General features: G+C 45.0%; 2 protein-coding genes across 6 annotated transcripts; both read left to right on the forward strand.

Moving 5' to 3' along the window:
* The first annotated feature begins 6350 nt into the window (after window positions 1-6350).
* Window positions 6351-383220, forward strand: LGI2 (leucine rich repeat LGI family member 2). The gene is made up of 8 exons (XM_078678382.1): window positions 6351-6555; window positions 7984-8055; window positions 189210-189281; window positions 221938-222009; window positions 356121-356192; window positions 358279-358448; window positions 361067-361231; window positions 378423-383220. The coding sequence occupies exons 1-8, from the start codon at window positions 6380-6382 to the stop codon at window positions 379238-379240; spliced, it is 1617 nt and encodes a 538-aa protein (XP_078534508.1). The 5' UTR covers window positions 6351-6379; the 3' UTR covers window positions 379241-383220.
* A 91465-nt stretch (window positions 383221-474685) lies between these two features.
* Window positions 474686-955312, forward strand: CCDC149 (coiled-coil domain containing 149). 5 transcript variants are annotated; one of them, XM_078678385.1, is made up of 14 exons: window positions 565864-565923; window positions 573906-573950; window positions 608544-608705; window positions 620713-620751; window positions 682072-682134; window positions 685597-685704; window positions 724793-724909; window positions 764596-764768; window positions 784270-784342; window positions 852648-852732; window positions 869518-869662; window positions 884488-884564; window positions 924783-924899; window positions 953544-955312. In XM_078678385.1, the coding sequence occupies exons 1-14, from the start codon at window positions 565885-565887 to the stop codon at window positions 954140-954142; spliced, it is 1842 nt and encodes a 613-aa protein (XP_078534511.1). In that variant the 5' UTR covers window positions 565864-565884; the 3' UTR covers window positions 954143-955312. The 5 variants fall into 5 exon arrangements, with proteins under 5 accessions (XP_078534512.1, XP_078534509.1, XP_078534513.1 ...); XM_078678383.1 differs by lacking the exons at window positions 565864-565923; window positions 573906-573950 and adding an exon at window positions 474700-474894; XM_078678387.1 differs by lacking the exon at window positions 573906-573950 and having other exon boundaries at window positions 565781-565923.
* Window positions 955313-1153433: the final 198121 nt, after the last annotated feature.

Below are 1153433 nucleotides of genomic sequence, written 5' to 3' on the forward strand. Positions count from 1 at the left end.
TGTCTCCCTTCTCTTGGAGCACTTGCATATTTTTATATGCAAATGTACATATTATTTATGCTGTTTTATTGAACAAATCAGCATATGTTGGAAGTTGATACATTGTAACAATTTGATTTCCTGGTGATGTTACATTTTGTTGATTGAATGGTATACCACTGTGACCTTTATTCTACTTATGAGCAACCATACTCAGTCATATGAAGGAGCAAAAGGGAGAGAATTAGGCTTTTTGCTGGAAAGGCAATGATGTGACCATGTAATATTAGGAAACAATATTCTCTGCCAGAGGCACCTCAGAGTTCATCATAAAGAAACACATCATGTGGTCTTTTTCCTATATTTAGTTATGGGACCTGCTCGACCTGTCAGCCTTAGGGTGGTCTTTCCACAAATATTTTGCCTTACTCCTCCATATTTTTCAGATCTTGTTTTTGCTGGCCTTAGGACTCGGTGCACTTTACCACTGCTAACTGGTGCTAGTGTGTGTGTGCTCACTCCTTAAAATATGGTTGCATTGGCTTATCCCCAATGGCATATTTACTGTAATTATATTTCCCTAGTAAAGTGGTATTACATGTACCCAGGGCCCGTAAATTAAATGCTACTAGTGGGCCTGCACCACTAATTATGCCATCAACTTAGGTAGCCTTTAAAACATGTCTCAGGCCTGCCATCGCAGCATGTGTGTGCAGTTTGAGGCTGCCATTTCTACCTGGTAAAATAAACCTCTTGCAAGACCCAAACCTTCTTTTTCAATACACAAAAGTCAGACATAAGGTAAGCCCTAGACAGCTTAGAGGGTAGGTTGCAGTGAATTTAAAAAGTAGGACATGTACTTTTATGTTTTACTAGTCATGCTATTGAAAATCTCTTAAATTTGTTTTTCACTATTGCAATGCCTATCTCTCCCATTTGGTAACATTGGAGGTACCTTATTACATTTAATAAGCTGTATTTTCCAAATGGGAACAGGTAAACAGTTAATGTTTGCTATCTTTGGGAAAAAAATCCTTTTTCATGATGAAGTTGGATTTTTGATTATGATTTTGAAACAGACACTTTTAAAAAGTTGGCATTTTATTGCCTTAGCCATTTTGTGTCTGCAGCCTGTCTCTGAGTCACATGACTGGGTGTAGTTGGCAGTTGGACTTTGTGTATTCCTCTTAGACAGCCATACACAATAGAGAGCTTAGGTGTGCGTGGATGGACCAGCACTGGCAGCATGCGAGGGTGGAGAATGGCACAGCCCCACTTACACTGGAACAGGCTGTTTCCTGCCTTCACACAAAGGATTGCATACCCCCTATAGTTAGTCTGGAGCCAGGGGAGGCAGGAAACCTGTGCAAATCAAATGGAAACCTCTAGACACTTCTTTTAACTCAAAGTTGGCACCAGGTATAAATGTTAGTCCTCGGGCAGCATATCTTCAGTACACTACTGGACCTGTGGATACTACAGAAAAAGGACTGCTGTGCTGCTTTGCTGACAGAAAACTGCCACTCTGCTGCCCTGCTACTCTGCTGCTCTGCTGCCTGCTAACCTGCTTGCTGGGAAGGGAGATTGGAACTGCAAACTTTATCCTAGACTATAGTGATTCAAAGGGTCATCCAGCGGGCCTCCTTTTCTGAGCTACAGGGATATAACAAGCCCAGAGGCTCCGTGCAGCTGCCCAGCTGACTTGCTGCATGGACCTGCAACTGGACCTGCCTGAGCCCTGCTGGCCTCTTCTGTAGTAAGTTCCTGACACCCAAGTGGTGCCCCTCATGTCCTGGACCCTCGGTGCCGCCTCAGTTGAGCTCCCCTGAAGTTTTTGGGCTCTTCACGACAGCAAACAGGCCTGGTAGCGCCCAAACCATGCCATTCCCCATCCATCACCAGTGTGAAGTTCCAGCGAACTAACTCTTTGCGCTACAGCATTGACCGCTGCTGTGACCGCCAACATGAAACTCCAGCCCTACTGTCCATTACGCCAACAGGATCTTCACACTATAACAATGACTGTCTGCGAAGCCTGCCCAGCTCTTAGCAGTATTTCAAAGTAAACCCATAATGCTCTCCCTGCTCCTCGCGGTCACTTCCACTGTGAACGGAACTCTTGCAGTTGAACTGAGAAGGCAACAGTTTCCGAGAGACTAACATGGTCCGAATATCCGACCTGTGCTCAATTGCAATTGGCCTGAACTTGTGACTTCCTCCCAGTCTTGCATGACCTAATAGACGCAAGTGGCGCTTTGGGCTTTTCAGTGCTATTTTCCCTTAAGTCTTTAAAAATTCATATCTCGAGGCTATGGCGGGCGGGCCTCATTGCGTCCCCAGACTGTACTAGGTGTGGATGTGAGGAGGGTACTTTCTTTCATACCGTGTGGTGTTGCGGTCACTTGGACAGGTTCTGGAATGGGGTTTGGAATAGCCTAGATGAGGTGCTGGGTTGGGTGCTCCCACGCACACCACGCCTGGGACTGTTGCATGTGCTAGAAGGAGTGGGGGGCAACCTTTATAAGTGACATTTACTGTTACTGGGACTCACAGTAGCCAAACGAGATATTGCAAGGGCGTGGAAGGACCCGAGGGCCCCGTCACTGTTAGCGTGGAAGAGGGGATTAGATTTTTGTATGGGGATGTAGAAGCCCATATTTTTGGCCCGAGGCTGCCCTCGTAAACATTATCAAATTTGGAAGCGATGGGCCGACTTCAGGGGCATATGGCTAGAGCCTCCACCGGAACAAGACCCGATATTGGATGTTTGAGCGTGCTGTGCCGTTGGCTGTGTGTACACAGATTGCCAGAATTGCTAGAAACCGTGCGGGGGGATTGATCCGGGTGGAATGGGAGGTGGGGGGTAGTTGGGGGGGGGGAGGGTTGTTACTTGGAATGATTTCATCATTCTAGATGTAAAAGATATGATGGAGTGCATTGTCTCACGTATATAGCTATGTTTGGCAGATACCTCTGGGATACAGAGCTCTGCGATTTCTATGTGATCTATCAATAAAATCTGTTTAAAAAAAAAATCATATCTCCAGCTCTGCTGATTGGGTTTTTGTCATTTTGTTGTCAAATTACTTATAGAACTCTTCTACTCTATTTTCCATGTATTGTGTTTTCACTTTATTCCTGTTTGACGTCATTCATAAATACTTTACACATTGCCTCTAAATTAAGCCTGTCTACTCTGTGCCAAGCTACCAGAGTGTTGAGTGCAGGTTAATTTGTGGTTTGCTTGTGATATCACCCTGACAAGGATTGTGGTTGCTGCTTGAGTAGGGTTTCAACCCCCTCAACCAGTATCCCAATTTCTTACACAACTCCTCTTTAACACACAATATCCTTATAATGTAAGTCAGAGGGTACTTTTACAGGATCTCACTGGCCTAAAGGGCAATCAGGCAGTGCCCGAAGGGCAAACTCTTACAGGTAAGTGCGTGGGCCTGTTTTTTAGCAGTTTCTGGGCCTGTTTTATTGGCTATGTGTGCTTGTTTTTACTTTTGATTTCCCTGATATTACCAAAAACATTGCCTGCAGCAAACACCTGCATGCAGTATCCCATACCTTGCAAAATACTATACAGCATGTCTTTACAGGTTGAAAAGTGCCCTGCCTGTCAAGTGTGGGACACTTTTTTTTTTAACTATCTGGGGCCCTATTACTAATAGGGTGCACTTTCATGGTTTGTGCCACAGCGCATCTTTAAACAGTTGTATGGGATACAATTAGGTACAGTGCAACCTATTTTGATGAGTGCAGTCCGTGAAATAAGGAGCAGCTGCTTCAAAGAGGGGAGAGCGGTCCCCTTGCATGCAGGTGCAGTGAGTGACTGCACCCTCCTGCACGGGGATGTTTGGAGGGACCATGGGACGCCCCGTAACCCATCCATTAGGCCGCCCTCATAGGACGCACTGACAGTGCACAACTTTTTTGGGGTGCACTTTCAATGAGCCTCCTAAAGACCTGTTTGCTTCTGCATCCCCATCCCTAATACAGTGCAGGTGAAGAGGTAAAGTGATTCCATCATTTACACAGGGTCACACCCGATTGCAAATGAATGAACATCTTCTGAAGACAGTGCTGCCACTACATGTGTGCCGGCGATATCAGTATTACAGAAGCGGCCGGAGAAGTGTCTGTGACCCTATCTGTAATACCAAGGTGCTCCAGGGGCTCACTTGCCTGTTATGCCCCTGAGACACTTTCCATAATGCATCCCAAGTTTGCTAATGGGGCCACTTTTATTTTGGAGTGCAGGCCTACATTTTGACCCAGTTGACCCTCACGCTGTTCTATATTGTGTTATTATTCATCTAATAATTAATTATTTGGAGGCTTCTGCATACTTTTTCTCTACCGTACATGTATGCAGATAGAGAAATTTCATGAGCAGGAAGAGAAAATCTGTACTTTATTTTCAACATTTTAAAACTGTGAGATTAATCTTCCTTTTCAGCAGAAAGGGTTGTGCTTCGAAGTTGAATTGTAGCTGCTTACCACTTTGTCCAGCAACTATTCAATAGTTAATAAGAAACACATAGAGGGGTTCAACACAGAAAACACATCACATAGACAGGCACAAAAGTACACATGCACACACTGACAATGGGTTAATGGTGGTGTCATCACCCAAACACTAAGGCCCACATGTATCAAAAATTCATTTTTCATTCCTTAAACAGCGAATTTTAAGTAATTGCTATTTAAGGAATGCAAAATATTATGAAAGAAAATAGTGATTACCTAATAGCAATTCCTAAAGATTTGCAATAGCAATTAGGTAATCGATTTTAGGTAATACTACTCCATTCGTTCCTATGGGCCTAGAAGCCCATAAGTGTGAGTGGTTTTACATTACCTAATTTGCGAGTATCAAATTGGTAATCGCAAATTAGGTAATGCAATACCAAGGGTACCCAGGGCGTCTATGGCCCCACTGAAGCAAACCCTCCCCTAATAAATGTGTACATGTAAAGCGCACACATGCCTTAGGGGCATGTGTGCGCTACATGACACTATGAAAAATGCATTTTTGAGCAGTTTTCTAAATTTGTACATGGATACCATTGACTTGGAGTTGATTGTAATAGCATTTCCGAAATGCACAGTTTGCATTTAGAAAATGCTTGGTACATGTGCTAAGGGATTCCCTATTTGCAGGCGCGGCCCGTGCAGGCTACGAGCGGTGGGGCATGGGCGTGGTGGGGGAGTCGACAGACGACGACGAGGTTAGCTTAAGTTTTAAACTGCGAAAACCACTTACATTGCGCTCCGCGATGCGTCGAGCCCAAGGTAAGTGGTTTTTTTTTAATTTAAGTTTACCTTGTAGTCTGTCGACTCCTCCCCTCCCCATCTTGCCCCACCGCTCTTACCTGCATGGGCCACACCTGCCTATATGTAAGCGATTACTTTAAATTGAGACTACAAAGCCTTTCATACATCTTGAAGGGCTATTTTACAGTCGCAAACGGGCGAAATTACCGATTTGCACCGTTTGCGAATGCAAAATTGTTTGATACTTGTGGCCTTTACTCTCATGGACATCAGTTTGCCAAAATTCCAGATGTAGCAGAAGTAACCTCTTACACTTCGCCTCTCAGTCACATTGCAGAGTTAACCCAGAGCACACCAATAACGTTGTAACAACCACCTATTTGTCACAACAGGCAGGGCAAAGAGTTGAACCTGCAGACAGTAAAACATGTTTTAATAGCTGTGTAGACCATCTGTTCCTTCTGCTTCCTTAATGACCCCAGTGTGCAGTGGTAGCAAGGGCATGACCAGAGGTATTTAAGGTGACCCTGGTTTCCCCTATTCCACTTCCATGCGTTCTGCCTCCATCTTTCGGATGGAATTAGATGGAAAGGATCATATTTGTAAAACCAACAAAACAGTGAGGTATGATAATGACAGAAAATAACATACAACTGAACTAACATGGCTCTAAACTAAAGTAACATTTTCTTCTCGAATGCCTCCTCTTCTGTGCAATCTAGCTACTGCTCTGAGTCAGGGAAGCCAACAAACAGCTGCAAGGAGGAGCACTCCTGCCATTCACAACAGAGCATCAACACTTCTCCAGTGTCTTCCCCCAAGGTCACCCTCTCGCGTTCACGGAGAAGCCAGAGATTGTGAGAAGGAGTACGAACCCCACATGCCGGAGGGATTATTTTTAAACACTCCTGAATGGAGTCTTTAATGAAATATTCATTGGACAAAAAACGCGGCTGCTGCGAGCGAAGTGCTGATGTCAGGAGCCCGGTGCAGCATCGCATGGTGCAGAGAGAGAGACAGCGCGAGCCTGGGGAGCGCGAGACACAGCGACGCCGCCTGCGCTCTGCTCCTCACGCGGACACCGGGTACCCCAGCGCGCGCCGCCCCGGGGCCGAAGATGACGGCTCCCAGGGCCCCCCTCTGGCCACTGCTCCTGCTCGGATGCATGCTGCATCTGGTCCAGGCGAAGGCGCTCGTCAAATGCCCATCCGCATGTAGCTGCACAAAGGAATCCGTCATCTGCGTCGGCTCTCCGTGGGTCCCCAGAAACTTGGCCAGCGACATCAGCTCCTTGTAAGTTTCTTCTTCTCTTCCTTTGGAGGTGCAGTGCTGCCGTTACGCCGTTCGTTCTTTCCCTTTTCTGTGAATCTTGGGGGGATTTACAATGAAGAGGGGCCCGTTTCTCAGGAGGCAGCAGTGATATGTTCCTGCGTGTACACACATTCGTATATAAATGTATGTAGGAAACTATCAGAATTCAATTATACAACCAAACGGGAGTTTTAACTGATTATTCTACAGCACTATATTTAAATTGCATTTATATAGCGCTTAATACCCCTGGAGAGATGTATGTGAATATGTTGTGTATAGCCTTGATGGGGGGCTGCATTTAGTCGATATATGTAAGTAATATTTTGCGGCCAGTCTTTTTATTTTTACGTCGTGATTTGCATAGTGATAGTATAACACAAGCAGTGTCATGAACTTGATTGTACTCTGTACAGAACAGGGGTCGTGAATGAAGAATATTAAACAAGATTCCAATTTAATCTAGCTGAACTCTAACTTCACTTTTCCCTACGTGAAGCTGTGTTTTTATCAAACCCCCCTGCGCTGTGAAGAGACCTAAGGGCGACACAGAGCGCTATACAAAAAAAAAAGGAACAAAAAAACCTCTCAATTGAGTTTTCCATGTAAACACAAGCCACTTGAATAGGCCTACCTTAGAGCCAAAATGTGAATAAACGTGCACCCACTGACGCTGGCGTACCCTTTTCATCTTGTAGTACAGTGGCGCAGTTTAACAAGTATCTGGAAATTGTTAGTTCCTCGTTTGCATGATTTGTTGACATGAATCTTTGAACCCGTTCTCAGTGTATTTTTGGTAAACGCAGGGTCAAGAGTTGATGGCCATCTTTACGGATCCCAGTTTGTGCCACTGAGTACTTTCAAACAACCTCTTGAACATTGAAGCGGGTGGTCAAATGAAAGGATAACAGGGAATGCACACTTTCCTATGCAAGTGGAACTTAGCTGATAATATGCCTTCCACCCCAAATCTGTCCCGATAAAATGTCTCCCTATACACCGAATGTCCCTCCAAAATTGAGAAAACATTAATAATTTTAGGGAATCTGGCCGTTACTTATTATTATGATAATGGCATTTGAATTAAAGCAGTTTGCTATTTTTTTTAGAAACAGTGGCATCATGAATGTAAAATGTTTGCCTTCAAGTTTTGCAATTTATGCTGGTAGTGGGTGGCCAAGCGCAGGTGGACGGTGCAACCAGGAAACCCGAGTTAAAATCCAGGCTTCACTACTTGATCAAATTGCACATCTCAGTGAGCATATATTACCTCATCTCCCTGTGCCTCTGAGAGGGGATGGGTCTGGAAATGAGCCTCAAGCTGCCGATACAATGCTCCATGTAAAATATAAATATTTATATTTATCTTTTATCTTCAGTGGTATGGTAATGATACTTGTTTCTCCACAGGAGCCTGGTCAATGGATCTTTTTCTGAAGTCAAAGAGAGAGTGTTTTCCCACCTGCCCTCCCTGCAGCTTCTGTAAGTATCACAATGAACTTGTTCTTGCACAAAGTTTTGTTTTACCTTTTTGCATAAGCATTGTTATTAATGCAATACCAAAACACGTATTTTTTGTAAAGAAACCAATTATTAATAACGCATTGTTCATGCTACAGTAACTTCAGCAGCGTGACTACTAGTCTCTTAATTACTCACTGCTTACTCACGTGGAGCTCCAGAGAGCCATCATTCCATCCAACCCTCCTGTCTTCAGCCCCCAGAAGCACCGCCTTCATGTGTAATAAAAATGAGAGGTGTGAGCTCCGGAAGTGGGTAAAGGCTGATGCATAATTCAATCCCAAGCTTGAAAAAAAAGGTCCATTAGTTTTTGCTGATTCTGTGAATCTAGGGAATTGCTGCTGAATTGAAAATGTATAAAATGCTAACAGGATGCTCTGAAAGGTGCATGCGCAGAAGGATCGAATGCAGATCGTATCACTAAGGTATCTCTGAACAGTGTGTAATCAATACTGTGACAGATGAGCAGTGAAAAAATAACAGCTTCTACATTGCATATTTTGTGCCACCAAATCCTTTCCAGAAGACGTTTCACTGTGCTTAATTTGGAGCGAATGATAGTTGGTTTCTACCCATTTTGTTTAAAGTATTTCCATTTCAGCACCCTTAAATGTTATGCAAACTTTCAAAGAACTTAACTAAGCGTTGAAAAGTGTTTCCTCGATCTATATTTTGTAATATGTTAACATACAAAATGTGCATTTATTTGACTAACTCATAGCAGTGTTTCGGAAACAAGTTTCTGCAAGTGCATTAAAAGGTGCAGTGTAAAGATACTAAAACAAGCATTTGCAATGCAATAGGTCTCGCATTTACACGAGTTTAAGCTATTGGCATTGTAAATGACAATACCAATAGCTTAAACTCGCGTAAATGCGAGATCTATTGCATTGCAAATGTTTGTTTAACTTTAAAACTGAGCGCTTGGTTTCTTTTTTCTTTTAACTTTAACACAGAAGCCACCATTTAAGAAGGGCAACGACACAAAGCCAATGTCAAATATGGGCAGAGAGTGGTAGACACTTCAACAACATACCCTTATACAGCAGGCTCGACCTAAAAAGAATATGGGCTGGTATCTCGTTAAAACAAGTCTATCACTCATATAGTATGTTGGAATGTTTGAAAGTCAGGGAGTCAGCAAACCAGCAAAGCTAGAGTAAATCCAACACATATAGTACATACTCATACTCATTTTTTCTATTTCCACAGTGCACAAATCCATTGGCATGTTTGAGGAGGGAGAGTGTCTGAAGACAGTTTGTGTTCTGTGGCTGAACTTTCACGACAACCAATTCAGAGGGATCATGGATTAAAAAAACAATCAACAAGTCATAAGAGGCTCCCATGATACGCTCCTAAATTTATTAACTCCAGCTCTAACAGCAAGGCAACTTCAGTAAAATTTAAAAGCAAAGTACATCAGTAAAAACTTAATGGGGGGAGAGAGGCCAAACACGGTTTAGGTTCATACGTCTGAACTCCCACAACAATCTAGTCATTGCGATGGTTGAAAAGAAAAAACAAGAATATCAATCATACATGTCTTTTTTCACAATTTCTTACACTTTTAGAGCAAACTGTCTGTAGTAAAAATCTAGTGAGATTTACTTTTAGGTCACTCAAATCTAATATGTGAATACTGGAATTCCAAATTAAAGGCAAGGTCGACTTTTGTTTAAGAGCTCCTCTGTCCTTTTGTCCTGAGATTCCCTGAGATCAGACAGATCTGATGTGGCGAGGCAATAAAGGAAAAAAATCCTTCTTCATGCACCTGAATCTAAAGATTTTGGGGACCGTGGCAAAGAAATACTTTGGGGGCCCTTTTCGGAATTTTTTTTAATTTTAATACCAATTTCAAGTTAATTTAGACCCATATAGTGCAAGTAAACTAAATTATCTGTTAAATAGATCTTGCATGGGTCCCCATAAATCCTTAAGATGACACTGGGTAGATAGAAAGAGAGACAGAGTCAGATATAAAGGTAGGCAGAAAAAGCTTAGATAACAAAATAGAATAGACAGATGTCAAATAGAAAGAAAGTTTACATTTCCATGGGGCTCCTTTGAAGGTTGGGGTCCCGGGCAATTGACACTTTGCCCATGCTCTAAATGTTATATGCTCATCAGGCTGGATGAAAAGATCTCCACCTTTCTAATTAATTAGCATGAAGTGCCTTTTCTGAATGGTTCGAAGGAAGAGCAATATCCATATGCTAAAATCTATTCATATTTTTATTTTTATTTTAAAAACATATTAATTGAAGATTTTTTTACAACATGTAACATATAACATGTATTAGACCTCGCTTTGTTGTTGCCGGGTAGTAGCCTAAACTGGTTGAGTTGGTCGCGGTACAATTCTGGTTTACGTATGTTTGGGTGTTCCCCCTATCAAGACAGCCAGCTACAGAACACTCTTTGTGTTTTCACAGAAGGCTGGTTGTACATCCGGAAAATTATTTATAATCTTTTACAAAATGATCATTGTAGTTAGAAAGTATGTCCATTGGCAAGGTGGAGTCAGGACACGTCTTGGTGTTTAAAAATTATCCACTTTATTTTTGTACTTTCAAAACTTTCTCTTCTCCCTGCAATTGGAGCTTCAGCGACTGACCCAAATACTTAACTTTGTATTATCCCCTCTTCAGGAAAGTACCCCTTTTTGTCATGGTCACCCCCATTTGTTAGGTCGAGCCCATAGTGGCAGGGTGCATGCGCTGCTCGCTTTGCGAGGCATGCAGTATTCAGTGTGGAGTGAAAGCTCCGTAAAAGCTCCGCCCTCTTTCCGACCATCTTTTTCTTTAGCACGTGTCTTTGTCCCTCTAAATTCTGCCTTCCGATTGGTTATAGGCTTGTTAGTCCCTCCTTATGATGGCCATGTCGTCATTTGTATCCTTCCATGGCTACTGGCCTCTTTACTTCAAGTCCGTGCCTTCTCGCTCCCCCCTCCCCCGCAGTCCGTTGTTCGTGCCTTCTCCCCCGCCCACAGTCCCGTTTGCAATGCAATAGGTCTAGCGTAAATGTGAGTCCTATTGCATTGCAAATGCTTGTTGTCCACTGGTGTTGATATTTTTCAGCTGATGTGCACTGGGTCCCTGCTAACCAGGCCCCAGTGCCAGTGCTCTTTCCCTAAAGCAAGGTAAAATGTTCTATTTGTACTATAATTGGCACACACTTTAGCACCCCCGTAAGTACATAGTAAATTGTACCCCTAGTACCTAGGGCACGGGTACTAAAAGGGGATTCCTAAGGGCCGCAGCATGTATTATGCCACCCTCAGGGACCCCCATACAAATTGCATGCAGGCTGCCATTGCAGGCTGCGTGACATGGTGCACACCAAGTGTGTCAAACCGAAAAGAGGGTCACTGTTCCGTCGGTGTGGATGTTAAAAAGTCACCCTCTCACAGATGAGAGGTTAGTTAGGTGTTGAAAGGCAACACATAACCAGAAACTGTGAGTATAAACAAGTGAACTTTGTCCACATCGCTGTTTAGGAACTGTGGCCTGAGCTTGTTCTCAACTGTTCTTCACTTTACTTACTCATCTTCTTTTCCCCGTTTGTAGCCCGTGAAGGTACGGGATTACCTACGCCCAAGTCCAAAGAGTATTTCTCCATGTGAGTTTAGGTAAGGGTCCTACACATATTATGGTTAGCATTACGCGGAAGTGCCCCCAAATCTTGACAGAGATTGTACAACCAGTTTGGTAGAGGATTTGTGTGTGTGTGTCGATGCCTCAATAATATATCATCTTGCACCACGTCACCTCATTCAACCTGGCAAATGGCGATTCTAGCATGTTCTGGCCCAGGGTAACTACTTAAGGCTTAAAAATCTGGGCATTTCAGACACGGCAGGGTCCCTCGCATGGGGGCGGTCCAGAGTACCGGTAGTACCTCTGAGTTCGCCTATTCACTGGCGCAACCGGCAGTCAGCACACTGTGCCCACTCGGACCTCCTCCATTTTTGAGGACTCACCCCATGGTGAACACGGCTTCAATTTCATGTTATTTTCTCTGGAGGCACACGTCATTACCTATGATTCATAATCCATGCCTATTTCTTTCTGCTCTTCCATCTCCCCTCCTTTCCTAGGTCACTTCAGGAGAGGATCAACTAACTAGTTGTAGCTGAACTGTAGTTTTCCACAGCATGAGCCCCCTCCATCTACATTGAGGGTTAGAACCCCTCTATCACCTGCACACTTCACTTCACTATTTATTGCTGGTCCTGAGGAAGCGCCAAGGATCGCTATGACCATCTAGGCATGAAACATATCGACCTGACCTTTTTAGTTACCAGGGGTACATCATTGCCCATAGGCGTAATGAACAACCTTCTGGTTTTTTAGTATGGTAAGGGGACCGCCACAATAAAAGATATCTTCCCTCTGGTATCCTTTAACCATTTTTATCATTTACACACACTCACTGTGCACATAGGACCCCCTCCACACACCAACACTCATCTAACAGCTGTTCTCTAAAAAGATCTCCGCTAAAGCGACCCTCTGGGGGACCCGTAGGGCATTGCAGCGCCAGGCCGACGAGGAGCAAATACCCAATGATGAAGCATGACATCCTTCGGAGTGTGTGAGAGCAACATGAGACAAGACTTGTTCTCCCCCCTGCAAAGTGAGGTCTAGACCTAGGTCTATCCTTTCATGCTTTCCTCTCTCCTCTTTCCTCTCTCATCGGTGAAAGGGTGACTTTTTAGCACCCACACCGACGGAACAGTGACCCTCTTTTTGGTTGGACAACTTGATAGAGGAGCATGGGCACTGGACCATAATCAGCTCCTGGTCCCCATTCTCCTTCCTTTATATAGCACACCATGTGTGAAAACATGACCTGGCACGATCTCTGTGTGCCATGACAAAGTCACTACATATTATTGTAAGTCAACGCTACAGCAGGGCTTGTAGCCCTAAGGCAAGGTGCATTATATTACATGTGAAGGCAGATCTGCATGAGCGGCTATGCCCCTGTGCTGTCAAGCTCCATTACTAGATGGTACAAGTGAACACTGAAGCCATCTTAAGTATATATACTGAGCACTGATTATTACGAGTTCCTCAGCTACATGATGTCTTTACTGAAACCTATGGTGTTTGGTGTCAAACACCTTGTCTTAATAAATACGTACTGTTGCCAGTACTAGATTTATTATGGCATGCACCCAGAGTGCACTTTAGAGGTGTCCCCTATAAATCCTATCAGTGTGTTGGCCTGCCACCACAGACAAGTTTCCGACCCCCTGCAGATGAGAGCCTGCGCTTTCTGGGGTGAGAAACAATGCCTGCTCTGGAGGAAGGTGCTGTATTGTATTGTAATTTATAGAGCACAATGGTTTACTCCAACGGAATGACCCATCGCTAACATTCCACCCTAACCTAAAGAAAAGACACAGCATTAAAGTTGTCTAAAGAGCCAAGTGTTGTGCCTTTTCCAAAAGATTATTTCAGACTGGTCCTTCCTCAAATCTACCGGAAGTGAGTTCCACAACTTAGCGGCCGGGAAACAGAAACAGCGACCCCCCCATTTGTGCTCACACCTCCAGCAGGATGGCCAGTGATTTAGCAAAGCCCCTGCAGTCTTTGATATGCGATTCCAGCTTCCCCCAGACCTGAGAGATGCCACCCCCTGCCCCGAGGCCCATTTGGCTCCAGGGCAGGTAGGACATTAGCGATGTAGTAGGTGTGTTGCACCTCCAGGCTAGTCACACCCCTATGGTGGACTACCTGAAGTGCTCCATGAAAGAAGGGTTCCACTATCTTGTTTTTGGTGGCATTAGGAGCTCTGGGACAGGGTCATGCCCACTCCCCACAGAAAGTGGTCATATAGGGGTTTTAGTGACCCCAGATGTAAGTAGCCCATTGGCTACTACTCCTCACTCCCCTTAATGCTCCTAAATTTAGTATTTAGGTGGGACCCCTGACACCATGAACTCATATTTGTCTGCCTGGAAGATGAAGAAGCACAAAGAAGAACTTAAGACATGAGAACTGGGGACCAGCACCTAACTTGGTGCAAAACCCAACCTGACTGCTGCTCTCCCGACAGTCACCGACACCAGCTCAACCAGAAGTTGAGCAGACTCCCCATAGTCTCTCCAACTACATCACTTTAGCTCAACATATACATCTCTGATCTACTCTCTTGCTTGACAATTCAGTTGCATTCCTCACAACTGGCCATACAGTGCTATTGACAAATCGCAATGCTCTAGGCATCACTGGATCCACTCTTGATTTGCTTGCATCCCCCTATTGCACATCTCATTCTCTGCCTCTTCCAGTCTCCACCCTATCCTGCTAACTATCCTACTTGTTTGTCCCCCCAATGGTTTGCATTTGTGCTACTCTCCACCCTTTATGCTACCTCCTTGTTTGACATTCTCTACTCATTTAGCTTCTCCTACAATCTATATGTGGATGACACTCAAGTATTCATCTCCTTTCCAACTTTCACATTTCACTATCACATGTCTGACTTTCTCACACCCACCCGTGACTGGTAATGTTTCTATTTTCTGATGCTCAGTTCTCCACAAATGTATCTATTTATCTGCATCTTCAGTTCCAAGCACCCTACCTCATATCACTTCTTCTCCCCTGACAACACCCTCCACCTGTTACCTTGTTCAGAAGCCTTTCAGTACCCTTTAATTGTATAATGTATACAGCGTCACACATAGCTGCCACAGCAACACTGCCAGTTTTAAGGTTCTCAGTGTTAGAAAAATCAACACTCATCTTGCTTTTAGAACTGTCAGAGATGTAATTAATGATATTGTGATGTCAGAACTAGACTAGTCCAATGGACCTCTGGTAGGTAGAATTACCACTCCATGGCTTCTCCCCAGTGGAGATTAAAAAGCAGTATGTTGATTTGATTATCTCAACCTTCAAAGTTCAGGTGTTGTTACCGCTAGGTTAGAACAATTTTTAAGCAGATTTCCTTAACTTTTTTGATGGTATGTTTTGTGCTGGTGTGGTCTTCAGTTTCAGAGGTGTTATTTTCTAAACAAAACAATGCAACACTGAATTATTGCAATGCCCTACTGCTAGGAGCTCTGAGCTACCTAATCAAGTGGCTCCAGAGAGTTCAAGCAGTGGCAGTCAAATTGGCCTTGAATAGGCCGAGAAGATTCTCTGTATCCTGGTCTCTGAAAGATTTACATTGACTACCATTAACACAAAAAAAAAGTCCCTTTGCATTGTTTTTGATGCCCTACATGGTACTGGACTGATCCCCTGCAGAAGAGATTTAAATAACATGCCCCAGACAGGAGCTTACACTCCTCCTCAGCCAAGATGGTCAGTGTGAAACTAGATTAGGGGGCCGAGCGTTCATGATTGAAGCAGCTCGACTATGGAATGAACTTCCAGCGGCCCTGAAATTTTCCGCTGATCTAATTCACTTTAGAAAAGAGCTTAAAACATAACTTTTCCAAAAAGGCATAGCTTGTTTTAGGATTTTAACCTAGTGCTGTACTGCGGAATACTGTGACATTGTAAGGCATATTGGCCCTTCTATTATTCATTTTATATATAAATCGACTACCAGCCCATTTAACTTCCTGCCCCTCTGATATCCCTAGAATAGCAGGCTCCCCAATTCCTGCACTACTCTATGGCGACGACGCACTGCTGTTTACCCTTACTCCGAATACAAGAGCCTTCAGGTGTAACTTTTCTCCTCTTTTATCTCTGACCTGGATGTGAAAACCAATTATACAAAGTTGCACATCATGTCGTGCAGACCAGGGTAAATAAGGCTAAATAAAATCAACCTCAATGGGCAAGACCTAATGACCGTGGACAACTTCTGCTACCTAGGCTTAACTTTTAATTCATCAGGGTCTTGGAACCCCCACCTGGCGCAGGCCAGCCGAAAGCTTTGCAGAACTGCAGGGACTGACTGCAATCTTTCAAGAGCAGAGTCTAGAGGGACATTCTTCCTCCACTGGAAGTATATAATTCTCAGTGCATTAATGCAGCCACCAATGGCGTGGGTGTCTGGGGCTTTAACAAATGCGCTGGCTTTTAGTCAGAGGAAAACCACTTTCTTCAGTGGTTGCTGAGTTTACCACTGATAAGTTGTAAATACTTCACATAGTCTTGGTCAAATGTCAGGTATTTATTCAGCTCATTTTACAGATCACCATCCCAGAGAACAGTTCAGCAATAACTGACAATACAGTTTAAACCTAAACATCAGCACCAGGACAATACATTGTGTGGTCATGATGACCATTGGAATGATGCTGTACAAAAGGGGGTGGTGATGGACGGAGCATCTGAACCAATCAAATACTCACACCCAGTCAACAGATCTGGGTTTAATCCATCACCGTTCTTCAGCCCACTCTGCCACCCCAGTTCAGACATGGCCATATGCAAATCAGTCTGACCCTGTGCCTCATGGGAACAGTCCAGCCCGAACTGCCAAGCCATGCCTTCCATGGACCGGAAACAAGCTTCCTAGGACCGGTTTCTGGCATTTCAGCCGTCTTCAGCCAGGCTTGCTTGAATCCAGTGGCAAAGTGAGCAAGGGACTCACGTCTGAGCATACCCTGCCAACTTATGGCGAACAAAGCGGTACAAAAGGGGGTGGTAATGGACGGAGCATCTGAACCAATCAAACACTCACACCCAGTCAACAGATCTGGGTTTAATCCATCACCGTTCTTTAGCCCACTCTGCCACCCCAGTTCAGACATGGCCATATGCAAATCAGTCTGACCCTGTGCCTCATGGGAACAGTCCAGCCCGTACTGCCAAGCCATGCCTTCCCTGGGCCGGAAACAAGCTTCCTAGGACCGGTTTCTGGCACTTCAGCCGTCTTCAGCCAGGCTTGCTTGAATCCAGTGGCAAAGTGAGCAAGGGACTCACGTCTGAGCATACCCTGCCAACTTATGGCGAACAAAGCGGTACAAAAGGGGGTGGTGATGGACGGAGCATCTGAACCAATCAAACACTCACACCCAGTCAACAGATCTGGGTTTAATCCATCACCGTTCTTTAGCCCACTCTGCCACCCCAGTTCAGACATGACCATATGCAAATCAGTCTGACCCTGTGCCTCATGGGAACAGTCCAGCCCGAACTGCCAAGCCATGCCTTCCCTGGAACGGAAATAAGCTTCCTAGGACCGGTTTCTGGCATTTCAGCGGTCTTCAGCCAGGCTTGCTTGAATCCAGGGGCAAAGTGAGCAAGGGACTCACGTCTGAGCATATCCTGCCAACTTATGGCGAACAAAGCGGTACAAAAGGGGTTGGTGATGGATGGAGCATCTGAACCAATCAAACACTCACACCCAGTCAACAGATCTGGGTTTAATCCATCACCGTTCTTTAGCCCACTCTGCCACCCCAGTTCAGACAATCTGAATCTGGTGGCAGAGTGGGCTAAACCACCCCCTTTTGTACCGCTTTGTTCACCATAAGTTGGCAGGGTATGCTCGGACGTGAGTCTCTTGCTCACTTTGCCACTGGATTCAAGCAAGCCTGGCTGAAGACAGCTGAAATGCCAGAAACTGGTCCTAGGAAGCTTGTTTCCGACCCAGGGTTTGGTAATCTGCTTGAATTCCTTGTGTTATTTGTGGTGCTGCTACAAACTAATACTGTTTGATACTGAATTGGTGGTGTTTTTGTGGAAGGTTGTGCTTGATGGTGTTGAGTGATAGTGATGTGGTGCAGAGTGATATTAAGGTGATGTGTAATGCTGAGGTGGTGCTGGGTGATGTTCAGGTGTTTTTGAGTGATGCTGAGGTGGTGTTGAGTGATGATGGGGTGGTGCTGACTGATGCTGGGTGGTGCTGAATGATGCTGAGGTGGTGCTGAGTAATGCTCTGTTCATATTTAGGTGATGCTGCATTGGTGATGTGTTTGCTGTTATTTGCAATTGAGGTGGTGCTGTGTTGATGTTGTGGTGGGGTTGTTCTGGTGTTAAGTTGGTGCTGAGTTGGTGCTGCACTAATGTGGAGGTAATGTTGTTGTGAAGGGGTGGTGTTGAGTGATGCTTAGGTAATGCTATGCTGGTGGTTTAGCTTGGCAAACAAATGTTATTACCTACGTTTTTTGAATGTTTACTATTTTCCTGTATCTGATTAATTAACATGCACTGCCTTTGGTTTGCTTGTGGCTTGTTTACTTTTATTATGTCTGTATTTTATATATTTATACACAAGTCCTGACGTTTTACCCAACAGCATTATGCATGCTGTGATGTTCACAGTCAATTCAATTCAATTCATGAAGCTTTATTCGGCACATATAAAATTACCATAAAAGCACAAAGATAAAAAACATGATAATATCAAATACATCAATATTTTAAAAAGTTTACAGACAATATTGCAGACATGATTCATTAAAAACACATACTTTTCCTGGCATTAACACAGTAATTTAGAAACGTAGCTGTATAAAAACAGATATCAGCCGATTGCAGATTAAAAATTAAAATCATTGCCTGGTTAACTGTACGTACACCCTATTTTATGAACATTGGGTTCAAGAATGCAGTACGAAAGTTTGAGTACAGTTTGCAGAACAGTAAAAAGTGCAAAGTGCTCTGAGTGGAAACGCCATCACACATGCATGGCCCCGACGGGTGTTTCATAAGGGTCGGGAGGGCCACCAAATGGTGTGCCATACCTAATCTAAGTCTAGTAAAAACAAACTTGTGAGATGGCCTAGTCACCATGAATAAATACAAAGGAAAACCTTCTACCAAGCTGTATCTGGTGTAGAGCGCGACAGTGGTCAAGGATCCGCAGGCTAATGCCCGCTTCCTCGCCCTAAAAGCCAAGTAATTACTTTTCAACTCAGCTTTGGGTATGCTAGATGCTGCACTTGGATCAAGCAAAATATTCAAATTAAATATCTCGGAAAAACAACCAACAACATATTTTACCCAAGGTATCTTGAGATGTTTATCCAGTAATAAGCAATCCTCGATTATAGACCTGTTAAAATACTTTTCCACCCTAAGCCAAATAGAACGCCAGATCATAAGTGGCCTTAGGGATAACAGATCAATTAAATAATTTATATCTAATTCTCGATGGATTAACTAGGTTGAAGCCGAGCTTGGTAGGCACAGAAGCTTTTTTAGGAAAGAATTTTCCTCTATTTGCAAATTATGATCGCAACTGTGGCCCCATACACCCGCCCCTTATAATGCAATGGAAACACATCTTGCATGATAGATCTTAAGCATATCCCTGGTTCGTCGGTCCCCAACCTTGGGAGCAAATCTAATAACTCCATAAGCATTTTTGGCCATTTTGTTCCGGATATTGTTGTATTTTTCGGTCCATTTCCTGTCTTTGGAGAAGGTGATACCAAGGTAACAAAATTTGTCTACCTGCTGCACCTTTTCACTATCAATATAAAAGGCATTTAAAGATTTATTTTTTACCCCGCAGGTCATAGTGTGTGTTTTCCCCTTGTTGATGACTAGCTTTCTATCCTTGATAAAGGAAGAAAAACTATCAATCAAACGCTGTAATCCCAAGGGGGTCTAGAAAGTAGAACGGCGTCGTCGGTGTATAATAACACCGGTACAGGGACGCCTTTGATCTGGGGGGCATCTGCATTAATCGTTTTCAAAATGGCATCGATACCATTTATAAATAATATAAAAAGGAGGGGGGCCAATACACAGCCCTGCCTAATCCCTCTTTTAACGCCAACATTTGGGGCGCATTCGCCTTTGGTACCAAACGCACACATGTTTGTGGGTTCCCATACAACCTGGCGAGAAAGAAGATTATGCCATCAGGAGGTCCCAACTGAAGCAAGGTTGGCCATAAAATAGAGTGGTCTACCATGTCAAAGGCACTGCTTAGGTCAGCAAAGCAGAGGTAAAGTGAGCCAGATTTAGCTTCAGTATATTTCCCGATCAGTAAATCAAGATTGATGCACTGATCGAGTGTACCCCTGCCCTTCCTAAAGCCATACTGGCTATCAGCCAGTATGCCCTCTCGCTCGACCCATTCCTCTAACCTGACAAACATGACTCTGCTCATAATCTTAACTGAGGAGGCAAGAAGAGAAATGGGCCGGTAATTCTTCACATCAGACCTACTGCCCTTTTTATAAATCGGGACAATTATAGATTCTCCCCAGGTTTTAGGGGCCTCAGTACACACAGCTGCATTAAAGACATTAGCCAGGAGTGGCCCCCACATCTCAGGTGCTGCCTTGTATACATCAATCAGCACCCCGTCAGGCCCTTGGGCTTTGCCCCCCTTACTTGCACGTATGCCAAGTTCAACCTCACCAACTGTTATATCCAACGGTAAAACAGTCCACCTGTTAGGTTCGGTATCTACACTTCCATTGGTATCAAAGATATTAGAAAAGTGATCGACCCACCCTTCGCTTGGGACATTAGAGGTCAACTCTGGTGTCTTTTCGTCTTTAAGAAAAGGAGAATTGACCGTCTCCCAAAACAGAGTACTATTGGATAACTCCGCTGATTGATTAAGGGAGTCCCAGGCCTGCTGCTGTAACTCACTCTTCCTCTGTTTCAAGGCATGCTTATAGTCCGCTCTTAATTTGATAATAGAAGCGGTGTCCCTGGGCTTTTTAGCAAGCGCCTGTTTAAGTTTAGATAATGAGGTAGTGCATAAATGATTGAACCAACCTGGTTCGTTTCTAAGTTGACCGCTATTTTGTTTAGTGAACCTGGCATCAATAGAATTAATAATACCAAGGAAAGAGATTAAAATCTTCTCGTAATCAGTGCTATTTTCAAGGATAAAAAAAATATCTACCAAACTGTCCTTCACTATAGAGCTGATTAGGTTGTGGGCCTTATCCCCTGCCCATCTTAATCTAACTCCTTTAGGTCTGTGTGGCTCAACATTTGTGATTGTAGTTCCTACTTTGACCAAACTACCACCCCAAAAAATAGTGTCCAGAATGATTTAATTGTGATCAATTAATGAGGTTACTTCGATTCTGGGGGGAGCACAGCACAAGGTAATATCGGAGGAAACAATCACATGATCAATATCAGAGCTTGAGTGACGGTTTTTAAAAGTCGGGATGCTTTGACCATTTACATCTTTCACGTGGTCCAAGATTTCCAGGTCATAGCAGCCCATGCATTTATGTAGTGCTTCTCCATAGCTGTTATGTCCAAAATGCAAATCATCCCATCCGGCATTATTTGTGACCCCACAGACCTTTTGTGTTGACAGGTCACATAATGGGATATTAAAATCACCTACCCAAATGAAATCAAAAGTAACATTCCCTTCTAAACATACATTTTCAATGGCGCAGGCCAGGTCGGTTACTACTTTCACCCTAGTATTATCAAAAATAATATTATAGTAATTTAACAGTAGGATATTACGACCTTTGTCCTCAAGAAGCCAAAGAATCTGAACATGATCTCCCACAGTTATATACTTTTTTATTACTATTGGGCGAAGAATAGATACTAATATCAGTAGATTACCTTTCGCTCTACCTGGTCCGGTACCCTGCGCTGGCAAATTATAAGAAACAAATCCCTCATAACTGACATCGTCCCTGCACCACGTTTCTTGGAAACAGAGGATGTCATAGGTATTAATAAAATTCGACCAACCTAGAACATTCCCCTTAGATTTTAAACCTGCAACGTTCCAACTAACAATTGTAATCCCTTTACCCCTAATTCCTGTGCCATCTGGCATCAAAAAAACGTTAATGCCATCTCCCTTGTTTAGGTTTCCATGGCTCTCGGCCCCATCCTCAATGGGCAGACTTAAATCGGCCACCACATTTAACTCCGGTGCTGTGATAATATCGACTGTCTTCTAAAACTGAACACTTCGGGTCTCAACAAGGTTACGCTGGTCGTCCTGGGCAAGTCAGTCATTTGCATCCAAGGAGTTTAGAGCATGGAATCGATTTTGAATCGGGATATTAAAATGTGCCCTATAAGAAGGAGGATACAGCCTGGTGCTTTTATTATCATATGGAACTTTATTAAGGTGGCTATAGAAAAAGCCAAGTGAACGCACACAAACACTGTTGTCAGGGGTCCATAGGGAAGCTGCTCTAAGCAAAACGGTGGCGGCATGTTGTGGGTACTTAAAATTAACAATAACGCAATCGCCCCTACAATTCTTCCTTGAATCCCCTATCCAGTTGACCCTTCTAGTAGTCAACACTTGATCAGTGCAAGCAGTTGGAAACCCACATTGTCTATGCAGCCAAGAAACAGTTTTATTTTTTAGCGATTCATGAGATTCATGAGATTCATGATTGTTCTGACTCAAATCGGTTTCAAATGGTGGTACATTAGTTAAAACCACCACATGTGGTGCACAATCAGGAGGGAGGTTAATAGCACACCTTCTCTTTACTTCAGTCCATCCCACTTTAACCTCATCTAGTTTTACAGCCTGCTTATCCAGACAGGCTGTAAAAGAGACATTCTGAGTAACTATCTCATTGATGCAAGGTCCCCCTACAGATGGAACAGCGTTACTAACACTAACGCTAATACTCTGCTGGGGCCTTAGAGCTACTCGCTGAGGCTTTACTAACACTAACACTAGTGCTCTCAGCTAAGGCCTTAGAACTTCTCACTGAGGCCAGATGGGTGTCCAAAAGGACCCCTAATCTTATCACCTCAGCAGAAATCTGGTCCAGTTTAGCCACTAGGGGTTTTATAATCCCTTCAATCTTCGAGTCGATGGCACTGACTAAAAGATTAAGATGCCCAATATCCAATGTAACTGAGCCATCTTTAACCATAGACTCCCCATCCTCAGTAATATTATTTTGGGGGTAACTGCTCCTTTTTTAGTGTTACGGGTCCCCCCTCGTTTAGATTGAACTTTCCTGCAAGCTCTAACCACTCTAGTGGCAGGGGCAGGAGAACACTGGACCGAGGTATCAGAGGAGTCATCCAGCACAACTTGGTTAGACACCGGTTGTTCTGGCACTTCCTTGTCAATAGCGTCGGGATTATTAAGACCATTACTATCATCTGATACTGGTGGGACTGATAAGGCAGGCAGGGTGGGAGACGGGGGGGACTACCTAACCCTAAAGATAATCGCCTGTTATTATTAATTTTACTGACCACTTTAACTAGGTAATTATCTAGTGTAGCCAATACTGGTGGAGTTTTCACAGATTTCAGTTTAGACATAATTAGAAAAGAAAAGTAGGAGTAAAATAAGACTACTATTAATGTCGGAAAGCTATCATGAATTGCACAATAAAATAAAATTATATCAGCGCCAATTCCTGGTGGCACAGAAAACCTTTAAAAAGTGCTAATAGTGATAAATCACAGAGTCTCACAGTGTAGGGGTTAATGGCGTCCACAGCATCCAGAGTCTATGGCCCAGCCCAGCCTCGTTCTGCCCCGGATTGCCACAGACTGTCCCGCCCTTGTCCCGGCTTCTCCCGCGATGCTCCCGCGCAACTCGCGATGCGAGAGGCATTCCGGCTTCTTCTAGCGCCTCCGGGCGCGTTGCTGGCGTGAGTAATGTGCGCCGCCGCCCCAAGGCCTGCCAGGAGTCGTAGTCCGATGTCAGGGCTACAGCCGTTCCCCTCACGGCGTTTTCGGCGTTTGCAGTGTCCCGTTGAGCCGTTGCCCTCACAGCTTACAGGTAAGTCACAAATGAGGCCCACAGGAGCTCAAGGCGCTCCGGCTTTTTCTAGCGCCTCCGGGCGCGTTGCTGGCGTGCGTAATGTGCACCGCCGCCCCAAGGCCTGCCGGGAGTTGTAGTCCGATGTCAGGGCTACAGCCGTTCCCCTCACGGCATTTTCGGCGTTTGCAGCGTCCCGTTGAGCCGTTGCCCTCACGGCTTACAGGTAAGTCACAAATGTACGTTAAAATTAAAGCTACATACCACAGCGCACATGTGTTATTGTCAAAAACACAAGTACTAACTGACTTGTGGTGTCACAAAGATACTCGTAAACAGTAGGTAAAAATACAAGCATTGGCATAGCCAATAGGTCTTGCTTTTGGGACTTTATGAGTATTTAGTTATGCAGTACAATATCTTTGGTGTGACAAGATCAACTGTTGCATGGCTAAACACTTAAAGGTCCCAAAGGCGAGACCTATTGGCTATGCCAATGCTTGTTTAACTTGGTTATATGATGAATTCGGAGACCTAAAATGCACTGACGCAATCACCCTTTTAAATGTTTTTAAATTAATGTAAATATTGATTCATACTATTGTCACACTGTGGATTTGTATTTTTTGCTTTTATGTCTGATTTACTCGGCTGAATAAAGAATTTTGAAATAATTGAATTGTATGGCATTTCCTTTCCCGCCCACTAATGAGCAATGATTCAGAAAAGGGGGTGGTGATGAACAGAGTGCCTGAATTAAGCAGACCACTCTTACCCAGTCCAAAGATCAGGGCTTGATCCATCACCGTTTTTTAGCTCACTGCACCATCCCAGCTCAGAACTTGGCTATATGCAAATTAGTCTGTTCCTGTCCCAGTGCATGATGGGAACAGGGTAAACCAAACTACCAAGCCAATTCTTATACTGGGAAGGAAACAAGCTTCCGGGGACCGGTTTCTGCCATTTCAGGCGTCGTCGGCCCGGCTTGCTTGAATCCTGATGGTGCAATGAGCAAGGGACTCACATCTGAGTATACCCTTCCACGCTTATGGTGGACAAAATGATTCAGAAAATGAGCAATGCCAGGATACCTGTTAGATGGCTGTGCACATTACAAATAAAATAATAAAACACTGAATAACCCTATTCTTCAACCTGTTTGTTTGCTGACTGGTATATAAGCCCAAACAACCATTGGAGTTAGGTAAATAGTGTCATTAGTTAAGTTATACATTATAGTTAACAGACTTTGGCCTTTTGTTCTGAAATTCAATCTATGACCATTATGAAAATTAGTTGGTATTACAATGAATTGGCTAAATAACCCAACTGTAATTAGAATACTAAATAACTAAATCTACCTAATAGAAGGAAAACTATGTCAGAGTAATGGTCAGGGTCAAAATTATAGCCAGGTTGAGCCGAAGTTTCTGATAGAAGCAGAATTTCTTTTCAAACATTTTCAAACTAAATGTTTTTAATATAAATAAAATATATCTGGACCACTAACAAGTAAAATACACACTGCTAGGAAACTTCCAACTAAACATCTGTCCATAAGTTTTACTAGATTTCAAAATAAAAATGTTTTACTCTCTCCACATCTCAAACCAATCAAAAGAAGCAACCAAAAAAACCAAAGATGAAGGCAAATGATAAAAGGGGTTCCTCTAAATAAGAATGCATTTATTATGTTTTGTAAAGCTTAGGGATACAAAGTAATTGTCAAATGTAATTGGTACAGATGCAATTAAAATTAGAAGGGCATACCCCAGACTTGAAAAACCAACTCAAAACACTCAAATCTAGTTGATTCAAAGCATATATTTCTCTGAACAAGAAAGCTATATCCGTAGAAACAATATTGGAATCTTGGGTTTTCCCCAAGAGTTCAGAAGAGGAAAACAATTCAATTTTATGACAAGCTCTCCCAAAACCTTTCCACTTCCACTAGAGAATGGTTTAGAGATTAAAGCTGCTCACTAGCCACTTTGCCTTAAAGACTGCACAAGGACAAAACCCTCAAATGTTTATGTTTGTGAGTGATTTGTACAGGGTGGCCCTTCAACGTTTAATATCATACGCATCATTTATGTTGTCATTGGACTTGAGGATCAATTACCTAAATCCTTTGTCCTTATAGAAGGGGCCCACAAAATATTACCGCTTATTTACATAGGATCACGTAAATTAGAGGTGGTAGACTCCTTTCCGTATCTAGGGGTCCAGTTTGTGGGCAAGTATGGTCGACAACAGTGCCCCGGTGATGCATATGAGTATGGAGCCATCTCGTCATTTGCAAAGAAGGTGGGTACAAGACCTTTAGTCCCAATAAAAAGATATATCTGGCAAATATGCTATTGTATGTAACCTACTGGGCAGGAGTGTGGGGTACGGACACAGTAGCTTCTCTCTAAATTCTCGAGGATAGATTTTTTAAGAGACTTGTTTCCCTCCCCAGTTTCTGCTCAAACTGCCTCTCCCACTTAGAACTGGGATCAAATTACATGTCAGACAGTATTAGAATAGTGCCGATCTTACTATGGCACTCAATTTGGAGAAAGGACACAGTAAACGTAACACAAACATCATAAAAAACTGCCTAAAATTGGATAATATACATAAAATCACATGGCTGCAGTATGTAAGGTCAACCTTGACTGCACAGGGGTTGGTGAAAATATTCACTGACCCAAGTGCTCCAATGAAGATCACAAAGCAGAATTTAAAGGCTACCTTCTTATCCAAGGCTGCTTATGACTGACAGGAAAGTAATCGTGGAAAAAAAACTGTCCTGCTGTACCAATTGATAATGTCCATCCTAGATGGGAGTACTCTTAGAGTGTCTCGGAACATTACTGCACAGATATATTCTGCTGAGGCTCCATTTGAACTTAATCCCCTAGATGTTGGGATTCCCTGTGAGGAGGTTTAGGCATACTTAATTAATACCTTGCCCATGCGACAACAGGTCACAGCAGTCTGACTGATGCGTATTCTTGTTTTGTGGGCTTTACAAGGATGAACGAGATAGATTTATATTCCCAATTTTACGATGTGATAAATTTAAGCCATGCCGAACTGCATTATATTTCCTAAAGAAACTCTCTGACCTCTTCACATTTTTTTCAATAGCCACATTCTTATGGGCCTGTGTAAGGAGCAGAACATTTTTGGGACCCTAGTCTTCCGTAAGGTGATTAGGAAGTGACCAAGTTGAATACTATGGATTGTAATATACTTTAATTATTCATCCCCTGAGCAATGCTTTTAATGGGATAATTCTATTGGTTCAAATGGTTTATAGATGTATTGCTTGTTCTTATCTCTACATGACTTTTTATTGTATAAAAGTTATGAATTATTAGAGTACTGTATTGTACATATGGGCTAACTGTAAGATTCATACAAGAATTCTTCTATGAAAATGAATTGGGGTGCCACATGTTTTATTATAGCTTCCTTTTTATGCATTTGTACTTTTATGATCTGTATTTTAAATGGATCGAATAAATAATAATTGATTGAGTATGCTGTCTGATCAAAAAGATGATTATTGTAGCTACCAGAAACCTGAAACAATGATTAGAAGGTAAATTCAAAGCCTTTGGACCTTGACATGAGTCCCCTTATTTGGTGCAATGACATTGGAACAGCAAATACCTAAAGCACTGGTGTGTTATTTCCAGGTGTAGTATTACTTTATCATTCCTAGTTCAGTACTCCGTAATATAGGATTTCACAGAAACAGTATGTGTTTTCCCCAGCCCTAAGCTGTAAAACCTGAATGGCGAGGTACTCCAACGTCACAAATACCAACATGTTTTTTCCTGGTGAAATTTGTGTGGCTAAAACATTTTATATTATATCACTATTGCTAACCTGATTCAGTATAAACTCTTTTTAACTCCCAAATCTGAATTAGTATAGAATTTTGAATGAGGCTCATTATTTGCAATTAATCAGAGCAAATAAATTATGGAGAAAATCTAGAAATATAGATGAATAGCTGTTAATAGCAGGGTGTTTTTTATCAATCCAAGTGACATCAAATAGATGAGAGAGATATTTGTGTTGTCTATAATTCCTTCTGAAATCTCTAGGTGGAAAGTTCCACGTTGCTGACAAGTACCCATCTACAATTGTATATTTTGTATCCCCACCAAATCTTCTTCTCTAGCTCTGATCAGTTGTTGAGTAGACTAGTCATGGGTGAGATATGCAGAACTTGGCCACACCTCCCCCAGCCTCCTCTTCACAGTAAGTTTCCTTCTTGCCACCCACACTACCAACTTCAGGAAAACCCACCCCCACGTAATCCCAAAAATGCCTTATTTCTTGCCGCACGGAGAATCCTCCTATTAACAGGACAAACACCATAGGTGAAATGAAGTAAGGTTTTTCACAGAGTAATGCTGTTGTGCAGCCGCCACAAGGATAATCAACCATTCACTTACTATACATTTGATCATAAACAAACCATAACAATATTTTGAGTCTAAATAAACTTGATATGCATATTCTAGTCTATTGTCCCGCAGCTGATAGGAGAGACAGTGGACCAAAGAGCAGCGTACAAATTCCCCCCACATCCCTTGGGTCTCCAGAGACCTGGGGTTGGAGATGATCTGCATCTGCCAGAACACTGGTTTCAGAGGTGAGTATTTCACCTCTCTGATGTCACAACAGTGAGTAACTGAGTTTCAAAACCAGTGTCCAAACAAATAACTCAAGAGCTATATAAAATAAAGGCTTTTTTTACCTGCAGAAAAGATCTCTACAGAAAACAAACTCCTATTTTAAACTGTATGCAGCCATACTGACTGAATCTGTATCTTTGTAAATTGTCAGCAGACTTAACAATCTTTTAGGGATTACAGTCTAATTGGATAATATTCTTGAAGGAGAACTGTACTTTTCATGGCTTTAACTAACACTCAGGATGATTAATATTTTATTTTGGTGGAATTAAGTGTAGGTGTAGTCGTGCCTTGTTCAATTGTGTATACATTTGAAATTAATTGAATTGTTGACATTTATGTTACTATTTCTACATGATTTATTACTGTCTAATATAATTTCTTGTCATTGTGTACTGCACTGATCCTGGGATATTGTTAAGCAACTAAGGAGTATCATATTGGGTCCTTCCAGGAGTGACTGACTACCAATCAATTAGTGTGCAGAGTATATGATTACAAAACATATATTTCTGGGGTCTTACTAGACGCTTGTCTTTGTGGTGTTGTTCAGTGATGGGGTTGGCATATTACAGGAGTGAAGTTACCAGGGAACTTAGGAAACGATGTCTAAACCAATTGGTTGAGTGAGTAACAGTAATTTTTGCATACTATAAATGCTTTATCATTGTGATGTAAATAGAAAGGGGGACAGAAAGGAGGTTCCAGTAAACAAACCCCATCTTCCCTTTGAGTTTTCAGGAAGATGAGTTATATGCACAAAATTGGGATATCAGATATTTACATGCATAGATTACACTTTTGGCTTAAGATCTACAGAGTAGTTGGTATTTCCCAACACTCGTTAGTGTTATTAAGTAGTGGTGAAACTGGTTTTTCCAGAGAATTGTTTTAGGAGTGGAAAAAACAGATGTAGGTGTCGCAGACAAATAGACTTACATGTCTGCTTGAAGTACAAATGCATTTATTACAGAAGAATGTGCAAAGAGTGATATTACAATGCAAAGCGACAAGGGTTACCTCTCATAGAAGTGAGTATCTAATGCTAACCCTCCAATACATGGAGTTTTTATAGACTTTTGTATGCAGGCACAAATGGAATACATATGATAAAGCTCTGATATGATTGTAAGTGTACAACTTTCTCATGAGAAAGGTGTAAAAGCACTCAAAAGAGATATACATATTCTAGGCTTCTAGACACTGAGCTTGTGCCTTGGAAATTCTTTCTTAGTGTTCGCAGGCATGAGAGAGAGTCTAAATAAAAGGGGTGGGCAATACATTTTGCTCCGCCGATGGATTACGCAAAGTTTTGCTCACTCCGCATTACGCTTGTAATGCAGAATTCCGGCGAACTCCGTCAACCACTGCATGGCATAGGTTTTCTTGCACACGGCTCACCAACGTTATGTTGTCGAGTGAGAGTCGGAGTCACCTCATGTGATTTTTGGGTGCTAGGAAGTTACCCGGCAAGATGTTCTCACGCGGGTGGTCGTGGGGAGTCACAACCATTCACGTTGAGAAAGCTGCTGCTCACGGTGAGAAAGTTTCTGCTCAAGTAGAAAATCTAATAGAGGCAGCAGCAAAGTAGCAGGACCCTCTTATAGGCCGTATGGTGCTGTTGTGCTGATTTTGCAACATGAAACAAGCTCCAGGTGCTAAAGATCTGCACGACATTGTGGAAAAGTAAATTTTGCCATGTTCTGTGTCCCTACGCCTCATCCATCATATGTTATGTGTGCATGACCAATATGCATATGTTATTCCCCATGTCCGATTAATGACGCAATTCCAGTTGTGTCCACCTTTAGTATGCTAGTTTCCAGTCTTCGTGAATACTACGAATATCAGGCCTATGTAAAGTAATGTTGCCACGTTTCCCAGTGTGCACGTTATTCCATTATAAAGTCCCCGTTTCCAGGCCTCAAAAGGGCCCGGACCCTGGATTCAGCTCCTGTCTCCTGAAGCCTCGTTAAGGAGCGGTACAGCCCCCACCTGTATCCTCGACCCTTCACTTACTTCCTGCCTCGCAGTGCCCGGTGTAGCTTGGCTCTGCCTCTGAGTCTGCCAAGAGTATGTTATGATTCCAGCTATCAGTTCAGTCCTTCTTCTCTGCATTCCTAAGCTACTGAACTGCATCAATAGTTTCCGTCATTGTCTAGCCTTCTCGTCTCCATGTTAGAGAAATACTGTATTTAATGGTCATTTAGTATTCTTCATCACGCACTACATGTAGAATAATGCATGGTCCAGCCTTAGAATCAAGTTAGCCTTTCCCTTCATGACTCCTAGTTTATATCAACATGTTCCCTAAACATCAGATACCAGATAGGGTTTAGGTACATGTCGCTCCGACCCTCCAGACTCTAGTCTCTGCTCCTAGCACAGAGTTCATAGCCCCCAGCTTCTCCTAGTAACACGCCATTGCCAATTTTCGCGCACCATTAGGTTAGAGGTCCCGGCTCCTTAGGTAGCCCCCTCCAAAGTTTCCGCCCATTCATGACATATTCTGTTACGTTTGCATCACATGTCTATGTATACTCCCAGTTATACCTACTTTTACTGTTATCTCTCGCGACTGCTACGCGTCCCGCCTTCTGCTCCACCCACTGTTACGCCTACTGCAATGTAATGCTATGTGTTTGCGCTATGTATATAAGTCAATGTATTGTTATTAAATGTTAGCGCGCTCATCCCAGATCAAGCCCCGGCAGCTGCTGGGCCCCAGTTGTCCTGCTGGGCCCTGTCACTCTGTTCCTATGCAGGTTGTCCTGATCCTGTCCTTATGCTGTAATAAACCTGCAGAAACTCCTACTACCTCGAATCTTGACTCTTATTTATTGAGCTATCTGTTATACTATATGCTTAGTCAAAAATAGGGTATTATTTATTTATTTACCACATAATGGCGCCCGAATAGGGACTTGCCCTTTCCCCACGCGTCGGTGAAGCCACGCCGACCCCCTGACCCTCTGCAGCCGTGACGGAACCATACCGGCCACGTGCAGATATTTCTGCTTCAAGTATCCCTCAGGCCCACGGAGGAGACGGAGGAGGCGGTCCAGCATCCAAACGAGACGGTGGAGGAACGCGGCGAGTCCCGACCAGAGCCCAAGCCGAGAGTCCAAGGTCCGAGGTATCCGGAGGCCCACCCGTAACTGAAGTCCGAAGTCCGAAGTCCGTCGTCGTAGCAGTCCAGTCCCGTCCGAGGCTTTCCGTTCCGTGCTGCCCGGTGAGTACCATTGCTGGGGTAGTATCTAGACAGGACCAATCTAAATTGACTCCTGGTCCGTGGGTTGGTGGTGCCCAGACTCACAAACGAAGTGTTCACCTAGGTGGATACGGGTCTTGATGCGTCCCTTTATGGGACCGGTATGTTCCGTACTGTTACAGCAGTGCATCCAGTAATTCTAGTCTGTTCCGTTCTCGAGAAAATTCTTGTATTTCTGTTCTCAGTATTTTCAGGTAATATTCTGTTCGAACTGTTATGTTATGATATTGTTTAATGTATTTCCAATGTCGTGGTATGCCTGAATTGTTTTCCCAATTGTTATTGTTCTTCGTGTATTGTATTGTGTTCCGATTCAAGTTTACAATGCCGCTCTTTTCAAGATTACGACAGTTAAAAACTAGAAAGGGTCTGTTAGAGGAAGCGGTTCCTGTCCCACCTAGGGACAGTCCAGGTCATTTTATGTATCAGAAACATGGCATAAGCGCCATACTGTATCTAGATTTATGGGTAGAGTATACCAAACAGTTAGAAGAAAAGTATAGATGGCCCGTATCGGGTACATGGGATGCCGAATGTATCATGCGAGTAGAAGAAGCATTATGGAAAAAGAAAGCCAGACAGTCACAGAAAGATGCCATCGAGTTATGGCGTAAAGAAGCTCATAAAAGAACCGAAAAGGAAGTCAGAAAGTCAGAGTTAAGTAGAGAATCCCAAGAACGAGCCCAAGAAAGAGAATTAATCGAGATAGGTGAACAAGTCAAAGCCGAACAGTCAGACAGACAGAGGCATGCCCTTATTAAGGGTATGTATCCTCTCCTTGCCGAAGGCTTGCCAAAAGTGACCCCAGAGGCATCTAGTAATTTCCCGCCACCATTAATTCCGACCAAGCTACGTCACAAACCGACCGCAGCTGATATTTTTATTTCGTCCTATCTGGACGACACAGTCCCCGAATATGCAAATCCTGTTCGCGCTCCGCCAGTCCCTGCAAATCAGGCACTTCCCGCTCCTCCAGACACCGGAGTACCTGTTACGGTACCCCCGGTCCAGCCTACAGTTCCATTTCCCACTCTGCCAGGACGTAGAGCCTCAGTAGACGACTCCAGTCTAGGGGCCGCAGGAGGAGCTACTCCTCAAACCCCACCGCCACACAAACGTTTATCAGCACTCGAATTACATGCTCAAGCATTACAGCGTACTCCTAAAAGTAATAAGTCTGTCACAGAAATCAGACAAGCCCTTAACGAATGTGTCTATGATCCGGTCGCAGGCGAGTATAATATGGTTTTATATTCCTTACGTGTAAGGAGGGTGACCGAGTATCTAGTCACCTTACCGAATATGAAAGAAGATCTAGACAGAATATATCGTTTCATCCGTACAGGGGATGATCCAGAAAGTATTGGCGAGATTATGTCTCAAAGGAAAGCCGAGATCCAGCTCATGATATTAAAGTTCCTGATCAATTGTCTAATAAGAGAACAAGATTACCCGTCTAAAGATCCCGCCGAAATGAGAATCCTGACAAGGTGGAGTGATAATATAGCCGAGGGTAAGCACAAGACCGTCAGTGCCATGGAGAGTATGTACAAGAAAATTCGTAAAGAAATAATAAGGTTACACGAACAGCGTAAAGCAGCACAAGTAAGCGAGAAAGAAAGTATCTCTGATCCTGAAGAGGAAGACGAGAATTCCGACAGAATAGCGTATGTAGGAAAATCCAGATTTCCAGATCGCCATTTACGTCTAGAACACAAGTCTATTTTTCATCATCCAGCACCAGAACAAGGTTCTCTAGAGCAAGTATTTCAAGCTACCGATCACATTCTGAAATCACGAATCGGTTATAGCGAATTAAGTACTATGCATGAACAAGAACTAGCCCGATCAGCAGTCCGATGGATTACTGATTCTACCACTTTTCCAGACGAAATAGTGGCACAAATGTTTCTGAAACTGCCCCCAGCCGAGCAACGACTGGTGGGTATGTATATGATCCAGTACCTCATTACTCTGTATGAGGGTCAGCACTCTGATCCAGGCCCGTTACACGATGTCCTGAACGAGTTACTCCAGTATAGATGGAGAGGTCTAGGTACCGATTTAATTAGTGTCATTCTAGAACAGCGCCACAAATATAGAACGTTCCTGAACCCGCATTTTGTTCATGTCTCACCCCCAGAAAATAAGCCATTCTACATAGACAGACAGAATCCGTTACGAGAAGTCCACCCAGTCAGAGGGACGGGTGGCGAAATGCAACGAGTGTTTGTATACACTCCGATTTCAAAGATGGAACTTCTTGAAATGAAGAAATTAATTCCCTGTCATGACAAAGATCCAGCAGGGTTCCATAGAGAATTAAAAGACATGCTCCGTATGGGAGAATACACTTACCCAGATATCATTAAAATGTTAAAAGTCCTGCTGCCCGCAGGGGTGTATGAAAAGTTAAAGGAAAAAGAATGGGAGGTGGGAGAGAAAAAGATCGATTGGACAGCTCTAGAAGCTGAAGACAAGGCACGAGTACCAGGTACCGGTCTTGGAGATAAATGTAAAGAATTACCAGAATTATTGATTCAAGTTTTACCCAGATTATTGACAACGAGAAAAGAAGACTGGGATGCAATCTCAGCCTGTAAACAGAAACAAGATGAAGATATTAGTGATTTTTATTCTAGATTTGAGAAATGTTTCAGTATCAATAGTGGTCTCAAGACAAGTAGTGAGTCATACCCTCACCTATTCGTTACTAAATTAGTCGAGAATTCAAGTCCACAAATTAAAAATCGAGTTTTGAAAGTCGAAAGCACCTGGCAAGCAAATACTCCGTCCCAGATGCTCCAGATGCTCCAGTACCACCAGAATAGAATCAGAGAAGAGCAAGAGCACGAAAGAAAACGTATGAAAGACACGAAAATGAAAGTGCTAGTTGCACAATCTGTTCCTCAAGACAGTCAGAAGAGGGGTCCGAATCAAGCCAGTCATCCTGCAGCTCCCGTTAAAGGGAACTGCAATTATTGTAAACAGCCAGGTCATTTTATAAATGAGTGTGCAGTCCTGAAACACAACATAGCTACTGGTAAGACTAAAGAAAGACCACGTCCGCCTAGACAAGAACAAGTTTCACAGATTCCTCAGTCACAGAATGCACAACAGACAGTTCCCGCACCGCAGCCTATAGCTGCAACACAGCATGTCACATCGCAGATGTACCAGTATGCACAGTCTGAGTATCCAGAGTACCAGCCATATTCATGAAACAGCCTAGAGAGGGAGGTAGGCTTGCCTCTCATCGAGATACCTGTAGATCAAGAAGGTCCCTATGTTCACAGTCAAGTATTAGGGAAAGACAGAAAGTTTTTGATTGATACAGGGGCAAGTAGGACCACAATTAGTCATGCCGAAGTTCCAGGGGCTCCGCTCTCAGGCTCAAGAAATGTTTCCCTTGGATTTTCAGGAAAACCCATCGTTAACGAGATATCAAAGCCAGTCACTCTAGAAGTAGGTCCATTGTCCCGTACTACTGATCTGTTACTTACTAAGTCATGTCCAGAAAACCTGTTAGGCATTAAGACACTGAAAGAATTAGGTGCAGTTATTTGCTGTTCCCCAGAGGGAATACGTCTGTTCCTACGTGACTTTAAGGGTCACTATGTATTACGAGATTTTGATTCAAGATTGTCTAATGTTCCGCAGCACTTATGGGCGCAAGGTCCAACTGATGTAGGTTACATGCAAATCACACCCCATCGTGTGACTCTCAAACCAGGTGTAGTGTTACCCCGAATCAGACAGTACAGATTGCCACCTGAGGCTGTAGCAGCCTTATCCAAAATTATAGATGAGCTCATGGCTCAAGGAGTAGTTGTAGAAACTGACTCCAATGTATGTAATTCTCCGATCATTCCAGTCATGAAACGTACTGATCCAAATGCACCCCCAGTATATCGATTAGTGATTGATTTACGAGAGCTTAACAAATGTATTATTCCTCAGTACCCAGTTGTCCCAGATATTTCTTCCCTGTTAACCGCTATTGATTACGAAGCCATGTTTTTCACTGTCATAGACCTTAAGAATGCATTTTTTAGTGTTCCAATTCATCCAGACAGCCAGTTTCTTTTCGGATTTTGTTTAAATGGAAGGAGCTATATGTTCACACGCGCTCCTCAAGGTTTCACAGAAAGCCCTAGTATTTACAGTCAAGCACTTAAGAGACAACTAGACAACATTCACATGCCAACTGACACTGCCCTGCTCCAGTATGTCGATGATCTACTGATCACAGCCCGTTCTGAACGTGACTGCGAACGAGCGTCACTTACAGTTCTGTATTTTCTAGCCGAGATGGGGCACAAGGTGTCACCTTCGAAGCTTCAATTCTGTGTCCAGCAAGTGGTATACTTAGGACACTTGCTGTCCAAGAGGGGTAGGCAGTTGACACCCGACCGTATCCAGTTAATAGCGAGTCTTCCCCAGCCCAGAACCCAGAAGGAGGTACGTGCCTTTATCGGCCTTACTTCTTATTGTAGACAATGGATTCCCCAGTATGCATTTCTAGCCAAGCCACTGATACAGTTAACGACACAGGAGGCAGCCGTGTCGACTGTCCTCCCTTGGACATCTGAACATACACTTAGTTTCAACGAGTTAAAGAAAGCCCTATGTCAAGCTCCAGTTCTAGCTACACCGAACTACAGTAAGCCTTTTACACTTTTCGTTACTGAACGCGAAGGTACAGCATTATCTGTTCTCACACAAGATCAAGCAGGACAATACAAGCCCTGTGCTTATTTTTCGAGCACATTAGATCCAGTCGCCCAGGCGTTGCCTGCGTGCCTCAAGTCAGTTGCAGCCACAGCACTAGCTATCAGACAAAGTGATTCCATAGTTTTAGGACATTCCCTGACAGTACAAGTTCCACATTCCGTGGAAGTTCTCTTAAACCGAACACAAACTCAGCACTTGACCATTGCACGTTTAACGGGTTATGAATTGACACTGTTCCAGCCACACATAGAAATTAGACGCTGCAACGTCCTGAATCCTGCTACACTGTTACCATCAGTTAGTTCAAATTCTGACCCACATGACTGTGTGGAAGTAGTTAATATTACGACAAAGCCAAGACAAGACCTGACAGACATTCCGTTACCAGATCCTGACCTGACACTTTATGTGGATGGTTCATGTATGAGAACTAGTACAGGAGAACTAGTCGCCGCGTATGCAGTGACTACTGACACCGAAGTTATCGAAACACACCGTATTGATACCCTGTCCGCTCAAGCAGCAGAGCTAGTTGCTCTGACACAAGCCTGTATACACGCCAAGAACCTGAAAGTTAATGTTTACACAGATTCACGTTACGCATTCGGAGTTGTACACGACTTCGGAGTGCTCTGGCAGGAGAGAGGTTTCATGACTTCTCATGGAACCAAGATTCAGCATGGTCTCCTTATTCAAGCCCTGTTAGATGCCATACATTTACCGGCATCCATCGCTATCATGAAATGCAAAGCACATACGAAAGTTACTGACATTATTTCCCAAGGTAATGATCTAGCAGACCGCACAGCCAAGCTTACAGCACAGACTCCAGACATTCCAGTTAACATGACACATACTCCAGATCCGATTACATGCATGACAGTTAAGGACCCCACACAAGACGTCATAGATATCCAGTTACATGCTACTCCCGATGAAATCAAGAAATGGTCTGAACAAGGAGGGGTCCAGACAGATCAAGGATGGTTAACGAAGGGTAGAGCCACATGGTTTCTCCCCGACTCTATGGTTCAAGTCATTATCAATACCGCACATAGTCCAGCACATTTAGGAGAAAAAGCTATGTTAGACAGTATCCAGAACATTTGGTTCAACAAGCATTTACGAGCTGCAGCCAAGCAGAAAGTCCGTACCTGTATGATATGTTGTCAGTTTAATCCAGGTAAAAGTGTCCCGGTGGAACAAGGTGGTTTCCAGCCCCCTGACCACCCTTTTGAGGTCCTCCAGATGGATTATATTCAGATGGAGCGATGTCGAGGTCTCAAGTATGTCCTTGTAGTTGTATGCGCTTTGTCCAGATGGACAGAAGCATATCCAGTCCCAGATTACACAGCCGCGACCACTGCCAAGCAGTTGGTTCGTGAATTTTTCCCTAGATACGGACTCCCTAGAGTCGTATATTCTGATAACGGTCAGCCATTCTCATCTGAACTCATGAAGCACGTTTCCCTTTTGTTAGGGTACCAGTGGAAGTTTCATTGTGTACGCCATCCTGAAGCAGCCGGTCTGGTCGAGAGACATAATCAGACTCTGAAAATCCGCATTGCAAAAGTCTGTAAGGAAAAAGGTGTGGACTGGCTAGTAGCTCTGCCAGTCGCTTTATTTTATATGCGCATGGTCGCACATTCCAGATCAGGTCTGTCCCCGTATGAGGTCGTATTCGGCCGCCCCCCTAACATGTGGGGTACTCCTAGACCCCGAAGTATTACCGATGTTTCATGTAATATGCTGACAGATTACCTAGCTTCCTTGATGTCTGCCCTCAACTCATGTCGTTCACAGGTTGCCGCCGCATTTCCAGACAATACCGAGGTGGCACCGCACGAGATCGTTCCAGGCTCCTTGGTGATGATCAGAAATTTTGACAGATCAAGTCCGCTGGAACCACGTTGGAAGGAGCCACGTCAGGTCCTCTTGACCACCCGTACTGCCGTCAAGTTGGAAGGCAGGAAGGGGTGGGTCCATCTTTCTCATGTAAAACTTTTCAATGGATTGAAACCCGTCTCCAAGAACATTTCCCAGGATTCCCAGGATTTTAAAAACTGTCAAGACATTGTTTTAAAGGACTGTCCCGCAAAAGACATTATTACAACCCCTTCCTTGTTAGAGAAAACTCCGCAGCAGGAGTATAAGTTAAAGCTCAGGTCTAGTAAAATAAGTCAGTCAGTTTGATTGTATAAGTCCTCCCCTAGGTGAAACGGTTAGACTGTTTCTGACATGTATAAAATAGACCCCCATAGTGAGAGAGTCAGTCTAAACGCAAACCGATGTATCGTTTTTCTGAGTTTCATATTATTCATCAGCATAATGATTTCCTGCATCAGCTATGCATTCTATCTGTATTTTCCAGTTCCTCATGTAAATATGTCTGCTAATGCTACAGTAGAGCACACGTTTAGTGATCTGCCTCCTCACGAATATTCTTACCGCCTTGCTATGCGCAACAATTCTTTCATCCGTATGTTACATTATTCACACCAGACCAGCAATGCCACTAATTGTTGGGTGTGTGGTCGACTCCCCCCTTTCCAGACACCGAAGGGAGTTCTGCCACTCTTTCCTTATCCATTCTCACATAATGGTTCGTGTGGAGCATGGTCCACGTTAACGTCATCCTCAACAGATATGTCTTTTCTTAACAGTACTTGTTTCCCAGACAAGCAAGGTCTTCCCCACAGAACAGGTTTAGATCTAGAAAACGAAGTATATAATTTAGGTAATTATTCGTCGAATTTCATGGTCCTGAATGTTCAGTCTAATACTACTCCAGACTTACCTGCTATTTCAGTACTACCTGTCAAAGGCGAATTATGTGTCCGTAATTATGGTTCTGTACACGTAGGACATAGTGAATGTACTGCTGTTATCAAGTATAGTAACAGTGGGAAATCTGTTTTCAAAGCTTCACGTCATTCTTATTTTATTTGTGGTCAAACTGCATATGTCCGTCTGCCCCTCGATTGGGAGGGAACCTGTTACATTGCTTTCCTACTGCCACCTGTTTTCCTAGCCCCATCTGATTATCACAGAAACACACATCTAGTACACATTAGACACAGAAGGGAGTCCCCAATTGTCGATTATACTGAAACTACTCTAGAACAGTATACAGATTTCAATAAAGGTTTCTTCTTCTTTGTAGGACCTGTCCAGAATAGTAAACTGATCCGTAGGTTAACAAGAACCCTTGAAGCTGTAGTAAATGAGACTGCCTCTGCTCTAGGTAACCTAACCGAAGAACAATCTGCTATGAGATTTGTCGTTTTGCAAAATCGTCTCGTCCTTGACGTCATACTGGCCGATAGGGGCGGGGCCTGTAGAGTCATCGGATCTAGTTGCTGCATTTTCATTCCAAATAACGCGCCGTCTGTTTATTCAGCTATAACCAGACTCCATAAAATTGCCCATCTGTTACACCAAGATCCAGGCCCCTGGACATGGTCTGGTTGGTTCTGGAATATAATTTCCGCATGGGGATGGAAAGTCCTGTCCTTTCTAGGTATTGCAGTAGCGATCATATTTAGCTGCTGCCTCTGTATACAATGTGGCCCTGCGATTTGCGGCATTTGTGCTACCTCTTGTATTCCTAGTCCCAATCCCCGTTCTAAGTCCCGTTCCAGGATAATTCGAGACGAGCAAATGGTACTGTATGAAATGATAGACGGTATCATGAATATTGATGTTTCCTGATGGAAACGTAGTGACAAGGAGGGAATGTGGAAAAGTAAATTTTGCCATGTTCTGTGTCCCTACGCCTCATCCATCATATGTTATGTGTGCATGACCAATATGCATATGTTATTCCCCATGTCCGATTAATGACGCAATTCCAGTTGTGTCCACCTTTAGTATGCTAGTTTCCAGTCTTCGTGAATACTACGAATATCAGGCCTATGTAAAGTAATGTTGCCACGTTTCCCAGTGTGCACGTTATTCCATTATAAAGTCCCCGTTTCCAGGCCTCAAAAGGGCCCGGACCCTGGATTCAGCTCCTGTCTCCTGAAGCCTCGTTAAGGAGCGGTACAGCCCCCACCTGTATCCTCGACCCTTCACTTACTTCCTGCCTCGCAGTGCCCGGTGTAGCTTGGCTCTGCCTCTGAGTCTGCCAAGAGTATGTTATGATTCCAGCTATCAGTTCAGTCCTTCTTCTCTGCATTCCTAAGCTACTGAACTGCATCAATAGTTTCCGTCATTGTCTAGCCTTCTCGTCTCCATGTTAGAGAAATACTGTATTTAATGGTCATTTAGTATTCTTCATCACGCACTACATGTAGAATAATGCATGGTCCAGCCTTAGAATCAAGTTAGCCTTTCCCTTCATGACTCCTAGTTTATATCAACATGTTCCCTAAACATCAGATACCAGATAGGGTTTAGGTACATGTCGCTCCGACCCTCCAGACTCTAGTCTCTGCTCCTAGCACAGAGTTCATAGCCCCCAGCTTCTCCTAGTAACACGCCATTGCCAATTTTCGCGCACCATTAGGTTAGAGGTCCCGGCTCCTTAGGTAGCCCCCTCCAAAGTTTCCGCCCATTCATGACATATTCTGTTACGTTTGCATCACATGTCTATGTATACTCCCAGTTATACCTACTTTTACTGTTATCTCTCGCGACTGCTACGCGTCCCGCCTTCTGCTCCACCCACTGTTACGCCTACTGCAATGTAATGCTATGTGTTTGCGCTATGTATATAAGTCAATGTATTGTTATTAAATGTTAGCGCGCTCATCCCAGATCAAGCCCCGGCAGCTGCTGGGCCCCAGTTGTCCTGCTGGGCCCTGTCACTCTGTTCCTATGCAGGTTGTCCTGATCCTGTCCTTATGCTGTAATAAACCTGCAGAAACTCCTACTACCTCGAATCTTGACTCTTATTTATTGAGCTATCTGTTATACTATATGCTTAGTCAAAAATAGGGTATTATTTATTTATTTACCACAACATGCCAATTCCACCTGCTTGCGGAACTCTGTAGAATCTCGCTGAGTTTTTATGTAACTTTGCGGTATTCTGCAGAGTGAAACTCCCCGAGTTCACACCCATTCTAAATATGTCAGATGTGGTGTAGCTTTTACTGCCATAGCTAAAGTATGTCATTACAAAAAAATTATATTTCGTGGGTTGGTTAAGGGGTCATAAGGAATTTTTCGGCTAAAGGATGGGTTAAGAATAGTGTGAGATTTTTAGGGCTTAGGGAAGGAAAGAAGTAAAGGCAGGCAAGAGATTAATGGGTGAGTAAGAGGTTTATAGGGTATAAGCTGGGCCTTTGCAAAAGGAATAAGGGTTTTTAAAGGTTATGGGGAAGGTAGATGTAAAGGTTGGCAGATATTTTTAGAGTTCAAGTGAGGGTAGAAATAAAGGGAGTTAAAGGGTTTTAGGATTTTGGGGCAAGTAGAGGTAAAGGGTAGTAGAGATTTTTAGGGTTCAGAGGAGGGTAGAGGTTAAGCGAGGTACTTTTTTGGCTTTATGGCCAGCTGGAGGGTAAGGGTGGGACGAATGTTTAGAGGTCAGGAGACGGTAGAGGTAAAGGGAAGTTTTTAAGGTTTAGGGGAGGGTAGAGGTAAAGGGAGGTAAGGTTTTATAGGATTAAGAAGAAGAGGTAAAGGGGCACACACACATTCATATATATATATATTGACCTAAAAAGCTAAAGGTTACAGGGTTGTTATAGTTAGGAAATAGAAATTTGAAAACCTTAGAAATTCACTGAAATAATCCAAGATTACAGGGTTGTTGTAGTTGGACTCAGATTTCACTCATACAAAATGCACAACCTTGCAGCAGTGTAAGTTAAAGTTATAGCTCAGGTAACTATAACTCATGAATTTCATTGCTTTTGTACGAGTAAAATCTGAGCTCCTTGTAATCTTTTGTTATTTCAGTGAATTTCTAAGGTGTTTTAAATTCTATTTCCTTACTATAACAACCCTGTAACCTTTGGTTTTTTGAGTGAAGTTCTAAGGTTTTTCAAATGTTATTTCCTAACTATAACCTCCCTGTACCCTTTGGTATTTAAGTGAATTTCCTTTTTTTTTTAACTTGTACTCAGATTTGCAGAGTGGTGGAGAAAGGGGGTGGGGTCTCCTCCCGTCTCTCAGGAATCTTTTAGTGTAAGACTTACTGGAGGTAACAGAAAGGCTTCCGGGCCCTCAAGAACCATCAGCATCGAAAAATACTTCATACCCTAACCAGCAGTGTCCCAGGAGGCATGTTTAAAGAGTGGTGGAAAAAGGGGGTGTGGACTCCGAAGACCTCTCAGCAGTCCTACTATGTTGGACTACTAGAGGTAACTGGAGGGCTTGTTGGCCCCCAAAGAATCTCTGCAGCCAAGGTGACTTCATCCCAACCAGCGGTGCGCCAGGAGGCGTGTTTGCAGAGTAGTGAAAAAAGGGGGTGGGCCTCTGGTGACTTGCTGGTCCAGCATTTTATTACAGGAGGGGGGCCGCATGGCCCACCTTCCCTGGGTGGAGTTGGGCCCCGGGTCCTCCATTCCCCAGAGCAAGGCCTCTTTTGAATGGGGAAGGAAGCTGCACAGCCCCTCTCCTTAGGCTAAATTCAGCCCTGGGGACCCCATCCCCCGGGACCCAGCCTTTCTGACAGCAGAGTGTTTGCCCTGACTAGGCGAGAGCTGTCAAAGCTCCCACTAAGTCAGAGCAACCAACTATGTCTCAGGGCACCCCGGGACATAGCAGGAGCCAGCCCTGGGGGTGGCGTTCCCCATCACCATTATTGACTCCAGGAGGTGTGCTCATTCTGGGTCCCACCTTTTTAAATGATGTCCCAGGGAGGTGGTAGTCTTCTGCGGGGGGTCCATGTGCCCCCCCACATTCAGTGTAAGAAAATCCCCGGGTAGGTGGCAGTCCACAGGGCTGTGGGTGAGTCCACACAGCCCCCCTGTGTTTATTTTTCTTAAAGCCTGAGGAAGGTGGCGGCCCTTGGGCTGTAAGTGGGTTCCTCATGCCTCCCCGCATTGTTTTTTAAGAAACAGCCCTGGGGAGCTGGCAGTCACCGGGGCTGTGGGGGTCTGAGAGGTCCACCATTTATAAATAAATAAGCTCCAGGGATGTGGTGGTCCCTGGGGTAGCAGGGGAGGCTGTACGGGCCTCCCCACATTGATTTTTAAAGAAGCCCCAGTGAGGTGGTGATCCCTGGGGTAATATTGCGTCAAAAAGGTAATTACTGGGTACCTATGCACTAATATGGCACTTGCTTTGGACATGTATGATGTATAATTTTTGTCTATCTGATGCATATAATTTGGAGTATATTATCCTTCGATATTATTTGCTAAGCGCTTATAACAGCACGTGCTTTGGATATTTATGATGTATAATCTCTGTTTAATTGAAGTATAGCACTTGCACTTTATTGTTTGATATTCTTTGCGTGTTGTGGTATATCCGCTTGAATACATGTTGCGATGGCAATGTCATGAAGGACTGTTACAATGAATACACAGATTGACTTCCATTGTCTCCCAGAATGACTATTGCAATAGAATGTGTAGTACACTTGTTAGTTTCTATTTACAAGGTTTGATCACATGTTAACCGCATGCGTGCGGCCGTTTTTCCCGCTATGTGCGGCATTTTTGTAATTACCGCGTTACATGACGAGCTCAGCTCGTCATCAGCACACGGTAGGTAACGCTGATGACGAGCTGAGCTGAGCTCGTCATCAGCATGGAAGGGGTTAAAAAAGGAATGTGTAATGGTGCTTCTCTGTCGTGAACTAGGTTGCAAGCGGCAACCGAAACACGTTCACTAGCACTTACCCTCAATAAACATACTTAAGGATCCATGTTCGGAGTGCCATGCTTGTTTTTCTACATTGTGAAAATGAGAGTTTCTTCATTTACGTGAGGATTTGGAGGACTACTCACCATTACTGCACCACAGGTGATTTGGTAGCACATCAGCAGCCACCTGTTTCGAGGACGTATATGTATATATACATATAAATATTGTATGAAAGCTTCCGACCAGCACCTGCTCCTCTCCTCTCGGGATTGGTTCGAGTTCCGGGTGTCGGAACCTGGCTGTAAATGTATAATAATCCAGTGAGCTCTTCCCCAGCAAGAATAAGACTCGCACACCAGGGTCCATGTAAGCAAAATAGATGCTATTGGTGACGTGTTTCGACTGGCACAGTCTTTTTCATAAGCCAAGTTTGCAACAAACAAATCCACCATTTTAACGTGTATTTACAAAACATAAAGAAAGGACCAATGCACATTGATTCATGCATAAGCAATGAAGTCAGACTTCCATACATTTTGCGTGCATCCCCAGAGCTGTGCACAAGAAAGGAAAGATTCCTTCTGGTTATCAATTATAATGTGTAATTATATACATCATTTTACCGACAAATAAAGCTGTATTACAAAATATGTTTACGACAGTTTGTTATTGTATACAAGTGTAACAATTTATAACAGACTGGTAAAGGAAGACAACTAACTTCTATGTTTTCAAATTTGCCCTTGATGTTTAGCCTGGCACAAGCTCGTATGCTTAATATAGTGATGGCCAAGTGGCCTAATATGAAAGTTTCAAAATTCTGGTCTATATTTTCATTTAGGGTAGTTAAATTGGGATACACATAGGGCATCTTATTTTATCCATAGTAAGATTATCCTATATCACTAACCCATGCATTCAGTAAGACACATTTAATCACTCACTTATACAATCAGTCATGCACCTACTAAATCATCCATTCAGACACTCATACACCCACTCATTCTTCACCTTGGCATTTATATATATAAAACATACTTAAACTTTACAGAAACACGCAGTAACTGGATGATGTCATCAGTGATGTCATTTGAGATGTCATCAGTGATGTCAACAGTGATGTCACTGACCATGCCATGAATAATGTACTATGTGACGGCATCAGCAGTGCATTACAGGGGCGCGAGTTATAGTTAGCTCAACTAACTATAAATGCCGAATTTCTCTTGTTTTGAACAAGTGAGATGTCCAACTAACTATAACGTCCCTGAAACCTGTATTTTTTTCAGTGAATTTAAAAGGTTTTTTAAATGCTAAGTTCTAACTATAACGTCCCTGAAACCTATGGTGTTTTTTAGTGAATATCAAAGGTTTCTAAATGCTAATTTCTAACTATGACGTCCATGAAATCTATGATTTTTTCAGTGAATTTCAAAGGTTTTTTAAAAGTTAATTTCTAACTATAACATCCCTGAAACCTATGTAATTTCTAACTATAACGTCCTGGAAACCTCGGGGTTTTACAGTGAATTTAATAGGTTTTTTAAATTCTAGTTGTCATTATAACGTCCCTGAAACCTTTGGTTTTTTAGTGAATGTCAAAAGTTTTTTTAAATGCTAATTTCTAAGTATAATGTCACAAAAATATTTTTTTTTAGTTTTCTAATTCTGATAAAAATAATGTAATATTTTCTATTTTCTAAAATATAAATATACATTTTTATTTTTTTTTATAAAAAAGTGGATTTGTGTTCTGATTGTGTACCTGTCTTGGTGGGTGTGCGATTCCAAGCTGCCATATTGGTTAAGTTATGTTGGATGCGCGCTTCATAAGCGACGCATGCACAAATTTCCGCCCGCGTAATGTTACGTAAGTAGTTCCGGAGGCCGCGCTGGCTGCGCGAATCCATCGCAAATCTTTAGCTTTAAAAAGTATATGTATATAACTTTATTATATATAATAAACAAAGAGATTATTTAATATAACTGTGATTATCATTATATGTAATTGTAAAAAAGAAATATTATTGTTAAATATATTTTTCGGAATTCGCACCGGGTGTGCGCCCGTGCGCCCGGTGCGTGAACCCCATGTGACTTTAAAAGAAAGTCTTTGATCGGTTGAAATGCTCTTGAATCTAGAAGTTGAAGGACCCCACCCTATTTTTTTATTCTTTCAAGTGCATCTCAGGAGTGACAACTCTTCTGTTTTGCTCTTCTTCTTTGGATTTTTTTTAATGTATTTTGTAATTTATCAGAAATGGCTGTTTTAAATCCAGCACAGCAGCTTCCACCTGAAAAAGATGACTTGGAAGAACTGAAATAGGAAAGCATTGTATAAGCTGTCTTTACATTTCCATCTGTGGAGAAGAAAGTTAACTCCTGTAAGGTTAGGTGAAGCTTATGTTAAAATGTGTTGTCAAGAGGATCTGAAAAAAAATACTCCTTTGGTACCTCTTCAATGCTTAAGCATTTACAGACTATGCATCTGTGACCTGGAAAAGAAAGCTACGCAGGAAAACAGTGGCCAAACAAGCATTTCATCTGGTTCATCTGCATCATCAACACCGCAGATTGGACCTCAATTTGCTAGAGTGCAGCAGACTTGCATCAAATGTAAAGCAATCTTGTGCCATGGCGAGCAATCATTGAATGTCGTCATGGTTGCAATTGACAACCACCATTGTTAATTATTATTATTATTTTTTTTTGCAATGCCTTTGAAATTGCATATTATTTTGTAATGTTTCAATGTTTGTTCTGTTAATGTTTTGATTCTTTTAAAATGACACCAAAAAAATTCTAAAAAGCGTTGAAAAAATACAAAAAAATATTTTAAAAAAGAAGAAAAAAAATGGTTCTTTTCAGAACCGCCTGTTTGGTATAAAAATAGACAAATTTGTAATTGTTGTATGAATTATGGTAAGTGTAATATATGGAGAAGTGAATGGGTACTGCATGTGTGATTGTATGAATGCATGTATAGTGCATCGGTGACTGGAGATACGCAAGTTTACTGCCTGAGTGATTACATGATTATGTGGCTAATATTGGGAGATTGTAAGAGTGCATTGGTAGTGGGTGTATAATTGATTGCATGACTGCAGTGGTAGTGTCTGAGTGATTGAAGGAGTGCATGAGTAATGCCAGGGTGCATGGAAGAGTACATGGGTAGTATCTGGGGGATTACAGGAGTGTATAAATAGTGTCTGTGTGGTTGCATTAATGCATGGGTAGTGCCTGGATGATTTTGTAAGTGCTTGGTTACTGCCTGGCTAATTGCATGAGTGCACATGTAATGTATGGGTGATTGGAAGAGTGCATGGGTGATGCTTGTCTGATTACATTAATTTATGGGTAATACCTGGACAACTGCATGAGTGCATTGGTAGTGCCTGGGTGATTGTAAGAGTGGATGGGTAGTGCGTTGTGATTTTATAAGTGCTTGGGTATTGGCAGAGTGATCGGATAAACATATGGCTACTGGCCGGGTGATTGGAGGAGTGCATGGTACTTCACGAGTGAATGGAACAGTGCATGGGTAGTGCTTGGGTTATTGCATGAGTGGATGAGTAGTGTCTGGGTGATTGTAGGAGTGCATTTGTAATGCCTGTGTGATTTTGTAAATGCATGGGTATTGCTCGGGTAATTTTGTAATTGCATGGGTAATGCCTGCACGATTGCATGAGTTTATGAGTAATGCTTGGATGATTGCATGAGTGAATGGGTTAGTGCCTGAGTGATTGAATGAGTGCATAGGTTGTGTCTGGGTGATTGGAGGAGTGGAAGGATACTGCATGGTGATTTTATAAGTGCATGGGTAGTGACTGGGTGATTGGATGAGTGCATGGCTAGTAGCTGGGTAATCAAAGGAGTCAATGAGTAATGTCTGGGTGATTAGAGGAGTCCAAGAATGGTGCATGGTGATTTTAGAAGAGCATGAATAGTGCCTGAGTGATTAGAAGAGTGCATGGCTACTAGCGGGGTAATTGAAGTAAATAAGTAATGCCTGGATGATTGCATGAGTGCACGGTTAGTGCCTGGGTGATTGGAGGAGTGCATGGGTACTACCTGGGTGATTGGAGGAGTGCATGGGTACTACCTGGGTGAAGGAGGAGTACAAGACTAGTGCATGGTGATTTTATAAGAGCATGGATAGTGGCTGTGTGATTACAAGAGTACATGGCTACTGATTAGGTAATTGAAGGAGTAAATGAGTAGTGTCTGTGTGATTAGAGGAGTGCATGGGTAGTGCATGGCTGTTTGGAGCAGAGTATGGTTAGTACCTGTGTTATTTCATGAGTGGGTGAGTAGAGCCTGAGTGATTGGAACACTGCATGAGTAGTTCCTGGTTGATTTTGAAAGTGCTTTGTTACTGCCTGTGTGATTGCATGAGTGCACAGGTAATGTATGGGTGATTGAAAGAATGCACGAGTGATGCTTCTCTGATTACATTAGTTTATGGGTAATTCCTGGATGATTGCATGAGTGCATCAGTAGTGCCTGGGGGATTGTAAGAGTGCAAGGGTAATGTGTGGTGATTTTATAAATGCCTGGGTATTGGCGGAGCAATTGGATAAATGCATGGGTACTGGCTGGGTGAGCGGAGGAGTGCATGGTTAGTGCACGGGTGATTGGAACAGTGCATGGGTAGTGCCTGGTTTATTGCATGAGTGGATGAGTAGTGCCTAGGTGATTGCAGGAGTGCATTTGTAATGCTTGTATGATTTTGTAAGTGCATGGGTATTGCTTTGGTGATTTTGTAAGTGCACGGGTAATGCCTGTGTGATTGCATGAGTTTATGGGTAATACCTAGATGATTGCATGAGTGCATGGGTAGTGCCTGAGTGATTGCATGAGTCCATAGGTAGTATCTGGGTGATTGGAGGAGTGCAAGGATACTGCATGGTGATTTTATAAGTGCATGGGTAATGAATGATTGGGTCATTGGATGAGTGCATGGCTAGTAAGTAGCTGGCTAATCGAAGGAGTGAATGAGTAGTGGCTGGGTGAATAGAGGAGTGCACAAGTGATTGGAGCAGTGCAAGGGTAGTGCCTGGGTGATTGTGTGAGTGGATGAGTAGTACCTGGGTGATTGGAGGAGTACATAGGTAATCCCTGGGTTACTTTGTAAGTGCATGGCTATTGCTTGGGTTATTTTGTAAGTGCTTGTGTAAAGCCTGGGTGATTGCATGAGTGCATGGTTACTGCTTGGATGATTCTTTAACTGGACGAGTATTGTCTGGATGATTGAAAGAGAGCATAGGTAATACTTGGGTGAATGTAAGACTCTGGAAGTAATATTTTGGTGATTTCAGGAGCATATGGGTACTGCCAGAGTGATTAAAGGTGTGGACTGGTAATGCCTAGGTCACTTTGTAACTACATAGGTTATACTTCAGTGATTGAAGGAGTGCATGGGTTTTACAGAGGTGATTTGAGGTGTGAGATCATTGAGTTAAAAAAAATGAATGACTGAAGTGACTGTAAATATTAATTTATATTATTATGATTATTACATTATTTCATCTTACCTTCTTTATTGTAGATATCAAACTCATTCAAACTATTTTGCAGTTGTTTCATTATAAACTAAATTTAAAATATTTTCAAACTTTAGTATTACTTTCTGTAAAAAAAAGAAAAAATATAGTTATTGCAAATTAATTATAGTTTTAAGAACACAACATAATTTTAGAATTACATAACATATACAGTTTCTCTTTTTTGCTGTTCTCAGATTATATTGATTTTCTCCATACACAGTGATTTTAATTCAGATCATCATATTACAGCGGGGAAAAAATACAATCAATATGATTGTAAAAAAAAAAATCTACATTGAATAGATTTACAACAAACTCAAGTATATGTTTACCTATCTACAGTTTGTAAATTACTTTATTCAACTACATTGAATCATTTATTGCTCTAAAGTAAAATTTTGAAAATATACACTCTCATATACATCGCATATAATATAAAGATCAAATATATCAACTACTTCCTTCAAACACAATTTTGAAATGGAATAATAAATAGTCAAAAAAATAATCCAAATAATAATTGTTCACATCTTCCCAATAGGCCGAATGATGTTTCCAAAACCATTTGTATTGAAAATGTCCAAACTAAACTTGTGTATTTGTCTTCACATCTTCCCAATAGGCCAAATGATGTTTTCAAAACTTTGGCTTAAAAAATATCAGATAAGAATCTCGTAATTCTCAAGGCAACCTACATTTGAATTCCAAGTGTGCATCATTGCAATGTGTCAATCCTTTATTGCACTTTAAGTACACATTATAGTGTCCAGATGTAGTAGTAGGTACATTATGGAAAATAATAGCCAAAGTTTTAAAAGTTCTTCCTGAAATTGATAGTTGACTTGCCACAAAAATTTAAATTTTGGTTTCAAATTTTCTTCCATCTGCTCTTCAACGTTGTAGCATTAAAATGACATATTTTCCAAATCTTTCTATATTTAATGTTGAAAACATTTCTGATTTACAATGAGAGCATTTCATATCTTTTTTAGCTGTTTTTACTAATTTGTTAAAAGACACTGATTTGCAATCTGGTATGGTCAAATATATGAACCGTTCAGTGTCTATTTCAGTGGTAGAAGAAAATGAACACTCTTCACATTTACGATCCCATCTGTAACTTAGTCCAAATAAATTTTCAATTTCTATTCCTTCATCTTCTAATACTCCAAGCATAAACATAAAAAATTCTTGTGCATCTTGTGATACATTAAGTGTAAATTGCAAAGAACCCGTACATATATCCAAAAGATGCTGAATGCCAGAAGCAGTATGTATTTTAATTCTATCAGTTACCAACTTTTGAAAAATATAATGCAGTAAAGAATAGAATCTTTTTTTTCGTTTTTCCATAATTTTAAGATAAAGATCTTCTAGATAAAAGACAACATTCACAAAACATTGGCATAGCAGTTGATACCTGAACTATTTTCTAACTGATGTCCTACAATATCGTCAACACTGTCCATTTTCATTTTATTTGCAGCTTCATCATTCTCGTGAATTGTTTTCTTTTTTTCATTCTCAGTAGAATGTTTGTCATATTTCTGTCGGCACACTACATGTTTTTCATATACATGATATTCACCTAAGTTAGGAGCATACAGTCTTCTTAACCGATTATACTCTCTCACACACTTTACATCAGCATTAACCTTTTTCTCATTAAAAGCAATCAAATACAAACCAGATAATGTTCTTACTCGAGACGATGCAATGTATGCATGCCCTCTTTAAATACTGTACTTCCAATATTTACCAAAGCATTACCTACACTTAAACCTTGAGATTTATGAATTGTTACAGCATATGCTAAAGAAAGAGGAAACTGTTTTCTATGAACATACAATTCTTTTACAAGCAAAAAACGAACAGCACAACATCCAGTCTGCTTTACATCTTCAATCTGATCAAATTTAATCTTCAAAAATTCTATTCCTTCTCTGTTCTGATAATTAACAAAGTCAACAACTTTCCCCATTGCTCCATTTACTAAACCCTTTTCTACATCCAATTTACGCTGCAATATTACCAGACAGTTTACACATACATATAAAGTCTTTTCTAAGCCAGCAGTCTTAGATACAGACTTTTCCAAAGAATCCAATTTTGACTGTAATTTCTCTGAGAGAAGAATAGTAACTCCTTTGTGTTCTATTTAATCAATGGCTTCTATTTTCACTATTGGTTGTTTCTCCAGTTTCAAAAGTTCTTGGTTGAATGTAGAACACTTTTGAAGTGTAGGCATTAGGATAACTATAGTCTTCGGAGGGCCTGGCCCTGCCGCGGCTTACAGATAGGCAGCGGGCTGACCTGAAACGTACTATCACCACGTCAGAGATAAAAATGGCAATACACTCCTTACCGAGGAACAAAACTCCGGGTACGGACGGCCTGCCTGCGGAATTTTACGAGACGTTTATTGACCTCCTCGCCCCACGATTACAGATCATCTATCACGAAGCACTACAGACTGGTTCCCTGCCACCATCCTCCCTGCAGGCCCTGATAACTTCCTTGCTGAAGCCAGGCAGGGACGGAATGCACTTAGCTAACTACAGACCCTTGTCCCTCCTTAATACTGATTACAAAATTCTGAGCAAAGTGCTGGCAACTAGGCTGTCACAATACATCCCCCAACTGATTCATCCCGACCAGTGCGGGTTTGTTCCTGGTAGGAGCACGGCCTTGAACCTCTGTAGGTTAGCCCAGCTGATGTTACCTGTCCGAGCGCCCGGGAACACCGAGGGCTGCATCACGCTAGATCTAAAACAGGCCTTCGACTCCCTCCGGTGGGATTTCATGTTTGCCACCCTCGAGAAATTCGGGTTGCCCCCGGAATATGTTGCATGGGTCAGACTGCTCTACTCCCAACCAACGGCATGGGTTCGGACGTCCAGATGCATCTCTGAACCCTTAACCATTGCGAAAGGTACCAGACAAGGTTGCCCACTCTCTCCACTCTTATTTATTCTAGCACTCGAGCCGTTGCTTTGTAAGCTCCGTAAAGAAGCTCCTCACCTTGGCATCCAGAGGGGTGGGATGACACATATGGTGTCTGCCTATGCTGATGACATCATCCTGTACCTTCGTGACTTGAAAGGTGACTTACACCCTATACCCACTCTCTTTGAGAATTACAGGTTGCTATCGGGCCTCACGATAAGCGCCTCCAAGTCATTTGGTTACTGCTTTACTGACACTGAACCGTCCACGCCGCTACCGTTTACGCCATACGTCTTCCAAATGGCGGACATTACTTTCCGCTACCTCGGGATCCAAATCTACAGGGGACCAGAGGAAATGCTATATGGCAACCTGGACAGGGCAATACGAGCACTCAAATCACAGGTGCAATTCTGGCTGTCGCTACCGTTATCAGTGGCAGGTAGAGTAGCAATCTCCAAGATGGTGGTGCTTCCCCGACTCCTTTATTATTTCACTAACTTGCCATTCATGATCCCAGCCTCCACTTTCAAGACACTAGACACATTACTGACTGAGCTAATATGGGGATCGGGGCGGAGACGCATTGGCCTAACTAAACTGCAACTTACCTCTGGGGCTGGGGGCATGGGAGCGCCGGACTTCAGAGCATACAACTATGCCTGTCATTTACAATGGCTGGCTTACTGGCTGGCGGGCAGAAACCTACATGAGATTGACATGACGGAGGATGATCGGTCCAAAGGGAAACTCCACACCCTACTTCTGCCCCATTCGGAATTACCTAGAGATGCCCCCTCTTCTCCACCTTGCCATTCAATATTGGCGGAAAGCAGTGAAGTATACGTCCCCCACGACTTTCTACGCCCCTACGACCCCGCTGCTCGGTATTCCACTGGAATCCGGTCTGCTCACAACCCACAAGCTGGCTCCATGGCACGACGCAGGGGTCATGCACGTTGGAGATCTATTTGCAGATGGACGCATATTATCCTTTGAGGACTTCAGGGCCACACATAACGTCCCTGGAGGCTCATTCCTCTTACATGCTAGCATACGGCACTACGTAATGGAGAAATGGGCGGGAAATGGCGAGGAGCCACCCACAAATCCACTACTGTCCATGCAATACCTCATGGGAGCGGGAAGCCACCTCACCAGATGGCTCACTGCAGGTGTCAGAACTGGAAGGGCGATCCCCTTAACACCCCTAAGGACCAAATGGGAAGGCGATATAGGACGACCACTTGAGGAGAAGGAATGGGAGCGGATCCTACAATTTCCTAAAAGAGTGGCCAGAAGCCCGAAATTCAAGTTCATTCAACTGATGGTCCTGCACAGGGCTTACCTCACGCCACACCGCATACATGTTATGTTCCCTGACGCTACTGATGCCTGCCCCAGATGCAGAGCTGATGACGCCTCACTACTACACATGCTATGGAACTGCCCAAAATTGGGCTATTACTGGACGAACGTACATGACTTGCTCGCCAAGCAGGGTCTTCCTTATTACCCCGCACGTTAGAACACACAATATTAGGGCTAGGGCCAGGCGCGCGCAAACGGAGTGTGTCGACACGCTTCACTGATATGGCCTTGCTACTAGCGAAACGCGCGATAACCATGCGGTGGAAATCACCCAAACCGCCATAACCGGACACATGGAAAGCAGAAGTTATACGGTGGGGCAGGGCAGAGGGTGAGGCACTGCAGCGAGAAGAGCGAAGGGGCCATAGAAAGACGCCGATTTCGCTGGACTGGTTCACCATCCTGGCAGCCTTTGAAATGGACGGGGAGGAGGGATCCGATATCTCGCTTTCCACTGCTTGACCTGCAACTTACACTTACCCTCGCTAGACCATACCTTGCCTCGATACTACCGGGTGCACCTTGAAACATGATAACCAACTACCTGTAATGTTTATTGTTTATACCCATAGCTAACTACAAGGGACAAAATAATGGAAAGGAGATGTGTAAGGGAGCAGCCTAATGAAACTTGCTTACAGCAATTACGAACTCGAATGCCGAGGGTGGGTATATTAGGGGTGGTGGGTGGGAGGTTTATGGGGGTTCTGTTGAAGTTATTCACAATACAACAAAATATGAAAATTTACAATATGATTATTATTACTATACAGCAAGGGGCATGCCCTTATATGTATGTGTTAATCCTATGTAGACTGTAACACAATGATGCTCTACTTGATATGCGAATAAACAAATTTTCAAAAAAAAGGATAACTATAGTCTTCTTTTCTCCATGTTTTTGTATATTATTTCATGTGCTACGTTTTCATTTAGAAACAAGTTTGTTAAAAGCTGACTTTGTAAAGCTTCTTTTCCATTTTTTGGTCAAAACACCAATTCTAATATCTTTAAGAATCTTTCCATAATGTTCAACACGTGCTTGTTGCCTATTCTTAATAACTTTTTTATATTAAAAAAGAGGCCAAATATTCACATTTCTGATACTTCCCAAAGATGTCTTAGTGTCTTCATGGACAAGTGTTTTACAAACTGGTTGTCCTTTCACAGGAGTAAGTTGTAGTAGATCGCCAAATACAATTACATGTTTTCCTCCACATAAAACATCATAATCTGTTTTGAAAATCGGTTGCATTCTTAAATGTACGAAAGCAAGCATTACGTTTGAGACCATGCTCACATCATCTATAATCAGAAGTTTCATTTTCTTGAGTACTCTTGAAACTTCATAACAAGCTTCTCCAGATAGCTTGTGATATTCCAACTTATTTTCCTGTTCAACTGGTGGCATAAGTAATCAATGTAATGTAATTCCTTTAATGTTATGTGCTGCTAACCCAGTTGGAGTAGTTGCGACACAAGATACATGTGATTCTGTGGTTCTATGTAAAAAACTGCTCAAAACTTTAATTAAGAAACTTTTTTATGTTCCAGCTTATCCACTGATATACATTCGAATGGGTTTCAATGATGTGCATTGGCAATCGTTCTTTTCAAGCAGTAAACCATGCTGTATCTATTCTGTCACTTGCTGATATTTTTCTTTCTGTTCAATATTTAGTTCTTCTAACTTTTTCAACTCATAATATCTTGTTGTGCTTGTTGATTTATTTGCAGCTTCTACTTCACTCATGGCTATTGCTGCTTAATTTTCAAGAATTGGTTGTCCTAGTGGATCTTGTCTTAGTGGAGCAGAACTTTGACTATCTTGAGAACTATCTTCAGCGATTTCAGCTGCAATACTAGTTTCTTGTTCAATCTCTCCATTCAACATTTGTAGATAATTTGGAAAAAGTGTGCATTCAATGCTATCTTTACATGCATTAAAAGAATCTTCATAGCAGTCAAATCTCCAAGTAATTGCATTTCACTACGCCAAGGCTTGAAGAGTTGCAGAAGTGCTAATTGGAAAAATTCCCTTATATCTGGAGTATCAGTACTAAGTTTCCTGTGATTAATAAGATTTCCTTTGGCATGTTTTACCAAACATCCATCACATCCAATTACTGCATATTGTTCTTCATTTATATTTTCTGTAACATTTCTCTTCAAGCTATATTGTTGCAGTACTTCATAGAGGCATGTTTTCCAGATGTGGACTTCTTTTAGGATAGTACGTATTCAACATATTTGTTTTAACAATATCTGTACTTTCTGGTTCATTGAATGCTAAGTATTCAGTTTCTTCTACAGATGTCAATACTCGATTTCGTGTTGCAGCAAGACCTATACGTACCCAAATGATTCCTCTTGACTTAGAATACAAATTTGCAGAGGTCAACCGAACCGAACATTCGTAGGATCCAATTTCTTGATGGGAAAGCATCTTTAAACTAACGCTGTACAATTTGTTACTAAGAGTCTTCTCTTGTGAAATTTCTTGCCACATTTCTTTCAACTCCGTCTTCTCAGATTTGGTTATATATGAGGTAACATAGCGAGCAACAGCAATCAAATTATCTGCAACATACTGGATATCCATATTGGCATTCCACATCATCAAAATCACTGGATTGTAGTCATTAATATATTTTGAATCTTCAGTTCTTTTTATGTTGTAAGTGTTCTTTGGAGATTTTCAAGTTATAGTATGTCTTACAGACAACATGAAACTGTTCACTCTTCCTTTTGAAATTACTGGACGTGGGAATGCAAAACGACATTTTGTATAAAATGTTCTCTTTGACTTATATTTTCGTCGACACTGTTTACAACCTCAGTGACTTTGAAACCGTAAAACCTGTTGTCTCAAGCTGTTTTCTCCTCCTTGTTTTGGTATGGCACATGTAACATATTCTTTAATGAAAGACAAAACACTTTCATCAGTATCTGTCCAAACTTTGGTGGATTCTTGATCCATGACAGCATGCGAATATGAGGTGCACCTCTGGCTTGGTACTCCAAGCTCCAAACAAAATCAATGACTTCTCCTAGAGGTGGATTCTTTTTATTTCAGATGAAAGACATCATAGCTTGAAACCTATGATTAAAATATCTGCACCCATTTACAGGATCCAAGGAACATAGTTCTCCAGCTGTTTTCAATTCAATGTTTTTTACATTTGAATTTGCTTCTCATACAAATTCAAGTAAATCGATCGTACTCAGCACAGCTAAGTGTAACAAACCATGTAGAGGTTCCTAAGTTCCTCAACACACATTTTAGTTCTCCGTGATGGCGATACCAATACTCATTAGTACAACGTTGACACGCCATCAAATTAATTAATTGAGATTCTAAATGATCGTCTTTTTGTTCAACTTTGTCAGTCAGTCAGTCAAACAAAACTTTATTTGGTTTGTTACAACCATAAAAGTACAATTTACCTCTTATCCTGATAAAACAAGTAAAACATGTCACAGCGGTATCATAAAGGTTATTACACATCAAAATACATATAGTTTAACTTCCTTTTTTAAAATCGGAGCATTGTAACATTCTAAATTAATAAAATCACTTAGTTTATATATATACATCAGATCTTTCACATGCAGCAAGTAATACTGTAATCCCTTGATAGTCCCACCTTTGTGTGATACTAGGGAGAAGCAGTTTTAGTGCTTACTCTGTGCACTTGAGGAACACCTTAACTTTATTCATATATTTCCCCAGGGCACAAGCTATATCTAAATTCTCCTTTTCCACCAAAAGGTTAACAGCTTGCATCCAATTCATAATTTTATAATTTTTAAAAATCAGACATAAAAACTCCTTTCGTATATCTAAAAACCTCCTACAATCTAATAAAATGTGTAAGATATCGCAGGCGGTACCTAATGTACAAGTGCATTTACCATTGCATCCTATCATAAGGTTTCGAACCCCGTTATTCGCATAACATGGGTTTATCCCAATTCGCATTTTTAAAACTTCCCGCCTTAAACTGTAACTTGGTAGCCGGTCCACACAAGGGAAATGTTGATCAATCTCCCAAGCCAATGTCATGTGGGCCACCGAGGTTTTTTGTAAAAGGCACTCCCGATCATATATACGGGACATATCGGCCCCTTGAAGCCTTAGTTCTTTCCTACCTATTGTCATGTGGTCTTGCGGCAGACCTACCGTCAGATCGAGCACCCCGTATGCATCACTTATTGATGCTCTGGTCTCTTTTGCCCAGGGTAACTCGCTAGTGGCACTATCCTCTTTGGCCCATTGGGAGATTTTAAAAAACTCCCCTGCTCCCAATCGCTGCCAAAAACGTACAAGGGCCATACAAGCAGATATAGCCCAGGAGGTAATTCCCAGCTCAAGTCTTGCTGCCTGTACCATAGATGATTTAGGCAGCAGGAATAAGCTTTTTAGTATATTTCCCTCCTCTTTATCCCAGGAGGTCTTACCACTTAGGTAAAGGACCTCGGCTCCATACAAGAATTGCGGGGGCACCATTGCTTGGTAGGCTATTATGACCGGCCTATCCGACATCTCTCCATAGGTACTATTAAATCTTTTAGGCCTTTCACAGAAGCCAGTGCTCTCATTTTTAAAGCTTGTAGGTGTGTATACCATTTCAGGGTACCAGTAAACCACATTCCCAGATATCTATCATATGATACCCTCTCAAGCAATACAGTGCCAAGATACCATGAGAACTTCGTTTTCCTCCTTCCAAAACATACAATTTTTGTCTTCTCCATGTTTACTACTAATTTTTTGGTTGTACAGTATTCTTTAAACCTATTTAATTTTCCATGAAGGCCTATCTCCGTCTTATCCATAATCACCAAATCATCGGCATATAGAAGGCACGATATCTGGTTTCCTCCCAATTTCGGGTTCGCCCCTCTAACCTCTCTTAATTTTTGGGGTAGGTCAGCTAAAAACAGGGAGAACAATAGGGGGGCAAGTACACACCCCTGCCTTAAACCATTTCCAATCGGGATTCTCTCAGTCAATCCTCCCTCCTCGTCCAAAATTATCTGCACCCAATTTTCTGTATGCAGTGCTTGGATTAGGGCTAACAAGTCAGTCTGTATTTCGTACCCTACCAATGTTGACCACAGCTACTCCCTGTCCACCAGATCGAAAGCTGCACGGAAGTCCACGAAACAGCAGAATAAATTACCCCTCTGATCGATCGACTTCCGTGCAGTGGACCAAAGGGCAAAACAGTGGTCAACCTTTGAGTGACCTTCTTTAAACACCCCTGCTCTGGGGGTACTATCTGTTTATCATCCACCCACTCCTTTAGTAAACCTAAAATTACTTTGGAGAAAACCTTTTCACCTATGTCTAGGAGGTTTATTAGGTGATAGTTTTTAGGGGAGTTTACATCGCCTTTTTTATGTATTGGCCTAACAATAGCCCCTTTCCAACTATCCAATCCTATAAAATACCAGTATTTAAAATCCCTTGGAACATATTGAAAAAAAACTCCGACCACCATTCTATGTTTATATTTATAATAACAGCTCGTAAATTATCTGGGCCCGCAGCCCGTGTTAAATTTAACCTAGTTATTATACCTCTAATTTGATCAGGGAAAAAGTGTTCTTTTATTTCTTACCTTGTTCCAGTCCAGACGTTGGCTATTGTATCCTCCCTCCTTGGCCATTTGCCGTAAATTTCCTCTAGGTAGATCACCCACTTGTCCTCTGGCACAGAGCACTGCAGGGTCCCTAGGGCTTTCCCCGTGCATTCCTGTATTAATTTCCAAAAGCCTTTCACATTTTTTTCTTCAATTACCTCAAGTAGATTCCCCCAACCTTTGTCCTTAAAGATCCTTTTTTGTCTCTAATGATTGCCTTATATTTTATCTTTAATTTCCTAAGTTCTAATTTCCTAAGTTCTAAAGCCACTTCGTCAATATAGTTACCTCTAAGGCGTCTCTCCTGTTTCCTGATACCGGCCTTTACTTTCCGGCATTCATCATCAAACCAATGTTTATTATTAGGATGTAATTTCACATTATTTACTGACTTATATTTACCATACTTTAATTTTATCCTGAGGCAATCCACCAGTTGCCTTATTATATCCTCGTACCAGGATATACCTTCTCCTGGTGCCAGGTTATCTAATTGACAGTCAACTGGTGGGCACTCTGTTTCTTTATATATTCATCAGTAATTTGCGTGGTAAGACGCTTGCGGTATTCCACCTGTACTGGTAGCACTTTTTGTCTATGCGGGGTGCTGTTTACCTGGAATTCTACCTGCAATGGATAATGATCGCTACCCTCCACCCTGAGTATTTCAAACTGCTTGATTAGATGGAAGTTCCAGGCCTGTATAAATACGTAATCTATAGGGCACATCTGTTGCCCTACTTTAAATGTACGATTCGCAGGCTGGTCCGCTTCCTTTCTTCCATTCACGCAGACCAGGCCCATGGCCCCCAACAGTTGCCCAAGCTCATCATCTTGAGATGAGATGTCGCCACTGGGGAATTGTGCAGATTCTATTTTATATGCTCCTAGCAGATCCCTCATCCAAGAATCTGTTTTTTTGGGATTTAATCTATGATTGAAGTCCCCCAGAATCATAAGCACATCTCTTGGATAACAATCACATAAATCCTCCAAGTCCGTTTTTAAGCGTTGTAGGTCAACCTTATACTCATTTGTTTTCCTTTTCTGTATATACACATTTATTATACATAGATTCTCACCCCCTAGCATATTGTTCAGGGTTCGCACTCTACTACCCAATGCCCAATTACACTTAAGTTCGAGGGGTTCAATGTCTTTAGCAATCCTTGTTGAGACCAACGTCATCTGACCACCAGATGGTCTACCTACTGTATTCTTTTTTGCTGGTTTTATATGGTGAGTGAAGCCTTCGGTTGCAGGGGTTTCGTCGCACAGCCAAGTTTCCTGGAAACATACAATATCGTTTTTCCTCAAGAGGTTTCTGAAGTCTTCCTGTAACAATATTCTGTTGTATCCGTTTACATTCCAGGACAGAATAGCTAGGCTGTGCGACGACCCTACTTCCTAATCAATATTACTTCAATATTACTGTGACAGTCTTTTGGTCTTCAGAAAATCCCTAAAAACCTGGTTATTCAAACAGGCCTACGATTAGGGACTATCTCAGGACCTCAGACACTAGCGCCATGAAACTCATGGGTGTACGTGCGCTCTACAAATAATTAATAACATAACATAACATAACATAACATAACATAACATACAGCCATCTTCATTACCGTTCGTGTATGCCAACTCTCTATATCTATTCCCATCAAGGACATCTTCAACATCCCACCTCTGATCTTTTGGTATTTTTGTCCAAAAATTCCTTTGCAGAAAGATGTCTAACATGAACTCCTGTTTTTAATATGTGGTTAACTGCATATGAAAGTACAGACAAGTCTCGTTCAAACAGAAGATGAAATAAATATGGAACAGACTGTTGAAATCTTGGATCTTCTGAATACAATCTTGTTGAATGGTATTCTGAATCTGGAATCTGTACTGGTCGATCATCATAGCGTCCCCCTTTTCCAGTGGGTAAGAGCTGTGGAAAACAACAGGGGTCTAAATTTCTTTCCCAAACACTCATAGGAGTTCCCGTCGCTTTCTTCATTTGAAATAATTCAATAGTATTTCCAATCACTTCTTTTGAATGTAAAGGATGAATACTATAATTTTCATACATTTCTTCACTCCTAGAGTTGTCCACTTTTTCAATTTGCCAGTTGAAATTTCAGTATCATCTTCTAAAGATATTTCTGGTTCATCAAGATGTACATATTTATAATAAATATTGTTTTTTATGCAATATAATGTAGCCTTTGTTACTTTGATGACATCTACTAACTCTTGCCATATTTTCCAACTCTTTGTAGGTACACCATTAACTAAAATAACTACAGGTTCACTGTCCTTCCTTTCTATACCAACAGTTTCAGTATGTTCTTAAAATCTAAAGGTAAATACACAACTCTTCTTTTTAAACCTCTTTGTAAATCCGTTGGAGGCAGCTTACCAGTTTTAGGCTCCACACAAACTATAGCTTGAAACAGGTACACAGATTGAATAAGAATAGACTCACACGTATTTAAATCTACCAGTTCTGGAGGAATAGCTACCAACTCTAGATTATTATGTACAGCTCCAGCTGGCATTTTGTTCTCTTCTATTGTAACAATATGTACAAATACGTTGCTCACTCCCCAACCCAAAATGACCTTCCACCAACAAATAAGCACCACATTCCTTCCACTTATCATTGTTTTCCTTTTCACTTTTTAAATAGACATCAACATTCCTAGTTTTATTTCAATAGTGAGTACATCAACAACAGATACAAACAGTTTGTTTTTACACAACAAATTACCTTAAACTTTGTAATTTCTTTTACAAACTTCTCAGTAGTAGTATCTTCCACCTCTTCTTCAACACCAACACTTATCAAACTCTCACATTCTCTATACTCCTCTTCAGGACCAAAGAAACGAAACTGTATGTCATCACAAACTTTTTTTACATCCAACAGTGAACCATGCAAAAAAGCAGTGTTTATTTCACTTAAAGATAATGCAGAACTTTTTACATAGTACTATCTTCTTATCAACTTACACATTCCTGAGTGATGTACTGCTAACATTCTCAAATGATGAAAACTACTCTGACACACTTTTCTAGAAAGACAACCCAGAGAATGACCTTCTAAGCCATTATTTGTTCTTACTTTTCAAGGATCTAGTCCTTGCAACATCTTAATTTTCTGTTTAATACTTTTTTTTTACTATAGTCTTTACTATAGTCTCATAAGACATTTTGTAGAATATCAATAGATTCTTGTTTTATACTACAAATTCTACTACAATCCCATCTATACACTGGAGCTTGTGAAGGTCTCCCTTGAACTTCTTCAGCTATTACTTCTTCCACATTTCTAGGAGCCATCTTTTCTTTTTCAATTGCACAACCATTCTTAACCTCATAAACATGACCACTGGTATCAACTGCATGAACTAATGTATTGTTTTGAAAATAGCTCTCCGTTAAAAAAAGGTTCTGAATTAGAAGTGTGCTTCCATTCACCCAAAAGTTATTTTTACAAAAGTTAGGTCTATTAATCAATCTTTTCCTTTTACTTTTCTCCTTCAAAGAATGCATTGGATTATCCAATGTAAGCATTCTCTTCAAAAGTAATATAAACAATCTTCTTTTTAATTCAAAAGCCTTTTCAACTATACTTTCAATCTGATGTTTCCTTCTGTAAAATGCAGAACTTCTTTTATATTTCTTGCAATCTTTCAATACATTTTGTAGTACTCTACTTTTATACATTAATTTCCTAATGTCCTTATATTGTTTCATCCTTCTTTCAACATAGATTGTTTTGTCATAACCTGATTTTCCATTAATTTGCCCTTTTTTCATATCATGTTTCTTGGTTCTACAACTATTCTTTCTATGTTCTGCATTTTCAAAATTCTTTCCAGGCCTTAAAAGTCTTTTAACAAACTCTTGTGTTCTCTTACCAGAAGACTTTTTCTTCAATGTCACCTTTTGTACTTTATCTAATTCCGGATTTTCTCTCTCCTTTAAATAGTACTGTTTTTGTTTGTTCTCTTTTCTTTTGCGCTTTCCTTGTCATACTGAATCTTTTTTATTAATAATGGAGAAAATCTAAAAAAAACATTCTAAAAATAATCTATTATTATTAAAATAAGTATATACAAATATTCTTATCTATTACTAAAGAAACACCTTCTATTTAAAAGCTATTAACAAAAGCATATATGGTGTTTGGAATATGGTGAGACTTACAACTGAGCAGCAACATAAGAGAAGAGGGGTGCAGAAACAAAAGAGCAGTGCAGTGACAAGTAAAAGATGTACAAAAAGAAAGAAAAGAAGTACACAAAAAAGGAGCAAAGGTGCATAAAGAGGCAATAGGGACGAATGCAAAATTTGGAATAGAGGAGCAGGAAGAAGCCAGAGCAGTGCAGATAGAACCAACAGAGGTGCACAAAGAGGGAACCGGTGTGCAGACTGAGGCAAGTGTGTTGTAGAAAGAGGAAACCGGGATGTAGAAAAAAGGCAAGAGGGATGCAGAAATGTGGAACAGAAGTTGAGGAAGAAGTCAGAGCCGTGCAGAAAGAACCAACAGAGGTGAACAAAGAGTCAAGAGGGGTACAAAAACAGACAAGTCACATATAGACCGAACCAGAAGACGTGCAGAAAGAAACAAAACAATTTCAGAAAGAAGAAACAGAGTTGCAAAAAGAAGCAAACAGGGATGCAGAAAAACGTAAAAGGAGTGCAGAAAGAAGCAACAGACGCCGAAAGATACAAAAAAAAGACTGAAAGAAGAAACACAGGTCCATGCATACTACCTAAGTAATTGAAAGAGTGCTTTGGTAATGCCTGGGAGATTGCATAACTGCAGGGGTAATGTCTGCAATATTGGCGGAGTGTATGAGTACAGTGTGGGTGATTGCATGAGTACAGGAGTAATGTGTGAGAGGTTGTATGAGTATACAGGTAGTGCGTTTATGATTGAAGGACTGCAACAGTAGTGCCTGGGTGATTATATAAGAGCATGAGTAGTGCCTACATGATCGAAAGTGTGTATCAGTGCATAGATATTGCCTAGATGATTGCATCAGTGCAGCAGTAATGCTTGAGTGATTATAACACTGTATAAGTACTGCCTGCATCATCGGAAAACTGAATAGCAAGTACTTGGCTGTTTTATACCTGCATAGGAGCTTGGCATAGCCAAATATAAAGCAGCACACAATTGCATGACTCAACTATAAGTCTCTCCATATTGTTACAAGCACACATACATATGTCTCTACGTTTTCAAATCATCATGATATCTAAAACAAATATGTATACAATATTTATGTGATATAATGAAACCTAGAATCTGAGGCATGTAATAGATCTGCTAGAGTGATTGCTTAACTCTGTGGGTAGTGCTTGGGTGATTGTATAAGTGCTAAGGTAGTCACTTGGTAATTGCAGTAGAATATGAAAAGTGACTGGCTAATTGCATGAGTGCAGACATATTTATTTATAAAGTTTTAGATAGCGCGAACTCGACCCATGGGGGTATCAGAGCGCTTTACAGTATACAGTTGTTAAGGGTTAGATGGTTGAGGTAGTATACTTACAATCGATATTCGTCATTCAGTACAAAAGAGTTAGACAGTAGTATAAGGGTGGCATAGGAGACTGGTAGTCATCATAGAGTTAAAGTCTTAGGATGTGAAGTTGTTCATTACGATCAGTTTTACTTCTTTTTTGAAGGAGGTAAAGGAAGTGATTCTGCGTACCACTAGAGGTAGGGACTTCCAAATCTTTGGAGTGATCCCTGAGAATGCTCTGCAACCAGTTCTCTTTTTGTGGAAGGATTGTGGTTACAGTAGTAGTGAACTCGCACTACGCAATTGTCTGCATCCTCCTGATTGCTCAATCTTTCGTGCTAAGTAACTGGGGGTATTGCTATGCAGGGCCTTGTGGGTCATGCAGGCAATCTTTAGGTGTATTCATGCCTCATAGGGTAGCCAGTTCAGAGATTTCAAGGTCGGATAAATGTGGTTATTTCTTTTAGTTCCTGAGACCAGTCTGGCCGCAGCGTTAAGCAAAGCCCTCAGCAGGGAAAGCTTTTATTTGGGGAGACCGCATAGAGTGGTGCTGCCATAGTCCAATCTTGGTAGCACTAGGGCCTGTACCGATATTTTTAAGTTGTTCTCTGGGAGGAAGGGTTTAAGTTTCCTTAGTATGCTTATCTGATGATTAGCTCCCCTGGTGGCAATATTGATTTGCGCCTGCATGTTCAAGTATTTGTCTATGGTGACTCCCAAAGATTTTGCAGAGTTAATGATGTGGGAGGCACAGTCAAAGGAAGTAAGATGCTTCAACCATAAGTCTATCTTGGGTGTATGATTGGGAGGGGAGATGGGAAGGAATCCCGTTTTTTTGGTGTTAAGCATGAGGTGGTTGTCAGTGAGCCAACTTTGAGTATTCTGTAGAATAGTAATGAGGGAGATGAAGTCTTCTGGTTGGGAGATTTTCATATACAGTTAAGTGTCGTCCGCATATAGGTCATATAGAATGTTTGCAGAGTTCGGTGCATTTGCCAGGGGTTCCATGAGTAAATTGAAAAGGATGGGTGAGAGTGCTGAGCCTTGTGGAACCCCTATGGTGACCATGGAGGGTTGAGAGTGTGAATGTTTCATCTTAATTTTTTATGTTCTGTTATTTAGGAAGGAGGTTAACCATTGTAGCACTGAGCCAGTTAGGCCTATCCTTCGTTCCAGTAAGGACAGTAGGTCATCATGACTAACCGTATCGAAAACGGAGAATAAGTCAAGAAGTATCAATAGGCATGATTCGTTGTGGTCTAGCATTTTTATTATGTCGTCCATCATGTGGGTGAGTGCAGATTCAGTGCTGTGACCTTGACGGAAGCCGGATTGGTGTTTTTCTAGGAGGTTGTAATTCTCAATGTGGTTGCATAGTTGTATTTGTACATATTTTTCTAGCAATTTCGCCACAGTGGGGTTGTTAGATATAGGGTGGTAGTTGTTGAGATCAGTGGGGAGGGAGTCAGATTTCTTTAGTATAGGTGTGACCTGCCCTATTTTAAGATAGTCTGGTATGGACCCTTGTCTCAGAGAGGCGTTTACGATCTTTGACCATAGGGGTAGAATAGAGGTTTTTATCATTTGGAATAAAGAAGGAGGTAAGGGGTCCGAGAAGTGATTTGAGGGGTTAATTGTTAGAAGAGTGTTATAGATTTCTTATTCAGGGATGGTCGAGAAAGTGTGCCATGAGGCATTGATTTTTGGGATTTCTGTCGGAGTATTAAAATGGACCTTGATCTGAGAGTGAAATTTAGCATCAAGGGCCATAATTTGTGGAAGGGCCTTCTTAGATCGGATGTCGAGTTCAATGGATTTTGTTTTTTCTAGGAAGAAATTGGCAAGCTCATCGCAGTTAGGTGTAGCCGACTCGCTTGGTTTCATGGAGTTAGGCTTGTTGCATGCTTGTTAGTTGACTATTCCGAATAGTTTTTTGGGGTGGTTGATGGCTTGGTTCAGCTGGGATTTGAAAAAGTCTGCCTTAGGCTTAAGGATCTTCCTGTTGTATGAATTCCTCAGCACTCTGAGTTGATATAGGTGCTCAATGGAGGGTGCTGATTTCCATAGTCGCTCCGCTGACCTTAGCTTGCGCCGCTCCGAGTTCAGGTTCTCATTGAACCATGGTTTGGAGATTTTGGAGGAGACGTTTTTTTCTTGGAGGGGCACTGCAGAGTCAAGAATTTCAAGCATAGTGGAATTGTAAATGACTGTGAAGTCATGGACGTCAGCCATGTCTGTCGTGGGGATCAGGGCGGAGTTGCATCGGTTTACTAGGTCGATGGGGTTGATATTTTGTATATTCCTTTTCCATTGTTTTGTTTTTGTGGGTTTGCCCCTTTTTGGAGTTAACGCGATATTGATGGAGAAGAAAATGCTACAATGGTCTGTACAGTGACATGGGGTGATGGATTCTAATGATACAGTATTCCTTTTAGCTATGATGAGGTCTAGTGTCTCTTCCTTGTTGTGGGTTGGACTGTCACAGAATTGGGACGGCTCCTAATTTGAAAGAAAAGATTTAAGACAGCTTACACCATTATCGCTTGAGTTGTTCCAATGGAGATTGAAGTCACCCAGGAAAATCTGTGGCACTTGTGAGTTGTCATTGGATGTAATGACTTCCATTAGCTCATCGATGAACGTCAAACTATCACCCAGGGGGTGGTAAATCATGTGAAGTTTGCAGGCGAGGCACTTGTCATCAGAGATGTTGATACAGAGATATTCGCAGGAGGATAAAGAGATGGAGTCGGCTTGATTGACTGCAATTGTGTTCTGATAAATGCAGGTCAGCCCGCCACCGGTTGCACGTTTCTGTCCAGGCGGATTAGGTTGTGACTAGGAGGTACAATTAGGTATTGGATGGGAGAGGAGGAACTATTTAGCCGCGTTTTGGTAAGGACGATAATGTCAAGGACATTTGCGAGGATGAGGTCGTAAAGCAGATCTGCAATTGATGAGTGCAGACACCATCATGCTAGTCGAATGGAGGGGAGTAGTCTGCACTATGTTGACATTTGTGAAGTTTTCTCTATTAATGGATCTGTAGTTGGGAGTGGGTTCTTTGAAGGGGTTGGTTTGAATGGATTGGATAGTGCCACAACAAGACTCTGTTGCCTGTCGGGCTGGCATAGGATATGCAGAGGTAATCTATGTCATTGTCAGATAGTTCAGCAGTAGCCCTCCTAGGATGAGATGGGCCATTGGGGGAAGGTATCTTATACTGTCTGGTGTCCTCGAGGTGTGAGTTCTTGGCGATATATCTGCTAGTTTGGTGACTGATGCGATTCACGTTGGCACTATTGGCTCTATGTGTATTTTGGAGTTCTTTGATGATGGTTGATAGATTTTGCATTTTAGCCTTGAGATGGGATAGGCCGCTGGCTAACTCATTGAATCGTGCGATCCAATCAGAATTGGGATAATTAGCTGTGTGTGTAGGTGTGTGTTCTATTATAGAGAGAGGTCGGCAAGTAAGGTTTGGTTGACGTTGAAGGCTCGACATAGACGTTGAGTACACGGATACGTGTAGACATACCACCTGAAGGCATAGATGAGTCATTAAATAGTCCCTAGGTGAATAGATGAGTGCAACAGTAAAGCCTACGTTATTCTATGACTGCAAGAGTAGTGTATGGGTTATAAAATGAGTGCATACATACAGCCTGCATCATTGCATAACTGCAGCGGTAGTACATAATTAGTGCCTGGTGATGGCATGACTACAGACGCAGTATCTGGTGGATTACTGGAGTACATAGCAAGTGAGTGGGTGATTTTATAAGTTCATGAGTACTACCTGGGTGATTACTGAACTACTAAGATACTGCCTGAGTGATTACAGGAGTGCAAAGGTAGTGATTGGGTGATTATAAAAGTACATGAGTAATGGCTGAATGATTACATAAGTACAAGAAAAGTGCAAGGTTGATTGAACGAGTACAACAATAGTGTCTGGGTAATTGAAGTACTGTATAGCTAATGCATTGGTGACTGTATGAATACAGGGGTAATGTCTGGGGGATTAAAGGAGTACATAGGTAACATCTCGGTGATTGCATGACTACAGGGGTAATATCTGGAGATTTACATGATTATATAGGAAGGTACATAGATGATTTTATAAGTGCATGGGTGATTGCAGGACTACTGAGGAAGAACTTGTGTAAATAAAGGAGTGCACAAGTAGTGCCTGGGTGATTTCCTAACAGCATGACTACTGGCTGAGTGATTACATAAGTACAAAGGTAGTGCCTCCGTGATTGAAGGAGTGTAGCGGTAGTGCCTGGGTGATTATTTAAGTACATGAGTAATACCTTGGTGATTGCATGAGTGCAACGATAGTGCCTAAATGATTGCATAAGTGCAGTACTAAAGTCTGAGTGATTACAGCACTAGTAGTACCTGCATCATTGGAAGACTGTATGGTGAGTACTTGGGTGTTTTTATAACTACTTGTGAGTTGGGTCTAGCCAAATATGAAGCAGCAGACTATTACATGACTCGACTATGAGTCTCTCCATGTTGTTACAAGCACACATATATATGTCTCTACATTTTCAAATCATCATCATATCTAAAACAAATATGTACAAAATATTTCTGGAATATAGAGAAACCTAGAAACTGAGATATGTAATAGATCTGCTTGAGTGATTGTATAACTCCATGGTTGTGCTTGGGTGATTGTATGAGTGCAAAGGTAGTCACTGGATAATTGCAGTAGAATATCAAAAGCGACTGGCTAAAGGCATAGATGAGTCATTAAATAGTGCCTAGTTGAATAGATGAGTGCAACATTAGGGCCTGCATGATTCAATGACTGCAAGAGTAGTGTGTTGGTTATTACATGAGTGCATACATACAGCCTGCACAATTGCATAACTGCAGCTGTAGTACATAACTAGTGCCTGGATGATGGCATGACTACAGGGGTAATATCTGGTGGATTACTGGAATACATAGCAAGCGGGTGGGTGATTTTATACGTTCATGAGTACAGCCTGGATGATTACTGAACTACTAAGATACTGCCTGAGTGATTACAGGAGTGCAAAGGTAGTAACTGGGTGATTTTATAAGTACATGAGTACTGGCAGAGTGATTATATAAGTACAAGAAAAGTGCATGCATATTTGAAAGAGTACAATGATAGTGTCTGCGTAATTGAAGCATTGTATAGCTAATGCACTTGGTGACTGCATGAGTACTGGGGTAATGTCTAAGGGATTAAAGGAGTATATAGGTAACACCTCAGTGATTGCATGACTACAGGGTAAAATCTGGGGATTTACATAACTACATAGGAAGGTACGTAGATGATTTTATAAGTGCATGGGTACTTCTTGGGTGATTGCAGGACTACTGAGGTAGAGCCTGAATAAATAAAGGAGTGCAAAAGTAGTGCCTTGGTGAATTCGTAACTGCATGACTACTAGCTGAGTGATTACATAAATACAAAGGTAGTGCCTCTGTAATTGAAGGAGTGCAGCGGTAGTGCCTGGGTGATTAAATAAGTATGTGAGTAATACCTTGGTGATTGCATGCATGCATAGATAGTGCCTACACGATTGCAACAGTGCAGCATTAGTGCCAGAGGGATTACAGCATTGCATATGTAGTGCATGCATCATTGGAAGACTGCATGGCAACTACTTGGGTGTTTTTATAACTGCATGAGAGTTGGGCATATCAAATATAAAGCAGCAGACTATTACATGACTCGACTATAAGTCTCTCCATATTGTTACAAGCACACATATATATGTCTCTACGTTTTCAAATTATCATAATATCTAACACAAATATATATACAATATTCTGGAATATAGAGAAACCTAGAGAAACCTAGAAGCTGAGATATGTAATAAATATGCTTGACTGATTGTATAACTCCATGGGTAGAGCTTGCTTGATTGTATGAGTGCAAAGTTAGTCACTAGGTAATTGCAGTAGAAGATGAAAAGTGACTGACTAATTGCACAAGTGCAGACATAGACGTTGAGTGCATGCAGAAGTGTATAAATACCACTCGAAGGCATAGATGAGTCATTAAGTAGTGTTTAGGAGCCATATGTAATAAAAGCGGATTTTGCGAATCTCAAATTGAGAATTCTTGTGAATCGAAATTTGAGAATCACAAAACCTGATGTAAATACCAGTCCGCTAATATTTAGCGATTCTCAAAAATTTGCAGAAAATAAATGCGAATACCTAAATTGCGATTCCTTGATTGCGACTTCCCAAATAAGGAATCGCAAATCTGCTAATCGGCAATTCAGGTGCAGCTTGATGACATCACAACCAGGAAGTGTAACTGCCCATGCTGCACCTGATTGCCAGCAGCTGAGTGAGAGGCTGGGTGGAGAGCTGAGCCACTTGTGCACTGTATCCGAGTGAAGGAGACATGGAGTCACAGGAGAAGCAGCAGAAGGAGAATGCCAGAAAAAGGAAACAAAAGTTCAGTGAAAGGGAGCAGGAGGTGCTCATCCAAGAAATGGTGGTGAGCCATGAGCTCCTGTTTGGCAAACTATCACTGTGTGTGCCAGAGGCACGCAAAAGAAAAATTTGGGCAGACATACAGGACAAGGTTAATGCCATCGGCTTGACCCACCGCACCGTTGAAGACCTCAGGAAAAGGTGGTATGATATGCGCAAGAGATCCAAAGAAAAGGTGGCTACAAGGCTGGCTTAGGCAAGGATGACCGGTGGTGGGACGTCCACTGCTACAGATTCTACGCCTTTGGAGGAGTTGGTTGAGGGCACCCTGCTGCCGGAGAGTGTCAGTGGCGTGGCTGACCCGGACAGCTCCGACCCCCAAAACACCAGACAAGGTAAGAACCATGCTTACACTCCCCTGGTACATCACCATATCACCCACACACCCAGGAAAGACCCAGGGACCAAACACGAATGCAGCTCCAGTGCATGCACAGTAGCACACCCAGAAATACACTATGGGAGTTGTAGTCACATGCACCAAACAGTGGAGGAGTGGCACCCAGCAAGGTACAATCAGAATGTGTGTATCAGGAAAGGCAAAAAACAGGCAGATAGGACCCATTTAACTCCAAACTGAAATATTTATTGCATAACCAATATGGCAGGAGGGGAGGATACAACCCACACAGCAGAACAGTCAGGGCAAGAGGAGCAGGAGGAAGGCAGCCCAGTAATCCCGGTGACACGCAGACGGTACCTCGTAGTACCACCACTGCCACCACTGAAGGTAGATCCACTGGACACACGTGGAGAAGATCAGCAAGTCCAGGGCCAGCGCGCCTCATGTCACACAGCACAGTCCCCTACCGGTCCTACTACAGGAATGTCATCCAGGCGCAGGGCACGGCCGTCCACCAGCACTGCTGACGTAGGTGACGGCACAATATTTGCAGGGCTTGAAGGAAACATGCTCCAGGTACAGCGCCTGCAAGCAAAGGCAACAAAATCAATATAGCTTCAATTTTCAGCGCACAATAACAACATGACCCAAATGAGGAAGGGCTTCATGGCCCTGAGTGGTGCTCTGGAAGCAATGTGCGCAGTGCAATGTGCGCAGAGATGCGGCGAGACAGTGCAGACAGGCGCAGGGAGAGACAGCTCCTCCACAACCACCTGGAAATTTACACAAAGGCTGTACACTGGCTGTCCACTGCCACATCAGTGCTGGCATGTCTCTGTGTCAGCATGCAGCATGAGATGGCACACTGCTGCCAGGATGTAGCCAGGGGCCTGGTGCAAGTTACACATGCTGTGGACCAGCTGCGGACAGCATCCATAGGTGGCACAGGACCCCTCAGCTTACTGGAGAATGAATGGCAATCCAGCAGGAGCAGCATCACTCCCCCCCATCCCACAGGACAGACGTCGTAGTGCCGGTCAGGGGAGTTCAGCCGATGCCTCAGGGGAGGGCAGTGGGCACCCTGAGCGAGTGGCGACAAGCCGTGCACGCCAACGGTGAAGAGCCATGAGTGGCACATGCCAATGGGTGAGGCAACCCATTGCATCTTGACTCATATTTGTTAATAAGACTTGCAGTGTGTGTTGAACATGCGCAAGCAATTTGAACTAACATAGTGTGCACGTCAGGCTGTGTGACGGAAACTTTCCTGCACTGAAGGAAATAAAAACACAGTTTTGCACCAATCTGTAGCATTGTGTCATCATTACTCACCTACAAATAGTTCTGTGTGATCTCATCCTGCCTCTGGCGGCCGGCAGCCACACCAACACCACCAGCTGGTCTGCATCTTGGAGCTGGCCACTCCTCACCTGATGAGTCTGGATCTGTGACCTCCACTGGGGCGCCTTTCCTGGTGGCGATGTTGTGTAGCATGGCACGCACGACCACGATTTGGAACATGTCTCGTTGCTATACTGTAGTGCTCCTCCACTCTTATGTAGGCAGCAGAAATGCTCTTGAGTATTCCAAATGTCCTCTCAATGGGACAGCAGGTGGCTCTGTGGGCACTGTTGTACCTCCGCTCACCAGCGGTGGCTGGATTCAGGTACGAAGTCAGGATGAAGTCACGGATAGCATATGCACTGTCACTTGCAGGGTGAGAAGAATCAGGTTAAACACTGTCCTGCCACTGTTGTGCTTTACTGCTGTGTCCTTGTGACCAATGTATTTACCTAGTAGGTAGCCGTCACCAAACTCCCCATTTGTGAGTCGTCAGTGAATACCACTGTGGCGAAAGATAAATGAGCCGTGGGTGCTGCCTGGGTATTACACAACTACGTCAGTGATGATATGTTTGGCAATGCACACTACCTGTATGTTCAGGGAATGGTAGGACATGTAATTCCTGAACACATACTCATTCTGTAAGGGGGGAAATAACAACATGGGTCCCATCTATGCAGCCAATTATATGGGGGAATGTGCTATCTGGTAGAACTCCTGCTTGGTCTGGTCTAGTGCCTGTTGTGTGCTGGGGAATTGGATGTGGTGATGCAGCCTCTGTACCATTGCATCAAGGAAAGCGTGGAAGAAGCACAACAGTGCACTCTGGGAGACCCCTCCTGTTGTGGCTATCACCCCCTGAAAACTCCCTGATGCCAGTAAGTGCAGTGAGCACAAGACCTGTACATGGGTGGGGATGGTGTGTGTCCTGCGTTTGGGGTGTTCTAGTATGGATTTGAGCTCCGCTATTAGGTCCAGGATACTGCCGTCGTCCAGCCTGTAGTTCACATAGATCTCCTCAGCAGTCGGCTGGAACAGGGTAATGCGTTCACTGAAGATCGTTTCCTGGCGTCTCCTTCTCTGTGCAGCAGCCTGATTCACAGCCTCCTGGCTATCACATATAGACCAGCCATTGTGGAAAAGCCCTGTGGCATTGTGGACCTCTTTAAATAGGTTGCATCTAGTTACCACCTGCTCAGACTTGGAGGTATTTGCGTTTAGCAAAATTGTGATTTTCGTGAAATGCATCTCATTTTGCGAATTCGCAATTTGAGTACTCCTTAATTGCGATTTTCGCAATTGGCGTGTCGCAGATTGCGAGTCTGCAAAAATATTCGCAGAATCTATGCCTTGCAAAATTGCTGATCGCCAATTTTGCGATTAGCAATTTTGCGCTCAGGATGGCTCATATACATAGGGATTCTCTGTTTTGCGAATGCAAACACAGTTTTGTTGCAATTCTCAGTGTTTGCAATTGCAAAACAGCTTTATACATATGGCTGCAGGTGAATAGATGAGTACAACAGTAGGGTCTGCGTGATTCTATTACTGTAAGTGTAGTGTGTGGGTTATTACATGAGTGCATACATACAGCTTGTATGATTGGATAACTACAGGGGTAGTACATAACTAGTGCCTGGGTGATGGCATGACTACAGGCGTAATATCTGGTGGATTACTGGAGTACATAGCAATTGAGTGGGTGATTTTATAAGTTCATGAGTACCACCTGGGTGATTACTGAACTACTAAGATACTGCCTGAGTGATTACATGAGTACAAGGGTAGTGCCTCCGTGATTGAAGGAGTGCAGCAGTAGTGCCTGGGTGATTATATAAGTACATGAGTAATACCTTAGTGATTGCATGAGTGCAAGAGTAATGCTTGAGTGAATACAGCAGTGCATATGTAGTGAGTGGATCATTTGAAGACTGCATGTGATTTACTTGGCTGTTTTTATAACTGCATGAGTGTTGGGCCTAGCCAACTATAAATCAGCAGGCTAATACATGACTTCATTAAAAGTCTCTCCATATTGTTAAAATCATGCATACATATGTCTCTTCCTTTTCAAATCATCATGACATCTAAAACAAATATATAAACAATATTTCTGGAATATAGAGATACCTAGAAACTGAGACATGTAATAGATTTGCCTGAGTGATTCCAACATTCCATACATAGTGCTTGGGTGATTGTATGAGTGCAAGGGTAGTCACTGGATAATTGTAGGAAAACATGGATAGTGACTGGCTAATTGCATGAATGCAAACATACACAAACATACACATTGAGTGCATAGATAAGTGGATAAATAGCACCTAAAGGCATAGATGAGTCATTGAGTACTGCCTAAGTGAATAGATGAATGCAACAGAAGGGTATGGGTGATTCTATGACTGCAAGGGTAGTGCATAGGTTATTACATGACTGCATAGGTACACCCTGCATCATTGTATGACTGTAGGGATAGTACATAAGTAGAGCCTGGGTGATTGCATGCCTGCAAGGGACCCAAAAGGCCCCCCAATTAATGAAGTAAGCCCCGGGGAGCTTGTGGTCCCAGGGCTTGGGGGCCTGCGAGGCACCTGCTTATAATTATTGTAAGCCCCGCTGAGGGCCCCCACGGCCCCCCACAAATTAATCAGTGATTGCTCCGGGAACCTCGCCTACCCGGGGGCTGAAAGAAAACAAAGTGCGGGAGTCCATGCTTCCTTTTGTTGTATTTCTTTATCTGGGTGTGTGCACACAGCGTGACTTCAGATGTTTAAAAAATATATATATTCTTTTTGGGGCATGGGGTCCTTGTGGGACCCATTGAGCAGGCCTAGGGGGTCAGGGTGTTTCTACCCTGCCCCCTTTTCTTATTTTTCAACCTTTTTTCCACTATTTTCTTGTGACTCAGGCACCGAGTCACAAGTTGGCTGCCACCCCTACCTGGTTTGGAATGTTGGCAGCCAATCAGAAGTCAGCTTGCGCTCGGGAGGGGTTCTCAGGAGCTACTGAATGGAGTTACACCATTGAAAAAAAGGGTGCTTTCTAGACCAAGAGCTACCTTTTTGCCAAATTTGGTTTAATTCCGTTCAGCAGTTGGGCTGTAGCTGTGTCTAAAGTTTCCAATGGAAATTAAAATAGGGAAAACATGTTTTGGGACCCCCCTTTTTTCTTGGCCCCTGCTTGACGAATCACCCCGAAACTTTCAGGAGAGGAGATGACCTGCATAAACCATTAGTTTTAAAAATTTTGCAAAGATTCGTCAAAAGGCATCACAGATTTGGGCCGAAGAAAAATGATTTTGAACTTTTCCTGTGCCACAAGAAACGTATGCCCACTTGGGATTTTTGCATAATAAGTTAGCAGACAGCCTATGATTAAGTATAAGTTACCCATGTGGGTGTGATGATAAGATTCTTGTGCATATTAAGCTTGCGAATGCAGTTTGATAATAGTGAATATGTTCAGGTCTGTTGCTGTTATATCATACTAAACTATTGGCACGGTCAAAACATAAGTTATTATGGATCAATGTAATTCGGTAAGAACGTTAAGACATGCTGCTACATGATTAGATTTGCGGATCGATGATATTATTGTTCCAAATTGTTAGAACCATTAAACTGTAATGCAAAATTACAATATAAGATACATGCAAGATACAATACTAAGTGTATTGTTTAATTGGAACAAACAGTATATTCATGCTCCTAACCAATACACCATTCCAACATGGCCGTTAAAGAGGTTTGTTTGGGTTTTAGTCCTATGTTGGTGTTTACACACTGGGAACTTCACGAGACTTTTGTTTGAAAAACTTTATTTATTGATTCTTACTCCATGTACAAATCACCCGTGAGCAAGGCGAGCTGATCGCTGAAACGCGTTGGGTTGTTTTTCCACTGCTATGATTTAACATGCTGGAAATGAATTAAAATAAATAATCCTTGAACCACAAAGAAGTTTATTGAAGTGGTGATTTACGCTTGGATTGGAGTGCATTGGCGCAATTGTTTTGTGCTTGTTGAAACTGGATACAATTGACAGGGAAACCTCTGACCCTGTGGTGCACCGCTGTCTTGGCGTCCCGGTTAAGTTGGAGGAAGTGGAAACGGATATATATATATCAACCCTGCATAGTTCAAAAAAATGGCAGATAAATCAAGGAATCGCCAACCGAGGGCGAGCGAGCTTCTGAATGATGATAATCCCCCCTTAATGACCTCTGATGCTAAAGGGGATGGAGGAGAAAGAACAAAAGAAAGAACAATTGTCAACATAGTTAGAGAATTGCAAATACAGCGAATCCAAGAAATCAATAAATGGTGGGAAAAAACATCTTTAGAAAAATATATTGAATACAAGAGGGTCCCGCGAGGTCTGAGGATTCTTATAATGCCAACCTTAAATGACTTGGATACAGACTTGATAAAACTATGGCAGACAGACACAAATGAATGCTCCTTCAAGCTAATGAGAACTTTAATCATCCATGCCGAGAGGAAATTAGAAAAAATCATGAGCACAATAACGGCACTGGAATCAGAACTCGCGGATATCCAAACATCAGAGGAAAGTAAAAAGGCAATTGAGAACATGGAAAAGAAGGAGGCAAAACATGAAATGGAGGTGGAGCAGAGAAAGGCCAATAAGTTCACCAGGGATAGGTTGGACTATATGAACGGACAAATTTATACATTCGCACGTAAGTACAACACCTTAAGAAGTCATGTTGCCATGGATAAAAACACGGATAGTACCAATGAACCAACGGAGGAGGTTGATAGCTCGGAAGTGAGCTCTGTTGAAGGAGAATCCATTGCAACACCATTGGATTTTCGGGGGGAGATCAAGCTAGCACATATGGTCACGCGACAAAGAGGAAGAGGCAGATCCAATGCTTGGGGAAGGGAACAGCGTCCACCAAAGAAACCCCCGACAAACCAAAAACCAGAAGGGGTGGAAAAAGAAGTAAAAGCAAAGCGAGGCAAAGGAAAGCAAAAGTAGCTATAAAAAAGAGAATGTCAATATCCAACAACATAGTTATAAATCTATCTAATAAACAATTGTCGGATACACAACTGAAACTCTTAAATAGAGGTCTTTCATTTTGCCCAAAAAAACCTATAAATGCACCCAATGCACGCATTGACCTTTACAAATTTTGCAGGAAAGTGAAATTGAAAAAATATTTTGCCGAAAAAAACCAAAGCAACAAAAAATCATATGCTTTGAAAACAAATGAACCTACATCAACTGTCGCACAAAAAGATTTAACAGCAATGATAACTCTAGCATCAATTAAAGAAACCCCCTCCACCAGCCAAGAAGACAACACAATAACTCCTGAAATGGAAATTGATTTTTGTAAAAACATTGGGATAGCGACAAACCTAGGAGGTAATAGCGGGTTGAAAAGAAGTTCAAAATTCTGCCCGCAACTTCCACCAGGCAATAAAGTGGATCTATTCCAAGAACTTATGGTCGAGGAAATAACTAAAATTGCGGATAAATCTGTAAGAAATGGACAATTGAAGAAACAAAATCTGTCTCCTAAAGAATATACAGCCATGATGGAATTGAAAAACGATACATCGATAATCATCAAATCTTCGGATAAAGGGGGCAACCTCGTCATACAAAATGTTTCAAATTACATTGAGGAAGCGAATAGACAATTGAAAGTTCAGGAACACTATGAAAAGTTGGTTATAAACCCTATGGAAGAATGGACAAATGAGTATCATTCTATGCTACTGAACTGGAAAGATAGAGGTCTATTAGATTTTGACGAGTATAGCTACCTGAAAACGGACAATCCAATCATGGCAACTATATATTTTCTACCGAAAATTCATAAGTTACTTGAATGCCCACCAGGGAGACCAATTGTGAGTTCAATAGGATCCCTCTTGGAATCTACATCAAGATTTATAGACATTTTTCTTATGAATTATGTAACAGACCTACCTTCATTTCTGAGGGACACAATGGACTTTTTGCAAAAAATCACCACATGTGAATGGAAACCATCTTACCTAATGGCGACAATTGATGTTGCATCGCTCTATACCTCAATTCGCCATGAGGACGGCATTGAGGTAGTGAGGGAAGTACTCAAAGCACGTTCTGTGAATTTATTGGAACATACAATCATGTTACTGGACATGCTCCGCTACTGCTTGACCCATAATGCTTTTCTGTTTTTGGGGGGGATATATCTCCAGAAGCAGGGGACCGCTATGGGGACATCATTTGCACCCACCTATGCAAACCTTCTGATGGGGGCGTGGGAGAGCGACGTGATAAAAAAAGATCAAGAGAATCCGGAGGGGCCAAAAATCAAGCTTTGGTGTCGTTTCATAGACGACTTGTTTGTCATATGGGACGGAAATAAAAACTCATTGGAAAACTTTATCGGATCTCTAGACAATAACAAATACAACTTAAGATTCACGTCAACAATCAGCTCTCACTCTCTGATCTTCCTGGATGTGGAAATATTTGTGAAAAACAACACATTTTGCTCGAAAATCCACAGAAAGCCAACCGCATGTAATAGCATTTTACATGCGAATAGCGGACATCCCATTAGACTAAAATGGAGTATACCTTATGGCCAAATGTTGAGAGCGAAAAGAAATTGTTCCGAACAGGAAGATCTAGTAGAAGAAATAGAGAAAATGAGTGCCAGATTCCTAGAAAGGGGATACCCAAAAGAAGTTATTTCATCTGCACGAAGTAGGATGCATCTGAAAAAGAGGGATGAGTTACTAACTCCGAAAAACAAGAGGCCAAAAACTAATCAGGAACATGAGATAAGTCAAGGGAATGAGACAACCAGACTCATTATGGACTTTAACAACCAAAGTACCAATATGAAGAAAGCTCTTCAGAAACATTGGCAAGTCCTACTTTTAGATAACACTTTAAAAGAAACCTTGACACAAAACCCAAGTATAACGTACCGAAAGACCTCTTCCTTAAGGGACATACTAACACAGAGCCACTTGGAACTAAGGGAAGAGAGGAAACAGACGTGGCTAACAACACCAGGCTTCTGGAAATGCCACAAATGTAAAGCCTGTGAACATGGAATTAACATCAAGAACTATAAATTACAGAATGGCAAAACGGAAACCATCCAAGAGCACATTACATGTGATTCAAAATGTGTGGTCTACAGGCTACAGTGTCCTTGTGGAAAGTTCTATATCGGGAGCACTGTGAATAAATTATAACTGAGAATACTCCAGCATCTAAGGGCCATTAAGAACAAGGACCCGTGCTACCCGATGGCCACACATTTTGCTCAACATCATCAGAGCAATCCCGCCCTCCTGAAGTACTCGGGGATCAAGATGAGCAAAATCCCAGAGAGGGGCGGGGATCAAATGGTACAACTAAGACGCTTGGAATCCAGGATGATATTGAGTATGGGAACAGAGGTACCGTTCGGCCACAATTTGGATGCCGAATTACATGTACATTTGTAAAATTGATATAGATAACATAGATGAAAGAATAAGATTGGAATCCGTCACTGTAGAACTATGTGGAATTTTGTATATATGTGTATATATTGAAACCTTAGATGTTGGACAAAGTACATACCTGCAACCACAATGAAATTAGTCCAGCTTAGAAATCTAAACTGATTACAAGAAATGATTGGGGAAGGTGAGAATTAACAACTAAATCCATAATAAGAGGTAACAGAGAACAAGTTTGAAAAAGTACTTCACAGATACTATGCTCTCATACTTCTTAAATAACAAATAAGATGAGTGAAGAGTTGAAAATGACCTAAATGGTATATAATTGTATATAGCAGGTTTTAATACCGACCATAATTCGAAATGTTATACATATATTTAGGAAAACTTCCTTTTCTTCTCTCTCACTAACATCTCCTTACTTTTATTTGTATGGTTTTTTGTTTTAAAAAATGAAGAAACTGAAAATTATCAATGAATTTGGAATTCCCCTCCCCTCCAATACAGTATAAAGGTAGTACTTTACTGAAATGAACAAAAATTATTATTAGTTCACTGTATATAGAAAACTATTTGATCAGATTGTAAATACTTCATTTGTGGTAAAGGGTTTATAATCGTACTTCACGTGAATTGTAAATACTCATTAAATATGACCACGAGTATGTACTAGCCAAAGAACAGACTATGCAGGGTTGGAGGTCTAGATGACCATGGAAAGGGTAGAGGGTACTTATACACAGCACTGTATTTAAATAAGGTCTAGACCAAGGGACTCTATGGTCCAGTTGAAGGCAGGAAGCCGAAACGCGTAGACCGTCCATTTGATGCACTTTTCTTTGCACATGGTGTGTGAATAAAATCGTGAAGAAAGCTAACTGTTGCTGTGCCGTGTCTTTATCTACGGGACTCGTAGGAGAAGAAGCTGATGTGATATATATATATATATATATATATATACACAGTTCGCTGATCTCCTGGCCACTTTGACGATGGCGGGATCGAGCGAGGAGGCGATCCTCTTAATTTTTTCACAAAAGCCTTTTTAAGTTTCTTCAAAAAAGCAATCTCGAGCCCAGGTCTATTAAGCGTGAGATTTATTAGAACAAAATGACAAAAAAACGCCCAACAAGTTTCGGTGCAGCCGCACCTTGGTCACGGGTAATTTGCAGTTTGTTGACACTGAAACATATAGTGCTCAAAAAACATTACAATAAAGTTAGGACTACCTGTCCCAACACAAAGTAAAGACCTTCAAGTTTGGCAGCCATCTTAAAACAATCAAAACTGTTGCATTTTCAAGCATTTTCATTATCTGACAATCAAGTTTGGTCAACATGCAAGTGAATTTGATGTTTCAAACACATGATTTGAAATATTTCCGCCTATGGCGATATTAGCACAGTATATACACTGTATTGTATTAACACGCTATGTACACTATATACAATTCTGCCCCAGTGGGCATTTCCTCTTGTAACATAAATAATTGCAACTCCAATAAATTGCATTCTATCCTTATCGGCGCTTCTCTTTAAACGAAATTAATCATTGTCATAGCGATTTTACAACATATACTGTGTGCTTTTTCCAATTCCGCCCTAGTGGGCGTTTCATCGTGTAAAACTAGATTTCATTTGACACCACTTCTTGAACACTAACTCACTACATAACACCTTGTTCCTGTGAGAATGTTATTACTCTCCATATTGAATCACAAAGTTTGGTCATTTCATTGTGCCTTTCTCTGTTGGTCATCCCTTTTGTGTGCTGACAGTGTGTCTCCTACAAAAAGTACAAAAATGTATGATCACTATGATGTATGTGAATGTTAAAAACAAACTTGTAGCTTCATTATTTGCACAATATAATACAATACTCTCGGTACACAGCAGTAAACATCAAAAAACGTTAGGACACTTTCAACCTAAATGGAATTCATCATCCTTATTTAATCCTAATGGTTGTACCGTATCTTATTTAATAATCATTCTGGACTCCAATTGCCGCAACTCTCTTATTCTGCCCCCTCCCCTCTCTGATTTCGGAATTCTGTCTAGGGCACAGAACTGCACAGCATTAACATTTTTATGATGGAATTCTTTAAAATGCCTTGCAGTTGAAAATTGTTTATAATCATTGGTGATTGCCCTAGTGTGTTCCAAAACTCGTTTTTTATCTTGATTTCTTTTTTTTAAACATATTTTATTGTTTATATTCCAGCAACAGTTCAAGTAACTGTACAATCGATCAGTTCCTCGTTTTTTATCTTGATGTATAGTGCTTCCAATATATACAAGTGGGCAGGGGCAACACAAAGCGTAAACACAGTAGTCTGATTTGCATGTTAAATGTTTTTGAATCAGGAACGGTTTGTGGTTCATAGACAAGGTTAATTCCTTCCTGTTTACGCTGTTTGTACATGCCTTGCATGACTTACAGGTAAAAAATCCCTTTATTGCTCTTGAATTTTTTCTTTCTTTTATAGTGCTACAACAAGAATGTCCTTAAGAGCTGGACAGTTTCTAAAGGTAATTTTAGGTTGACTCCCCATTGACTTCCTCAAAATTGGATCAAGGTCCAAAACGTGCCAGTACTTTTTTAGACAGTTTCTGACTTGCCATGACTGGTCGGAATATGCAGTGATGAACCTAATAGGTTCATCTTCTCTTGGTGAAGATTTTGGATTCAAGAGATCCTCCCTCAAAACAGTTTTTACTTTAGCACAAGCTTGTTTCATCACTTTGTTTGAGTATCCCCTTTCGAAAAATCTTTCCTTCATATTAGACATTTCCCTTCAAAGTCTGATTCTGTGCCCCATACAGTATGCTACAGATCAGATTGTTTGGATTGCAACTTATGTTATGTTAATTTTGTTTATATAGCGCATGGCTACCCCAGCAACGGGGCGTCCCAGCGCTTGTGGACATAAATGTAAATGTAAATGTGGGATACTTGTAAAGCGCACTGTTACTCTACCCGAGCGTCCTGGCGCTGTAGACCGCTGGGGAACCCGTCCTGGTTCTCCCTGTGAGATGGTCCATTTTTGGGTATCTCCAGGGTGAAACCAGGCCTCCCCGGCGTCTGTGGGGGGCCGTTGTAGCGATGAGGCAAGCTTAATGCCCAGAGTTACCGAGTGTGTTCCCTGGTTAGAGTAGGCACTGAGGCGAGAATTATAGAGTCTGTTGACCCTGGTCCAAGACCCTGCCGGGTCGGGAATTGAACCCTGGTCCCAGGCCGTTCTCTGCTTACAGGTCTGCCGCCTCTAGCCAGTGAGCCACACCTCTCTACTACATGCCAGAAGGTACAACAGCGCAGCCAGTGAGAATATGTTAAATGGAAGAAAACAACCAGGTTTTAATCTGCTTCCGGAAGAGCATGTGGTTGGTGGTGGCCCGAGCCCTTAGGGGGATCGAATTCCATAGCTTCGGGGCCAGGTACCTGAAGGAGCGGCCACCGGCTCTACTCTCCGGATCTTAATTGTGCAGGCAAGAGATAGATCCGCCGAGCGGAGGGCGCGCGTGGGGGCATATAGGGAACAAAGTCCCTGCAGAATTTGGGGACCAGAGCCATACAGAATTCTATGGGTTATACATAGAGTTTTAAATTGAATGCGTTGTTTGATCGGCAGCCAATGCAGGCGTCGAAGAATCGGGGAGGTATGACAGGTTTTTGGTAGTGCAAACAGAATACGAGCGGCAGCATTCTGAGCTCTTTGTAGCCTATTTATCACTGTCAGCTTAGAGCCAAGCATAAGAGCATTACAGTAGTCTAGATGGGATAAGACTAGAGCCTGGACTATAACCTGGTGGAGAGTGGGAGGCTCAAAGAAGCCGAGAATGGGTTTAAGGGAGCGTAGGCGACCATAGCAGGTGCCTGCCACTTTTTTGGCATGAGTCTCTAGAGAAAGTGAGTTATCCAACATCACGCCCAAATTTTTAACTACCTCCTTAGGAATGGGTGGAAGTCCTATTGTGGGTGGCCACCAATGTTTGTCCCATCTCTGAGTTTCGTTGCCTATTAAAAGTACCTCCGTTTTGGAGGAATTAAACTGAAGACAGTTCTGAGACAGCCAGTTTGATATGGCCAGAATATCTTCTTGGAATTTGGTTTGGTCCACCTCAGTGTTTTTGGAGAAGGTGAAAATGAGTTGTGTATCGTCCGCGTACGATTTTAATTTAATCTTACGATCTCGGGCCAACATAGCCAGGGGGCGGACATACACATTGAACAATGTGGGGCTGAGCGCAGAGCCCTGCGGAACCCCACATTCCAAAGGGTGCCTTCTGGACAAGTACGGCGGGGCGTGCACCTGGAAGGAACGGTCGGATAGAAATGACACAAACCAATCCAAGGCACTCTCTCTGACTCCGATCTCCCACAGTCGCTCAAGCAAGATCCTGTGGGAGACCGTGTCAAAGGCCGCGCTCAAGTCCAGCAGAATCAGAAACGAGGTCTCGCCCTGGTCCTGCACCTCCCTTAGATGTTCCGTGACGGCCAGTAAGGCAGACTCCGTGCTGTATTTAGCACGGAATCAGGCTTGGGACTCGTCCAGAAGTCCGTTAGATTCCAGGTAGGTGGTCAGAATGGAATTCACATGAGCTTCCGCCACCTTGGCAAGGTACGGAAGTAAGGAGATAGGTCTGAAGCTATCCGGCCTAGCGGGGTCCAGCGTCGTTTTTTTAAAAGAGGGACTACCTTAGCATGTTTCCAAGATTTAGGGATGGCTGCTAACTGAAGTGAGTTGTTGATCAGCGTCTGCCCCTCCCGTAGAATAGAATCCTGGAAAGTTCTAAACAAATCAGGTTTTACGGGATCTTCCGGGGAGCCGGACTTTACCTTTAAGGCCAGGAATTCCATCTCAGTCTGCTCAATGGATGGCAGTATTTGAAGTGAGTATGGAAGGGCAACTGGACCTATGGTGGGGCTAGGAGTCGTGATGTCTCCATCCGGATGGAGAGAGTTGTAAATCCCTTTAACTTTGTCCAGGAAGAAACATGATGGCTCTTCGCACTGTGCGTCAGATACTATCAAGTTACCTGTTCCCTCCGGAGCCTTGGTCAAGTCCTTCACCAAGGCAAAAATAGTTTTGGAGCGGTTGGTGCTGGAGTTGATCAAGTCAGTGTAATAATTTGCTTTGGTCGACTTTATAAGTTTGCGATATGCTTTAGTGGCAGATCTAAAGTTGGTTTTGGCCAGGTGGTCATATGATCGTCTCCAGATGCGCTCCAGTAGCTTGCATTGCTTTTTTTTAGTTGCAAGTGCCTCAGAGTACCATGGATGGAACAGCACACGCTTGGGCCTCGACCGTTTCATAGGGATGAAATGATCAAGTGACTCATTTATCCATTCCCTGTAAGCTGTGTCGGCCTCCTGCATGTTGCTAGGCCAGACTGGGCAAGATGTTTTCAGTCTGGTTTCAAACAGGACGTTATCCAGTTTGTTCCAGGGGCGTCTCCACAGCAGGGAGGGAGGCTTTTCCCTGCGGCCAACTGGGATCTTAATCGAGATGAGGATCGGGAAATGATCGCTCCAACTGAGGGGACTAGGAGTACTGATTGTAATTTCCTGGATGTTTGTGAACACCGGATCTAAAAGATGGCCTGCCTGATGTGATGGCCCATTATAGTGGGTGAATCACGACGCTCAAGATGGAGATTGAGGTCCCCCAATACAGTAAAGTTTGCTGATTGTAGAGCTAGCGCCGAGATGGTCGATACCAGTGAGTCCTGGAAGGCGCTTGCTGACCCAGGGGGGCGATATATCAGAATCCCCGTAAGGGTGAAAGTGTCGGAGACCCTCACCTTAAATATCGCACTTTCACAGTTAGCTATGCTTGTGGGGTTAAGGGTACAGGTATAGTTGCTTTTGAAAATTACCGCTAAGCCACCCCCCCTTCCTATGGGTCTGTCCTGGGCACATATAAGGTAGCCTGGAGGTAGAGCCAGGGTTGAAACAGCCAGGGTGTCATCAGTTAGCCACGTTTCTGTCAAAAATAAAAGGCCGGGGGAATCATCTGTAAGAAGCTCATGAACGTCTTCGTGGTGTTTTACTAGGGACCTACAATTTAGGCTCAGTATACTTAGTTTTGTGGAGTTATTTGCCACTGGGGCTGCAGATAATGGCGTCGGACGGACCTCTGAGGCCTTAAAGCCACAGTGGTCGCATTGTGCACAAAGGGAACCAGGGTGCCACATATGTGCCATACAGTTTGCATGACTCCTGATAGCAATCAGCTCCTCACGAGCATAAGGGGCCATTCGGGTGCCTATCGACCAGGGGTCCAGGCTCCTGGTGACGGACCAGCGCGGACGGGCTTGCCTTTGGCGACCCGCCAGCGGTCCGCCGTGTGCGTACGCTGCACGGGAGAATGATGTGCTGCCGTAGAAGGCACCGGTCACACCTCTGGCGGAAGTGAGACGCCCTCAGGGGCCGGGCCAAAGGTCAGGAACGCCCTCCACGCGAGCAGCACAAGCCGTGGTGGAATGGGGCGCCGACCAAGTGACAAACAGGGTGAGTTGCACAGAAATACAACTTAAAAGCAGATTTCCAGAACGTGGTTTCTAAAATCAAACAACAAACTTTTTAATCGCTGCTAAGGCGCCTCGCATATCAGGCGCGTCATGCAGCATGCAGAAGGCTGTTCCCTGCAGTTGGCTTCTGAAACAGCCTGCTAACCAATTTGCCTTGTTCAACATTTACAACCACATCTAAAAATTAAATTGATTGTTTCTCTATGGTGCTTGTAAACGTTAGATTACAATAATTTCTCTTCAGTTCGGCAACAAATTGCATGGCATCATCTCTTTCGTCCTTCCAAACACAGCAAACTTCATCTATATACCTGACCCAGAGGACCACATTCTGGGTAAAGGCCGAGATGTTACCGGCCACCTGCTCCTTCCACCAGGTACAGACCCGCATAGCTGGGGGCGAAGCAGGTTCCCATAGCTGTCCCCCGGGCCTGGCAATAGATGACGTGGTAAAACAGAAAGTAGTTTGTTGAGAGACAGATTTGCATCATGCTTAATAACATTTCTGTATGCAAAAAGCATTTCACATCCCGTTGTTGTAAGAAATGTTGGTTAGCTTTGATTCCCAGATGGTGTGTATACATGTGTATAAGCTATTGACATCCAGGGTCATTAGCCACATGTTCTCTTCCCATTGAACTTTTTCAATGACTTAAAAAATCATGTGTATCTTGTATATACAAGGGTACTTTTTAGACATAGGGGCGCAAGAACTGGTCAATATACTTGGAAGTATTCTCGTAAGTGCTCCCAATAGAGGACACAATAGGTCGTCCCGTAGAATTAACCTTGTTCTTATGTAACCTGGGCAGTAAATATAATGCTGCTAGTTTGGGATGGTCACATTTAAGAAATTTGTATTCCTCATCTGAAAGTAGTTTTTCTTGTTCCCAGAGTAACAGTTGCAATTGATAATCGTTGTTACTTTTTTCATAACTAGTTCTGTCACTGATCTTGTAACTTTCCTCATCACCCAGTTGTCTTTTGCCCTCATTCACATACATATCAATGGGCCTCACAACAACGTTTCCACCCTTACCGGACATCTTAATAACCACCTCTTTATTGCATTGTAGTTCTTCTAATGCCCCTCGCTGTCTCTGGGTTCTTGTGTTTGGGTTGCTGGATTTTTCTAGTTTTTTTAATTCCTTAATTACTCCCTTCTCAAACACTTCGATTACTTCATTATGAATTTGTGGTAAAAATCTAGACTTAGGTTTGAAATTGCTGCCACTGCCACAATCAAAGATTATTCTCTCTTCGGTTAGGCAATCAGCTACACTTATGTCCTCATCATTATCTCTTTCTAGCCCTTTCATGGCTTGTAAAAGATCTATATCACCAATTACTAGATTGGTGGAATTGGCTGGAAGTACTGTTGTATTCACCTTCCTATTTTGGAACTATTTTCGCAGCTTTAACTTTCTTACAAAATGAAAGAGATCAATTCTACCTTCAGTGTAATTAAAATTACTAAATGGACAAAAAGTGAGCCCGAATGACAAAACCTCAGTTAACAATATATTTGATACATTTACCACTGTATGATTGTCCTTCATTTCTTGACCGTCTTGCCCCTGGTTGTCATTCCCACGTAGGCATCCAAAACACCCTGTTTCTTTGCGCCTCTTCTGCTTCCACCTCTGGCGCCTCGACCGTGACCTTGATTTGGCGATTCTTGGGGCCCTGGGCTTACCAGCCCTTGCCTGCCCTGTGCCATGAGCGAGAACTCCTTTAAAATGTTGGATTTTACTCCATCAGTATCCATTGACCTTTCTGTTGTTTCCTCCAACCTCATAGGGCTAGTACTTGTTCCTGGTTACACATTATTTGCACTGGTCTTATTAGTCTCTACAGTTTGTACAGGTTGATTTTTCTCTGGAGTTCCCAATATCTTTTGGTTTAGTTCTCTCAAATAATCAAACTTTGTTCCAAACGTAATAAATTGTCCTCGTTCATAATCTAACTGGTCGCGATGGAATTTGCTTTGTTTTTTTCTTTTTATTTCTTCTGCGTTCTGTAGTCTCAAAGTTAACTTCTTCATTTTGATTTCAAAGTCATTTTCAGAATATTGACTTTTCAATTGGGATGTAATCTGGTCAATCTCTATTGCTAATGTCGCTGTGTCTTTTAAAGCATATTTGATCAGTAACTTTAACATCACAGTTGAGCATGCATGATTATTATGTACCCATTCCTCTATCAGTTTGGGCTCTGGGTCGCTAAAGGTTGGGGTCAGGAAAATGCACAAAACCGCGAGGTACGCACACCACCACTTTACTTGCTCTATTTTGGCACATTTCCACAGTTTCTCCCAAAGTTCTGTTTTGCTTGCTGAATCCCGTGCTGTAACCTCACCCGGTCTGCTCAGTGTTGATTTTTCTGTATTGAAAGGGGCAAAGAGCAATTCAGCTGCCTCCCGCCATGAAGCTTCGCTGTTTGCCAGACTCATTTTGTATATTCGTCGGGAAAACTCACTCTTCGGGTGTCTCCCAGCTTGATGCCGTCAAGCTATTCACGCGCTTCCTCAGCTGCAGTTCAATGCCGCGAGCGCGCTGGTTCCACCTGCATTCCAAAAACTCCAGTACCAATGGATCAGTGTTCCGAAAGGCTCTGACTTTCTTGCCTCATTCTCCAAACCCAGCCGCTATCTGCTGTCCTGGTTTTTTCTGGAAACTAAGCGTCTCGGAAAGATCACCTTCTCCGTGTCAGATTTCAGGTACAACGGCTTCCGGGGGCGGGCAAGGAGATTTTTTCTCAAAGAGAAAATGAATTCAAAACACAGTTCCCCAATCTCCTGGCCACTTGGACGATGGCGGGCTCGAGTGAGCAGGCGATCCTCTTAATGTTTTCACAAAAGCCTTTTTAAGTTTCTTCAAACAAGCAATCTCGAGCCCTGCTCCATTAAGCGTGAGATTTATTAGAACAAAATGACAAACAAACGCCCAAAGCTTTTCGGTGCAGCCGCACATTGGTCACGGGTAATTTGCAGTTTGTTGGCACTGAAACAGATAGTGCTAAAAAGACATTACAATAAAGGTAGGACTACCTGTCCCAACCCAAAGTAAAGACCTTTAAGTTTGGCTGCCATCTTAAAACGATCAAAACTGTTGCATTTTCAAGCATTTTTCATTATCTCACAATCGAATTTGGTCAGCATGGTTTTGTACGAGTGAAATGTCCAGCTCACTATAATACCTCTGAAACATATGGTTTTTTCTGTAAATTTCTAAGGTTTTCTTTTTTTTAATAAATCTTCTTATTAGTTTTTAGACAGAGACAAAAAGAAAAGACATAGCTGGTGTCATATATACATACATAATAATAGGGTGAACAGGTATAGTAGCAGGATAGACGTGAAGCAACAGAGAAATCTCCAAGAGGCCCGCGCTAATGAGTTCGAGACATGACTTGCAAAATTATAGTCGATAAACAGTTTAAATGCGGACTCTCAAGACCCTCCCACCCGTAAAAACCAGAACTGCAGAGATTCATGACAGCCAGATACTAGAATGTAAAAAAAAAAAAAAAAACACAAAACCAGGATATTTCGACAACATTACTAATAAAGGAAAAGACTAAAAAGAGATCGGAAAAAAAGGGAAACCATATGAGCGATAACAAAAAGAAAACAAAAAACCCATCCCCCCACCCTGCACCCCTGCAACGGCTATCGCCTACCCCCCCAAGCAGTGTGCCTGTCGCCCCAACTAACTAGGTTCTAAAAGAAGAAAAGAGAGACTGTGGGGGAGGGCATTTCTATATAAGCTCCCGGTCCCCACTCCCCCCGCCAGAAACCAGCACCCCCTATGGTGAAAAGTCAATACTATCAGTAGTTACTTAGAATAAAACAGGGGGAGCCGTGACACACCGCCCTACCTCCCGCGAGACAAACAGCCACAAACTCCACATCCTTTAGGGCAGTGACACCAGTTACCGTCGACCATATTCAACCCTGGCCCTTTCGAACCATTGTGTGAGCCCCTCCAGCACTTCAGCAGGAGAATCAAAGTGAAAAAAGAGTCTAAATAAACGCATACAATACAATTCAAAGTCAGCAAGTGGCCAAGAACTTCAGCAGCATAGGAACACTCCCACACGGACGAATAGTCCCAATGTGGTTTACTCCAAAATAGTAGAGTCACTAAAGAGGGAGAGGATGAAACAGAAGTCCACGGACAGTCACCCAAAGGATTCTCCGGGGAGGGGGCGCAAATCGGTTTTCCCAAAGTCAGCAACGATGGTAAGTATGTCAATACGTTCAAAACACTGGGTTCGGGAGTTTCCAAGGGACCAATCAAGGGTTGCTGCTCCTCTTGTCGCACGGGGTCCTCGTCCAGAATCAAAGTGGTCGTAGTTGAAATCGCAGCTTGTGGTAATACTTGAGATGTAGCAGGGTCCGGTTCCACGTACTCCATTGCCAATAAGCTCGTCATCATTTTGTGGAGCAGGGCATCCACATATGAATCAAATGCCCCAATGGCTGCCATTATGGTCTTTAGCGACGGCTCACTCTCCGTCCGATCCATTTCTCCACACTCAACAACCATCATGGTCACTTCCCCCGAAGAGCCGGCTTCCCCGGGGGGAACAGACAGGAGCGGAACGGATGTCGTCGGAGGGGACTGACCAGATTCTGCGGCAACAATATACAGCTCTTCTGCGTGGACGAAGACCCCGACTCACCGAACCCCGGCCGAGTCACACCGGGTCCACGGGCCAGGGACCTGCCACGTCACTCCTCCCTCAGTGTTGGTCAGGCAAAATGAGCGCCGTCGAGTTCGGGCAAGGAAAAAACCTCCACTACGGTAGACCGGACCCTGTCTGGCTCCCAAGGCCGATGTTGTTCAACTACGACATGGGCAGGTCAAAACTCGAGGCCCCGGCTCTCCAGCTGGATTAGGCCGCAAACTTCCACTCGACATAACTTCATCACCCAAGCGAATTAAATCTTCAGAATTGCACCATCGGAGTGAGCAGCGGTTCACCCACACGGGGGTCGGGCGTTAAATCAGGATTATCGACAGGATCTTCTGGCAGGATACGGAGGTCGGAGGAACCGGGAGCCTATGCGGCCATCTTGGTTGCTAGCGTAGCTCCTCCTCCTTCTAAGGTTTTTTATATGCTAATTTCTAACTATAATGTCTCTGAAACCTCTGGTTTTCTCTGTGAATTTCGAAACTTTTTTAAATGATATTCTCTAACTATAAGGTCTCTGAAACCTATGTTTTTTTCAGTGAATTTCAAAGGTTTTTTAAATGCAAATTTTTAAGTGTATTAGTAGTTATACCTATTTTTTGTACTGATTTTCAACTGTTTTTTAACTGTTGATTTATAAATATTGTATTAATTAAATAACATTATATCTTTTCTGAAAATAGCAAAAAAAGTTTTTAAATTCAAACTGAAATATTGTTTAATTTTTTAATTTTTTTTTAATTTTTTTATTTCAATATATTTATATTATTTTCTTCTTTTTTTGCAAATTTTTTTCTGAGTCGCGCACCCAAAGCGTACACATACCGATAGGTGCGTGGATTCTAGCCGCCATTTTAGAAAACTCGTGAAGGATCCACGTACGGTGTGCGACGGCTGCGTGTTTTTCAGTTACATCACATACATTTAATATTACGTGATGTGCGTGATTGGTATGCGACCAGTCCGCGACTCCTGCTCCCACGCATTTGTGACACATGCGCATTACGGGTCCCGCGTGATGTCATATATGTGCTGGGGCGCGCGACTCCCACAAAAATAAATGTATGTTCTAAAAGGATATAATATGTGTCTTTAATGTACATATTAGGGCAAGAGATTATCTAAAATAGTCATAAAAATAATATATTTGTACTTCTAATAAACCTATATTATTTTTAAATATATTTTTGTGAAGTGGCGTCGGGTGCATGCTTCGTGAGCGCAGAGGACGCGGATCCCATGTGATCTAAAAAAAAAAGATTTCATTGGTTCATAACATTTCCCCCTGTAACTATTGAAGGACCCCACCCATTTTAATCATTTTTGCTGGAGCATCTTTAGAGACCCATCTCATCTTTTTGCTTGTGTTTTTGGTGTTTTTCAAAAAATATCAAACAAAACATCAGGACAGCAGCAGGAGGAAGTATCTTCTGAAGAAGAATTCTTGCAGGAGGCAGCACGTCCACAGAGGCCGGAATCTGTCATGTGGAAATTCTTCACTTTTCCACCTGGAGAGAAGAAAGTAAATGTGAGAAAGGTGACGTGCAAAATTTGTGACCGCGTCCTGTCATGAGGCAGTGCACTGCTTCTATGTACAAGCATCTCCGGACCACACATCCTCTCAATCTTGCTCGGGAGGAAATGAGGCGAGCTGCTTTGAACCCCTCACCTGATGTGGCAAGTACGTCTGGAGCGTCCTCTGGAACATCTGCAATGGACATTAGGCCAGAATTCACCTTTCTCGAGCAACACTGCATGAAGTGTAAGACATTTAAATGTTTCAGTGAGCAGTCGGTGGATGCAGTTTGTGCTGCGCAACACAACCATCAATGTTAATTTTGGTTTTTGTTGTTTTTAGAATGATAAGTAATTCCAAAAGTTGCCTGTTTTATTCGTTCTTTTATTGTTCATTTTTTGAAAAAACACCCAAAAAAATATAAAATTGTTAAAAAAAACAATACAAAAGAAAAAAAAGTTTATATCAGAACTACCTTATCTGGTTAAAGAAAGAACTATAATTGAAAGGTAACGTGCGAAAGTTTGGTTGAATATATGTATACAACATGATTGACTGAAAAAAATGCATTAGTAGTGTATGGTGAATTTATAGGTGAAGATTTATAAGGAAGTACAGCAGCGTGACACTGCAAGCTCTTTAGCTGCACTGCAGCTCTTCCGAAGCACAGGGATGTGACATATGTACATGAATATGTTGCAACTCTGTGCTTCCCTTTGCACTGCTGCACAAACTGCTGCCAAGCGGTGACACAGGCACCCTTCACCATGGTGCAAGGATGTCTGTGTTGTGCGGAGATTGTTTCTGTGCAGAAAGGGACACCTTCCTGCACAACAACAAGCAGTAAAGGCATTTCCTTCTTTCAATGTATGCTGTGGAATGCAGCATGCATTGAAAGAGGAAAAAATTACGTGAAATGAAAACAATTCTCCTCGTTACGCCTGGCTACACCAACTCTAGGATGGCAGCATTCACACACATCGCCAGATTTACAATTTCTCAAAAATCTGGAGATGTGTCTTGTTCTATGGGTGTTGCGTGGGAACACCCACAACAACACCTATGGAACGCCCCTTCAACGCAAAGTTCTGTGTATGAAGGGGTCATACTTAAAAGGAGAGGAAAAAACATGCAGGGTGGCTTTTCCTCTCCTTGTAAATATGAAGGAGTGCCGGGCGCCATTTATTTATTTATTTATTTATTTTTGCTATTTATAAAGCGCAAACGAATATCCGCAGGCGTCTCGGCGCTAGACAATTCGCATAACTTCAGCTCGATGTTAATTGCTCCAAAGGATTTTTAATGGGTGTTACTGATTAAAAAGCCATCTCTTCAATCTCTTGCGGAACTGGAGAAGTGAGGGGCTTAGCCTGATGTGTTGAGGCAAGGTGTTCCATAATTTGGGTGCCGCGACTAAAAAGCGGCGGTCACCCCAGGACACTGTTTTAGAACGTGGGATCACTAACTGGTTAAGAGTGGTGGAAGGAAGCTGTCTGGAAGGTTTGTAAGGTATCAGCTGGTCCTTAAGAAAATGTGGTCCTTGATCGTTAAGTGCCTTGTACACTATACAGAGTGATTTGAACTTGATCCTATTCCGGATCGTCAACCAGTGGTATCACTACGTTACAAAGAGTGACATACTGGTGGCGCAGGGTGCTTGTAAATCTGCCCCATAAGTGCTTAGGTATTGGCAGACTAATACAATAAGAACATAAAGGGGGTTTATCTCTGCTTTTTTGGTTTTAAAAGCCAAGAAAGCGGAGATAAAATTATCTCCCTATTACCTAGCTGTCGCTAACACCAGTTAGCGACAGCTAGTAGGAGAAAGCAACCATCTTGGGCCCCACTTTGCATGTCAGTGATATTTATCACTAATGACATGCAAAGTGGGCGTGCCAAGATGTTAGCGACTGGAAACAGTCGCCAACATCGCTATCTCCTATTACCAACTTATGGAGATATTCGCGCTAAGCGCGAATATCTCCAAAAGCTAACACCTGCCCTGAGCAGTTCTTAGCCATGTTATCCAATGGGAGGTGGATAACATGGCTAAGAGCATTAGCTCGGTAATGCATGAATATCGCTGACTTTTCAGCGATATTCATGCATTGCGGGCGATTTTTATCGCATTTGCGATAAACCTTGGTAATACCAAGGTTTATTTGCGATAAAAATCGCCGCAGCTCAGCGGTAAATTTTTGTCTCTAACCAAGCAATAGCGATAATTATCGCTATTGCTTGGTAATATGCCCCATAGTGCTGTATGGGTGATTGAAGAATTGCATGAGACTGACAAGAGGTATCCTACGCTGCATGGGTACTACTTCAGTATTTAATGGAGTGGACCAATAGTAGGTATCTGATTGGAGATGTGTAGGGATTATGCACATTATATTTTATGTTTACTTGTGTATGTGCCTAGGTCATTTTATAAGAATACCACTAGTAACTTGAATGATGACAGTGCTGCAAACAGAGTGAACACTTAATTTATAAGTGTTTACATATTGGTGGAGTGATAGGGTAAGTAGATAGTGGTAGATAAGTGATTAAAGAAGTGCATGGGACGGACTGGACGGACTGGACAAATCCTGCACTGCATAAGTACTAACTGGGTATTTAGAAGAGTGTATCAATAGTATACAGCTAGTTAGAGGTCTGCTTGGATAGTGCACAAAATATCATAGCTGTACTTGTGTTAGTAGCTAGGCCATTTCATAAGTTCATGAATAGTAACTAGAATAATTACAGTATTACAAACAGAGTGTATAGTGAATTTATAAGTGCTTAGGTATTGGTGGAGTAATAGGATAAGTAGATAGTGCTGGATGGGTGATTGGAGAAATGCATGGGACAGACAGGAGGATTCCTAGACTGCATAGATACTAACTGGGTATTTAGAACAGCGTATCAATAGTATGTAGCTGGTTAGCAGTCTGCATACAAAGTGCACAGAATATTGTAGCTGTACTAGTATGGGTGTGTCTATGGTTTCGAGAATGATAGTCTGTATTTTAGGGTGTGAGGAGGTGCATCAGATGATCAGTTTGCTTGCTGCCCCATCCACCTACTCCTTATCCTCTGTTGTCTGAATCCATGGACTAGCCTCCTCCCACCTGCCATGCATGGTCTGATGTACTTGATTAAATGTTTCACTTAGGGGAGAGAATGTGGTGTTACTTCCAGAGCTGCAGACTTTGCAACTGGGGAACTAGGTTGGAGCTTCTGCTTCAGCTCAACATTCTGTGATTCGGGTCAAATCACTTAATCTCCCCATGACTAAAACCAAAATGAATTTGTTCTTGTGTGATGTAACCAATGCTCATGTAAAGCACTACAATACCTTAAAAGGCTGCACTATATAAAACTGCAAAAACATAAACAATAAAAAGTGTTTTGCACACTTCTGTCATTGGGCTACATATGGGCTATATCTGGGTGATATTTGTGCTACATTTGGGCTCTTTTGTCTCTGGTGGCCCTCTTGGGAGATTTAGTTGTTATGAAGTTTCCTAATTTCCTCATTTATTGCAGTCTCCTCAGTAGGAAATGCGTTCAGATTTTTACTTTGATTCCATCAAGAAGGCATTCAGATATGTCACACATTTGCCATAAATTCTGAATGTTAGGACTCTAGTTGCTCATTAGATCACCGTAGTAAAGCTACTGCTCATCATGGAAGTCTGCTGTGGGTATTAAAAGTGCATGTTTCAGTCTGCATGTCAGAATTTTTTAATGAAATGGAAGAGGATTTGAGAAGTCACTCAAATGAGCCCTAATTTTTCTTTTTGCAGCACTAATCATACTTTCCATGGTAAAATGAACTCCCTCATTTTGTTCCTTTTTAAATTAAATGTTACCACTTTATTCCAATCAAGATGGCTTCAGGTGTGCAATACGTTTGTCATAGGGAGGACTGTTAGCGCTCTAGTTGTTCTTTAGAACACTCTGGGAAACTGCAGTAGAACACAAAGGAATCATTGATAGTCTCTGCCCTTGTTGGAAGTACATGTTTTACTAAGAATGTCAGACTTCATTCTCACATAACTGAGAAAGATAATGTGAATTTACAGAAAATATGCTCTCAGGTTAGCTTATAGATCACCTTCCAAACCTCTGTGGGAAAAGCATGAGAAAAAAGTTTTCTCTCAAACATGATTCATGATATCCCAGCAGAAGGCTTTTTCACATGGTAAAAATCACCTTAGAACACACCACAATTCCTAAAATGAGTATAGTACCATCAACAAATGATTTATAATGTAACTAAAGTCTTAAAACCTTCTATTAACTGCAATACTTTTTAATGAGGTGCTATCATGTATATTGGTCTTAAGATGGCTGCCAACACTTCTTGCCAGCCCCTTAGGAAGACAGGACCCGTCTCTCCGCTGCCATATCCCAGGCAGGCATCAGCTGGTTTGAGACGGTTGTACCCGTCCATCTCTGAGTCCACAGTGACTCACTAACGCTGATTCTTACAACCCAGACCCCTGACACCGGGTCAGAAATATCACCTGCTATACGGACAGTTACCCCATTTGTGCTTACAGCCCTGAAGAGTCACAGGCTCATTTCTCGCTTGACGAAACACTTGTCGGCTGGTCATTTGCTTTTGAAGTTACCTTTCAACAAAGGAAGGTCAAATACAATCCTTTGAAGAACAAAAGGACTTTCTATCGTGTCTACTTTGTTTCATTCACTACCTTTTGTGTTCTTTGGATTAAGCATGATACATGTATACACCTCGCTTAACGTGTGCACAGGATTCTTGTCATACTTCTTGGATGAAGTGCTAACAGGCAATCAGATCTCACAATGAGATGTGTGGTTAGGCTCCGCCCAGATATATATATTTATTTTTCCATTAATATTTTTTAAACTATTGAATGAATTTACACCATTTAACAAAAAGGGCTCTTTCTGAACCAAGGGCTACCTTTTATACATTTGGGATTCATCCCGTATAGCTGAATAGTTGATAGTTCAGTCCCTAGACTAGAATAATACCATACATGAGAGGTATAAGTTAACAGTTTTGGGCTGGGTACCAGAACAAAGATGGTGCCATTACAATACACAACCAAACATACACAAAAAAATAAAAATAAAAAATGTTTTTTGATATGTATTTATACAAAGTAGAATTGTGCCCTTATTTATATGTATTTATTTATTTGTACATTCGAAATATGTATTTATTTATTTATACTTTCAAACTTGCTTTTGTGAACACATTAGCGAGAGTAATGTGATGCTGTAAAATTGGAGTCTCTCTTCACTGTTGATTGTCATGTGACACGGAGCCTTGTTGGTGGATGTGCACTTAGTAAACATTTAAAACCATCATGGCGATTTTGTTCTGCATGTGAACAAGGGCTTTCTGAGCCTGAAACACCTCATCGTTTGTGGGAACAAGGTTTAAACAAGTACATCTTGCCTGATACTGCAGGGTTTGTGTCCCCTTCATTGCCGCCCGGAGGTTTTAGGAGTTCGAGTCTTCTTGATATATATAAATATACATATAAATATATATGTGATCAAGGGCATCTGCCCGAAACGCGTCAGTTTTCGCTTTTGTTAAGCGCTGCTTAATAAATAATCCTTTGCCTGATTTTGGAATCGTGGAGTCTTTTGTTCTTCCTGGGGACCCGGGACGGCAGCTTGGCTTCTTCTTGCTTCTAAGATATATATATATATATCTATATATATAAATATATATAGATATATATATTACCTACTGGCGGTCGCCAGTAGGTATATATAGTTAGGATTTTTTCTCTATGGGATTTTTGAAAATTCTATGTCTAATAACTTTGGCGTTTGTGGACGGAATAGGGTGAAATTTTCAGGAAAATGGCACATTTAGTTTCTAGGCAGTCCATGAAAAATGGGGGGGGTTCGTCCAGGGGGGGTCGAGAAAAAAGGGGGGTCCCAAGACGTGTTTTTAACATTGAGTTTTCCATAGGGCGGTTGGCCTCACTTTTAGCCCGAACGGCTGAATGGATTTGCACGAAACTTGGCAAAATTGTAGGGACTGGTAGCCCGATGTGCCTTTTGTAGGTCTCAATATATGTGCTACAGTGGATTTTGAGAAATTAACGTTTAAAAAAAGATATATATCTGTAACAGCGGACCGGGCAGCGCTCCAGTTCGCGTACTTTTCGCGCAACGGAGCTTTGTGAAGCGAAGCTGATTGGTTCTCCGGCGTCTGTAAACATTCCAAACAGTCCGTAGCGGCCGCCATCTTGTCTCTCGGTAGGATCGAGAGACAAGAGGAGGCCAAAGCGAAGGGGCAAATGACCATAAGGGGGCATAGTAGATCCTCCCTGACCTCTTAGGTTTGATGTACCATTTTGCCAAGTTTGGTGTAATTCCGTTCAGCCATTCAGGCTGTAGACGTATCTAAATGTCAATAATCGAACGGCTGAATGGATTTGCACGAAACTTGGCAAAATATTAGGGACTGGTAGCCCGATGTGCCTTTGCTAGGTCTCAATATATGTGCTCCAGTGGATTTTGAGAAATTAACGTTCAAAAAAAGATATATATCTGTAACAGCGCTCCGCTTCGCGTACTTTTCGCGTTACGGAGCTTTGCGAAGCTGATTGGTTCTCCGGCGTCTGTCAACATTACAAACAGTCCGTAGCGGCCGCCATCTTGTCTCTCGGTAGGATCGAGAGACAAGAGGAGGCCAAAGCGAAGGGGCAAATGACCATAAGGGGGCATAGTAGATCCTTCCTGACCTCTTAGGTTTGATGTACCATTTTGCCAAGTTTGGTGTAATTCCGTTCAGCCATTCAGGCTGTAGACGTATGTAAATGTCCTATGGAAAATTGCATGGGGAAAACACATTTGAAAGTGTTGAAATTTAGAACCAATTAAAATGTTACTTTGGTTTTGTATTTGTGTGTGATGAAAGTTAATTGGTTATGTATATATCTCAAATGAGAGGAAACCACAGCCATTTTGTGATACTACTGTCTGAGGTACATTTGTGAGGAATTTTTGGTGGTGAATTTCTGGTGTTTGATTTACACAGTACTAACACTTCTCCTACTTTTAAAAAGGTGAGTTGTTAATTTGTAAGGGGAACTATGTTGTACACTTGAAGATAATTTGAAAAATGTTTTCCGTTATTTATTTGCAGTCCTTCTGTTATACTAAATACTTGATAAAGTTAGTTTTATATTATGTATTACTAAAAACGATAAATGAAAGTGATTATTTTTTTCTGCAATTTACAGCAAGCAATTTCAAAATAAAATGGCTCACAATGAAGAGACCGTGGCAATTTCTTTTGCATTGTCCACTACATTGATTGAAATTGAGAGCACCAATAATGAAATATTGTCACAAGGAGGAGATGACTTGTATGATTTCATTAGATTGATTGAAATTGACAGCACCAATAATGAAATATTGTCACAAGGAGGAGATGACTTGAATGATTCCACTACATTGATTGAAATTGAGAGCACCAATAATGAAATATTGTCACAAGGAGATGACTTGAATGATTCCACTACATTGATTGAAATTGACAGCACCAATAATGAAATATTGTCACAAGGAGGAGATGACTTGAATGATTCCACTACATTGATTAAAATTGACAGCACCAATAATGAAATATTGTCACAAGGAGGAGATGACTTGAATGATTTTTTTGATCAATCTGTTGATGGCGAATTTATCGAATGTTTGGAGACCATAGAGTTACAAGAATCATCATTGCAGACTTTTAATGAGGAGATTCCAGATGAGATGATTGAAGAGGAAATTGCTGATGAGGACATGTTACTAGTTCTTTCAAATTTAGAAAATTCTGAAGAATAAATTTATATTTAGAAATCAAAAATTGTTTGAGACATTATTCATTTTTATTTTTAATTTATGAGGTTGTAGCGAAGTGATTGTAGTATGAAATGAGACTTATAGTATAGAGTGCAACATTTTTATGTTACATGGTAAGTTTACTCATATTTACTTCCCTTCTCCCACTATATTATCTCCAATGTGTATTTGACATCTCTTCTTCATCTCCGGCCTCCTTTCTCTCACTGTGTGTCTCTGATGCATCTTATCGCTGCTATTTTGTGTAATTACAGAAGAGAGTAAAATAAAATAGTTCGGAACGTGAAAAGGGGGCAAAGTAGAGTACCCCTCACCCCCTAGGCCTTCTCAGGCGGTCCCAAAAGGATCAGTTTCTGCTTTCCTGAGAGATTATGGTATGAGTTCCATATACCACAATAATTTGCATTACAACATGCAAGATATATATCTCCTATTACCAACTTTTGGAGATATTCGCGCTAAGCGCGAATATCTCCAAAAAGTAACACCTGCCCTGAGCAGTTCTTAGCCATGTTATCCAATGGGAGGTGGATAACATGGCTAAGAGCATTAGCTCGGTAATACATGAATATCGCGGACTTTTTAGCAATATTCATGCATTGCGGCCGTTTTTTATCGCATTTGCGATAAACCTTGATAATAGCAAGGTTTATCTTCGATAATTTCTGACGATGCTTAGCGGTAAAAAATTCGTTGGTAAGCATCGTTAGCGATAAATATCGCTTAACTTTGGTAATATGCACCAACGTCTGTTAACGTTCGATTCGAAGGAAATGAGGAAGTGTTGAAAAACATTGTTTGCGCCATCTTGCCTTTTTTGAAATGCCAGACTTTTGTCGTGCACGGCAGCCATTTTAGATGCCTTGACCAGACCCACTCTCTGCACGCTGTCGATTCGTAGCATGGCTCCCCACCCTCGCAAGCATCTTCCCCAGGCACTGGTCACCCCCGCTCTCTGTCTTATGCATGGGCAATAAACCTCCCCCCATCTGCGCTGCTCTTCCCTGAGAATCACACTCTGTGCCCGCCCGACACCTCCCTTTCGCCCTATTCACTACCGCACCCTCTGACACTCCTCTTCCTCTGTGTCCGATTGTCCAGGCTATCAGCTAGCCCTGCAGATGTAGTTTATGGCTCCAGCTGTAAAGAATCACCCCTCTTCAAAGGAGTTATAGTAGATCAAGGCCCACACCCGATGAGATCCGTCACACCACACGTGTTCCTACTATCTGAAAACCATCCTGTATTGTGATTGGGGAGGGGACCGAGCCTGAAGCGGAAGATTCTAGGAATGACTCTTTGTACATCAAAGTTTTTACAATTATGTGTCACATTAAAAATATATAGCACTCCAACAAAGTAGTAGGAATATAAAACTTTAATAACATATAAATATATACAACAAAACAAAAACAGTAAAAACATTTAAACAACGAAGAGACCGTGGCAATTTCTTTTGAATTCCTGATGAGGACATGTTACTAGTTCTTTCAAATTATGAAAATTCAGAAGATGTTGCCTGGGGGTGGGTCGTCAGTAGCAGTCTGTTGTGCGAATAGTTCCAAGGCAGCAGAACGCGCTGAAATCTAGATGGCACGAAAGTGATGTCTAGTAAGTTGCCGCCCAGCAAATAACGGCGTGGGGCGCCGCGGGGGTGAGTGAGTCCAGTAGGCACCACAGCTATTCTTACCGGCATTGCAGAATTACTGCTGGGGACAATGCCTGTGCTGTAGCAGGGTCACAGCAGAAACAAAAAGGATTCTGTTGAAGATGTTTGTAAAGATGGGGCTGAGGCAGAAGATGTTGATTAATTATGGTTTATTAATTCCTCAAACCATAGATCCACCGGAGCAGCAGGGCAAACATCCCGACTCTCCGGAAACCAACCGCCTTCTCCCCCCAGTACACAGAGCTCTAACATTCTACATTGCATCACCTAATTCTACCAGTGACATAAGCATGTTCCAAAGGTGATTTACAATGGCACACATACACAGACACAAATAAAAGATGTTACCTACTACCACATGTCTCTTTTTACAAATGCAACAGAATGAAATAAATTAAACATCCAAAATGTAATCGTCAAATTTCTTAGGAACTTTAGGAATCCTCTTGTGAGATGAATAATCAACCTGAGGAGATATTTCAATAGATTCCTGTGTATTGGAACCACCGTCACAAACATTGGAATTCTCTGAAGAAACAACATTTCCAGTGCCAACATCGAGAGCAGAGTCATCAGAGAACTCATCAGCATCATGAAACTTTTCTCCTTGACCAAGATCATTCCAAGTGCAACCACCATCCTCATCTTCAGCAAAGAAACGTTCTTGACCAGGTTTAAGAAGAATAACTGAACCCTTGCTCCACCAACCCTTCTCAGCCAGCAGAACAGCAGACTCAGTTACTCTTTCAACCTGAAATGGATTGGAAAACTTGGAAGAACCTTTGCTGGATAAAGTAGGTTTCACAACACGTACCCAATCACCAACCTTGATGCATTTATCTTTGGACTTGAGGGAAGCATCATGATAACTTTTGCCAGCAATTCGAGACTCTTGAATGTTCTGTTTGACTTCATCAATGATGACTTTCATGTTAACTTCTTCCCCAACACCTTTAACGAAGTTGGGCCTTAAGACAGATTTTGCTTGTCTGCCTCTCATCAGAAGATAGGGAGAAAAACCTGTGGAGGAATTCGGAGTGATGTGGTAACTCCATAATTTCTCCTTCAAGAATTGCAAGACATCCAACTTGCTCTCTAAGGCAGCCTGAATGCCCTCCTTTATAAATCTATTGGCCCTTTCTACTTGGCCATTGGCCCTGGGACAATACAAAGGGGTGGTTTCAGACTTGACCCCCAATTTTTCCAGAAACCCTGTCATTTTCCTGGAAACAAATTGCACCCCATTGTCAGATAAAATGAAATTTGGAGCACCCTCCAAACTGAAAACAAAACTCAAAAAATCAATGACAGAATCCGTATTGGGATGTTCCACAAAGGTGTAATAGATCCATTTGGAAAAATTGTCAATAAGTACAATGGAGAATCTTCTCTCCCTACCAAGACATTCAAAGGGACCCGAAAAATCAATGGAGATTCTATCCCAAGGACCAACAGCTCCTTCTCTAAGAGACAAAGGTTGAGTCGAAACCTTCCAGTGCTTATCGGCCCTGACACAAACAGGACAGTTGTCAATAACTTTCTCAATACCAGCATCCATGCCAGGCCACCAATAGTGGTTCTTGAGAATCTTCTTGGTACCAGAAACACCAGGATGACCAAAGTGAGCAAGCTTAATGAGTTTGCTTCTTAAACCATCAGGAGGAATAAACAAGTGTTGACGCAACAAAATATTCCCTTCAATGCTAAGCTCATCAGCAACCTGGGCAAAACTCCTTAAAGACTCATCTAAATTCCTAATGGGAGGCCAACCATTACCAACATAGCTTTTAACTCTGTTAAGCACAAGATCCTTGTCCATTGCTTCAACCCAATTTTCCTCTGAAATCCCTGACTCAAACGTACCAACAGCATCGACCAGTGCCACAACACACTCATGCTCATCCAAAATATCATTATTGTCTTCCTCACGGGGAGGAAGCCTGGACAAACAATCAGCGGTGAAATTTTTCCCACTAGGAATGTGCTGCGTTTCAAAATTGTACTCTTGAAGTCTGGCAATCAACCTCACCAGTCTAGAAGATGCTTTGCCGCTCTTCACACCGTCCATCATAAATACCAGCGGTTTATGATCCGTGACCAGTACAAAAGGCCTGCCCCACAAAAAACACTTGAATTTTTCAACGGCCCAAACACATGCTAAGGCCTCCTTTTCAATAGTACTGTAATGCTTTTCAGCACCCCGAATAGCTCTCGAAATGAAAGATATTACTCTCTCTCTGCCATCAACCATTTGAGAAAAAACAGCACCGAGACCCACGGTACTGGCATCCACAGTGACGAAGGATTTACCCTCCGGATCGAAGGTCTTAAGACCAGGTGCTTTAGAAATAAGCTTCTTTACACTCACAAAAGCTTCATCATGGACTTTGTTCCAAATGAACTGAACACCCTTTCTAAGAAGCTGTCTAAGAGGCTCTACAACTAATGCGTACCCTTTCACAAACCTTGAATAGTACTCTCCCAATCCTAAGAAAGAGCGCAAAGAATCTTTGTCCTGTGGTGTACTGATGTTGTCTAAAGTGTTGACTAAATCTTCTTTGGGAAAAATGCCATCAGCCGTGATTTTGTGACCTAAATAATTTAGCTCCTCAACCAGGAATTTGCATTTTTCTTTGCTGACAGTCATGCCTTTACTACCAAGAATGTTAAGAACCTTATTAAGAATAACATTATGTTGTTCACACGTCTCGGCAAAAATTAAAATATCATCCTGGAATGACTGAACACCAGTGATACCTTGAAATAAATTCTCAATGAGCTTCTGAAAAACACTGGCTGCAGAAGCAAGCCCAAATGGCATTCTTTTGAATCTATACAACCCAAAAGGAGTGGTAAAAGTGGTAAGATCCTTTGAAGAATCATCCAGTAGTACCTGATGGTATACAGATTTGAGGTCTATGATAGAAAAGTACTTGGCACCATTGACTGCTGACAACATATCTTGAATGCGAGGTAAAGGATGCGTGTCAACAACAATGTTCTTGTTGAGAGACCTCAAATCAACACATAGCCTCAAATCTTGATTCTTTTTAAGTGCCAAAACAATGGCCGACACCCATTCAGAACTATCAGTTGGCTCAATGATGCCCTCTGAGCATAACGTGTCAAGATGGACCTTCAGTTTCTCACGCATACCCAGAGGAACGATACGCACTTTATGTTGAATGGGAATGGCATTCTTCTTTAACTTAATTTTATGCGAAAAACCTTTCACTTGACCTACCACATTTTTAAACACATTAGCATGTTTCTTAATAATCATATCTAAACTATACTTATCCATGTAAATATTATTAACATCAAATTCTCTGAGTTGCAGGGGACGGTCAGAACCAGGACACAAAATTACCCCCAACCTACCTAGATCAAACCACCCAATCAAATTCTTACCATCAATGGCAACGTAAATTTTGGTGAAAATTTTCCTAGATTCAAATTCTAGAGAATCTTCAAAATAACCTAACATGGTAATATCAAAGTTACCAAATGCTTTCGGGTTGATGTCAGATTTATGAAGAACAACATTTTTCCAATTGTCCCTAAAAAACACATCAGACAAAATGGTGATCGGTGACCCAGAATCAGCCATGGCTTGAAAAGAAATCTCACCAACCAACACCTTGCCTAACGGTGCTTTAAACGGGAGACTGATGTTGTTTACAGAATAATCAAAAACACAATCATAAATGGTTAATAACATGTTCTGTAAATCTTCTTCAACAACATCAACATTATTGACACTTGAGCTCGAAGCACTAGAACTCCTCCTAGGTGCATGGCAAACAGAAGAAAAATGGCCAACTTTCCCACAATTTACACATCTTTTTTTAACCGCAGGACAGTTGACATTATTGGCTAGATGTGCTTTGGAACCACACCTGTAACAGGCTGGTTTATTCATTGAAACCTGTTTAGAATTAGATTTTCCCTTGTTGGAAAATTGCACAGCACATACAGATGAAACAGAGGATGATGAGTTGACAGATTTAGAATTCTCAGCAGAAATGACTTTAGAGGATAAAATGGATCTTTCAATACCTTTCGCTAGATCCACAGCTTCGCTTAATGTTGGATTTCGACAAGCCAGAAGTCTTTCTTGAACTTTTTTCGACTCACATTCAAAAATCAATTGATCCCTAATGCAATAATCAATGGTTGCACCATAGTCACAATTGGCAGCTAGAACTCTTAAAGCAGCCACATATTCCTCGATAGTCTCATCAGGAAATTGCTTCCTCTTATGAAAAGCGTGCCTTTCAATAAGGACATTAGGCTCATCCTGAAATTGTTTCTCGAGTCTGGCTACTGCTTCCTTATAAACATTCCAACCATCACCACCACCACTGGGTGGAGGAATGGGAATTAAGTTTTTAAAAATCTCAATAGCTGCAGAACCCAAAAAACTGAATAAAATGGCTTTTAATCTTTCAGCAGGGAATTTGGACCCATCAATGGCCACAATAAAATTTTCAAAGCTTTCCAACCACTTTTTCCATTCCAATTTCGGCTTACCTGGAATTTGTAGAAAGACTGTGGGTGGATTGCAAATTTGAGCATTAGCCATGTTAAAAGTCTCTGAAAAGCTGAAAAGAAAAACACGTTATTTATGGAACAAACCTCGAAGGGTTGTAAGTAAATGAGATCGTGCTCTAAACCGGAACAGAGTAGGAATTTCCCCTTAAAAATTGCAGGGACAACCACTGTTAAAACCACAGAAGTTGTATCAGTAAGTGAAGGCCACAACATCAATATAACTGATCATTGTACTGAACTTGAAATTAGACAATGTGTCATCAAAGTGCTAACATGGAGTTGAAGTGTGCGCACCACTGGAGATGCGCTATTCAAAGAAGACTTACAATAATGTGCGAATTGCTGGTTAGGAACAGCACACGATGTGACACCTGGAAGTTAATAGTCAAGCGTGAAAAGAGTCAAAGAGTCAAAGTGTGCGCATCACCGAAGATGCGCTGTCAACAGAAAACGTGCCACATAATGAAATTAGAGACAAAGTGTGCGCATCACTGGAGATGCGCTGTCAAATGCGCTGTGAAAGTGTGCAGCGCTGTGAAAGTGTGCAGCGTAATGCACGTAAAATAACAGCATAAAGTGTAAAACCTTGGACTGAGCTTGAAACAACAAAGTGTGCGCATCACTGAAAATGCGCTAATAAACAAGGCACAGAAGCGTGCGTGTGATCGGCAGTAACGTCGATGAAGTTAAAAGTAGAGTCTCACCCTTAGTAGATGACAGCCGGCAGCTGGCAATCGTGTAGCAAATATAAACAGTGAAGTGCTCAAAATGGCCGCCCGGGCGTGAGCACGTGATGATGTCACTGGAACGCACCACTAGACCAGAAGGAGCGTAGTGACGCTATCAAGTCACTGACGAAACATTGGGTGATGACGCTGAGAGAGTGAGAAGTGATTACTCACGCGCTGGAACACCGGGCTGGATTTGAAGATAACAAATGCCACGAAGTAGGTAGAAAACTCTCGAAAATTAGTAAAGAGTAACAGTACCTTGAAAACAATCCGTTGAAATCAGTCGACGGCTTTGAATATATTTTAAGAAAAAGGAAGTGTCAAGGGCTTGATTTTCCGGTGTCCACGGATAGGGAACCAGCGAAAATTTCAATTTGCCAAGAAGTCCAGTGGGTCTGTTAGATCCATTTCCCTCGTCGCCAATGTAAAGATGGGGCTGAGGCAGAAGATGTTGATTAATTATGGTTTATTAATTCCTCAAACCATAGACCCACCGGAGCAGCAGGGCAAACATCCCGACTCTCCGGAAACCAACCGCCTTCTCCCCCCAGTACACAGAGCTCTAACATTCTACATTGCATCACCTAATTCTACCAGTGACATAAGCATGTTCCAAAGGTGATTTACAATGGCACACATACACAGACACAAATAAAAGATGTTACCTACTACCACAATGTTGTTGGTTTTCAATTTGAAAACAGTTCTGGTGTCAACTGCTATGGTAATGTAGTGGTTAATGTTTTGTTTTCTCTAGAAAATGTAAAAGAGGGGGAGGCAGTCCAAAGTTCCGTTAAAAGGGCAAAGGAAAGGATCGGTGGTTTGAACTATCACTTCAAAAGGGGAGGGGGTGCAACAATTTTTCCTACCGGGTCACACTGTGCTTTCACCGGAACTGAGGTCTGCAGGATTCTAGTAATTCAAAGTGAGGCTGGCGCCAGCATGGGAGCGCCGACGTCCCGCGGATACAGTTTCGTCACTCCACGGGCGATCATGGCAGTCATTCCCCATCGGGGGTCGGAGACTCCCGCGGCTCCTGTAGAATCTTCAAGGTCGTGGAGGACTACGGTGGTGGAGTCAACCAGTGACCGGGCCATTTCTTCATGCTGGGCCCGCTCTTGCCAGGTCGATCGCCATTTTGAGAGTTCGGCAGCTACCGGCGATCGCGGGGTCACATGAGCGGACGGGCTCCACCCTGCCGGGCGAGACGTTGCAGCATCGCCACAGTGGACGAACCCTTTTCGGGGCGCCTGGAGCGCTGAGGGTGCAGCTGGGAAGCCTTCACCTGAGGAGGCGGGAGAGGCCTGTTCGCACCGTCTCTCCCTCCCAGTGCACCCCACGGCGCCCCGCTTGACATTTGTTATGGCCGGTGGCGAGGAGGACGGGGGGGGGGGTCGGATGCATGTGCAAGACATCCCCCCCAGTGTTGTCAAAGCCATTTTTGAAGAAAGAAGTGGTGCCTGGCGTGTTGCCGCTGCTATTACGAAGGAGAAAAGAAAAAATGTCCCGTCCGTCTTTGGGCCGGGCTTCCGGTGGATGTCGGCCGGACGCCCCTGGCTCTGGCCCCATGAACGGGTTCCTTGGTTTATCGGCTGCAGCCGGATCCCGTCGGCCTCGGCCCCCCCGACCGTTGGTGGCCGGACCGGAAGAGCATGTGGCGGGACTACCTGAAACTCTCAAGGGCCACCGCGGCCGGACTGGGAGAGAGAGGGGAGGGTCGAGGAGACATTCCCCCCCCTGCAACTCTTCAGCGTTGTAAAGGCAATCCCCTGGCCGGGTCCCGCTGGCCTCAGCCTCTCCTCCGGCTACACCCTACGTTAGGATCTCCTGGCCGAGGCGTGGCAGCAGGACCCGCCTTATATGGGCTGCTCCCGGCTGGGCGTAGCCGCAACCCTGCCCCACCTTGGAAGTTTCCAGAGTGGGGGCGGATGTTCTACTGACTTGCATTTTCCCTAGTCTATCGATTTTTTGGGCGTGGCAGGCGGTGGGACAGCGAGGGGTGATTTGGTTTCTCTTACTGTTTTTCTGGTCTCTCACCACTGGCATATTTCTAACGTTTTCTTGTTTCTAGGACATTAATAGGTTTTATCATTACGTTATGTTATCGTTTCTTTGTTCGTTGTTTAATAAAAGTTCATGTTCATCAGTGGCCTACTGATTTTCGTTTTCCTATTCTTTTCTTTCCAGGTTGTTTCATGCTAAAGTTTCTGTTAACAGGATACAGTGATCACTTCGTTATTATTGCATATGTCCTTTTCACTAGGGGTGCTCTCTGGTCGGGCCAGATGACGTATCTCTAGTAAATGGTCCGGGTGAAACAGGTGCATCAATCAGTGGGGAGTAGATAGGCATGACAGATTACAACGGGGGAGAAAGGTCCGCATTACGTACCCTTTCACTATTTGCAAAGATTTTCCTACGTATATTTGCAAACAGGGAATACCTCCAAAAAGAACCAATTCCCAAACAGTCAATGTTTGGGGAAACAATCAATCAATGAGGAACGAAATAGGCACGACGTGTTAAAGGTTTGCGTTACCTACCCTTCACTATCTGCAAAGGGAGAGAGAATATTCCTATTCTTCCTCGTTTGCAGGCAGAGAAGATTCTTAAGAGAACCAACTTCGAACAATTCAATGGTCGATTCAAACAATCAACAAGGGGTACTGTGAACACAAATGAACGCCGCTTATGTACATACACATTGGTATTATCAACAGGTTGTTCCTAATGTTTCTATTTTAGGGAGGTCAAAAAGAGATCCCATTAGTGGCCTACTGATTTTGCTCGATTCCTTTTGTTTTTTTACACGATTTTTCGCTATCTGCAAAGACTAAACAGAGTATTGCGACTCTGTGCTTGTTTGTAAATAGAGAATGAACCAAAGAGAACAATCAATCAAATGGAGAGAGAAGCAGGCACGACGGATTACAACGGGGGCAAAGGCCTGCGTTAACTACCCTTCACTATCTGCAAAGAGAGAGTACTCCTAATAGAAATGAGGGGTGGGGGGCAGCATTCAAAGCAGATCAGTGTGCATAAACACGAAAATGTTTTTACTTACCACGTACTTGACATTCGAAAGCTTATGATATTTGCTATTAAAAAACCATTGAAATTCACTGAAAAAACCATAGGTTATAGACCATATATAGTTAGGAATTAGCATTTACAAAACCTTGAAAATTCACTGAAAAAACCATAGGTTATAGACCATATATAGTTAGGAATTAGCATTTAAAAAACCTTATTTTACTCACACAAAACCATTGAAATTCCATATATAGTTAGTTGCACTAACTATATATCGCGCACCCGCAATCCACTGCTGATCATGTCACATATTACATCATTCATGACATGGTCAGTGACATCACTGATGACATCACTGATGACATCTCAAATGACATCACTGATGACATCACTGATGACGTCTCATTTGACATCATTCTTGTGCTAATACGATAAACCTCTTCAGACTCTAATATAACCTTAGATACACTCAGTGTATACAGACACTCACACACTGCCACTCATCCATGGAGTTACTCACACACCCAGTCAGTCATGCAAAGAAACAATCTCACCTCCATTTCTTCAACTATACAGTTATACACACCTTACTTATTGAAACATATACTAACACATATTTACTCTCTTATACAATCCCTGATACAAGTTCACAATGATCGATACAACCACTCACTCATTCAGTGGCTCTCATGCACAGTTATTTATATATGCCAACTCTCACATGTACTGTGTTTTACATATGTACTTACTATGACATGTAGCATTGAGATATCCATTCACTCATCAATACACTCATGCACACAGTCAACTGCCCATGTAGCTGTTTCCACATGCACTCTTGAACTCATACACCTAGTGAATAAACTGCTCACACATCTATGCACAGAGTCACACACCTTCCAGCCACCCCCACACAAACTCAATCTCCCATAGAAATACTTGGGCAACCAATTAATAACACATATAGCCCCTCGTATAGCTAATGATCAACACATGCAGCAGTTTACATCACAACAGACATAATGATGCACAAATTAAGACAGTTTAGTCACTAACCCATGCATTCAGTGAGACACATTTAATCACTCACTCATACAGTCAGTCACGCACCTACTAAATCCTTCATCCAGACACTTATACATCCACTCATTCTTCAATATGTAAGACATATTTTAACTTTACAGAAACATACAGTCACTGGATGTTGTCATCAGTGATGTCATCAGTGATGTCATTTGAGATGTCATCAGTGATGTCATCAGTGATGTCACTGACCATGTCATGAATGATGTAATATGTGACATGATCAGCAGTGGATTGCGGGTGCGCGATATATAGTTAGTGCAACTAACTATATATGGAATTTCAATGGTTTTGTGTGAGTAAAATAAGGTTTTTTAAATGCTAATTCCTAACTATATATGGTCTATAACCTATGGTTTTTTCAGTGAATATATATATATATATGCAAAAAAGAAGGAGAGAAGTCTGGGTAGTTCTCAGTTTAGGTGGAAAGCAGCTCCTGTTAGAGCACTCTCAACACCAGCGACACTCTAGAACTGCTCACCTCAAATGTCTGTTTTTCTATCACAGTCTTTAAGCATAGGATTAGCACAGTGCCATCCACGCCGAGATAGAAAAGGACAAAGTATTTTGCCATTTCTACAGAAATGTCTTTAAGCCTAGGACTAGCAAAGTGCTATCCTTACCAAGCTGTAAAATGACAAAAGCCATTTATCACTCCAGGCACAGTATTACAGCTTTGAATTGGTAAAATATCAACTCAGGCCAACCTGAAATGAATAAAAGCAACCCCTGACACAGTGTTTCGCTCTAATTAGAGCTCTTCAGAGATGTATAGCTTTGTCTAGACACAAGGGAATACATGTATTAGCGAGTAATGTGTAAATATGAAGATATCTGTATCAGTGTCTCACTTTGTGTATAAGTGGCTGCATGGGTTGGTGACTAGCTACATGAGTGTCGATATGGGTTATTAGTTGGTTATTAGAGTATCAGTATGAGTATCTGTATGGTTTGGTGGGGGGTATTACTTACCGCATAGATGCATGAATGGGAGACTCACTATTTGTATGTGTTTTGAAGACAGCAAGTGTGCAGAACTGTATGGGTGGATGAGTGTGTGTATGGGTGTGTTAGTGAGTGAATCACTGTCTCAATAGTATCTTTATGAGTAACTACATATGTGTTAAACTAGTATATGTGAGTATTGATGTATATAAGTGAGTATATGTGAGAGCGAGAGATTGTAGGAGTTCCTGTATAAATATGTGTTTCTATAAGTGATTGTTTAAGAGAGTAAGTATGTGTACGATTCTGTAGAAGTAAGTGTAGTGGTGGGTATATAGCTGTATATGCAAGTAAATGGATGTTTGATAGTTTATTTGCATGTGTGAGTTTGTGTGTGAGTAACTCTATAGATGAGTGTCCGTGTGTAATAAGATTTGTAGGTGTATGAGTACATATGATGAGTGAGTACATGTATGAGTGCCTATATAGAACTGTTTGTGAATGACTGGATGTGTATGTAGATTTTGGAATTACTGAATAGGATGTTCTAACTGGAATTGGTATCTCCATTTTTTTAAAATGTCAGTTTCTATTTTTGAATGTGTCCATCAAGGGTTATATTATGCTGAGAGGAGGTCTGACACTCTTTCACAAGGATGATGTCATCAGTGATGTCATTTGAGATGTCATCAGTGATGTCATGAGTGATGTCACTGACCATGTCATGAGTGATGTAATATGTGACGTCATCAGCAGTGCATTGCGGGCACACGAGTTATAGTTAGCTGAATTAACTATAACGGGGGAAATGTCCAACTAACTATAAGAGGTGTGAAACCTATGTTTTTGTCAGTGAATTTCTAAGGTTTTTTAAATGCTAATTCCTAACTATAACGTGTGTGAAACCAATGGTTTTTTCAGTGAATTTCTAAGGTTTTTTAAAAGCTAATTTTTAACTATAACATGGCTGAAACCTATGGTTTTTTCAGTGAATTTCTAAGGTTTTTTTAAATGCTAATGTTTAACTATAACGTGGCTGAAACCTATGGTTTTATCAGTGAATTTCAAAGGTTTTGTAAATGATAATTTTTAAATGCATTAATTGTTATATTTTTTTATACTGATTTACTACATTATTTTAAACTATTTATTTTTAGATATTTTATTTTTTAAATTACATTATACATTTTTAATATACATTGGAAAAAAATGTTTTTAAAAATATTGAAATTGTAATATTTATTTATTTTATTTTTATTTTTTTTAATTTATATATATTTTATATAGCAGGCAATGATATCCTATGGAAGGAAATTCAAGTTACTGGTAAGTACAGTTAAATTTACTTTTCAGGAATAGTAGTGAGCTAGATTGGGGAATTAATTCCTCTTCAATCCTGAGGTCCCCTGTGAGCCAACTAGCCCACCAGGTACCTCCAGTATGCGCCAGGCAGCTGTGTTGCAGAGAGTCGTTCAAAGGACACGCCCCCTTTTTACAACACTCTGCAACACAGCTCCGTGGCGCTTACTGGAGATACCTGTTGGACTAGTTGCCCCTTAGGGGACCTCTGGAATGAACAGGAATTAATTCCTCAACTTAAAACGCGCCTCAGGGCATGTTTGCACTCACATCACCTCAAGCCCCGCCCCCTACCTTCACCACTGTGCTGACGCGCCCTTTAGCACTGCAGATAGGTGTAATGAGGCCATGCCCCTTTTTACACCTCTCTGCAATGCAGCCCCCGGGCGCGTTTGCAGAGGGGGAACTAATTCCCCTTGCATACTGGGGGTCCATGGAGACCAACTAGCCTACCAGGAACCTCCTGTATGCACCAGGGGGCTGCATTGCAGAGAGGTGTAATGATGCCACCCTCCTTTTTACACCTCTCTGCAACGCAGCCCCCTGGCGCGTTTGCAGAGGGGGAACCAATTCCCCTTGCATACTGTGGGACCAATGGGGGCCAACTAGCCCACCTGGAACCTACAGTATGCGCCAGGGGGCTGCGTTGCTTTTCCCCAGGGGTGGTGGTCCCGGGGCAGTGTGGAGGGGATTGGGGCCCCCTCACACTTCTTTTTCACTATGTCCCCGGGATTTGGTCCCCCTGGGGGTTAATTTGAAAAAAAGCAGACCGGGTTTTAAAAAAAAAAATTGGGGGCCTTGGGAGTCCTTGTGGAAACACCTGAGCACGCCTAGGGGGTCAAGCTGTTTCTAACTTGCCCCCTTTTTGTGTTCTACACGTTTGTTTTTCTGCTTTCGTGTGCCTCGGTCTACCAAGCACAAGATGGCTGCCAACACTTCCTGGTTTGGAGTGGTCACAGCCAATGAGCATGCAGCTCGTACTCGGGAAGGTACGCGTACGGTACTTGTTCGGTACTCGTAGGGTAGTCGTACCCCGCGATTTTTGTCAACAAAAAAAATTTGGGGGGGTTTGGGGCTACTTGTGGGACCCCCTGAGCAGGCCTAGGGGGTCAGGGTGTTTCTACCCTGCCCCCTTTTTGCGTTCTACATGGTTATTTTCTGCTTTCTTGTGCCTCAGTCTACTGAGGCACAAGATGGCTGCCAACACCTTCTGGTTTGTAGTGTTGACAGACAGTTGACAGTCAATTAGCATTCAGCTCGTGCTCTGGAAGGTACAGAGTACAGTAAGCTTACAGTAAGGTAACCGTACTCGTACGGTACTCGTACGGTACTCGTACCCCGTGATTTTTGTCCCCCCAAAAATTTGGGGGGGCCTTGGCGGTCCTTGTGGAACCCCCTGAGCAGGCCTAGGGGGTCAGGGTGTTTCTACCTTGCCCCCTTTTTGCATTCTACACATTTGTTTTTCTGCTTTCTTGTGCCTCAGTCTACCGAGGCACAAGATGGCTGCCAACACTTTCTGGTTTAGAGTGTTGACAGCCAATTAGCATTCAGCTCGTGCTCGGGAAGGTACAGAGTACAGTAAGCTTACAGTAAGCTTACCGTATGCACCTCTAGATATACTTATGATTTTACTTTTGATTTTCTCAGGAACTACTGAACGGATTTACACCATTTAACAAAAAGGCCCATCTGCGAACAGAACTCTACCTTTTTGCCAAGTTTGGTGTAATTCCTTTCAGCCGTTAGGGCTGTAGCCCCGGCTAAAGGTCCTATGGGAAATTGCACGGGGAAAACACGTTTTGGGATCCCCCTTTTTTCTCGGCCCCCGCTTCATGAATTACCCCCAAACTTTCAGGGAAGGAGCAGAGCAGAGCAGGCCATCTTCTTGGAGAAATTCGTGAAGATTCGTCTACCGGCGCCAAAGTTATTCCAAATAGAATGTTGCGGATTTCCTATGGAAACTAGGTTTAAACTACCTACTGGCGACCGCCATTAGGTAATATATATATATATATATATATAACTAGAAGTGACTAAATGGTGGGAAAACAAATCCTTGTCGAAATATATTGAGGTGGGGCGCGTGCCGCGCGGTCTTAGGATTCTACCTGCTCCAAGCTTCGACAAACCTAATCCCAACATGCTCCGGGAATGGGGCGAATATAATTTGGATGCTTCTATGAACCTAGTAAAGCTTTTAACTAAGTATGCCAAAATTGATCGTGTCGACATACTTAAGGAAATAGAGGCTCTGAACGCTGAACTGGATAAAATGCCTGCAACCGAGTACATCACGAGCACGAAAGCTGCAATGAAGGAAAGGTTAAAAAGGTTAAAAAAGCATGAGGACAAGATAAAGGTACGGAAAGCACATAAATTCGCCAGGGACCTGGCTGATTACGAAAATGGACACATTTTTACTTTCAGTAGAAAATATGATGTAGCAAAAAGGAAGCAATACAGTGAAAAGCTGGCTAGCAATACTGTGAACACTGGTTCCACTGTGAATTTGATTGAATCCTCCTCTAACACAGAGACTACGTCATCCTTGAGCTCATCTTGTGAAAGTATTGATCATTTGGGCAAAAATAAAATCCACTTAAATATGAGTGAAGAGTTGGATTTATTAGTGGAGGAGAGACTGAGGTCATTGCGTCCGAGGCAGAAAAAACAACCCGAAGCAAACGTAGGAACAAAAGGAGACGCGCACAGCGGAAACAGTGGAAAGCAGCCCACAAAAAAGAAAAATTACTGGAAAAAGAAAGGACAGTAATGGACAATACGGTAATTAATCTCAGCAATGTTGAACTTACTGCAGCAGAACAGCAGTTACTAGCGCTGGGACTCAATTATTGTCCAGGGGAAAATTTCAATTACGCTAAAATGCGCATTGATGTTTTTTGCTTCATCCGAAAGATAAAATTAAAAAAGTTCTTTGCATCCAAAACTGACAGGGCTCATCACCTTATTGCTGAAATAACAGTGGAGTTATTGGTTTCCGATGCCCCTGTTGTGCTCTTGCTTAATGAATGGAACAATGTAGAGGCAGACACAGAGATCTTAGATAATGTTGATTTGTCTACGCCAGATAGATTGCGCAGAATAGATTGCATTCAGAAAGGTGCAGGTCTTAGTCCTTTTAAATCCAAGTCTGTGTTAGATATAAAGAAATTGAATCATACTGTAAAGAAAAATAAATGGCAAAGAAGTATGTTTTTTAAGAAGTTGACATACATAAATTTAATGAAGAGACTAGGTAACAACTGTGATATAATAGTTAAGAAGTCTGACAAAGGCGGTAACTTCGTATTAGGGCCTAAATCAGACTACAGTACTGAAGCTAACAGGCAGCTTGAGGATACCGCTTGCTATAAGAAAGCTATCTCTAAAGAATTTGATAAGGCTAAAGAAAGTATTTACAAATTGTTGTGTCAATGGAAAAGAGAAGGCCTTGTCTCCAATGAGGAGTTTACATTTTTATATAATGAATTTCCTAAACTCCCTATTTTGTATCTTATCCCTAAGATACACAAAGGTAGAACGCCTGTTCCTGGGAGGCCCATTATCTCTGCTATGGGAAGCATGGGAGAACATCTTGGTCAATATATTGACTATTTTTTACAAGAGTTAGTGGTTACCCTTCCCAGTTACGTAAAAGATACTGGCGACTTCCTCTCAAAAATAGATAAGGCAACATGGTCGGACGATCTTTTGTTAATTACACTTGACATAGAATCGTTGTATACCAGTATTGACCACTGCCAAGGACTTGAGCGCATTAAATATTATTTATCCAAGCGTCCCATTGAATATTATGCACATAGTAAAGTCATCATTGCATTAATTGATTGGTGCTTACATAACAATTTCTTTCTCTTTAATGATGCCTTATACAAACAACTAAGAGGAGTCGCTATGGGGGCCTGTTTCTCCCCAAGCTATGCATGTTTACATGTTGGCTGGTGGGAGGAACAGGTCCTTAGGCGTACGCATAAGGCCACATTTGAAGCACATGTCACTGCATATTATCGGTATATCGACGATGTGTTCTTATTATGGCAGGGAACACAGGAAGAGGCAGAACTATTCATTGCAGCCATTAATGATAATTGCGTGAATTTAAATGTCACCTCTACTATCGACAAACTACAAATTGATTTCCTTGATGTGAGGCTTCAGGTCAAGGAAGAGGTATTATGTACTACGCTATTTCGTAAACCCACAGCTGGGAACATAACGTTGCATGCTGAAACTTCCCACCCAAAACATCTCATAGCGAGTATCCCATATGGAGAAATTCTAAGATTGAAACGTATTTGTAGTGATAATGCAGATTTTTTGACATGCCAAGAGGAAATGTACAAGCGTCTAAAAAATAGAGAGTACAGCAACAAAATCATTAATGATGCCGTTGCTAAAGCTAGTGAGCGTCCCAGGAGTGCTTTGTTCACAAAGCATCATACTGGTCAGAATCCAGGAAGTTTCTGATAGTCCTAGATTTATAACTACTTTCTCTAGGCAGGAGAGAAGAATTAGAGCCATTATGACTAAACATTGGCCAATTGTTTTGACTGATGTGGTGTTACAAGAAAGGTTGCCCAAAGTACCATCAATTAATTTTAGAAAAGGTAAATCTATGGCACTGACCTTGACAAAAACTCTCCAGAAACTAGGAAACCACCACTCTGGTTGCACTCTGTCAATGGCTTCAGACGCTGTACCTCATGTCGAGCCTGTAAATTCGGGTGCAACAAGACGAGCTATTGCACACCCTTTGAAAAATCTCCTGTCCCAATAAAAGGCAGCTTTAATTGTAAAACCGAATGTGCAGTTTACGTTTTGACGTGCACTTGTGGGCTAAACTACATTGGTAGTACTAAGCAGCCAGTGCACGTCAGAATATTGCAGCACATAAGGCAATACTACACAACGATCCCGCTTACCCTGTGGCCAGACACTTTGCTAGTTGCCATGGTAAAGACATTAATTGTCTAACATACTATGTTATTAGTGCCATACCGAAATCCAAGATGGGTGGCAATAGAGAGCGACAGCTCAGGCAACTTGAGACCAAGTTCATATTAGATTTTGATAGCTAGTGGACACAGGGATTAAATAATACGGAAGATATGCACACCTTCTTGTAAGGGTATAATTTGGATTGCTGTGTTGATGATGTAATGGTTATAGTTTGTATGTCTATCAATTTTTTGATATCATTGGAAACTTATAAAATTTCCAAATAGTCAGCTGCTACCTTTCCTAGACCTTTCCTTGATTATCGTTTCTATAAGATAATGGTTTTTTAGCAGTATGCCATTTTACGTAATAATTTTATCAATTTTAATATTTTACCCCGGACGGAGTATTTTATTAATGATGGATTATAATACGTGCTTGCTATTAGCTATTAATATTGTACCTTAGTATATTAATCGAGGTCTTAACATTTTATATTTATTACTGCACTGCACTTTTTATGCTATTTTGCACACTACTGTTTTTTGCACTGTCATGTTAGTTCCTAGTTTAGGACCTTAGCACTTAAGCACTTTTATTGGGTATTTTGGTTGCCTGGATCTTTCCGGATAGAATTGCAATGCTCATGGGCAGTGCATGTGTGAAATACCAAAAAACAACGTTGATACAATATGGATTTATCCAGAGAGAATCATTGTGCATTCATGTGCAATTCCCAATTGTATCTAAATGACTGTAGTTGTTTAAATTGCTATATTTGTTAAATTAATGTTGTGTGCAAAATACACCAACATTTTAAATTAAATGAATAGCATATAAGCATGTATTGGTGTAGGGTAAAGAAAAAGTACGCTGCACACCTTGCTTCTGAAGTCTTTTTACACTGTCTTTTGACCCTGTGACTGTTCCTTTAATGCAACCCAGGTGTGCACTTTCACTACATGTATAAAAAGAAAAAAATGGCGCAGTTTAAGCTGAATGTGATCAAGGGCTGCACAGCCCGAAACGCGTCGTCGTGAGAGGTGATTAATAAAGTTTTTCTTGCCTGAAAATCTGCTGCAGAAGCCTGAGTCTCCTTCCTCGCCAGGCGCTTCCTGGAAGTGGTCGGGGTAATCTTTGGATATATATATATATATATATATATATATATATATATATATATATATATATATATATATATATATATATATCCCAACAAACAGTTGCCTGGATCGAGGAGGCCCACACAAGTGATTTCAGATATGCCAGTATTTATTCGAAGACAGCAAAGTCCAAACAGCAGCAGTGCCCAACAAAAATTAAAGTGTCCTGCCCAACGCGTTTCGTGCTGAAAAGCACTTCCTCATGGGCTACGGGCATATAACTGAGTGATGGTAACAGCTACAGCATCAATTATAAAGAACATTGAACCGCCCCAGTGGGCGTGGTCACTCCCGTGGCCCTCTGGTTCATGTAGTCTCTCTGTATTGCTCCAGTGAGCAGCTGTACACACACTCAATTTGAGTAATTAATATTAAATCCCAAGTGGGTTGCAGTACACAAACCGCCGTCTGTCAAGCTTGGTGGCATCTTCGAATAGGCATCACCCGTCCCTGTTGCTGCAGCGTCATGTGGCGTCGCAGCGGAGCTACACCGAAGCACAGCGGGGCCTCTCTCGCGGCTCAGGCTGCGCCGCAAAACATCCCAACAAACAGTTGCCTGGATCGAGGAGGCCCACACAAGTGATTTCAGATATGCCAGTATTTATTCGAAGACAGCAAAGTCCAAACAGCAGCAGTGCCCAACAAAAATTAAAGTGTCCTGCCCAACGCGTTTCGTGCTGAAAAGCACTTCCTCATGGGCTACGGGCATATAACTGAGTGATGGTAACAGCTACAGCATCAATTATAAAGAACATTGAACCGCCCCAGTGGGCGTGGTCACTCCTGTGGCCCTCTGGTTCATGTAGTCTCTCTGTATTGCTCCAGTGAGCAGCTGTACACACACTCAATTTGAGTAATTAATATTAAATCCCAAGTGGGTTGCAGTACACAAACCGCCGTCTGTCAAGCTTGGTGGCATCTTCGAATAGGCATCACCCGTCCCTGTTGCTGCAGCGTCATGTGGCGTCGCAGCGGAGCTACACCGAAGCACAGCGGGGCTTCTCTCGCGGCTCAGGCTGCGCCGCAAAACATCCCAACAAACAGTTGCCTGGATCGAGGAGGCCCACACAAGTGATTTCAGATATGCCAGTATTTATTCGAAGACAGCAAAGTCCAAACAGCAGCAGTGCCCAACAAAAATTAAAGTGTCCTGCCCAACGCGTTTCGTGCTGAAAAGCACTTCCTCATGGGCTACGGGCATATAACTGAGTGATGGTAACAGCTACAGCATCAATTATAAAGAACATTGAACCGCCCCAGTGGGCGTGGTCACTCCCGTGGCCCTCTGGTTCATGTAGTCTCTCTGTATTGCTCCAGTGAGCAGCTGTACACACACTCAATTTGAGTAATTAATATTAAATCCCAAGTGGGTTGCAGTACACAAACCGCCGTCTGTCAAGCTTGGTGGCATCTTCGAATAGGCATCACCCGTCCCTGTTGCTGCAGCGTCATGTGGCGTCGCAGCGGAGCTACACCGAAGCACAGCGGGGCCTCTCTCGCGGCTCAGGCTGCGCCGCAAAACATCCCAACAAACAGTTGCCTGGATCGAGGAGGCCCACACAAGTGATTTCAGATATGCCAGTATTTATTCGAAGACAGCAAAGTCCAAACAGCAGCAGTGCCCAACAAAAATTAAAGTGTCCTGCCCAACGCGTTTCGTGCTGAAAAGCACTTCCTCATGGGCTACGGGCATATAACTGAGTGATGGTAACAGCTACAGCATCAATTATAAAGAACATTGAACCGCCCTAGTGGGCGTGGTCACTCCCGTGGCCCTCTGGTTCATGTAGTCTCTCTGTATTGCTCCAGTGAGCAGCTGTACACACACTCAATTTGAGTAATTAATATTAAATCCCAAGTGGGTTGCAGTACACAAACCGCCGTCTGTCAAGCTTGGGGGCATCTTCGAATAGGCATCACCCGTCCCTGTTGCTGCAGCGTCATGTGGCGTCGCAGCGGAGCTACACCGAAGCACAGCGGGGCCTCTCTCGCGGCTCAGGCTGCGCCGCAAAACATCCCAACAAACAGTTGCCTGGATCGAGGAGGCCCACACAAGTGATTTCAGATATGCCAGTATTTATTCGAAGACAGCAAAGTCCAAACAGCAGCAGTGCCCAACAAAAATTAAAGTGTCCTGCCCAACGCGTTTCGTGCTGAAAAGCACTTCCTCATGGGCTACGGGCATATAACTGAGTGATGGTAACAGCTACAGCATCAATTATAAAGAACATTGAACCGCCCCAGTGGGCGTGGTCACTCCCGTGGCCCTCTGGTTCATGTAGTCTCTCTGTATTGCTCCAGTGAGCAGCTGTACACACACTCAATTTGAGTAATTAATATTAAATCCCAAGTGGGTTGCAGTACACAAACCGCCGTCTGTCAAGCTTGGTGGCATCTTCGAATAGGCATCACCCGTCCCTGTTGCTGCAGCGTCATGTGGCGTCGCAGCGGAGCTACACCGAAGCACAGCGGGGCCTCTCTCGCGGCTCAGGCTGCGCCGCAAAACATCCCAACAAACAGTTGCCTGGATCGAGGAGGCCCACACAAGTGATTTCAGATATGCCAGTATTTATTCGAAGACAGCAAAGTCCAAACAGCAGCAGTGCCCAACAAAAATTAAAGTGTCCTGCCCAACGCGTTTCGTGCTGAAAAGCACTTCCTCATGGGCTACGGGCATATAACTGAGTGATGGTAACAGCTACAGCATCAATTATAAAGAACATTGAACCGCCCCAGTGGGCGTGGTCACTCCTGTGGCCCTCTGGTTCATGTAGTCTCTCTGTATTGCTCCAGTGAGCAGCTGTACACACACTCAATTTGAGTAATTAATATTAAATCCCAAGTGGGTTGCAGTACACAAACCGCCGTCTGTCAAGCTTGGTGGCATCTTCGAATAGGCATCACCCGTCCCTGTTGCTGCAGCGTCATGTGGCGTCGCAGCGGAGCTACACCGAAGCACAGCGGGGCTTCTCTCGCGGCTCAGGCTGCGCCGCAAAACATCCCAACAAACAGTTGCCTGGATCGAGGAGGCCCACACAAGTGATTTCAGATATGCCAGTATTTATTCGAAGACAGCAAAGTCCAAACAGCAGCAGTGCCCAACAAAAATTAAAGTGTCCTGCCCAACGCGTTTCGTGCTGAAAAGCACTTCCTCATGGGCTACGGGCATATAACTGAGTGATGGTAACAGCTACAGCATCAATTATAAAGAACATTGAACCGCCCCAGTGGGCGTGGTCACTCCCGTGGCCCTCTGGTTCATGTAGTCTCTCTGTATTGCTCCAGTGAGCAGCTGTACACACACTCAATTTGAGTAATTAATATTAAATCCCAAGTGGGTTGCAGTACACAAACCGCCGTCTGTCAAGCTTGGTGGCATCTTCGAATAGGCATCACCCGTCCCTGTTGCTGCAGCGTCATGTGGCGTCGCAGCGGAGCTACACCGAAGCACAGCGGGGCCTCTCTCGCGGCTCAGGCTGCGCCGCAAAACATCCCAACAAACAGTTGCCTGGATCGAGGAGGCCCACACAAGTGATTTCAGATATGCCAGTATTTATTCGAAGACAGCAAAGTCCAAACAGCAGCAGTGCCCAACAAAAATTAAAGTGTCCTGCCCAACGCGTTTCGTGCTGAAAAGCACTTCCTCATGGGCTACGGGCATATAACTGAGTGATGGTAACAGCTACAGCATCAATTATAAAGAACATTGAACCGCCCTAGTGGGCGTGGTCACTCCCGTGGCCCTCTGGTTCATGTAGTCTCTCTGTATTGCTCCAGTGAGCAGCTGTACACACACTCAATTTGAGTAATTAATATTAAATCCCAAGTGGGTTGCAGTACACAAACCGCCGTCTGTCAAGCTTGGGGGCATCTTCGAATAGGCATCACCCGTCCCTGTTGCTGCAGCGTCATGTGGCGTCGCAGCGGAGCTACACCGAAGCACAGCGGGGCCTCTCTCGCGGCTCAGGCTGCGCCGCAAAACATCCCAACAAACAGTTGCCTGGATCGAGGAGGCCCACACAAGTGATTTCAGATATGCCAGTATTTATTCGAAGACAGCAAAGTCCAAACAGCAGCAGTGCCCAACAAAAATTAAAGTGTCCTGCCCAACGCGTTTCGTGCTGAAAAGCACTTCCTCATGGGCTACGGGCATATAACTGAGTGATGGTAACAGCTACAGCATCAATTATAAAGAACATTGAACCGCCCCAGTGGGCGTGGTCACTCCCGTGGCCCTCTGGTTCATGTAGTCTCTCTGTATTGCTCCAGTGAGCAGCTGTACACACACTCAATTTGAGTAATTAATATTAAATCCCAAGTGGGTTACAGTACACAAACCGCCGTCTGTCAAGCTTGGTGGCATCTTCGAATAGGCATCACCCGTCCCTGTTGCTGCAGCGTCATGTGGCGTCGCAGCGGAGCTACACCAAAGCACAGCGGGGCCTCTCTCGCGGCTCAGGCTGCGCCGCAAAACATCCCAACAAACAGTTGCCTGGATCGAGGAGGCCCACACAAGTGATTTCAGATATGCCAGTATTTATTCGAAGACAGCAAAGTCCAAACAGCAGCAGTGCCCAACAAAAATTAAAGTGTCCTGCCCAACGCGTTTCGTGCTGAAAAGCACTTCCTCATGGGCTACGGGCATATAACTGAGTGATGGTAACAGCTACAGCATCAATTATAAAGAACATTGAACCGCCCCAGTGGGCGTGGTCACTCCCGTGGCCCTCTGGTTCATGTAGTCTCTCTGTATTGCTCCAGTGAGCAGCTGTACACACACTCAATTTGAGTAATTAATATTAAATCCCAAGTGGGTTACAGTACACAAACCGCCGTCTGTCAAGCTTGGTGGCATCTTCGAATAGGCATCTCCCGTCCCTGTTGCTGCAGCGTCATGTGGCGTCGCAGCGGAGCTACACCGAAGCACAGCGGGGCATCTCTCGCGGCTCAGGCTGCGCCGCAAAACATCCCAACAAGCAGTTGCCTGGATCGAGGAGGCCCACACAAGTGATTTCAGATATGCCAGTATTTATTCGAAGACAGCAAAGTCCAAACAGCAGCAGTGCCCAACAAAAATTAAAGTGTCCTGCCCAACGCGTTTCGTGCTGAAAAGCACTTCCTCATGGGCTACGGGCATATAACTGAGTGATGGTAACAGCTACAGCATCAATTATAAAGAACATTGAACCGCCCCAGTGGGCGTGGTCACTCCCGTGGCCCTCTGGTTCATGTAGTCTCTGTTTGTTGGGATATATATATATATATATATATATATATATATATATATATATTCACACATGACTGGAAAAGCAGCTATTACTACATATAAATCAACCAACTGACATATTATAAGTGCATAACTGATAAGGTTGTAAATACAAATGATTCAATGGATTCCATGTAAACATAATATTCTGCAGGTCATTCAATCACCATGTCATTCGTATATGAATATCATAGAAAACAGTCAATCTTGATCCTGCAAGAGTCAATATCCAAAATATAACGTGCTAATGCTTCTATCATATTGCACATAACCCTTGAAGTGCACTAACATGGCTAACTTATATATAAAGTGATCATGCTTCATATTGCATAAATCCCTCAAAGTGTACTAACATTTATCAAATACATCCATTGGTCAAAATAGCCCACACAATGCAACATCCTCCTCCTGCTTGAAGGAATGTAAAGTGTGAGTGCATCTCTAAACAACCAACTTATCATTATTAACCACCCTGAGTAGGATATAAATAAATAATCTCGAGAGATTAAATATGTTTGCTGATCCAGTATAAAATATAACAATTAATAATTCAATAACATATTAAAATATAACATAAGTGTGAATAAATCCATCCCTGAGCCCCTAAAAAAATAGACTAGGGAGACAGCTTCTGATAACCCCAACAGCCCATAAGGCTACATCCCGTAGCATAGTAAAGACTCAATTGATGTGCCAAAAATATAGCAATATCCCATTATGTTGTTATCTGATGCTGTATAACGTGCAAGTGCATTCTAGGTTGATATTTAATGGGGTTAGCAGTGAGTCAGTTTGAAAAAAAACATATATATATATATATATTCACTGAAAAAACCATAGGTTATAGACCATATATAGTTAGGAATTAGCATTTACAAAACCTTAAAAATTCACTGAAAAAACCATAGGTTATAGACCATATATAGTTAGGAATTAGCATTTAAAAAACCTTATTTTACTCACACAAAACCATTGAAATTCCATATATAGTTAGTTGCACTAACTATATATCGCGCACCCGCAATCCACTGCTGATGATGTCACATATTACATCATTCATGACATGGTCAGTGACATCACTGATGACATCACTGATGACATCTCAAATGACATCACTGATGACATCATCCAGTGACTGTGTGTTTCTGTAAAGTTTAAATATGTTTTACATATTGAAGAATGAGTAGATGTATAAGTGTCTGGACGAAGGATTTAGTAGGTGCATGACTGAATGTATGAGTGAGTGATTAAATGTGTCTCACTGAGTGCATGGGTTAGTGACTAAACTGTCTTAATTTGTGCATCATTATGTCTGTTGTTCTGTAAACTGCTGCATGTGTTGATCAGTAGCTATATGATTAACTATATGGGTTATTGATTGATTGTCCAAGTATTTGTATGGGAGACTGAGTGTGTGTGTGGCTGGCTGGGAGGTGTGTGACTCTGTGCAGATCAATGTGTACTTGTATCAATGATTGTATAAGAAAGTAAGTATGTGTTAGTATATGTTTGAAAATGTAAGGTGCTCTATGTTTAACTGTATAGACAAGAAAATGGAAGTGTGATTGATTCTTTACAGGACTGACTAGGTGTGTGAGTAACTCCATGGATGAGTGGCAGAGTGTGAGTGTCTGTATAGGTGTATGAGTGCATATGATAGTGTTGTAAACATGAGTGATTGTATGTATGAATGATTGTATGGGTGAATGAGTGAATGTGTGTGTAGACGTAGGAATCAGTGAGTGCGTATGTAGTAACTAGTATTGGTGTGTCAATGGTTTCAAAAATTATACTCTGTATTTAACACTGGGTGAAACAGAGGTTATATTAAAATGTGAGGAGATGCATTGTATTGTCACATGAATGATATCATCAGTGATGTGGTCATTGATGTCAAATGAGATGTCATCAGTGATGTCATCAGTGATGTCATTTGAGATGTCATCAGTGATGTCATCAGTGATGTCACTGACCATGTCATGAATGATGTAATATGTGACATCATCAGCAGTGGATTGCGGGTGCGCGATATATAGTTAGTGCAACTAACTATATATGGAATTTCAATGGTTTTGTGTGAGTAAAATAAGGTTTTTTAAATGCTAATTCCTAACTATATATGGTCTATAACCTATGGTTTTTTCAGTGAATTTTCAAGGTTTTGTAAATGCTAATTCCTAACTATATATGGTCTATAACCTATGGTTTTTTCAGTGAATTTCATTGGTTTTTTAAAAGCTAATATCTACAGCTGTAAAATGTATTCTTCTTTAAATCCAAAAATATATTTTATATGTTTATTAATAATTTTTTTTAAATATTTTTTTTGTTTCGCTCCCGGTCCGCTAACCGGGAAGCTTCCCGTTAGCTCAATTCGATTCTGCGATCCGGTCCGCGAACCGGTAACAAATCAACATAGTGACGGTATCACGTTGCCGCGTAATGCGTCTTATGACGTACTGCGTTAGCGCACCCGGAAGTGCCCCGGGGCGCGGACCGAGGCGCGAAACGCAACTCCCCGGAAGCGATCCGCGGCGCGAAAGCGCGACGTATCGCGTTGCCGCGAAATGCGTCTTGTGACGTATCGCGTTAGCGCACCCGGAAGTGTCCCGGGGCGCGGACCGAGGCGCGAAGCGCAGCGAACCGGAAGCTAACCGGGGAGCGTTCCGCAGCGCGTAACATGAGCGTTAGAGGTCATGTGACTTGTTAATAAAGCTTTTCATTGGTTCATTTCACTTTTAGTTTCATAATTATGGAAGGCTAGGTCAGGTGACCTAAAAATAACACTTTTCATTGGTTGAGAAGTATTGTTTTTTCCAAATGATGAAAACCACTCCTTCTTTCCTCACTCTGACTTTCATTATTGTGAGAGGAAGACCTATTTTGCTTCTTGGAAGACCTATTTTGATTGTATGAAAATGGCTTCACTGATTGCTTCAGCTGGTGCACCCCCACCACCACCTCCACCTCCTCATGGGAAGAGAGGACCACCTCCCCAGGTGGTTACCAACACTGAGGAGGAAGATGAAGAGATGGATGAGGAGGGAGAACAACCACAATTCCTGGAAGAGTTGCCCCGGGTTTCAAGAAAGAAACCCAGTTTCATCTGGCAGTTTTTTTCCATCCCTCGTGGCCAAAAAAAGGTCAATGCCAGGTACGCAACATGCCTCATATGCAAGGAACAATTGTCCAGAGGGACGGACAAAAAATACAGCTACGGTAATCATACCATGCATAGGCACATGACGAGGAAACATCCCTTAAATTACAGCCGGGCGGAATTAAGGGATATGATGGACAATCCTCGACCAACTCCTGTGACGAGACCAACAACATCGGTTTCTTTATCACCAGAGGAGGCACGGGAAACTGTGCCAAATATCCAACCAAATTTTGGGAACATGATACACTTATGTATGCGCTGTCGTGCATTATTAGCTTGTGGCAACATGAGCATCAATGCACTGAACCTGGCGTATGAACACCATGATTGCCCTAACCGCCCCCAGTAATTTTTTTTTGCTCCTGTTGAGCCCTTTTCAACGCCTGTTTTTTGTTGTTTCCCCCCCCCCAAAAAAACCAAAAAAAATATAAAATCGTTCAAAAAATACAAAAAAAACAAAAAATGTTCAAAAAATACAAAAAAAATATAAAACAACAAAAATATAAAAAAAAAGTTCTTTTCAGAACTACCTTCCCTTTCCAAAAAAATTGCTACAATGTTTAGCACTCTGGCAAGCTCTCTTTCTTTTGGTTCGCTCCCGGGTTAGCTTCCCGGTACGCGGACCGGGAGCTAACCAAAAAAAAATATTTAAAAAAAAAAAAAAGAGTAAGTATAAGGAAAGTAAACAGAGAGTGATGTTTCAAGAAAGACAGCTATAGGGAGTAAAGAAGAGATACTGTTTAATAGATCTATTTACCAAAGAACAGACAGAAGAGGGTATAATTGTGAAAAACAAAATAGATAACGAAGTGAAAGAAAAACAAGCATTGGCATAGCCAATAGGTATCGACTTTGGGACCTTCTAAGTATTTAGTTATGCAGCATAATATCCTTGGTGCAGCAACATCAACTGTTGCATGGCTAAACACGTATAAGGTCCCAAAGGCGAGACCTATTGTCTATGCCAATGCTTGTTTCTTAAGTAGAATTGCAATACGTCTGGCTCTTCCATGTAAAAAAATCTTATCTTGTGCTCTAAAGATTGCTAAAGTCTCGACAGAGAACAGGCTAGATTGTAAGTAGGGTAAATTGCGCTTGGTGATCTGTTTGAGGGAGCGTCTGCTTTGCCTGGTGTCTTTGGAGAGCAATTTTGATTGTTATACTGGACAATATAGCCCTAATGTATATAACATAGTGTCATATTATCAACATAGGCAATAAAAGTTTTGCAGCTTTTATCGGCAGAAATGTGTCGCTAAAGCTGCTTTTGCGGCAGAAAACTGCCGCTAAAGCCGCTTTTGCACCAGTTTTCTGCCAATAAAAAGAGCAATAATTTTATTGGCTGCATTCATAATATGCCCCTTAGTGTGCTTCAACTACACAGAGAAAGCATTATGAACAAATAGTGATACAGTGATCAGTCAAAGACACTAAGAGTAATAGAGACGGAGTGAGTGAACAAGAGTGAGGAACTATGAGAAGAGAGGGACTGAGAAAAAGAGTGGAAGGAGTTGAGTAAGTAGGTAATAGAGAAAGGAATGAGGGAAGTAGCAAAGGCAGGAAACTGAGGATTAAAGAAATGAAGCAGTGGAACTAATAGTAGTTCAATGTGATAGAAATGTAACGAAAAGAGTACAAAATACTTACCTTATAATCGTCGTTAAATTCCTCACTTTTTATTTTTATACTTTCAATCTGTGAAAGAGAGAACAAACATTTGAAAAATATAAAAACATGTATTAAAAAATTACAAAAGACAAGGGCAAAGATTGAAGGACAAACAGTTTTTCAATAACTTTGACACTTACAGAAGCTACACAGTCCTAAAGATATACATTTTAAACTAACACTATCTTGATGCAGATGAAGTGAGGCCTATCTTAAAACATGGTGCATCTTTTGCATTGCTGTTGTCTCAGAAAAGTGTCGCAAGACACTAAAATTTAAAATAATTGCTTCAGGATGCCAATAAGATGTCTACTATCCAGAGTTTTGTTTCAGGTGAGGCCTACTCAGGGTTGCAGATGAAATTTCGAGTTGTTGAAGAGAATAGAGGACATAATACATGTGAAGGTCTACCAATGAAGTGAGTCATGTCCACTGCAATCTTCAACAAAGTCCAAACCTCCTATGTTTCCCTGGACAGACCTAAACTTGATCTGCACAATGTGATTCGTAATGATAGGAAACACAGGTGATGTAATTGAAATACATGCAATTTATTTTGCTCATTTCACAATCACATCACTTGTGTTTCCTTTGCTTAGGTATCTCATTGTGCAGATGTAGTCTAGCATATGAAAGAATACGCAGAAGTGCAGCACTGCATGCAACAACTTTGACACTTACAGAAGCCTCACCTTCTCCATGCCTCCTACACAGTTCTACATATACATCATAAATGCAAACAGTACAGAATTAATTATACATGTTAAATGGTTTATTTTTGCTGTTCTCAGAATGTATCAAAATTCACTAAAAACAGTGACTTGAAGGTATTCATCATGTAACAGCGGGGAAAAAAAAACACAATCAAAATGATTGTGTTTAAAAAACCCATACAACATCAGAAATCAAAAATCAGAACTCCTTAAAGTTAACTTACTTTCCATGACGTCCAAGGATGTCCTATGAATAGCTTACACTCTTTTGTGCTGTTATTACTTTCAGCCCGCCACTTTCTGAAAGAAAATCTCCATCGTTTTTAAAAACGTGTTACATACAATAAATGACTTCTTGCTCTCTACCACAAGATTCCACAAGGCCAAATCTTGTCAGAGCCATTTTTTACTCTTGGATTTCTTGTTAGCCAATCCCATCATTTGGCATTTCCGCAACTTTCAGAATTAAAATGTTGAAGATCATTTTCACAATCCAGGAATAGTAATATCTTCCCCTTCTTGCTCAGTCATGTTCTACATTTCCTATGACACTGATACTGCTTAATATGAAGCAGACTTACACTACCTCTATGACTACAACAATTATTTAATTCTCTACATCACTTTTAATCACAAAGCAATGTAAAACAGTAGACAACATTGCAGACTTACATTCCCTCTACTCCATGTTTTGATTGGCTGCTTCAATTAGCTTATAAAAAGAAACAGTTTTTCTGAACTCATTCAAAGTGCACATATATCTCCATGATGTCCAGTCCTATGATTAGAAGTTATGTCTCTGAACTACACTTATCCTCAAGGCCAAATTGTGTAGGAGCCATTAGAACTTCTTGAAATTCCACAGAGCACATCCCGAGATTATTTCCCTAAAATTTTGGTTTTAAAAACACCAGGTAAGAGTTTTTAAGGTCATACGGCAATTTTTTTTTGAAAATTAAAACAGAATCATTGCAGAATGACCAGCCATTTCTAGACTTTAAATAAGCTGTGTAATGTCCTGATGATATTGAAGGGCCGTCATGATATATAATTGCTGTAGTTACAAAAGTCCTTCCTGATATTGACAACTGCGAAGCTACAAATTTTTTTATTAAAGTTATCAATTTTGTTCCATCAGGCCTACATCGTTGGAACATTAAAATGACGTACTGGCCATATGTTCGTATAAATAATGTGGACATCATTTCAGATTTACATTGGCTACACTCCATGTTGTGATTAGCAGCTTTTACTAGCTTATTAAAGGAGACTGATTTACTGTCTGGCAAAGTTAAATATATAAATCTTTCTGAGTCTACACTAGTAGTACTTGATATCATACAGTTCTCGCAGTCATGCTGCCATTGATAAGAAAGCCCAAACAGCTGATCTACATCTACACCTTCAGCATGTAATACATCAAGCATATACATTAAAAACTCCTGACAATCTTGCTGAATATTTTGAGAGAATTGTGTTTGGCCTGAACATCTGTCTAACAGATTTCGAATTTCAGACACACTTTCTATGTTTCTTCTATCAGTGGTACATTTCTCTAACACAGAATTTAACAAACCGCAAAATCTTTGATCAGAATTGACCACAATCTCTTCTTTTACATTTTTTAGAGAAAACAAAACATTAATTACTACATTAGCATAGCAGTTGACACCAGAACTGTTTTCAAACTGAAAACCAACAACATCTTCAACAGAATCCTTTTTGTTTCTGCTTGTAATTTTAGGTTCATTCACTTTTTGTCTTTTTGCTATAACCTCCCCAGTATTGTTCTCATTTCTTCGTTTCCGGCCTACCAGACGTTTCTCAAACAAAGGAAACTGAGGCAAATGTGGCGCATACTCTCTTCTTAACCTATTGTATTCCTTAACACAATCTAGATCTGCACAAATGTTTGTGACATCACACTCAATCAAGTACAATCCCGATAAAGTTCTAACTCGTGACAATGCCACATATGCCATACCCTCCTTGAACACAGAACTGCCAATATTCACCAATGCACTGTCTACACTTAAACCTTGCGATTTATGGATTGTCACCACATATGCCAAGCAAACAGGAAACTGCTTACGGCGAACATATAAGTCTTTTACAAGCAAAAATCTAGCAGAACAACGAGCAATTAGCTGTACTTCCTCAATGCCATCAAATTAAATTTTTAAAAATTCAATTCCATCTCTATTTCTGTATTTCACAAAATCAACAACATTACCCATTGATCCATTTACCAGACCTCTTTCAACATGTAAATTCCTTCTTAAAATTATACGGCAGTTCAAGCACACATTCAGAGTCTTTTCAAAACCTGCAGTTTTAGATATACTCTTCTCTAATGAATCCAATTTTGTTTTCAGATTCTCAGACAAAATAATTGTTGATCCCATATGCTCTACTCTATCAATAGCTTCCAGTTTCACAATCTCTTGCTTTTCTAAATGCAACATTTTGTTGTTAAATTTGGCACATTCTGCAAGAGTTGGCATCAAACATATTCCAGATTTCTTTTCAGTAATTTTCTGAAAAATATTCTCAGGCACAACATCTTGTTCTGGATATAAATTTGACAGTAATCGTGCATGTAAAGCTTCTTTCCCATGCTCGGTCACTTTTCCAATTCTAACATCTTGTAGAATAGTCTTGTAAACTTCATCCTTCGCCTGACGCATATTTTCATGCAGTTCAGCATAATTGAAGTTTAACCATATATTGACGTTGCCAATGCTGCCTAGGCACTTCCTGGTATCTTCATGCGTGAGCATTTTGAACACAGGTTGCCCTTTCACTGGTGTCAGCTGCAAAAGATCTCCGAAAACAATGATGTGTTTGCCACCAAATAACACATCATACTCTGTTTTGAGAACTTCTTGCATCCTCAAATGCACAAAGGCAAGCATGACATTGGAAACCATGCTTACTTCGTCAATGATAAGAAGTTTCATTTTCCTCAAGATTCTTGAAACTTCAAAACAAGCATCTCCAGATAGCTTATGATATTCTAATTTGTTGTCATGCTCCACTGGCAGCATCAGTAAACGATGTAAAGTAATCCCTTTAATATTATGTGCTGCCAGTCCAGTTGGAGCAGTGACAATACAAGACAGCGATGACTCTGTCTTTTCCTGCAAATAGCATGAAATTGCTTTAATGAGGAAACTTTTTCCAGTTCCCGCTTCTCCACTCACGTACAGTCGGACAGGCTTCAACGACGTACATGAGCACTCTTTCTTATCATGACTTAATCCATGATCAATTTGCATGGTAACTTCGTCATATATTTTCCTCTGCTCAACGTTGAGTTGCCTTTCCAACTCTTCTAAGTTAACCGCATCCTCTTGAGCATGTGCCATGGCTCTTTCCACTTCATTCATAGCAGTGGCAGCTTCATTTTCGATAACAGGTCCTCCTAGTGGATCCTGACTCAATGAAGCAGAACTCTGACTGTCCTGAGAACTGTCTCTGGCAATCTCGGCTGCAATTGTTGCTTCCTGCTCAATTTCCGCATTCAACATTTCTACATATTTGGGAAAAGCAGGACATTCTATGGTCTCCTTGGCGGCATTGAAAGAGTCTTCGTAACAGAGAAAATCTCCAAGCAGTTCCTCTTCTGCACGCCAAGGCTTGAAAAGTTGCAAAAGTGCTAAATAGAAAAACTCCTTTTTTTCAGGAGATTCGCCACTCAATTTTCGATGGTTTACCAAGTGGCATTTTCTTTGCTTGACCAGACATCCCTCACTTCCTATTACAGCATACACTCCTTTCTCAGTATCTTCTTTGATGTTCCTCTTGAATATGTAATTTTGCAGAACCTCATACAGACAAACATTCTCGAGGTGACTGCTTCGATTTGGATAATATGTATCCAACATGTTGGTCTTCAAAATGTCGGTACTGTTTGGCTCCTTTTCCGCCAAATACTCAATTTCCCGCACAGGTTTGAGAACTCGATTACGCGTTGCAGCAACACCAAGACTCGCCCAAACGATACTCCTGGACTTGGCATAGAGACTTGCTGAAGACAACCGGTCAGAACATTCGTACGCTCCGATTTCTCGATGCGACAACATCTTCAGACTGAAACTGTACAACTTCTTGCTGAGGCTCTTTTCATGGGAAATGTCCTCCCACATATCCTTCAATTCTGTCTTCTCTTTTTTGGTGATGTAAGACGTCACATACCGCGCCACAGCCATACAGTTATCAGCCACAAACTGTATATCCATGTTAGCATTCCACATGGACAAAATCACCGGGTTGTAGTCGTTGATGTACTTGGACTCTTCGTTCCTCTTCAAATTGTAAGTGTTTTTAGGTGATTTCTTCATGACATTGTGTCGCAACGAAGACATCAAACTGTTTACTCTTCCTTTAGAAATCACCGGTCGTGGAAAGCCGAAACGACATTTAGTGTAGAACTTGTCTTTGTTTCGGAATTTACGACGGCAGTACTTTCCACATCGATGGCTTTGGAAACGCAGAACTTTTTCTCTTAGGCTTTTCTTCTCCTTTGCGTTTGGAACAGCACACGTAGAATACTGTTGGATGAAACTCATCACTGAGTCTTCTGGATCCGTTCCAAATTTAGGTGCATCCTTGATCCACAGCAACATATGTATATGAGGAGCACCTCTTGCTTGGTACTCCTTTCTCCAGAAGAAATCCAACACCTCTCCAAGAGGTGGATTCTTCTTATTCATGATGAAAGACATCATAGCTTCAAATCTATGATTGAAGTACCTACATACATTGACTGGATCCAAAGAGCACAGTTCTCCGGGTGTCTTGAATTCGATGTTATCTACGTTAGCATTTGCCTCTCGTAGAAATTCAAGTAAGTCTTCCCAGCCATACTCGGCACAGCTCAGAGTGAGGAACCATGTGGGAGTACCTAAGTTCCTCAGCATACATTTTAAATCACCATGACGACGGTACCAGTACTCATTAGTACCACGCTGACACGCCATGAGATTAATCAGGTGAGAATCCAAAATACTATCTTGGACATTGACTTTATCCATAAAGTCACTTGCCGAGATGTTTTGCATGTGTATACCACTTTTCAAGATGTGGTTCACTGCATATGACAGTCCAGACAGATCGCTTTCAAACAGGAGATGAAACAAATAAGGAATGCATTGTCGAAACCTAGCATCTCCTGCATACAATCGCAAAGTCCGGTATTCAGAAGCAGGAATTTGATGAGGTCGCTCATCATATCTTCCTCCCTGACCTGTTGGAAAAAGCTGTGGGAAACACCGAGCTTCCAAACTTTCCTCCCAAACACTAATGGGACTCCCTTTGGCTTGTTTCATTTGAAACAACTCAATAGCATTCCCCATGACTTCCTTGGAATGCAAAGGATGAACACTATAATGTTCATATATTTCTTCACTAGTAGAGGGTTCTACTTTCTCAATTTGACCAGCACACAAATCGCTATCCTCTTCCTCACTTACTTCCTCTTCTGCAACATATACATTCTTGTAGTATTTATTATTTTTTTTCAAATACAATGTTGCCTTTTTGACTTTCCTAACATCTACTAAATCTTGCCATATTTTCTTATTCTTTGTCGGAACCCCATTAACTAAGATAACCAGAGGTTCCTCTTCCACTTTTTCTACTCCAATTGTGTTAATGTTTTTTTTGAAATCTAGAGGCAAATAAACAACTCTTCCCTTTAATCCTCTCTGTAAATCTGATGGAGGCAATTTCCCTGTCTTTGGCTCCATTCTTACAATAGCCTGAAAGGGATGGATACTTTGAATCAAAATAGATTCATAAGTATTTAAGTCCTTCAATTCAGAAGGAATCTCAACCAATTCCAGATTATTATGAACTGCTCTAGCAGGCATCTGGTTTTGTTTTAATTTGTTACAACAATAAGTACACACACGTTGATCCAATCCCAAATCAAAACAATTTTCTATCATCAAGTATGTTGCAAAATCCTTCCATTCACTATTATTTTCCCTTTCACTTTTTGCATATAAATCCACTAACTTAGTCTGATTCTTATAATAAGTGCGTCGACAACACACACAAGTGAAATTAGGCCTCTCACTTGATTTCACCTCAAACGTCGCAATTTCCCTCTGGAAATTATCTGTACTGGAAACCTGTACACTATCTTCCACATGACCCTCTACTTCTTGCTCAATTTCAACATTCTCCTCTTTACTTCCAAAGTAACAAAACTCAATTTCTTCACATATATTCTTCACATCTATTTCAGAACCATGCAAAAGAGCAGCGCATAATTGTTTCAGCATAATTGCTGGACTCTTAGCATAATACAACATTCTAACTAATTTCCTCACTTTGTTATGATGCACTGCTAGCATCCTGAAATGATGAAAAACACTCTGACATACTCTCCTGGAAAGACAAGCCAGTGAATGACCATGCAAACCTGTCACTTCTCTTACTCTGCAAGGATCTAATTCTTGCAACAACATCATTTTCTGCTTCAAACTTTTTTTGTTAAATGACCGTACGAAATCACAAAGCAAATTGATGGAATCCTGTCGCACACTGCAAATACTACTACACTTCCAGGTGTACACAGGACCCTTAGCACGTCTTCCTAAAACCTCATTACCTAACACCTCTTCTGCCTCTGTTGTCACAAGTTTTTCTTTTTCAACTGGACAACCATCTTTCACTTCATAAGCACGACCACTGGTGTCAACTGCATGCACCAAATCATTATCCTGGAAGTAACTCTCCTCATTAAAAAATGCCTCACAGCTTGAACTATGCATCCATTCTCCAGAAAAAACTTCACAAAAATTACTACGATTAACTATTCTCTTCCATCTACTATTTCTTTTGAAATCAAAAATTGCCTTGTTTAGCTTCCTAATTCTATTGATTATCAAAATAAATAACTTACGTTTAATTTCAAATGCCTGATCAATAACTTTCTCAACTTTTTTTTTTCTCTTATAAAAAACTAGTTTCTGTTGACCTTTCTTAATATTTTTTAACAAATTGCCAATTATCCTGTTGCGGAACATTCGTTTACGAATCTCCCTAAACTGTTGTTTCCTTCTACTATCATGCACAGATTTATCTCTTGCTCTAGCAGTAACATTTTTCATTGTCCTTTTCTTTCCATTTGATTTCCTTCTCGTGTTATGGACTGAAACATTTTCTGTAGTAATATTTTTTTTATTACAAATATTTCTTATGAAATATTTAGAGCTCTTACCCGGTGCTTTCTTCGTGTCTTGAGAAATCTTTTTGTTAGAGGACTGCTGGGTTTTTGTTTTCACCTGCTGTCTTTGACGTTTTGCAGCCTTTATCTGTCTTTGTATTGTAGGCATGGTGAAATCTTGAAATGATCTGCAGTTGAATCTGAGGAAAAATATAATAAAAAATGTTAATAAACATTATTACCAAACAGTAAATCAGTAACAGTGATCAAAAACTTAACACACTACTTGACATTTTAATTTGAAGATTTTTTAGTCATTGGCAATCTTACAATACAGAAATACCAGAAAAGAAATGACATTTATATTTATGTTACCTATGCTATTTTATATGTGAATCTGATCTAATTTTATGAACATATTTTAATATTTTATTGAAGACACTACACATAACCTGTTTTTGAAGGTGTCTTTATTTTTAAATTAAACGGTTTACCTTTTTACTTTTTATTAATTATAAAATTTAAAAATAAATGTTTATATTTCCAAAGGCTCAAGCAGGTCAGCTTCCCATCCTATATCATATAGTTCGGACAAATCTGCATCCTCATCACGCTCTTCTTCATCCTCAGGATTTAAATCATCCAAAGGATCAACATCCACTGATGTTTCAATTACAAGTTCAATGATGAGGTCAAAATCAACTGATTGCAGATTGTCGCTCATGTTGAGGTTGTCTTTATCTTTAAAGAAAGATAACAACAATGAGATGTTGCAGAGTAAGAGACAAATCTCAGAGATTATAATAGTAAAATTGTTTAACAAGATTAACATTTAGCAGCTATTATTTAGCCATGTCCAGCAATGCTGAGCAGGTGAAGCCTATGTCTAATTTTTCACTGAACAGGACTCATCTCTTCTTAACCTTGGATAAGCCTCACCGACTCTGTGTCCCCTGCACATACTTAAATGTAAAGGGGCAGATTTATATTAAATGGCACATCCCCAGGCATGCACCAGTTAACGTGCACCACTGCTCTGCCCCCCATGGTGTGCCGCATTTACAATCAGATAGGAGAAAGCTGCGTCAAAACCCTGCGCCTGCTTGAAGCTGGCATAGGTCTTGACGCAGCATTGTGGAGATGGGGCACCCCTGAGCCTTGCTGGAGCTGCATCGCACTTGCGATACAACTCCAGCAATGCGCCACCTTTACGGCACAGATGCGTCACGCATCTGTGCCGTTTTTGCCCCATGCTGCGCCGCATTGTAAATGCAGCACAACATGGGTGGCGGAACAGTGGCGCAGGATGACTGTCACATCCCTGGTGATGCGCCAGTCATCATAAATCTATCCCTAAGCTTCTTATCTTGTTACAGATGAACTGCCATATGTATCATCAAAATATTTTACATTTTCTAAATAGCGAATTTTAAGGAATAAATAGCGATTCTTTACCATTCCTAATTTGCGATGAGCAAATTGCTAATTGCAAGTTACCCATTCATTTCCATGGGCTAGGAGGCTCATAGGAATGAAGGTTTAATTTGCGATTACCAATTTGCTCATCACAAATTAGGAATTTTTCCAAGGGTGCAGGGGTGTCTCAAGAACACCCTGCTGCACCCCTGAAAAAGAAATTTGGGGGCATATGGCACACATACATGCCCTAAGGGCATGTGTTGGCGTCATATGGCACCTTTTGTTTTTTTGAAAAAAAGCTTTTTGAAAAGAATTCACAAATTACCACCAATTTACCACAATAGTTTCCAAATCCTTAATGTCATTTTTTACATAGTTTTTGTTTGATACATTGCATTCACGTAGTCACAAAATTTGCAAATCCTTCAGTGCAATTGCAAAATAAGGAATAGCAAATTTTGCTACTCCTTATTTTGCATCAAACTTGTTTGATACATACCATTTGTCTAATTAACATTCACAAAGGCCGAAATTCGTAGAATTTTGATCTTTGCAAATGCTAATTACCTTCATACATATGGCCCCAAGTGAGGCCTGTCTTGCGGCATGGTGCATCTTTTGCATCACTGCTGCTTGGGTTTTATGTGGTACGTTTTTTTTTACACCATGACATATCTGCCTAAATGCATCAATTTGTAATGTTGTCGCCTCATAGCAAATCTTTTGCACCACCGCTGCATCATAAAAGTGACGCACAGTGGCACAAAAGAGGCATACACCTATCATAAATCTGTCCCTACCATTTTAAATGATTAATCCAGGATGACAATAAAGTGTGTCCTATCCAGAGGTTTGTTTAAGGTGAAGCCTACTCAGGATTGCAGATTAAAGTTACGCTTGATGAAGAATACAGAGGAGATAATACATGTAAAGGCCTACCAATGAAGTAAGTAATGTGCACTTTTTTGCGCTAGTCATCATAAATGTATCCCTAAGCTTCTTATCTTGTTACAGATGAACCACCATATGTACCATCAAACTATTTTGCATTTCCTAAATACCAAATTTTAAGGAATAAATAGCAATTCTTTACTATTCCTAATTTGCAATGAGCAAATTGCTAATTGCAAATTAACCATTCATTTCCATGGGCTAGGAGGCTCATAGGAATGAAGGTTGCAATTTGTGATTAGCAATTAGCTCATCACAAAATAGGATTTTTTTCAAGCGTGCAGGGGTATCTCAAGAACACCCTGCTGCACCCCTGAAAAAAAAATTTGGGGGCATATGGCGCACATAAATTTTAACAAAATTCCTTTACCTCAACAACGATTTTCAAATCATAACTTCAAAACACTACACATGGGAAAATGACTTAAAATGTCCTTAAGACACATAAATGCGTTTTTTGATTGGCTTCCCTGCATGGTAGGGTCACTTTTAACATGGCTATGTAACACAAACATTCAAACTCTAAATTTTCCATGCACATGTGGGAGCATATTTACAAGCAATTTGCGCCACAGAGAAAGGTCTTACACTAAAATGAGAAAAATAACATCAGGGACAGTCAATTGCCTTATAAAGAAGCATACACCATTATGTCCTTGTCATGATTTTAAAAACAATTCCTTTTCCCCAAAAACGATTTTCAAATCATAATTTCTAAACACTGCACATGGGAAAATGACTTAAAATGTCATTAAAACACATGAAAGCGTTTTTTGATTGCCTTTCGAGCATGGTTGGGTCACTTTTAACATGGCTATGTAACACAAACATTCAAAATCAAAATTTTCCATGCACACGTGGAAGCATATTTACAAGCAATTTGCGCCACAGAGAAAGGTCTTACACTAAAATGAGAAAAATAACATCAGAGACAGTCAATTGCCTTATAAAGAAGCATACACCATTATGTCCTTGTCATGATTTTAAAAACAATTCCTTTTCCCCAAAAACGATTTTCAAATCATAATTTCTAAAAACTGCACATGGGAAAATGACTTAAAATGTCAATAAAACACATGAAAGCATTTTTTGATTGCCTTTCCAGCATGGTTGGGTCACTTTTAACATGGCTATGTAACACAAACATTCAAAATCAAAATTTTCCATACACATGTGAGAGCATATTTACAAGCAATTTGCGCCACATAAATCATAATTTTCTCCTTAAAGCACACTATTCTCTATCTAAAGTAAAGAAATATTTTCTCACCTTAGCAAATACTTTGAGTTTGAAAACAGTCTCAGAAACACACCAATTTGTCTGCAGCAGAGCAAAAGGTATGCACTCCAGAGTCTGCAGCTATGAAAAGCACAGAAATGCTGTAATTCTTCACACATATCTCTCATGTCACCCAATCAAAAGTCTTCCCTCACTTTTTTCAAATGAAAACCCATCCCCCCTCTGCCCTTTCTGCTTTATCTGCATGGCAACCACCTCCTGGAAGAACTCTGTTGTTTGCAAGTTCACACAACAATGTTGCAATTGAACTCTGAACTCTCAGTGCACCTGCATATCCAGTGCATTCTTTCATTTAATGATTTTTTATTGACCACTCAAAATACATCTTTCAAAGAACACATCCGTGCACCCTAACTTTTTGTTTTCAGCAATCAAAATCCACCAATCACTGTTACTGCTTCATGAACACAGAAACTCCACAGTTTTTTTCATTTCAAACTCTCATTTTTTCAACTGCCATTTCATTGCCACACTTCATCTGACAGCAGGAGAACCTTCTCTCACCATGTTTTCTGTCTGGATTGTTGGTCATAGTTATATTCACTGGGCTCAAAGGTACGTTGAAAGCAGGAATTTACCTAACCTCAATTTACAAGATGTGGAAATTAAGTGGTTTGGCCACAGAGGATTAAAATGTCACCAATTGATACCATTGGTGAAAACCTTTATGCATTTGCCCAAACCTGACCTGTTAATTGTGCACTGTGGAGGTAATGACTTGGGCACTTTGACTGGTGTAGGTCTGGAAATGCTTTTAAAGGACACCTTTGAGCAATTAATGGCACTTTTTCCTCAGACTGCCTTGGTATATTCAAATATATGCCAAAGACAGAAATGGAGGTGGTCAAACCAATTTTGTCCACAAATTGAGAAGTCGAGGAAGCATGTAAACAAATCTGTTTCAGCTTACATGAGAGACCATGGAATGGGCTCCCTATACAACAATAACTTGCGTTACTACATGCAAGATATCTACAGAGGAGATGGAGTTCACTTCTCAGATGAGGGCAACAGAATTTTCACTCTGAATTTAAGAATGTGCATTGGTACCTACTTATAAGTACCTAAATGTACCATAAACCCAAAAGCTCTTCTCAGAGCTACCCTACATCTGATCACTCACAATTATTATTTAACTCTAACATTTTTCACTAATTTTCAACAAAATACGCTACCGGGGCCGCTACCCGGTACGCGAACCGGGAGCTAACCTCGCGAAATTTTTTTTTAAAATGTTTTTTTTTCGCACATATAAGCCTCCTCAGCCACCCTCAGAAAACCTAGGGGGTCAAGATAACTCTACCGTGCCCCCTTCTACCCATTCTGAACATTATTTGCCCTCCATCTTGTATCTTAATTCGACCGAAACACAAAATGGTGGACTCCCGGAACGCTTAAGGTCCGCGAACCGGGGCGCTCAACAGTTCGCGTACCGGGTCGCTCCCTGGGAAGCGCACCATCAAAAAAGGTGGGAAAGTAGTTCACACAAAAGCCACTTGAGACAATTTCACCAAATATAGATTAGCTCATACTACATACCAATCCCTACCATTTTCACAAATTTGATTGGAATTCCATTTAGCCATTTAGCCTGTAGACCTCTCTAAATACCGTGAGGTAAATTACTTCACAAAACACATCTGAAGTGTTGGAATTGACAACCAATTAAAATGTTACTTTCATTTTCTACTTTTTTTACCTGACATTTGATTGGTTATGTACCCGAATATATATAAAGGAAGAGAAGGAAACACAGCCATTTTGACTACTACTTCCTGGTGTACATTTCAATAGGATTTTCATTAATAACTTCAACTTCTTTTTAAAGGTAAGTTGTTATTTTTAAAACTGAAGTATATTGTGCACTTTAAGTTAATATGGCAAACTTTTTCTGTTAGTTATATACTATCCCTCTGTAGTACTTATAAATTTAGATACAATTTTTTATATTCCTACTTCCACTCTGATACTATACACTGCCCAAAGATAAATTCACTGTTAAAAACTGCCTATCTAAAATTAATCCCAACAGTGCCCTACCTCTACTAATATATATTTTTTTATGCAAATTTCAGGGAAAATGGAAAGCGAACAAAAAATTTCATTTGAAATTGTCCTTCCAGAGTCCAACACAGAAATCATTGATCCAAATGAGATTGAATTTATGGATGAAACTTGGGACCAAGAACTACTGCAATGTGTACAAGCAGTAGATAACCTCCTTGCAAATGAGGACATTTTACAACCTCAGAGACTACAATGTATATTCCATGATAATTATGAAATTTCTGACAATGAAATGTTAGAAAGTTTAATAAATTATGAAACACAATAAAAAATGCTTAAAAAATAAAAAAAAATAAAAAATAATCAACAAAACCAACAATCAATTAACATACAGCATTTGAAAAGTCTATCATTCATTTTTCATTGCAGTACGCTGCCCAGAACGCTTCCCGGTTCGCGGACCGGGCGCTACCCACGCAAAAAAACAAAAAAAAATTTATTTTTTTTTTGCCCCGCGGGGCCCTTTTAAAGCCTCCACATTAAACCTAAGGGGTCAGGGAGGATCTACTATGCCCCCTTATGGTTATTTCCACCTTTGTTTTGGCCTCCTTTTGTCTCTCAATCCTACCGAGAGACAAGATGGCGGCCGCTCTGGACTGTTTGGAATGTTTACAGACGCCGGATAACCAATCAGCTTCGCTACACGAAGTTTTGGTACGCGCCCCGGTCCGCGAACCGGGAGCTGCCCAGTCCGCTGTTACAGATATATATCTTTTTTTAAACGTTAATTTCTCAAAATCCACTGGAGCACATATATTGAGACCTACAAAAGGCACATCGGGCTACCAGTCTCTACAATTTTGCCAAGTTTCGTGCAAATCCATTCAGCCGTTCGGGCTAAAAGTGCGACAGACCGCCCTATGGAAAACTCAATGTTAAAAACACGTTTTGGGACCCCCCTTTTTTCTCGGCCCCCCCTTGACGAACCCCCCCCCAAATTTCCAGGGGTTGCTCAGAAACAAAATGTTCCATTTTCCAGAAAATTTCAGCCAATTCCGTCCACAAACGCCAAAGTTATTAGACATAGAATTTTCAAAAATCCCATAGGGAAAAAATCCTAACTATATATACCTACTGGCGACCGCCAGTAGGTAATATATATATATATACAACACTACCGTTATATATATAAAATCAAAGGGAAAAACCATCCAAGGGAATAAAAACATCCAAGGGAATAAAAAATTAAGAATTCTCACTATTCATGTGTATAACACACCCTTGCCCAGAACCAGTGATGGGTCATGGAACACAGTACAGATAAAAGCAGACTCATAAATGGACATGAAGTTCAGCATCAGTGTTATGGCCCCATGGACCTTCAGTACCAAGGAGGATAATCATGTGTGATTCACATTGGCGCAATTCTAATTCCCTATTACCTCTACGTGGATGCCCTTTAATGTGTTTCAAACCATAATACTGAAAAGAGGTCATGACACCTTGATGCTGGTCCCAAAAGTACTTGGCCATGGGGTAGGTGCGATCTTGATGTTTAATCGCCCTAATTTGTTGCAAAATCCTATGTTTTAACCGATTGATGTTTTGCTCACATAGCACAATTCACAGCCACATTCCAATACATATACAATGTATCCTGTATCCCAGGTGATCAATTCTTTGATTTTGATCGTCCTACCCTCAAATGTCTAATATTCGGTACAGTTCAGTCCATATTTACAAGCCTTGCATAATGGCAAATATTCTGAAACCCAAATTTCTTGCGGTCAGCCAGTTGGATTCTGGATAATACATATATCTGGTTAATAAGTCCCCCAATCAGGGTGCCTTATGATATGTGATCTTGGGGTGCTGACCAACTACATCTTTCAGATGCTCATCGTGTTTCAAAATGTGCCAGTTCCTATTGAGCAAGGAACTAATCAAACTGCGTTCCATCTTGTATCCCATAAAAAAAGTATAGTTTGGTCCTAGTCTCCATTTGCCTCACCTATTAGAGCAGATGAGGCTTGAATGTTCAACAGCTGTTCCCTGTTTTTTGTTAAAACCCTTTGTTTGGCTTCTCTAAGGACCCTCATTGGATACCCCCTTTCTGCAAATCTCATAATCATCAACTTGGCTTCATTTTCAAATAATTCATCAGTCAAACAAATACTGCGGATAACAGGGGTGTCCACTATTACCATGTAACATCGAGTTACAGGCAGTCTTTTTTTTTTAAACACCATGGTTTGTGATGAGTCACCAGCCACTTGAAATTTTACATCCAGGAAATCAATCTCTTGCAAGCTCCAATTCACAGTCAATTGTATATTGTAGGGGTTGGCATTGAGAATCACAATGTATTCACATAGAGATGCTTCATCACCCTTCCATAAAATAAAAAAATCGTCAATAAAATGTACCCACATAGCAATCTTGTTGGTATACTCAGTATTGGTTTCTTCCCAATCGACCTCTCTTCTCACCATTGTATGTAGATATTAGCATATGTGGGTGCGAAGGCAGCCCCACCGCAGTCCCCTGCTTTTGGAGATATATTTTCTTGTCAAAAAGGAAGATGATGTGGGTTAGACAGAAAGAGAGCATGGTGAGAAGCATTATGGTGTGTTCAGTGAATGCCAGAGCCCTAGATCTCAAAAAGTAACGACAGGCCCCTATCCGAAATTGATGCAAAATGAATGTATAAAGGGCACAAATACCTAGTGTTACCATGATGTAACCACTGACCAGTTGTTCACCTTTCTTAAAAAAACATTAGTGTCCCGTATGTAAGAAGGAAGGCCGGTGACATAGTGACAAAGAAATAGATCCAAAAATCTGAAGGTGTTTTCCAACCGGGACCCATTCATTCTACCTATCGGTCTACCAGGAGGTTCCTGAAGACTTTTATGTATCTTTGGCAGACAATATATGAGCGGCATCCTAGGATGGTCAGTTTTTAAATATTGAAATTCCTCCTGTGATAGCAGTCCCTGTTGCGCCCAACCCTCTAGCAAGATGTCTTTTGTTTTTTTGTTTTGTTCCTCATCTCCACCATGGTACTAATCTGTCGAACTTACGGACAGGCTGATCTGGCTCATAGTGTGACTGACAAGCTGCCTCAGGGGCTGGTAGGGCTATATTCGATACCCTCTAGCAAGATGTTGTATTGTTTTTTATAATCTTTGATAAGATTGATTCTTAGTTCTTGATAGTGATCCTTGACCTTGAGTTGCTTTTTCATTTCTTTGGTATGTTTGGTTGGTACTTAAAACAACAACATTCCCACCCTTGTCTGAAGGTTAGATGATGATGGCCTTGTTGTCCTGTAATGCATTTAATTCAATCTTGTGCCGAGAAATTACTCTGATTCTTTTGTCGTCATGTTGTTCTCAGTTTGTTGATGTTATCAATTAAAAACGTCATGAAAGATGTCAACAAAATTACCCGTTGGCAATTGAGTAGCTACTATCAACAGATTGATCCATAGAAAATCCTATTTGATTAAGCGAAGAAACATCCATGATTTCAGACGCAGCATCCGGATTGTGAATTTCTTCACCTGTATCCAAGGCATTCATTTCCAGAATACTAGAGATGTCCCTAACAGTGAAATCAGTGAATCCCTCCATCACTGATGCATTGCAAAATATTTACATAATTTCACTTTTTGCACAAACTTGTATGCTTCAATCCGTAGATTGACAAAATGAGGTCCTACCAAGGGGCAAAAGCTTAAACCATAATTAAGCAGCTTCATATGGCCAGATCTTAGCATTATGCCGGAGATGTTGACAACTGTGTTTGTGGTTGTCCTCCATTACAATGGGAGACCTTGTACTTATGTTTCCTTCACCTCTTTCACTTTCGCCTTACCTTTTCCTTTTGCCCCTACTCGTTTTACATTGCCTTGTGTTCCTCCACGATTTTGTCCTCTCCCTCTTTGGGGCGTCACCACCATTTATATTCAATGAAAAAGCTAAAGGTTGCAGTGTTTTTACAGTTAAGTGCAGATTTCTCTTCTAGAAAACCATTGAAATTCTTCAGGTACCTGACCTAACTATAACTTACGCCGCCGCAATGACCCCACATATTACATCACTCGTGACATGGTCAGTGGTATCACTGATGACATATCAAATGACATCACTGATGACATCACTGATGAGATCATTCAGTGAGTGTGATTCGTAAATATTTCTGAGACTTAAAGACTTATACTAGGATACTGTATAAGTTAAATTACTATTCTTTCTGTACTACTATAGGGTGATACTCTTTCTAACATGTTATCTGAGCAGCTGTGAGACTGTCTAAATCTGTGTGCTAGTGTCTGTCTGAGTTGTTTGAGTTTGTGAGTGGCTGTATGGGCAAATAAGTAGGTGTGTGAGTAGCTGAATGGGTGAGTGACTGTGTGTGTGGATGGCTGTATTGGTGAGTGAGTAGGTGTGTGAGTGGCTGTATGAGTGAGTGAGTGTCTGTGTGAGTAGCTGTTTGAGTAGATCAGTGGCCATGTTAGTAGCTGTATGGGTGAGTGAATAGCTGTGTGAGTGGCTGTATTTGTGAGTAAGTGGGTGTGTGTGTGGCTATATAGGAGGGTGAGTTGCTGTATGAGTGACTGTATGGGTGGGTGAGGGGTGTGTGAGTGGATGTATCGGTGACTTAGTGGCTGTGTGAGTAGCTTTATGAGTAAAGGAGGGGTGTGTAAGTGGGTGAGTGGCTGTTTGAGTGAGTGTTGAGTAGCTGCTTTGTATAGTCAGTATCTGTATGAGTGGCTGTATAGGTGAGTGACTGGGTTTGTTAGTGCTTGTTTCGATGCGAAATGGGTTTGTAAGTGGCTTTGTGAAAAGGGAATGTATGTGTGAGTGGCTGTATGGGTGAGTGAGTAGCTCTGTTAGTAGCTGTATGAGTGAGTGAGTGGCTGTATGGGTGAGTGGTTATGGGAGTAGCAGTATGAGTGAGCCAGTGGGTGTATATCAGCAATTGTATGAGTCTGTAAATGGGTGAGTGGTTTTGTAGAAGAGTGAGTGGGTGCATGAGAGGTTATATGGGGATATGAGTGGGTATTTTAGTGATTCTGTGGATGATGTCATTAGCAATGTAATTTGAGATGTCATCAGTGATGTCATAAGTGATGTCACTGACCATGTCATGAGTAATATAATATGTAAAGTCATGAGCAGTGCATTGCAGGGAAATAAGTTAGAGTTAGCTCAGGTAACTATAACTGCTGACTGTCAATGGTTTTGTGCAAGTAAAATCTGAGCCTAACTATAAAGTCAGTTTAAAACAAATTCTGTTTCTTAACTATAAGGTCCCTGTAATCTTTGTTTTTTTCAGTGAATTTCTATGTTTTTTTAATTCTATTTCATAACTATAACATCCCTGTAACTTTTGTTTTTTTATTGGATTTCTGTTATTCTCCTATTTCCTAACTATAACATCCTTGTAACCTATGGTTTTTCAGTGAATTTCGATGGTTATTTAATGTTATTTCCTAACTATAACGTCCCTGTAACCTTTGTTTTATTTTAGTGAATTTCTACATTTCTTTATTGTTATTTCCTAACTATAACGTCCCTTTAAACTTTGGATTTATTTTAGTGAATTTCTAAGGTTTTTAAAATGTTAGTTCCTAACAGTAACCTGCAACCTTTGTGAGTGGGTGTGTAATTAGCTGTTGAGGTCAGTGAGTGGGTATGTGGGTGGCTGTATGGGCATGCGAGTGGTGTATAGGTGTGTGAGTGGGTGTGTGAGTGTCTGTATGGGTCTGTGCATGAGTGCCCGAATGGTTCTGTGAGTGAGTGCATGAGTCTCTGAGTGAGTGAGTGAGGGAATGGGTGCATATGTATCTAAGTGGGTCTGTGAGTGGGTATGTGAGTGTCTGTGTGGGTCTGTGAGTGGGTATGTAAGTGTCTGAGTAGATTTGTGAGTGGGTGCGTAAGTGCCTGAATAGGTCTGTGAGTGGGTATGCAACAATGCCAGTGGGTCTGTGAGGGAGTGTGTGAGTAAGTGACTGGGTCTCTGAGTGGATGTGTAAGTGTCTGACTGGGTCTGTGAATAGGTGTGTGAGTATCTGAATGGGCCTGTGAATATGTGAGTGAGTCTGTGAGCGGGTGTGTGAGTATGTGAATAGGTCTGTTAGTAGGTGTGTGAGTGTCTGAGTGGGTCTGTGAGTGGGTGTCAGAGTGTGAGGAGCTCTCTCTGGGTGTGTGAGTGTCTGAGTGAGTTTGTGAGTGGGTGTGTTAGGCTCTGAGTAGGCCTATGAATGGGTGTGTGAATATCTGAGTGGGTCTGTGAGTAGGTGCATGAGTGTCTGAGTAGGTCTGTGAGTATGTGCATGAGTGTCTGAGTGGGTCTATGAATGGTTGTGTGAGTGTTAGAGGGTTCGTGAGAGGGTGCATGAGTGGGTCTGTGAGTAGATGGGTGTGCCTGTGTGGAATTGTGACTGGGTGTGTCAGTCTGAGTATGTCTGTGAGTGACTGTGTGAGTGAATGCATGAGTGTCGGAGAGGGTCTGTGAGTGGGTATATAAGTCTCTGAGTGGGCCTGTGAGTGGGTATGTGAGTCTCAGAGTAGGACTGGAAGAGAGTGCCTGAGTCTCTGAGTGGGTGTCTGAGTGGGTGTAAGAGTATGAGTGGCTCTCTGAGTGAGTACTAAGCCTGGGCATAGCTCTCGGAGTTTCACTCTGCGGAATTCCGCATAGTTCTGAAAAAACGTTGTGGTATTCCGCAGAGTTCCGTGAGTGGGGGTAGTTCCAAGTCTCCTGACTCCTGAGCACTTGAGAACACAAAAGATATCATAAATCAATTGTATCAACTTAAAGAAAATATCTTTGACTTTATATACATCCACTAGGTGGCAGTAAAATACTAAAGTAAATCATTGTTTCCACTTTCCTCCCTACTAAAACGGCAGAGAAGAGCAGCAGGCAACCATCCCTGAATGATAAGGGAAAGAACGTGCTCAATCTGTGCCAGTGCATATATTATATACATGCAAATAGTTTTATGCTGAAAACCTAAACAAGAGATGACCCGTTCTGAAGCTGTTTTCTGAATTTTGCATAGGCGCACCTACATCATGGATTTCAAATTCAATTGAACTTTGTAGGATGACATGCCATGTAATATGTTGTCCATCTCCTCGTTTGGTCTGCCTGCAAGGCTGACTGACACGACTCTTCATTCATATGCTTTGTTGGGTCGGAATTTGATCCAATGCTTCTGTGCCTTTCACATTTGACTTGAGGCATGAGGTAATTCCCCCAGGCCCCTAACCATGGTCCCACAATCAACACAACAGAAAACTCAGTGATAAATAATTAAAGGATGGAGGGCAAGGGAGACCTCGATTAACCCCTGCTGGGCTGAGGAATTTTATCTTTGGCTTCTCAAATGTGAAGTCGTTGCTCTGAGTCAATGATCAATGCGACACTCAGTAGTGTCCTCTGCTCTCTCACAGAAATCAGTTTTGATACTTAATGTCACCCTTTGTCCCGCCCCCTCCTGTTTCTATTGGGAATTACCTCTTCCGCGCAGAGTGAGGAGCCCTGTGCCTTTTAAAAGCCCTCTCTTTTCCATTATGAGTTTGCGCTCCCTGGGCCTGTTACCTTGAAGATCAGACTCGAAGAGGCTGCTGTAATGTGATGTCACCTGCTGCGATACTATTGCAACAGTGGGACAAGAATTACTGGCTTTCCTGTAGAGAGTGGTACCATTGCCGAACGAGATTCTGATCGTGCTGTGCTAACCACTCAATGAAATGGCTTTCAGTGTTTGTGGCTTAAGTTTGAAAGCGGTGGGAATGCTACGGTTGGAAAAGTTGTCAACTTTATGGGGGCAACTTTTGCCTAGAGGCCCAGTTTTCTCATAAATGGTGTGTGCTTCAATATTTTCAAATACACATGGGCTGGTATGCCAGTAGCGATGGTTTGAGGTTTTCAGACTCGCGCCCTTCAACAGCTGTTACGGAAATTAAAGGAAAGCGTGTGGAGTGCTCTGTGCAAGCTTTTCCCCCTTCTCCGTCCCCTGGAAAACTACGGGAAAACAGGTTATGTACATGGTGGCATGTTTTGTCCTATTTAAAAACTAAATAGCATTGAACAGCAATGGTTTTGCAACAAACCAGTATAGGGTTTAAAACAACACAGACCTGTAGCACGGTGGAGCACCAGTAAACTCCACCATGCGATGGAGGTAGAGTTTTTGCTAAACTCCACATTCTAAGCGGAGTTGCAAAAACTCAGTGAACTCCACCCCCGGAGCAGAGTTTCCTGCACAGGCTTAGTAAGTACATGAGTGTCTGTGTGAGTATTTGAATGTTTTTTATTTAAATTGAAGATATTCGGGAGGAGGAGCTACCCGCGCATCCGAGATGGCTGCGTGAGCACAGGGCTCCCGAGGACCCTCGCTACCTCCCGCATTTATCCTGGATAATATCCTGATTTGATGGAAGGTCATTGAAGACACAACCCGGCTGATGTACTAGCAGGTTTTTGGGTCAGAATCTGACGCAGGGTCCCCGAGCTTTGCCGTCTTGAAATTTGTGGCCTTCTCCATGGAACAGCCTGGACCTTGAGTTGGAGCAGTGCCCAGGTCGTAATTTAACAACAACGGCTTGAGGGGATCAGACCACAGCCTCACTTCACTTTCGGTTTCGTTTCTCCAGCGCACTGTCTCCTATCTGTGGTGTGTCTGTTGATCGGACGAGCTCTGCTGCCAGCTCATCGAGCTTAGAGCTCGCGACTCTTTGGCTGTGGACTCAAATTGGCCCAACTTCGCCTCCTGTATTCTTGTGTGTGAATTTTAAGGAGCCATTTGGACCAGATCCCAAGCCTCCCTCCGGGGCACCCGGCTCGCCATGACGGGCAAGCCCGAGGGTAAAAAACGGAAAGTCAAGAACACTATCCATGGAGGTTCAACCCAGACAAATGTCATGGATCGCTACACACTTTCTAAAGGATCCCCTGGTGGCGCACCTAAGGCCCGGGAGGAGGCTGTCGACGATCCTGCTGCATTGGCGGAATTAACGCTTCAAGACGTGATGGGCGCCATTGCTGGTATTCAGTCTTCCATTGGCCAACAGTATGAAGCCCTGGCTCTGAAGTTGGACACGGTGGCTATTGATGTCAACCTCATTCGGACTGATTTGGCCAAGACGAACGAGAAGGTGAAGTCATTGGATCTAAAGACGTCCAGCCTAACCACGGATGTGTCCGACTTGCAAACAGAAGTGCGCAACCTTAGATCTGCTAATGACTTTTTTGCTCGTCGCTTGGAGGATTTTGAAGGCCGTGCACGGCGCAACAACGTGCGTATTATTGGGGTCCCGGAAGATTCTAGTTCACTCGCCACAGATCTTCGAGTGGAGGACCTCATTCTTAATCATCTTGCACCCAAGGGCCTGAGTAAATTCTTTGCCATCGAACGTGTGCACAGAGTGCCAGGGGGACAGGTGAAGCCCGGTTCCCCCCCCCCGTCCGATTATTGCACGGATTTTCAACTTCAGAGATCGTGACGCCATTCTGCAGGCGGCACGGACAAGCGGCCCTACGCAGTTCGAGAACGCTGCTGTGAACTTTTATCCGGACTTTTCTCAATCGGTCCAGAAACAACGAATGGGATTTCAAGGGGTGAAACGGCGACTAAGAGACATGGAACTAAAATACGCTATGTTATTCCCGGCCCGACTGCATGTTGAATATGACAATCGAACATTCTTCTTTGTCAGGCCTGAGGAAGCGAGTGACTGGTTGGACACTTTGCCGGCTCGCCATGCTAGCCAGGAACATGCTGGTGGTGCTGAGGGAGGACTGATGGACCAAGAATGATTATGGTGCCTGTGTCCGGAACACTGTTCAACGTATCCAGCTGAGGCTCACTGACTTCCTTGATCATTCCATTCGTACTTGGGAGGTGGCGGGGATGGCGGGGCCCCTTTCCTCCTCTGGGGTTCTCTTTGTGTAGATTAGTTCTTTGTTTGTAATTGTTAGGGCGACAGGCACGCTGCAAATTGGGGTGGCTTTCGAGTCGGTGCAGGGGTGCAGGGTGGGGGGTAGTTGTGTTGGGGAACTTGGGGTGAGGGGGGTTCATGTTTTGGGATTGTTTGTTTTTTCTTTCTCAAGGCAAGGTACTTTCATTAACTTTGACATTGGTGTGATGCTCGTTTTGCGATGGGAGTTCATTGTGGATCTGGATGGGGGTAGAGGGTTGAGGGTATTATGCTGGAATGTGAATGGGTTGGGTGACCGTATAAAGAGAGGGGTGGTTATGCAGCTGTTGCGGCGCCTTTCGCCTGATGTCGTTTTGCTACAAGAGACACACTTGATAGGAAATACTTGTCACGCTCTTAATAGACGGGGTTATCGTCTTGCTGCCCATTCTGGATTTACATCTAGTTCTAGAGGAGTGGGTATTTTGCTCAGGGTTTCCCTCCCCCTCGAGGTTGACGATGTGATCCTTGATGCCAGGGGTCGATATGTTGCACTTGTTGGGCGGTGGGAGGGAAAACCAATTTCGTTGGTGTCGGTGTATGTCCCTCCGGGCTTACAATCCACGACATTTACGGACCTGGGGCGGATGGTTCTGGGTCTCCCGGAGGGTGTTTTGATACTGGGTGGTGATTTTAACTCCGTCATTTCTGGCAGAATAGACCGCTATCCGCCCCGAGATCTTCCTGCTGCGCAATCCTGGTTGGGTGACTTCCTGGAAACATTGGGACTTATAGGTTGTTGGAGACTAATGCATCCAGAGCAAGCACAGTTTACTTTCCATTCGGGTGCTCATGGTAGTCTTTCTAGATTGGATTATATCCTGATACCGGCTGCCCTGTCCCCTTCGATTGGAGAGAAAAAAACACTTGGCCCGGGGTATATCAGATCATTCCCCTATTTGGTTTCATTTTAATCTTAACATCGGGGCAGAAGGGAGGGTGGCCCCGATTAACCCCTGGTATCTTCTTAACCCTAAGACTCGCACTGAATTGATTAAATCATTTGATCTGTATTTTACTGAGAATGCTGGTTCTGTATCCTCGCCTGTTTCGTTATGGGAAGCTTTTAAGACTGTGATCCGGGGACAGGCATTGTCTTTGGTGGGGTGTGCAAAGAAATGTAAGAATGAGGCCATTGTTCAGCTCGAGACTGAAATCACAGACCTGGAGACTGCATTGGAACGAGAGGTCACTCGAGAGGCATTACATGTCCTCCGCCTTAAACAACTAGAATATAAAACTCTGGTTACTGATGCGGCAAAGATGATGAGTAGGGAACAGCAGGGACGGCTATATGATGTGGGTGATAAAGCAGGAAAATTGATTGCCTGGCTGGACAGAAGGGAGAGAGCGAGTCGAGTGGTTCCGGTGGTTGAGACATGTGGTGGTGTGCGTGTAACGGACCCTGTTGAAATTGTTGAATGCTTTGCTGATTATTTTCGAAAGGTCTATACCTCGGTGTCCGACAGGCCCGAGGAGGATTCGCAGTTGTTGCTTCGAGATATAGCACTTCCATGTTTGTCGGAATCGGATCGGGACTGTTTGGATGCCACGCCCTCTGTGGATGAGGTGGCTCTCGCGCTACGCTCCATTCGTTCCGGCAAAGCTCTGGGTCCCAACGGCCTTCCTATTGAACTGTATAAATTACGCCCTGATACTCTAGCTCCCTATCTCCGTGATATGTTTTTGGCTGCGCGAGACAGTGGCTCCCTCCCTAGAGATCAGCGTCTTGCTACCATTGTGGTGATCCATAAGGAGGGCAAGCCAAGGGAGCTTTGCTCGTCTTAAAGACCCATTTCGCTCTTAAATGCGGAGCCTAAGATCCTCGCTAAACTCCTTGCTAATCGTCTGATTACGGTTATTAGCGACCTGATTCATCCCGATCAATCGGGTTTTATCCCGCACCGTAACAGGGCATTAAATTTGCGGCGTTTGCATGGTGTTCTCGCGAGGGCCCGGACGCTGCGTGAACCGGCCATCTTGGCGTCCTTATACGTCACGATGGCCTTTGATACAATCGAATGGTCTTATCTCTGGACGGTACTCGCCAAGTTTGGATTCGGCGCTGGTTTTATTGGTTGGGTCAAACTCCTGTATGAAACGCCACTGGCACAGGTGGTGGTCAATGGCCGTGTCTCCGTGCCTTTTACTCTTGGGAGGGGCACGCGGCAGGGTTGTCTCGCGCTACGCTCCATTCGTTCCGGCAAAGCTCTGGGTCCCAACGGCCTTCCTATTGAACTGTATAAATTACGCCCTGATACTCTAGCTCCCTATCTCCGTGATATGTTTTTGGCTGCGCGAGACAGTGGCTCCCTCCCTAGAGATCAGCGTCTTGCTACCATTGTGGTGATCCATAAGGAGGGCAAGCCAAGGGAGCTTTGCTCGTCTTAAAGACCCATTTCGCTCTTAAATGCGGAGCCTAAGATCCTCGCTAAACTCCTTGCTAATCGTCTGATTACGGTTATTAGCGACCTGATTCATCCCGATCAATCGGGTTTTATCCCGCACCGTAACAGGGCATTAAATTTGCGGCGTTTGCATGGTGTTCTCGCGAGGGCCCCGACGCTGCGTGAACCGGCCATCTTGGCGTCCTTATACGTCACGATGGCCTTTGATACAATCGAATGGTCTTATCTCTGGACGGTACTCGCCAAGTTTGGATTCGGCGCTGGTTTTATTGGTTGGGTCAAACTCCTGTATGAAACGCCACTGGCACAGGTGGTGGTCAATGGCCGTGTCTCCGTGCCTTTTACTCTTGGGAGGGGCACGCGGCAGGGTTGTCCGTTGTCCCCGCTCCTCTTTGCTTTGGCGTTGGAGCCACTCGCCGCTTGGCTACGGTGGGAACCTTCGCTGAAGGGTATACGCTGGATGCCGGAATTTGAAGATCGCATTTCCTTATACGCGGATGATGTTTTATTGTACCTCACCTCTCCCCAAAAATCGCTCAACGTATTGTTTGACGTACTTAACTCCTTCGGGAAGAACTCGGGCCTTATCATTAATTGGTCGAAATCCTACATTTATGTACTTGCGGGTGATGTCCCTCATTTGCCGCGGGGCTGTCCCATCCAGTTGTCGCAGTCTGGCTTTAAGTAATTGGGTGTGTTTATCTCGTTGGATCCGGCGGTTCGCTATGAACGCAATTTACTCCCCCCGCTTCAAAGGTTGCGCTCCCATGTAGCGCGTTGGCGTAAATTACCGTTATCTCCCCTAGGGCGTGCGGCTCTTTTTAAAATGATGTCCTTACCGCGGTTCCTATACGCACTTCAGAATAGTTTCGATGTCATCCCATCGAAATATTTTCGGGAAGTAGAATCGTTGCAGAGACAATTAATATGGTACGGACGTTCCCGCATCGCTCTTCCAAAATTGACACTTCCCTGGTATGATGGCGGTATAGCGCTCCCGGATATTCGTCGATATTATTGGGCCTCCCACCTTGCTGCCATCAACCACGGGATGTATGGCCCGGCGTTGAATCCAGCATTTGAAATGGATAAGTGGCTGCTCCCGGGTGGTGATTACTACAGGGCTCTTTATTCGGGACCCTCGCGTTTACAACTCTCGGGACCTACCTCTATAGCCGTGCGGGTATGGCATAGCGCAACGGCGGCTATGGACTGGAGTGATAAAATAACTGGTGCGACTCTGCTCTATGCCTCTGCGAAGTTGGGTGGACTATGGCAGACGAAGGGATTTGATAAATGGGACACGATCGGTATTAGTAAGGTGCGTGATCTCTGGGTTAAAGGAGAGGTGAAGACCTTCTCGGATCTGCAAGTAGAGTACAAGCTGAATGACAGGGAAAAGTTTCGTTATGTCCAGGTACGCCATGCTCTGCACTCTGTGTTGCCAGTGGGTAGTGATATTCCGGAATCCTCCCCCCTCGAAGATCATATACTAGACGGTCATGTGCCGGACAGTACTATCTCATTGTTCTATAAGAAAATGATTAATGACCGATCGAGTCTGCTTGATCGCCTTCGTGCAGCTTGGATTGCTGATGGTATTGAACTTGATGATGAGGACTGGCAGTCCGCGATCTCCTCTCCCAGGGAGGTGGCGATTCCGGCCCGCCTCCGTCTGGTCCAACTCAAGATCCTCCACAGAATCTATGTCACCTGTCCCCATTTGATCCATATGGGCTACTCTACAGATGGCATGTGTAGGCATGGGTGTGGTCTCCTTGGCACCTATCTCCATATCATATGGGAATGCCCTGAGGTGATGCGATTTTGGAAACGTATACATGAGGTGATGGATGAAGTAACGGGTGTTGTAATGATGCCGGAAGCCCGGCAATGTTTATTGAATGTGTGGGGTCCGAATGATTATGACGTATCGCAGCTTCGGTGGGTGACTCTTGCCAATATGGTTGCGAAGTGGGATATTGCACAGTTGTGGGGGTCCCCGAGGCCGCCTACAGTGACTGCTTGGAATGGAAAGAGAGTCTGGACTGGTGCATGTTCAGAGAGAAGACAGTGTATACGGCAAGAGGCAGACCCAAAAAATGGGGGAAGATTTGGGACCAGTGGAACTCATACCGTGGAGATATCTGTACGCCCCCACTCACTGCGATTCCTAGTCTTTCCCAGTCGCCCTGACCACATTCCTTCTAGCTGTGGTGTACTGTGCTGTTCATATGCAATTCTGCCTTTGGCACCCTCCCCTCATCTGTATTCGAAAAACCTTTCTCCTGTTGACATGTATCTCCCGTCCTCCTTGAGCGCAGACCTAATGGCTGTATTATTGCTGTATTGCCTTGATTGTATGTTTGATGTGTTGTTTCCTTTTGTTTTATATAATAAAAAATAAAAAAAATTAAAAAAATTGAAGATATTCGCTAATACATTACGAGTGGGTCTGTGAGATGGTGTGTGAGACTCTATGGGTATGTGAGTTGTGCGCAAGTTTGTTATTTTACATTTGTAAATTACATCTAAATTATGGCAATATGACTGTGGCTGCAAGTTTTATCTGAATTATTTTGAGAGCGGTATTCCCACATGTTGAAATTCATCCACTATATATGTTAAGAAGTGGAATGCATCATACCTGCAAGTCTAATCAATTATTGCTGATAAACTTGGGGGCGTGGCTTGCTGTGCCGCAGAATGGCTGCTCCTTGAGCGAGCTGCGCCGGCCGAGACATAATCCTGAATTGATCCGGGCATATACAGGAGACAAACTTTTGTATTCATAGCTTCCTTGGAAGCGGAAACTCTGCGTCAACTTATGGTGTGATTCCCTGCAGCTGACGCAGCCTAAGTGGCGAGATATGAGTCCCGGAGTAGTGTAAGCGGATGAGGGAAGGTGGCGGGGGAAGCGAGACGCGGCGGCCTCATCTACTTTAGCCCGAGGCTTGAGGTGGGCCTGTGAAGTACTCTGTGACATCCCCGGAGCACTACAAATACGGACTGGCAGAGGAGCAATAGCGGACCCGTAGGCACTGCGGTGAACTAGTGAAGGAGTACTGAAGCCCCCGGCCGCAATCTGGACTGCGGGACGTGACTTATCCTGATGGGTGATGCCATTTTGTCGGGGATGTCTGGGAGCTCCTCTGACCTGTTGCAGAGGAGACGGATGCGGGTCTGGCCTGGGCAGCAGTGCCACTGTGGCGGGCACGAACTGATGTGCATATTGTGAAGTGCGAAGCAACTCAGGGATCATTTGTAGTATTTGGACGGTAAGTGACGCATCATCGGTGGGTGTTGCCTTATTTACTGTGACTGCGCAATCATCGGGAGGCCGGCTGGCATATCACGCCCCAAAGCAGGCCCGGGGCTATGCTGTGTGTGATGCTCTGCTCTGTGGTGACTGGCTGATTCACTCCCAGCTTCCTTCCTGTGCATGTGGAGTGCAGGATCTCCGGACACACCAGCACTGGCTGTGGACAGGTGGTTGCCAGGCCGTGAACTGGAGCCAGATGTGGAGGCGATTCCTACTAGGCCTGAGGTGCTGCCTTACTGACAAGATCCTGTATTGGGCTGGAGGGGCTGATTCCTCGTCCCCCGCCTAAACACGTGCCAAATAAGATTAGGTGGGTGCTGGAGATATATAGGAGGCTGCCATTTACAAGTTGCCTGAGGTCGGGTGGTCAGAGGCTGAAAGCATGGTGTGGGGGCGAAGCAAAATTTTGTGGGAAGATACCATCGGTCCCCTGGGTTGTCATTGATACGCACACATTGTGGATTAAACATGGGCAAGCAAGATGCCAAACAACCCAAGATCAGCTTTGAGCAGCGCCACTCTACAAGGCAGACGGAATCAGACTCTGAGTCAGCCACTGGAGGGCCTTCTAAGGGCCCAATGGGCAATCAATGTGAAGACATTCGTATGCTCATGCTTGAAATGCAGTCCAGTCTTCGTACCATCAATGTCAAATTGGACACATTAACGGCCCAAATGGATCTGTGAAGACCCAGGTCGGAGTACATGAACAAAGGCTAGACGTGCTTGAAAACAAACAGACCGACTATCACGAGTTTCAGGTGGAGACGAAGGATCAAATATCGTAAATAGATAAGCTCTTGGGTGTGATCCGTGCCAAGAATAAGGATTTGGAGGCGAGATCATGCCGCAACAATCTACGCATCACAGGAATTCCGGAGACGATGGCATTTGCTAAAATGGAGGTATATGTGGCGGATTTGCTACGGGACCTGTTTGCTGCGCACCTTTCACCGGTCTTCACAGTGGAACGGGCCCATCGGGCTTTAGGCCCTAGACCCCCAGTTGGCTGTGGGAGAGTAGGGTCTGCTATCCTATGGTCACCCCAATTTTTGCTTTTTGCTTCACTGGTTTTCGACTTAATGTGGCTGTGGGCCTGCTAATCAGACCCACAGCCTGCTGTTCTCTCTCTAAATTCACAGACATGTACTATAGGTACATAACCAATTTGGTACTGGACACCTTGTCAGCCCCTGTACCATGCACTATAGGTGCTCAGGGCATAGGTGCATCCAAGGCCTACCAGGGGCTGCAGCATATCTTTTGCCACCCCTGGCTGGTACTTAAATCGACACAACTGGCTGTTCACACAGCTGGGGCAAGGTGGTGTAATCACCCCTTGCTTAGATATAGTATACCTATATCTAAACCTATATCTGGACACATATATACCTATCAGTCACTCCTATGGCAGGCCTTCACAATCCTGGCGGCAGAGTGCTTGGTTTTATGTGAGATGGTGCTCTAGCATGAGCTGAGCCTGTCTGCAGTGTTCGGAACCATTTCCTTACTGCTGTTCCAGTGATACTGCCATACCATATACTCTTAAGTGCATTATAATCCTTGCGGTTATTGCAACTCCGGTTTGGCTTTATCAAAACATGTCGTGTTTGGTGTCATACAACGTGGAATACTACCCCTCGCCAGTTCTGACGACGGGGGCAGCATCCCACCCCTTTAGGAGGGGAAGACATGTTACTTACTGCAAATGCGGTTAATCCAAACCAGAGCCCCAGCATCACAAAATGGATGCTGCTGCCACAGACACATGTCTGGCCTCCTGCTGCTGACCGAAACTCGACAGAGGAGGCTTGATCAAAGGATCTCCTGTCACAGGGAGGTGTCACACTACCCCAGACAGGAGATAGTGGATTGTAGCAGGGAGGGTTGAAAGAAACTAGACACTGCCTGGGGCACACCAGGTGTCACTGGGCAGATTCCAGTCAAACCGGTTCTGGGGCACTCCAGCCCCAGTCTTGGCAGCAAACTGGACAAAGGAAAGGGGTGTAACAACCCCCTTCCTGGGTCCCACCCATAGGAGGGACCTAGCAGGTAATCCAGCCCCCAGATTTGGAATATAGGTGGGAGCAGTGCCAATGCACATCCTGACTGAAACTTATGAAATGAAACTCTGGACCCTTCGACATCCTACTCGACGTAGGAGACTGAAGAATCTCCCTTGTGGTCAAGGAGTGACCACCCTGTGCAAACAGGCACCATCCAGCACCATCCAGCACCACGACGTTTGCTTTGTTGCAGTTCCCGCCAGAATTCGAGTGACAGAGATCAACAAGACCCAGCGTGCCTGCCTTCTAACAGCCCGATACACAGTCCCTGCAAAGCTGAGACCCGTGGAGGCGACCTGAAGCATGGGAGCGGCCATCTTGGAGGAACAACGAAGTGCTGACCGTGCAGCATCCGAGGCTCCCTCAAAGCTGTGCATTGGAGTTTGCGAAGCTCCAGCCCCGAGCAGCTTTTGCACCAAAGCTCATCCCTCCACACTTGACGAGTGCTGCGTGGGGCCCTTTTGTATTTTCCTGCTCGACGCGTTGGTCCGGTCGCTTGCCCGTTGGCTAGTGGCCCCAGAACTGACGAATCTACAAATTTACACAGCTAATCTGGTTGCTCCAGAGTGGCCCTCGCTCCCCTGAAAAGGAGCACCCGCTCTGACCTTGCTGGTCCGAGTGTTAAGCCATCTTCGAATCCTGCGTGGGTTGCCTTTGCCAAGGCCTGTTGACTCAGATCTTGAAACCGACACCGCCGACAGCGAGAGCCTTCATGGGACAGCTTGTGATTCACTCCAGGACATCCTCGGTGCCCCAGAGACCACGTGGCAGCGGAGAGAAGCTACACGACATCGACCTGATTGCGCCCGACATTGCCTGGTTCCTTCCTGGTCACTGGCTAGTGACCCAGACTCTGTCCCCTCTGCTTTCAGGTACTCTTCAACTTCGATCCACCCTTGGATCGCACCGTACACTTCTCTTCTGGACGCCTGCAGCATCTTCATCTCCAGGCACCCTAGATCTTCGTGACGAAACCCGACACATCTTCGCACCTGTGCACCCGCTTCCTGTGGGTGAGGTAACACTTGAACGCCGGTGCTCCTGTAGTGGTATACACCTCTAGTGTCTAACTCTAAAGTTTTGTCCTTATAGTCCAGTCGGAAGACTCTTAAAACTGTAATACGATAACTTTTACGCACCATTGACTTTACATTGGTGCAAGCCTGTGCTTCCCGCACTGCACCCGAATCCCGCGGGCTACTCCCGTCCTAACTGCTGTTAGTCCAGTGTAGTCCAAGCGATTCACAAGGCCCTGGGCCTTACCCCCGATCGATTAGTGATTGTTATACCACTTTATTGATATATGGTTTGAGTGGCCACCGGCCTCATCCAAAACGTGCAACTTGTCTATGTTATACTGTGCTTTTATTTAAACGCTTGTGCTTCATTGCTCATAAAGAGTAGTGGGGATTATTCTAAGAATAAATACATATATTTTGATAATATATAACTTGTGTGGTGTCCTTTCATTTGATATTACAGGATTGTATATGGTAAAACAGCTGGCTTCACATGTCCTCTTGAGTTAAGCCTTTAGGCTGCTTAGTCCATGCTACCACTAGGATAGCTTGTCTATAAGGTTGACTTACAACCACCTCCATAAGGGATTGTTTGGACTGATACAGGGTGCCCACAGAACTGTGGACATCATATACCAGGCCAACTTCTCACATTGGTGAGCAGCGGTACGGATTTGAGCTTGCTGTTGTTTTACCTTTGCAATCTTTTTATCAAATTGAAAGATCACATTAAGTACCATAGGTACATATAAATAAAAGCTTAGCATATTTAAGTTCTACTGAACTTAGTAGTTGTAGGTAGAAGGGCTTAGCACACTCTGACTACAACTCACTGGCAAGGTACAGTAGGAAAACACTTAGTGTAGGTAGGTGCATCACTTACACCACACTAGAGTCATGTCTGGCACAGGTGAAGCTACAGGCTCTCTACCTGTGGTGGTTGACCCTCCACAGGCAACCTCAGACTATGACAAATTCAGCCATAAGCTCAAATTCAGGAAGCTGAAAAAGGGTCACAACCCTACCATTCCTATCATGATAGCCATCCTGGAGAAGGATGACCTTGAGAAAGGCAGAATAGTCCCCTCAGGATCAGGAGAAGGAGTGCATCCCCCAGACAATGAGAACACCACCCCAGAAGAGGAGGAGGAGGAACCAGAGTCAAGTGATGAGGCAGACAATCATCAAGGGGATAACCAGGTACCAGTGGTAAGGCTTAGCCAAGCCAACTTGGACCTACATGGAAATGGAGAGGGCCAGCACCTCCCCAGAGTACATAACAGGATTCTCCCAGGCAATAGGAGAGAGAGAAGCCCTTCAAGGGATTTTCACATTTCTAGTGCCTCCAGAGAATCACAGAGAGGAATGACTTCCCCTCAAAGAAGAGAGCATAAGGCCAGGATGAGAGCAGTGAATCTCCAAATAGAAAGAGAGGAATTAGCACTGGCGCAAGCTAGACTAGCTTTTGTGAGAGAGCAGAAGCTGAGTGGTGAAATAACCACTGGTGGCAGCATTATCCCAAAGGATAAAGACAGGTCCTATGATCATAGAAACCTGAGTAAGATAGTGCCCCCATACAGAGATGGGGATGATATCCACAAATGGATAACTGCTCTTGAGAGGGCTTGCATGGTACAGCAGGTCCCCCAAGATCAGTGGGCAGCAATCTTGTGGCTCTCCTTTTCTGAGAAAGGGAGAGATAAGCTCCTCACTGTTAGACCTGAGGATGCTAAAAACTACTCTGTCTTGAAGAGTGCTCTTATTGACGGGTTTGGCCTAACCACTGAGCAATACAGGTTGTTGTTCAGAGACACCCAAAAAGCACAGACTCAAGACTGGACTGATTTTGTTGATTGTGCCACTAAGGCTCTGAAGGGTTGGTTGCAGGGAAGTAAAGTTTCAGACTATACAGGATTGTACAATCTTATAATGAGAGAGCAGATCCTTAATAACTGTACAAACCAGCTGTTGCATCAACACCTTGTAGACTCTGATCTAACCTCTCCCCAAGAATTGGGAAAGAAGGCAGACAAATGGGTCAGAACAAGGGTTAAGCAGAAACCCCAGAACCAAGGAGGTGATCAGAAGAAAGCAGACCAGAAGGGTGGAGATAAGAAAGAAAAAGACCAGAAGTCTTCAACAGGCCCCCAAAATAGTAATAAGGAGGGTGGTTCCCAAAATGGTAACAACCTTGGTGCAACTTTTGTAAGTCCACTTCTCATTGGGGAAGTGAATGCACTAAGAGAAATCCAGCTCCTACCACTGCAGCCCCTAAGGCACCTGCACCCCTTAGTACAGTTAGCAGTGGTAGTGCACAACCCAAGGCTATAGTGGGGTTAACCCTGGGTACTGAGATGGAGACTGGCTTAGTCAGAATCCCTACTCAGGCAGTTCTGATCTGTGAGGGGGACATAGCTATGTCCTCTACTGTGAGTCCTAATAACTTGGGCAAGTACAGGCAGACGCCTTTAATTAATGAGCAGCTGGCTCAGGCCTACAGGGACACTTGTGCCAGTGTCACTATGGTGACACCTAACTTTGTGGACCCTGATCAGTTGATACTAGGTGAGAATTACCTAGTAACCAATGCTAGCAATGCCACTACTACACATAGTGTGGCTGTTGTTAATTTCACCTGGGGAGGGGTAACTGGCCTCAAAAGAGTTGTTGTTAGTGCAGACCTCCCAGTTGACTGTTTGTTGGGCAATAATCTGGAGGAATCATTATGGTCAGAAGTGGAGTACAGGACTCATGCAGAAATGCTAGGGATTTCAGCACATGTCCTTGCTGTAACCAGGTCCCAGGCCAAGAAGTGCCTACCTGAACCTGTGGTGGATCTTGAAACTATAGACCAACCACAACCCAAGAGAAGGAGCAAGAGGGTCAAGGCAGTGTCTTCCCACTTGCCCCAGGTTGAGGATCAGATCTCACAGGAGGGTGATTCTGTGATCCAAGAGGAGACTGTCTCTGAAGAGCTTGAACCTGATCAGGTTGAGTTTCTATGGACAGGGGGACCCTCAAGGGCAGACCTGGGGCAGGCTCAGTTGACTTGCCCTTCACTTGAGCCCCTCAGACAGCAAGCTGCTGCTGAGGCTGCAGGGAATGCTCAAGGTACCCATACAGTATATTGGGATGATGGGCTCCTTTATTCAGAGGTTAGAGACCCCAAGCCTGGTGCAACCAGGAGGTTGGTTATACCTCTGCAATTTAGGGGCTTCCTTATGACCGTGGCCCATGATATTCCCCTTGCAGGACACTTAGGCCAGAACAAGACTTGGGACAGGCTTGGCCCTCACTTTCACTGACCTCATATGTCAGAAGATGCCAAGGAGTTTTGTCGCTCCTTCGTCACCTGCCAAGCCAGTGGCAAATCAGGTGGCACCACAAAGGCCCCCCTTATACCTCTACCTGTGGTGGGGGTGCCCTTTGAGAGAGTTGGGATTGACATTGTTGGACCAATGGATCCCCAAACAGCATCTGGGCACAGATTTATCCTGGTGGTAGTGGATCATGCCACCAGGTACCCAGAGGCAATTCCCCTGAGGACCCCAACAGCTCCTGTTGTGGCAAGGGTCCTACTTGGAGTTTTCTCCAGAGTGGGCTTTCCAAAGGAGGTACTTTCAGACAGAGGTACTAACTTTATGTTTGGATACTTAAAGGCAATGTGGAAGGAGTGTGGAGTGAACTACAAGTTCACCACACCCTATCACCCACAGTGCAATGGGCTTGTTGAGAGATTCAACAAGACCCTAAAGGGAATGATAAAAGGATTACCTGAAAAGCTCAGGCGTAGATGGGATATCCTTTTACCCTGCTTACTCTTTGCTTACAGAGAGGTCCCACAGAAGGGGGTTGGCTACAGCCCTTTTGAACTTTTGTTTGGCCACCCTGTGAAGGGTCCATTGTGTCTTGTGAAGGAAGGATGGGAGTTACCTCTCAAAAAGCCTAAGCTTGATATTGTGGACTATGTACTTGGTCTCCGCTCCAGGATGGCTGAGTTCATGGAGAAAACATCCAAAAACCTGGAGGCCAGCCAAGAATTACAGAAAGCTTGGCATGACCAAAAGGCTGTTCTGACTGAGTACCAGCCAGGGCAGAAGGTGTGGGTGTTGGAGCCAGTGGCCCCAGCAGCTCTCCAGGACAAATGGTCTGGACCCTACACCATACTGGAAAAGAAGGGAGAGGTCACCTACCTGGTGGACCTTGAAACCCCTAGGAGCCCCCACAGGGTGCTCCATGTAAATAGGTTGAAAGCATTTGTTGACAGGGAAAGCATGGGTTTACTCATGGCTACAGATGGGGATCAGGAGGAAGAGAGTGACCCTCTCCCAGACCTGCTTTCTCAAAACCCTGACGATGGCTCAGTTGATGGAGTAGCCTTTGCAGGCAGCCTCACTGACCAGCAACAGATGGACTGCAGACAGGTTTTGCAAGCCCATAGACACATGTTTTCACTTACACCCAGTCAAACTAACTGGTGCACCCATGAGGTGAATACTGGTGACAGTCTGCCTGTCAAGAATAAAATCTACAGGCAACCTGACCATGTCAGGGATTGTATAAAGGCTGAGGTGCAGAAAATGTTAGAACTTGGAGTGATTGAGCCATCAGAGAGCCCCTGGGCCAGCCCAGTAGTCCTTGTGCCAAAACCTCATACCAAAGATGAAAGAGAGAAATTAGATTTTGTGTGGACTATAGAGGTCTCAATGCTGTCACTAGGACAGATGCTCATCCCATTCCAAGGGCAGATGAGCTCATTGATAAATTGGCTTCTGCCAAATATCTGAGCACATTTGACTTGACAGCTGGTTATTGGCAAATCAGGTTAGCTGAGGAGTCTAAGGCCAAGACAGCATTCTCTACCCCCAGTGGACATTATCAGTTTGTGGTGATGCCCTTTGGTTTGAAGAATGCACCCGCCACCTTCCAAAGGTTGGTGAATCAAGTCCTTTCTGGGTTGGATGACTTTTGTGCAGCATATCTAGATGATATTGCTGTCTTTAGCTCTACCTGGGAGGATCACCTGATCCACCTGAAGAAGGTTCTGGAGGCCCTGCAAAAGGCAGGCCTTACTATCAAGGCTACCAAGTGCCAGATAGGGCAGAGCAAGGTTGTGTACTTGGGCCACCTAGTAGGTGGGGGTCAAGTTCAACCATTGGAGAGCAAGATCCAGGCCATACAGGAATGGGCTCCTCCAACTACCCAGACACAAGTCAGAGCCTTCTTGGGCCTGACTGGGTATTACAGAAAATTTGTAAAGAACTATGGGTCCATTGTGACACCATTGAATGATCTGACATCCAAGAAGATGCCCAAAAAGGTTCAGTGGACAGTTAGCTGTCAAAGGGCATTTGATGACCTGAAGAAGGCCATGTGCTCTGCACCAATCCTTAAGAGTCCTGACTACTCCAAGCAGTTCATTGTTCAAACAGATGCTTCTGAGTTGGAGGTGGGAGCTGTGCTTTCACAACTTAATGTAGATGGTCAAGACCAGCCCATTGCTTTCATTAGCAGAAGGCTGACCCCCAGAGAGAAACGTTGGTCAGCCATTGAGAGGGAGGCCTTTGCTGTGGTTTGGGCCCTGAAGAAGCTGAGGCCATACTTGTTTGGTACTCACTTCCTAATTCAGACAGACCATAAGCCCCTCTTGTGGCTTAATCAGATGAAGGGTGAAAACCCCAAACTACTCAGGTGGTCCATTTCCCTACAGGGGATGGACTTTACAGTGGAGCACAGCCCAGGGACTGACCATGGTAATGCAGATGGTCTCTCCAGGTACTTCCACTTAGAACATGAAGACTTATCTGGTCAAGGTTAAGTTTAATGTCCCTGCGTTTGGGGGGGAGGGGGTTGTGTAGGAGAGTAGGGTCTGCTATCCTATGGTCACCCCAATTTTTGCTTTTTGCTTCACTGGTTTTTGACTTAATGTGGCTGTGGGCCTGCTAATCAGACCCACAGCCTGCTGTTCTCTCTCTAAATTCACAGACATGTACTATAGGTACATAACCAATTTGGATCTGGACACCTTGTCAGCCCCTGTACCATGCACTATAGGTGCTCAGGGCATAGGTGCATCCAAGGCCTACCAGGGGCTGCAGCATATCTTTTGCCACCCCTGGCTGGTACTTAAATCGACACAACTGGCTGCTCACACAGCTGGGGCAAGGTGGTGTAATCACCCCTTGCTTAGATATAGTATACCTATATCTAAACCTATATCTGGACACATATATACCTATGAGTCACTCCTATGGCAGGCCTTTACAATCCTGGAGGCAGAGTGCTTAGTTTTATGTGAGATGATGCTCTAGCATGAGCTGAGCCTGTCTGCAGTGTTTGGAACCATTTCCTTACTGCTGTTCCAGTGATACTGCCATACCATATACTCTTAAGTGCATTATAATCCTTACGGTTATTGCAACTCCGGTTTGGCTTTATCAAAACATGTCGTGTTTGGTGTCATACAACGTGGAATACTACCCCCTCGCCAGTTCTGACGACGGGGGCAGCATCCCACCCCTCTAGGAGGGGAAGACATGTTACTTACTGCAAATGCGGTAAATCCAAGCCAGAGCCCCAGCATCACAAAATGGATGCTGCTGCCACAGACACATGTCTGGCCTCCTGCTGCTGACCGAAACTCGACAGAGGAGGCTTGATCAAAGGATCTCCTGTCACAGGGAGGTATCACACCACCCCAGACAGGAGATAGTGGATTGTAGCAGGGAGGGTTGAAAGAAACTAGACACTGCCTGGGGCACACAAGGTGTCACTGGGCAGATTCCAGTCAAACCGGTTCTGGGGCACTCCAGCCCCAGTCTTGGAGGCAAACTGGACAAAGGAAAGGGGTGTAACTACCCCCTTCCTGGGTCCCACCCATAGGAGGGACCTAGCAGGTAATCCAGCCCCCAGATTTGGAATATAGGTGGGAGCAGTGCCAATGCACATCAGATTATCCTGACTGAAACTTGTGGTCAAGGAGTGACCACCCTGTGCAAACAGGCACCATCCAGCACCTCGACGTTTGCTTTGTTGCAGTTCCCGCCAGAATTCGAGCGACAGAGATCAACAAGACTCAGCGTGCCTGCCTTCTAACAGCCCGATCCACAGTCCTTGCAAAGCTGAGACCCGTGGAGGCGACCTGAAGCGTGGGAGCGGCCATCTTGGAGGAACAACGAAGCGCTGACCGTGCAGCATCCGAGGCTCCCTCGAAGCTGTGCATTGGAGTTTGAGAAGCTCCAGCCCCGAGCAGCTTTTGCACCAAAGCTCATCCCTCCACCTCGACGAGTGCTGCGTGGGGCCCTTTTGCATTTTCCTGCTCGACGCGTTGGTCCGGTCGCTTGCCCGTTAGCCAGTGGCCCCAGAACCGACAAACCTACAAATTTACACAGCTAGTCTGGTTGCTCCAGACTGGCCCTCGCTCCCCTGAAAAGGAGCACCCGCTCTGACCTTGCTGGTCGAGTGTTAAGCCATCTTCGAATCCTGCGTGGGTTGCCTTTGCCAAGGCCTGTTGACTCCGATCTTGAAGCCGACACCGCCGACAGAGAGAGCCTTCATGGGACAGCTCGTGATTCACTCCAGGACATCCTCGGTGCCCCAGAGACCACGTGGCAGCGGAGAGAAGCTACACAACATCGACCTGATTGCGCCCGACATTGCCTGGTTCCTTCCTGGTCACTGGCTAGTGACCCAGACTCTGTCCCCTCTGCTTTCAGGTACTCTTCAACTTCGATCCACCCTTGGATCGCACCGGACACTTCTCTTCTGGACGCCTGCAGCATCTTCATCTCCAGGCACCCTAGATCTTTGTGACGAAACCCGACACATCTTCGCACCTGTGCACCCGCTTCCTGTGGGTGAGGTAACACTTGAACGCCGGTGCTCCTGTAGTGGTATACACCTCTAGTGTCTAACTCTAAAGTTTTGTCCTTCTAGTCCAGTCGAAAGGCTCTTAAGACTGTAATACAATAACTTTTACGCACCATTGACTTTACATTGGTGCAAGCCTGTGCTTCCCGCACTGCACCCGAATCCCGCGGGCTACTCCCGTCCTAACTGCTGTTAGTCCAGTGTAGTCCAAGTGATTACCCCTTTGCTAAAAAAACCTGGCTTAGATATCAATAATCCAGCTAATTATAGACCTATATCTCAGATACCTTACTTATCTAAAGTACTGGAAAAACTGGTTAATAGGCAGCTGACCAGCTTTCTTGAAATAATCAACCTATTAGATATTTCACAAATGGGTTTCAGGGCCAATAACAGCACGGAAACTACACTTCTGCCCGTGCTGGATAATATCAGAATGCATGTAGACCAGGGGAAATCAGTCGCCTTGATATTACTCGACCTCTCGGCGGCGTTTGATACTCTACCACACAACATGCTATTAAGAACTTTGGCAGCTAAAGGTATCAGGGATAAAGCACTGGGGTGGCTGAAATCCTTTCTATCGGACAGAACGCAATCTGTGCACATGGGCAATTTCTCATCCCCGCGCCGGAACATCAAATATGGGGTCCCACAGGGGGCCTCACTAAGTCCAACATTGTTCAACGTTTTTGTATCGTCTCTGGCAGCAATAGGCAGAAAGTGGGGTGTCGAAATCTGTTCTTATGCAGACGACACCCAACTGACTGTAGTTTCGGATGAGAATGATGACCCCAGGGACAGGCTATTAAATTGCCTCTCAGAACTGTTTGATTGGATGCACAATCATTGTCTTAAATAAAACGAAGACAAATCGGAGATAATGTTGTTCGGTGGACATACTCAACTGTGGAACAACAGCTGGTGGCCAGAATCCCTGGGCACTCCACCAACTCCGACATTAACAGCAAGAAACCTAGGAGTAATGCTTGACACCTCTCTATCCATGAAATCCCACGTTTCTACCATCTGTGGCAAAGGTTTCGCTGTACTAAAGATGCTTAGAAGAGTCTTCCCCTGGATCCCCTGAGAGTGTAGAAAGATCCTGGTTCAGTCTCTGCTGATGAGCAGGCTGGACTATGGAAACTCCCTGTTCATAGGCATGGCTGAATATCTTTTCACCAAACTCCAAATGGTGCAGAATGCAGCGGCTAAGGCCATTTGCATGAAAAGGAAGTTTGACTCAGACAAGAGCTGCCTACGTCAGCACAACACTGGCCCATGTAGTCTTCGAAACAGGATCCAGTTTTATGCTCCAACCAGAAATCTTCGCTCCCAATTTACGGCAAGAGCAAGAACCACTCGGGTGAAGAGGGCCAGGATGGGAGAGCGAGCTTTCTCTCACATAGCCGCAACCAAGTGGAATTAACTGCCCATGGCCCTCAGACTCACGGAATGCCATTTGGCATTCAGGAAGCATCTGAAAACCTTCCTCTTTCCCAAACCAGATTAATCTAACATGTCTAGGTCAATCCATCACACATAATTAGTTATTACAGCGCCGTGATATCCTACTCTGGATGATTGTTAGCGCTTTATAAAATAAATAAAATAAAATAAAATAAATTCACAAGGCCCTAGGCCTTACCCCCGATCGATTAGTGATTGTTATACCACTTTATTGATATATGGTTTGAGTGGCCACCCGCCTCATCCAAAACGTGCAACTTGTCTATGTTATACTGTGCTTTTATTTAAACGCTTGTGCTTCATTGCTCATAAAGAGTAGTGGGGATTATTCTAAGAATAAATACATATATTTTGATAATATATAACGTGTGTGGTGTCCTTTCATTTGATATTACAGGATTGTATATGGTAAAACAGCTGGCTTCACATGTCCTCTTGAGTAAAGCCTTTAGGCTGCTTAGTCCATGCTACCACTAGGATAGCTTGTCTATAAGGTTGACTTACAACCACCACCATCAGGGATTGTTTGGACTGATACAGGGTGCCCACAGAACTGTGAACATCATATACCAGGCCAACTTCTCACATTGGCACTCCTCCACGGCCCATATTGGGGAGACTGTTGAACTATCAAGACTGCGATATGGTATTGCGCCAGGCACATACACTGGGGAACATAACACACCAAGGGAATCAGATTTTACCCCGGCGGTGCAGGCGGCCAGGTGTGAATTCCTGCCAGCAAAGCGGATCCTGCTACAGGCGCAGATTCCATATTCATTGCTTTATCCTGCTAAACTTAAAGTGTTGCATGACGGCTCTGCCCACTTCTTTACAGATGCCAAATCCACTTTAAAGTTTGCGAAACACGTGGGCGGTCCGCGGACGTAGACTAGTCCTAGAACAGACGATGCCACCGAACAACAGCTTGGTGATAGTGACTGAACAGCAAGACATTGTATCTTTTAGGTCTCCTTCTGCGTCAGGCAGTTGTACTTTTTTGAATACCAGTTTGGGGGTGTGTGGGACATATTGTTTGTGGTGCTGTGAATATTCATAATTTTCTCCCTCAGATGGACAACTTTTGATGATAATTGGGGTGGGATTGGAACCTGTGGTACTCCTTACGCATTAATATGTACTAACGTTAGACGGGGATGCTGTTTTTGCATTGGAGGCCTACTGCTTCATTTCTCCTAAATGGTTGTTCGGGTTGCTGTAGTTGTGGGGAGGGGTGTATGATCGCAATCAAAGGCTGAGAGATGGAGACATAGATTTTCATCTAGAATTATTGTTCTGTTTTGTTGTAGGATTGTCTCCTTGCAGTTTCTTAGCCACCCTACTGCGATAGGGAAGTAGGCCGGTACTCATTCGGCCCCATGAAAGTTTTCCCGCTATTATTTTGGTTCATGTTCTATAGGGGATTACTTTTCAACCTGATTGGGTGGTTGGTGTGGGTGGGGGATGGTGGGGGGGAACAGTTAATTGTTTAATTGGTGTGTTCCCGTGCCTTTGGAGGGAATATAGAGGAAGTAGTGTGGTTTTCAAGTGTTTTAAGAGCTATGGCGGTGACATGCATCAGACTTTCATATACGCCATGAGATTAGAGTAAACTGCTTGACATGCAATATAAGAGGGCTGAATGACAGTAGAAAATCCCGCTTAGTACACACATGCCTAACAATACATGATATTGATTTATGCCTGCTACAAGAAACTCACTTGCATGCCCAAACATCTTCGAAATTGAAAAATAAGAGGTGGGGCACCATATACACTTCAGTATATTCCAATTACTCCTGTCGGGTGGCGGTATTGGTTAAGCGAGGCCTTGACTGGAGAGAGAGGGAGATACACATAGATCCTGACGGATAGTTTATTGTTTTGCTGGGTACACTGGGAGGTAACCTGCTGACCCAGCTTGCGCTTTATGGACCTAATACAGACTCATCTAGGGTTTTTCAGGATGTATGGGCCAAAGTTAAGGCAACTGAGTGCACCACAATTCTTTAAAAGATGACCTCGATAGACAGGGCGCGGCGAGGTCGCACCACCCTGCAGGCAGTAAGGTACTGAATGCTTTATTGGAGGATAGGGACATGGTGGACATTTGGCACCTACGCAACCCGCTGGCTAGGGAAGGTACTTGTTTTTCTGAACATTGTAGAGCCTGGTCTCGGCTGGACTATTGGCTGATGACGAGAGATGTGGCCAGTTGGATGGTGGAGGCGAAGCACCTTCCGAGAACACTATCTGATCACTCCCCATGCCTCTTGACGATTTCGCTTCCTAACACCAAACAGCGGGCGTTTTCCTGGAGGCTCCACCCACAAATGCACTTTTAGATGAGGCATTTAAGGAGGAAATACGCACTAATATAATTGACTATTTTACGCAAAATACGGGATCGGTCAACACTGTGGCTTCGCTATGGGAGGCGATTAAAGTAGTTATTAGGGGACAGTGTATATCCAAGCAAGCAGGGGTCCTTAAGGCCATTAGACACACTATCTGTAATATCGAAGCTCAAATTAAAGACATAGAGACGCAAATATATTCAGAGGGCGATCCCGCTTTATTGGCTGAACTGAAAACCAAATTACTAGAGTATGATGAGGAGGCGCAGCAGAAGGTCAAATTTCTTGGAAAATATACAGAAGAGCGCAGGTACGGGGAGGGTGACAGACCGGGATGGAAGCTTTCAGGCATGTTAAGAGCCCCACGGTCAACTGCCTATGTCCCCGAACTAATTAACAAGGAGGGCGATGCCGTCAGAGGTCCGCTGGCGATACTTGATGAGTTCTTGGCTTTTTATGCCCGCTCATATACAGCTACTCAGTCAGAATGTCCGGAGGGAATGCAGGAGTTTCTAGATTCCGTGGCATTGGTCTGGTTTAACGATCGGCATAGGGAGTACATGCACCTACCATTCACAGTGGAAGACGTTGCTCAGGTTATTAAAAGCTTGCAATTAGATAAGGCTCCTGGGTCAGATGGTCTGATGACAGCCTTTTATAAGACATTTATGGAGGAACTAGCGCCCATATTATTGGAGGTTTATGCAGAGGCCCATGAAACTGGCATACTGCCACAGACCATGCGGGAAGCGATTATTATCACCTTGTTAAAACCTGGAAAATTGGAAACTGACTTGGACTCATATCGACCATTATCTCTCATAAATGTTGATGTGAAAATATTGACGAAATAAATAGCAAATAGGTTGCAGCCCATGCTCCCACTTATAACCCTACCAGATCATTCAAGCTTCATACCCGGTAGATCTACGTCTCATAACCTCAGAACAGTTTTTTCGGTCCTACATTATTTACATCCAGACGTACAGGCCGCAGTGGTGTTTTTAGACGCGACAAAGGCCTTTGATTTGTTCGAATTAACCTATCTGTTCAGGATTTTAAAATGGATGGGGTTTGGCCCCCTTTTTATTAGATTAAAATATTGTTATATACTGAGCCTTTGGCTAGGGGTGAGCGTGAATGGCATTGTATCTGACCCCTTCACAATTAACCGGGGCACAGACAGGGGTGATCGTTGTCCCCCCTGTTGTATGCTATTGCAATGGAGCCTTTGGCTGCAAGCATAAGACAACATCACACAGACAAGGGTATAGGTTTCAGCGCTCAAAGTCTTTTGATATCACTCACGGACGATGCCACTTTGTATTATTAAACCCGGCGCAAAATCTGGACATTGTGTTACGGTAATGTATTACATTTGGTGGCCTTTCATGCATATCTCTCAATTGGGCCAAATCGGTGGTGTTCCCCCTCACCGATAACACTACCGCAGTGGTTTCGGAATTTCCATTACAATAGGAAGATGAGAAAGTGAACTACTTGGAAATTTGGATTAGCCGGAATATGCAAGAAGTGTGGAACCTGACTGGCTGGAGGATAAGGTAGCTCTGTGGGCTAAACTTCTTCTATCTCTAGCAGGAAAAATCACATTAGTGAAGATGATTGTCTTGCCTAAATTTTTATATTTGTTTGTAAATCTGCCACTCATACTCATGCAATCATTTTTTAGTAAATTGCGATCTCTGTTTATATCCTTGGCATGGGTGGAGGGCCAGGCCCGGGGATCATGGGAACTGCTGACCCTGCCGCTTAAGCAGGGAGGATTGGGCGCGCCTGATATGAAGTTGTATGCACTATGTGCACAGGCACAATTTCTGCACTATTGGGTATGCCCAGCCCCCTTCCAACCACACGTGGCTGTGGAAGCAGATGCGGTGGCGCATGTCCCTACTCGAGTGACTGTGTACCAGACCTACAAACGCACTACGGATAGAATTGACACCTCCGAAACTTTAAGATGGGCTTGGGATGGGTTGCCTAGACGGGCGGGAGCAAAGATACTATATGCGCCTTCCATCCCCCTAGTACAGAACCATATATTACCAAACATTAGAGATGAGATAAATATAAAGGTGGCGCAGAGGAACTGTTGGGGTATGTCAGAGACACGCACGTGAACAAACGTAAATTGCATGCGCTACTGCTGCTATTCCCAAAACAACAAATAGCAATTCACTGGGGGAAAAAGAGGACGCCCAGGATTCCGGAATGGGTTAAGGCTGTTACATATGGTCAAATTCAGCTGGCCACGTTCTGGGAACAGATGCCACCCGCCTCCAGACCACGGGAGATATGGGCACCATTTATTTCTGGGCTCAAGAGAGGTCAAATGGATCCGATGATGAGGGGGTAAATGCAATTAGCACTTAGGATGTGTGCCTTGTTAATTGTGGTGTTTTGATGTGCATCTGAATTAGATATTACGGGTGAAATTATGTGTATTTCTGGTGAATATCCTGCGGGGTCATTGTCTACTACTGTCGAATTAGTAATTTCAGATTTATAGGTTTACTCTTATCTACATCTGGATTTTGTGTTTGCAGGAACATCATTGTGCTCTATGCCTTAAAGATATGGAAGGTCATTATGATTTTTTATGTAATGTCGTACATTTGGCAACTATACACCAAGTTGGTTTGTAGTTGTATGTGGTACATGCTGTAATGATTTTGCAAAATCAATAAATACATTAAAAAAAATACATTATTACTGATGAACTTCAAAATGTAAAAAACATGGTATCTTATTATTGACTTTTGTATATAATATTTGTGTATATAGATATACTGTTTTATGAGAAATTTCTCATTTATACTAGTAGTCCATGAAAGCTGCAGGTTTCACACTCACGTCGATTCGAAATGGCTTCCACTCATTTTAGAAAGTAATTATTTGAGAAGAAGGGCAAAGTAAGCTTTATCTTGAATAATGAATCTTTATTATTCATGAAATGAACAATGAATCACGTGACATTTCTTTTGATCTAAAACTCATAATGATATTTGTTTTAAAAGTTATTTAAAATGTGTAATGTGACTATGATTCATTTAGTAGTTTGTGGAATGAATTTACACAAATAATTTTATAATCATGCTGTGTGAAAAACTAGTACTATTTGATCTATGTCTATATGTCTGCAAATGTATTTCTGTGGTGAGTGGAGCACAATGCATAACGTAAAAAATGCTTTGGCCGAAAATGCTTTGTTTTGCAAAATAAATGAGAGTGCTATCATCTGGTGTGCTGCATCCGAAGTTCTTTTCATTGAACTGGATATGTTTGATATTTGGGTGGCAGCTGCGACCATCACTAGCACCAGCTCAGAAGGCAGGTAGAACAGCGTACCGAGCATCAACTCTGGTTGTTATATATATATAACGCGTCGGATCTAGTGGCTCTGTTGGATTAAAGAATTTATGCCAAATCTGCACGTTGGAGTTGCGTGATCTCTCTTTCACTCGCGCGAGCGGATGTGTTGAAGATTGCACCTTTGTGGATATATGTATCCATGGTGGATTATCAACAGCTGCCCCCTACACCCCGTGAAGAATCGACAAGGCGAAAAACCGGTATTTGGAACACGAGTATCCAGGTCAGCTGATCTGCTGAAAGTAACGCAATCCGGTGAGTCTTGAAAAGACGGGAGGTCTGTAGGAGGGGAGAAGCGGTTATCGTGGCTGTGCGTTACATGCAAGTAGCGGTTTCGCTAGTCTGCAGGCACACGGTGAATTAATATCAGTGACCGCAACTATGTCTATGGAGGAAGTGAGAGAAAGAGAGCTGGCGGCTGAGGAACTATTTTGCAAACGGACTAAAACTCCGAAAGATAGCGTACCGACTGCCAGCATGGAAACTAATAAAGACACTGACATTGTTACACTTTATAGGGAACTTGAGAAAAAACGTAAATTGGAGATTACCAAGTGGTGGGAACATCGGTCTCTTTCTAAATATGTGGAGGTAGGGCGTGTGCCGAGGGGGTTGCGAATACTCCTAGCACCCAGTTTCGACAAACCTAACCCCAAAATGCTGCTCGAATGGGGAGATTTAAATCTTATAGCCTCCATGACCCTGGTCAAATTACTAATCAGATATGCTCAGATTGATCGAGATGAGATTCTTCAAGAGATCGATGTTATTTTACAGAAAATAAATGCTTTGGAAATAAAGGATCAAGCGGTTAAAATGAAGGACACTATGCAGGAACGTTTAAAAAAACATGAAGACAAAATCAAAATAAGAAAAGCAACCAAGTTTAATCGCGACCTAGATGACTATGAGAATGGTCGAATCTTTACTTTTTCGCGGAAATTTGATCCGATTAAACGTCAACAAAAAGATGCAAAAACCCAAAGCAAGAAAAATAGCAATGAAGCTCAGGGAAATGCAGATACAGATAGTTTGGACACTGTCTCGCTAACCAGTGAGTCCAGCACAGAATCGGCACCTATAGCAAAAAGCAAGACCATTCCGGATGTAGAACAAGAAATGGATTTTTTAGTCGAGGCAAGACTGCAAACTTTGAGGCCTCGACAGAAAGCAGCAAAAAATGCAAGCGAACAAAAAGAAGACGTGACCAACGCAAAAGAGGCAAAGAAAAATACAAAGAAAAACACAAAGGGGAAATGGAAAAAGAGGCAACAGCAACAAGGGACAACAGTGTGATTAATCTATCCAATATCACACTCTCAAAGGCTGAAGAACAACTATTGGCCTTGGGTCTCAATTTCTGCCCAGGAGACAGTTTCAATTATGCAAGAACACGGATAGATGTTTATTGTTATATTAGAAAATTGAAACTGAAAAAGTTCTTTGCACTCAAAGCCCTGAAAGATGTATCTGGTAATAGTGATGTGGAAAATGAGGAAATAATGACCGATCTAGCAGCATCTGATGTTCCCAATCTACTTATGGTACATGACTTAGCTAAAGAATCCGATACAACATCTGATCTGGATTTGGAAGAAAATGCCAACTTGGTCACACAAGAACGATTAAGAAAAATCAATCATGTTCAGAAAGGTGCTGGGATCAGCCCCTTTAAACCCAAATCTAGTTTTGTTCCATTTATGCCAAAGGATAGTATTGATGTTTTTCATGAGCTTGTTGTCAATGATCTAAAACAATTAAATCATACTGTCCACAAAAATAGAACAGAACGAAGTCTATTTTTTAAGAGAAAGGCATATTATGATCTGGTAAAGAAACTAGAGAGTAACAAAGAGGTGATTGTCAAAAAATCTGACAAGGGGGGGAACCTTGTACTGTGGCCAAGGAAAGACTATATAGCGGAAGCATTACGCCAGCTAAGTGATGCGAATTGTTATCTAAAATCCAATGTCAAAGAGTACGACAAGGCCAAGAATGCATTACAGAAACTTCTGGCTTCATGGAAAAGACAGGGTCTAATTTCTATAGAAGAACATAAGTTTATGTTCAATGATTTTCCAGTGCCGCCGGTTCTTTACCTAATTCCAAAAGTCCACAAAAGTGTTTTTCCAATCCCAGGGAGACCGATTATATCGGCCATAAATAGTTTAGGTGAGCATGTAGGCCAGTATATAGATTTCTTTCTGCAAAGCTTGGTAACTACGTTGCCAAGTTATGTAAAAGATACTGGAGATTTCCTACAAAAACTAGACAAATTGGAATGGTCTAATGATATGCTTCTTATCACTCTTGATATAGAAGCATTATACACAAGTATAGACCATAATCAGGGAATGGCTTCTGTTAAACATTTTTTGGAAACTAGGTCTAGCACTCTATATGAGCACAACAAGGTTGTACTGGAACTCATTCAATGGTGCCTCAACAACAATTATTTCCTGTTTGACAAGGATTTGTACAAACAGGTGAGGGGGGTGGCAATGGGAGCCTGCTTCTCCCCCAGCTATGCATGTTTACATGTTGGCTGGTGGGAGGAACGGGTTCTCAAAACCACCTTTCTGGCAGACTATCAGACACACATTAGATCTTACCCGAGATATATAGATGATGTGTTCATTCTATGGCAGGGTAGTGAAGAGGAAGCAGTTTGCTTTATAAATAAGATCAATGATAACATCTACAATCTAAAATTCACTTCTAATATCCATAAAAATTAAATCGAATTCCTTGATGTCAAAGTTTTTGTCAATAATGAAAAGTTTGAAAGTACCTTGAATAGAAAAGCAACCTCAGGTAACATTACGTTACATGCAACCAGCTCTCATCCCAAACACCTCATTGCCAGCATTCCTTATGGTGAAATCTTAAGGTTAAAACGTATTTGTAGCAATGAGGAAGAGTTTGATAGGTGTCAACTAGAGCTGGTTGACCGGCTGAAGGCAAGGGGGTATTCACAAAAAATTCTGTGTGAGGCCATAAATAAAGCCAAAACTAGATCTAGAATGAGCTTATTTATTCCTGAAGCTGACAGCGTAATGGTCCCAGATACTGCTGTAATCTCTAGGAATACCAATAATCCAAGATTAATTACCACCTACAATAGAGAGGAACGGCAGATAAGAACCATACTTAACAAACACTGGCCTGTAGTTCTTACTGATAATGTTCTGCGTAACAGAATAGCAGACAAGCCTGTTGTTACGTTCAGAAGAAGTAGCACTATGGGTACTGTTTTGGACCGAGTATCGCCTGAGGTCAAGCAAGTCACCACGTGGTTGGCTCCTAAGAAGGGTTTCAGAAAATGCACGTCATGTCGTGCCTGCAATTTTGGCTGTAACATGTCTAAGTACTCTACTCCTTTTAGTACTGTCCCTACATTGATTTTGGGTAACTTTGATTGCAAGACCGAATATGCTGTATATGTCCTGACGTGTACCTGCGGGCTTCGCTACGTGGGTAGCACCAAGCTGCAGGTGCACGTCAGGATCTTGCAGCATATAAGAGCCATTCTCCACAGCGACGCAACATATCCTGTTGTGAGGCATTTTAAGAAAGCACATGCTAACAACATCAATTGCCTATCCTATTATGTAATAGATGCTGTGGTTAAGAAAAGAAGGGGTGGCAATAGAGAGCGCCAACTCCGACAGCTCGAAACTAAGTACATTCTTGAGCTTGATTGTAAGTGGCCTAACGGTTTGAACACCACAGAAGACATGCGTAGTTTTCTGTAACAATATACTATTGCTGTCATATTGTGGGTATAATCTGCTATTTTAAGGTTATCCATATTAGTAACTTTGAAAGTGTCTCCAATATACAAAGATAATAATTCTTTTCATTACTGTATCATACATATTTTATCTTTTTCTCTACTTGTTTGTCATTGATTTCCTTCAAGTAGTAAATGTGGTTCTGCCTTAAAAACATGACACCATTTCACAGAAATAAGATTATTTGTATTCTAACTGTGAATGGTGATGGTCTACATGTATTGTAAAATAATTGAGAAATCAATGCTAATCACACCTGCACTTTATATTTATTCATGCACTATTGCACAGATTCCGTCCCACTGACATTTGCACTGATTATGAAGAAAAAGTGAATACCACTAAATTATGGCAACACAAATTATACGTGCAACTAGACATTCATGACTAATAGGCCACACAGATTGTGTTGGAAATAAGCGGATTTATCCGGAAACATTTTGTATGGGCACTGCAGCAATATAGGTAGTCTTGGACTCATCCAAAGAGAATCTTAACATGAATTATATTTATGGTTTTATAAAAACTTTGACACTTAAGCACTTTACATGTTTTTAAAGATTATTTTTTTGAATACATGTGTACTTATATATTAAATGTGTCATAATATATTATTCTTTCTATAGGGCTTCAACTACAAAATGATTTTGTTGTAGTCGCTTTAGTCTGTTGTTTATGCCCATACACATGTGACCTGTGATGTCAGAGAGTGGGAGTGGGATCTTTTCACTTTAAATAACAGTTGGTGTTTGTTCCACTTTGACACGTGAACAAGGGCTTACGAGCTTGAAACGCGTTGTGTTGGGTCACTGAAATAAACCACACTTTTTGCCCACTAAACCTCGGAGGTCTGTGTCTCTTTCCTCGCCTAACCGCCGCTGGCGGAATTCGGAAGTGGTTTGAGTTTTCCAGGATATGGATATATATATATATATATATATATATATATATATATATATATTACCTACCGCCAGTAGGTAGTTATAGCTAGGACCTTGTTTCTATTCAAAAAGCATTTTTTCTTGTGCCAATATCTTTGGCGCCATTTGACGAATCTTTGCGAAATTTTTAAAACAAATGGTTCACTCGGGTCAGCTCCTGTCTTGAAAGTTTCCGGGTGATTGGTCAAACGGGAGCCAAGAAAAACGGGGGGCCTCATTACGCGTTTTCCCCATGTTCATTTCCATAGGAATATTTGGAACAGGCTACAGACGGAACTGCTGAACGGAATTACTCCAAATTTGGCAACAAGGTAGCTCTTGGTTCAGAAAGCAACCTTGTTGTAAATGGTGTAAATCCATTGAGTAGTTTCTGAGAAATTCAAAAAATAAACATATCGATATCTGAACACCCAGGAGGAGCCCTGAATCCTTCTGAGCACAAGCTTAATTCTGATTGGCTGCCAACACTCCAAACCAGAATGTTTTGGCAGCCATTTTGTCACATGACCTAGTCCAAGAAAACGAAAACAAAATTAAAAATGAAGAAAAGGGGGCAGGGTAGAAATACCCTGACCCCGTAGGCTTGCTCAGGGGTACCGCCAGGCCCAAAAAAAGCAATTTTAAAAAACAAATCAGCCGAATTCACACTGGGTGTGCGAATCCGGCTGAAAAGATTAGTGAGGTGCAGAAAGAGGCAAGCGAGTTATAGAAAGAGGCAAGATAAGTATAGAAGGAGGCAAGAGAAGTGCAGAAGGAGGCACATGAGCTGCAGAAAGAGGCAAGAGAGGTACAGAAAGAGGCAAGAGAAGTGCAGAAAGAGGCAATAGAGGTGCAGAAGGAAGAGAGTGAGGTGCACAAACAGGTAAATAAGGTCAGAAATATGCAAGATAGGTACAGAAAGAGGCGAGGGAAGTGCAGAAACAGAAAAGAGAAATGCACAAAGAGGCAAGAGAGGAGCGAAAAGAGGCAAGAGATCTGCAGAAAAAAGCAACAGAGGTGCTGAAAGAGGCAAGTGAGGTGAAGAAAGGGCCAGGTGAAGAGCAGAAAAAAGACAGTGAGGTGCAGAAAGAGGAAGAAAGGTGCAGGAAGAAGCAAGAGAAATGCAGAAAGAGGCAAGAAAGGCAAAGAAAGAAGAGTTGGTTTATGCACCATTAGTACCAATTTAACACCCACATTCAGCACATGACCATGCCAGCTTTCCCAATGGCCTTTCACCACGCTGTAACATGTGACACTCACTGCATTTCTGGTAACATTTGAGCCATTTGAGCTAGAAACAAGGCTTTTTTTGTTCAAATCTGCAGATTAGGCATTAGATGGTGGAATATTTGGCAACTGCAGAAAATGTTTCATTATGTGAAAATTGGTGCATCGAACAGTCACATAATTCCAGTGGCGCTGCTCATACCTGCGACTAGGACCAGAATTGCTCCTTAGTGGTACCTTCTTTTTTTGTGTCTTAGTGAGTTTATAGTTTGGCTTCTATGGAAACAAGGAAGACTAAACCTGAGGTTACCACTCTACAACACAGACTACAATACCACATAACTACTCTCCAAAACATATAATCCCACTCCACAAAATTCCTATACACTAAATACCACATTAATACAACAGAAAAATGGTTTTGGATACAAATTTCGCCTGCATACTGCTTGTCCCTAATATTTTTCAGAAAAATGTTCACTCTTCTTGGTCAACCGAAAAAACGCAAATCTCTTCATACAATTCCACAATTTTGAGGAGCACTATATATTCCTTTCTTACACCAATGATCCAGAATTAATCCAGAATAAATCAATGATTGTATTCCACTTATGTTCAAGCAAAATGACAGCACATACCATACTTAAGCCGTTGTGATAACAGACTACTACCAGAAACAGGGAGCATTACATGCCCGGGTGCTCTATTTGCAGAGGGGTCGATAGAAATTGATGCCTGTCATGAAGATGCTCGTTAAATGAACTTTTGCATGCCATTTTCTCTCCTGATTACTGAACACAGGATCAATAGGAGAGAACAAACAAATGGGAGACCTGTCTTGGACTCAATGGGGCTATAGAGGGTTTCACCAACCATTGACTCTATAGGAGAACCACTTGAGGTCTCAATAGTACACTAGAGGTCTATTCTTGGAATTATATAAATTGATTGTACACAGGACTTCCCAAAAGTTGGATTGTTGCCCTGAAGAAGTTCCACGAGAACAGGGACGAAACGCGTAGGCTGTTCCCAACGTGCATTTGTCTTTTTGTATTACTATAAATATTGAGTACATAAAGAATAAACAAGATGAAAAACAATCCGGCAATTGGAGTGTTATAAAAATAGTATAAGGACTTCCGCTGCATAAGACTTAAAGGAGATACCAGGAGGGCTTCTTGGCCCCTAAAGTCCCTCAGGAGTAAAGTGGACTCCATCCCCCAACTAGTACTGTGCCAGGAGGCACGCTTGCAGCGTGGTGGAGAAAAGAGGGCATGGTCTCCCACTGTGTGGGACTTAGTGGAGGTAATAGGAGAGCTAGTTGCCCCCCAGGACAACCTTGGGGACCAGCTACCCTTCCTATTACCTCCAGCAAGTCCCACAAAGTGGGATTGCTAAGTTGTCATAGCAGGCTGCGCTCCCTTTCCCCACCACTCTGCAAACGCACTCCCTGGTGCGCTCTTGGATGGGGAATACAGTCCCCTTCACTGATGCGGGTCCTTAGGGACTAACTAGACTACCTGCTAACTCCAGAATGCCCCAGATAGGGGGATTGCTGATAGGTTGGCACAGGCCATGCCCCCTTTCAGTTGGCTACAAATTATTGGTCTGCATTGGGTGCCAACAGTTCGACAACCTGATTTCTCACCCCCACGGCGATGAAGCAAGGTTCATCAGAGAACCAATGCCTCTGTGGGTAAAGTATATCATCTGAGTAAAGTGTCTAAGTTGCAAAACCATTCATGTGCCCAGAGGTGAGAAAAAGCTTCTGCTGCAAAACCATCATCACTCTCATCTACAACATGAACCATAGCCTGTTCCTGACCTCATCTTCTCTTTCAAACTAAAGTACTACAACCATGCTGATGACACACAAGTCATTCTAAAGCTTGGAACTCTATCAAATCTTGACTTCGATGCCATGAGCCAATTCCTCCAACTCAATGACCACTGGTAGCTAAACACCTCAAGGTAAACACATTGAAAATGGATATGCTCATATTTGGAAAATAAATCATCTATTAGCCCTCTACCTTGTGACAGAAAAAGTCCTCCATCAAACCCCTTAACCCAAGTATGGAATGTGAGTGTGAATATAACTTTCTTTCTCCCCCTTTGTAGCATAAGTAAATCAAGTCACTAAAGGCAAATTCTGCTTCATCATGTGATCCCTCAGTGGGATTTTCCCTTACCTACATTTCCTTCAAAAGGTAGAAACTGCCACAGCCTTACTGCTTTCCTGTCTTGACTATGCCAACGACCTCAGGGCTACCTCTACCTGTTTATTAGGCAACAGAGAATCCAGGACTTAGCGGCTAGATACTCCTCAAATTAAATATACCATCTGTGATCTTACCACAAGTCCTCAAACCCATATATCCTTTGCTTGTGGTTACACGTATCACTGTTAAAGCAATGTACATCATACTTTACTTTGAGCCACCCACAACACCGGACCACTTTGCTTTATCAGAACTCTGTAGCTATTGCCAAATAAGATTTTTGCACTCTGTGTAGGCCTTGCTCTTGATCATTCCTTCCTTTAAAAATTGTCTTGAACTAGTGGAAGCTCTTTCTCAGTCCGCACGGTCAAGCTTGGGTACTTGATACCACCAAGATGAAGAATAAGTGCAACCATCTAAAAATTCAGAGAGTATTTTAATATTCCATTCACAAATTTGTTTAATAGAGGCCACACCTAAAAACAAAATAGCAGGTATTCGCATTCATGACTGAACCTATTCTACCCCTTTTCTTTTAATCGTCATTCTTACGTGCAATTTTCAGTATGCTGCATCATTGGAGCACCACTCTGATCCTTACGCCCGCACCTAACACCTGTCCTATAGGTCTAACTACAATTAACATACATTCAACCATAAATTGACCATGAATCAGAGCGATTTGGGCCTCAACAGCTGTAGAGTACTGGTTAGGTTAAGTATTTCCTTTGTTTCCTCACATGTACATTCTATGGCTGATGTAAGTGTGTTCCTGAGCGCGCACTTGCGAAGAGAATGTTTCTCTTCGAAAGTGCATCACTCGTGATGCTGTACTGTTAATGTTGGTTAACTGTTTGATTTGACACTTAACTGCTGACCTTTCCATGAAGCGGTCGTGCTCCTGTAACTTGCTGTGTTATTCAAACCTGAATTAAACTTCAAGGATTTCTCCTTCCAGTCAGCCTCTTCCAGCTTCCTTATTTAATGTAATGCTCTACTTTACATTTGACGACGATGGAAAAAAGAAGCAGCATGTTACCACTTTTTCCGATTCGCCGATTCATGCTACGCGCATGAAAACAAAGAAGTAAACTGAGAAAGTGCCCCATACCTTGTTCAGCGCCGAAAACGGACTCCTAATGATGCACTATATAATTCCGATGCCACAATACAGCATTTCCTGGTTGGGTGTATTCATGTAGTTACATACCTCTGTTCTTAATTCAGAAACAATATATTGTGAAACCTGACCATTGGTTCATGGCTGTACTAAAGTTATGAATTACTGACTTATTTTTCTAATTTTTATGTATTAAGATATAGGTCCTCACTATGAGGGGCCTGGAGTCTTGAGGCAGTAACCACATTCGGTATAACCGATACCGAGGGTAACTGTCTAATGGCTGCCTACTACCTCGACCTTTTTATGGCCATTTACACCTCTTGAATACTCTGTGTACTACTTCAACCATATTATGCCCTGTACACTCTGTTTTTATGTAATGATCTACCTTGTTGTATTTTCAAATTTTGTAATTACTTAAGTTTTTATTATCTATCTTAAATCATCTGTAACTTCCATGGAATGGAATATTGCTCCTATAAAGCACTCCAGCCCCTTGGGATAACGTCCGCGCTATATACATTTGCATAAATAAATACATAAATAAAAACAGTAATGCCAGGTCCTGGTGTTGCTGTGGGATCAAAAGTTGACCCCAACCTTCCATAGCCCTTCATGGAATGTGGAAGTGCTGTTTCCGCACCAGTTCCCCCATGTTAACCAGTGATTGTTCTGTTTTACCTTGAACAATGTCCTCCAAGTATGACAGGTGACCTGGAGGATTATTCCCTGATAAAAAATGAAAAGCAGAAATGTAGCACCAGTGACTCCTGGCGAAGCCAATATCTCCTCCTAAGGGCAGGGCATGAACACTCGACCACTCATATTGAGCCCTTACTGTTTCTTATTTGTGTAAAAAATGCTTTGTCTATTAAGAAGGCTGGCTCTGGTGGCTCAGCTGTTCCTTATTTATATTATTTTAGCACCATATACTGTTACTGTACATCTTGACCTATTTGTGCTTAGAATAAGCTAAATACATAATTAAAAAACAGAAATGCTCATCCCATCCTTTGTGGCTCACTCTGGCGGACTCATCAGCCTGTGTAGTATATGAGTCAGTTCCCAGCTTGTGCAGTGGGAAGCACTTTTCTAAGGCTGCCATTTCTTCTTATCAGGGATTTCCTTGGTATGTTATCATGAAGTGACATAAATGGTGCTACTTATTCTGGCAATAAAAGTGAACATGTTCAGTCAGCTCTTCCTGTCTGCCTGTGAACTGAAGTGCTGTTTTCCTGATGAGGTTCAACGGAGCAGCAAAGCCAGCTCAGTGAATATAATGGCTTTGTAGTCAATAAACACAAATTGATCTTCACTCCTCATTTCAGCCTGCCGTGTTGACTTTTTATCTCTGTTCTGTATTTTCAGCTTGCTGAACTCCAACACATTCACTGTCATACGAGATGAAGCCTTTGCTGGTCTTTTCCACCTGGAGTACCTGTAAGTTGTACATTCTCTCTGACAGCTCATATAGCCCTTTACAGAAAAAGAAGACTTGATTATTTGCCTTATTGTCTGACTTTGAGACGTGGTTGGAAGCAGTTGGGAACGATGCTTAAGAGTTTACCTCCCAGAGTATGCAAATAGATCAAGTAGTCTTACAGCTTCAGGATAAACATAGAGTAACAAATAACGTATTATTTGTCCAAAACATTACATACATCACACATACCATACTTAAAGTCTAATATTATTAGGTGAGCACTATTTTCCACTTAGGAGGCAAAATTAGAATACAATTAGAGAGACAAACTACATCTCAGCCATATTACAAATTAAATGTTAACCACAAATCGTCATAGGCGCCTGTATACCTTCACGGGTGATTAGCCACGTTCTACATATTCACATAACATATTTAGCCATTTGTCTCAACTTGCAGTACTTGACTTTCATATATATTTTCTACCCTCCAAGGGGATATATATGTTTCTAAAGCTTGAATAATATTTTGTACTGCATTTATGTAATTTATTTTTGCTATCATAGCTAATAGATATAACTCTGTGTATATTGCTTGTATCAAGGAATAGGAATATGACCTCATAGAACAGTGGTGGCCAAAATAGGTTCAGGAGCTCATTTGCCAGGTTTTTGGGATAACCGCTGACCAAATCGACCTAACCTGATCGAGTTAGATTCATGCATAAAAATGCATGTTATGTTGCTAGTCTGAAAACATGGACAGGAGCTGACCTCTCTCTGAAAACCCTTTATAGAAGATGTGGCTGCAACACTGTGGTAAAAGACATAACCTCATGTAGTGCAGTTACAGTTAGACTCTAGGCCAGGATTCGGAGGAGAGGATTATGCTATTCTTTTTTGTTTATTTTAACAGCATAGAAACATGTCAATCAAATAATTAATTTCCCATAAAACGCAACCAATATAAAGTTCTAAACAAACAAGTACATCAACCAATCATCTGCAGTGAGTAGCTTCATCTTCTCTAGCCCGTCTTCTATTGCCCTCTTTCTTTGTTGCTCGCAGCCCGCTTCAGATGAGTATTAGGACTCCGTTCTCCCTTTAATGCGTAATTGCGTATATCATCTGCGTTTGTTTTCTCCTGAGGCAGCGCTTCTGCCTTTTGCTGCTTAGCAGCCGTGGGAATGTTTTGCTGCTCCTATCCTATTTTGAGCTAAATCTGGTATATTGAGGAATGGGGCCCCTCGCACGTCTCACAACAAGACACTCGCTTCCCTCTACAATGAAACAGATTGTGCGTTGAATTTCCCCTGCATTGCCAAGCACCTCCATTTGCAGTAGAACTGAATTTGTTTGGCCCGGACAGCCTGGAGCGAATACACCGTACGGAGTAAGACTTGGAAAGAGCAGAGTGACTCCTGTGTACTGACAGACACTGACCAGGCTGCAACAATACTGGTTAATGTGCCTGTGAATTAAAAGGTTGATTTGTGTCTGCTGGGACCCATAACCCCTCCATTACTGAAGGCCTTTGGAGGCCTTGAGACCTGCTACCCTATATTCTCTGGGCCTCCCCCCACAGTCATCTGATATCCTCTTACCTGGTGGGTGACCACTACTGATCAACACTTTTGGACGTTTGAGGACATGCTTACCTCACCATTCACATGATGGAATATGGTGATTATTACACTGAGAAGAAGAGATCTCCTTCCATGTCACAGTCAAGTTCTGTGATGCATTGTATGCCTCCATAATTAAGGCAGTCTCTATCGCAATGGCTTCCCAGGAGAAGAAGTTAATGGACATAGCGCAGAGATGCCTACAACCCCTACCACCAAGGGAAAAACTCCCTGGTCCTTCAGCGCCTCTACCTCCAGGATTGTCCACTGCCCCCCAAGAACCTGTGTGACAACCCACAACCCTAAGGGGAGGACCTAGTGATGTTGTCTTGGCTAAAAAGGCTTCCTTAGGCACAGGCCCCCTGCTCAGCCAGATCTGAACACCCCAGCGGGCTCCTCAGCTCCAGGCAACACTATGCTTTCCTTCCCCCCGGACTCTGAAGGTTCCCACACATGGTCGGATGATGATTCAGACTACGACCGCTCTTTAAGGCCCATATCCAACCCCTTTGCAGAGTCAGGCCCCTCCACAGAAGCGCCCTCTGGATCACAATTTGATATGTTGGACCCTGAGTATCTCATGCACCCTCCTTTCTCCAGTTGGGCTCCAGAGGTATGTGGTAAGCAGGCTTCGTAAACCTCTTTACCACGAAGTACGGAACTGTCTTCGGGCGGAGTGCCCCTACCCGTCCTAGGATGGGAAAGAGGATGTCGGCGTAGGAGATTATGTTGAGGTCGTGCTGTCGGGCGACGTGTGCGAGCGGGGCCATGTAAATGTTGAACAGTGTCGGTGCTGTGGTTGCTGCGGAACTCTGACTGGGAAGGGTCCAGGATTCTGTTCTCTTCGAGGTATAGCAGTCTGTTAACAATTTTCTCGATGACCTTGGCCGGGAAGGGGTGCAGAGAGATGGGTCAGAAGTTCTTGAGGTCTCTTGGGTCTTCCTTGGGTTTTTGGAGTAGGGCAATGATCTCGGCGTGTTTCCAGCTCTCTGGGAAGGTCGCGGTCTCAAGGGAGAGATTGATGACGTTGCGTAGGTGGGGTGCGATGGAGCTGCTTGCTTTTTTGAAGACGTGGTGCGGGAATGGGTCTGATGGAAAGCCGGAGTGGATTGTGCTCATGGTCTTGATGGGTAGGTGGGGTGCGATGGGGCTGTCTGAGTGTTGAAGCTGTCATGGATGTCTGCTATCTTGTGGTGGAAGAAGGTGGCGAGGGAGTCGCACAGGGCTTGCGACGTAGGGATGTCGTTGGTGTTGGAGCTGGGGTAGGAGAGTTCCTTCGCGATGTTTAAGAGCTCCTTGCTGTCGGATTTGTTGTTGTCGAGGCGGTCTTTGAAGGAGGTCTTCTTGGCAGCCCTGATGAGGTGGTGGTGGTTGCGGACGGCGTCCTTGTGTGCTGCATGGCTGTCTGGAGTTTGTTCACTGTTCCATTTCTTATCTAGTTTCTGGCAGGCTTGCTTGGAATCTAGGAGTTCTGGGGTGAACCAGCTGGCCCTCTTGCTGGTGTCTCTGTTGGGGGGTTTCTTCAGCGGGGCGAGGGTGTTGGCGCAGTCCTCGATCCAGCATCTGAGGTTGTGGGCAGGGACGTCGGTGTTGGAGGGTTCAGTGGGTGGGCTGAGAGCGAGGTTTGCATGTAGTTGGTCTTCGGTGATTTTGCTCCAGTGGCGGCGGGGGATCTGTTGGGTGCGGTGGTGTGTGGTGGGTTTCTGGAAGGTGAAGTGGATGCAGTGGTGGTCGGTCCAGAGGAGTTCGGTGGTGTAGCTGACAGAGACTTGCGGGCTTGAGGAGAAGACAGGGTCGAGCGTGTGGCCAGCAGAGTGGGTGGGCGTTGCGACGAGTTGCCTTAGTCCGAGGTTGGCGAGGTTGTCGATCAGGGTGGTGGAGTTGCTGTCGTTGTTGTTCTCAATGAAAAAGTTCAGGTCTACGAGGAGGATATAGTCGGTGGAGGTCAGGGCGTGCGTGCTGATGAAGTCGGCGATGGAGTCGCTGAACTGGGGGCAGGATCCGTGGGATCGGTAGACAAGGGTGCCTCTGAGGGTGGAGGTGGGGTCAGTGTGGATCTGGAAATGCATGTGTTCAGCAGTGCTTAACGCGTCGTCGGTGCTAGTCGAGACACTGATGCTGTTCTTGTGGACGATGGCGATTCCTCCTCCGACTCTGTTGGTGTGGTCTCTGCGGGTGATCTTGTAGCCGTCTGGGATGGCGATGTCGGGTGCGGAGGAGATGTTCAACCAGGTCTCTGTCAGGAAGGCGATGTCCGGGGAGGTTGTGTTGAGCAGGTCCCAGAGCTCGACGGCGTGTTTTTACGTGCGGAGCGGGTGTTCAGTAGTATGCATCGGAGGTGGTTGAGGTCTTTCTTGGCGGGTGGTTCGTCGATGCTGTGGTTGGTGTAGCTGCAGTTCCGGCAGGTGAAAGGACCATGTGTGCGTTTCGGGCAGCCTTGAAGCAGTTTTCCGGGATTGAGAGCATGCAGAGTGCTGGCGTCGTAGTGGCGGCGGTCGTCATGGTGGGTGCGGGGGCCAGGGGTTCTGGCGGTGGGCGTGGTCCAGGTGTGGACGGGCGTAGACGGGCTTGCCACACACCAGCGGCGTGACCGCGCAGCGGACGGCATGTATGGCGAGGTGGGAGTGAGGAGCAGCTGGGAGGCGAGCGGTGGGAGGCGGGGGCAGTGAATGAGCAGTCAGGGGGGCGGAGCTGCAGGGGACGCAGCGGCGTGAGCGGTGAGGGGCGACAAAAGAAACAAAAGGCAAAAGGGCACAACAATTGAGGGGGAAACGAGTGGCACAGAGGGCAGAAAGGTCACAAAAGGGCAAAAAGGTCACAAGAATACAAGGGGAAACGAGTGGCACAGAAGGCAAAAAGGTCACAAGTAGGGCAAAGGTCACAAAAAACAGGGGAAAATGGGTGGCACAGAAGGCAGAAATGTCCCAAGAAAGGGCAGAAAGGTCACAAAAAACGGGGGGAAACGAGTGGCACAGAGGTAGAAAGGTGCCAGGAAAGGGCAGAAAGGTCACAAAAAGAAACGGGGGGAAACGAGTTGCACAGAGGGCACAAAGGTCACAAGAAAGGGCAGAAAGGTCACAGAAATGCAGGGGCAGCTAAGCAACAGAAGGCAAAAACTGGCAGAGAGGCACGGGGGCCGTGAGGGGAGCAGAAGGAAAAACCGGGCAGAGAGACACGGGGCAGCAAGGGGAGCAGAAGAGAAAACGGGCAGAAAGACACGAGGGCAGCAAGGGGAACAGAGGGAGAGAATGGGCACAGACCACGTACAGGCAGCGGGGGAGACAGACAACAGCAGTCACAGACACAACAATGAAAATGCAGTCACTACAATGGGAGCAACAAAAGAAAATAGAGGTAATACAATGGAGGATGAGCAAACCTACGGACTACCACTGGCCACCAGGGACGAGGTGTAGGTGGTAGCCTGCGGGTGGAGGAGGGCCTTAAACTTCCTCAGCAGCGGCAGCTGGGGCAGGGACACACAGGCGGCGCTGTGCGGAGGGGGAGCGACCTACCTGGAAGGGTCAAGGGTCGCTAAGTAACTAAACTATGTGAATATGTGCATTACTGTCTCTGTTGTTGTATAACATGCTGCATCAGTTGGTCACTAACTGCATGAGTATGTATATTAGTTATTGATTAGTTGGGTGAGTATTTGTATGGGACACTGAGTGTATGTGGTTGGATGGGTTGTGTGTAACTCTGTGCATAGATGTGTGAATGGTTGATTGGCTAGGTGTATAGCTTTAAGAGTGCATGTGGAAACAGTTGTTTGGGTGACTGCGTGTATTTATTTGTGTGTTGGTGAACGAATATATGTTTTAGTTGTACATCTTCAACAAAGTAAAAAATAAAAGACATTGTATGTGAGAGTTGGTGTATATAAATAAGTACATGTAAGAGTCAGTGTTTGTGAGCAATTATGAATGAGTGTATAATTGTAATGGTGATTTTTTAACATATTAACTATGAGTTACTATGTGTTTGAATAAATGAGGTGTTGTGTGTATAATTGTGTAAGTGAGTAAATGGAAGTGTGATTAATTTTTTTCATGAGGGAGTAGGATGACTGCATAACCGACTAATAGTGCTGCTGATGTGTCAATGTCTGTATATGTGTATAAGTGCATTTGATAGTGCTCTATTAATTAGTGACTGCATGTATAAGTGATTCTGTTGTTGAATGGGTAGTTGTGTGTGTAGACTTAGGAATCAGTGAGTGGGTATGTAGTAACTGGTATTGGCGTGTCAATGGTTTCAAATATGGTACTCTGTATTTTACAGTGAGTGATGAAAGGGTATACTAGTGTATGATGAGGTGTATCAGATTGTCACATGGATGATGTCATCAGTGATGTAATCAGTGATGTCACTGACCATGTCATGAATGATGTAATATGTGACATCATCAGAAGTGCATTGTGGGCGCGCGAGTTATAGTTAGCAGAACTAACTATAACAGAGGAATTTCTATGGTTTTGTACAAGTGAAATGTTCAGCTAACTATAACACCCCTGCAACCTATGTTTTTCTGTGAATTTCTAAGGTTTTGTAAATGCTATTTTCTAACTATAACGTCTCCGAAACCTATGGTTTTTTCAGTGAATTTCAATGATTTTTTAAATGTTAATTTCTAACTATAACGTCTCTGAAACCTGTGTTTTTTTCAGTGAATTACAAAGGTTTTTTAAATGCTCATTTTTAAGTGTAATAGTAGTTATACCTTTTTTTGTACTGATTTTCTACAGTTTTTTAACTGTTTATTCATAAATAGTTTATTCATTAAATAACATTACATATTTTTCTAAAAATTGCAAAAATATATTTTTTGGTTACAAAATTCAAACTGAAATATTGTTTGATTTTTTTTATTTAAAAAAATATATATTTATATTATTTTCTTTTTTTTAAAAAATTCGAATGTTTTTTCAGAGTCGCGCACCCAAAGCGTATACATAACGGTGTGTGCGCTGATTCTAGCCGCCATTTTAGAAAAGTCATGAAGGATCCTCGTATGATGTGTGACGGCTGCGTGTTTTTCAGTTACGTCATATACATTTAATATTACGTGATGTGCGCGATTGGTATGCGACCAGTCCGCGACTCCTGCTCTCGCGCATTCGTGACACATGCGCATTACGGTACGCGACGCTTGCGCGGTGGCGTGATATCCATGCTGGGGTGCGTGGGTGCACGAATCCCACAAAATTTGTTTATGTTCTAAAATGATATGTATGTGTCTTTAATATTCATATATACTGCAAGAGATTATCTAAGATATTCATAAAAATAATATATTTGTACTTATAATAAAGTTATATTATTTTTAAATATATTTTCGCAAAGTCGCATCGGGTGCGTGCTTTGTGAGTGCAGAGTGTGCGGATCCCATGTGACCTCAAAAAAAAGATTTCAATGGTTCATAACATTTCCCACTGTAACTATTGAAGGGCCATACCCATTTTAATCATTCTTGTTGGAGCATCTTTAGAGAGACATATCTTTTCCTACAAGAACCCTTTTTGCTTGTTTTTTTGGTGTTTTTCAAAAAATATCAAACAAAATGGCATCTGGACAGCAGCAGGAGGAAGTATCTTCTGAAGAAGAATTCTTGCAGGAGGCACCAAGTCCACAGAGGCCGGAACCTGTCATGTGGAAATTCTTCACTTTTCCACCTGGAGAGAAGAAAGTAAATGCGAGAAAGGTGACGTGCAAAATTTGTGACAGAGTCCTGTCAAGAAGCAGTGAAGAAAACTACTCTTGTGGCACTGCTTCTATGTACAAGCATCTCCGGACCACACATCCCCTCAATCTTACTTGGGAGGAAATGAGGCGAGCTGCTTTGAATCCCTCACCTGCTGTGGCAAGTACGTCTGAAGCGTCCTCAGGAACACCTGCAATGGACATTATGCCAGAATTCGCCTTTCTCGAGCAACACTGTGTGAAGTGTAAGAAACATATGCTTCGGTGAGCAGTCGGTGGATGCAGTTTGTGCTGCGCAACGCAGCCATCGTTGTTAATTTTTTTTGTTTGCTTTTGGAATGATAAGTAATTCCAAACGTTTTCTGTTTTATTCATTATTTTTTTGTTCATTTTTTGAAAAAACACCCAAAAAATACAAAATTGTTCAATAAAATACAAACAAAATACACAAAAAAAAAGAAGAAAAAAAAGTTATTTTCAGAACTACCTTATCTGGTTAAGGAAAGAACTATAATTGCAAGGTAATGTGTGAAAGTTTGGTTGAATATATGTATACAGCATGATTGACTGAAAGAATGTAGTGTATGGTGAATTTATAGGTGAAGATTTATGAGGAAGTACTGCACTGTGGCATTTCTGAAGCACAGGGATGTGACTTATGTAGATGAATATGTTGCAACTCTGTGCTTCCCTCTGCAATGCACTGCTGCACAAACTGCAGCCATGCGGTGACACAGGCACCCTTGCACCATGGTGCAAGGATGTCTGTGTCGTGCAGAGATTGCGTCCCTTCCTGCAAAAAAACAATCAGTAAAGGCATTTTCTTCTGTGGAATGCAGCATGCATTGGAAGAGGAAAACTGAGGAGAAATGAAAACAATTCTCCTCGTTGCGCCTTGCTACACCAACTTTAGGATGGCACAGCATTCACACACATCTCCAGATTTACGATTTCTCATAAATCTGGAGATGTGTCTTGTTCTATGGGTGTTGCGTGGGAACACCCACAGCAACACCTTTGGAACGCCCCTTCAACCCAAAGTTTTGTGTGTGAAAGGGCTATATTTACAAGGAGAGGAAAAACCACGCAGGGTGGCTTTTCCTCTCCTTGTAAATATGAAGGAGTGCCTGGCGCCATCACTATGTTACAAAAAGTGACGTACTCGTGGCGCTGGGTGCTTGTAAATCTGCCCCATAAGTGCTTAGGTATTGGCAGACTGATACAATAAGAACATAGTGTTGGATGGGTGATTGAAGAATTGTATGAGACTTACAGGAGGTATCCTATGCTGCATGGGTACTACTTCAGTATTTAATGGAGTGGACCAATAGTATGTATCTGCTTAGAGATTTGTAGGGATTATGCACAGAATATTTTATGTGTACTTGTGTTGGTGCCTAGGTCATTTTATAAGAATACCACTAGTAACTGGAATTATGACAGTGCTGCAAACAGAGTGAACACTTATTTTATAAGTGCTTACGTATTGGTGGAGTGATAGGATAAGTAGATAGTGGTAGATAAGTGATTAAAGAAGTGCATGGGACAGACTGGACGATTCCTACACTGCATGATTACTAACTGGGTATTTAGAAGAGTGTATAAATAGTATGTAGTCAGTTAGAGGTCTGCTTGGATAGTTCACAAAATATTATAGCTGTACTTGTGTTAGTAGCTAGGCCATTCCATAAGTTCATGACTAGTAACCAGAATAATTACAGTATTACAAACGGAGGGGCTTATTTATTAGCCCTTGCGTCACTTTTACGCCGCTGGTGCGTCACTTTTTGTGACGCACCAACAGCGTAAAAATGATTCTTGTTGCACCATATTTACAAAGTGACGCATCTAGATAGATGCATCACTTTGTAACCTCCTGAGCCATATTATACCTGAGCCAGGTATAATGTATGCACGGGGGTGCGTTCTGACGCATGAAAGGGCTGTAGAAGTGACGCAGTGAAATCTATAAGATTTCACTGAGCCACTGCTAGGACACAAATGCGTCAATATCCTACGCCTGCCTCATGGCAGGCGTAAGTCTGACGCAGGCACATTTCACATGGAACTTGCCCATGTGAAATGGCCCATTGCTGAAGTTGTGTCATTTTTGTTTCACAATCCAGCAATGCGTAATTTTTGCACCTACAGATACGTCAGAAATACTGACGTATCTGTAACTCCTTGCGACATGATGCGTCATACTGTTAATATGATGCATCATTGTTGTAGTAAGGAGGGCGCAATGAAAAGTGACTTATCGCTGTTTTCTCGCAGCGATGCGTCACTTTTCATAAATGAGGCCCAGAGTGTAGAGTGAATTTATAACTGCTATGGTATTGGTGGAGTAATAGGATAAGTAGATGCTGGATGGGTGATTGGAGAAATGCATGGGACATACAGAAGGATTCCTACACTGCATAGGTACTAACTGGGTATTTAGAAGAGTGTATTAATAGGTTGTAGCTGGTTAGAGGTGTGCATGCATAGTGTACAAAATATTGTACCTGCACTTGTGTTAGTGGCTAGGCCATTCCTTAAGTATATGACTAATAACTGGAGTAATTTCAGTGTTACAAAGAAAGTGTGTGCTGAATTTATAAGTGCTTAGGTATTGGCAGAGTGATAGGATACGTAGATAGTGGTGGATGGTTGAATGGAGAAGTGCATGGGACAGACAGAAGGATTCCTAGACTGCATAAGTACTAACTGAGTATTTAAAAGACTGTATCAATGCTATGTAGCTGATTAGAGAGGTCTGCATGCATAGTGCACAGAATATTGTAGCTGTACTAGTTTTACTGGCTAGGCCATGCCTTAGGTACATGACTAGTAACTAGAATAATTTCAGTGCTGCAAAGAGAGTACATGTTGAATTTATAAGTGCTTAGGTATTGCGGAGTGATAGGATATGTAGATAGTGCTGGATGGGTGATTGGAGAAGTGCATGGGACAGACAGGAGGAGTCCTAGGTTGCATGGGTAGTACTTTACTAAGTAGCTGTTTAGAGGTGTATATATAGTGCACAGCTGAATTTAGTTGTGCATTGATAGTGTTTGGATTACTTAATCTTACCTTGACAGTAGTCAAAAAATGCTAAACATTTTTTTCAGTAATTATAAAAGCTTAGGTATTGGTGGAGTAATAGGATAAGTAGCTAGTGCTGGATGGGTGATTGGAGAAAATGCATGGGACAGACAGGGGGATTCCTACACTGCATAGGTACTAACTGGATATTTAGAAGGGCATATCAATAGTATGTAGCTGGTTAAAGGTCTGCATGCATAGTGTACAATATATTGTACCTGCACTTGTTTTAGTGGCTAGGCCATTCTTTAAGTATATGACTAATAACTGGAGTAATTTTAGTGCTGTAAAGAGAGTGCATGCTCAATTTATAAGTGCTTAGGTATTGGTGAAGTGATAGGCTACATAGATAGTGCTGGGTGGATGAATGGAGAACTGCATGGGACAGACAGAAGGATTCCTAGAATGTATAGGTACGACCTGAGTATTTAAAAGACGGTATCAATGTTATGTAGCTGATTAAAGGTCTGCATGCATAGTGCACAGAATATTGTAGCTGTACTAGTATTTTTGGCTGGGCCATTCCTTAAGTACATGACTAGTAACTAGAATAATTTCAGTGCTGCAAAGAGAGTACATGTTGAATTTATAAGTGCTTAGGTATTGGCGGAGTGATAGGATACGTAGATAGTGCTGGTTGGGTGATTGGAGAAATACATGGCACAGACAGAAGGATTCCAACAGTGCATAGGTGTTAACTGAGTATTTAGAAGAGTGTATAATTAATATGTAGCTTGTTAGAGATGGGCATGCATAGTGTACAAAACATTGTACCAGTACTTGGATTAGTGGCTAGGCCATTCCTTAAGTATATGACTAATAACTGGAGTAATTTCAGTGTTGCAAAGAGAGTGCATGCTAAATTTATAAGTGCTTAGGTATTGGCCGAATGATAGGATACGTACATAGTGCTGGATGGCTGAATGGACAAGTGCATGGGACAGACAGAAGGATTCCTAGACTGCATAGGTACTGAGTATTTAAAAGACTGTATCAATGCTATGTAGCTGATTAAAGGTCTGCATGCATAGTGCACAGAATATTGTAGCTGTTCTAGTAGTGGTGTGTCTATGGTTTCGAGAATGGTAGTCTGTATTTTAGGGTGTGAGGAGGTGCATCAGATGATCACGTGGATGATGTCATCACTGATGTCATTTGAGATGTCATCAGTGATGTCACTGACCATGTCATGAGTGATGTAATATGTGACGTCATCAGCAGTGCATAATGGGGGGGCGCGAGTTATAGTTAGCACAACTAACTATAACGGCCGAATTTCTCTTGTTTTGTACGAGTGAAATGTCCAACTAACTATGATGTCCATGAAACCTGTGGTTTTTTCAGTGAATTCTGAGGTTTTTTTAAATGCTAATTTCTAACTATAATGTCCCTGAAACTTGTGCTTTTTTCAGTGAATTTTATATATATGTATTTAATCTCCTCTCACTCTTACAAGGAAGGAATCAGCACTCAGATTGTAGTTTGGAAGTATTTAATCTGCAAAGGACGTGATCCACGCGTTTCGGCTCGTCCGAACCTTGATAACGATACAAGACGTCATTGTAGCATCCTTATTTAAATATACAAATGCCTCCAGTTGCCAACATTAACAAAGGACTACATATTACTTAAATCCAAAAAGCTGGCGGCCATATTGGCCTGGTCATGGTGTGAAGATTCAGGAAATGATACTATAAAGAAAAGAAAACAAGTGTTAATATGTACACAATTTCATTTCAGCATATCTTGCCCCGTGACCGCCATACCTGTATGTTCGTCAATGTGACTTATTCATAATAAACATACTTAGGATTGCAAACATCAACATAAACAATGGACTACACATTACTTTAAAGTGAAAGGCTATCGGCCATATTAATCTGGGCACGTTGCGTATTATAATGGTTCTTACATGAAAGAAAAGAAAAAAAAGGGGTGTTAATATACACACACTATCCCTAAATAAAGTTCTAGCGATTATAGTTCCATCTCATTCACAGCTCATTTGAGATGTCATGAGTGATGGCATGAGTGATATAACTGACCATGTCATGAATGCTGTAATGTCTAAGGTCATTAGCAGTACATTGCGGGGGCGTAAGTTATAGTTAGCTCAGGTAACTATAACTGCTGAATTTCACTGGCTGTGTATGAGTGAAATCTGAGTCTAACTATGCCGTCCCTGTAATCTTAGTTTTTTTCAGCAAATTTCTAGGTTTTTTTTAATGTTTAGTAAGATGCATATCACAATGGATGGTGGGGGGGTTGGAAGCAGAGCCTGGCATTGTGCTGCAAACACCCAAGCTTGCTGCTCCTGCCTTCCCTCCTCCTAGACATCCATTGTCCACGTCCATGTCCCTGCTCCCTTACTACAGCCCTGTGTGGCCGTTGTTCTACCACTGGCCTTCCCGCCTTCTCTGAACAGTTAGCTTGCTGCCCAATCCACCTCCTCCCTATCCCCTGTTGTCTGAATCAGTGGACTAGCCTCCTCCCTCCTGCCATGCATGGTCTGATGTGCTGCCACTGCCCTCCATTTAGCATGATGTACCAGTCCACTCCTCATGCCCTCCATTGCCCAATTCTATGCCCCATCATTGACCTCCTGCTTAGCCTCTGTACTTAGCTTACTGCCCCTATTCTCCTCCCCCCGCCCTTCGATGTCTGTGCGCATGCACCTGCTCCATCCTTTTTTCCCACCATGTTCCATCGACCTGCCACTCCTATCTACTCCGAGTGTTCTGTTGAGCTGCCACTCCCCTCCTACCCGCCTAGCATTGTCAGATGACTGTAACCTGTACCTGCCACATCCACCTGTCCACATTCCATGCCCCTTTCCCCTTCCTCCTGTCCTCCATGGTCCATTTTACTGTCACGCCCTTCTGCCCTCCCTGGTCTGTTGTGCTGTAACTGCTCCTCCTGCCTGCCTCGCGTGGTCTGTTGTGAGGCCCCTTCCCCCGAACTCTCTATTGTTGGTGCCCAGGTCCTGATCCTCCCTTCTATCCTCCATGGTCCTTTATGCATGCCCCTGCACCCTCCTTCTTGCGCATCATAGCCATTGTGACACCACTAACCCACCCGCCTGCCATGCATGATCTTTTGTGCTGCCACTGCCCCTCCCACCTTCCCTGTGTGGTCAGCTAGCTGCCCATGGCCCCCTCCCACCTTCCCTCCATGGCCTGTATGTATGCCTTATAGTCTCACAGTTGCTCTCCATGGTGTACCTTGCTTCTAGTGCCCATCCTGCCTGACCTCCATGGTCATCTTGCTGTTCCTACCCTGCCCCCAGCCCTCTGTTTCCATGTGCAGACCACAATTTCCTCCCTCCTGGCTTGTCTGTTTCATTGTAATGCCCCTGATCCGTCCCTCCTGCCTTTATGGTCAATTATGCTACAGCTTTCTCTCATGTCTGTCCATTATGGTCAGCTAGCTACCACTGCCTCTTCCCCTCTGTTCTCTGCTGTCCACGTGCATGGTCTTGTCCCCTCCCTATTGCTTTCTATGGATTGTTGTGCTGCACTTCCGTCCTGCATGCCCTGTGTGGTGTATTGTGCTGCTGCAAACCCGGATACCTGCCCAGTAGGGTCAGTTTGGTGCACCTCTCCATGTCCCTCCTGTCCTCTGTTATCCGAGTCCATGTCCCTACCCCAATTCCCCCTGCCTTCCATGATCCACTGTACCATACTTGCTAACATTTTGAACATGGTAAGAGGGAGATTTTGAAATAAACTGGGGTATTGATTTTCCCTTTTGACTTACATTGAAAAAGAGGAGATTGCAGACAGGAGACAGATCAAATAAAGCCCATTTGGGCTTAAAAACATTGGACGTTTCCTGGCGGAATCGAGTCTATTGGCATGTATGGTTGTACTACCACTGCCTCTTCCTTCTGCCAACAATGGTCTATTATATTGCCACGGCCTCTCTTGCCAGTCCTGTATTGTTGGTTTGTTGCCCCAGTCCCGTTTTACACTGCCCTCCATAGTCTGCTGTGCTGCCACTGCCCTTCCAGCCTGCCCAGTGTGGTCAAATTGTTGTCTCTGCACCCTCCTACCTGCCTTCAATTTTCAGAGTTCATGCCCCTGGCCTCTGCCTCTCAACAGTATCCTAATAAACAACTAGATTGCTAACATTCTATATATATTACAAAAGTGTGGAACGCCTGACGTCATCTTGATGTAATCAAAACTGTAATACCTAGAGCATTTCCTTTAGAAATTACATATATGAGAGGGTCTTATTGGCATCAAAATTATGGTTAGTGCTCTAAAAAATAAAAATGAGGACATATTTTTTGAGTTTACAAATAGCGACAACGCACTTTTAAAGTATTTATAATATTTATGTTTTTTTATCCAGTTGACCACTTGATTAAATGTTGCACTTAGAGGAGAGGATGTGGTGTTACTTCCAGAGCTGCAGACTTTGCAACCGGGGAACCAGGTTGGAGTTTCTGCTTCAGCTCGACATTCTGTGATTCTGCTCAAATCACTTAATCTCCCCATGTCTATTACCAAAATAAATGGGTTCTTGTTTGATGTAACCAATGCTCATGTAAAGCATTCCAATACCTGACAAGTCAGCACTATTTAAAACTGCAAAAACACAAAAAATAAAAAGTGTTTTGCACACTTCTGTCATTGGGTTACACGTGGGCTACATCTGGATGATATTTGTGCTACATTTGGGCTCTTTTGTCTCTGGTGGCCATCTTGGGAGACTTATTTGTTATGAAGTTTCCTAATTTCCTGATTTACTGCAGCCTCATCCGTAGGAAATACTTTCAGTTGTTTACCTTGGTTCCATCAAGAAGACATTCAGATGTGTCACACATTTGCCATAAATTCTGAATGTTAGCACTCTAGTTGCTCATTAGATCACTGTAGTAAAGCTACTGCTCACCAGGGAAGTCTGCTGCTGGTATTCAAAGTGCATATTTCAGTTTGCATGTCAGAATTGTTTAATGAAATAGAAGAGGATTTGAGAAGTCAAAATTTGCCCTAATTTTTCTTTCGGCAGCACTAATCATAATGTCTATGGCAAAATGAACCCCCTCATTTTGTTCCTTTGTAAATCAAATGTTTTAAGTGTTACCACTTTATTCCAATCAAGATGGCTTCAGGTGTGCCATACGTTTGTCATAAGTAAGACTGTTAGCGCTCTAGTTGTTCTTTAGAACACTCTGGGACATTCTGTCATTGGGCTATACTTGGGCTACATCTGGGTGATATTTGGGCTACATGTGGGCTCTTTGGTCTCTGGTGGCCATCTTGGGAGACTTATTTGTTATGAAGTTTCCTAATTTCCTCATTTACTACAATCTCCTCAGTAGGAAATACTTTCAGTTTTTTACTTTGATTCCATCAAGAAGACATTCAGATGTGTCACACATTTAGCATGAATTCAGAATGTTAGCAGTCTAGTTGCTTATTAGATCACTGTAGTAAGGCTACTGCTCAACAGGGAAGTCTGCTGCTTGTATTGAAAGTGCACTTTTCAGTCTGCATGTCAGAATTTTTTAATGAAATAGAAGACGATTTGAGAAGTCGCTCAAAATGTGCCCTAATTTTTCTTTCTGCAGCACTAATCATACTTTCTATGGCAAAATGAACCCCCTCATGTTGTTCCTTTTTAAATTAAATGTTTTAAGAGTTACCACTTTATTCCAATCAAGATGGCTTCAGGTGTGCAATACGTTTGTCATAAGTAGGACTGTTAGCCCTCTAGTTGTTCTTTAGAACACTCTGGTAAGCTGCAGTAGAAAACAAAGGAATCAACTGACAGTCTCTGCCCTTGTTGGAAGTACATGTTTTACTGAGAATGTCAGACTTCATTCTCACATGACTGAGTAAGATAATGTGAATTTACAGAAAATATGCTCTCAGTTTAGCTTATAGATCACCTTCCAAACCACTGTAAGAAAAGCATGAGAAAATAGTTTTCTATCAAACATTATTCATGATATCCCAGCAGAAGGCTTTTTCACATGGTAAAATCACCTTAGAACACACCACAATTCCTAAAATGAGTACGGTACCATCAACAAATGATTTATAATGTAACTAAAGTCTTAAAACCTTCTATTAACTGCAATGCTTTTTAATGAGGTGCTATCATGTATATTGGTCCCAAGATGGCTGCCAACACTTCTTGGATGAAGTGCTGACAGCCAATCAGATCTCACGATGAGATGTGCGGTTAGGCTCCGCCCAGATATATATTTCTTTTTCCATTAATATTTTTAAAACTACTGAGCGGATTTACACAATTTAACAAAAGGGCTCTTTGTGAACCAAGGGCTACCTTTTCACCAAATTGGGTGTAATTCCGTTCAGCAGTTCGGACTGTAGCCGTGTCTAAAGTTTCCTATGAAAAATTGCATAGGGAAAACACGTTTTGGGACACCCCTTTTTTCTCGGCCACCCCTTGATGAATCACCCTAAAACTTTTGAGATAGGAGCGGACCGGAGCGGGCCATAAGTTTTGAAAATTTCGCGAAGATTCGTCAATCGGCGCCAAAGTTAAGTGGAGTTCCATACAGTGAAATAGTCTACAGTGAATTTGAGGAGAGGCAGGTGGCATAAAATGGAGTAGTGTACAGTGGAGTGGCGTATAGTATTGTGGCATAGAGTGGAGTGGCATAGAGTCGAATTGCGTAGAGTGAGTAGTATAGAGTGCAGTTTAGCAGAGTGGAATAGCATAGAGTGTAGTAGCGTACAGTGTTGTGGCGTACAGTGCAGTAGCGTATAGTGAAATACCATACAGCAGTATAGTGGCATAGCATGGAATCGGGTAGTGGCATAGAGTGTAATTGCATACAGTAAAATAGCGTTTAGTAAATTGCTGTGCAGTGGAGTGGGGTACAGTGGAGTGGTGTAGACTAGAGTGGCTTAGATTGGAGTGGCATAGATTTTGGGTGGGGTACAGTGGAGTGGCATTTAGTGGAATTGCGTACAGTGGAGTTGTATAGAGTGGAGTGGAGTGGGGTAGAGTGTAGTCACATACAATGGAGTAGTGTACAGTGGACTGAGGTTGAGTGATGTACAGTGGAGTGGAGTGGTGTAGTATGGAATAGCATATACTAGTGTGACATAGAATCGAATGGCATACAGTGAAGTGGTATACAGTGTAGTGAGGTGTAGTGGTGTACAGTGGAATTACATACAGTGGAGTGGTGTTGAGTGGAGTGTCATAGAATGGAGTGGTATACAGTGGAATAGCGTAGTGTAGTGTTGTAGAGTAGAGGTTGCGTACAGTGGAATAGCGTAGAGAGCAGTATTGTATAGTGAGGGTCATAGAGTGGAGTGGTGTACAACGGACTGTTGTAGAATATGGTGGCCTAGAGTGGAGTGGCATAGAGTGGAATAGAGTAGACTGAAGTGGCGTGGATAGGAGTGCTGTGGAGTGGCATACACTGGAGTAGCGTACAATGTAGTGGGGCAGACTGTAATAACGTTGAGTGTAGTGGTGTGCAGTGGAATGATGTACAGTGGAGTGCCAGAAAGTGGAATAGAGTAGAGTGGGGTGGCATAGAGTGGAGTGTTGTCCAGTGGAATAGCGTAGAGTGTAGTAGCATACAGCGAAATTGCATAGAGTGGAGTGGTGTACAGTGTAATACTGTACAGTGGAGTGTTGTTGAGTGTAGTGACGCACAGGGGAGTAGCGTACCGTGGAGCAGTGTGGAGTGGCATACATTGAAATAGCATACAGTGGAGTTGTGTACAATGGTGTGCACAGTGTGGAGTGGCAAAGAGTAGAATAGTGTAGAGGGAAATGTTGTAGAGTGCAGTTGCATAGAATGGAATAGCATAGAGTGGATTAGCGTACAATGGAGGGGCGTACAGTGTAATAGCTTAAACTGCAGTGTTGTAGAATGAAGTTGCCTAGAGTGTAATAGCAATAAGTGGAGTGCTGTATTTTGGAGTGGCGTAGAGTTGAGCAGGTGTGAGAAAGTGCCCTCTTTTTGCATGGTTGCCCCCACATTTTGCTAAGCTGCTGATGTATTTTGACTGTGTGTGCCTTGGGTTCCAGCCAAAAAGGTACCCAGGGCCTATGTTCTTTCCCTAAACTGCATTAAAACAAAACCCAATTGGAACTCTTTGGCCACAGGTCAGTCCCTTGTATATGGTACCACAGGTACTAAGGGCACTGTGGCCAGGGAAGGTCTCTAAGGGCTGCAGCACTTATTGTGCCACCCTGTACCTTTACACACACACACTGCCATTGCAGGCTGCGTGTTTTGGTGCAGAACAAAGTGAAGAGTCGACATGGCATACATCCCTGTGTGCCATGCCTACAACCCACTGCCTCTAGATGGCTGCACTATACCTGTGGTGAGGGTACAGGTGCATGAGTCCTGTACCCCTACAGTTTCTAAGGCTATTCTTAGACATTGTAAGTGCAGTAATGTCATTAAGAGTACATGGTGCTGGGAGTTTGTCACTACGAATGCCACAGCCCCATAATGGCTTTACTGAAAGCTGGGAAGTTTGGTATCAAACTTCTCAGCACATTAAACCCACACTGATTCCAGTGTGGCTTTAATGAAAAATGCACTCAGAAGGCATCTTTGAGATGCCCACTGAAAAACGACCTAACACTAGTGTCCAGGCTGAGTGGCTGCTCCCCAGCTGCCACCACCAGACATGTTTCTGCACCCCTGGATCGAGAGCCTGCTACCAAGCCTCCTCCCCCAGGATGGGCAGGGTCCATGAAGGGGAAGCTTCAAAGACCTACCGCCTTTGTGACCTACCCCAGGCCTTTGCTGCTACCAGCAACTGTCCCCCACCGATTCTGACCCCCACTTTGGGCAGAAGAATTGGCGGGAAACCAAGTGAGGAAGGGAGGTGTGCCCACCTTTGCCAACTCCACCTCTCAGGTGGGGGAGGCGAGGTGAAGCACAACTCTCAATCCCTGTCATCTTTCAGATGGGGACCCAGCCAACCAAAGTAAGGCATATGCCCCCTCCCACTGGAGGGTGTCATAATAGGGGTGTACCCACCCTAAGGAAGGGACCCATTGGTCCCAACCTTTACCTACCTGTAACACCCCTAAATCTAGTATTTAGGGGCAACCCTGAACCTTGCCTCCTCAGACAAGAATCGACAAGAAGAGAAGAAGAAGGACCGAAGAACCTGTGCTGAAGCTAAGAAGAGGAGAAAGCCTACTGACTTGGCTCCACCCCTTCTGGCCTGTCCCCACCTCAAGTCTGCTCCAGCGAAATCCCAGTGTGTCCTGCAGCCAGCAACCTCAAGGACACCGAGGACGTGCCGTGCCTTCCATATCTGCACTACTCTGCACCCGTTGCCCACGGCCCGAGTTTGAGTTGCCCAACAACACGAGGAGGTCTCCCCAGCGATCCTGACCTGATATCTGGTGATCTTTGACCTGCCTCGACCCTCCAAATGACGCCTGCAGTCTCTTTCTGGAGGACCCCCACAACGGCGACCAGAGCTGGTAAGAAAACCTGACGCCTAAAGGCACCCCTGTATCTGAAGTCCCACGGCCTTGGGTGGCCCAACCAACAGTGTACCAGATCCCCAGGCTTCCCAACTTATCTCTCCAACCGGCGGTCGCCTCCAGAAGATCTTCATCCCGAGCCTGAAGTCTTTGTTCCAACTGAAGAATCCCCAGTGAAAACAACAGGGCACCCGATGCCAAAATATCACCCTGCAACAAGCCGCTCCTGGGCCGCTGGGGCTGTACTTAGGGTGCTAACTCAGAACCCCCGTTTCCCTGAGCCTAACTCCAGGAGCTTTGCTCCCACAACATCTTGGCCAGCTCGTGAGCAGCCATCTACCTGGGGCCTCCTACCCCTATTGGATAACATTGGGCCTGAACACTCGTACCGCTGAGTGTGCTTTCAGAGTGCATCCTTGACCCTGTGGGAACTCTAGTTATAAACCCAGAATACTAACTCCCACAACCAAGTACTTACCTGTTAACTGATAACCACATTTTCTCCATAGGAATGCATTAACTGTTTTTACTTGCAATTTTTTCTAAGTTGAGAGTTGGTTTTGTATGAGAACTTGAAAAACTGCAAACAATTGAAAACTGCTTTACTTACCTTTTCTCTAGCAAATTTCCCAGTGTGATATCTAGGCCTACCACACGGATAGGAACATTAATCCATAAAGTAATCTGTAAAGTAATCGAAAGTAATCTAACAGTAATTTCCACTGTATGGAAAAGATTTACAAACCTGTAGCAAAGACATTTTCAATCAGCTTGCTTGCATTGTTCAACCTGCCTTGAAAAATATCATTTACACTTAACTGTATCAGGCTTGCTTGGTTCTAGAAAATAAATATCACTAAATAATATTTTTTATACAACCAAATTGGTCTGAGTTCAGTCTTTGAGTGTGTGACCTCATTTGCTGTCTGAGTGTGTACAACAAATTCTTAACACTGCCCTCTGATAAAGCCTAACTGCTCCCCCACACTACCACAAATAGAGAGTCCGGTGCTATCTACTTTTACCTCTGCCTACCTTTGGGGTTCCACTGGACTCTGTGCACACTATACCTCATTTTGGTATAGTACATACAGAGCTAGCTTCCTACAGAGTGGATTGCCTTATAATGAATCAGTGCAGGGTGGGGTGGCGTACAGTGGAGTGACATGAGATTCATGAGTTCATGAGATTAACATTGGAGATAGACGATCTGTCAAAAGCAAGACTTGCATGTCTGACTGGGACCAGGAATGCAGTAAGGCAGAGGTATCAAAGATGTTGGACTTGGAAGTGATTGAGATATCTCGTAGTCCTAAGGCCAATCCGGTGTTGTTGTTCCACAAGCAAGTTTCCACAGGCTTAAGTCCACATTTCCTAATGAGTCACTGACCCACTTGTTCAATTTCCAAGTTCTGTTTGATCGAGAAAGGGAGTGCACTGCATAATTCTTTGAGTACAGCTTTGCAATGAGAGCTGGTGTTTGCCTGAGAGCCAGCTCTCCAAAGATGAGGGTGATCTCCTGAAGTCTTACCTTGCTGGAAGAAGCTGTTCATCTGAACTGAAGTCTGTAGAAGCCCACCTTCCTGATTAAAAAAGGAAGAAGCTTGAAAACTTTAAAAGTGTAGAGCCAGTAGCAGTGAGCCCCCAATGCTGGTTGGGCCTGCTGGGTGAAACAAGAAAAAGGAAATACATCTGCGGCCCTATGAGTGGTGGTCACCAGTCTCTCAAGCGTTGTGGTTTCAAGTCGGAATTGTGGTTCTGCAGCCAACTTCGCTGTTCCAAGACATGGGATTGCAGCTGACCTCACCACTATTCAAGAATGGCTCCTGAACTTACCACTGTGCCAAAAAATGTGGCTGTGACCCACCACACTGTGGTGACAGAGATATGTGACTGCTACGATACTGTCCATATTGATCAAGAAGTATGTCCATGGCCACCTATCCGGTGGTGTGGCCCACCTGCACCATATCACTAGGTGACCCAGATGATGGATCAAAGCCAAGAGAGACCTTCCCCATCCCATGGGGCCCCTGACCTGTGTTGGAGCTGGAGGACCTCAAACGGTGGTCTCGCTGTTGTCTCTCTCAGTGGCCTGCCTGGACTGACAAAGGCTGCTATTGCGAAAATTGCAGCTATTCCCGGAAGCGGGAGCGAGTGAGGACACATGTTAATGACTTCCCATCAGCCACTTTTGGAACACAGATACATGCTTACCAGTGTAATGTGCACCTAAACATTGATTCATGCATCATTTTTGCATCAACTCATCTAAAATATCTTTTGAAACAGTGTTTGCAGTCAGCCTTCTCTAGAAGTCTTGTTTCTCAAGAAGATGGTAGGCGAAGCAAGGCATTTTTTCAAGTTATCGTTTACATAGTGAATCCAGCACAAACTCAGACAGACCACATTGCAAGACCCATACGAGAGGCAGCAATCGGACTTCCTATAGTATGTGATTTGTATTTGGAATGTATCTTAGTCTACATCTGAGCTGTTCAAAATGTAAAAACTAGTATTCACAGACACTGAAAATTGCCCTTCTTCTTCCACTTGATAAAGTGAGGACAACTGAAGTGCTATATTGTGAGAAATTCTTAATTTGAATACACAGTCATGAGCAATCCATGACTATTATCATTCCATTGCACATACCCTTCCATATATTACATGTCACCTTTTCATTCTTTACACCACAGAGTGCAACCATGGTGATGGAAGCTTCCACCAGAATCAAGTCATTGGATCTATCTGTTGAACCTAGCTCAGCAGTGTGCATCAAAGAAATCCTCTAAACACTACTGTAACATATCACGAATTCTAAATGCTTTCCTACTGCTGGGCATAGTGCTAGTAACCCTAAAACATGCCATGATGTACTTCTGTATAGAACGGTCTCTAATGTCGCATGGTTCTGGGAACCAATTATTGCTTTGAGGACCAGCAAACAGGTTTCAGGCCTTTTAGAGGTACTGATTAGATCCTAAAGGACATACAGAAATACCTCCCCATTTCTCATAATGAGAGCCAAACAGATTCCCTTCTCCTATTGGATCTGTAGCACCGCATATCACTTAGTTAGTTCAAAGCCTGCCTCTCAGGCCACAGCCAACAAGTTTGAAAGTGTCTGTTGGAATTCAACATCAAGACACTGTTATGCTGGATTCCCCTGTGATGATTCTCCTTTGTCCTATTGCTATTCAACACACACGTTGGCCCATTAGGCAAGTTACTTGAACATCACCACTTCCACTACCACTTTGGAATACATGAGGATGATGCTTAAATCTGCCACTTGCTGGACAACAGGTTGTTAAAAAAATAGACACCTTGCTATGCTGGAACACATGTACATATGGATTTTATTGATGGTGTTTGTGTTATGCTTAGATAGGGTGAATTCAGAGGTGCTCCTAGTTTGGAACTGCTTCATTTCCGGTCTCTCAGTCCTGACTTCTGGAAGTAAGTGTCACCTACGTCATAAAGTTTGAAGCAGGTGTGATTTCTTTTTGACTCTTGTTTGTAGTGATAATTCCATATCACTGCAGTGCTTAAGGGTGTAAATTATAAGTGAAACCTCTTCAGGATGATGTTGCTACTACTTCAGCTGAAATCAAACCAGAGACTAAATCCAGCACTAAGACACAGGGAGAAACACACAAAGCTAGAGATACCATACTGCAGCACTGGATACAGAGCATTGCCAAACAATAACGTACTGAAACCTCTAAAGTATGGAACGAGCTGCCTAGGCTGTGCTCCAGCCTCAAGCTTCATGGTCACACGATTCCCCTTCCCTAAATAATGCAACCATATGATGCACATATAGACACTGCTCCCTAAATCATAAACTGAAGGAGAAGTGGAAGTAGCAGAGAAAGAATATGCTAAAGGCAAGAGGCTCCTAGCTCTGGACCGTGGCCTAGTCTCTAAGAGACCAATTAAACTTTTAAACATTGCACAAAGAGCTAAAGACCACATATGACTTTTCAGATAAGGCTTTAAGTAAGAGCTCTGTTTAGGAGCACTCCCTCTCTCTTTGCTAAGGGACCATGCCTCAGCATTTGCTCTATTGGAGCAGGGGAGCAGCCAGAGGAGCAAACTTACTACATCAGCTTTTCTACCATCAGTAAAACCCTGCAGCCTTGCGTGACTATTTTGACACCCTCAACAAGTCTCCGTGGTGACGGAAAAAAGAATGACCAGCAACATGCCAGCTACCAGCCAAACTGATAAACTCACCAGCAGTCAATTGATGGAGCCACATGGTACCCAAGTGACTCATAAATCCAGAAATTCTCTGATATGGCTCTAAGGCGATACAATTGAGCACTAGATAAACACAGTAAATAACTTGACTATTAACTTGATATGGTAAGTTAGATATTGTACAAACATTTTAGAAGATGACTCCTAATACATTTTTGTGATGACTCCATGAGTGATAACAATTCTGAAATTTACAAAGAGCATTTTCAAGGCATGTAGTTCTATGGTGTTAGCATATAGCCAGACAAGCATTTCATATTAATCAAAGTGAGTTGTGAGCTTGCGATGTTCATTAAATAACCACTCTATCTACTTGCCTACCTTTGATAACATAATCACACGTGCAAGTACGCATAACTATCAGTCCTATACTTACTGGTAAATCTGTCACCTACGTATCAGATTAAACCTAGTCACAAACTCTTGTTTTTTCAAGGTACTTGGAAAGCATATTTTACTTTGAGAGCAATTGTGATTATGTTTTACAATAATTCACATCCCTTAAGTAAACCGAGCAAAAGCAATGTTATTGCATTGCTTACAGGCATAGACTTTTCCAGCACTTGATGCCTATGTGGTCACAGCTAGCATTAATGAGCAAGTGTTATTGATGGAACACTAACCACTGATGCACAGCTTAATAAAAAACAAAACGAGGCTAGGGGGAACTAGAAGATTGACTGGTAAAATGAGCCTCTCGGGGTAGAGCATGAAGACTTAATTGATTTTCTAAGGTCACTGGTCACAACTTGTTACTTTGAGATGGTTTGTGGCTCAATGAGTAGTATTCTAATATACCTATGGCAGAGTGGAAAACTGCAGCTCAATGCGCAAAGATTCAGCTGCACACACAGAAAGAGGAAAAAGCCTCTCACTATGTTTTTTTTTGTGCCGGAAGGTGAAGCTTTCTGCACAAAAACAATCCTGCATGCAACCGGGGCGCCCTTGCACCTTAATGAAAGGGTGCCTGCATTGCTCTTTGTTGCCAAAACGGCGCCAGCACAAGGGGAAAGGACAGGAAAGCGCTGTATTGGGTAAATATGTCATAAATATGCCTCTAAGTGTGATTTGTTTAACAAACTGCATCAGCATAGCTGCCAAGGTTTCATATTGCTTATGTGTGACATTTTCATAATTTCAGTGCAATTATCAGTGACATTCAATGACTATGAGTGACACTTTCTAGCGAGCAAAATCACACAATGAAGAAAAGGGAAACATACATCAGAAATCACACCCATTACAACGAGAAACGCTAACAACTTGGAGACACAATAATAAAAGTGTCTTCAAAAATTAATCATGTGCCAAAGAGCAGTGCTGTGTATGTTTCGAGGTACATTCTTCTCCCTTTGCCAAAATAATTATTACAAGAAGTAGTTATGGAAAAAAGAAACTTGCATAAAAAAAAAAAAAAAGATTTGCCATGATTCCATATTAACACACAACTTAAAATAAAGCCCTAGGCCTGCCATAGACAAAAAAGCCCTCTTCACTTCCTTGGCTTACTTCTGCAAGAATGAGACACCTTCTGGCTTCTGTAATTGGGTGACTAGGGCATTAGATTCCCTTATCCCCACAGTTTGGTGTAAATCCGGGGCCAGAAATACTAGCCCATGGTATGATGATGCACTGCGGGTACTCAAGACCTCCTGTAGGCGTGCAGAGCGGGCATGGCGTAAAACCTATAACAACCAGGAGAAGGCCGTGTACCAAGCCACTGTTAAACTCTACCATCGAGCAGTGTGCAGAACCCGCGCTGCCTTTTACGCCTTACAATTTCAGACTAGCGACAATCCCTCTAAAACTATTTTCAAGGTGTTGAAAGATCTTACCACCAAAAAGGTGACTGCTACTCTCCAGAGCTCTGTGGAGCATTGTGAAATTCTGGCGGATTTTTTTGTGGAGAAGGTGAACGCTATCTATCGGGCTTTTCCGCCGGCCAGTCCACCTGCAGATTCACCTCTCAAACCCTTGACGGTTGAGGAATTGTACTCTTTTCCGATCTTAACAACTGAAAGCCTTGGCAAACTGGCTTGTCAAGTGAGGTCGGGGTCTCCAGCAGATCCGCTCTGCCCGGCTGTGTTCAAAGATCTGGCGGTGCATGACATCTCACCGCTATGCTCTTTGATCAACACGTCGCTTACATCCGGCGTAGTCCCACTCAAGTGGAAACAGGCCGTGGTGCGGCCTATTCTCAAAAAACCAAGCCTGGACCGAAGTAAGCCCGAAAACTATCGGCCAATTTCACTTCTGCCGTGGCCTGCCAAGGTGACTGAGGCGCATGTCAACGCGGTCCTCTCGGAACATCTTCACCAAGCCGATATCCTCGACACGACGCAGAATGGGTTTCGAGCGGGCCACAGCACGGAGACGGCTCTGCTGTATATGGTAGAGCATTTGCGCTCCGTGCTCGATGCGGGTCAAACGGCGGCGCTGGTGCTATTAGATCTGAGCGCCGCCTTTGACACCGTATCTCATCCCATCCTTCTGCGTCGATTAGAGGAGGCTGGTGTCACTGGCATCGCTCTCCAATGGTTCCGGTCTTTCCTAGCCAATCGGACCTTTAGCGTGACCGTCCCTCCTTACCAGTCCAAACCCCATCTGCTGGGTCTGGGGGTCCCCCAAGGCTCCTCGCTGAGTCCTACGTTGTTTAATCTATACGTAAGGCCGCTGGCTGAGGTTGTTCGTCAATGGGGTATGACAATGGTGTCATACGCCGATGACACCCAGCTAGCGGTCACGATCAGCGGGGATGCCGATGTGGATGCACCCAGATTCGGGCGCCATCTTGGAGCGTACTCGCGCTCGCGACGTGATTGGTCGGCCTATTTAAGGCGGACCCACTCATCTGGCAGTCTGGACAGATTCTACCGCTGCTGCGCACGCGCTGCTGCTGGCGTTTCTGATTTTTAATCCTCCTGATTCTGCTATTTGTTTTATTGTTCGTTTATTGCACATTTCCCCTGTTTTTAGCGGGGCTTGGTCAGGGCTTCCTCCCTCCCTCTCACCTGCATTTAAATAGTTGGTTGCACCGCCATTTGGTGGGTCCTGGTCCCGAGGGTGGTCCTGTGGGCGCCATCTTGTGTTGGGCTCATTTTTGGAAAAACGGGCGCCATCTTGGAGCGTACTCGCGCTCGCGACGTGATTGGTCGGCCTATTTAAAGCTCCCCCCCCCGCGCAGCGGGAGGCGCAGCTGGGACGCCGTTGCTGTGCCGGAGTCGTGCCAGAGTCCTGCCCGTCTGCGCTCGTCCGCGTCGAGGTAGCGTGAGGCGGGCAGGCCCTGGCTTCTTCGAGTGGGGAACTTCGCACTCCCTGGAGGGATGTTGTCTTATACACGGCCAGAACTTCTGGCTATAGGACAACGGTCTAGGGTATGCTTATGCAAGCCGGTAGATCCATTGGCTGGACCATATAGCTCTGCCTGTAAAGGCTGGTCACTCACGAGTCCCACCAAGATCCGTTCCCTGGAAGACGGTACTACCATCACACGCAAGCGTGTTGCGACTCGGGATCTTCGGATCTGGTGTTTGAATGTGAGGTCTCTGGCCAAACACTATCAGTTCATTCGTGAACTGATTGAGAAAGATGACCCTGATCTCTTTCTATTGACCGAAACCTGGCTTCAGGACTCGGATTCTGCTATATTGAATCTAGCCTTTCCCCAGAATTATAAGATCTTCACGGCCAACAGGGCCACTAGAGGAGGTGGTATTGCTATGGCAGTCAAATCCTGTTTCCCGGCTGAATGGAAACTTTCAGGACTGCCCGCTTGTGAAAGCGCCATATTTAAAATTGCCTTTAGCCATCACTTTACATTCAGCGGTATGCTCATTTACCGCCCTCCCGGCAATGATTCTGTCTTCAGGTCCACACTGGCCGATATGGTCAGCCCGATAGCGCTCGGTTGTGCCAATTTTAACATCTTGGGGGACCTTAACATCCATTTTGACAATGGGTCATCCACAACCGTGAGCACTCTATTGGCGGATCTGGAAGCCCTGCAACTCATCCAGCTTGTCACCCTTCCTACCCACTCAGGAGGCCATATTTTGGACCCCTTTTTTTCCACGCTTGAGGGGGTGAAGGTGTCAGACCCTTTGTTGATGGGATGGACGGATCATTTGCTAGTGGAAGCCTTCTGTTCGATCCACGATAAGCCTTTTATATCGGTGGACAGGCCTATTTTAAAGAGGCCTTGGCATAAGCTAAAGCTCGAAGAGTTTTATAGGCTACTGGAACAGAAACCTCTGAGCACCCTTGTAAATGCAAATGTGAACCAAGGATACCATCAGTTCTGCACCTGGATCACCGACGCTCTGGACTCTCTTATACCTATGCGGTGGTCGAAAGGCCGGATAAAAACACAAAGCCCTTGGTATAATGAGTCTCTTGCAGAGCTGAAAAAATCTTGCCGAAAAACAGAGAGGGAGTGGAGAAGATCTTACGATCCTGCTCTGAAAATTCGGTATTTCGCTGATCTGAAGGTTTATCACAGGGCTATTTGCAGAACACGAGCTGCTTTCTATGCACAGGAATTTGCTCTCAGTTCCAACCCCTCGAAACTGATTTTCAAGGTCCTGAAGGACCTGATGACTAAAAAAGCCACCTCGGAGGTGATTTGTACAGACTCCCACTGTGACAATCTGGCCACTTTCTTCTTAGAGAAAGTAGAAAAAATCTACCAAGGATTTGATACAGGCTGTTCTAATCTAGAGGTAACCGAACCTGATGCTATGGGACATGATACCCTGGCTATTCTACCAGACCTGCCTATTGAAATCTTTGACAGGCTCAGCCTCAGGGTTAAGTCAGGTTCTCCTCTGGAACCGTTGAAGCCAGCTTTTATCAATACACTTTCCCCGTTGTGCCGAGACCCCATATTGAAATTAATCAATATGTCACTGTCCAGCGGAATGGTACCCACCGCATGGAAACCGGCAGTGATTACCCCTATTTTAAAAAAGGCCAATTCTGACCCCCGGATGCCAGAAAACTACAGACCTATATCCCTTCTGCCTTGGACAGCGAAAATAACGGAAGCCCATGTCAACTCAGTTCTGTCTGAGCATCTGGCTCGTAACCAGATATTAGATCCCAGTCAGAATGGCTTCCGGTCAGGACACAGTACCGAGACGGCGTTACTTTACATCACGGAACATCTTCGCCAGGTACTTGACTCGGGTCATACAGCAGCGCTCCTGCTATTAGACCTAAGCGCTGCTTTTGACACTGTGTCCCACCATATATTGATCCAACGCTTACAGGAAGCTGGAGTTACGGACATCGCTCTCCAGTGGTTTCGTTCCTTTCTATCGGAGCGAACCTTCAAAGTGGCTATACCACCAGCCCAATCCGCCACTTATTCCTTGGAGATGGGAGTCCCACAGGGATCCTCGTTGAGCCCTACAATGTTCAACCTCTATGTGAAACCGCTAGCTGCAGTCGTCAAACAGTGGGGTCTGACGATGACCTCATATGCTGACGACACACAGCTGGCGGTGACACTTAGTGGAGACCCCGAGGTGGAGGCTTCCAGATTCCGAGAGGGTCTGGTGGCAGTAGCAAGCTGGCTCCGGACCAACTGCCTTCAGTTGAATGCCACCAAAACTGAGGTGCTGGTATTAGGGAAGCATGCGGAGCTATGGGGAAATCAGTGGTGGCCACCAGAGCTGGGTGTCATTCCGATTCCTGCCTCTGGCGTCAGAAATCTAGGCATTTGGCTGGATCCTGCACTCACCTTCATGGATCACACCAAGAAGGTGGCGGCCACATGCTATGGCATCTTGCGGGGTATAAGGCCGGTTTTAAAGTACTTTGACCCCCCCACTAGACAGCTTGTGGTCCAGGCATCAATACTATCCCGGCTGGACTACGGCAGTTCGCTGATGCTAGGGATGAATCAAGCAGAGGCCTCTAGACTACAAAGGGTTCAAAATGCCACGGCACGTGCCATTGTGGGCCTCCCCAGACACTGTTCAGTGGCTGGCACGATCGTGGCCCTACACTGGCTCCCGGTCAGACAGCGAATTAAGTTCAAAGCGCTGTGTCTGGCTTTTAAAATTTTGAAGTTCTCTTCGCCGCCGGCACTTGCCAACTTACTTACTCCCTATTTTCCTTCAAGGTCCTTGAGATCTGAGTCGCTCCACCTGGCAGTATGCCCCCGTTTCAAATTGTGCAGAATGGGTGGCCGCTCCTTCCGGGTGCTTGCGGCAGGGTTATGGAACTCGCTTCCGGTCCATATTCGAGCTCTTGACGACCTGCTTGCCTTCAGGCAGGCGATTAAAACCTTCCTGTTTCCCGTCTCTGAATAGTTGCCCCTTTCTTTTACTGTGTGTTATGTTGTAGTGTCTGTCCAAGCGCCAGGACGCCCCTTTGCTGGGGCAGCTGTGCGCGATAAAAATACAATTAACATAACATAACATAACATTCCAACATGGACTGAGGGCGGTCGCTGGCTGGATGGCGTCTAACTGCCTCCAGCTGAACGCTAGTAAGACCGAGGTCATGATTTTTGGGAAGCAACCGGAACTCTGGGGAGGCAGATGGTGGCCGGGGGAGTTGGGTCCTACACCTCTCCCAGTCTCCGAGCTTAAAAACCTCAGAGTCTGGTTGGACCCCACCCTTACGTTTGCATGTCATACTAAACGTACGGCGGCCTGCTGTTTTGGCATTCTACGGGGACTACGTCCGGTGCTTAAGTTTTTTGATGCCGCTACCCGGCAACTCGTGATCCAAGCGACTGTCATCTCTAGGCTGGATTACGCGAACTCTTTATTTGCTGGCTTAAACCAAGCAGAAATTGGTCGTCTGCAGCGGATTCAGAATGCCGCTGCGAGAGCGATGGTTGGACTACCTAGATCTTGTCCGACCTCTAGCACCCTGCGATCGTTGCATTGGCTACCGGTGGCCCAGCGGATTCAGTTTAAGATCCTCTGTGTCGCCTACAAAATACTTAAGGGATCCCCAGCCATGATCTTGTCCAAACTTCTGGCCCACTACACCCCTGCACGAGCATTAAGATCTGCTGATCTGGAACTAGCGGTTGTCCCTCGTGTCAAGCGCAGCAGAGCCGGCGGACGTTCTTTCCAAGTCCGCGCGGCTACGCTGTGGAATTCCCTCCCCCCGGCGATTCGCGCCCTTAGGGACTTGCTCTCATTCCGCCGAGCGGTGAAAACTTTCCTGTTCCCTTAGTCCATCCTCACTGTTGTTTTTATCCTGTTGTGTTGTGCTGCTACCTTGTCGCGGCGCCAGGACGCTCCTTCGCTGGAGCAGCTGTGCGCCGAATAAAAAATGCATAACATAACATAACATAACATAACACCTGAGGCACTGCATGTGCAAATGTTGAGGTCTGTTTCTGCAGGTTGTCACTAACTGCTGCTATGTGTTGTGCCATCAAAACGAAACTATATTTCCCAAAATGCAACAATCTGATTCTAGATTGGTTTTAGCCCTCCTCCCCTCCCATGGAAATCTTAGGGATTAGCCATCATGCTGCCAAGGAATTTGTTGTTTATTTACACACAGTCGTGGCTGCTGCATGTAAGAGCGGTAGGGCCGGCTGGGGGGTTGGGGGGGATTTCGAGAGATGACCACGAGGGAAACTTACTTATTTATTTAATTTTCACTTGTGGTTGTCTCTTGAAATCCCCCCCTAGCCGGTCCCAACGCCCCACCGCTCTTACCTGCAATGGCCGCGGCTGTTGACACACACTCCGGGGTGGCTTAGCCAGTGCATACTGTGTCACTACTTACTTCAACGTTGCAGGACTCTGCTAGACTCAGACAGCGGCAATTGACGGTTTGCCACCACCTTGGAGTAGACTAAGTCCTCCACAGTCCAGTGACAGAGACGTCCTGGCCGCTGCAATGGTCACTCCTACGGTCTCCCTCGGCAATTGAATTTGCTGGGGGTGACGTGTCATATACTGCAGCTGAGCAGCCACCCTGGCAGCTGAGCCACACGGCGGCCAGTGCGAGCACTCAGACAGTGCTGCAAGCGCCATGATTGCCGCAAGTAGCCAGCCGCCCCACAACAATGTTGTATCACAAAACTGGCTGACTGGGTTGTGGCATTGTTTCGGTAGTAGCCATTAGGCACTACCTCGACGTGACTTCAGACTGAGAGCCGCATCACGAAAATCAATATGAGTTTGAAACATTGTAGCAGCCTGCCAGCAGCTTACTAGCTCAGCTGCAAGTCTAATGCCACTGGTGCAGTCCACACGCCATGGCGCGCTGTCAGCTACCACTACAGTAACAGTTTCATTTAGGCCGAGCTATGGGCTTGAGGAGTGCTATGCATTATGCTTGACAATGCATTTCAGTGCGGTGATGCGCAGCACCACACTGAAATGCATTAGCGCAGCACCACACTGAAATGCATTAGTCTAACGCCTGAGGCGTGGTGCTAGGCAGGACGGCATCAGATTTTTGTACTTCCACCAAATATCCACAAGTCACATCACTTAATTGAGAGAAGTTGCATAAGACCAATAGCAAACATGAAATTATTTCTATTTTCTTTGCAGGTTCATTGAAGGTAACAAAATAGCAACTATTTCAAGATATGCGTTCAGAGGACTTCGAGATCTTACCCATCTGTAAGTCTGCCTTTTGTTATTCATTAATGTTAGTGTAACAAAGCCAAAAATACTGTCATTTGAAAGCATTGACAAAAAGAACATTAACCTCTAACGTGTTTCCGTGCACCCTTCTTTGTTTTTGGAAGTTAGCAAGTTATGGCTTTTTGCAAATAGGGAAAAAAAAGCAAAGGAGGTCTCCTTACGAATCCAATCAGGGACAAGGAGAAATATCAAAAGAAAGGAAAGGAAGTCCCTATTTACCACAACTTGGGAATATCATGTGAAATTCAAAAAACTATCTTTTAACACTGTATTGTAAAGGCACTAAAATTGTTATTGAATGTATGAGTTTTATATCAAATAAATTGTACAATTGTTTTAAATTATCTCTATCAGAAATTGTGTTTGTGAATATTTCAGCCAATTGAAAGTATTTGTATATATTGTGGTTTTTAAATTCATGGGCTTAGGTGTTCACTAAAGAGGGTATTATCATGATATTCCCAAGTTGTGGTAAATAGGGACTTCCTTTCCTTTCTTTTTGCAAATAGGCAAAATGAAGGATTGAAGTCGCAGCCAACATTTATAGCTAACTTCCGGTTATGAGTATGAATCCAGCACGGTCAGCTCCGCCTTCCTTCCTCCTGAAGCTAGTAAATTTAGCACCACTAAAATAAGTAATAGTAAAATCCGCTCTTTATATAAGGCTGATAAACTATAAAAGAGCAGCATGAAGAATTGTGTAAAACAAGTTACTATTTTTATTTAGGACTCGCTCCCAAGAGGTCATTTCCATTTTTTCTTCACACCCTCTCAGCTATCTTCTCTTCATTTATTGAATTTATTTCTGCTTATACAAGTACACACGTCTGTAACCCTGCATATAAGGAATGCATTATTTTAAATACCGTGCTCTGTTGCCACGTGTGCCACATGATATGCAAATCCCCTAATACACATTTAAATAAAAGAAATGTCTCTGAGAGCCACAGAACCCCCCAAAAGCAACTTGTTCTTCTCAAACGTCTCTTTCTTCTTTTCTTGAATTAACTGCTTTCTGAAAATTCGGATGATATTGACTCAGGGGAAGTTGCTAGAGCATAAAACCCCTGAAGACGGGTTTCTGGCAGGCTCTGAAGCTGGGGCTTCCGTTATGGCCTCAATCCGCCACATACACCGCAAAAAATATTTAAATCAACCAGAAAAGCAAGTGAAAACAAGAAAGTAATTTGTATTTTCCACAGATAACGACGGGGCGGTGAAATCATTGCCAAAGCCTGCAGGCACTTGAGAAGGTGAATCAAGGTTGATGTCACAAGATGGCAAAGCTGAGGGCATAGCTGCCAAGGTTTCAGATTTCTTATGTGTGACATTAATAATTTCAGTGTAATTATGAGTGACATTCAACAACTATGAGTGACACTTTCTCACGAGCAAAATCAAGCAATGAAGACGAGGGAAACATATTCATATCAGAAATTACACCCATTTGAGCAACAAGGAACTCTAAGAAGATCTTAAAACTGCTACAACGCACCAGAAATGATCATAGCTGCCAAGTTTTCAGATTGCATATGTGTGAGGTGACATTTCCATGGATTATGTGTACTTATGAATGACATTCAGTGACCAAATGTGTGACACTTAGAATGACACTTTCGTGCACGTAAAATCAAGCAGAGATGTGCATGGAAACTCAAATGTCAGAAATTACACCCTTTTGAGCAACAAGAAGTTGTAAAAAGATCTCGAACTGCTGCAAAGCTTTGAAATGGAAAGTCACTAATCTGCTGCCTTCCCAAGCAGGCATAGCTTAAATATGACAGAATTTGTCAGAGGAGCTGTACAGCAGCTCAGTGCCGCCCCGTGCGGCAGCTCCGCAGGACGAGCCGAAAACGCACTGGCTACTTTTGTGAAATGTAGCCAGGCAGGCTGGACCACCGTATGGTGAGAAGGGAGCTTACATTTGTGATTAATGCATTTCAGTGCAGTGATGCAGACATCAGCACTAAAATGCATTAATATAACACTTGATGCATGGTACGTTGCAGGGCTTATGGGGAAATGCCCAGTGGAATAAAAATCATGTCCAGCCCTGACTACTATCAGATGTATTTTGAATTTTTTCATTATCATCCTGTTCAAATAGTACACTAGAAAGATGGTTTGAAAACATTATAAAAGCATAAACACAAAAAGACCTCTCAAGCAACAAAAAATTGATTACTTGAGAATAGGCAACACAAGTCAATGACAGTGTAAATGGTAGCATTGGGGCCCAATATTAAATACAAATAATAATGCATCCTGACAGCTAATAAACAGCCGTGCACACACTGGGCCCAGGTGAGCATTCTACAAGTGTGGTTTTTGCCTACTTCCTACAACAGGACAAACTGCCTGGCATGATAGTCACCACTGTTCCAAATTTGTCACTCAAGTATGACACAAGCTAAGAGTGACAGAAGAAGAGCTGCTGATTACTGTGTGTGGCTGCCTTCCTTCCTTGTAATGAGCCATTACTTCCAGAAATATGGCATGGTGTTAGGCCTCCGGAAGACCTTAAATGTCCTCCCGGTAGCTGCCAGGAAAACCCTAGTCCATGCATTTGTCACCTCTCACTTGGACCACGGGAATGCACTCTACATAGGCGCCAGTAAAAAGAGCGTGCAAAGATTACAATACATCCAAAATGCTGCTGCCCGCCTAGTCCTGATGCTTCCTAGGAGAGCCTCATCCAAAAATGCCCGAACTAATCTACACTGGCTCCCAATAAGAGAAAGAATTCTATTCAAGGCCCTATGTATTAGTCAACGGATCCTGATGAGGAGAGGCCCTAATTACTTATACAACCTACTGCCCCCTATACCCCGACCAGGGCCTTGCGTTCTCAGAGCTCAGGCCTGGTTCAAGTCCCAGTAATAAAAAGAATGAGAATGGGGGGCCGATCTTTCCACTACCTGGCAGCTAAACAGTGGAACGCGCTTCCCATGGATCTTCGGTTGGAACAATCTGATAAAATCTTTAGGAAAAAACTGAAGACATGGCTCTTCCAGACATAGAGCTCTTTGGGCTCTGCCTGCTCTTTCTGTACTTCTCTGTAGCATACTCTGACCGCAGCTCGGGGACACACTAGAAGTGTAACCAGGCGCTTTACAAACTCTTTTATTCTTATTCTTATTATAATAATTTCAATCATTTTGAGGAATTAAATGTTTTATTTGATGACTGTATATTTCCGTCGGTTTACAGTAGAGTGCCCCTAGCGCAATGGTGCTTCATCCTTATGTATGCATGTATGTATAACACAGCGTCGCAATAGAGTAGCAGCTGTCAGTTAGCCAGAGTGCATGCACCAGTCAGGACAGGCAGGCTGGAGCACAAATGGGCTGGTGAAACCATGATGTCCAGGGGTGATGCAAACAGCAGGTGGGCCCACAGATAGGCCAACGTGTTTTATGTCAGGACAGGCAGGCAGGCTGGGACAGAAATGGGCTGGTGAAGCCATGATGTCCAGGGGTGATGCAAACAGCAGGTGGGCCCACAGATAGGCCAACGTGTTTTATGTCAGGACAGGCAGGCAGGCTGGGACAGAAATGGGCTGGTGAAGCCATGATGTCCAGGGGTGATGCAAACAGCAGGTGGGCCCACAGATAGGCCAACGTGTTTTATGTCAGGACAGGCAGGCAGGCTGGGACAGAAATGGCCTGGTGAAGCCATGATTTCCAGGGGTGATGCAGACAGCAGGTGGGCCCACAGAGAGGGCAACGTGTTTTAAGTTGACCGCACCATGCTAAGCCCACTCTGACCACCGTGGGTGTATGCCGCGCTACTCGTCAGGCCAAAAAAAAGTTGCCTGAAAGAAAACAGGAGGCGCCACTGAGTGCACTTGCGATGAGCCTGGCGCGCACTTGCTGCTGCTGTTTATTGCAGAGCAGATTCCGTATCTGCCTTCGCTTAGATAGATCAGGTCCACGTCTCCCAGATACTGTGCCCATTCCTGGCCACAGCGGAATCATGTTTCTTCTCAACACTGCTCCAGCAGTTGTGAACACAATGTGTGACAGCCACAGTTGATAACTCCAACTTCCGAGGTGAGGAGGACTGCAGCAGTGCTGGAAAGAGATGCTCTACACAATGGGGGGCGTGTCTTAAGAGCCGATGGGGAAGGCTGCGTGAGCACTGAGCTCCGCGCCCAATCCCCCGTAATTCTCCTGCAGTGGATGCCTCCCGGGTCCCCCAGATTGACCTAATACAGCAGGAAGCGACCTAGGGTGGAGGGGGCGCCTAGGTTTGCCCATCGAGGAGCGGGAATGGGTCGTGCTCTCCACGGGGCTGAAATGGTGGAGCGTTGACCCCTTGGCAACCGGGGTGGTGAAAGTAGCGGTGCTATTGGGAGGAACGGAGCCCCGACCGGAGGACCGGGAGCGACCCGACCCGAGGAGTGCGGGCTGGTCGCTCTGCCTGACAATAGAGGCGGGCCCTGAGGCGGGCCTTGGATCGATGGCCAGGCGCCCGGCTGCACTGCTCGGGAGCCTAGCAGGGAGTGCGCCAAGAGCGGACGGGAACACTGCATGAGGCCCTCCTACATTGGCCGCACCTGGAGCCCCAAATCATCGGAGGACATCGCAGGGGCCCGCCGGCGCTGATCTGGCGACCCGCGAGCTGGAGGTGAGCCGGGGAGTGCAGGGAATGCGGGACGCCCCATAGATCGGAGCCCCCCGGACGCGCTATCAACGCCCAAGGGAGAGTACCCCGTGGATTGTACTGTGGCTTCCCCAGAGGACACAGCGAAGCGCATCGGAAGCTTTCTTGCACCTCCCCATGGGTTGGTGCACGGTAAACCACTCTTATTCGTCGACGATCTTTTTGACAAATCAAGTGATTTTGCTCTTGAATGCATCGGATTAATGAGAATCGCGCTGCCGAATTTTTCCAGCCGTTTCTGCCCACAACAGATCTCCGACAAAAATTTGCTGCCATCCGACCCCATTATTGGGCTGCTGAAAAATCTAGTTTTCCGTGCTGTCTTTGATTCTTCAAAAAGATCGTCGACGAATAAGAGTGGTTTACCGTGCACCAACCCATGGGGAGGTTTTTGCCCATCCCTTACCTGTCCTGATGAAGACCCGCATTGTAAGGACTAACCATCCTACACATCCAAAGGTCGAAACGTAGACTGTTATCTACCTCGTCAACTCTGAATACCAGCGTGATTTATACAGCTCTTCTGGAGTTTGATTATACTAAAAATGTTTTAGATGTTTGCATGTTTCTTTTGAGGCCCCGCCAAATGGGGACCATCTTGTACAAAGTATACATGATTATCAATGTATTTGCTGATGCTATTTCATTTGTATAGCGAGTCACTTTACTTTTACCTTAACTATACCCAACACTTCTCTCCCTCCCTTTCTTTCTTCCTTATGGGCACAAACATTAGTTTGAACACCTGTATGATATACATTATCTAACCATGAGAAGGTTATAATAGTGCGCTGTGAATAAAACACTGCCCTGTAATTGATTGTCTAGACTAATATTTTCCCTCTTTATCTATTCTTTCATACTGTTCTAATTATTGTTGCAGTCTGGGACCCCTCTGCCTATATAAAATGGAGAAAATTGAGGGGTCGGACATGATGAGCTACTTAGAAAATTGGCTGCAAACTGTTGTGGCCCCTGAGGGGCTATCAACTTTCTACACTCTGGAGCGGGCACACCGGGTACCAGCAAAGCCACCATTGCAGGGTCGCCCTCCGCGGCCGGTGGTGGCGCGCATGCTGCACTTTCGTGATCGCGACCTGCTTCTCTGGAGGGCCCGTAGTGACGGCCCATACCAGATGGACAACAACAGTGTTACTATATTTCCGGATTATTCGTTCGACACGCAACGACGTCGCATGTCCTTTCAAACTGTGAAGAAGGAATTACGGGTGGAAGGGATTCAATAATCTCTGTTCTTCCCAGCCAGGTTGTGCATTGAACTAGACGGGAAAGCCCACTTTCATGACACGCCGGAGGATGCGTGGGATTGGTTGGAATTGTACAGAGCGGGGAAGGATGGCCGAGTACCGGGGACGCAGGAACTGGCTGCTGACTCTCAACATCGTAGGTCGCGGAGATTGCGGCATCGCAGGTGGGGCCTACGTAATCCATCGCTCTCGCAGATGGCTATAGAGCGCAAAGGAGCCCTGGAAGCGTTGTCGGCGATCTCCGTTGAACTACAGAGGACCACGCCGGAGGCGTCAGATCTTGGCAGTGATAAGGGTCAATCGGAGGCAGAGACTTATGTGTCGGACGATCAGCGGCTGCCAACGGTCACTCCTGGGACTGCGGATGGAAACTTTGCCCTGTGCTGGGGGACTGCGATGTTTGTTCCTTAGAGGGGGGATATAGGGATGTGGGGAGAATGATGGGGGCTTGAAGTGGGATGTTGCTCTATATTGTGATCTCTAACTTTGAGTGCGGTTGACACTGGAATACTGGTGGGGCGGGGTGTCGGGAGTGCAAAGCAGAATGCCAGGACCGGGGTGAGGATGATGGATATGGGGGCTCTGGGGGGGACCCGGGAGGTATTGTATCAAAGGGGATTTTGGGGCGAGCACTGATCGTGTTATAGACTTTCCAGCAAGTCGGCCATTAGGCTCTATCCAACCCCCACCGGATGGTAATAGTTACTGTGCCTTAAATTTGCATGGGGCATGTTATTGGGGTAGTTTGGATGGGATTCACTATGTTAGTGCCTGTTCTTGGGGGGGGTGGGTGATGTGTTGGGTGGGAAAAGGGAGTTGAGGGTTGGGTTTGGTTTATTTTAGGGGACTTGCCTGCCATTGAGAGTACTTGACGGAATATTGCTATTGAGTGTTGGGTATACATATGAGGATGTTTTCGCCCAGCGGCCAGGGGGGAAGGGCTGCCGTGGGTGGCTAATTTATCATTGTTACTGGTCCATCACCTGATGTCAAGTGTATAACCTGGAATGTTCGGGGATTGCACTCCATGCAGCGTAGATATAAGATATACTCCTATTTGGTACGCAGAAGCGCGCAGATAGCTCTCTTACAAGAGACACACCTAACTAGGTCGGAGGGGCTTGCCCTGCAGTGCAGGTGGTGTGGACAATTATACTATACCACTTACTCAGCGTTTGCACGGGGTCCTGGTTTGGATTAGACCTGGGGTTCCTTTCCAGGTGCTGGACCAACTGTTGGATCCTGAGGGTCGTTATGCCGTGGTTCGTGGCCGCCTTTATGGGCGTGAGGAGACCCTTTGCAGTATTTATGCTCCCAATGTAGACCAGGCGTCCTTCTTGGGGACTCTATCCTCTGTCCTTGCAGATTACTTCACGACTCCGGTATTGCTGGGGGGAGACTTTACCTCAGTAGTTGACGTGTCCATGGATAGGTCCCACCCACTGCTGCCCACAGCCCCGATCAATAAACTGGCAGGGGCACGAGCCCGCTGTCAGGACAATTGGGGACTCCTTGATGTTTGGAGAGCACAGCACCCGGGCGATAGGGATTACTATTATTATTCGTCGTTGCATGACCTACACGTCCGACTGGACGCCATATTATGTAGTTCCATCCTGGCACCGCTGGTGGCTAGCAGCGAATATTTAACACAAACCATATCGGATCATAATCCGTTACTTGTGAACTTCTGTTGGATGGCGGAGTGCCCTAAGATCCCTAACTGGAGGTTGCAAACCGAGATGATGGAGGATCAGGTCTTTAGAACGGAGTTGAGGGTTGGGGTGGAACACTACATTGAGGAGAACGCAGGCACTGCCGCGACGACGGCCCTTGAATGGGACGCTTTCAAGGAGGTGGTCCGTGGGATATGCATCGCCAAATGGGTGGGAGTTAGGAAGCTGCTGCTGAAAGAGGTAGACGTGAGTGAACGGGCCTTACGGGATGCTGAGAGATCTCACTCGGAGGGCTCGGGGTCACGAGAGATAGTCCGAACCCGGAAAGAGACGGTGGCTGCGGGGGTGGAGCGCCTGAGGTGCTTTGATCACAAAGCTTACTTGGCTCGTGCCCATGCAGAGCGGGACAAGGTGGGTACATTGCTGGCCTGGCTGGCGGACCGCACTCCGAGATGTATGCCCATTTTGGCGCTAGCTTCCGCAACGGGACAATTGGAATATGAGCAACATCGTATCAATGACCGATTTCAGTCCTTCTATGCGGAGCTATACACAAGCCAATTGCAGACTGGTGAGGGGGACGCTCCTGCATTTTTAGAGGGATTGGAACTACCCGTTCTTGAGGTGGATGAGGCAGAGGCGATCGGTCAGGATATCACTCTGGCTGAGATTCACTGTGCTATCAAACAGTTGGCGCGCAATAAAACGCCGGGTAGCGACGGCTTGCCTATCGAGTTCTACTTAACATATATTAACCTCTTGGCTCCCAGATTGTTGATGATGTACCGAGAGGCTGGTCGAACGGGGATCCTGACGGCTTCTACTAGGGAGGCCATCATAGTTCCACTCCTTAAACCAGGTAAACTACCAACTGATCCGGCTGCTTATAGGCCTCTGTCCATGCTCACGACTGATTATAAAATACTGAGCAGAGTGCTGGCTACCAGGCTCCTCCCCTTTATGACTCGGCTGATACATCCGGATCAGGCTGGATTTATACCAAAGCGCAACACTGCTAGTAGCATGCGTCGATTGCTGGGAATATTAGATGGAGGTTGGCGACGAGAAGGGCAGGAACTGGTACTATCAGTGGACATTGCTAAGGCATTTGACAGCCTAGAATGGCCCTATCTATTTTCAGTTATGTCGGGGTTTGGTCTTGGCGCCGGATACGTTTGGTGGACTGAAATACTATATTCGTCGGCGACTGCTAGGGTCCGTGTGGGTAGGGCTATATCCTCATCCTACCTGGTGGGAAGAGGCACCAGACAGGGCTGCGCCCTGTCCCCACTGCTATTTGCCCTAACGATTGAACCACTAGCGGCGTGCGCTCGGAGGGGGGAGACGTACATGGGCTTGCAGCTCCGGGGTCAGGTACATTACATCTCGCTCTACGCGGACGATCTCCTCATGTTCTTGGCAGACACACTGGAAGGGGCGTGCGACCTACTAAACCGTTTTGGGGACATCTCAGATCTGCGGGTTAACTGGGCAAAGACGTGCGTATTCCCAGTGTCGAGCACGTGCGCTCAGCCGCTGTTACCACCTGGGCTGACGTGGGAGCCGAGATGCCTTCCCTATTTGGGGACACAGATATATCACGCTCAGGAAGATGTTATGGAGGGTAATATTGATAGAGCAATGAGGGGCTTGAGGAGTAGCATGCGATTTTGGGGGACACTGCTGCTGTCGGTGGCGGGCCGGGTTGCGCTATTAAAAATGGTGGCGCTTCCTCGTCTGTTGTATCTCTTCCGGACCCTGACCATAAGGATACCAGCTGCATTTTTCCGGCAACTGCGATCTGCAGTGGGTAGCTTCATTTGGGGTACGGGTCTACGTAGAGTATCACTAGATACACTAATGAGGCCGAGAATTGAGGGGGCCTATCCGCCCCAGATTTTGAATTATACTATCTGGCTGCACAACTCCAGGTTCTCACACAGGCGGTGGCACTGGAGTTCCGAGGACCGGAGAGGGGAACGGTTCCGGAAGTGCAAAGACACGTTCTATCCTTTATAATTCTGCAACAAAGACTGAGGACTGCGGACTTATCGATAACCGAGAGCACCCTGAGGTATTGTTGGAAACGTTTTCATTCTAGAATTGGGGAGCAACGCCCATACGCACCCGAAATACCACTGGGCATGTGCACGGCACTGCCACATGGAGGTGATTGGTCCGGTCTAGCAGAATGGGAGAAGGTGGGGCTGCAGATGGTGGGCGACTTGTATGCGGATGGTGCTCTTCTGCCCTACGGCACGTTGCAGGAATCCTTTGGTCTTCCATGCGGCCATTTCCTGCTGCATGCAGCATTGATAACGGCCATACAAAAGCATTGGGGCGCTGGCCTCTCGGAACCACCATTAAGCGGAACATGTCAGTACGTCGTGATGGCAGCGGGTACGTATAAGGCAGTCACCAGCCTATGTAAACGCATGCTAGGGGAAGAATCTAACCCATTACAAAAACGGCAAGAGCGCTGGGCGGCGGACTTGGGCAGAGATATCTCAGATGTGACCTGGTCACATATACTTAAGAGAGCATGGAAGGGCACCAGGAATGCTAGGTTCCACATTATCCAATTCTTTGTACTGCATGGGGCATACCTCACGCCAGCTAAAGTTAATCAGTATTTTCGGGTGGATACAGCGGTCTGCCCACAATGCCAATGGCTGGGAGCGGATCTGTGCAATATGCTGTGAGACTGCCCTCAGTTGGAAACGTATTGGGAGGAGATAACTTCGTCCCTTTGCAGAGTAACTGCGCGGCAGGTTGATATGGATAAGGGAGCATGTCTGCCGCACTGGTACCCGCACACTAGTAAGAATAAAATAACTAGCAAATTTATGGACTTGGGTCTCATCCTGGCTAAAATGGAAATTATATCACACTGGAAGGCAGCGAATGGCCCTAACTTTGTTAGATGGAAAGCAGCGTTCCTTGTGTGGGCGGGCAGCGAGAGCTCTGTTCGAATGCAGCAAGCCCATAGGTCCCAGAACGATTGGGCGCTGGAGGCGGCGCGGGCATGGGAGGCACTGGTGATGGGACTTAAGCTGCTTGATGCAGATATGGATTCGGAATCAGTTTCATCGATGGAGGGGGAGCAGGTGCAGGTGCTGGCGCAGGCACCTTCCTCTGACCCTGGGGAGTCAAGCGGGAGGGTGGGTCCTCGACTTCAGGGTGAACACAGTGATTCATAATGTGATAGATGAGATGGCTAGTACACAGACCATACATTAAGGTAGTACATTGCTAACACTTTTTAGCTAGATTATGGCTTCGGCGGCACGGGTGGGGGGCTTGGGAGTTTATAGACTTTAAGGAGGGCCATGCATAGAGCACTGATTAAGGGCCTGGAGCTATGGTCTTGGGCATGGAGCGACACTGATTGAGGGAACTGGACATGGTGGAGAAGGATTTGAAATAGGATCCAGGAGTGTTGTTACTTTATCAAAATACTGTTGTGTTCTCTCTCAGGATGTACTGCCGTACGTTGTATATTTGTGATGGTCCTCCTTGATGTTTTGCTTGTATTTTAAAATAATAAAAAGATTTTTAAAAAAATTAAAAAAAGAGATGCTCTACACAAAGGATCGTCTTTTCTTCCTGTACCTCACGGAGGGCATTTACCCTTTATTTTACATTATGGGCCAAGTCTGTGCCTACATAACGAAGAGTGGTAAATGAGAGTACTTACCTCACTCATGCTTGGAGTACTCTGAAACTTCAGACCTCATCCTCATTGGTCCAGATGAAGGCCACATGACCCGTAGGGACAACACTGGGCGAAACATGTTGACAGCTCACTAGGTGTTGTGAATCACTAACTCACCTACTTCAACACCGCCATCTTTTATAACCTTATCATTTTTCTGTTCAATAAATCATCATACACAGGAATATAGATATTTTAAACCTCTGTTCACGACTATCGCTACCCAGCCAGTCTCCCTCCATTTGGAGGACAGAAGATCACTTGGAGAATGGAACACTAAAGCTATGATATACCTCACAAAGTGGTTCTGTGGTTGAGGGTCTCCAAAACAATCCCTGCGAGACTCTGGTTTACTGACACAAGTGATTCATTCTCTTTTGATCTTAAAATTTTAAAATTACAGTTGATAACTCACCTATAGCCACAATTCCAATGAAGATTGCAGCTGTGATTGCCGAGCCACGCAGCTAAATTAAATTACCTGGGGACAGGCAGCAAAACAGCAAGCTACCGAAGCACTTACGTTGTTATCGTTATGCAGCGCCTCATGGCGCATTCAATTCGGTGGAGCTGTAAACGTGTGACTAAGCATTTTAGTGCAGTTATACGAACACCAGCACTAAAATGCGTTAGCCTAACCCCTGATGCATGGCACTTGATAGGTCTGTGAGGGTCCTTACGAATGATGGGCCCCACTGCAGAATGGGCTCAATGGGGATCCCCTAAATGGTTTGCCCCCTCTACACTGCAGGGGCATGCTCGATAAAGCAGAGTGGCTTTCTCAAGCATTTAACTATTTCTTATTCTGTGCAATTGCACACATTCTGCAAAGCATGCACTGGCATGGCTTAGAGGGTGAGTGAGACCCCTCCAAAACAAGGAATCCCGGGGGGCCCCCACACCACAGAGGCTGCGAGGGCCTCCTTTACGCCCCTGCCTATCACCATGTGCAGATCGCAAAAGGGTTACATCCAGGGAAGAGGTCAGGCTATGCTTACCTCGCCCAGCCGAGTGGATCTTCCAGAAGCCAGGAGAGAACCTGCTGCTGGGCCTTAATTGGAGATGAGCTGGAGAAGAATGGTAGACACATTGAGTGCAAGGGCTGTGCCATGTAGTTCCTACAAACCTATATAGGATCTGCGTGTTTTAGACAACATAAACTAAGGGATTGGGGTCCAGACAGATTCCAGACACCCCCAAAGGATAAGTTAGTCTGTAGACCTGCTAGCTCACAGTGCCACTATAAGCCCCACAACCTTACCAAGGAGTGAATAGTTTCTGACAACTATCCAACATGACAACCTGACCCCTCAGGGATAGGGGAAATAGTACAGTGCTTTTCCCTCAGTTACTCATGCTCACCCATTCTCAGAGAGATATCCAAAGTAAACGGTGGAGATGTTTTCAATAAGCATTTATTGAACCAGCATCATCCTGGTATAAAATATGTGTGCTGCAACAACCATTAGACAGAAACAGATGTATACGGTTATAAGCACCAACAGAGTAAATAAAAGGTAGAATTCTACTATGGTGCTAAAACAATTAATATATGCAGGTATATAGATACATGGCAGTAATCATGAGTACTCCTGAGGTGCAAACCTTAACTAGATGTACCTAGGTGTACCTAGCATTATGTAGGTGTAAAGCCAAGAATCCCCCAAGGAAAGAGCCAACCCCATTACCTCATAGGAGAGAACAAAGGACCCCATCTTGGTCTTGAGTTGGACACCCCACAAGGGATTTCAGACCACTGTGTGCTGGAGTGTCTGCAGGCAGGGATTTCAGCTACTCGTGTCAGCATGGACGTTTTTCTCCTCTGGTTTGCCCAGTGAAGATGTGGGACTTATATACCCGAAAGTTACCCTCAGGGGTTCTACCTAGATGTGTCATGGTAATGTGCAGTTATTGGCCAATGATGATGATAGTGGTGACTTTTGTACAGAGTTATTATGTAGAAGATGCTAACCCTGCTGTGATACTAAGAATCCTCATGAATAATAAATGGAACTAGTTTGCGAAGAAAACCACACAACATTTATTCAGCACCTAACTAGGTAAAAGGTCAGCACCACAGCAATTATGTAGAGCAAGGAAGGATAGAGTAGGTAAAAGGTGGTGCAGCTACCTAGGCCTATATTGGGGTGCATTGGGGACCATAACAGCTGGTTCTGTCCTTTGCATGAGGTCCTATCGGCTCCCAATCTCCCGATCTCAGCCAGGGGTGAAAATGTTAGGAGCATAAGAGAGAAGAGGCAAATGGAGGGCATCCAGCTCATTCTGGTGAACACATGGGCTACCTGGCTCAGGAACCAGATGCAGCTCTGAGTGCCTGAAGTCTAGTAGTCACAAGCCCAATTTGAAGAACTCAAAATCTAGCAAGGTGAGACTGAGAAGCTTGGAGCAATTTGGGAGCTGCCTGGAATAAAAGCATAGGAAAGGGGCAGGAAGACCCTTGGAGTCTTTATTGCCCTGGATGAGAAAGGCAGCCTTGGTGCTTGATGGCCAGGGGGTAATTGACTGCTGTGCTGCACTAGGTTATTGCCACATCAACCCTCTAAATACCATAAGTAAGGACAATAACTCAAAAATGCAAGCTAGGAACAAACTTTTGACCTCAGTGAAAGCAGACAAATCAATGTCTCCGACCTTGCAGTACCCGCCACAACTTCACAGAGAGCCGCAACCTGGGTGCCCCATCAACCAAAGAAGTCATTATTTTTTTGTTACATGATATTTTGTGAAAGGCTTGACTGACTTAGATCACTCCCTTCAAAATGCATAAACCAGGACTGATCATATCAAGAAAAGTGTTGCTGAATACATACATGAGAAAAATTAGGGTGAGGCTAGGGTAGCTGCTCTGAAGCTCTTCCTGAGAGACCTGATAGACAAAATAGGGTATTATGGGAATCAATTCAGGAGAAATAACATCGGGAGCCAGAGAGTGAATAGTAAAGTCACTAATCCCAATTTTGTAAGTCATGATCACACCCTATTTTGAGACATTCTCTAGGTCTTGGATGACAAGGACAGATGGTTTGATCTACTGTACTGTGTGTATCCTGCATTTGCAGGGGAAAAAGCTTCTCCCTGATGTCCCAACAACTGACGATTTCTTTAAACTCAGGAAGACATCTTCGATACTGCTCACAAATGAGACACCATCACAGTTGCAGGCAGCATCATCACTCTGAATGTATGACATTGTTCTGCATTCTGTCCATCAATTGTTCTTTTTGCATTTGTCACTTCGAGTGGGAAGGGTATGCCCAGACATTGGTCCAGTGCTCTCCATCACAATAAACATTAGAGGAGGCCCACCCAGAAATTACTTCACATCAAGCTAGTCCCACACAGACAGTGTCACAAATGAATCACTTTTTTTTATATTTTATTCACAAAATATATATATATATCCTTATTTCATATATTCAGTAATCAATATTTTTGTTCTTTTTCAATAAATATACTCTACATACAATTCATATACTAACATCCAGATCAAATTTACACAAATCCAAACAAAGACGAAGCAATCAGAAAATGAGGTACATGTCTCAACCATTACAAATAGATATATGTACAATGTACAAAAAATAAATATAGTTTAGTGCAGGGGTCTCCAACCTCTTCTGTAGTGAGAGCTACTTCTGATCAGTTAAAATCATCGTGACCTACTACAGGCGAAGCATCAAGCACATTTTTTCGAGGGACCCCTCTCCACACCCAGTTTCATGGAATTTAAGTCTAATTTCTTTGGAGCCCATACTGTGGTTTGAAAAAAATACTTAAAGTTCCCTAGAATATATTCTCATATTTCTAATTTTACTCTAGGGCACATTAAACGCTTAAAAAGGTCTGCTTTATTTCAATGATTCCATAGTACTCATCCCATCTCCGATTACTAAAACCTCAGAAGTCACCCTCACATTCAAGCGGTACATGCCATGATGATACTGTCTCTGAAGGGCACTCTCTAGTTGAGCTACAAACAAAGCAGAGAGTGTTGTAAGGGAAAGGAGATCACCTGAATGCTGTTATAAATGGAACAGAAGGTACTCCCTGACTAGACTGGGCAGCTGATTATGGGGTTCTGATCCCTGGCAATGGGAAGATGGAGGCTGGTACTGAAGGTGTCTCAGTATTCCCACATTGAGTTTAATGTGCTCTCAAAAACAATACCTTGGAGCACAGCACTTATTCAACAGCAGGAAAAACGGGGTTTTCCATGTACCTCACATACCCTGTAAGCACCTGCTCCCTGCATCTCACATGCAATGTCATAAGTTTGTTCCCCGTATTTTATATGCAGTCGTCGGTTTTCTCCCTGCTCTGCACACGCAAAGCATCATGCCAGCTTGTCCTTGTACTTCAAATGCACAGGCTCATGTATGCCTCACCGCTTTGGACATGTACCTCTGTACCTGCACCTCACATTTACTGCCATGTAAATTTGTTCCCTGCACCTCACATGCACAGTGTCATATTTGCTTGTTTTTTGCACCTCACATGCACATCTTTATGTGTGCCAGCCCCTCAAGTGCAGCTTCTTGGGTGACCCCCTCCCTGTGCCCCACATTCGCAGTATCAGTATGTTCCCTACACCTCACATATCCTCATGTTTATCTGTCCCTTCACCTCACATACAGAGCTCCCGCTCTCTGCTGCACCTCAAATGTACAGCCATCATGTCTGCCAGTTTCAGAAGCCAGTACATTGTGTGCAGAGTAGAATGTCTGTTCTTCATTGTTCAATGCATATATAGAATGATAATCAGGTCAGCAATTGAAAATGAAAGAATGTCTGGATAACAACCAGGCTGATCATAAACATAGAAGGATAGCCGATCGACTGTAACACTTGTTGTCACAAGTAGATGGTAACAGCAGAATACCACCCCACCGGGAGCCTTTGACTTAGCTTAATATGAATTCTTTGCATTATTTTTTTTTTAAACTGACTCCTTTGTGAAGGTAGGAAACATAAGAAGGCATTTGCCATAAATAGTTGTTCCAAAGCAGCAGACCATTCAACAGACTTGACACTGCACAGCAGAAATACGATATTCTTATTTTTAATAAATTAGCACGTTCTTTAACAGCAGAGCATATGTGACTGATTTTTTTTAAGGACACCTGCTTTTTTAGGCACGGGGCGTCCAGTATGAATTCATAAAGTCCAGTTATATGCTGGGTGTTAGGAATAGCAACAGGTGAAACATACCATGAATCAAAATACAAATTATTTATTAAGTCAATCACTGTCCTGAAAATGTGCCATGGACCCAGGGTTTGAGGAGCAGGTGTGTACACCCTTGTTCAAGGTAGATGAGAAGTTACCAAACCCATGTCCTTTTTTTGCCATCAGAAAGGCCAGTGACAAAGGGATCGGCGCACCTTCTGAAGTAAAATGAAAAAACGTCTTTGGAATATTGGGCTCCATCTTCTTGAGTTTACAGAGGTGGGGGAGCAGAGTTCCAAACTCCAAATATTTTTTGACATGTAAGTAGTGATGTGGAACCACCACACAATCACCACGGCTGTGTGGTTTTTCTACATCACTACTACATGTAAAAAAATATTACAAGCGAGGAGGCATGCACTTTCTAATGTGAGAACGCGTCAATTTGAAGAAAAATTAAAAAGGTTTTTTTTCAATCTAATTAAACAAGACCGCATTTTTAAAACGTTCAGGTCCAAACCTGCGACGGATATTTTTGTTCCAACGTAGAAATCACGAGTGCATTATTGATCTCTTCTCCCCCTCCTCACCCTCTCCACTGCATGCCCTCTTGACTGTGGCTCTGGGCAAGAATATTTACGGCGCCTGGGGCTTAGAAAGATTAAGGTTAGGGCAGGGGCTAACAATTACTCAACAATTAATTCAGTGGCCAGGGCGCAGCAACTAGTTCAGGCCAGGACTTACTTAGTGAAAGACTCCGAGTCGAACTGGAAACGGCAAGTGGCGCCGGCACTGATAGGGCAGTAGCAGTTCAATACTGCCTGTTCCACGCCACTTGCATGCCAACAAGCTTTTCGGACCTGCTGCTCTGCACCTGCAGTACGCACGTCGTGCAGGATTTCAGTAAGTGCTGTGCAGGGCTCCTGAAGGGAGTGGGAGCAGCTTCATTTCAGTAATGTACACGTTGTGCACGGTGAAAAGAGCGGTGCCAGGATTTTGAAGGTAGGTGGAGCAGAGGCTACGATGATGCAAATAACGTCATCTTCTTCAGCCCGCCCCAGCTAAGCTTAGGCCTATCACAGCACCCGGTTAAGGGGAAGGCGGGCAACTGCTCTTAAAAAAGGCATAAAAAATGATAAAGACTATGAAGGGCTAAAAAACTGAAATGACATCGCGAGCTACTCATGGGTCCTCGGCGAGCTACCGGTAGCTCGCGATCGACCGGTTGGAGACCCCTGGTTTAGTGTGACTGAAAACCTTTGCCCTGACATGGAGAATTGTGAGTCTGTTTGCCCTAACGTTAACATGAACTACTGTAAAAGTAGATAGGTGAGGGCCAGGAACTAGTAGTGTCTTAAGGTATTTCCCACCCACAATCTGGTGATCCCTACAATGCTGAACTGTCACCCAGTCTTCCTCAGAACACTACTGGACTTGCAAAAGGATACCAGGCAGACTGAAACTGCTGAATTTGGCACCTGTATCCCCTTCCACTTGAAATCCAAGGAAATATACATCTCCAAGAATCTTAGAGCTTTTTAGGGGTCTCGAGGTAGTAGTTAATGGGCTACACCCTTAGTGTGCTCACTTCACGTGGGGAAGAGGGCACAATCCCTGACACTGATTGGAGGGTGCCTGCCACCTGCAAGATGGCGGGCACTGAAGAGTGGGCTTCACGCGCCTCACCCACCTGGGTGGTGGGGTTGGTAGAGGTGGGCACACCTTCTGGGCTTCCCATCTAAAAGGGGGTGAGACAGGAAGGGGGCCAGGAAGGAAGCCACACCTCTTTTAACCTCTTTCAAGGCTGAGCACTTTCTGGAAGTAGTTAAAGAGCTCATGAAAATTAACATCCTGGAACATCAGGCAGGGAAAAGGAACCTTTTTAAAAATTACTTTTTCTTAATAATTATTTAAAAAATGTGACTTCAGAATTGTAATGGATTTTTAAAAACTCATAAATATATTTAACTAACTATTAAAAATACATGTCTCATTATCTTTCAATGTATAGAAAATGAGAGGTACCCCTTAATGAAGTCAAGGGAAATGAGGTTAAAACACCTAAGAAAATACTATCCCCTTGATCTAACTAACCAATATCAGTACAATTATAAACAGGAATAAGTGACCAAGTATTATAAAAAAACTGTTAATTTTATTCAGTGAAAAGTTATGCAAATAATGTTAAAAACACAATATAATATGACATACAAGATAAAATTGAATTAAAACAATATCAAAAAAATGCAGTAAATTTAAACTAATACATCATCGATTATGACCCGCATAATCACAAAAACAGACAGAAACATGTAAGACATGAATTTGTTCAATACAGTTTGTACATTCAATTGCCTATATTTACACTTTGTTTTATACAAGGATAAAATCTGTATTTTCACAAAAGTGCTGGAACCTTGAATTGTACATAAAAAGTTTGCGTCAACGCGTTTCGATGGATACAGTGAATTATACCATCTTTTTCAAGACTTAATCTTGTTCTGTCATGTAAGCGGGGTCAAATAGATTTTTCACCCCTTGCCGTCAATGGGCTGGAGTTGATGAATGCGTGCAGCAATGGTTTGTTGGGCAAACCAAAAATAGGAGGGCTTGTGCGCTGTATGGATAATATGTAGTTGCTGGGCAGTATTTATGGCATAAATACCGGTAAAACATAATCCTACTTATAGTGCCTGAAATGGTCTCGCTTCTGGGGTTCCGCGATGCAACGCGGAACCCCAGAAGCGAGACCATTTCAGGCACTATAAGTAGCCGCTTTGAAACTGGAAAGATCGATCGTGATCGTCCAACTGCAGCCCAAGTATACAGAGATTGGAGTGAGATTAGGACTCCTCAATTTTATAGATCCTCACAAATACGGATCCTTATTATCAAGTCCCTAAGCATAGGATTACGTTTTACCGGTATTTATGCCATAAATACTGCACAGCAACTACATATTATCCATACAGCGCACAAACCCTCCTATTTTTGGAGCAAACCATTGCTGCACGCATTCGTCAACTCCAGCCCATTGACGGCAAGGGGTGAAAAATGTATTTGACCCCGCTTACATGACAGAACAAGATTAAGGGCCAGATGTAGGTAGGCCAATACCGGTCGGAAATGGCCAAAAATACAGATTTTCGGCCGTTTCCGACCGGTATTGGGCTATAGAGATGTAGGGGCTCAAAAAACATACAGATTCGGTAATTTTACAGAATCAGTAAATTTACCGAATCTGTAAATGTTACCGATTCGGTAAATTTACCAATCGGTAAAATCACCGAATCTGTATTTTCAGATGTAGGTAGCTCTTTGAACAGTGCTACAGGCCTTTCAGGATTCGGTATTTACTATGTAATACAATTGCATGGTAAATACCGAATCCCTGTGTACATGCACATGTGTGCATGTACACCTGTGCCATGTGGCACACAGACATGCCCTAAAATTACCGAATTATTACCTACATCTTATTTACCGATTCATAAATACCGAATCGGTAAAATTCGGTGTTTATGAATCGGTAAATGAGATTTTCCTACATCTGGCCCTAAGTCTTGAAAAATATGGTATAATTCACTGTATCAATCGAAACGCGTCGACGCAAACTTTTTATGTACAATTCAAGGTCCCAGCACTTTTGTGAAAATACAGATTTTATTCTTGTCAAAGTTCTCAACAAAGAAATTTGTAGATGGGGCATGCTGGTGATCCCATGGTGGGGTAGAGTGGTGAGTGTCAAAATTAACTTTCTCCCATGTTTTCTGTAAGTCGTGCATTTCCTCAGCCCCATGTTGACCCACATAAAGAAACATAGCCTTTGTCTGTAGCATTCAAACTCCAAGGTTGTCTAAAGCTACCCTGCTCAAGCTCACCAGACATGTCTAATTATCTTTCAAGCCGGTCCCATATACCAGCTACATTATTAGTATTTTATTCTGTAGTCTGAATCTCTAAATAGGACAACCAGGCCTGCCAAAGTAAAAAAAAAAGCTTTTAGGGCCTTGTCACTGTACGGATACGATCACATACATTTTCTATATGTCCCATTTTTAAATACTGTGCACTCTACCTTGTGGGTTACAAAGTTTTTATATGGGTGACTTACTAATATTTAAAAGGAAGGCTTTAACCTCTTGCAAATGGTAGAAGATCTGGGGACCATGGTGGGAATACTACAGTCTGGATCTATAACCTTGGCTGTGACGGGTGTATGATATAATCACAAAAGGTTTTACCACGCGTGACGCTACCACGCAGCCCAACCACGAATGCGTCTTAACCACGCATTCCTTTACCACGCATCCTTTAACACGAAATCTCATGGTATAGGCATGAATGGTAAAAGGGTATGTGTGGCTAAGGTCGCCACTCCCCCAACTCGCCCCGACTTCCCCCTACCACAGCCCTGCACTGTCCATTAACCTACCCCAACCCCTTCCCATTCCCTAAACCTACCACGACCCCAACACTAAAAACTACCTCAACTGCCCATTCCCCTCCCACTGCCCTAAAGCCTAAAATCTTACACTACCCTGTTGTGAACCATTTGATTGATTGATTGTGGGTTTCTAAAGCGCTAGAATCGACTCCCGAAGGAGTATCTCTGCGCTGTAGACCACTGGGGAACCCGTCCTGGCTTTCCCTGTGAGATGGTCCCTACTGGGTATCTCCAAGGTGAAACCAGGCATCCCTGGCGTATGTGGGGGGCTGTTGTGGAGATGAGGCAAGCTAATGCCCAGAGTTGCCGAGTGTGATCCCTAGTTAGAGTAGGCACCGAGGCGAGAATTATCGAGTCCGTTGACCCTGGTCCAAGACCCTGCCGCGTCGGGAATTGAACCCTGGTCCCAGGCCATCCTCTGCTCCCGGGTCTGCCGCCTCTAACCAGTGAGCCACACCACTCCACTTTAGGACACTATTGTAAATTTCCCGATTCATGCCCTTATATAGGTATAAATCACTATGTCCTTATATAGGCATAAGAATCATAACCATATTTAGTTATAGCTCACGCAGTCCAAATACGGCAGGGCTACTTTCACTAGTTCTGAAAATCTACAACGATTTCTTGGAAAACTCGGCTTCAGCAGCTAGGGAATTTCCCTTGCTCGAGAACTGACTTGACCAAGAACTCATGGAGTTTTCAAAGAACTGAGAGTCTTTAATGACGTTATTATGTCCACCTTTACGTCAAACTCGGCACCTTCAAGGTATAAATATGCCCACACTTGCCTTAGCAAACACACAGTGGTTTGGAGCAGTTCGACTATCTACTTGCCTGACGCGCCCTGCTACTGCAAGTCCCGAAGGAAGCCGACCCTCCAGCAGACGCACTAAGAGAGACGTTGTCTTTTCTCCTGCCGAGAAATTCAGCTCCAGTGTTTCCAAGCTACCCTTGCGGGTTGCTGGGAAATCGATTCCTGATCCTGACCTTCTTCATTCCAAACTAAGGTACGGAGCTGATTAGACCCTAAGAGAAATCTTGGACAGATTCTTGGCAAAAGAATACTACATTTATGCTACACCTCACTTACTTCTTCCCTCCTACTAAGCTTAGGTTAGGTACATCGGGGTAGGCGTATTTTAGAAGCACCAGTTGAGAACTTTTAGCCTCTGTTATTTTTGTATGTATTTCTCTATGGTTTAGGAACCATACAATGCTCTTACAGTATTATTTTATTCTACTCTTTATACTGTATGCATTATATTTTACAACCACTTATACGATTGTAGCATTTCTTATGCTTGAGAAAGAAGACTGTTCAATAAAACCTTTTTATTGAAAACGCCCGTCTATCTATTTCCCTGCACTTCTGGTGAAACGAAGCATGCACGATTGACTGAGTGAAATATCTATCTATTGTTTCCACGACTCTGAAGATCAGCTTTATCTTGGGGAAACAAAGTTGTCATGTTTATGTGGTTGTCAGAAATTAATCCCTTCTTGTGAATTCGAGAACATTTCTAGTGACCTCTGAGCTAGCTGGCACTCACAATTAAGTTTAATATATTCAATAGAGACCTAGTCGACCTAAGTCCTACGTCACATCTATAGGATGTATTATTCCAATGCCTATTGGGAATATAGGAACTACACTACATGGCGCCCAACGTTTGGTAAGGCACTAATTTAACGCTAGATACTAGAGTAACTCAGTCGTGCTTTTCACAGACACCCCTTTACCAGTAAAAACTCCAATAGACGTCTGGAGTGGGTTAAAGGATAAAATATCCGCCATAAACTGAGTGGGATGAAAAATACTATGTATTAGTTTTGGTTTTGTTCAACGTTGAAGGATACAGTGTTCCAAAATATTGTGCACCTTATCTTTATTTCATTGAAACTTGCTCTGCAAACTTCTTAAACAAAATTTCAGACGAAGACAATCCTGGGGGCAGTGGAACTGCAGTAAATTCAAACCAACCAGGTTTTGACACTACAGGTTTCCGACATGACGATGCGGATGCTATAAACATTCCAGAAAACGTAAGGAAAACCATAGCTATAAAGCTTATAGAAAATGGCCTATCAGCAAGAGGCGGTAGAGTCATATTTGTCATGGGGGCACATGAATATCGCCAGACAGAGGTATTCTGTTCATGGATTGTCTTTCCACAAGCAAATCCAACAATACGTGTTCCACTTCTATAAGATAGAGGAACATCCAGCGGAATACGTTCCTTTCGAGGACATTGAAATTCCACTAACTTACCATCAGCATCAGCTCTTGGTTAAAGGTGCCCTACAACATCAAAATCACATTACCAGGCTTGGTCCACTAGGTAGACCAGGAGCAACATGCCCGGTACTAGCCAGCTATACACCACATCCTGACGTTGAGAGAATGTCAGATGTAGAACTGTAAGCTCAGCTAAAACAATTAATTAAAATACATAGACAATTTGTACAATATGTCATGGGGGCTTTAACATTCCAACCTGCTATAAGAATTCCACAGCACACCCCTCATCAGGGGAACACAAACAAAATCACACCACAGACTATACAGTCAGTCATTGGTAAGTTGCCCGCAAAAAGAGAACACATTCCATTCTGGTTAGCCCAGAATATTACTCAAATGGGGATTGCACTACACGTGGAGGACTGTGACAATTGGGGTACAGTCTTTGCTTCAATTTACACAAAAACACATGGTGTCCCGTCTATGGCAGTGATACCAGATGTTCTGAGGCAGATTCAAAATGAATATGGTCCAGAACCAGCCTTGAATCTTGGTATGAAATTACTGAAAGAATTCAAACAAGTCTCAGCTATTTTATTAGCTAACATTAAAGGTGAAACAGCATCCGTGGCAATCCGCCAAAAATTAAAAGAACTCGATATTACAAGTTCATACGAACTTGCCAGAATTATTGAAAAATCCTATGAAGAACACGGAAGAGATAGTTTGGGAGGGAAACCTGTAAAGCCCGAATTAACAGAAAATCCTGACAAAGTTTTTATCAAAAACAATCTAACTACTCCTAAAAATAAATGGGAAAATAGTAGACAGCCATTTCCTAAAGAGAAGCGCTCTCAGTCCAGAGGTAGATCTCCTCAAAAGGAGCACTCTGAAAAGAGGTATAACCTTAGAAATAGAGATAATTTAAGAAAACCTGATTGATATCAAGATACTGATACACGATCCTCTCGTACCTTTCAGACATCCTCGCAGAAATCCGAAAGAAGAGGACGATCAGAACACAATGAAGAACGTGTGAAGTCCAAAGACGCTCAACACGTTCCAAAAAAGAAGAAAACTCAATTCTCCAAAAAGAAGGTAGCAAGTATTAAAATCAGCCATGCCAAGGATCTTGAGAATACAACTCAAGAACGGGGAGTGGGCCCAGACAATGCTGGACAGCGCAGCAGAGGTCACCATAGCTCGCAGGATCCTGAAAGATCATCTGGTGACAGTGTATCTGAATGAATGCATTCAGGTTGAAACTGCCGACACCAGGGTTAGTTTCCCCCCTAATTTATATGAAGTAACACTCCGGATAGAGGGGGACATAACTAGAAAAATAAAAGCACTCTTGTTGGACTTGGCCCCTTTTCCCAAAATGTTTCGCTTTTCACCCCCCTATTTTAGGATGTCTCCCCCATGGTAAAGAACGCTGTATAGACTCTGACTTTCGCCCCATGGACCAGCTGGAGGAGGATACCCCGAGGGGTGCCAGAGCCCCTTTCTTATTACCACAAAGGGAGCAGCTTTGATTTAGAGACCCAGGATAGGGGACCCCAACGCTGGGGGCCTAAGTGTCGCTATATGCCCCAGGCTGGCAAACTCGTCACTAGGTTGGTGCCCAAGGGTGCTAACCCCTGTTTAGGCCTATACAAATGTAACCTAGGCTCATGGCTGATGCCCGGTACTAGTGTGATTGTGCAGCTATGCCGATGATGTTGCGCCTAGTGTGGTTCAGGCCTATTGCTAATGCAGTTGATGCCATTTATATGTGCACGGTGTTTCTGACCAAATGAGTTCTGCCTATACTATTGTGCCTGATGTTTTCCTAAGGTTGATACCCCTGAGCTCCCAGGATTTTGCACACCGCAGAGTGGGACCCATGTTAGGACTCAGTCGCTTACTCATGATTTGATGCCTAATGCTAATGCCCCTGAGGCCTACTGTTTTTATGATTCTATGGTTGGACTCCAGGCTCAGGTTATGCCCACTGAGAATGGATTCCTGCCTCAGGATTTAGGGCTGCTGCATGTCTAGGCCTGATGTTAATGCTGATACCAATTAGGTGGGGCCAAAGGTTAATGTTGACGTTTTAATTGTACTGTTGACCCTAATGTACTTACCTTTTGCTTCTTTTTCATTTACCCTGTAAATAATCCCTGTGTATATTTTGCCTTGGCGCCAGTTGGCGCAGTATAGTGATTACTGTGTTTACTTTTGCATATTTGACCCAATACAAAAGTTATTCTTTTTCACCGAAACTGGTGTTGTGTCTCTTTTTGTGGTCTCCCTGGTGTGTTGTCTGTGTGTACTGCGTGGATGCTTCACACATGTCCTCAGGAGTTTGGCCTGCCCGCTCTGCACCATGCTACCCCCTGTAGAATTGGCTACCCCATTTGGCTACCCCATTTCTAACAACTCTTTTGGGAAAACTATCTAAGGGTTATGACATTGTTCTGGCGGAAAAGACTGGCCACCTGAATTTGTCAGGGAGTGCCCACATGGCGAAGAAATCATTATGCCAGCCTTCTCAAACCATATTCCTATTTATAAAAAATACACCTATGCCAGAAAATGGGGTGCTGCCCATGCTCCAGCATTATATAAAAATCATGTGGGATGGGATGAGGACTCTCCTCACCATAAAATCCAGTTAAAAAAATCAACCTACTGCTCAGAGGCAGTACCCAGTAAAGCAGGATGCTAAAAAGCAAGTCAGGGAGATCTTAGATCAACTTGAATAGCAGGGGGTGATTGAAATATGCACCTCGTCCATGAACAATTCTTTGTTTCCTTACTCCAAACCAGACAAATCATATCGTCTAGTTTTGGATTACAGACATTTAAACTCTTGTTGCAAAACTTTTGCAGTACAAAATGCACACAGTGCAGTACTGATGAATAACATCGTTTGCAAAAAATACAAAACGACATTAGACATTTCAAACGGTTTCTTCTGTCAAAATATCGCACCAGAAAGCAGGTATTTGACCGCTTTCTCAATAATGGGGACACAGCATCAATTTTGCCGTCTCCCCCAAGGACTCAAGAATAGTCCAGGGTTATTTTCAGCCAGAGTAACAGAGTTACTACAAACGTATGATGATGAGGCATTATTTTATGTCGATGACATCTATCTTACAGATGATGATTTGGACCGGCACTTGAACAGGGTGAACACCATAATACTTGGATACGCCTCTGAAGGGTATAAATTCAACTTTAAAAAATCAAGAATTGCCCACCTCAACGTCCTATTCTTGGGATGCGAACTTTCAAGTGAAGGCAAAAGCCTAGCAGCAAACATTTTAGAAAAATGTGCGCTGCTCCAACCTCCAAAAACGCTGAAAAACTTACAGTCAATTCTAGGATTCCTAAACTTCGGAAGAACTTACATTTTGAATTACGCAGAAAGGGTTAAACCTCTCTACGAACTAATCAAACCTGATTTCAAACCTAATAATTGGACTCAAAAACACACAGAAATTTTGCGTTCACTACAAACAGACATTTTGGCAACAACACACTTATAAACACACGACAATGTACGCAACATTGTAATCCGAATCATCCCAGGGAGATGCGGATTCACATACCTAACCTTTAATGAAGGTGAAAAGGTACCCATAGCTTACAAGTCACACTTTTACACAGAAGCTGAAATAAAATTCACTTCAACAGAACAAATTCTGACAGCGGTTCAAACTGCGGTAGCAAAGGAGAGAGCCCTCGCACAGGGTAAACGCATTAAAGTCGTTACACCTGTACCTGCCTTGGACGCAGTTACAAAGGCAAGCATCCCAAATGCAAAAGCTCTACATCCAAGATGGATACAATGGGTTAATTCTCTTGCTGCAACAGACGTTGAATACGTTTTTGACCCTTACTTGAAAACACAAGAATTTCTCCAATACGAACAAGAATGTCCTCTGCCTTCTGAAATTCTACCTCTAGAACATTACGGCTGTATAATATATACAGACGGATCAGCACAGCCCGCAATTGGGGGTAAACGAGCTTATAGTGCAGTGTGCGCGATTGTTAAAGGTCGCTGGCACGATGGTAAATTCCGACCTATGGTCACAAAAACTCAATCTCTAGGAGACTGTACAGCTAAGCGAGCTGAACTACAGGCTTTCAAGATGGCGCCTGAAAATACCGATCGCGAATTCCCCACACTTATAGTGTGCGATTCGTATTACTGCGTCCAGTCTTACAATGAATATCTGCAGAACTGGGTTCAAAATGGTTTTATTTTTATTATTATTATTATATAAAATTTATACCGCGCTCAGTAACCCGGGGGCATCCCGGCGCTGTAGACAACAGAAAGCAACACTCAACTCAGTCGCTACACCGGAAACAGATGGGTCTTCAAGAGTTTCCTAAAAAACAAGATGTTGGGCTCTAAACGAATCTTAAAGGGCAAAGAGTTCCACAGTGCCGCCACTTGCACTGAGAAGCGGCGGCCCCCAGAGCGAGCTCTTTTTACTCTGGCTGACTGTAGAAAATGTCTTTGGTCCGAACTCAGTGGGCGAGTGGGCTTGTAGGGGCGTGCCATAGTGGACAAGATAGAGGGGCCCTTGCCATATAGGATCTTATGGGCTGTGCATAACGCTTTAAATTTCACCCGCTCCTTAACCGGGAGCCAGTGAAGCGTTTTCAGAGCCGGGGCGGCTGAGTGTCTTCTCGGGACCTCCATCAGCACTCTGGCAGCTGCATTCTGCACCTGTTGAAGAGTTTTAAACGTCGCTTCGGGAGCGCCGAGAAATAGTGCATTCCCGTAATCAAGCCTTGACAAGATTAGACCACGGATAAGGAGCTTCCTAGAAGAGTTAGGGAGCAGTGGTAGAACCTTGCGCGCTGACCGCACCAGACCAAAACACACCCCCGCGGTCTTCCTGGCATGGGTCCTAAAGGACAGATCTTCCTCCAACCAAACTCCCAGGGTCTTAATCTCCTTCTTGGGAGATGGTGGGTCACCCAGAGACCGGGGCCAACAGCTAGCAATAAGTGTGGGACTGGCTTTGCCCATCAGCATCAGCTCTGTTTTTTCACCATTAAGTTTAAGGGCAGAATGGGACATCCAACGATGGACATTAGCGAGGCAGTCATGAAAGACTTCGGGTTGTTCCACCAGCTGGGTAAGGCCTACCACAAGCTGAGTATCATCAGCATAGCTGATGACTCTCACTCCTGAGGGGGAAACCACTCTTTCAAGAGGAGTCATGTAAATATTAAATAAGGTAGGGCTCAAAGATGAGCCCTGAGGGACTCCGCATTGAAGAGGGAACAAGGACGACTGCTCTGCCCCTTCCCAGACCTGATAGAAACGATTGGAGAGGAAGGATTCAAGCCATTTTAAGGCCATCCCTGTCACACCCACCCCTGACAGACGTTGGAGGAGCACCTGATGGCTTACGGTGTCAAAGGCAGCACTCAAGTCCAGGAGGATCCCTGCCACTGACCCCCCTGAATCAAGAATGCTCCTTGCTTCCTCCACCACTGCCAATAAGGCTGTGTCTGTTCCTTGACCAGGGCGAAAGCCCGTTCGGGAGTCCCCCAACAAGTGGTGGGACTCTAGATGGTGAGAGAGCTGGCGGTTGACCAACTTTTCAGCGACTTTTGAGAAGCCGGGCAGAAGTGATATAGGCCTGTAGTTGGCCAAATTTGAGGAGTCTAATCCAGGTTTCTTCAATAAAGCTTTGACAACTGCATTTTTCCATCTCTGAGGCACAGTGCCCTGGGAGAGTGAGAGATTAATGAGATCTGTAAGCGGGGAGGCCAAAGTATTTGCTACAAGTTTAAGATATTTCACAGGCACCGGGTCGCTAGGAGACCCACTCTTCATCCCTTTCAGGACTTTTATAACCTCCTCCTCAGAGAAAGGGCCGAAGGAGGACAGCTCAGCGGAGCATATTACTGGGCTAGGGTCCGAGGAGATCTGAGGGGTTGCAGGCAACGAGGACAGGATCTTCTCTATTTTCGAATGGAAAAAGTCAGCTAGCTCTTCACATTTTTCTTGAGGATTGTCGTACACAACAGGTGGAACCGGGGCCTTCAAAAGCTCTTTAAAAATTTTGAACAATTCCCCTGGTGAGTTACTTGCCCTTTCAATCCTATCACTGAAGAAGTCCCTTTTGGCATCTTTCAAAGCGACTTTATACTTCCTCATCTCTATCTTATAGTCCTCCCGACTTTCTTCCGTTCGTTCTCTCCTCCAAGCCCGTTCTGACCTTTTACATGATGTTCTAAGACCCCTAAGCTCAGGGGTATACCAGGGCGCGGAACCGACTCTCCTTTCCCTAATGGGCCTTCTCTTTTTCGGAATCAGTGAGTCTAAAGTATTAGTCAACCAACTTCCCACATGCTGGTCGGCAACAATGGGGTCAGTGACAGGGGGAGGACAAGTTCTTGCCAACTCTGTGGCCCAGCTATCAGCTGGTAGCCTCGACCAGAGTCGTTCCATTGTATACCGTTTAGGCACAGGATCTCTCTCTTTCCCCAACAGCCATGTAAGAGGGACTAAACAATGGTCCGTCCAGGGAAGATCCAAAGGCTGGAGGGCTTGCAGGTTCTCAAAGTTTGCAAAAGCAACATCCAGCTGATGACCCTTATTGTGGGTGACACCAACATTGACAAGGTGCAGACCAAATGCACCCAGCGTGCCTTGTAGGTCTCTCGCTACTGCATCACAAGGATCATCGAAATGTAAATTAAGGTCTCCGAGCACTATAAAGTTGGAGGACGCGGCAGCCAATGGTATCACTGCCTCAATGAGGGAATATAAGAAGTTTCCCATCGTTGCAGGAGGCCGATAAACCAGAAGGCCAGAAATAGAGTTAGTAGAAGATATGCGCAGCGAAAATTGATAGCTTTCAGAATTATTAATACCGCAGTCTATCGCTTTGCATACATATTTATCTCTATACACAATGGCGACTCCTCCCCCCCTCCCATCCGGCCTATCTAGATGATGCATAAGGTATCCTGGAGGGAGGGCTTTAGCAATATCAGGTCCAGAACTAGAGGTCAGCCAAGTTTCCGTAAGGAACAAGGCATCCAAACTATGATCCAGAATTAAAGAATTAATTTCCACGGCGTGGCACGGTAATGATCTGCAATTAAGCAGAGCCATGGAAAACTGTATCAGGTCATTCAGGGTACTACCTAAATAACATAGTGGGCATTGAGTAAAAGAGGTGCCTTCTACCCACTGGTAGCTGCAGCTAGTATGCCTAGGGGCCTGTAACGATAGCAGAGTATCCCTGGGATATCTGAGAGTAGTGTCCATACATACGGCAGAGTTGAGCAGAGTAACATGCCCTGTGCCCGTCTGGGTCCGGACGGGCCCAGACGGGCTTAACTCTGGCGAAACTCCGGCGACATTCCGGTGATGACGCTGCGTGATGACGCTGCGCGTCAGCATGGCTGACTTTATATTCGCCGAGCGCCTGAAGACTATAGCGCTAACCGCGCCGCCGGCAGTGTCCCCCCTCCCAAGATGGCCACCACACAAGACAGTGGGCAGGGACCCGCGAAAACGCGGTGATCTCTCCAATTAGAGTGGGGGTAAGGTGGCAGCTGTGCGAGTCTGCAAGTGGCCTTAATTAAAAGCAAGGGAAAACAGGTAAATGAAGAAAAAATATGACCAAAAACTGGGCTTTTAAAAACGAATTAAATTGTACAGCTTGCAGCAGGGTAGCTGTGAATGCGAGGGCTTTTCTTAGCGTTCTGTTTCAAGATGTTAAGGGTGCTCACCTGCCTGACGCCTGCCTTTATGCTCGCCGAGCGCCTGAAGACTATAGCGCTAACCGCGCCGCCGGCAGTGTCCCCCCTCCCAAGATGGCCACCACACAAGACAGTGGGCAGGGACCCGCGAAAACGCGGTGATCTCTCCAATTAGAGTGGGGGTAAGGTGGCAGCTGTGCGAGTCTGCAAGTGGCCTTAATTAAAAGCAAGGGAAAACAGGTAAATGAAGAAAAAATATGACCAAAAACGGGGCTTTTAAAAACGAATTAAATTGTACAGCTTGCAGCAGGGTAGCTGTGAATGCGAGGGCTTTTCTTAGCGTTCTGTTTCAAGATGTTAAGGGTGCTCACCTGCCTGACGCCTGCCTTTATGCTCGCCGAGCGCCTGAAGACTATAGCGCTAACCGCGCCGCCGGCAGTGTCCCCCCTCCCAAGATGGCCACCACACAAGACAGTGGGCAGGGACCCGCGAAAACGCGGTGATCTCTCCATTTAGAGTGGGCATAAGGTGGCAGCTGTGCGAGTCTGCAAGTGGCCTTAATTAAAAGCAAGGGAAAACAGGTAAATGAAGAAAAAATATGACCAAAAACGGGGCTTTTAAAAACAAATTAAATTGTACAGCTTGCAGCAGGGTAGCTGTGAATGCGAGGGCTTTTCTTAGCGTTCTGTTTCAAGATGTTAAGGGTGCTCACCTGCCTGACGCCTGCCTTTATGCTCGCCGAGCGCCTGAAGACTATAGCACTAACCGCGCCGCCGGCAGTGTCCCCCCTCCCAAGATGGCCACCACACAAGACAGTGGGCAGGGACCCGCGAAAACGCGGTGATCTCTCCAATTAGAGTGGGGGTAAGGTGGCAGCTGTGCGAGTCTGCGAGTGGCCTTAATTAAAAGCAAGGGAAAACAGGTAAATGAAGAAAAAATATGACCAAAAACGGGGCTTTTAAAAACGAATTAAATTGTACAGCTTGCAGCAGGGTAGCTGTGAATGCGAGGGCTTTTCTTAGCGTTCTGTTTCAAGATGTTAAGGGTGCTCACCTGCCTGACGCCTGCCTTTATGCTCGCCGAGCGCCTGAAGACTATAGCGCTAACCGCGCCGCCGGCAGTGTCCCCACTCCCAAGATGGCCACCACACAAGACAGTGGGCAGGGACCCGCGAAAACGCGGTGATCTCTCCAATTAAAGTGGGGGTAAGGTGGCAGCTGTGCGAGTCTGCAAGTGGCCTTAATTAAAAGCAAGGGAAAACAGGTAAATGAAGAAAAAATATGACCAAAAACGGGGCTTTTAAAAACGAATTAAATTGTACAGCTTGCAGCAGGGTAGCTGTGAATGTGAGGGCTTTTCTTAGCGTTCTGTTTCAAGATGTTAAGGGGGGAATGTTTTAAAGACGCAAAAGGTGGCACAATAAAGCATAAAATGCTTAGGGAACAAGTAGTTCTTTTGCAGGAAGGACTACAAAAGACTCACGTGATCCATACACTGAGTCATCAGCTTGATGGCATTCACGTTAAAGGGAATTCATTGGCTGATGAAGCTGCGAAGGCAGCTGTGCAAACGGCTTCCGTAGCTGCAATTACTCGTTCAAAAACTAAAATAGACAGCAAAATAATGCAAGCAGTCACTGCTTCAATAAAAGACAGTGGTAAAACACTACCAAAAGGCTATCCACTCAAGTATTCATATATAACTGATGCAAATAATGTTCCGTTTGCTTGAATCCCTGGAGTGGGGGGTAGAGCAATCCCAAACATGGAACACAGATTAGGACTAATTTTAGCGGCACATGAAGGGCTTGCCTTTGCACACGCAGGTGTTTCCGCCACAGTTTCATTATTAAAACAGCGATACTGGTGCCACGCATAAGGAAACAAACCAGAAACTATGTTTTGGAATGTGAAATCTATCAGAAAAGGAAAGTTTCAACAGTGAAATGCCCGGCGCAGACACCCCTTCTGATTTCAGATAAACCACTAGCGTGTGTTTACCTGGACCACTGTGGTCCCTTACAAAGGGATGGCAACTATAAATATATATTGGTCGCAGTGGATTCATGCTCAAGATTCATTTGGATGTGACCTCAGCGCTCGGCTGATGCCCGAACTGTTATAAAAGATTTGCGAGTCTTTATCAGCACATACGCAATCGGCACGCTACATTCTGACCAAGGTCCTGCTTTTAGCTCTAGGGCTTACAAGGAGGCCATGGCCAGCTTGGGCGTTGCATTGCGAAATTCGGTTGTGGATAGAAAAAAAGTGACATAAAGCAATCTATAACAGCTAGGGTATTAGGTTCGGGTGATAGGTGGGTCAAACATCTAAAAAATGTCCAACGTAGTCTTAATAACCTGCCAAGAAATTCTCTGGGTGGAATCACTCCATATGAAATCCTTTTTGGTACTAGAATGTTGGTTGAAGATCTCGATCGTCACACTTCAGTGGTGGACCAAAAACCATTTGATATCAAAGATCATTTGGCTGTTTTACAGGACTTAAATGAAACAAGAAGAAGTCTGAGCAACACCAGTGAAAAGCCAACGACCACTGAAGAAAAACCACCTGTCCCAGCAAGACCTGTCTGGATTCCAAAGATTGGGGATCTGGTCAGGGAGAAAATAGCAGACAAGAAGGAATTTGGGCCTTCTTACAGAAAACCAGTACCTGTACTAGCAATCCACGGATCAAGAACAGTGCTACTGGTGCCCCTTGCTGGAAGAAAGGAGAACCGGTCTGTATCAATTTACCTGGTAAAACCACACCATGTGGCCGATAATAAGTAGTAGGCCGAGTGGACTAAGATGTAGCAGACAACCAAATCTTGCTACTATCCAAGAGGTTCAAACTGAAAGACTCATCACCTTTGAAGATTCTAAAGTAAGAAAAGAAGGACTATACAACAAAGGCATGGAACTTGTGCCTCTTGAAACCTAAATAACAGTTCGTCAAGAAACTCCCGTCAACAATGAAGTAGCATCTGACTATACAAACATGTCAAGGGAACATGCAACTCCAGCGATTTCAAAGAATCCGGATGCAATACCAACTATTGACAGAACTGTCTCTGGCTATTTTATCAACTTTGATAACTTTTCTGAGGATCCCAGTGAACCTGAAACTACTCCAGCAAATAAAACTTTCAAGGAAAAATTAACGGAACTTGGTCAAGAGCATGCAAAAACATATCTGGTTTCACCATGGGTTTAATTTTGGCTTGGATTAGGTGTATTTTATCTCCTGCTATGGTTCATTCTTGTTTTAAGTTTGGGAAAGACGATAGATGGAAAACACATTAAAATGGATACAGCAAGTTAGAACATCAACTTGCTTCTGAAGCCACACAATTCATCTCATCGTGAACAACGAGACCTGTCATCAGTGAACAACACAGTGGTTCCTCTACCTGGTGGAATAGCTTGGGATACCACTGATTATGACATATATGGCCCTGTCAAGCTGCTGAAAATTCCACACCTATTTAAGGTTTCCTTGAGTGATTTCGTTTCACCCAGCACATTCTCTGATGATTGGGACTTTGAAACTGTTAATAACATGATGGCAGACTTAGAAATGTCAGCAAAATTTACAAAACATGAATACTTAGAAGGTTCATCAAATTATGAAGAAATGTATTGTTTTAACAATTTTGGTCATCATTACTTGCACAAATCTTCAGACCCTAGAAATGTTTTAACTTATAATCAATGGGAACATGGCCCAACACCTCCAAAAGCTAGTTCTAAAACATTTATTAGAACATTTCTATATTTTACAGGTTTTAATGTTACAGACCCAGACAGTTTTTACTTTAAAAATATGAATAAAACAGGCATGAAAAGTATGTTGACAAATACTAAACAGATTTATCCTGCGGCCTTTTATGCTCAATTGTCCACCTTAGGCTTTGACTTTTGGAAAGACAACATTGAGACAAAAACTGTTTGGGGCACAAAAGACTTGCAGGTACAAGGTTTAGAAGCATTGTTCAGAGCCTGCATCATCCCAGAACAAATGATGTTCTTAAATGAAACTGTTCAACAGACATCTTGCCTTGGCCTGGCTAAGATAAAAGATTTAAACAAACCGTCCATACGTAAGCCCACACCTGATAGTAATTTAACTTCAGGTGAGGAGGTAGACGTAAATTATATTTTTCAACAATAGAGAACACATCCTGAATGGAAAGAATGGTTAATCTGGCCCACAGACACGAACACTGTCAAGATAGATTCCTGTACAAGACACAAGGGTTCACAGGATCTCGGCCAGATCCAAGATATATCCAAAGACAACATCCACGGATAATAACAACTTATAGTGTAGGAATACTATACCTTGAGTGGCTGCAGAAATCCACACTTCCAGAAATAAAACAACACATATCTTTGTTTAAAGATGGCGTTGATTTACGAGAATTCTTACTGGGACCTCGTAATCCACGTCATAAACATTTCATATACGCCAGTATATACGCTGCATACAATGAAGCATGGAAAGTCACGCAAATGGAAACAGCCGAAAGAATACGAGAAATTGATAGTATTAATTTAGAGAAATCACTCTCTGTAGTTGACAATGGGTTAACAACTCTGTCGTCCAGAAAATATTCTTTGGACAGCATTGTATCCTCTGCCAATGGCGTAATGGAACAGGACTTGCTAATGTTACAACAAGGCCAGTCTCAATTATGTTCTATAATGCTGTTAGGATGGACGTTGCAAAACCTTCGTTCTGGCTATGTGCCTTGGCGTTTAATCAACACTACGTCATTGTTTACTGTGTTTAACCTTACAGATAAACAAATCTCGTTGGCACAGAGGGGAGCAGACTACACGATGCTGAGCATAGAAAAACTGGAGAGATTACCATTGACCGTTTCTGAGAAACCATCGGTTGAATGGATAATATATGGTACCATCACGATACTAGTGACGGCTTTCCAGTTTCAGTATTGCTTAAAACACATACCAGCAGGCCTGTATGAAAGGTTGGGTAAAGAATACATTAAGTCGACCTGGGATTTACCATACACACACAAATGTTGGAGTGGGGGAAAGGAGGTATTTCTTAGTGGTAAAAATGGTAAAAACTCACTAAGTGGTACACTGTTATGTCAAGGTATTAATTTACACGGAGCCTGCCAGGGTTCTTCTAATAACCCTTCTTGCCACCTGCAAGGTTCGCCCACAGTGGTGAGAGAACCAATTTTCAGGCAGCTTTCCAATGGTAGCTACATTATGTTAAATGATCACAGCTGTTGTGGAATGATGCCAGGAATAGGCTATCGCGTTAGGGTGTCAGCCAGGGTCACTTGTTGTATGCAAGTATTGTTTCCTAAAACCAAGACAGACGGAGAGTCGCCACTATGGCCTTTACTGAACATCTCTTCTATACGAATTGATACTTTAAGCAGAATGAAAGCCATTCTTTTGCAAAAAACGGTACCACTGACCTCGTCCAGAGAGACGTATGATCTGCAAGTTGCAAGGTCCTCTGCAGAGATACATGCATTATTATCAAAAAACTGCCCAATACATTTTGCAGAAATGTTAGGTCGTATCTTTAACATGTCTGATGCCAGCGGTATTGCACATGTATTTAAGACAATTTTTTCGGGACTGTTAGCACCCTTTGAAGCAGTCCTGGGCATTTTTCCTAACTTCGTACACTCTGTGTTCGGCAGCCTGCCTCTCATTTTGGGACTCGTAGCAGGGATACTATTTTTATTCCTCCTGCTCCGTTATGGCGAATCCGGCCACCAGCGATACCCAAGTCAGCATGGAGAATGTGCTCCAGGCCATGAGGTATCGTGACAGAATAACACAGATCCTTGGCTTGGCTCGTTTGAGAGATCTGAATATTACATGGTTCCTGCCATTCAGACCAATCTGGCAAGATTGCATCTTACCTGTTCTATGATGCCTGCTTTGTGGAGAGGAATGCGTGTTAGATATCTGTCTAACACTACCATCGGCTATGCCAGCAGATGTTGACGCGTTACTGGGTCTGGTAAAGGCTCATGTGTTGTGTTGCCCCCAACGGCTACCAATCCTGATGACAGCATTCATTGAGATCTCACCGGCAAATCCAACTGGAGGTGAGATACGCAGATCGACAGGCTTACAGGTACCATCTGCTATGAACATTGCTAATGCGGCTGACGGCGATGCTTCACATCTGTGTACAATTGACCTTCTTAATGAAGTAGTTGAACTTTCATCTACTGTGGTAGACGATTTCTTTGCCAGCCTGGATGACTTAATGTTTTCTCCTGACACCGAGAATAACTTTTGAAATTAGCAAACAGCGTTCTTTCGAACTCTGAAATTCGACCTTCACTTTTTTCAAAACAAAAGCTTCCAAGTTTAGAACTCTATTATTACAATTTAATTTTACTTTTTTCCAAAACAGACTGAATTTTGGCACAAAGCAATCTGCCTTTGACTACTTCCTAGAAACAATATTGTTCTAATGCACACATCGAACTAGCTTTTATATTCTGGTATGGAATGGTCTAGACCTTTTTTCTGTATCTAGAGCCATTTCATAAATGTAAATTTCGTGATTCATTTGGTTAGCATTGCTAATATCATATCATATGCTTACAATGAAATCATTGCCCTTTGATGCATATTGTACAAATTCTCATTTTGTGTACGATCATTTTTTTGATACATTTCATATATTTTTAGGGTGGGATCGTAAAAACACATGCTCTAGCTTTTATGTTTAGTACTTAATCTTAGATGAACATGATAACGTGGAGTGGGTGTTGTGAACCATTTTAGGACACTATTTAAAATTTCCCGATTCATGCCCTTATATAGGTATAAATCACTATGTCCATATATAGGCATAAGAATCAAAACCATATATAGTCATAGTCCATGCAGTCCAAATACGGCAGGGCTACTTCCACTAGTTCAGAAAATCTACAACGATTTCTTGGAAAACTCGGCTTCAGCAGCTAGGGACTTTCCCTTGCTCGAGAACCGACTTGTCCAAGAACTCATGGAGTTTTCAAAGAACTGAGAGTCTTTAATGACGTTATTATATCCACCTTTACGTCAAACTCAGCAACTTCAAGGTATAAATATGCCCAAACTTGCCTTAGCAAACACACAGTGGTTTGGAGCAGTTTGACTATCTACTTGCCTGACGCACCCTGCTACTGCAAGTGCCGAAGGAAGCTGACCCTCCAGTAGACGCACTGAGAGAGACGCTGTCTATTCTCCTGCCGAGAAATCCAGCTCCAGTGTTTCCAAACTACCCTTGCGGTTTGCTGGGAAATCGATTCCTGAGCCTGACCTTCTTCATTCCAAACTAAGGTTCGGAGGTGATTAGACCCTAAGAGAAATCTTGGACAGATTCTTGGCAAAATAATACTACATTTATGCTACACCTCACTTACTTCTTCCCTCGTACTAAGCTTAGGTTAGGTACATCAGGGTAGGCGTATTTTAGAAGCACCAGTTGAGTACTTTTAGCCTCTGTTATTTTTGTATGTATTTATCTATGGTTTAGGAACCATACAATGCCCTTAGAGTATTATTTTATTCTACTCTTTATACTGTATGCATTATATTTCACAACCAGTTTTACGATTGTAACAGTTCATTTCTTATGCTTGAGATAGAAGACTGTTCAATAAAAACTTTTTATTGAAAACGCCCGTCTATCTATTTCTCTGCACCTCTGGTGAAACGAAGCATGAAACGACTGAGTGAAATATCTATCTATTGTTTCCACGACTCTGAAGATCAGTTTTATCTTGGGGAAACAAAGTTGTCATGTTTATGCGGTTGTCAGAAACTAATCCCTTCTTGTGAATTTGAGAAAGTTTCTAGTGACCTCTGAGCTTGCTGGCACTCACAATTAAGTTTCATATATTCGATAGAGACCTAGTCGACCTAAGTCCTACGTCACATCTATAGGATATATTGTTCCAATGCGCAGAGCCTATTGGGAATTAGGAACTACACTACAACGCCACACCCCACCCCACGCTGTCCCTTAAACTACCCAAACCCCTTCCACTGCCCTAAAACCTACCCCACACTCCCAGCCCCACTCACCTCACCTAGTCTTCCTGCTTACTTCCATCTCCACTGTCGTCAGTCCCTGCAGCAGCTAGACCATGCAATGCCTTAACAAAGCATATGCGTGGTTAATGCAATCGGGGTAGGCTTGTGTAGCCGTTGTGTAGCCGTAACACTTGTGGTTCAGACCGCGGTGTTCCAACTGTTTCCCGGCTGTAACATCTGTATTGTGGTGCTATTGCGACATTGGTGGTGTGTATGTTTTTGTTTTGTTGTTAGGAAAACAAATAAACTCATTTTTTCCATTTTTTTAACTTTAATAGGTCAGACTACATGTTTTACACTGCAGAAGTCAGGCTACAATGGAAGGCCTTAAAAGAGGATTTCCTTCAACTTTTCATACCATGGGTGTATTTCTGCACCATATATTGTGGCCTTATAGAAAAGTTAAATATGCCAATCAGGTATTGGCCAATTTCTTGATGTTTTAGAGTTCAGTGCGCACACTGGGCACCGGACAGTAGTGTGCCAGTGTGTACAGTCTAAAAATCTGCAACAAAATTTAGCAGAAAATGGGTCTGACAACAAAAAAAAGAGCAATCCTTTCACAAGCCCAAGCATGGTCAAGCATATCCTATGTAGCTTTGTAGTTCCAATGCTCAAAATCTAAGTTTTGGCAAGCTCATGCCCAAAATACTACTGAGGAGAGGCACAAGATGGAGTGCCCACTGTTGCCCCTGTTATTTGCTGCATAAATGGAACCATAGTTTAAAAGAATCCATAACAATCTTGACATCAAGAGAATCACAGTCAAATCGAAGAAATACAACTTGCCATTATTCACGAACGAGCACCTTTGCTTTATGACCAACCCGGAGACAGAGCTACCATCCCTGGTAGCCAATCGTTCCACTTTTGCAGGCCTTTCTGATTTTAAGTTTAACTATACAAAGTAATATGGAGTGGGAATGACAGATCATCAGCAAACTTACAAGTGTACTTTATGGGCTGGTTGCTTTAACTGGACACTGGGTCCTAAAAAATACCCAGGGATTTATTTGAGAAAATCAATTGCTGATCTGTTCTGACACAATATTCCTCCTGTTGTCAAAGTTCTCAACAAAGAAATTTGTAGATGGGGCAAGCTGGTGATCCCATGGTGGGGTAGAATGGTGAGTGTCAAAATTAACTTTCTCCCATGTTTTCTGTAAGTCGTGCATTTCCTCAGCTCCATGTTGACCCACATAAAAAAAACAAAGCATTTATCTGTAGCATTCAAACTCCAAGGTTATCTAAAGCTACCCTGCTCAAGCTCATCAGACATGTCCGCTTGGGGTTTCCCAACTTCGAATATTAGTTACAAGTTGTACAGATAAATCATGCTCTGGGCTGGAATAATTTTCCATACTCCCAACATCAATTTGTGTTCGAACAAGGTTTTTCTCATATCCTGTTGCAGCACATGCTGTGGTTTCCCCATTAAGTCTAGACCGCCTACCTCGGCCATGCTCTCCAACATGTACATGTTCCTCTCTCCAATGTCGCCAGTGACCCAAAATCCAGATTTCAAGCCAACTATATATGGCGTCAGGTTAGTGGGTGGAATTCCAGTAGTTCTCCTGGCGATTTGTTTGAGATGGAATCGTTGCTCAGCAGGGCAGTATGCATAGAGGAGTTTGATCTTGCACATATTGCTGAATGTCACCTAATTCAACTGTTGCACTGGGTGGGAACCATGAGAATTTAGGAAGTAACTGGTAGAGACAAGACCCGGATGGAAATAACATTCCAAAATTGACTGTTCAAAAAAGATATCTTGAGCAAGGTGTAGGTGTGTGAATGTCTTACAGCAGTATTTGATCTAGAGCAGCAAAGTAGTTTATCTGCACTCAGGATAAAGAAATAGCTTACAGAATATTAACAAGGTAGCATTTACTGTCTTTGAGACTGAGAGCAATGTTGGCTGTACAGAGGTGTGGTGGTGAGGACCTGGGGTCATCGGCACAATGTTCCATGCATGGTTGTCCTGTGGATAGATTCAGTCATACTGGAAGGAAGTCCTGTCACATATAGAAATGATCACTAGAATAGAACACCTGTTAAACCCTACTAGTCTGTTATTTGAAGCCACAGGCAAGGATAGCAGTTACCTAATGACAACAGTATTGGGTAAATTGATAACGCACACCTACTGTTGACAGACAGGCAGAACATAGCACATTTTTGGAAACATCAGTCACCTCCACCCTGGGCTAATGGTAGGAGAATGTATGGAACATTTATGCAATAGAGAAATTGTGGGCGATGGTCCATGACAGGGTGCATAAGTTTGAAAAGATATGTTTACAATTCAAACATACATGAAACATGAAGTGACTACGCTCACGACAAAAAAACCATATACCACAAAGCTAGAAACGAATATCATTCAGCCTGTATCAAAGCCCGAGCCCTTTTTGTAGCCAATACCATCAATACTGCGCCCAATAAAGCAAAAATGTTATTTAACACTGTAAAGGACCTTGCTGGGGAGAAAACGGCCGCATCGGCTTGCCCATTAAATAAAAAACAATGCCAAGATCTCGCTTCCTTTTTTAATGAGAAAATTGAAAACATCATCTCAGGCATCAGGAGCAATCTCCCTACCCCTGACCCCGCAGACGCAGTCCCCTCCTGGTCGAACGACATCAACATCATTGAGTCTTGGCCTTCCTTTACCTTGGAATCACTCATTTCCACCCTCAAAACAGTTAAATCAGGCTCCCCACGGGATCCAGCACCGGTTTCTGTTCTTAAAAAACTGGATGTTCCTTCCCTGACCATTATTGCAGAAACTATAAATTCTTCCCTCCAGCTCTCCACAGTGCCTGCAATGTGGAAACACGCTATGGTCAGTCCACTCCTAAAAAAACCCAATGCCAACCCGCAACTCCTTGCGAATTATCGGCCCATCTCACTTCTCCCCATATTTTCTAAACTACTGAAGAGGCACATTCATTCTGCCCTCACCATCTTTACCGAAGAGAATTGCCTTCTTCATCCATCGCAGTCGGGTTTTAGAGCCGGTTTCTCCACAGAAACAGCCCTGCTAGGAGTAACCGAAAACATCAGGAAACTCCTAGATGATGGTCAGACAGTCGCACTCATTCTATTAGACCTGAGTGCGGCTTTCTATACCATCTCCCATTCCACACTTCTGACCATACTTGGGAGAAACGGCATCAGGGGGGATGCGCTAAAATGGATTGAGTCTTTCTTGTCGCAGAGAACATTCCAAATCACATCCCCAATAGCCTGCTCTGACACGGTTAGCGCCCCCCACGGAGTACCACAAGGCTCCATCCTGAGCTCTCTGTTCTTTAATCTCTACCTCCGGCCCCTGGCTGAAAAGGCGGATGAATCTGGGCTTACCCTCATGACATACGCCGATGACTCTCAAATCATCTTCTCCTTGTCAGAGTCTAACCCATTGATCCCATCCCGTCTTAAACAAGGTCTCCACAACATCTTCAGCTGGATGTCCACAAACCAGCTGAAGTTGAACGGAGACAAGACGGAAATCCTTCTCCTGGGGAAAAATAAAGACCTCTGGAACACAACTCACTGGCCCCCCGAGCTTGGTTCCATCCCCACACCCACCACCCAAGTAAGAAATCTGGGGGTTACCATTGACAACACCCTGTCTATGAAGCATCAGGCTAACAAAGTGGTTGGCCTTAGCTTCACCATCTTGAAATGGTTAAAAAAGATCCTTTGGATGCTGCCCCTTGATACGCAAAAGACCGTAGTCAATGCACTTATTACATCACGTCTTGACTACGGCAACATCCTATACTTGGGTTCAAACAAAGCTGTCATAAACCGCTTACAACTGGTCCAGAACTCAGCGGCAAGACTACTTTGTAACATTCCAAAAACCTCCAGTGTGTCCAACCATCTGAAAGACCTACATTGGCTCAGGGTGGAGAGCCGCATACGGTTCAAAGCCATGAGCTACATGTTTAGGATCAAATCTGGTACCGCCCCTAAATATTTACAAACACTGGCAACCCCCTACATTCCGGCAAGAGCGCTGCGTTCTCAACATTCCGCAAACTTCTCCACCCCGAAGTTCAGGCTAGCGAGAATGGGAGGAAGATCCTTCTCTGTCCTAGGGCCCACGCTCTGGAACAAGCTCCCTATTCACATCCGCAAAGAAGCCAGTTATGTCATCTTCAGGAAACATCTAAAGACCTGGCTTTTCCAGAAATAATCCACCAGTCATGAATCCACCTTACCTTAATCGCTTCAATTCTGTCATCGGCGCCGGGAAACCCTTGTTGGGTAGCTGCGCGCCATACAAATGCAAAAAAATAAAATAAAAAATAAATAAATTTCTAACTGATAGGCCCATCCATATACCAAAGACTGTCCAGTATTCTCATCTATGTGGTATGTCATCTTCTCCAGAGGGTTCAACTGCAGAAATAGCTTATTTTTAAGGTTGAGCCTAAGACAGCATATGTGCTGTCTGAAAGACCTGCTGCATCCTATTCTATGAATTGTGGCGCACCCAGCGATTCTTATTGGCTGTTGTCTGTGCCAATCAGAAATGCAGCTTTGTTATTGCTGCATTTTAGGAACAGTTCCTCCTTTGTTTGCTTAGCTCTGCTGCCGGAGAGCATTTTGTTTGGCCATCACACTGTATTGCGTGTGATGGCACCTCCTCACTCTTGAGAGCTGGTTTACTTCCTGTGTTTCCCTTGAACAGTGTATGCTTGCAGAGTTCTGAGGTTCTTACCCACATCACATCACGGAGTAAGCCTTAGAATGCTGTACTTGTATGCTTGCAGAGTTCTGAGGTTCTTACCCACATCACCTCACGGAGTAAGCCGTGGAATGCTGTACTTGTATGCTTGCAGAGTTGTGAGGTTCTTACCCACATCACCTCACCGAGTAAGCCTGAGAATGCTGTACTTGTATGCTTGCAGAGTTCTGAGGTTCTTACCCACATCACCTCACGGAGTAAGCCTTAGAATGCTGTGCTTGTATGCTTGCAGAGTTCTGAGGTTCTTACCCACATCACCTCACCGAGTAAGCCGTGGAATGCTGTACTTGTATGCTTGCAGAGTTCTGAGGTCCTTACCCACATCACCTCACGGAGTAAGCCTTAGAATGCTGTGCTTGTATGCTTGCAGAGTTCTGAGGTTCTTACCCACATCACCTCACCGAGTAAGCCGTGGAATGCTGTACTTGTATGCTTGCAGAGTTCTGAGGTTCTTACCCACATCACCTCACGGAGTAAGCCTTAGAATGCTGTGCTTGTATGCTTGCAGAGTTCTGAGGTTCTTACCCACATCACCTCACCGAGTAAGCCTGAGAATGCTGTACTTGTATGCTTGCAGAGTTCTGAGGTTCTTACCCACATCACCTCACGGAGTAAGCCTTAGAATGCTGTGCTTGTATGCTTGCAGAGTTCTGAGGTTCTTACCCACATCACCTCACCGAGTAAGCCGTGGAATGCTGTACTTGTATGCTTGCAGAGTTCTGAGGTCCTTACCCACATCACCTCACCGAGTAAGCCGTGGAATGCTGTACTTGTATGCTTGCAGATTTCTGAGGTTTTTACCCACATCATCTCACCAAGGAAGCCTTAGACTGCTTTTCCACCATACCCTGCCAGTCAGATGATGAAGGGGTGTGCTTAGCGTTCAATGATATGGATGGCCCAAGAACGACAGAAGTAAAAGTCTCCAATTGTCACAGTTGGAGTTTAGTAATCCCTGATTGCCCTGGGATAAAAATCAAACTAGTTTCCATGTTCCCACATGAACTAAAGGGGAACTGCCTATTGTCCTACTGCAGAAAAATACATTCCTGTTACTGTCAATCTCCGTGAGTTCTTCCTGCAGCGGCACAAGTTCAAAAAGCTGCAGTGCGGCCAGCAGCAGCAGAGCTGGAACAATGCAACATGGTCTGCAGTGGATACTCTTAAGGAGGGTTATGCATCCAAAAAGAATGACACAGTAGCATATGGAGTGGGCTACCTAGTGGTGTGTGTTAAACAATTGAACAAACTGATGTGGGGTGCTTCCTACCCTACCTCCAGCAGCGATTGCGCAAAGTATTGCTTTAACCACTGTGGGGCGTCTTCCATTGCATTCATCCCAATGGGTGATGGCCCTCGCGGGTGGAACTAGGGGTTATCTAATGCGTGTCTATGGAAATCTTCAGTGTCTGTGTGAACACGCGCACTTTGGCATATGCTGTGTACAAACGTGCTAGCTTCAGTGATTAGTTTTACCCTTTTATTACAGACTAGTTTGCAGGAAAGGGCAGGTATGTTTTCTTGGGTAGTGAGAGACTGAGAGATGACGGGAATGGCGTTCCATTAGAGATTAGGGCCTAGATTGTCCAAAGATTTGAGCTGGGGACCGTGTGATGTGGCAAAGAATCGTTAAGCGTTGTCAAGCTGTGCAAACAGCAGCTGCGGATCGCTGTTCATGAGCAAAAGCTATTCTGTTTCAAAATTGACCTTTGCTCTGCACTCACACCCTTTTGTGCCACTCCCACCTCCCTTTTAATGTAGGCAAGGAGACGGCATTGGCACAGGCCAGCACAAAAATGTAGGCATATCTGCTAAATTAGTGTGCTCTGGCTTTGCCTGAAATCCTAACGCCAAGTAAAAAAGCAGGCACAAAAAGTGGTTAAGTATGACGCCTGACATATATATATAGCTGTAATGTGTGTTTTACCCTAAAGTAATCATCTTAGATGTCTGTCTGCTGGGCTTGTGTCTACACCTACGAGTTCTTACTATAGGGTGTACCACCAGTACAACGCCTAGGCTACACTGCTGGCTTACCTTGTGTAGAAGTGAGAAGCTTGGCGTCCCTCAGAACAGCCACATTTTATCAACATCCGACTCAATGTTTAAATAGGGACTCCCTGTAAACAATTGCAGTTTTCAGGAAACGGAAAGCACTAATGTATAAACAACACACCTGAGCAACAAAGTATATACATACAGCCCATGCTTATTATATAAATAGGCCAACAGACTAAGGCTTGGAAAATGATCTTGATATTTTAATAATAACTCGACATTTCTTGTAGATCCATCAACAATTTAAAGCCACGCTCTCTGGTTTATAATGATCATTCTTGTGTGACAGTATTTGTACTTTAGAGGTGTATTGTTAATTATTCTATGTGACAAAATGTGAGCCCATTGAAGTTAACAAGACATATGAAGATATCAAAACGTCTTGCACATTGTCGGTGTATAGTTGTGTGAAAGTGTGACTGTAGGCATGTTGAATGTCGTCTTTTCTATTCATGTATTGCAATGTATTAAAATTATGATATTATGTAGATTAGAGTTTTAAAAAGTCAAGTTATTAATAAGTTATCAAGATAATTTTTCAAGCCTTGGTCTGTTGGACTATTTATATAGAAAGTATGGACTGTATACACATAGTTGCTCAGGGGTGTTGTTTATACATCAGCATCTGACTCTCCATAAATTAGTTGTTGTGCTAGTTCCTGTCCTTAATACAGCGCTATCAGTATTACAGAAGCTGCAGCAGATGCTTGCGCGGACCCTTCTGTAATACTGATAGTGCTGGCGCACAGGCAGTGCCAGTGCTATCTTCGGAGAGCGTTCCCTCATTTCCAAGGGGGCGTGGCCCCATTCCAATGAGGGAATAACTTTGCCTCTGCGCCAGCGCCTAATATGCCCTTTGAAGGCACATTGAAAATGTGCCAAAAAAGGAGGTGGTACCTCATGGGAGGGCCACCCTGGGTCCCTCGTGGCCCCCCCAGAGGTGCCGGAAGGCCAGAGTACCCATTTCCTGACCCTCATGTCATTTCTTTCCTTGAACTTCAGGAGACCGTATCCTTGTGTCCGTATTGGCAGCCACCTCATTTCTGTTGAGGGTGTGGGCAGTCAGTCAGAACTCTCGGTTCTGCTGGACCGGAAATGGTCTCACACAACCAATATGGCCAATGTCAAACAAGTGCTCCCAGGGTCAATCAGATCATTTTATTTTTCTAATTTTTGATCCCGCCGGAGAGGCGTAGGAGTCCCATGGGAACAACCCTCCAGTTATATAATTTTTCTAACCCTAGCACCCCTTTAATTGCAAAATACTCTCAAACAGCTGAATGGAATTACACCAAATAACAAAAAGCAAACTTTCTGAATAACGTTCTAACTTTCTGCCAAACTTGTTGAAATTCCATTCAGCCATTTTTACAGAGGTGCTTCCCATAATTGCCTATGAGAATTAATATGGGAAAACAATCTTTTGGGACTCCTTTCTTTTTTATGGCACTCACTTGATAGATTACCCCAAACTTTACAGGAAGGAGCTGAGGTGGATGAACCGTTTTTTGGGGGGAAGTTTTGTGAAGATTCATCCAACGGCTGCAAAGTTTTTATGGAAACATAAAAATGCTCTTCCTATGGAAACTGTGATATAAGTAGACAGTGGCAACAGTCAGTCACTGTGCATTTCTTATATATATATATATTCACTGAAAAAAACATAGGTTTTAGGGGTGTTATAGTTAGCTGGACCTTTCACTCGTACAAAACCATTGAAATTATAACTCGTGCGCCCACAATCCACTGCTGATGATGTCACATATTACATCGTTCATGACATGGTCGGTGTCAATCAAAAGTTATAGTCAGTACAACTAACTATAACGGAGGAATTTCAATGGAATTTAAATGGTTTTGTATGAGTGAAATGTCCAGCTAACTATAACACCCCTGGTTTTTTCAGTGAATTTCTAAGGTTTTTTAAAGGCTAATTCCTAACTATAACATGTCTGAAACCTATGGTTTTTTCAGTGAATTTAAAAAGGTTTTTTAAATGCTAATTCCTAACTATAACATGTTTGAAACCCATGGTTTTTTCAGTGAATTTCAAAGGTTTTGTAAATGACAATTTTTAAATGTATTAATTGTCGGTTCTACCAAGGCACAAGATGGCTGCCAACACTTCCTGGTTTGGAGTGTTGACAGCCAATTAGCATATAGCTCGTGCTCGGCATGGTGCTTGGATCCTCCGCGGCCATAGATATATCTATGATTTTACTTTTGATTTTCTCAGGAACTACTGAATGGATTTACACCATTTAAGCAAAAGGCACAACCCTGAGCCAAGGGCTACCTCTTTGCCAAATTTGGTGTAATTCCGTTCAGCAGTTTGGGCTTGTTGTATATTGATTCTTCTTGTAATATGGCTGACAGTAGTCATTAGCCCTTCCTTAGTGTTTTCACCTTCTCAGTCTCCCAGAATACCTGTGAGTGTTCTAACTTGTACCAGAGTGTTCTACCTGTGTCAGTTGAAGGTCTGGTCAGCTGGCGAGGTTTGTACTCAGCTGTGTCTTGGAATAATCTACATGTAATCAACTAGAAGTATCCTGTCATCTATCACCATCCTATTTACAACAGGGCTGTAGCTGCGATTAAAGGTTCCAACGGAAAATTGCATACCGTAAACATGTTTTGGGACCCCCCTTTTTTCTCCCCCCTCCGCCCCCGCTTGACAAATCACCCGGAGACTTTCAGGATATGAGCGGACCAGAGCGGGCCATAAGTTTTGAAAATTTCGCGAAGATTCGTCAACCGGCGCCAAAGTTATTCCAAATAGAATGTTGCGGATTTCCTATGGAAAATAGCTCCGAACTATAACTACCTACTGGCGACTTAAGATGTTTCTTACGACCTATTGCCCCTACCCAATTCAGCAAACTACTATTATTATTACCTTATTTATATGTAGTCATTTTGACCTTCCATGCTAATCCTGGATTCGCTATGGGACCAAAAATCTTGAGAATGTGGGCAAATCTCCTTGTTGTCTAGCAATGTTGCAATACCACTTTCTACTCCTCAACTCAGCATCACATTCTATTTTTTGGAATGTAATTAGCACAGCACACAGTACTGTTCTATATAGTACACCGGAAATTTGAAATTCCCCATCCGTTATAAAAATGTTGTTCTTTGGAGATCATGTCATTTGACATGCATATTATCAAAGAACCCTTGTGGAGAGAGAGAGAGAGAGAGAAACTCCTACTTGTTATCTTATAAATTATCCAACCAAGCTATCTCACTGGGAATGAAACCGTAACCGCCTGGTTACACACAGGTCATAATAGAAGTGGTTGCGGCTAGTGTGGGGGAAAAGTGGCATGGCACAAAACAAAAAACAAAATAAAAACATTGCCGCTCCTCTGGCTGGACTGCAGGCTCCCAGACTGCTCTGCGACCAATTCTGATGCTGCTCTAACAGCATTAAAGCAGTTCAGGATTGGCCTGTTTGTCCTCAGTTTGCACTCCCAGGGAGACTGGGAGCCTGTGCCTGCTCTCTCCAACCCAGCAACGGAGTTTGGGCTGGAGAGAGCTTCAGTGCACATGATGGTTTGGCCGGTCTGAGACGGCCGACCAAACCATCATGCGCACAGAGAACAGTATGCCTACCACTCCCCCTGTGCCTGTCATTCCACTCGCCCTGCCCCCAAGAATCTATTGCATGGAGAAAAATAAAACGATAATAAACCTGCATTATTATCGTTTTCTTTTTCACGTATTGCAGCTGCAGCTTGTGGGGGGGGGCGATGCTCCTCCGCCATAAACGGAGGTGCTGCCGCTGAATAGGAGATGTGAGAAGTTGGCCTGGCACATGCTGTCCACTATTCTTGTGGGCACCTTGCACCAGTCCAAACGACCCCTTATTAATGGTAGGTTAAAGACAACCTTATAGAAAGCTATCCTAGTGGTAGCTGTGGAGAGCAGCCTTTAGGCTAAGTCTTGAAGGAATGTAAAGCAGCTTGTTTTACCAGTCTGTAATCTCATGTAATGACCAAATGAAAGGAGAACCACACCAGGTACATATAAAATATATGTATTTATTCTAAACACATCCCCCTAGTCTCTTTATGAGGCTAGTGGCAAAAGTACACAAGTAAACATATTCAACACACAGTAAATTAGCATAATATATGATAAGCTCTAGGGGCGTCACAAACCATATACTAAGAAAGTGGTAAAAGAAACCTTACTGGCATAGAGACAAGGCCTAGAGCCTTTAGAACCGCTGTGGCCACCAGGAACCACCCAAGGTAGCGACACAGGGGACCCACGGGGGACGTGTGCAGTGTCTAAACAGAGCCGCAAATCACTATTAACTTCTACGGGGAAAGTCGAGGTTGGAAAATTACAGATTAAGGACACTTAGGAGTGGACTTGCAACAAACCCTTTGAGAACTGGACAGTTCGAGAGTCAATACCCACGGGGGCACCAGAGTACTCATGTTACCTCACCCAGGGAAGCCACGTGCATAGGGGTCTTTTCGTGTCGGGTTTCATCGTCGTTTCCCATGGCGAGCTGCGAAGAAGTGCTGCAGGCGACCAAGTGGAAAGTGTCCACGTGGATCCAAGGGTGGATCAAAGATCTGAAGAACCTGAAAGCAGAGGGTACAGAGTCCGTGTCACTGGCCAGTGACCAGGAAGGCAAGGAGACGATGCCAACCAATGTCGGGTGATTTCAGGTGAAGAAGGTGAAACTTGACTCTTCAGCCACGAGGACCAGGAGACTTTGACGACAACCAGGAGCTGGATTCTAGCTGTCCCACGAAGGATGTCGAGTGTTGCAGCATCGGTATCCGGATTGGACCAAACAAACATTGGCAACAGCAACCCACGCAGAAAGCAAAGATTGGCTTCGGTGCAGACCAGCAAGGTCTAAGAGACTCACCTTTTGGAGGGGAGTCAGGGCACCTCTGGAGCAACTAGGAAAGCCCAAGAAACAGAAGAGTTACTTTCGTAGGGACCCACCAGTCGACGGACTAGGGATCGCGAAGGGGCCTCGAGCAGAAATGCTAGAAGCGGGCCTACGGAACACTCGTGGAGTGTAGGCGCACAATCTTCGGTGCAGATGGTGCCCAGGGCTTGGACTACGATAGTCTAATGCACAACTTCGGGAAAGCTCGGGAAGTCAATGTACTAGCAACTGTGCACGTGTCCAGGAGTTCCGGTCCAATGTCTCTCGTGATGGCTCCAGGTCTCAGCTTTGCTGGGATCTCGTGTCGGCCTCGGAGATGTCTGGAAGTCCATGTCCTGTGTCGCAAAACATTCGGGTTCCGGCGAGAGCCTTGGAAATGCAGACCGGCAAGATGCTTTGTTGGTGCCTGTTTGAACAGGGGAGTCACTCCTTGATCCCAAGGGAGATTCTTCCGTCTTCTAGTCAAAATAGAATGTCGAAGTTCCAGGATATATGTTGCAGAGGTTCGTCCAGGGTAATCTAAAGTCCTAAGGACTGGGTTCCTATACTTATACTAACTTTAGGGGTTGGACTTACTCTAGGGTCCCACCTATGGCAGGACCCAGTGTGTGGGTGGTTACACCCCTTCCCTTTGTCCAGTTTCGCGCCAGAGCAGGAGCTGAGTGCCCCTGCCATCGGTTTGAACTGGGGTATGCACAGGGACACCAAGTGTGCCCCCAGCACTGTATGAAAAAGCATTCCATGAATGCACCCACCCAACCCAAAGTTAGCATTTACAGTGAGGTTATAATGCACTTAAGAGTATATGGTATGGCTGTATCACAGAAGAGCTACAGAGAAGTGATTCAGAAAGCTGCAGAGGGGCTCAGCACTCTGGCTTCAGGATTGCTATGGTCTGCCATAGGAGTGACTTATAGCATTGTTTCCCAAACTGTGGTCCGCGGACCCCCAGGGGTCCTTGACACACTCCCAGGGGGTCCGCAGGCAGCAGTTTTAAAATCACTTCAAAGTTCCTTGCAGAATTAGCAGTTTTCAAGCAACAATAAAAGTGTCAAGATAACACCAGTGATTAATGTACCTGCTGGAGAGAGAGAGGAGAGTTTTGTCCAGTGCAGCTATAACTTATCTAATGTAGCACAGAGGGTTAATATGCCTACTGCAAAGCGGACTTTAAGGTCCGCTTTGCAGGCTAAAGCCGTTGTTCCCACCATCAGACGTGCAGGCATTGGTGGTCGTTCCTTCCGGTACCTGGCACCTCAATGCTGGAATGAGCTTCACTTTTACTTTAGAATAGCCAACAGTTTGCTCTCTTTCAGAAAGGAGTTGAAGACCTGGCTTTTCTCCCAGTAATTTCTCTGTCGGCCTGCGTTTGGTGTTGTGTTGTGCACTTTTTCCTTGTAGTTCTCTTTGCCAAAGCGCCGGGACACTCTATGGAGTAGCCGTGCGCTATAGAAGAGACTTTTATAACATAACATAACATAACATGTACCATGCATTTAATTTCTTTTAAATTTCATGTGCATAGGTCAGTTGGTTTCTTACTGCTTTTGTCAGTAACTTATTTTTCTTCCCAGATTGTCGTATCCTGGTGCATAATAAGATCTTCACTTACTATTCTTTAAAAGCTAATACAATTCATAACTGTGTTGTAGACTGCACCATTGCTTCCCAAAAACATTTGGGGGAGAGCATTCCAAAGCCCCCTCTGTAGTGGCCAGGCTCACTCATTGCACTTGGTATGCACCGTAAGGGGACTGGTCTGAAAACATTTTCTAGGGCTGCTTTTGGTTTCCAGGCTGGCCCTGGCAGGAGCAGGAGCCTCGTGCTGCAAAATAAAACCAACCATGTAAAAGTTTGTCACTGGAATGCAGCACCAATCTTCCCATTAAATTATTTCGTTTTTTGCAAATTCTTTCAATATAACATTTTAAGAGGGATATTTACAACAGAAATGGAGGAGCGTTTCGTTAGCCTGCTTGTCTTAATGACACGGTCCACCACTTCAGAAACGTAGGGCTGCACCATATTTCCAAGAATATGGTGCAGCCCTGCGTTTCCCCCTGCGCTGGCGCTACACTTAGCAGGGTAGCGCCAATGCAGGCACCCTTGCACCATAGTGCAAGTGTGACTGCGTGCAGGGGAAGATTGTTTATGTACAGGAAGATCCTCCTTCCTGAACGTAAAAAACCCAAGGTGTTTTGCTTTTTCCATGTGTACTGCATAAGCACACATGGAAAAAGCAAAATCGAGGAGAAATAAAGCCTCCTATTTACCCTGCCCTTGTAAATAGGAGGCAGCGTTAAAAAATCAATGGGTGTTGCAGTGGAACGCCCATCGCAACACCCACTGCCCACCTCTTTCACGTTAAGTATTGCATGAAAGGGGGTCTTATTTGCAAAGCAGCGTTAACCTCTTCGAGGCACATGACGAGCTGAGCTCGTCATGAGCCACGGTGCTCCAGTGCTCATGACGAGCTCAGCTCATCTTGAGCCATGGAACGCTCGCATGTGGGGATAATTCCCCTGCTGTGCTGAGCGTTCCATGGCAGGTAATGCACCTGTGACGAGCTAAGCTCGTCATGAGCACAGGAGCGCCGTGCCTCATGACGAGCTCAGCTCATCATGAGCATGCGGGCGCTGTGCGCGCCTCCCCTCCCCCCAGCACAGCGGGGGATTAACCCCGCAGCGCAGGGGTTAAGCCACAGTAAGTGGCTCAACGCTGCCTTGTACATAAGGCGAAGCCCATATCGCCACGGGAACATCGCAAAAAGTGACGTTCCCATGGGGATAGGGGCTTGTAAATATGCCCCAAAAATTGTTAGTAATTCGAGTTTTTCTTTTGTGTACAACTGTGTTTATTTTGTTCAAATTACTCATTTAATGTTTGAAATGTAAATCCTACAAATTGCTTGGGGTTCCCCGGCTTCCTGTGGTGACTCAATGGGGGTCCACAGGAGTGAAAAGTTTGGGAACCATTGACTTATAGGTTTATATGTGTCTGTTATTTAAGGTAGATAAAGGTAACCTATATCTTAGTAAGGGGTGCATACACCACCTTACCCAGGCTGCAATAGCAGAACTGTGGTGCCATGTTGGAAGGCTTCCCAGGGGTGGCATAATACATGCTTCAGGCCCTGGTAGGCCTCTGGGGTACCTATGCCCTTGGTACCTAAGGTACCATATACTAGGGACTTACAAGGATAACCCAGTAACCAATCTGGAGTGTACCTAATGTACATGCAATCAATCTAGAGAGGAAGCAGCTAGGCTGGGGTCCTGGTTAGCAGGGCCCCAGCCAGACTAAAGTCGAGAAACAGTGAAACACCAGCAAAAAGTGGGGGTAACATTGTAAGCAGATCCTACTCTCCTACAGGAGACACTCAGCCACCTCAGCTATCTCCTTGGAGCTGGGACTACTACCTGCTTGTGTCACCCCCTCGATGCTCACCATGCTCGTTGCACCATCTATTTTAGGTGGGTCCACAGCACCTCTTACTAGGAAATCTCAGATTTGCCTGCGTCAAATCTCACTAAATAAGGAATAGCATTGGGTGGGTGTGTGTGTGTGTGTGCCTGCCTGCCTGCCTGCCTGCCTGCCTGCCTTCCTGCTTGCCAGCCTGCCTGCCAGCCTGGCCATGATATCTAATGGCACTAGTGTAGTGCCCTAGTAGCACTTAGTAACCAAGCAGTCCCAGTACAGTATGAGTCTGTAGGACTTTGTTGATGTGAGTGAGGTTTGCATATTTTAGTTTTTCCACCTCGCTAATCCAGGTAGATTTTTAGACACAAAATATAGAATGAACAGCATGGAAACATGAAGTGAAATAAGATGCTGTATACATTTTGAAATTTATAAATGGTTGTAATACAAGTAGATAGATTTGTATCAATTTGTATGCATATTGTGTTGAAATCTGCTGTTTTGCTGGCATTCGTTCATGGGGTGGGAGGGTGATTCCCTAATGCCCTGGCGAGGGTCAGGTTTGCCTGCCGTTGACAACGTGGGTGTTTTATTTATTTTGCGCCCCTTCACATCCTCCGTTCTTTTAGCCAATGTATTTGGAAATTGTGCTTTAAATTGCACTACTTGCCTGTGTTTGTAATAGTCTCGGGGGTAGAAAGCACCAGATTCTCTGAGGGCAAGTTAGGCCTGGTCGCTGTGCACAATGCATGTTCCACCACATTAAAGGTTCACCAGACGCCATCGAATCGATCCTACTGCCATATTCGATCTATCACTGGCTCCTAATCCTATTAAACATGGATTACCACCATCAGCACCGCCCTAAAATCCCTTAATCTCCTTAGATGTTTTCTAGGGCATATTCCATCTGTCTCCGCTCACTTTTTCACAATAATTAACGCAGCCCTGCCCACCGAATTTACCTGCACCGGCCGCGTAAGCAATACAACGTAATAGGAGTGGACGTGATTGGTAATACGAAATTAAAAATGAAAACATTTTTAGAACAATTGTCAGTAGCACAACAAAAGAACAAGTCTGCAAGGGGGTTACGAGCAATCTATAGAAATTAAGAAAACCAAAAGTGGATAACGGAATGGATTTGCAATAAAACTCTGGGATTTCCGTGATCGGAGGGGTAGCGTGAATAAATCTAGTTTAATTATTCAAAATAGCAGAGGTAATTTTGGGGAAGAGCCGATATCAGGAGACGGGAAATATAGTCCCGTTACACGGAAAAAGCAATTATTCTTCAAATAAAGACACTCATTGCATATAACTGCAGTATTAAGTGTGGTCATTTCCTTTACTATATTTATTATGGTCCTAAAATTGACCCTTCATTTTGTAGAAAATACAGGAAACATACATGTTAGTCCAGAACTGTGGCGGCAGGCTTGTACAAGACGAAAACAATTCAGTGCACTGCACCTTGAAGTCAGTAGTTTACTGAAGCAAGAAGCAGGCCCTTCTCCGGCATATGTGTGTGTCTCCCTATCTCTCTCTCTCTCTCTCTCTCTCTCTCTCTCTTTCTCTCTCTCTCTCTCTCTTAGGACTTGATTCACAAGTGTAAACTTACACTTTTGTGTAAGTTTACTCTTTTTCAGTATTCCCAAAATACGCTTTAATAGTAACTTTACCGCCGTGGAGACTCCGCAGACGGAACAGACAGCTCTGTACACACAACGTTTGTGGATACTGCAAATGAGTAATTTTACACAAGAGTGTAACTTTGCCTTTTTTTCTGCTATACTAATAGTAAATAGTAGATTTAGTATTCACTGTTAGCATCGTAAAGCAAGTATTGGCAGAGCCAATATGTCTAGCGTTTGCAAGGCAGTGCAATGTTTATTTTTTCTCTACATTTTTACTGTGAGCACAGTAGAGAAAAATTAAAAGACGGAAAGAAATAGCACGCCACCACCTAAACATGGTGGCCAAATGTTTCCAATAAACTTTTTCCACAAAACAATACTATTGTTTAGAAGGTGCTTCTTGGCAGGTAGGTATGCTTAGAACAGGTAGAGAAATCCTGTCTAGCTTTAATGCACACCACAGGAAAATATGAGTATTTTTGGTGCAAAGAACATGTACTATATGCTTTGAATTACTGTAACCTGAAGACAGTTTAAACACAAGGATGACAAAAAAGAGAAATAATGAAATAAATATAACTTTAGCAAAATAAAGTATTGGCTAAGAGGCCTTGGAACTGAAGAGCACTTATTTTTCAGTAGATGTGCAAAAGAGCCTGTTAGAAATGGGGGTCTCTAGTTGGCAGATGTAGGTACCTTTTGTCCAAATAGGGACCCTTGCTTCTAGTCAGGGTAAGGTGGATACACACTTTAGATAACCCCTGCTCACCCGCTGGGTAGAGGACTGACCTGCTAGGCTTGCCAGCAAGTACACTAATTTTCAGGTGGATTTGTATGTGACCAGGCAAAACGCTGTCATGCAAAAGACAATATTGACAAAGGTGGAATGGGATGACCAACTGGCCCATACTGAGGGAAAACATCCTTTACAACGCAACTGTTACAACGAAGTACCTTTACGACGCAACCATTACAACACAACTTTTACAACGACTTGCGCTGTGGGGCGCTCTAGGATAGGGAATAGTTTCCAAAACCTTCCCTACTATCCACGGGGACTGGAGTTGGAATAGTAAATTAAACTATTCACTATCCAGCGCCCCCCAACGCAAGTCATTGTAACGACTTGCGTTGTAAAACTTGCGTCGTAAAGGCATGCGTTGTAATAGCATGCGTTGTAACATCATACATCCCCAAACCTGTGCTATGTATGTATATGTATGCATGTATTACTTTAAACTTTTTTTTCCATTTGATTAAAAATCTGTCAGATAGCTAACGTTGGAAGATAACCCAAAGAGTAAACATTGGCCCGGCAGAGGTTATGAAGTGGCCTTCAGATCTATCTCTCAGGACTTTAGCACACCAACAGCAGACCACCAAAAGAAATGCCAGATAACAACTGAAGGATCCCCAATAAAGTTCAACTGCTGCACAAATAGGGACTTTAAAAGTGTGTTAATTGGACGTAAGGAATTCAGGTACAGGTCAGCTGCTCCCAATAATTAGAAGCCCCCATCTGTCAATTTAGCATATACTCCAGATAATCTGGGACACATTGTGGCCACTGAGGCAGAGCACACAGATTGCTACCAGCCCAAATAGTAGTAACAAGCAACAAAATAAATATGCAGTGTAAATAATTAAATCCAGAGTATTAAACATTTGCCTCTGGCTTGGACCTGCTACCATGGTTTGATGAGGATTGCTTTCGTCCGGGTACTCCCTGGATTTGAGACAGTATCACAGGGCACTTCCTACACATCAGCACAGATTCAGACAACAGCCACAGAGAGAGACACAGCACATCCTATACAATCAGATATAATGTATCTTTAATGGCAGGCATGTAGCTCTCATTAAAAAGTACTTACGTTCTATTGTAGTTTATTCAATCAATTTGATATTTGTATGTAAAAAGAGGGATACAAATTACAAGGGGAATTTCATGGAAGTATTCAACCACAGTATTATTCACATGGAAATATGTTCCATGACAAAAAATAATTACAACTATCCTTCAGTGTGAGAAGTCTGGCAACAACGCATGTACTGAAAAAAAGCTAAGTATGCCATTTTAAGTGCAAACAGCTAACCTTCTGTGGTGGTGACCTGTAGCAATGGAGTTGTACACAAGGAGTTGATAAAGGCGATTGGAGAGCAAAATTACTCTGCATAAACAATTTAGATCAGATGAGAACAGAAGGAATTGAATTGAAGGGAAAGTTCTTTTATGTTTTACTATGATTGACTAATGAAGCAGGTGTTTATCATTTAAGTCAGTAAACACAGAAAGGTCTTTATGGCTGCAGTAAACATGAGATTAAGGTGCAGGATAATACAATTAAAATATGTTGTGCGTTTTTTCTCAAGACCCACAGAAGCAATACTTTAGCATCCCAGGGAGGGGCAGTGTTGTGTCCTGACGCAGTGCTGAGGAACGCAATACAACTGCACATTGCAAGGTAAACTGTACAGTGTCAAAACAGCACAGACGTGTTACTACACAAGCTACTTTGCTTCTGCAGCCCGTCCGCGCCTAGACCGCGCCCGGCGCCAGAACCCCTGGACCCCGCGAACGCCACCAAACCATACTCCGTGACGACTCCGGCACCCTCTACGCACTCAACACCGGCCGAAACCACACCTGCTTTCTAGCCGCCCCGAAATGGACTCACAGACCTTTTGTCCTGCCACACCTGCAGCTTCACGTGTGACAGAGCCACCAAACCTCCAAGGACTGGACCCAACCACCTCCACTGCATACTCCTCAGCACCCGCTCTGCACGCAAACACGCCGTCGAGCTCTGGGATCTGCTCGACACCTCCGCCCCAGACGTGGCCTTCCTGACCGAGACCTGGTGGAACGACTCCTCGGCGTCCGACATCGCCATAGCCATCCCAGACGGCTACAAGATCACCCGTAGGGATAGCGCCAACGGAATCGGAGGAGGAATAGTCATCATCCACAAGTCCACCCTCAAGGTTGCCACCCACGCAAAAGACACACTCAACACCGCCGAACACCTGCACTTCCGGATCCACACCGACCCCAACACCACCCTCAGAGGAACACTCATCTACAGACCCCCGGACCCCGAGCTCAATTCAGCGACTCCATCGCCGACCTCACCAGCACCCACACACTCACCTCCATGGAGTACATCCTCCTTGGGGACCTAGAACAACAACGACGCCAACTCCGCCACCCTGATCGACAACCTCACCTACCTCGGCGTCAGACAACTCGTCACCGCACCCACCCACGCCGCTGGCCACACACTGGACCCCGTCTTCTCCACAGGCACCCACGTCACCTTCGACCACACCACCGAACTCCACTGGACCGATCACCGCTGCATCCATTTCACCTTCAATAAACCAACCACGCACCACCGCACCCAACAGCTACCTTGCCGCTGCCTGAGCAAAGTCACCGAAGACCAGCTGATCACTACCCTTGCCCAAAACCCACCCACCCACCCCACCAACCCAGACACCGCAGCCCGCAACCTCAGACAGTGGACCGACGACTGCGCCAACACCCTCGCCCCACTCAAGAAACCCTCCAACAACCATGCCAGCAAGAGAGCCACCTGGTTCACCGACGAGCTGCAGACCTCCAAACGCGCATGCTGGAAACTGGAGAAGATATGGCTCCACGAACGCACTCCGGACAACCACGCAGCCCACAAGGACGCCACCCGCAGACATCACCACCTCATCAGATTAGCCAAGAGATCCTCCTTCAAAGACTGCCTGGATAACAACGCACACAACAGCAAAGAGCTTTTCAGCATCGTAAAGGAACTCTCCAACCCCAGCGCCAACGACATACCACCCTCACAAGAACTGTGCAACTCACTGGCCATCTTCTTCCACGGTAAGATCGCTGACATCCATGACAGCTTCAACACCATGATTGCCCCGATTACCCCAGACCCCACCTCCCCTGTGAACACCACCAGCGCCAACCGCCTGACCTCCTGGTCCAACGTCAACGACGACGAGACATGCAAGGTCATGAACTCCATCCACTCAGGATCTCCGTCAGACCCGTGTCCACACCACGTATTCAACAAAGCAGACGCTGCCATCGTACCAAAACTACGGAAGGTCATCAACATCTCCTTCAAAACAGCGACATTCCCGGAAAGCTGGAAACACGCCGAAATCAACGCCCTCCTCAAGAAGCCCAAGGCAGACCAAAAGGACCTCAAGAACTTCCGACCCATCTCCCCGCTCCCGTTCCCTGCGAAGGTCATCGAGAAAATCGTCAACATGCAACTGGCCCGCCACCTGGAAGACAACAACATCTTGGACCCGTCCCAGCCCGGGTTCAGACGAAACCACAGCACAGAGACAGCCCTCATCGCCGCCACAGACGACATCAGGCGCCAACTAGACAACGGCGGAACATCAGCCCTCATCCTCCTGGACCTGTCAGCCGCCTTTGACACGGTCTGCCATCGCACTCTAAAGACACGCCTCCTAGAAGCTGGAATCCAAGAGAAGGCCCTTGACTGGACCACGTCCTTCCTCTCCAGCAGAACCCAGAGCGTCCGCCTCCCGCCCTTCCGATCCGAGGCCACCGACATCATCTGCGGCGTCCCCAGGGCTCATCCCTCAGCCCGACGCTGTTCAACATCTACATGGCACCCCCTCGCACAAGTGGCCCGCCAACACGACCTCAATATCATCTCCTACGCTGACGACACCCAGTTCATCCTCTTTTTCACCGAGGACCCGCAAACTGCCAAACCCAACCTCCACAAGGGAATGAAGGCCATCGCCGACTGGATGAGGAACAGCCATCTGAAGCTGAACTCGGACAAGACGGAGGTACTCATCCTCGGAACAACCCCCTCAGCCTGGGACGACTCCTGGTGGCCCACCACACTGGGAACAGCACCGACACCCACCAACCATGCACGCAACCTAGGATTCATCCTCGACTCCTCCCTCTCCATGTCTAAACAAGTCAACGCCGTCTCCTCCTCCTGCTAGAACACTCTCCGCATGCTCCGCAGGATCTACAAGTGGTTCCCGACCGAAACAAGAAGAACAGTGACACAGGCCCTCGTCAGCAGCAGACTGGACTACGACAATGCACTCTACGCAGGAATCCCAGCCAAACACATACAACGACTACAACGCATCCAAAACGCCTCCACCCGACTGATCGTCAACGTCCCCTGCCGCAGCCACATCACCCCCCACCTGAGAGACCTACACTAGCTCCCCGTCGACAAGAGGATCACCTTCAAGCTCCTCACCCACGCACACAAAGCACTCCACAACGCCGGACCAGCCTACCTGAACAGCAGACTCTGCTTCTACACCCCCACCCGCCAGCTCCGCTCTGCCAGCCTCGCCCTCGCCGCTGTTCCCCGCATCCAACGAACAACCTCCGGTGGCAGATCTTTCTCCTACCTCGCCGCTAAGACCTGGAACACCCTCCCTACCCACCTACGGCAGACCCAAGATCTACTCGCCTTCAGAAAACTCCTCAAGACCTGGTTCTTCGAGCAGTAGCGGCACACCCCTCTCCTCAGCGCCTTGAGACCATCACAGGTAAGTAGCGCGCTTTACAAGTACTCTGATAGATTGCAATTACGAACACTTATCAAGAAATTATCTTGGGCACTCTAAACAGCGACGAGCCAAATGCAACATCAACATAATGATATCGAAGCAACAATCTGTTAACAGCCACGAACTTCTGGAAGAAAGGAAAATGCCTGAATGTACATCAAATGGTAGTGAGACAAAATATCGAAATTAAAATATCGATATACAATAATATCGATGTTTTAATTTCGATAGTATAGAATATCGATGTCCAAAATATCGACAGACAGAATATCGTTTTTTTAAGGTATGTATGTTACTAATATCGAATTTTACTAATATCGAAATTTTGTTTAGTGTTATGTATTTTAATGTGTTGTTTATATGTTTGTTAAACATGTTTTGTAATGTATGTTTGAAAATTTGTAAATTTGTTTACATTTTGCGTTTTAGTATCAGAGCGGGTTGTGGGTTTATAGGGGAATAGGGTGGGAAGAAATTTTATAATAATTAATTAATTAATATATGTTTGTAAATATTTTTAATTAATACTTAATTGGTAATTAATTAATATTAATTAGTTAATTAATTAATATAATTTTGTACATATTTTTAATTAATAATTAATTGGTAATTAATTAATATTAATTAGTTAATTACATTAATCAGAGTGATTTTTTTATATATATAAATTTTTGTTATTGTTAATTAATTAATTGGGAAACAATAATATTAATTAGTAAATTAAATTATTTACAGCTAATGTGGTAATATATTTACTTTATTGTTATTGTTAATTAATAATTAATTGATAATTAAATATTATTAATTATGTAAGTAAATTATTTAGAGTTAATGTGCTAATATATTTAATGTGTTGTTATTGTTAATTAATAATTAATTGGTAATTAAATAATATTAATTATGTAATTAAATTATTTAGAGTTAATGTGCTAATATATTTAATTTTTTGTTATTGTTAAATAATAATTAATTGGTAATTAATAATTATTAAGTGAATAAATGATATGATTTATTTCTGTGTAGTGGGTTGTGTGTTTATAGGGGGATAGGGTGTGATATAATTAAATGTAATTAATTAAAGAGATTGTAATTTTCTTTGGTATTTATTGTTCATTAATTAGTAATTAATATGTGTTATTTAGTTCATTTATAATTACATCAATTTAGTAATATTAATTGTTATTAATTGATTAATTGAAATTTATATTAATTGTCTTTTTTATATGTGTAGTGTGTTGTGTGTTAAAGTGGGAGTAGTGTGGGAATTAATTTTTACCCCCATGCTATCCAACGCTTTCCCTACTGTTGCACCCTCTGGAGTGTGAATAGTAATTTTTACCCCTACGCTATCCACCGGGGAAACAACCTTTACAACGCAACTTTTACAACGCACTACCATTACAACGACATTTTTACAATGCAAAAACCATCACAACGCATGTGTTTACAACGCATGTTTTTACAACGCAGGTACCTTTACAACGCATACCATTACAACGTAAGTATAGGTAAGTATATAATAATATTTTAAATTTTATATGGTTTAGTTTTTTAAAGGGGTATTTTTAGGGTTCAGGGTCAGTTTTCAGTTTTTGGGTAAAAGGGTATTTTTAGTGTTCAGGGTCAGTTTTCAGTTTTTGGGTAAAGGGGTATTTTTAGGGTTCAGGGTCAGTTTTCAGTTTTTGGGTAAAGGAGTATTTTTAGGGTTCAGGGTCAGTTTTCAGTTCTTGGGTAAAAGGGTATTTTTAGTGTTCAGGGTCAGTTTTCAGTTTTTGGGTAAAGGGGTATTTTTAGGGTTCAGGGTCAGTTTTCAGTTTTTGGGTAAAGGAGTATTTTTAGGGTTCAGGGTCAGTTTTCAGTTCTTGGGTAAAGGGGTATTTTTTGGGTTCAGGGTCAGTTTTCAGTTTTTGGGTAAAGGGGTATTTTTAGGGTTCAGGGTCAGTTTTCAGTTTTTGGGTAAAGGGGTATTTTTTGGGTTCAGGGTCAGTTTTCAGTTTTTGGGTAAAGGGGTATTTTTAGGGTTCAGGGTCAGTTTTCAGTTTTTGGGTAAAGCGGTATTTTTAGGGTTCAGGGTCAGTTTTCAGTTTTTGGGTAAAGGGGTATTTTTTGGGTTCAGGGTCAGTTTTTAGTTCTTGGTTAAAGGGGTATTTTTTGGGTTCAGGGTCAGTTTTCAGTTTTTGGGTAAAGGGGTATTTTTAGGGTTCAGGGTCAGTTTTGGGTTTTTGGGTAAAGGGGTATTTTTAGGGTTCAGGGTCAGTTTTGGGTTTTTGGGTAAAAGGGTATTTTTAGGGTTCAGGGTCAGTTTTGGGTTTTTGGGTAAAGGGGTATTTTTAGGGTTCAGGGTCAGTTTTGGGTTTTTGGGTAAAAGGGTATTTTTAGGGTTCAGGGTCAGTTTTGGGTTTTTGGGTAAAGGGGTATTTTTAGGGTTCAGGGTCAGTTTTGGGTTTTTGGGGTACAGGCGTACAGGGTAAAAATAAAATAAATTTATATTTAAATTAAATCAATTAAATGAAATTAAAAAAAATAAAATTACATTAAATTATAACGTTTTTAATTTATTTTAAATGTATATGTATTAGTTTTAATTTTTTAATTATGTTTTAATGTTTTTATTTAATATTTGTAAAATTATATGTATTTTAAAATTATTTTTACATTATTATTTATACATTTAAAAAACGATATTTTTAATTTCGATATTTTTGTACTACGATATTAATTTTGCGATATTTTTGTACTTACCTTTATGAAGATATGACTCCGATATTTTTGATTTCGATATTTTTGTGTCGATATTTTTGTATGTCGATATTCTGTCTGGCGATATTATGTCAGACATTCCATCAAATATCCACATAAAAGAAGAACAGGAAGAGCAGCAGGAAGAGATGAAAAGGCTGTTTACAATGGACTAAACGGTGGAACTGTTACCCTTGCACATTGAAAAAGGTGGATATTCTTGAAAGGAAGAATTCACATTGAGTAGTACACATTATCAGCTGTGAAGCAGGGGCGTATATTCAGGAGGGGTGTATGGGATGGAACAACTCCCACACCCGATCATTTTCAGAGTTGGATAATGAGAGTTACGCACCCAACATCAGACACATGGCAGGCGCTGTTCTCTCCGGGCAGCCAGTGGAAGTCAGGGCTTAGACTCACTTTGCATCCCCCACATTTGCACTGGTTTTCCTATGACAGTTTATTATTTTCATTTATTTTGCAGTTTTATATAGCGCGAACATGGCCTGATACAGGGTTGCAGGGGAAATATATTAATAGTAGTTAAACATGAACCTTTACATCAGTGGATGTGTACAAAACTTAACAGAAGAGACAGTTACAACAGTTGGGCAGAAGACATACTCAGTTACACAAAGTCAGATCAGGGCGCAGTTGAGAAAGTACTTAAGTCTGGTCAATAGTGAATTTACCATGTCTGTCAAATAGGAGGAGCTTTTTGAAGGCTGCTAGGCAGGTGGTTAGATGGAGTGAGGGAGGCAGAGAGTTCCAGATTCTAATAGTGCAACCAGAGTTATACTGGTTCATGTATCATTCTCGCCTCAAATTTTGCAGTTCCAGGAGCAGGGATTGGGCATTTCTTGAACCTCTATTTGCTCCAGAGATTTTCAGTGTCTCATTTAGATAGGGAGGTGAGGAAGAGTGCAGTGCTCTGCGTGTAATGCAAGCGATTATGAATTGGGCCCACACTTAGGTGGGGAGTCATTGGAGGGTTAGCAGGGCAGGGAAAATGTAGTGAAATTTCTTGATACCTAAGACGAAGTGTGCTGCAGCATGTAGTGTTGCTCTCAATGGATACAGGTGAACATTGAGAAGTCTGAGAGAAGGGCAATTCCATAGTCTAGTCTAGAGAGAACAAGACTGTTTTGAGGTCCTGGACTGGAATCAATTGTCTGATGCCTCAAAGCTGCCTAAGTTGGTGGTGTGTGCTGTTGGCCTTGGATGCTATGTAGGTGTGAAGATTGAGCCGATCTGGCACTCGTGAAAATGGTGGGGCAGCCATCGAATGTGAGAAGCTTGGCCATCCATTCTTGTACTGGAGATTTTGCTTTCAGAGGAGAGATCAAAAGAAATGTTGTTTTAGTTGGGTTGAGTTTTAAATGGTGGTTGGACATTCAGTATTGAATCTTTAAGAGTGAATTTGAAAGCAGTACAACGTCCTCTCGGGGTGAGATTTTCAAGTATATTTGGGTATCATTGGCATAGAGATGGAAGAAAATCCCAGAGTTTCCGAGAACCACACATAATGGTTCTAGGTAAAGGTTGAAGAGTGTTAGGGAGAGGACTGAACCTTGAGGGACCCCTTGGTGAACGCTGACTGGTCTTGAGAACGAGTTGCTCATTTTCAGAATTGTTGAGCATTCGATAGGTAAGGGGAGAACCAGTTGAGGACAGTGCCTCTACATCCCATCCCAAGAAAACCCAGGAGGAGCAGTGCTGCCAGTTATACTTGCCTAAGATAGTCTAGCCCACTGCAACAGCAAGAAACATAGGATATACCTAAAGCAAAAATCCCAGTTGCTGTGCATTTCTTGGTATGTCCAAACAAACATTTCAATGTGCTAGCCTTTGACAATGCTCCTACGCTTACATGAGCACACCTCTTATGCTGCACACATAAAAAGCATTGGTAAAGCCCCTTGTTATATACAAAACGTCTTGCAAGCAAGAGTACATGTGCTGTTGCAGGCAAGACCTAAAAATTACTCATCTCTAATGAATATACGCATTTCTACAAAAGCACCTACAGAATATCTGCCCTTTCCGCAGCACTATATACCTAGTCAGTTCTGGCCAGTGCAAGAGGGGAGAGTGGACTGAGGATGTGGGATGACCTGAGGAGGGAGATCTGGGCTGAAGCTTTGGGGGATGGTGTGGTGTTGATGATTGGTCTGGGGTTGTGCTGAAAGCTGTAGCTGCTAGGTCTGCGAGCAGAGTGGGGGCCGGCGGTGGGGGTTAACGACAGGGGAGCGACAAAGGATAGAATTTTATTAAAAAAATAGGAGAACAAGAACTAAACTGCCATCCAAAGCATCTCTGCTCCATGTCCTCGCTGTAGCACAGGCTCCCAGTGTCCCCTGCGCCCGATCCTGACGCTGCTCCTATGTTTGAAAGCAACGTCAGGATTGCCCTGAGCACTGGGAATTTGCACTCCCAGGAAGACTGGGAGCCTGTGCTTTGCTGTCTCCAACCGAACTACGCAGCTGGGTTGAAGACAGCTCTGTGCACATGTTGGTTTGGCCGTCCTGAGACAGCCAGCCCTGTAGACATGTGCACTGAGTACAGTGCCCACTTCTCCTTACGTCACTGCACTGCCCTTGCAATGGACTCGCCACCAAGACTGTTGGCTCTGAACACCTGCAAAACAAAACGATAATAAACCGTTTGATTATTGTTTTATTTTACAAGTTTTGAGGCTGGCATGTAGCGACGCTGCTGAGGAGCCGCCACTGGTTTGAGGTGAGTGGTTATGTGTTACAGAAAGAGGAAGCAGGAAAAGGCTGAAGAAGGGGGAAGCGGGTGCAACAGGTTAAGGGTGAAGCAACACGACCGAGGCTGTGGGCTGGTGAGGGAATTGAATGAGGACTACAGGCATAGGTTACTTTGTGGTTGGGGAAGCAGCACTGACTCCAGAGGTACTTCTTAATCCTTCACCTGGGCTCACTTGGCCTACACAAGGGACTTGTGTTTCGTTGGTGCTGAAGCCATGACAAAGATCAGTGTTTTGGCCCCGTTGGACTGCTTGATGGCATTGCTCTGTGAAGGCAGATACCACAGTGGAGAGCTGTCTGAGGCTGTGGGCATGGGCACCAGCTTCTGTAAGCTACTGGGCGCAAGCCCCAACAATATTTCGACTGAGATGCTGTGGCTCATGAATGCACACCAAAGCCTGGCATCTCCATGGGAACAGAGGTGCCAGCATTTAGGTTTACTGTCTTCTCAATTCAGATGTTCACTTGTTGCTGTTACACAGTGTGACCAAGAGGGGTGGGGATGTAGGTGATGCTGAAACAATGGCCCTACATTCCCTAGGGCTGTTATTGTGGTAGACGGTCACGTTTTTAGCAAGCTCCAATGTTTTTTGTTCTTGTTGCAGTTTTATATAGCACAAACTCAACCCGAAGGTATCAGAGCGCTTTACATGAGCACCAGTTGCATTACAGATGGGCACATTCATTTTGATTTTCCCAGAATCACAGGATGTTGTGACTCCTGCTGAGACACAAGCCCGGTTCCTCAGTCTCAAAGTCGGTTGTCCTAGTCATTGCGCCATATCCTCTCCCCTATCACTTGAATTCTACTATCTGCACATAAAATGCAATCTTCACCCTTTTGCCTCTTCACTGTTTAATCTTTGATTGTTTCCAAATATAAAGGCTGAAAATCACCCAAAAAGTTTTCAACTTTTACACAGTTGCCAATTTTATTGTGTGACAGGCACCTTCAAACAGTGCTGTATTTCCATTCATCTCAATGCTTCATTCTGGGAAGTATAGTTTTTCTTTTTTTTGCCAAAGGAGTCAAGCATTTCTTAAGATCAACTGGATGCAGTGAAGTTCATTTTTAAAAAGTGGATATGTTAGTTTCCAATGGTGTTGCTGCTTTATTCACATGTGAAATCAAATATAAGCCATGTACTGCTATTTTAAGAGCTCTTTTTCATTCGCATAGTGTATAGAGAAAATATTTTTAGTAAGCTTCATTAAAAAGGCAAGACAGTTAAAGAAGGGCCAGTAACAGTGCAAGCCTTTCTAATGCAAAACAAGCAGATTTGACTAATGTGGGTGTGAGTGGCAGCGCGTGTGTTTCTGTCAATGTGTGTGTATGTGTATGACAGAGTAAAAATCTACGAAAGAGTGTAAGAGATATATGAGAGTATGTGAAACTGAGTGTATGAGAGGATGAGTGAGTGTCTGTGAGAGAATGTGTATGTTTAAGAGTGCGCGTTTGTATTATACTCATAAGTTTGCTACCGGCCTGGCATACTGGAGGTTATTTTTGCCTTATGGGTTAGGGCACTAATGTCATATGAATAAAAGGTGTTACCTGTGACAAAATGCAAGCCCTGACATGCTGCACATAATTCTTAGCACATCGGGTGCATCCTTAGCAAAATGCTAAATCTGGAATTTGAGGTCATTTTTTTTTTTTTTTTGCAGAGCAGAGCAGAGGACAGAACAATATTATAATAGGGTTGGTCATCAGGACAGCGAAAAAACAAAAAACAAAACAAATTCGCATTTTACACAGATACACATTCTATTAATTTAACAACCGAAACCCTTAAAACCACGATGGACATACCCTAATAAATCAGTATCGTTTAAAAGAGTCAGGTAAGCCATATATATACGTAAACATCAAGAAACAATTGCACCTTCCCCTTACTATAAGACCCGAAAGTGACTTGTGCCAATTTATCATCAATTATAATAACAGTGACAACTGGAATCCATTGATAGCTATCTAAAACCTTCTAACTGTGCAATATTTTGACATTATTACTGTACAGTAATATTTCCCATAGTATATAGGGGCTTAAATTGCAATGTGCTAAAGTGCTACAATTTTATCAATATATCCCAATGGAAAAAACAATCAAAACCTTTAAATTGTAAAAGCCTAAAGTGCAATGTGCTAAAGTGCTAAACTTCCATAGATACATCCCAATTATCAAAAAACTTCCAAACTGCTGTAAACTTTTTTGTTGCCCCAACCCGCTTAGCATATGCTTCTTCAAATCTCCTTATCCTTAATATTTTATTTATCCATTTAGGATAAGATGGAATCTCTTCCGATCTCCAATTTTGGAGAATTGGAGAACGTGCTACTATAGAGCAGATTGTGATGCACGCCTCTTCGGCTTTGGTCAAATCTAACCTTACTTTAGAGAGCCCGAAGAGAGCCACTTCTGTCTTGGGGTTGATCTTTTTTTTAATAACCTGGCTTATTGCTAAGAAAATATTACTCCAAAAAGCTTCAAGCTTCGGGCATGTAAAAAATATATAAAGCCAGTCTCTCTCACTGTGGGACTGGCATCAAAAGCATTTATTATCCACTTCGGCATGGCACTTGTTTAACTTTTTCGGGGTGTAGTAAGCCAGCCACCGTGACAAAAAGGCCATTCTTTTAAAATTAGCTGCTCTCAGGACCTTACTTCCTGCCTGGGCTATAGCCTGCCATTCCTGGTGAGAAAAGGAGCAATTGGTCTCCCGAGTTATTATACCCAAAAATTCATCAACCAGGGGGAGTGCCTTACATTTTTATCAATAAAGAGTACCAGTTTCCTACCCCCTTTAATTTAGCTTTATATAGGGCATTGACCTAGTCGATTGGGGCACCACTTGACAGGAGATTGTATTTTTTAATAAAGTTTACGATCTGCAAATATTCTAGACTTAATTCGGTTACCAGTTCTACTTAGAACCTCATCCCAAGGGATCACTGTATTAGCAACTAAGAAATGGCCCAGATCCTCAAAGCCATTCTCCTTCCATCTCTTAAGGCAACTGGAATGAATTTCTAGACCAAAAACCCTACATTCCTCTAACTTCAGAAAGACAAACCCTGAAGAGTTCACTTGTTTAAGAAGCATTTGCAATGTAATAGCTCAAAATGTTAGTGATGAAAGACCTATTGCATTGTAAATGCATGTTTTTTTGGGGGGTTACATTAGATTTTGCTGACAGCACATCCCCTGCTTCAGGTGAAACCTAAAAAGGAGTTCAGCCGTGCCCCTGGTCACACTGTAACCAATGTTGAGCCACTGCACTTCAACTCGGGTCAATGTATGTGCACTGTATTTACACAGAAGGGTGTTTAATGGCCCGCGCCGCCCCATGTAAAATGAAGAGTGGATGAAATGGTTGAATTAACTAGCAGGCCACGTTTTATGGGTTGAGCAATCTGGGCAGCAGTGTGATTAATAGTCTAATTTAGCAACAAGAAAGCTCCTGCGATGGATGTTTACATGGTTTATAATGTAACTGATCACCAGGTCCTGCAGTGCAGCCTCAGAGCAGATCAGATTTCCCAGAGGGTCTGCGGTATCTCTGCAACCAAACACGAATCCTGCAGGAAGAAAGATTTATTTGAATCCCTGGTCTGCAAAGCAGCCACTTCCATAAATCAACGGGAGCTAAGTGAAATCTCCTGAACCCCATTTTGAATCCCCCTGAAAGGCCTTTGATTGTTTAAATCCTCGGGCTCTGCCGGCGGAAGACCAGCAACACCAGCATTGGGGCCCTTAACGAGGGCTGCGCCCGCAGTGGCGCGATCTGCACTGTCGCCTGCAACAGCTGACTGCAGCTGCAATGACTTTAGCGCTGAAACACTAGTGCGAAGCGAGATTTCGCACCCGTGCTTTGATCATAATGAAGGAGCAAAACTGCCTCACAGGAAGCAATATATTTCATTTGTCTCCGGTGACCCATTTAAATAAGTCAGAGTGAGGGAAGCTTCATTTACAATGTTTGCTAAAAACGTTCAAGTCAGAAAGCTGTCGCGCACCCCGACCATCACAAATTAACTTATTGATTCTCGTCTCAAATTTGGGAGGATTTTACTCTGTGCAGGTTCATTGCTTTAATGTGAGCGCTAGATGTTTGACCACCTTAAGTCAAGCTGTGGCTAGCGTGCTCCATTTCACAGCATTAGCTCGGCCAGAGCCTGATTGGCTTTGATGACCCCAAGTACACATTGTACCTAACAGGCCGCATCGGGGCACGTGGCTAATAGTGCGTTGTATTCTCCAATGTTGTTGAAGTGGTGATAAACGCATTTTTATCTCTATAGTACTTTTTCATGTGCAATTTTGGTGCATTTTTTTCCTGCCATCTTTAAAAAGTCTGTGACCCAACCAACAGAACACATAGGGTGCAGCATGGCTCAGTGAGCTAAGCCCTGTGACCATAGATAGACTTCTGATGGGGGCAGGAAATGGTATCGTAAAAATATGTAGGAGGAATGCGGTGACATGATGCAGTGAAAACATAAAAAAAAAAATCTTTTCTTTTATAAGAGACTATTTATATATTGTGCATGTCACGGAGTTGTCTTTTAGAATTAAATATTCGGAATTTTATGCATCTATATCGACAGCACATATTATATTAACACAAGATGAATGACATTCTTCATCAGCTAGCCAGAATTCAACACTATGACATACATGCTATGAGCACGTGTGCTACATGTCCAGTAACCCACTGAGCTGCCTTACTATAATGTGATGGAAGATGGTTTCCTACAATAAAAGCAATGAATAGAAACAAAATCCAATACAAGAATTCATTTAAGAGTTCATAGGCTTTGGTTTAATGCTAACCAACCCATATTAACAACAAAATCTAAATCTAGTGCTAATTTCCCAGATAAAAACAGCTTATCAATGTGCAGGGAGGCTTAGAGAAAGTGTAGGGGCACTGTGAGAAGAGCAGAGATACACAAAGAACCGCTCAGGTTAAGTTTTCCTCTTCTGTTTGCAGTGATCGGCTCAGTTCAAGGTGTGAGAACACACTGAGAAACAGGATGAGATTGGAGAGCGCCGAAAGCTCAAAAACATGGAACAACATAACATTTCTGTGGCCGAGTGAATGAATAATGAATGAATGAATGAATACAACTTTATTTTTGGTTACTCAAAACCATTAAAGAAGACGTCAAACTTTAAGTAAACATTGTTATCATGTCAGAGGTAAAATAATGAAAGGTGAAAAGGAAAAAAACTTAAAAATGAATAAAAACATGTTTAAAAATTAAGTTCATTAGTCCATTTCTTCGTAAGCTGAAATGTCTCATTGATTTAACAATTAGCAGCCACTGGCCTACTTGTGCAGGGCCATCAGCTTCCGGCGTGTTTGTTGAATGAATTTGCTGAACACAGCCATGTCTTTCACTGTTTCCTTTGTAAATAGATAGTTGACCGCCTCCTTTATCGTTCTAATTCCTTGTTTGAGTAGAATTGGCTTTAAATAGCGGTTACGCTCAGCGGACAGCCCCGGGCAGCAAAACAGGATGTGAGCGAAGCTCTCTTGTTTATACTTGCATAAGCGGCATTCAGAGTGCGGCATTTCTGTGGCCGAGTGTCTTGAGAAACTAGTGCACCATTGAAGATCAAAGAACCGCAGTAAACAATCGGGGCGCAGAGACAACTTGAGCATAAAAATACAGATAGGGACACACAATGGTCAGGCCTTTTGACGAACGGTGTTCCCTCTAGTCTGTCGCGATAGGGGCGTGCTCAGAGAGGCTTCTTTTTCTTCGGGGTGCTCGCCCTGTTGCTTATTGATACAGGCAGCCTCCCCCAAAGCAATCCGCCCCACAGCCAGACACAGGGCTGATGCATAGGAGATCAGAGCTTTAATCCTGCCTGTTCCCGTTTGCTTTATGCATTATGCATGAAGGGGTTTACCCTAGGAGATGGCCTTCTGCCTTCAGAAGAGCTCCGGTTTGAAGCGCCAGCGGAAGGAATTAAACACCAAAGCTGCATAAATCTCTTCCAGTCAAGAAATGTTTGATGGCTCCTTTGTTTTAGGCAATGTTCATGTTCGGCAGCGCTGGAATCAGTCACCTCCCTGCCAGGCTCTCTCCTCTCGTCTGCCGAGGCGCGATTGTACCTGTCAGCTGTTAACCTAGATACAGGAATTTGGATAAAAATCATAAATAAATAAAAGGCCAACACTCTACCTCCAATTGCCCATCATTGGAGCCTTCATCTGACATTCTTGTCGTTTTTGCCCTAATTTGACATTGTTTTATTATGTAACGCGTTTGCTTGAATAATAAGAGGAGGAGGGAGAAGAGTGGGGCCACGCCCCGAACCACGTCCATCAGGGAGGGGTAAAAAACTGATGGCACACTGCACGCAATTAAATGCGAGGAAGCGGAGGAAAACTGTAGTTAGGCGTCCCTGCTTCGGAACTACACGGAAGTTACCACAGGATCAACAGCCAACAGAAATCAAGAAAACAACAGCAATGCCAGACTTAAACCAATCACAAGGGGCAGGAGAAATTACACAGAGTTGAAGCCACTATACAGATTACTTTAAGTCTCGCTGAGACAGCGCATGCAGCACATGCGTTGCCAAGGCGCGACCTAAAAAAGGACTGCAGTCGATCAGAATAGTCACGATTAGTCTTGTAACAGGACTTTTTAGGTAGTTTAGATGATTTAAAAAAAGATTGGAATTTATGTGCCAGACTTACGGATCATTCTTTCAAAAAAGTATGTATCTATCCGATCATTAGGTTCCAGTAGACATGCTGTAAGGTCTAATAAAGCTGCCTCGTAATAGGTTCGAATATTTGGTAAGGCTAAACCCCCTTGATTTATCTCCAGTTGTAATATGGGCAATTTAACCCTTGAGGCCTTTTTATCCCACACGAATTCCATAAACATGGAGTAAATTTATTTTAAATACTTTGAGTTGATTTTTAAGGTTACATTAATAAACAAAAATATTAATAGGGGAAGAATTTACATTTTTAAAAGTGCTACACGGCCATTCAAAGTCAATGGTAACAGGGTCCACTTATCCAGTAGGGTTTTCATTTTATTTCGCATGGCAAGGTAATTCAAACTAAATAACTGTTCTATATGGTTAGAGACATAGATACTCAGATATCTAATCGGCTCTTCTTTCAATGCCTGGATTCTTAAATTAGCTGACATGGACCTTCCTGCTACAAACCCAGTTTGATCACAATGAATTAATTCCTCAGCAATGGGGGTAAAGCGTTGTGCCCAGATTTTCATCAATATTTTAAAATCCTCATTGAGAAGACTAATTGGCCTGTATGAATTAACATCCTTGCAGTTTTTCCCCTTTTTAACAAAGCTAACCAACATGGATTCCTTGAATCTTGGGGGAACACAACCTCCCTGTTTGATATCATTAAAATGTTTTACCAAGAAAGGAGTCAACTCTTTAAAAAAGGTTTTATAAAATTCAATTGGGAGTCCATTGACTCCACAGGCTTTGGCCCCTGCAATAGAGTTTACCACATTTATAATTTCTTCTTCAGAAATGTCTAACTGGAGCTGTTCCACTATTGGCCCTGAAAGAGTAGGGAGATCAACGTCCTCAAAATAATTATTAATTTGATTTGCTCCAACTTCATATCTAGTTGTATATAGCTGCGAGTAGTGCTTTAAGAAAACTTGAGCTATTTCTTCTTTATCCATTAAAGAGGTTCTTGTCTTGGGGTCAATGATTTCAGTGATCATGGATGCTTCCTGTTTAGTTTTGGTAATTCCGGAAAACATCTTGCCGACCATTTGACTCTCCTCGTACACTCGCTGTAGATATGTTTTGGAGCTGGCAATCTCTTCTAATATAAAAAAACCTCCTTTAACTCATATTTGGCCCTGTCCATCTGAGCTCTGGCGTCCCCCATCCCAGCGGGCTGTGTATATCTTAATTTTGTTGCATCTACTACTGCCTGCTGAAGTTTGAACATTTTCTCTCTCCTATGTTTAACTTGAGAGGCAGAAAGAGCAATCATTTGCCCGCGGAGGGCTGCCTTAAACCCCACCAAACTAAAAAAAATTCTGCTGTGTTTTCATTTATCCTAAAGAACTCAGCAATCCACTCCTTTGTGTCAGCCACCCATTGGGGGTCCTGCAGGAGAAGACGATCCATCTGCCACCTGGATCTTGTCCTCCTGCATACCCCAATTTCCACTTCGAGCTTAATAAGAGAGTGGTCAGAGAATGGATTAATATCTATATCAGAGGTTGTATAGCCCAGGGATTGTGATATTAAAAAGAAATCAATTTGTGATGCCGTATGAAATTGATTCGAATAGCAGAAAAATTCCAATTTGGATGGATTAGCGTCACGCCAAGGGTCTATCAAAATATGTTCCTGTCTTAATACTTCTAGCACCTTTTTGGTTCTGGGTTTAAGCTCTTTTTTATTTTTATTCGTAGTATCTTTCCTTAAATCCTGACTACAGTTAAAATCACCACCCAAATTATTTTCCCAGGTACCCTCCTAAGTATCTCACTAATTTTAAGTAGAGCTGTAATGTCGTCTACAATGGGACCGTAGTAATTAATGAAATGTAATATTGTGCCATTTGATTTGGCCTCAACCCATATCCATTTCCCTTGGGGATCTCTCCTTATTTGGCCGAATTCCCAGGGAAGACCCCTACAGAAATATAGAGCTACTCCTCTTTTAGCCAGTCCTGTCGAAGCAAAAAAGGAATGTGAATACCACCTAGGAAGGAATAATCTTGGAGAAATAGTTTTAAGGTGTGTTTCCTGCAGAAATAATACCTGCGATGAAAAAGAAGCTAACCATCTAATTTAAGCTCCATAGTTTTGTTTGTTTAGTATCCCATTTACAATAAGTGATAGAATACAGCACTTACTTGTCACTTTTTAACCATGTATCTGAAAACTACATCAGTACTTCTCACAATCCTGACCCTTTTTTCAATCAAGACCCTGCTACTGCTCATTTTACTACTCCTTTTACCCCCTCACCCTCCCCTCCCCCAGAATGTGGTCTCCTCTGGCCCCGCAAGCCACATTTTCCCCTTTCTCGTGGAGAAGTGTGGCTTACTGGTCAGAGGAGGCAGACCTTGAAGCAGAGGTCAGACCCGGGACCAGGGTTCAATTCCCAATGCGACAAGCCCAAAATGTCCACGAACTCGATAATTCTCGCTTCGGTGCCTACTCGAATCACAGGTACACACTCTGCAACTCTGGGCAATAGCTTGCTTAATCTCCACTACGGCCCCCCCGCGGCGGGATGCCCAGTACGGGTTATCTCACAGGGAAAAGCCAGGACGGGTTCCCAAAGCAAGCGCCTTGAGACCTTGCGATGAAAAGGCGCTATATAAGAACCTTTGACATTTGACATTTGACATTTCTCTTCAGCGCGTGCCCTGACCCTGCACCCTCAGTGACCGATCCCACGCAGAAATGTGAAGAGATTTTCCACAGTGGACAGAAGTTGAGAGCAGATTTATCTTATAACAGTTGTCTCTTTCAGAAATTCCTGGGCTTCTTATACCCGCGTAAATAAGTAAAACTTCCCTTTAGCCAGCACCCTTAGCTTCGACTGCTGTGCGATGGACGCCTGAGCCCCCTGAGCTTTAGATAGCAATAGCAGTTTCACAAATTATTTGCGTCTTCGCGCCGCCCCTACTGAAAAAATGGGACATTTTGTACTCTCGTCAATAACAAATTGTCTCAACTGAATAGCTTTCATCAGAACTTTTTCTTTCATCCTGTAATCAGAAAAGTTAACTGGAATTGTGCTTGGGTACTTAGAGTTTGGAAAAGGGTGGCTGTTACTCGATGGGCCCTGGTTAACGTTAAATCCCCCGCATAGTCATGGAGCACTTTTTGTTTAATAAAGGTTTCCACCCAACGGAGGGTACTGGTCCCTTCACTCCCCACGGGGACTCCTAATATTCGAAGATTTGAATGGCGCAAGTAATTCTCCAATTCTTCTAATTTTGACTCAAGAGTGATCTTGTCTGCAGTCACCTCATTAACTTTCCGAATTGTGGAGCTTATCTACTCCTCCAGGTGAGAGATCCTTGATTCTGCCTCGTCGAGCCTTGCTGGAAATCCAGCAATGGATGCCTCAATTTTCTCCAGCCTTAAATGTATAGTAGCAGTCTCTTGTGCCTGGGATTTTTTCATCTCCCTAATTTCCTCCAATAATAGATTCAGGAGGTCTTTAACTTCCATCTGTTGCGAGCTGACACAGGAGGAAGGAACCTCAGACTTCTCAAGGGGATTCTCGTTTCTGTGTCTTGCTGGTTCCCAACCATTCTCTGCTACAGCTCCCGACATTTCTTTAGAAATTTGCTCATTCTCTGGCGGCTGCTGTCTTGTGATATTTTCCATACTTGAAACTAGTTCGGAGGAAGGTTGCTGAGCGGGTCTGGTGTCTGTGGTGTCTTGACTTAAGGGGCAAAGTACAGGATCTCCTTCCACTAGGTCTACTAAAGCTGAGCATGTTGCTAAAGAAGTCACCTGGGATATTCCGGAGGGTGCAGTAGCCAGGTGGGTAAACTCATGAGGTGGAGTGATATGCAGCCCTTCAAAGAGACTGAAAGTTACATCGTCCTCAGGAGCTACCGGAGAGGCTGAACTAATTAGCGATGGACCCTGAGTCACAGGAGGCTGAATGCTCTTTTTAGTGAACAGAGGGAACGTCACACTCCCCGTTACTCCCTTGGTCGGTCCCTTGGAGACATCCACGTGAATTTTAGATGGGGTGTGGGAGTCTCCTCTTGTGATGGCGGTAACTCTTGCAAGCTGTGTGTCGCTGGTTGCAGCCTCACATGATCTTCAGTGGAGCTCTCTGAGCTAGAACTTGCTTCTGATTGGTTCGTAGAGACGGGGTTTTTATTACAGAAGTAGTCCCCTTCACTTGTATTAGGCGCTTAGTCTGTTTTTGATGTCCTACCATTTTGGTATCATTTTATAGAACTATACACCCTTGTTACTTTGCAAAACTTGCGGCGTGCCAGAAGACTCACCAAGCACCAATGCCCCCTCTGCTAACTACCTCAGTGCGGTACCAACACTCCTTGTCCAGTTCGCACTCTTTTGACTCTGCTCCCCCAGTCACAGCCAGCTCAGAAGACTCTCTTAACCAGGGCAGCCGTCTCGGGGTCTCCTATTGCTCCTGCTGCTGTTGTTCAACTGCAGGTCCCTGCTGCTAGGTACTCGGATTGTGCCTTAATTTAACAAAGTTTCACACAGCACAACAGGATTAAAGCCGAGTGCTTGCTGCCTCAGAGGTTCTTACTAGACAAGGCAGTCGAGGCACAGGCAGCTCGCTATTTCCCGTCCTTGCCCATGTACCTCCTCAGCCATTCCGTTGACTGATTTCTTAATTTAAAGCTTTTAATGGATTTTTGCGCGGTGTCTCGCTGCCTCTTACTGCTTTTCCTCCTCCTCATTCGATATTGTACACCAAATCTGTCTATTCGCGGTTTCGCTTCATAGCGCCCGTGTGATGTAGAGCTTTGAAGGCGCCGCCTCGGAAGAAACTCAACTCTGCGTTCTGCCGCGATCGCCATTCCTCTCGCCACTATGGAGTTTGCTGTAGTGGGTGGGGCCTGGGTCACCTCGACTACGGAGAGGCGGGAGTCTCCATAGCCCTTGCATCAAGTCCAGTTGAGGTCATTCTTGTCATAAGAGGGCTTGTACTCTTTTTATAGGGGGGTGCAGATGGCCATGCCTATAGGTGGAACATCCATGAATCTATGGCAAAATTCCGGCATAGTGTACTTAATCCTTGATATAAGGGGCCCACCTATGAAAAAATGCTGACCTTGGCATAGGGGGAAGTAATTTCTGACTTGTGATATTTGAAATAATGGGATTTACTCCTAGAAAAGGCCATGCTTCTCTCACGCACCATGAAAGTACTCAACTTGTTCATGAATGCCATTTCAGGGTCTATATTTACAACAAGGGGTGGTGAGGGACAGAGTCTCTGAATTAAGCAGAATACTCTCACCCAGTCAAAAGATAAGGGCTAGATCCAACACCGTTTTTTAGCTCATTGCACCATCCCAGTTTCAGAACCTGGCTGTATGCAAATTAGTCTGTTCCTGTCCCAGTGCATGATGGGAACAGGGCAAACCAAACTACAAAAGCCAATTCTTACACTGGGAAGGAAACAAGCTTCCGGGGACCGGTTTCTGGCATTACAGCCGTCTTCGGCCCGGCTTGCTTGAATCCTGATGGTGCAATGAGCAAGGGACTCATGTCTGAGTATACCCTTCCACGCTTAGGGTGGACAAAAATATTTACAACAAGGGGTGGTGAGGGACAGAGTCTCTGAATTAAGCAGAATACTCTCACCCAGTCAAAAGATAAGGGCTAGATCCAACACCGTTTTTTAGCTCATTGCACCATCCCAGTTTCAGAACCTGGCTGTATGCAAATTAGTCTGTTCCTGTCCCAGTGCATGATGGGAACAGGGCAAACCAAACTACAAAAGCCAATTCTTACACTGGGAAGGAAACAAGCTTCCGGGGACCGGTTTCTGGCATTACAGCCGTCTTCGGCCCGGCTTGCTTGAATCCTGATGGTGCAATGAGCAAGGGACTCATGTCTGAGTATACCCTTCCACGCTTAGGGTGGACAAAAATATTTACAACAAGGGGTGGTGAGGGACAGAGTCTCTGAATTAAGCAGAATACTCTCACCCAGTCAAAAGATAAGGGCTAGATCCAACACCGTTTTTTAGCTCATTGCACCATCCCAGGTTCAGAACCTGGCTGTATGCATGTTAGAAACGGGACCCTGGCCGGCCAAGACTCGCGTCGAGGTCAGTCAGGGATCATCATTTCTAAGGTCAGGGCTAGGGAGTCACACACCAAGATAACCCCCGCTCACCCTCTAGGTAACGTGGCGCGAGCAGCAAGGCTAATCTCAGAGGCGATGTGTAAAGCGTTTGCGCGCGCACCCCAGCGACAACAACCAAAGGCCCACCACAAAGGAAACTCCACACAAGGTTATATCAAAAATAGCCTTTGTATTATAATAATAAGAACACATTAGATAACACACACACTTTACAATGTGCCAACAGGCACGGGCAAGATTTACAAGGGATTATGTACAGGACAGGGCCACCTGGACCACTGTCAGGGGTATGCACTTGTTAGAAATAATACTGGTAGGTATAACACTTTAGCACATCAACATATAATGACTGTAACACAGAAGTAGTAAATGTAGCATACAACCAGTAACTACTGGTAAAGAGAAAATACCTCCTACGCCACCCTAGTCTCTGTAGGGAAATCACGCAGGGAGCTAGGACCTATGGAAGGAAAACCTATCACCTACTACGCCACCCTAGTCTCTGTAGGGAAATCACGCAGGGAGCTAGGACCTTATCATCAGGACCTATGGAAGGAAAACCTATCACCTCCTACGCCACCCTAGTCTCTGTAGGGAAATCACGCAGGGAGAAGGAAACCTATGGAAGGAAAACCTATCACCTCCTACGCCACCCTAGTCTCTGTAGGGAAATCACGCAGGGAGAAGGAAACCTATGGAAGGAAAACCTATCACCTCCTACGCCACCCTAGTCTCTGTAGGGAAATCACGCAGGGGGAAGGAAACCTAAAATAATCACCTAGGCAAGTAACATTTAGCAAAGGCAATCAAACATCAACATTCCTCTAAGCAGGTTACTTTTAGCAAAGGGAAATAAAAGAACAAGGCATTACCTAAGCAGGTCACTTTTAGCAAAGGTAATGACACAACCAATCCTCTAAGCAGGTCACTTTTAGCAAAGGGGATAAACACATAAAGAATTACCTAAGCAGGTCACTTTTAGCAAAGGTAATAATAAACAAGAATTGCACATGTAACATTAAAACACATTCAGAGGTGCAGGTTAGAACTTTTGCGCAAGAATCATATAAGCAGGAATCATAAATTGCGCAGGGTGCACATGGCACAACACTAGAAAGGTCCCTCAGGCCAACTGGCCTCGAAAGGGGCTGAATGCCCTGAGTCTCAATGTCAGGGAAGTCTGCGCAGGCAGCACACAAAAGCCTAAACGTAGCAACTGTCCACTAAGTGCTGGACAGTTATGAATAGCAGGTAGGCAAACGTTGGAGCCATGTGGGCTCAAGAACAATGGTGGGGAGACACAGCGTGGGAGCCTCGGGGCTACAACCAACAAACTGGGCCCCCCAAGAGCCTCTCAGGGCTCGTGGACAAATAGGCACAAAAGAGCTCGGCGCTCTAAATCAATGAAAATGCCCCCAGAGCCTCTCTCAGGGCTCTAACTCGATGTGGGCGATGAGCCTCGCTGGGCTCGTAGAACAACTATGGCTGTGAGCCTCTCTGGGCTCGGAGAACGATGGGGCTGGGTCTGAGCCTCGCCGGCTCACAAACAGAATTGCCCCTCAGAGCCTCGGGGCTCTCAAATTAACATAGGGCGGGAGCCTCGCAGGCTCAACAAAGATCAATTGCCCCACTCGTTGGAGTCCCTCACGGGGGACTCAGAACAAAGAAATGCCCCTTGCGTTGGAGCGGCCCTCTCCCAACGGGGCCGCTCGCAGAACAACAACGAACCCGCCCCCGCACTCACCGGATCTCCACTGGTGCAGCGGGAGGCGGGAAACACGGCCGGCTTTTCTCCTTTCCCAACGGGGCCTCGGCAGGCTGCTTCCTGCTTCTCCGGCAGGCAGCCAATCACGTCGCGAGTCACCCGGCGAGCCTCCGGCAGCTGTAACCAATCACAGCGCGGCTCTCCGGGTGACGTCAGCGGCTGCACTCGCTCGGTCCCGGGGCTGTGGCGGTGATCTGCTGGGCAATGCCGGGTGGGCACCGGCCTTCAAAAATGAATATAAAGCGAGGTGGGCACTCGCAAATTCAAATAAAGGGGCACAGCCCAAAAAGGGCAATAACTACAGCCACAGGTGCGGCGTGGGCAGCCGCGAACCGGCGGCAACACGCAGGGCGGCCCCTGCTTTCCCCACGCAAAATGCGGGGCGGGAAAGCGCGATCGGCAATGTCAATAAAGCGCTCCCAAGCGCTCTGGGAGCAAAGGAGGAGCGCGCTCAGCGCTAAAAGGGAAATAAAGCGCTCCTAGCGCTATAAATCAAAATAAGAGTGCTTCCAGGCACAGCAAAGCTCCAGCAGGGTCTGGAGGCAGGCAGAGGGGCAAGGCAGGGCCAGAGCCAGCACACTGGGTCTCCAGGCAGGGAGACAAGCCAAGTGGCGGTCCTCCTGGCCCCAGCAGCAGCAACAGCCCCCTCTGGCAAGGATCCTAGAAGAGAACATTTTCTGTGGGGACACAGCCCCATATTTATACAGAGAAATCCTTTGTTAGGAGGTGCAGGGTGGGGGGAAACCAGTTGCAGCTGGCTTGGGAGTACCCTTGATGGCCCAACCACCCCTTTCATTCACTGGGGAGGCTAGGGTCATTAGACAAACCACAGGGGGGCGGAGCCAGCATTGTGTGGGGAAAACCCAGCCCATCCAGGACACAGATCTACTCCTCCCACACATCACTCAGGCTGATCTCACACTCACCACCGGGCAGACCCATCCAGACTTCCTGGAGCCTGGCATGCCAGCCAGCTCCAGCCAATCACGCTCCACTATCCTCACTGCACACATACATCAATGTCCAGAAGTAGCACTTCCCTTCTAGACACACACAAGCCGCACATACCATTGCGCAGCATTCGCTCTCACGAGTTCATACATACTAAACTCGAGCCTGCACTCCCCACACATCAGGAACTACCAGGGCACACACATTCCCCATGCATTCCTATGGGAGGGCAGGCCAGCCATACTACACGCACGCACTTTCACTCTGGGACACAGGGAAAAAGTGCGCCAAGACCCAAAAATCACTACACAGGGTCACAAATAAAGGCAAAAAGATTAGGGGTGAACCTGCCCTAAGGCCCAAGTCTAACACGACCCCCTTCCAGCCAAAACGCAGGGCAGACCGATCACCACCGTGATGGACTTCCCTGCTTGGGGCGATAAAACAAGGACGCGGGCCCACAACTGCAGGGACACCTTCCTGTTTTACGCCACGGTGAACCCCTAGGGTTCCTTCTAAAACTACTGTAGGGACTAACTGGGGTACCCCACTGATACTCTCCAGCTGCCCTCGGCCAGGACCAGGCCCTAGGCCACCCAGGTACCACTGGATCCTGTATACTCACAAAGTGGGGGGTAGTAACCCCTGGCACATAATAGCCATGCTCCACTCTTCCTGTCTGTAAGACAGGGCTAGACTTCCACTGGTTCTCCAGCCTAGGGTCTACAACCTTAGGTGGACCAGGAGTCTCAGGGAAGGCTCTCCTCCCCTTACCTCTTCTCCTAGGGTTCCTCCTCCTCCTGCGAGGGGTCCCCTCTAAACAACATTCTCCCAACCTAGGGTTTAACCCCTCAGGTGGTACCGGGGTCAGAGGTGGGCTCTCCCACCCTCTGCACCCCCTTCCAGAGTCCTGCTCCCTCCCAACCGGGGCGGTACCTCTGGAGAAAGAACTGGTTAGGACACTGATTACAGTAGTCCCACCCTTCAGGTCAGGCTGATCCTGAACCTGGCCATCCAACCTCTGGTCTAAAACCTTCGGTGGAACCAATGCCTGGCACTCCAGGACTTCTGGGGATTCACACAACATCCCCAAATCACTCCTTTCACTGGACTTCTGTACTCTCCCTCCTGGAGCGGTACTGCCAGCTTCTAGGACCATAGAAGCTCCGCTTACAGATGCTCCAGGTTCTCTACACACTAGGAGATCTCCCTCAAGTGAACTAACAGGCAAGTCTAGGTTCCTTTCCTGGTGTTCCCTAAAGAAACCATCCAGGCTCTGTGACAGGGCTTCGGGCGTCTGGGGACTCTCGGTCACACACTCACTCCCGCTCCACTGAGACAGGCAGTCAGCCCCTACACCCTTCTCACTAACCAAGGACCTAGCTGGGCTACTCTCACCCTCTTCCACCACACTGGGCTGGAAGACACCTGACCCACTATTGTTGGAATCACTCACTAGTGACTCAAAAGAACCTCTCGCACTGTCCCATCGGTCTGCTTCCGCTGCAAGCTCACATGCAATAAACGATCCAAACTTCAACAGGTGCTGGCGCAACCCGGGTGAACAATAACTGAGCAGGTGCTCTGTGACAACCATGCTAAATAAACTGCCAGACTTGTCGTTCACGTGAGCCTCTCTCCAATCAAACAGTGCTCCACAACATTCGTCCTCAAAGTCTTCCCAAGACTGATGAGGCTGTTTCCTAAGTCTCCTGAACTTCAACCCAAACTCTTCTGCGGGGGAAGCAGGCAACATACTCGGGGAACTGGGAGTGGGACTGTCTACACAAATATTTAAAAAGCTGCCACCACTGGACTCCACCCTCCATGGGGAATCCAGACAATTACAATTGCACTCAGGGGATAACCTACTCTCCCTGAACAAGGCCCTCTCTTCCCTCCTATCCAACCACTCCTCTGGGGACAGGGAAAGGGATGGGGCGCTGGTACTGACACTGGACTCAGCAAGGGACTCCCTACCTATGGGGTCCTCACTATCTGCTGACATCCATCCACTGTCATCATCATACCACTCACATTCTTCAGGGCTCTCCACAGACTCACCATCCTCATGACGTGCGGCCCGGGCCCTCTCTCTCTCACTGTACTCAAGATCCCACTGACCCTTTTGCCATTGGATCAGGCTGTCCCTAAGCTGGGACTGAGTATCCAACACACTCACCTCCATGCCTCCCTCTTCACAGAATCTGACCAGCTCTGACCTACTGTACCTAAAAAGACAACAGAGATCAAAAACAGGCTCCATTTTGGCGGACGTTCTCAAGAAGAGTTTGACACAGGGAACCTGGGGGTCTGAGCTTACACAGGAGTATACAATCAACAAAATTCAGCAAGATTCCTATCTCAGAACTTGCACTCCACTGTCCAGCGTAACACACACTCATTCACACACAACCTCCCCTCGGACTGGTAAGGCAGTTTCTACCACCCCTGATTATCTCAACCTGACCACTAGTGACACAGGTACCAAACTCTGGGAGCAGGGCGGGGAACAAGGTACTGGACAAAATACAAATGACACCTTTCAGGAGAAGCAAAACTGAACTTCCCTAAAAAACAATAATCCCCAAAATGTGGTTATCTAAAATTGCAGAGTTTTGAAGTGAGGCCTGTCGCCACTGTGGTACAACGCAAACGCAAGTCCAATCCCACCGCTGCCACCAATGTTAGAAACGGGACCCTGGCCGGCCAAGACTCGCGTCGAGGTCAGTCAGGGATCATCATTTCTAAGGTCAGGGCTAGGGAGTCACACACCAAGATAACCCCCGCTCACCCTCTAGGTAACGTGGCGCGAGCAGCAAGGCTAATCTCAGAGGCGATGTGTAAAGCGTTTGCGCGCGCACCCCAGCGACAACAACCAAAGGCCCACCACAAAGGAAACTCCACACAAGGTTATATCAAAAATAGCCTTTGTATTATAATAATAAGAACACATTAGATAACACACACACTTTACAATGTGCCAACAGGCACGGGCAAGATTTACAAGGGATTATGTACAGGACAGGGCCACCTGGACCACTGTCAGGGGTATGCACTTGTTAGAAATAATACTGGTAGGTATAACACTTTAGCACATCAACATATAATGACTGTAACACAGAAGTAGTAAATGTAGCATACAACCAGTAACTACTGGTAAAGAGAAAATACCTCCTACGCCACCCTAGTCTCTGTAGGGAAATCACGCAGGGAGCTAGGACCTATGGAAGGAAAACCTATCACCTACTACGCCACCCTAGTCTCTGTAGGGAAATCACGCAGGGAGCTAGGACCTTATCATCAGGACCTATGGAAGGAAAACCTATCACCTCCTACGCCACCCTAGTCTCTGTAGGGAAATCACGCAGGGAGAAGGAAACCTATGGAAGGAAAACCTATCACCTCCTACGCCACCCTAGTCTCTGTAGGGAAATCACGCAGGGAGAAGGAAACCTATGGAAGGAAAACCTATCACCTCCTACGCCACCCTAGTCTCTGTAGGGAAATCACGCAGGGGGAAGGAAACCTAAAATAATCACCTAGGCAAGTAACATTTAGCAAAGGCAATCAAACATCAACATTCCTCTAAGCAGGTTACTTTTAGCAAAGGGAAATAAAAGAACAAGGCATTACCTAAGCAGGTCACTTTTAGCAAAGGTAATGACACAACCAATCCTCTAAGCAGGTCACTTTTAGCAAAGGGGATAAACACATAAAGAATTACCTAAGCAGGTCACTTTTAGCAAAGGTAATAATAAACAAGAATTGCACATGTAACATTAAAACACATTCAGAGGTGCAGGTTAGAACTTTTGCGCAAGAATCATATAAGCAGGAATCATAAATTGCGCAGGGTGCACATGGCACAACACTAGAAAGGTCCCTCAGGCCAACTGGCCTCGAAAGGGGCTGAATGCCCTGAGTCTCAATGTCAGGGAAGTCTGCGCAGGCAGCACACAAAAGCCTAAACGTAGCAACTGTCCACTAAGTGCTGGACAGTTATGAATAGCAGGTAGGCAAACGTTGGAGCCATGTGGGCTCAAGAACAATGGTGGGGAGACACAGCGTGGGAGCCTCGGGGCTACAACCAACAAACTGGGCCCCCCAAGAGCCTCTCAGGGCTCGTGGACAAATAGGCACAAAAGAGCTCGGCGCTCTAAATCAATGAAAATGCCCCCAGAGCCTCTCTCAGGGCTCTAACTCGATGTGGGCGATGAGCCTCGCTGGGCTCGTAGAACAACTATGGCTGTGAGCCTCTCTGGGCTCGGAGAACGATGGGGCTGGGTCTGAGCCTCGCCGGCTCACAAACAGAATTGCCCCTCAGAGCCTCGGGGCTCTCAAATTAACATAGGGCGGGAGCCTCGCAGGCTCAACAAAGATCAATTGCCCCACTCGTTGGAGTCCCTCACGGGGGACTCAGAACAAAGAAATGCCCCTTGCGTTGGAGCGGCCCTCTCCCAACGGGGCCGCTCGCAGAACAACAACGAACCCGCCCCCGCACTCACCGGATCTCCACTGGTGCAGCGGGAGGCGGGAAACACGGCCGGCTTTTCTCCTTTCCCAACGGGGCCTCGGCAGGCTGCTTCCTGCTTCTCCGGCAGGCAGCCAATCACGTCGCGAGTCACCCGGCGAGCCTCCGGCAGCTGTAACCAATCACAGCGCGGCTCTCCGGGTGACGTCAGCGGCTGCACTCGCTCGGTCCCGGGGCTGTGGCGGTGATCTGCTGGGCAATGCCGGGTGGGCACCGGCCTTCAAAAATGAATATAAAGCGAGGTGGGCACTCGCAAATTCAAATAAAGGGGCACAGCCCAAAAAGGGCAATAACTACAGCCACAGGTGCGGCGTGGGCAGCCGCGAACCGGCGGCAACACGCAGGGCGGCCCCTGCTTTCCCCACGCAAAATGCGGGGCGGGAAAGCGCGATCGGCAATGTCAATAAAGCGCTCCCAAGCGCTCTGGGAGCAAAGGAGGAGCGCGCTCAGCGCTAAAAGGGAAATAAAGCGCTCCTAGCGCTATAAATCAAAATAAGAGTGCTTCCAGGCACAGCAAAGCTCCAGCAGGGTCTGGAGGCAGGCAGAGGGGCAAGGCAGGGCCAGAGCCAGCACACTGGGTCTCCAGGCAGGGAGACAAGCCAAGTGGCGGTCCTCCTGGCCCCAGCAGCAGCAACAGCCCCCTCTGGCAAGGATCCTAGAAGAGAACATTTTCTGTGGGGACACAGCCCCATATTTATACAGAGAAATCCTTTGTTAGGAGGTGCAGGGTGGGGGGAAACCAGTTGCAGCTGGCTTGGGAGTACCCTTGATGGCCCAACCACCCCTTTCATTCACTGGGGAGGCTAGGGTCATTAGACAAACCACAGGGGGGCGGAGCCAGCATTGTGTGGGGAAAACCCAGCCCATCCAGGACACAGATCTACTCCTCCCACACATCACTCAGGCTGATCTCACACTCACCACCGGGCAGACCCATCCAGACTTCCTGGAGCCTGGCATGCCAGCCAGCTCCAGCCAATCACGCTCCACTATCCTCACTGCACACATACATCAATGTCCAGAAGTAGCACTTCCCTTCTAGACACACACAAGCCGCACATACCATTGCGCAGCATTCGCTCTCACGAGTTCATACATACTAAACTCGAGCCTGCACTCCCCACACATCAGGAACTACCAGGGCACACACATTCCCCATGCATTCCTATGGGAGGGCAGGCCAGCCATACTACACGCACGCACTTTCACTCTGGGACACAGGGAAAAAGTGCGCCAAGACCCAAAAATCACTACACAGGGTCACAAATAAAGGCAAAAAGATTAGGGGTGAACCTGCCCTAAGGCCCAAGTCTAACAATGCAAATTAGTCTGTTCCTGTCCCAGTGCATGATGGGAACAGGGCAAACCAAACTACAAAAGCCAATTCTTACACTGGGAAGGAAACAAGCTTCCGGGGACCGGTTTCTGGCATTACAGCCGTCTTCGGCCCGGCTTGCTTGAATCCTGATGGTGCAATGAGCAAGGGACTCATGTCTGAGTATACCCTTCCACGCTTAGGGTGGACAAAAATATTTACAACAAGGGGTGGTGAGGGACAGAGTGTCTGAATTAAGCAGAATACTCTCACCCAGTCAAAAGATAAGGGCTAGATCCAACACCGTTTTTTAGCTCATTGCACCATCCCAGTTTCAGAACCTGGCTGTATGCAAATTAGTCTGTTCCTGTCCCAGTGCATGATGGGAACAGGGCAAACCAAACTACAAAAGCCAATTCTTACACTGGGAAGGAAACAAGCTTCCGGGGACCGGTTTCTGGCATTACAGCCGTCTTCGGCCCGGCTTGCTTGAATCCTGATGGTGCAATGAGCAAGGGACTCATGTCTGAGTATACCCTTCCACGCTTAGGGTGGACAAAAATATTTACAACAAGGGGTGGTGAGGGACAGAGTCTCTGAATTAAGCAGAATACTCTCACCCAGTCAAAAGATAAGGGCTAGATCCAACACCGTTTTTTAGCTCATTGCACCATCCCAGTTTCAGAACCTGGCTGTATGCAAATTAGTCTGTTCCTGTCCCAGTGCATGATGGGAACAGGGCAAACCAAACTACAAAAGCCAATTCTTACACTGGGAAGGAAACAAGCTTCTGGGGACCGGTTTCTGGCATTACAGCCGCCTTCGGCCCGGCTTGCTTGAATCCTGATGGTGCAATGAGCAAGGGACTCATGTCTGAGTATACCCTTCCACGCTTAGGGTAGACAAAAATATTTACAACAAGGGGTGGTGAGGGACAGAGTCTCTGAATTAAGCAGAATACTCTCACCCAGTCAAAAGATAAGGGCTAGATCCAACACCGTTTTTTAGCTCATTGCACCATCCCAGTTTCAGAACCTGGCTGTATGCAAATTAGTCTGTTCCTGTCCCAGTGCATGATGGGAACAGGGCAAACCAAACTACAAAAGCCAATTCTTACACTGGGAAGGAAACAAGCTTCCAGGGACCGGTTTCTGGCATTACAGCCGTCTTCGGCCCGGCTTGCTTGAATCCTGATGGTGCAATGAGCAAGGGACTCATGTCTGAGTATACCCTTCCACGCTTAGGGTGGACAAAAATATTTACAACAAGGGGTGGTGAGGGACAGAGTCTCTGAATTAAGCAGAATACTCTCACCCAGTCAAAAGATAAGGGCTAGATCCAACACCGTGTTTTAGCTCGTTGCACCATCCCAGTTTCAGAACCTGGCTGTATGCAAATTAGTCTGTTCCTGTCCCAGTGCATGATGGGAACAGGGCAAACCAAACTACAAAAGCCAATTCTTACACTGGGAAGGAAACAAGCTTCCGGGGTCTATAGCATTTTAGCAAATTTGACCCAAAATGTGGCAAACAATTCTGAGGGAGGAGTTTAATCTCTCTGAAACCACCTACTGGAAGTCTGTTTACTCATTTTGCTCACTGGAATTTAGCGGAAGTATCACACCCCACCACTTACAAAGATCTTAAGCCAGCACTAGTGAGTAGAATTGGCAGGGTTCAGAGGGGTCAGTTTAAGAGTAGAGTGCTGACGTGTCTGCAGAAAGGACTGGAGCATAGATTTGGAAATTAAATAACAGCATTGTCCATTCTTAAAATGGATATAATTGCTTACATTTCAAAAGGGGATAGGCCTGTTGCTCTCTTCCTTTACCTGTATTTCTTCCCATTTTATAGTCCAAATTTGGACCTGTGGAATCTGGCTCCCATGTTTGAGGGGAACTAGCTGTGTGTGGGCTGCGGCAGTTGGGGAGAGCAAGCTGAGACAGTGGGTTGGTACCAGTGGGAGGATTGGCATGAGACTGTCGAGGATGCTGCAACTGGCCTGTCCGTATGAGTGCTTGGATGGGAGGGCAGAACAAACTGCTTATTCTGCACAGCACAAATGTAATTGTAGAAGAAAAAAAACATGCACAGATGCATTTGGAGCATTACGGTGGTTGCCACTGCCAGTTTGCTTAAGGGAACATCCTTATTAAGAAGCGCTATTTGCCTACTGGATCAGCCTACCAATAAAAACATGGTCCACATTGTAGATAATGCACACAGTGAGCATGTCATGATGCTTTAGCAATATTATTAGCCAATACTACAGCATGGTAGATGAGTTTTCTTATTACAAACTGCCACATTATTTCGTTTTTTTTAGGTTACTGAACTGCCCTCACAAGCCAACAGGAATACGACAAGCACTGTTTATGAATGAAAGCACACACCTTTTGGACAATCAAATACTGTACTCAAGGTAACCAATGTGTTGTCGGAAACAAAGCCCCTCTCCCAGGTGTGCTTCTTAAAGCTATTTTTATTTTGATCCCATTAGGTCAGGTGACTGCTGCAATGTGAAGCCAGGCACAAAATGTAAATCTCAGTATGTCAGGGGTTCTGAAACACAACTATGATGAGTTAGGGGGCAGAGCCTGACTGAGCTGCAAGATGGCCGCCGGATAGAGAGGCTCTGCTGACTGGATCACTATATCCGTCAAAATCCAGCATTAACTCTCCTAATCTCCGGAGAGACATTGGGGGACCGCAGACGCGACAACACAGAGGCACTCCTGGGCTCATAAGCCCTATGGAAAAGTAGAACTCGCTATGGCTGCCGAAGCGGCCTACCGGAGAGGCCACGGGGGACGATATGGGGACTGCCTGGATGAGTTGAGCTGCTACTAAGACACCTACGCCCCTCGGGAGCTGAAGTTTGAAGCACTGCTCTGGTGCAGGATGAAGCTTAGAGGAGAGCACATGGTGCTGGGGCAGCTGCTGAGCCTGAGGTGGGGTGGACATGAGACAGGGGCAAGTTCTGCGCGCTGGAGCCAGGACTTGATTGCCTGTGAGTGTGCCGGCCAGGGCCCTGCTGCTTTGTGGACCTGCAGTGCCGGTGCGGCCAATGGGACTCGGCTCGCGCTGGGAACAACCTGTTAGGGAAATGCCCACTGGGCCTTTTGAGCTGTGGGGAGAGGCGGGTTGGGCTTGAGGCACCTTGACGATCTTGCTGGCGACACCAGATCGACGCGCTGGTCTGAAGGGGAAACATCCTTTACGACGCAACTTTTACCACGCAGTGCCTTTACAACGCAGGTTTTTCAACGCAAGTCATTACAACGAATTGCGCTGGGGGGCGCTCTAGGATAGGTAATAGTTTAATTAACTATCCAACACCTTCCCTACTATCCACGGGGACTAGAGTTGGAATAGTAAATTAAACTATTCACTATCCAGCACCCCCCAACGCAAGTCGTTGTAACGACTTGCGTTGTAAATCCTGCGTTGTAAAGGCATGCGTAGTAAAAGCATGCGTTGTAACAACGTACATCCGTCTGAAGGGATGACCGCTGGCCTGCTTGTGACTTTGGTCATGCTGAATGGAAGGCCATGAGGCCCAAGACCAAGAAATGAGTTAACACCCTGCATGTCCCGCAGTGGCTTGGGGATTGGTGGGACAGCCCGCATTGGGCCCTGCAGCCGGGGAACCAACTCCAGTCCAGCTAGCATACTGCTACAGTTTCCCCTTTCTAATTGCCCCACTGCACTTAGCTGCCAACTCCTGGCTCCATGATGAAAGTGGGCCCCGGGACCGCCTGAAGCTAGTGATTCACCGCTCAACACAAAAATCACTGGGCCGGATATAGCATGCAGGGCTATCCCACTGAACCAAGGCCCGCTCGTGCCCCCCCTGGCTGGACGCAGGGCGTGGCGGGGTCTGCCAGGACACGGACTCATCGCCTAGTCACATGGACGGAGAGTGGAGGAGCCCAGAAGACTGCATTCTGAGTGCTCTGCGCTGTGAGAGTCTTGGCACACCCACGTCGATTCCTGTGGCAAACATGGGTAAGCAGGACACCAACAGCCTAAACTCACCTTCGCCACACAGACCAGAAGACACCATAGTAAACTGCATCAGAGATCCTCACAAGTGACAATACGCAAGATGTCGACATTAAAGAACTGTTACATGAGGTCAAGACCAGCTTCAGAGCCATTGATGCTAAGCTGGATGCGTTCACCACCAGGTTGGATCATATGAAGCAAAGAGTAGACAAACACGACTCCACACTGGAACAGGTAGAAAGCAGAGTCTCTGACACCTAGGATGCTCAAGCAGAGTCTAAGGAACATCTACTGCAGATGGATAAGATCCTAGACCTTATCAGAACCAAGAACGAGAATCTTGAATCATGATCACAGTGCAACAACCTTTGTATCACTGGCATTCCAAATACACCTCTGTAACCACCGTAGAAGGTTTTGTAGAGTCACTCCTCTGTTACTTGTTTGGAGAGGCCTTGTCACCTATATTTACTGTAGAAAGGGCACACCGGTCCCTTGGTCCATGACCTCCCCTGGGTGCACCAGCGCGACCCATTGTTGTGCACCTACTGAATTATAAGGATAGAGATACGATCCTTCGTCTGGCCCAAGAGAAACAATCCATAACCCATCAGGTTAACTCCATATACTTTTACCCGAACTTCACCTTTGCTGTCCACAATGCTAGATGTAAATTTCTTCCTGCTAAGAGACTTCTCCACAAAGCGGACATTTCTTATGTGCTCCTTTATCCAGCAAAGCTCTGCATCACACAGGATGGCAAATCCCATTTCTACACGGATGCCAAGGCAGCCCTCAAGTTTGCAAAGCATCTCTTTTTTTTACAAGAGCTACACCTCACAACATGCACTGCTCCAGGTCTTTAAGCCAAATGGTATGGGGAGGCTTACACATCCTTATATTCTAATGATGCCACACTGCTTTATAAAGGGTAGCTCTGGTGCTCCAAGGATGTTATTGTAGACACAGAGGGGCTTTATGATATAGCGACTGTGTGTGTCCTACTGGAGGTAACAGGAGGTCTTGTCGGCCCCTAAGGCTCTCAGCAGCCAAGGGGACTTCATCCTCCAACCAGCAGCATGCCAGAAGGTGTGTTTGCAGAGAGGGGGAGGAAGGGAGCGGGGCCTCTGGCGAGTTGCCGGCTTCTTTTTCTTCTTTTTGATTCCTCTATTTTTTTCGGATGGGGGGCCTTGTGGCCTCCCTTCCCTGAGTTGACACCACTCCCCGGGGCCAGCCCTTTATATCTTTTTTTCAAAAAGGGGGACACATGGCCTCCCTTCCTTGGGTTGTTTTGGGCCCCAGAGACACTATCTCCCGGGGCCTGTTCTTTCTTTTTAAAAGAATTACATTTTTTAAAGAAAGGGGGGGCTGTACGACCCCCTCCTGGGCCAATTTTAGCCCCAGGGGCCCCATTCCCCAGGGCCAGGTCTTTATATCTTTTTTAAAAAGGGGGGGCATGCAGCCCCCCTCTCTGGGCCAACTCCGCCCTGGGGACTACATCCCACGGGGCCTGGCCTCTTCGTTAGGGACCATGGGGGGAGCCTCAAGGCCCTCATAATTAAAATAACTCTCATGGTGTTCATCCATAAGCTTTGCAACATATACGTGCAACAACTTGTTTGTTGTTGCACGTATATGTTCCAGAATTCTTTTCTTTAATTCACAGGATCTTCCTACATATTTCTTTTGACACGGACATTCTAAGATGTATACCACAAACTTCCTCTTGCAGTTAATATGTTGTTGTATCGTCCACATCCTACCATTTTGCTTTTTTTTTTGTTCACTGCAATTTTACAAACTTTGTATTTTTTACAAACCAAAATCCTACAGTTTCTCACCATGTTTTTTTGGGAGTCATCTTTAAATGGCTATGTGTAAGCGTATCCCTCAAATTTGTAGCCCTTGTGCCTTCTGTTCCTTGATTTTGCTCTCTGTAGGCCCGTGAAGGTGACAGTGAATGAGCAATATAAAGAAAATTAATCTAATCGTTAAGATTTCTCATTCAGCAATTTCTGGGCATAAATATCGCAGTGTCAACCGAACATGGTCCACTGGAGGGCATGAGTAGTCCTGGTAAATTGCAACACTCAATGACACATGAAACCACTAGAGGAATGATAGCAAAAAACCTCAAATAAATAAACTAAAGAAATAAATCAACCTAATTATCAGCACTATTGACCTGCAACGTTTGAAACAAAATGGAGGACATGAAATCAATAGAAATAATGTGATTTGCGCAATATTTTATTGTGTCCTTGTTCTCATAGGTATGAAATAGAGGAAAACCATATGAGACATATTGAGAGCAAGAATATAATAAATGCCCTGTAATATTTCAATAATGAATCCTCCCTTTTAAACTCTTTGATACTTTTTGTAACTTTTAATAACGTTTGCACTTCAACACATTGACACTTTTGTAGCATATTTGCCCTTAAAGCTCTTTGTCACTTTAATCCTAATGTTTCCCTAAGACTGTGAAAAGACTGCAAAAACCATCATGCATTGTAAAACAGGAACTGATGTCGTAGGGAAAAGGAAATATAGGTTGCACTGACTGTTGGGAAGTTGCCCGTGATCAAGGTCTGTGTGAAGACCGAAACACGTTGGGCTTGTGTATTCAATTAAATAAAAGCAATAGCAAGAGAAATTTGCCGGGAGTGCGGTCCCATTTGTTTGGCACTAAGGTGCCAGTGTTGTGTGTTTGTGTGTGTGTGTATATATATATATCTATATATATATATATCTATATATATATATAGATATATATATATATATATATAGATATATATATATATATTACCTACTGGCGGTCGCCAGTAGGTATATATAGTTAGGATTTTTTCCCTATGGGATTTTTGAAAATTCTATGTCTAATAACTTTGGCGTTTGTGGACGGAATTGGCTGAAATTTTCAGGAAAATGGCACATTTTGTTTCTGAGCAGCCCCTGAAAATTTTGGGGGGGTTCGTCAAGGGGGGGCCGAGAAAAAAGGGGGGTCCCAAAACGCGTTTTTCCCATGTTAATTTCCATAGGGCGGTTGGCCTCACTTTTAGCCCGAACGGCTGAATGGATTTGCACGAAACTTGGCAAAATTGTAGGGACTGGTAGCCCGATGTGCCTTTTGTAGGTCTCAATATATGTGCTCCAGTGGATTTTGAGAAATTAACGTTTAAAAAAAGATATATATCTGTAACAGCGGACCGGGCAGCGGCCCAGGACGCGTACTTGTCGCGCAACGGAGCTTTGTGAAGCGAAGCTGATTGGTTCTCCGGCGTCTGTCAACATTCCAAACAGTCCGTAGCGGCCGCCATCTTGTCTCTCGGTAGGATCGAGAGACAAGAGGAGGTCAAAACAAAGGGGGAAATAACTATAAGGGGGCATAGTAGATCCTCGCTGACCCCCTAGGTTTGATGTGGAGGTTTTAAAAGGGCCCCGCGGGGCAAAAAAAAATAATAATAATAATAATCGAACGGCTGAATGGATTTGCACGAAACTTGGCAAAATATTAGGGACTGGTAGCCCGATGTGCCTTTGCTAGGTCTCAATATATGTGCTCCAGTGGATTTTAAGAAATTAACGTTCAAAAAAAGATATATATCTGTAACAGCGCTCCGCTTCGCGTAACGGAGGTTTGCGAAGCTGATTGGTCATTCTGTCACTGGGCTATAGTTGGGCTACATCTGGCTGATATTTGGGCTACATTTGTTTTTTTGTGTGTCTGGCGGCCATCTTTGGGCTACATTGGGCTACATTGGGCTACATTTGGGCTCCAACATATATATAGGCCAATGTAGCCCAATATATATTTTTCAAAGTTAATTTTCGTAAAAACCACTGGAGCATATATCTTGAGACATAGCAAAGGCACATCGGGCTACCAGTCCCTACAATTTTGCCAAGTTTCGTGGAAATCCATTCAGCCGTTCGAGCTAAAAGTGAGTCCAACCGCCCTATGGAAATGAAGGAAATTGAATGGTTAATTTGTAATTAGCAAATAGCTCATCGCAAACTAGGAATGGTAAAGAATCGCTATATATTCCTTAAAGTTCGCTATTTAGGAAATGCAAAAAACTTTGATGATACATATGGCGGTTCATCTCTAACAAGATAAGAAGCATAGGGATACATTTATGATGACTGGCGCATCACCAGGGATGTGTTAGTCATTCTGTGCCGCTGTTCCGTCACCTATGGTGTGCTGCATTTACAATGCGGCGCATCATGGGGCAAAAACAGCACAGATGCGTGATGTATCTGTGCCGTAAAGGTGGCGCATTGCTGGAGTTGTATCGCAAGTGTGATGAAGCTCCAGCAAGGGTCGGGGGTGCCCCTGTCGCAGGGTTTCTGTTCTCACACAGAACTGTGGACAGAGGATTGGAACCTCGGCGAATTAGGGTGTCCCAAAACTCACGTTAGTAATCAAAAACTCCTTAGCAAGCTAGGTACAGTGTCACATTGGATATAACAAACTCTCAATGTTTAGACAATCCAGAATATGAACTTATAGTACCTCAGGATACGTGGAACTCATGAACAGTCGGTCGTTATATATTTCTTAGAAACCAGAACATGGAGTTAAGAAGAACACATGTGTATTTGAAATGTTTATTTACTAATGCCGTCTTCACAGGCGTAGTATCTTAGATAATACAAGTACACATATTATCAGTAGCAAAATTACCAGCATAGTTACTAGTACATAAAAAGCGAATGGTGATAGTATGTTAACATGCTGTAAATGAATAAGAGTTAGCAACACTTATAAGCAGCCGCGGGCCGTGGAGGGAGTTACGGTGGGGCAGGGAGGCGGGGAGGGGGAGGGGCAAGGTAGAGAGGGCTCCACCCTGCTTCTCCCCCTCCCCGCCTCCCTGCCTCACCGTAACTCCCTCCACGGCCCGCGGCTGCTTATATCTCACCCTCCCTAATACACATATTATATTATTTGCTAAGAAGGTCTCTTTGTGTTGGTTTAGGGCGTGCCCATACTTTAGTGTCTTAGATTTGAAGGAATCACATCAGCATACACCAGCTCTCTCTTCATGTGAGCCGCATCAACTGTTGTGTATGTGTGTTCGGCAAAGCAATATAAAACCCGCCTCATGCCCAGAATTGGCAGAAGTTGCACTTATGTTATGAGTATGAAGTCGTGGAGATCAGACCTCATAACAATTCTGTATCGTGTTGTTCTTGAAACTTTAGCACTCGCTGTACAGATATAGTTTAACAAGCAAAGCAGATAGTAGAGCAATAACATATTATTCTCATGTAAACCACGATGAACTACTAGGTGGAAAGCTAAAGCAACAACTAAGTGTCGTGTGCAGAAGTTGCAAAAAAGGAAAAATGGCGTTTAAACCGGTAATGAGCCCATGCTAACTTAACACGGTGTAAAGATATCCAGGACCTAGATGACACCTCCCCATGATCCGGAAACGAACTGAATAAGATAATAGAAGTGCCATCTCATGAGAGCAGATTGCAAGTTTATATGTGGACGGTCCGCAAGGTAAAGCATTAAAAACTAGGAAAATTTAATGCTAAAGAAAAATAAAACAGCCAAGTACTTTATCGAGTCTTAAGCCAATAGGCAAGGTAAATAATAAAAACTTGACAAATAAGTCAATGAATTGTCAATGAAATGCTAGTACTCAGCATATCAAACATGAAAAAGGTCTATGACATAACTGTGTATGCAAAATAAGCTGCAACAGCCTCCAATAGGAAGTCACCGTCTTCATCCGAAAACAGTTCAGCCATCCAATTTAAAAGCGGAAAAGAACATACGTGCTCTCCCAGCACCGGATCCTCTATCACCATCAGAGGACAGCTCGGTGGGTTTTCAAGAAAGCTCTGTTCCAAGAAAGACTGTGCTGCCGCCAGTAAATTCCAGGGACCAAGTAGTCCATGCATCAATGCCACAGCCATAATCCTTTCGCCAGGACAAACCAACTCGTGAGTAATGATAGGAGTCATCAGCTGATTAAAGTCGACGTCAGGAGAAACCGGTCCGCAGAGACACAAATCAATGGCCCAATCGAAATCACAGGTCAGGCAGTGAAATACAGGCTGGACACAGGTGAAGTAGGAGAATCGAAAAGATAATCCATATGCCGTGCTTAGTATCGCCAACGGCATTGTGCCATAATATTCTAGCATGCGATTGCGGAACAGTGTCAGCAGCTGCAGGGTGGGAGGTTGCATAGGAGGGACATCCATATTTAAAAATGTAAAAAAGCACAAGAGCGTCCGCTGGTAATGCAAGTAAAAATGCCAATCCACGAACCAGAGTGGAGAAAATAGAATGAAAGGAAGCAGGGATGAGTCCAAAGATTTTCTCAAATGAAGTCACGAGACCACTGGTAACAACTTTAAAAAAGTGCGCCAGGGACTTTGCGGAGGATGCGTTAAAGATAGTCGGAACCATCTTGCTGAATTTGAAAGGCAAATCTGAATTGAAAAGTGTGTGCACCTCTGTACGGGTGTTCGCTATGTGAAGCACGAAAGTTTCACGGGCCGAACTCAAGGCCACCTCTCTCTGAGACAAAAGAGCTCTTATTCTTGCCATGCCGTTGAAATCTGTCCCAAGGTTGGTATTTGTGGCCAGATTGAAAACTCCCTATGTTCATGTGTGGGAGGAAATAGAACATTTCTGCAGCAAATAACCCGTTCACTTACTGTTACGATAAAAGGAATACTTTTAATTAACTCAGAACAATCTTCATTATTGAGCATCAAATAACTACCATTTTCCAACAACTTGAACGTGGGGATGATAGCAGGAACTGGCGTGCCTTGCAACACGCAAGCCATATTTGGTCGGTGTTTGTTGCATGAACCGTGTAACTGTATGTGCCTACACATTAGTGAATGATCTGGCGTCTCAGTGCATTCCTCTCCATTCAGATAAACTTCTTGATCATCTTTGAAACATCTGTATGTGTATGGAAGCGACCAGACCTCATGAAGAAAAGCACTACCTAAAGGTTCATAACGACCTATTGGTATATATTTCATACAATTTGAAAACTTATATAAAGCAAAAGGCAGCGTTATTAAACCGTGGATAAGGCACGTTGCCAAAAAACCCGCAATCCTCTGCTGATGATGTCACTGAGCATGTCATGAATGATGTAATATGTGACATCATCAGCAGTGGATTACGGGTAATAGTATCTCTAGTTTACTCCCCTATAGCTGTCTTTCTTTTAACATAAGTGTCTGTTTCCTTCCCTTATACTTACTGTTTTTGGTTCGCTTCCGGTTCGCGTACCGGGGAGCGAACTGGGAAGCGAACTAAGAGAAATAGAGGTTGGCACAGTTCCAAATATTGTACCAATTTTTTAATAACGGGGAGGTAGTTCTGAAAAGAACATTTTTTTTTATTTTTCAGAACATTTTTTTACTTTTTTTGAATTTTTCTGAACAGTTTTATATTTTTTTGGGTTTTTCTTGGAGGGGGCAATGAAAACGATTCATTGTAAAGGGCTCAACAGGAGCAACAAAACAAAAAAAAGAAGTATTTATTATTTTGGGCGTTTCGTACAAACTTGCATATGATAGTCAATAGCTCTGTTGATCAGAGTGATGCTTTTTTCTCCGTAGGAAATGAATCCATCGCAAAATACGCAGATGTGTTTTACATCACCAAATCTCATTTGTATATTTGGCACCATCTCCCTGCCCTCTGGTCCCGTTACTTCTGGTACAACAGATCTTCTGGCCATAATAGGGAGATTATCTAGGTCGTTCCGAAACTGTGCAGCTCTGTAGTTGTTAGGATGCCACCTAGTCATATGGCGATGCATTGTGTAGTTTCCGAAACTGTATTTTTTGTCGGTCCCTCTGGACAGTCTATCTTGACATATAAGGCAAGTTACGTATCTTGCATTTACTTTTTTCTGACCTTTGGGAATTTAAAAAAATTGCCAAATGAAGTTTTCTTTCCGGTGAGACGTCCTGGGCTGCTCAGGCAAAAACTGCCTCTCTTCGTGCTCGTCCTCCTGTTCCTCTTCTTCCTCTCCTTGTTGAATTATAACTTGAGCAGGTGGTCCACTCTTCCTTGGATGTGGTGGAGGTGGTGGGGAAGCACCAGCTGAAGCTACTAAAGAAGCCATTGCTCAGTGATCACAAAGGGTCTTTCTCTCACAATGATGAAAGTCAGAGTGAGGAAAGAAGGAGGGATTTTCATCATTTGGGAAAAACAAGAGTTCTCAACCAATCAAAAGTGTTCATTTTAGATTATATGACCTAGTCTTACATCATTAGGAAACCAAAAGTGAAATGAACCAATGAAAAGTGTTATTACCAAGTCACATGACTTGCTGTGTTTACGTTAAGCGCTTTGCAGGGCCTCCCGGTTTGCTTCCAGAAACCTGCGCTTTGCGACTCGCTTCGCGTACCAGTTCGCTAACGTTGTACGTCATATGACGTATCACGCGACAACGTGAAACGTCATGCGGACGGGAGGCGTCACGATGTTGTTTTCTAACGCGGCACTTGCGGTAAAGAAACGTTTACCGGCTCGCGGTCTATTTCGCGGCATCAAGGTCAGCTAACGGGAAGCTTCCCGATTCGCGAAGCGGGAACGAAGAAAAAAAAATATTTTAAAAAAAAATTATTCATAAACATATAAAATATCTTTTTGGATTTAAAGAAGAATACATTTTACAGCTACAGATATTAGCTGTTAAAAAACCAATGAAATTCACAGAAAAAACCATAGGTTATAGACCATATATAGTTAGGAATTAGCATTTACAAAACCTTGAAAATTCACTGAAAAAACCATAGGTTATAGACCATATATAGTTAGGAATTAGCATTTAGAAAACCTTATTTTACTCACACAAAACCATTGAAATTCCATATATAGTTAGTTGCACTAACTATATATCGCGCACCCGCAATCCACTGCTGATGATGTCACATATTACATCATTCATGACATGGTCAGTGACATCACTGATGACATCACTGATGACATCTCAAATGACATCACTGATGACATCACTGATGACATCTCAAATGACATCACTGATGACATCATGACACACCAATACCAGTTACTACATAAGCACTCACTGATTCCTACGTCTACACACACATTCACTCATTCACCCATACAATCACTCATACATACAGTCACTTATTATTACAACACTATCATATGCACTCATACACCTATGCAGACAGTCACACACTGCCACTCATCCATGGAGTTACTCACACACCAAGCCAGTCCTGTAAAGAATCAATCACACTTCCATTTCTTCATCTATACAGTTAAACACAGAACACCATACTTCAGTGACATCACTGATGACATCACTAATGACATCTGAAATGACATCACTGATGACATCTCAAATGACATCACTGATGACATCATGACACACCAATACCAGTTACTACATACACACTCACTGATTCGTACGTCTACACACACATTCACTCATTCACCCATACAATTACTCATACATACAGTCACTTATTATTAGAACACTATCATATGCACTCATACACCTAGTCAGTCCTGTGAAGAATCAATCACACTTCGATTTCCTCATCTATAGTTAAACACAGAACACCATACTTTTCACACATATACTCACACATACTTACTCTCTTATACAATCACTGATACAAGTACACATTGATATGCACAGAGTCACACACCTCCCAGCCAGCCACACACACACTCAGTCTTCCATACATCCAGTCATTCTTCAATATGTAAAACGTATTTAAACTTTACAAAAACACACAGACACTAGATGATGTCATCAGTGATGTCATTTGAGATGTCATCAGTGATGTCATCAGTGATGTCACTGACCATGTCATGAATGATGTAATATGTGACATCATCAGCAGTGGATTGCGGGTGCGCGATATATAGTTAGTGCAACTAACTATATATGGAATTTCAATGGTTTTGTGTGAGTAAAATAAGGTTTTCTAAATGCTAATTCCTAACTATATATGGTCTATAACCTATGGTTTTTTCAGTGAATTTTCAAGGTTTTGTAAATGCTAATTCCTAACTATATATGGTCTATAACCTATGGTTTTTTCTGTGAATATATATATATATATATATATAGATAGATACACATACATATATTTCAATTAGGTGAAGCTAAAGTAACTCAGAGTGAAGTAGTTGGCGAGAAAAGAGGGATACAGAGTAGAGAGGAACCCTAATTTAAAATTCGGAACAACAGAACAGAAACTAGAATATTTCAGCCTCAGTCAGCTGTGGAAAAGCCAGACTGCTTAATGGTCAACGTATTCTGCTAAATAGTTTCCACAGCACCTCCCTTTATGAGGATATAGCTTTGGTGCACTTTGTTAAGTATCCTTGTACAATTAACAAGGAAGTACAGTCAGGCATACATACTATTTTTGTGACAGAAAAAAATACATTCATATCAAGTATAAGATCTCTAATTCTGTTGTGATGTTTTAGATTGGTAAAGAGAATAGTGTTTGATGACATTCTCAGTAAAATATTGTAAATCGTATTTAAATGATGATGGTGTGAAGTTGTACAGTGATATTGTATCTTGTCTATAACAGTGCATTTTGTTGGGGACAGTGGCAGCTGGTGATGGGGGGGGGGCATAATAATTGCTATTGGTTCAAAATTTGCCTGGGACACCCTACGCACAATTGTAGCTATACTGTCACGCTCACTGTCTCTCACTTACAAATGCACTTCCATACACTCACACATTCACAATCACTGACCCTCACTCACAACTACTGCTCATCCCAGCATACATTTTTACTTGGACATTGAATTACCCATACTTTATTATTTATTTATTGATGTAGTTATTTATTTGGAGTGTTATTAAGTGCCCCATGTTGCCTTCTCTCATTCGAAAGTCTCACAAAGTTTACCAAGAGCTTCCTGAGTTGCAGTGTTCTGTTCTGCCCAGAGGCAAGGGTTAAAGCATGCAAGGGTTTAGGACCCTGGCCACCATGTGATCTGCCTTCTTGTTTTTGAAGTTGGAAGTTTCATTGGTTGACTGAGTACAAGGAGGTTTTTTAACCAAGTACAATTATTGTGAATAATGAGGGCTGTTTCCAGTAACCACAGATGTCAAGCATGCAGGTGACTTTGTTTGCCATGTCTGAAGTATGCATATGTATTTTTTAATGATCACTATTAAAGCATAATCAGTGTGTGCACCCATATCACTAGTATACACACGACTACTTTGCAGAATTACCTGACACTAGTACCATTGTGCAGAGCTAGAAGTGGTGAGAGTGCTCTGTATTCCATCAACAGAAGAAACTGGCCATAGTTCTTCTGTTGCAAGGATATGTTCATTGCGTATGGCAGTGGTGCACACTGACCGATAAGGGGAACATACAGGATCACAGTACAATTTTATGACATTACCGTGTACACAAATAACCTTGGAGGATTCAGCACCACTTGTGTTAACATTTAAAAGGAACTAATAGATGAAAAGTATAGATAAAAAGAAGATAAATGAATGGAAAATAAAGTGCAGATTGTTAAACCAAAAATACTATATTGGAATTTACCAAACATTGTTGGTGTACATGTTGCCTGGAGTGTATCTGTGTAATTAACAGACATGTTCAAGCCACATAGAGGCTTGCTCATTCTTCTTGATTTTCTTGCCTCCAGAATTTGACCCCTCCACATGAGCATGTAAAATATTGCCTCTGCGTGTGATTAGCTCTTTTTGGCACTTTTATATCTGGTGAGGTGGTTAGTAATCTTTTTTCTCAAAGGCATCGTGACTACGCAGAGAGCAGCCGGTTTAAAAATAGGTGCCTTTTTAGGTCAAGCTTAACAGCGGCGCTGTCGCAGCCCTTATGTGATTTGTAAAAATAACAGCCTGATTCATCAAGCTAAATTGCACTCGCAAAGGGCAAGATTCTCAGAATCTTGCCTTTTGCGAGTGCAATTTTTGCATTTGGGATTCATCATCCCAAATGCAAAATTCGCTATTTAAGAATTCGCACATTTGCGAAGAATTGAATTTAAGGAATCTCTATTTGAGATTCCTTAAATGCAATTCATGAAGCATTTTAAAATTGCGAAAATGCAATTTTGGGCCGCTATTTACCGAGAGGTCAGACCTCTCGGTAAATAGCAAAAACTTAGAAAAATGCTTTTAAAAGCATTTTTCTAAGTTGCATGTTGCACATACACATGTCCTTTGGACATGTGTGTGCGCAACACCTGTTTCAATTTGCATTTAAGGGGTGCTACAGGGTGTCCTTTGGACACCCCTGGCACCCTTTAAATCGCTATCTTATTTGCGAATAGCTAATTGCTAATCGCAAATAAGGAATACTCCCCATTCATTCCTATGGGCCTTTTGGCCCATAGGAATGAATGGGGAGTTATTCCTTATTTGCGATTAGCAATTTGCTACTCGCAAATAAGGAATGTGTAGGAATCGCTATTTATTTAGCAATTCCTACATGAATACCGTTTTGCGAGTCCTTAATAGCGATTCGCTATGAATCGCTATTAGGGGCTCGCAAAACGGCCCGTTGATGAATAGGGCTGTAAGTGTTTTCATAGTGCTACTGAGAAAGGGGATAGGGCTCCACCCACAGGTTGTTTCCCTGAGTACAGGATTTGATTGGGCCGACGTTTTGTGCTTCTACTCAAAAGAGTGCTTGTATTCACTTTTTGACTAGTGGCAAACCTTATTATACTCAATACTAGTTCAGGGTTGGGTTGGTTATGATGGCAAACTAATGCTCATGGCTATAGGTCTGAACTGTTTATTGTGAAATGTTATGATAAAGGCTGTAGACCTGATCTATATATTTTGAAAAGTATATAGTAACATCAAACAATTGAAGGGTGGTTTATAATTACTCTGTATGAAAGCGTGCAGAGAACTATTGTGTACCTTGAAATCTCACAGATCATTGTAGTAGGAGAGGGTTTTCGTTTTGGTTGCCTCCGTGACATCCCATGGATATAATAGATTTATTCTGTGAAAATCCTTGTTAGGCCCTCTTAGAAGAAATAGTATTTTACTTCGCCAGCTCTAATTCTGTATACCTTTGGAACTTTATGATGGCTGCCTTGTTTACACTAAAAAGTGTTGGTCTGAGTTGGTTATGGTGACAAGCTACAGACTTGATTGGTCCACTGGGAAAAGTTATATCCAATGGCTTAGGTCTGATTTGCTTATTATGCAAACTTATAATAAATGCAGTAGGCCTAGCGTATTTGTTGTGAAGAGCATTTGATAAAGCCATTAGCCTTTAACAATGGGTTGTTATCACATTAAAATGCAGGACATAAACAGGCATTTTGTTATATGTAATCTCACTGTTTAGCATATTAGGCAAGTGTTTTGATGCTGGCCACCAACTCAGACAAATCCCTGGAGTGTTTACCGTGACAATTGAGAGTGGTTGTATATTGTTTGCAAACTGCTACATCGTTTTATATTTGATCAGTTCATGTACATTTGGTTATGGGGGGCAATCCAGTGGTAAAAGCTATAGTCCTTAGTGTTCATTAGAAAACATTATGCCAGCTCGGATTATGTATAATAACAACGCTAGTTGGCTTTATTTACTAACTGTGAAAGGCATGTGTTAAAGGCAATAGGCGTTTACAAATGGATTGTAATTATACTGTCCTAAAGTCTGTAGGCAGGTATTTTGTTACATGGAATCTCACAGATATCCATAGAAGGCAAGGGTTTTGCTGCTGATGGCATACTGGAACAAACCACGGGGATAGACAATGTGCATTTAGATTATCCTCTCTCTTAGGAGGGATTCCAAATTGCAATTCGGTAAATATTTTAAAATGTATTACATTATACCTGACAGTTGCCTTGTGGGAAAGCTCATATACAGCACAGTATATCTGAGTCGTTTATGGTGCCAAGCCATTGATACACTTTAAAGGCCTGATTTTTTGTTATGAAAAGTTATGATAAAGGTAGTAGGGCTGATGTATTTATTATGAAATACGTATTTTAAAGTCAATAGGCATTTAAGAGTTGAATGCAAGAGTTGAATGTAATTAATCATAAGTAAAGCCTACAAAGAGATATTTTATTACATGGAATCTCCAGATAGATACATGGAATCTCACACAGATTATAGTAAGAGACAAGAGTTTGATGTTGGTTACCCCACCTGACAATCTTTGATAGATCCTCTTAGGAGAGCTAGTATAAGCTATTCTGCTTTGCCAACTGTAATTTGGTACACATTTGCAATTTTATGACTGATAGGTGTCTTGTGGGAGAGCTGCAGCTGAAAACAGCAGGTCTGCTTTGGCTATAGTGACAAACCAATTTTAACAGCTATATTCCTAATTGGCTTACAAGGAAAAGATAGTCCAGAACCCGTCAGTCTGATCTGTTTATTTTGAAAAGATATGGTAAAGGCAGTAGGTCTGTTTCATTTACAATGTAACACATGTTAAATCCAACTGACCTTTAATGGAGGATTGTGTTTGCACCATGTTAAAGCCCGCAGACAAGTATTTTGTTATATGAAATCCCACAGATTACCTTGGTAGGGATTCATTTTGGTGTTGGCTATCCCCTTTGACAAACCCTAAGGGGTAGATGATTTGCACTGTGATAATTCTAGTTTGACTATCTTTTGAAGGCCTTGCAGACCTAGCTGCATGCTAGGACCTAATAATAAAAAAAGTAAATAATATTTGTAAGAAATGCCTCTTTGTGTATAGTCTCCCCCATTTTATCCAGACTGGTGCTGCTGGGTTGCTGACACTGCTCACCGGGACACTGCTAACCAGGGCTCAGTGCATGTGCTCTGACCCTTAAAACATGTTGCAATTGGCTACACTCCTGATTGGCATATTTAACCTACCTTTGAGTCAATAGTGTAGGAGGCTGACTTAGTATATGGTGCTCACTTATGTAAGTGTAGCACCCTGCACTAATCCAGACAATCCTAATGGGGATGTTAGTGGTCTTAGACAACCTTAGAAAGATCTCTAAGTGGTAGCGGTAAGGATCAGCCTTCAGGATTAACCCAGAAGGTGTGTAAAGCAGTACTAATCAAGAAGTGTAGGTTAAATGGAAAAAAACACCACACAGTGCAGTTATAAAAATATGTAATTATTAGAAATAAACACTAACACATTGCAATATCTCCTACCCAGAGATATAATCACGATACACACAATACTTTAGTAATAGCACACCTAAGTAGCACAAATACACAGTGATCTCCAGGGGGAGACAAAACAATATAGTAATAAAGTGGAGTGCGAACCACGACCTAACGAGACTGGACCCAGAAGACATAGAAGAGCTGGGGTACCAAGGAACCACCAAAGGTAAGTACCCAGGAATCCCACGGAGGCCATGTGCAGAGTGGGAACACAACCACATGCTCAATACAAGTCACTGGGTACGTCGGGGTTGCAGTTCTTAAGAAGAAACACCCTTCCCAGAGGACCCTGAAGAAACCTTGTGGAAGATGGAAGGTTGGAGAGTCACCCCACCCGTTGATACCCTGGAAACCAGGATACCTACATCAGGGAAGCCGGATACATAGGTGCCAAGTGACATCAGAAACCGCCGTAGACCACAATGGAGTACTTCAGTGAAGATGCCACTGGCGAAGAAGGTGAAAGAGTCCGGTGGAACCCAAAGGTGGATTCAAGATGAGAGGTACCTGCAAGCAGAGGGGACAGAGTCTTCGCTATTCAGGAGTGACCAGGAGGCACGGAAGACGAATGCCCACCAATGTCGGAAGATGCAGGAGAGTTTATGGTGACCTTGGCACTGCAGCTGTGCGAACCAGGCGATGCTGTTGAAGATCAGGAGCCGTTCCCAAGCTGTCCCACATCGGATGTCAAGAGCCAGGGGGTCGGTGTCCGTCGGGAGCACCAACAAGCCTTGGCAATGGCAACAAATCTAGTAGACACAAAAAGGTGCAGTGTCGAGACCAGCAAGCTCCAAATGACTCACAACAAGCAGGTAAGTCAGAGCAGGTTATGAGCAAGCAGAGGGGCCCATTGGGACTAAAGAAGACCCTCAAGAGGACTCACAGGCCGGATTCACAGGAGTCACAAGAGGACTTCCAGCAGCTCACCAATGATGAAGGCCGATGGTACAGAGGATGCAGTAAGGACAAAGATCCTGGTAGCAAGAGATGGTTGAGACTGGAGCTTCTTGGACCCCAAAGATCTCTGGAGAAGAGAGTCAACACGCTTTGGCAACAGCAAGTCAACAAGGTGCACATGGGTACTGCTCCAGCGGTTCAGACACGGGATACTGGCTTCAAACTTGCTTTGAAGACAATGCAGGCCTCAAGGGAGTTGTAGAACTACAATCTTTGTTGCTGAACCTTCTGGAGTACATGGGAGCTCAGGAACAGCAGGCTAGTCAGCTTCATTGCGATGCCTACAGATGCAGGGGAGTGACTCCTTCACTCCAAGGGAGATTCCTTTGGGTGTCTTGGATGTCCACAGGCCTGTTGAAGAACCTGTATGGAGCACAGGCACAGACGAAGCAGAAGACTGGCAGGACAACGAGACAAGGAGCAGTTGCAGTCTCGGTTCCCAAAGCGAAGTCCAACGAAGTCCAAAGTACCCAGACGGTTGAAGATTCAGTGGTTTTTTATCCGAATCTTGTCCCACAACGAATCTAAGGACCCACCCACAACATCCAGATGCACTCTTTCTGACCGAAACATGGCTTCATGCCAGTTCGGGCCCCGACATTGCCACTGCTCTTCCTCCTGGATATGTCATTGCCAGGAAAGATCGAGACACAGGCAAAGGCGGGGGGATTGCTATAATTATAAATCTACTCATTTCTGTAAATTTGAAGCTATTTCCAACACAGAGTGTGAAGCGGGGTAACAAGACAGCAAAAATATAGAATGGACATAATATTGAACTAAAAATATAGAATGGACAAAATATCGAATGAACACAATATAGTGGTTAAAAATATCGAATTGAAGGTAAGTAATATCGATTGTCAAAATATCAAAGTCAAAATATCAAAGTATATAATATAGGCATTAAAATATATCGAATTTTAAGTGTTTTGTATGTTAGTCCAATCCAAAAATTCTTTATTTCGGTCATTAAGACCATAAAAGATACAATAAAACATTCAACATTTAAAACATTCACCATTAAAAAGGAACATTCCCTAATATAAACGACATTTCAATTTCTTAGAAAACTGTTCATGAATATAGTACTTTACAGTGCATATCAGTGGTCAGGCTTTTAAAAGTTTATTTCTTATCTGCCACATTGCTAGTATGGATTTGGCAACTGCAAAGACTATGTGAGGCAAAGTGCTGGTTTTCAATATTCTGTAAGAGTGCAAATGGCTCCTTATGCCCAAATTCCTACACAGTGGCACAAGCCAATATTTCCTAGGTCTATTGTAGGCTGGGCAAAAGAACAGAACATGAATTTCATTCTCATCGTGATCAGCGCACCCCCGACAGATTTTATCATCACTCTTTGTCCATCTACAGGTAAAAGTTTTGATAGGCAGGGTGCCTAACCTCCATTGGATGAAAAGTTTCCGTGCTAAAATAGGGAAAGTAATATCCATAAAACCTTCAAAATTATATGAATTTTTGGAGTCTAAGAAGCGATCTGTTAAGGTGCCGTTATTGGGTGCAGATACCTGAGTAGATAAGCTTTTTTCCTTATGTATCTCCACCAGTCTTTTACGAGAAACCCCTTGGCAGCCTTGTTCCGGAGCATCCCATAATTCCTGGAGCATTACGTGATACAGTTCTTTCTTAATAAAAACCAACCAAGGAATTCTGTCGCACTTATTCAAATTCATTACGTGTATGAGGTCTTTCCTGTAATGAGAAAGCTCGCTAGTGGTCCAAAGCCTATGCCAGGATCTCAGAGGTTTTAGTTCAAGATCCTCAGCTATGGAGGGGAGACCCACATCAAGGGGTCGATTAGGATCGCGGACGGACTTGAGTCCGTCCGCGACCCCTTAGGAGGAGGGGACGTCCGCATGGGCTGCGGCGTTCCCTCCGATCTGATTAGGATGTGACCGCCAGGGTGGCGGTCACATCCTCTATCTCTAACATTGCGGCGGGTGCAGCTTCATGCTGCACCCGCCCCAATGTAAAAAATGCATGCACAGCATTTGCGTGCACAAAGCGGCAGGCACCGCGCGGTGCCTGCTGCATTGTGCACGCAAATGCAGGGGGGTACCATAGGTACCCCCCATGTGCACCCCCCACCACCCCTTCACCCAGGGGGCCCGCAACGGGCCCCCGAAGTGAAGGTCCGTATGCTTTTTCACGGCGGAAAAGCCGCCGTGGAAAAGCATAGAACTGCAGACATCCTAATATGCCTGGCGGTGTCTGATAGACACCACCAGACATGTTAGTGCTTTTCCACCGTGGTCGCCTTCCGACCGCGGCGGAAAAGCTGCGGACAGATTATCATACCCACCAGCCATCCTAATTTGGCGGTGGGTCTGTGGAGGCTCCGCTGCGGTTTTCCCGCATCCTCCGGGCCGGCGGTGGCTTCCGCCGGCCCGGAGGATGCGGGAATTCCGCAATCATAATGACCCCCCAAGTCTCAAGGGAAGCAGGGGTGTGCCACGGGGGAGCGCCAAGAGGCGTCTTAGGAAGTTGTTTTCTACGCTTAGAAGTTCTGTCCCAGCTTTATACCCCCACAACTCGCTACCATAAGAAGCGGCCGCTTTGGCTTGGGTTTTATACATTTCTATTGCCGGGCGAATGGGTTTATAGGTAGAAGTATTAGCAACCTTCAAAATTGCACCGGACAATTGACTGAGCTTGAGCCGAGATCTTGTTATTTGTGGCTCCCAGGAAAGGTTCTCATGCAGGGTTACACCCAGATACTGGAAGGTTTTTACCATTTCCAGTTTAACTGTGCCCAGGGATGGATTAGGTCTGGTTTTAGGGGAGGGATTAAATATCATGAATTTGGTCTTCTCTGTATTGATCTCTAGACCATATTTTCTACAGAAAAGACCAAAACCATCCAGGATCCGCTGGATCCCCATCGGTGATTTGGAAAGCAGGAGGGTATCATCGGCAAACATGATTTCCGGCACCCTCCTGCCTGCCAGAAAGGGAGCGTCGTTGTCCCTAACAGTGTCAAGATGGGATATGACACTGTTAACGTAGAGGCAGAACAGGGTCGGCGCCAAGACGCAACCCTGTCTTACCCCTCTAAGGACTGGGAACCTAGATGACAACGCTCCATCCCTCCCACACCCGACCTGAGCAAAATTATTAGTGTGAAGCCTAACAATGGCATGTAGTAAATGGGCGGGAACACCCAGCTCCTTTAGGACCTCCCAGAGCTTCTTGCGAGGGACCAAGTCAAAGGCTGACCTCAGGTCCACGAACACCATGTACAGCCCCCTCGATCCTCACGGTTTTCCAATAGAGGAGAACGAGGCGGAAAATCTGGTCCATGGTGGACGTGTTTTTCCTGAAGCCAGCCTGAAGGGGACTCAGAATGTCATTTTCCTCCATCCAATCCAGGAGCTGGTCCAGGAGAAGGCGGGAAAATAGTTTTTGGGGGACATCTATGAGGCTGATCGGCCTGTAGTTGGCTGGGAGGAGAGGAGAGCCCTTTTTGAAGATGGGCACTATCTCTGCCCCCAGCCAAGTACTAGGGATCGCCATACCTCCCGCGATGGAATTAAACAGAATAAGGAAGTACGGGCCCCATATCTCTGGATGATGTCTAAAAAGGTCACCGGGCAATCTTTCTAATCCCGGGGCCTTTCCCTTCGCCAATCTCTCTATTGCACAAACCACCTCGCCAAGGGTTAATTCTAGTCCAGCTGCAGAATTGGGTATAACATCCAGGTCCACATCAAAGGTGGGTTCACTGGTATCTTGATACAATTTGGCAAAGTGATCTTCCCAAACGGAAGATGCAATGTTCGGCTCCACTGCGGCCTTTGGTTCACCTGTACCTATATTTACCAGCGACCAAAATTTTCTAGAGTCCCTCGCTTCTAGCGCTTGGGAGAGACCCTGCCACCTGTTCCAATCCCATTCCGACCTTGCCTTTGCCATAGCTGCCCTATAATTCCGCCTAAGCACAGCGACCTTTCCCTTATCAGAACCTGCTTTTAAAGTAGCTATTAACTCTGACTTAATCTTTCTGCAGGAAGAATTATACCAGTTAGAGGTTCGGGTTTTTTTGTTCCGCAGGACTACCACCGGATAGAAAACCTCACCAAGATCTCCCACAAGGTCAACATGGATTTGGGCTACTTTCTCATTATAATTCACAGGTCTGGGCTGATTAATTAGCGCCTCCAGATCATTGAATTTAGGGAGAGCTAATTCATAAATTTTAGTTATGCTCTTTTCTGAATTAGCCAATTTCGCCCATTTTACCCTGCGCCTGTTAGAGCTGAGAATCAGGTTCCCTTGATCGTCTCTGGGATTTTCGGATGATGATGCACCAACAGGTACAGGATGCACCATATCTAATAGAAGTGCGTTATGGTCACTGTCTGTTCTTATGATTACCTTAAAGTCCTGGACCTTAGACCACAGACCAATATCCACAAGGATGTAGTCCAGCCTCGATTCATGTTCCTTCCTATTGAAGGTACACAATGAAGGGATGTCAGATGGGGTACGTCCATTACAAGCCCTTAATGCAAAATTTAGTGTTATGGACATGAGTTGTACTGCAAGCGGGGACCAAGATTTGGGGTGAGGGGATTGACATGGCGGGACGCCCCAAAAGTCATCTTCAGCAGTAAGAGCACCCTCCCTTAGACCTTCCAGTGGTTCAAAATGGCAGTTAAAATCCCCGCCCATCAACAACTTATAATCACTGGGAAGTTGGCCCAGGAAGGATGATAGTTCTTCTAGAGTTGGTGATTCCGCAATCACACTAGCTGGGCGAGAGTAAACATTAATAATTGCCAGATTTAGCACATTAGGCCACCTGAGTAGAACACACTGTATGTCTTGTGAAGATGTCGGAACATTCTCCGCATTACACCCAATGTGACTGGCTACCCAGTTTGCCAAACCACCCGAAGGCCTCCCTTTGCCACTCCATCTGGCATTGATTTCAAAAACTGCGTACCCTACTCTACACAGGGGTTCCCTGGCCCATGTCTCTTGGAAGAGACAAATATCACTACTGCCAATTAAAGTATCCCAATCGTTTGTGTGTAATTTATTGGCAATACCCGCCACATTCCAGGAGAGGACTTTTAAGGTTTCGATTGTAAGTTTTATTCCCGGCCCCCAATGCTCTCTGGTTCAATGTATGTTAGTATGTGTGTGAAAAGTGTATATTATTTTTGCAAAGTATGTTTAATTTTTTTTAAGTAATGAATTTTATGTTATTTAATTTTTGCGTAATTTAATTCTGTAGCGGGTTGTGGGTTTATAGGGGAATAGGGCGGTAAGTAATTTAATTACATTAAATTAAATATTAATTTTTAACAATTATTAATTATTTTTAATTTAATTTTGCTTTTTGGTTCTGTAGCGGGTTGTGGGTTTATAATGTATGTATGTATGTATGTATAGGCGTACTTTTATAGCGCTTAACTGTCACCCAACGGGCATCCTGGCGCTTAGACTGTTATGACACATACATGAAGTTTCCAGCAGCAGAGGCAGTTACCGTATCCTAGGGAACAAATGTGTCTTTAAGGCCTTCTTAAAGGAAGAAAGGTCTCCCAGGCCCCTCAAACCTAGTGGAAGTGAATTCCACAGTCTTGCTGCAGTAAACCTAAAAGATCGACCACCCATCCGGGATCTCACAATCTTGGGCACTACTACCAGGTAGGCCGAGGCCGAACGGAGTGGTCTAGACGGGTTATACCAAGAAAAAAGATCCGGCAAAGGGGACGGACCTTGTCCGTGAAGAGCCCTAAATACCAGACACAATGCTTTGAAGTCAATGCGCTGAGGAACTGGCAGCCAATGGAGGTCCCTAAGTGCTGTGGCAGAGGAGTCCATGCGTTGGCGCAAAAGTGCTAGTTTGGCAGCAAAATTCTGTACACGCTGCAGCTTTCTCACCAAAGTAGCCGGCGCCCCTAGAAGTAGCATGTTACAGTAGTCGAGCCTACCTAGAATTATGCTCCGCACTACCTCTGGTCTAGCCTGTGCAGGAAGCATGGGTAAGATCTTATAAGGGAATAGGGTGGGAAGTAATTTATTTGTAATTAATTAAATATTTGTATTTATTTATTGGTATCCATTTTGAATTTATTGTTAATTATTTTTTAATTGGTAATTAATTTTTATTAATTGGTAATTTTTATTAATTGATTAATTGATAATTATGTTAATTTTATTAATTTATTTTCCGTAGTGGGTTTTGGGTTTATAGGGGAATAGGGTGGGAAGTAATTTAATTGTAACTAAGTAAATATTTTGTATTTATTAATTGGTATTGATTTTTAATTTATTGCTAATACATTTTTAATTGGTAATTAATTTTTAATAATAGGTAATTCATTTTTATTAATTAATTATTTGATAATTATGATACGTTTATTAATTTATTTTCCGTAGCAGGTTGTGAGTTTATAGGGGAATAGGGTGGGAAGTAATGTAATTGTAATTAATTGCATATTAAAAATACTTTTTGTGTATTGATAATTAATTTACTGTTAATTAATTATTAATTGATATTAATTTGTATTAAAAAATAGTTTTTGTTATTGAAAATTATTTTGTTGTTAATTAATTATGAATAGGTCATTGATTTTTAATAACTAATATTTATTTGTATTTCTAATTAATTATTTATTACATAATATTAAATTGGTATTCATTTTAATTAATGTTTTATTGGTATTGATATTTAATTTATTTTTATTAATATATTAAATCATTACTTTCCCTACTGTTAAACTTACTAGAGTGGGAATAGTAAGTTTTACCCCTACGCTATCCAACGCTTTCCCTAGTGTTGCACTCACTGGACTGGGAATAGTAATTTTTACCCCTATGCTATCCAATGCTTTCCCTACTGTTGCACTCTCTGGAGTGGGAATAGTAATTTTCACCCTCCCGCTATCCAACGCTTTCCCTACTGTTGCACTCACTGGAGTGGGAATAGTATTTTTTACCCCTACGCTATCCAACGCTTTCCCTACTATTGCACTCACTGGAGTGGTAATACTAATTTTTACCCCTATGCTATCCAACGCTTTCCCTACTGTCGCACTCTCTGGAGTGGGAATAGTAAGTTTTACCCTCCCGCTATCCAACGCTTTCCCTACTGTTGCACTCACTGGAGTGGGAATAGTAATTTTTACCCCTACGCTATCCAATGCTTTCCCTACTGTTGCACTCTCTGGAGTGGGAATAGTAATTTTTACCTTTACGCTATCCAACGCTTTCTCTACTGTTGCACTCCTTGGAGTGGGAATAGTAATTCTTACCCTCCCCCTATCCAACGCTTTCCCTACTGTTGCACTCACTGGAGTGGGAATAGTAATTTTTACCCTCCCGCTATCCAACGCTTTCCCTACTGTTGCACTCTCTGGAGTGGAAATAGTAATTTTTACCCCTACGCTATCCAACGCTTTCCCTTCTGTTGCACTCGCTGGAGTGGGAATAGTAATTTTTACCCCTACGCTATCCAACGCTTTCTCTACTGTTGCTCTCTCTGGAGTGAGAATAGTAATTTTTACCCCTACGCTATCCAACGCTTTCCCTACTGTTGCACTCACTGGAGTGAGAATAGTAATTTTTACCCTCCCGCTATCCAACGCTTTCCCTACTGTTGCACTCTCTGGAGTGGGAATAGTATTTTTTACCCCTACGCAATCCAACGCTTTCCCTACTGTTGCACTCTCTGGAGTGGGAATAGTAATTTTTACCCCTACGCTATCCAACGCTTTCTCTACTGTTGCACTCTCTGGAGTGGGAATAGTAATTTTTACCTCTACGCTATCCAACGCTTTCCCTACTGTTGCACTCTCTGGAGTGGGAATAGTAATTTTTACCCTCCCGTTATCCAATGCTTTCCCTACTGTTGCACTCACTGGAGTGGAAATAGTAATTTTTACCCCTACGCTATCCTACGGTAAAAATATTGTATGTGACCTGAACCTTCCTGTTCTCAGGACACCCCCGCGCCGCACGGCCCTCCATCTGTGTCTGTGTGCCCACTCCGTCGCTCGCTGCTCGCTGCTGATCGTTGCCGCTTTTTCTTGAAGTGCTGTGCCTGTGATTCTCCCCACTTGCTGCCTGTTTTGCCCCTGCTTACGCTCCGTGTAGCTTCGTGATTGTTATTGTAGCCCCGGTACCCTTTGTGATTATATTGTATCCCCTGCTCCCTGTGACCCCTGCTCCCCGCCGCCGTACATCGCGGCCCGTCCCCTTTTCTTCTGTGCCCTCCCCGCTCCCGCCTCCCAGCTGTCCCTCCCTCCCACTTGTCCTTAAATGGAGACCGCGCGTACGCGCAGCGGTCACACGCAGCGGGCGCGCCGATTGTGCGCCGAAGGCGCGCCAAAGGCAAGCCCGTCTGCGTCCGTCCACGCCTGGCCCGCGCCCAGCGCCAGGTCCCCTGGCCCCCACCATTGCAAGACCACCCGACGGACCTACGACGCCACCACCCTCAACGCACTCAACGCCGGCCGGAATCCTGCCTGCAACCGAGCCACCCCGAAACGCACCCACGGACCCTTCACCTGCCAATCCTGCAAGTTCTCCTGCCTCCGAACCTGCACCGCACCTGCCATGCCGAGCACCAGCAAGAACCACCTGAAGTGCATCCTGCTCAACACCCGCTCCGTCCACAGACACGCCGTTGAACTTCCTCGACACAACTTCACCAGACATCGCCTTCCTCACGGAAACCTGGATGAACGCCTCCTCAGCCTCTGACATCGCCATCGCCATCCCGGACGGGTCCAAGATCACCAGGAGGAGGCATTGCCATCGTCCACAAGAACACCATCCGCATCACGACCAACTCCGACGACACTCTCACCGCCGCCGAAAACCTCCACTTCCAGATACACACCGACCCCAAGACAACCCTCAGAGGCACCCTCATCTCAGGCCACCGGGACCACGCGCACAATTCAGCGAAGACATCGCAGACTTCATCAGCCCGCACGCCCTCCCCTCCGCCGACTACATCCTCCTAGGGGACTTCAACTTCCACCTGGAGAACAACAACGACACCAACACCACCACTCTGCTGGACAACCTCAACAACCTCGGACTCAAGCAACTGGTGAACACCCCACCCACTACGCCGGCCATACGCTTGACCCTGTCTTCTCCTCCAGCAAGTACATCTCCTTCAGCCACTCCACCGGACTACATTGGACAGACCACAGCTGCGTCCACTTCAGCTTCAGTAGGACCACCACTCACTACCACCCGCAACAGGCTCCCCGCAGAAGCTGGAACAAGATCACCACCGACCAACTCACCACATCCCTGAGCCAGAACCCTCCCGCCAGCTCAACGAACCCCAACCAAGCCGCCAACAACCTCACAAGGTGGATCACCAACTACGCAGACGACCTCGCCCCTCTGAAGACCCCCCCCCGTCAGACCCGGCAACAAGAAAGCATCCTGGTTCACCGACGAACTCAAGAGCTCCAAGAAGAACTGCCGGGCCCTCGAGAAAGCCTGGCGCAGAGACCCGACTACAGACAACATGACCACCCTCAAGCACGCCACCCGGAAACACCACCAGCTGATCCACACCACCAAGAAAACCGCATTCAAGGAACGACTGGACAACATCGCCCACAACAGCAAGGAACTCTTCAACATCGTAAAAGAGCTCTCGAACCCCAACGCCGGAAACAATGACATCACTCCCTCGCAAGACCTCTGCAACTCGCTCGCCTCGTTCTTCCACAGCAAGATCGCAGACATACACAACAGTTTCAGCACACAGCCGACGCACCCTACGACCGTACCAACGCCCCCCAGCACCACCATCCAAACCTGGACCCCGGTCAACACCGAAGATACCATCCGCACGATGAACTCCATCCACTCCGGATCACCAACCGACCCCTGCCCTCACCACGTCTTCAACAAAGCCGACTCCGCCATCGCACCCCACCTCCAGGACATTATCAACACCTCCTTCGACACAGCCACCTTCCCAGAGAGCTGGAAGCACGCCGAACTCAGCGCCCTACTGAAGAAACCATCAGCGGACCCCACCGACCTCAAAAACTACCGCCCCATCTCGCTCCTTCCATTTCCTGCCAAAGTCATCGAGAAGACCGTCAACAGACAGCTGGCCGCCTTCCTCGAGATGAATGGATCCCTCGACCACTCACAGTCCAGCTTCCGGGCCAACCACAGCACCGAGACCGCCCTCATCGCAGCCACCGATGACATCCGAGCCCTGCTCGACAACGGGGAAACAGCGGCCCTCATCCTCCTGGACCTCTCCGCAGCGTTCGACACGGTCTGCCACCGCACCCTAGTGCTGCGCTTGAACAACGTCGGAATTCAGGAGAAGGCACTGGAGTGGATCATCTCCTTCCTCGCCAGAAGAACCCAAAGAGTCCGCCTCCCCCCGTTCAGATCCGAGGCCACCGAAGTCATCTGCGGCGTACCACAAGGATCATCACTCAGCCCCACTCTCTTCAACGTCTACATGAGCCCCCTCGCAGCCATCGCACGCCAACACAACCTCAACATCATCTCCTACGCCGACAACACCCAGCTGATCCTCTCCCTCACCAACGACCCCACAACCGCCAGAACCAACCTACATGAAGGGATGAAGGACGTAGCCTAGTGGATGAGGAGCAGCCGCCTGAAACTGAACTCAGACAAGACGGAAGTCCTCATCCTGGGATCATCACCCTCTGCCTGGGACGACTCCTGGTGGCCCCCTGCCCTAGGCAGCGCACCCAAACCAATGGACCACGCACGCAACCTGGGCTTCATCCTGGACTCCTCCCTCTCGATGACCAGACAAGTCAACGCCGTCTCCTCGTCATGCTTCAACATCCTACGCATGCTGCGCAAGATCTTCCGGTGGATCCCCACCGAAACCAGGAAGACGGTCACCCAAGCCCTCGTCACCAGCCGACTGGACTACGGCAACTCCCTCTACGCCGGAACCAGAGCCAAACTTCAGAAAAGACTCCAGCGCATCCAGAACGCCTCAGCACGATTCATCCTAGACATCCCCCGACACAGCCACATCGCCGGACACCTATGAGACCTGCACTGGCTCCCCATCAGCAAGAGAATCACGTTCAGACTCCTCACCCACGCACACAAAGCTCTCCACAACCAAGGCCCCAGATACCTCAACGACCGCCTGACCTTCTACGCTCCCACCCGCCAGCTACGTTCGACCAACCACGCCCTCGCCGTCGTTCCTCGCATCCGAAGAACCACAACGGGAGGAAGATTCTTCTCCTACCTGGCTGCCAAGACGTGGAACTCCCCCCCCCATCCACCTCCGCCTGACCCAAGACCACCTCTCCTTCAGGAAGCAACTCAAGACCTGGCTGTTCGAGCAGTAGCAGACCCCCCCCCCTCAAGCGCCTTGAGACCCTCCGGGTGAGTAGCGCGCTATACAAATGCTTGATTGATTGATTGATTGACCTAGAAGATAATCAGAATAACATCTGCCGCACTTTTTTATCTGATTTGGAGGCTCTAAGCTTACGGTTCTGCAATCAAGGCCCCACTCATAAGGCGGGACACCTTCTGGATCCAATTTTGTCCAATCTTTGCTATGACTGTAGTACTCCTGTGCTTCAGTTAGACTGGTCCGACCATTTTATAATTCCATTCCACCTGCACCCTTCCCCATCTAGGGTAGTGGCCCCTCCTACTAGCTCAGGTAGTCTCAGATCCTGGGGCAAATTGAATATTGAGTCTTTTAACCACATGGGTGCGGCCGTTTTTCCCGCTGTGTGCGGCATTTTTAAAATTACCGCGATTCATGACGAGCTCAGCTCGTCATCAGCACACGGCTGGTAACGCTGATGACGAGCTGAGCTCATCATCAGCATGGAAGGTGTTAATACTATTCTGTCTACTAGCATACCTGATGTCACTTTACCTTTGCTTTCATTAAATACTGCTGTCTCGGACTGGCTAACCAATGCCATTGACATCTGTCTGCCCCCTGTACCCAAACGCAGCTTTACTCATCACCCACCTGACCCATGGTTTACAAACGATCTTAAAGTTATTAAGTCTAAATGTAAAGCACTAGAAAGAAGATGGAGGAGATCATACTCTTTAACTTGTTAAGATGCTTACAAAGCTGCTCTTAAAAGTTATCATTCAGCGTGTAAAGAGGCACTCATTTTTTACGTTGCTAACACAATAACTAAGGCATCTAATCGTCCTCAGGCTCTATTTTCGGTAGTGAAAAAGTTAGCTGGCTCTGATACCATCCCTCCTCCTCCTGTCCTTGATGAAAATCAATGTAACAACATTGCTGACTTCTTTATTTTGAAGGTTTAACTTATTTACAAGTCACTCTCTGCTCCTTCACCTTCCTTGTGTAGTATGGCTCCAGCATTTGACCCTACATATCACAGTAATTGTGACCAGATAGCCAAGATTTCTTCCTGGCACCCATTTGAAGAGGCGTCTTTCCAAAATTGTTTAAACAGTATTAAATCTGGGTCTCCTCTTGATCCTTTGCCTATTAACATCCTTTGTCAGCTCTCTGCCACATCTAAAGGCGTCCTTATCGATCTTCTTAACAATATGCGGGAGGCCTTAGTACCCCCCGAGTGGAAGCGAGCCATGGTCATCCCTTTGTTGAAAAAGGCCGGAGCAGATCCTTCTGTACTATCTAACTTTAGACCTATATCTCTGCTTCCGGCTTTCTCCAAAATTCTGGAGAAACATATGAATACTCAACTGACACAACATATAGATAAAGTTGGCTTTCTTCATTATTCACAATCTGGTTTCAGAGCCAACTTTTCAACTGAAACCGCTCTGCTCGGGGATACTGAGAAACTGCGCCAGCATTTAAATCAAGGGGAAACTGCAGCACTCATTCTATTAGATTTGAGTGCCACATTCGACACTGTGTCGCATAACATCTTGCTTAACGCCCTTAGGTCTCTTGGGCTGGATGGCACTGCCCTATCCTGGTTTACTTCATTCCTGGAGGGTCGCACTTTTCAAGCCTTTTCTGCTAAGGCATCATCTAAGATCTGTGTATCAGCACATGGGATCCATTTTAAGACCCCTGCTCTTCAACATCTATGTCAGACCTCTGTTAGAGATTGTGGAAGACGCGGGTCTTTCCCTATATTCGTATGTGGATGATACGCAAATTGTCTTCTCACTTTCCACCACTGAGTACGCTACAACATCTGCCCTTCAGTGCGGCCTACGGCAAGTGACAGAGTGGATGCGCCTTAACTTTTTGAAGTTAAATGGGGATAAGACTGAGGTCCTTATCCTGGGCAAGCACAAGGACCTATGTGGCCCTTACCATTGGCCTTAGGAAATGGGTTCCTTTCCCCTACCTGTCCATAATCTGGGCCACAATTTTTGATGATAGTCTCTCTATGAGACAACAGGTGGGGAGTGTTGCTGCCATCTGTTTCACGATCTTGAGGTGGCTTCGTAAGATCATTTGGATGCTTCCTTCCTCGACCCAACGCACAGTAGTCCAGGCCCTCATCGCCTCTCGCCATGATTGCGGCAATGTTCTCTATCTCGGTAGCTGCCAAACGGTATTGAGAAAGCTACAGGTAGTTCAGAACTCTGCAGTACGCCTTCTTTGTCAAGTTCCTAGACAGGCTTCCATCTCGCTGTATTTAAGTGACCTTCACTGGCTTCGAATTGATCAAAGAATTAAATTTAAAAACCCTGTGTTACATCTTTAAAATCAAACAAGGTGTGGCACCAGCGTATCTGCAAGAGCTAATCCATCCTTGCATTCCCTCTCGTCCCCTGCGCTCTACAGCCCACGGAGACTTCGTGATTCCCAGATTTAAACTTGCAAGAATGGGAGGCCATTCCTTATCTTGTCTTGGCCCCAAAATCTGGAATTCTCTTCCGGTGTCTTTGAAGAATGACCCGTCCTATCTAAGCTTTTGAAGAAATCTTAAAACTTGTCTCTTTTAGTAGCAAATGGTTCTTGACTGCTCCTTTTCTAGCAATTTGTGTGCTAGGCACCGGGAAACCCTTTTTGGGTAGCTGCGCGCGTTACAAAACTAATTTAATAATAATAATAATAATAAGTAAACCCTTAAGTATCCTAAAGATTGGGTTGGAACGATTCAGGGCTTCTTCCCACAGCAGGGGCCAGATAGTGGGGAAGATACTCCCATGTCCTTTGTCCAGTTTTGCACCAGAGCGGGAGCCAACAAACTGGTTTCAAATGGACTATGCAAGGAGGGCACCAAATGTGCCCTTCAAAGCAGTATGGTGGCACCGGCAAACGCCTCCACCCTGGCCCAATGCACTAAGTCGGGTCTGGGAGGTGGTCACACCTCCCTGTGACAGGAAACCTATTGAACTGCTTTCCCCTGCTTAAGCTTGGCTCAGCAGCAGGAGGGCAGAATCTTGTCTCTAGTCGGCAGAAGCCATAGTTTGCTGTCCGGGTGTGGAAGACTGGTACCAGGAGCAGAGGGGGTTTCCCGGAGGGGCCCCACAGTGCATGGAATACAGTGTATCGAATCATGCCTTTAACACTGTTTCGAATGTTGGGGTATGATTCCAACATGTTTGATACCAAACACAGGAGGGTTCGTTACAGCCAGTTAAGAGTTAGCCATCGCGTAATGACACATGGCCACTCGATGTATCGTAATGGCTGATGCACTTACAACTGGGAGAATGGACTCTGTGGATTGTAGGAGGTGCCCTGCTCATGTAGGGGCACCCTCACACTTATAACCGAGCACCCTGCCTTCAGGATTGAAAGGCCTGCCTGAGAAGTAGCTTATAGGTTTTAAGTGCAGTGACCTCAGATATAAGGAAACTTATATCTGTTGTGAGTGGTGCTTGCACCAACTTACACAGTTCTGCAATGGCAGACTTGTAGTCACATTTTGAGCGGTCCCCCATGGGTGGCATAATACATGCTTCAGCCCATGGGGGGGCCCTGGTTTACCTATGCCTTCAGTACCTCAGTACCATATACTAGGGACGTACAAGGGTACACGAGTAGCCAATTAGGGGTGAATCTAAGTACTCACCATGGTCCAATTTAGGGTAGAAGCACAGAGACTGTAGTCCATATTAGCATGAGCAGTCAGACTAGTCAGAAAAACATAATGAAACCAGCAAAAAGTGGGGGTAACCATGAAAGCAGATCCTACTTTCCTACGTTCAGTATATGGTACAAAAGTGTAACCAGGTCCTATAGCTAAATTCCATTAGTACACTGCAACACATATTGTGCCACCATTAAGGTGACAATATAAAACATGTCCCCAGGGCTCTTCCTGCAGAAAGGGGGTGCAGTTTTAAACTGCCAATTCGACCTGTCGAAATAAACATTTTGCCAGGCCTAAACTGTCATGTGGTCACATTAGGCCCATGCAAGAACACCACCATTTTACATGCTCACATTAAAGCCTCCAAGGGTATATCGGGTTTCCTAGTTCATATACCACATTTAAAGTTGACATCTTTACTTTAACATTGACATTTGACACACATAAGCTGGCGTGCTTGTATGGGATAATGTTCGATGAAATAACTTTGCTTACATTTACACATCTTGGTAGGCATATTATCAGAGCCTTGAACATTCTGTACAAAAGCTAAAGCTTACTGCACCAACTGTTGTTGTTTGTTATTGTTCACTTGGCAACAGTTTTGTCAGGATAGAATCAATAATGACAGCCTGACTCGGACTTTGGCATGACAACATGGGTGAAGTATATTATATGAACCACATCACTCCTTTCTGTAGTTAGAGGAGCATTTCACTGACTTTGTCGAGGTCTCCCCATGGCGGGATTCCAGCCCAGCTGAATCCTGTTTACTTCCTGAGAAGGATGGTGCTCAGCTCTACACTAAGACAGGCTCCCAGATTAAACATACCCACAGGTAACTGGGGAGTTAGATCACCTGCTCTGGCAGAATCACCCACCCTAGGCACACCAGGATAGGGAGCGCTAGGTAGGAGCATAATTGTAACTGTACTTATATGCAAGCATACATTCTACGTAACAGCACAATGGTTCAACTGTTTATTTTCTAGACCATTCTGGTGATTCTGATTACTCTGTTTTGTTTTCTTCTATTGATAATTGCAGCACATGTCTTTTTCAATAAATAGTTGAAATGCCAATTCGGATATGTCATGTGTCATGTATGAGTTAGCAAATGAAAGGGCTTTGGATCTGTTTCTACAATTTCCTTGGGGAGTCAGGTTGTCATGTTCTGAGGTTTCATATAATATCTATTACCTTGCTAGGTTAGGGATACAGATGGTACATTGCGAGCTAGCCAGGACTAAGGCCAAAATATTGTGGTGGTGTGCGTGGACTCAGTCTTGAACAGTTTTGACATTTATGTTGTTCATCAAATGCACAGAAAACCTTACTTGTTTAATATGTGTAAGTCTACCCTAAGGTAGGCCCTAAATTCCCATAAGGCAGGGTGCATGGTATTGAAAAATTAGGACATATTTGTTTTGTGTGTCACATGTCCTGGCAGTGGAAAACATTAAAAGTAGTTTTTGTCTGTGGCAAACCTGAACTCTCCCATAGGAAAGTATGCTTTACATTATAACATTTTATAATGCATAACTTCAGTTTGGGAGCAACCAGAAAAATTATTCATAGAGTCATTTTAATAGCAATTTAAGGTCCACAATAATGGTCTGGTCAGATTTTATATTACTATTTTGAGAATGACACTTTTTGAACGTTATACAAGAAATGGTATTCACTCGCACAACCTCTATAGTTCCAAGTTTCTCAGTTGTACCGTGCTCCTTGGGTGTGTAATCCGTAGTACACATTAATTATATATACCAGTGTACCCCTGTACTGGGGAACGTCCCCTGGTCACAGCCGTGTCCCAAAAATTAGGTTTCCCTATTTATCCTTGCTTCCTTATGTTAGGTTCAGAACAAAATGACGTCCATTCAAGTCATTGTATCATAGTAGTTTTATTTTCTTGGTTTGAGTTCCTTCACTCTCAAAATACATGTTAAATCATTGTCCAATGCATTTTGGCTTATATTAAGCCAACAGGGAACATGTATCTACAAATAAAAATATGTCTTTAATACACGAGGATCTGGTTAGATAATGAACATCCAGTAAATCGTGACTTTGGTGGAGAAATACGTGTGAATTCCTACAAGTGATAGGTGCTTAATGATGCCTCTCGATGGCAACTTCCTTAATAAGTTCTCGAAATTGTGCCCCGTAGCTAATTAGAGTGACTGGCTAAAGTGTGTTATAGGTAGGTGAGTTATTTGGAAACGTGCACCAAAACAAAAGTTGAAAAAAATTGTTATCGTCAGGGTGAGTATAAATAAATCGGCATTATCTTAATTCTGTGCAAACGCGCGTTCGTGTTCTAATCATTTTAAACAACAAGCTGTTTCATTATGTGCGCCATGCCGTACTCGCCGATCAGCTGGTCTCCTATGCGGTAACTTCCTCGTGCAAAGAGCTACATCTTGCCATGGTGAAAGGGTGCGCTGACTTCTATATGCAGGTCAAAACGCTCGGCTGTTCCTCGCCGCGTGGTTGCAAAATGCGGAAATTGCCAAGACGCTAAAATGTGGAAGTAATCCCTGGCGTGTGTGTGACTAAAAATAGTGAAAGGACTAACTCGGCTGATATGATGGGGCCATCTTAGAACGTGTAGCAAGTCTGTGAAAAAAGGTTGAGAAAGTAAAATAAAAAAAATTAGTTGCATGGATGTTTCAAAAAGCCCATTGCTGGAAAGTCAAACATAAGACTAAATAATGTATATACATTCAATGTAAATTCAATGTAAATTCATGATCTTTAGGGAGATATTACAGAGAAAAGAAAGTATGCACTATTTCCTAAAAGTTAACGTTACAGGTAGCAACTGTATTCAACTCGCTAATTCATTCCAAAAGGTTTTAGGGTTTCAAGATGGTATATCCATTGATTCTCTTGTTGCAGTAGTTGTTTATTATTGTCTTTTCCTTCAACTTTGGGTACAATCTCAAGGATAGTAAATCCAAGCTGGCTGATATGATGTGATTTCTAAATGAAGTGATAGGCTACTGTGGATTTTATTGATTTATTCCGTATGTTGGATTTATGTTTGTTCTTTCTAGTTTTCATCTTCCGTTCTGTTTTTCCAATATATCCCTGACCGCAAGGGCATCTCAATAGGTATATCACATTCATAGTGCCACATGTGGCTGTTACTTTCAATTTTATGGTACGACGTTTTCTTGGATGGGTAATAGTGGCTCCCCTCATGACATTATTGCAGTTACTGCAGTTGTAGCATGGGATTGTTGCATTATAGGTTTGTTTATTCTGTTGAGTTTTACATTTCAAAATTTACCCCAAGTTGCTGGCTCTTTGGTAGGCGATAATTGGTACTTCTTCAAAGATGTTATTGAAATCTGTTTCTTGTGATAGAATAGACCAGTGTCTCTTGATAATATTCCGGTATGCTTTACTTTTCGTGGAATATTTAGATACCACTACCACTCTGATGTTGTCTTTACTTGGTTTATTTTGCAATAATTCCTGTCTGGCTTTTTGAGTGAATCTTTTTTTCGCTTGATCCAAAACCTCTTTGGGATATCCTCTTTGTATGAATCTGGATTCTATTTCATCGATTCTTGTTTCAGCTATCTGTGGTGCTGAGACTATCCTGTTAACTCGTAGCATTTGTGAAAATGGAAGATGATGTTTTAAGCTGTCCCGTGGAAGCTATGATAATGTAATAGATGATTGCGCTCTGTGGGTTTATGGTAGATATCTATAGTAAAGCCTGTGGCGGTTTTGGTAATCTCCACATCCAGAAAGGTTATTTTAGTGTCTTGAATCTCAAATGTAAATTGTATCCGATCGTTTGTTTTGATGAGGTTATCAATAGCTTCAATTAATGTTGTTTTGGGTCCACTCCATATTAGGAATACGTCGTCTATGTATCTGAGGATGGTTTTCGTATGAGTTACCCATGGTTCTTTTTTTAGTATATTTTTTTCCTCATATCTTTCCATGAACAGGTTAGCATAGGCCGGGGCTGCTGAATTGCCCATGGAAGTACCCGACTGCTGCAAGAAATATTGTTCCTTCCACCTAAAATAACTTTGGTATAGGGTGAAACACAGTACCTCCATTAAAACACTTTCATATCCATCTACAGGTCTGGTTGTAGTAAAGCGTGCTCTATAGAATCAATCCCTTGTTGATGGGGTATTGAGGTGTATACCGCTTTCACGTCCATGGTACAAAGTACCATAGGTTCATCCGGTATGAATTGAATCGCTTGCAGTTTGTTCAAGAAATCAGTAGTGTCCTTAACGTATGTTCTCATTTTCATAACACTGGGTTGTAAATACTTGTCAAGTAGTTGTCCTATAGGTTGATGTATGCTGCCCTTTGTGGACACACTTGGACGAAACAGCGGATTTTGTAGATCCTTGTGAATTTTTGGAACCATATATATGGTCGGACTTTTTAGGTGACTTGGTGTTAAAAATGTCTTCATCCTTTCATTATTAGTGCCCTTAAATGCATTGTTGATGATCAGTTTTAGTTGACCAGAGAAATCTTCTATGGGGTTGCTGACCAATTTCATGTATACGGTGGAGTCAGATAAGTGTGTTTCCACTTCCTGCTCATAGTGTGTGGTGCTTAAAATTACAATTGCTCCCCCTTTGTCGGCCTTTTGGCATATAATTTTAGGATTGTGTGCTATTTTTTTCAAGATCCCCATTTCTTTCTGCATTAAATTGGTGTTTCGCTTGCTTTTTGCATAATTTAATTTAGATAATTCAAGTCTTACCAAGTTTTCAAAGGTGTCGAATGACTTATGGCTAATGGGTGCCATAAATGTGCTACGTGGTGTTAGTCCTCGCAATTGATCTTCACCTTTGGGTCTTTGGTCTGGTAGCACGTTGTCAAAAAAATGTCTGAGGCGTATTTTTCTCATGAGTTTAAATATACTGATATCCAATGCTAGTTTAGTTGTCCTGGTAGGACACTGGTCTATTCTATCACAAGAAACAGATTTCAATAACATCTTTGAAGAAGTACCAATTTTTGCCTACCAAAGAGCCAGCAACATGGGAGAAATTTGAAATGTAAAACTCAACAGAATAAACAAACCTATAATGGAACAATCCCATGCTACAACTGCAGTAACTGCAATAATGTCATGAGGGGAGCCACTATTACCCATCCAAGAAAAGGTCATACCATAAAAATGAAGGTAACAGCTACATGTGACAATATGAATGTGATATACTGATTGAAATGCCTTGCGGTCAGGGATATGTTGGAAAAACAGAACGGAAGATGAAAACTAGAATGAACGAACATAAATCCAACATACGGAATAAATCAATAAAATCCACAGTAGCGTGTCACTTCATTGAGAAGTCACATAATATCAGCCAGCTTCGATTTACTATCCTTGAGATTGTACCCAAAGTTGAAGAAAAGACAATAATAAACAATTACTGCAACGAGAGAATCACTGGATATACCATCTTGAAACCCTAAAACCTTTTGGAATGAATGAGCAAGTGGAATACAGTTGGTACCTGTAACATTAACTTTTAGGAAATAGAACATACTTTCTTTTCTCTGCAATACCTCCCTAAAGAGCATGAATTTACATTGAATTTACATTGAATGTATATACATTATTTAGTCTTATGTTTGACTTTGCAGAAATGAGCTTTTTGAAAACATCCATGCAACTAATTTGTTTTTATTTTACTTTCTTAACCTTTTTTTCACGGATTTGCTACACATTCTAAGATGGCCCCACTATATCAGCCGAGTTAGTCCTTTCACTATTTCTAGTCACACACACGTCAGGGATTACTTCCGCATTTTAGCGTCTTGGCAATCACCGCATGTTGAAACCACACAGCGAGGAACAGCCGAGCGTGTTGACCTGCATGTAGAAGTCAGCGAACCCTTTCACCGGGGCGAGATGTAGCTGTTTGCACGAGTAAGTTACCCCGTAAGAGACCAACTGATCGGCGAGTACGGCACGGTGCACATAATGAAACAGCTCGTTGTTTAACATGATTAGAACACGAGCACCAGTAACACGAGTTTGCCCAGAATTAAGACGATGACGATTTATTTATATTCACCCCGACGATAACCATTTTTTTCCAACTTTTGTTTTGGTACATGTTCCCAAATAACTCACCTACCTATAACACACTTTAGCCAGTCACTCCAATTAGCTACGGGCACAATTTCGGGAACTTATTGAGCAAGTTGCCATCGAGAGGCATCATTAAGCACCTATCACTTGTAGAAATTCACACGTATTTCTCCACCAAAGTCACGATTTACTGGATGTTCATTATCTAACCAGATCCTTGTGTATTAAAGACATATTTTTATTTGTAGATACATGTTCCCTGATGAAGGCTTAATATAAGCCGAAATGCATTGGACAATGATTTAACATGTATTTTGAGAGAAAGGAACTCGAACCAAGAAAATAAAACTACTATGATACAATGACTTGAATAGACATAATTTTGTTCTGAACCTAACATAAGGAAGCAAGGATAAATAGGGGAAACCACATTTTTTTCGACGCGGCTGTGACCAGGGGATTTTCCTCAGTACAGGGGTACGCTGGTATATACTTTTAGAAAGTTGTCATTTTCCTGCCTGAGCCAAATGTGCCTTTCTGTCACCCAAGTGCTAAATGGCTCATGGATTAGCAATAAATTGGCTTCCAAAGCCGAGACAAATGAGGGAGGGGAGAGAGTCTGACTTTCCCCTGACATGATGGCCATTCGGTCTGTGCACAGGCAGATGCTGGTCACAGCTGGGCCTGCCCTCTCTATTGTCCTACTAGCCAGCAAGGCTCCACTCCCAGTGAGAGAGGAGCTGCCCCCAGAACAGGTTTTCAGTGACCACAAAGGTTGGTTTGCCAATTATCCTATCTAACCATCTGAGTCGGCATAGGTAGCTCTGCACAGAGAAAGAACAATTCTCCCATTTTGGTTTTAGGTAGACAGTGGCACTGTGGGATAGTTTACAGTAAAATACATGGAAAGTGCTGCAAAAGTGACCATGGTCATTGTTAAACCTGGCACCATTGGCGTGGGTCTCCCTTCCATTTCTTTGCTGTTGCCTCCTGTATTTTCGCTATGTGTTTTGCTGGTCTAGATGCTTTGGGCACTTTGCCACTGCTATTCAGTGCCCAAGTGCACGTGCTCCCTATTGTAAAGTATTGTATTGGATTAGTGACTCCATGATTGGTTCATTTGATGTACTTGTCAGACACTTGTACAGTGCACCATGTGTGCCCAGGGCCTGTAAATCAAATGCTGCTGGTGGGCTTGCAGCATTGGGTGTGCCACCCACAGAAGCAGCTTGTAAAATGTGACTCAGACCTGCCATTGCAGAGCCTGTGTGCAGTCTGGGGCTGCCATGTCGACTTGGCAAGTGCACCCCCTTGCCAGTCCCTAAACCTTCCCTTTTCTACATATTAGTCACCCCTAAGGTAGGCCCAAGGGCAGGGTGTATTGTATGTAAAAGGTAGGACATGCCCTGATGTGTGTAGCATGTCCTGATAGTGAATTACAGCCAATTTAGTTTTTTACTATTGCATGGCTACCTGTTCCCACAGGCCAGAATGGGCAGTTTGATTATAACATCTTATATTCCTAACCGACTCAGGGAACTAGGTAGAAATTAGAGTTTAGTATGCCTGATCTCAGAATGATAAAATACATCTTTCAGTGAAGTTGGTTTTATCATTCTGTGTTTAAAAAGTAGGTATTTTCTTGCTTAACCATCCAAGCCTGCCTCTGCTAGGTTGTGTATTCCATGTCTGGTTTGTGAGTGACAGGGGCTGGGGGGCTCCAGGAGACTGAGTGAGTCAGCACAAGGCTGAATAGACCTATCTGCATGTAGAGTGGTGGGAGGAGTAGCACCTAGGCCTGAATAGGGCAGTGCCTGCCTTCCACAATGCTGGCTCCACCTCCTGTGGTGTGTCTGATGACCCTGGCCCACTCTGACAAGGGAAAGAAGGAGTCCTGTAAACAAAGTGCTCCAGGACTGCACAGAACTGGTTTGGACTAGGTACAGACACTCTCTGCCTTCAGAGACAAAGGATTTTGGAGTATAAAAGGGGGGCCCAGACCGCACAATTTTAGATCACTTTTGGGAATCAAGTCGACCCTTCGCCAAGGAGAAGAACCAAGGAAACTGAAGGAGGAGACTGCCCCTGTGCTGTGCTGTTGGGGTTGGCCTGCAGTGGTTACTTTATTTGCCAAGGAAAGGAGAAAAGGAACTTTGTGTGTACTTTTGCAATCTTGAAGAAGAATCTCCAGGGGCTTGAACTGTACGTGCCTCCTGCCTGAAGTCTCAGGGATACAAGTCTTCACCACCAGCTCCCCTCATTTCCCTTGCTGTGGAATTCTGCCTTCATAGAGGTGCCTACTGTTGTTTGGGCCCTCTGAGAAGACTGCGAGTCGCTGGGAGCTGGAAGCACGATGCAACAGGGAGTAGCCTGTCGCCGCCGCAGCAGTTTCCGTCACATCGCCGAAGAAGCATGTCGCCGCTGCAGCTGTTCGCCGTTGCAATATCAACAAAGCGTGTTGCATCACCGGAGAAGCATGTCGCCGCCGCAAAGGTCGCCGTCGCATCACGGGAAAAGCGTGTCGCAGGGCCTGTCGCGGCTCAGAAGTTACCGAGTTCGCCGCCCAGCCGTCGGGCATGCATGCATCACATACAATGTTGTCGTATTGCATTGAGACGCCATTTTCTCACATCGCATTGGATCGTCGCATGGCATCAAAGCACCATCTTGTTGCATTGCACCGGATCACAGTAAGAAACCGACGCATCACCTCCTCTCTGGTAAGGAACCGATGCATCACCTCCCCCGAAGCAAGGAACCGTTGCATCACCTTCCCTGCGACCCTTTTGTTTGTAGTGCGTGAAGCATCCAAGGTACTTTGAGAGTAAAGTGTTGCATTTACCATCTACATTGAACTAAGCTATTTCTACCATTTTAAAGTCTATTTTTGATTACAGTATTTGGGGTTTTTGTTGTTTGGTCTTGTCTTAAGTCTAGTAAAGATCACTTATTTTTCAGAACTGGTGTGGTGTCCATTTGTAGTGTGTTCACTGTCTTACTGTATGTGTTCACAAATGCTTTACACACTGCCTCTGAGATAAGCCTGTCTGCTCGTGCCAAGCTACCAAGGGGGCGTTTAGAGGTTATCTTAGAAGTGTACCACATTACCCTGACTAGAAGCAAGGGTCCCTATTTGGTCAAAGGTACCTACCTCTGCTAACTAGAGACCCCCAGTTCTAACAGTCACCCTTGGCAACTTTTAACCAACTGGTTAGTGAGTAGCCTTGATTTCCCCCAACACACAGTCCGGTACAGGGCATAAATGTGGCACTCCAGTACTCTCTTCAGAACACCTTTGGACTTGTAGAAGACAGAAGATGGACTGCACCTGTTGTTGTGACTTGTGAAGAGAATCTTAAGGGCTGGACCAGCTCTCACTTCTACCCACAAAAGAGAAGTGCATTTGAAGGGTCAGTTAGCTGACCTCCAGTTATGCTACAAAAATCAAAAGCAGTAAGACGCCCACTTTCCTGACTAGTTCCAACAGCAGCTTTACTCCACACTGCTGCAGGCTTCAACTGGAGAGAGCCCTGACCCCTAAACAGTGTCTCTGAGGTCCGGGGGCAATGAGATAAGTGTCAGGATGTACTCCTCAGAAACCTTTTCAAGGATTTTTGGGTGAAGAACCAACAGAAGACTGGGACAAGCCTGCTAAATCAATCTGATGAAGGTGCATTGCAGCTGGGCCCAAGATTCAGGCTGCTCCCACTTGGAGCTTCTTCCCTGCAGCAACAAATCAGTTTTAGCAGTATGTCACAGAAAGATATCCAGCCTTGCGGAGCCCTTTTTGTCTACAGCTTGCAGCCTTGCCCCACTGGAGGAATCCGAGCTCCAAAAAAGTGACAAAGTCCAAAGATGAAAAATCTTCACCTTGCAAAGGCATCGAAAGTATCTGGCCTGCACTAATTTTTAATTTCTACTGCTCTGAACTTTCCTGCCAAAAGTCAACTGCTTCACTGGGACTTTGCCTGAGCAGGTATAATCATGTAGGTGTAATACAGAAACAAAAAAGTGAGGAAGTGCATATGTATTTGCATGTTTAGAAATGTACTCTTATAAGGCATGAGAGTAACTTGTAATTCAGGTACCGGATCTTGTGGTTTTAGCAAATCTAATATTTTATATACTAAGGCTCATTTTTCTAAACAGTACTTTTTCTAAACTTGGTTCTTCGCATTTCGAGTACGCAAGGGTTATTTATGTGCATAGAATTTCTTAGGCTGCAAAATGGCATTTGTTGTGTTTTTCATTTAGGGCTGTCATTTGTACCTGCTTCAGTTTGTCCCTTTCATTCCTTCTCTGCCAGGTATGAACCTGTGCTCTGAGGTCCTGAAGCTAGCAGGACATTTCAAGACAGGAAATTACTTTCAGTGACCTTTAATGTGAAAACGACACAATCATTCCTGTATTATAAATGTTACTCTCTTTTTCCAGGTCTTTAGCCAATAACCACATTAGGGCGCTGCCAAGAGACGTCTTCTGTGATTTAGAATCTCTGATTGAACTGTAAGTAATGGGGCACTTTTTATGCTTATGGCCTTAATGTCTGCATTAATCTTGTCGATAAACGATTTTGTACTCTTCAGGAAAACCTCCCTGAAAAACTCATGTAAGGCATTTTGTCCGTTTTTTATTAATAACAGGAACATAAAATTAAGAATCTTGAAACGATTAAGGTAATCTGTCCTTGCTTCTGTGATTTGTGTTGCATTACTGGAAGTCACCTACGCAGAGATAAGAAAGCAACGGGTTCGTATTTACAGTCCAGGCTCATTAAATAAACATTGAAACAGGAAGCCTCCTAACAGGCAGGCAGGCAAGGACCCGGGGACTTTCGTATATGGTGCTCGGGCAAATTATTGTGAGCTATACATTTCTGCTACAGTTTAAACAAATGTTTTTGCAAAAGAACTCAAAGGTTTACTGTTCATTATATCTGAATCTGATGTTTTCAAAGCAATCACTTTCAGTGTAAACCTTTGTACAAAGGCAAGACTTTGTGCATTTGTTGCCCTTGTTCTCACTTGCTCTGAAATAAAAGACTCATAACACTTGCTCTTCACACATTTTTCTTAAATCCACGAGAGAGGGAAAGCATTGAATCATTGGTAGCCAGCTTTAGAAATGGTACTCGTGCCTATTAGGAAGTGGTTCTTTTGGTCAACATTCAGAGTGACACATAACCATTCACAACCGCTTATTGCGTAAGCTCCTGCCAGTCACCTTGCTCCTTAAGACCCATGACCACATGTCCAAAGGAAATAAAGTTGTGTTCTAGTCATTTTGGTATCTATGCCAACTCTACACACGCCATATTGGGGATCCACGTATCATAGTGAATAACGGGTTAATTTTTCGGTTCCAGCCCCAGCCCAAAGAAGCTTGATCCATTTTGGCTTTGTGTTTTATGTATTTCCCACTACAGGGTCAACCCAACCTATGGGCAGGTGACAAGTGTCCAAATGTATTTCATCCCTTCTCTACTTTCTGGAGTTCCTTGGAGGAACAGGACCATGCAGCGTCATTGCTACAAGAGCCAGTGATGGAATAACACTGTAGGGTTGACGCGCTTTCCTTCGCCCTCCATGCAGCGCTGTAGACTGATGTGAATCATGACTAAACTTCTCTTCCCCTTACAGCATGCTGTTACAGAACCAATGAGAGGCCTTTCTGTGGTTCCTCCCACTTTGATGGCATGTTCCCTAAACAAACGCTCGCACAAAGGCAGCAAGAGGGGTATATGATGAGAAAAGCACAAAAGAGGTTTTGCAACGCAAATAGGTTTTGCTTTAATGTGCTACTGTCTGTAAAGGGAGGCGTTCATACTGTTTGTGATCCCTGCATGTACAAAAACTGTTTAGCACTTTCATGCTAGCTTTATTGGCTTTGCCAGTGCACGGGGAAAAAAGTTACAAAAATAATTTTTTCAGTAAAGAATCCCTGTAGAAGATAAAACATGGAATGCGTAAAACAGTGTGAAGACTGAGTGAACTGTACAGATGTGAAACATTCCAGTAAAAGCACTTCCTGGGAGGCGGCATGATGCACCAAGCAGCCAGTTATACCGCTGACAGAGGGGTCTTTGGCTTCGCCTAGAGGAGCATTTCACTAGCAATATGTTTAAAACATTGGTAGCGATAACCATACCGAATGGCTGTGCTGTCCGGCCAGACTTAGAAGACATAAAAGGAGACAAAGTGAAGAATCAATAGAATGAAAGGAATGAAATCGTGTATGTATGAGGTCAAAAGGGTTGGTGGAGTAGTAAGAAATGCCAGGTGGAGAGGGAAATACAACAGGCCTGAAGAGTAGATTGATAAATGAAAGGAAGCAAATTGGGATCTGAGATAGCAAGGAGGAGGCATAGTACAAAAAACTCAAAGAAAGAAAACAGGGGAAAGGAATTTTGAAAGACTGCATTCAACACACACACATTATATCCACATATTTAATGTATATATGTGTGTGTGTGCTTATATATAGTGAGTAAGAGAAGAGTGAAGGAGATGTTTCATGTCAAGATGTCACTAATGTTCTTTTGTGTTCCTTTCCACTATTGCTTATCTGCATCTGTTTTATTTTGATATTTCAGTGATCTAAGGGGCAATAAATTTGAATGTGACTGTAAAGTCAAATGGCTGTTCTTATGGTTGAAGATGACAAATGCCACCGTATCTGACATCCTTTGCCTTGGTCCCGGTCAATATCAAGGGCAAAAGTTAAATGAAGTCGCAAGTTTCGATAATGAGTGCACCACTACAGGTAATATATTGCACAGGTATAAAATGAGTTGTAGGTGGCTTAGAATATCACACCTGCCTTTAATTAAGTGTAACATTGCCCACTTCAGGACATTACGATAAATCGTTTTCTATTTGTTTGTATGATATTTCCATTCAAACTGATAACGTTTTCACCATGTTTCTTTTTCCTGTGCACAGCAAACACTATTAAGCAAAATATATTTAGTTCCATTTCACTGCTATGTAAAATATATGCATGCTTCAGCTGATGCTTTTGATTTTTTTAAACTATTTTATTTAACTATTACACAATGCAGTTCCGGTGCAAATATTATTTGGTCATGCACAAGCGTGAAGTAACAGAGCTTGAATGCTTCAATAATGCATCACACATACACTTATGTGGTAAGTAGTGAACATATAATGTTCATGGTGATTCAGGACCAGGTCAAATGGCCTGAAAGCTGGAGGTGATAGAATAATGCAGTAGTAATGTAGAGGTACACAGTCATATGTAGACATGCAAAAAAGTATATCGATATGCACATAGAGACGCGTACCTACCAAACACTGCGGATCCTAGGCCTTCATTTTACGGTTGTATTTCACAATATCCAAGTCAATAATATCGACCCACATATTCATCAAATCCAAAACAATGAACACCAGCAGAGCATCAATGTAAGTGTAGTTAGAGAAGTTTAAATTTCATATTGTTAACTCCACACCTACTTACAATAACAATATGTTGGTAGTGTATACTGGTGCAGGTCATTATCAAAAATTCAATATTTTGGTAGAGCACTTTATTGTGTTTAACTGGATAGGTATGCAACTTCCTAACCCTCATCTTAAACAAACAACTGTCCTGAGCACAACACCATGTGTATCACAAAGAAGGCCAATCAATCTTCTTAATCCACAATGATTTAATTCTTGATGTTTGATAAAATCTTCTCCCAATCACATATAGCCTTCTTCAGATCACATATAGCCAACACGTGTTTCGTCAGCTCTGATGCCTCCGCATCTCTGACTTCATCAGGGCTATAAATAAATTAACAACATATGTCTGAGTCATGCTAAGAGTATTTACACAAGATCATCTCCACCACAACACCTGTGTGCTCAAAGGTGATCAAAAAGTTCATCCCACGTGCTCAAATCACTTATTAAACCAACATATTAGCATAAGTTGTCATCTGAAGTTGAACTTGTTAAAGAAGGGCAATCCTAAACACAAGTAAAATCACAAACATGATCATAATCACCATATCAAAAATCCGAACACTATATATACACCAAAATTCTAATTTACAATGTGCGGGACATAAACCTTAATACCATTGAAAACTCCATGCTGATGTTCCAAGACAATAAGATCACCTAATAGAATGTCCATACAAGACCTAATCATAAAGGCCACCGTAGTTTAAACATCAAAGCTCGCAATTAGACAAAAGTATTGCACTAGAGCATACAAAAAAAACCTTACCCTCATCTTACTTACTACTCAGCTGCATGTTAGGTGCCAGTCTTTCAAACTCTTCTCTGTAGTTCTGGAGAGACAGTCCACTGCACGGTAAGTCCAGGCCTGGTTAGATAGGGCTAGCAAATACGCTGTCTCTGCCCTTCTTTCAGATATTCAGCTTTGTAACCAGTCAAGTACACAGTCAACACAACACCTGGCTAGACAGTGATAGTTACAGGTGATTGGCTGGAGCATAACGATTAAATCTGCTGTTGCATATACACAGAAGGACTAAGAATCAGGGAGGACATGGCAGCACTGGGGAAAGAACCATTCAGGAACTCTTCTCTTCCTCTTTCAAGTTTGACCAATGCGGGAATGGAGTATGGACCTAGTCGCTTTTCCTGTGCTCCAAGTGGGAAAAGACAGTGTCTCAAAAAACAGTACATCCATCCTCATTCCCCTGGTCCCTATTGTCTTAGTGCACACAGTAGCCTAGATGAGGCCAGATAGCCCACATTACCATTTAGGGCTCCGTTTATCCTTTTGCTGCTGTTTGATGATGTACTGTGTCTCCTGTGTGCCCTCTTTGCCTTTACACCTCCATACTCGCCCCACTCATTCTCTTCTAATTCAGAATTTAGAAAGAATGTTACTTCAACATTACTTCAACATTAGCTCAATCCACAAGAAATAAACAGCAGAAAATACCAAATGTACCATTAGGAGAGTAATCAAAACCAAACCAACCTCAAACCATAATTTCCAAAACCGACAATGAATCTAAATAAATAACCCAATGTCCCTTGCCTAGTCCTATGTCGTACTCATCAAACAATCCAGACACTTTTCTGTAGAAAATGCCACTATTACCAATACAAAATAACCACTGTGAAATTCATTATTTTATGCCTATGTACCTGTAGCTGTCCAACAATCTATTTCACGAGATTCCCGAAAGACTTGATAAACTTCAATATTATGAATGAGGTTTTCTGAGCTGTTTTGCCAGCTCTGCTAGTCAGGCAAAACACATAATTAAATGTATGCGTCACCTAAGGTGTTATTTATTTTCTAAGTGTAATGCTTTTTTTGTAGAATGAAAATACATGATTTTATTTCAATTCCTTTAACAGGTATTTTAACCTTGTATTTATGTTTTTTAGATTTTGTCATTCACCAGATTTTACCATACCAGTCGGTATCAGTGGATACTTTTTCCTATAAGAACGATGTCTACGTAACAATTGCGCAGCCCAGCATGGAGAACTGCATGGTGCTGGAGTGGGATCACATTGAAATGAACTTCAGAAGTTATGACAATATCACAGGTATGGAGTGGTATGTGTAAGAATGTGGATTTGAAGGATTCCACCACATCCCACATTGAGCACAATGTACTTGATTATGCTAATAAATAAAGGCAATTAATCATGTTGCTTTTCATGAATCGGGTCGATGTAATATGAAATAATAAAGCTATATTTGTTTTTTCATTAGTCGACAATAATAAAGTGTGTAATGTTTTCACTAGCTGCTGGCACAGCCCTGATTCCTTACTGGAGCAGGAGCGGATTTGGGTACCTTCCACTTTTTCTTCCACTTTGGATTGTATAGGCCTGATTGAAGCAAAAAAGGAGTTAACATGCAATCAGACAGTTTAACAATTTTGACACCAATTCGGCTACCCAAAGAAGACCAGGAATCAGAGAATATAGTTAAGGAGATTTATTACAAATGTTTAATTTGTCCAGAATTTATGCAAGTCATGATTAAATCAATGACATCGGGCCCGATTCACAGAACTAACTTAAGACAAAATCCTATACTTACTATCATTTTGGTATTCACAGAAGGCACTTACTCATTTTGGTATTCACAGAAAGCACTTACTCATTTTGGTATTCACAGAAGGCACTTACTCATTAATGAGTAAGTGCCTTCTGTGAATACCAAAATGAGTAAATGGTGGTAAGTTTAGGATTTTGTCTTAAGTTAGTTCTGTGAATCGGGCTCAAACAGAATTACAATATGTATATTCAGATTTCGAAATAAGTTCAACCTTTGAATTAGAAGTCATGAAAGAAAAGCAATCAGAAAGATACAGACTGTAAAAACAAAATGTGGTGCTCCTTATGGAAACTCTGATTCTCCTTAAAACACACATCAGCCCCGTTTGTGTCCCTGTCTAGTGTGATTGCACAAACCAGCCCCTGTCAGTCTAAAACCCAGACAGCTAATACACAAACAGGCACAGGCACATGGATGGTTAGACAAGGAAATATCCACTTTCTAAAAGTGGTATTTCCAAACACACAATGTACAAATCATCTTTACTCAAATATGCATTTTTATATCCTGAGTTCAGGCATACCAAACTCCACTTTTCGATCAGCTTCCCCTGGCAAGCTACATTTGTAAAAGTGTTACAACGCAGCTCCCATGCCAACCTATGGGAGAGAGAGCCTTTCAACAGTAAAAATGAAATGCACAGTATTTCACCATCAGGACGTGTAACAAACACCAGTACATGTCATATCTTTCCTTCACACTGCACCCTTCCGACAGGGGTACATTGGGCCTTCCTTAGGAGTGTCTTACATGTGAGAAATGGGACGGTTAGGGCCTGGCAAGAGGGTGCACTTGCCAGGTCAACATGGCAGTAGAAACTGCATTCAGACACTGCAGTGGTAGGTCTGAGAACCCTTTGAAAGGCTGAGGGTGTGGGTGGCACAATCAGTGATGCAGGCCCACTAGGAGCATTTAGTTTACATGTCCTATGCACACACAGTGCACTGTACTAGCGACTTAGGAGTAAATCAAATGAGCCAATCATGGAAACACCAATCCATAAACACAATTTACAGTAGGAGCACTTGCACTTTAGTACTGACCAGCACTAAACCAGCAAAAACAAGATCCAGAGAACCACAAAACCCAGGGGGTCAGAAGCAAAAAGACTGGGGAAACACGCCAAAATATGCCAGGTCTAACAATATTTATATTCAGAGTCCAACCATGTGGGTCTATTTCAAATTAAGAATCATTACAGGAAGAAAAAAGGTAGTCGATTTAAATCAATAATTCATATTAAGCAAGAGGTTTCAACATAAGGTCGACTTCCAGAATAAATCATTAGTTAGAACAAAAAATATTTTAAGTACAGAATCAAGTAACGCTGACACTTGGACTGCTCTGTTTAAAAGGTAAGAACAGTTAGCACACATCCCAGAAAAGGCGGATTTTATCGGTTCAGAGGAGTAGGAAACCACACTCTAGGCATGGTGTAAAGTGGCACCATAGGGCTGAACTAATAGCGTTACATGATAAAAAGCAATCAACATTGCAAAGAATTATGTTAGGTAAAAAAGGTTACTCTAGAGACTACCTAAATATGAATAAGTAATAATTCCATTTACTCTACATACAAAGGGAAATTACATTGCACTCTTAACCAATAAACCATTTAAACTGAATAAGCAGTTATGGCTGCCGGCAACAACAGCCTCGATCATTGCAACATTACAGTAATTAATATGAATAACCTTCTGACTAATTTCCTACAGCAGAACTACATTTTCCTACAGTACTGAATCCATTCTTTTGACAGTAACTGAGACCTTACGTTGTGCTCCAGATGCTGGCAGCTCTCAGGCACTGATTCTCTTAGACCTACATGTATCCTTTGACACAGTCTCCCATGCAGTGCTGCTACACTGATTCCATGAATTGTGGGTACGTGGCAAAGCCCTGACTTGGTTTACCTCCTTTTTAAAGGACCGGTCTTTTCGAGTTATATCTCCCCCTTTTGCTTCATCTCCAAGAGCCTTGATACACAGCGTTCCCCATGGTTCTGAGCTAAGTCCTACTGTCTTTAAAATCTATGTCAGACCATAAGATGAAGTGGTGAAGTCGTTTGGGAGCTTATTGGTGCCCTATGCTGACTACACTCAATTAATTATCTCTCTATCTGTGGAGTCGATGGACAGCAGAGCTAATTTTCAAAATTGTCTAACGCCTGTGGCCAGACGAATGCATGACAACTACTTAAAGCTGAATGCTAATAAAACTGAGATCCTTCTGTTGGGCACACACACTCACCTTTGGGAAGATCATTGGTGGCCTGAAGCGCTAGGTCTCCCCAAACCCAAATCTGTGGAAAGATCTTGGCATTTGGATGGATGACACGTTATCTTTTGAAACTCAAGTCAGTATCCTATCCTACCAGGCTCATGCTATGGCACCTTGAGAAGCCTTAAATCCATTATGGATGTTTTATTTTTACTTGACAAGTCCGCCAATTGATTTTGCAATCTCTTATCATCTCACGCCTGCATTATTGTGACATTCTATATCTGGGCACTAAGATCTGTCTTGAATCGGTTACAGGTTGTCCAGAATGCAGCTGCCAGATTACTCTTTTCCCTCCCTAAATTCTGCTCTGTTTCTTGACTCCTTGTCACACTTCATTTGCTGCCCACTTCAAACTCTATGTTTCTCTCATAAAATCTTTTACAAGCAAGGAGACCCCAGTTTGGCTGCCTTGATGCAACCATACCTGACTACTAGAGCCTTACGCTCGGTAGACTTAAATTTGGTCCTTATACCCCGCATCAGAAGAACCAGAATGAGAGGATACACATTCTCAGTCCTATCTCCAGCCTTATGGAGCTCTCTGCCTCTTCAGTTAAGAAAGATACAAGACCACTTGAGCTTTCAGAAGCTGTTAAAGACCTGGCTGTTCACAGCCTGGGCTGCATCTGTTTTCCTGTACAGTGCACTAGCATAGATTTTGCTGCTTTTGTCGCATCAGTGATCAATAGCCGCGAAGCCCCTCTCCAAGGGCAGTTGAGCTCTTTAAATTTTATTTAACATTAGGTAAAATAACAAGAACATATCCAGCATAAGTTCCTTCCAAGACTGTAGACACACCACTGAATACATATTATTCAGTACAAGCACACTTCACCTCAAAACGAATCCCATTAAACTATTTTCTAAAGAAAAATAAAGAAGAGAGAAAAATGTGCATGAAAGAAATGTTCTATGCAACTTTTAAAGCTGTCAGTGCAAACAAAGAGAAGCCCCAAGCAAATTATTTTTGTAGCCATAGTTATGCTACATAAACACACACAAATAAACATTTATTTAATTACTAAATCTGCTCTACCAAAAGTTACCAATCGATAATTCTGTACAGTGTTGTTCATACGTTTTTTGTGCACATGCTGCAAAAGTACCGTGACCGTCTAATGCAGTCTAGTCTGACATTTTTAAGGAAGGTCTTCAAAATATAATACTTCAAGCATGCACACTCAAAAATTATTAGTGTGCTGGGTGACTGGAAACATTACAACACCGCATGCAGATTCTAGCATTCTTACAAATGGAATCGGCATTTATTCTTAAATGTCTCTGTTGAATCATGAAAATATTTTATTTTCCTACATTACAACAATTTTTCTGTGTACCTGATATCTGCGTTTAATATTAGGCATATTATACAAACAAATTGCAAGATAGATTCGGCCTAACCCAGTTCTCCCCCTCACCCCCACCCCCAAAAATAAAGATTTGCTGTATACTACGTTTTATAAATAGAAACAATGGAAATATTCTGATCTGTGTTATTAAAGGTTGTATGTGGAGCCACATGGGTATGCTCTAAGAGTGGATATGATTAATTGGTTACTGAATCCCCTCTGGCCTATCATTACCACAACTGCATAGTTTGCAAGTTATGTTCATTGGAAGAAAAATATATTTAGTTCATGAGCGCTCAGCCATTTATAATCTTCATTTCAAGGAATGGCCGCCTTCTGCAGAAGCAGTGGCTCGGATCTGTGTGTCTATAGGTGGTGCAGAAGTGAGTTGTATATGTACCCACTAAAACATCGCTTGTAAGGTCCATGAATACATAACCATCGTAACTGTCCATCTCTTCAAACAATAAACGGAATCCAGGGATGCTGACCACATTTTGCAAATTTTGTAAAGGACCGCTAGCTTATTAATAGCAAAAATATATTGACGCAGTGACCCAGGGCAGAAATGGTCAGTGCTTTACAAACTGAAATGTGGGTGATTGAAGAAGGTGGCTCAAACAGTGCAAGCATTAAACCAGAGGTGAAAAACAAATCCAACATAAAACACGGTTGCATTGTACTGCAAATGGACATCAGATCTGTTCTGTATTTAGGGAAAATGATGCACAGCCCTTTAAGGCTAAACCAGCATTCAATGCACACCTTGACACCCACCCACCCGTAGCGGCTCCTCGAAGGAGTGCGGTGGGGGCCATGGGGCGGGGGAGGGTCAGGGTAGGGGGTAGTAAACTCCAGCATACAGACGAACGTGCACAATGTAATTCGTTTTATCTATTTATTTCTTTACTTACCTCCATTCGGCCGTATGCCGGAGTTTACTACTCCCACCCTGGCCCTCCCCCGCCCCACCACCCCACAGCACTCCCTCGAGGAGCCGTAACTGCCAGCCACTGTCGGTTGAAGACATTGAACTGTCAGCTAATTAGAGCTGGACTTAAAGTAGACAAGCAGGCAGATTTTCTGTTTGTGTGTGTGGTCTGATCCTTGGCTATTACCTCACCCTCCAACAACTGGCAGCAGGTGACAGGAATTGATGCTAATGCTACACTACCTCAAGCGAAAAGAGAAAGAAAAGACTCAGCACCCCAGAAAAAATTATACCAATCAACCCACTCCTTCCATTCTCCTCCATGGCACTCCTTTGTGTGGAATTTGTTGAATGTCCATAAAAAGAGGCCATGGTGAGCTCATTTTAAAAACTACATGTCTGAGAGCAAGGAAACAGAAAAAAAAAGAAAACAAGTGCGCTTAGTCCAGCTGGCAGGCGAAGATAAGTGCAAGATGTACCTCACACTACCAAACCAAGAATAAGACGATGTTCCTCACACTACCAAACCAAAAAGTAGACGATTTTGAAGCAGCATTTAGGGTACCATGCCTCCACTTTGCACCACAGGTAAATGCCAACTATGATATTTTCAACAAAATTTCAACGACCTGCACACAGTTCTAGATGCATAGCATGCCAGGCTCATCCAAAACAGTGCTGCAAGATCCCTTGCCTATATTTCCCCCCGAGAACACAATACTAAATCTTCAAGTACTTCACAGACTAACAGTTGAGATAAATGCTAAAGGGCCTCTGCATTAGCCACAGAGTCTCCCAAGAAAAAGGACCACTAAACCTAAAAATAAAATGTAAGCAATGCAAACGCAAAAGGACTCTATTCTCTGGGATAGCACTTCAGATGGTCAAGCTGCCATACAATACAAATAGTCATAGGAGAATCTGCTTTCTTAGTCCAGGCAGTCAAGCTTTGAACCTTCTTACCATCTAACATTTTTTTGATATATATGTTTATTAGGGTACATAACGTAGTAATCTGCATCACAATCTGTAAATATCCACCATGTCGGAGGAGTGAAACAACCAATCACGACATACAGACCCAATAAATTCTTTGTATCCAAAGTCCTTGAAGGCTTACATTACCCTAGTTATGCCTCGCCGTATATGAAGAACGCTCTACCAAGGAGACTGGCCATCCCTCCCACAATACCCCCTCTCCATGCCAGCTACCATTTGATGCATTCAGGAACATATAAAGTTCAGAAGAGAGGTAAAATTCTGTTGTCCCTGACATAACTTTGTCAACTGTTGTGGGGCAAACACTAAAAATCATCCACATAGGAGTACAAGTGCATCACAGAGCTATGGAACAATACCAACCAGCAGACTACGCTAAGAAGATGGATACAGGAACCTTTTCTATAATGGAAGTAGCTGTCCACACACCATGGCCATCAATTAATTGCAACAAAGGGGTGAGATATAATAACAAAGCCACACCATCCACAAGATAGTCCTCTCAATTTAAGTACCAGATAACACTTGGCAGCTGAAATCTGCTTCCTTACTGGTGAGAGCGGGGACTCTAAAACAGAGCCCCTGCCCACAGATCAATGCCATAGTAAATTATGTTGATCCTACATGAAGAATAACAGTTACTTCAGTCATTTGAAAAGACCTCCCTGTTTCAATCTGATATAATTTGTGTGTCAACATATGATATGCTATATATCAACTCTCTACCAGATCCCTATTATTAACAGCAGACATATATTATATAGTAATGGACATGATGAACTCTATTGATACTGATGCAATTATTAACATGATATGAATATAATGGGATTGCTGTGGCAGAAGAGTTCTGCTACACTGCTGGTCACTGCAGGACTTCAGCTTAGGCCATTCAAATAGTCACATACCCGAACAGTGACATTTTACCATGTCAGTACTATAGAGGATGAACACATTTCTGGTTGACTTCACTCCTTCCTGAAACCTGTTATCTCACCCAAATTGATACGATTTAAGAGTGGACAATTTCATGCTAAAATTAAGCACTGGACACTGGATTGAGAACATAAAAACACTGCACACATAACAACAGTACCTGCAGAGCTAACCAGAGATACCAACATTCAACAAAATGATAAACTGCATGCCTATCTCTCACATTCCCTCATCCATTAACACCAAGAGCAGTTTCCCCTGGATAAGCGGATATCGGTGATCATCACATACAACATGAAACACTTCCTAAATAGGCTTAAAACAAAGACAGCATCCTTCCAACCACACAATCTATATGGTATAGCTTGCTATCCGTGCAGTTAAGGGCTTCTAACCCCCACACGGGGTTGTCAGGGCTATACAAATGTCATAATTTAATACAATAAATATGCGTGCAGTGACTTCTCCATCTGAACTCTTCAGAACATTTATCTACAGAACCTCTTACTGAGCCTTCACTACAACATGGGTATCAAGTAAAGGAAGACACTACACCCACAATAAGACATTTGATTTGGCAGCTCTCTGGAGTACAACGAATTTGTATAAATGACTGTTTCATGAACCCTGAGTCTGTAGATGTATGTTACCTATGTTATAATAGACTTATTTTTCAACTCAAAAACTCTATGTGCGGGGCGTGGCCAAGATGGCGCTCGGTAAGACGTGTCTCCAGAGAGCTCCCCGTTCCCGATCCCCCGACCGGGATTATTAGCAGACCTTCCCATACCGAGCCCCCACCACCGAAAGCAGCCAGCAAACGGGACACTAGCTGAGCATCCTGGGGCCCCTGCCGAGACCAGGTGGCAGAGGAGGGGGCGAAAAACGCGGACCCGGCTCCTAGGCAGAAAGAAGCATTCTGGCCTCTCGCGGCGCCCTGGGGGACGGCGCTGCGCTGCCGGAGGTTCCACCGGCAGATACAGCGCTCAGGAGACGGTGCGGGCCCGAGGCGAGAAGCGGGCCCAAAGGGAGCAGCCAACGACGCAGGATGCCACCGGGCCGGCAGCCCAGATCACGCGAGTCCCCGGCTTGGGCCTAGGCGCCGGAGGTGCCGGGGTACCGGGCTGAGTGACCGAGGCCCTGTCAAGGCCGAGAGCAGGGGAGCCAGAGCAAGGCCCTACAAAGGCGGCGCATCTACGAAGGGGGCCTACAAGGTCGGTGAATTTGAGGCGGAGACGCGGGGTGCCCCGAGGCCGGCAGCCTAGATCACGTGAGGCCCCGGCTTGGGCCTAGACACTGGAGGTGTCGGGGTAACGGACTGGGCGGCCAGGGCCCTGACAGGATTAGGAGAGTGGGAGCCCGCACAGGGCCCATCAAAGGCGGCGCAGCTACAAAGGGGCCCTGCAGAGTTGGCGCGTCTACGGCGGGGGCTCCCCGGGGTCCAGCGGCACAAGAGACGCGACAGGGCCCAAAGCGGTGCTGCCTCGGTTCGAGTGAGAGGCCCTGAAGCCAGGCTGCATAAGGCCGCAATCGACAGCAGAGAACCCATACATTAGGAAGTGAGAGGGAGTCATCTCTGGAACGATTGGGAGTGGACTGGGAGTACTCCACGTGCCCGGCGGGAATCCGGGGCCGCGATTGGTGACAGCCCCCACAACACAAGCTCCCCATTGACCGCCAGGTCCACGAGTGGCGGTAACCAGAAGGACGGAGGTCGCAGACACCGCAGCGCACCAGAGCGAGATCGGGGAGCAGTGCCTGGGACCCCGGGGGATACCCACGAGTGTTTAACGCACCTGGGGGCCAGCCTCGAGTCAACACACTCCAAGCTTCTGGGTCTGGCGGCCGACGGCCCGCGCTGAATCACACCGCCATCCAGCCACACATCACTCCTTCCCCCCCGTACGCACCTGTCGCGGACGAGCGGCAGTACAGTTAAGGACAGCGCCCAGACTGGGCATTCAGACCGGCAGAGGGGAGAAGGATGGCAGCTTCTAGTCGCAAGGGGAACCGCAACATCTCTGAGATGTTGTCCAAAGGGACCCCTAAAGTTGATAAAAGCCCGGACAAACCGGCTCATGTGCCTCCTCCTAAAGGTAACAACCACGCAGCAGGAGAGGCCCTGGCGACCAAAGCGTTCATGGAAGCCCTCTTCACCTCTCTTAAGGAGGACATCCAAACCTTTAGGCAAGAAATGGCAGGGGAATACAAGGAACTCCGGCGGGATGTCGACGACCTCGGGGAGAGGGTGGCCGCAAATGAGCTCACAGGACAGGCCAGAGGTGAAGAGATAGAGCTCCTGCGGCAGGAAATCATCCGGCTCAACGAGCAACAAAAGGACCTTCAATCTCACTCAGAGGACCTGGAGAACCGCTCGAGGCGCAACAACATCAGGGTCAGAAATGTGCCATCCAAGGCGGAAGGGGACGACATGGCAGGGTACCTACAAACCCTGTTCCGGGCAGTGCTTGACGCCGACGACGAGCTTGAGATCCGTATTGATAGAGCCCACCGGGTGGGCCCGGCACGTCGGTCTCAGGGTCCCCCGCCGGACATCTTGGCTTTCCTGCCGGACTACCCTCTTAAAGAACGCATACTAAAAGCGGCACGCCTCAAGCAACCTCTTCACTTCCAAGGCCAGGAGGTGGAACTGTTCCAAGACCTATCGGATATTACCCTACAAAAGCGGAGGTCGTTCAAGGTGGCCACTGCCTTTCTACGCAAGGAAGTGGTCCCCTACTCTTGGGGGCATCCGTTTCGACTGATATTCAGGTGGAACGGGGCCCTGCATCAGATACGATCCTTGCGGGACACCTGCGCCGTGCTGGGCATTCATCACGAGGAGGATCGACCGGAGGACGACGAGGAGGGGCGGTCCGACAAGGCCTCCTCCAGCTCCCCGCGAGCGACTAGCAACGGCTGGCACAAAGTGAGACGGGCCGGCCCTCTAAGAAGAACCTCAAGCCCAATCCAGAGACAATGGCGCAAGAGAAAGCTGCCACGATTCAGGAGGTCTCCAAGGACACTGGCGCCGACTCCTGAGAAGGCAACGATGGTCACACTCAGCTAAGTTGTGGCGATACGGTCGGGGGCGGGACGGGGAGTCTCGGGCCGCCACTGCCACACACCCACACGTAAACTCGTTCACCACAGGCCTGGACAGACTTTTATAGGCCTGGGACAATGTTCAACAGTTTGGGTTTCGGATTTGGTTCAGGGGGGTAGAGGAGGGGGGGGAGGCGGGTCGCGGGGCAAGTTCTGGGGTTCTGTCCGGGTGCGCTCCACTAGCGTAGACACAGGATTAAGTGGGGGGGGTGTCCGTCCACGGGTTCGTTGGCATAGCGAAGAGGATTACCCACATTCTCATGGCTGAGGAAGATCTCCAGATTCTCACCCTCAATGTTAAAGGGCTGAACAACCCCATCAAGAGGAGAGCGGTGCTCTCATATTTAGAACACTCGGGGGCGGCGGTGTGCCTCCTACAGGAGACACATCTACTAGCTAAAGATTGGCATCGCATGAGGTCCAGAGCGTTTCCGACTCAGATCTACTCCTCCACTACGGAGAAGAAAGCAGGAGAGGCCCTACTATTTGCTAAACACTTCAAGGGCAGGGTGGGGGACAAGGTAGCAGAGGTCAGGGCTAGGCTGCTAGCTCACACGATTCACAAAGGGAGTCTATCACTCATAGTGGGGTCCATCTATGCGCCTAATACGAAACAGGAGGAGTTTCTCACTGGGGCACTCTCAGACGTTCTAAGCACAGGCTCACGACACATACTGATTGGTGGGGACATCAATTTGGTCATGGATAACGACAGGGACAGGTGTTGGCTCACGGACCGGGGGTTCCTCGACACCTGGAGGGAGGCTCATCAGACGGCACCGGGGTACACCTTCTATTCTCATGTGCACCACACATATGCTAGACTTGACCACTTCATTAGCTCTGCGGATCTGGCCCCCATGGCACGAGATATTGAGGTTGCCCCGGCCGCCCTATCAGACCACGATGCCGTGGTGCTGCGCCTGCAGGTACCACGTCAGAGGGCGCACAGGGGCAATTGGCGTCTCCGCGAAACCTTACTCTCCCGCAAGGGAGTCACCGAGCAAATTAGCCAAAGCATCAGGATTACTTAACCCAGAATGACTCGGGGGAGGTGGCACTACCAGCGGTTTGGGGAGCGCTCAAAGCGGTTATTAGGGGGGAGCTGATTGCAATATCGGCGGTGGAAAACAAGGAACGGAAGGAACGTCGACAGGAATTGTCGGCACAGGTGCTTGAGTTGGAACAGGCGCATAGTCGAACTGGGGCCCCTAGAATATGGCGAAAGCTAAAGGCGGCCATGGCTCAGCTGGCGAGCCTAGATCTTGACCGGGCGGAATACGCCGCACTACGCCTTAAACATATGTATTATGTAGGGGGGGACAAGACGGGTCGTTTGCTCGCCAATAAGCTCAAGGCGAAGACCGTCCGGGCCAAAATCCCGCTCATATGCGAGGTCGGGGGCCGAGAGCTCCGAGAGGATGACCTGATAGCAGAGGCATTTAAGTCGTTTTATGCCACACTCTACGCGGCTAACCCCACCACGGCTGCGGACGAGGGAGTCGCATACCTAGAAGGGGCTAACGTGACAGCCCTCAACGAGGCGAACGCCCTAGCACTGGACGCTCCTATCCGCTTAGACGAGGTGATCTCTGCTATCGCACGCCTTAAACCGCTAAAGGCGCCTGGCCCAGATGGATTCTCGGCGGGCTTTAATAAGTCTTTCTGCCCCCTCCTGGCCCCGGTACTTACGAGGCTGTTCAACTCCTTCCGAGGGCCGGGATCGATCCCTCCGGAAATGCTGGAGGCAGCCGTTATCGTGTTACCCAAACCAGGCAAGGACAAGACCACTTGCGCGGCTTACCAGCCGATTTCCCTCCTAAACATAGACCTGAAACTTTTCACAGGGATCCTAGCGGCAAGACTGGGCCTGTGTCTTCCCGGCATAATAGAGCCGGATCAGGCAGGCTTTGTCCCCACCCGCCAAAGCTCGGATAATACCAAGCGCCTGTTGCATCTGATCGATAAGGCGTGTTTTAACTCCTCGGACGCAGCCCTTCTTTCGGTCGACGCTGAAAAAGCGTTCGACCGGGTGGATTGGAACCACCTTGACCGTACGCTGGAGAGATTTGGGCTGGGCGAGAGGTTCAGGGCATGGGTGACAAGTTGCTACACCTCTCCTCGAGCAACGGTTAAAGTAAACGGCACTAGCTCCGGACCGTTCACCATAGGCCGCGGCACGAGGCAGGGCTGCCCGCTCTCGCCCCTACTGTTCGCCCTCTACATAGAGCCTTTCGCACAACGGGTGAGGGACAATTGGGCCATCAAGGGTGTTACTTTTGGGGGAGAGGAACATAAGATCAGCTTATACGCAGACGACGTCTTGGTGGCGGTCAACGACCCCAAGATCTCGATACCGGCGTTCCTGGAAGAGATGGAACGCTTTGGCGCGGTGTCGGGCTTTAAAATTAATATTAGCAAATCTGTTGTTCTCCCCCTGGGGTGCAATACCCACCAGGCCAATAGGGGCATGCTCGCCTTGAATGGGCTGGCCACGCGGACTGCACTCCCGTACTTAGGGATCGAACTCACGCCTAATACAGCTCAAACGGTGGAGCTAAACTATACTAAATTGCTTGCAAACATCCAAGAGGATGTCAGACGTTGGAAACAACAACCGCTCTCATGGCTAGGTTGGGTGGCGGCGGTCAAGATGTCCCTGCTGCCAAAGGTGTTATATCTGTTTCAGACCATACCAATCACCCCGCCGATAGGCATGCTCAAGAAACTGCAGGACACCATACAGCAATAGGTATGGGCAGGCAAACGCCCTAGGATGTGGCGAGATGTGCTCACGCGCGTTCCCATGGAGGGAGGGTTGGGGGTTCCCGACCTGAGAAGGTACTTTCAGGCTACACAGATGCAATACTTACTGGAGTGGTCCAGGCCACTGTCAGAGAAGCGATGGCTATTCCAGGACAGGGCCATGGCTGGAATGCCGCTTTGGAAGATCCCATTTCTGGCTCGAATGGACAGACCAGCATACATTAAAAAGTCACCCATCACAAAAACACTGCTACAGGTCTGGGACGCGGTAGCGGTGACGAAAGACCTCACGTCCTTCCCATCTCCGATGACACCACTGTTCGAAAACCCGGCATTTTCTCCTGGAATGGCCCCTGGCTGCTTCCCACAGTGGAAACTGACCGAATGCAAGTCCGCTGGTCACCTATTCGACACACAAGGCTTTATGTCACTAGGGGACATACAAGACGGGTACTCAATCAATACACCACAAAAATATCAATATTTCCAGCTGCGGCACCGGCTCACCGGTAAAGACACCATGCCACACGTCGGTCGCGTCCTCAAACCCTACGAGAAATGGCTTCTCGCCAAAACCTCGGATAAAAAGACGACCACGGAACTGTACAAAATCTTAACCCCCCCAACCATCAACTAAATCCGCGGGACAGCAGCGATGGGAGAGGGAACTGGGTCGGGAACTCTCACACAGGGAATGGCAGGACGTATACTACCGGGCGCATCATACGGCCCGGAATGTAGCCAGCTGGGAGGCAGCAGTCAAGGTGGCATATTACTGACACTTGACACCGGAGCGCCTACATAGGGGCAACCCCCGCCGAGACCCCATGTGTTGGAGGGGCTGTGGGCACATAGGGACCATGCTCCACCTGCTCTGGGACTGCCCGATGGTGCTAGAATACTGGGTGGAGGTCCTCCGAGATGTGGATGAATGCTTCGAAACGGAGATCCCCCGCTTCCCGGCTTATGCGATCTTAGGACTGCCCAACCGGCTCACTTTCCCACTTAAATCCGTTCGAGGTCGCCAGATGGGATTGGCAATAGGCGCAGCTTCACAACATATTCTTTCTCTTTGGGGTTCCACTAGGAAACCTACTCACACGGGGTGGCTTCATCGACTGTGGTATACGCTGGGTATGGAGAGGATACAAGCGTCCCTCACACAGACTTCAGATAGCTTTAAAGAAACATGGGCACCCCTGATATCCCTATTGTCCCAAGAATTCCGAGAGCTCACATGCCCGAAATATCTTAAAGTCCTTAGACTAGTTGATGAATTCCATAAGTCGCCAGGAGAGGAGACGTGAGACTCAGTGGAGGACACACTGGTACACCACACAAGCACATAGAAATACGCACCGGACAGAACGGGGAGGGGGGAGGGGGTCAGTTCTCAGGTTAGGGCAGTTGGGGTTAGGGTGGGCCCTTGGGAGGCAGGGCGAGGGGGGGGTTTGAATGACAGTTGGCACGCCGTGCGGGACTCCAGCCCTCCTATGCGGACTCATGGAACTTTGCTCCGAAAAGGGCCTTCTGATTGTCGAGGTGGGTTTTCGGGGCGGCATTGCACTGGGGCTATGTCTATCTGTTTACAGCACTGTTTTACCTGAATGCAACTGTCAATAAAATACACTTGATCTAAAAAAAAAAAACTCTATGTGCTTGAAGTAAAATTAAACAAAAATGATTGCTTACTTAGGACTCAAAGCTAAGGAGCACTCAAATGGCGAATAAACATGCTTAGGCATCCTATGTCTGTAAGGCACTTTTAGTGACTGCTCTGAATGTAGAAGGAAACAGAGATCACAATCAGCTAGAACCCTTTTTTTGGCTCGGGATGTGCATTCAAAAAAGATTTGGTAAGCACTTATTGAAATCTTCTTTGACCACCAGTGTAAATTGTCCTTGCATGTAAGAAATGAAAATTTGCAAGTATGCATCTCAAATGGGGTGGGCAATGTGCAGACATTTTGAAAATTGTGAAACAGTTGATTTGATTAGGGCATGGCTTATTAAATTGTCTGTCCTGAAAATAACGTGTCGAGTAAACTCTGATTGTATCAATAGAACATAGGTGCAGTATTATCACCAAACAATGGCCAAAATAAAAATTGAATAGCTTTTGTGCCAGAGTCAAACTGGAATATTGGCATATGTCTGGGGTGGGAAACTATTTTGATTTTTTTATGGAGAAGGCACAATATAGCAGCTGCTTGTGGTCTCTGGTCAGTCGTTCTTTCTCTGGACAACTCCTCCACTAAGCATCTGTTATGTTATGTTATGTTATATATATTTATAACGTGAGCAGATACTCAGCAGAGTGTCGGGGTGCGTACTTGAGAAAAGGAAACATAAACCAGAGCAACAGCTAGGAGAGAAGGGTTTTTAACTTTTTCTTAAAGATCACAGGATCCTGGATGCCACGCAGCACCAGGGGCAGTGCATTCTATGCCAGAGCAGCTTCCCGCACTAAGGAGCTCCCACCAAGCCTTTGGCGGTTGAACCTAGGGGTCTGCACAAGAAGTTGGGAAGAAGAATGCAGCTGTCTAACTGGATTGTAGAAAGGGAATCGCTTCTGTAGGTTGATAGGTCCCAGGCAATGAAGAGCCCTGGGGGCGAAAGCCAAAATTTTGAATTTTATTCGGGACTCAACTGGGAGCCAGTGCAAAGAGCGCAAATTAACATGCACTCCATACCTGCTAGACAGACCCAGCAGGAGGTAGGCCACCGAGTTTTGAAGTACCTGCAATTTATTCAAAAGGTAGCTGGGGATGCCCACATAAAGTGCGTTGGCATAGTCCAGGCGGGACAAGATCAAGGCACGGACAACAGTTTCTTTAGCAGGTCTTGGGAGGAGAGGTAGAAACTTTCTTAGAGCTTTCAGAGTGCCAAAGCAGGTCCCAGCCAGCTTCTTCACCTGAATTGAAAAGGTCAGGTTCTCACTGAACCAAACCCCCAGATTTTTTGCAGCGTTTCCCATTGCACTAGCCACAGCCTCTCTCTGAATTTGGCAGGAAATACGCCATACAAGAGAACCTCTGACTTCTCTTCACTACACTTCAGCTGCGCCTGAGCGAGCCAGTGAAAAACTGAGGACAGACAGTGTCTGCTACTGCGTTCTTCTCTGGACATAAATCCCTCTTTCTGAGCCACCCCAGCACCCCTCTCCCATCAACCAAGGCAGAACCTTAGCACTTACAGCAGAAATTCGCAGAACTCTCTGGTGATATCCCACCACCTGGCTGGGAAGCGGCTTTTACAAACTTCAGGAATGTGAGCAATAAACAGCGCTCACATGGTGGGATACGTCCAACCTCAATTTGATAAACTATACACAGATTAGAAATCCACTGTGCCCACAACCACCCACCACACATGCACTCCTGCTTCATCCTGCTGAGCACATATAGCGTCACAGATACACTGGATGCAGTGAAGAACCATATTGCAGAAGAACAGTGGATACACATTTTACAAAGGCTAGGGTAGTAGGCCCTTCACCCACTGTAGGCAATAGGTAAAAAGGCCCATCCTGTGACTATAATACAAAATAACGGGCACACTATTTGGTCTTACACAATCCAGTGAAATAACAGTAATCACGATCAACTATGCAGGGTACACATGGATCCCCCCATGGTAACATAGGGACTCACTTCAAGTCACAAATTAATAAGTATTGTGGTTTTCAGCATACATGCATGACTGCTGTGTGCAATGAGCCCCAAAAAAAGGTCAAACCACCAGAGATTCACATTATGGGTAATTCAGGGCAGGGTTAAATACTGGCGCATTCATAGCAGGAACCTTCCTATTCCAATAAGAAAAGCAAAACAACTCTTTTTGCCTAGACGCTCTTGGAGATGTATTGCACTGAATCCTTATAATAATGTTATTTGTAATAACAAATATAGCAGTCTGCAAGACTGGTAAACAAGAATCTGCTTATAGGTAGTGGTAAACTGGAGAGGACTGTGGGATCAGTAGACTTTGCAGTGACTTGTCAGTGTGGGTACACACATAATGACCTACATTACATATAATTATGTACAGTGTTAAAAGCCATATGTGTGTCCCTGTACGTTGTGCTATAAATAAAGGATATAGAAATACTCAGGTAACGCATGTCCCTAATCTAGAACTGGGCTTGGCTTGTCTTCCAGTGATGATGCAGAAAATCTTGAAAAAGAGAAGAGATTTCATTGTGAGAGCCAACTTCAACTATTTTCATAAGGCTTTGCAAAATGTTTGTGACACTAGCTCACAATGCTTGTTCTAATTATAATAATGTGTGTATTTTGTTTGCAGGGCAATCCATAGTAGGATGCAAAGCAATCCTGATCGATGACCAGGTCTTTGTGGTGGTGGCACAACTCTTTGGAGGCTCACACATTTACAAGCATGACGAAAGCTGGACTAAATTTGCTAAATTCCAAGACATTGAAGTTTCCAGGATTTCAAAGCCCAATGACATAGAAATATTTCACATTGATAGTGAAACATTTTTTGTCATAGCGGATAGCTCCAAAGCCGGCTTGTCAACAGTCTACAAATGGAATGGTGAAGGATTCTACTCATACCAAGCCCTACACGAGTGGTTCCGGGACACAGATGCAGAGTTTGTGGTAATAGATGGGAAGCCACATCTGATCTTGTCTAGTCGCTCACAGGTCCCTATCATATTTCAGTGGGACAAAAGTTCCAAGAAATTTGTCCCACACAGTGAAATTCCAACCATGGAAGATGTCCTTGCTGTGAAGAGCTTCACGATGGAGAAAGATCTGTTTATCTCCCTGACAAGGTTTATTGGAGACTCTAAAGTTATGAAGTGGAGCAACAAAGAGTTTGTTGAGATTCAGGCACTGCCTTCTAGGGGGGCTATGACCTTGCAACCATTTTCCTTCAAAGATAAACATTACCTAGCTCTAGGAAGTGACTACACTTTCTCACAGATATACCAATGGAGCAATGAATTTAAGAATTTCCGGAAATTCAAAGAAATCTATGTACAGGCACCTCGTTCCTTTACTGTTGTGTCCACTGACCGCAGACATTTTTTCTTTGCTTCCAGTTTCAAAGGAAACACTCATGTTTTTGAGCACATTACAGTTGATTTGAGTTTGTGAATGCAAATATGACATGCTTATGTACTCACAGTTTGCACTGTAAAAACAGATTGTTCTTCAAAAAGAAGGGGTTTGGGTGGATGTATGAGATGGACTAGGTTTAGTTTAAACTAATTTTTTTTAACTATTAGAAGGTGCAGTTTAATCAGGGATTGCATTGAAGCAGTTGTCTGCATGACATGCACATTTTAGAAAATGTAAATGTTCTTTTTAACTCATATAGGTTGAAAGCTTTGGAATGATTTTATTTTTTTAGAATTAATTGTATTTTACTGAAGTACTATTGAACTTAAGAAAGGTTTTTAATGATAACATACAAACAATAAAGAAACACATTATAAATTTTGAACAGGTTAGAAGGGTTATGCTGACATTCATAAATGCAAAGCAGTTATGCTAAACATTTCGTATTTCCATTCTTTTGAAATATGACATCTCTTTATTATCCTCAGATCCTGCATTTTAAAGGAAAATAAAAAGCACAATGTTTGATGATCAAAACTGTTGTTCTAGACAAAGCACATTTCATTTTATGTGATCAAAGCACATGCTCCTATTTTATCAGGAGTTTGAAATGAACACCTTCACAGAATGTAAAATCTTTTCGCCACACATATGCTTTTTATTTTGACAAGCCCTTGAAAGCATATAATTAAATCCCCTAAAAAAAATGTGCGCCTGGCTTTGCTACTGCTGTCTCCTCTAGGGGCTTACTATAGAAATCTCTGCAACTTGTGGAAGTGATTCAAAGTTTAAAACCTGTTATTATGCCTTACCAACTACAGGTGGTTTTACTATGTTTTTGGAAATGTTGTAAAGCTGTCCAGAAGCATAAGAGACCTGAACACATCAATAAACATGTTGTTATATTTATATTGGCTACAGCAACTGTTCTAATTTTCTCAGCATGCTTATGCCTCTTCATGCAGATGCCATCACAATTTCATAAACGTTTTTGGTAGCTTACTATCTATACCTTTATGTGTTTACTTTAAGTAAGCATACACCAAACTAGAGAAACTAAACATAACCCAAGACAGAGATTATTACTACTGAAAGCTGGGCTTTCCTGTCCCTATTCTCGAACCTGCACTTATAAACTGCTGTTGATGCTGTCCGAGGAGGAAGTCGTTTTGACAGTATCTTCCATGAGTTTCTTCTATAAACTTTGAGCAACCCTTCTGCCTGAGAACCTTAAGTGCAGAGGTTGAGAGTAAGTGCTGAAATCTATTTGGATTCCATTAGCACTGCACTGCTGAAAGATTATCATTACTAAAAGTATATATATGGACCATATTAATCAGGCTGTCATGACTCCAAGTACTGATAACAGATGCTGGAACGCTTAAGTGATAGAGGACATTAAATCAAGGATAATAAATAAAAGTGCTGCCACATTCTTTTAACGCTAGGTATAGAGTTTATGATATAGCTTGGAAACTGTTGTTTTGGCAACTAGTGTTCTGCAAAAAGCTGCTGAACTGTTCATTTGATTTTCATGAACACCTTACTATATTTAAAATCTAAATGATACCGTCAGAACTCAAACTGATCAACCTGTAATTAAGAAGTCTTTTCGTACATGACATTCTCTAAACATCCCAGTATTTGTAGTAATAATGGAAGAAATAATCTTTCACTACATGGCGCCCTGTAGATCTAAACCTAGGATCTAATTATTATCTTAGCTACCTGTTTCCTCCCATAGTTAGACTACACAGCCAGGATCCGTACGGGAATGCATGTAACTTCAGGATTCTATCTCATTGTAATCTATTTGTAAGGTCGTTCCATTCATATTCAGCAATAGAGGCATAGTTGTTCACATCTTGGAGTAATGAGAAAGGATATGGCAAAGAGATGCATAGACTCCTTTGATTACGATCCAACTTACAATAAAGTAACGTCTTTATGCCTTCCTCTTCTGCGAGTGGAAATTCAAGTAATGATGTAAGCAGAGACAATAGTGTTATTTTTTGTGAATTAAGAGGGAGATCATTTGCATGATCATTATTTCCTGATGGCAAGAGCCCGAAAAACATTGTAAATAGACTCAAAATAGAAAGAGATTCAAAATGGTGGTAAGCGAAAAACATTCACAGTCTTAAAACAGAATGCGTGCTCTCGACCTCACTAATTCCTACTTTTATATTCAAATAAGGCTTTTAAGAAACTGATTGACATGTTTGTGTTCGGAAAGGTTGGGAGAGGTTCGCTGCAAATTCACCATGCTCCATTTTGACCTCAGTACACCTTCAACCATCTTTGGTCTAAAGAAGTATTGATTTTATGGGAGTCAGGCCATCTATATTGATGGTAGGAGGGGGTAAAATGTACAGACAGTCCAGAACACATCAGCGATAGATAAGAACAACTTTATTGACAAGAATTTATCATGGTGGATCCCAGAGACAGACCTCTTCACCTTAAGAAAAAATGCCAAGTTCCGCTTTAACTTTCCCTCTTCTGCATGTGATGCGTGAGAGCACTAATAAGGACAGTCCACTTCAGCACAGGTAGACAGACTACCTCCTCTATGCAAACCATCGACTTTTCCTCAAAGACAATTTGGTCAAATATATGAAGGACAAAATCGCTGTAGTAATTTTAGTAAACCAGAATAGTTAGGTAAAGGTGCCTCGAAACATCTGCAACAGAAAGCACTATATTTGACCCTGGAGAGTCAGTGACAAAATACTTCCCATGTTGACCTTCTCTTATTCACCTTTCACAATAACAAAGAAGTACGTGGCGCAGTCCATCATGATCGTTCATGCAGTATCATAGTACATACCTTTCACATTAAACTAGTTTGTGAATCTCTAATTGTTCCTCCATAGGCCTCAATCACATCATATCAACATTATATCAGGGGGGTTTTACAGTTCTTTATCTGTGGGACTGCAGTCTGTCAGAGAGACTGATATTTGAGAATTGTTTTGGCCAAGCTGTCCAAAAAAGATACATATTGAGATTGTTTATACAATGCATTTCATTGTACTATGAGCCGACATAATGAAACCCAAGTTCACCAATTAAGCAGTCCCTACACCAAAGTAGAGGCATCCACTACTCTTTTTGTGATAGATTTCTAGTACAGTTTGGTTGGCTTGTTGATGAAAATTTGATTTTTTTGTTCATTTAAATAACTATTGTTTAACTACAAGTAAGTTGTGCATTTGTAGATTTATTTCACATTTGTCTTATTTTCTTCTGCTATGTATTGGTATTTGAATAGTATTTTTCTTAAGTGCTTCATTACCCATAGCAGGCTTCGATGTGAGCCACATACTCATTTACAGCTAATTTATCATGGATGTTACAGGCAATCTCAGTTGTTCGTTGTAACAAACACATCTATCACGACTATTCATGTCTCCTTAATGCAGGTCAGAGTCTAAATTTTGGATGGAAATAGAGCGAGAATTGGTTACATACTTCCATGCTAGAATGTCAAGATATCCAGAAACTATCTCTCAAAGTCCTACTCCTCTTTCCATGTCTTCTAAAAACACAGAAACTTGAATAGAAGGGTCCATGATTTACACTGTGGTTGACAAATGGCAGCTACGCGAAAGCACACATAGCACAACTAACAAACTCACCTTTTATGTTAAGGGGATTGAACAGGCTCCGTTCAAAATGACAATGTCTTTAGAGCTACTTATTGTAGCCGACCATTTCTAATACAAAGACAAACTTTCAAAAGCACAATGCAGATAACTTTCTTGTGTTACCATTTGCAGTATCAGCATGATTTTAAAGCATCGGAATAAACTTTTTGTACAGTTTTATGAATTTTAAAATATGTACATGAGCAAAATGTGATAGTCTGTGAAATAAAAAGTATGGAATGAAAGATGATATGAAACTTTCAAGGTTGTTGCATAAGCTCTTCTTTTTTTATTTGTAGATACAACGGAAAACATTTTTCCTTAGAAAGAGAGTATATTAATAAAATGTAGTTGTTGACAAACTGATTATAGTGTGCCGTTGCTCTCTAAGTGCATGAAGTCTTCATAGGAAGGGGGATGTGTTGATATATACTGTCTGCATTAGCACCTATCATATTGGTAACCTGAGATGTCAATGCTGCTGCGACAAATGGGGCACAGGGTTTCAATTACACACATTACCTGTTAAGGGCCTTCTTCATATGTAAATAACAAAAAATACTAATTAAAAAACATAATTACAACACTGCAGGAGGAAAGGAGTCTCCTCGTACACATCATGACCCGTACAGCGGTGTGTGAACTGCAGATGGTCAAAAACAATGTTCTAATCACAACTGCACCTTAAACTTACATTTCTGCCTTTTGCCTTTATAGTGTGATTTTCACCTTTAACAGGAGCATAATTCTTTCTCTGTTGCCACTGACCCAGACTATGTCTACTCCTTCTCCTACACACAATGCAATTCTGAGAGAAAGATTTGCTCTTGGTAGCCCTGAGCCCTTTTGTGTGGCCCATTCCACGCACACGCTTGTGTTTGACAGGAGTCCAGGAGGTCCTCAACCAATTTTAGGCTGGTCACCAGGCCATCCAGTAAGTCACTGTCGAGAGGTTTTCAATGATTCATCAGGGCTTTGGTGACCCACATGATGGCCTAGTTGACCAACAGTGGGATAGTATTTGATTGTTGCTCTCTTGGACTACCACCTTGCACACTCCCTGTTTACCCACCTCCTCCCCACTCGCTGTCATTGTCAGTTCGTGCACCACCCCATGCCCTTGTTACATCCACTGTAACCCACTGCTTAGGGGCTGTCTGTTCCTCCCTCACTGACCACAATATGTGTGCCTGAGGAAGTGGTTCAGATGATCATGATGTCTAGCATGAAAGATGTTCGGGAGCTTGCGCTCCCAATCTCTGACAGTCCGAGTCAGAGCAATGATTTTATAATTCTGTTGGCCCTTTAAGACTTTAAGTTACATTGATTTGATTTCAAACATTTGGACTTGTGTGTAGACTTTAATTTGGACCTTTGACTTTTGTTACTTTAGGCCCTTATACATAGTGTTGGGGTTCAAGGGGGCCTGGTTCCTTCTGTCTAGTTCCCCGTTAGCGTTTTTTCTGTGCCAAGTGCATATGCGAATTTATGGATGCTCCCTAGAGCTCGCTTTAAAAGGGGGCTGCCAACAGGAAACAGGCGCTTGGTTTCTTTATTGGTCCCTTGCTGTGTGTTTCCTGTTCCTGTGGTTCTACCTTGTTTCCCTTCCTTCGAGCTCCGTTCCAGCGGTCTTTTCTAGTGCTGGGTTTTGATCCCCTTTTTCCCCTGCTCCCTTGTTTTTCTATTCCCTTGGGCATTTCAGAACCCTTTATTGGGGACCTGTTTTTGATCTTCGGTGACGTTCTGGGATTCGCGGCTGCGTTTCCTTTGAGTTTTAACGTCCCGTTATTATCCCTTTTTTGTATCCAAACCATCTTGTTATACGCTGTGTTTGGGTGGTTTCACGAAGGAGCTGAATAACGGCCGTTTTTGTGCTACCTTCGTGTTCTTTTTTAGATTCCAGGGTTTTTTTGGGTGTCTTTCGTATTCCCTTTGATACCATTTTTCCCCTGTCCTTTTTTTTGTCCTAAGAATTGTGAATTCCACCCCCTTTGTCATTCTCGGTGTTTCCCGAGGGGGCGTGGTTGGTCTGGGGTTACGCAAGAAACAACCAATACGATTGCAGTGGAAGAATTCCTGTTTCGTATCAAGCCACTCCCGTTTGTTATCTGGGGTAAGCAGGGAGGTCGGTGGTTCGTGTGTGTACTTGGCACTGCTAGTAGTAGGGGTGTGTTTAATCTTGTCTCCTTCTTTCATTTTAGCGTTCTCGTCTGTGTCAAGCTGTCAGCTGCCAAGAAGCCAGAGGAGACAAGTTGTGTTCCCCAAGACCTTGGGTTCCCTTGTTTTGTTACCCACCTTCTCCCGGTGTCGCGTTCCCCACCATCCGTTTTGATTGCGGGTGTTGGGCGTCACGGTGAGGGTAGAGGATTGGGACGTTCTTCACTCCTGCGGTGTTGGGCCGGTCGGCAACGGAACAGAAAACCAAGCCCACGAATTGACACACCGCCCGAGTGAAGAATGGTTGAGGAGGCAGCAGGGGGGGCTTCTTCGATGCAGGAAATCATGCAGGCTTTAGCGCACATACAGGGTGAAGTCCAATCCCTGCGTCAGGAGAATCAGGAGTTACGGGGGACACTGAGTGAGGTGAAGGAAAGCACTAAAAGAAGAGGGAGGGATCCCTCCGTTAAGGCTAAGCCCCCATTGATTCAACCAGCCACATTTCAATATGAGAGGAGTGGGGGGCAGAGTGGGTCTCCTTCTCCTTTGTCCGTTACAGTGAACACTCCCGTGCCAGTGCCTCTAGCAGCTCCAGAGAGGTTTTCCGGGGATAGTAGCAGATATGCTATATTTATGAACCAGTGCCATTTGCACTTCATGTGTCGACCAACCGCTTTTCCTGACGACACTACTATAGTAGCGTTTGTGATCTCATATCCTTCGGGTACTGCAGCTAGTTGGGCGGTCCCCTTAGTGGAAAACAATGACGCTGTGTTGAATAGTTTCCCGGCCTTCAAGAAGCAGATGCATAGTCTGTTTGCTAAGCATGCTTTTATGCAGGCAAGCGATGTTGAATTGTTAAAGCTCCGGCAGGGTAAGCAGGATCTTTTGGGTTATGTGGCTACTTTCAATCGCCTAGTAGCAGAGACACAATGGCCCATGGCAAAAAGAACCTCTTTGTTTTATCAGGGCTTGTGCGAGGACTTAAAGGATATAGTCTCTCAGGTTGTAGACCCCCCTGAAGATTGTGTTGAGTTCATCGATTTGGTTGTCAAACTCAACCATCGTATGAGTGAAAGAAAAGGGGAAAAGATCAGGTTTCAACCCCCAAGGACAACTGTAACCAAGAGAGAAACATCTGAGAATGGGGGCGTGAAAACAGATCCTGAACCTATGCCTTTGGGTGGGGTGCGGGGTCCCTTATCCAAGGAGGAAAAGGAGCGAAAGCGCTTGCGTGGACTACAGAGCGTTGAATAAGGTCACAATAAAGAACAAGTACCCATTACCTCTTATACCGGTGTTGTTAGACCAGCTGCGACATGCCAAGGTGTTCACGAAGCTTGATTTAAGAGGCGCTTACCATCTCGTTCGCGTCCGCGAGGGCGACGAATGGAAAACGGCGTTCCGTACTAAGTTTGGTTTGTTTGAATATTGTGTTATGTCTTTTGGTTTGTGTAACGCCCCTGCCGCTTTTCAGTTTTTTATAAATGAAGTTTTGCGTGAGTTTTTGGATGTCAGTGTGATTGTTTACATTGATGATATTTTGTTTTTTTCCCCGTCCTTTGAGGAACATGATGCTCATGTTTCGCAGGTTTTGTCTAAGTTGTTGGAACACCGTTTATTTGTCAAGCTGGATAAATGCACTTTCGGGGCGACACATGTTGAGTTTTTGGGATTCCTGATATCTGCGGATGGTATAAAGATGGATCCCCGGAAGATCGAAGCTATAGTTAACTGGCCCATACCCGCATGTGTTAAGGATATACAGGTGCTACTTGGTTTCGCCAACTTCTACAGGCGTTTTATCAGTCATTTCTCTGACATTGTTTCGCCTAGGACTTCATTGTTGAAGAAGGGAGTGGTGTTTGAGTGGACGCCTGCGGCACAGTTGGCTTTGGAAAGATTGATTGGGCTTTTTACATCTGCTCCTCTGTTGATGCATCCTGATCCTGCTCTTCCGTTTTTTGTAGAGGCGGATGCGTCCCAGCTAGCCGTTGGGGGCATGTTGTCTCAGCGTGACAATGAATCTGGGTTGATGCATCCAATTGCGTACTTTTCAAAGAAACTACTACCTGCTGAGCAGAATTATACGATTGCCGAAAGGGAACTATTGGCCATAAAGCTGTCTTTTGAGGAATGGCGCCATTACCTTTGGGGGGCTCGTCACCCCATTACCATCTATACGGATCACAAGAACTTGGAGTTTTTCCGGTCCGCTAGGGCTTTAACTCCCAGACAGATGAGATGGGTGCTATTCTTCAATGAATATGAATTTACCACCACGTATAGGCCAGCTGCTCAACAGGGGAAATCTGATGCATTATCTCGGATTTATGTGGATCCGTCACAAGGAAACAAGACGGAGGAGTCCTGTTTTATGATTCCTGGTGATAAGATAGTTGGTTGTGCTTCCATGGACGATTTCATGGTTAAAGTGCAGGAGGAAATGAAGCAGTTAGATCTGGCTCCGTGGCTGTCGGAACCTGGAATCACGTTAAAGGATGGGTTATTGTATCAGGCAGAGAAGTTGTTTGTGCCCCCCGAATTGCGTACACTGGTTCTCACATATTGTCATTCATCGTCCTTGGTTGGGCATCCGGGGGTCAATAAGACCAAAGAGCTGTGTATGCGTTGGTTTGGTGGAAGTCTCTGGCCCATGATGTACAGGTGTTTGTGGCCTCATGCCCGGTGTGTGCTGTTAGTAAGTCCTCGCACATGTCTCCGTCTGGGTTGTTGCACCCATTGCCAGTGCCTCCTTCCCCCTGGCATACGGTCAGTATGGACTTTGTGACCGATTTGCCGCTTGATTCAGGGTTTACGGCCATTTTAGTTGTTGTGGATTTATTCACTTCGTTCCCTTGCCAGGGTTACCTACATCTAGAGAACTGGCTGATGTGTTTATGGCCCAAGTGATACGACTGCATGGGGTTACTACTGCCATCGTTTCAGATAGAGGGGCACAGTTTGTTTCACATTTTTGGACTGCCCTGTGTCGACCATTAAAGATGGAAGTACGTTTGTCAACAGCTTACCATCCACAAAGCGATGGGCAAACAGAACGTACCAATCAAACCATGGAGCAGTATTTGCGCTGTTTGCTAACGTCACTGACGGGCAGTTGGGTACAAGCCCTTCCTGTGGCTGAGTTTGCATATAATAACAGCATGCACTCAGCTTTAGGCATGTCACCGTTTTATTGTTCAATGGGATTCCATCCCAAGACCATTCCTATTCAGCCATCTGAGAGGGTGCCAGCAGTGGATTCCCTGAGTAGGGGTTTGATTGAAATCTGGAAGAAAGCCCAACCGCATTTATTTGAGTCCAAGAAAGCCATGAAAGTACAGGCAGATAGGCATAGACGGCAAGCTCCTCTGTATGCAGTTGGGGATAGGGTTTGGCTATCAACGAAGAATTGGAAGTTGCCAGGACCAAGAAAATTACAGCCTCGGTTTGTAGGTCCCTTTCCTGTCCAGAACGTGGTGAATCCAGTTGCGATCAGGTTGGCTTTACCGGCTGAGTATGGTATTCATCCTGTATTTCACACCTCTTTGTTGAAGCCATACGTCACCACTTCTCAAGAGTTGCCACCTCCTCCTCCCGTTTTAATAGATGATAACGTGGAGTATGAGGTTAAAACTGTTATGAATTCCAAGCGGATGAAGGGACGGCTGTATTACCTAATTGACTGGAAGGGTTATCCCCCAGAGGACCGTTCTTGGGTTCCGGCAAGTAGGGTTCATGCTGCCCGGTTAGTTTGTCTGTTTTATCGCCTGCACCCTGGGAAGCCAAGGCCTGTGGGGAGGCTTTCGGGAGGGGGTACTGTTGGGGTTCAAGGGGGCCTGGTTCCTTCTGTCTAGTTCCCGTTAGCGTTTTTTCTTTAAGGTGCCAAGTGCATATTCGAATTTATGGACGCTCCCTAGAGCTCGCTTTAAAAGGGGGCTGCCAACAGGAAACAGGTGCTTGGTTTCTTTATTGGTCCCTTGCTGTGTGTTTCCTATTCCTGTGGTTCTACCTTGTTTCCCTTCCTTCGAGCTCCGTTCCAGCGGTCTTTTCTAGTGCTGGGTTTTGATCCCCTTTTTCCCCTGCTCCCTTGTTTTCCTATTCCCTTGGGCATTTCAGAACCCTTTATTGGGGACCTGTTTTTGATCTTCGGTGACGTTCTGGGATTCGCGGCTGCGTTTCCTTTGAGTTTTAACGTCCCGTTATTATCCCTTTTTTGTATCCAAACCATCTTGTTATACGCTGTGTTTGGGTGGTTTCACGAAGGAGCTGAATAACGGCCGTTTTTGTGCTACCTTCGTGTTCTTTTTTAGATTCCAGGGTTTTTTTGGGTGTCTTTCGTATTCCCTTTGATACCATTTTCCCCTGTCCTTTTTTTTGTCCTAAGAATTGTGAATTCCACCCCCTTTGTCATTCTCGGTGTTTCCTGAGGGGGCGTGGTTGGTCTGGGGTTACGCAAGAAACAACCAATACGATTGCAGTGGAAGAATTCCTGTTTCGTATCAAGCCACTCCCGTATGTTATCTGGGGTAAGCAGGGAGGTCGGTAGTTCGTGTGTGTACTTGGCACTGGTAATAGTAGTAGGGGTGTGTTTAATCTTGTCTCCTTCTTTCATTTTAGCGTTCTCGTCTGTGTCAAGCTGTCAGCTGCCAAGAAGCCAGAGGAGACGAGTTGTGTTCCCCAAGACCTTGGGTTCCCTTGTTTTGTTACCCACCTTCTCCCGGTGTCGTGTTCTCCACCATCCGTTTTGATTGCAGGTGTTGGGGGTCACGGTGAGGGTAGAGGATTGGGACGTTCTTCACTCCTGCGGTGTTGGGCCGGTCGGCAACGGAACACATAGCACTTACCCTTGCCTCCCAATACTTTGCCCATTTCCGCCACGTTTAGCTTCTCTATAGGCAGTCAGGCACTATTTTACAATATGTGTCCCCTCAATTGGAATTTTCAACAATCCCCTATCACTTGTCACAGATCCCATGGTCCTAGAGCATATATTTTAATACCTTTTTTACATAAAAACCCAAAATCTATTTATAAATTTAACTCAAGTCTGTTTATTTGTGTGCATTCTGAGAGAGCATGCCTGTTTATGCATGTGTGTGTGATGCCCTGAAGGAACATTACACATGACGATGACTTGGCCACTCATTACATTACTGTGATAATATCCTCCCGTCTTTAGACCATATACGTGTGAAAAAACACAGCAGAAAGTTGTGTGCAAACAGTTTATATTTTATAAATGTAAGTGGGGAAAGTATCAAAGGTTTACAGTGGTCAGATAAGTTATCAAAAGTGTAAGATAGTGACATATGAAGATAAGTGAGTGAATAGTGACTGCAATATTTATGGGGTTGATGGTTGCTGTTCACATCTACAAATCCTCGAGGGGCAGAGAGGGATATTCTGGTCCAGCAGGCGTCCTCCCTATATCAACTAAATCAAACAAAAAGACGTGCCATTCAGTAGCAAAGACGGGAAAACAGTCAACATTATGGTCCTAATTCTGTTCTGGTCATCAAAGGCAGCTCCTTTTAGGAGCACAAGCCCTCACCCACCAATGGTAGTATGCTTCATCATCAAGCTGTGCTCCTTGTTGGGCTAGTGCTGCAATGCCCAACTGGCCCCTCGAGGGTGCACTTTGCAGGAGATCTTTTAGTATAGCCTCTAGACCAGGAACATCAGTTTAGGTGAGCTATGAATCTTAAAACAAATGTAGATTGGTACTGTACTGTTGAGATAGCCTCTTTTCTAGTTTTATTCGTATGGTCTCTCGAAAGATTTAATACCACAATGTAGATCTCAGGAACAATTATTGTACCTCTATCATTAAAACAACAGTCAACATGTTTCACGCTTAATCTGTCTCTAAGCAGCTCAATGGCGTTTCATAGGACCTGCTTATAACCAAATCTACCCAAGTAGGCACCAGGAAGTCTGGGGAGTGAAATTGTCCTACCTACTTTGTGAACAATGAGGATGTAAAAACATACACCCTAATGATAGTCGTGTTTCTGATTGCACCGCGTTGACGACCTGTAAATTAAAACAAACAAATACCAACATTCTAAAGACACATTACAAATATACACGGAAAACTGCTTGGTTGGTGTTTCATGCATATCGCTAACTTGTCACCCCATTCTCAAGTCATTTCCACATACCAGGTGAATTAATTCATTGTATTTGTGAAACGCATCAAACATCATGCAATATCAAATTCATTTGAAAGAGGTTTTGTGCATTTAGTTCATATTTACATTAGAATAAACCCCACGTGACTGGCAAATTCGTATCAATGTTAGGTAATCTCACCCTAATCATGAAGTAAAAGGGCCCCTTAGGAATGGCAGGATCTTCGACTACCCACTGGTCATCTAAAGAGATATAGGCTTATTTCTATGGAGGACATAGGTGCCAAAAGTATTCTGACCCTCGTCCCCCCATCCCAGACAGAGTTGGGGACACTTACTTGACCTTCCAATAGTCTTCTGTATTTTGCCTACCCGTCTCCGCCTTCCCAAATGCGAGGAAACCTCCTCTTACCTTGGTATTTAGGGCCACATGTATCAACTTATCTGGCATTCGCAAACAGTGCAAATCGCTACATTTGACCATTTGTGAATGCAAAATATTCTTTCAAGATGTATGAAAGGCTTTGGCAGTGCATTTTAGGTAATCACATTTTTTTGTGATTACCTAAAACTGCGACTCCAAATAGGGAATCGCAATATGCGACTCAAAGTCAATGGTAACCATGTGTAATTTTTGAAAATGCACAAAAAATGCATTTTTCAAAGTACCATGTAGCTCACACATGGGCATATGTGTGCTTTATATGTGAACATTTTGTTTGGGGTGCTTCTGGGGTGTCTTAGGCCCAGGAACACCTTTAGTTTTGCATTTTCTGATTTACAATTATCAATTAGATAAAGCAAAACCATTCGCAGCTATGGGCCTTTAGGCATTTCCTAATACCGATTCCCTGCGATTACGACTCTATAAGAATCGCTATTAGGGAATCGTTATTTTTTACATGCCATTTTGCATTCCCCAAATTGCGATTACCTAAAATTCACTATTTAGAGAATACAAAATGTAACTTTAATACATGTGACCCTTAGTCCCCTGATGGCCCCTTCACATGTGCGGCTTGGCATCATGCGTCATGCACATGGTTAGGACGTCTGTATAAAAAAAATAACAGGATCCCGTTTGGCGCCATATTGGTAGGGGTGGGTCCACTGTGGGCCTCTAGATTCCTCAGTATGTATTATATGCTCATATTATACTGATAGTCATCATAATTACTTCCTTCCTATGAAGAAATGGGGAACTCCTACAGTTGATGAATGATTTTTGTGGAGATGTTGGGATACTTTCCAAAAACAAGGGGGGCATCCTGAATGGAGTATGTTCCGTTAGGACTAATAACATTCTCAGATCATTTAGAATAGGTTTGACATTTTGAGAATATAAACTATAATGAGATAAGAATTGCTTTATTGGGAGATCATAAACATTTTGATATTTTTTATTGTTGTTGTTTACTAAATCTTCTTTATTAGTGTCTTCACTCTTACTGTTGGGTATAAAGGCTCCGAATATTCAAAGGTGGCCTGTCCCCTTATCCATGGAACTGCAAGGTGCTGTTAACAGGGACCAATGGATATCATCATTCAATCCTTTTAAGTTTGTTTCCAGTCTACATACTCATCTCAACTCTTTTTGTAAACGGAGTATCGAGTGTCCCAGGTTTCTGCTACTGTCTCAAGTATCACCAACCTCAAGTTGTTGGGTTCAGGTTCTTTTTCAATGAAATGGGTTGACATTTTTGTTAAGGTTCTATCGCACCCAATGGTGCTCCTGTGTACATTAATGCGTGTGCACACAAGTCATGTGCTCATACACAAGCTCTAACCGACAGGGGCACATGATTATATAGACTCTGTTTTTGGTGTTGCAGTTAGTATATTTGTAAAAACGCCATTTGATATCCAGATCGATATCTAGTTCATTAGCACCTAGAGTTAAACTACATGCATTGTTGTGGCCGCATGAATGGTGTCCCTCAACTTAGGGTCATACTGTTATCTGTATGTGATCTCCTGGTCCCACAAGTTCGGTGACCATTTGAATGAGAATAGAGTTTTCATCAATTGTAGACCTCCTGTGTTTAGAATGTTCCATCTTCTGTTATTAATTATTTTTAATCTCATTTGATTGTGGGGTAAATGTAGATACACCTGTCAATTTTGGAGGATCCACTGCATTTTTTAGTTCTAGTACTGATTCCCTGTTATTATCCCTTGCTGTCTTCCTAGCTCTCTAGGTGGTCGACTCCGGATATTCATTTGAGGTAATTTTGTGGTGAGTTTGTCAGCTCTCTACGCCCACAGAATGGACGTTGACTTACCATGCTACACAACAGTTGGTAGTTGGTGACTACCAATTTCTGAGGTAGCTAACTTTAACCTGCAGCTTGAGGCAGGCCCCTTTGAGTGATGGCCTGTATGAGCCACATGGCCTCAGCATCCTGCCTTGCAGCCTCCTCCTTCAACACCCATAGATGCTCCTGGTGAATCTTAATAAGGTCTTTGGGTCTTCTGTGTAGCTTCTCCTAGACCAGGGTTTGTTTCCTTCTCGTACTTGGGAGATCTTACTGGTGGGTGGCAATATTCCCCAGGTAGGAAGAGATGTTGTGCATGAAACCTCCTATTTCTTGAATCTCAGATGTCTTAAAGGACTGATTTTCAAAGACCTTGTCCTCCTAAAGGGTTGCTTTTGCTCATGCCACCCACCACCGCTTGCGTGGCCATATGGCCCAGCCATCTTTTTCATAGATAGATATATTCAGTTGGAGAGACACTACGTCACCTGGTGATTCCTCTTTATGACAGTTGGAAAGAGATCAGAGCTGTGCCTGGTTGGAAAACTAGAAGAGGGGAGTCCACTGGGGTATGGGTACCTGCAGGATGGGTGGAGTTGAGTCCTGAATAATTGAGATTAGCATCCATAGCCTTTTTTTTTTCCTTGGGACTTGAAATCTGGAACTACTTGCCAGCAGTGAGGTGCTCTACAAACTGTCAACATCAGTGAGGACAACTATCTCAACTATAAATGTGTGGGGGTTGCTGAGACAGCAACTTGTTGGAGCTGCAGGGCTTTTGCCTTGATTGCGTGCCATTCCCCACTTGTGGATGGAATCGCAACATCATCAAGTTCTTAGTCCACAGGTGATGCAATGGAAGAGAAATCGCTGTTAGAACTTGGAAATTTGAAAAGGTAGTGATACATACTGCTTCAGAGAGCAAGACATTTTGTACTGTAACTTAGTGGCACAGATGACACTTCAACATAGACCGATGAGACATACTATTGGCATATATGGATACCTGGTGCTTGGTATGGACCCATGGACATGAGATATCATTGTGCCTTACCTGGCAGTGCCATGTAACTTGCTGTCAGGATGGTCTCTGCTGAGTAACACTGTCTGAATGTGGCAGCAGACATATGTTCCTTGATGAAGAAGTTTTAGAAAAGAATTGTGAGAGACTTCGGAGTTATCTCAGTGTGACTGAGGACAACTGTGAGATGTGTAATAATTTGTGTGGATGCTGATAAATGGGCATATGGCATATTTCGGCTACATGGAATGCATGGATATTGGACAGACATTTGTTTGAGATGACAAAGGGAGTTATTTAATAATGGGTTAATGAAATGCAATAAGATGGGCACTGCAGATGGTCCAGGGTCACACAAATATCCGACCTAGCAAATGGCCATGTTGCTGCTTGAAGGAAATTCCCTGGTGCCAGGGATGCTCTGCCACTTTAGCTGTGGAGAGTGTTGCATAAGTGAAACACACACCTAGTAGGTCGGTGTGGGACATGTTAATGTTTCATAGATAATGAATATCCACAGAGTTGTTCACTGGATGACAGCTATAAGAACACTGGGATCAGTTTAGGCATACATTCATGTAATATGAGACAGTGGTTGGTTTAGTGACATATGACCTATGATTGCCTGCAATGGGGAAATGGGTGGATTTAGAGGGTGACTGGAGACATTAAAACATGCTTACCAACGAAGTAGCAATAGTCATGGATACATGTGGTGTGCTAAGTAAATAAACAGCAGGACTGTCCCTTCACTCTTCTTACCTGTTGGTGAGACATGCTGAGCGTGTCATTAATTCACAGTTACACTATTCTTACATTTGTTTAGAGGGAGAAATGCATAGACTATTACCAAATTAAATGGATGCTGACTTACCATGCTTTGTCATTCTTCTGTTGTCAGAGGCAAGTCTACATGGCAGCACAGGCAGTGCAGTAGCAATGAAGGTGGCGGCAATTAGCAAAGCGAATAGCAACACTTTTATTTTGATGTATTTTTCAGTTGGACATTTTCTGCATATTGCAGATTCATATGTTGCATGAGTTTGTGGCATATGTGTACAAAACAAAAAATTAAAAATATTGTACTCTTACCAACACCAGACCTATTAGCTTTGTCAATGCTTTATTTAACTTAGTATGTCTCATATTAACTTTTTTTTTTACAACAGGAATGAGGCCAAATGGAACCTTTAGGATTACTTTTGTCGGGTTATTCATAAAAGTAAATTAAACTTGTGAGTAACTTACATGTGTAAGTTTACTTTTACACTTTTGAGTAACTTTACTACTTTTGGCTATTCACCAATTACGATTGTAAAGTTACTCAAAAGTGTACATTTACACATCTACACACCCTGAAGCAGGGGGTGCAACTTAATTTATGAGTGTAAGTTACTACAGCCAAAAAGGAGCATCAGTAGGTCCAGCACTCTACATGGCCAACCTCTGATACTGACACTGCAACACCTTTCCATAGACAATAATAGCGTCAGGGACTTCCAATAGAACCCCAATAGGAAATAGTGTTAAATTAAGTAATATATTTCGACTTTTTAAAAAATATAAATACATTTATTTCAATGTTTAAAAAAATCTATGAAAAACATTTAATGTAGAAATTTAACATATTTTAATGACCTTGTTTTAACTTAAAAAATAACTTAACATACATTTTTATTACACTATAATGTAACTACTTTTAGGTAATTCTGTGCACCACTTTTAATCATTATTAATGCTTAATATAAAATATACATATGTTTTTATTTTAGGTGGCATTTTTTAACATTTCATTTTCAATGTATTTTTTAATTTTATTTAATATATTTAAAATAATTAAACATTTTATTCAAAATTAAGTTAATAGTGTTGTACCCTTTTTTTATTTTGTTCTACATTTAAAATACATATATAAAATGAATTACATCATTATTTAACATACAAATATGTGTAAATAAATGTTTTAAGGTTTTATAAACAATTTAGATTTTCCCCATACTACACCATTAAAAGATATCCAGCACCATTATTACATTATATTTTTAATTAGACAAAGTAATTAAAATATTTTAAAATTAAATAATATATTTGTTTTATTTTTAGATTTTCTTAACATTAAATTAAACACATTTATATTTTGAATCTGTCCCATCATTTCATATGGGTTTTATTTTAAGTCCTTAACTTCTGTGGGAATACTGCAGTACCAGTGATAGGTCATGTGCGGTGTGAACTTACTCGAGGAGTGAGCACAAATGCACAGCCGTTCACTGAATGCGCAAAGTAACAACCAGGATTCTAGATAAAAACAGTGTAAAAGCCTGAGTGTTACACTTCAATTGAATAAGATGGACAGTGTTGAGGTTGCCGCTGCCCCCGTACAATTCCTAATTTTAAAGGAAATGCTTTTTCATCTACTGAGTCTTGCCCTTGTGTTGGCTAATCTACTGTATACGTCCTTAAATGGCCAGGGAACCATCAGACCCTTGGTCTTACAATTTCCCTCATGTGCTTTAAATCTTTACGAGGTTAGATGATGACTTGCGTATGTAAAGGAAACGCCATAGACACTGAGGCTTTTAGACCAAGTTCATTATGGTCTACTATAGAATGGGTGTGACTCTGCACATTCAGTGTTTGTCAACCCATTGTAGGTAATCTTGGTCACAGAGTGATCGTTTTTAAAAAAACGTACAGAAAACAAGTAATGGTTCTGTTGGAGTCAATTGTGGTAAAATGAATATTTAGAGAGGGTAATCATGAAACTCATCCTCTCTGAGGGGTATCAAACATAAAAAAACGATTTATACGTACACGGTAATTAAAAAATATATGTTCATTGGTACAAATATTGACTTGCATTAGTAAGATTCACTACATAAACAATATAACATTGTAGGATGCTCCATGTGCAGTGAAAAAAGTGCTGGTGCTGATAGTGAGTGCGCGCACATAAATATATACAATGTTGATCAATTGGTAATTTATTTGCTCCATTCTATCCATTCAGAATTATACATTTGTTTGTATTTGGCAGCCTTCACAGTCCCTTAATAGTACCCAGCCCAACACCGAAGTCTCCTTGGTAAAGTGTTCTGTCCTGTCTCCCTATGTAGAATATTTTGATGCAGGCCCTTCCGCTGTAGTGGTTGGCACAATAGGTGCTGTAATCCATAAGTGATACAAAAGGGGATGAAGGACGGAGGGTTTGAGCAAATCAAACACTCACCCCCAGTCAACTGATCTGGGTTTAATCCATCACCATTCTTTAGCCCACTCAGCCACCCCATTTCAGACATGGCTATATGCAAATCAGTCTGACCCTGTGCCTCATGGGAACAGTCCAGCCCGAACTGCCAAGCCATGTCTTCCATGGACCGGAAACAAGCATCCTGGGACCGGTTTCGGATTCATAATCCTCATCAGCCAGGCTATCTTGAATCCAGTGGCCAAGTGAGCAAGGGACTCACGTCCGAGCATACCCTGCCACACTTAGGGCGAACAAAGCGATACAAAAGGGGATGATGGACGGATCAAAGGTCCTAGCACTCATGCCCAGGCTAAGATGGACCACCTCACTGTACAGTCATCCAATGGGCCGGATACGCAAGCAGAGGATTCACCATCGCCACAACACAACATACTACATGCCATCCAATCTTCAAGAGAAGTGGTTGAGACCAATGTAGGAGCGGTACAGATTGATGTTTTGCTCGTGCATCAGGACTTTCGTAATGTGGTTTATCAGGTGTCAGAAGCTGAAGGTAGGGTGTCCATCCTTGAAGATGAGGTGGCCACATGAAAATGTACAGTGTCCAGTGTCCAAACTTCTCTCCACCACTGCTGTTCTGAAAAATAATGCAGAAGATGTGGAGAATAGATCCAGCAGAAATAATCTTAATTTCATTGGATTCCCTGAGAATGCTGAAACCCTTTAATTGGAACTATTCCTGGAAAAGCTGCTGGAATCTTGGGTACTGAAGGAGCAGCTGTCAATGAGGTTGACTATCGAGAGGGCACATTGTTCCCTTGCTCAGACCACCCCCCGTACTCCCCTTCGTCCGATGATTGCTTCGGTCCTGAATTATGGAGAAAGAGGCACGAACCTTAATGCAGCCCGTCAAGCGGAGGCCCTGTCATTCGAATCTACCAAAATTCCGATATTCCCCAAGGGCACCAAAGCAATCCAGCAACGAAGAAAGCTCTTTGAAGAAGTTAAAGAGAAACATCAGACTATGAAAATACCGTACATGTTCATATTCCCCACCATTCTTGAAATTATCAATAACTTCAAAAGCTACTTCTTTGAAACCCTGGAGGAAGCTTGGAGGTTGACAACTGAGAAACTAGACATCCGCAATAAGCCGCCTTCAAATAACTTTCCCTCTGATCACCATGGCCGACAGTCAACTGCTGGGCCCCGGAGATGGATATAATCGAGAAAGGACAGGAAACACGTTGAGAGTTCATCGGAGTACCTTGACCCAAGGGAGTGGACCTGCAATGAACACCCCTCTACAAGCCAAGAAATACATGGTCTGGACCCTGACTGATGTTCTGGACATGACTCCGTGGCCAGGACCAAATCAGGGATGATCCAGTTTGCAGTAGATGTCGGTGAGTGGGACTTCTCCTCAACAGACGCCAGTGTTGTACTGCCTTACGATGCCATCACAAATGTATTTGCTCAATCCACAGCTTCCTGAACAAGAGGAGTAACAATGCTATACGCTGCCCGCACTGGTTGTAATGGTTTATGGTTGGGGGGTTATGGGTGACAGATGCTTCAAGAGGAGGTATGAGTGGAGGAGTTGGAGGTAATGGATTGTTTTATTTTATTTTAGTGTCTCTTATATTTGTGTTGTAATCTGCATTCCACTAGTACCCATGGCACCACACACAGACACACCCACCACTGAGCATCAACACGCACAACCCTACTCAGGTCCACCTCTAACTTGCCAGCCTCAGTGCCCCTGCAACAAGCAGACTTCCAGTCCTCCCACCAGGTCACTCAATTTACACCCAACCCTCACAATGATGTCTAGCTTCCAAGTAATTACTTGGAATGTAAACAGCCTGCTCAGTCAGATTAAGCGTTCGACATTCTTTGCTATGCTAAGAGAACCAGCCTGGCGTTCCTCCTTCTGTAAGAGACACACTTGCTCTGTACTAAATGCTCATTTCTGTGCAGATTCGGTTATGACTGGGTCTTCCATACAGGATACGCCAGGGATCCAGAGGAGTGTCTATACTTTTGCATAAAATCTTCCCCTTGATGGCGATGAAGACATGCTTGAACCCACTGAGCCACTCTATGGCTGTGGAAGTAATGTTAGAGGGGAACCACTCACTCTGCTAAGCATTTATGCCTCACCATACCTATTATCAGACACCCTGGGGGCACTTGCAGAGGTTACTAAGGGGTTTCCTCCAGGTACCACAATTATAGGCGAGGACATCAAAGCAATTCCTCACCCTGAGCTGGATTCCACTGGTCCCCTATCAGAGCATCGACTATGAGAGCTGCAACGTCTTGGGTCCTGGTTAGACTCCATAAGCTTGTGTGATGCATGGAGGACCTGCCATGTGATGAGTAGGGAATACACACACATCAGCATGGACTTAGGCCCTCTCGCATATAGACTTGCTCCTCCTCCCAGCAACTGACATATTGTACACAACAGCGGTACACATACTTTGAGAGGTATTTCCGACCATTCTCCGGTGACCCTTCAGTTTGGGGTGCCAGATCCGTCAAGGTGCCTAATGTTGCAGCTCAATTCGTGGTGTCTTGTAGATAAGAAATTCTAGGAAAACATTCAAAGAGGACTCACATTATACTTCGAGACAAACTCAGGCTCTGTCACCTCCTTGGGGGTGCTCTGGGTGGCTGGCCATGCCACGATCATAACCACAATACAGGAAGACCTTTCTCCCCAAACCGATGCACGAATCAGTGCATCGGTTTGGGGAGAAAGGTCTTCCTGTATTGTGGTTATTGTCTAAATTGTGTCATTTGGGCATGACACTGAACCAAGTTGCACGCAAAATGGATTATCAAGGATTACAATGGATTAAACGGCGGAAAGTATGAGAATTATGGTGTGCATCCCACCCCCCTATATTTCTCATGCCACGATCATGGCAGATCACCAAGTCATACCTTGTCGGTCAGGGAGGCTTGATGGTAGAGAAAGCACTCTTTTAGAAGTCCGAATATTAAACTCAAGAAACGGTGCCTTACAGGCACCACTGATAGGATACATAGGCAACTTGACATTGATGGAGCCTCGCTGTGACAGCTCCTGCTGGACAAGGCCCTCTAGTGCTGGAGAGCCTCCACTAAACAGGTATACAAGTATGGAGACAAGAATGGGAAGCTCTTCTACTGGCGAGCCAATAGGGAGCTGCAGCTCATAATAGTCCCAGGCATCATGGATTCCACAGGGTGTTATGTTACCACTGTAGGCGATATATCGAAGGCATTTGCTGCATACTACCAGGAGCTGTACACTCCCCTCCCCCAGTCTGTCCTTGAATGATGCAGCCCACTACTTATGTATATACCCTTGTCCAGACTCTCAGAGCTCCACAGAGCCGAATTTGATGATGCTAGTACATTTCAAGAAATAGGGACATCACTACGAGACCTGCAACCTGGGAAGATCCGGGTTCTGACAGCTTCCCACTGGAATACTGCTTCAGTTTCCAAAATACGCTCATGCTTCACCTGGTTAACCTGTACACTGAAGAGGTGCACTTGAGCTCAGTTTCCTGGATATGGCCACCATTGTGGTCCTTCTCAAACTAGGCCCCACTGTTGATAAATGCGGCTCCTACAGGCCAATCTTGCTGATTAACACTAAACCAAATATTTTTGCCAAAATCCTGCCAAACAGGCTCCAGCAAGTTACATCTTATTCCTCCAGATCAATTATGCTTCTAACAGAACCGGGGCACTCGCCACTGTATTAGACGGGACAACATGCTGTTTGCTGTCAGCCACAAGGTGACTGATCCCTGTGCGCTTCTCTTAGGTGACTTTGAGAAAGCATTTGATACTGTGGACTGCTTGTACCTGGATTAAATCCTCTACTACGTGAGCTTTGGCCCCAAATATCGCAGATATGTTCAACTCCACTATAAGGAATCCTTCTCTCAGGTCCTAGTTAATGGTGCATTCCCAGCCCCTTCCGAACCACAGGAGAACAAGGCAGGTCTGTCGCTCTCCCCTTCTCTTTGCATTGGCAATAGAACTCTTTGTCTCAATTATCTGTTGCATGCTCAGGTGCAGGCTGGAGGTGGCAAGAGGGTGTGGAGGAGGGTATAGTCTTGTATGTAGATGAAATGCTCCATTTCCTGGCCAATCCGCAGTCGTCAGCCTTCAGGTCCTACATATTCTGAGGGTCTTCGAGGAGGCCTCTGGCCTTCAGGTGAGTTGGAATGAATCCCTTTTGGTTCAGCTGAGGGGCAATAGTGAGCTGGCTAAGTATCATCCCGAGTTAGCAGCTGAGCTTCAAATACCATGCAGTTCACATATCGTTAGTTCCAGAACTTATACATCATCTCAGTTTCACGCCCCCCCCTCGCAGACACGAACAAGGTTAACAGAACTGGAATACTCTCTCGCTGGGGAGGGCAAATTCCACACATTGCCTAGGATAAGTGCCGCCAGTCAACCTTCGACAGCGGGATGGGAATAGCTGATGTGAGGCTTTACTATTGGGAGTCTCATCTCTTGGTCATTAACAACTTGATGAATGGAGCAGTGGAGTGACCCATTGCGCAGAGCTGGCCTTAATGGATCTGGACCAGGTCCTGGGATTCCTGTACGTGTGTCCCATCCCCACCCACATGTTGAAGCTTACAAAAGTGGTGTTACTATACCGGCGTGCAGCGCTCCGCTTTACAAAATGGGACCAAAAGTTGTCACAGCAGACCCCATTGAGGACCGGCCGCTGGCTGCGCCACACATCCCAGCTGGAGGTGATTCAGGAATTGTGGAAGATGGGGAATAATACATTGGGTGATGTGTGCAGCGGCGCTCACATAAATTCTTTTGCCGAACTACAGATCCACTTTCAGTTATGACACGCCCAATTTCACACGTACTTACAGACTAGGCACACATTGGCTAAACACTGTTCGTGGCTCTACGATTCGTCTGAATACAGCCCGCTGGAGGCACAACTGATGATGGGTCGCTTGGGCGGAGACAGAGTTTCCCTCATAAGTAATGTGCAGAAAACATTTGGGCCTTTGAAACACAAATGGGAAGCTTGGGAGGAGGAACTTGATGACTTGGACTGGAGAAATGCGCATATTGGACCCCGGGAGATTGATATATCCTCCAGACTTTGACTCATTCAACTGAATTATCTGCATACATCATACCTTACACCCCACCGCCTTTGGTGTGCTGGGAGGCTCCTTACACCCAAGTCCTACCACTGTACCTGCCCAGACGTTGATTTCTTTCATATGGTCTGGCAATGCCCCGAGATTGCACCATACTGGAACCACTAAGGAGGGTGCTGAGTAGACATATAGACTTCACACCTAGAGTAGCTTTACTGGGGATCCTGGAAGACATTGGGGGAAACAGGAGAATGCGTGCAGTGGGATTGGCAACGGTGCTAGCCAAGCGCGGCATCACAGGTAAAAGGAACTCCCCTAACCCACCTACACTTCCAGAATGGTGAAGAGTCATGGGTGTGAAAGGTGACTGCGTAAAATGTAAAATGTAAAATGTTCGGAAAAAATGTCAATAAAATTGTGTTATAAAAAAAATCACGTTTGAGTTATTTTGCACCCAGACTCGCGACTAGCATTTGTATTCCCAAAACATTTGCATAGAATAGAAATTGTTGAATATGAGCTTAAAATCATCTTTTCTTTCAGTTTGATAGCCGAGCCAGCTTCAGGGCTGAATACTAATGCAAGAACTCTCTAAATATAGACACATACAACCGCCGAGAGACGTCCCTTCTGGCGTTCTTTGCAGGGTTCCTGCCCTCAGACAAATGAATGTGATGATTGTGTATTATCTCTCAGCTGTCTACACTCTGCCCATCTGCCGAAATGGCGCCGTGCCCATCCTCAAGGCATATGCCATTTTCACTTGAGCATACGGAAAACACAATGATATGAGTAAGTAGAACGCTACAGAAGTAAAGCAAATATATGCTCTTCTTCTGAAGGATGATCGACCTCACTGTCACGAAGACAAACTCCAAAAATCATCCAATATTGCTTAATGCGAGCCCCACTGTCGCTGCATGCGTCAATTTTCCCAAAATCACACGGCATTATGCACAAAGTGGCACTATCACAAGATATAAGACATGCACAAGAAACACAGGAGTGAGAAAAAGTCACTGCACTATTTTAATTAAAACATACAGAATGTAACAATTGAAACCAGCCAATGTATTAAAACATGCTTAATAAAAAGTTAATGATGTTTTTGTTCAGCAAGGCTCAATGGATGGCTCCAGAAGCGGAGGGTTTTGGCGGTTATGAGTTCCAGTCCCAACAGAGACAGGCTGAACTTTCCATCCTTCCGCAGGGCGGAAAAATGAGTACCAGAAACTGATTTAAGAAGCGCGGTATGCAGCGCTCATAAACTAGCATGCATTGTTATTAAAATTATTATTACTGTGATTCAGGGGTAAATTGGAATAAAGTGTTGATATGTGCACCAATAATGCCCATTTTACTGGGATGGTGAAGGAAGCGAACCAAATGAAAAGGGGGGGCCCCTCGGCCCCCCCGCACGCATGGCGGCGCGGCGACCGTCTCCCCCCCATTCTCCTTTGTTGTCTCTCGGTGGTGGGGGCGGGCCCTGGGGGGGCGCAACCCACCACCGATTGGCCGGCGGCCTCCCTGACCCGGATACCAGGTAAAAGGTCCGGGTCAGGGGGGGCGGGCTATAGGAGGGGCGGGCCGGGGGGGGGGGCGTGCCCCCCCCCCGCCTGGCCCCTGGAGAATAAAGAGGTGGGGAGCGCCCAGGAGACCCCCTTGTCCCTGGACGCTCTCCCACAGCACCGTGTGCCCCGCGCTCGGGGCTTCTTTGTTTTTTAACTTCTTTGGTTTATTTTACAGCATTCCTGGAGGATTTTTTAAAGAACTTGGACCGAAGCAAGCGGACAAGCGGGAGGGAGCGGTTTTTCCGGAGTCCCGGTTGGAGCGGAGCATTGCCGGAACCTTTTAAATTGTGTTTTCTTTTCACAGGCTTTGGACGTCCGGGGTTCCGGTGCCGCCTGATTCAGTCGCGTGTGGCCTGCCGCATAGTGCGAGCGGAGAGACGCCGGGACCATCGCCTCGCTGGTTGCCAAGTATCAGGAAAACCGAACGGCTGGGAGAGCGTTGTAAGGGCGGCTTGAAGCGCCGTAAGGTATTGTACGGGGCGGGGGGTGTTCCAGGAATGAGTGCACCGGTGCCGACCTGATTGTGCAACGTATTGCTGAACCTTCCCGACGGAATTACGGGTGATTTTGCGCAATGAAAAGGTGGACTATTATTAAGCACGGTAGAGTGACGCTCCATTAAAAAAGCAGTTTCGGCGCGCACTCGAGTAAACGGCAAAACAGGCCGGGGAGGACTGATTTAAATAAGCGGAGTTAGATCGGATATTTATATAGCACGTTCTGCTAAAGGAAGCGAAGCAGGGTCGACCAGGGCAGCACCTGGATGGGAGACCTCTTGTGAAAGTCTACAATTGTAAAAACGAGTTGATAAATTTTTAAACTGTTTTCATGACTGGGTGGTATTAAGTATTGAGTAGTGGGCTGTTTGATACGTGACACAAAGTGTGCTGCCGAGGGTTAGAAGTGCATTGACTTGTTTCTGAATTGTCCTGGCATTGGGGGGAGTGTTATTTAATATCGATGATACAGCGCCGGCGGCAGGTTAGCCCAGCACCATGTGACTTGTGCTCGCTTAATCTTCCCGACGGCCCCCAGCGCCTAGAGACCCTTGCGGGTGATTGTGCGCTTTACAAATGTGGATTATTATTATAAGGGAGGACCAAATCACGACGCAGGCTTGACTAAATTAGGCGGCAACAAAGCAGAAATTTGTTGGCATAATGTGACCCAATTTGTGGCAGTATTCATGTTCGTATCCTTATTGCACTGGTTAACACTATTTGGGAAAATATTGCATTTTCTAGTATCGATGTAATACCTAAACAGAGCAATTACGAACTGAAAGATGACCAGTTATTCTTTTCAACAAGTCGTCAAATGAATGGTAACATGTGTGATAGTGTTTTAGTAACTTTTGATCCATTTTAGCTAGAATGTTTTTGTTATAGGACAAGTGCGGCAAATTCAGGAATGTGTGGAAAATGTCACGGGTGTATAATTACATAATTCCAGTGATCCTGATAACACTCTAATTACAACAGGTTATAGATTATCAAAATGGCACTTTAAAAAGGCGTTACTTTATTAATTATTGACTAAATTGTCTCGCATTTGCAAGAATGGAATGTATTTGTTCTACACAATTTTAAATCAGTGCCTTCAGCACAAGTTAAATGGTTTGCACCTAAATGTGCTGCCTTTACCCATGCATGTCCGAAAAGTGTAGTTTAACAAACTAAAGCTGGCTCACAAAAAATGTTGATTATGCCAATTTGATAGAAATACTTTGGGATGCAGTAAAGATCAGTGGCGCTTCGGAACTTTGAAAGTGATTGGGAGTAGTACTAGCCAGGGGTTCGCCATTCTTTGCAAAATGTCTCTTGAGAGTTCCACATATGTTAAGTAGGGGTGGGCGGTGAACCCCGCTCATTTAGCTGAGCTTGCAAAGTTTTTATTACTCCGCCAATCCGCTTGGAACGTGGAGTTCGGGAAACAACCCTACCTCCTGTGTAACGTAACAGAATTTATTGGTGCCAGCCCAGCGTGTCTGTGGGGTCGTAATACACCGGATTCCTGCTTTTGTGTCTGATCATCACACTACGGTCGTTACCCATAGAGTTTCAGGATTTAAATTTGTTAAAGGTTAACACTGTTTGTTCACAGTGAGTCATTTGCATTTTATACTTGTATGCCTGAGCTTAATTTTGTGATCTGTGTACATTTTGTGCAGGGCTGGGCTTATGTTGGTCTTTTCTGTGGCAGGGAGGCAGAGTGATGCACCTCCATTTTGTAGATGAATGTCTGGATTTCTCGTATAAAACAAAATGGAGGGAAGGTTTGGTTTCACTCCAGACCAACGTTAATACACTAGAAAGGAATTACTCACAATGACATTTCTGTGCGCACAGCTACGATTATAATCACAGATCAGATTGTATAGAATATACAGTTTGGAACGATCAGATGTTTAACAATAGAACACGATGCACATAAAAGCAATATCTCAGTTAATTTGCAAAACTTACTAAGTATCTGCCATACAAATGATGGACTAAAAATAGTCAATTCAACACTTTTTGACGCAAGTTATAATTCAAGTTTCTAGCTGGAAATATTGTTTACTGCGGAATACTTCAATTTAATTTTAGTTGAACCTTTAACTTTTGCAACTTCGAGTAAATTACGGTTACTGCATTTTTAAATAAAATGTTTCTGAATGATCTGAAATGTCACACCAATGTTGAGCTTCGGAGACATACTAAATCAATATCTATGAATATCATAATATGACATATTAAGGTAACATGTTCAATAATTTTCTCGAGCATGCAGGTGAATGATTACGGTAAAAATATAGCTTGCTTGAATGTTTTCAGACTGACGCTAACAATTTGCATCTTCATGTGATTTTGTATCCCAAAGGACAAGATTTCACGCAATTTGCAATGTCATCATGTGGATTGGCTAAGGGCACATAAAACCGGATTTGACACTCTGCAATAGTGGGGCTGTGCTGTCACAGCAAGGCAGCTGGGCTGTGATATATTATTGTGTTATATTGTTACATTAAGGTTATTGGGGGGCATGCTGCTGCCTTTCTAGCCGAAATTAGACTTGTACCTTGAAAGTTTCTTTCACCAGTAACCAGTTTAACACAAATGTGGTCAAGTAACACTGCCCCAGGTTTTCAACTTTTAAGAGTCCAGTCAGCCCAAAACTGTGGCACTTACTCTATCTTAAATTAGCACCGGCAGTATTCACTGTATTCAACTGGATCGCATCCACGTGCTGGGGGGGACTCATCAATATGGAGCTTGGGCTTTTTAAAAAGGCTCGGGTTGTGCTTTTTGTAGAATTCACAAGGCAGACGCAGCTCCCTGATGGGACGGGCCCCACCATGGGTTGTGGGTTATCCAAAAGGTGCTCTGTCGGCGCTCAAGACTTCAGGTCATTCAGTTGATGATTTCGGTTTGGGAACACTCATTGTCTAAATTAGAGCTTACGCTACATGGGTGACATTAAATTTCACCTGGAGAATCAGATGGATGTTGACATTCCTGGGCTGCTTCATTGATGTCCTCTAGGCACTTGCAATACTTTATCCAAGCCATGGTTGCTGCTGATTTCTCTTACGCAAGAAACAGCTATTGACATAAGTCAAATTTTGACACTATAGAACGACTATCATTGGTGTCTGCCAGGTGATAGTTAGAACAATCATGGAACCATTCACGAATAGGGATACCATCTTCTCTTGGGGTCAACCTGGGGATTAACGACATCTAAAGGTAGGGCTTGACGAGGCTGAGAAAGCCAGTTTCCCAGGTCCCACTTCCCTGTGCAAGCCAAAGCGGAAAGCCAAACAATGGACTTATTTCATTGTGGGGGTAATAACCATAGGAGGTGCTGTTCACTATTCTAGGGGGGACATTGCACCAGTCCAATCACTGCACCTGTCCAAACGACCATTCATGGATGATAGGTTAAAGTCAACATTATTGGTAAGCTATCCTAGGGTTAGCTGTATTGCGTGCAGCCTTCAGGCTAAGTCTTGAGGGAATATAGAGCAGCTTGTTTTACCAGTCTTTAATTTCATGAATGAGTAAATGAAAAAAGAACAGGTGTATAACAACAAATATATGTATCTGTAAGAAACACACCCCTTTAGTTCAGTCAGTAAACTTAGTTAGCACACAAGTAAACTGGCACAATATACGTTGAGCCTATGATGAGATTTGAGGCGAATAATTACAGTGTGAAAACTTATATAGCACACAGTAATTTAGCACCATATACGTTGAGCTCTAGGGGTGTACCAAAGCCATATATTAATAATATGGTGGGGGAACCACGAACGGCATTGAGACAGGGCCTAGAGCCTTTAGAAAGACTACTTGGGGTCCTGATAATGATACACACCCTGATGTCACACCTAAAAGGTGCCCAAGAGCCGAGTTGCGGCAATCCCTTAGTTCTGTGGATGCATGTGATCATGTCCGGTTGGCTGGGATGATATTTCCCAGGAGCCAAAATGGCGAGCGGAAAAGGTCCTTGGGCCAGCGTATGGCCTGGCGGTGTTAGGGCTGTGCTAATTCTTTTAGCTAAAGACTGTGATGCTGCACTGTTAAGTAGACTGTCTTGTTTCTTACACATAGAGCCTAGGCATAAAGACGTGGGTAGAAAACCAGGATTAAGAGGCGATGTTCTCGCCTGCAGCACAACTTTCTTGTGTAACAATGATTGTGAAAATAGGAAGCCAATTTTACAGCCTAACATGGTTAGGGCGGCGCTGATCCTATGCTTAACGACATAGATGCTGCACTAGCAAACAGACAAACTGAGGCTATGCTTAACATTTACTGTCGACGTGTTTATGGGTAGTAATCTGGCACTAAGATTATCGAAAACTTAGCGACTGATGGTGATGTAAGTCTAACGCGTGTACAACAATTATTGCCGGAAACACTAATGGTGTGTGTCTATCTTTCCAATTTATGTATGACCGGGTCCATGGTGGATACCTGGAGTGCTCCACATCACAACAGCTGCAGCTGGTGGACGGCACAAGGGATGCTTACGTCAGTCGCGGCTGGGTCCATGGCGGATATCTGAGGAGTGCTCCACACCGCAACATCAGCAGCGGGTGGACGTCAAAAGGGAAGCATACGTCGAGGAAGAGGACACCAAGGGCCCAAGTATTGCGGGCAGGTGTAAGTGCTACCCATCCCCTAAGGTGGAGGTGGGAATTTGTCACCCAGGTTTTCTTGGTCTTTTCCTGGTTCTTGCAGTTTCTCAAACCTGCCACGCAGGGGGGGAACTCATCACCAGAAATTGAGGAGCTACAATGTGCCAGCACAAGCAACAGGCTGGACGCAGGACAGGGAAGAGTTGGTTTGAGGGTCTGTGCCATGGTCAGTTCAGGAACTTCTTTCAGGGACTTTTAGCTCAGCAGCCCGACCCCCTGTCAGTGGTGATACTTCACCTAGGGGGGACTGAATTGGCCAAACTGGGGAGGCGAATACTCATTGATGGGTTCATGGATCTTCAGGACTTGCCCGGGTGGCACAGTAGTAGGGTCTCAACTTATCCCGTGGTGGCAAGGACCCGGTCAGGGCGTTGAATCACTCGATAAAGAGGATCAACGCACAGTGGGACAAATTATTTCAAGCCCCCCTCGGTTCCAGATGATCCAACATGGGTGTATTTGTCCTACCTGGTGAGGGGAGTCCATTTGACGGAGGAAGGAAGGGGCCTGTGGTCTGTTGATGTCAGGGCCTGGTTGGAAGGTTTTGCTAAAGTGAGAACTTTCTAGGGTAGGTCTAGGCAGGGGGAGGCCAGATCGTCGGTTAACAATGCTGGCCTGTGGCGGTGAGGTCATTATCGGTGAGCACATATTTGAGGTCTGAGGGGGCGGGCATCATCCTATGGAGGTTCCCGCCCAGGGGGAGGGGCCTGCGGGCCACTCCCAGAACTCCAGGGGCAAGGTAATGGATGCTGCAAAGCAAAGGAGCGCGGGTAGGAGTAGTTCACGCTTTCCTTAGGCTGGTAGCCACCCCGCGCGCGTGGACTCATGACGCCACCGGCGCAGAGTAAGGGCCCTCCTTTAGTGGGTAAATGGAGTTCAGGGCGTAGACCGGGCAAATCCCGGGGTAACACTGCGCATGCGCACGTCTCTAGGGGAGGCGCAGCTTGTAGGACCTGACACCGGTAGTGACCTTGCCATATGGCCAGAAATGTACAAAAATCAAGATGAGGATGTTAGTCTCGGTTAGGAAACAACATGTATTAGAGTTTTGTTAAGGTCAGGCTCTCAAACTTGTTGACAATAATTTTGTATCTAATGTCCTGCTGATTTTTGTATAAATTGTTGATCATGCAATTAAAACCTTTTTTAATTTCATATCTTAATAAATACGGCCGGGCGACTAGCGCCCGCCTTCCAAAAAGTAAAGAAGTCTCGTGTCCACGTTTCTGGGTGTTGGTTGCCGGTTTGGGGGGGAGGCGGCAGCTAGTCGCTGACCATGTGAAAAGGGGGGGCCCCTCGGCCCCCCCGCACGCATGGCGGCGCGGCGACCGTCTCCCCCCCATTCTCCTTTGTTGTCTCTCGGTGGTGGGGGCGGGCCCTGGGGGGGCGCAACCCACCACCGATTGGCCGGCGGCCTCCCTGACCCGGATACCAGGTAAAAGGTCCGGGTCAGGGGGCGCGGGCTATAGGAGGGGCGGGCCGGGGGGGGGGGCGTGCCCCCCCCCCCCCCCGCCTGGCCCCTGGAGAATAAAGAGGTGGGGAGCGCCCAGGAGACCCCCTTGTCCCTGGACGCTCTCCCACAGCACCGTGTGCCCCGCGCTCGGGGCTTCTTTGTTTTCCCATCCACCATCCCTTAGAACAAAGTTTTGTGGCATTCATTATGTCCGGTTTAATGGTAAGTTTGCGAAGGTACTGTCCACATGTATTACATGGTAATAGTAATGGATCTGTCGGTATATTTTGATGATGCTGTATGTTTAGGAATTTTTTCCCCTTTTTTCGCGAATTATGTGTAAGGTACTTTTTCTTGGATGCCAAGTGTCTTTAGGCCTTTTTTCCCTTTGTAGCTGTACGGTAATGCTGTTATTTATTAGCCAGTGTAGCTGTCCTTTAGAATTTTTTCCATAGGTCGTCGTATTTATTAGGTATGGGGCATGCGGTGAGGTCATTATCGGTGAGCACATATTTGAGGTCTGAGGGGGCGGGCATCATCCTATGGAGGTTCCCGCCCAGGGGGAGGGGCCTGCGGGCCACTCCCAGAACCCCAGGGGCAAGGTAATGGATGCTGCAAAGCAAAGGAGCGCGGGTAGGAGTAGTTCACGCTTTCCTTAGGCTGGTAGCCACCCCGCGCGCGTGGACTCATGACGCCACCGGCGCAGAGTAAGGGCCCTCCTTTAGTGGGTAAATGGAGTTCAGGGCGTAGACCGGGCAAATCCCGGGGTAACACTGCGCATGCGCACGTCTCTAGGGGAGGCGCAGCTTGTAGGACCTGACACCGGTAGTGACCTTGCCATATGGCCAGAAATGTACAAAAATCAAGATGAGGATGTTAGTCTCGGTTAGGAAACAACATGTATTAGAGTTTTGTTAAGGTCAGGCTCTCAAACTTGTTGACAATAATTTTGTATCTAATGTCCTGCTGATTTTTGTATAAATTGTTGATCATGCAATTAAAACCTTTTTTAATTTCATATCTTAATAAATACGGCCGGGCGACTAGCGCCCGCCTTCCAAAAAGTAAAGAAGTCTCGTGTCCACGTTTCTGGGTGTTGGTTGCCGGTTTGGGGGGGAGGCGGCAGCTAGTCGCTGACCATGTGCGATATTTTCCATGAATTAAAAAAGGAAACCCACGAATATTAACTTTCATGAATCTTCTACCTTTCGTTATACAGAAAACGTGCCTTACATAGACCCTGCACAGGTGCGCGTCAGAAATTCGTGTGAATACAATGCCCTTCCTTGCATAAATTAAGTATGAATAGGTCAGTCAGTTTTGGTAATCAGCCCTACGGCCATATAATGACCATCCCACTCATTATGGGATTTGTGACCCAAACGTTTTGAAGTGCATTTCCCACACTTGAATACGATTCTCATTTATGCTAGAATAATCCAAGATTAAATTGTACAGAATATGTTGAGATGTATTGGTATTCCCACCTTTCACAGAGCCTGTGTGTAAAAAAAAACAGAAATTTCAAAAGAAAATACTTTGTCTGAAATTTAGAAAAAAAGGAGATTAAAGGAAGCACTGTACATTTCACAAGTTTCCTAGCCATATCTTTCAAACCAAAACTACTCGTAGGGTCCGATCACGAGCCAGCACACATTGTAAACCTACTAAGGATTGATTGCCTGAACTGCGCTAGTTAGTGGATACACAATTTGACGCAATTGCAGAATTAACTGCAAATTGCTCATGAATTCACCTATTATGGGGTGGGCACACTCACATTCTTCACAATACGACCCTCTGCTGTGCACCATGTTTTAGTAGGCGAAAATCTGGAGGGCAAATACCCATTTCAGGTGTCTTTGCATCCACCATGTGATTCATTTAAGATGCAGGCAGTACTTTGCATTTGATACATAATAAGTGGTTTGATTGTGATGGGGATCATCACATGGACAAGTGGTTACTAACATTTTGGCTTCTGTGAACAGCAACTGAACCATTAATGGAAGCCAGGGACCTATGTCTAAGAACTTTGTACTATATGACACTCAAAATAAGACACAAAAATAAAGATACACACATACATTAAACAAATACACAAATTATGAAATATTTGATCTAATTCACAAACAAAAAACTTACAAGAATCCAAATTATAAGGTTAATGTGAAGGCTGGAGTTTTTAAAATGTGTTTTCATTTCTAAAAGACTAAGTGATATACTAGACTCTAGTATATCATTTTGTCTTGTTTGCTCCTATTTTGAGCTCTCTTTTTGTCAGTGCGTACCAGTACATACATTGAGGCCACCAGTTGTCTATACCAGATTCTGTTTAAGTACTTGCGCTGCTCCCATGAATCAAGCTAAGGATACCAACATAGGGCCAGACTTAGGGAAGGATTGCATTGCCCTTGCACCATGCAAGGGCAATGCAAGGGCAGCACAAGCCTAAAGTGAGATCTACTATGCCATGCAGAGCCACTTTGTGTGGCACTGTGTGACATAGTAAATCTGGAGTAATGCCACTGCTATGCATTACTTTGCCCTGGGAAGGCATTCCATGGGTGGAGCGTGGGTGGTCCCACGCATCCACCCATGGATTTTGGCATGTTCACTGATTTACTACCAGTAGTAAACATCAGAATGTGTAAAAATGCTATCTTTCCCAGGGGAGGCGCGTCAAGGAAATAACTATATTTCTCCTCTTTTATTTCCTCTTTCTAGCATGTGTAGAAAGAAGAAAACGCCTCTAAGTATTGCTTTAGTGCAGGGAGCTGTACCTTTCTGGACAAAAACTATCCTGCCTGCAACACAGGCATCCTTGCACCATGGGTCAAGGGTGCCTGCTTTGGCACGTGGCTGCACTGGGTGCACCAGCGCAGGGAAAGAGAAGGAATGCACCATATCCTAGGCGCATTCCTGCCTTCTCCATGTGACGCAGCACAGCAAGTTGTCTTGGAGCATTGCGCTGTGTCACATCTTCATAAATCTGGCCCTTAATTTTTAGTCTTCAATTTCAAATTCCTTTGCATATACACAAGGTTTAAAGTTTTTCAGTTTTTCAATTTTGTCTTTTTATGTGTATAAACTTTGTTGGTCTGCTTAGTTACTTAATTTTGTAAATCAGTCATGTCCAAATGCCGCCTAAGATTGAATTTTCATCTCTTTCCAAATCAGATGCGCTATGGTAAGTTGTTAATCACTCATCTTTGTTGGAAAACTTCAGAACCTTTTGCAGAAAGCATTAAGAGGTATCTAGAATACTAAGGTTTTATCAGTCAGTGAACCAGTAGCGGCTCCTGGAGGGAGTGCTGCGGGGCAGTGGGGCGGGGAGGGGGAGGAGAGGGTGGGGGGTAGTATACTCCGGCATGCGGCTGACCGGAGTTAAGTGGCATAAATAAATAAATAAAACAAATTACATTGCGCGCGCTGCACCGCTAGTTGCAGCGTGCGCAATGGAATTTGTTTTATTTATTTATTTATGTACTTAACTCCGGTCGGCCGTATGCTGGAGTTTACTACCCCCCACCATACCCCTCCCCCGCCCCGCCGCCCTGCAGCACTGCAGCACTCCCTCCTGGAGCAGCTACGCAGTGAACATATACACAACTACACACTTTATAAATGCTACACATCAGTGGTGTTCAATCAGTTCGAACCTCAGCAGGGCCGGACTGGGAACCAAAACCGGCCCTGGCAAAGTGCTCGTATACGAACTGTGGATGTTACTATGTATCCAATATCTGTGTCTGTTGATTTAGAATGGTCTTTTGTTCTCAAGTAGTGTGGGTCACTGCGACCTACTTTTTCATTTAATTGATAAAATATTGAGAAGCACAATGGTGTATGCCACAGAAAGATCAATTCATTTGATGGCAGCTTGCTTGTCTTCATTCATAGTCGTAAGGGTTGCTTTCTCAGAGTCGATTCATACCTTCCCTTATTCTGAAACTCAGGTGTTGGTGAAGAAGGAAGAGATGTACTTCTAAATGCTCTTGCAAATACTGTTCACTTCTTCTTCTAAAATGTTGCTTGGATATAATAGATGTAAGGCTACCCTAGTGTTTTGCACCATTTTCTTTACAATGAGATGATGGCATGTTTCAGTGTGCTCAGGTCAAGACCCTTGGTGAGGGATGCATTAACCCACTTTGTGATGTTGACTGCTGGAGCAGCAAGTAACTGCTTCATACAAGAGGCCGAATCAGGTGCACCCAGTGGATTAAATGCTTTATTTTTTCTTAAACCAGTCTTATAATTTCCACTTCCATGGTTTTAATGACATCATTTCTGCTACTATGTATGGCGGAGGAACATGTGGAGGATGGTGAATAAAGAGGGGTCTATCTAGGTCCCAATAGATGTACTCAGTTATGTGCTTTATACAGGGGTGAAAACAAATCCTCACAGTGCTGCAGGGTTATTAGGTAAAAGTCTTTTTTTTAATTTCATATGATGACTGACTCATACATATAATGAACAAGGTATTAATTTTAGAGGTAGCGGCAAGCAGCTGCAACTGCAAAGAATCAGCCAAGACGGGTAACTCAGCTGATTTAGAGTCAGTGAAATCAACGGAAATGCAGTTGAGGTAAACCCACTGTGTCTGGCATTATTTCTGCCCCGAAGTAGACAAAAACGTTTGGAGATAATTGCATGGCTGCTACTTTGATCCTGTTGTGAAGGACATAGGAAAAATGGTCGTCTTCTGCACTAACACCATCAAAATTACAAGTGACCTATTGAATGTCAATCCACTAGTGGATTTTCCAGCAATGTCTAGTGCTGCTTGCACAACTTATGGGCAGGCATTATAAATGTACCTCCACTGAAAACATACATTGTAAGTACTCAATTTACACATCAAATGCGGAGGGTTTTCACTAGTGTTTTTGCAACCTGATATGAATTTACTTTCCAGCTGTCTTTCTTCAGCAACGTTTTTCAGAGGTAAAACCGACTGCTATTATGTAGGCTTTATAGCTCTAGATGTGCTGTAATTGTCACTGATATCACAGATTACCTACCATCCCCAGTTAACAACCACCCAGAGATCTTGCATAGTTTATAGGCAAAAATAGCCCACAAACACTCTCTTGAAATTGATAAGCAAGACAAGTTATGACTCACTGACATCAAAGCAAAATTCTGACTCACACAGCCACAAGCTCTGGTTAAATCCTACCAATGCATTATGAATCATCTACATAAATTCACAATAAAGCAGAGGCTGAAACCTGTTAGTGATTCAACCTCCCTTGGAGTATAGTCTGGAATAATTGACCACACATCAACATCAGCAGAACCCATGACATAGTAGCTCAACCTAAGCTACTGAGGCATCCGACAAGTAGTTCTGTGAAGGGACAGACCCAGACACATCAAAGACCTTTCCATGTGCTTCACTATCACGCTTTGATGCTTCTCTCCTCATCTTCAAGGCAGAGATCACGACAACAATTCAGAACAAACAACAGAATTGTTGTAACAACACTCTAGGGAGCCTCTGCCTACTACCTAATGATTCAGGGGAAATCAAAGCATCCAGCATCACAACCACACAATGCCCATAAGCAATGATTAAGAACCACACAGACGCCTTAGCTCCAGACAAGTACTGAACGAAATCAAACATCTATCTGGGAAGGCTCATTGTTGATTCATTCTAAATACCATAGGGAGAGCAGCATCACTCATGCCTAGCAGCACCCTCCATCGAACCCAGAGATCCTCAGCGACACATCAACAATGCTGCCTTGGACAAAGGACTTCTGTGTTGATGCGACTGGGACTATTTTAGGTGCATGACTCTGAGTCCGACAGATGAGAGGAGGTGATGCCAGAAACTCTTTTGCAACACCCATGCAACCTCTGAAGGTCAAGCCATGGTATTACGGGATCTCCTTAAGGCCACTGAAAATTATGTGCGGGCCCAGTAATAACAGGCTTGTCAGTTCGCATCACTCGTGCCATAGTTTGAATTGCTGGGGAAAGCAGCAGCGCACACCATATGGTTTTAGGTCCCCTCTTTTGAAGAGCTAGGGCAGGATGGTTCCTGTTGAGAAGGAGATCTTGAATTCAGCAAAAATTACTGAGTGCAAAACTGTTTAACATGCCAAAAATGAAGGTAATCACAATCTTAGTAGATATCAAAGTCAACAGAGATAAACACATTAACTTCAGCCTGGACAGCGGGCATGGCCAAGAGGGCAGCGGCCGCTTAGTGAAGAGCTCCATGCTTGGCCCAAGTATTATCCTGGAATGTACGTGGTGCTGACCCTCTGGCAAGACCACTGAATGCTGGCGGCATCCCTGTGACACCCGGAGCAAGAAAAATCCACCAGCGGGGTGACTGGGCAGACCGGGGTGGTGTGCCTCTCTGCGGTGGCCTACGCTGGGCCACAGACTTGGGCCTGCACGGAGATGCTGGGCCCCGCTGCATTACGGGATACTGCTAGTGGTTGCCCGCTGCCAGTATTTGTGGAGACCGGTGGAGCTGTCTGGTGCCGGGTGGCATGGTGCTGCGGCATCGGCCTTGTGGCGGCACTTCGTCAAAGGCACTCGGTGGGAGACGCTCCACCACCTTGAGGTGGCAGCCTGCGTGACCCAGAGGCCGGCCCGGGGATCTTGCAAAGTGGCACACCTGAACTGACGGGAGGGCGTGGTGGGTGCGGTTGCCCAACTTCGCACCAGGCCCCAGCCTCTGGAGCTGATTGTGGGGTGGTTGAGACCCATCCTGGATAGTCACCTACCCGGGCCCTGGATCTGCCTGCGGGACACGCTTGGAGGAGCCGGATGAACTGCGTCGCATCATGGCTCTACCCTAGGGGCTGACTTACCGCCTGGACTTTCTGGTGCATCCCTGCAGTCCTCCCTAGCTGGGGAGCCCTGACTGATGGAAGATTATGGTGGGCCCTGGTGATTATTGCTACATAAGTTATGGACTGTGTCTCTGGTGGTTGGGACTGAGCTGGGCCACTTCATGCTTAGCACCTGCTGCTCCATTCAACCGGACCACCCCCTGAGGGTATGTTGGAACTTGAAACAATGACCATGCGTCCCTGACTGTGGAGGACCTACCCGCCTTGACTGGTGAGCACTAGGAGGGGTGCATTGGGTAGCATCTTCGACTCTACAGAGCCTTACCACCCGGGCTTCGTGTTGTGGTGGGGGCTCCCACTCACTCCATCCTCTCTCCTTGGCAGCTCTGAGAGGCCTGTAACTAATTGTGAGGTATCTGCAGGGACTACTGTGGATCCCGCATGGGGCCCTCACTTCTACCCTGCGTGGCCTTTGGCGCACTGCTAAGCTGATCCACACGCGGACCCTCCCTGACAGATTGAGAACTTCATCCGGTTGCCGCGCCTGGCCGCATGTGGGGCCACTCCTATGTCTCACGTCCAGATGAGGCAGAACATATCCAACAAGATGGCACCCGGAGAGGCGGGCAAGGACACACCCTCTTTGACCTCCATATCTGGGACCACAAATGCTCTACAACACCTCGAAGAAATGCTCCACAAACACTCGGGCAGTTTGAGAAAGTGTTACAATCGATTTTAGACACTAAGACCTCACTGGAAGCGAAGATCGATGCAGTGCCACTCGATGTGAGCCTTCTGCTCGAGTACCACAGCAAGTTATCTGAGAGGGTGGACAAATCGGAGTCGGCAATAGGCCAGCAGTCCTCTTCAGTGTGTGAACTGCAGCCCAAACTAGCGACAATTCTGGAGGAGGTGACAGCTCTACACTGCAGAGGATGGGCAAGGGCGCTTGCGGCGCAACAATGTTTGTTTCCTCTGATTTCTGGAGAGGGCAGAGCTTCCCAGTGGTAAGCGCTTTCCGGAGCAACGGCTGATGAACACGGTATCGAAAGACAGGGTTCCTGCTCTGTTCTCTGTCGAGAGGGCACACTGCGTTCCGGGACGCCCACCTTGTGCTGGGGCACCATCCTGCCCTCTCATTGACCGATTTCTCAACTTCTGGGTCCGTAAGCTTATCCTCCAGCTTTTCCACACCAAGGGCCCATAGCACTTTGAGAATGCAACAATTACAGCCTACCTTGACTACAATTTGGAGGTTCAACGTCAGTGTGGCTCCTACGTGAAGTTCAAACAATGCCTGCCAGACCTGCAAACTCATTATGCGCTTATATTCCAGGTGAAACTTAAGGTCATCAATAGTGACTCCTCCTATATCTGCGCCATCCTGGAGGATGTCTGGACCTGTCGCCATGCGAAAGGCCTAGCCTGCACGGCAGTCACTGAATGTGAGGATGACACCTGGGTGACACCTAAACCACAGCGCAGGCGATGCAAGACGTCACACATCCGCCCGGATCGAGAAGAAGTTGCAGTGGAACAGGCATGTGCAGTGGAGGTGGCAGCACATCACCATCAGGCTGATTCCTTGGCCCTCCTTAGAGACAGACATCTGTCATAAAATCATAAAATGTAACACATAGGGTAGAATTTACTTCAAACAAAACATATATTTAATATAGGAACAAATAAGGACCAGGCAAAGTGGAGTTGGAATCAACCTAACATAGTTCTAGAGGTAACATAAATTTGCCTGCAAAGAAACTATGTATACATCTATTCTGTGAGTCGGTAAAGGAAAAAGATCTGATACAACAGAAAATAATTCCTTTAAATCAACAAATGAAGAAAGAAATAGATGTTGCAGTCGATGTTTCGGTCTGTGTTGGCGATGAGACCGTCAGACCATCTTCAGGACGTGGGGTTGACTATGAAAACAAATAGTATCCCTGTATGTACAATGAAAATAAATATTTAAACATTCTCAACAAAATTAATCAGTATATTAAAAGAAGTGAAAGACGCACCTGTGTGAAAAAACAAAAGATATATGGAGCCAAACTTTAAAAGCAAGAAAAATTACATCTCAACCCGAAATTGTGGGTAGGAGAGGGACCCAAATCAACATGTTAAAGAAAGAGCGTTTATTTTTACAGAAGAACACTACCCCTTATCAAAGTTAGTCAAAATAGTGTTGCTTACTTATATAATTTTTTTTAAGGAGCCAAGGAAATTGAACTTGTACACCGCCCAGTTAAAAAAATGTCAAATAAAAAGTATGCATAAGTCTGGGGTTAAAATGTTATCCCAATTCAATAACGAAAGTGGTGCTAACTCGATAATCTCTATCTGCTGAGAGCCATGGCTAAATGCGCTTATCTCACCAACACCCTGAGGTAACCATGACAATTACTCCTCGGTGTCTACAACGGCAATCTACTTTCTTAATCCTTGGTCACTTCTGCTATTTAAAGCATGAGATGACAAAAAGGTATTTCTTTTCAATGTGGCATCTGGAAGGTAGCAGTTGGTAATCGTTTACATGCAAACGCTCGACTAAACTCACATTAAAATAACGTGCCTCAGCAGTACGGCGTGTAACTTGTGATTGTGCATTGTTGAAAGAAGTTGCACAAAAAATATGTATCTATCTAAAACGGTCCGAGATTAAAAACAAATCGATACATATAGTGGCTTACCTTTGAATTAGTGAGGGCACGATGCGTCAAGGCACACATAAACCGGCACCTTAGCAAGTCAAAGTTGGTCGAATCCTAGTCGCTATCGAGGGATCTAAAAGCGAATAGGAATAGATTACAATGGGCATTTCATTGAAGTTAAATGGTGCTCTTTGTGCAGCCGAGAAGTGCTCACCTGGCTAATGTAGAAAGATTGCGCATACGCTCCGGTACCCGTCAGTGTAGAACTGGAAGTCAGCGTGGCATCATTTCTGTTGTGTTAAATCCTCGATTCTATGGGAAGTCGGTTTACATAAAGGACAAACTAAATCCAAAAGCGACGCTCAGACATGGAAGGCGACGCTAGAGAATAATTTATCGACCATTTTGGAACATGTTTATGTTGAATAGTAGCTACTGTTAAAAAATGTCGAACTACATGTTAAGTTGAATGTCCAGTAGCCAAAACCTAGTATATATATATATATATATATATATATATATATATATATATATATATATATATATATATATATATATATATATATATAACTGTTTACCTGGGGCCAACAACTATAGCTGTTGTTCTACGGAGAATTTAGTTCATCACTGCATATTAGGTTGAATTAATGATAATGATTCAGTAACGAACGCCTAATGTATATATACATATATCAATGTTTGCTAAGGGCCAACAACTATGGTGGTTCTTGTACTGTGAGGTATTGATTAAAAAAAGAGCTTCAAAAAATGCGGCAGTGAGAAGGAAAAGGTCCGAAAGTGAAAGAAAAATTAAAGAAGCACAGCTGTGCTGTGAATTGTACATAAAACAAAAGTCAATAAAGATGTCAATATGGAAATCATTTTGTCATATACGCATTGTGACATACAATATTCGTCTACATCGGAACAACCTCTCATAAGATGTTTATATAGCAGATGGATATGTTGTTCACTTAACAACTGAGGTTGAAAAATTGTGAACCAATTTAACTAGCTCATACATATGCATTGTGACATACATTATTCGTCTACATCAGAACAATCTCTCCTAGGATGTTTATATACAAAATTAATGTGATATTCATTTAACAACTGAGGTTGAAAATTGTGAACCTAATTAACTAGCTAATGCATTAGAGTTAAAACTGGACCAAATCTCTTCAGTATACCATGTAAACTTGAAACGTAATTCAACACATTACTTAATTGAAATTCATTTTTACAGAGCATTTGTATGCATCAATATTCAAAGTTGTTATGATTAGATAAGTGAACCTGCCTATATCAAAGTCCTATACTTGGTCTTTACATATGTGGGTATATTGAATATAAAAATCAGAGTCATATTAAAAATCTCAACGATTTCAATTTTGGTCCCATCAATAAGCAGAATTTACATCAATACGCACAGTTTACATCCCATTGGGTCTCAAATACATCCATATTCAGCACTGTTGAGATATGGTTAAAAAACCTATAATCACAACAGACATATTCTCACTGTTAACATATCAGAATCTTAAAAGGAAAATGTTAGAACCGGGGGTCTCTGGTTGGCAGAGGTAAGTCCCTTAGGCCAAGTAGAGACCCTTGCTTCTAGTCAGGGTGAAGGAATAACCCTCTGAGATAACCCCTGCTCACCCTCTAGGTAGCATGGCGCGAGCAGTCTAGGCTAAACAGAGGCAATGTGGATAACATTTGCACTTAACACAACAATAATCCCCAATCCACCACAAACGGAGACCACACAGGTAAGTATATTTTATAAAAATATATAACTTTATCTAGTTTCAGCAAGTAATTAAAGCAGTTGCATGATAAACACTTCTTCAGAAAGCTGTTGCATTTTATCTTTACGGGTTGCACTTAATCTTAATAATGGTGCTTGTAAATAGGAAGTTCTTATGCCAAAAACATGTATAGTCTCAAGTCCCTTAAATCAGTAGTTAAAAAATATGGCCACTGATTCCTAATCAAGCGCTCTCCCAAGAGCAGGGTAAACCATACCAGCGCTAAAAAATAATAAGCCCCTACAACGAGCCCCTGGTGTCAGGGACTCTAAGCGCTTCCTGCGCGTCTCACCCGGATGCTGGGGGAAGGGGGGCTCCTTTTCTGGGGTTCGGGGCTGCTACGTGCGCCGGATGGTCTCAGGCGCCTCGCGCCCCGTAGAGCACACTCGCTCCTTGCCCCGGCCGGTCCCCTCGTGCTCTCCCGCCCGCCCTCGACAATCCAACGAGCGGCGGGGGATGCAGCACACCTCGGGGGACGACCGGCCCGGGGTGGGGAACACACGCGTACTCACTCCCTCGGCGAGGACAGGTCAGGCCGCTGCTCCGGCGGTCGGCTCCTCGCTGGGGGGTCACCAGATCACGGCTTCTTCGGCGGCTTGAAGGCTGCTCCACGCTGCGGACCAATCAGGTCGCGGCCCTTCAGACGAGCCCCTTCAGTACTGTAGTGTAGCTCCTATTTTCCCAATAGGCTCTGCGCATTGGAATAATACCTACAGCAGTAAAGGCCTAGACCAGACGTTAACTAGGTCTACTACTGTCGATACTAGACTTAATTTTTGGGTTTGCCAGCGTAGCTCAGAGTTCGCTAGAAACTTTCTCGAATGTTCAAGGAGGAATTAACTTCCCTGATTAGACAAGAAGGGATTTAGTTTCTGACAACCATAGAACATGACAACTTTGCTCTCCCCTAATCAAGAGTCAATCTCAAGAGTCGTGTGAGCACAAGGCAATTATTTTACTCAGTCAGTACGTGCATTCTTAGTCTCATCAGATTGTAGAGAAAAGGAAGAGACGGGCGTGTTCAATAAAAAGGTGTTATTTATTGATCAGTCTCTTTTCTCATACATGAGAAATGGATCGATATTATTGCAATACTTATAGTTAAGTAAAGTGCATACATTAAAAGCAATAGTATAAAATAATACTGTAAAAACATTGATATGGTTTCTGAGCCATATGATGTTTAAAATGATTAAAATATATTTACATACACATATACATTTGACTAAACGTACTCAACTGGTGTTTCTAAATACGCCTACCCCGTGTACCTGACCAAAGTCTAATGTGTGGGCGGGAATAGAAAGTTACAGTTTAAGTTAAGTTTGTTTTTGCCAAGTGAATAACTAAAGAATTCTCTGTGAGGGGTTATTCAGTTCTGTACCTGGAAGTTAGGATGAATGAGGAATGGTATCTCTTTCTCTGCTCTCGATATTCCAGGCTGCCTGCGAGGGCTGCCCAGAAACGCCGGTGCTGGGTATCTCGGCTTGAGATAGCAGCGCGTCTCTCAGCGCGTCAGGAAGGCGGGGCTGCTGCCAGCGGGGTCTGCTTCTGCTCTCGGCTTCGGCAAGTAGGGCTGCTCCGTCTTGTCACCACGCGTGCGTTTGCATAGGGCAAGATCGGCAATATTTATACCTTAAAGGTGCCGAGATTGACGTAAGGATGGACATAGATACGTCAATAAAGATGTCATACAACTTGCTCGTTAGCACATTCTTTACTAAAGTTCTCTGTGAAATCAAAACAATGGCCGCACGGATTTTCCAGGTTGTCATAGGTTTGATTTGTTATGAGAACGTCGTATGCCTTATCAGGGGCTGGAGGAATGTCGCTTGTCTAATTAGATCTCAAGCGTTATGACCTAATCAGATAACACGTTCCTGTGCCGTAGTGTGACTGCGTCAGATAACGGTATCTGCATCATGGGGGCTGTTCTTGCCCCATGGGCTGACTGTTAGTTAACTTGATAGTTAGTTTAACCAGAATAGGGTCAGGAATAGGGGGATCGATTCAGAACCTATAGGAATACATGACACCCACTCCACGCTAACTATGGACATATTTACTAATCTATGCATAGTATAACATAGTACAACATACTATAGAGTATAGTGTATACCTTACCACCCCAAAATACATAAATGCATTTTGAAATTTTCAAATATACTGAAAAATTGCAGTCATATATATTGTATGCACTTAAGCTATGAATTAAATGCAAAAGTAAACACGCATTTGTATGCATTATTGCTAATTTGGTATTTGAAAAATACACATGAAATGGCTCTTAATATAGCTATACAGAAAGGAAGTTCGAGACCATCTCATCACATAATAAAATATTTGTGAACATCCCAGCGGGCAACTAAAGTTTTATAAAGTATCTAAAAATAGAAATCTTAGTTCTCTAGGAATAGTTTCTTACTTTAAGCAGAAGATAAGTGTCCCGAAAAATTTGTGAAAAATAATTTGGGGCTGCTAAAAAGTTGTTGTCCGTGAACTGGTGGGAAGAATTGTTCATGTGACTTTATTTTTAAAGTTGAAGGCCAAATTCAGGGAACGCCGTGTGCGAGCTTGCTCAAAAGTCTCTATTTCTGTTCTGGAGAGAACATCATATCATTCAGGCTTTCGAAAAAACTGTCAACAGCTTCATGGGAAAGTTCCACTAAGTCGGAAATAGGGGTAACCATGCATTCGTGCGCATGATTGTCTGCATTGACATTCTGATTCGCATTGCTGACAGAAGGTCGTACCTGTTCGATGCTGCTTTCATCTTGAACTTCACTACTCTTCAATCGCAGTGGTGAAGATTCCAGGAATGCCGTCATCAGGATTGGCAGCCTTTGAGGGCAGCACAAAGCGTGAACCTTGGTAGGAACCAACAGTGTATCTGCATCCACTGGCGCATCCGATTGTAGCGTCAGACAGGTGTCTAACACGCATTCTTCTCCGCATAGCAGACACCTTAGTACAGGTAAAACACACCTTTGCCACATTGGTCGAAATGATAGAAACCAAGTCATGTTTAGGTCTCTAAGCCGGGAGAGTCCCAGGATTTTTGATATCCGGTCCCGGTATCCAATGGCTAGGATCGTATCTTCCATTGTCGCGAGAGTTTGATCTGTGACATGGGTTGCCATAACGAAAAATAAGGACTAAGAATAGGATTCCTGCAATTAGTCCCAGGATCAGGGGAAGTCCGCCAAAAATCGAATGGACGAAATCTGGAAAAATACCCAGTATGGCTTTGAATGGTGTTAATGCCATCGAAAATACTGTCTTAAATACCCCTGAGATCCCATTGGTATCAGAAATATTTAAGATTTCGCTCAGGATTTCCGCGAAATGTACGGGGGAATTAGTTGATAATAATGTATGTATCTCTGCAGTCGTCCTTGCGACTTGTAGATCATACGTTTCTTTTGATGACGTGAGCCTTGTAGGCGTCTGAAGAAGCACTGTTTTCATTCTGCTTAAAGTATCTATTCGAATAGAAGTAATTTTCAAACTGGGCCATGCCCTTGCCTCCCTGTCTGGAAAGGAGCTGGGGAATAAAGAACGTCCACAGCACTTGACCTTCGCCGTCGTAGTGACTAGATAAGGAGTCCCGGGCATAAGACTACAACATCTGCGGTCTACAATAAGAATGTAACTCCCATTATAGAGTCTTTGAAAGAATGGTTCTATTTCAGTTGCAGGTGCGCCTTGCTGGTGACATGAAAGGTTGTATGAATTCCCTTCACAGGCTCCGTGCAAACTAATACCGTTACACAGAAGCGTGCCGCTTAGTGACATAGCACAATTGTTGCCACTAAGAAACACTTTCTGTCCTTTATTACTGACACATGCATGTGAATAGGGCAGGTTCCAAGTTGTTTTAAGGTACCCCTTTCCCAATTTCTCGTACATGCCAGCCTGTATATATTTTTGGCAGTATTGAAACCTGAAGGTTGAGATTGGAATATTTATGATTCCGTGGATTATCCATTCACTGACAGGTCGTTCTGACATTGTCATTGGTAATCTTTCTAGTTTTTCAATGCTCAAGATTGTATAATCAGCACCCTTTTGCGCCATACCGATTTGTCTATCAGTAAGGTTAAAGATTTGGAATAGTGACGTTGTGTTGATTAAACGCCAAGGCACATAGCCTGAACGCAGATTTTGTAACGTCCAGCCAAGCTGTACAATGGAACGCAATTGTGACTGACCATGTTGTAATAACAGTAAGTCTTGCGATAATATATCGATTGCTGAAGACACAATGCTGTCCAATGAAAAAATTCTGGAGGACAGAGTCATTAACCCATTGTCCAATACAGATAGTGATTTTTCCAAATTAATACGGTCAATTTCCCGTATTCTTTCTGCTGTCTCAATTTGAGTAACCTTCCAGGCCTCATTGTATGCTGCATATACAGAGGCTGCTATGAAACGCTTTTGACGCTGTTTGCGTGGTCCCATTATGAAATCACGCAAGTCAGCACCATCAGTAAGTAAAGTTAGGTGTTGCTTAATTTCAGGCAGTGTGGAAGTTTGTAGCCACTGAAGGCATAATTTGCCCACACTGTAGGTTGTTATTATCCCTGGGTGATGTCTTTGGGGATATCTAGGGTCTGGCCTGGTCATTTTGAAACCCTGTGTTTTGTTCAGGAATCTATCTTGACAGTTATTTGTATCTGTGGGCCAGATCAACCATTGTTTCCAATCAGGATGTGTTCTGTTTTGGTTTAATATATGGTTTACGTCTATCTCTTCATCTGTATCAGAGCTATTGCTAAACATTGTTGGCTTTGGAATAGACGGTTTATTTAAATCTTTGATTTTGGCTAAGCCAAGACAGGTGGTTTGTTGAACAGTGTCATTTAAAAATATCATTTGTTCTGGGATCATGCAGGCTCTAAACAAAGCTTCTATACCCTGTACTTGCCATTCTTTTGTACCCCAAACACTTTTCAAATCAACATTTTTGTCCCAATAATCAAATCCAAATGTATTCATTTTTTCAAAGAATGAATCTGAATATATCAATTTTGTGTTGGTTATCATGGTTTTCATCCCTGTCTTGTTTGACAATTTAAAATAAAATGTTTCAGCATTACTTATGTTAAAACCTGAAAAATATGAATATTTGTCGTAAACGGTTCTTGAGCTCCCTTTTGGAGGTGTAGCACAATGTTCCCATTGATTGTAATTCAAAACATTTCTAGGTTGTGCAGATTTATGTAAAAAATGGTTACCATAATGGTTATAGCAATACATACTATCATAATTTGTAGAACCTTGCAAATAATCATGTTTTGTAAATTTAGCAGACATTACTAAGTAAGACATCATGTTGTTAATACTTTCGAAGTCCCAATCATCAGCAAATGAGTTTGGTTTTGCAAAGTCACTCAAGGAGATCTTGATTTGGTGTGGATATTTCAGGATCTCGACCGGACCATAAATTTCATAGTCAGTGTTGTCCCAGGCTACCCCACCAGGTATAGGATTGGCTGTGAAGTTGGCTGAAGAAAGTTCTCTTTTCTCGACGTGTGAAGATGTGTGTGGTTTGAGGACCAAGTTGATGTTCTGACTTGCTGTGTCCATTTTAGCATATTTTCCCTCAATGAAGCGTCCCAAAGTAAATACCATGATGAGCCAAAGTATGAGGATAAATGCACCAAAACCCACCCAAAATTCAATCCATGGAGAAACCAGATATGTTTCTTTCAGATGTTTCAAAAGTTCCTTAGCTTTGTCTTTAAAGGATTTTGATGATGGCTGTGTTTTTGATTCACTGAAGCCGTCAGAGGAATCATCGAAGTTGATGAAGTAACCGGATGCAGTTCTGTCAATTGTTCCAATTGGTTCAGGATTTCTGTTTTTTGCATTTTCACTTGGTACTTCAGTATAGATTGGTGTGTCTCTGCTAAATGTCTTTATTTGGGTTTTAAGAGGTCTGAGTTCTATTGCATTGTTGCATAGTCCTTCTTGTTCTTCTTTAGGCGTTTCGAATGTGATGAGCCTTTTTGTTAGGACCTCTGTGCTGGTAGCAAACCTTGGTGTTCTGCTACTTATTGGGAGTCCACTTGGCCTACTGTTTGTTATCGGCCACATTTTGTGGTTTTACCAGGTCGATGGATACAACTCGGTTCTCCTTTTTACCAGCAAGTGGCGGTAGTACAACTGATCTTGTCCCGTTGACAGACAAGACAGGAACTGCTTTTCTGTAGGAAGGCCCAAATTCCTTCTTTACCGCGATCTTTTCCCTGACTAGATCCCCGACTTTTGGAATCCAGACAGGTCTTGCTGGGACAGGTGGTGATTCTTCAGTGGTCGTTGGCTGTTGTTTCAACTGTATGTTGCTCAGGTCTTTTCTTGTTTTGTTTAAGTCCTGCAAAATAGCCAAACGGTCTTTGACATCAAAGCTTTTTTCTTTAACCACTGAAGTCTGACTATCAAGGTCAGAGATCAACATCCTAGTTCCGAATAATAATTCGTACGGACTGAATCCCTTCAGAGAATTTCTTGGCAAGTTATTTAGACTACGTTGGACACTTATTAGATGTTTGACCCACCCAGCTCCCGAACCTAATATCCTTTCCATTATAGATTGCTTTCTGCCTTGGTTTTTTCTTTACACCATCCAGTACCCTCAGGAAGGAAGTGAGAAGATTCCCGCTGGACTGTGCTCATTTGGCCATGTTTCCCCCCAGGCTGGTATGCCTGAGTGAAAACAATGGTCAAACGTAACATGCTCTTAGCGTATATGCCATTTAGACTCGCAAATCTTGTATAATAGTCCGGACGTCAGCCGAGTGCTGGTGATCTACATTATAAGTGGAAACTAGCCTGTATATGTTAATCGCAAGCCATTCTTTTTGCTGGTAATATTATCTGCCTTGATACGACGAGGTATTAAACTGTTTCTCTCCCCACTGCGATCTCTGTTGCAGTTTGGGCAGTTTTTTACAAACATGGTGTAGTGCAGGCTCATGCCTGGCCACCAGTACCGTGATTGTAATTCTTCCAGAGAATCTTTCAGTTTGAGGTGTCTGAGACCCTCGCCCATGTGTGCGTCTGCGATTAACAAGCTTCTCCTGTCCATGTTTGGAATCACTCTATCCCCCACTCCAGGGATTCGAGCAAAAGGGATGGAGTTCGCATCGATTATGTATGTATAATTGAGTGGATAGTTGATCGGTAACGCTGAGCAGTCGCCTTTTGATGACGTTTTCACCGCCAGCATTGTTTCACCGTCAATGTATTTTAATGTACGCTTTTTTCGATCTACGGGAGCCGATTTAGTGGCTGCCGCTGCGGCTGTTTCAGCCAATGAATTCCCCACAACGTGAACGCCATCACGCTGATGACTCAGTGAGTGTGTCACGTGAGTCTTTGGTAGTTCTTTTTTCAAAAGAGCTACTTGTTCCCAGAGCAGTTTCTGCTTTATTGGTGCATCTGTGTCATCTTTGTAACCGTTCTGAATCCATGTCTGTAAATCCTTGTTATATGCTTTGACGCAGTAATATGAATCTTACACTATAACGGTCGGGAATTCGCGATCCGCATTATCTAGCACCATTTTCAAAGCTATTATTTCAGTTTGTAGTTCTGAATTAGTTTCTACTGAGTGTGATTTTGTTAATAGAGGTCTTAGTTTACCTCCGCGCCACACTTCTTTTGTAATCTCACATGTAGGGTTGTATGCTTGTTCTCCCCAAACGGAGGGTTGAGCATGTCCGTCTGTATAGATTACACAGGCGTAATGTCGTAGAGGCAGAATGTCGATTGGCAGAGGATACGTCTTTTCATATTTTAGATTTTTTAATTCTTCTAGTTCTGGATCAAAGTAGTAGTATACTTTGTCCGTTGTGATTTAATTCACCCATTGTATCCATTCCTGATTCAATGTTGTTGTTGGTAAATTACACGGTGTTGTTAGTGCCTCAAAGGCTGATTCTGCTGTTCTGACTGTGATATGTCTACCGTCAGCTATGTCTTTTTCTCTAGCTATTGCGGTTTGAACTGCACGAATGATTTTTTCTGTATTACTGAATTTCTGTTCAGCTTCTGTATACAAGTGTGATTTGAATGCAATTGGTACCTTTTCTCCCTCATTAGAGGTCAGGTATGTGAATCCGCATCTCCCTGGGATGACTCGAATCACAAGATTGCGTGTGTTATCACGTGTTTCTAATTTTGTTTTAATTAGCATGTCTGTTTGTAAGGATCTCAAAATTTCTGTGTGTGTTTGAGTCCAATTAGATCTTTTAAAGTCTGGTTTAATTAGATCATAAAGGGGTTTGACCCTTTCTGCGTAATTTGCAATGTATGTTCTTCCGAAATTTAGGAAACCTAGAATTGACTGTAGGTTTTTTAGTGTTTTAGGAGCTTGGATTACGGCACATTTCTCTAGGAAATTGTCAGCCAAGCTTTTGCCTTCACTTGATAACTCATATCCTAAGAATAGGACCGTCAGATGGGCAATTCTGGACTTTTTAAAGTTGAATTTGTAACCCTCTGCAGCGAACCCAAGTATTATGGTGTTCACTCTTTTCAAGTGAGTCTCCAAGTCATCATCTGTTAAGTAAATGTCATCGACATAAGATAATGCTTCATCATCATATAGTTGTAGTAATTCGGTTACTCTCGCTGAGAATACCCCCGGGCTGTTCTTGTACCCCTGGGCTAACCGACAGAATTGTTTTTGAGTGCCATTTACTGAGAATGCAGTTAAATATCTGCTCTCTGGTGCTATGTTTTGACAAAAGAATCCATTGGAGATGTCCAAGGTTGTTTTGTATTTTTTGCGCACTATGTTATTCATTAGTGCAGCACTGTGTGAGTTTTGCACTGCAAAGGTTTTGCAACATGTGTTAAGGTGTCGGTAATCCAAAACTAGACGATATGAATTGTCTGGTTTGGAGACCGGAAACAAAGGATTGTTCATTTGTGAGGTGCAAGTTTCAATCACCCCCTGGTATTCTAGCTGATCTAGTATTTCATTTACCTGTTTTTTAGCTTCTTGCTTAATTGGGTACTGCCTTTGTGCAGTAGGTTGTGATTTTAACTGGATTTTGTGAGGAGGGGAGTCCTCATCCCATCCTACATGATTTTTATATAAAGCAGGTGCTAAGGCCACTGCCCACTTTCTAGCAAGTGTGTATTTTTTATGAATCGGGATTTGATTCGAGAAGGCAGGCATAATTACTTCTTCGCCATGAGGGCACTCCCTGACAAACTCTGGTGGCCAGTCTTTTTCAGCTAGAAGGATATCATAGCCCTTGGAGAGGTTATCCCAAAATAGTCCCCTTATTTTCCTAGTCTTATCTCCCTCTATACGTAATGTTATCTCGTATATCTTGTGGGGCTTGCTAACTCTGGTGTCTGCAGTTTCCACTTGAAGGTATTCATTCGTGTCCACTGTCTCCAGATGATTCATAAGGACTTTGCGAGCTATGCTCACCTCTGCTGCGCTGTCTAGCATTGTCTGAGCCCATTCTCCGTTTTTCAGTTGTGTCCTCAGTATTCTCGGCATTTTTAACTACCTTGATACTGGCTACCTTCTTTTTTGGAAATTGTAATTTCTTTTTTGGCTGAGCAGGTTCCTTGTCTTTGGACTTGGCGTGCTCTTCTGATCGTCCTCTTCTTTCCGATTTCTGCGAGGAAGTCTGAAAAGATTGAGAGGGACGTGTATCAATGTCTTGATATCTATCAGGTTTTTTAATATTATCCCTATTTCTAAGGTTATATCTATTCCCAGAGGGGTCACTCTGCGGTGACCTCTGTCTTTGGTTTGGAGATTTCTCTCTTCGCCTGGGAGACCTCCCTCGGGACTGGAATTTCTTTTCTTTAGGATTGGATTGTTTGTTTCCATCCCAGTTCTTTTTTGGTGAATTATTATTAAAAAATATTTTTTCTGGACTTGTAGTCAGTTGCGGTTTTACTGGTATTCCACCTAGACTATCTCTGCCTAGTTCTTCATAGGATTTTTCTATGATTCTGGCAATTTCAGCTGGTTGGTCTGCTATATCTGTCTCTTTTAACCTCTGGCGGATCGCCACGTTTGCTGCCTCACCTTTTATGTTGGCTAATAATATAGCCGAGACCTGCTTGAAGTCTTTTAGTAATTTCATACCAAGGGTTAAAGCAGGTTCTGGACCGTATTCATCTTGAATTTGTTTTAGCACATCTGGTATTACCGAAATGGATGGAACACCGTGCGTTTTTGTGTAGATGGAAGCAAAGACTGTACCCCAAGTGTCACAGTCCTCAATGTGTGGTGCGATTCCCATTGGGAGACATATAGTCAGAATCCTGTGTTTTTCTAATGGGGTGGTGTCAGGAAACACCGCCTCTATTTGGGTAATTTTCTGTGCCAACCAGAATGGTATCTGTTCCCGTTTAGCTGGAACTTTACCTAGGCAGGATTGGATGTTCTGTGGTGTAATTTTATTTGTGTTCCCCTGGTGAGGGGTCAGCTGTGGAAGTTTAATCGCTGGCTGAATTGTTGAAGTCCGCATTACATACTGAACTAATTGTCTATGAATTTTTAGTAGTTGTTTTAGCTGTATTAACAGCTCTGCTGCAGGCATTCTTTCGATGTCTGGATGTGGTGTGTATCCGGCTAAGACCGGCCACGTTGCTCCTGGTCTTCCTAAAGGACCGAGCCTTGTAATGTGATTGTTATGTATTAGGGCGCCATCAAATAAGAGCAAATGCTCTTGGAATTTGAGTGGTACTTCCACCTCCTCGAAAGGAGTGTACGTTTCAGGAGGTTCCTCTACTTTGTAATAGTGGAAGTACTTTGTTACAGCATTTGCTGCTGGAAAATGTATCCATGAATAGTATACCTCTGTCTGCCGATATTCGTGTGCCTCGATTACGAATATGACTGTGCCACCTCTAGGTGTCAGTCCATTTTCTATAAGTTTTAAGGTTATAGATCTCCTTTTAATGACCGGAATGAGTGTTATATTCGGGTCTGCTGCTTGCATGGTAGCATCAGCATCTGCGAGTTCAGTTGCTAATCTAACTGCCTCTCTTTCATCATCACTCTCTGCCATTTTACAGACAGGATGGTATTATGTTTGTTTGCAGATCAGGTTTCTTTATGGAAACAGAGATTAGATGCACAATACTTTGGGAATGTTTTTATCCTTCAACGTTGACTATACCAAGAACCATACATAGGAGTTCCCTCCTGCGAGGTTTTGGAGGATATTACCTTTCACCCACTCCAGACGTCTTTGGAGTATAATGGAAAAAGGGGTCTGAGTGAGAAAGCACGACTGAGTTACTCTAAATGTCTTACGTTAGTTTTATCGCCCTTTCCAAACGCGTTGGGCGCCATGTAGTGTAGCTCCTATTTTCCCAATAGGCTCTGCGCATTGGAATAATACCTACAGCAGTAAAGGCCTAGACCAGACGTTAACTAGGTCTACTACTGTCGATACTAGACTTAATTTTTGGGTTTGCCAGCGTAGCTCAGAGTTCGCTAGAAACTTTCTCGAATGTTCAAGGAGGAATTAACTTCCCTGATTAGACAAGAAGGGATTTAGTTTCTGACAACCATAGAACATGACAACTTTGCTCTCCCCTAATCAAGAGTCAATCTCAAGAGTCGTGTGAGCACAAGGCAATTATTTTACTCAGTCAGTACGTGCATTCTTAGTCTCATCAGATTGTAGAGAAAAGGAAGAGACGGGCGTGTTCAATAAAAAGGTGTTATTTATTGATCAGTCTCTTTTCTCATACATGAGAAATGGATGGATATTATTGCAATACTTATAGTTAAGTAAAGTGCATACATTAAAAGCAATAGTATAAAATAATACTGTAAAAACATTGATATGGTTTCTGAGCCATATGATGTTTAAAATGATTAAAATATATTTACATACACATATACATTTGACTAAACGTACTCAACTGGTGTTTCTAAATACGCCTACCCCGTGTACCTGACCTAAGTCTAATGCGTGGGCGGGAATAGAAAGTTACAGTTTAAGTTAAGTTTGTTTTTGCCAAGTGAATAACTAAAGAATTCTCTGTGAGGGGTTATTCAGTTCTGTACCTGGAAGTTAGGATGAATGAGGAATGGTATCTCTTTCTCTGCTCTCGATATTCCAGGCTGCCTGCGAGGGCTGCCCAGAAACGCCGGTGCTGGGTCTCTCGGCTTGAGATAGCAGCGCGTCTCTCAGCGCGTCAGGAAGGCGGGGCTGCTGCCAGCGGGGTCTGCTTCTGCTCTCGGCTTCGGCAAGTAGGGCTGCTCCGTCTTGTCACCACGCGTGCGTTTGCATAGGGCAAGATCGTCAATATTTATACCTTAAAGGTGCCGAGATTGACGTAAGGATGGACATAGATACGTCAATAAAGATGTCATACGACTTGCTCGTTAGCACATTCTTTACTAAAGTTCTCTGTGAAATCAAAACAATGGCCGCACGGATTTTCCAGGTTGTCATAGGTTTGATTTGTTATGAGAACGTCGTATGCCTTATCAGGGGCTGGAGGAATGTCGCTTGTCTAATTAGATCTCAAGCGTTATGACCTAATCAGATAACACGTTCCTGTGCCGTAGTGTGACTGCGTCAGATAACGGTATCTGCATCATGGGGGCTGTTCTTGCCTCATGGGCTGACTGTTAGTTAACTTGATAGTTAGTTTAACCAGAATAGGGTCAGGAATAGGGGGATCGATTCAGAACCTATAGGAATACATGACAGTACCCGGGAGTCAGCCAATGGCAGAGCGGCTCCCGGGACTCGGCTCTGACGATGCGGGGCCGTCAACCAATCACGGCCCACCACCACTGATGACGCTGCGCCGCACGGGACAATCCCGTCGCGGCGTTAGTGAGGGGCTCGGTTCCCTCCACCAATGGGAGCGCGGCGCCTTCGTTCTTTGGCGCCTCAGCTCCCCAACGATCGGCGATCTTGGGGGGGGTATTCCTGGCCCCCGGGCCGCGGTGGTGACACAGCTCACAGTCGTTTTCAGTGCGCCTTGCACTGGGAAGGCCCACAAGTCTCCGGGCTGCCACACACACACGCGTGTCGATGAACACGCCGATCTTGGCCCCTCAGCAGGCTGGGTCAGCGCGGCGCTCTCAAGCAGATGAGAGAGCAGCCCACGCACTGAGCAGGCAAACTACAGGATTTCACGATCTCCTCGCCACACAGCAGCTTCAGGGGGCACAGCAGGGTCTTGTAGTCCTTGGGCAACCTTTATGTCCCTGGGTTACAGACAGGGGGCCAGCTCTTCTCAGGCCCTTGGAGATTCAAGATTGTAGACACAGCACACAGCAAAGTCTTGGCAGTTGCAAGCAGGCAGGGTCACAGCACACAGCAAAGTCCCTTTCTCCTCCTCAGCTTCCAGTTAGACAGTAGAACAGGTCAGCCCTTAGAGCACACAGCAAGGCAATCTTCCTTTGGTTCTCTAGCCGTCCTCCTTCCAGCCGAGGTTCCTTCTTGGTTGCAGAATTTCAGAATCTAATCTTCTGTAGTCAGGGGTCCTTTCCTTATACCCCTCAATGTCTTTGAAGTCCTTTGAAGTCTTTGTGCATGGAGGCCCTTGGTCCAGTCTAAACCAGTTCTGGGGGTTGCGGAGCACTGAGGTGTCTCTGGTTTTCTTCTCCTCCGGGGGCTCTGCAGCCCCCCTGTCACACCCAAGCATTCCACAAACCCAGGCACACAGAAAGGTTTAGACAAGAGAACAGCCACTTTCTAAAAGTGCTATTCTCCAACACAGGATTTAAAAACACCCTTCACTAAAAGATGTGTCATTACATTCTGAGTTCAGGGATATCTTTCACTTATGTCCCATCTTGTTCCTATGGGAAGATAGGCTGGTATCACATGGGCCCAGCCTCCTCCATGTTACTCTATGGAGCAAGATAGCCTTACAGCAGTGAGCACATAAAATGGCTGCAGCCCACTACCAGAGCATGTGACCTGCACTAGTACATGCTCTACCTTATCCATACACTGCACCCTGCCCAGGGGGGTACCTAGAGCCTTCTATAGGGGTGACTGATGTGCACAGACAGGGAAGGGTTAGGCCTAGCCAGTGGGGACACTGGCCAGGCTGACATGGCAGTCACTGACTGCCCACAGGCTCTGCGCTGGCAGGCCTGAGTCACCATTTTAAAGCTACTCATGTGGGTGGCGCAATCTGCGCTGCAGGCCCACTAGTAGCATCTGTCATCACCAGCCCTGGCACACACAGTGCACTTTACTAGGGACTTCATGGTGATACAAATATGCCAATCAATCTCACAATTTACAGAGGGAGCACTTACACTCTGACACTGATCAGCAGTGGCAGAGTGTCCAAAGCATCTAAATCAGCAAAAACGAAATCCAGCACAGCATCACAACACATGAGTCAGAGGCAAAAAGATGGGGGAAGAACCACGCCAAAAGGTGTCAGGTCTAACACGTGTCCCCTCCAGCTGAAAGTGGGGAGAACTACCCAACCTCTTGGGAGTCCTCATCACTAAGGCGGAAGAATCTGGACAGACCGTCAGCATTGGCGTGTTCTGTACCAGGGCGGTGCTCCACCGTAAAGTCCATCCCCTGTAGGGAAATGGACCACCTCAACAATTTTGGATTCTCACCCCTCATCTGCATTAACCATCTGAGGGGCCTGTGGTCGGTCTGAACACGGAAGTGAGTCCCAAACAGGTAGGGCCTCAGCTTCTTCAGAGCCCAGACCACAGCGAAAGCCTCTCTTTCAATGGCACTCCATTTCTGTTCCCTGGGGATTAGCCTCCTGCTAATGAAAGCCACTGGTTGGTCTCCTCCCTCATCATTGATCTGTGAGAGTACTGCTCCCACGCCTTGCTCTGAAGCGTCAGTTTGCACAATGAACTCACTGGAAAAGTCAGGTGCCTTAAGCACCGGTGCTGTGCACATGGCAGTTTTGAGGGTGTCAAAAGCAGTTTGACAGGCCTCCGTCCAATTCACTTTCCTGGGCTGATTTCTAGATGTCAGCTCTGTCAAAGGGGCCACGATGGTGCCATAGCCTTTGACAAACCGTCTGTAATACCCGGTGAGACCTAAAAAGGCTCTCACCTCAGTCTGGGTCTTGGGGGGTTCCCAAGCCAGAATGGTATCAATCTTCGCCTGTAGGGGCGCCACCTGGCCGCTCCCCACCTGGTGTCCCAAGTACACCACAGATCCCTGCCCTATCTGGCATTTACTGGCCTTGATAGTGAGGCCTGCTTTCTGCAGAGCCTTCAACACTTCAGTGAGGTGTTGCAGGTGTTCCTCCCAAGTGGAGCTGAACACAGCAATGTCATCCAGGTAGGCTGCGCTGAATTGCTCCAGCCCCGCCAGTACCTGGTTGACCAATCTCTGAAATGTGGCAGGTGCATTTTTCAACCCAAAGGGCATGACACGGAACTGAAAGTGTCCCTCTGGCGTTGAAAATGCTGACCTCTCCTTTGCCCCGTCAGTTAAGGCAATCTGCCAGTACCCTGAAGTCAAATCAAAAGTGCTCAGGTACTGGGCAGCTCCCAACCGATCCACCAGCTCATCAGCTCTGGGGATGGGGTGCGCGTCAGTCTTGGTGACCGCATTGAGCCCACGGTAGTCCACGCAGAACCGAAGTTCTGGGGTGCCACCGGGGGTAGCAGCTTTCTTAGGCACTAAGACCACTGGGCTAGCCCAGGGGCTGCTGGAGGGCTCAATAACCCCTAGCGTCAACATCTTGGAAACTTCTTCCTTGATGCTGGCTCTGACCTTGTCAGCTACTCTGTAAAACTTCTGTTTCACCGGCAGGCTGTCTCCAGTGTCCACGTCGTGGACGCACCACTTGGTGACACCTGGGGTCAGGGAGAACAGTGGGGCGAACTGACCCAAGACTTGGCGACAGTCCTCCTGCTGTTCTGGAGTCAGGGTGGGGGAGAGGACCACACCATCCACTGACCCATCTTGCTCCTTGATTGCCAGGAGGTCAGGGAGAGGATCACTATCCTCCTCCCCTCCAGCATCTGTAGCCATGAGCATAGTCACTTCAGTCCTCTCAAAGTGGGGTTTGAGGCGGTTCACATGTAGCACTCTCAGGGGCTGCCTGGGAGTCTTCAGGTTAACCAAATAGGTAACCTCGCTCTTGCGCTCCACCACCTCATATGGCCCAGACCACTTGTCACGGAGCGCACAAGGCTCCTCTAGCGCCATCACCCACACTTTCTGACCAGGTTGGAACTCAACCAGAGAAGTGTTCTGGTCATACCACCTCTTCATTTCCTCCTGGCTAGCCTCCAGGTTCTCTTGAGCGAGCTTCCTGAAGCGCTTGGTCTGGTTGCGAATGGCCAGCACATAGCTGAACACATCCTGAGGGGTTTTCCCACGGGATTTCTCCCACCCTTCCTTCACCAGAGTCAGAGGTCCTCTGACAGGGTGGCCATACAGCAACTCAAAGGGACTGAACCCTAAGGATTTCTGAGGCACCTCCCTGTAGGCAAACAACAGGCATGGCAACAAGACATCCCATTTCCGCCTCATGGGCTCTTCCAGGCCCATAATCATGCCCTTCAATGTGCGGTTGAATCTCTCAACCAAACCATTTCCTTGAGGGTGGTAAGGAGTGGTGAATTTGTATGTCACCCCACACTCACTCCACAGGGACTTCATATACCTAGAAATGAAGTTTGTCCCTCTGTCTGAAACGACCTCCCGGGGAAATCCCACACGGGAAAAGATCCCCATCAGGGCACGGCCCACCACTGGGGCGGTGACTGTCCGGAGCGGGATGGCTTCCGGGTACCGAGTGGCATGGTTCACCAAGACCAGGATAAACCTGTTGCCTAGGGCTGTCTTGGGATCCAGGGGCCCCACAATGTCAATGCCCACCCGCTCAAAAGGGGTGCTCACCACGGGAAAGGGTTGGAGGGGGCCACGCGCTTCCCTCCGCTCTTGCCACTGGCCTGACAAGTCTGGCAAGATTTACAAAAGGCAGAGACGTGTGTCTTCATCTGAGGCCAGTAGAAATGGGTGACAAGCCTGTGATAGGTCTTGTCTTGCCCCAGATGTCCTGCGAGAGGCACGTCATGAGCCAGACCCAGTAGGAAGTTCCTGAAGCGCTCCGGTACCACCAGCACACGGGCTGCACCGGGCTCAGCGAACTTAGGCTCACTATAAAGTAAGTCATCCTCCCAGTAGATCAAATGCTCCTTGGACCCCAGGCCTGCTGCCTGGTCTGCAGCCTGCTGCCGCACACCAATGAGAGAAGGGCACTCCTTCTGAGCCTGGCAGAATTCCTCCCTGGAGGGACCACCCTCTTGCTGCCACTGGGACAGCTCAGGCAATTCCCCTAGTTCGGCCACCTGCTCCCCTGTAGGCTCCAGGGCATCCCCCTCTGGGTCTGCCTCCTCCTGGACCGTGGGAACAGTGGGGGCCGGTTTCCCGCACCCTCTACCCCTTCTTTTCTTGGCAGGTTCCTGGGCCATTGTTCCAGGCTCCAGTGCTGCTAGACCGCCCTCTCTGGCTGTCATTGCCCGGGTGGACACACAGATCCACGCAGGCAAACCCAACATTTCCAAGTGAGTCCTGTGCTCCACCTCTTTCCTGGGGGAGCTCTCCAGGTCATTACCTAATAGACAATCTACAGGCAAGGCATCACTTACAACAATCTCCAAAATACCGGAGACTCCCCCCCATTCAAATGGAACTTTTGCCAACTTGCAGTAGCGCACTGAACTGTCAGCTGCCACCACAGGCCGGAGTACCTTGGGAACAATTTGCTCTTCAGACACCCACCGACACCTGACAAATGTCACGCTGGCCCCTGTGTCTCTCAGAGCCTCCACCTCCTGTCCATTGATGGTCACCTTCTGCCCGTACTTCTTAGTGTTTTGGGGCAGCAAGGTTTCCTGGGCCATCTCTTGATCTCCTAGAGAGACAAGGGTCATCAATGCTAACCCCTTCTCCCCACTAGAAATCAAATCCCCTCCCAAAGCTACACTGGCTAATGCCGGCGCTGGAGCTGGAGCACCAGTGGGTGCTGATTTCTTCTTTGGACAGCTGGCGGCAATGTGCCCCACCTCCCTACATGAATAGCAAGTAGGCGGGGTCTTTTTGTCCTGCGTGCCCTTATGGGGCCAGGACTTCTTAGGCTTGGGGGGTTGAGACACCTTCTCCTGGGAACTACTTTGGGGCCCTTTAGAAGACTCCTTTTGATTACCCGTGTCCCCCCCACTCTTCTGCTGGGGACCCTGTCCACCTTTGGTGGGGGTACTTACCACCCCCTTGTGGACCCTGGTGCTAGTCCACCGGTCCGCCTCTTTAGCAAGCTCACTGGGATCAGTTAACTTGCTATCCAAAAGATGCTGGCGCAGCTCTGGGACACATAAACTACTTAAGTGCTCCCTACTAATCAAGTGACACAACCCCACATAATCAGTAACTTTGCTGCCCTTCATCCAACCTTCCAGTGCACGCGTGTACATACTCACACACTCCACCCAAGTACTTGAATCAAGCTTCTTGAAGTTCCTAAACTTCTGGTGGTACTGTTCAGCAGTGAGCCCATACCTGAGGCACAAAGCCTCCTTCATGGCGGAGTAGGATAAAGCATCCTTTGCTTCTAAGGGTGCCAAAACATCCCTCCCAGAGGCCTCAAAATGCTTCCACAATCCTGCTCCCCAATTCTTCTCAGGCACTTCATTCATCTTTAAGGCAAGCTCATACGCTCTGAACCACGCATAAATATCCTCACCCCTCTGATAATTCTGTACCAGATCCTTTGGTATGTATACCTTACCCGCCTGTACTGGTTGTGCGCTGCCACCTTTAGAACTGGACACCCTCTCTTTATGTTTAATGTCCAATTCCTTCATGCTCCTCTCATGAGCCAATTGGAGTTTCCTCTCCTCCAAAGCGAAAGCGGTTCTTCTCTCCTCCGCCTCTGCTTGTGCTTTGAGCTTAAAAAGCTCAATCTCATGGGCCCTAACTCTCTGATTCTCCTCTATTTCCTCTGGAGAAATAACCCTACTGGAGTGGTTGCTGCCGGTCCTAGACCCTGGCTTCCTCACTGGCAATTCACTGGACAAAAAACCATTCTCCTGTGTGCCTCCCTCTCCAGTAGTAACCTCTGGGTCACCATGTTTGGCCTCCCACCAGGCCCTCAGAGCTTTCCTTAGCTCTTCCTTGTTTGCGCTGCTCCTTACTGAGCATTCGAGCCGTTTGCAGAATTTTCTCAGTTGCTCCTTTTTATAGAGGAACAACTCCTGGATTTCAAATTCCACTTCCTCTTCTGCACTCACGCTTGGCGCTTTCTGAGACATGATGCTTCCTAACCTTTTCAACTAAAAAGATTTCACCATAAAAAAAAAGAAAAAATCTTGCGCAACCTGTTCTGCTAAACTAGACTAGTGATGTACAAGAAATCACTGCCAGTCAAGTGCAATTATTAGTTCAAAATCCCACCACTGTCCAACAATGTTAGAACCGGGGGTCTCTGGTTGGCAGAGGTAAGTCCCTTAGGCCAAGTAGAGACCCTTGCTTCTAGTCAGGGTGAAGGAATAACCCTCTGAGATAACCCCTGCTCACCCTCTAGGTAGCATGGCGCGAGCAGTCTAGGCTAAACAGAGGCAATGTGGATAACATTTGCACTTAACACAACAATAATCCCCAATCCACCACAAACGGAGACCACACAGGTAAGTATATTTTATAAAAATATATAACTTTATCTAGTTTCAGCAAGTAATTAAAGCAGTTGCATGATAAACACTTCTTCAGAAAGCTGTTGCATTTTATCTTTACGGGTTGCACTTAATCTTAATAATGGTGCTTGTAAATAGGAAGTTCTTATGCCAAAAACATGTATAGTCTCAAGTCCCTTAATCAGTAGTTAAAAAATATGGCCACTGATTCCTAATCAAGCGCTCTCCCAAGAGCAGGGTAAACCATACCAGCGCTAAAAAAAATAAGCCCCTACAACGAGCCCCTGGTGTCAGGGACTCTAAGCGCTTCCTGCGCGTCTCACCCGGATGCTGGGGGAAGGTGGGCTCCTTTTCTGGGGTTCGGGGCTGCTACGTGCGCCGGATGGTCTCAGGCGCCTCGCGCCCCGTAGAGCACACTCGCTCCTTGCCCCGGCCGGTCCCCTCGTGCTCTCCCGCCCGCTCTCGACAATCCAACGAGCGGCGGGAGATGCAGCACACCTCGGGGGACGACCGGCCCGGTGTGGGGAACACACGCGGACTCACTCCCTCGGCGAGGACAGGTCAGGCCGCTGCTCCGGCGGTCGGCTCCTCGCTGGGGGGTCACCAGATCACGGCTTCTTCGGCGGCTTGAAGGCTGCTCCACGCTGCGGACCAATCAGGTCGCGGCCCTTCAGACGAGCCCCTTCAGTACCCGGGAGTCAGCCAATGGCAGAGCGGCTCCCGGGACTCGGCTCTGACGATGCGGGCCGTCAACCACCACTGATGACGCTGCGCCGCACGGGCCAATCCCGTCGCGGCGTTAGTGAGGGGGCTCGGTTCCCTCCACCAATGGGAGCGCGGCGCCTTCGTTCTTTGGCGCCTCAGCTCCCCAACGATCGGCGGTCTTGGGGGGGTATTCCTGGCCCCCGGGCCGCGGTGGTGACACAGCTCACAGTCGTTTTCAGTGCGCCTTGCACTGGGAAGGCCCACAAGTCTCCGGGCTGCCACACACACACGCGTGTCGATGAACACGCCGATCTTGGCCCCTCAGCAGGCTGGGTCAGCGCGGCGCTCTCAAGCAGATGAGAGAGCAGCCCACGCACTGAGCAGGCAAACTACAGGATTTCACGATCTCCTCGCCACACAGCAGCTTCAGGGGGCACAGCAGGGTCTTGTAGTCCTTGGGCAACCTTTATGTCCCTGGGTTGCAGACAGGGGGCCAGCTCTTCTCAGGCCCTTGGAGATTCAAGATTGTAGCCACAGCACACAGCAAAGTCTTGGCAATTGCAAGCAGGCAGGGTCACAGCACACAGCAAAGTCCCTTTCTCCTCCTCAGCTTCCAGTTAGACAGTAGAACAGGTCAGCCCTTAGAGCACACAGCAAGGCAATCTTCCTTTGGTTCTCTAGCCGCCCTCCTTCCAGCCGAGGTTCCTTCTTGGTTGCAGAATTTCAGAATCTAATCTTCTGTAGTCAGGGGTCCTTTCCTTATACCCCTCAATGTCTTTGAAGTCCTTTGAAGTCTTTGTGCATGGAGGCCCTTGGTCCAGTCTAAACCAGTTCTGGGGGTTGCGGAGCACTGAGGTGTCTCTGGTTTTCTTCTCCCTGTCAGCTTCAGGGCCAGAGGTGTCAGTTGACCAGCAGGAGGGAGCTAGCATGGGGGAGGTGGCCGGCACAGCCCAGTACTTATCAGGCAGTCCTTCCTCCCACCTCCCAGGCAGGCAGATGTGCCCTTTCATCCCCGGGCTGGCTCCGACCCTCTCCTCCGGGGGCTCTGCAGCCCCCCTGTCACACCCAAGCATTCCACAAACCCAGGCACACAGAAAGGTTTAGACAAGAGAACAGCCACTTTCTAAAAGTGCTATTCTCCAACACAGGATTTAAAAACACCCTTCACTAAAAGATGTGCCATTACATTCTGAGTTCAGGGATATCTTTCACTTATGTCCCATCTTGTTCCTATGGGAAGATAGGCTGGTATCACATGGGCCCAGCCTCCTCCATGTTACTCTATGGAGCAAGTTAGCCTTACAGCAGTGAGCACATAAAATGGCTGCAGCCCACTACCAGAGCATGTGACCTGCACTAGTACATGCTCTACCTTATCCATACACTGCACCCTGCCCAGGGGGGTACCTAGAGCCTTCTATAGGGGTGACTGATGTGCACAGACAGGGAAGGGTTAGGCCTAGCCAGTGGGGACACTGGCCAGGCTGACATGGCAGTCACTGACTGCCCACAGGCTCTGCGCTGGCAGGCCTGAGTCACCATTTTAAAGCTACTCATGTGGGTGGCGCAATCTGCGCTGCAGGCCCACTACTAGCATCTGTCATCACCAGCCCTGGCACACACAGTGCACTTTACTAGGGACTTCATGGTGATACAAATATGCCAATCAATCTCACAATTTACAGAGGGAGCACTTACACTCTGACACTGATCAGCAGTGGCAGAGTGTCCAAAGCATCTAAATCAGCAAAAACGAAATCCAGCACAGCATCAAAACACATGAGTCAGAGGCAAAAAGATGGGGGAAGAACCACGCCAAAAGGTGTCAGGTCTAACAGAAAACAATCTACATTATGTAATAGATCCATGTTACCGTCATTAATTAAAGGTACCATAGATTCAGTGCTCGAGAAACAAAAAGCACAAACTAATTCATGTTATCATAAACATGCACGGGTATGCCATTCAGTAGCCGAGTTTAAACCCTTGTTGATACCCTCAGTGTGACAAATCCACTGATTCTCTTTAAGAGGCAACAAGAGGGCAAAATTTGTATGTCTGATGGAAGGTTTGATCACTGTGATAACCCACCAAAGCATGTCTTTCTCTGAGTGGTGGGCTTGACTTTAGTGGTCAACTAGAGGGGCATTCTCCACCTTGCAGTGAATGCGCGATTGATGTTGCAGAATTCTTTTTTTGATCATCTGTGTTGTCTTCCCGATATAATGGAGGCCACAAGGGCATTGAATACAATAAACAACATTACTGGTGTTGCAATTTGAGAAGCTCCTGATTGTCATTGATCTACCATTTAAGTCAAAGGATTTCATGTTTTAGTGGTGCTGCAAGCAGCACACTTTGTGCATTTAAAGTGTCCTGTGAGCGGAACTATATGTCTCATATTGTGCACTACATGTTTGTCTTGGGCTTCATAAGCATGAACGAAACGCTCTTTTATGTTGGGACCCCTTTTAAAAGAGAAAAGAGGAGATTCCTGTAGTTCTGGCAGGCCACTTAGTAGCGTCCAGTGTTTCTTCACTATCTTTTTGATGTCATTGGTTGCAGTTCCGAAAGTAGTCACACAAACAAGTTGCGGTTGTGAGGACTTTTCCTTAACCTCTAATAACCATTGTACCATGCGCGTTTTAATGATCTTTTGAGCAACTTGTTGGGGTAACTTCATGCTTTTAGCTTGTCTTTTAGTTTCCTTGCTTCTAGGAAATAGTCATCCCTCTTTGTGCAGTTCCTGCGAAGACGCAGGAACTGCCCAAAGGAGAGACCATCACGTAATGCCTGAGGGTGGTGGCTGGTGTATATAAGCAACATGTTTCTTGCCGTTGGTTTTGTGAAAAGAGTGGCGTAAAGTAAATTGTTACTGTCAACCTTGATTACAATATCAAAAAAATCCATGCTGTTGTTGTCGCACTCCAGAGTAAACTTCAAATGTGGATTTCTGCTGCTAATCCAATCATGGAAATCAAGCAGTAGTTCCTTGCTGCCTCTCCAGATGAGAAAAACATCATCTATATATCTCAGGTAACAAATGATGTTAACTGTGAATGGATTAAGTGCATCATAGATGAATTTGTTTTCAAAATCAGAGACATAGATGTTAGCTATATCAGGGACATAAACAGCCCCCATAGCAACACCTTTATGTTGCTGTTACGAAGTGGTCTCGAATAAAAATACGTTTTCACACATAGATATTTTGATGCATTCAATAATGAAATGTGTTTGTCATCTAGCAGCAATTCAATAATGTATAAGACATCTAACTGTGGAATATTTGAATAGAGACTTTCTATATCTATAGTGACTAATAATTCACATGTAGGATCAAAGCTGTGGTTCTCAACTGCATTAATCACTGCTGTTGTGTCTCTTATAAAGTTGGTAGTACCTGTTGAAAAAAGGTTGGATAAAGAAGTCTGCATACTGAGCTAGAGGTTTTAAGATTAATTACACCCCAAGATGATTGGTCTCGCCGGTGGTGTACTCGTGTTTTTATACACTTTAAGTAAAATGTAAAGTGCTGGCACTGTTGGTGATGTATTAATTAAGAAAGATGCTTCTTTTTCGCTCAACCAGCCTCCATTGAAATCCTGGCGACGCAGTGTGGAGATAGATTTAGTCAGGCGGCCGGTAGGGTTACCTGATCGTTTCTTGTAATGTGTTTCACTAGACAATTGTTTGAGTACCTCAGTTCTGTATGCTTCCTTGACCCCCACCTTTATCAGCTGGCTTGATTATAGTGCCAGGGAGGGTCTGGAGGTTTTGCAGTGATTTCTGTTCATCTTTGGTGAGGTTATGTCTAATTGATGGCTTCTTTTTAAACAAAAGTTCAATCTCTGTGATGATGGCATTTTCAAAGGTAATGACTTCTTTCGCTACCAACGAATTGGTTGGAAAGAAAGTGGATTCATTATGCAACCCGGTGTAGTCAGTTGCTGAAGTCAATGTTTTGCATGCAAAGAAGTTCTTCAATTTTACAGATCGAAAAAATTTGTATAATTCCAATTTAGTTTGAAAAGGGTCACTCTTATTAGTCGGTACAAAGGATAAAGCTGATGATAAAACAGCTATCTCTGACTCTGAGAGGATCTGTTGGCAATTTACCATTCGTAGTACTGGTTCCGTGTCGGTCTGAACCAAGGGGTGTACTGGTTCCGGAACCATCCTCTCTTGGTGGAGCGTTGTCTCCAAGGTTGGCCTTGTCCCTTCCGGTCTTGGCCTAAAAAAGCCTGTGTGGAGGTGGAATGTTGTTGTTGGTAGTATTGGCGATGGGTATTGTCTGAGGCGTGTTCGCTATCAGTATCTGAGTTAGTATCTGAAAAGGTAGTTTTCTTACGTTGAAATTGATTGGGACCCTAAGGTACTTTTTACTATATCGCCTAATATCTTTGTGTAATTTATCGTTTTTTTTGTGAGAATTGAATTCTACAAATTCCTTGATTGTGAGTGCAACCTTTTCTAGGAACATTTTGGAATTAGAGATATATTAACCAGATTCAATTTTCTTCTCTAAGATCTCAATTTCTCTTAGGAGACTTTTGATGTGTTTCAAAGCTGTTTCTATGCTCAGCACCATCCAGGTGTATCAGCACTTGTTGGCAGAATAGCTGAAACCTACTTTGAAATCATCATCAACTGTGAAAATTATTGGGATGTTTTTATTCAAGTAAACTGAATATGTTCGGGATAACATTTTAACCCCAGACTTATGCATACTTTTTATAAGATATTTTTTTAACTGGACGTGTACAAGTTCAATTTCCTTGGCTCCTTAAAAATAAATTATATAAGTAAGCAACACTATTTTGATTAACTTTGATAAGAGGTAGTGTTCCTCTGTAAAAATAAACGCTCTTTCTTTAACATGGTGATTTGGGTCCCTCTCCTACCCACAATTTCGGGTTGAGATGTAATTTTTCTTGCTTTTAAAGTTTGGCACCATATATCTTTTGTTTTTTCACACAGTGCGTCTTTCACTTCTTTTAATATACTGATTAATGTTGTTGACAATGTTTAAATATTTATTTACATTGTACATACAGAGATACTATTTGGTTTCAAATTCAACCACACGTCCTGAAGATGGTCTGATGGTCTCATTGCCAACCCAGAACGAAACGTCAACTGCAACATCCATTTCTTTCTTCATTTGTTGCTTTAAAGGAATTATTTTCTGTTGTATCAGATCGTTTTCCTTTACCAACTAACAGAATAGATGTATACATAGTTTCTTTGCAGGCAAATGTATGTTACCTCTGAAACTTTGTTAGGTTGACTCCAACTTCCCTGGTCCTTATTTGTTCATATATTAAATATAAGTTTTGTTTGAAGTAAAGTCTACCTCGTGTGTTAAATTTTATGATTTTATGACAGATGTCTGCTAAGTAAAATCACTCTTTCAATGCTAGATTGATCATCAGTTCACCACTAATTAGGGTTGAACAGCAATAAATCCTTTTGAGATAATATCTCTGAAATTAATCTACAAATAAAATCCTTTGTAGGCAAGCCTACACTTATTTCAAGTTTTATCACCCAAGCCTCCAAGGTTACATTGAGTTTTCCCACTCCTTTTGATATAATCCTTAGAGACAGGCCATCTGAGGACTCCTACTCCAAGGTCTGTGTTTCTGAGTCTTCCTTAAACTCCAGTACCAATGCCCCCAAGATCACACCGAGATCCGCTGAGGATCTCCTTTGACTATCACCCACAGGGCATTGACCGCATCCTCTACCTAACCACCCGACCCACGGGGAACTCAGGTGACACTCCTCTACACTATATTGGTCTTACTATGGGGGTCTACGACTGCTTCCATGGAAAATTGGCCTGGCCATTGGACACTGTTGATTTGATCCTATGTCACGTCCTACCTTTGTTCCTATTTGGACTGTTGATTCTCTTATTTTTTCTTAATTCTTACTTTCGATTATTGAACACATATGCGGCCCATTCTGTGTGCACCACCCGGGAGTAGTGTTGCCAAATTGACTGAATGTTGTTTATTTTTCTATGTTATGCTCCGGGACTATTCATGAAGATTTGAGGTAATCTCGATCCCTTGTCACAAACATCTGCATTGGAGAGGGGGGCATACATGGATGGGACACAGCCGCACACGGAGGAGAGTACTTTCATCCTACATGTCTTGCACTTCTTTGCAATGCTTACATCAATACCTGACCATTCTGCACCGCAGTATCACATACTTACCTGGAATGTGCAGGGCATGGCCACTCCATCCAAGCGCTACCGTATTTATGTGCACCTCAAATGTCACAATACTCATATTGCGATGCTACAAGAGACCAACCTTACAGCATTGGAGCTACGCAAAGTACACTCTAAATGGAGAGGGCAGACTTACAGGACCACATTGTCAGCATATGAAAGGAGTGTTCTTATATGGATAGCCCAAGGAGTCCCCTTCACTCTCGGTACACAACGGGTGGACACGGATGAGAGGTATGTCATATTATAGGGAAATCTGGATGGGGCCCCCCTCACTTTAGTGGCCATTTATGCGCGCAATTCCAACCAGGTGAAATTTTTAGATAGTTTCACCTCAGCACTCCTTCATGACCCACTTAGCGCTGGGATCTGGTTAGGTCAATTCAATTGTGTGACTGATTTGCAGTTTGATCGCTCTACCCCACCACTGCATGCAGCAGTCTGCGTCCGTAAAACACTCGTCACTGAAGGCTGCATGTCTTGGTGCAGACAAAAGTGAAAACACGACATGACACTCATTCCTGTCCCCTAACACGGCATGTAATATTTGTAAGTCACCCCTACAGCAGGCTTTACAGTCCTGAGGCATGGTGCCTCATATTATATGTGAGGGCATATCTGCATGTGCAAATATGCCCCAGTGCTTGTCAGTTCCATTATTGCCAGTACAAGTGAAAGGGAAGCCATTTTAAAACATGTGCTGCACACTGGTGAAAAAGAGTTCCCCAGCTACATGATGGCTTCACTGAAAAGAGGGATGTTTGGTATAAAACCTATTCTATTAAGAAATCCACACTGATGCCAGTGTCAGATTTAGTAATACATGCACCCATAGGGCACCTTAGAGGTGCTCCTTGAAAACCTACCAGCCCCTTATGCTGACTGGCTTTCATCAGCCCATCACCAGAGAGGAGTGGCTGACCACCCCAAGGATGAGGGCCTTTGCTCTTGATAGGCCAGAAACCAGGCCTGCTTAGGAAGGGGCCACATTCACCTCCTCCCACAGAATGACCTCAGATTAACCTTCCAGGGCAGGGACACATCTAGTTTCTCTCACAACCCCCTTTTGTCCAGAGCCATTTGGCCACTGGGCAGGCAGTAAAATTCTCTAGTCAGATAGGTGTGGCCTGAAGTGGACATGACGTTTCAAAGTGAGCCATATTGGTGATGGCAAAATAATTCTGGGACAGGGTTACGACCACCTCCCTCAGGAAGTAGTCATACTGGGATTGTAGTAACCTCTCAGGTAGGTGGTCCATTGGCTACTACCCTGCACAGACCCTACACGCCCCTAAATTCAGTATTTATGGGAACCCAGGCACTAGGGAATCAGATAATGCCAACTAAAAGAATAAAAAGGACAGAAGAGCCGCGAAAAGCAAGAATTGTGGAAGAAGCAACTGACTTGGCACCAACCCTGCCGGCATATCTGCTGTTCCAGATGATTGCACCAAAGGTAACTCATCCTGAAAACTGCTGTGCCTCCAAAAGCCTGGGAGTACTGCCAATCCTTCTGTCAAGACTCAGGAACTTCCGTAGAGCAGCAGAGCTGTTCCCTGCATACTGCAGGCACCCAGAGAGACCTGAGAGAACTCTGGACCACCAAAACCCAATACCAGAAAGCACCACCTAGACTGAGCTGAAGTAAACCAGTGGTGCCAGCATGGTCCCATGGCCCTCCAGAGACCCTCCAGAGACAAAGCCCACCCTGGACGTGCCCACTGTGGTCTTCCCAACGCCGCCTGCAGCTTCTGTTTGCAGGCCCCCTCTTCCGTGAGTGCTCCGGTAATGAAGATCTGATGCCTTAAGACACCTATGCATCCATCGCAAAGAGGACCAAGGACATCCCCATGTACCCCAAGCCTCATGAGACCTGATCCCCCCTTGTGGTTCAGAAAGACTGGCTTCCCAGTCCAAGCCTGCAGCCTCTTTTTGACCGAATAGAACTCATAGGATAACATTGGGCACCCAACGCTGCCCCAGTGCCGCTCGAGGTGGCCTGCTGGTGCTGCCTTGGACCTTGCCCCATGCTCACCTTAAATCCAGTACATTGGTCCCGTAAGTCGCTGCGAAGTGTACGAATGGAGTACATGTTTTTCCCCCAAAGTTTAAAATTGGGTACCCAGTTCTGAAAAGCACCTCTGCACCCGAGGTGAACTGTAGGTGCTGCTTTAGACCTTGCCCCATACTCACCTTTAGTCCAGGAGACTAAAGGTGAATATGGGGCAAGTAAGTCTTGTAAGTCGCTGTACTGTACCTGAATGCTGTACTTGTTTTTCCTCCGATAGGATAACATCACAGCTTCTGAAAAATGCACCAAGTGTCAACTTTTTAAATGCAAAAGTATTCCTCTTGAAAAACGTTCTAACCAGATCGTATTGATATGTGTTATTTATATAAGTTGGTGTCCATCTGCTTATTGAGTAATGTGAATGGACTTTTGGAGCTGATCGGACAGACTTGTTGACGGCTTGCAATTTGTTGGCCTTATTATGCCTACAACAACTCCAGGGTCTTCCAGTGCAATACACTGGAGAAACTTTCTATGAGTTTCTATATGGTAAATTCCTATGTGAACAGTTCCCCAGCGGATATCATTTAATGATCTTATAAGCCCTGATGAAGTTCCCCTTGAGGGAATGAAATGCGTTGGCTGAGAGTTTTATACTCACATGAGAAACAAAAAATGTTTTTAAAAAGGATTTGTTTGACACTACTTTTAGTCTACTGGACTTCATTGCCTGGCACCCCCCCCACTTGTAGTAGTTGAGTCGTGTGAATTATTTCCCCGTAAGGGAATACCTGGACCCTTCACAGTATACCTCTTTTTGGTATGCTATATAAAGAGCCAGCTTCCTAAAATATATTTAATTCCAGCATTGGTGTTTTATTGTCCCACATAAATGCAGAAAACAGTCCCTCAAAAGTGCAAAAGAGTGCTGCACAAATTTAATAATGGCAACACCGACATCTGAATCAGTGCTATTCTGTATATAATTTAAACAGGGGGACTCCATTTTATAAATAGAGACTTCATTTTATCTAGTAGAAGTAAATAGTTTAATTTAAAGAGACCAGCTACATTTGTGGTTGTCTATATTCCAAAATACCTTTTTGGCTTCAAATTAAACAGTGGCTGCATCTCTGGAAGTAAAGTGTCTATATGCAATTGTATTTTAGAACTTCAACTTCAAATTATTTATTCTATATCATCCCATCTCCTGAAATTGCTAACAGATATTAAAAACTCTATGCTCAATATCCAGATCAGGTGATATCAGCATCCAATTTTATTTTAGTCATCTTATCGATGGGGACTTCAACTGATCTGTCATTTCATTTAGCAACGACAAGAGGCTCAATAAAAAATGCTAATAAAATAGGGGACAATGGGCATCCCTGTCTTGTCCCCCACTTTGCTTTTCATGGAGTAGTGTGGCTCACTGGTTAGAGGCGGCAGGCCTGAGAGCAGATGTCAGCCTGGGACCAGGGTTCAATTCCCGACGCGGCAGGGTTGTGGACCTTGGTCAGCGGACTCGATAATTCTCGCTTTGGTGCTTACTCTAATCAGGGGTTCCACTCGGCAACTCTGGGCATTAGCTTGCCTAATCTCCACAACGGCCCCACCAATTCCGGGGATGCCTGGCTCCACCTTGGGGACTCCCAGCAAGGGACCATCCCACAGGGAAAGCCAGGACGGGTTCCCCAGAGTTATACAGCGCCGGGACGCCCCGTTGCTGGGGCAGCTGTGCGCTTTACAAGTATACTACATTTACATTTACATGTACCAATATTGATAGAGTTCACGATCAATCAGGCTCTCGCACCTTCATAGAGCTTAGATACTACTCGAATACACTGGGAGGAAATCCAAATGCTGTTAAAATGCAGAAAAGGCTCCCCCAATGTATAAGATTGAAAGTCTTCCCCCCCATGGATTAGTTCTCCAGTCCCTTCTCCCATCAAGCCAGCTGTCCCTTCTTCTCAAAATCCGGCTCTGTCAGTCAGGAGGTTGAGAGGCTGACCTGATAGAGTAAAGGTCTTCCTCCTCAGTGCGTTCAGATGGTCCAAAATTCTAGTAGACCCTCTACTTTGTAGGTCTATTGTAGCCATATGGACACATTTGACAATTAGTATTCTGTGCATGACTTGTTAGCACCCTTCTGTTCTTTTTTCAGTTTATAGTTCCTGGTGGAAGGGTTTCTGCTTAATCTGTCTCTTTTTACACTTAAATCAAAGTGGTTTGCAATCAAAGGTTTTAGAGATTTCTCTAATCCTTGCAGCGAAATTGACTCCCTAGTTAACAGAGTCTTTAGAAGCTTCTAAGTCTCAGGACCTGTATTAAAGTCTTCTTCTCCTTCTTGGGGTCTTCCTTCTGTTCTTAGAACCTTTAGAGGAAGCAGATTTTAAGTTGTTTTCATATAAGGTGTTATTAGGTCTCCCCTAGTGTTGCAGCGCACATGCACTGCTAGCTCTGTGAGGGCTTCTTGTAATCGATACAATTTTAGAAGTGGAGTGTAGGCTCGGCTCCTTTTTTCATTCGCCTTTGTCATCATGCATGCAAAATGCTGCCTTTCCTTTGTACTTGATTGTTTTTATTCCCTCCTTGTTGCTGTCCTGTCTCCTTTTAGCCCCGTCAACCTGGACTGGATCGTGTACTCGCGGATTTACATGGTCTCATTTATAAGTGTGTAAGCACTCTTTCTTTTTCTTTTTCAGCGCAGTCTGCTTCGGCGATGCTTGTTCAATACAGCAATAAGTCTTGCTAGCAGGCAGATAGCTCCCAGGCCATGACCCCTCGCCTTGCCAAGAATTCAAATAGAAAGTTTGCTTCATGCTGCCTGCGGCCAGCGCTCCCAGATAAGGCGGCAAAGGCAGAGGCAGCTCCGGGGGGAACCGAGGCTCGTCGCCACCTTCTGTTCCCGAGGAGTTCCACTTTTAACGACACCAGCCACTGCTGCTGTGCGCACCTGAGTACGAGGACCCGGGGAACCCACCAACCACCCCCAGAAATGTAAACAGAGCAAAGAGCGACACACTGCTGTCTGCTTCTGTCGTCCGTGCCCCCACAGTGCAACAACAGGTCAGGGTGTGTAGTAAGGATCAGAGGGTTTGACTCACAGTGCCGCGTAGAGGACCAGTTGCTCGGAGTGAGTCTGTTTTCAGGTCTGTCCCCGGCCTTACGTGCCACCTGCAGGTTGTCCCAAACTCACCCGCCCGCTGAAATCCTGACAAACAGAGAGGCCTCTCTCTTTCAATGAGCAGGCCAATAAAAACCAATGGAAGGAGAGGAAAACATGGCAGCGACGTTTCGGCGTCCTGCCAAATCTTGTTTACACTGCATTTTCAAAAATTTGAATCCTTGTGTAGTAAAAATGTTTTGCGATGGAGAGGTTTGGCCTCGCTTGTTGCTGGGTTTAAAAAAATATATTGGTGAATATTTTAATTGTGCATGTTAGGTTGATGCCAGCTGGTATTTCTAGAGGAGCCCCCTCCTTTTTTTATTTATGTAAATTTTAACTCAAATACCTTGTAAAACTGGAGGTTGTTCTAAGGGTAGAGGTTTTCTCACGATCTCGTTTGATTTGTATTTTATACCATGTATTTTAGAGTCATACTTCTGGGAGCTTGGGAGCCATTTGGGATTCTCTCCACCCCACTTCATGCCCACACACATTTGATGGGGGGGAAAACAGCTGAAAGGACACCCTGAAAGCAGAGTTCTGGCTTCCTATATGTGATTTAGTAGTGTGGATACTCGAGAGATGCCAAGCTACCTTTAATGCTCTTTAGAATATTCAGCCTATAGTTGTGCCAGTCACAGATCACTCACTGCACCGATCTAAATTCAAGTAAGGATATCAATTTGAGGACCTAGGTAATTTCGTACTTGTTTCCATTTTTCCCACTTATTGAATTTACGTGAAAATATTGCACTCCTACGTGTGGTGGGTGATATTTTGAAGCAGAAAGGGGGAACATTCAGCCTCTTCTCCCCCTTTAATCTCCTGTCCTCCAGCTCCCGGGTCATTTCAGTTGCAATGGTCAGTATTCTAGTATGGAGGAATTAAATGTTCAAACTCACGATTTGGTATGTGGTGGGAATCTTGCAAATGCAAACACAGCCCACATTTAATACGATGAGCACCATTCAGAGGGGGCAACATTGCCAATAATTCCTTAGGTGCCCATATATGTGTATACGTATGTGCTATATTATCAGTGCAACCTCCTGTCATGGAATGCATAAGCCACTGGCATGATGTCATCTAAAGATGCACAATCGTCCATCACTGTACAGTTTACTAACCCATCACGCTGCATTTCCTGACTGCGTTGCTACAATTTTCGGCTTCAATATATCTCACTTGAATTTTAGAAGCTACATTTAATTTTTGTGCTTGTCCTTAGATGCGGTTCGTCCTACGATTAAAATGGCCTGATAAAAGACCAGGCTCCCTCGGTATTTACATAAATCCATCATGATTTGCATACATGCGTGTTGTGTCTCTGGCAATATTCCATTGAGGCTAGAGGGAAATTGGGGATTTTTCTATCTGCCTATTGTTCTCTCTCCTCTTAATTGTATTACCACCCCCACCGCAACTACACTGTCCTATTATTCGTTCTACCAGACTTAAGCCCCAGCACGCACTCCTTCCAATGGCAGTAACAAACAGATAATTGCTCCTAGCTGGAGTGACCAAAGACATCTTTTCGAGAGCAGCTCTTCCCCCGACGGCAGAAATTCTTCTTAGAAGATAAATAATGCGCCCTCCAAACACTGTCCTTTTACATATATATGTGCATGTACGAATTTCTATCTGTGTTTATATACGTTTGCATCGTTAGCTGCCACCAGTTTTCTCAGTAGCATTTTCTGGACCCAGTCTCCTTTCTCCCTGCAAAGTTTACTGGAAGCACACATCACGTGTACCCGCGGTTCAGGGCTTTCCACCTATGTGAACGTTTAACTATAAGTTTGTAACAGAACATCATTTGTATTCCAAATGTGTGTTGCACAGTAGAACAAGCATTGCCATAGCCAATAGGTCTCGCCTTTGGGACCTTATAAGTGTTTAGCCATGCAACAGTTGATGTTGTTGCCGCAAGGATATTGTGCTGGATAACTAAACACTTATAAGCTCCCAAAGACGAGACCTATTGGCTGTGCCAATGCTTGTTCTGGTTGCCATGGCTTTGACACATAGGATTGATGTGCTTAGTGTCTTATTCTGTCAAACACCTTTCCTAAGGTTTTTCAATGATGAGGTGATTTTCAGACCAGACCCTTCTTTTTTACCTAAAGTTAATTTTACTTCACACAAGTCAGAGGAGGTGATCCTTCCTTCCTTTTTTCCTTCTCTTTCCTCTCAGGAACAATTTTGTCTAAATTTGCTTGACGATAAAAAGGCTTTTCATGAGTCAGATGACAAATCAGGGAAATTGCTCTACAGGCTTGCCACAAAAGAGACAGCTGCCAGAGGATCCTAGAAATCCTTGATCAGGCTGCCTGGGGTCTAGCGTGCTGATATGGAGGGCATAGTTGAGGTTCCTGCCAACTAGTATAGGGCGCAATATGCCGCCCGCTCCTCTGTGAACATCGTCAACTCCATCCTGGCGGATATACTGCTCCTTCAACTCTCCTCTTGGGACTGGGAGGATCTAGATGCGGATCCCGGTAGGATGGGTAGGCAGACTGCACTGACCAAGGCAGTAAGAACCTTAAACCCCTATGGTTCTTTTCCCTTGAAGTAAAACCTACCGGGTACTGTTGACACCTAGACACTTTGACCTTTAGGCAAGACCTGTCCCATACAGGTAGTACAACTATTTTAAACTGACACTTAACTAGGTCATGTTTGATTGAGGATAGATGTAATCCACTCGGTCCTGAAGAATCGCAGCCAGAGTGCTATGGCGAGAAACATGTAGACCTTAGGATATGTATTGTAGTCCTGGATCGTTACGTGGAATCCTAATTTCCAGCGATCATAGGCTACCCACTGTTTTTATCTGTGACAGGGGACCACCAGAATAAACTGATCTCCGGTACCTTGTGTCACATTTTAACTCACGTATTTACACTATCCGTTCCTTTCTGGCCCCTCACCCGCACTTCACCCTAGGCAGTTGGTAAAAAGATCTCCGCCAAAGAGCCCCTCTTTGAGGTGAGCCCGTTGGGCATTGCACCGCCTGCCCAACGAGGAGCAACCGCCAATGATGAAGCATGACACTCGCAAGGGTGTGTGAGGCCATTAATACCAACATATTGGATGCCCAGGGTAGCCCTCCACTGAGCACTACCTTTTCCCTTCTTGTGACCGTATCTTTACCTCCTCCTACTCTCTAGTCTATAGGAACAACCCAGTCTGTCTTTGCCTGACGAGGATCTAGATGCGCCCATCACTGTGGAGGAAATACATGAGGCCATAGCTGGCTTTCAGCCCAGGAAAACACGGGTGCCCCTGGAATACTACAGCAAGTTCCGAACCTCCTCTCCTTCCATCTCCTCAATATGTAAATGGAGGCAGACCGAGCATACTGCTTCCTACACCGAAGACGGACATTGCTACGATTGTGGTGCTCCCCAAATCTAACCAGGCCTCGTCATGCTGAAGCTCAAATAGGCCTATTTCACTTATAAATCCAGAAGTGAAGATCTTTGAGAAGAGTATTGTAACCAGGCTTAGGTGTGTGATTTCTAGCTGATCCACCCTGATCAGCGTGGCTTCATGCCCAACTGCAGCACCCAGCACTGCATATGTCGGATGCAAGTGGCCTTGTCCCAGTGTGGAAAATGACTAAAATCGGTATACATAAGCGGCGTTCATTTATGTTCACCATAGCCACTGTTGAGCGTAAAGTGAGAATCATGAAACATTGGCCACACCATCTTGTCCCTTTTAGGCCCCATCGCGAAAGTAGGTGGCAGCTATTTTTGTGTCACGACCCCTCTGCCCACTGCCAATAGCCTGCGTGCCTCTCCCCCTCACACCCCAGCCTCGCAAGCATTCCCCCGCGCCCCGACAGCCCCCGGTTTCTCCTGCTTGGACCATAAGCGCACCTCTAGCGCGACCCTGTCTCCGAGCCACATCCCGTGCTGAACCCCCTCGCTCTTTCATCTCATTCAAAGAACAGACCCCTTTTTATAACCTCTTCCTCCCTGCCCGATTGTCCAGCCCGATCCCAGGCCATCACCTAGCCCGACAGATGCAGTTTATTGCCCCCTACAGTAGGACCTCGCCTCACATCAAAGGAGCGGTGGTTAATCAATACCCTCACACCTCCAGATCCGACCGATCGCCCACTTTCCCGTTCCCAGCAGAATGTCCAGCTGCGCGACAACCACCACATGCTGAGGTTGAGGTGGGAACTCTACTGTAAATATGTGTGGGAATGGGGGTGAAGCGGGGATTCCGAGGATGTCTTTCCGTACATCAAGTATTGACAAGAATGTGTTTCATGTAATAAAGCAATAAACCTGTGTATAAGAGGCCAGGCCTCAAGGATGCGTTTAGAGCACCTCGAGAAGATACCCTGTTGTCTGATTTGACGTGTTCTGCTCCGTCGGAATAAACTCCTGTTTCCTGCCTTCTGTCTTCAGCGCCTGCCTCTTTGTTTGGTAATCTCGAATGGTATGAGAGGCGGCTAACGCCGGGCAAATACTGAAGGGTTCTTGGTCGAATTCGGCCCTACCTTTCGACAATTGGCGTCCCAAACGTGGGGCCCATCAGAGACGCGTGGATCCAGTGAGAGAGGTCCCAACGACAGAGTGAATGACTGCAACGATCGGGAAGTGCACCTGCCCGATAGACCCTCGTCTGGCAGCCGATCATCCGAACTTCACCGGTTCCGAGCAGACCTCTCTCGAGTGATCTACGGTCCTGACTGGGAACCATCAGGAGTGCCACAGCAATTACAGAGAATAGAGGACGATCAGGCGCTGGAAGCGGAAGACGAGAAACTGTCCATGCGGTCCGGGTAAGGTCGTGTAAACACGACGAATTGCGAATTGATTGTTTGATTGTTTGAAAATACTAGTATTACTCATTTGATTGTTTCTGAGAGATTCTCTATTTGCAAACAAGCACAGAGTCGCCATACTCTGTTTAGTCTTTGCAGATAGTGAAGGGTAGGTAACGCAGGCCTTTGCCCCCGTTGTAACCCGTCGTGCCTACTTCCCTCTCCATTTGATTGATTGTTATCCAAGCATTTACTGTTTTGGAATTGGTTCTCTTTGGATCATTCTCTATTTACAAAAAAGCACAGAGTCGCAATACTCTGTTTAGTCCTTGTGAATAGTGAAGGATAGGTAACGCAGGCTTTTGCCCCCGTTGTAATCCGTCGTGCCTATTTTTATCCCTCATTTGATTGATTGTTTATCCGAACATTGATCGTTCAGAATTGGTTCTCTTTGGGTTATTCTCTATTCACAAATAAGCACAGGGTCGCAATACTCTGTTTAGTCTTTGCGGATAGTGAAGGATAGGTAGTGCAGACTTTTGTCCCCTTTGGAACGCGTCATGCCTATCTTTGCCCCGTTTGTTGGTAGTTGGTTCAGCCCGGACCGTTTATTAGAGGTAGATCATCCGGCTCCACCGGAAGACGCCCCTAATAAAAAGGACATAAATAAAAAAAATTGCGGGTTAGCCGCTGTATCGTGCTAGCAAACAAAAACATAAAAATCGTTAGGAAAAACAAAAGGAATCGAGCAAAATCAGTAGGCCACTGATGGGATCTCTTTTCTGACCTCGCTAAAATAGAAACATTAGGAACAACCCCTCATGAGAAATATGAAACTAGTGAGAAGAATCGAGCTCAACGCCATGATGGCTGCAAGACAGCTCGGCTCCACCGCCCAACCCGCCCAAATAACGACAAACCCTATGCAAATATTATAAATATATACAACACTCCAGCAAAGTAACATGTTAAAACTTTTTATTAAACAACTATTTAAAACTTTTTATTAAACAACTATTTACATGGCAGCCGGCTGCAACAACAAACCCAACGCATTTGCCGTCTGCTTAACGCTGTTCCTGTCCCGCCTTCAATGTTGGGCTACTTTGAGCTACTTTTTAGTAGGCTTTGGGCTATAAAAAGTCTACAAAAGCCATCAGCCGGCGAGGTAGCGTCGGTAGCGGCCCATTGAGCGAATAGGCCGGAGGCTACCCAACGCGCCAAGGCCTTGCTGGCAGCCATCGGCCGAAGAGGTCGTTGGGTGGATGGCCCGAAAGCACCACGGCCACGATGTTGTTGTACTGGCCTTCCCATTCGTCCACCCTGAGGTGGCATCCAGCGAGCCACGGGTGGGGGGGGTGAATGCCTTGCTGATGATCCCCCCCCCTCTTATTGCCTGGTCCGACCATCACATATACCTGCGCCAGGAGACGGCGTGGGGTGCACTGGGAGGGAGAGGCGGCGCGAACGAGCCTCCCCCACCTCCCCAGGTGGAGGTGCCTCAGCTGCACCCCAGCGCTTCACTCGGCCAGCTGAGTTGCGCCCGCTCTTGCGGCACAGTGCCTCGCTCGGCCAGCTGAGTTGCGCCCGCTCTTGCGGAACAGTGCCTCGCCCGGCCAGCTGAGTCTCACCCGCTCTTGCGGCACAGCGTCTCATCCACCATCCGGCTGAATTGCACCCGCTCTTGCGGTACAGCGACAGGCGGCTGCCACGGAGCTCACAAGATGGCGGCCGACACCCCGGATTTGGGCCTGGTCCATTGGAGTGGCTCTGGGCTGCCTTGGAACGCGGATGCTTGCCTGCTCGGGCATGAGCCCCACTCTTGAAGACGTCCTCTCAGTTTTAAAAATTCTACGAAAGTCACTGGCCCTCGACTCCCGCAGGCTTCCGGTGGGGGCCACCGCCACTGTTGCTCGACTATCCCCCATGGATATGCCACTGCCCCGGGCGACCGCCACCTTATCCACATCTGGTATCGAAGGAAAGACTGATTCAACGTATCTGTGGAGGGATACACCTGCTGTCCCGCTCTCCGGAGTGGCCACAACGTTGTCACAAGATGGCGGTGCTCTCATGCTGACACCGGCCTTTGTCCGAATTACTAAGAGACACTGTAGACTGCCAACTCGATCAGCTCCGGTGGGACCTCAGCGTGACCCGGTAGGGAAGATTTTGCCTTCCTCGCCTTTAAGCCGCAGCCCACGCCGCTTGTCCTCTCTGTTGGCGCTAACAAACTTTTTGAACTACCGAAAGGGATTCTGGTCCGGCCGCTAGTTGTCGGAGGCATTTGGACTATACTCTGGACCCACCCGGCCACGCCCCAAAATGGCGCCAGTATAGGCGAGACTTGCAACTCCTTATGACGTTTTAGTAACGTAGCCTTGATATTGTCGGATATGTATACGGTCCTTGAGCACGTGGCGGGCGGGGAAGGGTACTGACTGGGCATGCGGACAACCCTACTGATATTGGTTCTTATTCACTATTGATTATTGTATTTTCGAAGTAATGCTACTCATGATGCTCGCCCATGGTATGCGTATAAACGATTTTATTGTAACTGATCTTTTTTACTTTCAATTATAAAATCAACCTTCATTGATCCTGCAACCATTTGTCTCGTTTAAGTTTTTCCAATTACAATGGCTCGCTCATTACGTACTCCTATCCTACAAGTGTAATCTCTCCTTACCTCATACATTTCCCGTCTGCCCCATGGCCGGCCTGTATGGTTGGAGGCCCGTATTTTTATGCTGACATCTTTTTCAATCAAGGTTTTAAAAATAAAATATGTAGAGCTAGCCTCATATCAGTCACTTAGATTGGTAGGTTCTCGGATAAAGGCTACTATTTTCAAAATAAATAAAGGACAAGTAAAATGAAGCAATTTTGGTTATGAAAAATTAGAAAGGCATGGTACATACGAACAATGCAAAAAGAATAGTCAAGATCTGTCGTATTTTTGCATTCCTGGAGCATAAGCAATAGGTAAAAGATTCGGATATTTAGATATATCTATGAATAGGACAATAGACCAGTTCCTCTGGGCTGCAATACCGAGATGCAAGGTCCTGCTTCCCAAAGAAGATAAGTTAGGCACGTGGTAGGTAAAAACATTTTCGTGTTTTTGCGCGCTGATGTGCTTTGTACGCTGTCACCCCCCCCCCTTCTCTTTCTCTGCAGGTTAATATCGGAATTTCAGCTGGAGTATAGAGAAGACCCAGAATGCACTGTGTTACACGCAGAAAGAAGAAGAATTGTATGGTATGAATGCGGGCGTGGGCCCCGATTTGTGTTGTATGAATGCTCATGTGTGGCGCACGTCTGGGTTGACGGACACATTTTTTTTTTTGTGTGACTGAGGTATGGATCGAGCGGTTGATGGAATAAGAAAAACAAGCCCGAACATGATACCTGCATGTGAAGGACGGAAAAGAATATAGCACTTTCTCTACCTAGGAACGACTCTCTCCCTCTCTGGAGCTAGTGAATGGGAGAGTGGCCTACGCCAGAAACTTGAAGGGTTATTGTAGTACCTCGGACCCCAACCGATATCCCAAATGAACGCCCTAAATGACGCGCACCAGTGAGTCAACTTAATGTGCAGACTAGATGAGAAAAGTTAAGGATACCCCGGGTTGGGGTTCATCCAAAATCCCCCCTCAGCCCAGAAATTAGGGATATTGTCATGTTTTAGATTCACCCCCTCTTCTTCCATCCTCATAGAAAAGTCAGAATTACACCAACGCACATCCGACAGACACCCGTCCTTTACCTCAACTTGGATCGTCATTTGTTAGATGTTGGAAGACCCCACCCTGAGTATAAGCACGACTGGACCAGTGTCCGACCAATTAAAAGGAGTAAGTATTTATTGAAGCGAGGTTACCAACAGAAATTGTCTGCTATTAGGAAGGAAGGAGAACGAAGAGCTCGACCCCCAAATGAATTAAATGAAGTACTGAAAATATGCAACACGCATGAAAAGGCTCTTTCGCCAAAAATAGCCCTCTGTTTTATCTTAAGTTTTCGTACTTTATGTATGTACTGTCGCACCCTATCTGGTATTTGTGTATACGTAAACTATGAATTTATGTTTTCCCTCAGCTTGTGTTTCTTTTTTACATGAAACTGACCCGTACTGATCTATATGTGTGTGCACTGAATAGCCTATTATTGTACACGTCTCTCTCTCTCTCTCTCTCTCTCTCTCCCTCTTTTTATGTTGTACGTGTACTAATAGCCTATTTGGTACGCACGACGCTCTCTCCCTCTGAGGGCTCCCTCGCTCCCTTTTGAATAAATGACGACACTGTACCTCGCCGGTACGGGAATAATTGGTTTTTAGACACGACAGTGTTTGAACAAATTGACAGAAACAAAACGATCGTATTTTGCCATATTACTGCCTCTCCTTTCTGTAAAATGATGAAACTTAATTGGCTGAGAAAGAAAGGACAGGTGAGACGACTGATGCCCCCTAATCTGACCCTTAAAAGGGAACTATATGTCAGTGGCTTTTGTCTTAAGTACTTTGGTAACACCACCCTCATCGTTCGGATTACCACCGCCCATTGTACAAAAATAGAATGTCCGATACGTCCCCGTTCCTCCAGAATGGTCCCAGTTCTGTACCAGCCGTCCCAGAAAATCTTAAAGACTGTAACTATAGTCCCATGATAACAGCATTTCACACTTTTTATAAATTATCAGACCTTGAAGAAACATATAGCTCAACAGGATTTGTTTTAGACAAACGCGAGTCTCTACTGAAGGAGCCGGTTTGAATTCGATAAACTATGTAATTTTTAGATATCAGACTTCTTGCCACGTTCGCAAATATAACAAGAGTAAAACGCCAGACAGACATGTTGTTTGAAAATAAAAATAAATGCTTGCCGACCTGCACTACAGCAATGATGCATGAGTTAACAACATACACCGATGTAAGGATTACTAAGCATCCACCCTATCGTGACCAATGAACGTTTCCCCAACTACTTGGGGTTGGGAGAGAAATTAAAGTGTGTAAACGTCTCCCCCTGCCAATTCTCTAAAAAACCGTTTTTTTTTACTCATTTAAGGATAACGTGCAGTCGTCGGAGGAGAGGGGCCGGATGTGACGCACAGCCTGGCTGCAGATCGGGGAATATCTATGACCTCGACCAAGGTGGAGCCACAGAGCAAAGAGTTGCGGGACAAAGGCACCGTCCTCAGCGTGGAAAGTGAAGGAAAGAAGGGCTGTCCAGAAGCCCCGGCATGTTGATGAGCTCGTGCCGAAAGTCCCAGCCCATTGTACCCGATTGATGGGCCCACTTGCTTGAAATTTCTGCCCTCCTTGGTCCGTTTCAGATCTGATCCCACTCCACTCTCTCTTCCCTCAGCCTCCCAAAGCACGCCCCATTAACCCCCCCCCTTTTTTCATATGGAATTTTTGAACTTGACTCTGAGGACAAACACAGGACTGTGGTCCAAGAGCAAAGAATGGCCACACCCTGCAACGGGAGATCTGAAGTAGAGCCGGACGCGTAGCTCCACCGCCGGTGCTCAACAGCGCCAACGAAAGAGGAAGAACGATGAGAGCCTACCAGTGATGGCTCGCTGTAAAAAAAGGACACTGGACAGACGAACCCTTTTTTTGAACATTGCCACCCCTTGACTGTCCCTTGTCAGGTTGAATTTCTCTCCCAACCGCTTCGTATTGATTACCACCCAATTGAGTTTTCATAACCTTACATCGGTCACTTTTCAATTGTACAAGGATAACTAAGAAGGCGTTAACTCTATACCTTGATGATTGTAGAACACCAGTTATGCACATGAACATGCTGTTTAGTTTTGATCCCCATGGAGTCCAGACCTCAAGTGATAATAGCCCTTATTCTGCCAGAACATTTTCTGTATGACATCATGCTTGTATTCGAACGAATTTCCTACATCGTCTAAATAATGTCCCTGTCTCCAAGGTCTAACGTATGACACAGCTAATGTAATTTTATATGCACTGCCTCCTCGCCTATCGCATTGACTACATGTGGTTATGTACGATTCTGTCAGCATTTATAGTAGGATTATTTCCATCTGCCCGTAATGCATACGGGCTACCAAAGACCTCAATAGACAGCCCAGCCACATACTTCCCTTATTAGTATAACTAAATGTCAGCTTGTACGTCCTTACCTCAGACATGAACAGAAATGAACTAACTCATGATAAAAACTGGGGACTGTGGAAAATGACTAAAATTGGTATACATAAGCGGCGTTCATTTATGTTCACCATAGCCACTGTTGAGCGTAAAGTGAGAATCATGAAACATTGGCCACACCATCTTGTCCCTTTTAGGCCCCATCGCGAAAGTAGGTGGCAGCCATTTTTGTGTCACGACCCCTCTGCCCTCTGCCAATAGCCTGCGCGCCTCTCCCCCTCACACCCCAGCCTCACAAGCATTCCCCCGCGCCCCGACAGCCCCCGGTTTCTCCTGCTTGGACCATAAGCGCACCTCTAGCGCGACTTTGTCTCCGAGCCACATCCCGTGCTGAACCCCCTCGCTCTTTCATCTCATTCAAAGAACAGGCCCCTTTTTATAACCTCTTCCTCCCTGCCCGATTGTCCAGCCCGATCCCAGGCCATCACCTAGCCCGACAGATGCAGTTTATTGCCCCCTACAGTAGGACCTCGCCTCACATCAAAGGAGCGGTGGTTAATCAATACCCTCACACCTCCAGATCCGACCGATCGCCCACTTTCCCGTTCCCAGCAGAATGTCCAGCTGCGCGACAACCACCACATGCTGAGGTTGAGGTGGGAACTCTACTGTAAATATGTGTGGGAATGGTCGTGAAGCGGGGATTCCGAGGATGTCTTTCCGTACATCAAGTATTGACAAGAATGTGTTTCATGTAATAAAGCAATAAACCTGTGTATAAGAGGCCAGGCCGCAAGGATGCGTTTAGAGCACCTCGAGAAGATACCCTGTTGTCTGATTTGACGTGTTCTGCTCCGTCGGAATAAACTCCTGTTTCCTGCCTTCTGTCTTCAGCGCCTGCCTCTTTGTTTGGTAATCTCGAATGGTATGAGAGGCGGCTAACGCCGGGCAAATACTGAAGGGTTCTTGGTCGAATTCGGCCCTACCTTTCGACACCAGGCCATGATATCTCAGCGCCTTGCTTGCTCTTGCTCCTTGATTTTGAGAAGGCCTTCGATTTGGTGGACTGAGGCTTTATGCAAGCAGTCCTACTCAAGATGGGCTTCGGCCCACGGATCCAAGCATACATTGATCTTCTTTATTTACAGCCTACGGCCCAGGTTTTAATAAACAAAGTTCTCTCTGACCCTTTTCCTATCAGTCAGGGGACTAGACATGGGTGTCTATTATCACCTCTTCTGTTTGCCCTAGCTATCGAACCGTTGGCACGACTGAATATGCTGCAATGCCCAAATGCGGGGATGGAGCTGGGAGTGATTCATGGAGGACAAAATTGCACTTTATGCTGATGACGTCCTCCTGCATCTGGATGTACCCTAGTTGACAGGGCGTCGATGCCATCATCTCTTAGCACTCTATGATAAGTCCTCTGGCCTCAGGATGAATTGTTCCAAATCCTTACTGGTACCAATCCATGGGGACAATGGGACTATGAACTGCACTCTTCTATACCCATAAAATAGCTGGTTCAAGTATTTGGACATTCACATAGCTCTACTTCCTGAATTGACTTGGAGCCTTAACATGGCACTCCTCCTGACCTAAACAAAAATAGATCTCCAACGTTTTTAATCTACTGGGCCAATCGGCCCTCCTTTAAATGATGGTCCTCCCACGCTATCTTTACATACTTCAAAACTTCCCATTGTTGATCCCCGACCGGTGGTTCAGAGGCCTTAACTCTATGACCCGTGACTTTTTATGGGGAGGTAAGCCATCTCCCGGTCTAAGCACTGGTTTTTGGTATTTGACGGCGGTATGGCAATGGCGAACTTCCAACTATACTGGCTGACTGGGGGTTGGGACGACCCTGCATATCGAGCAGAATTCACTTTGTTGAATGTGTACAAAGTCATGGGCTTACTGTATGGGGACCCGATCCCCAAACACCTCCCAGGGGCAACCCAGGTCGTTTTTAAAGATTGGAGGATGGCTTGGCAGTTCATCTTATGGCTTCACAAGGTTAAGCAACAGATCCCACTATGGCTGGGTCGATGCCTCACTCTGGCCTGCTTGGCTTCCGGGGACAGGATTACATTGGTGTCACAACCCTAGGGAATGTGTGGAAAGGGAGACACATTAAGTCCTTCCAGGAGCTCCAGACACAATTTGACCTTATTAAGACACAATTCCATAAACATGTACCACTTAGGCATGCTCTCTATGTGCATAGAGACCGCCTGATCTAGCTCCCAGAACATAGCCTGTTGGAAGCTCAACTACTAATGGGCAAGCTGGGGAGGGTTTTCATGCATCTATTGCACACTGATTAACAATGCCTCTGATGTCCTCATGCCCCTGATGTGTAAGTGGGAGGCCGGGTCTGGAGGATGTGGACTGACAACGGACAAATTGCCCACATGGATCTCCGCGAGATCGCAATATCTTCCTGTCACAGGTTGATCCCTGTGCATTACCTTCATGTTACATACATAACCCCCCAGAGGTTATGGCAGGTGAGGAAGCGACAGACTCGACCTTGTTTTTGCTGCCCTTGCCCAGATGAAGACTTTTTCTACATGCCATGGCCCGGCTCTCTAATCATCCTATATTGGAAACATATAGCCTCTCCCCTTCACATGTTTTAGGATACACCCATATACTGTCATGCAGGGAGGCTTGCTATGTATAATGGACGGCCTGAGCAAAACTAGTGGGGAACGATACTTCATTGGGCTGGCCACGGTGGTGGTGAAGGGACATTACCCAAACTGGAAAGGACCCACCACACTGTCGTTGTCTGAGTGGAGGAGGGGAATGGACCAGTGTATTACACTAGAACAACCCATTTATATGACACAAGTCGGTCCTCGTGAATACAGGCACATATGGGGGGAATTGATGGAACACTATGGCCTACGGGTTTTTAAATGGACGTGTCCATGTATCCTTCCCTAGAGTGTGTTGGAGAGGACTTGTGGTTGTGGTGGCAACGGCAGTATTGTACTTGGCTTTTTCTTTCTTTTTCCTCCTTTTATTATGTGCTTTTGTTGAGAAATAATACAATTATAAAAAAAGGGCTCTTTCCATACATCGTAACCGGTCACAACATTTCAGGAAGTCAGACGTCAGTTTGTAACTTTTGGACAAGCAGGAAGAGGAAGAAAATCAACCAAGGTGACATTGAGTAGATCATGGAAGGCTACTATTTTACAGGCTGGTCAAGGATCTTATGATGGTGGCTCAGCTCAGAGTATATGTACCAGAGGCATGGCAACTTCTTGGGCGGAGTTCAGGGGTCTAAATCTAGGAGATTTGTAGGGCTCCTACTTGGACCTTTGTCAGACATTATAGACTGATAAATGTGGCTGACTATGATGCAAATGTGGGTGTTGGGGGTTTCAGGTCTATGTAGGAGAAATCTTAAATCTGTTTTGTTTTTCATGTTAGTGTGCATTAAATCATTAGGTGCGCATGCTACTGTCAAAGTGTTCTTTTTTATTTATCAAAGGCATATGATGTAGTATACCTCAAGTTCAAATGACTGGGACGAGGACAAGGGATGTAGAGGTAATGTCCTGAATACTTACCGGTAGTGATGATTACTTGTATGTAATCGCAACACTTTGCAGTACCTTTTAAAATTGCTTTGCACTGTCGCAAACAGTTTTGTCACCCTTAGCAAGTTTGAATTCTATTTCAGGACAGGAGGCTCCGATTATGCTTATACTCAATTTCTTTACTGACATACAGCAGCCAATCACAGAACAGTAAAGAAACAAAAAACTACATTACCCATAAACCCAGGGTAACCATAGAGTACACCAATGGTATATAAACAGTCATAGAGGTAACCACTTCCTTTTTCTTTGCTGCTCCGCAGCCAGTTAAGTGCTTTATTGATATTCTTACATGCTTACTTGCTTGCATTGTGCGTTTTCATACTGTTGTTCTCGCTTTGCTTGCGTGTGCCGCTTTTAGAGCGCTTCTCTCGCGCTATTGTTGCCATTCGCTCTGTCTTCAATTCGACCGGCGCTCGCGGTGGGGAGCGTGTGCTACCTCCCTGGGTCGGGCACTTGTTGCCTGTGTTCCCGTTTTTGGTGGAGGGAGTTTGGGGTGGTTCTGACTCGCGCGCGTCTAGCGCGAGCGGTTCCGGTGCTGTCTGGCCAGCCGGTGTCTTTGCGCATGCGCGACCTTTGTCACGCTGCCTTTCCTCCTCACGCTGCGTTGTTGTCATTGCAGCGCCGGCTCTTGAACGCGTCTGTGTGACGAAAACGCCCACCGCCTTTCAGCTGGCCCCTCTTGACACCGGAGCTTAGATACAAAGTTCCGGTTGTATAATTGCATAGGCTTTGCCAAGAGTGTCTGTCTTTTTTGTCAGCAAGCCTCCCTCCACGCTCTAACAGTGTTTTTTCCACGCAGTTTATTCTGCTTGAACTTGCTTGCTGTGAGGTTTTTGCACTCCCTCTGACTGTGTCACTGACATACCAGATTTCTAGTCACCTGGTGGGCTATAATTACACGTTCCCTGTGTACCATGAGTGGTTCCTATTATTATGAGGAGGAGGGTGACTATGAGGAGGAGGGGTCCGAATTTTTTTAACAGGACCTTGTTGAGGCACTGGACAAGGGGGTTCAACATTCCATGAACAAGGCGCTAGTTCGCGCCATTACGCCCCTGAAACGCCATTTGACGCAGTATGCGCAAAAGCAAGGTTGGGTGCCTTCCAAGAAGTCCGCTTCTCCTGGTAATCCTCATTCTTCTGACTTTCGAAAACTGGCACGGTCATTGTCCTCCTCCAAGTTGAAGACTATTCCTGTGGATGTTGAGAGTGACGACCATGATGCTTCCTCATCCTCCTCGGAGGTTCTGCCTCCTCCGCCTAAAAAGCGTAAATGTAAAGAACATTTTGTTGATGCACCTTCACAGCCTTCTGTCTTGACTTTCGAACCTGAAGATATTATACACCCTCATTCCTCTGCCTGGCTCCCCTCACCGGCTGTGGCGGAGTATGTTCAACAACATATCCGCCATCCATTTGATAAGGACGTGCGTGCGCGTCTTCGCTCGGAGTGTCCGCGGCCTGATTTGGCGGATAACCTGGCGGACACGCCTGAGGTCGACCCTACCACGTTGACGTATATGAAAAATTTTTCAAAGGACCCCAAGAAGGGTCTGGATCGTTCCTGGCGAGCTTGCCAGGACAAGGTCTTGGACCTCTTAGGCCCTCTCACTAAAATGCTGGATCTGGGATTCCGCGCCAAGGAGGCTTCCTCAACGGTGGATCCTGATGACCTCATTGAATGGGCGCAGCGTGCCATATGCCTGTTGGGCAACGCCAACTGTGCACTCTCTAGTGAACGGCGGCGTTCCATTCTACTTAAGTTGGACCCGAAATTATCTGAACTTTCTTCTTCTGAGGCAGGGGCTGCAGCCCAGGGTCTTCTTTTCGGCCAGCCTTTCTTAAAGGAACTCACGCATTTCGTAAGTACTTTCAGCAGTATTGACAAAGCACAGGCAACCTTGAAACGGGCCATGCGTCCGGTTTTCAACAGGGCCGGACGAAACAGGGGACGCTCGTCCGGCCGTGGTCAATACCAATCCACTCAACGTGGTTATCAGTCCCACAGGGGAGGCCAGCAGGATTCAGGCTATGTCCAGCGTTCTAACTTCTACCCTTCCAGGAAAGGACGTGGTCAGTACAAAAAAGGACGATCAGGCAGCAACTCCGGTGGATATCAGGATTCCGCCACTTCAGGTGAGACTTCTTCCTGCATGCAGTGTTGTTCTGGGGGGCAGGATCCGCCATTTTCTAGCCAATTGGCGCGCAATCTCCGGAGATGCTTGGGTGCTGGAGACGGTTCAGGGATTCAAAATAGAATTCTATCATCCCTTACACCAGTCTCGTCCTCCTTTTCCCCTTCACTTCTCAAAGCAAAGTCAAGAGTTCATCACAGAGGAACTCAAGTCTCTGGTGTTGAAGGAGGCCATTGTGCCGACAGTGCGCCATCCTCAGGGGTTTGCCAGTTCGGTCTTCCTGGTGGAGAAGAAGGGAGGGGGATCGAGGTTGGTCCTCAATCTGAAGGAGTTCAATGCGGGAGTAGTTTATCGACACTTCAAGATGGAGGGCATCCATCTGTTGCGGGATCTCCTGCGGGAACGGGATTGGATGGTTCGTCTGGACCTCAAAGATGCTTATCTCTCCGTTCCGATCTTCCGTCCCCATCGCCGCTTTCTGCAGTTTCAGTGGCTGGGGACTTGGTATCAGTATCAAGTTCTGCCCTTCGGCCTTTCGTCAGCACCTTGGTGCTTCACGAAACTGTTGCGACCTGTGGTGGAATCTCTCCGCAGCCGCGGAGTTCGCTTGATCATCTATTTGGACGACATCCTCCTACTGGCGGATTGTCCGGTCAAACTAATGACTCATCTGGACTGGACTATAGACCTTCTTCAGTCTCTCGGTTTTCTGGTGAATGTTCCCAAATCTGTGCTACGACCTTCTCAAGTGATCGATTTCTTGGGGTTCAGGGTCAACTCCCTCACTTGTCAGCTTCTGCTTCCCCAACAGAAGATTCGATACATCAAACGGGAATTGACTTCCGTTATCTCGAGTCCGACTGTCTCATTGAGGTTGTTAGCACGAGTTGTCGGTCTCTTAGCGTCTTCCCTACAAGCGATATTTCCAGCTCCGCTGCATTATCGTGCCCTACAGCGTTTGAAGATTCAACATCTTCAACGGGGCCTTCGTTATTCCGACCTGATTCCTCTCTCGGAGGAGGCCAAGTCGGAAATGCAATGGTGGTTGGACCATATGGAGGCCTGGAACGGCCGGGCTCTTTTCGGCTCCTCTCCGGAGATTGTGATCGAATCGGATGCCAGTCGTTGGGGCTGGGGAGCTCGTTGCGGTCCAATCTCGACGGGGGGACGGTGGTCTCCGCAGGAACTTTCACTCCACATAAATTGTTTGGAGTTGCTGGCAGGGTCGTTTGCGATCAAATGCCTATCGCCTCTTCGGTCCCACTGCTGTATCCTTCTCCGGATGGACAATGTCTCAGCAGTACGTTACATCAACAAGCTGGGAGGGACTCGATCGAGGTTGTTGGCAGAGATTGCCAAGGAGTTTTGGCACTATTGCCTTCAGCACAAGATCACAGTTATTGCGGAGTACCTTCCCGGTTCTCGGAATCTTGTGGCGGACTGGAACTCCAGGTACCTGAAGGACTTCAGCGACTGGAGACTCCATCCTCGTGTGTTTCGCCAACTTCTTCGCAGTTGGGGCCCATGTCTGATCGACCTCTTCGCGTCCCGTCTCAACACCCAACTTCCCCGGTTTTACAGTTGGAGACCGGATCCGGAAGCTCTGGCCACCGATGCTTTCCTCCAGCCGTGGCCGTCGTCCCTCTGTTATGCGTTTCCCCCATTCATGATGATCCCCAGGGTTCTGGCGTATGTGTCACGATTTCGGGCGGAATTGATTCTGATTGCCCCTCTGTGGAGGGCCCAGCCGTGGTTCCCGGTTCTCCTGGAAATGGCGTGCGACTTCCCATTTCTTCTTCCTCGGAAGAGGAATCTCCTGCTGGATCCACTGCAGAATCCGCATCCCCTGGTTCAGTCCGGCTCCCTTCTTCTCCTGGCATGGCGGATTTCGGGGAACGTTGGGCAGTGTCAGGCCTTTCTGCAGACGCTACCAGATTTCTCAGCAACGCCTGGGCCCCTAATACTCACAAACGTTACACAAGCTCCTGGAAACGTTGGAGTGGTTGGTGTTCTCAACGGCAAGTTGATCCCACATCGGCTGATGTCTCTTTGATAGTTAATTTTTTGGCTTCTCTGTCTTCTTCTTCTGGTTTGGCCTACCGCACAGTCAACAATTTCCGTTCCGCTATTTCGGCGGGCCATCTTCCTGTGGATGGGAAACCTGTTGGTGAACATCCTCTTGTGGCTAAAATTCTAAAAGGTATTCGTATGGCTACTCCCCCTCATCCTAAATATGTTTCTTTATGGGACGTTTCGGTTGTCTTACGTTTTCTAGAAGCTTGGCCGGTTAATTCTTTATTGTCTCGTAAACAACTCTCGGCCAAGCTTACTATGTTGTTGTGTTTGCTTTCCTGCAAACGAATATCTGATGTCCGCGCTTTGGATCTTGCGGGACGTAGCTTCACGCCCGAAGGTGTTTCCTTTCGCCTTTCCAGGCGCACTAAAACTAATACGGAGGTCATTTCTTACCCTTCTTTTCCTGCTCGGCCTAACCTTTGTGTTGTCCAATGCCTCAAGGATTATGAGGTGAGTACTTCTCTTCATCGCTCTGATATGCAAGGTCAATTGTTGATTGCTTTGCAGAAGCCCTTTCGCCCTGTTACTCCGGCCACATTGGCTCGTTGGGTACGGTGGCTCATGGGGGAAGCGGGCATTGATGTTTCTGTGTTTGGTGCTCATTCGGCTCGGGGGGCCATGGCCTCTAAAGCTTTTTCTTTGGGTGTCACTTTATGCGACATTATGAAAGCTGCTGACTGGTCATCAGATTCAGTATTTAAAACCTTTTACTTTAAGCCTGTTGCTACTGTTGCTTCTGTTGTGGTGGAGGAGCTTTAAACAAGCATAATCGGAGCCTCCTGTCCTGAAATAGAATTCAAAATTTGCAAACATTTGTGACAAGAATTTTCAATTCTATTAAGGACTAGGAGGCGAGGATTATCCCACCCATTGTATATGCATTTGCTATATCGTATAGTGTTACTGTGCAATGATTCATGGATCTTATTCCTACTGTACTGTGATGATTACTTTGTTTTTTCTCTACCCACCCTTTATTTGCTCATGATTACACGGAATGTGTATTACGGCTTTGTGTCTTTTTTCAGGCTCTGATCCCAAGTGATGCTCCTCCGGCTCCGTCCTTGTGGGAAGTGTGCTGCGAGTTTCTTCTCCTCGTTGGCCTGCTTTTGTTCCTGTGGCTTTGGGAAGTTCCTTCGCCTCCTCGTTCGGATTTTGGTTCTTCTGGATGATGTCCTTCCTGGATTTATGATGTTCAAGTTATTCTTCCTAATGGATTTTGGACAAAGAAAGAGGAAGTGGTTACCTCTATGACTGTTTATATACCATTGGTGTACTCTATGGTTACCCTGGGTTTATGGGTAATGTAGTTTTTTGTTTCTTTACTGTTCTGTGATTGGCTGCTGTATGTCAGTAAAGAAATTGAGTATAAGCATAATCCTCGCCTCCTAGTCCTTAATAGAATTGAAAATTCTTGTCACGAATGTTTGCAAATTTTGAATTGTGTTTGAGCATCAGGTTCTTTGAACTTTCAAAGATTTGAAAAGGAAATTTGAACAGAAGAAAAAGAGAGAAATGACAATTAGAACAAAATAAGGAAACCAACTTTTTTTAAAACACAGAAGGTTAAACGGTGAAAATAATGAAAAGTGGAACCTATAAATCAGGTACAGGAACTAAGATGAAAGAGGTAAATAAGAATTTGGAAAAAGAAACAGTGACCTCGCAGGGAAAATATAAAAAAAGCACATTCAGCACGCCTAAGTGTCTAAAAATAAATCTAAGTTCTGTAATAGGTTACCGGTGTATAAATCTTCAGGAGATTGGGTGATTGATGGGCAGCCGGCAGGTAGATGAACAGGTTTCTTTCTTAAACTCTGCAAACTCCACCCATGCTCGGCTAGTTAATGCTGACGTAGAATAAACAGCGAGCGCACGCAGCCAGGAGCAAGCAGCCAAGGAGGCCGTTTATGGCTGCCTGGTTTACCACTGTCCTGGGGAGACTGCTGCTGAGAATTATCCCCCCGTATCGCAAGAACTCCGATGCATGGATTTATTGCGCCATGAATTCTGACAGAACAGAGAGCGACTGGCAGGGGCTAGTGAATGAGGTGAGAGACTTTGAGAGAGTGAGGGGGGGGGGCGTGTTGGGGGTATATGTGTGGGCGTGATGCGGGTTTAAAACGATGTGGCTGCATTTTACGTATCCCGAAAATAGGACTTTGGAAAAATAGATATCAAGACAGCGAGTGGCAACCTGTGAGGCATGGCAGCAGGTGACACCATGTAATACTCTATAGAATAAAGCAGTAAAACGTGCTGCGTGGAACTGTTATGACGCCTTCATGTAATATTTAAGGCGTGTGCTTTCAAAGTCTGTAATTATGGCCCTGACAAGGGAATTCGTCGAGCCTTGCAGGCTAGCAATTGTGAAGGATTACAAAATACACCTTGCCTCTCTACAGGGGAAGGAACCCAAGTTGACGTGTTCCTATCGAGAAACCAGGATGTAGCGAGTCACGTGTGGTAAGGGAGTGGAGCGCGCCAAAGAATCAGCTGTGTGGCATTTTTTTGCATCTAAATGAACTAAACAAAACCAGCAGGCTGGCTGGGGAATAACTCCTGCTTCCACTGGGATCTTTGCTGTCTTGTCATTTTTCGGAGAAAACCCCATTTTGGAAAAAAAAGTTGACAGGATTGAATAATGTCTGTTCTCTTCACCTCGTAGCCGGGTGCTGCCGGCGGATCGCTCGCTGAAAATTATCCCATCCTCTTAGATGTCGTAGTTAGGCGGTATATCGATCCAGGTGGTTTAATCAAAGGCAACGAAACCTGCAAAAATGCAATGTTCCATAAATAAGCACCCCAGAGCTGAGTACATGGTATTCGACGAACACGGTGTAAACTCATAACTTTAACAATGTGTGCAGCAGGAAGCAGAGCGCGCAAGTTGTTATGTCAGGTTTCAAAACGAGACCCGTTTTTCGATCACTTCTCTTTGCATTCTGGTATATGCAGTTCTGCTTTTGTCAGGAAAAAACACAGGAATGCCACCGTTTGTCAATAGAGAACTCGACGTGCTTAATGCCACCAAGCATTGTGGTTCACTCGTGGTAATTATTCAATAATATTTATTTATTTATTTTTGTTAGAAATGGGATTCCTGCTTGGCTGAGGTATGCACCCAGGACAGGCAGGAACCACCACTCTAGTCAGAGTAAGCTAGATGCACACTAAAAGACAAACTGTGCGCACCCACTGGTAGCTTGGCACAGAGCAGTCCGACTTATCTAAAGAGGCAATGTGTAAAGTATTTGTGGAACACAAACGCACAGTAACATAATGAGTACATCACAAAAAGACTCCACACAGGTTTAGAAAAATAGATTATTATATTCTGAACAATACAAGAACAAAATGTAAAAAATTGAATGTTAGAAGTTGAGATATTGAATTTTAAAGGAAAAAATGCAGTAAAGTGATTAGAAGCAGGTAGCGCTAAAAACAGGCCCGGACTGGCCGTTGTGGGCACAGGGCAATCCCCCAGTCGGCCGCAAGGGTGGGGGCCGGTTTTGGGCCCTGGGGGCCGTTTTTGTTGCAGAGCCGTTTTTGCAGCATAGCTGCAAAATCGGCCCTGTAACAAAATCGGCTGAAAAGCGGCCCTGGCAAAGCGCTCGCCCCCCTCCCGCCCGGGGGGCGCGGGGGGGGGGGGGGCGGCCGAGCACTTTGCCAGGGCCGGTTTTGGTTCCCAGTCCGGCCCTGGCTAAAAAGGTTACTTTAGGTCGCACTGGACCGGGGCAAAGTGAAAGTTTACGAGGACCACGATGAAGCGCCGGCTGGCAATAAGATTCACACAGGCCCCAGTGAAAAAAGTACATTTCCTGGATGCAAACAGCGAGAAGCGTTGATCCTCTCCACGCAGTGAAGACAATGCGTCAGTTCCAAAGAGAGGTGCTGGAGTCGAGAGGCGTCATTCGATGCGACGGATTCTGCCACACAGTTGAAGGGATGCATCAATTTCACCAAGCTACAGCAGTGGCAATACGCTGTCCGATGCATTGGTCTCTGGAGGCAAAGGGCTGGTTCTGATGCGATGAGACGATTTTGCATCAGCAACCGAGTTGATGCTACAGTTCTGCTACACGCAGAGATTCGTCAAAGTCTGTGTTGCAAGTATCTAGGCCACTTCCAGTGAGCTGGACACAGGAGCAGTGGGTAGAGACTTTGATATCCCTGAGTCTAAAGCAACAGGAGGCAAGCCAACAAGCCCTTGGAGATCACTTGGAGTGAGGGCAGAGACCAGCTCTCCTTCAGCAGAGTTGGAGAGAAGCAGGCAGCAGGGCAACAAACAGAAAAGCAATCCTCCCAGATTAGCAGTCCAGTTGAGTCCATTAAGCATCACAGCAGTTCATATGGCAGGGCTTCAGTTACAAGTGAAGTAGTGTCTGATTTGATAGGGTCAGAAACCCAGTACTTTTACCAAAATGTGTCTTTGATGTGTGGGTGACTTCAAAGCAGTTCTCTGACAGCTACTCTACTTTAGTGGCATGTGTGAGCGGATGCGAGCAGCGGGCGCTCCAAAGGCAGGCCCATCTGTGCCCCTCCGTGGCTGTTCGGGGCCAGGGGCCACCCACTATGCCCGTTTAAAACCGGCACACCCTTTGCGGTACTCTTGCTGCGCCCTCCGTACTATGGAGCGGTGTCTGGCTGGAGACTGTTATCACTCTGTAAAGGCAGGAGAAGGGGTTACACACTGTACAAACTGTCCGTTTAGCCTCAAACCCTGCATTACTGCATCCCAGCAGGACCACTTGAAGCTCGCCCTCATAAACAGTAGATCCCTCGTCAAACACAAAACAGAAATTTATGACTACCTCACTTACCACCAGCCTGATGCTTTGTTCCTCACTGAATCATGGCTCAGTGAGGACTCCGCCCCGACATTCTAGAAGCACTTCCAAATAACTATGGTATGGTCAGACAAGACCGCATCTGAAAACGCGACGGGGGAATAGCCATCTTTTTCCACCTATCCCTCAACTGTACGCTAGATAAAGTCCTAGTAGGAAGCTCAGAGGCAGCTCTATTTAGTTTAAGGAGAGCAAACAAGACTACGATGAGTGGTCTCCTAATCTATCGCCCACCTGAGCCGCTAAACGATTTTACGGCTAATCTTATGGACCTGGCCACCCAACCAGCCCTTAAACACACTAACTTTCTGGTCTTGGATGATCTTAATCTACACCTATAGGATCAACTCAAAACGGAGGCACAAACCGTACGCAAAGAACTTGCGAGCATACAATTAAAACTCGAATCTGTGGCACCCACACATTATGCAGGCCACCTATTAGACCCTATTTTTCAAACCACGTGGGCAAGGTGGTGGAACAACTGACTCCTGTTCCTTGGTCCGACCACCACCTCATAGAATTCCGCATACCTCTACCTAAACCTCACCCTACCAAAAACACTAATCTTCATGGTTCCGTCAGGAACTGGTCCAAGTTCAACTGTGAAAGTTTTTCCAGGGCATTTCATAAAACCCCACCTTTACTCAATAATCACGTAAATCTGGCTAACACCTTGATTAATGAGCGGATGACAGAAGCATTTGATGAAGTGGCCCCTTGGACATCTAAGACCCCCAAGCGAGGGTCTAAATCAGCCACATGGTTCAGCGAAGAACTCATAGCTGCCAAACAGGGATGTAAGCGTCTAGAACGCAAATGGAGAATAGCTTTCTCCAAAGAAGCGAAATATGCCTATGAAACAGCACAGAACAAATACCACTCTCTCCTCAAAAAGAGACGCTCTATATATTACAAACAAAGGATTGATAGGGCAGAAAACTCCTGTAAAGAATTGTATGCCACACTGAAAAAGATCTCGTGTCTCGAGAGAACACTTACGACTCCTGTCAGCTCTGAAGAGAGGTGTAATGCTTTTGCCAACTTCTTCCTACAAAAAGTATCTACGATATACAACTCTTACCCTGAGGAAGCTCAGAATTGCCTTAGTGAACCTAAAGAGGTATCTAATGAACCATGTGCGCCATCCCTGAGCTCGTTTACTGCTCGCCTTACACTGGTGTATAATTACAATGGGGTACCCCTGTGTCCGTCAGAACCTGGGTATTTATGATAAGAGCTACAGTGGTTCTGTTGGGGAACAAATAATTTCTTTACAAAGAAGTGTATAATTCAAATGGTATCATTCGATTGTGATACTATTGGAACACAGAACAAACAAACAAGAATGCACTTCTTAGAATAGCACTTTTACTTCTTACTAAGTAAGGCAATCAGAGTATGCATTTATAAGGCTATCAAACAATGAATGTACAAATATAGTGACTAGATTACAGTGAGGTGGAGTGCTCAGTGACTGTGGTGCTGTGATCTATCAAGAAGGATTTCCAAATGAAAACTTGGTCAGAACAACATTAATCAATGTCTCCGGGAGATGGCATAGATGCTCATTATTCAGAACCGTGAGACTTATTGTAGCTGAGCCAAAAGTTATCGCCGGCGTTTCGACCCTGACAACAGCCTGATTAATTGATGTCAAAGCGGGTCTTCTTCAAGGCTAAAGATTTTGTAGACAGCCCAACATAGGGCTGAAATCCCTTGAAGTAGCCTCTTCGGTGGAGGCTAGTGGTAGCCTGATGAAATTTAGGAAAACGCAAGAATTGTGAGGACGATTTCGCATGAAAACTCAATGTGGAATCAACGAGGTCCTCGATTATGTGAACGAGGGCAGATGTAATTATTCATCAGCCAAAGGTAAAGCAAACGCAAGTTATGCTCCCCAGAAAGCAAGGTGGTCAAGATCCAATCAGGATGGAGTTGTGTGATTCCGTGAGGACTTCAAAAAATAAGGCATGGATATGACTCAAGTTTTGGCACACTCACAAGGACAAAATGCATCCTGATTTGATCTTGATCATTACAAGTAGCCTTTTCAACCCAGTCCTGACTGTCAGGCTATCAGAGGGCATAATCAGTCCTTAGTGTGGGGACAGGATACTGCCTACAGTCAAGTGAAGTGTTAGCCCCTCCTTTCCATCCTACCCAGGGAAGGCCATCAGAATGCAGACGTATGTAGATGGTTACTCAGACACACCTATCATTCCTGTGTTGTGGCTGCCTAAAGGAAATGCATAAAGTGTGGTTGTCACCCATCCCACACGTGTAGTGGAGAACGACTGCAAAGCACACAGAGTTATAAGCACAGAGAAATCTACACTTTCTAAAAGTGGCAATTCTAAAATAGTAATGCTAAATCCTACTTTACCAGTAAGGAGGATGTCATTACCATTCCAAACATATGAAACATGAAAAAGCTACACTTCTCTGATCAGGAATTACAACTTAAAAGTGTATTTAGGAATGCCCAATGTTAACCTATGAGAGCAGTAGGCCTCACAGAAGTGAGAAACGAAATAGGCTCTTTCTATATACCCCTCACAGTGGACTACATGTTATTTCACTACACAAAACATAACTCACTTCATACGTATCTCGTGACCTTACACATGACATGCAAAACATACCAGTACTCATCCTACCTATCATTTACATTGAACCCTGCCCTTAGGGCTACCCAGAAACTCCCTTAGGGGTAACTTGTGTGTAATAAAAGGGGAGTTTAAGGCTTGGCAAGTAGTTTTAAATGCTGAGTCAAAGTGGCTGTAAACTGCACACATAGGCCCTGCAGTGGCAGGCCTAAGACAGGTTTGAAAGGCTACTTCTGTGGGTGGCATATGCAGTGCTGCAGGCCCACTAGTAGCATTTAATTCACGGACCCTGGGTATATTGTATACCACTTTACATGGGATTTACAAGTAAATCAAATATGCCAAACGTGTGTAAACCAATTATCACATGTTTAGAGGGGAGAGCACATGTTCTGGTCAGCAGTGGTAAGATGCCCAGACTCTTAAAATCAACAAAAAGAAGGTCAGTAAAAGGAGGAGGAAGACAAAACATTTGGGGTGACCCTTCATGGAGGGCCATTTCCAATATATGTGTATATATATATATATATATATATATATATATATATATCATGTGATCAAGGGCTCGAGGGCCCGAAACGCGTCATGGCGGCGGTTGTGTTGCCCGAATAAAACTTCACAAACTACCTGAATGGGTCCGGTTTTGTTTTTTCCTGGAGACAGCAGAGGAACCAACGAAGTTCTGTGGATATCTATAAGGCTGTCTTGCTGCTTCAGTGGTGAATAAACGATGTCTGGCAAATACTTACCTGTGGTGCTTGTCCTCTTCTACAGCAGGCAAAATTTGTGTTTTGGTTTGTAGCGGCCAGCCTGGGTCGCGGAAGGGGACCCGATGCTGTTCCAGCATTTCCAGTGAAGGCGCTTACGGCGGATTCACCTATGGCACAGGTGCCGGTTTTCTTCACGCAAAAAGCACAGAGGGGGCATTGTGCAGCCTTTCCATGCCTCTACCCACTTGGTGAACACTAAACTTAATTTTAAAGAATACGTACAGGCTACCCACTTGGGATGAATGGTCGGGACTACTGCAACCAGAAGGCCTCGGTGAAGGCCACGCCCACAGAGGCGGGTTCGGAAAGTTAAAAAATGCCGCCAAATCTTGACTGACGTTTTCTTTTAGTCCAACTCCCCTGAGGAAGTAATATATGAAACGCGTTGGGAAGGACTTTGTCAAAAAATTAGCGGATTGAAAGGCTGTCTTGCTGCTTCAGTGGTGAATAAACGATGTCTGGCAAATACTTACCTGTGGTGCTTGTCCTCTTCTACAGCAGGCAAAATTTGTGTTTTGATATATATATATATATATATATATATATATATATATATAGCTATCTCAATAATTCAATTCATATTTGTTTCAAAGACGGTTTGAGAGACAAGTGAAAGCAATGGCTGCCTCTACTAGGAGAATCAGTTCATATGCAGTAATAAATTCTGTTTCTATATACCCCTCACAGTGGACTACATGTTATTTCACTACATGTTATTTCACTACACAAAACATAACTCACTTCATACGTATCTCGTGACCTTACACATGACATCACAAATGATATTTTAAATTACATCACCAATGACATTGATAAGATCACTGTATGTGCGAATAATGTGCGATGCAAAGTGTGTGCAAGACGAGAGAGCACACAAATTGGTTGAAGATCACATTAAAAACCTCCAAGGAGCTGAACATCACCAAATACTATGTGCAGTGTATTCTGAGGATATGAATTAAAACACAGATATGAAAGGCTCAAAATCGTGAGTCCATAGAGACCACTGTACACAGCCTGTTACAGTGCACAATGGGTCTGGGTACAAGGTGTGATCTTTGTAGGCACTCTGCACCCATACCTTCTTCCTCCCAAACCTTCTGCGCATGATTTTCACTTGTGCGCAGTAGTACCTTGTGCAGCTGTCCCTTTATTGTTTTCATTAACTTCTTAAAACACAAGTTCACAGAGTTGAAAACACACATTTCACAGCCTTGTGTAGGGCGGAGGGCTGCATGTGCACCCTGCACCCAGCGATGTTGCGTATGATGTCCTTTGATATGTCATCAGTGATAACATGCGTGAGGTATTGATAGTCCTGCACACTTCAAAATACAATTCACCTTGTGAGGAAGGGGGTGTGGCCTTAAAGGGGCAGGGATTGATGCAGGAAACTGACTGAGAGGTATTTTTGTCCCCGCCCTCATCCACCTCCCTCCCCCCTCAAAAAAAAGTTGCTTAGTTGCCAATGTCCTAGGATGTTTTCACACCCTTTAATGACATTGACTGCTTAGACTCCAAAGATGAGCTGGAAACACACTGAACGCAGGGATTTTCAGCTGCTTTGCCTGGCACTGTGTAATGTCAGATCTTCACTGTGTGACCATATGAAGAGAGCAGATATAGTGTGACACACAGTGGCACGGTGTGAGTTGGCAGGTGTGTCATGATTTAAGGTTTATACAGCTTATCACAACTGGGGAATTTCAGTGATTTATAGGTTTAAAATTATAACTAAATCATTGTTCTTAGGGGGTATTTTTGAGGCATTTTATAATTAAATGTTATTTATAAGTAAAGGTAACCATTAGTTAGCTTATACAAGATTTCTTTCAGTGAATTAAAAAGAGCCATTATGATGACTGCACATAACCCTCGATAGTGTGCTCTGGTCGCAGGACCCGGCCGATGACCAGGCCCCTGGCCAAGCCCCCTGTCCCATCCATACCTGTTGTGCACAGTCTTCATAGATGCATAGCGGCCCCATGGCACAAGCATCCATCATCCCTCCCAAACCAGCTATGCATTGGTATTGCTATTCCTCGCCCAACCAAACTAGCTGTCTGCAGCCTCCGGGATAAGTGTGAAAGTACATTTTCCAACATTATATGTAGTCTTTTTTTTCTTTTACTGGACCATTTATACGAAAATAAAACTTCATAAAGGAAACAACACAACCCTGTTTAATGTTGTCAGACTCTGGTTGCATGCTGTTGTGTGGTCTGTTACTGATTTTAATCATCTCTTTTCCGCCACATAATACATTCAGAGTAGTATTGCTGGTAGGTGGTAGAGATATTTACTGGATACTCCCCTTCCCACAGTTCCCTTTACAAAAAAACTCCCCTCAGCCACTGACGAAGGGCCCGCCCACCATTAAAGTATGGTTTGACGAGCACGGGAAGGCCAATGATGAAGTATGACACCCGAGGGTGATGTTAACTTTATTAAATGCCCGGGGGCGCTAGAGAGTCAGTGTGCAAGATGGCTGCATGTCCATGAGGCCCCTGCAGTTCAGGACCTATAGCCATTAATATCCTACCCCGAACGCCAACATCAGCCTTAAAAACTGCTCACTGCGTGTGCTGTATAATGCAGGACGATGAATCACCTGGTTTTCGGGGGGGAACAACTGAAAACTAGCATGCGGATCAACGGGGTGACCTTGTCGACCTACCACGGACCTTGATGCTCGTGATGGCGGCCTGACTGCTGGCTTCTAGGCAATGGTTGGCGTAGGTACTCAACACAGCGGAAAAACATATAGGACATGTACCTGTGTTTGTGCGCTCAGGCATTGGTGTCACTTGTGCAGAATCTGATGAGGGAGCACACCGCAGGCAGTCACCTACTTGCGGTGGGGGCTGACTCTCCTGGACGCGGGAGCAGGTAACTGCTGAGCTGGCCCAACCACTGAGATGCAAGTCTGCTTTGTGGTGCCTCCATTTCCCTCTCCAAATTTCTTTGCTGCCACGCTGGAGAGGGTGCTGGCACATGCTGCCCCCGGGCTGGGTGACGGGGGTTTATGGCCAGCTCGGATCGCTTGAGGGGGCCTGAGACCGGTGGGGGGATCGAGACACCTGGAGTCTGTAGTGGAGCGGAGGAGGTGTGGACACACTTCGGGAGTGATCTGTTCTTTAATTGATTGCAGCAGGAGAGACACTGTGCCGACTGCTGCTCTGCGCTGAACCGCCGTGCACTGGATTTGAGCAGCAAACACACCAGAGTGCTGGGAGGTGAGTCTGAAGACACCATGCAGCTCGTTCTATATCTGCTACCCCGCACCTGTCCTCCTCTGCCGTAGTTCGCAAAATTCATAGATCAGGACAGGCCTCTCTTCCCACGCCACAGATGGGGTGGTGGAACCTCATGGTTGTGCACAGACTGGTGCTTATTCCCGGGCATCAACACCCTCTCTGAGAAGGCAGGAAGAATCACACTGGATGCTATCACTCATCAACTGGAAAATCATGATTGAGCATAGATTGTCTGAAGTGGAAGATACTGCATCAAGCCGGGGAGAACAACTACTAAACATGGAGAAAGTACTTAAAATAGTATCAGCCAAGAACGAGGATATAGAAGAAAGATCATATAGAACTAATCTTCGTTTTACAGGGATTCCTGAATGCCCAAACACTGGTCGAATTGAAAAATTTGTGGAATGCCTCCTCACCACAACACTTGGCACAGACAAATTTTCCAAACTCTTCATAGTGGTAAGGTCCCACAGAGCGTTGACGACCAGGCCCCCTCCGGGTGCTACTCCTCACCCTATAATAGCCAGGGTGTTAAATTATTGTGATAGAGATACTCTTTATGTCGGGCCCGCAAAAACGCACACTACATTTTGAGGACGGCGCAGTGGCTATCTATCCCGATTTCACACTTGCAGTTCAAGAAGCCCACCGTAAATTTCTCCCTCTCTAACAAAAATTGCGCCAAGTCAATATTCCTTATGCAATGCTGTACCCGGCAAGACTTCGTATCTCGCATATGAGAAGAGACCATATCTTCACCTACCCCCAGCAAGCAGGGGACTTAAATAAATCCCATACTGATCTGCTGATGTTTAGAAAGTCCTTGAAAACCTGGCTGTTTGCTCACTAACAGTCAGGATCTGCTCCTTCAGACTTATTCCAGTTGACTCCCTTACATAGTGGTTTAGCTTGTGCCAGGATACCATTTTTGGTCACAGTGCGATTTATACATACATACATAAACGCCATGGTACACGGTCCTTCACACCAGTTCGGGAGGTGCTCACCTCGGGGACCTCCACCCCACTATTGGAACAAGACTGAGTTGACCCTCATTGGTAAGACTCATCCAACTTGGGGGCACCTTGGACTGAGCTGCCCGCTTTGACCAAACCAGCGTGCGAAAAATATAAGAACCTATTCTGCAGATGTGTCTTGTCTTTCTGTTATGCCACCACTCTGGTACCAAATGTATTTGTAGTGCCTGATCATATACTCATTATTGTTATTAGCTATATCGATGTAACATGCAGTACACAAATCATATGACGTCCAGCGCGAACAACCTCGCCATGACGGGGGGATTCCGCTTTGCTCTCTGGTTGGCTTTTCTACAGGACACCCCTAGCAATTTTATCTAACACTTTGTTCTTTTTTAACCCTGGGATTTCTGTTCCTTTCCCGCTAGTGATAACTCCCACTTCTCCTGCTTGATACTATATCTAATATTCATTTTCCGTTCTCTTCGATCTTTCTTCTACCTCTTTATTTTTTTTATTCCTTTTCTCCCTTTGTTTTGTTTCCTGTGCTATTATCTTTTCATCTGAATTGCCGCTAATGACATGTCACCATGTATCACACCCCTGCATCATATCTGGATGGTTTTGGACTATTCCTTTACCTATCATTAGCTTTTGGGTTTGGGTGGCACTGTTATTGCTGCCGGGATTGGGAGCCTGTGTGGGTTGTAGGTGGGACAGGGGTTGTTGTATTTGTAATCTTATGCACCTTTACCTGTACGATGGTTGATACCTAGTGATAGGCACACCGGCATGGCACCGCTTAGTCGGTCTGCCCCGCTAAATCTTTGATATGTCTTTTGATATGGCTGACATCTGATCCACAAAAGATAATAGTACTCGCTCCTGCATAAACAGACTCAAATGGAATGTTCAGGGATTAGGAGACCCATGTAATCGTAGGCATATACTTGCATGCCTAGACAGACACAATATACATATTGCCCTATTACAAGAAACGCATTTCGTTGATACTGCTCACACCACAATTTGCCGCACATTGAGCATCCAGCAGGCAATTTGCTACGCATTCTTCATATTCGCGGGGAATGGCGACATTGGTGTGTATGGGTACACCGTATGTCCCACAGGGAGTGCATAATGACCCTCAGGGCTGCTATACCTTGATACGAGGCGATACCAAAGGGGATGATGGACGGAGAGTTTGAGCAAATCAAACACTCACCCCCAGTCAACTGATCTGGGTTTAATCCATCATCATTCTTTAGCTCACTCCACCACCCCAGTTCAGACATGGCCATATGCAAATCAGTCTGACCCTGTGCCTCATAGGAACAGTCCAGCCTGAACTGCCACACCATGTGCCACTGGATTCAAGCTAGCCTGGCTGAAGAAGGGTGACATACTCTGAAACCGGTCCCAGGATGCTTGTTTCCGGTCCAGGGAGGACCTGGTCTGGCAGTTAGGTCTGGACTGTTCCCATGGGGCACAGGGTCAAGACTGTTTTGCATATGGCTGGGTCCAAACTGGGGTGGCGTAGTGGGCAAAAGAACGATGGATTTAACCCAGACCTTTTTATTGGGGAGAATGTTTGCATTGTCAGCATTCCGTCTATCATTTGTTTGCTGTAATACATTGATACGAGGCAGATTGGCATCTTTCTCACTCACCATTGCAAATTGTTATGTCCCCAACACTGATGATCCCTTGTTGTTCGATAGACTTTGGTACCAAATAACTGATATTGGCTCCACGTACTTCCTATGGGGGGAGATTTCAACTTGGCTATTCATGCAGACCTGGATAGGCAACATGGCCTGTCTGCCCCCCCACAGCATGGCTGCCCGCCATGCTCCGGACATTGTGGCAAAGGAGGCGATGCTAGATGCTTGGCGCACACTACATCCACAGCTGAGGGAGGGAACCTTTTCCTCAGGCATGCATGCAGGTTGGTCCAGGCTGGATTACTGGCTTGTATCATGAGGTTTGAGGTCCTGGATCAGAGACACTATTCATTTGGAGCGTACTTACTCAGACCACTCCCCCGTACTATTGTAACTGCGCCCCCGAGGGCTTTCTTGCCGTATATGTTGTGGCATCTTTCTCCAGAGAGTCTCATAGATACCCCATTCAGAGTGTGGCTAAGACAAAAAATTAGAGACTTTTTTTAAATAAACAAGGAATCTGTACCCAAGCTGAGTACTGTCTGTGAAGCCTTTAAAGTTACAATTCGGGGAATCTGCACGGCTAAAAGTGGAGGTGTTTTGTGGGCAGTACAGGCAACGCTTAATGGCATTGAGCTTACATGAAGAACCTTGAGTCCTTGTTGGGCACTCCAGGAACACCTGAGGTGGCCTGAAAAATTAGGGCAGCTCAATCTGACTTTCAAGAAACTGCTGAACGTGAATCCTTGTACCGAGGCAAATGCACACAGGCACGGATATATGGTGAGGGAGAACGCCCTGAACATGTGCTGGCATCTTAGACACGTCGGCCCCGGTTTACAAACACGGTGCTTGAGAACAAAGATAGTGACAGTGCCTTAGTACAGGATACTCTGGACTTATTACATATGTTCACCTCCTTTTATGGTACATTTTACACCACGATGAGAAGCCAAGGGGTGGATGTTGTTGCTTATTTAGGAGATTTTTGTTATAAATGAAAAAGCACCGCTACTAATCATGAAAATCCAAGGTTTGTTGGAGAGTAATCACTCGTTGGTTAGTTCACATATGTACAGACGCTGAAGTATGAAAAAATGATGATGGGAAAATGTGAAATTCAATATTCTTTTAATAGTCCATACAGACACCAGCCAACGCGTTTCGTTCTGTTACCAGAACTTCTTCAGGGCTGCAGATTACAAAAACATACAAAAACCACCATGAGTGCCACCAAAGTAACCAACATGTACACAAAAATGCATACATAAGTGTCTAAAAACAGTGCATTTCTGTACTAGAAATGGCTAAGGTAAAACATCTTTGATTCTTATAAAACACATTTTTTGTAAAATACATTATAGCCTCAAGGCTTGCCATTATTTAGCCAAATTATTTACATTTTCCATATCACATATTATTCAAAGTATCCGTGTCACTGCAACAAAAGTGAAAGTAAGTGTCTCTAGTTGGTTTAGTTTGGTTGTATTACTCAAACATGTTTCTTAACACAGATTCCATTTTCATATCTCAATCGTAAATAACAGCGCCAAATTTCTCTTATATGACGTTCTATTGGTATAAGCTGTGGGAGCTTGTTGACACATAGCATAATATTTTGAAAAGAGTTGAAAGACGAAAACTCAAGTAAAATTGCAAAATATGAGTCCATCACATCAGCATGATGGTTCCTATTTGACAAATGTGAAAGGAAACTACCTCATAGATCCACCAATGGCATTGTATCTTCATCACAATCAGTAACTGTAACTATTGCTCATAATCAAACCCGATACAGTACTGCATCAAACTGCCATTGGGATTTCACCACTACCAGTTTCCAGAGAGTAACAACATGAAAAAGAACTATAAATGTCTATGTATATAAATTCCAAATAACAAAATGCGCATTGTTTGGCTCCTTCGTCACCCTGTCTCAGACGTAATATATATTGTATATAGAAAAGAGGGCATCATAACCACCCCTATTATGTATATATACATTTCTCGCATCAAAGAAGAATCTTTTAAGTTTATAAATTTAGCAAATAATATTCCTACCGCAATTTTTTCAAGGCGTGGATTGTATCCAGTCCAAAATCCTCATCCAAAATATATATTTGTTGGGTTAGTTTTTGTCTCACTTTAATAAACCCCTGTTGTTCAATGTTATCAGTCGGTTATCGAAAAATGGAGAGAGCTGAAAGTGTTCAATTATGAACCCGGTAATACCCTACAATAAGGAAAATGAAAAAGAGAAATAACAGACAAATACATACCCACTCTCATAGGTACGTATCTAGAGTTGTATCATTTGTATATATGAGAACAGAAAATTCGCCTAGGGCAGGAAATGTTTCTAGTAATATCAAATACGCCTACCTTCTCAGTATGTGCAAAGTCTTGTTTCGCTGATTAAAGCTGTCCCTCCTCTATTTATTTTTCGAATTCCAAAACAATATCACCATAAGGCAGTAGCCTATAAAAAAGAAAAATTGTATATATATGTCTGTATATTCAATATTCATCCTTTACGAAATATGGGTGATGTCAATACGTGAAGGGACTATTAAGTGTGTCCCATGCACCCTATGCATATCTCATAGCATACATATAACGGGAGGGATATAGATCTCAGACATTGAATATACAGACATATATATACAATTTTTGTTTTTTATAGGCTACTGCCTTATGGTGATATTGTTTTGGAATTCGAAAAATAAATAGAGGAGAGACAGCTTTAATCAGCGAAACAAGACTTTGCACATACTGAGAAGGTAGGCGTATTTGATATTACTAGAAACATTTCCTGCCCTAGGCGAATTTTCTGTTCTCATATATACAAATGATACAACTCTAGATACGTACCTATGAGAGTGGGTATGTATTTGTCTGTTATTTCTCTTTTTCATTTTCCTTATTGTAGGGTATTACCGGGTTCATAATTGAACACTTTCAGCTCTCTCCATTTTTCGATAACCGACTGATAACATTGAACAACAGGGGTTTATTAAAGTGAGACAAAAACTAACCCAACAAATATATATTTTGGATGAGGATTTTGGACTGGATACAATCCACGCCTTGAAAAAATTGCGGTAGGAATCTTATTTGCTAAATTTATAAACTTAAAAGATTCTTCTTTGATGCGAGAAATGTATATATACATAATAGGGGTGGTTATGATGCCCTCTTTTCTATATACAATATATATTACGTCTGAGACAGGGTGACGAAGGAGCCAAACAATGCGCATTTTGTTATTTGGAATTTATATACATAGACATTTATAGTTCTTTTTCATGTTGTTACTCTCTGGAAACTGGTAGTGGTGAAATCCCAATGGCAGTTTGATGCAGTACTGTATCGGGTTTGATTATGAGCAATAGTTACAGTTACTGATTGTGATGAAGATACAATGCCATTGGTGGATCTATGAGGTAGTTTCCTTTCACATTTGTCAAATAGGAACCATCATGCTGATGTGATGGACTCATATTTTGCAATTTTACTTGAGTTTTCGTCTTTCAACTCTTTTCAAAATATTATGCTATGTGTCAACAAGCTCCCACAGCTTATACCAATAGAACGTCATATAAGAGAAATTTGGCGCTGTTATTTACGATTGAGATATGAAAATGGAATCTGTGTTAAGAAACATGTTTGAGTAATACAACCAAACTAAACCAACTAGAGACACTTACTTTCACTTTTGTTGCAGTGACACGGATACTTTGAATAATGTGATATGGAAAATGTAAATAATTTGGCTAAATAATGGCAAGCCTTGAGGCTATAATGTATTTTACAAAAAATGTGTTTTATAAGAATCAAAGATGTTTTACCTTAGCCATTTCTAGTACAGAAATGCACTGTTTTTAGACACTTATGTATGCATTTTTGTGTACATGTTGGTTACTTTGGTGGCACTTATGGTGGTTTTTGTATGTTTTTGTAATCTGCAGCCCTGAAGAAGTTCTGGTAACAGAACGAAACGCGTTGGCTGGTGTCTGTATGGACTATTAAAAGAATATTGAATTTCACATTTTCCCATCATCATTTTTTCGTACTTCAGCGTCTGTACATATGTGAACGAACCAACGAGTGATTACTCTCCAACAAACCTTGGATTTTCATGATTAGTAGCGGTGCTTTTTCATTTATAACAAAAATTTAGACTTTTTCCAGATCTTTGGATATGCTCTTGTGGACAGAGGGCATTTGAAAATTGCACGCTAGCGCACTATGAATCATTAAAAAGAAAAAAAAATTTGGGGGATATCAGGATTGGTGCTTGAAATAGGAGTGGTCCACTGTCCATATCTTGTTGTGTTAAAGCTTATTTAGGAGATGTTGCGCTGGGGTGGTTGAGCGATGCACAGAGAGAACTTCTTGCAGTGGATATTGAAGAGGATGAAATATGAGAGGCCATAATGCAGTTACAGGTCGGGATGGCCCCTGGCCCTGACAGCCTACCCACTGATTTTGATAAAACATATATCAGCACTCTTACTCCGCTGTTGAGGGCAGTTTACTCTGAGTTGTTGAAAGAACATGATGTGATACCACAGCCTATGAGAGAGGCCATGATCACTGTGTTACTCTAACTGGCCCCTGCCGCTCATCAATTGTGATGCCAAGATACTGTTCAAGCTGCTGGCAAACCGACTCAGTCTCCTAATGACATTTTTGTATGTCCGGACCAATCTGGGTTCATAGCAGGGCAGTCCACCTCCCATAATTTGTGTGCTCTGTTCGCGCTGATGCAGGACAGTGACCCCGATCTGTCTGCAGTCGCGGTGTTCCCCGACGCCTCCAAAGCTTATGATACGATGAAGTGGGATTATTTACTAGCTGTGTTTCGTCGCAAGGGATTCCCCCCAGCGTTTCTGACATAGATTGCTCTCCTATACTCCTAGCCAATAGCCGAGGTCAAAATAAATGGGATATGCTCAGAGCCATTCTTTATTACTCATGGCACGCGACAGGGCTGCCCTCTATCGCCATTGTTATTGTGTTGGTCGCAAAGTTTTGACAACATCACCATCAATATTCGTCAGATATTTCACTAGACATATCTTAGTTTCGCTATACGCTGATGCTATTACCCTATATCTCCGTGATCCTCAGGATAGTCAGGGGACATAATGTATTCACTTTGGGGGTTCATCGGGCATTCAAATAAACTGGGGAAAATCAAATATCTTTCCTCTAACTGATTCAACCCAAAAGCTTCAGCCGGACTTCCGGTTAGTGTGGTGTGACGACAATTTTAAATATCTGGGTGTAAAGATATCTAGAGATCAAGACAAACTTATACAGGCAAATTATGGTAAGGTTCTTGCCAATGTGACAGAAAGTTTTACCTGCTGGATGTCATTACCTCTATTCCTTGTAGGTCGAATCTCCCTTATGAAATGGTCATATTGCCATGGTTATTGTAGTTGTGCCTTAATATCCCTTCCTCGCCAGGGCGACATTTCTTTAAAATGCTTTCAACGCAGCTAATACGCTTGGCCTGGGTGGGTATACAGCTGCACATAAAGAGGGACATACTCACTCTGCCCTGCAGGAGGGGAGGGTTTGAAGCTCCAGACATAGAGCTTTACTAGCTCTGTGCACAGGTACACTATGCCCTATTCTAGTATAGGCCTGCCCCTTACATGCCACACTGTTGAACAGGACTACTTGGCCCCAGTCCCTTTCTCTGCTTACCTGGAACCCTGTGCGTCCAATGTTGCCCCTGCCAATTTTACTGTTGCATACACCAACGCGACATGGAACAGACTTACAAAAAGAATAGGTAAACCACTAGTTTAGTCCCCTTCCCTGCCATAAGTTGGATGGATGGATTTAGGCCCAGATCTCTGTACTGGGGTGAATGTATGACATTGTTCTGCATTCTGTCCAGCAACTGTTGTTTTTGCATTTGTCACCTCGAGTGGGACGGGTATGCTCAGACGTGAGTCCCGTGCTCTCCATAACTGGAGTCAAGCTATCCTGGCTGATGACGGCTGATAGCCAAAAACCGGTCCTAGGATGCTTGATTCCGGTCCAGGGAAGACATGGCTTGGCAGTTCGGGCTGGACTGTTCCCATGAGGCACAGGGTCAAGGCTGATTTGCATATGGCCATGTCTGAACTGGGGTGGTGTGCCGATGGATTTAGGCCTAGATCTCTGTACTGGGGTGAATGTATGACATTGTTCTGCATTCTGTCCAACAACTGTTGTTTTTGCATTTGTCACCCCGAGTGGGACGGGTATGCTCAGACGTGAGTCCCGTGCTGGCTTTTTTGTGTGTTCATAGAATGTAACCAGCCAGTATTCCTCACTTCTCGCTATCTGAAACTATCTAGCATAGTCACTGCCTTTAGTCCCAAACCCTTCCAACACATAACCTCTCAAGTTCCTCCAAAAATATGCTAACCTATAAATTAGATGATGACTTCAAAATAACTGCTAGTTAAGTACACATATATACTAAACAATAGAATCTCTAAACTTGAAAAGGCTAACACATAATCTTTTCACAGCTGCATCAGTTGTTTCCTGTCTCTGTGGTTCTAAATACACAACGTTTTAACGAAAAGCACAGGAGGCTATAGTGCCTAGAAGTGGGTCACTATCTCCCAGATGAAGTCGAACAGAACATCTAACTGGAAGACACACTAATTTAAAATTCTAAAATAAATATTGAGCATCTATATCACACATGTGAACGATATATAAACTCTGTTTTAATAACTTCTATATTGCAGAAGTCACAATATACTGTAAAGTTTTGTGCAAACCATTGGACCTTGCGACATTTCCAGTGTCTAATTTCTTTATCAAGCAAGCTGGTAATCAATCTATCTCCATAGAGTACAAAGTATCCTTAGAAATATTCACTAGTAAGCATTAAACAAGACTCTTTGAAGAGACTACTTTACCATTTGAAAGCTCTCCATCAGAGGACCTAAATATTCTAGTAGAGTTACATGCAAAGGATGTGTTTCAAAAGATCAAGGCAAATAAAGAAATGTATTAAATTAAAACGATATATAGAAATAATTTATTAAAATATAGCAATTCAGTCAAGAAATTGTTTATTTGATTGTTGTAAGCAAGTCAAAAATCTTTTCCTAGATCCTGACAAATGAAGAAATACTTTATTTCCGATTATAAACATTCGGAAAGCTTTAAATGAATGTAAATAGCAAGGTTTACTTTGGATGTTTGGGAACGCTCACCAACTTGTACTTTTGTGGACATTCCCAAACTCCAATCCGTTCCCGTTCCACCAAGGGGTCAGAATTATACTCCAGCAGAGGGCTGGTGTAAATCCTGTTCCACAGTGGACAGGGGAACACTCATCCAAGATTTGGTGGGACTGTAGATGAAGAGCTTCTCTCAATAGGAAAACTATTTTCCTCATTTCCAGGTATAATCTGTAAATGTTTACGAATTTCAGGAATTTCCTAACTTTCTTAATGGACGGGATCACAGTCTTCTATTCACCGGATTTCAATACTGACGAGTTATATTTTTGCACCTCAATTCAGTTCAGGTAATACAGTATGTTACACATTAATTATGCTATAAATTGTTAATATATCAAGCAAATGAATATAGATTCAATCGGTCATATATTAAGTGGACATGTCAAGCCGGACAGAGGTCTAGTATTTACTTACAAGCAGTTAAACAGTGTTTAAACATTAATACATAAAGTGGGACACAAGCCTGTGTCCTACTAAACCAATGGAATACAAGACAAAACAAAACAGAGGGCTCAGGCAAAGCGTGTGGTTAGTTACATAGGAACAATTCACAGTGCCAAAGAACAAATCGCGAAGAACACCTTTACACTATTCAAATGGAGAATTTTGAGCATATAAGGTGTTTTAAAGTGTCAACGGCGTTTCGATCCATTGGGGTAATGTGCGGATCAGCATCAGGACATTCAATTTATGCCTGTTGGGCAGAGCCTTAATACACCTGGGAGAACAAAATTGGTAGGGAATGGAGGAGAAAGGAAAATACATAAACGAAAATTTAGGAGAAGGTCTTTAGGATTTACATGTAGTCCGCATTTACATTGGTGTTCAAGTAGTGACAACGCAGCATGCAAGTATGGTTAATGAGGTGGGAGGGTGATGCGCAGGATTTGTAGTGGCGCTTAATGAACCTCCAAGAAATAGCGACACACTGCCATTGTGTTCAATAATGAACAATCAGGTTGGGGATCTGTGCAGGGTAGCAGTGCCATTGCGCGGTAAAAACTTCAATGATTATGCAGTTACCCGAGATCAGGATTTATGCATGATGTCGGTGCCATTATGCAATAGAGAATACAGTGGTTATGCATATACCGGAAATAATACTCAAGTTCGGTTTTAAACATGTGGTCAATTTTAACGTATGCAAGGTAACACAGCATGACGAACAATAAGTAGAAACACTAGAATTTAAAGAAACAAGGTCACACTAGGAAATGGAAGATACGGCATGGTTGTGATAATGTTACACTACAATTAATACATGGTACGAGTGACATAGGGTGTAGGAAGCCGATCGGCATAGTGGTGATGGTGAGAGCGCAAAGGGAGGGAGAATACATGTTGCATGCAAGGTAAAGGTAGCCGCAGCGAATAATGACTAGAGTGAACCTATTTCTAGGGAGTGAGGGTTGTGGGCTTACCGACAATTACGGGAAGTGGAACTTGGGGTAGGGAACGAGGGCGGCATCAATGGAAGCTTCTGCAGGAGAGGGAATAAGGGATTAATTTTATGCCATGTGAGTATGGAGGGTGGGCGGAAAGGTGACAAGAATCGTACCAGAAGGTAGAGGTTGAGTGGGTCACAGAGGACTTGAAGGAACCGCATGCACGTACTTTGGCGGCACAGTGGGCTGGAAGGAAGGGAGGGCATGGTTAGATACCGGTTGTGGCTCTATCAGTGTGCAAATTCATGCTGAGTGCCAGGGCTTACTGTTGTTAAGATGAAGCAAGCTGAATAGCGGGAATCTACGTCCGGCGGTGCGGGAGGAGGAGGCGTGTCGGAACAGAGTTTAAGTGAGAACAGGGAGACGCCGCGATTGGGTCTAGACGGTCTGGTGGTAGGTGGGGAAAATAGAAAGGGGACTTGTGGATATCTTGGTAGAATGAGAACCGGAAGGTGGGGGTCATCTTGGAAAGTGGTGAAAGTGCATTGAAAATACAGTGAAAGTGACATGTTCAATTGGCAAGTGCTAAGAAAACAGGATAAAACCAAGCTAAAAAGCCATTGCAGATAATCACATGTATATAACAGAAACCATCAATCTAGATGAGTGTAGTCCAGTCTTCAAGACAATTCAATCCTGTATTGAGACTGTTGGTGTTCAGGATCCATTATAGCTCTTCTTTGTTTAGTAATTTGGAAATGACCCCACATCTGGGTGGTAGTTTGACCACAGTGATAATAGTCCATCGGATGTCCATGTCCATGTCCATTCTCTATAAAATGTTCAACCAGGGGGGCATTAGGTGTCTTACACCTGATTATGCTGCGATGCTGGGAAATTCGCAAACTGATTTTTTTGGGTGGTCTGTCCAATGTGTATTTTGTTGTATGAGCAAAAAATAGCGTATACAACATTGCATGTATTACAGTTTGTAAACATTCTGAGTTCAGTCTTAATATTTTCAAACATAAATTCTTTACATTCAGTTGTCAAATCGCAAACTATACAATTACCACATTTGGAGTAACCTTTTAGCGGTGGTAGCGACCAGTGATCATTCAGTGTGCTGGGCATTTTTTGTTAGGTAGTGCTGCGCGAACCAAGTGGTCTTTGATGTTTTTGTTTTTCTTAAAAGCGAACATCGGGCGTTCTAGATTTAGAGTACCTGCATTTAAAACAGACCAATTTTTGATGATGGTCTTTCGTATAGCATTTGAGACTGGGGAGAAGGTAGTTATGCATACCAGACGGTTCAGATTTGATTTACTTTTAGGTTCTAGTAGGGCCTCCCAGGGGCAGTACCATGCTCTTTTCATTGCATTTCGAACAAGTCTGCGTGGGTATCCCCTTCTGGTGAGCTTGGCACACAGTGTTTTAGCTTCATGGAAATAGTCTTCTTTAGGAAGCCTTTCCTCCGAACCCGTAGGAACTGAGAGAATGGTAGAGAGTCTCTAAGTGCCTGGGGGTGGTTGCTGTCATACCTAAGCAAAGTGTTACGTTCAGTGGGTTTACGAAATAAACTGGTTATAAGGATGCCATCCTTGTGCTTAATGTTCAGGTCAAGAAAAGAGATGGAGGCCTTATCATGCGTCAGAGTGAATTTTAAACCGCCATAGTTGTTGTTTAGCCAGTCGAGAAATGATTTGAGTATGGTCTCACTATCATGCCAAATCATAAAGCTATCATCTATATAGCGCTTCCATTTACCAATACATGCTGAAAGGGTTTATAGCTGATAGAATGTAATTGGTCTCTAATGAATCCAGAAGATTTCATTCTTCTCGGAGATTTTAATATCCACGTAGACCTCCCTAATCATCCAGATACGTTGTCCCTGCTTTCCGATCTTTCATTGTTGGGGCTAGCAATACAGAACAGTGGCCCCACACATATAGGGGGACACACTCTGGATTTAATCTTCTCTAACTGTCCCAAAATTAAATGCCGGTTAACGACCCAAGTGTGTTGGTCAGACCATTTTATGGTCGAATTCTCCCTTCTAGGTCTTGACAAGCCAAATCTAAAACCCCATCCTGCCGTTTTGCGAAGACCGTGGCACAAAGTGACATTGGACGAGCTACAGAGGGTATGGAAGGAACCTACCATCTTAGGGACAGATAACGTGGAATCTGGTCTAACTAAGTTTAACATAGCCCTCTCAGAGGCGGTTGAACTGCTGGCTCCCTTGAAGTTACACAAACAGTACCCCAAATCTAAACAAGAAGTGTGGTATACTGAAGAGCTCAGAGTGGAGAAACAGGGGTGCAGAAAGCTCGAAAAAACCTGGAGAAAGTCTCACACGGAAGAAAGCAAGAAAGTGTACTTAGATGCTTTGGCCACCTATCATAAAAACATTAAGTTGACCAGGAAGAATTGTCTCATCTTACAGCTGGCTGAAGCAGGCAACTCCTCCAGAGAACTTTATAAGATCTTACAGTCCTTTGTGAAACCTGTGGCCTGTGAGAGCCCTGATGACTTTTCCCAAACTCTGTGTGATGACATCTCCCTATTTTTCGAGAACAAAATAGAGTTAATCTATGGAAAAATTACAAAGCCCGCGAAATTCAGGAGCAATGTCGCTAGCACCCCCCCAATGTCACCAATGCATAAAAGTGGCCCATTGACTGTGTTTCCAGAGGTCAGCCAGTCTGATGTCACCTCTCTGATCAGTCATATTAAAACTGGATCCCCTACGGATTTTTAGCCTGCGAAAATGGTTGCCTCTTTAGGTAATCTGCTTCTGCCTGGTATTCAAACCGTGATTAATCTCTCCCTTAAGGAAGGGCAAGTGCCCCAAGAATGGAAGAAAGCGGTAGTGAACCCTATTCGGAAGAACGCAGCCCTGCCATGGTCAGACCTTTCCAACCTCCGCCCCATCTCCCTTCTGCCATATTTAAGCAAGATGACCGAGAAGCATGTGAACACCCACCTATCTAATTTCACTTAGGCAGCGGGAGGCCTTGACCAATCTCAATCTGGGTTCAGACTTAACTACAGCACCGAATCAGCCCTCCTCTCCGTGACAGATAACATCAGGATGGCACAGGATAGTGGGAGCTCTATGATTCTGGTGCTGTTAGATCTGTCCGCTGCCTTTGACACGGTGTCACATGATATTCTTCTCGGTTGTCTGCAGAAGGTGGGGATAAGCGGTTTGGCTCTGTCCTGGCTTGAGAGCTTTCTCTCGGGCCACTCACAAAGTGTCCGCTTGGGCTCCCATCATTCCATCTCTAGGGAGCTCACCAAGGGAGTCCCACAAGGCTCATGTCTAAGCCCTACACTTTTTAATGTGTATGTGGCCCCCTTGGCTGACATTGTGAGAGAATATGGGTTCACTCCAGTATTGTATGCTGACGATACTCAGCTTTTGTTCCCATTCCAGACCCTCACACCGGCAATCAAATATGCATTTGCCGCAGGTATGAGAGCAGTGTCCAATTGGATGGCCTCCAATTGCCTACAATGTAATGTGGGCAAAACGGAGGTCATGCTCTTTGGGGAGGCCCCCCTCCTGTGGTCACCTGAATGGTGGCCACCGGACTTGGGACCAGCTCCCTGCCCCAAACAGATAGGGAAGAACCTAGGGGTACGACTTGACCAGGCGTTGCTATTAAAGGAGCACGCTAATCAGGTAGCTGGTTTCTGCCTTTGGGTTATCGGACTTCTGAGGTGCGTGTTCCCGTTCCTGGCCGACAGCTACAGGAAAACGCTGGTTCAGACACTTGTGGTCAGTAGGCTAGATTACTGCAACGGGCTTTTTATATCTGCCAATGAAGAACAGTTTAGTAGATTACAGGTAGCCCAGAACACGGCGGCCAGACTGGTTCTTAACGCTCCAGCCAGGTCTCCTTCACGCCCCCTCCTGGACAAACTTCACTGGCTGCCCATCCGGCAGCGGGTCAAATTCAAAGTCTGCTGCATAATACATAAAAGCCTTTTTGGCTCAGGTCCCAAATATTTGGCAGAAATATTTAATCTCTATAAACATGGCCGTCTCCTGCGCTCTAGTAACCAACTGTTGCTTCAGATCCCTCATGTCAAGAGGGCAAGACAGGGTGGCCGAGCATTGTCATACAAGGGCCCCACCCTTTGGAATACTCTGCCCCTTACTTTGAGGCAAAACACCAACCTCCAGGCTTTTAGGAAATCTCTAAAGACACACCTGTTCTTGACATCCTAAAATTTACGCATCTCATGCTTTTGGTTTAGACACCCTGGAAGAACATAAGCGCGGAGATACCCCTCAGGGGATCGAGTCCTGCGCTATATAAGCACATAAATAAATAAATAAATATATAGAATGGCCAGGTTGGGGTCAAAAACAGCCCCAATAGAAGTGCCTTTCACTTGCTGGTAGAACTGGTCTTCAAATAAGAAGACATTTCTGGTTAGACAGACCTCTAAGAGTTGGAGTATAAAATTGGTAGGGACTGTGTGCGGGCGGGGTCTTTGGTTGAGGAGGATTTCCATGACCAGTAAAGAGTCCCTCTGGGGTATATTCGTGTACAAGGACTCCACGTCCAATGTACACAAAATATCACAGCTGGGATTAAAAGGGTGTTTTTCAATTAAGTTGATCATTGACATACTGTCACGGATATAGCATTCAGTATGGGGGACAAAGTCTTGGATGAAATGGTTGACATATTGTTCCAAGGGTTCCAAACTAGAACCACAACCGGACACAATGGGCCGGCCGGGAGGGTTTTCCAGTCTCTTATGTACCATAGACAAGGTGTAGATAACAGGTGTCCAATGGGATTTGGTATTAAGGAATTGATATTCATGTTTACTGAGAAAGCCTTGCTGAAGGCCATCATCGGTAATATGCTGAATTAGGGTCTGTAATTCCTTTGTAGGGTTTGTTAGTAGCTTGCAATAGTGGTCTGTGTTGACTAGTTGATGATTAATCTCCTCTCTGTAGTTGTTAATCTCTTGAAGCAATATCCCCCCACCCTTGGCGGGTTTGATCACCAAGTTAGTGTTCTGGCTTAAGGTGGATATGGCTGACTTCTCTTCTACAGTAAAGTTATAGGGGATGTAATGATGTGAGTCAGTTAAACGTGCTACCTCTTTGAGAACCAGTTTTTCGAAAGTAATGATCTCACTAGGGATCATACTAGCGAAGGGAGAAAAAGTGGATGGGGGTCGTAAGGGTGTGTTGGATGTGTTAACAGGGCCTGGATTCTGCAGGAAGTAACTGTGTAGTCTTATTTTACGAAAAAAGCGTAGTAATTCTGTTTGTAAATCTAGGAAATTAGGATATGTAGTGGGGACAAAAGATAGCCCCTTGCTCAATATTGAGATGTCATGGCTAGACAATTCATGTGTGGAAAGATTGAAGATGGGAATGGTAAGGCTACTTTCGCTCAGGTTGGGATCCATTGCGGAGTTTACCATTGGTAAAACTTCTGTCTTGACTGACGCTCCCCTGGTGGTTGTACCAACGTGGTTGTTGTTTGACACGTCCTCTCTTTGACGGATCTGATTGGTCTTGCCCTAAAAAATGGGTATTTGGGTTTCTTGTAGAGGTGCTAGTTCCCTCTCCTGCGTCAGAATTGTCGGAAGATTCAGCTGAGGTGTCCGAAAATCCAACTAAGTTGTTACGTCTGTTAAAATGTCCCCAAGGCCTGGAGTTTTGGGGGTTGTTATACAACCTATTTGTGTAGAAGTCCTTGTTTAAGTAGGGGTAGGCACGTTCTTGTGTAAAAGCTTTTATGTCCGTTTTAACTTTATTGAATTTCTTATTCTGTTCTAGCCGGTGGAATTCTTCTACAGTTTTCTTAAATTTTTCTGTTAGTTTTTTAGCTTCAGGTATAGTGTTACTATCTTTAATTTGTTTTTCAATATCGTTGATTGTATCAGTTAATTTCTTCAGTTCTTCAGTTGCAATGTCAATTCCCAGCACCATCCAGTGTCTGGAACAAGTGGTGCCTATGTAGTTGAAATTATTGATGTATTTTGGATTGTCTGTAAACACACCAGGAATATTTCTAACTTGCAAGCCAACTGGAATGGTGTTGGATTTAAGGTACTCAGTGAGCATGCGTATCATTAACTCAAGGCGGACCAAATTTTTCTTTGGTTTCTCTAGTTTCTCCGAGAGATTAGTGCTAATACTACCCGGGTATCGTCTGAACTGGTAAAGAGTGAGGGGCCTTCTAAAATCTTCCTGATGTAATCATCTGAGTATAATGGTGCGTTGTCAGACATAGCAGGTAAATGCCTGCAGGTAAAGACTGGGAGATGTAGGTTGGGAAGGAAAGAAGGAGGAGGAAAGGCTAGCAGGAGCCAGAAAAATGACCCACTGTAGAAAGGGGAACCAGGTTTATACCCTTGCAATCATGCGATTGCGCTAAACATATTATAAAACAACAAGGGGACCCAAGTTAAGTCAGCCAGGGTACTTGGGAATCAATTATTTTAAACAACAATGGTCCCTAGAGAAGTTAGAGATGAGAAACCAAGCAATGAATATAGACTCAATTGGTCATATATTAAGTGGACCAGCCGGTAGGAGGTCAAGTATTTACTTATAAGCAGTTAAACAGTGGTTAATCAATGGCATTCTGTCCACACCTCCATTGTTCTCTACTCAGCCAGTGTGTGATGTCATGAAATGTTGGTGAGTGACTGGAGGAGTTTGACAGTTAGAGAGAGTGGGCTGAGCAGAGAAGATGCTGCTCCTGGTGGGGTTTCCATTAAGTAAACCTTTACCTCACCCTGTTACCTCTTCAATAAACCTACAACTTGTTATTCTACGTGAACTGTCTACCTGACTCCTGCATACCAAGAGGGACTCTTTTAATTGGAACACTGGTGACGTTGGGAAACTGAACATATGTGTGAGGGGAACCAATGAAAATAAAGAAGTGAGGAAAATTGAACATTGAAGACTTAAGAAGAAAAAAGAGATGCCCTGAAACCCCACCAGTGCCATTTCCACCAAACCACCTGCGGACAACGGAAGTGTAAGGGTGTTGGGCCGGTTGAACTCCGAATGTACACAGGTGTAAGAAGATGATTGTGTAATCAGTGCCAACATTGTGTGGAGTTGACTTTGATACAGCATTTCGTCACTTTTACAAGATATACCAGTGGTGAGTGAATTGGCAGTGGGTGAAGACATACCGGCGGTGAGTGAACCGACTGCGGGAAATGCAGGCATTGTCAGCAATTTTGCCCTGAATTAACCTTTGCTTGCTGGCAAGTGTGGCAGACAGGTATATCTGGGGATGGAGTGGTAGAGTGCTGCCATTGTGCAAAGCGAGACAGGCGAGCTGCGGTGTCATGGTTTGAATGGTGCACGTGTTCCTGTATGTCTGTGCGAAACGCTGTCATCGGAGGCATAAGCGAGCATCAGGGAAGAGGGTGGACGCTTCAAAGGAGTGCATGAGCACCTGTCACCGGCAGTCTGAAGGAACTAGTGGGGCGTGCTAGGCACTGTACACAAGTCTAGGGTGTGTGTGCTGCACCATTGGAGTTGCGCTTGAAGTACTGTGTGCGGTCCCCAATACGCGACACTGTACTACTGTTACCAAAACCAGAGCGTGTTGGACTCATTGGCATTGCCAAGTGAGGCATGATTAAACGAAGCGCGTTGCCAAGGGAAACATAATGAAGCTAAATACGTGCATGCCAAGAACGTGTTATTTAAGGGAAACCTTGTCAAGGTTTACATGCGCGTGCAGATCAGAGCATCATGTGTCATTTTAGCTGCAAGCGCACCGCCGAGAAGGGGGGCTTGGGTGGGGGGGCAGCCGACCCCTGGGAGGTCCCCACCCCCGGGCTGTTTGGGAGGGGCAGGTGGGGGCCATTTTGAAGCAGGCTGGCTTTTGGGCTGGTTTTGGGCTATTTTTTAGTTGTGGAGGAGCCCAGCCTATAAGTGTCTTGGGCTCCTCCCCCCGGCCACCATTTTAGGCTTAGGTGACCTGGTGGCCGGGTGTTAGCTCAGTCAGTTTTTGTGTCAGTTAAGTTTGTAGGCTTTTTTAGTAGCATTTGGTGTAGGTGATTATTTTATTGCGAGTTCGTGATGGCTGGCGAGGATTATCGCGTGCTTGAAGCGATACGCCTGCTTAGCGAGGCGGGCCGCTTAGATTTGGTCATAGGTGACCGGGAGCAGGTCGGGCCACAGCGTCCCCAGCGTTTGGCGTCAGCAGGGGTGTCGGCGGTCGTGGCGGCTTGTGTTTCCCCTAAACGGCGGCGCCAAGAGGCGGTAAGTGAAAAGGGGGGCTCTAGATCCAGGAGAGCGGCTCCGGGTGTGAGGGCTCGGCGGGGGAGTGGTTCGGGGCTTGTTGTGCCGGTGGGTGCGGTGGGGCTTGCTGTGGGCGGGCCTGTAATGGTGGGAGAGATTCAGGCTGCGCCGGTTGAAGTACCGGTGGCAGCCTTACGTGACAGAGCGGCTTCAGCTCCAGTGTTGCGAGGTCGTCGTGCATCTAGACAGCGCGGTTGCACGCGACGCTCTGCCTCGGCCTCCGGGGTGACGGTTGGTGACGTCACTGTCGGGGGAGGCCTTTTTGGAGCGCGAGACAGTGGTTTTTCAGCCGGGGCAGGGCGGACAGGTTGTTCCTGTGTCCGCAGTGTTTTCTCCTCAGGGTGGTCATCAGCAGGATGTTGTGGCAGCGCCTGGGGATTTACAGGGAGAATTATTACGTACGCCTATTTGCATGCATAGTGTTTCTTTTCCTACAGGTCGTGAGATTGCTGCTTTGTCTGAAGGGACAGGGGGAACTGGTGCTGCCATGGGTCAGTTTAGCCCCTTATTGTTTTCTCCCCCGTTATCTTCCAGGGGTGAGGTGGTCTCTGTACGTAGTGGGTCTGTGGGGGAGGGAGAGTGGGCGCAGATAGGGGGGCATGATGGGTCTTACCTTTTGCAGACAGGTATGGGAGATGAGGCGTTGGCCTTTTCTCAGGTTCCTTCTTTTTCTGGAGCAGCAGACAAGGGGTTGGTGGGGTCTTCTACGGTGGCAGGACGTTTGGGTGGGGCTCGGTCTTGGGGGGGTCTGGATATTTTTCCCTCTTGGGCTGAAGGGCTGAGTGAGGCCACACAGTGTCAAATGGGTGAGAGTCACGGTGATGAGGTTGCGAGGCCGGGCATGGTGCATTTTCCAGGTTTACAGGTTGGTGAGCGGAATAGGGTGTCAGGTGTTTTGGCGGGGGCACGTCAGGAGGGCGTGGGTCTGGGTTCTCAGGTGCAGGGTCCGGCGTCGGCTATACTTCAGGAGATGTTGGATTGCAGTAGTGATGAGGAGGTTTGTGCCCCTTCCCCCCCCTCCTCTTTGTTTGAGCGCTGTCCTTAAAGGGAAAGTTCCTGTTGATTCGGTTGATTTTCAAGAGGGCGGTCAGAGCTTTGGTAGGGCGGCAGTAGAAGTGTCTTCAGCTTCTGGTTCTCTATGTAGTAAGGGACCCGGCACATCAGTCCGGCCTTTTTCTTTTCAGGATAGGGAGCGGTCTGGAGCAGCGGACTTGGTAGGGCGGAAGGCAGCCCAATTGCGCCAAGGTGAAAAGAGGGTGGAGCCTTGCGCGGCACGTCCCGTCACAACGAGGGAACCCGTCGTGGCCATTAAAAGCAGGTTCAGCGCGACCTCAGTGGCCCCTACGAGGGAAGTCAGCGCAGTCGGTGTAAGTAGGTCAAGCGCGACCTTGCTGGCTCCACCGAGGGATTACATCGCAGTTTCCAGGAGCAGGTCCAGCGCGACTTCTCTTGTTCCGCAAGGTCTTCAAATTTTGCCGGTGGAGAAAGGTGTTGTGAGTGGTACTAGTGGTGGGGGGTACCGGCGAGTACAGTCGGCTTCCCCGCCTCGCTCACAGTTTAGGGTTGGTAAGGCCCGTGATCGTTCACAGACCCTGGAACGGGTCCGGAAGGAGGTGGTGGTGCTTGCCCCTTCCCAGTTGAATGAATCGTTAATTCTGGACTATGATGAGGATAGCCCTGAAGAGGGTGAAGGGCGTGACACTGTGTCTGGGGGGGAACATTTTCATGTATCTCTTAGTTCTTCACAGGCACCGGTGGTGCATGCTAGAGCGGCGTTGTCCAGACCACGAGAGCTCGGCCCCTCAGTGAGGGCTCCTTGGACGTCAGATGACGTTTCACGTGTGGCGTGGAGAGCGGAGCAGAGTCAGCCTCCTTTGTTAGGTCCAGGTGAGAATATGGAGCCTCGGGCTAAAATGGTGTCTGTTGGGACTGGGGAGGATTTAGTTTCTAAAGGGTCTGAGGGTAGGTTATACAAGGGCCGCTATGTTAAGGACCAGAGTGTGGGTACAGAAGGGGTTGCTAGGGATGTGGCTGCTTCGGTAGACAGTGGGACTTCTACAGTCGGAGGGGAAACGGGGAAGGTTTTGCATAGTAAGGAGCTGAAAATTAAAAAGTTGCCCTATATGGGCGTAACTAAGCCATTGGGGGCTCATTTAATGTTGAGCACTAAGGAGAAAATATGGAATGGTGAGTATGTGGAACTCTTAAAGTTATTACATAGGGAGGTGCGTGCTAAAGAGGGTTCCAAAGAGGAGGAGTACGAATTAGCTAAGCGCCCTAAAGTCCCCTTGACCATCGAAAATTGGACAGCGGCCTTTTTGATATATGCCAGTGTATACTGTGAGAAGTTCCCTGAGCGCTGCGTTTCACTGTTTAAGTACATGGATGTGATTCGTAAGGCGCAAATCACAAGGAATGACTTTGCATGGGCACAATATGATGAAGAGTTTAGGGCGCGTATGGCTTGGGATCCCGAGGCGAAATGGGGGGAATTGGACACAGACCTTTGGCAACACACTATGGGTGCTTCAGCTAGTGGTAAAACAATCTTTACGGCCAGCGGTTTGCCTTTACTCTATCGCCCCTTTCAGGCGCGACCCACCCGGGGAGGGGTGGGGACCGTTACATCACCACAGTCTAGTGTTGGGGCCTGCTGGGATTTCAATCGAGGGACATGCACTAGAGAGTTTTGTAAGTTCCGACATGAATGTTTGCAGTGTGGGAAGAAGAGCCATCCTTTGTCCAGATGTTGGGGGCTTAGGCCTCCAGGTGGGCAACAGTGGTCCCAGCAGGGTTCGAGACATCACGCCACATCACAGACACCTCAAGCTCCTAGGGGTGGGAAATCTTCATCAGGTGTTGGGCCCAAAGGCTCATACACCGGTTAATGTAATTCATTTGTCGGAAGCGTTACAAGGTTATGGATCAGCTGAGTTGCGAGAGTTTTTGGTGTCAGGTTTTACTGATGGTTTTCATCTAGGTTATGTGGGGCCTCTCGTTTGAGGCGGTGGTCGAAGAATCTAAAATCAGCAGGTGAACATACGGCTGTCGTTCAAGAGAAGTTGCATAAGGAAGTGTGTGAAGGCAGAATGGCAGGTCCGTTTGATGATTGGCCTTTGGAGAACTTAATAATTTCACCCATTGTTGTGGTCCCCAAAAAAGAGCCGGGGCAGTTTAGGCTCATACAACACTTGTCGTGGCCAGAGGGTGGGTCAGTGAATGACTTTATTGATGACGAAGCGGCTTCTGTTTCCTATTCTTCTGTTGATGTGGCCATGTCATTGGTGGTAGCTGCAGGCCGTTCTGTGTTAATGGCAAAATGCGATATTAAATCCGCATTCAGATTGCTTCCAGTTCATCCTGAAGATTGGCCTCTTCTGGGTATCCATTTCCTTGGGAAGTGGTACGTGGACAAAGCTTTGCCAATGGGCTGCTCCATGTCATGTGCGTTGTTTGAAACGTTCAGTACGTTTTTACAATGGTTCTTCACGCAGAAATCTGGTCACACTTTGGTCACACACTATCTGGACGATTTCTTTTTTGTGGGTGCTGCTGATTCTTTGGACTGCCAGAATGCTTTGGTTACGTTTCAGAAACTTATGGTTCATTTGGGTGTACCATTGGCTCCGGAAAAGACCATGGGTCCTTGCGCGACCATGTCTTTTTTGGGCATAGAAATTGACTCTCAGTCCATGCAAGCTCGTTTACCCCTTGACAAGAAAATGAACATGTTGGAGTTGGTGGAGAAGATGTTACCTAAAGAGAAAGTCCTGGTGCGGGAGGTTCAAGTCTTGCTGGGTCACCTTAATTTTGCATGTAGGGTGGTCAGGGCGGGCAGGACTTTCTGTAGGCGTCTGGGCAGGGCTCTGTCTGGTCGTTACTTGCCACATCACCGGGTTCGTTTGTCTGCGGGAGTCAAGGAGGATTTGCGTATGTGGGTCACCTTTTTGCATTCCTTCAATGGTGTTCCGCTATACAGGGAGGTTGATTGGATCTGGGATGTGCAGATTTTTTCTGATGCGGCTGGTAGCGAGGGTTTTGGCGTGTACTGGCAAGGAAAATGGTGTGCGCAACAGTGGCCTGAGACTTGGAAGAATGGTGGACGGAGCATTGCTTTTTTGGAACTGTTTCCAGTTGTTGTGGCAGTTACGTTGTGGGGTCAGGATTTGGCTCACAAGAAGGTTCTTTTCAGGATTGATAATCTGGCTGTGGTGCAGGTAATCAATAGACAATCTGCGAAGGATGTGCAAGTTCTGAAATTGCTCAGGGTCTTTGTGTTAGGATGCCTTAGATTTGACATTTGCTTTAGGGCCCTGCACATTCCTGGTGTGGACAATGACATTGCGGATGCTTTGTCTCGTTCACAGTGGGAGAGATTCCGTGGGCTAGCTTTGGAGGCAGACGAGACGCCGACTCCCATGCCGGAGCATCTGTGGACGGTAGGCAACACAGGGTCTTTCAGCTGGTGGTAGGTTCATTGGCACCTTCTACTAGAACAGCTTATGAGTTGGCGTGGAAAGAATTTTTGTCTTCTGGAGCTCGTAAGAGAGAACAACAGTGGCAGAGGTCAGAGGATGTAGTTCAGTTTATTTTGTGTTTAATGGATAAGGGTTTGACCAAAGTTACTATTGCTGGGAAGTTAGCGGGTGTTTCATTTATGGGTAAGTTGTTCTGGGGTTACTCGCCGTCTGCGGGGGAGTTGGGTAGGAGAATGTTGGAAGGGTGGGCTCGGGAGCGGGGAGGTGTTCAGGCGGTGAGGTCTCCTTTGTCGTGGCAGAAGTTGGCAAGTATAGTGTCGATTTTGCCGGTGGTTTGCAGGGATAGGTCGGAAGCTTGCCTTTTTGCCACTTTGATGGTGTGGATGTTTTTTGGAGCTTTTAGGGTGTCCGAGTTGTTGGGTAACAGGTTTAACAAAGGAGTTTTGTGGGGGGATGTTCGTTTGTCGAGTAGAGGAGTTCATATATGGCTTTCTCATTCCAAGACGGATCAGAGGCAAAAAGGCAAGGGTGTTTGGTTGGAAGCTGTTTCCTCATTGGAGACTTGCCCATTGCGTTGGGCGCGGCGCTGGTGGGAGTTTTCGGGTGGGGTTTTGGAACATAACGTTTTTCAACACTTGGATGGTTCTGTGGTTACTACATATCAATTGCGCATGGTGTTGCGGAAAGCGCTGCGTCAGCTTGGCTTTGATGAGTCACTTTATAGCACACATTCTTTTAGGATTGGAGCTGCGACAGAGGCTTTTAATAGGGGTTGGTCGAGGGAGGACATAATGCGTTTGGGGCGCTGGACTTCAAACTGTTTTCAGCGCTATGTAAGAAGTGGAGTTAGGGAGGGGCCTGCGTCTTCTTCTGTTTTGCCTATCTGATACTTGTTTTTCTTGCAGGTTCTGTGGCTGGTCCTCGTTCCGCCTTCCTGACTATTTGGATTGTGGGACATTCCTTCGTTAAAAGAGCTCAACTTCAAGCTCGTTTGAGTTATTTTGGCGCTATGCTTGGCTTCAATGACCGTTTATTCAATGTGGTTTGGAAGGGTAGGGGGGGTATGTTATGGAAGGATCTCATCCCGGCCCTTAACTCTTGGTTAGTGGGCGGGGTTTGTCCGGATGTTTTGGTTTTACATCTTGGGGAGAATGATTTGTGTTCGGTTAAAGGTGTTGTTCTTCTTAGAACCATGAAGAAGGATCTTTCTTTGTTGCATCAGCAGTGGGCGGGGTGTCACGTCCTTTGGACGGAATTGATTCCTAGGAGGTGTTGGAGGAATGCACTTAAACCTAAAGCTGTTGACAAGTCTCGCAGGAAGGTTAATTTGGAAGTGTCTAGGTTTTGTAGAGATTTGGGGTTTGGACGGGTTGTTCATAGTGACATCCGTTATGATGCTGTAGCCTTTTTTCACAGTGACGGGGTTCATCTGTCCCGGTTGGGGATGGACTTATATCTCTTGGAACTGCGGGAGGTGCTGTCCCGCTGTTTGAAGGTCCAAAGTTTCTTGGGTTAGGCGGTTTTTCTTCCTTTAGCCTGTTCCTGCTTTGGCTGCAACCCCCACCCCCCCCAATTCTCAGGCGTGGTTTGGGGGGGCAGAAAGGTGGGGTCGGGGTTCCTCCCCCACTGCTTTCTGGGTGGCGGAATATTTTGATTTGCCAGTTTTGGGCATGATGGGAGTTGATAGTTTGGAATTTGGATTTTGTCAGGGGAAGTTGTTCAGGTGGAATTCGGGTTTAGAGGCATAGGCTGGGGGATCTGGACTGGCTTTGGCTGTAAGTAGGGTTTTTGAGATATGGTTTTGGGGCCTGTTGAAGTTATAATGTTTTAATGGGGCTGTTGTATGGTTTTAATATGTGATGGGGTATGTACGGGTGGGGGCGGGTTTGACGAAGGGTGAGGGGCGGGGGCGGGTGTTTTGGGGGTTGGAAAAACAATACAATCATTTGGTAAAGGTGTAGATTGTTAGGCATTTGCCGAGGTTATGTTATGTAAATATGCACCTGTTTCATTAAAGCGGCCTTTTCCACACTCTACTTGGTTTCTTGGTCTGCTCACTCCCCCCCACCCCTCCCTCCCAAGAGACGTACGTGAAGAACAGAGCAGCATTTGCTAATACAGCGTGTGCGCGCAGCTAAGAAGACAGAAATGCAAAGACACTGAAAACACTGAAATACACAGCAGAAATACCTTGCAAATGATAGTGAAGCCTCATATCGTTCTCCAACAAACCCATTATTGCAGTGGGAGAGAGTGGTCTGCTCACTCCCCCCCACCCCTCCCTCCCAAGGGGGGCGTGGGGGGGGGGCAGCCGACCCCTGGGAGGTTCCCACCCCCGGGCTGTTTGGGAGGGGCGGGTGGGGGCCATCTTGAAGCAGGCTGGCTTTTGGGCTGGTTTTGGGCTATTTTTTAGTTGTGGAGGAGCCCAGCCTATAAGTGTCTTGGGCTCCTCCCCCCGGCCACCATTTTAGGCTGAGGTGACCTGGTGGCCGGGTGTTAGCTCAGTCAGTTTTTGTCCCTCCCTCCCTCCCTGTGTGAATTTTTACTTCCTTTTTCTTTTTCGCCTTTTCTTGGTTTTTGTTATCGTATTTTTTTTTTTTTTTTTTTTGGCATTTATTAAGCGCGAACAATTGCCCGCAGGCATCTCGGCGCTGTACTGTTTTACCCTCCTATTTGATCAATACAGGTTTTCAGAGGTTAAATAGCCAGGTTTTTACTTTCTTCCTAAAGGACAGTAGATTTGGGCTTGATCTTATTGTCTGTGGAAGCGTGTTCCACAATCTTGGGGCGGCAGCTAGGAAACGTCTGTCTCCCCAATTGACCAATCTAGTCCGTGGCACTACCAGGTCATTATGTCCTGCCGATCGTAACATTCGAGTAGGGATGTTACGGACAAGGTGGTCGCACAGGAATTGAGGGGCTTGATGGTGAAGTGCCTTATAGACGATACATAACGTCTTAAATTTAATTCGGTTCCTAACAGGTAACCAGTGGAGACTTCTCAAGGATTCGGATATAGGTTTGAATTTGGGAATATTGAGGAGAAGTCTGGCTGCTGCATTTTGGATTGTTTGCAATTTCTTAATTGTCTTAACTTGGGCATTTGCAAACAAGCCATTGCAGTAGTCCAGTGCTGATAGGACCATTGCGCTGACCAATGTCTTTCTCACATTGGTGGGGAGAAAAGGAATAATCTTCTTTACCAATCGAAGTTTATAGAAGGCATTGGAGGCAGTTTGATTGGCATGGGCCATGAAATTTAGGTTATCATCAAAGATGACACCCAAGTTTCTCACCTTCGTGACCGGTTCAGGTACAGCTCCGAAGGATGATGGCCACCAAGTAGGGGACCAACTGGGACTGAGGTGGCCGAAAGTGACCACCTCAGTTTTGTCGGAGTTTAATTTCAAGCAGTTTGCTGCCATCCATTTTCCAATGGCCAGCATACCTGTCTTGAAATTTTCCGCTACTGTTTCCCCATCATTTCTGACGGCCAATATCAGCTGAGTATCGTCCGCATATGAGGTAAGGTTCATCCCGTGCGCTTTGATGGTGTTAGCGAGGTCCGACACATAGATATTAAATAGTGTCGGACTAAGGGATGAACCTTGAGGTACCCCACATGGTAACGATAGTTCAGCAGATTCGTATTGGCCCAGTATGACTGCCTGGGATCTCTCTGCCAGAAATGATGCTATTAGATCTTTTGCTAGGCCTTGCACGCCCATCATTTCGACACGGTTGACTAAGATCTTATGGTCAACCGTGTCGAAGGCAGCTGATAGATCTAAGAGCACGAGTAGTGCAGTTCCACCTTGATCTCTGATTAATCGGATGTCGTCAGCTGCCTTAATGAGGGCTGTTTCCGTCCCATGAAACTTGCGGAAGCCGAACTGTGTTTCATCGAGCAGTTGGTGTTGCTCGATGAATCCCGCAAGTTGAATGTTCATGGCCTTTTCAATTACTTTAGCAATAAAAGGTAGATTCGCTATAGGCCTATAATTTATAAGTTCTGCTTTGTCCAGGCCTGCTTTCTTCAGAAGTGGTTTGAGTAGCGTTTTTTTCAATTGGTTAGGAAAGATTCCCGTGCAAAACATAAGATTGATCATTTGAGTAATAGCAGGAATTACAACGTCTATTAATGACCGAAGAGTGTTTAGGGGGCAAGGATCCAAAGCTGATCCGGATTTAATTGTTTTCACAATGTCCAGGACATTGTCATTTGTTACCTCTGCAAAGCAGGAGAAGGTATTACTTGAAGAGGGGATATTTGTTTTCATAATCCCTTGATCTTCGCCTTGGTTAAATGCTGAAAATATATCATTTACTTTGGTGAAGAAAAATGCTGCTAATGAGTTGCAAAACTCTTGTGAGCAGGGAGGATTGAGATCTGGGGCACATCCCGTGAGATGTTTAGTTATTTCGAAAAGCTTTTTATTCGAGTTTTTAGCATTTTCGATTTGCTCTGTATAAAACTTCTTTTTAGTCTCTATAATTCGATGTTTGTATTGAGTTAAGATTTCCTTGTACATTATCTTATCCTCGATATCATATTTCTTCCTCCAGATTCTTTCTTTATTTCTGCATTGCTGTTTCAGTTTTCTAAGCTCTTCAGTATACCATGGAGCTGAGGGGGAACTTCTGTTTCTGGACATTCTTTTTTCCGGTACCAGTTTGTCTGCCGCCTGGCCTACCCATGTGTGATATTGTTCTATAACAGTAACTGGGTCAGTTGCCCATTTAGGAGTAGAGTTTAGTAACGCCTCCTTAAAGCAGGGGATGCTGATATCTTTCCAAACCTTGAACATTTGTCGTAAAGGAGGTATGCAGGCGGTTGTGGCTTTGTTAATTTGAATGGTTGCCAAAACCAGATGATGATCTGACCAAGCCATGGGTAAAACCTCAGATATTGATATATTGTCCAGGTTGGTAAAGATACCATCTAAGGTATGGCCTGCATTATGGGTGGGTCCTTTCACTAGCTGAGATAAACCGAAGATCTCCATTTCAGATTGCAAGGATATAGTATCCTTGTCTTCGCCACATTCCAAATGAAAATTGAAATCACCTAGCAGAGTTATCGAGTTGTCAATGCCTGAGGTTTCTAAGATGGTGAGTATTTCTGTCAGGAAATCTGCCCGGGTTTCTGGTCTTCTATAAAATAATATACCTTTAAAATTATATGAGGGTGTGAAATAAATATCAAATTGAAGTGCTTCACATGCCTTTGAGGGTATAGCTGTGGTGCGGATTTTAAAAAAGTCACGGGCGATTATTGCCACCCCACCACCTCTTTTGCCCATTCTATCTAGTCTGTAGCATTTGTATCCCTGTGGAACAGCTATTAAGAGGTCTGGGTCAGAGGCTTTATCCAGCCATGTCTCCGTCAGGAACATTATGTCAATGTTCCTATCGGTGAGTACATCAGCTACCTCTTGCCTGTGCTTGGGTAATGAACGCACATTAATCAGAGCCAGCGTGAAGATTTGGTTTGTTTGTTTCAGGCTGTCACTACCTGCTTTTGTATTTAATATGGAAGTAAAGATTTGACAATGTTTACAGTGTAATACAGTTTTAGATAGCAGGGACTCAGGGCTGTGTCTTATGCAATTTTCCGAGATTTGTGGGCGTAGATCGGTCAGTGCTAAGCACGTGTATGAGATGAGGCTTACCTGGGCTGTTTGACCAGGGGGGGTGGCCCTAGGCCCGTGACTGGCGCGGACGGGCGCAGACGGGCACGCCTTTGGCGCGCCTTTGGCGCGCCGCCGGCGCGCCCGCTGCGCCCGCCCGCTGCGCGGACGGAATGACCCCATCATTTTATATCCTGCCGAGGAGGGTGGGAGGCGTCCTGCCACTGGACCGCCAACCCTTCCTCCCTCCAAGATGGCGCCCCTGTCCCGCGTCGTCAGCCCCTAATCGGCCACGCCGGGATGGGGGGTAAGTGAACCACGCCTCGGTGCTAGCTTAATCCTGCACTCGGGCCAACTATGATTACGCAACTAAAATTGCGTCAATTAAAATATTATACAGTTTTTTAAAAAGTCTGTGCAAATCAGTGCAAGCAATTCTCGCAGTATCAGCGCGCATTCAACAAGGGATAGAGAAGAGAACCCCCGGCTATTTTGCCTCAGGGGAGAGTAACTGAGTACAGCGAGCCTTTCAATGCTGCTCCTTAAATGTCCGGGAGGGTGGGAGGCGTCCTGCCACTGGACCGCCAACCCTTCCTCCCTCCAAGATGGCGCCCCTGTCCCGCGTCGTCAGCCCCTAATCGGCCACGCCGGGATGGGGGGTAAGTGAACCACGCCTCGGTGCTAGCTTAATCCTGCACTCGGGCCAACTATGATTACACAACTAAAATTGCGTCAATTAAAATATTATACAGTTTTTTAAAAAGTCTGTGCAAATCAGTGCAAGCAATTCTCGCAGTATCAGCGCGCATTCAACAAGGGATAGAGAAGAGAACCCCCGGCTATTTTGCCTCAGGGGAGAGTAACTGAGTACAGCGAGCCTTTCAATGCTGCTCCTTAAATGTCCGGGAGGGCGGGAGGCGTCCTGCCACTGGACCGCCAACCCTTCCTCCCTCCAAGATGGCGCCCCTGTCCCGCGTCGTCAGCCCCTAATCGGCCACGCCGGGATGGGGGGTAAGTGAACCACGCCTCGGTGCTAGCTTAATCCTGCACTCGGGCCAACTATGATTACACAACTAAAATTGCGTCAATTAAAATATTATACAGTTTTTTAAAAAGTCTGTGCAAATCAGTGCAAGCAATTCTCGCAGTATCAGCGCGCATTCAACAAGGGATAGAGAAGAGAACCCCCGGCTATTTTGCCTCAGGGGAGAGTAACTGAGTACAGCGAGCCTTTCAATGCTGCTCCTTAAATGTCCGGGAGGGCGGGAGGCGTCCTGCCACTGGACCGCCAACCCTTCCTCCCTCCAAGATGGCGCCCCTGTCCCGCGTCGTCAGCCCCTAATCGGCCACGCCGGGATGGGGGGTAAGTGAACCACGCCTCGGTGCTAGCTTAATCCTGCACTCGGGCCAACTATGATTACACAACTAAAATTGCGTCAATTAAAATATTATACAGTTTTTAAAAAAGTCTGTGCAAATCAGTGCAAGCAATTCTCGCAGTATCAGCGCGCATTCAACAAGGGATAGAGAAGAGAACCCCCGGCTATTTTGCCTCAGGGGAGAGTAACTGAGTACATATTGGTTCGTTTTTTAGGCGCAGCTGGTTGTAACAGGTGGACATGGGGTTTTTCTTATATTGTTACTTTTTATTGTCGCTTGGAACAGGTGCGGTGCGGAATATTTTGATTTGCCAGTTTTGGGCATGATGGGAGTTGATAGTTTGGAATTTGGATCTTGTCAGGGGAAGTTGTTCAGGTGGAATTCGGGTTTAGAGGCATAGGCTGGGGGATCTGGACTGGCTTTGGCTGTAAGTAGGGTTTTTGAGATATGGTTTTGGGGCCTGTTGAAGTTATAATGTTTTAATGGGGCTGTTGTATGGTTTTAATATGTGATGGGGTATGTACGGGTGGGGGCGGGTTTGACGAAGGGTGAGGGGCGGGGGCGGGTGTTTTGGGGGTTGGAAAAACAATACAATCATTTGGTAAAGGTTTAGATTGTTAGGCATTTGCCGAGGTTATGTTATGTAAATGTGCACCTGTTTCATTAAAGCGGCCTTTTCCACACTCTACTTGGTTTCTTGGTCTGCTCACTCCCCCCCTCCCTCCCAAGAGACGTACGTGAAGAACAGAGCAGCATTTGCTAATACAGCGTGTGCGCGCAGCTAAGAAGACAGAAATGCAAAGACACTGAAAACACTGAAATACACAGCAGAAATACCTTGCAAATGATAGTGAAGCCTCATATCGTTCTCCAACAAACCCATTATTGCAGTGGGAGAGAGTGAGCTTGCTCCGCCCCTTATTCTGTAAGAAAGGTCATTGGATAGCCGATATGTGCAGGAAAGGAGTCTGGGGGAAAAACTAGAGCACCAACCTGGCAAAGGAAAACAGGTTGAGTACAGTGAAAGCTTGAAGCGTTCAGCTAGATCGAGGAGTTAGTGTACAGTCAGTGTACTATGTGAAGGTTTAGGTGAGATGTCACTCACCAGAGAGAAGGATTTTGGATTTGCTGCTAGAGAACATTGTTTAATGCTTATGATGAAAGTTTACACATGATGTCAAGTTGTAATGTTTATTTTTTTTTGCTCATTATGTTCCAGTTTTGAGTGTTTTAGTTCCCTGGTCCTCAAAGAGTATATAGTAGAGGGTGGGTGTTTTATGTCCCTGGGCTTCCAGTAGTATGCAGTCGAGGGAAATTGTAGAGAATATTTCCTTGGTTCAGTGAAAGTGCGCAGGAGCGGTTAGTGTAGCAACTATCTTTAGTCCTGCAAGACTATGCAGTAGAGGGTGAGAGTGTAGTGTGTGTGCAGTAGAGTGTATGTATTTCCATGGTCCTGTCATGTATTTACCTGGTCCTGCCAATATGCAAAAGTGTGCAATAGAGGGTGTTTTCATTGAATGTCCCTGATCCAGTAAGTATGCATTGCAGGGGGCAAGTGATGGAGTGGTGTGGGTCACTGGTTAGAGGCGGCAGACCCGGAAGCAGAGAACGGCCCGGGACCAGGGTTCAATTCCCGACACGGCAGGGTCGTGGACCAGGGTCAGCGGACTCGACAATTCTCGCCTTGGTGCCTACTCTAACCAGGGATCACACTCGGCAACTCTGGGCATTAAGCTTGCCTCATCTCTACAACGGCCCCCCACAGACGCCGGGGATGTCTGGTTTCACCTTGGAGATACCCAGAAGGGACCATCTCACAGGGAAAGCCAGGACGGGTTCCCCAGCGGTCTTCAGCGCCGGGACGCTTATGGGCAGCTGTGCGCTTTACAAGTCCCACACATTTACATTTACACATTAAGGTTTTGCTATTCGGCCACTGTTCCCTGGTCCAGCGAGAGTGCATGGCCGAGGTTTTGTTTTCGACCACTGTCTGAATAATTTCTAGTGTTTGAAAAATTTATAGGATTTATCAAAGCTAGTGTCTCTTATGTCTTCTGTTTGTAGTTTATTCTTTTCTATCTTTGTTTCCCGTTTCCATTTTATTATTTTCTAAATTAGAGATGTATTATAATATGCTATCCTTGTAATGCATTCTGTGTACACCTCCGTTCTCTGCTCTGCTCAGCCAGGGTGCGATGTCATGGAATGTTGGTGAGTGATTGGAGGAGTGTGACAGTTAGAGAGAGTGTGCTGAGCAAAGAGGATTCTGCTCCTGGTGGGGTTTCCTTTGAGTAACTTGCAATCTGTAACTTAACCTGTAACCTCTTCTATAAACCTACAATCTTCTAGTCTGCGTGTACTGTCTACCTTACTCCTGCTTGCCAAGAGGGAACCTTTTAACAGAATACCTAAAACTCTAGCAGAGTGCAAGATTCGGTAAAACATATGAAATATAAACAAGAACTAAATCACCAACATGGATTACCTGAACATTTATTACATTAAATGTTCAGTAATCGTCAGTGTTTTTCCGAATGAAGTTAAGGACCTAAAAATAGGGTCCAATATATGCACGTTTCAATATCCATTCTATAATACTACTGGGTCTTAAAGCTCTGAGCAAAAGCACTGTTTCTCCACAGCAGTAATTCATTCATGTATCTTAAAAATATTCCGTTCCACTCCATTGGCATCGTTTAAGGCACAGCCCAGGTAGTGCCTGGAAGCAGCTCACATTCCTCCACAGATAGGTGTTTCCTGTGTACTTCATGGTCAGTGTACCCATCCGTTCATTCCATTTAATTGACTTACCTATTTGACAATCTGGGATCTCATGGGGATTGAGTACTTTCATTCACGTCTCCATTCGTTTGGTGCATTCAGCATTTTCCCATATGTCATCTCTCTCCATTCTCCAGTAACCATTTTGAAGGTATTTTTTCCATAGAACATTTTGAATTCCAAGGCTGCCAATGGCTTACATCAGAAAGGCATCACGCTTTCTCCTCTGTGCATATTCTGATTCACACATTCATCCAACCAGTTGATTCTGTATGTACTATGTTTTTTAAATTAATATTGTTTATCTTGCAATTTCTAAACATTGGTGTTTGCTGGTGCTATAAGGAAAACTGATGCAATCACTCAACTTACTGTCACTACATTAGGTAGGCTCAAGGGCATTGCTGTAATTGGTGCAGCACGTGCAGTGGCACAGGGGCTGAGGGCTATTCGAGACCCACTGCGCACCAATAAATGTTTAAAAAAAGACATTACTGCGCCTTGCCTGCAGCTTGATATTATAGGGCAATGCTTTTTAGACGTGTTGTATAGCAGCGCGGATTCTGTACAACATTGCTTAGAGTAAAGAAAAACAAAGTGATATGACAGGGCCAGCACTGACCGCTTAATAGTGCTTCTTTTTGTTTTTAGGTCGAGCCTGTCCCATTCCGCAGGAATGGATAGGATCGAATTCATGTCGGCAAAATCCTCTTCAAACTAAGGGGTTTCAGCCCGGCGTTTTCTTGCAGTTCACGTGAACATGCACGAGCATTCACGGCCAGGGCTTCTCCTCCCCTAGCAGCACTTCTCCCACACCAGCAACTCCCCCCTCCCACACCAGCACCTCCCCTCTCTCTCCCCGCAAACACAGCCTTCCTTTCATTTCTCCTCCCCCTCCCCAGCCAGCTTCCCCCAGGCCGTGTTCCCTCAGATATGCTATTGCATATCGTTTGCTACCTCTTGTATTTTGTTGCTCTTGATACTTGCACAACTGTCACTATTGTCTCATGTAACGTAACGTTTGCTTTTGTAACATGCTCACTTGTAATTTTGGCTTCATGTATCTAAAAACGCCTCCCTCGCGCTCCTTTCTCCCTCTCTCCCGCTGCCTAGTCCTCCCACCCCCTCCCTCTCCAGCGCGCGCTCCACTCGCATCTGCCTGCTGCTCCCCCGCCCACCCCCCCACTCCCCCAACCAGCAATTCACACACAGCAACGCCACTCACACACGCAACGCAACTCATCCACGCAACCCCACTCATCGACGCAACCCCTCATCGACGCAACGCCACTCACCGACGCAACGCCACTCACACACGCAATGCCACTCACACACGCAACGCCACTCACACGCGCAACGCCACTCACACACGCAACGCCACTCACACACGCAACGCCACTCACACACGCAACGCCACTCACACACGCAACGCCACTCACACACGCAACGCCACTCACGCACGCAACGCCACTCACGCACGCAACGCCACTCACGCACGCAACGCCACTCACACACGCAACGCCACTCATACACGCAACGCCACTCACACACGCAACGCCACTCACACACGCAACTCACACACGCAACCCCACTCATCCACGCAACCCCACTCACCGACGCAACGCCACTCACACACGCAACGCCACTCACACACGCAACGCCACTCACACACGCAACGCCACTCACCCACGCAACGCCACTCACCCACGCAACGCCACTCACCCACGCAACGCCACTCACCCACGCAACGCCACTCACCCACGCAACGCCACTCACACACGCAACGCCACTCACACACGCAACGCCACTCAAACACGCAACGCCACTCACACACGCAACGCCACTCACACACGCAACGCCACTCACACACGCAACGCCACTCACACACGCAACGCCACTCATCATATTGTGCTGCAAAACTAAATACTTATAAGGTCCCACAAGCGAGACCTATTGGCAATGCCAATGCTTGTTACTTTAACCCATGTTGCACATTAGCCCGTGCTGCAGTGCAATATATCTGAAAAACACATTAACAAAGCCAAATAGCTCTTGCATATGCAGGAGCTATTTGGCTTTGTAAATGTTTTTGAGCCAAATGGAAGGAGTTGGATGGGGGATGCAACACAAGGGGGGAGGGCGGCGCAAAAGGATGTGGCATTCCAGCCAGAGCTGCTGACAACTGGTGCTCCTTGTAAAGGGCTACAATACCGTCGGGTCGCGTTGTCGCTATATAACTAGAGGAGCTATTCATGCATGGACTTAAAGCCACTAAATTTGTAAAGAATTAATGGGACCTTTGGCTTGGTTTATCATTAAGCATTTCTGAAATAGGGGCGTGGCCAAGCAGCATGGCCGACAGGACGTGAGCTCCTTCGGCTCCCTGCCGGCCGCCGCTAAAATCCTGTATTTGTGATCCTGCCTGCCCACCTCGGCGCTTGTTTCTACTGCCCCACGACGTCTGACCGTGTGGCTCTGGGGCCAAAGCGAGGTAGGAGGAAGGCGATCCGAGGACGCTTATGGCTGGGAGCTGCTGCTCCGGATCTGGTGCTAATTGAGGCCGGGGATCTCGGCCTGGTCCGGCAGTGCACACTATCCAGACATTGATTTCCTGACCCTCCTGGGGTGCCGGAGGGGTCGGAGTGCCCCCGGGACTTGTGCAGGCTGTGGGACTGAGGGCGGAGGGCCCCCCCTTGCTCCCGGCCGCCGTTAGACCTGCGGCGAGGGGAGGGGCCGGCCCCTGAACGGTGGACTGCGAGAAATCAAGTCCGGGGATCGGGCCTAGTTGGCGCCAGAGGCGGATGGTTCCTGGGGGGGTCCGCTGTCATTGGGACCCCCCCAGCGGGTGTGAGTGCTGCAGCGCATCGCCCGTACTGGAGGCTGAGCTGAGCCCAAGGTGGGGCACACGAACAGCAGCTGGAGCCGTGGCCTTTGGACTCCGCGGTGGGCGTGGGATCATCGCGGCCCCCGGGGGTGATTGCAGCTCTGGGGCCTTGGACTTTGCGCTTGGCCTGGCTCGTTGGGTGGTGCCCCGAGGGTCTTCCTGCCATGACCTGCCTGCCTGTGGGGGCACGGGTCCTTGCCTGAATCGCGGCTGGGCCGGACTGTGTTTCTCCCGGGGGGTCTCGGAGGATCGCCCAGCCAGCGGATACCTCCTGTGGCGTGCCGGAGAGGGACAGGTGAGGGCATGGTGAGTGCACGGGATCTCCACTGGACTATCTGCCCGGGTGCTGGCGTCAACCTGCTGCATAGATGCCAGAGTGTGGCGGGATGCCCCCGGCACCTGCTGAGTGGCCCCCTGGCTGCAGGGATCTTGCCTACGGTGGTGGAGCAGGACGTGTGCGACGGTGTTGCAGCCAGCTCTGGTTGGAGTGGGTATCCCTGGAACTGGTTCCTGTGAGCTACGGACTGGATGGCTCGTTGGGATCGGTTTGGGCATCCTATCGCCATGTGATCGGTGGCGCGGCTCTGCGTGGGAGGCAGCTATAGGAACGGTCCCCGAGTCTTGCAGCTGGCTACTGAACGGGCCGGTACCGGGCTTGGGAGTGGCACCTGGACGCGCTGTTGTGCTGGACTAGTGGAGGAGGTGGACCCCTGCGGTGCCTCTGTCGCGGCCCATGATGCGGAAAGATAAAACGCCTCGGGCCTCTCAGCCCACTACTATTACCGAATATACTACGCAGAGACTTCTATCGCAGAGGCTCATGCGCCAGTCCGGACAGGAGGAGGGGGTTCCGGACCCGGGGGAGCCATCGCGCGCGGAATTGTTAAAGGCCATACAGGGGCCGCACTCGGCGCTGGAGCGGCAGATAGAAACGGTCTCCATTGACGTGAACCTCCTGCGGACTGACCTGCGCAAGGTGGCCGACAAAGTCACGGATGCTGAAGGTAATATCGCCCAGCTGCAGGGGGAGGTTGCATCCCTCAAGAAGAAGGTCTCACAGTTGTCGGCCACGGCGGAGGCTCTAGAATGGAGAGCCGAAGACGCAGAAGGGAGAGCGCGTCGCAGTAACATACGGGTGCTGGGAGTCCCGGAACGAGCAGAGGCGGGTAACCCGGAACGCTTTCTGGAACATTGGATTTGTACGGTGCTCTGTCCTACAGGCCTGTCGGACGTTTTTGTGATCGAGAGGGTGCACAGGGCGTTGATTCCTCCTCCTAGGCCTGGTGCCCCTCCGAGAGCTCTCATAGCCCAGATCCTAAACTACCGAGATAGGGACTGCATCCTAAAAGCTGCACGGGAGTCTAAGGACCTCACATTCGAGAATTCGAAGATCTCCATTTATCCGGACTATACGCAGTTTGTCCAGGAACAGCGCACGTCCTTCCTGGCAGTCAAACAAAAGCTTCGGGAGATGAAGCTCCAATACATGCTGCTCTACCCGGCAAAGCTCAAGGTCCTCTCTCAAGGGAGAGCCCGCTTCTTTGAAAATCCTGCGGAAGTGTGGGAGTGGCTGGAGATTCGAGGAGATGACCTGCCCCCCGGGGAACGTGCAAGAGACCGGAGCAAGTGGGAGACCAGACCACGGAGACTGCGTAGCCGGAGAAGGCGCCAAGGATCCTGCACGGATGGCAGCGTGGAGAGCGATCGGGTCACAGTGGGGGAAGATGGTTCCCTTCGCATGGATTTGCCGGAGTCGACCTTGCCCCAGGGTGCGTCTCAACCTGCTTCCCTGGGACAAATCCTGGTGCCTGACACCCTGCTGCCTACTGAGGAGGAGGTCACCCCGACGGGTGCAACAATCCCGGAGACGGCCGGGGCGACTGGGCTCGACCCAGGCTGACTATCGCAGGGTGGAGTTGAGCTCCACGTCGCTTCTGGATGCTGATTATGAAGCTTGACACTTGCTTGACAGTAAGGGGGTTTGGGGGAGTGGGTGGGAATGTGATAGGAGTCGGGGATGGGATTGGGTTGTCTAGGTGGGAGTTCTGGTCAGGATGAGTGTTGCTTCCTGTAGTACTAGCGCTGGGGTGGGAAGTTGAGGGTGGGTCCTGCTGGGCAGTTGGGTGGGGGGTTGAATGGGGGGTAGTTGGGGGAAGGGTTTTTTGCTTTCTAGGCTTGTAGAGATGGGGTTGCTGTGTACGTCCTGGCACCAGCGGGGGAAGGGCATTTCGGCATGTTTGGTTGTTGCAGGAATATTGCTCGTGGTAGGAGGGAAGTGGGGCTGTTGGGGGGGTTTGTTATTGGCATCAGTTGTATTACAGTGCGGGCACGGACTGGAAGGCTTGATGGATGCGATGAGGGGGGCCTGGGAGGGCCCAGCGATTGGTCATGGGCTATACGTTTTTAACGTGGAATGTGAGGGGGCTCGGCACGTGTGCTAAGAGACATAGGGTCCTTTCATTCCTCCGCAGACACAGTGTCTCTATTGCATGCCTTCAGGAGACCCACTTGGAAGACGAAGGTGCCCGTAAATTGGGGAGAAAGTGGCGAGGTCAATTGTTTCACTCTTCCTTTTCCTCCTATGCTAGGGGGGTACTTATTTGGGTGGCGCCCGGGGTCCCCTTTGCTATTACATACATGGAGGCGGATGTGCAGGGTAGATATTTGCTTTTGAGGGCGAAACTGGATGGGAGGGACGTCACGATTTTGAATTCTTATGCCCCTAATGTGGATGACCCTGGTTTCTTCCTAGCACTGCAGGAGGTGGTGGTCCCGGATTTGGAGGCCCCCCTGTTTTGGTTGGGGGATTTTAACTGCGTACTGGATCCTATGCTGGGTCGTCATCCCCCCGAGAGGGCACGAAGCCGCGCATGACGAAGCAGCTAGGCGCGGTGATGAGGAACTTGGAGGTGGTGGATTTATGGCGCCAGCGACACCCGACCCTGAAGCTTTATACGTGTTTCTCCCCAACACACAACACACATAGCAGGCTGGACAGGATTCTGGTTGCCAATATTGATGCTACCATCGCGTTGGTAATTACACATCAGGCTCGGTTTTTGTCTGACCATTCCCCTGTGGCGTGCACGGTGACGTGGGAGGGGCGGCCTGCCCGCCCTCGGACCTGGCAGATGCCGGGGGATCTTTTGCGGGACCCGATTGCGAGGGACTCGGTCCAGAGTGCACTTGACAGTTACCTAGAGTTGAACTGGCAGGGGGGGTCCATGCCCTACTCCACTAAGTGGCGGTCATAAGGGGTCAGTGTATGGGCCTCACTTATGGGGTCAGAAAGCAGCTTCTCCGGGAACTGCGGGATGCTGAGGATGCCTTGTTGCATCAGCAAACAGTGCGGGACCCAGATTAGGCGCAACAGGAGGCGGAGCGGGTAGCCAGAGCCGGTGTGCATGATATCCTGGATCGGCTCGATAAGTATACTTTGGGCCAATTCAGACAGCGGCTTCACAGGGAGGGTGATAAGGCGGGTCGGCTGCTGGCCTGGATTTTATGGAGGGAATTCGCCCCGGAGAGGATTGTGGCACTGCGCGATGCCGCGGGCCGAATGATGCACTCTGGGGAGGCTTTACTCCGGGTCCTACAGTCCCATTTGCGGACGGTGTATACGGCCGACCCTACAGTTTCCGCAGACTCGTACCTGCCATACTTGCAAGATTTAACCCTGCAGACCCTATCTCGGTAGGCAGCGGAAGACTTGGACGCAGCGATGATGTTGGGGGAGGTTGCCGTGGCTGGTCTCCCGAGGGCCAAGGTTCCGGGGAGTGACGGTTTCCCCCGGAATTTTATCAGGCCTTCACTGATACTGTTGCCCCTGGCTTGTTGCAGGTGTTCCTCGAGGCTTTTGAGAGAGGTGTTCTACCGCCCACCATGAATCAGGGCGAGATCTGCATGATTTTGAAACCAGGGGGCGACAAATGCGACCCGGCGGCATACTGACCCATTACTATGATTAATACGGACGTCAAGATTTTGACTAAATTATTGGCGAACCGCTTAGCGCCGCATATGACGCACTTGATACATTCGGATCAGTGCGGATTTATACCAGGGCGCAATACTGCCATGAATTTGCGACGGCTGACTCATATCCTACATGAAGTTCGCGATCGGGAGGACAAATTGGTTGTCGTGTCTATTGATATTGCCAAAGCGTTTGACACGGTTGATTGGGGTTACATCCTGGAGGTCCTCCGAGCGGTGGGCATGGGGCCCAATTTTTGTCGCTGGGTTTGCCTGTTGTATACGGCTCCCTGTGCCAGAGTGAGGTTGGGCGCGGGGCGTTCTGCGGAATGGTGGCTCGGTCGGGGGACGCGGCAGGGGTGTCCCCTCTCGCCGCTCCTCTTTGGACTGGCGATAGAGCCATTGGCTGTCAGGATACGCGCGGAGATGGCACAGTGGGGAATCCTGGTGGGGGACACATGTAGTGTGGTCTCCTTGTATGCGGATGATGCTCTTTTTTTAACTGAGGGCGCCGGATGAATCGCTACCCGTACTGCTGCATCACCTTGACCGCTTTGGGGAGGCATCGGGTTTGCGGATTAATCGTGCCAAGTCCTTGATTTTTCCTCTGGCGGGTTACGGGGACGGCCCGGCGACGGGCGCTCCAAATCTTGGATTGCGCTGGGAACAGGAGGCTTTTCGGTATCTGGGTATTCAGGGGGCCCTGACGGACTCGCAGATGCTGGATCGAAACATCGGCCGGATACTTACGTCCTTGCAGAGCTCGGTGATCTTCTGGAATACATTGCCGCTCTCCCTTATGGGTCGGCTCGCTGTCGCAAAGATGGTGATGCTTCCTAGGACACTGTATGTCCTTCAGAATTCACTCTGCCCTATCCCACCGCAAATGTTTCGCACCCGTAACACCTTATTGACATCACTGCTTTGGGTGGGTCATCACTGCTTTGGGTGGGTCGACGCAGCCGGGTTGCGTTACACACCCTGGTTCGGAGCTGGGAGGAAGGAGGTCTGGAGGCTCCGAGGTTTAAATTATACTATTAAGCAGCACACTTGTTGCCGGCAGCGAGGTGGTTCGCGGATGCGGACGGGTGGGAGATGCAACTGTTGGCCGGGAGAGCCACCGGGCGGATACTGCAGGTGGCGATGATGAAGGGGAAGCGAGCGGACGCGACTCTACCTTATGTGGTGCATCATGCGGCTGCACTCTGGCAGAGATGTGTGGAGCGGGTTCTGCGGCGGGCCCCCTTCCATAGGGAGTTGCCAGTTTGGATTTTGGCGCCTATTGTAGCTATGGAGGAACACATGTCTTTTCGGGATTGGAGGGCTGGAGGCTGTGATACTCTGGCGGACCTGTATCCGGGCGACTTTTGTCTCCTACGAGGAGGCTGCGGAGGCCTTTGGCCTAGGGGGAGGACAATATTTACATTACCGCGGTATGCAGGAGGTGGTGAAGGAGATGTGGCCCCAGTTTCCAGAGGCGCCTAAGACTTCTCACACTTTGAACATCATCCTCACCTGTGGTAGGGGTCGCAGGTTGATTTCCTTGCTTTACTCCACACTGCGTCAGGACTCGGAGCCACCTCTCCAGCCTGCGTGGAGTGCCTGAGAGACAGATCTGGGGGAGACACTGGATGCCGGGCAGTGCAGGCGTATAGGGGGTCTCACACGTAAAGTCTCTTGTAATGCACGGTTTAAGCTCACACACTTTAATTTTATGCATCGCACATACCTGACACCGCATTTTGCCAGATAGGGAGGACACTTGCCCTAGGTGCGGTACTGAGAGAGCGGGGTTTCTCCACTTGGCCTGGGAGTGTGCCCTGGTGCGAGATTTTTGGACGGAGGTGGTGGGAACGGATTGCCGCCGCTACCGGCCTTAGCATAACCTTGACACCGCTTCACTGTTTACTAGCTCTGGTTCCCCGGCCTAGGAAGAGGAAAGTCCCCTTTAAACTATTACAGCTTATGTTGGTTCTGGCACGGCATAGGGTAGCCATTACCTGGATGGGGCGGAGGGCACCTGAGATTTCTGCATGGCTGAGGGATGTCCGGGAGTGGTCATTGGCGAAAGAGACTCATATGCAATGTACGCGTAGAGACGAGAGATTGCAGGAAGACCTGTTGGCATGGAGAGTGATGTGTACTGCTGGTTTGACCTTGAGTGACTCTGAGGGGAATAGCGCAGAACTGTTCACCTCTGAGGGATCGGGAACTGACGGGGAGGGGGAGGGTATTGGGGATGATTAGATCCGGATTGTCTTTGTTAAGCATGAGCGCAAAATCCGCTCCGATCGCGGATTTTGCGGATTTTCGGTAAATCCGCGATCCGCGAACTCTCGCGAATTTACCGAGAATCCACAATGCGCGATCGGAGCGGATTTTGCGGTCAAAAGTTCAAGCCTAACATAATTTACGATGGCGCCGGCAAGCTACCAGCGCCATCCTCAAATGGTTACTTAATTAGCTTCGACAGGAAGCTCTAACAGATAAGATAAAGCAGGGGCTCGAGCGCCTGCTTTGTTTTATCAGTTGGAGCTTCCTGTTGAAGCTAATTAAGTAACTTTTGCAGGATGGCGCTGGCAGCTTGCCGGCGCCATCGTAAATTATTTAACCGGTGGTGTCTTCATCTTGAATAAATATGAAGGGCAGGGTTCATTCGGGCACGACGGTCCTGGCACAAAAAATAAACCTCAACAGGAAACACTTGCAGATATCAATAAAGCATGTGCCCTAGTTGAAGCTTAAATTCAGTGACTCATTTGCATCTTTGACTTTCACGAGCGCAAACCCCTTTTATACACACAAGAGGCATGTGCGCTCGCATGGAAGCCCCGTCCGTTTGGCCCCGCCCACACACTCGAGGTGTGCACCGTCTTCCCGCCATTTACCCACTATGATGGACATTTCACTCAAGGGACCCCTGCGCACTTCGGCGCGTTTGCATAGTAACACACACTTGGTCGCTGGAACTAGTTGAAGCGCAAATGCAGTGACTCACTCATCAGCCCAAAAAAAATCGTGAGCGTTGGGAGGCTGGGCAGATGTGCCTTCTTCCCAAATATACCATCGAAAATCCGCTGTGATGCTGGCCAGAGGCATTTGCATCTTTGACTTTGACGAGCGGAATCCCCGTGCTGTTCCTGTGACCAGGGGCTTCTGTCTCTTAATCTGCTGCTCTGATCGGTCTCTGACCTTTTATACACACAAGCGGCATCTTTGACTTTCACGAGCGCAAACCCCTTTTATACACACAAGCGGCATGTGCGCTCGCATGGAAGCCCCGTCCGTTTGGCCCCGCCCACACACTCGAGGAAGCCCCGCCCCCAAATCCGCCGATCCGCATAATCCGCGGATTTTGCGGATCCACGATCCGTGAATCCGCAAATTCGTGAATCGTGGATCCGCAAAATCCGCCCATGCGCGCTCGGCCGCTGCCTCAACTCACAGTTGCCATGTACTGATTGTACTGTAAGGTTGCTTTTACAAGCCCAAGGCCTGACTGTTGATTAGCGGTGTTTTTGTCCCTAATGTGCCTTAATGAGATTGTCGTCCTGTATGCAACTGTTCTGTATGATGCCACAATTGAATGTTTTTTTTTTTTGCATAATCAAAAATAAAGTATAAAAAAAAAAAGCATTTCTGAAATACAAGAGAACGCTACAGCGCCCAGCTCGAATGTGGAATAAAGAACATATTAAGAGAAGTCCAGACAAATTGCACTTTTGCGACTTTCCATAGTATCAGTTCCAGCCATCTCCGATTGAAAATTTTAATGGAGGACAGCCACACCGCCCTCCCCCTGAGACTCTTTGTGAGCCCCTGGGACCATCACCTCCCCGGGGCTTACTACCCAAATACACAACCATTCCTGAACTCTCAAAAATAATTTCTACCCCATACACTATCCATCCACCCCTGATCCCTAAAAATACCTTACTACTCCTATATACTATCCACCTTAGAAGCCTAAAAGCTATTTACTTATCCTAGCCATCTCTGAATCCAAACAGTCCCTTACTCCCTGCTAAATACTACCCACACTTGAATCCTAAAACCCTTACTACCCCTATATACTACTGTCACGAAGGGAGAGGAAACACAAGGAGAGGGAAGAGGAAAACGATGCACTTTCCTGTTATATTTCTCCTCTCCTATGCTTTCAGCACCCCCCCACTCACACACACACACATACTGCTTACACCAACACATGCTATCTGCTGGAAGACGACATCCCCTTTAAGGACGACTTTCTTAGCTTTGAGTGAGTTTACATCATCGAATCATGAGCACCAATCACTGCTAAAGCACAATGTGCAGCCCTTTTAAAACCCCAACCCCACAAAGAGAATGGCGGCATTAGTGTCCCGAGTCCGAGGGAAGACTTGAGATCAGAGGATGGCCAGAGGAGGTTGTCTGGTGAGTGGAGTTGTACCGAGCTGGAGAAACTGGGAGACTCAGACCTATCAGGAGCAGCAGTCTATGTCGCGGAACCAACCTCGGAGCAGAGAGAAGACCGGGAAGGAGAGCAACCTCACGAGCTGACCCACCAGGTTCCTGGAGGAACCTGGCTTTCCCAGGGATGTGGACGCCTTCGGGGTTTCCTGGGAAGAAAACCATTCGACAACTGAGGAGTCTAACATTAGGAGGGGCGGGAACAGAGACATACCAAATCCAATTCTTCTTGAATACATTTTTTTTCTCTGGGTCACTGGTGAAGGATTGTTTGGGTGACTATTAGTTCTTTTTACCCACTCTCTTACCGTAAATTGATAATTACGGAGGAAAAGACAAAACTACTTACCTGAGCCTTTCTCCTTCTCCGAGAAACAACGGTGGCTAGGAAGAGCCCAGGAGGAGACCAAACAGAAGACCTTAGGAGGAAGGAAAAGACATTTACTCAGACTATAATCCTCATTTTTTTTTTAAACGAGCATAAGAAAGAAAAAAAACAACAGTGTCACAGTGTTATCTGTGGGTCGCTTTCCATAAAGTGCCACAACTACCAATGGCTGAACTCTAAAAAAAAAAAACCTGTTGCCCATCCCTGAACCATCAAAACCCATTACTACCCCTATGCACTATTCATCTCTGAACCATAAACCCCTTAGTACAACTACACACTATGTAGCCATTAACTCTAAGCCCTTTACCACCAACTTACACAACCCATCCCTGAACTCTTAAAATCCTTCTACCCCGTACACTCCCCATTCCTGAACCCTTAAACCCATTACTACCCCTATACACTACTATACACTACATATTTGCAAAACTAACAAAACTCAAACTTTCCTTAGACACTACACAACCTTGAGCCCTAAAAACCGATTACTATCACTGTGCACTACTTATCCATGAACCCTAAAAGCCCCTTACTACCACTGTACACAACCCAAACATGAACCCTAAAACCACCTTTGTACTTTATAAATATTAATATATATATATGTATGTTTATATCTATTGATCATGTGATCAAGGCCGCAGGTCGGTGGCCGAAACGTGTCATTTGGACTTTGTTCTGATGGAATAAATCTACACATTATATATTACCTACTGGCGGTCGCCAGTAGGTATATATAGTTAGGATTTTTTCTCTATGGGATTTTTGAAAATTCTATGTCTAATAACTTTGGCGTTTGTGGACGGAATTGGCTGAAATTTTCAGGAAAATGGCACATTTTGTTTCTGAGCAGCCCTTGAAAATTTGGGGGGGGTTTGTCAAGGGGGGGGCCGAGAAAAAAGGGGGGTCCCAAAACGTGTTTTTAACATTGAGTTTTCCATAGGGCGGTTGGCCTCACTTTTAGCCCGAACGGCTGAATGGATTTGCACGAAACTTGGCAAAATTGTAGGGACTGGTAGCCCGATGTGCCTTTTGTAGGTCTCAATATATGTGCTCCAGTGGATTTTGAGAAATTAATGTTTAAAAAAAGATATATATCTGTAACAGCGGACCTGGCAGCGTCCCAGGACGCGTACTTTACGCGCAACGGAGCTTTGTGAAGCGAAGCTGATTGGTTCTCCGGCGTCTGTCAACATTCCAAAAAGTCCGTAGCGGCCGCCATCTTGTCTCTCGGTAGGATCGAGAGACAAGAGGAGGTCAAAACAAAGGGGGAAATAACTATAAGGGGGCATAGTAGATCCTCGCTGACCCCCTAGGTTTGATGTGGAGGTTTTAAAAGGGCCCCGCGGGGCAAAAAATAATAATAATAATAATAATCGAACGGCTGAATGGATTTGCACGAAACTTGGCAAAATATTAGGGACTGGTAGCCCGATGTGCCTTTGCTAGGTCTCAATATATGTGCTCCAGTGGATTTTGAGAAATTAACGTTCAAAAAAAGATATATATCTGTAACAGCGCTCCGCTTCGCGTAACGGAGGTTTGCGAAGCTGATTGGTCATTCTGTCACTGGGCTATAGTTGGGCTACATCTGGCTGATATTTGGGCTACATTTGTTTTTTTGTGTGTCTGGCGGCCATCTTTGGGCTACATTGGGCTACATTGGGCTTCATTGGGTACATTGGGCTACATTTGGGCTCCAACATATATATAGGCCAATGTAGCCCAATATATATTTTTCAAAGTTAATTTTCGTAAAAACCACTGGAGCATATATCTTGAGACATAGCAAAGGCACATCGGGCTACCAGTCCCTACAATTTTGCCAAGTTTCGTGGAAATCCATTCAGCCGTTCGAGCTAAAAGTGAGTCCAACCGCCCTATGGAAATGAAGGAAATGAATGGGTAATTTGTAATTAGCAAATAGCTAATCGCAAACTAGGAATGGTAAAGAATCGCTATTTATTCCTTAAAGTTCGCTATTTAGGAAATGCAAAAAACTTTGATGATACATATGGCGGTTCATCTCTAACAAGATAAGAAGCATAGGGATACATTTATGATGACTGGCGCATCACCAGGGATGTGTTAGTCATTCTGTGCCGCTGTTCCGTCACCTATGGTGTGCTGCATTTACAATGCGGCGCATCATGGGGCAAAAACAGCACAGATGCGTGATGTATCTGTGCCGTAAAGGTGGCGCATTGCTGGAGTTGTATCGCAAGTGTGATGAAGCTCCAGCAAGGGTCGGGGGTGCCCCTGTCGCAGGGTTTCTGTTCTCACACAGAACTGTGGACAGAGGATTGGAACCTCGGCGAATTAGGGTGTCCCAAAACTCACGTTAGTAATCAAAAACTCCTTAGCAAGCTAGGTACAGTGTCACATTGGATATAACAAACTCTCAATGTTTAGACAATCCAGAATATGAACTTATAGTACCTCAGGATACGTGGAACTCATGAACAGTCGGTCGTTATATATTTCTTAGAAACCAGAACATGGAGTTAAGAAGAACACATGTGTATTTGAAATGTTTATTTACTAATGCCGTCTTCTCAGGCGTAGTATCTTAGATAATACAAGTACACATATTATCAGTAGCAAAATTACCAGCATAGTTACTAGTACATAAAAAGCGAATGGTGATAGTATGTTAACATGCTGTAAATGAATAAGAGTTAGCAACACTTATAAGCAGCCGCGGGCCGTGGAGGGAGTTACGGTGAGGCAGGGAGGCGGGGAGGGGGAGAAGCAGGGTGGAGAATACAAGTACACATATTATCAGTAGCAAAATTACCAGCATAGTTACTAGTACATAAAAAGCGAATGGTGACAGTATGTTAACATGCTGTAAATGAATAAGAGTTAGCAACACTTATAAGCAGCCGCGGGCCGTGGAGGGAGTTACGGTGGGGCAGGGAGGCGGGGAGGGGGAGGGGCAAGGTAGAGAGGGCTCCACCCTGCTTCTCCCCCTCCCCGCCTCCCTGCCTCACCGTAACTCCCTCCACGGCCCGCGGCTGCTTATATCTCACCCTCCCTAATACACATATTATATTATTTGCTAAGAAGGTCTCTTTGTGTTGGTTTAGGGCGTGCCCATACTTTAGTGTCTTAGATTTGAAGGAATCACATCAGCATACACCAGCTCTCTCTTCATGTGAGCCGCATCAACTGTTGTGTATGTGTGTTCGGCAAAGCAATATAAAACCCGCCTCATGCCCAGAATTGGCAGAAGTTGCACTTATGTTATGAGTATGAAGTCGTGGAGATCAGACCTCATAACAATTCTGTATCGTGTTGTTCTTGAAACTTTAGCACTCGCTGTACAGATATAGTTTAACAAGCAAAGCAGATAGTAGAGCAATAACATATTATTCTCATGTAAACCACGATGAACTACTAGGTGGAAAGCTAAAGCAACAACTAAGTGTCGTGTGCAGAAGTTGCAAAAAAGGAAAAATGGCGTTTAAACCGGTAATGAGCCCATGCTAACTTAACACGGTGTAAAGATATCCAGGACCTAGATGACACCTCCCCATGATCCGGAAACGAACTGAATAAGATAATAGAAGTGCCATCTCATGAGAGCAGATTGCAAGTTTATATGTGGACGGTCCGCAAGGTAAAGCATTAAAAACTAGGAAAATTTAATGCTAAAGAAAAATAAAACAGCCAAGTACTTTATCGAGTCTTAAGCCAATAGGCAAGGTAAATAATAAAAACTTGACAAATAAGTCAATGAATTGTCAATGAAATGCTAGTACTCAGCATATCAAACATGAAAAAGGTCTATGACATAACTGTGTATGCAAAATAAGCTGCAACAGCCTCCAATAGGAAGTCACCGTCTTCATCCGAAAACAGTTCAGCCATCCAATTTAAAAGCGGAAAAGAACATACGTGCTCTCCCAGCACCGGATCCTCTATCACCATCAGAGGACAGCTCGGTGGGTTTTCAAGAAAGCTCTGTTCCAAGAAAGACTGTGCTGCCGCCAGTAAATTCCAGGGACCAAGTAGTCCATGCATCAATGCCACAGCCATAATCCTTTCGCCAGGACAAACCAACTCGTGAGTAATGATAGGAGTCATCAGCTGATTAAAGTCGACGTCAGGAGAAACCGGTCCGCAGAGACACAAATCAATGGCCCAATCGAAATCACAGGTCAGGCAGTGAAATACAGGCTGGACACAGGTGAAGTAGGAGAATCGAAAAGATAATCCATATGCCGTGCTTAATATCGCCAACGGCATTGTGCCATAATATTCTAGCATGCGATTGCGGAACAGTGTCAGCAGCTGCAGGGTGGGAGGTTGCATAGGAGGGACATCCATATTTAAAAATGTAAAAAAGCACAAGAGCGTCCGCTGGTAATGCAAGTAAAAATGCCAATCCACGAACCAGAGTGGAGAAAATAGAATGAAAGGAAGCAGGGATGACTCCAAAGATTTTCTCAAATGAAGTCACGAGACCACTGGTAACAACTTTAAAAAAGTGCGCCAGGGTCTTTGTGGAGGATGCGTTAAAGATAGTCGGAACCATCTTGCTGAAATTGAAAGGCAAATCTGAATTGAAAAGGGTCTGCACCTCTGTACGGGTGTTCGCTATGTGAAGCACGAAAGTTTCACGGGCCGAACTCAAGGCCACCTCTCTCTGAGACAAAAGAGCTCTTATTCTTGCCATGCCGTTGAAATCTGTCCCAAGGTTGGTATTTGTGGCCAGATTGAAAACTCCCTATGTTCATGTGTGGGAGGAAATAGAACATTTCTGCAGCAAATAACCCGTTCACTTACTGTTACGATAAAAGGAATACTTTTAATTAACTCAGAACAATCTTCATTATTGAGCATCAAATAACTACCATTTTCCAACAACTTGAACGTGGGGATGATAGCAGGAACTGGCGTGCCTTGCAACACGCAAGCCATATTTGGTCGGTGTTTGTTGCATGAACCGTGTAACTGTATGTGCCTACACATTAGTGAATGATCTGGCGTCTCAGTGCATTCCTCTCCATTCAGATAAACTTCTTGATCATCTTTGAAACATCTGTATGTGTATGGAAGCGACCAGACCTCATGAAGAAAAGCACTACCTAAAGGTTCATAACGACCTATTGGTATATATTTCATACAATTTGAAAACTTATATAAAGCAAAAGGCAGCGTTATTAAACCGTGGATAAGGCACGTTGCCAAAAAACCCGCAATCCTCTGCTGATGATGTCACTGAGCATGTCATGAATGATGTAATATGTGACATCATCAGCAGTGGATTACGGGTAATAGTATCTCTAGTTTACTCCCCTATAGCTGTCTTTCTTTTAACATAAGTGTCTGTTTCCTTCCCTTATACTTACTGTTTTTGGTTCGCTTCTAGTTCGCGTACCGGTGAGCGAACTGGGAAGCGAACTAAGAGAAATAGAGGTTGGCACAGTTCCAAATATTGTACCAATTTTTTAATAACGGGGAGGTAGTTCTGAAAAGAACTTTTTTTTTAATTGTTTTTGTTGTTTTATATTTTTTTTATTATTTTTCGGAACATTTTTTTACTTTTTTTGAATTTTTCTGAAGTTTTATATTTTTTTGGGTTTTTCTTGGAGGGGGCAATGAAAACGATTCATTGTAAAGGGCTCAACAGGAGCAACAAAACAAAAAAAGAAGTATTTATTATTTTGGGCGTTTCGTACAAACTTGCATATGATAGTCAATAGCTCTGTTGATCAGAGTGATGCTTTTTTCTCCGTAGGAAATGAATCCATCGCAAAATACGCAGGTGTGTTTTACTTCACCAAATTTCATTTGTATATTTGGCACCATCTCCCTGCCCTCTGGTCCCGTTACTTCCGGTACAACAGATCTTCTGGCCATAATAGGGAGATTATCTAGGTCGTTCCGAAACTGTGCAGCACTGTAGTTGTTAGGATGCCACCTAGTCATATGGCGATGCATTGTGTAGTTTCCGAAACTGTATTTTTTCTCGGTTCCTCTGGACAGTCTATCTTGACATATAAGGCAAGTTACGTATCTTGCATTTACTTTTTTCTGACCTTTTGGGAATTTTAAAAAATTGCCAAATGAAGTTTTCTTTCCGGTGAGACGTCCTGGGCTGCTCAGGCAAAAACTGCCTCTCTTCGTGCTCGTCGTCCTGTTCCTCTTCTTCTTCTTCTTGTTGAATTATAACTTGAGCAGGTGGTCCACTCTTCCTTGGATGTGGTGGAGGTGGTGGGGAAGCACCAGCTGAAGCTACTAAAGAAGCCATTGCTCAGTGATCACAAAGGGTCTTTCTCTCACAATGATGAAAGTCAGAGTGAGGAAAGAAGGAGGGATTTTCATCATTTGGGAAAAACAAGAGTTCTCAACCAATCAAAAGTGTTCATTTTAGATTATATGACCTAGTCTTACATCATTAGGAAACCAAAAGTGAAATGAACCAATGAAAAGTGTTATTACCAAGTCACATGACTTGCTGTGTTTACGTTAAGCGCTTTGCAGGGCCTCCTGGTTTGCTTCCAGAAACCTGCGCTTTGCGACTCGCTTCGCGTACCAGTTCGCTAACGTAGCACGTTATATGACGTATCACGCGACAACGTGAAACGTCATGCGGACGGGAGGCGTCACGATGTTGTTTTCTAACGCGGCACTTGCGGTAAAGAAACGTTTACCGGCTCGCGGTCTATTTCGCGGCATCAAGGTCAGCTAACGGGAAGCTTCCCGATTCGCGAAGCGGGAACGAAGAAAAAAAAATATTTAAAAAAAAAATTCTTCATAAACATATAAAATATATTTTTGGATTTAAAGAAGAATACATTTTACAGCTACAGATATTACCTGTTAAAAAACCAATGAAATTCACAGAAAAAACCATAGGTTATAGACCATATATAGTTAGGAATTAGCATTTACAAAACCTTGAAAATTCACTGAAAAAACCATAGGTTATAGACCATATATAGTTAGGAATTAGCATTTAGAAAACCTTATTTTACTCACACAAAACCATTGAAATTCCATATATAGTTAGTTGCACTAACTATATATCGCGCACCCGCAATCCACTGCTGATGATGTCACATATTACATCATTCATGACATGGTCAGTGACATCACTGATGACATCACTGATGACATCTCAAATGACATCACTGATGACATCACTGATGACATCTCATTTGACATCAATGACCACATCACTGATGATATCATTCATGTGACAATACAATGCATCTCCTCACATTTTAATATAACCTCTGTTTCACCCAGTGTTAAAAAGAGAGTATAATTTTTGAAACCATTGACACACCAATACTAGTTACTACATACGCACTCACTGATTGCTACGTCTACACACACCTTCACTCATTCACCCATACAATCATTCATACATACAATCACTCATCTTTACAACACTATCATATGCACTCATACACCTATACAGACACTCACAGTCTGCCACTCATCCATGGAGTTACTCACACACCTAGTCAGTCCTGTAAAGAATCAATGACACTTCCATTTTCTTGTCTATACAGTTAAACATAGAGCACCTTACATTTTCAAACATATACTAACACATACTTACCTTCTTATACAATCATTGATACAAGTACAGATTGATCTGCACAGAGTCACACACCTCCCAGCTAGCCACACACACACTCAGTCTCCCATACAAATACTTGGGCAATCAATCAATAACCCATATAGTTACTCATATAGCTACTGATCAACACATGCAGCAGTTTACAGAACAACAGACATAATGATGCACAAATTAAGACAGTTTAGTCACTAACCCATGCAGTCAGTGAGACACATTTAATCACTCACTCATACAGTCAGTCATGCACCTACTAAATCCTTCGTCCAGACACTTACACATCCACTCATTCTTCAATATGTAAGACATATTTAAACTTTATAGAAACAAAAAATCACTGGATGTTGTTATCAGTGATGTCATCAGTGATGTCATTTGAGATGTCATCAGTGATGTCATCAGTGATGTCACTGACCATGTCATGAATGACGTAATATGTGACATCATCAGCAGTGGATTGCGGGTGCGCGATATATAGTTAGTGCAACTAACTATATATGGAATTTCAATGGTTTTGTGTGAGTAAAATAAGGTTTTCTAAATGCTAATTCCTAACTATATATGGTCTATAACCTATGGTTTTTTCAGTGAATTTTCAAGGTTTTGTAAATGCTAATTCCTAACTATATATGGTCTATAACCTATGGTTTTTCTGTGAATATATATATATATATATATATATATATATATATATATATATATATATATTCAAAAAAATGTATGTGTCTTGTAAAGCGCACTGCTGCCCTGAGGCGTTGTGGCGCTGTAGACCGCTGGGGAACCCGTCCTGGCTATCCCTGTGAGATGGTCCCTACTGGGTATCTTCAAGGTGAAACCAGGCATCCCCGGCGAATGTGGGGGGCCGTTGTAGAGATGAGACAAGCTAATGCCCAGAGTTGCCGAGTGTGATCCCTGGTTAGAGTAGGCACCGAGGCGAGAATTATCGAGTCCGCTGACCCTGGTCCACGACCCTGCCGCGTCAAGAATTGAACCCTGGTCCTGGGCCGTTGTCTGCTTCTGGGTCTGCCGCCTCTAACCAGTGAGCCACACCACTCCACAAAAAAGTGCCCCAGGACTCAAGGACGCCACTCCAACAGAGGATTGTTCAAACTAAACCTTTATTCTCAGAACCGGCTCACACATTCCCAATTAGTTGCAGTTCCTGACGCATTTCGGTGCAGTTGCACCTTATTCATAGGGAGGGAGCTGACAAAAAGCCAGAACGCAGTACAACATGTTTTTCCCTTTTCGCCCATTCACTCTCCAGTGAGTGGAATGCGGGGGTTGTAGTGTCAATTCTTCTCCAACTGTGGGGTCCGTATACTTGCCAGATATTTGGGATGGTCCATGAAGCAGGGGCAGAGAAAAGGGGGGGGAGGTGGGGTTAAAAACAGCGTGTTTCCAATGTTAATTCCCATAGGGATTTTGAACACGATTTCAGCATGAACTGCTGAACAGAATTACACCAAATTTGGCAGAAAGCTAGTTCTTGGTTCAGAAAGAGCCCTTTTTGTTATTTTGTGTAAATCTGTTCTGTTGTTTTGGAGATCTTAAAGGAAACAAAATGTGTATATCCAGAGGCACGGATGGGGGGCGTGGCTAACTGCCAAGCATGGCGGTCGCGAGCTAAGGAAGATCCGAGACAAACCCGCCACTTGTCAAATTATGTTATCAGAACGGGTCACTTTTGTGCTACAAATACCTGCAAGCTGCAGCGGAGCAATCAGGGAACAGGCAGACTGCGTGTGGTGAGCTGAAACGGTCCCCTTCCTGAGTGAAGTGGATCAGGCCGTAGCTGCGGTGCAGTGAAATCGATGGGGAGTGCAGACGAATACACTGGTGCAGGGCTGAGCGTGAGACCCTGCGGAGCGCTGTTGGTACAGGCGATCTCCATTTCCCTCCCGGAACGTGGCAGGCAGTGAAGGACACACGCAGTATCGTGCTGCATACCCCGGTGCACTGGGGAACGGAGTAATGGCGTTGACGGACGGCGGGATTCAAAGATGGCGCCTGTAGGGAGATGATAGTTGCCGGCAGGAATCGGCGGCGCTGCGGGGCAGCGGAACCCGGCTCTGAGGACTGCGGCGTGTGAGCGGGACATCTGAGGAGCCAAACTCACACTGGTAGGAGAACGGACCTGGGGTGGAGAGCGGCCGTATACGGAAGGTGTGTGCTGGAACCTTCGCCTCACCCATTGGATATACCACTGTCCTGGAACTGTGTGACCCATGAGCGGGGGAGGTCTGCCACTTGGGCTGCGTTGCAGGCACTTCGACATATGGGGCACAAAGCCAATTGCTGAAAACCGAGGACGCTTAGCGGCTGCTGCGGGCATACAGAGACGCGCAGTACACACAAGGTGTGTGGAACACTAGGCATTGAGGTGCTGTACGGTGGAGGGGCTTGTGTCTGGAGATATCAGCTTGGAAGGAGTACACGGGCCGGACTACAAACAACACCGCATAGGCACAGGAGTGAGGTGTTACGTGGCCTAAGAGGAGTGCTGTACTAAGAATTTGCTCACATTCACCCACACCAAAGTCGAGCCCCGTGTGGATGTGCCGAACATGAGGGTGGGGGTTTACTCGTGGAGCTGGAGCTCTAAGTGGAGGGTGAGCTGCTACAGAGGCTGTCTGCAAGGGGAGAAAGAACAGTGCAGGGACCCTGCTGAGACCCCGAACGGGTCCTGGAAGGCATTAAAAAGAGGCACTATCCCGGAACTTCCCTCCCCCATTCTGCTGGCAGAAATACTGGTGCATACATTTAACTGAGTGCTGGCAAGCCACAAAGCCCTGGAGCAGGGCCAACTCCCAGTGACATGAGGCGTACTAGGGCGAAATAGATGGACTCACAGGCTGCGGACAACGCGAGTGCAATGATGTAAATTGGCCGGACACAGGAGTCGGATAAGGATATGATCCCCCCCAGCAGATGAAACGCAACCTGTGGACAAACTAGACCTCATACTGAAGGAAATAAGGGACTCGCGATTAGCAATGGAGGCGCAGCTGGGATCCCTCTCTACCAGTTTCAACTTATTAAAGGCGGACCCAAAAAAAATTTCGCGGAGAAGGTGAAATGCAATAAAATAGCCATTGATTGACTTGATTCCACAACAAACGGAGCAAACTACTCAAATGGAACAGGTGCGGTGCCAGCTGTAGGGGCTCCAGGACCGGGTGGACGACACGGAAGGGAGGTCCCGTAGGAACAATGTACGTATACTGGAGAAAAGTGATGGGCGCAATCCCACGCAGTTTGTGGAGACCTGGTTAAAAGAGCACATGGCGAAGGAAGGACTGTCGGCTATGTACAGTGTAGAGAGCGCGCGTACCAGCCAGGCCTCCACTGGCTGGGGCACCCCCGAGACCCCTGATTGCTTGTATTCTGAATTACAAGGACCGCAACACGATACTGAGAGCGGCGCGAGAAAATGCTCCTATTCGATTTGAGAATAAAACGATCTCCTTGTACTCGGTTTTTACACTGGCCGCCAGAGGGCCAGGGCCACTTTCTTGGCGGTCAAGAGGAAGCTCAGGGTGCGCGACCTGAAATACGTCTTACTCTTCCCGGCCATGTTGAAAGTGATCTATGGACAAAAGTCACTTTTCTTTGAGAACCCGGAAGAAGCTGCGGATTGGCATGAGCTTACTTTCTTCCCCCCGGCCACGCAGGACTCCAGGCTGAGTGGTGCATCGGGGAACTCCACACGACGACGAGTTGTGCCATCAACACTAGCTGAGATGAATCATAGGGGGTCGGCTCCTGTGTTATCACCATTGACGGAACTAATTAGTAGCAGCCAGAAGGACGCTTTTCTGACGGTAGCGGAACTGGCAGAACATGATGCTAGAATACAGGTGGTTTCTGTCCACTTGTCGGAGGGGGCAATGGCCCGTTCAGAATCAGTATCTAGCCTAACTTTGTTCCTGCTGGTGACTGCACAGACGGCGGATAATTACTGAATTGGGATAGGATTCCGGACAGAAGTGGTATCGTATAATGTGTTGCCTAGCACACTGTTCTATTGCTGATATGATGAGGTGGCCTGTTCTATATGTTAGTAAATTAGCATGTAAAGGGTTTGAGCTGGGGTACTGAGAGTATAAAACATGTACTGAGTAAATGTCAAAGAGTGCGATGGTGGTTGCCTCCCCACCCCGGGGCAACTGCATTGAGATATGATCTTAGTAGATTTTTGATTATATGGTTAAGTCTGTTTTGGTCCTCCGTTGTTAAAAGGGGGACCTGAGTATTGGGGAGTTTTTACTGTGTTTGAGGGCTCACCGTTAGTCGATCTGATAATGTCCAGACTCGCGGTTCCTGTGGACCCGGGAGGTCACTTAATGTAAGGTATAATGGCACACTCTGACACATATATATGTTATTCCTGGAATGTTCGGGCATGGGCGCCATTCAGAAGAGAAATAGACTGTTTGCACAACTGAATAGGCGGAAAGTGAATGTGGCGTTTCTTCAGGAGACTCACCTAAAATATGATGAGGCAGTTAAGCTGAACAGGAAGTGGAGGGGCCAGTTATTCTTTACGTCATATTCGGCCTCCGCAAGGGGGACTGCGAAATGGGTGAGAAATGACACGCCCTTTGAGCTACTAGAACAAAAGATTGGCAAGGAAGGTAAATATGTGTTGATCCATGGGTTACTTGATGAGGAGCACATTGTGCTGGGCAGTGTTTACACACCAAATACGGAACTGGACAAGTTTTGGGACGGTTTGAATACGTTGCTGGTCGGCTGGGAGGGATATCCGTGGGTGGTAGGGGGTGATTTTAATGCGGTGTTAGACATCGGACTGGATAGGTCCCACCCACCACTACATAAAGCACCTAGTAAGAAAGTTGCGACGGTACTGAGAAACTGGGCAATCGGGTGAGGAATCATGGCTGTATGGAGGGAACAACACTGCGGCATCAGGGAATACTCATTTTATTCCCCAATGCACAAATTACATACGCGTATTGACAGGATATTCTGCTCGGCCACGCTGATGAGCACAGTTAGGGACTCCACTCATTTGGGGAAGACATTGTCAGACCATTGCCGGTGGAGATCACGCTGCAGTGGGGCAAAATTCCAACCTTAGTGCTAAAATGGAAACTGCAACCGCAGCTGCTAGAAGACTCTGTCTTCAAAACAACACTGGCCAGTACTATAGATACTTATTTCTCCGAAAATGCAAACAGGGCCTCCTCCAGGAAGATTGAATAGGATGCATTCAAAACGGTGTTGGGAGGAGTGGCGATCAGTACAAGGGTGGGATTGAGACACGCACTAGCCACGCAACTTACTGACATAGAGAATACACTGGGAAGAATGGAACAGAGGGCCGCATTGGATGACACTAGCAGGGCGCAACTACAAGAAGCTAATATACGTTATGCCGAAAGATCTGAGACTGATGGATAGTAGGCTTCATGCTCAGAAACAACATACAATAGCAGGCAGGGCGGGACTGTTGCTGGCAAGGATTGTCAAAGATGCCCCACCGGTTGTCCCCATTCTGGAGGTTAGAAATGTACAAGGTGAAACGGTAAGCACACAACTCGACATAAATGAAGCCTTTAGGGAATACTATGAAACATTATATGCTAGGCCAGATGATGTGGGTGGGACGGAAATGGATGTCTTTTTTGACGGGTTGCACCTCCCTCAGTTACTACAGGCACACATAGAGGGACTCCAACTCCCGGTGACTGCGATAGAAATCAAAAAGGCGATACATAGCCTGCCCCGGAATAAATCGCCTGGCGGGGATAGGTTGCCGGTGGAATTTTATGCCGCGTTTGCCGACCTACTGGTACCCCACTTATAGCGGCTATACAACTCATCCTTGAAGGTGGGCACCCTGCCGCTTACCACGTTGCAAGCTATGGTGGTTTCACTGCCAAAGCCCGGAAGGGATAGCACGGATATGGTAGGGTATAGGCCCCTCTCATTACTAAATGTAGATTACAAGATACTAAGTAAAATACTGGCGTATCGGATTAGTCAATATGTACCGCAGCTAATACACAATGACCAATGTGGGTTTGTCCCAGGCAGAAGTACAGCCCTTAATAGAAGACGATTACATCAGGTGATGGCTCACACTCTCCAACGGACTGACGCAGTGGGTTGTATTTCATTAGATTTACGTCAGGCCTTCGATTCCATACAGTGGGAATATATGTCTTATGCTCTAGCCAGATACAGAATCCCTGCGGAATACATCAAATGGGTGACACTGCTGTATACAGACCCTACGGCACGGGCGAGAACGGGTAGGCATATTTCAAGGCAATATGTGGTTGCAAGGGGCACCAGGCAGGGATTCCCACTGTCGCCCCTGCTGTTTATTTTGGCATTAGAACCCTTGCTATTGAAACTACGCACAACTGCTGGACATAGGGGAATAGTACTAGGCCCTACCACACATACTGTATCTGCATATGCAGACGCTCTGATATTGTATTTTAGGGACTTGGATGCAGACTATTAACCTGTGCCCTATCTGGATTGTCGATAAATGTAAACAAATCCTATGCCTATTACTTTAAGGATGCAACACGTACTGGTGCACTAGTCTTTGGGGACTGGTTGTCCCGGATAGAGCCTGGCACCTTCAGGTACCTGGGGATCAATATATACAGGGATACGGATGACCTTCTGGAGGGTAACCTGGGAAGGGCTGTTACCTCGCTGAGATACCAAATAAAGTTCTGGGTCACTCTGCCTTTATCTGTAGCGGGGAGGGTAGCAATTACCAAGATGGTGGTGCTTCCCAGACTGCTGTATTTCTTCACCAACCTGCCCGTACTGATACCGTTCAAGACGTTTAAAATGCTCTCCTCTATGCTTACTGAATTAATATGGGGTGGGGGCAGGCGATGTATTGGCCTTGCAAAGTTGTGCCAAGATACTAAGCAAACGGGAATGGGAGTCCCTGACCTGAAAGCCTATTACTATGCGAGTCAATTGCAATGGCTGGCATACTGGTTAGCGGGGAGAAACTTGCAAGAAATTGACATGACACACTCGGACTGATAAAAGGGCGCAATACATACACTAATGCTGCCTAACACCAAAATCCCACCGTCTGCACCACACCTTTTGAAAATTGCATTACTCTACTGGAGGCATTCCCTTCTATATACCAAGGCGGCGACCCCGTATGCCCCCACTATACCCCTGCAGGAGATCCCCACACAGTTGGGCAGAATCACTATGAGACGGATAGGAGCGTGGGAGGAAGTAGGAGTGACCACAGTGGGCGATTTCTTTAGAGAGGGTACCATGAGGCCACATGTTGGGTTTATGCGGGAACATGGAGCACCAGACATGCTGTTCCTTCTGCATGCCAGCCTCTCTCCCTACATCCGCACTACATGGGCACCTGGGAGGGTAGAACTAGCCACACATGCGCTGATCACAATGCAGCATTTGATGGGCAATGGTAGACACCTTACCAGGTGGTTATACAAAGGCATTCGCACAGTGGCAGCGGTTTCCCTCCAGACTCTGCGTGATAAGTGGGAAACGGATATGGGTCGGGCATTTAGTGACAAAGAATGGAGCGTGTTGGTGGAATACCCTAGGAAGGTGTCAAGAAATCCGAAATTTAAGTTCATACAACTTATGCTACTGCATAGAGCATATTTGACGCTGCACAGGCTACAACGTATGTTCCCAGACTCATCGGATATGTGTCCATGCTGTCAAACACAGGCAGCGGATTTGATGCACATATTATGGACTTGCCCACGACTACGACAGTACTGGGGGCAATTTGTGAGATACTGACAACTTTAGCTCCGGTGAGGAGTAATGATGACCCGGTATACTGTCTGCTGGGGTTGGGCCCTAAAGGAAAGAAAGGTAGTCCGGTCACAAAATTTAACAGCCTGGCACTTATTCTAGCCAAGCGTAATAAAACAATGCACTGAAAGTCTACTAGGGCTCCGACACTGAGGGCCTGGTATGATGAGTTGCTGAAATGGGGCAGGGCAGAGGGAATTGAACTGCAACGGGATGAACAGCGCGGATTGCGTAGGATGCCTATATCAATGGAATGGAATCTGCTGTTGGAGGAGCTGGGCGCCCTGGATATACTAGGATACTGTACATAGAGCGGTAACAGGAAGGTATCACGCTGTGGTAGACTAAATGTATGACTGTACAATTTCTGAATCGCTGAGCCCGAGGGGGGAGGGGGAGGGAGGGGAAGTTGGTTAGTTTTTGTTGTCTCCTTGACTCCCACCACGCTCTGACACTAAGTCTGGCAGACTACGACCAAACAACAGATCATCTGATCCAAGGACACAGACGTTGCCCCTCGACCAGGACTCATCTACAGCTTTCACTCGAACTATATATCTTTATCGCAAATATTTTCTGTGTATTTTAACTAGTCAACCGCTCAATTTTTTTATTACATAGCCATCTTGATTTTAAGGAATATGAAACTCTGCTCCATATGTATTCTTTTATATATTTTATATTGATGTACTGACTGCTAAGATTTTAATTAATCAAGCAATAAAGAGATTACCTTGTTGGGTTTTTCTAAAAATCTCCACATTATGCAAAGTATGGGCACAATGCGGTCGGGACAGGGTATCAGAACCCGGGACGTCTCCTGCCGGAGAGACATATACGATAGATATGTTTAAAGAAGGTTCTATCTATCCTTTTAAATGGAAAAAAAATGAGAATAGAAAAATAGTCAGGTATGCGTACAGGAAAATACATGTTATGTAGTGACAACTGCTGTATAACACAGTCTTACCATGAAATGTTTTGCACTGTTGGGGTAGGAATATATGTACAAAGATGTACTGTGGAATAATCTTCTAATAAAAATATGTTTAAAAAAAAAATCCAGGTGCACGGACCCTCCACGAATCTTGCCAATCTCGTGCACAGATCTGATTGGCTGCCAACACTTCAACCTGGAAGTGTTGGCAGCCATCTTGGGGCTTGGACTCAGCCAAGTCCCAAGTAATAACATTTAAAACAAGCATTAAAAATGCAATAGGTCTCGCCTTTAATTAAGTTAAAGCCATTTGATTTGCTATACAATACCATTAGCAAAGCAAATGGCTTTAACTTAATAAAAGGCGATACCTATTGCATTTTCAATGCTTGTTTGCACAGTCTGCAGATTAACAGACCACAAATGTGAAGACAGTAAAATGCAGCCAAACCTTGATGTAATAGGATCTGTCTTTCAACATCAGTAACCATTTGCACAATTTTCTTACACATGCAGTTCCGCTTCTTTTTGTGGCCTGGAACCTATAATGTACCACGAGATTTTCAGCTTTGTGTTAGATATTTTAGAGTGGGCTGAGTTACTTTCACAAGGACTCTTAGTGGAGGCTGTCACCACCAAGTAGCTAAATTCTAGAATTGTTTTTCTGGTTTTGGATCAGTCAATTAGATTAGCTTGTTAACATGCTTGACAAACGACACCGGCAATAACATGGAAAAACTGGAAACAACGTACCAATGTCTCACACATGCATGTAAACAAACCTGTGTGTGGAGATGCAATTGCCACCAATTATGACACTGGAGCCAGTAGTGGTATAACCTCGTTTATTACTACTGTAGGTACTAAAGAGCGCCGAGCCTCTCTTGCCTGCCGGCTCTCTTTCGTGTTTCGCGCTTCTGGCGCTCGTTGCGCGCGCAGCCTGTGGTGACCCAGCACGTCACGTTGCCGACGTGACGTGCGTAGACTAGACCGTCACTACATATCTCCCCTTTTTCCAACACATAACATGTGTAACTTACAGTCCGTCGCTCAGATCATAGTCTCTGAATCTTGTGGGCTTGATCAGCGCCCTGCCGCTCCGGGTCAGTCTTACCGGGGTGGTGTGGTTCTCTTCCTCGCCACTCCTTCTGCTTCCTCGTGCCTCTACTTGTCCATTCACCCCACTCCGGTTCTCTCCAACCCTCTGATCTTGCTCGATGTTTCTCGCCTCCTCTTGTCGCTGTTCTTCTCCTCTTGTTTCAGGTTCAGCCTCCTGATGTTCTTGTTGGCCGAGCCCGTTCTCTCCATTCTCTTCGCCTACTCCTCCATAGTCCCACGTTAGGATCTTATTGCATCTTGCCATGCGGTGCTGTGACCATACATTGCCATCGCTCAATCTGGCCGCTCTCCCCTTTATTTCCTTCACCTGCATGGGCTTGCTGTATTTGCTCTCTCCCTTCCTTTGTAGTGTGGGCAACTTTACTCTCACCCATTCCCCTTCTTTCAGTTCAGTGTCTTTCACATTCTTCCGCTCGTTGTAATGTTTTGTGTATACCGCTTGTGCTTTCTCTATGTTAGCACGTACCACTGCAGGGGACCATTCGCTTACTATTGTCTTTTCTTTCCACACCCGATTGTCTTGGGTGAATGGTTCCCGGCCACGCAATACCTGGAAGGGGCTATAGCCAGTGCCTGTGGGAGTGATCCTGTATGCCCACAACATGTGCCAAATGTCCTTCTCCCAATCTTTGTTATCCGAGATGGCTGCTTGGATTGACCCCATCACTACCCTGTTGAAGCGTTCAACTTGGCCTTTCCCCGCTGGGTGGTATATGGATGTGTGCTTTGCCAGGATGCCATTTCTTTGCATGAAGTCGTTCCATTTTTCCGATCTGAACTGGGGCCCATTGTCGCTGAGGATGGACTTCGGAATGCTCTCCCTCACAAAGGTGTCTGCCAAAAATTTAACTATTGTTTCTGTGTCCATAGTTTCCTCTATCTTCACTTCTGGCCACTTCGAAAATCTGTCAACTAAGACACACACATACTTTTGGACTCCCTGTGTGTCTAGGATCGGGCCTAGGATGTCGACTGACAGCTCTTCCCACGGATTTTTTTGTGTTTCGAATGTACCCAGTGCTGGGCGTAATGGTTTGAGTGTCTTGTCAGCACCTTGGCACCTCGCACAATCTCTTACATGCCGTTCTGCTCTTATATCCATTCCTGGCCACCAGTAGTCTTGCTTGGACCTCAGCTTGAATTTTCCGATGCCCAGGTGTCCTTCGTGTAGCATGTCCAGCAGTCTGGGGATGATGCTTGTTGGAGGAACAACCTTCTCACCTCTGTACATGAATATTCCTTGGTTGTCCATGGACAGTTCTTCCCTGACTTCAAAGTAGGGGTTGAGTTCCCCACGGGTGTGTCTCTTATCAGGCCATCCTTGGGTGATGTATACCTTCACCTCTTCTAATGTCTGGTCTTCCTCATATGCCTGTTTCCATTCTTGAAGGCTGATGACCTTTTCGTGATCCTCCATTAGTGCTACCCACTCTTCTGTCCCTGCCTTGTCTTCCTCACTTGGTTCCATAGCCACCGCTCTGCTCAAATAGTCTGCAACTTTGTTTTTGCTGCCTGATATATGTTCCACATCATACCTGAATTCAAGTAGTTTCAGTGTCATTTTTGATATTCGGGGCGTGGCATCTGCGTGTCCGCTCGACGTTAGCACTCTCAGTAACGGTTTGTGATCAGTCCGCAACTGGAACCGGGTGCCCCACAGGAATTGTCTGAATCTCGTGGTAGCCCACACCACTGCCAGCATCTCTTTCTCTATCACGCTGTACTTTTTTTCTGTTTCGCTCAGTGTGCGTGAGGCGAAACTAATAGTTTCCAGCTTTCCCTGCCCTCGGTCTTGCATGAGAACAGCGCCTAAACCTTTATCGCTGGCGTCAGTGGTCAGTACGGTTTTGCCTTGAGGGTCGTACCCTTGGAGTGGTATTGCTCCTGCCACTTCCTTTTTGATGACCTCGAATTCCCTCTGTGTATCCTCTGACCAGCAGAATTCCGTGTTTTCTTTTGTCAGCTGTCTCATGTGATGAGTCTTTGAGGCAAAGTGCTGCACAAATTTTCCATAGTACTCTGCCATTCCCAGGAATGACCTGACCGCTTCCTTGTTGGTGGGGGATGGTGCTTCACAGATCGCCCTAACGTTTTCTGCTTTAGGAGTTACTCCATGCACTCCTATCTCATGCCCTAGGTAGGTCACCGAGTTCATCCCTATCCGGCACTTGGACCATTCTGCCGTGAGTCCTTTTCTTTCTAGGATCTTCAATACTTTTCCGAGTTTCACGTCATGGTCAGGTATGTCTCTTCCCATCACCAGGATGTCGTCCTGGAAGTATTGAACATCGGTGATATCCTTGAACAATTGGTGCATCAGCTTCTGAAACACCGCCGCTGCTGAGGCTAGTCCAAATGGCATCCGGCGGAACTGATAGCACCCAAACGGGGTGATGAAAGATGTAAGTTTCCGACTCTCCGGGTGCAGAACTATTTGATAGTAAGCGGAGGTCAAGTCTATGGTGGAGTACCACTTAATTCCCCTGGTGCTAGCCAGCATCTCCTCTATTCTGGGTAAGGGGAACCTTTCCACCACGATGTTCTTATTCAGTTCCCGCAAGTCAACGCACAGCCGGACCTTTCCACTGGGTTTCTTAACTACTACCAAGGGCGCCAGCCACTCGGCGCATGTGATGGGCTCGATGATCCCCTTCCTTTCCAAGTCTTGGAGTTCCTCCCGTACTGCTTCCTTCACTGCTAACGGGATATTTCTAGCTTTGTGGGCTACGGGTACGGCGTCTTCCTTCAATATGATCTTGTGGGCGAACTTTTCCAGCCTTCCCACTGTGCCCCCGAACACCTTGGGGTATTCACTCCTCCATTTGTCAAGATCGGGCAACGCCTCCTGGTCTGTTAGTAGTATTTGTTCCTTGCCTCCCAGATCCAGCTTGATGCCCAGGTCGCCTTGATCTAGCCATCCTAAGACCGACGGGCCTCTCTCCGATACGTAGAGCTTGCAGTATGCTGACCGGCCTCGAAATTCAAAGTTCAAAGGTCTGAATCCCGCCATAGGTATGCGGTCTCCGTTGTACGTGACAGGGCGGATGTCTAGTTTTTCTAGCTCTGGGCCTAGTCGCGGTGCGAATTTCTCCTCCCATACTGCTCTCTGGATGATTGTGAAGGGCGATCCTGTGTCTGCCACCACACTGATCATGACTCCTCCTATTGCCATTTCTAGGACAGGTTTCATTGTCCTCCTTCCGTCTCTGCCCATGACTTGGCCATCCGCGCTCAACACCTGGTCTTCGATGTAGATCGCCGTGACGACATCCTCCTCTGTATCGTCGTCTTGATCTTCGTTGCCTTGACCCACGTATCTCACCGTGCCTTTGGAGGTCTTCTTCCGACAGACCTTCTCGTAGTGGCCGATTATTCCGCAGTACATGCACTTGGCGCGAAATGCAGGGCACTTCCTGTCGTGCGCTTCATGCGACCAGCTCCCGCACCTGTAGCATGGCTTTTTGTTGCTCCCTGCTTGTTTCCTTGATGTACTTGCGTTGCTTTGCCACTTGTTGGGTCCCTTCTCCATTGGCTTCTTGTTCTGATACTCTCTGCCAGGTCCTTCGTCGTCTATCTTGTTCACTATAGCATTGGACTCTGTTTCTTTCCTCGTTACTTCAGCACATCGTCGTGCTAATTCGGCCCTTTTGACGATGACCAACACCTCTTTCAGTGTGGTGTCTCCGCTGGCCCATAGTTTGTCCTGTACTGTCGTGCATGTGGTGTGCATCACCACCTGATCCTTGATGAACTCCTCTTCCCAGTTGTAGTACTTACACGTGGACGCCAACCGCTTCAGTGCCGCCACATATTCCTCCACCGTTTCTCCTTGGCGCTGCTTCCTCTGTTGGAAATTGAACCTGTCCACCGACACACACACTGCCGGTCTGAAGTGTTCGTTAAGGTCGTCGAGTGCGTGCGCATATACATCATCGTCTGTGGTTGTTCTCTGTTTCGGAACAAGGCTCTTGTAAATCCTGAGGCCTTCCGGGCCAAGGTTCAGTAGCAAGATGCGTTTCTTTCTTTGGGGTTTAAACACTTCCTCGTTCTCATCTTCCAGAACTCCTATGAAATTGTCTATATATTCTCTCCAGTCCTCCCACTTCATGAGGGGTTCTCCGGGGCGAGGCAAGAACTGTACCGGCGCCATCGCATATCCAGTTTGCGCGCTCATTTTCTCTCTCTTTACCTTGAGTTGCGCACTGCCTTGGCTTCTGGGACTCCCTGGTGCGTCGTCCTGCTCTTCCTCGCTTGCTTGGGCGTGGGGACTACCTGCGTCCGCCCCTCGCTCTTTGGTGAGTTATCCAGCGCGGTTTCCCCTGTCTTGCGGGCCACGGTGTGGGTTGGCGTGCTTTCTGCTCGTCCCTGGGGTCTGTCCCCCCTGTTTTCGCTTCCCTGTGCCGCCCCCTCGGGTGCTCCTGAGCTCTGCCGCGCTCTTTAGGGTACCTGTTGTTGTACTCGGAGGTATTCTCGACTTTCCGTTCCTTGGGTTCTTTGTATAGTGGTCCTGGTGCCACTGGTGCTCCCTTTGTTGTCTTGTGGTCGTTTTGGTGGTTCTTTCTTGCTGGGGGGTCGTCATCCCACCCTCGTCGCCATTGTGGAGATGCAATTGCCACCAATTATGACACTGGAGCCAGTAGTGGTATAACCTCGTTTATTACTACTGTAGGTACTAAAGAGCGCCGAGCCTCTCTTGCCTGCCGGCTCTCTCTCGCGTTTCGTGCTTCTGGCGCTCGTTGCGCGCGCAGCCTGTGGTGACCCAGCACGTCACGTTGCCGACGTGACGTGCGTAGACTAGACCGTCACTACACTGTGCTGTCTACTTTAGTATGAAAAAGAACCTGCCCCTGAGTTAAGAGGGAAAGAAAATTCACATTTCCAAGCTGTGCTTAAGATACAAGTTCAAAAGATTGTTTTTTGCCTGCTGCTGCAGGAACCTGTCCTGATCTTCATTGGTTAAAAAAAAAAAAGAGTAATCTGCTATTGGAGACTGCCACGTATTTGTGTGGCCACAAGTGGAATCCAAAGATACATCACACAATGAAGCATTGTGCCTTGAGGGCTTTTGCCTTTCTGCATTATGAGGACTAGTTGAAGGAAATAAATGTACCTACTGTTAACTACTCCGCAAAATATTCCATTCCATCACCCCTATGCATGGCAATGCGAGCAATGGCTGAGATGTTCACGCCAAATTCGGACTCGTCAGTGAAGATCAGGGACAGGCTCTATGAGCATCCCCTGTCTCACAGGGGAGGTGGTGGAGAGCAGATGGTGTAGTGTGGTAGTCTGTCGCTTTTTGGGGCACAACTGATGGAGGGCGGGTTCAGAATGACACAGCGGATGAATTTAGTGTTATGAGCAGCCCATATTAAATGCCAGTGGTAAACGGACTCAAGCATTTTACCATTCTCTCTTCTTTACTGTCTGAATGAAAGTGCCGCAGATGTACCCAAGTCCCGCTCAGGTCTCGAAAGACTGCTTTCTGCTATTGCCTTTTAAAAATGTATGTGTGTCTGCACGCTTCTGTGCCAAGAGTATTTGCATCAGCTGGCGTTGGAGCAATCCACAAACCCTGAGGCTAAAGCAAGGCAGGCAGGCTGCAGACTGAGTTCTGAGTAAATGGTTCAGTTTGTGGGGGTGCTGCCTTCTGCTACAGTTTGATTGGGGCTGTACTGGGAGTTATCCATAGGACTGCTGCACTCTTAATGGGGCTGTACTGGGAATACTATGAAGAGCTGCTAAATTTTTTAAAGGGGGCAAAAGTGACTGTTCTCAATGGGAGTGCTATACTATTAATGGGGGCAGTGCCGCAAGTTCTCTTCTTCAGTGGGTGCGGCTGCTGCACTTTTAAAGGGGGCAGTGCCGTGAGTTCTCTTCTTCAATGGGTGCGGTGTTGGGAGCTAGTTCCCTGCAAGCCAGGGCTGCGACTTCGTGTGGAGGCAGCAGTGACACTTATCTGCGCGTCTCATACCTTGAGGCGCTGCCATTCATGTCCCGGAGGCAGCCGCGCAGGGTTGTCACCCTCATCCTCACTTGCCGCTCGCTCGCCCAACATGGCTCGCCTCTTCAAAGGGACCCCCTGGTACCTCGTCCTATAGGTCACGCTTTACTTCCTGCTGCCGGTGAGTCCAGTCGCCAGAGCTACCCACACACCTGCCCCCGTTCATTGCTCCCCACATCCTCCAAGCCAGAAAGAACCCTGAGGCACACTGGATTGTTTACCATGTTGCTGCGGTGTGACAGGCGCTGTGCTCCCGGTCTTCGGTTGGCGATAGTGGCGGGGCTGGTGAAGGGCTGCTGGGGCTCCGCTCTCGATCCTATGACGAGGAGTCCTGCTGCAGTAGAGAGGGGCGAGGGGACTGAGCACGGCAGCTTGGTGAACGTGCAAGGGGCGTGGGGAGTGAGCGCGGCAGCGTGGTGAACGTGCTATTTAGAACAAGATGGCGTTGGACTGTCCATAGTCCGTACGGACACGCGCATGCTGTCTGCTTTGCACAGATGACGAGAGCAGCCATCTTTGTCCATGCAGACCCTTGCCTGTAAGCCCACGGGGAGAGTTGATTCCAAAAGGTCCTCTCCATGGCGCTGCTTTTGCCAGGCGAGACCTGAAAAGAGAAAAGGGCAGGGTCGGAATACCTTGACATCCTAGGCCTGGTGGTTGGGTGCACAGGGACCCCGCCACAGCCAAAAAGCATTTTTCTATAATTTGTTTGTAGGGATAAACATGAAGATTTGTGAATCCCTGCAAAAATGTAAAAGAAAAACAAGGATGGTCTTCTGTGCTTGTTTAAACATTGTTCCCAGGTTGGGCATCTCTTGGGGCTTAATTATATGTTAAACTAGGGGAGGGGGTGCGCACGAGGCCCCCCTCCCCATGGCCAATCTTGACCCCAGGGACCGCCACCTCCCGGGGCAGGCCAATTGATAATTATTCTGGAAGATGGCCACGCGGCCCTCCTCCCGAGACTCTTAGGAACCCTTGGGACCATCACCTCCCTGGGGCTTTATCAAAAAGAGGAGGGGCCATTCGGACCCCCATCATTGCTATTAAGGGCCCCGGGGACCACTACCTCCCCGGGGCCTGAATTAAATTTTAAAGGGGGGGGACCGTAGCCCCCCTCTTGGGTCATTTACGGCTCTGGGGACCACCACCTCCCCAGGGCATTGTTACATTTTTACGAGGAAGGGGACGCACAGCCGCCCGCATATGCCATTCTGGGCCAACATATCCTTGATGTTGATACTACGTTTAAGTGCAAATATAGGTTTCTCTCATAATCTGTCTTCTATATGCAGGAGTGCCAGTTCTCGTTGATTACCTTTTTCATACAGGACCACACATTAGTATGCAGAATGAAATCCAACAGAAACTTTGGACAGGAACCCATGTACAAGGACACTTTCCCTGTGGGATGTGTTCCGTCTGTGAGTTGACTCAACCCACGACACAGATTGACATTAGAGTAAAGACACCTGGGGTGTTACATAAACACACAAATTGTAATTCATCATATGTCCCTGCAGACTACTATATGTATGAATGACTACTCGCGAAGTAAGAACCAGAATAGTTGAACATAACAGCTCTATAAGGTGCAAAATATCCAATAAAAAACTTACAAGACACTTTCTTCAACTTGGCCACATGGAGAATGAAATCAAGTAGATTGTGTTAGATAGACCAAATTACACCACACAAATGTGCCAGTTAGACACAGTTCTTTTTCGTAGAGAACAGGGTTGGATGTTTAGGCTTAAGAGTCCTCAAAGAGGTTTGAACGATGACATACCTTGGTCTTCCCTCTGACAAGGTTTACAATATAAATACTATGATGGTAATTACTGTTACATATATAGAAGTGTACGACAGAGAGTCAAATTATGTATTGTCCAATGTGTGAATATCAGCGCCTATCAACCCCTATGATTTATAGGCTCTGAGAATAATAACTGAACATGTGTTAGTGATGATGACTACATATCCCACACTCCTTTGCTGTGGAGAATTGGAAACTGCAAGTATAGTCAATTATGATAGAGTGTTTCTACCTTTTTGTCTACTGTTTTCCTTTTGTCTCTACCAGTTACCATTATCCACTACTGGGAACACAGGGATCAGACTCCTATTCTGGATACTATATACGTTAACCTACACTTACTGTTAGACATGGGGTAGCATGGTGAAGAGTGGGCGGGCCAAACTCCAGAGGACATGTGTGAAGCATCCACGCAGTACACACAGGCGACACAAGGCACACCACAAAAAGAGACCACAGCAGATTAGATGAAAAGAATAACTTTTGTATTGTATAAAACATACAAGAGTAACCACGTATGTAACCACAGTAGTCTCTAGACTGCGCCGACTGGCGCCAGGGCAATATTTACACTGGGGATTATTTACAGGGCAGGGCCAATCGGGCCGCTGCCAGAACCATGGGGAAAGGATAATGGATGAAGGAAAAAGATAAGTCCATCAGTTGCAGTGCTGGAATAGAAAAACATAAAGCATTCTCAGTTGGCATACGACATTAGGCTTGAACTCCTCAGTGTGCACCTTAGGGGCAGCATCAACACATGGTGCATGGCATAACACTGGGCCTAGAAACCTTTCTTAGCATGAGCACCTCCAGCTTGGAGGCCTAAACCAGTAACATGAATACATGTAACATGGGGGCATATACCATCAGCATAAACACATTGGCAGTCTATCAGCATATGACACCCTGGATCTAAATACATGAGGCCTAGACACACTAGATCCAGCGGAAACCTAGATTACCACATTAGCACAGGCATCCGGTATTATCATGCGTAACATCAGCAACCTCTGCAGCTGAAGAACTCTAGGCCTAAAACTTTCATTAGCCTGACCGCATTAAACATGGGGGTATCCTGCGTTCGCTTAAATCACATTGGTAGGGGGCATAAGCCATTAGCATAGACATCCTCGCAGTCAGCTGGTCTCAACACCTACAGTCCTTGCCCCCTACGCGGCAGATGAATTTCTGGCGCACTACGCAGTCGCAAAGGGGTCTCTAACCTCACGAAGGCCCCAAAGTTGCAGAGTAACCTCTGGCGCCACTGCCCCTGGGAAAATGGAGTCCCTCTTCTGGACTCTGCAATTAAGAGTGCCCCACAATGTTGAAGCTGCCCGCTGTCAACCAAGCAGGCAGGGGGGAATCCCACACGCCGGGATTCCCTCGTAGCGCTGCAGAATCCCGGCGCTGCAGACGTCCGCTCCTCTTCTCCTGGGCACAGTTGTAGCGCCTTGGCAGCAAGCAGAGCACAGTCAATGCGAGTAAGGCACTCTGGCAGCACCACAATGCAGCACACATGCAGGGGAATTGAAATATAGTGCTTTGACAGCACAGCGCTGCAGGCCTCAGCTCCTCTTCCCCTGGCACCCTGAATATAGCACTTACAATGTGCTCAGTCCCACCATGGGCTTCATGGACGACAGGTAGCACTCCTCACCAGCAATGCGAATATAGCGCTCACGAGGCGCTAGGTAGCTGCCCCAGATTAAGGGTTCCACCTAAGGACATAGGACCCACGCTCCTCTCTCCTTGCTGGCCATCTGCATATAGCGGTTGGGCAGTACAGCGCTAGGGTGCAGGCAGGGGGGCAAAGGTGCTCCTTGGCAGTCACTCAAAGAGCTCTCCTTTTCCAGGCGCTAGGGAGCAGTCAGGGCCCAGGTGTAGCGTTCACGAGGCGCTAGGGCAGGAGAGCAGGCAGGCAGTGCTAGGCCAGGTCAGCGGTCAGTGGGTACTCATCAGTACAGGACAACAGCTCCTTGGAACCATCTTCCCCTGTAACGTGGCACTCCTCCTGGTACAGCAGCCTGAACTCCAGCAGCGGGCTCTCACTCGCCCTGTAGACAGTGGAGGGGTACAGATGGGCTCAAGGGCCAGCACACAGGCTCATGTGGCAGCATCCCCTGGCAGCAGGTCCCCTCACTCTCAGGTCCACGCTCTGACTAAGCACATGGTATCTCTACTGCTCTACAAATACCAGAAAGGCTGGAAGCTTCTAGAAGGTTCCTGGCAGTTCCAGCCTCAACTGTCACTGTGGGGAGTATAGAGCACCTTGTCACTTCAAACACTAGACCGCTAACCCACCTCAATCAGGCGGCACAAGCAGACAGAAATGGCGTCTATTTTAAATGTGACATTTTACAAAGGTGCATTTCTACAATGGTGAAAATGACTCTACGTACGCCATTGCACAGCATGTATCACTGCATCTCGCACCACACATGGCCTATAAATTCCTCTACCATGGGGGAGATATAGGTGCGGACACCATTGCACAGCATTTAACATTTCATTTGAAATACATCCACATGACATGTTGATTCCCACAAAAGCGAAAAAAATCAGGCAAAAAGGACCAAGTCCAACACTTACACAAACAGTAATCTTTGATGCTGTATATTGCTGTAGGGACTACAGATCCCATAACTCATTGCGCCGCTTCTGGGTTGCAACGAGGAGGCCCCTTGAAATTGACTCTTGTCACTTCATTTCCAGCTCTCGGCAGCCCCATACATAACCCAACAAGCAAAAGCACTGAAGGTATGTGCACTGCAAATGAGGATACTTGTATGTGTTACTGCGAGTTGAGATTGATTGGAGTTTGGAGAATGTTTCGAGGGGGCTTTGAGAGGCCTCGATTTATTTGAAACAAGTCCTTTCCGTAAACCTGTCTAATTGAAAAACATTTGGTTTTAGAAAATAGCAGAACATTTTAATACATTTGACGATATGGTTCACTAAGTGAGCATGCAGCTGATGATTTTAATACTGCGCTGAGTGATGAATGTAGTATGTTATGCCTGCAAAAAAACTTGTATCCCTTTGTTATGGCTTTGTTATATTATTCATATCCAGAGTACAGAAGATTTTACCCCTTTTTCACAAAGTTTATTCATGTGAGAATTCTGTAAAGATAAAGTGCCACATACCCATAACACATAGATTTATTCTTAAAGGATTGTTTTTCGACCACAGGTTGATAGTGATGGAGCAAGGACTCATATAAAAGAGACTTACTCGGATGCAATCCTCTCATATAATCCCGTAACAAAATATTAATAATGTATTGTGATACTAATATGCACCACATTTCATATATTTTTAGTAAGAGGAAGCTTGCCTATGTGTTTTACTAACAAGTTACCCAAGTGTGACTTAAAATGCCTGCTAACGCGGGAAACTGTCTTGCGCATGCGTCAGCTGCATCTACGCAGAATGATGTCTTTACGCTTGGAGGGAAATTTCTGCTTCTGCACAAATGCATCTAAAATGGACGCTTGGAAACTCACATGCTAAGCATCTGCTATGCTGAAACTAAAACGAGTTATATACTAAATGCTAATGCATGAAGAGTCTTTATAAGTAAATGGGATTAGAATAGAGCTAGGTGGTATACAGTGAAATCATTTTATTTTGAAATTAATACCTTTTCTTTTGACCTCTCTATTAGTTTGTATTTGGGCCTCTGAATGATGCTAAAGTCTACCACCCCCATGGTTCCTCATATAGGCCCAAACATGACAAGCCAGAAACAGTGATGTCAAGTCTTGAAACTCGTCCAAGGACGTTCTCAGTACATGTCCTGGGCACAGCTGAACATTCAATGGACAACTGTAAAATGTATACATTGTTGTTGAAGACATTTGTGAATATGGGTGGGAAATAAAGCTTGGGAGAAAGAATTAATGGGCGGGAACTTAAAACAATGAACTAAAGAAAAATTTGTAAAACTTAGCATGGTGTGATGATAATCCCCTCAGCTTGTCCAATCAGAAATAAGAGTTTTGTAGAGTTGAAATATTTGGGGGTGGTATATGCCATTAGGAAAGTATAATTGATAATGGATAGTTAGATTAGTAGCAGTCACAGCAAGACAATTGCTGAGAGACCAGGATGCCTTCCGGATGCTGATCGAATACCTGAAGAAGCAGACTTAGAATTTTAAAGCTAAATAATTAGAAGATCACGGAAGACTCGAGGAGATTATAGAATTAGAAGAAGATCGCGGAAAAATCGAGGAGGAAGTTACTGTCAGAGAGGGGTGAGACGCAGGCGTCGAATCCAAAAGAGATCATCTATCCTGTCTTGAAACCTGTCCTGAAGTCCTTGTCACCTGAACTTTTCAAGGGACCCATTAACTCTTGGCCAGAGGGGTCTGATTTTCACACCATCCTAGGTAAATATACCGCTGTAAATTGTATCAATGTACTTCTCTCTCTCTATCCTCTTTTTCCTGACGTACTTGTTGTTGTGAAATCTCATTTAATAGAATACTAAATTGGGTGAACCGATCTTACTTCCTCGGAAAGATGGAATTAACACTGTAATTTGTTTTACTCATATGATATAATTAGATAAACATTTAAAAGTTTCCTGAGTTTGTGGTTATTTAATTAGATAAAGGTAAATGAACCTATTTCATATTATAAATTACTATTCAACTAAATAGGTACATTGACTAAAGTAAAGGCTTTAGGATCAGTGAAAGATTAGAGAAATGATAAGTAACTGATCTATTTTAAGCCCTTATAAATATTGACCCCCAGCAGTGGTGACCCCCAGCAGTGGTGACTAGCCTATATAAAGGAGTGTGTATATGGGCCCAGATGAATATATAATGATAGATTTTCGCAGGTTGGTAGCCCGCTGGATCAATAGTGGTGGCCCCCTTTTTATTCCAGATAGCCCCATCTCCTATAATTAGACAGACATTACAGGTCTACATGAAAAATAGAGAATGAGTGTTTTTTTATTAGTGTTTTACTCTGGTTACTGTTCTGAACACATCTAGCTCTGTTACATAGGCGGGGACTGATGCTTGAGAGCGGAGTTTTACTTCAAGCTCTGGGTAAGATAACCTGTATGTTCCTTTTTACCCTTTAATACGCGTGTGGATTATGGTGATGGACACTTCTTGGCACTTGTACACTTCACAATAAGTCACATTAACAGAATGACATTTTGAAGGTGTGTTTTGCCAATACAAATGTGAGTAACTGCTGTTTATTTATTTTCCAGCATTATAGATTGACCTTGATGCCTGTTTTGGGCCACTCTGTTATCTACCAAGTAGAATGTATGGCTGGTATTTAAATTGTGCTCATATTAGCAGAGTGAAAGACACCTTTTCGGTCTTGATGGATGCCCTTGAACTCTATAGTCATTTATGTGCAGAAACATGTTGACTGATTGGGAAGTTCATTATCCCTTGTCCTTGTACTTTTTTGTAACCCTATTCAGTGGGGGCACTAGTTTAAAGGTCAGTTTCAGACCACCATGAGATAGTTTTACTGACACCTCAATTCATTTTGCACTCTGCCCTTCACTCAAGAACATCATCTTTGCTCATCTTGCATTAAAACACCTCCGCTCCCCCCTTTGTGATGCTTCGGAGTTGTGTTCCACACAAGGTACCCTGCAGTCCTTGTGGGATGAAGGAGCCCATTGATGAAGCTTATCACCTTCGGGTGATTGAAGGTTCTTGTCCTAACAGCAAAGTGCTTATTTTGGTCTTTGATTACCATATTATGGTGGTTTGTTTTCATACTTGAGTTACCAGACGTACAATTGTGTGTGAGACTGTATTGATATAGGAGCAGTACATCTTTGGTAGTATAGATGCTCCCCTCAAGACCCTCTGTGTGGTATTAGTTGATTAAAAGAGAACGACATCCAGGTCAGCACATTGCTGACATGTTACATAGCTGAATGGAGTGAGCGCCTTTTCCCGCATTGATTTGAACTAAGGGTATCATCAACTTGAACTGGAAGAACATTGCAGGTGCATTACTACCTTTTCGACTCATGTTGGTTTATTTATTTAGATATAAAGGGCTATGTTTTGGAGTGTCATCAGCTGCAGAACTCTTTCAGGATGTCATTTGTCGCATAATACAGCCAGTCATAAATGCGTTCAGTTACAGTGATTACATTCTAGTTTTTAGGGACACACGAAAGGAACATGATAGGCTCTTACAAAAGTGTGTTGTATACTTGCCGTTGCAGGTATCAATTTAAATGTGGCACGTTTGAGTTTCAGAAAGCTAAACTCAAGTTCTGTAGTTATATCTTTTCTTCTGGGGTAATGACTATGGATTCAAATAAAGTATGCACCTTGTCATCCACTTCTCCCCCACAAGATGTAACCTCTGCTGCAACAGTCACAGTTCAAGTTATATATACGAGACTTTGCCACTGTTAATACCCCATTGAGAGACTTAACAAAATGTTCGATTTCGATGGTCACGTGAATGTGAACAAAGCTTCCAGAAAATCAAGCATGCAATTGAGAATGCCTTTGAAATGGCATACTTTGATCCGAAATTATAGACGGATGTTGTTGTTGATGCACTCCGAGTGGTTTTGGTGCACTCCTTGCCCTGCACACTAGACATCCCAGGACTCCAAAACACATTGTGGCTTATGCTAGCCAGAGTTTGTCATCAATTGAAAGTGCTTTTCACAACCTGAAAAATAAAGCCTAGTTGTAGTGTGGCTTGGGAGCATTTTTATGTGTTCCTGTACAGATAGCATTTTACAGTTGTCACCGACCACCAAGCACTGCTCACCACTTACGGCAACCCTAAAGTCAAAATGCCACCTCGCATTGAGAGGTGGGGGTTGCTATTGCAGGAGTATGATTATACGATTGGGCACCAGCCAGGAAAAAGATCAAAATCCTACTGACTACTTTTCACATGTACCATTACTTATGTTAACTTCATCATGAAATCCAATACCCCTGCTGCCATATTAGTGGAACATATCATTACTGCCACAAGCGCTGACAGAGATTTGCTAATATTTAAAGACATAAATGCACATCAACTGTGGCAAAAATATACTCAACCTCTTCATGATGTCCTTGAATACCAGAAATTTAAAAATGTGCAGAAAGAACTTTCAGTTACCCAAGAAGACATCATCTTACAAGGGTTGAGAATTGTCATACCTGAGAGTCTGAGACAATTAAGCTTAGTTTACCTAAGTTGTTCTTACAGTATGTGTTTCTCTTGCATTAGTGATATTAAAAATGTATGTAAATGCTTGTAAATATCATAAAGCATTTGAAAGAAAAAAAAATATATATATATACATACCTGAGAGTCTGAGTCAACAAGTTATTTAACTGACCCATGAAGGACATGGCGTTGTTGCTTCTTCTCAAACTCTAAAGTACTGAGTGTGGTTCCCTCATCTTGATTTAAGAGTTGAAAAAGATGTAAGGGTATGTCATTTGTGCAACTGTTTGTCTTCCAAAACAACCCCGCATCTGTTAAACAAGTCTGATCTTCCAAAGTATGCGTGCATTTTCCTCTTGTGGGAGATCTGTCGTCATCTACTCATGTCAGAGTCACTGAAAGATTAGAAAGTATTTTTAAAGCATAGGCAGGCCTTGAAAAATCATACCAATGTTACTAGACCTGCAGGTCTAGTGACTTAATTAATCTAATCTACCTAATTATAATGCTTTTGACCCACAAACTGGTTTCAAATTATGTGATCCTGTCAAATATTTTGTATTCACTGAGCTGCCATTTTCTTCTTTATCACATGAGAGCACAAATACACGAGTTCAGCATGTCTGCTGTACACAAAACAATTTTGTTTGATTTAATAGACTAAACATTTGTTCTATATATAATATAAATCGAGGCACATTTAGGATACCAGACCACTGACTTGCCTCTTAGTTCATGAACAGCATTGTCATCAGGGCGGGGCAGGAATGGTTCTCAAATCATGTTTATCACTTTTAATAAATGCATACCTAAAGCATGAAGTTGTAGCACACTCCATTTGCAGTCAGCAGATATTCCATTGAAAGGGCCTGAAACTTTCCCACTGACATGCTACCTACTGATAAAACGGCATAGTGTACAAACAATGTTTAGAAATAGATAGAAATAGAATCTGCAAATATTTGTCATTTGCAATTTACCAAGAAAAGTGTTCTGATTTTTTTGCTCCCACTTAAATCTGTGTTTGCATCACACTTCTGAATTACAAAAAGTGCTTTCATAATTTCTGATATATTTTGAAATATTTGTATTGTTCATTTATAAGCTGTTTAAATAGTGTGTGTTAGAATTTCTTTTACATCTTACAGCCTTTTGTTTCGCAATGATTATCAGATGCATCATTTGACAAAAACCTCTAACAGTAATAAGAGAAAGAAAAGTAAACACCATTTTCCAGGGTAAGATAAGCATCAATTAGTGAAAAGACAAACCGACATTTGATCTCTGGCAACTGGATCAAGTAAAAATTTATATTTAAAGGCATCTTTATTGCTCATTCATTTTCTGAATTAACAGAACACCTGTTCCCTTCCAATTTAAGTTCACTCGCCAGAACGGACGAGTAGGTCCTATGAACAGCTCAACCTGATAACATCTGACTTGCCAAAGCGAGTACGTGAGTAGATTTTTTATGGCATCTTGGGGTGTTCCTTCAATTTTTAAATTTGACAATGGCCCGCCTTTCAATAGTCAAGAATTTAAAGATCTTTTCACTCATCTAAATGTCAAGCATCAGAAAATCACACCTCTTTGGCCACAGGCAAAAAGTGTTGTCGAGAGATTTATGAGCACCCTCAAGAAGACCGTTTAGCGCGCTGTGCTGGAAAAGCTTGATCTCAAATCAGTTCTTCAGTCTACGCTACGTGCACGTAGGTCATCTTCCCATTCTACCACAGGTGAAAGCCCTGACACCTTAATGTTCGGGAGAAACCATAGGATCCAAATTGCTACAATGGACCACTGAGAAATCTAATGATATTGATAAACTTTGCACCACTGATTTGTCTCACAAAGGCAAAAGTAAGACCTATGAGGACAGACGCCGCTGTGTTTGGAGCAATGTGTTAAAAATAGGAGACCATGTTATTGTCAGGCAGAAATGGAAATGCAAATCTGATGCTCTTTTTGATGCTCAGCCACTGTGGGTTGTGACTAGTAAAGGACACATGGTGACTGCTTACTATCCTGGAAAGTCCATTACACAAGGTTTTTCGCACTTCAAGCACCAACCTCGACATTTGCCAGCTCCAGATGTCAAAAGTGAGACCAAGCACCAACCTCGACATTTGCCAACTCCAGATGTCAAAAGTGAGACTGATCCACCTGAAAATCCGAGAGCCTATCGATTGTACTAATGTCTCTGTCAACACAGCCAGTCATGGACACTTCTCTTGTATCTCTGCAGTCTCCCCTGACCAGATCTGGGTGATTGATTCAAGCACCAAAAGGACTTATTGAAGAATTGTGCTGTATGTATGTATGCATGTAAGTATTATTTGTACTTTTTATTTAACAAAGGGGAGATGTATTGTCTTTTGAGTAGAGATGAGGGAAGCCTTTGTTTCCTGACGGACTCCGTAGAACAGTGACCTAAGTGCGTTGGTGTGGGTGATAGTATTAATGTAGTATGTTCAGTTAACGGTTACACGCTAAAGAATAAAAATAAGTAATAAGATCTGTGTGTGGTGTGATCCTTTTCATGTACCTGGGCTTGGGAGCATGCTGCATTCAGTAATTTAAATCCATACTTCCAAGAGCAGCCCATAATCCAAAAATCACTGGTTAAAATCACAGTAAACCCTACTCTGGCTTTGTCCATTTAAGTTGAGGAGAACACGTTCTGTTAATAATTAATTCTCGAATGCATCACTGTAAATAATGCATTTTGGGATTTGTAGCTTTGGTTCACTAAATTAGTGCTAATACAAACTACAGTGGGGTTTCCTAAAAAATAAAATGTTTGCAGCTTATACATTAAGAAACAAAAAAAACTAAACAGGAGAAATTCCAATTTTTTTAAATACTGTGTGTATGTATGTTGGTGGGGCTGTTAGTGCGAATGTGGAAGTGGCAAGCCCATGACATAGCTTGCAAGTCTTGGGGGACTGACTCTTGGATCCGTCCTGGCTTTATTGCCAATATCACTTTCCAAACTGATCTGTTTGAAATTGCTTATGATGGATTTTATATTGCACAAAATATGGTAACGTACGATATTCACATTATTTCCGGGCAATAGATGTTGGGTTCTATTCGATTAAAAAGCGTCACTTCTTCTGTCACCAAAAAATGCATTAAAATGTCACACATAACCACACCAAAACATGGAGAGGTAACACATACTCAAACTGAAATCCTGATAGCTATGGAAATGGTTCTTTAATACCATCATTAGGAAGACTAGGGGGCATTCAGAGACACCCAGGCTGCCTTTAACGACGAAGAACGATCGTCTCGCAGGGTGAGCCCCAGCATCTTCCCTTCTCCAGTCCCTCCTACAGCTGCGGCACAACGAAGGGGCGGCGCGTGCTAAAGCCTCCGCCCGGAGCGGCGCGCGCCCGCCTGGCTTTCCCCAGGAAAGGAACCCACATCAGATGCGCGCGCCGCCTGTCGTGGAGCCCTGCCAGGCTAGAGGAGACCCGCGCAGCAGGGAGTCCCCCCAACATGAAAAGCGGCAGTAACGAGGATGCCCGAGAGTGGGAGGTGAGCTTTCTCGGGGCGTGAGGCGCGCACCTTTGTAAGACGCCCATTGCTGCCTGTATCTGACTAGCTAGTGTTCGTTACTTCTAGGATCAGTGTGCAGGAAACGGAAAGCACCGGCTAAGCCGCGCAATAGGCGCGCTCTCCGGAGCGTCTCGGAGCTGTGGCGTCTCCTGGGTGCGTGCTGTGTCCCTTTTCTATCTCGCTCGTGCCCCTCGCTTGTAATAATCATCATTATGTGCTTGCATTTCTCATGTTGCCAGCAATCAAACGTCTGCTGGTTGTTTCCTGGATGGGGAACCATCAACCATGCACACACCCCACTTTTCTTTTCTAAACATCCGCTGAAGAACAGTAACATTGTAAACGTTTGGTATGTGCAAAAAACTCAACACGCAGGTACATTGATGCGGTTTTGCTAAATGCAATGGCGTCTCACCGGAAATCGTGTGTCTAAATAAAATTATTTGGGATTATATATCTGTTAATGTATTTCTACTTTCAAGCAAGCATTGCAGCTGGTCTCGTAATTAGAAAATAAAAATAGGGTCATAGGCTGCGTTCATATTATATATATAGCAGTGTATATTCAACTTGAAAGGTGTGTTTAATTTGAACGATGTATTTCTACTTTGAAGCGAGCATTGCAAATGGCATCGTAAATCAAAATAAATATAGGGTCATAGGCTGCGTTCATATTGTATAGCAGTATATAATGAACTTGAAATGTGTGTTTAATTTGAACGAGTAATAACCAGGGAAACTGCTCATGTTCCAATTACTTGTTGATAATCTTCATTAATAAGTTTTGTGTATCATTTTTACACCTGCTCTGTAAATTCCATGAGCAAAATCATTTTATTCCTAATAATTTGCGCAGGATATGCTCTCGGTAAGTTTTGCACTACATTTATTGTTAGTGGATGAAAATGTAAAATAGCGCATAGAAATTACTTTAATTCAGAGCCGGCCTTTGCTAAGAAAAGTGTCCTGGGCGGAGATAAATTGGGCGCCCTCTATGATGGTAGTGAATGAAATGAAACAGCAGGGGTCCCTATTGAGTTCACTGGTCATCACCTGGATGAGCAGAGACTGGCCCCTGAAAGAAAAACATTCCCAAACCTCCCCGAGCTCACCTAAATTACCGAGATCTTAGCTGCCTCATGCAGATGATGGTTTTGTTGATATGTGTCAGTAGCAGTGCTTTAAATGGGCCGGTACTATCCAGTATGGAGTATCAGCACTTTTTTTATTTCGAGAGGGAGAGTACCGGCACTTCTCAAGAGTGACAAATTACTTTTAATGGGAGAGTACCAGCACTTCTCAGAAACAAGCAGCTACTCTGTAGCGGAGTACCTGCACTTCTATTTCTCCATTTCAAACACTGGTCTGTAGAGGCCAAAGGGTGAAGGGAGGGCAAGGCAGGGGGCTAAAGGAGGGTTAGTGCTCCTAATGAGGGCTAGTGCAAAAGAGGTCCTAAATACCACTTCCACCGCTACTGTAGTATAATTGCCCAACAAGTCATCTCGGTTCTACTGCTTACTCTGAGGCGAGTCTTCGCCCTGAAGACTGCCTACTTACTCCCTGGCCACCCAAATATGGACATTTCTTCACTTTGGACTTTTTGATAAGAATAGTTGTGTGGGCGTTATCAAATTTCAGTTTACTCTGAACACTCTATAAATGTTAACAGTATAACCAAGGCAGCTGGAATTATGCATCAAGGGAGGGTCACGTTTTGCGACAGGGCCGAGTAAATTATGTGTCAAGAAAAAGCAAATTATGCGGTACTATGTGGCACATTTTATGATAGTATTACTTCATTATTTTGTAATTTTTAAACTTAGCACTGTCTGGGCATTAGTTGTACCTCATTAGTGCCATTAACCCTCGAATATAGCAATGAGCTATAGAATGGTGGCCAATTAACCTTTGCAACAATACGTGCTGCTGCATTTTTACTAACTTTTGAACCGTTTGAGCTAGAAACAGTTTTTTTAAATTAAAATCTGCAGAATATGTCGAATATGATAGATTATGTGGCAAATCTACAGTTTTTTTTTTTTTTTTTTTTTTTATAAAACCTTTATTGATGAGCAATAGATTGTACACAGCCAATGGCCTACAACCTGTCCTGCGCAGGCCGGCAGCGTTACATATGCACTTTGACATAGAGGCGAATGGGGTCATGAAAACAGTAACGATGAAGCAAGGCAGAATATATCCACAGCAAATCCCCATCTACCCTCCATGCCGGCCATTTTGGGAGGAGTAGTCCAATCATGTCTCAGTGGGACAGCAATGTGACAAACTGGCCATGTACAAAAAACAGCAATACGGTATGAGGGTTCGTTTTTTTGATAATGCATACGAACTATCAACAAAGATAACAGTCCCAACATTGATGCTCTAAACAGTGCGGAAGAAGTACGTGGATCTAGGTGCAGATCTGTCAGTCAGGCGGAGGAAGGTGGGGGGGGGGGGGAGGGGGAGCAAGCCCTGTCCTGTACAGGATGTATAGGTCATGACCTCGGTGACTCTCACCATGGCGTGGGTATTTCGGTATGGCAGCATCTGTAAGAGGGGTTAACTACCGCAAGGCAGCGTTGTGCGGAATGGGGGGGGGGCAGGGAGGGGCTGGGTGTTACTGCTGAAGTAGTGACCTACCCGTGTGTGTTCAGATTCTCAATGTGATTCCAACCTGTATGAGATGCGCAGCTACGTGCTTGGGGGGGGCAGCGCCCAGTAGGACAAAGAAGGGAGAAGGAGAGTAGAGGGGCCAAGGTAGTGGGGGGAGGGGAAGGGTGGTGTTGGGATGGGGGTACATCTAGTCAACAGGGTCCTCATCGTCAAGGCCGCACAATTGGATAATTCCAGGGACCCGGAGTATAACTAAAAAGTAGACGGAACTAGAGCATCATGACTACAAAGGGTATCCGCCAGAGGAAACCTTAACCAGATGTGGGGAAACCCAATGTCCTGTGTGTTTTCCTGTATGTAAAGACCAACAATCTTTACAAAATTGTAACTCTGGGCCTCAATGATGAATGCTGTTTTTGACGGAATGTGATTAGCCAGTGAGGTAGAATACTAGGGAGCCCGATGCAGATGAAAGCTAGGAACCCCAGTTAGGGATCTATGCAAGGCTTAAACGTTGATCAAGCAAGAATGCAGGGATAATTGATAACCCTAGGCATCACAATCTATTTGGTTTTAATATAGGAAGGCACTTGGGACATTGGGTTTCCCCACATCTAGATAAGGATTCCTCTGGTGGAGACACTCTGTAGTCCCGATGGACTCATCCCATCTACTCTTTGTAGTTGCTCTAACTAGTGGTTTGGGAGGACGCAGACAAGCAGCACCCTTATTATTATTATTATTATGGAGATTTCTAAAGCGCCTGATTACGCCACCGGCGTGTCCCCGCGCTGTGGTGAGAGGCAAGTAAACAGGACAGTGAGCCATTAATCTAGTGTAGAACAAAATAAATGGGTTTTTAGAGCTCTCCGGAACTTAGCCTCTGAAGGTTCGAGACGCAGTTCCATTGGGAGCCTGTTCCAGCTCTTAGCTGCAAGATGTCTAAAGGATCTGCCTCCCATTCGCGCTTTCTTGATTTTGGGAACAGCTACTAGGCCAACACCGGTGGATCTGAGTACCTGATTAGGTTTGTACGGTGTGATAGGGCTCAGCAAGGGGGCGGGTGACTTGCCCCCAATAATGCGATGACATATGCATAGCGCCTTAAAAGCAATCCTCTCCCTGACAGGAAGCCAGTGGAGAGCTTTCAAGGCGGCTTTGGAGGCTGCTCTTTTTGGGAGTCTCAGCATCAGCCGGGCTGCGGCATTCTGTAGCACCTGCAGGCGACCTAGACCTTTGACCGTGGTCCCCAGATAGAGAAGGTTGGCATAGTCTAGCCGTGAGGTCACCAGTGCGTGCACCAGCGTACGTCTCGCACCAACCGGAAGCAAGTCAAGAGTCTTCCGCAGGTTTTTGAGAACGCCAACACAAGTCCCAACCACACGACCAATCTGGGGAGTGAATGAAAGGTCTGAGTCAAACATTACCCCAAGATTTTTAGCCTGCTGGCAGGGTACAGGAGTATTGTTTAGGCATGCCGGCCACCACGCCGATGACCATACAGACGGGTCGCCCCCCACCACGAGCACCTCAGTTTTGGCACCATTCAACTTCAGGCAGTTGTTAGACATCCAGGAGGCAAGCTCCTTCATGCAAGCACTGAAGTTAGATGCCGCCACCTCTGGTGCCCGCGACAGCGAGACAACCAGTTGAGTGTCATCGGCGTATGACACAATTTGCAGGCCATGCCTCTCCACGATGTTTGCTACAGGGGCCACATAAAGGTTGAACAGGGTTGGACTCAAGGCAGAGCCCTGCGGCACTCCTTGACCCAAGTTGATCATACGGGAGTAATACTCCCCCTGTCTAACCTGAAAGCCCCTATTGGACAGAAAAGATTGAATCCACTTCAGCGCAGTCCCCACAACTCCACCTTTGTTCAGACACTGTAGCAAGGTGGAATGAGCTACAGTGTCGAACGCTGCACTCATTATTTCCTCTCTTTACTTTGATCCCAGATACTGGGATCTCCTGTTTTGTGGCTGTTTACAGTATAAACCTAATGAATTTGACATTAGTTTTATCACCGTAAGTTGATGGCAAAAGCTGTGTCTCGCTCTCAGAGGATGCTGCATTTACACGTCTCCAAACATCAATGCCATATATCATTCACATGCAGCACTCCCTCCTATATATACAGACTCTTTATTAATTTGTTAAAAAGAAAACCATTTACAATTTAAAACATGTCTGGTTCGAACAATATAAAATGACAATAATAGATGTTAAAAACGGTGGGTTTTAAATTACTAAAAAGTAAATGGATCATTATAGGCTAATAATGTTCTTCTGGAGGACCTCGCTCTGGTTTTCTGATAATGTAGTCTCTAGCTCAATTGTTCGGCCTTTTAACTTGGCCGCCATGCTAAGATGAGGAGGGATTGGTTGTGGATGTGACTTCTAGTAGTTTTGACATTTTGTGGACGAATTTCGTAAGCCCAATTTTTTAACTTGGTGTTGTTAGGATTTAGGGTGACCAATATTGCTTGGCGACAAGATCCAACTCCCAACCTGATCCATTGGCCTCGCAGCAATGACCCTCTGGCCGTGAGCAATACAAGGCATACACAAACTATGTGTTCCATTATTTCGGAATGATAGCCACAGAACCTGCATTCAATACTGCTATTGGCCGGCGCCATTCGGGAAGGTTCTTAAGAAAAGGCCAGTCACCTAAACTCAGGGCTAAAAACTTTTGTTTCCAATAAAGTGCGTATGTGCTTTATAAATAGTGCGGCTGGACATCCAGTTTAAAATTGGAGATTACTGACCAAGCCTGTTTCCTCCTGTTTCACCTTTTTGTCTATAAACTTTCAAGCAGGGTTTAAGTCAAGGTTAGATGCCATCTACCCACTATTTTTACAGGGTAGACGTGTCTACCCTGCTGCAAAGCTGTCCGCTTTCAGCAGAGTGCCACGTTCCTTTCCTAAATTCACAGAAATTTGCTACATTTGCCTCTGATTATTTTCAGACACCGGGACACTTTCAGCAGCACCTGCACGTTGTCTGCTTTTGTTCCGAGCAGTAATGTGCTGCCGATGGGGAAGAGGCTTAATCACATTCCAGCTTCACCCAAAACAAGTTAAGGTGTCATTAGGCCTCCTTTTGTTGGAGTATTCTGTCTGGGAGTTATTGGGAACCTCACCCCTAGATGCAATGGAGGGGAAATATAGGCTGAAAAAAGAGAAATAAAAACTCCCCTTGGGACCAACATTTCACCCACAAGGGGCAATTCACCACTTAACCCCACCATTCACCAACTAAATAGGGATTCCGTTTTTTGAACGGAGGAAGAAGTATCCGAGCCCCATAAAAAATGCAACAAAAGGGCTATAATTTTTAACTCAATATATGGTTTTGGGTCGCTTTTGAAATAATTGAAGACCAGCCCAATATAGAAACAACGTGCCACTTGAGGTAGCATATCCTATACTTGAATACTTGAAGATTGAAAGTGACTATAGTGGTATGAGACCTGATCCCTATCCAGAGAGAGGACCTCATGTGGTGCTCACTTGTCTGGTCACATTGCTGGACTTATTCTAAGGGGTGATCCCTAAAATGTATAGAAGACTATATCCTTACCCAGAAGGTTGGGGCACATGTTTAAAAAACTCAAAAGAACAGACGAATAACTTTATGGCACTGCCATTAAGTGATATTTATGTATTTGTTTAATTTTAAATTGACGTGATCTATACCCAAAAGTATTGTCCTGAAGAACGTGGTGCGTATGTACCTAAGTCCACCAAAATGCATCAACGCAAGTTTAAGCTGAATCCAATTGCAAAGAGAAATGTAGATGAAAAATAGTGTTTTCACCAGTCCTCAAGTGTGATGTGAATTATTGGATCAGCAGTTGCAACAGATTTATGTGTACTGTGTTTGTGGCATCTCCAATTTGATTCACAAAGTTAAATGCTTTGATTGATATGTGATTTACTGCGCTTACTTGCCTTGGGTGGGGCTGCAATAGGGTATGTTTTTATTGGGAAATGTTTTTAATTGGGATATGAAAGATTCTTTTACTGTGAAAACATTATGTTAAAGAGTTAAGTATACACATGAGATTCTTTTTAATTTAAGCTTTGTGTAAAATTTCTTTCCTGGCGGTATACATGAATCCATATTTAGTTAATTAATGGTGCAATAGAGTGGTGGATTGCACGTTGTTGGTGATATATTGGTTCCAAGGGGAGGTTTTATTTCTCACAAAGGCTCCCATTTTCTCTCCTCACAGGTACTTAAGAAAGAAATGCTTTTGTCTGTGTTCAGCCCATGTATATAAGAGATATGCACACACTGCAAGAACGTCAGAAGTGTTTATTGACCCAATATTGACACAAATAATTTAAATACCACTATTTTGTTTTATTTCTTTTATCACGCTTTAGCACTACAATAGTGCTAAAGTGATATAAAAGAAGTAAAACAAAATAGGGGTATTTAAATTGTTATTCGTGTACGTGTGATGTTAAACGCTCGAACACCCTGCATTGGGATGTGAAGTGCCACTACTCATCCCAAAGCAGGGTCTCCGAGTGCTTTATATCACATGACAAATGATATGTGTGTACATCAATTTAAAGGATGTGTTCCATAAGACAGCGAAGATTACAAGTTGTAGGAACCACATGTCCCTCATATCTCACTGTGCTATATTAGAAAGATCACAATTTATGAACTGCAAGTAACAAAAATATCTGTCTTAAAAGCAGTAACCCACTTATCGATTTCACATAAAATAAACATCTGTCATCTGTGTGTTTCATATTGTGCTTTGCAGCAGACATAATAACCTTCTATGCTACGTTGAATCAAAACTAGGCCAAGGAAAAACACAGATCTCTTCAGCAAATATGTTATCCTCCAGAGTTATCATACCATTATTATTATTCCCTAATATTTAGCTGGCACACAAAGATCTCTGGAGCAGGTGCCTTAACCCCTTAAGATATTTTAAAATACAGATATTGCAAACAATTAAGAAAAACAGATTTACTGCCACATTTCTCCTTGTTGCCAATTTCTTTGTGGCAGAGATTTAAAAAAAAATGCATACGTTGAGGCCCTGATTTTACATTGGGGGTTGCGTCAATATTATGGCACAACCCCAGTACAAAAGCTAATTTGTTAAATATTGTAATGCGCTCAAATGTACTCATAACAGAACTGCTCAAAAATATGTGAGATCATATTACCTATGTAATTTCCTGTGAGGTCATGGGTTGTGGTGCCACTTCCAGTGATGTCACAGGTGGTGATGTCACTTCCTGTGATGTCACCTGCAGTGATGTAACAACCATTCTGCCTAACTTGGTGTGTCTACATACTTCTTGTTTTAGGACCTGAGCCCTGCTTACAAGGATACAGCACTTCAGTGTTTACAGGTCAGTGTCTGTGTGGCAAACCAGTAGATCGTCTCCTTCAGTTAACTGAGGCTAAATTGACCAGAACTGTCTAAACTCATATGATGACCTCTATAAAAGAGTAGTGAGTAAACAGTCTCGGGATTAACCAGTATAATATTGCCTCCTCTTTGCTTATACTTCAAAAACACTTCATGTATTTTTCAAAACAGGCAAAGACATCATTGCAACAATAAATTCATTTTCCTGACTTTAATTAATAAAACACTGTTCACTCCTGATGTGGGTGTAAAGCATTATATCCCTGGGGTTGGATGTAGGCAGGTCACCAATAGTGGCTGCAAACTGAGCGTCTGCTTTTTGCCCCTCGACTGTCATTTTACGATGAAACCTATGTACTAAAATATCACATAGCAAAATATTCATTTAGAGAGGTTTGTAAAGCAACCTTGACCAGCGTGTGGCGCTATTTACGAGTAGTGTGTGTGCAGTAGCAGTCTGTTCGTTTTTACTCTCCCGTTTTTGTATTTGAGTTTATTTTAATTTTGGGCACTTATTCCTTGATTTTAAAATTGCCTGGCCCACATACCCTCATCTCTGTCATCTCTACTTGCACCCTAATTGGTACAACTCACCGCTCTTTGCGGGTCCTTCGCCCTGTCTCGAGGCGGCCATCTTTGGTGAGTGGGAGCAGCGTGCATCAGTCCTTTCTCTACCTTGCTGGTTGAGTATATAGGTAGGCAACCTCGGTCAGCGCGGTCCTTGACCAGCGTGTGGCGCTATTTACGAGTAGTGTGTGTGCAGTAGCAGTCTGTTTGTTTTTACTCTCCCGTTTTTGTATTTGAGTTTATTTTAATTTTGGGCACTTATTCCTTGATTTTAAATTTGCCTGGCCCACATACCCTCATCTCTGTCATCTCTACTTGCACCCTAATTGGTACAACTCACCGCTCTTTGCGGGTCCTTCGCCCTGTCTCGAGGCGGCCATCTTTGGTGAGTGGGAGCAGCGTGCATCAGTCCTTTCTCTACCTTGCTGGTTGAGTATATAGGTAGGCAACCTCGGTCAGCGCGGTCCTTGACCAGCGTGTGGCGCTATTTACGAGTAGTGTGTGTGCAGTAGCAGTCTGTTCGTTTTTACTCTCCCGTTTTTGTATTTGAGTTTATTTTAATTTTGGGCACTTATTCCTTGATTTTAAAATTGCCTGGCCCACATACCCTCATCTCTGTCATCTCTACTTGCACCCTAATTGGTACAACTCACCGCTCTTTGCGGGTCCTTCGCCCTGTCTCGAGGCGGCCATCTTTGGTGAGTGGGAGCAGCGTGCATCAGTCCTTTCTCTACCTTGCTGGTTCAGTATATAGGTAGCCATGTCAACGCGCAGCGGTTCCGCGCAGCGGGGACGCCGAATTGACGCCGAATTGACGCCGGAGTTACGCCAGAGTTCAGCCCGTCTGTGCCCGTCCGGGCCCAGACGGGCCTAGGGCCTGTCATCATGCCCGTTCCTCTGGCGCCTCCTACCAACAGGTTACGATATGGGAGGGATGTTCTTATCTCCTATCGTTCGCCCCACCCTACCAGTTGTTGTTTTGCACAGGAGGGAACCTTTCCTTTCCTACCGTGTAGAGCCTGTCTGTCCGGCCAGAATTTAGTGGCGGGGAAATCCGCCCTTTCCATGGCTCTATTAAACTGCCGGTCCTTGCCGAGTCATGCCATTGAAATTAATTCACTCATCTTGGATCACGAGCTCGATGTGTTGTTTCTTACCGAGACTTGGCTCTCATCCAGCTCCGGCCCTGATATGGTCAGAGCACTCCCTCCAGGTTTTCTTATATCCCACCTTGATAGACCTATAGGGAGGGGAGGAGGCATTGCTATCCTTTTCAGAGACACGCTGGCTTGTAAGATTCAGATCGGAGGGGTGACTGATTGTGAGAGCTGTCAGTTTTCCCTTCGTCTTTCACCTACAGTGTCCTTGGTAGGCTTGCTGATTTATCGCCCTCCTGGACCCTTGGGAAATTTCCCTAACTCTCTCCTAGAAACTACCGCACTTCTTGCTTCCTCATCTGCCAATTTTGTCCTTCTCGGGGACCTCAATATCCATCTTGATGACCCCACCAATGTCGTGGGTGTAGATCTTCTCGAGGACCTCAAATCTTTTGGAATCAATTTGGCCAACTCGGGCGCGACCCATGAGAAGGGCCACTTGCTAGATCCCATACTTTCAAATCTGGACTATCTCAATTCATCTCCGGCTCTTGCCCTGCCTTGGACAGACCATTTTTTGGTGTCCGCAAAGTGGCAATTTGATAGTCCAGTAGCGGTGGCCCCAAGGGTTCAAATCTTGGAAAGAGCCTGGTCGAGGCTCATAGTTGATTCCTGGGCGGCACACCTGGAGGCTACGCTACCCCCTCGGGGAGTCAACCCGATCAGTGCTGATGCCAATTTTTACATCTGGCTCTCGGACTCGTTGGACACCCTCCTTCCAAAAAAGAAACAACTTACGAGGGGGAAGAGAGTGGGTTCGGCGCCTTGGTATTCGTCTGAATTGAGGACCCTGAGGAAGGGATGCAAGAGGCTAGAGCGGTCCTGGAGAAGAGACTGGAGTGAAACGAGCCGGAAACAATATCGTGCGGCTCTGAGCAGTTATAAATCTGCTATTCGGGTGGCAAAATCGGGATTCTTTGAAGAGAGAATAGGCTCTGCGGCCAACTCTTCCAAAGAGTCGTTCAGGGTCATAAAGGAACTACTGAATATCCCCGAACCTCAGGTCATCCACGAGGACCCACGCAAAAAATGCATAGAATTGGCCTCCTTTTTTAAATCCAAAATCGACAACATACTGGCTTCCCTTCCCCGCCAGGGGGAGGCTTCTTCCTTGGATGATAACTTCAGTTCCCAACTTAGGATGCGATCAGTGGAGCTGGCCTCTCTCGGTCCGGTCACTACGGAGGAAGCTCTCTCGGTTTTGAGGACCATGAAGAGTGGTTCCCCGAAAGACCCAGCACCTATTAAATATCTTAAACAGGTGGCTTCTACCATCGGCGGCCCAGTGACGGACCTTATAAACTTGTCCCTCACTCAAGGGATAGTCCCCCCCAGTTGGAAAGGGGCGGTGGTTAAGGCTCTTTTGAAAAAGCCTAACCTGGATCCCGCCGACCTCGCCAACTTTAGGCCGATCTCCTTGCTGTCGGGTATTAGTAAGGTGGCTGAGAAGTTGGTAAACAGTCGCCTGTCGGACTTCCTGGAAGCTAACTCCCTCCTGGGCGATTCCCAAACGGGTTTTCGTCCCGGTCAGGGGACTGACACCGCCCTGTTGGCGGTCGTGGAGAATGCAAGGAGCATTTTGGATTCGGGGGGATCAGTGGCAGTGATCCTCCTGGACCTCAGTGCTGCTTTTGACACCGTGGACCATCAGGTGCTTCTCCAACGGCTGTCGGGGGTGGGGGTCACCGGTGTGGCTCTCAAATGGTTTGCTTCCTTCTTGGAAGGTCGGACATTTGAGGTGTGGGAAGGCCATGAAAAATCATCTACAATCCCTCTCCAGTGTGGGGTGCCACAGGGCTCTTCATTGAGCCCTACCTTATTCAACATTTACATGGCCCCCCTGGAGAGTGTGGTACTGCCGCTGGGTATTAAAATCATCAGCTACGCTGATGATACTCAGCTGGTGGTTGGCCTTTCCCAGTCGGCGCATCATCCCGACCGGCTGCACTCGTGTCTGGAGAAGATCTACACGTGGATGTGCAGCTCAGCGCTAAAGTTGAACGGCTCCAAGACGGAACTCATGCTGCTGGGGAACTCCTCTCCATCTTTGTCCCCCAGCAGCTGGCCTGACTGTCTGGGACCGGTACCCACCCCCAAGCAGGAGATCAAGAGCTTGGGGGTGTGGCTGGAGCGGGGCCTTTCGTTTAAAACGCATGCTAAAAAGACTGCTGGCGTGTGTTTTGGCCTGCTCCGCTCAGCCCGGAAGATCTTACCTTTGCTCCCAGCGTCCACTAGGAGGCTTCTCATCCAGGGATTGATCATCTCGCGGCTGGATTTCAGCAACGCGTTATTCCTGGGTGCACCTGAATCTACCCTGAACAAACTGCAGCAAGTGCAGAATGCTGCCGCCAGGCTCTTGACGGGTCTCCCCAGGCGTCAGTCTGCTCGCCCGGCGCTGAGGGCTCTGCATTGGCTCCCTGTTAGGGACAGGGTGAAATTCAAATCACTCTGTATAGCCCATAAAGTTCTGCATGGGGTAGGCCCACCTATTCTGGGGGAGATGGTCCAGCCTTACAAGGCTCCTCGCTCTCTTCGCTCCGACCATCAACATCTTCTTCAGGTCGGGAGGGTGAAGAGGGCTAGAACTGGTGGCAGAAGGTTTTCGATAAATGTGGCCACTTTGTGGAATTCACTGCCCCTACAACTTCGTTCGGAAGCTAGTCTTCTCCGGTTCCGCAAACTTTTAAAGACGTTTCTGTTTTCTGCTTAAACCCTGCATTATTCTTTGGTAGTGTTATTATCTGGCGAGCGCTGGGATGCCTATTTGGTAACCAGGCGCTATACAAAACTCAGAATAATAATAATAATAAAGGTGGAATTTATTTAGGCAGGTCAAAATTTGGGTCCCCTGTGAATAGCTGCAGATTCAAGGATGGAGGCCTGTAAGGGACAGCAGGCCATCATCCCTGCTTTTGATTTTCTAAATAGGAAACATTTTTTAGATTTAAATCATTTTTATTCAGTGTTAGAAAAATGCAATTTTGAACACCAGTCTGGCGGCTATGTCCGCATCCAGACAGGAAAAAGAAGAGGGTTGGGAAGGAACGAAAACTGGAGCAAGAAGAGAGAGGACAATAGAATGAAGTATAGGGATAGAGGGATATTTTTAGTTATACATTTGTCTTTGCAGTTTGATCATTCAAACCCGTGATGTCATCATAGCAGTAACAAGAGAGCATCAGGTAGTGAACTTCAAAGTACAAATCAATCCCCAAAGTCTCAGGGTGTACCTCTATATTGCATTTAAGGGGTCTATTTTATTCCTTCCAAAATCAATCGAGATCTACATGCGATAACATATACATCTGATTTTTGTTCCAGCCTACAAGTGATCCACAAAGACTAGAAGGTCTTTGCGGATCACTTGTAGTTTCCATATTTTTGGTAGTGTCATCAGTATATGTTACTCTCCATTTGAAGTGCTTCCTTAAGGGAAGCTACTTTCAACGGAATTGTGTCCCTGAATGATTGATTGATTGAGGTCAAGGTCTCTGATGGTAATCTTCTCAATGCCTCCCAGTCTGGTTTCCAGGCTGTCCTTGCCAGATTCCAGCAAGGATGTCATTATCTCCACATTCCTCCTCTTGGCCTCCATTGCTTCCACTTTTGCATCTACCTCAAATCTACCTATTTCTTTAGAAGAGAGTCCAGTGCCCCATCATGTCTTTCTGTCTTTTCACAGAGCAGTAACCATGTCACTAGCCTCTAAATTCGCAGTTCTTTGTTCTTTGGCTTTTTAGTTGAAGAAGTCAGATTTAATCTTTTTCTGTGCCTTTCCCACCATTGCGATGACTGTCTCTGCACAAAACTACTCGGGGGATATAGCACTTGATTTGTCAAAAACAATTAACACAGATCTAAAACTAACCTCTTGAAAGGCGCTACTGGGACATGTGAAGGATGAAACCACATAGGAATATACAGACGGGGGCACTTTTACTAACCAAGAGGATGGTGGCATTGAGAAGTAGTAGAGTGCCTGGTCAAATTATGAAAGACTTGGTCAAAGATCCAATTGTTTGTAATGACGAAGTTGAGGCAAAGATCTCCTTGCTCCCCTGAACATCCTGACGTAAAGATGTCTGGTACCTGTTGAAGACGCATCTAGCAAACCAGGAAGATGGGACTGAAAGGAACTCTGATAGTAAGCCAAATGGATAGGACAAAAAGGGAGGATGATGGAACAGATGGAAATCAATGCCACATTGAACAATATGCCTGTATTACATTATTGTTCTAACTTTGTGTGCAATGATTTTGAAGCAGCACGATGGTGCCTTTAATTGACTGCATCACCAGTTTCTTGTTGTGTGCTTATAACATGAGAAAATTCTAAAAATGAATGTCTCTGCAGCACAGTCTCTCAGCGTTCCAGGGACTCAGTCGAGCATATGATGAGTGTTGCCTCACTCTGCCCTTCCGCACCCCCACCCCACTGCTGCCTTGATTCCTCGAAGCGCAGAACAGGCCAACAATCAAGGGCCCCGTGAAGCCAGTGTGGAATTCAACCCAATGGCCATCATGAAGACTCTTTCACAGATTGAACCTGAGTTCCCCATCTCACTATTGGCTCTGGGCATTCCACCACCATGCTGAATCAGTGGTACTGCTAGACCTGCGCTCAACTCTGTGGAGGTTCAATCCTTCTCTGCAGCTTCATCAGCGTTTGAGCCCATTGCCAAGGGCTCAAAATGCATCTTGGGGCCAGAGCCCCAGAGGAGAAAGTCCACCTTTTCTTCTCCTAGGCTTTACCTGCAGAACTTTTTTTTTTTTTAAACAAACAATTTCCATTAAAGGGACATGTGCTTCTTTAAAAACATGCTTCCTGTTTGGCGGCACCTCAGGAAGAGCAACAGCTCCAGTCCTTTTAGCCTGCCCGGCAGAATACCGACAGCTGTTTTGGTAATTGCAAAACTTGCAACTGCAGAAGACCTTTTACTTGAGAGACTATATTGTTCACTTACTTTTAAACAGGGAAAACTGTATGTAACATAGGGAAAAGCCTCTTCTTCACCTGATCATTTTAACATTCTACATGTTATTTATTCTGAGCCCTTTAATGATGGCTTGTTTGTTTTTAAAGATTATGACGGATAATGAGATAAACTTGTTCTGAGTTTGATGTTCAAATGACAACAATTTCTCGAAGTTAGGTACTTTTATAATGCACTGTAATTGCCTTAGCCTGTAACTATAATAGCCCATTCAGTAAATAATTGTGAGAATCCATCACTCCATCTATTTTCAGTCCCCCCCCCCTCAGAACTTCACTGAATACAGTTTTGCGACTGAACTACTTACTTCATGTATCAGGCTTCCTCTTGTTTGGATGCCTTGTACATTTCATTCTGTTGTTCTCTGATATGATATATACAGTACATAAACCTTTCTGGACATACTCTCAATCACATTCCTACAACGTTCATTATCACAAAAGGGGCCCTGTAACCTCAGTGCCTGCCAACATATGGAATCCTGATAGTTCACCTGGGTTCTAGTTCTATTAGTGTTGACCTTACAACATGCAGCATCTAAACTGAGGCAGGTGGTGTGGTTCACTGAAACACAATTTTGGGTCTCAGGAAGCTGGGGCCTCTCTCAGGAGAAGCCTGAGATCTCCCTCAGGATGAGCCGGAGATCTACTCTGCAACTTCAGGGTCAATAGGATGCAGGACGTTAAGGAGACTGTATACACATTGATGACTCCAAACAAAAGGGAAGGTGAAGAAATAGTTGAAAAATCAACTAAAGGGGTTAATGTAACAATAAATGTAGACCATGAAGAAGGCCCCCTCATGTCAATGCAAGCATCAGCAGAAAGAAGTGTACAGATGTACGTATTAAAGGACAAATACAGGCCTAAGCCTGTTTGCAATTGTAGAATAGAAAAGCAGTGCAAAATGGAGTCAGGACCCGGGAGCGGGAAGTAGACACAAGCTTCCGTAGAATAGAGAAATATAATTGGACACAGCAGAAATGGAAAGTTACAGGCCCGCATTGCGAGAACACGTCTCTGAGAAAATATGTAGATAAAGTAGCACAGAAGCGCAGGATGGGTGGGAGATTAGGCCTTGTAGAGTAGTAAACTTGTAGGGAGTGAGCATTGCTAGGTTTGAAACAGATAAGCTAAGGACAACTGGTAGCACAGTAGTAGTGAAGAAATGTAACGAATAACGTGCACGAGTTGCATTCCATAATAGTGTGATTAGCTTGTTTTTTGCAGGAAGTATTACTTCTTGATATGACGTTGTGCTTAAGCAAATGTATTATTGAAAATGCAAATAAATTACGTATTTGCGCTCACAAATGTGTAAAAGAAACTGGCTGCCAAATTGTAAATTGAAGTTCAGATTCCAGATCCACAGAGCTGACTGACCTTCTGCTCGCTTTATATGAACGTTATACTATATTGCCTACAGAAGTCGTGTTGTTTCTTTTTTTACATCTGGCAACAGCTCCATCTGTTTTCAGTTGCCCCTCAGAACTTCACTGAATACAACTTTGCGACGGAACTACTTACTTACGTGTAGAATACTTCCTCTGGTTTGGATGCCCTGTACATTTCATGCTCTTGTTCTCTGATATGATATATACATTACTTAAACTTTTCTGAACCTACTCTCGATCACATTCCTACAACATTTATTCAGTCTTCACTCATACTCACCTAAATGTTGTTAGTCACATCGGGAAAAGTTGCTCTGTTATCTCCGTGCTGCCAACATGTGGAATCCCGATAGTTCACCTGGGTTCTAGTTCTTTCAGTGTTGACCTTACAACCTGCAGCGCACAAACTGAGGCAGGTATTGTGGTCCACTGAAACACAATTTTTGGTCTCAGGAAGCTGGGGCCTCTCTCAGTTCAAGTTGAGATCTACTCTGCATCGTCAGGGTCAATGACATAATAGGATGCAGCTTCTGCAATACCCCTCTCAACGTTCAACTTATACATCCCAACTCCTATCAGGGTGCCCTATGTCTCTGAGCTGACTAATATTCTCCTTACCTGAGCATCAGCTCTAACATTCCAGTAATGGCATCTGAAGAGGCTTTAGTTCTGGCTGATACAGGAAAATTTTGCACAACAGTACACATACATACACATCGTATAAAAGCATAGTGAAACCTACTAATGAAGAGTGAAAAACACCAATGTGGTTCTTCATGCAGTTTTGTTTGTCCAGTACTGGAAACATATTGCAGTGCACAAGCATCTACTCTGACAAATAGTCATTCCCATCAAGCATTTGAATTATGAACCTTGTGGGTGCTGTACACATTTCTGCACCCATCCAGTACAATATTAGATTGAATTTGATCTGTGGTGTTGGCTTCTTTCACTAAGTCTTTTGATCAAACCAGAAGTACAACCTCCTTCTGCTAGCTTCGATGTTAAAGCAATAAAGCACTTAGATTATCTGTGTTGTCTCAAAATCTATCTTTGATCATACAGTTGTCTAGGAAGCACACGAAATATGTATTCTTGAAACATATTTATTCTTCTACATAATTCTAACAAACATCATGTTTGGGAAACAGCATACACTGAGCCAAAGAAAACAGCAATGCAGCCAGTGGAGCTGGACACTGCCACTCATTTGCCTCATAAATTAAAATGCTACTGTGAAGTTCTCCATGTCCCACAGCACAGCTTAGGTCTGTAATAATTTGAAGGATCCTTTTTTTTCATTTCAAATAACTAATGCACTAAAATGATAAGTATCCATAATTCGCAGTGGGTCTTTTCCCAACACTATCTGCAGTTCTATCATTTTTCCAAACCTCATGCATTGCACCCAACTTTTCCCACAAAGACCAAATTACTACCAACACCCTTTCAACCATACTCTAGAAGGGCTCTTAATAAACTATACAAAACGAGTAGCTAGGTACTCAGTAGTCAAAAAATTGCCTGAGGCCTTGCAGTATTCATCTAAAGCCCTATATAAATACCGATCCAATATTCTGACTTGTGTACTCTCATGAGACCCTGATATGAGGTACTTGCACCAAAGCATATTTGTTACTTCTTTGTACGTTATTATAAATGTAAGCTTTAGTGAGGTTTCATTTCTCCCCTCATTTACATCTGTCAGCCTAAGTGCAGCCAAATCCCAGGGAACAATTTTAACAAGCATTGGAAAAGCCAATTGTTCTTACTTTTATTTTAATTAAAGTGCTTATTATTTGAGTGACAGTTTTGTTTGTAGGATTTTTTGGGTTCTTGAGTGTGTAAATGTGAAACTGAGTCAGGGTAGATGAAAGAAGGGATGAGCCACTGGATACATGAAATTGAACTCGATATTGTTAGAGCACGATGGGAATTCGGCAACCTATACTTGATGTCTTTATATTTACTGTAACGTAGATTAATTAATTTTTCATGGTGCAGATGCAATTGTCTATCACTAATTTCTGTATACTGTAAATTAAGTGCAGCAGCAGTTTTGGAGTGGCAGCTGAGTGGGATTTGAACTTCTTTGTTACAAATCCGAAAATCTCTTTACTCCTGATGCTTTCAGATCTTCTCAAGATTTTTCAGGCAGCATAGAAGTATGCTGGTTTTTGCATGTGAAAAATTTGGCGATGGTGCAGGTACGTTTGAATTTAATTCTGGCTTCAACTGGAGAAGTCATGAGAAATAGGTGTGATGTGGTAGAATTTCTTGGCTTCAGAAACTAGTCTTTCAGCAGAGTTCATCAAAGGTTCATGGGAAGCAAGGCTTACTTGTGGATGCTTGCCTGGATTGAGCCCCTATGAAATGGCAGCATGCGGATGGAATTTTGGACTACTCTGCAAACGTCTTTAGGGCAGAGCAGGCATTTATTTTTTTCAGATGTAAAAAAGCTTCCTTCAGGTTTGGAAAAGCCACCATTGATATTCTGTAAACGCAGGACTTCAGGCTGATAAGTGCATATCACTTGAAAAATGGTGTCACACTGTCTTGAAAACTAGAACTTACCTTCTTCACTGAACCCATCCAGTGCCTCTTCATGTTGATATGTTTATCTGACAGAAAATTTGGTTGAAAGGAAATAGCCAGCTGGCCCCTCGTACTTATTGTTCTACTCATTCTGTGTTTTTTTTTTGTTCTGTTGTGTAAGCTGTGTAACTTGTCCTTAATGCAGATAGCCACACAAGCCTCTGTTGAGGGCTGGACGCAGCAGTTGTTTTTTAGGTTTTGCCTGCACAGTGCTTGTAAAATCTATTGTATTTACTATAAATCTTTCATGGGGCTTACAATCTTGTCAGTATGCACCAGCTGTAGCCACCACTTCGCCACCACACACTCCACTACATCCAGCAACCATTGATGGGCAGAGGGCGGACTGGGCCAAGGCCAGTGGACAGTGAGTCACCGCTTAGCCAATACCAATCCCAAAAGTGCGAACCTGTATAACACTTGTGGGACACCCCCGCGCCGCACGGCCACCAGCTGCTGCGTGTGCCCCATTGCCTTGCCCTCTGCCTCGCTGCCTGCCTCGCTGCCGGCTGACCCTGCTGTCGTTTGTTTTGTTTTGTTTTGTTCCCCATTTGTGCTTGTTTTTGTTAATAGTTTTTGCCTGCTGTCGCTTGTTTTGTTCTGTTTTGTTCTCCATTTGTGCTTGTTTTGTTAATAGTTTTTGCCCGTGTTAGCGTTTTTTGATTGCCATTTGTGCCTGTATTTTTCGTATTAGCGTTCTCCTATCTGTTTCCCGCCTTCCTCGCCGCCCCCCGTCTTCCCTCCCCGCTCCCCGCTTCCCGCCACCACCGCTGACCCCGCCCCTTTTTTCCTTCTGTTCCCTCCCCGCTCCCGCCTCCCAGCTGCTCCGCCCACCCGCGCACTTGGCCTTATATGGCGACCGTGCGACACAGGTGAGTGTGACCCACTTGTGGGACACCCCCGCGCCGCACGGCCACCAGCTGCTGCGTGTGCCCCATTGCCTTGCCCTCTGCCTCGCTGCCTGCCTCGCTGCCGGCTGACCCTGCTGTCGTTTGTTTTGTTTTGTTTTGTTCCCCATTTGTGCTTGTTTTTGTTAATAGTTTTTGCCTGCTGTCGCTTGTTTTGTTCTGTTTTGTTCTCCATTTGTGCTTGTTTTGTTAATAGTTTTTGCCCGTGTTAGCGTTTTTTGATTGCCATTTGTGCCTGTATTTTTCGTATTAGCGTTCTCCTATCTGTTTCCCGCCTTCCTCGCCGCCCCCCGTCTTCCCTCCCCGCTCCCCGCTTCCCGCCACCACCGCTGACCCCGCCCCTTTTTTCCTTCTGTTCCCTCCCCGCTCCCGCCTCCCAGCTGCTCCGCCCACCCGCGCACTTGGCCTTATATGGCGACCGTGCGACACAGGTGAGTGTGACCCACTTGTGGGACACCCCCGCGCCGCACGGCCACCAGCTGCTGCGTGTGCCCCATTGCCTTGCCCTCTGCCTCGCTGCCTGCCTCGCTGCCGGCTGACCCTGCTGTCGTTTGTTTTGTTTTGTTTTGTTCCCCATTTGTGCTTGTTTTTGTTAATAGTTTTTGCCTGCTGTCGCTTGTTTTGTTCTGTTTTGTTCTCCATTTGTGCTTGTTTTGTTAATAGTTTTTGCCCGTGTTAGCGTTTTTTGATTGCCATTTGTGCCTGTATTTTTCGTATTAGCGTTCTCCTATCTGTTTCCCGCCTTCCTCGCCGCCCCCCGTCTTCCCTCCCCGCTTCCCGCCACCACCGCTGACCCCGCCCCTTTTTTCCTTCTGTTCCCTCCCCGCTCCCGCCTCCCAGCTGCTCCGCCCACCCGCGCACTTCGCCTTATATGGCGACCGTGCGAACGTGCAGCGTTGACGCGCAGCGGGCGCGCCGATTGTGCGCCGAAGGCGCGCCAAAGGTAAGCCCGTCTGCGCCCGTCCGCGACCGGATCGCGACCAGCGCCAGGACCCCTGGCCCACGAAGACCCCGACCGACCCGCCTGACGTACTCCGCCGCCACCCTCATCGCACTCAACACCGGCCGACGCCCAGAATGCCACCAAGCCACCCCACGACGCACCCACGGACCGTTCAGCTGCCACGCCTGCAAGTTCACCTGCATCCGGACCTGCCTCGCACCAGCACCCGCCAAGTCAAACACCAGCAGCACCCACCTCAAGTGCATCCTGCTCAACACCCGCTCCGTCCACAGACACGCCATCGAACTCTGGAACCTCCTAGACGCCACAGCCCCTGACGTTGCCTTCCTCACGGAGACCTGGATGAACGCCTCTTCAGCCCCCGACATCGCCATCGCCATCCCAGAGGGCTACAAGATCGTCCGGAGGGACCGCAATGCCAACCAGATGGGAGGAGGCATCGCCATCATCCACAGGAACACCATCCGTCTCACGACCAGCACCGACAACACCCTGACCAGCGCCGAACACCTGCATTTCCAGATCCACACCAACCCGACCACCACCCTTAGAGGCACCCTGATCTACCGACCTCCGGGACCACGCACACAATTCAGCGAGGACATCGCCGACTTCGTCAGCCCGCATGCCCTCCCCTCCGCTGACTACATCCTCCTGGGGGACCTCAACTTCCATCTGGAGAACAACAACGACCGCAACACCAGCACCCTGCTCGACAACCTCGCCAATCTTGGACTCAAGCAGCTGGTGTCCACCCCCACCCACCTCGCCGGACACACACTCGACGCCGTCTTCTCATCCAGCAAAGACGTCGCCTTCAGCCACGCCACAGAACTCCACTGGACGGACCACAGCTGCGTCCACTTCACCTTCAAGAGAACGACGACCCACCACCACCAGCAACAGGCCGCCCGCAGAAGCTGGAACAAGATCACAGCAGACCAGCTCGCCACCTCCCTGAGCCAGCACCCTCCTGCCAGCTCAGCGAACCCCAGCCAGGCCGCCGACAACCTCACGAAGTGGATCAGCAGCTGCGCGGACGAGCTAGCCCCGCTGAGGACCCCGCCCAGCAGACCCGGCAGCAAGAAAGCCCCGTGGTTCTCCGACGAACTCAAGAGCTCCAAGAAGAACTGCCGAGCCCTCGAGAAAGTCTGGAGAAGGGAACCTACACCGGACAACAGGACCACCCTCAAACTGGCCACCCGGAAGCACCACCAGCTGATCCGCGCCGCCAAGAAAACTGCATTCAAGGACCGGCTGGACAACAACGCACACAACAGCAAGGAACTCTTCAACATCGTGAAAGAGCTATCCAACCCCAGCGCAGGAAACAACGACATCACCCCATCGCAAGACCTCTGCGACTCCCTCGCTTCTTACTTCCACAACAAGATCGCGGACATACACAACAGCTTCAACAAACAACCAACGCTCACCATGACCGAACAACCACCCTCCACCACCACCCTCCACGCCTGGACCCCGATCAGCACGAAGACACCATCCGCACGATGAACTCCATCCACTCCGGATCACCGACCGACCCCTGCCCTCACCACGTCTTCAACAAGGCCGACGCTGTCATCGCACCCCACCTGCGAGACATCATCAACACATCCTTCGACACCGCCACCTTCCCTGAGAGCTGGAAGCACGCCGAACTCAGCGCTCTACTCAAGAAACCAACAGCGGACCCCACCGAACTCAAGAACTACCGCCCCATCTCGCTCCTCCCGTTTCCAGCCAAAGTCATCGAGAAGACCGTCAACAAGCAGATGGCCGCCTTCCTCGAGACGAATGGATCCCTCGACCCCTCACAGTCCGGCTTCCGAGCCAATCACAGCACCGAGACCGCCCTCATCGCCGCCACCGATGACATCCGAGCCCTGATGGACAACGGAGAAACAGCGGCCCTCATCCTCCTAGACCTCTCCGCGGCATTCGACACTGTCTGCCACCGCACCCTAGTACAGCGCCTCAGCAACGTCGGAATCCAGGACAAGGCGCTGGAATGGATCATCTCCTTCCTCGACGGAAGAACACAGAGAGTCCGCCTACCACCGTACAAGTCAGAGGCCTCCGAAGTCATCTGCGGCGTCCCTCAAGGATCCTCTCTGAGCCCCACCCTCTTCAACGTCTACATGAGCCCCCTCGCGGCCATCGCACGCCAACACAACCTCAGCATAATCTCCTACGCCGACGACACCCAGCTGATCCTCTCCCTGACCAACGACCCCGCCACCGCCAGAGCCAACCTACACGAAGGGATGAAAGAGGTAGCCGAGTGGATGACGACCAGCCGCCTGAAACTGAACTCGGACAAGACGGAGGTCCTCATCCTGGGCTCCTCACCCTCCGCCTGGGACGACTCCTGGTGGCCTCCCGCCCTGGGCACCGCACCCAAACCGACAGACCATGCACGCAACCTGGGCTTCATCCTGGACTCCTCCCTCTCCATGACCAGGCAAGTCAACAACGTCTCCTCCGCGTGCTTCAACATCCTACGCATGCTACGGAAGATCTTCTGGTGGATCCCCACCGAGACCAGGAAGACCGTCACCCAGGCCCTCGTCACTAGCCGACTGGACTACGGCAACGCCCTCTACGCCAGTACCACCGACCAAGCTCCAGAAGAGACTCCAGCGGATCCAGAACGCCTCAGCCAGACTCATCCTCGACATCCCACGACACAGCCACATCTCCGGACATCTGAGAGACCTTCACTGGCTCCCCGTCAACAAGAGAATCACCTTCCGCCTCCTCACCCACGCACACAAAGCCCTACACGACCAAGGCCCGAGCTACCTCAACAGCCGGCTCAACTTCTACGCTCCCAAACGCCACCTCCGTTCAGCCAACCACGCCCTCGCCGCTGTCCCCCGCATCCGAAGAGCAACTACAGGAGGAAGGTCCTTCTCCTACCTGGCCGCCAAGACCTGGAACTCCCTCCCGACCGACCTGCGCCTGACCCAAGACCACCTCTCCTTCAGGAAAAAGCTGAAGACCTGGCTGTTCGAGCAGTAGCGGCACCCCCCCCCCTCCCCTAAGCGCCTTGAGACCCTACGGGTATGTAGCGCGCTCTATAAGTGTCATTGATTGATTGATTGATTGATAGACCCTTGCTTGGGTGTCGGGAGTACACCTAATAAGCAGTAAGGTATCGAGGCCTCCAGCTGGAAATGTGTAATCCCTGTAACACCTGTAGCATATCTTCCCAATAACTATGGAGTGTACTGCATTCCCACATGAAGTGAAAAAATGCTGCAGGCTCCACTCCACCTCTGGATCGCGCAGCGGAGTTTGAATTAAGCCTGTGTATTCACTGAGGTGTCAAATATGTGCTGTTTGAACTGTGCATTACTGGCCACCTCCCTGACCTGAGCGCAAACTCGCTGCCATTCAGGTTCAGGCAGATCGCCTGTCCATCTGCCCCAGACCCCAGTCATATCAGTCTTGCGGTCAGCTTTCAGAGCCTTATATATGCAGAATATCAAGCCTTCAGTCGAACTCTGGGTCCAGCTGCAGCATCTGCAACTCCACTGGCTCCACAGGGAAATCCAGCCAAACCTTGTGCTCTGTGTGAGACACCTTGGTGTACTGCAGTAACTGGCCTGGCCGTAGCCGAAAGAACTCCTGAGCCTCCCCGAATGTAAGGAAGGTGCTGTTGTGGTACAAATCACCCACTGTGGTGCAGTCCCCGTCATACCCCTGCGTCACATCCCTCACAGACTGTATCTGTTGGAAGCATGACAACCACTTAAGGGGCAGTAATCTGGCGTACAGAGCTCTAGGCAGCACAAAAGTGACCGCCTTCTCCCAGATCTCCGCTACCTGACGAACAATAAATGGACTCCTGCCCCTCGCATTAGGCACCCAGGTAGATCTGTTCTGGCACCCCACTCTGCCAGCAGCGCCTTATCCCTATTTTGGCCCACTGAGCTGCGTATTGTAATAATTCAGCAAAATGGTGCATCTGTAGAACCGGCAGAACGAGTCCTCCTAGCTCTTGTGTTTTACCCTACTCCTTTTACTGACCCACACTAGGGACACCAAAAGGCTATTCGATCTAGTATAAGTGGATTCCTGCATACGACATAGGCATTCTGGAGGACGTAGAGACAGCACAGTAGCAACACCATCTTACTCGGGGATATCCTGCCCATCACAGACCAAGGCAAGTGGTTCCAAAAACAAACAACCTTCTCCAGTTTCACAAGTACCCTACCCATGATAAGGCTATAATTGGCCTTTGAAGTATGTGCTACCTGTATGCCCAGATAACAGAAGTGATCCTGCTCCCACTGGAGCTCCGTCATGAAGAGAGCAGCAGGGTCCATCTGTACCAGCCCGGCCAGAGGGAAGATCACTGACTTCTGTCGTTGACTCGCACATCTGAGGCCAAACCAAATTTAGACATGGTATCTAACAGTGCACTCACTGATCGCTCAAGGTAGGCAACGTAAATCAGAGTATCATCCCCAAATAGGAAAACCGTCTGGTTGCGAACTTCCACTTCCACATCCCAGTCGGCCATGTCGTGGCGCAACAGAATCTGCAAGGTCTCCATCGCCAAAGCGAAGAGGAGCAGCGACAAGGCACACCCCTTGTGTACTTTTACCTTTGGAGCTTATTGTGTCTTACTGCACTGCTCTGTAGTCTGCTTTCCAGTCTTTACTGTAGTAATAGTTTGAAACAAATGTAGAAACTAGCCTGGGACTGGCTTGTATTGTTTCTTGCAAGACCCTACTGTGTGATATCTACGATTATCTTTAGGTGGAATTAGAACATCACCTCATGTGTATTTGTATCCTTGTTGTATGATATATGCCACAATTTGTATGTACAGTGTTGTTCATTTTCAGAGTTAACCTGCAGATTTGCGTTGTAGTAGGCCTTCAATAGCGTAATGTTTGGTAGTACAGCCAAAGTTTGGTGGTCTGCACATTTAAATAATTTGTCACACATCACCCACCTTTTATCTGATAGCTTTCATAAGCTCTACACCTTTCATATTTCCACCACCATGCTCATCCTCCATTTAATAGTTTTTCCAATAAGGTTCATCACACCTGGTTATTTACTAAAAGTGTGCACTTGTTTTGTTATTGCCATGTCATACACTGGGACGTTTTACGTCAATGCCCAATGTCTGCCCGCTAGGTTGCCCGTCATCGTCCTGTCTTGCCTGGCCTTATGGACGTGTCTGGTCATAATCTACAAAGCTAGTATTTGGTAGTTTATGAAAGACACTTGCATTTTGAATTTTCAGTCTTGCAGTTTGGTCTTCTGGTTTGTAAGAGAGACAATTTTAGCAGAGGTAATCTTACCCATGTTTTGGGGGTAAAAACTTGCACACATACTCACTTTCGGTCTCTCTAAAATGTGCTCAAACCTTACATTTGTCGTGAGGAGATACATGTTTAAGCAGGTCAGAAAGTTTGTTTTTTGTTGAGAGCAAAGATTTGGTGATCACATACTTGTAAAATATTTTCATATAGATTTTGTTTGAGTATTTGAAAGGTGCATCTTATTCTTAGAACTTAAAGATGCACACTCAACTTACTGCAGATCTTTTATATTTTCCATACAGATTTAGCAAATCCCTCATGCGTTCTAAATTCACACCGACCAATTTCCATTTATATTCCAGTAGCTTGATTTGGCTGCGCTTGGGTGCCTTTGACTTGTCTGTAGGTAGATATTAGTTGCCTACTAATCATTCGTGAAAATCTGGTAGTGGGTACCCTGTACATGGTACACCACGGTCTCTGTGGCTGTACGTCCTATAGCAATGTCACTTAATAATCTTCCTTAATGCTAAATGTTTCATTTTTTCATGCATGTAGCTTCCGTATTGGATCTTAGTGGTAGGTACGTTGCTTCACAATGCAGATTAAATTTGATTTTCAACTGATAAGAACATTTGAAAATGGTGAAGAATGTGTTTTGAGCTTTAAATTCTTAGTTGTATTTATTTAAAAGAATTGCAAAAATATAGAATTGTAACATGATTTAGTCAGGTATAAATTTTCGATTGCACAATTGTAAATAAATTGTCGAGGAGGATATGAAATATATTTTTGAACTGATCAGCAGAAAGTTGCATGGCGCGTTGAATTATTTCCAAAATTCTTTCCATTGATCATTTCACTTTTGTGTACATTGTGCCCTTTCCCATCTTCTCATCCATTACTGAAGTCACTTTCACAGAATTCCCCTGATGAGCCAGTTAGCAATAATGTTACTTTTTTCTCTGATCTCATTTTTGCCCACCCACAAAGGCTGTGCCTTTCTTGCAGCTACTGCTTATAATGAGGGAGAAACAGGCATAAGCGTTTCTCTCCGCATGTTCAGTGGGCATGCACATGAGGTTCCTAGTGAAATTCTAACAAGTGGCCCAAGATTGTGGTCAACTTAAGTGGGAAGGTATCTGCCTATACCAATGTCAAAGTGCTAGAGGTTTGGTGCTTTACCAAACCACATACAGACTGGTGAGATGCAAGCAAAAATATATGATAACCCATTGGTCAACGAAAAGAAAGATATTGATACAACAAAAACGTGATAAACATCAAGAAGCTGAACTGCAAACATGCTAATTTATCAGTGGTTGCCTCTCATAAAGAAATCGCAGTAGCTCCATGAGTGAGAATTAGTTGTGCTGGCCAAAGAAGAGAGAGAATCTCGGAAGCCCCGAGCGGGCCCATAAGTTTAATGGTTTACAGATAAATTAGCTCTGAGAATTTGCTATGATATTCCATTTTTCGATGCAGCATGTGCAGTATGTTAGCTTTTCTGGAAATGCAATGTTAGTATCTGCAGCCATAATGCCAGATAGGCATGTGATGGCAGTACTGGGCAATACCACAGTCTATGATTTTTATATAATGGCTGCTTGTTTGGCATATGGCATCCGCTCAGTTGTAAATATGTTTTTTTAAGGAAGAGATTTAAACTGCTTACTGGCGGCATTCTGCAGTTCTCTATTTTTATTCTTAGTGCAGGTAAATTAGAATTCACTTTATGTGACTTTTGTGCTTTCGTTGGAAGCTGACAGTAATAATATCCCAAGTCTTGTGATGGCATTAGAGAACAAAGTGGTATGATATTATCGGAGGCAAAGGGCATAACATATTTCTTGCTCAACTCTATGATTTTGGTGAGTTGATGCCCCTGGGCAATTTTTTTTAATTTGTACTTGAAACTGAGGGTATGAGGAAAATCTTAATTTGTTGTGCCTGACAATGCATCCAAGGTGCACAAAATGAATCGGTGAAAGCCTCCCACTGAAGTGTAAATTAATCCTGTGCAACCCTCAATAAGCTCAGTTCTAATCAGAAGTGGACTTAAATAAAAACCTGCATTGTGTTAGGAAGAAGCCTGGATCTTATTTTCTAGTGAAAGCTTTGCTGCCAATTGACAAACAGTTTTTTGCATTCCTCTAGTCGCCTGAGAAGTTCCTAATAAAACATCAGGGGCGGTGCCTTCATTAGGACCTTGGGGTGTTGCCATACCCATATTTTGCCCCCACACACCCGCCAGTTAATGTGAGCAACAAGTGATTTATTGTAAACAATAAACATTCTCTCTTGGCTGGGGACCGGTTAGTGTGCCCGAGTCGTGTCTAAGCAGTGCAGGTCTGAAGAAGGTGGAGCTTCACTAGCTTTTCGCGTACAGCCAGGCATACTCGTCAGCCAACGCAGAGAGCGCACCAGGGCCCAAGTGTGCATGTCTGGTTGGATAGCTGCCTTTCTTTGGCAAACCTGAAATTCACACTAGAGGCTTGCCCTTAGTCTCTCCAACTACGTATCAGTGAGCCGGGTGTGACTCAGTGCTGCACCCCCAGTCTCAGTATGAGCTGCCTGCCCTATCCAATCCAGGCGCTGCTGTAACAACAGGAGCCGCATTTGGATTAGCTTAGAAATGGGGTGTTTTGGTTTCACACCCGTGATGTGGGAGGAGAATGTCTCTCTCTCCCCCTCTCCCCCCCTCCCCTTTTAGTGCAGCACGAGAAACCCTTGGGGAAACTTTACGCCAAACCAAAAGTGGCAGAACCTTAACCCAAAGCTCAGGTACCAGAACACCCGACGCAAGAAAAACCCAAGGAGTCCAAGATCAACATTTCAAAGTTGGTGGTAAGTGAGACCACCTCATGAGTCACTATTGAGCAGCGTAAGGGCACTGTCGGAGAATGGGTTACTGCAAAAAGTAAACTCAAATAAAAAGGAGCAGCAATTTGAGGTTTGGACGCGATGTAGAACTGCAACCAGCCCTTTTATTCTTTGTCTGCGATGTTACCGAAATGAAAAGTGGTAAATCATTAATCTTTCCCTTTGTCCTGATAAAATGCCCCACGGCCTAAACCTGCTCTCAGAACCTTTTGTCTTGCATGGTCTATAATAAATTAAAAAACCCTGACCTGCCACATGGCGGGCGTCTCACATCAGTGGCCTCCTCGAGGGATCGTCACTATAAGCACACTAAGAAAAGTACTCCTCACTGCTTGAGGGCTCTCTGCCAACCTCAGGGAAGCATGCAGAAAAGTACACTCATTCCCTTTCAAATTGGCAATTCTTTTTACAGCACATCTTCATTCTGTGCTTTTCAGAGCTGGTCTTCTGATATTTAATTTTTTTATTTTATGTTTTGTTATGTTAAACCTAACCTTCCTTAAAACCTATTTTGTTTTGGTGTCTTAATGTTCCATATGTCTTGTAAATTCTGAAATTTGAGGATATTGAGAAATTGTTTGTTTGGGCATGCTATATTAAATGTTATCAGGTTTGCGGTCTGGAAAAATGACCCATACAGAGACTGGCATCATCGACGTAAGCTTGCTCTATGTACCATCACATCAGACAGGTTCATCAGGAAAGTGATCCTTGAAATGCATTACATTAGAAAGAGAAAGGGTTAGGATAAAAGGTACTGTTCGAGGCATGTGTGCTGTAGATACACATGCTTTGCATACTCCTGCCTTCTAGTGTTGGGTCCGGTTGTTTGCAAGTTGTTTTTCTTCGAAGATCTATTTTCCAGTCACGAAGTAAGGTGACTCCTCCTTTCGTTGTAAGTGTGCATGGGCATCAACCCCATTGTTCGGACGTGGTTTGTGGCACTCCAGTTCGTAACTGTTCTTCGGGTGCGCATCCCACTGTGCCACCGTCAGTATTGTTTTCGTACACGCTTCATCGTTCTCCTCTTGTCAAGAAAAAGGGAAAACTCCGCTTCAATTCTGCCCTTGGTTCCACTCCAAGTATCCGCGCACCGACCTGCATAAAGTCTGCAACCTGTGCCTTTCACCAGACCACAAGGAACAAGATTGCAATGCTTGTCGATCGTTCCGATCGAAGAAGACTGGTGGGATCGTTGGGCTCTACGAAGGGATATGCAGCAGCAGAACATTGAACACACCCTGGATATCTTCTGAGAAGATACCGGGCAGTAAGAAATGGAGGCGTCAGCAGTGGAAGAGGGGGATGCCTTCTCTATCCATGAATATGATTTGAAACCGGAAATCGAGATAGAATCCGAAGACGTTCTAGCGAGACATGGTGCTGTGAGTAACAAAGCCCCTTTGCCCCTCAAACCCACTTCCATCAAACAAAAGGCTTCTGGGCCACCACGGCCTTCTGGCCATGGTCAGCACCAAGACGCTGCTTCAAACGCCCAGCCTTTGGGCTCGGCACCGAAACAGTCTTCTGGCTTGGGACCGAGTCAAGAAAAACTACTGACTCCAAAGGATAAAAAGGACCGGTCCAGTTCAACACTGAAAACTTTGGCACCGAAAACAAAGGATGCTCATCAAAAGCCTGAACCAATCCTGGAGGTTATGCAGGAAAAACGAAATCCTAAACAGAAGAGAATCTACATTAATCCAGACACTGGACACATACTAACTAAGCATGTCATACCTTGAAAAAGGAAAATTCCTTCAGAGGATATAAGTTACAAAATTCCTCAAACAAAAAAAAAAAGACATGGCTACAAGCATTATCCACCCTGTTCCTCAAACCCCTCCACCATCTTCACCACCACCAGACCCAAAAGCTAGGAGATGGGAGACGAATATCCGCAGAATTAAAAACAAGAAATGGCCTCAAACAGGGCTGTGTGCTCTCTCCAAGCCTCTTCAACATATACTTGGCAGACTTAGAAAGCCATCTGCAGAACGTAAACGGACACCCACCAAAATTAGCCAATGAATGCATCCAGTTCTTACAATATGCAGACGACATTGTGGTCCTAAGTCAAACACCGATAGGTCTCCAAAGAGTGATAACTAAATTAACTGAGTACTTTGACTTTGAAGGTCTGGAACTAAACATCAAAAAAACGAAAGTGGTGAGATTGGCGGGCGCAGGCAGACGATCATTCAAATGGTACACAAAGGACAAACATATTGAGGAAATAACATCATATAAATACTTAGGAGTCACACTAAGCAAAAACATGTCCATAGTACACCAAAAAAGAAACATCAATGCGAGAGCCCAATCACTGAGTTTCGCTTATAGAACACTACAAAAGAAACTTAAATGCCCGTCTTATGAACATCTTCTGAAAGTTATGGCAGCCCAAGTATTACCATCTCTGTCCTATGGGCTAGAAATATGGCACGGGAAAGAAATTGATATTTTGAACACACTCCAGACAAAAATATGCAAATCGGTGTTCAACCTTTACAAAGGATCAGCTCCAGCACAAATAAGATTGGAATTTGGCCTGCAAAATCAAACCTACCAAAGGAAAGCAGTCTTAGCGAAATGGTGCTGGAAACTCAGATGAGCAGAACCCGGTTCACTAAATAACCTATGCTGGCTGGAAATCAAGAAACAATATGATCAATATGAACCAAACTCTTGGGGTGAGGATCTGCGAACAACCTTGGAAACCCTTAAAATAGAGGAAATATGGAACAGCCAACTGGAAGAAGCATCCTTTAAAAAGATCTGCAAATCAAACGCAAAAGCTCTATCCCTGGTAGAAGATAAAAAAACTTGACCAAACGTCGACATGCATGGACTGTATTAAATTCATATAAACGATTAAAACAGCAACCTTATCTTGCGGCACATTTCCGTCTATCTTTAAAAACGAAATTTATGGCTTTTAGACTGGGCGACCACTTTTCTAAAGATCTGATTCCATCTTGGAAAAACACACAACAAAAAACAAGATGTAGATTATGCGGATATCAAACGGAAACCTTATGCCACTTATTATGTACGTGCGAGTCAATAAAAGAGGAGAGAAGAACTTTGCTGAAAACAGTTCTAAATGCTCTTCAGATCCGTACGTGCAGGCAGGCTATCACCAGCTGGATGGGTGCAGGCTCGAACATTTTAATATGCCGAGGTGTGAAATGTATGAAAAAAGTAGAGACTTTGCTTTCAAAGGCCGAATTAACTTAAGAGTGTGGACTGGAAAATAATGTTTTATTTTAAAGAACCGAAAAAATAGAAACAAATTTTAAGAAAATGAATTTTATCTTTTTAATAATTGTAAATTGTATATGTATACTTTATGGTTGTGACAAACCAAATAAAGTTAATCTTGACTGACTGACTGACACCAGACCCAAACCCTTTAGACATTACACCACAGGGTTCTTCACACACATAGCCTAATATTGTTTTTAAGGGTGATGATAGTCCATCACCAATTGATCCATGGAATGATTATAGCATTGCTCCTCCAAAAGATAATGATCTTGGCCTATACCCTACAATGCCATCACCTCCTGATGACAACACAGTATACAAAGAGTTAATTTCCACAGCAGCTTCATACCATGGGGTCACACTACACAAGGAATCCTTTGAGGAAGATATTTTATTTGAAACTTTATCACATAGGACGGCACAATCTTACCTATGTTAAAAGGCATGATGCGACAGGCTGATTATATTTTTAAAGACCTTGTACAGGCTCGTATTTTAACACCCAGGGTTGACAACAAATACAAACCTCTTCCAGTTTTTATTAGAGGACAGTTGCATTTACATTTCTTAGTTCTGTCCAATGCTAGGAAAGGGCAAATTCCCAAACCTCAGCAGATGCACTTCCTCCAGACAAAGAGTCTAAGTTGATAGATGCATCAGGGAAATGGGTGGCTGCACATTCCACCAACCATTGGCGTATAACCAACACACAAGGCCTATTAGCAAGATATGACTGGGCCCACTGGGACAAAATGGAGCAGTTACTCCAATATCTTCCAGAAAAACACGAGAAAAAAGGACAAGAATTACTGCAGGAAGGGAAATTAATATCTTATTCCTCTATCAGATGAGCCCTAGATGCTGCTGATACTGCAGCAAGGGGTATTAACACTAGCATTCTTCTTATAAGACAGGCATGGCTAAGAATCTCAGTGTTTAAACCGGAGGTTTAGCAAACTATTCGTAATGCCTCCTTTGACAAACAGAATAGTTTTGGACCTTACGTAGATGAATCACTTGAGAAAATGATAAAGGTCACAGAAGTGGCTACATCATTGGGAGCCCTTCAGTCACCATCCAATAGAGGCTCCTTTTGCCGCTCATTTTATAAAGGAGGATCCAAAGGTAATTCCTCAGATCCCAATGTGTCCTCATACAGATCAAACACACAACCCTCACCATCAAGAGGTTTCTATAAAGGTGGGTACAGAGGAAACAATTTCAAAGGCAGAGGTAAAGGCACACCAACATGTACCTCTCATCTTCCAAAAAACAGTTACTTGTCTACAATTCCCCCCGACCATTTTACACCTGTCGTGGGACGACTACTACAATGTTTTCCATTTGACAATCCGTACCATCAGCCAAATGGGTATTAGACATTATCCAACATGGTTATTGCCTGGAGCTTACCAGCAATTCTCCCAATATTCCATCTCACACTCACAAACTCTCACATAACACCAACAGCTCCTCAGACAAAAAGTACATGCTCTTCTATCAAAAGGAGCTTTAGAACCAGTTCCATCCAAGTCCAAGGATCAGGAGTTTACTCCCTTTACTTCCTAATCCCCAAGAAGGATGTGTCTCTATGACCAATCTTAGATCTCAGACCTTTTAACCTATACATACTGTCGGAACACTTTCATATGGTTACCCTTCAACAAGTGCTTCCACTTCTACAGCAAGGCGAATTTATGTCCACACTAGACTTAAAGGACGCATACTTTTACATTCATGTCCATCTAGCACATCGCAAATATCTCAGATATGTGAAAGCAGGAAATCACTATCAATTCAAAGTACTCCCATTCAGAGTGACTACTGCACCCAGACTATTCACAAAATGTCTAGCAGTAGTAGCAGCTCATCTAAGAAGACAGCAAATGTATGTCTTCCCATATCTGAAAGATTGGCTCATCAAAGCCAACAGACAGCAAAAGTGTTTACAACACACTCAAGCTACCATAAACATTCTCCATCAATTGGGATTTACTGTCAATGCACAAAAGTCCCATCTTCAACCCTCACAACGGCAACCATATCTGGGAGCAGTGCTAAACACTCGTACAGCTCTAGCCTCTCCCAATGCAGCCAGAACTCAAAACTTTCAAAGTTTATTACTACAGTTTCAAAACAATCATTAACTAACAGTCAAAACTTTCATGCAACTATTAGGGATGATGGCATCATGCATTGCAATAATGCCTCACGCAAGATTACACATGCGTTCTCTACAGAAATGCTTAGCACGTAGGTGGAATTAATCACAGGGTCAATTAACAGATCTAGTGTTGGTAGACAGCTGCACTCCACTCTCTCTGCAGTAGTGGAACACACAAAACCAAAATCAGAAGGGCGGCCCTTCATCAACCCGAGTCCACAAGTCGTACTAACAGCAGATGTATCTCTCACAGGTTGGGTGCCCTTCTCCAGCATTTAACAATTCAGGAATTATGGTACACCAGACACAAGAGTCTCCACTTCAATTACCTAGAGCTTCCAGCTGCTTATCTAGCACAAAAATCTTTTCAGTCTCACCTCATAGGGAAAGTTGTTGTAGTCCGGACAGACAAAATGACAGCTATGTACTATGTACAAAAACAGGGGGATACACACTCTCTACAGTTGTCATGCCTCACTAGGACCATTTGACGTTGGGGAATACATCACAAAATTCATCTTCTGGAAGAACATCTTCCAGGATGCGCAACCAATTTGCCAACCTCCGCAGGATGCAGCAAAAAGTACACAAATGGGAACTTCATCCCCATGTTCTCGTCCATACTTCCAAAAATGAGTATTTCCACAGATAAACCTTTTACCACAGCAGAGAACTGAAAATGCCCAAACTCCGCCTCCAGATTCCCACGCCATCTATCCAAAGGCAGTGCCTTATAGATAAACTGGTCAGGTATATTTGCTTATGCTTTTCTGCCTCTCCCTCTCTTTCCATTTCTGGTTCGGAAACTCAGGCAGACATCACTTACACTGATTCTAGTGGCTCGTCAACCATGGTTTACCAAACTTTTAGAACTGTCAGTGGTTCCACACCAAAAGCTGCACCTCACTTCCAACCTTCTCACACAGAACGATGGAGAAATCGGACATCCAAAACCCAAGCAGTGCAATCCTAGCGATGTGGCTCCTGAAGTCATAGAGTTCGGATACCTCAATCTACCACGATGAGTCTTCAAGAAGCAAGAAAACCTACCACTGGAGCATGTTATGTAGCTAAGTGGAAACGATTTGTTATATATTGTAATAATAACATAATTGATCCTCTAGATGCATCTATACAAAACAGTATTTGTTATCTTTTGCATCTACTGCGAGTTGGCTTAGCCAGCACATCTATTCAACGACTCCTTGCAGCAGTAGCTACAAATCTGCAAAACAGACATTTATCCGTATTCAAAGTTCCAGTAATAAAAGCTTTAATGGTAGGCCTTAAAAGAATACCACCACCCATGGTACCACCTGACTGGAAACTTAACATTGTTCTCACAAGGCATATGGGTTCACCTTTTGAACCATTGCACAATTGTTCATTACAATTTCTCCATGGAACGTTACCTTTTTAGTTGCTGTCACTTCATTTAAGAACCTTTCTTTCAACTTTATAAAGATAGAGTGGTTCTTTGTACAAACCCAAAATTTATTCCAAAAGTAGTTCTTGCTTTTCATATTAACCAATCAGTTGAGTTACCTGTGTTCTTCCCTCAACCTGATTTAGTAGTATAAAGGGCTCTACACACACTTGATGTCAAAAGAGTACTATTATACTATAATGATGGAACAAAAGATTGTCACATGTTGTTTGTTGCATTTGCTCCACCTCATAAAAGAAATCCTATCTCTAAATCCGGTATTTCTAGATGGATTGTTAAATGTATTCAAACTTGCTATGGTAAAGCTAAAATACCTTTAACTACACCTCCTAGAGCACATTCTACTTGCAAAATAGGAGCATATGTGGCCTTTTTAGGTTGCATGTGTAAGGTAGCTACATGGGCTACACCACACACATTTACCAAACATTCCTCTGTGGATGTATTAGCACGTCAACAAGCTAACATAGAACAAGCAATGCTAAAAACACTTTTTCAAACAAATGCAATACCCACTGGTTAGCCTTGGGAGAATACTGCTATACAATCTATACAAAGTATGTGTATCTACAGCACAATTGCCTCGAAAGGGTTATGTTACTTACACTGTAAGCATCTGTTCTTGGCATGTAGAGCTGTGGATTCACATGTGCCCTCCCTCCTCCCTGGACACCTATGGATGTTACAGTTCTTATTATTCACATTACATGTGCATGGGCATCGCTGTACTACGCTTGCTTATTCCATTCTCACCCTCATGTGAGAAAACAATCTAACAGTGGAGTCTAGCCCATGTACACTATCACTGAAAGGAGGAGTCTTGCAAACTTGCAAACATGCAGACTAAACACTAGATGGCAGCAGTGTGCAAAGCATGTGAATCTACAGCTCTACATGCCAAGAACAGATGCTTACAGGGTAAATAACATAATCCCTTTTTACACCACGGCTTAGATTGGGGGACCTTAGAAACTGACTGTTTTTGAAGGACATGGCATTAGAATGGGATACCATAAATTAACCATCTTAAGGTATATCATAGCACCAGGTTGCTGGGTCATATGACTGTCCCTGTGCCTTCATATGGGCAGTCTTTGAAATTTGCTTTAACTCGGATGATTTATTGTGCCACGGCGCTGATGTACTAAAGACTTGTCCTTCACAAAGACCGATCAGCGGATTTTGCAAATCTGAAGTCCTGCACAAATGTGCATTGTCGGTGCCGTTCAAACATTGCAAACAACAGCAAGTGTCAAGCTGATGGGGGTGGTAAAAGGGACATTCTTTCTCCATTGCAGCTCACAATGTTATGAAGTCACAAAGCATGTAATGTTTAGTGCCTGCAGATGTACTAGCCGCTAAAAAACTGTAGGCTGGCAGTATTTTACAAAGAGATTGGAAGAAGGCAGCAGTGGCCCTTTGGACCACTGCATGCTCTCCTAAAATATAAATTGAGTGGGCAGCTTCCTGAGGCTTTAGAACTAAAGGTCAGGAGGTGTATAACAGGGCAATTGCAAATGCAAATCGTATGCCGGACCAGCTATACCTTACAGGCCTCCATCATTGCAGTTGCAAATGTTTGCAGTGAGGCACAAGCTGTTTTCCAACCCATCATATTAATGAGGTGGATGGTTTGCATACTTTGTAAACAGTTGCATTATGCTGCTTCTGTTTCATTTGGAATACCATTTGTAATTGGGTGGAAATTGGCCATCTCACGTCTAGTTGCTTCTGTGTTTTAATGTACAGAAAAAGGTGGTTAAGAAACGTAAATTAATGAGTTAAAGTCATATGATAAATACTAATTAACTATGATTTATTTACAGAGGTGGTCTCAGTACAGGGTTTAATGCAGTGTGTCTGCACACTTCACTGGTTGCAGTAAGCGACAGAAGCTATTCAACTATGAACAGCAATTCTCTGGGCTCTACATAGAGACTCAGATTGCCATAACCCCCTCAAAGTCTCAAACATGTGTGTCCTACTCATACCACTGTGCACCAGCATAATATACTGCCTGTTATCAACATTAAGGGCACATAATATGTTTTGTCCCAGCACCCTCAATGCATGTCAGCTCACGTGTATATAGTAAGGTTGTGTTTAGCCGATTAAAAAACATTGCGTTTCTGTGGCCAGAAATTATCAACTGCAGACCTTGGCTTGCCATGCAATCTATACAGTGTTTTGGTAGAGAAGCCTTGATTCTCAATAGCCAGTAGCTCTTAACATTCCAAAGTGCAATACGTGAATGTAATTGTTTTAACATCCAATCAGTTTAATGATGATTATAGCTAGATACATGCTACAAGTTTTCACAATCTCTGTCTACTGCTGTTGGGACTGTTCATTGTGCTAAAGAAGTGCTTTTTGCACCCATTCTACCATACACATCCATTCATTCAGCCTTTCATTCCAGAATGTATCCAACCTTCCATTAGGGATCCATCCATTAATCCACCTCTTCCATCATCCTGTCCATCCATTCATTCATCAATCCATGTCATCTTTCCATTCACCATGTTATCCATCCTTTCACAACACCGTCTGTTCTTCTATCCAATCCATCCACCCATTCACCCCTTCCTTTATGCATTAATCTATTCGCCCCCACAATCCCATCTCTCCACCCATCCATAACCCACACGTCCATTCGCCATCAGCACATTTAACCACTCATCCATCCATCCTCAAACACCTTCATCTACCCATCCATCCACATCATCACTCTTCCATCCATACATAGATACGTACTTGCATGCATCCATCCACTCATCCACAACCAGCAAACAACACTGATCGATTTCTGAACAATTAATGTATAAAATGATAAGGTATTTATTGTCAGCGTTTTACTTTCTGTTTATATTTCACATGTTTTACTTAATCTTGCATTCCTTGGGACTGCTCACTATTTCCAGGATGTTGTATTTCTGCATTTTTTTGTGTAGCATATTTCTCTTGTACTTTGAACTGAGTTACCTTCAGCCATTTTTATTGGGCCCCCATTGAGAGCACTGGAGCAAAGACTGAAGGCAGTGTGAGTTTCTCACTGCCTGTCAGTGGGTTAAAAAAGTGTTCAGAATACTTGGTGTTCCAGTCCTTGGCCTCTCTTGAACAAACCGACCAATGGTCACTTATTCCAGTTTCAATTGTGATTCTGTGCAACTGTGTGTGAAGGAGGTACACAGTTGTCAAAATATTGGGAAGGCCAAAGTAAATGAAAATATAGTGCTTACTTTGGAGGCGGTGCATTGCGTGTTTGGGCGTTGTGAAGTTCTCTGGTTATACTGTATAAGCAGCTACTTATGTCATTATCATATGAAATCTCTTTATTGATGTCAATACTATGATGTCAATACTATACTTTCACAACTGCTTTATTAACCTTTTTGCTTTCTCAAAATTTCTTGAATTTGCACCATTTGCCCACTCTTTTTTCAAAATTTACCTGGACTGCGCACTTTGCACTTTTGCTAATGGCGAGGTGGAAGTTTCTGGGCTCATTCACAGGGGCATATATGATTACGTAAAACAGTTCTCCTGTAGTACTACTACTCCAGATACTCCTAAATGCCGTTTTGATTCAGCCCATTGTTTTATTACTCAATGAAATTATCTACAGACATCTTATTTGGGAGCAAGACATGGGAGAAGGTGTCACAATAATTCAAATTTAACAATAAATATGTGTATGGTGCATGTAAGTAATTGGGTTAATATTTGAGAAAGTAAGTACCCACCCCAAGTAATGAAACAATGCTTGTCAGGGTGAATCATTAAAGTCACTAAATAAACCTGAGCACAACCCTTTATCTATGGCACAGATCAGACAGACTACCCTTATAGGCAATTTGTAAAGTATGTATGCAGTACTAAAACAGTAATAAAGTTTAAATGCAAAATGATGAAAATCCCAAAACAAATTTAGAAAAATAGAATACATTTTAATAAACAAAATTACAAAAATCCAAAAAGTGGAACCGAAGATAGGAATTTTAATTTTTTCAAGTAGAACTAGCTCCAAGAAGCACTAAGTGCCAATGATAGTCAACAATCGTGGTAGCCCGTTACCCAGGCACAATTCGATGCTGACCACAATGGAACATGACGGTTGGCTATACCAACCAGGTTAGTCCTGGCCAAAGATTTTACCTTCTGACTTTAGTCCTTTAGGTCCCATTCCACCACAGTAGTACTCTTTTTAAGCCCCCCAGGACCTCAGGGGAGGCACATAGAGACTCACAGGGTGGCAGGCAGAGGCCAAATGGAAGGGTACAGTCCACGTCCAGTTGCCACTTGTTAGCTGCGCAGTTGCAGGAAGAGACCACTGGTAGCTTTTTCTGTGCTTGTAGTTGGAACAGGAGGTCAGCCTTATGAACCTTGGAGTCTACTTCTTTGTCCTGGGTACAAGAGGGAGAGCAAGTCTCAGACAGGAGCTTTAGTCCTTTTCTCTTCTTCCACAGAAGAGGGTGCCTGGACATTCCACATTTATGCCTGGCTAAAGCTACTGGGTGGACATGACCCCTGGGAGTGCCCTATTGGGGAGAAAGGTTCCCGGGGCTAACCCTACCCACTTTGGGCATTATCAAGATAGCTGAAGACTTCGGCCACACTAAACTTAGTGTTGGGTTGGGGGGGGGGGGTGGGCAGTTGTGTGTGCAACCAGGCAGTAGATACATTGAAATTGTTTGGCACTTTGTGTCCCTTATTCGAAGTGCTCCCCAAATGTCATATAAAAATCACCCGCAGACCTGTGAAGTAGGTCTTCACGATCCAGCAGAATCTGACACTTTGATTTCAACATCAGTCCCACTGTGATGGAGGCCGGTCTGTCTGGGAGGAAATAATAGAAAGTTGCAGGCTTGGGTGTTAGCTTGTGACAGGGTAGGCCTCTTTGAAGGAAATCAAATCTTTAGGCCCAGCCCACAGGCCATCCTGTCAAAGGCACAACACCACCAAGGCCTTTTGTCCCTGACCTGGGAGCAAGTTCACAACTCAGTCACACCCATTGCAATGCTAATGACTGGCTGGCTGTGGGGGGAGGGGGGGAGGTCAAAATGCAGATTTAGCTTCTAGGTACTTAAGGCAGGGCAGAGGTAACTTTCTAAATGTCAGCTTTGCAAAACATTTATTACAAATCCAACTTCATCCGTTAATTGGGCTTGGAATGCATATTTCAAAAAGTAATTGTTGTTATTTGTAATTGTTTTCTAGGTCGAGTTAACATTTATTAAACTTAATATTTTATTGGAGGGCTTTCCCATGGAACAGCCAAACCTGCTACAGCAGCAAATAACTTTAAGGTGCTAATCATTGTAAGGGAATGTTTAATGGTAACCTTTAAATGTCTTAATTATAAATGCCATGCACCCCGTCTTATTAAGCAACAAGCTTAATTAGGAAAGACCTATACATATTTAAAAAGAAGGTTTAGGCCTTTCAAAAGGCGTTATTTTGACAGGTTGAATTTGCAATCAAAACCTGCACAGTCAGGCTAATCATGTCATGTCTGCAGTCATGTTTAGTCACTGTAGTGGATGGCACAATGTGTGCTGCAGTCCACTTGTGACATTTATCTAATAGTCCCTGGATACAGCTAGGTACTGTACACTAGGGAGTTAAAGGTGAGGCTCCCAGTTTTCTGTTTCTACTGACTTTTACAGATAATAAAAAAAAGTGTCCTGCCTGTATTTGTTTCTAAAAGTGGAAAAATACAACAAATTATGAGCGACTCTCCCTTCTGTCCCTCAAGAATTCCAGGCCAACTGGTGAGTAGATGGACAGTATGGAGAGTTGAAAAAATAAGATGAGATTTCCTCAAAAATAGGCATATGTTATCATACAAGTTTAAATAATGCTGCATTTACCTGTGGGTGTAGTGTTATAGATGGCTGCTTAATTTTCTAAAATGAAACAGCTATCAAAGTATCAGTGCATGTTTATCAGTTAAGTCAATGTGGAAATATACCATTTTACAACTCCATTTATTGTCAAAACACAAAATAAATATGGATAAATAGGAATAAGATGGTCAACGATTAACAACGGGCAAATACAGACGGAAATGTAAAAAAAAAAGAAAAATACCATCAAACCGGGGTACCTCCATATAGGTAAGTTAAATATGCCAATTGGGTGTATACCAATGTCATCCTATTGAAAGGAGAAGCATAAGCACTTTACCTCTGGTTAGCAGGGGTAAAGTGCACAGAGTTCTATAACCAGCAAAAATAGGATTCATTAAAAATGCTAAATTATCGAGGTGACCTTGCAGAAAGAGGCACACTTCCAGCTGTACTCCTGCATGAATGGTGCTGCAAATTCTGTTACAGAAACTGAACTGAGATCAATAAGCAATTGAACAAAGTCAACGTTCAGTCTCCATTAGATGTGGGCTTCTAAATATTCTGTGCCACTCACTTAGGGATGAGACTAGCCCTCTCGTTACTTATGCTTGGTTGTGTGGCATGGCCACTCCCAGGGTCCATTTTTGTTTTTCTTTCTGCAGGAAAAAATGATCAAACAAACAAGTTAATTGCAGTAAATGGTGGTGTTGAAAACCTGATAAATTATGGAGCATAATCAAAGCACCTCTTTGTATTTCTACACCGCTTCGTTGGCCAATGTCCTCAGGCGGTATTCACTAGACGTCCTGTGAGAATGGTTTGATTTACTACTCGGCGCAACCAATTCTGCATTCTTAAATGAAGCTCTTTTCAACCTCCAAGTTGACTATGTGCCTCCTGCATGGTTTACACTGTGTGCAAGTCGTCATTATTTCTGAAAACTCGTCGCAACTCTGGGGGACACAGGTTGGGGGTGGAAGGTGTCGCAGCATGGAGCGCCTTTGTTGTTGGCATACCCCTACTCCGTGAGAACACTTTGCAGTTGTAAGTTTTCAGCAGCCTGCATGGTTAATGTGTTGTGTCTGTTTTTCTAGTATCTTGTGTGCAAAAGGAAACTGGAAAGCAAAAAGGAAGCCCTGCTGATCCTGTCTAAAGAACTGGACACCTGCCAGCAGGAAAAGGACCAGTACAAACTGATGGCCAACCAGCTTCGGGAGCGACACCAGTCTTTGAAGAAGAAGTACAGAGAGCTGATTGTAAGTGTACTGTGCCTGCCCGCTTGGACGGTGGCCGGGTGCCGTCAATAACCTGTTTGTTATGCTTCCTTTCTTTGCAGTAAGACTCCCTTTTAAGTCACACCTCCACTTCATTATCACGTTTGGGATAAACAGTTTCTAGTAGTTAATAACTACACGTCTGATGCCAGCTATTCAATGCCAAGATCTAAAGCGTGAAAGAGGCGCTTTATTTATTCCAAGGAGTGATGCTTTCTGGCAGTAAAATCAAGTTTCTGCTATTTGTGTGCTTTCCTCAATTAACTGCGTAAGTCATATGTACTCTATTGAAAAAACAAAGTCTGCAAATTGACTTTTTCAATTTTCTCCCTAGACATAGCTAGGACCATCCGAAGCGCACTGAACTCTAAAAACCAACTTACACAATTAGTATTGAAATTGCCTCTTGGAACTTTACCTTAGACTTGGCCATAAGTAAAAAATTCGCCCCAACAGTTTTAACAGAGGGCATGTTTGCTGCTGCAGCAGGCAATACTCTGAACACGGATTGTGCCATTTTTGCTGTAAAACCCAGCCTTCTACTCGCTTTCAGAGAGAGCTGGTCTTCCATGCATCATAAAATAGATGATTTGCCCGTGTTTCTGTTATTTCTGCACTGCTAGCTGGAGGCATTTTTAGACAAGTTTTTGTAATAAAGAGCAATATGTTTATTCAGGTTTAGGCATGTGAAATGTCAGTTAAGGAGTTCATTATTTAACGTATGCGTGGACTTTAATGTTATGTTATGTTATGTTATCCTGCATTTCTAAAGAGCACAGCTACTCAAGAGTATCACGGCGCTGCTACCCTGAACCCCCGCCCACCAACACAGCAGGCAAAGCCTCTAAAGAATGGGCTCCGAACAATAATGTTTTTAGGCTCTTTTTAAAGACAGCCGGATCAGCAACCTGATACAGTGTCTTGAATAATAATATTTTGATGAATGTATTGCCCCACCTTTTCTGAAAATATTTCCATTTTTTAAACCTACATTTATTATGCCTTTGATGGCACTTCGGCCCCTCTGGATAGCGGCGGCTGGCATTTGATATTTTGGAAAATATGTTAAATAATAGTGTTCATTGTGCAGGTGAGAACAATGGAGAGCAATTACAAAAAAGTTTAAACTGTATTAAATATGGAACAAGTGTAAACTTTTCCTCAAACAGAAAAGGGGGGAAAAGAGATTTCAAATCCTGGCCCACTACTTTTGCATAAGATTTACTTCAGGTTTCGCTCTCGCACTCTGCATTCTGATCCTTGAAGACATCTGGGGTTTGAGAGTCGTGCTGCGCCCTAACCACAATTTCCTTGTAAGCAAGCTAAAATTGTATTCTGTAGGTCTACCCTCCCAGGAGGTATTTGTTACAGCGCATTCAATGTTGTGGCTGTGTTTGTTTCTTCCTGGTCTTCTGAGATGTTATCATTGACACTGGGCATCTTAACTCCAAAGTCTTTCACAAATTCAGAGTTGGTTTATGTGGAACATACTGACCGTTGTATTCAGCAGTTTCTTTGACTCGTTTTAGAGCTTTTCGGTCCTGTCAGTAGAACTATGATCTTGGTTGGCTTTGCTCTTTTCTGTCGTGCGGATTGAGCCAGAACTGTCTGAGTGGAGCCACCCAATGTCAGTTTACCAAAAAGTTATGTGAATGTAAATTTCATTGTCTAGGTAGCTCCATATGATGTGCTGCCATCATATTTTTGGTTCAAACCCGTAGCTGGCAGCTCTGTGCAAGATCTGCTAGCTCTGTGCAAGATGCTCCAACTGCATTCATTTCTTAAGGTAATCCTGTGTGCTTTTGACAGCGGTGTCTTCGTTGTAGCCATGACTGAATATCTATGACCATTGCTGACACTTAGCATCTACTTTAAGGTGGAGGCCTTAACAAGGTTTCAGCAGCATTAGCAGCCCTGCCAAGTACCACGCATCAGGCGTTAGACTAATGCTTCAGAGTGGTGATCCACATCACAGCACTGAAGTGCATTCCCGTGCACTTATAGTGCCTCCTCGCAAACGGCAGCTGAGCGCTGCTAATTAGTACCACACTGAGAAATCAAAGCTGCTTGCGGGCTAGCTCAGCTGGCTACAATGTAAAGCATTCACCCCACAGGCCCACACCCTGGCGTGCACATCTGACTCACTCAGGCCATCAAGAGAGCCATTGCCCAATCCCTACTGCTGACAAAGCACGTCAGGACACACTGAATGTGATATACACGCACCAATAGGCAGAGTGCGGCGCGGCACAGTTTAACTTTAGCAGCCAGCGCAGTCCGCTGCTGCTGTAGCTCTCACCAGGTTTTACAGCCCGGCCCGGCCAGGGCTTAACCCCTTCGCTGCGGGGGTTATTCCCCCGCTGTGCCGGGGGGAGGGGGGCGCGTACAGCACCCGCATGCTCATGACGAGCTCAGCTCGTCATGAGCTACGGTGCTCCGGTGCTCATGGCGAGCTGAGCTCGTCACAGGTGCATTGGCTCCCGTGGAACGCTCAGCACAGCGGGGGAATTCTCCCCGCACCTGAGCATTCCACGGCTCATGACGAGCTTTCCTTTAAATTGTATATCTCTATTTGGGCTTCCCTAGGTTCTCTGAGAATAAAATATGGTGCACCAGTCAAATACCTTATGGTTGAATAGTTTGTGATACAAACTGCAGGCTCTATTATTGGGCTCTTGATATGTTTGTGCCCTACCTTGGGATGCAGGCGTTTCCATGTTACTGTGTTTTGATGTGACCTTCTTGCTGGGCACCATCTCCAAAATATTTCTGAAGCTAGATATCTTGGAAATCGTGTTTCACAGACTTGAGTGCTGTGGTGATCGGGAGAATTTTTGAGGGGTTAGCCTTTTGAGCCCCTCTACCGCAGTGGTTGTTAGCTTATCCTTCTGCTTACAATTTAGCAATGCAAATGGGAGGGAAAAGTAGTATTAATGTAGTGGACTACAAATAGGTGGGAGCTGAGGAAGGATCAGAGTAGCTGCTCCTAACTCTATATCATGGCCTTGCATGGTTCCTGTAGGAAGCTGCCTCTTTATGTGATATATCAAAAAGTTGAGATACTGTGTACAGAGTCCAGGAGTTCCTTTATGAGTGGACAGGGGCTTGCTTTGCAATCCCAAAGTGCTCTGCAAGGGGGTAGTGTGGTCGAGCATCCTTCGACTTAACACAGAGGAGTGTAAGACATCTGCAAACACATAATGATTATTGCATGACACACATCTCAAGAAGGAAATCCACACAAATGTATAAAAATAGCAAATATCTTTATATATGTCTAGTCCTCAGAGGAAAATCGTTCAGATAGGTACATTTTTAATAATGACTTCTACTCCGTTCCAGAATTGGACGCTTAGTGTCATTTTTTAGTTCTGCAATGTTATCCAATGGAGGGAAGAACTAGTTCTGTAAACAGGTATAATAATAATCCACATTTGTAAAGCGTGAACAATCACCCGTAAGGGTCTCTAGGCGCAGGGGGCCGTCCGGAAGATTAAGCAAGCTATTGCCCAGAGTCACATGGTGCTGGGCTAACCTGCCGCCGGAGCCGGGGATCGAACTGTGATCCCCAGATTCCTCAGTCGCCCTGGCCGCGGCGCCACACCTCTTCTAGTACAGCAACTTATGGGACTAATCTCCACGAGTTAAGGTGAATGATGGGCAAGGTCCAAGGCATCACCAACAGTGAACCACCATTGGCATCAGGGCGGCTGGGTGCAGGGTGTAAAATGGCGTAGAGATCCCAATGTTATTCCAGGCAAATTGGTCTCTGCGAAGGGAGGATGCAGGCTCTGTCTAGGAGGCCATTCGGGCTAAACCACCAGGGGGCCTCACAATGCTCTGGGACATCGGGACGCCTTTGGTTCTCTTCTCCAAAGCCCATGGGCGATGTGTGCAGAGGTGTACTTAGGTGTCGGGTTTTTCCTTACCGGAGCAGTCACGGTAAGGGGGTCCTGCATGCAAAGACTGCAGGTGACGTCGGAAGGTCCACGGGGGGTGGAACCACAATGGACTTGGGCTCTGGAGGCCTGAGGGACCTTGATGACACCATTGGCCCACTTTGACTCAGGCTTGGAGCGACGGGTGCAGTGGTGGATTCAGGTATCTGGTTTTGGCGGTTATGGAAGCATTGTAGTCCTTTCTTTTGGACTTGCTACGAAAGGCAGGGAAATATTCCGCTGTCTGACAGGAGGTCTTGGTTCTTTATCGAATCAGGCAGCCCTTCCAAGTTTCTGAAGGCAGCAGCTGGAAGACCTGTCTACTTTGGTGCAGTTTCTGATGAGGGAAGCAGACAGGTCGGCGGGGCTGCTACCAAGTCAGCTGCTTCTTTTTTCCTCTCTGCTTTTGCGGCTCTTTGGTGTCCTCTCTCTTCTTAGGTCATGAGAGTCTGCTTTTCTGGTGCCAGGGACTCTCCTAAATACTGAATTTAGGGGTGTTAGGAGAGTGTAGGGTAGTAGCCAATGAGCTTCTGACCCCTGGGATCACTACGCCCCCCTACATGACCACTTCTTGTGGGAAGTGGGCATAACCCTGTCCCTGAATTGCCATCACAAAGATGGCTACTTCTGAAAAATCGTGTCTATCTCAGTGTAGCCTACCTTAGGGGTGACACTAGCCTGGAGGTGGCACGCCTACCTGACTAGCTAATTTTCCTGCCTCTGCAGGTGCCAAGGGGGTCCTGGACAAAGGGGGGGTGGCTTTCTTTCCTGTGTGGGTAGTCAGTTTCACATTCCAAAGGTGGCAGCCATTTGAAGCTTGCTGGCCTAGGAAGGCTAATCAGCAAGTTATCCTGTGGCTGGGGGTGTTACACCCTCTACCCGGGCAAGCTTCTGTTCTGGGCCTCCTGAGATCAGAGGCTCTTACTCTAGGAGGTCAGAACAGCGTCTCAGTTGGCAGGCTGGCAGAGACCAGTCAGGGAACAAACCAGAGTACGGTAGGTTTTCAGGGACACCTCTAAGGTGCCCTCTGGGTGCATGTATTGGTAAACCCATCACTCGAATCAGTGTGGGTTTATCAATACGAGATGTTTGATACCAAACATCCCTATTTTTAGTGAAGCCATCGTGTAGCTGAGTAACTCGTTTTCACCAGTGTCCAGCACACGTTTACAATGGCTGCCCTGTCCACTTGCACTGGCAATAATAGGACTGATCAGCACAGGGGCGTTTCTGCTCATGCAGTTATGCCCTTACATGTAATATTCAGCACCTTGTCGTAGAGCTGTCAGGCCTGCTGAAAGGGTGTCTCACAAATAATACATGCCGTATTAAGGGATATGGCACACAGGGATGTGTGACATGTTATGTTGTCACTTTTGTATGCACCAAGACACCCAGCCTGCAATGGTAGCCTTGCATATGCTTGTCAAGGGGTCCCTTAGGGGTTGGCACAATTTGTACTGCTGCCCTTAGGGACCCTCTTTAGTACCTTAGGCCCTAGGTACCAGCGGTGCCATTTACTAGGGACTTACAGAGGGTGCAAAAAGTTTTGCCTATTGAGGGAACAATTGTAAAGTTTTGGGAAAGAGATCTAGCACTGGGGCCGTGGTTAAAAGGGAACCAGTGCATTTTCAGTCAAAATCACATTAGTTACCTGGGAAAAAGTGGGAGTGACCATATTAACAAGCATTGGAATAGCCAATAGGTCTCGCCTTTGGGGAGTTATGTGTTTTGGCAGAGCTATGGGCTTTAATAACTTTTTTTATATGTGTTGTATAGTATTTTGAATGTTGTGCAGCATGTTTAAAAGTTATAAGTTATAATAAAAAAGGTGTTATACCATTTCTGGCACCTACTATAGAAAAAGTAACAGAATAGGAGAGGTAAATGCCATTAGGGAAAAGCAATAACCTAGCACTAAAAGGTGCAGACTTTAGAGCTAGGGAACAAAGTTTGAGTTTTGGCATTGGCCCAACATCCTGTGATCCTGGGCAAATCACTTAGTCTCCACTTTTGTACCAGAAAATAATACGCCCTTATGTTATGCTCATAAAAAGAATTTCAATATGTGTAGGTCCAGTATGCTGTATAAGTGCCAGTGTTGTTATTTAAATGCTGTGGTCAGTCCTGAAATCCACCGGCTCAAAAAAAGCACTGGCGGTTACAAAATTAAAGCACCGTATTAAACACCGTAAAAAATAAGAATATCAAGATCTAAAAATAATAAGTATCTCAAAACCCTAAATTCTGACTTGTTCTGCCTCAGTCACGTCGCCTTTCAGAAGCAATGTCCTGTCCTGATTTGCCTAGACCCACTGTATTCTCCGACAACTTTCACTTTGGTTTCAAGATCCAGCAGGGAACCATTGGGTTTATTAAGAAATAGAAAATATGAGATACAGGGAGAGCGAAGGGAGAGGAAAGGTGATTTGAGAGGATGAAGTCCTCGAGATTTTATGCGGAAGGGAAAGGAGTAACATAAGCTGAGTGGTAATATAGGCAAGGATAGGAGATGCTACAGCATGATTACCAAGCATGGACAGAGGAGAGCGCGACTGACCTATCATGGCCGCAGACCAGATGATGGACAGGGAACACTGGATGGGTATTACTGCTGAGTGATTAAGGACGGAGTAAGATTGACCTCGAATGGAAGGGAGTGAGATTGACCGCTTATTACTGCAGACTGAACAAAGGAAACTGAGCACAAGTGACTGGTGAGCACTACAGATTGCATGAATGAGGAGTAAGAGCGTGTCACATCATTCATGCATGTGGCGCACGCAGCGGGAGTGACTGATCACTACTCCAGAGTGCACAAAAAAGACTGAGCACCAGACTGCAGACTGCGAAAAACACTGATGGGCGGAAAGTGACCGATAATTACCAAGTAAGAACTGCCAAAGTCATTTCAACGGCATGCGGATCAGGGTAGCATACACTGTACAAACACCAAACACACTGCAGCAAGGTGGGTACGAAAGCATTTGAGACAAGCGCGGCCGCGAAAGTGAAAGTGACCGTAACATGATCCAAAACAGATGGCACCCTGCGCGCCCCTGCTCACTCCTGCAAACTGGATGCAGTGGTCGGAAACATTTACTAGAAAAGGTGGGACATGCACCCGCCTTTGGCCAATTGCGTGCTTTCATTTTTGAAAGCCACATGCAAAGAAAGGCCAATACAATGTGTGGGAAATCGAAACACACATGCACAAGTTTTCAGAAAAGCTGGAGTTATTCCAAGAGGCCCTCTCCTAGAGCACCGCATGCGCTCTGTGCTAGGCTCAACCTAAAAAGGGCTACTATCACACAGTTCCTGCCTCGTCCACTGTTATTCCCATGACTGTTCTAGCCCAGATAACGCCCTCAACATATCTAGATCAAGAGATGCACACCATTCTGTCACCAAGTGGAAAAGGTGAGGTGCTATTTACAGACCCTTCTTTTCTTGGATACTTTGACCTTTTTTGGGCTTTTTCTCTAAGCTTCAGCATTCTGCGTCTGTGATCCTCTGCACTCTAGCCACTTAAGCTCTTCATTATGCTTCTTGTAGGACTTGGCTTGGCCCTTTTTGGCTAAAGTCCATAACCTTTTTGCTTTCCCCCTAGACTTTTTTTCTGACATGGTGTTGCCAACTTAGGTGGTTTGGACACTTTGCCACTGCTAAACAGTGTCAAAGTGCAAGTGCTCCCTTATAAAGTGTAATGGTAATTGGTTGTCCATGATTGGTATGTTTGCCTTACTAGTAAAGTGCACTATGTGTGCCATGGCTGGTAATGCAACTGCTACTAGTGGGCCTGCAGCACTAGTTGTGCCACCCACACAAGTAGCCTTAAAAAGGGAACTCAGGCCTGCCATTGCATGGCCTGCGCGCAGTTTGTTAAACTGCCATGTTCTGACAAGCGCACTCACATGCCAGATCCCACCCTTCCCTTTCTATGCACGTCAGACAGGGAGACGCTGTATGCCTCTCTCTCGTGTCGGCAGCACGAGCCTCTGCTTCGGCTTGTATCGCGGCCCGTATTGCCAAGGGAGTGGCAGTACAGGTGCCGGAGTGCGGAGCTGCACTTTTTGATTACATCATACCCGTGTTGGGGGCAACTGTTGAGAGGCTGACTGCAAGTCAGAAGGAGAGGCGGAGAGACTGCCTAAGGTCCAGTGATCAGGGCCTGAGTGTATTACGCATTAATCCATTCCTGCATAACGGAGTACCTGACTGTCGTATTACACATTGCATTATTTCTGCATAACAGAGTACCTAATTAGAATATTACTCATTGCATTGTTTCTGCATAACGAACTACCTGAAAGGTGTATTGCGCATTGAATTGTTCCTGCATAATGAATTACCTGATTAGCGTATTACGCATTGCCTTATTTCTGCATAAACATACCTGGTGGTTGTATTACTCATTGCATTATTTTTCCCTGCAAAGTGCCTGATTGTTGCGTTACGCATTGTATTCTTTTCATTGCAGAGTGTCTGATTGCTGCGTTATGCCTTACAGTATTTTTACATTGCAAAAGTGCCTGATTCTAGCATTTTGAACTGTATAACATGATGTTAAGCTAGACCCGAAAGAATCAGAGCACTTTACATGAGTATCAGACCATAGTTGCAGGTTACATTGTTTCTACGGTTACACAGTTATTAGAGCTTGGCAAACATAGTTATGTGTAAGGTCGAGCCACAAAAAAGAACATATACGTAAGGGAAAAAGCAGGCAAGGGAAGATATTCAGGGGAAGCAGACAGAGAATGGAGGAGGGAAAGAGGAGGGGAGGTTGAGAGACACACCATGGAAAGAGGAGGGGGAGGGTGACGGGGACACAAACCGGTAGATGAGTCAAAGCTGCGTCCAAAGTCCAGTAAGCTGTGATCCCAGGGAAAGTGGTACAATTTCCACATCTCTGTTGCGAGAGGCTCCCTATAGGCAGTGGACTCTCTCAGAGGGGTCTCTGAGACCCCAAGGCCTACAAACTTGATCCTTCCCCAAAAAGGGGAGAGGGAGTGCTTTGGCAGGGGGTGCCATACCATGCCTCTACTGTGAGTGGCTCCCTTGGCGCTGTCGACTCTCTCAGCGGGTTCGCTCAGACTCCAGAGTATAAATACATTACATACAATTTACAATTACATATTTCTGGCCAAGTGCAGCGAGAGGGCACAGCAAATATAATTCATCAAGTGGTGAATCTGGTGACAAGTGCATCCCATTATCTCCCCTGCACTCAGCCTAGTTTCCTGTGAAAATCATCTGTGTTTCACTACTGTGCTGAGCTGGGGCTTGGCTGGTGGGTCAAGGCCATGCCCACTGCCATGCACGCGTGCCTCACTGTATCCCAGAACCACATCTGCTCACCATGTCTGCTGCTATCTGTACATTCCGCTTTGCCTTACCTCCCCTGCAGTGGAGTGGAGCTCATGGCACCTGAATGCAGCCCTTGCCCTTCCACTGTGACTCTGACCCCATGAATTAAGAACGATAGTGGATTCAACCCAGATCTGTGACTGGGGGCGAGTGTCTGAAAAGTTTCAGTGCTCCATCCATCATCTTGTGTCTGCTTTGTTTGCCCTAAGTTGGCAGGGTATGCCCAGACGTGGGTCCCTTGCTCACTTTGCCACTGGATTCGAGCTAGCCTTGATGATGTGGGGTGTTACCCCGAAACCGGTCCCAGGATGCTTGTTTCCGGTCCAGTGAAGACCTGTCTTGGCTGTTCAGTCTGGACTGTTCCCATGAGGCACAGGGTCAAGACTGATTTGCATATGGCTGGATCTGAATTTGGTGTGGTGAAGTGAGCTAAAGAACGATGATGGATTCAACCCAGTTCTGTGAATGGGGGTGAGTGTCTGAAAAGTTTCAGCGCTCCATCCATCATCTCCTTGTGTTTGCTTTGTTCACCCATGAATTAATACATCACCTGGCCAAAGATGGCATGAGAGATACAGATGGCGTTTGCACTGTGCAAACGCCAACTCAAATCTCCGCTGTGTCCACTGGGATAGACCTTTATCTTGAGCTCAGGCTTAAATCATAAAATTCAGCAATATCTCAGTGACAGCGAACCAGAATTTAACACACAAAGACAACCGGGCAGTGTAATTTTGCAAACCATGAAGGTCTGTTAAAAAATTAGTAAAGTTACAATCTCAAATCGAATCGATTAAGCATAAATCAGTAGTTACCCGATTACAGCATGTATGAATGTAATCCAGGCATTTCAAATCGGAAAAGTACACGTTATAAAGCCAGTATATGCAAAGTCGAAAGCCCGCTTTTTAGGATATTAAATAAAGCTCAGAGCGGCACCTCCTGGGTCCTTGAAAGAAATGGAAAAGCGAGGTATCCAAGATAAAGAAAACCTATGTCAGAACCTTACTTGAATGAGGCAATGAAAGCCCTGGAAGCATTGAATGTCATTGAGCACAACCTACACTGAAGCTAAGTGCAAAATTGTTGGCAAAAAACAGCAAAGATTCAATTGGGAATCTTGATAAACCAGAATTGTCTTGAAAATCCCATGCCAGTTTATGTATCAAGATCTGGGAAAAGCAGTGTACTTGGCCTTCCCCATGAAACTGTCCATCAAAAAAGATCTGTTGAGACTGAGGTGTGGTCTAAATTACACTAACCGGCTTCAAATTTGTCAGATCAGGAGGGACTACGGAACAGCATTGCCGCATACGCAATTATAAGAAGGAAAGACTCTTGCGGGTGATATCCGTATGCCCAGCCTTGAAAAATCGAAGATGTTACTGGCTGATACCTTTGTTTCGTAAACTCGCCAATAGACAATGTGACACGGCTATTATCGCATGCTTGAGTGGTATGAATCCGCAGCTATCAGCTCGATTTATGAATTTCCTTAGAGAAGCACAGAAGCTACTAAACTTATCGTCTGTCCTACCCACTGGAGACTGCCCATCCCTTTTAGCTGGATCATTTTTGGCCTTTTTGACATTTTGTATGTGTTTTTGTTCGTATCCAAAGTACTGACTAGCATGATTATTTTAGAACGGCACTAGCACTTTATTTGTGATCTCGTTGCACCTATCATTACATAAAATATAACTAGCGGGGGTGGCCGTGGTTGCTTCAGCACCGAATTTGATTAGTGGACCTCAGCCAGAATGAACAATGTTGCATTGCACTTTACTAATAACAAAATTATTCTACTTACTTTTTTTTATAGAAGTGTTGGAATGGCATAAACTTTATATACAAGGAGTTGGTTTCTTTGTTGGCCTAATTTGAGGGGCCCTGTTTTCATTTTGCACTTCAGGGGCCTAGGGTTGCATGGGAGTTGAGGGCTGCTTGTGGCATTGATTGATTGTGTTGTATTAAGTTTTTAGTTTTGTGCTATCGGTTTCATTCATACTGTTTTTTATATTGTGATTGTTTTAAATAACTTGACACAATAAAGTATATTTATGCGCCTGACATCACACAAATGCAACAGTGAAACAACCAAACATTGAAGCAGCCTATTCTCTTGCCCATCCCTGCTCCTTACAACCTCAGCTATAACTCATTGACTACAAAATGTGTTCTGTGTCCTCTATGTGTTTAAGTTCGCTTGTGTCTGGTTTGTATTTGCCCCATTTGAATCCTTATGTCTTCTGAGGGTGGACCTTTGTTTACTTCTAAGCAGCTAGTTCGAGTCAATACTAGTCTTGGTATGTTTATACTATAAATCAGTTCACTATTTAGACGAGGAATCTCATTGAAGAAAGGCAATCCTATGAGAACGGTTCTAACTTCTGAAAAATAACATATAGATCCGTACCCGAAGAAGCACGAAGCCATGTTGTGAACAGTGTAATTAACGTGTAATGAATGCCCTTTATTAACCCAACCGTAGGATGTACGGGCGTTCTTTGCAGAAGTGACTGCGTCCTTAGTGCACTAGTTTCTTCTCCTTTGAGTCATATTGTCTGTAGTATCTGATGCTGAGATATTTTTCCTTTGGTATTTTAAATGTCTTTTTAATGAACAGCGTTCATTGCAAGCGTCTCAGTAACAATGTATTATGCTTTGCTGTCTGTTTGCAGGACGGAGATCCATCGATACCACCTGAAAAGAGGAAACAGGTAGGCTCCATTCATGCTGTCTGGGACCTTTGTTAAGTGGGCTTACAGAAATGAATGTTGGGCATTTGGGACTCTTGAGGCAACATTTCCATTGTTCTTCACACTCTAGTATTACATTGAATATTCTGATGTTAAATATGGGCCCCAGACCGATCCACTATCGTCAACAGGCTTTTCTAAATGCTGTTATTCACTGCATTTATGTCACAGCAGTTAAAAAACGCACTATTTCCACTGCTATGACTTAGCAATAGTCACTGCTTATTAACTGTGACTGCAATCATTTATTTCTGCTGGATGGATATGGGGCCCGCGTGCATCACCTAACTGTATAGGTAAGTAGTGGGAAGGTTTTTAACCTGGTTTGAGAGTTATGTCATGCAGGGCTAACCATAACTGGTGAATTTCGCGGGGGGGGGGGGGGTCGCTAGAGGGGGCTTAGGTTTAATTCATTACTTTAACTGTAGATGTTTAAATTAATTTCACATTTTCTTTTAAACATGTTAAGTGTCGAGTAAGAGAAACCACAACTTGACTTTGTGTTTTTTGTTTTATATGTGTGTGCACATCTGCATAAAACCAGCTGTGATTTGTCCATGAACAGACATTTCTGATTTGTTTTCCACTACCTCTCAAAAACACAAGTTCACCAAGCTCAGTGCACACAACCTTCAGCTGAGCGCACACACACATCTCCATCCCATGAGCCGACGATCTAGGCTCTAACAATATCTGTAGCACCTACAATGCTCCTTAAACCACGTGGAGATGCCCCCTTTTTAAATAACCTGTAAAATTGTGAGTGCACAGTTAAAGTGAGGCCCGGCCTTCAAAGCTATTAACTGGGAGATAAGCTTCAAATACACAAGTCAACAGAGTCCACTGCCTTCCGCCGAACTTTCTGTCTTGCCTCTTACCTTTTTAATCAACTGTGTCTGCATGCCTTTGGCCCTGTGCAGTTGTTATTTCACTTACCCTCAAAATTCCGAGTCCATATAGTCTGAGATGACACCCTGCACTCAGCATTCGTAGTTACTTTATGAACCGTGCATAACCGTAGGCCGTGTGGGACAGGCTCTGGATGCAGGGAACCTTAGTCACTTGACCACTTGAGCATATCTGTGCTTAGTGGGGCCCGGAAGCAGGACATTACTTTTCACCGCCCTGGAACTGGTCCCTTAAGCTGCTGAGCCAGTTGCATATGGCCTAAGTCTGGCCCTACTATTGTATGTTATAACTAGCAAAGCTTCCCATGACCCAATACTACAACAAGCCCAAGGGCTGAGTTCTGTTATAATGCCACTGAAGTACAAAGCAAAGTAGTCCAGGGCAGATTTACAAGCCCCTTGCGACACATTTATGCCGCCGTTGAGTCACTTCTGTAACGCAGCAGCGGCGTAAATCATGCCCCATGTTGCGCCGTATTTACAACGTGACGCATCTAGGGAGATGCGTCACGTTGTAAACCCCTGAGCCACATGAAACCTGGGTCAGGTTTCATGTGGGCGTTCAATCAATCAGCAAATTTGTAGAGCGCGCAACTCACCCGCTAGGGTCTCAAGGCGCTTGGAGGGGGGAAACGCTACTGCTCGAACAGCCAGGTCTTGAGTTGCTTTCTGAAGGAGAGATGGTCCTGGGTCATCCGAAGGTGGGTGGGGAGGGAGTTCCATGTCTTGGCCGCCAGGTAGTAGAAGGATCTTCCTCCGGCAGTGGATTTGCGGATTTGTGGGACGGAGGCGAGGGCGAGGCTGGCGGATCGGAGCTGGCAGGTGGGTGTGTAGAATGTGAGGCGGCTGTTGAGGTATTTCGGGCCCATGTCGTGGAGAGCCTTGTGTGCGTGGGTGAGGAGTCTGAACGTGATCCTCTTGGTGACGGGGAGCCAGTGCAGGTCTTTCAGATGGGCAGAGATGTGGCTGTGGCGAGGGATGTCCAGGATGAGTCGCGCAGAAGCGTTCTGTATGCGCTGGAGTCTTTTCTGGAGTTTGGCTGTGGTTCCGGTGTAGAGGGTGTTCCCATAGTCCAGACGGCTGGTGACGAGGGCCTGGGTGACCGTCTTCCTGGTTTCTGTGGGGATCCACCGGAAGATCTTTTGGAGCATGCGCAGGGTGTTGAAGCAGGAAGACGAGACGGCGTTGACTTGCTTGGTCATCGTGAGGGAGGAGTCCAGGATGAAGCCTAGGTTGCGTGCATGGTCTGTTGGCTTAGGTCCTGTGCCCAGTGCAGGGGGGCACCAGGAGTCGTCCCAGGTGGAAGGGGATGGTCCGAGGATGAGGACTTCCGTCTTGTCTGAGTTCAGTTTCAGACGGCTGATCTTCATCCATTCCGCGACGTCTTTCATTCCTTCCTGGAAGCTGGCTTTGGCGGTGGCGGGGTCGTTGGTGAGGGAGAGGATCAGCTGGGTGTCGTCGGCGTAGGAGATGATGTTAAGGTTGTGTTGGCGTGCGATGGCAGCGAGAGGGCTCATGTAGACGTTGAAGAGGGTGGGGCTGAGTGAGGATCCTTGCGGGACGCCGCAGATCACTTCGGTGGCCGCGGATCGGAATGGGGGAGGCGGACTCTCTGGGTTCTTCCGGCGAGGAACGAGATGATCCACTCCAGGGCCGCTCCTTGGATTCCGGTGTTGCTGAGGAGCTGGATCAGGGTGCGGTGGCATACGGTGTCGAAGGCTGCTGAGAGGTCCAGGAGGATGAGGGCAGCAGTTTCCCCGTTGTCGAGCAGGGATCTGATGTCGGTAGCTGCGATGAGAGCGGTCTTGGTGCTGTGGTTTGCTCGGAAACCGGACTGTGATGGGTCGAGGGATCCGTTGGTCTCGAGGAAGGCGGAGAGTTGTCCGTTGACGGTCTTCTCTATGACTTTGGCTGGAAAGGGGAGGAGCGAGATGGGGCAGAAGTTCTTGAGGTCCGTGGGGTCCGCGGTGGGTTTCTTCAGGAGGGCGCTCAGCTCGGCATGTTTCCAACTCTCCGGGAAGGTGGTGGATGCGAAGGAGCTGTTGATGATGTTCCGGAGCTGGGGTGCGATGATGGAGTCGGCTTTGTTGAAGATGTGGTGTGGGCAGGGGTCGGTTGGGGAGCCGGAGTGGATGGTGTTCATCAGGCGGGTGGTGTCTTCGGTGCTGACAGGGGTCCAGGTGCAGAGGGTGGTGGTGGGGGGTGTTGGTTCGGTGGATGTGTGCGTGGTCTGTGCGCTGAAGCTATTGTGTATGTTGGCGATCTTGCGGTGGAAGAACGAGGCGAGTAAGTCGCAGAGGTCTTGCGAGGGTGTGATATCGTTGTTGCAGGCGCTGGGGTTGGAGAGCTCTTTAACGATGCTGAAGAGTTCCTTGCTGTTGTGGGTGTTGTTGTCCAGTCGTTCTTTGAATGTTGTCCTTTTGGTGGTGCGGATCAGCTGGTGGTGTTTTCGGGTAGCGTTTTTGAGGGCTGTCATGTTTTATGTTGTCTGGTCGTGGCGCCAGGCTTTCTCGAGGGTGCGACAGGTTTTCTTGGAGTTTTTGAGGTCGTTGGTGAACCACGAGGCTTTCCTGCTGCCGGATCTGCTGGGAGGGTTCTTCAGTGGTGCGAGGTCGTCGGCGCAGGTGGTGAGCCAATGTGTGAGGTTGCGGGCTGCTTCGCTGGGGTCCGTCGTGTTGGTGGGTGGGTTCTGGCTGAGGGCGGTGGTGAGCTGGTCGGCGGTGATCTTGCTCCAGTTTCTGCGGGGGACCTGCTGCGGGTGGTGGTGGGTCGTGGTTCTCCTGAAGTTCAAGTGGACGCAGCTGTGATCTGTCCAGTGTAGTACGGAGGAGTGGCTGAAGGAGATGTGCTTGCTGGAGGAGAAGACGGGGTCAAACGTGTGGCCGGCGTAGTTGGTGCGGGTGTTCACCAGTTGCTTGAGTCCGAGGTTGTCCAGCAGGGCGGCAGTGTTGCTGTCATTGTTGTTCTCCAGGTGGAAGTTGAGGTCCCTTAGGAGGATGTAGTCTGATGAGGTGAGGGCGTGTGGACTGATGAAGTCTGCGATGGCTTCGCTGAATTGTGTGCGTGGTCCCGGGGGTCTGTAGATGAGAGTGCCTCTGAGGGTGGTGGTCTTGGGGTCGGTGTGTATCTGGAAGTGAAGGTGCTCGGCGGCGGTGAGGGTGTCGTCGGAGTTGGTCATGATGCGGATGGTGTTTCTGTGAACGATGGCGATGCCTCCTCCGGTTTGGTTGACGCGGTCCCTCCGGGTGATCTTGTAGCCATCCGGGATGGCTATGGCGATGTCGGGGGCTGAGGAGGCATTCATCCAGGTTTCTGTGAGGAAGGCGACGTCTGGTGAGGTTGTGTCGAGGAGGTTCCAGAGTTCGACAGCCTGCCTGTGGACGGAGCGGGTGTTGAGCAGGATGCACTTGAGGTGGTTGTTGCTGGTGCTCGGCTTGGCGGGTGCGGTGCAGGTTCGGAGGCAGGTGAATTGGCAGGTGAAGAGTCCGTGGGTGCGTTTCGGGGTGGCTCGGTAGCAGGCGGGGTTCCGGCCGGCGTTGAGTGCGTGGAGGGTGGCGGCGTCGTAGGTCCGTCGGGTGGGCTGGCATTGTTGAGGACCAGGGTTCCTGGCGCTGGGCGCGGTCCAGCCGTGGACGGGCTTGCCTTTGGCGCGCCTTTGGTGCGTACGCGCAGTCCCCGCCATTTATGGCGAAGTGGGAGGGAGGAGCACCTGGGAGGCGGGAGACAGGAGAGGGGGGCGGGGCCGCAGGAGAGCAGTGGCGGGGAGCAAAGGGGGGGAAAGAGCGGGAAAGCGGAGCGGGGGAGAGCGAGGGCAAGCCTGGAGATCGGGGCAAGCCTGGGCAAGCCTGGGGAGCGAGGGCAAGCCTGGAGAGCAGGTGCCCTAAGGAGAGGCGGCAGCAAGAGGGCCAAGCAGGCAGCGGCAGCAGAATCCGGACACACGGGGGCCGTGCCGAGTGGAGTGACCGGGTCAAGAACGGGAGTTTGGTGGGGTATTATGACCCAATTTAGATGACCTTGTTTGCACGGTGCTAGCCATTGTGTTAAAAGTCTGTCAAGGGTCTACAGAATAGGATGACTAATATGCAAACACAGCCGAAATGCAACTCCAAGCCCCAGTGACAGTCTGTAAAACGGATCGGAGCCACCCCTACTAACCAATTTATCAAGCAACCCGACTCCACCCCCCTATTTATACCTGGAGCAAACGTTTTGGGGTAATAGCCCAGCCCAGTCACTCACAGTCAAAAGCACCAGCTCTTCTCTCGTCGGCCCTGAGTCAGTGAAAATGGGACCTTTCGTGCCCTCAATCTTCCAAAAGCTGTTCTCAAAGAGGGGGGCCCAACCCAGCCTCTTCCGGCCCCCGACGGCCACAGACAGCCCGCTCTTTGCCCGGGCTTAGCCCGGCGCGTCCCGCGCGGCAGGAACAACTGATTGATTAAGACCTTCCGGTTGCAAGGGGGAGTGGCAGGTTGGCAGCTGGTGGCCCTGAATAGCGTCTTGGGGCTTGTAGTTCCTTTGCGCGGCTCCCTACAGGCTCTCTCTCACGGTGCGAAGCATCTGTTGAGAGTTCCTTTTTAAATTACAAACTTTAGTACTTTAGTAAGATCCTATATGTTGTAGCTCTCAGCGCCCCACCTCCGGTCTAACTTGCACTTTGAGCTGGAGCATCGACTTTACCGCATCCAGAAACCATAGAAAACAGAGGCAGAAAATACCTTGCTTCTAGTTAAAGCATAGCCCACACGACCTCCATGCTGCATACAAACATTGCTTCTGCAGGCACATAAGAGAAAGAGAAAGCCGCGGAAAGTGCCGCTCAAATTTGTCTCTCAGTTCGCAGCACCTCAATGCCCCCTCGAGACACAGTCGAGCGCCAGACTCCAACGTTGCTCCTCAGTGCCCTCTCAAGCTGCGTTCCAGCGCAGGGTGGGCGTTCCCTCGCGGGTACGCCTCGTAAAAGTGACGCAGTGAAATCTACAAGATTTCACGGAGTCACTTTTACGGCCATGCTGCATCAAAACCCTGCGCCTGCTTAAAGGATTGACGCAGCATGGTAGGCATAGGGCACCTCCGAGCCTTGCTGGAGCCGCATCGCGCTTGCAACGCGACTCCAGCAATGCGCCGCATTACCACCGGGGGATGCGACACGCATCTGCCCATCTGTGCGTCACGGCGCCCCGCATTGTAAATGCAGCGCATCAGTGGTGGCGCATGGATGGTTTTGCGGGTCGCAAGTTTCTTGGCGCATCCCTGCTGATTTGCAGGAAGGCGCCAGGAAACGTAAATCTGCCCCTTTATATTTATGGTGGAGAGAATATTATTTCTTTTACTGTATCTTCACATATTTAAATCCTTGGTCTTTTGCTTTTTGTAATTACATTGATATTTTAGTTACAGATAACATATGCGAAGTTAGTCATTTCTCGCAAATACGTACACATAAGCAGTTTTATATAATTCTGCGTCCATGCTATTGCTGTACATTCGCATATGTGGGTAATAAGCAGGTAGATTCTTGCCTCGTAGATTATTACCTCTCAATTCAGTCGTGCAATAACTAAACATTTTACCATATAATCCAATTTTCAGGATATAAAAATTCAAAATCAAGATGCCCTAAAATCTCATTTACGGAGCAAATGTTTTGTGTCAGTTAAGTGTTCTATACGTGAAGCTACTTTTCACTGTCTGCCATCTCTAGCAAAGACATTGTAATGCCATTACTCAACTGTAATATTTTATTAGGTATGGCTTTCATCACAAGTGTTTATCATAAGCACAGGTTTTGTAAACCGTTTGTTTACTGCTCTGATGTCAGAGCGGTAAAACACAGGGCCCGAGGGACGCGCTTTGCCTGTTGCGGCCGCCGCCTTCCCCGGATGCCAAGAGACGAGAGGAGGTGGGGAATGTGGGTGGTGCTCTTGCACCTTCTCACCTGTAGCCCGTGTGTCTCCGAGTGCAGTACTGGCTGTCCGCTCGTTGTGGGAAAGTGGAGAATGCAATTATAGGAGGGAGGGGGGAGAGAACACCCACCGAATGGCAAGATGCCGGGTGTTGGTTTATTTCAGACCTGCACATGGGGGAAGAAGTTACCCAGGGGGTGCAAATGGTTGGGTAAACCCCAGGTATTTTCCTTTGTTTATTTTAAATAATGTGATTTACAAGGGTGGGGCATGACGTGACGGGATCCCGGGTATCTTTTTTCTGCACCTTGACGAGGGACGTTAGTGCAAGGACTGAGTTGACTTGATTTGTAGAAGACAGCACAAAGATTTGGGAGATTATGGAAGAAAGAGTGGGCGAAAAATATGCACAGTGATTGGATGGCAGAACATTTCCTGCGGGAAGTATGGAAGGAGTGATTCTTGGGTGAGTGAGTATGGGAGAGGTTGGGCATTTTGGGAACGGCTCAGTATTTCTTGGGCCAAAGATGAGTGATTTGGTTTCTTCCGTGCAAAGGATGAGAGAAATTATTTTTCGTACTGCTAGGTGATATACCTGGATTATGGACTAAGGCAAATGGTCCCTCTGGTGTATTGAATGCGACTGGGATTCTTAGTGGGGAAGAGGATGAAGCAGAATGTTGCTTCGGAGTAGAAGGTGAGGGCAGTTTTAGAAGCAAGATAAGGCATTTGTATTTTCAGGCGCTGATGATGGAGTAGGCTTTTATAGGGAATGGATATGGTAAGTGTTTGTTTTTTTAGCTAGATTCTGCGGTACATTTTTCCCCTTATAAAGTCAGTGAGTCATTAAGAGCAAAGGATAAGGGCGGGGGATGAGTCTGGGGTTTACATAGGTTTGTGGATGGGGTGTGGGCTCTTACTAGTGATCCAGCGGGCTATAGAAAATATATCATAAACTACGCTACCCAACTACATAACCTATAAACAAAATTCTATACTAAATATGGACCCATTTATGAACCTGATATATTTTGGGCCTACTGAATCAGGTGGTCAGAATAAATCTATATACACATTATCTACACACTATATACATATTTATACATTTGCAGAAAGAATATTGTCATTAGAATAAAACCCAATCATTTAAACGACCACCATAGGCGACGTGATCTAGCTAAAGGTAACCTACACTTCTGAATAACCAAGACCAGCTTGTTTGTCAAAAGTAAGATTTTATTTTCTAAATTATGGTATGTAAATTGATAGTTTTATAATTGCATTTTATTAGCAATAAAGCAAGCATGATTGTAAAGAAATATAGAAAAATACAATTTATGCAAGTGAATCAAAATTCAAAGTGAATATTTAAAGTTTAGCATTTCTAAAACCTAAGTCCCTAAATAAGCTAAATAGATAGAAATTAAAGTAAAGTTCTTTGAGAATTCTTACGTGCTCCACGCAAAGTCCAGCAGCACTTCACCCTCATCGGAAAGTCAGAAAGCAGCAGCCAGCCCAACCCTAAGGGCATGACTTTTTATACCTTTCTACGCTAACTAAACTAGCAAAGGAAAGTTTTCAGAAATCCTCGACGTCCCATTGGCTGAGAGTGACAAGTGACATGTCACCCGATTCTTAAAAAGTTCCACAAAATCATGTCTTACAAAGACCATTGTCTCTTCCACGTGAAGCCAGAAGCTTCCTGCGATTGCAACTTTGTATTAAGTCATCCTCGCAGCTTCCATAGTCTTTCAGTACAACTTCCGCGGATGCCAAGTTAAGGACTGACAAAAAGTTCACTTTCGACCTTGGCCACGTCCGACAGAATGATGTCAGCTCATCAGTTTTTTGCTTTGTGAATGCAGCTTCAATAAACGTTTTAATTCAGAATGGGCGTCTCGTGACTTTCTGCAGAATTATAGATCAGCTCTTTTTCTGCGGCTCAAATAACTAGGCCCAAAAGCAGGCAACTTATGTTTTCTAGTATAAAACAAACACAAGAAAAGTATTAATGTAAGAAATAATGTAGATTCTGTATCCACCCCATGGTTTACTAATTAATTAACCCACCCGATTAATCAAAATGTTACCTAGCCATTGCAAACAAATAAAGCAGCGTTTATATTTACCAGTCTCCGTTTTTCTATGAGATCCATATGCACCTAGAATAGTAGAAATGACATCACACAGACAAGGAAAAGCAAAACAAGCACATGCTTATTTTAAGTTTGCAGCAGTTAGTAATGACAAAAACGAAAACAATAAATTATTTTATTATTTTGCACGAACAAAAAGATGCAACAAATATGCACGTTTATGAGCACACATGTTAGTCCCCCCACGTGTAAAGTTTAATCTAAGTTGTATTAGTACGACATATCACAAATCATTAATAATTTTATTCATGTTATGGAAATGTGACTTTGCGAGTTTAAACAAAATTTTGTTTTCTATCTCGCTCCATCAACTCCCTCATCTGGTGATTAACAAATCACCACACCAGCACTCAAAATTTTGGTAAATTAAATTTTTAAGAAATCGATTCAAATTCAATTATTTTAGTAAACCTAAAAATCTGTTTCAGCATAATCTTTGCAATTAACATGACGCTCACTATGTAACTCCTGTAACTCGATCTCCCTTTCCTCTTCTTTTCTCAGTTTATAAATTCTCTTCTTTTCCTTTAACTGTTTCTTTCTTTTATGTAACAAACAACCTACTTTAGTCAAAATAAAAATGAAAAATATTATAATCAAAGGTGCCAAAATCTTGCCAAGAATTGAACTTCCGATATTATGAAACCAGTTTTTAATTGCTTGAAACCTTTTTGAAAGTTTCCCTGTAAAATCTTCTTCTTCTAAAGGAATTATCTCTGAATGCATTTGTGTAATATTCTTAATATACATTTCAATATTCTTACTTTCATCCGGTATATATGTACAGCAATGTTGGACATGTAAAATGCCACAGACTCCTCCCTCTTTTGCTAGGAGTATGTCTAAAGCAAGGCGATCTTGAATTACCATGGATCTAATTGCAATAACTTCAACGTTCACTAATTGAAACCCATCAGCAGTGTCGGTTGATAATCTATCAACTATAGTGGACAATTTTCTGATTCTCCCTGCATTTAGGGTTATTCCAACAAAAGGAATTACAGCTTGAAAAATATCTCCCAGAACTTCAGTAAAAGTTTCTCTTTTAGCTCTATTTACATAATTATGAATTTTAAACAATCCTTCTGAATCTCTGTCAACATGAAACACTTTAGGAAAAACAATTCCCACATAACAAGTTCCATACCAGTGGTCAGGAAGGTTATAGTAAGCTTTGTCACCACAAACAAAATAAATTCCAGGAAATATAGGATCTGTTCCACCTTTAAATCCCCAACCTCCCATAATCTGATAAGTATCTTCACAGTTACTTGCACCTACAAAATAATTATCAAAAAGTGTATTATCTCTTCTAATGCAAAGCTTTCCACTAACAGGTTTGTCTATGTGAATTGCAATATTTTCAAGCATTTTGCCATTTAATTTCTCATCCTCTTTTTGCCAGAAGGATGACTTAGTCTGCTTGACTAATTCATTTCTCTTATAAATTGCTCTTCTCTCCTCAACCATATTCAAAAATTTCTTTCCTTCAGCACTTAATTTACATGTTAGATTATTCTTGTAAGCATACTCATAAGTGAGTTCGTTAGTAACAAGGAAATATTCTCTCAATTGTTTTACTTTCTTATGCTTATTTAAAGCATTATCAATCTTAACATTAGCAAAAATCTCATCATAATTTGAATAGTAATATTCTAAACGTCCAGTTTGATAAAATAAACTAGTTAATACACTACATGTAACAGCATAAGTGAGAGGAAGCATATTATATGTTACTCCTTCAGAAACAGAAGCAGGTAACTTAACACAGACATAACAGTCCTTTGCATCCATTACCTTTACATATTCACTCAAAAGCTTTGTGAATGTATTGCTTGAAAAATCACCTATTGATTTATCTTGATGGATGTTAGGCTGATGATCAATTACTTTTGCAGATGCACTATGTTTAGTTTGGCTAACCAGAGCTTTGCTTGTTATGTTAACTTTGTGTAATTCTCTATTCATTTCTAAAGGGATAATCACAGCTAGTACTAACCAGAGCAGAACTAAAATGAGCAGACACACCAGAGTCATCTTACAGCATCTTTTAAAAACAGAACATTTTGAAGTGCTCTCCTTAACGTAAGGCATTTTTAGGTTAGTTTTAGCCTCAAAAATAAAAATAAATTTTAAAATTTATATATATACCCCCCTTTTAAAATATATTTTTCTTTTATGACCCTAAACAAGATTTCTTCGACCTTCTGTCATACATAAGTTTTCTTCAACTAAACAGTTTTTCTTCGACCTTGTGTCAACTAACAAGATTTCTTCAGCCTTTTGCCAATTTAATAATTTTGTACTTCAATCATTGTCACTAATTTCTTGGATTTCGTTTTCTTCTTCGCTACTATCATATATGTCAATAACAGGTGGAATTACTAAGTAAGTCCACTCAGGAGACTTATATTTCTGGTTTGGTCTAATTATTCTCTTCCCTTTTCTCGATATCACTTCAATTTTTCTTCCAACTCCAACTTCTTTTCCTGGACTCTTTTGACTACTTATTTCTTCAACTTGTTCTATTGGCTTTTTGATCAATCTGACTCTCAATCTTCCACCAGGCCAGTAGTCTGCTTTTCTCACGTACTTCTTCTTTGGTTCAGAATTATTTGATTCTGACTTCCAAGTCCTTTTCTTTCCGTTTTCACTTCCACCTTCCACGTCACTTTCTTCAGTTTCGTAGTCTGAAATTTCAATTGACTCAGGAACTTCTCTATTCGGCAATTTCACTCCTTCAGGAACTTCACTTTGTCTTCCATCACTGGTACTCGGTAATTCGTTCTCCTCCTCTTCCTCAATTACCTCTAGCTTCCCAGATTTTGGATTTCTGTTCCTTACTTCAGAGCTTGTTCTCTGCCTTTCGATACTCTCCCGGTCTGAAACTTCCTTTGGTTCAGCTTCTTTGTCTTCAATAGAGACAACTGAATCCTCAGTTATCTTTCCTTTTAACAGATTCTCTTCTCCTTCAGAATCTATTTCAATTATTTCTAAGTCTTTTCTTGTCAGATTTCCATTCACTTGCACAGTTTCCAGATGTCGACTTTCTTGTCGATCTTCAGAATCTGGAATTACTTCACCTTCTGTTCTGTCTTCTGCTTCAGAATCAGAATCATCTGTGGTATCACTTTCAACATCAGAACTCTCAGGAGTTGGTACTGGAATAGTATGACTTGGATGAATCCAGCGTTTCAATCCTCTGCACTTTACAGCATTAGTAGTGATCAAAATTATCTGCCTAGGTTTCTGCCATCTAGGAGATAGACAATTCCTTCTCCGATGTACTTTCGTTCTGACCCAGTCTCCAGGTCTCAGATCATGTGTCAAAACTTTGTCATTTGATTGAGCTTCAGTTCCCACCTGATTAGACACAGAAGTTACCATATCAGATAACCTTTTACAGTAATCCAAAATTGCACTGTCATTTATGCTCAACAGTTTACCTACAGGTACAAAAGCTTGCCTCATAACTCTTCCCATTATAATTTCATGAGGACTCAGACCTGTCTTTTTATCTGGTGTACTTCTTAATGACATCAAAACAAGTGGAAGAGCATCAGTCCACTTAACTCCTGTTTCTAGACACATTTTTCCAATTCTGTTTTTGATAGTTCCATTTATTTGTTCTACTACACCTGATGCCTCTGGTCTGTATGCACAGTGTATTTTCTGCTCAATGCTCAAAGCTTCACAAATTAACTTCAACAGTTTGTTATCAAAATGGCTTCCTCCATCACTCTCAATAGTGACTGGAAAACCGTACCTTGGGATGATTTCTCTGAGCATTAGTTTTGCTACTGTAATTGAATCACAATGTCTTGTAGGGAAAGCCTCTACCCACTTTGAGAATAAGCATACAATTACAAGTACATATTTCAAACAGTTGTGTAAGGGCATTTCAATGAAATCTATTTGTAACCTGGTAAAGGGACCACCCTCTCGACCAATTATTCCTGTCCCCACCACTGATTTTCTGTTTGGATTCATTTGTTGGCATGACAAACACCTTTGACAAAAAGATTCTGCAATGGTTCTAAATTTTGTATTGAACCATGTTTCTCTAAAAAGTCTGACCATAGAATCTCTTCCTAAATGTGCAGGACCATGATATAATCTGGCCATGTCAGCAATCAAGCAATTTGGTAAGACTATTCTGCCATCTTTGTAAACCCACACTCCATCTTCTTCACGTGGTCTACAATCTGATCTTAACCATAGATCTTTTTCTTCATCATCTGCTTCGTTTTGTAAATCTCTAATCTCATGCCATGTTTCTACAACAGTTGTTAGCATTAATGAATTTGAATCAGTTTCTTTACTCCTATTCCGATTGTAAGAATAATTTTTCCTTGCGCAGTACTTTGCTGTTTCATCTGCGAAGGCATTTCCCTTGGAAATATAATCAGTTCCTCTAGTGTGCGCTGCACATTTGACTATGGCAATTTCTTTTGGTAATTGTATTGCTTCAATTAATCTCCTAATAAAAACTGCATTTTTAATTGGCGATCCTGTTGATGTCATGTATCCTCTCTGTGACCAGAGTTGTCCATAATCATGCACAACTCCGTACCCATACTGACTATCAGTAATGATGGTAACTCTTATATCTTTTGATATTTCACATGCACGAATTAAAGCAATCAATTCAGCCACTTGTGCTGAACGAACTCCTTCAAGACATGATGCTTCTTCAACATCTTCGACTGTACAAACTGAGTATGAAGCTTTCAAGACACCTCCTTCGGATCTTAAGCATGAGCCATCTACAAAGTAGACAAAATCCGATTCAGACAAAGGTCTGTCTTTGATGTCTTTTCTTGGTTTAGTGCAGAATTCCATGACATCTAAACATTCATGTTCTGTCTCAATGTCATCAACAATTTCGGAATCAGGCAGTAATGTAGAAGGATTCAGATTCAAACATCTTGAAATCGAAACATTATCTGCTCCCAGTATGATTTTCTCATACTTTGTCAATCTGCTACTTGTTAAATGTTGAGTCTTACCTCTTGTCAGTAATATTTCAACTGAATGAGGCACAAAAACTTTCACAGGAAATCCCATAATGATTCCTTCACTTTGTTCAAGGCTGATACTTGTAGCTGCAACTGCTTTTAAACAACCTGGTAATGCTTTTGCAATTGGATCAAGAACTGCAGAGAAGTATGCAATAGGTTTCTTTAAATTTCCATGTCTCTGAATTAACACAGATAATGCACATCCTTCTCTCTCACTGCAATACAGTTCAAAATCTTTCTCATAATTTGGCATACCCAAAGCAGGAGCTTGGCATAAGCTCTTTTTCAGGTTCTCAAAAGATTCCATCTCAGCATCATTGAGAATAATTGGATCTTTTACATCTGATTTGGTCAATCTTTGTAGTGGTTTTGCAATTACTGAAAATCCACTTATCCATTGTCGACAGTAACCTACCATTCCCAGGAACATTCTGACCTGTCTTTGTGTTCTTGGCGGTAACATTGCTTGAATCATTTTTATTCTCTCTATTGTTACTTGTCTTTTTCCCTTTGCAATTCTGTGACCAAGATATTTTACTTCTTGTTTGCAAAACTGTAGTTTTGCTGGGGACACTTTATGTCCTTCTTCTGCAAGGCGATTTAACAGAATTATTGTGTCTGTTACACAATTTTCTCTTGTCTTTGCAGCTATTAACAAATCATCAATATACTGCACCAGCGTAGACCTACCTGGTAAGTCTAAATTTTCTAATGATCTTTTTAACAGTTCATTAAAGATTGAAGGACTTTCAGTATAGCCCTGAGGGATTCTTGTCCATCCAAGGGTCTTACCTTGGAATCTGAAAGCAAAGATTTCATAACTGTCTGGGTGTAAGGGAACAGTAAAGAATGCATTGCAAAGGTCAATAACTGTGTACCATTCAGCATCATGTGGAATCTGAAATAGAATTACTGCTGGATTTGGAACCACAGGACAACATGGAATGACAATTTGATTAACCTTTCTCAAATCTTGTACGATCCTAAATGTTCCGTTAGACTTTTTAACTCCCATAATTGGTGAATTACAAGAGCTACTCTTCATTTCCTTTAATACACCTTGCTTGATTAACTTTTCAATTATAGGTGTAATACCTTCAATTGTCTCTGTTTTCATTTTATACTGTGGAGTGTTTGGAAATTCTATTCCCTGTTCCAATGCAATTTTAACAGGATCTACGTTTTTCATCAGACCCATTTCATTCCCAGTAAAATCCCATATTTTAGATTTCACTGTTTCCTTTAGCTCTTCAGGTAAATCCTTTTCTTCAAATGCAGGAAACAATTTTGTTTCTTCTGCTTCCATCATCATCATTGTCATTCTGTACAAACCATCTTCCTCCATTGTTTGTAACTCAACTCCTTCAGGAGAACAATATATTCTACAATTCATTTTACATAGGATGTCTCTAGCTAATAGATTTACTGGACTACTATTACAAACCACAAATCTGTGTTTGTCTCTGTAATTTCCAATTTCAACTGGTACTGGATCAGTTAAGTCTGTTTTAATTTGCTGATTACTTACTCCCACAACTTGGATGGTATCCCCAGAGAGAGGTAGGTTTTCAATTTCCACTGATCTAACAGTAGAACGGGTAGCACCAGTGTCCACTAGAAAAGTGATATCTACATCATTAACTTTCCCGTTTACATAAGGACCAGACTGGTCAACCTCAAGAGTGGCTCCAACAACACACTCTTCCTCCTCTCTCGGGCACCGTCAGCAATAATCATCAGAATCACTGTCTTGACTTTCTGTTAATAAAAATTGTTGTGAAGCATTTTGCATTTGAACCTTTTGCTGCTTTTGCTGTTTTTGTGGTTTTATTACCTGTTCACATCCCTGAAATCCCACGTTTGGATTATATTTTTGAACTCCCCCACAATTCGGAAAAGGTGGTTGTGGCAATTGGTCTTGACGATTATTCACCTGTTGTTGTTGCTGTTGTTGTAACTGTCGCTGAATATTAAATTCATTTAACCCCTGTTGCATCTGTAGCTGTTGCTGCAGGTTAACACCATTCTGCATCTGTGGATTCAATAAGGGATTCTTTGAGTTTCTAGGAGGATGAGGACACTCGTCCCTCCAATGTCCAATTTCGCCACAATTAAAACAAGGTAATCTTTGTTTCAGTTCTTCTATCTTTGGGCTAAATTTCTTTGGGAAATTATTACCTTTAAACTTTCCTTGTATCTGGTTTGTATTTCCAGTTTGAACAAAATTAGTGTTCTTATTTCCCATGCTGGCAATCTGTTGCTCAGCCACCTTTACCTGAGCCCACATGGCTTTCTCCTTCAGCTTCTTCTGTTTTACTTCTAATTCATCGCTACAATATTTTGCTTTTCTTAGTATATCATCTACAGATAGTGCTTGCCATCCGACAATACTAGTTCTGATCATTTCTCCAATTTCAGGTTTTAGTCCATAAACAAATCTATAGATAAAATGACTCATGTCTTTTTCATCTAATTTTTCATAACCACTGTATTGTTTAAAGATTAACAATAGTCTTTCATAAAAAGAATGAACTGATTCTTTTGTTTCCTGTTCTGTTCTTTCTATTTTAACCCAATCAACTTCTTTGGGTGGAATTTTGTTTTTCATCCAAACAATTACTTTCTCATAGAAATCCATTACAAGTGGATTTGGGGCACCTGTTTCTTTAATTCGTTCAGGTTCTGTTTTTGGCCAACTAATAGATATTTTACATTCTGTCCAAAGATCAGATGGAACTACATTGTCAAAAAATCCATCCAAATCAATCCACAGAACTTTTGACACCTTAATAAATCTATCGACTTGCCTGTACCACTCAACTGGTTTCTCTCTTAATTTTGGAAAGTCATTTGTGAATAACAGAATGTCTTGTCTCGACCATGGGACATGAACATATCCTCCACCTGCAACTTCTCTCATTGGAAATTGTTTTGACAATTTTTCTAATCTTTCATCTTCCTTCCTTTTGGTCCATTTCACTCTCCATTTGTTCAGTTCTCCTAGCTTTTTGATATAGACAATCAAATCTTTAATGTGAACTATTCTTCCCATTGAGTTCAAACTCTCAATGTCACTTTCTGAAAAATCTAATCTGTAATGTTTTGCAAAATTCTTTTGTTTACTTACATCGATTTCAAGTTCTGCAGCTAGATCCTCTAATTGATCATATTTATTTTTCGTTTTCCACTGAATACTTTTGCAAATGAATAGTAGTTCATCATCCCGATAGTAATTTAAACTATCTGGACCAATTGTTCCAATTATTAATTCTTCTATATTCGCTTTTAATTTGGCCACATCAAGTTTTGGTGTGGTTACCCTGACTTCAGGACTTCCTACATCTGACATAGCACCCATTGGTGTTTTTGGAGATAACTCCTCATTAAAGGTTAAATCAGGCATTCTCGATCTAGAAGTGTTTAATTCAGTCAAGTCTGAATAAAATTTTTCAGTAGGCTTTTGAATTTCTGTATTTAAAGGAATAGTTAATCCATTTTTGTTTGTATCTCTTTGATCAAATACAGGCTGAACAGGACCTATTGTTACTGGAACTGTGACAGCTTCCATGCCTTTTGTCATTCTTTTAATTAATTCTTCTTTAGACCTTAAATATTCATTATAATCAACATCCTCAACATTTCTTGTCTCTCTTGCATAATCTTTTGGAGGTTCCCTTGCTCTTGGAGTCATTGAAAAATGTCTGCCTTCATTTCGAGCATTCTCAAATTCTGATCTTCTAGGTGTTTCAGTGATTTCACTATTATTTGGATAAAGTTTAGGAGCTTCACTAATTGGAGGTGCACTCGGTGAAGTTTCAGTAGAAACCACCGGGGTAGACCATGATCTAGGAGGTCTCAAAGGCTGATTAGGCTGTTTCTTTCTAGCAGTTGTATATATTTCTTCCATAACTGCATCCTCAGATTCACTTTCCATAGATTTTCCTGTAGGAGAACCCATTACCATTTCATGAATTAAATACAATCCTTCACTCATGTTTCCCTGTCTCCACATTCGCAATCTATCTTCATGAGTTTCTCTTTTCCATGATGGATTTTTAGAAGGTCTTTTAATTCCACTAGCTTCTCTTTGTAACTGATACATCTCGTCTTCCCACTCAACTAAAGCTTCAAATTGAGTTGGTCTCGGTTTTGGAACAAGAGCATTCATTTTCTCTCGTAAATTTCTTAAAACTCTTACATTAAATGAACCATCATCAGGCCAAGCTAAAACACCGTCGTTTTTAGTATAACGTTTCCAACTGTCGAACCATAAGACAGTATGATATCCGTATTCACCTTCCATGTACGCTGCAGGTGTTTTATACTTATGAAGTAGTTTACCACCTCGCGTTTCGATTTTCTTGTCGGGTGAAAATAAATTCTTAAATTTCTGAAATAATGTTGTCCTTTTCTCAACATGTTTAAAATGATAACTCATCTTTAAAAGTTAAATTTAATTCACAAAATTGTTCGTAATATATTTCCGGGATGTTCCGCGAAACAACCAATCCGTGCGCGAAACACACCAACAAGCCAATGGCAGTTGAGCTACGTCACTTTTCAGCTCGACCAATAAATTTGGAGAATTTTCGAAGGACCAATCAGCTCACAGGCCGTCAGAGACTCAGGAGCCAATCAGAATACAACCTGTGACGTAGGTCACCCAATCCCAGCGCGGCTCTGTGACGTACACAGCAGCTGCGGTTTCTCGCTTCTCACTCCTGGCGCTTACCCCTCCTTCACAGAATCTTTTCACAGCGCCATTTTAAGGACACTTTTCAGTGTAATTTCAGTGTAAATTAATTCTTAACAATGACTATAAAGACAACATCTGTTCGTTTCACTAATTAGGATAGTTTACATACATTCAAGTATCCACACTTCGGAATAGACGGCGCTATTCACACTAAGGATAATATTCAATTGTCAGTAGAGTAACCTTACCCCACCCTTCTAACACGTATAATTATGAACTCGCTTTGCTCTGAACCCACCGCGAAGTGAAAGTTCTAAGAGTTCCACTTGAACATAAAATACAATTCAAACTCGCACTTTTACACGGAAAATTCCCTAAATTCAAACACACATGAAATCCGTACAGGACTCTCACCTGTTTATAGAATTCATGCACCGTTAGCAAAACAACGACGTTATCCGTACAGGGCTCTCACCTGTTTATAGATATGAAACATGTACCCGTACAGGACTCTAACCTGTTTATAGATAATCATGCACCGACGTTAATTTTACCCTTCACTCAAGCTCGGAAATAACTAATACTCTCATCACAGTGAGTTTTATGGAAGGCACTTTGTCCCTATTCTCATGCTGCTTTGATTTCTTAGAAAATCCTCACTATACAAGATTCAGACCTAGCCCTATAACTGTGCTGCTCGGCGACAACACTATGGTACACGGCGATACCTCTTGTGATACTCGGCGATATCACTACAAACTGAACAGATGGCTTGCGTGACTAAATTCTCGCCACACAATCTATACCGGTATAGCTTACAGATAGGCACGAAAAACGAACTTAACATGTGTTAAAACATCGATCCTATTTCCATACCATGACGTAACTCTTAGCAACCAACATATTACCTTGGTTACCTCTTAGCAACCATCCTCTGCTACCAGAGAATTGATCCAGCGGGCTATAGAAAATATATCATAAACTACGCTACCCAACTACATAACCTATAAACAAAATTCTATACTAAATATGGACCCATTTATGAACCTGATATATTTTGGGCCTACTGAATCAGGTGGTCAGAATAAATCTATATACACATTATCTACACACTATATACATATTTATACATTTGCAGAAAGAATATTGTCATTAGAATAAAACCCAATCATTTAAACGACCACCATAGGCGACGTGATCTAGCTAAAGGTAACCTACACTTCTGAATAACCAAGACCAGCTTGTTTGTCAAAAGTAAGATTTTATTTTCTAAATTATGGTATGTAAATTGATAGTTTTATAATTGCATTTTATTAGCAATAAAGCAAGCATGATTGTAAAGAAATATAGAAAAATACAATTTATGCAAGTGAATCAAAATTCAAAGTGAATATTTAAAGTTTAGCATTTCTAAAACCTAAGTCCCTAAATAAGCTAAATAGATAGAAATTAAAGTAAAGTTCTTTGAGAATTCTTACGTGCTCCACGCAAAGTCCAGCAGCACTTCACCCTCATCGGAAAGTCAGAAAGCAGCAGCCAGCCCAACCCTAAGGGCATGACTTTTTATACCTTTCTACGCTAACTAAACTAGCAAAGGAAAGTTTTCAGAAATCCTCGACGTCCCATTGGCTGAGAGTGACAAGTGACATGTCACCCGATTCTTAAAAAGTTCCACAAAATCATGTCTTACAAAGACCATTGTCTCTTCCACGTGAAGCCAGAAGCTTCCTGCGATTGCAACTTTGTATTAAGTCATCCTCGCAGCTTCCATAGTCTTTCAGTACAACTTCCGCGGATGCCAAGTTAAGGACTGACAAAAAGTTCACTTTCGACCTTGGCCACGTCCGACAGAATGATGTCAGCTCATCAGTTTTTTGCTTTGTGAATGCAGCTTCAATAAACGTTTTAATTCAGAATGGGCGTCTCGTGACTTTATGCAGAATTATAGATCAGCTCTTTTTCTGCGGCTCAAATAACTAGGCCCAAAAGCAGGCAACTTATGTTTTCTAGTATAAAACAAACACAAGAAAAGTATTAATGTAAGAAATAATGTAGATTCTGTATCCACCCCATGGTTTACTAATTAATTAACCCACCCGATTAATCAAAATGTTACCTAGCCATTGCAAACAAATAAAGCAGCGTTTATATTTACCAGTCTCCGTTTTTCTATGAGATCCATATGCACCTAGAATAGTAGAAATGACATCACACAGACAAGGAAAAGCAAAACAAGCACATGCTTATTTTAAGTTTGCAGCAGTTAGTAATGACAAAAACGAAAACAATAAATTATTTTATTATTTTGCACGAACAAAAAGATGCAACAAATATGCACGTTTATGAGCACACATGTTAGTCCCCCCACGTGTAAAGTTTAATCTAAGTTGTATTAGTACGACATATCACAAATCATTAATAATTTTATTCATGTTATGGAAATGTGACTTTGCGAGTTTAAACAAAATTTTGTTTTCTATCTCGCTCCATCACTAGCCTGGCACAATAAAGTTTTGTTTTCTGTAGAAAGGTTGGGGCAAGTTATTTTCTGTTATGTTAGGTTTGGTTTTGTGTTCTGGGGCAGATAATGTAGGCTACATCTCTGTGGAAAGAGAGGATTAATTTGGCTTCTGTGAGGACTTGTTTTTCAAGTGGTGTTTTTTCAAGTAGATGTTGCATGTGCGGGTCTGTGGGAGGGAAGGGTGGGAGGCAGGTGGTTTCTGTGGGCAAGAGTATGAGAAGCTTTCTGTTTGGAAGGCCGTGAAGTTGATGGGTCTCTGGGGAATGGTATGAGGCAGACGAGTTCTCCATGGAAGGGTTTTATTCAGGAGGTTTTTTTTACTGGGAAAGAGTATGAGGAGGGTGTTTTTTCTGTAGAAGAGTAAGTGACGTTTCCGGAGAAGGATATGAGGCTGGTAGTTGCCTCACGGAAAAGTATGAGTCCGGTGGAGTGTCTGGGGAAGGATATGAGGTAGGCAGTTTCCCTGTGAAAGGGTGTGAGGCAGAGTGATTGCCTGCGGTCACTGGCGTAACGAAAAGTGAGGGGGCCTCCCTGCACGGTACTTATGGGGGCCCCCTCCGGGCTCAATCAGGAGCTCTCCGGCCAGAGTGCAGGGCCGATGGGGCCCCTTGGAGCTAGGGCCCCCCCGCACCGCGTGGGCCTGTGTTACGCCCCTGCCTGAGGTAGGGTTTGATGGAAGTGATTTCTCCGTAGAAGTGTGGGGACAGGTAGAGTAGATTCTATGGAGACTTTGAGAATTGCAAATTGGCTTCTCTGGGGAAGAGAATGAGCCATGTGGGTTCCATGGAATATGATGTGAAGCAGTAGGTTTCTTTTGGAACAGGTAAGAAAGTTGGTAGATTTTCTCAGCCCACTTTGAGGCAAATGCAGTGCTTAATTTGTAAAATATTAAGTCCAGCTGCTAAAATGGTGTATTGGAGGCCACACCCACTTCCATCGGCTCCACCCACCCTCTTCTATTCTGTACCGCCATGGAAAAGTAAATATATGTGCATAACAGGAAAGAAACGGAAGAGGCACATTTCTACAGTGGGAAACATTGTAAAATGCATGAGGTGCACACAAAGAGGACCTAAAGCGGTACTATATTACTGTACATTATTCTGTTGTAATACTGCTTCTGAAAAGTATCTTCCAGGGTTGGTGTGTCCCTCAATCTCTTTTCTACACCAGTTGAGGATGTGCGTCGAGCCAGTGGAGGAAGTGGGTGGAGCCAGGGGAAGTGGGGGTGGCCTCCAATAAAAAATTTTAGCACCTGGACTTAAGATTTTACAAATTAAGCACTGGGTTTGACTGGGAGTCAATTTTCCTCGTGTTGGTCAGTGGACACAAATATATACAAGAGGAATAGTGGGATTCTGAAGAACTGACCAGAGGTTTTTTTAAAGCTAAAGAACGTGGGAGCACGATTTCCGAAGCATGTATATTTGAAAGCGAAAAGATAGCTCCTTATCAAACCAGATTCTTACCTTATTTATTTACCTTTTAGCCTGGGATGGCGAAAATAGCTTTCTCTACTAAATTACTACATATTGCGTTTGTCGCACTTCATATATATTTTATTGTATACTGCTGGTTCTAGCATAAATACTGACACATTTTGCTCAGCCCTGGTAAAAAATTGTAATACATGGGCGTGCAAAGCAGAAGCTATTGTTTTGTGGAAGTGGTGGGAAATGATTCTATTTCCAAATCTATTTTTAAAGGGTATATTTTATTGACAAGCTCTACTGCGGTCTGATTTGTAAGATTCGTATAGCCCATCTGCTGTTGTAACCTGTGAATCTCTGTACCCTAAGTGACACCATTGCTGTAAGAACTTGCAAAATCTGTGGTACTGCCAGTGATTGGAATATTCTATATTTAGGGACTGATTTCGATGTCTGGCAGCGGTCCTGGGACCGACCGGCACCGGGTCGGCCGTTCCGACCGCCTCCCTAAGATGTGACCGAACACTGTTCTGTCGCATTCCTATATTTCACTATGGGAGCATGCGTTACGGCCATAAACCGGCTGTAATGCATGCTCCCTTAGGGAAATTGGAGGTGCTGTTCATGCCATTTTCACAGTTTTTTGAGAGAGGCAGACTTGCTCCCTTGTTTATTCATTTATTTATTTATTTTTGAAACTTATAAAGCTCGCAAATGCCCTGGGGCGTCTCGGCGCTGCGGACGGAGGCAGTGTGGTAGACAGCTTACTGATTAAACAGCCAGGTCTTTATTTTTCTTCTGAAGGCCATCAGAGTTTGAGAGGCTCTGATCTCCAGCGGAAGGGAATTCCATAGTTTTGTGACCGTGACAACAAAACGTCGGTCGCCCCAAAAAACTGTTTTGGTACGCGGCACCTTCAAGAGAAATGCATTGGAGGAACGGAGTAGCCTGTTAGGAGTGTGGATGGCTAGACATTTCGTTAGAAACTGGGGACCTACATTTCGGGAGGCTTTATAGGCACCACAGAGTGTTTTGAATTTGATAAGATTCCTCACCGGGAGCCAGTGGTATCGTTTAATGATGGGCGATGGACATGAACTTAGGGGTTCCGGACAGCATCCTGGCTGCTGCATTCTGCACAGATTGCAGTTTTTGGATGACCCTTCTCTGAGCGTTAGAGAAGAGTCCATTGCAATAATCCAGGGATGACATCACCAATGCACCAACCAAGGTCCTGCCTGCATTGAGAGGGAGATACGGCAGTATCTTTTTAATCATTCGAATTTTAAAGAAAGAGGCTGAGACAATTGTGTACCTTTGAAGATTTGGGTGGGGTCAGGGAAATGGAAAAGTATCATGCTTCGCAATTTTTCAAGGGGGCATGAAGTATCTTGGTATTGAATTTGCTTCGCCAAATGATTGCTAACCCGCTCCCTTTTTTGTCTACTCAGTCCTGTCTCACAATGTTATAGCCCTCGGGTGTGGCAACTACCAGGTCTGGTTCGGATGCCAGGTCTGTCCAGGTTTCGGTGATGAAGAGGAGATCAATTTTGTGGTCAGAAATGATGTCTGCAATCTCCTCTTTGTGTTTGCCTAAAGAACGGGCATTAATAAGGGCAGCTACTATATTGAGACCCATTTTATTATTGAGACTTTGACTGATATTAGAATCAGATTTTGAGTCCGTGACAGGTTTAAAGTAGCGATGAGTACAACTTTGTGTTTGTAGTTTGAAAGGGTCATCTAGTTTAAGCTGAGTACAGAAACTGTTAATTGTGGGGCGCAATTGTAGGATTTCTGTGCCTGAGTATGATTTCATCGGGGCTGGGCCTGACCGGCTAGGGGGTATGGCCCTGGGCAAGGTCCAGGCGCGGATGGGCGCAGACTGGTTTGCCTTTTGCGCGCCCTCTGCGCGTGTGCGCTCTCTGTGCCCTAAGTAGTGGGGATGGCGCCAGAGACTGAAGCGCTAACTCCGGCATCCGCCGGAAGTAGTGCAAAACTCCCAACACAGCCCTCCGAGCAATCGGCACGAGCCGTGTCGGACCGGGGCCAAGGGAGAGTTTGCCTGCAATGAGGTAGGTAGCAACAAGCAAATTACAGAGCAACGGGCATTTTTAAAATAATGCTGTGATGTATTAAAAAACCTTTGAAGCATTAGAGCAGCTGGCGGCGTCTAGGAAACTGTCAGGCTGCCGTGTCTGCTGCGCGTGCGCGCTCTCTGTGCCCTAAGTAGTGGGGAGGTTGTCCCAAGGTTGCAGTTCAGGTTGGGTAAAGTGCCCCACCAGGTTCAAAGTGTACCCTAACAGGAAACACCAAGACAGAATTAACTTTTATGAATACTTCTGGAAACCCATACATTGTTGGGTCCCTCAAGAATCTTCAGGGTCTCCTTTGTTAATTAACACATACATTCACCCCGACACAGATCATTGACTCGTGTCATATTTGGATAAGGGTCCTATGCTTAAATTGGGACAAAACTGTTATCTTCATATTTGAAAACAGGCCAAAAAATCACTTCCTATTAACATTTAGTTGGGCAAATACCTTTGGACAACCTCCTCAATCACCACTTAGTTCAAACAAAACATGGGTATTATCTTCGCCAGGAATAGGTCTTTCAAGGCTCTGATACATTCTTTGATTAAAAACTCCAAATAATTCCCCATGATAAGAAAAATCGGACATCTCCTCCTCCACTCCTACCTCGTCAAACTAACAAGAGCCCTGCTCTTTCCTGAATTCGACTACTGCAGTATTTATGCAGGCTTGCTAAAATCTCAAATTCATAAAAATTGCAAAGGATAGAAAATCACATGCCCAGAATTTGCCTTAATCTCCCAAAATTCGAACCAACCTTGCTAACACTGATTCTCCAGTATTAGGGGTGTCTTTCATAGATTCACATGCTTGAATATCCCCCGTCGTCGAAGTGGGAGTCCCACGGTACATAAAATAGCAGTCTTATATGCATGTATACATGAAAATTATAACGAATAAAAAATATACATACATATAGTGCAATAAATTGTAAATTCTAAAAGTACCATAGAACATAATAGGCCCATTGAAAAGCCTAAGGGAGAACTCACTTTAGTAGCATATCAGTGTCATTATGTGTTGGATCACATTCCAGCCAATCAGGCTGTAGCCTCCTCTAGAACCTTCTCCTCAGAAGCCCAAGTCCTCAGATTTTCTACCGCACGTCGTGTGAAGGGAGTCTCCCTGAGCTCTGCTCAGTTTTCTTCAACTTTACCTGTTTTTTCTTCAAGAAAATGTCTTCAAACAAGAAATCTCTGTTTAAAGCCTGCCCTTCATGTGGTAAACTGCGCCTTTTCCACGAGGATCCACACAGTAAATGCATTTACTGTCTCTACCCAGACCATGAGGTGAAAAACTGTAAGTACTGTCGCACTTTCCCTCCTAAGACTCTGAGAGATAGAGAGGCCCGTCTCCTTCTGTGGCTACAGAAGTTGAAGACTTCGGAGTCTGTGGTTTCTGATGTGGAGAGCCTATCATTTTTTGCTTCAAAGTCCTCTCAGAAGCGTGGGTCTGAGACCGAGGTTCCTTCTCCTTTTCTCAAGAAGAGTAGACTGTTGGAGTCCTCTAGGATTGTCTCCCCACAGGATTCGCTTCAGGGCACGTCTACGGGACCTGGTTCTCTGACGTCTGCGCCCAAAGCCTTACCTACCAGTAAGAAATCTGGTTTTGGCTCGTCGACGGGCTCGTCGACGCGCCCGTCGACGTCTTCAGCGTCGACGAAATCTGTATCTGCCACCTCCACGTCGACGACGACATGTTCCATGTCCACCAGCGCTACGTCGACGACGACCACCTCGTCGACGGCGACCACGAAGGTGAGACCCATCTCTTCAGTGGTGAAGATCTCGTCGACGACCGTCAAGGATAGACCGTCGACGACGAAGCCGTCGACGCATCCATCGTCGGCGCATACACCGTCGACGAAGACCAAGCCTCCACCCAGCGCCCCGTCAACGGCGCCTCCGTCGACGGCGCCTCCGTCGACCAGCACTACATCGTCGACGGCCTCGTCGACGGCCTCGTCGACGACTCTCATCCCGTCGACGCCTTCGTCGTCGACGGCCAAAGCTCCACTCTCGTCGACGAACAAAGCCCCGCTTTCGTCGACGGCCCCGTCGACGGACAAGAAATCCTCGTCGACGAAGAAAATTCCGTACAAGTCGACGCCGATGGCCTCTTTGTCGACGATGCACCCGCCTCAGGGTGTTGCTGACAGTGCCGCATTTACGTCAACGGGCTCGTTGGCGTCGCACCAACCTCTACCAAAAACGGCTTCCGTCTACACAGTGGTTACTGCTTCTTCTTTGCGGACCATACCACTCATCCAACTGAGTCCTGTGAGGAGTGGCACTCGTCTTCCAGACAAATTATTCCAGTCTGGTGAGGAAGAATCCGGAAACGATTCAGAAGTGGAAGGATTTTTTAAACAGGCAACCAGTCCTTCAGATTTAAACATTAAGTGCCAGGAATATAGTGACGAGGGTGATGTGGTGGACAATGTCGAAGATGGGACTGAATTGTTTCCTGTTGATACGTCCGAACCGGTGCCTTCAGAACCTGTTACTCAGATACCTCTATCTTTGGTAATGAACCTTCAGCACATGCTGGATGATTATAACCGCAGGTTTCCTTCTTCTACTCCTGCTTCTCCAGCACCACTGCCTCCTCCGCAGCCTCAACCGCAACTTCCTCAGCCACCTACACCAGTTTCACCTGCTTCACCGGATGGTGCTCGTCCTGACACTGGCGACGAGGATCCGGATCCTCACAATACTGATGACGACGACAATGACGCCGACATGGCTGAGTGGGACAATTATAGGGCTCAAACACCTTCCACTCCGCCCACCTCGCCTCTACATTCGCCCCCAGTGGACATGGCACATTTCCACAATTTGATGATCCGTGCTACAAAACGGTTTCATCTCAAAGTCGAACAACAACAGCATGAAAGTGACTGCTTTCTATATGACTTTAAAGACATATCACAAAGGCAATCCCACACTATACCAATCGTGGACTATATTTGGAAGGAAGGCCTTAAATTGATGGAACGTCCCAATTCTGTTCCTGCGGTTTTACCCAGATTGGACAGGAAATACAAAGCTCCGGCGTCTTCTCCGGCCTGCTTGGTGTCTCAACCGAAAGCAGATTCGGTAATTACTCAGGCTGCACAAAAAAGATCGCGCAATCCGGCAACGCCACTCACGTCTCCTCCTGATCAGGAAGGCCGCAAATTGGATTCCATAGGAAAGAAATTCACGACCATGGCGGCTACTACGGTGAGGGCGGCAAACACTCTGGCTATACTGGGCCGTTATGACCGCCAGATGTGGTCCGAGGTTGCTGCATTGATTCCTCAGCTGCCTGAGGCAATCCGGGCAGAAGCACAGGCGATTATTCACGAGGGAGAGTTGAGTTCTTCCGAAATCATTGATTGTGCACTCGATATTTCCTCCACGGGGTTTCGACAATTGGCGGGGGCTGCAGTCTTGAGGCGTCAAGGCTGGCTGCGATCTACCACTTTCCGTCCAGAAGTACAGGCAAGAGTCCTAGATTTACCGTATGACGGAGAATTATTGTTTGGCAAACATGTGGATGATGCCCTTGAGGCGATCAAAAAGGACACTGACACTGCGAAATCTTTGGCGACCCTACAATACAAGAAACGGCCCTTTCGGGGTGCACGGGGTAGAGGCGGAGGCTCCTCTACTTTTCGTGGCTCAAGTCAATATCGTTCATACAACACCTACAACGATAACAGACAGAGGGGTGCCTATCAATCTCAAACTCGACAATCCACCTCCAGACCTTACCAAAGGAAATCCACTTATAGAGGTGGATCAAACACCAAAAAGCAGTGACTGCCTCAGACCCTTCCTTTTGCCGACCGTAAATCTTGGAGGTCGCATCTCGAAGTACTTTTACAAATGGTCCACAATCACCTCCGACCAATGGGTCCTGGACGTTATATCCAAAGGACATACCCTGGAATTCACAAAATTTCCACCCACTCATCCACCTTCGGGGCCACCACCTCCTCATTTCAAGGACCTTCTGGCCCAGGTGAAATTAATGATCAAAAAAGGAGCCATCGAACTAGTGCTGCAAGGTCAACGCGGCAAGGGGTTTTATTCCCGCTTTTTCTTAGTCAAGAAGAAGTCGGGGGAATGGCGTCCAATATTGGATCTACGAGCTCTAAACAAATTTCTAATTTCAAAAAGTTTTCAGATGTTAACTCTGATCCAAATTCTGAATTTTCTCAATCCAAGCGAGTTCTATTCCACAATCGACCTTCAGGACGCTTACTTCCATGTGCCAATCCACCCCAGACACAGGAAGTATCTCCGCTTCACGGTCGGGCAGCTACACTTCCAATTCAAAGTCCTGCCATTCGGCCTCCGCTCAGCACCAAGGGTTTTTACCAAGATCTTGGCCCCCGTAGCTGCCTTCCTACGTCTCCAAGGTATCCAATTTTACCCATACCTGGACGACTGCCTCATCAAGGCAAGCACTTTTCACCTGACGGAGCAGCACACTCAAGTTTGCGTCTCCCTTTTCCACGCCTTGGGGCTTTCAATCAATTGCCAGAAGTCACACTTTCAACCATCGCAACGGAGAAATTTTCTCGGAGCCTTGCTAGATTCTCGGCAGGGAAAGGTGTTCGTTTCCCAGGAAAGACAGGACCGCATGATAAAGATGGTGCGCTCCCTCCAATCAAAACTGTCCGTTTCTGTCCGAATGTTCAAATCATTCCTTGGCATGGCCTCCTCGTGCATCCACCTCATTCCAAATTGCAGATTGCACATGAGGGCTCTACAGGAGGAACTGGACAGGCAGTGGAAACAGGTGTCAGGGTCATTCGAGGACAAGGTCCTTTTAACACCTCGCATACAGAAAGCGCTGGAGTGGTGGGCTCACCCTCCACACATATCTGCGGGCTGTTCATTCCAGGACGAACCCCCAACTCTGACGCTTACGACAGACGCGTCTCTCGAAGGCTGGGGAGCGCATCTCGACGGCATGTCTGTGAAAGGGAAGTGGACGGCAATACAACGAACTTGGCACATCAATCGTCTGGAACTCTTGGCGATTTTCTTAGCCCTCAAATCTTTCCAGAGGTTAGTGCGGGGACACACTTTGCTGGTGAGGACGGACAACACCACCAGCATGCACTACCTCAACAAGCAGGGCGGCACGAGGTCTCTTCCACTTTCTCAACTGGCACAAGAAATATGGGATTGGGCGATTCAACGTCAAATTCATCTCACAGCCATTCACGTGCCAGGGGTGGCCAATGTTCTGGCGGATTCACTCAGCCGAGCATCATCAGACAATCACGAGTGGGAACTCAACCAGCCCACGGTCGAGTTCATCTTCCGGCGGTGGGGCCAGCCACGGATGGATCTTTTCGCGACTGCTATCAACAGGAAATGCCCACGCTTTGCAAGTCGGCATCCCCACAGAGAGTCGAGCGGGAATGCATTTTCGATCGATTGGTCGAACGACTTCATCTATGCTTTCCCTCCACTTCCTCTGATCCCTCGATTGTTACACAGGATGAGGTTCCAACCTTGTCGCATCATCCTGATCGCACCCAAGTGGCCGAGACGTCCATGGTTCACGGACCTGCTCCTCTTCTCGCAGTCCGATCTGTTGCCACTCCATCCTCTACCGCACCTCCTCACGATGCAGCAGGGACTAATTTGTCATCCGGATCCAGCATACCTTCAACTCCATGCCTGGAACCTGAGTACAATGAATTTGCACGTTTAACTATTGACAGGGACTGCAGGGAGGTGTTAGCGCGGGCTCGCGCACCCTCCACCATAAAAACGTACCAACTCAAGTGGAAGCGTTTCTGTGTCTGGTGCCGCACCAAGGATTTGGACCCAATGACTGCAAAACCTGAACAAATTTTACCTTTCTTTTTATCCCTGGCAAAATCAGGTCTGTCCCACTCAACTCTTAAAGTGTTTCTGGCGGCGATTTCCCGTTTCCGCCATGATGGTTCCACATCTTTATGTTCTTCAAGGATCATTAAGCAATTTTACAAGGGCCTTTTTAGGATGTTTCCACCTATCCGTCGCCCTACGCCTGCCTGGCGCTTGAATTTGGTCTTGTCTCAACTACTTCTACCACCATTTGAGCCTATTCACTCGGCAACTCTTAAATTTCTCACGTGGAAAGTTGCTCTCTTACTCGCCTTAACGTCCTCAAGACGTGTCAGTGACATCCAGGCGTTTACCATACAGCCTCCTTTCCTAAAATTTTCCAACAAGGCCGTGACATTACGAACTAATCCTAAGTTCATCCCAAAGGTTCCCAGTGACTTTCATCTCAACGAACCTGTAATTCTGAAGACTTTCTTTCCTGCTCCGCAAACTCCAGCTGAGCGGTCATTGCATTCATTAGATGTGAAACGTTGTCTCAAATTCTACATTCAACGAACTGCACCTATCAGAAAATCGGATCAATTGTTTGTGGCATATGGTCCAACTTGCAAAGGACAACCTGTTACCAAGCAGACTATAACCAGGTGGATATCCTCTACCATATCCTTCTGCCACCAACGGGCTGGAAAGCCCCTTCCTGCTCCAGTTCGAGCTCATTCAACTAGAGCAGTGTCTACTTCGGCTGCCCTTTTTGCGGGGGTACCCTTACGACAGATCTGCAGAGCTGCTACTTGGTCGAGCAGCCATACTTTTACTAAGCACTACTGCCTGCAATCAACAGACGCTGCGGATGCGGCAGTGGGTCAAGCGGTGCTGCGGAATCTTTTCCAATAAAGGTGAGCCTCTGTTGCTACCCGCCTCCAGTCATAAAGGTTTTTTCCTAATTATGTTTTGGTATTTAGTGCATATTGCCATATATATTTACCTTCTTTGCTTGATGTATTACCTTTATGACTCCTGTGATGTTTTACTGCTTTCTACTCTATTCAAGCATGTGAATCTATGAAAGACACCCCTAATACTGGAGAAGAACTATAGTTACTTACCTGTAAACTGTGGTTCTCCAGTATTGGTGTCTTTCATAGATTCACATGCGACCCTCCCATCCTCCCCTCAGAGGCTCTCTTCTCCTCAGGCACTTTTACTTACTCTGTGCTACGAAAATCTGAGGACTTGGGCTTCTGAGGAGAAGGTTCTAGAGGAGGCTACAGCCTGATTGGCTGGAATGTGATCCAACACATAATGACACTGATATGCTACTAAAGTGAGTTCTCCCTTAGGCTTTTCAATGGGCCTATTATGTTCTATGGTACTTTTAGAATTTACAATTTATTGCACTATATGTATGTATATTTTTTATTCGTTATAATTTTCTGTACCGTGGGACTCCCACTTCGACGGGGGATATTCAAGCATGTGAATCTATGAAAGACACCAATACTGGAGAACCACAGTTTACAGGTAAGTAACTATAGTTCTTATCCTTCGTTGGCTCCTGGTATAACACGGATAAAGGTAAAAATGCTATGCATTTTGCATAATTATCTACACCATTTCCTAAACTGGGGGGGGGGGGGGGTCGCAAGCCCATTGTTGGTGGGTCCGGAAAGTCCAAGGTACCGGGGTCTATCGTTACGCATTGTATTATTTCTCCTTTGTCCTGCGCAGGATTCTATCGTTACACAGCGCACTATTGTCTGTCGAGTGCAACAAGTGTGATTCTATCATTATGAACAGAATAGCATTTTGAAAGCAGTGGGTGGGATTTGAACATACCAGCCACCCGGAACGAATATTACCCTTTAGTATATGTTGGCTTTTGTATTGTGTGGTCTGGTTGTATACCTTTTTATATACAGTTTGTACTTGTTTTATCAAACTCATGTGGAGTCCATTTGTGGTGTCACCAGTGGGTTGCTGTGAGCGTGGTTGCACATACTGTACACTCATGCCTTTGAGATGGGCCTGGCTGCTCATGCCAAGCTACTAAGGGGGTGAGCAGGGCTATCTCAAACGGTGTCCTTACTTGACATAACGTTGAGTGAGGAGTCCCGGATCTCGCATTTGGTGACAGTGGTGCGGGACGGGGACTCCGGCTTCCAACACATCGAATCACCCCTGTGAGTTCCTTGTTTTCCCATCAGTTGCAGACCCCTGGAAGCCAGTGGCACAAGCAACAAGGCTCCCCATTTTCCCACTGCAGTGTATGGTCAGGAGAGCCAATGATGCTCATCACCTGTGGAGTGACTGGCAAGGTGAGCCCATCCCTCTATCCCTGAGACACCCTGCAATTCGTATTATGTGCAGCAGTACAACAGTATAACAACACTGACACCACCTTCCGATCCCTATAGTTGGATAGCATCCATTCAATCTGGGGATCTAAGGAAGTACAACAATTCTCCTAACTTTACATTTTCATGAATCCACAGTGCACTAACTGCATATGGTTATGGTTTCTCATAAACCACGCTTTGGTGTTCTTGTAAATTGTGGGCAAGCGATGCACATTAATGTACGATGTATTGTTATTTAGTTTTTTGATTTATGTCAGTACTTGCAGGTTTCATCCCATCTTAACACTTGAATCCTGATGATGGTCTCCTGCACCTGTTGTGCCATCTGAGACTAAAATGTTGAAGATCTGTCCTCTTTAACATCCTTGCTGTCACCGCATGGTGTTTTCAGTCCTTCTTTAAGAGTTGACAGATGATGTTTTGAATTGTATTAACTGTGGATTTAGGATCCTGTAAAGTTGGGAGGATTGTTGTGCTTCTATAGATCCCCAGATTGAATGGATGTTATCTAACTATAACTGAAAGATGGCATCAGTATTGTCATACTGTTGTACTGCTGCATATAATATGTATATTTACATTGGAACTATGTATAATGGGTATGATGTTATGACTAATCATTTTGTATAAATACATTCATGTTCACATCAATATGTTGCTGGTACAGTGGATGAGTGATGTACTTATGTGATGCATCGGGATCATTTTTATGACTACTACAACATCAAGTTAAGTATACATAATTCCTCTGGGAACGTGTGTCTTTTGTAGATTACATTACCCAGCTCCTTGGGGGAATATTGGGTTGCCTGTCTCACAAAGTAAAACTGTCATTGTGGCATGCTGTAGCATCCAAAAAATGTTGTCCCACCAGCAGGGCAGAAACATAACAGAACATATTCTGCATCTTATTTTCAAGAGAGGAGTCGCGTCACATCTGCAGTCTAAAAAACGAACCTCCTGATACTGTATTACCAAAACCTAATAGGAGCACAAATGGGACAATGCAACCATGAACACAATGCCATGGCCTTGATGGACAGGTCATCAAAGCAATGGCAAACCAATGAAAAACACATGAAAGACTATTCTGAGGAGCTGACCTAGAGCCCACACTGTGCCTGTAATTATCTTACTTTTTAGAGGAATTGATGATATGAAGACTCGGACAAATAAAGATGACTGTAGCTGAACTATAAAAGATCAGTAATTAGTGATTTTTTGTTTTAAAGCACCCAATCTCCAGATGGAACTTTTTTGTAAAATAGATTGAACTAAGAGCTTGGGTAGTTATGTCTGTTAATCCTTGTATTGCATTTTCTGTTCATAGATGTCATGATCACTTAATGATTTAATAAGTATGAGCATTTCTTTTACCTTCTGCCTTTGAACCAAATTCACATTCAAGAGGCCAGTCGAAAGAATGTTTGGACCTGGTCTCTGCTACTTTGTTGTTATGTGCTCTTTTATATCGCCCAGGCAGTCACGGACTACTCCAGGAGCATCTGGGGATACTTTTAGTGGATTTTTTCCATCCATTGCCAGGTGTACCACTATCTAAGTGTTGTTAGAGTGTTTCTGGAATTCCATGTTGTGACCGGTGTTGCTGTGTTTGAGACTTTTCTAATGTGCACATGGCCTTCCGTTTTGGTCAGAACCACATTAGTGGGTACTTTACATATCTTTTCTCTTTGTGTGTAGTACTAGCAACGGTCCTTACTGTATTCACTATTTGTATCTGCCTGCACCTTTCCTTTGCAACTCATCTGAGGTTTAAGGCCTGCGTATTCTCAGTTGATGTGTTTGCCTTCCTTCCTGTGCAACCACACAGGCACTTAGAGACCCTTCCTGTAGATAGACCTTTTTTGTAGTGCTATGCATGTGTTCTTGTGTTGCAATGTGATATCAGCCCACAGCAGACAACCAAAATTTGTCTTTTCATGTGTAGCATCGTGCTACAAGTAAAACACAGACACTTCTTTCGGGGTAACTGGAGCTTTTATTCTCTGCTTCCAATACCTTCACTGTCCCTACTCTAACTGCCCTCGTTCCTGTCCCCGGCTCCTCCCGTTCCTGCTCCTCCCTTTAACTCCACCCCCCAACCACTAGACTGCATCACACAATCCCACATCTCCCCCTTTCTTAACAAAATGAGCTTAATGTCCTCAGTGTTCTCAGTTCTTCAATCCACCACACAGGTTGGCGGACAGCCTGTTCTTCAAGCTTCAGTAGTGTCGAATCAGTGGTGGGCTTGGCTTTGGTCAATCTTTCCGTTGTCTTAATCAGGGCATTCTTGACCACGTTGCGTGTGAACTGTTTACTCTCACATTCTGCAGTCCTCATGTCTCCTTCCGGTGGTGTAACTACTGTTGGTTCAGATGCTCGATCTCTTTCATGAGTGGATAATGTTCTGGTCCTCTTCCGAGCACCCGCATCTACTTTTACTTCCTTTTGTCTTGTCCGGTTGAGGGCATCACTGCCCTCCAATTCAGGGTCGTGTATGCCAGACAGTACGGTGCTATCTGACGAGACTGTCTTGGGTTGGTTCGCTAACTCATTCACGGCCTCGGGTTGTCTGGCGAACTCGTGAGCTATCTGTGCATGTGCATGTTTCTCTCTCATCTGATGATCTCTCTCTACTGACACGTCCGGCGTTCCTTGCGGAGTGACTGACCGGTCCCTTCCCATCTGGTGACTAAGGTCCACTATCTCTGTCTTCCTTTTGTAGGTCCTTCGAGTCAGCCTCGCGGACCCCTTCAGGGGTGACGGCGTATGATCTATGTCTGGATATACTTGTGACTGACATGACCGGTTGTCTTGTGGGGTGACTGAGTATTCAGAGACCTTAGTGTCGAACATGTTGCTTTGGACGGGAAGGATGTCCTTTGGTTCCATGGTGCGTTCGGGTAGTTGGCGCCATGGCTGTTGTCGGGACCATGACTCAGTCGACTCGAGGGATTGGGCAGACATGCTCTCTGAGTCAGAGAAGTCTTTTGTCGACTCCCAGGATCGGACAGGCGCGCTCTCTGAATCAGAGGAGTCCCTAGCCCTATTCTTTTTAAAGCGTCCTTTTGAGAGTGTATCAAGTAATGGATTTCTGAAATGAGTAGGCCGTGACACGTTGTTCTTTAACTCAGGGTTGTCTTTAAGGGGCTCCTCCGGGCACCTTTGTTGATTTGTCTTTGGTGTTGTTTCATTTGAGAAATTGTTCGGCCACCACGTGCTTGTTCTTTGTGTTTGATCTCGAGGTTTTTCATCTTTGCCCGTCTCACCCGATGTCAACGACTTCTTCTCAGTTTCTTCGTTGTCACGGGTGCCATTGATGCGTTGGTCTTTTCCTGTTCGTTGTTGGGGAGGATCAGTTCGTCTTATGCGACCTGTTTCTTCGGGAGGATCAGTTCGTCTTATGCGACCTGTTTCTTCGTTGTCACAGGTGCCATTGATGCGTTGGTCTTTTCCTGTTCGTTGTTGGGGAGTATCAGTTCGTCTTATGCGACCTGTTTCTTCGGGAGGATCAGTTCATCTTATGCGACCTGTTTCTTCTCCCCCTTTGTTTGGTGCTCGGACACCCATAACACGTGTGTGGTGTGTTCTCCTGCTGGATGTTCCTTCGAACTCATCTTCACAACTTGACGAAGAGTGTTCCTGCGCCGATTTCCAGTGTTGACCATTTTGATCTCTTCTTCTATAGTTTGTCTTCCTTACCCTCCTGTTGTGCAGGTTGCCATCTTGTCCAGGAGTGCGATCTGTCCCACTTGACGCTCCCTCCTCATCAGACTTTGAATGACACCTTGAGGGTGAAGTACTCCTTGGGGTTGTCCTTTGACTGGTTAACTCGGAGTACTCCTCGTCACTTCCTTTGTCACTTTGTCTCTCCCGTTGTCGTTTTGCTGGTCTACCTTCCCTCTCTCTCCCTTTTGTTTTGTTTGTCTTCCGAGTTTTATCTGTCCAGGTATCTTGACATTTTGCCTTCAGAGCCGGGTCCGTTGATCTGTCTCTTGCCTTGACGTGCATTCCCATTTCAGCCTTCCTAATAATTTCTTCTAACGACCAATGCTCTCGCAGGATCTTTCGCTTTGCTGCGGAGTTTGCGCAGCCTTCAATTATACGGAGTCGAACTGCGTCCTCATTCGTAAAGGTGTTGAAATGGCAGCCTTGTACCAGGTTTTGCAACCGACTGATGAAGGTTGGCAATGGTTCACCTGGTTCCTGCCAAGCTGTGTTGAAGAAGATGCGGTCCTGATCCACATCTGCTTGTGCGGAGAGATGGGCACATAGCTTCTCTTGGAGTCTCTCATAGATTTCTGTGTCTTATTCGGAGAATGTTCTGATTGGGTATCGGCCCTCAGGACCCACCAGATGGAGGAGTAGCATTAGACATTTTCTCTCTCTTTGTTCACCATTGGCGTCTAGGAAGTCGCCCAGTGTTGCCAGCCATCGGTTCCGTTCGAGACACAGACTCCAAGTATCATACCGCATCCCTGGGGGTGGTATTCTGATGCAAGGGTTGCGCCGTTGTGCAACTCCTTCCCCCGCCATGAGAGGAGGATTCAGATCGATTATATTCGCAGGGCACGGGCCGTTCACTCGGCTTCTCGTCTTCTTAGCTGATCCTCTTTAGTCGAGGCCTTCGGTCTGTTCATTTGCTGGGACGTTGATGATCTTTGCAAACACCACAGTCTGTGTCAGTGAATAGAACTTGGATTTCTTGCGTTCCGAAATGTCCACCATCCGGCCGCACTGTGCTAGACACAGGGCTCCTTCTTTTCGAATCGCAGGCTAGTGGCAAGTGGTTACCGACTCTTCCGCGGTGAGGCTGGGCGCGTTTGATATCTTTGTTCGTTCGGGCGTTCCCTTTACCCTAGTGCAAGTCCCCAAGTCACTTCAGTGTGTATTGTGCTTATTTGTCGTTGTCTTTTCAGCGCTTTATTATTCTTCACTTGCATTCGCCAATGCTTGTTTGCATGTGTTAATGTTTATTTGTTCTTGCCAATGCTTGTTTATTTACTCTTGCCAATGCTTGTTTATTGCTGCTCGCCAATGCTTGTTTATTCCTTCTATTCGTCAATGCTTGGTTGTTTCTTCTCGCCAGAGATTGTTTATTTGCTCTCGCCAATGCTTGTTTGTTCCTTCTTACCAATGCTTGTTTATTTGCTCTCGTCAATGCTTGTTTGTCTCTTCTCGCCAATGCTTGTTTATTTGCTCTCGTCAATGCTTGTTTGTCTCTACGCGCCAATGCTTGTTTATTTGCTTTTGACAGTGCTTGTTTCTTTCCATTCGCCAATGCTTGTTTATTTCTACGCGCCAATGCTTGTTTATTCTTTATGCCTGACTTCAAAATGGCCGCTCTATGAAGATCAAGGGGTCTGTCCTGAAGAGCGCCTGACTCCAAGATGGCCGCCGTCACTGCAGTCACACGAGGCTTTCTCTCCTGATTCATTCACTCTGGACTCACCGGCCAGCAGCTTCGGGGCAGCACACTTCAGGATTCACTTTTCTTTGGTAACCACAGCTACCAGGTGAGGTTGGGGTGGGCTCCCACCTTACTTTTCACGTTCCCGCACTTTCTTTCGCGACGGCGTGCCAAAGCTCACGCATCAAGCGCGGGATTTTCACCATCGGCGGGCATTCAGGCCCGGACCTCCCGGCGCTCGGTCGCGCTCGTTGGAAGGTCCTCGGGGACGTCGTCCTCGACGCTGGGGTCACTTCTCCCTCGATCTGGGGTGCACAGCAGGGTCGGAGTGGGCTCCCGATCTCTGCACTGCCAGGACTCACTCCCAGCACACGCTTCTGGCGTGGGTCGCGCTTCGGCGCGATCGGTTTCTTTCTGTCCACAGTCCCTCTCAGCTCCCTCACGGTCCTCGGAGGGGCAGGGTCACCTGCTGCTGGCTTCTTCTCCTTAGGCGGCAGCTCGCAATACTCGGCAGCATTTTCTTCTGCGTTGTCTGGGACAGGGTGTCTTAGTCGGGTTCTGCAGGCAGTGGGTTTGATCATCCCACCCTCGTCGCCAGTTGTAGCATCGTGCTACAAGTAAAACACAGACACTTCTTTAGGGGTAACTGGAGCTTTTATTCTCTGCTTCCAATACCTTCACTGTCCCTACTCTAACTGCCCTAGTTCCTGTCCCCGGCTCCTCCCGTTCCTGCTCCTCCCTTTAACTCCACCCCCCAACCACTAGACTGCATCACACAATCCCACATCATGCATTTTTGTATTTTACCCCGTCGATTGTCCCGTCATGTTTACTTGGTATGTTTGGTTTCGTAATACTACACTGGTTTTTCTGATACTAGGATATCAGTAGTTCTGGGTTGCAGTATTGCTGCGGTATTACAAATAAACTTCTATAGACCGCATGGAGTAAGCAATTACATGTAGAAAAAATCAGTGTTACAGCACCAATTTCCCTCCCATTTTATAATTCTTTGTCTTTTTCATTCTGATTTCTACACCATTTTCCCAAGAGAATGTATTTCTGGAAACCAAATGTGGTAATACTACATGCAGTATTACTGCAGGCCTTGAAATACTGACTGGCAGTTTCAGCCCAGATCAGCCCATAACCGAGCCCAGTGATGCAATGTTGAAACGATTGATTGAATGCTCGATGATATTATTCAGAAAACAACAAACAAGTGATGTAAGATTGAGGGGTTGTCTTGAAGTTGGTGTTTGGCAAGTTACATGTACGAAGTTGTAGATATTGATGGAATGTAAACCTAGCTCAGAGCAACGGTTTGCTCCACATTTAAAAATCAGATTGCACCAACTGTGAGGGGAGATAAAGACATGTCTTTTACATTGCTGGGAAGGCCCAGGGAATGGGGATGATAGGGTGCCCTTATGGGTTACTTTGCTCCCCCTGGTGTGATGGAGTAAGTCTGATGTGTGGGTGGGTGTTGGAAATTATGGAACCATAGATCGGGAATCCTTGTTTATAGTTTTGCTTTACATAAATACCTCCTTTACATGGAGGTATTTATCGTCACTCTTTGTGATGTCAACTTCTTGTGAACTATTGACCCCCCCCAGAGACTGTCTATATTTCTTCCATTGGGGGCAGGACTTGTGGTTAATGCATTCTTAAATTGGCAGCTTGTGGGGGCTAATTTGAAGTGGCTTGATGGAGATGTTCAGGAGCATGAAGATTACTTTTCATTAGTTTTAGGGTGGGATTTGTGTCCCATGCTATCAAGGAATATACCACTGACTAAATGGTAGAGATCCAGATGCCTCTCAGGGAGGAAGGTTTTGACTGTGCACAAGATAGAGAATTGGTGGCACACTTGTTGTGCTTTCTTTATAACGTACATTTTAAAGGTTAGGTTGGAGTCAATGATGAAGCCAAGCCAAAAAGCTTTTATGTGTTGGCTGAAATGCAGGGACCGTCTATCTAGTTACATGTTAGTGAGCAATTATTTGAATTGCCTTCTTTGCTGTTTGAAGCAAGAAGGAGAACTGTGTTTTAGTTAGGATTTGCCTAAGGTAAAGCTGTTTCTTTGCATGTAGAGCCTTTGAAATACTTTTGCATGCAATCAGCATTCTGAGGAATCTCGAGCTAATAATTGATTAGGATTACAGGCTGTATTTACAGATTAAAATTGAATTGGGGGGGGTCTGGAGCCCTAAAGGGAATCTGCAGGTCAGTGGTGAAGACCAGATTTAGGGCCTGATTAAAATGATGGTGAGACCGCCACCAATAACCTGTCGGTGGCGGTCTCACCGCCATCATAAGCAGGTTTCACGCCGTCATGTTACAATGGCAGGCGTTTTGTTGGAGCTCGTTGTACCATCAGAGGGGAATCGTATCCCTACAACGGTGGCGGTGCCTACCAGGTACCGCCGTAGGGATAATGATGTACCTTTCTGCCCGCCTGTTCATGGCAGTTAACCCGCCATGAACAGGGAGGTGGAAAGGGACTTTGGGGTACCTGGTAGAGGTCCCCACTAACCCCTGGCCCTAAGCTGTGGACACAGGGGGGCGTATATTGTTCCCCCCTACATATCTCTGCACCATGCGGTGCCTGCCATGTAGTGCAAGAATATGTCAGGTGTTCTTATTATGGATTGCAGTGCATGCTGCAGCGAGCAGCACCCACCGCAATACAAAACATAAGCACTGCGACATTGTTTACAAATTAAATAAAGGTTAGTCTATACCTATGTGCGATCTTTTCTTGGTCTTCTTTATCTTATAAATATGCTAATATGCTGGCCACTAGGGGTCCTCAGATTTATACACATTTTTCTAACTACTCGTCCCTTTTTTTTTTACACCTGATTTTCTGCCAATAAGTTTGGTTTTATGGCATTTAGCACAGCAGTGCCTATGTAAGTAAGCAACAGTGTGACTGAATGTAATAAACAGCCAAGGAGCTTTCACTGAGTGGAATTGCATCTAGTACAATAATTGTAAGCATTTTAGGCTAGCCTCCTCTTAAAAGACAAAACAACAGAGATAACTTAACATATTAAGATCTCTGTGTGGGTGAAAAGTAGAGGAAAGCAAAAAGGTTTAGTCAGAAAATCACAAAGCGAATGTTCCTCATCACATTCAAAGTCACTTCTGGAAACCTTGAGCTACATCCACCACTTACCAGGTACCTACTCTACAGTAGAAGTGAATTGTATTAAACAGCACATATGTCTGACACAGACTTGGAACAAGACATCTAAAAATTACATATATTGTAGTATAAAACGTAATTTTTCGTTGTCTTTTGTATATGTATAGATTGACTTGAGTGCACAAATTAATCTGCAGAACATTTGATTTTTAGAATGAACCCACAGAGAACCTGGGTAATAAGATTCATATGAGAAATTGTTCCAAATGTGACCGTGAATCTGGATTCATGTCACTAATTTTGTTTCACGCGAAACGTATGTTTTAAAAAAAACACAACATGTTTTATTGCATTTTCAGTGTACTTTACCAGTAAGTATCTGGCATAAATCAATTGCACACAAGAGAATAGCATATTACACAAATTGGGACACCTGCAAAGTACATTTGGTAAACAAAACATTTGCAACAACCAAAACTTCACGCTGACTGTCCCCGCCCCCTCAGTATTGGCAAACATCATTGACAACCTGTACAAGATGAAGAGAAAAGCCGGACAAAATATCAGAGGAGATGGCCATCAACACCCAGTAGATGTAGGTTCTTAAGGGGGTTGCGAGGGAAGCGGGGGAAGAGCTATACTCCGGTAGGTGGCCCATCTAGACCAAATTTTCCTGTGCTTTTGTGGGCATCCCCGTGCCTAGAAGCCCGCCATTTCTGCCCCCATTCAAGTAGTAAGCGCCCCTCGCCACTTTCCCATCGTCGGCGGGGAAGTTCCTTTCCAAAGCTGGGCGATATCATACTTGGCGATCGTGAGTGCTACGAAAAGTAATTGTTGCTTATTAGGGTTCCCCCCTATATCTTCAGTACTGTGGAGAAGGAACGGTCGGGGGTCCAGCGGGAGGTCCCATGACAGTACCTCCTTAAGACAGGTCTGAACCTTGCGCCAGAAGTGCTGTATAGAAGGGCAGCCCCACACCATATGAAAATATGACCCCTCCTCCCAGTCACAGCGTAGGCACTATGGGGAAGTAATAACTCCCATCTTCCAAAGATGAAGGCGTGTATAGTACACGGTATAAACAAATTTAAACTGAATAAGCTGATATCTAGAGGACACCGCAGCGCCCCTAGGGCTGACGATGGTTTCTGCCCAATCGTTGTCAGTCAGTTCTGGGATGTCATCCTGCCATGCCCTCCGAGAATTGGGAAGGGTCGTGCTGGCAGCATAGTTAGTGTTTGGTAAACCTGTCGTATTTTGTGAGCGCCCAAGCCCCCCATAAGGAAGCGGCCTTCCAGTGGGTGAAATTCCGGGAGATTAGCTATACGTCGTATCGCTGGGGTGAGCGCATTGCTAAATTTGAGATATTTATGAAATTGTGTTTTATTAAGTTGAAACTCTTCCTGTAGTTGCTGGAAAGATTTAAGCGTTTTGCCTCGCATGACATCACCTAAAGTGGAGATACCTATGAGGTCCCACTGGTGGAACCCCTTCAAGGCTGGCACCTGGCGCAGGTAATTACCCTGCCACAATGGCGTAGCCTGGGCTATGCGCCCCCGCCAACCCATCCGGCGGACCACATACCTCCACAACCGAATCGTCGTTTGACTGGGGAGGGGCAGAGAATCCAGCTTCTGTGTTCTGTATAGCAACCGTAAGAGAGGGGTCCCTGCCATTGCTGCATGTTCTAGGGCATACTCTGGGTCTGTAGTCGAGTTTTACCACCAGTCAGACCAGGGGATGAGAGGCTGCATAATATGAGTATACGTCGCCTGCAGTGATACCACCACAGTATGTAGATTGTATACATGTCTGCAGGGCCACTCTTTCCGCACCCCCACCCCAGTGTAAAGTATTAAGTATAGTATTTATTTGCACAAACCAAGACCGCGGAATATAATACGGAACATTTTGAAGTCGATAGAGCACCCTGGGGAGAGAAACCATCTTTAGTGGAGAAGTGTGGCTCACTGGTTAGAGGAGGCAGACCCTGAAGCAGAGGTCAGACCCGGGACCAGGGTTCAATTCCCGACGCGGCAGGGTCTTGAGCCCAAATATCCACGGACTCGATAATTCTCGTTTCGGTGCCTACTCGAATCACGAGTTCACACTCTGCAGCTCTGGGCAACAGCCTGCTTAATCTCCACAACGGCCCCCCGCGGCGGGATGCCTGGCTTTCACCTTGGGGATGCCCAGTATGGGTATCTCACAGGGAAAAAGCCAGGACGGGTTCCCAAGGCAAGCGCCGAGATGCCTACGGGTAATCGAGCGCTATATAAGAACGCATAATAATAATAATAATAATAATAAAAATCGATGATCGCCCATACAGCAAGAGAGGTAGAGAGGACCATATGGAGGTCTCTTCGCGTAGCCGGACAAGAAGGGGATTGATATTTCTTGACCAGGATGTCTTGGTGCAGGGAGAAACATATACCTCAAGATATCAGAAGCCATCCGTAGCATGTCTAAGCTGAGATGCCCGAGTACCCCTACCCTGCTGCCCACAGACTGGGAATAATACTGATTTAATAGAGTTGGTATGGAGGCCGATGGTCTGGCCAAACACTCGAAGGATCTGTAAAATGTGCAGGCCCGATATCCATGGGTCAGTCATGAAAAATACAGAATCGTCGGCATTTAATGGTATACAATCCGATTGTGAATTAGGCCATTGAAACCCCGGAGCTCCGGATCGCGGCAAACCAATATCACCAGGGTCTCAACTGCCAAGGCAAATAGGATCTGAGACAGGGGGCAACCCTGACGTGTGCCATGGCCAATAGGGACAGGGGAAGAACACTGACCAGCGGGACAGACTGAAGCCATAGGTTTAGTATACAACAGGCGTATGTATCCCCGAAACCGTGGGCCAAAATTACTTGCCTCCAGAAGCTGGAATAGATACTCCCAGCTCAGGGAATCAAAGGTGGGTGGCTTGATGTAGCATAGAGCCAGATGGGTCCAAATGGACCAGGTCCGTAGGCGATTTGCTAACACCTTTCCCAAGAATTTGGATTCTAAATCAATCCGGTTACTAGGATGGGTTTTCTGGAGGACGACCTGGTTCTAAAAAGGGAACTATCTCCACCTGGCACCGTCCCGGGGCAATAACTGCCTGTCGAGGGCCTCATGTATTGTGTTCAACATATGTGGACCTAATTTAGACATATGAGAGTGGAGGAATTCCATGGGGAACCCATTGGGACCAGAGGCCCGGCCGGGCCGCATCGCAGAGAGACAGACGTATGTTTAAAAAAAATAAGAAAATTTTGAATTCAGTTGGAATGATGGCATTAAAATGCAGATAGCCTAGTGACAAAGTGTCTTAGTGCTCAATTATGTCCAATGTAAGCAGCACACAAAATTATTTGCATAAGTGCTAAGCAGAGATGAAGTCAACAAACAGTTCCAAATCCTTTTATTGGTTAGACAACCAACATTGCATTAATGATCTCAAATGGTTGATTTTGGAACAGGTACATACACCCAAGGATGGATACACTGATGCCCTTAGATTGAAAAGGGAAGTCTTCTGGATATACACTCTTCAGGCAACGAAGACAGGTCTCAATGAACATCTCCCATGGGAGAATGCCACCGTTTGACATTTCTTCCTAGGTTATGGTTCTGTTCTGAATATTTGCTGTATGTTAGCAGCATGAACCTTGTTGCCCCTTTATGATTCTATGCCCCCTTTTGATTCCGGGACCACAAATTCAGAATTTTATTTTTGCCCCTTTTGACTTCTGGATCATTATTCCTCAATTTTATGTGTGTTCTCATGGATTCTTGCCTGTATGTCTGTTTTTGTTGTATTTATGATTTTTGATCCGTTTTTACCTTGGTTGTAGGGTCCGTCTTCTGTGTGAATGTAGGTATTCTTTTGTTATCTGGCTTCTCTTTTGACAAGCCTCCATCCATGGAGAGTGTTTGATATTTTGCCGAGCAGGTGTCCTTCACTTCTCGCTATCTTGGCGATTGCTTCACTGTTGCCATTTATCAGAAGCTCAATCTAGCCATTTTATATACAGGCTAGGTTTGGGAATATTGTTGTATGCTCCCCACAAGTAAGTGTAGTGATCTAGGGACTAGATAGCCGAAGGGATGTATACTTTGGGTTGGAGCCCTGGTCGGACTCCGCTTTTCATCCCCAGTAGATGTCGAGGTTCTTTTATCCTCGGCTGTATCAGGATGACCTCTTAACGGGACATCTCGCCTGCATCAGCTAGGGGATAACTCTTCAGGCGAGGGTGGTTGCATTTTTTGTTATTCCGCGACTACATAGGTGGATCTTTATTCCCTTCTCGTTTTTCTAATTATCCTTGGCTTAGGATTAGGCCCGAGTTATGGGGGCCCCATTTTGCAAGAACCAGTTGTCTTTGTAACATCTTTTGTTATCTTCCCCTGGGGGTTACTTATTGGGTGTGGTAACGAGTATTTCCTATATATCACTTTCACTGTCCAATTCTCATTCATTATATACCTCTCTTTTTCGGCTATTTTTCCCGACAGATTATTGAGTTATCTTCTCCTGTTTTCCGCTGGGTAAGAGGGACTACTATATTATATTGGATTCCCAGCAATTTACACATCCTGAAGTAAGTCCTGTGACCATGTAAGCTCGCTCTGATATGGGGACCTTTGATTAGCTTTGATGGGCAGTCCATTTATCTATTTATGTTCTGCATTTCAGTCTATGCTGTAGACGGCGTTATTTATCCTCGGTACTCAGCGGATGCACTCTTTTCTTACTGTGACACCGAAATCTAGTTAAGTGAGTATATTTTGGTTTGTACTTAGGGTCCTTATACTATCTGCATCTTTAGCTCATACAGGGAGTTTTATTTTATTTTATGCTCTGCTTTGACTTTAGCTGGCAGTCCTATTTGGCTTTTGGAAAACCTTTAAAGAGGCGATCCCTGAAGAGATTGTTTGGCCCTCTATCAGCAGAGACTGTTTGGCTCGTTTATTAGGTACTTAGCAGACTTGAGCATATTTATCGTTTAGATGTGTTGAGATCCTGTATATGTCGCTTATGCCTATCCTTGTTTTTAATTTAGGACCCTGCACTCCACATGCGGGTAGCGTAATTTTATGCTCCTAGTTAACATAAGGTCGTTTGAGATTGGATCTTTACTATTGATTGCTACTCATGTCCAGCCAGTATGTATATTACACACGTATGATAACATGCTGGGGTATAAGGTTTTTCTCACTTTTACAGTTTCTGTGCACACTAGGTGATTTTCATTACTACTTATCTATTATTCATTTATCTCTTGGTTTACTCATTCTACCTGTGTATGGTTTACACTTCTTTGACTCTATTTGATGTCTTTCATGCACTTAGTTATATACTTTGCTCTTATCGTATTTTTTATTATTATTTCTGATTAGGTTCTTTAATTATTCCGTGATGTTATATTGTTCCCACTGGATTGACGAAGCTATTACTGCAAATATTGATTGCCTTGTAAAAAAAATTAAATGAATCAGGCCTAACTATGCTTGTCAATACACCATCAGCACCCTGAGGAAGGATGGTACATGACAATTCCGAAACGCGCGTCGGCGCAATGTGTTGTGGTTTTATATGTTTATGATGTTTATGTTTTTGTGAATTCTATTTTCTCAGATTTTCTGTGGTCATTGTATGTATATAGTAATTCCTTGTACTTTTTTGTGACTTTTTGTTGTTGAGACATGTACCTCAATGTTTCATTGCTTTGTCTGTGTTAGGACTCTCACAAATTGGATCTGTCGATATCAACTTTATCAGGGGTGCGGTGTAGACATTAAACAATGTCGGGCTCCGGCTGGAACCCTGAGGTACTCCCGTCGACAGTGGTTTCTCACTGGAACAGAATTCCCCCAGGGTCACCACTTGCCTCCTGTCCTTCAAAAAGTTCTTTATCCACTCCAGGACTGTGCCTGTGATGCCAGATGTTGCTAGCCGGTCTATTAAGATGACATGTGAGACCGTGTCGAAGGCCGCCGACGGATCTAATAAGATCAGGACGGCCTTCTTACCTTGGTCCAAAGCTGAGCGGATAGTCTCAGTAGTAAACAGGAGAGTCGATTCCGTGGAGTGTTGAGTCCTGAAGCCGGCTTGATTGGGATGCCATGCTTCACTGTCTTCCAGAAAACGTGTAAGCTGTTTATTTACCATCGACTCTGTGATTTTACACAGTGCCGGAAGTAATGAGATGGGTCGTAGATTTGATAGTGTGGTGGGGTCGGGGAGTTGTTTTTTTTGCAGTGGTTTCACTGCTGCCAGTTTCCACTCAGGGGGGACGTTGGCCGTGGTCAGTGAGGTGTTGACAATGTCATTTATTACTGGATTGGCAATTTCTACAATAAGGTGCAGGAGTCCAATGGGGCATGGATCGAATGGTGATCCTGATTTTGTTGCCAAAATTGCTCGCTTGGTCTCCTCCAGACTGATTGGTCGGAAGGCTGCTAGCTGAGTTTCCTCCTGCCCTATTATATCACTCTCTTTCTTTGACTCTGGTATTGGGACCTCGAAGTCCTTCGTCAGACCCTGTACCTTTTCCTCAAAGAAGTCTGTGATAGAATCACAGAGCATCTGTGAGGGAGGGATATCCTGCACTAAACATTTGGGTTTATTGAAGTCATTCACAATTTTAAAAATCGCTTTGTGTTTATTATTAGCAGTTTCTATTGCTGATCTAAAAAACATCTTTTTTGCCTGTTTAATTTGCGCATGATAGGCACTCTTGATCTTTTTATATTTGCCGCGCTCTGTGCTGCAATAGTTTTTTCGCCAGCTGCGTTCTGCTCTTCGTAGCTCCCCCTGTTTATTTTTGAGCTCTCGGTCGAACCACGGGGCAGAGATCTTCTTTTTCCCATGCCTCATCTTGTTTTTCCCCTGTCCAACCATGCCTTTCAGCTCGTTCATCCATGCCCTAAACTTATTTGGATTTGGGGGTCCTACTGGCTTGAGTCTACACTCTCTGGCCATTGTAGTTAATTCTGGGTAGGTCATTACAGCTTTCCAATCATCTCGTCTGGCCTGACTGCGTTCTTCCACGTGCTTGTCCTTTCTGGTACTCTCAAGAGGAAACATAAAAGGGACCAACGCGTGGTCAGCCACGTTTGGGGTCTAGGATGGTCTGTTATTAGTGTATTTAGATTGGTAGCAATGCAGTCTATCGTGTGTCCTGCCTCATGGGTGGCTTGAGTATTGCAGATGGTAAGACCTAATACATCCATGATTTCCCTATAGGAGGCAGTAGATGCATCCGTTGTGGACTCTAGATGAATGTTAATATCCCCCAGTACTGTAAAATTGGAGTACCTAAGTATCAGTGGACTAAGTGCTTCCCCAACACTCCCCAGAAAACCTATACATGATCCCGGTGGGCGATAGATCAGTGCCCCTGCAAAGGAGAAATTCTCACTAATTTTAACACAGAAGCCCAACCCTTCCGCATCTTTTAGCTCAGGAAGTTCTGTCACCGAGCAACCGAGTGTATCCCCAGTAGTGTACAAATTGAATGAGGTCCTGATCATCCAGATTAGATAAGAATTCATGTCATTACCATTCATGGTGCCTCAAAGCGTTCAGTAATGATGAAAGATTTCTGACACTATGAAGGAGACCTAAATTTGCACTTGCACTGCAGTATACTGAAGAAAACAACAAATTGACAGAATGAATGTGCTACGTACAACCAAGTACGAGACCTGTTGGTACGAGCACAAAAGTTGTCCCTGGCATCTAGGCTGGGGGCATCAGCCTCAAACAGGAGCTAGAGCTGCATTCGGGGATTGTCGATAGAGGATGTTTGCCGCTCATATGCAAATCTGTAAATGGGTTGTATGGTGTACCCACCCGAAGTCGTAGGCGTTCTTCTCTTTTTCTTTTTTTCTTATGGTAGGAAGTCTCCTACTTTTTTTCTTCCTTTGTTAACGGAGGCTGCTCCTACTGGACTCGTACATTAATTTTTTTTTGTTATTTTGATTCATGCAACTGTTGGTGTGTGTAATCCCGTGGTTTGGTGCAGATGGATACATTTCTGAAAAGAAAAGCACTGGACAAAGTCGACTTACCTAGGAACATGAAAAACATGGATTTCAGAAGATGGAAAACTAATAATCTTTTCTGTAATGTATGCACACAGGTGATTAATTGATCAATGAGTAAATATTTGTAATCTTCTATTAGTGAATGAATGTGTTTTAGAGTTACGCAATTTAAAAATCTAGATTAGGTTGGTAAAGGGGCACAGTTTACATGCAATATTGATCTTTCCTGTTTCCGTAGGCTTAGAGTGATATGGGTAGTAGCTCTGCCCAAAAACAAAAAGGAAAATTAATTAAGTAAAAAAACATGTGCACAGTTGTTGGAAAATGAGGCATTAGTTGTGTGGCCTGCACAAGTAATGGGTCTACATTTATTCGCCACTGGGAATCAAACAGTCCATTGTAGCCTCATAGGCTAGTGTTGCAGAGCAGTCCAATGCCAGCTCAAGGGAGGTGGTGTGGGCTAGTAATCACCATTCACAGATCTGCAATAATAGCACTCAATAAATGATTTTCCAGTCTGTGCTTTTCTTTAGAAAAAGTAAAAGTAAATTTATTACAAACACACTACTGAAAAATTTACAAATCTGCATAAGCTAATGGAACCATTTACAAATATACATAGGCTCATGGAAATACTTCTTGGTAAACATTCCCTCCTCTCCCTCCGGAGGGGGGTCTAGTCCCACAAGGGTAAACATTATCTCATCCCTACATGCCAAAGGTTAATTATAACTTGGAGTGAGGGCCATGACCACTTGCACCAACTGAGTTACTGCCCTCCGCATTATTTCAACAAGCATTTCATAATTGGACCACATGCAACAGTTGCCTATTACCCTGACTGAGAGCCCCGAATACTGACAGTAAAGTATCCAAACTTTAAACACAGTGGCTGACAGTCTCGTTATTCAAATAAATATTTTGCAAGAATAAATGCCTAAGTATGACTTGGGAGTGTTGTGGAGCATACTTATCATAACTAATAATTGGTGTACTTATCATAACTGATAACTGGTATACTTATCATAACTGACAACATGAATGAAGCAATTCAATCATAGCCCCTTAAGGGCATCACAGCTATACCTACATGACTATGAAAGATTAAATTCAACTATCATAAAAGATTCTGGCAACATTCGCTTGGAGATCACTGTTAGCATAACATTATACATATGATTTACATTTGTAATTACATGCAATGCAATGATCACTTTCTGCCCCTAGAGGATGTCTCACAATGCAAATACGTATATCAACCACTTCAGGCCTCAACTAGGAGCAAATAAAACAGTACGAAATCCTTGGGTCTACACGAAAAATAGTGAAGAAAATGTGTGTGGCGAGCCACTACTTTAGATAGCTACTGAGAGAATCAACACAGAACCAATGGCTATAGCCCACAGACCTAACTGTGGGCACTTCCCTTTAAAGGACGAAATCCCTCACTCACCGGAGGTGACATGCTTCATCATATGGGATTCTCCTCTCAAAGGAAACACCTAGGGCCATATGTAGGTAATACGTGTTTTGCGATTCTCAAATTGCGATTTTAGGGAATTGCATTTAGAGAATCGCAAAACGCAATGTAGGTAGGATTAGCAAAATATTTTGCAAATCCCACCTATTCCTTATTTGCGAATCACACATTGAGATTCGCAAATAAGGAATACCTTCCCATTCATTCCTATGGGCTAGAAGGCCCATAGGAATGAATGGGAAGACATTCTCAATTTGCGATTCTCAATTCGCAATTTCGAGGTTGCAAGGGTGTCAATAGGACACCCTTTTGCACCCCTGAAATAAACATGTGTGCACATGTGGTGCACATACATGCGCTAAGGGCATGTATGTGTGCCACATGGCACTTCGAAAAACGCAAAAAAGTGCATTTTTCAAAGAAATCGCAAATTACCACCAACCTGAAGTTGGTGGTAATTTCGGATTCAATAAGCCAAAATCGCACAACATGGGTGCTACCAACATTGCATTTAAGGAATCGTAATTTGGGATTCCTTAAATGCATTTGCAAAATAAGGAATTGCAAATTTTGCGATTCCTTATTTTGCGTGTGGGTTTTTGTGTGCTACATAGCACACTGCCCAAATTGCGCTCGCAAACGCTGACATTCTGCAAATTTCTGCATTTGCAATCGCAATTGGGCTACCTACATATGGCCCCTAGTTCATTTGAGGGCTACAACCCCCTCTCTGAGAAGGAGGAGCTCAGGGATGTTTTAAGTGGATATTTTAAATCCGCATATGAAGAGAATCAGTGTGAGCGAGGGCGCAGCGCACAAAAAGACCTAATGTGAGGAAAGTGAGACTAAAATTAGCTAGTGAGAATAGGAATTGTTATTTATTCCGGTACACCCACTGCTAGGATTAAAAACAGTACACCAGCGGTATGGATTTAAACCGCATTAGTGTGGTGGAAAATGATGGTAAAAAAACACAATTGAATGAGGGTCTAAGGGCCCATATTTACCGACCTAGATATCTCGATGCCCTTAATTTCTAATTAGCAACTATAACAAAAGAGAGATACCCAGGTCAAAAAGGAGAGAGTGTGTCCTGAACTAGCAGTCCAAGCAGAACTGGGGATCATACAACTAACCTTTGAGTAACCCTTGGTTGAGAAATTCTCATCAGACCACCCTTCTGGCGGAGCATCATCATGTGAGATTAGATGGTGGATCCAAACATCGCCCAGCCCATCAAATGATGGTGCGGAAGTGGATACCAAGTGTAGTCTCTAACCAGAGGTTTCTCAAAATGTAGGTGCTGATGAAGTGCAGTGCATGAACAGTGAGTGAGGTTAAAATTGATTACTAGAACAAAAATTATGTTTAATGGATATTGTTCGAGTATCAAGAGTAAAAAAACGCCAGGTAGTCTGAAAATATGGCTACCTAGTGGCGCTGTGCAGAGAGGTCAACATGTTTCAGCCAAATGGATATGCTGTCCGGCTTTTTTCAGGACCAGCGAAATGGAAAGCTACTGCAATAATCAAAATCAGTGAAAAAAAATATATATAAGTGCTGTGATAAAAAAGTGAAAATGTTTTCACAGAAATTCAATCTTCCTACCAGGACCTTGGAGCCCCAATGTACCCTTGAGGCGTAGAAATAAAGATGTCCTTTCCTGAAAGACAGAGAAAGAGAATACACAGACATACAAAATACAGTTCCATGTATTTCCCTGCACTTACCAAGACGCTAGACAGGACACACATGGAGAATAATTCACTGGAACAAGGTGCCCCCTAGGGTGTTGCCGCGCTGCATAGTACTGCCGCAGGATAGTAGCGCGTTGCGCTAGCGAAGTACATATTTTAAAATAATAATTCCTAATTTTGGTATTTGGGTTTAATATAGTTTATTTTACCTTGATTTTAATTGCGCTGTGATTGAGCACGCTGCCCCCCACTTGCACTTTAAAAAACCGCATAGGCGTACAACTCACCGCTTCTAGAGCGGGCCCCGGATCACCTAGGACGCCATATTAGTTGAGGAAGCGCCGTTTTCCGGCGCCATCTTCTTCAGTAGCGCTCTAGCGCTCACGCGCTTGGGAGGAGAGCCTACAATTACGGGTCATGAGGACGCGCAGCGGTAACGCGCAGCGGGAGCGCCTGATGAGCGCCGGAGGAGCACCAGAGGAAAGCCCGTTTGCACCCGTTCGCGCACGATCGGGCCTCGAGCTCAGACACTCTGCTCAGGTAAGAGTCTATACTCGTGATGATCTTCTAGCTTGCAAGGGAACAATTATTTCCCGGTGCTTACATACGCTAGACCTGACGAAAGGCCATCAAGCATGTAATCACTGCCCTTTTCAAGTAACGGAACAGGCATTTGACGAAGCTAAACAGACCACAACCCTGAAGATGGCCTTACTTAACTGTCGATCCCTGCCTGGACATAAGGAGGAAATTTCACTCTTAATCACCCACGGAGATCTCGACGCCCTGTTTCTTGTGGAGACTTGGCTGGGGGCACATTCTGGCCCAGATTTGGTCGAGGCACTACCCCCAGGATATATAGCACAGCATAAAGATCGTCCAGGGAGGGTAGGAGGAGGGATTGCAATTATCCATAGGGAGAGTATAAGCTGCAGACTACAGGATACTAGAATTCAGGGATGTGAAAGTATACATTTCACCCTCCATCCCTCAGGTGAGAGCTCGATAGCAGGGATGTTGATCTATCGACCACCAGGACCCCTTGGCACATTTCACGAATGCTTGCTGGAGGCGGTGATAGGAGGGGTATGTACGGTCACGAACTTCCTGCTATTAGGAGATTTCAACCTCCATTTTAACAAGCCAGGAGATAGGGCAGCCAAAGACTTAGAAAATGACCTAGAGAGCTATAACCTTAACCTTAAGGTTCGGCGCCCCACGCACAAGCTAGGAAATACTCTTGACCCCATTTTTACTAACATTGCGACTATAACAGTCCTGGAGCCTTACCCTGTCCCTTGGTCGGATCACTTGGTGATTCCTTTTCACTGGAGAATTTCCAGGATGAGTACTACTACTTCCTCAGATAGAGGACTAATAAGACCTTGGACAAAACTTGACTTGGACGAATGGAAAGGACTGTTAGAAAGCAGTAAGCCACCGGATAATCCTAATGTGGAAGGGGCTGTCAATAATTTCAATCAGTGGATCACCCAATCCCTAGATACGCTTATACCGAAAAAACCCTCAATAATTAGGAAGGGAGAGCTTAAACATCCATGGTTTACCTCAGACTTAAGGATACTGAAACAAGAATGTAAAAGGGCAGAACGACACTGGCGGAAGGATTTTAGCGGGGAAAGGAAGACCAGTTACAAAGCCACATTGAAGAAATACAAAACCACTCTTATTACCACTAAAACTGCATTCTTTGCGAACAAAATCGAATCCGCCGCCAATGCCCCCAGGGAAATGTTCAAGATTATAAAGCTCTTGACAAAAATCCCAGATCCCCCCGTAAAAGCAGACGAGCAGGACACAAGATGTGATGACATGGCGAACTATTTCCAGACCAAAATACACAAAATTCTTGAGACGATTCCGGTATTGGACCCGGCCTCGCATCATAGTGTACCTCCCCCGGAGGAAAGAAGTGAATGTCCAACACTTTCCGAGTTTGCCCCCCTCACGGAAGAGCTTCTCCCCTCTCTGTTGAGGAGTATAAAAAGTGGATCACCACGAGATCCAGTCCCCATGAAAATACTTAACCAGGCACTTCCAACCATCAGCGAACCCGTAATTAAGATGGTTAACACCTCCCTGGAATCGGCTACGGTCCCAAAGGCATGGAAAGTGGCCATGGTTAGATCCCTGATTAAAAAGCCGAACCTCGACCCAGGAGATCCGGCCAACTATCGACCGGTATCCTTGTTACCTGGGATGGGGAAATTGACCGAAAAATTGGTAAACATCCAATTGGCGGCATTCCTGGAGAAGTATAATCTTCTCCATCCATCCCAGACGGGGTTCAGGAAGGGACAAGGCACCGAGACAGCACTGTTGAGGGTGGTAGAAGAGGCCAGAAGGATTTTGGATGCAGGTGGCAGCGCGGCCATTATCCTTCTGGACCTCAGCGCCGCCTTCGACACGGTAAGTCACCATCTGCTGCTGTCTCGACTCCGGAACATCGGGGTAACCGGGAAAGCCATGGAGTGGTTGAGATCTTTTCTTGAGGAAAGATATTTTCAGGTGTTTGAGGGTAACAACTGCTCTCGCCTGTTAGCGTTACAGTGTGCGGTACCACAGGTGTCGTCCCTTAGCCCCACACTGTTTAATGTCTACATGGCCCCGTTGGCGGAACTAGTTGCTCCGTTTGGCATCCAGTTAATAAGCTACGCGGATGACACCCAGCTGGTGTTTTCCTTGCAATAAACAGACGCTCCCCCGAACAATCTGGCTAATTGTTTGGAGGTGGTAGTAAACTGGATGAATTCGTCTCAGCTCAGACTTAACGGAGGAAAAACTGAGCTGATGCTCTTAGGAAAGCAGGATATCCCCGACTGCCTAGCTTGGCCCACTTGTATGGGTGCCATACCATCACCCAAACCAAAAATAAAAAGCTTAGGCTTCTGGCTCGACAATGCTTTGTCCTTCGAAACTCAAGCCAGAAAGACCTCTGCAGTTTGTCATGGGATACTCAAATCCCTGCGTAAAATCCCGCCCCAACTCCCTGAAAAAGCAAAGAAGACCGTAGTTCAATCCTTGGTTTTATCACAAATTGACTACGGGAATGCTTTATACCTTGGGGCACCGGCATCCACTTTTAAAACCCTACAAGTGGCTCAGAACTATGCCGCCAGGATTTTGACTGGAACTAGTCGATATATGTCGGCGAAGCCAGCTCTAAGATCACTCCATTGGCTCCCTGTGAAGGAACGGGTGCGATTTAAATCCCTATGCATCACATACAAGATCATGCATGGAGAAGGCCCTTCCATTTTGGAAAATATGATAAGTCCTTACAAGCCCCAACTCAATCTCCGCTCGAGTGACCACAACCTGGCAATCATTCCCAGAATAAAGCGAGCCCGCTCATGCGGCCGGCTCTTTTCTCTGCAAGCAGCAAGAGAATGGAATGCCCTCCCATATAACTTGAGGCAGGAACAGACCTTCCTTCAGTTTAGGAAGAAACTCAAAACCTTCCTATTCCCCAGAAATTAGCCTGCAGTAGGAATGTTGATCGGACTAGCCCAGGGTTACCGTTGCCAAGAGCGCTGGGATGCCTACGGGTAGCCATGCGCTATATAAGTGATTTTACAATTACAATTACAATTACTCCTCCATTCTCCCACAAAGTATGTTATCTAAGCGGTATGACTCGAATCCCATTATTAAAATATGGAATAACAAGACATTTAAGACTTTCAAATACTCACCCAGCTTTATGTGGGTGATAACCTCACCTCACCCGGCATCCGCTCGGGAAAATGAGGCCCGCTCTGTTGTGTAAAAATGAAAATAATGGACACAATAAGCAAAATGTCCTATCGTGTCCAGCTTGATGCGCCAGTATTTATTTTCACACCTGTTAAAACCTAGTCTTCTGAACGTGACGCCTCCCTACCAACCATGCGCTAAAAATAGGTAGTTAGGTTGACAGTAGGTCTAGGGTGGAATGCGCATAGACCAATATAGGGTAACCCCATCTCAAATGTTGGTTTTTCAGTTGATCAAGGAGTCCAGAACCCAATCATTAGCAAAAAGATTATCCGTGCCGCGCTAAACTCTGCTAAATTGCCTAAGCAGAATGTGCCTCTAAGCAGGAGTGGACTCTGCAAGTGCTGGAGCAATTACCCTAAGCAGCGAGAACCCACCTATCCGTCGGTACCCCTCTCTGACATCCCAGAGGAAGTGGAGGTGACGGTAGTCGGATTTCTTGCGTTATTTATACTCCAGGTAATGAGTAAATTAAGCATTAATCATTGCCTAATTGGCAGCGTGATGATTTTGAAAGCGCAGCACTGCGCTTGCGTGGTATAAGAATACTGTGACACATGACATCATGTCCTTACACGATACTAACTATCGTAGTTTTCAGAATCTTCCAACTCGAGAAAAGAATGCCCTTACAAACCTGTCAAAAGATCAATCGATCATTATAAGACCAGCAGACAAGGGGGGAGCAACAGTAATCCTGGGTATGACCAGTTACCGTGAGGAATGCCTCAGACAATTGAACAACAGAAGTGCCTACCAGCCGTTATCTAGTGATCCCACCCCGCGGTTGCTACCAGAAATCAAGACTTTGGTGGATGAAGGCTTGGTAGAAGGATGGATCTCACCTGAAGAAGCAAAATTTCTGGTGACACCAAACCCGGTGATGCCGGGTTTTTATTGTCTACCCAAGATACATAAAACCACCAGGCCACCACCGGGACGCCCGATTATCTCGGGGATCGGTTCATTGCTTGAACCCCTGTCCACCTTCGTGGATTTTTTCCTTAGGCCTTTTGTTAAAGAAATGCCGACCTATCGCAGGATACGGCCGATGTCCTTAGACTCATCCCAGCAATTGAATTTGCCGTTGCGACAGACTTTTTGATTAGTTTCGGCGTAGAGTCCCTCTACACCTGTATTCCGCAGGAAGAGACCCTTGAGGCTGTTAGACAACTCTAAGCCTCACGAGACCTAAAGAGCATCACTCCTGTGAGTTTTATTATGGAGTGTGCCAGACTGGCAATGATGCAGAATTTCTTCAAGTTTGAGGATCAGATTTACTTACAGACCTCAGGAACGTCAATGGGGAGTATTTTTGCCCCCAGCCTTGCCAACCTGTACGTTCACCTATTTGAACAGGACTGTGTTCCCAACCATGCAACCCTTTTTTCGCGAGGGTGTTGCTATGGAAGAGATACATAGATGATATTCTGGTGGTGTGGCGAGGGACACCTTCTGAAATTGATTTGTTTCACAAATGGCTAAATGAACAGTACCAGTTTCTGAAGTTCACTGTGGAATTCAATAAAGATCATCTCCCGTTCCTTGACATCCTCATTTTTCCTAAGGACGGGAAACTTGAATGTGAACTCTACAAGAAACCAATGGCTAAGAACTCGTTACTAGTTTACAACAGTCACCACCCACGGGCCTTACGCGACAACCTTCCAGTAGGCCAGTTCCTACGGGTACGGAGGAATTGCTCCTCTAAACCACTCTTTGAAAAGCATGCGAAAATTCTGTTGACTCAATTACAAGAGCGTCAATACCCTAAACATCTGGTGAAGAGGGCTTGGAAACGGGCCTCCAATAACAACCGGGAGGCCCTTTTGGAGAAACGACCGGAGAAGGTCTCTTTAGACAGGCTCACCTTTGTTAGCACATTTAGTGTGCTTTCTAACCAAATCCAGAAGACGGTACGCAGACATTGGAGCATCCTCAACGTAGCACAGACCAGTATTCTTCTGCCTCTGTTCTCTTTTAAAAAAGCACCAAGCATTCGAGACAGTCTCGTTCATACAAGACCTAGAACGCAGACAACAGACAATACCAATACATTATGGAATCTTCTACCAGTCCAGGGCCACTTTCCATGTGGCTCCTGTAGTGTCTGCCCGCAAACCTGCAAGACAGACAGAGTTGATATAGGTACAAGTAAACCATGGTTATTGAAAAAACATACTAACTGTAACTCTGAGCGAGTTATTTACATGATCACCTGTCCCTGTTGTTTACGATATGTTGGCCATACTACCCGCAAAATAAAACTGAGAATTTGTGAACATAAAAGCACTATCCGTTGCCAGAAACAGTCCACACGCATGACAAACCATTTTTTGACTTCACAACACAAAGCTGAGGATATGAGATGGGTGGTATTAGAACATCGGTTCATTCCACCACACATAAGTGATGTCTCTAGATTTCTCTTTGTGAAAGAGCAAACGTGGATTTTCAGGCTTAAGAGTGACAGTCAAGGTTTGAATGATGACATTCCATGGACATCACTGTGGTAGTGTGACCCCCTACCACATTGTTATCCATTGACAAGAATTTTTTCTGATGTCATCTTATAACTGTACCAAACTGAATCACCTCAATTTGGCATGCCATAATATATAAGATCCACTGACAAGAACCTCTTTTATGGTATCCTATAATTGTATTGAATCACCCTCCATTCTGTATATCAGGAATAATAGGGTGCCACTGGCACGGTGGGTAGCAATATAGGACTTTCCATGAATAAGGGAGTACTTTTGGCTTCTCTCCTATGATCTATTTACGGAGCCTGACTATGACACACGATTGCTATACTAGTTTCACTACCACACTTTCATGTACATTAAAAATGCGCCATTGCTCATTGACTTTCTCTAGTTTGTCAAGTTTCCATCGAGGAGAAACTCGAATCTTTGAATGGGAAAGTTTTGTATATGCCAACAGCCGGGAAGCTATACCACAGCACACGTGTGGCGAATCGAGATCTAACCGCGCATGCGCGGTAGAACCTGACTGCAGCCTGGCCGAGAGGTGTAGAAGCACACGGGTTCCTGACTGGCCTCTGGAGCGCATGCCCAACATCAAGATGCTCTTAATATTCACATCGCGCATGAGCTCTGACTACATTCTGGCCAATATATGGATACTTTTACGAGCGCTTCACAACAGCGCAAGCCTCAATCGCGAAACACTCGCTGCACAATCTCAGTGCAGGTGTCAACCAACAGTATTCTTATACCACGCGTGCGCAGTGCTGCGCTTTCAAAATCATCTCGCTGCCAATTAGGCAATGATTAACGCTTAATTTACTCATTACCTGGAGTATAAATAACGCGAGAAATCCGCCTACCGTCACCTCCACTTCCTTTCGGATGTCAGAGAGGGGTACCGACGGATAAGTGGGTTCTCGCTGCTTAGGGTAATTGCTCCAGCACTTGCAGAGTCCACTCCTGCTTAGAGGCACATTCTGCTTAGGCAATTTAGCAGAGTTTAGCGCGGCACGGATAATCTTTTTGCTAATGATTGGATTCTGGACTCCTTGATCAACTGAAAAACCAACATTCGAGATGGGGTTACCCTATATTGGTCTATGCGCATTCCACCCTAGACCTACTGTCAACCTAACTACCTATTATTAGCGCATGGTTGGTAGGGAGGCATCAGAAGACTAGGTTTTAACAGGTGTGAAAGTAAATACTGGTGCATCAAGCTGGACACGATAGGACATTTTGCTTATTGTGTCCATTATTTTCATTTTTACACAACAGAGCGGGCCTCATTTTCCCGAGTGGATGCCGGGTGAGGTGAGGTTATCACCCACATAAAGCTGGGTGAGTATTTGAAAGTCTTAAATGTCTTGTTATTCCATATTTTAATAATGGGATTCGAGCCGTACCCCTTAGTTAACATACTTTGTGGGAGAATGGAGGAGTGAATTATTCTCCATGTGTGTCCTGTCTAGCGTCTTGGTAAGTGCAGGGAAATACATGTAACTGTATTTTGTATGTCTGTGTATTCTCTTTGTCTGTCTTTCTGGAAAGGACATCTTTATTTCTACGACTCCAGGGTACATTGGGGCTCCAAGGTCCTGGTAGGAAGATTGAATTTTTGTGAAAACATTTTCACTTTTTTATCACAGCACTTATATATATATATATATATATATATATATATATATATATATATATTTTCACTGATTTTGATTATTGCAGTAGCTTTCCATTTCGCTAGTCCTGAAGAAAGCCGGACAGCATATCCGTTTGGCTGAAATTTGTTGACCTCTCTGCACAGCGCCACTAAGTAGCCATATTTTCAGACTACCTGGTGTTTTTTTATTATTGATACTCGAACAATATCCATTAAACATAATTTTTGTTCTAGTAATCAATTTTAACCTCACTCACTGTTCATGCACTGCACTTCATCAGCACCTACATTTTGAGAAACCTCTGGTTAGAGACTACACTTGGTATCCACTTCCGCACCATCATTTGATGGGCTGGGCGATGTTTGGATCCACCATCTAATCTCACATGATGATGCTCCGCCAGAAGGGTGGTCTGATGAATTTCTCAATCAAGGGTTACTCAAAGGTTAGTTGTATGATCCCCAGTTCTTCTTGGACTGCTAGTTCAGGACACACTCTCTCCTTTTTGACCTGGGTATCTTTCTTTTGTTATAGTTGGAGAATGATGGTCAACATGTTTCAGCCTTAATGCCCTTTTGTGGGCGGAGCTTTCATCAGGACTTATAATGATGCTGCTGCTTATTTTTCAGAGCGGTGCCCCCTTCCTGAGCTGTCGCCAGGTTGAGGTGGGGTCTCTTACCCAGAAGTTGCGGGTAAGGAAGTTTTATTTTCTTTATCTTCACAGAATCATTATTGTAATCACCTTGTTAAGCATTCCTAAGAATGTTTGTATAAAAACCTGAATTTTGGCTTTTTTCCTCACTGTAGGTAATTATTCCTCATGGAACAGACGAACTTGGAATAGCGTCTGTTTTCTGTATCCTTTTTTTGTTCAAATCACTTGAGCACATAAGCAGCAGCATCGTTATAGGTCCTGACGAAAGCCCCGCCCACGAATGGGCATTAAGGCTGAAACATGTTGACCATCATTTTCTACCACACTAATGTGGTTTAAATCCATACCGCTAATGCACTGTTTTTAAGCCTAGCAATGGGTGTACCGGAATAAATAACAATTTTTACGCTCAATAGCTAGTTTTAGTCTCACTTTCCTCACATTAGTTCTTTTTTTGCGCTGCGCCCTCGTTCACACTGATTCTCTTTATATGTGGATTTAGAATATCCTATTAGAGTAGGCACTTAAAACATCCCTGAGCTCCTCCCTCTCAGAGAGGGGGTTGTAGCCCTCAAAGGAACTTTGAGAGGAGAATCCCATATAATGAAGCATGTCACTGGTGAGGGGAAACATCCTTTACAACGCAACACCATTACGACGCAACCATTACAACGCAAGTCGTTACAACGACTTGCGCTGGGGGGCGCTCTAGGATAGGGAATAGTTTTAATTTACTATCCAACACCTTCCCTACCATCCACGGGGACTGGAGTTGGAATAGTAAATTAAACTATTCACTATCCAGCGCCCCCCATCGCAAGTCGTTGTAACGACTTGCGTTGTAAAACTTGTGTCGTAAAGGCATGCGTTGTAATAGCATGCGTTGTAACGACATACATCCCTGGTGAGTGAGGGATATCGTCCTTTAAAGGGAAGTGCCCACAGTTAGGTCTGCGAGCTATAGCCATTGGTTCTGTGTTGATTCTCTCTGTATCTATCTAATAGTGGCTCGCCACAAACATTTTCTTCACTATTTTTCGTGTAGACCCAAGGATTTAGTACTGTTTAGTTTGCAAATATTGGGGATATAATCCTTTGCCGGTCATTAAAATTTCCCTAGTACCCTCCAGCTATGAACTTTTTTGTTTGGTAGTTACTCAACTAGGAGCAACCATCCTCTTCATGATTAGTAGATGCAGCCTTTCCACTGTAGACCAACATTCCAGTCTGGAAGAAGCTTTCAAAGCACCCAAGAAAACCTTTGAGGGGTTATATCCTTAGTCACTAGAGACTTAGTGTGGGACTTTCCAATTCTTTAATGGGGGGGTGTGGTCTGCTCCTGCAGCTTTCCTTGCACACCTGCTAAACGATGGGTGGTGACGCCATCTTGCTGGGGTCACCACAAGCTGAAACGAGCCGTTTCCATTAACAAACCGCCCCAGGCCCTGCAGGGCATTTTGGGGCGCTCCTTGGGCATTTGCATATGCTAGCAGCGGCTCCATTGGGGAGAGCCGCCCTGGATTCCTAGGCAGGTAAGCAGCCTTTCGCTGCGCTTTTACTTTTTCATGGGGTGCCCGGTCACCCCATGGCCTCATGCCTCATTGGAGAGCCTCCTGCGGGCAAACGTTGGTGCTGTGGCCAGCTTTCTGGTGACATCTCTCCGGCCATTGGGGCCCAGAGATTGGGTCCTGGCCTCCATCCAGCTTCACGGGGGCGCAGCGGCGCTCCCTAACTTAATCTCCATCCAAACTCAGGGATGGGGCCCTGAGGACCCTTCACGGAGCGTGCAACGGTAAGCCTCAATTTAATCTGCTTCTTGGGGGCGCTCCCCGTTCTTACTGGATGCAGCCCCCGGAACCTGATCCTCCCGGGGGGACATCGAAGACTGGAGGCAGAGCCCCACGCGCTCAGCAGTCGGTCTTCTCAAAGGTTGCCTACCTTCTAGAGACCATATCTCCGGCGCCAGTGGGGTGATCTCAACGCTCTTCATCTCTTTTCGCTTGTGGTGGCCTGCCCTACTCATCTGCCGCACTTTCCTCCACCCTCCGGGTCTCCAAGAGGTCGAGCTCGGCAGGGAACTGGCTTCATTGCTCTCCTTATGGGCCTCTCTTCTCCTGGCGCAGAAGCCCAGCTCTTCCTACAGAAGTCCTGGAGGCAATCGGAGGCAGAGGCCCTGGTCCTGGAGACAGAGAGCTCCTCTTTCCAATTCGCCATGGCGTCAGCCTCCAGCCTCAGTGTTCCTCAGACAGAGTACATCCCAGAGAGAGCTACTCTTCTTGTGCAAAACCTTTAAAGGAGGGTCGGAGGGTGCTGGCAGGAATGCACCTCTGGCCTATCCCACAGTGCCACCTCACCTCTCTTCCCATGATCCCACCTTCTTGCACAGCCCACTGGGATACCTCAGTATGGCGTTGTCAGGAGGTCCCATGCCACATGGTCTCTGACCCGCTTCCCCCACTCGCTGACATCACAGCCAGTGCCTGGTATTGGGTTACAGCTTCTGATTATTGCCCAGCAGCTTCACCCCATTTCTCCTTCCTGGACAGAAGATCTCCGCCCCGGGGAATGTTTGCAGTGGAGGGCTAGACCTCTGATGGTACAGCTTAGAGAAAGAAGGTAATTATTCCAGCCTGGCAGTCATACAAGGCAGGGCTTTGATTCTGAGCTGAGTTAGAGGACTATGGCATTTATGGATGACCCATAAGCTGTACAGATAAGGTGTTGGACACAGCAGCATGGTTCTTTTCACACAATTTACAGTGTACTTTCATGCATGTCTGAAGTTTGCCCCGTGAGGCCTCCTTTTCCATAGGAATAAAATGGAGTATTCCTACAGTGAAACAGTAAAGTACACTGACTATCCCATATGTACCCCCGCATTATGAGGACTACTCCATGTCACCACCCAACTCTGCATTTTTCCTTCTGTGCCCGTCTATCCGTAAACAGCTCCTAGGCTGCGCATAACCGGAATCTCCCCCACGCATTCCTTACTTACATGGGTGCACACGCATATGCACACATGTCCACGTGTAACCAGCCCATTGCCCTTACCCTGGCTGCATTGCTGCACCCTCATCTCAAGGCGGACACTGGTACAAAACATGCACAGTTCATTTTACCCTGAGTTTACAGTGGGTGAGTCCCTGATTATGAGATTCTTCCACAGTAGAAGGGAAAAAAAATCAGGTGCTCAAAAAGCAAAAAATCCAGATGGCTCAGATAGTCAGTATCACTTTCTCACAACCATATATTCACATTTTGTTCTTCAGTTGTATATTTTGAAAAACCGATTTGCAGTAACAAACAAGAATGTAAATGTTGACTAACGTTTTATCAATATATTTTTCTCAGCATTCTAAGTTTAGCAGAATTCTTACTTTATTCACTGCAGATGCTTGTCCATTTATCAACATTTTGTGTACGCAGGACGGCTACTATTGCCATGCTAACTTATTAGGGGCAACACTTTCTGACACATGATTTATTTTCCTTTTAGGCTAACCTTGCACAGCTATTAATTGAGACTCGGGAACGAAACAAGCGTCTTGTAGAAGAAATAAAAGAACTTCAGCAGAGATTGGCCGAAGTACAAGGTGACAATAAGGTATGTTCATTATTCATTTTATCCAGCAGTTTAATACAGCGTATCTACACCAGAAAGGATTCTGGCGCTTCACTGAGTACTCAAAAGCTCGTATTTTGCAATAAAACTGGAATAAAAAAGTTGATAGCCAGAAATGAGGTGCATAGTAGCATTGGGGTGTCAGTGGCTGGTCTTTGAGGAGTAGTCAATAAATGTATTCACTTCGTACCAAGGTATGTACTAATGTCCTCCTCAACCACCTCAAAGACTACCTGATCCTAGTGCCTACTGGAAAACGGAGACCAAAACGACACTGGAAGCATCTACAGCAAGCACCAGGTAAAGTGTAATGTTTTGATGCACTGAAATGACAGTTCATAAGAAGAAAGAAAGGAAGGACTGCTTAGGCACAAGTAGTAAAATGAAGCCATATTAGTTTGGGGTGACTTGAGCAAAAGAAAATATAATAACGGACCGTCCTAACTAGTAAATAAAATACAGAATTTTACAAGAATAACTTCTCTGGATTGGGAGCCAGGTCTCACAAAAAATGCCCAACGTAATGGAAAAAATATCAAGGACGTCTCGTCGTAAGAATGGAAGGCAGAAATGGCGCACTGGAATCCCTCAAGCAACTCAGTGATGGAAACTGTGCGTTCAAGCTCTGAGAACACTGTGCCAAAACTGAAAGGACACGTCACGTATTGTTCGGTGGGCAATGTCAACATTGTTAGAACTTTGAGACCTTGAAAGAGGAGAGCGTTGTTCCATGCAGCCATCAGGGTCACCCACTGGCTCAACCAGAAAGTACGCAAAGGAAGACGGAGCCATGCAAGATATGGTAGGTTATGCTCTGGATAAATTAGAGATGACTTCCCAACCCCCAAAAAAACAACAATCAGGTAAGTATTCTGCCACATTGTAGCAAGAGACTAGACTTTGCCCTAGGGGAGATAGCTTGGTAAGTACAAAAGTTGCATTGTCCTCCCACCACACCTCGGTCATCCTGTCTACACCTTCCTTTGCATTAGCCAAGCTACATAGGAGGGGTTTGTACTTTTCCTATTTTTGTACAGTTTTGTCAAAGCTATAGGAGAGGTACTCACTCTCTTTGGTCACAAATGATATGTTGGGGGGGCGTGGCCAGCAGCATGGCCGGTTGAGACGTACCTTGCCGGAGCTCCAGACAAGCTGCACACAGATCCGTCGTTTTACTATCCCCATTGTAGCGCCACACGCACCAAAGGGAGCCGCAGTACCCCTGGGACTGCCGGAGGGGCATCCGCGGCACTAACAGTGCAGAACTCCACGGCAAACCGAACCTGAAGCGCCGACTCGGCGCCTCTCGGCGGAGCCAAGATGGCGGGCGCAGTGTCTGTGCGTCGCCGGGGCGCATAGGAGCCGTCCTGAGGCCAGGTGGGGGCCGGAGAACACGTTCTGGAGTACGCGGCGGACAGGTCGGTCCGCGGCGCTGGCTGCCCGGTGTGCAGAGAACAACACAGGCGACACCGAATACCGGCCGCCTTTACCAAGATGGCGGCCGGCGCATCTCCGAGCCGGTGAGAGGGGGCCGAGCTGGTCGCCTGTATCATCTCCCGCGCACGCAACCGCTGGTGGTGACCGCGGGGGGCAGAGCGGCCCAGGCGCATTCTCGGCTTCTTGGTCGGCCGGAGCTGGATCACCGAGCCTGCCGCAAAGACCCGGCTCCTATACCAATATGGCGGCGGTGCCCGGGAGCCGCCCGTAGGAGGTGACAGACGCGGGAGTGCTCTGCACATAGTGAGGTCCCGGTCCCGGGGCTCGCACCCCCCCCCCCCGGCGCCCCATTGAAGAACGGCTCGCTACCCTGCTCGCCTTGTTAAGGGGGCGACCTGGAGTGCCGGAGGTGAGGAAGGAGACAGAGGCCCTGAGCACCTGACGGCGCTGAGCTCGCTGCGGGTAGCGGTTGGTGTCACCACTCTGGGGTGGGCACGCGAGAAGGGACCGGACACACACTGAAGGAGCCGCATCAATCGCTGGCCGGAGGTCGGCCAAACGGAGGGGTCAGGGGTCTGTACCCTGCACAATAAGTTGGCGTTCCCGCCCCCCCCTCCCACTACTCGGCTCCAACTCTGCTACTGACTTGTCAGAGGCCTGAAGCTTGCGGCCTGTACCGAGGCCCCCCGCCCGAGGAGAGCGCAGCCATGGGGAAAAGAGACCTGATCCCTAAAAATGCGAAACAAGGCCCCATGGACAACTTTGCGGCGCCAAGGCCCACGGTGGACCACCACTCATTGACATCCAGAGCGCGAACCGACACGGCGCTGTTGATGGAGGCCATTCAAGCATCCAGGACAGACATCCAAGAGTCCCGGGCGGCCCTGGAGGTGAAAATCGGGGAAGTGGGCTCCGAGGTTACACTACTGCGGCAAGATTTCCGGAAACTGTCAGAGAGGGTGACGGAGACTGAAACCAGGATAACCGATAACGATGCAGCGATATCCGCCTTGAAGCAAGACATGGTGGAACTGCAGGCCTCGCATCGCCAGCTGCTGTGGAAGGTGGACGATGCAGAAAATAGATCGAGACGCAACAACCTGCGCTTCGTGGGATTTAGAGAGGGAATTGAGGGGACAAACATGACGTCGTTCCTCCACGCCTGGTTGAAGACCACCTTCCCGACAGCACAATTCTCCCCATGTTTCCTCATTGAAAGGGCGCACAGGGCCCTCCTGGCGAAACCTCCAGAGGGGGCGAGACCGAGACCGGTCATAGCACGCTTCTTGAACTTTGCGGACAGAGATCTAATCCTGCAAGAAGCCAGACGAATGGGGGAGATACGCACGGAGAACACGACCATAATGATTTTCCCGGATTACAGCCAGGAAGTTTCGAAACAACGCCGATCTTTTGACTCTGTGAAGGCAAAACTGAGGTCTCTAGACATTCGATACATGCTCCCTTTCCCCGCTAAGCTCAAGGTGATCTACAAAGACAAAGCCTTTTTTTTCTCGCACCCAGAGGACGCCTGGCACTGGCTTGAGGAACGCCCGGTACTGAGCAGCAGAGAAACGGTGGGACGAGATGCCCTGGAGAGATCAGTGCAGGAGAAGACACGCTGGGAAATGCCGAAACCGCAGAGAAGGAAATCGCGGAGGGTGAGAAAGCTGACACCGGCGACGCCATATCGATCCCGGGCCACGGAGGACATTCGTGGTGGTGGATCGACGACACCTGGAAATGGCTCAGTGGCAGGCTCCAGGTTCAGTTGCTTGCGCAATGGTATCCGCTCAGAAGGAGATGATGAGGAAGAATCGGAGGGCCGCGCATCGGGAGGAGAGGAGGAGGTGGAGGATTTGATCCACCCGCTAGTCAAGGAAATCCATCACTTGGAGCAGGACTCCTCGGGGCGATCCGGAGTGCCTGTACTGGACACACAAGACTCACACTCGTGAAGGATGGCGCTATGGGATCCAGGGGATTGCAGCTCGACGGATGGGAGCACGCAAGTTACCACGTCCCTCTATGTTCTTTAAGTTTATCTTACTGTTTGTGAGTTTGTGAAGGGAGGGATGTGTGGGAGGGCGACAGGCCTTCACCTGCGGATAGTTTGGTCCTGTAGTAGGATGCAACTGGAAGGGGGGGGAGGCGGGGAGGTGGGGGGGGGGGATGAAAAGTTTTCAAACGCTCTCAAGTTGGAGTTGGAGAGGGTAGAGGGAGGGAGAGGGGTTACTTGCACTACATTCATGCAGCAGCGCACATTGAGCCCACGCACCACCTACGCAGGCCGGAATTGGACCGCATGCAATCACCTCGTAGTCCAATGGCAAGTAACGTAGCCACACCGATAGGGGTTGATAGGACTCTGAGTATCCTGACGTGGAACGTCAACGGTCTGGGTTCTAAAATCAAGAGGGGGCTGGTGAATGCTTACATTAAAAGGGTGGATCCGGACTTTACTTTCCTACAAGAAACCCACCTCCGGGGTACTGCATGCGCTTTTCTCGCCAGGGGGAGACACAGGGTGTTGGCACATGCGGGATACACGTCGGACTCCAGAGGAGTGGCGGTTGTCGCTAAAATCGCTTCCCCATTTTGCATTACTCGCACCTGGCTGGACCCCCAAGGGACATACGCTGGAGTGCAAGGCACCTGGAACAGACGCACATACACACTTGTATCGGTATATGCACCGCCCAAACTTCAACCACGCACTCTCAGGGCGCTCAACCACATACTCTTAGAGACCTCAGATACCATACAAGTGGTGGGAGGGGATTTCAATAATGTTATGGACACCCACCATGATAGATCAGGAGAAGGGGCGAGAGGCGAGAACCAGACACCACTCTCCAGCCAGATGTCCGCCATAGGTCTTACAGATATTTGGAGATGGCTTCACCCGACACTACAGGCATACTCCTACTAATCCGGAGCACATAGGGTGTTCTTGCGCCTTGACTATGTTTTTATGTCCCGCCAATACGTGCGGGTGGATGATGTTGCTGAATACAGGGCCAGGGGTATATGCGACCATTCGCCGCTGTATGTAAGGGTGGGACGTTACCAGGCTAGATACGAGGCGACTTGGTGCCTGGCGGCCTGGGATTTACAGAACGCGACCCTACTTAGAGGTATACGGGCTGACATTAAGGTTTATTTGGCTGAGAATGTGGATACAGTGGATTCGAAGGTCACCCTATGGGAAGCTCTGAAGCTGGTCCTTAGGGATAGGATAAATTCTAGGCGGGGTGAGGAACGTCGTAGACTCCTGGCGGAGGTGACCGCCCTGAAACGGACGATCCAAGAAAGAGAAAAGGGAACATCTAACCCGAAAAAGCGACGTGACCCTCAGAAAGCTGCTGGATGTCCAGAAACAGTATAGGGAATTGGTGAACGACGAAGCGAAGACCCAGGCCCTTGCCACCCTCCACAGGCTATATGATGTAGGGGACAAGTCAGGGAAGCTTTTAGCGTGGCTCAGCAGGAAAGAAAGGGCGGCGAGATGGATTGATGAAGTGCATGCCGGTAACGGTGCTACTGTTAACACGGATAGGGAGATAGCCGACACTTTTGCCACGCACTTTGAGGCATTCTATGCGACGCGCGACCTTGCCACGCAGGAGGAGGCGCTATGCTACCTAGATGCCACAGTCTTGCCGACCCTCCCCCCTGAGTCAATGGAGGCCCTAGAAACGGCCATAACGGTGGATGACATTACCGAGGCCATTGCCAGGTTGAGGCCCGGCAAGACCCCGGGACCCAATGGCTTCCCGGCAGAGCTCTTCAAGCGGACAGCAGACATACTGTCGCGACACCTTGGGGGACTCTTTGCAGGCGCCTTTGAAGAGGGAAAGCTGCCCCCTGACCTGACGAGGGCGACGATCGTTCCGATTTATAAAGAGGGCAAACCACGAGTGGATTGCGCCTCATATCGACCCATCTCCTTACTGAATATTGAGGTGAAGCTGTTGGCCACCATACTGGCTACCCGACTGCGAGCTGTTATCACAGATCTGGTTCATCTAGATCAGTCGGGATTCCTTCCTGACAGGGCCACTAAATTCAATCTTAGAAGGACCCATAACTGGTTACAGGAGGTGCGGGGACGTGCCGATCCCCACTGGTTCCTCTCTTTGGATGCTGAAAAAGCGTTTGACGCAGTAAATTGGCCATTCCTGTTTGCTGTTCTACGTAAGTTCGGCTTTGGTCCCAACTTCCTGCGGTGGATTCGGCTCCTTTACACTTCCCCGAAGGCCAGAGTGCGGGTGAACGGGACTTTATCCCGAGAGTTTCGGATTCAGAGAGGTACCCGACAGGGATGCCCCCTGTCCCCCCTCCTGTTCACGCTTACAATAGAGGTACTGGCCGCTAGGGTCCGACAGAACGCTGATATCCACGGTTTTACCACCGGTGCCAATGACTCGATGCCTGAAAAAATCTCACTATAGGCGGACGATGTCCTACTATACATAACAGACCCGGAAACCACGATCCCAGAGCTCTTCCGAGAAATTGACATCTATGGCAGGATGGCTGGTCACAAAATCAACTGGCACAAGTCAGTGCTCTATGATCCTGGGGGACACGATCGATGGGGCACTCTACCAGACGACCTTCTGACAACTACTGAGGGCTTCCAGTACCTCGGGATATTCATTACCGTGAGAGAGGACCTCTCCTTTACTAGGAACGTGGAAAGGATCATACTTAATGCAGTGGCGGATATGACCCGGTGGAGACAGCTCCCGCTGACTTTCCTTGGGAGGGCGGCCATTTGTAAAATGGTCACATTGCCAAAATTCCTCTACGCTCTGCAAAATGAATACTATCCGATACAGGCATCGGTTTTCCGTAGGATCCATGCAGACTTGAGATCTTTTCTTTGGTTAGGTAAACATGCTAGGGTGGCTCTGTCCACTCTTCAGAGACATCAGTACAGTGGCGGGATCTCACTCCCAAATCTAGAGGCCTACTACTGGGCGGAACATCTAACGCCAATAAATGATTGGCTCCATGTCCCAGCGGATCACCCAACGTACGCACTGGAAAGAGCTACAATGTCGACCAAGAATCTCTTGTGTTTCCTCTATGGGACTCCGGGGCGGACCTCCCTCCTCCCAGCCACGTTAGTGACGCTACACGCGTGGAGGACGGCTACGCGCCGTATGGGATGGGACAAAAAGCCAACTCGTCACACGCCACTGTGGCATTGCCAGTGGTTAACGGAACTCCACAAACTAAGGGGCTTCCAGAGGTGGGATGATATTGGCATCTCCGCCATAGGGGATGTCATTGCCAAGGGGGAATTCAAATCGTTTCAGACACTTAAATCTGACTTCGGGCTCCACACCACACAGCAGTTTAAATATATGCAACTGCGGCACGCTTGGCAGGCCCAAAAAATCTCGCTCGTGGATATCCCGGAATATGCACCTCTAGAGGGGAGGCTCCTGCAGGAACAGATGCAGGGGAAGGCAGTTTCCCTGACATATAAGACTTTGACTAACCATATGCTGGGGGATTTGGCAAAGCTTAGGGCCACGTGGGAGGCGGAGGTGGGAGGGATGGAGGACCTGGACTGGGACACAGTGCTGATGCATCCCCGTGAAGTAGCTATCAAGTCCCGACTGCGATTAATCCAACTAAACATACTTCATAGAACCTACTACGACAGGCAGAGGCTATGCAGAATGGGGAAGGTTGAGGACCCAAACTGTCTTAGATGCACTCAGGAGATTGGGGGTTTTTACCATACGGTATGGCCCTGCAGTGTAATACAAGCCTACTGGACCCAGGTGTTCCAAGAATTGGAGGAGGTCCTAGAGGTCCCAATCACGCCAGAGCCCAAACTAGCTTTACTGGGCATGACCAACGAGGTAGACCTGGCCCGTCCCCTTCTTATATTCCTGGTCTTAGCGCTGGTGGTGGCAAAACGAGACATTGCAAAACATTGGGGAGCACCAGAGCCCCCCCGACATGGAGGAATGGAGAAGGGGGCTTGACATCTACATGGCAGCGGAACGGGTGACATATAAGGCCAGGGATTGCCCCAAAAAATTCCGCAGAGTATGGTTTAAATGGAGACGATACAGAGGACTAGATGGAGGGATGTGACTGTGAACCCACTGGTTGAGGGTGAGGTGGAGGGTGGGGCTTGAGGGGACAGAGGCTTTGAACATGTGCTAAATAAATAATACACTGCCTAGGAAGTGTGATGCAGATCTAGAAAGCGAAATAACTGGCATGGATGGGGTAGGGAGGCGGGTGGGGGGGATGTGGCTGCTGCGGGGTTTCTTTCTGCTTTTAGTTTGATGGATGCAAGTTTCTACGTGTTTCACTGTTCAAAGGGTGGGGGGGAGGAGGGGGGGAAGTTTTCCAGCAATAGGGGAATAACAAGACAAAAATAAAAACTGCAGAGGTTAATATTGGTCCTTGAAAGGCTCTGAAAATACACTGGTCTACACAGAAGCGCTTGGTTGAAAATTGCCGCCCGACCTCCGGGGTGAGGGCTAAATGGCTGTGTATATACCTGGGGGGAAGGAGAGGTGCTATTCATGCCAAATTGAGAGGGCCTGATTATTTTGTTACCTGATTATTGTGAATCTGCAATAAAAATAAAAAACAAACAAAAAAAAATGATATGTTGACCCGATCCCTCATTATCTGTGCTATCACAACTGGCGACTTCAACTAGAAGTGATACTGTTTTCAGTGTCTGATTTTATAACTACATACAGTTATGTGCCTTTACTCTGTCCCTTTCTTCTAATGCTACACTGAAACATTATTTTGCCTAGATATACTTTAGCCACATGTTTACACTACGGGCATCAGTTAATTCTCTATGTTACTAAAAAATCCAGGTTTGCTTGATCAGCTCCGTAGAATTTGCTGTGAAGTCCAAAAATAGATTGGCATTTTTATTTGGTAGAACTGAAATGCATTCAACATTAACATAGTTAGGGCCATTGGAATTATGTGGAAGCAAGGACCTAATTATGTGACTGGGATGAATAAATTATGAGGCAAATGTTAATGAAATTAAATTATACGGTGCATTTTGTGGAAGTGTAACTTCATTATTTACAGATGTGTGCACAGTCTGGGCAAAGATTCGGCCTAATAAATATCAGGATAACCCCAAAATACAAAGATCAGCAACTGAGCGGTAACTATTTACCCTTTACAAAGATTCTGCCACTGTGTGCCACTTCTGAGCTAGAAAGAAGTGTTTTTGTTACAATCTGCACATTTTGCAGATGATGGATTAGGTGGAAAGTGAAGCAAAACCATTATTATATGCAAGATACAGTAAAACTGCATAATTCTAGTGGCCCTGGCATTGGTACACAACATATTCCCGGTACATCTTGTTTGTATTATTACTTCATGCAGCTAGGCATCTGTTTCTCCTTAATCTGTTTTCACCTGGAGCGTACTTGCGGCACTGCTTGCTGTACAACCCTTCGGAAATAAGAGAGTTTAAGATGCAAAATTAAGTCATGTGTAATCAGGCAATGTGAGGTTTCCTCTTGAAACGCATCTTTCTAATTATCCATGATTTATTCTTTCTCATTTAGATGCTACCACTCTTGACCTCTGAGAATAGTGTAGGTGTAATATGTGCAATTTAGGGACTTCCTGCTTGTTGTAGCATTGAAATTGCCAATTCTACATTTGATCTATTCTGTTTCTGTTCCCAAAACCAAGGATATTATTAGATGTATTAATTCGCTGTCCTCTTGTGGATGGAGCTCAGTTCCATTTCTACCTTATGTTGTTTGTAACAGAAGGCCACTGTCAACCTGCAACATAATTAATTTAGGAGCATATGCATCAAGCATTTTTATCTTTGCAAAAAATGCTTTCCAGATGCAGCAAACCCTATTTTGCGATTCGCTATTAGGAAGGGGCGTGTTTAGGGCGTCCCTTCCTAATACCGAATTACATCCGTATGTAGGAATGTTTTGTGATCGAAATGTGGTCGTAAAACATTCCCATTTTACCACCTACTTTAAGTAGGTGGTAACCTATTCGCTTTTTAAGAGCAGGCAGTGGTCCCGCGGACCACTTCCTGCTCTTAAAAGCGAAAGGAACATTTTTCATTTTTATTTTTATAAAGCATCCTGTTTTCCTTTAAGGAAAACGGCTGCTTTACAAAAACAAAGATTGCTTTATTCAAAAGCAATCACGGACATGGTGGTCTGCTGCCCCCAGCAGGCCACCGTTTTGTGATTTTTGCGATTCCTAGGTGGCCGCACATTGCGACCTACCTCATTAATATTCATGAAGTAGGTCATTTGCGATCCCCTTTGAATCGCTGAAAGTGTTCAACATACTTCCATGCATGCCATTTTGCGATTTCCTAATTGTGAATGGAAATGATTCGCAATTTGGGAATCACAAAACGGTATATTGATGCATCTGGCCCTCAATCATTAGGGAAGTACCGGGTTTAACAAAGCTAGACCACAACCTACCTAATTACTCACATTTGTTCTCTTAATCATTCTACCCTACATGCTGGCTTAATACACGGAGCCCAAGTCATGTTACTTTGTAGTTATGCTCCTGATGGTTCACCCTTATCTTACTATGAGGGTCAACCTTTCACTTTACAGTGCCACATTGTTGTGAGGGGTGGTGACCTAGATCTGGGCCAGTGTTTCCCACTAGTTGGATTTGGCCCTTTTTGCAGGGTCCTCCTTGAACTTTTTGTCTTCCTTCTAACCTTTTTTCTGACATGGTGTTGGTGGTTTTAGGACTCTGGCCACTTTAGCACTGCTGTTCAGTGTAAAGTGTGTGTGCTCTCTGTGATAAATATGGTAAGATTGGTCTACCCCTGTTTGGCCTATTTAATTTACCTGTCAATCCCATGTAAAGTGGTATCTCATATACCCTGGGCTGGTAAATTAAATGCTACTATTGGGCTTGCAGCGCTGATTGCGCCACCAACCAAAGTAGCCTTTCACACCTGTCTCAGGCCTCTGCCATTGCAGGGCCTGTGCGCGCAATGTTACTGCTGCTGTGACGTAACACCTAAAGGTGTGCCATGTCTGTGACCCCCCTTTTTACTACATGTCAGTCACCCCTAAGGTAGGCCCTAGCTAGCCCTATGAGCAGGTTGCATTGTTGGTGAAAGGTAGGACATGTACCTTAAGTGCGTGACATGTCCTGGTAGTGACAAACAGCCATTTTGGTTTCTCACTGCTGTGAGGCTTCCCTCCCATAGGAATGCATTGGGGATTCCCTGTTAAGTGTTTCAGTGGTAATTCCTGATATGACAAGAGTAGCGTGGTCAAATTTGGTATGTTTGGAATAGTAATATTAAATGCTACGCAATAGTGTGTGCAGATTTATTAGAACTATTTTAGAAATGCCACTTTTAGAAGTGGGAATTTCTGTGTGCTATGTGTCTGCCTGCCTCATGTGGATTTCATGTCTGGGTTTGGAATGACAGGGGCTGGTGAGGTGTGTATGGCTCCAGGAGGGGCAGGTTGAGTCAACGCTAGGCTGAATAGGGCATCTGCATTTGGAGTAGTGGGAGGAGTAGTCCCCTGACCCTGAATACCTCTGTGCCTGCTCCGCCCCCTGTGGCGTGTCTGATGACGAGCCCCCACCTGACAAAGAGGAGCCTTGTCATCAAAGTACTCCACACTCCCCAGAACCAGTTAGGTCTGCTTCCCCCAAGCCCTGTGCCAGGGCAGACAAACAAAAATGTTGATATAAATATTGGGGCTATGACACCATGAAAGTGTTGTGCTTTGTGCTTCCTTGTGCTGAGGGGACCTGCTGCTGCTGGGCTCCAGGAGATACTGCCACAAGGGACTGCCTCCCTGCTGGAGGGCCCTGTGCGCTGGCCTACCTGTGCCCAGCCTTGTGCCCCGAGAACTTTGCTTGCTGGAGCTGTGGCTCTTAGCGCCTCATGAGAGCGATCTTTTAAATTACCAGTCCAAGGGTAGCGCTGGTGCCTGGCAGCGTGCTGCTGCAAGGACTGCTGGGGGAATCCCGGCATGGGGACCCCCCCCCTGTGCTGCAGATCGGCAGGAGCCCACCCCGCGTTTTGCCGTTTGTTTAGTGGGAGCCCACCCCACGTTTTGCCATTTGTTTAGCGGGAGCCCACCCCACATTTTGCTGATCGGAGTGGGAGCCCACCGCGCTTTTATGCATTTTTAAAGAAGCGGGTGCCAACCCGACATTGTTGCTTTTGCGGGAGCCTACCCCGCATTTGACATCTATTGTTCGGCGGGAGCCCACCCCGCACTTTACCCCGTGGAGAAGGTGCCGCTCCAGGAGCGACCCGTAAGCCAGCCGGGCCTGCCTGTTTGTGAGCAGGGCCGGAGTCCGAAAGTTGGGAGCTCCGCGTGTGCAGAGAGAAGCAGTGGTGGCGGCCTGTTGGTGTGCGGGGCTCCCATGCGCTGGAGAGAGCCCCGCAGGTTGCTGAGTCTGCCGCCAGCACCCCGAGGCGGGTGAATTCCAGAGAAGTCCCGGCGAAAGAGGGCTGCACGAGGCTTGTGAGTGGGGCTCAAGGTGGTTGGTGCCCGTGCGGTATAGTTCTTCACAGCTGTGCCGCAGTTGCGGGCAGCTGCACGGAGTGGGCATTCTTTTTGTTCTTGAGTCCCAGAGTGGGACCAGAGCGGCACGTTGATGCCAGAGTTGGTTGGCTTCAACAGCTGCACCGTGAGAGAGACCGGGCAGCTGCAACGTGGGGCAAGTTTTGTGTGCAGAGTCCCGGTGAGTGGGGCTCCCCCGAGGCACGTTGTCGGTGTCTGGAGCCGCGTTGATGCTCCCTGGGACCCTGAGGTGCCCGTGCTGATTTCCTTTTTGGGGGCATTGTTGTAGTAGTCCCCGGAGTGGGACTGAGAGGCAGTTGTAGCCAGTGCCTTCATTGAACTTCACAGCTGCACCAAAGTTGCGGGCAGCTGCAACAAGGAGGGGTAATTTTGTCGTTTAGCTCCCCGAGTCCCGGAGTAGGACTGAAGGGGCACAGAAGTGCCATTGCCCATTTCTCAGCTGCACGATGAGGGCATATTATTTTTGATACCAGGAAGGGTTGAGATACACCCCACGCCACCAGCTCATTGCGCAAGAGTGATTTTGCTGCATTGGCAGCTACGCCCTGACTTTCTGAACAGAGGGCATTGGAGCCCTAGTGAAAGGCCAGTTGGCCTGGGGTCCTCTGTGTGATGTTGCAGGTGATAATGCTGAGGTCATTAATGTACCAGTAGTTACTGGTTGTGTTTTCTACGTGTTACTGGTGCTTTCTAAAGGTTCTGACAGTGGCCCGGTTGGCCCTGTCATGTGTATATAATCACCTGTAAATTGTTACCTGGTGCCAGTTGGCACAGTGTATTGTGTGATTATGATTCTAATGTGTTTTGGATAAGACAACGCCAATTTTTTAGGGCTCGCGTTGCGTTGCAGCACAAAGCGCTGCTCCGCCTCCGCAAGAGATTTTGTAAGAGAGGACTTTGAGAACAGGGCTTTAAGCCCCGCCCCTCAGTTCTATTGGCAGGTGTCACCGTTTATGCTAAACGGTGGCCTGCCATTGGAAATGAGGGTTTTCTGTTCATGTCTGCGAGCCGGACTGGCTCGCCTGCTTTGCTGCTGTCACAAAGCAGTGTCTTATCTTTTTGTGGCCAAACACATTGCGCACATGTTTTCGTTTTAATCTTTCGGGAATTTCCCTTTTTTTCTCGTTTACATTTTAGTTCATTTTTGATCTAGCCCCATCGGTGAATTGCAAATTCTAAGCCTTTGACTAAATTATGCACGGAGGCTTTTTTCTTGTGAAATGCTGCGGCGAGTCTGTTTTTTAGTTTGCTTCGGCAATACTAAACACTCGACACGGAGATAGCATCCAATCGCGTGCACTCTGTTAATCGGAACACAGAAATGCGGAGAGCTTTCCTGTGAGCTGATACAACCGTGTCGGAAGGAATTTCATTAATAAGGTTAGTTCATTCGGAAATGGATTTTTGAACATTATACATCCAATAAGAGGTTGTATATACTCACTTATTGATCTTGTTTTTAGACTCGCGATACCGACGTAATGAAGTGACATGTACGTTTTTCGCGGACACGTTTTTTCATATTGAACTACCGGGGCACTTTCGTCTCACATACACCACATGGGCACCTTTTGAAACTGAGCTCTCTTGGCATGAAAGCACACACGCGTGTTACACTGTGGTCTAGTATCCCGCTTTGTGAAGCGATGATGCAGATGATGTTTTCTATATCACATGATAGATACGTATTCATGCTATGTATGTCTTTTTTGAATTAACAGTGATGCTCCCTGAGGAAGGGCTGTCTATTGCCCGAAATGCATAGGAGCAAATAAAGCAACAATGTCTCTAAGAGTATAATGATGCATGAAATGAAAATGGAATGAGAGATGAATTTCATGAAACAAGGACTTATGAATATTTCATTCAGTTAATAAAAATAGAGTGAATAACTTTATTGAACTGTGTGGAGTCCTCAGTATTTTCCTCAGAGGGACCAGTATTTGAGTGCCCAAGGGGCTGCAACTAATGGACCATTAAAGGCACGTCACATTTATGCCAAACACATGGCCCCATAAAGATAAGAGATCCCCATGCACCGGCTGCAGCGCGGTCCTCTTTCACATTCGGGACCGCGCTGGTTGTGAAATGTTTTTGCAGCTAACTGCATTTTTATCCCCCATTTCCAGAACTACTTACTTTGAGCTCACCGGTGCCAGATGTTAATGCAAAGTAGATTGTTTTATTCCGGGCACAAGAAAGTAAACTAAACAGGCAACAGATACTTGTTCAAGATGAATCCACAGGCATTGTATTTTCACATGAATATATGCATGTTCACATATAAACAAGCTTGTTAACAGGACAGTATAGATTACGCCCCTGCTGTTCTATGCCAGTCTCTACCCCCGAGCCCAGCTACCATCCCTGCAGTGCTCGGCTGCCTCGCCCTCCAGCTGCCCTGTCCGAGCAGAGCGTGTCTCCCTCTGCCACTCCCTCCTGCAGGGCACAGCTGTCTGCACCACCCGCAGTCCTCGCCCACACCCGGCTCGTAAACTCTCACCCCTGCTGGCTTCAGAAGCGCACTCTGTTGTGGGGTTTGTGGGTGTAAAAACGAATGGTAAACGTGTCCGTCATGGGGTTTCAATCAATTCACTTATGTGCACTTCAAGCATCCAGCTGCCAGAGTCCCTCCAAATGTACCGGTGTGTCCCTCGTTTTTGCCCTGCCCACCCTCCCCGCCCCCTGGAGCTTTCAGACCTGTCTCCGGCATGGCTGAGATATTGCTGTATACACCCCAGCCCCGCAGTGCCCACACCCTAGTGTGCCTCTCTGTGCTTTCTACGTGCGTGTGAACACCTGTCCTCCCCTGCAGTTTAGTGCCCAGATTCCTAGTGCCCCTAACTACCCTTCTTCCTTCAAACCTCTGTGCCAAGCTGCCCTCCTACCGCCTGCGCGATGGATCCCTTTCCCCGGGGTGCCTTGCTGCACCAGCCCTCCCTGTGTGCCTAGATGTGCCCCCTTCTTGGGTGCCCAGCCGCCCTTCCCCCTGCAGTTTCTGCCTCGCCTGCCCTTGAGTCCTGCCCTCCCTCCCCCTTGGTCTCCCGGTGGGCAGGAGGCGGGGATCGGGGCGTGGATGGCAAGGGAGGTCAGTGCGGGGGAAGCTGCGCGTACCAACTGGCTTTTCTAGACACAAAAGAGTCTGTTCGGCCTCTGGAGCGCCGGGCAGATCAGGTGTATGGTGGTGGTGGGGCTTGGGTTTCAGAGTGCCACTGGCTGCCACCCACAAGGAGGTCAGTACCAGATCAGGCAGAGCACCCACCAGGGTCACCCTGCGCCCCACCCACCCTGTGCCAGTCCGAGTCACCTTGTGCCCCACCCACCCCGTGCCAGTCTGAGTCACCCTGTGCCAGGCAGACCTCCTATGGACAAACCCTGCATCCCACCCTCTCCCGTGCCAGCTGGAACTCACACGGAGTGCCTGGACTTCACCCATCCCGTGTGCCCAGAGCAGCAACATGCGAGGCACCTGCACAAAGAGACCCTGTGCTCCACCCATCCCCGGGTGCCATCACAGCATCCTGGGCACCACAGGCACCTGCCCGGGGAGAGCACCCATCCACCGCGCCATGTCGGTTTTCGCCTGCATGGATTACTTCGCCGCCTGATGTCCATGTCTAGCGGGGCCGGGCTGCACGCACGCGGGTGATGCGGTTGATGTTTGCTGCACTTGTGTTTTTTGTGCTATTTTTAGGGTAAAATGTGTCATATCTAACAAGGAGGAAGGTTGTATTTTGTGCTTAAATATAAAAATAAATGCTGGTTTGCATTTAACATAACTGTGCGTCAATTCTCGTAATTTTTGTGAAAATCCACTAAATTGTGTAAAAGAAAATTATGCAAATTTTGCTCACCTCTACTCTTTGGCCATCACCTTCTTTCTTAGTTAAAATAGCAGAGTCTCTTCCCAAAAGCATGTGTATCAATAATGCTCCAGCAAGTCCCTCTGCAGAGTCTAAAACCATGTGGCTACCTCAGCGTGGTTAGGCAAAAGGTCTCACATTTTAGGAACTTAGACCTATTGGTATTGCAAATGCCAATGCCTTTATAGCTCAAAATGTCGCAATTGCGAGACCTATTGCATTGCAAATGCTTGTTATATAACCTTGTGTGGAGTCTCTTTTGTGGTGTGCCTAGTGTGTTGCTGCTGTGCGAGTGTGTTGCGCAAACGCTTTACACATTGCCTCTGGGATAAGCCTGACTGCTCGTGCCAAGCTACCATGGGGGTGAGCAGGGGTTTTCAGCAGGGGTTATCTTCAGCGTGTTACTCCCTTGCCCTGTCTAGAGTTGTTGTTCCTGCCTGGCTTAGGTGCATGCCGTAGCCAACCAGAAATCCCATTTCTAACACCACATATAGAACTTTCCCCATGGCTAGGAAGGGAAAGGTTGCATTAGGCATATTTAATTAAAATTCGTTCTTGGGACAACTTGCTTGAAGGTCACTCTCGGGAGAAATTGGCTGCAGTTCTTTCTAGTATTTAGTGGGAGCCTCTGTTCACTTCTTCAGTTCTTATCTCTGTCACCAACACTCCATCCTTGGGCTTTCAATTGGCACCATCTCACACAGCTTTCCCGTCAGGCTTCAAGCATCCATCATTCTGTGTGACATCCCCAAACCATCTGCTCAAGCTGTTCCTGGAGCATTCTCTTTCCGAATTCATACATACACAACAGAAAATGGTCATTCTTAGACACACTATACAGGCACACATCCTGAATGTAATCCCAGACTAAGCAAAGCTAAATCATATGCAGACTAGCTGTGATACCTGTCTCTTCTGTCAAATATCTCTCTTGGATGGGCAGCCTACAGCTAGTGCCTATGATGTGGTACTATGGGAGTGCAGCTTGAATACTTTGCAGTTTTCATAGTAGAATGGATGTAGCAGAGGAATGCAAGCAAAGGCTTTGTAAAAGAACCTCATACTGTATTACATATACACACATACACAAAGGACCCCCAATACTTTTTCCAGGTTGAGAATGAATCTGTCTCAAGCCCACTGTAAAGCATCACTTCACTAGATGTACTAGATCAGTGGTTCTCAACATTTTGATTTTTGGAGACCTCGACGTAATCATTACTGAAACCTGGGGCCCCCCTCCAAATCATTATTGGAATTCAGGGACCTCCCACTGAGTCATTACTAGAAGCCTAAGCATTGTCGATGATTTGTACAGCAAAACACCACACAAAAATGCAGAAAAAACAATTCATCAAACAAATACACACATAAATAAAAATAAATCCATTTAGTTTTAATAGAAAGGTTGAAGCTTTTCTAAATTCAATTGAGGACACATCTTCCATACTATATTCTGTTTGATGCAGCTGCACTACTAAGGGCATGTGAGGGAGGGTGAACAATGGCCCAACTATCGCACACCGCCTCCCGATACCGATAGCCTATCTTTTGGAGCTTTCTATAACAACGTTATTACATAGTATGGAGGCGGGGATCTAGAACAGAAACGGCACCATACAAACGCCATAGCAAGTCAGAGTGACCCGCTTCAGTCCCCCACATTGGGAGACACAAATTTTAATAACGATCCTCTCTAGTTGAATGGGCATTTAAATTCAGATCTGACCATGGAGCGACAATTTATACAGTATCTATATACTTCACAAAGAGACAAGGTATAGCGTAATGATAGATACAGCATCACGCACAATCACTCTCATTATAGAGCTCCGTAACCCACAGGATCTCCACCATGGTTTTATTATACTGGTGAACAAGCCTCGGCCCCACGAGGAGCAATGATCAGACTTTTTGACATCCTATCCAACTTTGAACTAGAACTAGAGCTTACCCATGAATAACAATCCGCTACCTGCATTCAGACATTGGTGTGAAGCTTTTCTAGATAGATTTAAACATAAACATGAGGCGGTAGAACATCCATCATCTACTTTTCGCACACAGCCATAAACCTGATGGAAGCCTCTTTTTAATCCACTGTGCGGACCGCCGGGTACTGATGAGGCCTGGTACTTAAAAGAAATAGGTGAGTCCAAACTACCTTCCTGAACTCTGCGTGTACATCCACAGGGGCATGCTGCACACGACTTGCTCACTGAGAACGAGCTGTATATAAAAAATGTTTTTTAATACCACCTTTTAATCACTGAACACGTTGGCTGCACGATATAAATGTGTTCTGGAGAAAACGTATGCTGTCACCACCAATATGTTCTGGAAACCTACATGTGTCGTTTTTATGCCCCCTTTTTTCATTACAGGTAGATCCAGAGCTCCCAAGATTCACAATTAGGACACGCTTCTTGTGACACCTAGATTAAACCTAGTGGATACTTTTAGATCCACTAGTGTAGACACACTACCACCAAAGGTCCTGAAGAATCGCGAGTAGAATTACATAAACGCGAGAAACATGTTGACCGTTATAAATACACACGGATCATCACTATAAGTGGAACATTATATTCCCTCCAGTGCTGGCCACTTCACATTTTTTAATTAAGACAGGAGGAGACCTCCAGAATAAAAGTTTCATTTATGTACTCCCAGCCTTATTTTAACTCACTTGATTGTCTACACAATTCTGGCCCCACACCCGCACTTCACATAACGGCTGTTGGATAAAAGATCTCCAATGAAGTCCCCCTCCTTGAGGTGAGCCCGGTGGGTATTGCACCGCCGACCCAACGAGGAGGAGCCCAGATGATGAAGCATGACACCTGCAAGGGTGTGTAAGGGCATTACATCCAACAAAATGGATCCCCAACTGTAATCTCACAGAGACATGGGGCACAAGAACTGAATTGTGACGCATAGCGTTCTCCACTTGAGGAACGGCTCAGCATCTTTGCATTGAACCACTGAACTATGTCATGTACACATACCTGGCTTAGAAATCAAGTAACCAACATCTTCAGTAAAATCTATCAGCACACCTTTAAGTGTTTAAGGTTATTGCTCTTTGTAAGTAGCATCTTTGTGGTTTTTCTTTTTTTTAATCTGTTAACTTCTGTTAGTATTTATTCCACATCCAGAGGTCCATAGAAACTCTAAAATAATGTTTGCCATCACTTGTTTTATTCTAGAAAATGATTTCTGCTGAATGTCACCAAGACTAGAAGTAGCTAAAACATCCTTAACTATCTACTCAATTTGGAATATACACAACACTAAATCCCTGTGTCATGATTGGTAGTGTTCAACACACTTACATCTTCAGCGGTGGTAATTGTAGGATGCTGGGTTTCTGTTGCAGTAACCCCCCCATTTTTTTGCCCGACTACTGATGCGCTTTGGTCTGATGTGCCCTGGGTCCCTGCCAATCAGGTTCCCTTGGCCTGTGTTCTTTCGCAAAACTGTATCATGTACCCCCCAAAAGGCACCTCTCTGGCCACATGTCAGTCCCTTGTAAAAGGTACCATGGGTACCAAGGGCACTGTGGCCAGGGAAGGGCTCTAAGGACTGCAGCACTTACTGTGCCACCCTTAGAAGCCCAGTACCTTTACACACACACACACACACACACACACACACTGCCATTGCAGGCTGCGTGTTTTGGTGCAGAACAAAGTGGAGAGTCGACATGGCACACATCCCTGTGTGCCATGCCTACACTGCCTTGGCATAGGTCAGCCACCTCTCTAGCTCGGTGGTGAGGGTATAGGTGCATGAGCCCTGTACCCCTACAGTATCTAATCAATTCTTACACATTGTAAGTGAAGTAATGCTTGGGGTGGGAACTTTCGCTCCCTGAGCCCAGAAACAAAGCCTTTCCAGGCCAAGAAGAGCCCTCTGTGGAAGGAGAGCTTCAAAGGCCTTGCCATTCTTGTAATGCAACCCCCAGCCACTCCTGCTATCAGCAGCAGGCTCCCTTCTTGTCTCCCCTCCTTTTCGGCGAGAAGACAGACAGGAAAAAGTAGAGCAGCCTAGAAGGTGTGCCCACCTCTGCCAACCCCACCCCTCAGGTGGGGGAAGCACGGTGAAGCCCACTCTTCAGTGCCCGCCATCTTGTGGGTGGCAGGTACTTTCCAATCAGGATTAGGGATTGTGTCCACTCCCCAACGTGGGGTGAGCACACCAAGGGTATAGTCACCCTAAGGTCAGTAGTCCATTGGCTACCGACCTCGAGACACCTAAAACACCCCCGAAATACAGTAATTAGGGGGCAGCCCTGAACCAAGAAGACAGATTCCCGCAACCTACGAAGAAGAAGGATGAAAGAGGCCGCCCAGCAGAGGAGACTGCAGAGAAGAACTGACTTGGCCCCAGCCCTACCGACAGTCTGCAGTTTCCAGAGGTCCTGCTCCAAAAGTCACCTTGTCTCGCAGCCAGTGACCTCCAGAACCCTGGGAGGACTGACTGCCTTCAACAAAGACCAGCTCTCTTGTGAACTGCAGCTCTGTTCAAAAGAAACTCCCAAGATAGACTCCGAGCCAGCTGAGAACAAAGAAACCAGATGCCTGGAACCACCACTGCACCTGATGCCTATGCCCGAATGCGGGTGACTCACCAGTCGCAGCGAGTTCCTCCAGTGCTCCAGAGCCCGAGTCCACTGTAGTTTGACTCCCCCAGTGTAAGAAAGTGTCTCTATATACACTGGACTAAAGTCAGGTACAGTGTGTATAGAGTCCCCAATCCCCAGAGGTATAACAGATCTGTCCTTACTCTATAAAGTGGTAGCTTGGTCGAGCAGTAACGGAGTATCAGAGGACAGTGTAAAGCATTTGTAGTACACACTCAAGTCAGCAAAAGGTTTCACACACTCAAGAACTGAACTCTAGGTCAATTGTTTTTTATATCAAAAGATATAGTTGTTTTATTTTAGGTATCAAAATATACTGTTCGAGGCATATGAGCTGCAGATTGTACACTTAGCATTAGATCGCCACCTAGTGTTGGGCTGAGATGATTGCATGTTGTTCTCGTCTTGGAAGAAGTTGTAGTCACGAGATAGGTGACTCCTCCCTTGGAGGATAGTGCGCATGGGCATCGGCTCCATCCTTAGATTGTTTTTTTCCGCCACTGGGTTTGGATGCAACTTTTCTGCTCCGGATCGAAAATCGACTTTTCAAGGACTTCGACGCGCAAAACTTTCTAAAAACAAACTTTAACTTCAATATACATAGACTCGACCTCATCACTTCGATTCCAGTCGTCGATGCGGGCCGTCAGACCTACCCACTTGGTGAAACCTACACTTTATGGAAAGGACACCATTCAAAAGATGCCCAGAGTGTGGAGCAAAATTTCCACACAGCGACCATCACGAGGTGTGTAATCTGTGTTTATCACCTGAACACGACGAGTCGAGCTGCACAGCTTGTGCGTCTTTTCAATCCAAGAAGACCATTCGAGATCGGAGGGCCCGTTGACGCGACATGCAGAGATCAGCTCCGGAACCGGATTTACCCTCAGCTGCAAAGGGGAGACTGGCTTTGCGCGATGGATCTGCAAGATGCGTACTTCCATGTGCCCATTGCACGGAAACACCGGAAGTTCCTGCAGTTCTTCGTCGGCACCAATCACTATCAGTACACCGTACTACCGTTTGGACTGAAGTCTGCACCCAGGACGTTTTCGAAGTGCATGGCTGTGGTGGCAGCGCACCTGCGAAAGAACAAGGTGTTTGTCTATCCGTACCTGGACGACTGGTTGATCAAGGCCTCCACCATCCAGGAAGCACAACTGCACTTCAACAGGACGGCGTCCTGCTGAACCAGCTGGGGTTGCACATAAATATGTCCAAGTCTGTTCCGACCCCGGTCCAGTGCCTGCAGTACTTGGGAGCCTCCATCAATACGCTGTCAGCAAGTGTGTCTCCTTCGGAGGAGAGACGCTTATCACTCCTTCGAAAGGCTCAGGCTCTCATCGCTGCTCCATCTACAACAGCGAGGACGGTGTCTTCTCTACTGGGGTCGATGGCCTCTTGTATCTTCCTCACCCCACATGCGCGCCTGCACATGAGACCGTTGCAGGAATGCTTGGAGGATCAATGGGACCAGAGGAAAGGGTGCTGGGATGACTGGATCCAGTTGTCTCTTCATGCTCAACAGTCCCTGAGATGGTGGTGCTCGGCAGAGAATCTACTCAGGGGGGTTCCTTTCCACAAGGATATCCCGACTCAGACTATTGTGACGGATGCGTCTCTCCAGGGCTGGGGAGCGCATTTGGAACATCTACAAATCCAGGGAACGTGGTCTCCAGCAGAGTCCACGTATCACATCAATTTCCTGGAACTCAGAGAAGTTCACTTGGCATTGAAGGCTTTTCATCCGTCCTGCCAGATCAACTCCTTGCTTGTACAGACGGACAATACGACCACGATGTATTATCTCAACAAGCAGGGGGGCTCAAGGTCACGCACACTGTCACAGGAATTCAGGCGATCTGGCACTGACTGTTAGCCAGAGGACTGACAATAACGGCGACTCATCTGCCAGGTGTGCAGAATGTTCAGGCAGACGACCTCAGAAGACTGCTTCAGGAAAACCACGAGTGGGTCATAAACGACGAGGTGCTCGGCCACGTCTTCACCATGTAGGGCACTCCAGACTTTGGATCTGTTCGCCACCGCCGAAAACAGCAAATGCCACGACTTCGCCTCGAGGGCTTATCAGCCGGGGACTCTGGGGAACGCGTTATGGATCAGCTGGTCGAACAGCTTTCTGTACGCTTTTCCACCCATGCCCGTGATTCCTGCGGTGCTCATCAAGCTGGCCCAATCCCGGGCGCGGATGATCCTCATTGCTCCGGAATGGCCCAGGCAGTGGTGGTTCACGGACCTGCTTCATAGGTCGATCCTACCTCATCGGCCGCTGTCGTATCGGCCGGACCTTCTCACGAAGTTCGGGGGGCAGATGGTGCACCCCAACCTCTCGTCATTGAGTTTGGCGGCATGGCTCCTGAGATAGTGCAATATGGCCACTTGAATCTTCCTGAGGATTGCATGGACATATTGAAGGAGGCTAAGAGGCCATCTACTTGGTCCTCTTATGCTTACAAATGGAAGAGATTCTGCATCTGGTGCATGTCTAAGAACTATGATCCGACGACCTGCAAGGAAGATGTCATCCTTCCATACCTTCTGCATTTTGCTCAGTCTGGACTTAATTTCCATTCCATTAAAGTTCATCTGGCTGCATTGACTGCTTACAGAAAATGTCCTTCGCAGACGTCCTTCTTCCAGATTCCTGTGATTAAGGATTTTTTGGAAGGGTTGAAGAAGGTGTTCCCTCCTGTTCGGCTTCCTTCGCCTGCTTGGGAACTGAATGTGGTGCGGTCCAGGCTGATGAAGGAACCTTTTGAGCCTATTCACAAGGCTTCACTGCAGCACCTGTCTTGGAAGGCGGCGTTCCTCGTGGCCATTACATCTGAGATTCAGGCATTATGTTGCCAGGAACCTTATACTGTATTTCATGCTGCTAAGGTTGTTATGCGTACTCACTCTAAGTTCCTTCCCAAGGTGATTTCTGATTTTCATGTTAATCAGGTTATAACTTTACCGACGTTTTTCCAGAATCCTTCCACTCCAGCGGAAAGGTCTCTTCATTCCCTGGATGTCAGAAGGGTGTTGAAATTCTATCTGGATAAAACCAAAGACATTCGCAGGTCCGACCAATTGTTTGTCAACTAGGGTCGGTTAGGACTGGTCTGGCTACTTCGAAACAGTCCATCTCTAGGTGGATTGTGTCTTGTATCCAGCTCTGTTATCAGAAAGCGAATAGGACCTTAGGGGGTAAGCCTAAGGCTCATTTCACCAGGGGCAAAGCGGCTACAACAGCTTTGCTTCGTAACGTTCTCATTGCAGAGATCTGCAAGGCTACCACTTGGAAGTCGGTCCATACCTTTGCTAAGCATTACTGTCTGGACTCTGATGCCAGGGCAGATGCTCAGGTTGGGCAGGCTTCATTGAGAAATCTGTTTGCACAGCAGTGGTGTTGCCTTATTTTTCTCCACCACCAGGTTGTTTTTTGGATGGGTTTGCCATTCTATTCACTAGATTATGACTATACACAGAGATCCCCTACTACAGAAGGAGTAGTTTCTTACCTGTAACTCCAGTTCTGTAGTAGGGGTACCTCTGTTATAGTCATAAGCGCCCGCCCTCCTCCCCGGTGGAGAAAAGGATAAAATGATGAATGCTACAGGTCTAGCTGTATACACCTCCAAAGGGAACTGAAAGTGGAGGGAGTTGCTGTGCATTCTGGGATACCAGGAGAGTTCTGGAAAGTTTCCTTAAAGGCACGGTATCCCTTTTTAAGCCACATAATGGCAGCCTATGGGGGCTTGTCTGTCCTGTCCTTCCTCTCTATCATTCCAAGTATTTGGTGAAGGGGGGGAAGTGTTTTCCATGGTGAAACCTGGCAGACAGGTTTAAATCTGATATTGGTGGAATATCCTTTGCATTTCTAGTTGAAGTACTGGACAGTGTAGCCTTGCATGTATAGGCTGCATTATCTGTCTTTAATTTTCTCTTAAGTGTCTATGCACTACTGCAAAGAAGACAGCTTAAGAGATTATTTTTGATTGCTCTGGGGTCCCCGCACATGAGCTGGACTATTCACTAGATTATGACTATAACATAGATACCCCTACTACAGAATTGGAGTTACAGGTAAGAAACTACTCCATATACATAGACCCAGAAACAGGACATGTTTCCACCACACCACACTGGAAGAGGAAGTCCGATACAGCACCTACACCATCAGTGCCTGTCAAGAAGGACTCTGCCACATCTCCTATGCACCCTTCTTCTCCTGAATCTCCCTCTCCTGCTCTCCCTTTAAATATTTCACCTCAAAATTCTCCTCTTCATTCTCCACAACATACACCTCCTCAGGATGCTGATGATGATGAGTATAGCATGGGGGGGAGGGAAAGACCCATTACCCTTTTCCCTACCCAACAGGTTCACCAGACTGGGAGTATCCAAACCCACAGGATATACCAGATATTCCTGACCCACATATATATACATCTAAACCTTCTCCTCCGCAAGACAATATTGGGTTTGGACACTTGATTAATAGGGCTGCCATCTATCACAATGTCACCATGCATTCAGATGAGGCAGAAGAGGATTTTTTACTAGACACTTTTGAACATTCCAAAAATCTGTGCAAATACTGCCAATGATTAAAGGAGTTATTAAACATGCCCCAGAAGTGTTTAAAGAGCCTGTACGGGCTAGAATCATAAACCCAAGGATAGACAAAAAGTACAGAGCAGCTCCTGGGGATCCTGCTTACATTAAGGGACAGCTACCCTTAGACTCCCTAGTAGTTTCAAACGCTAGGAAAAGAGCAAACTCACAAACATCAGGAGAAACACCACCTCCTGATAAAGAATCCAACATCATAGACGCTTCAGGAAAAAGAATAGCTGCCTAAGCTAGTAATGCATGGCACATTGCTAACACACATGCCCTCCTAGCAAGATATGACAGGGCTCACTATGATCAGCTAGAGAATGTACCTGATCAATATAAGGCACAGGCAGATGACCTCATACAAGAGGGTAAGCTTATATCTAAGGCCTCCAATAAATGCGCAGTAGATGTAGCAGACACTTCATCCAGGGCAATAAACACCAATGTCCTTCTTAGATGTCACGCGTGCCTATGCATTTCAGGATTTAAGCAAGAGGTACAGAATACTATCTTAAATCAACCATTCAACCAACAGCAGTTGTTTCGTCCAGAAGTAGACACAGCTCTTAAAAAAATGAAAAAAGACACTGATATAGCCAAGTCTATGGGAGCTTTGCAGTCCACCCAGGCAAGAGGCTCCTTTCATCGCTCCTTTTACAGAGGAGGCTCCAAACAAGCTTGAGTAGACAATTCAGCTTCTTTTAAAGCTTATACTCAAGCATCCTCTAATAAAGGATACTTTAGAGGGGGCTACAGAGGTAATACCAATAAGGGAAGAGGTCGAGGTAACAACAACAATCGATCCTCCTCCACTACTAAACAGTGACTTCTTTCAGCTCCCCCAACAGCATACCACTCCTGTAGGGGGGAGATTAACACAGTTCCTACCTGTCTGGAATTCCATCACAACAGACAAGTGGGTACGACAGATTATCCAGTATGGTTACTGCCTAGAGCTTACAGCTACCCCTCCAATTATACCACCCAGACAGCGTCCAATGTCTACAGAACATCTAACGCTGCTCCAACAAGAGGTTCTCTCATTGCTGGAAAAAGATGCAATAGAACTAGTTCCATTGCAACATCAAGGAAGAGGGGTCTACTCACTCTACTTCCCAAAACCCAAAAAGGATGGGACACTAAAACCAATTCTAGATTTGAGGCCTCTCAATCTGTATATAGACTCAGATCATTTTCACATGATCACTTTACAACAAGTGTTCCCATTATTGCAAAAAGGCGATTTCCTCACTACACTAGACCTCAAAGACACCTACTTTCACATTCCCATACATCCTTCTCACAGGAAGTATCTCAGGTTTGGGCTAGAAGGATAACACTATCAATTCAAAGGTTTTACATTTGGGGTAACAACAGCTCCAAGAGTATCCACAAAGTGCTTAGCAGTAGTAGCACCACATCTCAGAAGACAGCATATCCATGTCTTCCCATACTTAGACGATTGGCTCATAAAGGCCAAGTCATTCAACCAGTGTGTTCAACACACATCTCACACAATTCAGACACTGCACAACTTGGGGTTTACAATAAACCACACCAAGTCACATCTACAGCCCTCTCATGTACATCAATACCTAGGGGCTACCATAAACACCAATACAGCTCTAGCGTATCCCAGTCCAGCCAGGATACAGAGCATTCAAGCCTTAATCACAAGGTTTCAAAACCAACACTCTCTCCCAGCCAGAGTGTTCATGCAACTAATAGGCATGATGGCATCTTGCATTTTTATTGTACCATATGCAAGACTGCAAATGCGTCCATGCAGGAATGTCTAGCACATCAGTGGAATCAGGCACAAGGACAACTGACAGACCTGGTGTTGGTGGACAGCCGCACACATCGCTCTCTGCAGTGGTGGAACACCAAAAACTTGTCAAGAGGGCGGCCGTTCCTCGAGCCTGTTCTACAAATAGTACTGACAACAGACGCATCCTTGACAGGATGGTGAGCACATCTGCTCCACCACACAACTCAGGGAAGATGGACTGCTCAACAAAAGGTGCTTCACATCAATCACCTAGAGTTGCTGGCAATTTTCCTGGCACTAAAGTCCTTCCATGTACACATACAGAACAAAGCTGTCTTAATCCGGTCTGACAACAGGACAGCCATGTACAACATACAGAAACAAGGAGGCACACATTCCCTGCAACTGTTCCAGCTCGCACTAAACATTTAGAGATGGGTCACTCCACAAAAGATATATCTGCTTGCAGAGCACCTTCCAGGAGTTCACAATCAGATAGCCGATCTGTTAAGTCGACAGACACAACAGATTCACGAATGGGAACTACATCTGTAAGTTCTTCAACCATTCTTTCACAAGTGGGGTCATCCAGAGATATACCTGTTTGCCACACACAAAAACGCAAAATGCCCAACCTTCGCCGCCAGGTTTCCACACCCGTTGTCGAAGGGCAATGCGATATGGATGAACTGGTCAGGCAGATTTGCGTACGCTTTTCTGCCAACCCCACTAATACCACTAGTGGTACGCAAGCTGAGACAACAGTCTCTCAAACTGATTCTAGTAGCTCCCACATGGGCACGCCAACCGTGGTTCACCACACTGCTAGAACTCTCTAGTTCCACACCAAAAACTGTCTCTCACACCATCAATGCTAACGCAGAACCATGGAGACATCAGGCATCCAGATCCAAGTCAACTGAATCTGGCAATCTGGCTCATGAAGTCTTAGAGTTTGGTTACCTTAACCTGCCATCAGACTGTATAAATATCATTAAAGAAGCCAGAAGATCTACTACTAGAGCTTGCTATGCTGCTAAATGAAAAAGATTTGCCATTTACTGCAATAATAATCAAATTGATCCTTTAGATGCTTCCATTCAAAATATTATCTGTTACCGTCTCCATTCACAAAGATGCAATCTAGCTTATTCATCTATACGTTTACATCTTGCAGCCATTGCCGCATATCTACAAAACAGAACTAAAAAGTACAGCACTGGCTTCTCTCCTGATCCCAGGTGAGTATTTCGGAAATAGTTATTCGGCTGATTTTAGAGGAATATTTTAAAGTTTTAAAACTCCACACTTACTTTATGTTAGCTAGTTAGGGACTATTACTATAGTTGAATAGACTTCTGCGACCAGATACTCCTGAGCAATGTGAAGAAGGTACACTGTTATTGTTATCATTTCTTGCATCACATAATTACAAAGTCTCTAAAAAGAACTTGCAATATTGTAGACAGCAGGTCACCTAATTAGGTCAACTCCTGTCTAAGGAGGGACCTGCACTCACTTCACATCGTATTCAGACTATTTTAGATACTCCTGTGCCCCGTTGTTGTGTGTCAATTTAGATACCGTATATAGGTTTCCCGATTTATGCCCTTCTATAGACACAATTTGCGTTGCCCATATTTAGGCACATAAATCCTACCCTTATTTAGGCATTATCCATGCTAACCAGATACAGGCATGGCCACCTACATCCATCCATCCACGTCACAACGAGTTCTTGGAAAACCAGACTCTTAAGCCTTTGGGACTTCCCCTTGCTTGGATTATTGATGTCTCCAAGAACTCAATTATTATACATGAACATCTATTCCTTAGTGGTTCATTCATGACGTTCCTCTGCCCAACTTTTACGTCAATACTGGCATTCCTAAATACCTTCAAGATATAAATATACCTTCACTTGCAATGGCAAATTACGGTTCGGCTGCATAATTGCACGACGCGACTCACCACGGCAAGTTCAGAAGGAAGTCGAGTCCCCGCCTGACGCACTGACCAGACGCGGTCATCCTCCTCGCAGAGAATACAGCTCCAGCGTTTCTGACTCCCCTTGCGGGGTGTTAGAGATCGAGACCCGGAAAGAGATTCCAACCTCTCTCATTCCAAGGTATGGAGCGGACTAGAACCTAGAGGGACTTTTGGCTAATCTTGGCAACACCAATCTAAACTATAGCCCAACTAGACCATAGACAAACAGCACCTAGTTCTTACCTCGTACTACATTTAGGTTAGGTACACTGGGGTAGAACTAGCTAGAAGCACCAAACGAGTATTCACATTTTAGCCTGTGTTATTTTTATGAATATATGTCATAGCTACAAACCATGCTATTGCAGTATTATTTTATCTTACTGCTAACACTGTACATATTTTACTTTGCATTCTGTCTTACGATTGTAGTACTTCATATCTCTTGCATGAGAAATAAGACTGTTCAATAAACCCTTTTTATTGAAATGCCCGTCTATCTATGTCTGTGTAACTCTGTAGAAAAACGAAGCATGCACGATTGATTGAGTGAAACTGTTATCTATGGTTTCCAAGATTCTGAGACTGTTCCGATTCTAAAGGGAAACAAAGTTGTCATGTTTATGCGGTTGCCAGAAACTAATCCCTTCTTGTTTATTCGAGAAGTTTCTAGTGACCTCTGAGTTAGCTGGCACTCACAAGTAATTAAGTTTAATGTACTCGATAGAGACATACTAACCTCAGTCCTATGTCAAAACAATAGTGTATATTATTCCAATGCGCAGAGCCTTTCAGGGATACAGGAACTACACTACATGGCACCCAACGGTTTGGTAAGGCACTAATTTAACGCTAGATACTGAAGTAACTCAGTTGTGCTTTTCTCAGAGACCCATACTCCTAAAACTCCATAAGACGTCTGGAGTGGGTAGGGATAATTTCCGCCATAGCTCAGTCGGACGAAAATCCTATGTAATAGCTTTTTGGTTTGTTCAGCGTTGAAGGATACAGTGTTCCAAAATATTGTTCACCTTATCTTTGTTCCCTTGAAACTTAATCTGCATTTTTCATTAAACAATATCCGATAACAAGACTAACACCATGACCGGTGGAGCTGTACCCGCCCATATCACAGCAGCTTTTGATTATATAGGTTTTAATGAAACCAATGAAAATGCGATAATCATTTCTCCAAATTTAAGGAGAGACATCACTCTAAAACTTATAAAACATGGCCTAACACCAAGAGGTGGTAGAGCAGTTTTTGTGATAGAGGCACATGAATCTCACCAGACAGAGGTATTCTACTCATGGATAGTATTCCCTGAATCACATCCAGTGACTAAAACGTTTCACTTCTACAAAGAAAATGAACCACCTGAGGAATATATTCCTTTTGATGCTATTGAAATTCCACTCACATACCAGGAGCATGATCTCTGGTTTAAAGGTGCCCTAAAACATTACACTCACATTACCAGGCTCGGTCCACTAGGTAGACCAGGAGCAACATGGCAGATTTTAGCCGGCTACACACCTCATAATGACATCGAAGACATGTCAGATGTTGAATTACTTGCTCAACTCAAAGAGTTAATAAAAATGTATAGACAATTGGTTCAATATGTCATGCGGACTTTCACAGTCCAACCAACAATAGCTATTCCAAGACAAAGCTCTCACCAGGGGAATACACTAAAAATCACTCCACAGACTTTACACGCAATCATGGGTAAAATGCCCACAAAACGTGAACAAATTCCATTCTGGATAGCTCAAAGAATTACTCCAATCGAAGCGGTATTTCTCAATACTAGCCGTTAAGAGAAAAATAGAATTCTAACAATCTGTTTACCAATGGGAATAACACCACACCTGGAAGACTGCACCACTTGGGGTGCAGTCTTTGCTGCTATCTACACTAAAACAGATGGTGTTCCATCTATGGCGGTAATACCTGATGTCCTGAAACAAATTCAAAACTAATACGGGGCAGAGCCTGCTCTGAATTTAGGTATTGTATTTATTTGTTTATTTAATTTTGAGAGTTTTAGATAGCGCTGGCTAGACCCAGAGGTATCAGAGCGCTTTACGTAAGGTTCCACAGGAATTACAAAATTACATCATTTACACATTACATCAGTTACTAGAAAAACATTTCAAGAGCATAGAAGACAAAATAAATGGAGCTTAGAAGGGTAAGGGGGTGGGGTAAAGGGGTAGGAGGTGGGTAGGAGGTAGATAGGATGGACAGACAAAGTAGAGTCTTCCCAAATTCTGGCTGGGTAGGTGACGGCCGAGGAGGAAGTCCACAGCCCATCTCCTCTTTAGCTATCGGGTAGCTCCACCAGGCATCAGCCAAACAGCTAGGTCTCAACGGGAAAACAATTAAAAAGCAAAGATGAGGGAAAAAAACAGATCAGGGAGAGTTGTAAGTCCAAAGGAAGGAGACATCTGCGGAGGAGACAGAGCCAGCCTCCTACAGTAATGTCATCCGTAAACTCATCATGTAATTCACAAAATGTCTAAGAGGTAACGCGTAATATGGTCTTACATTGGCCTGTGGCTTATAATGTTACCAGAAGCACTTGATGGCAGTTTTGGTCCATATTATTTGTTTACCTTTTGTGCATCTCCTCTCCGCCACCCTTCAATCTATATCAACACTTTTATTATTGTTGCTAAGGGAGGGCGAGGCCCTCTTAGGCGCCGTCCCTACACTCAGCAATAGTCATAATTAGCCTATTACATTCTGCCCACCTGCATATATAGTCTGTGGAAAAATACATGTGCCTAATAACACATTATGTAGATCAATTGTACTGACATTCACACATTTGTTACTATAGTGCAAAGGTCAAATTATAGTCACAGTAGAGTGAAGTGGACATTAAAAAATGTTTACTGCTTCGCTCAGTGCATATTACAATTACTTTACACATGCAAACAATTGTCCTAATGGACAAAACACCTCTTCAATATGGTTTATTATACTGCACTGATGTTGCCCCTTGCATCCTTGTTCTGATTAGATTTCCTTTTAAGATAAACATAAAAATAAGTAAGCGATAATATTTGAACACACATTAATGTATTTATTGCTGCAGTGCATTCGTCAAATTCCATGTTAGTACCACAGTATAGCACACTTGAGCTGTAAAAAAAATATTGTTTGTTGCTTCAGAGATTCTATGTTAAAATGACTTTACATGGGGATAACGTACTGACTAATAGTCAAGAAGCCTTTTCAGTGTGAGTTTACCTTACTGTTCAAATGTAATCCTTGTATCCTAATTATTTTAAATAACTTTTTGCTTAATCAAATAGATCCAATGGCATAAACCACATTTACACTGATGCACAGAGTGCAATATGTTATTTACTGCCATTGTTGAGGTAGGGGAGAGGCAAGACATCTCGCACAAGGTTTCTTCCCCCTCATGGATAATGAAGACTATGGGCCTGATCTAAGTAAAATAGAAATACTGAATTCTTAATACCGAATTTTACCGAATCAGTAGTAAGAAATCGGTATTTCCGATGTATATAAAAAATCGGAAAAAAATACTGAATCGGTAATATTTGATAAAATGTACCGAATCCTTAATACCGATCGCTATTACCGATTCCTAAATACCGAATCGGTAATTAAAAAAAACAGCAATTGAAGATTCAGCCAATCGTGTGCATCCACATCACCTGCCAACCAGGAAGTGGCCACACCCATGCAGCTGCACTGAATCAGAATCTGCTGGAGAGGCAGGGAGTGCAGAGGAGAACACAGGAGCAACTGAAAGAACATTTCCTGATACAAACTGCAGAATGGCCAACAAGGATAGTGAAAATGATGGTGCAGAAAGGAAAAGAAAATTTTAATTTAGCGAAAGGGAGCTGGAGGTCCTGATTGAGGAGGTGGCAAGAGAACACACAAAGCTGTTTGAGAGACAGTCACTGCAAGTGCCAGAATGCAAGAAGAAAAAAATATGGATTGGAATACAGGAAACTGTAAATGCCATTGGAGTGACCCACCGTGAAATAGACGGACTCAAGAAAAGGTGGTACGACGTCAGGAGCCTGGCAAAGAAGAAGATGGCCAAAAAAATAAAACAAGCCAGCCTGACAGGTGGAGGAAGAAATAGAGCACCTGATCTGACTAAATTGGAACTGCTGGTGGAGTCTACCATTCAGCCTGAGAGTGTCAGCGGGATCGGGGATGCAGACAGCTCAGCCGGAGCTGGCATCAAACAAGGTAAGATGCATGCGCACCAAGCTGCGCCCCCCGCTCACTGACCCCATTCCCTAATGAGGCAGTGTGAATCCCACTCCAGTACATGTTTTAGTAAACTCCAGCAATGCATTATGGGAGATGTAGTCAGTGTAACACCTATCATAACAATCATCCGACTGAACACAAAAGCATGTGCCACACATCAGTGATAAGCAAGCAGAGGACAGTCAGATAGATTGGCAGACATGAAAATAATTTTTTTCGAAATGCTGCCAGACATGTGAGCTAATGTACAATTTGTCTCCACAGGCGAGACATCGCGCCTGTCTGCACATGTCAAGGCAGGAAAGGCACCCCGGAGGGAGAGAACGGAGGAGGCCATTTCAACTGCATGTCACACCACACTACCACCACCGGCATCAACACCACCACCGGCATCAACACCACCACCGGCATCAACACCACCACCGGCATCAACACCACCACCGGCATCAACACCACCACCGGCATCAACACCACCACTGGCATCAACACCACCACTGGCATCAACACCACCACTGGCATCAACACCACCACCTGCAACAACACCACCACCTGCAACAACAACACCACCACCTACATCACCAGCAGCGTCACCACCGGCATTACCAAGACCCAACACCACCACCTGCAACAACAACACCACCACCTACATCACCAGCAGCGTCACCACCGGCATTACCAAGACCCAGGAGGCATGCAGTTGCCAGACTCCAAGAGATTGAGTTGTCCGTGGAAGACTACAGGGGTGGAGAACAGTCAACGGTGCCAGTGGATGGCAATAATGCAGGATCAATGTCCCCCACGGAGCGATCACACACAGGTGCCAGACGCCGCAGGGCTAGGGAACTCAGTCCACCTTTGCAGGGCGAGGAGCATGGCGTGTTTGCAGGTCTGGAAGTGAACATGTTAAAGGTCCAGCTCCTGCAAGGGAAAGCAATCCAATCAGTTCAGCGGCAGAGGAGACATGTGACAGCAAACATGCAGAATATAGAGAAGGGCATCTGCTCAATGAACACAACACTGGCTGAAGGCATGAGGGACATAGCTGAGGGCATGAGGGACATGTCCCAGTCGGTGAGGCTGCTGTGCAGCAAGCTTGATGAGGACAGGATGGCACGGCGCAGGGAGAGGCAGAAAATGGAGAAGTACACCAAGGCGGTGAACCGCCTCTCTACTACCACTTCTCTGCTCTGCAGGCGCTCCGTGGCCATGCAGGAAGGGATGGCACACTGCTGCCGTGATGTGTCAAGGGGTTTGTGACAGTGACCACTGCACTTGAAGTGCTCCTAAATAATCAGGCTGCCAATACTGGTGCAGGTGATGTGGGGGACATTGAGTAGACAACAAGTCGCAGCAGTGTAACGACCCCTGTAACTGAGTCCAGGAGGAGCAGCAGAAGTCAAGGTGCTGGCACTGGATTGATTGTCAGTGACAGTCTGCAAAGGGAATCCAGCAGTGTTGTGCGTGGCTGCAGGAGGTAATGCAAGCCACACTTAGTCTAGCTAACTGGGTGACTTAACCCATGACATCTTTGTAGGGTGTTTACAAATAGGACTGCCATGTTGAGCCCTTCATGTGGTGGCGTAGTGCCAATATATTAAACTATGTCATTCAAATACAACAACTGGCTCTGTCTCCTTACTTACTCAAAAATAGTTGCGTGTAATCTCAGCCCGTCTGTGTCTCCCATCTGGTGCTGGCGCCACTCCTGCTGCGTTGGGCTCTGGCTGTGCAAATTCATCATCATCGTCCTCAGTCAGTTAATTCAACTGCTGTACCTTTCTTAGTGGCAAGGTTATGCAGCATAACACAAGTTGCGATGATCTTGCAGCAGATGATGGGTTGGTACTGATGTGCGCCTCCGCTTTTGTGGAGGCAGCAAAACCTGCTTTTCAATAGTCCAAACGTGCGCTCCACAATGTTGCGTGTTGATTTGTGCATCACATTGTATCGTCTCTCACTTGGGGTTGATGGGTTTCAGTAAGGAGTGAGGATGAATGACCGCACAGCATATGCGCTATCACCTAGGTGGGGAAGACGGTGCCATTAATAACAGTCACCAACACATTCTTCTGCAGTATACATCAGGGTGTGTCACAGTGATTTACCTAGCAGGTATCCTTCCAATTCTCCCGCAGCCAGGGGTGTGTAGATCCCACTGTTCTGAAAAATGAATGAGCCATGGGTGCTCGCTGGAAATTTGGCCACGATGTCGGTGATTAGGTTGGATACATCGCAGATTACCTGCACATTAATGGAGTGGGTGGATTTTCTGTTTCTGTAGATGACTCAGTAGCTGCAGGTGGGCAGATTGGATTGTGTGTCCCATCAATGGACCCTATAACATGCGGGAACTGGGCCTTTTGGTATAAGTCTTTCTTGGTTTTCTGCAGTTCCGCCTGTGTGGTTGGGAAGCTTATGTAGTGATGCATTCTCTGCCTCATGGCATCCAGAAACTTGTTAAAGAAACGGGACAGGCAACTCTGTGACACACCACCTACTGCAGCTATCACCGGCTGGTAACTGCCAGATGCAAGTAGGTGTAGGCTACAGAGCACCTGCACATGTGGTGGTATAGCGTGCGCCCTTGGTGTTGGATGCTCCAGGAGTGGGTGCAGGTCCCTTATCAGGTCCAGGATGGTTTGTGGGTGTAGCCTGTACCTTTCATGGATCTCTGCCTCAGTCAGTTGGAAGAGTGTGATGCGCTGTCTGTAAACGCGCTCCTCCCGTCTCCAGATCCTCACTCCTGCTGCCTGTAGCCGTAGCCGCCTTGCAATAACATAGAGGGCCGCCATAGTGATCACACTGTTGCATTTTGGGGCTGTTTAAATACAGCGCACCTGATTGCCACCTGCTTTGAGACAGTGGTAATTACCGACTCTTAAATACCAAATTTGTGGAAATTAGGTATTACCAAATTTTTCTACATTTCTTTTGTCGTTTTTACCGTTTCTTATTTACCGATTCGGTATTTGGGGGTTCGGTAACTCCGAATCTGTAAATTAGGAATCGGTAGTAAGGAATCAGTATTTACCGATTCCTTATTAAAGATTTCTTTTCTACATTGGGGATTGCTAAATACCGGTCGGTAATGCTGAAATCTACTGATTTTCGGTATTACCGCCCGGTATTTAGCTACCTACATCTGGCCCTATATTACACTCCAATGTCAGTCCTAAGGAGAAATTCACAAATGCAGCCAATTTCTGTTACAAAACTCCTCTAAGTATTCTAAATGTATCTAGTCTACCTTCTACGTCATATGTGCAGAATAGTTTGAAGTTAATGCCATGATAGTTTTGCAATTTATTTTGACCTTTGTTAGCGACCAGATAGATATATTTCTGGTGCAATATGATTACAAATTAAAGCCTGTTATAGCAAGCACCAGGTTCGTGTTTTCTGTGCTGGAAAAAAGGCTGCTTATGACTTCACACATTTTTTTCGCTGCCTTTGTATCATTACCTGATCTGAGATATAATTTGCAAATAATGTAAATGTCCCTTTTTGACTGTGTGCCAAAGTGATTTGTCTAGTGGTAGAAAATTTGAATTGATCTCATGGTCATACAGGTCTGGGGACCATGTGTTGAGCGAAGAAGTATATGGTGTGTTTATCCCTGGTTAGATCACATTCACTTTTGACTGTTTAGGCCCAGTATCTCCCCCAAACGATTGGCCTTCATTATGAAACATTTCAGTCTAGGAATCCAGTGCCCATGTGATCAGAAGTACAGAGGATCACATGACATTACATTCTGTACCGTTCTTCATGCTTTGGAATGTTCATTGTGTACATAGAATGGAACTGTTTTTTGCTGTTTTACATGTTGAATTTGTGCCCCAATGTTTTCAATTTGAATATATGACGTAATCCCGCATACCATCAGTCCGCAAAAAAAAATCCCGCATGTACTATTAGGCCGCAAATTAAAATAACGAAAACTTTTAGAACGAATATGCCTTTAGCACGCATGCCTTTACAACGTAAAGGCATGCATGTTAAAGGTATACTCGTTGTAAAAGTTGTAAAAGTAAGTAAAAGTACACTACCCTACCCTACCCTACACTCTAATGTAATACCCAGCACGACCCCCAACACTACCATAAAGCACTTTACTACCCTACACAAACACTACAACAGTACCTTAATACACTACCCCCAGCGTGACCCTACACAAGCACTACAATACTACACTAAACCACTACACCCCCTAAACCCTAAAACACTACCCCCAGCATGACCCTACACTACAACACTACCCAAACCCTAAACCACTACACCCCAGCATGACCCTACACTACACAAACACTACAACACTACCCTAAACCACTACACCCCAGCATGACACTACACTACACAAATACTACAACACTACCCTAAACCCTAAAACGCTACCCCTGCATGACCCTACACTACAACACTACCCAACGCCCTAAAACACTACACCCCAGCATGACCCTACACTACGCAAACACTACAACACTACCCTAAACCACTACCCCCAGCATGACCCTACACTACGCAAACACTACAACACTACCCTAAACCCTAAAACACTACCCCCAGCATGACCCTACACTACGCAAACACTACAACACTACCCTAAACCCTAAAACACTACCCCCAGCATGACCCTACACTACACAAACACTACAACACTACCCTAAACCCTAAAACACCACCCCCAGCATGACCCTACACTACGCAAACACTACACTACCCAAAACCCTAAAACACTACCGCCAGCATGACCCTACACTACGCAAACACTACAACACTACCCTAAACCCTAAAACACTACCCCCAGCATGACCCTACACTACGCAAACACTTCAACACAACCCTAAAACACTACCCCCAGCATGACCCTACACTACGCAAACACTACAACACTACCCTAAACCCTAAAACACTACCCCCAGCATGACCCTACACTACGCCAACACTACAACACTACCCTAAACCCTAAAACACTACCCCCAGCATGACCCTACACTACGCAAACACTACAACACTACCCTAAACCCTAAAACACTACCCCCAGCATGACCCTACACTACGCAAAAACTACAACACTACCCTAAACCCTAAAACACTACCCCCAGCATGACCCTACACTACACAAACACTACAACACTACCCTAAACCCTAAAACACTACCCCCAGCATGACCCTACACTACGCAAACACTACAACACTACCCTAAACCCTAAAACACTACCCCCAGCATGACCCTACACTACGCAAACACTACAACACAACCCTAAACCCTAAAACACTACCCCCAGCATGACCCTACACTAAACAACCACCACAACTCTACACTACACTAACACAACACTACACTACACAACACTACACTACACAATCACTGACCCACGAAACAATTAACACAAACCCACTTACCTCTCTCGTCATCGTGGTTTTCACAACGCAAATGCATTTACCATACATGCCTTTAAAACGTAATTCGTTGTAAAGGCATGCGTGATAAATGCACATGCGTTTTGAAAAAATGCGGTATAATGGTATGCGAGGTCAATGACCTTGCGGGATAATGGTATGCGGACTGAAAGTCCGCGGGATAAAAAATGGGGAAAATGGCTGCAAACCTTTTAATTTACATCTCTAACCAGAGTAAGGTGGAACATCCTGGTTTAAAACTATTGGAAATAGGAGTAGTTAGACATGTATTGAACACATATATAGGACCTCTATTAAAACAATTGTGCTATTGATATGCTTGGTGCTTCATTGAAGGTATTTCGTCTGTAACTTGCCAGAACAGGATCCTAAGTGAACAAGAGTATTTATTTTAGACCACATCAAGTGGCTTAACTGATTTTGTACTAGAAAGTTGATTCTCCTTTACTCCTTGTGCAGCTTCTGCGAATGACCATAGCAAAACAAAGACTCGGAGATGAGGAGGTTGGGGCTCGTCACTTTGCGGCTCATGAGCGTGAAGACCTTGTCCAACAGCTGGAAAAAGCACGAGAGCAGGTAATCATGAGTGAAATATTTCTTGTTTACAACCACAGTTCTTCTTACAAGCAACATTAATACTGTTTAGTATAGATTTTAGATTATTTTATTTGCTTATTGGGATTGTTCCTTTGATTATTTATATTGAGTGGTTAAAAATCTCACTCGCATTCAAAATGATATGTTCAAGGCATGTGAACTGTAGATCACATGCTTTGCATAGCCTGCCATCTAGTGTTGGCTCCGGATGTTTGCACTTTGTTTTTTTCCGAAGAAGTCTTTTCCAGTCACGAGATAGGTGACTCCTCCTTTCGTTGATAGTGCGCATGTGCATCAACTCCATTGTTAGATTGTTAAAATTGGTTGCAAATGTGCCCTGACTGAATTATGACAGTCCAAAAAAATGTTGTTGGGTGTGAAAAATATTCCAATTCTCCAGTGCAGCAAATAACTATAGTCTTAATTAACCAAAGTGCTCTGAAGGATGATTGGGAAGTATGTGAAAATATCCTTCTAGATCTACTCCACAAATTCTCCAGACCTCCCAAAACAGGTTCATTTGGATGTCAGTGAAGAGCTATCAATGACACCTGTAAATGGTTTGGGGTGGAAAATGTAAGGAACCCTATCTGTTTGTGGTGAACCCCCAGGTTTGGAGCTTTTGGATATTCTGGATTTTCTGACTTATGCTAGTTACAGACCTGCTCAACAGGCCTCAGCTGTTTATAAACATTGGACAATAACATTCCATTTAATACTAGAGCAACTGCTGTTAAAAAGGTACCTAGCCCAACACTTTTGATGCATATCATGCTACCACTGAAAGATGTGAAACATTGTGGTACTAGTCGAGTCATATATGTATGAGGTTCAGGGGTATGTGTTATTCTTCCCTGAGCCTGACACTGTCAGTTTTATTTCCAACTTGACGGATGTCTCAAAATCAAGTTGTGGACCTGACACAAGTCTAGAAGTAGCCCTCAACTGATGGCAGCTATAAGATTGTTTAAGATTGTAAATGTTGGTCTAAAACCTAGTTATGAGAGTGCAAATTAAAATCAGAGTTCCAAAAGAACACCAAAGGAAAGCACTTGACTAAACACAGCTGAGTTCTTTTGTAACAATCTAACTGACTGCTTCTAAGAGCATTCTAAACTCAGGGCAAAGGCAAGGAGAGAAGATTTTCAATTGTTGGCAGGACATGGCAAAGCAGTGTGAAGGCACCTTACTCGGCTCTGCCACTGTTCGATAAGGTCCTTGCAGGACTCTGCATTCCCTAGCTCTTGAGGACTGATTGACATTTATTCTTCGGGAAGATCTGCAGTCTGTTAGTAGATTTTGAGTTCAGATTACTGCCAAAGGAGAGGTCTTGCTCTGTAAAAAAGAGAGCCCCCTTTTGTTGTGGTGCAGGATACATCTAGTGAGTTTTCCTTCATCATCAGACTAGCTTAACAGGCTTTGTACTACATCACATAGTTGTGGGTAGGATGGAGGGCAAGCATGGAATAAGTGGGTCTTTTCCGTTCAGTGCATGAGTTAGAGTTGCCGTGATATCTATTGGAGATATTGTTTAACTAAGGACTATAAACAGTGCGAATGAGAGTAACATTTGCATTAACTTCCAGATGCAGAGATCTCTATGGTTGGGTGTGGTGTCTGTAATCTTCTATGTTAGCCTTTCATCTGACCCTGAAAGTGTTCATCTGCTGAACGGTCCATGTTCCAGAGGAATTGGTCTTTTTTTTTTGTAATCCTATGTGGAGGATTGGAACGATTTTTGTATCGGTTCTGCACCTGTGCTGACCCACAGAAGCTATGTACAAATAGACTTTGTGTTAGAACTAGAAAACAGCTAGCAGCCTTGCTAATATACCTTAATTATATTTTATCACCAGCTAGGAAATTTCGCCTTTTCTATACGTTTACCACCAGCTGGGAAAGGTTTGCCTGTTGTATGGATAAGTGGAACTCTCCGGGTAATATCTGAAAGTCCTGTTTCGGTACTTGTAGGTGCATTGCCCCTGAATAGATATGTGCTCCACAACAAAGAGGAAGACCCGCCTCCACACAAAGCTCTACAAAGAGAGTTTACAATTCAATTTACCTGAAAGAAAAACGTAATAAATTGGAAATATCTTGATATTTTTTTTCCTTTGCATCTGTAATAAATAAATAGACAACATAGTTGCAATCATCATTATATATGAAAACTCCTACCATTCCGCCATACAGAATAAATATCACAATAGCCATTCAAGCTCCACACATACCACTCATACCATGACAACACACTCAATCACAATATATATTAAAACATCTCATACATTGAGCCATAACAAGAAGGAAACCCTTAACATCAGTACTGAGTATAGCCACGGGACATAATTAACAATTTTGCCTCAAAATAAGAGTAGGCCACATAAATAAATTTCTTAGCTCACTAAGGCACCTATTTGTATTGTTCAGTATTGCATGGGATTTTTTATACATTCAGAAAAAACGTAGTATGTGCATCCATAAGTTTTTCGGTGTGAAGATGATTATAGTGCTGGTGCCGAAAAGCGTTTTGTTGAAAGGTGATCAGCCGACCACCCAGCTTCAGGACATAAACTGATGACCCAGAGCAGTTAAGATCACAACTGTAGAGAGAGGAAGAGAACAAGATGGCAGACACCTATAGTATAGTCGGTGTCAGAACACCCTGCCGAAGATAATAATGGAAGAATCAAGCATGGTTATTGGCCGATAGCATGCAGGACTTTCCTTATCATCCTTCTTAAATATATAGGAACTATGACAGCCTTATTCGATGTCCTAGTAGAACACCACTACAGGTTTAATTAGTTAAATAAATTAGCTAGTAATGGATTCCAAACTAAAGGCTCAGCACAGAAAAGATCTGCCAGAACTCAATCCAGAACAGGGGTTCTTATTGATCAGCTGGCAATGATGGCCTATTGTGTTTCTTCTGCAGAAAAATGCAGACAAGATTTACCAGCCCAAAACTAACTCAGTATTAGAGGCAACCTCAACAACTAAATCTGAGGCAAACATGTTCCCATAATGATCAAACCTGTCCTCCTCAGACACCAGTGGCGGTAATGGTCGAAGATCGCCCTGGCAGAACAACAGTGAGTTGATAGTGGCCCTAAATAGGCAAAAGGCTTTGTACTATATAGCTTGGAACAAATTCTCCAATGCCTTTTCTCTGTAATTTTCCTATCTCTCAGGATCTGTTTGTAGTTGCTACAACAACTGGAAATGGGATTGTATCCCTAGGAACCGAGTGGAGGACTTTTTTTTAAAGTTCAATGGGCCTTAGTACAGGCTCCATCAAACATCCTCAATGAGGTCTTGACTTCAGTGGTCTTGGGTTGATTAATAGAACGTCCACTTGTGTATAGTGTTTCAAATGACGCATTAATAGTAATTGGTGTGGTGTGAAGCGTTAAACAAATTTCGAAAAGCTCCATGTTAGAATGAAACAATGAAGGGAGTACTATAGTAGGTCCCTGACCATTTTAGAGGCCCTCCTTTGGCCAGGAAGCCTGAATATTTTAAAGTATAGGCATGTATGTCCAGGGCTTTTTTATCTCAAGGATGTGTGTTTCACAAGTGAAAAAGAATTAACAGTCATTCCTATTCACAGAAATTTTCTTTAGAGAGTTATTCCAATACATTGTTCGGAGTTCATGTTACGTTCTTTGGGGTCCCGTGTTTAACAATTCACTTGAGAAACAAACAGCCTTGACAAATCCCTAAACTTGCATGTCTACACAAGGCAAAACATGTGTTGGCTATACGTTCCTTTATGAAAATCAATGTGATAAATAATAAAAACACTGTAACAGTACCATTTGTGTGCATGTATCAAAAACATTTTTACATAGAGATTTTATTTATTATTTATTTATTTAAAGAGTTTTATATAGCGCTGGGTAGACCCAGAGGTATCAGAGCGCTTTACATGAGAATCAACAATGTAACAGAAAAAGTTCAACAATTACACAATAAATCCCAAAAAAATAGGCAATGCAATTAGGAGAGGAGAGAAAGGAGAGAGAAAAGTAGTGGAGGGGGCAGGGGAGGTGAGAAAGGGAGGATAAGGGAAGAGTCAATACGGTTAAGACGAAAAGAAGTCTGTCTAAAAAGAAGCGTAATGACAAACAGTAAACAAAAGTCTTATCTATAGATATCAATCCACAGATCCTGAATGGTAAGTAAATATTAATCTTGCTAAACTTGAAAAACAACAGCAATATTGATTTTTCCTCTGGTGCTTTAGATTTTAGGACGGACCAGTAATGTAACATACCTAAACCCAACAAAATGGTTGGAAATCCACGGACGCATTTTTACTCACATACCTTTCCTGTAGTTCAAGAAGGTTTTGTTCGGATTTCTGGAGACTTTCTAAATCTTTCATCATTTGAGAAATATGTTCTTTTGAGGTTTTGCCCTGGGTGTATGTGAACCAGCAGCCTCCGACGCCGATCACTATGGAGATCTTAAGGATAAAATCCTTCACCCAGTTGTGAGGGGGACCTGTTGTAATACTGACATGAGGAGAAAGCAGCAAGTATTATACACTCGGTTAAGTTCATGTTTAAAATCAATCTGTGAGCATAAATATAACATAGGGCTGAAGTTTATCCCTGGGCAGGGTACATTTTTGGAGGTTCGCACACAACTACTTGGGTACCCGAGGCTGAGTTTATCTACGGTCAATGAAGCTGTATGCACCACGATCACTACAGGACATACCTCAATTCGTTCACAAACGGAATTGGTGACATCCAGGACTGCTGTACAAACATTAACAACAAGCATTGAAAATGCAATAGGTCTCGCCTTTGACCAAATCAAAGCCATCTGCTTTGCTAATGGCACTGCACTCCAGCCTTGCACCACTTAGTGTATATTTGTGACATGCTGTAGTTGTATGTAGTTAGAATTGTGTTAGCTGTGTAGTGTTAGTAGAAAAAAAGCAGTGTTTCAGTTTTGGGAGGTGAATGAATTGAAGAATAGTATGTGTTTCAATTCCGTAGAGTGAAGATTACAATAGCATCAGGCAGACGAAAGGGGTTAGGGGAGAGCAAATATATGCATGTATCACAAATATACACTAAACAATGCAAAGCTAGAGCACAATACCATCAGCAAAGCAAATGGCCTTAACCTATTCAAAGGCGAGACCTATTGCATTTAGAATGGGGGGGGGGCGTTCTCCAGAAGGAAAGCACAGTCCCTTCTGGCCAGGATACACCAAGAACAGACGGAGCAGCGGTGGGCCGGCAGGCATTCACCCACAGGACTTTAAACACGGGTATAAGTAAATCCAGTGCAGCGGAGGGTGGGGGTTTGGCGCACCGGTCTCCCAACACTGAAAGAGTGTGCGATTCCCACACTGCAGACTGACAAACACTTAGCATACACACACACAACAGACACCCCCCTCACCCACACAGCAAACACACCACGCACACACAGCAAACACACCACGCACACACAGTAGAGAGACACCCTCTGCCCGAGAGGATTCCACACATCCCAGCCAATCTGTTCTGGGGCCTGGTAGGCCGCCCTCCGCCAGAGCTGGGTCGGAGGTGCCTGGGAAGAGTCCACGCCTTGTTGCCATGGCAGGGCCCCGAGGTTGCCGCCCACCTAAATGTTACCAGGGCCGGACTGACCGCAGCAGGCACCCGGCAATCCCCCGGTGCGCCGCGCGGGTGGGGGTGTAGTTGGTCCTACTCTCATATGGGTATTCTTGGCAACTACATTCTAAAAACCAGCATCCTATACAATGAACATTGATTAGAAGGCCAAGAGTGTGTTGGGCCTCGTTATTATTGTAATTACTAATACTGCTACATGAAAGACAAAACCCATAATATGTTTACACCTATTTCTATGGCAACAGATGTTTTATCTGTAGTCAGATCATTTAAGCACTAATGTACAGCTATAAGTCAGCAGTTTAGTTTGGATTTACTCCCAGCTGTTTTTTTAAGAAGTTATCATTAAGCAGTCTCTTTTACATAGTCTCTTTGTTTTCAGACATCTTCGTATAGTGAAACTTAACCCTACTCCATGTTCTTCTAAAAAAGTTATTCCTACCCTTCTACTGCAGTCCTGGGCCTATGTAAATCTTCCTAAAATAAAAAATGAAATATTGTATTAGTCTTTTGCACTTTTTCAATCAATATTTTTTCAAATGTCTTTTTACTATTGTTTTGTTATTGGAAATTCTTTCAGACCGCTTCACCTAAACCGTTTTGTTTTAGTGTGATGTAACGAGGGATCAAACTGTTCCCATATCACATCACAAAGTTCATCCACTGATAAATTCGGCATTCGATTTACGTAGTAAGTCCACGTAGGTGCAGAAAACCTCCGACAAGGCACTCTTGCTCTTTTTGATCTCCTCAGTCTTTGTTGATGTTCCTCTGTGTCACTTGCAGCACATGACTCTGTCTCTTCATGAATAGTAAGTGGTATTTGATCAACTTACACACTTGTTTTCAGTCTCCTTTGACCAAAGTTTGAAGGCCACTCAATGATGCCGGTGACTTTTCATCCAGTGTTAGTTCATTCACCCAGTTCCGCTGTTCGTTCTGCTGCTGTCTCAACTGCTTACTCAAGTTGATGCCTGGTCTATTCTTCTTCGTTAGAGACTTTAAGGCCACTTTGTGAAATCACAGGAACTTGTGTACTACTGTCTGCAAATCTTCCCCCCCTTGTTTCTCTTTGTTGTGGTGGTACATGTGATACTGCTCTTTGCAGTCATTCAGCTTGCGGTGATGTAATCACCAGTGCTCTTTGTGGCAGCTCAAAGAACAACATTCTTTCATATGTATGTATCTATTGACTTTTCGAGTGTGCTAGGCATGCACCCAGTTTGATGATCCAGCAACACTTAACAGCAGTGTTTGTTATTAAAATCACATAGTAGGGGCCTTTCCATCTCGGCTCCAAACAAGTCTTCGAACATGCTTTTTGATCACAACCCAATCTCCAGGATTGAGGTTGTGGCACTGTTCTCGATGCGGGTCTTGTATGGCAACTTCAACCTGGTGAGAAACAGAACGTACCACATCAGACAATCCTTTGCAGTAATCGAGTATCATGTCATCTGATGCTCACAAGTGCATTTGCAGGTACAGCAGGCGTTCTTGTTGCATGTCCTATCAAGATTTCATAAGAGGATACCTGTTTTTTTTCTGTCTGGGATACTTCAGATTCTCATTAACACAAGTGGTAAAGGGTCAGACCACTTTAGAGAATTGGAAGCACAAGATTTTACCAAACAGGAATTTTTAGCACCATTAAGTTGTTCGACAATACTAGAAGCTTCAGGTGGATAGCTACAGTGCAATATCTGCTCAATTTGTAATGCGGCGCACAGCATCTTCAGGACCTCATTATTGAAATGAGCCCCACCACCTGACTCCATTGCCACTTAGGTGAGCCGCACAATTTACTACCACCGCTTCTGTGGGCAACTGGGGAGCCTCTAGTAAGTTCCTCACGTGTTCGCCATTTCTTATTGACATTCCATTCCAAAGGATGTCATGAAACCTCTTTGAGAGCATAACTATCCAAAATCACGGGACACACCAAATCCTTACTGACTATCTGTAAATTTAGTCCCTTTCAATTGGGCTGGTAATTGGCATACTCTTGTAATGCAATCAATTCTGCAATCTGTGCTGAGGTAATACCTCTAAGCCATGCAGCTTCTACAATACCATTAATTGTGCAAACTGCGTAAGCTGCTTTCAGGATACCGTCATTATTTCTTAAACATGACCCATTGACAAATATTTAATAATCGGGCTCTTTCAGGGGTTCCTCTTTAATATCTGGCCTTGTCTTGGTGCATTCATCTGTGAAATCTAGACAATCATGTTCAACGTCCTCAAAATATTTTCATTCAGAGGCAACAGAGTTGAGGGCTCAAAGTTTGCCTCCTTTTAAAATTTACATTGTCTCAAGTGAGGGTCTGTTGCTCATATTTTGTGATCATATTGTGGGTCATGTACTGGGTTTTATTTTGTGTGAGCAAAATCTCAATCTAGTGAGGGACCATAACAGTTAAAGAACGTCCCATCACTGTGCTCTCAATCCTTTCGATACCGACACGAACCGTAGTGACTGCAAGGCAGCCGGGCTGTCCTGCGACTACAGGGTCAAGTGTATTTGAGAAATAAGCCACGGGTCTTTGAGCATCTCCATGCATCAGTAAACACTGAGAGAGGGCAGCCCTCCTTCTCATTGCAAAACAATGTAAACATCTTACTGTAATCAGACATTTCTAGTGCCGAGACACATCAGAGACTTTCTCTCTGGAAGGAGACTCTGCATACCCTTGTGGTACTTGGCACCATGCTAAAACTCTCTGTTGAAACACAAAGGGGAAAGAAAACTGTGAATACTCATACAATGCACTGAAAGCAATGCCAGCCAAAGGTCTACGACTGTGAACCATTCTGCAGTGTACTCGATCTGAAAAAGTATAGTGCCTGGATTTGGTACTATGGGACAACAAAGGTGCTAATCTTACGGAGAGCCTGCACAATCCAATATTAACCATTCAGCTTCTTTTAACCCATGATCGGAGAGTAGCATGGACTCCCAATGAGTTCCCTTAAAACCCCTTTCCTCAGCATATCTCCAATTACGGTTGGTTTTCCAGCAATTGTTTCTGGTGTCAAATTATATGGTGGTTTTCTTGTGTACACTGCATTTTGTTTCAATGTGGCTCGGACAGGTTCTACACTTTCAATCAGTCTGATAGCTTTCCTTTTGAACTCCCACACTTCTGAGTGCAGTTTCTTTCAGATCAGGCAATTATTGTTCAATAGTTCTCACTGGGAACAACCCTACACCTGTGTCTCATCGAGCCATTTTAAACTCTACGTTGTCATAATGTGTTTAGAACTGTGTGTCATTTGAAGCACAGTAAATTGTGCAATTAAACTTGCACAACAAATCTCTCCCTAACAGGTTTACGGGACTTAAATCGCAAATAACAATTTAATGTTTTTCCTCAAACAACCCTATATTTACAGGAATGTGTTCTTAAATAGGATTTGCAATCTGTTTATTTGAAACTCCTACAACTTGGATCTTCTTTCCCAAGAAGGGTAGGTATGGGACTTCTGCTGTTCTCACAGTGGATCTTGTTGCACTGGTGTCAATAAAGAATGACATTGGGTGGTCATTTACTTCTTCTTCTACAAATGGTCTTCTCTGGTCTACCACTAAGACTGCGCAAAGCACGCAACCTTCCTCCCTACTCAGACACAGTCATTTGGAATTACTGGTGCTGAAACCATCATTGTCAAGCATAGGACACTTTTGAAATGTATTTTGATTTTGCAATGGGTTCAGGTTTGCTTTGGGCAACTGGTTCACATTAAATCTGGGATTTCTCATATTCTGTGGGACTAATGGGGCTTGTTGGGGATACTGATTCTGGAAGCCTTTTTTAGCAAACGTCGTCTGAGCTAACATGAATTTCTCCTTAAGCTTCCTCTGCTTCCTTTCTTGTTCATCACTAGAGTATTTTGAATACCTCAGGATCTCATCCAATGACTTTATCTGCCAACAAATCACACTGATTTCTGTTCTTAACCCAATAACACACTGGGACACAAAGAATCCTATATCACTAGATTCAGGTTACTCCCTTCCACCGTACTGTTGAAACACCTGTAACGACTGTTCATAGTAATCATGCACTGATTCCTTTGGCTCCTGTGAAGTTCTATTAATCTATACCCAATCAATATTTTTTTAGAGGCACCTTGCCTTTAAGGAAGGTAATCACTGCTTCATATATTTCCATGACTACAGGAGATGATGCCTTAGTACGAGTATCTATTGTTGGCTCTTCACGAGTACATTCTATAACAACCTTGCTTTTAGCCCACAAATCATTTAGCACTACAATGTTAAAGAATGTTTTCAAATCTGCCCACAGTACTTTTAAAAAGTTGACATATCTGTCAAGCTGTGTGCACCACTGTGCTGGCTTGTTTCTCTATTTTGGAAAGTTGTATCTAAATGCTGCAAGATCACCCCTTGTCCATGCAACATTAACATATACCCCTCCTGCTGACTCTCTCAATTGGTACACCGAGCTCCCTCTTCGTCCTTCGACCCAATTGTTACCTTTTTATTTTCCCCTTCTTACTCTGATTGTTTCTTTTTCTTTTCATGTTTATTTGAGTATTTAATTAAACAAAATTCAAAGTCACTCCATTTACAAAGGCATTTCACTAATTCAACTATCTGCAATCACATTCCTGAAGGGCGCATTGTCTTGATAGCTCCATCATCCAATTGCACTCTGTAACTTCTCTGTAAAGGAAACCTTTTGAAAGTTTGACGTATTTTCGGAACAAATCAGTCAACTTATCGTGTGTAATTGCTCCATGTCTTATAATTTCTTTTCTCAGGTAATTCAATTCTATCTCCTGATACTGGCTTAAATGTTCAAGTTCTAAGCATCCCCGAATAATCTTTTCTAATTCCACTTTTACTGTGGAAACATTAAGTGGTCGCTCCCTTTCTGGTTCTGGGGTAATTTGTTGTTCTGCACTGTCTGTTTTTTTAAATCCTGCAGCTTCCTCAAACCATGGTCTTCCTCTCCATCTTCCCTCCCTTGTCCCTAGAGACGTCCCTGTCAATAATGAAGGGCCTTAAATCTGAATCTCCTGCGGACCTGTGCCCTGTCAAATTCCTGGCGGCAATGGCGGAGATTCTGAATCCCACTGTGAATAGTGTTTTGAATGCATCTCTTCTTAGTGGTCAGGTCCCGGTAAGCTGGAAGAGCGCGAAAATAATTCCCTTATTGAAAAAACCTTCGGCTGATCCCATGGTTTTAATTAATTACAGACCCATCTCATTGTTGTCTTTCTGTGCAAAGACAATTGAGAAATATGTCCACTCGGTGATCAGTGATTTTGCTGAGACCAACAATCTTCTTCACCCAAGCCAGTCTGGCTTCAGCTAGAACCTTAGTACAGAGAAGGTGTTGCTGGAGGTCTCTGATTCATCATAGAGACCCTGGACAAAGGTGGCAAAGCTGTTCTGGTCCTCCTAGACCTCTCGGCGGCCTTCAACACCGTCCCCCACCGTCACCTCCTGCAGCGGTTGCGGGAGTGTGGGCTTGGGGGCACGGTGTTGAAGTGGTTCTCCTCCTTTTTGGAGGACGGATATCAAGAGGTCTGGTCACCCCTGTTCTCGGCCTGCATGCCACCCTTGATTGTGGGTGTGCCACAGGGATCTATCTTGAGCCCTGTACTCTTTAACCTGTACATGGCTCTCCTGGCTTCTCTGATTGAAGCAGGAGAGTTCACGATTATATCCTATGCTGACAACACTCAACTGCTGTTCACTGCAAGAAGGGAGAGGAGTTTAACTGGGAGATGATTAACAAGTGTCTAAGAGAAACCTTTGCCTGGTTCAGACTTAATCATCTTAAATGTAACCCGTAAAAGTCTGAAATCATCTTCTTTGGCACTCCCCCTCTGGATGCCTGGAAACAATGGTGGACCCTCGATATGTCTCCCCCCCCCCCCCCCCAGTCAGCAGTCAAGATCTTGAAAAATCTGGGAGTGAAAATGGACGACACCCTATCTATGACACCACAAGTACAGTTGGTAGTAGGCACGTGCTTGGTCTCTTGAAAATGCTGCGTAGGTTTTATTCCTATTACCAACCTCACACAGAAAGACGGTCGTTCAGACCCTTATCATCTCCAGATAGGACAATGCCAACGTCCTCTATCTCTGCCTTCTGGAGTTTTTGCTCAACAGACTGCAAGTCGTGCAGAACGCGGCAGCTAGGGCAGTACTGAGTCTTGGACCTAGAGACCGGATCTGCCACCACCTGAAGAATCTGCATTGGCAGCCTGTCTGATGCAGAATACTCTTCAAAGCTCTGGTTCTGGCTTTCAAAGCTCTGCATGGCATGGGGGTGTATTACAGCCGTAGAAGAGTCTCATACTATGTACCTGGTAGACCCCTTAGGTCAGCACAATAACACCTTATGGTCATTCCAAAGTGTCTCAGAGCACGTCGTGGCGGTCGCTCGTTCCAGGTGCTAGTGGTTGGTTTCTGGAACAAGCTGTCACTCCTGCTTAGGCAGGTCACAAACATATTGGCGTTCAGGAGACGATTGAAAACCTGGCTGTTCCAACAAGCAGTATAAGTAGCCACTCACCCCGGGATCGCAGTTTTTCCCCTTTGGCCTCTGTATCTTTACGACTTAGTGCCGGGATATTCTGCAGAGTAGCTGTGTGCTCTACAAGTCCCTTTTAACATAACATAACTTAACATGGTAGAAAAATCCCATCTTTGAAATAAACAGCCTCTCCTTGGGCTATTGGTGTAGTAAACACGATTCATCCCCCTTCTCTCAGTAATCGAATCATTTACAGTGGATTCTAGGCAACAATCTGTGAATTCTGTCATGTCATAACAAATTCTGTTACTGGGGCTCCTCCATTACTGCATTCAAAACCACATGAGTCAGTGCAAATCTCTAAATTCAACAATAAATGATTCAGTATTGCAATTAAATTTTTTTTCCGTAACCGTCAAATCTTTCTCCAGTCCTGTCAGTTTTCAATTCTTGAAGACTCATTGACCATGCGTTATTCACACAGCAACTAACCTATCACAGTGTGGCACTTTGTGTCATCATCAACAAATGACAGCGCAATATTATACCAAGAAACCAATCCCAGTGCGGCACACAATGATTAATGATTAAGGCTGCCAGTTTTCAGTTTTTACTGATTTTCACAGATAAATATAGATGGAAAACAATATGTTTTTTGTCTGTATTTATTTTTAAAAGCAGAAAATGCTGAAAAATCTGCTTCTTTTGAGTCACTTTCCATGCTGTCTTTCATGAATCACAGGCCAACAGCTGAGCTGATAGACAGCACAGGGAATTAAAAAACAGGCTAAGATTTCATTAAATACAGGCATATGTTAATATGTATATGAAGAATAATGGTAATATTTACCTATGGGTGTAGTGTTTTGTTATAATGCAACAGCTTAATTTGCTAAAATGCGACAGGCATCAAAATCTGAATGCATGTTTATCAGTTAAAGAAATGTGGAAATATACCATTTTGTGACTCCATTTAATCCCAAAACACAAAATACTAAATAAATATGGTTAAATACCAATAAGATGGCTAAATACAGATGGAAATATTAAAAAATAAATTCCTTAAAATCGGAACCCTACTTATGATTTCACTCCTTGCTGCAGTTCACCATTCTTTACAATTTCTTTTGTACACACAAATCTGCACTCTCAAATAACGCAAATAAACAAATCTTTGTTTCTCTAAAGGTAAACAAAAAGACAACTCAACAATTATAATATTAAGGTTTTTTTCAACTTCCGACTTTTCACTCAGAAAAAGATTTTGTACAATTGAATGAAATCTCGACCTGCAGAAATTCTTCCTAATCATTGTAGCTTCATCCTTTGCGCAATCCGCTTCTGCCAACATCAATTGATATTAGTACAATCACAACAGATAATAATAGCCCTAAGCTCAGTTGTGTAGTTAGCTGTACCTCCCTATCTACACCACAAAATCTTAGCAGGCAAGAAAACCATATAAGTGTCTTATACATTTATTCCATTATCAGTATACCTATCCCAGAGTCTTGGGCTGCATTAAGCCTAATAACCTCTACAACGTCTTCATAACACACATAAACATCATCAACTCTTTGGGCAAATCGCACCTTGTCAGTCTTCAACTTCTAGCCATTGGACTTTGGGATTTGGGCACTACCCAATTAGTTTAAATAAAACTCTGGTTTATCGTCCTATGCACACAGGTTTGATCCCCGCCTTGGTCCTGTGACTCAACAGGTCCATGGACCTTGGCTGTTATGTTTGTGAAGATCAGAAGCAAATCACCAAATAAATATTAATCATACACTTTGTCTAAGTTCAGTCAATCAGAATTTGTAAAGATTTTAAGGGTTTTATTATTTCAAATTTTAGTAGATTTTCTTTATTTTAAATCATACGTTTTATTCATACGAGTCTCAAAATAATCAATCTTGTACAGAATTGATAAAGAAATAATGGTTAGTTCAATGCATTAAGCATGTTCCATAAAGGAATAAAATCCCTATTCTAAGAATGATGTAAAAGGTGTTAGTAGGAACCCATGAAGAGTTCAAGATCAAAAGAGAGTGAGGTCAAGCATGAAGCGCCGCTATATCCAGAGGTCATAAATCGATCAGAACAGAACGTCCCATAAAGAGACGTTTAAAAAACTCAGTAGTGTCTCAAAAGCAATAAGGAATAAGCAAGGGAAACTGTGCAGTAGCAACTGCATTTAATAGCGAGGGTAGTAGGCTTGGGGAATGGCTTGAAAAAGGCATGTGGAAAGTGTGTCTTGAAAAAGGCATTAACTTACTCTAGGAACACATACAATTATGCAGTCAAAGTTAATGTTGCATTTAATGTTGCGTCTTCTCCACTCGTCCAATTATCTTTCAGGGTTCTTCCTGGGAACAGAGTCACTCCTTTCCTTCTCGCAAGGACACAATAGTACAGAGGTCTTCAAACTTTTTTGCTCTGAGCCCCCCAAGCAAAATGTTTTGGCACCAGTACCTCCCTCCAAAAATGCATGGCAAGAATAGGGAGAATGGGAGGGGAAGGGCTGAGCTCCCCTTCCCCTCCCACTCTCCCTATTAATGTACATTTATTAATGTACAAATATATCAAACCAAAACAGAAATTGATCACAATAGGGGTGTTGTGAGCCAGGGTCCCAATGGAACTGCACCTGCTGCACTAGAATGTCCTACAAACAAATCCCCCAAAACTCCTCACCTTCCTCAAGGCATCTCCCTGAGGATGCTTGTAGTTCAGCTCGCTGAGCTATACAATCTCCTAGAGGTTGTGTTTTTGTGACCATTGGTCTGAGTTTGCAATCGCGCATACGACCTTTAACGATCACTCATGCTGCACTATAAGCCTGCTTACCCACCCCCCAGAAGACATTTATGTTTGTATTGCAGGAATGCTTGTGTTTTCAAATAAGGATCAAAAACATATTCAACTTATATTCAGTTGCAGCAAGTGAATTAACCCATTGTATCCATCTTGGATGTAAAGCTTTTGCATGCGGAATGCTCGCTTTTGTAACTGCCTCTAAGGCTGATACAGGACTTACGACCATAATGCGTTTCCCCTGTGCTAGGACTCTTTCCTTTGCAACAGCGGTTTAAACTGCTGGCAAAATTATTTCTGTTGATGGAAATTTCATTTCTGCTTGTGTATACAAATGTGATTTGTATGCAATTGGTACTTTCACCTTCGTTAAAAGTTAAGTATGTGAATCTGCATTGACCCGGAATGATTCGGATCACTAAGTTGCGTACGTTTACGCGTGTTTGTAAGTGTTTTGTTACTAACATGTCAGCTTGAAGTGAACGCAGGATATCTGTGTGTCCAATGTGTGATTTTAAAATCAGATTTGATTAGTTTGTAGAGACGTTTAACCCTTTATGCGTAGGTTAGAATGTATGTGCTTCCAAAATTCAGGAAGCCTTGCATCGACTAAGTTTTTCCGCGTTTTTTGAGGTTGGAGCAGCGCACACTTTTCTAAAAAGTTGGCTGCCAGGCTTTTGCCTTCACTTGATAGTTCATATCCTAGAAAAAGGATGTTGAGATTAGCAATTCTTGATTTTTTTTTAAATTGAATTTATAACCCTCAAAGGCGAAGCCCAGTATAATGGTGTTCACCATGTTCAAGTATCTGTCCAGGTCATTGTCTGTCCGATAGATATCATCAACATATGACAACGCCTTGTCATCATAAATTTGTAGTAACTCTGTTACGCTTGCTGAGAATAACCCCGGGCTGTTCTTGAACCCTTGTGGGAGTCGACAAAATTGAATATGGGTCCCCATTATTGAGAAAGCTGTCAAATACCTGCTTTCAGGTGCAATATTTTGACAAAAGAAACCGTTAGAAATATGTAATGTGGTTTTATATTTTTTACGCACAATGTTATTCATTAATGCTGTTCTATGTGCGTTTTGCACTGCAAATGTTTTACAACAAGAGTGTAGGTGTCTGTAATCCAAAACTAGACAATATGTATTGTCTGGTTTGGAAACAGGAAACAAAGGATTGTTCATTGAGGAGGTGCATATTTCAATCACGCCTTGGTATTCAAGTTGATCTAAGATCTCCCTGACCTGTTTTTTAGCTTCTTGCTTAATCGAATACTGCCTTTGCGCAGTTGGTTGATTTTTTTAAGTGGATTTTATGATGAGGTGAATCCTCATCCCTTCCTATATGATTTTTGTATAATGCTGGGGCTTGGGCAACTGCCCATTTCCTGGCATAAGTATATTTTATGGTTTAAATCTTTTATTATTTTCATCAGAACAGAAAAAACAAAGAGACCACAGTCGCCAATCAGTATAGCAGTTCTGAGCCACACACAGGGGGCTTCCATCATTCGGAACGCAATAGCAATACAAGCAGTGTCCCGGGAACGGGGTCCCTGTCGTGGGTAGCCTGGGTCTCGAACTTCGCCCCCCTCCCCCTCCCTCCCTTGTCCCCTCCTTGTCCAGTTAGGCAAAGCCATGAAAAGGAAAAAGAAACCCCAAGTGTAAGAAGATAGTCCTCTGTTCCGGGTACGAGAATGTATATTAAACCCTGGGTGTGGTCTTCCGCTTCCGCGGCTGGGCTTCGGCCACTTCAATTGGTGTGTCTGCTAGTCGCAGTAAGCGCAAATATCGGGGGCAACTTAGCTCCCTGAATTCGCCAGTACGCAGGGTCAGGAACGCCGCCAAAGAGCAGCGAACTCTTCGCCCCGTCCTGTCTTTGCCAGAGATAACTTTTCCATCCCCAATATCGTCCACAGTCTATGTAACCAGCCAGAGTGTGGGGGCGGTTGAGTGGACCGCCAGTGTGCCACAATGTTCTGTACAGCTGCCCCCAGTGCTATTGCTACGAGTCGCCCTCTCCTGGACTTCCATAAGTATATTTTAAATGTACTGGAACATGGTTGGAGAAGGCTGGTATAATGATGTCTTCGCCATGTGGGCACTCCCTGACAAAATCTGGTGGCCAGTCCCGTTCTGCTAGAAGTATGTCATAACCCTTCGAAAGATGCTCCCAGGAGAGTGCTTTCACTTTTCTTGGTATGTCTCCCTCCATCAGAAGTGTTATTTCATATAACCTATGTGGAGAAATAACTCTGGTGTCTACAGTCTCAACTTGAATGTCCTCATTCAAGTTCACTTTCTCCAGAAGTCCCTTCAGGTTCTGGCGAGCTATTGTTACTTCTGCTGCACTGTCCAACATTATCTGAGCCCATTCTCCGTTCTTGAGTTGTGTTCTCAGAATCCTCAGCATGTCTGATCTTCAGACCTGCTACCTTCTTTTTGGAGAATTGAGTTTTTTTTTTTTCTGAACGTGTTGATCGTCTTTGGGCTACGCGCTTTCTTCTTTTTGATCTGACCGTCCTCTTCTTTCGGATGTCTGTGACGATATCTGAAAGGTACAAGAGGAACGTGTATCAGTATCTTGATACCTGTCAGGTTTTCTCAAATTATCCCTATTCCCGAGGTTATACCTCCTTTCAGAGGGCTCCTTTTGAGGAAACCTACCTCGGGATTGAGAACGTTTCTCTTTTGAATGTTGTTTGTTATTTTCCCACTTCTTTTTAGAAGGTGTAGGATTCTGTATAATAGAGTCCTTCTCAGGACCTCCAGACAGTTGTGGTTTAACTGTTTCCCCACCTAAACTGTCTCTGCCTAATTTTTCATAGGATTTTTCAATTATTCTGTCTAATTCTTGTGGTAGTTCTGTTAGATCAAATTCCCTTAATTTCTGGTGGATTGCCACTGATGCTGCTTCTCCTTTAATATTAGATAATATTATTGTTGAGACCTGGTCGAAATTTTTCAGCCACCTGAAATAGAACCTGTGATTAGGAGTGCAAACCCAGATCCCTGACATGGACGTATTCATCGATTACGCCAGCAGACCACAATGACACAACAAGCATGCACAACTGTATGCTATAGAAAACAGGCAAGTGTCCGTGTTTTGGTTTCCTCTCTCCCTGCGTTACCATGGTAATTATACAGTTAAGAAATCTGACTTGAGGATCAAGTTTAGAGTGTGGTGGTAACGGAAAGTCTTTGAAAACGCAATATCCACGGGAGCATTCTTTGACAGAATTTCCTGGATCGTCAGTATATGATGGAAGATTCTTCCACTGCTGGATTCCTCATATAGATAGCACTTCCTCCTAAATCCGAGCTTTGCTGTTCCACAGAACTGTAAATCACACGCCCCAAGCAGGCTTGCTGTCCAGGATGCAAGGGAGTCCCCATGTCTGGGACAGGGAGCTCTCAAGGCTGGCAATGCAGTGCTTCAATGTACAGATTGGAGCCCATGATGAGATTCCCATTGGAAACTGTAGATTGGGTTCTTATTCTGTATGGTCACGTGTGCAACTCTTCATATTTAGATGAAAATTGGGCAATGGTCCATTTAAACATACGTTTAAAGCAACATTAATGTGAACCTTTGCAAGCCGCCTTAGCCTACATTTCGTAAACTCTACCAGATGTTGTGTAGACATGTACAGAAGAAATTTCCGAAGCTACCAGATGTTCAGGACGCTCAGGCCACGAAGGCAGAAGGCTCTCCCATTCTGAGTCAATGGACTCCACTCAGGAGGGAAATCAAACCATACTTGCTATGCTGTAACTGCTTGCATAACATAGATGTAAAATCTAAAGTATTAAAACTCTACTCCAATTCCCTTGTGATTTACCAAATCCCCTGACTGGAGAAGGGGATAAAGAAAAACACACCAAACCTGGCATGAATGGCAGTATCATTGCATATTTTATATACAATATTTTTTCACATTTGTTTAGAAAAGCAGTCAAGCTTGTCATGTAGTTTGTGCATTCCTACTTCCCTGTAGATATTTCCTTTTTGTTCTCTCTCTGTAGTTTATACATCTTGGAGTATTTATTTGTTAATATTTTTTATAATAAAAAAAGTTTAAAAAGATCTGTTTTGTGATACCCAGCCGCCGATATTGCATAGAAAAGACACCACTTGTAGTCGCCCGGTTTGACCATAATTTCTATCCAGGGATCTGGCCTGTCTTTTAACAACAAGGAACTTGAACAACACTCAGCACCTGACCCTAAAATGGCTGCCACTGATCTCACATGGACAAGCCTCGTGGCTGAAAACCCCCAGCCTCAGAGCCACACAACCACGACCTACCCCTGTTCCTCACCCTCTGCCGGCGGAGTCCAAACCGCTTGGCCGATCCCAGGTGGAGCTGCTCCGACAGCTATGGGGGCGACTGCCTCTGGCACACCGCTTTGGCCGTCAACTACCCAGGCGGTCTTCGGACATTTGTCTTGTCTTCTCCTCCGCAGCTGTCTCCTTCCTCTGGACTTCCAACTCTCCCTGATCTGTTTTTTCCCTCCTCTTTGCTCTTTAATTGTTTTCCCGTTGAGACCTAGCTGTTTGGCTGATGCCCGGTGGAGCTACCCGATAGCTAAAGAGGAGATGGGCTGTGGACTTCCTCCTCGGCCGTCACCTACCCAGCCGGACTTTGGGAAGACTCTCCTGTATCTCTCCATCTTATCTACCTCCTACCCACCTCCAACCCCTTTACTCCACCTCTTACCCTTCTAAGCTCCATTTATTTAGTCTTCTATGTTCTTGAAATGTTTTTCTAGTAACTGATGTAATGTGTAAATGATGTAATTGTGTAGTTCCTGTGGAACCTTATGAAAAGCACTCTGATACCTCCGGGTCTAGCCAGCGCTATATAAAACTCTCAAAATAAAATAAACAAATTTTTCAAAAAACTAAATTCAGAGCAGGCTCTGCCCCGTATTCGTTTTGAATTTGTTTCAGGACATCAGGTATTACTGCCATAGACGGAACACCATCTGTTTTAGTGTCGATAGCAGCAAAGACTGTACCCCAATTGGTGCAGTCTTCCAAGTGTGGTGTTATCCCCATTGGTAAACAGATTGTTAGAATTCTATTTTTCTCTTAAGGGCTAGTAATAGGGAATACCGCTTCAATTTGAGTAATTTTTTGAGCTATCCAGAAAGGAATTTGTTCACGTTTTGTGGGCATTTTACCCATGATTGCATGTAAAGTCTGTGGAGTGATTTTTAGTGTATTCCCCTGGTGAGAGCTTAGTCTTGGAATAACTATTGTTGGTTGGACTGTGAAAATCCGCATGACGTATTGAACCAGTTGTCTATACATTTTTATTAACTCTTTGAGTTGAGCACATAATTCAACATCTGACATGTCTTCGATGCCAGGATGATGTGTGTAGCCAGCGAAAATCGGCCATGTTGCTCCTAGCGGACTTAGCCTGGTAATGTGATTGTAATGTTTTTAGGGAGCCTTTAAACCAGAGATCATGCTTCTCATCTTCTTTGTAGAAGTGAAACATTTCAGTCACTGGATGTGATTCAGGGAATACTATCCATGAGTAGAATACCTCTGTCTGGTTGGATTCATGTGCCTCTATCACAAAAACTGCTCTACCACCTCTTGGTGTTAGGCCATGTTTTATAAGTTTTAGAGTGATGGCTCTCCTTAAATTTGGAGCGAGGATTATCTCATTTTTATTGGTTTCATTAAAACCTGTATAATCAAAAGCTGCTGCGACATGGTGGGGTACAGCTCCACCGGTCATGGTGTTAGTCTCGTTATCGGACATTGTTTAACGAAAAATGCAGATTAAGTTTCAAGGGAACAAAGATAAGGTGAACAATATTTTGGAACACTGTATTCTTCAACGCTGAACAAACCAAAAAGCTATTACATAGGATTTTCATCCTACCCAGCTATGGCGGAAATTATACCTACCCACTCCAGACATCTTATGGAGTTTTATGAGTAGGGGTCTCTGAGAAAAGCACAACTGAGTTACTTCAGTATCTAGCTTTAACCCCTTGCGTGCGACGTCACGGTGGGCGTGTGCGGAGGACGGCCGGGGGTCGTCCGAACCACGCCCAGGCTATAAATCACCCGCACCGCGGCGGAATTTCCGCCGCGGTGAAAGGGTTAAATTAGTGCCTTACCAAACTGTTGGGTGCCATGTAGTGTATTTCCTATATCCCTGATAGCCTCTGCGCATTGGAATAATATACACTATAGTTTTGACATAGGACTGAGGTTAGTATGTCTCTATCGAGTACATTAAACTTAATTATTTGTGTGTGCCAGCTAACTCGGACGTCACTAGAAACTTCTCGAATAAACAAGAAGGGATTAGTTTCTGATAACCGCATAAACCTGGCAACTTGGTTTCCCTTTAGAATCGGAACAGTCTCAGTATCTTGGAAACCATAGATAACAGTTTCACTCAATCAATCGTGCATGCTACGTTTCGACAGAGTTACACAGAAATAGATAGATGGGCATTTCAATAAAAAAGGGTTATTATTAAAAATAATACTGCAATAGCATGGTTTGTAGCTATGACATATATTCATAAAAATACATACATAAATAACACAGGCTTAAATGTGAATACTCGTTTGGTGCTTCTAGCTAGTTCTACCCCAGTGTACCTAACCTAAGTGTAGTACGAGGTAAGAAGTAGGTGCTGTTTGTCAATGGTATAGTTGGGCGATAGTTTAGATTGGTGTTGCCAAGATTAGCCAAAAGTCCCTCTAGGTTCAAGTCCGCTCCATACCTAGGAATGAGAGAGGTTGAAATCTCTTTCCGGGTCTCGATCTCTAACACCCCGCAAGGGGAGTCAGAAACACTGGAGCTGGATTCTTTGTGAGGAGGAGGTCCGCGTCTGGTCAGTGTGTCAGGCGGGGACTCAACTTCCTTCTGAACTTCCCGTGGTGAGCCGTCGTGCAAATATGCAGCCGAACCGTGATTTGCCATTGCAAGTGAAGGTATATTTATACCTTGAAGGTGTTTAGGAATGCCAGTATTGACGTAAAAGTCGGGCAGAGGAACATCATGAATGAACCCCTAAGGAATAGATGTTCATGCATAATAAATGAGTTCTTGGAGAAATCAATAATCCAAGTAAGGGGAAGTCCTAAAGGCTTAAGAGTCTGTTTTTTCAAGAACTCGTTGTGACGTGGATGGACGGATGTAGGTGGCCATGCCTGTATTTGCTTAGTATGGATTATGCCTAAATAAGGGTAGGATTTCTGTCCCTAAATATGGGCAACGAGAATTGTGTCTATACCAGGGCATAAAACGGGGCACAGGAGTATCTAAAATAGTTGGAATGTGATCTGATATGAGTTCACGTCCCTCCTTAGACAGGAGGTGACCTAAATTGGTAACCTGCTGTCTACAATATTGCACGTTCTTTTTAGAGTGTGATGCAAGAAATGATAACAATAACAGTGTACCTTCTTCACATTGCTCAGGAGTATCTGGTCGCAGAAGTCTATTCAACTACACCAGAAATAGTAATAATCCCTAACTAGCTACCATAAATTAAGTTCCTGTGAAGTCTGGAGTAAAGAAAAAACCCAGACACGGTATAAGCATAGAAGTAGGACTGCAATTTTATTAGAGCCCCAAGCATAGAAAGATTTACTTATCCCTTGATTACAAATGAGTCGGATGGGAGTGAGGTATTTTTACCAGTTGTGGTAAATACATCCTGTTAGCAGCTTTTAATTGGAAAATGTGGCATAGCATATAGAACTTGATGCTCACAACACCGAGTTTCACGTGCATGCGTTTATTGCATATTTTCACAAAGCAAATGATGGCAATTTGGACCATGACAACATTTACCGGGGGAAAATTGCAGGGCGAGTAGTAAATAAAGTGGTGCTGAAAATTCCAATATGTGCAGTAACGACCACTACCATCCTGTGTTCTTAGCGTCGCTGGCTTGAACTGCCCTGACCCTCATGGTTCAAAAGTGCAAAACCCAGCTGCATTGACTATTGACCAGCCTACCTCTCTTCAAATTCTGATCAAACATGGCCTGTTTGCGACCCTTCTTGTTAGTGACAGCATGAGGCCAATTCATCGACTGCCCTTTCAGAAAGGGGATGTCCAAATCTTTGGTCCATGGCTTCAAAGCACTAAACAACCCATACACCAAGCATCTCTTTCTACTAAGGATGCAAGGCCTCTTTCCTAAGGTTTTGTGTAACATGGTGCATGACTTTGGCAGTGTTTGGTGTACTTTATGGGAAGGAACCAAACCTCCAGCCATGTCTGTTTTCTGATCTCCGGGCTTTGCCCTGCCCCTTCCCGAGCGGTCATTTGCCAATGAGTTTTTTTTTCCCTCTTCGCCATCTGTGCCTCAATTAACCTCTCCCCAGTAACATTATTTTACACTTTCACAGTAAGGAAGTTCTCTGATAAGATGGGTGGTATTTTAAAACATGCAGCATTTTGCATTTTCCACCAGAGTCCAAAAAATGCTTCCTGTTGCGCGCCTAAAACACCTACTATGAAAATTACTATAATTACTGGCTGGCAATTCAGAGGACGTAAATTGCAGAGTATAAATACATCTCAGGCTGCTTGAATGTATCACTGGAGCATGTACCACATATAATACTAAGCAAGCCTAGCTTCTATCACTGGGCATAGTGCAGGTGAAAAAAAAGAACAGTTACGCTAACCTACTAAAGTTTATCTGCCTGAAGAAGGCAACTTTCATCCTTCCAAATTAAAAAAACTGAGTACCATTAAATCAGGTAATAGTAACACCTGTTGGAAGGCTTAGCAAAGACAAAAGTACACTCAAGTTTTTATTATGTAAGTGCTACCAAGTATCCAGAGGAGAACATGACAGGTATACTTAGGCACAGCCTGTCCTAGTAGGCAGCAGTCAGCCCAAGCAGCAACAAAGCCAATGGGTTGCAATTTTGTATAGTACACAGTGAGAGAGGCCAATAACAAGAAGGGTCAAATGCACTGATGTAAACAAAGCAAGACAAATACAGGCTTTTATACTCACACAGAACATACTCATACAAGCACCTAAACATACTGACAACATGCACAAGCACCCAGATGTATGTCAGTCGTGCACAAAAATAGACTCCAACAAAAATATCCTAGCTGACATATCGACTACCACAGTAATGTTAGTGGAAGTGTTTATAATCTAACTATGGCCTCAAAATTCTTAACCCTACATCTAATGGTCACTGTAAGTCAAGTTCTTTCTCTGTGTATTTGTTCCACAATGGACCGTACATTATAGGAGAAATACCATATTTACTATACATCTCCCTGTAAGGGGTCCCTTCTGCAGGGGCCGGCTGACTTTATTCAAAACTAATCTTGGTACCACAAGAGCAGCAACACCACTTATGGAGTGTGCTGAGAACAGGCATGTTTTACAAATATTTGTAAAATATTACTACTCCAAACAAATATTTCAAGGAGATAAAAATCTCCACATTACCTGCCTTCACTTTTTGCAAAGAGTGAATAACAAATCCAAACCAAAAGACCTAGGCCAAACAAATCAAGAGTGCCGCTTCAGCGACCTTACCAAACAGAGTCTCCAACTCCCTCCTGCCGATCTCTGGTCGACCTAATGGTCACTGCAAAATTACGCCAAAGAAAACCCCAGTCGAGACCGGACAACATCTGGAGGGTCAAATCGTGAAAACCGGAAAAGTCACGTCGGCCTGCAAAGACAAGGGTCTCCTCATGCAGTGCGCATCCTCAGTAATATTTCGATTCTCCGTCAAGACCACTCCTATGGACAGCGGCGTTTCCAATGGGGTCCCACGAGTCGCGCGCCAACTGTGGAAATGTACCTTTTTTAGGGGTACACTGATGCAGGGTCACCTTTTTGTCCACGGGTTCAAAGACCAACAAAATAGAGATTGTCACTGGAGTTGGAATAAATAACTAGTTTATTAATTACACATGAGTGGGACCACATCGACACATTACTCCCAAGTGCTGCAGGAGGTAGTACACTGAATTTACAAACTGTTGTCCCTTTTATACTAGTTTTCTGCACCGTAAGCATGTGAACAGAAATAGGAAGACCAAGTTTTAGAAATAGTTATCCGCAAAACAGGGCAGCTGAATAACTACATGGTCAGCAAAGTGGAAGGTGGAGCAGAAATGCTTATGGCAGCTGTAAATGATTGACAGTTAACAGGTGCACTGGCAGCTACAAACGCTCAGCACATACATTGCTTTTAACTGAGTCAGGAGGTTAACTAAAATGATTAACACAAGCACAGTAAAAAAGACGAGCAGCAGAGGACGAGAGATTTATGGAGAAAACTAAATGGACACCACAGCCAAAATGGCTGCAGCTTATGCTAAGTAAACTATTACACATTTCCACAGTGAGACCTCGGTCCATTTTCAGCATGTAAGAGCCTTACAAGCCACTATTTCTGGAATCATATATATTCTTGTGGGTACATTTGTAAATCCATTTACTCGCACAATATTGCACTGCTATTGGTATAATAATGTATTATGGTAAATCTGATCACATGGGTCGGGGTGGTCTTTCCAGGGTATTCATGTCCTAGAAGGTTTGGGCACACCATCAAACTGGTGACCCATAAACGTCCTATTGATGGCAGAGGTTAATCTCTACATAAACAAAAAGAGAGAGGTCAGATCAATCTCTGATCAAACTTTCAGGGATTTTTAAAGACCACACGAAACGGAGTCAGAAATAAGGTTAGCACACCCAATTTGGGTGATGAAGAAAGCCCTCACACACCGACCTAGTCAGTGTCATGCTTCATCATCGGGCCCCACCAAAGAGGCCGAGTGCCTCTTTGGTGTGCTGCGACGCCAGAAAGACTGCGGAGCTGGTTGTGTGGGGAGGGCGTGCTCTAGATTACAGTGAATTAATTTAAAAGTGCCTTAAAAAGGGTATCCAAAACAAAATTTAATGAGTGATCCCTAAGGCACAAAGAGTATTAAGTGTCTGGATTTAGTTGCCAAGGATTATGGTTGGTTAAATACAGAATATACTCAAATTAGTTTACTTAGTCAACATGTTTCAGCCATAAGGGTGGTTGTTTATTACCAAGGCATTCGTCAGGACTAAACCCCGGCGGTATGGGCTCTCTAATCACCCACCCTAACCTGGGGACGTGAAAGTGAAAATTAAAAAAGTGAAAAAAGTGCTTAAAAAAGGGGGAAGAGTAAGTTAAACAAGCGAAGGGTAGAGGTAATCGTGGGAATAGGAATCCTAGAGGCCGACAAGGAAATCAAGGGCAGCACCAGCAATGGCAACCACCACAAATGATGATGGGCCATAATCCGTATGCCTTTCCACAGCCTCAATTTCCTTTTATGGGCTGGAATCCAGGTTTTATGCCCCCACCAAACTTCCAGAACCAATACAGGCAGCCTTTTTTAGAGAGCGGCAGGAGAGGCAGAGGGAAGAGAAGAGGCAACAACCGAGTAACCTGGGAGGAGGAAGATCCTGTAGCGAACCATACTCGCAGCAATCAACAACCAGGAACGAGCGGGATGTGAGCCTAGTGACCAACCTCTCTACTAAAGAACTCACATTTACTGAAATCCAGGTGCTCGAGAAAGGCTTGGGATTTGTTCCCAAAGCTAGGCCGGACAAGTTCAAGCTCCACTGTGAACTTGCCGGTTTTTTCAGGAAGCTTAAACTGAAAGCCTTCTTTGAGGGGAAGGATGACCCTAACGAGGCCATAAGGAACGGTGACACTGGGCTAAGACCAAGCTCGACTTTCACCCCCCCCACACACTACACCTGCAGCAATTACTACCTTCGAGCAGGCTGTATTCAAAGACCTTGAGTCCTGTGAAAACCCCACAGTCTATGGCAACTTTAGCACTGCTGAATACCAAGCTCTGCAGCAACTACAAAATGACAGCACGATTACCATCAAGCCGGCCGACAAGGGCGGGGGTATCGTCATTCAAGACACTGTCGACTACGAGAGAACGTGCAATCAACTACTTGGGGACACCCGGAACTATACCCCACTTACAGTAAACCCCACTGCAGCCCTTACCAGGAGAATCACGACCCTGGTCCAACAAGCTGAGGAAGAGGGACACGTGTCCAGAAACGAGGCTGCCTTCCTAAGGAACACCAACAGTGTTATTCCGTATTTCTATACACTCCCAAAAATGCACAAAAACAGACTGCCTCCACCAGGCCGTCCAATAGTTTCAGGGATCGGATCTCTCCTCGAGCCCCTATCCCAATTTTGTGACTATTTCCTGAAACCTTTGGTACAGTCAACCCCAGCCTACCTGAGAGATACTAAGAGCCTCCTACGCCTACTATCGGATGTAACTTTTCCAGATAACTCAATCACTCTTGTCACTCTGGACGTTGAAAGTCTGTATACTAGTATCCCCCAGGATGACACGATTAGAGTCCTGGCAGAATCCTTAGATTCCATCGAATGGGATCACCAAACACCCAAAGCCTTCATCATCGAGTGTGCCACGATTGCCCTGAAAGAAAACTTTTTTTCTTTCAAAGACAGGTTGTACCTCCAGTGCTCGGGCACCTCTATGGGCAGTGTTTTTGCTCCAAGCGTGGCGGGGCTGTATGTAGCTGACTTTGAGGCAAAAAATATCCTACCGTCCACCGCACCTTTCTCGTCATCTATGCTCCTGTGGAAGCGCTACATAGATGACGTTTTATTACTTTGGACTGGGAGTGACACCGATCTTGAACACTTCTTGGTCTGGATTAATACCCTAGACCGCAATCTGCGGTTCACCAATACCAAGAGTAGATCGGAGATAGTCTTCCTTGATGTGGTAATCTCTGTGCACGGAACAGGCCTGAAAACAAAAACCCATCACAAGCCAACTGCGAAAAACAACCTCTTGCAGTTTAGCAGCTTCCACCCCCGCCCGCTGAAGGAGAATCTCCCTTACGGGCAGTATCTCAGGTTGAGACGCAACTGCACCTCCCTTTCAGACTTCAAAGAACAGTCCCAAAGTCTGACTGGGAAACTGAAAGATAGAGGCTATCCTACACCTATCCTGACCAAAGGCTTCAAGAGAGCTAGAAATCAACCGAGAGAGGCTTTGCTAGAAGACAAGGTCACCAAACCTGATTCAATACCACTTACGTGTGTCACCACGTACAGCAGTCTTTCAAACTTTATGAAAAAATCAATCAACAAACACTGGACAATACTGACCTCTCACAGAGAGAATTGGGAGAAACCCCTTTTCTCTTTCAAGAAAGGACGTAGCCTAAGAGACTCCCTGGTGCACACTCGTCCAAGAACTACACCCATTGAATCTACTCCGACAGTCACTGGTGCCTGGGGGATGCCCAGAGTCGTAGGGCACTACCCGTGCTCCAACTGCAGCGTTTGTCACTTAACCGAAGCCACAAAAACTCTGTCACTTGAAGCTGGAAAAGTATGGACTCAAAGGGATCACACGAATTGTAACACCATGAACGTTGTGTACCTGATTACTTGTCCCTGCCAGCAACGCTATGTCGGCATGACTACGCGTAAGATTAAACAACGGATCTGCGAGCACCGGAGTAATGTCAGATGCAAGAAACTGACCACGAAACTAAGCCGCCACTTCCTTGATAAAAACCACACCCCAAACGATATGAGGTGGACAGTAATTGAAGTGGTCAGTGGCCCAACCAACATCACTAATAGACTATTCGAAAAAGAGCAACGGTGGGTGTATCGTCTGGGCACCAATGTTAATGGGCTTAACGATGACATCCCATGGAGCTCAGTACTATCCTAAGGGTACAGCCCACACCTTCACTCATATATTGGTTTGCCAACCTGAATACAATCTGTGTGGACCTTAACATTAACTCTGCTCTCCGTAACTCTTAAGTATGTATTATTGCTCCCGGATTCTGGGTCTGCCACTACAGCATGTACCAAGCCTGCATGACATGAGTAGCGTTGCTGCACTGCCACTTATTGACTAATATAGCGATTAACCCCTTACTCGACCTAGTTCATTGCTGTGTCATTGTCTATATCAGCACTAGGCACCCTACTATCAGCGCTCCTTGCCCTGTATAGTTGGCTTATTGATCTATGTAGCGATTTTACTCTACCTCTGATCCTTTTTGAATCGGGGTTTATTTCAAAGCCAGCGCCCCCATTTCCATACATTTGGCACTAGCCCAGCGCCCCTGTTTCCAAGCATGTGGCACTAGCGTGGCGTTTTACTTTTCAATTCTACTCACTATGCACCGCTGTATCAGGTGGTCCATTGAGAGAGCTGGACGGCAACCAAGCCTCGCTCTCACTCCGGACCGCACCTTCCAGGGTGGGCGGGTGCGTTCCAAGCCTCGCTTTGCGGCGGAACACGCCCACCCGGAAACAGCGCGCAGACGCGACTGTTTCCCTTAAGATCCGCATTGCCGGCCCCGTTTTCCCATCTTCGGGGTCCGGTATCGAGGCCACAACTAGGTTTCCGGCGGATCGAGAGCACTGAGGGAGTGAGTAGACGCTTTCGAGGTCGCTCGTCTTCTTCTACAATTTAAGCTAAGTGTCTACAGTTGCACAGGTTACTGCAATGGTTCTTCCTTTTCTCCTAGGATGTGCCAGGTTCGCTCCGATCCCCTCCCGTGACCCATGGTGCTAATAGCGCCCCTTTTGAAAGTGAGATTTTTATCTAGAGATACCAGCTTGAGGGGCACAGACCTTTGAGGTCCATTGATCCCTTCAGAAGGAGTTCACGCATTTGTTTTTAAAACCCCCCCATTTTAGTTTGTTTCTTGTAAATAGTACACCCTTAGCACTGCACTTCCCAGAGTTATGCGCTATCTTCCTCTAGGGGCTATCTGGAAGGTGCTGTAAATGCATTGGTTACTTTGGGAAAACCACTTTTAAGCCACATATCATGGAGCACGATGACAATTCAGAAGGGCATATAATAATTATGTTGTTGTTTGTCTTCTGTTTGTTTGTCCCTTCTTCTTTACAGGTGCTGTTACACTCCAAAATTTAAGGAGTTTTTTGGAATGAGTAACTTACTCTTCCCCCTTTTTTAAGCACTTTTTTCACTTTTTTAATTTTCACTTTCACGTCCCCAGGTTAGGGTGGGTGATTAGAGAGCCCATACCGCCGGGGTTTAGTCCTGACGAATGCCTTGGTAATAAACAACCACCCTTATGGCTGAAACATGTTGACTAAGTAAACTAATTTGAGTATATTCTGTATTTAACCAACCATAATCCTTGGCAACTAAATCCAGACACTTAATACTCTTTGTGCCTTAGGGATCACTCATTAAATTTTGTTTTGGATACCCTTTTTAAGGCACTTTTAAATTAATTCACTGTAATCTAGAGCACGCCCTCCCCACACAACCAGCTCCGCAGTCTTTCTGGCGTCGCAGCCCACCAAAGAGGCACTCGGCCTCTTTGGTGGGGCCCGATGATGAAGCATGACACTGACTAGGTCGGTGTGTGAGGGCTTTCTTCATCACCCAAATTGGGTGTGCTAACCTTATTTCTGACTCCGTTTCGTGTGGTCTTTAAAAATCCCTGAAAGTTTGATCAGAGATTGATCTGACCTCTCTCTTTTTGTTTATGTACGATTGGTTGGGGACTGAGAGAGTGTCTCCTTTCCCTTGCTCTCCCTTTGTTGTTGAGTATCAGAGGTTAATCTCTGTCCATGGAAGGAATGGGGAAGGAACAGCCTCAAAATCGGTGGAGTCTAGGACAAGTGCTGTCTCCATTATGAAAATTATTTCCCCATGTAGGCAAAAGAAAGAGTGAAAATGCACCTTTTGTAAGAACTCAAACAGGCAGATCTGTATATTGTGTACAATAATTCATTTTTAAATGCTTTAGTTTGTTAGTGCTCCTGAGAAAGCTAAGACCATTGCAGCGTCAATAGAATAATCTTGAATTCTTTGGAAAATCCCCCTAAAAAATATTTATAATGCAAATGTAAGTGTAAAGTTACAGGGAAAGATTTACACATTTCTTTGTGAATCGGGCTCTCAGTTTTTAGTTTTTTGTTGACGAGAAGGGACAAGGACCACACGCCTAAGCTGAAACAGCTGGGAAGCTAGAAGGTAGCCCTTCCATCCGACTTGCTGTCTTACCACTCCCCAGCTATTATAATGATGTGAAGCTTAGTATGTAAGAAAAATTATAAGACATTTTTAGGTTTTTCATGTTTTACCCATTGTACCTATTTTAGTAATGTTTTTAATCTCCATTAATAGTTTGTAGGTCTTGGCTCTAGACGGCACTTGTGCGCTGTCTCGAACTGAGACTACTGTAGCTACATCTGTTGCTTAAGCCCACCCATAGGCTTGCCATTTACTGGCACCATCGTTGGTCCATTTTTCGTAGCCACGATTTGACTAGTGTATGCATAGGTCATGCCTCTTCCAGTCATTAGATGGCAGGCAGTGAGAGTACAGGTCAAGTTCTGTATAACTAGGCACCCATTTTTAGGTCTCGCCTAGCGACGCAGCGCATGCGGTGCTCGCCTTGGCGAGATCTATTGTCGTCGACTTGGTTGCCGAAGAGGGACAGGAGATGTGCACGCTCACGGCGTCTCTATCAGCTTCCCCCGGACAGCACATTGGCACACGCACGGCATCTTTTCACTTTCGAGCGCTCCCACTGCGGACAGCACATTGGAACGCGCAGGGCGTCTCTTCTCTTTTGAGCACTCCCACTGCGCACTTTCACTTTTGCACGCTCAATCTCAGCCTGCCTTTTCGGCCACGGCATCTCTATCAGCTTGTTTTTATAGCGATGGGGTTGCTGTTGTCGGATAGAAAAATAAAGACGCAGTATTTAAGCACTGACAATTATCTGCTTTCGTGTTTGTAGTTTATTTTAGATGGAAATTCACATTTTAAGACAAGTTATGTTTACAGGGCCAAATATGGCCGGGTGCAGACCTGAAGTGCCCAGATGAAACTCAGTGATCCGAAAATAATATGTCATAGAAAACTACCTGAATTATAGAACTGTAACTGAGTTTGCTGTGACGAAAGAGAGAAACGTGTGATTGCAAAATGAACAATGAAATATTGACAGAAAAATACAACCACGTTAAATGTATATACAATAAAACATTCCGATAGAAATATTTTAAAGTGACATAAACGTGCATATGGGATTTCCTATCCTACATGATCATTTTGGGAACATTGCAGTTCCGGGTCCATGGCCACATTGCTGTCCACAGAATACCACCTGTCTAACTGTAAACTGCATAACAGCAGGACAGGTGGTAGTTTGCACAAAAGTGCTATTTAGCACCTCAGTACTTTTTGAATGTGCGTGCTGTTTAGCGCCGTGTGTGCCATGTGACGCAATTTGTGGCACACAATGTTGTTTGCAATACCAACACCATTGCTCATGTGTGCCAACATGGGTGCTATACACATAATAATCACTGCTGCACAAAAAAGTACTGACTGATCAATAAATTGTGGAGCAAAAGTTGTCTAGTTGCCATTTGCACCGAAATCGGTGCAGGTTGACAAGTTACAATAAACATTTGCATCTATCTTTTCAAATATTGGTGCATTGCCACGTGTGCAAATTAAGCAAACCGAGAATGTTCGTTCTTCGTTATGCATTTGGTCATCCAGCCTTTACTATTTATTGTTACCTTGTGTGTTTTTTTTACATAGCGCACCTATATAATATGGCACTTATGTAAAATAGCGCCTCGGTAAAAATCAGTACCACTGAGGGAGTGCATGTAATTCGGGCCCAGAAAATCAAAGAAAGCTTTTATGCATTGAGACAAAAAAAGTCTATGTTTGAGTTCTGTTTGTTTCAGAAGGTATGCGCAAAATGGGAAAGCTCTATAAATATAGTACAAAATGTGCAATTGAGCGCTAGAGCGCAGCGAGAGAACTGGAATCGGAAAAAAGTAGTACAGGATTGTTCTTGCTGGATAGGACTTGACTTTCACAGAACATAAACATTCCTGGCCATCAGAGGAAATGGTGGTTCGTATTGGGAGCTAACTTGTTTATTCTCTGCAGTTACCGGATCTCCCGAGGTTTGTAAAATGGCAGAGTTGCTTTAAATAGTAGACGCGGGCTAGTGTCTTGAACCGGAGCTGGGAACCTGGAGATCTGCGGTACAATCGTGGCTTGGCCACTTAGCCGGGAACATTGTTAGATTCTGGGCAGATCTCTTCATATCGATGTGCTTGAAACAGTAAAAATTGTGTAAACCAGTGGTGCAATTTGGTGTAGTGCAAAGTGCCCAGGTCATGTCCTCCCACCCCCCTCCCCCAACCCCATCACATCCTAGTTTTAGTGATGCGGTTTAACCAGGTCCTGCATATAATTTCTCTTCTACATCCTGCACCTTGTGATCTTTAAGAAGCACCTGCTACAAAACTATACATAAAACACACACAGGCACATACGTACGCACACACATACATATGTAAAATGTAAATGTAAATGTAAATGTAAATGTAAATGTAAATGTGTTTCAACTCAATGTTTACGTTTATTTATTGCTTCCAGCGTGAACATCTCAAAAGACCTCCCTTTCTCTCCAAAACTCTTTTTCAATAAGTAATTAGAGGTTTAAATAAATCCACTAAAAGATGGGCGATAATAAGCTGCGCATTTTCTATTCAGTGCTGGCTACTGGGAATTGGTTCTGTGTACATCGCTGCTTTCTGACTGTAGGGCCCTGCTATAGAAAACACACCGCCCCCACCTCATGGAAGGCAGAAATGGGTCTAGTGAACCCCCTTAATGTGATAAAGAGAGGATGTGGCCTAACAGTCAGAGCTACCGACTTTGTAGCTGGGGAACCAGGTTAGAGCTTGGCGTCGGCTCAACATCCTGAGATGCGGGGCAAATCACTTAATCTCCCCGCAAGCATTTGCAATGCAATTGGTCTCGCATTTACGCGAGTTTGAACTATTGACATTGCAAATAACAATGCCTTTTATTTTTGTTTTTGTGTTTAAAACATAAATAAAAGGCATTGGCATTTACAATGTCAATAGCTGAAACACGCGTAAATGCAAGACCTATTGCATTGCAAATGCTTGTTAACTATTGTTTCTGGACTACTTTATTTTTTTTCCAGTGGGTGACCGCCCTGTCACGCATTAGAAGCACTGCATCTTGCTCTGCAGGCTCTTTTTTATTTCTTGAAGTTTTTATATAGCACAAAGTCAACCTGAAGGTATTGTAGCGCTTTTAAATCGGCAGCTCAGGCCATTACTCCTCATCCTCTCTTGGTTCAAAACAGCCAGAATTCACAAAGGGGGGCTACTTTTTTAGGGGACCATTTTTATTATTTTGATTGTTACTGGACATTGATCCTGCACTCTGTGTGCATGCACTGTCTGGTGCTTTCTTAGAAGGATCTCCTATTGCAGGTCCAGTTTGTGATGCTTGCGGGTGCATAAATGCTGAGGGTCCACAGCAGTCTAGTGCTTTCTTAGAAGGATCTCCTATTGCAGGTCCAGTATGTGATGCTTGTGGGTGCATACGTGCTGAGGGTCTGCAGCAGTTTGGTGCTTTCTTAGAAGGATCTCCTATTGCAGGTCCAGTTTGTGATGCTTGTGGGTGCATACATGCTGAGGGTCCACAGCGGTCTGGTGCTTTCTTAGAAGGGTCTCCTCTTGCAGGTCCAGTTTGCGATGCTTGTGGGTGCATAACGGCTGAGGGTCCGCAGCAGTCTGGTGCTTTCTGGTGCTTTCTTAGAAGGATCTCCTATTGCAGGTTCAGTTTGTGATGCTTGTGAGTGCATACGTGCTGAGGGTCCGCAGCAGTCTGGTGCTTTCTTAGAAGGATCTCCTATTGCAGGTCCAGTTTGTGATTCTTGTGGCTGCATCTCCTATTGCAAGTCCAGTTTGTGATGCTTGTGGGTGCATACGTGCTGAGGTTCCGCAGCAGTCTGGTGCTTTCTTAGAAGGATCTCCTATTGCAAGTCCAGTTTGTGATGCTCGTGGGTGAATACGTGCTGAGGGTCTACCGCAGCCTGGTGCTTTCTTAGAAGGATCTCCTATTGCAGGTCCAGTTTGTGATGCTCGTGGGTGCATACGTGCTGAGGGTCCGCAGCAGCCTGGTGCTTTCTTAGAAGGATCTCCTATTGCAGGTCCAGTTTGTGATGCTTGTGGGTGCATACGTGCTGAGGGTCTGCAGCAGTTTGGTGCTTTCTTAGAAGGATCTCCTATTGCAGGTCCAGTTAGTGATGCTTGTGGGTGCATACATGCTGAGGGTCCACAGCGGTCTGGTGCTTTCTTAGAAGGGTCTCCTCTTGCAGGTCCAGTTTGCGATGCTTGTGGGTGCATAACGGCTGAGGGTCCGCAGTAGTCTGGTGCTTTCTTTGAAGGGTCTCCTATTGCAGGTCCGGTTTGTCATGCTCGTGGGTGCATACGTACTGTGGGTCCGTAGCAGCCTGGTCCTTTCTTAGAAGGGTCTCCTATTGCAGGTCCAGTTTGTGATGCTTGTGGGTGCATAAATGCTGAGGGTCCACAGCAGCCTGGTGCTTTCTTAGAAGGGTCTCCTATTGCAGGTTCTGATTGTCATGCTCGTGGGTGCATACGTGCTGAGGGTCCGCAGCAGGCTGGTGCTTTTTTAGAAGGGTCTCCTATTGCAGGTCCGGTTTGTCATGCTCGTGGGTGCATACGTGCTGAGGGTCCGCAGTAGCCTGGTGCTTTCTTAGAAGGGTCCCCTATTGCAGGTCCGGTTTGTGATGCTCGTGGGTGCATACGTGCTGAGGGTCCGCAGCAGCCTGGTGCTTTCTTAGAAGGGTCCCCTATTGCAGGTCCGGTTTGTCATGCTCGTGGGTGCATACGTGCTGAGGGTCCGCAGTAGCCTGGTGCTTTCTTAGAAGGGTCCCCTATTGCAGGTCCGGTTTGTGATGCTCATGGGTGCATACGTGCTGAGGGTCCGCAGCAGCCTGGTGCTTTCTTAGAAGGGTCTCCTATTGCAGGTCCAGTTTGTGATGCTTATGAGTTCATACTTGGCTGAGGGTCTACAGCTGTAGCATTGCTTTGCTCGGCCACCTGTGTGGATCTCTCGCAGGCATCAGTGATTCTTCTCCCCTGCCATGGTTTCATTGGCAGGACCCAGGCCACCGGGCTGCGGCCGCCGTGGCAGTGCCAGGATCATCCATTTGTAGACAGTACAGTACTGGTGCCATACTGCTGACTCCGCAGCCAGCTTCAGCAACGTCTCCCATAGCAAGAGTGAAAGCACTGTTTTTTGTTTTTTTATTAACTTGCAGCTGTATCAAGCAAGACGCTATATAGGACAGCTATGCAGTTTACTACCACACACAGGCACACAGTTTACAGAGAAAGCATGCTGCAGAGTTGCGTGGTACGTTTGCTGCTGTATTGTACAAGTTGACTGCTCTCAGACGCAATGCAAATGGACCTGGGTGGCCTGTTGTTTGAAGTGTTGTACTCCGAGCTTGTTGAGGGGTCTCAAAAATTGCTCTACACGAAAAGTCTGCTGGGACATTCAAGGTGCTGCATAGGGACGCGGAAAGATTATATTATGCAGCGAGTCTTGTATCAGGTGGCTTCCCTTTTTATAGCTGACTCTGATACACTGTAAACCAAACCGGAAGCAATATCTCAATACAAGGACTCGAGAAGCTGCAAACACTCATGCAGCAATGAACAAACTCCAAAGCATACATCGGTAACCAAGCACAAGAAATAGTCTGTCAACTTCTAACGGACAAAGCAGAATGAAAAGAGGAGGTTACTTAATAGCTGCACTTGTATACACTATATGTTGTCCTTTGTTTTTGTTTCTTCTTCCTGCCCAGGGAGCAGGATTATGAAGTTTATTATTTTACTTTGAATGTATGTGATAGTATGAATAAATAGTAAGAAGGGAGACTGTGTGATATTCACAGCCTTTGTCTTTAATACAACCAGGACTCTTCTTCACCAGCTGGCTAGGAGAGTCTACAATTTTCTCTCGATATGTCACTTATTTGGTATCAAAACTATAGTAAGTGTGTGAATTTCACTAGGTTATTCGTAGGGTGGATTCTCGCCTCAAAATCAGGACTTTCACAATGCTTTTCAGTCGCTAACTCTCTATTTACAGAACGTGTATGCAAGTTTCTAATTAAACATTATAACCCGTTGTCGAGTGCAATATCAGTTATTAAATGATCTGAAGCCGAGTCGTATGCCCTTGCGGTATGCAATAGTGTTGATGAGAACTTCAGAAACATACATTGGTTCAAAAAGTGTAGGTTGTTTTCAACCAAATGGGAGCCCATGTCCGTCGCAGCCCTGTTCTGCCATTCAACAGCGGTCCAAACAGTAAAGAACCGGTTGCTTAACTAGAACCAGAACATGGAATACAAGCCAAAAGGAAACTGAGGTAAGTAAACAATGTATGTGAATGGAGACAGTATTACATCCTAACAAGATAACCTCTACAAAGAGCATTCTATGCATGTCCTGTAGCATCCTCGCACGGAGTGCCGTGGCTGGGAAGATATTTAAGGAAGCCTGCAATGGTAGCAGCTGCAACAAGATATAACAAGCATGAGCAAACCCAAAAGCTCTTCGCAATCCAAAAGCTATAGGGGATGGCAATCTGGATGTATATGTGTATGGCTCTGGGGCTGTTCTTATTGATATAGACAAATACATTAACATTGCCACTGCCTATAGCTCTCTTATTGCCGAGACCTATTGGTTTTGCCAATGCTTGTTGTATATGTGGCACTAATTGAACACATTTAAATATGAAATGTAAAATTCTGCTTTTATTTTCGCCTGTTTGTGTTAAAATTGTCTTACAAATATGGGTTAAAAGGGAAGACAATAAACATCCACTTTAAAACAGGTCATCATTTATAAAAGGAGAGCAATAAAAACCTTCAAGACCGTATTAAACATCATCTTCTATAAAATTGTACTCTGCGCCTGTAAAGCACAAAGTTTCATTTTTATATAAATCTGAAACTTGTACCCTAGCGTTGATTTCAGGTCTCTAGAGGTATTAGGTGCAAGTGCCAGAAATATTATCTGCTTTCCAAAAATAACATTGAAAAAAAGAGAGTAAAAAGCAAAATATCCCAAGGTCCAAAAGGTGAATACAACTTACATGTGTCTCTCAGTCTCTGTTGGGATATAGTAGACAGGAGTGGTAATGAGTAGGACAATATTTCAGAGACTCTATCATCCACAAATGATGTACACAGAGCTCGCCCTGTGCTCCGATTCAGTATAAACATGCCATCAACGATACTTTAGCATATGTTATTTATTATACACAGCTCTTCCATAATTACACAAATTAGGGCAAAGGGTAAGTCTGCTCCAATCGTAGTTCAGTACACATCCCTATCCTATTACTTTTAGTTAAGTTATAACCTCCATCTAGCAACATGGCTAGGTAAGTGCTGTATACAATGCTAAGTCATGTACCTTATTTTGCCTTCAGTTCTGAAGTTAATACATTATAATTCAGCATGGTCTCCAGCAACCGATCCATGTGTCCGGCACCGATACGTCATACACCTTTCTTAAGCATTGTGTTTATTGGAGGAAGAACTGGTTGGCTCATGCTCTGCTCCTGACTCATTGGGCGAGATATTCGAGCAATGCTTGATATTGAAAAAGTGTATGTGGAAATGTACTGCTACTTTCCTTCCTTCCTTCCTTCTGCCTGCAGACAAAACACACAAGGTCACCTTCCCTTACTTATTTTTCAGCTGCTCTGTTTATAAACCAGATAATGGAAATTAGCCTTTCCTTCTAGGTCCTGTTAGCATGAGATAAGAAAAACATATCAATCCAAATACACACTTATTAGCTGCAAAAAAACAAAAATAGCAGGTAAGCCTACTTTTTAGGCCCTATACTTGCCCCACACATAACTGTGTACAAAATGCACACAAAAAGCAATAAGGTTACCGTATAATAAGGCCTTTCTTCTATGTAAAATTAAAATCTTTGCATTTTCAAAACGTTCTTGTCTTCTTGTGTCCTGCATTTGCACATTTCCTAATTGATTGCAGGCCTTGAATTTATTTGCTTTTTAAATTTAACTATTTATAAAACAAATCACCACGTCTATTCTCTTGTTTCACTTAATATTGCAAAATACATGGGTTTCATCGAAAGGCTAGAATTTAATACATTTATTCTGGGTGCCTCAGTGGGTGTATTCCTAGCCATTTCATTGGCTCCATCACCTTTTAAATTTAATTTCCACAGCGTGCTACTAAGTTGTAGAAACTGTATCTATTTCGAATAAAAAAATAGGTTCACTCCCTTTAATTTCATTAAATAGTCTTGGTATACTTTTTTTTGTTTAAAATGTTCTGTTAACTATAATATTAATCAATAACGTATTACCCAGGTGCATTACAAGATAACTAAATATTTAAAAGTAAATAGCATGAAAGCAGTCTATAATAGCACTGTCCTAAACTGTTTTCTAAGCGAAAAAGTCATAATATATGGAGCAAACAGCTTAGGGCTCTCCTATGTTGAGAGGGGTGGCAAGTCTTCCCACAGTGTAGTCTATGGATCCAAAGTATTCAGAACTTCTTTCGTCCCTATTTACAGATTGCAAACACAGCCTGCACAGTGTCCTAGAAACCAGAAATATGTATTGTGGAAGCTGGGAGAGAGCCTAAATGCGAGTAATTACATGTTAACATTAGTGATGTTTTTTCTCTTTCCAGATTGAGAATCTGGAACACGATCTACAAGGAACTGTGGATGAGCTCCAGGATGTCAAGCAAGAACGGACCTTTTTCCAGGACAAAGTAGGCAGACTAAACCAAGAGTTAAACCACATCCTGGGAGGGCACGAAGCACGCATCATCGACGTTGATGCTTTGTGTATGGAGAACAGGTCAGGATTAGCGTCATTTTGACTTTTATTAATGATCAATAATGCGTTTTGAGGTCTCGTGGCGTTAACCGCGCGAAAGCGTGGTCTCGCCAGAGACCTATTGCTAGCGACGCAGCTTTCCAGGAGACAGGACCTGGCCACGCGCATGGCGATCAGAGCGGGCCACGCGCTCGCGAACGCGCTTGCTGTGGCCATCTCCTGTCTCCTGGGATGCTCCAGCACACACGCATGCGCACACACAGAGACACACACACGGGCGCCCTTGCACGCACGCACGCACATACATACAGAGACACCCCCCCGCACACATACACACACGCGCGCGCGCACACACACACACGAGTGCACCGAGCCCCCCCGCCGTCGCACACATACATACACACACGAGCACACACACACACACACACACGAGTGCACCGAGACCCCCCCCAGCCCTTTTGAACTTACCGGGCCAATCTCGGGGGACTCCGCTCTCAGCACGTGGCAGGGGCAGGCACCGGGCATGTGCCTCGTGCCTCCTCCGCAGAGTTCACGCTGCGGCTCTTGCCAGCTCCTTTCCCGGGGCTCCCTCTTGGTCAAGGGAGCCCCGCAACACTTGCGCAACCTCCTGCTGGCGGCCCAGTGGCTCTCCACCGCTCACAGGAGCCCCGGGCCGCAAGACGCATTTACTCCGCCTGCCTCCCCTTCCGGTCCGGACGCGGCCCCGCCCCCGTCACAGGCGACCTTGCCTGACTTCCGGTGTGGCCGCGGCGGGATTCCGGGGGCATTTTCTGCCACACAAACCTTGCCAGAAATCGCATTTGTGCTTAGTGGTGAGATGTAGCAATTGGCAACCTGGTAGCGGAGAACAAAACAAATGAATAATTACATTAGTAATTACCAGAGACTGAGCCAGTGCAGACAGACTCTCTGCAGTGAATACAAAGTTCGGCGAGGTGTTATGAAAGTGTTCAGAAATATCTAGGCGCTCTACATGTAGTGGTCGATGGGTAATTTGAGAAGTTCGGTGGTAGGTGCTACTTGATCTGAGATAACCCTTGTCTCAGAGAAAAGAAGGGGAGAGGGCCTCAACCTTCTGTGTACATAAATGCAAAGTCAAGCGCACACAACCTGCATCAGTGTTTAACAATTCAGTTTTGTAGTCGTATGATGAAAAGGATAAGATCCAACTCCAAAGTCTTTAACTTGTTAGGTGTTTATTCATTCAATGATAGTATTAGTTTCACAGGAAAAAGCCAGCCGACACGTGTTTCGTCAAAACGGGGGTCTATAACACAGAGAGACGTTAGGAAAAGGTGCTTCTAAGCGCCTTGGTGATTCAGTCGATTGGAAGAGAAACCCGACGCCGGATGAGCGGTCGGGGGACACAGGGAAGCAATCCGCTTGCCCTTGTGTATGCACTAGTGATCGCGGTGGCGAGGTGAAAAACGTCCGTACGTCTCCCTGTGTTATAGACCCGATCAGGACCGGGTTGGAAATATCACCGTTCCGACGATACAGCTTATATCCTATCACCCTACAGCCCTGAAGAGTCGCGGGTTTACCCCCGTTTTGACGAAACACGTGTCGGCTGTCAGACTCTCTGCAGTGATTGCTCTACTTATCTTGCGTCTATTTCATCCTTTATTTTGCTACGTGCAAATTAAAGGATGCCAAGGATGTGGCATTTAACATCCTTGAAATTGAAAAAGGGGTTCCTCTGCATGGATTACCTCAGGGATAACACCTATATCAAATATATATAAAAAAAAAATGCTAGGACATTGGAGCACGTTTTCCTTTACCATCACAAATTTAATTATAAAACAAATAATTAAGTGTTGCTGTCTCAAGCTTAGGGTGTTAGCTAATTTTTAATAACTGATCTGTGAAAGTGGCAAAAGGAAAGGCTGCATGCTGAGGGGGGAGTGCAATTGACAGATGCCAGATCCCAACAGCATCTGAGCTATAAATCTCTTATTCAAATTCAAAAACACCAAACGTCCACAAAGTACTGTCACCATCGGATTCATGACCCACTCCACAATTTGTCTGGACATGAAATTCAGACAAATTGCAGTAGTCAGTGGCCACATTCTAAGCCCTCTGATTGGCTGATACAATCTCATTATTCTACAAAGAATGCTAAAAGAAACACAAACTGCGGATAAAGTAGCATAGACCACAGAGGTAGCATTTTAGTGTGTTTTCGAGGTGCACTCCACAGGTCTCAACGTTGATTTGAAATTCTTCTTTGCATTACTCGAGTTTGAATTCTTATCCCCCCAGTCTGAAATCTAGTTCACTCTCTAGCCTCCTCGGTCTATTAACAACAATTCAAATATTTAAAGTAATAAGAATAATCAATTGGCTGAATTCTGTATGATTGTAAAATAATTACATCTGAAATATCCAGTAATGGAAATATTGACACCCCGTGTAATTTCTCGGGAAGCGAAGTAAAAGCTAAAATACGTAAACAAAGTGGTTTAGTCCTAATTTGAACTAACGTAAATTTATGGCACTTAAAGGAGATAAGTCTTGTGGCATTGGTTTGCATACAACCACATAGGTAATGGGTATGTGGATCTTTTAGGGTGAAGGGATTTCAGCCTCATCTTCGTGCCTTCTATTCTTGGCCATGGGGCTGTGCTCATAACAGACAGCTGTGGTACAGGTGGTATGCGGGGTAGATCCTAGATAAGGTGCTGGACAGCACTGCACAGGTGCGGTGTTTGACGTGGTGCCTAGTGTAGGACACCTTGAAAAGTACTGCCTATAGTATGAGTAAAGCTCACCGTTTTCCCTTTTTACTGATTTTTACAGGTAAATACACACTGAATAAATGTGTTTAATGTCTATTTTTATTTTTAGAAGTGGCAAAATACTGAAAATTGTGGTTCTTGTGAGAGAATCTCCATGCGGTCTTTCATGAACTCCAGGCAAAAGCTGAGCAGAGAGACAGCATGGGGAGTTAAAAAAACAGGATGAGATTTCCTTACATCCAGGCATATGTGAACATATATTTGTAGTGTAACGCTATTATGTACCTATGAGTTTAGTGTTTTGTTATATGTTGCTGCTTAACTAGCTAAAACACGACAGGCATCCACATATGAATGCCAGAGGTACATCATCAGAGCTGTGTGAATAATAACTGCGTCAGCCCCGTGCCTGAGGTGCTTCATCAGAGCTGTGTGAATAATAACAGCTGTGAGCCCGTGCCTGAGGTGCATCATCAGAGCTGTGTAATAATACCTGCGTCAGCCCCGTGCGCGAGGTGCATCATCAGAGCTTTGTAGAGCTGTGTGAATAATAACAGCTGTGAGAACAAGGAAAAGTCATCCAGCCTCCCAGTCCAGCAGGCATCCAGGCAGCCAGGGGCTGGGCAGGGCCCAGTTATGTTTTACTGTAGATATGCCTCTCTGTGTACTTCTCTATACAATTCCTGTATCCACCCATTCCTTTCTCTCATTTATCAGTCTAGTGGCTGTCCTTTGTCCATGTTTTGGTACATTGATATGTCAATCCAGTTATCTCTCCCTTCTGTCCATAAGTTTAATGTAATTTATTTGTCTTTGTCAGTCTGTTGGCCTTCCATACATCTATTCATCCGCCCATCTATGCGTGTCTGTCGGTTCTTCTTTCAGTCTGTTCCCCGATTCCCCTGCAACCCTCTGCCTGTCTGTCCAACCAACCGTCTTTCTGTCTGGCTAGATGGATTAATATCTGTGTATAGCTTTATATTTTTAAATGCATAAAAATATGTATATTGTTGGTGCCCACATGTTGTTCACTATATTACCACACCAGGAGTAGTGTACTATCACTATCTCGTGCATGGCATCGAACCTCTTTAGCAATAGTTACCCAGAGTCCTGCTTCAAAAGCACACGAGTACCACACACTGACAATTCTTTCTTTAGTTTTTCCAAAGTGCTAGTTTGTTGCTGCTTCCCATATTGCACTTTGCTGCCCCCTCCGTTCCCATAAAAAAACGTCATTTTGCCTCTGCCTCTACTATGACCACTAGTCTAATGTCACACTCCAATCCCTAGCATGGTACAATTTGCACCTATATTTCAAAATATACATATTTGCCTGCCACACTGACCCCCCTCTCTTTGGTCTTCCCTCACCCTACATTTCCCAGAACGGTAAGATATATCTGAAGTACCTACTGCCTCATACCCACTTCTGTCTGGGTGTGTCCCCTCCTTCATTTATGAGGGCTGTGCTTCTGTTCTCTGTGAGAGTGAGGTGAGCAGGCATAGTGCTTTCAGTGGCTGTTACAATGGCTTGATGATAAGTGTGATAGAAATCACAATCTACTGAAGGTCCATGTAGACGGTTGGGAGACAGAGAACATGACAGCACCAGCCACACACACATAAACACACACAATCACACACACACAACCACACACAACCACACACACACACACTACACTACACACACAACACACAACCACACACACAACCACACACACACAACCACAAACACAACCACACACACAACCATACATACAACCACACACACACAACCACACACACAACCACACACACAACCACACACACAACCACACACATACAACCACACACATACAACCATACACATACAACCATACACATACAACCACACACATACAACCACACACACACAACCACACACATACAACCACACACATACAACCACACACACACAACCACACACACACAACCACACACACACAACCACACACACACAACCACACACACACACACAACCACACACACACACACAACCACACACACACACAACCACACACCACCACACACCACCACACCACCAGACACCACCACACCATCAGTGCACACTTTCATCAGACACAAACACCATCAGTCGTCAGTGTACGCTTTCACCGGGCACAAACACCACCAGCCATCAGTGCATGCTTCCACCAGGCACACACCACCAGACGTCAGTGCACACTTTCACCAGTCATCCACACACCACCAGCGTCAGTGCACGCTTTCACCAAGCACACATACACCACCAGCCGTCAGTGCATGCTTTCACCAGGCACACACACACCACCAGCTGTCAGTGCACACTTTCACCAGTCACACACACCACCAGCTGTCAGTGCACGCTTGCACCAGGCACACACACCACCAGCCAGCAGTGCACACTTCCACCAGGCACACACCACCAGCCATCAGTGCACAATTTCTACAGGCACACACACCACTAGCCATCACTGCACACATCAATTGTTAACGCATCCACAAATAACTATTGCAGCAATCGCAGTATGGCACACTTTACTTTTAGGTTTAAAGTATTTTATTGCATTTTCATAAACAAAGAAAAACAGGACAAACAAGGAATACATTCGTCGAGACAAAGTACCGCAAAGGCTTCCTCCTATACCACCGTCTAAAGAAAGCACATGTTGCTATCTACGCATTCGCAGAGCCATAGTTTTATGCAAAGGGTCGAGACGACATATTCCAGAGCCAACAACCCCCCCAACTCCCCCCTCCCGTACCCTCCCTCCCAAACCCTCCCTCCCCCCCCTCACCCTTCGTGCCTGTGCAAATGTCTCACATCCTATGCACTTCCTTAGAGGAGCTACACCCTCCAACGTACTCCCTTTCTATGTCTGTTGTGTAATCGGGCTTGTTAGTCGCAGCAGCCTAAGATATCGTGGACAGGTAATCTCCTTGAACTCCGACTGCAACAAGATTAGAAAAGGCTGCCACAGGTCTACGAATCTATCCACCTCCCCCGCCACTGTGAGGGACAGCTTCTCCATCCCCAGAACGTGCCATAACCGGTGCAGCCAGCCAACGGAATTAGGAAGGGTGGTGGTTCGCCAATATATGAGTATGTTCTGGATCGCCGAGCCTAAGGCAATCGCTATCTGTCTGCCCTTCTTGGAGCGCAGAGGATACATCAATCTATTGGGCAACCCTAATAGAACATAAGCAGGGAGACGGGGTAATTCGATGTTAAAGCACTGGTCTATTTCGTCTAAGACCTCTTTCCAGTACGGGTCCAGCAGCGGACAGTCCCACAAAACGTGTGTAAGCGTGCCAATCTGCCCACAGTCGCGCCAACAAGTGTCCGGGATGTGATGATTCATTTCGTGTAGCCTCTGGGGCGTGTAGTACCAGTACGTAGATATCTTAGTGAAGGTCTCTGTGAGCCCAGTGTGGTATGCGGAATGACGCGCCCGGTAGGAGATGTCTTCCCATTCCCTATGACTCAGTTCCCTCCCCAGCTCCCGTTCCCAGCGGGCACTCCCGGGGTTATGGATGTGGTAAGGGGGGGGGTTGCAAGAGTCGATATATGTCAGAAATGAGCTTGGCGTCCGAGGAGCGCGTTGCCAGCCACATCTCGTACGGAGTAAGTTTCCGATCGGCCAGTTCCCGCACCTGCGGCTAGAGCGCCCAATGGCGTACTTGCAAATATCGCATACGCTCGGTCTCAGGCAGGTGATATTCCCTGCGAAGGTCTTCAAACGGCACGGCACCTTCAGGGCCATAGATATGGAACAGTGCGCAGCATCTAGCTGCCTGCCAAAGCGAGAACGCTCCAGGTTCCGTCCCGGGTCGAAAGTCGGGATTCCCCACCAGCGGAGTAAGCGGTGACGGGAAGGTGGTAAGGTCGTGCTTAATATTCACCGCGTCCCATACACGGAGCGGGACCTGGGTGACCAAGGACGCACAGAGATTGGGGGGTCGGTGACTCCTGCGAAGGAAGGGTATCTCTTGTAGAGTCCTGCCCGCCACCGCCTGATCCTGGAACAACCAGTGTCTGTCAGACTCCCATTTGCTCCATTCAACCAGGTACCGCAGCTGCGCTGCCTGGAAATATTTGTGGAGGTCCGGAATGCCCAGACCACCGGACTCGGGTGCCAGTGTAGACAGGGCCCTCCTGAGTCTGGGTTTACGGCCCTGCCAGACAAACCGTGCAATATCGGTCTGAGCCTGACGTATCCATCCCCTCGGCGGCTGGAGTGGTAAGGCCCGGAACAGGTACAGTACCTGCGGCAAGAGGGTCATCTTGACCGCGGCGATCCGTCCCAACAAGGATAGCGTACCTTTGCTCCAGCGGAGCAATTCCTCCTTCATTTTCCTGCCCAGGGCCGCGTAGTTAGCAGTAACCATGGCAGGCAGAGAGTGCGCCAGTAGTACCCCAAGGTATGGGATCAGATCTCTAGACCATCGCATGGGGAAGTTACCCTGCAGTTCAAGCCGCGTAGCAGAGGCGAGCGAGATGTCAAGGGCCGCCGACTTTCTAATGTTCATTTTAAAACCTGCCACTGCGGCGAAGGCGTCCATCTCGGCAATGCAAGCGGGGAGCGACTCCCTCGGGTTATCAAGCATTAAAATCACATCATCCGCATACAAACTGATAGTGTGGGTGTAGCCCCCCATCCGGACGCCAGTCACCTCCGGATTGCGCCGAATCCTCTGAGCAAAAGGCTCCATGTAAAGAGCGAAGAGTAGTGGGGAGAGTGGGCACCCCTGTCTGGTCCCTCTCTCTATCGCGAATCGGTCAGAGTTGCAGCCATTCACCCTCACTATCGCCGTAGGAGATTTGTAACAATTAAATATGAGGGTGCGGAACTTCTCTCCTATTCCCAACTTGCAAAGCACCTGCTCCAGGTATGGCCAATGCACCCGGTCGAACGCCTTCTCCGCGTCAACCGAGAGCAGCATGCGCTCACCGGGGATACGGGAGGCCTTCTCCAGGACGTGGATCACTCTTTTAGTGTTGTCCACCGTCTGTCGGCCCGGGACAAACCCGGCCTGATCTGGGTCCACAAGTCCCGGCAAGTGCGGTGCCAGACGCGCCGCCAGAATCCCAGTGTAGAGCTTGAGGTCCACATTGAGTAGCGAGATCGGCCGGTAAGAGGCACAATCGGTCCGGTCCTTCCCAGGCTTAGGGATAACCGTCACCGTAGCTCGTAAGAGATCCGGAGGAATGGCCCCAGGCTCGGCAAAGGAGTTAAAGAGCCGCGTCAACAGCGGCACCAGCTCTGAACAGAATATTTTATAGAAAAGCGGGGTGTAACCGTCGGGACCCGGGGCCTTCCCATTCTTGAGGCGGGAGATAGCACTAATCACTTCCTCCGGCCGGATGTCCCGCTCCAGGTGTTCCGCCTGTTCCGATGTGAGAACAGGGAGGTCGACCGACGCGAGGTAATCTGTCCCGGCTGAGGCTGAGGGGGCCTCACCCGCGTACAGGTCGGCATAATAACGGCGGAATCCGTCCGCGATCCGGTGGTCCTCCGGGGCCAATGAACCGCCAGGGGTGGACAACTCCGTAACCCGTTGGCGCAGATGCTGCACCCGAAGTTTATTCGCCAGCAGTCGGCCGCATCGGTCACCACCGGTGTAGTACGCATGTTTCATGCGCAGCGCCGCATATTCCGCTCTATCCATGTCGAGCGCGGAAAGGAGCTTCCGGGCCGCTTTGAGTTGCCTCCACACTCTGGGGGCCCCCGTCCTCCGATGCATCTGTTCCAGCTCCCGTACGGTATCAGTGAGTTCGTCCCTTTTCCGTTGGCAGGCCCTATTCTCCGCCGAGGAGATGGCGATAAATTCACCCCGAAACACCGCTTTCAGGCCTGCCCACTGCGTTGCTCGGGAGGTATCGTCGTTCTCATTGTGTTCCCGGAACTCAGCAATCGCAGTGCGTACCTGTTTCAGTATCGCTGGTCTGTGTAACAGGGTGTCCCGGAGGTGCCAGACCCCGCGAGACTGGGGTTCCGGCGGCAGTTGGAAGGACCCCGTCACCGGAGCGTGATCAGACAACGAGAGGACCCCTATATCAGAAGCGGACGCCAATTCCGCCATCGGCCCCGTAACCAGGAGATAATCCAGCCTCGCATATGTCCTATGTGCGTGGGAGTAGTAGGAATAGGCCTGTGTGGTGGGGCGCAGGCGTCTCCAAAGATCATGTATGTCCAGATCCCCTAGGTGGGAGTTACTCAACTGTGAAAATTCCCCGGTGTGAGGGTGGCGCTGTGTGGACCTGTCTAGGGACGAGTTAAAGACCATATTCAGATCGCCCCCAATGATTATGTGCCTATCTGGGGTAGTCGTGATGTCTGCCAGGGCAGACTGTAAAAACAAATCCTGACGGTCATTGGTGCTATATACTGAGCCCACAGTGAATAGGAATCTCCCTACCTTAACCCTGTAAGCCAGGAGTCTCCCCTTTTGCTCTGCGACCTTGTGCAAAACCTCCCCTTTAAACCTCCTGGACATCAAGATAGCCACTCCTGCCTTCTTAGTAGCCCCGGAGGAAAAGAGCTGCACCGGAAACCTTGGAGACCGCAATCTGGGACAGTCTCGGGCCAACAGGTGAGTCTCTTGCAATAGGCAGATGTCCGCCTGGGCGCTCTCGAGGAGGGACAATATTGCTCTGCGTTTGACCGGATTATTTAACCCCTTGACATTAAGAGTGACAACTCTAAGAGCCATGACGAGACATCGTAAGAGTGGCGCTAAGTGGGCCTGAAGTAACAGGGGGTCTAGTACAAGCCGCCAATGTGGGTCGGAACAAAAGCCACACACAACTAGCACGACATATCGCCCACTGGCCCAGCAGAGGAAGAACCAGGCAGGAGCAGCAACAAGGAATCAGGGCATCAACCCAGCGCGAAATCTGGATCCCCCCCTCGAGTAGTCCTCTCCCCGCCCCAGGAAAGTGACATTAGGACATAGCAGGCGCGGCAGAAATCAAATGTGGCACAGCCCAAACCCCGAATACCCCCCACCCCAACTCCCCAGACAGTCCCCGAACCCCCCAACTCCCGGTATCCCCATCTCCCGTCCAGAGCCCAACCCGCCTCCCCTCCCTCTCCCTGCAGCCCCGGCCCCAACTTTGCAGAAACCTCAATTGTCCCAGTCCAGTCCCTAGCGGACAAGTCTGTGGAAAAGTGTTCGAGTGGACGTCCAGCCACCACCGGTGCTCCCCCGGAGCCCCCCCCCCCTCCCCCCCAGTGTCACTGGACGACGTGGTGCCGGATACCTCTCGTATGGCGCTGTCCATGTCCGCTCTGATCGTGGGAGAGTCCGGTCGAGGAGGCGGGAGCGTGGGTCGGCGCCGTCGAACCGTTTGCCATCCCTCCCTGGAAGTGCGGCGGCGGGGTGTCGGTACGTCATCATCCGCAGCGGTGATACCCAGCACATCGCACGTGTCTTGAAGGGATCGCATTTGATGCAGTGTTCCGTTCCATCGGAAAATAAGCCTGAAAGGATGGCCCCACGAGTACTGCGTGTCGTGCTCTCTCAGAAAGTCCGTAGCAATCTTGAAGGACTTGCGCTTCTGCAACGTGATCGTGGATAAGTCTTGAAACAAAGCTAGTTGTTGACCTCGGAAGCTCACCGGGTGTTTTTGACGTGCCTCGCGCAGGATCCGCTCCTTCAGAGGAAAATCCGGTAAAAAGGCCAAGATATCTGGGGGCGGCGCTGAGGCTCGAAGCGGGAGTCCAACTCTATGTGCCTTGTCGATTCTCACCGGGAAGTCTCCCGATTCGCCCAGTATGTTGCGAAACAGGTCCCTTAGGTAGGCTGCTGTGTCTTCCCCCTCTTCTTTAGACGGAACGCCCCTGACCCTGATGTTGTTGCGCCTGGACCTATTCTCGAGATCTTCGGCGTGGGCCTGGAGGTCGATCTGTTGGTCTCTAAGCCGCAGTACTTCCTGCTGCAGGTGCACGATCTCCTCGTCCCGTGATTGATTAGCGTCCTCCATGGTGGAGACACGTTCTCCAAGCGAGTCGACTTCTCTCCTCACCTCTCGGACCTCGCCAGCCACCTCTTGTTTCAGCGCCTGAAAGTCCTCCCTGAGGGTGCTAAACAGCGACTCCAGAAAAGACCTGGTGACCGGAGGCTCACCTCCCTCCGCCCCTCTAGAGCTAGTCGAAGGGCTCGGTGCTGGCTGGGACCTGTCCTGTCTTGGGGCACTTCTGCCCAGCATTTCGGGCAGGGTGCGCTCTCCCTTCTTGCTCCCTCTATTGCCCGACATCTCAGTGGCGGGGGCGTGTCGCAGGGGGAGGAAGGCCGCCGGAATGTTGATAGAGCTGCGTTCCTCGCTCGGGGTACCTCCGCTGCAGGTTAGATCAGGCGAGTCCCAGGGCCCTGGGACAGCGTCCCACGCACGGGCGCAATAGTCAATACACAACTGCAAGTCCGTCGACTGAAAGGGGCATCAACCAATGTCCAACAGCGACACCTTCCAAGTGCCCCTTACTGCCCAGGAGCAGACCACCACGCTGGCTCCAGGCTGTAGGCCGTGACGCCACCCCTTCGCAGCTGTCCGGGCGTGCACCGCCGCACTGGGGGACTCAATATGGGGCAGGCCCTCTCCCGGCCGGGTCGCGCCACTGCAGCTAGTAGGTCAATTGTCCGTAGGGCCCTGGGGCGGTCCTCGGGTCCGGTAAGCCCCCCTGTGAGCTTGGGACCACAGCGTGGGTCCGGGGGTCAATGAGTAGGCGGTAGGCAGGATCGCCGAATTGCTCCTCCGCCTAGGCTCAGTGTGGGTGTCCCCCGTTTTCAGCTCCCGGATCCTCCCCACTGTAAGCGGACCGGCTGGGCGGTCAGAGGCGTCCCTCGGGGCTCCACACGGCTCACCTCACAGCTGTGGCCCCTGAAGGGAATCCGCCGGCATCTCCGGCCCGCTAGGCCTCTCGGCCCTGCCAATCCCCGGGATCGAGTAGCGACTCTACGCCGGCTCCTCCCCCAGGCCGCTGCGGAAGGCGCGGCTCCTCCGCGGTCGTCTCCTCCACCTTCAGGAGTGCTCCGGCGGTCCGGGAGGGGTATACCCCTGGACCCCCGACGGTCGGCGGGGTCGGAGACTCACCACGGCTTAGGGGCACCGTGGGCTGGCCGCCACCTCACTCTCCCGTGGCCGCGTCGGAGCCGTGATGCTCACCTGCTCCAGGGACCAGCGCAGCGAGGCGTCGCGCTATGCTCCGGCGCCACCGAAAGCTCTAAACAGCTCACTTCGGGCTCACAGCCGCGTCCGTCCTCTCCTCCGCTCGATCCGGGGGAGATCAGCGGCGCAGGACGGTTCAAGGGCTCCGGGGTCTCAGGAGCTCACGGCAAGAGCTTCTTGTCAGCCCGCCATCTTGGCCACGCCCCCCACACTTTACTTTTAAACATATTCATCTAAAGTGCAGCATGCCACCATTGCTACAAAAATAAATACACTTTTTTTGGCCTACAATTTATTGACTTTTGTTGCAATTAGTGTTGCAATATTTAGCAATGCCAAAAGCTCAAACTTAATTACTGCGAGACCTATTGCATTGCAAATGCTTGTTAAAAGGATTTACTACACAAGCAGTGGGTGGTAAATGATATATATTATTTTTAATTGCATTTTCTCATCATGCCAATTAATTAATTAATTAATACAATATTAAGCTACGAATTTGGAAAGGCCAGGATGTAAAATGGATTTTTAATAGAGTGATGAGGAGAAGAATTTATAGAGGACAAATAGGAGAGGAGGCACAAAAAAGAGTTGGTATGATCAGACAAGAAAGGCAGAGGAAGAAAAGATTGAAGGTGGGTAGTTGAGGAAAAGTTTGAGAAAAGGCGAGTAACATGTTGATCGCAGGAATGTTGAGGTGATTAGAGGAGAGAAGTTGTTAGGGAATGGAAGAGAAGACGCAGATAAAGATGCGAGGAAGGGGTAAAAAGAGAGAGAAAAGAGGAAATATAGCTGTTTTTGTAAGACCAGTCTAAGCTGGTCTTCTCTTTTGGGCAAGGCAAATGCTAATGACTGGCCCCCTTCATTTATGCGCAGTAAGTTTAGAACAAGTGCGAAGTGCGTAGAATTCTACAAGAGCATATCTATTGTTTAAAAAGAGATTATGTATAGCTTATGGAGATCACATCAGAATAAAACAGAATAAAATGTGTACAATAATGGGTGCATGTTATAGAAGCCAGTTACTAGATATACGTCAAAGCATGTAGCGTCTGAAAAAATAAATGAAAAATAGTTCAAGAATTGACTGAAATGGTGAGCCTTTAGGTGTTTCCTAGAAGTGCAAAGTGTGTTTTTCCTGAAGGGCTTTAGATTGTCAATCAGTAGTTGCACCACAACAGAAGTGTTTCCGATGGATTCTTTTAACCGCAGATTCCTCATCTTGGGAATATCACCTGGTGCCAGTCTGGATCCAGAAACTCCAGCAGTCTGAGTTTCTGCCAGTAGGCGTTGTTGTGCAGATTCGCGCTGTCTTCGTACAACTGTGGAAGAAACGAACAAGCCACATATAAATGCCACCCATGCACACTGGCATCAGTTCCTTTCTATCTGTGCCTTCAGATTCTGATACAGAGCTCCACTTCTTTTCATCCTCTTGAAAAGATTTATATGTGCGTTTTATTTCTCACAAATTTGCCAGCATGCAAGGGGCCATGTCATCTCCTCAGACCACAGGGTCAAACGTTTGTAGGGACCGTCTCAAACAGATGTCTCTGACATCCCCATAAAACGCGCCTCTGGTGCACAGCTCCAATTCCTGCAACTCCTGCACCCAAATTAAGTCCATCCAAGAATGAGAAGCGAAGCACTACATGGCCAAACGCCACAAAACTCAACGCAGGTCCCAGTCCTTGTTGAAGTCGAGAGTAAGGATTCATTCCCACAACAGATCTTGGTATCTGTCAAAGTCTTTGGGTAAGCCCAAGTAAAAACATATGAAGTCTAATTGGGACACTACCCCTCTCCGCTACTGTCGATCACCTGAGCAGACCAGGTAGTACCCCTGTGCCTCTCTATCTCACTCCTGTCCCATTGTGAAGCCGATTCCAACCCTGGTCCTATTGCACCCCGACTTTCCGGATCTATTGACGACATGACAGCAGAACAAAACATGTAGAAAGGCTATATAATGCACAGGCCACAAGTATCCGGAGAGGCCTCCAATCAGGTTACTGCCAGCAGATCTGACCTTGGCACCAACTGTGACCCTCGACCAGCTTTGGGTTCCACACCAGCGTAGGTAACAATTTCAGTTCCATTGCCAAAATCTGCGCCGGTACCTTGGATGTTGACGCCGGAGTAAAACCTACAGCCTATCATGATGTCTGACTCCAAGCCAAATTCACCTCGAGCGAGACTGTACCCCGATCCCACCGAGTTACAACCATTGCTCAATCCTCCTGACTTAGACACAGTACCATTACTGCACAGTCACTCACAGACATTGCACTAACGTTTTCACTTTGACTCCAATCAGAGTTTAAGGACATGTTTGACCCACCCTATGATGAAAAAAACTTGTATGTGAACTTCAAGATGCCTGTGAACTGGATACATCATCGTATACTGGTTTGGTTTTCCACTGGACCAGCAACTGAGGAAAGTGTGCCTTTTACCATGGCAATCAGGAGAGCTGCTGAAGTTCTTGACCTGCACCTCCCCACTATGGAAGTAACAACCAATGTCCTCAACTGAGGACATTGGCACCATCCGAACCTCTTCTGAACCTCAATGAGGGCCTCACTAACAAGCTATTGGGCATTTGGGCTAAATCGTGTTTATGCCTCACAGTCAATCACCGTAGACAAGCTACAGGCGACCCTGATTTTTAACCTAGCATCCGAATACTTAGAGCTTGTTGGTGCAGGCATCCACCCGCAAAGGGGATCTGAATGCCTTTCTCATTACTCCTCCAGATAGAGAGTCCAAACGTAAGAAACATTTGGTGAGAGAATATTTTTATCACCCAGCCTCGCCTTGAGGTCATTCATTGTTAGCTTCTTCCTTGGAAAGTACACCCATGCACTCTGGGACATGGTTAATGAGATCTTACTGGCGGTTCCAGAAGACAGATGGATTTCTATGGCCCAAACCATTCGGGATGGCCAGAATGATTGCACGTTTGTCATCTTATCAAGTGTAGTGCAATTGGAACAAGTGTGGTGCTTCGGCATAATGCGTGGATGTGGTCCACAGTCTTCGGGGTGTCTGGACATCTCTAATAGACATGCCTTTTGAAGGATCCCACTTATTTGGCAATAAAACAGACTTTGCCCTGGAACTTTTTTTGAAGGAGAGTCATTTCATAGCAGTGTCCCTGGGCCTTTCTGCACCAGTTCAGCAATCTGCCCAACAGTTTTGAATCTTTTTGGGGATATGCCAGAGGCTTGGCATATTGGTAGCCAATGGTACCATCGCTCACACATCAAGCATACCAGCCCTTTCAATATCAAGCCCATGTTCCCAACAGACAGCTTCCAGGTCATCAGGGACATGGCACATCTCAGTCCCCCACCTCAGATAATAACCTCGAAAATTCTATAGTACACTTTTAGTGGCACACAGCTACAAGCATCAGTCAGAGAATCTCAAGTCTGTTTTGAGCCAAGAGGTGCAGGCTCTTTCGGCCAAAGCAGCGATAGAGAGGATACCGATCTTGCAAGTTGGGACTGGATAGTATTCCTGCTACTTTCTTGTGCTGAAGAAGGATGTAGGCCTTCGTCCTATTTTGTATATTCACTCTCAACGCCTTCCTGTGAATGGACAAATTCAAAAGGCTCGCACAGGCCCAGGTTCTATCTACACTAGATCCAGGAAACTGGATGGCAGCGTTGGGCCTTCAAGATGCTTATTTCCATATGCCCGTCCTTTAAGCCCTCAGATGCTACCTGTGGACCAAGGTGGACCACAAACATTTTCAGTTTGCCATGCTCCCTTTTGGTCTCACCATTGCCCCTCGGGTCTTCACAGGGAGGATGGCTGTGGTTGCTGCCCATATTATGTGGTTGAAGGTACAAGTCTTCCCCTGCCTCGATGATTGGCAAGTGAAGTTGGGCTCACCACAGTCAGTCTTGGACCACCTCCAGATGATGGCAGACATCCTTACATCACTGGGGTTCACAGTCAACCTGCCGAAGTCATGCTTGACTTCTCTGCAGAGGTTTCCGTTTATCAGAACCATCAGTGTGCCATTGGGCCTTCAATCAACCTCAACGAGTCCCAGGGCATTTGGCTATGATCCCGATGTTTCTGCCGCTATTTTGAGTCTAAGTAAGGATGGCTCTGAGGCTCCTTGGTCTCCTTGGATACGTGTCTTGCTTGGTGCTACACCCGCCAGACAAGCCCATTGCAGGCCAAACTGTTGGATGTCTAGTTGTTTTTTTTTTATCTTTGGACCAGCAAGGACTTGGAAAGGACAGTGTTAGAGGTTACTTGGGGCCCTTCCTGCATGTTTATGTTTGCAGGTACAACCGTCTTTGTTCAAACCACTGGTTGTGATGAGATTTCAGAAAGGGTTACACCAACTTTCTTCCCGGACAAACTGGTGTTGAGATGCTGAGCTTTTTTCCTGCCAAATGTAGTGATGTCTTTTCATGGCAGACAATCTAATGCTCTGCTAAAATTCTTTGATCTGCCTCATTCCTCAAAAGAGTATGCAAGACTCCATCACTTGGACCAAAAAAGAGCACTGAGCTTTTGCATCAATCATACCAAAGACCATTGGGTGCATGATTAGCTCTTTGTGTGGCACTCTGCAGCAAAGAAAGGTAAAGCAGAATAGAAGCGGACTATATCACGATGGATAGTTCTTTGTATTAAGATCTGCTATGCATTAGCTAAGAAACAGCCTTCAGAAAGCTTGAGGGCTCATTCCATCAGAGCCAAGGCTACTACCACTGCTTATGTCGCAGGGTACCTGCTCTAGGTATCTGTCCGGCTGCTACATTAGCATTTTGTGCACATGATCACGAAGCACTATTGTTTTGGCAGTCTGTTCTGTCGGGATGGGCACTTTGCCTGTTCAGGCCTGCCAGACATTTTGATCTGTGCCAGTCCCCAGACCCTGTACCTTGGGAGGTTCTACTTTGGTATCTATGCGCAAGGTGAGGATTCTGCAATTTGGATTATCTATCAGAAGAACAAGGTACTTACCTTTGGTAACACTCTTTCTGGTGGATACTCTATCTAACCATAGATTCGTCACCACCCACCAACATAATGGTCTCCTTTTCCATCTAAAACTGTCCCAATTTAGGAATCTGCATACTGGTCCTTCGAATTTGCTGATGTGCTCTAAGTATGAGGGTGTGGACAAGCCTATGATAGAAACAGACAGCCGCGGGCATAGGTGGCGCTTCTATATGTCTCTGTTAATCACTTACAGAGTGGAACAAACTTGACTTGTAGCTTCACAATGCCATCTACTGGCATGCAGGAGCACTGCTTTTTGAGCATCCAGATCCTGTCTGCCGTCTGGGGATAGTCCCATGGTGAGGAATCTGCGGTTAGAGAAAAGTATCCACCAGAAAGAATGTTACCGAAGGTGTGTTACTTGCTGTTCCAAGTAAGAAAGGTTTCTCTTAAGATTTCTCTGAAGAGAAGGTCCAGACCGGTATTACTAGTAGTGCAGAGGCAAATGTAAAATCAGGTGGAAATGTGTGCAAGAGAGGGCCAGAAATTTGGGGAAAATATGGGATAAATGATTTCGTAATTCCAAAATCCATCTTACTGTCTATTCCAGGACCCGCATGGTACTCTCTATTCCTTGTGCTCAGACTTGTAATGGCTGCTAAATGGGATAGCAATAGAGCATGATACTTTTACTGCCCATTTTCACAATGGTGTGAGGTGATGCAGAGGGACTGGGATAAAAGAGGTGAAGTCATAGAATAGAAGCAAGAATTTTCAAGGAAACACTGAGAGGGATGGATGGATGGATGGATGGATGAAGTGAGAGTGAGAGTGTCTGTCTGGTCTTTCTTTCAAAAATAGGAGTATTCATCTGTATATTTTCTCTTTTATTGTTAAGGAGGTGGAATGTGGTACGCAAACAGTGACCAGTTAAAAAAAGGCAAGAAGAGTCTGAGCTTGCTAGCTTTCTTTTGGTTGTTCGGGAATTATCATTTTTCTTTCAGATGCTCGTTATGCATTTACACTCTACTTTGGAGAATAATTATTGTTCTTTCTCAACTAATTGATTTTTCATCAGACATGTTTTTTCAATTCTTTTCCTAGAGTAACTGTTTGTTCTCTGGTTGTCAAATGCCCGTGGAAAGTCCGCACAATGGAAAGTTCAAACTAACCACAAAGTTACAGGATGCATCACTATTCCTTCACAAATAACTGGGAAAACTAGTGGGAAAAGGAAATATAAATAATAAAAAAAACAATTAGAAGTCCCTTGTCTTGTAGAAGAGGGTGTCGTACTCGGGCTAGAGCACCGGTAGTTTCATGAATAAAACAGCAGTGTATAATGCCACAGTTTATTCACATACAGTATGTAACATTCATCTTCTGTGGGTTAAAACATACAGAAGACATCGCTAAAGCATTATTCTTCAGCACCCATTACGGTGTTTAAAGATTTTGAGTTTCACAGTGTGCATGTTGTAACAATGCAAGGTTCTTGAACACTATCAACCCTTGACGAGGGTCTTCTATCTGACATGCTTCAGGGATAAAGTGATGATATAAAATATACAAAAAATAAACCAGATCAACAGGAGAGAAAGGGAATACAAAATGGAGACACTCTTGGCCCCCTAATTACAATAAACAAACAACAGAAGAGTTCAAAAGATCCCTTGCTCAATCAACCTAGTTGGTGACATGCTTTATCATTGGGATCCCACCCAAGGGGCCGAATGCCTCTCCGGTGTGCTACGATGTCTGATTACAGCGGAGCGGGTTTTGGTGAAGTGCAATGAGTGATAGTGAAAAAGTTAGAAATGTCTTTACTTGTCCCAGCTGAATCTATTAGTGGAGAAGTAAGACAAGGTTAAAAAATTGTGTAGGTGGAAATAAAATCTGGTAGTCAATGGCCAGTCGCATCCTATATGTGAAAGTGCAATTACCGGTCTACGTTTCAGCCTTTATGTGCGAGTAGCGAGGCTTTCATCAGGACCAGAAAGTCACAGGGGTATGCACACGCTAAGGTGCACCCTCACCTGTGACACTTCAATACCGCAAAAACTTACGGTGACTGTGGGACTTCTGCAAAGTTTGAGAAGCCAGGTAATTATGTGGCGTAGAAGAATCTTACACCATGGATCCTAGCGGGGGTCGGTGGCTTGTAGTCATGCGTACGCCAAAGCCATAAAGCCCGTATGGCATCTGGTGTATGCCCGTATTCAAGGGCCCTGAGGATATTAGTTGGGAATCACTCTTCTGTTTATTCAATGGACAAAGCCAGAGGCTTTAAATGAATAAAACACAAAAAATCATGTTAAAATTAGCAAAGTGAATTATTAATAAAAGGACCAGTTCTTTGAAAGAATTTTACTCACTAACTTCATTTATTTTGTTCGAATCAGCTGAATGCAGCACTCAAGGCTGGCTACAAGACTCAAAGGGACTGTCAGTCAACATTTAGCTTGCTCTCAAACACATGAAAAGCACAGTTATAATAAAGCAGTGCTGCATTTCATCCAGGAAACCAGAACACTGTGTTGGCTTCCTTGCTGATTACTGCACTCAATACTAACCCTACACAAGTAGTGACCCAAACAACTGTTTTCCTTCTCCTCAGATATCTTCATGAGCGATTCAAACAACTGCAAGAAGAAGTTAATCTCCTCAAGAGCAACATTGTCAAATACAAGGTGAGGAAGTAGAATAGAATATTAAAACTTATAAGCATGCGTTTTTATTTACACGCCTTTCTCATGCTATATTTAGTCTGTTATATTAAAGGTCGTATGCCTCACCAGTGCGCTCCTTTATACAAGAAAAATAAAAAGACATCAATATTCGATTTCTCTTCTCTGCTTATTTCTTTGTCCATTTCTGGAAGATACCTGTGAGCCAAGAGATAATTTCTGGCATGCATTCACATTGCGGTATAGATTTGAAATTCGTGTATTGCTGGAAAGATTGTTGTTCCTCTGAAAAAACACTTTTCGACTGAATGTACTTCTCCTAAAACAGACGTTATCCCATCACATCTTTTGGGAATGGTGTTTCTGTGTCCTTCTTCTGTGTGATTTCAGATTCAACGATATGTAGAGAAATCAGTGGACTCTTACTAAGTTAGGCAAACTAAGATCCATTCCCTTTTGTGTAGGTCATTTTTTGTATATGCTTTATGATGTGTAACAGGCCTTGATGCATATTAATGTGGCCATTTGTGTATACTGAAAGGATCTGAGTGTATGCGAAGCCCGTGATTAAGCCTTTTTTGGCATGGGCTTCTAAGCTTCATTTTGTTTAACAGAAACTACGCATGCAGAATTGTCACGTATTTTTGCTTCTGACTTTGTAATATCCAGAGAAGGATCTTTTTCCCTTCTCTGCAGCATTTCACGGTCTCTAGACATTGATGTGTAGGCTACTTTGCAATCCAATTCCTAGCTGAAGGAATTAAAGCAATACAAATCAGTAGCTTCTATATGCTTTGTAATAATAACAGGAGCATTGTCGTCTGTCCTGTCCATTGAATGATCCAGGTGTGAGCTGAACCCTCTTGCCCATACAACTGAATATATGAAAAGGTTTTAAATGTCATGTTTATTATCCTGTATCTCTTCAATACACAAACCACATTTCCAGCCTTAGGATTTCCTCTATGGGCCAATATTTTCTTTAAGGGGGATATGAGGTCTAGTTTCTGGATTATTTAGTTCTCTTCATTTCAAAATTTGTTACAGAATTACCTGCATCAAACGGAGTTGATTTTGAATAACAAGAAAACAGACCATCTTTAACAGTACATGTTTTTGTCTATTTTTAAAACTTCGTTTAGTGTACTCCTGCTTGGCATATTCAAAATATATCTTTGTTAATTGCTAAAATACTTCCAAGGCTTCATTTAACATCATAATAAAATTGCAATCCTCAAAACTATTCTCCTTAAGAATAGTATATTACATACATACAGTTGTTGCCTAGGGCACTGGAGGTACTTATACCATTGTCTTACTTAGGCTTTTATTTGGAACAACTAGGCTTAAATCCAATCCATTCTACTGTATTGGTGCACTCTTTCTGATAGAATTATTTTTACGAATTGATTTTTCAGTTGACTCCATATTATTTGAATGTTAGAGGCCCATGCCATTAGTCCTATTCAGGAGAAAAGACTATATTTTACCTCCCTCATAGCCTTACCTCAGTGATTGCTTCAATATATTTCTTGCATTCAAAAAGAAGAGATTTAGGCCATTTCCACTTCTTCCCACAATATTCTATATTGATAATGTCCGATACAGCATAGTGTTTGAGATAAAAATCATCCCAAGATAAGTAAATTCTGTCACACTTTCGATTTATATTATATATTCAGTTAACAAGTGCAGGAATGTGACTTACTCTGACCATCTAATATCATAGATTTTGGTTTTGATGTTTGACAAATAATAGTCATTAAATGTGAGTATGGGTAAAGACAATTCAACTATGTAGTTGGCAAACGTTAACAGCAAATTGTGGTGCTTATTCTTGGAGGAAAATGCAGCAAGTATTTAATTTACTGGGAAAACAGATACATGGAGTTCCCACCTTCCTAGATTCCATCAAATCGATTAGATTTGTGAAAGATTCCATTCTTTCAATTGCAAGTTATTTTGTAGCCCATTTCTGCCTGCACCATCTAAAGAGATCATAATTTCTGCTTATGAACGACCTGTTGAGGCTTAAGCCAAAACTGATCATCTCTAGAATTGATGCAAGTAACACCATCCTCTCTAGCCTTCAAATTCCTTATTGCTCCTCAACACTATCCTTAACTCCGTGGCTTTGCTAATCACAAAGAAGAATATATCGGACCACACTCTCATTCTGGAGAACCATCACTAGCTTCCCTTCGAGGCTCCTTAAGTTTAAAATCTGTTGCCTTAATTCCACTCCAGCAAACCAAATTACATTTCTGACCTGTGATTAATGTAGGCTTTGACGTTTGTGGGTGAGACGAGCACACCAGAATGTTGTCCACATATAGTATTTTATCGCTTCCTACTTGCGTAACAGTACCTTTTATTTACTTGCATTTAATGACGGATATGGCCAGTGGTTCTAGGGCTACGAGGAACAGCAACAGGGAGAGGGGCCAAGCCTGCCATGAACCATGTTTCAACCTGAAAAGGGAGGACAGGGACTGCCGCAGTTGACTAACTTGGTTGGTTCCTTGTAGAGGCATGTAACTGTTTGAACTAAGTCTTCTTCAAGTCCCATTTTCTTCGTGATATAAAAAACAAAATAGTGTCATTCAACCTGTTGAAAAGCTTTCTTTGCATTGAAACACGGGTAGTTTATGATTATTGTCTATCTCTTGCCAAAGTATGTATCAAAGATAACATCGTTGAGAGGTAGTGTATTCCCTTGTTGTTTCTATTTGCCAATATTTTTGCTAGGATCTTCATGTTTAAGTTTAAAAGGTAAATGGGCCTATAATTGGCACATCTCAAGGGCTCTTTGTCAGGTTTTCGAAACAGCCTCAGGTTTCGACCTCTACTTTGAACATTCAGGAGAGGGCCTATTAGTGGTTTATTATATTTATAAAATTCAATTGCCAATCTATCTTCCCCAGATGCTTTTCACGTCTTCATATCGTCTATGGCCTTGGTTATTTCCTCATCTGTAATTTCCCCCGTTACGCCTGTTTTTGCTCATCTGTTACCTTAGGGATGCCGAGACTAGATAAGAAGGTCTCTTTTTCAGCAGTGGGTGACAGATATTGGAAGTGATCCCTAAGGATGATTTGTCTTTGGTTTGATCCATTCCTGTTGTAGGCACACGCCCCAGCAACACAAGTGGTATACTGGGGGGATGCTCTGTGGCAAGAATTTTGTTGATCCTAGCTCATGCTAGACGTTTGTCACAGAAATGCAAGGTAAATGCCTGATTTTTTTCCCAAAGTTTAATGTTTGCAAGTTGGACAAGAAAACATCATTAGATCAATGCATGCCATCCTAGACTCCCCCGGGTGTCTAGTTTTCAGAATTGTCTGGATTTGGTAGGTGTCCCAGGGTGCCCGTCAGTTCCGGGCCCAAATACCACAACTCCCTGCATTGATAAATCTGTTTGACAGGGACTTTTTATGTCTGCATATTGTGTTTTGGAGCCTTTCCTGTCACAGGCACTAGGCGCACCCACACAAATAGGGTTCCGTTTTTATCAGGAGATGTGAGGAAACACTGGGCGGTAGGAAATTTGTGGATCCACGGAGATTCCATAACTTTCCTTACAGATATGTGATGAAAACGGGTGCTCTTATCCAAAAGTTTGAGGTTTACAAGGGCGTCGGGGGAAAAAGAGATCCATGCACAATTTTCCATGGTGAATGCTGAACTAGGGTCCAAATTCCACAACCACCAATTGTAAAAAAAACCAGTTCAGTTTGAGTGTCAAATTTTGTTCTGTCCATGTTGCGTTTTGTGTTGCGGCTGCTAAGCCCACATAAATGCGGTATTGTCTTTACCAGGAGACATATGGGAATGGCGGTTGGTAGAAAATTTGTAGATCCCCATATATTCTGGAATTTTTCCTCACTTAAATGTGAGATAAATGTGTGTTTTTAGCCGAGGTTTGAGTTTTGTAAGGGCTTCTATTTGAGAAAGCCTGCGAGACCCACTGAAGTTACACCACCGTGGACTCCCGGGTGTCTAATTTTCTGAAATTTCTGGCTATGATAGGTTTCCCTGGGTGGCAGCTGAGCTAGAGTTCAAATTGCGCAGCTACTCACATTGCAAGAAAAACCTTGATTTTGCTAGATAAAATATAATGTCTTCAGTTTGCGTTTGGGGCATTTTGTGAGATGTGGGTATGCTAGGTGGTAGGAAGTTTGTGGATCGCTGCACACTCTGGAACATTCCCTCAAAGAAATATAGGTAAAATGTGTGTTTTCTAGCCACTTTTGAAGTTTTCAAGGATTTCTGTTTGAAAAAAAACCATGTTAGGCCCACTGCCAGTCACACCACCCTGGACACCCCCAGTGTTATTAACTGTCTGAGTTTGATAGGTTTCTCTGGGTTCCAGCTGACTAGAGCCCAAAATCAACAGCTATCCATATCTACCCAAAAAATTGTTGGTTTTCAGTGGAAAATGCTGATCTGTCAATGTTGTGTTTTGGTCCCAATCCTATCACACGCGCTAGGCCCCCCCACAAAAGCGGGGTACTGTTTTTATCATGAGATGTGTGGGAACACTGGGAGGTAGGAACACTGTGGAACCCTACAGATTAAAGAATTTACATTGACAGAAATGTTAGTAAATCTGTATTTTTAACCAAAATGTTATAGTTTGTAATACATTCTGGGTAAAAAACCATGTGAGATCCATACAAGTCACATCACTGTGAACTCCTCCAGGTTTTCTAAAATGTCTGGGTTTGGTAGGGCACACCTACCGAGCTAGGGCACTAATTTCGCAGCTACCCACATCAATTTTCTTTTTTAAACCATTGATTTTGCAGGGTAAAACCTGATATCCCCAGGTCGTGTTTTGGACTGTTTTGTGTCGCAGGCGCTAGGCCAAGCCACACAAATAGGGTATCATTTTTATTAGCAGACATGTGGGAATACCGAATAGTAGAACAATTGTTATTACCAATTGTATTTCTCTGCATTTTTGGCTCACAATTGTAAGCCAGTGTGCAATAAAGAAGACATTTTTCAAAATTCCCTCTGAATCACTTGATAGGATGAGAAACCACAAATTCAGAGGTACAAGAGATATAAGAAGATGCCATAAGAAGCTGCTGCATGTATGCCATTTCTAGGGCATTTGAAAGAGCACGGTGACACAGCTAGCTATAACGAGACTGTTACCTATCTCAGGCAGGATCTACTTACAAGCCCCAGTGTAAGAAAGTGCCATCTTTCTTGCATTGGTATGCCGCCACTTTTTGCTGAACTGCTGATATGCTTTAACTGAGTGTGCCCTGAGCTCCTGCCAACCAGGTGCCCAGGGCCTGTGTTCCTTCCCTAAAACTGACACGCACTCGTGGAGTGCTTGAGGGGCGACAGCAACAGCAACGCTTTCTGGTTCACCGCGACCCACCACCAGGCTGTACAACATCTCTGGGGTCCTGACGCTGTGGTTGCCCCCGCCGCCGAGCTGGTGACATCGCTCGGCCGCGGAGTGGGGCATACTACAGCTCCCAGCCTGCCTTGCGAGGGCCGCACCGCCCACTTCCTGTGCAGCGCGCCTGGAGGCTCTTAAATACATACAGCTTCCACGGAAGAGCGGGGGCTGACACGCACTCGTGTAGTGCTTGAGGGGCGACAGCAACAGCAACGCTTTCTGGTTCACCGCGACCCACCAACAGGCTGTACAACATCTCTGGGGTCCTGACGCTGTGGTTGCCCCCGCCGCCGAGCTGGTGACATCGCTCGGCCGCGGAGTGGGGCAAACTACAGCTCCCAGCCTGCCTTGCGAGGGCCGCACCGCCCACTTCCTGTGCAGCGCGCCTGAAGGCGCTTAAATACATACAGCTTCCTCTGCTTTGCGGACGGCGCCGGGTGAAGCCCGGGCAAAGGGCGGGCCGTCTGTGGTCGTCCGGGGACGGCAAGGGACGGGACGGGCCCAACCCCTAAGGAGTGCAAACCAACATAGGTACACGGAAACTACAAACTTCTTTGAATGGTGGGAGCTCAAATGCTAAAATCCCTCGCAAAACTGCAAGCATAATCTCCTACTTGACTTCAGCTGTAGGGGTTCTTAACAAGAAAATAGAAAATACAGAACGGGAACTGGGGTTGGACATTAACAAACCATCTCCACAGATCTTGTCGCCTGATGGTAATACATCTTCCAGACAGGTGCCATTGGAGCCGTTGGTCATAATTAAGCCCCCCAGTATCCCCATTCCATCTGATCCTATCATCCCTTTGAGTCCCGCCCTTGGAACCTGTACCAACTCTGAAACCCCGAGCGAATCCATACAGGATTTCCCTGCTATAACTCATGTCAAGAGACCTCCCAGAAAATCAAGGCGGAGATACACTACCCGAGTGGAAAGAGGTTCAAAATCAATGGCTCATCTTGAAGGAACTATCAAAGACATGGTGGTGACTATATTCTCGGAAAAACTGGAATCTGTACTTGCATCGATTGCTAAAGATATCATTGACACCTTGAACGAATGTGTGGCAGGGATCTTAAAAAAGTGTGAGCGCCTTAACACCTTTATATTAGCTAACGATCAACCTAAGATTCTTACTGCAATTCCTCCCGAGTAACCAAATGGGGCCCCAAAGCGGCGTGATCATGCGAGGGGGGGAAAATGTACCTCGACTCCTCTTATTAAGGATGGATGCCTTGCCCCCCCACACTGTAATTCACTTTCCCCCAAGGGAGGGATTGGCTCCAAGGATTCGCTCTTGGGCCCAGTCCCTAAGAATCCCACTTGCCATACAAGGACATTGAAGATTGGGAGGGCTATCACGACGGAAATCGCCCCGGCTCACCATCCCACCATTAATCTTCCACCAGAAGCCTCCCCTCTAGTTGCTATTCTGGTGAACATCCCCCCTTTAGGGGAGGCTGAGATAGAAACCCCAGATTCCCTGTTAACATCCATTAACAAGCATTTACAATGCAATGGTCTCGGCATTATTAAAGGTAGAGCTATTGGCATTGCTCATGACATTTTTTTTCTCATTTTTTTTTTAAAAACATAAATAAATGGTATTGTCATTTACAATGGCAATAGGTGAGCATTAGAGAGTAGTAGAGAGTATTTGCGGACACAGACACACACAGACAGAGCCGCGCACACACACACACACAGAGCCACACACAGACAGAGCCACGCGCACACACACAGACAGAGCCACGCACACAGACAGACCGAGCCACGCACACAGACAGACCGAGCCACGCACACAGACAGACCGAGCCACGCACACAGACAGACAGAGCCACGCACACAGACAGACAGAGCCACGCACACAGACAGACAGAGCCACGCACACAGACAGACCGAGCCACGCACACAGACAGACAGAGCCACGCACACAGACAGACAGAGCCACGCACACAGACAGACAGAGCCACACACACAGACTGTTAAAAGGATGGTGATGCACTCAGAGACATAGTCCATATTTGGGTTAGGCAGAGAACCGTATTTAAGTGCCCCCCCACCCCGTGTCACATCCCAAGGATTGCCTGGTACTTATGGAAGCATGTGATTTAACCCCTTAATTGCTGCCGTCGGCCAACGGTCGTCACGGCCACTACCTCCCCAGTGCTGCGTGCGACCGTTGGACGTCCATTCAGCACTAGTTCCAATGGACAGCGCAGCACTGGGGAGGGATTTACAACGCTCTTAAGGTGTTAATCTTGACATGGACTGTGTATATGCATGATTCTACTGAGCTTCGAGCTGTCCTGGGGTACTTTGCAATCTAATAGCGGGCCACGCCTGTATTTGTTGTATGGCTGCCCATCCGAGCTAGCGGCCACGCGCATGAGTTTAAATCCCTACAAACGACCTGAAAGCAGTCATAATAACGCAGTGTGAAATAAATAAGCAGCAGACATCGCGCTAATTCATTACATTACCTAACGTTAAAACGTACCATTCTACAAGCAATACGGCATGGTGTCCCTGTTTAACATCAGCAAGCGTGTGCTTTTTATGAGGGCGAAATGCAGCATGAAAAAAGGCTGTATGGGCTCCTTGCAATAAGGGTGAACTGCTCGGCTTTCTTCATAGTAAGAACACACACACAACCCATCCATGCCAAATCATCACAGTAACCAGGTTAAACTCTACAGTCACAGCTGTTTTCACACTCTCAAACATTCTGTTATTCTGAAAGTCGGCGCTCAGCGTGCACCACTATGATATACGATCTTGAACAGTTATAAATGTATCACCGTAACATGATTAAACTAAGGTTTACACACTCAAAAATTCAGACCATATTCATGTTTACCAGCGCTAGCATTCTGTGTTTTTAAAGAGTACCTGGTCAATACTGCTGGGGATTGAACCCTTGTCTGCTAGGAACATGCCACATCAAAGGCTGACGACAGTGCCTCTGAGCTATCGCTTCTGCTAAGGAAAACAGTTGGCATATGAACACATTCTTCCAACTGCAATTCCGAAAGTCGGCGCGCACCTATATTCACTTAGGGAAATCACGGGTCCTGCAGCGCTCTAGCCCCGGTTTTTCAATCGAACTAACGGACTGAAATAACAGTTCATTAACAGGGTGTAAAGCGCTGATAAACAATTGTCCAGGAATGATGTTCTGCTTTTTTGGATACATTTGGAAACGTTACATAAAGAAACTCTGATATTTAATAATAAAAATCAGCGAAATAAATGCAAGTTACGTGCTTGCAGGTCAGTCTCTGCTTCTTGCTTGGAGAACAAAGGCCCGCAACCAATCACAAAGCCTTTGGGCAGGAAGCGGAGAGCAGACACACCTGCAATCAGAGTGGTGTGAATGGCGCCCCCAGGTGAAGGGAAGGAACCATTTTGTAAAGCGCCTAGAGAATTATCTGTTTGGCGGTAGATTGGAAGTACTGTCCTAAACTTAGTGCTAGCCAGGAGTACATTTTCTTCTCTTGACACATCTCAAGGGAATCTTCCTTTCTTTTGCTGAAAGGTATAGAAGTAATTGGGGGAAAGGAAACATCTCCCGCTCCGCAGACACAACCCACGTCATTCCTCGTTTTTTGACGGAACATGGCATCGCGTTCTCTCACTGCATACAGGTACTTAAAAAAATAAAACTGTATTTAAGGAAGGGAGGGAGACATGAAATGCCAACGCATAAATATTTCTTTTTCTTCACGAAGAGGAGGGGTGGGGATATGGCTGCGAGACGACAAATGTAACTTTACGTGTTTGAGTTTTCAAACACAGGAATACACGTTATATTGTATGAATCAGTTTAACTGTTGGTCCTTGCTCTTTCTCCTTTTAGTTCTAAGATTAGCCACAATTCCAAGATCATGATTATGTCTCAATGTGTGGTTCACATTATTCTCATAACTGGAGCATTCAACTGGCTCTGTATTTTGAGGAATCGGATCTTTTATCTAGTTTTCGGCCACCCGAGCGGTGCATTCTGGGGATTGTAGTTTGCTGGTACTATTGCAAGTCCTCCATGTTCTACCCCTGGTCTTAAATTAAACGATATTTTTAATTTTGAGAATTGTAGTTTGGTTGTTTCTGCCGAGCTAACGATGCTGATTTGTAAAGGAAAGCGCAGGGCAAAAAAGAGGGTGCATACAAGTATCTAGCCCATACTGATAGATCCGGAGCATGTGTGCTGCATCATCGTACTCGGCGCCGGCTGGGCAACAATGGAGGCCTCAAGCTTCCAAATTTTTCGGAATTGGGGGCGTGGTTTTGTGGTTCTGAGTGACAGACTACGTCACTGTCTAAAGAACAGCAAAACTTACGCCCCCAAATCCGAAAAAGACGGGGCTAAATCGGAGTGACGGCTATCTCCTCCAATGGCTGGCCTACGTTTAGGAAGCCAGCCAATGGAGGAGAGACGAAAAGAGAGGAGGGATGTTGCTGCACTCTAAGTCACAATAAATCTCCGGACTTCCGGTCTTGGCCTACGGCCAAGCCTACGGTTTGGCTGTATGCAATGGTCTCGGCATTAATAAAGGTAGAGCTATTGGCATTGCTCATGACATTTTGCTTCATTTTTTTTTAAAAACATAAATAAATGGTATTGTCATTTACAATGGCAATAGATGAGCATTATAGAGTAGTAGAGAGTATTTACAGAGCCACACACACACAGCTCCACCCACACACACACACACAGAGAGCCACCCACACACACACACACAGAGCCACCCATACACACACACAGAGCCACCCACACACACACACAGAGCCACCCACACACACACACAGAGCCACCCACACACACAGAGCCACCCACACACACAGAGCCACCCACACACACAGAGCCACCCACACACACAGAGCCACCCACACACGCAGAGCCACCCAGCCACACACACAGCCACCCAGCCACACACAGAGCCACCCAGCCACACACACAGCCACACACACACACTTAAACACCTCTAGCTAACACAACGCCTTTTCACTTAGCATACATTAGCACGGACAGTGTCTCATCCTGCAGTAGATCAATGATACATTGTTATTGTTATTGTTACTTTAGCTTATATAGCGCCATCTCACCTACAGGTCTCAAGGCGCTTATGACCAAAGGAGCAGCCAGGAAATCTCACGCAGAAAGAAGGGAAAGAGCAATAGATTATATAGATCCAAAGGCTTCTCTAAACAAAAGAGTTTTTAGCTGTTTCCTAAAGCATAAGAGGCTAGTCTCTTTCCGAAGATAGTCTGGCAGCTTATTCCACAACAGTGGAGTCAATACATGCCGCATCTGGAGCACCTTTCCATTCAACATGCAGGCACGCAGAATGCAACTGGGGAATTTCAAGTGCAGCAAAGCATTGTACTGTACAGTACTAACGTATCGTACATGTTGAGTACTAAAACATACCCTCTGCCGAATAACTGGCAAATGTTAATGACTGAAAACAACTGATCCGATTTCAAACGGAACAAATGTTAATATAAAAACACCTGCAATGAAGGGAAGTAACAGACAATTTGTAAAAGTTGCCTGGTCATGTCTCAGCTGTTGATTAGTATATTAAACCGGGATTAATGAGGTGATTTTTTTTTGTTAAGGCAGTTCTAAGTTATTTCTTAGAGAAAATCAACAGCCTCACCTCTTTAATGTTCAAAGGACTTCCACTAAGATCGTGCTTGGCCATAACTTCTACTGCTTTCTTGACAAATTCTGCATCTTTGAACTCAACCACACTGTAAAAAACAAAATCTGTATTAACCAATAGAACGCACAAACGTAAACAGACAAATATATATTTATATTGGTTACTTACCCACAACCCTACAGCAAGGGCTATTTTCAAATACATGTAAAGAATTAAAATAAATTAGTAAGCAAATATCGTCGTACAGAATAGTTTGCAACAATGTACAGGCCTACACATTTAATTAAGCTAACCCTTCCTGCTTAAAGCAGCCAGCTGCATGTAAACAGCTGCCAATATAGAGACGGGCTGCCCTCTTAGTGGTAAACATATTCCATAACACTTAATTTGCTGGATCCAGTTCACAGGTAGTAACCTGGACGGCAGCTTACTGGCGTGCAAAGATGCAGGAGCAGCATACTAGTTTGACTTTTGTAAAAAAAAAAAAAAAAAACAGCTGTGCTGGGGAGAGTAGCATTTGAGTGTTATACAGTCATGGAAATACTGTGCCATTTGACAATATGCACATAAAGCAAAAGCACTGGCATGTGGGCATTTTGTATAGGCTGTGTTGTACAGCTAAACAATATAGTTCATTCATAGGACAGTTTGTCATGTTTCAGCACACAAATAATTATGGTGGGTGGCTTTAAATAGCATAATTAATAGGTTAAAACGGTCTTAAATGCCTTCCAAATATATGTATCCATCCAAGTCAGAAAGCAGAAGAACCTGACAACACCAATTCAAATATAAAATAGGACTTGTCTATTGATCCACAGCACTATCGTGTGCAGCTCTGCAAACTGCTTGGAGGATGCCAAAAGTACAACATTGCACTAACTGAAATTGACCATTCAGTATAGTGTCGAAAATCCAGAAAACAAATTCAGATTACAAGATCTAACGCCTAGTTTAGGTTTCTGAAAGGGGACAAAGTTTGCAAAATAGGGTGGCTTCAGCCTTCCAGTTAAATTTGAAATAGCATCCAATTATTTATCAGTGCAGGGATCCGAGATCTTTCATACACAAACAGTAAAATGAAACTTACTTTCCAAAACTGGTACAGGTATAATGCAAAAATAAAACTGCTGAGGAAGTTTAAAAGCTCAAACAGGTTATTGCCCACGGCACTTACCCTTGATTTTCCTTCAGCATCCTTAAAGAGCTCCACGTATGTAACCTCACCAACTACATAAGACATACAAAGGGAAAATACCAAGAAACAATGCATTTAAAAACACCAGCATCTTTATTTACTGTGCCCAATGCACAACTCTACAAAGAACCTATTTTTCACCAACAATGAAAACATACCAAATGTCAATCAATGGCTACATAATTCAGCCAAATTCGAAAACGTAGCAGCCACATACTCAATAGCAATACACAACTATAACCCAATTCATACTACAAAATCATATTTCGGCCACTACGAGCAATATTAGAAAAATCAGCGGCCATTTATCCTCAATTTAAAACAATTATATAGCACGTTTCATTGACGTGTCATCCCAAGCACGACAGCTGTTTTAAGGTGACTTTCTACCTGAATGAATTCAATCTTGAAAAAAAGTTTACCTTCAATATAAAAACAAATTTACAAGCCAAATGTTCACAGGAGGCAACACTTTCTAAAATTCGATCATAAAAACCAGTCAAATAGTCATGTCACCTTACAACAGATACACCAAGCACAATTTCTCACAGACCTGCCTTACACAATATACAGTTTAACGTTGATAATGCCCCAGTAAGTGGGACTTTATAATTTCATTATTCTGCCAAGACTATGCAATGTGTGAACAAAGAACAGCAATAAGCAATTGTAGTTCGGTATCACCTGAGCGTATTGACAGTGTGCAATGCAGACAACTTGAATTCCAAAGCCAAATGTACTACCAAGGAGGTACAAACAGTGTCTGGAGGACATCCATCCTTGTGCATACATAAACACTAGATATTAGGATTGCCAGTAACAATTACCTAAAATGAACCATTTTGGAAGTATGGCGGCATGCATGTGCCAATCTATGTAAGCAGTAGTCAGCAGAAGAGCACTAACTTTAACATTGCTCCTCAGCAATGCTGGTTGTCTCGAGGGAAAAGGGGAAGCAAAAAGTTTAAAATCCTCAGCTAAAAAAAAGGCGTTGTTAGGGAAAGTTACCTTTGTCTCATGATGTCTTTGATTGCTTGCCATTTCATGTCATATGGGATGTTACTAATAAATACTCTGTTGCGTCCCTGTCCCTTCCGGTCACCAGAGCCCGATCCTCGGTCCTTTTGGTACGGCTGAAACCGTTTTTCTTTCCTAGATCCTGTAGATTTTCCCTTCAGTTCAGACTTCTCTTTCACTTGCTCTTCAGAAAAGCCAAAACAGAATTAGGTTTATCTCGTTGCAGGCACATGTACTTGATATAAAACAAATATGCATCACAAAGCGAAATAAAATACTGTCATGCTTTACGGTGAAGAAAGCACAGGATTTAGAAGACTACAAGTCTCACATTAAACTACCAACTAAATATATGCCTACAAAACTATAAGATCAGACACAAGTGCTATAACCTCGCTGATCTAGGTTTATAGATATGCCATTAAAATACCTATCCCCGTAAACCTGTGAAACACTGCGAATAGGCAAATTGATAGTCGTCATAAAATTTAAGAAGCCGATATACGTTGTTTGTCGCGTTGAAGAACGTTTGCAGACCGCCATTATAACAAACCCCGGAAGTAGTATTGCAATAACCAGCGCATAATGCACTTCGGCACAAAGTTTGTCCATCCGGTTCAAAAGTACTACCTTATAGTCCGACGCCTCACAGCTGTAACGAATGGACTAGACTAATATCACGCGTGAAACGGGTCTGCGAGATATACAGACCAGCAGGACACGTCGTCACAGTTTACCTTAAAAATACATTTCCAGTGTTACAAAAGTGCGGACATTTCCCCTCCCTGCTTCAACCGAATAGCGTTGACCGCACAAGCCCCTACCGGACTACGGTCACCACCCACAAGAGAGGCCTCCATTCCCTACCACGGTCTAAAATTCTACAACACGTTTTTCACGGCCTACTACTCTTACGTAACCCCGTCTTTAGGGCAAATCAGCCGCCTATGTGGGGTCTATTTTTACTCGTACTACTAGCTTATCCCCGATATCCTAGCGGCTACCCAACACGGCCTGCCCAGCAATCACAAAGACAATAGGTAGGCCATACGCTTGAACTCCATTGGAATCGCCGTTCTCCTCCGCCCGTTGGTCGTCACAGTTGACCTCCTCGCTCCTGTGCTCCTGCTGGGGCTCTTCTTCCTGGGCCCCCTGTGCTTCACCGGATTCCTGCGCCTCGTCCCGGTCCATGTCTTCCATTCTAAAGTGCCCCTTGATCTCACGAAGGCTTCCACAGCAAACTGGCCGCTCCATCTGCACCGTTGGAAAGAACCGGTGCGTTGGGCTGCAGTGGGTGTCGTCAGAGACAACTTCTCGCGAGAAGGGGAGTATCTTTAATTTAGCATGAACACGGAAAAAAGGACAGATAAGCAAAAGAACTGTTAAAATGGCATCTTACTAATGTTTTTTTTTTACCACATTTGCTATATCGATATATGAAGCGATGCAAATTAGAATGCCCGCCCCGCGGAAAAACACGTAATAGAAAAGGTGGCCATAGGGCTGAATTATGCACACCAAAAGGACCGCTTGCAGCCAAAGATTCAAAACCATTTTTTTCCTTGAATAACGCGCGGTCAATAACTGAAGAGTTTCGGTTGAATACTTTTTTATTTTTATTTTTATTTTTTAATTTTATTTATAAAGTTTCTTGACAAACAGCAAGAGAAATACGGCAGTCAGGTAGGTTACACATTTCAACATTGCAGTCCTAAGCATTGACATACAGCAAATCAAGAGGTTGCGGTTGGTGAGTATAAGCAGGGTAGATACATGTAGAATATGGCTTGCAGTTTGTCCTATAGCATAATTCCCATCCCGTACACAATAGCAAGACACCATGGTAAAGAATCACGTCTTTGAGAGGTAGCTCACATCACATCAAAACATCAGCAAGTGTAAAGGAGGGTCGCGCTCTTCCATAGCCTCGCAGTTTAGTGAGGCCGATCCCTCATCATACTAAGCCACCCATCCCAGTTCGCATGTTGTCGCAATTGTCACACAGAAGAATCACCAGACAGGATGGGGGTGCCTACGCCCTAAAGCAGTTGAATATAGTATCCCACACAGGAGTCCATGAGGGGTTCCCCCGGGAGGGTCAATAGGGCACTCGCAGTAGCTCTCATTCTTGACTGCCATCTTCTGAGTCCCCAGACGCCGTCGCATCCTTCAATAAGTAAGTTTGCAACGGACCCCAAATATCACCTGGTCTGCTGCGCATTGGTAGTAAATCTGCATACACATTGTTCTGATCCTGACAATAAACTAAATCTGTCATCCACTCCTTGAACTTCGGGGCCCTCCCCCTGCCCCATCTGCACGCCATACGTCTTTTGGCCAATAGTAGCGCAATCTCTACGAACTTGCGAACCGTCCTAGGTATATCCCGTGTATATCCCAACAGCATGAGTAATGGATCATTGTCGATCACTCCTCCAGTCATAGTTTGCAACGCATCCCGTATCTCTAACCAATATTCATATACACCAGGACACTCCCATGCTAAGTGGAGAAATCCCGCCCCCTCCGCCTTGCAGCGCTCACACCTGTCGTTGTCCGCCAAACGAAACCGTAGCTTTCGAACAGGCGTATAGTAGAATCGCTGTAGAAATTTGAAATGAATAATCTTCAGCCTGCTACTAGACGAGATTCTAGCTGTGACGGCACTACAATATTGCCATTGAGCGTCAGTGACATCTCTACCCAAGTCTGCGCTCCACAGTCTACGAGCGGAACTCTCAGGTCTCTGATGCTGTAGTCGTATATTGTTGTACAGCCTGGAGACAAGATGGCGGCCATCGGACACCAGCATTGCGTGTAGTGGCAACACCACTTCGGGTTCCTTCGGGAAGTCCGGTAGGATCGTTCGAAGCCCCTGCCGGAGTCTGACGTAATAAAAAATCTCTATAGGAGTGGGCTCAATATCCTGAAACAGTTGTTCCCTGGTGCGGAACTGTCCCTCAAAGAACATGTCTCCCCACTTTGCAATCTTCAGGCGTCTACACATCAGCTGAAATCCCACCTCCTGTAAGAGCGACAGAGAAGGGTGATACGAAAGGGGCATTGCAGGTGAGTACAGCTGCGCAGCAGATAGGGTCTTCGCAATGCGAGTCCAAGCATCTATGGTGCATGTCACCGTAGTGAACGGTGTGGTTATGTCCCGTACCGAGCCGTGTATTAGGCCACTAAGTGGCAGAGGTCGTGCGATCCAGTCTTCCGCAGCGACTTGCGGCATAAAAGGTGTGGGGTTAATCCAGTGATAGGCGTACTGCGCCTGCGCAGCAACATAATAGGTTTCGAAGTCCGGGACGTCAAATCCCCCCCTCTCATAGGGCTGGATGAGAATGTCCCAGCGCATCCGTGGCTGTTTGCCCCCCCAGAAGAGACGAAGAAGTTCCGACCTCAGTTGTTTAAAAAAAAAAGCACCAGGGAAATATGGGATGTTCTGAAATAGGTATAGGAATTGCGGCAGTATCACCATCTTTATTAAGGATGCCCTCCCCGCCATTGATAACGGCAGCGCCGCCCACCGCGTAACGTTGTCCTCCAATTTCGATATAGCCACCCCGTAATTCATCCTTAGCGTTTCCTCCCTGTTCAGGGATATCCGTATCCCCAGGTATTTAAGATCTGTATCGCACCACTCCAGCGGAAAATCCAATGGAAATCTGCGGACCACAACCGTTAGCGGGAAGAATTGAGACTTCTTCCAGTTAATCTGCACTCCCGATATTCGTCCAAATACTAGGAATTCTCTGAGTATCGGGTTAAGTGCATTGCGCGGGTCTTTCACGTAAACCGTGATGTCATCCGCGTACAGCGATATGCCAACCTGGCGCTGGAGGCAACGAAAAGCGCTGTCTTTGTGCAGTTGTCGGATTCGACAAGCCAGTGGCTCAACCGCTATGGCGAAGAGCAGTGGGGAGAGAGGGCACCCCTGCCTAGTACCTCTTGATATAGCTATCGGGGGGGACAGGAGGCCATTAATGACTATCTTAGCCGTCGGTGCGGTGTATAGCAGTTTCACCCAGCTAACAAACATCTTCGGGAATTCCATCCTGTGTAATATAGTAATTAGATACGTCCACTCAACCGAGTCGAACGCTTTCGTGGCGTCTAGGAATACTGCGGCGACCGGAATGTCAGGGGCGATTGTCTGAATTAAAGAGAACAGCGTCCTGAGATTATGCAATGTAGCGCGACCCGGCACGAAGCCAGCTTGATCAGGTAAAACCAGTTGGGTCATTATCAGAGAGAGGCGTGTCGCGAGGACTTTAGCAAGAATTTTAGCGTCACAGTTTATGAGGGACAACGGGCGATAGGAGTCTGTATCCGCCGGGTCTTTTCCCGGTTTTAACAGGGAGGTAATAACCACTTCTCTCATCGATCCCGGCAATATACCGGCTTCCAAAGAAGCCACATATACCTCACGAAGGACCGGTGCCATGGTATCTATGTAACATTTATAGAACTCCGCAGGGAGCCCGTCCAGTCCCGCTGCTTTACCATTAGCTAGTGACATTATGGCGTCGCGAATCTCGTCAAGCTCAAGCGGCGCACTAAGAAATGCCCTATGCACATCACTGATCCAGCATAGTGCAATGTCATCTAGGAAGCCTCCCATGTCAACTGCCCCCTTTTGTTGTGTGGTGTACAATTGACTATAATGTGACAAAAATTGTTTCTGTATATTCACTGTGTCGCTACTCCGAGTACCATCCGGCGCCACTATTTCTAACACAGCGGAGCTAAATCTCGGCCTCCTCGTCATTGCAGCTAGCACCTTGCCCGGCCGCTCCCCCTCGCAAAACCGGCGTGCTGTCCAGTACTTTCCCTTGAAGTTGACCTCCCTCATCGCTTCTGTCTCATACTCAGTCAGTTTTTCCCTAAACGTCTTATTTAGCCCCGTGTCCGACCTTGTAGTCATACCTAGTTCCAGGTCTTTCAGTTCGCGTTCCAGTCTGCCCAGTGTCTTTTGTATATCTCTCAGCACCCCTCCCCCTCTAGATATACAAATTCCTCTGACTGTGACTTTGAATGCCTCCCACACCGTTTCCACACTAGCCACCGAGTCCTTATTCCTAGGAAAAAATTCTTCAACTTCATCTCCCAATTCTGATTTGAAGAGTCTAGTAGCATCGACGGGAGCAGTCTCCAAGGGGGCCTCAAGTTAATGTGACCGGGCACAGCAAGGGACAGCAGTAACGGGCAGTGATCAGAGTAAATTCTAGGCAGGTGTGTTACCACTCCCATCCCTTCACACAAACCACGCGACACAAAGCAGTAATCTAATCTAGCCCAGGTATTGGTGTGGGAAGTAAAGTGTGTGCCTTCCCTACGCGCAGGGTGTGCATGCCTCCAGCTATCCACCAGCCCAGCTTCTTCTATAATGCCTATCAGCATATCTCGTGCTTGTTTGTTATATTGTACGCAGCCATCTGATCTATCCACCCCAGGAAGCAAAGCTAGATTAAAATCCCCCCCCCAAATAACGTGAGTAGCACCCACCCCCAATACATGCCCCCATAGCGTCGTAAAAAAGCCTGGTGTGTCAACATTAGGTGCATAACAACTTACAATCACTACAGTATCCGTGCCCAGTCTTCCCCACACAATTACATAGCGACCATCAGGGTCCAGTATATCACCCAGCAGGTGAAAGGCCGTGGAGTTCTTGATGAGCACCGCAGCGCCCCTCGAATATGATGAATAGGACGAAAATTTCCTGATCACAGCCCACTTTTTAGCAAAGTTGGGCTCCACCCGTGGATTAAAGTGTGTCTCCTGCAGCAGGGCTATGTGCACATTATGCCTATCCAAATAAGCAAGTACATTTCTGCCTTTCCTAGCATCATTAATGCCCCTCACATTCCATGACAGGATCGACAGTAAGTTCTTGGATTTATCAGCCATAAGCCTCTTCATCAATGATAGAAAGACACATATCCACCCGCCTCCGCCACCCGCCACCCGCCACATAACAATTGCTGCTCCGGACATGCAAGTTTCTGTGCAACCATTGACTGTAGCAACCCATCACCCCAAGTCCCCTCCACCGCCCCCATCCACTCCCCCTCCTTGCAAACAGCCCAGTACCCCCCCCGCTCCCAAACCGATATCAATTCAACATCCCGCATCTGCAGTCCCTCTAGGGTCATCATAAACATTCGTAATGCATGCATTTCCCATCCACCCCCCTCCCACTGAAATATCCCCAACTTTCCAGCAATCCTTCCTCCCCCCTCCCTTGAGACTGACAGCAAACCCCCAATGAGCTGCAGTGTAACAAACAATGTTAGTGGGGTACACCCTAGTGGGGTCATCTAAGGTACGCACTTCACCACCCCCTCTGTCTCGTACTTCGTGTCCGACCTCCCCACCGAGGAGTCTACGAGAGGGGGGGGTGTCGCCTGGCATACGTTACCACCTTCATGTCCAACGCCGATCGTATCATCGTCCCGTACCCACATCAGCAGTTTCCATTCAAAATCCCTAGTCCGAAATCTCAATAGCATATGTCCTCTGCGACCCGTGGGTATTGTAGTGCAGATCGCATTCCACGCCAATATCCTGCAATAAGGGATCAATCTGCTTCCTCTCCTGCTCTTTCTTCTGCTCGATGTTGACCCTGCTCCCTCCTCAATGATTTCAGGAAATCCTCAACTTGCTGCGGATTCACGAAAAAGTGCTGCTTCGCCTGATGTGTTACTCTGAGCTTTGCAGGGTATAGTAGCGCATAATCAATTTGCAAACTTCTAAGCTTTTTTTTCACATCCATAAACTTCTGTCTTTGATCTTGAACCATCGGTGTGAAATCGGGGTACAGGGTGAAATTAACTCCATCACACGATAGCTGTTTCTTCGTTCTCGCAGCTCGTAACGCCGCGTCCCTGTCTCTATAATTGAGTAGCCTCGCTATGATCGGCCTGGGTGGCGTTCCTGGTTGGGGTTGTGGGCCCAAAGAGCGATGCGCCCTCTCAACAATGAACTGCTGCGAGAAGGCTTCGTCTCCCACCGCCGTCTTCAGAATCCGCTCAACGTATTCTTCCATCCGCCCCGTATTTGTCGATTCCGGCACGCCTACCACGCGGATGTTATTGCGGCGGCTTCGTGCTTCCAACTCTTCATTCTTTGCAGCTATCACCCTGAGAATGTTGTCCATTCTTGACAGCCTAGCATCATGGGATGCCACCGTATCATCATTGTCCGATATTCTCCTCTTCGCCGCTGTGATGCGTTCTTCGTGCACGTCCATTTTTTGTGCGATAGCGTGCATCCTGGATGAGAGTCGGTCTACCTTATCTACCACCGTCGCGAATCCTTGTTTCATCTCCTGTAGAATAAGGTGCATACCCGCCGCTGACATGTTATGAGGCCTTCCCGACTCCGATTCCAATCGAGCGTTTTTCTTCGCCGTTTGGGTCGATCCAAAGGATAGCTTCGGTTGTCTAGCGTCTTGCCGTCCCATGCTAGCGCCCTTTACTGATCTCGCTTTGGCGCTGTTGGTTCCTCTACCTCCTCCACTACTGGGCGCCCCAGAAGTTTCCGTCATAAATCAGCGCAGTTTCCAGCACACCCCTGGAGTGTCCACAAAGGGCCGTTCCTACCTCTGCAGTTTTGACTGCAAGCTTCCACAAGGTGCCTCTGATGCTCCCCAGATTGCGGTGCCTTCTTGCAGATCTCGTCCCGCCGTTATGCAATCAGCGTGCCGGCACAGGTATGATCCACTCAGATAAGGCTCTAGTGCACTCAGTTCAGGATCAGGCGACACAGATTTACCAAGCTTCACTGCAAAACCACCACAGATATGCAAGTGTATACGACCCTTGATCAATCACCAATATGCGTTTTTCAGACGAGCGGCCCCCATGCCACCAACATATCAGTAGAGTCAGAGGTCATCATGCAACATACGAGGGGTCAGTGTCATTATAGGTATTACTTCCAAAAAATCGCAGCAGAGAGTGTCATCACTAAGCGCCCTCCAATCTCAGAGTCATACTCCGTGTTATGCAGTGCCTGGAGCCGCCAGTTCCGTCCACAATGCATGTATCAATGCACCAGCATTCTTGCTGCTCGGCACAGTATTACGAAGCCCTGCCTTCGTACTCGCATGAATCCGCTCCGCCCGTTACTCCAGCCGAGCACTGCAGCACCGCCCGGGACTTCTATGGACGGCTGTACGCATGCGGTGAGCAGACTCACTGTAGGCGCCAAATTTTTGCGTCTGCCCCGCCACGGCCAGTCTTCTAAATTCCTGCGTCTTCCGCCTCAGGGACCCAAAGGGGGGCTTCGAAGGGTGTCACTCAGTAGCGGGCACCCTCAACGCACCTGGCCTCCGGCAGTTATTCCTAGTGCGGCGATTCAGTAGGTCTCCGTACCAACCCCGCCGGTCTCAGCCCTTCCCACGTCGCAGGCAGTCCCGCTAGGGCCGGCAGCAGCGCCTCCAGGATCGCTCCGTAGGGTCGCACTCCGTGAGCAGGCAAGCCTGCGCTCCCACACTGCAGGCAGGGCCCACTAACCTCGTGGGCGCCCCGGCGTCACGTAACCACTGTGTCCAGCGTCGCGCACCGTGATTACCGCAGCAGCTGCCGGTCAGTTCTGTCTTTGATCATATCTTCGCACTCACATCTCCGTTTCTTGTCAAATTTTCAACGAGTGCTGGGACTATGTTTTTCTTTGATGTCAGCGTCGGAGGTAGTTAAAGCAGGATAACTACAGGATAGCGGCACAGGCTGCAGGAGCCTCACTCAAGTGCGGCCATGCTGCTCGTGCGCCCTCTAGCGCCCCCTTTCGGTTGAATACATGGCAACTAAATAAGTTATCATCCCAGCTTCCAGTCGGACAGTTAGTAGCTGTGACCCACAGTTGTTTTAAAATAGCGGCAGGCGAAATGTGCGTTATTTTAATTTTTTAGAAAGTAACCAGAGCACAAGTCCTAACAAAGACACGGACAGCGGGAGGGGGCGGGAAAAAAGACGGCGGGAACGAGGAAAGCGAGCGAGAGCAGCCTACCTCAACCTCACCAGCAGCAAAATGGCGGCCTCAAGCTTCCGATTTTTTCGGAATCGGGGGCGTGGTTTTGCTGTTTTGAGTGACAGGCAACGTCACTGTCTAAAGAACAGCAAAACTTACGCCCCCAAATCCGAAAAAGACGGAGCTTCTTTGGAGGGACGGCTCTCTCCTCCAATGGCTGGCCTCCATTTAGGAAGCCAGCCAATGGTGGAGAGACAGGGCAGGGAGGCGGGTTCTGAAGCCCTACTAAGTAACATTAAATCTCCGGACCGGATGCTGCTTCGCAGCTTATAGGTCCCGAGACCTAAAAACTGGTGTAATGACAACTGTACAGGTGATAAACCGATCTCCTCTAGTATCATCATGGGTAGACGAGTGGGATAGCTGGGCCCCACAAAAAAACATCTGAAGGGTGACTGCCTTATTGTAAACTTTAATAATCCTACAGAGGCATCACGTCTGTTTTGGGATGCCTCATCTTTAAATCCTGAACAAGAGGGTATAAGAGCTCTCCCTCTGGGAGAGTAGGAGTAATAGTGATACGTATTGGCACATTCCCAATAGCCCAGTTCAGGCAGCCACAGTCCACCCTCCCAGCTGGATAACCCATAAACCGGGGCTATTACCTAAGCCCCATACTATGTCGAGCAGAGTGTCTGGGGAGGGGCTGATCCTTCATAATAGATTCGCCCCCTTGTCCCTGTTAGAAGAGGTGGATTGACTGGAAGGCTCATCCAAGTTGCCCCCACTTGCCCCTAACTACAAAGGGGGGTTGAGGGAGACGGCCAAAATACTAAGCTGGAACATTGCAGGTTTACGTTCAAAAAGAGATGATGAGGTCTGGGTAAATTTCCTGAAGGAGTATGACATTGTAGCCCTACAAGAGACCTGGGATAGTGAGTGTGGGTTCTGGGTCACTGGCTACACATCATACTTTGTCCCCGCCTGCCGCTCCTCGGCAGGGAGAGACAGAGGCGGCCTGATGTTGTTGGTATCGGTGAATATAGCAGGCAAAGCTAAAAAATTAGAATCCACCTCCCCCAATTACCTGATAGTAGAAGTCAGTATGACTAACACCACAACTCTTCTTCTTATTAATTTTTATAACTCTATGGTAGGGTAGAGTCCAAATGAGCACCTTTTTGCATTGGTCAAATTTTTAAATGTGTATATGGAAAGTCAAACCACTTTTGTTTATTATATTTTGATGGGAGATTTTAATATTCATTTGTGTCATCTAAACTGTCAGTTTGTTGACGAGGATAGCCCTCCTAACTCATCCCCCCAACACTTTGAACACTCTGCAAAGGGGGAAGCACTGGAGGACTGCCAGTCAACTATGGATTTGTATGAACCTGGCTTTTTCAATAGGAATGACCGGGTGGTGACATATAGAGACAGGGAGAGCGAATCTATTATAGATTATATATTTATATCTCCTGGCCTTTTAGGCTTTGTAACTTTCTATAATGCCGTCCCCTCCACGTACAGTGACCATAACCCTGTGGCACTGGAACTGGATCATACTTTCTCCCATTTTAATAAACAGACTGCTACTAAAGCAGTATTGGAGGCTAAACCTAAGGATCAAGGGAGGAGATTAAAGTGGGATAAAGTCATTCCAGATGAATTTTTCAATACCATCAGCACGAAAGTTGGTGTTGATCTGAATGTTTGCTCGGACCCCTTAAGTCAGGGAGGGGACATTATCGCCTCCTTTGAGACAATTTGTGTCCAAGTGGCTAAAGAACTCACAGTGAAAACCCGGCCCAAAAATACATCGGGCAAGGGATGGTTTGATCGAAACTGCTCCAGAGCACATAATCTGCTTATCCGGGCCTTAAAAAAGTCTCCTCTGGATAAACTGCAAGTTATGCAGCTGAGGAAAGCATATAAATCCACGGTTCAGGCTCGCAAAAATGAAATTAAAAGGGAGGCCTGGGCCGCCCTGACGGATAAGGCTACTTTAAGGGACAGCTCTAAATTTTGGGCAATAGTCAACAGCCCGTTATTTTCTGACGCTGAAAATGGCGTTTTGGAAATAAATATCTCTGAAAGAGATTGGTTAAACCATTTTGAGGCAATCTATGGGAGTAACCTGGAGATTGAAAGCTTTGAGGTCCCTTCGATTAACTCGACCGGGCCATCATTGTTTTTCACTAACGAGGAGGTAGAGAAGGCGATAGAGGATACTGCGGGCCATAAGGCCCCTGGCCCAGGTGGTGTGCCCTCCGATCTATATAAGATCAACCCTAAATACTGGGCCAAAATTCTTACAAATGTTTTTAATACCTCAGTTGTCACAAGGTGCCCGGCTACTTGGTCCTGCTCAACCATCATCCCAGTGTTTAAAAAGGGCCAAAGGGGTGACCCCAAATGTTACAGGCCAATATCCCTACTGGATTCCTCCGTTTAAATCTTGGGGAAGGTGATATTGGCAAAAATATCGGACTGGGCTGTAGAAAACAACATCCTATCAAATGCCCAGTATGGGTTTCGAGCCGGCAGAGGCACGGAAGACCAGTGCCTCAATCTGCACTTAATTATAAACAAATATACGGTGGCAGCCAAAGGTTCAATCTATTTGGGTTTCATGGACCTGTCCACAGCCTTTGACCTAGTTAATAGGTAAAGGCTGTGGACCTTATTACTGGACCTGGGGTTGGACCGTGTATTGGTGTACTTCCTGGCTGAACTTCACAGGGACCTGTATGCATCCATAAGAATGACACAGGAGGGGAAGTGCACGGCTAGGTTTAGGTCTGGTAGAGGAGTGCGCCAATGGTGAATTTTTGCCCCTATGCTCTTTACCTTATATATTAATTCACTGGAAGATTCATTGGTAAAGGCATCCCTTAACATCCCGCGTATGGGAGGAACGACCATCCCTGTACTCCTATACGCGGACGATGCCCTTCTGCTGGCACGGACTCCTCTTGGCCTTCAAAGAGTGTTAAACTCCTTCGGAGAATTCATAAAATCTCTGGATTTGGTCATTAATACCGGCAAATCAAATGTTATGACACTGGGTTCTAATAAATATAGCTCCAAAACCTTTTTCTGTAATGAATGTGCGATCTCCAGGGTGAAAGTTTTTACGTACCTGGGGGTTGTGTTCGACGACAGAGGTACCTGGGGCCCCCAACTTACCACCAAAGTAAATGCGGTCAAAAGGTCCTCTGCCGCCATCCTAGGTTTTGCTAAACGGATAGGGGGGAAACCATGTGAAGCAATTTTATCCATTTATAAAGCCAAGTCTATTGCCATTGCAAGATATGGGGCTGGCATATGGGGGTACAAACAACACAAGCCTATCCAGACGGAGGAAAATAAATTCCTCCGTGCCCTCCTAGCTCTCCCCCAAGCAACAGCTACATTTTCGGTTCATCAAGAGCTAGGGATGGGCTACATTACAGACATCATAAGCTTAGCCCCCATTATATTATGGATAAAAACATGGTTGAACCCAAAACTCACCCTGAACCATGAGATTTTAAGAGATTGCATGAAATTGGAGAAATCAAAGGAAATCCAGTGGCTGTCTTTTATTAAGACAACCGCTATGGAATTGGGACGCCCTGAGATTTTTACTAACCCAGATCGGCTGTTAAAGGGTGACATCAACTGGGTTAAGACTAATTTTAAGAAACTCAGAGACCAGGAGCGGGAATATGTGCAACTAAACAAACCTACCGTTAGGGCCCATTTCCTACTAATTGTGTCTCTATCTATTCAACCTTATCTCAGTACCATAACGGTCCCATTCCATCGTTGGTTGATAACAAAATTTCGTTTTAATCAAATCCATTTCTTCCTGGCTGATCCCATGGGTTGGTGTAGGCCAGAGGAAGCAGTTCCATGCAAATGTGATGGCCACTCACCCCAAGATATAATGCACTTTTTATTTTTCTGCTCCTTTTATAGCAGTGGCAGGAAAAAGTGTATTCTCCCACTTTTAAAAGATAAGGGTTACAAATTAAGCCAGCACTGCTCCACCTACAACTAATGGAATCCCCAGTGATTATGTTTGGTGTTGCTAATTTGTTTGTAGCATCTATTAGAAGCAGGAAGATTAGACTGGCGAATATAATATATTGGTGCCATAAGTACTTGTTTTTAAGAAATAATAATGAATTGATGTTTTTATGTAAAATCGCTTCTTAAATAGTTTTTATTGTATTGATGTAACTTTGGCATTATTTATTTGTATAGAATACTTTTATGATTTTTATTAATCGAATAAAGTGTGTTTTGACTTGACTTGTTGAAACTAAAACCCAATTGGCATCTCTGGCCACCTGTCAGCCCCTAGTAGATGGTACCCAGGGCATGGTGACCAGGGAAGACCCCTAAGGGCTGCAGCACTTATTGTGCCACCCTTAGGAGCCCGGTACCCTGACACCCACACACTGCCTTTGCAGGCTGAGTGTCTAAGTACAGTACTAAACAAGGAGTCAACATGGCACACATCCCTGTGTGCCATGCCCACTAGACCCACTGCCCTGGCATACCTCAGTCACCCCTCTAGCTGGGTGCCCTATGCTAGTGGTGTGGGCACAGGTGCACAAGCCCTGTGCCCCTACAGTACCCAGGGCCATTCCCGGGCACTGTCCGTGCAGTGATGCCATTAAGAGTATGTGGTGCTGGGAGGTCATCATTACGAACTCCACAGCACCATAATGGCTACACTGAAGACTGACAAGTTTGATATCAAACTTCTCAGCACATTAAACCCGCACTGATGTCAGTGTGGGATTTATTTTAAAATGCACCAGAGGGCATCTTAGAGATGCCCCCTGAAAACCTAACCTACAATCCACGTCTGGTCTGAGACGCTGCCTAGGCTGCCACACAGCAGACATGTTGCTGGACCCCCGGGTGGAGAGCCCCCCGCTCTCCTGGGCCTGCAACAATGCACATCCTGGGCGAGGTGCTAGGTTTCCTCCCCCAGGATGGGCAGGGGGAAGCTTTAAAGGCCTGCCACCTTTGTGAGCTTCTCCAGACCACTTCCTGTACTCAGCAACTGGCCCCCACCAGTTCTGACCCAGACTCTGGCGGGAAGACTGGCGGGAAACCCTACGTTAGAAAGGGGGGTGTGCCAGCCTGTGTCAAACCCACCCCTCAGGTAGGAGAGGCGAGGTGAAGCACGATCCCGGGCTCCGGCAATCTTGAAGATGGGGAGCCCTACCCAATCACAGCTAGGCCCCTGTCCCCCTCCCACAGGAGAGGAGCAGATTAGGGGGTGTACCCACCCCAGGATAATGACCTATTGGTCCCTGCCCTTGCCTGACCTGTAACGCCCCTAAATTCAGTATTTAGAAGCACCCTGAACCTTCCGTCCTCAGATCCCGATAAGAAAACAAGAAAGAAGATCAAGAAGAAGAGGACCCGCCGTGCAGCTGCTAACAACAGGATGACACCAACTGACTTGGACCCAGCCCTACCAGCCTGTCGACCCTGGAACCTGTCCCTGCTGAATCCTGGCGACTCCTGCAGACAGCAACCTTGGAAAACCCGGAGAACCTGCCTGCCTTGACCCTCTCAAAGACTGGGACTCCCCTGAGCAGAGGCTCTGCTCCAACAACCATACCCTTGGTGCCAGCCAGGAACCGCGAATCCAGCCCACTCCGCACCGGCCGAGCCCAGCCCGTGCCAGAGTGACCCAAGACCACGAGGACGTCCCCCGGCGACTGAGACCCGAAGTCCAGTGCCCAAAGACCCTCCTCGACGACCCAGATGACGCCTGCAGCCTCAGAACCAGGGACCCCTCAAACCGCGACCAGCCGAGGGTAAAATTTCCCGACACCCAGCGCCCCACGGCCCCCTGTGCCCTCCTTTGGGGTACTCACCTCTTCTCCAAGAACCCAACTTACCTCTCAAAGTGGTGGTCGCACCTGAAGAATCTCCGTCCCTGAGCCTGCAGCCTTTGTTCACCTTGTAACTTTCCCAGTGGATAACATTGAGCGCCCGACTGCTCCAAAGCACCCTGCACCCTGCCGCCCGAGTGCCGCTGGAAGTGTAACTACTACCCTACTCTACTTCTCCACTTTCCCTGAACAAGTGACCAGGAGCTCAGCTCCAACAGCCACGTGGCCTGCCTGCTTGCAGCCACCAACCAAAGGCCCCCTACTCCCCATTGGATTGCATTGGGCCTACTCTCTCTGCACCCTCCTGCCCCTGTACCGCTGAGGGTGTAACAGCTGTACCTTTCCGACCCGGGGAGACCCCTGAGTCTATGCCCAGAACCTTAACCTCACCAGTCGAGTACTCACCTGAAAGGTAATAACTCACTTTCCTTCCATAGGCTAACATTGACTGGTTTTCACTGAAGTTTCTTCTAAGTGTCGATTTTTGAAACTTTAAAATATTCCTCTAAAATCAGCCAAATGACGATTTTCGAAATACACACCTGGGATCAGGAGAGAAGCCAGTGTTGTAGTTTCTGGTTCAGTATTGAACCGCAAAAGTAATCTTAATCGTACTTACCAGTTACCTGCATTTTCTTCCATGGGAAACCATTGCCGGATTTTCTCTGAAATTTCTTCTGTGTCGATTTTTGCAAATTACAAATATTCTTTAAAAATCGTACCAACTACTGAAACGTAATTACTTACCTGTCTTAGGTAGAGGTCCAAGTGCTGAATCTAGGAGTCTAGTACTGGATTACAAAAGTAACGGGAACCTACTTTACCTGTGACTTGTACTTCCTTCCATAGGATAACATTGCTAGTTTTTCGCTGAAAAGTTTCTAAGTGTCAACTTTGAAAATACATTTATATCCTTTAAAAATTGCAACTGTAACCAAAACGCTCTTACTTAACTGTTTACAGTTTAGGTCCCGGGACTGAATCCAGGATCCTGTCCTGTGGCTATAAAAGTAATCCTGAAAGTAATCAACTGCATTTATGTAGAAAACCCCATTGAGCTTAATGTTAAATTGTGTTTAGAATTGTGTTGCCTATTGCAAACCCAGTAACTATTGTATTTACCAAGTCTATTGCCATTCTGCAAAGTAATTACCTAAAGTCACTCATATTGTCACTCATATTGAGAAAAGTATGTTTTGATACCTGTTGGTTCTAAAATAAAACAACATTATCTATAGATATAAAAACAATTGGCCTAGAGTTCAGTTCTTGAGTGTGTGAAACCTTTTGCTGACTGAGTGTGTACAACAAATGCTTTACACTGTCCTCTGGTACTGCCTTACTGCTCGACCAAGCTACCACTTTAGAGAGTAAGGTCAGAGTTGACTTCAACCTCTGTTATACCTCTGGGGATTGGGGACTCAATACACCCTGTACCTGACTTGGGTCCAGTATATATAGAGCCACTTTCTTACTCCCAGCAGCCCATCAGTTCTAGTTTTAGTTCTAGCAGTATGCGAGCTGGGACGAAGCGGGGGCCGGCCACCCCACCCAAGAAAAGGAAGCAGAGGGTGGTCCAAGAGAATTTTACAGCAGATCCTGGACAGATACTTGATCTGTCTCTAAATTCACCAACCAGCCACACTGCAAACACCTTCTACCCTCAAACCTTGGAAGCCAGACACGAAGGTCTTGCGGGATCTAAGCATACTCATCGGCTACCAAAAATAACGTCTAAATTCGCTTTCCTGAAAGACAGGGGTTCCGCCTTTTTTTCCAGCAACTTAAGCATCAAGGGCTTACCATCTCCTCTGAACCCAACCGTGATTGTAAGCAAGGGGGGCACCAATGCCAACCTGTATGTTAGCAACTCAGTAACTCATTTAGCTACAAGTAACCTTATAGAGCCTGCAACGCACACCAGGGAGCTGCCACATTCTCCATTGGGCAGCTGGAGGTTTCACCATCGGAAGGGCATCACAAAATTGTGAACTTGGCTAGCCAATTACAGGAAGCGATTACACTCTCAGTCAACCCTTCTGCTAGTCTAGACAGCAAGTCCACTTCTACTGTCTCGCCAACAAGAATTGATATACAGCCTTTACTCAATTCCATGCAGGAAGGAGGCGAAACCTACCCCGGCTCTTGTAGTTTGGCCAGAGAGGGAATGGGTGAGGCGGTGGTTGCGGCAGAAAAGTGTCAATGCTCTGCATCAAGGAAAGCTCAGGAAGCATCAGCTAAGTTCCTTCAAGAGCCAATAGAGGAGCCATCACTGTCCAGGGATAGAAGGAGTGAGCCTGACCCAAAAACTCCTCAGGGGCAGGGTCAGGGACGGGTTTTGTTATCTCCCTATGATGAGGATGCTGTGGACCCTGGAAAGGACCTCTCCTATATTCAATCTAAAGAGTGGGAAATCATGCTCTCATCTTATGGGAAAGATGCCCCCTATCATTTTTCTCCTCCACCGGTTTTAAATGAGGGGAAGGAGGAACTTAAACCAGAGTCGGTCTGGGCCACCGCCTGGTCATTTTACAAAAGACAGTTGGCGCGATGACATTTCAAGCTAATTAAATGGACATACAAATAAGTTTACTGAATACACTGGCCGTATACGTCGCCAACATAGACGACAAAATTACAAATCTAAATTATCTGATCAGACGGGCCCAGGTGGCTACTGACCATCTGCGCCAAAGCTGCGACTGCTCACCGATAATAGGTAAACTGAGTGCATTTCCGGAGGTAATGAAAAAGCTTTTGGCAGACCTAAAGGAACTCACTAATGTAAAGCTCACCACTCCAAGCGAAAGGGTCAGTGTCACCGGAAAAACCCAAATCAACAACTCGCAAGGGGGGCCAGATCCAGGGGAAATGAGTAAAAATGAGAAAGGGCCACAAGAAGACCCACAGCAGAACACGTCTCGGACCTTTACCCAAGATCAGGCAGTGGACCAAGTGCTTGAAATCTTTACCATTAACCTAAAATGCATCAAGTGTTCAGCCAATAACTTACAGCTCCTGGGAAATACCAATGGATTCAACAATCATAACTAAACTAAGAGAGGCATGTGGAGATCTGAAGGTGGCCAAACGGGAAGAGCGAAGGAACGCCTGGAATATTTTCTGTGCCAAATTACAATTTCATGTAAGAACCAGCAACACCGCGAGGGTCTGGCACTCCATAAATAGCTTAGAGGGCAGGGCCCCCAAAGTTGTTTTGTCTAATATATTAGAGTCAGAGTGGTACCTTTTTTTATTTCATAACTTTAACGATCCTACACAGCCTAATCAGAACTTCAAACAGACCAATGACATGAAGAACAGCATGGTTCCAGAGGTTCAACTTGCGTCCCATGACAGGTAATCTCTTAGGCATTCCTACACAGAGCAAACAATTCAAAAGCAGATTGTAAAGGGGCTCAAGGATGGGACCCCTAGGCCAGGTGGCATTCCACCAGCCCTTCTTAAGTATAATCCAGCTTTTTGGGCCACTCAGCTAGTCCCGCTCTACCTCACCATTTTAGAAAAATGCTTAATCCCGGCTTCATGGCGAGGATCGATTCTCGCACTGATTTTTTTAAAGGCGGGGACAAAAAACCTCCAGGGTATTACTGATTTGCCCCCTTAATCGATAACGAAGCAAAGTATTTTGCTGGTATACTGCTTAATTCCCTACGATAATGGGCGGACACAAGTTCAATCATCCCACCAAATCAGACCGGATTCATAAGTAACACCGGGACAGCGGTCAATCTTATTACACTTTCTTTTTTGATCGACCAGGCGTATTCCTGTCCGAGCCCCATATACATGGGGTTCATCGATTACAAATCTGCCTTTGACAGGGTCAACAGGAAGAAGCTGTGGCAGAAACTTTCATTTCTGAATATTCCAAATAGTCTACTCAGGGCCCTGCAGCTCCTGCATGTGGATACATGGGTCAGGATTAAGATCGGGGACGGTCCAATACCAACAGCAAAAGGCATCAAACAAGGTTGTGTCCTTGCTCACACGCTTTTCAATCTATTCCTGTCTGACCTTTCAGCAGGCCTCGACCTAGTCAACTCACACCCACCAAACTGGGTAACTTTCATCTATCCAATCTACTGTATGCCAACGACCTGGTTCTTCTCAGTCATACCAAGAGAGGTTTACAAAGCCTACTGGATGCGACCGCTACATACTCTAATAAGAATGGGCTAAAGATTAACAAAAATAAAACTAAAATCCTTGCGGTCTGCAAATCTGGTCCAGAAAATCCGGCTTGGTTTTTAAACCAGGAATGATTGAAGCAACAAGTTGTCATAAGTATTTAGGGGTTTTCTTTGACAACAACGGCAGATATGCGAACCAGTTCGGTGAACTAAAAAACAAAGGAATTGCGCTGTCCTTTGCACTCATTTCCAATCAGAAAAAACTAAAAGGCCCAACAATCGCTCCAATCCTTCAGGCGGCCCAGGCAAAGGTCATTCCCATCCTAACTTATGGGTGCGAGGTCCTAAAAGGGCGTGACAGCGCGCAATTGGAAAAATCAGTCATAAAAATCTATAGATCAATCTTCCAGCTACCTCCGTATACGTCACTGGCACAAATCAGATTGGAGTTTGGCATTTGTAGACAGTCACTGTATGGCAACTTTTCTAATAAGCTGCCATAAACTTAGGGCATCTAAGGAAGGCAGTTTGGCCCATTATCTATGGTCCCAGATGAATACAAGCCGTTAGCCGGAGGGCACCTCTATCTGTCCCGTAGCCTTAGCTCTCTCTGCCTGGGTACCTCTGGACCCTGCATGTAAGCCAAACCGAATTCATGAGGCTAGCAAAACTCAGTGCAAAACGAATATCCTCAGTAGAAGATAGGGCTAGCCTCTGCACTGAGCCATACTTGTATGACCCTACGTACTTCTTTACTGTTGAAACCCCAGAGCTACTGAACGATTACGTTTAACACACGCACCAAACTCCGGCTCTTAATGCTGAGAATGGGGGTGGTTCCTATGACCTGTTACCTCCCGAAATGGAAAAAAGAGGGTGCCCAGGATACGTGTCGGAGCTGCGGTCAGCATAGGGAATATATAATTCATGTGCTATGCCTGTGCCCTAATCTCTTGGAGGACAGAAGAACTCTATTACGAAGGGGCTGGATCGAAAAGGACATGAGATCTTGCAGACAAGTTGTGCTGGCCTGCTTCGACCCCTCAAATACTTTGCTCAATTGCACCATGGTCAGGTTTTTGGATTGTTTCTCAAAAAAGCTAGAGGAGGTGAGAAGCCTACAGGCCAGTCGGCCCAGGACCTATACCTCTTAGCCTATTAGTCACTGCTGTTTCCTAACTGAATGTAATCTACTGCAGGTCGCAGACAGTGCACTGCAAAATTATTGTATATATTAAAATTACTATTTTTTTAATAGTATTGTTTTGTTCTTTTATCATTAAATACTTTAATGAATCTTCGTTACAGTCGAGCATTGCAAAGGTTTTAACAAATCATGCAATAAAGTTATTATACACTATTAGGTACACAAGTAGCCACTGTTCCTAAGGTCAATATTTTATTTTCTGTACATTTCAGAAAGAAGTACGTTTCCTTCATGCCCATTTTTGGTTCTTTATATTTTACCACATAATTGATGTGTCATCGATACAGATTGAAAAATCATTTTATGGTTCAGCTCAGTTGCTGGCTCTGGGTATCTCATGTTGTTGGAGAAGCTACAAACCCTTTATATCCCAGCAACCAGAAGGGTACATTGGACGTAAAGGTGTATTGCTTTTGTAAATCAGTCATCATGACAATAAGTTTCAGACAAAAACATTGTCCTACTCATTTCCATTATTGTATTTTTTCAACAGTTAGTTTCTTTGGGTAAGCCTTGAAGAATCCACAGGTATCACCCTTTGCTGAATTCAAAATGTTGTTTACATTTCAGAAATGTATGACTTTTGGCTATCTCGCCTGTTTCCACCACAGACTACAAGTAGGCTGAAACCACAAAAATTAGGAAATATTTACTTTATCTTAGCAAAATGCAAAACAGTTTTTTTTATACAACTCTGCTTCTTCCTGAGAGCTGGAAAGATAGTGATCCTAGCACAACAAACCTCTTGTTGAGAACAGTTTTTAGAAAACTAACATTTGCTTACTTGCATAGCACCTTTTCCTATTTTGCCACAAAAAACAAAAACTGTTGCTATATTTTTTGCTATTTTCTCAGTCATCTCCAGCAGAATACAGAAGCCCTGGCTACCTTTGGAATTCCTTGAATGTTTGAAAGAAAGGACACACACTTGGTGTGTATACCTTTTGTGGGCAAAAAGCTATGAAGGTTTAAGTGCGAGCTACCACAAGCATCAAAGAAGCATTTGCAATGCAAATTGGCCTCGTCTTTGGGACCTTATATGTACTTAGCTATGACGCACATTAGCCTGGGTACTGAAACATCTACTTTTGCTTACCATGGAGGGAAAGTAAGCACCAAACAGCGTGACACACCAGGTATTTTTTATTTTTATTTTAAATAAATAAAAGGCATGGTCAATTACAATGCCAATAGCTTAATCTCAGGTAAATGCGAGACCTATTGCATTGCAAATGCTTGTTAAAACGTCATCACCTGCAAGACCCGGTCCACTTAAAGCCCTTTATACATGCCAACATTAATTGTGTAATGTAACTGTTAGCATGCACGGTGATAAAGTGACGCTATCAGTCAAGCCCCCTTTCGTACCACTTGTAAAAATCAGCATTTGTAAGAGCATGTGTTTACCCCACCAGGCTATTGGCTTTGTTAAGTGCTCCCGCCGGGCCCTCGGAGGCCTGCTTACCCTTGGCGTTCACCAGGCAGTTGATGGCTGCGTGCACATAACTGTTCTGCACATGTGTTCCGTGCAGGGGTCATGCTGCCTGCGCGCCCGCCCCCGCCAAGGTGTGCCTTCGTGGGAAACAGGGCAGTCGGAAAACCTCAGTCGAGAGGTTATTTTAAGAGCCCACCCTCCTCTCCTGCAATGGTTATGTTCCTGGTGGCGGGAAACACACAAGCCAGCTTCATGTTTGCATTCTTGCCGGAAGATGTGTGCTGTGTTACACACATGTGGCTGGTTTGCACCAAGGAAGCAGAAGCAATGCTATCCACGACATACTTCAAACGCTCTTGGAGGGGCCCGAAGGTGAAGGTCAGATTTCAAACCACATCCGGCTACCCAACGAGATCTTTCCGTTCCGCAGGGTCCCAGCAAAAATAAAAAGAATAAAGACAGAAAGCTAACCAGTACGTGTCTCACAGGAGCTATAGGATTGAATGTCTCTAAATAGTAGCGCGCCAAACATATTGTAGTTGACACATATCCTTATCATAGAACTACCTTTCTTTTTACAGTAGTTCAATTGTTTGGCTCGCGCACGTGCATCAACACTCATTTAGTGTATTAGGGTGCATGTATACAATGTTCATATGTCCAAATATACGTACTAAATGGCACACACGCAGATTAGTTTATCCAGACTTACCATAATCTATTTATCCATCCATCCAGCTACACAGTACACACATTTGTTTTCATTGGTCTATAACCACATATGTTACATACATACACACACACACACACACAATATACATATGGGCACTCGCGTGTATATGAATATGTAAAAGACATACAATACTGCAACAATGGGCGGAGTGTATTTTTGTAAATGTATGGTAATGGAACTTAAATGTGTGTGTGCATGACCATTTTCAATATGTACTTGCGTGTTATAACCATATATAGGCACACACGCTATATACACCCATATACGCACACTGTGAAACATGCGTGAGAAAGGAGACAGAGTGAGGGAGAGAGAAAGATAATGTGAATTTTTTTAACACCAGACAAGGAACAGACTTGAGTGAAATTGAGACCCGAAAACCCAAAGAAGTGACCGAGCCTTTAAAAGTCACACGTCGTGAAAGCTTTTTAAAAGCACGTACCGCGCAGATATTTGTGATTGTTGAATGTATGCAGTTAGAATATGCAGGTGTTGTAGTGTAGTTCCTATTATCCCAATAGGCTCTGCGCATTGGAATAATATCTTCAATAGTATAGACGTAGGACTGAGGTTAACTAGGTCTTCTACTGACGATATTAGACTTAAAGTTATGTGTGCCAGCTAGCTCAGAGTTCACTAGAAACTTTGTCGAATAGGCAAGGAGGAGTTTAACCTCCCTGGATAGACAAGAAGGGATTTAGTTTCTGACAACCATAGAACATGACAACTTTGCTCCCCCTAATCAAGAGTATATCTCTAGAGTCGTGTGAAAACAAAAGACAACTATTTTACTCAGTCAGTACGTGCATACTTAGTTTCACCAGATTGTAGAGAAAAGGAAGAGACGGGCGTGTTCAATAAAAGGGTGTTATTTATTGATCAGTCTCTTTTCTCATACAAGAGAAATGAATCGCTATTATTGCAATACTTATAGTTAAGTACAGTGCATACAGTAAAAGCAGAATTATAAAATAATACTGTAAAAGCATTGATATGGTTTCTTAGCCATATGATACTTTAAAATGGATAAAATAGATACATACATATATACATTGACTAATCGTACTCAACTGGTGCTTCTAACTACGCCTACCCCAGTGTACCTGACCTAAGCCTAATACGTGGGCGGGAGTAGATAAGTAGCAGTTTAAGTTAAGTTTGCTTTGCCAAGGGTCTGACTCAAGAATTCTCTGTAAGGGGTTATTCAGTTCAGTACCTGGGATTTAGAAGGCTGGAGGGCTGGTATCTCTATCTCAGGACTTGATATCCCAGCTGCCTGCGAGGGCGGCTGGAAACGCCGGAGCTGGATTTCTCGGCAAGAGAAAAGGCAGCGTCTCTCTCTCAGCGCGTCAAAAGGGAGGGGCAGCGTCCGTGGGCTTTTTCTGCATCAGCTGGGCTCCTCGGCAAGTCGCACTGCTCCAATCTCGTCACCACCGTGTGTTTGCTTAGGGCAATGTCGGTATTATTTATACCTGAAAGGTGCCGAGATTGACGTAAGGATGGACATAAATACGTCAATAAGGATGTCATAAGAACTGGTCATTCTTACATTCTTTACTGGAGTTCTTGGCTAAATCAAAACAATAGCTGCGGGGGATTTCCCAGGTTGCTGGAGGTTTGATTTGTTTTGAGAACTCGGTATGCTTTCTAGGGGGGCTGGAGGGATAGTGCTTGCCTAATGTGATAGCATGCGCTATGACCTAATCAGAAAACGGGTTTCTGTGCCGTTGTATGGCCACCAGTGATTTATTAACCGGACAAGGGTCAGAAACAGGAATATCGATACAGTTCCCATAGTAAATACATTACACCCACTCCACGGAATCTATGTCCATATTTACTAACCTAAGCATAGTAAACATAACTTAATAGTGTAAGTGTACACGAAATCACCCCAAAATACATTAATTTGTACCTAAAAAATGGTTTTGCGCAATACATGAAAATCAGTATAGCTACTGTATGCATTTAAGCAGTGTAATCATTCAAAGAGGATGCACATTATTATATCAGCATGAATGATTTGCGAAAATAACACATGAAATGGCTCTTAATACAGAAGAAAAATTGTGAGACCACTTCATCACATAAAATATAATTCTACTTGTAAACAACCTAGAGGTCGAGGTAACGTTTTCTAGAGTTACCTAAAAATAGAAGTTTTCTGTTCTCTAAGAATAGTTTTACTTTAAGCAGAAGATAAGTGCCCAAAAAAAAATGTAAATATTTTGGTTTTGGAAAAAAAGTTCTACTTTTCTTGCAAAAAACTGGAAAAAATTCTTAGTGGCTTTGTTATCAAAGTTTGAAGGCCAAATTCAGAGTTCAGGGAACGCTGTGTGCACGTTGCTTAAAGTCATTCCTTTTGTTCTGGTGAAAACATCATATCATTAAGATGTTAAAAAAAACAGTCAACAGCTTCTGGTGAGTTCGACTAGGTTGGAAAATGACGCTACCATGCAGTCATGAGCATGATTGCTTTCAGTGATGGTTTGATCAGCATAGCTGACAGAAGGTCGTACCTGATCGATGCTGCTTTCATCTTGTACTTCACTACCCTTCAATCGTAGTGGTGAAGTCTCCACGAATGCCGTCATCAGGATAGGTAGCCGCTGGGGACAACACAATGCATGAGCCTTAACTGGACTCAACAAAGTCTCTGCATCCAATGGTACTTCTGATTGTAGTGTGAGACAGGTGTCCAACACGCATTCTTCGCCGCATAGCATGCACCTTAATACAGGCATAACACAATTCTGCCACAAGGGTCTGAATGAAAGAAACCAGGTCATATTTAAATCTCGTAGCCGTGCTAATCCAAGGACTTTAGTTATGCAGTCCCGGTAGCGGATAACTAGGATCGTTTCTTCCATTGTTGCTGGAGTCATGTCTGTGACACGGTTTGCCATAGCGAAGCAAAAGTAGCAAAAATAGGACGCCTGCTACTAGTCCCAACAGGAGAGGAAGTCCGCCAAAGATGGAATGGACAAAGTTAGGAAAAATACCCAGGATGGCTTTGAATGGGGTCAAAGCTCCTGAAAAAACTGTCTTAAATACACTTGCGATACCACCTGTATCAGAAATATTTAAGATTTCGTTTAGTATTTCTGCGAAGTGTAGGGGGCTATTTGTTGATAACAGTGAATGAATCTCTGCCGTTGTCCTTGCAACTTGGAGATCATACGTTTCTTTTGATGACGTCAACTGGGTTGGCGTCTGTAGGAGCACAGTCTTCATTCTGCTTAAAGTATCAATTCGAATAGAAGAGATTTTCAAACTGGGCCATAACCTTGCCTCCCTGTCTGGAGCATCATTCGGGAACAATACCCTTTCACAGCACATGACCCTGGTAGTCACGCTTACGAGATAAGGTTTTCCTGGCAGCAGGCTGCAACATCTGTGATCTACATTTAGAATGTAACTCCCTTTCGAAAGTCTTCTAAAGAATGGTTCTATTTGTGTTGCAGGTGTGCCTAACTGGTGACATGAAAGGTTATTTGAAGTCCCTTCACAGGCCCCATGCAAACTTATACCCTGACACAGAAGTATACCACATAGTGATTTTGCACAATTATTGCCACTAAGAAATACATTCTGTCCTTTATTACTGACACATGTGTGTGTATAGGGCAAGTCCCATGTTGACTTAATGTATCCTTTACCCAACCTTTCATACTGGCCTGCCTGTATATATTATTGGCAGTATTGAAACTGGAAAGTTGTTATCGGAATATTTATTATCCCATGTATTATCCATTCAATGACAGGTCGTTCTGACATTGTCAATGGTAATCTCTCAAGTTTTTCAATGCTCAGAATTGTATAGTCAGCACCTTTCTGTGCCAAACTGATTTGTTTATCAGTAAGGTTAAAGATATTAAATAGTGACGTTGTGTTGATTAAACGCCAAGGCACATAGCCTGAAAGCAGATTTTGTAACGTCCAGCCAAGATGTACAATAGAACGTAATTGAGACTGACCGTGTTGTAACATCAGTAAGTCTTGCTCTATTATATCGATTGCTGAAGACACAATACTGTCCAGTGAATATATTCTGGAAGACAGAGTCATTAACCCATTGTCCACAACAGAAAGTGATTTTTCCAAATTAATACGGTCAATTTCCCGTATTTTTTCTGCTGTCTCAATTTGAGTTTCTTTCCAAGCTTCGTTATAAGCTGCATATATAGAGGCCGCTATGAAACGTTTTTGACGCTGTTTGCGTGGTCCCATAATGAAATCACGCAAGTCAGCACCTTCTTTAAGTAAAGTTAGATGTTGCTTAATTTCTGCCAGTGTGGATGTATGTAGCCATTGAAGGCAGAGTTTTCCCACACTGTAAGTAGTTACAATCCCTGGATGTTGTCTCTGGGAGTATCTAGGGTCTGGCCTGGTCAATGTGAACCCCTGTATTTTGTTCAGGAATCTGTCTTGACAGTTATTTGTGTCGGTGGGCCAGATCAACCATTGTTTCCAATCAGGATGTGTTCTGTTTTGGTTTAAAATATGGGTTACGTCTATCTCAACATCCGTAGTGCTATTACTGTCCGTTGTTGGCTTTGGAATAGACGGTTTATTTAAGTCTTTGATTTTGGCTAGGCCAAGACAGGTAGTCTGTTGAATCGTGTCATTCAAAAATATAATTTGTTCTGGGATCATGCAGGCTCTAAATAATGATTCTACACCTTGCACTTGCCAATCTTTTGTCCCCCAGATCGTTTTCGTATCAATGTTATTGTTCCAGAAATCAAAACCAAATGTATTCATTTTTTCAAAAAATGAGTCCGAATATATCAATTTTGTGTTTGTAAGCATGGTTTTCACTCCTGTCTTATTTAACAATTTGAAATAGAATGTTTCTGCATTACTTGTGTTAAACCCTGAAAAGTATGAATATTTATCATAAATTTTTTTTGAACTGCCTTTTGGTGGAGTTGCACAATGTTCCCATTGGTTATAATTTAAAACATTTCTAGGTTGTGAAGATTTATGCAGATAATGGTTACCATAGTGGTTGTAGCAACACATCTCATCATAATTAGATGAACCTTGCAAATAATCATGTTCTGTAAATTTAGCTGACATCACTAGATCAGACATCATATCATTAATACTTTCAAAGTCCCAATCATCAGCAAATGTGCTTGGTTTTACAAAGTCACTCAATGAAATCTTAAATTGGTGTGGATACTTCAGGATCTCAACTGGGCCATATATTTCGTATTCAGTATTGTCCCATGCTACCCCGCCGGGTATAGGATTGGCTGTGAAGTTTACTGAAGAAAGTTCTCTTTTCTCGACGTGTGAAGACGTGTGAGGTTTAAGGACCAAGTTGATATTCTGGCTTGCTGTGTCCATTTTAGCATATTTTCCCTCAATGAAATGTCCCAAGCATAGTACCATGATGAGCCAAAGTATGAGGACAAATGCACCTAGTGCCACCCAAATTTCAATCCATGGAGAAATCAGATAGGTTTCTTTGAGTTGATGAAAAAGTTCCTTTGCTTTGTCTTTAAAAGTTTTTGTTGTCGGCTGTACTTCTGGTTCACTTGGATCCTCAGAAAAATCATCGAAGTTGATGAAGTAGCCGGATGCTGTTCTGTCAATTGTTCCAATTGCTTCTGTGTTCCTTTTTGCTTTAGGAATTTGTTTTGTTTCAACTGAATAGTCTGTGGTTACATCACTGTAGAATGGAATTTCTTGATGTAAAGCTTTGATTTGGGTTTTAAGAGGTTTAAGTTCCATTGCTTTGTTGCATAGCCCTTGTTGAATCACTGTAGGTTTATCAGGTGTGATTAGTCTTTCAGTTTGAACCTCTGTGGTTGTAGCAAAGTTTGGTGTTCTGCTACTTCTTGGGAGTCCACTTGGCCTACTACTTGTTATCGGCCACATGATTGTGGTTTAACCAGGTCGATGGATACAACTCGGTTCTCCTTTTTACCAGCAAGGGGCGGTAGTACTACTGATCTTGCCCCGTTGACAGACAAGACAGGAACTGCTTTTCTGTAAGAAGGCCCAAATTCCTTCTTTACCGCGATCTACTCTCTGACCAGATCCCCGATCTTTGGAATCCAGACAGGCCTTGCTGGGACAGGTGGTTTCTCTTCAGTGGTTGTTGGCTGTTCTTTCAACTTTATGTTGCTCAGGTCTTTTCTTGTTTCATTTAAGTCCTGCAAAATAGCCAAACGATCTTTGATATCAAAGCATTTTTCTTTAACCACTGAAGTCTGACTATCAAGGTCCTGGACTAACATTCTAGTCCCAAACAATAGTTCGTACGGACTGAGACCGCTCAGAGAATTTCTTGGCTGATTATTAAGACTACGTTGGACACTTATTAAATGTTTGACCCACCCAGCTCCCGAACCTAATACCTTTGCTGTTATAGATTGCTTTATGTCACGGTTTTTTCTTTCCAGGATTCCGTTTCCCTCAGGTTGAAAGGGACAAGAGTACCGCAATGCAATGCCCATGCTGGTCATGGCCTCCTTATAAGCTCGAGAGCTAAAAGCAGGACCCTGGTCAGAATGCAGCATGCCAATTGCGTATGTGCCGATAAAGACTCGCAAATCTTTTATAACAGTTCTGGCGTCAGCCGATCGCTGGGGCCACATCCATATGAATCTCGTGCATGAATCCACTGCGACCATGATATATTTATAGTTACCATCCCTTTGTAAGGGACCGCAGTGGTCCAGGTAAACACAGGCTAATGGTTTATCTGAGATTAGAAGGGGCGTCTGGGCTGGTCGTTTCACTGCTGATACCTTCATTTCTTTAACTTATTTCACATTCTAGAACATAGTTCCTAGTTTGTCTTCTCATTCTCGGCCACCAGTATCTCTGTTTTAATAATGATACTGTGGCTGAAACGCCAGCATGTACAGAAGCAAGCCCTTCGTGTGCCGCTATAATGAGTCCTAACCTATGTTCCATGTTTGGAATAGCCCTATCCCCCACTCCAGGGATTCGAGCAAATGGAACGTTATTCGCATCAGTTATGTATGAGTACTTTACTGGAAAGCCTTTCGGGAGTGTTTCTATCGCACCTTTTACCGTAGCGCAGACAGCCTGTAATATTTCGCTGTCTATTTTTGTTTTTGACCGAGTGATGGCAGCTACGGAAGCCGTTTGCACAGCTGCCTTCCCGGCCTCATCAGCCAATGAATTCCCTGCAACGTGAACGCCATCACGTTGATGACTCAGTGTATGTATCACGTGAGTCTTTTGTAGTTCTTTTTGTAAAAGAACTACTTGTTCCCAAAGCATTTTATGCTTGATTGTGCCACCTTTTGCATCTTTAAAACCGTTCTGAACCCAGATCTGCAAGTATTCATTGTAAGATTGAACGCAATAATACGAATCGCACACTATGAGTGTGGGGAATTCTCGATCGGTATTTTCAAGCGCCATCTTAAATGCTAGTAGTTCTGCTTGCTGAGCTGTACAATCTCCTAGAGATTGCGTTTTAGTGACCAGTGGTCTAAATTTTCCTTCGTGCCAGGCGACCCTTAACGATCGCGCACGCAGCACTGTAAGCTTGTTTACCCCCCACTGCGGGTTGTGCTGATCCGTCCGTGTATATTATACAGCCGTAATTTTCTAGAGGCAGAATTTCAGTCGGCAGAGGACATTCAAATTCATATTGGAGAAACTCTTGTGTTTTTAATTTAGGATCAAATTTGTATACCACATCTGTTGCAGCAAGGGAATTAGCCCACTGTATCCATCTCGGATGTAGGGCTTTAGCATTCGGAATGCTTGCCTTTGTTACCGCCTCCAGGGCTGGTATTGGTGTCACGATGATTATTCGTTTACCTTGTGCTAGAGCTCTTTCTTTTGCTACAGCAGTTTGTACCGCGGTTAGAATTTTTTCCGTTGGACTAAATTTCATTTCAGCTTTTGTGTACAAGTGTGATTTGTATGTTATTGGTACCGTTTCTCCCTCATTAGAGGTCAGGTATGTGAATCCGCATCTTCCTGGGATGACTCGAATCACAAGGTTGCGTGTGTTGTCGCGTGTTTGTAGTTTTGTTTTAACTAACATGCCTGTTTGTAAAGATCTCAAAATCTCTGTGTGTTTTTGAGTCCAGTTGATTCTTTTAAAATCTGGTTTTATTAGATCATAGAGGGGTTTGACCCTCTCTGCATAATTTATAATGTAAGTTCTTCCGAAATTTAGGAAACCTAGAATTGATTGTAAGTTTTTTAGTGTTCTGGGTGCTTGGATTACAGCACATTTCTCTAGGAAATTGTCAGCCAGGCTTTTGCCTTCACTTGATAGTTCATATCCTAAAAACAGGACAGTTAGATGGGCAATTCTTGACTTTTTAACGTTGAATTTGTAACCCTCTGCTAGATAGATGTCATCGACATAAGATAATGCCTCATCATCATATATTTGTAGTAACTCTGTTACTCTTGCTGAGAATAATCCTGGGCTGTTCTTGAACCCCTGTGGTAAACGACAGAATTTTTTTTGCGAGCCGTTTATTGAGAACGCGGTCAAATATCTGCTTTCTGGTGCTATATTTTGACAAAAGAATCCATTAGAGATGTCTAATGTTGTTTTGTATTTTTTGCGCACTATGTTATTCATTAGTGCTGCACTGTGTGAGTTTTGCACTGTAAAAGTTTTGCAACATGAGTTCAAGTGTCTGTAGTCCAAAACAAGACGATATGAATCATCTGGTTTGGAGACAGGAAACAAAGGATTGTTCATTTGTGAGGTGCAAGTTTCAATCACCCCCTGGTATTCAAGTTGATCTAGGATCTCTTTTACCTGTTTTTTAGCTTCTTGCTTAATTGGGTACTGCCTCTGTGCAGTAGGTTGTGATTTTAACTGGATTTTGTGAGGAGGAGAGTCCTCATCCCATCCCACATGGTTTTTATATAATGCAGGAGCTTGGGCTACTGCCCACTTTCTTGCAAGTGTATATTTTTTATGTATTGGAATATGATTTGAGAAGGCAGGCATAATTATTTCTTCAATATAACCAGAGGGGGGAGAGAGAGAGCAAGTGGATTCAGTCTCCCTTGGCAATATGATTAAACAAAGTAGAATCCACTCAGAAGGTGGCAGTGGTCCCTAAAGTGATGGGGAACACACAGTGTTGTTTAAATGCCCCTCACACACCAACAGGCCCCTTCGTGTCATGCTTCATCATCGGGGCCTTCGCATCCCTCTACGGGATGCGGCGTGCTACGACTGACGGCTACGTAGGAGCACTTAGTAGTGAACTATGTGAGGGTGTGTGTTTTAGGGAGAGAATGTGAGGTGAGGTGAAAAAAGTGAGTTAAAAAATACCTGGCACGTAGGAAAACAATTATTTATTATGTCCTCGGCTGGTATTATTAAAAAGGTGCAGAGTGAGGTTGATAATATACGTACTAGAGTATATCAACCACTTCAAAGTGTCAACATGTTTCGGAGCGCAGGGACTCCTTCTTCAGGACGAGGATATGCACGTTATCCTCACCTTACTCACATGAAATGTTAAAGTGTTACATACAAAAATAAATGTGTAATGTACCTAACAGTGTTTATGTATAGGTAAGTTCAGTTGCGCCCAATTGGCGTTGTAGAGAACTTATTTTTCAAAGTCTGATAACCTCATGAGCCTATGCGTGGTATTGGGGGGATCCTCCCTCACTGCCCAGTAAAGCAACGGTTACTGCATGGTTTATTCGCCTGCCTTCCCCTCAACGCTGCTCCGGTGAAGTACGGACGTAGGACTGAGGTTAACTAGGTCTTCTACTGACGATATTAGACTTAAAGTTATGTGTGCCAGCTAGCTCAGAGTTCACTAGAAACTTTCTCGAATAGGCAAGGAGGAGTTTAACCTCCCTGGATAGACAAGAAGGGATTTAGTTTCTGACAACCATAGAACATGACAACTTTGCTCCCCCTAATCAAGAGTATATCTCTAGAGTCGTGTGAAAACAAAAGACAACTATAATGGGAGGCGAAGAAAGTGCAGGAACGGGAGTGCGGGTGGGAGGGGCGGAGAAGGAAGGAGGATGGGGGGGAGGGAAGGAAACTAAATAGTGCCTGAAGTAAAGGGGCCAGTAGCCGTGGCAGGTTACAAATGACGACATGGTCGTCATGAGGCGGGACTAACAAGCATAAAACCTATAGGAAGGCTGCATTTAGGATATAAGCCAATAAGAAATATGGGCAGAGAGTGGGCAGAGCTTCCACGAAGCTTCCCCACTATAGTGTATACCGCTGCTTTGTAAAGCGAGCAGCACATGCGCTGCAACGCTAGCCGAGGCCTAAAAAAGACTTAGCACCAGAGGGGGAAAACCCTAGCGGTCAAGGGGTTAAGGTTGTCAAACAGATGCAGAGATGCCTAGAAACCATATACTTATTGGAAGATTCTCCTGGTCTTCTAATTCACCTCCTACTTTCCCAGGCAGCACTGTTTTTGATTTTTCAGTGGCCTCTGGTTCCCTCATGTTTTTAACTGTAATTCGATATATGTGTGGCACTTGATGTTGTTCTGAAATACGATAATAAACCTTAGACTCGCGTAGACACAGTTAATATTTATATGTTATACTGTATGTTTTAAATGTGTATTATTATCACGCATGGCATTTAGAGCTACTGAAATAACCCCAGTATTGGCAGGTGTTTGTTTGCGTCTGCTTGTAGAGTGTGGGCATATAATTATAGATCTAAAATACTATTTCAGAACTTATTTTGAACTGTATTACTAATAGATATACTATCAGAAATCTGACTCGGAGTTTATTCTGTACTACATTGTAATATTTTAGAAAATGGCAATAAACAAAAGTGTTACAGATCAATCTTTGTCATTCCTCACATGTCTGGGAAGGATTCTGTGATTGCTGACATCATACAAACTGCTGTTGCTCCATGATGCTGTTCGGGTTTCCGTCCCTCCCGTATACTCTACAGTGGGCAAACACATGTTGAATGGATTACCAGTACACTTAACATCGTTAATGTATACATCGTTTTACTATTTTCAAACATGCCGCCTAGCTGCTAGGATTTGAATTTCACTGTTTGGCATTTGCATGTTTTTGATATGCTTATGAGTGATATTTCAATGCCACATGTGTAAGACTCTGTCGGACGCTTCCTTGAAAGTAGGACAAGGCAGTTGTGTGCACGTAATAAAATACATATTAGAAATACCCCCCTTTGTGCAATGCAATGGGATACAAATAGCTATAAAAATCCAGAACGCACTGTTGCCTTGGCTATAAACCATGGACTGTCCAAAGGCATTGGTCAGGCAAGTTATTGGGCCATCTGCATCTCTACAAAGGCTTATCGTTTTCTTTCACCCTTTCATCACTACATATCTCCATTTTAAATATGTAATTTCTTCCCAGCAAGGGATCAAACTACTGAGCTATCTTTTTATATGTGGATAATATGTCGTCAAATCTGTCAAACATAACACCATCTCCTTAAATCCGACTCAAGTAGCTAGCATTACCACAGATCTCCATAAAAAACACGAATGAATAGAAAATGACCACTCACAGAAAAAAATTGGATTTGAGATATGTAACAATCCTGTTCCCCATGGCACAACCTTTAAAACCTGATCTACCTATCTTCTAAATAATGCAAAATTCATCTTCATAGTTTGTCATGCGAGTCTTGACGTTTTTTGCCTGCAGCACTTTGAATTCTGTGACTCGTAATGTTGCTTTTTAGGTCGAGGGACCGTCCCTCTCACTGCGAAGCAGTGAGGGCGGAGTCCCGAAGATTTAATGTTTTGGAGTTAGGGGGCTTGAACCCGCCTCTCTCCTCCATTCTCCTCCATTGGCTGGCTTCCTAAACGGAGGCCAGCCATTGGAGGAGAAGAGAGTCACTCCAATAAAGCCCTGTCTCTTTCGGATTCGGGGGCGTGTTTTTTGCGTTCTTTCGACTGTGACATCATCCGTCACTTAGAACGCCAAAAACACGCCCCGAATCGCGAACATGGCAGTGCTTTCTCCGGGGCATTTCTTCTTGGCCTCGGAGAAAGATGGTTGGCCCGGATGGTGCATATGGAAGAGTGTACACCGACACGTGCGCAAGCATTAGCTGCGTTTCTTTTTATTCCCCCATACCGTAATTTCACCTCCACTCCGGATCAGCTGATGCTGCACACAGTTCGACTTCGGTCCCTTTGCTGTTTACCCAGGGCTGCATCACAGACCCGAGGGTGGGACGGACCCCTGGCTCTGCTCTCTGCGCTCTCCAGGGAGTGAGCGCGCTTCTTCGGCGGAGCTCGGCAGGCTCTCCCCGTCCCCATGGGGTCCAGCGAAGAGGTGTCCAGCCTGGAGCTGCACCGCCTCTTCCTGGCCTGCGATGTGAAGCGCTCGGGCTGGTGAAGTTCGAGGACTTCTCCACCGTGTGCCGGGAGCTGGGGTCAGCCCCCGCCTGGTGCGGCCGCTCTTCAGCAAGCTGGACGTGGACCGTGACGGGGCTATCGACTTCCAGGACTTCTCGGCGCGCTTCCAGGAGGTGTCCGCAGCGCCTGGGGGGAGTTCGAGGAGCGCCTGGGGGGAGAGGTGCACGAGCTGCCCAGGTAAGGACAGCGCCTGCAAAGGACCGCCATTGTACGGGGCTCCCGATACCAGGCACTGTGCCATGGGGGACAACACTAGGGTGTATTTGTCATTTGCGCAGCAGGAAGCGAGAGATAAGCGGAGCCACCCCTCACCCCCCCTCAAACCCCCCGCACAGGACACCAGAAAACACAGGGGCATGTTCAGCTGTTGGGGGCACCAGGAGGCAGGGGTATATATATTCCACCTCTCAGGGCACCCTGAGGCTCGGACCTATGTTTCTGAGGTGCCCGCAGCCAAAGGTGTTCCCACAGTGAGCCGACGTACCTGCAGCCCCCTCTGATGAAAAAGGGTTCAGGCAGATCAGGTCGTTATACCCCTTTTCAAGGTTTGCCCGGCGTTAGCCGCTTCTCACCCAACTCATGATTACCAAATAAAGAGGCAGGCGCTGGAGACTGGAAGGCAGGAAACAGGAGTTTATTTCCGACGGAACAGAACACGTCAAATCAGACAACAGGGTATCTTCTCGAGGTGCTCTAACAAGTTTCTCTACGGCTCTGTCTTTTATACACAGGTTTATGATGTACAAACATTCCTTATTGTAATAAAGACACTTTGAAGTACGAAAAGGCATGTTTGGAATCCCAGCTTCAGGCCTATTCCCATACCGGTCGCTCTGATGTTGTTTCCCCCTCCCAAATATAACATGTGATCGTAATCTGCAGCCGGACATTCCAACCGGACACGAGGGCAAGAGGGGTGGTCGGATCTAAGGTTGGGCAGGCGATAAGATCACGTTTCGCTATGCGGGGCCGGGGGGTACATCCACGAGACCGAGGTTTATGACATGGGACTGGGTCGAGAGGCCAGGTGTAGCCGGGGGGGGTCATCAGAAGAGAGGAAGGGTGTTCCTGGGAGGAATGCAGGGGTGTCGGTCAGATCTAGGGGTGTGAAGGCCTTGATTAATCACCTTTCCTCTGATGTGAGGCGAGGTCCTACTGTAGGGGCAATAAACTGCATCTGTTGGACTAGGTGATGGCCTGGGATCAGGCCGGGCAATCGGGCAGGGAGGAAGAGGTTACCAAAAAAGGGCCTGTTCTGTGGGTAGGATGAAAGAGCGAGGGAGCAGGGGTTCAGCACGGAGACAGGGTCGTGTTTAGAGGTGCGTTTATGGCCCGAGCAGGAGAGACCGGGGGCTGTCGGGGCACGGGGGAATACTCGCGAGGCTGGGGAGTGGGGGAGAGAGAGAGAGAGAGACGCAGGTTATTGGCAGTGGGCAGAGAGGTCATAACGCACAAAATGGCTACTATCTATGTTCGTGATGGGGCCTAAAAGGGGCGCTTTTTAACATAAGTTAGGTCATTTGCGTGTATATCATAGCTGACGGGGTGTACATATAGTCGTGTGTTGTCGATGGAATAGCGTTTGTCAATACTGGTGGATTTGCATATAATCGTGTGCAGTTGATGCGACATACGAGGTGGAATACATATAAATTTACATTTGTCGTATTTAAAAAGTGACCGATGAAACATTGTACAGGCAAAAAGTGGTTGAGGGAGGAATTTAGTCCAATACAAGCAATTAGTCAAGGGGGGGGTGTAGAAAGTTCCGAACCAAAGGGGAGTCTTTGTCACAGTGTCCTTTTTTTTTTTGTTTGGTAGTGAGTCATCACTGGTAGGCTCTGGTAGTTCGTTTTCTTTCGTTGGCGCTGTTGAGCACCGGCGGTGGAGCTATAGGTCCAGCTCGGATCCTCCTTTACACGTCGCAGGGTGTGATCTGTCCTCTGCTGTTAGACCACAGTCCTGTTTCCTAACTAATCTTTTTAAGGGTGCCTCATGCTGGGCACCTGCATTTCTTTCTCCTTTCGCGGCAAACCCTATTCTACCTAAATACTGTTCTTTTTCTCTGAGTCAAAAATCCACGTGAAAAAGGAAAAGAGAGGTTTTGTCGGATAATCGGGGGAAGAGAGGGCGGAGTGAGGCCAGATCTTTGGGACAAACCAAGGGAGCAAAGGGTGATGCGCAGGCAGGTCCATCAATCGGGCTCAAAGGGGCGGGGACTTCTGGCACGCGTGGGTCAACAAGTAGAGGGCTTCAAAGCAGCTCTCCATTCCTTCACTTTCTGCGTTTGAGAGTGGTGCATCGTCCCGCGTCCCGTTGCTCTGCGGCTCCATCTTAGGTCGAGGTCACACGTGCCTCATGATCTGTGGCCAGGCTGTGCGTCACGTCCAGCCCCTCTCCTCCGGTGACTGTGTATCCTTGAATGGGTACAAAACAGGTTTTAGCGAACTGGCAAGAGAAGGCATTTATACATTTCAATTCCGTCCCAGATCTAGGTAGTTGGGGGTATGTTTCATCGGTCACGGTCAGGAGTTATCACTGTGGAGCATGTATACAGGCATGTCTACTGAGTTTGTACTAAGTCTATTTGGCGTTCATTCATGACGTATGTGGCTTTCTGACCCTAGCCCTGGCAGTCTTCTATCAACATGAGAGAGGGGGGGGTAGTGGCTAAACATTCTTTTCTCGGGGGAGGCAACAGTTAATCGGGGTCACCCGTTATACTTCGTGTTATGGAGTTGGGGCCATTCGGGAGAAAACGGGGACGTTTGGACATCCGTACTTGGGTGCAGAGGGGTGGGGCAATCTGGGCATTGTTTCTAACGAGCTGAGAACAGAAAGCCACTGACATATAGTCCTCCTGCAAGAAGGCCAGATTAGGGGACTTCAGTCGTCTAACCTGTCCTTTCCTTCATAGCCAATTCAAGTTCCATCATTTTACAGAAAGGAGAGGTAGTAATATGGCGAATTACAATTGGTTTGGTTTCTGTCAATTTGCCGAACACCTTTGTGTTCGAAAACCAATTAGGCTTGTGCCGGCGGGGCACAACGTTACCACACAAAGGAAGAGGGAACAGGGGGACCCTCGGAGGGAGAGTCGTCCGCATTTTAAATGAACTATTCGGTACACGTACAACATGAAGAGAGAGAAAAAGAGAGAGAGAGAAACGTGTACAGTAATAGGCCATTTAATGCGCACACAACACGAAACAGTAGGGTCACGTTATATAGAAACACAGACTGAGGGACAACGTAAATCCATATACTACGTACACATGAATTCAGGCGGGGGTACATGGATTATATGCAGAACTCAAGACAAAACAAAGGACAGTACTTGGCCAAAAATTTTCCTCCTGCATGCTGCGCGTCCTTAGTATCCTATTTAACTCGCCTGGCTGTCTTTTGCAGTTGGCCTCTGTTGCAAATATTTACACTTTCGTCAATTGTTCGGGAACTAACCTGGTCGAGCTAGTACTTACGGTGGGATCTTAGGATCGTTTTTAGCGAATGGGCATCCAGGCTGAGGCAACGGGGGGTGTCAGTCGGGGGAACAATGGGCAGTTTCGAGTTTCACGTCTATGAGGGTGCAAGTGGGAGGTGGTAAGTCTTAGACATTTGATAATTTTCTTAGTCTTCCAGGAGGAGGGTACTTAGGTAAACCTCACCCTGGAATAGTCCTGAACCTTCCCCTACTTAGTTACCGTATGAACCTACTCGTAGGTGCACGTCATTCTTAGTTGCATTGTTCGTCGTGTATAGGTGCCATGCTCAGACCCCTTTTTTTTCCAATTCCATCGGTCGTTCGTTCAACACTCAAGTCGTACGAAAACATCTCTCTTATCGAGTCAACGCGTTCAACGTATATCCAGTCGAGTTATACACATCCGGTCATACACGCGTGCATTCATATCACCCAAAGTCGTCATGTCCTCAGGGGCAGTCCCCATGGATACTGTATCATTTGTCCCCGCGGAACCATGGCGTGTTGCTTGGGTCTTCTCCATTCTTTAGTCGATGTTCCGATGTGACCTGTAGAAAGAAGGGGAAAAAGAAGGGGTGGGGGCAGCGTTTTAAGGCACATCTGCGCGCATAAACCCAAAAGGCTTTTACTTACCACGTATTCGACCTATCTCCGCCGGGTGCAGTCCCTTCCATCTCGGCGTTTTAAGCCCAGAGGGACTGGTAGTGCGGGAGGCATAATCATTGATGGACTGCACATTGCACAGATTGCTCACGTGTGGTATTGCGGATCTTGTGTAGGGGGGGTGTCGAAACAAAAGGGCAGTCAGTGTAAAGTGGGGTGAACTTGTGTTCTTCTTCGAGGAGGCGGGGTGGTCTACAGTGGTACCGGGTCTGGTTTAGGGGCATCTGAAACAATTTCCCTGAGATATGTGGCATACAAAGTAAAACAGAACACCGGGACCTTTGTCGATTGCCTTACGTTGCACAAAAGTAAAAAAAAACACACGCAACAAACTTGGACCATTCACATTTTCAATATTTCTGGGTACTTTGCTTTTTAACCTTTCAGTAATCGGCTTGCTTTATTTCGCCTGTATTTTACGTAGATCGGAAACAATGGCTATGTATTCGAACTTACCAATCCAAGAGCTACGACTATTTTTGTTTTTCACAAAATCTTTATTTAAAAAAGGTTTACGTACAAATGCAGGCCTACAACCACGTGGGCCAGCCACGGAGCAGACTGGGACGGTACATGAGGGCATATTTATTTGAGGAAAACATAACTGAGTCGGTGGTCGTTTTATTTCATCAAGGTACGATAAGTGCAATAAAATCATATCGAAAATTCATTGTGGGCAAGTACCTTCAGTGTCAAAAAAATTCGAACTTTCAATAATACTGTAATCAATGATGCGTCAGAACTTAATATCAATTCATTGTTCAAATGTTCAAGCAATACTCATCCCCTCCCGCCATGTGCTTAAAAAAACTGCATACATCTCTCATAGTATCAAGTCTGAGCATCCGGAACACAACGGGGAGTTGCCAGTTTCGTTTGTACCGGCGCCATTTTGGGTGGGGTCAGGCGGGTCCAAGTATAGTCAAAATGTCTCCACCAACTCGGGGTTGGACCAGAATCTCTTTCGGTAGTCCAGAAGTTCCGCTAAGGGGCAACAGAAGGGACCGGTGACATGAACCATCAATCAAAGAAAAGGGGGGGGCAACAATCTTTCCTACCGGGCCATACTGGTGTTCCACCGGAACTGATCAAATCAGTAGTCTGCAGGATTTTTGGTCATTCAAACTGAGGCTGGCGTCAGCATGAGAGCGCCAACGTCTCGTGGCTACGTCTTGGTCGTTCTGCGGGCGATCATGGCAGTCATTTCCCATCGGGGGGCGGTCGGGGGCCCGCGGAGGTCGAGGGCCCTCCGCAGTTCTCGTAGAATCTTCAAAGCTGAGGAGAACGCATCTGGACGGGCCCATTTTCTGGTTGACAGGCGACAAGGCCAACTTTTCACGCCAGGCCCATTCCTGCAAAGTCGACCGCCATTTTTAGGAGTTTTGCAGCTACCGGCAGTCACTGGGTCAAATGAGCAGACGGACTCCAGCCTGCCGGGCGAGGCGTCGTTGCACCGCCACAGTGGACGAGACCCTGCTGGGTGAGTGGAGCGTCGCTGCACCGCAAGAGTGGACGAACCCTTTGCCGGGTGCGTGGAGCGTCGCTGCACCGCAAGAGTGGACGAACCCTTTGCCGGGTGCGTGGAGCGTTGGGGGTGCAGCTGAGGGGCCTCCATCTGGGGAGGCGGGAGAGGCTCGTCCGCGTCGCCTCTCCCTCCCAGTGCACCCCACGGCGTCTCGCTGACATTTGTTATGGCCGGACCAGGCGATGAAGAAGAGGGGGGGGGGTCGGAGGCATAAGCAAGACATCCCCCCCCCCGTGGCCTGAAAGGCGCCGGAAGAAGAAGAGAATGGGAAGACTAGTACATTCCGGGCCGGGCCATTCACCCCACGGCTTCTCCGGCTGATGGCCAGCTGAGTGTTGGAGGCGACCCCCTACCCGGAGGGGGAAAAGGGGGGGGGGTCATCCGCGCCACCTCCGGACATCCTGGGGACAGGCCTTGGCGCGTGGTGTCGCCTCCGGACTATTCGCGTAATAGTCCTCCACCCCAGGCCGCCGCCGACTGCTTTTGTAGACTTTCTGACGCCCAAAAACCTACTAGAAAGTAGCCCAAAGTAGCCCAACATTGCTACCTTGGGGAAGGAGGGACAGGAACGGCGTCAAGCAGACGGCGAAATGCATTGTGGGTTTGTTGTTGCAGCCGTTTGCCATGTGAAAAGTTGTTTAATATATTTTTGTTCAAATAAAAACGTTTTAACCTGTTACTTTGCTATAGTGTTGTATATTTCTAATATTTGCCTAGGGTTTGTCGTTAATTGGGCGGGGTGGGTGGTGGAGCCAAGCTGTCTTGAAGTCATAGCGTCGAGTTCGGCTCTTCTCACTAGTTTCATATTTCCTGAGGGGTTGTTCCTAATGCTTCCATTTCAGTGAGGTCGAAAAGAGATCTCATCAGTGGCCTACTGATTTTACTCGATTCCTTTTCTTTTTCCTAATGATTTTTATGTTCTTTTATTTGCTAGCACGATACAGCGGCTAATCCGCATTTTTCTTTATATATGTCCTTTTTATTAGGGGTGTCCTCCGGTGGAGCCAGGTGGTCTACCTCTAATAAATGGTCCGGGCTGAACCAACTACTGAGCAATGGGGAGGAGATAGGCATGACGGGTTACAACGGGGACAAAAGTCAGCACTACCTATCCTTCCCTACTTTGCGGAGACTAGGTAGAATATTTCTTTTCTACAGTATTCGCAAAATAGGGAATACCCAAAGAGAGAACCAATTCCAAACAGTCAAGTTCGGACAAACAATCAATCAATCAAATGAGGAATAAAAATAGGCGCGACGGGTTACAACGGGGGCAAAAGCCTGCGCTACCTACCCTTCACTATCTGCAAAGAGAGAGATCTTCCTGTTCCTCTCTGTTTGTAGGCAGAGAAGATCCTTTCCGAGAACCAATTCCGAACGGTTAATGTTCGGTCAAACAATCAATCAGTGGGGGATAAAAATAGGCACGACGGATTACAACGGGGGCAAAGGCCTGCATTACCTATCCTTCACTATCTGCAAAGACTAAACAGAGTATGGCGACTCTGTGCTTGTTTGCAAATAGAGAATGATCCAAAGAGAACCAATTCCAAAACAATAAATGCTTGGATAACAATCAATCAAATGGAGAGGGAAGTAGGCGTGACGGGTTACAACGGGGGCAAAAGCCTGCGCTACCCACCCTTCACTATCTGCAAAGGGAGAATACTCCTATCCTTCCCCGTTTGTAGACAGAGAATCTCTCAGGACAAAACAATCAGATGCGTAATACTAGTATTTTCCAATGACAATCAAACAAACAATTTGCAATTTGTCGTGTTTACACGACCTTACCCGGACCGTATGGACAGTTTCTCGTCTTCCTTTTCCAGCGCCCGATCGTCCTCTATTCTCCGTAATTGCTGTGGCACTCCTGATGGTTCCCAGTCAGGACCGTAGATCACTCGAGAGAGGTCTGTTCGGAACCAGTGAAGTTCGGATGATCGGCTGCCAGACAAGGGTCTATCGGGCAGGAGCTCTTCCCGATCGTTGCAGTCGTTCACTCTGTCGTTGGGACCTCTCTCACTGGATCCACGTGTCGCTGATGGGCCCCACGTTTGGGACGCCAATTGATAAAAAAGGGTTCAGGCAGATCAGGTCGTTATACCCCTTTTCAAGGTTTGCCCGGCGTTAGCCGCTTCTCACCCAACTCATGATTACCAAATAAAGAGGCAGGCGCTGGAGACTGGAAGGCAGGAAACAGGAGTTTATTTCCGATGGAACAGAACACGTCAAATCAGACAACAGGGTATCTTCTCGAGCTGCTCTAACAAGTTTCTCTACGGCTCTGTCTTTTATACACAGGTTTATGATGTACAAACATTCCTTATTGTAATAAAGACACTTTGAAGTACGAAAAGGCATGTTTGGAATCCCAGCTTCAGGCCTATTCCCATACCGGTCGCTCTGATGTTGTTTCCCCCTCCCAAATGTAACATGTGATCGTAATCTGCAGCCGGACATTCCAACCGGACACGAGGGCAAGAGGGGTGGTCGGATCTAAGGTTGGGCAGGCGATAAGATCACGTTTCGCTATGCGGGGCCGGGGGTTACATCCACGAGACCGAGGTTTATGACATGGGACTGGGTCGAGAGGCCAGGTGTAGCCGGGGGGGGTCATCAGAAGAGAGGAAGGGTGTTCCTGGGAGGAATGCAGGGGTGTCGGTCAGATTTAGGGGTGTGAAGGCCTTGATTAATCACCGTTCCTCTGATGTGAGGCGAGGTCCTACTGTAGGGGCAATAAACTGCATCTGTTGGACTAGGTGATGGCCTGGGATCAGGCCGGGCAATCGGGCAGGGAGGAAGAGGTTACCAAAAAAGGGCCTGTTCTGTGGGTAGGATGAAAGAGCGAGGGGGCAGGGGTTCAGCACGGAGACAGGGTCGTGTTTAGAGGTGCGTTTATGGCCTGAGCAGGAGAGACCGGGGACTGTCGGGGCGCGGGGGAATACTCGCGAGGCTGGGGAGTGGGGGAGATAGAGAGAGAGACGCAGGTTATTGGCAGTGGGCAGAGAGGTCATAACGCACAAAATGGCTACTATCTATGTTCGTGATGGGGCCTAAAAGGGGACAAGATGACAGGGCCACGGTTACGTGACTTTCGCTTTACCTTCAACAGTGGCGAGGGTGAACACAAATGAACGCCGCTTATGTACATATACATTGTCATTTTCCACACCTCCTCTCCAGGTCTCAATGTGTTCTATCCCCCACTTCCTTCCACCCCATGCCCAGCCCTTCTAAGAGAACTAGGAAGCGCGGAGGTAAGCGGAGCCAGGTGCGCCCCCCCCAGCGCCTTCAAGCCTCTCCCCCTCAGGGCTCTAGGAACCGTGGGGACAGAGCAGCGCTGCAGCAGCGCCCCCCCCTGCAAGGGAACTAGGAAGCGAGAGATAAGCTGAGCCACCCCTCATCCCCCCGCACAGGACACCAGGAATGTCAGCAAAGACCCCGTGTTCACACTCTGTTGAATGTTTTAACTTTTTATTTTGTGTTAGCTTTTGTATCTGCACTCCAAAGGTATCTGAGTACGGGCTCGAATCCAGTTCCCCAGCATCAAAGTCGGTCGCTCCAGCCATTATGCCATATTGTCTTCATTGCCCCGTTCTACCTGCTCCACCTTCCCCCGCACTAAGCACAGGATGGCCCCTCACGTAACTACCTTCCCATTCCAAGGCTCTACCTGTTTTTCTGTTGTGCAAATGTTTTTACTCTTAGGCTTCGTGGTGTTGCAATGGTACTCCTCATTTAGACTTCGCACTTCAGGGGTTATTCTCTCCAAGAAGATGGGGAGATTATTGTTATAGTGTAGCGCCTACTGAATTTAATAATCATGTGCTGACACTGCATTCCCTGCAAAGTGGAAGAGGTTAAACTCTGGCCTTAGCGGCACAGAGACATCTTAAGCGGCCCTGCTAATGTTAGCTCAGCATGAAAAGGACCCGATTTGCAATATGGCGGGACTCCATTTTCGTAGACTGCACTTGAACGTTGAAAGCATTTTATTCCTTTAATTATCGTATTTGTTTTTGTTCATCACGTACATTAGTAAGACGTTATAACTGTTATAAACTCTTATTAAACAGTTCCCTCTGCTGCTCCTTACTCAGAGGGATGGTGATAATATTCAGTGCTCAACGCCCTCTGAGTTGTCAGGTGTGAATTTCTTGGCGAGTAGTTACTCCACATGGTGGTTGCTATTTTGGAAAATGTATGTCAGTTGCTGGGTAATATATCTTGATGCAGACACTTTAACAACTGCTTTTTGCTTTCTCAAATATGCTTGAAAATGCGCCATTTGCCCGCTATGTTTTCAAACTTTTCTCAGGGGAAGAACCCACCCCCAAAATCCCTTTATGATGGTGTGCTCACAATGCTCACTTGCCACCAGGCGCTCATTCGATCTTTTACGTCTCACCACTTTCAAATGTCACCAGCCACCACTGTGTAGCTCTGTGTGTGTGTGGCTCTGCGTGGATAGCTTATTTTGTAGGTGGCTCGGTGTGGGTGGCTATGTGTAGGTGGCTCTGTGTGTGTGGGTGGCTCTATGTGAATGACTCTGTGTGGGTGGCTCTGTGTGTGTGTGTGGGTGGCTTTGTGTGTGTGGGTGGCTTTGTGTGTGTGGCTCTGTGTGGGTGTAAATGCAATAGGTCATGCATTTGCGAGCGATTAAGCTATTGGCATTGTAAATGACAATGCCATTTATTTAACGATTACGCTATTGGCAATGTAAATGACAATGCCATTTATTTATGATAAAAAAAAAATGTAAATGTAAATGTAAATGTAAATGTACAGGAATTTATATAGCGCAAATCACCAAGCGGTCTCTAAGCGCTTGCTTAGGGAACCCGTCCTGGTATTCCCCTGTGAGATAACCCCGGCAGGGTATCCGCAAGGTGAAAGCCAGGCATCCCACCGCGAGGGGCCGTTGTGGAGATTAAGCAAGCTATTGCCCAGAGTCGCAGAGTGTGAACCCATGAATAGAGTAGGCACCGGAGCGAGAATTATCGAGTCCATGGACATTTTAGGACTCAAGACCCTGCCGAGCCGGGAATTGAACCCTGGTCCCTGGCTGACCTCTGCTTCCAGGTCTGCCTCCTCTAACCAGTGAGCCACACTTCTCCACACTTCTCCACAAAATGTCATGAGCAATGCCAATAGCTCTACCTTTAATAATGCCGAGACCATTGCATTGTAAATGCTTGTTTCTCTTTCAAGGCAGGTCTTTCCATGTTCAATAGGCAAGTGGTATTGGCTAAAAATTCAGATGTTAGCCTTTGAGAACAGTAAAATGTCCTTACAGTTTAATCACAAAATAAGTTTGATCAATTCTGCAGATTTTACAGTTAATTTAGCCTGCTTGACAGTGCTAGCTAGAGGGCACGGTCACTCATTACTTGTGGGCAGTCATTACACATGTAAACAACTGCGGTAAGGCCTTTCATTTTCATGAAAACTTTACAGTCAAGTACTACCATGCCTAAAAAACACGAGGTATGAAACGATATATTACATTTTATATCGCTCACTTACGCAAAACATTCACCTTTTTCCAGTATTCAAACAAAAAGACTTATTAACCCCTTGCATGCGTCGGACGGCCGGCGGCCGGCCGACGTCACGGTGGGCGTGTGCGGACGACGGCCGGGGGCCGTCCGAACCACGCCCAGGCTATAAATCACCGCCGCGGTGAAAGGGTTAAAACTCTGAAAATGGCATATAATTATTAGTTCACATTCTTACACGTTTTTTCGCTGTCAGCCTCCTGAATTTGTGCTGAGCGGACTTTCCAGACAGGTGCCCTTTACAACAAGCATTTGCAATGCAATAGGTCTCGTATTAGGAAAGTTTGAGCTATTGGTATTGTAAATGACAATTTTTTTATTTAGGTTTTGTTTTTGAAAATAGCGAAATTAATAGCTTTGTCATTTATCATGCCAATAGTTATAACTTTTGCAAACGTGACAATTATAGCATTTGTAATGCAATATGTGTTGTATTTACGTGACTTACATGTATTGATATTACAAATAACAATGGTTTTTAATTTTTTTTAATAATTAATACTTAAATAAAAGTTATTGTAATTTATAATGGCAATAGCTTAAACTTTTGTAAATAACATTTGTGAAGATTATGTTCAGTGTATTTTATTGTGACGAAAATCCAAGAACATATGTCAAATATTAACATTTTTTTCTTACATTTGTACTAAAGCTTGAAACATTGAGATAACATATTTGAACCAGTTGTTGTTGAATGGTTGCACAGATTGATGCTGTGGTGGAGCTCAGTGATGTTGTGGCGTCACAGAGTGATGCTGTGGTGGTGCTGAGTGATGCTGTATGCTATGCTATGTTTTGTTTTGCTATCCTATGCTTTGTTTTGTTATGCTATGCTATGTTTTGTTATGCTATGCTATGTTTTGCTATGCTATGCTATGTTTTGCTATGCTATGCTATGTTATGCTATGCTATGTTTTGTTATGCTATGCTTTGTTATGCTATGCTATGTTTTGCTCTGCTATGCTTTGTTATGCTATGCTATGTTTTGTTGTGTTTTATTATGCTATGCTTTGTTTTGCTATGCTATGTTTTGTTATGCTATGCTATGTTTTGTTGTGTTGGTATGCTATGCTGTGTTTTGCTATGCTATTATGTTTTGTTATGTTTTGTTCAGCCATGCTATGTTTTGTTTTGTTAAGCTATGCGGTTTTGTTGTGTTTTGTTATGCTATGTTTTGTTATGGTATGTTATGCTTTGTTATGCTATGCTATGTTTTGTTTTGCTATCCGAAGCTTTGTTTTGTTACGCTATGCTATGTTTTGTTGTGTTTTGTTATGCTATGCTATGTTTTGTGGTGTTTTGCTAGGCTATGCTTTGTTATGCTATGCTATGTTTTGTTATGCTATGCTATGTTTTGCTCTGCTATGCTTTGTTCTGCTATGCTTTGTTATGCTATGTTTTGTTATGCTATGCTATGCTTTGTTGTGTTTTATTATGCTATGCTTTGTTTTGCTATGCTATGTTTTGTTATGCTATGCTATGTTTTGCTGTGTTTGGTATGCTATGCTGTGTTTTGCTATGCTATTCTATGTTTTGTTAAGCCATGCTATGTTTTGTTATGTTTTGTTAAGCCATGCTGTGTTTTGTTGTGTTTTGTTATGCTATGCTATGTTTTGTTGCGTTTTGCTAGGCTATGCTTTGTTATGAGATGTTTTGTTATGCTATGCTTTGTTATGCTATGCTTTGTTTTGGTATGCTATGTTTTGTTATGCTATGCTTTGTTATGCTATGTTTTGTTATGCTATGTTTTGTTATGCTATGCTAAGCTTTGTTTTGTTATGCTATGCTATGTTGTGTTTTGTTATGCTATGCTATGCTTTGTTGTGTTTTGTTATGCTATGCTATGTTTTGTTATGTATGCTATCGTTTGTTGTGTTTTGCTATGTTTTGTTTTGCTATGTTTTGTTATGCTATGCTTTGTTATGCTATGCTTTGTTGTGTTTTGCTATGTTTTGTTTTGCAATGCTATGCTTTGTTATACTATTCTAGGTTTTGTTTTGCTCTGCTTTGTTTTGTTATGCTATGTTTTGTTATGCTATGGTATGTTTTGTTGTGTTTTGTTATGCTATGCTTTCCTATCCTATGCTTTGTTTTGTTATGCTTTGCTATGTTTTGTTATGCTATGCTGGTGAGGGTGAGTGAGGGTGAGTGAGGGTGGGTGGGTGAGGGTGAGTGAGTGAGGGTGGGTGAGTGAGGGTGGGTGAGTGAGTGAGGGTGGGTGGGTGAGGGTGGGTGGGTGAGGGTGGGTGAGTGTGTTAGAGCGAGGGTGAGGGTGAGAGGGTTGTGAGGTTGTGTATCCTATGCTTTTTTTGTTATGCCATGCTATGTTTTGTTATGCTATGCTGATGAGGGTGTATGAGGGTGAGTGAGTGAGGGTGAGTGAGGGTGTGTGAGGGGGGTGAGGGTGAGGGCGTGATGGTGTGTGAGGGTGAGAGGGTTGGGAGGGTGAGGGGGTGTGAGGGTGAGGGTGAGTGAGGGTGTGTGAGGGTGAGGGTGGGTGAGGGGGTGTGAGGGTGTGTGAGGGTGAGGGTGTGTGCGGGTGAGGGTGAGGGGGGTGAGGGAGTGAGGGTAAGGGTGGGTGAGGGTGTGAGGTTGAGTGAGGGTGTGAGTGAGGGTGTGAGGATGTGAGGGTGTTTGATGGTGAGGAGGTGTGAGGGTGAGTGAGGGGGGGTGAGGGTGTGTTAGGGTGGGTGAGGGGGTGTGAGGGTGAGAGGGTGTGAGGATGTGTGAGGGTGAGAGGGTGAGAGGATGAGTGAGGGTGAGTGAGGGTGTGAGGGTGTGTGAGGGTGAGTGAGGGTGTGTGAGGGGGTGTGTGATGGTGAGTGAGGGGTGAGGGTTGTGAGGGTGGTGCGGGTGTGAGGGTGTGTGAGGATGAGGGGTTGAGGGTGTGAGGGTGAGGGGGTGTGAAGGTGGGTGAGGGGCTGTGAAGGTGAGAGAGGGTGTGAGGGTGTGTGAGGGGTGAAGGTGAGTGAGGGTGTGTGAGGGGTGAAGGTGAGTGAGGGGTGAAGGTGAGTGAGGGGGCGAGAGGGTTTGAGGGTGTGTGAGGGTGAGGAGGTGTGAGGGTACCAAGTAAATAGTGGCAGGGCAGACATCGTAAGAGAGAGAAACACAAATGCATGTTCAGATATGAGCAACATTTCACCAACATAGTCAAACATGGATGGACTTAGATACACACACACTTTTAAATATGGTTAAACACAGTGACATACATTCAAACATGTTCTAACATGGGCGAAGTTCGAACATGATCAAACATGGCCACACGAGGCAAAACATGGCCACGTAAAGTCAAGCATGGCCACGGAAGATCAAACACGTCTGCACAAGGTCACACATGGCCACACAAGGCAAAACATGGCCACGTAAAGTCAAGCATGGCCACGGAAGATCAAACACGTCTGCACAAGGTCACACATGGCCACACAAGGTCAAACATGGACACACAAGGTCAAACACAACTGCACAAGATCAAACATGGTCACACAAGAAGGTCAAACATAGCCACGCGTAGTCAAGCTTGCTCAAACATGAAACACTCTCAAGCGTGTTCAAACATAAGTAAACATGGTCGCGTGTTTGGTGGCCTTCAGCCGTGCTCACACCTAGTCACGTGCGCTCAAAAGTCGTGTCACACTTTCTGCAGAAATGGTTTGTGGTTGCTGAAGGGAAATACGCCCGGTATTTTTTTAGGCTACGCTCCAGTGAGACCGCATCTGATGACTACAGCCGAGTACATACATGATACCCGGGACTGGCAGCTCATATGTGCTCAACAGACATTGCATTCATATTACAAACCTCAGAAGTCTGAGGGCCTGGGGCTGAGCCCGTGGAGGAGGCACCTGCAGTTCGCTGCAGCTGGTGCATTAACCTCTGGCACTAGTCAGAACTCATAAAGGAAGGCCGATTCGGATCCGGGCAAGAAGGGAGAGCGCGGCGCAGTCAAAAACGAAATATTACTGCACCATAAAAGAGCATTATAACAGTACTGCGCCTGCCTCCAGGACACGGTGTGACATTTTTCCGAGATGTATTGCCCGTCATTTATTTTTTTGCTATTTAATGTTGTCCCTTCTCCGCTCTGTCGTTTTATGTTTTGCTTTTTTTCTCAGCCATTTCTGTAACAATCACTACCTAACAGTAACAATAGCTGCTGTAAAGCGCCTTGTCGCCCTGATTGCACTCTAGTGTGCGCTATCTAAAAACTCGAATCCATTCTAAACACGGGATCGACTGTCGACAAAGCCCTTGGGCTGTGACTTGGCAGGAGTGTGAGGCAACACACTTTCTCTCGGGGCCTGCGTGGGGCGAGGCTGCAAAAGACCATTCAGTCTCTTGGCCGCTCATTTTCTCCTCCTGCGTCTGGCAGCTGCCGGGCCTCAGACTCCGCCTCCTGCAAAAAAAAACTCCCATGGGCAACTCCAGCCATCACAGGCTTATACATCTAACGAGATAGCTCGGGGGGGTTGGGCGCCTTCTACAGAGATCTCTTTGAAACTTGCACGTGAGGGATTGTGACCCTGGCGTGCACGGCTCAGCATTTCATCCTACTGAAGAAGACACAATGAGCATCATTCAATAGGCTACAGCAAGATTTTTCATTTAGAGTTCACAGAATCAACTTGGTTTGTAGGCTGTGCGAATCAATGCATTTAAGTGCAGTAAACGCGCAGACTGCCACAATCAGCCTCGGATGCTGGGAAGGAAGCTGTTAGTAACATGTTTATCCAGAAAAAAACTTATTTGCCACCAGTTTTATGCACATTTTATATTTTACCCTTCAAGTAATTACTTAAGTACCGGGAGAGAGTTCTTGTTTTAAACAACCTCTAGTTAAAACAAGCAGTGGTAAAGGAGTCACGGCCTGCGGCCGTGAACAAGTGCTGCGTGCTCAGTTGATTCCTTGAGGCCTATACCAAAGCACTGGTAGAGCACACAGAGTGTGCACTGTAATTTTACAGTATGCGTACCTTTCATACCGTGTCTGCTAGTCGAGCGTCTTAAAGAGAGGAAGGAATAGAGTGGGACCTCGGCGAGAGGGAGGGTGTGGGGGGCGGGACTTTAAAAAAAAAAAGAGACAGAAACGCCCAAATCGCATCAAGCCGGGGAAAAGAGTATGGGACCTCGGCGAGAGGGAGGGTGTGGGGGGCGGGACTTAAAAAAATAGGCAGAAACGCCCACAGATCGCATCAAGGCGGGTAAAATAGTAATTGACACACATCTCTTCCTATGGCTAGCCTCCATTTACAAAGCTAGCCAATGGAAGAGAGAGGCGTGTTGAAGCATCACTGTTGAACTCATTAAATCTTCGGCTCCGCCCCCACAGCTTTGCTGTGGGACGGTAGCCTCGACCTAAAAATACAGGATTGGAAATGAAATAGAAACAGCAACCATTGTCCACTAGGGTGGGAACATCTGTTACAGACTGTGGTGGGTGCTGTGCATCTCAGGCACCTTTCCAACCTGCTACATGAAGACTGAGCTTATGCTGCCAAGAGGTAATGCCTGCCCCTAATGACCTACTCCGTCCTGCAATTCTGTCTTTACCGGAGGCGGGGTGGCAACTGTGAGCCCTGCACAGCGACCCTGGAACAATTTGAGTTGGAGTGTTGCCGTCAGGGTTGTCTTTGAGGTTCTGAAAAATCGATGTCTTACACAAAGTGTGGAGTGCAAAAAAACGATGGATTTAGGCCCAGATCCTTGTACTGGGGTGAATGTATGACATTGTTCTACATTCTGTCCATCAATTGTGTTTTTTGCATTTTTTCTCCCGAGTGGGCTGGGTATGCTCAGACGTGAGTCCCAGGCTCTCCACACCACTGGAGTCAAGCTATCCAGGCTGAATGAAGGCTAATAGCCAGAAACCGGTCCTTGGATGCTTGATTCCGGTCTGGGAAAGACATGGCTTGGTAGTTCGGACTGGACTGTTCCCATGAGGCACAGGGTCAGAGCTGATTTGCATATAGCCAGTGTCTAACCCAGGGTGGTGTGGAGTGCAAAAAAACGATGGATTTAGGCCCAGATCCTTGTACTGGGGTGAATGTATGACATTGTTCTACATTCTGTCCATCAACTGTGTTTTTTGCAATTTTCACCCGAGTGGGCTGGGTATGCTCAGACGTGAGTCCCAGGCTCTCCACACCACTGGAGTCAAGCTATCCAGGCTGAATGAAGGCTGATAGCCAGAAACCGGTCCTTGGATGCTTGATTCCGGTCTGGGAAAGACATGGCTTGGTAGTTCGGACTGGACTGTTCCCATGAGGCACAGGGTCAGAGCTGATTTGCATATAGCCAGTGTCTAACCCAGGGTGGTGTGGAGTGCAAAAAAACGATGGATTTAGGCCCAGATCCTTGTACTGGGGTGAATGTATGACATTGTTCTACATTCTGTCCATCAACTGTGTTTTTTGCAATTTTCACCCGAGTGGGCTGGGTATGCTCAGACGTGAGTCCCAGGCTCTCCACACCACTGGAGTCAAGCTATCCAGGCTGAATGAAGGCTGATAGCCAGAAACCGGTCCTTGGATGCTTGATTCCGGTCTGGGAAAGACATGGCTTGGTAGTTCGGACTGGACTGTTCCCATGAGGCACAGGGTCAGAGCTGATTTGCATATAGCCAGTGTCTAACCCAGGGTGGTGTGGAGTGCAAAAAAACGATGGATTTAGGCCCAGATCCTTGTACTGGGGTGAATGTATGACATTGTTCTACATTCTGTCCATCAACTGTGTTTTTTGCAATTTACACAAAGTGTAGCAAATGTGCGCAACCATTCGTCAGAGAGCTCATCTCTTGAGCCTCTTGGTTACGTGATTATCAAGGTTTTTGTAGATATGATTTCTCTGCGCCATCAAATAATGGTTAATCTTTCATTAAGACCACTTTTGAACTTCTTAATTTGTGTTTATTAAAGTTTAGTGCTTTTAAAATAGTTATTCTTTTTTTATTATTTAGAGGGCCTTTTGTGTCTTGCTTGACTTTCACCTTTCTTGTTACGAGAACTAGATGGTATGATCCATGTCTCAGTGTGCACTCAAAATGGTTTAAAAAGTGTATCAATGAGAGGCTTCAATAAGACTCATAAAATAGAAAAAGGTTCCGAAAGATATATGCTTGAAAAACCCTTTTCTGCTATAAATACGTAAGCCAATAATGCAGTGATGTCCACAAACTAGTGTTTTGTGTTATGGGGTGCCAAGTGAAAATAATAAATAATATTCTAGGGATGCACCCTGCATAAAACATGAGTCTAATTTCCTATTCTGCCACCGTGATGGCAGAGAGCCCAGCTTTCCTTAAAAATTCATTTAGGGTTCTGTTTAAAACTTTTGCATTTTCACTTCTGTTGCACTAATTCCTTTAGCGTAAACTACAAGAAAAGGCTGCAAATGTTCATAGTGTCAGCAAATGTTCTTAGTGTTCAGAAAATGGAAGCAAATACAACTTTTTAACCAGATTTATAAATGGTTCCAAAAGATGAGATCTCTAAAGTATTTATTAACCGTCATTAGCAGATTGAATTTCAAGTACTGTGAATGGTACACGTCAGTCTGGTGATCTTGTGGAGAAGTTTTCATCCTATAACCCGGTTTGAGATCTTTCTTCTTTCACTGATCTTATGACCATGATTCCTCGTGTGAGATTGCCTTGTGTGAGGGAAAAAAACATTTGAACCTTCTTGCCTCATGGTTTAATGGCCACTGGTGTCATATGTTCCTTGGAGGTCCATTGCAATTTTCTCTGTTAGTATGAGCATGCTGCAGTCCTTGCTTTTCTTTTCACACGTTACTACGCACACATATTTTGCTTTGTGCCACTCTGTACTTTCACACAGAACTTACTGTTATTTTTGTGCTCTGCATTTTCCTGGGATTTAGTCTGAACACTGTAAACATGGTCAAACACCTATGACCCTTGTTATTCTGTTTTGTTCAAGCTCTAGCACATAGACAAAACACACACATGCAGCTTTTGTTTGGGAACACATACTCTTTGTCATACAGGTATGCATAGACCGGAAAATACACAGACAAGATTGCGACTATACCTGAGAATCTTCGTCTGTGCATGCTAAGGTACGGGTCTGCTGCAAACACCCAGAGATCTTCTGATATATAATCACTTTGCTTCTGTAGAAGTGGAGGAGGATTAGTATACCCTGTCTTGTATAATGACAGCTCCTTTTATGATTTATGGATTACTTACTGTGCTGACCGTATTTGTGTTCGGCATCTTCTTACTTATTGTGGCAAGTATACTGCATTCTAGAGTACAATAGTTAAAATAAATATTTTTACATTTTCTATTGTCTCTGTCAGAGCTTATTATGGACCAGTGTGAGAGTGAAAGTGTGTGTTCTGATACCGCGATTCCAGAGAGGGTCGGGAGTGTTGTGTTCTGGAGTATCTAATCACTTGTTCCTCTGTGCGTGAGTTGGAGGGCAAGTGAGACACTATAGCTAGTCTGTACCTGGCTCATGGGTACTAATCATCTCCTCACCTTGTTTAGAAGCAGCTGGCACATTTTCAAGTTCATGCTTCTTGGCTAGATTCTGCTAAAATGAGAGCATTTAGTTGCCACCAGTTGTAGAAGTATGCTTTCTACTGGCAAGTGTAGATTTTAGGACAGGGATCAAATGAGGCAATGGCCCACTATTGATTGTACTGCAAACATCATACGTGAATATTTCCAAGGGAAGCAGATCTTCCTTTATGGAGAAATGACAATGGGCTTTGTAAAGGATGTTGATGCATATGGAAACGTTAATAACAAAGATCATTGTACTGCAAGTATTGAAGATCTTGTATTAATTAACCTTCTTTACAGCCATATATTTTATTTTCTCAATTTTAGTTATCAACGTATGTGTTCGATATTGTAGGACATGCTCGCTTTATAACAAACACTCATTATTTTATTTTCATTTCTGTTGAACAAGCTTCTATTTTCTATATTTAATCGAAATGTTATGTTCTTTAGACAGCTTTGGAGAGGAGGAAAAATTCAAAGACGAACAGCAAATCAAGTAGCAGTGCCTTGACAGGGGTATTGTCAGCCAAACAAGGTATATATGTAATTTGGTTTTCCTTCATTGAGCTGTGTGACAAATTGGTGTCTTCTCTTTAGTTCTCATCAGCCTTTCTGTACATTTGAGGCACCAAACACCTTGCAAAATGTCTGATTAATAATTTTGCATTATTGTAAATATATTTATGAAATCTTGACCCCAGTCACTCTTCTTTTAAAGTGACGGAACTAGATTTTGCATTACAGCAGAAAAAGGACACACAGAGACCGTGTTCAGGCAAATATTAAATAGAAAACGTTTGTACTTGCCCATTTTGATATGTACTTCCTTTATACACTTGCTACTGGAGGAGAAAAGTACTTGGTATAGGAGCATGGGCAATTCCAGTAACAACTCCAATAGGGACAGCTACCAGGGGAAATACACACTAACAGGAGTAACACTTGGTAAACCTCTCGCTTCCCACACCCTCCCCCAAGACATTGGCACATTTTAACATGGGATCTTGTCATAAAGGTTTTTAACGAGACTTACGTTGAAGCAGGCTCCAGGCCTTGTTCCTCTGCAGCCTCAGATGAATGCCCCTCTTTTTGAAGATACTGCAGGGCCTTTCCATTACTGACTTACTGTTCGTGTGGTGTGCCAATGCCCACTTAACTCAAAGTAGTTGCTTTCACTGACAAAAGCATTTTGTTACAAAATTGAAACAGTCATTTATTGTGCAAGATCATGCCACCGAACAAAAGATTAGAATGTGTTAAGAAGTGTTCCAGGACTTTTCAGTTTAAGTCATTGCTTGTATCCACCTCAGGCCAACCATAAACACATCTCACAGACCAAAGCTTCTTCATTAACTGTCCCATCAGGAATGTCAGTCACCCAAGATTCTACCTGATGACACCTTGTAGTTAAAGGAATAGCAACAGAACTGCAACATTAATGTATAAATCTTGTAGGTTATGGCCAAGTTATCTGAGCAGCATCATCAAAAACAAGGAAATCTTTGCTGCCATGGCATACTTTGTCAAGAAAAAGAGACTTACAATAGCAGTATGGGAAGATCGTGTATAGTTTTTTTCAGACTGCGCTCTGTTTCTACTCTTTTTCCCAATGTTCCTGTCAATTTGAGAGAGGACATGGAGCCGTAAAACACTTTTCAGTTTGGACTTTTACAAAACATTGGAAGGATGTACCCATTCTACCCACAGAAAACTCTATAATATTAGTTAACAGTAAATCAGAAAATGTTTTGAAACATTTGTGGTGCTGCCACTAAAGACATAATTCAGTGCAAACAGTTTAAATTAGAACTTACTGAAAAATAATGTGTATGTGAAGGATAAGTAATAGTTCTGCCAATTGATCTATTATAACATCTCATTGAAGCATTATTCCCTGATTGATGGTTAGCCGGCCCCATGCTCAATTAGAATTTGTGCAGTGTTGAGCATTGTTAGAACTGGGGGTCTCTAGTTGGCAATGGTATACACCTTTGACCAAATAGGGACCCTTGCTACTAAGTCAGGGAAAGGGGATTACACTACTGGATAACCCCTGCTCACCCCCTTGGTAGCTTGGCACGAGCAGCCAGGCTTATCTCAGAGGCAGTGTGTTAAGCATTTTGTGAACACACACAGTAATACAGTGAAAACACTACAAATAGACACAGGTTTTATATAAAAATAAGTATTCTTTATATAGTCTTATCACAAGACCATAAACGACAAAAATTCCACAATACTGTACTCAATAATAATTCTTTAAGATGGTAGAAATAGTTAAAAATAGGTTATTACAGGGATGTCCCCTGTCCCTGCTCCTCTTTGTCTTGGCTCTGGAGCCTTTGGGTTAGGTGGGATCTTTCGATTCGAGGCCTGCGGTGGACGTTGGAATGGGAGGCCAAAATGTCATTGTATGCTGATGATATCCTGCTATACCTTACCAATCCCAGGGGATCCCTGATGTGTTTCCTGGACGTGCTTGCTATATTTGGGAGGTGCTCCGGGTTTGCCATAAACTGGTCGAAATCAGTGCTTTTTCTCCTCAGGGGGACCCACCGGTCATCCCGGAGACCTGCCGATACAAATTGAACCGACAGGATTTAGGTACCTCGGTATTTATGTCACGCTTGATCCGAAGTTACGATACGCTAACAATCTAGCCCCCCCCCCCCCCGACTCGGTTTAAAGGAGATGTGGAGCGGTGGAGGGCGCTCCTACTCTCACTCCTGGGTAGTACTGTTTAAAATGATGGCCCTTCCCCGATTCCTCTACGCACATTGCAGAACACGATGGATCCAGTGCCGGCTTCTTACTTCAGGGAAATAGAAGCCCTCCAGAGACAGCTTGTCTGGGACGGTGCACCCCGTATAGCATTTTCTAAACTCACCCTCCCCTGGTATGACGGGGGGGATAGGATTACCAGACCTACGGAAATACTACTGGGCTTCCCAACTAGCGGTAGTGAACCGCGCGTTGTACGGGCCCCCTGGGGATCCTGGATATGCAATGGATCGCTGGCAGGTGCCGGGGGGTGACTTCACCTGTGCACTCTATGCCAGACCCTACCGGTTCCCCCTTGTGGGACCAACGGCGCACGCTGTGCAGATGTGGCATGCGGCCAATAGACATCTCAAGTGGGAGGGGAAGCTTACCCTAGCCACCCCATTGTGGAACTCGGAGAAACTGGGGAGTTTATGGAAGACCAAGGGCTTTGATAGATGGGACCTTATTGGGATCACGCACATAAAGGATATTTGGGGAAATGGCGCAATACACGATTTTAACTCTCTGAAGGAACAGTATCGCCTTCACGACAACGAGCGATATCATTACCTCCAGGTTAGGCATGCGCTACTTCCGCATGTTCCCAGAGATGCAACGCTTCCCGAGGCTTCCCCGCTGGAGGACCGAGTGCTAGACGGCCACCTCCCGGAGATGACTATCTCATTAGTATATGAAAAGCTTATAAATTGCATGGCGGACCCGCTTGTACTGGTCAGGGCTCAGTGGAATGCTGATGGGGTTGAGATGGATGATGAGGATTGGCAGGAGGCGGTCACCTCTCCACGGGTGGTGGTGGTACAGATGAGGCTTAGATTGGTACAACTAAAGGTTCTCCACAGGACATATGTCACGGGGCCTCGTCAAGTACGTATGGGTCGAGCGGAAAGCGGAGAGTGTCGGAGGGGGTGCGGAGAGATTGGCACTTTCATGCTGTGGCATTGCGCGATGGTTCAGGAATACTGGGTGGGGACCCATGACACGATGCGAGAGGTTCTGGGAATGGAACTACGGCTGGAAGCCCGCAGGTGTCTTTTGAATGTCTGGGAGCCCACGGATCTGAACACATATAGTAGACAATGGGTAATATTGGCAGTATGTTAGCGAAGCGTAATATTGCTCAATTGTGGGGAGCCTACCAACCGCGCCGGGTCGAGAAGTGGCTGGAAGATCTAGACTGGTGTATGTTTAGGGAGAGGTCGGTGTACGTGGCGAGGGGCTGTCCCGAGAAGTGGGGGAAGGTTTGTTGGGGACTGGAATCAATACCGTGGTAACATCTGTACACCCCCGATCCTTGTGGAGGAAGCAGAGATGCACGAGTCCCCTTGATTCACTATCTATATATTGTGCTTACTATTTTGAAGATGTGGAATTGTAATTATGACAATCATGAAGCGTTTAATGTCACCTGATGTTTTTCTTTTTGGGTTGTTAATAAAAAGATATTTTAAAAAAAATAGGTTATTCACTTAAAATCAATCTTTAGCAACAGATAACCCCAACTGGAGCTATCACGACGTCCAGGTCAAAGAAATTCCAAAGTACGGCGCCGACCGCGAGGTGCGCGGGGTCGGGCCCGGAGTCAAAACAGACCCACAAAGAACAGTACCTTGGAAAAGTGAAGACAAAGACAGCTCACAGCGTCAGGTAGAGGCGGCGTCGTTAGTGCGTTGCGGCGTCGGTTCCTTGCTTCGGGGGATATGATGCGTCGGGACCTGGATGCTCGCGCAGGCAGGGGACGCGTCGGTTCCTGACCGAAGAGGAGGTGATGTCACGATGGTGCCGAAACCACGGTTCCGTACGATGTTGATGGCTTCTTGACCACTCACATCGATGATCGGCTCCACCAATGATGTTGGAGTCGATGCGGAACAGCAGCAGGTGTCGGGCCTACGTCCCAAGTTGGAGCAGCGCTCACAGCTATGGCAGGCTTACGATGTTGTTCGCTGGCATCTATGCGTCCGGTCTATGTTGCAAGTCGGAGCAGCTCTCACAGCTTCGATGCAGATGACGGTGTCGCTCGCAGGCGTCTGTGTTGCAGAATTACTTCTGTTGCAGCTAGAACAGCAAGTTCCAGGAGCAGGCAAACAGAAGGGAGTGAAGTCTGGTATCCCTGAGACTTCGGTCAAGAGGCAAGCTCAAATCAAGCCCTTGGAGTAATATGCTGAAAGATGTAATTTGGTTTTCATTCATTGAGCTGTGTGACAAATTGGATCTTCTCTTTAGTTCTCATCCGTCTTTGTGTAAATTTTAGGCCGAAACACTTTGCCATATGTCTGATTAATAATTTAGCATTATTGTAAATATATTTATGAAATCTTGACCCCAGTCTTTGAAGGTCCCTTCTCTTTTCCTTGGCAATAAAGAAACTACTGCAGGCCAACCCAGCAACACAGCACACTGGCAGGGGGGCAGTCCAAACTCCTGCAGCTTCCTTGGTTCTTCTCCTTGGCAAAGGTTTGTCTTGTTGTTCCAGAAGTGATCTAAAGTCTTGGGGTCTGGGTCCCCATATTTATACTGCAAAATCCTGTGTCCTCTGAAAGCAGAGGGGCCTTAGCCTAGCCCAAACCAGTTCTGGTCAGTCTTGGAGCACTTCGTTGGCAAGACTCCTTCTTTCCTTTCACAGTGAAGGCCAGAGACATCAGACACACCACAGAAGGAGGAGCCAGCTTTGTGGAGAGAAGGCACATCCCTATTCAGCTCCCACGTGCAACTCCTCCAACCCATCTACATGCAGATCTCTCTATTCAGCCCTGTGCTGACTCACCCTGTCTCCTGGAATCCCCCAGCCCCTGTCACTCAAACTCCAGACAAGGAATATACAACTTAGCAGAGGCAGGCTTGGATAGTTAGGCAAGAAAATACCTACTTTCTAAAAGTGGTATTTTCAAACAAAGAATGTTAAAACCAACTGTACTAAAAGAACAGGGAACAGGTAGCCTTGTAATAGTGAAACACGAAAATAGCTGTAATTCACTATTAGGATACGCCACACACATCAGGGCATGTCCTACCTTATACTTACAATGCACCCTAGCCTTGGGCCTACTTTAGGGGTGTCTGATATGAATAAAAGGGAAGGTTTAGGGACTGGCAAGTGGGTGCACTTACCAAGTCGACATGGCAGTACTAGACTGCACACAGGCTCTGCAATGGCAGGCCTGAGACACACTTTACAAGCTACTTCTGTGGGTGGCACAACCAGTGCTCCAAGCCCATCAGCAGCATTTGATTTACAATCCCTGGGCACACATGGTGCACTGTACTAGAGTCTGACAAGTAAATCAGATAACCCAATCATGGAGTCACTAATCAATAGATCAATTTAACATAGGGGAATACTTGCACTGTGGCACTGAATAGCAGTGGCACAGTGCCCAAAGCATCTAACCAGAAAAACAGATAAAAAACAGAGGAGGCAATCAGTAACAAGCATTGGCATATCCAATAGGTCTCGCCTTTGGGACCTTATAAGTGTTTAGCCATGCAACACTTGATGTTGTTGCACCAAGGATATTGTGCTGGATAACTAAACACTTATAAGGTCCCAAAGGGGATACCTATTGGCTATGCCAATGCTATGCCAATACCCAGTGGTCCAGTGTGAAGGTGTTCATACAGAGTTTGCTTTAAACAGATTTCCGGCGTTTTCTGTAACATTTGAGAGCCGCCCTGTCACAGTATTGAAAATTGACAAAGGGACATGGGTGTCTGCAGCACTATTCCAGTAGATCTCAAGGAGAGACAGAACGAGGGACAGGGAGACCTACAGCAGTCGTAACCAGGCCTACTAAGCGGCAGTAGCAGGGCAAGAAAGAAGACACTGCAAGAGAAAAAGTGGCCTAAAAAATCACGCCACAACAAAACATGTTTAGATTCGACAGACAAAAAAAAAAGCAACCGAACAGCATGTGATGGACATAATGATACGAAATGCAGAGCGAGAAGGCAGCGGGCATGTCTGGCAGCTTCTGTCGAGCGAGAGAACATGCCCAGGAAGTAACTGGTGCTGCACCAGGATTGGTTTCGGCAAGCCCAGTTCACAGGATGGACTTCCCTGTGCTGACGAGAATGCACCCTCTGTCGCACCACACCTGCTAACCTCCGTACCCACCACACCTGCTCACTTCCTGTACTCCGCAACAGCCAGTGAAAGATACGTCACAGGGTACTGATGAGTGTACGGCTGCCGCTTCATAGTGCAACGCGGACATGTCTTATCCCAGGCGACGGAAACAGTTGGTGCGGGAGGGCACTGGCCTCACTACTACCGAAGCGCATCAGGCCCTGCAGTCCGTGTGCAAAGCTATCACTGTAGTACGAGTGGCAGATACAGGAGAGCCCGCGCCTGCTTCCAACTAACAGGAGGGCTTTAAGAAACACAAATGTTCTCACAAATAATAGGATAATAGTAGTGGCACAAACACAACTCCTGGCGTCTTTAGTATTGCACCTTTCTGGTTCCTATAAGTACGAAGAAATACAACCATCATATGGTTTCAATATGAAAGAGTGAAACGCATCCGGTGTTCTAAGTATATCTGTTCAAAGTGGTAGAATTGAGAGTACCCTCTCTAGCAGCAATGTAGTTCTGCTTGATATTTCAGCTATTTCTCATTTGTTTGAAATTGTTATATCAGACTCCTGCTTCAGTTAACAAATCTGTACTTCATCAAGCAAAAACAAGCATTCCAAAAACAAAAACATTGAGTCAGGTACCTGGGTGTCCAGTACTCCAAAACCTTGAATGCCTTGGGCCACAGATTGAGGACATCAATTAACCACAACCTTTTCCAAATACCTATTATGACTGAGCACTTTGAAAGAACATTTTTCTGAACTTTGGCATCCGGTAGAGCAGAGGTTGAGTAATAGAAATTATGGATGTTTCACCTGCCACTTGGTTGGTTTCTTCTTCCTTTACTTTTATTATGTTGGACTCTGTCTTAAGTGCTCTATTGTTGACTTACGTTTACGTCCAGTGCTTTACAAAGCACCTAAATTCATATGCTCTGAAAATAAACCATTTCCCTGTTGATTTTGGTTATAGGATCTCAACGTTCGGTGGGCGGTCCTACCCCGGTAAAGGAAGGCCATGGCCCCCGCTCTGCTGGTGGGCCGGCTACCCACAGACAGGTATCATCCAGGAGCAGCTTCTATGTAACAGCTACAACCACATAGTGGGGACACAGGTCTCCTGATCCGCCCTGGATGAGATAAGAGGGTTCTCATTTTAACTTTTATGTATTTTACTCACGTGCACTTCACTTTGTTTTTGGTCCTGACGAAGCGCCAAGGACCTACGGGCGATAGAGGCGCGAAACATGTTGACCTTGACTAGTGACACCCAGGCATAGTGGGCCTTGTGGGGTCAGTCATTTTTAAGCAGTACTTTTAACTGCCAAGGGTTACCTAGACAATCTTGTAGCTGCTTCCATACCCTTGATTTTATCACACTATCATGTTTGCACGTAATTGATTTACCCTCCCTTACCCTTCCCCACACACCTGCATGCAACATCCGGCTAATCCTCTAAAAGATCTCCGATAAAGTGACCCTTCGGGGACCCGTAGGGAATTGCAGCGCCGGCCCTACGAGGAGCAAAATTGCCCGATGATGAAGCATGACATCCTCCGGGGTGTGTGAGGGCAGCAGAGGATGTAGTATGTCTTTCCCGCTCCCATCAGGGTATTTTTTACCTAGGATTACTTTTCCCCATTCTTCCCTGTTTTTAATGTATGGGTGACTTTTGCACCCTGGTATAGGAACTTTGTCCTCGTTTTGTGAGCAGATTTGGTTTAGGAGCATGGACACTGGACCTTTATTGGCTCCTTGGTCCCCCCCTCTCTTTTGTTGAATTGATTTTGGTTATAAGCCAGGGGCATCCTTTAGCGATCATAGACAGAGACGAGAATTCAGAATAGTCTATTTCAAGGACAAGTTCCTACTCGCATGACTCTTGTTCTTTTCGTTTTGGGAAGGAATGTGCTAGAGGGTCTACATTTGGTGTCCGGTAGACCCAATATATAAGTGCTCTCAAGTTTCAAACACTAGTTCGTAAGTAACTAAAAAATGTAAATGTATGCCTGGCACCATTCATTTTGTTGTTTCATTCCCCATGCCTTTTATGGGCTAAAATGTTTTCTGTGGATTATGCCACCTACAATCAAAATAACTTCTGAATCTCATAATACTCTTTGAGTTTTTACCTGTTTTATAATGCTTCTGTATGTCAAATTGAATTCATGCAATTAAGGCAGTTGATGAAGAATATTGAACAAGTTGTCACATAAGGTTTCTCTTTCCAGTAATATGCTGTCAAATGTATGTAGAGATAACCCAGGATGTGGTATCAAATTATGATATACCTTCCCTGTATTGTTGTTACATACTCATTGATGCTGCGGGTCTAATTGGCAGTTGAATTTGTGTATGGGCAAGACTCTCTGCTCGGCCGGCCGCCGCGCTCACCTCGTGGTCGCCCCCTGCCTTGCCTCTGTTCGTCTGTTTTGGTGTTTATTTACTGTAGTTGCATTTATCTTTCGTTTCTGTATTTTGTAGTTGCATTCATCTTTGGTTTCTGTATTTTGTTCCTGGTTTCCCCTCTTTTTGACTGTATTTTCCCCCGTCTCTCCCCACCCCGCTCCCCGCTTCCCGCCACCGCCGCTAAACCCCGCCCCTTTTTGCATTCTGTACCCTCCCCGCTCCCGCCTCCCAGCTGCTCCGCCCTCCCTCGCACTTCGCCATATATGGCGACCGTGCGCACGCGCAGCGTTGACGCGCAGCGGGCGCGCCGATTGTGCGCCGAAGGCGCGCCAAAGGTAAGCCCGTCTGCGCCCGTCCGCGCCTGGACCGCGCCCAGTGCCAGGACCCCTGGCCCCCACCGACGGAAGCCGACCCGACGAACCTACAATGCCGCTGAACTCAGAGCACTCAACACCGGCGGCATCCCGGGATGCCACCGAGCCACCCCGAAGCACACCCACGGACCCTTCAGCTGCCACGCCTGCAAGTTCTCCTGCGTCCGGACCTACCCTGCACCAGCACCCGCCAAGCCGAACACCAGCAGCACCCACCTCAAGTGCATCCTGCTCAACACCCGCTCCGTCCACAGACACGCCATCGAACTCTGGAACCTCCTCGACACCACAGCCCCTGACATCGCCTTCCTCACGGAGACCTGGATGAACGCCTCCTCAGCACCCGACATCGCCATCGCCATCCCAGAGGGATACAAGATCACCCGGAGGGACCGCACCGCCAACCAGACGGGAGGAGGCATCGCCATCATCCACAGGGACACCATCCGCATCACGACCAACACCGACGACACCCTAACCACCGCCGAACACCTGCACTTCCAGATCCACACCGACCCGAGGACCACCCTCAGAGGCACCCTGATCTACCGACCCCCGGGACCACGCACACGATTCAGCGAGGACATCGCCGACTTCATCAGCCCGCATGCCCTCCCCTCCGCCGACTTCATCCTCCTGGGGGACCTCAACTTCCACCGGGAGAACAACAGCGACCACAACACCGTCACCCTGCTCGACAACCTCGCCAACCTCGGACTCAAACAGCTGGTGTCCACCCCCACCCACCTCGCCGGACACACACTCGACGCCGTCTTCTCATCCAGCAAAGACATCGCCTTCAGCCACGCAACAGGACTCCACTGGACGGACCACAGCTGTGTCCACTTCACCTTCAAAAGAACGACGATCCACCACCACCAGCAACAGGTTGCCCGAAGAAGCTGGAACAAGATCACAGCCGACCAGCTCACCGCTTCCCTAAGCCAGCACCCTCCTGCCGGCTCAACGAACCCCAGCCAGGCCGCCGACAACCTCACGAAGTGGATCAGCAACTGCGCGGACGAACTCGCCCCTCTGAGGACCCCGCCCAGCAGACCCGGCAGCAGAAAAACCCCATGGTTCACCGACGAACTCAAGAGCTCCAAGAAGAACTGCCGAGCCCTCGAGAAAGTATGGAGAAGGGAACCAACAATGAACAACATGTCCACCCTCAAGCTCGCCACCCGGAAACACCACCAACTGATCCGCGCCACCAAGAAAACTGCATACAAGGACCGTCTGGACAACAACGCACACAACTGCAAGGAACTCTTCAACATCGTGAAAGAGCTCTCCAACCCCAACGCCGGAAACAACGACATCACCCCATCGCAAGACCTCTGCAACTCCCTCGCCTCCTACTTCCACAACAAGATCGCGGACATACACAACAGCTTCAGCATCCAACCAACGCACGCCACAACCGCAGCAACGCCACCCACCACCACCCTCCGCGCCTGGACCCCGATCAGCACCGAAGACACCATCCGCACGATGAACTCCATCCACTCCGGATCTCCAACCGACCCCTGCCCTCACCACGTCTTCAACAAGGCCGACGTTGTCATCGCACCCCACCTGCGGGACATTATCAACACCTCCTTCGACACCGCCACCTTCCCGGAGAGCTGGAAGCACGCCGAACTCAGCGCTCTACTCAAGAAACCTACAGCGGACCCCACCGAACTCAAGAATTACCGTCCCATCTCGCTCCTCCCGTTCCCGGCCAAAGTCATCGAAAAGACCGTCAACAAACAGCTGACCGCCTTCCTCGAGACAAATGGATCCCTCGACCCTTCACAGTCTGGCTTCCGAGCCAACCACAGCACCGAGACCGCCCTCATCGCTGCCACCGATGACATCCGAACCCTGATGGACAACGGAGAAACAGCGGCCCTCATCCTCCTGGACCTCTCCGCGGCATTCGACACTGTCTGCCACCGCACCCTAGTACAGCGCCTTGGCAACATCGGAATCCAGGAGAAGGCACTGGAATGGATCACCTCCTTCCTCGACGGAAGAACACAGAGAGTCCGCCTACCACCGTACAAATCAGAGGCCACCGAAGTCATCTGCGGCGTCCCTCAAGGATCCTCGTTGAGTCCCACCCTCTTCAACGTCTACATGAGCCCCCTCGCGGCCATCGCACGCCAACACAACCTCAACATAATCTCCTACGCCGACGACACCCAACTGATCCTCTCCCTGACCAACGACCCCGCCGCCGCCAGAGCCAACCTGCACGAAGGGATGAGAGATGTAGCCGAGTGGATGACGACCAGCCGCCTGAAACTGAACTCAGACAAGACGGAGGTCCTCATCCTGGGCTCCTCGCCCTCCGCCTGGGACGACTCCTGGTGGCCCCCCGCCCTGGGCACCGCACCCAAACCGACGGACCACGCACGCAACCTGGGCTTCATCCTGGACTCCTCCCTCTCCATGACCAGACAAGTCAACGCCGTCTCCTCGTCATGCTTCAACATCCTGCGCATGCTACGGAAGATCTTCTGGTGGATCCCCACCGAGACCAGGAAGACTGTCACCCAGGCCCTCGTCACCAGCCGACTGGACTACGGCAACGCCCTCTACGCCGGAACCACTGCCAAGCTCCAGAAGAGACTACAGCGGATCCAGAACGCCTCAGCCAGACTCATCCTCGACATCCCACGAAACAGCCACATCTCCGGGCACCTGAGAGACCTGCACTGGCTCCCCGTCAACAAGAGAATCACCTTCCGACTCCTCACCCACGCACACAAAGCCCTACACAACCAAGGCCCGAGCTACCTCAACAACCGAATCAACTTCTACGCTCCCAAGCGCCACCTCAGATCAACCAGCCACGCCCTCGCCGCCGTCCCCCGCATCCGAAGAGCGACAACAGGAGGAAGGTCCTTCTCCTACCTGGCCGCCAAGACCTGGAACTCCCTCCCGACCGACCTGCGCCTGACCCAGGACCACCTCTCCTTCAGGAAGAAGCTTAAGACCTGGCTGTTCGAGCAGTAGAGGCACCCCCCCCCCCTCCTAGCGCCTTGAGACCCTACGGGTGAGTAGTGCGCTCTATAAATGTACTGATTCATTGATTGATTGATTGACAGACACTGCTTTTCTATGGAGTTCATTGTGCTAGTAATGTGTACGTTTGATGCTTTACACTGCAACACACTTTTCCTTGCTCATTTGTAACACTTCTCTAAGTATTTTTACTTTGAGCTGATCCTTTATCTTCATTCACGTCCTATTTCACTTCTTGACGAAATTCCACAAGGAAAATTTGCAGATATAGATTCAGAACCAGCAGCTCAATTTCCTCCGCTGCTGATTCAGAATTTGCTCTTCTTATTATCTGCCTTCTGTTTTCATTTGATATACCCGCTCATGTCTTCTTTAAAGCTGCTATTTTGTTATGTGCCATACCAGCTGACACTGTGTTATATTTGAGTGTTCTTCTTGGCTCCACCTTTTATTTCACGGTCCATACTTATTTACACAATATTGGAGGCGCTTGGACATTTTCAGTGTTTCCAGTGTTTATTGAAGCCTCTCTGCAGTGTCTCAGCTTGGTCTCTATTTTAAAGTTAATGTTGAGTAACGTTAAATTTGGAAATAGTGATCTCGCATTGCCATCTATGAGTGCTGGAAACATCTCTGCTTTAATGTTAATGTTAATGTTGGGTAACATTACATTTGGAAAAAGTAGCACCTGTCATTCACTTAGAAAGAGCTAGAAATGTGGTATTAAACACTATCTAAAAGAAATTATTATTACTTATTTTCACTTTACCAAGGTTCTGCAGGTAGTGTTTTGCTCCGGACTTAATTCACCTTCTGTGTGCAGAAAAAATGACAAATTGCTGCGTTTCCAACTCAGTGATGGTTTTTCACTAACAAGGGGATTAATACCAGTGTATAAAATGTGGGATCTTATGACTTCTGCAAATGAACATGTAGTATGCAAGTGTTTATTTCCCTAAACAAACATTCTGATTTTCTAACCAGGGATCACACTCGGCAACTCTGGGCATTAAGCTTGCCTCATCTCTACAACGGCCCCCCACAGACGCCGGGGATGCCTGGTTTCACCTTGGAGATACCCAAAAGGGACCATCTCACAGGGAAAGCCAGGACGGGTTCCCCAGCGGTCTTCAGCGCCGGGACGCTTACGGGCAGCTGTGCGCTTTACACGTCCAACACATTTTAAAAACTATTATCGTGAACCCATGCATAGTGCATTTTGAGCAGACTAGTTTGATAAAACAAATAATACCTGTTTAGTTTAATTGTTTGCTGATCACTGTGCATACCATCCTTAGTAAAATGACTAATGACTTTGAGGTTGGTAGACTTTCAGCTGAAAAAAAGGTTAATTTGGAGCCTTAACACATAGAAGTATGAAAACCAGGATTGTGTGGATCAACCTTTGGATAAAGATGTTTGATTATTTGTAGCTCATATTTAGGAGTCCTTACCTGTAAGAATTAGACTCAACTCTATCAAGAAAGCCTGTGTTATAGAGGTAGTTCTGGCATTTGTCCATTAGATTTCAAACATGGGAAAAGGAGTAATATTCACTGGACACTCGGCTCGAGGAAGAGTATGCCAGTAACATAAACTAGAAAAACAGAACACATATGAACACCTAGTAAGTAAAGTAAAGTAAAAGCATGCGATCCATGACGTTTTTGTGGCTGTTTATGAGATTACGTATGCAAGGTTACCAGCAATGATTATCTCAGTGCATCAGGCAGGGATGCCAGTAGTAGTGTAAACAACAACCTTGTCAATTTGGAATGTCTCTGCAATCCTGGTACATGTCCTACTATGGATCCTAAGCAATTGGGCCAAGTACCCTTTAGCACATGACTCTCAGTGGTAGTGCGAGGTGAGTACTCCAAAGCTTTCCCAGGGCATGGGGGAGGGGGAGGAAATCATAGGGGGGTGAACATAGGCTCACAATACAGAATATGCTTGGCAATAGCACTAAATGATTGTCCAGTCAGATATTTTCTTTATGAAAGAGGAGGAGTTATATATAAACACAAGAGTAAAATACAACATTCAGTATGGACACTGTCCCCTGAGGTTAAGGCTGTAGTATTTCATAGGCAGGTCCCTAAGTTTCACTCCCCTCTCTCTAGTGGTAGTGGTTATTCCCAATTCGCTATAGGTGACATTCATGTTAAGCCTCAGCAGTAGTCCAATTCTCAAGAGTCCCACTCCGACTCTTTATAAAAGTAAAAAGTGTTCCAGCTCCAAAGTGCTATCTGACAGGCAAATTGCCTGGGGCCATCTGGCCGAACAATCAGTCTTACCCTCACCAGCAGGATAAGACTGATTGTTTGGCTGGTGCTCTGAGCACGCTGCACTGAAGATGCAGCAGCTGCTTCCGGTAAGTCTTTCACATGCGTGATCTAGAAGGGCTGCGGTTGTGTGTCTTAAGTGTTCCTCACACACAGTCCTGTAGTGGCTGGGGGTCCTTGATGCTCCTCCAATGCTGGTAAGTTTCTCATGTTCCTCCCCCCTGGTGGGGAGAGGGGCAGTGCACTTAATACTGGTTCTCACTCATGGCTTGGGCCCACTCAGGTCACCACATGGCCTCCTTTTTCCAATGTCTGTCTTGACCAGACCAACACACCAGACCCCTGTACCCCCTGGAATATAGTGACACCGCTCCTCCTGTGCGCATGGGCAACAGCCTAATCGGAACAGCAACATATTTCAGGGTGGCCCCTTGGGTTGCATTCTGGGTCCCACATAACCTCTAAGGTCCGATCGGCACAGAAGCTTCACTGTGTGTGTATTACTTACTGTGGTTCGGTCTATAAAATCCCTAGTCAAAGGCTGTTATTTAAATTCTGTAATTGAATTGTTGCCGACATGGTATCTGCACATGGACAACTACCCACTCAGTGCAGCAACAGTCATGGCTCACTTCACTGCACACGCAAAATGACCTGGTTGGTGCAGCATCTGACTCCTCATAACCTGCAATGGGAATCCAATCACCAGGATCCCCTAATGGACCTTGCTCCCTCCGAAGTTCTCTTCTCCCTCACAGGGCACACACTATCCCTGGCAACCAGGCAGGGGCTGGTGCTTCAAGCTCCAAGGGCAGGTGGTCTTGGACTCACTTGAAGATGTACCCTCACCCAGCTAGAAGACTAACCGGCCTTAACCCCCAGTCCTGGTAACAGGTAAAAGAAGTCTTGCAGAGCTTGTTCTCCTCGCAGAGCCAGATTGTCTGATTGGCAGTTGACAATATTTGGGAGGGTGGGGCTCTAGCTCCATTTCCTATAGTCCATTTCCAGATACCAAATGTGATTTAGAGTCTGAGTATTTGAAGTTTATGGTTGGGGTCTGCTTCCTTTCGAAGTGCCTTCTGCTCAGCTCTGCCCTTCCTCTGTAAAACAGTCTATCTAAGCTGCAGCAACTCCAAATCTAATAGCCCCGCAACACAGGTCATTGGAGTAACTAGAGGTTCACACCAGGATGTCAGCCATAGTGGTGTGTAAATCAGAAGTTTACCCCAGGGCCTCAGCCCCTGCCCTTTTCTGGGATATGCCCTGTTCCCTTTGCAGCGACTTCTCTCTGAATCAAAGAGCACCCTTTAAAGTGTACTGGAGAGCCTGGCTCTACCTTCCTCCAGTGTGTGTTCCACCCAGCTTACAGGGATGCAGCAATATTCAAATATGTCTGGGGAGATTCCTCGCCTCCTCTTCCTCCAGTAAGCAGTTGGTCTCCAGAAATGGAACCCAGAGTCTTCCATGTATTGTGTGCCCTTAACAGGCACATATGCACTTAGTGCATGCTTATAGCATACATGTACTGCACAGCACTACATCCTTTATGTATTATACCCTTCGCAGGCACTCATACACCCAGCGCATGCATACACACTGCCCAGTACTACATTATCCATTTATTGTACCACACACAGAAACACATACTCCCACCAAATGTGTACCACACACACATTGCACAGCACTCACTCCAAACCTGATATAGGCCTAATGTGAGTTAATCACACAGCAGCAGAACTTTAAATGAGTGAGGCAATAGGATTCACTCCATTGACAAACGTAAAAAGGACCTGTTCACGCCTAGTCATCGCTACGAGGTATGCTGTTACCACTGCACTTTTGCTGCTTAACTCCTGGCAAATGCTGTAGCTTTTCACCAGTATGAGGGTAGTGCTTTGGGCACCTCTCCTAGCCCAAAAAGACCAACGTTTGTGAGACACGCCAATGTCATGGCACGCACACATGATCTGTGCTGCTCGGCCATGACAACATAAATCATCATTAGGGATCCAGACATTATTACAGTTAGGGCACTCAAGGCAGGGGTGCACGTTGATCACCATGCGAGGGACTTTCCCGTCTCAACACTCCTAACTATTTTATAAATGGAAGATTAGCATTAGTAATCCTAATCCCACTATGGCCTTGAAACGTAGCATAGCTGTATGCATGGTGCACACTGATATCAGACTAACATATTTCATTTTAGAAAATTGCATTTATTTATTTGATGACTTTATAATGCCACTATACATGGGTGTCTGTTCATTTCACTAACTAACTACTGAGGCTACTGTTAAAAAGGAATTAGTAACCATATTTTATGTTTTACTATATTAATACTTGTGTGTGCGTTCTTTTGACATTGCACTTTCTAGTACAGGAGCTGCTATCGGAAGATCATGGCTGCAGCTTGCCTGCCACTCCACAGTCCATCTCAGACCTGAAATCTTTAGCTACTGCTTTGCTGGAGACCATTCATGAAAAAAACATGGTAATTCAACACCAGAGGCAGACCAACAAGTAAGTTCCCGGAAAAATATATTTAGATCTCTGTGCAATAGCTTTTTATAGTCATGTATCCAGAATTATATATATTCCTCCACCATAGATTCCTGTATAGAATTACTTGCTATGTAATATCCTCTTGTGCCTGGGGAGGCTAGCAACATAGTTTTTGCTCTTAGATTTATTTCTAGTCATAGCATTGAGGATTCCTCTTTAAGCATGTATTACTTACTGTGATTAGGTCTATAAAAGTCCCAATCTAAGGCTGTGATTTAAATTTTACTAATAAATTGTCACTGGAGAACCTCACATGTATCAAGCATGATATTTCCTAGTCTATGTATCTTTGTTACTCATTTAGTATTATAAAAGATGGCCATATTGTCGTGTAGTTGACGGTGACTGAGAGAATTATTTATATTCTTATCATAGAAGTGGGACAACGATAGGAAATTACAATACACTTGACATTATCCAGTGCTGTGCTTAGTGATGTAATAATGGCACAGTTATCTTATTTTATGCAAAGAAGGAATGCTTTCCTCTGGCATACCAGTAGCTTAAATCATCATGAAAAGAAAGGATTGATAGCACATCAGTTCAGTTCAAAAACAACGTTTGAGATCAGCTGGTCCTTAAACAATTAAAACCACATTAATATAATTTCTAAAATCACAATTCATAAATTAATACATCATAAAATTCATAAAATGAGAACATTTGTCCTGCCGTCAATTCATATGACTTAAGCCACATTAAAAATGGTAGAGCACACATTTCAGTTCTATTCGCATTTAAGGATGTCTTTAACTTTCTGCACATACTGAGCAATGTCCCAAACATAACAAATCGTTTTAGCAATCTGCACTTGTGAATGTAAATTTAGAAAACACAAGCACAACTAATTTCAAGTCTAAAATGATGATGGGGCTTCGGTTTTACTTCTCTTTGCTGCATCTTTCTTCCAGCATGTTTGAATGATGTCATCTGTACGGGACTGTATTGCAGTTAAAGCTCTTTAACCTCTCCCATGCCTTCTAGACTTACTCTCTTCTGTTTTTTCGACACTAGCTTATAAACGTTTACCGATATTCTGGAGATCGTGGTGGGGAGAGTTGAGGGTGATGGGAGGGCATGTTTTGAGCAAACCACACATTCACTAGCAATGTGTGCAATAGTGAGGCTTATAAGACCACACTCATGAGGAAATGGCCCGGAGGGAGAAAAGACCCTACTGTACTCAGTGGTTATAGTGACCGTGACATTGCACTGTTGTTTGTGTTTTAGATGCATCTGACTGCTCGTCTGTCTGCTATATGTGTCTCTCAGTGACTATCTGTTGGTAATATTGCAGTCTGTATCTGTCATTTCCTCTCTTATTTTTGTTTTTGGCTTCTCATTCTCCTGCACTCTCCCCTCCTACCCTATCCTTTCTCCCCAGTCTCAATATCATCTGTTCCTATCTTTCTATGTATTTAACGTCCTCTTTCTGCACTTTCCATCCATATCTTTCACTCACGTTCACATTCCTAATCTTCTGCTTCTATTCTTCGATCTCCATTTCATTTCCCTCTATTGTTAAGGCTTACCTGTATCAAGCCTCTTCTAATACTTTCACTGTGGCATTAAATTTCATTATGTTACTAAATTCATCCAAGTCTTCAAACTCATCCTTGGTACTTCGTTTCCTTTTATTTCTTCTCCCAATCCCTTCCTACACCTCTACTTTTCGTTAAGGGCATCTTTTTATCCTTTCTCTTCTAGCACTTACTCTCTGTCCCAGTCCTTTCATTTCCTAGGTGCCAACATCTTCCAGCCGCAGGGCTGTCTATAGAAGTTACCAGTCAAAGGATGAGGTGACTTATTACCACAGGCCCTGGCACAGGCACCTGCAACTTTAGTTGATATGCCTATGCAGTACCGATTCTGTTAGTAAACAAGTATAATGTCCGGAAGCATCAACATCCATTTCTCCTAAATGACTCTATATGATCGCTCTTCAATTTACACACATTTTCAATTAAAAAAAAGATTACTTCACTAAACACTATTTGTTTAGTAAAGTCTATTTTATTTCAATTCTTTTGGTGGTAGCTAGTTTCGTTGCAGCAAAAGTTATGTTTTGTACATTGCATATGTAGAAAAAATATGAATATCAATATATTTCTTGTCAAAATCTCACTCACCTTCTCAAAAACAGTAGAGAAATTTCATACTTTAGCAATATAGTCTTAAATAGCTTCTCCAAGCAAATTAGTACTACTGTAGCAGTTTATCTCCTCCATACCTCCCGGCAAGATGGCCGCCGAGTAGGAGCTATTCCAGAGAGCTCCTGGTTTGGTATTACCTTATCGGTTGATATCCCTACGATAACCAGCCACCCCACATCAACATCCACTCCCTTAGCTAAGACAACACGCAACACAGTGTTCTTACGATTTTGTCACCGCTTACCTGAAGAGATGAGCTCCTTGGATCTCATTGACGCTCTCGGCTGGATTGGGCACACGGGACCGACGACATTCGTCCCACAGCAGGCCTCTACAGAAGGATCCACTGACGTGCCTGCCCACTTGCACAGCCTTTCTCTTCCGATGCCGATGTGCCCTCCTTCCACACATCCACAACCCATGCATTGAGACGGTCCCGGCAGGGACAGGTCCGCAAGCTGAGACGGCCCTGGTGTGGACGAAGCCGACTCTCCATCCACAGACGTTTCCCCCTGCCGCTTCCGAGTCCCGCATCAGAGTCGACGACTTTGATCTGGTGCCAGGCCTGATCGGACCATCACGCCTCGTCTGTGATGTCCCTTAAACGGACCGGTTGTGCCTCCCACCAGACTTTGAACCAGGAAGTGGTCACCTGGGTTCGGGCTATCTCCGTCCTGATGTTTCATGCTGTCTCTGATCGGACTGCAACCGGCTGCCAGTCCTGAACAGACCTCTTTGCCTCGACTGCAGCGGACCACAAACGAACCCTGGTCTGACTCCAGGACACGACCAAAAGACGGTGAGTGGTCAAATTGGCCCAGCAGCCCTCTGTAGGTCTCCCGATCGTCCATCTTTCTAGGCTCCTGATCGCCCGCCCAGGCCTTGTCCCCAAGGTGAACAAGTCCACCACTCGCCCCTATGAGCGGCACACGGGCCCCAAACATCACAGCGACTCCACCACTCCGAACCATCACTTCGGGTCCACTCGACTGAGCCACCACATTGGCTGTCCCAGCCGGATTTTGATCCTCTGCCCACCGCCATGTTGCGGTTGCTGAAGCCCTCTCTATGATGGGGATGATTGCCGCCCTCGGATCCTGGCCTCTCTCCCAACCGCCACTATCTACACTCCATTATCAAAGATGAGTTTGCCCAATGTCGCCCAGAGTTGACCCCTGACAAGATCCACCCGGTTGGTACTGTCTGCCAACCGTACCTTCTTTGCAACAACATTCTGTGTTCTGCTGTGATGCCTTGATGTTTGCCTAACTACAAACTGCGCATTATCGTCGATATATGTGCGGATGGTTGATGCCCGCCTGACTCTTCTTGTTGCTTTGTTTGGTGTGCTCTTGCCTGGTGTTTTGCCCCAGAGAAGGGCGCGGACGCTTCATGTTGCTTTGTTTCCCACTCTCTGAGCCCTCCGCCTACACTTGACTAGATACTGTGCTCCTACTCTGTTGCTGTCCCCGAGAAGGCCGCCGTTGACGAAATCAATGGTGAAGCCACTGACTGGACCACCCATGAGCCCCTCACTGGGCTCATGGCTCTTTATCTTATTTTGTTTTGCTGTGTATTGTTTTGCTTCTTTCTCTGACCTCCCATATGGCATCGCCCGAGGCCTGGCTCTCTCTATATTTATATATACACGCCAGGTTGCCTCTGTTTGCTTCTTTGCTCTGTCTGCTTCTCCTCCCCCTCCATTCGCTCAAACACCGTGCCTTTCCTTATACTAGAATCTCAGACAGAGCCGATTGTGCAGCCGTTGGCCGGACCACCCACGCCGCTCTGCATGAGGACCTTGGCTCCTTTGTCTAGGTTTTGCTTTGATCTGTTTCTCTCCCGGACCCCACCAGCTGTAGAACCTTCGCCATGACCTGTCGACTATAGTTATACCCCCACCAGGAAAACACCTTTCTTGTCTTTCAACCTGCTAATCTCTGAGCCCTCCTGCCCCTGCTTCCCAGCCGACACTGAGAGAGACTGCCTACACTGGGTCTCAGCTAGACAGCACTCCTCCCGAGCGCGGTTCATATTTACTTAGCACATCGCTCCTGGGGCCTCAAATACTGCTCTCCTATGGCAGGCGTAGTGCCTGTTGAGTTAGCCCCCGTATCTGCTCGACTCCTCGTTAATAGCCCTTAATTACAAATTAAATTCAAATTACCTAGCCCCCCCCCCAGTTTGCTGAAAGAGCCTTTGTGAAGCTCGCGCCCGGCGCAACAATTGTCCTGTCTTCACTCTCCTGCCGAAAACTATCACCCTCCATCCCCCCTATAAGTGGCACACACATATTTAATATGGCCGCTCCAGTCTGCTGCTGGGCTCCTGATTGCGTTCACGACCGGCGCATCATTTTCCCTGATCTCGCCCGCCGTAGAATGTACAACTCTCACTCTGACTCCCCTTATTACTGCCCTTATGCCTGCTCTCGCTCCTCTCAGAAAAGCGCACTCTCTCTGATGCCCTCTATCATTACTACGAGTTGCCACTACCCCTAGCCTTTCCCACACTCTATGATTTTTGGCTTGCTAATTAGTAAGGCGCATCCCTTTGGCCCTCCCTATACCCCACACCTTAATACCCTATCATGCAAGACCTATACCCCTCACCTTAACACGTTATCTTGCAAAATTTAACACCACTGAGGGTCATTGACTGGTAACCTTTTTACTCCCACCTCTCTATTAACACTAGTCAAAATAACCCACCCCAGCATGCCCCCTTCGCTCAGTTCAGAATGGACAACAGAAACTAGGTATTAATAGTCACACAATTAATTACCCGACAAACCTCTCCAAAACCCAGAATAAGGGCCAGATGTAGGTAACTTCCATTTAGCGAGTTCTTAATAACGATTATTACCGAATCGCTATTAAGGACTCGCTAAATGGAATGTAGGTAGGAATCGCTAAAATATTAGCGATTCCTTAAAATTACCGATTCGTTATTAAGGAATACCTAGCCGTTCATTCCTCTGGGCTAGGAGGCCCATAGGAATGAATGGGAAGAGATTCAATATTAGCGATTCGGTATTACCTAATCGTTAATAGCGGGAGGTATTTCAAGGGTGCCAGGGTGTTCAAAGGACACCCTGTTGCACCCCTGAAGTGTGCACATGTGGCGCACATACGAGCCCTAAGGGCATGGATGTGTGCCACATAGCACATAAAAAAAAAAGAAAAAAAGTGTTTTTTGTAAGAAAATTGCTACTTACCACCAACTTGAAGTTGGTGGTAAATAGCGATTCCTTAAGGCTGAGGTGCACTGTTTTTATTGCTACCTACATTGCATTTAAGGAATCAGTATTTCCGATTCCTTAAATGCAAGAGCAAAATAACGAATCGCTATTCTGCGATTCCTTATTTTGCATGTAGGTTTAAAGTCACCTACATCGCACATGGCTAAATACCGGTCGGTAACGCTGAAATTCTCGGTATTTAGCCACCTACATCTGGCCCTAAGTCTCTAAAACATAGACTACTCAAAGCCAACCCAGATACCCTTATCTGTGACCCCTACTTCTGTCACAAAAAAGGAGCGATTACTAGTGACCTGATCTTTCACACTAGAAGAAGAGCTCAGTGGAGGATAATGTGCCACTCTTTACTCTTAATTACCTTGGCTATGAAATTTCCCCATGGTATTAAACTACTGGCGATATCCTCACCCACGTTTAGAGCAAACGCTACCATCTCCATCTATAACAATGGGATCGTACTCATTCAGGCCACAGATCGCAACATGGCCATCTTTGACAAAAAAATTCAACCTCATTAAGGATCGCTGGACCATAACGAAGCACCTACTCACCCGTTGAACGACCTTCCACTAACTCCAACCCATGGTCAACCTGATCCCCCTCTATTGTCCCACAACCACTGGTCAAATGCCCCTCCTACCTCGAACAACTTGCTTAAAGCTCCACCCCCCCTCACCTAGGCTCCTCATACTCATCCACAGGGCCCCGACCACTCATAATTCCCCTACTACTGCCTGGCTGATGAGTCTGCTATCCCTAGCCCGGATCACCTCTCCCATACCTCCCACTCTCCCCTCCCTCCGAACGATCTCCTGCCTAACTGCCGTTCCCCACTACTGCTTGGCCACCTCTCCACCTGGATTGCAACGCCCACTCACACACCCCCCCTCTAGCCTTCAATCTCCTTGTTCTCCTCTCCATCTGAGACGGAAATCCTCCTCAGAGGATTTCTCCCCTCCCCTCAGCCCCTCCCTGTGAACTCACCTGCGTCCACCACAGTGAACAGCACTCCTCCTATCCACGAGAACTGCGAACCACACATGGATTCAGCTGCTAAGTTGCAAGATATAAACCTGAAACTTCTCAAGCTCAAAACTGCCATCCAAAATCTCTTTATCACCACTGCTGACCTGGCCCTTGAGCTCGCTTCCAACAGGACCTCGCAAGATTCCCAGCCCTCTACCCTGCACCACCATTTCTTATTTTCCCATGTCACAATGTCTCCTACTGACCCAGGGCTGAAACCCATTGGCCAGAACTGGAATACCACCCCTTACCCTAACGTCCCATCTCGACCCGCCAGATCCAAAAATCAGATATTAGAAACAGACATTCTCCCCCTCCTCCGAGAGTACAAGGACCCACAGATGGCCTTCTCATCACCCTTCTGGATCTTCTCAAACCACCCCTTTTAATCCACCAGAATTGAGCGGTCCCAAGAAAGACTACTCAGAGACCATACACTGCATCACTCCTAACCCACATAGAGCCCCCAGACTAAACGCCAGCAACCTCTTGCAGATCCCTGTTACACAGCCCTCTGTCATTGAACACAAAGCTCACCTGAAATGCCTGCTACTTAACTGTAGATCAGCGGTGAAACATGCCACTGACATTTCAGATCTCATCCTAGCTCAGGAACTCAACCTACTTATCCTCACCGAAACTTGGCTCACTGACTCCTCGGGCTCCATCCTTGACATTCTTGTCCCGTCCAGCCTCAACATTATCAGAATTGATCGAGTTAAGAAAACGGGTGGTGGCATAGCCAGTATCCACTACAGATCTCTCTCAGCAAAACAATCCCCCTCAACTAATCTCTCATCCAGTGAGTATCTTTCCCTTGATATAACTACCAAACATAGACCCATATGAAGCCTGCACATCTTCTACCACCTGCCGGGAGACAACCTCCTGTTTATTGAACAAATTATGGAAACCATATCCTCCAACTTGGGACGACACCCCCCCAGATCTTCCTTGGATACTTCAACCTCCACTGGAATGATCCGCTTGTTCAGGCAGTTAATAGTCTCAAAAACTTCCTAAGCGAGCTCCACCTGTCCCAAATCTGTGACACTCCCATGCACAAACTAGGCTTGAGCCTAGACCTAATCATCGCCAATCCCAACTCCATTCAACTCGACTCTATTATCCCCTGTGACTGGTCTGACCATCCCTACATCACCTTCCGCATCCTTGAAAGCAGGAACTCCAAAAGCTCACAACCACTCAAACATAAACAGCGGCAAAGATCGCTACATAATCCCAGCACAAATGAGCTCATCTCACACTGCAATATCTCCCTTCGGCCCCCTGATAACATAGACAACGTTCACGTCCTCACGGAACACTATAATAACTCCATGTCGTCTGCCCTCGATGCGGCTGCCCCCCTTCAACTAAAACGGATACCCACCAAAGACTCCCAACCGTGGTTTAATGACAGCCTTCATTCGGACAGACGCAGCCTTCGATTAGCGACACACGCATGGAGATCAGATCCATCAACTAAGCTACTAAAATCTCTTAGACTAAAAAGGAGCAGATACAATAAACTCATCAGAATGACTAAAGCAAATTTCTTCAAAACCCAATTTGACAAAGCCAAAAACCCTCCTGAAAGACTCTTTGAGCTGATTAAGTCACAATCTAATAACACTTCCGGACAATCACCTCACATCTCCCCCTGCCCTCAACCGAACTGTGAGGCCGTTGCTGAGTTCTTCCTTGCGAAGGTGAATAAGATCGAATCCGACCTCAAATCGTCTCTCATCAAACTCGCTCCCTCTCCGGACTATCCTGGCCCCTCCATACCTTCCTACACGGTCCTTTCTCTCCCCTAAAAACAGCACACCTTGAAGCCAATTCAACCCCCTCAATGAAACTGCCATCCTCAGCATTCTATCGACCCTGAAACCTTCTAATCACTTCAATGACCCCCTCCCCCCAACTTCTTTAAAGAAATGGTGAGAACACTAGTCCTGCTCGGGTCTAAGATCATCAACGCTTCGCTTTTCTAAGGAGAGATCCCAGACTGTCAGAAGGCGGGCCTAGTTCTCCCTATTCTCAAAAAACCCACTGCTGACCCTTATGACCTTAATAACTATCGGCCAATCACAAACATCCCTACCCTGGCTAAACTCCTCGAGAAATGTGCACCTGATCAACTGCGCAAACACATTGACCAATTCCAACTCCTCGACCAATACCAATCGGGCATCCATTCTGGCCACAGCACGGACACGGCCATCACTCATATAGTGGATGATGCCCTCTCTATGCTTGACCAGAACAAAGCTTGCCTACTAATACTAATCAATCTCTCATCTGCTTTTGACACGGTCAAACATGACAACCTACTTAACCTCATGGAATGTAGAATGGAACTCTCAGGCACTGTCCTTAAATGGTTTGCCTCCTTCCTCAACAACAGAACACAACAAATCAAATCCAATCATACTCTATCCAACTCCAGTCCCTGTACACTTGATTTTCCACAAGGTTCCTCACTCTCCCCTACACTCTTCAACCTTTTCAAGAAACCACTGACTGTAATCCTCAAAAATTCCAACATCCAATACCACATGTATGTGGACGATAGCCAATTGTACATGAAACTATCTTCACCAGAAGATATCCAGTCTCTCAACGGAACCCTGCACAATACCTTAAACTAGTTAACCTCCAACCACCTCAAACTAAACGCTCTTAAAACTGAATTCCTCATTTCACCCACTATGCTAACCCCAACTGCAGTGAACATCCTCACAAACCTCACCGCTCTCAACTGCACACCACACGTCATTGACTCCACTAAATCATTGGGTGTTGTTTTAGATAAGAATCTAAACATGCAAGACCAAAGGAGCGAACTACCATCTTAGCATCCTAAGAAAACTCAAACCTTACCTCCCTCAAGATAACTTCAAATCGGCAGTGCAAGCACTTTCATTTCAAGACTCGAATACGGCAGTGCCACTCTATGTGGTCTCCCTAAACTCAGCCTAGCGCCACTCCGAGCATCTCTGAATGCGGCGACTAGACTTATCACTGGCTCCAAGAAATCCAACCACATTTCGCCGGACCTCAAATCGCTCAACTGGCTCCCACTCGAGGCAAGGATGTAATTAAGAATTGCCTGACCCATAGAGCACTTCACTTCAATACCCCTCTATACCTGAAAAATAAGCTCAAACTATCTGGTAGTACTCAGTCCTCAAGGAGCACCAGCACTCTACTCCTTAAGCCAAAGAAATTTAAAAAACAGAAAACCTACAAACGCACTTTATCCGGCTCTGCCCCGAGAATCTGGAACTCAAGACTGATTAAATCAACTTTAGCATTTAAAAGGGAATTGAAGTCTCTACTGAACCATTCACTGAACTAGTAGCCTCTCTCCCTCACGGCCTGGCCTGTTTTAGCGTAATGTGTCACCAACTGCCCTATGCTACAGCCCAGTATCGCCTGTTACTGTGTTATTGCTATTCCCAATGTAACTTGTTGTAACTAATACCTGACCTCTGTCACAGCTCGCTTTCGCCCGTATTCAAGCCAATGTTGCTCCTAATGTATATTGCCTAATTGCCTTATCGACCTGTATCCTCCTCAACCCTCATGTGAAGCGCTCTGATACCCGTTTGGGTCATGTTCGCACTATACAAAAACTTTTAATAAATAAATACAATGTGGCAAATGTCTTTCACTTATAAGGTATCATCTAGCCCAAAAGGATTTGCACCTAAAGATATTGTGATCTTTTTAAAACTTCTGAAAGGGCTGCTAAAAACCTGTCCTGATATAAACCTAGCTGCAGAGGTTTATTTTTAGCGGCATTTAGCTATGTACGTTATCTTCAGGAGCTGTTGCCATTTCTGTGTTTGAGGCTTTTCTAGGAACAAGTTATGGCAATTTGTTTTAACATCTGTCAACTCCATCTTTACCAATACAGCCAGACAGAGAGCAAGTTATCTTTTGCCAGATTCAGTGAAGGCATCCATTACCCATTATCAAGAAGCAAGTCCTCAGTCATGATCAGGAGGTCTGAAAAAAGTCACACTCCAAGTCATCTATTTCAGCCTTCAAACAATAGTTATCTCTGTTTCCCTTTTTCTTTCTCAACCGAAAAGCCAGATTTCAACCTGCCAAACATACATTTGTTGTCCACTTTAAACCAGAATGCTTAGTTTTTTGGAGTTCTGACCTATTTCAAAATTCCATGTGCATGCATTGTGGGCAGACTGTTATGCCCTCCCTCCCACCCCCCACAAGCTTACTGTGATGGAGGCCGTGGGAGAGCTAGAAGCAGGAGTCGGTGACCTGGGGTATTATGCTCTGAACCCCTAGCAGCAGCACCAATCATGGGAGACTATGGGGCTGTTTCATTCAGCTCCACACCTGTCATGATGATAATAAAGAGTCCCTCAGAACCTTTTCTGTGAATGTTGGTTAAACCTTGGTCCTTCTTGTTAGTTGTCTGCACTCGACTTGGCACATTTAGTTGTTAGTCAGTGCTGTTAACGTAAATGTGTGCATGTGTTATATTTTGGTGACTTCACATGCTGTCTGTGTTGCTGGGCGGACCTATTTCAGCCTCTGATCGGATTATGTGAATGTAGTAAATGTAGTATACTTGTAAAGCGCACAGCTGCCCCAGCAACGGGGCGTCCCGGCGCTGTATAACTCTGGGGAACCCGTCCTGGCTTTCCCTGTGGGATGGTCCCTTGCTGGGAGTCCCCAAGGTGGAGCCAGGCATCCCCGGAATTGGTGGGGCCGTTGTGGAGATTAGGCAAGCTAATGCCCAGAGTTGCCGAGTGGAACCCCTGATTAGAGTAAGCACCGAAGCGAGAATTATCGAGTCCGCTGACCAAGGTCCACGACCCTGCCGCGTCGGGAATTGAACCCTGGTCCCGGGCTGACTTCTGCTCTCAGCCCTGCAGCCTCTAACCAGTGAGCCACACTACCCCCTATACCTCTCCTGAGGCTAGCAAACCAGCCAAATGCTTCCATCCACTTTCACTGATTTCGTACTGCCTACCTCCAGAAACCATTATGTGTCTGCTCTGTGAGAGAGAGCTGTCGGCAGGATTAGAGACCGCCTGAGTACTGTAATCAACAACACTGTCAAGTCTCTGATAACTTGTGACATAATTAGTCAGATGGGGGTTGTCCATCATGGAAGTTGGGGTGGAGTGGGTTGAGGCCGCTGCTGAAGAAGCCATCCGTGGACCAAGGAGAACTTAAGAACTACCAACCCATCTCCCTACTCCCATTCCCAGCCAAGGTCATTGAGAAAGCCTTCAACATCCAGCTCACTAGAAATGTTTAGAACCAAAACCTTCTAAACCTCTCCCAATCCGGCTTTAAAGCATACCACAGCAGCGAGACAGACATAGCCGCACCCACGGATGACATCAGACACCGTATTTCACCATACATTGATCAACAGACTCTACCAGATCGAAATCCAAGGAGCAGCCCTTAAGTGCATCACATCCTACCTAACAGGAGGAACGCAGACGGCCATCCTCCCTTCCTACTCCTCGCTCCCTAAGAACATCAGCGGCGATGTACCTCAAGGCTCATCCCTCAGCCCAACCCTCTTCAATGTATACATGACGCCCCTGGTCAACATCGTAAGACCCACAGACTCCGCATCATCTCCTACTCCAACCACACCCAACTCATCCTCTCCCTAACCAACGACCACCAAGAACAAGTTCCAAAGATGCGTGAAAGATGTTGCTGCTTGGATGAACAACAATTGTCTGAAACTCAGCACTGACAAGACAGAAGTACTCCTCTTTTGGGAAGGCAAGGATACCCTCTGGAACAACAAATGGTGGCCACCTGAGCTGGGCCCAAACCCACCAAACATGCGTGCAACCTCAATCTCATCCTTTAGAGCCAGCTGTCCATGAAGAAGTGGGTTAGCACCGTCTCACCTGCTTGCTTCCACACCATCCGGATGCTAAGGAACGTCTTCAGATAGTTCCCACCCAACACCAGGCGAACAGTCACACAAGCTCTCATCACCAGCAGATTAGGCTGCTGCAACTCCCTCTATGTAGGAATCACCACCCAACTAATGACGAAACTCCAGACTATCCTGAACACAGCAGCCAGACTCACATCACCCTTCACCTCAGGAAGTCGCGAAGAGATGCCAGTTCAAGCATCTCACCAGGCTTAAAAGGCACTACACAACGAAGGACCGGCATAGGTCAACAATCTAGTGAATTTCCAACAACCAACCAGGAAACTGCTTTGAATTCCACTCCCTAGCATGCACTCGACGTATCTGCCGGACGAACAGTGGAGGGTCTCCTTTTCCCACCTGGCGGCAAAGGCCTGCAACAACCTCCCTCTGCACCTCAGAGCCTCACCATTGTTCCAACAGTTTAGGAAGTGCCTCAAGACCTGGATGTTCTGCCAATTGGATAACAGGCAGAGTGAGCATGATCCCCCAGCTCCTCGAGACCCTCACAGGTGATGCAGCCACACTTTACAAATCCTGATTGATTGATTGACTGCACAACATGAACTAAATACAAAGATTAAAGGAACTCATACAATCTACAGAAGAGATACAGAAAAGTAAAGGTACATACTGAGCGTACAAGATAAGCTAGCTACTGGGTTCTGGAATAGCATGCTTCCTGCCGTAAAAGCACTTTAATGCCTCATCAGGGGCAGTAAGCGCTATAAAAACACAATTACAAATGAAATTACAGTGTAAAGGCACATGCTAGGTGTGCATGCCGTGCAGTACAGAGCGTAAATGTACAAGAGATTGAACAGGACTTGCTGAATACAGAATGTACTGGCAGATACTGAGTGGTCAGGACAGATTGGATACCGAAATTAAAGGTACATATTGCATTTACAGAATCTGTTTGTTCTGTGAAGCAGGTTGGATAGAGAGAGTAGTAGTACACACAGCATACAGGACATGCCAGCAAGAGAATATCACTGGAATAATAATGGATGGTTCATTAAACAGCAATTGAAGATTTTTAGATTTGTAGGGCGCTGGTGTTGTAGGACAGTGGCTAGACTGTAGTTGATTATCATTCTTTTTACATCACATCAGTGCTTTGTATACCTTCTCATTATTGCCTAAATCCTTGACAGGGAGTGGTGGGTGCACTGGGATGCAGTTATATTAAAATGTGTCCTGCTGTAAACCCCATTCCTCCTATTTTACATACCCTTAACCAATCAAGTTTTGACCTATCACTCAGACTGGCTGTAGGCCTGCAGTACGGTTTTAGACCTATACTGCCCTTGTCCATTGTGTTCATGAAACTTTAATCATGTACCTCATTTTTATAGTTAATATTTGTATTTCATTTTTTGTAACATTTAGCGTTTTATCTTTGAGATGTAGTCAAAAGCACATTTGATACATATGTTGTTTTGTGTATATGAAAACAAAAAGAAGGATGTCTAATATTAAGCCCAAATGTTTTGAATCCCTTTGAAAATCATATTTTTCTCTGCTCTAGCAAGTGGATTTCCCTTCTACTTCTTCCCACTTTCCAGATATTTTCAGCACACTTTCTCACTGGAGGTCATAAAGGATCACTACAATATGTACAACATATTGGCTTCTAAGGCAACATAGCGCTACATTAGCTATTCTCTTTTGCTGAATTCATAGAGTTGTACTTTATTGGTAATATCAGACAAGTGCTTTAGAGCACAAAGGGTCAGGTCTTTCGGTAGAGATATGCAGGCACTACGTTTATAAAGTGCTACTGCCTATGGCAAGCTCCGCTGACTTTGTCTCAATAGAGTTTATATATTTCCACTTGCTTGAAATGCCCTTTTCTCTTCTTCGTATCACTTCTATTGTTTCATTTTAATCACTTACTCCAATGTCCTTCCAAAGCCAGTTTTTATCTTTTCTATTGTCTTTCTCTCCCTCACTAACAATTCATTTCCCCCTACTAAATACAGTCTTCGTCATATTCCTTATCCTAGGTCTAAATACTCTTGCTTACCATTATTTCCCTACTGTGCTATTTACTTATCCTTCTCATCATTGTTGTCCTACTGCTACTAAATCTGTTTTACTGCCACTTAAAACTTCCTCCTTTTCTGTTATCTTTGTCACTTTATTTGCCTGAAAGTAATTAAAACCCTTCCTATCAACTCAAATTCCTCAACTTATTCACGTAAACCTGTGCTTGTTTGTTCAAACAATTTCGATCACCCTTTCAGTGATTCTTATTGATTTCTTATTGTTAACCTTGCCATGTTTAAATGAGGCACTGCTATGCGTTTGCATTCTTCAACCCTCATCAAGTAGCTTTGAAAGAGGAGTTTTCTCAGTTAAGAATATGTTATTTTCTTTTTCCTCGCAGAATTTTAGGCAATCGTGTTGCAGAATTGGAGAAAAAGTTAAGAACTCTGGAGGTGTCTGGTTTGTGGAGTCTTCCAGGTTAGTATGTGTGAAGAAACAAACCCTGCCAGTGAATGAACCCTTTCCTATTTCAATGGAAATGTGTTATGTTATTGTAAATATATTTTTAGTTTACATGTATTCATGAAGGACTCATAACCTTTTAACCATGAATTCTACTTAAACTGCATCTCTCATAAATATGTGCAGGTCAGGAGTTGGTTCATTCAGGTATTCAGAAAGTGGATCAAAACCAACTCTGACCTCCTCTGCGCTCTAGTAGCATTCTGCAGCATACTTATATCCAGTATAATTCACTTCCATGCCTTTTTGAGTTCACGGGGATCCTGAGGGCTGGCAGAAAGGGAGTCCCACCAAGTTATGTTGCGACTACAATATACTTAATGCAAAACACTTGTCATGTGAGATGGTTGTGCATTAAGAACTAGGGGTGGGCGGAATTTGCGTAACCGCGTTACGCAAATCTCTGCTAAACTGTAAAAATCTCAGCGAACATGCGGAATTGCTTGTTCGCGATGCTTTTTTACTGTTCGCAATCGTTGTTTACATGCTCGGGGGAAATATCTTGCGAACACGCATTTGAGAATGCGAACAGGCAAAAAAATTCGCGAAGTCGCGGAACGCAGAATTTTGGGCAATTTTGCGTTCTTTGCGGAACGTGAAATTACCCAAATTCGCCCAGCGGAACGGAATTTACCGCCCAGGCCTATTAAGAACTTAAGTGTTTGTCATGCAATAGCAAGCAAAGGGCCTTATGGGTAATGTAGGCTTGTTTGACATTGTCCTAGAGAGCATTTTGTTTGTGTTGGGACTTAAATAATGTATTTCATACAGCAACTCTGAGACACTGATAGGAATGTAATACTAATAACAAGTAAGGCTGGTAGCTCCATGCTTCCAAAGTCAAGCTAAAATTAATTTACAGAACCTGCAGTATTTGGTCTGGTTGGCCACATAGGGATGTACGTTGTTACAAGGCATGCTTTTACCAAGCATGATGTAACAACGCAAGTTTTAAAACGCATTCCTTTACAACGCATTACACTGGGGGGTGCTGGATAGTGAATAGTTTAATTTACTATTCCAACACCAGTCCCCGTGGACACTAGGGAAGGTGTTGGATAGTAAATTAAAACTATTCCCTATCCTAGAGCGCCCCCCAGTGTAATGCGTTGTAATGGTTTTCGTTTTAAAGTCTGCGTTGTAATAGCACTGCGTGCTAAAAGTTGCGTCATAAAGGTTGTTCCCCGCCACATAGTTATAACAAATAGCATGTCCAGTTTTCGAGAATGGATCCTCAGAACTTGATCTACAGATGTGGTTCTGTCACTGCCCTTCCTGCCTCTCCTAGTCTTTTAACCTGTTTGCAGTAAATACTATTGTATAGTTGAATAGGTCAATAAAAGTGTCTACAGTACCTGCCTAAGACTTGCACACAAAAGGGGCTGCATCCGGAGCCCCATCTGTCTCCCCACATGGGCCTGTTTTTGTGAGAGCATGGTGGAGGGTGGTTCTGTAATGGAGCAGGACATTAGGGCCAGTTATAAGAGAGCGTTTGTACATTTTTAATTTGGCTGCTGCTCTGTGGTTCTGTTATCACCTGTATTTAAACCTTATAACACCATACGCATAACACCATGCGCATATGGGATACAACATTTTGGTGGAGGGACATTTTTACTGCCTTTTCGAAAAGTAATGTGAAAGGCACAGAAGAAACTTTAAAATCAGTCAGATCAGGCTCCCATGGATATAATGTTAAAAAGGTTGAAAAGTAGTGTTGTCTACTTTGACAGACATGTTCAACCATTCACTACAGTCCGGGACTGTCCCGCCAACATGGAAACATGCCATTGTCAAGCCTGTGTTGAAAAACCCTCTGTTGATTCCCTACAGTGTGAAAATTACAGACCGATCTCTCTCCTTCCAGGTCTTACTAAAGTCCTGGAAAAGTTTGTAAACAAGAATCTCTGTCTGTATCTTGAGAAAACTTGTATTTTACAACCTTCCCAGACTGGTTTTAGACCAGAAAGTAGCACAGAAAGTGCTTTGCTTACAGCCACAGAGAGTTTAAGAGCTATCATGATTTAAGGTGGCTACGTGGCCTTAATTCTAGTAGATCTGAGCGCAGCTTTTAATACCATCTCCCAGCCTGTCTTGGTTCAAAGGCTGAAAGAAGAAGGCATTGCTGGAACAACTCTAAAATGGCTTGCCTCCTTCCTTGAAAACAGAACTTTTCAAGTTTTTGAAGAAGCCACTCGGTCAATAACCCACTCCCTAAAATGTGGTGTGCCCCAGGGTTTGTCACTAAGCCCCACTCTGTTTAGTCTGTGTGTTCTGTTGGCAGAGATTGTGAAGGCTTGTGTTTCTCAATTGTATCTTATGCAGATGACATACAAATTGTTATCTCCCTTTCTCCCCACACAGAAAAGACTTCCATCAACTCAATAACTGCTTAAAGCATGTAATAGACTGGATGGATGCAAACAGTTTTAAATTAAAGGAGGAAAAGACAGAAGTGCTAGTGGTAGGAAACAATCTTGCCCAGTGGAAGGAGTTGAGTTGGCCGGATTTTCTCTCCACTCACCCCATCCCTAAATCAGGAGTCAAGATCCTGGGCTTTTGGATCAACAGCAAGCTATTGGTATATATACTTTATTTGGCCATAGGCCATCAAAGTTGCATAAAACAATGTAAAAAGATATACAATACATTGTTTTAGGATAATACATTGAACATTCATTGATTTACATAAATACACCTCAAATCCAATTGCACAATACTTAGCACGAATACACTTCCTAAGACAAAATACTAAAATGGTCTGCCATGCCTGAGGGCGAGATTCATACATAGCATTTGGCTAAAAAATTATCCGAAGACCGATAACAATCGAACATAATTATTTACATATATTACAGTAATTTAAACTTCACACCTACACCATAAAACTTGTGCATCAATTGTCCAAATAAAACTGCATCATGAATTGTATATTATATATTCGAAAAAACATCAAGAATAAAAGCGTTAAAAACCCTTTAGACAAGTGGGCACCCAGTAACAGCTTTACAATTTTAAAAAAACATCGCTTGGAAGTATTGGAGAGAAGTCTTATATACAATACACAATTCATATTGCTCAAGTAGACAGCATTTCGTGATTGCAGAGTTCCATTCTAGTAGTAGCAGCCGACACACCCTAGCGTAGGAACTTCCATTGGCTAATCCAAAAGGAGAATAAAAAACGTCTAACTGCAAAAACAATTTGGCCGGAGGTGACTGTTTTTAGGATCCTATAGGCAACTTGATGTTGCCTGGCTCCAAAGTTTAGGCAGATCGGTCGTGTACACCTTCTACAAATTAGTTGGTATTTTGTACAGAAAAAGAGTATGTGTTCTTCTATCTCTTGTGTTTTCCAGCACAGGCAGGCCATAGTTTGAATAATCACCCAATGGCCTCATTGCTAGGGAACATTAGTAAAAGGTTGCCATATCAAAATCTGACATATATGTTTTTGGCAAGCGGAGGTGTGATTTGATCCATAAAAGGTTCTGGGGCATGACAAGGCACTTAAACATTGGGTTGTAAGTTGTCCATTAGCTAGTCTAGTGGCAAAGCGCTCTCTCACAACCACGCAATACCTAGTCTTAAGCCTCAATAGGTCTCCTATTTAAGCCCTCTCTGGATGTTCCCTCAAGTCCACCATGTCAAGTGCTGTATACCTACTTGCAACATGCTTAAACCAGGGTAATCTTTTTGTGCCACTGATCGTCAAAACCTCCCTCAAGGAATTGCAATAATCAGAAAGCTGGGGTGTTGTCCACAAGCGTAGCGAATGCATTAGGGGTTTCAGTGAGGCCATATCACCTACTCTTTTTAACCCTAGGTAAAATAAAACAAAGGGAACAGAGGGGTAGTGATGGGCATAGAGACGAGGGATCTAACAAAGATTTTTTCAGATGTCGTCAATTTAATTGTGTTGGTATTACCCATAACTCTGCTCCATATAACGCTCCACTCTGGGCTTTTGCTCGATGTACTTCTAGCGCTGAAGTCAGCGATCCGCTATAGGACTGCCTATGGTATCTTAATATTTATTTTGACTTGGCAGAGGGTAATGTGACTCTTGTTTAGTTGTTGTTCCCAACCAAGTGTGTCACTTAGTCTTGTCCTAAGGTAGTCAACGTTTTTCACCTTCTCCAGTTGTTCACATGCAATCCTAACCTCACCTGTTTTCCTTTTTGCTTTCAAACACCATAAATTTGGTTTTGCCGATGTTGAGCTCCAAACTCCTGTCCTTGCAGAAATCTAAAAACGTGACCACTAACATTTGTAGGCCCATTGGCGTAGTGGAAATAAGTAAAGAATCATCCCCAAAGAGCAGGATTGGGACTTTTGTGGCTTTCATAACTGCAAGCTCTCTATGGACGTTCAGACCAAGAAATTGGCATCAAACTTTTTCGGCCTACTCAGGACAAAGAGAACATTGTTAAGATGACTGCCAAAACCCTCACTTACCGGTGTTATGCAAGGTCTAGTAATATCACAACGTCATTATGAGCACTCTAAGATAAGTGGGAGTTCGCACAGCGTGATGAAATTTGTGGGTTGTAAAGAATTGTAGCGTGCCACTGGATAGAACACTGTCTGACCAAGCAGTGTGAGCACAAAGCTAAAAATGAGAAGGTCCCCCTACTGGGAGGGGAACTAACCAGTGCACAGCGAAAGGACCGTAGTCTTATTCCATAAACATCATAATCACAGCAGTCTGTGTGAAAAGTTTCAAGAATTTTAATCCATTCGTGGAGAATATTCAAGCATTGAGAAAGGGCTTTTGCCCGAAATGCATCGGGACTTGTTTATTTAATCACTATGGTTGGATTATTTGACGTGTAACGACACGCTTCTGGCTGAACTTGAATATGCTTGAATATTCTCCACGAATGGATTAAAATTCTTGAAACTTTTCACACAGACTGCTGTGATTATGATGTTTATGGAATAAGACTACGGTCCTTTCGCTGTGCACTGGTTAGTTCCCCTCCCAGTAGGGGGACCTTCTCATTATGAGCACTCTCTCAAAAGACTCCAGGTAATCTAGAACACCACAGCCCTGGTTACATTGCACTTGTTCTGTGGTCAAAATAATTCTGTTCAAGTCACTCTGTCTTGCTCAACGAGTAATGTACAAGAAGTGGCCTTGACTAATACAAAGATTGTTAAGACCTTACTATCCTATTATAACTTTACGTTAAACAAACCAGCAACTGTTTGTAGTCCCTAGGATAAAAAAAACAGGGGTAAAGAATGCTCATTCGCCTTCCTTGTTCCCAAACTCTGGTACGCTCTTCTGTTGAAAATAAGAAGAATTGAGTCTGAATTAAGAGTAAGAAAACCTTTGAAGACTGCTCTTTTCAGCTAACATGAATATGCCTATGCAGCTGAAATAATCACTTAAGCACTGTGAGGCCCTTCTGGGAAGCAATGTTCTTTGGAAATCTATATGAATCTATATGAATAGAACACCTGTTATTACTGTTAAAAATCCCCAAACCTTTGGAAACACAATGGCTGTCCCCAGGTTTGTAAGTGATTGGATATGTGATTGGAATCCAAAGTTCCTTCCCATGATTTGGCCTCTCAAGATTTATCCACAAACTGACCGAGCACCCCCAATATTATGAGTAATCATAAAGCCAATATCCCTTGGTACAGTTAGTCGTTTCCTGTGGAACCATCAGTACATATACAGAACATGATGTTGTTCTTTAAATCTTTAAGAGCATTTCCATAAAAACATGCTTGGAAGGGATTGAGAGTGCGAACAAAAAGACTTCTGCCTTTGAAACCTTCCATTGGAGAGACACATCCTACCTTTCTTTAGACTTCTGTTTTCTTTGTGTTGGAAGAGATTATTCCAAAAAGAAGGAATCCCTTTCAGATCCATCATTTTCTCTACATTTTCAGAACTACCTAAGAAAAATCCTGACAGTACAGAGGTCAGCTCCAGCTCAACCCCTAATATCGAAACTAAACCGGTGTTAACTTTTTTAGCCCTCTTGTGGAAGAGGACACATACAATTTAATGACGAAAACAAAATCAGGCTCCCCCTATGACCCCAGTCCAATAGAAGTGCTAAAACAAGCGGGCCACATTGTGACGAAGAAACTCACCTCCATATTTAACCTTATGTACATTGAAGGTTATTTCCCTATGGAATGGAAGCGAGCCGCCATACTGCCACTGCTGAAAAAAGCTAATCTGAACCCTGACGACCCTAATAGCTTTAGGCCTATATCTAGACTCCCTCTCCCAGCTAAACTTATAGAAAAGAACATGAATAACCAAATCAACAAATTCCTTAACCAGACCAAAGCTCTGGACTCCACCCAACATGGCTTTAGAGAAGGCCACAGCACCGAGACGGCCCTCATCAAATCCACGGAGGAAATCAGAGCCACTCTGGATCAGGGAGGGCAGGCAGCCCTCATTATGTTGGACTTATCTGCCGCTTTTGATACGGTACACCACACGTTAATGACTGACCGATTAGCGGCGATAGGAATAAAAGGTACAGCCCTAAAACTATTAAAATCTTTCCTCTCGGACAGAATCCAAACGGTCAAACTGGATAAATACGAGGCAGAGGCATTCTCACTGCCATGTGGAGTCCCGCAGGTCTCTTCACTGAGCCCGACGTTATTTAATGTATACGTTTCTTCCCTAGCGCCACTTATTGAATCATATGGTTTTAGTTTAACATCCGATGCCGACAATACCCAAATCGTTGTTGCCATTCAACCACATAGACGGCATGATACAACGGTAAAATTCCACGACTGCATGTACGCTACAGGTAATTGGATGGCAAACAACTGTTTGAAGTTGAACTCCAGCAAGACTGAAGTCATATTATTTGGGAACAATCCTGTGTTCTGGTCACCGGACTGCTGGCCAAGCGCATTGGGACAATTGCCAGTCCCAACTAGGAAAATGAAAAATCTGGGCATTTGGCTAGATGACACCCTCAGTTTCAAGGATCAAGTTAACTCAATAGCATCCTCCACTGCATTTACTCTTAAAGCCTGTAAAAAAATCATGCCCCTAATTTCCAAAGAGGCACAGCAAACAGTAGTCACAGCGCTTGTGTTGTCTAAACTAGATTACTGTAACAGCCTCTACCTCAAGCTACAAGAAGGTCTCATGAACAAACTGCAGATTCTGCAAAATGCTGCTGCCAGACTTCTTTCAGGAATCCCCAAGCATGCATCAATCAGTGGTATTATCAAAGACCTTCACTGGTTGCCCATGGGAAAACGGACTAAATTCAAGGCCTTGTGTCTTGTTTTTAAAGCATTACACGGCACAGGACCTACATTTTTGAAACAGCATTTTAAGTGGTATATACCCAAAAGAATGCTACGCTCATCAGAGGCTAAACTGGTGGTTACCCATCGGATAAAAAAGGCCAACTGGGGCGGTAGAAGCTTTATAGCTAACGCAGCCACAGCCTGGAACTCCCTCCCCTCTCAACTAAGACACCAGACCAATTTAATGGCCTTTAGAAAGGCATTAAAAACATGGCTTTTCATAAACTAGACGCGTACCATCGAGCCCATCTCTCCTTCCAGCATGTATCAGAAGGTTCTTTATCCCAGCACCAGGACACCTCTTTTGGTAACAGCTGCGCTTTACAAATGCAATAAACATGAACATAAACATGATTTGACTGTGGTTTCTCAAGTTTGCCATCCTGTTTGACACTCCCCACAGCAAGTCTATCTTTTGCTTTTCCTGGTAATTATAGTTTCTTATTGCACTTACACTACACAGTCCTACTTTCTATGAGAGTGATTGCAAGCTGTTGCCTGACTTTATCTCAGCATCCCCTGTCTACTCCTCTATCAACCAGTGGAGGAGCAGTGCCCAAGAGACACAGGAGCCTGATCGCTACCTGCTGTGGTTGGAGAGACTGTGCAGCTCTTCCAGGCCACAGATGTAGCACATACTGACTGAATCTGCCTTTCACTGTACTAACCTCTGTGAACATCCAACATCTTCACCAATTGTCAGCCAGATAAGTGAGGGAAGGTGAGCATCATCACCATATTTAGAGGTCTCTCTTATCTACTGCCGGTATTTTTGCAATAAAAGCTCTGTAGCTCCACCAGGCCTAGCCACCCTGTCTCGCAAGAATTGATTGTGATATTTATTCCTGAAATCTCAAGTTTTACAGGACCATGGCCAACATTATAGCATTCTTGTACAGTTAGTAAACTGGTCACTATTTTTCCAACATGTTAATTATTCTCTCCTGAACAGGAGAACAGATATATTTTCCAAAATGGCTACAGGTTGTAAAATGTTAAGACACAAAATCCATTCTTTAATGGCTTGACAGAAGAAAGACTACTTTTATTTATTTTTTAAGCGTTTTTTTAGTCTGTCACAGTCATTGTGCTTAGTTTGGTTTTGCTGAGAGTAAGAAGCCAATCAGTAACTGTATTATTTTTCCATTTAGTTTTAAATTAACGTTAAACATTAATGGTTAAAAGTTTAAATTTGATGAAATGGTCTCTAAAATTGCACTGAATTAAGTGAAATACTCTAAGTGTAATGGATATTGATTTTAGACTAAATATATATCCAAGAGATTATTAAGCTGTTGGATAGTGTATTTCTTCTATTTTTTTACAGTGTGCCTTAGTCTAGTACACACACTGTGACTACAATATTTATTTTTATTCTGTTTATTCTGGGCAGTGCTTTCATTTGGATATTAAACAGTCCGTACTAAGCAACACTTATAGTGGCATTACTATAAGTAACAATTGAATCTATCTGTTGAATGTTCAAAACTGATGTTGGCAAGCCATTTCTCAAAAGAACAAATTACTATACAAAATGCCAGCAGGATTTATGACAAAAAGACCATGGCTACAATGTAGGACGATTAAGGCTCGTTTGGTTTGGGCGGCATGGAATATTACTCTATATGTCCATTCAGGACCCTGCTGTGTTCAAAAGGAAACTCAAGAATCACTTCTTTGTTTGTTAGCTCCTCCTTGTTCCCCTCTGGCACCGCGCCGGGACACTCACGAGTATCCGAGCGCGCTACAAATGGATATAACATAACATATATGTGGTCTTGATGCTCATGATTCAGTTCTTTTCTTGTCAATTTTTATGTTTACAACCCCCTCCTCTGATTTAGGTTTCACAGTGTTTTTTTTATTTGATTATTGTATCTCTCCAGTCCTGATGTCAGGGAACTCTTTTCCTGTTGCATGTTAGTGTAGTATTTTTTTTAGGACTCAGTTGGAGCACATTGCTTTACTGCATGGCTTTACTTAGTCTTTCACTCGGCTTCCTTGGCCCCTCCTTTTCCCCAAGTATTTACCACTGTATCCTTGTGCATCCCAGACCTTCTCTGCCCCTCCCATTTCCCCCTCTGTTTTTGTCACGTGCCCACTGCCTTCCTGCTTGCTTCGCTTGCTGGGCATTGCTTCCATCATTCCTTGTTTGATGCCACTTCCATTGTCATCACTACCCACCTGCCCAGTACATTAACTGCTTCCTTTCTATCTACATGTGCCTCACTTGTTTACCCTCCTCTGGCTCATGTTCTCCCAATCTGAAAGAGACTATTAATTATGGATTCCTCACCTTAGAATTACCCCCAGGCGTCAGACTGGATTCGGAGAATTTTACTGTAGCAGTACCCATGCACGTCGGTAGGTGGCATCGGTTGACTCCGCGTTGGTCCTTAGCGTCGTGATCGCCAAAATGATGTTGCGGTATCTACTTAGACGCCGCCCCTGTGCGCTGACGTCAGTTCTTTCTTTTCCGCGCCTGGTGCACTGGGAAGTCACATCGGCAGACCAGCTTCAAGCCTTGTGGCTCCTGCCACAAGCTGATGTCGGTGATGAACCCACATCTATTGTGCCTCTGGTGTCTAGAGCGTGGCCATGAGCCAAAGTCGTGCTCCGACTGTCGGGCCATGGCCCCTAAGTCTTTGCAAGAGTGTTCCGAAAACTTCTGGAGACCCGGCAGTCAGCTCTGTGCCGCTCGAGGTCCCGGTTGAGGAGCCATCTCCACCACTCCTCGTCGAAGTCTTCGTCTTCAGGTAAGTCGAAGCACAAAAAGAAGGCAAAGAAGCACTGTCGCTCTTCTCGTTCTCCCCATTTGTTGGCTGATGCGACGTGGGTTGCGGAAGGTAGTCATCCGGTTCCGCCCACGGGCCTGTTGAGTCGACTGCAAGCCTCCCTCCCTTTCCGGGAGCCAGAGTGACCCCTGCCCAGCTCCACTCCATCTTTGAGCAGCCCAACTCTGCCGGCGCACCTTTGAACCCCGCTGACTCGGCTGGTGGTTCTAGGCCTTCATTGCCGATGGCTTTGGCCTCGGTGCTGCTGGGCCCCCAGGGATCCAGGCCTGGATCCGGTTCGGCGCCGGTCGACCTTGGGACACCTCCTCCAGCGTTGAATCCTTGTTCTACCCTGGTATTCCCTATCGCCCTGTGTGGCAACCAGGTTGAGGAGGGATGGAAGAGGTCTGTGGACCCTATGGCAGGCCAGTTAGAAGAACCGGACTGGAGGGAGGAGTTGGGTGAGGCCAGTGGTCTGGACACTTCTCCAGACCTTGGCATGCTTTCTCCCCCTAAGGTGGCTACGGAGGAGGGTGCATCATACGCAGTGGTGTTGCGTAAGGTGGCTGAGGCCTTCAACCTTGTGCTTCCTACAGTGGCAGTCAGGATCAACCTCCTGACCGAGATGCTTCAACCGGCAGCAGCCTTTTTGGAGCCCCTACTGCCGTTCAATGAGGCCCTCACGGACATCCTCCTTGGCACTTGGTCCAAGCCCAGCACAGAAACAGACTCCTTAGCACACGTATATCACAATATAGTTCTATATTGGTGTTGCCACCTCAATTGACACAATTACAATATGTAGTCCTTGGTAATACAGGTATTCAATTTTATTCTTGAATGTTGCACGTTCTCCACACAGCCGACACGTGTTTCGTCGTGACCGGGAGTATAACCCAATGACTTTTTCAAGGCTATTTTCAAATCCGTCATATTGTAATTGTGTCAATTGAGGTGGCAACACCAATATAGAACTATATTGTGATATACGTGTACTAAGGAGTCTGTTTCTGTTTGAAGCGTAAGCTCGTTATTGGAAGGATTAGATGGTTCCTTCTACCTTGTAGCACCGTGAAAGATAAACATTTGCATCTGGATAAAACTGTGAGACTGTCTAAGTGGCGCCAGTTAGCCTATACCAAACCACTAAACTGGATAAAACAAGCCCAGCACAGGGGCACCTGTGGATAGGATGATTGCTGATGCCACCTCGTCAACCCCATTTTCCTCTCCCAACACCCTACGCCCGAAAGCTTGGTGGTCCAAGCCTCTACTTCCAAGGGCACGTTCCCTACTGCTCCACCTCATGGGGAATCCAAGAGGCTGGATCACCTTAGGAAGATGTTTTCTTCCACGAGCTTAGGACTGCGGTCGGTGAACAATGTATGTCTCTTGGACTGCTACACACACTCTGTGGGATACGGTCATGCAGGTGCTGCCATAGTGCTCGAAGCAGGCCTGGGCCATTCTCTCCCGTGCACTTGCTGAGGGTAGAGATGCTGCGAAGTTCACCATATGATGTGGACTGGACACTGTTGACTCACTAGGCAGGACGATTTCAACATCAGTAGCCCTGCGACGCTATGCCTGGCTCAGGTCCACTGGCTTTTCGAGCGATGTCCGATCGACTCTTTTGTATATGCCCTTTGATGGCCGTCACTTGTTTGGCGACAAAGTGGACAAAGCGCTCGAGCCCTTTAAGGATTCTAGAACTAGGGCCTGATAATTTGGCCTTGCTTCCACCTCTCGCCCCGCGCAGTCTGCTTTTCGCCCCTTTCGTGGCTACGGATGGGGTGCCCCACCACGTGCCACCCAGAGCCACAGGCCTGCGCAAACTGTTCCGCCTCTGCGCGGCCGGGGACATAGGTCCCAGCGTCGTGGGTCAGGGGGCCAGCAGGCGGGCCAGTCCACCAGTGCCCTTTCTGCAGCAGCCTCCAAACCTTCCTAGTCCAACCCTCCGGGGCCACCAGTTGCCAGTGGACAGCAGGATTCGCCATCACCGGCAGAACATATTGTCGGACAGGTGGGTTTTGCAGATAGTCCGAAGGGGCTACTCCCCCTCCCCCCCCCCTTCGAGACTACCCCTCCATCCATGCCGCCTACATTCCATCACATGTCAGAGGATCACTTGGCCCTTCTCCGTCAGGAAGTTAGGGCTCTCTTGGCCAAGGGAGCCATCAAGTGCGTCCCTGTGCCAGAAGTAGTTCGTGTTTGCTACTCGGCTACTTTCTGGTGCCCAAGAAGGACAAAAACCTGCGTCCTATCTTGGATCTCAGGGATGTCAACCGCTTCCTCTAGAAGGAGAAGTTCAAGATGTTGACATTGGCCCTTGACCCTGGAGACTGAATGGTAGCGTTGGACTTGCAGGACGCCATTTCCACATGCCCGTCCTGCTGGCCCACAGGTGTTACCTACCGTTCACGGTAGGCCACAAGCATTTTCAGTTTCTGTGCTCGATTTAGCCATATCAGCGCCCCTCGGGTGTTCACAAAAGTGATGGCGTGGTCACAGCTCATCTGCGCAGATCAGGGGTTCCAGTCTTCCCCTATCTCGACGACTGGCTGTTGAAGGCGGGCTCGCCCCAGGCTGTCGTCTCCCACCTCCAGACTACGGAGGACCTCCTGCATTTGCTGGGGTTCACTATCAATGTGCCGAAATCACACCCGATTCCCTCTCAGAATCTCCTTTTCATTGGAGCAGTTCTGGACACAGTGCAGTTTTGAGCTTATCCTCCCGAACAGTGGGTCCGGGATATTCGGGCTATGATTCCGATCTTTCAGCCTCTATCTCGGGGTTTGGTCAGAATGACCTTGAAGCTACTGGGCCTCATGGCCTCCTGCATCCTGCTGGTGGATCATGCCAGGTGGCATATGCGGGCTCTGCAGTGGGATCTGAAGTTCCAGTGGACACAGCATCAAGGTAATCTTTCCGATTGCATCCAGGTCTCGGAGGGCACTGCACACCAATTTCAGTGGTGGCTAACGAACCAGGATTGGGTCAGCGGATCCCTCTCCCTTCTCCAACCCGAGTTCACAGTTGTGACAGATGAGTCACTCCTGGGATGGGGCGGCCACATGGGAGAGGCAGAGATCAGAGGCCTCTGGTCTCCGGCGGAGTCTTACACTGAAGGCATTCCTTCCTTCTGTCAAAGGAAGAGTAGAGCAGGTGTTCACGGACAACACCACCTCCATGTGGTACTGCAACAAACAGGGCAGGTGGGGTTGTGGACCCTATGTTAAGAAGCTCTCCACCTTTGGGCATGGCTGGAACATCAGGGCATAATATCCCTATAGGTTCAACACCTGGCAGGTTCACTGAAAGCCAGGGCGGACAAACTCAGCCGCAGATGGATGATGGATCATGAATGGCGTCTTCACGGTGCGAGGTCTCTTTCGGCAGTGGGGAGAGCCTTGGTCAGATCAAATCACCACTGAAGAGAATCGGCAGCTCTGAACGTTGGAATTTTCAAGGCGGCCCGTCAAAGCTTTTCGTCGCGAGTAGAGTTGCGGCCTTCTATACGCCTTTCCACCTATACCACTTCTGCCCAGAGTGCTGAAGAAGATCAAGCGCAACCGGGCCAAAGTCATTCTTGTGGCTTTGGACTGGGCACTAAGAGTCTGGTATCCCGAGCTCTTGAACATGGCCTCTTCGGTAGGATCTTCTGTTGCGGCAGCAGTGGACGGTCCTCCACCCGAACCTGTCCAGCCTTAACCTCCTTTCGTGGAGATTGAGCAACGGCAATTGAAAGCTTTCGACTTTCCTTACGAAGTCTGTAACGTTATCTTGGCAGCCAGGCGTCCCTCCACCAAAAAGGTATACGCCTGTAGATGGAACAAATTTGTGGCATGGTGCACAGCAAAGGCTGTGGATCCCCTTTCTGCCCTTCTTATAGCGGTTCTCCTCTTCATTCTTTCCTTCGCCAAGCAGGGCTCTGCTCTGGGCACTCTCAAGAGCTATCTTTCGGCCATTTCGGCCTTTCTTCGTCTCCCAGATCAAACTTCTCTTTTCAAGTCCCCTATTGTAAATCGTTTCCTTAAGGGCATTACTCACTTGTTTCCTCCTATTCCTTTCATAATGCCTCAGTGGGACTTGAATGTTGTTCTGACATACCTTTTGTGTGCTCCTTTCAAGCCACTACATAACTGTCCTCTCAGGCTTTCGACACTCAAAACTGCTTTTTTGGTGGCCATCACCTCTGCTCGCAGGGTGAGTGAGCTTCAGGCTCTTTCTTCAAAACCTCCTTTCTTGGCAGTTCACCCAGACATGGTTGTCCTTCACACTAGGCCTTTCTTTCCACATGGGGCAGATCATCACTTTACCCACCTTCTCCATGCAGGCAGCCTTTTAAAGAGGAGGAGAGGCTCCACCGTCTGGATCCAAAATGTGTGTTTTCCTTTTATCTCGATCACACAAGACAATTCTGGGTGGATGATCACCTCTTTGTTGCCTATGTAGCTGCATAGAAAGGCCAGGCTTTGCAAAAATGAACCGTTTCTCGATGGGTCGTCCTTTGCATTAAAATATGCTATTCCTTGTTGAAAAAGGAGCCTCCTTTTTCACCTTCAGTAACAATGTATCTGTAAAAGACATATATTAGTATGGATGCCTCACCGCCCCACCCATCCTCCCTGTTCTGTGAACTGACTTCTTGGGTAAGGAACTTCCTTTCAGGGCCCTAGTTTTGTGCACCAGTGGTCATTGTGTTGCATGACTGGGTGCTTCTGGTGTGGAATGTTGTGTAAAGAACTGACGACAGCGCGCCAGGGCGGCATCTAAGTAGATATTGCAATGTCTTTCCGGCGATCACAACACCAACTACAAACGCGAAGTCGACCGAGGCCACCTACTGACGTGCAGGGGTACTGCTGAAGAAAAATTCTCCGGATCCAGTCTGACGCCTGGGGGTAATTCTAAGGTAAGGAATCCATAACTAATATACATCTGTTACACATATATTGGTACCAAACTTGTTTGTTATTGCTCCCCTACACCTAGTCTTTTCTTGATGCCTTGCCATTATCTCCCTCTGTCTCTTTCATCTTGCTTGACCTTAGCACACGGGTAAGCTTCAATTCACCGTGAAAAACATAGACATTAGGTCCATGAACTTAAACACAGCTTCAGGTTATTTTGATGAAGTTGCATTGTACATGGACTTTGGGACTTCCTGGGACAGGGTATCCTGCTGATACCTTTACCAATAATGTAGTCTTGACGGAGGGCGCAAATATAGCAAAATTAGTGAGACTCTCAGGAATACCATTGTTACCCCTTCTTAGTAAGCCTTTTTCAGGACCCTCTAGAGCATGACTGTTTTCAGTTTCATCTAGAGATCACAAGTACTCTGAATGGTTTTGGCCATGGCTAACTACAAGCAAAATAGAGGAGGGTTTGTGTTTTGTGATTCATACATAGCTGTAGCTGCTTGTCAGCCATAGTCAGATTACATCTGTGTCCACACTGATAAACTCCAATTGGATGTTGAAGCCCTTTTTCTTTCCTTATATTTGTTGGTCCCAGCTTCAATCCCTTTCATTATTATTTTTATATTATTATTTTACCTTGCAGTCCGCTTGTTGGTGGTTTAGTCAGTTCCAAGAAACATAACCTATTAAGTGTGAACACTGCGGGGGAATAACTGACCTCCAGTTCACATTTTCTTTGCCCAAGTTATTTATTCCTTCATTCTGATGCTGTGGCAACCGGACTCTACCTTTCCCATTGGATGTTGGCGACGCCGTATAAGTAGCTGCTCTACAGTGAATCGCATCGCCTACACCCATCATGATTTAGTACTACAGGGTAACATTGATTTACTATTGATGTCGGAATACTGGACTACAGAGGCCATTACTCCTGACCTTGCATCCACCTGTCCTTCTGGCTTCAAGCCATTTCACCTACTCTGTCGTAACAAAAAGGGCTGGGGATTCGCAATCATCTTTAGGGACGCCCATAAAGTATTATCTTGCCTTTATCTGAAAGAGACACGTTAGTATTAGATTCCTTACCTTAGAATATCCCCAGGCGTCAGACTGGATCCGGAAATTTTTGCGTAGCAGTACCCTTGCGCGTCGGTAGGCGTCGTCTGCGGCTCCGCGTCCGTCGTGGGCGCCGTGATGACGTTGTCGGAGTACTTAGACGCCGCCTCCGCGTGCTGACGTCAGTTCTTCTTTTTTCCATGCCAGCAAGCGCAGATCTGGAAAAAGCAGTAACCCTAGTCAATTTTTACTAATCTTTTTGATCCTTTTTGATTACTATTTCGAAGTCTCTCGACTCCGGAACGGTGCCGATAGGGATGCCCGGCTTCAAGCATTGTGACGATTGCGACCGGCTGATGTCGGTCACGGATCCTCACCGCGTCTGTTTGTCATATTTGGGCATCGACCACGACGACAAGGCCTGCTCCGACTGCCGGGCCCTCTCTTCGAAAGCCAGGCGGGAGCGGTCCCGTAGGCGCCTCGAACTCAGGCAGTCGGCCCCGCGCCGTGAGAGGTCCCGATCCCATGGGAGGTCGAGGGACAGGTCGCGGGCCCGGAGCCACCACAGCTCCGAGAGTAGGCCGCACTCCTCCGGGTAGAAGTCGTCGTCAGGTAAGCGGCACAAGAAGTCCAAGCGGCGTCATCGCTCCTCGGACTCCCCCCGACGCTCGCGCGATGCGGCCGGGGGTTCGGGTGACACCACCCACGCGGCTCCGTCAGAGTCGCGGGCGCCGCGTCCAGCCCCATACCCTACGGTCCCTGGGCTCAACGCGACGCCGGAGGAGGTCGAGCGCTTCCTCATGGCCATGAGGAATCTCTCTCCTCCGACGGGCTCTGCGGCGCCTCCGGGCCCAGCGGACCCGTCTGGGAGCCCTAGCGGGTCGGCGGCTCCGGCCCCGACGCCGTCGGGTGCTTCGGCCCCGACGCCGCCGATGCCTTCGGGCGCGGCGCCGCAGGTCCCTGTTATCCCGACGCCGCAGGACGCCGCTGGTCCTCCTTCGGGATCTGGTTCGTCGCCGGTGGATCTGACGACCTCCCCGGCGTCGGACCCTCAGGTGTCGCCTCCGGCGCCGTCCTCGGGCGGCGCCAACCCCGGTCCTCCTTCCGTTCCTGTTCGGCCGTCGGGACGGCTCCGTTGGGCGCCGCTCCAGACGCCGTTGGGTGATTTTCCCTTTTATGAACAGGCCCCATTGGTTGAGGACCCTGAATTTCAGGAGATGGGTGAAGGAGAGGACTGGGAGGGGTCTGAGGACCCTCTGACCAGAGAGTGTCAGTCTCGTGAGGACTGGACAGAAGACCTTGGGGAGGCCAGTGGCCTGGACACCTCTCCAGACACTGGGTTTGTCTCCCCTCCTACCGTGGCTTCGGAGGAGGGGGCAACATATGGTGTGGTGCTGATGAGGGCTGCCAAGGCCTTGGGCCTTGAGCTCCGCGTCGTGGCCGTGAGGACTAACCTCCTCACTGAGGTCCTTAAACCGCAGTCAAGCTCGGCCGAGCCTCTGCTGCCCTTTAATGAGGCCTTGACTGACGTTCTTCTGGGCACTTGGTCCAAGCCCGCTACGGGTTCGCCCGTAGATAGGAACGTGGCCAGACGCCACCGCCCAGCCCTGGGCGACCCATGTTTTCTGTCCTCCCACCCTACCCCCGAGAGCCTGGTCATCCAGGCCTCCAATTCCCAGACCGCATTCCCGTCGGATCGGGAATCCAAGAGGTATGACCAGTATGGGAAGAAGATCTTCTCATCCATTAGCTTAGCCCTGCGGTCTTCCAACACCGCCTGCCTCTTGGGACGTTACACCCACTCTGTGTGGGATAAGGTCGCGGAAGTGCTGCCAGAGTGTCCGTTGGAGGTACGGGCCAAATTGGGCCAAGCCCTTGTGGAGGGCCGGAATGCAGCCAAGTATTCCATCCGGTGTGGGCTGGATACCACTGACTCGCTGGGTAGAGCGATGGCAACAACGGTGGCCGTCAGACGCCACGCCTGGCTGAGGTCCGCCAACTTCTCGGCGGATGTCCAGAGCACGCTCATGGACATGCCGTTCGATGGCCGTCGCCTCTTTGGCGACAAGGCAGACCATGCGCTTGAGAGTTTTAAGGACTCCAGGGCTACGGCCAAGTCCTTAGGCCTCTCGGGCCAACGCCAGAAATCGGCTGCCTATCACTCCTTTCGTGGCCACGGAAGGGGTGCGCCCACACGTGCCGCCAGCCACGCACCGCAGGGCAATACCCAACGCGGTGGCGGCCGTGGGAACCGCCGTCCAGGCGGTCGGGGGCAACGGCGAGGTCAGTCCTCACCTTCCCCCGCAGCATCCGCCTCGAAACCTTCCTAGTCCGTGCTTTCAGGCCCATGTGACGCCAGTTGGGGGCAGGGTTCGCCATCACCACCTCCACTGGCGCACTGTCACTTCGGACAGGTGGGTGCTGCAGATCGTCCGAAGGGGCTACTCCCTCCCCTTCGAGGCGACTCCTCCAGCCATGCCACCGCAGAACCACCGTGTATCGGGGGATCACTTGCGACTTCTGCAAGAGGAAGTTACGGCCCTCTTGGCCAAAGGGGCCATCGAGCGCGTTCCTGGGCCAGAAGTAGGATGTGGTTGCTACTCCCACTACTTCCTGGTACCCAAGAAGGGCAAAGGGGGCCTACGCCCTATCTTGGACCTACGGAACGTCAACGGCTTCCTCCGGAAGGAGAAGTTCAAGATGCTGACACTGGCTCAGGTCTTAGCTGCCCTGGACCCAGGAGACTGGATGGTAGCGTTGGACTTGCATGACGCTTATTTCCACATCCCCGTCCTGCCGGCCCACCGGCGCTACTTGCGGTTCACGGTTGGCCACGAGCACTTTCAGTTTACCGTGCTCCCCTTCGGCCTTACCAGCGCCCCACGGGTGTTCACAAAGGTGATGGCGGTGGTCGCAGCTCATCTGCGCAGGTTGGGGGTTTCAGTCTTCCCCTACCTCGACGACTGGCTGTTGAAGGCGGGCTCGCCCCAGACAGTCGTCGGCCACCTCCAGGCTACGGCAGACCTCCTGCATCAGCTGGGGTTCTCGATCAATGTGCCAAAGTCACACCTGTGCCCCTCTCAGAAGCTCCTCTTCATCGGAGCGGTTCTAGACTCGGCGCAGTTTCGGGTTTATCCACCTGAGCAGCGAGTCCGGGATATTCAGGCTCTGATTCCCATCTTTCAGCCCTTATCCCGGGTTTCGGTAAGGTTGACGCTGCGGCTTCTGGGGCTGATGGCCTCCTGCATCCTACTGGTGCATCACGCCAGGTGGCGGATGCGGGCTCTGCAGTGGGACCTGAAGTTTCAGTGGGCCCAGCATCAAGGCAACCTATCCGACCATGTCCTGATCTCGGAGGGCACTGCGAGTCAGTTGCAGTGGTGGCTCACGGACCGCGATTGGGTCTGCGGCAGATCCCTCTCCCTTCCCCAACCGGAGCACGTAGTTGTGACGGACGCGTCCCTCCAGGGCTGGGGAGGCCACATGGGAGAGGCGGAGATCAGAGGCCTCTGGTCTCCGGCGGAGACCCGGCTCCACATCAACCTGTTGGAGCTCAGGGCGATTCGTCTAGCACTGAAGGCATTCCTCCCCTCTGTCTGGGGAGTGTAGTGCAGGTGTTCACGGACAACACCACCGCCATGTGGTACTGCAACAAACAAGGCGGGGTGGGGTCGTGGATCCTTTGTCAAGAGGCTCTTCGCCTTTGGCAATGGCTGGAACGCCAGGGCGTGACCCTGGTGGCTCAACACCTGGCAGGTTCTCTGAACGCCAGGGCGGACGAGCTCAGCTGTCTGTGCATGATGGATCACGAATGGCGTCTGAACTAGGACGTGGCGCAAGGCCTCTTTCAGCGATGGGGAGAGCCTTGGTTAGATCTATTCGCCACCGAAGAGAACGCGCAATGTCATCAGTTCTGCGTGTTGGAATTTCCAAGGCGGCACTCGCTCGGAGACCCTTTTCGTCGCGAGTGGAGTTGCGGTCTGTTGTACGCCTTTCCGCCTATACCACTTCTGCCCAGAGTGCTGAAGAAGATCAAGCGCGACCGGGCCCAAGTCATCCTTGTGGCTCCGGACTGGGCGAGAAGGTACTTGTATCCAGAGCTACTCAGTATGTCAGTCGATCCCCCGGTTCGTCTGCCTCTTCAGGAGGACCTTCTGTCGCAGCAGCAGGGGACGGCCCTCCACCCGAACCTGTCCAGTCTCCACCTCCATGCTTGGAGATTGAGCGGCGACAGTTGAGGCCATTTGACTTGCCTCCTGAAGTCTGTAACATCATTCTGGCAGCCAGGCGTCTCTCCACAAAGTCGGTATACGCCTGCAGGTGGAACAGATTTGTGGCATGGTGCACAGCAAAGGCTGTGGATCCTCTTTCTGCCCCTCTTTCTGAGGTTCTTCTCTTCCTTCTTTCTCTTGCCCAGCAGGGCTCTGCTCTGGGCACTATCAAGGGCTACCTTTCTGCCCTTTCGGCCTTTCTCAGGCTACCTGATCAGCCTTCCTTGTTCAAGTCCCCTATTGTAAACAGATTTCTTAAGGGCAATTACTCACACGTTTCCTCCTGTTCCGTTTGTGATGCCTCAGTGGGACTTGAACCTGGTTTTGACATTCCTGATGTGCGCTCCCTTTGAGCCACTTCACAACTGTCCTCTTCGCCTTCTGACTTTGAAGACTGCTTTCCTGGTTGCCATCACCTCTGCCAGGAGAGTGAGTGAGCTCCAGGCTCTTTCTTGTACTCCACCTTTCCTTTCCGTCCATCCGGACAAAGTGGTGCTTCGTACCAAACCTTCTTTCCTGCCCAAGGTTGTCACGGCCTTTCACATCGGGCAGTCTATCACCTTGCCAACCTTCTTCCCGCCACCGCATCCCTCTAAAGAGGAAGAGCGGCTCCACCGTCTGGACCCAAAACGTGCGCTCTCATTCTACTTGGATCGCACACGCCAGTTCCGGGTGGATGACCAACTCTTTGTTGGTTACGTGGGCGCTAAGAAGGGGAAAGCGGTGCACAAGAGGACCATCTCCCGGTGGATCATCCTGTGTATCCAGGCATGCTACTCCTTGGCTAGGAAGGAGCCCCCGGTTGGACTGCGGGCTCATTCTACCCGAGCGACGGCGACTACCACTGCCCTGGGCAGGGGTGTGCCCTTACAAGACATCTGTCAGGCAGCTACGTGGGCATCGCTGCACAAGTTTGCAAGGCACTACTGCCTGGACAGTCAAGTCCGGAGGGATGGCTTCTTTGGCCGTTCCGTCCTCCGGGACTTTCTGGTGTAACTATTGGTTCGCAGACCCACCACCGGGGTTGGTATTGCTGGGGTATCTATTCTAAGGTAAGGAATCTAATACTAACGTGTCTCTTTCAGATGCACAAGTTACTACTTGTGTAACGATATATCTGTAAAAGACATTAGTTAGTATTAGATTCCTTACCGACCCACCCATCCTCCCCGTTCTGCGAACCAATATCTAGGGTTAGGGTTGTCCCCTTCAGGGCCCTAGTTTCAATGGCACCAGTGTTGGTTTTTAACATGGCTCTGCGTTTCTGGCGTGGAAAAGCTGTGTCTAAGAACTGACGTCAGCACGCGGAGGCGGCGTCTAAGTACTCCGACGACGTCATCACGGCGCCGACGACGGACGCGGAGCCGCAGACGACGCCTACCGACGCGCAAGGGTACTGCTACGCAAAAATTTCCGGATCCAGTCTGACGCCTGGGGATATTCTAAGGTAAGGAATCTAATACTAACTAATGTCTCTTACAGATATATCGTTACACAAGTAGTAACTTGTGCACCAAATGCAGAACGACTCTTTTCTATCTGTCCCTCTCGGACCATTTCTCCAAGTAAGGTTCTTTGCTACTGCCCACCATACTCTGACACGGATTTTGGTTTCCTACTAGCAAACTTTCTTTCCTTTTCTATTTTTGAGAGCTTCATCATGCAGGATTTTAGGGGACTTCATCATCTGGGCTTACTGCCTAACTAACTACATCTCTGCTGGCCTCATTAACTTTTTCCTCGTTCTGAATCTGCAGCAGCTGGTAGCAAGGTTTTAGGTTTTGCGGTGGCCACGCATATAAGGTAAGTATAAATGTTTGTGTGTGTATATGTGAAACATTTCTACAAACAACAAGAAGGAGTACCACCACAGGACCTGTCAAGGTTTCAATAAAATGTGGGGGGAGAGAGTGTGCAAAAGAAAAATTATTTTGTTAGAAGACCCCTCACTCACCAACCCGGTTGGTAACATGCTTCATCATCGGGGCCCCACCCGGACAGCCGAATGCCGCCCGGGTGCGCTGCGACACCTGACTACAGTGGAGCGTTGTTTTTTTTTGTGAAAGTGAGTGTGAAAAAGTGAGTTAAAAATTGGCCAGATATAACTCTGTAGAAAAAACTTTATTCAAGAGCTATCGGACAATGTTAAAACATTTTTTTTTTATACTTGCATAGGTTAGATTGACCATCAGTATCTATGTGAAGTGAAGATAAATAAAAGTGAATAAAGGTCTACATGTTTCAACCTGTGTTGGAAGTTGCCAGGTTTTCGTCAGGACCAAAAATAGGTGACCTGGGCGGTATACACACGCTAAGGTGTACCCAGCCCTCGGCCACAGTAACCTAACTGTGTACTTACAGTTGGTGTCCTGTCATCCAGGAATTTAGGGAAAGAAAGTAAAAAACCTGTGGAGAAAAAACACAATCACAAACATACAAATGACATGCCTGTAACGTGGTGTCTGGGTGCTCCATGTTCTCCCCATATGGTGCGCTGCATCAGCAGAATAACTTAATACTGAGTAGATGGTGGCTATCAAATAAGGTGCGTTATATGAGCAGGGTGATTACACTCCAACTTGATAGTGACTGTCTCTTGGAATGAGAGACAGGGAAGTGGTCTAAAAATGCGCATTAGATCGGTGACATATTCATTCACTGAAGATTAGCTCTTATATATTGTGCACAAAGCGTAAATTATGCCGGCAATTTTTGGTGTCAGTCAACTCACACGATATCAAAATTCACGAATCAGTGAGTATAATTTAACACACCACTTTCTTTCATTTTTTAAAGTGGGTTATTACGCTCTCGTAACACTAGTGCGGGCGTAATCATTAATGCATGCATGCTGTCTGACAAGAAATGGTGTTGTTCGAAATACCATAGTACTGGGAGGGTGTAAAACAAGGATAATCGTGCTTACTCAAAATCGAGTGTTCAGTGCCCCATGGGAGACGGGGTCATGTCGTTAACTCCTGAAGCACGATCTGATTGCGTGGAGAAAAAAGGGAGGTCAGGATAGTAATCAACACAGTGAAAAAGTGACCGGCTCGGTTTCAGAAAATGACGGGCGAGGCCCAGATCCGACAGGGAAAGGGTCCCCTTACAATTACAACAAATGACTCACTGTGCCAGGAGAAAAACCTCTGCCGTTTAGCCTATTCGCCGACCACCGCTCCCTGTGGATGCTGTACTGGAAGGAACCGGCATCTAAATGTAGGTTCTCTTCCGGGTGGGTGAGGCCCACGTGGACCACGTAGCGGCGTCATAGCAAACGTTCTCCAGGGCAACGTGGTAGCATGAATCACGTAGAGGCATCATGGGAAAACGTTACCAGGGCAACGAGGGTACACAATGTGAGGGTAGCGTACCCTCGTGTTGTAAGGTCAAGTTGCAATGATTCGACCGGTAGAATACACACTTCTAGTTTTAGAAAAATTGTGGAATCCTAATTCAAGTGCTTGCCATAGTTTGGATTTGGATATTAAACGTAACGCGTCCAGCGTGCAGCAAGGTGGTAGTATTAATGAATGCACATTACTAGTTGTTGAGTCTAGTATAAGTGCGTACTATAAATACTTGGCAAGGCTCAAGGGTGTTTGATAAGGATACTGGGGTCCATGGTATTGTGTATGGAGATCGCCCCCATGAGTGCAAATAAGGCAAAATTGAAGCAGTTAGATTGAGCGTTATTAAGCGTAACCACCATACTTGTAGAATTGTGGCTATTTAGGGGACTCTCTTCCCCCCACATTTTATTGAGACCTTGACAGGTCCTGTGGTGGTACTCCTTCTTTTTGTTTGTTTACTGTGAGTATATATATATATATATATATATATATATATATATATATATATATATATATATATATATATATATATATATATATATATATTCACGCTCCAAGGTTGTCCACCTTATGAGTAGCACGCGAGCAGCAGCTTTATTTATGTGTAGGTGAGGACGGGGATCAGCTCGTAGACGCCGCTCCGTAATGGATCTGCCCGACGCGTTTCGAAGCTCCATCTGCTTCTCTTCAGGGGCTTTAACGGAAGCGGTGTGCGCACCCGTTACACTTCTCCTGTCTCGTATGTGGAGCTGCGTGATGGATGAGGACAGGAGTGATGTTTGGGGCTCATGGTAGAGCCTTGGAACGAGCAGTAATTTGAGAGTGCATCCATCCAGGATATATGGACTACATCTCCCACAAGCACAATATGTGTTTTCATACAGGGAGATGGTAGACGTCATGCACTTTACTGCTGGCCCCTGATGAGGAAAATAAATTTCCGAAACGCGTCGGGCCTATTTCAAACACGCAACTGCCCATACCAACTAACGCTTTGGGGAAGGCGCACGCAGGCTCGGGTGCTACTCGCTACTTGGACAACCCCATGGAGCGTAATACATTAGCGGCGGTCCTGCCGCTGGGTTGCACCACCCCGAAGAAACGGGGGCCACGAGACTCGCTATCCAAGGAGTCTCGTATGTGGAGCTGCGTGATGGATGAGGACAGGAGTGATGTTTGGGGCTCATGGTAGAGCCTTGGAACGAGCAGTAATTTGAGAGTGCATCCATCCAGGATATATGGACTACATCTCCCACAAGCACAATATGTGTTTTCATACAGGGAGATGTTAGACGTCATGCACTTTACTGCTGGCCCCTGATGAGGAAAATAAATTTCCGAAACGCGTCGGGCCTATTTCAAACACGCAACTGCCCATACCAACTAACGCTTTGGGGAAGGCGCACGCAGGCTCGGGTGCTACTCGCTACTTGGACAACCCCATGGAGCGTAATACATTAGCGGCGGTCCTGCCGCTGGGTTGCACCACCCCGAAGAAACGGGGGCCACGAGACTCGCTATCCAAGGAGTCTCGTATGTGGAGCTGCGTGATGGATGAGGACAGGAGTGATGTTTGGGGCTCATGGTAGAGCCTTGGAACGAGCAGTAATTTGAGAGTGCATCCATCCAGGATATATGGACTACATCTCCCACAAGCACAATATGTGTTTTCATACAGGGAGATGGTAGACGTCATGCACTTTACTGCTGGCCCCTGATGAGGAAAATAAATTTCCGAAACGCGTCGGGCCTATTTCAAACACGCAACTGCCCATACCAACTAACGCTTTGGGGAAGGCGCACGCAGGCTCGGGTGCTACTCGCTACTTGGACAACCCCATGGAGCGTAATATATATATATATATATATATATATATATATACACACACATGCCCATACAAACATTTATACTTATCTTATATGCTTGGTAAAGACGTATGTGTTGTAAAAGTTTCCGTGGTTAAAACTGCGTTATAAAAATAGTGCACGGTAATTTCAGTGTTGTATAGGCTGTTTCCCTTCTTCACATGGTATTTTCTGAAAACCTGTCCCAAGCTTTTGCTTTCCCACTGAACAAAATATCTCCCATGTATTACTCTTTCTATTAGTTATATGAAGGAACCAGGTACAGGAACAAGAACAGGTTTGCTATAGAAAAAGAGATTCTATTAGCGCAGAGGTTCTCTCATATAAATGCTGAGTTATGACTTACTAGTCAACTCAGGCTTGGCTGAAGGCATTCACGGACCCCTCACTATGGGAAGGGTCAGACCGATATAAGTACATTTATGTTTTCATAATTAATGTAACAGAAAACGTAAACTTTAGCTAGCGTAGCCAACTTTTCATGTTGCACATTGTTTGATAATAACTAATGATTTAGTAGTCTGATGAAGTCTATGAATATGTAGTATTTGTATTCCTGTGGTGAGTATTTTATTTTTCTTAGTGCATCACGTGTATCTTATTATTGAAGTGGTTGCATCCTGATATTCATTCGCTGTCCGATGCAGGCTGCTCTGCCTTTCTGTATACCACTGGTCACGATACAGCACTCATATTGACCAGATAAGTTCAAGCATGTATCACTTATCTATATTTAAAGTGCGTGTATATATTTAGCAAATCCTGCATAGGATATGAGAGATAGGTATGTCAAGCCTATTTGTGTTTCAGACATGGAGGTAGATCTGGCCTGTGATATAGACAGACCATGCTGCTTATGTCCTGCTAATTGCTGAACTGTTAAACAGGTTGCATGAACTTTAAAGTTCTTGATAAACAGGTTGCATGAATGTAAATGTTCTTGATTCTAAAGCTTTGACGAATCATGCTGCCCTGCTTTTGATCCACGTAGATCTTTGGAACCTAGTAGTGTATTCATTTAAAACATGCAGTGATAAAAAAGGAGCGTTTAACATTTGCACTATATTTGCTAGTTTAAACCAGTGTCATCCTAAGGATTTTAGGTGACCCTCGGCAAGACCTATTTTAGAGGCCCTTTAATGCAGCAAAGGTGGAATTCATTACCTATGTCCTGCTAATTCAAGAAAGTATGAGGCCAAACAGTACTACATTATTTGCTAAAGTTTATCAAGGTTAGGCAACCCCAGTTAAAATATGTGTTGCCTGGGACCCTAAAATCCTTTAGATGACACTGGGTAGACAGACTGAGTCAGAGGTAGGTAGAGAAGTTTATATAGTGGAATAAAATAGACAGAAGTCAAGTAGAGAGAAAGTTTTCTTTCTCAGGGGGGCCCTGTGATGTTGGGGGCACTGGGCAACTGCCCACTTTGTCCATACCTTAAAAAGTCTCTGTTTCACATTTCTTTTGTTCCTCTTTATACTTTTAAAGCAGTGACCCTAACCTAGAGCAGTGTTTGTTTGAGCCATAATATGTTGTAGTAGCATCATAAATACAAAAGGCCCAATTTGTTAAAACTGAGCACATTTACATATGATAAATGCGTGTGTCTGTTTTATCAAGAAAGTCGAGAACATTTAATATATCAAATAACTATTCTCTCTTTCCTTTTTCTTTGCCGCCTGAAGGTCTGAGCTACAATGTCTCAGTAGGATTTGGGAGTAGGTTCCCTTGCATCTACGTATACAAAACATAAATGTTCATTGGCTTATAAAAACAACTGCTTGTGCATGCTAATAAATAACATTCACTAATTTTTCACATTTATGCTACTCACAATGAGATGTTTAGAAGCATGTTTATACAACATCTTATTTATTTGCTGGGGTAATTGTCATCACATTTGATACATATTCATTTTGTTCTCAAACAAAAAGCTACTCCTGATGAGCATCTGTTCTGACATATAAGTTACTGCAAAGTTCAGCACCCTCTCCATAGAGCAGGTACATCTTAGCAAACATGCTTGATCTCATCAACATTCTGAGCACAGGTCAAAGCAAAGGGAAAGGGCTGTGCCCCTCACCTCAAGAAGTGGAACGTGAAAATCATAATTCTTTAGCTGCTGCTGAATCTTTACCGCACCACTGCTGGTGGAGTTTTTTTTTGTTTAATGTTTGGGGCACATCAAGCTTAGGCCTTCATAAGTTATTCCCAACAAAAGGTATCTTGGACAAATAAACGTTTTTTTTTCACATGTTGGAGATTCTAACGGCACCAAAGGTGTTTTTTGATTCCCTTGCCGGAAACTAAAAAAATAGTCAAAATATAGGAAAATGCTGTTTGTTGGAAAAAGTGCAATGCAAGAAAGTGTATGTTTATTTTTCTAAAAATGACATAAACAAAACTTTTGATGTGCTAAAATCACCATTCAGATTTCAGCAACAAGAACAGGTGTATTCATATTTTTTACAACCATTTTTGCATTTTTTTGAATTAGTAGTCCATTTTTTATATTTTCTGTGTCAACCTACTGCAGTCTGTGGTGGGAAATGGTGTAGAACCCATGAGTAAGCCCAAAAGGCTATTGAGCCTGACCCCTTCGGGCTGACACCATCACCAAAATAGTAATATTCTATGCCAAACATTTGATGCTGCCATGCCCTGTTGCGGGGTCTAGAGCCAGTCACACAATTGTGTATTGTCTTTACCAAGTTGTGTGTAAATACAGTGTGGTAGGAATTTTGTTGAGGTCTCTTGTATTCTGGAACTTTACTTAACAGAAATTAGAAGAATATTTGTCATTTTAGCTGCAATTTGTGGTTTGCAAGGCATTGTAGGTAAGACAACTGAGTAGGATCCACGCAAGTCACAATACACTATACTGGACTCCTCGGGATGTTCACTTTTGAAAAATGTCAGGTTTCTCGCCAGATGATCTGAAATAATTGATAGCCTCTGATGAAGGGCAACAGCACGAAATGCATTGGGATGGGATAATGCAATATACGTTTTCTTGGATTAAATTTATCATGAGAAGATTATGATTTATTGAATCAACCAACATGATGTGTGACAAGTTGGACGAAAAATAAATATATTGCCTTGACATAATAATCATATTATATCTGACTCTAACTGGGCATAGGAGCATTTGCTGTGCTGATGGGGAGGGACCTAACTGGGGATGCTGCTATTCTACTTTGTTACACATACTCCAGAATCAGAGAGTGAGACCCTTTACAGCACGCTGCACATTGAGTATGGAGAACAACAGTTGGAATTACCAGTGCACGTTCTTATTTATCTATCAGGTTATTATTGTTACCTCAGAGCCAATCCACTCGAGCACAGACTTATACTAGTTAGTTTCAGCAGACCTCAAAGTGACTGGCTCAAATACTAATAACAGTATCAGAATATTATCAGAATAATGAACTCATTTTGTACTGATAGTGAGCAGTAAAGCCACTTCAAGGCACTAACCACTTTACTAGACATTCATATGCTTTATATGCGCCACATACAAGGGTATTCACACTGCCATGTGCGGTCCACTGCCATTCAATTGCCCAGTTATTCATATGCCCACAGTACTGAAATACCAGCCATACTGCTACTCTCCCAGTCATCAGCCAACTTACATACAAACACACCTTCAGCAAACCACTCCACAATTACTGCCAGCCAACACATACCTCCATCCAACAGCCACACATCCCACCAACCAACAGAGACTCAATAGGCTATACACAAATACCATCAGCGAAAGAGTGGTTGATGCCGTATATCTGTGTGTCACTCCTGCCTTGACCATATCCCTTCTATCTACTCATGGTTCTTAATGAAACAAGCGTAGGCTAAGCTTTGACTATCTGTTAATGTGTCACTCGGAGTCATAATACTGTATGAATGCCAGGTGCACATTTATTAACATGTCCCCATGGCAGCCTGCTTCGGCTCAGGAAAACATGTCTTTCAATGTACCGACAGTGCACCGAATGTGTGAAATCCAACTCTTTTAATTTTTTTTATATCAAGTTGGAGGTTTCTTAAGATGCCTTTGTTAACCCACACATTAGATTGTGGGAACAAAACTGTAGTAAAGTAGGTTTCTGTTGCAGTAACCCCCCACTTTTCGCCAGATGTCTGATGAACTTTGACTTGACGTGCCCTGGGTCCCTGCCAATCAGGTTCCCAGGGCCTTTGTTCTTTACCAAAACTGTACCTTTGTGCCTCCAATTGGTAACTCTCTGGCCACATATATGTGTATGTCCCTTGTAAAAGATACCATGGGTACCAAGGGCACTGTGACCAGGGAACGCCTCTAAGGGCTGCAGCACATATGGTGCCCCACTTAGAGGTCCTGTACCTTAACACACACACTGCAATTGCAGGCTGCGTGTCTTGGTGCAAAGAAAAGTGAAGAATCGACATGGCACACATACCTGTGTGCCATGCCTGTAACCATCTGCCTATGGTATAGGTAAGACACCCCTCTGGCTGAGTTTACTATACCACTGGTAAGGGTACAGTTGCATGAGCACTGTACCCCTACAGTGTCTAAGTCTATTCTTAGACATTTTAAGTGCAGTAAAGCCATAAAGAGTATATGGTCTGGGAGTTTGTCATTACAAACTCCACAGCACCATAATGGCTTTACTGAATTCTGGGAAGTTTGGTAGCAAACTTCTCAACATAACAAACCCACACTGATGCCAGTGTGAAATCTCTATATATAAAAACGAAAGTATGTCTGTCTGTCTGTCTGTTTGTCCTTTATGCATTACTACACAATTCATCCGATCGCCATGAAACTTTGGGAAGTTGTTGAGTACACTCCCGCGAAGGTTTCTGGCATACATTTTTTTAAATATCGGCCCCCCAGGGCCCTCATAATCTTTCGAATACTGATGTACGCACAAGACGAAAAAACAAAAAATTGTGGATCCACAAGCACTCGAATAAATAAATAGAATTAAAACGACACTTTGAAATGTTTTCCATATTAAAATGAATACGTATCAATACAAATGACACAATGTAAATTGAATGTTATCATAACGAGTTTCCTTGAATTTCCTTTCTTCTGAGATTGCAGCAACGCGCGACGGGTAAGCTAGTTTAATATACAATGCATTCAGAGGGCATTTTAGAGAGATGCCCTCTGAAAAACAACCAGCCTCTGGTGGGTTCCCTGACTGGTAAACACCAGCCTGCCACCACGAGACAGGTTTCTGGACCCAGAAACAAAGCCTTTTCTGGGATGAGATGTTCACACCTCCCCCACGTCAGGAAGATCCATCTGTGGCAGGGAAGCTTCAAAGGCCTTGCCGCCTTTGGAACATGACCTCGTGACCTTCCTGTTATCAGGAACTGGCCCCCTTCCTGTCCCATCCCCTTTTCGGCAGGAAGACAGGTGGGAAATTTAGAACAGCCCAGCAGGTGTACCCACTTCTGCCAATCACACACCTCAGGTGGGGGAGGCGAGGTTAAGCTCACTCTTCAGTGGACGCCATCTTGCAGATGGCAGGCACACCCCAATCAGAATTAGGCATTGTGCCCATTCCCCCACGTGGGGTAAGCACACTAAGGGGTAGTCACCCTAAGGTCAGTAGCCCTTTGGCTACTAATCCGATTCCCCTTAAACACCCCCTAAATACATTATTTAGGGGGCAACTCTGAACTCAAAAGGCAGATTCCCGCAACCTAAGAAGAAGGATTAAAGAAGACGCACAGCAGAGGAGACTGCAGAGAGGAACTGACTTGGCCCCAGCCCTATCGACCCCTTTGCAATTTTCAGAGTTCCTGAGCCAAAAGTCACCTTGTCATGCACGAGGCAACCTCCAGACATCTGAGAGGACTGACTGCCTTCAACAGAGACCGTATCTACTGTGAACAGCAGCTATGTTCAAAAGAATTTCCAAAGAAGTTCTTTGAGCCTGCTGAAGACAAAGAAACCGGACGCCTGGAACCACCACTGCACCTGTCGCCTATGGCCCGAGTCCAAGTGGCTCACCAGTCCCAGCGAGGTTCCCCAGCGATCCAGAGTCCGAGTCCACTGTGAGTTGACCCCTTCAGGACTCCCTGGCGCTGCCTGCAGCCTCTGCACGGACACCCACCAACCTTCTGGGGTTAGCAGACCACCATGTCCATGATTGCTTTTAAATAAAGCAATCTTTTTTTTTTGTAAAGCAGCCCGTTTTCCTTAAAGGAAAATGGGATGCTTTACAAACAAGAAAATGAAAACATTTCCTTTCATTTTTTTAAGAGCAGGCATTGGTCCGTGGGACCACTGCCTGCTCTTAGAAAATGCTTTTACATACATTTACAAAGGGGAAGGGTTCCCTTGGGGTATGAATAAGAGGCAGAGTGGTAGGTATATATAGTGTAGTGAGCCTAAAACTATCTCCTGGTTGGCTAAATGCAAATCTTTTTCATATAGAAAGCTAATCCTTATAAAACATCTGCACAGGTGTGTGACAATTCATCCATTGCTACCAAACCTATTACAAAATGAACACTTATTTTAACCTCATCAATTGCTACCAAACCTATTACAAAATGAACACTTCTTTTAGCATAACCACAGCTCTCTCTGAACAACGGTGGCCCACGGGCCAAATCACGATGATGCAAAATAGCAAAGGGTACGGGCACTCAACGGCTACAGCTCTCTCTTGGCTGCGGCGGCCTACGGGACAATTCACGATAATGCAAAGTAGCAAAGGTTGCGGGCAGTCAACGGCTACAGCTCTCTCTTGGCTGCGGCGGCCCATGGGACAATTCACGATGATGCAAAGTAGCAAAGGGTACGGACACTCAATGGCTACAGCTCTCTCTTGGCTGCAGCGGCCCACTGGACAATTCAATGGTGGACGATCAGCGGCTACAGCTCTCCCTTAGTTGCAGCGGTCCCCGCAGGTTCAGCGAAGGACTTGAAGGTGCGGATTCCGGTGGGCTCTCAGCGGCGGCAACTCTCTCTTTGCTGCAGCAGCCCACACAGGTTTAGCAGAAGGTTCAAAGGTTCACAGTTAGGCGGGCTCTCAGCTGTGGCAACTCGCTCTGAGCTGCAGTGACCCGCACAGAGTTAGCAAAGGATCCAACGGTTCAGCGGTAGGTGGGCTCTCAGCAGCAGCAACTCTCTTTTAGCTGCAGCCGCCCGCACAGGTTTAGCAAAGAATTCAAAGGTTCAGCGTTAGGCTGGCTCTCAGCGGCAGCAACTCTCTTTTAGCTGCAGCGGCCCACACAGGTTTAGCAAAGGATTCAAAGGGCCCAGTCCGCAGTCCTCACAGTAGGATAGAGGCTCCGGATTACTCGACGGAGGCCTCACCTGTAAGTTGAATTTCTCGCACAGGAATTCTGACGGCTGACGGGGTGAAGTCTAATGACCAACCCCGTGAGACTTCTGCAGGAGGCTCTGTCGATTTAGTCCCTCGGGTGGTTTCATCAGCAAGCTTGGTGAAAGTTTCAAAGTCCTTTCCTCTGTTCACTCGGACAGAGTTTCGTTTTGACATCCAGAAGGAACACCCTTGGCTAAAGTTCCAGCGCAGCATTTTATACCTTAAAAATCTTTGTTCTCTAAGGTCGCAAATCACTGACTCCAGTCAGAACCAGTTCGGTGGGGTCGGGGAGCACTTGGTTTATGAGGCGACATCCTGCCCTTTTGGAATGAAGGGGCCTGCTATCAGTCACCCAGTGAGAGGTGGAGCCATCCTTCACCTTGCCAGGCACGGCCCTCCTCGGATCAAAGAGTCACCTCTCCCTACGCTCCAAATACCGATCTCTCTCTCTCCAGCCAGGTCTGACCCAGCTGGCCTTACTGCACAAAAACCAGACGACTAATATTCATACTCTCAACAGCCTGCAGCAAAGCTTTAGGCCAGAAACTACCGCGTTTCAAGGAAAGGCATTTCCCAACATGTGATACCTAAACGGTCATTACTAAAAGGTGGCCCTCACTGGCCTGAGCATAAGCATACCAAACTCGAAGTAGATACACTGGGGATTTTTTTTTCACCGCCAGTAAAGGCAGTCCCCGCGTGCACATCTTCTGTCCGTCCCATGACGGGCCGCGCTTGTTTTTGTTATGTCGTCCTCATCGCCTTGACACAATCGCCCTCATTCCTCTTCAAGTACAAGAGCTCCGGAGGTCGGAGAGACGCTTTTCACATGTACTCTCACGTGCTTCACCTTTTTATGTGTTCCAGTGTGCCCCTGTGTAACTTGTTAGTTTTTTCACACACAGATTCCTAGCATAATATATGCATTGGTCTAGTGCACATTCACCCCTTGGGAAAGAGACTGAAAACAGATGTTAGTTGTGACGCAACTCGATCACACGTACAGACATGCGCACTGACACAAAACGCACACAAAATATACCCGGCCATCAGAGCATGCGTGGCCTTTTCAAGCCATTAGAGGGGAAGAAAGCTGGTTATGACTAACATCCCGCTGGGGCAAACACTGTGGCAGCGCCCCCTGCCGGCATGCGCACAGCCAAACAAGGGGATTAGCCAGAGAGGACAAACTGGGGGTCCATTCCTCTGATCCTGTCCCTGGAGCAGAGGAGAAAAAACAACATGCTGAAAGGTGCCACGGTCCTGTGATATGTAAAGGGCTAGCTCCCCCTGCTTGCAGCGGCGGCTGCCCTGCCTTCATAAAATCGGCCTCTGATATTACACGGGTCCCGTGCGGTTTGTGAAGGAGCTAGGGGTCAACGTTTGAAGTGTTCTCTCGGGCCCACCTCTCCCACGCTGCGCTCACCTAATAGTATTGACCGTTTATATAGCGCACACCGCCAATTACAAAGTCTCTCAGCGCTAAAGCGGAGTGTTTTTCTTACTAACGCGGCGCTACTTATTTAATTGCTTCATTAGTTCTAACACTGAGAAAACACACATTGAAAGAGATTCTAGGCGCGGGACCAAAAGGACTCTAGGCTCATATAGTCAACAATTAGTCGAGTTAATCAGATTTTCAGAATATCTTTAATGGATATGCTCCAGATAGATTTGCACATATTGATTTTCAGTGGTGATCATTTGCACATTTCTTGGACATTTTAAAACCAGACTGGAGTTTATGATTTGGTGTGCAGACAAGTCCAGCAACCCTTGCTTGTCCAGAAAGCCATCTGGTCACTATCTGCGCCATGGAAGCAGGCACAGGACGTGGCCGCGCGTGCACTACACTGCCATGGACCTTGCATTGCATGCGATGGGCATGGTCGTTGTGGAGTAAACACAATCTGTGTTGTGTACAGCACAGCAGCTGTCAAAATACCTTTTCACTTCCTGAAACTTATTATTCCAAAGTGTACTTTAAAATATAATTAAGGTCTTTTTGTAAAGAGTGTGAAGTTGGGTCTGGTCGTATCTGGTGGATGTCTTATGCCGGCCTCAAACAAAGGTGTATACTGTACTTATAACGGGACTTATTAACAGGAAGTAGATCTTGGAACCCAAGCTCTAACACAGATTCTTATTCTCCATGTAATGCTCTGTCCAAATCTAGGGGGTGAGGGCAAATTCATAGGGTACCCGCTGGCGGCCCTGGGATGTCGTATAATAAAATAATATATAGTGGGAGGGGCCACCTTCTTGGGATTCTCCAGTTGTGCAACTAAGATTCCAGATTAACAACGGCTCTTAACATAGACCCAAGGACTGGAAGTCATTTGTCTTGGTGACGTGGAAACATGGAGCCATCTGGTTTCCTATCTCAGGCAAGTCCCACGGGTCAGACCATCATTGTTGCTGAACACGTTTTGGGAATGACAGTAACTTTTAACAGCACCTGCCAAACTAAAGGCATCATTTTTCGAGGTCTGTGGGGTCAAGCTGAAAGTACTATGAGTTTGGTGCACTTGTACGCATCTCTCGTATTATCAAGAATGTTCTCACCATAAGACCTATGACTGCTGAAGAGGTGAATCGATAGGTAACTTCTCACTTTCTTTCTTTTCTTGTCTTCCTTTCTTTCTTTCTTCTTTCCTTTCAGGGCATTCCTTTCCGTCTTCCTTTCTGTCTTTCTCTCTTTCTTTCTTTCTTTCTTTCAGTCTCTTGCAGTTTTTTGAAACAATAAATATGTGATATTTTGTCAAATCAAATTCCCATGCCTTAAAATGAGCAAAGAAAATAGAAATTGGAGAGGGGCAGGCAAGCGGCAGAACATAATCAAATTATCAGCTTTTTGTACTTTTTCTTTTAAACTTCGGGATTTCCATCAATATAAATAAAACTAGTTCTTCTTGAATGTAATGGATCCGCAGTTTTGAAAGTACTGCCTTTTCCTGTTACCTTTTTCACAACTTGGGCCTTATTTAAGGGGCAAATAGTTTACCTATTTTGCATTGTATTTGGTAATTGGTGGAGTGTAAAGACGGGGACTGTTTTTGGCCTGAAATAGGGTGGTAGGGTACTGTTGAGTTATTGGAAATGTCGTTGCCTCAATGGGCGCCCTTCACAAGCAGTTTGTGGCATCCTGATGTTGTTGCTAGGAGCCTTAGAATGTTATGTGCACCAGCTGAGAATGTTATGTTTAGAAAGGATTCAGTTAAAGCCTGCTGGATGTACTGTTGACTGCTTGCCTGTGGATGGGATCCTTTCACTTGAATAAACTCATCTTATTTTCACTACCTTATCCTGCACTTCTTTACACAGTTTTACTTGAGCTGCAGCCGAGGTATAAAAGCAGTTTATTAGGCCTGGTGTATTGTTTGTAAATCAAACTGCAGAGCCCATGAAAGCTTTTTATTGACTCGCTCATGTTTTCAGGACAAACTAGCCTGGCATCATCATCATCATTTTCTCATTGACTAGCAACTCCATCCCGGCAGCGCATGTCCAAGTGGTGTGGCGCAAAGGACATTATTCCCATGACAGATGAGCTATCAGCTCAGCAAGCCGGAAACAACATGCTATGAAAGAAGGGTAGGATGGTGGCGGGTGGCGAACGGTGGTACAAGCCTTCATCTTGAGTGCCGAGTCCACCAAAGGTCAATGGTCATGGCAGTCACCATTGTCGGACCAGTCCCTGATCTGTCACCAGTGGAAATATCGTCCTCATCAGGGTTTGAGTGGGAAGTGCGGGCCAGAATTATTTGAATAATAGATTCATGTACCTCTTGACCCTGAGGGAGTCTGAGTGTGAGAGGAAGTGGTGTCCAAATGATCCGCTCGTGAAACCATAGGCTGCCGACCTGGTGTGTTATGTCCCTCCCCTAATTTAAGTGAAGTGTTAACTATTTATTTAATCATTTTATTAAGCACCATGTGTTACCTTAATATCTCTAAAGAGATGCTACAGAAGTCTGTTTGAAGGCAGGTAATACAGGAGTTAAGAGTCCTTTTGGGTGAAGGTAGGGACCACTGTCTGATTTTCTTAAGTTGTGTGGCGATCATTCGAATGCAAATTTAAGTAGTTCAAAATTTAAGTAGTTCAGTCTTTGGTGGTCCACATGCTAAGGCCATGAACTCCCAAGGATTTGCCTCCGTGTTTCAACAGAGTGAAGGCTCATTGGGTGGTCAAGTGTTCTTTGACTAATCATAGGTTACCATATTGAGCATCGAGGACTGCAAGTTTATGCTGGTAGCTCAGTCCGTTACCTCAGAAGACCTTGAAGTTGATCCTTACATCCATTGAAAGGCACGCCCACTGGAAGACAATGGCAGCTTTCAGGGCTTGTTAAGTGTGGTCATGCTTTGGAAGGTTCAGGCATGTTATGGCCTCCCGGTTCTGCTGTCTCTGCAACCTGTTGATGAAATTCTGTAAGGGCCTTTCATAAATTATCTTGCATTGTTCTAAGGAGTCATTCGTATTTAGCTATTATAGCGAATACTAAAAGAACTAAAACTAAAAAACTGAAAATTATGAGTTGAAAAACTTTAGTTAAAAAATAATTGTTAACTATCTTACTGGGATTGTTTTATTTAATCAAAAATACATAACTTAAATATGCACTATTAAGTTAAATTAAATGTTTACTAATCCATAACAAATTATGAAACTTCATCTCAATCGCCACAACGCTGCCACCGATGACATCAGGGCCCTGCTGGACAACGGCGAAAACGCAGCCCTCATCCTCCTGGAACTCTCAGCCGCCTTCGACACAGTTTGCCACCGCACCCTACGCACCGGCCTCCACAACGCAGGGATCCGAAACAAGGCTCTGGAATGGACCATTTCCTTCCTCTCCAACGGAACCCAGGCTGTCTGCCTCCCGCCTTTCCGATCCAAAGCCTCCGAGATCATCTGCGGCGTACCCCAATGATCCTCCCTAAGCCCGACACTGTTCAATTTGTACATGGCACCTCTCGCCCACGTAGCCTGACTGCACAACCTCAACATCATCTCCTATGCCAACGGCACCCAGCTGATCCTCTCCCTCACCAAGGACCCCGTCACCGCCAAAACCAACCTCCACGAAGGAATGAAGGCCGTCGCCGAATGGATGAAGAACAGCCGACTGAAGCTGAACTCTGACAAGATGGAGGTCCTCATCCTTGGCTCCACCCCCTCAGCCTGGGACGACTCCTGGTGGCCGACCTCTTTGGGAGCAGCACCGACACCCACGACCACTCGCGCAACCTGGGGTTCACCCCCGACTCCACACTCTCCATGACCAAGCAAGTCAACGCCGTCTCATCCTGTTTCACCACACTCTATATGCTCTGCAAGATCTACAGATGGATCCCCATCGAAACAAAAGGAATGGTTACCCAAGCCCTCGTCAGCAGCAGACTGGACTACGGAAACGCCCTCTACACAGGAACCTCAGCTAAACTCCTGAAACGACTACAACACATACAAAACGCCTCTGCACGCCTGGACCTCGACATCCCTCGCCACAGCCACATCACACCCCACCTAAGAAACCTGCACTGGCTCCCCGTCAAAAAGAGGATCACCGTCAAGCTCCTCACCCACGCACACAAGGCACTCCACAACACCAGAGCGGCATAGCTCAACAGACGACTCACCTTCTGCACCCTGAACCGCCAACTCCACCCTGCCGACCTCGCACTCGCAACCATCCCCCGCATCCAAAGAGCGACCACCGGCGGCAGATCGTTCTGTCTCCTCGCCGCGAAGACCTGGAACACCCTCCCCATCCACCTGCGTCAGACCCAGGACCTACTTACCTTCAGGAGGCTACTCAAGACATGGCTGTTCGAGCAGTAGCAGCACCCTCGCCCTCCCCCCGAGCCATGAGACCGTCCCAGGTGAGTAGTGCACTTTATAAATGCCCTAATTGATTGATTGATTGAATGAATGGTGACCGCTTGGGTCCATAGGGTGCAGCCTATCTTCGTAGTCATGTCACACTGCATGGCCTATCAGCGATCCCCAGGAATGCATGTCTGGGCAACCCCTTTAAGTAGAAAGACCGCCATTGGTGCTCTGAGGGTTGCTTTTGGAAGGTCTTTACTAATGTGCCATACTATTTTAATTCCCACGGAACGGTAAAAAGCACCTGCACAAGCAGGGCGTTCTTATTGTTTCATCTGCCCCGAGTCCCCGTGAACTCCTGGGAGCCTCTGGCCGCGCTGCAGCTTTGATCTCGGTTCCCGTTATTTAGTTCTCCCACAAACTGCTTTGTTGTTTTTTGCGCTTTTGGAAATAAAAGCTGACGGGCCTTCTCCCAGCCATGCTGCCTGCCTCCAGCTCTTTACTCCCCCACCTGAGGTTGCACACCTCTGCCACAGCCCTCCCTAGCCCCGCGTGTGGGGGGCGGGTTGACTCAGTGGCTGTGCCGGGCAGCAGTGGTCTTGTGAGAAACAGCGGAGCCGAGGGAGGCCCATAGGAGGGCAGGATGCAGACAGTCTGAAATAATAACTTGATGGTCATGAGCGATTGCTGCCAGGCTTGCTGCTTCGTAGAACTGTAAATTACAGGAGTTACTGTTACCCAGCTCAATAATTCGCATTACATCTGCATAAAAAATGACAAGCATTTGCAATGCAATAGGTCTCGCATTTATGCAAGTTTAAGCTATTGGCATTGTAAATGACAATGCCTTTTATTTATGTTTTAAAAACAAAAATTAAAGGCATTGTTATTTGCAATATCAATAGCTCAAACATGCCTAAATGCGAGACCTAATGCATTGCAAATGCTTGTATACAGGGAGCATTCGCTCTGTGGCACTGATTAGCAGTGGCATGGTGGCCAGAACATCTACATTCAGTCAACATACAAGACAGGAAGAGCAAAAGGGGAAGGGAGGTCCGCGCCAATGATGCCAGGTCTAACAGTGGTCATGTTTGGTATAACAAAAATATAGTTAACTAAGAGCAATTGAGATTTTCAAATTTGTGATTCAGGTATGTAACTCATTCTATTGTACAAACTATGCAAATCAGTTGGTCTATGACTTTTCTTCAGATAATATTAATTCAGAGCAAAGTAAGGGCTTGTATTGAGCTTTAAACAAAATATTTTGAAGAAAGTATGATTCCATTATGACATAAATTGCTTGGATTTCATTAATGCACACGGTAGTCAAATTAATGGGAATCCTTTTTATGTTTATAATTATGCATGCTTTACTTGTGTGAAGTGTTTAGCACAACAGATAATAGAAATGTCAATACATGTTTTACTGTGACAGGAGGAAGAGACACGATCACATTAATGGATCCTACACTTCCGGTAATGCAGAGGCCAAAGTCACCACTGCTAGCAATAATTGACAAAAATCCTCAGCAGAAAATACAGAGCCATGAAGGTAAGATAGTTTTCTAAGTATACCTGCAGTCAAGCTATAAGAGCCTCCATTCTTGTTGGGCCAGTTACAGATACCTTTTATACGAGGTCACAATTGTATGTAGTTTTGATGAAGTAATAGTATATGTAGCCAGACACTACAGCAGCAGTGTCATCAGCCCACTTTTCCATAAGCTGTTGAATGCAGTCACTGTTCTCCATGAAATAAAAACTGAATCTGAGGTAAAGGGACGAGACTGTCCGTGTTGAAATGCATCAGATAGATATCTGTTGTCCCACTAGTGGAGGAGGTAGTGTTAGTGTCATGCCTGGTTATATAATGCACTATTCAAATATTTTTAGGCATGTTGGTTTGTATGTTTTTTTATAGGTCAATCGTTCCTCATAACCTCAGTCCACCTGAGTACCATGATACTTCATAAAATTCCTTGTATGTATTCCATCTTGAGATATGTATTTGTCCTGTTGTTTTATGTCATGACCACATGTCACCTTGTAATTATTTTGTAGTGCTAATTACAGACAAAACATCACCATAATAATGAGCGAGGCATTTTCCTTAAAAAAGACTGTATTGTGTTCTCCTGGCCCAGTGACAGCTTTAGCAATAAATGAAGGAGTTTGGGGTCGCTCACCTACTTTGTTATAGTGTTATTCAAATCAACATGTAACATAAATAGAGTGGGGCACGGGGTTTGCCCCGTTATTCCATTGAGAAATTTCAGGGGCTAGCAGTGTGAGTGATGGCAATTTGCATGTTCACATCTGACTCCTCATCTGAGTAGTAACAGGCAGAGTCTCCTGCTCAGCTGTTGTAAGAAATCAATAACCGTAATCATTACCTGGAGTGCTGTTCAATAAAAAAGGAACAGAATGCTGTAGGATTTTTAGGGGAGTCCCTCATCTAAGATGGCTACTGCATCATTATATGACATGATTACCATAGCAAATGAGCCGATTACCTTAGCAATGCACTGATAATTAACACATTCCTCACAAAGGAGTTCACTAAAAATGTTAGCTTCACTTAACTTCTTAATCATTTTATCACTGAGATCAATTTCCCACCTAGGCACTTATACAAAAGGCCCAGCAGGGAACGCTTTTAATTTAAGAAGGATGCCGTTTCATGACCTAAGAAAATGCTTAAAAATGTTCAGAGTTGAACTTCAAGAAGTAAGGCTCATTTCTGATCTAAGATGCAGAGAAATCACTTTACTTTATCCATTGGAGTATTACATTGACTACATACCAAAATGAGATCCTACTTCTAAATTCTTTGTTTTACACAAATCTGTTGTTAGTCATGCTTTTGGCTATCTGATTTATCTTACAGCCTGCTCATGCTTAAAGCCATCCTGCTCATGTTTGACACTCCATTACCCAGAATTCCCTGCTTGCTGCTTTATCTCCACCCCTGCAGGCCAAGGATGGGTGGAGGAATTCAGCTCACATGTGGCTGGCTGCTGCTAGCCTTCTCACACCTGTTGCATGTAATTACTGTGAGCTGTTTTAAGCCCCAGCTCCCTTCAGTCCAGGGTTGGTCATTGTAGCTGTTTTCCGGTGAGACCACTCTGTGTTCCTGAGACTTTGCTATTCCTTGATTACAGAGCTATAGTTAATCCTTGTTCCTTGATTCCTAAACTATAGCTATTCCTTGTACCTGAATTAGCATTGCCTGCAGTGCTACCTTGTTTCCTGAGCTGTAGGTAGTCTTTGTTCCTAGGCTTCAGCTATTTCTATTTTCTGATTGCACTGCTTGCAATGCTCTCTTGGCTCCTTGTTTCCTGAGCTGTATCTATGTTCCTGTTTCCTTGAACTAGCACTGCCTGCAGTGCTACCTTGACTTCTGAGTCTTAGCTCAATTCTTGTTCCTGCCCCAGCACTGCCTTCCATGCTACTTTGTTTTCTTGATTCCTTAACCTTTACTATTCTAGCCTCCCTTTCTGTATATCCTTTTCCTGCCCCTGCCTTTCTTCCCATTCCCTTTGTTCCAGTTCCCAGTTTGCTGTCCTTCTATTCGGCTGTCTTGCTTCTGTTACCTTGTATGTTTATTACCTGCTTTCTGCCAAGTATGCCCTGTGATTTCCTTCCTTTCCTGTTACGCACTTCCCCTTGCTAGCTTCTTGTCTATTGTGCTTGTGTTTAGTTCTACCCCTTTGCTGTTACTGTCTTGCGTGTTCCTGTTTGATCGCCAGGATCCGTGGGTACAACTGACTACCTAGGTGGTGCTTCTTGTTCACTGTGAGTATTGTCTTTGAGTTACAGTTATAACATCACCATAGGTATAAGCTCCACAGACCCTGCCTTTGCATATGTATCCTATATGGGGGTATTTTCAATTCGTATCTGAAACAGCAATTATGGGTGAAGAACTTACTGAGCTTCAATCTTACCTTGTGGAGCTCTTGAGTGCTTTACCCCACATTCCCTTTATTGTTAATGTTGTATTATATATATGTCTTGCACATCTGTCCAGGGTGTAGTTAGTCTGAATGCTAAATTGCCTTGTAAGTGCCCTTCCTTTCTCAATCTAAGCCATCTTGTACAGGCTTTCCCTTTGGATCCCTTTTTCTCCTCTGACTCCTTGTGTGATCCTGGGCAGTGCTGTACTACTTTTTCTGTGCACAGTACGTTTTCTACCCAGTCCCCAGTCCTTGCTCAAGTCCCTGACTGTGTTCCCGACATAGTCCCAGACAGTCCTTGACACCTGGGTCATGTTTCCCAAATGATCCATATAGTCCAATGCAAAATTCCAAATGTGAAGGAAACATTCTATGAAGCAAATTATTCTAGCACCACATTTCAATGAAATAATAATTGTTACTGGATTCCATTCATGTTCAACATTATCAGGTACAAAAATCAGCACAGTCTTATCTTAAAATGCTTTATTGAAGAAGAAGAACGTAATATGTCCAACCAGCACAACTGTGTTTCGTTCCTTTCTTACAAATTCATGAGGGCGGTGAGGGTACATACATACATAAAAAAGTTATAAATATGCACAAACATGAATTTATTTACACATAATCAGTACTTGTCCTATTTTTATAGAAGTACCTTGAAACACTGGTTATATATCTTTTACTATTTATACACATCAGTCTTATCCTAATTATTCAAATTTAAAGCCCACAGGTAACAACATGGACAAAACATAATATCATATTACTATTTAACAGCTCAAAAATAAGAAAAGAAAGTAGTAACTCATTCTTGCCAGTATTTCTCACAAATGCCTCTATAAATATATTTATCCCTTTCTGGAAATTACAATGTATAATTCTTCTTGTAGTACATCGTAGACATTCTACATTAGAAACTATAAATCATTGATAGTGTGCATTTCATCATTCTCCTTATACATTTTTTAAACCAATAAATTCTAGTTACATATATAATAATTACAGCCTGTGAGACACCTAGAAGGTATGGCAAGGGATCAAAGGATGGAATATCTCTATTTATATTGTATTTGTATGATTGAGGTTTAGTAATCTGCTGCAGTTTTCTGAACTAAAAATAATAGTGTATATAATAGTGAAAGTGTGGAAAAGAATAACATCAAATATTCATTTGCTGTCCCAGTTATTTTCAGTGGGATCATAGTAGTATTGTATCCCTAGTATATTTTAAGGATCTTTCAGAAGAATTATAATGAAGACCGCAAATCACAAAAAGATGTACTCTGATCTAAATGTAACCAAATAAAAAATGTTGGGGCCCCATCTCAAAAGAATACAGCAAAGTTGTCCTTTATTAAAGAGAACTAATTTGTTAAATACCTATGTCCCTGTTTCCAGGGAACCTCACATACACTATATTCATAATCTGACAGAAATGTAATTAGAGTGAATCTCTTTTCATACATTGCTTGCAAATAGTTCTTTTGGACTTGCAGTCATTGCACATTTGGTAGGTCAGTTGTAATATGGATAATATCTATCAAGTAAGACATCACACATAATAAACAAATCACTTTTTCTAAATGAATGAAGAATCCTTAAACAGTTGGCGTTATAACAGCAATTGAGAAATTTCTCAACCAAAAGAGAAGTACTTCCAAGTGCTTAATTTGAGCTGGTGTTTGCTTATGCTCTGCGCCGGCATTTAGATCTCTAGGCCAGCACTTATGACAGGCTGCCACTTGGTGGCACTGTTCGTCTATTTTTCAGGTGAGCACATCGACTAAGATTTCATAATTCTGAATCAGGGCCACTGGAATAATGCAGCAGTAGAGGGCCAAATTATGCAGCAGCATTGATTAAATTATGTGGCAAGAACTGCCACATTAGGCAGTGCAATGCATCTTATTTTGTGATAGTATTACTTCATTATTTTCTCATTTTGTCAACCGTTAATACTGTTGGGGCATAGGATGCACCTAAATAGTACCAGTTTAACAACTAAATATAGAAATAAGCAACAGAAAGGTGACCAGTCAACCTAATAACGTGAACAACGCAGCAACCGCACAATAGCAGAATTCCAGTGGCCGTGTTCAAAATACATTACAAATTATAGTACCAGCCATCCAGGCCATGCTTAAGCTTTGAGTGACCTGGAATAGTCAGAATGATCACACACAAATGTCAAGGTTAGTGCTGTGCTGATACTGGCACTGACAGCGCTGGCAGGGGCAATGGATGGTGCAAGCTGCATTGTCTTGAGAAAGGCCCTGGCATTTACTTTTCTGTAGATTAAACACTGATCACTCCTATTCTCAACCAAATAAAGTTGTTTGTCAGAAGCCCAGATTACAATATGCAATCTCTACCTGATTTACCAGAGACATAACATGGTTGTCAATACATTTCCAATCATGAATACTAATAATAAATTAATTCAAAGAAACACGCCTTAGTTTGAAATGTTGGAAAAAGGAATTCTTACTACACCGACAGCTCATTAAATCTACCCAGCATCTATTTGTATTTCAGAGAGGGTTATGAGTCATCCTTAAACACAATTTGACACAGGTATATTCATGGAAAACCAAGTCACATCATCTTTAAATGTGCAAATGGTTATCAAAATGTACGCAACTGAAATATTCCAAGCATCGATTTGTATTTCAAATCAACGAAAACAAGTCACCTCTAAACTCAGGTATGTTTATAAAGAACCGAGTTGCATCATCTATAAATGTGCAAATAATTATCAAACTGTATGGAAAGTGGGTGTCGCACTTATTAATGTGTTTCTACACCAACCAGTCATAGAATTAGTCAGCATTATCTTCTCTTAAGACATATTCCTCAATAAGTCACAGTTCTCAAAATGTACATTAGCAATGTGTGTCCAGCTCCTCAAATACTTCAATTATAAGGAATTGTCACTATCAAGTCTCACAAATTCCAACAGCATGCACACTGTGAACTTGCCCTGCATATATTTAGATTCCTAAAACAATGCATCATCCCTGCACAGAATCAGTAATAAACGTATAAATCAAAGACATGTCATCTTGGAAAAGTGCCTTTGGGGCTACTCACTCTTTCCAGCCCAATGCGGTCTGTTGCCTAGCTACCTCACACATATACCTACAGTCAGATCTGCTTAATTTGGAACCGGAATCCTGCCTTCCTCTTTCTACATTTTTCTCTCGGGCTCTATATTGGTTGAGTCCTGATGATGATCCTTTATCTCAACCGGATTGAAACACTGACTGTGATTTACAAACCCTCAATAACATTTAATAGAGCGAATAGGGTCATAATTTATGAGTCACCGTTATATGCTTCTTATCAATATTTGTGTCACGTTTTGGAGCACCAAACATGTTTCCCCTACTATATGTGTGTATATATATGTCACTAAACAAACCATAGGTTTTCAGGGATGTTATAGTTAGTTAGACATTTTACTCGTATAAAACCAGAGAAATTCGGCTGTTATAGTTAGTAGAGCTAACTATGACTCGCACCCCCGCAATGCACTGCTGATGATGTCACATATTACATCACTCATGACATCTCAAATGACGTCCAGTGACTGTTTCAAAAGTTCAAAAATGTTATATCTATATATGCCAATATATATTGAAGAATCATTGGTTGTCTGAGAACCTGTATGGGTGCCTGAGTGTCTGTGTGGGTGGGGGCGGGGGTGTGACTCCCTGCATGGATGTGTGAGTGGGTGATTCACTGGGTGTATGCGTTTATGAGTGCGTGTGTTAGGGACTGTATGCGTGAGTGAGTGTATGTGTAGCTGTGATGGTGAGTGAATAGATGTGTTAGTGGTATATGTGTAAGTAACTACATATGTGAAAGGCAGTATTTGTAAGTGTTGGAGTATATAAGTGAGTATATGAGACAGTAAGTGATTGTGATAGTGGCTGCGTGGATAAGTGTGTGCTTATGTCAGTAATTGTTGAAGACCGAACGTATCTGTATGAATAAGTGACGTGGTGTGTGTATAACTATAGATGAATAAATGGCAGTGTAATTAATTCTTTGGGTGACTGACTAGGTTTATGAGTAACTCTTTGGGTGAGTGACAGTGTGTGAGTGTCTATATGGGTGTATGAGTGAATATATCTTTGGCTGTATTGATGAATGATTGCGTGTATGAGTGACTGTATGGGTTAGTGGGTGGATGTGTGTGTAGACTTATGAATCACTGAGCGGGTATGTACTAACTGCTGTTGGTCTGTCTATGGTTTCGATATCGGTAGTCTGTATTTTAGAGCCCACATGCCCCCCGTGAATAAATTATTAAGTCTCGCAGAGGTGGCAGTCCCAGGGGCTGCGGGGCCCCGCCACATAAATGAAATTGCCCCCGGGACCTGGCCCACCCGGGAGCTTTGAAAAACAAAGTGTGGGACCCTGCACTTCGTTTTTTTTACATTTTTCGATGGATTTGCATGACCAGCCCAAAATATCTTTTTTTTAGATTTTGAGGCCGGGGAGGGGGGGGAGTCAGGGTGTTTGTAACCTGCCCCCTTGCATCTCTCACCTTTTTCTTTCTCCCTCCGTACCAAGTCACAAAATGGCTCAAACACTTCCTGGTTTGAAGTGTTGGCAGCCAATCAGAGGGAAGCTCGTGCAAGGGAGGGCTCAGCCAATCAGATCTCACAATTTTCAAATATCGAGATCTGTAAAACTTTAAATATCTCAAAAACGACTGATTTACACCATAAGTGTGCTTTCTGGACCAAGAGCTATTTCTCTGCCAAATTTGGTGTAATTCTGTTCAGCAGTTCAGGCTGTAGCCGTGTCTAAAGTTTCCTATCGAAATTAACATGGAGAAAACACATTTTGGGACCCCACTTTTTTCTCTGCCCCCCCTTAGCGAATCACCCCCAAACTTTCAGGACAGGAGTTGACCTGAGTGAACAATTAGTTCTGATAATTTCGTGAAGATTCATCAAACGGCGCCAAAGTTATTGGCAAATCAAAAAACGCTTTTCCTATGGAAACTAGTTTCTAACTATAACTGCCTACTGTGATCAAGGCAGGGGATCCTGCTGAAATGCATCAAAGCCCTCAAAATATGCTAATAAAATATTTTGGAGGAAAATACCTTGGTCGCTGTGTTATATTCCGGTGCTGTAAGAAAGTGGCTCTGTAAATACTGGACCCAAGTAAGGTACATTGTGTAGAGAGACTACCGTCCCCAGACGTTTGGCAGAGGCTAAAGTTAGATATAACCTTACTCTCTAAAGTGGTAGCTTGGTCGAGCAGTAAGGCAGTATCAGAGGACAGTGTAAAGCATTTGTTGTACACACTCAGTCAGCAAATGGTCTCACACACCCAAGAACAGAACTCTAGACCAATTGTTTTGTATCAAAAGATATAGTTGTTTTATTTTAGAACCAACAAGGTATAAAAATATACTTTCTCAGAATGGATTACTTTAGTTAAAGACTCTTTGAATACAATAGTTACAGTTGTTGCAATAGGCAACACAATTTCAAACACAATGCAACATTGAGCTCAATGGGGATTTCTTAGTTAAATGCAGTTGACCTGGGTGAACAATTAGTTCTGATAATTTCGTGAAGATTCGTCAAACGGCGCCAAAGTTATTAGCAAATCAAAAAACGCTTTTCCTATGGAAACTATTTTCTAACTATAACTGCCTACTAGCGACCGGTGTGATCAAGGCAGGGGATCCTGCTGAAATGCATCATAGCCCTCAAAATATGCTAATAAAATATTTTGGAGGAAAATACCTTGGTCGCTGTGTTATATTCCGGTGCTGTAAGGAAGTGACTCTGTAAATACTGGACCCAAGTAAGGTACAGTGTGTAGAGAGACCACCGTCCCCAGACGTTTGGCAGAGGCTAAAGTTAGATATAACCTTACTCTCTAAAGTGGTAGCTTGGTCGAGCAGTAAGGCAGTATCAGAGGACAGTGTAAAGCATTTGTTGTACACACTCATTAAATAATAAATAAATAAACAAATAATAATAAATAAATAAATAAATTGTACACACTCAGTCAGCAAATGGTCTCACACACCCAAGAACTGAACTCTAGAACAATTGTTTTGTATCAAAAGATATAGTTGTTTTATTTTATAACCAACAAGGTATTAAAATATACTTTCTCAGAATGAGACAGATTTAGTTAAAGACTCTTTGAATACAATAGTTACAGTTGTTGCAATAGGCAATTTCAAACACAATGCAACATTGAGCTCAATGGGGATTTCTTAGTTAAATGCAATTAGTTAATTTGTAGAAACTTTTTCAGCAAAAAGCAAGCAATGATATGCTATAGAAGGAAATTCAAGGTACTGGTAAGTACGGTGAAAATTACTTTGCAGGGTCAGTACTGGGCTAAAAGATGCAGCACTGAGGTCTCTCCTGATAGCAGGTGAGTAAATTGGAATTCGTGGTTCGGCTGATTTTAGATGAATATTTTAATGTTCCAAAACTCCACACTTAAAAGAATTTCCAAGTGAAACCAGTCAATGTTAGCTTATGGGAGAAAAGTGAGTTAGCTGCTTTTAGGTAAGTAGTCAACTGGTAGAGTTAAGGTTCTGGGCATAGACTCAGGGGTCTTCCAGGGTCAGGTAGGTACAGTTGGTACACCCTCAGAGGCACAGGGGCAGCCGGGTGCAGAGGTAGTTAGGCCCAACGTTATCCAATGTGAGGCAGGGGGCTTTCGGTTGGTGGCTGCTGGCTAGCAGGCCACGCAGCTGTGGGAGCTGGGCTCCTGGTCACTTGCTCAGGGCAAATGGGGAAGTAGATAAGGGCAAAGGGTGCACTGCCAGAGGCACTCGGGCGGCTGGGTGCAGGGTGCTTTTGAGCCGTCCGGCGCTCAATGTTATTCAATGTAGATCTTGAAAAGGGCACAAAAGCTGCAGGCTCAAGGACAGAGACTCTTCAGGAGCGACCAACACTTTGAGGGGTAAGTTGGGATCTTGGAGGATTGGTAGGCACCCCAGAGTTGGGCACAGGAGGCCGGGGGGCGCTGGGTGCAGGGGTGTCTTTGGACGTCTGGAAATCTTACCCTCTGCTGGTTGCGGTTGGAGGGGTCCCTGGTTCTGAGGCTGCAGGCGGCGTCTGGGTCATCGAGGAGGGTTCTTGGGCACTGGATTCCAGGTCAGAATCGCCGGGGGGACGTCCTCGTGGTCTTTGTCCACTCAGGCACAGGCCAGGCTCGGTGGGTGCAGAGTGTGCTGGATTCGCGGTTCCTGGCTGGCACCAGGGGTATTGCTGTTTGAGCAGAACCACTGCTCATGGGAGTTCCAGTCTCTAAGAGGGTCAAGGCAGGCAGGTCCTCCGGGGTTCTCGAAGTTGCTGTCCGCAGGACACGCTGGGATTTAGCAGGAGTAGGTTCAAGGATCAACAGGCCAGTACGGCTGGGGCCAAGTCAGTTGGTGTTGTCCTCTTGTTAGCAGCTGCATGGCAGGTCTTCTTCTTGTTGGTCTTCTTTCTTGTTTCGAATCGGGATCTGAGGAAGGAAGGTTCAGGGTGCCCCTAAATACTACATTTAGGGGCGTTACAGGTAGGGGAAGGGCAGGGACCAATAGGTCCCTGTCCTGGGGTGACAGGGACCTATCCTAGCCTGCTCCTCTCCAGTGGGAGGGGGGCAGGAGCCTATCTCTGATTTGGCAGGGCTCCCCATCCTCAAGATGGCCGGAGGCCGGAGTTGTGCTTCACCTCGCCTCTCCCACCTGAGGGGTGGAGTTGGCATAGGTTGGCACACCCCCTTTCCTCGCGTAGGGTTTCCCTTCAGTCTTCCTGTCAGAGTGGGGGTCAGAACTGGTGGGTGCCAGTTGCTGAGTACAGCAAGTGGCCTGGAGAAGCTCACAAAGGTGGCATGCCTTTGAAGCTTCCCCCTGCTCATCCTGGGGGAGGAGACCTAGCACCTCGCCCAGGATGTGCATTGTTGCAGGCCCAGGAGAGCGGGGGCTCTCCACCCAAGGAGTCCAGCAACATGTCTGCTGTGTGACAACCTAGGCAGCCTCTCAGACAAGACGGGGATTGTAGGTTAGGTTTCAGGGGGCATCTCTAAGATGCCCTCTGTAGTGTATTTTACATTAAATCCCACACTGGCATCAGTGTGGGCTTAATATGCTGAGAAGTTTGATATCAAACTTGTCAGTCTTAAGTGTAGCCATTGTGGTGCTGTGGAGTTCGTAATAGCAACCTCCCAGCACCATATACTCTTCATGGCATCACTGCACTTACAGTGCCCATGAATGGCCCTGGGTACTGTAGGGGCACAGGGCTCATGCACCTGTGCCCACACCACTGGCATAGGGCACCCAGCTGGAGGGGTGACTGATGTATGCCAGGACAGTGGGCTTGTGGGCATGGCATACAGGGATGTCGAATATTTGTTTAGTTCTGCTCCAGGACACTCAGCCTGCAAAGGCAGTGTGTGGGTGTCAGGGTTCAGGGCCCTTAAAGGTGGCACAATAAGTGCTGCAGCCCTTAGGGGTCTTCTCTTGTCACAATGCCCTGGGTACCTAGGGTACCATTTACCAGGGGCTGACATGTGGCCAGAGATGCCAATTGGGTTTTAGCTTCAATACAGTTTTAGGGAAGGCACACAGGCCAATGGCACCTGATTGGCAGGAGCCCAGGGCACACTCAGTCAGAGCACATCAGCAATTGTGCTTTGTGCAGTTCAACTGTCACACAAACCGTAAGAACACTTACAGAGCGTTCCCCAAGCAGCAGAAAAAATGAAAGGAAAAGAAGGGGGGCAGAGGAATCCATTGTAGGAATGAAAGTTTATAAGAATGAATTAAACCTCAGGCCGAATATAAATACAACACATCTCCTTCCCATAGCCACAAAAGGTACAATGTATACCATAAACAGAAATCAATCATCAATCTGGGAGTTTTAAGCATGATACTCACCCATGAGTGTCTCAAGGCGCTGGGGGATGGAGTGGAGTGAGGTGGGGAGTAGCTCCAGTCAGTCGAAGTGCCAGGTTGGAAGGGTCTTCCTGAAGATGTGCAGGCTGGGGGCACGTCTGATGTCGATCGGGAGCTCGTTCCAGGTCTTGGCCATAATTTAGGAGAAGGTTCTTCCACCCGTTCTTGCTCTGTGGATACGCAGAGGTTCAGTGAGGGCAAGGGCTGCCGATCGGAGGTTCCTCTTGGGTACGTGGAAGGAGACTCTATAGTTGAGATATTGGGGTCCAGTATTGTGGAGGCATTTGTAGGCATGGGTGAGTATTTTGAAAGTTACTCTCTTCTCGACGGGGAGCCAGTGGAGGTTACGCTGGTGTTGGGAGATGAGTTTGTGTCGAGGACTGCAGAGGACGAGTCTGACTGCGGTGTTCTGTATGGTCTGGAGTTTGCGGAGCAGAGACTTGTTGATACCGGCATAGAGGGCGATTCCGTAGTCCTGTCTGCTTGTTATGAGTGTGTGTGTGACTGACTTTCTTGATTCGGGGGAGACCCATTTGAAGGTCTTTCGGAGGAGGCGGAGGGTGTTAAAGCAGGTGGAGGTGACGGCGTTGACCTGTCGGGCATGGAGAGGGAGGAGTTGAGTACGATGCTGAGGTTTCGGGCATGGTCTGTGGGGTTGGGGGACTGCCGAGGGCGGTGGGCCACCAAGTGTTGTCCCATTCAAAGGGGGAGGGTCGAAGAACCTCTGTCTTCTGCGAGTTAAGCTTCAGGCAGCTGTTGCTCATTCAGGATGCAACGTCCTTCATTTCTTTTTGGAAGTTGACTTTGGTGGTGAGTGGGTCCTTGGTGAGGGAGGGGATGAGCTGGGTGTCGTCGGCTTAGGATAATATGCTGAGTCCTTGCTGTTTGATGTTGGCGGCGAGGGTGGCCATATAGGTGTTGAAGAGCGTGGGGCTGAGCGATAATCCTTGGGGTACTCCGCAGTTGATGTCTGTGGGTTCAGAGAGGAAGGGTGGAAGTCTGATTCTTTGGGTTCTGCTGGTGAGGAAGGAGCGGAGCAAGTCGAGGGCGGTTCCCTGTATGCTGGCGACGTGGAGTCTGGCAGTGATTTTGCTGTGGGAGATGGTTTCGAAGGCTGCAGAGAGGTTGAGAAGGATCAGGGATGCGTTGTGTCTTTGGTCAAGGAGGGTGCGGATGTCATTTGTGGCGGCAAGTAGCGCGGTCTCAGTGCTGTGGTTGCTGCGGTATCCAGATTGGGAGGGGTTGAGGATGGAGTTTTCTTCGATTTCGTTCGTTGGACGTTGACGATCTTCTCTGTGACTTTGGCCGTGAAGGGGAGGAGGGAGATGGGTCGGTAACCACTAGCACTAGAAAGCACTACAAAGAATTAAAACAGTGATGCTAAAAAAACTGTGCAAAAACGGAGGAGGTTCTAAGAATAATACACAAACTGAGCAAAAGGTATGCATTAGTACATGTCCTAATCATTGTGCCGAGATGGTTTCTTGTGAAAACCATGCAGAAAACCTTTCCCATACTGACCATGGAGGCTGTCCCTGGATCAGGAACCAAGAGCTTCCTCCTCCACCGTTCTGCCCACACTGTTATATTTCACATTCCTGTCATAGCTCCATGTCTGACCATCATCTAAAATTACAACGCTTTTGAAAATCTTACTGATCCTATTCCGTGCTGAAAACTTAGAAGAACCAGAGCACACAGATCTAGGCACCTTTACTCTCACAGCATCTCCAGTCTTCCATTTTATCACATTACCTCGCATCTTATTGTTGTAATCACTTACATACTTTCTTTGATGGTTGTTAATTCTTTGCATGATTTCTACACGGTCTATTCCACCCGCACTACACCCTATTAACCATTGAGGACTTAATTTAGTACCCAGTTCTCTTCCCTTTAATGATTTGAACAGTGATACCCCTGTGATAGAATGCGGAGTAACTAGGTAAGACCAGATCATGTTATCCAATGATTTTTTTTTATTTGTCCCTCTTGCACTAATTAGCTGAATACATTCCTTTATCAAACAATTCACACGCTCAACTAAACCATTTGCTCTTGGCAAGTAAAGAGCAGTTTGCAAATGCTTTACCGAAAAACTATGCAATAATTTTTTCATTTGCATAGAAGTAAATTAGACACCATTGTCCGTTACAAGGGTTTGCGGAACTCCCTCACTCCGGAAACATCTTGTAAAAATGCAGTGATAGTGCTGGTAACGATATTATCCACAATCTTGATGACTACCCATTTTGAATAATTATCAACCAAAGTCAATATGAATCTTCCACCCAGTCATTTAGTTAATAGGGCCAATGATATATAAAGCCACCTTGTTCCAAGGGACTGAGGGTACTTCCACCGCTGAAATGGACCCCTTCCTCACACGTTTAATGTTGTCACTGTAAGCGCAGCTTTCACACCATCTTATATTTCTCTCAATCATAGAATCCACACAAGGTCACCAGAAATAAAGTTTCGTTTAGCTTTTGGTTAGGCTACCACATTAACGACCTTCGTGAGCCAAGTATATAAGTTTCTCACGCAATCTTTCAGGGAGCATTAATTTGATGCCCCGGTGCCTCTTGTAATCACCGGGGCATCCTCAACACCCTTTTCTCATTCTTGTCTTTTCACACCATCCAATACGGATGCAACTACAAACTCCTCTACTGGTCCTTCTCTAATCGTCTGTTGCATAAAGAAGGTCTAGACAGACAATCAGCACCTTGATTCTTTAACCCCAGAATGTACACAATTTTGAAATTAGAACCTTCCAATCCCAAAAACCATTGAGAAATTCTTGGCATGGTCCTTGCAATGTTCGTCACAGAAAAAGCATTGAACAGCCGTTTATGGTCAGTTATCTATGTGAAAGGTATCCCCCACACTAAAACGCTGAAATGTTTCACTTCCCAAAAACATGCCAAAGCTTCTCTCAACAGAGTACCTAGATTCCGCTTCAGGCATTTCCCTTAAAGTAAACGCTACAATTCTCTCATCCCCCTCCACAACCTGACTGAGGGTTGCACCAATCCCTTTAGTACCAGCGTCAGTGGTGATTATAGTGTTTTCTTTTGTATCAAACTGTCCCAGAAATGGTGCATTCACAATCACATATTTAAGTTTGCTAAAGGCTTCATTACATTCCTCACTCCACACGAATTTCACATGTAAATTTCTCAAAGGGTGTGTGATGTCAGCAAACATTTTTACTAACTTGGAAATGTATTCTGAAAGTCCTAGGAAAGATTTTTGTTCCTCTTTACTATTAGGAACTGGAGCCAATCTAATTGCCTACACCAAATCAACTTTAGGTTTTATTCCTTAATTGGATATAACATGTCCTAAATACGTGACAGATCTGACCCCAATTTGACATTTCTCTTCTTTCAATGTCAAACCAGCAATCTCAAGTTTGTTCAAAACCTTTTGATGGGTAGTTTTGTGATCTCCTTCTGTCTGCCCAAAAATTAATAAGTCATCTTGGAAACACAACACATGATCTACTCCCATCAAAACTTGCTGCATCACTCTCTGGAAAACCGCAGCAGCGGAAGCCAAATCGAAGGGCATCCTACAAAATCTGAAAGCACCAAAAGGGGTAATGAAAGATGTTAAAGCTTTACTTTTGGGATGTAATTCCACTTGGTGGTACGCAGAAGAGAGATCTATTACAGAAAAGAATTCTGCCTTACCTACCAATCTCAACATCTCCTTGATATTTGGCAAGGGATGTCTATCTACCCAAATATTTGCGTTGAATTCTCTTAAATCAATGCATAACCGAATGGCATTGCTATTGGATTTTGACGTGATAATGATGGGTGCAACCCATTCAGCACACTCAGTAGGCTCAATCATACCCTGTCCAATCAGTTTCTCCAACTCCTGCTTGAGGGGTTCTCTCATCATCAAAGGAATAGTTCTACATTTGTTCACAATGGGCTTAGCACAATCTTTTATTTGATTATATGTTAGAACTCCTTCAAACAATACAACTTATCTGTAATAACTTCAAGGAATTTATCCAAAAACTCTATCACAGACTGACCTCTCAACTAACATAAAAGGTACTTTTGTCGTGCGATCCAATTTGATTTCTAAATCCCTTTGGTGCGAACAGCCTTAAAGATTTAAACCGGCGATTAGCTATGTATACCTTTCCCACAGTGCTGCTGTACTTGAATGGTATTTTCATAGTTCCCATTCCCTCAAGAGGTATAGGATCTTTATTGTACCCCACTGGAACCACATCCAGTTCTTGAAAGGACATGGTTGTTCCCAAAGTTAGCATGGTAAGTTTCACTGTTTAGAAAGGTGAAAGGTGAACAAGAGTCTGCATAGACTTCTATATCCTCACCATCTAACCCTATTTTGCGCTTGGGAGGAACATCACCATGCTCTTTCCTTCCACCATCCACAGATACTTGAAGAACATACATTCCTCTCTCCTCTTCAACATTTTCAATATTACTCACAGATCTGCTGGTTATAGCTTTACATACACATGCAAATGTCCCCTGCTGTTACATTTCCTGCACAAAGCTGTCCTAGCTAAGCAAACAACATTGTTGGCCAAGTGTCCCGTGCTGCCACACCTAAAACATTAGAGCTTGGATACTTGATTGTACCTTTCTTTACTTAAATCTGTAACCGACTCGCCATTTTTGTGAGTCTTTTTTGCACGCACACTTTTAAGTTCCCCACAGATCTGGCTGACCTCATGTTCACTTGACACGCGCATCTCTCTAATGCATTCTACAATATGCTCAACACTTTTTGCAATGTCAATCGCATTCTTTAAGTTGGGTTACAGACCAAACGTTTTTCTTGTAGTATCTTGTTGTCGGTACAACGCACTAACTGATCCCTTATGAGAAAATCAGTTAGTTCATTAAATTCACAAGTGTCCGCTAACGCCGTAGGACTGTGACATAGTTACTTACTTTTACATTTTTTCCCTGGGATATACCAAAAAATGTGTGCCTCTCCAGGGCGACATTTATCTTATCTGCAAATTGTAACTCCAATTTTTTTGATAGTGCTAGCATAAACATCACCGCTTCCCTACTCATCCTCCCCCAATTCAGGAAGACTATCAAAAACGTTTCTCCCCGCTGTGCTTAGGTTATGCAATAAAATGTGTTGCTTCCTTATAGCAGAGAACCCACTACCACCAGTAGCAATAAGATATGTTTTGAACAATGTTATCCAACCTTTCCATGCTAAAATCGGTTCCCCAGCTTCAGAAATAAAGGGTGGGGGTTGATTCATACTCACCGCAGCCATGAAGTAATTGTATAGTTCCACTGTAGATGAAAAATATTGAATTTGCTCTTAACTTTGCTTAAAGGCAAAATACATATATAGTATTTACTGAAAAACAAGAAAGGAAACATATTGAAACCTGTGGAAGAAAAAAAAAAGGTTTGTTTGCAGGATGCCTTTGCTGAAGAAGAAACTCTGTAGTATCTTGAACCGCAGTAAGAACACAGACACTGGAATTTGTCCAATCCTCAGGACGAATTTGTTGAATGTGAGCCAAATTAATGTCAAAGTTAAAAGGGTTTCACAGACAATACAGCACCATTAGAAGTGATGAATCTGTAAGCAGAAAAGTAAGATTCTTCCTTCAAAAATGCAACACCATCCAAGCGTATGCTAATGTAAGCAAACAAGCTGGTCTCAAGGAATTCATACTTAATTACCAAAGACGTTCATTATCAAAGCATGTCAACAGAGACCTCATGATGCAGTCGGACTCGAAAGTCTCATGCGTCACCAGAGAAAATTAGCACCGGGAATATAGTGCCGGGGTATGACTCTGCCACGAACGCCAACAGGAAGAGCACTACGGGAGCCGCCTACCACACAAATAAATGGGTGTAGCCTGACCTGAAAGATTCACCAATTACTGGACCTGCACACGCGAGAAACTGCCTCAGCATACGGAAGTCACTGTTCTGCCTTCAAAGAGACACAGGAACTACTAAAGAATGGCTCAGTGTCCAGAGTCAGACGATCAGAACTCCTCTCCAGTTAGAACTCCTCTCAACGCAAGCCGAACGTCCGCTTCACTTCAGTGATGGATAATCGCTAGTTTTTCTTCACAGAAACCGCATAAGAACACCTCTCAGCTACGTCGGTGGGATGTTGATCGCCCTGTCCTCTGCACAACACGATCGTCACCAGTGAAATAACAAAGTCCAAAAGGTAAGTATTGTAGTCTTTATTTTTCCAACACCCATAGCCCACAAAGCTGACAGTTCAACTGTCACACAAACCGTAAGAACGCTTACAGAATGTTCCCCAAGGAGCAGAACAAATAAAAGGAAAAGATGGGGGACGGAGGAAACCATTGTAGGAATGAAAGGATAGAAGAAGGAATCAAACCATAGGCAGAATATAAATACAACATAAGGCTTTATTAGAGGATAGTGTTAAGAATGTATTGTACACACTTAGACAAGAAATGATGACACACACTCAAAGACTGAACTCAGAACAATTTGTTTGTATAAAAAATATTATATATTTATTTATATATTTTTTTCTAGAACCAAGCCAGACCTGGTACCGGTAAGTATATCATACTTTGCAGAAGTTATGCAGTGAAATACAATTTGAATGCAGTTGGATTGATTTAATGGTAAGTAATTTGTTTATAAAACATTTTGAATTACTTTTCAGATAACTTTTCAAGTAACTTTTTCTACTCAGTGTGATATGCCTAGATATAACTCTGGGACATTTACTAGAGAAAAGGTACATAAATCAGTGTTGATGCATTTGCAGTTTCTTAGGTTTTCATACAAACCAACTTCACATTTAGAACAATTTTCACAAGAAAGCAGTCAATGCAGTCCTAAGGCAGAAAACAATGTTTTTGACTTAACGGTAAGTACTTAGGTTTGGGAGTTGGTATTCTGGGGTTCGAACCAGGGTTCCCCCAGGGTCAAGGATGCACTCTTAAAAGACCCTCAGCGGCACTAGGGCAGCCGGGTGCAGAGTGCTGAAGCCGAATGTTATACAATGGGGAATAGGGGGCTTCCGGTTTGTGGCAGCTCACAAGCAGGCCACAAGGTTGTGGGAACAAAGCTCCTGGTGTTAGGCTCAGGGCAAAGGGGGATCAGATTTAACACACAAGTTGCAGCCACACTGGGGCAGCCGTGTGTAGGGTGCTGTTTTGGTGATGGGTGCCCTGTTGTTTTCAATAGGAGTTGCCAGTTTTGGATTTTGGCTGCAGGCTCGGTCCAGGAAGACTTCCAGGAGGAACCAACAGATGGGCAGGTAAGTTGGAGGGCTCGGGTCGTAGGTGCACCTTGGCTTCTTTTCTCCAAGGCACAGGGCAGATGGGTGCATGGGTGTCTTTTGAGGTTGGATTTCACCTTACGGGCCACTCACATTGGGGGGGAGGGTCTGTGTGCAGAGGCTGCAGGAGATATCGGAGAGTCCTGGAGGGGTTAACCCTTTGTGGTCTCTGGCATGCTGGGGGACCTCGCTGGGACTGGTGGGCTACCCGACTTTGGGCCGTAGGCATCGGGTGCAGTGATGGTTCCAGTCGTCGAGTTTCTTTGTCCTCAGCAGGCTCAGAGTCTGTCTTGGGAGTTTCTTTTGAACAGCGCTGCTGTTCACAGGAGATCTGGACTATGTTGAAGGCAGTCAGTACTCCCAGGGTTCTGGAGGTTGCTGGCCACAGGACAAAGTGAGTTTTGGCACAAGATCTCTGGAAACTGCAGATGGACCAGTAGGGCTGGGGCCAAGTCAATTCTTCTCAGCAGTCTCCTCTGCTGGGCATCTTCTCTCGTCCTTCTTTGTAGCTTGCGGGAATCTGCCTTCTTGGTTCAGGGCTGCCCCCTAAATACCTATTTAGGGGGCGTTTTACGGTTCTTGAGGTCAGTCGCCAATGGGCGACTGACCTTAGGGTGACTACACCCTTGGTGGGCTCACCCCATGTGGGGAATTGGGCATAATTCCTAATCCTGATTGGAGAGTGCCTGTCATCAGCAAGATGGCGGGCACTGAAGAGTGGGCTTCATCTTGCCTCCCCAACCTGGGGGTGGGATTGGCAGAGGTGGGCACACCTTCCGGGCTGCTCTAATTATTCCTCCCTGTGTTCCAGCCGAAAAGGAGGGGAGACAGGAAGGGGTCCTGCTCCTGATAGCAGGAGAGGCTGGGTGTCGCGTTATGAAGGCGGCTAGGCCTTTGAAGCTCCCCTGCCACAAATGGCTCTTCCTGACCTGGGGGAAGTGTGACCCCCTCCGCCTAGAAAAAGGCTTTGGTTCTGGGCTCAGGGAGCAATGGCTCCCACCCCAGGGGTCCAGAAACTTGTCTTGTGGTGGCAGTCTGGTGTTTACCAGTCAGGTAACCCACCAGAGGCTGGTTGTTTTTCAGGGAGTATCTCTAAGATGCCCTCTGAGTGCATTGAATAATGAATCCACACTGGCATCAGCATGGGTTTATTATGCTGGGAGGTTTGCTACCAAACTTCCCAGAATTCAGTAAAGCCGTTATGGTGCTGTGGAGTTAATAATGACAAACTCCCAGACCATATGCTCTTTTATGGCTTTACTTCACTTACAATGTCTAAGAATGGACTTAGACGCTGTAGGGGTACAGTGCTAATACAACTGTACCCTCACCATTGGTATAGTGCACCCAGCTAGAGGGGTGACTTACCTATACCATAGCAAAACCAAAGGGGCTGATTGACGGAGTGTTGAACATTGCAAGCACTCACCCCCAGTCAACTGATCTCGGTTTAATCCATCGTCATTCTTTAGCTCACTCCACCACCCCAGTTCAGACATGGCTATATGCAAATCAGTCTGACCCTGTGCCTCATGGGAACAGTCCAGCCCGAACTGCCAAGCCACATCTTCCCTAGACCAGAAACTATCATCCTGGGACGGGTTTCGGGCTCACAGTCCTCATCAACCAGGCTATCTTGATTCCAGTGACAAAGTGAGTAATGGACCCACACCTGGGCATACACTGCCAACTTGGGGCAAACAAAGCAAAACCAAAGGGGATGATGGACGGAGTGTTGAACATTACAAGCACTCACCCCCAGTCAACTGATCTCGGTTTAATCCATCATCATTCTTTAGCTCACTCAGCCACCCCAGTTCAGACATGGCTATATGCAAATCAGTCTGACCCTGTGCCTCATGGGAACAGTCCAGCCCGAACTGCCAAGCCACGTCTTCCCTGGACCGGAAACAAGCATCCTGGGACTGGTTTCGGGCTCACAGCTATAGGCAGTGAGTTGCAGGCATGGCACACTGTGCCGTGTCGACTCTTCATTTTTCTCTGCACCAAAACACGCAGCCCAAAATGGCAGTGTGTGTCTATGTTAAGGTACAGGACCTCTAAGAGGGGCACAATATGTTCTGCAGCCCTTAGAGGCTGTCCCTGGTCACAATGCCCTTGGTACCTATGGTACCTTTTACAAGGGACTTTCATGTGGCCAGAGAGCTGCCAATTAGGGGTACAAAGGTACAATTTTGGGAAAAACACAGGCCCTGTGGACCTGATTGGCAGGGACCCAGGACAAATCAAGTCAAAGTGCATCAGACATCTGGCAAAAAGTGTAGGGGGGGTGGGTTCTGCAATAGAAACCCAGCTTCCTACACATGGAGAAGGCTTTATGAAACGTAATAGTCTATCATCTTTACCATGGAGCTAACTAGCAATATCATTCAAAGTAAGTGGGACATCCTCTTGCAATGCCTTTTATTTGTCTACAGGGAGGTTCCACGTAAAGGGGTTGGCTAGGCTCTTCACAACCTGCGAACCACCACCAGTGACACTCATTGTGCTCCTGGCAAACTCTTTTCCTGCAAATTGGACCCTTGGTTCAACTTGAGAAAGTAGAACTACAGCAGGACCTGTTTGGAACTGTATTCGACCTGCTCTCCATCGTGGTCGGCTTGATTTTTCAGATTTGGCCCGTTTTAGTGCGACCTCAAGTAACCTTTTAGCGCTATTGACTGTTTTCACATTTAATATTAAAAAATTCATATCTCATCTTCTACTGATTCGATTGCTGTCATTGTGGTCTTGTTTTAATCAGAGAAACATTCTCTATTTTTCTAAACTGGTGTTACTGTAATTTAGGAGTTGCACGAATACTTTACATATCGTCTCTTAAGTTAAGCTTGACTGCTCTGTGCCAAGCTACCAAAGGTGAGCACAGGTTAATTTAGGGTGTGTATCTGGCTAACCCTGACTAGAGTGGTGGTTCCAAATAGAATCGAATGGGGACCCCCTCTCAAACTCACTTCAGGTCAGGGAGTAGAGGGGAAGCGATAAACCAGAACAACTGAGAGACTCCCTCATGACCTATAAATACTTTTATCACAGGAAATACCTCTTAACCACAGGGCATACACAAAACATATCTTCTCTTTTTTTTGGGATTTACTCATTTATTTCATTTTTTTGTAAAAAAACTTTTTTCCCTAAATACAAAAGTTATTAAATATGCATTGCTCAAAAAAAACTCATTGAAGATATTATATTAACACATTAGGACCATCAGTGTGTGTCCAGAACATAAGTTACACAAATTCATATATTCTAAAAACAAAATAAATTTCACTAAACCAGGTAGAGAGCCACAACCACACATACTCTAAACATACAACCCATCAAAAGCAGACACTAATCATCCTGTCGCATTGTAACTGTTGTCCAATATGTGACCGTAGTCATTTGACTAAATATGAAGAAAATGGCCAACGCGTTTCGGTGGAAGAACAGCAGTGAAGACCACCTTCATCAGGACCAGCCAGATACAATTCAATATGGGATCTCTAGACCTGGATTTTGAGTCTTTTTAATCCAAGCTATATCCATCACAATATAGTGACTATCTCACTTTTCGTGGGAACACAGAGAGAATCCTAGAGTGGTGGTTCCTCCTTGGACATGGTACATACCCAAGCCAACTAGAGACCCCATTTCCATCAAACGCCATGCCACCTTATTTTCTGTATGTGAATCATAACAGTTATCTTGTGTATATTGCACAGTATGTTGGCAGTATTTTAAGTGGGATATAAAAAGTGGGAAGGGGCTCTGACAGGGTTGTGGCCTAAGAAACGTACCTTGAAACCACCACAAGAGGCATGCCCCATGCAACAGTGTGATAGGACGCAAATGAAAAACAGTCTTGTGCTTTCATAGTTTTTCTTAATAAAGAATAGCTGAAGTGACCAGGCAATACAATATTTATTAAACGTTTATAATAAACATTTATACAGAGCCATAAGCGATAAAACAAGTCACAAGATACATTTAAAAGTAAGATGTGAAAGTTTAGTGTTCTAGTTGGAAGTAAATAGAAACTTTGGGCACCAGTAGAAAACTAGAGAATCCACCATGCCATTTTGGCAAAGTCTCAATAAGGGAACTTCTGGTTAAGTTGCTGCTTCATTGTATTACAGGGAGGCAGATACAGTAGGTTTTCTCCAGCTGGCGAAAGACAGAAATAGAAGATCCTGGTTCAGTTTATTTTAAGATCTGGTTCCAGACAACTTTAGCTGTCTCAAAGGCTTTGTATCATCAGTTCTTGCAATAGGAAGTAGAGAGAGGGAGTGGGCATTGAGTCAGCACCCTGTGGTTTTATAGTTTGTCATTGCTTGGAGGGGCTATACATCAAGGCCATGGCATTCCATGGATTTCCCAGTTTGTAGCTATTACGTTTAGATAATAGTGCTCATAGAGTAATTTTGTTAGATTAGACCCAGTTTGTGCGCTAGATTTATTTACCTTTCTGAGACAATGGCATTTTAATTCCTGTTTAATTATTTGTTGTCTTTAATGTTTGGGTGCCTTATACTGTAATACAGACAGAGTGCTATTCACCAATCACCCCTGGATGTCCATTTGTTTTACTTTGCTCTCAAGATGACATGTTGAATCTACAGGGTTTTTTGTTCACAAAGTAAAACTGTGCAAGTACTTAAGCGTTCTTTAAGATGGAACAAAAATACAGGCTCTTTGTTAAAGTATTTACTATGCAATATTAAGGCGTGTGTGCTTTTCATATTTCACCACTTACAATGCTAATTTCATCTTCTGACTCCTTTTCATAAAATTCTTATTTGAATATTCTGGTTTGTCTGATCAACAAATGGGCCCTACTCACAGCTTCCAAATTGTTGTAGCCTAAGTTGTTGTTCCATTGTGGGATTTTCTTTCTAGGGCTGCTGGGGGCAGCACACAGAAAAGTGCCTACCTCTTTCTGAACAATGCCCCAAGCAAAACATCAGTCGTTTTGTCTTTGCCAGTTCTTGTTTGACTTTGCCGGGTCTTAGCCATGGCAAGCCATGGCATGCCCTGGCCTACCAAGGCCCACCTTACGAGTTGAATAGAAAGTGGGCCAGATTTTCCCCACCCCAGGGTTAATAATACCGGTCACACCAGGGTGGGGATATTCCAGCCCATTATGAGTTGGACCCTGAGGGCCCTATAAGAAATGAGGAATTACCAGGGCAATCAGTGATAGTGGGGTACTATCCCTCATTTTCTCCATACTTTCTTACAGAAATTTTGTTCGTTTTCAGCAGCTGAAATCTGTGCGAAAGTAAAAAAAAAAAAATAGACTTCAATGGGGCCGGTAACTGTTGTTAGAAGCTCCAATGGATTTAAGAGACCACTCATAATGAGGACCTAAGAGCACAGTGCCGTGCTACTAGGATAAAGTAAGTGAATTACTTCAGTGATTCTTAGCTCTGTCTCTGGTGAAATCTTGATGCATCGATTTAACCAAAAGCACTTTATAAGTCAAGTTATACCGAGTAGTGTGTCCCTTATTCCATCTGTACATATTTATTTATTAATTGCATAGACATGATCAGTTGAAATGATCGTCAGATGAAACCTCCATCAAGCAAGGCCTGCGTTTCGGCAGGTATTAGTGACCCAAAAAATTCCACGTGGTAGCCTTGTGGGAGATCGGTCAGTTTTTCTTGCTTGATTGCCCTTTCATATATCAGAGCTACCTTGGCGGAGTGGGAGAAAAGGTGTATGACCCCAAGAGAAAACACTGCTTTCGAGATCCCAAAAGCAAAGGAAGCCATTTAGATTAAATCTGATCTGAAAACGAAAACTGGGACTTTATTGTACCCAGGTAACTATCGACCTCAGTGACATATATTTTGCATAGGTTATATATCAGGCAAAAAGCACGCTTGAATTGTAGTTTAACTGTAAAAGTGATGAGTTATTCACATCAAATTTCCTATCGTGTGTCGCTGCAATGACAATATTGTTGGAAGATTTTTGTGTTATTGTATCTGAATTCATGTAAATTGATGCCTTTTTAGGTCTCGCGCCTAGCGGTGCAGTGCGCAGCATTGCCCGTGTATCGCAAGACATTTAGTGAGGGAAAAACGGGGTTTAAGTAGCTGACCTAGGAATCGCACACGCTCCTGCGTGTGCTTTTCCTTTAGTACTACCTGATTGGCCTTTGCATGCGTCTTTTAATAAAAGACTGCACGCAATTGGCCACAGGCGGGCGCATTGCTCCACCCATGGCCTATTGGTGTCTATTACGCGCTTGGTGCGCGTAATAGACACCAATAGGCCATGTGGTTTCAATTATGGTGCCCAGACATGGGCGCGATAACTGAAACCACATGTCTCGCTGTGGCTCGCGAGCATCTGTTTTTGTTTGGATCCATTTCACTGTGAACCAACCTGGCCGAGGATAGCGGTGTCAGCACAGGATGCCCGTGTGTCAGTGCGCGCTGCGGCTCTCTCCTCCGGAGCAGAGCGGGCTCGCGAGGAAGGCGCGCTGGCCGGGGTGCCACTGGCGCTGCAGGAGCCGGCCCCCGAGGCAGCCTTCAGCGAGGTGCAGAAATGGATCGAGGTGAGTGTCGGGGTGGCAGGGCCTGACCTGGCAGCCCCCGCGAGGTCAGGTTTGGTGTCCCCTTTGCATGGCGGAGTGAGTCTGAGCACTCTGATGGAGAGGAAGTGCCCGACGGAGCCGGCTACATATTGCAATGCCTTGTACGCGAGCCTACCCAAACAAAAATACAAGAGACCAAAACGCACCAGTGCATTTAATTTTCGCACTTCAAAAACTCAATTTAGTCACTACCCATCTTGTTTAAGTATAGCGCCAGCAGTACACTAATTACGTTTCACGCTTTATTAAAGGGAGAGTAGAATTAACGTCTGGACTTTTCAAATGAAAAATTACAGTAAAATAGAATTAGGGGGAAACGACAGGAGGTTCCATTGGACTGCTGCTTCCCGCCCCCTCACTCCGCCTTCCCTGCACACAGTGATCCCTGTCTCGTGTTAGCTATAGCCCTTTAACTAATCTAGGGATGTATTTTTAGAAAAAGATCCTGGTAGTTGTTGTTCAGAGTGAGGGCTCTCTATCTGTACAGGGAGGTTTTGCACGACAAATGTAGTTCTGTTTTTATACGTATATTATTTTATTTCCCTCTGACTCAGATATGAGCTGGTTACCCAAGGGTGCTTCCTTGTTCGGTAACCAGGGGTGCTGCTTCTGCATGTCGGTCACGTAGGCATGGAAGGAGTGTGCGTGTTGGCGAAGGGGGAAGGCACACATGGCAGTTGTAGCCACGGGGTCTTTGTGCCCAGACAGACCTGCCTTTATTGATGCCCTGGTTCATTGTATGCACTGGGCGGAGAGGGGAGGCTGCAGAGGAAGCCGGTGTATGGATAATCAACCTGCTACTCCCCAAGCAGTGCTTTCCCAGCCCTTGGTATTCCGGGGTCAACACAGCAGTATTTTTTTACGCTTTCCATGGCACAACACAGCAGATGGTGCAGTGCGGGGCACGCCGCTGCAGCCCTTCCACTGCAAAATGGGTTTATTTATAACAGGGGACGCCACGTACTGCTCACGTGTTTGCTGCAGTTTCTGTTCTCTGTCTAAAATACACAAGGCATGTCACTGTATGTTTAACGTTATAAGGAGGCTTACATGGAGTGCACGTCTAATGACCAGGAGCTGTGGCTTTACGTGCCATGTTAGCGGTGTGCTTTGAATAATGTATATATTACTGTTTGACGACCTGTGACGTGCTATTGTACGCCTCCTAGACATGCTGTTATAAAGTACCATGTGCCAGATTACGGAATTATGCTCTTAATATTTACAGTGCACGCTTTGTAATTACCCTATTTTTATACATAGTGCGATACTGGTATTTGGCCTTTCTCCAAAGGTGTGGACAGGGGAAAAAATGTTAGATTCAATATTTATAACCCATGATAACGCAGCATGGTTACCTGGGGGCCACGGTACCTGAGTATTACCACGGTTGAAGTATCTGCAGGTAGTACCGAGGGCTACAGGCCTGGAATGGAAATCAAAATCAGCAATGGCAAAAAATGCTGAAAGTAGCACAACACTGCAGGAGGCCGTGAATAGTACGAGTTTACGGGCGTTTTGTTTCAGGGTCATGGTGGCCCATCCTGCTCTGAATGCATCACCCTAGGCTGCAGCCCACTAGGAAAATAGCAAGAGTGCTAGAATGGCCAGTCCACCCTGTTAGTAGCTAATTGAGACATTCATACTTTTGAGATGCATGTAAAGAAGAAGCAATAAACACTCAGGCCTATTTACGAAGTTGTCACGCAGTGCAGCCCAGCAAATCACTTTGCTACGCTGCATGACAGGGAAAAGGCAAGAATGCGCTGTATTTTGCAGTACGGTGATTCCTGCCTTTTCCCCTGCACTGATGCACTTTTGGCACCCTAGTGCCTGCATTGCTTGTTGGATTGTTTTTGTGCAGGGAGGAACACCTTCCTGCACAAAAACAATCCTGAGAGGCATTTTCCTAATTTGGTGCCTCAGAATGCACAACATACAGAAAGAGGAAATAACAAAGAAAATATTTTTCTCCTCGGGCCTCTCCTGGGAAGGCGTACTTTTTGGCACATTACCAGGGCTACCAGTGCTAGTAAATCTGGGAATGAGTAAAAAAAAACATGGGAGTTGCGTGGGAATACCCACTCAACACCCATGGAAAGCCTTACCAGGGCAGAGTAAGGCAAGGCAGCGATTTGTGCTGTGCGGCCTTACTCTAGATGTATGTGGCCCCAAAGGACCACGCAAAGTGTTCTTGAATGGATTAATAAACTGGACTTAAGGCTTGTCACTCTTGCACCACCTTGCACCATGCAAGAGGGACGCAAAACCACCTCGTAAATAAGCCCCTCAGTTTGAGGTGTCAAAACTCACTTACATGGGGTACTCAGACGAATATCTGTGAGGAATGACAAAGCATTGGCTTACTACCAGGTACTAGTGCCAGGAGTAACAAAGAGAAAGAAACAAGGAGAAATATGAGATGTATATTACCGTTTTTTTTTAGACAGTACATGGCGGATTAACCACTGTAAATGTAATCGAACAACCTGAATGCAATCCAACAAGTCATGGGCACCAGGTCAGTACAGCCCAAAGACCTGCATGCTAAAAGATTTAATCGGAGCACCCACACCCACACCCACATTTCAAAAGATCGGATTAAACATGTAAATAGCACAGAACGTGAATGTCTTTCTCTACACATCACATTTCAATTACCATTGTAAGGTATGTAACACCATGCTTTTGAGATACACATGACATATTTATTTTACTTCAGTTGTATAGCAGTACAAGCAGGCAGAGAAGTGCTCTCGAATTGAAATCATTGTAATGGACAAATGTACAGTGTAACGTACGTGTATTTTGTCCCCTCACCCTTTTTACCTCTATGCTTCTGCCCCTCATCACGTCCTGGTTTCTGTAATAGGATTTCACAGAAACACAATGCAGTTCCGCGTAGAACCTCATGATTCAGATGCTGTGAAGGTTTTTTTTAAAGCCTCCAGCTTATCCTTGGAGCTAGCCACAAGCTACTTCAAATACCCAAAGCAAATTAATATGCTGCTTAAGGGCACCTGCTTATTATTTCATTTCACATTTGTGCTTATTTAGACAGTTGTCTTTTACTGAAAACAGAGTCGACAAGAATTTGCAATGCAATAGGTCTCGCATTATTAAAGTTTGAGCTATTGGTGTTGCATTATTTAGCAATGCCAATAGCTCAAACCTTAATAATGCGAGACCTATTGCATTGCAAATGCTTGTTGTAAACATAGATGCTTGTCATTTCATGGTGGGGATTTCTAATGCTGCCAGATAGAATAAAATTATAAGCATGTGTCTGTTATAGTTGTTAGTTGTTCAGATGTTTTTCTTAATTGCCTATTGTTGTATAAACCCAAATGGTCATACTCTGTCCCTTTTCTGCCTTAGAACAATACAAGAATGCGAACTTAAAAAGAAGTCCATCTCCGACCGCCCCGTTGATTGCCACTGAAGAACCAGTCCAGGCCTCTGATGCCCAGCCATGCAGCCCCCGCCTTGGGTCTCCATTACCACGGCCACCCTTCGAGAAAGAAGAAATCGACAGACGAGGAAACGAAATCATTAAACTTACTGAGGAACTTGCAGCAGCCGAACTGGAGGCGAGCACCGTAGCAAGTCCAGAGCAGAGCGGCAGCTCAGTGATGGACCAACACTGCCTCGATAGCTCCTCGGAGGGCGAATCCCCGCTGTCCAGCCCGGAGCGCCTGGATCTTTCAGACTCACCGGTTGACAATGCGCTTCCGAGCAATGGTAACAACATCTTGGAAGACACAGAGGGCGTCTCAGAGAACACAGTCTCTGAAGACTCGAAGACACTCGAGCTGGAGACGGCAAGCGCTAAAAACGATACGGAAAATAGTCCCAGTACAAAAGATAGACAAATGGCAGCTGAAAACCAAATTAACTCTTTGAAAAATGAACCCTCATCAGTGGACAAAAAAGTTTGTAATAACCCCTCTAAATACACAAAGAATAGCATAGCTTGATTTAAATAGAATATCGCGAGATCTCTCTGTGCTGCGACTAGTTATAAGTTATTGTCAAAGTTGTCTCTGAAAGATTGTGCTGTTACTGTTTGCTTTTGTCAACCTTCATGCCATGCTTCTTGATTCGTAAAAGCGAAGGGTTGGTTTTCTCTGCCCCAGATTAATGTTTCTACGTGTTTAGAGCTCACCCTTTCCTCACCCTCACCCTGTCCTATTTCGTTCATGAAGGTATCAGCTACTTTACATTTTCATTTCGCTCCCGCAGTTTCTTGCACACTGCTGTAGTGGCTTCGTTCCTTTACTTTGGGAAATGTGATTTTGGGATATCTCTTTACTACTGATGCGATATATTTTTTCGACTGGCCTCTGTTCAGTTATTGGCGGGCTGTGGAGTTTTCATTCACAGACTCACGGCACGGTGTGTTTATTTCAGCTGCTTGCCATTTGCAATGAAACAAACACCTACTTCTGGTTGAAAAGAACAGCCTCGATGCTACATGTTTTGCGTTGAGGAAATCTTCCATTAAGCAGTATGTAATTGTCCTTCTCTGTTTGCTCCTGGGTATTTTCAAAGGCTGAATTGCACGTTGTACCTGCGCCTGCTCACTGTGTTTTTTGTCTCTGTCCTAACTTCTTAATCCATGCGTCTTCGGAAGGAACGCAGATCATCGCATAACTCGGTGCAGCCTTTTGTTGCCTTGGTAGGTGATGGTGCGTGTTTGAGACAATTCGTGATTTAAGGAATGCTGGCATGTTTGTGTTCTCTCCTAATGCAACACATCTGTTTTAGAGCCTGAGCATCAGGATGTCTTCCCCAAGCCCTGGAGCAGCTGACGACAAATCCACGCCAGCAGCACTCAGGGATGCATCGTGCATGCAGAGGTTGCGCTCTAGTGAACATCAGCCTCCGCTGGCTGGCTGGATCCAGTGGCCATGCGAGCTAGAGCGAGCTTACGCCATGCGAGCTAGTCTATTTGGCAATGTCGTTTGTTCATTTTTCATTTATGAAGATTTATGTAACACAGTTCGGTATTCTATTATTGAAAAGTAACATGTCAAATGTGTGTGAGGGATTGGAAGTTTAACGAGAAATATTAATTTGTTAAAAAAAAAACGAGCACCATCTAAAATGTATCTGATTTATAAAGAAAAATAAAACAGAAAAGGTTATGTTTGTGCTTTTCATCGCAGAATACTATTATGTTTAACTTTACTTTCTTTGCAGATTGCTGTCTAACAAAAATATCTGTAACCTTTACACATATGTTTGGGGTTCAGTATTTGGAGCAGAATTAACTTCTGTCTCTAGACTCTGTTAACCTGTTCTAGACTTTAGTACAGATAGCCCAGTATGTACCTGCATCCGTCCTGCACAGAGTTATAAGAACACATGATCCCGAGGGCATGGAATAAACTGACAGTTACCTAGAGGCAGGTGCATTACACCACATTTCCACTTACAGCATTCATGCGTTTCCTACTTGACGCGTTTCCTTATTGGCACAGACAACACAGCTATCTCTCACCTGCAATGGCGCTGACTTCATTGGGGCTGACAGCCCCCGCTGTCCCCTCTGCCAAAGTTCACTGGGGGGTTTGACCTTTCTCGGAATAATGAAGGCCTGCACTTCGGTCATTGGATCAGCTGCATAGCAGTTTAACTGCTCAGCGGGTAGTCGCCTCTCATGCCCTGCTGGAAAGAAGTGCATTCCATGCAGTTGTTTTTATCTCCTTTCGGACAATCTGTGCCTGGCAAAGCCATGTACGTACCTTGGAGGAGGTGGAACTAAGAATGTGTCTTGTCAAGAATTCCTTTCAGATGGAGACCTGCCCACTTCTTAAAATAACTAGCACTTGCAAGGCAAATAGGCCTCGCCATTACTTAAAACAATTTCTAATCCACTGAGTCTGCTTGCTTTTTTTTAATTACCCACAATAAACACCACAGCTTGTCAAAGTCAGCAGAAGAAATGTGTGACTCTGTGCCCTGCTCGCCAGAGGCTCACTCTGAGAGTGCTGTGCCGATCTGTCCACTTGGCTGAAAACGAGCGCTGCTGAGTTTCCAGACTGCAGAGCCTAAGACGTGTAATGCATATACCATAGGTTTCAGATGTTGTTATGTATATGAATATCTGAAATGTCGGGTTCTATACCCAAGATCCTTTTTTCAGCTTTGTTCCTGTGTTTGTTCAGTTTTCCCCACAGAAGAGGCGGAGTTAAGGTTGTTCACCTGATTTATTCATGGATGTGTCTGCTGATTGGCTGCTGGGCATTCTGTTATGACATATATATAGTTATACTGGAGCTTGGGATTTGTAGTTTTTTATGACATCCTTATGGTTGATGTGTTTTTTACATGACTTCTGTTAAAAAAAAAAGAAAACAGGAGAATGCATAATCTGAAGCCTCCAGTCCAGACATAAAATCAAGTTGTGTGGATTTCATTGGAGTTAAATTCATGTCAAATACCTCAATAAAATAATAATAATAATCACACAGAACCCTTCCCATCAAACACCACCCTCTTAATCTCAGTGTCCCTTGTCTCCGCCTCTACAACAGCTGCACACAAGTGGGCACCATGGCTCCTGTGCTTGCTCGAGTGCTCGCTGTTCCCCATCTTTGCTGCTGTACTCCCTTTGAATGTTACTTTTATTAATAATGTCATAAGACCTGAACGTAGCATCTTATATAGCCCTCCACATCATTTACGTCCAAACTGAGCAGCACAGGCGTAAACCCACAGACCAAAACAAACCGTTTCAGTCACGGAAGGGATCCTACACACAGCCCACACCAAACATAAAATGAAATGAAAGACCGAACAGAAGAACAGAACAGAAGAAGTGAAGGCGAAAATGCTAGAGATTTTTATAAAGTTAAAGCATCGAGAGTGACTAAGGAGGGGAAATCTGAAGGATGTTGCAGGATTTGAGGGAAATGGAAGACTTGAGAGAGGGAAGAACATGGGGGGGTTACGTGAACATTGAGAAGGAGAAAGATCACATTCTGGGCACATTTTGCAATCTCCCTTGGCTTAAAGAAATGAATGTGTTCTCGAGTAATGTAACCTGTGCTCTTGTAAAGCTCTCCAATACCTTCCGGTCAAGCTTGCACTACTTAATAAAAATACACAAAAAATAAAGAGAAATGCTACCTCAATCACGTGGACTGACACTAATTAGGGTAAATTAATCTGTACTTGGTCCATGCTCCTCACAAAGACCAGGAAGTGACAGCCTTACAAAGTGCTGCCGAAATAGAAGACACCAAAGAAGAGTAATAAGGATGCCAACAAATGGTAAGTAATGGGCATGCTGGAAGTCCTTTTTTGAAGAGTTTTTTTCTACATTCAACAGATCCTCGCAAAGCAACAACGCATGTGCTCTGCCTTCAGGCATGACCTAAAATGGAAAAACAAATACAATGTGAAATGAGGGAGGTGGGGCTTAGTGCTAAATACAGCTTGACACACTTCTGCCTGCCCCAACCCTTCCACTAAAAACAAAAATAAGCTCAAAAACAGGAAACAATATTGAGAGTTTGGCAACCAAGTACAGCCACCACACGGTGCTGTGAGATGTAAACTTGCACTTAGAAGATGCTAATGGTAGTGGAGTAGTAAGCTTTGTGCTTTACCTAAATGCATCCAGTTGAAGCAAATGGTTTAGGGACCCACACATGTAGGAGGCCACTTGCTGGACCCAATATTTACGAATAACCCCCTGTTGCAGGTGGTAGACCCGGGTACCTCTTACTTGAAGAGATCACTATTTTCATTCCCATGACTCTTAAGGTACCCAGCACCAGACTACCCCAGAAATGTAAGGTAGTTAAGGACCGGCTTTAGTACAAGCTCAAATGTAACAGCTGGAGAAATACTCTGAACGCGACGACCCTCTTGCTTGACAGGAGATCCACAAACAGTTAACATCATGGTCTCAGACTGGCTGGTCTCTGCTTTAGATCAAATCATTCCTATGAAGACCATGCCTCAGAAATCTATTAAGTTGGCCCCATGGTACTTCTCGCATCTAAGAATACTAAAATAAAACTAAAATTGCAGAAAGAGCATGGAAAAAGGATTATGAGGAAAACAAAAAAAAAATCATGTGGAAATTTTGACACGCTCAGACCTCCATTTATGAGACAACAATGTTGTGTAGTTCCTATTAACCTATATAGGATCTGCTCGTTTAGACAACATAGACTGTGGGATTGGTGTTCAGACTGATTCCAGACACCCCCACCGAGTATGTTCGCCTGTATACCAGCTAGCTCACAGTGCCACTAGAAACCCTCTTACCAAGGAGAGAATAGTTCTTGGCAACTATCGAACATGACAACTCTGTCCCATCAGGGATCGTTGAAACAGTACAGTACTTTTTGCTCAGTCATTCGTGCTCACTTAGTCTCAGAGAGATGCACAGAATGAAACAGTGGGCACTTTTTCAATAAGTATTTATTGAAACATCGTCATTCTTGTGTAAAATAGGTGTGCTGCAACAGCCATTAGACAGAAACAGATATAAATGATTATAAGCACCAACAGAGTATAAGGATGGTAGATTTCTACCTTAGTGCTAAAACGATGTATACAGGCAAGTATAAAAATACATGTCAGTAAAATGCGTATTCCTACTATGTGACCCTAAAGGGATGTACCTAAGTGTACCTAGCATGTACGTAGGTGCAGTGCCAAGAATCCCTCTAGGATAAAGTCAACCCCATTACCTGAAGTGAGAGACTGTGGGACCCCGTCTTGGTCTCGAGATGGACACCCAGCGATGGTTGTCAGACCACTGCGAGCTGGAGTGTCTGCATGCAGGAATCTCAGCGTCTCGCGTCAGTGTGTCAGCATGGAAGTCCTTTTTCTCCTCTGCCTACCCCAGCAAAATATGGTGTTTATATACCCAAAGTGTTACCCTCAGGGGTTCTACCTTGCTGTGAGGATGACGGAAGGAATGACCCTTATACATAGTTTTTATGCAGGAGATGATAGTCCTGCTAAGTTCCCAAGAATCCTCATGCGCAATGGATGAGGCTAGTTTTCAGAGAAAACCCTATGTCCTGTAAGCAGTACCGTAACTAGGTAAAAGGTCAGTCCCAAGACCAGTATGTAGTGTAATGGTTGGGGAGAATATAGGTGAAAGGTTAAGTGACTACCTGAGCCTATATTGGGATGTCTATATGAAACATAACACCCGCTCCTCATCCGACTGGACGACATACTAAAAATTCGAACTCATTTGTAGGCGTTGTACGCAAAGAATTTAATAGAACCATAAAAACAGTATTTAAAAATGTAAAAATTCTTTAAAAATGTCAAGACAATAGTTTAAGCAATAGAAGTCTTTACTAGAATATGTTCGTATACATAGTTCGAACACCTATGAGTGACTGAAAGCCATGCAGCTCAGCAAAAGTGTCTATTGTTTAAAATTCCAAATTTGGTTGTTTTTGAAAAAGCTGAATTTTTCCCAGCACACGATGTGCCAGTCAGTCAAATATACTTTTATTTGATTTCATAAAAAATCATAAAAGGGTGGAGAAACCACAATAGATAAAACATGCATAAAATATACATTTTTGAATTTGAAGAATCGGGAAAAGACATGGAAAAATGTGTCAAAAAGCAATGGTTTAAAAAGTATTTTAAAACGTGCATTTGTCACCCCGAGTGGGACGGGTTTGCCCAAACGTTGGTCCCGTGCTCTCCATGCCACTGGAGTCAAGCTATCCAGTCCTAGGATACTTGTTTCCAGTCCAAGGAGGACCTGGCCTGGCAGTTCGGGCTGGACTGTTCCCATTGGGCGCAGGGTCAAGACTGATTTGCATATGGCTGGGTCCAAACTGGAATGGCATGGTGAGCAAAAGAAAATGATGGATTTAGGCCCAGATCTCTCTACTGGGGTGAATGTATGACATTGTTCTGCATTTTGTCGATCAATTGTTCTTTTTGCAGAGTCTTCCACAGAAGCAGATGAAAAGCTCCCAAGTCCCCAACGCGGTTGCAGAGACAGAATAACTGAATCAACACCCACGGGGGGAAAGGGAAATGGGAATAGATAGAGAGACTGCACGCGTGTCTTAGGAACTGCCCAACCGCCTCAAATCAGGATGTCTTCTATGTGTAGGATCTCACATCTGTCTCCTTTACTCAGGAACTGTTCAGGCTGAACCAGCAGAGGGCGAGAGAACAAAGCTTATGCCTCTAAACTTTTTCCTAATTCCTCTCTGCCAACCTCCCACCAGAACTAGAATAACTACCTTAACAACTCTGCAGACTTGCCCCTCTCTTGGTATGTAGAATGGAATTAGTTTACTGATAAATGCTGATGCCAGTATACTCCTTAGATTTTCCCCACTAGGACAAAGAGTAGGTAATGTTCAAAACCTTTTCAAGCAAGACTAGTTGGTTTCTTTTTAAGCTCAGTAACTTCTAGGTGTTCGTAGTCTCAGCAAATGTGCAGTTAAAAAATAATATGAATTTTCTGTCTGTCTTATTTGCAGGATACACAGACTCTTCTTGAACTCAGGGGTGGTTGTGTTCTCACAAGAACATTACTTCAGACCGTTGCCAAACCAGGAAATTCTGTGAAAACCTGACTAGAAGATTCTCTCAGGAGGAAAAAACAAATAGCTCCAAAAATTCTTGGGAACCGCGTTCTCGATGTGAACACCCTTCCACGAAATGCGTTAGAAAAATCGGGGCTTATTCAGGAGTCGGCACTGAAGGCAAAAGCTGCTCCTCACCAAAATCTTCAGTTGAAGTGCGTGGCTCACAGGGAGCTCACGCTAGAGATTTGCTTGGGCTCGAGCCTTTAGTCAAAAGACTAGAGTGCACATACTTGATTAGATTGCAGCCGCCATCTTGGATTTCCCCGGAGCCGGTTTCTGCAATTAAGAGCAAAACCTCTGCAACAGCAGCCACAAGTGGGGACGCAATCTTTTTAATTTGGAATGCGGGACCAATTAGCTACTTAATTTAGATGAGGAGGTGAGAGCAGTTGCAATCGAGTTCCTGACAGGACCCCAAGGAGGACGGGTGCAGTGTGAGAACACAACCTTGTGCTACGTACAATTCAATGGGAGAGTCACTGTGGCAGTTTTAGTGTTTATGGACACTTCCCGTTGGATTACGAGAAAACCCTTTGGAACATAGAAGGATGGAGAGCCACTCCACCCGTGGATACCAAAGCACCAGAGATACATATCCCAGGGAAGCCGGGTGCATAGGAATTAAGTGGCGTTGGAAACCGCTGTCGTTCTGAATGGGAGTCGTCAAAGAAATGCCACTGCTGGAAAGAAGAAAAGTGTCCGGTGGAAGCCACAGGTGGATTCTTGAGGGCAGGAAATTGAAAGCAGCGGGGACAGAGTCTGGGTCACTCAGGAGTGACCAGGGGCTCGGTATACGAATAGCCACCGATGTCTTGCTTCAGGTGCAAAGAAGGACACCTTGACTCTGCAGCTACGGGGACCAGAAGACATCGAGGATGACCAGGAGCCGGATACGAGCTGTCCAGCGGAAGATGTCGAGTGCGGAGTGGTCTTGTCCGGTGGGAGCACCAACAAGTCTTGGCAATGGCAACCCACGAAGAAGGTCAAAGAAGGTTACGGTCTGGCCCAACAAGGACCAGAGTACTCACCACAGCAAGGGGAGTCAGGGCAGGCCTGGAGTAACCAGGGGAGCTCACGAAAATCAGGATTGTTCCTATAATGCACCCACAAGCTGAAGGTACAGGAGTTGTGAGGGGACCTCTAGCAGTTTCACAAAACAATGGCTAGCAGGCCACAGAGTGCAAGGAGGCCGAAGTCTTTTGTATGAAATCTGCGCAGAGGTTTGGGCTATCAATAGTGTATTGCACTTAGTTGGGGAACGCCAACCAGCATATGCAATTGCAAAAGTACGTGGTGCACAGGGATTCTGGTTATGCGGTCCCCACGAGGGATACTGGCCTTAAACTCAGTGAGAGGGCAGCTCGACTGCAAGAAACTTAGGAACCCACATCCTGTGTTGCTGGAACCTTCAGAGTTCGCAGGAGCTCAGGATCAGCAGACCGGTCAGTTGCGTTAAAGTGCCTACAAATGCAGGGGAGTGACTTCTTCACCCCAAGGGAGATACTTCGGAAGTCTTTGATGCCCCACAGCTCCTACATGGATCCTGTATGGTGCACAGGCACAGACTATGCTGTGGACTGAGGAAGATGAAGTCGAGATCAGTTGCAGGCCAGCAAAGTCCAGAGTGTCCAGACGGTCGAAGGTCAGTGGTTTCTTGTTCAGAATCTTATCCACATCGGATTTAGGGACCTATAGCCAGGTTATCCCTTTTTTACCCATGGGAGAGGTTTGAAAAGATTCAGTGGACCCTCCCAAGGGAGGGCCAGGGCAGAGGGGAGGATACTCCCCTGTCCTTTGTCCATTTTCACGCTAGAGCAGAAACCAACGGCTCCCAGGACTGGTTTGAACTGGACTATGCGCAGGGACACCATGTGTGCCCCAGATGCAGACTTTCGAGCACTTTGGAAGTGCACCCACCCAGCCCTAATACACTAAATCCTGTCTGGGAGGATGCCTATTGTCTTGTCTTCCCCTGCTCAAGCTTGGCTCATCAGCAGGAGGGTAGAAATGTGTCTCTGGTTGTCAACAACCATTTTTCGCAGCCCAGACAGACCAGTGACCCCACGATGCTCGCTTCAGAAGGGTGGAATCATACCTCCCACACCGGTTACCGGTGTGGAGGTGTGGTTCCAAGGTGTTTGATACCAAACACAACATGTTTTGTTTCAGCCGTTTTCGAGATAGCATTTACCGCGAGGTTATAATAAACCTCTACCTATATGTCTGGCTGTGTCACAGACAACCTGGGAGAATGGTCTGCGAAGGCTGCACAGGGGCTTTGCTCATGCAGAGGCACCCTCATGTAAAACCCAGCAACCTGCCTTCAGGATTGTCAATAGGGGTGACATATAAGTTTTAAGTATAGATATAGTAAACCTATATTTAAAGTATGTGGTGCAAGCACCAGCTTACACAAGCTGCAAAGGCAGGCCTGTAGTTCCATTTTGCATGGCCTCTCATGGGTGGCATAATACATGCTTCAGCCCATGTGAGGCCTCTGGGGTACCTATGCCCCGGATAAATGTGCACCTTATACTAGGGACTGACAAGGGTACCCGAGTATCCAATAGGAAGTGTACCTAAGTACATGGCATAATATGTAAGGGAGAAAGCAGATATACTGAGGTCCTTATTAGCTGGATCCCAGTCAGGCTAGTCAAAAATAGTGTAACATCAAGCAAAAAGTGGGGGTAACCATAAGAAGCAGATCCTGCTTTCCTACCCCCCCCACCCCACCCTACCGCACAAATGTAAGATGAGACTAACCATGCCCAGTTGAGTCTTCATGTTCTAAGCGGAAATAACTGGTCGAGTCTGCATTGGCATGGTTACTTCCAGGTCTATGTTCCACTGTATAGTGCATCCCATTAAGGCATTAAGGAAAATGGACCACCTCAAAAGTTTGGGGTTTTCACTGTTCTTCTGTTTTAGCCATAAGAGGGGCCTATGGTCTGTCTGAACAAAGTGAGTGCCAAACAAGTATGGCCTCAGCTTCTTCAGAGCCCAAAACTCAGCAAAGGCTTCCCTCTCAATGGCTGACCAACGTTTCTCTCTGGGGGTCAACCTTCTGCTAATAAAAGCTACTGGTTGATCCTGACCCTCTGCATTAAGTTGTGACAACACAGCCCCTACCCCAACTCAGATGTATCTGTTTGGACAAGGAATTGTTTGGAATAGTCAGGACTTTGCTGAATGGGAGCAGTGCACATGGCTTGCTTGAGATCATCAAATGCCTTCTGACCGCTAACTGTCCACTGAACGTTCTTGGGCATTCTCAATGATGTAATAATTCAAGTGAGTCACTATTGACCCATAATCCTTTCACAAATCTTCTGTAGTACCCTGTCAGGCCCAAGAAAGCTCTGACCTGAGTCTGGGTAGTGGGAGCAACCTACTCCATGATGGTCTGGATTTTGCCCTGCAATGGTTGAACTTTGCCTCCATGCAGAAGGTGACATCAATGCATGTGTTGCGGTGGGCAGCAGCGGTCCTGCAGAATGTATTGTTTGCATGTATTTGCTGTTGGCCATATTAAGTGTGTCGTAAGTCACTCTGGTGCCTTTGTGTTACCAGAAGCCATTACGATCTACGCACTACGATCGCTGGGTGTGGTGGGCACTGGCAATTTCCTCGGCTCACCTTTGGGTCGTATTACCACCCATCGCTGATGCTCAGTGGCGTGAGTAGGTGTGTGCGCTGGGAAGACGAGGCAGGGACGCGCTTCTGGCACATTGCTGCACAAGAGAAACTAGGGTTTGCACCATTGAAGCGCTGTGAAGATATACCCCGGAAGTCCACTCCCGCCCCGACATTAGGACTCTGGCTGAGTGGGCGGCTGTCAAAACGGTAACGTAGAGAACACTGTCTGTGCAGCAGGGGGTGGTGCCCCAGCGGAATGCGTGGGATGTTTACATCGATAAACTGCAGGCTAAAGCACACGAGAGACTCCCTGAGAGCTGGCTTGGTGACAGTACAGAATGCTAGCAGAAGTGAACAGCACAAGCAATATGGCCGCATACAATGCAGCGATCGTAGTGCATAGCGTATGTTTCAGTGGGTGATGGGTAAAGCACTCACTTGGATATAGCCTTTCTCTTTACGTAATGTGACTTCGTGCGAGTTAAACTAACAGCACTTAGCAGCAGAATAAGGGTGGCAGAATAAGCCTGTTTAGAAAGTCTTAAAGGCATTCTTGTTTAAAGCAAGGTAATTGAGTAACATTTCGTCAAACAAGACATGCATGGGAAGTGGGGGGCGGCCGGGAAACTGAAAGTACGGCCGGCCGGCCGGCCATGAATAATTTTGGGAGGAGAAGCCGCAAAGCACGGCCGGCCGGCCGGCCGGCCATGAATAATTAGGGGAGGAGAAGCCGCAGAGCGCACGCTGGGAGAAGCCCTTTGATGTGGTGTCACGGCCTGGCGGCCGTGAACAAATGCAAGAATACAGAACAAATGGGAGGGGTGGGGGGAGTGCATACGCATTGTGAGAGGGGGAGCAGGAGGTGAGCCTGAGAGTGGCTGAAGCAACATTGGGAGGCAAAAGTAAATGGGTACCAGAAGCTAGAGAACAATATAGATGGTGCAGGGAGAGCAAACATGCAATAGCAAGGTGGAGCTTGAGAAGGACGCAGACATGAAAGCAGCGTGGGTTGGGGGAGCACACTAGGGAGAGTGCATCATGGAAGGGCGCAGGGGAGAGCCACACGGGCGAGACAAGGCAGGGAGGAAGAGAAGCATTACTAGGTAGGCAGTTAAAGAAAACGTGCGCTTTGGCGAGCTAAAACAAACAGAAACATGCACTGGAATATTGTGCAAAGCATCGCACACTGTCAAAAAATAACCACGGTGCACATTATGTGGTGGGGCAAGCTCGTATGTGGTGTGCGAGGCGGGCAGAAAGGACGGCCGTGGGAGGGGGAGAGATGCTGATGTCAGATTAGCTGCGGAGCGGATCTCTTTCAAGTAGCTCATGGCCTCGAGGCCGTGAAAGTTAAAGCAATTAGGGGGGGAGGTGGGACGGAGGCTGATAGGCAAAAGGCTCGGGCAAGGGGAGAGCCACACGGGCGAGACAAGGCAGGGAGGAAGAGAAGCATTACTAGGTAGGCAGATGAAGAAAACGTGCGCTTTGGCGAGCTAAAACAAACAGAAACATGCACTGGAATATTGTGCAAAGCATCGCACACTGTCAAAAAATAACCACGGTGCACATTATGTGGTGGGGCAAGCTCGTATGTGGTGTGCGAGGTGGGCAGAAAGGACGGCCGTGGGAGGTGGGAGGGGGAGAGATGCTGATGTCAGATTAGCTGCGGAGCGGATCTCTTTCAAGTAGCTCACGGCCTCGAGGCCGTGAAAGTTAAAGCAATTAGGGGGGAGGTGGGAGGGAGGCTGATAGGCAGAAGGCTCGGGCAAGCTCGTGCACGAGGACGTGCACTTCTCGAAATCCGCTTTTTGGGAGCCTTTTGAGAGCCTTGGGTTTAAGTAGTGGTTTAGCTGCATTAGACTCGCATACTCATTCCTGCGGAATGGAGTAGGCGAGACCTAAAAATGGGGTTGACACTGCGTACCTATCTATGATGAGAAGTGAATCAGTGTGTGGTCGACATGTTTCAAGCTACCCCTAGCTTTTCTTCAGGACCACACAGGGACCAGCCCTGTGTTTGCCACTGCTGTATTGACCTTAATAGGAAAGGTAGTAATAGATATAAACAAAGTGAACGCTGCTACTAATAAGGGCATGTGTTAGAAATACATACGATTGCCAGTTCTCGTTGTATATCTGTAATGTAAAAGAATAAAGAAAAAACATTAGATTATACACCCCCCTCCTTTGAGTGAGGGTACACATTAACTCTTCCATTCTGCATTTGTATATGGGTGGTGTGCTCCATATCAGTGCGTGCAAACTTCCAAGGCGCGGGTGGTTGTGCTAGAAGAATCTTAAAAAGTAAGCAATAATGCATGCGTGGCGTGAATTCACACAAAGAAACAACACAGGACTTGATGTGACAGAATTAACACACACATTGTTTAACATAAACACACAAAGACAATCACTGTATCTTAAATCATTACTTATCAGTGTGCGTGTTAGCACATCATGATCTCGGGGGAGCGGTGTCTCTCTCTGAGACAATCCTGTCATGGAAGGTTAAAAAAGAAGGGAAAGAAAACGAGGTAGCCATCGTTATCTCCAGGTTGTGGATCTTAGCGTAAAAAATGCATGGTAATGGCCTCTCTTGCCCCTGGACCTGTAGGGAGTTAGAGCACTTACTTCAAGACTGGAGACGCCGCGCCAGGTCACCTACTTCTCTGCCCCGCCGGACCGCATCTTAGCGTGTCTACAGTGGAGGGAGTATTAAATGGGCTTCCGGGTTCGTTTAGCCGCGTAAATTGCCAGTAACACTAGACCGCACGTGTGCCTAAAACATGGCCACCCTGGATTGGAAAGTGCGGCAGCCATCTTGGAGATGTGTTGCGGGTGTACTCCACCACTCTCTTGATAAGAGATAATAGGTCGTAACGTATCTTGTATCTAATTAGTGGTCCTGTCATAGAAATAGCGAGAGATAAGTATCAGCATTCGGATACTTCCCACATCTCAATCGCGTGTGTTGTCATCAATTGTTAGTACAGCTAAGTCGCGTGTGTGTTTAGAGAAGGCCCCACTGGAAAGGAAAGTATGGCGGGCATTTTAGAGGTGTCGCGAGTGTAACCCTCTTGGTAAGAGATAAAGAATTGTTGCGTATCTTATATCCAAATAGTTCTATATTGGAAGAATAGACTTGGTGAGAAATAGATAATTTGATGCTATCTAGCTTTGGTCGTGTGATTTATTATAAATAGCCTACTAGTCGCTAGTGTGGAGGGAATTATGGGAATCATTTTGCAAAGAAATAACAGCATGACCGCCTCATCTCTGTTGTAGCAGATAGTTGTTTATAGTGATGTCCGAATTACCCCTCATATATTGGCGAAAAAAATATATTGTGGGTGCCAAAGGGGTGAGGACTCCTTATTTTTCTTTCTTCAAAATGACAGAAAAGTACGGGGTGCAGTATTATGGTCTGAGAATCAAACACGTGGTTGATGATTTTTGCTGAACCATTGGGAAGCCTGTAAGGTCATATACATGTGTCAAGATGTTTACCTCGTTATGCAAAAGGTTTGACAAGCGTGCCCAAATGTTGCCCTGTGCAGTGAACTCGACCCCAATTGTATTTACAAGGATAGTGTCTAGTTTTGTGCCAACTAAGGGCAAAAAGCGCCCCAGGGAATATCATCATTAAGGCCTTGGGTGTCGGTGCTGAGTTTGAACACCCAGCGCTGTTCCCGCTCGTGTAGTTCTTTTCTAGGTTCTCTTTGTTGTAAATGTGTTCTAACTCCACCCATCTCAGATCGTTGGGTGTGTGTTGTTTGTCAATAAAGCAGCTCGTCATCCTGGTAGTGGCACGTTTGCATTGTATGTTGCTTCTATATTCCACAACGTGTGTGCCCACATTTCTCGTTGTCATTCCTACATAGTGTAGGTTGCATGTACAGGTGATAAGGTATACCACCCCTGTAGTGTTGCAGTTTGTAAACTGGCGTAATTCCCAATTTGTGTTATTGTTAAGGGCCACTACCTTTGTAGCTGTGGTCAAATGGCAGACACTGCAATTACTGCAGGGATAGTGGCCTGCTGGTAAAGGCTGTAGCCTGCGGGTGCCGATCTCTTTTGTGTTTGTGGATCTTGGTCATGTATGCCCTTATTAGAAGCAGCGTTAACTTTGTTAATGTCTATTACTACTTTTCCTATTAAGGTCAATACAGGAGTGGCAAACACAGGGCTGGTCCCTGTGTGGTCCTGAAGAAAAGCTAGGGGTAGCATGAAACATGTCGAGCACAAACTGATTCCCTTCTCATTATAGATAGGTACGCAGTGTCAACCCCATTTTTAACCATACCAACATAGGAGCAGGAATAACATAATTTAGGCCCACTAGCACGGTATTTTTAACCAACATACATCCACTCCACCAGGAGGAAGAGGTGTGGCGCCGCGGCCAGGGCGACTGACTCCGGAATCTGGGGATCACGGTTCGAACCCCGGCACCGGCAGCAGATTAGCCCAGCACCATGTGACTCTGGGCAATAGCTTGCTTAATCTTCCCGACGGCCCCCAGCGCCTAGAGACCCTTATGGGTGATTGTGCGCTTTACAAATGTGGATTAATATTTTAATAATAATAATAATAACCACACATTGCACCACACATAGTCTTCCACAAAGAAGTGCTCCTACGTAACTCCGCAAGTCGTAGCACGCCCCAGTTCATAGAGAGCTGGAATGGCCCTAATGATGAAGCAATTCACCGTGGGGAAACCCTGGTGAGTGAGGGGACTCAAGAAAGAAATCTTTCTTTCTTTCAGGCTCTAATCTGACCACATTGGCCAGAAGCCCTAATCTTAAGCTAGGTTTAAGAACCCAATACCCTGGGTTTGGTTTTTGATTACAAGCCTTAGGAGGGTGACCTAGTCTTGCATCCTCTACCTCCCCCAACTTTATGTATTGCATATACATTCATGACATACAGATCAGCCCCATTATTTGGCCTAGTAAGTAGCCATCAGCTATTTGTGTCATGGTCAGATGCAATTATGTTTAAACTCAATTTCTTGGATAAAAGGGTAACGCTTAAATAAAAAGGAACCAGGAGCATAGAAAGGTCCAGCACACTTGCTCCTAATAACAATAATCTAATCAAAAACAAGAATGTACAGTTCCTCTAATACAAGGGGAAAGGAGGGAGGAAAAAATGCTTCTCATGTTCCAAGTAAAAGACAAAAGCTCCAATTGGAGCAAGTTCCCTCTCACACCCCGAGAGGTGTCATGCTCATTATTTGGGCATGCTCCTCGTCGGGCAGGTCCTGCAATGCCTGATGGGCACCCATTAGGGGGCTCTTTGCTGGAGATCTTCTAAATGCAGTAAGGTGAAGTGTGGGTTGTGTTGTGTATGTACTGTGGCGGCTTAGGGGTGGATTAAAACAAGTAAAGTGAGGCTTAATGTCAGAAAAGTATAATAAAAAATGCTCACTTCCCTAATTTAAAAATGTGGTGTTCAATTTGGATACAATGGTCTTAATGAGCAAGGTGCGTCAATTAGTTGTATAATGTGGTCATCCCGTTTCTTGCCAATGTCTTTAATTTACTAGTTTTAATGTTATGTTATGTTAATGTAGTTTATAACGCGCACAGATACTCCACGGAGTGTCCCGGCACGAGCCGTAAAGAATGTTGTGATATTATTAGTTAAACAGAAATGTTTTGAGCTGTTTTTTAAAATGAACATGATCCTGAATGTTGCGCAGAGCTAGGCCACCACACTATATACACAACACAACCCACACTTTCCCCTTGTTTTAGAGGAACTGCACACCCTTGTTTTAATTAGATTGAAGGGTAACAACCACATTTTCCCACTTACTTTAGAGCATGCCACATCAGAGACCCAACTTTATCTCTTTAGCAGGGATTCTTTAAAGCCTACCTTGGTCTCTAGGAGGAGTACTAAGTAATTCGCAAGCTCCTAGCAGTAGTCCAGGATTTTGGTTCATTTGCCAGGGTGGTTCAACCCCTTGGTGTTCAAGGATACAACGTTCATAGAGGACATTGGGCATATTTCTGGGTTGCTGAGGTGTACTTGATGTAGGGGACTCTAAACAGGCCTTAGGCAGTCATAGGCAACTCTTTGAAGGACCAGATATCACACTAGGAAAAGGTACTAGGGGAAAGGGAGGAGAATGGAAAATAGAACTAACAACTTTGGGGGGCCCCATTAACTCTGGGGACTCCAAGGGGAAGCCAGGGCCCCTTCCCAACAGTGGAAGTTTGTAAGGGACCTGGTGCATGGGAAAAGTCATGGCAGAACTTAGATGAAGCCACTGTGACAAGTAAAAGAGGCCAGTTTTGCAGTAACATATGCGGGGGAGGGCGAATGGCGATATGGTGGAGTGGAAATTGCAATTGTACATGGTACTCAAACCTTGAGCATCTTAATGAAACAGTTGTGAACAGAAGAAAATCGAACATGTTTAGCTCGGAATAAGACTGTTAAGACACTCATCTGAAAGCCGTAACGACGAACACGGACTACGAACCACAAGTTCCATGAGGCCATCCGATTCGAACTACAATACCCAGAGGACCTAGCGCAGTACACTCGCGGAGGGCGTCACCATAAAGGCAGTCGGGACGCCAGCAGTCCGCGTCGGATATTTTGATTCCTTGCTACGAGACCGCAACGCCGACGCTTTGGAGAAGGTGAGCCCCGTGATTCCTTTGTTTGTCTACGCGAGCGCTAGACACTGGTGAGGGAAAGGAGAGCTTGCGAGCAACTCGTCCCTGCCAGCAACGGGAGTTCGTGTTCCGCCACAGTCGTTAACCTGTCCAGTCCCCGCTCGAGGGTTATCGAGTTGTTGAGACTTAACCCTTCCATCGACATTGACAGTCCCCGCTCGAGGGTATTCGAGCGGTTGAGACTTAATCCTTCCATAGACCTTGTCAGTCCCTGCTCGAGGGTATTCGAGCGGTTGAGACTTAATCCCTCCATAGACTCTGCCAGTCCCCGCTCGAGGGTTATCGAGCTTGGGGGACTCAGTCCATTCCTACATTTGCCAGTCCCCGCTCGAGGGTTATTGAGTGGAAGGAACTTTCCTGGCTTTTCGTTATCCTTTATATCGTTTTGCCCTCCGTTGGAGCGTGTCAGGACTGACACGAGTGCGGAGGACGACTCTACTCCACCAATTACGGCCAATCCCCGCTCGAGGGTTATCGAGCGCGTGGGACTCAGTCCACGACTACCTTTGCCAGTCCCCGCTCGAGGGTTATCGAGCGGAAGGAACTCTCCTGGCTTTTCGTTATCCTTTATATCGTTTTGCCCTCCGTTGGAGCGCGTCAGGTCTGACACGAGTGCGGAGGACGACAACAACCATCTTGTGTATATACTCGAGTGGCTTTGTCGGCCATTACTTAGCACGGTGTCCTCTGTTGGGGAGTGCTAGGACTGGCATTCGTGCAGAGGACGGTTGGAACATCTGCCGTACCCTTACATAATATACCTATAATAAATAGCTGGTTCGCTTACCACGCTTCGTCTGTTCTCTGTTCTTGATCAGTGGGTGTCAGAGGGTGTGGGGTTACCCGATCCCGAGGCCATCAGGATTACATAATATCCGACCTCAACATCACAATCAGCCTCCTGGTCGGGTGACTGGCCATGGCCACCATGGAAGACGTTTTGGCGGCATTGCTAGACGTACAGAACGAACTGGCTGCCTCGCGCCTGGAAACAGCGGACTTAAGAGCAAGGGTGGATAACCAGCAGAGGAATTTGTTCAACGCGGGGGCTTCTCCCACGGGAACGCCGGCTGCAGTGGTAGTAGAGATGCCTGTAGCGATACCACTGGCCACACTGGAAAGGTACAGCGGGGATCCGTCCACAGTCCAGGTGTTCATAACACAGGTGGCTCTACACTTCTCCTGCAAACCGAAGTCGTTTCCCACCAACCAGGCGAGAGTCGCATTCATGATCACCCACTTGGCGGGGAACGCCGCTCAGTGGGCTGTACCGCTGGTGAGCAGGGACGATCCGCTTTTGTACGATTGGGAACAATTCCAAGAGGAGTTCATAAAGGTGTTCGATCGGAGGGCGGATTCATACACAGCGGACAGGGAGTTATTGGAACTAAAACAAGGCACAACAGGTCTTGTCCATTACCTGAACGCCTTCAGAAGATTGGTAGCGGAATCCAAATGGCCCCCGGCCAAACAAACGGCGCTTTTTCATCAGGGATTGAGCGAGGACTTGAAGGACGTGATCGCACAAATTGACCCTCAACCGGTGCACTGCGAAGACCTAATCAGCCTGGCCCTTCGCCTAGACCATCGCCTTAGCGAAAGGCGTGGAGGTGTACATAAAAAGGAGAAAACCCCGCTTGCTGCGGGCCATACAACCGCTTCTGAAGCGACAACGGCTGCGCGTACTGACTCCATGGACATCGGGGCGGTCCGAGCCAGCCTTACGGCTACCGAGAAAGAGGCCCGAAGAAAACAAGGGCTCTGCCTGTACTGCGGCAAGAAAGGACACTACGTCCGTGAATGTCCGGTCAAGCCTAAGACAGGACGTCCGCGCCCTGGTCGTTTGTCCACGGCGTCGGTGGACAAGACGGCGGAAAACTAAAGAGCTCCTGGAACAACGAAGGGGATTCCTGGAGTCATGGCTTTATCCCTTCAGCCCAACTGCACACAACGGAGAGCACCCGACACCTGTACATCCCGTTACAGCTGAGGGTCAGGAACACCTGGATTTCAGTGTCAGCTATGGTCGACTCAGGGGCCACAGGGCTGTTTATGGATGAGAAGGAGGCTAAACGTATAGGTATGGCCCTACTGAGGTGCGCGGTCCCAGAGGAGGTCTTCGCTGTGGATGGACGTAGGCTGGTGTCTGGACCCATCTGTCACCACACAGGGGACATCGAAGTGGTGTACGGGACACAACACAAGGAGGTGGTGGACTTCAAGATCATCTGTGCTCCGCAGTATGGGATTATTTTGGGATTGCCGTGGCTGAGAAAACATAACCCTGCAATCAACTGGGAAACACAGGAACTGCACATGAACTCCCCTTTCTGTTCTCGGTCCTGCCATTGGTCGGGAGAGTCAAGCAAGGAAGTGGAGAACACAGGGTGGGTAGTGGCCACCGCTGCGGAAAAAGAGGTGTGCCTCCCTGAGGTCTATTCATCCTATAGAGACGTGTTTGATGATGACCAAGCAGAGACGCTTCCACCTCATCGGGTCTATGATTGCCAAATCGACCTGGTCCCTGGGGCTACGATACCTGGCGGCCGACTATACGCTCTATCAGAACCTGAAAACATCCACCTTCGCGCCTACCTGGATAAGATGCTACAACTCGGGTTTATCAGGCCTTCACGTTCTCCTGCGGCTTCGCCACTGTTTTTTATCCCTAAGGCCAATGGAGAACTCCGCGCCTGTGTGGACTTTAGGGCGCTCAACGCCATTACAATCAAGAACAGATACCCACTGCCGCTCATCAACGTGCTCCTAGAACAAGTGAAAACAGCACGTGTATACACCAAACTCGACCTGAAAGGGGCTTACCATCTAGTCCGTATGCGTTGCGGGGACGAGTGGAAGACGGCATTTAAAACAAGGTTTGGCCTGTTTGAATACAGAGTAATGCCGTTTGGGCTGTGCAACGCCCCTGCAGCGTTTCAGTTCTTCCTGAACGACGTGTTTAGAGACATATTGGATGTATACGTCGTCGTATACATCGATGACATATTGATCTACTCGGACAACACGGAAGAGCATGTGGGGCACGTGGCTTCGGTACTCCGGATTCTGCGGGGAAACGCATTGTACTGCAAGCTCAGTAAATGCGACTTCCATGTGACCACCGTAGAATTCCTAGGAGTCATGTTAAGCCCCGAAGGACAAACCATGGCGGATAGAAAGGTGAAGGCGGTGGCGGAATGGCCAGCCCCTAAGAACATAAAGGAAGTTCATAGCTTTCTTGGCTTTGCCAACTTTTACCGCCGGTTCATAGAAGGGTTCTCACGGCTCGTAACTCCCATTACGCACCTATTGAAGAAATCTGTACCGTTTCTGTGGTCGGAAGGGGTCGAGAACGCGTTCCGTGCGTTGAAGCAAGCCTTTGTGTCAGCTCCTATCCTGGCACACCCGGACCCGGAACAGCAGTATCTGGTAGAGGCGGACGCGTCGGATTCGGCGGTTGGGGCTATTCTGTCCCAAAAGGACCCTGTGACAGGAACGCTACATCCCGTTGCGTTTATGTCCAGAAAGTTGAATACGGCGGAACGGAACTATCACGTCGCCGAAAAGGAGCTACTGGCCATCAAGGACGCCTTCGCCGAGTGGAGACATCTGCTGATGGGGGCCAAACAGGTGGTGTTGGTGTACACAGATCATCGGAATCTACAGTTCATGACGGCGGCCCGCCAACTGTCTCCTAGGCAATTACGCTGGATGTTGTTCTTCTCCGGGTTCCACTTTACCATCACCTACAGGCCAGTTACAGAAAACAGGAAAGCGGACGCGCTGTCGAGGCAAACCACCGAGGAGGAATCTCCTCTACCTACCTTTGAGTCCATCATAAATCCGGGTGCAGTGGTGAATGCTATCCAGCCGGGGGCATTCTTACATGGCATACAGAAGGGTGTCAACACCGTTCGATGGTTGACATGGATACAGAGGCACGAGGACTGGCGAATGAAGGACGGCATCCCGGTAAAGGGTAGTCGGGTATTGGTACCTACCCCACGCCTACAGAAACAAGCCTTCATATGGTGTCATGAATCGCCCAGTGCGGGACACTTTGAATTGGAGAAAACGGTGGATTACGTACTGCGACAGTTTTGGTGGCCATCGGTGAGGGCGGATGTGAGGAACTGGATAGCCGCATGCACGACCTGCGCCGCCATGAAATCGGATCACAGGCGCCCCCAGGGACTATTGCAACCGCTTCCGACTCCAGCGCGGCCATGGGATCGCATCTCCCTTGATTTCGTGGTTGGGTTGCCAGTGGACAAAGGGTACACCGCCATACTAGTGGTCATAGACTACTTGACCAAGATGGGTCGCTTTATAGCCTGTAAGGGTGTGCCCACGGCTGGACAGTTGGCGGTCATGCTTCTGAAGGAGGTGGCGAGGGCTCACGGCCTCCCCCGCGTCATCGTGTCAGATCGGGGATCGCAATTCATGGCGCGGTTCTGGAAAACCTGGTGTTCGTCGCTGCACGTCACCTCCGCGTTATCCACCAGCTACCATCCGCCTACTGACGGCCAGACGGAACGCCTCAACCAAACGTTGAAACAATACCTTCGTTGCTTCGTCGATTAAGGCACGGAGGAGTGGGTGGATAAGTTGTGGCTTGCAGAAGTCGCTTACAACAACGCCACGCATACGTCCACGAAGGTGTCTCCATTCTACGGCAACTACGGGCATCACCCCAGGTTACTCCCCTTGTCGCACCCCGCGACAACGTCGGGCATTCCTGAAACAGCCAGAAGAGTGGCTCACATCTGGGACACAGCGGTGAGCGCGAGAAGATGCTTGGAGGAGGCGAAGAGGCAATACAAGGTGTCAGCGGATAAAAGAAGAAGGCAGGGCCCTCTATATCGGGCTGGGGATTACGTATGGGTGTCCGCCAAGAACCTGAAGTTCCGCAAACACAGCGTTTTTCATCCTCGTTTCATCGGGCCGTACCGAATAAAAGAGTGCATCAGTCCGGTGAACGTGAGACTTGAGTTGCCAGGCAACCTGCGCATCCACCCCGTGTTCCACATTTCACTGCTTAAACCGTCGGGGGCGCCCAGACCCCCCGCAACTAAGGCGGTATGGGTGAACGGTGAGAGGGACTATGAGATCAAGGGTATCAGGGATTCGCGCTGGCGCCGGGGGAAGCTGTGGTACCTCGTGGCTTGGAAAGGCTACGGTCCAGAGGAGGAGTCCTGGGAACCTGTTGGCGGTGTGTGTGCGCCGCGGATGGTGGCGGCCTACCACAGGAAATACTCGACTAAGCCCGGTCCGGCTGGTGGCCCCTGACGGAGGGGGGGATGTACTGTTAAGACACTCATCTGAAAGCCGTAATGACGAACACGGACTACGAACCACAAGTTCCATGAGGCCATCCGATTCGAACTACAATACCCAGAGGACCTAGCGCAGTACACTCGCGGAGGGCGTCACCATAAAGGCAGTCGGGACGCCAGCAGTCCGCGTCGGATATTTTGATTCCTTGCTACGAGACCGCAACGCCTACGCTTTGGAGAAGGTGAGCCCCGTGATTCCTTTGTTTGTCTACGCGAGCGCGAGACACTGGTGAGGGAAAGGAGAGCTTGCGAGCAACTCGTCCCTGCCAGCAACAGGAGTTCGTGTTCCGCCACAGTCGTTAACCTGTCCAGTCCCCGCTCGAGGGTTATCGAGTGGTTGAGACTAAACCCTTCCATAGACTCTGCCAGTCCCCGCTCGAGGGTTATCGAGTGGTTGAGACTTAACCCTTCCATCGACATTGACAGTCCCCGCTCGAGGGTATTCGAGCGGTTGAGACTTAATCCTTCCATAGACCTTGTCAGTCCCCGCTCGAGGGTTATCGAGCTTGGGGGACTCAGTCCATTCCTACGTTTGCCAGTCCCCGCTCGAGGGTTATCGAGTGGAAGGAACTTTCCTGGCTTTTCGTTATCCTTTATATCGTTTTGCCCTCCGTTGGAGCGTGTCAGGACTGACACGAGTGCGGAGGACGACTCTACTCCACCAATTACGGCAAATCCCCGCTCGAGGATTATCGAGCGCGTGGGACTCAGTCCACGACTACCTTTGCCAGTCCCCGCTCGAGGGTTATCGAGCGGAAGGAACTCTCCTGGCTTTTTGTTATCCTTTATATCGTTTTGCCCTCCGTTGGAGCGTGTCAGGTCTGACACGAGTGCGGAGGACGACAACAACCATCTTGTGTATATACTCGAGTGGCTTTGTCGGCCATTACTTAGCACGGTGTCCTCTGTTGGGGAGTGCCAGGACTGGCATTCGTGCAGAGGACGGTTGGAACATCTGCCGTACCCTTACGTAATATACCTATAATAAATAGCTGGTTCGCTTACCACGCTTCGTCTGTTCTCTGTTCTTGATCAGTGGGTGTCAGAGGGTGTGGGGTTACCCGATCCCGAGGCCATCAGAATTACAAAGACAAAGAAGTCAGACCCTAGTAAGAATCACCGTTAGAGAATGAGCACAATCAAAATTCAGCACACGTTAGAAACATATGTGAAGCAAAGTACAGTTCACAGAAAACATAGTACCTGACAATTAAACACACAAACAGTAGGATACTGATGGAGAGCGGAAGGCACCATTAGCAAGGTAAATATTAGGCATATTTCCTGCAATGAAAGCATGTATCCCTAAATAGTTATTACAGAGTGTACCTGATGGTTAGGAAGGGAAAGATAGTGTGTGTCCCTGTCTAAGATGCATAGAGTGATATGCTCATGACCAGGACTACCATGCGATCAGTCTACTTACTTTTAAGGATGAAGTTGTGGCCCTTCGTCCATCCCACAGTAACCCTGCGAATATGTGTGAAAACAAAGCATCTGACGCTAACGTCTGCAGTTTCATTCTGGGATGAGTTACCTGGGTTAACCCTACTACGGGAGTGACAGGTTCCTATATAATTACTGGAGATATTTTATGCTTAGAACAGGGAAAATAGTGTGTGAACCACAGGTAGAGCACTGTACAGGCTAGCTCTTAGACCGAGTGTACAGTTAAGGCATCACAGAGACTGTTGGACTGTGTGCACCGTAGGGGTAGCAGAGCAGTCTCTATTGAGTAGAGCAGGGTTCTCCAAAGTCAGTCCTGGAGGGCTGGATCCATGCCAGAATTTGAGTATATCCCTATTTAGATAAATAGAGTTGTCTTAAAATCCAGCATGGATCCAGCCCTCCAGGACCGACATTGCAGAACCCTGGGGTAGAGTCTAACTTGTATTTGCTCCCACTATCCAAAATGAGTGGCAAACATGTGACTATAATAATCTCTACGAGATCAATGGGAGCAAAGGACTTCTGAGCTTGTGTCAGGCCTGACTATGGTATGTGAAGACATGTTGACAAATAGACTAATAAAGGAAGTGCTAATACAGAGCAGTTCCTTTGTCCTGAAAATAGAGAACAAACAGCATGTATCAAGAACGATCTGACTAACAACAAAAGGATATATTCATGGAGTCAATTTCGGCAGGTGAGCAGCTTCCGGCAGTTCAAAGTTTATGAAGACTAGTGGAAGTGCTAATATGAGAGTCCGAGTCCATATGTGACTTTGATTGGTTGTCAAGGAAGGCTGCTAAATCTGCCGGCTCCATGAATATTTTTGTCTGGCCTCTGAAGGTTATTCAAAATTTTGAAGGGCCCGAAAATGAGAAAGGAATTTCCATTTCTATGAGCCGCTTCCGCAATTTCAGGAAACCCTTTAGACTAATTACATTCCCTCTAGCATAGTCCTGTGAAATGGAGACATTATGATCTTTCCACTGGATCTTCCGAATCTTCCTCATATGTGCCAAGATTTGTCCTGTGTGTTGATGGTGTAAGGGTTTGAAGATCAGAGGCCTTGGAGTCAACATGTTTGTAGGTTTGAAAGTTGGAACCCTGTGGGCTATTTCAATCTCAAAGTCCTTGCTGAAGGTAATCTGGAGGACCTCTGGATTCCAAGTAATTAAGAATTTGGCAACTGAGGGGGCAGAGGTTTCAATAACTTCCAGCAATCTAAAGATGCGAATATTGCTTCCTCAGTTGCAGTTTTCCTATTCTGTGAGCTCCCTCTTTAGTGAGGAAATAGAACGGAATTTCCATTTCTATGAGCCGTTTCTGTAAGTTCAGAAAACCTTTTCGGTGAATTAGTCTCTCTAGTATAGGCCTGTGAAATGGAGACTTTATGATCTTGCCACTCGATCATCCAAACCTTTCTCATATGTGTCAACATTTGTTCCATCTGTTGATGGCGGAAGGGATTGAAGATCAGCGGTCTTGAAATCAACATGTTTTTAGGTTTGTAAGTTGGAACCCTATGGACTCTTTCGATCTCAAACTCCTTGCAGAAGGTGATCTGGAGGACCTTTAGGATCCAAGTAATTAATAAATCGGCAACCAAGGGGACAGAGGTTTCAATACCTTCCAGCAATCCAAAGTTGGAAAGATTGCTTCTTCGATTGTGGCCTTCCCTCTCCGCAAACTCTCTCTTTAGTGAGTAAATAGAATGCTTGAGGTTTTGAAGATGATTGACTTGAACATAAGTCTTCCACTGTACTTATTCGTGTTTTAGCATTCAACATTCTTATTGTTAAATCTTTATAGTCTTTGTGGATCCCCGTCACTTCCACCTGAAGCAGATCCGTGTTTGTTTTAGTGCCCTAAGCTATCTCATGTACAGTATTGAATTTAAGGGGTATTGCCTATAAAGTTGAGTAGGATTCAGGACTGCCTTTTATTGGTGACTCTGGAATAGGTGGCGACTGCTTTGAGTGCTTCAGATTTGCCTTAGTATCTCAGTCTTTCATATTTCCGACTCATGCATTTGACAACTTGTAAAAGGTGGTCTGTTAGTTCTCGTAGAGAAGTGATACCACCTGTGCGTGCGAGTTACTCAGCCAAGAGAGTGGGTCCCACCAAAACTCTAACTTGTTTAAGCTCTTGTCCTTGTGCTAATGCACTCCTGGGACAGTGTACTGATGTAGATGCACTCGGTGAGGATCTTGGATATTGAGTGCGGTTCTGCAACTCGACGCAATAGCAAATATAGTCCATCACAGGACTGGGCTCCTTTGTGACACTCTGATCAGGTTGGGACACCACTGTGCAACTATGGTACCCAAGAGTCAGTGCACAAGAGAGAAGATTGGACCTAGGCTCAGGTGAAGAGGTGTCCTGTTCGAGGTGTGAATCTGGTGTACTGAGTCCCAGCTCGGGGTGGGGGCAAAAGTGAGCCCTTGCAGAATTAGTCCTCTTCTTTGTGAAATAGCACTGATACGGAGTCTTCCAGGGGTATTGGAGCATGATTAAACGATGGACTCATGTGTTCGCACACTGAGAAATGGATCCCATTGACTAGATAGCCCCCCTGTTGATGCACAGGCTCAGATCAAGACAATTGTGCACAAACAGACAATTATACTCAGTGTTGGTATTAAAAACAGGCATCAGAATCAATCGATGTTAGCGGTAAGGTCAGAGCACATTGTGAGGAACACAGGGCCAGTACTGATCTCGTGGCCACCACCAGTGACCTGGAACCTGGCTTTGGTCGGATATTCCAGGAGCATCACATCAGGTTAAGTGCTCTTACTTAATGTGACGTGCTGCTACTGTGGCATGAGCCGATTTGCCATAAATGAAGTCAGGGCTCGGAGCAATATGCTATTGGCAAGCAACTGTCATGCTGCATTGAGTAATCCTCTGTTACGAAGCTGTTGCCCCGACCCTCGCATTTTCCTCTGCCTACACGTGCTACCCTTGGCAAGCTCCAGCTGCAAAGCAGACAGTACGCTTCTAGCTGCTTTTGTTTGTTGCATGCAGCGCTATGGTGTGAGAAAGTGCCCTCTTTTTGCATGGGTGTCCCCACTTTTTGCTGAACTGCTGATGTACTTTGACTGAGTGTGCCCTGGGTACCTGCTAATCAGGTACCCAGGGCCTATGTTCTTTCCCTAAAACTGAATTGTAGACCAATCCCAATTGGCACTCTCTGACCACAGGTCAACCCCTGGTCAATGGTACCCCAGAGACCCAGGGCTCTGTGACCAGGGAGGGCCTCTAAGGACCGACGCACTTATTGTGCCACTCGTAGAGGTCCTGTACCTTTACTCTCACACACTGCCTTTGCGTCTGCGTATTTTGGTGCAGAACAAAGTGAAGAGTCGACATGGTATGCATCCTTGTGTGTCATGCCTTCAACCCACTGCCCTAGCATAGATCAGTCACCCCTCTAGCTGGGTGCACTATACCAGTGGTGAGGGTACAGGTACATGAGCCCTGTACCCCTACAGTGTCTAAATCAATTCTTAGGTATTGTAAGTGCAGTGTTGCCATTAAGAGTATATGGTGCTGGGAGTTTGCCATTATGAACTCCACAGTACCATAATGGCTGCACTGAGTTTGTATCAAACTCCTCAGCACATTTAACCCCCACTTCATAGGGAGAGAAGTGCCCCAGTGTCCCTGAATCCAAGAATAAACCACTCAGTACCGAGAGTCCACACAGGTGGGCCAGGTGCTACAGAGGACATTGAGGACAGCCTTAATGAGGAGGCCAACCTGCTAGCAAGGTTGACCAAAAGATTGGATCTAAAGACCAGACTCCTGGCTCTAGAGAGAGAGAGAGCAGAGATGGGCTTAGCACCCAGCAGTGGTGGCAGCAATTCACTTAATAAGGATAAAGAGAAATCTTCTCATCCCTAAATATGAAGAGAGTGATGATATCATAAAATGGTTCACAGCCTTTGAGAGAGCCTGTGAAATGAGAAAAGTGAAAAAGTCACACTTGGGGGCACTCCTTTATGAACAGTTCTCTGGTAAATGCAGGGACAGACTGCTTTCAGGGGCAGATGCTGGGTCTTATGACCTCATGAAAAGAACTCTGATTGAGGGTTTTGGGTTCACAACTGAGGAATACAAGAATTACATTCAGCAGGGCTCACAAAATCCAAAACAAAGGGCCTCATTAGGATGACGGGCGGACTTTGCCCGCCCGTCATCCCATCGTAAATCGGGACCGTCGCCATAAGGGCGGGGGTCCCGGGGGTGCTATTAGGAAGTGCCCGTCACAGTGGCGGGCACATCCTGTATTTTCAGCATTGTGGCGGGCGGTGCTCTCTGCACCGCCCGCCACAATGCTGAAAATGCACTTTCACATTGTCATTTACAAAGCGGCAGGCACCGCGCGGTGCCTGCCGTTTTGTAAAGGACAATGTACCCCCCATGTACACCCCCCACCTGTACTTCTCTCTGGGGGCCCGCAGGGGGCCCCCAGAGTGAAGACCGCATGCCTTTCCGTGGCGGCGATCCGCCGCGGAAAGGCACTGAAAACCAGACATCATAATATGTCTGTTAAACACCGCCACCATATTATTCCTTTTCCGCCCCGGCCGCAAGGCGACCAGGGCGGAAAAGCGGCGGATGGTCTTTCCGTCCGCCATCCTAATATGGCGGGGGGGGTGAAATCTGGTGATGATATCGAGCGGTAGCCACCGCCAGCCTGGCGGAGGCAATCCGCCCGATATCGTAATGGACCCCCAATTTTGGATTGACTTTGTTGATTACTCAGTTAAGACACTTAGGGCCAGATGTAGGTAGCCTAATACCGGTCGGTAACGGCCGAAATTACCGAATTTCGGCCGTTACCGACCGGTATTAGTATTACCAGATGTAGGAGCCCAAAAATGAAGGATTCGGTAATTTACTGAATCGGTAATTTAAGGAATTGGTAAATTACCGAATTCTTAAATACCGATTCGATAAATTACCGAATCCTGATATGTAGGGAGCACTCAAATGACTGATTTTCCCATTTTAGGATTCGTTATTTACCACTAACTACAAGTTGGTGGTAAATAATGAAAACCTTTGAAAAAACATTTCTTTTGCTTTTCCAACAGTGCAATGTTGCAGACATACATGTATGTCTGCAACATGTGCACCCATACACAATTGAGCTGTGCAACAGGGTGTCAAAGTGACACCCTTCCACCCTTCAATGTGTTCCCCCCTTTTAGCGAATCAGTATTTACCAATTCGGTAATTGCCATTCATTCCTATGGGCCTGGAGGCCCATAGGAATGAATGTCAATTACCGAATCGGTAAATACCGATTCGGTAATTACCGAATCTTAACGATTCGGTAATTTTTCACCTACATACCATTTTCCAAATTTAAAATACCGAATCGGTATGATTCGGTATTTTAGAGTCGGTAAAATGAAATTACCTACATCTGGCCCTAGATGGTTACTTAACTGGACACAATGTGCATGATTTCAATGGACTTTACAATTTGTTTATGAAAGAACATATTTTAAGTAATTGCACTAATCAAAAGTTACATCAGCATTTGGTAGACCTAGGTCCAATTTCTCCCCAAGAATTGGGAAAGAAAAGGCAGACCATCGGGTCAAGACAACCGTGACTAAAACAATCACTGGGGGTGACCAAAAGAAAGGGGTTACAAAACCTCCCCAGGGGAAAGGTTGTAAGAATCCGCAAGATAAAAGTCCTGAGTCTTCAAAAGGGCCCCAAAAACCTGCACGGGGGGGTCCCTAAACTCTTCCCAGTCCAATAATAGGTTTGATCCTGCAAAGACCCGGTGTAACAACTGTAAGTAGAGACACTTAATTGGAAATGCTACTTGTCCTAACACAAAGTCCCCGAGTCCTCCTACAGCTACTCCTGGTGTAGCCAGTCTCCAAATGGGATCAGAAGTGTGCCAAGAGCAAATTGGGTTGCACACTGAAGCAGTTCTAGTCACAGAAGGGTGTAGTAATGAGGACACGCTGGTATGTTGTAATGCAAGTAGGTTTATTCAGGTAAGTAAACAGGTAATATAAATCATCAGTAAGTCCTCATCAACAGCTAGATGTATGCTGTAGGGCAGTCTGTAAGTCATCATTAGCAGCCCCACCAGGAGCAGCCTGCAAGCTGCTCAGCCCCTCTCACCAACTGTCATCACTCATCCAGTCACAGAGGCATTCCACACATAGCCCACACACCAACATTCCACTCAGAACACTCACACAGGCTGAGCAACTAGGGACAGGATAACATAGGAGATAACATAGAAGAAAAACCATAACATCAGAATACTACAAAGGGGAAGTTGAGTTTGCCACTTGAGCTGTGTGGCCACCCAACTTAAAGAAATACTTGAAATACCCTTGGATCAATGGGACTAGAATAGAAGCCCTGAGGGATACTGGTGCCATTGTCACTATGGTGAGAGATACACTGGTTTCCCCAGAGCAATACTTGATTGGGAGAACATACCCAGTCACCAATGCTGATAGTGTTACCACTAACGATGCAATGGCCATTGTGACATTAGACTGGGGGGGGGATGCTGGCCTGAAACAGGTAGTGGTCTCTCCAAAGCTTCCAGGTGTATGTCTGCTTGGTAATGACCTGGAAACCTCAGCATGGGCTGACGTAGAATTAAAAACCCATGCACTAATGCTAGACATCCCAGAGGGAACTGATCCCATGGAGCTTGACCCTTACCAAGTTGAAATCTTAGGCCCCGGGGGACCCTCTAGGGAAGAGCTATGCCTTGGACAGCAGGACTGTCCAACTCTTGAAGGCCTGAGGTGGCAAGCTGCTACCCAGGAAAAGTGAGATGTCAGTGGTACCCACAGAGTTTATTGCGAGGAGGGACTACTGTACACTGAGGCCGGAGACCCCAACCTTGGAGCCACTAGGAGAGTGGTAGTGCCTCAGAAGTAGAGGGAGGTCCTACTAACTTTAGCTCATGACATCCCCCTAGCTGAACATCTGGGCCAAACCAAAACCCAGGAAAAGCTAGTTTAGGAAAAGCTAGTTAGTCACTTTTACTTGCTCCAGATGTCTTAGAAAGTAAGGGAGTTTGTCAGCTTCTGTGTCACCTGTCAAGCCAGTGGCAATACAGTTGGACACCCAGAGGCCTCCTTTATTCTACTACCAGTGGTTGGGGTTCCCTGTGAAAGGGTAGGTGTGGACATAGTGGGTCCACTTGAACCTCCCACAGCATCAGGAAACAAGTTTATACTAGTGGTAGTGGATCATGCCACTAGGTATGCTGAGGTGATTCCCCTTAGGACTACTACAGCTCCTCCAGTAGCCAAGGCCCTCATTGGTGTATTCACCTGGCTATGGTTACAGAGGTCCCAACTTCATGTCTGCTTACCTAAAACAAATGCGGTAAGAAAGTGGAGTGCAGTACAAGTTTACTACACCATATCACCCTCAAACCAATGGCCTTGTTGAAAGGTTTAACAAGACATTGATAGGCGTGATTATGGGGCTCCCTGAAAAACTCAAAGGAGATGGGAGGTTCTCTTACCATGCTTGCTTTTTACCTACAGAGAGGTGCCTCAGCAGGGAGTAGGGTTTTCCCTCTTTGAACTTCTGTTTGGCCATCTGTCAGGGGATCACTCTGTCTTGTAAAAGAGGATTGGGAGAAGACTCGCCAAGAACTAAAACAAGACATTGTGGACTATGTGCTAGGCCTAAGGTCCTGAATGGCAGAGTACATGGAAAAAGATTCCAAAAATATTGAGGCTAGCCAGGAGCTTCAGAAGCAGTGGTATAACCAAAAAGCTACACTGGTAGAATTTCAACCAGGGCAAAAGTGTGGGTTTTGGAGCCAGTGGCAGCAAGAGCTCCCCAGGACAGATGGAGTGGCCCTTACCCCTTCTTACAAAAGAAAAGTGTGGTCACCTACTTGGTTAACCTGGGCACAAGCAGGACAGCCAAAAGGGTTATCCATGTGAACCGCCTGAAGCTCTACCATGACAGGGCTGACAACACCATGCTGATGATGACTGATGAGGAACAGGAGACAGAGAGTGAACCTCTCCCTGACCTCCTGTCATACAGCCCCAAAGATGGGTCAGTGGATGGAGTAGTCTTTTCATACACCCTCACTGCCTAACAGCAGACTGTTTGCAAGCAAGTCTTGCAGCAGTATGCTAGGCTCTTCTCCTTGACCCCTGGTCAGACAAACGGGTGTACCAAGGATGTGGACACAGGTGACAGTGCACCTGTCAAGAACAAAATCTATCGATTGATCAAGTCTAGGAAAGAATCAGAGCTGAAGTCAGCAAGATTCTGGAGTTAGGGGTTATTGAACCCTCTGAGAGACGCTGGGCCAGCTCAGTGGTTCTAGTTCTCAAACCTCATCCACAGGGTGGAAAGAGAGAAATAAGGTTCTGTGTAGACTATAGAGTGCTCAACTCTGTCACCAAGACAGATGCTCACCCTAGCAGAAGAGTTGATAGATCAATTGGGGGCAGCCAAATTTCTATGTACCTTTGATTTAACTGCAGGGTACTGGCAGATTGGCATGGCACCAGGAGCAAAAGAAAAGACAACATTCTCCACACCTGATGGGCATTATCAGTTCACTGTCATGCCCTTTAGTTTAAAGAATGTCCCTGCCACCTTCCAAAGGTTGGAGAACCAAGTCCTTGCTGGGTAGGAGTCCTTTAGTGCAGTTTATCTAGATGATATTGCGGTCTTTAGTTCCAACTGGCATGATCACCTGATCTACCTTGGGAAGGTTTTTAAAATCCCTGCAAACTGCAGGCCTAACTATCAACACATCTAAATGCCAGATAGGGCAGGGAACGGTGGTATACTTTTTATTTTTTATTTTCAAAAACCTTTATTGACCACAGCATGATGCCTACATGCCTGGGCAGGCCGGTAACGCAGAGTAGTGTTCTGCATAGCAATATAGGCGCGGGAAAGGTTCACAGCAAGCCGCCTACAACCACAACGGGCTGGCTGTGTCAGTTGGAACAAGTTTGGCAAGTAGCATTAAAAGGTCAGAAGCATTTTGATTAAAATAAAACATGAGAAAAACAACATTACCACTTAAGCATAGTTAATAGTAGAAGTTACCCATTCATAATGACGTAAGCGAACTGTTGAGCTCATAAGTGATTTTACCCTATACTCTGTGGCTTCTTTGGAAGTTGTACCCTGGCCTAAGTGATATCCCACATGCAACAGTTCACATCTCTGTTGTGTACCCCGTCGTCGCTAATGTGAGGCTCAGTGGCTGTGTCTGTAGCGGAGGTCTGATCCAGAAAATAGGTTTGAAGGGGAGCTCATATATCGCGTGGACGGGAGTAAGCCTGTAAGAGCTCGGCATAAATGTGTCATTGCTCTTGACAATAGATAAGATCTTGCAGCAAATCCTTGAATTTGGGGGCTTTACCTCTTCCCCACCTGCAGGTGATCCGTCTCTTGGCAAGAAGGAGCGCTAGGGAAACATAACTCCGCACCTTGGCAAATAGCGTCTCATTGTAGCCTAGAAGCGTAGTTAGGGGGTCGTCGGGAACATGTAGTCCAGTCATTCGGTCAAGCGGGAACGGTGGTATACTTGGGCCACCTTGTGGGTGGAGGCCAAGTGCAACCCCTACAGCCAAAGATCCAGACAATCCTGGACTGGGCAGCTCCAACAACCCAGAACCAAGTCAGGGCTTTCCTTGGCTTGACTGGAGGTTGGTGAAGGTATATGGGTGTATTGTGACTCCCCTCACAGAACTCACCTCGAAAACGATGCCCAAAAAGGTAAACTGGACAGTTAGCTGTCAAAGGGCTTTTGACACCCTGAAAGAGGCAATGTATGCTACAATACAATACAATACAATGTGCTCAGCACCAATTCTCAAGGCTCCAGACTATACCAAGCAGCTCATTGTGCCGACTGATGCCTCTGAGCTAGGGATAGGAGTGGTCCTATCCCAGACCAATGATGAAGGCCAAGACCAACCTGTTGCTTTTATAAGCAGAAGGCTTATCCCCAGGGAGCAGCGTTGGAGTGCCATTGAGAGGGAGGCCTTTGCTGTGGTTTGATCCCTGAAGAAGCTGAGACCACACTTGTTTGGTACTCACTACTAGTTCAAATAGATCACAGACCTCTCAAATGGCTAATGCAGATGAAAGGTAAAAATACTAAACTGTTGAGATGGTCCACCTCCTTACAGGCAATGGACTTTGTAGTGGAACACAGACCCCATGCCAATGCAGATGGACTTTCCAGGTTCTTCCACTTGGAAAATGAAGACTCTCTAGGGAAAGGTTAGTCTCATCCTCTTTGGAGGTGGGGGGGGGAATGGGGGGGGGAAAGTGCCCCTTTTCTGCATCGTTGCCCCCACTTTTTGCTGAACTGCTGATGTGCTTTGACTGAGTGTGCCCTGGGTTCCTGCTAATCAGGTACCCAGGGCCTGTGTTCTTTTCCTAAAACAGCATTGTAGACCAAACCCAATTGGCACTCTCTGACCATAGGTCAGCCCCTGGTAAATGGTACCCCAGGCACCCAGGGCACCATGACCAGGGAAAGTCTCTAAGGACTGAAGCACTTCTTGTGCCACCCTTAGAGGTCCTGTACCTTTACACTCACACACTGCCTTTGCAGGCTGCGTGTTTTGGTGCAGAACAAAGTGAAGAGTTAACATGGCACACATCCCTGTGTGCCCTGCCTACAAACCACTGCCATGGCATAGATCAGTCACGCCTCTAGCTGGGTGCATTATACCAGTGGTGAGGGTTCAGGTGCATGAGCCCTCTACCCCCATAGTCTCTAAGTCAATTGCTGCCATTAAGAGTATGTCGTACTGGGAGTTTGTCATTATGAACTCCACAGTACCCTAATGGCAGCACTGAGTTGGTATCAAACTTCTCAGCACATTAAACCCACACTGATGCCAGTGTGGGATTTAATGAAAAAAGCACACAGAGGGCATCTTAGAGATGCCCCCTGAAAAACGACCTACCACTAGTATCCAGGCTGAGTGGCTGCTTGTAGCTGCCACCACAGACATGTTTCTGGACCCTTGAGTCGAGATCCTGCTGCTCTCAGCATCCTGAAACAATGCACATACCGGGACAAGGTGCTGAGCCTCCTCCCCAGGATGGGCAGGGTCCACGAAGAGGAAGCTTCAAAGGCCTACCGCGTTTGTGAGCTTCCCCAGGCCTGTTGCTGCTTTCAGTAATTGTCACCCACCGGTTCTCACACCCACTTTGGGCGGGAGAACCGGCAGGAAAACCAAGTGAGGAAGGGAGGTGTGCCCATCTTTGCCATCTACACCCCTCAGGTGGGGGAGGCAAGGTGAAGCACAACTCTCAGTCCACGCCATTTTGCAGATGGGGGGACCCAGCCAACCAGAGTGAGGCATATGCCCCCCTCCCACTGAAGGTCAGCATAATAGGGGGTGTACCCACCCCAAGGAAGGGACCGATTGGTCCCAACCTTTACTTACCTGTAACTCCCCTAAATCTAGTATTTAGGGGCACCCCCAAACCTTGCCTCCTCAGACAAGAAACCACAAGAAGAAGAAGGACCGAAATAGCTATGCCGAAGCTAAGAAGAGGAGGACGTCCATTGACTTGGCCCAAGCCCCAATGGCCTGTTCCTACCTTGGATCTACAGAAGCGAAACTCTGGTGTGTCCTGCAGTCTGCAACCTCAATAACCCAGAGGACCTGCCCTGCCTTCCAAAGAAAAGACTTTGTCTCCCATCAACACTGGATTTGTTCACCAACAGACTCCAGCTCTGGGGAAATCCGCGAGTCTGCACCACACTGCACCCGACCCCCACGGCTCGAGTTTGAGTGGCCCAACACCACGAAGAGGTCTCCCCGGCAATCCAGATCCGAGGTCCAGTGATCCATGACCTACCTCAAGCCTCCAGCCGACGCCTGCAGCTTCAAACCGGAAGGGCCCACCAACCGCAACCAGGAGCTGGTAAGAAGATCCAACGCTAAAAGACACCCCTGCACCCAATGCCCCCATAGCCTTGGGTTGCCCAACCGACATTGTCTAGCCAACCCCCAGCACCCCAACTTACCTCTTCAAGTGGTGGTCACACCCAGAAGACCTTCGTCCCGAGCCTGCAGTGTGTTTGCAAACCGTAGAATCCCCATTGAAAGTAACAGGGCACCCAACGACAAACCAGCACCCTGTCCCCGGCCGCCCTAGTGCCACTGAGGGTGTACCTTTGGTGTATTCTTGAGCCCCCATTTGCCCTGAGCTTAAGTCCAGGAGCTTTGCTCCCACAATCTTGTGGCCTGCTCGTGAGCAGCCACCAACCGGAGGCCCCCTATCACCCAATGGATAACATTGGGCCTCAGCACTCTGCACCGGGCCACCCTAGTGCTGCTGAGGGTGTAACAAGAGTGCATCTTTGACCTTGGGGGACCCCTTAGTCTAATCCCAGAAACCCAACACCCACAACAAAGTACTTACCTGTTAACCAACACTAAGTCAATACAAAGTATATGTACAATATTTCAAAGCATTGCATTACCAGTGATTCTACTGTAATTAAACCAAAGTATATATACAACTGTTCAAACTGTATTATTACTGTAAAGTATAAATCACTTACCTGGGCCAGGCTTGCTTTGTTCTAGGAAATAAAATAACTAAAAGAATATTTTTATACAAAACCAATTGGTCTGAACTTCAGTCTTTGAGTGTGTGACAATCATATGCTGATTGAATGTGTACAACAAATGCTTAACACTACCCTTTGATAAAGCCTTACTGCTCGCCCACACTAACACAAATAGAGAGTATGGTGCTATCGACGTTTACCTCTGCCTACCTTTGGGGTTCCACTGGACTCTGTGCACAACATACCTCACTTTGGTATAGTATATACAGAGCCAGCTTCTTACATAGGATTATTAAATGTATTTAGCCTATTGCGGCTCTTATGGGGACGGACAATAATTGTTATTACCGTCCCTTAGTGGCGTAATATCAGAGATTTAGCTAGTGCGGCTCCTCTGGTGTCCATTCTAATATTTCTTCCGGCATTTGCAAAATGTTTGCAATGCTTTACAAGCCTTGCATCATAACTGCTACACAGCTCTATGACCATCACCACAGCAGCTGTACATGTAGCATGGTGGACAATGCTACACCATCGCCCATCTATGGACGATCTATGTTGTCTTGTGATTAGACACAAATTCATGCATTTTTGGGCAGCCAGAGACAATATACCATTTCCGCTGATGCAATCTGGCAACTAGAGCGTGACTGATCATATTATGCTCATCTCTGAGGCACTCCACCATTTCACCTACAGTCAGTGAATCTTCCTAGCCAGCAGCATAGTGAATGGGCAAGCTTGACGGAGACATTTCTGTGAATCTGAACAGTCGGTGAACCATACATGCAATCCTCACACCTTCTTTTAATCTTCCATGAGTATTTCACCAAACCCCAGGACCATTCTTTTATCTTTTTCTTCCACTTATGGCATACCGTATGTTAGATCTGGGGGTCTCTAGTTGGCAGAGGTAGGTACCACTGTCCAAATAGGGACCCTTGCTTCTAGTCAGGGCAAGGAGATAACCCTCTGAGATAACTCCAGCTCACCCTCTAGGTAGCTTGGCACGAGCAGTCTAGGCTAACCAGAGGCAATGCGTAATGTATTTGTACCAACACTCACAGTAACACAGTGAAAACACCACAAACTGACTCCACAACAGTTTAGAAAAATAAAGGTATTTTTAATCTAAACTACACAAGACCAAAACGACAAAAATCCAGCATACACAGTTCAAGAATATGGTTTCAAAAGAGTTCTTAAGGTTGCGTTAAAATTCTTTAGGTTGCGATAGAATTCTCTACGTTGCGATAGAATTCTCTACGTTGCGATAGAATTCTCTACAGATGCGTGAAAAGTTCACAGTTGCGTCACGTTTACTCACAGTACCTTTTAGTTGCAACAAAGTTCCAAAAGCAGAAGCTGGTGCGGTGGAAAACAAGTGATGCGTTGCTCCTGAGACCCTGGGGAGGCGTTTGCGACAGCCCCGCTGCAGCAGCGGGCGTGTTGCGAGGAATCCGGTCTGTATGGGGAGGAAGGCCACTTGTATGGATTCCGGTGCGTAGGTTCCGTAGGAAGTCTGTTCTCGCAAAGGCACGATGCGACGATCTCGTAGGGGCTGCGATGATCTCCGGGGGCGACGATGCGCGATCCAGCGGTGATCCTCTCTCTCGCAGCTCCTCGATGCGATGGTTCTGCGACGATGCTCGCAGCGACGTGATGCGGTCCGCAAGCAAGCGGTGCGGCGTTCTCACCCAGTGGCAACAGGCTCTGCGACGACACTCGCAGCGATGTTCGATTCTCCCGCACCGGTCTGGTCCGTCCCGCAAACGAAGGATGTGACGGCTCTGGCAGCGGCGTCAGGCGCTGCGACGATCTCGGCCTTCGTAGCGGCGGGAAACTTCTCGCACTGTCGGCGATGCGCTCCGCAAGCGAGCGATGCGTCACTTTTCAATTTCAAAAATCTCTCAAGCTTAGTTTCAAGCTTCCCAGCTCAGGTACAACTTCCAGAGGCCCCACAACTGGCTCAAGCACTCTAGGAAGGACAGAACTCTCTCAGCAGAGTTCAGGGAAGCTGGGGGTGAAGTCCTTTTGTTCCTGGGACTTCAAAACAGGGAGCCAGCTCTACTCAGGCCCTTGGAGATTCCTTCAAGACAGGGGACACAGCTCAGCAGCAAAGTCCTTCCCCTCTCCTTGGCAGCAAAGCAACAGGTCAGTCCAGCAGAGCAACAGCAGGACAGTCTTCCTTCTTCAGTTCAGCTTTCTCCTTGGCAGAGGTTCCTTCTTGATTCCAGGATGATCTAATTTTCTGTTGTCAGGGGTCCTGTACTTATACCCCTAAGGTCTTTGTTCTCTTGGTGCATGTGGGCCCTGAGCCCGGTCTGAACCAGTTCTGGGTGGTTCCTGAGTACTTTGTTTTGCTGGCTGCATCTTTCCTTTCAGAGTGAGGGGCAGGGTCCTCAGCCGCCCAGCAGGAGGTGGGGCCAGCATTGTGGAAGGCAGGCACAGCCCTATTCAGTCCCAGGTGCTAACTCCTCCCACCACTCCAGTTGCAATTGCAGTCATTCAGCCTAGTGCTGACTCATCCAGCCTCCTGGGGAATCCCGAGCCCCTGTCACTCTCAAACCAGACAGTCAATACACAAACAGGCCCAGGCACACAGAAGGGTCCGACAAGAGAACAGCAACTTTCTAAAAGTGCTGTTCTCAAACACAGGATTTAAAAACAACCTTTCCTAAAAGATGTGGTATTAAATTCTGAGTTCAGGGATACTAGATACTTATGTCCTATCTTGTTCCTATGGGAAGAAATGCTGTTAACCACTGTAGCCAGCATCCCCCATGTTAATCTATGGAGCAAGATAGCCTTACAGTAGTGAAAAACGAAAATGGCTGCCATTCACTACCAGAGCATGTCACCTGCACTAGTACATGCTCTACCTTTTACATACACTGCACCCTGCCCCGGGGGGTACCTTGGGCCTTCCATAGGGGTGACTGATGTGCACAAAAAGGGAAGGGTTAGGCCTGGTCAGTGGGGACACTGCCCAGGAGGACACGGCAGTTCTAAACTGCACACAGGCACTGCAGGGTCAGACCTGAGACATAATTTTAGGGCTACTCCTGTGGGTGGCACAATCAGTGCTGCAGGCCTACTAGTAGCATTTGTCATCACCAGCCCTGGCACACCCAGTGCACTTTACTAGGGACTTCATAGTGATACAAATATGCCAAACATGGCTATCCAATCAGAATAGCAATTTACATAGGGAGCACTTACACTCTGGCACTGATCAGCAGTGGCAGAGTGTCCAAAGCATCTAAACCAGCAAAAACGAAATCCAGCACAGCATCAAAAATACAGCAGGTAGAGGCAAAAAGATAGGGGAAACCACGCCAAAGATGCCAGGTCTAACACCGTATACATGGTGTACTCCGGCACCTTTGTGGGGACAGCATTAACTGAGTGTACCAGTATCAAGGAGCCTTATCTCTTTAAGCAAAATGTTACTTTTTTCCCATTAAAGGACAGAGTGCATCCTGAGCAACGAGCCAGAGTGCCTTGATTTGAGGCACAACACCCGACGGTTGTGGGTAAGCTTCTGTAATTTGTATGACCACCACGATTTGATTGATGTTATACACACACCTTTTGGTGGACACACCTCACCATAATTTGGGCAGTTGCTCAGTTGCTGGCACTAATTTGATAGGTGTACTAAAACTGTTGTAATAACCTAGCTGTCATTATATCTCCCTTCAGATCTTAATGCAGTGGATCAGCTGTTCAAACTTATTGTGGACCACTTAATCCGGTTTTGTATTTTTCCCTTCATGAGCATGTTATTTGAGCAGAAGCGATAGTTCTAGATCCTGATGAATGTTAATAAACCTCTTCTGGTGGTCTAGTTGGCAGAAACATGTTGACCAATGACCAGTGACACACAGTAGCAGGGTCAGTTAAGCGCACATGTGTCTCTTCACTTTTGTTCATTTTGAACCAAGCACACAAGAATAAAGTTATACGTCTGCCCTGGAGTCAGCTTTAAGCACTTTTTTGTTTACATATTGCACTCTCTGCGAGCCTCACCACCCTTTAGTTTTCCATAGGGTCTCTACCATTCGCTTCAAACATCTGAAAAGCTCCTCCTTCTCACAGAGGGAGCTGTAGCCCGAACCCTGATGTGCTGTCATGGTGCGAGGAGAATTCCAATGATGAAGAATGCCACATCTGGTGGTTGAGGGACTTCATCCCAAAAAAGGAATACTTCTGTTCAGCTATGTTTTCTTACCTCCTTATAGACCCAGGTGCTTCTTTGTGTGAAAGATAAGAGTTGGGAGTGAACACCCGCAGTTCTCTACATCTCCCCGGGCCCTCCTTTTGTTTACCCATCATAAACCTTCTCCAATGAGAGATGGTAGGCCTGCAGGTGAACATTTCTGACAATCTTGTAGAATGGGACTCTAAGGGGCAAATTTACAAGTCTCTTGCTCCACTTTTGCGTCATTTTTAACATGGGAAAAGTGAACCAAAAGTAGTGCAAGGGTCTTGTAAATCTGCCCCTAAGTGTTCTCTTTGCAAGGTCAGGAATGTAACCCCTAAACCATAATTCCTTCACTTTGTAATATTAATTAGCTAGTAAGACCCCAGTAAACTGAACTGCTTAAATCTGTGTGCATAAAGGTGCAAAAATAAGTAAGCCTGCACTTAGATCTTTTGGTTAACTTCCATTATGTTCTACATACTAGTGTCTATATGTTGTAGTGGACACTTGGGGCCCGAAGTAGGTCACCAAATACCGGTCGGTAACGGCCGAATTCGGCCGTTAACGACCGGTATTTGGTGATTGAGATGTAGGGGCCAATATTTTGCACAATCGGTAAATTTACCAAATCAGTAAATTTACCGATTCTGTAAAATACCGAATCGGTAATTTTACCGATTCGGTAAATTCCAGATGTAGGTAGCACTGTTTACAGTGCTACAGGCCTTCAGAATTCGGTATTTTACCACCCAATCCTATTGGGTGATAAAATACCGAATACAGGTGTACATGCACATCTGTGCATGTACACCTGTGCCATGTGACACACAGACATTGCCCTTAGGGCACGTATGTGTGCCACATGGCACACATGCCTGTACTTGGGGTGCTAGAGGGTGTCAAAGTGACACCCCCTGCACCCTTGCAGGATTCGGTATTTACCGATTCGGTAAATACCGATTCGGTATTTCCCATTGATTCCTATGGGCTGCAAGGCCCATAGGAATCAATGGGAAATAGCGATTCAGTATTTACCGATTCGGTATATACCGACTCGTACAGATTCGGTAATTTTTTACCTACATCTGCCTGCTTCAGATTTACCGACTCTTAAATACCGAATCGGTATGATTCGGTATTTAAGAGTCAGTAAATCTGAATTACCTACATCGGGCCCTTGGTAACAACAATTAAGGTAGTTGTGGCGCTTTTCCACCGGACTAGTCTTAAATCCACTTAGGAATTCAGCCCCGGTGCTCACTCCCCGAGGTCCTACTGCCACCAAACCTTGTGTTTGTCTAATAGAGGTACAGTTGGTTCCTATCGATTTAGCATGTGCACCATACATTAATAATTTAAATCCATATTTGGCACATCGTACAATATTACCATTCTAACCTAGAGGTCATAAGCCAGTTTCACAAGGACGTATAAGAATAATATATTCTACTCACAGTGGATCTTGGATCTTTAAATACAAAGCGGTACCAATATCAACATTAAGCTCCCTGTTACTGTTGTAAATGTAACTAAATCCATGCACGTGACACTATCCACTCAAGCTTTTAAGATCTGGATAAGGACTAGTTCAATAACTTGCTAACTGGAAGCACTTAGCCTTAAAAAACACAAAACATGTTGCATCAGTAGCTTTTGAGCATGACCTTTATCAGCAGTTGTCAGTGTTGGTATTTAGAAGAGGTGGAATCAGACAGAAAATAAAAGCTGTTTTGACTTCTTTGGAAGAATCAGGCCACGGCACCGTGCTTAAGTCAGGCCGTGCTGTGTTACTGCTGTCATGCTATGCTACCATGGTTAATGCAACTGGATAAGTTGAGCTACAGGAACGTAGAGGCAGAAATAACAAGCAGAAACAATACTGCAGTAATACTGACAGTAATAATTTTACAATTGGCGCCTTTTTCCCAGTGTTTATTGGTGTGTTCTGGATTAGGGCCTTACTGTGCACTTAAAAGGCTTGCAGAACACCCACAAAAGGTCTTAAAAAGACCCATTGCCAACAATATACATAGAATGGGCTTTGGAATCGCCCCTTTCAACCAGTGACTTTCTTCGACCAGTCTCTTTTGGTCATTGGCTTGAGTCATTCTCACTCACATCTTGGCTAGTCTCAGTGGATCAATCCTTCACCTAATACTATTGGCTGCTTTTGTCCTTCTGTCTCCACTCCAGTGCTTGCATCCAGCAACAAGGGACTACTTTAAAACGATCACACTCTCTCCACTCCTGGCAGCTCCCTCTGTTTGTCTCACTTTAATGTGCCAGCCCTGCATGTGTTAACACATTTAATCCATATCTATTGGCTTTACCAATGCTTGTTAAACCTTGGCGGCACAGAAAGAGTAGACCTGTCAAAACATTCTGCGGAGCGCAGGAATCAACAAACATTTTGCGAGGAAGTCAAGAGATATATATTTTAATCTCATGACACTGATAAATCGAATAAAACAGAAAAATAGGAGCAATCGTAATGAAGTAGCCCCAACTATCCTACAGGGTGAGGGATAAGGTCTAATGCATGCTTATTATGGGGAACAGTAATGGTGAGCCTTAGGAGTGCTCCCCCAGGGCCTCTCCAGGAAACTAACCTTGAGTTGGTGGTTCCTCAGATCCCTCTGCAGCCCTTTTCTTCCTCTACGTCTCCCCCATGTTTCACTGGGCCCCATCCATCCCCTTCTCTTTTTCTTCTCCTTAGCTGATCTCTTTCTCTCCACTTCCCTTTCTCTCTTCCTCTTTCTCTTGAAGCTCACCTGTGTCTACTGTAATTGTCCTCGGGGGCCTTTGGCAAGTGACAGAACCGCCAGCAGTGGTCCTAGGCTTTGAAAAAAGACATCCAGGGGCTGCAGCACACCAACCAAGGAAATGCCTGATGGAATAAAGGGCCAGTCTGGCCCTTCATTCATTTATCCCGGTTCATCATCTATTCTAGACTCAAGAAAATCAGTGATCTGCCGACCGTCAAACACTAAATACACTGAAAAGGGAAAACATGACGTCTCTAGTGTGTTTCACCTAATTTAAATCCGAATACAATATCACAATATACTGAACTTTCTGAATTAATATTTGAAGGAATGCAGTATTCTTTTATCCGTTCGTTTACCCTAAACATAGCATAGAGGTCTGCTTTATGACCCTTGGAGGCCACTTATTCGTCCTAGGCACAAGAGAGACAGCAGGTACAGTCCTTCAGAGCTCTACTCAGGTTGCAGGCAGCAGGTGGAAGAGGTGTGGCACAGCGGCCAGGGTGCCTGACTCCAGACCACGGGGTTCATGGTTCGATCACCGGCTCTGGTGGCAGGTTATCCCAGCACCATGTGACTCTGTGCAATAGCTCGCTTAATCTTCCTGATGGCCCCCAGCGCCTGACACCTCTCCGGAGGTAGCTGTGCGCTTTACAAATGCTGGTATTTCAGGTTCGGCGCTCTTCTGAGCTTCCACAGTTCCAGGGGTGTTCTGAAGTGAGTGCCTGGAGATGCGACATTTAAGGCTTGGCAAGAGCTAGTTTGTAGGAATGACTTCTGGGCCTGCACTAATCAATGGGTTAAAGATTCCCAGGGCTAACTCTTGCCCATTTTGGGCCATAGTCTTTGGCCACACAAAACTTAGGCTCTGAGGACAGGGGTGTGTTGTGAGTGTACTATGGTAATCCTTCTGTTCTCCCACATCTAACACTAACAGACAATTTTAGGCAGTCCCTGCACCTCAACAACCTCAGAGACAGAAGTCTGGTAGCATAAAGCTGAGCTTTCACAACAAGAGAGTGGACACACACAAAATGTTTTGCATTCTGTTGCCCTCCTTTGGAGTGTGTCCCAAATGTCATAAGAAAACCCCCGCAGACCTACCAAGCAAGTTGTGATGCTCGAGCTGGATCTGACACTGATGTCAGCACAGTCTTGCTGGAGGGACAAAAAGAAGGGTGTAGACCTGGGTGTTAGCTTCCTCTACATGTGACAGGGTAGGCCTGTTTGAAGTTAATCTATGTGCTAACCCATATCCTAACACTAACATCCCAAAGTATATGCTGTGGGTGTGCATGTGTGGCCTGTGTGGTTTGCATGTCGTGTGTCTAAGCGAACCAGAGTAATGGAGGCCTGAAGGTTATATTTTTGAAGCCCCTAGCCTGTTCAGGTGCACAAGAAAGTGGAAGGGTTTTACTGACTGCTGGAGGGAGGAGACCTTGACACTAAAGTGGGGAAAGAGGAGACAGTGCTCCGTTCAGAACTTTGCTTAGGTCCATTTGTTGAGAGAGGTTGCTGATTAGTGTTGCGGAGCACTTCATTTGAAAGATGGTGGGGGTCAAGTGACCAATTCCCATTTTGTCTCGGTCCTGATCCCTCTTCAGAGTTGTTGTTGATAGCTAGAAACCTCACACCTCTCTGCGCCTTTCATGTCGGTACTCCAGGCTGGAGGCTGCCCTGCCATAAGGAGCATCACTCTACACAAAATCAGTATCCGTAGAACAGCCTGGAGAAGACGCCCAAAAGAAGAACCACCCAAACTATTTCTGAAAGTGCAGACAGAGAATCCACATCCCCTGTCTGCTTTTACTGTATAAAAGTCAGAGCCACAGACAGACTTGTTCTAGTTCCAAGTTCTCTATGAACAAGGAAAGATCTGCTCCACAGACTACTAAGAAGACTACAGCCAGAGCTTGTGTCCTCCTGAAATCCAGTTCTACAGTTCTGAAGTCCAGCCTGAAAGGAAAAAGTTGTTACCCTGTCCTGAAACGCCTGTTGGCCAACCTGCCTACTGAGAGAGGGAAGGAGTGTGTTAACCCTGCAGGTGCTCTGCTTTTCCAGGATGAGCCACAAGCAGGTGACTCGGAGCTTGAGAGTTCATCCACCAAAGAAGATAGAGAGTGATCTGAGTGCTTCAAGAACTGGAGTGCAATCTCTAGATATGAGCAGCTGGCACTGCTAAAACATTGTGAAGTTATGCCTGATTGGAATGTGGTGCTGCAAATCTATGAAGTTGTGCCCAATGGACTGGGCCACTGTGATATTGTGAAACTGTATCGGGGCAGAAGGGGCCCACTGTAACTTTGTGCTACACCTGAGCGGACTTTGCTGCTAACCCAGCAATATGAGCCATGGTCTAGAAGAAGAGTGAATTGAGGTGGCCCTGTGATTCTTGACCCCGCAGCCTACAATCCAAACTCACCCAAAGCCCAGAAGCAGGTGTACACTCAGCTGAAGACCTGCGATGAAGCCAGAGCCTGCACGTTTGCAGACTCTGAGTGGCGAGCTCCTCAACTACCTTGCATTGACTTGATATGACTGCTGGAGTGCTTGCAGCCAGGGCATTTTCTCAAGAAAATAGACAGACGTGTGTAACTGTTCTCTGCCTCAGTTAAAGAACAGACAAAACTCCACAGTGGTGAGATAAGGATAATTGGGACTAAGAAGAGTAACTGAGCACACAGACTCAATATTGCACCTAAGCCTGACAGTGGCAGCTCATCTGCTTAGGTGGAGAAGCGTTACACCACTGTTCAAAAGGAAAAATAAAATGCTAATTCCGTAACGTTACTATCATTGTATTTTTCCTATTGCAGTCAGGGGCAGGGCAGGCCAGAGCACGGGAAAGAGTGGTTTGCACTCCCTAAGGGGTTATGACTGTTTGGCCAGCCCTCTTGTGCATTACACAGCCTGGTGAGGAACATGCACAGGCTTCCTGTCCCCGTCGGAGCGATGAACCACGTCACTCAGACCAATCACAATGCTGCATTGCATCATTGTGATTGGCTCATGGGAGCCTGTGTCCCCGGGTGCTTCCTGCTGCCAACCGGGACTGGAGACAGGAAGAAGGAAGATGAAGAGGATGTGGAGAGGCGGCAGCCGGGTGTTCCAAGTAAGTGCTTTCTTTCTTTCTTTTTCATTCCTGCTCCACTCCCCACCGTCTCATCCCCCCCCCCCCCCCGCCGCCCAACCACCCCCATTTGGTAGCAGCTGCTACCGATTCCTGATACCTGCCCATGGCAGAGGCCAATCTTGGGAGAGGAGAGAAAGTGAGGGAAGGAGAAAAATGGGAATTTCCAGCCCTAAGAGCTGCCCCAAGAGCAGTTGCCTAACTATTATGAAACATTCGTATTTATTCCCTGTAAAGTGTAGTACTGAGTTTTCTGTATGCATTAAAGTACTTTGCTTTACCAAAGACCAGCACTGGGTCGGTTACCCCGTTTTTGTACTGGTGGGTGATTGCTGAGTTCTGAGTTTGAAGCCCCCATCCCAAAACCTCTCTGAGAATCTTGTAACTACTTGCCATTGCTATCACTGAGAGTCTGAAGCTGAAGAGGTTGTATTTGGCCCAGTTTGTAGAACGATAGTAGAAAGATCCACGGGACATCAGAGGCAAAGCTAAGGCCCAATAGCCCATGTTTGCCTCATGGTGTTTTGAATGAGGTTTGACATTTAGGTGCCTATTTATGGGGAAGTCAATCCGTGCAGCGCAGCATGTCACTTTTATGCGCTGCATGATTGGGAAAGGGCAGGAATGCACCATATTTAAGGCAATATAGTGCATTCCTCTCCTTTCCCCTGCACTGGTGCCCTTTTGGCTGCCTAGCACCAACGCATGCACCCTTGCACCATGGTGAAAGGGTACCTGCGTTGCATGAGGGATTGTTTTTGTGCAGGAAGGGGCATCTTCCTATACAAAAACAATTCTGGAAGGCATATTCCTTTTTCTAAGTGTGCTGCATTCTGCAGCACACGTAGAAAGAGGAAGAAACAAGAAGTAATAGATATATCTCTCCTCGTTACTCCTCCCCAGAGAAGATGTAAGATTATTGTGCATTCCCAGGTTAACAAGTTCTAAACCATGGGAGTTGAATGGGAACACCCACACAACACCCAGGGCAGAGTAACGTAATGCAGCGAGTTGGGCTGCGTTGCCTTACTCCAGATTTTTGGAGCCACTCAGAGCCACGCAAAGTGGCTTTGCATGACTTCAAAAATCTGTTTTATAATTTGCAACGCTCTTGCACCATGTTGCATGGTGCAAGAGCGACACAGACTGCCTCATAAGTAGGCCCCTTAGTGTCCTACCCTCTGGATTGTAATCCTGGGAGGTTTGGAGCTTGTTAACTCCTTGAGTGCTCATGACGAGGTCAGCTCGCGTCATGAGCTAGAGTGCTCATGTGCTCATGATGAGCTGAGCTCGTCATGACCGCGCCCGTTACATGGAACGCTCGCGTGCTGGGCTGATTCCCCTGCTGTGCTGAGCGTTCCATTGGAACGGGCGTGGTCATGACGAGCTCAACTCGTCATGAGCACCGGAGCGCCATAGCTCATGACGAGCTGACCTCGTCATGAGCACCGGGGCGCTGTACGCGCCCCCCCCCCGCCTCCCGGCACAGCGGGAGAAACAGCCCCGCACAGAAGGGGTTAACACCATCTGACTATTGACATATCCTTCTGGATATTGGTAAGCAATGCTAGAAATTACCTGATGACCTTTGAATTGAAATTAAATGAAATGAAAAGAAATTTTATAAAGCGCGATAGTTGCCCTGGGGCGTCCAAGCACTAAAGAAAATAGTGCACCTAATGAGAACGGTCGCCAAAGAAGAATCTAGTCAAATTTGTTAAAAAGAAGAGTTTTTAGCTGTTTACGGAATGAAGACAAATTGGGGTTGGATCTGAGATAAAAGGGCAATGAATTCCACATTTTGGCCGCGTTATAAGAAAACGAATGGCCTCCTGATCTTGATCTCCTAATCTTGGGGACGTGGCAAGAAAAGCATGAGTGGAACGAAGCTGTTTATTAGGATGGTATGGAATGGTTAGGGAGTTGTTAATCATTGGACCAGTTTTCCAATATGCCTGGTGAGAAATACACAAGGATTTGAAATTGATCCTCTCCCTGACAGGGAGCCAGTGTAGACTCCTCAGCCCGGGCTTAGCTGAGAGCCTACGGGGGAGCTGAAGCAGCGTTCGCGCGGCACAGTTCTGGACTAACTGAAGTTTCCGTAAGGTGTATTCAGGGGCTCCTAGATAAAGGGCATTATTAAAGTCAAGATGAGACTGAATCAGACCTTGAACCACGGTTTGTTTGGCCTCAAAGGGCAGAAGAGGAAGAATCTTCTTGAGAAGTCTCAGAAGACCAAAACAGATGGCTGATAGCCTGGTTGCCTGGCTGTTAAAGGTAAAGGATCTGTCCAGCCAGATACCATGGCTTTTTATGGTATCTTTAGGTATTGGTGGTGGGTCCAGACAGGAGGGCCATATTGAGGAGAAACAGAGCAACCCAGAAGCATAAGCTCCGTTTTGTCTCAGTTGAGTTTGAGACATGAAGCAGTCATCCACTTATTAACTTCCTCCAGGTTGCCCATCAATTCAACCTGTGCTGATTGGCTGTCTCGCTGTGTAAGAGAGACCACTAGCTGAGTATCGTCCGCATATGTAATGATCTTAATACCATATGGACGGACGATCTCAGCCAGCGGTCTCATGTACACTACTAGTGTACATCACACTATTATAATCTTGCGCTTTGCTTTCACAAGTACAATTTTATCAGATCACCTTGTTAAGAGTAATGTTTAAACTAGTATTAGTTAGCTATTACAGTTTCCTTTGTATTTCAGGCTTACCTCTTGTGCCCCACAGCTGTGATGTCAGTTGGGTTCCAGAATCCACCGTGAAGGTTGGTCACTTGGATCTGGGTACCAGTGAGCAGCAACTGGTGTTAGGAGACCCTCTATTCTTTTTATCTGAATTTAATAGTTTTATCTTCTTCATCATCTGGTTCTTCATTCTGATACCATGAGGATAGTCCTCTGCCATTTTCCTTCCCTGCCTACTCTCAACCTGACATTTCTATTTACTGCCTCCATGGTGCGTGCCTCCTCCCCAATGCATTTACAGGGTCTGTGACATCTTGTCACAAGGCTGCCTTTTTTACTGTATAAGGTTGCATCAGACCCGATTCAGTGGACCACTAGGCAAGCAGGAGCTACCGGCTCCTGTCGGAGTTCAGGTTATTTTTTGCTGGTGTCCAGGAGTCTGTCCTACTATGGATTCGCAAACTGGGTGAAGTACAAACCATTCTGCACTTTACTTTCAGGGTAGCGAGGGCAAGTAGTCACCGGCGAATTAGGTAGGTGGTGTAAAGGCAGGAGCTCTGACCTCAACAGCCAATCAACAAAGACACTAGCATAATGTCCAGCTCAGTGCTTATCTTTTATGTAAAAAGAAAGTGCTTTCATCACACAGCAGAACTAAATACAACACAGTCCAATTGAAATAGCAATTACAAATTTGTAATCCTGGTTACGCTATCCAGTACCTCCTTTTGATACTGTCTCTCCCTCTGGAAAAATTCTAATGATTATAGTACCTGGTACACTGCAGGAAAGGCATGATTTAGACACAGGTGCAGATTACTTCTCTTCTAGCCCCTGGTTAGATATGCAAGTCAGTTCAATAGCTCACCCTCTGGTAGTTTAGCACAGAGCGGGCAGGCTTAATTTAGGAGGCAATTTGCAAAGTATTTCTGCAACACTTCAAACAGTAACAAAGCAAAAACACCACAAAAAGATTCCACACCAGAAAAATGCATTATGAACAAAACAAAAGAAGGCGAAAATGACAAAATCTAATAAGTAGAAGCTCATATATATATATTTTGTAAAGAATAAAGGTAAAAATAGTGCTTCGAAGCAATAAGCGCTTATGGGGGTTATCTGGTCACGCTGGACCGTGCCAAAGTCAAGAGTTTAGGAGTACCGCAATGGAGCACAGGCTGGGTACAGGAGCCACGCATGGCCTACTGAACAAAAGTACCTAGATAATGGTTGCAACAGCAAGAAGCGGGTGAGGCCGAATGATGGGTCGGTGTCAACCTCGCAGCCAAGGTGATGCACCGATTTTCTCCATGCAACAATGGCGATGCACCAGTTTCTAAGACAAAGCGCCGATTCTGAGATGTGTTATTCCAAAGCTGATGTGTCATGCATCTCCACGCTGTCGAGAGGATGCACCTATCTTCTTTCTGCAGTGGCAGCGATGCAGTGGTTCAGATGCATTGATTCCAATGGTGATGCACCCGTTCTGTTCCCACAAAAGCAGCAATGCGTCAGTTCTGATCATGCAGCAGAGGATGCGTCCGTTCCACTGCAACAAGTACCTGGATCCACTTCCAGTGGACTAGGCAGAGGAGCAGGGGGTTGTATTTGATATCCATGAGTCTTAAAGCAGGAGGCAAGTCAGCATGCACTAGGAGATTACTCTGGGTCACAACAAGGAGCCCAGGTATTCCTCAGCATAGCAGAGGGTAGCAGCCTGTAGAAAAGCAGTTCTTCCACAGCACCAGTCCAGTAGAGAGGCAGTCCTTGTAGCAGCATAGCAGTCCTTCCCCCTGGCAGGGTTCTTCACAGGTGCAGTAGTGTTGGATTGGGTGGGATCAGAGACCCAGTACTGATACCCAGTTGTGCCTTTTAAGTGGAGGTGACTTCAGAGAGGAGCTTTAAAGTGCACAGAGGTCCTACCTCCCACCTCTGGCTCCATACTCACTAAAGGGGGTATTCAACCAATTGTGTGGGGGCAGGACACTGTCTATTGAGGTGTAAGTGTTGGCTCCTCCCTCCCATCCTGCCCAGGAAGACCCATCAGTATGTGGATGGCCACTCATTCACACTTAACCTTTCTTTGCGTGTGGCTGTCAGGAGGGAATACACAAAGTCTAGCTGTCACCCACTCCAGATGTGTATTGGTGACAGGCTGACGGCACACGGAGCTAAGAGCAGACAAATGCCATCTTTCTAAAAGTGGTATTTCTAAAATAGTAATGATAAATTCAACTTTGCCAGCAAAGAGCATTTATCAATCCCATTCCGATAACATGAAATGGCAGAGCTACTCCTTCTCAATCAGGAATCACAGCTTATAATTATGATAAGGACATTTGTAGGCCTCACAGTAGTGAAAAATGAATGTGGGTGTTTTTCATTACTAGGACATACAAAACACAAAAGTGCATAGCCTACCTTTAAATTACAAAGCACCCTGCCCTTTGAGTTACCTAGGGCCTTCTTCAGGGGTGACATACGCAATAAAAGGGTAATCAAAGGCTTGGCAAGGGGTTTTAAATGTCGTCAACATGGCAGTGTAAACTGCATCCACAAGCTCTGTTGTGGCATGCCTGAGACTTGTTTGAAACTGTTACTTGTGGGGTGGCACAATCAGTGCTGCAGGCCCACTAGTAGCATTTAATTTACAGGTCCTGGGCACATGTAACCGAAAAACATACACACCACTCAAATTACTTTCATATTTCACTATACTAATTCACCACTAATCCGGAGTAGCGTGCTACTCGCCACAAAAGTTACCCATTGGGGTAACAAGTGCTATATATATGCAAACCTTTTTCCCTCTTCTATCCCTCCGTTATCCTTCTCAATCAAAGTGAATATCCATCACTCAAATTACTTTCATATTTCACTATACTAATTCACCACTAATCCTTTATGGGTTCCGGAGTAGCATACTACTCACCGAAAAAGCGCTTCAATGCCTCGTTAGGGGTAGTAAGCAGTATATAAATTTCAATACAATACAATGTAGTGCTCTCTACTAGGGATGTATAGATGAATTAAAAATGCCAATTGTGGATAAGTCAATCAAACCATATTTAGGGGAGAAGCACATGCACTTTATCTCTGACTGACAGTGGTAAAGTGCACAGAGTCCTAAGGACTCCAACAAATACAGCACAAATTGAGGCAAACAGGCAAAACACTTGGGGGAAGACCACCCTTAGGCTTTCAGGCCTAACACCCCTCAAGACACAGGTAATTTCTGGCTTTGCTCCCTAAGGCAGTCTGCATTTTATGGCTATTCCACATGCCAGGCCAGTCACTATCCTTTGCCCTCTCGGCAGGCATGAAGAACTTGTAACTGGAAAAAGAGGGGTGTTTCGAATCCCACTTTTATGCACATTCTCCACACAGGTTATACAAATCCATTGTCTGAGGTTTCAGAATCAATCAGTTTGGTTGATTATCTTATAGATGTCATTTTCAGGCTGTCCTCAAACACAACCTTTATGCCAGATGATGGTTCTCACAACAGGTAGCAATGCAACTGGCTCCATGCAACTGTATCCAAAAATATGAGCACAATGAAGTGTGTGCTCTGTGAACCTCACAGCCCTCACATTCCTGAAGCTTTATTCTGATATAGAAGGGCAGACCCTGCCCAGAAACTTTCTTGGATTGAACAACTTCCTCACAGGACCCACTAATCATCAGTGCTTTGCTAACAAGGACTTGATGAAATGTCTAAAGGCAGCCTTGTCTCCATCATACTCACTTAAGTGTTTGGGTCTCCACCAACCAGACAAGGACAAGCTCCCAAACACAGTAGATTAGCATGATATCAGTGTTAAAATTAAAGAAAGGATACCAATTTCTCACGAAGTCAGGCACTCTGACCAGAGGTATTTACTTTTTTGTCATGCAGGGGAAATTCCCATCCCAACTGCTTGTACGGAGGCATACTATGTAGTTGCATGCAGTGTTTGACCACACATTTAACTACAAAGTCTGTCTCTTGCTTATTGAAGTACCCCTGCCTCTTGAGTGTTGTGGTCTGCATTCTGGAGGCTCTAAGTAGTATATTTACACAAACATACTTAACAATGTGTGTCAGGCCCAAAAAGCTGTGTAGCATTCAAGTGTTGGGGATAACTTGTTCAAAAAGTTGTTAATCATTATTTTAAAGTTGTGTCTTTGTTAGAATATATTGCTGTTTCTCAAAATTCGTGCATATTGCTCTGCTTAAGGAAACATACATGTATAAATAACAATTGAAAACTTTTTTAAGGACTTGTATCCAGCTGAACTAAAAGTTAGGTTAAATAAATTGCTTTTCAGGTTGATCCTGACGTGCAACTTAACCCAGGCTGGAAAATAACCCCAGAGAACACGTGTAGGTTCTGTGAATATTATAAAAAGCGTAATTGCGGCACATCCTTAGACGCTGCCAATGTCTGATAAGAGAAAGGAGAAATGTCTGTGTACCATTTGTTTTACTGTTGGGGATTAGAATATGCCATAACCATTACAGTGATGCTTGAGAGGAGGAAGCCCACACATTGCCTCCAGATCATTTTGATCAATGGATAACGTAGCCCATGTAAACTCATTCTAGCTGAAATCTGATGCTATTTGATCTCCCTTTGGCTAACTGTTTATGTTCTATACTGAGTGCTGAGAAGGATGATTCCTATATTTTATTATTTATTTCTGTGATTGACAGCTGTATGAGATCTCTCCGTAACTAACCTGATTTAGGGCTTCCCTTTCAGACAGATTTAGCTATCTCACCAGCCTATTGTTTTTGCAAACAAATAATCTACAATGTACATACAGAGAGGGACTTTTAGTCAGTGAGCATCATCCATTGGTCAGATAAATTGTCATTCACAATTTGCTTCTACCACCATAGCATATTGCATGGGGCAGCACTGGTTCCCTTCAGTGTGAGTTACTGCAGAGGGACTGTGCACATTGTTTCATGCGCCTAAAAATAGCATCTTTCACTTTAATTACAAAGCTGGTTTATAGTGTGTTTATTTTCATTATTTTTTATAATAACATTAAATACGAGCTATTTATTTTGCCTGAACTCCTTTTTAAAGTTCATGATGTAAAGTGACAATGTAACATTGTAGCTGCATACGATTTGAATGCTTTATTAGATGGTGATTTGTGTTTATCTCCTTCACAAATAAAATGTATTACACAACTTAAAGGCTTGTTGTGTAAAAACATCACTAAACAGTGACATTGATGAACGTTTTTATATTACTTTTTTGATTGCAAGCATTAGGCAGTGACATGTAGGTGAAGACAAATGTTCTCTTTTTCCTTTTTATTAGGGTCGAGCCTGCGAGAGCGTGCACTAACGCATGCGTCTCGCTTGCCGTTGCTTACCATTGTTGGTTTGGGTGGCACTCTTCTTTACAACCACGTAATTCGTCAAGGCGCGCCTCACATAATTTCCAGTCCTTTCTGTGAAGCCGGTATCAAGCACTGATTGATTCAATTTAGTCAGTTCCTGTCTGCTGCTCCGGATATGATCGAGGTACAATTTGGTTTTTTTACACTTTTATTACCCTGCAAACATATGGCGTTGGACTGGCAAAAACATTCCCAGCAGGACAAACAAATTGCAAAGCTTTATTTTCTATAGTTACCTTTCTTTTATTTTGCTATTTTGCTTCTTTCTTATGTGTAATTTCTGAAATTATGCTCCAATCCCCACTCCAATCCAGCCCACTTCACCCACACCAATACACCCACTCAGTCCAATCCACCCCAGATACACCAAATCCACTCCACTCCAATCCAAAGCACTCACCCCAATCCAATCCACCACATTCAAATCCTCCCGGCCCACCAACTCGAATCTGCTCCATTCCAATCTGCCCCACTCCAATTCGCCCCACTCCATTCCAAAACATTCTGCCTCACTCCAATTTGTCCTACTCCAATCCCAACAATATGCCCTACTCCAATCTGCCTAAATAGACAATTAATACGAAAAGTTGAAATATACAAATAATCATACAGAAAATGAGTCCGTCCACATTGTTTTATTCACAATGGGAGAAAATAATGCATATCACTTTTTTTGAACAATAACAATCGGTTGAACAGTGCCCCAATAAGGGAGGGGGAGGGGGTGAGTGATATCAAGTGAGGACAATGTGATAGGGAAGGAAATAGGTGACAGAATAATCAATCAATTTGGAGGAAAAAGGTAGAATGGAGTTACATATTATGTACAAAAAGATGGACAATAAAGTTCAGACTATGTATTTACACGAGTCATACTCCACAATGCTCAATCAATGGACAGTTAGGACATGGAGTTGATATCAAAAGAACAGGTAGTTGTCGACGTTTCGACCCTCTGAAAAGCGCAGGTATTTCTATTATCCTTGCCATGGGGTCTTCATCAGGACGTGTGTCGGGGCAGGCAACCTATTCAATATATATAGGTTGTAAATTAACTGATTGGAAAAGTGTGAGTACATCAACTATTTGCGAAACAACAACATAGATATAGCACACTGATCTATATATGGACTGGTGGTGGAGGGAACCATTGAATCAGACTGGAAAAACTTATTACAAACAATTTGTAGTGCCATTATATGACAATTATTTCATTGTGAATATGAATCAATCCCATTCAGGCATACCGTTAAGTGCCGTCATTTTTCAAATCGCTTAAGGCAAAGAGGATACCCCAGACGCCTAGTTAAGAAGTCACGCAAAAGAGCTTGGTTTTATCCACGTGAGGAACTACTGTCCCCAAAGAACAACAAGGATCAACCAGAAAACAGGATCGTGTGTGTTACCACATTTAACACCAAAAGTAACAGGATTAAGAAAATAATCAATCACCACTGGGACTTAATATCGGACGATATTGATCAACCTACCACACCGCTACATGCTTTTAAGAAAGCGAAGAGCGTTAAAGACTTTGTGGTGCGCTCCTTTCTAGCAACCCCTGACGATCCCACTGTCACCACTCTATGGAACCTGCCTCCAGTTATTGGCCATTTCAAATGTGGCAACTGTAAGGCCTGTGATACCACCATCCAAACTAAAGAATTCACATTTCGCAATAAGCAAATTTGGCTCAAAACTCATACGAATTGCAATTCTACGAACATTATCTATGCCATCATCTGTCCGTGTCAATTAATATACATAGGCCAGACCCAACAGAAAGCTAAAGCGAGAATGTTGCAACACATGAGTAGAATCAGATGCCAGGTACAAGGTGCCCCTTTAGTTGAGCATTTCATCTCAGCATCTCACTCACCAGACAGTTTCAAATGGGTAGTGATCGAAAAGGCGTCCTTGGGTCCCCGGGGAGGTAATATCTCCAACATCTTAAATATACGTGAGTTGAAATGGATGTTTTTTTATGACTCCATTGACACAGGACTCAATGAGCATGACAGCTCCTTTTCTCAATTGGCCACCCTGTCTTAAAACGTTTTTTCAAACCCACAGCAGATTGGTGCGACCTTTACCCTCATGTGAGAGGTACGTCTCATCAACCCATGTATCTGTAAAATCAAGCCTATGGGTTTTTTTGAAAATTGTTTTTATTCACTGCATCTTTGGCCTAGACCCGCATGTGAGAGGTACGCATATGCCTTAATTACGTAGGTGTGCTCCACTGATTGGTGGCATACATCATTAGGCTCACGAGTTTGTGTTAAAGTGCATTAAGCTATGCTTCATTGGTTGGCCTATACCCTCATGTGAGAGGTACGCCTTCATCAGATTAAATGTCTTTCTCAAATGTATAAGGTTTTCAATAAGTGATTGAGGCCCTATGTTTTGTGTCACTCCTTTGAACTGGTGTCACTGTTATAAATCATTCAATCGTTTATCAATATGTATGCACTATTGAAGTTCACTTAATATGACTCATCAAACATTCCCCGGAGAACTAGTCTCTTACTAATCCATTTACTTGTATGATGTGCGACAGCACCACCATCCGTGTGAGTTTTTTAAAAACCTTCGCGTGAGAGTTCTAATAACCTTCGCAATAATACAAGAAGCCTTGTCTATCCATCGGGCTCGACTTTCACATGCGTTCCAGGTACCATGACAACCTTGGAACGCATACGAAGTCCCTTATCTAACCCCATTATGGGCGTAACCCACCATGTGACCTAATTTCCATGGCAACTTAAAGATTCAGGAAATCCGACTCGCCATTGCGAGTTCAATCGGGATACTGTCTGATTCAATCGGCACCCGGTAAGTGTATGTTTCGGATCACCACATTAACCCAATACAGATCTGTCACGCCGCCGCGTGCCTTTCCTCACTGCTTTTTTTCTAAATTATTCAACAGACATCGTTTGTCCACGAGTCTTCCCAAGTAATCATTCCCCTCCGAGGAACGCGTCTTGAACGCAACTACTGGGTGAGTGATTTTCCATGCAACCAACTCCGGTCCGGCTTATAGTAATTCGATGATTCTAGATTATAAGCCGCCCTTATGACCCCTGATTTGTGCTCCTTTTAGACACAGCTACGAGTTCCCCTTCGAGGAACGCGTCTTGAACGTTTTTAATGGGTGAGTCATTTTCCATGTAACAGACTCCAGTCCGGTTTGTAATAATTTTAATATGTTGATGACTCTAGATAATAAGGCGCTCTTGTGACTCTTGATTTGTGCTCTTTTGTAGACACAGCCACGAACTCCTTTTCACCAAACCTTATCCATTCATGATACAGGTAAAAGTTCCCTTGTCGGTACTTTTCCATCCACTTAGACCATCACGTGACAATTTTCTTCATGTCGCTCTCGATAATTGATTAGATCTTTTTATAAATGACGGCACTTAACGGTATGCCTGAATGGGATTGATTCATATTCACAATGAAATAATTGTCATATAATGGCACTACAAATTGTTTGTAATAAGTTTTTCCAGTCTGATTCAATGGTTCCCTCCACCACCAGTCCGTATATAGATCAGTGTGCTATATCTATGTTGTTGTTTCGCAAATAGTTGATGTACTCACACTTTTCCAATCAGTTAATTTACAACCTATATATATTGAATAGGTTGCCTGCCCCGACACACGTCCTGATGAAGACCCCATGGCAAGGATAATAGAAATACCTGCGCTTTTCAGAGGGTCGAAACGTCGACAACTACCTGTTCTTTTGATATCAACTCCATGTCCTAACTGTCCATTGATTGAGCATTGTGGAGTATGACTCGTGTAAATACATAGTCTGAACTTTATTGTCCATCTTTTTGTACATAATATGTAACTCCATTCTACCTTTTTCCTCCAAATTGATTGATTATTCTGTCACCTAATTCCTTCCCTATCACATTGTCCTCACTTGATATCACTCACCCCCTCCCCCTCCCTTACTGGGGCACTGTTCAACTGATTGTTATTGTTCAAAAAAAGTGATATGCATTATTTTCTCCCATTGTGAATAAAACAATGTGGACGGACTCATTTTCTGTATGATTATTTGTATATTTCAACTTTTCGTATTAATTGTCTATTTAGGCTGGGACCCTCTCCTCTTAGTACTTAGATAACCCAGGTCCCAGTGACTATTGTTGGGTAAAACCCTTTATTCCGTACACTACTCCAATCTGCCTCACTCCAATCCAAAACAATCTGCCAACTCCAAACCACCCCACTCCACCCCGTCACCCTTCCAGTCCATTCCACTGCAGTTTGCCCCACTTCAATCTGCCTCACTGCAGGTAGTCCCCGGGGCATTCCACCAAGTAATTGTAGTCGACAATTCAGAGTGCCAGTGTCTGGTGGCGCAGGTTCCGTTCGAGTGGGGGGGTCTCAGGTCCCTTGAGTGTGGTTGTGAGCCCTTCAATGCCTGCAGATTGTCTGCTCTGTAACGACCTGGAGCAGACCTTGTGGAAGGACGTTGAGCTTAGGTCCCACTTGGAGATGCTTGGGTTGCCAGAGTGGGCATGCGTGTCCACTCGGTCCATGGCGGCCAGAGAAGGTGATCAGAGGGACCCGGAGCCTGAAACAGTGGCCCTGGTCCCTGCCAAGAGAAAGGGCAGGTGGCACGGGAAACCAGCCCCCAAAGTTCCCAAGGCCCGGGAGGAGGCGGACCTTGAGAGGGACGCCCCAGTGCCTACAGGGGAACAGGTAGCTGAACCGGGGGACATCTCTGAGGTGAACTATTGGCAGCAAGAAGGGGGTCCCACCAGTGAGGAGTTCTGCCGGGAGCAGAAGGAGTGCCCTTCTCTGGAGGGTCTGTGGTGGCAAGCCGCAGCCCAGGCGACTGGTGATCAGTCCGGATCACATTGGATCTACTGGGAGAATGATCTCCTGTATAGCGAGCCTAAGGTCGCTGAGCCTGGGTCAGCCTATGTGCTGGTGTTACCCTAGCGCTTCAGGACCTTCCTACTGGGTCTGACTCACAAGGTGCCTTTGGCAGGACATTTGGGGCAGGACAAGACCTTTGACCGGCTTGTCACCCACTTCTTCTGGCCCCAAATGCGAAGGCAGTCAGATGTACATTGCCGGTCTTGCCAAACTTGCCAGGCAAGTGGCATGAGTGGGAGGAAGGTCAAAGCTCCTCTCCAACCATTCCCCATTGTAGGGACACCCTTTGAAAGGGTAGGGATGGACATTGTGGGGCCACTGGATCCCAAAACAGCCATGGGCAACAGGTACATCCTGGTCTTGGTGGACCATGCCACCCGGTCCCCGGAGGCAATCCCTCTCAGGACAACGACGGCACCAGTGGTGGGCCGGGCGTTAATGGGGATCTTTTCCCGCGTGGAGTTCCCCCGAGAGGTGGTTTCTGACAGGGGGACCAATTTCATATTGAAGTATATGACTTCCCTGTGGAAGGAGTGTGGTGTCACTGACAAGTTCACCACCCCTTACCACCCACAAGGTAACGGTCTGGTAGAAAGGTTCAATCAGACCTTGAATGGCATGATTAAGAGTGTAACAGAACCCATGAGGCGTAAGTGGGATGTCCCCTTGCCGTGCCTTCTCTTTGCCTACAGGGAGGTACCCCAGAAGTCTTTCAGGTTCAGTCCCTTTGAGCTTCTGTATGGTCACCCTATGAGAGGACCTCTGAGTTTGGTGAAGGAAGGCTGGGAGGCAGCTCCCAGGAAAACTCCCCAGGATGTGTTTAGTTACATGCTGGCCTTCCAGAACCAAACTGCTGCTTCATGAAACTTGCTCAGGTGAACCTCGAGGCCAGTAGACAAAAAATATTCCCTTGAAGAATGTGCAATAGAACAATTTAAAACTCAAAGCAAATGGCACAATACATTAAATCAACAACAGTTTTGCAAAAAATGTTTTACAATTTATTAAAATTATACAATGTATTAAAATACCAAGTGGACAAAAGCACCACTTTACACAAATAAAACCAGTTAAAAAAGTGAGACAAATAATCAAAATACATGGGGTTCAAGATTGACCAGCAAAATTGATACAAATAAAAAGGACAGACAACAGTGAGACATCCAATTGTGCAATACTGGGTGTATATTCAAGCTCTATCTAACCCCCATATGTTATGCACAGTCTGTTAATGTGTCAACACAGGTGTCCGAGTTGAAGAATTATACTTTGAAATGCGTCGACGCGTTTCGGTGGTACATATGATTTTGGGCCACCTTTGTCAAGACACTACGTTCTGTCTGTCGAGTTTCTGGGGTCAGTGAGATCACCCTTAAAACTATCCGTTGAGTACGATCAAATGAGGGTCTATTCTGACGTTGTATTTTTCTCAAATATATGAGATTGGCTTCGTTTTTCGTTTTTCTCTCCTAAATATAAGCAGTCCGTTTCATTAGTTTGTTGGGTGTCCTGTAGGATAGGCGTGCTGTGTCTCAAACATCATTCCTTGTCTAATGACGTCTTTTCTCTTTAAGAACTTTTTAAGGAACCAGGGGCGCTTTCGTCATGTCCTCCCGGTGGAAACAGTCGTTTCACTATTTTGCCGTGGAGAACTGCCTGCTTCTCTGGTTCTGTTCTATCCTGACCTCGAGGCCAGCCAGGAAGAAATGAAGAAGTGGTATGACCAGAATGCCACTCTGGTCGAGTTTCAACTTGGACAAAAAGTGTGGGTCATGGCACCAGTGGAACCTTGTGCCTTACAGGACAAGTGGACTGGGCCATTTGAGTTGGTAGAGCGCAAAAGTGTGGTCACCAACCTGGTGGATTTGCAGGCTCCCAGGAACCCTTTGCGGGTCCTCCATGTAAACCGCCTCAAACACCACTTTGAGACGTCCGAAGGGATCATGCGCTTGGCAACAGATGACGGGGCGGAAGAGGAGTGTGAGCCTCTCCCCGACCTCTTGTCGGCCAAGGAAGGTGATGGGTCAGTGGAAGGTGTGATCCTCTCCCTGACACTGACCGCCGAGCAGCAGAGCGACTGTCACCGGTTACTGGGACAGTTTGCCCCGCTGTTCTCCCTGACCCCAGGTGTTACTCACTGGTGTACCCATGACGTGGACACCGGTGACAGCCCCCCTGTACAGCAGAAAATATACAGGTTGGCTTTGCTGGTCAAGGCCAGCATCAAGGAGGTTTCTAAGATGTTGGCGTTAGGGGTGGTTGAGCGTCCAGCAGTCCGTGGGCCAGCCCAGTGGTCTTGGTCCCAAAGGCTGCTGCACCCGGGGCCAATCCAGAAATGCAGTTTTGTGTGGACTACCGTGGGCTCAATGCCGTCACCAGGACTGCCGCAGACCCCATCCCTAGAGCTGATGAGCTCATTGATCCGTTGGGAGCTGCCAAGTTCCTCAGCACTTTTGATTTAAAGTCTGGGTACTGGCATATTGCCTTAACCGATGGGGCCAACGAGAGGTCAGCATTTTCAACCCCAGAAGGACATTACCAGTTCCGGGTGATGCCCTTTGGGTTGAAGAATGCCCCTGCCACCTTCCAGAGGTTGGTCATCCAGGTGTTGGCTGGGCTGGAGGATGTCAGTGCCATTTACCTGGATGACATTGCCGTGTTCAGTTCCATCTGGGAAGAACACTTGCAGCACCTCAGTGAAGTGTTGAAGGCCCTGCAGAGGGCATGCCTCATGATCAAGGCCAGTAAGTACCAGATCGGGCAGGGTTCTGTGGTGTACTTGGGACACCAGGTAGGGCGCGGCCAGGTGGCTCCCCCTACAACCCAAGATTGACACCATTCTGGCTTGGGAGCCCGCCAAGACCCAGACAGAGGTGGGGCCTTCTTAGTACTCACAGGGTACTACCGGAGATTCGTTAAGGGTTATGGCACCATTGTTGCCCCCTTAACCGAGCTGACTTCCAGGAAGCAGCCCAAGAAGGTGATCTGGACTTAGTCCTGCCAGAAGGCTTTTGATGCCCTGAAGGCAGCCATGTGCATGGCACCCGGGCTCAAGGCACCCGACTTCTCCAAGGAATTAGTCATGCAGACTGACGCTTCAGAGCATGGTGTGGGAACGGTGCTCGCACAGCTGAACGGAGAGGGCCTAGACTAGCCTGTAGTCTTTCTTAGCAGGAGACTACTCCCCAGGTAACAGAGGTGGAGTGCCATAGAAAGGGAAGCTTTCGCTGTGGTCTGGGCACTGAAGAAGCTGAGGCCATACCTGTTTGGGACTCACTTCCGTGTTCAGACAGACCATAGGCCCCTCAGGTGGTTGATGCAAATGAGGGGTGAGAGTGGTCCATCTCTCTACAGGGAATGGACTTTACGGTGGAACACCGTCCTGGCACAGAACACGCCAATGCAGATCATCTGTCCAGGTTCTTCCACCTTAGTGAAAAGATCTCCCAGGAGGTTGGGTAGTTCTCCCTACTTTCAGCTGGAGGGGACATGTGTTAGACTTGGCATCTTTTGGCGTGTTTCTCCTGAGTTCTTGCCTTCTGCCTTCCCGGTTTTGACTCTGTTTTTGCTGGTGTAGTGTTTCTGCGACTTTTCTCACTGCTGATCAGTGGTAAAGTGCAAGTGCTCCTGTCCTGTGGTAAATTGTGTTATGGATTGGTGTTTCCATGTTTGGGTATTTAATTTACTTATTAGTCCCTAGTAAAGTGCACTGAGTGTGCCTGGGCCTGTAAATCAACTGCTACTAGTGGGCTGCAGTACTGATTGTGCCACCCACGTAAGTAGCCTTAAAAATAGTACCTCAGACCTGCCATTGTAGAGTCCGCGTGCAGTTTGTAACTGCCATGTCGACTTGGCCAGTGCACACACATGCAGTCCCTAACCTTCCCTTTTCTTTCATGTCAGGCACCCCTAAGATAGGCCCAGGGTACCCCTGTGGGCAGGGTGCAATGTATGTGAAAGGTAGGACATGCCCTGGTGTGTGTAGCATGTCCTGATAGTGAATTACAGCCCATTTCGTTTTTCACTATTGCGAGGCTACCTGTTCCCCGTAGGACAGAATGGGCAGTTTGGTTATGACATCTTATAATCCTAACAGACCCAGAGAACATGGTAGAAAAACGAATTTAGTATCCCTGAACGCAGAATCTAAAGATGCATCTTTTAGTGAAGGTGATTTTTACATTCTGGGTAGGTATTTTCTTGCTCCGTCCTCCAGTGTGCCTCTGCTGGAATGTGGATTGCCTGTCTGGGTTTTGGATGAGAGAAGGCTGGGGAGCCAGAGGGGCTCCAGATAGTCTAGGTAGGTCAGGAAAGGGCTGAATAGACCTGGGCTGCGATAGGGGAAGGGGGGAGATTTCCTTGTACCTCAAAGGGCCTGGTCTGCCTCTGACAATGCGGTCTCCACCTCCTGCCACGAAATCACACCAGAGAAGGCCGAACTGGTTCTTGCCGGGCACAGACACCCTCTGCCTGCCAGATCAAAGGATTTTTTTATTTTTTATTTTTTATTTTTTATTCCAAGGGTCTTTATTGCACTTGCTAACCTGAACACAGCGGTGAGCCTACAACCCTCAGGGCTGGCCGCGTTAATCAAAAGTCATTGCATATTACCACATATTGAACACAGCCTTTCAGCCGACATCCCTGGGGCCCGGCGGCGTGTCAAGGTAAGAGTCCCAGAAAATCATACAGCACGTGCTTAGGATAATCACATGTTGTATTATGTCAATTTTGTATTAAATTTCCACTTGGTCCTTCTTACCCCCCCTACTAGCTCCTTATTGTTTTGAAGCTTCCAGTTGATGACTCCCAGAGTCCTATAGGCCAGGTAAATATGCCAACGTAAACTCCCCCAGCTCAATTCACCCCTAGTTAAACCAGTAACGAACATACCCCCCTCCCCCATAGCACCTAGATTACTTATGATGAATGCAATGTCTAAACGATTCAGTCAGAGCACCGTGTGGAGTAATGCGCACTGTACTACCGTGTGAACACCTATCGGGAATGCAGCCCCTTGGCAAGTACTATGTAGTGGTCCGGGCGGGACACCCGTGCAGCACGCTAAAGGAGGTCACCAGGCAGGCCAAGGACTGACACCCACGCTCACGAGTCGTCCTCATTGGCCGATGAGTTTCCGTCGTCCTCCCCCTGTTGCAGACGGAGGTAATTGAGAAACGGGCCCCATATGTCTCTGGGCCTGGATTTCAGTGGCATTTGTTCTGCGTATGTATTCAGATTTTCCTGCCATAGTGTCATGTCGTGGATCCACTCCTTAAACTTGGGCGCTCGCCCTCTCCCTCAACGGCACGCTATTTGATGTTTTGCTAAGAGCATGCCCAGCAAAAGGAGTTTCGTATAAGGGGTCTTAATGTGTGCTGTGAGGCCCAGTAGAGCCACCGTAGGGAGATGCTCAATGGTGACACCTAGCATATTAGTCAGCCCCTCCAACACCTCCCCCCAGTATTTAGCCACCTTGGGGCAAGTCCAGGCCAGGTGTATGAAGTCTGCAGGGCTTTGCTTACATCGGAGGCAGCGCTCATCCTGCCTGAGCCCTATTCTATGCAAGCGCGCCGGGGTGTGATAAAGCCGATGTAGAAATTTAAAGTGTAATAAGCGTAGTCGGCTGCTGCCCGAAATATGCTCCTTTAGTGTGCATGCCAACTCCCATTGCTCATCAGTGAGAGGGTCAGGCAGGTCCATGTCCCAAGCAGCTCGAGCTTTGGCCTGTATCTGGGGGGGCGCTGACCTGACCCTGGTATATAGGGCGGAAGTGGCATGTTTCAGAGTGCTGCCCTGGAGCAATAGATGCAGTGATTGGAATGTTTCCGGTTCAGTCGGGAAGTCAGGACAAATGGCTTTCACGCTTTGGCGCAGTCTGGTGTATATGAATAGGTCCATAAATGTGTGGGGGGTGTCCCCAAAGAATTGTTCCTTTGTTCGGAACTTCCCTTCCAGGAAGAGTTCTCCTATTGTGAAGTATCCTCAACTAATTAGCAGCGCTTGACATATTTTTTCCGTGGTTACCTGCAGAAATGGGCAAGCCCTCAACGGTATTCTGGGGGAATAAAGCTGTGTGATACCTTCAGCAGCCGCTAGCCAATTCAGGGCTCTCGCCGTACAGTCCACAGTGGAGGGGTCCCTGCCTTTCTCCTTGTAGGGGGCGAATACGTACCCTGCCGGTGGAACAGGCGCCATGTGTCCGTCCTCCACCGCCAAGTGTGGCATGTAAGGGGGGGGCAGAACCAATATGTTGCAAAGTGCGCCTGTGCACTGTAATAGTATTGTTCGAAATCTGGGACATCAAATCCCCCAAACCTGTATGGAAGTGAGAGCGACTCTAGCTTCAGACGCCCCTGTTTCCCCCCCATATCAGGCGTATAAGTTGTGTCTTTAGAGTGGCAAAGAAATATGCCCGGGGTGATAAGGCATATTGATGAAGAGGTACAGAAATTTTGGGACTATGACCATCTTGATGAGGGATATACGTCCTGCCATGGGTAAGGGGAGTTTGACCCAGACTGTAATATTGTCTGTGACTCGGGACATGACCCGCCCGTAGTAGGATCTCATCAGTGTGTCTTTGTCTCTAGAGACGTGAATCCCCAAGTACCGAAAATCAGAATCCTCCCATTGTAACTGGTAGTCAAGGGTGCAGTGTGGTCCGTCAGCGGAAACACTGCCGATTTTCCCCAGTTCATCTGCACCCCCGCAAACATCCCGAATTTGGTTATCTCTCGTAGTACAGGGTTAAGATTCTCACTCTGGTTGCGGATGTAAAGGGTAATGTTATCCGCGTAGAGGGAGACTAGAACCTGACGGGACGGATATATGAGGCCTCTATGGTTATGGTGCTGACGTAGTTTGGCTGCCAGAGGCTCAATGGCGATAGCAAACAGCACGGGGGACAGGGGGCAGCCCTGCGTTGTTCCCCTATTGATGCGGAACGGGTCCAATTGCGAACCATTAAGAAGTACTCTGGCAACTGGTGCCTCATAGAGAAGCCTGATCCAGCACACAAATTGCTCCGGCATCCCCATATAAGATAAGGTCCCTAGCATATAATCCCATTTAAGGGAGTCAAACGCTTTGGTGGCGTCTAAAATAACCGCCACCACCGCGCACTTGGGGTCTATATCTTGGAGGATGGCAAGGAGCGTTCGGAGATTGTGGGATGTGGCTCGATTGGGGATGAAACCAGCTTGGTCAGGTAGCACAATTTTTTCGAGAAGGAGGTTTAATCTAATGGCAAGTACCTTAGCCAATATTTTAGTGTCACTGTTTAACAGGGACAGGGGCCGGTATGATTCGCAGTGGTCAAGCGGTTTGTCAGGCTTGAGTAAGGACAGTATTTGCGCTTCTCTCATAGTGTCTGGGAGTACGCCCTCTTCCAGAGATTCATAGAATACTGCCTTAAGGATCGGGGCAAGGATGTGTATATAGGATTTACAAAAGTCGATGGGGATCCCGTCCGAGCCTGGGCATTTACCTGATTTCATGCTCATTATCGCCTCCTTTATCTCATCCACCTCGAGGTCTAGGGCCAACATTTTTTGTTGTGTTGGGCCCAGCCAGGCTAGGGCCACGTCTTCGAAGTATTCGCTAAGGTGTAGATCGCCTTGTCTGCAGGAGGTGTATAATGACTTATAGTAATTCGTGAGTATGTCCAATTGCCCCGGTAGTGACCTGCAGAGTTCCCCTTGCTCATCCCGTAATTCTGTGACATAGTTGTGAAATCGCGCGGGCCGCACAGCTCCAGCTAACGCGCGTCCCGGACTGTCACCCTCCCCGTACCTCCTAGCCTCGCCTTGTTTTCCCCAGAAGTTACATTCACGTTCTGCCTCCTCAGTGTAAATAGTTAACTTTTCCCCGTATGCGTGCTTGTATCGGAGCGGGGTTAGCGCTGGTTGCAGCCTCCCTCTCCAGTGCCTTCAGGTCATTTTCCAGGGAGTTTAGCGTGCCACATAAGTCTTTCAAGATCCCTCCTCCCTTGGATATGCACCACCCCCTAACAGTGACTTTGAAGGCTTCCCAAACGGTTGTGAGGCTCGTCACTGATTCAAAAGTCTATGATCTCTTGTTCTAATTCAGTTCTAAATGCAGTGTCCTGTAAGTGCAAAGGGTTCAGTCTCCAGCTCGTGTAGGGGGCAAGGTCCACAGGGGGCTGCAACGAGACCTTCACCGGGGAATGGTCAGACAGGGTGTTGGCCATGTGTGTTGCCTCCTGGACCCAATGTGTCATGCCTTTTGCTAGAAATATATAATCCAGTCTGGCCCACGTGTTATGCACAGAGGAGTGATGGGTGCCTTCTCGTAGCGACGGATGTGTGAATCGACATGCATCTATCAATTCCTCATCTGCTATAATGCCCTGCAGTGCACGTTGAGAGGATGTATAGTGTGCCTGCGTGGGGTTGGATCTGTCCAGCGGAGGATTGGCAACAGTGTTATAATCCCCCCCACACCAGATACCTGCAGCCTGACGTTCTCATTTTGCCACTAATCAGATGGAGAAAGTGAGGGTCATCAGCATTTGGACCATAGTAATTCACCAGCATAACCTCATGCGATTGCAGCATTCCCCATAGTATACAGTACCTCCCCTCTGGGTCAGCCTCCCCGCCACCCTCCACAAAGCGTACCCCCGCCTAATCAGGATGGCGACCCCTCTGGCATAGGAGGAATACGATGAGTAACAGCTATGTGAGGCCCAGCGTGTTGCAAAGTGGGGGCTAGCTCCTTTTGCTAAATGAGTCTCTTGGAGGAAAGCGATGCTGATATGGTGCCTGTCCAAATAGCCCAGAACTTGTCGCTTTTTCCTCGGGTCATTTAGTCCTTGCACATTCCAAGATATGATGTTAAGGCTCACCCCAGTACCCCCCCGTTCACCCGTCATCATAAGAACCAACTTGCATTTGTTAAGCCGAGTGTCCACCCCCATCCAGGGTATCATCACACAGTAACAGCATCACTCCAGGTGCCCAGTCCCTCCCAATTCCACCCACCCCGGCCACCCCAACTTGCCAGAGGACAACATCCCACCCCCCCTGAACAACCCTGTGAAATTCAAGAAACTTCCCCCCTCACTAGAAGTCATACAGACGTAGAACTAGATAAACAAAAAACACCCCAAGGGGAACGCCCTCATAAGGTGGCCGCTAGGGACTCCCGCCAATACCTCGGTACCTCTCTTGTTTCACCCAACCATAACCTCAATAACTAGAGGTCATCTGGTGGGACGAGGGCACGAGGCCGGGCGATGCATTTGTTCTTAATGTCAAAAGAAAGCAATCATACATCACCAGTCCGTTGTGGGATCTTTGGCCTGCTACCGGCGGGATTCCGCAGTTGCTTCAGTCAAGAGGGGTCCGACAGTGGAGAGTGCGACCGTGATCTGTCTCTTGCCGCCGCCTCCCGGGAAGTAGATCGTCGGTCGTGTTTGAGGAAATCTTCCGCTTGTTGTGGCGTGAGGAAGATGTGTTGTTTGCCCCTATGTTGGATACGCAGGCGGGCTGGGTACAGCATAGCATACGCGATGCTTCAAGCTTGGAATAGCTTTTTTACCGCCATGAACTTCCTCCTGGCGTCCTGTACTGTTTGCGTAAAATCAGGGTAGAAGGAGAGTGTGGCGTTACCATATTTGACTTCTCCCTTCTCTCTCGCCAGCCTGAGCAGCGTGTCCCTGTCCCGGTAGTTCAGGAACCTCATGATGATAGGTCGAGGCGTCGCACCTGGAGGGGGTTGAGCCGCCAAGGAGTGGTGTGCCCTTTCAATAATCAATTGCGACGAGAAGGACTCCCTGCCAAATGTGTCTGTTAGGAGTGTTTCCATGAAGTCTTCCAGACGCCCAGTGTTGGTAGTTTCAGCCAGGCCCAGTACGCGAACGTTATTGCGCCTTGAGCGCGCCTCCAACTCCTCGTTCTTGTCCGATATCACCTTTAATATCTTCTCCATATGCGCCATGTGCTTCCTGCTGGTACCTGCTCCATCTTCGAGGTCTGATACCCGTTGCTCCACTTCTTTCAGCCGCACCTCATGCCCGTCTAGTTTCGCGACTACAGTCTCTAGGCGGGTCGACAAGTTGTCAATTTTCGTGTCAATGCTTGTCAGAGTGTGTTGCAGGCTGAGGAGCATGTCCTTCTACCCTGGGTCTCTGGTGTCTGGGGACCCCTCTGCACTTGGAGCTCTTGACGCAGAACTGGGCGCCCTGCGGGGGTCGAACGGCAGTTTGTATTGCCTGGGATCAGCTTTACCCATGGTGGACACAGGCCCCTCCGCGTATTTACGCTTCGGAGTCTGTTGGCTGCTAAGCGGGGTTGCTCTGCTCAGTGTGGGTCTCCCCGCTCTCAGGCGGTCAGTCAGGTCCTGGGCAGTGACTCCTCGCTGCCTGGTAGGCCGGCGAAGGGTTGAAGGGTGAGCTGGTCCACAGGAGAGACAGTTGTTCTCGGGCCGATGTGTTCAGCTCTGGTGGAGGAGTCAGCGCTGTTAGTTCGTCCAAGTTTGCTCTAGTTCCCTCAGCGTCGCTATTGTGGGCAGCGTTGGCAGATCGTGCCGGCGATGCGGGTGTTGGAGCGTAGCACTGACTCGGCAAATTTGGGAGGTCAGTCTATACCCCCGATGTCAGGTCTCCCAAAATGGCGGCTGAGTGGAAAAGGGCCGCACCGGCTCTCGTAGAGGGGCTAAATGCGTGCTGGGTATGGGAGAGTCCCAGTCTTGGTGCCACATATACCCAGGGATCCGTTACCGCCCCAGCAGCGCGAGTCGCCGCAACCGCCTCGTCTCACCTCGCTCGTGTGGGGCAGGCTTCGGCAGAATCTCCTCCGTCTGCAACTTTGTGGGCCTGGCCCGTTCGGGGCTCCGCTAGTCGTTTTGGTGTGTGATCCCTGGCATTGTCGTCAGTTACGGGCAAGGCGCTCGGTGGAGGAGCGGTCCGGGGGGTCACGGCTGTATCGTACTCCTCCTCCGCGGTGGGGGATGTGTAGGCCCACGATCCCCGGGGTCGCGTAGGGCTTCAGGCCGGCTTCACTCACCAGCCAGTAGTCCGCCTCACCCACCAAGGCCCGCCAGTCCGCCCCAGCTCAGCGCATCAGGGTCAGAGTCGCACCGGAGCCGCACCACAGTTCCAGCAACCGTTTCAGGCTGGTGCAGACCGAGTTTTAGGGAAAAGGGTGAGGATTATGATTAAATTATCGCCCAGCTCGGTGGGAGCTCTAAACAATGGCGGCCATCCCGGTCTGGCGCAACCTAGCGCCCTAGATCAAAGGATTTTTGTGTACAAATACTGGGGCCAAGACCCCTGAACTTTAGAACTCATCAAGAAGACTGCCAAGAAGAAGAGCCGGAGAAGCTGTAAGGAGGAACGACAGCTTTGCTGAGTGCTTTGCTGGGCTGACCTGACCTGCAGTGGCTGCTTCTGTCTTGGGCAGTGAAAGGCCTTGACTGGACTTTCTGCAACCTAATTTGTGAGTCTCTCCAGGGGTTTGAGGTAGAGCTTGCCCCCTGTTCACGAAGTCTCAGGAATTGCAAAGACTTCAAGCTCTTCTGCCCGCAGCCCTGGGGACTGTGTGTTTTGTGCTGGCACAGAGGAAAAGTAACTCGACGATGTCTACGACACCGCTGCCAACTCCGTGTCCTGACGGCACCGCAGAGGGCACTCCCGCAATGCCACACCGTGACCCTGGTTTCTCTGATGACGCCAGCTGATGCCCTCACAGAGCCGCTACTCACACCGCAACCTGTGGGCACCGCACTCCGCACCGCCTCACTTCACGCCGATGCATGGGCACCGCAGAGAGCCCCACTGCAACGCCGCACCATGACCCTGGTCTCACTGACGGCACCTGCTGACGCCTCCACCGAGCCGTTGCTCGCACCGCATTCTGGGGCACCGCACTTCGTACCACCCCACTTCACGACGATTCCTTGGCTTCCCCGATGACGCCACTCCACGTCAAAATCGATGCTGCTGCTTGCACTGTGGTTCAAGGGCACCGCTCGTAAAGTTACATGTCGCACCGCCGTCATCCCGCACCGCAGCCTTGGCCTACCGATGCCGGCACTATCGACTCCCATTCGCCAGCCGACAACAGCGCTTCAGCAATGATGATGCCGCTGCCTGCACCGTGACCTGCCAGCACTGTGACAAGCACCGCCTTCACCTCGCACCGCCTTCACCTCGTACCGCCTTCACCGTGGCCCTGGTCTCACCGACAACAACATCTGATGCCGCCACCGAGCCACTGCACGCACTGCGACCTGGGGGCACCGCACGCCACACCATTTCACTTCGCACTGCAGCACCCGAGGCCTGCCGACGCCAGTGCTCCTGATCCCAACGGAAAGGAGCTCGACCTGCAACACAAGTGACTTCAAGGGCCTTGGCATACTGCATCTCTAACAGGTACAGTTTGCGGGTCTTCCCGACACCGTAGCTGGTGGGCGACGCCGCGACCAGCCTGAACTGTTTGGATGTGTTTGCTCACAACGCCGTGATAGCCCCGGATGGAGCTATCGACATCAAGAAACTGTTTTTAAAGCGTATTTTGATAGCTGTAGATTTTTAAGTACTGTATTGTGGATTCTTATCATTTTTGGCTTGTATATAAAAATATTGGCTATTTTTCTAAACTGGTGCGGTGTCCTTTTGTAGTAATATAATGAACAAAAGAGTATCCACCGGAAATATGTCAAAAGTTGCCGATTAAGTCACCAAGGATACAGTCTCCCTCCCAAAAAAAAAGGATCAAACAACCAAATGTAGGAACAAATCCATAAGTAACTTTTAATCAATATTCATATATGCGCAATCCATTAGTTTCAATAAATGCAATATCAGAAAAACAAACATGTAAAGCACAAATATATACAGACCCCCACAAATAACAATCATTCAAACAATCAATCATACACATACTCTCTCGCTCACATTCGTCCAGATCCTAAAGGATCCACTCATTCAAATTCAGTAAAACCAGTTAAATGAACAAAAGGCGAAGGTCCACAAGTCCAAATTGAGGGGCTAAGAGACAAATGGCCCTCCTGAACACAATATTGTTTGTCTCAAGATTGACAACAAGATCCAATTCCAAGAAAATTCTTTTAAACAAAAAATATAAGATAAAGTTGATACACTTGAACTGTCAAAGAACAAAATATCCAGAGGTTAAATCAGAGACAGATAATGAATCACAGGAAGGCCAATATGTGGTTGACTTCTCCAGGTTGTTGTTGTAATAGTGCGTACGTACGTTTCGGTGCGTGACCTATGACAGGTCTCACCTCCCTCAGGGCACGTGTCTCCGTAGAGACTAAGGTGGGGGTATCTGCAAATAATAAAGGTCGTGATAATGGGGACATACGTATGTAAAATTATTTATTAAAGAAACAAATCAAACTTCATACAGAGCAATGGATAATGGGCGTGCAAGAACACTGCTGGAGGGAGAATCTTTATTAAGTAATAATAACAATGTGGCGGTTAAAAACATGGGACCAGAGTACCAAAGATGTATAAGACACGACAACAATAATAGAGAAGACCACCGAGAAAGTGCGTAATGTTGGATAAAAAAGCTCAAGATCAAAATAAAAAGGAAAGAGAGATGTGCTCATAAGGAAAAACAATAAAACGTGCTCTCAGTGGAGGAAAACCCCATAACATGAAAGGGTGGTCAATAAAGATAAATACATGCGGACAAAACACAGTGAAATAGGGGACCCGATAGGGCAATCAAGTAGGAGCTACATATTACCTGAGAACTGTAAGCAGACTGATATATAGATTTTGAGCCCGACCCTCTTTAACATCTTTATGACCCCCTTGGCGGCGGTCGCGGAGTCTTTCGGTGTCCGGATCGTGTCGTATGCCGACGACACCCAGCTCCTCTTCTCTTGCGAGAGAGGGGCTGACTTTGACGGGGAGAGTATCCGGAATTGCCTTGGGGCGGTGTTCTCATGGTTCCAACTGAACAGCCTCAAGTGCAATTCCGATAAGTCCGAGGTACTCTTCTTCGGGTGCGATACGGAGCCTAGCTGGCAGGCCTGGTGGCCCATCGATATGTTCCCTCCGTCCGGCTCTTCCCCTATGGCTAAGAACTTGGGGGTTAAGATGGACAGGGGACTGTCGATGAAAGCCCAGATCTTTGGGGTGACCGGCACCTGCTTCGGTCTTCTAAAAATGCTGCGGAGGTTCCTGCCTCTTTTGTCGGAGGAGCATAGGAGGCTGACAGTGCAGGCCCTGATAGGCTCCAGGTTGGATTACGCCAACATTCTCTACCTGGGCCTACCAGAGTACCTGCTGCAGCGGCTTCAAGTTGCGCAGAACGCGGCGGCCAGGGCCATTTTTGGTCTGAACAGACGCACCAGCGCCTCCGGGCTAATGCGGACTTTGCACTGGTTACCGATCCGTAAACGGATCGCTTTTAAGGCCATGATATTGGCCTATAAGGCACTCCACGCAGTGGGAGCAAAGCATCTCCAAAAGAGATTGGTCTTTTACCAGCCAGGCCGCTCTCTGCGGTCTGAATCTTTGCTTCTGGCGGTTGTCCCTCGTATCAAGAGAGCTCGCTTGGGCGGCCGCTCTTTCAGTCTGCTGGCCCCACAGATGTGGAATTCGCTTCCACTTCTACTTCGGGGAGCTACCACTCTTCTGGATTTTAGGAGAGGTCTTAAAACTTGGTTGTTTACCCAGTAGGCCTCCCTAGCAGTCCCTCTTTGTCTCTGTGTGTGTTGTGTTTTCTTTTTAACTGTGTTATGTTATTCTGAATTAGTTCCCCTTACCCAAAGCGCCGGGACACTCTTTTTGAGTATCCGTTGCGCTATACAAAAGCATAAATAACATAACATAACATAACAATGTCGATATTGCGGATCGAGGTAATTGACAATACGAAATATCTGTTGAAAGTGAAACAGAAAAAGAAAAAAGGTTCAACTGAATAGGAACAAGATGGTACAGGCAAATGGCTACCCAGGCGTCAAGTCTGGCGTTCGAGGGACGTAGGAAAAGGTACTATGATGGTGGCCAGAGGATCAAAGAGGTCTGACAGAAGACAAAAAACATCAACAGGCAATAGTCTAAGCCATGCAGCACAATAAAAGGATAGTGAAGAGTTCGGCTGCAAGCAGAAGGTTGCTGCAACAAACAAGGGACAACAACACAATTACCAAACAATAATCAAACAATAAGGGCAAGGGACTAATAATAAAGGGGATATAGAAAGATAGCCCTGAGCGCGGTCACCAAAATATTTACCGAAAGGCAATGAATTCTCGGATGCTGAAACCATGCTAAGTTAGAGTGACAGATGGTCCCGCAGGAGAGCGCATGGGCATTGCGAGCTAACGGAGGCTTAGACAGAGTCCTCCAGTCGCGGGTGCACAAGGCATCCAGTCTAGAGTAAAAGATAAAAATAAAAATAAATAAACTATCAGAAAAAATGTGTAAGAGAGGGACCCACAGGAAGGCAACATCCATGGGATTACAAAGAAAGCTTACCAGCGATCGTAGCAATAGGCAGCAGGTCCAACGCTATCCCGGCGACAAACGGCTAGAGCGATATGCCGGAAAGGGCGGGCCTTTTAAGGAAAACACTTAATTGGTGTGATTAGGCCAAGCAGGCGGACCCATGCATCGGAAAAGGACGCTCGTGGAGGGGTTACAGGGGGGCCGGAAAGTGATCAAGGGTAAAGTCAAAACCCGGGATAGAACGAAAAAGAGTTAGGGAAACTCTGAAAAATGCATAGTGAAATAAAATAGAATAAATTACAAGAAGGCCGAGAAAAGATTAAAAAGAGAGAAAAGGATCGGTCCCAAGAAACTACAAATAATGGCGTTGCAAACATTTACAAAAATAGAGTTTGGACAAACAGTCTCAAGGAAATAAAACTGCTCATACGCAGATGACGAGACAGGACTGCATAAGGGTGGAAGATCAAAGGCAAATACTGAATTGTTTAAGATGAGGGTGATTGGAAGGACACGATCAAAGAGAAAAAAATATATATCTAGTGCCAAAAGCAGTGGGAGAAGGAACACCCTAAGCAAGAATGCAACGGGCGTCTAAGCAGAGATTGGCCCTGAACAAATGGTCATATAAACTCAAGGGATAAATACAAAAAGGGAAATAAATAAAAATTTGAAAAATACAGACAGGCCAGATGGAGCCCCATCAAGGCATCTAAAGAGCAAGGAAAAATGAGTACGGATCAATCATTTGATGGCATTCTCCCAAGGGATATGTTCATTAAGACCCTCATTCTTCGTATTCAAAGTAAAGATCCAAAACACCTCTCTTTTTCTTCTTAAGGCTTGTACATCAGTCCCTTTATAGTTGTGGACCTTCTCAAGTGCAATCCAGTGGAGGTCAGATTCTGTATGCTTTTTGTCCGACTAGTGGGCAACCAATGGTGCTGTTAGTTTACCGGTTCTAATGTTAGATTTGTGCTCACACATCTGGAATCTGACCTCCCGGCCAGTTTCCCCAATATATGTAAGACCACATGGACAGATAACGGCATAGATAACATTAGCCGTACGACAGTTGGTCATCTGTTTGAGGGCAACAGTATGGTTGTTGATGGAAATCTGGTCATTGACAATGGCATTGGGGCATGCCTGGCACGTACCACATTTGTGGTTTCCAGAAATGGGGTTGGTGCCTGTGATGGATTTTTGAGTGAGGCATCTTTCAGTAGGGTTCTTGGCTCTAACTAAAAAGATTCTTAGATTTTTGTTCCTTTTAAAGGCAAAAATCGGTCTTCCGATGTTATGTATCCCAGTTTCCAAATTGAGTAGGTGCCATTCAGAGTTGATAATCTGTCTGATCTTCTGGTCAAAAGTGGAGTGTTTAAGCACACAGACCAGCTGATCAGTTTGTTCCCTGAGTCGAGGTTGGAACATACTTTCACGTTCATAATATTTGGCTCTCTTGAATGATTGTTTGATGATTCTCGGAGGGTAACCCCTCAACAAGAGTTTTTTCTTTAATGTTTCTGAGTGTCTGATGAAGTCCTTAACAGAGGTGCAGTTCCTGCACAATCCTAAAAATTGACTAAATGGAATTCCGTATTATTGATGCCTAGGATGAAAACTACTGTAATGTAGTAACATGTTCCTTGACGTGGGTTTAGTAAACAGGGACACTGATAGTTGGTGATCATAATGTTCAATCCAGATGTCTAGGAATTCCAATTTAAGATTGCTGGTGTGGGCAGTAAATTTTAGATTGGGGTCGGCCAAGTTGATCCACAAAATAAATTCATCAAGTTTTTCATGGTCTCCCTTCCAAACTAAAAAAATGTCATCTATGAATCTTGTCCATAGTGACACATTCTCACTAAATGGTGCCAGTTCATTGTAGATGTTTACCGATTCAAAGTGGCCCATATAAAGGCATGCCACACTTGGACCGCATGCTGCCCCCATGCTGACTCCGTTAATTTGGTGGTAAAACTCACCTTTAAACTCAAAAAAGTTCTCATTCAAGACAATATGCAAACAGTGGATAATGAATAAGGAATTGTGCAGTTCAGTTTCTTCCTCAAGGATTTTTTCGATCACCTGTAATGCTCCAGCTTGGGGTATGTTCTTTTATAAAGACTCCAAGTCCAAGGTGACTAGGAGCTCACTGTCAGGGTTATATGGTGCTCCCTCGATCTTGGATATGAAGTGTCCTGTGTCCTTAACGAACGATGGAAGTTTGGACACTAAAGGCTGAAGGAAGTGGTCCACGTATTTAGATAGAGGTTCTGTGGCCGCTCCTATGGTGGAGACAATAGGTCTCAAAGGGGGATCAGTCTCGTTTTTGTGCATCTTAGGTATGCCATAAATGATGGGTATTCTAGTGTGACAGGGGGTGGGAAATTCTGTATCTTTCTAGGAAATTTCCCCTCTGTTAATGGCTGCTTCAACTATATTGAGTATTTTTAGCTTCAGTTTGGGTTCGGGATTAGATCTAATCTTCTTGTAATGATTGGGAGAGCTCAGGAGGTCATGCATCTTGTTGGAATAGTCCGCAGAGTCAAATAGGACAATCCCTCCCCCTTTGTCACATGGTTTAATAGGTTTGGGGACGAATGTAATAGTTTTCTGTACCCTGCTAAGGACAGCCTTTTCAAAAATTCCAACCTCAGTCCCCAACGTGTCCAATCCAGGGGTGAATTCACTTTTGTAGTACTTACACTGTATTACTGTCGATTATGTGCACATGCTTTACACACTGCCTCTAAGATAAGCCTGACTGCTCATGCCAAGCTACCATGGGTGTGAGCAGGGGTAATTTTATCAGTGTAACTCCCTTATCCTGACTAGGAAGGAGGGCCCCTACTTATAAAAGGTGCAAGCCCTTGCCAACTACAGACCCCCATTTCTAACAAGGTTCATATACACTACTCTCAGACCATGCTATAGAAATAAAGTATTGCAATTGGAAGACCCAAACTCCTAAAGAAGTTCAGTCTGACATGAATGATGCAAACATGTATCTCTGCTGTGGCGCAAAAGCAAAAGAACCTGATGTTCTGAAAATAATCTATGACTCTCTCTATCATGCATTAGAAATCAAAGTTTCACTATCATAACAACGATGTAATAAATATTGATGTAAACAATATTGAGTAAAAAATATGGACAACAAAAATATCGACTCCTATACTTCAACAGGTGAATACAAAAATATCAACTAAGAAATGTTGAAGTAAAAAATATAGATGTATAAAATATTGACTTTTATAGAAATATAAAATAATATATGTTAAATATTAAATTTAATTATAATAAAACAAAATAAATGTAATATACATTTTAATAAAATATAACAAATACACTTAATTTAAAAAAAACACACAAACATTATTTATACATATATATTTATTTTAAAAAAATAACTATTATTTTTAATTTATATTATAAGGTTAAAATTATATACAAGGTAGAGGAGCTTGGCGGGCATCCGTGATGGCCGCGTGAGCACAGCGCTCTCCGGACCCCCGCCACTCCCGGCTTGATATCCTGAACATATCCTGATTCTTCACGAGGATTTATGTAGAGGACGCTGGGCTGATCTTCCTGTGATTTTTGGAAATTGATTTGGACCCGGGGCGCCGAAGATACGGCGATTCGAACTTTCGGGGTCCGCCCTTGGGGTGCGCCCGGGACTGGGTGAGGCTCTCTGGCCGTCTCGGAGTTGAACAACAACGGCAGGGGGATTGGCCTTGTGGGTCCCCCTCTTAAGTTTCGGTTTCGATTCTGCCTCGGACTGAGACATCTGGCAGGGGAGTCTGGCCTGGGCTGGGTCCGGCACACGTTACGGCTGTCGGGCCTTTGGCTGGCATATTCTCCTTTCAGGCTGGTCCTCTCCTAGTGGTACCCTTGCAGCGGCCTTTTGGTCCCGACGCTCTACTTTCCTGTGGCCATTTCCATCGGGTCGAGTGAGTCTCCTGGTGGCGCGGTTTCCGACATGGCGGGTAGAGGGGACCGTGAGACACGAAAGACCAAGACGCCCCTGCGTGGGGGCCCGGTCCAGTCTAACGTTATGGACCGTTACACCCATGCGAAGGGGTCCCCCGGAGCCGCCCTGCCTGGCCCAAGTGCGGTTGACCACATCGTGGACACATCAACGGAACCGTCCTTGCAGGACATCATGGGCGCCATTTCTGGCATGAAGGAAACGATAGGTCAACAATATGAAGCTTTGGCCCACAAAATCGACACCGTGGCCATTGATGTGAACTTGATTCGGGCCGATCTATCTAAAACCAATGAGAAGGTGAAGTCATTGGATCTCAAGTCATCCAGCCTCACGGCAGACGTCTCGGAGATACAGACAGAGATTGGCAATCTCCGTAGGGTGAACGATTTCATGACCCGGCGCTTGGAGGACTTTGAGAACAGGGCACGTCGCTGTAATGTGCGTGTGGTTGGCGTTCCGGAGAATCCAGAACCGTACTCTGTTGATCTCCTGGTTGAGGACCTGATCCAGAACTACCTCTCTCCGTCTGGGCTGAGTAAGTTCTTCGCAGTCGAGCGTGCCCATCGTGTTCCGGGAGGCCAGGGTAAGCCTGGCGCCCCGCCGAGGCCTATTGTTGCGAAACTCTTCCACTATAGGGATCGGGACGCTATCCTGCAGGCATCACGTGTGAAGGGCCCGGTGGCCTTTGAGAACGCCACGGTGAACTTTTATCCGGACTTTTCTCAACAGGTGCAGAAACAGCGTATGGGCTTCCGTGGAGTCAAGAAGCGTCTCCGGGACATGGGACTGCGCTATGCTATGCTTTTTCCGACCAGGCTGCGAGTTGAGTACAATGAACGCACCTTTTTCTTTGATCGGCCTGATTCTGTGAATGACTGGCTGGATTCCCTGCCGGACCGACCTCCTGCGGCTGAGTCCGCCGCCCACCCGGGTGGTGCTGAGGGTGGTGTAGAGAGCTGAACTGTTTGCTTATGCCCGGGTCATCGTGTATAATAACTTCTTCTGGGATTCTATGCCTAAGTGCCTCTGCTGTCTGAGTGTTTTCTTTGTTATTTTTCTTGTTGGGGTGGCGGGTGGGTCAGAGCCTTTCCTCCTCCGGGGTCTTTTTGTAGAATGGGGGTTCTTGGGCGACAGGCACACTGCATGTTGGAGTGGCTTTTTAGCTTCTTGCAGGGGTGCAGGGTGGGGGGTGTTTCCTTGATTGTTGGGGGGTGGGTGGTTGGGAAGTTTGATGTTTGTGTGTTGTGTTTTCAAGGCGATTCTATCTTGCTAATGATGTTTTTGAGGTCATGCTCATTGGAGGGGGGTTGCGGCGTTGCTGTATGGGATGGGGGTAGCGGGTTGAGGTTTATTTCGTGGAATGTTAATGGTCTGGGGGATCGTATTAAGCGGGGTGTGGTGTTGCAATGTATACGACGTTTGTCTCCAGATATTGTTTTTCTACAGGAGACTCATCTGGTAGGCAATACATGTCGTGCAATGAATAGATGGGGCTATCGCCTCGCCGCACATTCGGGGTTTACCACGGGTTCCAGGGGAGTGGGTATCCTTGTTCGGGCTTCCCTCCCCCTAGGTATTGATGATGTGATCCTTGATGATCGGGGGCGTTATGCCGTCCTCGTGGGTCGCTATGAGGGTCGAACCCTTTGCTTGTTTGCCGTTTATGTGCCCCCCGGTCTACAGACCTCTACCTTTTCCGATTTGGGCCGTGTGTTGTTGAATCTCCCTGATAGTACTCTCTTCATAGCAGGTGACTTTAATTCTGTGCTCTCCGGTCTACATGATCGTCACCCCCCTAGGGACACCCCTTTGGCCCAACAGTGGCTGGGTGGGTTTCTGGATACGTTCGGCTTGGTGGATTGCTGGAGACTTATGCATCCTACTCAGCTTCAATACACTTTCCACTCTGGGGCCCATGGGAGTCTGTCTAGACTGGATTATTTCCTGATGCCTGCGGCGCAGTCGCCAGCGGTTCGTGAGATTAGGCACCTCCCCCGGGGCATCTCTGATCATTCCCCGCTCTGGCTTTGTTTTGAGGTGGGGGTGGAGGCGGCGGGCCGGGTGGCTCCTATCAACCCATGGTATCTCCCCTCCCCCGAGACCCGCAATCTCTTGATCAAGTCTTTGGCCAATTATTTTTTAGACAACGAGGGTTCCGTCTCCTCTGCTGTATCCCTGTGGGAGGCCTTTAAGACAGTGATTCGCGGGCAGGCCCTTTCCCTTATTGCCGAATCCAAAAAGGCGAGGAATCGGGAGGTGGTAGACCTTGAGAGGGAGATTGCTGAGATAGAGGCTGACCTAGAATCGAACCTTACATCTGATAAACTCCACGCCCTGGGTCTGAAACAATTTGCTTATAAGTCTTTGGTCACAGATGCGGCTAAACTGATGTTTCGGGAGCAACAGGGTCGTTTGTATGATGTGGGGGACAAAGCGGGTAAATTACTGGCATGGTTGGATAAGACGGAGAGAGCGAATCGTGTGGTGCCTGTGATTCAGACTTCGAGTGGCGTGGGAGTGACAGACCCGGTTGGAATAGTTGAATGTTTTGCGGATTATTTTCGTGCGGTTTATACCCCTGTGTCTGAACGGGATGTTGATGACTCTCGCCTTTTGTTGCGTGATATAGCTCTGCCCAGTGTTTCTGATTTAGACCGAGTCTCTTTGGAGTCCCCTTTTACTACAGACGAGATAGCAACGGCCATTCGCTCACTCCGTTCGGGCAAAGCTTTGGGCCCGAATGGATTGCCGATTGAATTGTACAAGCTGCGTCCTGACAAGGTGGCGCCCTATCTTCGTACCATGTTTTTGGAATCCCGCAAACGGGGTATTCTCCCATATGATCAGCGTTTGGCTACGATAGTTGTTATTCCTAAAGAAGGTAAACCTCGGGACCTTTGTTCGTCTTACAGGCCCATTTCCCTGTTGAATGTTGAACCCAAGGTCCTGGCTAAGCTCCTGGCAACCCGCCTCTTGACGGTCATTAGTGGCTTGGTTCATCCGGATCAATCCGGATTTATCCCGCATCGCAACACGGCTCTTAACCTACGCCGTCTCCACGGAGCTGTTGCGAGGGCGGGGCTTCTGACGGAGCCAGCCATTTTGGCCTTGCTAGACGCCTCGATGGCCTTCGACACGGTAGAATGGCCCTATCTTTGGGCAGCTCTTGAGAAATTCGGTTTTGGACCTGAGTTTATTGGTTGGGTGAAGTTGTTATACGCTGAACCCTTGGCACAGGTAGTGGTAAACGGTCGAGTTTCTGTCCCCTTCTGTCTTGGTAGGGGGACCCGTCAGGGGTGCCCCCTGTCTCCGTTGCTTTTCGCGCTTGCTCTGGAACCGTTGGCTGCGTGGCTTCGATGGGAACCTTCACTCAAAGGGATCCGTTGGTCACCGGATTTTGAAGACCGCGTCTCGCTTTACGCGGATGACATTCTTCTGTATCTTACTTCCCCGCGTCAATCTTTAAATGTCTTGTTTGACGTTCTTACTTCGTTTGGTGCTAACTCGGGTTTGGTTATTAATTGGGCTAAGTCCTGTGTATATGTTCTCTCGGGTGTTTTGCCCCCATTACCGGACAGGTTTCCTATCCAGGTTGTCCAATCTGGCTTCAAGTATTTGGGGATTTTTATTACGCTGGATTCCTCACTCCGGTTCGAGCGTAATCTCCTCCCCCCGCTTCTTAGACTGCGACTGGATGTGGCCCGTTGGCGTAAGCTACCCCTGTCTCCTCTGGGCAGGGCTGCCCTTTTTAAAATGATGTCTTTACCGCGATTCCTATACGCGCTTCAAAATTCTTATGACGACATTCCCGCTGCCTATTTCCGGGAGATCGAGAGTCTTCAAAGGCAACTGATCTGGGACGGGCGTCCACGTATCGCCCTTGCGAAACTTACTATCCCGTGGTATGACGGGGGCATGGCGCTCCCCGATATCAAGAGATATTATTGGGCTGCCCAGCTGTCTGCCATTAATCACGCAATGTATTCCCCGGGTCGAGACCCGGCCTTTGAGATGGATAGACTCCAGCTGCCGGGAGGGGATTTTAATAGAGCGCTTTATTCCAGATCAGCCGGGCGCCATCTTGTGGGCCCATCCAGGATCGCAGTCAATGTGTGGCGCGCCGCGAATGTGAGTTTGGGATGGGAGAATCGACTGACAATGGCGACCCCGCTTTATGCTTCTGAACGTTTGGGGTGTCTCTGGTCTACTAAGGGCTTTGACCGCTGGGATATGATTGGGATATGTAAAGTGGGTGACGTCTGTGTGAAGGGTAGAGTGAAGTCTTTCCAGGCCCTTAAGGCAGAATATGACTTGAGTGATAGAGAGTTTTTTCGGTACTTGCAGGTCCGACATGCCCTGGCCTCAGTTCTGACTCCTGATGTGACCCTGCCCGAGTCCTCCCCCCTTGAGGATCGTATACTGGATGGACACATGCCCGATAGCACTATCTCCCTTATCTACAAGAAACTGATTAATAATCGTGCTGACTTATTGATCCGACTTAGGGAGGTTTGGGTCGGTGACGGATTGGACTTGGACGACGAGGATTGGCAGTCGGCACTCTCTTCTCCGAAAGAGGTCGCCATCCCCGCCCGTCTCCGTTTGGTTCAACTTAAGATCCTCCACCGGGTGTATGTAACTGGTCCGCGTCTGGTTGTGATGGGTTTTTCCCCGGATGGTTTGTGCAAGCGTGGTTGTGGGATGAGTGCTACATTTCTGCATATTCTTTGGGAGTGCCCGATGGTAGCGGCCTACTGGATTGATGTGCTTGCGGTGATGACTGTTGTGACTGGTGTTACCCTGCGGCCTGAGGCCCGACGATGCCTGTTGAACGTGTGGGAACCCACCGACTATTCTGTGGCCCAGACCAGATGGGCGACCTTGGGATACATGGTCGCGAAGCGGGACATTGCGCAACTTTGGGGCGCATCCAGACCTCCCGAAGTTTCGGTGTGGGAGGATAACATGGACTGGTCCATGTTCCGAGAGAAGACCGTCTATGTGGCTAGGGGCAGACCCAGGGCGTGGACGAAGATTTGGGGTCAGTGGAATGCATATCGTGGAGATATTTGTGCCCCTCCCTTGGTTGCCACTCCCGATGTTACCCTATCTCCCTAGGCTGACGTTCCCGAAAATTTTTCATATGGTTTTAGGATGTTCCTGCCCTCCCCGCTGGCCCCCCCCCCCAGCCATGCCGAGTTTCATTGCTTTGCTTTTGTCTTCCTGATTAGTGGCTTTCCCCTCCGCCTTCTGGGCTGACTTGGTTACTGTGCATTCGCCTTGTTTAGAGTTTGTTGTTTTTTCTGATTAACATAAAAATTGTGATGTCCTGTCCTATGCTTCGAGCAATAATTGGTACATTCTTTGTGCCCGACCACGGGAATGATCATTCGCTACTTATGTTGTGCGTTGCTATTGGCGGCCAGCCCGTGTGGTTGTAGGCTCATCTCTGTAACTCTTATTTTATTGCTCAATAAAAGTTTTTAACCAAAAAAAAAAAAATATATATATACAAAATAAAAATATATTTCAGTGATTTAAATTTAAAAAATCTAAAATCTATAATAAATTAAAACAAACTATTAAAAAATATTTAAACTTAAATTTCACAATACAGTCAGTGCAACAGTCTGGAAGGTGTTTGAAAGTGGAGGGTTAAAAATAACTATTCCCACTCCAGTGACTGCAAGAGCAGGGAAAGTGTAGGATAGCTGAGGGGTCAAATGTACTACTCCCACTCCATTGAGTGCAGCAGTAGGACAAGTGTTGAATAGTGGAGGGTTAGAAATGACTATTCCCACTCCAATGAGTACAGCAGTAGGAAAAATGTTGGATAGCGGAGATATATAAATAATATTTTAAAAAAGTGAAGAAATATATATTAAATATATAACAGGAAAACATATTATAATATGAATTGCATATAACAAATACTACATAAAATTAGATAATTCATACATTTATAAAAAAACATTCTTTTAAACTAGAAAATATTTACAAACAAAAACATTAATTAATACATAAATGTATTCATTTTATTTCCTATCCTATAACACAACACCAATAAAAACACACTTCAACATTTTAAATGCAATTTACTTCCATAATGAACATAATTAATAATCGATTCAAAAAATATTATTAAAAAGAAAATTAATAAACATGAATTAACCACTCGCACTAAAACACAATCTTGTCCACAACACACACCTAAATTAAGCTATAAAATAATAAAAACACAATTAAAACATATTTTTAAATTAAAAACTATTACTATTAACAACTAAATATAAAGTAATTACAAGTAAAAACAACACACAAAAAAATAAGCAATTTACCCAAAATAAATATCAAATAATTAACATTAATTAACAACTATGTATTCATTAATTAAACACAAATTACTTCCCATCTATTACCTCTATAAACACCACAACACACACCTAAAATTAATTACACAATGGCCATAATATATTTTTCAATAATTAAATTAATATCAATTAACCAATAATTATTTTTAAAAAACTGCTTAACAGCCTTTACCCCTATAAACCCCAAAACACACACCTAAAATGTATTACACAACTAAGATAACTAATTACCAATTAATTAATTAATTAATTAACAACCACCTATTAATTTATCAATTAAATATAAATTACTTCCCACCCTTTACACCTATGAACACCAAAATACACACCTAAAATTAATTACACAATGACCATAATTAATTACAAATTAAATAATTATTTTTAATACTACTAAAAATTTAACAAATATATTAAAAATAAAAAGACATACATTAAAAACATATACTAAAATACATAACACTAATAAATATCAATATTTTTAACAACTATATTTTTTTGCAAATGGTATTAAACACTTCGAAATTTTTTATATCGATATTACTTACCGTAAGTCGATATTCTTGACCACGATATTCTTGCTGTCGATATTTCTGAACCACAATATTTCTGACTCGATATTTGTGCAACTCAATATTTTAAACTCGATATTCTGTCTGCACACCGAAATCAAATAGTTGTAAGAACAGTTCTGTAGAAAGAACATTTAGACACTATAGAAGACAGACAAATTCATATAATCTGGTTATTGTTTTAGAGATCCAAAATCAAAGCATATAAGTCAAGTTTTAAGAAGCTCTCTCATGAGTCTAACAGCGCGTAGTATAAAACCACACATTTAGTCAAAGTAAATCTAGTTCAAATTGAATAGTCCACAAGAGGATGGTTTAGAGTTAGAAATCCCTACCATCAACAAAGGATGATGGTTCACAAGAGTTCTCCTAGCATGAGCAGAGGGAGCAAGTTAGAATACACTAAGGAAAAAGGGCCATAGGCATGGGCAAGGGGAGTGGACCATTAATCAGGAAAGTTCAGGTCCGGTCTCACCAGACAGCTCCTAATCGTCCAGCAGGCAAGTTCATCATCAATGGAAAGAGGCAAGGGCCATGTAAAGACAGTCTGACAGGCAGGCTGGAGGCAAGGAATTGAAGGGGGCCTCCTTTCTCCTGGGGAAATGACTTTTTATACTCCAAATCATCCATTTGTAACCTTTGTTGTCACCATACGATGGTCTGACCATCATGTGACCATTCTTCCGGTACAAAATTGATACTCTAACATATTTTCCCATGTTGCTCATAAGAAACGATTGCTCATTCCGTTATCACAGGTTAGTTGACAAAGAGCCTTTTTACTTTGATTCTCTTCATGGATTTAGTTGAACGGTTATGTTCCCACCTATACATACACAAACAAGTACTAAAAGGTGTCTTGTCGATTAAATAATGTTGAATCAACACAACAGATAAAGCAATATTTGCGGAAACAGCAAAAGTTAATTACACCAGGCTATGAAATAATGCAGCCTAAGGAAAAAGGGAATTCAATGCATTTTAAAGTAAGCATTTTTTATGTCGTAAAATAAACTCATAATTGAGTTCAAGCATAATTAAATAAATCAAATATATCCTATATGAAGATACTTGTAAGGTTGTCAGTGATTATTATACAGAAATGTTCAACTTTAACTATGGCCTTCTACCAAAATTTCAAAAAGTATCTACTTGCAAACTATTCCTAAATCTCATTAAAATAAAACCATTTCTAAAAATAAAAGATGTTAATAATGTTAAGCACTTATACTGAAAGTTTCAGTCATATAGCATATTGCATACATAAATTGTACCACTGTCTATATTGATATGGTGCTTTACAATGAAGTCAATACAAATGCTAAGAATCATCTTTAAATTTTCATAATTACTTTGTTAAAATATAAAGTATTCAGTCAATAAAACGTGTTAAATTCATTATTTGATTAATCTTGCTAGTTCTTCTTATCCAAGCACACTTTTACGATGCTAGTACTTCAACTTGTCTTGGTGTGAGTGTTGTTTTTGCAGACGTGTGCGAAGGGCACATTAGGGTTATAGGGGTCTATTACAATGGCGGGCGGCTGCATCGGGAAATGGGACCGCCCGCTATGTGTGCAGCGGTCCTGCATATACAATTAGGATGCGCCCGCCACACTGGCGGGCACATCCCGCATTTTTTACATTGCGGCGGACGGTGCTGTCAACAGCACCCACCGCAATGCAAAACAGGCATTTGTGCATTTGCATGCACAACGTGTGTTAGGGGTGGTCGAATTCACAGACCCTAGGTAACATGAATTCACAACATTGTGTTCCCGCTTACAGCGATTTATGTGTTTTTAAACATTCCCTAATAAAGTTTCTGGTGTTCCTTGTGCCTTGTCGTGAAATTTAGAGACGCTTCCTAAGGAAATCAAAAGGACGTCTCTCACGTTACTCCACGCTTAGCTTACTGACTCTGATGTGACCACGCCCCCTTTTCCTAGCGTTTGCTCTTCATGCTTCATAGAAGCTATCGGAGCCTTGTTTCCTGATTCCCTGTTCTGCTCAAGTTCCTGATATCGAATTGGACCCTTCGTGTGTGGATTAAGCCTTGATTCCCGGCTGTCCACCTCCGATTACCCCTCGGATCCCTCTCCTTCCCTCGCGGGGCGGAGCTTCTTGCCCGCGCTGTTCTGCCTTTCCGGGTTCCGCCTTTGCGGGAGTTTCTTTCCGCCATTTACTCCACCTGACACCGAGTCATTGTATTCGTGAGTTTAGTCTTTGCGTGTTATCTGTCCGGGGAAGTGCTTGTTCCGCTCCGTCTCCTGTTTTAACGAGTCGGACAGCGCTTCCCCTTTGTGATTCTGTGACAGTTCTGGGCATTTGAGAGCCTCATACCACCCTGTCTTTAGCTTAGGGGTTGGCCTGTGCTGCTCATTTGTCCCTGTGTTTTGTGTCCGTGTTTTGTGTACACCCTTTCACTCTGTCTTAAGTTTTAAGTCGGAAGTGGTTGTGTATCCCGTCCCACTCTGTCTTTAGCTTATGAGTGGGGCGGAGTTCTCCATCTGTGTGCCTGGTATTCCGTTCCCCTCTGTCTTCTGTTTATGAGTGGGGTGGAGTTTTCCATTAGTGTGGCTGGTAATCCCGTTCTGCTCTGTATTTAGTTTATGAGTCAGACGGGGTTCTGCCTTTGTGGCGAGTTTATGTTCTTCCTGTGTTATTTTTTGTACTACGCATGTACAAAGCCCCCTGGTTGTGAGTGTGTTCGTCACTTCTATTGCTCCTTGCCGGGTTTTACTCCTTTCCCTGGCATATTACTTCTTTGGATTACTTTTGGTGTATCTCCCTTCAAGACTAGACGCTCACTATCGTGGGGTAAGTGGAACTTTATGTTGGACACATGTTTATTATGCTTGGATGTTTTGAAGTGAAGTTTTAGATGCATTGTATATTTTTTGCAGCTTTCTCCTATTCTCAAGACGACAGCTACCATCATCCAGCTGGGGGTACACTCCTTGGAATTATTCCCCCCACACTTATTGGGAGCAGTCGACATTGAGTGTGTTTATATTCCACTCTTGTCATTGCTGTTTGGAAGTGTGGGGGACTTTCGTCTTCGCTTCTGTGGAATTTGCCTCATTCCCTTTGGGGAAGCCTGACAACGTGGCAGGCACCACGCAGTGCCTGCCCCGTTGTGCATGCTAATGCAGGGGGTACCATTGGTACCCCCATGTGCACCCCCGACACCCTGGGGCCCCCACATGCAGACTCCACATGCCTTTCCATGGCGGCAAAGCCGCTATGGAAAGGCACATCACCGCCTGCATCATCATATGGATGTCGGTGTCTTGCAGACACCGCCACCATATCAAGCCCCTTTTCCACCCGGTCACCTGTTAGACTGGCGGAAAACCGGCAGACAGTCTTTCCGTCCGCCGGGGTCCCCCCGCCATCCTAATATGGCAGAGGGGGAATGTGAGGCAGGTGGAGTATAATGGCGGGTGGATCGCCACCGCCATACAGATGGTGGCGATCCGCCTGCCATTATAATAGACCCCAAAGTGTCATAATCATTTTTTGTGTCATGTAAAGAATGATAAACTTTTACCATGTCTCAGTTCATATAGCTTCTGAATAATCTGCCCTGTACTCTCCCCTGGCTCCAGAAGCGATGGCTGTCTATCAGAGCAGATTGCCTTCTCAGAATAGCGAGTTGAAATATCTCATTTAAGTATGTGGAAAAAAACGGATTGTTTTGCTTATGGCAGTCCATGATTTACGAGAAAAAACACTGCAACACTGACACTACTCGGGTACCCAGAAACTCCAGGACCAAATCAAGAAGGCCTCTGACATAAAAAGGCAAGCTGTTAGGACTGAATACTCCGGCTACACTGCTCGATGACAGGATTCAGTTGGCTTGGAGGACGACCTGGATAACATCTCCGCTTCACCACTCATTAGGTGATTTTCCTCTCCACAATGAGCCCTGACCTTCCATATGGTCTGCCTGTTGCAGACAACCCTAACATGAGGCTAGCTAACACCTAAAGGCCTCCCTCTTTCCACAAGTCATCCTACAACTTATTCAACTCTGTCCTTCTCCCACCCTACACTGTTATGCAGATATATATATCCCTAATTCACAGAATGTATCACACACCCTTCAAATACTACATTTATACATATTATTCACCTTTCACTTTTCCTTCTGCTCCACCAGTCACTAATATAGGTCATTTGTTTACTACAGTTGGGGAAGGAATATTTTCTAATGTGGGTTTCCAAACATATTCCTATAACACACACAGGTATGTCACTATGCAAATAATGGAACTAGAAAACAATATATAATTTGTACACCTTTGTCTGTTAGACCATAACAATGTTTATTCTATTCATATTTTACTCAACTATAACTTATATTGTTGTGTTTTAACACAAATAGGCTCACCGACTTCTTGTTTAATTTCACTTTTAGGGTCCTGTTATGTTGTTACATCCACCATTTGCCACCATTTCTACTTCTGCTCCCAACACTGTATCGAAACCAGGACTGACAAAGGAGGTTAGGTGTTGTTCGGTGAGGAAAATTCCTCTCAGATTTAAATGTGCTTATTGTTAGCTTCACAATAATTAACTCTTACAGGAGGATGTCGCTTTACCAAAAGCCTCATTTACAATGAATATGCATAAGGCAGCGCCACAAGTCTTTTTCCTGCGCTACCCTACGCCAAATGACAAGGGCAAGAATGCATCGTATTTACAAGATCTGGTTCATTTCTTTAGTTTCAGTCAGTGCCAGTGCACAATTTGGTGTCTAGCGCCAACACAGACACTCTTGCACCATGGTGCAAAGGTGTGTCCATTGTTGGCAGGATTGTTTTTGTGCATAAAGGGGCACCTTCCTGCACAAAAGCAGACCATGGAGGCATTGTCCTCTTTCTATGAGTGCTGCAGAATTCAGCAAACATAGAAAGGGAAAATCTAGGAGAAATAAAGATATTTCGCCTTGTTATGCCTCCCCTGGGGAGGCGTGCAGTTTTGATACATTCCCATGTAGACAGATCCTTGTAAATTTGGGAATGAGTCAAACCCCATAGGTGTTGCGTGGAAAAGCCCACTGCAACGGCCATGGAACGCCCCTTTGATGCAGTGTAAGGCAACTCAGTGACTTGAGCTGCGTTGCCTTACACCATATTTACGTGGACATGATAAGCCATGCAAAGTGGCTGTGCACTGCATCGTAGATCTGAGTCTGCAATCTACGATGCCGGAGTGTCATAAACTGTAACACACCAGCAGCACAATGGTCTTGTAAATAAGCCACACATTGTCTAAAACTCTTCAGAGTGGTTAGGCTTCACTGTCTCAAATTTCTCAATAGGTTACTGCCTCCTTTAGTCTGTAAACTCTCTTTAACTCTCTCTAAAATCTAGGCAGAAGTGTCACTTTGTTAAACCCTGCGTTACATTATACCTGCGTCAGGTATAATGTATGCAGTGTGGGCGCTTGCCCATAAAAAAGACTAGTAGAAGTGGCGCAGTGAAATCTACGAGTTCACTGCGTCAAATACTTGATGCAGGCCATTTTACATGTTTTACATGGGACTCTTCCATTTGTAATGACAGATTGCTGGAGTTGCGTCTGTTTTTTGACACACGCCAGCAATGCGTCATTACTGCGCCACCAGAGACGTCAGGATTCCTGACGTAACTGGACAATCCTTGCGACATGGAGAGCTGTACTGTAAATACGGCCCACCCAAGGTGTCGTAAGGAGGTTGCGATGAAAAGTGTCACACCGCGATTTTCAACCAGCGATGTGACACTTATCCTGAATGAGGGCTTCAGAATTAACTTCTCCCTCAATGTACTGAACAGACTCCACATGCAATGGATGAACACTCAAAACTCAGTGTGTGATGTTGCACACAGATATCTTTCATACATAGAGCCATGTCGAAGATGGCCGCCTTCAGATAATTCTAGATGTCACTGTCCAGACAGCATGCAGGCACATGAATATGGGATTTCTCCATTTAGAGATTAGGTGCTCTAGTGAGGTGGCTGAAAAAGCAGGTAGAAAAAAAGGCACGCAACATTCGATTATTTTGGTAATCTCTGTGAGCAGCATTACATCTTTTCCTTTTCAGTAATCTTGACATTCATGACATGTTGCTGGTCTTATAACAACAAGTGGGGGAGTGCCCTCATGGAGGTTGATTACAACCTCAGAGTTATAAGGTGCTTTTCTTGTACCCCGAATAACGGACAGCCTTTGTCCTTAGAAGACCCCTCACTCACCAACCTAGTTGGTGACATCCTTCATCATCGTGGTCCCACCCAGACAGCCGAATGCCATCTGGGTGTGCTGCGACACCTGACTACAGTGGAGCTGGTTTCCGTAATTTTTATATGTGCAATTAACTTAAAGTGAGTGTGTTTAAAAATTCCCCAATACTACCCACTCATGGATTTTATTCCGGAGTGATTGGACAATGGATAAAAAACAGTGGGACACCTATTGCCTGATTAGGTAGGCTATTGGTGTCGATAAAGACGTGTGCTAAGATGAAGAAAAAGTTTAAATGGTCTACATGTTTCAACCTATGTGTAATTGTAAGGTTTTCGTCAGGACCAGGGTGGGGGAATCTGGGTGGTGTACACACACTAAGGTGTACCGTGCCCTCGATTCCTTAGTGTAGAAATCACAAAATGTGATTAGTTCAAAAGATGTTCTTCTCATTGATTCTGGAATAAACCCAGAAAAGAAATAAGGAGGGGGGGGGGGGGATTTTTGGAGAATCAAGTAAAAATTACACGTGTGATATGCTACTTGCTTCTCTTTGCACCTTATGTCAAAAAAGCTCATGACTTATTCTCCCATGAGTGAAACAACCGGTATCAGCTGTAACTCATGACTCTTCTCAGTCAGACGTGCTGAATACTGTGTGACTCAAAAGGCTCAAGGACCGCAGCTGGACCGTGCACAAAGTGATGGCGTGTTCATACGTAATCCGGTTGCAATCTTCACAGTCAAACGTGCTGACAGCTATCCAGACAAACAGGTTGTTTGTTCGAAAAAGGTCCGTGGTTGGTCAGTGAAAATAGTGATAGCGTACTCGCAAATAATCCTGTTGTGTCACGGAATGTGAGTGTAGCGAGGCTACGTGCATTAAAAACACGCGGTATCTTAAACTTCATACACGCCATTGTGGTAAATAAAAACATAGCGTTCCAAATACTCAAAACACACATGACATACAGAGCATCGAGTTACTCAGGCAAGTTTTCATGCTCAGAAAAATGAAAAGTTGCATATGTAGGCTTCTTACTTAAAGCGCTCGAATTAAGGGCTTCATGGGTTCCGACCTGCCTTGGTGCAATCCACGATCTGAAAGGGTGGAGCTTGGTGGAAAAATCGGGAAAATAAAGCCCCTGGTAATGGTGTAGTAAGGTGCTAATCGAGTGAGGTAGGTTGCGGTATTGGGCACTTACTTGCGATTGGTAGCACAGAAGCGGTGAGCCTGGACGGTCTCTGGCGGGAACCCGAAAATGCGGGATGCCGCCCGGCGTTGTACAGATAAAAGGGAGGTAGAGACTTCCCGGTATGCGGGCCCACCCATGTCACGTGGGGCGTGGTTGCTATGGAAGCCGCGCATGGCGTCATAGGCGTCAAGGCGCAGGGGCTCCTTCTTTAGGGGATATGCGCTATGATGCAGATAGCAGCAAAAGTATTACTACTGTGTCTCAAACAAAGGGGTTATTATAAGCGTAAATATTAAATGAAAAATGATAAATAAAAATTACGGGCGTGAATTTTACAGTTAAAAAGAATAGAAGCAGAGTGCCCCCGTCTTGCTAAAATTCAGAAAAAGCCTAACTTCGAAGCATAGAATAAGGAGTTATCGAGCCCATGCATCTGTGTTTCAGGAGACTATTCATACAATATACACCACTCGAAATATACGTGTGCCAGTCATGCCAAAGTATCCAGTCTATATATCCACTGTAGAAAAAGACCCAGACCAATCAGGTATAGGTCTTATCTTGGGATCACTGAATTCCAGGGGATATTATCATTGAGACCCACTCTATGTGTGGAAAGCCTATAGATCCATCGTTGATCTTTTTCGAAAAGTCTTTTTGGTAATCTTTCCCCAGCATTTATCTGTTCAATGATAGTCCAGCTCAGGTCATTGGGGGTATGGTTAGATGTTAGGAAATGTTCCGTGAGCTTGGTTATGGATTTTTTGCACCTGATTGTGCTTCTGTGTTCACATATACGTTGTTTTATTTTTCTGCTCGTCATCCCTATGTACTGGAGGTTGCAGGGGCACATTATTCGATACACCACATTGGTGCTATTGTAATTGGTGTGGGCTCGGAGAGTCCACGTTTTCCCTGGTTCCAGGGACAGAGTCTTTGTGTTCGTGGTGAGGTGGCACACAATACAGTTCCCACATCTGTAATGGCCTGTGATGTTTGATAGTCCCCCCGCATTCAGCACTGTTGGCGGTGTGGTTATTGTATGTTTCGGTCTGGTGTTGACCACATTGTCCTTTATGCTCCTGGCCCTTTTGAAGGAAAACAAAGGTTTTTCCCATCTCAGATTTCCAGTTTTCAGCATTTGCCAATGTTTATTAATTGATCTCGTAACGCTGTTGGATGCTGCGTTGTATGTTGTCACACAAGTAAGGGGAATGCTTGTATCGTCTTTACATACATTCTCCAAAAGTGCTTCTCGCGGCTGATTTCGTGCCTGGTTCTGGCATTTGTGTAGGATTTTGTTGGGATATCCTTTAGTTTTCAGTTTGGTTGTAAGTTCTTGTGCTTGCTCTTTGTAATCGCTGATCTTACTGCAATTACGTCGAATCCTTACGTATTGCCTGTATGGCAGGTTTTCTCTGAGGTGCCTCGGGTGAAAACTTTCATATCTTAATAGGTTGTTTTTTGCCGTTGGTTTATAGTGGGTTTTTGTGACCAGGCCTCCTTCTTCCTTGCTAATGACGAGATCCAAAAAGACAATGGTAGTGGGGTCTTTTGTGTAAGTGAGTTTCAGATTAACATCTCTAGTATTAATCCATTCAAAGAAAGAGATTAGCGTGGTTTCTGATCCTTGCCATATAGTTATGACGTCATCAATATATTGTTTCCAGAATAAAATCTGGGAGGCAAAAGGTTGTGGTCATTGAGGATGTACTTCTCCTCATAATCAAACACATACAATCCCGCTATGCTAGGCGCCAAAGTGCTGCCCATCGATGTACCCCCTGTTTGTAGGTACTGGGTCCCCTCAAATTCAAAAAAATTCTTTTTCAGAGCCAGTCTCGCGCATTCCAGGATAAAATTACTAGGCGTCCTGTGAGTCCATTCTGTTTTTTCAAATACATTCTCCAAGACTTTAAGGGTGTCGTCTTGTGGGATGCTTGTATACAAGCTCTCAATATCGAAACTGACAAGTAGTGTATCATCATTAATTTCGATTTGATCCAACAGCTGTAGAAGGTTTTTAGTGTCTTTTAAGTATGTAGTGGTTTTTTGGACCAGGGGTTTTAGGAAAGTATCGCAAAAGCGAGACAGAGGTTCAAGTAATGACCCAATGCCTGAGACTATTGGTCTCCCTGGAGGTGGGTGTTTATTTTTGTGCATTTTCGGTAGTGTATAGAAATAGGGGATTTTTCCTTCGGTGTCGCACAAAAAATCTGCCTCCTGTTTGGAGATATAACCGTTGGTCTCTCCATATTCCACCAGTGATCTTATTTCTCCTTTCAGGTCTTCAGTTGGGTCAGAAGGAAGTATTCTGTAATTTTTGTCGTCAGAGAGTAATCTCTTGCATTCCGCCTGGTACATTGTTCTGTCTTGCATCACCACACCACCGCCTTTGTCGGCTGGTTTTATAACGATGGAGTCGCATCTTTTTAGCTCCTCTAAAGCAGTTCTCTCATTTCTTCTCAAGTTGGTGAAAGGTTTCTTTGGTTGCAGTTCCTCAATGTCATTGAAGATGGCTTGTACAAAGGCTGCCAACTTCACAGGTGTAGTGTGTGGCGGTGGTACAAATGTGGATTTTGTACAGAGACCAGTCTTGTTCCGGTCTTCATTTTCAGTGCTCTCACCTCTTTTTTCAAAGAACGCTTTTAGTTTGGGTTTGCGAAAAAAACTGGATAGTTCGCAATGCAGTTGAAATTAGTCTAGTTTAGGTGTGGGTACGAAACCTAGTCCCTTGCTAAGGACTTTTGTTTCAAAGATAGACAAGGGTCTAGTCGCCAAATTCGTTACTAGGTCCTGTTGCTGCTCGGTCCCGCTTGTGGGGTTCTGCTCCGTGTGTGATTCATCACAGGATCTTCTGTAGTCCAATGTACTTGGTTGGGGTTTCTTTGTCTGCCTCTTCCTCTCCCGCCCCTACCTAAAAAAGGCAGTCTGTAATTGTTTGGTGGGAAAAAGGGATGTGGAAAAAGAGGCTGCCATCCGCACATTTGGAATTGTTGAGGGTGATTGTAGGGGCCTTGGTACCCTTGTATCATCTGATGATTAGGTGGTGGCCAGTTCCCTTGTGATCTAGTTCTCCCTCTTCTTCTCGGTCTGTTACTACCAGAGTTTGAATTGCTGCTTGTCCGGGAGTCCTTACTGGAGGTATCTGAATTTTGATCTGTTTTTGCTGGTGCCGAGTAATCTGGGTCTGCATAAGGATATGCTTTTACATAAGAAAAGCGTTTCAGATCTTTTTGGAATTTCTGTATTTTCTGTTGGGAAAGGTTTTCTTTGTACTCATTTATTTCTTTATTTAGTTCATCCAGTTTCTTTTTATATCCTGTAATTGTGGTTTTTATGTGTCCTTCGGCCAATTGTATTTCTACTAGTATTTTCTCTGGGAGGCATATGGCAATTTTTAGGATGAGCAGGATCCAATCGTGCGTACAGTGCCACGCTATTTGTGACCAATCTTTTCTAAACGTGGCTTCTTCAAGAAAGATCCGTGGGGCATTTGTGACCAATAAACCTTTTGGTGCCATGTGGTTGGTGAGGTATTCTTTTAAGATGGTACCATGCAAAATTGTCCTTGTTCTGTTCCTTTTTAGTTCCGTTAATTTTTCCCATTCTGAGGTTTGTGAGATGCTTTGAGCTACGTTGGCATCCAAGAAAAGGGAGAGGTCCCCCAGGATGGCATCTATTTCCTCGGTAGAGTATGACAAACCCTGGTTTTCACTCATGTTGCCTGATGTCTGTGTGTGGTTACAAGCTATGTGGATGGAAAATTACTTATTAAAAAATTAACAAATTTACTTATCTCTCGCAGCTGTGCGCTGCCTAGATACTAATCAACAAAGGGGATAGAAAGGGTAATTCCACCACAAGGGTGGGGAGGGAACTCCTGGTCCCCTGGACTAGATATATAACAACAAGTGGAGGAGTGCCCTCATGGAGGTTGATTACAACCTCAGAGTTATAAGGTGCTTTTCTTGTACCCCGAATAAGGGACAGCCTTTGTCCTTAGAAGACCCATCACTCACCAACCTAGTTGGTGACATGCTTCATCATCGGGGTCCCACCCAGACAGCCGAATGCCATCTGGTTGTGCTGCGACACCTGACTACAGTGGAGCTGGTTTCCGTAATTTTTATATGTGCAATTAACTTAAAGTGAGTGTGTTTAAAAATTGCCCAATGCTACCCACTCATGGATTTTATTCCGGAGTGATTAGACAATGGTTAAAAAACATTGGGACACCTATTGCCTGATTAGGTAGGCTATTGGTGTCGATAAAGACGTGTGCTAAGATGAAGAAAAAGTTAAAATGGTCTACATCATGTTTCAACCTATGTGTAATTGTAAGGTTTTCGTCAGGACCAGGGTGGGGGAATCTGGGTGGTGTACACACACTAAGGTGTACCGTGCCCTCGATTCCTTAGTGTAGAAATCACAAAATGTGATTAGTTCAAAAGATGCTCTTCTCCTTGATTCTGGAAAAAACCTGAAAAGAAATAGGGGGGGGGGAGGATTTTTGGAGAATCAAGTAAACATTACAAGTGTGATATGCTACTTGCTTCTCTTTGCACCTTATGTCAAAAAAGCTCATGACTTATCCTCTCATGAGTGAAACACCAGGTATCAGCTGTAACTCATGACTCTTCTCAGTCAGACGTGCTGAATACTGTGTGACTCAAAAGCCTCAAGGACCGCAGCTGGACCGTGCACAAAGTGATGGCGTGTTCATACGTAATCCTGTTGCAATCTTCACAGTCAAACGTGCTGACAGCTATTCAGACAAACGGGTTGTTTGTTCGAAAAAGGTCCGTGATTGGTCAGTGAAAATAGTGATAGCGTACTCGCACATAATCCTGTTGTGTCACGGAATGTGAGTGTAGCGAGGCTACGTTCATTAAAAACGCGCGGTATCTTAAACTTCATACACGCAATTGTGGTAAATAAAAACATAGCGTTCCAAATATTCAAAACCCACATGACATACAGAACATCGAGTTACTCAGGCAAGGTTTCATGCTCAGAAAAATGAAAAGATGCATATGTAGGCTTCTTACTTAAAGCGCTCGAATTACGGGCTTCATGGGTTCCGACCTGCCGTGGTGCAATCCACGATCTGAAAGGGTGGAGGGTGGTGGAAAAATCTGGAAAATAAAGCCCCTGGTAATGGTGTAGTAGGGTGCTAATCGAGTGAGGTAGGTCGCGGTATGGGCACTTACTTGCGATTGGTAGCACAGAAGCGGTGAGCCTGGACGGTCTCTGGCAGGAACCCGAAAATGCCGCTGACTGCGCGACCCGAAGGGGAGCATGGGCGGGGCAGCGCCTTAGTCCCACACGACTGGCGAGTGGAGCTTCCTTTTGCGCCCCTCCCTGAACCCACCTCCCCATCGCAAGCCAATGGGGAGGGCTCACCTGGAAGGAGGGGCGCCCCTCTGGTATTTAGCGCGGCAGCGCAAGGGCTCGGCCTCTCTATCCCGGCGGGAATCTCCCTCGGCTCTGCGCTGTCGTACGTCGTGTCAGCATCGTCGGATCGATTTGGACGAGGTATGTTGCTGCTAACTGGCCTCCCCCCGGCCCCGTCCCTGGGCATGACCAGGTTGATGGGGCCAAGTGGTGTCGACCACGGGGGGGGGGTAGGTGGTGGCGGTGCGTGTGTAGGGCGTACGATCTGGGAAGGGGCAATGAGCCGTTAGAATGAGTCCGATCAGGTGTTGGGAGGGGTAAACCAGTCTGAAGCGGGAGAATGGCGAATGAACCGCTTCGATGCTTACGAGTGCTTCAGCGAATGTCGCATGTAGCCGGCTGACACAGGGGCCAGTGGCGCACGAGCCTGTGGGAATTTGATAGCCACAGTGGTATTTAGTGACTGAAATATTGTTCGGGAATCACTAAATGTTACCGCCGAACTGGTTCGATCATAAAAAGCACCACGCGGTATGTGGGGTTCCCCGTAGGCGCGTGATGAGTTAGCCTCTGAGGACAGGGTTTCTCCTGACCCGCCATTAAGCGCCTTGTCCGCCATTAAGCTCCTGCCTGAGCAGAGGCCTGCAGTGGTTCTTTAGCGAAATGGAGTGGACCTTGATCCCCGACGCTGGCTAACTTCACTGGCAGCGCCCAGCGAGCATGGTTCTCCGTATATCCTGTGGGGCGGTTGGGCAGTCCCGCGGTTGATGTCCCATGTGTAAGGAGGCACCTTCAACGGTTGCTATGGCGGATTGGGTCCAACATGGCCGCCTTAGGGTTAGTGGCGGAACGTGGATTGGTCCAACATGGCCGCCTTAGGGTTACTTGTGGTCCGAAACGCCTGGATGTTCCATGTTAGTGAATTGGGTGTTCGCGAGAATCTTGTCTTTCCGCACGAACAGCTGGCCTAACAGGACGGGGATAGTGAGCGGAGGTTGCTCTCCGTTTCTGGGGTTTGCCTTATCCACTTTATGCATTGACGTAGAAATCCTGAGTTCTATATATACATAGTATCACCGTGAATGCATAAAAGGTTGCTCGGCTGTGCCCGAAATCCCGAGTTATATGTATACATAGTATCACCGTGAATGCATAAAATGTTGCTCGGCTGTGCCCGAGACAGCCTGCCTGTGCTTTCCTTTCGAACGGGTTTCTCCCGCCTGTGGATTTTGGGGTTTGCCCTATCCACCTTATGCATTTAAGGACGAGCCAGCTTGCCTGCGCACGAGAAGGCCCCAGAACTTAAAATTAAGAACGCGCCTTTTGCGGTGGTTAATTAGAAACAGGAACATAGAGCCGGCTTTCCTTTCGTACGGGTTTCTCCCCCCTGTGAATGCATAATAAGTGGCTCGGCTGTATCGGCGGCCTAACATGTCTTTAAGGCACGGAGTTGCTCGGCTGTATCGGCGGCCTAACATGTCTGTAAGGCACGGGAATCCTCAATGGCCTGGTAGGACGCTGTGGTAAGATGCGGAGTAGGCTCATGGACGGCGCCAAGCCTAGTGGGTCCAATTTTTCCATTATCCGTCAGGGTCAATCGTTTGATATTTAAGCTAACGCCAAGACGCTCGAAGCTGAGCATGCGCCTACATTATAACACAGCCTGCCACCAGCCTATTTAACTTTATTTGGAACTGGAACTAGCACGTCCTTTTATAATATAACGGGTCCTATTGGGTGAAAGTTCACGCTATTTCGTAGACTAATGCGCAATGCTGCAGCCTAACATGTCACAAGTGCCAGGCAGCCAGGCGGTATGGTCCTATTAACTGCAGGCGATATGGTCCTATTACCTGCTTCCCAAGCGGATCGTAGCATGTTGTGTGCTGCTTCCCGAAATATACACGTAGGCGGGGATCATCAACACAAGCGAAGTGACCGGTAATAGCAATAGAAACAGAAGCCAGACCATGCAACCTTTCCGTGTTACCGATTTGATGACCATTGTAATAGGGAGGGGGGAGGTTATTGTTAAATTGGTTCAATCAGCGCTCCTCCCCACGAAATATATGTTACGGTTAGTCGGGGGTCAGGGAATTAAAACAATTGGCAAATTGAGAAGTGCTACCCTCATTGTTCAAAGAGAGTTGGGGGTCGCTCCGTGCAAACAATCTCCGGAATGATTGTCACTGGTGATTTAGGGTGCCATCCCTATTAGGGAGCATGAATGCTCAACTTGGGTATCGGTGCGACTGGGCCGAGCCGTCCCCCTGCTGCTGATGGAACCCCGGAGGCGGTGGTACCCCTCGCACCGGCGACCCCCAGGGCCCGTCCCGCTGCCCTTCCTGTGAAACGTGCTCCGATAATTATAACCCGCCGAGCATTGCAGTGGCTAACGGCATTAAGTTTTACTGCGACACTTCAAAGCTATTAAACCAGTGGGTACAACTAACTGTTTTAATGAAAAACTCAAATTGCATAGTACGGCTAGTGTGCTATGACTGGGCAGCTCATTTCGCGGTGCATCATGGTACTAGTGGTTTATCAGATCGATCCATACCTTAATACCTTCAAAGCACGGAATGAAGAGGTAACTAGGTCGACATAGTGACCGTTCGGTGTTGAATACATTGGTAGCAATCGGCATATTGGCCATAGCCGCTGGTAAGGAAGTTATGTATGCAGTCGCTTGTTGAAGTAAAAACAAGAGCCACACAGACAACAAGAATAAATATTTTAACATGAATGCGGCCCAAGTATATCTTTGCAAAACTGTACTTACCCCGAGAGTAGCGGATGCTGGGTTGAGCGCCCAGCACAGTGCCAGCTCTCCTCCGAAGCACCATCAGAAACCTAACACACAGGCACTGGCAAGGAGGGCGTAGGAAAAGAACGATATAAATTATTTATAGGGTGTTCCGGGCCCGGGGCTCACTTGTACTAAAATAAGACCCTGGGGTATGATGCTTATTGGCTAGGAGCAGGTGCGATTGGGACCAATTTTAGAAATATCACAGGCCATGAGCAAGTGCAAATTCAGAAATAACACATCACCTGACGCCTGGGTTGGATGGGTGTGCGATGGTGGCACCAGCCGCCCTCTCGAGGGGTGGGTGTTAACGTTATGTCACCAACATAGGTTTTAAAGTTTTGTGTCACCACGAGCCCCACCTGGAATGCATGCAGTAAATTCAAGTTCAGTGGTACACATTGAAGTGTGGGCGTCGGCCCGACACGGCTGTTGGGCACTTTCGAGCGGCAGAGACAGTAGACAGTTAAGTCGTGAATTGCAGTGTACATGATAAGTAACTCGGTGTTGTTTTTCAGGTCGCGCCCGGGAACACGTCGCAAGGACTGGCAGCCGCATACGATTAACAAGTATACCAGCAGGTAATGCATGGGCGCGATTCAGATAGTTGTTGTGTTCGTAAGGGGAGCATGCATGGGTCAGACACCACTGATTCGGTTGCCAGCAGACTTAGCAAGGAGTGTAGTGCGGCTGCCTCACGGGTTGTATTGGCTCACGTATTTTTTTTCACCCATAGGAACCCAGAAGGTTAGAAGCCACCGCAAGATGGGCTGTGGGCGGAATTCTTGGCAGTTGCACAGGCTAAAGGGCCCAAATGGGCTCAAGGTTTCATCGAGGCACGTAGGCTAGAGGAGGCTGGACGACCCAGCGCCCCCGAGGATGCGGCAGGCCCCTCAGGAGAGGGCACGCAAAGGTCCACTCGGAAGCGAAAGCACACACGCAAGGAATTCCCGGCCGTGCCAGCCCGTAAAGATCACCAGTTGACGCCACTTTCCCCCGCAGCCAGGCCAGTGGATTTACCTGTGGCACCAGCCGTGGTGCATGAGTCGGCGGCAGGACTAACAGACTTGGCCCAAATGGGTAAGACTATGGATGAAATGATGGGATTAATGGCACTTTTCCAAAAACGTTTAGATGAGGTGGCGGCGGCTCAGAAAGCAATGCCCCCCCCTCGTGCCGACAACCTCTGATCCAGTGATGCAAGTATGGGCTCAGCAGGGAACATCGGTGGGGTCACACTGTCCTGGGACGGCGGTAGCCGGCCTACAGGTGTCTGCAGTTGCGGTGCCACTACCAGCTGCACCGCTTATTACCCCCGCCACCCCTCAGGTGGCCACAGTTGCGTTGCCTCCACCAGCTGCGCCGCGTGTCGCCACCCCTCAGGTGTCCGTGGCTGCGGGGCCACCGCCAGCTGCGCCGCTTGTTGCCACCCCTCAGGTTTCCGCAATCGCGATGCCACCACCAGTGGGACCGATTGTTTCCCCCGCCACTCTTCCGAATGCCGGCCAGGTGGCAGCACCCACCTCGGGGAGTGCGGTAATGGGCTCGACAAATAGTGCGGTCAGCGGCCTGGCTGGTCTGGCAGAACCGGCACAACCGGGAATGGTTGGAGCTGCCCCGGCACAGGTAGAGGCGGTGCAGCTGGCCGTTGGGGGCCCGCACAAGCCAAGCGCGACACACGCAACGCTGTCAGCAGGTCGGTGCTCATTGGCCCGGCAGGTACCTCGGGCTGACAAAGAGGGGATATGGAGGAGGGAGTATATTGACATTCTGACTCTGTTGATGCATGACAACGCAGGCGCAGACACTAGGAAGATGGGGAAGAAAGAGGACTAGAAAAAAGTTAGGTACCAGCGATGGCCCGAGAAGACAATAGAAAATTGGACCGAGGCATTTAACATTCTAGTAGCAGTAATAGTGCAGAAGGACCCGGATCAGAGCGAGGCATTGATGGAATACGCCAACACTATCCAGCAGGGTGCAAGGGAGTCCGGGGGAATGGGTTGGTTCTGGTACGATCAAGAATTTAGGAAGACCATGGCTAGCTGCCCTGAAGTAGGGTGGGAACATAAGGATATCCAGCTCTGGATCAAACACATGTGCAGGGCAGGTAATAATCAGAGAGACACACAGTACAAGGCACAAGGGGAATTGGATACTAAGAAGTGGGAACAGTTTCCGAGGCGTTCCTTCCAGCAGCCCTTTCAGGGGGTCGGGGGAGGGGCCAGGGATCCGGACTTAGACGTTTCAACTCAGGGACCTGTAGACAGTTCAATGGAGGAACATGCACCTGGGGTAGAGCTTGTAAATTTGCCCATAACTGTAGCAAATGTGGTGCCCAACATGCAGCAATCACTTGTACCAACGGTCAGAACCACTCCCCCTCCACAGCACAGGGACCAGACGGAGCACGCCAGTAGGATCTTGGGAAGCAAGGGCCTCTCCCATAGAAGCAAGGGCCCCTCTCCCTTAGTGTTGGAAAACTTGTTACCCTTACTTCGATTGTACCCGCTAGTGAAAGAACGAACGCTACTGGAGCAAGGTTTTGTGGATGGCTTTGGAATACCTTACAGAGGCCCCTTAGGCTCCAGGGACTCTTTGAACCTCAAATCAGCTAGGGACCTTCCGCAGGTGGTTGAGAATAAGATCAAGAAGGAAGTTGGCCTGGGGAGGGTGGCGGGTCCATTCCCTTCCCCCCCTCTGGAATTTTTTTTAGTTTCACCTCTAGGAGTTGTGCCAAAAAAGCAGCCTGGGACTTACCGTCTGATTCACCACCTATCTTACCCTGAGGGCAACTCGGACAACCATTGGCTCGAAGAAGGGGCGTGTTCAGTGTCCTATTGCTCACTGGACATGGCCATTGACATGATTAGGAGAACAGGTAAGGGGGCGTGGCTGGCCAAGGCCGACATTGAGTCGGCATTCCGCCTCCTGCCGGTACATCCCGATAGTCAACACTTGTTAGGCTTCAAGTGGGAGGGCGCATTCTTTTTCTTTGCCTATGGGTTGCGCAGTTTTGTGTGCCTATTTTGAAACATTCAGTTCCTTCCTCCAGTGGGCCCTCACCAGCAGGCATGGCATCTCCCAAGTTACACACTACCTGGGCGACTTTCTTTTCTTTGGCAGGGAGGGTTCCCAAGAGTGCACAAAAGCCTTGCGAGCATTCGAGGAGCTGGCGGATCATCTGGGTGTCCCCCTGGCCCCGGGAAAAACTGAGGGGCCTTCCCAAATACTCACCTTCCTGGGCATCGAACTGGACACTATTAAAGGGGAATCTAGGCTACCAGCTGACAAGGTTAGCGACCTAAGGCAGGACATCAGGTCACTGGTTGACAAGAGCAAGGCAACACTTGAGGTGGTTCAGAGTCTCCTGGGCAAATTGAACTTTGAGGCACGAGTTATACCGGCAGGCAAGGTGTTCTCCCGCAGGCTAGCAAAGGCTACGGCTAACGTTAGAAAGAAACATCACCTGGTGTGCCTGGGTCCCGGGTTGAAGGCAGACCTTCTGATCTGGGATGAATTTTTGAGGAATTTTAATGGCACCGTGATATGGAGGGCACCTTGGGAAAGCAGCCAGGAACTTCGCCTGTTTTCAGACGCGTCTGGTAGAGAAGGTTTCGGGGTGATCTCTGGTGAGGAGTGGTGCGCCATGCGGTGGCCAAACGTGTGGTGCAAGAAAGGGTTGACCGCAAACATAACGGTGTTGGAGCTATTCCCCATAGTGGTGGCACTACATTTATGGCCAGGGGGACTGGGCAACAGGAAAGTGGTCTTTTGGTCGGATAACATGGCCGTAGTCCAGGCCATCAATGGATTGTCAGCCAACTGCCCAATGGTTCTGAGCCTGCTCAGGGAATTAGTCAGGGCAGGTTTACGGAGTAACATTGAGTTTAGGGCAAGGCATATTGAAGGGGTGAGGAATGTGGCAGCTGACGCTCTCTCTCGGTTTCAGTTGCTCCGATTTCGAGAGGATTGGCCGCAGGCGAGGGAGGCGATGACACCATTCCCGGCAACACTCTGGCGACTCCTTCAGTGGGGGAGCGGTTGAAGATGATGGGACAACGGTCTTTGGCGCAGGCTACCCAGAGAAGATACGCGGCCCAGCTGGCCACTTACCGAGCAGTGACACTGTCCCTGGGAGCATCTGCGTTAAGCCCGGTTGAACAAGTGGAGACTTTTGTGGTGTGGGCAAAGGAGAATGGCAAGGCACATTCCTGGGTGTGCGGCCACCTGGCAGCGCTCAAACATGAGACCAAGCTTAGCGTGGCCGAAGACCCCACCTGTTCATTCAGGATCAGGGCAGCACTGAAGGGGTGGGCCCGCGAAGAGGTTAGGTCACCCGACAAGAGGGTGGGGATAGAATTCCCTGCATTGCAGCAGATAATGGACATTTTGCCGTCAGTGACCAATTCAGCGTTCGAAGCACAGCTTTTCTCAACAGCATTCTGCCTAGCGTTCTTTGGCGCCTTTAGAGCTAGCGAGTTAGTGGCCAAATCCAAGTCAGACAGATCGGGGAGAGCTCTCGACATGATGGACGTCTGTGCTAGGGATTCCCTGGTACTGTGGTTGCGGAAATCCAAGACGGATCAGGCGGGAAAGGGGGTGTCAATAACATTGCAGGCCCTTGAGGACCGCAGATATTGCCCTGTAGCCATGGTTAGGGAATACTTGAGGATCAGGCCACTTCTGGGAGGCCACTTCCTAATCCATGCTGACGGCACACCCCTCACTAAATACCAGCTGGAGCACGTAATGGGTGCAGCCTTAACCAAGACAGGTCTGTCAGGGACAGGTCAGAAATTTTCAAGCCACTCATTCAGGATTGGGGCAGCGACAGCCGCATTCAGGGCCGGGTTGGGTGAGGAAGGAGTCAAGAGGGTAGGGAGGTGGTCATCCTCTTGTTACCAGCGATACATCCGCCCTTAAATACTGCTGGCCGCTACGATTGCGAAGTGAATTGCAATATTAAATACTGCTGGCCGCTACGATTGCGAAGTGAATTGCAATATGTGACACACGCCCCATGTGTCAGCACGTCTCCGAAGTGGAGCTGCAGTGCCTAAGTATAATGTTTATGTCACTTAAGTATAATGTTTATTCGTGTGGAGTTGCTGTGCTCACGTATTTTGAGTGGAGTTTGCTGTGCTCACGTAGATATCATGTCACATCACGTCTTTCAAGTGGAATTGGCAGTGTTCACCAATAAACAAAGTGTTAATGTGTCAGTGTTCGGAACTTCCCTTCTTTTAGTGACGTCACCATTGTCTTTTTCTTTGCAGCTGACTGTTGCGTGTGGGTGATGGGCCATTCTTACGTTCCCAGGCTGGAACAATGGGCGACATCCAAGAGATGGAACTTGACTTTCGCAAAGACACAGATCCTGTGGTTGGGTTTTCCAGGATTGAAATGGGGTCAACTGAAGTACAAGCTTGAACAATGCCTGGCAGCACGGGGCGGTCCTCCCAATATTCTCATTATCCATTTAGGAGGGAACGAGTTGGTCACAGTGGGGAGGAGGGCCCTGGTTCAGGTGATGCAGAAGGATGTGGCAGCAATAACTAACAGGCTAGGAGCCACTGAGCTAATTTGGTCGGAAATTGTTCCTCGCAAAGTTTGGAGGGGCGCACGATCAGTGGTTGCAATCGAGCAGTCCCGCAGGAGGGTCAACAGGTCCATGCAAAAGTTCATGGGAAAAAGGGGCCTGGGGTTCATCAGGCATGCACTCATACAAGGAGGAACTGAAGGGTATTACGAGAGCGATGAGGTACACTTGTCGGGGTTGGGTATGGATGTCTTCCTCCTAGATATACAAGAGGCCCTGGCAGCGGCAGGTTGTAAGTAGCATGTTGGGTGGGGGGCTCTGTCATCGACGGGGGCCTCCTTCAGAGCTGTGGTGGAGTACAGGGCGATCTGGAAGCAGACGGACAGTAAGGGTACCTCTGCGGCAGAAGGGTACAGTAAGGGTACCTCTGCCTGGCACAGTAAGGGTGCCTGAGCCAAGGACCTGGAGCCGAAGGAGGTTCCGGGAAACCGCGTCGGCGCCCCGTTAGTCCTTTGGGCGGTCGGGGGGCCTGAACCGACCGGGGGTGTGCCCCACCGCTCCGCCCTGACAGGGGGGGGCGGGAGTATAACAAAAGTGTAATAAAGGCACCGTCAGAGCATCGTCTCGCCGTGCAAGATGGCTCCTTAGGCAAGCGGGACAGCAAGGGGCTGCCTGCTTTGGATCGCCTGTAAGATGACCCACCATAACGTCATACCTGTCTTGTATAAATAAACCTGCAGCAGTTCTTTCCCACAGATATGTCTCCTGAGTTTCTTTGGGAAGCGTAAGTGTGCAATTGTCAAGCGGGCGAGCACATGGTGGTGTGGGCACTATGCCGCTGACCGCGCGACCCAAAGGGGAGCATGGGCGGGGCAGCGCCTTAGTCCCACACGACTGGCGAGTGGAGCTTCCTTTTGCGCCCCTCCCTGAGCCCACCTCCCCATCGCAAGCCAATGGGGAGGGCTCACCTGGAAGGAGGGGCGCCCCTCTGGTATTTAGCGCGGCAGCGCCAGGGCTCGGCCTCTCTATCCCGGCGGGAATCTCCCTCGGCTCTGCGCTGTCCCCACCCTATCCCTGACCCAGCAGCAGAGCGGCAGTGCGAAAAGTTAAATTTTATAATGGTCTGGTTTTGTGTTGCAGGCGGAGTCACAGGGCGATCTGGAAACAGACGGACAGTAAGGGTACCTCTGCGGCAGAAGGGTACAGTAAGGGTACCTCTGCCTGGCACAGTAGGGGTGCCTGAGCCAAGGACCTGGAGCCGAAGGAGGTTCCGGGAAACTGCGTCGGTGCCCCGTTAGTCCTTCGGGCGGTCGGGGGGCCTGAAACGACCGGGGGTGTGCCCCACCGCTCCGCCCTGACAGGGGGGGCGGGAGTATAACAAAAGTGTAATAAAGGCACTGTCAGAGCATCGTCTCGCCGTGCAAGATGGCTCCTTAGGCAAGCGGGACAGCGAGGGGCTGCCTGCTTTGGATCGCCTGTAAGATGACCCACCATAACGTCATACCTGTCTTGTATAAATAAACCTGCAGCAGTTCTTTCACACAGATATGTCTCCTGAGTTTCTTTGGGAAGTGTAAGTGTGCAATTGTCAAGCGGGCGAGCACATGGCGGTGTGGGCACTATGCGGGATGCCGCCCGGCGTTGTACAGATAAAAGGGAGGTAGAGACTTCCCGGTATGCGGGCCCGCCACGTTCCCTCCCCACCCTTGTGGGGAATTACCCTTTCTCTCCCCTTTGTTGATTAGTAATGTTGCTGGTCTTGACATTCATGACACAAGCATATCTCTATCTATGTTTACTACTATCAAACATTCATCTATCCACCCATGTTTCCATTTTATTTAGTTATTGACTGTGAAATCAGGTGTTACTTTTCTTAATACTATGAAATAATATTGTGATTTTTTTATTTTGAGAGTTTTATATAGCGCTGGCTAGACCCGGAGGTATCAGAGCGCTTTACATAAGGTTCCACAGAAATTACAAAATTACATCCGTTACACGTTACATCAGTTACTAGAGAGTAGAAGACGAAATAAATGGAGCGTACTGTAGGTTTCCTAGATTCAGTACTCGCTCTACATTCGCTCAAAAAACTCATACAACTAGGATTCACTTCTTGAAATCACAGGAGGAGAAACTTTTAACTAGTACTTGTGCAGAAGCATTTATTGATTTATTTTCCAGTTTCATATAGTGTAAACTTGGCCCGAAGGTATCAGAGTGCTTTACAGAGTTTGCACAGTAGCATCAGAAAAGAGAAGACAGAGCAAAAATACGATGCAATATACTACAGGTCGTATAGTAGAAGTACAAAATAGTTCATAGGTAGCGATTATTGTTTCATACTGGGATAAGAGGGTTAAATGGGGTTGTGATGTTCAGACTCTTTGGGAGTTGTGGGGAAACATGTATCCAAGGACATTGATGTGTTAGGAAGTGGGGTTTAGCTATTTGTTGTGAAGTAGTTTGAGATGTTTCCTGAAGTGTAGGAAAGATTGAGAGGACCGAAGATAAAGTGGCAGGGCATTCCGAATTCTAGGTGAATTCCCAGAAAACAAACAGGAGAGGGATTTTTCTTTCTTGAATTTGGGTGGAATTAGGATTATGGTGTTAGAGCTTTGCAAAGGTCTCATTTTGGCAGCTTTTGATAGTTTGCTTGCGAGCTAGTTATATGTTTCAGTGTAGAGAGCTTTATGGGATACACAGGCTGTTGTGCATATACTTCTTGCTTCAACTGGTAGCCAGTTGAGTTTTTTGAGAGTGTAAGTGATGTAGTCAAAGTGGCTCTCCACGGACAGGAGCTTAGCCGCTGCATTGAGTGTGGGTTTCATAAGGATAAAGTAGGTTTTTGGGGAACTACTGGTCGCTGCATTACCTTAGTCTAGATCGGAGTTTCCACGAGAAAAAGACATTTTTTGTTCAGTCATTGGTGTGGTCTTTCATGGAGTTAGAGAGAGAAATTTTGCAGTTTAGTGCAGTTAGGTTGTCAAGCCAGCTGTGAATGGGAAGTGACTTCCCTTTAGGTTGGATGAGGAGGAGTTCAGTTTTGTTGGAGTTGAGTTTTAGGTGGTTGTTAATCAGCCAGGATTGTACCATGCAGATGGTGAGATTTAGGTGATGGTCGTCTTTAGATGAAGAGATTTTAACGTAGAGTTGGGTGGCATCTGCATAGATGTGGTAGGCGATTGTGGCTTGATTGAGGATCATTGCACGGGGCTCCAGATAGAGGCTGAACAGGGCAGGGGATAAGACATCCTTGGGGGACTCTTTGTGGGCTGAAAATGCTGGTGAGGGAGAGTTATTTCGTTTGATTACTTGGGTTTGTTGGTTCAGGTACGAGGCGAACTACTGAAGAACAGCACCATTGATGCCAGCAATTTGAGAATGGGTATTTAGGAGAATTTTGTGGTTGACAATATAATATCAAAGGCCACTAAGAGGTCCAGGAAGATTAGGATGCATGCCTGTCCATTGACTAGAGATCTGTGTAGGTAATCTGTGATGTTCAGGATTGTGTTCTCCATACTTCAGCCTTTTTTGAACCCAGATTTAAAGATGTCAGGCAGGTAGAATTTTTCAACGTGGTTGTTGAGCTGTGAGAGCTCACATTTTTGGCAAGGAGAGGAAAGATATTTATTTGTCTGTTATTGTTAGGGTTGTTCGGGTCAGTGTTCATTTTTTGATGAGGGGGTGTAGAGTCTTCTAGGTAGACCTGCAACATGAAGCACTTTGGGTGTCCACCATAGATATGGTACTTTAAGACTTTTTCACGTGGCAGAAGGATGTCCAATATAATTCTAAAATGACTGGACTGATGACATGTCTTCAGGAAATCAACATATTAATGATTTACATGCAATAAATCTCGATGGACCAGTCTACTGGTCTTTGACTGGTATCCCAAATCCCCTTCTTTCTCCCGCACCCAAGAATTTCAATGGCACAAAATATGAATTAGACCATCAGTCTTCCTATCTACCAAGCTACTGTTCAACGGAAATTGAATAATATACTGAAACAACATGATATGAATTATTTCTGTGGGTGACATGATTAGGTATATCAAACAATGTAAAATGAGGAAAGAAAGACTTTTCTCTTATGGAAAATGGGATTGCTCCAGGGGTTTAGACAGGGCCTCTATCAATACTAACATAAAAAAGGTCATATTGTTTACTGGTGCAGGTCTAGCAGGTTTTTTTCCACAGGACATAACAGATGTTAGAATTATCAACAATGGTTTGTTTGGATGCAGAAGGATGAAAGATTGAGTTGCGCCTGGTGGGATTTGAACAAGAGAACTACGAGGCTCTAGAGGGATTCTCAGACATGAGAAGAGATAATCTTTAAACTTTGTAGATCTCTGACCCTGAATTTCAAAGCCAAGCTAATCAAGAAAAGGTTATAGAACTATGAACCGCCAGAAGGATTGATTCATTGTAAGGGGGTATGTCAATACAAAACACCTTACTCACGTTCTCTACAAACTTAACAAGAAATCACGAGCAAACCCCAAATTGCAGAAAAGTAACTGTGGTTGCTCATTTTCTTGAGAAGAGGTAACTAACCAATTAAACTAGTCTAGATTGTTCAACATGAGACAGGATTGGACTGTTTTCTAAAGGTTTGCCTACTTCTGCATGGTACAGGCAAGGAGAGAAGAGCTGAAGACAGCCTATATGTAGAGACATTGGTTGTAAATTGGGAGATGGTTCAAGTATGTCCGGTAAATTATATCTATTCTGGTTAATATACAAAAAAGATAAGCAAGTGCTAAGGAAAAATGTATCATGGCTAACCTTGCCACTCATACAAAAGAGACAGCCTGGATGGAGAACAGTAAAATGCACAAGCATAAGATGGCGTACTAACTATTTCACTGATTAAGAACCTCCTAGAGGAGTTAGCTCCAGGGTTACCTACTCCTAATTAGGGCAAAACGTACCTTGCTCAATAGAGAAATAAATTACAATAATGAGTATTGAGACTTCTGGTCTAAGGAGCAAATAACAAGCCTGTGAGGCATCTATTCTTTAGTACACACAGCATTATCAGGAAAGTCAGCCTCAATCAGTGTGTTACAATGAGAATGATCTACAGTAGGGAAGGTACAGCACAGGCGTACCACTATTTTTCTGAAGCTTACTGTGCTGTTTATCCAGGGTCTTTCATCCAAGTGGATGACTGTTACCTCCCTCAAATACTGCCAATTTGCTCCTCTGACAGTGATGCTGCTGCTCAGCTGCTGTCTGCAGCCACAGCTTCTACAATGTACAAACTTCCGCTGCTACACAGTTCAGACTGTCCTCTAATGCAGGTAGGGAAACTGCTCTATCTCTGGCCACTGATGTGGATTGAAGTCTGACTGTTGTTTCTGAATCTTTCATCTGTGTTTTTGCTATAGATCATGTGACAATTTTCTATTCTGGGACCCATTAATTGAAAGACTACCAGTTAAAAGCAGGTACTAAGATAACACAACAATATAATTGTATTTCTTTCCTCAGCCTTCCACCACCATAAGCATACCACTTATTAGTGTGTCTATAAATAGAGTGGCTTCAGTTGGCATGAATGCCTACAAAATCTATATTGCAATCTGAACCTTGTCTTTTATACTGTCTTGAAATAATATATCATATATGAGATATTCATGCACTCAAACAGACAGCATTGCATAATTGCATTTTAGAACACATTCGAATTTGTATTAACAGACAATAAAGATGGGGTGCTTTGTAATTTTACAATAATTCTTAGTATACTTTCTAAAAGATTTGTTTGATGAGTACCTATAAATAATATTTGTATTATCCCTTAGGCTACAATATAGTCATACTTCCGTTTCAATTAATTGTAGAAAAATGTGAATGTCATAGTAATATTTCCTTTAGCTCAATTGATAACAAGCAAGAGAGGAACTTGTGGGTTTGTTTTACGTGTATTCAACACATCCCTACCATGAGAATGTATGAATTTTTAGGTCTCGACTGTAGTACAGTGCATGCGCTGTCTCGAAAGAGAAATGCTGAATCTACTTTGTGGGCTTTAGCTTCCGCATAGGCTTGCCATTTGCTGACTCAGTCGTCACTCCTTAGTGCCCACACCGTCACCCGCTCCCCCCTGAAACAAAAAACCATTTACCCATGAATGACACCACAGACACTTGGTTTATGGGCAAAGAATTGCTGCAGGTTTATTTATCATACAACATAGTACAACATTAGTGGGTCATCTTATGGGTGATCCAGGGCAGGCAGGCCCTCGCTGCCCCACCCGCCTGTCGAGCCAGTAAGCACGGTGGGTCGTCCCGGACAGTGCAGCACCTTGTAGATCCGTCTCTTGTACTCCCGCCCCTTTCAGGGCGGAGCGGACTGGCACACCCCCGGTTGGTTCAGGTCCCCCAACCGCCCGAAGGACTAACGGGGCGCCGGCGTGGTTTTCAGAACCCCTTGCGGTTCCCGGTCTTCGGCTCGAGCACCCTTGCTGTGCCAGGCAGAGGTACCCTTACTGTATCCGTCTGCCGCAGAGGTACCCTTACTGTACCCGTCTGCCTCCAGATCACCCTGTGACTCCGCCTGCAACGCAGAAAAAACATTAAAACGTTCAAGCCATCCGCGCGCCTGACTAGCTGCTGGGACAGAGGGAGGGAGGCATGCAGCACACGCGGGGAGACGACGCGACCCAGGAAGGTGGCCGAGCACCAAGGAGCACAGGAAGCAGAGGACGCGGCAATGGCGGGCCAGGACTATTATACCTGGCCTGCCCCCCAGGAAGACCCTCCCCACGCAAGCTGGCATGCAGGTAAGGGGTGTGGCGAGGGGAAGGAGGTTCCCTGAGTCCTAACTGCAAATGCGCACTAGTGACCGACAAAAAGGGGGGAGGGGCTGGACAAATGGCCACTAAGGGAGCTGCCCTGCTAATGTCCCCCTGCGCGGGATGCGGGCAGCGACATAGTGCCCACACCGTCACCCGCTCCCCCCCTGCAACAAAAAACCATTTACCCTTGAATGACACCACAGACACTTGGTTTATGGGTAAAGAACTGCTGCAGGTTTATTTATCATACAACATAGTACGACATTAGTGGGTCATCTTAAAGGGTGATCCAGGGCAGGCAGCCCCTCGCTGCCCCACCCGCCTGTCGAGCCAGTAAGCACGGTGGGTCGTTCCGGACAGTGCAGCACCTTGTAGATCCGTCTCTTGTACTCCCGCCCCTTTCGTAACGTATCGTATCGTAACGTAAGGGGAGTGTGGTGTGGGTGATGGGCCATTCTTACGTTCCCAGGCTGGAACAATGGGCGACATCCAAGAGATGGAACTTGACTTTCGCAAAGACACAGATCCTGTGGTTGGGTTTTCCAGGATTGAAATGGGGTCAACTGAAGTACAAGCTTGAACAATGCCTGGCAGCACGGGGCGGTCCTCCCAATATTCTCATTATCCATTTAGGAGGGAACGAGTTGGTCACAGTGGGGAGGAGGGCCCTGGTTCAGGTGATGCAGAAGGATGTGGCAGCAATAACTAACAGGCTAGGAGCCACTGAGCTAATTTGGTCGGAAATTGTTCCTCGCAAAGTTTGGAGGGGCGCACGATCAGTGGTTGCAATCGAGCAGTCCCGCAGGAGGGTCAACAGGTCCATGCAAAAGTTCATGGGAAAAAGGGGCCTGGGGTTCATCAGGCATGCACTCATACAAGGAGGAACTGAAGGGTATTACGAGAGCGATGAGGTACACTTGTCGGGGTTGGGTATGGATGTCTTCCTCCTAGATATACAAGAGGCCCTGGCAGCGGCAGGTTGTAAGTAGCATGTTGGGTGGGGGGCTCTGTCATCAACGGGGGCCTCCTCCAGAGCTGTGGCGGAGTACAGGGCGATCTGGAAGCAGACGGACAGTAAGGGTACCTCTGCGGCAGAAGGGTACAGTAAGGGTACCTCTGCCTGGCACAGTAAGGGTGCCTGAGCCAAGGACCTGGAGCCGAAGGAGGTTCCGGGAAACCGCGTCGGCGCCCCGTTAGTCCTTTGGGCGGTCGGGGGGCCTGAACCGACCGGGGGTGTGCCCCACCGCTCCGCCCTGACAGGGGGGGGCGGGAGTATAACAAAAGTGTAATAAAGGCACCGTCAGAGCATCGTCTCGCCGTGCAAGATGGCTCCTTAGGCAAGCGGGACAGCAAGGGGCTGCCTGCTTTGGATCGCCTGTAAGATGACCCACCATAACGTCATACCTGTCTTGTATAAATAAACCTGCAGCAGTTCTTTCCCACAGATATGTCTCCTGAGTTTCTTTGGGAAGCGTAAGTGTGCAATTGTCAAGCGGGCGAGCACATGGTGGTGTGGGCACTATGCCGCTGACCGCGCGACCCAAAGGGGAGCATGGGCGGGGCAGCGCCTTAGTCCCACACGACTGGCGAGTGGAGCTTCCTTTTGCGCCCCTCCCTGAGCCCACCTCCCCATCGCAAGCCAATGGGGAGGGCTCACCTGGAAGGAGGGGCGCCCCTCTGGTATTTAGCGCGGCAGCACCAGGGCTCGGCCTCTCTATCCCGGCGGGAATCTCCCTCGGCTCTGCGCTGTCCCCACCCTATCCCTGACCCAGCAGCAGAGCGGCAGTGCGAAAAGTTGAATTTTATAATGGTCTGGTTTTGTGTTGCAGGCGGAGTCACAGGGCGATCTGGAAACAGACGGACAGTAAGGGTACCTCTGCGGCAGAAGGGTACAGTAAGGGTACCTCTGCCTGGCACAGTAGGGGTGCCTGAGCCAAGGACCTGGAGCCGAAGGAGGTTCCGGGAAACCGCGTCGGTGCCCCGTTAGTCCTTCGGGCGGTCGGGGGGCCTGAAACGACCGGGGGTGTGCCCCACCGCTCCGCCCTGACAGGGGGGGCGGGAGTATAACAAAAGTGTAATAAAGGCACTGTCAGAGCATCGTCTCGCCGTGCAAGATGGCTCCTTAGGCAAGCGGGACAGCGAGGGGCTGCCTGCTTTGGATCGCCTGTAAGATGACCCACCATAACGTCATACCTGTCTTGTATAAATAAACCTGCAGCAGTTCTTTCACACAGATATGTCTCCTGAGTTTCTTTGGGAAGTGTAAGTGTGCAATTGTCAAGCGGGCGAGCACATGGCGGTGTGGGCACTATGCGGGATGCCGCCCGGCGTTGTACAGATAAAAGGGAGGTAGAGACTTCCCGGTATGCGGGCCCGCCACGTTCCCTCCCCACCCTTGTGGGGAATTACCCTTTCTCTCCCCTTTGTTGATTAGTAATGTTGCTGGTCTTGACATTCATGACACAAGCATATCTCTATCTATGTTTACTACTATCAAACATTCATCTATCCACCCATGTTTCCATTTTATTTAGTTATTGACTGTGAAATCAGGTGTTACTTTTCTTAATACTATGAAATAATATTGTGATTTTTTTATTTTGAGAGTTTTATATAGCGCTGGCTAGACCCGGAGGTATCAGAGCGCTTTACATAAGGTTCCACAGAAATTACAAAATTACATCCGTTACACGTTACATCAGTTACTAGAGAGTAGAAGACGAAATAAATGGAGCGTACTGTAGGTTTCCTAGATTCAGTACTCGCTCTACATTCGCTCAAAAAACTCATACAACTAGGATTCACTTCTTGAAATCACAGGAGGAGAAACTTTTAACTAGTACTTGTGCAGAAGCATTTATTGATTTATTTTCCAGTTTCATATAGTGTAAACTTGGCCCGAAGGTATCAGAGTGCTTTACAGAGTTTGCACAGTAGCATCAGAAAAGAGAAGACAGAGCAAAAATACGATGCAATATACTACAGGTCGTATAGTAGAAGTACAAAATAGTTCATAGGTAGCGATTATTGTTTCATACTGGGATAAGAGGGTTAAATGGGGTTGTGATGTTCAGACTCTTTGGGAGTTGTGGGGAAACATGTATCCAAGGACATTGATGTGTTAGGAAGTGGGGTTTAGCTATTTGTTGTGAAGTAGTTTGAGATGTTTCCTGAAGTGTAGGAAAGATTGAGAGGACCGAAGATAAAGTGGCAGGGCATTCCGAATTCTAGGTGAATTCCCAGAAAACAAACAGGAGAGTGATTTTTCTTTCTTGAATTTGGGTGGAATTAGGATTATGGTGTTAGAGCTTTGCAAAGGTCTCATTTTGGCAGCTTTTGATAGTTTGCTTGCGAGCTAGTTATATGTTTCAGTGTAGAGAGCTTTATGGGATACACAGGCTGTTGTGCATATACTTCTTGCTTCAACTGGTAGCCAGTTGAGTTTTTTGAGAGTGTAAGTGATGTAGTCAAAGTGGCTCTCCACGGACAGGAGCTTAGCCGCTGCATTGAGTGTGGGTTTCATAAGGATAAAGTAGGTTTTTGGGGAACTACTGGTCGCTGCATTACCTTAGTCTAGATCGGAGTTTCCACGAGAAAAAGACATTTTTTGTTCAGTCATTGGTGTGGTCTTTCATGGAGTTAGAGAGAGAAATTTTGCAGTTTAGTGCAGTTAGGTTGTCAAGCCAGCTGTGAATGGGAAGTGACTTCCCTTTAGGTTGGATGAGGAGGAGTTCAGTTTTGTTGGAGTTGAGTTTTAGGTGGTTGTTAATCAGCCAGGATTGTACCATGCAGATGGTGAGATTTAGGTGATGGTCGTCTTTAGATGAAGAGATTTTAACGTAGAGTTGGGTGGCATCTGCATAGATGTGGTAGGCGATTGTGGCTTGATTGAGGATCATTGCACGGGGCTCCAGATAGAGGCTGAACAGGGCAGGGGATAAGACATCCTTGGGGGACTCTTTGTGGGCTGAAAATGCTGGTGAGGGAGAGTTATTTCGTTTGATTACTTGGGTTTGTTGGTTCAGGTACGAGGCGAACTACTGAAGAACAGCACCATTGATGCCAGCAATTTGAGAATGGGTATTTAGGAGAATTTTGTGGTTGACAATATAATATCAAAGGCCACTAAGAGGTCCAGGAAGATTAGGATGCATGCCTGTCCATTGACTAGAGATCTGTGTAGGTAATCTGTGATGTTCAGGATTGTGTTCTCCATACTTCAGCCTTTTTTGAACCCAGATTTAAAGATGTCAGGCAGGTAGAATTTTTCAACGTGGTTGTTGAGCTGTGAGAGCTCACATTTTTGGCAAGGAGAGGAAAGATATTTATTTGTCTGTTATTGTTAGGGTTGTTCGGGTCAGTGTTCATTTTTTGATGAGGGGGTGTAGAGTCTTCTAGGTAGACCTGCAACATGAAGCACTTTGGGTGTCCACCATAGATATGGTACTTTAAGACTTTTTCACGTGGCAGAAGGATGTCCAATATAATTCTAAAATGACTGGACTGATGACATGTCTTCAGGAAATCAACATATTAATGATTTACATGCAATAAATCTCGATGGACCAGTCTACTGGTCTTTGACTGGTATCCCAAATCCCCTTCTTTCTCCCGCACCCAAGAATTTCAATGGCACAAAATATGAATTAGACCATCAGTCTTCCTATCTACCAAGCTACTGTTCAACGGAAATTGAATAATATACTGAAACAACATGATATGAATTATTTCTGTGGGTGACATGATTAGGTATATCAAACAATGTAAAATGAGGAAAGAAAGACTTTTCTCTTATGGAAAATGGGATTGCTCCAGGGGTTTAGACAGGGCCTCTATCAATACTAACATAAAAAAGGTCATATTGTTTACTGGTGCAGGTCTAGCAGGTTTTTTTCCACAGGACATAACAGATGTTAGAATTATCAACAATGGTTTGTTTGGATGCAGAAGGATGAAAGATTGAGTTGCGCCTGGTGGGATTTGAACAAGAGAACTACGAGGCTCTAGAGGGATTCTCAGACATGAGAAGAGATAATCTTTAAACTTTGTAGATCTCTGACCCTGAATTTCAAAGCCAAGCTAATCAAGAAAAGGTTATAGAACTATGAACCGCCAGAAGGATTGATTCATTGTAAGGGGGTATGTCAATACAAAACACCTTACTCACGTTCTCTACAAACTTAACAAGAAATCACGAGCAAACCCCAAATTGCAGAAAAGTAACTGTGGTTGCTCATTTTCTTGAGAAGAGGTAACTAACCAATTAAACTAGTCTAGATTGTTCAACATGAGACAGGATTGGACTGTTTTCTAAAGGTTTGCCTACTTCTGCATGGTACAGGCAAGGAGAGAAGAGCTGAAGACAGCCTATATGTAGAGACATTGGTTGTAAATTGGGAGATGGTTCAAGTATGTCCGGTAAATTATATCTATTCTGGTTAATATACAAAAAAGATAAGCAAGTGCTAAGGAAAAATGTATCATGGCTAACCTTGCCACTCATACAAAAGAGACAGCCTGGATGGAGAACAGTAAAATGCACAAGCATAAGATGGCGTACTAACTATTTCACTGATTAAGAACCTCCTAGAGGAGTTAGCTCCAGGGTTACCTACTCCTAATTAGGGCAAAACGTACCTTGCTCAATAGAGAAATAAATTACAATAATGAGTATTGAGACTTCTGGTCTAAGGAGCAAATAACAAGCCTGTGAGGCATCTATTCTTTAGTACACACAGCATTATCAGGAAAGTCAGCCTCAATCAGTGTGTTACAATGAGAATGATCTACAGTAGGGAAGGTACAGCACAGGCGTACCACTATTTTTCTGAAGCTTACTGTGCTGTTTATCCAGGGTCTTTCATCCAAGTGGATGACTGTTACCTCCCTCAAATACTGCCAATTTGCTCCTCTGACAGTGATGCTGCTGCTCAGCTGCTGTCTGCAGCCACAGCTTCTACAATGTACAAACTTCCGCTGCTACACAGTTCAGACTGTCCTCTAATGCAGGTAGGGAAACTGCTCTATCTCTGGCCACTGATGTGGATTGAAGTCTGACTGTTGTTTCTGAATCTTTCATCTGTGTTTTTGCTATAGATCATGTGACAATTTTCTATTCTGGGACCCATTAATTGAAAGACTACCAGTTAAAAGCAGGTACTAAGATAACACAACAATATAATTGTATTTCTTTCCTCAGCCTTCCACCACCATAAGCATACCACTTATTAGTGTGTCTATAAATAGAGTGGCTTCAGTTGGCATGAATGCCTACAAAATCTATATTGCAATCTGAACCTTGTCTTTTATACTGTCTTGAAATAATATATCATATATGAGATATTCATGCACTCAAACAGACAGCATTGCATAATTGCATTTTAGAACACATTCGAATTTGTATTAACAGACAATAAAGATGGGGTGCTTTGTAATTTTACAATAATTCTTAGTATACTTTCTAAAAGATTTGTTTGATGAGTACCTATAAATAATATTTGTATTATCCCTTAGGCTACAATATAGTCATACTTCCGTTTCAATTAATTGTAGAAAAATGTGAATGTCATAGTAATATTTCCTTTAGCTCAATTGATAACAAGCAAGAGAGGAACTTGTGGGTTTGTTTTACGTGTATTCAACACATCCCTACCATGAGAATGTATGAATTTTTAGGTCTCGACTGTAGTACAGTGCATGCGCTGTCTCGAAAGAGAAATGCTGAATCTACTTTGTGGGCTTTAGCTTCCGCATAGGCTTGCCATTTGCTGACTCAGTCGTCACTCCTTAGTGCCCACACCGTCACCCGCTCCCCCCTGAAACAAAAAACCATTTACCCATGAATGACACCACAGACACTTGGTTTATGGGCAAAGAATTGCTGCAGGTTTATTTATCATACAACATAGTACAACATTAGTGGGTCATCTTATGGGTGATCCAGGGCAGGCAGCCCCTCGCTGCCCCACCCGCCTGTCGAGCCAGTAAGCACGGTGGGTCGTCCCGGACAGTGCAGCACCTTGTAGATCCGTCTCTTGTACTCCCGCCCCTTTCAGGGCGGAGCGGACTGGCACACCCCCGGTTGGTTCAGGTCCCCCAACCGCCCGAAGGACTAACGGGGCGCCGGCGTGGTTTTCAGAACCCCTTGCGGTTCCCGGTCTTCGGCTCGAGCACCCTTGCTGTGCCAGGCAGAGGTACCCTTACTGTATCCGTCTGCCGCAGAGGTACCCTTACTGTACCCGTCTGCCTCCAGATCACCCTGTGACTCCGCCTGCAACGCAGAAAAAACATTAAAACGTTCAAGCCATCCGCGCGCCTGACTAGCTGCTGGGACAGAGGGAGGGAGGCATGCAGCACACGCGGGGAGACGACGCGACCCAGGAAGGTGGCCGAGCACCAAGGAGCACAGGAAGCAGAGGACGCGGCAATGGCGGGCCAGGACTATTATACCTGGCCTGCCCCCCAGGAAGACCCTCCCCACGCAAGCTGGCATGCAGGTAAGGGGTGTGGCGAGGGGAAGGAGGTTCCCTGAGTCCTAACTGCAAATGCGCACTAGTGACCGACAAAAAGGGGGGAGGGGCTGGACAAATGGCCACTAAGGGAGCTGCCCTGCTAATGTCCCCCTGCGCGGGATGCGGGCAGCGACATAGTGCCCACACCGTCACCCGCTCCCCCCCTGCAACAAAAAACCATTTACCCTTGAATGACACCACAGACACTTGGTTTATGGGTAAAGAACTGCTGCAGGTTTATTTATCATACAACATAGTACGACATTAGTGGGTCATCTTAAAGGGTGATCCAGGGCAGGCAGCCCCTCGCTGCCCCACCCGCCTGTCGAGCCAGTAAGCACGGTGGGTCGTTCCGGACAGTGCAGCACCTTGTAGATCCGTCTCTTGTACTCCCGCCCCTTTCGTAACGTATCGTATCGTAACGTAAGGGGAGCTTATATAGCGCACTGACACCATGGGTTTCCTGGCGCTGGAGCGGAGCGGACTGGCACACCCCCGGTTGGTTCAGGCCCCCCAACCGCCTGAAGGACTAACCGGGCGCCGGCGTGGTTTTCAGAACCCCTTGCGGTTCCCGGTCTTCTGCTCGAGCACCCTTGCTGTGCCAGGCAGAGGTACCCTTACTGTATCCGTCTGCCGCAGAGGTACCCTTACTGTACCCGTCTGCCTCCAGATCCCCCTGTGACTCCGCCACAGCCCTGGGGAGGCTACCGTCGATGCCAGGGCCCCCCCACACCCTAGTATTGTAGTTAATCTCAGTGGCACCCTGCAGCTGCAAGTGCATCCCGTAAATCTAGTAGGAATATGTCCGTGCCAATCTTGGACAGGTGCACCCCATCCTTTTCGCAGTAGCCTTCAATTTTGTCTAGGACTAGTGCATGCCTGATGGATCCTGGGCCCCTTTGTTCCATGAACTTCTGCCTGGACCTATTGACCCTCCTGCGTGAATGTTCAACTGCCGCCGCGGATCTTGCGCCACGCCATACCCTGGGGGCCACTATCTCAGACCACACCAGTTCGCATGCTCCCAACCTGCTACTAATCCCCACGATATCAGCCTGCATGTTCTGGATCGGTACCCTCCTACCCTTGGTGACCAGGTCATTGCCCCCCAAGGAATTATCAAGGCATGGGGTGATGGCTCCTACCCAAGTGCTGCTCCAGGCTTCTTATTAAATCGTCCCATCTCATCCCTGGGTGGTCCATCCAAACCAGACCCTCCCCACGCAAGCTGGCATGCAGGTAAGGGGCGTGGCGAGGGGAACGAGCTTCCCTGAGTCCTAACTGCATATGCGTACTAGTGACCGACAAAAAGGGGGGAGGGGCTGGACAAATGGCCACTAAGGGAGCTGCCCTGCTAATGTCCCCCTGCGCGGGACGCGGGCAGCGACATTCTTTGTTCTCCCTATTTGTCCATGCCATGCATGAGTCAAGCCTCTTCCAGAGTTTAGCCCTTCCATAGAGCAGCACCCAACTTCTGCTTTACATACACAGAAGCCATTTTAGGGCATTGTTTCTGCACTACTTTTTTCTTTAAAAGTGCTTTTCACAAGTGTTCTTATCCCGTCTCTCTTGACATTTGCTCCATCCATTATTGGATGTGCATGGGGAAGAGCGGGGGCAATGGGCCACGGCAGTGGTGTGGTCTCGCTGTGGCTACAGCCTGATCCGCCTCTAACAGCATGTCTAATACACCCATCTCTGCCTTGTAGAGAGTAGCGCTCAGTGCTTCAGTTCCATGGTGGCTGCCTGTGCTACAAAGCTACTACATTCTCAGTGTTTTCCACAGCCCACATCGATCACTCTGTTTACAACCAACCCTGTCCACGTCCCAGCATTTACTTTACGAAAGGTGTGGTCTCACATATGTGAAAGCGCTCCTTTGGCATACTCTTTAATTTCTTTGGTTCACCATTTACTTCAATGTTTTTCTGTGGCTGAGACTTTTTGTCCCTCTCGGGCTCTCGTGCAGCAGCCCTTCACGGGTCACAGCTATGGCGAGGTTACCCCACCCGCCTGTCGAGCCAGTAAGCACGGTGGGTCGTCCCGGACAGTGCAGCACCTTGTAGATCCGTCACTTGTACTCCCGCCCCTTTCAGGGCGGAGCGGACTGGCACACCCCCGGTTGGTTCAGGCCCCCCAACCGCCCGAAGGACTAACGGGGCGCCGGCGTGGTTTTCAGAACCCCTTGCGGTTCCCGGTCTTCGGCTCGAGCACCCTTGCTGTGCCAGGCAGAGGTACCCTTACTGTATCCGTCTGCCGCAGAGGTACCCTTACTGTACCCGTCTGCCTCCAGATCACCCTGTGACTCCGCCTGCAACGCAGAAAAAACATTAAAACGTTCAAGCCATCCGCGCGCCTGACTAGCTGCTGGGACAGAGGGAGGGAGGCATGCAGCACACGCGGGGAGACGACGCGACCCAGGAAGGTGGCCGAGCACCAAGGAGCACAGGAAGCAGAGGACGCGGCAATGGCGGGCCAGGACTATTATACCTGGCCTGCCCCCCAGGAAGACCCTCCCCACGCAAGCTGGCATGCAGGTAAGGGGTGTGGCGAGGGGAAGGAGGTTCCCTGAGTCCTAACTGCAAATGCGCACTAGTGACCGACAAAAAGGGGGGAGGGGCTGGACAAATGGCCACTAAGGGAGCTGCCCTGCTAATGTCCCCCTGCGCGGGATGCGGGCAGCGACATAGTGCCCACACCGTCAACCGCTCCCCCCCCTGCAACAAAAAAACATTTACCCATGAATGACACCACAGACACTTGGTTTATGGGTAAAGAACTGCTGCAGGTTTATTTATCATACAACATAGTACGACATTAGTGGGCCATCTTACGGGTTATCCAGGGCAGGCAGCCCCTCGCTGCCCCACCCGCCTGTCGAGCCAGTAAGCACGGTGGGTCGTTCCGGACAGTGCAGCACCTTGTAGATCCGTCTCTTGTACTCCCGCCCCTTTCAGGGCGGAGCGGACTGGCACACCCCCGGTTAGTTCAGGCCCCCCAACCGCCCGAAGGACTAACGGGGCGCCGGCGTGGTTTTCAGAACCCCTTGCGGTTCCCGGTCTTCGGCTCGAGCACCCTTGCTGTGCCAGGCAGAGGTACCCTTACTGTATCCGTCTGCCGCAGAGGTACCCTTACTGTACCCGTCTGCCTCCAGATCACCCTGTGACTCCGCCACAGCCCTGGGGAGGCTAGCGTCGATGCCAGGGCTACAGCCTGAGCGGCCCCTAACAACGTGTCTTGTTCACCCATCTCCCCCTTATGGAAAGTAGTGCTCAGCACTTCAGTGCCACGTTGGCTATCTGTGCTACAAAGCTCCTACATTCTCAGTGTTTACCAGAGCCCATGTTGATTAGTGCATTTTCCACCAGCCACCACCCCTGTCCAAGTACCAGCATTTATTTGATTACATGTGTGGTCTCACGTATGTGAAAGTGTTCCTTGGCATACTCTTTTGTTTCTTTGGCTCACTATTTACTTCAATGTTTTCCTGTGGCTGAGGCTTCTTGTGCTTCTTGGGCTTTTGTGCAGCAGGACTTCATTGCCTGAACAGTCCATCATGGCTCAGCACGGAATTACCAGCAATGCTGATCTTATCATGAATTTCTCCCACTCAATGTTCTTGCTCGTTTGCGCTAAACAAACATAGTTCTTCTTATAAAATACATCAGAACTTCATTTAGCATAGAGGATGAGACAGTTCCAAATAACCTGTACCATGAGTAAATTGGCTATATTTTTCAGGGGGAGAGCTGTTGATGAAGGCCACCCCCCCCCCTGTTCCAAATATATTCCTAGTTTGTTTTGTATTTAGCAACCGTCTTGAGTTTACATTTGTTTAAAAGTCAAATCACCTTTCTTAGGACCATTTTACCAAAAATGATGATTATTCTTTTGGTGGTATTTAATTCCAGATAACTCGAATTGCTGTAATTCTCGAATGCTCATAACGAGCGCTGCAGCCAGATAAAGATGAAATTTACAAGATCAGTGCAGTCAGCATTCCGGAGGATTGCATCAATTTTAATGGAAAAAGCCAGATGGTATCCAATTTTTTTCTTTCAAGTCGTCCATACAGAGGTTGAAAAGCAGTGTTGCTAGAGCTGTTTGAAACCCCTCGCAGTGGTGATTCTGGAAGTGTCTCTTTTAAGTCTATTGTTACCCTTACCCACGCGTTGCTGCAAAGAGCATGCAATGCTGAATGAAGGATTGCATGCTCTTTAAAGCAACACGTGGGTAAGGATAAAAATATACTTAAAAGAGGCACTTTCCAAATTAATTTGGGATATTTTGCACTATAGTGTGCCTCAAACTATGCAGTCAAAAGCTGCCTTAAAACATGCATAAAGAAGAATTATAGTGTTAGCTGGCCGCTTAATTAAAATTGAGAAGCCTTTTATGTTATCTAGCGTTCGTCTACTGGGCTAAAGTCCTGTTTTGGCAATAGGAAATCAAACCGCAGTCTATTCCCAGACTTCCAATTCATTAAGAAGAACCTTAGATGAAATCTGGACTCATAAAGCGATTAAACAGTAATTAACAGAATCATGTTCGGCCACTAGCCAACTACTGAGATAGAGGACATGAAATAGTCTATTTCATGTCCTCTATCTAATTAGTTCGATTTACTAAATAGACCTCCTACATGAATCATGGATGATGGTATGAAGGACTGATTTCTGGAGAAGTAAATAATGACAAGACAGATTTTTTCCTCGATCTGCAAACCAGCAAGTATCCCAGTGGGGCCAGGTGCACCATCTTGTCTGCCCCAAGACCAAAACCTTACTTTTTGGTGCAGTGCTGATGAGGTTGGGAACTTTTACTGCCTGGGGAATACATGGGATTGAGGCAGTGCCATTATTATACTCTATCCAAGAATGTAATGGTGTGTTATTGTCTAGATTTAGACCAGTACTTGTATTTAATTTGCTAATATGCCCCCAAAGTTGTTGAGATTCATTCCTAGAAAAAATTATGTAGAGGTCAGCCTTTTTCAGTTTGATCGTGTTTCGCTGTCCTAGCCCTTTGCTTGTATTCGTTTCTCTACTGCCAAACTCTCTAAAGTTGGTCAGAGCATGCAAGCAATTTATTCAAAATTCTTTTTAACTTTTGAACTGTATGTAAAATTTTGGAACACCAGTCATTCGAAATCACCTTTGAAGTGCTTGATAAATAAGGACTCTAGTATTCCAAAGCCACGGACCCGTGTTTCGGGTCTGTGGCGTTCCTAACTAACGCCACGGACCCGAAACACGCCGGGAACACTAACCTTTCCACAATGATGTCATACATGAAGTCTTTGCCTTTATCCTTTGGAATACTAGATTTATGATTTCGTTGTCTGGATATGGTACCAGGCATTTCCCTTGTGTACATTTGAGTCTACATTTTGAGGCCCTGGTGAAGTTTGCTGTTAAAATGTAACAGACGAAACATGTGTTGACAAGGAATTTAACAGACAAACGGCAATGGCAAGTGTTTGGATGCTCAAATAAAGGACAGTGGATACCATTACATTATTGTATTGTATTGTGGTATATTTGTATAGCGCAACCTGTCACCACCAAGGGCATCCTGGCGCTTTTGAACCATGATCCAGCGAAGTCGGCAGCTAGCCTGTCCTAGGGAAGAGGTAAGTTTTTAACGCCTTCCTAAAGGCTGAGAGATCTTCAAGACTCCTTAAGGATATTGGCAAGGAGTTCCAGAGTTTGGACGCCGCCACTCTGAACGAGCGGCCGCCCATCCTCACTCTCTGGAACCGCGGGACTACTAGTAGCCTGGATGAAGAGGACCGAAGGGCTCGAGATGGAAGGTACCAGGCAAACATTCTTTGCAAAGGGATCGGACCCAAACCATGAATAGCTCTAAACACAATGCATGCTGCTTTATAGCGAACACGTAGATGAACCGGGAGCCAATGGAGTACCTGTAGCGCGGTTGTAGAGGAGCTGTGGTAGGGACGGGATAGGGCAAGTTTGGCTGCAAGATTTTGAACCCTTTGGAGCTTGCCCAGAAGTGTTACCGGGGCTTCCAGAAGTAGTGCGTTGCAATAGTCGAGTCGACTTAAAATGGTGCTCCGCACTACTTCAGGTCTAGCTTGCTCAGGGAGGAGGGGTAAGACCTTGCGCAGCATTCGAATAAGCATCATGCACGTTGAAGTAGTCTTGTTTACGTGCAGATCCAACTGCAAGTTGGGCCCAAAAATGACGCCCAAGTTACGCGCCGATTGTGCGGCTGACACTGTGTCTGAGAATGACTGAGGCCAGAAGTCGTTAGGGAGATCTCTAGGGACTCGGTCGTTAGAGCAATGCAGGACCTCCGTCTTGGTTCCATTGAACTGTAACGAGTTCAAGCGGAGCCATTCCGCTGTAGCCTGCATGCACCGGTGGAAAGTTTCCATCGGGACTGCATCCTGTCCCTCGAGTGAAAAAAACAGCTGGGTGTCGTCCGCATAATTAAATGCGGAGATCCCAAAGGATTTAATGAGCTGGACTAAGGGGCGGAGGTAGATATTAAAGAGTATAGGGCTGATGGCTGAGCCCTGAGGTACTCCTTGTCCCACCCTCCGCTCCTCTGAACTAAAGGGAGGGAGCGAGACCCGTTGCTGACGGTCGTCCAAATAGGAAATCAGCCAGTCCCTGGCCTTATCTCTGACCCCGCACTCTTCTAGCCTCGATATTAAAATAGGATGGCTGACCGTGTCGAACGCGGCCGACATATCGAGCAGCACCAAAAAGGCTGCTCGACCACTGTCGACTCGCGCCCGCAGATTGTCCAGCACGGTCACTAACGCGGATTCCGTCCCATGAGCTGGGCGGAAGCCGAATTGCGTCTCATCCAGCCAGGCGTTCCCTTCTAGGAAGCCGGACAGAGTGCGGGTAACCAATTTTTCCATGATTTTAACTGGAAAAGGAAGCAGAGAGATTGGCCGGTAATTGGAAAGACAAGCAGGGTCAAGTGTGGGTTTTTTTAAAAGCGGAGAAACCACTGCCTTCTTCCAACAACCCGGTACAATTCCTGTTTCGAACGACTGGCAGCAGATGGAGTGCAAAGGCTGAAACAGTTCCTCCTGAAACAACCTCCAGAATTTTGGAGGGAGAGGATCGAGAGGCGAGCCAGACGAGATGGTAAGGGCTAGGCTGCCAAACTCCTCCAAGGAAGGAAGGGGAAAGCTCCTCAGCTGGGGTCGACTGGCCGCAATCGCCGTAGCTCCCAAACTGAGGGCCTGATCCGAGGAGGGAGAGGAAGAGCTACTCAGCTGGGGTCGACTGGCCTCAATCGCCGGAGCTCCCAAACTGAGGGCCTGGTCCGAGGAGGAAAAGGAGGAGCTCCTCAGCTGGAGTCGACTGGCCGCAATCGCCGGAGCTCCCAAACTGAGGGCCTGGTCCGAGGAGGGAAAGGAAGAGCTACTCAGCTGGGGTCGACTGGCCTCAGTCGCCGGAGCTCCCAAACTGAGGGCCTGGTCCGAGGAGGAAAAGGAAGAGCTCCTCAGCTGGGGTCGACTGGCCGCAATCGCCGGAGCTCCCAAACTGAGGGCCTGGTCCGAGGAGGGAAAGGAAGAGCTACTCAGCTGGGGTGTGTAGTAAATGCTTACTATATCTTTTCCCCTCTACCACTGCATCAGAATGTCCTGTGACATCATGGAATGTTTAAGTGCCTGACTCTAGCTAGAGAGTCAGTTGGTCATCTCAGGCTGAGGAGCTGGAAGCTCTCTCCTGGTGGGGTTTTCTCCTTGTATCTTCCTATCCTGTAACCTGCCACCTTACTACCTACCAATAAAGAGGGATCTATTACTATACCTGGACTACGCATCATTGTTTGTGTACCACAATTTGGCGACGTTTCTTGGACTAACCTATGCTGCAAAGAAGGAATACTACAACTACAACAAGTTTCCTGCATTTTAAATTGTCTCTCTGACTTGCTCTTATGTCTATAATCTCTTCTGGTTTCTTCTATTCTGTCATAACTTATTATTTGCTGTTGTTCACTAACGGAAGAGGATGTGTGGTAAATACTTACTATATCTTTTCCCCTCTACCACTGCATCAGAATGTCCTGTGACATCATGGAATGTTAAGTGCCTGACTCTAGCTAGAGAGTCAGTTGGTCATCTCAGGCTGAGGAGCTGGAAGCTCTCTCCTGGTGGTGTTATTTACTTGTATCTTACTATCCTGTAACCTGCCACCTACCCATCTACAAATACAGAGGAATCTTATACTACAACTGGACTACACATCATTCATTGTGTACCACAGGGTCGACTGGCCTCAATCGCCGGAGCTCCCAGCCCAAGGACCTGGTCCAATTATCATTGACTCATTGAGTGCTTGGAGATTTCCTTTTATTACTGTGGAGAAGTTTCTTTTCCAACTGAGGAAGATTGGGCAGCTCTCCCTCCTCCTGAACAGCAACGAAGAAGATACATGGACAATAGCTTACTTTCCTTTGACAAAAACTACTCTGGACCAATATTTGTGTTGTATGCGCCTATTTTCCCAGCCACCACCTGGTGTTATATGTATTTCAGTACACCCTTCATCCTCGAGTGCAAGCGAGTATATGAATTCGACTTATCAGAACTAAATCTACAATTAAAAGTGCAGGGATCCATACTGTGAGCAAAATCAAGAGCTCTACCCAGTGTTGGGAATCTGGGAGCACTTATCATTCTCTGGCACGTTTCAATAGATGTTTTGCCAACTCACTTCTTCATCTTTTTTGAACCACATAAAATTTAGATTAAAATCCCCTGTTGGGATTCATCTTGTGTTGGGATAGATGTGATACAAATCACAGGGCCAGAAATTAAGTATTTAAAAGCACATACGTTCTTATAAAACTATTTTTCCACTATACAGCACGTCTGGTTGTCGCAGTACATCTGGACACGGTGGGAAGTACTTATCTGCTGTGCATTAATAAATGCACCTGTTCACTTGCATGGAAGTTCAGCCGGAACCTTTTTCACTCAATGCCACTGCAGGAGTACAGAGTGCGACTATCACACATGCCATCTTGGAACATGATGTACTCAGGCAGGCCCTCGAGTCATGGCAGCAGGTGTGACAGCCACACCTGCTCGCATCTAACTCGGAAACAACAAAGGTGCCTGGACCACCAAAGATGTGTGTAGTGCCATAAAGACTGTATGCCACAATAGCATATACAGAAATATCGATTGGCCTAAATATAGTGCCTACAAAATATATAGCCCCATTGGATGTAGACTTTCTGCTATACCTCATTGAGGAAATATTTTTTTAGACAACAGTTAGGAAATTATTTTTAGGCAGGCGATATTCTGACAACAATATTCTAATACCATGCCTCCAGGAATGTAGAATGGCAGGGCTTTTGTTTCTCTGTGGTTTGCCTTCCTCATGTGGTCTAGTGTTTTTATACATGTTGCCTTCCACTTGCGTTACCTAAGCACCCTTTGTTCCATATGCAACCAGAGGTAGCATTTTCTCGGTGTGTACCATTGCACGTCAAGCTCTCTGCATACATATATTTCATGAGCACTGAATTTATCTTGTAAGTTGAAGATGAGCATTCGTGCACTGTCCAAGTGGCTCTGCCAAACTGGACATTAATGACCCCTTTCCAGTATAATGCCAAGACCACGTCAGGGCCAGCCAGCAGTCTTCTTTCAAAGTCTCTCTTGAGGATTGCTAGTTCCCAACACCAGCTATGCAGCCACAAATGGTATGCAGAACTCACCTCGACACAGCCTTCAAGTGCAGTTGCCCCAGCTGACTCCACTACACATCCCTCCCATGCAGGTGCATCTCTGGTCTTCCCTTAGTGATATGAGGGAGAGGACACACCAGCTGAGAAGAAACTTTCTCCCTTGTTTAACCTCACCCCTACAACTTCCCAGAAGGCAACACTCTCCATGATGTACTATCTTCTGACCATGTGAGATGGACACACATGCTCTAGTAGGAGGGCTGGGATGGCCAAGTCGTGTGCTCTGGAATGAATAGTTTTTCCAACAGCAGTCCCCTGTGTGATAAAATGTCAGTGACATGGAACAACTCTGTGTGAGATTGCCAACCGTCTTAAAGGATGCACACAGGAGGCTGAAGAGCTCACCTGTGTTTGTGATAATGTTGTGAAATTTGAAAAAGACATAGAAAAAATGCACCATCAACATCTCAATTTTTTGAGAGACAGCAGTGTAAGGGAAATGCCTTGACCATGAATATGATAACGAACGAGACTCCTCCATGCTAACTAGTTACGCGACCCCCAGCACAATGGGAACATGATGATCATGTATGGAAACGTATAGAGCAAATAAATTGGATGTATATATGTCACTACCACCTTTCCTGGTCCCCTACATGCACTGAAACACTTTATCCCCTTTTCCCTCTCTCTCCCATTTCACCTTGAGCACTGCAGAAAAAGGATTTTTTACTATTTCAAACATTTGAGCATATATAAGACTCATACTGTTAGGTGCCTTGATTTGTACTGCATCTGTTCAATAAAAAATCTTGAAAAAATACAAATCATTACTAAGTGAATCTAATGATCACATTTATATTTGTGTTGTGTGTTCTTTGTAAATATATACATAACTGTTCTAACTGCCGCGACCACATTGTATAATACTGCATGAATATGATAGAGTCATAAACAAACAAGTGCCAAAGTCAGTCTGCAGGGTCAAGACTTGTACAAGATTCAGCCCAGACACTCCAGCTAAAGAGGTCCACTTCACACACAAACATTGAAATGAATTGGATTGGACTGCAACAAGCACAAACCCACCACCATCACATCAAATCCCACAAGTACATCTATCACTGCATGTACCAGCACAACCAGAAACACCACAAGTATTGAGCCGCTGGAAACCTGAATGACCCCTAGGGACATTAAAACATTTCACAATTCATTTTTCTTTTGTTGTAACACGTCACTCTTTCAAATATGGTTTTATTTTTTTATTATAATTTTTTATTGGCATTTTGAAAAAATGTCATCACAAGAACAGTAATGATTACAACATCTTAAAATTTGTATTATATAAAGAGATACAGTAAAAATATTAAAAGAAGAAGAAAAAACACATTTATGGTGAATATTAATATTCAATGAATTAAATAGCTATATCAATAAATAATGTGATAAATAATTGAATAGGTGAAAGGTTGGATATATAGATAATATAGGCATGAAGAAAAAGGGAGAAAAAGAAAGCATGAGTACAAAATTTAGAAAGCAGATCATAAGTTAACTTAACAAATATATAAATTAAACATTGTATATATTAATATATATAAGAAAATATTAATATGTAAATCTCATCATTCGTAAACAAATTCATATACAAGATTTAATACTATAAAGCGAATCTGAAATGCAGAATGAACATATGAGAGTGAAAAACAATATAAGATACAATAAGGAAGATGAAATATGAAATGTTATAGAAAATAGTAAGAATACTAAAGAGTAGATAGAGAGGAATATAATAATATAAACGGATAATGAGATAATAAGATATTACAATAAGGAAAAAGTAAGAGATCCAGGGGTGAGGAAAGACGACGAGGTAAGGAAGGAAATACAATGTCAAACTAAGAGATACAAGTATTAGTATTTGGGGTACTATCATCAATATCGATACCACTATTAATGTTCAAGAAAGGTGACCAAACCCGTAGGGATATATACATTTGATCCTAAAGGTTATCAATTATTCTTTCATGTAATGCTGTATGTATCATTATTGTCAACAATTCTTCTTGTGATGGAGGAGAAGGGGATTTCCAATGACGCAGGATACATATTTTTGCTGTTTCCAATGCTTTGTGGAAGAGACGACATTGGGGTTTTGTACGTTTTGGTGAGAGTCGGAGATCATGGAGAATAATGGTAGCCGGAGTGAGCGGAAGATGAAAAGGCATGGTAGAGGATAAAGTTTTGCCATCATATGACCAGAAAGATTGTAGCAATGGGCTTTCCCATATGATTGGGTTGATTCACAATTGGTGTTAGAGCATCTCCAGCAATTGGCATGTGAAAGTAAGCCAGCCTTCTGTAATCTTGCAGGAGACCAATACCAGTCATGAAGGATTTTAAAGAGACAAAATTTAAGTCTAGCTTCATGAGTTCCTTTGTCTAACTTCTCAATCATTTTCTCCCATTCTCCAGTAGCATAAGATATTGAAAGTTGGGTCTGCCATTTGAATTGTAATGTCTGTGCTAAGGTTTGAGAGAAAAGATGAGTTGTAAAAAATGTATACAGACCAGATATCACTCCTGTATGTTTTCCCCAGATATTGAGATCTGATACTATTTGTGAAGTTTGAAGTACCGGAGAAGATAAATCTAGTTGTTTTTTCAAACATTGTTAAAGCTGGGTATATTTCAGGGATTGATATGTTGGAAGGCCAAATACTTCTGTAAATTGTGTGAATGATTTAAAATCAACATTATGAAAAATGTGATCTAAAGTTTGAATACCTGCTGTTTTCCATAATGGCCATATTAATACTTTCTTATTAATACGAATGTTGGCATTGTTCCATATAGGTGCCTTTTCATGATTGTTTAAATTTAGAGCCAGTAACCGGTGTGCTCGTTGCCAAGATTTAAACATAGCTGATTAAATTGGGTTTCTAGGTTTCTGACGCCTACTTTTAGTACCATATAAAGCAGAAATACCAGAATCCAAGGATAAAAGATGGCATTCTAAATGGACCCATTGTGGAACATCAGAGATACCTGGTAGCATATATGATAATTGAGAAATCTGCAAAGCTAAACTATAATGCTCAATTGATGGAAGACTCATTCCTCCATAAAAATGCTGAGCCTTTAATTTTGCCACAGCTAAACAAGGTTTTGCCGAACCCCATATAAAGGTTTCTATTTTGGAATCTATAAGTCTCAATGTAGATAAGGGAATGTGAAGAGGAAGCATACCTAAGGCATAAAAAAAACGTGGAAGGGTAACCATTTTAACAGCTTGGACTCTACCCTACATGGAAATATTTATAATTTTCCATTTATCTAGGTCACGTTGCATTTGAACAATTAATGGATCCAGGTTATCTGTAATCATACATTCCACACCTTTATTTACTAGAATACCTAAGTACTTAAGACGTGAGGGCTGTCAATGAAAAGGGAAACCATGTATAGCCGCCTTTGTGGTTCTATCAGAGATAGGTAATGCTTCACTTTTGTCCCAATTTATTTTATAACCTGAGAATGAGGAAAAGTGATTAATAATTTGAAGTAAAGATGGTAATGAACTGGAAAGATTTGTTAAAGTAAGTAATATGTCATCAGCGTATAAATAGAGTTTGGATTCGCCTGTGAGGAGGTGTATACCCTTGACTGTATCTGATTGACGGATAGTGCTAAGAGAAAAAGAAGTGGGGACAGAGGACATCCCTGACGAGTTCCCTTTCAGATTGGAAATGGATCTGAGAGAAAGTCTCCACAATTTACTTGTGCAGAAGGGTTGTCATATAAGAGTCGTACTTTTTGAATAAACTGGTTCCCAAGTCCAAAGCGTTCTAGCACTTTAAAGAGATAGTCCCACTCTATGCGGTCGAAAGCCTTCTAAGCATCAAGTGATAAGGCTAGTGCGTCTTATGGAAGGTGTTTAGTATACTAAAGGGTGTGTGCCAATGTGCAAAAGTGATTCCTAGAGGAGTGCCCTAGAACTAATTCCACTTGAGTTGGATGAATCAGGGGAGGCAACACCTTCATAAGACGAGAAGCCAGAATACTGGCAAATATTTTGATATCGCAATTCAAAAGTGAGATAGGACGATAGCTGGCACAGATTAAATGATCCTTTCCAGGTTTGGGGAGTACTGCAATTATTGCTTTGTTAGATAAGGGGCCTTAGGAATTGTCTCGTTCAGCCTCCTGAAAAGCAGCATGTAAAGGATCAATAACATTATGTCCAGACCAACGATAAAATTCAGCTGGTTTTGGGTCCTGTTCTAGGTATGCCAACTTCTATAGCTAAGAAAACCGGGAAGTGGTCAGAGAGTGTTGCTTCCAGAATGTAAGATTCTTGAATCGACTGGACCAGTCTTTGGGATACTAAAAAAGAATCCAAACGAGATAGGGTACCATATCTTGCCGAAGAGAATGTGTATTTAATGTCCGATTGAAGTGAAAGGTGCCAATGATCAATTAATTCATTATATGCTAATATGTCATCCATTAATGCCCTATCGGCAGCATTGTGTTTGTCTAGGGGGCCTGTTTTATCTAGAATTGGATCTCTCACAATGTTCCAATCACCACCTAAGAGATACTGTGATGCACCTAAGTCTGTTAGTAAGCGGTTTAACCCCTTCCGTGCTCCCGTCGGCCATTGGCCGTCATGAGCACTACCTCCCTGGTGCTACGAACGGCCAACGGCTGACGCAGCCCCGCCCACTCTGAGGAACGCCCCCACTGCGTCAAGATATTCGCCGCGGTAAGCGGGTTACATGAAAAAATAATGATTTTTTTGTTCCTGTTGGAGCAAAAACAGAGCCTACACCAATAAGTGTATTTCTTCAACGTAGCTTAGCAAATGCGTAGCGACCATCAGGATATGTCCATGTTTTTAATATGGTGAATTGGAGAGATTTGCGGATGAGAATTGCTACTCCACATTTGCGGGTGGGCCTGTGTTTGTAGGTTCGCCTTTTTGCACACTACTGTGAATTATTTTGCCTACCCAGTCTCAACATAATGTTTCTGATTCCAATGTGTCTAAATGTGTCTCTTGAAGTAATGCCACATCCAACTTTTTTGGATTGTAGATATGGCAGTACTTTTTTTGTTTTGATGTAGTGAGTAAGCCCATGTACATTCCATGTTAGCACAGAAAGAGGGTGTGTGCTGGTCGTGTTGGACATGTCTATATAATATCAATGGGTTTGAGTACTGTTAGAAATGGAAGCCTAGTTGGCACTGGCTGGCGCCACTGTCCAAATAGGGGCCCTTCTTCCTAAGTCAGGGCAAGTGGGTCACCCCCTTTGACAACCCCTGCTCAACCCTGTAGTAACATAGCACGAGCAGTTAGGCCTATCTCAGAGGCAGTGTGTGAATCATTTATGACCTCGTACAATAAGGCAGTAATGACACCACAAAAGGACACAACTCAGGTAGATATAGAAAAATAATGTCTTTATCTAACAGTTTAACGCAAAACTCTCAAAGCGTTTCAACAACTACAATTCATGTCAACCCGTCGGGACTCAAAGAGATAACAACATATTCACCAAAACGTAACACTGACTGAGTTCAGGGCCGGGGCCTACGCGACCCGTTGCGCACCAGGTACCTGTCGTTGAAAGGGGAGACAGCACACAGCTTCTCGAAGAAGCGGAGACGGTGACAGGCGGATTCTCAGCGACCCCAAGTCTTGGAAGAGGAGGTCCGCAGCGTGCACTCACAGTAATTCGGGCACTCGGGGACAGGTGGGCGCTCAGTGGCATTCCCACGCCCCCTCCCCTCTCGAGATGCCCAGCAGCGTACAGCCAGCAGCAGTGCGGCGCCCAGTGCTCCAGATCACACTGAACAGAGACATATCAAATAACACCCAGTCTCTGCCCCCGCATACAACCACCATCAGTCACATTACACACACACCAGTGACTGCTGCTCTCACGGACATTACATCACAGAACAGGGTAGCTGATGTACCACACGAGTGGGAAAGCGATCAGCTGTAGAGGGACCACGACACGGGAAGAACAGTTATAGCTTGCCGTCTAGAAAGGGGGGCACTTTTTATATCCACGTGTCAAGCACCGGCTCTGCATCCCCAGAGGCAGCTGCTGCCTCCCAGACCTGCTAATTCCATCAGGGAGCAGAGTCCCACCCCGTCACCAAATGCTCAATTGCTGTAATCGTGCTCACAACATGGTGCAGGAGCCACATCTCACACAACAATGGTGTGAATAGAGGCTCCTAATTTGACTCTGGCAGGGGGCTTTAAAAGAGGTGAAATAACAGCAAAGCCTCATCAACAAGTACTCGGGTGCGGCTGGCATCTCTGTGTGTGCCCGGGAAGCTGTCTCAGCCCACCTCTTAACTCTCTAAGGAGGTGGAGACACCGGACGGCAGCACAGCAAAATGTACTAGTATTTTCCCGTTTTTATATATAAATACAGATAAAGGAAAACTTGTTTTCCGTCTATATTTATATGTAAAAATCTGTAAAAACGGAAAACCGAGATCCCTAATTATAGTTAGGGCTCCCTGTTTTCTGTTTTTACAGATAAATACAGACAGAAAACATTTATTTTCTTGTCTATTTGTTTTTAAATGTGGATAAAGATGGAAATTGGGTTGCTTTTTGAGAAATTCTAAATACTGCCTGCCATGAATGCAAGGCCAATAGATGTGTGAATTGATAGATAAGGGGATTAAAAAAGAAAGGAATTTTAGTAAAGAGGCTTTAACACCAGTAGAAATGCACAAGTTTGATACTGAAATGTGCATATTTTCATATAAGTGCATTCATTTATCTTCTGTGGGTGTTCGCCTGACAGGGATTCAAGCATGAGTGCATATTTAGTGGTTAAATAAATGTGGAAATATACTAATTTCAGATTAATTTTTCCACAAAACACAAAATAAATATGGATAAATACAGAAAAAATTAACAAAAAATATATATGGATCAATACAGACGGAAATGTTAAAAAAGAAATACCATAAAACCGTGAGCCCTACTTATAGTATAACATCCTAGTAAAACAGTATAGTCTAATATAGAATAATGTAAAACATGAAAAATATGAAAAAATAATAGCATTCAATTACTTGAAGTTTAAATACGATTTCAGTTTACATCCTATATTTGACATCTCTGAAAGCACAGTTTTAGCACACCCTTCTTAGTCACAACAAATTCCAAAAAGCATATATCAAATATATGTATGTCTTGACAAAATGTACAAAAATTCTTAAGTGCACCAGCGAGTATATCCTATTCAGATCATGTATAAATTCTCAAGGATCGTCCACGAATCACATCCATTAGAAAAGCTCATTTATTCATATAAGACAAATTGCCAGCACGTGTTTCGTCTGTACACATCTGTATTCAGACTTTTTCAAGGCAAAACAAATGGAACGTAAGCCAGGGTTCCACGACGCAACAGGTCCTCCTTGTCAATAGTGTGAAGATATACACTGCCAACTGTGCAATTCCTTGAATAGCTGGCAGGTCAACTGCTATATCCATAATGTTGACGTAATAGTGCTGCTAATTGATGTAGCTTGTAGTCAAAAACTTTGAAGCCCCCAACTTAGGCCAGTAGTGCCCCACATCTTGTTTTGAATGTTATCCTCCTGGTGGTAGGGTAAAATAAACCCTCATTCCCGGTTGAATTTCTGTATCGATGTTAAATAATTCACTGGGCCGAACCCTGATAAGTCGGTCCCCTCTCAAGTCACAGTAACTGGTTAACACACCGGTCCGTGATATCAAGTACCATCATATAATTTGACCCTGACTAGTCATATTTACTCTTATGATAGAAATGTGAATAAATAATACATTGTTCATCTTATTTTAGATCAAATATTATGAAATAATGTCATCAACTAAATCTTAATATACTACTGTTGTCATTCCTCATCTGAGGCAGGTTTAAGTGGAGAACGGGATGTATCTCTGTGTTGATCGTGCAAAGGCGGAGGCAGTGTGCAGCGCTGAGGATTTATCATTTTAGGTACGAACAGAACTTTCTATGCCGAGCATTGCTAAAATTACGCCTTCTGCCATCAAGTGATAGCTGTGAAGGACTCGAGCTCGCATAGATTTGATCAATTGAGGTGTCTAGCATATCCACGTCTTGTGTTTTATCTGGTCTAGTAATTGTTGCAAGTCTACTGGATCATAGAAATCTCTGGAATCTCCATTTTTAGTAATACAACATGAGCTGGTTCAAATAAACCATATTTGATATCCATCTGTCGCAAGTGAGGTCTAATGGCGAGGAATGCTGTCCGTCTCTCATTTGTCTGTTTAGAGAAATCTGCAGCCATGTGGGTGACGTGACCCTTATAAGAATATGATCCTTGCGAGCACACTGTAGTTAGTAAATGTCTAGTTTGTTCATGTCTCAAGAAGCAAGTGATTAGTGGTCTTGGCCGAGCAGTGGTATCTTTCCATGGAGGACCTATGTGGTGAACTCTTTGTATTTCTAATGAAGGTTCAAAAGTAATGCCAGTTAGTTTCGGAAGAACATCACAAAGAAACAGTCTAGCGTTTTGATTTTCAATGTTTTCTGGAAATCAAAAAAAGCGAATGTTATCCCTCCTACTACGATCTTCCATGTCAACTACCTTACTGCGAAGGAATAGGAGCTGTTGGTCTTTGTTTTGCACTACTTCAAGACGATTCTCCACTGTTGTCAATCTCAGATCTAGTTCGTCAGTTTTTGTATGAAAGCCCGCTAATTCTGCACCAATAGCTTTGGTTTCAGCTATTAAGGATGATATGTTAGCATCCATGCCCTCTAGATGTTGATTGACCATGGAAATTTCCTGTAAGATATGAGTCAGTGTATCACCTTGTGGAGAGGTGTTAGTAGACTAAGACGGTTATTTTGATTGAGGAGCAGATCCTTTTCCAGGCATCTTGCATGATTGTTTCAGGACTTCAGCAAATAAAAGTGGTGCAGAGGAATTATTTCCATGCTTATTGTTTGACATTAAGATAAATCCCACAACAGTGCGTATCGTAGCCGTTTATGCTCCTGTAGTGATTCTCCAAAATGACACTTCTGCTAGGTGCTTTTAATTGTTAGTTGTATTTCGATGACAGTATGATAAAGGGTAAACTTCAGAAAGCGTTATTAGAAGAATTCAAAACTGACGTTATATTAGACAATAACATTCACTGAAAAAAGATCACTTTGTTGCTCAACATTAAGATCAAACCCTACAACACTGCATATACATGTTTTTAAGTCCTTTACAGTACTTCACGGAAGTAATGCTCTTATTAGGTGATCTAACTTGTTGAGTTTATTTTGGGGAGAATTATTCTTTCAGGAATCAAAACTGACTCTTGGTGCGAGCTTCGTTACTTGATATTGCACCTTTTTTAATTAATTGGGAATGCCACGGTTGCTAAATAGCTGAGAAGGCTTGATATAGTACGGTAGGCATAGTATAAGACTGTAGAGTATGTTTAAAAATTACATTCCAGTAAGCAAATATGTGTACCTTCCTCCTGCACTTCAGAACTGTTATACAATTTTCATGACCACCATTTCTACTTTCATTCGGACATTTAAAGTTTCCTCAAAACTGAACTTGGAGGCGATAACGTACATAGTAAGGACATTCAAAGGAATAAAAGTAGGTACAGAGGCTTCAGTGCCTGTATATATGAATGCTGGAGATTCCTGAGCTGTTGAAAAATAAATTACTTCACAATTTTCCTCAGGATATGATCTTTTCTAATGTGTATATGCTGCGCAACAAATATTGAGTTTAATTAGTAGAATATACCCACAAATGCTAATATCACATTACGTAATTAATTCTCCTCACTGTTGGTTAAATTGTAGTCCTGCAGGATTGTCGAGGCAGTGAATGCGCGCCCGAAGGGGCAGAGGCAATTAGGAGAATCTTGGCCTCTGCGTATGCGAGCACCGAGGATTCCTGAAGCGACTAAGGCCGGCTGACGTCACGCTCACCTCAGGAATTTACTACGATGAAAGGAGCTATTCCAGACGTCGTACAGCCTCAGGACCAGAATGGAACACCTTGGTGGTTCAGAATTTAAGAAACTTTCAGCCTTTGTCGAGAAGGTAAATGCATCGCTTTTATCAAAGGCTCCTCTCCCAGCAGAGCTCACCTCTGAGGCGGCCATCTTCTTCCGTGGCCAGACCACACCCCCTCAAATATGATTTTAAACATGGCTGTACCATTCACAAACAGATATTTCTAAAAATATAATCTGTCAACACCTTTGGAAAGAAAAATGTATAATGACTATTATAAAGTCATGTAAATTTTAATGTATTTGTTGCCATGTTAAGTGTTTACGTCAGTAACCTATACAATTCACAATCATGTCAAAGAATTTCAAATTAGTACTTTCACACTTATTCCAAAATATCAACAATAGATAGAAGATTTTTGGTTAAGATTTTGTGTATTATTAACTCACAATATATATTTTTAAAACCTTACATCATAATGTAGTCATTCCTTGTGATCTGGCAACATACAAAGTGTATTCCTTCAGAGGGAAATGTAAACTTGGAGGGTGTGGACCAATTCTAACAACATGTAAGGAACGCCAGGGAGAAAGTCTATTTAAAATTGGGTATACAAAGAGAAATAATATAAGACGGAAAGTCCTATCAAAAGAGTACAAAAACATAGTTGAAAAATTGTAAAAGAGAATCAGGTGTTCAAGGAAAAGTCATAGCACAAATTGTAATTAAAGTCTCTCTTTCAAACTAGATTAGGTATCAGAACCATGTCTGTGATTTGGGGGCAAACATCCTGACAATCCCCTGGTTTGTTCTCGAACACCACAACATTAACATCCACCTCTGATGCAGCAGTATGACTGGCAGTGGCAGTGATGGAGCGAGATTTAGAAATAAATTGATTTCAGCTCGCGAAGTTATACTTCCATAATTCAGTAACGAAATTAATAATGTGTGTAGTGAGAAAATTAATTCAACCTAGAATAAAAGATGCATTCACGAACATATGGGTTTAACATTATGTGCTCTATGTTGCAGCGAGTACGTTTTAAAAATAATTAACTAACCTTGTTTGTTTGTCTATTGTCTTGACAATATTAACTGCGGCTGTTTAATTAATGGCATGTGTTTATTTTACGTATGCTTTTGTCTATGTGGTGTCTTTTATTTTATACAGGTATGCGGAGAATCCTGCTGGACTAAATGAAGAATGGTAGATATAAATGCTGCTTTATTTGTTTGCTTATGCTAGATAATATAGACTAATGGGTTAATTATTAGCAAAGGAGGGTGGGTAACAGAACGAACTATATTTCTTGCATTAATTATTCTTTTTATGTTTGTTTATACACTAGTTAACGTGAAGGCGTTTTAAGGCCTAGTGTTTTCGCGGTTGGCAAAAGTTCTGCTCGGGAGAAAGCTAGAGTCCTGTGAGGAAAAAAATGATTTCTCTGCCAAGAAAATTATTTGTGTGGAATTAAATAAATAAACGTGATGAGCTGACTGTTCTTTTAGTCAGCGAGGCCAAGGCCAGGAACCGGCAGAGGAGTATGACAAGCTGAGGAAGTTATGAACCTCGTTATTAAAATGTTGCAAACTGGAGGAAGCCTCACAATTCAAAAGCGAAGGACAATGGACTCTAAGAAGGAGACGGTACTAAAGTTTTGAGAATGCAATGACATTATGGCCTGTCACTTGACAGCCAATGAAATCCCAGACCGAGCAGAAAGAATACAATTTTCCTTAGATTAGTTTAGTTAGAAAAGGTATATAAACTCTTCCTCTAGGGAAGAGCTGCTGCTGCTTGCTGACCTTTAGATGGGTGTGTCGTGCTGACGGACTTCTTTGGAGCACGTAAGATCCTAGGGCTTAAAGACTTTTACCCTTTAATTTTAATAGAGCAAGTGTAGTTAGGGACTTAGAATTTAGATGATGCCAAACTGCTATTTTCTATTTGAAATTAATGCTTTGAATTTACTTGAAACTGATATTACTTTTTGCAAATACTTTCATAAAAATGCTTTAATAAAAGATTCTAATGCACTTTCTAAATATTAGTTGATAAAAACATTCTTTGAAAAAAACAAGCTGGCCTTGCTATTTCATGAGTTTAGGTTACCAATAGCAGATCTTTCCGCCACAGTGGCTTAATTAATCATAGGGTTTGATAAAGTGAGATGAAATCGTTTTACTGCAGTTGTATATAAATGTATATATTTTGTGAATAGGTTAATTAGGTCACATGATTCAGTTGGTCAAAATATGCCATGTTAGTTTATGGGCTTTATGATTAAATTGTGGTAGATGGTAGGTTTTGTGGAGTTGGGTAGCGTTGCTTATGGCATATTTCCTATAGGCCGCTGGATCAATTTCCTGGTAGCAGAGATATGGTTGCTATGGTAACCAACATGCTACATGGTAGTTACATAGGATCAATGTCTAACATATGTTGAGTTCGTTCACTTGTGTTACGTGTAGTCGAAAGGTTTTTTCCTGCAGTGTGAAAAATCCTAGTTGTACAGAGTGGTGTGACGAGAAGTGAAGTTACACAGTGCATTTGATCTGTTTCAAAATAATGATATTACTTTATATCACCAGTGTTGTGGTCGTACAACACGTGTTAGGGATTTAGGTGTGCTAGATAGAATGCATGTATAGTGAGGATTATCTATGAAATTTTGGCTTTGAGTATAGGGACAGAGAGCCCGTTTTAAAACTCACTGTGATGAGAGTAATAGAATATATTCGAGCTTGTGTAACGGGTAAGATAACGTCGTTTATTTTGCTAGCGGTTTCTGGATTTCTGAGGCTGGTTAAAGTCCTGCCTGGATTTCACGTATGTGTAGTTTAGGGTAATTTTCCGTTTGAAAGTGCGTAAATGATTCTGTAATTCCGTTCGAGTCAAACTTTGAATTGCTACTTTATGTGCATTCAGAGGGAAATGAGTTCATTATTACCTGTTTGAAGGGTAGAGTAAAAGTTTACTTTATCGACGAATGTATATTCTGTGAGAGTAGCGTCGTCTATTCCACGCAAAAGAATTCTTGTATGCCTGTAAAAACTGTAACTTTATTTTAGAGAAACAGACAAATGGTTTGTTCTTTTTGTAGTTATTAATTGAATTTCATTGGAAAAAGTGTTTTTAAAATGGCGCTGTGAAAAGTTTTTGTGAAGGAGGGGTGAGCGCTGAGAGTGAGACGCGAGAAACCGCAGCGGCTGTGTACGTCACACGTCCGCGCTGTGATTGGGTAACATACTGTAGTGTAGTTCCTATTTTCCCAATAGGCTCTGCGCATTGGAATAATACCTACAGCAGTAAAGGCCTAGGCCAGACGTTAACTAGGTCTACTACTGTCGATACTAGACTTAAGTTTTTGGGTTTGCCAGCGTAGCTCAGAGTTCGCTAGAAACTTTCTCGAATGTTCAAGGAGGAATTAACTTCCCTGATTAGACAAGAAGGGATTTAGTTTCTGACAACCATAGAACATGACAACTTTGCTCTCCCCTAATCAAGAGTCAATCTCGAGAGTCGTGTGAGCACAAGGCAATTATTTTACTCAGTCAGTACGTGCATTCTTAGTCTCATCAGATTGTAGAGAAAAGGAAGAGACGGGCGTGTTCAATAAAAAGGTGTTATTTATTGATCAGTCTCTTTTCTCGTACAAGAGAAATGGATCGATATTATTGCAATACTTATAGTTAAGTAAAGTGCATGCATTAAAAGCAATAGTATAAAATAATACTGTAAAAACATTGATATGGTTTCTGAGCCATATGATGTTTAAAATGATTAAAATATATTTACATACACATATACATTTGACTAAACGTACTCAACTGGTGTTTCTAAATACGCCTACCCCGTGTACCTGACCTAAGTCTAATGCGTGGGCGGGAATAGAAAGTTACAGTTTAAGTTAAGTTTGTTTTTGCCAAGTGAATAACTAAAGAATTCCCTGTGAGGGGTTATTCAGTTCTGTACCTGGAATTTAGGATGAATGAGGAATGGTATCTCTTTCTCTGCTCTCGATATTCCAGGCTGCCTGCGAGGGCTGCCCAGAAGCGCCGGTGCTGGGTCTCTCGGCTTGAGATAGCAGCGCGTCTCTCAGCGCGTCAGGAAGGCGGGGCTGCTGCCAGCGGGGTCTGCTCCTGCTCTCGGCTTCGGCAAGTGTGGCTGCTCCTTCTCGTCACCACGCGTGTGTTTGCATAGGGCAAGATCGGCAATATTTATACCTTAAAGGTGCCGAGATTGACGTAAGGATGGACATAGATACGTCAATAAAGATGTCATACGACTTGCTCGTTAGCACATTCTTTACTAAAGTTCTCTGTGAAATCAAAACAATGGCCGCACGGATTTTCCAGGTTGTCATAGGTTTGATTTGTTATGAGAACGTCGTATGCCTTATCAGGGGCTGGAGGAATGTCGCTTGTCTAATTAGATCTCAAGCGTTATGACCTAATCAGATAACACGTTCCTGTGCCGTAGTGTGACTGCGTCAGATAACGGTATCTGCATCATGGGGGCTTTTCTTGCCTCATGGGCTGACTGTTAGTTAACTTGATAGTTAGTTTAACCAGAATAGGGTCAGGAATAGGGGGATTGATTCAGAACCTATAGGAATACATGACACCCACTCCACGCTAACTATGGTCATATTTACTAATCTATGCATAGTATAACATAGTACAACATACTATAGAGTATAGTGTATACCTTACCACCCCAAAATACATAAATGCATTTTGAAATTTTCAAATATACTGAAAAATTGCAGTCATATATATTGTATGCACTTAAGCCATGCTACGCATTTGTAGACATTATTGCTTATTTGGTATATGAGAAATACACATGAAATGGCTCTTAATATGGCTATACAGAAAGAAAGTTCGAGACCATTTCATCACATAATAAAATATATGTGAACATCCCAGCGGGCAACTAAAGTTCATAAAGTATCTAAAAATAGAAATCTTAGTTCTCTAGGAATAGTTTCTTACTTTAAGCAGAAGATAAGTGTCCCGAAAAATTTGTGAAAAATAATTTGGGGCTGCTGAAAAATTGTTGTCCGTGAACTGGTGGGAAGAATTGTTCATGTGACTTTATTTTTAAAGTTGAAGGCCGAATTCAGGGAACGCCGTGTGCGAGCTTGCTCAAAAGTCTCTATTTCTGTTCCGGAGAGAACATCATATCATTAAGGCTTTCGAAAAAACTGTCAACAGCTTCATGGGAAAGTTCCACTAAGTCGGAAATAGGGGTAACCATGCATTCGTGCGCATGATTGTCTGCATTGCCATTCTGTATCGCATTGCTGACAGAAGGTCGTACCTGTTCAATGCTGCTTTCATCTTGAACTTCACTACTCTTCAATCGTAGTGGTGAAGATTCCAGGAATGCCGTCATCAGGATTGGCAGCCTTTGAGGGCAGCACAAAGCGTGAACCTTGGTAGGAACCAACAATGTATCCGCATCCACTGGCGCATCCGATTGTAGCGTCAGACAGGTGTCTAACACGCATTCTTCTCCGCATAGCAGACATCTCAATACAGGTAAAACACATCTTTGCCACATTGGTCGAAATGATAGAAACCAAGTCATGATCAGGTCTCTAAGCCGGGATAGTCCCAGGATTTTTGATATCCGGTCCCGGTATCCAATGGCTAGGATCGTTTCTTCCATTGTCGCGAGAGTTTGATCTGTGACATGGGTTGCCATAACGAAAAATAAGGACTAAGAATAGGATTCCTGCAATTAGTCCCAGGATCAGGGGAAGTCCGCCAAAAATCGAATGGACGAAATCTGGAAAAATACCCAGTATGGCTTTGAATGGTGTTAATGCCATCGAAAATACTGTCTTAAATACCTTTGAGACCCCAGTGGTATCAGAAATATTTAAGATTTCGCTCAGGATTTCCGCGAAATGTACGGGGGAATTAGTTGATAATAATGTATGTATCTCTGCAGTCGTCCTTGCGACTTGTAGATCATACGTTTCTTTTGATGACGTGAGCCTTGTAGGCGTCTGAAGAAGCACTGTTTTCATTCTGCTTAAAGTATCTATTCGAATAGAAGTAATTTTCAAACTGGGCCATGCCCTTGCCTCCCTGTCTGGAAAGGAGCTGGGGAATAAAGAACGTCCACAGCACTTGACCTTCGCCGTCGTAGTGACTAGATAAGGAGTCCCGGGCATAAGACTACAACATCTGCGGTCTACAATAAGAATGTAACTCCCATTATAGAGTCTTTGAAAGAATGGTTCTATTTCAGTTGCAGGTGCGCCTTGCTGGTGACATGAAAGGTTGTATGAATTCCCTTCACAGGCTCCATGCAAACTAATTCCGTTACACAGAAGCGTGCCGCTTAGTGACATAGCACAATTGTTGCCACTAAGAAACACTTTCTGTCCTTTATTACTGACACATGCATGTGAATAGGGCAGGTTCCAAGTTGTTTTAAGGTACCCCTTTCCCAATTTCTCGTACATGCCAGCCTGTATATATTTTTGGCAGTATTGAAACCTGAAGGTTGAGATTGGAATATTTATGATTCCGTGGATTATCCATTCACTGACAGGTCGTTCTGACATTGTCATTGGTAATCTTTCTAGTTTTTCAATGCTCAAGATTGTATACTCAGCACCCTTTTGCGCCATACCGATTTGTCTATCAGTAAGGTTAAAGATTTGGAATAGTGACGTTGTGTTGATTAAACGCCAAGGCACATAGCCTGAACGCAGATTTTGCAACGTCCAGCCAAGCTGTACAATAGAACGCAATTGTGACTGACCATGTTGTATTAACAGTAAGTCTTGCGATAATATATCGATTGCTGACGACACAATGCTGTCCAAAGAAAAAATTCTGGAGGACAGAGTCATTAACCCATTGTCCACTACAGAAAGTGATTTTTCCAAATTAATACGGTCAATTTCCCGTATTCTCTCTGCTGTTTCAATTTGAGTAACCTTCCAGGCCTCATTGTATGCTGCATATACAGAGGCTGCTATGAAACGCTTTTGACGCTGTTTGCGTGGTCCCATTATGAAATCACGCAAGTCAGCACCATCAGTAAGTAAAGTTAGGTGTTGCTTAATTTCAGGCAGTGTGGAAGTTTGTAGCCACTGAAGGCATAATTTGCCCACACTGTAGGTTGTTATTATCCCTGGGTGATGTCTTTGGGGATATCTAGGGTCTGGCCTGGTCATTTTGAACCCCTGTGTTTTATTCAGGAATCTGTCTTGACAGTTATTTGTATCTGTGGGCCAGATCAACCATTGTTTCCAATTAGGATGTGTTCTGTTTTGGTTTAATATATGGTTTACGTCTATCTCTTCATCTGTATCAGAGTTATTGCTAAACATTGTTGGCTTTGGAATAGACGGTTTATTTAAATCTTTGATTTTGGCTAGGCTACGCCAAGACAGGTGGTTTGTTGAACAGTGTCATTTAAAAATATCATTTGTTCTGGGATCATGCAGGCTCTAAACAAAGCTTCTATACCCTGTACTTGCCATTCTTTTGTACCCCAAACACTTTTCAAATCAACATTTTTGTCCCAATAATTAAATCCTAAAGTATTCATTTCTTCGAAAAATGAATCTGAATATATCAACTTTGTGTTGGTTATCATGGTTTTCATCCCTGTCTTGTTTGACATTTTATAATAAAATGTTTCAGCATTACTTGTGTTAAAACCTGAAAAATATGAATATTTGTCGTAAACGGTTCTTGAGCTCCCTTTTGGAGGTGTTGCACAATGTTCCCATTGATTATAATTTAAAACATTTCTAGGTTGTGCAGATTTATGCAAAAAATGATTACCATAGTGGTTATAGCAATACATACTATCATAATTTGTAGAACCTTGCAAATAATCATGTTTTGTAAATTTAGCAGACATTACTAGATCAGACATCATGTTGTTAATACTTTCGAAGTCCCAATCATCAGCAAATGAGTTTGGTTTTGCAAAGTCACTCAAGGAGATCTTGATTTGGTGTGGATATTTCAGGATCTCGACCGGACCATAAATTTCATAGTCAGTGTTGTCCCAGGCTACCCCACCAGGTATAGGATTGGCTGTGAAGTTGGCTGACGAAAGTTCTCTTTTCTCGACGTGTGAAGATGTGTGTGGTTGAGGACCAAGTTGATGTTCTGGCTTGCTGTGTCCATTTTAGCATATTTTCCCTCAATGAAGCGTCCCAAAGTAAATACCATGATGAGCCAAAGTATGAGGATAAATGCACCAAAACCCACCCAAAATTCAATCCATGGAGAAATCAGATATGTTTCTTTCAGTTGGTTCAAAAGTTCCTTAGCTTTGTCTTTAAAGGATTTTGATGATGGCTGTGTCTTTGATTCACTGAGAGTTGATGAAGTAGCCGGATGCAGTTCTGTCAATTGTTCCAATTGCTTCAGGATTTTTGTTTCTTGAATTGTCACCTGGTACTTCATTATAGATTGGTGTGTCTCTGCTAAATGTTTTTATTTGGGTTTTCAGAGGTCTGAGTTCTATTGCATTGTTGCATAGTCCTTGTTGTTCTTCTGTAGGCGTTTCGAATGTGATGAGCCTCTTTGTTAGGACCTCTGTACTGGTAGCAAACCTTGGTGTTCTGCTACTTATTGGGAGTCCACTTGGCCTACTGTTTGTTATCGGCCACATGTTGTGGTTTTACCAGGTCGATGGATACAACTCGGTTCTCCTTTTTACCAGCAAGTGGCGGTAGTACAACTGATCTTGTCCCGTTGACAGACAAGACAGGAACTGCTTTTCTGTAAGAAGGCCCAAATTCCTTCTTTACCGCGATCTTCTCCCTGACTAGATCCCCGACTTTTGGAATCCAGACAGGTCTTGCTGGGACAGGTGGTGATTCTTCAGTGGTTGTTGGCTGTTGTTTCAACTGTATGTTGCTCAGGTCTTTTCTTGTTTTGTTTAAGTCCTGCAAAATAGCCAAACGGTCTTTGACATCAAAGCTTTTTTCTTTAACCACTGAAGTCTGACTGTCGAGGTCAGAGATAATCATTCTAGTTCCAAATAATAATTCGTACGGACTGAATCCCTTCAGAGAATTTCTTGGCAAGTTATTTAGACTACGTTGGACACTTATTAGATGTTTGACCCACCCAGCTCCCGAACCTAATATCCTTTCCATTATAGATTGCTTTCTGCCTTGGTTTTTTCTTTACACCATCCCGTACCCTCAGGAAGGAAGTGAGAAGATTCCCGCTGGGCTGTGCTCATTTGGCCATGTTTCCCCCCCGGCCGGAGGGCTTGAGTGAAAACAATGGTCAAACGTAACATGCTCTTAGCGTATATGCCATTTAGACTCGCAAATCTTTGTATAACAGTCCGGACGTCAGCCGAGTGCTGGTGATCTACATTATAAGTGGAAACTAGCCGGTATATGTTAATCGCAAGCCCTGCTTTTTATTGGTCATATTATCTGCCTTGATACGACGAGGTATTAAACTGTTTCTCTCCCCACTGCGATCTCTGTTGCAGTTTGGGCAGTTTTTTACAAACATGGTGTAATGCAGGCTCATGCCTGGCCACCAGTACCGTGATTGTAATTCTTCCAGAGAATCTTTCAGTTTGAGGTGTCTGAGACCCTCGCCCATATGTGCGTCTGCGATTAACAAGCTTCTCCTGTCCATGTTTGGAATCACTCTATCCCCCACTCCAGGGATTCGAGCAAAAGGGACGGAGTTTGCATCGATTATGTATGTATAATTGAGTGGATAGTTGATCGGTAACGCTGAGCAGTCGCCTTTTGATGACGTTTTCACTGCCAGTCAATGTATTTTAATGTACGCTTTTTTCGATCTACGGGAGCCGGTATAGTGGCTGCCGCTGCGGCTGTTTCAGCCAATGAATTCCCTACAACGTGAACGCCATCACGCTGATGACTCAGTGAGTGAGTCACGTGAGTCTTTGGTAGTTCTTTTTGTAAAAGAGCTATTTGTTCCCAGAGCAGTTTCTGCTTTATTGGTGCATCTGTGTCATCTTTGTAACCGTTCTGAATCCATGTCTGCAAATCCTTGTTATATGCTTTGACGCAGTAATATGAATCTGACACTATAAGTGTCGGGAATTCGCGATCCGCATTATCTAGCGCCATTTTCAAAGCTATTATTTCAGTTTGTTGTTCTGAATTAGTTTCTACTGAGTGCGATTTTGTTAATAGAGGTCTTAGTTTACCTCCGCGCCACACTTCTTTTGTAATCTCACATGTGGGGTTGTATGCATGTTCTCCCCAAACGGAGGGTTGAGCATGTCCGTCTGTATAGATTACACAGGCGTAATGTCGTAGAGGCAGAATGTCGATTGGCAGAGGATACGTCTTTTCATACTTTAGATTTTTTAATTCTTCTAGTTCTGGATCAAAGTAGTAATATACTTTGTCCGTTGTGATTGAATTCACCCATTGTATCCATTCCGGATTCAATGTTGTTGTTGGTAAATTACACGGTGTTGTTAGTGCCTCAAAGGCTGATTCTGCTGTTCTGACTGTGATATGTCTACCGTCAGCTATCTCTTTTTCTCTAGCTATTGCGGTTTGAACTGCACGAATGATTTTTTCTGTATTACTGAATTTCTGTTCAGCTTCTGTGTACAAGTGTGATTTGAATGCAATTGGTACCTTTTCTCCCTCATTAGAGGTCAGGTATGTGAATCCGCATCTCCCTGGGATGACTCGAATCACAAGATTGCGTGTGTTATCACGTGTTTCTAATTTTGTTTTAATTAGCATGTCTGTTTGTAAGGATCTCAAAATTTCTGTGTGTGTTTGAGTCCAATTGGATCTTTTAAAGTCTGGTTTAATTAGATCATAAAGGGGTTTGACCCTTTCTGCGTAATTTGCAATGTATGTTCTTCCGAAATTTAGGAAGCCTAGAATTGACTGTAGGTTTTTTAGTGTTTTAGGAGCTTGGATTACGGCACATTTCTCTAGGAAATTGTCTGCCAGGCTTTTACCTTCACTTGATAACTCATATCCTAAGAATAGGACTGTCAGATGGGCAATTCTGGACTTTTTAAAGTTGAATTTGTAACCCTCTGCTGCGAACCCAAGTATTATGGTGTTCACTCTTTTCAAGTGAGTATCCAAGTCATCATCTGTTAAGTAAATGTCATCGACATAAGATAACGCTTCATTATCATATAATTGTAGTAATTCTGTTACTCTCGCTGAGAATACCCCCGGGCTGTTCTTGTACCCCTGGGCTAACCGACAGAATTGCTTTTGAGTGCCATTTACTGAGAATGCAGTTAAATATCTGCTCTCTGGTGCTATGTTTTGACAAAAAAATCCAATGGAGATGTCCAAGGTTGTTTTGTATTTTTTGCGCACTATGTTATTCATTAGTGCAGCACTGTGTGAGTTTTGCACTGCAAAGGTTTTGCAACATGTGTTAAGGTGTCGGTAATCCAAAACTAGACAATATGAATTGTCTGGTTTGGAGACCGGAAACAAAGGGTTGTTCATTTGTGAGGTGCAAGTTTCAATCACCCCCTGGTGTTCTAGCTGATCTAGTATTTCATTTACTTGTTTTTTAGCTTCTTGCTTAATTGGGTACTGCCTTTGTGCAGTAGGTTGTGATTTTAACTGGATTTTGTGAGGAGGAGAATCCTCATCCCATCCTACATGATTTTTATATAAAGCAGGTGCTAAGGCCACTGCCCGCTTTCTAGCAAGTGTGTATTTTTTATGAATCGGTATTTGATTCGAGAAGGCAGGCATAATTACTTCTTCGCCATGAGGGCACTCCCTGACAAACTCTGGTGGCCAGTCTTTTTCAGCTAGAAGGATATCATAGCCCTTGGAGAGGTTATCCCAAAATAGTCCCCTTATTTTCCTTGTCTTATCTCCCTCTATACGTAATGTTATCTCGTATATCTTGTGGGGCTTGCTAACTCTGGTGTCTGCAGTTTCCACTTGAAGGTATTCATTCGTGTCCACTGTCTCCAGATGATTCATAAGGACTTTGCGAGCTATGCTCACCTCTGCTGCGCTGTCTAGCATTGTCTGAGCCCATTCTCCGTTTTTCAGTTGTGTCCTCAGTATTCTCGGCATTTTTAACTACCTTGATACTGGCTACCTTCTTTTTTGGAAATTGTAATTTCTTTTTTAGTTGAGCAGGTTCCTTGTCTTTGGACTTGGCGTGCTCTTCTCTTTGTTCTGATCGTCCTCTTCTTTCCGATTTCTGCGAGGAATTCTGAAAAGATTGAGAGGGACGTGTATCAATGTCTTGATATCTATCAGGTTTTTTAATATTATCCCTATTTCTAAGGTTATATCTATTCCCAGAGGGGTCACTCTGCGGTGACCTCTGTCTTCGGTTTGGAGATTTCTCCCTTCGCCTAGGAGACCTTCCTCGGGACTGGAATTTCTTTTCTTTTGGATTGGATTGTTTGTTTCCATCCCAGTTCTTTTTTGGTGAATTATTATTAAAAAATATTTTTTCTGGACTTTCAGTCAGTTGCGGTTTTACTGGTATTCCACCTAAACTATCTCTACCTAGTTCCTCATAGGATTTTTCTATGATTCTGGCAATTTCAGCTGGTTGGTCTGCTATATCTGTCTCTTTTAACCTCTGGCGGATTGCCACGTTTGCTGCTTCACCTTTTATGTTGGCTAATAATATAGCCGAGACCTGCTTGAAGTCTTTCAGTAATTTCATACCAAGAGTTAAAGCTGGTTCTGGACCGTATTCATCTTGAATTTGTTTTAGCACATCTGGTATCACCGAAATGGATGGAACACCGTGCGTTTTTGTGTAGATGGAAGCAAAGACTGTACCCCAAGTGTCACAGTCCTCTATGTGTGGTGCGATTCCCATTGGGAGACATATAGTCAGAATCCTGTGTTTTTCTATCGAGGTGGTGTCAGGAAACACCGCCTCTATTTGGGTGATTTTCTGTGCCAACCAGAATGGTATCTGTTCCCGTTTAGCCGGAACTTTACCTAGGCAGGATTGGATGTTCTGTGGCGTGATTTTATTTGTGTTCCCCTGGTGAGGGGTCAGCTGTGGAAGTTTAATCGCTGGCTGAATTGTTGAAGTCCGCATTACATACTGAACTAATTGTCTATGAATTTTTAGTAATTGTTTTAGCTGTATTAACAGCTCTCCTGTAGACATCCCTTCGATGTCTGGGTGTGGTGTGTATCCGGCTAAGACCGGCCACGTTGCTCCTGGTCTACCTAAAGGACCAAGCCTTGTAATGTGATTGTTATGTATTAGGGCGCCATCAAATAAGAGCAAATGCTCTTGGAATTTGAGTGGTACTTCCACCTCCTCGAAAGGAGTGTACTCGTTAGGAGGTTCCTCTATTTTGTAATAGTGGAAGTACTTTGTTACAGCATTTGCTGCTGGAAAATGTATCCATGAATAGTATACCTCTGTCTGCCGATATTCGTGTGCCTCAATTACGAATATGACTGTGCCACCTCTAGGTGTCAGTCCATTTTCTATAAGTTTTAGAGTTATAGATTTTCTTTTGATGACCGGAATGAGTATTATATCCGCGTCTGCTGCTTGCATGGTAGCATCAGCATCTGCGATTTCAGTTGCTAATCTAACTGCCTCTCTTTCTTCATCACTTTCTGACATTTTACTGTTAGAAAGGTTATTTTGTTTATTTGCAGATCAGGTTTCTCAATGGAATAAAGATTAGATGCACAATATTTTGGAACAGTGTATCCTTCAACGTTGACTAAACCAAGAACCTTACATAGGAGTTCCCTCCTGCGAGGTTTTGGAGGATATTACCTTTCACCCACTCCAGACGTCTTTGGAGTATTTGGAAAAAGGGGTCTGAGTGAGAAAGCACGACTGAGTTACTCTAAATGTCTTACGTTAGTTTTATCGCCCTTTCCAAACGCGTTGGGCGCCATGTAGTGTAGTTCCTATTTTCCCAATAGGCTCTGCGCATTGGAATAATACCTACAGCAGTAAAGGCCTAGGCCAGACGTTAACTAGGTCTACTACTGTCGATACTAGACTTAAGTTTTTGGGTTTGCCAGCGTAGCTCAGAGTTCGCTAGAAACTTTCTCGAATGTTCAAGGAGGAATTAACTTCCCTGATTAGACAAGAAGGGATTTAGTTTCTGACAACCATAGAACATGACAACTTTGCTCTCCCCTAATCAAGAGTCAATCTCGAGAGTCGTGTGAGCACAAGGCAATTATTTTACTCAGTCAGTACGTGCATTCTTAGTCTCATCAGATTGTAGAGAAAAGGAAGAGACGGGCGTGTTCAATAAAAAGGTGTTATTTATTGATCAGTCTCTTTTCTCGTACAAGAGAAATGGATCGATATTATTGCAATACTTATAGTTAAGTAAAGTGCATACATTAAAAGCAATAGTATAAAATAATACTGTAAAAACATTGATATGGTTTCTGAGCCATATGATGTTTAAAATGATTAAAATATATTTACATACACATATACATTTGACTAAACGTACTCAACTGGTGTTTCTAAATACGCCTACCCCGTGTACCTGACCTAAGTCTAATGCGTGGGCGGGAATAGAAAGTTACAGTTTAAGTTAAGTTTGTTTTTGCCAAGTGAATAACTAAAGAATTCTCTGTGAGGGGTTATTCAGTTCTGTACCTGGAATTTAGGATGAATGAGGAATGGTATCTCTTTCTCTGCTCTCGATATTCCAGGCTGCCTGCGAGGGCTGCCCAGAAGCGCCGGTGCTGGGTCTCTCGGCTTGAGATAGCAGCGCGTCTCTCAGCGCGTCAGGAAGGCGGGGCTGCTGCCAGCGGGGTCTGCTCCTGCTCTCGGCTTCGGCAAGTGTGGCTGCTCCGTCTCGTCACCACGCGTGTGTTTGCATAGGGCAAGATCGGCAATATTTATACCTTAAAGGTGCCGAGATTGACGTAAGGATGGACATAGATACGTCAATAAAGATGTCATACGACTTGCTCGTTAGCACATTCTTTACTAAAGTTCTCTGTGAAATCAAAACAATGGCCGCACGGATTTTCCAGGTTGTCATAGGTTTGATTTGTTATGAGAACGTCGTATGCCTTATCAGGGGCTGGAGGAATGTCGCTTGTCTAATTAGATCTCAAGCGTTATGACCTAATCAGATAACACGTTCCTGTGCCGTAGTGTGACTGCGTCAGATAACGGTATCTGCATCATGGGGGCTTTTCTTGCCTCATGGGCTGACTGTTAGTTAACTTGATAGTTAGTTTAACCAGAATAGGGTCAGGAATAGGGGGATTGATTCAGAACCTATAGGAATACATGACAATACGTCACAGCTAGTATTCTGATTGGCTCACGTGACTTTGACGAGCTAGACGCTGATTGGCTTTTGTGGAAAAGCTCCGTTCTTACTGGTTGAGCAAGGTGGTGACGTAGCTCGAACCTCATTGGTCTGTTGGTGTGTTTCGCGCACGGATTGGCTGAGTTTGCGGAACATACAGGAAGTATTTACGAACATTTCAATTAAGCGAATTTGATTTAAAAATGAGTTATTTCTACAAAAAGGTAGAGAAAAAGCTTACGATGTTTTAAAGATTTAAATTTTTTATTTCACCCGATAAGAAAATTGAAACGCGAGATGGAAAATTACTTCATAAATACAAAACACCTGCAGCGTATATGGAAGGTGAATATGGTTATCACACCTGCCTATGGTTTGATGTTTGGAAATATTACACCAAAGATGACGGAGTTTTAGCTTGGCCGGAAGATGGTTCATTTAACATGAGGATTTTGAGAAACTTAAGAAAAAAAATGACAGCTCTTGTTCCAAAGCCTAGACCGACACAATTTGAAGCTTTAGTTGAATGGGAGGATGAGATGTTTCAGCTTCAGAAGGAAGCAAATGGCTTAATAAGACCTCCTAAAACATCGATTTACAAACGAGAAACACATGAGGATAGAATGCATGTGTGGAGACAGGCAGACATTTGTGAGGGTCTTTATGTAATAAGAGAAATGGTTTCTGGAACGCCAGGTGAAAAGAGTACTCAAAAGAAAAATAATGCTGTTGCAGAAAGTGAAACAGAAGATGCAGTCTTAGAAGAAATTTATATGACAAACAAAAAGCAGACCCCATTAAAACGAGCTTGTTCATGGTCCACTCCGATGGTTTCTCCAGGGACCACCCCGAGTGCACCTCCATTAAATGAAGAATCATCCAGATTGTATCCAAATAATTCCGAATCTTTTGAAACCCCTGAAAGGTTTGAAACAACAACTAATTCTAGTGTATATAATGAGAGTAGAAATTTTTCTGAAACCCCAATGAGAAAGGAAGCTCCTAGAAATTCAATGGGAACTGGGAGAGATGAGGAAGTTGTAAATACCTCAGATTATTTACGATCAAAAGAGGAATTAATTCGGCAGTTATCTAAGGGCATGGAAGCAGTGACAGTTCCAGTAACGATTGGTCCTGTCCAGCCTGTTTTTGATAAAGGAGAAATTAAACAACGAGGTTTGACAATTCCATTAAATGCAGAAATTCAGAAGGTAGCTGAAAAATTTTATTCGGAATTAACTGAAATACATCGTGAGAAAACAAAAATGCCTGATTTAACTTTTAATGAAGGTTCATTAAACAGAACACCAATGGGTGCAGAGTCAGATACTGAATCATCAGAAAAAACAGAGTCCACTTCTAAACTTGATGTGGCAAAACTAAAAGCAGATTTAGAGGAGTTAATAATTGGCACAATTGGTCCTGACAGTTTGAAGTATTATCGGGATGATGAACTTCTGTTCATCAGCAAAAGCATTCAGTGGAAAACTAAAAACAAATATGATCAGTTGGAGGAATTAGCTGCAGAGTTGGATGTTGATTTGAGTAAACAGAAAAATGTTGTAAAACTTTACAGATTAGATTTTACTGAGAAAGACATTGGGAATTTCAAGACAATGGGAAGAATAATGCATATAAAAGAGCTGATTGTGTACATCAAAAGGTTAGGTGATCTGAGTAAATGGAGAGTGAAGTGGACCAAAAAGAAGGAAGACGAAAGGTTAGAAAAACTATCTAGACAGCTTCCAATGAGGGAAATTGCTGGGTGTGGATATGTTCATGTTCCATGGTCGAGACAAGATATTCTGCTTTTTACAAATGATTTTCCTCGGCTGAGAGAAAAACAAGTGGAATGGTATCGGCAGGTAGACAGATTCATCAAAGTTTCAAAGGTTCTGTGGATTGATCTAGATGGATTCTTTGACATAGTTGTCCCATCAGATCTTTGGACAGAATGTAAAATTGCTGTGAGTTGGCCCAAGTCAGAGCCAGATCGAATCAAGGAGACAGGTGCTCCAGAACCAGTGGTCATGGATCTATATGACAAAGTGATTTATTGGTTAAAAGAAAAAATTCCACCAAAAGAAGTTGATTGGGTAAAAATAGACAGAACAAATCAGGAGCCAAAGGAATCAGTACATTCATTCTATGAAAGATTACTGTTGGTTTTCAAGCAGTACAGTGGTTATGAGAAATTAAATGAAAAGGACATGAGCCACTTTATTTACAGATTTGTTTATGGTCTTAGACCTGAAATTGGAGAAATGATCAGGAATAATATTGTCGGATGGCAATCAAATTCAGTTGATGATATTTTGAGAAAGGCAAAATACTGCAGTGATGAGCTGGAAGCAAAGCAAAAGAAATTAAAAGAGAAGGCAATGTGGGTACAGGTGAAGGTAGCTGAACATCAAATTGCAAGTCTTGAGAATAAAAATGTAAACTTCGTTCAGAATCAGAATCAGGGTCAGGGAAAGTTTAAAAATAATTTCAGCAAGCCAAAATTTAATGTTAACATTGAGGAGTTAAAACAAAAATTACCTTGCTTTAATTGTGGGGAAATTGGACACTGGAAGCGCGAGTGTAAAAACGCGCCCCGAAATTTTAAAAATGCATCATTAAATCCACAGATGCAGATTGATGTGGATCTGCAGCAACAGCTACAGCGACAATTGAATGACTTGAGTTTTCAGCAACAGCTACAGCAACAGTTAGTGCATCAGCAGAGTCAGATTCCACAACTTCCTCTTCCAAACTGTGGGGGTGGTCAGAGATTTAATTCAAACACTGGATTCAGCGGAGGTGATCAGGTAATAAGAGCTCAAAGACCAAATGTGCAAAATGCATCAGGACAATTTTTGATAACAGGAAACCAAGGAAGTGATTCTGACGACTGCTTCTGACGGTGCCCGAGAGAGGAGGAAGAGTGTGTAATTGGAGCCACTCTTGAGGTTGACCAGTCTGGTCCATATGTAAATGGTAAAGTGAATGATGTTGAAATTACTTTTCTTGTGGACACTGGTGCTACCCGTTCTACTGTTAGATCAGTGGAAATTGAAAACATGCCTCTCTCTGGGGATTCCTTCCAAGTAGTTGGCGTAAGTAATCAGCAAATTAAAACAGATCTGACAGAACTTGTGAAAGTGGAAATTGGCAATTTTAAAGACAAACACAGGTTTGTAGTTTGCAACAGCAGTCCTGTCAACTTATTGGGAAGCGATATATTGTGCAAGATGAATTGCAGAATATATTGCTCACCAGAAGGAATTGAGTTGCAAACCATGGAAGAAGATGGGCTGTACAGGTTAACAATGTTAATGGTTGAAGCAGAAGAAGCAGAACTATTTCCTGAATTTGATAAAGAAAATCTACCTGAAGAATTAAAAGAGACAGTCAAAGCTGAAATTTGGGATTTAACAGGGAATGAGATGGGTCTGATGAAACATGTTGATCCAGTCAAAATTACAGTGAAACAGGGAATAGAATTTCCAAACATTCCTCAGTATAAAATAAAAGCTGAAACAATTGAGGGTGTCATTCCTGTGATTGAAAAATTCATTAAGCAAGGCGTTTTAAAAGAAATTGAGAGCAGTCCTTGTAATTCACTGATTATGGGGATCAAAAAGCCAAACGGAATGTATAGGATTGTTCAGGATTTGAGAAAAATTAACGAAATAGTTGTTCCTTGTTGTCCAGTTGTTCCAAATCCAGCAGTCATTCTTTACCAAATTCTGCATGATGCAGAATGGTATACTGTCATTGATCTTTGCAATGCGTTCTTTACTGTTCCATTGCATCCAGAAAGCCAGGAAATCTTTGCGTTCAGGTTCCAAAGTAGGACCCTAGCATGGTGTAGAATTCCTCAAGGGTATACAGAGAGTCCTTCTATCTTTAATGAGCTATTAAAGAAATCTTTGGAAGATCTAGATTTACCAAGTCGATCAACTTTAGTTCAGTACATTGACGACCTTTTAGTGGCAGCAAAAACAAGAGAAAACTGTGTTACAGATACAATTACTCTCTTGAATCATTTGGCAGAAGAGGGACATAAAGTGTCTCCTGCAAAATTGCAGTTTTGTAAACAGGAAGTAAAATACCTTGGTCATAGAATTGCAAAGGGAATAAGACAGGTGACAATTGAGAGAATTAAAATGATTCAGGGAATGCCACCTCCAAAAACGCAAAGACAGGTCAGAATGTTTCTAGGAATGGTTGGTTATTGTCGTCAATGGATTAGTGGATTTTCAGTAATTGCGAAACCACTGCAGAGATTGACAAAATCAGACATAAAAGATCCAATTGTCCTTACTGAAACTGAGTTGGAGGCTTTTGAAAAGTTAAAGAGAAGTTTGTGTGAAGCTCCAGCTTTGGGTATGCCAGACTATGAGAAAGATTTTGAGCTGTATTGCAGTGAAAGAGAGGGATGTGCATTGTCTGTGTTAATTCAGAGACATGGAAGTTTAAGAAAACAAATTGCATATTTCTCAGCAGTCCTTGATCCAGTTGCAAAAGCATTACCAGGTTGCTTAAAAGCAGTTGCAGCAACTAGTGTGAGCCTCGAACAGAGTGAAGGAATGATAATGGGATTTCCTGTAAAAGTCTATGTTCCTCATTCAGTTGAGATTCTCCTTCCAAGGAGCAAAACGCAACATTTAACAAGCAATAGACTGACGAAGTATGGGAAAATTATTCTGGGATCAGATAATGTTTCAATAGCAAGATGTGTGAATTTAAATCCTTCCACGTTGTTGCCTGATGGAACTGTAACTGAAATCGAAAATGAAAATGATGCGGATCATGCGTGCTTGGATGTTTTGGAATACTGTACCAAGCCAAGGCAGGACATTAAAAATGTACCTTTGCCTGTTTCAGATCATGTCTACTTTGTAGATGGTTCTTGTCTGAGAACAGAAGGAGGCGTTTTAAGGGCAGCCTACTCAGTCTGCACAGTTGCAGATGTTGTGGAAGCATCATGTCTTGAAGGAATTCGTTCAGCACAAGTAGCTGAATTGATTGCTTTAATTCGTGCATGTGAAAGAGCAAAGGGTTTGAGAATAACGATAATAACTGATAGCCAATATGGGTATGGAGTTGTGCATGATTATGGACAGCTCTGGTCTCAGAGAGGCTATATGACATCAGCAGGTTCACCAATCAGAAACGCAAAATTTATCAAAAGATTGATTGATGGCATACAGTTGCCAGAGGAAATCGCAGTAGTAAAATGTGCTGCTCATCAGAAAGGTGAAGATTTTATCACCAAAGGAAATGCCTATGCAGATGAAATTGCAAAATATTGTGCAAGAAACAATTTTGCACTTAATCGGGAAAAGGTCAATGAACATGCTTCAAATTCATTAATGCTAACATCAGTAGTTGAGACATGGCAGGAAGTCAAAGATTTACAAGATGAAGCTGATGATGAGGAGAAAGACTCCTGGTTGAGAGCAGAATGTAGGCAGCGAGATGAGGATGGAGTTTGGACTTACAAAGATGGCAGAGTAGTTTTACCAAATTGCATGATTGCTGACATGGCCAGAATGTATCATGGCCCAGGACATATTGGAAGAGATTCAATGATTAGGCTTTTCAAAGAAACTTGGTTTAATACCAAATTTAGAACAATTGCTGAATCCCTTTGTCAAAGGTGTTTGATCTGTCAACAAATGAACCCAAACAGAAAGACGGTTGTGGGAACGGGAACCATAGGACGGGAGGGTGGTCCTTTCACCAGGTTACAGATGGATTTCATTGAGATGCCCAAACACAACAAGCTACAATATGTTTTGTTAATTGTCTGTTTGTTTTCAAGATGGGTAGAAGCATTCCCCACATGTCACAGTGATGCAATTACTGTAGCAAAATTGCTTTTGAGAGAGATTATACCGAGATACGTTTTCCCTGTGACTCTGGAGAGTGATAGAGGAGGACATTTTGACAACAGACTATTGAAATTAATTTGTGAAGCACTACACATTGAGCAGAAGTTGCACTGTGCATACAGACCAGAGGCATCTGGAGCTGTAGAGCAAATAAATGGAACAATAAAGAACAGAATAGGGAAAATGTGTCTAGCTACAGGTTTAAAGTGGACAGATGCTCTTCCACTTGTTTTGATGACCCTAAGAAGTACACCAGATAAAAAGACAGGTTTAAGTCCACATGATATCCTCATGGGCAGAGTCATGAGACAAGCATTTGTACCAGTAGGAAAACTGTTGAGTATAAATGACAGTGCAATTTTGGAATATTGCAAGAAGCTGTCTGATGTCGTGAATTCTGTGTCTAATCAGGTGGGAACTGAAGTGCAGTCAAAAGAAAAAATACAAACACATGATCTGAGGCCTGGAGATTGGGTGAGGACAAAAGTTCACCGAAGAAGGAACTGTCTGGTGCCGAGGTGGCAGAAGCCGAGACAGGTGATACTTGTGACGACAAATGCAATAAAGTGTAGAGGTATAAAAAGGTGGATACATCCGAGTCATACTATCCCTATACCTACACCTGAAAATTCTGATGAAGAGAGTGATACAACAAGCTGATTCAGATTCTGAAGAGGAAGCTGAAGAAAATCCAGATTCTGAAGATCGACAGGTTGGTCGACATCTGGATAATTCATCTGAGAATGGAGATCAAAATGAAAAGGATTTGAACATTATTGTGGTAGACTCTGAAAATGATGAAGATCTGCTAGAAAAAGAAGCAGAAGCTGCAGAAGATTGTGATCAGGTTCAGAAACAAAACCAGGAGAGTATCGAAAAGCAGAGAAGAAGCTCTGAAAGCAAGAACAAGATATCTGAAGCTGGGAAGTTGAAGGTAATTGAAGAAGAGGACGAATTGCCGAGTACCAGTGGGGGAAGTAATGTTCCTAACGGAGTGAAGCTGCCGAGTAGAAAAGTACCTGAGTCTAGAATGGAAGTTTCTTACAGTGATTCTGGAGAAAGTGATGAAGATTCTCAAATAGGCAGATTGAGAAAGAGATCTTGGAGAACAGAATCGAATGTGACTGAGCCAAAGAAGAAAATACTAAGAAAAGGTGATATTTGGCCAAGTGAAAATGGAGGGCTGAGATACAGGTTGATAAAAAGATCCAAGGAACAAGTGAATGAAATAACTAGTCAGAAAGACCCTGAAAAGAAAGTTGAGGCAGGAAGGAAAATAGAAGTTATCACTAGAAAGACAAAGAGAATTTTAAGGCCAAATCAAAAATATAAGTCTCCTGAATGGGCCTACATTATTATACCACCTGTAGTTGAAATAAATAGTAGCAGTCAGGAAGAAGTTGAGGACTACAGTGATAATGATTGAAGTACTGATTTGTTAGAATTTAGGTTTCTGTTTTTGGCATAAGGCTGAAGAAATTGTGTTAGGTGACACAAGGTCGAAGAAATTGTGTTTAGTTGGAGAATAACTTGTGACGCAAGGTCGAAGAAAAGTTGTTAGAGGGTTAAAAAAAAAAAGAAAAAAAAAGGGGGGTGTTTAAAATTTAGGTTTTACATTTAGACATATTTTTAAATTTAGACATAATTTTAAAATTTTGTTTCCTTTTTCTGTGATAAGGCTAGTGAAAATGCCTTTTGTTCTGAAACGTAGTACCTCGAAATGTTCCATTTTTAAAAATTGCTGTAAGATGACTCTGTTATGTATGCTCATATTAATTCTGCTCTGGTTAGTTTTAGCTGTCATCTTTCCTTTCGGGATCGATAAGGAGATGTACAAGGTCAATATGACAAGCAAAGCTTCAGTTAAACAAGACAAATATAGTGCAACAGGCAAAGCTAACAAGGTTATTGATCACAGACCAGAGGCTCATCAAGACAAGTCTGTTGGTGATTTTTCTAGCAATACTTTTTCAAGACTTTTGGGTGAATGTGTTAAGATTATGGGTGTCAAAGATTGTTACATTTGTGTAAAGTTGCCTGCTTCTGTTTCAGAGGGAGTGACATACAATATGCTTCCTCTTACTTATGGCATGACCTGCAGTGTGATAGCTAGTTTATTTTATTTATCAAACAGGTCGTTTAGAGTATTATTATTCTAACTATGACGAGATTTTTGCTAATCTGAAAATTGAAAAGGCTTTAAATAAACACAAGCAAGCTAAACAGATGAGGGAATTCTTTTTAGTAACTAATGAACTCACCTATGAGTATGCTTACAGAAATAACCTAACTTGTAAATTGAGAGCTGAGGAAAAGTCTTTCCTGAATCTTGTTGAGGAGAGAAGGGCAATTTATAAAAGAAATAAGATGGTCAAACAGACCAAATCCAAATTCTGGCAGAAGGAGGATAGAAAAATTCAAAGGCAAATCTTTTGATAATGTTGCAATTCACATAGACAAACCAATTAGTGGCAAGCTTTGCATTAGAAGAGATAACACACTTTTTGATAATTATTTTGTGGGAGCTAGCAATTGTGAAGACACATATGAGATCATGGGGGGTTGTGGATTTAAAGGTGGAAAATACCCCATTTTTTCTGGAATTTATTTTGTTTGCGGAGACAAAGCCTATTATAACCTCCCGGACCATTGTTTAGTCTTGTGTTTCCAAAGATATTTCATTTTGACAGAAATGCGGAAGGCTCATTTGAAATTAGTAATCATGGAAATAGGTACAAGAGAGAAAGTTTCTCAGAAATTTTGGGAGACATTTTTGAGGCAGTAATACCTCTAGTAGGTATAACCCTGAATGCAGGAAGAATCAGGAAATTGTCCACAATTGTTGATAGATTGTCAACTGATACAATTAGTGGATACCGAGGTTATTGCAATCAGATCGATGGTGATGCAGAATCGCCTTGCCTTGGACATACTCCTAGCAAAAGAGGGAGGAGTCTGTGGCATTTTACATGTTCAGCATTGCTGTACATATATCCCAGATGAAAGCAGAAACATTGAAATGTACATTAAGAACATCACAGAGATGCATTCGGAAATAGTCCCATTAGAAGAGGATGATTTTTCAGAACGTCTTTCCAAAAGATTTCAGGCTATCAAAACCTGGTTTCAAGAGATTGGTGGTTCAGTTCTTGGCAAGATTCTAACACCTTTATTTGTAATAATTTTTGTGATAGTTTTGATTAAGATCAGTTGCATGTTACACAAAAGAAAGAAGTACATGAAAGAAAAGAGAAGGATTTACAAAATCAGAAAGGAACAGGAGAGAGAAATAGAACTGGAGGAGTTTCGTAAAGCTCAATATGATAGTTGCAAACAAACAGCTGAGACAAGTCTTTAAGAAATACTAACACAGTGGAATTGAATCATGTTCATATTAGATAAAATGTACTAAATTTTGGGTGTGGTGTGGTGATTTGGAAATCACCAGATGAGGGAGTTGATGGAGCGAGATTTAGAAATAAATTGATTTCAGCTCGCGAAGGTATACTTCCATAATTCAGTAACAAAATTAATAATGTGTGTAGAGAGAAAATTAATTCAACCTAGAATAAAAGTTGCATTCACGAACATATGGGTTTAACATTATGTGCTCTATTTACATTTACATTTACATTTACATTTATGTTGCAGCGAGTACGTTTAAAAAAATAATTAACTAACCTTGTTTGTTTGTCTATTGTCTTGACAATATTAATTGCGGCTGTTTAATTAATGGCATGTGTTTATTTTATGTATGCTTTTGTCTATGTGGTGTCTTTTATTTTATACAGGTATGCGGAGAATCCTGCTGGACTAAATGAAGAATGGTAGATATAAATGCTGCTTTATTTGTTTGCTTATGCTAGATAATATAGACTAATGGGTTAATTATTAGCAAAGGAGGGTGGGTAACAGAACGAACTATATTTCTTGCATTAATTATTCTTTTTATGTTTGTTTATACATTAGTTAACATGAAGGCGTTTTAAGGCCTAGTGTTTTCGCGGTTGGCAAAAGTTCTGCTCGGGAGAAAGCAAGAGTCCTGTGAGGAAAAAATTGATTTCTCTTCCAAGAAAATTATTCGTGTGGAATGAAATAAATGAACGTGATGAGCTGACTGTTCTTTTGGTCAGCGAGGCCAAGGCCAGGAACCGGCAGAGGAGTATGACAAGCTGAGGAAGTTATGAACCTCGTTATTAAAATGTTGCAAACTGGAGGAAGCCTCACAATTCAAAAGCGAAGGACAATGGACTCTAAGAAAGAGACGGAACTAAAGTTTTGAGAATGCAATGACATTATGGCCTGTCACTTGACAGCCAATGAAATCCCAGACCGAGCAGAAAGAATACAATTTTCCTTAGATTAGTTTAGTTAGAAAAGGTATATAAACTCTTCCTCTAGGGAAGAGCTGCTGCTGCTTGCTGACCTTTAGATGGGTGTGTTGTGCTGACGGACTTCTTTGCAGCACGTAAGATCCTAGGGCTTAAAGACTTTTACCCTTTAATTTTAATAGAGCAAGTGTAGTTAGGGACTTAGAATTTAGATGATGCCAAACTGCTATTTTCTATTTGAAATTAATGCTTTGAATTTACTTGAAACTGATATTACTTTTTGCAAATACTTTAATAAAAATGCTTTAATAAAAGATTCTAATGCACTTTCTAAATATTAGTTAATAAAAACATTCTTTGAAAAAAACAAGCTGGCCTTGTTATTTCATGAGTTTAGGTTACCAATAGGAGATCTTTCCGCCACAGTGGCTTAATTAATCATAGGGTTTGATAAAGTGAGATGAAATCGTTTTACTGCAGTTGTATATAAATGTATATATTTTGTGAATAGGTTAATTAGGTCACATGATTCAGTTGGTCAAAATATGTCATGTTAGTTTATGGGCCTTATGATTAAATTGTGGTAGATGGTAGGTTTTGTGGAGTTGGGTAGCGTTGCTTATGGCATATTTCCTATAGGCCGCTGGATCAGCAGGACCGGATACCTTCTGAGAAATTCAAAACAAAGGGGTAGAAGGGGAAGCATTTAAAACAGATAAACTGGAAGATGTGACAATAGCAGGTGGGGTAGGTTGTTAATTCTGATGAGACATAATGCATACAATCAAGGAAGTTGGGATGAAATATAGATCCCCAAGGTGGTCAGACAGTGCCTCTTGAAATGCCCTGACTTCCTCTACCATCTCCTTCATATCAAGAGAGATTACTACTTGGCCATCTTATATGGACATCATGACCTCCTTGAGAGTAACCATTGAAAAATAATGAGCAGGGACAACATGAGAGCTGAGGGTTGTCTGGGACGAATGTTGTCTTCAAATGCTGCTATTCCTGGTGGGCATGAGGAGGAGGCAGTACGGGCAGAGGGTTTAGCAAATCTGTTGTTAAGAAGGCAGTCAGTGCAGGCCCCCATGATGGTGGCACTTGCTCTTTGGACACCACTGAGATCTCTTGTTCTTAGCTAGCAGGAGGACCGTACTGTTGATATACCTCCAATTTTGTTGAGATTAATTCCTAGAAAAATGTATGCAGAGGTTAGCCTTTTCAGTTTGATCATGTTTCACTTTCCTAACCCTTTGCTTGTAGTGGTTTTCTCTACTGCCAAACTCTCTCAAGTTGGTCAGAGCATGTGAGCACTTAATTCAAACTTCTCAGTTCTCACAATTATTTTTTAAAGTGTACCTAAAGTTTTGGAACACTGGTAATTTGAATTCACCTTTGAAGTGCTTGATAAAAAGGAACTCTCTTTATCGCTCAAAAGATATTGCATGCTCTTATACATCCACAGGCTATGGTAATCTCTTGAGGATGATCTATACAAAGATGATAGTAAAATCTCAATTTGCAAGTAACCTATCCAGGATGGGACCTTTGGTCCTAAAGTAGTTCATTACTTTAAGGGCTTGAAAGCTTCCACGCACACCAGTCATATGAGAGGATTTATGAAAATCCCAGCCTTCTTAATTATAAATCCTTGTGGATAATGGGAACTTTTTAATCTCTTAAAAAATTGAAAATTTATGATTTCTGAGCTTAAATCCAGAGATGGAAACATGTATTCTATTAGAGCCTTCCTCGTAAGGGCAAGGGAGTAAATGAAATAGACTTTTCAGAATTAAATCTACCATTACAGATGCAGGGACCCATATTGTGCGCAAAATCAAGAGGTATACCCAAAGTGTTGGGCATCTGGTAGCACTTATCATTCTCTGGTACGCTTCAAAAGATGTTTTGCCAACTCACTTCTTCATCCTCTTTGAGCCACATTAAATCTTGTGTTAGGATATGTATGATATAAATCACAGGGCCAGAAATTAAGTATTTAAAGGCACAGAAGTTCTTATAAAGCTATCATAAAAACTTTCCAGTATACCTCACTTCTAGTTGTCGCAGTACATGTGGACACGGTGGGAAGTACTTATCTGCTGTGAATGAAAATGCATCTGTTCCCTTGTGCGTAGGTTTAGCCGGATCCTTTTTGCACACAATGCCACTGCTTGAGTACAGAGTGCGACTATCACACATCTTGGAACATGATGTACTCAGGTAGGCCATCGAGTCATGGCAGCAAGTGTGACAGCCACACCTGCCAGCATCTAACTTAGAAACAAAGAAAGTGTCAGCCTGACAAAGACGTGTGTAGTGCCAGTAAAGCTGCATGTCAAAATAGCACATACAGAATTATCGACTGACCTAAATATAGTGCATTCAAAATATATAGCGCATTGAGCGTAGACTATCTGCTATTAACTCCAAGGAGTCAACATTTTCTATACAATAGTAAGAAGATTATATTTGGCAGAGGATATTCCGATAACAATATTCTAATACCATACCACCAGGAAGGTGGATTGTCAGGGCTTTCGTTTCTTTGAGGGTTGCCTCTTTCTGTGCTCTTGTGGTTTTTTACCTGTTGCCTTCAACTTGCATCACCCAAGCACCCTTTAGTAGCATATGCAACCGGAGGTAGTGTCTTCTCAGTGTGTATCATCACACGTCAATCTCTCTGCTTACATATATTTCAGGAGCACTGAATTTATCTAGTCAATTGAAGGCCAGCATTAATGCACTGTCCAAGTGTCTCCGTCAAACTGGATAAAAAATTGGCCCTCTTCAGTAAAGTGCCAGATATTTCTGCCCCAGTGCCACCCTGCTGTGGAGCAAGAAGCGAAGACAAGCTAGCAAGTAACATACAGAAGTGAAAAGTATTCCCCCTGGGTACACAGCTGTCTATAATACCCATGGGCTGGTGCACACCCAACAAAAAACTAAAAGTTTAATCACTACTGCTAGCAACTAAAATACAAGGAATGGGATTGAAAAAAGAAATAAATTGGCAGCTGGAACTGCTTTGTTTTATTTTTGGAATAGGGATTTGTGGCCACCCTCCCCTATCTATCAGAGACCCCAGGGATCCCAGCCCTGGGTCTAAAATGTCTGAAAATGGGGAGGGGGCCACGTGTATTCCCTCCCTGAGCGATAGGAAGCCCTGGGGTAACTATCCATGGGACAACATGTTTCAAAATGGGGAGGGGCCGTGCACCCCCCCATGCCATCAGAATCCCCGGGTAACTAACCCCCGAGCCTACATTTATCAAAATGGGGATGGGGCCATGCAGCCACCTCCATGAGCCTCTAAAGGCCACAGGCAGCCCACTTCCAGGGCCAAAAATGCTGAAAAATACTTAAAGGCCCTGGAGATCCCATCCAGCAGGGTTGCTTCACAGGCTATGTCCCGTAGAGGCCACCTGTGTTTGTTTGTACTTGGTGGGTGCATATTTGAATCTCCTTACAAGCAAGAGCAAACACGCAGTGTGCTCCCAGCTGGCAGGAACTTTAGAAATGCTTGTGCCGGCTGGGAGCAGACTTGTGATCTGATTTCATGCCCACACTGATGCGAGCAGGGAAACAGATCAAAATATTGCTCCTGCCCTGAGGGAGCAGCGTTAGTAGCTGCTCTCTGTGGCATGAGCAATGCCCACTCCCACTGCATGCAGGGAGCCAGCTGGGGTCGCGGGGTCCTTGGGCTCCCCCCTGCAGCCCCCATCAAGTGTATCGTGGGTGCTCTGGTTGGGTACCTGGGCACCCACCTTTAATAGTGCTGGCTCCAGGGGATGGGGTTGTTATGTGTTTCTAGCATAGCCCATTGTCGTTTTCCCTATGTTGGTATAATTGTGCATATTGTAGGCCGCTTTTATTTTGCACATGTTACTACATAACACGTTGCCCTTGTGCTACATTGTATTTTCACATAGAACCAGCACATGTTCTCCTATTTTATTCTTTTCCTTGGATTTAGTCTGAACACCCTAGCCAGGTCATCAAACATGTGCAAATTTCCATTTGATTTGCACACTAAAACGATGGGACTGAGACACTCGGATGACTCAATGGGTTCAATAAACTGTGCTTCACACAACCTGTGTAATTCCACCTTTAATTGTACTCTAACCATAAACGGTACATTTCTCACTTTGTGTACCTTGGGAATGCTACAATGTTTCAATACAATGCGGTGTTTGAATTTGGTTAAACATCCCAAATTGTCCCCAAACAACTTAGAAAACCTGGCAACCCATCTTGATCTTTCCACTTCCTTAGTCAACAATACATGTTAGGGATGATTTGGATCACGGATAATCCCCAACGCTTTCTGCTCACACCAGCCTTAAATCGCTCTCCCTTTTCCACCATATACCATTTGCTTCCTTGTTCTTGTAAGATAGATTGCAATAAAAAAATCCTAACAATGGAAACTTAATGCTGCAATACCCCCACAGGTTCTATGTCAGGAGAATACAATTTACACTTCCCTACATTTTCCCACGCATTCCTGTCGATTTTGTAAGGCGAACACAAATCTGTCCAAACGACACCCGACAACATGACCGCCCTCAAACACGCTACCCGCAAGCACCACCAGCTCATCCGCACCACCAAGAAGAAATCCCTGAAGGAACGACTGGACAACAACGCCCACGACAGCAAAGAGCTCTTCACTATCGTCAAGGAGTTCTCCAACCCCAGCACCGGCACCAACGACATCACTCCGTCACAAGACCTCTGCGACTCCCTCGCCTCCTTCTTCCACCGCAAGATCGCCGACATCCACAACAGCTTCGGCGCCCCACCCACGCACCCAACCGTCGAACCAATGCCCCCCACCGCCACCCTTCGCACCTGGACCACGGTGACCACCGAAGACACAGCACGCACGATGAACACCATCCACTCCGGATCACCGACCGACCCCTGCCCACACCACGTCTTCAACAAGGCCGACTCCACCATAGCACCCCAACTCCGGAACATCATCAACGCCTCCTTCAACACCGCCACCTTCCCGGAGAGCTGGAAGCACGCCGAGATCAGCGCCCTCCTGAAGAAACCTACAGCGGACCCCACCGATCTCAAAAACTTCCGCCCCATCTCGCTCCTCCCTTTTCCTGCTAAAGTCATCGAGAAGATCGTCAACAGACAGCTGACCGCCTTCCTCGAGACAAACGGATCCCTCGACCCCTCGCAGTCCGGCTTCAGAGCCAACCACAGCACCGAGACCGCCCTCATCGCAGCCACCGACGACATCCGGACCCTGCTCGACAAGGGGGAAACAGTGGCCCTCATCCTCCTGGACCTCTCCGCTGCGTTCGACATGGTCTGCCACCGCACCCTAGTCCAGCGCCTCAGCAACATAGGTATCCAAGAGAAGGCACTGGAGTGGATCATCTCGTTCCTCGCCGGAAGAACACAAAGAGTCCGCCTCCCCCCGTTTCGCTCCAAGGCCACCGAAGTCATCTGCGGTGTCCCGCAAGGATCTTCACTCAGCCCCACCCTCTTCAACATCTACATGAAACCTCTCGCAGCCATCGCACGCCAGCACAACCTCAACATCATCTCTTACGCCGACGACACCCAGCTGATCCTCTCCCTCACCAGAGACCCCGACACCGCCAGAACCTGCCTACACAAAGGGAGGAAAGACGTCGCAGAGTGGATGAAGGACAGCCGCCTGAAACTGAACTCGGACAAGATGGAAGTCCTCATCCTGGGATCTTCGACCTCCGCCTGGGGCGACTCCTGGTGGCCCCCAGCCCTGGGCACCGCACCCAAGCCAACCGACCACGCACGCAACCTGGACTTCATCTTGGACACCTCCCTCTCGATGACCAGACAAGTCAACGCCGTCTCCTCATCGTGCTTCAACACCTTGCGTATGCTTCGCAAGATCTTCCGCTGGATCCCGACCGAGACCAGGAAGACTGTCACCCAGGCACTCGTCACCAGCCGACTGGACTACGGAAACGCCCTCTACGCCGGAACCACAGCCAAGCTACAGAAAAGACTCCAGCGCATCCAGAGCGCCTCCGCCCGACTCATCCTGGATGTCCCCCGACGCAGCCACATCTCCAGCCACCTGAGGAACCTGCACTGGCTCCCCGTCGACAAGAGGATCACGTTCCGGCTCCTCACCCACGCATACAAGTCTCTCCACGACCTGGTCCCCAAGTACCTCAACGACCGCTTGACCTTCTACACGCCCACCCGCCAGCTACGGTCCACCAGCCTCGCCCTCGCAGCCGTACCACGCATCCGAAGAGCCACCGCCGGAGGAAGATCCTTCTCTTACCTGGCTGCCAAGACTTGGAACTCCCTCCCCATCCACCTTCGGCTGACCCAGGACCATCTTGCCTTCAGGAAACAACTCAAGACCTGGCTGTTCGAGCAGTAGCATACCCCTCCCCCCAAGCGCCTTGAGACCCTCCCGGGTGAGTAGTGCGCTATACAAATGGCATGATTGATTGATTGATTTCTGTTAATTTCCATTATTCACTTAGGTGAACTGTAACCTTCATGAATTTCACCAATAATGTCCTGACATGTGTTGGATTCTTCCTTCCATTCTCTGAACGTCCAGAACCTTTGTACGCCAAGAGAATGGAAAGGAATCTAAATAGGGAAGATTCGAGGGAAGTTGGAGGATCTTCATCTTAGAAGCGGACTGTTGTAATTCCGTCCTGTTGACATTACAATAAATTTATCTCGTTCACCTTACCTGCGTATGATCTTCCTTACAACATACTACTAATACTACAAATGTGTCTTCTTCCCCCTCAGTGTCCTCCTCACTGTATTCATTGACCCAATGTACAGAACGTTTCCACACATCTTAACTTCCTGATTTACAATAAAATATCCAAGTTTCTTGCATTTAAAACACATTGTTTTCATTTGAGAACATGTTTTGGAATCAGCTGTGTGCTTAAAACTAGCACACCTGTAACACACACAATCCCTTTTCGTGGATGCACTTTTGGTGAAATTCCCACTATCCTTTTTGGATTTCCGTATTACATTAACCTTGTTAAAATGTCCTTTTTCCATAACTTGATCACCATTAAGTTCCTTAATTTACCTAGATGTGTTTTCCACACATCTCGCTAGGTCTATGTTTTTTTTGTAAAGATGGGTCTTTCCTACCTAACAACAATTCTTGTATTTTGATATTACGATTAGACTCTGAATTACCAATTCCTCAGATAATTCCTCATTTTTAACGGGAAATATGGGGCACATCGTAACCCCTATTAACTTTGCCCCCAGGATATCGTGTACCCTCCACCCCTTTGAGTAACTCTTGCTGAGTGGACTCAAAAGGAAGAAATCTGGGGCTCTTACAAAGAGACTATTAGTCTGTTCAGTCACATTTCCATGTGTGTATGTTTGGGGAATAGGGACAATAGGTTTTCCTACATGCTTTATAAATACATCAATTTACTCCCAATTTAAGTGATTTAATCGATAATGTGGATGTTACAGAAAGATTGGGTATTTTTGTATGCATGAGTTTATCAGTCTAATGAGACTTGACTAACAACGGTCCCTAGTTTCTGTATGAAGAATGGGGCAGTCTCAGGCTTATAGGTGCCATACTCCACCATACTCTGTTGACCTATTCAACTATTGACCAAATATTTTATTGGAAAATTCATTGAGAAAGCACTTGCCATTCAATTATAAAATTGAATCAACAATTACTGGTTAGGCTTCAGACCTCACTGCAGATCGGAGACAGCAACTAGCCAGTAACTAGTAATTTGTAGATGACACCTGTGGAAAATTATATTTTGCCATGTTATATGTGCCTACGTGTTCCCCATCCTATGTTATATGTGCATGATCGATATGCGTATATCCCCTTCTGATCGATTAAAGACGCAATTATGGTTGTGTCCAACTCTAGTATGTCAGTACCCAGTCCTCGTGAAAGCAACGAGTATTAGGCCTATGTTGCCACGTTTCACAGTGTGCACGTTAATTCACCGCATTGTCCCCGTTTCTAGGCCTCAAAGGGCCCGGACACCAGATTCAAACTCCAGTCTCCTGAACCCTCTCCGAGGAGCGATGCAGCCCCCACCTGCATCCCTGACCCTTCACTTACTTCCTGCCTCGCAGCGCGGTGCCCGGCCTGGCTCTGCCTGCCTGTCTGCCAAGAATATGTTATGCTTCCAGTTATCAGTCCAGCTTTCCTTCTCTGCATTCCTAAGCTACTGAACCGCATAAACAGTTCAGCTATAGTCTAGTCTTTCTGTCTCCATGTAAGAGAAATACTGTATTAATATTCATAGAAGATTCATAGCACACGCAATACATGCAGAATATATGCATGCACCAGTCTTAGTGTCAAGTAGCCTTTGCCCTGATAACTTTTAGATTCTATCAACATGTACTCCAAACACCAGATACCAGATATGATATAGGTACATGTCGTCCTGACACCGCAGACTTTAGTCTCCTCTTCTAGTGCAGAAGTCATAGCCCCCAGTTCTCCCTAGTAACACGTCATTGCCCGTTTGCACGCACCACTAGGTTAAAGGTCCCAGCTGCTCTCAGGTAGCCCCGTCCATGTTTCCGCCCATTCATGACACTTCTATGACGTTTCACATCACATGTCTACGTGCACGCCCTGTACACGCCTTCTGTTTCCGCCCATGTGTTCTTATCTTACGCTTGTCACAAGTTACGCCTACTGTATGTAATGTATTTGAAATGTCTTACTATATATACACTGCACTGTTAATGAAATGGTGCAGCTGCCTTCCTTCCTATTTTATTTCAGGCTGTCCCGTTCCAGTCCCTTCCCTTTTGCCTGAATAAAGCCTGTTCAACTCGGACACATCGGATCCTGCCTCTTATTTATTGAGCTATCTGTTATTGTTAATATATTCAAAAATAGTACCGGTAATTAATTATTTATTTACCACATAATGGCGCCCGAATAGGGACGAGCCCCTTCCTCACGCGCTGGCGATGCTACGCCGGTCCCCTGACCCTCTGCAGCCGTGACGGAACTCTACTGCGCACCGGCAGATATTTCTGCTTCAAGTCTCCCTCAGGCCCACGGAGGAGACGGAGACTGCGGTCCGACATCCAGACGAAGCGGTGTGGAATGCGGTTCGTCCCGACCAGAGCCCAAGCCGAGAGAGCAAGGTCCGAAGTATCTGGAGGCCCACCTGTAACCGAAGTTTCCGAAGTTCGTAGTCCGACGTCGTAGCAGTCCAGTCCAGTCCGAGGCCTTCCAGTTTCTGCTTCCCGGTGAGTACCGTCGCGGGGGAAGTATCTAGACAGGATCATTAGTTTGTTCCTGGTCCGTTGGGGTTGGGTACGCAGATCCAGTCCGAAGTATTCACCTAGGTGGATACGGGTCCTGACGTGTCTCTTTATGAGACCGGTATGTTCTGTACTGTTTTAGCAGTGCATCCAGTAATTCTAGTAGGTTTCGTTCTCGAGAAATTCATGTGTTCTGTTTTCAGTGTATCAGGTAGTATTCTGTTCGAACTGTTATTTATGTATTTTTATGTCGTGGTATGAGTGATTTGTATGCTATTTTATTACTGTGATTATTGTGTATTGTGTTCCAAGTGTATTACCGAAATGCCTCTGTTCTCGAAATTACGTCAGTTAAAAACCAGAAAAGGGTTACTCGAAGAAGCAGTTCCTGTCCCTCCTAGGGACAGTCCAGGACATTTTATGTATCACAAGCATGGCTTAGATGCCATAATATATCTAGACTTATGGGCGGACTATACCAAGGAACTAGAAGAGAAATATAGATGGCCCGTATCAGGTACATGGGATGCCGAGTGCATCATGCGAGTAGAAGAAGCATTATGGAAAAAGAAAGCCATACAGTCCCAGAAAGATGCCATCGAGTTATGGCGCAAAGAATCTCATAAAAGAACCGAAAAAGAATTCAGAAAAACAGAATTAAGTAGGGAATCCGCAGAAAAAGACCAAGAAAGGGAATTAATAGAAGAAGGTGAACGAGTTAGAGCAGAACAGTCAGACAGACAGAGAAATGCCCTTATTAAAGGTATGTATCCTCTTCTTGCCGAGGGCTTGCCGAAGGCAACCCCGGAAGTACCCTGTAATTTACCGCCGCCAATGGTCCCGATTAAGCTACGTCATAAACCGACCGCAGCTGATATTTTTCTTTCGTCCTATTTGGACGACACAGTCCCAGCCTATGCAAATCCTGTTCCGCCTGCTCCCGTTAATAATGTAATTCCTGTCCCGCCAACTACTGTTCCCGGGGGCCAAGTTCATGTTCCGGCACCCCCGGACCAGCTCACAGTACATGCACCCGTTATGCCAGTCACTCTACCAGCACGTACAGTATTCACCGACGATTCTAGTTTAGGAGCCGCGGGGGGAGGTTCTCCTCGCACCCCGCCTCAACCGAAACGTCTGACGCTGCACGACGTAGCGTTACAGCGTACGCCAAAAGTGGCGACATACACAGATCTCAAGCGACTTCTTACTGATTGTATATATGATCCAGTTCCAGGTGAAGATCACATGATCTTATATTCAGTACGTTTAAGACGGGTGGCCAGCTTTTTGATCACCCTGCCCGATATGAAGGAACATCTAGACAGAATATATCGTTTCATCCGTACAGGAGAGAATCCAGGAAGTATTCACGAAGCCATGGTTCAAAGAAAAGTCGAGACTCAGCTCATGATTTTAAAGTTCCTGATTAACTGTTTAGTAAAAGAGCAAGATTATCCAGAAAAAAATCAAGAAGAACTGAAAGTCCTGACTAGGTAGAGTGACAATATAGCCGATGGAAAACACAAGACACAAGGTTGTATAGAGAGTATGTATAAGAAAATTCGTAAGGAAATAATACGTATACACAAGGAACGAGAAGCAAAAAGAGCAACCGAGAAAGAGAGTGACTCTTCTAGTGAAGAGGTAGACAGCGAGAATCCCTCCAGAATAGCGTATGTAGGTAGAACTAGACTTTCCGACCGACATTCACGCTCAGATTACAAGAAAGTTCTTCCTCTTCCTGCACCAGAACAGTGTTCTCTTGAGCAAGTATTCCAGGCCACCGATCAAATTCTGAAACCACGAATAGGTTATAGCGAGCTTAGTACAATGCATGAACAAGAACTAGCCCGATCAGCAGTCCGATGGACTAGTGATTCTACCACGTTTCCAGATGAAATAGTGGCACAAACGTTTCTGAAACTGCCCCCAGCCGAGCAACGTCTGGTGGGTATGTATATGATTCAGCACCTCATTACACTGTATGAGGATCAGCATTCTGATCCAGGTCCTCTACATGATGTATTGAACAAATTACTCCAGCACAGATGGAAAGGTCTAGGTAGCGATTTAATTAGTGTCATTCTAGAACAGCGCCACAAATACCGAACATTTCAGAATCCACATTTTGTTCACGCCTCACCCCCAGAAAGAAAATCATTCTACATAGACAGACAGAATCCGTTACGGGAAGTGCATCCAGTTAAGGGAGAGGATGGTAGTCTAGAACGAGTATTTGTTTACACCCCTATCACGAAAATAGAACTCTTGGAAATGAAAAAGTTAATTCCCTGTCATGATAAAGATCCAGCAGGGTTTCACCGTGAATTAAAGGACATGCTCCGTATGGGAGAATACACGTATCCTGATATCATTAAAATGTTAAAAGTCCTGTTGCCTGCGGGCATATATGAAAAACTCAAAGAAAAAGAATGGGAGGTGGGAGAGAAAAAGATAGATTGGACAGCATTAGAAGCTGAAGATAATACACGAGTACCAGGTACCGGTCTTGGGGATAAAGCTAAAGCTTTGCCCGAATTGTTAATACAAGTCTTGCCAAGATTACTAGCCACGAAAAAGGAAGATTGGGATGCCATCTCAGCCTGTAAACAGAAACAAGACGAAGATACTAGTGATTTTTATTCTAGATTTGAGAAATGTTTCATTATTAATAGTGGTCTGAAAACAAGTAGTGAATCGTACCCTCATCTTTTTGTTACCAAACTAGTCGAGAATTCAAGTCCACAAGTTAAAAATCGAGTACTGAAAGTCGAAAGTACCTGGCAAGCTAATACTCCGTCACAGATGCTCCAGATGCTCCAGTATCACCAGAATAGAATCAGGGAAGAGCAGGAACACGAAAAGAGACGTATGAAAGACACAAAAATGAAAGTACTAGTTGCACAGTCTGTTCCAAAAGACAGTCAGAAGAGGGGTCCGAATCAAGCCAGTCATCCTGCAGCTCCTGTTAAAGGGACATGCAATTACTGTAAACAGCCAGGTCATTTCATAAACGAATGTGCAGTTCTGTAACATAACATAGCTACTGGTAAGACTAAAGAAAGACCACGTCCGCCTAGACAAGAACAAGTTTCACAGACTTCCCAGCCGCCACAGAATGCACAACAGTCAGTTACAGCACCGCAGCCTATAGCTGCAACACAACATGTCACACAACAGATGTACCAATATGCACAGTCAGAGTATCCAGATTATCAGCCGTATTCATGAAACAGCCTAGAGAGGGAGGTAGGCTTGCCTCTCATCGAGATTCCTGTAGATCAAGAGGGTCCTTATGTACACAGTCAAGTATTAGGGAAAGACAGAAAGTTTCTGATTGATACAGGGGCAAGTAGGACTACCATCAGTCATGACGAGGTTCCAGGGGCTCCGCTCTCAGGCTCTAGAAATGTTTCCCTTGGATTTTCAGGAAAGCCTATTGTTAATGAAATATCGAAACCAGTTACTCTAGAAGTTGGTCCATTGTCCCGAACTACAGACTTGTTACTCACAAAATCTTGCCCAGAGAATCTGTGAGGCATAAAGACTCTGAAAGAATTAGGAGCAGTAATATGCTGCTCCCCAGAAGGGGTCCGTTTGTTTCTCCGTGATTTTAAAGGTCATTATGTATTACGTGATTTTGATCCAAGATTATTGAATGTACCGCAGCATTTATGGGCGCAAGGTCCAACTGATGTAGGTTGTATGCACATTACACCCTATCGTGTCACTCTGAAGAAAGGTGTTGTATTACCACGAATCCGACAGTACAAATTGCCACCTGAGGCTGTAGCAGCCTTATCCAAAATTATTGACGAGCTTATTGCCCAAGGAGTGGTTGTAGAAACTGACTCCAATGTATGTAATTCTCCTATCATTCCAGTCCTGAAACGTACTGATCCAAATGCACCTCCAGTTTATCGATTAGTGATTGACCTTCGAGAACTTAATAAACGTATCATACCCCAATACCCAGTGGTCCCTGATATTTCCTCACTCTTGACAGCCATTGATTCCGAAGCTACGTTCTTTACATCTATCGATCTCAAGAACGCATTCTTCAGTGTCCCCATTCATCCAGACAGCCAGTTCCTTTTCGGTTTCTGTTTAAATGGAAGGAGCTATAAATTCACACGAGCTCCTCAAGGTTTCACAGAAAGTCCTAGTATTTACAGTCAAGCACTTAAAAGACAACTAGACAATATTCACATGCCAACTGACACTGCCCTGCTCCAGTATGTCGATGATCTACTGATCACAGCCCGTTCTGAACGTGACTGCGAGCGTGTGTCACTTACAGTTCTGTATTTCCTGGCCGAGATGGGGCACAAGGTGTCCCCTTCCAAATTGCAATTCTGTGTCCAGCAAGTGGTCTACTTAGGACACTTACTGTCCAAGAGGGGTAGGCAGTTGACACCAGACCGTATCCAGTTAATAGCACGTCTTCCACAGCCCAAGACTCAGAAGGAGGTACGGGCTTTTATTGGCCTCACTTCTTACTGCAGACAATGGATTCCGCAGTACGCATTTCTAGCTAAGCCACTGATACAGTTAACGACACAGGAGGCAGCCGTATCGACTGTCCTCCCTTGGACCCAGGAACATACACTTGTTTTCAATGAATTAAAGAAAGCTTTATGCCAAGCACCTGTTCTAGCAACACCGAACTACAGTAAGCCCTTTACACTTTTTGTTACTGAACGTGATGGTACTGCATTATCTGTTCTCACACAAGATCAAGCAGGACAATACAAGCCCTGTGCTTATTTTTCTAGCACATTAGATCCAGTAGCCCAGGCTCTGCCTGCGTGCCTCAAGTCAGTTGCAGCCACAGCTCTAGCTATCAGACAAAGTGATTCCATAGTGTTAGGACACTCCCTGACAGTACAAGTTCCACACTCCGTGGAGGTTCTTTTAAACCGAACACAGACTCAGCACTTGACAATTGCACGTTTAACAGGTTATGAACTGACACTGTTTCAGCCACATATAGAAATCAGACGCTGCAACATTTTAAATCCAGCTACACTGTTACCGTCAGTTACCCCAAATCCTGCCACACATGACTGTGTGGAAGTTGTTAACACCATGACAAAGCCAAGACAAGACTTGACAGACATTGCATTACCTAATCCCGACCTGACACTTTATGTGGATGGTTCATGTATGAGAACAAGTACAGGAGAACTAGTAGCCGCGTATGCAGTGACTACTGAAACCGAAGTTATAGAAACACATCGTATTGACACCCTGTCTGCTCAAGCAGCAGAGCTTATCGCTCTGACCCAAGCCTGTATGCGAGCCAAGAACCTGAAAGTAAATATATACACAGATTCACGTTATGCATTCGGAGTCGTACACGACTTTGGAGTGCTCTGGCAAGAAAGAGGTTTTATGACTTCTCATGGAACCAAGATTCAGCATGGCCCCCTCATTCAAGCTCTGTTAGATGCAATACATTTACCGAAAGCCATTGCCATCATGAAGTGCAAGGCACATACAAAAGTCACTGACATCATTTCCCAAGGTAACGATCTAGCAGATCGAACAGCCAAGCTTACAGCTCAGACTCCAGATATTCCAGTTAACACGACACAGACACTCACTCCAGATCAGACTACTTGTATGACAGTTAAGGATCCAACACAAGATGTAATAGATATACAGTCACATGCTACTCCCGATGAAATCAAGAAATGGTCCGAACAAGGAGGGGTCCAGACAGATCAAGGATGGTTGACGAAGGGAAAAGCCACATGGTTTCTCCCCGACTCTATGGTTCAAGTCATTATTAACACCGCACATAGTCCAGCACACTTAGGAGAAAAAGCCATGTTAGACAGTATCCAGAACATTTGGTTTAACAAGCATTTACGAGCAGCAGCCAAGCAGAAAGTGCGTACCTGCATGATCTGTTGTCAGTTCAATCCAGGTAAAGGTGTCCCGGTGGAACAAGGTGGATTCCATCCTCCCGACCACCCTTTTGAAGTCCTCCAGATGGATTATATTCAGATGGAGCGATGTCGAGGTTTCAAGTATGTCCTCGTAGTTGTATGCGCTTTGTCCAGGTGGACAGAAGCATATCCAGTTCCAGATTACACAGCCGCGACCACTGCCAGGCAGTTGGTTCGTGAGTTCTTTCCCCGCTATGGATTACCTAGGGTCGTGTATTCAGATAACGGCCAGCCATTCTCATCCGAGCTCATGAAACAAGTTTCCCTTCTGTTAGGGTACCAGTGGAAGTTCCATTGCGTACGACATCCTGAAGCAGCCGGTCTCGTAGAGAGACATAACCAGACCCTGAAAATCCGCATTGCTAAAGTGTGTGCAGAGAAAGGTGTAGATTGGATAGTAGCACTGCCAGTCGCCCTTTTCTATATGAGAATGGTTGCTCATTCCCGTTCAGGTCTATCTCCCTATGAGATAGTGTTTGGTCGTCCCCCCAACATGTGGGGTACACCTAGACCCCGTACCATAACTGATGTTGACAGTAATATGCTGACAGATTACCTTGCCTCCTTGATGTCTGCACTACAATCTTGTCGTTCACAGGTTGCCGCTGCATTTCCAGACAACACCGACGTGAAACCACACGAGTTCGTTCCGGGGGATCTCGTGCTGATCCGCAATTTTGATCGTTCAAGTCCGCTGGAGCCCCGCTGGAAGGAGCCCCGCCTCGTTCTCCTCACCACCCGGACAGCAGTGAAGATTGAAAACCGAAAAGGGTGGCTACACGCGAGCCACGTCAAGAAATTCCATGGACTCAAAGCTAAAACTTTTCTCAAGGACTGCCCCGTTCTCAAGGACTGCCCAGAAACTGAATCTAAAATTCCCCTGTTAGAGAAAACTCCGCAGCAGGAGTATAAATCCAAGTTGAGGTCTAGTAAGTCAGCCAGTTTAATTGTCTAAGTCCCTCTCGGGTGAAACGGTTAGACAGGTTCCTGACATGTATAAGACAGACCCACACAGTGAGAGAGTTAGTCAAAACTCTGATAGATGTATAGTTACTCTGTTCTTTCTATTGTTTTTAAGTCTTATGGTTACATGCATAAGTTATGCGTTGCATTTATGTTTTCCTATTTCACATGTACATATGTTTTCTAATGTTACAGTAGAGCACACATTTAGTGACCTGCCTCCTCACGAGTTATCCTATCGTCTTGCTATGCGTAATAATACCTTTATCCGAATGCTGCACTATTCACACCAGACCAGCAATGCCACTAATTGTTGGGTGTGTGGTCGACTCCCCCCTTTCCAGACACCGAAGGGAGTTCTGCCACTCTTTCCTTATTTTTTTCACATAATGGTTCGTGTGGAGCATGGTCCGCGTTAACGTCATCCCTAACTGATATATCCCTTCTGAATCGAACATGTTTCCCAGACAAGGAAGGTCTTTCCCATAGAACAGGGTTAGATCTAGAAAATGAAGTATATGATCTAGGTAATTATTCCTCGAATTTCATGGTTCTGAATGTTCAGTCCGATACTACTCCAGATTTGCCTGCTATTTCAGTTCTACCTGTTAAAGGCGAATTATGTGTCAGAAAGAATGGTTCCGCACATGTAGGACATAGTGATTGTACTACTGTGGTCGAGTATAGTGACAGTGGGAAATCCATTTTCAAAGCCTCACGTCATTCTTATTTTGTTTGTGGTCAGACCGCATATGTTCGTTCGCCCCTCGATTGGGATGGAACATGTTACATTGCCTTCCTACTGCCACCAGTTTTTCTAGCCCCATCTGATTATCACAGAAACACACATCTAGTACACGTTAGACATAGAAGGGAGACTGAGTCCCCAATTGTCGATCAAACTGAAACTGCCCTAGAACAATATCAAGATTTCAATAAAGGTTTCTTTTTCTTCATAGGTCCTGTCCAGAATAGTAAGTTAATACGTAGGCTAACCAGAACCCTTGAAGCAGTAGTGAATGAGACTACTTCCGCTCTAGGTAACTTAACTGAAGAACAATCTGCCATTAGATTTGTCGTGCTCCAAAATCGTCTCGTTCTTGACGTCATACTGGCCGATAGAGGAGGAGCTTGTAGAGTCATCGGATCTAGTTGCTGCATTTTCATTCCTAATAACGCGCCGTCTGTTTATTCAGCTATAACCAGACTTCATAAAATTGCCCATCAGTTACACCAGAATCCAGGCACCTGGACATGGTCCGGTTGGCTCTGGAATATCATATCTGCCTGGGGATGGAAAGTATTGTCATTCCTAGGTATAGCAGTAATGATCATATTCAGTTGCTGCCTCTGTTTACAATGTGGCCCTGCGATTTGCGGCTTGTGTGCTACCTCTTGTATTCCTAGTCCTAAGTCCCGTTCCAAGACAATTCGAGACGAGCAAATGATGCTATATGAACAGATAGATAGTATCATGAATATTGATGTTTCCTGATGGAAACGTAGGGCACAAGGAGGGAATGTGGAAAATTATATTTTGCCATGTTATATGTGCCTACGTGTTCCCCATCCTATGTTATATGTGCATGATCGATATGCGTATATCCCCTTCTGATCGATTAAAGACGCAATTATGGTTGTGTCCAACTCTAGTATGTCAGTACCCAGTTCTCGTGAAAGCAACGAGTATTAGGCCTATGTTGCCACGTTTCACAGTGTGCACGTTAATTCACCGCATTGTCCCCGTTTCTAGGCCTCAAAGGGCCCGGACACCAGATTCAAACTCCAGTCTCCTGAACCCTCTCCGAGGAGCGATGCAACCCCCACCTGCATCCCTGACCCTTCACTTACTTCCTGCCTCGCAGCGCGGTGCCCGGCCTGGCTCTGCCTGCCTGTCTGCCAAGAATATGTTATGCTTCCAGTTATCAGTCCAGCTTTCCTTCTCTGCATTCCTAAGCTACTGAACCGCATAAACAGTTCAGCTATAGTCTAGTCTTTCTGTCTCCATGTAAGAGAAATACTGTATTAATATTCATAGAAGATTCATAGCACACGCAATACATGCAGAATATATGCATGCACCAGTCTTAGTGTCAAGTAGCCTTTGCCCTGATAACTTTTAGATTCTATCAACATGTACTCCAAACACCAGATACCAGATATGATATAGGTACATGTCGTCCTGACACCGCAGACTTTAGTCTCCTCTTCTAGTGCAGAAGTCATAGCCCCCAGTTCTCCCTAGTAACACGTCATTGCCCGTTTGCGCGCACCACTAGGTTAAAGGTCCCAGCTGCTCTCAGGTAGCCCCCTCCATGTTTCCGCCCATTCATGACACTTCTATGACGTTTCACATCACATGTCTACGTGCACGCCCTGTACACGCCTTCTGTTTCCGCCCATGTGTTCTTATCTTACGCTTGTCACAAGTTACGCCTACTGTATGTAATGTATTTGAAATGTCTTACTATATATACACTGCACTGTTAATGAAATGGTGCAGCTGCCTTCCTTCCTATTTTATTTCAGGCTGTCCCGTTCCAGTCCCTTCCCTTTTGCCTGAATAAAGCCTGTTCAACTCGGACACATCGGATCCTGCCTCTTATTTATTGAGCTATCTGTTATTGTTAATATATTCAAAAATAGTACCGGTAATTAATTATTTATTTACCACACACCCATCACATAATAAACCAGATTAATCCTTGCCTTCTCTTTCTACTTGACATTTCAACAGCCTTTTACACTATCATCCACCAGCCCATATGGCAGATGTGCATGTGATTAATGTTTTATTCCTTTCCTCTTCAAGCAAAATATTTTCCTTCAATGGGACCTTTTGAGGTTTAAGCACTATTCAGTGACTTTTATGGTATCCATGAGATCCAACTTCTCACCAGTGGTCTTCACTCTCTACATGGATTGTCTTGGAAATCTCCTAGCCAAACATGGAATTAAAAGACATCAGTATGGCATGATATCAACTGACTCAAGACCTCTCTTGTCCTCATCTAGTCTGGGATATCAAGCACATATTTCTAATAGATTCCACCAAGAGCAAATTCATACTTATGGGCACATTTGTCAAAACTAGCCAGCGATGATGTTGGTTGGTAGCTGATATGTATGACAGCATAATGTTTTTAACAACCATGGTTACAAATAGTTGTCGGCATATAAAAGGAAATGCAGAGAACAGTCTTGTCTGGGACAGCATGGGAACAGAGTATGTCTAAAGACATTACAGAGAAATCTAAAGAGAAGCATACAAATTGACATCAAAAGTGCAAAGAGCTAAAAGTGATGATAATACGGCTATTTGTGGTCCATCTGGGGCTGGCTTCTCCAAAGAGTGAGTAGCTCTTCTGTATGTAGCCCAGCTTACTGCATTAGAAGCATTTGCTTGGTCAAATTAATATATTTATACCAAAATTGAAAAGTGTGTATGCAGGACAATAATATGTGTATTTTCAAAATGTATAAACTGATATTTGGAAAAAATGGCTGAATTGCCAGTATATCTATATATATATATATAGCTGATATTTGAGTGATAAATCATGCAGTGTTGGGGAAACGTATTACTAATATTATTTCCTTGGTGCCAGATGTGTCTCAGCTATGGTTGTTGTGTATTACCCATGATGAATTATGGGGACCAGTGTTGGTAATCTTGCACATGGTGGCCACTAATATAATCTTGTTTGATCTGGTCACGATTACAACACTAATATTATTGGTAGCTCTGGAGGATATTCACAGAATATAAGTAGCTCTTATTACAGAAAAGGTTGCAGACTCCTACTCTGGGGTAACAATTCCCTGAGACTCCTCAAAACTTCTGGCCATCCATAGCTATTATCAGGAAGAGGCTTCCATATATTGGGTGCAGGCTGGGGCAAAGTTGAACGTGGCCTGTCACCACCACAAGATGATGAGAGGTGAAAGGGTTGGGCTCAGTGATGAGCCGAAAAGATTAAGTAAACTGGTATACTGGTGAGGAAGGTCAGAACAGAAGTGAGGGGAGACTGCTGGCTATTTTTCTAAACCTGTGTGTCAGGCCGATGCTGTGACTGGATGACAGGCAAAAGAGAATGATATTGAGTGAGGCTATATTGTGCCTCATCAAATGGTACCACAGTATTTTCTATCCCAAGATGGTCTAATCCTAGACTGTGATTGCGCTAAGAATTACCTCACTGCACATGAATTGCTATGTTAACAATCTGGTTAACCTTGAGGCGTCAAAGGGGCTGGCTTAGGCACCTCTTCTTCAACCTCAAGCTCTTTTTGGTGCTCCGGTGTAGTCGCCCAGGGCAACCCCTATATCAGAGTGGAACAGGCCACTTCGTCTTTGCAGGTGGCCTGTTCCCTTGTCTGACCTATGCCTGCTGAAAATGAACACAACATATTGATACGTTAATATGGCATGTATACTATGGACAGTTGCTGTGTGACACTACAAGCTTAACAGTCACACTGCAAACTTATATTAATACATTTGGTCAGCTGTGTATGGCACATAATTCGTTTTTGGCCCTTCTTATTCCATTTCCAAGAAACATGTCAGACATGCATGCTTTCTCTTTGGGCATTTGTTGCCTACAAAAGTAGAGCAGGGTATTGTATTTACCTAATGAGGCAAGGTCAGGATTGATAACATATATGATGCTAGATTGCAGGGGTGCTAGACACTTCAAGCGTGCTCCTGTCAGTGCTTTTCATCTCCATTCAGGGGGTTCCTCTAACTTGACGACTGCATCAACTAACTGGACACTACCATGCACAGATGGTTGCTAACCTCTCCTTAAATATAAACTTTTGGGGAACATACCCAATGTCAGTGGTAACAATATCATGGTAATACATCTTACATAGGTAGGAGTGTTCATTAAACTGTAACACATCTTAGATATGCAGGAATGCTCATTAAATCCACAAAAGGAAATTCATGACTAAGGGTGTGTGGAATTTCAGGGCAAATTTCGTAACACTGTGAAATTTGCCCGTTGTTTCGCCTGGGGAACGGAATAAGCGTTACTACGCTTGGGAAAGAAAAAACATTTGCTTTAAGCACACTGTGAGGAACATGGCCACGCAATTATATGATTGATAATTGTATTACCTTAATTACATTGCCCAGACCCCTGACAGGGGTCTTCAAATCAACTTCCCCAGAAGGGAAGTCTTCTCGGAGAGCCTGCCTGAGAGTTCCTCCTGGTACTGGATCAGACATGAGCCGCACACAGGGCCCCGCTAAGCAACTTGCTTTCATTCATCATTAGGGACTGAGCAGTGTAATAAACGTAATGCAATTACCATGAAGGTAATGATATTGTCCAGCCCATGACAGAGCTGGGTCATACAACTATCTCTAATTCCTTCCATTCCGCAATTTGCAGAGTGAGGAATACCACCCGCATTCCGCCTTTTTTTCTGGGGCAAACGGATGCAAAACCGGTGAAAATGGGTGAAATTTGGTCGAGGTTTCGTATCGGTTTATCATAAATTAAAAAAAGAAATTGCCTATCCCACACATGACCCATTTTCATGTTGATATGGCAAGACTCATTGCCACAAATATTATCTCTGTGTTGAAATTTTTTATTACGTTTTTTAAAAATAGAAAAGGAAATACAACAGGAAAACAGTAATAAATAGCAGATTTGGGGTAGATATATGAATAATACTATAATGATAATAAATATATGACATTTGATAATAAAGAACATAGAAATAAATATAAAATAAATATAGAAATTGACATATGTTAAATATAGGAAAGGTTGAATAACTGACTAAAATTTTAAACATTGAGATAATTAAGAGGTATGACGAAAAAAAGGAAAACACATAGAGAGGGAGGGGAAAGTGAGATATAAGGGAAATGAGAGCAGGCATATATGAAAGACATATAAATAGAAAATAATAATTAAATAGATATAATAACAAGGAGTAATACATTGGATCATCTTAATAATCTTGACAAAGTGTATTATCATAAAAAGATTAACTTAATTATAAAATCATTACATAAGCATCATTAAATAAATACATTAGATATAATGGAATTCATTATAAACGTGTAAATGAGAAGAAAAGGAGAATAAAGTAAAGTATAATAGAATAATGTGAAAGTGTGAAAGAAGTGAAAGATGTGGAGACGTGGAGAAGTGGAGAATGGGCCAGGATACTTAGAGACAAGGAAGGATAAAAGAGGAGAAAGAAAGGTATAGAGATAGAGAGTAGTTTATTCTGATTTGTTGTATTGGTAGTAGTAGAAATATTGTTAATAACATCATCATTGGATTTTAGGAAGGGTGAACAAATCTGAAGAAAAATGTCAGTTTGATCAAGTAGTTTATATATCACTTGTTCATGGGATGCCATTTGTATCATGACTAGTAACCATTCTTCCTGTGTAGCAGGGGGTGATGATTTCCAATGACGTAGTATACATATTTTAGCTGTAGCCGGTGCGGTATGGAAAAGGCGATTTTGAGGTTTTGACAATTTTGGAGAGTTTCGCAGATCATGTAGGAGGATGTTGGCAGGCGTAAGTGGGAGAGATAAAGGCATAGTAGAGTGCAAAGCCTTGCCTACATAATTCCAGAAAGATTGTATGTTTGGGCATTCACATATAACATGATTTGTATCACAGCCAGGATTGGAGCGTCTCCAACAGTTAGTATGTGAAAGGAGACCAGCTTTGTGTAATTTTGCAGGTGACCAGTGGCAATCATAAAGAATTTTGAATCAACAGAATTTAAGCCTTGCTTCACCGGTACCTTTGTGTAGATTTTCCAATATCTGTTCCCGTTCATCATCTGAGAATGAAGTTAATAAACGGTTCTGCCATTTAAATTGAATGTTTTTATAAAAGGGTTGTGAAAAGAGATGTAGTGTGAGAGTTTTGTAGAGACCAGATGTCACTCCTTTATGTTTTCCCCATGTGTTTAGATAATAATAACATTGGTGAGTGTTGTAATATCCAGGGTGGTGATCCTAATTGTTATTTTCAAACACTGTTGGAGTTGAAGATATTTTGAAGACTGCTGTGTGAATATGTTAAATTCTACTTTTAATTGTGTACATGATTTAAAGTCGACATTGTGAAGAAATTGATCTAGAGAATGAATACCTCATTCTTCCCATAAAGGCCAGGAAAAGGTACTGCCATTAATACGTATTTTTCCATAAGGGTGCCTTGTCATGGATCCGAGAGTTTAAACCAAGTAACTGGTGCACTCATTGCCAAGATTTATACATAGCTGATAGCATCGGATTTCAGGGATCAAGACGACTAGTCCCGCTCCCATATAAAAGTGAAAGGTCTGAATCTGTGGATAAAAGGTGTCTTTCTATTTGAACCCATTGTGGAACATCAGTGATCCCTGATGTAAAATAAGATATTTGTAAAAGATGCAACACAAGGGCATAATGTTCTATCGACGGGAGGCTAATTCATCCACATGATTGATGAGCATTTAGTTTTGCCACAGCAAGGTGAGGTTTAGCTGACCCCCAGGTGAAAGTTTTAATCTTAGAGTCTATTAGTCTAAGCGTGGTTAAGGGGATCTGAAGAGGGAGCATACTCATAATATACAGGAAACGTGGAAGAGTAACCATTTTAACAGCCTGGACCCTACCCCAAAGAGAAAGCCCCGGTAATTTCCATTTTTCAAAATCACGCTGCATTTGAGAGATCTAAGGGTTTAGGTTATCCATAGCCATACCTTCCAAACCTTTGTTCACTAATACTCCCAAATAAATAAGGCATGAAGATTGCCAATGAAAGCGAAATCCATGTATAGCTGCTTTGTCGTTCCATCTGAAATGGGCAATGCTTCACCCTTATCCCAATTGATTTTATAACCTGAAAAGGAGGGAAAATCATTGATAATTTGGAGCAGGGATGTTATGGGACGGGAGAGATTGGTAAGAGTAAGGAGAATATCATCTGCATATAAATAAAGTTTATAATTTCCATTTGGGAGTTGTATACCTGTAATGTCATCGGATTGACAAATTGTGGCAGCTAAGGGTTCCAGGGCTATGAGAAAAAGGAGTGGGGAAAGAGGGCAACCTTGACATGTTCCTCTGCGAATCGGGAATGATTCAGACATAAAACCACCACAATTTACTTGAGCAGATGGGTTATCAGATCATAGACGCACTTTATGGATACATTGATCTACTAATCCAAAACGGTCCATCACCTTAAAAAGGTATTCCCATTCAATGCGATCAAACGCTTTTTCTGCATCTAATGAAAGTGCCAGTGCATCACTTGGGAAAGACTTAGTAGACCATAGAGTATGAGCTAGTGTACGAAGATGATTCTGAGAAGATGGCCCTGGAACAAATCCCACTTGGGTTTGATGTATCAAAGAGGGTAGAACTTTATGAAGACGGGACGCTAGGATACTGGCCAATAGTTTGATGTCACAATGTAATAACAAAATGGGGCGATACCTACTACATAACAAGGGATCTTTACCAGGTTTCGGCAGTACAGCAATAAGTGCTTTCTTAGAAAGAGGTCATAATGAGGATACTCTATCCGCTTCTTGGAATGCGACATGCAAAGGGTCAATAACATTATGCCCTGTCCAGACAAATTGTGGCAGCTAAGGGTTCCAGGGCTATGAGAAAAAGGAGTGGGGAAAGAGGGCAACCTTGACATGTTCCTCTGCGAATCGGGAATGATTCAGACATAAAACCACCACAATTTACTTGAGCAGATGGGTTATCAGATCATAGACGCACTTTATGGATACATTGATCTACTAATCCAAAACGGTCCATCACCTTAAAAAGGTATTCCCATTCAATGCGATCAAACGCTTTTTCTGCATCTAATGAAAGTGCCAGTGCATCACTTGGGAAAGACTTAGTAGACCATAGAGTATGAGCTAGTGTACGAAGATGATTCTGAGAAGATCGCCCTGGAACAAATCCCACTTGGGTTTGATGTATCAAAGAGGGTAGAACTTTATGAAGACGGGACGCTAGGATACTGGCCAATAGTTTGATGTCACAATGTAATAACAAAATGGGGCGATACCTACTACATAACAAGGGATCTTTACCAGGTTTCGGCAGTACAGCAATAAGTGCTTTCTTAGAAAGAGGTCATAATGAGGATACTCTATCCGCTTCTTGGAATGTAACATGCAAAGGGTCAATAACATTATGCCCTGTCCAGCGATAAAATTAAACTGGAAATCCATCTTTCCCAGGAGCCATGTGGTAAGGTAGATTAGCTATTGCACGAGATATCTCTTCTTTACTGATTTCACAGTCAAGGAGAGCTCTACCATTATCAGAAAGTCGGAGGAGTTCCACTCTTGCAAGAAAAGTGGACATTTTATCCAGTTCTACTTGAGTACCTGGGATGTAAAGAGATTGATAAAAGGAGGCGCATTCATCCACTATGTATTGGAGCCGTGTGAGGATTTTACCCTGCGCTGTTTTAATGACAGGGATGGCCATAGCTGCTTCTCTTTGACGTAATTGTGCAGCCAGCAATCTCCCTGACTGCTCAGTTAGAAGGCACTTCACTCTGCCAGCATCGGTGCTCAGCTAAGGAGCTGCTGCTGCACAGCATAAGTATATGGGTGGTCCACCTTTATTCCGAGCTAAGAACAAAACAAGTATTAGACCTATGAAAATGGGCCAAGGCACTACAAAGCAATATGTTCTCAGAATACTACATTCTTTACACAGCTAGCCTTATTTATAAATAAAAAAACGTGGGACATCTACATGAAACCACATTTGGTGGTACGAACATTTCCCAAATCTAGTCCTAAAGAATGGACGTCTGATCCAACTAATGGTAAGGCAAACAGGGATACCAAACACTTGTTTCACCCAATGACATAAGCTGTATTTACAAATAAACAGTAAAAAAAAAAGTCACTCATGCATTTCAACATCCGTTGTGCCTCATCTAGTAAAGGAGTTTTGTGGCAGCGTGGAAAAGCCCAGGAATGTCGTCCACAAACACCCTCCTTTACAGGACAAACACCCCTCAAGCTGCCTGCATAAAACAATAATTCAGTTGTAGAGAACAGTTGTTCACGCTATTGCTAACAACTTATGGAAAGTGATATTCATTTTGTGAACAGTTCAGATCGGAGGACAGTCAACCCCAAGCCATTAGGTTTTCAATTAACTAAACTCCTCTAACAAGCCAAAGGCTATCATTTTGTGGAGGACAGCTTCCCTACTGCAGCTTAGTATGGGAGGAGGTGAGGTTGCTAGGTTCCCTTTATTTTTTTTAAAACACATTAACTGCGTTTTGTCCACATTCCTTTGACACATCGGAAAAGTTATAGTTGTGATAACTCGTGGCTTGGCGAATGCGGGGACCTTTCTGGCACTCCCTTTGCAGATTTAAATGTGCAACCATAGATACACTGAACCTTTGTGAATAAAACAGGGTGCCAGATTGTATAGAATACTCTGCCACCAGATTTCGACACAGCATCTTGCATCGCTTTACATGAATAGAGCACAAATTCACAACGCTGTCCCTGCCATCACCGTTTCTAAAGGTGGGCAAAAAATTCTGCTTCACAGAACCTGGTGGACACCACAGATAGATACAGCAACTTAAAGGTGGATGAAGTTATGGAACTGTGAAACATAAGAGCAGGAAATTGGTTGGAAGGCTTAGATTGGTGATACATGGCATTTTAAGAAAGGTCAACTTGTCTCCCATCTTGGGCACTTCACAGCCAGAACTAAGTTCTATATGGTCTTTGCAGACAGAAGTGGCTAATATTGTGAAAACCTGAAATAAAATTTTAAAAAATAAAACAATAAAGAATTGTGCGGTAATTGGGGAAGCATCAGGCTTATAATATGGTCAGCTGCAGCAGTTACTGGCTTCATGGCTAGTTTGCTATTGCGGTCTTCTTGCAACAACTGGGCAACAAAGGCGGAGATGGATGTTATTACAGAAAGTGAGTGATGCCCCCATCTACATGCCACACTTACTAAAGCCAAAAAGGATCCATAAATAAGTGAACAAGAAGCACACACTCCATCCATGCAAAGTAAATGCCTAACCCCAAAGCGTACAAAGAAGGGAAGGGACAGACTGCTTGGCCACAGCGCCGGCTCACTCCAAATAACTGACTAATATGTGTGGAAATGCACCATCTATTCAGTTTTTTAAGCAAAAGTTTGGAAGGATATTTGGCGCTGCACACACGCGCAGTCTGGTTCCTGGCGCACATAACCATGGCTGCAGCGCACAGAGACCCTACACTGCCACACACAGAGGAAAAAAATGAGAGGGAACATTGCCAGCAACTGGAGACTAAACAGACAAGTATTCTTAACCTTTCAATTCAAATGGGGTCCCTTCAAGACAGATCTGTTGCAGACCGATTGAATGCTCAATTGAAGAATTTCTTCAGTTGGAGACCGGACCCTCAAGCTCAGAAGGTAGATGCTTTCCTTCAAGATTGGTAGGGCTTAGCCCCTTATGCCTTCCCTCCATTTGCGATGCTTCCTCGCCTGCTCCTTCATGCTCGTCGTTACCGAGCGAGCATGGTCGTGATAACCCCTCTTTGGAGATCTCAGACCTGGTTCTCAATCATTCTAGAAATGAGTATAGACTTTCCTATTCTGATCCCTTCATTCAAGGAAATACTTCTAGGTCCAAAGGGAGAGACCCATCCCCTTGTAGAACAGGGTCTTTTGGTTTTGACAGCATGGAAGATTTCAGGAGACAATGGCGAATCCCTGGGCTTTTGTCAACTGCTTTCAGACTCATTTATGAGTCATGGGCATATGGTACAAGAAAGGTTTATCGACTGGTGTGGAACAAATGGGGTTGCTGGTGCATTCAATGACATTATGATCCCATTTCAACTGATTTAGTTCATGTATCTATCAGATCTGTTTACATCAGGCTTATCTTATAGAACCGTTAATGTTCATAGATCTGCTATTTCAGCCGGCCATTCCTTAATTAACTGAGTCTCCGTTGGTCAGACTCTATTAACTAAAAAGATACTGAGAAGCATGAGAGTCCTGAACCCTCCTCGTGCTAAATATACCGCCCTCTGGGACGTTACTCTCTTACTTCGAACTCGATCCCCGTGGGGAGAAAATACTTCTCTTTCCCTTAAATGCATTTGATATAAACTTACCGTTTTATTATGTCTAGTAGTCTTCAGAAGAACTTCAGATGTCAAGGCATTAGATATTTCTAGCAGGGCCTTCCAACCCGAAGGTGTTTGCTTTTATCTCAAGAAAAGAACCAAGACGATGTCTTCTTCTATCTTTTACCCCTCTTTTCCTCAGAATGAAAGACTCTGCGTGGGTAAATGTTTGAAAGAGTCCGAGAAAAGAACTAAAAATTTAAGACTGAATGAATGTCAATTACTGATTTCCTATAGATCACCTCATAAAGGAGTCTCTTCTCCAACCTTAGCTAGATGGGTAAAGGATATCATGCATGAAAGCGGTGTAGACATATCTATTTTCGGAGCTCACTCCCTCAGAGATGCTTCGGCTTCTAAGGCCTTTTTTCTAGGAGGTGGTCTGCAAGATATTCTTAGGGCAGCAGACTGGTCGAATGATAGTATGTTTAAGGCTTGTTACTTCAGACCAATCTCTAATGTGATTGATAATGTTCTTAATGCAGTTTAAACTTGCATTATATGGCATCTGTGTAGTGACATAAAATTTAGATTTTTCACAGCCCACAAAAGCTGCCCACAGCTGGAGCTGGGATACAGGCCCCTCGGCCATTGCCTGAGTACCCGCCTTACCAATCCGACCCTGAAATTACGTCATGTTATGTAGGTCAGGGCAGGTCACCACTGACACTCTCCAAAGTGGGTTCGGTCATGGTGCCTCCTACCTTCGCAGCTGGATGGACCTGTCCAGTGCTCTCCCTCTGTGCCTCTATTGAAAATGTTTCCAGGCCACTTTGACAATCCCTCCTTTTCTGAGATACATGACTGTTTTTATATGCCTTTATATTTCTGTTGTGTCCGCACAATATATGATAATAGTGGCTTTACGCTTTGTTTGTAAGAATGTCTATGGCATCCTGTATTTTGTAATATTCTGTTCCTTTTAACAAACTGGTGCTGAGATGTCAAACACCTTGTAGCATTGTGAAGTCACAACTGGGATGTTGTTGATGCGATGGGACATATCGCATTACCACTGGTGTTCGATTCCTGCATGTCACAATGGGCATGCTGTGATGGAGAGAGATATGTGTTCAATAGTCAGGAGAGGTTCTTACAATCTTCTTTACATGAGCAGTTTTACATAGTGTTTTCAAATTATAGTCCTTACCTGGCCAAATGTCATTCTGATGCTTTCACGACTGATATTTTTTTTAACAATATTGAGATTACTTGTGTTGGCAGAGGGAGAAGTGGTCGACGAATACCAAGAAGCAGTTAAGAAACTAGTAATCGAAATCGATGTGCAACCCAGTTTATTGGTTTTGAGGCACACATTTTTTAAGCGTGCGCAACTCCAGAGTGATAATGTTGATACATATTTGAGTGTTTTAAGCAAACTGTGTGCAGAGTGTCAATTGGGTGAGTACTGTGACCAATTGGTAAGAGATCAGGAGGCCATGGTGGGATAGTTAAGACCAAACAAAGGATAAAACAATGGTACTGGTGGCGAGGGATGGATTTATTTATTGAGAGGTTTATTAGACATTGTGTCTAGTGTGCTAACTCAGATAAAACCCTTATTACTCTCAAACCTCCTATGGCAGAACCAATAATCCCAAGTTCTCCATGGCATACTGTAGCAATTGATATAATGGGACCTATTGGTTCTCAGCACAAATATGTATTAGCTGTGATTTATCTCTACTCAAGGTGGCCTGTTTTGAAGATTGTTGAGAAAGTCAATTCAGTAGTAGTTATTAAATTCCTTGATTGTGTTTTTGTTGGTGAAGGACTTCCTGCTCTACTAGTTAGTGACAATGGTGTCCAATTTACCTAAAAAGTTGCCAAGGATTATTTTGACACGGTGGGAATAAATTCTAGAAAAGTGGGCAACCCAATATACCCTTGCGGGTTCGGGCAGATAATGTTCAATAGCTAGTACCAGCAAGGGAATTTATTTCAAAAATAGAAATAACTGACAGACATCAGATAAGAACCACTAAATGGAGCATTCATCTAATTAAACGCATTGGAGTCTGTACATTAATTAATCTTAAACAATTTTGAAGTAAGATCCACAGTGAACTATCACTTGAGAGAATATGAAAAAATGTAGCTACACGGGTAATCTTTTATGAAAAAAGATTTTTATTAATGCAAAAGTAAACGTTTGACGCAAATTTGAAGGGTACAAAGTAGATCACAAATTTAATCAAAAATTTCAAATGTTAAAGGAGTAAATAAATTGTCCTATTGAACATCAGAAAATAAGTCCAATCAACAAATCAATAATTACAAAAGACTACTAATTTTAGTAAGTGTCAAATGTGTGGTTGATAGCCAACGATGAGATGGACTTAGCAGTCCACGTTTTGGTCTTGTATTGTTGACTCGTAAGACCTTCATCAGGACAACATTAGGTGTGATGGTGACCCCCTAAGAAAATATAATGTAATACATTACTCATGTATCTAATTCATTCCTAAGCTGAAAGCAAAAGTGAATGAACATTTTTGCACAAATACCCGTGTATGAACTTGATACAGTTCTGACATTAGAAATCACATATTAATTTCTAGCACCTATCTTATGTTTGAGAAGTAGATGACGGCTGATAGCCAGAAACCGGTCCTTGGATGCTTGATTCCGGTCCAGGAAAGACATGGCTTGGCAGTTCGGGCTGGACTGTTCCCATGAGGCACAGGGTCAAGGCTGATTTGCATGTGGCCATTCTGACCTGGGGTGGTGTGGAGTGCAAAAAAACAATGGATTTAGGCCCAGATCTCTGTACTGGGGTGAATGTATGACAATGTTCTGCATTCTGTCCATCACCTGTTGTTTTTGCCTGAGAAGTAGATGTTGACATAGTTGCAATCATATTAAATACATTGTAGCAACATGCTCATGTAACTTAAAAAATAATGAATACTAAGTAGACAAAGAAAAAATATCCGATTTGTAGCATATACTGAAATGTTGTTTGTACACTGTTATCCAAATTATTGAAAAGTCCACTCGACTGATGGACATTGCTTAGCAATTGAGAACTTGCTAACTGTAGGCACCTTAATATACGTCTAAGTAAAAATAAAATAGTCCCATGATTTCTGGAATTCACTTACTTAGGCAGACTCTTTTAAAGCTTATGGTCCCTGAGGTGGTATGTGCGACTTGAACGATCGTCACAAATATTCACTAATAAACACATCACTTTATCTGATTTTGAATTTTAGTAAACGATTAGTATTTGGTGTGTGTTGAACCATGGCTTATTGTTAACTTACTTTAAAAACAGAATTGTTCAGAACCCGATAGATTTCAGAGGATGTGGGCCAACGAAATACTTCCAAGTCATACGGAGTGTTCTGAAAATATAATATAAAAGGCCGCATATAAAGGTTCTGGTGTTGTGAAGGCTAAAATGACTTTATCGCAACTTTCCGAAAGACAAATAAAATACCTGTGTCCTCACGTCGTGAATTTTCTTATTTAGAGGATCGGTTGTTTTTTGGAACTGAAACCGGCAATCTGAGGCTCTATGAATCAATCTGCAAAATTAAGAGCACTGAATATACCTGCGGGCTAAGTAAGGTTTTATGACATTTGATGGAACAGTTATTCTGGACTAACTCAAAAAGTTATTGTTTGATATGAAGTCGAGATTCATCGATGGGTAGAGAGTTAACCTACTTCGTTAAATACAGACTCTCAAACATCAGTGAGCTAAGTTGTAAAGACGTTCTCGAAAAAAGCATCAGAGATGTTTTTTGTTCTTAAGGAACATTCTTGTAAACTCCAAAAAGGGCCGTAATTTATGAAAGTTTATAAAGTTATCACAAAGTAAACAATCACTTGGCTTACCTAGAGAGTTCTTTTGACTACCGATAAGGGCAAGGCACTCGACAGATCAGTCGAAAGACGGATAAGTCGGCGTCTGACGTCATTTATAAGCGAGCTGTTGCAGTTGGATCGCAGATAGCGGCCTTCTTTTAATGGTGATTTTAGCTTGTCGTTGTTTGATTTATTAATCTAATTGTGCCACTAATCAAAAGAATTTGTTATATGCAGTTACAGATGGCACCGGGGTTTTGGAAAAACCAAACTCAATATAGATTGTTGATCATATCTTAAATAAGCGAGCTGTTGGAAATTAGTCGCTGAGGGCGAACATCTTTTAGTGGTGATTTTTACTTGTAGTTGTTTGATTTATAAACTAATTGTGCCGCTAATCAAAGAGAAATTTGAAATCTGTAGTTACAGATAACAGCCGAGTTTTGGAAAAACCAAACTTAATATAAATTGTTGATCATTTACTCAAATAATGTTT

The sequence above is a fragment of the Lissotriton helveticus genome, chromosome 2_2 (genome assembly GCF_964261635.1).
Source record: "Lissotriton helveticus chromosome 2_2, aLisHel1.1, whole genome shotgun sequence".
NCBI lineage: Eukaryota > Metazoa > Chordata > Amphibia > Caudata > Salamandridae > Lissotriton > Lissotriton helveticus.

Coding starts and splice junctions, on each gene's coding strand:
- LGI2 (XM_078678382.1), top strand. CDS start 6,380: ATGACGGCTCCCAGGGCCCCCCTCTGGCCACTGCTCCTGCTCGGATGC. Junction 356,193..358,278: donor TTAGAATCTCTGATTGAACT/GTAAGTAATGGG, acceptor TTGATATTTCAG/TGATCTAAGGGGCAATAAAT. Junction 358,449..361,066: donor TAATGAGTGCACCACTACAG/GTAATATATTGC, acceptor TATGTTTTTTAG/ATTTTGTCATTCACCAGATT.
- CCDC149 (XM_078678383.1), top strand. CDS start 474,754: ATGGCTGCCTGGTTTACCACTGTCCTGGGGAGACTGCTGCTGAGAATT. Junction 608,706..620,712: donor AGAAGTACAGAGAGCTGATT/GTAAGTGTACTG, acceptor GTCTGTTTGCAG/GACGGAGATCCATCGATACC. Junction 784,343..852,647: donor GCAACATTGTCAAATACAAG/GTGAGGAAGTAG, acceptor TATGTTCTTTAG/ACAGCTTTGGAGAGGAGGAA.